This window comes from Leucopleurus acutus (assembly GCF_964270905.1).
Source record: "Leucopleurus acutus genome assembly, chromosome: 14".
In the NCBI taxonomy this organism is placed as follows: Eukaryota; Metazoa; Chordata; class Mammalia; order Artiodactyla; family Delphinidae; genus Leucopleurus; species Leucopleurus acutus.
In genome coordinates this window covers 21,614,458-22,767,890 of record NC_139156.1, presented here as the reverse complement: position 1 = coordinate 22,767,890, position 1,153,433 = coordinate 21,614,458, and the positions used below count along the sequence as shown (strand labels likewise).

Genomic DNA, 1,153,433 nt, shown 5'->3' with positions numbered 1-1,153,433 from the left:
AGTACAGTCATTACAAAGAAGACAGAGAGGTTGGGAAATGGGAGGAGAAAGCAAGAGGAGAGGGACGGGGAGGAAAAAGAGAGGCATGTGGAGGCAGAAGTAGGTGCTTATAAATAACAGAGCATGTGAAAATCAATTTTGGTCTTACAGAGAACAAATCTAAAATAAATCTGGAAGCATTATAGTCAAGATTGTAACAAAAATTAGATGTGAAAGCCACACCAATTCAGGTGATCATCCCCGGATTTTTCATACTTCCAGCCAACAAAAGGTTGTTCACTGATTAATCACACAATCTGAATCCTGCTTGAGATCTGATATTAAAAAAAAAAAAATAGTCTGGGAAGAATTAGGATTAAGGCAAACAAAAGACATGTGGAATCACTTTCAGTAAACGACCTTCTGTAGAGCAAGAATCAGGAACTGTGTATATGCTGGCAAAACACCCTAATCATCTTAATCTAGGTACTGTCTTGAGAGTGGAAGGAATTTATAAAGTCCCACACTGGATGCTGTAAAGACATCTCTATTATCAGGTTCTATAGAATTGGAGAGTACCAGTGGGAAGAGGCGGGGAGTCTTTCATGAACAATTAAACATTCAAAGGAAATAAAATGAAGATGAGCTGCCAGCAAACCCAGGACAGTCATATTATGGGAACAATAAAATCAACTTGATAAAAAATCCTTAGAACTAGTTGCCAGATAAGCAGGCGGAAGAATTAATGCAATTGTTTCAGTTACTGACTTTCTCTAGACTTTGCATATGGGCAGTCTCCCTTAGGACCATTCTCTCCTCTTGTTATGCAGTCTATTCAGAATGGAACTCTCTTGTTCAGGGTACTCTGAGTCTCTCTAAAATGAATGAGATTTCAGATTTCACTGGTGAAGGGAATAGTTCCAGTTTCATCCTAAACACTAGGTCGATTTTAACTTACAGGAGGCGGGCCAAAGGGAAATTTGTGTGGCTAGAGAGCTATGTTTTCATTTTATATTTGCCATCCATAATTTGTATTTATCTTCCCTGACCACAAAGTGACATACTGTCCTCTATTTACAAGCTAATAACAAACCCATTACAGGCATCCTGTGTTCTAGCAGACTGTTAGTATAAAATAATTGTCTATAGATAGAATAAAATCTTAGATATGCATTTTAACAGAAAATTAATTCTAACAATTTGAGTTTTGGATAGTCTTAACATACACAGCATTTTTAGATTGAATGTTCTAATAAAAGAAACAACTGGCCAAAGTTACGATAGGTTGAGTTTTTTAATATTGGGAGGTATTACATTTTACAGTAAATTAAGCTTTTATATAGTCTACATTCTTGGGATATTTTGTTACTAATGCTTATGAAATTTAGAACTTCTCTAAACTTACCAGTAAATAATCTTGAAGGAAATATTCAAGCATACCCCACCTCTTGGTTATTGGTTAACATTTAATAGAAAGAGAACCATTAATGGCTCATTTTTAGGCTTCCAATAAAATGTATCTAATTAGATAGTCACTGAATCTAGTGCCCAGCTATCAGTAAGACAATTAGGAACCACCTCTGCATTTGTCATCTGAGAAAGAATGAACATTACTTTGTATGTTCATTTTTTTTTATTTGGTTTTGAGTGAACTCAGAGTCCTATTTAGAAATTTAGTGGAAGATGTAAGTTGATTCTTTTTAATATTTACAAAAAAAGCAGTCAGTGCAGCAACAATACAAACTTCAGGATTAGACACAAAATACTGTGGGTCTGATATCAGGAAGTAATTCCCCAGCCATCTGGAGAGCGAATAATTCTGAGACCTGTTGTAAACTGTACTCCACTGCCTGCAGAGACAGACGCTGACTGTACAACAGTTCTTCTTGATCTGGGTTCACAAACATGTTCTTGGGGATCAAAGGCATCGTTTCCCTTTTAAAAGGTATTCAGGGTCCACTGGCATTTGGATAGCACTGTGATGGAATAATTCCAGAAAGACACAAAAATTAAGACCTGTTATTATTTGTTTTCCTGTATTCTCTGAGATCTTCCAATGAAAGGGAAAATGGATAGTTAAAACAATATCCCCATATTCATTCTTGGAACCATTGGCTCAGATCCCAGAGGATTTTTTTTAAATCAAAAGAGAGAGCCTGTGTTTTGCTGGAATGGGCTCAAGGGTAGGGAGGAAGGCAACATGCAAGGAGTTTAGAGTATTTTCTTACATCTATCTAAGAGGCTGTGTCTGAGCTGCTCTGCTGCACAGACCCACCCTCATCAAGGTTATACACAGAGAGCAATGCAGTAACACAGGAAGCAATGTTTATCAGAGCTTACTTACATGTGGAACTGTGTGTCATGGCTTAACTAAAAGGAACAAAGTAGCCTGAAACTCTGTAGGACATACTGGAACACTGGGTCTAACGTATCTTAGAAGATGGGGGCTGGGGAGAGAACAAAAAATGAACCAATAGGATTAGACAACAAAGGCCAACCTAGAAAATGAGCCAGGAACCATTTAAAATTTTCTTCCCCCAAATTTCAGGGTCCTTGGTGCTGTCAACCAAGAACTTCAGTCAGACCCTCAGAATGGGAGAAAATATTTGCAAATGTAGCAACTGACAAAGGATTAATCTCCAAAATATACAAGCAACTCATGCCGCTCAATATCAAATCAACAAACAACCCAATCCAAAAATGGGCAAAAGACCTAAATAGATATTTCTCCAAAGAAGATATACAGATTGTCAACAAACACATGAAAGGATGCTCAACATCACTAATCATTAGAGAAATGCAAATCGAAACTACAATGAGGTCCTCACACCAGTCAGAATGGACATCATTAAAAAGTCTACAGAGTTCCGGGAAGATGGCGGAAGAGTAAGACGCGGAGATCACCTTCCTCTCCACAGATACACCAGAAATACATCTACACGTGGAACAACTCCTACGGAGCACCTACTGAACGCTGGCAGAAGACCTCAGACCTCCCAAAAGGCAAGGAACCCCCCACGTACCTGGTTAGGGCAAAAGAAAAAACTAAACAGAGACAAAAGAATAGGGACGGGTCCTGCACCAGCGGGAGAGAGCTGTGAAGGAGGAAAAGTGTCCACACACTAGGAGCCCCTTCGCGGGTGGAGACTTCGGGAGGCGGAGTGGGGGAGCTTGGGAGCCGCGGAGGAGAGCACAGCAACAGGGGTGCGGAGGGCAAAGCGGAGAGATTCCAGCGCAGAGGATCGGGCCGACCGGCACTCACCAGCCGAGAGGCTTGTCTGCTCGCCCGCCGGGGCGGGCGGGACTGGGAGCTGAGGCTCCGGCTTTTGTCGGAGCGCCGGGAGAGGACTGAGGTTGGCGGCGTGAACACAGCCTGCAGGGCGTTGGTGCGCCGCGGCTGGCCGGGAGAGAGTCTGGGGAGGGGTCTGGACCTGCCGAAGAGGCAAGAGACTTTTACGTCCCTCTTTGTTTCCTGGTGCACGAGGAGGGGGGATTGGGAACGCTGCTTGGGAGAGCTCCGGAGACGGGCGCGAGCCGCGGCTAAGAGTGCGGAGCCCAGAGACGGACATGGGATGCTAAGGCCGCTGCTGCCACCGCCAGGAGGCCTGTGTGCGAGCGCAGGTCACTAGCCACACGCCCTTCCGGGGAGCCTGTGCAGCCCGCCGCTGCCGGGGTCCCGGGATCCGGGGACGGCTCCCCCGGGAGAGCGCACGGCGCGCCTCAGGCTGCAGCGTCACGCCGGCCTCTGCCGCTGCAGGCCCGCCCTGCACTCTGTGACCCTCCCTACCCCCCGGCCTGGGTGAGCCAGAGCCTCCGAATCAGCGGCTCCTTTAACCCCGTCCTGTCTGAGCAAAGAACAGACGCCCTCCGGCGACCTACACGCACAGGCGGGGCCAAATCCAAAGCTGAGCCCCTGGGAACTGTGAGAACAAAGAAGAGAAAAGGAAATCTCTCCCAGCAGCCTCAGAAGCAGCGGATTAAAGCTCCACAATCAACTTGATATACCCTGCATCTGTGGAATACTTGAATAGACAACGAATCATCCCAAATTAAGGAGCCCTGTGGATGAAAGGCTCTTGGTGCTGCAGCCAGGACTCAGTGCTGTGCCTCTGAGGTGGGAGAGCCAACTTCAGGACACTGGTCCACAAGAGGCCTCCCAGCTGCACATAATATCAAACAGCAAAAATCTCCAAGAGATCTCCATCTCAACGCCAGCACCCAGCTTCACTCAACGACCAGCAAGCTACAGTGCTGGACATCCTATGCCAAACAACTAGCAAGACAGGAACACAACCCCACCCATTAGCAGAGAGGCTGCCCAAAATCATAATAAGTCTACAGACACCCCAAAACACACCACCAGACGTGGACCTGCCCACCAGAAAGACAAGATCCAGCCTCATACACCAGAACACAGGCACTAGTACCCTCCACCAGGAAGCCTACACAACCCACTGAACCAACCTTAGCCACTGGGGACAGACTCAAAAAACAACAGGAACTACGAACCTTCAGCCTGCAAAAAAAAAAAAAGGAGACCCTAAACACAGTAAGATAAGCAAAATGAAAAGACAGAAAAACACACAGCAGATGAAGGAGCAAGATAAAAACCCACCAGACCTAACAAATGAAGAGGAAATAGGCAGTCTACCTGAAAAAGAATTCAGAATAATGATAGTAAGGTTGATCCGAAATCTTGGAGATAGAATGGACAATAGAATGGACAAATTGCAAGAATCAGTTAACAAGGACCTAGAAGAACTAAAGATGAAACAAGCAACGATGAACAACACAATAAATGAAATTAAAAGTACTCTAGATGGGATCAATAGCAGAATAACTGAGGCAGAAGAACGGATAAGTGACCTGGAAGATAAAATAGTGGAAATAACTACTGCAGAGCAGAATAAAGAAAAAAGAATGAAAAGCACTGAGGACAGTCTCAGAGACCTCTGGGACAACATTAAACACACCAACATTCGAATTATAGGGGTTCCAGAAGAAGAAGAGAAAAAGAAAGGGACTGAGAAAATATTTGAAGAGATTATAGTTGAAAACTTCCCTAATATGGGAAAGGAAATAGTTAATCAAGTCCAGGAAGCACAGAGAGTCCCATACAGGATAAATCCAAGGAGAAATACGCCAAGACACATATTAATCAAACTGTCAAAAATTAAATACAAAGAAAACATATTAAAAGCAGCAAGGGAAAAACAACAAATAACACACAAGGGAATCCCCATAAGGTTAACAGCTGATCTTTCAGCAGAAACTCTGCAAGCCAGAAGGGAGTGGCAGGACATATTGAAAGTGTTGAAGGAGAAAAACCTGCAACCAAGATTACTCTACCCAGCAAGGATCTCATTCAGATTTGATGGAGAAATTAAAACCTTTACAGACAAGCAAAAGCTGAGAGAGTTCAGCACCACCAAACCACCTCTACAACAACTGCTAAAGGAACTTCTCTAGGCAAGAAACACAAAAGAAGGAAAGGACCTACAATAACAAACCCAAAACAATGAAGAAAATGGGAATAGGAACACACATATCGATAATTACCTTAAATGTAAATGGACTAAATGCTCCCACCAAAAGACACAGATTGGCTGAATGGATACAAAAACAAGACCCATATATTTGCTGTCTACAAGAGACCCACTTCAGACCTAGAGACACATACAGACTGAAAGTAAGGGGATGGAAAAAGGTATTTCATGCAAGTGGAAACCAAAAGAAAGCTGGAGTAGCAATTCTCATATCAGACAAAATAGACTTTAAAACAAAGACTATTAGAAGAGACAAAGAAGGACACTACATAATGATCAAGGGATCAATCCAAGAGGAAGATATAACAATTGTAAATATTTATGCACCCAACATAGGTGCACCTCAATACATAAGGCAAATACTGACAACCATAAAAGGGGAAATCGACAGTAACACATTCATAGTAGGGGACTTTAACACCCCACTTTCACCAATGGACAGATCATCCAAAATGAAAATAAATAAGGAAACACAAGCTTTAAATGATACATTAAACGAGATGGAGTTATAGGACATTCCATCCAAAAACAACAGAATACACATTTTTCTCAAGTGCTCATGGAACATTCTCCAGGATAGATCATATCTTGGGTCACAAATCAAGCCTTGGTAAATTTAAGAAAACTGAAATTGTATCAGGTATCTTTTCTGACCACAACGCCATGAGACTAGATATCAATTACAGGAAAAGATCTGTAAAAAATACAAACACATGGAGGCTAAACAATACACTACTTAATAATGAAGATATCACTGAAGAAATCAAAGAGGAAATCAAAAAATACCTAGAAACAAATGACAATGGAGACACAACGACCCAAAACCTGTGGGATGCAGCAAAAGCAGTTCTAAGGGGGAAGTTTATAGCAATACAAGCCCACCTTAAGAAGCAGGAAGCATCTCGAATAAACAACCTAACCTTGCACCTCAAGCAATTAGAGAAAGAAGAACAAAAAAACCCCAAAGCTAGCAGAAGGAAAGAAATCATAAAAATCAGATCAGAAATAAATGAAAAAGAAACGAAGGAAACAATAGCAAAGATCAATAAAACTAAAAGCTGGTTCTTTGAGAAGATAAACAAAATAGATAAACCACTAGCCAGACTCATCAAGAAAAAAAGGGAGAAGACCCAAATCAATAGAATTAGAAATGAAAAAGGAGAGGTAACAACTGACACTGCAGAAATAAAAGAGATCATGAGAGATTACTACAAGCAACTCTATGCCAATAAAATGGACAATCTGGAAGAAATGGACACATTCTTAGAAAGGCACAACCTGCCAAGACTGAATCAGGAAGAAATAGAAAATATGAACAGATCAATCACAAGCACTGAAATTGAAACTGTGATTAAAAATCTTCCAACAAAGAAAAGCCCAGGACCAGATGGCTTCACAGGCGAATTCTATCAAACATTTAGAGAAGAGCTAACACCTATCCTTCTCAAACTCTTCCAAAATATAGCAGAGGGAGGACCACTCCCAAACTCCTTCTACGAGGCCACCATCACCTTGATACCAAAACCAGACAAGGATGTCACAAAGAAAGAAAACTACAGGCCAATATCACTGATGAACATAGATGCAAAAATCCTCAACAAAATACTAGCAAACAGAATCCAACAGCACATTAAAAAGATCATACACCATGATCAAGTGGGGTTTATTCCAGGAATGCAAGGATTCTTCAATATACGCAAATCTATCAATGTGATAAACCATATTAACAAACTGAAGGAGAAAAACCATATGATCATCTCAATAGATGCAGAGAAAGCTTTTGACAAAATTCAACACCCATTTATGATAAAAACCCTGCAGAAAGTAGGCATAGAGGGAACTTTCCTCAACATAATAAAGGCCATATATGACAAGCCCACAGCAAACATCATCCTCAATGGTGAAAAACTGAAACCATTTCCACTAAGATCAGGAACAAGACAAGGGTGCCCACTCTCACCACTCTTATTCAACATAGTTTTGGAATTTTTAGCCACAGCAATCAGAGAAGAAAAGGAAATAAAAGGAATCCAAATCGGAAAAGAAGAAGTAAAGCTGTCACTGTTTGCAGATGACATGATCCTATACATAGAGAACCCTAAAGATGCTACCAGAAAACTACTAGAGCTAATCAATGAATTTGGTAAAGTGGCAGGATACAAAATTAATGCACAGAAATCTCTGGCATTCCTATATACTAATGATGAAAAATTTGAAAGTGAAATCAAGAAAACACTCCCATTTACCATTGCAACAAAAAGAATAAAATATCTAGGAATAAACCTACCTAAGGAGACAAAAGATCTGTATGCAGAAAATTATAAGACACTGATGAAAGAAATTAAAGATGATACAAATAGATGGAGAGATATACCATGTTCTTGGATTGGAAGAATCAACATTGTGAAAATGACTCTACTACCGAAAGCAATCTATAGATTCAATGCAATCCCTATCAAACTACCACTGGCATTTTTCACAGAACTAGAACAAAAAATTTTGCAATTTGTATGGAAACACAAAAGACCCCGAATAGCCAAAGCAATCTTGAGAACGAAAGAAGGAACTGGAGGCATCAGGCTCCCAGACTTCAGACTATACTACAAAGCTACAGTTATCAAGACGGTATGGTACTGGCACAAAAACAGAAAGATAGATCAATGGAACAGGATAGAAAGCCCAGAGATAAACCCACGCACATATGGTCACCTTATCTTTGACAAAGGAGGCAGAAATGTACAGTGGAGAAAGGACAGCCTATTCAATAAGTGGTGCTGGGAAAACTGGACAGCTACATGTAAAAGTATGAAATTAGATCACTCCCTAACACCGTACACAAAAATAAGCTCAAAATGGATTAAAGACCTAAATGTAAGGCCAGAAACTATCAAACTCTTAGAGGAAAACATAGGCAGAACACTCTATGACATAAATCACAGCAAGGTCCTTTTTGACCCACCTCCTAGAGAAATGGAAATAAAAACAAGAGTAAACAAATGGGACCTAATGAAACTTAAAAGCTTTTGCGCAGCAAAGGAAACCATAAAGAAGACCAAAAGACAACCCTCAGAATGGGAGAAAATATTTGCAAATGAAGCAACTGACAAAGGATTGATCTCCAAAATTTATAAGCAGCTCATGCAGCTTAATAACAAAAAAACAAACAACCCAATCCAAAAATGGGCAGAAGACCTAAATAGACATTTCTCCAAAGAAGATATACAGAGTGCCAACAAACACATGAAAGAATGCTCAACATCACTAATCATGAGAGAAATGCAAATCAAAACTACAATGAGATATCATCTCACACCAGTCAGAATGGCCATCATCAAAAAATCTAGAAACAATAAATGCTGGAGAGGGTGTGGAGAAAAGGGAACCCTCTTACACTGTTGGTGGGAATGTAAATTGATACAGCCACTGTGGAGAACAGTATGGAGGTTCCTTAAAAAGCTACAAATAGAACTACCATATGACCCAGCAATCCCACTACTGGGCATATACCCTGAGAAAACCATAATTCAAAAAGAGTCATGTACCAAAATGTTCATTGCAGCTCTATTTACAATAGCCCGGAGACGGAAACAACCTAAGTGCCCATCATCGGATGAATGGATAAAGAAGATGTGGCACATATATACAATGGAATATTACTCAGCCATAAAAAGAGACGAAATTGAGCTATTTGTAATGAGGTGGATAGACCTAGAGTCTGTCATACAGAGTGAAGTAAGTCAGAAAGACAGAGACAAATACCGTATGCTAACACATATATATGGAATTTAAAAAAAAAATGTCATGAAAAACCTAGGGGTGAAACAGGAATAAAGACACAGACTTACTAGAGAATGGACTTGAGGCTATGGGGAGGGGGAAGGGTAAACGGTGACAAAGCGATAAAGAGGCATGGACATATATACACTACCAAACGTAAGGTAGATAGCTAGTGGGAAGCAGCCGCATAGCACAGGGAGATCAGCTCGGTGCTTTGTGACCGCCTGGAGGGGTGGGATAGGGAGGGTGGGAGGGAGGGAGACGCAAGCGGGAAGAGATATGGGAATATATGTATATATATAACTGATTCATTTTGTTGTGAAGCTGAAACTAACATACCATTGTAAAGCAATTATACTCCAATAAAGATGTTAAAAAAAAAAAAAGTCTACAAATAACAGATGCTGGAGAGGGTGTGGAGAAAAGGGAACCCTCTTGCGCTGTTAGTGGGAATGTAAATTGATACAGCCACTATGGAGAACAGTATGGAGGTTCCTTAAAAAACTACAAATAGAACTACCATACGACTCAGCAATCCCACTACTGGGCATATACCCTGAGAAAACCATAATTCAAAAATAGTCATGTACCACAATGTCCATTGCAGCACTATTTACAATAGACAGGACATGGAAGCAACCTAAGTGTCCAGCAACAGATGAATGGATAAAGAAGATGTGGCACATATATACAATGGAGTATTACTCGGCCATAAAAAGAAATGAAATTGAGTTATTTGTAGTGAGGTGGATGGACCTCGGGTCTGTCGTACAGGGTGAAGTAAGTCAGAAAGAGAAAAACAAATACCGTATGCTAACACATATATATGCAATCTAAAAAAAAAAAAAAAAAAAAAGGTTCTGAAGGACCAAGGGGCAGGACAGGAATAAAGACGCAGATGTAGAGAATGGACTTGGGGACACAGGGAGGGGGAAGGGTAAGCTGGAATGAAGTGAGAAAGTGGCATTGACATATATACACTACCAAACGTAAAATAGATAGCTAGTGGGAAGCAGCCGCATAGCACAGGGAGATAAGCTCGGTGCTCTGTGACCACCTAGAGGGGTGGGATAGGGAAGGTGGGAGGGAGACGCAAGAGGGAGGAGATATGGGGATATATGTATATGTATAGCTGATTCGCTTTGTTATAAAGCAGAAACTAACACAACAATGTAAAGCAATTATACTCCAATAAAGATGTTAAAAAATTTTTTTAATTAAAAAAAAAGAACTTCAGGCAATTTGAAAGTGATGGGAAATTAATCTTTCCAAAACACAATTCAGAATACATCACTGCTTTGCTCAGAAACCTTTAATGCTGTACCCTCTGTCATTTGGCTATTAGTCTAAAATATTTACTTGGCCTGGTATTCAAAGCCTTGAACAAACTGTTTCAAACTACATTTCCACTCTTATTTTTCGTCTCTTTACCTACACTATAAGTTTCAGTCTTACTATTCTTTTTGCAGTCTTCAGTTTTTCACTCTGTTTCTTTATCTATATTGCATTTTTTGCCTATAATATCCAATTCTGCTCTTCCTTGTCATATGTCCTAACCAGACCCAGCCTAAATGCCACCTCTTCCACATAACTCCACAAAAATTCCCCCCAGCAGGAAGTGCTTTCTCCTCCTTTGCTGCTTCTCTTTTCTTTATACATTCAAGAAGAGTCCACATGATGAGAAAGAAACACATAGGCTTTAAAGTGAACTGGGGTGGAGCAGACTTCACAGGGTGCTAAGTGTGTAATCTTTGACATTTTCATCTTGCTTCACTTCAGTTTCCTCATCTCTACAATGGGAACAAGGGGAAATTCCAAACTTACAAAGTTATTGTGAGGACTGAGGGCAGTAACATGGTAGCGTGACAGCCTAGTGCTTTCCCTGCATTCATCCACTTTTCCCTTCCCATGTAAACCCTCCTTCTGGAAGAGAGCCGATAAAGCCTTTCCCCTGTGGATTCAGCTCCTCTCCGTGTTAAATCTCTGTCTCTAGCCCTTGTTCCAAGCCAGGATTCTCCAAAGCCTGGTCCTAAATCAGATCCATGACCCCTCCATTGCCTTCCTCCAAATCTATGTATCATCTTGCATGCCCTGTTTCCCAGGGTTGTGACAAAAATAGAATCACAGATTATTAGTCAACTGACAGATAAGGAAATTGAGGCCCAGAGAGGAAAAGTAACCTGTCGAAGAACATACAGTAGTACAATCGTAAACCACTGAATATTCACTCCTTGAAATCAAAGACCTCGTTTTTCTTATCGAGGACTACATCTTTCAGAGCTGGCACACTGCCTAGTGCATTTCAGGAACTAAATACATGTTTCTAAATAAATGAATGGGGGGAGGAAGGAGTTCAGATGCCTTGGCTTATAATTTGGTGTAGTTAATATTGCATTACGCCATTAGACTTCTCAATCGTTTTTCCTGATTGTATTATCTTCTCTGGGCTTCTCTGGAGAGACGAGGGCCGGGGTTGGCACCATTCTTAAGACAGCCTTTCAGTCATGAAGTCTGCTCTCTTGGAGGGCCTCCGCACAATACCAGCGTTCTGACATGCTTACATTTTTATTGGTCATACATCAGTGGGTTTAATTAACTTTTCAAAATGGCATTAAATTCTGCTTCCCCAGGACTGGGTGTAGAGGCTGGTGGTCCACCGCAAAATCAATGTCTGTGTCTGGGTATTTTACAAAACATATAGCCCTTAACTTTGTCTTTCAGTGAGTGATGCAAATGACTTCCTTTAGGTCTTTAATCATCTCAGGCTGATAGCACCTCTAAATCTAGCCATTTCTGAAGCTCTCCTAACTAAAGAAACTGATTAAGCAAAGAATGCTTCCCCACGGGGAAGAGGCAAAATCTTTACATTAAAAAGACAAAACACAGTAGCTGTATATGGATGGCATACCCACTATTTAGTGGAAATTACATACCAAATGTTTTGTTATCAATGTTTCAAATTTGTAATGCAAAAATTTATTATCTTGATAGCACCTTTTCTCCCAAGCAAGGTGGGACACCTCCCCCAAGTATTTCCTAGCCATATGTGGGGAAACAGAAGAGGAGGCTTTCAATGTCCCTATAAATCTTTCTGTTGTCTCCGGTCACCACGAGGAATCTGCCCTTCTGTCCTTCCTCCCGTCTTCAAAATTCGAATTGCTTATGTGGCTGTTTGGAGAGGTCCCACAGCTGCTTCTACTAATCATGAGAAAACCAATATCTGTGCCAATATAAGAAAGAATCACATGCCAGCATGTGGCGTGGAATCCAAGAGGCAGCATTCTTCCAGAAAGCATGTGGCCTCAAATAATATGGTCCGCGGCAACAACCATGCCAGACTGGAGGGTAGACTTGCTGGATTTTCCTAGAGGCACGTGAACCTTCCGCGAACGACTGGGAGAGAATTCCCTACCCATGTTCTCTTGCATGCTTGAGTTTGGGAACTAAGTCACATCTACCACATACGTTTCTCCAATAAAAGTAAATATTGAGTTGCAGCTCTGTAAAAGAGAAAAACATATCTGCGAAGGGAACTGTTTGGACCTGGAAACAAGGAAAATAGAATCGTGCTGACAGATTTATCTCCAGCTGTTGCCCAGCAGTGTACCCTGAACCTGGCCACTTCAGGAAGCATCTCATTTTATCTCTGACCAGTTGTCAGACATCATTTCGTTTCCACAAAAAACCATAAACTTTTATCTGCTACTGTAAAGTTTCCCTGAAGCCATTCTGCTTTAATCAGAACCATAGGATAGGGAGAGATGTCAGAGGATGATTTGAATCTATGTAGTTCAGCCTGCCCAATGCACAGAGGCATGATTTGAAGTAACAATCCCGTTTCAGAAGTGTGTAAACAGTTCTGAATCACTGACATGAAAAGTTTTTTAAAAATTCTGTTGGATTTTTGACATGTTCCTCTGAAAGTACAATACTCCAGAAACATACTATGTGCCATTTACTCCCCAGTTTAAAAAAATAAAAGTCACCTTATAAATCTCACACTATGAGGTGGTTTCTGAATTCATTTTCTCCATCAAAGGACTGTCTGGGGAATGCATATTAGATTGAAGAGACATCAAACAGTATTAGTTTTGATAACTATAAATTCCTGTGTCTTTTGAAAGGAACGGAATTTTGAAAGGAAACAAATACATTTAAGATAAATTACTAATCATTACTTCCAATTGTAAATGTTGAATATTTTTAATGAGGTTTAATAAACCTGTTGAAGACTACTTTAAAAACAACATAGCAACTAGCTCCACCAATCAGCCCAACTTTTCAATTTAATTTTAGACGTAGTTAAAAAAAAAATTGTCCTAACTTCTCATGATTTAGTACCATGTCTCAGACTATACATTTTAGGGGCAGCCTCGATGATAGATTCAAAAATAACTTAGAGAAAGAAAAATATTTACAGAAATAATAATTTATCTCAAATATTTTAGAGAAAAATAACAGTGGTATATTCCAGGTAAACGTGTTAGAAGACCCAAAAAGTAACTTCAATCGTAATGAAAACAGGAATGGCAAAGATGATTTAAAGAATTCAAATAATGCTGTTTTATGGCATGTGTGAAAAGGGTAATTATGTTATTTTAAACACTCATTGGTAACTGAATTAATTAGTAAATAGACATCTCTTTTATGTACAACTAGAAGACTTTAAATATTAGAGCTTGCAAACAAAAGAAAGACTTTTTAAAGAATATGCTCCGTTGTGGAAAACCTTTCACTTGATGTTATTTTACGTGTACAGTTGTTGAATTTCTGATTCAAGGCGGTTTTCATACCCTCGAATGCTTGTTTGAGCGTATTTAATTCTGTTTGGACTTTTATTGATATTTGCAGTTTTCTTCTGCTTCCTGTTTTTTCTGGAGAATTATCTGCAGTTGATGTGTCTGGAATTTGGTTTTCTGAATTTTTCAATAGATCTGTACGGTTTTGTTAACGTTGTGAATTTTTGTGGTGCTGTATTTTCTAAGGTTCTTAAAGATACTTTATTCCATCTGTGTAGACACTGGAATAGATTTTCCTGTTGTTCTGGCGGTGGGGGTGGAGTTAAGTCCTTACATTTCTGTGGCTTGCAGACCCGCAATTTTATTTTGAAACCCTATATGTTGTCTTTTTGCTTATCTTCCCCTTCCCCCAGTTGTCAAAAGGTGTTTATTTTGGCCCTTTTCCTCCTTCAGAAGCTACGCCTATCAAACTGCCCTTTAAATCATGCATATTTTTAGGTCTCTTCGTGTAGTCCATGCTCTGATCTACCAAGAAACGCTTTTAGGATTTTTATACTAATAGTGGTGGTTTCAGAGTAAGCTTAAGCTTTCTCTTCTCCGCTGTTATTCTCCATATGTCTTTGCTTGTCACAAAGCTTTAAGCGGGGGCAGGAGTAGAGTGGGAGGATGAGCAATTACCGCTGGAATCTGGCTATTTTCTTCTTCTTATTGTGAAAATCGGACATTCTTACCTTTAAATTACGCAGAGGGCATGATGTATATACCATGATATATATAAATGATATATCATGAGATATGTGTACAGATATATATGTATATCTACATCTGTATCTGTTCTCAATGGTCTGTATTGCTTGATAGGAAATACTGAGAGACAGAAGGGCAGGTAGGTAACTGCCTTTGTCTTCAGCTGTCTAGACGGTTTTTTTTTTTTTTAAGTATTCGTTATCTTTCTTTTCCTTTACCTTCTTTCTAATCTTTGTCTCTTTCTTCTTCCTAACTTCCTCCTTCACTCTGTATTATGAAATTAAAATATAAGCCTTCATGTTTATGACAGAACTCTTTATCCTTGGATTCTTCTTTTCAAAACAGCTGAACAAAGCAATTTTGCCATGAAAAAGAACAGTAGTGTTTCATAGCCATGTGGCCTTCATTTTCTACCCTCAAGACAGAAGAGACATAGCCATGTGGCCTTGAAACAGAAGAGAATAGAAATCAGCCTAATGTATGATTTAACTTTTTTTTTAATGAAGAAGGAACATCATGGCCCCAATTCTTATTTAACTTCTTTAAATACAGAAGTATGTGTTTAATTGTGTACTTTGAATCAAAGAACACAAGGTAACCAGATATGTTGTATTTTTACATGTTTTTTCACTTGTTTAGATTATTTGCATTATATAGTCAAAACATCAAGCCATTTAATGGAATTATTTTTCTCACCTCACTTCAATATGCGGTTCATGTCTTTTAGAGTGTTTATAGTTCCCATAAGTTTTTCAAAGATTTCTAGTCAGAAATAAAAGAAAATATTTAGACATTTTACAAATTATAAACTTCACTTTTTCAGTCTATCTTTATTGTATAGTATCATTCTCGCAAATGGTGTCTGTTTTGTGGTTCATTGTCTCTTGACTTTTCCATGTTTATCTGACACAAAATAAATCCAACTGTTATATCAGCGTATGATTGGGGACAATTCCTAAGCCACTGTAATCATCAGGGTGACACCGGTATTGAAGGACCCATGCACAAAAATTGTAAGGAGCGGCCTCAGCAAAGAAGTGTTCAGAGTTCCCAAGTGATAAGGCTACAATTTAAGCAAACACAGCTAAGGAATGATAGAAAGCAAGTCAGGAGATGGGGATGGACAGACAGGAGAGTTGCTTGGAGGCAAGAATGATCGAGATTCCTCAAGGAGATCATAAATTCACATGGCCGCCAGTCTAGCCCAAAGATTTTTTTGTTTCCAATAGAACCCTATTTTTAGACAAAGTTGGAAAATATGTTTCAAGTTTCATGCTAACTCTAATCAATGGAACTTTTATGAGTGGAGACACAATACATCCCGTGTTGCCTCAACCATTTATTAATAGCTCTCATTGTGACTCTCAGAAGAGCCCTAGCTTCAACAAGCAAATATGCTGTCACCTCACCTGTGAGAAAGACCCTAAGCCTTCCTGAAGCTCTGTAAGAATGTTTTTGATTGATTTGTGATGTCTCCCCAGGGTTAAGAGTAGTTTAAAAAGCTGGGAGGGTTGGCAGCATAGCATATGTACCTTGTGTTCGCCATGTCTAAGTTAATGGATGAGCCCGACGCAAATACCTTTGTTTAACCAAAAGAATAAGGAGAATAAAGGAAGTCAACAAATGGGAGTGTACAACTTGACAACATATTCTATATGGGCACATGTAAAAAATATAAAAGGGAATGGTGATGTTAGTAAGAATAAGTGCTTATTAAAATTTTAATATCATTTCTGATTTAATATAATTATATAATTATATTATATAATTAAATTAAATTATATAATTAAATATATAATATAAATTAATATAATTTCTGATTTCATCAGTTGGTAGATGAACATTGTCCACATTGTATCATAGTTGAAATCAAGAACCATCTTACAATTGAAGAACTATTGTCATTTAATTACCAGCACATTTTTTCTTAGTGCTACATAAAATAGTCGCACATTGTACCTTCCCTGATTTACTTGCTCTTTCAAAGGCCACCACCCTCTTCTTAAGAGCTGTGCCCTCCAGTTGCAAGTACCTAGGAATTTACTTCTCCCTGGAGTGACCCATATGGAATAATTCTTAAGTGAATCTACACTCCTGCGTTTCTCTGCAGGCCTTTTTCTGAGATCACACCCTTACTAGGTTTTCTCCCTGTAGTGGGCAGAATAATAACCCCTCAAAATATTCATATCCTGATACCCAGAATAAACTGTGAATATGTCACATGAAAAAGGGAAATTAAGGTTGTAGATGGGAATAAGGTTGTTACATTGTTAATGAAATGATCTTAAATAGGGAGATTATAGTAGATGACCAGACTAGGCCTATTATAATCACAAGCATTATAATCACAGTTTATAATCACAAGCTGGAAAGTGAAGAAAATGCATTCTTTTCTACAGCCTCCAGACGGGAACACAGTCCTACCAACACTGATTTCATGTTAGTGAGACCTGCGTCGTGATTCTGAAAACGAAAACTGGCAGACTAAAAAAAATCGTGTTGTGTTAAGCCACTAAGCTGGCAGTAATTTATTACAACAGCAATAGAAAATGAACACACTCTTCTTTCCTGTACTGCTTAAAACCTTTCGGTGGTTTATTACACTTAGGCAAAATCTAACATTCTCAGTTTGGCTGAGAAGGTTCTGCACAACCTACCCTGTGCCCACATCTGTCAGCTTCCCCTGTCCTGCCTTTGCTCTGGCCTTCCTCAGATGCTCAGGAAAATCAATCTCCTTTCTATTCACAACTTTTGCATCTGCTTTATCCTCTCCCTGGGACACTTTCCTCCTTTTCTCTCGGCCACCTTCTACTCATCATTCAAGTCCTAGTTTAATATTCTTTTTTCCTTAGGGAAGACTAACATGTTTTCCAGACTTATAAGCATTTCACTAAACTTGGTAAAAATTTAAGTAAATAATCATTCTATGTGATTTATTCTTTGAAGTCTCTCTCCCCTGCTAAATGGTAAATTCCGCGAGAGCGCAAACATGTTCCTTGTTTGTTCCCAGGCCTATTACAAAAACTGGCACAAAAATATTTCCTGATTGAATGATAACTTCTGTGAGGCAGACACAGATGAGACAAACTTGGGGATCAAAGAAGATAATAACTTGCCCCAAAATCACACAGCTGGTAAGGGGCAGATCTAGGATTCAAAGTAAGGGGTTTTTTTGTTATTGTTGTCAAAGTATGAATGTTGACCAGAAAATACTCTATTATATTGCCTCTCATAGACTTAAGAAAAAACAACTTCTGAGTATAATAAATATATGTTCAGAAGTATATAAAGTATTCGGTAGGGCCAGGTATCTAGAAGACATTTAATATGCAAGCAGTGAATGCACAAAAAGGTAGCTGGAAAGAACATGTGCTAATAAGAGAAAATATATGAGTAAAGTAGCCATGAGAAAATGGCACTCTGTCCTCATCCGAAAGGCCTTTTAATCAAGTAGAAGCAACTGCTAATTCAACTTCTGATGGTTTCTCTGATTTGAAGATATTTTCTCAACATAAACAGTCACATCAACCATAGGTTGACCTGATATTGCAGGCCCCATGCCCTACTGTGGTTTTATTAAATGCTAGTGAAAAAGTTAATTTCCCTCAATAAGTCAAGTTCAACTCCAGTCCCTGAAAACAAAGTTATCCCTCCTAACCATTAATAAATTGGCTGAATGTTAAATCACACCTTGATTTTGTTTCATTAATGTTCATTAAACAACCAAAAAAGGAAAGAAGTTGATTACGTCAGGCTCACAATTTTAAATTAAAATGGAAAGAAGCAGGAGTTTCTAATTTGCAAACACAGAGCTTCAGACAGCAAACAGGTAAAGTTGACCGTGCATGCCGTGGGAAGAAAAAAATTAGTGGTTAATTAAAACTTTAGTCACTTAAAATGTCTCTACTGCAAACACAAATTGCTACTTTGCATCTTCCCATAAATCTCCAAACTCTATGAAATGTTTCATACGAAGAATCTTAAATATTGATGATGCATCTTGTTTTTGTTCTTTGAATCATGTGCACTTGAACACTTTATAGAGGAAGGACAATAGTGGAAGAAGTACCAGCTGGGGATCAAGAACTGTGGTTCTGCTTCTGGCTTGTCTTTTTCCTCATTCATGGTGTGATTGGGAATACTATGTATACTATAAAATATAATATATTATATTATTATATAATATTAATTTTAATATTAATTTAATTAAATTAATATTAATATATAATATTATATATATAATATTATAATACTAAATATTCCTGTGCCTCAGTTTCTAGTAAAATGAAATAATACTTGATCTTGAAAAAGCTGTTGTGTGTTTTTTATTATTTGATTTACCTTTATTTTCTTATACATATTGGCAACAGGGGCTTGGGGCTGTGTTAGAACAGGGTCCTCATTCAAGCCGATTCAACACCAGGAAAGAATATTCATAGACCAATTCACTTTGTTAGCCTGACCCTTAAAAATTTGATTCTGATTCAAGGTGGCAGTCGGTCAACCGAACGGCTATCTAAAAACCACAGACATCCTTTCATCCTTACTATCTGAACAGACAAAGGAAATATGCAAACTTTTCAATCCTCCAGCCAAGAAAAGATGGAGAAGTTATGATTCCCTGCAAAGCGACCACTTTTCAGAGCATGACAAGTGAAAACACTTTTTTCCATGTGTTCATGGGAAAAAAAATGGTATAAAATTTGAATCCTATTTTAAATGCATTTGGAGAACTTGCTATTTAAGAAAGCCTTGCAGAGAACACATAAAAATACAAGAATTTTGTACATATATCACATAACTGATTTTACTTTTATCTTTTATCTGTACCTTATTTATGGCCTATTTCATTGTATTATTTTCCCTTCATTTCTCGTCACTACTGCTGTTGCCCTCCTGAAAGGTGTTCACACTAGTGTTTTTAATCTATGTCTCTCCAACTTCCCTTCTGTGTACCTCTTTAGATACATGTGTATCCTTGAAAAATATATGGTATTAACATGTGTTTTTAATTTGCATAAATGGTGCTATAAATCTTACTCTTGCTCCCTTTTCTTATTAACATGTTTCCAAGATGTAACCTAATTGCAATAAATCTAGTTCTTTGCTTCTGACTCTGCATCATATTTTATTTTGTGCATATACCATATTTATTTAATCATTCCCCTGGGAATGGACATGAAGGTTGCTTCTTACTAGGGACAGCCACCATCAAAAAATAAAGGTTGTTATGAAAAACTTGTGCATGTCCTTTTACAAATTTATGCAGTCTTTTTTGTTGGATATAAATCTTGGAATAAAATTTCTTGGTCTTAATGACATAAAAATATATCCTATATCCTAGGCACTGACACTCTGTTCTTCACAATGAACAGTTTAATCACCCACCAGCAATGGATAAGGCTTTATAATAGTCTTAGCAGTATGTTAATATATGCCAACTTTGTAATTTTGTGATTTTTTAATTAAGTTAAGAAAGTTATCTTTTGTTCAAAGTTGACTATTTTTATTATAAAATCATGTAGAACACTGTCATATTTCTGCACGTTTTGAGCTATCTATGAGCATCTCTTCCCTATATTCCATTACTAACTACAATTATATTTTTCTAGTGTTAAAACATGATTACATTTCTGGAATAGACTCATTGTTTCATGATGTATTTTTTAACATACTATTTGCTTCTGTTAGATTCATTTAATTCAGATTTTTTACATCTATATTTAATACTGAAATTGACCTATGATTTCTCTTCTTGTACTACCTTTAACTTGTTTGGGTATCAATAATAATTAATTTTATTAAAGTGACTGAATAACTTCCTTCATTATTCCATTTTGTTTTACTTTTTATAACCTCTTATATAAGACTTGGATTATCTGTTTCTTGAAAAATTAGCAGAACTCACTTTTAAACCAGACTTGAGCTTTTTGACGGAAATGGAGTTAGAATTTTCATTACTAATTTAAGTTTTTGTTGCTGTTATTGTGTTATTCTTTTTTGTTTCATTTTTAGCCAATTTTGGCATTTTTTTTTAACATCTTTATTGGGGTATAATTGCTTTACAATGGTGTGTTAGTTTCTGCTTTATAACAAAGTGAATCAGTTATACATATACATATGTTCCCATATCTCTTCCCTCTTGCGTCTCCCTCCCTCCCACCCTCCCTATCCCACCCCTCCAGGCTGTCACAAAGCACCAAGCCAATATCCCTGTGCCATGCGGCTGCTTCCCACTAGCTATCTACCTTACTACGTTTGTTAGTGTGTATATGTCCATGACTCTCTCTCGCCCCGTCACAGCTCACCCCTCCCCCTCCCCATAACCTCAAGTCCGTTCTCTAGGAGGTCTGCGTCTTTATTCCTGCCTTACCCCTAGGTTCTTCATGACATTTTTTTTTCTTAAATTCCATATATATGTGTTAGCATATGGTATTTGTCTTTTTCTTTCTGACTTACTTCACTGTGTATGACAGACTCTAGGTCTATCCACCTCATTACAAATAGCTCAATTTCGTCTCTTTTTATGGCTGAGTAATATTCCATTGTATATATGTGCCACATCTTCTTTATCCATTCATCCGATGATGGGCACTTAGGTTGTTTCCATCTCCGGGCTATTGTAAATAGAGCTGCAATGAACATTTTGGTACATGACTCTTTTTGAATTTCGGTTTTCTCAGGGTATATGCCCAGTAGTGGGATTGCTGGGTCATATGGTAGTTCTATTTGTAGTTTTTTAAGGAACCTCCATACTGTTCTCCATAGTGGCTGAACCAATTCACATTCCCACCAGCAGTGCAAGAGGGTTCCCTTTTCTCCACACCCTCTCCAGCATTTATTGTTTCTAGATTTTTTGATGATGGCCATTCTGACTGGTGTGAGATGATATCTCATTGTAGTTTTGATTTGCATTTCTCTAATGATTAATGATGTTGAGCATTCTTTCATGTGTTTGTTGGCAGTCTGTATATCTTCTTTGGAGAAATGTCTATTTAGGTCTTCTGCCCATTTTTGGATTGGGATCCAGGGACAATTTTGGCATTTTATGTTTCTCAAAATGTATCAATTTTATCTAGATTTTCATGTTTATTGACATGTAAATTGCTAAAAGTATTCAAAAATCTATAAGGCATATAATTATTTAAGAACAGAAGAAAATTGCAAATAAATAGAAAAGAAGAAAATAACGAGTAAATGTATATTTCATCTTTGTTGATTATAAATTTATAGCTAGTACACGATATTCAAATTTCCTACATATTTGTTTATTTGTGTTTGCTTGAATTCTTAATTTCAATAATGGATATTTTAAATTATTGAATATAATTATTCATTTATTTTTTCTGTTAACTTTTAATTATGGATTTTAAAATGATATTATTAAACACATATTCATTAATCATCATTTTTATCCTTCTGATGCAATTTCCCTTTCATCTACTCTTATATTAAGCTTGGTTTGACATTAAAAGTCCTAACCTGGATTTCTTTGGGCTTATACATTATTTTCAGACAAATCAAAAGTGATTGTTTTAAATAAAAATGTGTATAACAATACTAATGTATCTTGATTTCTTCTCACTCTGACAGGCTCTCATTTGGTCAGTGAATTGAGCCTATTTATATATATTGTAATTACTGGTATATCTAGATTTATTTCTGAATCTTATTCTGTGTTTTCTACTTGGTGTATTTTTTTTTTTATATCTTTCTACTTTGCCCCATTTCTGCCTTTTCAAATAGATGTGGATTTCCTTCTGCCAATGTAAAAGTTACTGTTTAATTTTTATTCTTTGGGTGGGTCCCTTTTTACATACAGGTCTCAGTAAAAAGCCTCCCTATTAACCTCCTAAGCTCCAGAATATTTCTGCCTCCAAATTGTAATCAGACATGAACCTAACATGCTCTTTTCTCTGATTTCTTCATCCCTAATATCCTCTCCCCACAACATCATGTAGGGAGCTTTAGAGAAATGTCTGTTATAGGTTGAATTGTGTCCCTTCAATTAGGCATGGCTCTACCAATTATTAGGCATGTGACTTTGGACAAGAAAATAAAATGCTCCAAGCTGAATAACCTCATTTGTAAAGAGTAACGTTTTACGGACACATCTACCTCACACGACTTTTTGGTGAATCATACAATGCCAAGGAAGGGTAGGGGATTCATGCTCCGTGATACACCATGTGCATGGAATGCTTGATGTCCAGAGTCATATATTAGGCCATGATGTGATTTGAGTGACTGGATTGTAAAAGAAGAGAGCAGGCACTCAACCACACACAGCAAAGATAGGTTTGATCATCGTGCTTGTTGCTTTAACCCTAGGGCACTGCTTAAGAAAGGAAGGGTTGGAGTGTCCTGTCATGGTTGTGGAAAGCAATGTGGCACTCTGCATTTGGGCAGCACTAAAAAACTCTACCTAGTTCATGTTTTTCCATAATCAGCATACAGTTTCTCATTACACTTTAAGAACATCATTAAAACAAAATCATGATAACTGAGAAACTCTGAGCCTTTGTAGACTTACAATACTTTATGATATCAGGTAATTCCAGACTGCTTCTGATATTATTTGGGGGGTGGGGCAGGGCTTAGGAACAAGAGTATAAATAAATGGCTCTCACCCTCCTCCCCTCCCTACCAGATCTGACTGGTATGTATATGGACACCTATCTTCAAGTCCAGGCTCCATCCCCACCCACTCTAGGATGAGCAGAGATATTTCTGGATCCCAGGTACCTGAAACATGGTCTAGAAGGGAACATACATGCATTTACCCTTGGTAAACATATCCTATTAGCTCCATGGACTTCTCATCCCAGAGAAGGTGATGGGGTACAGCTGCAGAAGGGCAAGAGGAGACCCTGTATGGTATGGTGTCCAAGGTAGGGGTCCCAGGACCTCAGATATAAGGGTATTACTCATCCGAGGTTTCTTTGCTGTCAGATTAGTAATTCTAAGAGGCATTTTCTCCAAAACATTAAGCTTTTATTTTATTGCTGTGAGGTAGTTTAGTGAAGTAGCTTCTATGTGTAATGCAACAGAATAACGTAAGGTATTTTGTTTATTTGTTTGTTCTTGTTTATAGACGTCATCTGGAAATTTTGATTCATTGGTTCCAAAGTAGAGTTGGGAATATATATACGTATATACATATGTTTTTAAAATCTCATAGGTCTTTCTATGTCTCTCTGTTTTTGAAAACACTTTATGGAGGTATGATTGACACAAAAAGCTGTACATATTTAACATATACAACTTGTTGAGTTTAGAAGTATACACCCATGAAACCATCACCACAAACTATGCCATAAATATGACCATTACCTTTAAAAATGTCCTTCTGCCCTCTTTATTTATTTTTAGTGATAAGAACACTTAACTTATGATCTGCCCTCCTAGCAATTTTTAAGTATATAGGACTGTTAACTATAGGTTCTATCCTTTCCAATAGATCGTTCTAAATTAGATGCTAGTTGGACACGTAAAAACTCATTAAGAGGGTAGATCTCATGGTAAGTATTCTTTTCACACACACAGGAACAAACAAATGGACACAAGCAATCTTTTGGAAGTGATAAATATGTTTATTACTTCAATTGTGGTGATGGTATCACAGGTATCAAAGACATCAAAATGTATTCATTAAATATGTGCAAAGTTTGTACTCTAAGTATACCTCAGTAAAGCTGATAAAAAAGAAAATTATAAAGTGAACATATGACTGCCTTTAAAGGCTAGTTTAGACATCAACAATTTAAAAAATGATTACAAGTGACCAGAAATGTAGTACACTCTATTTTCAGTTTTTAAGGAACCTCCATCCAAATGAAAAATAGAATTACTATGTGATCCTGCAATCCCACTCCTGGCATATATCCAGAGAAAACTCTAATTCGAAAAGACACATGCACCCCAATGTTCACAGCAGCACTATTTACAACAGCCAAGACATGGAAGCAACCTAAATGTCCATCAACAGATGAATAAAGAAGTTGTGGTATATATATACACAATAGAATATTACTCAGCCATTAAAAAAATTAAATAATGCCATTTGCAGCAACATGAATGAACCTAGAGATTATCATATTAAGTGAAGTAACTCAGATAAAGACACATATCATATGATGTCCCTTATATGTAGAATCTAAAAAAAATTGATACAAATGAACTTATTTACAAAACAGAAGTAGACTCACAGACTTCGAAACCAAATTTATCATTACCAAAAGGGATAATGGGGAGGGGGGAAAATAAATTAGGAGTTTGGGATTAATTTATATACACTACTATATATAAAATAGGTAAGCAACAGGAACCTACAAGGAACTATACTCAGTAACTTGTGATAATGGGTAATGGAAAAGAATCTGAAAAAGAATATATATATATATATGTATAACTGAATCACTTTGCTGTACACTTGAAACTAACACAACATTGTAAATTAACTATACTTCAATGAAAAAAGAGTAGTGTAACATAAAAAAGAAACGTAGTATACTTCATAGAACTTAGCACTTCATCAGAATATTAACAGTTATAAATTATAAGGAGCTTTATAATGATATACAGGTTTAAAAAAAGCCTTTGAGTTAAGCTGTTAGTGAGATACACTAAAAAGACAAAAGAATATTGAACCAAAGTTTAGAAGAATCAAACTATCGAGATTCTAGTAAAAATAAACAACCACTAACTATTGGCTTTTCTGGGTAGCTCAACTGACTTTCCGGACCAAGTTCCCTCTGTGAAATGAGGGGTTTTAATTAGATAATAATTAAGTTTTCCTTTTATTCCTAAAATTTATAAAATGAACAAAAGTCTGCAATTCCATATTAAATAAAGTTAAGTGCCCTTTCTTAAGCCATTCTGCCAATTACCGGGATCCCAGTGTAGGTTTTGGCAAAAAATAAAATGGCCTTCACCTTAAAATAGTCCACCTGATGGGACTGAATAGGAGGATTATTGCTTGGTGGCTCTCAACAAATGAATCTCAAAGGTGGGAAAAAGTCTAACCATATTTCATGTGTTCTGTCAACCAACTCAATTATATGTTTAAAGTCAATGGATACAGAGAATCACAGATGTAAGAATTTATCATGTTCTCCCACTCCAGAGCCTTCTATTTAGAATTCCATTCGAAGTTTCAATTGAACTTTGGGTTTTACAAGGGAAGATGGCGTGGTGAAAGGTACACCTGTGAATCAGGAGGCTTCACATCCACCCTGTTTTTCGATGCTTGGTGTTCAAAGGAAGTTACCTCTCTGTCTAGACTTCTGCATCCTCATATGTTGAAGACAATAAAAGCCATCATATTAGAAAGAAAAGAGGTTCTCAGGCAAGACAGAATGAGAAATAAATGTGAAAGAGTTTTAAATTAGTTTTAAAAGCTGTAGACATTTATGCACTAATGATGCTGTTGTGAAACCTGGAGAGAGTGGCACTTTAACCCATCCAGTGCTCTCTGGGCTAGGTCAGGCTGGCATATGTGTCTGTAGAGAAAGGGAATTGGAAAAAGAAGACAGAGAAGCAATACAAGGGTGCTCATTATAGTCACCAGGCTGACAGCAGAGAGAAGGAGTCACTGTGATAAAAGAATAGAGGCATGAGACCGTGAATTGGCTGATTTTAAACTTTTCTAAGACACTGATTTTTTTTTACCTTTCAATCATTAAACTTGATGCTTGCTGTCTTATTATTTCTATAAAGTTATACTCTAACAGAGTGCTAATGCATATGTAAAGCAAAAGGATTCATGTTGTTATGCATTTCCAAACAACATTAACCAGTCATATATATGACTGATATATTCATTTTTATTTATATGTCATAACACATAGCACATGAAAGCAGTTGAATATGAAAGTGAGATTCTGACAACCAAGAAGAAAATTAGAGGGGTAGAATAGGCATGTGTTTCAAATACAAATGTGATGTGAGGATAGAGGAAAAAAAAAACATTTATTACTACTGGGTAATCATTAAATCACTATGCCTGGCATATTTTATACATTATCTCATTTTATTCTGCCAACAAATATGTATTTATAGATGATGATTCTGAGATATGCTTAAGGTCACAGAACTATTCTAGTAAATGATACTAGAACTAAGATTTGAACCTAGGTTGATCCTGCTAAGCTGCAGTCCAAAAGGTACATCAGTTATCTTCAGTTGTTTATGTCTGTGTGGCTTCCCTTTGCCTTTTTCCCAACCATCTCTAAGAAGAAGGAAAGGGTAATGAGGAAGGGTTCTATCTACTCAAGTTAATTCCTTTTACACACATTTTGATCTTTATCCTTTAATTCACCATGATGCTTGTCATCACAGACAATGTTTCTGCTTCTTGTCATCCTAAGTAGAAAATTTTTGTGAAAACTAGGACACATAACCTCTGAACTCTCATTTCCTATGAATCATACATTAATTAGTGCCAGACTGGATACGGATGGTCGTCCTACCCACATGAATCGCACAGATACCAAGGCTAATCAACACCTTATTTTGCTTTCAATCTGCTGAACAATGAGGTTAGCCATGTTCCATCAAAACTTACTAGACTGAAAAATGTACCAATCTAATGTAGCTATTGAACCTGTCATCATGTGCTCTAAAGAAAGGCATTCGTACTTGCTCATGATTTCCAAAACAACATTTATGCCTCAATCAAACTAGCAATAAGGGCATCCCCTCTTTCCCTTAAATATCAGACATAATTCATGAAGTTATCTTTCACTGCTCTGGATATTTTTTTGAAGGAATCCCTGTTCTGATGATTATGAGTATATAGACCAAGGGCTCTAGTTTTATTATATACCAGGGCCATTAGGTAATGAAGTATTTCTGGGATTATGAAAACAGTGAAAAAATATACTTCACCAACAGGTATAAAACAATCTTTTCTAACAAAAGTAGAAAATAGTATAGCTCTCCAAACATGATATTCTTTATCTTGTTCTCAATAAACTAATGAACTCAAATAATTGATTTTTCATTTAAGTTATATACATTTTACCCCATATATCAAATTATTCTAGAGAAATAGATATGCAGCAAACAACCATAAACAATTATGAGATTCCCTCAAAATTAAGACTCTAAGTTGGGGGCACATATTAGATATGGATTACAGGGATTTTACTTGGAAGCAATGGGATGGGATTGACTTAGATTAGAAAGAATATCTTACAATGCAGATTTAGAGAAAAACGTTTCACTACTTCGCCTGTCAAAACAGAATGGCAGTCTGGGATAGCCATTTCACACATTTTCACATTTGGGGTGACAGCTGATTTTATGTACAGATGGTAACACTTTCTTCATGTACAAAGTCATAAGCCACTCCAGCTAGAAAGCAGGCACCTGCTCTCTTTTCCACTAGCATCTAACTTCTCCACATGCTGCAGAAAGTAATTCAGACTTTCTTCATGTGACCCAATGGCTCTCATGCCAGATGAAGAGAGGGAAGCTAAGCCGCTGAAGTTGTCCCCACACAAAGGTGATAACATCATGAGAAGTACTAGCAGTGAGGAGCAGCGGAGCCAATGGAATCGTTGCAGGCATTAAGTGACAAGAGTTATCTTTTTTATCCTACTCACACATTCCCTACATTTATCAAAATGTACATTTATCCTAACATTTATCAAAATGTACTTTACAAATTACAGTTCCAGAAGATACTCAGTTAGAGAAGGGTTCAATTAACATGCAGGTTTGGGAAACACTCTACAGCTCTCTTGTACATTCATGTGGCCCTCTAGACTATTAATGGTATGAAGAATTCCAGTTTTGAAAAATCTAATGTTTGTCAGCATTTATTAAATGCATTTGAACAAAGAACTTTTAAAAATTTTCTATAAAATTATTTTCCTTCAAAGATATTTTAAGAAATATTGCCTTATACAATCCAAGAATTATGAATTTTTCCTACATACAAACCTCAGGTTATTCATGCAAAAGGATTTGATCCCTCCTTCCCTTTAATTAAATAAAGAAACATTGTTTCAGATAAGCTCCATGAGAACTGGGATTTTTGTTGTTTTCCCCTCACTGTTCACTGTATCTCCAATGCCTAACAAAGTTGTCAACACATAGAAGGAACATCACAAATATGTACTGAATGAATTATAAGGTCTTCTACTGTCATTGGTTCCTTGTCTCTTCTCATCTCTTATCTTCCTCTCCAACATCTATAGATCTCTTGGTTCATGTCAATTAGCCTGACTGTTAGCTCTCTCACTTTGCCCGAGTCTGATTTTTGGATCTTCTAACTGCATCCTGACCCACTGTTTCTCATGACTCTATTCTGAGTCTGCCTTACCTGACTCATGCTCTACTCTGACCTCTGAAACCTGGGTGATTTCTCTGCATTCTGCTTCTTATTTTCCAATTGTGACTTCTCTCCTGATACCCACAATCAGTTGTGAATACACAAAACAATGTAAGAATCAATACAGGAATAAAGCCCATCCAAAGAAGACAGGCCAGTTGGACTTGGAGAAACATCCAGAACTGCTGTGAATCAGAAGTTTTCTGAACAGTCTGAAGTCTGGAAGTACCAATAAGGGCGTATGAAGCAGTGGGTCAAGCACCAGAAGTAAACTAGTGCCAATGTGCAAGTTAAGGAAGCTGGACATAGGATAAAATTAAAGTAAGAAATCAGTATATCTGAGGAAAGGACTTGATTTCAACTCAAACAGAAACTAGCTTTTATCTATCATGTGCAAAAGTGTCAGAAGGGCCTCCGTGAGGAACAAAGGAGCACTGATATAAATTATGACTTAAGATTGAAAGTGTCTTGAATGCTTACTCCCCTCTAGAATAGAACAATCTGTTACCACACAGCAATTTGTTGGCCTTGATGTACAGTTACAGTACCTTAATTATATCAATTAGAGAAACCTGACAGTTATGCATTTTTGTCCTTTTAATTTCCTGATTTTCTTTCAGAATAAGAAAATCCATGTACCAGAAATCCAGAGTGGCAACACTGTACTCTCATCACACACACAGAGACTCCCAGTGTGAGCCATTGCCAACGAGACTGCAGACAATAGTCAGCCTACAAGAGAATGCTGGACACTGCTATGGGAAGGCCATGCAGTCAGGGTGGGTCAGAGCACTGAAAGCTTTTCTGTCCTTCTCTAATTCTGGCAAACTAGATGGTGAAACGTAATTAAGGCTCAGCCTCATTTCTGTTCCCTCACAGAACCAAGCGATAATAAGAGACAAAGAAGCAAGAATAGAAAGGATGACTGGTACCCTGAGGTGGCAAGAATATAATGAATTAATTTCCCCACAGCATTCTTATGACTAAACGTGCTGTGCTGAATGTGGTGAGGCTGAGAACAAATGCCAGTCGTTCCATGGCTATCCCAGCTCTTTCATTATGTTTAAAATAGAGTAACTCCCATGTGCACAAAGACATATGTAGAAGGATGTTAATTGCTTCATTGGTTTAAGTAGCAAAGGATCACAGACAACCTAAATTGCATGTCCTTAGGATATGGGATAAATAAACAATGCTACATAAATGGAATACTCTGCAGTATTAAAAATCATTGAGTATATCTGTGATATACAGTTAGTGGGAGAAAAAAAGGCATAGAAAATTCTGCAAAATATTTTAGTGTAAATATTTTAGTATATGTGTATGTGTATAGTATATGTGTATAGTATATATTACATGTATGAAACACATGTTTATGTATGCATAGTGTATCTCCTGGCCAATACAAAAGAAACTGACAATAGTTGTAACCTCTGATAGAGAGAAGACTTTCACTGTATAACCTTTTGTACCATTAGTAGTTTTTACCACATGCATGTTTTAAGAAAAATAACCCATCCTATTTAGACACCAACACCTATATCCTCTCTCAAACAAAGAGAAAGAGGAGAAAGGAGATAGAGGCCACACGTCATGCTTCCACTTCAGAATGTCTAATGTATGCTATCATTATGATTAATCCATTTTATAATCGACCAAGTAGGAGTCCTCAGCCTGGAGTCCAAGCCCTGAGGGGATACATGAAAATTGAATGAAAAATTTTTAGTGTATCTGCTCATATCCATTATTTCGCAGGAGAAAATTCATAGCTTTCACCACATTCTCAAAAGAATCTAAGAAATAAAAAATGTTTAGAAATACTGTTCAGCTTAGGCAGATTTTATAAAAGGCTTTTGTCAAATTTTGTCAGTTCTTTAGATTACGTATGATATTATTTGATAAAATGGTCATGTGACATGTTTGCTTGGCAGGGTGATAAATATTCATCTTTTTTAGTGAATACTATGGTTTGTAATCTGATCCCAAAGTTCTGTGATATAAGTTTATACCAATGATATATCACCCTGTGCTTTTTAAATGAGAAAACACAGACCCCCATGGTACTTGCCAGATGCCTAGAAATTCCCTGAACCACAGAACAAACAGAACACACCTTTGGCAGCATCGATTCTACCCAGGAATTGCAAAATTTCATTTTATAGTAGAAAAAAGTTAGATTGATTATGCATTACTAAAACTTATTTTTGAGCTAACAGTTGAGATTAAAAACATTCTGTGCTCCAGGAAAGCTATAGCCTCAACACTCCCAGAATTTCCACTCCTCTCTGCAATAGTTTGATGGAAGCATTTTAAAATGTCTGTCTTACATTTATTAATGCTTTACAATTTACAATGCATTTATATTCCTTTGTTCTTTCATTTCTTTCATTATTCAACCCTTGAGTAGATGCTAGGCACAAACATACAAAGTTCTTGCCCTCTTAGAGCTAATATTCTAATCCAGACACATAATTTACTTAGAACAACCATACGAGGTATATTAATGTAAATCTTTAGTTAAATCACTTACCTCACCTGAACAGTAGTTGAAGATAATCAAAAGACAAAACCTGAGCAATTTTTACCGCTGTGCAGCCAAATATGGCCTGAGACCTGCTATTCCTCACACCCACTGGAATCTATCATTTCTTAATTTGTGTTCTTTTGGTTGTCCATTCCTCTGCCCTCATAGAGTAAGTTATATGTCATACTCCAGTCCAGCCTCTAAGAGCTTGGAAGTTACCACTCCATCCTCCTAACAAGTAAATAGGTGAATAAACATAAGAATCAACAACTCTTCTTAGATCCACTAGAGAAGTGAGGTCACAGGGTGTACTACTGCCCCCCAAATTGGGGAGACAGATAGGTGGACACAGAACACTACAACTTAATCATGACAGAAATCCACATGTAGGAATCTTTGTGGGAATCAGTGCTGATGAAGGCAAATTTGAACTATAATTTTCAAATTGGAGACTCAGTGTGGACAGCTCTGAGGGTTAAAAACTCCATGTGAACCCAGTCATAGGGGGACTCCAACACTTTTGTCAGGTTTACTTCCAGGAGCTCTCCCAGGTCCTCACAGTGAATGTCAGACAAAAATGCCCTTATGCTTCTGACAAGGGGAGGGGAACAGGAACCATTTCGTAACATGCCAAGAGCACTGTGTTCATCTAACTAGGTTTGTCCTCAGGAAAAACTATTTCACCAGGTCTTAACCAGGGGAGGGGAATGGTCAGGAATATCCAACTCCCGCTCCCTCTAGGCTTCTACACTAGAGAAGGAAATATACAACTCCAGCCCCTCTGACAATCCTGTCCCATCTGAGGGGAGAAAAACCCTGAAAAACAACGGTGAAATTTACAGTCCAGGGGAGCAGGTGCATCAAAAGACCAAGACCTAATCATAGGACTATAAAAGGTTTCCCCTCCATCCATATCTCACCACCACTAAAGGCCTATTTACCTCAGTTCCTTTTCCCAGTACATTGTGTTCACTTTTCAACAAAAATTGCAAGGCATATTAAAAGGCAAAAGTCTCTTATATAAATGATAATTGATATGCTAAGAAAGGAGAGAAAATGGAATCACAAAAAACACTCAGTTCACACTACAAAATCCAGAAGAAGTATAGGAGACAAAAGTATGAACAAAAAGCAAGGGCAACAACCAGAAGACAGCAACAATGACCAATATTAATCTTTCGATGGTAATCTTAAACATCAATGAACTAAATATACAATTCAAAGATCATCAGAGTGAATCAAAAATGAGGTACAACTATATTTTGTCTACAAGAAACTCACTTTAAATATATAAAAATATATAGATTAAAAATAAAAAGATGGAGAAAGACATACCATGCTAACACTAATCAAAAGAAAGCTGGAGTAGCTATAATGATTTCAGATAGAAGATTTCAGAACAAGGAAAGTTATCAGGGATAAAAAGCAGCATTACATAATGACAAAGTGGTCAATATTCCAAGGTACGCTATAACAAACCTTAATATGTACGCATCTAAAAAAAAGAGTGTCAAAACATATGAGGCAAAAACAGAACTGCAAGGAGAAATAGATGAATTCACTGTTATTTGGAGACTAACATTGCTCTATCATGAATAGACAGATCTGGCATGCAGAAAATTATAAGGTGATAATTGAACTCAGAAGCACCATCAATCAACTAGGTATTATATATATACATATATATATGGTCTATCCTATCTGACAACAGTAGATCACATATTCTTCTCAATGCCACAAGGAACATTCACCAACACAGGCCAAATTCTACATGATAAAACACATCTTAACAAATTTAAAAGAATAGAAACCATACAATATCTGTTCTCAGAGCACAATGGTATTAAACTAGAACCCAGTAACAAAAAGATAACTGGAAAATTACAAAATACTTGGAGATTAAACAGCACACTTCTAAATAATTCATGAGTCAAAGAAGAAACCTCAGGAAAAAACTTTTTAAAACATTTGAACTAAATTAAAAAGAACATATAACATCAAAATTTGTGAAGTACAGTGAAAGCAGTGTTTAGAGGAAAACTTATAGCATTGAATGTCTATATTGGGGAAAATGATCTAAAATCTACCATTTAAGTGTTCATCTTAGGAAACTAAAAAAACAAGAACAAATAAAACACAAAGCAAGAGAAAAGAAATAATAAGAATTGGAAGAGAAATCAAAGAAATTGAAAACAGGAAATCAATAGAGAAAAAAAGGAAGCTAAAATCTGGTTCTTTAAAAAGATCAGAAAAATTGATAAGCCTCTAGCAAGGCTAACTAAGAAAAAAGAGAGGATACAAATTACTAATAACAGAAATTAAAGAGAGGTACTGAAGATTCCATAGACACTAAAAGGATAACAAATGAATACAATGAACAACTCTATGCCCACAAATTTGATAACGTAGATGAAGTGGACCAATTACTTGAAAGATACAATCTGTCAAAATTCACTCAAGAAGAATACGCTCATATCCACTAAAGAAATTGAATCAATAATTAATAACCTTCAAAAAAGAAACCACCAAGGCTAAATGAGTTCACTGGTGAATTCTACTTAATTTCTTCTTTAGAAGAAATTACTTCTTCTTTAGAAGAAATTACAGGAACTCTCTACAATCTCTTCCAGGAGATAGAAACAGAGCGAATACATAATAACTCTTTCTATGGGGCCAGCATTACCCTAATATCAAAACTAGATAAATACATTAAAACAAAGTTACAGACCAATATCTCCCATAAACCTAGATGCAATAATCCTCAACAAAATATTAGCAAATTGAATCCAACACAGTATAAAAGTGATTACATGCGACAAACTAATGGGATTAATCCCAGGTACGCAAAACAGGTTCAACATACAAAAATTGATTAATCGATCATATCACATTAACAGGCTAAAGAAGAAAATTTCTTCTTTAAATACACAGATTAAATTAAATACACAGATTAAATTAAATACACAGATGCTAAAAAAAATTTGACAAAATCTAACACCCATCTTTGATAGAAAAAAAAAAAACTCTCTGCAAACTGAGAAAGAATGCCTCAACTTGATAAAGAACAGCTACAAAAAACTTACAGCTAACATCATACTTAATCATAAGAAACACAAAGCTCTCCCACTAAGATCAGGAACAGGGCAAGGATGCCCCTCTCACCACTGCTTTTCAACATTGTACTGGAGGTTCTAGCTAATGCAATAAAGCAAGAAAAGAAAATAAAAGGTATACAGATTGGAAAGGAAAAAACAACTGTTTTTGTTCACAGATGACATGATTGTATATGTATAGAAAATCTGAAGGAATCAACAAAAATTTCCTGGAACTAATGAATAATTATACCTGGGATACAGAAGATGAGGTTAGTATACAAAAATCAATCACTTTCCTACAAACCAGCAATGAACAAGTGGAATTTGAAATTAAAAACCCATTACCATTTACATTAGCAGCCAAAAAATGAAATACTTAGACATAAATCTAATGCTTATATGAAGGAAACAAAATCTATGTGAAGGAAACTACAAAACTCTGGTGAATGAAATCAAAGAAGAACTAAATGAATGGAGATGTACTTCATGTTCATGATTAGGAAGACTCAATATTGTCAAGATGTCAGTCCTTCCCAGCTTGATCTATAGATTCAATGCAACCCTAATCAAAATCTCAGCAAGTGATTTTGCACAAATCAACAAACTGAGACCAAAGTTCACATGGAGAAGCAAAAGATCTAGAATAGCTAACTCGATATTAAAGAAGGACAAAGTCCAGGGACTGACACTACTCAACTTCAAGACTTATTATAAATCTACAATAATCAAGATAGTGTAGTATTAATGAAAGAATAGACAAAGACCAATGGAATAGAATAGAGACCCCAGAGCCCCACAGAAATAGAGTCCACTGATCTTTGACAAAGGAGCAAAGGTAACACAATAGGAACAACCGAACATATGTATGCAAGAAAAGTGAACTTTCACTCACATCTTATGCCCTTAACTAAAAATGGATCAAAGACCTAAATGTAAAACAGAAAACTATACAACTCCTAGAAGATAACATAGGAGTAAACCTAGATGACCTTGTGTATGACAATGACTTTTTATATATACAAGCAAAGGCGTGATTCATAAAATAAAATTTGATAAGCTACACTTCATGAAAATTAAAAACTTCTGCTCTGTGAAAGACAATGTTAAGAGAATAAGACAAGCCACAGACTAGGTGAAAATATTTGCAAAGATATATTTGATTAGGGACCGTTACCCAAAATTTACAAAGAATTCTTATAAATCAAAAATAAGAAAACGAACTACCCAATTTATAAAATGAACAATAGACCTGAACAGATACCTCATCAAAGAAGATATATAGATAGCAAATAAGTATGTAGAAAGATGTTCAACATCATGTGTCATTAGGGAATTGCAAATTAAAATAACAAGATACCACTACATACCTGTTTAGAATGGCCAAAATCCAAAACACTAACAACCTCAAATACTGGCAGGGATGTGGAGCAACGGAAACTCTCATTCATTGCTGGTGGAAATACAAAATGGTACAGCCCTTTGAAAAACAGTCTGGGTCTTTCTTACAAAATTAAACATACTCAAAATATGATCCAGCAATTTATAGCAGTTCTATTCATAGTTGTTCAAACTTGGAAGCAACCAAACTTTCCTTCACTAGGTAAATTAAATGAGGGTACGTCCAGGCAATGGAATATTATTCAGTGCAAAAAGCCTTGAAAATAATGAAGAAAGCTTAAATGCATATTACTAAGTGGGAGAAGTCAATCTGAAAATATTATATACTGTAAGATTCCAATTATGTGACATATTGGAAAAGATAAAACTGTGGATACAGTAAAAAGATTGCCAGGAGTTAGGGGAGAGGGAGGGATGAATAGGCAGAGGAAAGAATATTTTAAGGCAGTGCAGCTTTTCTGTATGATACTACCATGGTGGATACATGTCATTATATATGTGTCCAAACCCACAGGATGTACACCATTAAGAGTGAACTCTAATTTAAACTATTTAGGGTGATAATAAACCATCAATGTAGGTTCATCAATTATAACAAGTGTATAACAAAACTTTGATGGGGGATGTTGATAGCGAGGGAAATTGCGTTTGTGTGGGAACGGGAGGTAATGGCAATTTTACATTTTTTAATCAATTTTGCTATGAACCTAAAACTACTTTTTTTTAAAAGTTTCTTCATTTGAAAAGGAGAAATATGAAATTTGCTCTCAAGAAAGATTCCAGTTTTTATATGGTTATGTCTGATTTTAATTCATAGAAAAATGAGCCCTTTTTCTCATTCAGAGAGTTCTCATGGAACAAAAGCATTTGCTTAACCATATAGAACTTGGTGAAAAGAACATCTACTGGTACAAAGTTTTTTTACTGCTTGCTATAAACAAAAAGAATCTAGTTAATTATATGCAAATAAGCCTCACTAACACCTAAATAACTCAGCTTGTCTTCATTAAGCTAGAAGATATAGTACATTTCTCAGGGAATTAGACAAGGAATATTAATCAAAGATCCTTGTAAGTCCTAACGAATTTATTGATTGTTGACCTTGATGCTACCATCAGTGGCAGAAACCCAGATGACAAGACTTGAGTAAGCAAATGCTGATCTTCAAAATTTAGAATAAAATTGCTTGTTCATTTTTTAAAGATATCCTGCCCAAACCATTTTTTTTTCTCTGTATTTAATGTCGCCCCTATTGTCTGCTGTGCACCAAGATTCATGAGCAATTTCTATTTTGCAGCAATCAGGAGATTTGTAGCTGGGAGAGCTGGAAGTTACTCTGTGAGCTAAGGGCAGAGAGAAAGGGCGGGCAGCAAATAAAAGGCAAAGATTGAGAAACAAAACTGAATTTCTTCATTACTAACAGTTGACCGGGAAGGTGATTTTTCCCCTTACTCTTGTATTCTCGGATTTCAATAACTTCTTTTCACTTCCCCTTGGCTAAAGTGGCTGGAGAGCACATCCTGTCACCAATTGGGCTGAACGTCAGCTAAGTGCTTTCAAGACCATCGGCAACTCATGAAACATGGTTGCCTTTCTGTACAGCAGTTGCTTGGTTACTTTTCTGTAATAAAACACTCTCTAAGGGATGATGACTCGATCGAAAGTTTTAAAGTGTAATTTGGCCCTTGTTACTTTCTATTTTAAACCTCTCCAATTGGGCCTTTATCCCACTCCTTGATACCACTGATTTATTTCAATTAAGATTCTCCGTGTTCAAGCACCACAATTAGCCACTGTCACCATGGATTCCCATCTACTCCCACTATTGATTCCCATCCCCCCCAGGATTTGTACATGGTTTCAAAGTTGACCACTGACAGTTAAGCACTAGTCCATTAGGGCTGAAGGAAAAGTGAAGGTAGCAAGAATCTTCTAGCAAAGAACTTCCTAACAATATTGATGATAATAGCAACTTCCTTACAATATTGATAATAACAGCAACTATGGACAAAGTGCTTATTATGCAGAAGACGTTATTCTATAAACTATATATACATATATGTACAGTTTTAACTCTCACGACATGCCAATAAGATGGTACTCTTTTTTTTTTTGGTACGCGGGCCTCTCACTGTTGTGGCCTCTCCCGTCGCGGAGCACAGGCTCCAGACGCGCAGTCTCAGCGGCCATGGCTCACGGGCCCAGCGGCTCCGCGGCATGTGGGATCTTCCCGGACCGGGGCACGAACCCGTATCCCCTGCAACGGCAGGCGGACTCTCAACCACTGCGCCACCAGGGAAACCCAAGATGGTACTTTTATTATCCTCATTTTCCTGGTGAGAAAACTGTGAAGCAAAAAGGTTAACTGCCCAATTCACGGACATAGTAAGTGATGGATCCAGAATGCAAACCGAAGTAATCTGGCTTCAGAATCTTCTTCCTTCATCAGCACAAGTGACATTCCTCTGTAGCTGATACTAAATGAGTGAAACTACTGCTATTAGTAATGGCTGCCCGATCTGATAAAATAAGTTTCTTTCATCAGTACAATATCTCTTGTCTCTACCATTCTATGGTTCTCTGTTCCAAGCTTTGAAATTGAACTGACTATATCTAGCTAATGGGAGAATCAGAACCAGAATTCAGGTTCTCTGTGTGCTTTACTCAATGTTCTTTCCTCTATAACATTCTCACTGGGCATGTGGAGGAGAAATCCTTGTGATATTTGACCATGTTTATCTCCACAAGAGTAAATTTCTTATGGTTCAATCTCATGCGTGGGAATGACAGTAGCTCTTTTCTACCCATAAAGAGATAGTATTCTCTTTTAATAAAATAAAGATAACTAATTTGGGATAAATGTTCCTTTGTTTGAGTAGTTAACATTTTTGGCAAAGCAAATCTCCTCATTGCCAAACTTCTTACAAATCGTATTGCCTACAGTGTGTAAATGCCAGGACCTTTGTATCTGAATCTGCTCATGCAGTTCAAACCTGGAGCACACCTGTCCAAAGGCAAAGGTAGGTTACTGAAGTCTTATCTTTTTGAGTTCTTGATTTTTTAAATAATATCCTCTCTTGGGGACTAACTGATCGCCAGGTAGTTGCATGGATTTCATTCTGATAGTTGCCAACACATATAAAGAAGCTATGTCATGTGTATGTAGGCCACAGCTGGATGCATATTACTAAGTAAATTAAAAACTTCTGCTCTGTGAAAGACAATATTAAGAGAATAAGACAAGCAGTGATACAGATCACTGCTGTGTATACTTAAACATGGATATAGGATACAGCTTAATGTAGGCAACTCTCACCTTCTCCTCAATTAGTGACAGTTGTTCCTCTGATTTTTCTTAGTATCATCTTTTACCACGACCTCCCACCATGTAATGCTTTCCAAATTTTTTATTCTACCTGCACAGTTTTCCTACCTTCCTTTTCCTGTGCGCTTAGAGCAGCCTTCTAACTGTCCTCTGTGCTCCTCCCTCTTGAACTCATCCATCATGTTGCCTGACACATGCTTGGTCTGTATTATTTTTATATTCAAAAAACAATCAGTGATTCTCCATTGATTACCAATGAAAATGTGCTGCCTGACATTCAAGGTTGTCTATTCTCCAGTCATGACATACTTTCCACTTCTGTTTCTCCTACTCTCCTATATGGGTCATATTTCTCTCTGTAACTGAGTTATGCCTATGCTTTCCCACCTCTATGCTTTTGCTTAAGTTCTTGCCACCCAAGGGCTATCAACATTATACTTATTTTTGTACTAATACTGTACTTACTTTTTGCAGCCTCAATCAAGCGCCATTTGCTAAAGCAAAAAGGAAGCTATTCCCTTGACCTCTTACTTGGGAATCATGACCCCCTCCTCTGAGATCCATGCGCTCTACCCCTTTCTTAAGGCACTTCCCACTTCTTTACATCCTCAACACATCTGCAAGTTTCTTAAAAAGAGCAGCTCTGTCATTACTCTTTAAGTCCCCAACATGTAGCTTACACACAGTTAGCAACAATACATAATACAAGAGTGAGGGAGTGAAAATATATCACCTCAGTACATGTTCAAGTTCCTTTATGAGCACCTATGCTATGGTCCTTTCTTTCTGAATTTCCCAAAGTTCTCATATTACATACTGTAACAAGTGGAATTCAGCTGTGTTCACGACATTACAAAGAGAAACCCATGGTAATGGAATGTTCACATTAGAGACTGGGCCCCTAAACAAAATAACTGTTTTTAGTTTATACTATAATACCCTCGGCTTTCATTTATTTTACATAATACTTACTTGCATTCTCTGAAAAATCTGACTACATCTGTCTTTTTTGTCTGCTCATTAGCCCTGCTTCCCAGAATGTCTTTTCTCAACCTGACCCACTGAGTGAATTTCAAAACACAGCTGCAACTTCTTTTCTATGGTCTCTTCCCTGAAATCCACTCTGGGGCAAACTGACTTCTATGTTCCTTATTGTTTTCCCTTTATTTGTCCCTTCATTGTGACTTACATTACATGACATTACAGTAGAAATGTTTTAATGTCTTTCTTTCCCATCAGACTATGATTGTTTTGAGAGTAAAGGACAGATTCATTTCTCTGTCTCTAGTACCAACCCTGAAAAAGTTTTCCATAAATACACATACTGCTGAATCTTTTAGTACCAAAGTGAAATTCAAGGTGGAGGATAAGTAGGACACTGACCAGTCTTGTCCTCAGAGCAAGTTCCTGAGTCATGCAAAAAAGGAATGCGGGGGCAGGGTGATGTGGAAATTTTTTTTTACCTGGATTAAATGCAACTGGGATTTGTCATAACAAAACATGACAGGAAACCCATGGTATCTGTCCAAAATATTGAAAGGAAGATTCAATAGAACATAGCTAAGCAAAATGCTGGGAATACTGTTGCTTCAAATCTGCACTTAAGTTCAGATGTTTTTCATATATTGACTATACTAAGATCCTGTGATCAAACATGGCCAAACAATTACAATCTCTGAGAAGTATTAACACGATCAGTTTATTAACTAACAAAATATAAGCCTATATCCCAACACACTTGAGAACAACTGTGAGCATCTATCTCTCAGCACAAACAGAATATTTTTGTGTTTTTCCCAATTCATACTTTAAGGCTGAAAGCACTGACGGCTGAAAGCATAACTGCTCCTTCAAAGTCTATGCAAATGAATAATAATTTACAAAACCACTTGGCAGCAGTGTTACTAGGTAGGTTTTTATAAAACCCTATTTTTAAACCCATACTCTTTTTTTGTGTGTGCTTTTTGTATCCGATAAAATGTCTGCAATAACTACCTTTAGTCTTCTGTTTGCAATATAAGTGCTTGCTACTGAGAAGGTAAAAAAATATAGTGGCATTTGAAACTGTTTTGTACAAAAACCTTCTTTTAGAGGTTTGGGCATGTTTCGTGTTTAATCTTTTGTTTCTTTGTGCTCCTTCATCATGTCCAATAAAAATAAAAAGCTCTTTTAAATTTAGGTCAAAGCCTATTGGTAAGTACAGGCCTGAGAGAGAGCAGAGTCACCTATATGCTGGTTCTTCAAAAGAATGAATAACAAAGTGCTATCATATTCCCTTTACCAGGTCATCATCCATCATACATGATACAGAGAGGTAAGGAATTGTAGGGGTAAATTTGTCAGTTATCATCTCTTAATCAGAAATCTCAAGCTATATTTATTATTCTTTAAACGTTTAGAAGTTCAAAAAGAAACTGAGAATTTTTACTACTTTGAACTTGGCTATAATTTTTCTGATTTTCATAAATTACACATAGGACAGATTCAAGAGTCAAACCGTGAGAACAAAAATCAGGACTATGTCTCCTGTTTTGGTGAATAGAATACAGTGTAGTGGTTAGAAGGACAGGCCCCAGGGTCAGATTAAACCTAGGTTCAAGTGTTACTCGTCAGCCTTAATTAGCTGAGAGACTTTGAGCAGATCACCTAAATCTCCAAGGCCTCCATAAGACCACGATAATAACAGTATCTACCTCAAGGTGGCTATAAGCCAGTACAGAATGGCAAAGCCCACCTCAGTCATAGGATTGCAGATCCCCTCCTAACTCCATCCAGTAAGAAGGCTGGAATGCTAACGTCAAAATATCCCTGATTCCCACAGAGTACACAGCTCCAGAAACAAACAAAAAATTCAATCTAATGCTCGTTCAACTCAAAGACATGCTATGTGACATTTGGCCTCTTGAAATCTAAAACTGAACTAAACTAACATCTAATTATGATAGGATTTCACCATGTGTTGCATTGTATTTCTACCTTATCCAATGTGAAGTTAAATAACTGTAGCCAAACTTGGATGCTCTCCATGGGATCATGATAGGGAAGTCAGTTGAAATTCTAAGCAAACTTGCCCTTTGAGTCTACCTAAAATTTCCAAAGATGGCCATGTCAGAGGCAGCTGGCTACCTACAGAAGAGGGAGCAAAAGAAGCCATCTCTGGGAGCTGCAATACCAAAACCCTCCAACCCTTCTACAGCCAACAATGCTTGTTAGTGAGAAGGAGTGAGCTGGTGGTCATATGTCCACTTGGTGTTTGCAGTGTCCTTGTGAAGAGTTTTGAAAAATAAAGGCTTAAATCGTTTTACATGAAACAGTGGGGGGGGGGGTTGTGTGTGGCTACTTGTCCATTTTGGGTAACTCAAGAAACTGAGTCTGGCACACGGTTGAACAAACTGTCACTGTTAGGAAAAGGCAGCTATTTTATGAAGACATCCTACTGTTAGGTATGCTGCTATGTTGATGATTGAGGGGAAGTATACGAAAAACTGAGGAGGGAATTTCTGTACTGAAGAGGGAATTTCTGTACCAACGTTGAAATACAATGCATTCTTAGGTAGCAAATTAGAAGACTGGCTGTCAGGCCGCCTGTAACCTGGGGTGATGCACGCAGGAGTCCTGGGGCACATAGGCAAGAGGATGTCTTACAAGTAGAGACCACTGGTACTCCCCATGCTGGGCCTGCACGGAGTTCTCACACACGGCTCCAGCGGTAAAATGGTGAAGGTTTCCTACTGCTATGACTCTGTGACTGGGCTCTTTGCAGATGGGGTGTATAAAGTGGGTCTTATCTTAGGAGAGAGATCACTGCTGTGTATACTCAGCCTGAAAGGCAGAGCCTAAGGGGCCTGGATGCTTTGAACCTGGTCTCCTTTCTGCTTGGGAACACTGACTGAGTCCTGATGGGGGGAAACTCCTCCACTGTGGCGTGAAACAAGATGCTGAGTCCCCTTATGGAGATATTTGACAACCTAAGAGAGAGAGAGTCCAGGATGATGAGAGGCTTTGCATCAGCCATTAGGTAGCAAACACAGTATGGCAGGAGGCAAGGAGAACCGTCCTGAGCCTAGTCACGAAAGTCCTCCTTGTAGACTTTTGCTCTTAGATAACAGGTTATATATAAAGCCATTAAAATTTGATAGAGGGTTTCCCTGGTGGCGCAGTGGTTGCAAGTCCGCCTGCCGATGCAGGGGGACATGGGTTCGTGCCCCGAGCCGGGATGATCCCACATGCCGCGGAGCGGTTGGGCCCGTGAGCCATGGCCGCTGAGCCCGCGTGTCCGGAGCCTGTGCTCTGCAGCGGGAGAGGCCACAGCAGTGAGAGGCCCACGTAACACACACACACACACACACACACACACACAAAAATTTATAGAAAGTGTCAATTCGTTAAATGGAAAATTTAAAGTGTCAATATATTAAATGGAAAATTTTAAAATATCCCAATTTGCATAAACTTCTCTCATTTGACAATATAACTGGAGACTCAGAAATGGAATGGAAGTCTGCACCTTGGTTTCTCTTGACCCTGAGAGATGCAGATTATGAGATGAGTAGAATATCTTTTAGAAATTTGTTTCAGTTCTGTTTGTATGTTCTATCAAACCTTGTCTCCATTGTTAATTATCTTTTTTTTTTTTTTTAAATGTCAAGGCCTCAGTCTCTTTTCCAAAGAGAACTGGCTAAAAATTCCCATGTAGAATTAGACTAGGGAGGCGGGCCTGGTGCTGGTGAGAGGCAGAGCTGAAAACAGCAAGGGCAGGCAGAAGTGAGGCTGTGTGGCAGCCGATGCGATCACGTGCAGGGACACTCCTAACAGCGCTTCTGCCCACTCAGATTTAGGTTACATTGCATGTCAGTTTTCATGAGGAAGGCTGCTACTGTATAGCACACTTCATCCTCCGAGGGCCCCGCTTGGATGAGATTAAATCCAGCTGTTCCACTTGACAGAGATATGACTGTATCTAAGGCCTCTCTGCCTCTGAGTGACCACAGGAAGCTCACACCTGGGTTACACCCTGCTCTGTGCTTCTGTGGCTGCCTTGCAATTAGCTAACATAAGAATCTCATCATTCAACTCGCAGGCAAGCAGGAGAAATAGTTAATTTCCTCTCTTCCTTCTTTTGGCCTGTCACAGAACCATGACACGAGAAAAGACCAAATCTGCATAATATTACACAAATAATTCGGTACTTTCAGAGAAAGTCTGGAGCTAGCAAGAGATTCCATTGCTAGCTCTGTTGCAAAAGCATTTCTTTTAGAGAACCACTAAAAGGTACATGCTAATTGAAACCTTGAGGATGGGGGCTGGGCATCGGTAAAGAGACGCAGTCTGCCTTTGGGGAGGCATTTGTCACAGACAACACCACTGGAAACAAAGCTTAGGCACTGATCCTGCAACAAGCTGAGCACGGAGAAGCCCCTATCTTCCCACGTACACCATGGAATAGCTTTCAGCCTGAAGCACTGGGCCTCTGCTACCGCAGGATAAAGCAGATCCAATGCTAATGCTGCTTGTCTGTGTACAATGCCTCGGAACATATCCTCATAGAAGGGAGGCAGCTTTCAGCTCAGAGAAATCTGGCTTTATCTGCTGGGCTAGAGTGTCACTTAATGAGTGCCTTTGTTGAGGGTACAAAGGAGGGAGGGTGAGGAGAGGGTACAGAAGGAGATGCAAACTGATGAATAAAAACTGAGCTTTCAGACTCTACACAGCACCTGCCTGTAGTCAGATGAGGCTTTTTTTTTTTCTTCCTTGCGGCACGCGGGCCCCTCACTGTTGTGGCCTCTCCCGCCGCGGAGCACAGGCTCTGGACGCACAGGCTCAGCGGCCATGGCTCACGGGCCCAGCCGCTCCGTGGCATGTGGGATCTTCCTGGACCAGGGCACGAACCCGCGTCTCCTGCATCGGCAGGCAGACTCCCAACCACTGTGCCACCAGGGAAGCCCCAGATGAGGTTTTAAAAGTAGGTAAGATAAGCAGCTGCCCACTGGGATGAGTTCCTGAGCAAGGAAGACATAAGGTACTTTATTCACTTCTTCACCCTCAAGCCATCAGTGACAGTTAAAAGGGCCTCCAACATATATTTGAAAGGATCTGAACTAAACTCTTTTGTGTTTGCGGAGGAACTGCAGGGATTCCTCAATTCAGTTGCCTTTAAAATCATATGCATATATTGGAAATGCATGTCCCTAAAGGAACATCTCCACCAGGATCACCTGGACCCCGATTCAGCTATAATAGATCAGTATCTCTGGAGTGAAGCCCTTAAGTAACCCCCACACACACACTCAGACCTCCAGGCCCAGGTGAATATTACACATGTTAGGGTTTGAGCCATTGCCTGTGAACTTCCGGGGCAGGGGTGTTGATTCTTTTCCTTAGGAAACAATCTGTACTACCCTCAGCTGAATTTTCCCATTCATTCTCTGCAGATTTTTTTCCCCAGTTCTTTATCATCTGGTAGTGTTTTCATGATTCCTATATCTTGAAATTGTTTGTTTATATATGGGTGTGTTCTATTCCTCCTAACATGTTTTTCACCCTGTGATTCTGATTGTGTCTCTAACTATAGGATTAGCCCATGAGTTTCAGGTATATCCTCCCACTGCCCAGGCTACACTCCATAGGAGCTCCTAACAGGGGCATCTTCACAGCATGCCTCAACTTTGCGCTACTATTTCTTTAAGCCTTAGAAGAGGTTTCAGTGTTAAAGTGTACCTACCCCTCCATTAGAAACACATTCTTATTAATGGTAAGCAATTGAACAAAGTTTATTAAACAAGATTTTTAACTCTATTTATCCAGTAAATAATCAGTGATATACACTAAGATAGACAGATAGATAGATGAACGATAAATAGGTATTCACTATGGCATTCAATCTATATTGGTAACAATTCGGAAGCAACTTAAATGTCAGTTAAATAAATTTTATACTTCAAATGAAGGAATGTTATTAATATTAGACTGTCTTTTCCGTGTAATAGGAAAGACAATTTTTTGAACAGTGTTAAATCTGGTCATTCAATTTGGGCTCTACAGCTTTTATCACCAAAGCTACCTGTGCCATTAAAAATACAGCTTAGAAAAACAGGAAAAGGAAAAGAAAGGAATGAAGGAAGAGAGAAAAAGAAGGAAGGGAGGAAAACAAAGGAGAATTTTAGAATGGGCAAGATGAGGGAGAAAAGAGAGCAAGAGGATAAATAAAACTATTAAAAGATAAAATGGGTAGGATATGATTTCGAAAGGTTCATTATGTGGGTTAGAACCCAGCCTCGGCCACCTGGCCTCATGATGTTCTCACCTAGGTGTAACTCATTAGGGACTCAGTGAAATCACTGGCTTAGCTACTGAAAATGACAAGAGCTCTAAAACTGTGAGTATTACCAAAGGCAGTGAAATTTTGGAAAAGGAACCTCCCTCCAGATAAGGAAAAAGGTAAATGTAGTGTGTTGGTTCTTGCCATGAAAAAGCAGCCTTTCCCCTGGCCAAACACTCTAGCATGATCATCACTGTAGGGGACAAAGCAGATAAATAACAGAGAAAATTCAAACTAGCAGAATGAATCTTAGACCACAAATTAAGAACTTCAAGAAACAGAATATTCTTTAATTTTCTGCATTGCAACTAAATTTCTGTTTCAAGCCCCTTTTCTGCCAAGCTATAGGAATACTCAATCTATTTCATTTTATCTGCCCTTCACAGCTTTTCTCTCTACATTGACTCTGAATACCAAGTCATGAGGACTCATCAAGCTGTTAGTTTACCTTGTCATTGTTAAGTCATCCTTTGTGCCCATCCACAAAGCCCCTTTATATTAACCAGCTCTTTCTATTAACTCTGTGCCATTTATGGGTACAAAGGGATCTCCTGATACTTCTGTGCCTTGCTGTGGCCCTGGAAACATCTGCAAGGCTGTCTCAGGCCCCATTTGTCTAGGCATATTACATCGTCATTTCCCTCTTATGAGGTCTTACCACCGTTCCACAAACTCTTCCCTTTTCTGTATCCATCAGTTTGCAGTGTGCCTTTGCCTTTCAATCCCTTGACTCTGGACTTGTAAATTGTTTTAACCAACATGCATGTAGCAAATGTGGTATAAGCAGAGAATCTAGAAGTGTTTGTGTCTTGGGCCTTGTGTCCACGGCAGTACTATTCTTACCAATATGCCAGCAATATTTTATTTAAAAATTTAAAAACTTAAATTATATATGAAAATCCGAAGGATCTAGATAGCTGGATTTACACTGCCTGATTTCACAACTCATTATTTCAGAGGACATCAGCACGATGGCAGAATAGGAGGTTTCAGCTCTCCTATCCCTGAAATAAACACTGATTTTAACAACCACCATGGGCAGGAATAACTTTATGGGAGCCCAGACTATATCTGAGAGATCCCAGCACCTCAGTGGTGCAAAAAGTCTGAGAATAGATGCATTGAAGATGGTAAGAAGAACAGTTTCACTTTATCCCCATCACCCCTCTCCTAAGGTGGCACAGTTCAGGGCCGGCAGAGAACCACTTGGCCCACAATTTCTCTAAAGGCAAAGTGCTTGTCTGGCTTCCCCAGACTTGTGGGACATTACCCAAGAGGCCCCCTTCAGATTTGCCCTACCCAGAACACTGAGGGAATTGGCACAGCTGAGTAGTCTGGGAACAGCTAGGAACAGAGAAAAGAGACGGGGACCCACTGCTAACAGCACATGAATCTCAACAGTCAGTCTCAGGTCCTACTCAGTGTTCCACAGTCTCCACTGAGAGCCCTGCCCACAAACCCCAGAGGACTCTACCTACCAGGCACCCCCAGCTGTCCTACCTGTGCTCCCAGTATTCCACACACCAGCCATGGTGGTGACCTATTGTCCCCCCCAGACTGTGTGAAAGTGCATCTCTGCAGATGGTGTGTGCCAGGCCTCACAGATGGCATACATGAGCTCCTGCAGATAATATCCAAATAAATATCAACAGACATCTCAGTTCTGCCAAATTGGGAAAAGGTGCACAACCTTAAGCACTTCAGGGCACTACCTTAGGAAGAGCAAACAGGAAGCTCTATGCAGCAGCCAGTTCAGGCTGGCTTTTCAGGATCAAGGGAAGGCACTCAATCCTAAAACTTCACCCTCAAGACAGCATAAGAGGAGTGGAGCAGGTGCACCCATAGAAAAGGCCTGAGAGACCCATATCTCTAGGTGAGCTGGCTAGTGAAGGCCTGTCTCCCCCAAAGCCAGTCAGTAAGGACCAGAGTGAAATAGGAACACAACAAAGCAAGGCTTCAAAAGGCAAGAATGAAGGAATAAAACAATGCTCCAGTGTCTGACACCAAAGGGAAAACATATCTATGTTTACCAAACAGAGAATCCAAAGTCAGTATCTCAAAGAAGTTTAGTGAGCTATAAGAGAATACTAATACTAATAGTGAGCTATAAGAGAATAGTAATACTAAGAGTGAGCTATAAGAGAATAGTAATACTAATAGTGAGCTATATGAGAATACTAATACTAATAGTGAGCTATACGAGAATACTAATACTAATAGTGAGCTACAAGAGAATACTAATACTAATAGTGAGCTATAAGAGAATACTATAAATAGACAGCTAAACAAAATCAGTAACACAACACATGGGCAAAATGAGAATTTTAACAAAAAGAGAATGACCATAAAAAAAGAACCATAGATAGGCTGCAGCTGTAGAATACAATGACTGAACTAACAAATTCAAAAGAGAGATTCAACAGCAAACTTGATCAAGCAGAAGAAAGAATCAGCAAACTCAAAGATTAGTTGAAATTGAAATTACATTTAATTCTTTGTCATGGCAGCCTAAGGTATTGTTTTTTCATTGTTTTTGTATGTGGCTATGCAATTGTTCTACCATCTTTTATTGAAAAGACCATTCATTGAATTCCCTCAACACTCTTTGTCGAGTATCAGTTCACTCTAAAAGTCACAGTTTACTTCCGGGTATGTTCTATTCTGTTCCATTGATTTGTCTGCACTCATACCCAAAACCACATTGTCTTGATATAAGTTTTTCATTTTTTAAACCACTTTATATATAAAAGTATAATTGGCATGTAAAAAGCTGTATATATTTAATGTATTCAATTTGATGAGTTGGGGGATAAGTACACCCCTGTGAAACCATGACCACCATCAAAGCCATAACCATATCCATCACCTCCCAATATTTCCTTCCATATCCATCAACATCATCATTATTTGTGGTAAGAACATTTAACATAAGATCTACCCACTCAGCTAATTTTAAGTATACAATACAGTATTGTTAACTACAGGCACTATGCTGTATAGTGGATCACCAAACGTTTTTTATCTTGGATAACTGAAACTTTGTACTATTTGACAATCACTTCCCCATTGACTTCTCTTCCCAGCCTTTGGCTACTACCATTCTACTTTCTGTTTCTATGAGTATGACTATCTTAGATTCCACGCAGTATTTGTCTTTCTGTGTGTAGCTTATTTCACTTAACATAATGTTCTACAGATCCATCAAAGTTAATGCAAATGGAAGAATTTCCTTCACTTTAAGGCTGAATAATATACCATTACATGTACAAACCATATTTTCCTTATTTATTTATAGGTTGGTGGACATTTAGGTCATTCATATATCCTGGATATTGTGAATAATGCTGCAATGACCATGGGAGTGCAGTTCCTTTTTTGAGATTCTGATTTTAATTTCTTTGGATAAATACCCAGAAGTGAAGTTTCTGGACCATACAGTAGTTCTATTTTTAATTTTTTGTAGAAACTCCATATTCTTTTCCATAACAGCTGTACCTATTTACATTCTCACCAACAGTATACTGGGGTTTCCTTTTCTGCACATCCTTGCCAATACTTTTCATTCCTTGTCTTTTTGATAGTAGCCATCCTAATAGGTGTGAGGTGATATTGCGTGGTTTTATTTGCATTTCTCTGGTGATTGGTGATGCTGAGCATGTTTTCATACACCTGTTGACCATTTGTATACCTTTGCAGAAATGTCTATTCAAGTCCCTTTCCTATTTCCTAGTTGGTTTATTTGTTGTTGTTTTCTATTGAGTAGCATGTATTTCTTATATATTTAAAATATTAATCCCTCATCAGATTTTTGGTCTGCAAATATTTTCTCCCATTCATAGGTTGTCTTTTCACTTTGTTGATTGTTTCCTTACTGTGCAGAAGCTTTTCAGGTTGATGTAATCACTCTTATTTTTTAATTTTGTTGCCTGCGCTTTTGGTGTCATATGCAAAACAAAAAAAATAAAAACAAAAAAAACCCTATGCCAAAAGTATGTCATGGAGTTTTCTCTAGGTTTTCTTCTAGTACTTATACAAGTTTCAGGCCTTTTATTTAAGTCTTTCATCATTTTGAGTTGGTTTTGGTGTATGGTATATTTCTGGGCTCTTTGTTTTGTTCTATTGGTCTATGTGTCTGTTTTTATGTTAGTACTATACTGTTTAGATTACTATCGCTTTGTAATATAACTTGAACTCAGGAAGTGTGATGTCTTCAGCTTTGTTCTTCTGGCTCAAGATTGCTTTGGCTATTCAGAGTCTTTGGGGGTTCTATATAAATTTCAGAATTTTTTTTCTATTTCTCTAAAAGAACCATTGAAATTTTGATAGGGATTGCATTGAATCTGTAGATCACTTTGGGTAGCATGGATATTTTTACAATATCTGTTCTTCCAATCTGTGAACATGATGTATCTTTCTCTTTGTGTCCTCTTCAATTTTTGTCAACATTTCAACAGTATGTTTGCAATGTACAGTTCTTGTATCTGCTTATTTAAAATTATGCCTAAGCATTTTTTATTTGATGCTATCAGAAATAGCAATGTTTTCTTAATTTATTTTGCATATAATCTATTGTTAGAGGATAGGAATGTAATTGATTTTTGTACATTGATTTTATAACCTGCAACTTTATTGTATTTTTTTATGAGTTCTATGAGTTTTGGATGTAGTCTTTCGGGTTTTTTATACATAAGATTATGTCATCTGCAAATAGAGTCAATTTTACCTCTTCCTTTCCGATCTGGATGCTTTAATTTATTTTTCTCACCTAACTGCTCTGGCTAGGAATTCTACTACTCTGTTGAGTAGAAGTTGCAAGAGTGGGCATATTTATCTTGCTTCTGATCTTAGAAAACAAGCTTCCAGCTTTTCACCATTTAGTATGATGTTAGTTGTGCGCTTGTCATTTATGAACTACATTATGTTGAAGTACATTTCTTGTATACCTAATTCTTTGAGAGTTTTTTTTTTATCATAAACAGATCTTGATTTTTAATCAAATATTTTTCTGCATCTATTGATCATATGATTTTTATACTTCATTCTGTTAATGGGGTGAACTGCACTGACCAGTTGGCATATGTTGAAACGTCTTTGTATTCCAAGGATAAATCCTATTAGATCATGGTGCATGATCCCTTTAATGTTTTGTTAAATTCAGTTTGCTAAAATTTGGTTGAGGATTTTTCTTCCATGTTCATTAGGGATACTGACCTATAATTTTCTTTACTTGTAGTATACTGTCTTTTGCAGGCAGCAAATAGTTAAATCCTGTTTTTTTGGGTTTTTTTTCCATTCAGCCCCTCTATGTCTTTTGATTGGATACTTTAATCCAAAACATAAAAGTTATACAAGAAAACAGAGAACAAATTTTCATGACCTTGGGTTTAGAAGTAAGTTTTTATATACAACAAAAAAGCATGTGTAAGGTCCGTTGGCCCGGGTGAAAGGAGGCCCGGGGGGTAAGAGAAAACATCGACCAGTATGAGGTAGGAGAGGCATCGGGACATAACGACCTCACCTGTTCTGGGAATCAACAAGAGACTCTAACTTCCTGCCCAGAAAACAATGGGGCTGACGGGAAGGGAAAACGGGCTTACGCCCCACAACAGACCAACCAACACCTGGCCCTGCTGTATCCTCACCTAATAAGGAATTACCCTGTATAGCAAACCCCCTCCCCTTGCAAGCCGCCTTCTACTTTTACCCCAATAAAAATCCCCGTCATCCAGTAATGGACGCGACTTCTCTGGCCCCTTTCTCTCGGACCAGTGAACCTTGCCCGGGAGCGCTCCCTAATAAAGCTCACTTGAAGCTTTCCTCTGTTTCGCGGTGCCGTTTGTTAAGATCCGACCTTACAGCATGGCCCATAAAAGAAAAAACAGGAAAAGGTAAACTGGAGTTAATTAAGATTTTTAAAATATGCTCTTTAAAAACTATTTGAAATGAGAAGATACGCCATAGACTAGGAGAACAGTTTTGCAGATCATATATTGATTATTAGCCTCATATCTAGATTATATCAAAAGCACGTAACTCTATGATAAAACTAAAACCCAGTTGAAAAAATATTTACATAAGATTTAATTTCACCACATAAGACATTTCACCAAAGATGAAATACAAATGGCTAATAAGCACATGAAGAGAAGCTCAACATCAACAGTCATTAGGAAAATACAAATTAAAATGATAATGAGATACTACTAGCCTGGTGGCTGAGTAATGGTAGCTCATTGTGGTTTTAATTTGCATTTCAAAGGGACTGACAGTACTGTCGGTGAGAGCATGTTAAAGCAAAACTCTTACACTGGGCTTCCCTGGTGGCACAGTGGTTGAGAGTCCGCCTGCCGATGCAGATCCCACAGGCCGCGGAGCGGCTGGGCCCGTGAGCCATGGCCGCTGAGCCTGCGCGTCCGGAGCCTCTGCTCTGCAGCGGGAGAGGCCACAACGGTGAGAGGCCCGCGTACCCGGAAAAAAAAAAAAAAAAAAAAAAAAAAAACTCTTACATTGCTAGTGGAAATGTACAGCTATTTTGGAAAAACACTTTGGCAGTTCTTGAAAACAAATTAACATGGACTTCCAATACCATATGACCCAGCAATCCCACTCCTATGTCTCTTTCCAAAGAAATAAAGACATATGTCTACACAAATGTTCATGGCAGCATTATTCATAATAGCCAAAAACCTTAAAAAATGGAAATGGTTTTCAATTAATGGATAAATAACTAAAATTTAGTGTGGCAATTCAATGGAAAATACTTAACAATGAAGAACTACTTTTACAAGAAACAAGAATGTATCTTCAAAAATGGTATGTTACATGAAAGAAGCCAGACACAATAGACTACCTGGCGCAAAATTCTATTTATATGAAATTTCTTTTTTGAAAAAAGCAAAATTATAGAAGGATAAAGCACATTAGTTGTTTTTTAGGGCTAAGAGTGGGTGAGGAACTGACCTGACATATACCAAAGGGAGCTCTTGTATGATAAAAATGTTCAAAAACTAGACTGAAATGATGGTTGTACAATGATATAATTTCACTAAAAATAAACTCTCTGTAAATAAACATGCAATAAACATACAAATAATCTAGATGAAATGGACACATTCTTAGAAAGATCCAAACTACTAAAATGAGTGGCACTGAAGGAAATAGAAAATCTGAACAGACTTAACAAATTAAGTGCCTGAGTTAGTAAACAAAACTTCCCACAGAGAAAAACCCAGACGGCGTCACTGGCAAATCCCACCAAATGTTTATAAAAGAATGAATGCCAATAATTCACAAACTCTTCCATAAAGCATAATATGAATCCTTCCTAACTCATTCTCTTAGGCCAAGTATTACTCTGATATAAAATCCAGGCAAAGATATCACAAGAAAATAAAGCAAACCAATATCCCTGTAATGATTAATCTCATGTGTCAATTTGGCCAAGCGATGTTACCTAGATATCTGGTCAAATATTATTCTCAGTGTTTTTGTGAAAGTATTTAGATAAGATTTAAATCAGCAGACTTTGAATAAAGCAAATTGCCCTCCATAATGTGTATGGGCCTATTTAATCAGTTGACGTTGTACTCTGAAGAAGAAGAAATACTGCCAGCTGACTACCTTCCGACTTAAACTGGAATATCAACCCTTCCCTGTGTCTCCAGCCTCTGGCCTACCCTGCAGAGTTTGGACTTGCCAACCTCCACGGTCATGTGAGCCAAATCCTTAAGTCAATCTCTTTTTCTCTCTCTCATACATGCAGTATCACAATAGGATATATATTATATATATATATATATATATATACACACACACACAATAGGATATACATAAAGATATAGGAGCTATATATATACATATATACACACACTATATGTGTGTGTGTGTGTGTGTATATATATATATAAACAGGGTAGATACATATGTGTGTACTGTGTGTATTTATCCTATTGTTTCTCTTTTTCTGGAGAACTTTAATACAATCCCTTATGTATATGGATGCAAAACTCTGCAGGTACTAGCGAAATAGATACAGCTGTACATAACATGATTATATAGCATGACCAAGTGGGATTTATCTTAGGAATGTAAGGCTGGTTCAATATATGGAAATAAAGCAATGTAATATACCATGTTAATATAATAAAGGAGAAAAACTGACAGTCCTCTCAATAATGTAGAAAAAATCATTTCACAAAAATCAACACTCTTTCATTATAACTATACTCAATAAATTAGGAATAGGAGAGAACTTCCTCAGCATGATAAAGAACAGCTATGAAAAAATCCATAGCTAACATCATATTTAGTGGTAAAAGACAAAGCTCTTCCTCTAAGACTGGGGACAAGACAAGAATGTCAGCCCTCACCATTTATATTCAACATTTTAGTGGAATGCTAGTGGCATCCAGGTAGAAAAGAAAGAACTAAAACTATCTATTCATAGAGGACATAATATTTCATATAAAAAATTCTCAAGAATCCACACACAAAAGAAACTATTATAGTTAATAAGATTAGCTAGGTTACAGAAGATAGATATAAAAATAAAATCAATACACTAGCAATTAAAAATCTGAACATAAAACTAAGAAATTTCATAATACCTTATTCTATTTACAATACAGGCATACCACATTATATTCTGCTTTGCTTTGCTGCAACTCACAAATACTGGTTTTTTTTTACAAATTGAAGGTTTGTGGCAACCCTGCATCAAGCAAGTCTATTGTCATCTTTCTGACAGCATTTGCTCACTTTGTGTACCTTTGTCACATTTTGCTAATTCTCACATTTCAAACTTTTTTATTATTATATTTGTTATGATGATCTGTGATGAGTGATCTTTGATGTTACTATTGCAAGTGTTTTAAGGTGCCCATATAAGATGGTGAACTTAATCAATTAACGTTGTATATGTTCTAACTATTCCACTGACTGGCAGTTCCCTCATCTTTCTCCCTTTCCTTGGGACGCCTTATTGCCTGAAACACAAATATTGAAATTATGCCAACTAATAACCCAACAATGGCCTCAAAGTGTTCAAGTGAAGAGTCACAAGTCTCTCACCGGAAATGATAAGGTAGAAATAATTAAGCCTAGTGAAGAAGGCATGTCGAAAGCAGAGGTAGGCTGAAATCTAGGCCTCTTGTGCCACTTAGCCAAGTTATAAATGCAAGAAAAATTCTCGAAGGAAATTAAAAAGTGCTACTCCAGTGAACACACAAATAAGAAAGTGAAACAGGCTTATTGCTAATATGAAGAAAGATTTAGTGGTCTGAAGAGATGATCAAACCAACCACAACATCCCCTTGTGCCAAAGCCTAATCCAGAGCAAGGCCTTAGCTCTCTTCAATTCAGTGAAGGCTGAGAGAGGTGAGGAAGCACAGAAAAACAGTTTGAAGCTAGCAGAGTTTGGTTCCTGAAGTGTTTTTGTTTGTTTGTTTGTTTGTTCTTTGGCCACACCACCCACGGGATCCTAGTTCCCCAACCAGGGATCAAACCTGTGCCCTCCGAAATGGAAGCACAGAGTCCCAACCACTGGACTGCCAGGGATATCCAGTTCATGAGGTTTAAGAAAAGAAGTCATCTCCATAACATAAAAGTACAAGGTGAAGCAGCAGGTGCTGATGTAGAAGCTGCAGCAAGCTACCTGGAAGATCTAGCTAAGAGAATTAATGAAAGTGGCTACGTTAAACAACAGATTCTTAATGTAGATGAAACAGCCTTCTGCTGGAAGAAGATGCCATGTAGGACTTTCATAGCTAGAGAGAAGTCAATGTCTGCCTTCAGAGCTTCAAAGAACAGGCTGGCTCTAGAGAGATAGGGACTAATATATTTGGTGACTTTCAGTTGAAGCCAATGCTCACTTACCATTCTGAAAATCCTAGGGCCCTTAAGAATTATGCTAAATTGACTTGTCCTGTGCTCTATAAATTGAGTAACAAAGCCTGGATGACAGCATATCTGTTTACAACATGGTTTATTGAATATTTTAAACCCATTGTTGAGAAGTACTACTCAGAAAAAAAATATTTCTTTCAAAATAGTACTGCTCATTAACAACGCACCTGGTCACCTAAGAGCTAGGATGGAACTGTACAACAAGATCAGTGTTGTTTTACATGTCTGCTAACACAACATCCATTCTGTAGCCCATGAACCAAGGAGCAATTTCGGTTCTCAAGTCTCAGTTTTAAGAAATATTTTGTAGGGCTATAGCCACCATAGAGAGTGATTCCTCAGATGAATTTGGGAAAAGTCAATTGAAAACCATTAAGAAATGATTCACCACTCTAGATGCCAGTAGGAACATTTGTGATTCATGGGAAGAGGTCAAAATATCAACATTAACAGAAGTTTGGAAGAAGTTGATTCCAGCCCTCATGGATGACTTGGAGGGGTTCAAAAACTTCAGTGGAGGAAGTAACTACACATTTGATGGAAATAGCAAGAGAACTAGAATTGGAGACTGAATATGGGATGGAATTGCTGCAATCTCATGATAAAACTTTAAAGAATGAGGAGCTGCTGCTTATGGATGAGCCAAAAAGAATAGTTTCTTGAGATGGAAACTACTCCTCCTGGTGAAGGTGCTATGAAATTGTTGAAATGACCACGAAAAATTTAGAACAGTACATAAACTTAGTTGATAAAGCAGCATCAGGGTTTGAGAAGACTGACTCCAACTTAGAAGTTCTACTCTGGGTAAAATGCTACAGAAGAGCACTGCAAGCTACAGCGAAATTGTTCACGAAAGGAAGAGTCAATTGACGCAGCCAGTGATGTTGTTGTCTTATTTTAGGAAATTGCCACAGCCTTCCCAGCCTTCAGTAGTCACCATCCTAGTCAGTAGCCATCAACATCGAGGCAAGACCCTCCAACACCAAAAAATATTATGACTTGCTAAAGACTCAGATGATGGTTAGCAATTTTTAGCATTAATGTATTTTTAATTGCACACTTAATAGACTACAGTATAGTGCAAACATAATTTCATATGCCCTGATAAATTTTTTTTTTAATTGTGTGGCTCAGTTTTTTGTGATATTTACTTCATTGCAGTTGTCTGGACTTGAACCTGCAATATCTCTGAGATATGCCTGTAGCATTAGAAAGTAAAATCCTTAGGAATAAATTCAATAAAATAAGTGTAGGACTTGTACACTGATAGCTACAAAATACTGTCAGAGGAAAATTAAAAGACCTAAATAAATTGAAGTATCTCATGTTTATAGATTGGAAGACAATATTGCTATGGTGTAGTACTCCCCAAATTGACCTCCAACTGAAGGCAATCTCTATCAAAATCTCAATTACCCTTTTTTTTTGGTCGAAATGGACAAGATGATCCTGAAATTCACATAGAGATGCAGGAGACCCAAAATAGTAAAAATAATTCCGTAAAAGAACAAAGTTGGTGGACTCACACTTCCCAACTGCAGCTTATTACAAAGCTACAGTAAACAAGAGGGCATGATCCTGGCATAAGGACAGACACACCAATCAATGACATGGAAATTAGAGTCTACAACTTAACCCACATGTTGATGGTCAACTGATTTTTAACAAGGGTGCCAAGACCGTTTAATACGGAAAGAAGATTCCTTTCAACAAATGGTCCTGGGGTAAGTGGATATCCATTTGCAAAGGAATAAACTTGGACATCTACTTCATACCAAATTAAAAAAATTAATTCTAAATGGATCAAAGACCTAAACTCATGAGCTAAAAATTACACAACTGTTAGAAGAAAAATTTTATGATCTTACATTAGACAATAGTTTCCTAGATATGACATATAAAGCACAAATAACGAAAGGAAAAACAGATAAATTAGACGTCACTAAAAGGGAAAAAAAACGTTTTCTAAGAACACTATCAAGAACATGAAAAGATAATCTATAAATGGGAGAAAGTTTTTTCAAATAATACACCTGAAAAGTATCAGTATCCAGAATATATAATATTACAATGCAACAATAAAAAATAAAGGTAACAATTCAATTTTTAAAAATCCCAATATTTTTAAACTATCCCAATTAAAAAACGGTCAAAGCATTTAAGTAGACCTTCTCCAAAGAAGATAAACAAATGATCAATAAGCACATGTAAAAAATGCTTAACATAATTAGTCATTAGGGGAATGCAAATAAGAACCACAATAAGATACCACTAAGATAGCTATAAACAATAAGAAAAAAAAATCTCTCAAAATAGAAAATGTCGGCGAAGATATATTTAAAAAAAGATACACTTAAAAATCCATCTAGGAGTAGAAACAGAGCATTTTAAACCTCTAATCATGACTGAAGCAAACAAGGATATGAAAATTGGTTCTTTCCAAATAATTTACCAAAGAAAGATGGATATGTTCTAATGATACCCTCTTCCTGAGACTGGTTGAAATAACAAATCACAGTGCCTATGACATTGCATGGATGAGTGATTTATCAAGAAGGAGAGAGCTATGGAAACACCTTGCTTCTTACTACATGGTATATTATAGCCAAAAGAACATATAGAGTTCTAAAGATTATGTTTAAATGCAGAACCTATTGATTTTTAATAAAGCACACTATATTGGGCCTTAAGAAAAGTGTCTGGGGCCATCATAGTTACAAAACTGCCTTGGATTTTGTAGGAGAGTCTGAGTATTGATGACCCTGATCAGAAGTTCCTTCATTGGAAAAGACTGAGCTTTACTTTGCCATTTTTTTAAAAGAGTCTATGCCCTTGCATTTGGGTAATGCAAAAGGAACAAACTGGGCATAAGCAGGGCTTTGGAGCAAAATATCTCTGATGTGCTTAATGCAGTCTATGAAACTTAACAGGACCTAGGTAATTGAGCTGTGAAGTCCTAACATCTCCCCACCTCTTCTACCTAACACATTCGTTTTCAAATGTCAGTATTAATACTTTTCCACCTGAACTTGCTAAAATGGTGCAGAAGGATTATAGCCTTATTCATAAAGTCAGAAAGAAAACAATGCACAGCAACATTTAATCTTCAAATCCCATGAATTTCTATTGATTTGGGAGTACATAGCCAGGAATACTGAGAAAGTAATCTGCAATTTGTATCAAGGATGCCTATTTCAAATGCCTTTGTGTTCCAAAGTGGTTACATTGCAAAAAAATAAGTAACCCTGCTGATGGGAACACTCATGAGAATCTTCCTAGATATTATCAGTTTTAATGTGAGAATCAGTTTTAAATGTGAGAATAAGAGGTAGTAATAACCTAGTAAAGCTGTGAATGTATATACTTTAAAAAAAATTTTAAGTGAGTCTGTGAAAAGGGAAAAAAGATCATATTCCAAAAGACCTTACAAGAAAATGTACATAAGGGAGGAAGGTTTTCTTGTCATTTTACCTTAGAATTTACCCTTTGGGCTTAACAATGTCCAATTATTAGAATCATAAAGACAAGAAAAAAATAAACTATTGAAAAAAGAATGTTGCCTACGGACATGGCACTGAATATTTCCATGTGTGTCTGATTTTTCAACTTGAACTAGAATAAAAGTAGATGAGTATACTTAGAGAATCAAGCAAGTAATGATTATTACAGGTAGTTGCTTCAAACATGGTGTTTGCTTAGTTTCCTCTGCAATATCTGATTTGGGCTCTTTTACTTCCAGATCAAGGGTAAAGTGGAATGAAGAGCAGAAGCAAATGAATAGTGATGCTTTCTTACTCAACAGATTCACACAAGTATAAGAATACACAGGCAGCCAAAACATGGTCTCTGCCAGCAGAGAACTTACCCTGTACTTGCAGAGAAAAAAATAAATAAAAATTAAAAAATAAAAAAATTATATATATATATATATATATAAAATGGTACATACAGAAATCTAAAAGTTGTTCATGAGGGTACTTGTAGATCAACACTGCCCAGGGTACATTGGAGGAGGCTACAGTGCAGAAGGGAGGTTGCCTTAAATGAGTGAAACACATGATCTAAAGAGGTAAGTTTTGAGGGTAAGAATTTGGACAAATCAGAACCAGACAATGAAAACCTCAAGTACACAGGAAGTATCACTGTTTTTGCTTGAACACCAGGTGTGTCTCAAATTACACATTGGTATGCCTGGATTTGACAAAATGGAAACATTTTTCTCATTGATTTAGTAAGTCATTTTGAAAATGCATTTTTTTTTCCATTTCAATTGCCAGATCATACTAAGAGAACTGAAATTTCTCTGTAGTCTTTCCTTTTTAAAAAACTAATAATACCTATGAATTGTTTGTTGTTAAAGTCGTTTTGCTTTTAGAGTTCTTTGACCTCTAAAATGCAAAAACACACATCCAAAATTAATTTTGCATACAATTCCGGGTAGTTATGGACTTCCTGACTCACTCTTGGACCTATACACCGCGTTAAAAGTTCCTATATTGCTGCTCTGTAGTGCATGTTTTTCATAAAAATAAAAAAACAGGTATGCACAATGAAATGCACAAAATTACCTCTCTGGGAATTAACACATTAGGTTTTATGAAGGAAGATATACAGTAATTATTATCTTTCTTCCAGTATTTTTCAATTATTTTTTTAAGTTTTTTTTTTTTAATTCGGCTGTGATTTTCAATTAATTTATTTTATTTGTTTTTGGCTGTGTTGGGTCTTCGTTTCTGTGTGAGGGCTTTCTCCAGTTGCGGCAAGCGGGGGTCACTCTTCATGGCGGTGCGCGGGCCTCTCACTATCATGGCCTCTCTTGCAGAGCTCAGGCTCCAGACGCGCAGGCTCAGTAGTTGTGGCTCACGGGCCTAGTTGCTCCGTGGCATGTGGGATCTTCCCAGACCAGGGATTGAACCTGTGTCCCCTGCATTGGTAGGCAGATTCTCAACCACTGCGCCACCAGGGAAGCCCTCAATTTTTTTTTTTAATGAAGAATGTGAAACAGATAAATAAATAGAATAGTATCTATGTACTCTCATATACCGATCAGTCAGCTTCAACAATTATGAACTCATGGTGAATCATGTTGAATCTATGCCCCATCTACTATCTCTTCCTTATTTTGGAGCAAATCTCATCTACCTTATAATTTCATTCATAAGTATTTCAGTACACATCTCTAAAAGATAAGGACCTTTAGATATAAGGAAAAGACCACTGTCACACCAAAAATAGTCTAACAATTATTTCTTAGTATAACCAAGTTTACAACTAGTGTTCAAATTTCCAGTTGTCTTACAGAAGTCTTGCTTATATTTACCATTTATTGGAATCAGGATTCAAATAATGCCCATACACTGGGATGGGTTGGTATGTGTCTTAAGTCTTCTTTACTCCATATGTTCTCTCTTTCCCTCTTTCCTCTAGCTCTCTCCTAAAGTTTATTATTCAAATAAATTGGATCCTTTTTCTTGTGGAGTATTAGAAAATTAAGATTTTTTTGACTGAACTCCCATGAAATAGTTTAACATCCTCCTCTGTCCTCTGTATTTCCTGTAAATTGGAAATTGGTTCTAGAAGCTTGATCAGATTCAGATCACATTTCAACTCTTTTTAAAGACTATTTCATAAGTGATGTGTTTTTCCATCAGGTGGTAGAAAATATCCAGTTGTTTCTGGGTTTTTTTGATGTAGGCAGTCTTTGATGTTAAATGCCTAGACTTGTTTCTTGATTAGAGATTGAAAATGGTGGCATTTTAACATTAACATTTCTTTTTATTCATTACTTCTCCTCATCTATTTGGTTACTTAATGATATAATTGGTATATATAAAGCAGGATAAATACTAGCTCCTTCTCTTTATTTAGCAGTTTCCAAATAATGAACTGGTTGCTACTATCCTTTTAATAATATTTTTTTCTTATTAAAATCTCAGGTGTAACCATATTTGATGTGCTATAACTGATTCCTGTTATTGTATTTATAGATGATTAAATGTGCACATCATTCGACAGTGGGAGCCTCTTTAAGGTGACACTCGGCGGATTGTGACTTGACTCTTGCTATTTAGTCTGAGAACTAAGTAGCAAGTATTTTTCACATAATAGAAACCTAATGAATAAACAAAGAAAGGAAAACTAGTCATCAGTCAATAGTCACTGACTGAGCACCTACTACTTGTAAGCTTGAATTTAAGGACATTAAGGACTTACTACTTGTAAGCTTGAATTTAAGGAGAATACAAAGACATATTCCTTGCCGCTCTGAGCGGAAAACAATTGTGGAAACGAGACATGCATACATGGATTATATAAAAGATGATGTCTTATTGAACTGAAAGATCAGTATCCAATGAGAGGCACAGATAATAGGTACCATGAGTTCAGATGAAGAGGTTTCCAAAGCACTAGAGTGATAAGTTGCTGCTGTTTTCTTTCAAATTACATCCCCCAAAGTCAAGGAGCTCCACTGACAGGGTAGTAAGTCTGAGGTTCAGCTTTTGCTCGGAACTTCTGCTCTACCTGGTCAAACTCCAACTCACCCTGAGCACAATTCCTGCGATCAAAATGTGTAAAACATTCAACAGTTCCTTCCCATTCTGTCTCATTTGCTACAAGGTCTTGTTTACCTGTATATGCTCCCTGAATCTATATCTTTATATGATATCTAGTAATTAACAATGCTTCAATCTCTCCTCCAATAATAGATTCCACTTCTGATTAGGCACTGCTCATTCCAGAAAGACTCTTTAGTCATTATTTAATGTTGTAAACTCACATAAGAGCAGAAATATGGCAGTACAGGGGAGAGAATTACTGATTTTATATTATTAAATAATGTACTTTTTAATGCAGCAGAAATTTAAAATAAGGCTTTGTCTCATCTTTGGCTGATTCCCCGAAGGCCAAGACTAATGCAATAAGTGTTAATCATCCTCATGTCGAGAAATAAGGTGCCAGACCTGCTAGTCAGGACTTGCAAAGAGATTGGAAAACTGTCCAGACCGCCTTAACCTAACATCCACCTCAGGAGTATAAAAGACTTCAGGTGAGAAGGCGAGAAGGAAGAGGATAGTTTTGAAGAAAGCTGTTAATTTGCTGTGTGTTCTCTCTTTCTATAGCGGAAAGGATTGGTGGGCTTTTCAATCAGCCCATGTCGGACAAGACAGGCTTCAAAGGTACTCTTCAGAGAGTAAGCTACATTTCCGCTGGATTTTGAGGAGCGGTGGCTTGGTTTCTGATGCACTCCCGAGAAATCTGTAAAGAAAAGCCTGGCCAAGACTGACAGAACAAAGAGACAGAGGATTTATTTGGAGAGAGCAGTCCCTGTGCTACTTATATTCCCAATCATGGGCAAAGGTAGAGGCAGGCTTCCTCCTCAATTCAAATCAAGGGAGGAGAATTTCAGGGGACCATTCAGTGAGCCTGAAAGGTATCCTCTGGAATAGAACGGCCACAGTGACTAGTGTTTAACTCAACCTTGAGTATCCAAGGTGAGAATCTATGGCTGCAGTCGCCCCTTTCTGAACCTTGGAGTATGGAGGGCTATGTGGAAAGTGAAGTTGCATTTTCCTTCACCTATTACAGGAAAAAAATTTTTTGCATTATTTTCTGGAAATTTGATGTGGATCCTCAGAAAGTGAAGTAGACTAGGTCTTATTTCAAAGTCCTGCGGAAGAAGACCACAGAGAGGGATGAAGTGTCTCCAATATAAAAAGTGGAAAGTGAATCACAATTGGACAGCAAAGGAGAGGCTTTACCCAGGACAAGAGAACTGAAGCCTAGAAGATATCTGAAGGACCTGCAAAATGTCCCTGAAGAAGAGTCATCTTTGGTCAAGTGATGCCTAGAGGGCACTGATGCCAGTGCATCTGTATTAGCCATGTGAAGCTTTGCCCTTTTCCTCCTAAACTTGTCTCCCCAGGGTCCAGCCCTGGAAGGGTAAGAATAAGCAGCTAGCTAATGGAAGAGGTGGTGCATAAAAAGAGGAAAGAAGCCAGCCAAGACCCCTTTTTCTACTGCAGTCTCCCAAACTTGAAGCACACTGGATCGTAGGAAGGGAAAAAATGTTAACTTTGAAAGATTTTAAGAGTTGTTACGTCACATAACGAATGCTTGAACAAGAACAAAGTTCCTTTTTACTGCCTAAAAATGACTGAGGAAGCCAAGGGGCCTGACTGAGATTAATCCAGAAAAGGGGATTCATAGGCAAGATTAGTGGGAAAAGGTGAGAAAAAACATTGCTTTCATAACTGCACTGTACTAAGTTCTGCTCTTTTCAAAACCTGGATATATTCAATTATTGGATCCAAAAGGTATGGAATAAAGGAAGAGCCCTGAGAAAGCATAGTGCCTGGTTGATGGCACTAACTATCCCCAGGGTATTTGACAGAAATTCCTAATTTATGCCACTCATGGCAATAATGCTGTAGTTTATTTTATTAGACTTATAATCATTCAAACTTTAATCACCTACTATACACCAGGCACTGTTTTGAGTTCTGGGGATATGACAATAAAGAAGACACAAAGGTGTTTGTTTTAATAAATCTCTCTGAGGTGGCGATATATGAGCTGAAATTTGGATATTAAGAAGGCCATACATTAAAAATCTGGAGGATGGGTACTCTAGGTAGAAAGAAGGTCAGATATAAAAGGCCCTAAGTCAGAGAAAAGGCAGGTATGTTCAAGGAGTTGAAAAGAAACCAATATGGCAGAGGAAGTTGGAGGGACAGTGAAATAAAATTGGGAGAGGCAAAAATACATAAGGTCTAGGAGACCACAGTAATGCTGTGCTAAGTATTTTTGGCTTGTCAGAGTTAGGGAGTCATTGTGCAGACCAGTTATGGAGATTAACAGACATGACTATTTAAGTTCACAAGATGGTACCATACATGTGGTACCATACATGTGGTACCATAAATAAAGCATGAAACATGCCCTTGTGAATTTGTGAATAAGTAAAATAACCGCTTGCTGCACTAGGCACCATGTGACCCTTGAAATGTTCCCAGTTTTATGCAATAATTACCAATGAACACAACTCAAAGCATATCAGCATGTATCTACATGTCATGGGCCTGTTGAGGCATGAACTCCAACTAGAAAGAACCACCTATCTCAGATGTACTTTCCCTTCATATCGTACAAGTTATTTCTTGACCTTAGTGGTAAGGAGATGAGTTCCCAAAGTAGCTCAGACTACTGGATATAGCTGTCGGGACAATGATAGCTGATGAACTCCTGAAGCATTCAAAATAGCCTCTTCATTTAAACATGATAGCTGATTTATTTAAAAGCATTTCCTCCCTAGCAGAGCTCTTTGCTGGGGCTTTGTTGCTTTAGAATTACCGTTCATGGCAGGATACAATGTTAGTATATTTTCCATAACCCCAGATTCTATGCATCGTAGTTAGAAAGTAAATAATTAAAAAGAAAAAAATCAAAACTTTCTGTAACATTCTAAATCTGTCTCTCATATAAATATATACAAAAGAATAAATATATTATTTTTATGTACATTCTTTTATAAATTGCCTTTCTTACATTCTTTTAGACATTTTGATATAAATATACAAAATATGTTCACATACTTCTATTCTTTTTTTGCCCTTGCACAATTACAAAATTCTCTGACAAGCTCATTATGGGAGAGAATAAATGTCCACCTTGCTATGTCTTGTCTTAGGCAGACATATATGATCTTCTCTATTCCCCAAATTCCTATGGAAGGATGAAATGCAAAAACGCCACATGGGATTAGCTGTGATTGGCAATGCACCTTTAAAGAAAGAAAGATTAACACTTAAACTAACACCAGGAAGAATGCAAGATTCTCCTAAAGCCCAGACTGGTGTCTTACAGGGTTAGTACTTAGAAAAGCCTCTGGACTTATTCTATTGTTATATTTCACATGGAATTAGCCTGCAGAGATCTAGAAATCTCTATTGTAGCATCTGAGGCTCCTTGAAAAAGTTTTAACTTAATCCCCCGTTCCTCACCAAAGTCCCAGTAAATCTCCCAGGGCTGTCAGCCAGAAAAAAAAATCTCCTAGAGTGTATACTTCTTTAATACCAGAGCCCCTCTTCCCAGAATTCTCAAATTCTACTTGTTGGTACATAATAACCCCAGGAATGTACAGAACCTAATACCATGAATTCCTCTATGGGGGAAAGGTGACTGATCATTGCAAGTTTACTGTGTTTGAAGTCTGTGTGTGAATTTATCAGGGTTTTTTTGTTTGTTTTTAACATCTTGATTCTTTGATTTCTTTCTGGCATTCACTAAAATCCCATCGGTGCTAGAGACTGTGGGGATATTTGCATAGCCAGCTGGTGGTCAGTGGGTGCTTTACAGTAGCCAGTGAAGCTGTTCCTACTATTGTTTTCCAAGCAAGTTAACTGAACCCAGTGTCCTCTAGGACCAGGGTCATGCCTGAGTGCATTCAGAATCATGCTGGTTCTGTCACTGATATTTTCTGTGACCTTATCCTTGGTTTTCTTCTGTGTGAAATAAGGAGGGCATAGAGTAGATGCTCAATAAAAGTTAGTCTCCACCCCCTTTCCTAATTGAGATCTTTCTACTTCTGGGAGTCTCTAATTAGAATGCTGAGAAGTACACTAGTGAACCAATACTGATGGCTACATTTACAACCAGAGCACAAAGAGTCACTTTGTACAGTGTCTGCTACATGGTACTTAATCATTACCCATTAAGGAATTAAGGAATGAATTTTTGCTCCAGTGGCACTGTTTGCTTACTGCTCTATATTCCCATGTTTTGCACTCGTTGCTTTTCTTGTCTTCCTCCCTCACTAAACTCTGTGGTCACTAAAGACAGAGCTGTCTTTCACTTTACTTCTAACCCCTAACATTGCACCAGCCAATGGGAGGCTCCCAATGAATTTCTTGATTGAATTTGATAACAAATGAATTGGAATTCAATGCTAATAATTAGAAGGGTTGATATTGGATTATACCAGACTGAAAGATAATTTTTCATGTTAGTATATTTTCATTCTTGCTTTTGGCTACAACATCCATTCAATAAATGACCTTAGCTTCTCTGAGACCTTAGTTTCCAGACTGTAAAATGGTAATAGGTATTACTGACTTTCTATATTACACAGAAATCAGATGAGACAACAAATGAAAGAATATATATATGAGGGTTAATTAGTTTTTCCATCCACTATGTTTCTAGAACTTTGTTTCCTTGTTTTATTCTCCACAGCGATTTTTACAAATGTAGTAATGACTTACAAATATTAAAATCAGAATCAAAAAACAACTCAATCAAAAAATGGGCAGAAAACCTGAACAGACATTTTCCCAAAGAAGACAGATGGCCAACAGGCACATTAAACGATGCTCAACATTATTAGTTATTAAAGAAGTGTGAATCAAAACAACAATGAGATATTACCTCACACCTGTCAGAATAGCTATCATCAAAAACTCTACCAGTAACAAATGTTGGAGAGGATATGATAAAAAAGGAACTCTTGTACACTGACTGTTGGTGGGAATGTAAATTAGTGCAGCCACTATGGAGAACAGTATGGAGGGTCATCAAAAAACTAAAAAATAGAACTACCATAGGATCCAGCAATTCCACTCCTGGGTATATATCCAGAAACAACCAAAACACTAACTCAAAAAGATACATGTACCCCAATATTCACAACAGCACTATTTATAATAGCTAAGATATGGAAGCAATCTAAGTGAAATAATTCAGACACAGAAGGATAAATACTGTATGATACCACTTATACATGGAGTCTAAAAAATAATGCAAATGAATATATATGCAAAAGAGAAACAAACTCACAGACATAGAAAACAAACTAGTAGTAACCAAAGGGGAGAGGGAAGCGGGGAGAGGAAAATTAGTGGTATAGGATTAAGAGATACAGACTACTATGTATAAAATAGATAAGCAGCAAGGATATATTGTACAGAACAGGGAATTAAAGCCCTTATTTTGTAAATTTTTTTTTTTTCCCTGTACACGGGCCTCTCACTGCCGTGGCCTAACCCGTTGCGGAGCACAGGCTCCAGGCGGACAGGCTCAGCGGCCATGGCTCGCGGGCCCAGCCGCTCCGCGGCATGTGGGATCTTCCCGGACCGGGGCACAAACCCGTGTCCCCTGCATCGGCAGGCGGACTCTCAACCACTGCGCCACCAGGGAAGCCCTTTGTAATAATTTTTAATGGAGCATAATCTGTAAAAAATACAGAATCACTATGCTGTACATCAGAAACCAATGTAATATTGTAAATCAACTGTACTTCAATTTAAAATTTTCATTTAAAAAAATCAGAAAAGCCTGGAGAAAATTATTTTTTTCTTAATTTTGTCTTTCAGCCTTCTACCAATTTTGTACTTTGTTAACATGGTCAGAATACCTTCGATTTTCTCACAACTTCGGAAAATATTAATGCTAAAAACTCCAGCAGCTGAGCTTTCCTTCCATCAACATCTGTTCAACCAAAACTACAAACTAATAATCATTACTTCTTTGTCTCACCAGAATTTTGCATAGGGTTTTTCTTCACAAATAAAGTATTTGGTTTGCAAGGAAGACTAACCATGCTAATCCCTGCTGCATTGTCAGACTTTAAGAAACAAGGGTCCCTTATCAAGGCAACTGGTTATTTTTGCTTTTGGAGAAAAATATTTTGTTCATGTTTGTTTGGGGCTATAACGAGATCCATAAAACCCTGATGCAGCTTGAATTCGATGGACTTGATGAAAGTAGTTTTAATGTTAAAGCTACTCCAAACAGGACAGAAAAAAAAAAAAAGAAAAAAGAAGGTATATTCATGTGAAGAATAACATCAATACAGAAATCAGAGTTACCTTTTAAAATAACCTCATTTGATTTTTTGGCATGACCTAAGATTATTTTAGCTAATAGTTTTTCCTATTATATTTGACAACCTTCAGTTACAGATCCTTTGCTTCTCCTTGGTGATTAAATTATTTAGATGACCAGTCAGGAAATCACATTCTATGAGTCAACTAATGATGACACAGAAACCATAGAATAAAACAAGAAAATATGCCTTCTATGGTATTAGTTTATTTTGGTTATTTCAAAAATAACTTTTCCTGTTTGCTTAGATTTTAACCACTCTTCACATTTAGGAACTAACCACCTTTTTATCTTGTTTGGCCAGCTGAAAATTATGCCTCAACAATCTTCTACCCCTATGTTTTTCCTCTTTCAAATGATCACTCTGCTGTGGTGATGGTAATTATCAAACACTCTCTGGAATCAGGGAAAAATTGGTCAAGTACACGTAGTAGAGCAAAATTATTATTTACCAGGAAAGAGACCAGGTTGGAGATCCTGTATAGCCTTAAAAAAGGATGACAAAGTTGTCCTGAGTGTATTGACCATTAGGTAAATAGCTCTGAAGATCTAAGGGCTGCTGTTCCACAGAACCTTTACTTACTAAAGACAAAAGGTTCTAGCTCAGACAAAGAATCTTTATAAACTTCAATGACAACATCAACCTTTGCTTGGTTGGATTTGCAGCACGGGAGATGAGGGTTAGGCTCACAGACTCAGAGAACCGAAATGTGTACAAGCACCAAAATCCTTTCTGACATTTCACAGCAGAGATGGAGAGACGAAAAGAAAGAGACAGGAACGATTCCAAAGCAGATTTAATCTCCACCACTCAGATATTTTATGCCAACCACTATAATTTCTTTGATATTATCTTACGAACAGGGGTAGGGGTGGGTGGTAGATACTCTGGGCTTCAGGAACTGAGGCCCTTCCTCCCTGAAGAGCAATGTCTGAGCGCTTACACGGAACAAAAACTTGCACAATCTGGGCAGAATCATCCGATTCTGCTACGGAATCAGTCCCTAGCCTCATAAAGCATATAAACATTTGGAGAATGCATGTATACACACTTCAGACATTTTTAAACCTCTACTATGCTAAAGGCAAAAATCAATTCACAGACAAGCTGCTTTACACAGTCATCCCTCCAGCAACAGCAGGGGATTTGGTTCCAGGAGCCCCAGAAGATACCAAAATTCACAGATGCTCAAGTTCCTCATACAAAATACCATGGTCGTTGGCCCTCCACCTCCATGGATTCAACATCCTCGGATTCAACCAACTGTGGATCGAATTCAATCCTGATGCAGAACCCGCAGAAAAAGCAGCCTTACTGTATTTAAATTATGTTTATTAAATTGTGGTGAAGGCGGGGGAAAACTCTACTTTTTCAGCCAACTGAGTCACCAGCTATAATAGGTGCTAATGCCAAATTTGGGATGCAAACTGGCTTTGAGATATATTGACAAGATTGAGGTCCCTAGGATCTTGATTCTAGTCTTGGCACCCTTTTAAAAAAGCTTTGTAACCTTGAACCAAGGCATTTCTCCTCCCCTGGACTAAGATTGTCACCTAGGGGAACATAGATTTCGCTTTTACATTCTTTGAATTCTAAAAGTCTGTGATTCATGGTGCCAGGCCACAATGAGTATCAGTCAATATGCAGACTACCACGTTCCATTAAGGTCCTTTCATGTCATTGATGTGCTACAAACCCAAATTAGGACTGCTCGTGGGAAGTGGACTATTCCTTCACAATCCAGATGCAGTTTAGGATCCCCTGTATTCCATAATATTCTCAGGTGATTAAATTTTAATTTAAGCTAATAGATAAAATTCCAGAGCTCAGAGTAACTGGACAACTATATCTGAACTTAGTCCTCATTAATTCTTCAGGGGAAGCATAGATAAGGAGTCCCAAAGAGAGAGCTGAACTTCATCTCTGCAGATACAACATTTCAATATTTTGAATAGCCCCAAAATGCAAGCAGGAAGAGTGTTTTTATCTTCCATTACTATGTGTGAAACCAGACACCTCTTTAAATAGAAAAACTGCTTTGGAATTCTGTTTGGGGTTGCGGTTGCTGATTAGCGCTCTGTGGAAGAATTTCTGTTTCAAGTATAATGTAAGGAAAACAAAATGCTTATAGTTACTAATGAGAACTCCCATATGGGAATGATAAAGATTCCTGTTATATTCAGTCCACAAGCTACCCAGAGCTTGGGCTGTGTCCTCTGAAGTCTGAGTTTGAGATTGCGGGCTGAAGCCTGTGATAATTTAGACAAAGTGTTGGAAATGATCTCAGCCACGCTAAGACAAATCAGTTTAATTGAAACATTTGGTTATAGGGCAAAAGCAAAATCAAATATTGTGAGATGTTTCAATTATAGCAATTGGTTCTCTTGAAAGAAAGGTTTCACATGCAATCATTTCATCCAATGTTTCATTTGCTTCTCTGAGCTCTTAGGAAAGCCAATTCAGTGTCAGGTTTCCTTGCTATCATGAAAGGTAATTAAATCTTCCTATGGTATAGATGACATGCACCATTTTACGGAAGCAAATGATTACCTGAGTTATGCGTGGAGAGAATGACTCCAATTTTATCTCTCTAGCAGTCTTCAACGTGGGTTGCACAAGATAATTCACTGGGGTAAAGAAAGAAAATATTAGGATTAATTTATTTGTATTTATTTTTATCAAAAAATTAAAAAGTAAGCTTCACTCATCCTTACATTGCTTTTGTGGCTGCTGCTTTGGATACTGTTGTTGTGGATACTCATCATATGCAATGAGAGATGTCCTGATAGAAGAGGTGACTTTAGAAGTCATTGGGTTTAATAAAGGCAACGTAAAATTTTTACTTTCGGTATTTTGCAACTTAATGAATCTGTTTGTCCAGTTAAGAAAATAGAAAATTTAGCTAATTTTACTAACCCTCAGAAAATGTCTGTGGCTTAAAAAATTTGCAGAAAGACATCATAGATTCAAAAAAATTCATAATATAAGCACAAGCAGACAAGAAAATGGCAAATATCTTATATTTAGTGTGAGTCCCTCCTTTTTGTCCTTGGATCTAAAGTCTGAAAAAATTCACCTTATTCTCTATATTGCAAATCGAAATTTTCTGATGCCCATTTCAAGTGCCATCTGGTCCGTGATGACTGAACTTCGATTACAGACTTCCATGGATTGACATCACCTTAGCTAAAATCATCATTCGCATTCCTTTGGCAGTTAAACATTCATGACCTTATGAAAGCTCTTCTACTATCATTTAACCTTAAGTATTTATGCCTTCTTCCTCCAACTAAACCATGGAGGATATGAGTTTTATGTTCAATAGAGAACTTTCTGTCCAATAGAACTTTCTGCAGTGAGGAAATATTTTAACTCTACACTTTCCTACATGGCAACCACCGGCTGCAGGTGGCTTATCGAGCACTTGAAAAACCACTAGTGTGATTGAGCTTTTATTATATTTATTATTAAATAATTTAAATGTAAATAGGTTCATGTGCCTAGTAGCTATCATATTAGACAGCCCAGCTCTAAAATATTTGACATAGTCTCCTAAATATGGTAAATGTTCATTTTTCCTCTTTTGCTCCAAAGACAAAATAGATTCTTCCAGTTACCCCCCATGCCTCAATAGCCCCTGATTGAAACTCTGCTATCACTTATCAGTGAATTCATTTCCTTCCTTAGAAGATGCTTTGTGACCAAATCACTGAGCAATTTAGGAATAAGGAGTCTTACTTTGTCATAAATATTCTACCACATTCAGCTCTAAATTGTTCACTTTATGATCTAGGGGGAGATGTTTAATTCTAAGCTCTTTTCACTCTTAATCCTAACCTCCCTTTTTTATATGTTGAACTTGCAAAAACATTTTAATATCTACTTCATTAGAAATGCTTAACTGGAAATAAAAATGGAGCAGCTACACACACACACACATTTACATGCAGAATATATATTTTTATGAAGGCATGACAGTTCAGAATATCTGTGCCTTTTTCAGGACAAGAACAATTAGTTCATTAGTATTCCCACACCAGTTGACCGTTAACAAAACAAGTTCATGTACCAGTGAAATTAGAAGAGAGAAAGGGCCCTAAGCAAGGGAGGGTAAAAAGAAATTTAATATTTTATCATTTTAATTTTTCAAAAGTAAAAAACACAGATGCATATAATGACATGGGGAAAATGTAGATGTATATAAATGAAAATGTTTACAGTAGTTTTATCTAGAGGGTAACATTTCTAGTGTTTTTTTAAAAATACGTTATGCATTTTAAGTGTACTCATTTATAAAAATTTAATATATTTTGCATATGTAATAAAACATAAAATAATGCATATATTTTACAATTTGATATTTTGATTACATACCAAATACTAGGAATTTAGATCATCTGATACTGTGCATTTCACTTAAGATCTGATTTCAAAGATAATAAGCTTAGTGCTCAGTAAAGCTAAGTGAAGCTCACATACATGGCCTTTGATTTGAGTATACTGCTGAAGTATAAACGTCTATCATTGGTTCTGCTGTATCACAGTTTCACCATTTTTTGAACTCTTCACCCAAGTTTCAAGTCTAGCAAGTCTCTGAATTTCAAATAGTTTCATTTGTCTTGAGCAGTTTTCCTACAGTTGTGCCTCACACTCAATCATTCCTCCCCAAAGTGTAAACTGTCTGACTTTCTGTTGTCCTTCATTTTACTCTCATGACCATTTCCTTAATTTGCAAGGAGGATTGAAAGAGGATCACAACCCAAGTGAAATTTTGTTGACAGTGAACTGAAACAAGGAAAAATAGAAGGAATTAGAGAGTCTGAGCGCTGGTACCAGCTATGCCATTAACAAATTCATTCATCAGTTTATTCACTAGGTGAACATATATAAAGCGCACATTATGTACCAGGCATATGCTAGGTACCTGTCGGATGGTGGTAAGAGGGAAAGACAGTCTCTGCCCTGTTGTTTGACACTGGATAAGCCATTTCATTTCTCTCAACTTTAACACTCTCTTCTGTTGTCTAAAGGGGGTGGGAGGTTCCCAAATGTCCTCTTTAGCACTACATGCTGTGGATTCACAGCTTCTTTTCTCTCCATTAACTCAGAAACAGAAGACTATGCCTGTGCGCCTCCCACCCTAAAATAAACAAATAACATTTTGAAGAAAAGAGAAGGAAAAGAGGAATGTGAACAACTGAGAAGTTTTCAGCACTGCTGTGTGCCCTGCAAGAGTCCTCTCTCATCTCTAGGAATAAATGCAGCAATGGTAGTCACATTTCTCTTAATAACCTCATAAATGTTTTTACAACCTTTTCTTGAAATCCTAGACATTATTGGGTCAAGTTAAAAAAGCAGAAGGAGAGGAGGAGGAGGAAAATAAGACGAAGATGACAGGAAAGTACCATATGCTATTTGGTGCCTGGCTAGGAAAATGGCCAGTGCTATTTGCGTATGGGACCACTTACCATGGTATTACTTTTGTTTAACCTTCCTGTGTACAATGGCTTCAAGTCCACACAGAAATAACTAAAACTATGCATCTTTTTACCACACACACAGATACAAACTTCAATTTGTATTGCTCAGAATATAGATATGATCGAAAGTATAGGTTCCACACAGTCATTAAATGAATTTCTTCTTTGCTGAGGACATAATTAACAGAGATGGCCTGTGTTGCAGTGTTAAGGTTCAGGGTCATAGACACATCTCAATGGATCAAGTTAATGGTCTGAGATGTCAGGACACTGAGCAAAGTGGAGATTTAGGGGATAGAATCCCCCCCAAATAAGGGAAATATTGTGTGGTCATGTCATCTGCTTCCATTAAAGAGAAACTATAATAAGTACACAATCATGAAATTTAAAAAGAAATGCAGTGACAAAGATCTTCCCATGCCTCATTCATAGTTAATGGTGCTATTTTCGTGCAATGTTGAAAGTATTAAGGGACCTGCCATCTCTAAAGAGTGTGATAAGTGGAGCCTGATATGAGATTAGGGACTTTAGTTAGCAGAGTTGTGCCTTACAAGGCAGCTGTTTCATGATGGACATAACTTTGGGGACGTTACTGAGTAGAAAGAATTTTCAGGACAGTTTGCTGTGTGCTGTGTTGTGTAGTTTCCCTTTGAAGTCCCCTTAAGGAAAACTTCAGTAAAGATGTACATGATTTTTTCAAAATTTTGGAATTATTATGTGGCCATTTGTTTGTATCGCTGTGCTGGAGACCAGGCCATTTCTACGGTGAGAGCAAAATGAGCCAGTTTTACTTAGATTACCCATTAACATTGGTGAGGTGGAACAATGAAGTAGAAATTGCAGTACTGACTTTTAAGTCTAATACACAAAACTTACAAAATATCTTTCCTATTGCCCTCAGAACAGTAATGATTTCTAATCTGAAATTATATGCAACCAGTTTGGAAGACTGATTTTATCATTACCATCTGTTCCTGGCGTGTATTGGAGATTGCTTCTGTGCCCCAAATCCAGTGATTTCAAATCATTCCTGCCCAACTTACGACCTTCTCTTTACCCCAGTCCGTGGAGGGTTTTGGAGTGTTTATTATTTGGATACATGGAGTATTTCCTTCTTCTTCTTCTTGTTAGTATTACTATTATTATTAATTTTAACAGCATGAAATTAAATAGTATGAAAGAATACAAATTAAGGACATTTAATTTCAAGGGAAAGCAAATCCAACTGCATTTCAATTTTGGCAAAATAGCTTAAGCACCTGATGTTATTCAACCTGTTCAGAGGATCCCAAAGATACTTCACCACTTTGCCATTTTGGACTTTCCTTCTCTGTTAAGGACACCATTATTTTTGGCAGTGATTTAGCTGGTTCACTAAAAATGGATTTTTGATTATTTTTGGAAGTGACTGGCTATATTGTCCTTTTCATCAAATGTCTTAAAACGGTCTGGAAAATTCTGACAGACTCTCCATCAAAACTTTTGTATTAGGAAGACATGATACAGTGGAATGGAAAGTGGCTTTTGGAACTTTGTAGACTTGAGTTCAAGTTTTGAGTTTAATTTTAAAATATGTCTAACTACCTTTTTAACTATGAGAATCAAGGTATGTTGCTTAATTTCTCTGAGTCCTACTTTCCTTATCTAAAAACAATTTTTAGGAGTATTTAGTAGATATACATGTCAATAGAGATATATCTCAAGAATACATACATATATATAGTGTTTTTGCTTCTAAGATCAAATTTTTAAAATTCCAAGTACTTCTTTCTGTTTACAGAAAATAAAATGTTAATTTGGTCTTTATCTGATTTTTTGACAGTATGACTATAGTGAAATCATCTCCTTTAGAATTTGGGTAACATTTTTCTCTCAGTTAAGACTTTGGGAGGATTATTTTCCCTTTTGCTTAAAAAAAAAAAAAAAAACATTCTTCTCCCAAAATGGAGATCACACAGATGTCTGATAATCCTGTGCTTTATGTTGGCCAAAATCCTCTATTCTGAATTACTGGCTGAGCTACGTTTTATTTTTACTTAGCTAGAGTTGAAGTTGCCTACAGTTTTGTGGGGCCACTTTCCATAGCAAAATAAAAATATATATTCACTAACTGTATGCACTTGAGGCTCTGAGCATATGCTTAATCTTCCCATGGGACATTTTATAATTGTGTTGCCTAACTGATTCACAGCCTACACGTACCAGGGTCAGTAAATGAGATGAGGATACAAATGTCTGTTTCCCCTTTTCATACAACGTAGGGGTTTCTAGTCTGTACTAATCTAGGTCTGAGTAACCAATCACCCAAGTTCGAATGGGGTAGAAGGAGCAAGCCAAGAGTTCAGCCATGAGGGTAAGAAAATGAAGGTAACCGATGATATGTTATAAGGTAAATAACAGTGAAAAGCAAGGGCTGGAAGAAATGGAGAATTGAATAAACTTCCTGAAGCAAACGGTCGCATATTTACAATGGCTTTTATTTCATAGCTGTCTATAATTTTGGAGTGAACCTTGTGGGAAAATTTAAAGAACCTTCACTGTTCATACATATATTGAAACCGTGCAGGACCCTGTGGGAGTTCTGGGCACAAAAGTCTTTCTGTGTTCTCTGTTTTCCTGTTAGCTGTAAATAGGCTTTGTTCAGCTTCCATGACCTTCCCTGAATTCCAACAGGCAGGTTCAAACAGTTGCTAATTAGGGAAGGGCAGAGAACAGTCAAGAAACAATAGTGCAGCCTTGGGGCAGGGTCCTGGTTCCCCCCTCAAGGGATATATGTAACAATATCTTTGAGCTATTTTGCAGATACTGAAATCCCCACCAGGTGGGAGAAGTTAATGATAGCTGCCCACAAGCACGTAGACCCCAGACCTGTTGGAACCAGAAGGTTGATGATGCTAACTCCCAATTACCTCACCACCGACCAATCAGAAGAATGTCCACAAGTTAATCACAGGCTCTTTAACCATTACTATAAAACTCCTCATTACCCTCTTCAGGTCAGGACACACAGGGTTTTTTTTTGTTTTTTGCAGTACGCGGGCCTCTCACTGCCGTGTCCTCTCCCGTTGCGGGGCACAGGCTCCGGACGCGCAGGCTCAGCGGCCATGGCTCACGGGCCCAGCCGCTCCGCGGCACGTGGGATCTTCCCGGACCGGGACACGAACCCGTGTGTCCTGCATCGGCAGGCGGACTCTCAACCACTGCGCCACCAGGGAAGCCCCAGGACACACAGTTTTGAGGGCATTAGCCTCCTGTGCCCCCCTTTTCCTGGCAAAGCAATAAAGCTATTCTTTTCACCAAAACTCTGTCTCTGAGATTTCATTTGGTTTTAGGGTACAGAAGCTGGGTTAGCTTCAGTATTATGGAAAGTCTGCCAAAGGGCCCCTCCCAGCTCTTCATGATACTCACCCAAGCATTATTTCAGGGTCTACTCAATGCACATAGCTACAGATCTCTGCTCTTAGCAAAGCCACTTTTACAACCATCTTATCAACGTTTGAAGGGAAACCATTAACTGTTTTGAAGAAGCCATACCACACTTCTACTGAGATTATAATAAAACCATCTCTCTTCAAAATACAGGGTGCAAAAATGTAGTTCAGCTACTAAATCTTCTTTCATATGACTCAGTTAAAATAGGTTTCCTACATCTTTTGGGTAAAGATGACAGATGATGTAGCTCAGTTGTAGGACACGTTAATAGGGATGCCTCAGATCATTCCAGGGCATAATCTTAAAGTCAGCAAAAGATATGTCAATCAGATCTTCAATCCTGGTTTACCCAGAAACAACCTTATGAGTACCTTCTTGAAACGTCTCAAACTGCTTCCTCTACTATCTTTTCATAATAATCTCTGCAATAAAAGAGTCTTATGTATTTTCTCAAACACTTTGTGTCTACATAGACTCAACTGTAGCAATTATTCCTCTTGCTTCTGGAGGGCTTAAGGGAGAGAGTTTTCGAAAGCAAATCATCAAACATAAAAGTATAGTTTTATGTCTGCAACAAGACAGTGGTGCTCATTTTACAAATTACAGAAAGTAAAACTTAACAAAATCTGTGTAGCTAGAGGGAGAGGCAGAGTTTCTGTTTTTCCCTAGTAGATGGTAGATGATCATATCATAATCTGGAGGAAAGGAGAGTTCTTCCTATGGTTGAGATAAACTGGATTAATCAAAGAATCCTGTTAGGAGGTAAAGAGCAAGAGAAGAAGGTTTGCTTGCAGTTTAGTAATGCTGTGGGAAACCTGCAAGCCTCAAAAAAGCACAAATATTTGTCTTGTGAAGATATAGTCTCTGGGCCCTACCACTGCATTAAAACCATACTCAGGGCATCACCTGTACCACTATTCTTGTGATGCTTTACATAATTGGTTGACAGTTCTTTGTCCCATAAATAAATCACCCCTATTAAGAAAAGAGCTGGAAGTAAATTTTTAGATGGCCAAAAAGTAATTTTTAGTCACCACAGATATTTAGCTTTAGCATTTAAAAGTTCCTTAAAGTCACTGCACTGATATACTTGGGCTTCTTAGGATCAAAGATCTTGATGGACCATGCATGCGCTTTGGAGTCTCTTACACCTGGCTTTAAATTATACCTCTCCACTATTCCAATGATTACCAGATAACTAAAGACTTTAACCTGGAAACTGTGCTCAGACTTCGATTACCTTATCATTTTCCTATGAAATGAAGATAACACCTTCCTCAGAAAAATATAATCACACACATGATAACAACTGTACCGTCGTCCATCCAGAAAATCACCTGACACATTCTAGCAACTCAGTGATGTGCTCCCTAGTATTGCGTTTTAGACAGCTCTTGTAACCTAAAAATATTTTAATTGGTTTTAAGAATACCTATATAGACTAGAGACACTAACAATTGAAGATATAGGAAAAATCTTTACCTGGGAAAACCAATGATTGCGGTTTTTTATTATTTTCTGCTGACATTTTTAAGCTCCCAGAAAAAAGAACAAAATAAAAGCTTTCTTGCGTTTTTATGACAATGACAATAAACTTGGAAAAGATTCTATTTGTGATAAGTTTTGGAGAAAGAGAATTCATTTGGGGAATGGCCAGGGGAGCTGCAATAGAAATTAGAAGAAGGAAGAATCAGAAAAATAGAAACTGAACAATTTCATTTTTAAAAAGGGGTAGAGGGAGAAGAACAACAGAATAACAATATACGGCATAGTTAAAAAATAGTTTTTATCAAATATTAAAGGATTACCTATGAGTTGAAACAATAACAAATATTCATCTAAGTTTCTGGGAGTCTTTTCAAGCTTCTCTAAAATTCAGCATTTGTGGAATTATGCTCATTACAGTGTTTTAATAAGTCATTAGTAATGAAAATAATATTATTTTTAAATCTCAAAACGAATCATTTAGAATTAGTTCTCCAAAAATAGGTTCAACTGCCTCACATTAAACAAACTGACAGTTATTATTTTGAAAAGCTACATATGCCCTTGTACTGACTATTGTTATAGAAAAAAGTATTTAAATTTATGGTATAAAATTTATTAGGGGTTTTTGTTATTTTGGAACTAGGTGCTTTGAGTATAAAAAGAAAACCAGTGTCTAATGCTGCCTTGAGAATTACAGAAGAGAAACATGGGATGTTAGTTTAAAAGGAATCTTGGTCACCTATGTTTTCCAGATGAGGTCACGGAGGCCCAAAGAGAGAAACTGTCTTCCAGTATGGGTGCTCAGGAAAAAAGAGAGTAGCAAAATAATCGTTAATCAGGTTCAAGAAAACAAATTTGAATCAAAGACAAAGCTAAGAATAGAAGGAAACTTTGTCAGAATTATTAACACAAACAGCCTTTAGAAGAGAGAACCATATCTATGCAAATATGTGTCTAAGTAGGGGTGATGGGCATTATAGATTGAGTGGAAACATTAGCTTCTCTGCATGGCTCTGAGCAGAAATAAAAGACAGATTTTTCTCCATAAATGTAGAAAATGTTTGACTAATCTGTGCTGTTTTGCCCCCACGGTCTTGCCTATTATTAGGCTTCCTGGCAAATCAGATTCTTTCATTTGCAGTGGCTATAATCATATGAATTATAGGTTTCATTTAGACTCATCTCACCTCACCCAGTGGGAAGTATTCTGTCATTTTCACTAGAGAAAAATAACATTTGCCAATATGAATGAGGAATCAAAGATGCTCAATTACATAGCTGATCTCTGTCACCCATGGATATCTGAGAATCCTACCTGCCTTGTCCAGAATTTTGTCCTGATTTGGAAAAAATGCATTGTGAATGTTTAATTTCCACAATGTCCTTTTGGGTGATCTGCACGCTAATAGTTATCAAGACCTGTGATAACCTGCATTCTGTCTGTTATCAGAAGCTATACATTCACCTCCCCAGGCAATTAATCTTCATGAGACCTCAGAAATTCTGAACAGTATTCAGACTTGAAAACAGACTATTAGTTTTATAAGACATTTCATTTCCAGTTTATTTTGACATTTCCATTTCAATCCTGTATTCTAAATGTCTAAGCAGGAAGCTTAAGGAAAACACTTTTGGCATCTAGCCAGAACAGTTGGAAAGACATGTACAGATATGGGCCATATATATAAAATTGCTGTGAGAGGGCTTCCCTGGTGGCACAGTGGTTGAGAATCTGCCTGCTAATGCAGGGGACACGGGTTCGAGTCCTGGTCTGGGAGGGTCTCACATGCCACGGAGCAACTGGGCCCGTGAGCCACAACTACTGAAGCTGCGCGTCTGGAGCCTGTGTTCCACAACAAGAGAGGCCGCGATAGTGAGAGGCCCCCGCTCGCCGCAACTAGAGAAAGACCTCGCACAGAAACGAAGACCCAACACAGCAAAAATTAATTAATTAATTAATAAACTCCTACCCCCAACATCTTCTTTAAAAAAAATTGCTATGAGGATGAAGAGGAGAGAAGGAAATGAGCACTGCTCTGTACAGTATATGTCCAGGTGGAACTGATTAACTCCATTTAAACAGATGAAGGCTTGTTCAGTCATTTAAGTGACTTGTTTGCAGCCCTGCAAATTATGACCCAGACTAGACATCATCTCCTCCAAAAAGCTTTCCCAAATACTTTACACCCACAGGCTTCAAACTAGGTTAGGTGCTTCTACTGTCACCTGCTTTTTTCTAACAACAATAATAGTAATAAAATTATTATAATGGAAAAGAAAAGAGTTCATCTTTCAGGACTTACTCTATGATGAGATCTATAATGAGCACATTTCATCCAGCATTTTATTTATTCCTCAGAGCACACTATAAAAGTTGTGTTTTTTAATCAATTTACAGATGAGGAAGCTGAGGTGCTGAGAAGTTAAATAATATACCCGAGACTACAAAACTAGTAACTGTCTGAATTTGGAATTCATACTCCAACAATTTTAGTCCAGAGCACATCCTCTTATTTTGTCCTCTCTGACCACTGCATTACATGTTCTTTAAAAGCAGAGCCCTCCTGCCATTTATTCTGTATTATTCAGAGCCTGCAAAATGACTGGGCCATATCATATGCTTAATAAATGTTTGTTTTCCATATCACACACCTCCTAAAACATAGGTTTTAAAGTATACTTTCAAAAGGGTAAAGTTCTATTTAAGTACACGCAATTAGTTGAAGCTAGAACACATGGGTAAAGTGATGCTTCTGAGTCAGGCTATATCTGAATCTTTCCCTTTCTGTATCACATTAGGGAGTACTTTAAGAGATTGAATTTAAATAATAATTAAAAGGACAGAAATCCAAGAATGGCTGCTCCATATGCAGGAGTTTAGACAGAAAGAAAGATTTAGAGGAGGATTGTGATGGAAGGGAAAGTATCACAGAAAATAGATGATACTTTAGAAAATACGAAGGAGGTGGCTGCTTTTCCTACTGCTTGTTACATTAAACGTGTGTTCTACAATATGAAGTAGCTCACAAAAGGTTTTAAGTAGCCCAAGGATTCAAACGTTTAATGATAGAGAACTGTTAACTTAAGCAATAATCTAAAACCAAAGAGAATGGTTCCTTTCACTTCTAAGGATTTGGAATCAGTGAGAGCTGAACCCTACAAGAAAGTAATGAAGTTCACCTTCTGTGCCTGCATTTTTACACATATCCTTAAGGTATAAGAATTTATCCTTTCACCAGAGACTATAATTAATATTTTACAGTAGAATTAGATGTTTTCACCAAAGATGGAACAGAAGATCCCAAGGAAAACATTGTTAAGAGAAGGGTATAAAAAAGACAAGATACTGCCTAAAAATGTACCTTAAAAGAAGTGTGGAAAGCTTCCACTAGGGAAAAAAAAAAGTGCTACCAACTTTTTCCTAAGAAAGTGTAATAGAGATTCCTGTCTAGGTCCTTCGGCCTGAAATGGATATTTAAAATCTAGATACAGTGTATCCCTTTGGAGATAGACTGTCAAATCACTTGGGAGTCTTTGAATATAAAACACAGAACCAAACAAACCCAAACAATAATTTAAAAGGCATTCTTCCCCTGCAGCCATTAGTCTTCCCAGATCTCCAACTCAACCTAATTCCCCAGTCCACCAAAAACAAACCAGAAATCTAAATACCGATTCATAAGGGGAAAATCAGTCCTCCTCCCCAACTCCACCCTGTAGACATTTGGTTCCTGAATGGTGTTCTAATATTTAAGAACCATTTCAGAAATAGCTTCAGATAGAGAAAGATCCAGTCAGAACCATGGTATCTAAGGATAACTCCCTCATGTAAAATTGATTGTACTGAAACTAACATAACTCTTATTTAAGCTCTTTTCATTGACATCAGTGTGTTTAAGCTATCTGAGCTAGTGCTATATTTGTAAATGACCTGGGCAAACTATGACCCATGGGCCATATCTGACATGAGGACTACTTCTGCATGACCCATGAACTAAGAACGGTTTTTATACATTTTTATATAGTTGAAAAACTTTCAAAAGAAGAGTAATATCTCACAACATGTAAACATGATGGGAAATTCAAATGTCAGTGTACCTAAATAAAAAGTACGTTGGAACACAGCCATGCTTATTCATTTACATATCATTCATGAGTGCTCTCACCCTGTGACAGCCAAGCTGAGCTGTTATAAGAAAGAATGTAAGGCCCAAGAAACCTGGAATATTTACTAGCTGACCCTTACAGAAAAGTTTGCAGCCCCTTGATAACAACTGATTTTCTGGGACAGAGTTCATTTCAAATATTATTTTCTATTGTGAATATGTATCCTAATTGCTTGGCAAAACACATGTTAACTACAACTCTCCATCTGAATAGTATACAATGACTGACTTCTCAAAATAATCAAGTTCTTGGCATTCAATGGGCACTCGGAATAGGAATTCGTTATTCACTGAGTCCTGGTTTCTCATTCACAACCCAGTGACGAATCCAGTTTTGACCCACACTTACTTAACAGTGAATAACCAGAAGATCATTTAGAGCAAAACACCCTTAAGGATGACATGTGAGTCAATTTATTCAGTAATTTTTTACCTGGTATGAGCCAGTAGCTATACTTGGGAAGTTACACAGGTTCTTCAAGTGCAGGGCTTTGGTAATCCAAAAAAGAATGAGATACAGTCTCTACCCTCAAAACACTTTCAACATATAGAAGAACACCAGCTAAGGTGGGAAATCACCATATGTGTTTGGGGAATAAATTTGTTCTATGGTTTCTATGCCAGTATGGGAGCTCTTTAGAGGCTGTTGGTAAAATGAGGGAAATAAGCACACGATTGTTAGTGTTTTATAAAGACAAACTGGTTCAGTTTAAAATCAATTATTTATTCCAAATTTGTCATCTTTATGATTTTTTTTTAGTTAAAAGTCTTTACGAAAAATGATGACAGAATTATAGTAGATGGCATTCTTAACTATTGTTACTTTTTAATCTTATCTGTTAAATCTTATATGTTAAGGATATTTCCACAGTCCCAAATCAAAATAATAATAATATAAAAATCCATGAAGTCCCAAAATCTGGAAACTACTGGTCTGGTTGACAAAACATAGAGTCCATGTGAGGTTGGTGTGTTCAAATTATTCAGAATCATGATGGCCAAGTGGAAAACTTCAAATTTAATTTATGAGTCAAACGGGAGCCATTAAAAGTTTTTGAGCTAGAGAATGACATATTTAGAGCTGTGCTTCAGGAAGATTAATTTGGCAGCAGGAAGGATTGGCTGAGGAAGAGACTGGAAGCAGGGAGACTGTTCAGGACAAGACTGCTATTGTCCAAATGAGATGTCCTGAAACTGATAGTGATCATGGGAATAGAAAGGAAAGAACAGATGGGGGACACATGTGGAGGCAGACTTGACAGGACCTTGTGACTAACTGGATATAAGGGATGAAAGAACAGAGTCAAAGACGATACCACGGCTTAGTGCTAGGCAACTGGACAGACTTGGGTGCCATCATGAGGAACAGCAAATGTTAAAGGAGAAACAGATTTGGGATGGTTGCAAGTGCGATATTAACTTTACAGTGAAGAGCAACAGCTAATCTAGATTTAAGGGGATGGCCACTGAAAATATGAATTTGACTAAGCAAATGTAATAGTGGCATGACCTCTTCATTTTAATGCTTAGAGATATGCCTGCCTAGGACCTGTTGGAACAGAAGTCTACAGTACTATACTTTCAGGGCATGTTACAATTTTAAGTGAACCAATACAATGAGGGCTATCCTTCCTTAAGTGAAAAAGCACCTCAGGGGAAAAGTAGATCATAAAAGTCTAACACTTTTATTACAGATTCCTTAGATTACAGACAGGAAAATAGCTCCTCAAACTCCAAGAAATCTGCATTTTCTATGTATTTGCTGGCTGGATCCATCAGCCACCTATTTGGCTCAGGGAAACAGCCAGTGCACTGTGATGTAAAATTATCACTCCAACTGCCTGAGTTCCCAGTACCTAGGACCATAGATCATAAATAATTCCACCAATTCTAAACTTCAAGAATGTAATGAATTATGAGGTCTTCATCAGAAGACATCAGGATCAATAGAAGCAGAGGGTTTCTAGGTAAGCACATTCCATAATTACTGCTTGGGACTGAATAAATCAATTTAATACCACACTTCAGAAAAGTTTTCAAAACGTATTTTCCCCCAGATTTATTAGAGTAATGGTGTCTTGGTTCATGGTTCCATCCCATCTCCTTCTTAATATAACCTTTTAAGAAAATTTAATTTCTACTTCAAAAGGAATTACATAAAACATCAATTCTCTATAACTGGACTTGACACATTTATGTTTTATTTTTTTGGCCCTGGAGATGAATCAATCATTCAGTCACTTCTCAATTTATCTTTTTTCAGTGTGCAAGTAATTTAAATTTATCAGACTTCTTTAGCAATTAGATAATAAATAGGTATTTAAATATTCTTTGCTTGCAATCTAATAGTCCAGGTAATGAGGCTGAAATAGACTGCATGATGCATGCCAAGCTGGTCACTTCTTTCAAATTTAATAAACCTTTTGCAGAATAATTCAAAAATGAACACTTGCCGATCACCTTAACAGTCTGCAAAACTGTAAATAATTGAATACTTTAATGCTCAGTGACATTAACTGTAAAAAGAAATTCATTTGGGTTATTATTTCTGTTGTAAGAAGTATATTAAAGGTTAACTTGAGCCATAATACAAATGTCTCTATTTGTTTTGTGGTATGTGTGTCTGTATTGCAATATAGATATATAATTAAAAACCCACTGGTCTTCTAAAGAGAATTGTTTGCAGTACATAAAAGAGGATTGTTTTATAGCTGAACACTGCAAATACTGCAAAGATGAAATAACTGATGATTTTTATAAAGCAAAGAAAGAATCTTGATAAAAACTAATGTCATCTAAATCTCCAAGGCTTTCTTACTGTTCTTGTCAATTGAGTATTGCATTAATGAGTTTTAAGTATGTATGGGTTCTGTTAAATATTCCGTAAGAAAATAAAATGAGAGATCCCTGAGTATACAAAGGGGAAAAGATCAAGGTAAATATCAGGAAGCTCTTGCAGAAGAAGGAATATTAGATGTTAAAAAAAAAAAAGTTACCAACAATGCCCACAGAAATTCTTTCGCTACTGAATTAGGAATTTGCGATCTATAAGCCTAAGAAGGCCAAGAACTAAGTGAAAGGGAAAATAATAGACTTTGGTGGTCATGAAAACTCTTTCTCACCCAAGGACTTGAAAAGGAAGGAGAGGCAAGGTAAGGAAACCTTTGCCTTTGCCTTCCTTTCTCAACTGAAAGGGCCCCAGAGTGGCACATCCTTCCTGACCTAGGATCCTGAGGCCACACCGTTATAACTCAAACCCAGGAGAAATCAGGATATTTGAAAATGAATGGTAGATTTGGGGGGGGGGGGGGCAGAATCAATAATAGTTATAGAAACATCACTTTTAGAATTCATTTTCAATCAGGCAAGGATATTTTTTAAATGAGATGTTGAAAGGAATGTTTGTAGAGATTGCTATAGCCCGTTGTATCATGTAATTTTTTGTCCCTGGCATTGTGTAAATCAGTTTCCCAGTCTTCAATTTCTTTAAAATTCTGACAAGCAATTTTTTGAAGACAATGATTTTATTTAATTACTGGGGCTTTAAAAAAATCTTTTCTTTTTAATCATATACTGAATAAAGTAGGACCCTGAAAATGGAATAGTGATTCTTCATCCTTCGTGAAATATTTCTAATAAATAGGAGCTTGATATCAAGAACAGGTCCTTGAGCAAACAAAGTTACAGAATGCAACTGTAGTATAACCTTGGGAGTATTAGCCAACATTGTAAATTCTTGCTTGATTTAAAAAGACAGGCTGGTCTCCCAGAGCACTGTAATTTGACTTTAGAAATTAAGAACTTACATTAAATTATTAGTAAGTGACAGACATTCTAACCACAAAGTAGCATATACATACATTCCAGTATTCATTCTCCTTAATATTGAACACTGGATGTGTTGATTGTATTAATTCCTGATAGTGGCACTTAGCAAAGCAACTGAAGCCAACCAAATAGAGAAAGATGGTTCTGAGTTATCAATGTCCCAGTGATTAAGGTTGTAACTGGAGTTAACAACCAGTTCCTACCTTGAAACACTTACTAAAATTATTTGCTTGCCTTGAAAATGCCTCTAAGCATGAATTAAAACTGGAGGTGTCCTTTTCAGGTACTTGGTTGAAATACTGAATTTCCCATCCCTTGTCTGAGCCCTTCTACCAATAGTATAGTTATTTCAGAGTGACTTTTCTGCCAATGTTACAAGTGTAACTAATCCTACCAAAGGGAAGATCTGTGTTAAACTTTTACATTAAATCAAGTTTTTCTGCCTAGAATATCCTTCTCAGCTACAGTAAAGAATAATCCCAGGGAGAGGGAGGGCAGAGATAGAAAGAGGAAGATCTTAGCGGACGGTTCCTGCACTCCTGACACCCTGATCCCTTCTTCCATGGCTGCTTTGGCTGTGCGCTTTAAGCCCTCTGGAGGAGCCATGATGCAAGCGTCTAGCTCAGTACACAGCCAATCCAGCTCAGTAAATTAAACGCTTTGTAAATAGTAAACATGAAAACTTTATAAGTAGCAAACATAGAAGGAGACAAGCAGGAAGATGATAAATTCTGAACTTCAGACACCATGAAGAATTTGCCTGTAGTAGATTAAGTGTAGAATCGTGCCCCTTTAGGGAACAGGATTTATAACAAGAATAACCATTGTTTGGTAGGTACATGTCCAGCAGCCCTAGTCATAAAGGATGGATGGATGGATGGAATGAAGGAAAGAAGAAAGGAAGGAAAAGAGGGAGGAAGGAAGGGAAAGAGGGAGGGGATTCTAAAGAAGGTACACTGGTCAAAAAAATTGCAAATGATTAACAAACAGAATATCTTTCTTTTTTTTTTTTTCCAGTGGGCTTTAGGACACTCTCAATGGAAAGTTCCAATCTGACCATTATAACTCCCAAATATGTTTTATCTGGTGCTCAACATGTAATTGAAACTCAAGTTCTGCAAAGAAACAAAAGTTAAAATGAGTCCAGATATTTATAGGACACTCCATCCAAAAACAACAGAATTTTTCTCAAGTGCTCATGGAACATTCTCCAGGATAGATCATATCTTGGGTTACAAATCAAGCCTTTGTAAATTTAAGAAAATTGAAATTGTATCAAGTATCTTTTCTGATCACAATGCCATGAGACTAGATATCAATTACAGGAAAAGATCTGTAAAAAATACAAACACATGGAGGTTAAACAATACACTACTTAATAATGAAGATATCACTGAAGAAATCAAAGAGGAAATCAAAAAATACCTAGAAACAAATGACAATGGAGACACAACGACCCAAAACCTATGGGATGCAGCAAAAGCAGTTCTAAGGGGGAAGTTTATAGCAATACAAGCCCACCTTAAGAAGCAGGAAACATCTCGAATAAACAACCTAACCTTGCACCTCAAGCAATTAGAGAAAGAAGAACAAAAAAACCCCAAAGCTAGCAGAAGGAAAGAAATCATAAAAATCAGATCAGAAATAAATGAAAAAGAAATGAAGGAAACAATAGCAAAGATCAATAAAACTAAAAGCTGGTTCTTTGAGAAGATAAACAAAATAGATAAACCACTAGCCAGACTCATCAAGAAAAGAAGGGAGAAGACTCAAATCAATAGAATTAGAAATGAAAAAGGAGAAGTAACAACTGACACTGCAGAAATAAAAAAGATCATGAGAGATTATTACAAGCAACTCTATGCCAATAAAATGGACAATCTGGAAGAAATGGACAAATTCTTAGAAATGCACAACCTGCCAAGACTGAATCACGAAGAAATATAAAATATGAACAGACCAATCACAAGCACTGAAATTGAAACTGTGATTAAAAATCTTCCAACAGACAAAAGCCCAGGACCAGATGGCTTCACAGGTGAATTCTATCAAACATTTAGAGAAGAGCTAACACCTATCCTTCTCAAACCCTTCCAAAATATAGCAGAGGGAGGAACACTCCCAAATTCCTTCTACGAGCCACCATCACCTTGATACCAAAACCAGACAAGGATGTCACAAAGAAAGAAAACTACAGGCCAGTATCACTGATGAACATAGATGCAAAAATCCTCAACAAAATACTAGCAAACAGAATCCAACAGCACATTAAACGGATCATAGACCATGATCAAGTGGGGTTTATTCCAGGAATGCAAGGATTCTTCAATATACACAAATCTATCAATGTGATAAACCATATTAACAAATTGAAGGAGAAAAAACATATGATCAACTCAATAGATGCAGAGAAAGCTTTTGACAAAATTCAACACCCAATTATGATAAAAACCCTGCAGAAAGTAGGCATAGAGGGAACTTTCCTCAACATAATAAAGGCCATATATGACAAGCCCACAGCAAACATCATCCTCAATGGTGAAAAACTGAAACCATTTCCACTAAGATCAGGAACAAGACAAGGTTGCCCACTCTCACCACTCTTATTCAACATAGTTTTGGAAGTTTCAGCCACAGCAATCAGAAAAGAAAAGGAAATAAAAGGAATCCATATCGGAAAAGAAGAAGTAAAGCTGTCACTGTTTGCAGATGACATGATACTATACATAGAGAATCCTAAAGATGCTACCAGAAAACTACTAGAGCTAATCAATGAATTTGGTAAAGTAGCAGGATACAAAATTAATGCACAGAAATCTCTGGCATTCCTATATACTAATGATGAAAAATCTGAAATTGAAATCAAGAAAACACTCCCATTTACCATTGCGACAAAAAGAATAAAATATATAGGAATAAACCTACCCAAGGAGACAAAAGACCTGTATGCAGAAAATTATAAGACACTGATGAAAGAAATTAAAGATGATACAAATAGATGGAGAGATATACCATGTTCTTGGATTGGAAGAATCAACACTGTGAAAATGACTCTACTATCCAAAGCAATCTATAGATTCAATGCAATCCCTATCAAACTACCACTGGCATTTTTCACAGAAATAGAACAAAAAATTTCACAATTTGTATGGAAACACAAAAGACCCCGAATAGCCAAAGCAATCTTGAGAACGAAAAAAGGAGCTGGAGGAATCAGGCTCCCTGACTTCAGACTATACTACAAAGCTACAATAATCAAGACAGTATGGTACTGGCACAAAAACAGAAAGATAGATCAATGGAACAGGATAGAAAGCCCAGAGATAAACCCACGCACATATGGACAATTTATCTTTGATAAAGGTGGCAGGAATGTAGAGTGGAGAAAGGACAGCCTCTTCAATAAGTGGTGCTGGGAAAACTGGACAGATACATGCAAAAGTATGAGATTAGATCACTCCCTAACACCATACACAAAGATAAACTCAAAATGGATTAAAGACCTAAATGTAAGACCAGAAACTATCAAACTCTTAGAGGAAAACCTAGGCAGAACACTCTGTGACATAAATCACAGCAAGATCCTTTCTGACCCACCTCCTAGAGTAATGGAAATAAAAACAAAAATAAACAAATGGGACCTAATAAAACTTCAAAGCTTTTGCACAGCAAAGGAAACCATAAACAAGACCAAAAGACAACCCTCAGAATGGGAGAAAATATTTGCAAATGAAGCAACTGACAAAGGATTAATCTCCAAAATTTACAAGCAGCTCATGCAGCTCAATAACAAAAAAACAAACAACCCAAGCCAAAAATGGGCAGAAGACCTAAATAGACATTTCTCCAAAGAAGATATACAGACTGCCAACAAACACATGAAAGAATGCTCAACATCATTAATCATTAGAGAAATGCAAATCAAAACTACAGTGAGATATCATCTCACACCAGTCAGAATAGCCATCATCAAAAAATCTAGAAACAATAAATGCTGCAGAGGGTGTGGAGAAAAGGCAACACTCTTGCACTGCTGGTGGGAATGTGAATTGGTTCAGCCACTATGGAGAACAGTATGGAGGTTCCTTAAAAAACTACAAATAGAACTACCATACGACCCAGCAATCCCACTACTGGGCATATACCCTGAGAAAACCAAAATTCAAAAGGAGTCATGTACCAAAATGTTCATTGCAGCTCTATTTACAATAGCCCGGAGACGGAAACAACCTAAGTGCCCATCATCGGATGAATGGATAAAGAAGATGTGGCACATATATACAATGGAATATTATTCAGCCATAAAAAGAAACGAAATTGAGCTATTTGTAATGAGGTGATAGACCTAGAGTCTGTCATACAGAGTGAAGTAAGTCAGAAAGAGAAAGACAAATACTGTATGCTAACACATATATATGGAATTTAAGAAAAAAAATGTCATGAAGAACCTAGGGGTAAGACAGGAATAAAGACACAGACCTACTGGAGAACGGACTTGAGGATATGGGGAGGGGGAAGGGTGAGCTGTGACAGGGCGAGAGAGAGTCATGGACATATACACACTAACAAACGTAAGGTAGATAGCTAGTGGGAAGCAGCCGCATGGCACAGGGATATTGGCTCGGTGCTTTGTGACCGCCTGGAGGGGTGGGATAGGGAGGGTGGGAGGGAGGGAGACGCAAGAGGGAAGAGATATGGGAACATATGTATATGTATAACTGATTCACTTTGTTATAAAGCAGAAACTAACACTCCATTGTAAAGCAATTATACCCCGATTAAAAAAAAATGAGTCCAAATTGTTCTAAGTATTTTATAGAAAAAAGTATCATTTCTATGATATTTTGTGTCATCTATAAGGTCAAATATATAGTAATATCCTTTGTTCCTTTTCTACATAGTCTTACCACTATTTTAATAAGGAAGGAAAGTGCAGTAATTAGAAGTATTGGCTTGAAAGTCAGAAGAGCATCAGTTAGATGCCCAAATTACTTATTTCTAGCTGTGTGATCTTAGGGAGCAAATCTGCCTTCTTTATATCTTAGTCTTCTCATCTGTAAAATGATAATATTTATCTAAAAAAGAGTTGTATTTAGTGAGATAACGTAGATAGTTCCTGAAATGGATGTGTCCAATATTACTCATAATTCTTATTATTATAGTGTTGATAGTAGGATCTTTATCACTGTTGTTGAAAATTGTTTGCATTACCCACAAGAAGCTGATTCTTCTCCCTTGGGTAAGAATATGGAACTATTTAAAGAAAATAGAGGGACTTCCCTGGTGGTGCAGTAGTTAAGAATCCGCCTGCCAATGCAGGGGACACGGGTTTGAGCGCTGGTCTGGGAAGATCCCATACGCCACGGAGCAACAAAGCCCGTGTGCCACAACTACTGAGCCTGCTCTCTAGAGCCCGTGAGCCACAACTACTGAGCCCACGTGCCACAACTACTGAAGCCCGCGTGCCTAGAGACCATGCTCCGCAACAAGAGAAGCCACCGCAATGAGAAGCCCGCGCACCGCAACGAAGAGTAGCCTCCGCTAACTGCAACTAGAGAAAGCCCGTGTGCAGCAACGGAGACCAAACACAGCCAAAAATAAAAATAAATAAACAGATCTTTAAAAAAAAAGAAAGAAAGAAAGAAAGAAAATAGAGACATTCTTAGCTTCAGGCTTACATGCTACAACTACCTTAATATGTTTCCCTTCAATCTTAGTGAGAAAAGAGAACATTCATATTGGGGGAGAGAATTTCTGTACTATGACTGCCTTTCCTTATCTGCATCAGAGCACTTTTAATTATCTCTTGCAGTGAAATGGAAGAATAAAATGAGGAATATACAAATCAAATTCATCAGAGACAGGATTAGTGAAAAACAGTCAGACCAAATGATATAGACTACAAACATGGGGGTGGCAACTTGACCTTCCTGAGATGAGGAACATTGAGGAAAAAAACCCAAAACGTTCTTTTACAAAAAAAAGTGCTGTGAGGCCTTGTTAAGTAGTTTCTTTAGAAACTTGGTGCATTATTGCAAGTACTCCAAAGAATATTTTATTTTTAATGCAAAAATACCACAGAAATCAAAAGTCCTCAAGCTTGAGGTTTCTTGTACAACCTTGAAAGGACGTTCAGAATCAATCAATGCCTCTTGTTGCAATTTTATTTAAATTGCAAATTCAAAAAAAAAAATTGCAAATTCAAATCTCTCTTCACTATTGTGTTTTTCTTCTATTTGTTAATGTTATCCTTGTTCTAGAAGGAGAATTCATGAATCAAAATGCCCCACCTGCCAGGAAGACAGACCTCCCCAGAGGTTACTTGCTACACAGCACAGAATAAATCTGGAAACAATCCATTCATGGAAAAGATCTGAAGAAACATCTAAAGATTTAGTGTCTGCATGATCAAATTCAGACCACTTCCATATCACAGCTTGCGCCTCATGGGCAGTGTGGCCACATCTAAACATTTTCATTTCAGGAAAGGATAAGTCACCATAAGGAATCCACCAAAACTGCAGCTACTATTAATGCCACAGAACTGGAGACTGCATCAGGTTGTAGCAGTACATCCTGAGTGTTGTGGAAGAGACCCCTACATTACCACTCTTTAGTTCAGCCAGTCAAGTCCACACTGAGAGGCAAAAGAATCTGTAGCCCATCACAGACCCTGAGAGCCTTAATTTCTCACCAACTTCATTTAATAGATTAGGTAACAGCAGAGAGAAATGAACCACAAAGGACTTCTTAATAATATGCAGCAAGAGTAATTGAAATACAGTCATTCAGTCATTCCTCCAAACCATCCGATGTTTATTGAAGATACGACATGTATGGCACCCACAGAGTTTATAATCTACTAAAGGACAGGCTTGTATATGTCTAATCATAATATAATAAACACTTTTAAAGTGTGGTGATTGATTGTTGCCTAGGGCTATGGTTACAGCTTTTAATAAGAAAAAAATCACATTCAAATTAAAACCAAAAACAGCAAAAAGTAAGTACGGTACCTAGAAATAAATCTAACCAGAAATGCATAAGCCTTTACAGAGAAAATAGCAAAATATCAAAGTTACCAATGATTTCCTAATTGAATTATTGAATTAAATCAATGTGAATTATATTAAAATCCAAATAGGGCATTTTGTGGAATTTAATTAACTTATCTATTTTGCTATCTATTTATCTATCTGGCTAGCTATCTAGTACCACAAGACCAAGAATAATAAGACTATTTTGAAGAATAAAATTGGAGGGAGAAAACTTACCCTATTTATATATCAAAATTTACAACATAATTGTAATTAAAATTGTTAGCACAGAGATAGACAAATTGACCAGTAACCAGACTAGCAATCACAGAAAAAAAGACTCACGAATATATTAAAACTTGATATTATTTAATAAATAATATTACATTATTTATTATTTAGAGGTGGCATTATTCAATAAATAATATTGAAAAAATTACTCATATGGATCAGTACTTTAAATAGTTCACAAAAATAATTTCCAGACTATTTCCAGATATTAAACATCTAAATGTAAAAAGCAAACTTTAAAAAAATTTTCAAAAGAAAATAAGAACATATTTAATAACCAGAATATTGAGAATGTATTAGCAAGATAGACAAAGTATGAACTGTAAGAGCAGAGTGACGCATTACAGATGATTACGTAAAGCTGAAACTTTTATATAATAAACAAAAGACCTCAAACCATGTTAAAAGAGGTGATATTAACAATGCACTAAAATGACAACGTTTGGTGTTCAGAATACACAAATCTCTCTCTCCCTCATATCCCATGAATCAATAATAAATAAATACAATGAATAGACCAAGATCTGAATAGACAATCCACAGAAGAAAAAAGACAAATAGCCCATGAAAAATTAACATGGGATCCATTTCACTAGAAGTCTGAGAAATAAAAATATAAACAGTAATATATAATACATCATGACCATAAGTCTCTTAAGTTTAAATATGCCAAGTGTTGACAAAAATGCAGAGGAACTAGAATTCTCATACCCTATGGAGGGGAATGTAATTTGGTCTATTATTAAAAGTATTATGGCAATATTATGTACAGTAGAAGATGTATAACTTCCATTTATCAAGTAATTCCCCTCTTAAGTACATACTCCTGAAAAACTTTAAGGAATATTCAGGGAGACATAGCAAAGAATATTTTTTATATCATTGTGTGCTATAGTGAAAAATTAGAAACAGCCCAAATGTCCATCACAGAAGAATGAATAAATACATTGTGGTAAAGCCATATAATGGATTACCATAAGCATCAATGCCAATAACCTAGAGCTACATCTATATCTACACCTGTATCATTACCTATTCGCCTAGATAAATCTCAAAAAAGTTATGTTAAATAAATAAAGCTGCAGATTGAAAATATATTGTAATACTATTCATATGAAATGTAACAACATAGAGAACATATTATTCTACTATATATTTTGTACAATGCACATGTAAAATGAATATAGTTTGTAGTTGCATATATATTATTGATAAGTGATAAAAAATGTTTATGAGGATGGTAAACAAATCCAAAATAGTGATTACCTTTAAAGTAAAAAGGAAAATGATACCGGAAGAACATACAAAGGCAGAACCAACTGTAGCTGGGAACGGAGAGCAAGGATAAGAACCAAAGTGCAATTTAAACTTAAAATGACAAAATAAAAGATTTGTTATAATTAGGTGGTAGACATGGGTGTCCATAATATTCTGCATACTTTTCCTTGTATTTTTGAAATAATTCACTGAAATTATTTAATTTGATGACTCAAATTATTAAGAATGTCTAAGCTAAACTGTTGGAGCTTCAACAACTTAATGGGAAGTCCTTGAAGGGTTTTAAATCATAGACAAATAAAGACCTCACTTTCCTCAGGTTAGCAGAAAAAAGGCTTAATTTGTTGTAAATAAATATGATGGGTGCCAACCTATTTTTCAAACTCGCATATATGGCTGTCTTTACATCTCCACTTAAATGTTTTATTCTAAATGTACCAAATAGGATTCCCGAACTTCCGTCTAAAGTGTGCTGCTCCTGTTGCCTTTGCATTCTCAGATAATGGCAACTCCATCCTCCGAGTTGCTTTAAAAACTCTGGAATCATGCATGATAGTTTTGTTCATTTGCCCCGTCTCCAAATCCTGCTGTCTCTACATCAAAATGCATCCAGGTTCTTAATATTTCTTATCATTTCTATTACTAGTATATCATCCAATCCATCATCTCTCTTGCCTTGATTATTGAAATAACCTCTAAAGGGATCGCTCTATTTTTATTCTTTATACTGCCTAGAATGATGCTTATGAGACAAGTAAGATAATTTCAACACTGCTTGAAAATTCCCAATACCTCACTGAAGTGAATCTTATGGCGTGTCATTCAGAAGATCTATCTTCAGGAAAAGGACTCTTATTTCCCCAGCTGCTGGGAGTATGGGCTGCTAATAATGTACAGGTGAGTCTCTTTGCAGCAATTACCCTTGGCCAAAAGAAGTAGGCTCATCCAAAGTTGGACTCCCTTCCCAGAGACAGCTCTCATCCAACGACTGGCTAATGCAGAAGTGCAAGGGTCCGGGCTCCTTGCCTCAGTTGGAACAACTCTAAAGGATCAACTTAGCTCTCATATGATTTTCTGAATTTCTGTTGCAATTCCATCTTGGTTCAACTTTTCCCTTTGCTAAATTCCATTTCCTTCACTTCCTTACAGGTTTTGTTACTGAGATCCCTCCCAGATCAACCTCCTCCAAATCTCTGCCTGTAATTCCCTACAAAATTTGATTTCCTTCTACCCAATTATACTTTTTACTCTCCCCTCACTCCCCCTGTTCCACATCACTGGGCTCCTGTCTGTTTACGGGAGAGACCAGGCACACTCCCACCTCAGAGCATTTACTTCTACCCTGACCAGGAATATTTCAGAGATAGACTACTCCTTCCTCACATTTCTCTGCTCTCCATATTCAAAGCCTACCCTTTTCTAAATACCTAATTTAAAATAGTGACCCTCATTCCACTGCCCAACTCCCATATTCTGTGCCCTCAAGTTTGCTTGATTTTTTTCCCATATTGTATCATCACCATCTTAATACCAATATATCTTATTTTATTTAATGACTATATTCTCCAACTAGAACATGAACTTCAAGAGCACATGGGCCTTTTTAACATGTTTATTGGAGTATAATTGCTTTACAATGTTCTGTTAGTTTCTGCTGTACAACAAAGTGAGTCAGCCATATGTATACATATATCCCCATATCCCCTCCCTCTTGAGCCTCCCTCCCGCCCTCCCTATCCCACCCCTATAGGTGGTCACAAAGCACCACGCTGATCGCCCTGTGCAATGCAGCTGCTTCCCACTAGCTATCTATTTTACACGTGGTAGTATATACATGTCAATGCTACTCTTTCACTTCGTCCCAGCTTCCCCTTCCCCGTGTCCTCAAGTCCATGGGCCTAGAACATGACTTGAGACAATGAAAGTGCATTCAAGACAGAATAGAGAGAACAATTTGCATTCAAAGAAACTTCCATGGGATTCTATTTCCTACCCCCAAATGTTTCCTTCTGTCCTCAAATAAGTGGCTCTCTGCAGTAATATCCTTACCCCAAGTTGAACCACTAATACTCCTGAGAAGGTAAGAATTGGCACCCACCTGGGCAAATAGAAGTAAATTTTCAGTAATCATAGATCCCTAAATGGCATTTTCTGTTTAGTTAAGCTGAATGTTTATAATAAATAAGAATACTACACTTACTTCCCCAGATTTGGGGTGGGGGCGGGGGTAGGGGTAGGGTTGATTTTGAAAGAAGTTCCAGATTACAGCCTTGGGGACAGAAGTTTCGAGGTTATAAAAGTGTAAATAAAGCAAAGATCCAACCTTTGAACAGAATCTCCTTACTAATGTATTGCTTATAGATCACAAGGTCATCCAAACTTATATTGCTGGCTCAGCACTGATTTATATATTTCTTACAAGTAAGAAATACAAAAAAGTACCACCCAGAGTTTCTTTGATGACATATTAATATTCTGCATTTTGAATACATTTAATGCATATCTAAACTGATTTCATAGCCATTATCTCATGTGATAATGAGATACACAAAGCCAGTAGTGAAATCAATACGACCAGCCTTACTCTCATATGGCATGAAAAGGACAAACACAAAAGCTTTGTTAAATGCCTGCAATCACACTAAATTCATCAAGGACTTTGAATGTTTCTGAGAAACATACCGCTCTTTACTGTTTCCTGTAAGAAACTGCTGTGCTGTGAAAAGGGGACTAAGAAAATTCCATGGATAATTATGAATCTGAGATCAAAAGATGTTTTCAAGTTGGTGTCAGAAAAGATTTGTTAAGAAAATACAAACTGTAAAAACATTAGGGCTTCCCTGGTGACTCAGTGGTTGAGAGTCCGCCTGCCGATGCAGGGGACACGGGTTCGTGCCCCGGTCCCGGAGGATCCCACATGCCGCAGAGCAGCTGGGCCCGTGAGCCTGCGCGCGGGTCCGGAGCCTGTGCTCCGCAACGGGAGAGGCCACAACCGCAAAAACAAACAAAAACAAACAAACAAACAAAAAACATTAAAGTACCACCTAGGAAAAAACATGAGCTCCTGATAGGTAGAAAAAAAAAAAGCCTCTCTTGAAAGGAGATAATTTAGTATAAGTATAATTGTAGTTCATCGTACGTTGAAAAATCATTTTCCCTTTGTTTCCCTTCTAAGATACAAGTAATATCAATCACTCAGGAGAAAAGAAGCAGGACAGAATATTTTACATACCGTAAATTTAATAGTCCTTAATTGGCATAATTCAGAGTACCCTCTCCTTAGATTTCTTAAAATCTTGTTTTACAATAATTGAAATTTAACCAATATGCAGTTCTGATTGCATATCTCCATGAACAAGTTATTAAGAGGGTGCGTACAGGATGCCACACCTGCCAGTTGACTAAGTAAAGAGGAAAAAAGTAAGACAAACTCAGAGTTAGTGCTCTAGAGAAGAAATAACAGTGGATTGACTAAACTTCATTTTTAATGATCGTGTAGGTAGTGTTTAAGTCATTTCTCAATTACATTCACTCATCTGCTTAAGAAAGGAAAGCTACAATTTCTTTGCCACAAAGGCACTTCACCAGGTGAGTTTAAGTTTGCAAAATACAATACTCTACAGCATGAGCCAGGTTGAAAAAGATACCAAGTATTACCTCACCCAATAGTCTGTGATTATTATGGTTATAATTAGGATTGTATGCATGTACAACAAATGCTTAAGTTTTTGAATAAGTGAATTAATTGGTTTAAAAAATTAAGGAACACTGCTTACAGTCTACCCTGGGTATACAGAGACATTCTGTGTAAAGATAGAACAAACACTGTAAAGAGAGAAGAGAAACCTATGTTGAACAAGGAAAGGCCAGATTTTAGCTGTGTTATTGTGGTTTTTAAACACAGACCACCACATTCTTGGTCAATTAGAAAATTAGTATGCCAACAGGTCCCTGATTTCTATCTCAAGTCTAGACCAGCATTCCTCAAACTACTTATAGTAAAGAAAAATTGTTCTTTGTTTTCCCTTTCAAATCCACTACAGATAGTTATTTTTATAAAATACAGTAAAGATGGATTTCCAAAAAATGAAATAAAAAAAAAAACCAAAAGCATATAAAACAAAAGCCCTTTTTATTATCACATTCAATTGGCATAAAATTACACTAGCAAATTGCTATAAAATTACTTAAATGCTTTTTCTCAATTTCGGTACTTATTTCATCATGGGCTAGTAATAGTTTGCAGACTGACAACCATTGGAGGAACACCTACCAAGCCCCGCTAATATTATAATGCTCACAGGTCATGAGGAGGATATTAATAACAATGGTTAAGGGTTATGGAATGCTCACTATATGTGAGGTACTGTGCTAAATTATTTTTATGTATTATCTTGTTTAATCCCCACAACATTCCTCTGAAGTCTTTATAAATTTTAGCCCCATTGAACAGATGAAGAAACTAAGACCTAGTCTTTTTTGAATTTTATTTATTTTTTTTTACATCAGGTTCCTATTAGTTATCCATTTTATACATATTAGTGTATATATGTCAATCCCTATCTCCCAATTCAGAGTATTAACAAGAATCCTGCTAAGTCAATTTAGTGAGAATCCCCCTACCTTTGATATCTGATACCCTTAGTATATGGTCGAGTTCTTCATCCTCAACATTTGATGTTAAGCCCTTGGCCTGCCTGTAGCAAAATCCTATTGGGTCAGTTTAGCAAGAATCCCCCTGCCTTTGATGCCTCTTCTTAGTAATTTTCCATCCACTGATCTCTCACCCTGTTCCTTGGCTATCAATCACTACCTGTCTTTGCTGCAGTCAAAGTTGAGCCTGGTTTCTCTTCTGTATTGCAATACCACTATTTCAGTAGTCTTGAAGATGTCCTTACCATTTTGACAAGTGTTCAGTTACAGTGCTGTGATTCAGACAGGATCAGGTTCATCAGTGGACCTCTGGACCTCCCACCCAAAACTCCAAGTGTGCATCTTTGAAGCCTGTGTCTTTGCTCATGACTAATTAATAAGGGATCCACTGTTAAGTCCAACCCCTAGCCAGTGCTCTGGATGACAGCCTGTTGAAGCACAGTAAAGTCAAATTTTGATTCTTAAGATTCTGAGTATACTGTGGAGGCTGGGTTAGAGTGGGTCCCAGACTTCTCTATTCACAAGGTACAGTTAGTTAAGAACGTGGGAGCTTCTCGGTAGACTGAAACGATCCACTTCACAAACTTCTGAGAACTCTATGCTCTGCCACTAAGGCACTAACTCTGTCCACTTCCTTTCTTGTTGGTATGATTTTACTAAGGATAATTTGAAACTTGAATGTGTTCCCCAAACTGGCTTCTCTAAGACCTCTTCTTGTTCATTGCTTCTGCTTCTCCCTCCTCCTTTTATTATCTTTGACCATCCCTTCAGCTGCCATGAACGCTTTGATATGTCCCGCTTCAAACTTCTACCTCCTGCATGCTTCTGTCCACCCTGCCAGGCCTTTCCCTTCCCACTCTGGCCCTCAACTCCCTACCGTCACTTGAATTTTAGGTGCCTGTCCCTACCAGGAGCTCTCAGGGGGCTCAGGGATACCTAAAGTGACTACATATCAGAGAAAAGAAAAATATGAACTCCCCTCCACAAATATTGGTAAAAACCTTTAGCCCTAACATTGAGCAGGCAACCTTAACTTGTTCCACCTCTCAGAAACACAATTTTGATGAAAACAGGACTTGGGGCAAAGATGAGAGCCAACAATTGTTTTTTACTTTATTATATTTTATTATTTTACCAGTGAGTTTTATATTATTGTGCTTACCTGACTCATGGCTAAAATTTTACAATAAAAGCTATTAGATCTTGGCCTTCCCTGGTGGTTCAGTGGTTAGGAATCCGCCTGCCAATGCAGGGGACATGGGTTCGAGCCCTGGCCCGGGAAGATCCCACATGCCATGGAGCAACTAAGCCCGTGCACCACAATTTCTGAGCCTGTGCTCTAGAGCCTGCAAGCCACAACTACTGAGACTACGTGCCACAACTACTGAAGCCTGCGCGCCTAGAGCCCGTGCTCTGCAACAACAGAAGCCGCAACAATGAGAAGTCCACGCACCTCAACGAAGAGCGGCCCTCGCTCACTGCAACTAGAGAAAGCCCGCTTGCAGCAACGAAGACCCAATGCAGCCAAAAATAAATTAAAAAAAAAAAAAAGCTATTAGATCTCTATTTGTATCTGTATGTATATTTGTGTATGTATGTCTATATGTTGTGTATATGTGACATTTGTCTACCTTTGGATGGTAATACTACATTAATTTATAAAATCCTGTAAATGAGTACTATTCTGATTGGCTTGGAGATAAATATGCACTTACATAAATTATATATTCTTAAGACCACAAGAAATATAGAAACTAACCCAAATGCTTTTCAAGTTTATGTAATTTGAATAAATCTTTGGCAAATAAGACTAGTTTAATATTGTTGGTTTAATAAAACTATGACAGGTTCTCAGGGTACAAGCTTCTGATGGAATTGCTTACTAACTTTGAGACCATATCATTGACTAAGAATTTTCAAAACTCTAGTAGGGAAGCTGATGGGTTCATGAAACTGCTAAACCAATATCAACCAGAAAAAAATTAATTATATGAGACTTAATAAACTGATAAAAATGGCTATGATTTCTTTATGGCTCTTGGTTGGAACATTACTTGTTCTTTACTGTTTTATTTTCTCTGTATAAGTAATCCCTTTCTCATTTCTCTTAACTACCTATAGTTCACAAAAATGAGATGATATTTTTTGTAGAAAGAAATTAAACTTTTTCCCCCCTGCTTGATCCTTCAGAATCCAGAAATTCTTATTGAGTGTTCTCATTTTCATGGCAATATAATGATTTGCATAAGTTCAATAAGATTCAATATGTCCTCCTTGTAACAGAACATAATTGGAAAGATTGGTTATATAACCAAGGCTTTGACTGGAATGTCATATTTGAGAATGATTCACAATCAAATATGACCAGCCACTTCTAAGGAATTAAGGCTGATTTTGTGGTCAGTGCTACAAACCCTCTTAGCAAAACCGGTTAGAGTCTGGCTTACAGGGTTCCCAGCTTTACAAGTGAGCAAAGAAAATCACTTTCTGATTAGACCCAGGAAACTTAGGGTATTTTAGGGACCTCTAGAAGAGAGACACTCACCAAAATCCATAGCTACTGCAGGTGAAATCTGCCTTTTTCTTCCTAGACTCCAGAGGCTTTTAAGTTTAATCTGAGATTCTTTATGAAAAGTTCCAACAAAGCAAACTTAGTCTATGTGGTCAAGGTCAATTATCATTCTTAACTGCACTTATGTATTAATCCACATCTAACGAGGTCTGTATGATCAGACCACATCACGTGAGACCAGACTTATCTTGTAAATAAAAATCATCTTTGTTTGATTACTTTTGGTCAAGAAGGGGGTGTCTGTAGAGATGTATTTCATGTTTCAATAGAAAACTACAGCACATTTTTGCAGGTTATTAGTTTTTACTCCTCATAATTGTCTTTGAGCTATTTTCACCTCTTGGTAAACTACATTGTCCTTTTTACTGGTTATCTACCTGTAAATTGGGCTGGTCCTAGCGTCTTGCATACTTTGTCAGTCATTAATAAATTCTCAATTCTTCTAGTTTCCTTTAATATCTGGTTACAACTCTTCAAATTAACATTTTTAATTTTTCTCCCACTTTCCTGACTTGGCATCAATGAGAACTAAAACCTAACTTCCCATATCCTTACTGGGACTCTCACTTGTAGCTGATATTCCTCCCAAGATCTAAATAAGCCCTGCAAGCTAAAGCTGAACAACTGGCTGGAAACTTCAAAGAACTCATTACCACAACGATCAAGTATGGGCAAACTTCCTGCTTGCTGCCGTACTGGATGGATCACTAAAGAAATCCACTGGAACACCTGCATCTTCCACGCTCTGCTCCAGGGAAGAAAACAAGACTGTGACATGATGTCTATGCCGTCACCAAAGACATTCAAACTGCAAACCAGGAAATCAATCTTATTGATGCTTTTGTCCTCATTCCACCATCTAAAGACACTTCCAACCCAACATCTAGAAATCTTCTCAACTGGCTGCCCTACAGACTCAGAAACTGGGTTTATAGTCTTTTCCAGTCATTAATCTTTGTTTTTATTTTGTTTTCATAGAAATCCTAAATAAATGCATAATGGGTCACACCATCCAGCAAATATCCTCCAGTACCAAGTCTCAACAGATGTTTCAGCTGATCCATAGTAAACAAAAGACGACTCAACATGATATGGACACTTCAGAGGAAAGAAAAATATCTCTTCTTTTATTAAACAAAAGGAGGGACTCACGAAGACTCTCTCTTTGACCAAAACTTTCCTTGGGCTCCTCTGAGCACTCTTCTCCACTCGGCCTTATCCTTGGCCTGCCTAGCTCAGTCATAACAAGAATCCTACTAAGTCAGTTTAACAAGATCCCACTCCATCCTTAATAACAGATCAAGCTCCTCATTCCTTACCTTTGATGTCTAAGTTCTTGGCTTACTTTTCGTAAGAACCCTGTTAGTTTGGTTTAGCAAAAATCCCTTAACCTTGTCTCCTCTTACTAGTTTTCCATCCACGGACCCTCTCACACTGCTCCTCAGCTATAAATCCCCAGCTGTCTTTGCTGTGTTTGGAGTGAGTATGATCTCTTGACCCTATTGCAAGAGTTTTGAAGAAAGTCTGCCTTCTTGTTTGAACAAGTATCAGCATAATTTTTTCTTTCATAAAGGCAAGCGCTCCTTAACCACAAAACTCACAAACGACCTTGCTAGAAGGAATAAGAAAGGTAGAATGTGTATTTTAGGTAAACCACAGAAGAAACCATTTAAATAGCCTACATAATTGTTTCTTACATAATTGTTTAAATATCCTACATAACAGTTCCCATAATTGCAATCAGGGACTATTTTCCTAATTTTGTCATAAGTAATATATGATAGTGGTTTATGAGCATAAGCAGTGGAGACAAACCGTTTGAATCCTGGCCACTTACTAGCTCTAGGACTCTGAGCAATTATACAGCACCACTATTCTTCATTCATCCATAAAATGGGAGTGTAATACTCACCTCAGAAGATTGTTACATGTATTAGACGTTAACATGTGTGAAGAATGTACAAAATTACCTGTCACAGAGTAAATGTTTAAGTGTTAGTTATTTTTATTCTTGTCTTACTCCTATTCCACTAAGGGTTTTAAATATTGGATAAGAAATTTTATACTCTTGAAAAGTATTTTTATTGCTGTGTACAATCTTGCTTAATCCCACATGGATTAGGTTAACAATTGGGTTGGTTAACCCAATTGGACTGGGATAAGATACGATATGTTTTTTTGGGACTGGTATCCAGCACCCTATGCTTGGTATAGTGCAAGAAAGGAGCTTTTTAGAGTCTCATGATAACATGAAGTCCTCCAAGGCAGCTCAAAATATCTTCTATTTCTCATCACCCATGAACATTACTGATGAGTTCTCAGGTGCTCTGATGATCGTCAATGATGTTTTATCCTTCTGCTGGATCATTTTTTAGGGCTTGGCTAAGGAAAGTATTTTTAAACAATTCTTGATTTTTACTTTGTATAAACACATTTTCCCATTTGCAGTGAATATTCCCATAAAGTAAACCAAGTTTCAGAAAAGAAAGCTTGGTTTGAATCATTTTATTAAGATGATGGTCCTTTAAACATTTCATGGTACATTTTAGCTTTTGGTAACATTGCTTAATTTTCTAACTAGAGGTGCAATATGCAAACTTCAACATCCCTGTCAATTATGGATGAGAGGAAAATATGTCCACATAATTACCACTGACCGTGAAATAACTTAATTCACACAAATAGGCACCTTTTATGTATTTTTCTTCCTTGTCATTACAGAGTTACATGAATAATAAAGTTGTAAAGGTCAAGAAGAAAACTGTCTTTACCCACAAACTTCCCAGATATTATCTGAGATTCTACCTACCCTGTTAAGGGAAAAAGGGGACGTCAGGCAGTCTGTCAAGCTTCTGTGCTGCTTAACCAAATGAACGCATGACACGTTCTATCATTTTGGTGGCCAGAGACATCTCATGATGTCCTATGTAACGAGAAGTATTTCCAGTACACTTGGTGCCTTTTGTAAGAAGGAGGTGAAGCCCTATTTTCCATGGCAACTGTTCCTACTTAAGGTATTTCTGACAAAAGGAAGAAATTGGCTTCACATTTTAAAATTCTTTGTGAACTAGTACCATGAGTTCATATAGGTAGCCTTATGCTTTCTGACTCATATTCCAATAGACAGATGAATTTTTCTACCTCTAGTAAAGAACTGATCAGGCGAGACCTTATTTCAGAATTAGTTGTGTCTTTTCTGTTTTCCAACCTGATACTAATCTCCTGGGTGGCAGAAACCACCTTTCCTTTATCTTTGTATCACCCACATTATCAAAGCCTTTTGCTTTGTGCCCAGAGGCATTCAATATTTGTTTTTAATTTACTTGATTATTGTTTATCTCTAAGACCAGAAATAGTGTGTTTATTTAGGGGAAATAGGGCTTTAATGACTTTAAATCTTTAGATAAAATATAAGTTATTTTGCCATTCTAATCGTCATGGATCTGAGACTAGAGCTACACAGAGATGACTTTAACATAATTAAACAAAAGAAATAATGTCTCCTCAACCCCAAATGCCAACATTTTGCAAATTGTGTCCCAAAACTCACCACAGAAACATGTTTTCTTTTTCCTAAGGCCAATTTAAAGGAGGAAGAATACTGTTCAGCTTCAATAATGAAAATGGATAGAATTTGTCCTAAAAAGTCAAGCTGAAATTGTTTGTAAGGTTTGTATGACCGTAATTACCCTGTGGCTGAATGTTTTCGATGTAGTCTATAAAACATAAAAGGAAATAAAATAACGCCCCCCTTAAATGATTGTGCCTTCTGACTATGGGGGGGAGGCATCATTTTAAAAAATCATTTCCTCTTTAGATTACTAAACAGAACAGCTCATTGGAAGGACTTCTCCTAAAAAGAAATATGGCATATTCTGATGGCTTCCTAATTAAATTAAAAAACTGAAAATAGTTCAATGGATTTTTTTAATCCACTGAAGGAGAAGGAGAATTGAAATATCTAGTTTCTAATGTGTTCTCTGTGATATTTAAGATTTAACCCACATCAAAATGACTTCCTTTGGTTAAGGCTTTATGCAGGTATATATGTACCATAAACCATCAACAATAAAGCTTGTCTTTGTGCTACAGACTATATGAAACCACAGATTTTTCTGAGTTAGCCAAATAGTCTACCAATTCCTAATCTCTGCCTTAAGAGACCATTTTCATGAGTCTGAGTAACCCTGGCACACTCAAAATTGGGCTGGTTTCTGGTTATACTTTCTGGTTACACTACTGTAACACATAAGTAGGCTACACCACAGATACCTATGGAAATAAAGAGGCCCTTGTCCCCTTCAATAAAGAAATAAGAAACCAGAGTCTACAATACCAGCAGTGGATTAGGATGTACTAGACCCACTTCACCCAAAGATCTTGGAAATATCATCACATGTTGGTAAGAGGGCAGAATTATTGGCACAGTAAGAAAAGGAAATGGAGTTTTTGTTTTTGTTTTATTATATCTACCTGTGTATGCAGCTAATAAGGTAATATTTTCCTTTAGTACAAAATGTTGATTTCCTTGGCAATGAACTTGCCCCCTGAGCTGATCTTCATCAAGTCAGTAGTATACAAGTTATTACAAATGCCATGCCAGTAGTAAAGGTTCTAAAATCTGTTGCCCAAGGCCACTTAGCCAAAATTTGTAGTCCTGCCTATACACTCCTGTAGAATAACGTATCAAAGTTCTCTCTACTATATTCAATCCTCATTTTATAAATATTTATTGAGCACCTACTCTATAGCAGACACTATGTGAAACACAGAGAATGAAATGCTCTTTACTTTTTAGTTGCTCAGAACCTCCTGGTAACACACCTAAGAAAAATTAATAATTGTGGTAATAGAAAACTGTCATAATAGAAGCACACATTAGGGAGTAGTCAATTCTTGGCTGGAAATCCATGGAAGACTTCAACAGCAGGAAGCTTCTCTGGGACTACAAACGGGAAAAAAAAATTGCAAGTACTTACAAGTTGAAGAAGAGATGAGAGGAGGGTCCAAGAAGCCTAATAATTTAACTCTGCAGCTTACAGCCATCCATGGCTCCCTATTGTGATTAAGATAAACTTTAAATTCTTTATTAATAAGGTCTTCATGGTGTGTATTATTTGACATCAAATGAACTATCCAGCACCATCACTGAATTTTATCCACTAGATTTTTAGAATATGCACTTAATAAGGATTTATTATGCTTCCACCATGAACCAAGCATTGTGTTAGGCCCTAGGAGCACAACTGTGAATCAAAGAGCCATACTCACTACCATCATGGCATTAAAGTCTAGTGGGGGAGAAAGATAATAAGTGAACTAATAACCAAATAAAATTATGGCATTTAGTAGGCATTATGAAATAAAGAAAGAAGGTGTGGTAACAGAATAATGACGCAGGTGTTAGTATAGGGATGAAGATATAGCTCACTGAGGAAGCAATATTTAAGCAAATACCTGAAGTTTACGAAGGCACTTGCCTTGCTAAGACCCGAGAAAAGTCTTTCCAGGCTTAGGGAACTTTTGATGCAAAGGTTATGAGATGGAAATTTATTGTATCCAGAAAAATAATAATGTCAGGAGGGAGGGAGGGGCTCAATGAGACAGAGCTTTGTAGGAGAGCATGGATTTTATTCAACGCACAAGTAATATACACCGTACTCTCTTTCTCACAGAAAGCTTTTGCACACGTGGCCCTCTCTGCCTGACCTATCCATCTGCCTTCTTCTGGATAAGTGTTAGTCATTGATATCAGAGACCAAGTCTGAATTCACTTTTGCATCCTCAGGGATGGCTTTTGAGGATCGAAAAAAAAGAATAGAAATATAGAGAACATCCTTTTGCTAAATAAGACTTTTGATACACTGTGCAATCATTTCTTCTAAATTTCAATGAGAACATAGCAAATTATAATAGGATCTGATGCAATCGGAGAGAATGAACTCAAGTTTGAGGAAGGAACCTACCTGCCTCCTTTAGAATTACCAAAGTCTAATTCATTACTTTTTGCACTCAGTATTTTTAACTCAATTCTATTTTTGTCTTGCTTTACCCCATCCCTTTGGTAAAATATCTTTTTTAGTTTCATAGTATGAAAAAAATGACCAATTTTGCATTAAGACATTGAAGGACACTACTGATAAAGATAAAATTATAGTGAACACTCAGACCCTCTCTCCTTTGTGAAGATGACTGTTTTTTTAATTAATGGCGTCACTGATATATAGAGTGTAATGTACAGGATGCATGTTACCATCTAATGGTATACTTCTAAGTCACGGCACTTGTTACCAATGGGAAAGCGGCTATTGCTGCTGGCATTGTCAAGGATATGCTTAACACACTCCACAAGGAATTTCTCGGCTACAAGAGGACTTGTCATAGGGCCAGTTTCCAGTAATAATCGGTGAGCAGAAGCATCATCCTCTCTCAATACAGATAACTCCAGTTGTTCAAAGGAAAAACGAGCCAGTTACCAAGAGTAATGACTAATTAGGAAAATTTTGACAAGGGTATAATTTCTATTGGAGATTCTTCAGCACTGAGATAATTTCATGCTTTGTGAAAATCATCTGGTGAAAAGTTAATTCAAATCTAAACTTTATTTTTGTAGGAAACAAGTAAAATTGATTTGACATTGGCTAATGGTTTTATAAGAAGCAATCAAGATGAGAGCCTTTAAGGCAAATTTTTTAAATCCCTCTTTTTTGCTAAGTGATATCTAGGTAGCATCAGAAACACTTTAGCAGCTATAGATATATATTAAAATATATATAACTAACCTCTGCTATGTGGGGGGTATGTGAAAAAGAAACCTGCACATTTAACCATATACACTGTTTCATAAGCAAAACACCTGTAAACTTATGTATGTAACATGTATTTTAACATTTCAATTTGCCACATTTAAGACGGTCTTTGAAATTCTTAAATGTGAGATAGATGGACCTTGACAAAATTTTGCATCCAAAGTAACATCAAATTTTATACAAATTCACCACTTCTTGAGACCCTTAAATGGAATTGTATTTTTTAAAACTGATCTGGAGAATGTAATTCTTCTCTCTTTTGCAGTAACTATTTCTCAATAGAAAACACATCTTTTTAAATCCTTTAATGCAATAAGAACTTTGATGTATACTAAAAAAAATTCACAATTCTACAATGTGATTCATTTCCTATGTTGTAAAATATCTAGTAAGGAGTAATCAACTAAGTAAACAAAGGTTATAAGATCAGTTCACGTACTGATGGAGCATGAGTCAGAAAACATTTTCTGTAAAGGGTTAGATAGTAAATACTTTTGTCTCTGTGGGCCATACGGTCTCCATCATAACTATTCAACACTGCTGTTACAGTTCAAAAGCAGCTATAGATAGTATGTAAAGTAAAGGGGTGTGTCTGTGTTCCAGTAAAAATTTATCTACAAAAACATGACATGAGCTGACTTTGGCCCATGGGCTATGTTTTGCTTACTTCTGCTATACAGGAATAAGAAGTTCATATTAAACACGTTTTAAATACAATTTTTATCATCATATTGAAACCATCAGCTTTTATTCAAGCTTTAGAAAGCCAGATATTAAATGATATTCCATAGCAAGATTTCATATAGTATACACACATACATGAAAATAGGTGTCAAGGGAATTAGTAACATAGTGTAGCCATTTACAGTAACCCTCAGCAAAAGTATTGCTTTCAAAGTATTCCAGATTTGAGAAATTTAATAATTTAGATTGTTTCTTATGCACAACAACACAAATGGACATCCAAGTCCCATACATTCTACTTCCTCAGTCTTTCTATTCATTCCTCTCTATCCCCACACCTGGTCATGCCGCCAGCATCATCTCCTTGCTTGACCAGAGCAATAGCTTCCTCACTTGTATCTCTAAGTCAATCCTCCACCTCATCCCACAAGCCCCCATCCCAACCTCCATTCGGTTGCCAGAATCATCTGTGATAAATGAACATCTAATCATATTTTCTTTTCTCTCCTGTTTAAAGCTTCCAAAGCTTCCAGATATGCTTAGGATAAAATCAAAGTTAAGGCCTCCTGCAAAGTCTTAGCTTGATTTTGCCTGTCCACTTTGGTACCACTACTCTCCTCTCTTTCAAGTCATCATGTTCCTTTCCCTTAAGGACTTTTGCACATACGGTTTACTTTGCTTGGAATTCTGTGCTTAATAATTGTCTCCCCATCAGGTTCAATGAAGGGAGAAGGAAAAGTGTATTTCAGCACTTAACCCAAAGTTGACATACAGTAGATGATTGATATAATAAGTGATCAATAAGTATACATGACACATGAAAGACTTAATTAATTAATGAGCTCTTACAAGGTATATTTACACATGTGATCCAGTGATGGAAATGGGGCAAAACCATTCATATTGCTTTATTAAGACTTAACTGTATGTATATTATTGTTTCTTAGTCTATAACTTTTTCTATAAAACCTCTAAGAGCCCCTTCCCCTCTTCCTGCCCATGTAGTATTTCAATCAACTCTCATTGAATCCAATTGATTAGGTAACATTTTTTTCAGATCACTAATACTAACTACCAATTAGGACTTTTATTAGCCTTAAACACTCCTAATCTAAGACCCTAGCAGGGATTTCAGAATAATGGAGAGCTGAAAACATTCCCAGGTTTTAGATTCAACCTGCTGACAGTTCATGGTTATAAACTATTCAGAGCAGCAAAGTTGTTAGATCAATTTGTCTTATAGAAGTTCTAAGACAGCGTCTTGCACACACTTTCTTTCTGGTATGTTCAGCAGTCTACAGATCTTTTGCTGAGCTGATGAAAGACATGACTTCCCAGATGTTAAAACAGCTGTCATGTTTAGCTCTAAGGGATTACAGCAATTGCTAAAGTTTTCATTTGTTGCCTTCTGGATGAAATTTGCAAAACGTTTGAAAACTTTGTGCTGTGAGAGCTGATCTTCAGCATTCAGTGTTGCTACAAAACCTCCTATATGTTTGTAAGTTGTGTAAGTACAGGGCAACTGGAGAACTGGAGAAAAGTCATAAATGAATTCAGGATAGGATTTCTAGGGGAGAATGTTATTTCTTCCTTATTTCCTTCTAACCTGTTTGTATCTTTAAAGTGTGTTTCTTTTTTATGTATAATTTTAAAAGGTTATACTCCATTTACAGTTATTACAAAATACTGGCTATATTCCCTGTGTTATACAATACATCCTTAGAGCCAATTTACACCCAGTAGTATTTACACCCAATGGAATAGAAGCTTTCAAGAAATTTTTAAAAAAAGACAAATAATTATACATATTTAAAGAACAATCACATATTTTTTCAGAAGGTAAGATTTTTGTGCTGAACCAGAGTAAACAAATTCCAAAATAAAAGCCCTGGGACTATTTGCTCCAAGTAATATTTTATCTTAAAGTGCAGTTTTAGCCATCCCTGCCTTCTGGTCTCCTGAAATTAAGACAGGTATTTAGAGTAAACCATCAAGGTAGTTCTGAAAGCCCATATCTCTTTGTTTACATACATAAAGCAAGCAAAAACCACCCCCTTGGACTGTGAACGAAGAACATTATTTTCTTTTAAAGGCATACAGTGACATAAATGTAATTTAGCAAGTTTCATCTACATAAAGGAAGAAGTCTTTAACATAAGTGGAGGTGATTGATATAAGCCCTGCTGTTAGCAATTGTGGTAATAATAACATTAGTATTATCGGCAATAGTAGCTTCAATTTTTCCATTTTGCCCTAAATAGAAAGAAGCTTCACGATACCTACTTGTTATATGGCTCCTGCACAATGAAGCAACTAGAGGTTCCTTGACTTAAAGGATGAAACGGTTTATACTTTTCCCACAATTATACAGTTACCTACTGATTCAAATCCTGATCTAAAAGAAGTCATCTATAGATAAGACATTAACTTATGAGATTTCCTGGGATAAGAACTCAGTCCACAAGGCATTCAACATTGCATACCGAACATTTAACTCAACCTCATCAGATGTTCTGTTTTAGGGTCTATGATGGCAAGATTGCATATTGCACACAACATGCATCACATAGTACCTGGTACAAAGTGAGTACTAGTAAATAAAACTAGTATTAGGTGTTGCTGTAGAAGCAGTCCACGTGCACAAAGACAAGCTGAGTCACGATGATGACATGTTGTTAGAATGGCTTTCAAGTTACAGGGGTATTCTGGGTAAATGTTGTTTCTCAATAAGAAATCACTAGTGAGTTACTGAGGTAGCTTCCAAGCATCCTGACTTCCTTTTGTTTCCTCAAAATTAACCTCATCCCCTAAGTCAGTCTCTGTCCTCACCACCTGAAAGAGCCTAACTCTATAGAACTGGCTACAAATTAGGCACTTTGAGTATCTTATCATATGGAATAAAAGATATCTAATATTCTTGGCAGAGGGAACAGTCTTACACCATTACACTTTCCGTCCCTTAACCTGTTGTGAACATGTTATTCACTTTGATAGAATAGAAACAAATAGATTTCTCTTCATAATATAATACACAGCCTCCCTTATTTAAGGAGACTAAATAACCTCATGCACCTGAGACTCTTCCCATGTGTCTGAATCACCAAGGAATATCTTGAGAGAAAACTAAAAACCTGAGAAAGACTTACAAAAACTCAAAACTCAAGAATTGACGGGTCTTTTAAGGATGTACTTGCTAATGACTGCTGCATTGTTCCTCTTTTCTTTCACTGTTTGTGGACAAAGCTGAAAGCAATTATTAGTTATATCAACACATCAACTATGCCAATAGTTTCTGTAGTTGAGAAAAGCTGTGGACAATGCCATGTGAAGGCAGTACTGTATTGTAAAATATATCCAAACTGCAGAATGTCATCAAAGTATCAGATAAGAGCACCACATTATAATTCTTGCCTCTGATAACAGTGATGACGACAGTAGTATATCTGGTTTGTTCTTCCCTTGAAAAAGTGAGAGGTGAACTAGAAAAGATCCAGGAAAGTAAAGCAATCCATAAATTTAGATCAGCACTTAAAATGAAGAGGTTTCAAATAGAAATTCTAAGGAGAGAGACGAGCTAGTACAGACTTAATTAAGGGATTTAACCTTGTGAAGGGCATATACCAAAATGATCTCTGTGTATGCTTCCTCTCCCTCCCTAGGATTCTACAAAAACATGAACTAAAAACTACTTTCTCAAATTAAAGGCTAACACTCTGGGAAGTTGAAATGAAGAGTTTCTGTAAGAAGTATGCATTTTAGAGTTGATTTTGGTAGGTGACCTTGGGGATCCGGTAGATATTCACTATTTCCTGATTTGTAATGCTTAATTTCAGAACCTGAAGCGGCTTTAGATAATTATCATTTATTGAGCACATAGGATGAGCCAGAGATTTTATTTAGATTATCATTTTATCTTCACATCAACCCCCAAGTAGAGACTATTATTATCTCTATTTTAAGTACAAGATAAATGAGGCTTAGCGAGGTCACATGGCTTACTCATGGGAAGACCTATCTAACTGGTGGAGTTGAACTCCACATTTAGGCTGGAAAGCCTGCATTTTAGCCTTTGCCTTTAGGTATCACTATTCTAACCCCCATTCTTTCCACAAGGCAAAAAGAAAAAAAAGGAAAAGTTACTTTTTTTTTCCCCAAAAAACTAAGGGTTTGAAAGATTAAGTAACTTGACAAAAGTCATATGACACATTCAAGAGAGTTGAACCTGCAAATTAGTCTCGATGCTATTAGTTCAGAGCACTGTCCTTCCTGCCAATCTGTATGAGTTATTTTTAGTTTAAAGGATACTGGCCTGAAACTCATGTGGCGTAAGTCTACCACCTGGCAGGTGGTAAGTCACTGCATCTTTCTGTGTTTCATTTATATCATGTTTAATATGAGGATGTTACACTCTGAACCAAGACTTTTTCCATTTCTAAAATGTGACACTTCTATATTCTTACGGCCTGTGATGCTGTTGTCAATCTATTTAGCAAACACCTAAGTTACAATCCTACCTTTTGATCAAGAGGGTCAATATAGTCTCATTTCCAGCACTGTCATCATGGTCTAAAGAGTTAGAAAACCTAGGTTCAAAACCCAGCATCATTTCCTAGTTATAAGAACTCGGGGAATGTACTTCATAGTTCTGAATCTCAGATGTCTCATTTGTAAAATGAAATTAAAAAGTGTCCCTACCCTAACTGGTAAAGATTAAATGAGACACCTCACATTAATTCTGAAGACTTGGCAGGGTGAAGCACTCAACAAGTGGCATACGACGTCGATCATGATGGTGGTCACAATATTGGGATACGTCCTATGATTACAAGGCTTGTAAGTCTGTTTCTGAGCTGTTAAGTACAACATAAATGTATTCCCATTGTGGATATAATCTTTGATAATGATGCTTCACAAAGATTTAAATAGGAAAAACATATATATACAGAGAGAGATGAAGATGAATGACGGAAGTTATAATTAGGGCTGATAAAGCCAGAAGTCATATGATTAATATGACTAGCCTTGCTCTCTTGCTTTCCCCTACTCTCATTTTTTCTCCTATATCCTTTCCACCCTTTACTTTTCCCTCCATGTCCCTTCTCTTTTCTACATCCCTCTCTTCTTTATTGCCTTAATAAATCTGATTTAAATGAATGATTTCTCTGATAAGACAATAATAATGGATTTAAGATATAAAATTCTGCATCGGGTATGATGTCAAATTGTTAGAAAATATATAATATATGTAAATTATATGCTTATACCTATATACATGAATATATAAATCTATACAAATGAGTATATATGCATGTGTTTGTATGAAAATCTCCCCAAATGTTAACATATCTGGACTGTGGAATTATTGGTGATTTTAACTTTTCTCTTCATAAATTTCTGCCTTTTAGAAATAAATGTGCTCTATTTCTAGTTTAAGAGGGAGACTCTTAAGTCAATAAAAGTCATAGCAAAAAGACTGTAAGGAATCATAGTCCTTCAGAAACTTAACAATGGTTATTTCTAGGCGATGGGATTAAAGGTGGTGTTCATTTTACTCTTTATCAGCTAGTGTTCTCCATAGTTTCTAGTTGAGCATGAATTGTTTTAAAATTATTTTTAAAGTGTTTGAAACCACATATAAATACTCTTAGAAGAATATGGTAGAGAGCTTTCCACCCACTATTCAACCATTCGATTTATGGACTTAAACAGCTTCCCCTGAGAGACGGATACATCCTCACACTTCAGAAGGTCTCAAATTTCTTGACATTAAGCAAGTTACTTAACTTATACCTCACTTTCCCCTTCTAGATAATGTAAGATAAATATTTCTCTTGTAGGGTTATCACGAGGATTAAGTAGGAAAATGTACATGGCACTTAACCCAAATCACCATCAGTCCAAATCCAACATTCTCTCTTCTCCCTGCTAATGTCTGCAGAACGATGAAGGTGGCTTCCTAGGAAACAAATTCCTGCAGAACTCAACCTTCCCTCAAGTCTCCAGCACATATCTGCATCCCCATCCCACTATAATCTGTTAAGAGTTCTGCGAACTATCATAACCATCGGGATGACACCACATAAGGGAAGAATTACTGCCTTATTTAACAAAGCTGGAGTGACTATCTTCCAAAGGAATAAACGGTGAGTTGAATTATGATCCTGAAGCAAAGAATTATTTACCAGAGTGCTTGTTTTCAGGTTTAAGTGCAGGACAATTTGGCTACACAGAGTGGTCTCAAGGCACAGTTGATCTCATCAAGACTGGCACCCTTCTCCAATGATGCGGCTGTGAATGGAATTGCTTTGGATAAATGTCACTTCTATTCACTGTGCATTTGAATCTCATGATGTTCAAAGTCTCTGCCACACAAATGGTACAACTCCTTGTTTACTGACAAATCAAAAGAGTGGGATAAAACTTGGAGGAAATGCTTGGACCTAACTCCTCAATGAGGAAATCCTGAGATTTGGTGATTGTTTACCATCTCATCATGTATGCAAAGGTATGTCTGTCTGATCTGAGAAGATGCAAGTTGGATCACAAACTGCTTGCTAGATAGTATTATTCAATCAGGAACTGCAGTAATTATTTTGCTTGGCCAAAGGCAAAGCAGGCATTTTTTTCCCCAAGGCTGGCTATCACGGGCTATGTCAGAGGTTCTGACGCATAGTAGACACTTAATAAATATTAATTTGAATAAACGTTAAACAAACATATAATTAATATTAACTTGTCCTTTGTATTTTAGTTTCTTAAATAGTGTTCCTAAGTATCACCAGCAGTCTGCTTTATTGAATGTCCAAGCTTGCTATTTTTAAACCCAACGGGTTTTTTTGTTTTTGTTTCTTAAGATGAAAGAGAGAAACTTTTTTTTTGAACCGATAGTTTCTATTTGGGTGGCAGTGAGGCTAGGTGTGTGTGTGCTACAGAGAAGGGGTAAAGGTTCTGTTTCATTGTGACAGAACCCAGTCACAATGAAAAAACATCAGAATTAAAGACATATTTTCAGGAATTATACCATTAACAGCTACAAGTTATTGCTTATTACAGATTAGGCATTCTGGTATTTTATATATTCTTATTTCATTTAGTCCTTCCAGCACAGCTGGATCACATTTACTATGATGATTTCCATACTGCAGATGATGTTCCAGTTTTGTTACTGTTGTTGCTAAACAAACTACCCCCAAATTTAGTGACTTAAAACTGTAACCACTTTATGATTCATTTTATATTTTGTTATTTATGGGGATTTTCTTGGTTCCACCATGTCTGGGATCTCTTCTGGGAAGGTCTGATGGCTGGGATGACTCAAGGACTGGAGGATGGAATGACCTGGAATCTTCTTCCTTCACTTGTCAGGCCCCAAGATGACTTGAAAACCAAAAGTGCCAAGTGGTGTGGCTTCCTCACAGTATGTTGACCTCGGAGTTGGCAGACTTCTTACCTGGTGGCTCAGGGCTCAAGTGCAAGTGTTGCAGACCCCAGGTCAGAAGCTGCATCGTCTTTTATGACGGAGCTTCATGAGTTACACAGACCATCTCTTTGGGTTGAGGAGTCACAAGCCACCCAGAGTCAAAGGGAAGGCGCACGGTCCCCACTATTTGATGGGAGGAGGGTCAAAGAACTGGGGGTCTATGAGACTTCAAGAGATCGAGAGCTTGACAAAGTTTCAGACCTGGAATTGGAACCTGGCTCTTTTGAATCCAAACCACCAGTCATTCTGTCTCTAATTCAAACGGCAAACTAAGGCTTTTATAGAGGAGATTCTTTGGGATCTGTTTCAACAATGAACAGAAAAAGTGGGTGTGTTGGGGGAGAACATGGTGATCAACTGCTTAATTTGTAATTCAAGAGGGTTCAGTTTGTAAGGCAAAATATTTCCCTGTAACTTTTCTTTCATTATGCACATCACCAACAAACCCTTAAAGGAAGAAAAAAGGCAATAATGGTATATTGCAGCCCAGTCTGCCTGAATTATAACAAATAAACTTAATGAAGTCTGAACTAATCAAGTCAATAATTGTGCAGCCCCAGGGAGAGAAAGAACAAGGGTTATTTAGACTGTGTTTTGCTTTGGAAGAAGAGACTATGGCTTTCAATTTGCTAAGTGACTGTGCACGGGCAAACCTCTCAATCCAGTGTTTTTTGTCAGGAATACAAATGTGTCATATTTCGCAAGACTTTCACTGATGAATTGCATGGTAGACAACAGCTCTAATTAATACGAGAATATACGCTTACACTTCTGGGTTGTTCTAACTCACTTGAGAAATCCAGACCAGAGTAGGTACATTTTTTCTCTAAGGGATGGATAGTAAATATTTTCAATCTCTGTTGCTACTACATTACCCTACTGTGGTAACACAAAAGCAGCTATAAACATACTGAAACAAACAGGCACGACTGTATGTAGTAACACTTTATCTACAAACACTTTCAACCAGCTAAAGTCATTCCCTGGACTATAGTTTTCTGACCCCTGTCCAAACCTTTCATTTTACAAGTGAGAAAACTGAGACCCGGTAAATAGTACAGTATACTTTTCCTTGAGAACACCAAAACAATGGATGAAACTGTCTAGATTTTTTTTTTTAATTGGGGTATAGTTTTTTACAATGTTGTGTTAGTTTCCACTGTACAACGAAGTGGAGCTCCCTGTGCTATACATCTGGTTCTTATTAGTTATCTATTTTATACATATTAGTGTATATATGTCAATCCCAATCTCCCAATTCATCCCACCCTCTACCCGCTCTTTCCCACCTTGGTGTTCATACATTTGTTCTCTACATCTGCGTCTATATTTCTGCCTTGCAATCCGGTTCATCTGTACCATTTTTCTAGATTCCACATATATGCGTTAATATATGATATTTGTTTTTCTCTTTCTGACTCACTTCACTCTGTATGACAGTCTCTAGGTCCATCCACGTCTCTACAAATGACCCAATTTCATTCTTTTTTATGGCTAATATTCCACTGTATATATGTACCACATCGTCTTTATCCATTTGTCTGTTGATGGGCATTTAGGTATTTCCATGACCTAGCTATTGTAAATAGTACTGCAATGAACATTGGGGTGCATGTGTCTTTTTAAATTATGTTTTCTTCTGGGTATACGCCCAGTAGTGGGATTGCTGGGTCATACGGTAATTCTATTTTTAATTTTTTAAGGAACCTCCATACTGTTCTCCATAGTGCCTGTATCAATTTACATTCCCACCAACAGTGCAAAAGGGTTCCCTTTTCTCCACACCCTCTCCAGAATGTTTGTAGATTTTCTGATGATGCCCATTCTAACCGGTGTGAAGTGATACCTCATTGTAGTTTTGATTTGCATCTCTCTAATAATTAGTAATGTTGAGCAGCTTTTCATGTGCCTCTTGCCCATCTGTATATCTTCTTTGGAGAAATGTCTACTTAGATCTTCTGCCCATTTTTGGATTGGGTTGCTTGCTTTTTTAATATTGAGCTGCATGAGCTGTTTATATATTTTGGAGATTAATCCTTTGTCTGTTAATTCATTTGCAAATATTTTGTCCCATTCTGAGAGTTGTCTTTTCATCTTGTTTGTAGTGTCCTTTGCTTTGCAAAAGCTTTTAAGTTTCACTAGGTCCCATTTGTTTATTTTTATTTCCATTTCTCTAGGAGGTGGGTCAAAAAAGATCTTGCTGTGATTTATGTCAAAGAGTGTTCTTCCTATGTTTTCCTCTAAGAGTTTTATAGTGTCTCGTCTTACATTTAGATCTTTAATCCATTTTGAGTTTATTTTTGTGGATGGTGTTAGGGAGTGTTCTAACTTCATTCTTTTACATGTAGCTATCCAGTTTTCCCAGCACCACTTATTGAAGAGACTGTCTTTTCTCCATTGTATAGCCTTTCCTCCTTTGTCATAGATTAGCTGACCAAAGGTGCATGGGTTTATCTCTGGGGTTTCTCTCCTGTTCCATTCATCTTATTTCTGTTTTTGTGCTAGTACCATACTGTCCTGATTACTGTAGCTTAATAGTATAGTCTGAAGTCAGGGAGTCTGATTCCTCCAGCTCTGTTTTTATTCTGTCAAGACTGCTTTGGCCATTTGGGGTCTTTTGTGTCTTCATAAAAATTTTAAGATTTTTGGTCTTCCCTGGTGGTGCAGTGGTTAAGAATCTGCCTGCCAATGCAGGGGACACGGGTTCAAGCCCTGGCCTGGAAGATCCCACATGCCGCGGAGCAACTAAGCCCATGTGCCACAACTACTGAGCCTGCACTCTAGAGCCTGTGAGCCACAACTACTGAGCCCATGTGCTACAACTACTGAAGCCTGCATGCCTAGAGCCCATGCTCTGCAACAAGAGGAGCCACAACAATGAGAAGTCTGCACACTGCAACGAAGAGTAGCTCCCGCTTGCCTCAACTAGAGAAAGCCTGCACAAAGAAGACCCAACACAGCCAAAAATAAAAATAAATTAATTAATTTTTTTTTAAACTTTTAAAATTTTTTATTCTAGCTCTGTAAAAAATGTCATTGGTAATTTGGTAAGGATTGCACTGAATCTGTAGATTGCATCGGGTAGTATAGTCATTTTCACAATATTGATTCTTCCAATCCAAGAACATGGTATATCTCTCCATCTGTTTGTGTTATCTTTGATTTCTTTCAACAGTGTCTTACAGTTTTCTGAGTACAGGTCTTTGACCTCCTTAGGTAGGTTTATTCCTGGTATTTTATTCTTTTCGTTGCACTGGTGAATGGGATTGTTTCCTTAATTTCTCTTTCTCATTTTTAGTTGTTTGTGTATAGGAATGAAAGAAATTTCTGTGCATTACTTTTATACCCTGCAACTCTGCCAAATTCACTGATTAGCTCTAGTAGTTTTTGGTGGCCTCTTTAGGATTTTCTATGTATAGTATCATGTCATCTGCAAATAAGGACGGTTTTACTTCTTCCTTTCCAATTTGTATTTTTTTCTTCTCTGATTGCCATGGCTAGGACTTCCAAAACAATGCTGAATAACAGTGGCAAGAGTGGACATCCTTGTCTTGTTCCTGATCTTAGAGGAATTGCTTTCAGTTTTTCACCATTGAGAATGGTGTTTGTTGTGGGTCTGTCATACATGGCCTTTATTATGTTGAGGTAGGTTCCCTCAGTGCCCACTTTCTGAAGAGCTTTTATCATAAATCGGTGTTGAATTCTGTCAAAAACCTTTTCTGCATCTACTGAGATGATCATATGCTTTTTATTCTTCAATTTGTAAATATGGTGTATCACGTTGATTGATTTGTGTATATTGAAGAATCCTTGCATCCCTGACATAAACCCAATTGATCATGGTGTATGATCCTTTTAATGTGTTATTGGATTCTGTTTGCTAGTATTTTGTTGAGGATTTTCGCATCTATATTCATCAACGTTATTGGTCTGTAATTTTTTTTTTGTAGTATCTTTGTGTGGTTTTGGTATCAGGGTGATGGTGGCCTCATAGAATGAGTTTGGGAGTGTTCCTTCCTCTGCAATTTTTTGGAAGAGTTTGAGAAGGATGGGTGTTAGCACTTCTCTAAATGTTTGATAGAATTCACCTGTGAAGCCATCTTGTCCTGGACTTTTGTTTGTTGGACGATTTTTAATCACAGTTTCAATATCAGGGCTTGCAATTTGTCTGTTCATATTTTCTATTTCTTCCTGGTTCAGTCTTAGAAGGTTACAGCTTTCTAAGAATTTGTCCATTTCTTCCAGGTTGCCCATTTTATTGGCATAGAGTTGCTTCTTTGCATTTCTGTAGTGTCAGCTGTGATTCCTCCTTTTTCATTTCTAGTTTTATTGATTTGAGTCCTCTCCCTCTTTTTCTTGAATGGTCTGGCTAAACGTTTATCAATTTTGTTTATCTTCTCAAAGAACCAGCTTTTAGTTTTATTGATCTTCGTTATTGTTTTCTTTGTTTCTATTTCATTTATTTCTGCTCTGATCTTTATGATTTCTTTCCTTATACTAACTTTGGGTTTTGTTCTTCCTCTAGTTCCTTTAGGTGTAAAGTTAGATTGTTTATTTGAGATTTTTCTTGTTTCTTGAGGTAGGATTGTATTGCTATAAACTTCCCTCTTAAAACTGCTTTGCTTCATCCCATGGTTTTGGGTCATAATGTTTTCATTGTCATTTGTCTCTAGGTATTTTTTTGATTTCTTCAGTGATCTCTTGGTTATTTACTAGTGTACTGTTTAGCCTCCATGTGTTTGTGTTATTTACGTTTTTTTCCCTGTAATTTATTTCTAATCTCATATTGTTGTGGTCAGAAAAGATGCTTGATATGATTTCAATTTTCTTAATTTTCCAAGCTTGATTTCTGACCCAAGATAGGATCTATTCTGGAGAATGTTCCATGAGCACTTGAGAAGAAAGTGTATCTGTTGTTTTTGGATGGAATGTCCTATAAATATCAATTAAGTCCATATTGTTTAATGTATCATTTAAAGCTTGTGTTTCCTTATTTATTTTCATTTTGGATGATCTGTCCATTGGTGAAAGTGGGGTGTTACAGTTCCCTACTATGATTGTGCTACTGTCGATTTCCCCTTTTACGGCTGTTAGCATTTGCCTTATGTATTGAGGTGCTCCTATGTTGGGTGCATAAATATTTACAATTGTTATATCTTCTTTTTGGATTGATCCCTTGATCATTATGTAGTGCCCTTCTTTGTCTCTTGTAATAGTCTTTATTTTAAAGTCAGTTTTGTCTGATATGAGAATTGCTATTCCAGCTTTCTTTTGATTTCCATTTGCATGGAATACCTTTTCCCATCCCCTCACTTCCATTCTGTATGTGTCCCTAGGTCTGAAGTGCGTCTCTTACAGACAGCATATATACAGGTATTGTTTTTGTATCCATTCAGCCAGTCTGTGTCTCTTGGTTGGAGCATTTAATCCATTCACATTTACGGTAATTATTGGTATGTATGCTCCTATTACCATTTTCTTAATTGTTTTGGGTTTGTTTTTGTAGGTCCTTTTCTTCTCTTGTGTTTCCTGCTTAGAGAAGTTCCTTTAGCATTTGTTGTAGAGCTGGTTTGGTGGTGCTCAGTTCTCTTAGCTTTTGTTTGTCTGTAAAGCTTTTGATTTCTCTGTCAAATCTGAATGAGATCTTTGCTGGGCAAGGTATTCTTGATTGTAGGTTCTTCCCTTTCTTCACTTTAAGTATATCATGCCACTCCCTTGTGGCTTGCAGTTTCTGCTGAGAAATCAGCTGTTAACCTTATGGTAATTCCCTTGTATGTTGTCACTTTCCTCTTGCTGCTTTTAATAATTTTTCTTTGTCTTTAAGTTTTGTCAGTTTGATTGCTCTGTGTCTCGGCATGTTTCTCCTTGGGTTTATCCTGCCTGGGACTCTCTGCATTTCCTGGATTTGGTTGGCTATTTCCTCTTCCATGTTAGGGAAGTCGACTATAATCTTGTACTGTTTTGTCTTTTTTCTTGCCAAAGCTATTCAAATCCTCTAGCTTTGTCAGCTTTCAGTACCCAAGTTTGAAAGTGTTTAATTTGCTTTTATTGAATTTTCTAAATATTCTTTGCGCCTCTTCCTCTATACTTCTTTATTAGGAGACCCAGAGGACTAATGACTGCAGCCTATTAATGATGCTGTATCTCCTAGTTAATGGCAGTCAAGAATTTTCTACTCTTATCAAGCATCAAAAATCTCTGTCTGAGCATCTTTCAGGTAGAGATGTAGGCACTGCCCGTGGAACAACCGTCTTTTTCTCTGACCTACATCTGTTCTCCTGAGAATCAAGATCTGGAAACACAACAACTTCCAGGTTCACTGAGGTGTTCCTCTCAGATAAACCAGATAGTATTGGGGATGAAGTGTGGGTTTGCTCTTTAGTGATTCATTGTATCAAATAATAAGGAAATATTTATATTGCAGCTAATTTGTGAAGAATAATAGACATAAAATAATGTGGAACTTAGAATAGCCCTTCTTTTCCATTATTGGGGTATATTCGCTCTCTCAAAGGCAGTTTGGGATGCATAGAGGAAGATTTTGTTTGTCTTTAAATAAGATGTAATTGAATAAGTAGCTGAACTGTATTATGCAGTCTCAGGAGCCAAAGAGAACTTACATGTCAGATTAATTGCTGTTACTTCTTATAACCTATTTATGCCCCATATGTTGAAGACAGGAAAGGACCAAAACTCTTTAGCATGTCACTGAAGGTACCAAACATGCTTACCTCAGTCTTCTTTTTTGGCCTTATTGTCCAGAATTTTCCTTTATCAAATCTACATTCATCATAAACTTTCCCCAAACAGTTTTTTATGACTCACCCTTCAATGCCTCATTTTTCTTGCCTTTCGTTCTCTTCCTTCTTACCCAATACCCATAAACTTCTACCCCTTCCTTGAGGATCATCCAAGTACCTGTTTTATCATGAAGACTCTGTGGATTCATCCAGCTAATTTGATGCATCCATCTAATTTCTCCCAATTATGTTACTGTGACCTTTGGTATGACATTTAATATATACTATTTTGTATTATAATTGTTTATACATGACTTTCCTTTTTTTTGTTTGTTTTACTCACTTCCACATCTTAATCAAATACAAATGTCCATTGTGGACATTTACTAATTTTTTAAGGATGAGAGGATAGTTGGGTGAATACATTATAAATGTTGTTGCAGTGATTCAAATTTTGCATCATTGAACTTTGTAATGACATTGAGAACATTTTAATAGAGCCTATATAGTATACTACATGTTGGTATACTACAGGTTGGTATACTACATGTTGGAAAGAGATGTGAAATTTAATTAAGATATAGTTTTTTAAATGCCTGAACTGCGTCATTTGAGAACAAAATGAGACCACCTCTCTCAGAGAATGAGTTATGTCCTGAAGCACCTGCATAATGAAAGAATTTATACATATTCCAAAACCTTCTAACTTAATCCTAAGGTATATTTTCTAGTCTGTAAAAACATGCTCAGTCATACCTAATGAGTAAAAATTCATAGAAATTAAATTTTGAGGAATTTTATCTCTCTTCTTTCATGCAACATACCATCTCATTTATCCCCCTTTTCTTTTTTAAATACACTGTCCTCAAGACATTGGCTAATTTTTAATAATAAGTGATACTGCTTCTCTCGCTATTTAGGAACAACGTTCTAAAGAGAGAATACTTCAAACTTTGACCTAATAGATCAAATAATGGACTTTTATTAAAGCCAACCAAATACTGTCCACACTGGCTAGGTTCAGATTTCAATGGCTACATCACCACATAATATTTCCTCCTTACCCTGACTGAGGTTAAGCCCTTGTCCTTATCACCTTGGGATATTCTCAAATGTCAGAAGGAAATTTAATTGTGATACCCACAACTTTTAAGTTATTCTGACTCCATTGACTTCCCCTGAGGAAGTTCAGAATAAGAGTCTGTTGTTGTTTGTTCATGTATTATTAATCAAGAGAGAGTTAAGTAAGAATGTCAGAGAATAAAAATAATAGTCTATTAGGTTGAGGACAACTGGAAAAGTTCAAAAGCAAGAGGAGAAGCCAAATGCAACAAACCTTGGATTCAGAATTCTTGCTAAAGAGTATTCCATCCCGGCTATGTTTTATCTGGATGATACACAGGATATTAGCTGACTGTTGACTACTAAGTGGAGAACACCCTTTCTTTGTACTAGATAACTGATGGTAAATAGACCAAGTCTCAGATTACCTGCCAGAGCCACAGCCCCCTTCTGTGTAAACTGTCTTACCCGTAGCCTGTTTGTTTTTCATAAAGCTCTGTGAAGACTCTGTGACCCTGTCTTATCCCCAGATGGAATTCTAGGACACTGATACCCCAAATGGTACACTTTCAGGTGTGTCAGCCATAGGTGAGATATTAAAGCCTAAAAGTGGGAGTTGGGTCAAATATAGTTTCAGGAATCAAGCCAAACACAAACACACACACACACACACACACACACACACACACACACACACTCACCCCATATCAAATATCAAATTAGGTCACTGGCAGGACGATGGTCAAAGGATGCCTTGAAACAGAATTTGATCCACGACAGGTCCTGAATGTCAAAGCTATGAGTAAACTAAAATTATGGGGAAAAGAAGCATAAAGTAAAAGATCAATAGTACAGAAAGGGAAACATATCAAAAAAAGAAGAAAACTAAAACATTTCAGAGGCAGTGGCATTACTAGTTTTCCTTCCCTTCTGTTGGTCTGGCTTGCCACTTACATCACATATTTACTCAGAATTTAGATTCTGCAGTGAATTTAGATTCAGAGAATCTAATTGAAATTCAAAGAATTTAGATTCCTCAGACATAAGACAAAAATTCAAGACAGTTATAATTTCCTTGAAAATCCTTTGAGAGAGTGCCACTATAGAGACTGACATATTTTTTTTTTCTTCTAGCTTTGGAGCAAATCATGATTTCTTTCATTGAGTACTAGATGAAGCAGATGTCTTGCTTTTGGAAGAAATTTTGTGTGAAAAGTATGCTTCTTTAAACACTGGTATTACCCAAGGTTTCATGTGAGGTTCTCACCACAAAAGAAAATGACCAGAGAAACAGAAAATGCCCATCTTCCAGTTTACGCTCACTCCTGGGTACATGTTTATTAAATGTAATTGTCACAGGAATGTCGCATTCCTCTCTTCTCTCAGAAAAGCCAGTAAAATGGAATTTGCATGAATTAACTTTGTCTATCTCAACATGTGCCCTGGAATATTGTACCCGTGTATTCTCCTAAATAATCACTGATGCTTTAAATAAAGTAAGAAAGCCTCAGTCCCTTGCAACCAGAAGAACCTAACAGAATGAGAAAATCACGTGTTTTATCACTTTATCTTCATACAGAGAAATAGACAATCAAAAATTTAAAATTAGCCCAGTTCAAAAATTATCAAGAAGAGTGACTTCCCTGGTGTTGCAGTCATTAAGAATCCTCCTGCCAATGCAGGGGACACAGGTTTGAGCCCTGGTCTGAGAAGATCCCACATGCCACAGAGCAACTAAGCCCGTACACCACAACTACTGAGTCCGTGTGCCACAACCAGTGAAGCCCACACACCTAGACCCCATGCTCTGCAACAAGAGAAGCCACCACAATGAGAAGTCCACGCACCACAATGAAGAGTAGCCCCCGCTCGCTGCAACTAGAGAAAGCCCGCGTGCAGCCACGAGACCCAACGCAGCCAAAAAATAAATTTTAAAAAATTATCAAGGAGAATTGTAGTGCATGTAGCCTACAAAATTTTTCTACTCCTGAGTTGAAAAATCAATAAGCTGCCTCATGATTTTATTAAAAATAACCCCTTCTTTCCAAGAAGGATTTGCCCATCATTGGATAATTATCTCCTGTTTCAGTTAGCATTCTCTACTGAACACACCCCAATCACCATCCTTTTGGCCCACCTTGTATTCCAACCATTGCTGCAGCAACCAGCTTCGCACAGGTGTAACTGCAAAGCATCTCACCCCAGGGGCACCGCTGCTCTGGCTTTCTGCCCTTTCACCTCTGGCTTTGAAGTGGTGGTATTATGAGAGCTTCTGGAAAGCAGCACTCACAGGCTTGCAAACCAGAAGTGAGAAAGAGTTAACATGCCAGTTGGAGGAGGTGGAGGAAAGTGCCCATAGATAAATTCTCCTCACTTCTTTTCCTCTTGTGAGTAATCCTGGGGCGCGTTCAATATGCTCCTCAGACAACTTTTACAGCTGGTCACTGTAAAAGCAGACCCTAGAGCACATCCTTACATAAGCTTTCCCTCTTCAGACCCCCACTCCTGTTACCTGAGATCAATTCCCAAAATAAACTACCTGTATGCGAGCTTGTGGATGAAGTGCTGTTATCCAAGAACATGCAAATTAAGACAAACCCCAGAGTACAGGAAAGGATCATGAAGGCACCTAATATTTATCGAATATATACTACATACCTGGCGTTTAGTGTGTGTTACCTCACTTAATCTTTCTCTCAGTCTTACTGATTGGCCATTAAGATATCCCTGTTCTACATGAGATAGCTGAGATTCTTAATGAAATTTACAAAGGTCATATAGTTAATCAGAGATAAAATAAAGGCTTAAATCCTGATCTCTCTGATTCCAAACTCACCTTTTTTCACCATACAACAAAGTCTTCCTGTTATATAAATGAGCCAAGGTCAGCCCCCATATATTCACTCCTAAGTTGTTTGTTTCTTCACTGCAAGCTGAGACTCAATAGTTCAAAAGCCAGCTGGCACCAACTCAAATTTAAGCACATCCAGTTGTTTTAAACAAACATAACCCAAATAAGCGATTTTTTTTAGTCATTTAGAGCCTGCCTGCTTTGCATACCCCATGAAAAGTTGTCCTACATATTCTAGCCATAGATAAGATATGCCCTGGGGCCATGCACATCCCAAATCTCTGCTGTCCTTCGGAGCTCTCTGACCCAGACTTCCCACCATGCTGCTGAGCGACATCACCTAGATGTTAATCCTCCTCTCTGCTCCATCTTCCCCTGGGAGTTTTTTGCCCTCCTTCCCTTCTGTATGGTACCCCAGTTCCTGTAACCTCTAGCCTCCTGTTGTGAGGCATTCAGAGGGTCTCCCAAATAAAACTTCTGTGTACTACTGCCACCTAGTGGGCATTTCCTTTCCCTTGATGGGTCTCCGAATCCCTCCAACCCTCCACACTCCTGCTCTAGCCTTACTACTCTTCTAGTTGGTCTGGCTAGTATGACAAAAATTTCCCTTAAAAGTGAAGAGTAGGGCTTCCCTGGTGGTGCAGTGGTTGAGAGTCCGCCTGCTAATGCAGGGGACGTGGGTTCGTGCCCCGGTCCGGGAAGATCCCACATGCCACGGAGCGGCTGGGCCCGTGAACCATGGCCGCTGCGCCTGCGCGTCCGGAGCCTGTGCTCCGCAACGGGAGAGGCCACAACAGTGAGAGGCCCGCGTACCGCAAAAAAAAAAAAAAAAAAAAAAGTGAAGAGTAAAATTATGGACTAATGACAGCAAGACTTGTCTGAGAGAACAAGGAATAAATCTACACAGGCATACCTCGTTTTATTGGGCTTCACTTTATGGAGCTGTGCAGATTGTGGGTTTTTTTTTGTCTGTTTGCTTTTTTGTTTGTTCTTTTTTTTTTTTTTTAACAAATTGAAGGTTTATGACAACTCCATGACAAGCAAGTCTATTGGTGCCATTTTTTCAAAAGCATTTGCTCACTTTGTCTCTGTGTCACATTTTGGTAATTCTCGCCATTTTTAGAAATTTATTATTATTATATTTGCTATGGTGATCTGTAATCAGTCATCTTTGACGTTACTATTGTAATTGCCTTGGGGTGCCACAAACTGTGCCCATATCAGACGGTGAACTTAATCAGTAAATGTTGTGTGTGTTCTGACTACTCTACCTACCAGCCATCCCCACCCCCCCACCTCTCTCCCTCTTCTTGGACTTCCCTATTCCCCGAGACACAACAATATTGAAATTAGGCCAATAAATAACCCTAAGTGTTCAAGTGAAAGGAAGAGTTGCACATCTCTCACTTTAAATTAAAAGCTAGAAATGATGAAGCTTAGTGAGGAAGGCATGTCAAAAGCCAAGATGGGCCAAAAGCTAGGCTTCTTGTGCCAGTTAGCCAAGTTGTGACTGCAAAGGAAAAGTCTTTGAAGGATATCAAAAGGGCTACTCCAGTGAATACACACATGATGAGAAAGTGAAACAGCCTTACTGCTGGTACGGAAAATGTTTAGTGATCCGGATAGAAGATCAAACCAGCCACAACATTCCCTTAAGCTGAAGCCTATTCCAGAGCAAGACCCTAACTCTCTTCAATTCTTTGAAGGCTGAAAGAGGTGAAGAAGCTGCAGAAGAGAAGTCTGAAGCTAGAATGAGGCTTAAGGAAAGAAACTGTCTCTATAACATAAAAGTGTAAGGTGAAGCAGCAAGTGCTGATGTAGAAACCACAGCAAGTTATCCAGAAGATCCAGCTATGATAATTAGTGAAGGTGGCTGCACTAAACAACAGACTCTTAATGTAGGGGAAACAACTTTATATTGGAAGAAGATGTCATCTAGGACTTTCATAGCTAGAGAGGAGAAGTCAGTGCCTGACTTCAAAGCTTCAAAGGATAGGCTGACTCTCTTATTAGGGGCTAATGCAGCTGGTGACTTTCAGTTGAAGCCGATGTCCATTTACCATTCTGAAAACCGTAAGTCCCTTAAGAATTATACCGAATTTACTCAGCCTCTGCTCTATGGATGGAACAACAAAGCCTGGACAGCACATCTGTTTACAACATGGTTTACTGAATATTTTATGCCCTCTCGAGAACTACAGTTCAGAGAAAAAGATTCCTTTCAAAACATGACTGCTCGGGCCTCCCTGGTGGCACAGTGGTTGAGAGTCCGCCTGCCAATGCAGGGGACACGGGTTCGTGCCCCGGTTGAGGAAGATTCCACAGGCTGCAGAGCAGCTGAGCCCGTGAGCCATGGCCGCTGAGCCTGCACGTCCAGAGCCTGTGCTCCACAACGGGAGAGGCCACAACAGTGAGAGGCCTGCACACCAAAAAAAAAAAAACCAAAAAAACCCACCATGACTGCTCATTGACAATGCATCTGGTCACCCAAGCCCTCGGATGGAGATGTACAATGAGATTAACATTGTTTGCATGCCTGCCAACACAACATCCATTCTGCAGCCCATGGATCAAGGAATAATTTCAACTTTCAAGTCTTATTATTTAAGAAATACACTTTATACGGCTATAGCTGCCATAGATAGTGATTCCTCTGATGCATCTGAGCAAAGTCAATTGAAAACCTTCTGTAGAGGATTCACCATTCTAGATGCCATTGAGAACATTTTTGATTCATGGGAAGAGGTCAAAGTGTCTACATTAACAGGAGTTTGGAAGAAGTTGATTCCAACCCTCATGGATGACTTGGAGGGTGTTCAAGACTTCAGTGGAGGAAGTAATTGAAAATGTAGCAGAAATAGCAAGAGAACTAGAATTAGGGGAATGGAGCCTGAATTGCTGAATTGAATCGTTGCAAACTTAGGATAAAACTTTTAATGAATAATGAGTTGTTTCTTATTGCTGAGCAAAGAAAGTGGTTTATTAACTTGGAATCTACTCCTGGTGAAAGGACTGTGAAGGTTATTGAAATGACAACACAGAATTTAGAATATTATATAAACTTAGATGATAAAGCAGTGGCAGGGTTTGAGAGGACTGACTCCAATTTTGAAAGAAGTTCTACTGTGGGTGTAATGCTCAAACACCATTGCATGGTACAGATAAATCATTTGTGAAAGGAAGAGTCAATCCATGCAGCAAAATTCATTACCGTCTTATCTTAAGAACGGCCATGGCCACCCCAGCCTTCAGCGACCATCACTCTAATCAGGCAGCAGCCGTCAACATCCAGGCTAGACCCTCCACCAGCAAAAAGATTAGGACTCACTAAAGGCTCAGATGACGGTTAGCAATTTTTAGCAATAAAGTATTTTTAATTAAGGTATATACATTGGTTTTTAGACATATGCAATCACATTATTAACAGACTACAGTATAGTATAGTTATGTAAACATAACTTTTATATATCCTGTTAAAAAAAATGTGTGTGACTCACTTTATTGTGATATTCGCTTTGTGTGGTGGTCTGGAACTGAACCTGCAATATTTCCGAGGTACTCCTGGATATCTCTGAGGTATGTATTACCACAAGAGGTGGCCCAGGTTGAACATACCAATTCATGCCAGAAAATTCAGATAAATTCAAAGATGACAAGGCCACACTGGCTTATCAGGACTATGATTGTCATATGCCCTTAATCTGTAAGATGAGGGTAAAGGAAGTTAAGAAGTTGAAAGGAGGGGCTGTTGTGTGTGTGTGTGTGTGTGTGTGTGTGTGTTTCCAATTGTATAGATATCCTCCATTTCTACCTCACACAGTTCTTAGTACAAGAGAAATACCTAATGGATGCTCATTAAAAGGAAAGCAATGATTTTTTCATAGTTTGTCTCTCAGTATTATACCAGAGAAAGATTTTGAGGCTGTTAGGTACACAAGGCAGAATCGGGGTGGGGGTGATTTTAAGATTGGGGGGAGCAGTTTCAGCCTAAATCTAAAGTATTTGACTCTATTCTATATAATGTGTTTTTTTAATTAATTAATTTTATTTTGTTTTTGGCTGCGTTGGGTCTTCATTGCTGTGCATGGGCTTTCACTAGTTGAGGCGAGCAGGGGCTCCTCTTTGTTGCGGTGCGCGGGCTTCTCATTGCCGTGGCTTCTCTTGCTGCAGAGCACGGGCTCTAGGCATGCGGGCTTCAGTAGTTGTGGCACGTGGGCTCAGTAGTTGTGGCTCACGGGCTCTAGAGCACAGGCTCAGTAGTTGTGGCACATGGGCTTAGTTGCTCTGCAGCATGTGGGATCTTCCCAGACCAGGGCTTGAACCCGTGTCCCCTGCATTGGCAGATGGATTCTTAACCACTGCACCACCGGGGAAGACCTATAATGTATTTTAATTTTTACAAAGCTCATGTGCTACCCAAGATAAGATCCATTTGATTCAAGGCCATGAGTTTGGAAATTTAAGCTCTGTATTTTATTGATCTTCAACATTTCTCTTATCATTAATTAAAATTTCCAAAATATTCTGAAATATTCTAAAATTTTGCAGCTTGACTTGAGTGACAATAACCCTCAAATTACAAAATTACATGTTAGAACAATTAATGTATGGATTTAGAATAAAGGGGTATTAGGGAAATTTGGAAATTAAGAAAATATCTTATTGTCTTGGGTTATCACAATGAATGGGAGTTACGACTGGGATCTAGTAATCGGGCACCAGAGATGGTAAATTGCAATGCATGACAGTTTCATCCAATAAATAACTTTTCCACATCCTATATGACTTTTGGATACATCTTGTTTGCAAAGACTTTATGCTTCCTAATTTCTCCACCTCTAGATTTTACAATTTATCCTAGCATGTTTTCCCTATTTCACATAAGCATTATCTTTCTTCTTGTACTGTATTCAAATAAATCTAGCTGGCTAGTACTTAATTTCTGACATTTTTTTTATTGTGGCATCTCCTCATCTAAAATATCTTTTAATTTCCTGAGTTTCTGGTATGGAAAGGCTTCTGATCTTTTACAACTAAATTCATTAATTATAAGTGGGTGCTACCATCAATGTTTAGTATTATAATCTAGTATAATCCTGTATAAGTATTTACATATATACACATGATATTTTATTGTTTTACTGTTATTCCTCTTTCCTTTTAGTTTTCCTTTATACTACAGAGTTTTCTATAGCTTTATGATGTTTTTAAGTAGGTCATATTATTTATAACTATCATTTTGCGATAGTAAATGAGATATAAAAATACTTACAACAGGAAAAGGGAGCTCTTAGGTCTGATAGGTCTGAAAACACTTTTTAGACTCCGTTAGAAAAGACCATCTTACCTCTTACTGGCTGCGTTGCCTCTGAATATTATGTTTGATCTCTTACCCTTAGATCTTTCCTGTGTAAAAACAGAAGCATAATACCTGCCTCTTAGGAACAGATTTAGGCTGAAATTAAATAATTCATGTCAGAATGCCTGGCCCATATAGATCATCCTTCCTACAACATAATTTGAAATTATACATTCGAAACAGATGTTCACTCCAAAATAAGAACACAAACAACCCAATTTCTTAAATGAGCAAGAGATCAAAACATGCACCTTCCCAAAGAAGATACACAAATAGGAAATACGCGTATGAGAAGATGCTCAACATCACTTGTCATTAGGGAAATAAAAATTAAAACCATGAGACATCACTGTACACCTATTAAAATGGCTCAAGTCCAAAAACCTGACAACACCAACTGCTAATGAGGATGCAGAGTGACATGATCCCTCATTAACTGTTGAGAATGCAAAATGGTGCATCAACTTTAGAGGACAGCTTACCAGTTTCTTACAAAGCTAAACACAGTCTTACCGTATCATCCAGAAATTGTACTTCTAGTTATTTACATAGTTAATCTGAAAACTTGTGTCTACACAAAAGCCTGAACATGAATATATACAGCAGCTTTATTTAAAATCACCCAAAACAGGAAGCAACCAATGTGTCAACAGGTGAATGGATAAACAAATGATGGTACAATCCATCCAACAGAATATTATTCAGTGATAAAAAGGATTAAGCTCTCAAGCCACCAAACACACGGATGAATTCCCAATGCATATTGCTTAGTAGAAGAAGCTGGCTTCAAAGGACTACATACTGTTTGATTCCATTTAGATGACATTTTGGAAAAGGTAAAACCATAGAGATGATAAACAGATAAGTGGTGGACAGAAGTTGGGAGAGAAAAGTTTGAAAAGGTGAGGCACAGTTTACTATTTGAGGCAGTGAAACTATTCTGGATGACACCATAATGGTAGACACGTAACATTATGCTTTCAACAAGACCCATAGAACTCTACGTCACAAAGAATGGACCTTAATGTATGTATGCAAAATCTAAACAATTATGTAAGAGGTTAGGGTATCTGACTACGGAATGCAGAATATGAAAAAATAATCTTACTCTATTAAAAATGTATAAAACCAAGACAGAAACAGATTCATCGATACAGAGAACAAGCTGGTGGTTGCCAGAGAGGAGGCAGGTTGGAGGGGTGGGAGAAATAGGTGAAAGGGATCAAGTGGCAAAAACTTGCAGTTTGATTGGAGTTACACTGCCACAGACTAATGAATACCTGAGGTTATTAAAAGCTGGAAAGGTAAGGAAGAATGTTCCCCTAGAGACTTTGGAGAGAGCATGATCTTATCAACACATGGATGTCAGACTTATAGCAACAACCACAACAAAAATAAACTAGTATTGGATATAACCCAGTGTAAAATAAATATCCGTAAGTAATACTGATATAAATAAGTAAATGGTTTAAATATAAATAAGTAAATCTCCTATGCAGGAGAATTCCAAAAACGTATCTAGATAATAATTATTCAAATATGGATAAATAATGTATCCAAGTAATGTATCAGTCCTTAAGGAGGTGGGGCATACCTCCCCACTCCGTAAGTGTGGGCTGTCATAGAGATATTAAAGAAAGCCTTAGGAAATCTGAAAAGAAGTACTGAATTAATAAACCAGTACTGAAACATTATTATTAATAGTGGCAAATGCAACATACCAATGTAAGATGTTAAAAATAGGGAAATCTGGGTGTGGGGGAATATGGAAATCTATTATATATTATAAAATAAAAGGTATACTGAAAAAATAAACCAAATGTTTAAGCCTGTCTGCGTTTGAACCTTGTGCCATTCCTGCTTTACATGTGATTGGCAAGAGTTCAGTCTCTTAACTTTAAAGTGGGGATAATCCTTTGTCCAGAAGAACCACTGTGAGGATTAAATAAAATGACATATAAAGGGTCTACATGCTAGATTCTAACATAATGCCCTGGAGACTCTGGAACTTACTAAATGTTGGTTTTCTTCTGTCCTTGTGAATACATTTTCAGATCTACAGAAGCCAATTAATTAAGAGGATAATATAAAAACAGTGAGCAATTATTTGAATGCCGGGCTTCTCAAACTGTATTTCAGTTTGATGTGGATGTAACTAAATATAAATTTCTTATTGGTGAAAGTGAGAGATTGGTTGGAAGTTGAATTTTTCTTGGATAAAGCACAAAGTCAAGCTGCCTCATACACTGTGGTTACTGACTCTCCCTTCTCAAGATCTGTGGATTAACGTGATGATATCGTGAGGCCTACAGATGAAATGAAAATGCCTGCTCATGAGACATTCATTCAAATTAGTTACGAGTAAACATGGAATTGTACCTCATTTCAAAACTTACTGAAGTGCTGTTACCGAGTAAAATGGTATTAGTAATCAATATTTCTTACACAGAACCTCTTACAAATCCTTCATAAATAACATCAATGCAATAGAGTAGGCTTTATTGGTTAAACCAGCCAGCCCATTTTGATATTTGAGCAGACAAGTTTCAATTAATCTGTGAGAAATTTTGTCATTTACCTTCACCCTGCCTACCCACACAAGTAATCAGAATAGCATTAGTTCAATTTGAAAGACTTGTATAATATGAAAAAAAGCCAAAAAGCCATTTTAAGTCTGTGTACTTCTGTTGCTAATGTCAGCTGGCCGAGCTCTAACATTTTAAAACTTGTGAGTCTCCAAAACATACATGATCATCAATGCCTTTAAAGATGTAACAATGATGTTGTAACCAAACAAAACTAGTAACGTATGAGTGCCACAAGCTAGCTCTCTCCCTTTGCCCAGGAAGAAGAACTTGGGAGTGGCTCTCTCAATATCCTTCTCCCTCACCCAGTCTCTTACATTTCAAGGACTGGGGTAAAAAGGAAGACAGGAGACTCCCAGGAGGGGCTTTAGGAAATTACTGTTGCAACGTACACATTTTCCCTTGCAGTATTCCAAAATCCAAGGAAAGAATGTGAGTCATGTTCATGTTATCCTTGGTTTCTAAAATATTTGATTTTCAAAATGCATTGCCTCGCCGAGAAGGGGTGAAGTAGACCTTTAGGGGTTGGCAGAACCAATAATTTTCACTTCTCACTACATTAAAGATTCATGGTTAGCTCAGCTTACAATGTACCTGCCTATGTTTGATTCCCATCTCCTTCACTACCTAGATTTAATCCCAATTCTCTGACCCTTGGTTAAATTGCTTAATCTCTCATTACCTCACATTCCTCATCTGTAAAATCGAGATAATACTCGTACATGCCTGATAGGGTTAGTTGCAAGGAATAAACTCTATAGCCTGCGTAGAAACAACAGAATAGAGACTTGCACATAGTAAGTACCCAGTAAGTGTTAGCCGAGGTTACATTTTCCTTTCTCCGTATCTGAACCTTGTTTTGTAGAAGCTTCCTACCACTAAGGGAATAAGAAATTTACATTAAATAGAGATGTATTTCTTTTGTGATTAGTTCCCATTTATTGGGGCAGCTAAGTCTTGAAAATATAGTTAAGATGTTTAACCCAGTAATTGTGTGATAATGTTGTTTTCTGCTCCTGACTGGCTATACAAGTGATGCACTTTGTATTCAGTGAATGTGAAATCTAATATAACCAATTTTCTAAGTCCCATAATTTTAAGGGATAATTCTTAATTTAAATAAAGTGCTTTCCAATTCTCTTTGCTTTCATGAAAGTTGAACTTTTGTTTATAATGCTAAGTCCTTCCCCATGTGGGTTGGTCACTGACACAAGAAAATCCGCCAAAATGGCGATAATCACAGATGGTTCACCCAGACAGCAAGGATACTTTATGAGCTGAAAAATCAGCCAGTAGGGAAAACACACAACAACAATAAAAAGGTCTCTCATAATTCACATTTTCTTTTTCAAACAGGAGCAGCTTAACCACATTTTGCACCCAGTTGCTGACATTTTTTTCCCTAATCATATTGAGAATATTTTCTCCCCATGATCTGCTTTTGCATCTTAATGCTTTTGGGAACCAGTGGACTAAAAACAATATTATTTATGTTAATTGTGCTGTGAACTGCATTAATAGAGTTTAAAATACATTTGTGATATTATGCATTTAAATTCTGTCTATATCTTCACCCTCCGGTGACAGCAGCATTTGCACAAATAGTAAAGAATTGAAAATAAATTCATTTTTTCTGACAAGCTTGCAAATGTGAAGCTGAATATTAATGGCAAGATGTGAACAAATGGAACATACTGAATTTTCACAAAAGAAAATTTCCGCTGGTACTGCCCCCAAGAACAGAGTTTAAGAGTAAGCAGCTAAAAGGAAGGGCCACAAATGTGAGTGTTACTAAAGACATTAACAACCAGTCTCTTCTTAAAGAGAGAAAATCAAGAACTGTAACTGAAGAATCTGTCCAAGTTGGATATATAATTAATGGTAGGTCACAGAGAATAGAGGAGAACTCTATATTAATACTTCCACTTAAATAGCTAACATTTTACAGTTGTCATTTCTTTCATGTACTATATGTGAAAGTATTATACAATAACAAACCTAATAATTATTTAATTTAAATGATCTCAGTATAATCTTATAATAATCCTTCATGTAAGTAGGACACATATTCTCTTTCTAGAGATGAGAAAACTAAACCAGGGAAATTGTGATTTGCCCAAGTTAATAAGCAGCTACTCTTTTGCATTCATACAACCGATTTTTTTTTTTTTTTTAGAACAAACTCTTTCAGAGAAATGCATAGATATTCCTAACTCAAGTTTCTCAGGTTGAATTCAGTCTTCCATACATCTACTGGCCAGTAACATTTTATCTGCTGAATGGCCATCCTTTCTGCCATATACAGTATGGTTTTGTCCTCATCATCGTATTAGTTATCCACTGCTGCATAACAATATTACCACAAACATAGCAGCTTAAAACAACACACATTCTCACAGTGTCTATAGGTCAAGAATCTAAACATGGCTAAACTGAATCTTCTCCTTAGGGCTTTGCAAAGGTGCGATAAAGGCTAATTGAAATGTGGTTGCAGTCTTATCTGAGGCTCGACTGAGGAAGTTTTCGCTTTCCAAGCTCACTCATGCTGTTGGCAGAATCGAGTCTCTTGCAGTTGCAGAACTGAGGGCTTCTGTTTTTTGCTGACTATTGAGTGGAGGCCAGTGTCAGCTCCTAGAGGTCACCCACAGTTCCTTGCAATGTAGGATTCTCCAACATGGCCACTTGCTTCCTCAAAGTGAGCAAGGGAGGGAGAGACTCTAGCAAGAGGAGCACTACAATCTTATGTAACTGAATCATATAATCACACATAATCATGCCCGTCCTATCATTTTTGCCATACTTTTTTTGTTAGAAGGAAATCAGAGGTGTTATCCACACTCTGGCATCGGGGATCACATAATAGCATGAATACCAGGAAACAGGGATTTTTAGGGCTACCTTATGAGTCTATTTGCCACAATCACTATCAATGTATGCAACGATATGAATAATTCACTGTACTTTGTCCTTCCTATGAAAAGGTCAAAAAATAAAATGAATGTGCTGATGTTACTTATAATAACTTTAGGTTTATCGGTTCAATACAAAGCTAGACATTGTTACATGAATATTTAGTCTCTGTCAAATGCTATTAAAATTAAAATTGAAATGAAGAAAATAGGAAATGAAATAACAGGTACAAAATTACAAACATATTGGCATAGACAGTATCGAAAATAAAATTGGGAAATTTATAATTTATTCTATCTCAGAACTCTTCTTATAACCTGTAAGGGCACAGTTCAGATTTTGCACAAATTTCACACAATAACACATACATTCACTGCGTATGAAAGTAAGACTTGTCTATAGTTAATAAGTGGCCAAGAACTCAAAAGTAGATTCTGTAATACTTAGAGTTTTTATCTCAAAGTTTAAAGAGCAAAGCTTAGATCTAATTATGGTAACGTTTGCTTAAAACTGTCCAAAGGCTTTCCACTGCACATAAAGTCAAAATCCTTAACATGGCCTGCAAAGCAATGTAATCTGATTTCTGCTCATTCTTCTCATCAGTCTCCCCACACTCTCATCTCAGCCACTGCTAACTTTTCCTACAACCCATATACTCTTTTGTACATACTACTCTGGCAGCAACCAATGTTATTTCATCACTCTCTTCCTTATTTATTTATCACTTACTAATATCTCAAGTATACTTTTCTCTGGAAAGCCAAGTTCTTTTGTAAATACCTTTTTGAAAAGTGGTGTTTCCTTCTTTTGTAGAATTTATCTCAGTTCATAATTATCTATGCATTTGAAAATAAATTATTGTTTAATGACTGTCTTTCTAATCCATCAGACCAGAAGTTGGTAAAGGCAGGGACTGAACAAGTCTAATAATGTGCACTAGTGTATCCTAAGTGCTTGGCATCTTGCTTGTGACAGGTGTTCAAAAAATATATTCCTAGATGAATCAATCAACCAATTGACCAATCAATCAATGATTACCAATATTTTCACACAGGAGCCTCAACCTCCCACCTCTTAATTCAATTTTTCTTTTTTGCCCTGTTTAATTTATTGACTGCTCTATATACTTTTAGAAGCAAACCATCATCTTTTTTTTTTTTTTTTTTTTTTTTTTTTGCGTATGTGGGCCTCTCACTGTTGTGGCCTCTCCTGTTGTGGAGCACAGGCTCCATCATCCATTTTTAACAGAGTTAAATGGGATGTCTTTTTTCTATAATTTGGAGGACAAAGGACATAATTGAAACAGAATTTTAAAAGTTAGAAAGGTTTTTTTGCTGTATTTTTCATGAAGATAATGGCCTTAAGCTTGTAGAAGGAGTGAAGACTTTTAGTATTAATTTTATCATAGGCAAGTGGGGCCCAATCTTCCGTAAATTGAAACAAAGAGAAGGTTGGAATAAGGGGATGGTTACTGTTAAAGTCTTTATATTCTTTTAAATGTTTTTTTTTTAATTTATTGATTTATTTATTGGCTGTGTTTGGTCTTCCCCGCTCTGCGCGGGCTCTCTCCAGTTGCAGCGAGCGGGGGGCCACTCCTCGTTGCGTTTTGTAGGCTTCTCATTGCGGTGGCCTCTCCCACCGCAGAGCACCGCCTCCAGGCATGCAGGCCTCAGCAGCTGTGGCACGTGGGCTCAGCAGTTGCGGCTCACGGGCTCCAGAGCACAGGCTCAGCAGTCGTGGCACATGGGCCCAGTTGCTCCGCGCATGTGGGATCTTCCTGGACCAGGGCCCGAACCTGTGTCCCCCGCATCGGCAGGTGGGCTCCCAACCACTGCGCCACCAGGGAAGCCCTCTTTTAAATGTTTTGATTTGCAATGAAGTAGTAAAATATTTTTAAAAAAATAAGAGAAATTTTCTGAAAATTAACTGTAGGAAGCAGTCCTCATGGAAGTTAGATAACCAAAGAGAATCCATTCTTACGTTAAAAGAAAAGTAGAAAGCTAAAAGAAAACTAAAAATTTTGTACTGTGGTCTCAGATTTAATCAACAATTACATTCAAAGTCAGCAAGAAGAAATTCACAGTGATTCTGAGAAGGGTCTGCCTGATGTATTTATTGTTATTTGTTGCCAGTCTAGACATAGAGTTAATCTCCTGGAATTCTGTTCAAATTAATAAATGCCAGTTGTAAACAGATCTTGGGTGACCTCTCTTTCCCTCCTACATTCTACAACAATTTTAGCTAAGAGGTTTCCCATTTGCTGGCTCTATAAGTGAACTCCAAGGACTCTGCCATTGCAAGTTGTTTTATTGACCAGACTTAAGCAAATGTCTATTAAAATCAAATGGGGATATCACAATAGGTCTTTTTGAATATCCCCTTTAATGTCTAAGGTCTCAGGACCCACTGCAGAGAAAACTTGGTTAAAATATCTCCATTAGCCCCAGGGTGGATGTCACAATCATCACAAAGAGTAATCTGCTATATAAAAGGAGGCAGTGGCATCTGGAATTAGCCACACTTTCTCTACTTCTGCACAGAAAACTAGAGCAAGACACACTTTCCTACAAAGCATTAATGGCACTCTTAATCCAAAGAAAGAAAGCTCTTAAAATTTCAAGTCACATTGATTAAAACATTATTTCCTCTACACATAGCATCTCTGGTAATTTTTCCCCATTGTGACAAGACATTTGAGTCCCCAAACTGTTTCTTGTAGAGCTGTTCAAATATTAAATTATCAGTATTACTTGCAGCGAATGTCTTAACTTTAATGGGAAATATTACAACTATGGTTGAGGTTTATAATATCGTTGTAAGTAGGCTGAACTTCATAGCAATCTGGACACTTTTCATAAGGAGACATAGGCTTTACTTTCAGAGATATCAATAGGGCAGAGATTTTATGCTGCCTCTATTTATAAAACAGAAAGCAGTGTGAGGCCATTTAACCAGAGCATTCATTCTGGGTCAACCAAGCCCCAAGCACCTGTTTTCTCTACGAGTGCACACATTGCCTGAATGACCCCAATTATTGTCTCAATTCTTCCTTTTACCTTGCCTGTGGGGACAGTCTGCCAACATTTAGGGCCTCAACCAAGAATGACAAGAACCCACAGGAGGCTCCCCATGGCTCTTGCTAGCCCAGCAGAGAACTGGAGCAGAAATACGAACTACTCCTTAGACTCCCAGTTGATTTCAGCCTTTATCTGTCCTTCTAAAAATATCTGTAGGTATTTTTCATATGTGCATCATAGATCAAATCATATCATACACTTCAACTGCCCTCTAAGGCTGCTATTTTTAATTGCACCCAAATTTGCAAGTAAATGAGGATTTGCTGAATCAAAGTTCCCAAGTCTATCCATAAGGTATTGTCAGTTTTATCCATAAGGTAAAATATCACCAAAGCCTTAACTTGACATGCATCATCTGATAGGTTTTGCTAGATCCCCCCCAAAAAAGTGAGTTAGCTTCCTGAGGAATACTGGGCTGAAAACTGCACAGTTCAACAACATCACTTTCATGTATACATTCAAGTAGCTAAGGAGAGCCTACTCTATACAAGGCATAGAGCAAGGCGCTGTTGGATTTAAGGACAGGCTATAGAGACAAAAATTTTTTATTTTTGCCCTTGCCTCTCCCTCCACCCTAGGAATATACAATTTAATTAGGAAAGAAAGGGCTCATATACAATTGCTAAGTAAAGGATTAAGTAAAAAGAAATCTTAAAATGAGGTCAAAGAGAGTGGTTTATATTTCAAAGGAAGAGGAGAAACTATTTCTGCCAGTGTCATGGGGCAAAGTAAGAAATCAGGAGGCTATTGGGGAAAGAGCATGCACTTGAAGAACAAATTAGAAAGGAAAGGAAATGGGACAAATCATGAGCAAGGTCTTCAAAAATTTTGCAGTGCCTTTGAACAGGATGATCTTTGTTAAGTTAAAGTAAACCAAATAATTTTTTTAAAAAAAGATTTTCTCAAGCAATACAGGGCATTTGGCATTCCTAAAGGATGCTATCCAATGTCAACAAAACAAGGGTCTATGCACAAGAAGAGAGTGACTAACAGATCATAAAAGATGGAGGTAGACTAAGTACAAGAAAGATAAGAAAAAACTAATGCCCAAACTCCCAAGAACTGGAGTACTAGTTTCCATATGCTGTATAAGAAGTTGTTACAAATCTAGTAGTTTCAACCAACACAATTATCTTCTCAATGTCAGGATTCTGGGTTCAGTGTAAATGGGATCTCTACTCAGGGTCTTACAAGGCTGCAGTCAAGGTGTCAGATAATCTGTGATCTTTTTTGGAGCTGGAGGTCATCTTCCAAGCTTATGTAGTTAATGGCAAAATGTATTTCCTTGCAGTTGTAAGAATGAGACCCTCACAAGGGCTTACCCCGTTCCTTGCCGTGTGGCCCTCTCTTTAGGCAATTCACAGCACAGCAGCTTGCTTCCTCAAGATTGGCAGAAGAGTCTCTCTCTTCAGCCTCCCAAGACTGTCTTATGTAAGCATTCCATCATCTTAGCCATATAACAGAACCAGTGACATACAATCACCTTTGAAATACTCTATTGGTGAGAAGTAAATTACAGATCTCATCCATATTCGAGGAGAGGGAATTATACAAAAGTGTGGTCATTCGGGTCACCTTAGGGCATCCCTCCCACAAATGGAAACAATTAAATACAGCGATGGGACTGGTATGATATTGATCAACAAGTACAAATCGGGCACTTGTCTTTGTCCAAGTATGAATTATCACAATTCTTTCCCTTTTTCTTATGTTTACAAAGGATTAACATTTACATACAGTACAACCTTAGACTTAGGCAACTGAGTCACTGTCCTGGGCCTTATACTGTAGAGGTTCCTACTATGGCACTCTTCTAGCTGTGTCCCTCCATACAGGAAGAGGGGTCTGTGGGGCCAAAGGAATAATCCCAACTGGAGCCCACATACCTCCTCTTTCCTGCTGTACTCTGGATACTTAAGTCTTCAGAACTCCCTGCCCAAATAGTCCAAGCCTGTTTCCTTCCTTTCCTTCAGTCTGTCCTCCTAAAGGCAAACCATGCTACTCATGTAGTACAGAACTTTAAGTCCTAGGAGTTATTCAAGGGGTTGTTCTTTTCAAGAAGCCATTGTCTGGCAGAACTGGGACTTATGTTCTGAGATGTCCACAAACATTTTCTTGGTTCTCCACAGCACAGATTGGAACCAGGGAAGGGAATTGAAGAGGTGGACATTAGATGGAATACTCCCCATCTGTCCTTTTTCCCCAGGCCTTACAAATGTTAGAGGTAGGTCTGTTTACATATAGAAAATAGAAATCCCATTCTGAGCAGATAATTTCATTCATACCCATGGGGTTAAGTGACAACCCACAGAAATATTTTTTTCTCTTTGCTGAGTGAAGAACATTCTCTAAGGAAGTTGGAATAGAAAATGCTATCTCATCAATAAAAAGCAAGCAAATAAAAACATCTTACAACCATTCAGGGGAAATAAAATGGTTCTCTGTAGGGTAATTGTAACCTAAGATACCTGAGACACTTAAATGTTTCAAATTATACATTTTTAAAGGGAATCAAAGGATTGTGATATTCAATTTGGACACTCACATAAGGTATGAGAGATACAATAAAATGTTGAATGTAAAACTCAAAAAAGACACAGGAGAAAGAAAAGGGGAAAAAAAATTCTCACAAAAGCACATTAATTGGAAATATTGTTCAGAGATTTTTAAAAAAGACATCTCTGACTTGAGGTTTTAGTGCTGAGCACAAGCACTTTTATGCATTCTCCATTACTAGAAAATCATAAGGGAATCAGGTATTCATTTTACCCACTGGAGGGTGTCCTGCCTGTTTACAATATGGTATTAGCAAGGGTTTAAAACTCAACAGCTTTCTTCCAAGTTTTCATTTTCCAACTCCATGGCCATTCCAGATAAACATCTGTGCTTCATATTGTGTGTTGGGCACATTGCTACTGATCTGACATCAAATGTCTTTTCCTCCATCTGTTGCTGATTCATTTTTTTAAAAAAGCATTTCAGTCAGGGAAGGGCGGTTCAAGATGCTAGCGTAGGAAGATTGTGAAAACGCACATCCTCCCATGAGCACAATAAATCTACAGCTTCGTATGGAACAACTCACTCTGAAAAAGACCTAAAAACTAGCTGAACAGCTACTCTGTCCCAGGAGTCTGCTGGGACTCTCTCTGGAAATGGAGGCTCTGGCAGGCACCATTGTTGCATTCTTACTCTACCTTGCTAGCACCAGAACTGGTGGGCATCATCTTTGCACTCTCCCTCTAACCTGCTAACACCAGTGAGCACACAGTGCCACCCTGTCTCTCCTGTGGCTTGGGGCACACACAGGCGATGCCCCTTAAGCACCTGGCTCTGGTGGGTGGCAGGCTTGCATTTCTGAGGCGTATGGATCTGAAACATTCAGAATGTAATTGCAGTCCCACAGGATTATATATATTTGCATATCTTAAAAGCTGCTGCCTGAGGTTCTAGCTTCCAATCAGCCTGAAACTAGGGGTTGACTGAGATCACTTCCTCTGGAACACTCACAGATCTTGGCCTACCCTCAAAAGGAAGGACCTATCAAAAAACAAAAATCAGATTGCTTAAACAACCACAAAAGTTTGAGAGACAACCAAGAGCTAGGGCAAGATTAAATAATAAGTTTTATCTCCTATACAAAGCCATTCCTCCAAGACTGGGAAAGATAGCCGTTTCACCTCATACATAGAAAAAACACAGAGTTAAGCAAAATAAGGAAACAGAGGAATATGTTCCAAATAAAAAAACAAAATAAAGTCCCAAGGGTAAAAAATTAATGAAACAGAGATACATAATTTACCTGAGTTTCTTTAAAATAATTATGATGAGTTCAAATTAATGGTCATAAAGATGCTCACCAAAATCAAGAGAAGAATGGATGAACCCAGTGAGGACTTCATTAAAGAGACAGAAATTATAAAAAAGTACCAAAGAGAAGTCACAAAGCTGAAGAATAATTGATCTGAAAAATACACTAGAGGGGTTCAACATCAATGTAGGTAAAGTAAAATAAATGATCACTGATCTGGAAAGGCAGGGAAGTGGAACTCACACAGAGCAGCAAAAAGAAAAAAGAATTTTATAAAGTGAAGATAACTTAAGGGACCAATGGAACAACAACAAAATAGTAACATTTGCATTATAGGGATCCCAGAAGGATAAGAGAGAAAGAAAGGGGTAGAAAACTTAGTTGAAGAAATAATGGCTGAAAAGTTTCCTAGCCTAGAGAAGGAAACAGACATCCTGATCCAGGAAGCACAGAGAATTTCTAAAAAGATAAACCCAAAGAGTCTCACATCAAGAAACAATGCACTTAAAACGTCAAAAGTTAAAGAGACAATCTTAAGAGCAGCAAGAGAAAAGTAACATATTTAAGAAAACCCCAATAAAACTCTCAGCATATTTCTAAGAAGAAACATTGCAAGCTGTCAGAGAGTGGCATGATATACACAAATTCTGAAAAGAATAAAAACTTCCAACAAAGAATACTCTACCCAGCAAGGTTATAATTCATAATCAAAAGATAAATAGTTTTCCAGACAAGCAAAACTAAAGGAGTTCAAAACCACTAAACTGGCCTTATAAGAAATATTAAAGGGACTTTGTTAAGCTGAAAAGAAAGAGCACTAATTAGTGACAAGAAAACATGTAAAATCTCTCTGGTAAAGGTAAATATACAGTGAAATCAGGGGATCAACCACTTTAAAGCAGGTATAAAGGTTAATAGACAAAAGTAGTAAAATTAACTATAGCTAAAACAATTAGTTAAGGAATACACAAAATAAAAGATCTGAAATGTGACATCAAAAACATAAAACCTAGAGGGGAGAGAAAATAATGGAGAGTGTTAGAATACATTCAAGCTTAATTTGCTATCAGTGTGTGTGTGTGTGTATCATAAACACTGTATATGATATATAATACAAATCATGATATATACATATTATGATATATACATACTATGTATTATATATCATATATAGTATATATGATCCATGGTAAACACAAAAAACCTAAGTAGATACACACAAGATAATACAAAAGAAATTTATGCATAACAATGTAGAAAGTCATTAAACCACAATCAAGAAAGCAAAAAAAGGAACAAAGAACTACAAAAACCACCAAAAAACAATTAACAAAATGGCAATAAATACATACCTATTTATAATTACTTTAAATGTAAATGGACTAAATTTTCCAATCAAAGACTTGGAGTGGCTGAATAGATTAAAAAAAGAAAAAAAAAGTCCCATCTATGTGCTGCCTACAAGAGACTCACTTCAGTTGTAAGTATGCAGCCATACTGAAAATGAAGGAATAGAAAAATCTGTTTCATGCAAATAAAGGCCAAAAGAAAGCTAGGGTAGCTATACTTATACTAGATAAAATACTTTTTAAAAAAAGACTAATAAAATAAAACTACAGGCATTACATAATGATAAAGGGGTCAATCCAGCAAGAAGATGTAATGTTTGTAAATATTTATGCACCCAAAATAGGAGCACCTAAATACATAAAGCAAATACTAAAAGACCTAAATGGAGAAATTGACTGTAATACAATAATAGTAGGGGACATTTATAGTCCACTTACATCAATGGATAGATCATCCAGACAGAACATCATTAAGAAAATCTTAGCTTCAAAGGACATGTTAGATCAGATGGAGTTAATAGGTATATATAGAACACTGTATACAAAAGCAGCTGAGTATACATTCTTCTAAGGGGAAATGAAACATTCTCCAGGATATATCATGCATTAGGCTACAAAACAAATCTCAATAAATTGAAGAAGATTGATCATATCAAGAATTTTTTCACCAAAATGGTATGAAACTAGAACTCTATTACAGGAAGAAAACTGGAAAAAAATCACAAATGAGTAGAGAATAAACAACTTGCTACTGAACAACCAATGGGTCAACAAAGAAATCAAAGGAGAAATTAAGAAATACCTTGAAAAAAATGAAAATAAAAACATACCACAGGGCTCCCCTGATGGCACGGTGGTTAAGAATCCGCCTGCCAATGCAGGAGACATGGGTTCAAGCCCTGGTCTGGGAAGACCCCACATGCCGCAGAGCAACTAAGCCCATGCGCCACATCTACTGAGCCTGTGCTCTAGAGCTCACAAGCCACAGCTACTGAGCCCGTGTGCCACAACTATTGAAGCTCACATGCCTAGAGTCCATGCTCTGCAACAAGAGAAGCCACCACAATGAGAAGCCCATGTGCCACAACAAAGAGTAGCCTCCACTCACTGCAACTAGAGAAAGCCGACACATAGCAATGAAGACCCAATGCAGCCAAAAATAAAATAAATTTATTTTAAAAAATACCATAATCTATGAGATGCAGCAAAAGCAGTTCTAAGAGGGAAGTTTATAGTGATACAGGCCTACCTCACAAATAAGAAAAATCTCAAATAAACAATTTAAATTTACTCCTAAAGAAACTAAAAAAGAAAAACAAAGGAAGTGCCAAGTTAGTAGAAGGAGGAAATAATAAAGCTTAGAGCAGAAATAAATGAAATAGAGACAAAAGAAACAATGTAAAAGATCAATTAAACTAAGAGTTGGTTCTTTGAAAATATAAACAAAACTGACAAACTTTAGCTAGACTCACTAATAAAAAAAGAAGGGGGGCTTCCCTGGTGGCACAGTGGTTGAGAGTCTGCCTGCTGATGAAGGGGACATGGGTTCATGCCCCAGTCCAGGAAGATCCCACATGCTGCAGAGCAGCTGGGCCTGTGAGCCATGGCCACTGAGCCTGCGCGTCTGGAGCCTGTGCTCCACAATGGGAGAGGCCACAACAGTGAGAGGTCCGCGTACTGCAAAAAAAAAAAAAAAAAAAAGAGGGGGCTCAAATAATAAAATCAGAAATGAAAGAGGAGAAATTATAACTGATACCAAAGAAATACAAAGGATTCTAAAAAATTACTATGAAAAATTATACCTGAACAAATTGGGCAACCTAGAGAAAAATGAATTGCTACATTCAATCTTCTGAGAGTGAATTGTGAGGAAATAGAAAATCTGAATAGACTGATTATTAGAAAGAAGACTGAATAATCAAAAACAAAAATCTAGAACCAGATGGCTTCCCTGGTCAATTCTACCGAATGTTCAAAGATTTAATACCTATCCTTCTCAAACTCTTCAAAAACTTGAAGACAATGGAATGCTTCCAAACTGATTTTTCAAGGCCAGGATAACCCTGATAACCAAACCAGACAAGGACATCACTAAAAATGGGAAATTACAAGCCAATATCTGTGATGAATATAGATAAAAGAAATTCAACAAAATATTAGCAAACCAAGTTTAACAATATATTAAAAGATTCATACATAATGATGAAGTAGAATTTATTCTTGGGATTCAAGGATGGTTTGACATAGGCAAATCAATCAACATGGTACACCACATTAATAAAATGAAGGATAAAAATCATACGATTATCTCAATAAATGTAGAAAAAGCATTTGACAAAATTCAACACCGTTAAAATCTCCCAACCAAGTAGGCAATAAAAGAATGCACCTCACCATAATAAGACCCATAAATGACAAGCCCATAGCTAACATTATATCTAATGGTGAAAAGTTGAAAGCTTTTCTTTCAAGATCAGGAACAAGACAAGGATGCCCACTTTCACCACTTTTATTTAACACAGTATTGGAAGTCCATAGTAATTAGGTAGGAAAAATAAATTGGAAGTCCAGAGTAATTAGGTAAGAAAAATAAATAAAAGCATCCAAACTGAAAGGGAATATGTAAAACTGTCACTATTTGTGGATATGATTTTATATGTAGAAAACCCTACAGACTCCACCAAAAAATATATATAATCTTAAATTATACACAAAAATTAATTCAAAATGGATTAAAGACTTGAATGTAATACATGAAACCATAAAAATCCTAGAAGAAAACATAGGTGATAAACTTGACATTAGTCCGAAAGATGATTTTTTTGGATCTGAATCCAAAGGCAAGTCAACAAAAGCATAAACAAATAGGACTACATTAAACTAAAAAGCTTCTGTACATTGAAGCAAATTATTAACACGATGAAAAGGTAACCTACTGAATGAGAGAAGATATTTGCAAATTATATCTCTGATAAGGGGTTAATATCCAAAACATATCCAAAGAACTCATACAACTCAATAACAAAAATGTTTTAAATGGCCAGAGGATCAGAATAAACATTTTTTTCCGAAGATGACAGACACGTGGTCAACAGGCACATGAAAATATGCTCAATATCACTAATAATCAGGGAGATGCATATCAAAACCACAATGAGATATCACCTCACACCTGTCAGAGTTGCTGTCCTCAAAACGGCAACAAATAAGGAGTGTTGGCAAGGATGTGGAGAAGCAGAATCCTCAAGCACTTTTGATGGAATGTAAATTAGAGCAGTTTGGAGGTTCCTCAAGAAATCAAAAATAGAACTTCCATATGATCCAGCAATTCCACTTTCAGCTATTTATTTAACTGAAGAAAATGAAAACATTAATTTGAGAGATATATGCACCCTTATGTTTACTGTATTATTTACAATAGCCAAGATACAGAAACAACCTAAATTGTCTATCAATGGATGAACTGATAGAAGACATAGTATATATACATCTTGGAATACTCTTCAGCCATAGAAAAAAAAGAATGAAATCTTGCCATTTATGACAACATGAATGGACCTAGAGGATATTATGCTAAGTGATATAAATCAGAGAAAGACAAATACCACATGATTTCATTTATATGTGAAATCAAAAAAAAAAAAGAAAACTTATAGATACAGAGAACAGACTGATGGAGGGATGGAAAAAATGGGTGAAGGGAACCCATCAGGAGCTACAAACTTTCAATTATAAAATAAATAAGTTATGGGGATATAATTTACGGAAAGCTGACTATAGTCTATAATATTGCATTGCATATTTGAATGTGCTAATAGAATAAATATTAATAGAATAAATATTAATAAATATTAAAAGCTCTTATCACAAGAAAAAAATTTTGTAACTTTGTACAGTGACAGATAGCAACTAGATTTATTGTGGTGATCCAACAAATATCAAATTATTATGTTGTACACCTGAAACTAATATATGTCGATTATACTTCAATAGAAATTTTTTTTAAAAGCTGTTCACTCAAGCCTTAACTTCCACCACATTTGAACCCTAACAGGAAAAAAAATCTGGGAAAGAACTCATTTAACATGAATAGCCTCAAAGTTCATAGCAGCAGTATTTACAATAGCCAAGACATGGAAGCAACCTAAATGTCCATGGACAGAGGCATAGATAAAGAAGATGGAATATTGCTCAACCATAAAAAAAGAATGAAATGATGCCATTTGTAGCAACGTTGATGGACCTAGAAATTACCCTATTAAGTGAAGTAATTAAGACAGAGAAAGACAAATATCATATGATAGCACTTATATGTGTAATCTTAAAAAATGACACAAGTGAACTTTTTTACAAAACAGAAATAAACTCATGGACATAGAAATCAAACTTACGTTTACCAAAGGGGATAGCGAGGGTGGGGGAGAGAGATAAATTAGGAGTTTGTGATTAATACATACATACTACAATATATAAATCAGATGAACAACAAGGATAGGGAACTATATTCAGTATCTTATAATAACCTATAATGGAAAGGAATCTGAAAAAGGACAGAGATATGTAAATGCATAACTGAATCACTTTGCTGCACACTTGAAATATTCATCCTGGTTGAGTTATTCTTCAAATATTAGAAGTACATAATTGATCAAAACCACATGATTTGGATACCACAAATTTGGATAAACAAGAAGCACATTAAAAGTGAAATTTTATTGAAAAAAGCGTTTCTAAAAGGGATGAAAAAAACAAATAGCAAAATGCATTTGTAAAGGTTAGACTTTTTGTAAGTTATAATTTAAGTATCTTGGGAAGTATATGTGTCATAATTGGCCATGGGTTTTGCTTAGTATATGCATAATTATGCCTGAAACCTTAGATGCTCAAAGTATATTTGATATAAGGCCATGGTAGCATGGATGTGTATGGAGGATGTTACAGTTATAAACTCTCCTTGGCCTCAACCCTTTATTTTTTTCCAGGAGCATCCTATAATACGCCTGGGTCACACCTAAAGTACAACAATGGTCAAGAAGATAAAGTCAGATGAGGCTGAACTTTCCACTTTAGTCCCGTCAACACTGACGTAACTGCCAATTCAGTTTGCTGAACAGTTTTTTTTTTAAATAATAGGATAAAAATTGACAGTAATTTCCCTCATGAGCCTCATGTCTTGAAAGATAAGTCAACCGACTAAATGGCATCTACTAATTCTTAACATGACTATTGTTTATTATAAAGACATGTAATTGCCAATCAACATGATTCATTTGTGTGAAATCATCACTGGTTACTGGAGTAAGTTAATCTATGTCAAGGCAGAGCAAAAGCAAAAGAATTGCTTTTTCAGTTATCTGCATCTCAGGATTTGAAATATGTAAGTCTGTCAACCCTTGTCAATCATGGGCCACATATTAGGAAGGGCTTACTGCTGTAAGAGTTGAAGTTATTAACAGATCACTGTGAAATAAGGAAAATTAAACAATGCACTGTTTTTCATTATATCAAGAATGTTCATTTTAATGTGTTTTTTATTGTGAGATATGTTCTTTCCACTTTTGTTAACACCATTTTCCCCTTCTGAAATAATGTTGATAGCAAGTCTTTCTTCTTTCATCTTCTCCATCTTTTTTCTTCCTTCTTTTTTTTTTCCCCCTTTTCCCACTTCCCCTCCTCCTCCTACTCCACTACTGCCTGACTCTGGTCTTTATTCTCAGGTCAAATTCTTAATAATTCAATTAACTGACCTATGAATGGATGTCAACCCCAAGTCAGCTGTCCATCCACATTCCAGTCAACAGTGACCACTGAGAATAGGATCACATGTTGCAAACATGTCTCCTGTATGCGATTACATTTTTTTAAAGCAAGTGACAAAAACAATACATGTTTAGAATGCAAATCAGTATGGATATAATGATCACTGCTTTGTAAATAAATAAAACTGTAGAAATCATTAGGACAGAAAGAAGCCTCACCCCCACCACTCCCACAAAAGAGGTAGCTTCATATCTCTTTAAGCCTGGTTCCAGAGGTTTTATGAGTTAGTAAAGAAAAGAAAAAGTGATTAACATTTGGAAATCTCATTACATTTGCAGACACTGCTTTTGCCATGTGGTAGGATATAGTCACAGCCCTTCAGTATTCTGACACTACACATTTCTCATGGTTCCAGCTCTGCAGAAGTGTGTGTGGTGAATGAATTAGCAGGGAAAATCAAGCATGAGAAGAGCCAAAAGGACAATATTTGTTGTCTAGGCATTGGAAGGCCAAATTTATAAGCTGATTTGTATAAAAAGAAAGAGTTTTATGTTAATCCATCATCAGAGAAATGACCAGTCATACATTCAAAAATAATCAAACACAAGATATTTTAAGTATAAATATGAAATATGTAATAAATTATCTGGCACAAAAATTACACCATGTTTTCAATGTGGGCAACGTTGTGATCAAGAGGGTGAAAATTGGTTCTTGACGGGTAAAGCAAATGTAGAACTTACAATGGATTGTGGCGCTGCAAACTGTCGGAATACATTATCAGATGTACAGTATATCTGTGGTATTAAAATTTCATGCTGGGATGCCAATTAGAAAAATACATCTAAAAATTTTTCTTAGAAGGGAACAATAGTGAAAAATAAGGTTGAGAAACACTGGATTATCTCCAACATAGAGCAATTGTGGTGGTGGTCATTGTGATGGTGATGATGGCTATAAGAATAGGTAAAGCAATCATTGGACAGCTAGATGAAGAGAAAGAGCACATCAAACATTCTCCAAGTAAATGGAATACGCTAAATGCTAGTGAGCTTGTGGATGTATTAAGACAAAGTGTTGAAGATACAACATGTTTGGTTTTTTAATATAGGAGAAAAGTAAAAGGAATAGAGAAGATTTCCTCCAAGAAAGTAAAGATTAGATGCATAGGCCTTTTAGCAGACCTCTACCTGACCATTCCCTGTGTAATCAACTTAGAAGAAATTGGAGAATTTCTTCAAATAGTGTTGGAACAAGACCAAAGGAAGATATCAAGAGTGCATTCACATGTAGACTTTCTGGAAAGAAATCCAAAGTTGGTAAAATATATGGAAAAGGATCAGACAACACCCACAAATACACTCTAATTTAGAAGGGAGAAGCAAAAGTGGAGGGTAGCCATGGCTGAGACAGGAGACACACACGTAGAAGCACACTTAGCGTGACTGATTACTAAACATCCCTTATAAGAATCTTGTGGAATTATGGAGGGCTACCAAGGTTACATAAACTAAAAAGCCAGCAGGGGTCTAGATGTATCCTGATCAAGCAGGAATCTAGTCTAGAATATATGGTAGAAGAGATGAGACAGAGTCACGTAATATGCAAAGAATGGGCATCAGATATATTGAGTTCACTAACCCAGGGTTTCGTGTGGTCTCTTGATATAAGGGGCCATAACTGCAGCTTGCTCCTCCTCTCTAACCACCTGCACCTCTAAATGACTGAGTAAATAGTAAACCATCAATTCTCCATTTATTCCCACCAGCACAAATTTGGACAATAAGCTAAATCAATGAAAATATAAAAAACTTGACTTTGGGCAAATTAAAAGACCTCATAAACCTCTACTCAAACTGATGAATCATCAGCAGGAAACATGTGATACCAGTGTATGGAGCATTCTGCAACATAAAAACAAAAACGAGGCACTTAGAATCCAAGGGAAGAGGCACTTTGAAATAAAGATGTATCACAAGAATCAAAAAACAATTAAGAAAAAAAGTTATATTAGAGTCAATGAGAATGCTTTAAGGTGATTTTGTATGATAATTATATGGTAATAGTTTTCATATCTGATTTCAGTAATTTGTTTAAAATGTATATACACACACACAGGAAAAATGTCATTTATCAATACTAAGTCACCTATATAAAATAACTGGGAACAAATTTTAAAAATAAATGTACAGGGCCTTTGAAATAGTGTATTTATCAAAATCCATATGGAAAACTAAGTATTTAGGATAAAGGCTGTTTTGAAATAGAAGAGTTGTGAAAAGTTTATTATGCTTTCTAATACTAAACAAAAAATAGATAGTGTTAAACAGATCAGTGAAAGATAATTGAAATTTCTCAGAGAGGAATAAAGCATATTAAAAAATGGTATTTTTAAATGTATGGAAAGGAAGGTTGTTTGTATTAAGTTTTCCTAGGACAGTTTGTTAATTTGAGAAAAATAAAATCAATTTCTCTACTTCACACCATACAGAAACAAAGATCAATTAAAAATAGTAAATGGAATCAATAAAACAGAAATGATTGGAGAACACATAGATGTACATTCATCTATCTCATTTTCCAATGGATTCAGGTGCTCTAAAGACAAAACTGAAAAAGACAAAAATCTAGCTACATAAAAGCGTAGCATATTTTTCTACTTAACAACAACAACAACAAAAAGGTAATATCAAAAGACTAATTACTAGCTGGAGAATGTATTTGTAACAGAAGAAGCTAAAGGATGTTATTGTTTTGTGAAGAACACTTACATGTGGTAACAGAGAAGGGAAAACAGCTTTCCAATGTTTTTTCTCTTTTTTGGTTACACAGGTAAACTACGTTTCCCAGAACGCTAGCATCTAGTTGAGGTACACTACTAGTTCTCATTAACGCCATCAAGGAGATTCTTCACTTCCACTCCTTTAGCTACTCAGTAAGGATAGATTTTCGGGTAACAAATTTTCTTAGCTGTCCTTTGTGTGAGAATACCTTTATTTCTTTTTATTCCTGGTAGTTTCAATGGATATGGAATGCATAATTGATAATTCTTTCTTTTTTATACTACCTTATTGAAATATGGCAGGCAGAAAGCTATACATATTTAATGTATGCAAATCAATGAGTTTAGGGTAAGTATATAACTGAAACCATCACCATCATCAAGGCTATAGACATATCCATCACTTCCCACATTTTCTTCCCCACTTTGTTAAGTGTGTGTGTGTGTGTGTGTGTGTGTGTGTGTGAGAGAGAGAGAGAGAGAGAGAGAGAGAGAGAGAGGAGAGAGAGAGGAGAGAGAGAGGAGAGAGAGAGGAGAGAGAGAGAGGAGAACACTTAGAAGATCTACCATCTTAAATTTTGAGTGTACAATACAGTATTGTTAGCCAGGCTGATTTTGCACTAGTGATATTCAGGTGTCCAATCTGTCTTTATAAAATTCCAGAATGATCTGTAAAGCAATGCCATTGAGGTCAACAGATTGCATGTTATATATGATAGAAACAATCATTCCTTGCTCCTGGGGGGAAGACTGTTGTTTATAGTGTCCATCCATTTCTTCAGGAAGGACTAACCGGGCATTGCTGGCACCTAGAGTACCGCCAGTGTGTGAGGCAACACTCATGTGGTTGGCAGAATTTAGTGCCTTGCAGCTTTAGAAAGAGGGCTTCAGGTTCTTGCTAGCTGTTCAGCAAGAACAGACAGCTCTCAGTTCTAAGGACTGCTCACTGGTCCTTGCCACGTAAGGTTTCCCAAAAATGGCCACTTGCTTTCTCACAGTCAGGGTGAAAGAAATCCCAGCAAGATGGACACTAGTATTTTATGAGACATAATCACATACACAATCACCTGCATCCCATCACCTTTGCAATATTCTATAGTTAGAAGCAAGTTACAGTGTAAGCAGCCTCCTGGCCTTAGAATCTAGTTACACTTTAAACTCTAATCTCTACATTAACTAAATTCCAGGACCCTCAGTCTTCTGCATAGTTTCCAAAGCCTTTGTTCTTGTTCTTCTTGCTTAACATGTTGATTCTTTTCTCAGATTGAAGGAAGGGAAAATGGTGAACAGGTGATTAAAAGGATAACCAGAACTTTCCCCAGCATGTTAATTAGATGCTGTGACCAAGATAGCATCAGAAGAGGAGAACAATGGAGCTGGCCAGTCTGCACACAGTGGAAAATGATGGAGATTCTAACCCCCTTCTCAAATGATTAACTGCGATTAGCATCCCTTTCCTCCCTTTAAAAACTTTCATGGTCGGGCAGAATCATTGGAATTGGTTCTGGGACACGAGTCCACTTTCTCCCCAGGTTGCCAGCCTCCTGAATAAAGCAATCTTTCCTTTTCTAGCTACACATGTCTCTTTAGTATTGGCTTTTGAGCAGTGAGCAGCCGAACTTGAGTTCAGTAACAACAGTTTCTGCCCACATTCAAGCCAAAGGGATAATATAATGTCATGAACACCAGCCAGTGAATATCACAGGGGCCATGTTAATATCTGTCTGCCACACAGGGGCAGAGTATATATTTGTTGAATAAGGAGCGTCAGTGGTTCCCTAAAGAACTCTGCCATTACCAAGTACTCCTCAAATGCAAAACAAAATGGGGTAAGAAGTATTCTAGCCATTACAAGCAAAGTTAGGGGAGGGGCAGAAGACAGAGGGATTAAAAAACATGTAATGAGACTTAGGTTTGATGGATTTTTCTAAAATTATATTTCCTCATGGATTTATCTACATTAGTTACATTGTCTCATCCTAAGTAGGAAAAAATGGGAAATGGAAAGCTGAACAACTGAGGTAGTTTTTAGGGATTTCTGAAGATCTGTTTCAGTTTCCATTATCTCTGAGCACATCTATCAAAGTTCCTGATTCCTTTCAGATGAGGTAGAAAGACCTCTGACATTTCAAATGCATCACCCTAATCAACTCCCCATTCTCCAGGATGATTTCAGAGAATTCATTAAAGGCCTAAGGAAAGTCTTGAAGGCCTAATATTCTAAGCACAATAGACCCACTTGCAAAAACAGGTAAGGAGGAGACCAGAAGGTGAAGAGTTTTAGATCAGGTAGCTTTACACATTCCTCATGATGAAGGCAGGAAATTGTCATACGCCATGGAGGCATATAATACCAACTCATCGCGTGACAAGTTTTAGTTATTGCTATTTGTAATGCCAAGCCCAAAATTATCTGGGGCAAAGGAGACCTTTCGTGCATGAAACTTTCATTGTCCAGAAGTTATGTGCCAAGGGTCCTCCTAGACTCCAAACTGTCATACCCCAGTGATTAGACTGCAGATACTTAGGCTGAGGACTTCTAGGCCATTAAATGGGACTTTGGGGAAAATGTCTTAACTCTTTTAGACCCCAGTTTCACTCAGTGAAATGAGGGTCCATGTCTGTCATTTCCACAGTCAGCCCACTGATCTGGGTCAGGCTCTTTAAAGACATTGTTTGGGGATCTTGTTTGAAAGTACAGATTTCCTGACTGTTCTCCTTGGAGATTCTGATATAGAGGTTGCACTGGTCTGAGAACACATATTTAATTTTTTCCCTAGGGGATAACAATGCAGGTTTGAAAACTGCTGATCGTCAAGTATACTTTGTATTCAATGCTCTACGATTCTCCTATGAGCAGAGTGCCAGGTCTTGGAGGGAAACGCTAGTCATGAGAGCTTGAGCCTTAGATTAACTTGATTTGGAAAAGTAAATTGTTGGCTCTTCTGCAAGAGGCAGAATATGAGAGGATTTCCGCCTGAGGCAAATACTGCCTCAATTTTAAACTTTGTTAATTACTATGTGTTGGGATTGTTCTACTTTCTGTACCCATGCCACAGACTGAATGCATTTCCCAAAACTCATATGTTGAAAGCTAATCCCCAATGTAATGTTATTTGGAGGTGTGGTCCTTGGGAAGTGCTTAGGTCAGAAGGTTAGAACCCTTATGAATGGATTCGATTAGTACATTTATAAAAGAGAGCCCAGCGAGCTCCCTCACTGCTTCCTCCATGTGAGGACACAGCATAAAAGATGGCTGTCTATGAACTAGGAAGTGGGTACTCACCAGACACCAATCTGCTGGTGCCATGATCTTGGACATCAAAGCCTTCAGAACTATGAGAAATTTCTGTTATGTAATAAGTCATCAGTCTATGGTTTTCTATTTTAGCAGCCTTAAAGGACTAAGACAAACCACTTCACTGCCCTAACCTCTAGTCAGTCATCATCATTCTTATGGTGGAATGTTTCATCTGATCTTTTTGCTTTATTCCATGGCTACACATTCCTTGTGACTTAAAGCTAACAGTTTTGCACCAGGCCTGCTTTATTTGCCTTCCACCTTGATTCACAGCACATCAATAAAGAGGATGCCAAAACTCCCATTACATAATTTGGCACTTGGATCCTAGTTGCATTGGAACTAGCAGCCTAGGTGCTGAATGGTAGCCTTAAGTACTGAAGGATCAAGTAGATGACACAGAAATATTAGAACAAATGGACAAATAGAAATAAACTTGAAGTCTACTAAACTGATGAAAACATACCTTCTTGTGTGTGATGAGGATCTGAGTTTCTTTATGAAACTTGATCCACTTCAATGGCTCCTCCTTCTCTACAGACTTAAGGCAATCCCTTTGAGCAATCATTCAAGGCTCTCTGCATTTAGCCAGTTTATCTGTGGTAGGTAGAATAATACCCCTCCTACAAAGATGCTCTCATCACAATTCTAGAACCTGTACATACATTACTTAATATGGCAAAAAGGACTTTGTAGATGTGACTAGGTTAAGGACCCTGGGATAGATTGTCCTCAGTTATTTGAGTATGTCCAATATAATCACATGGGTCCTTAAAAATGGAGTATTTTTGCTGGAAACACAGAACCAGAGAGATGGCAGAATAAAAAGGACATCACCTATTGTTGTTGGCTTTGAAAATGAAGCAACGGGTCATAAGTCAAGGGATGCAACTGGCCGCTGGAAGCTGGAAAAGGCAATGAAACAGATCCTCCCCTAGAGCTGCAAGGAAGAACTCAGACCTACCAAAGGCTTGATTTTAACCCAGTAAGAACTTCTAAGCTACAGAATTGTTCAAAACATAAATTTGTATCATTTTAATCCTCTAAGTTTGTGGTAATTTGTTATAGCTGCTAAAGAAAACTAAAACACCACCCAATAAAATGTTTATTATTTCCCTTGAAAATTTTTCTCCAGCTGCTGGTAAACAGACTATGCACACCTCCAACCAAATATTTTTCTTTCTGGAGTTTTGTGCTTTTTCTCATGGTTTTAGCATTTGTGACTTTCCTGCTCTCTCTGCCTTTCCATTTGATCCTTCATTTAAGGTCCGAAGTTCTACCTTCTTTATTAACTTTGTTCATATCACACAAAGAATATATGTGTGTCATTCAGACCTTCATAACACTGTATTTACCATTCATTTAACCTTTATTTATAAACCCATATTGTTAGTATTGTTTTTCAGTATATAACGCTTCAAAAAACACATTTTTAAAAAGCAAATACCATCTTATAACACTTTAAAATTCTAATTATGCCCTGAAGGGAGATAGAGTGGCTGTGCATTTAAATAACATGTACATTTGCTATAAAGCCTATTCACCTGAGGGCAGAAGTCTAATTTAAAAAGATATTTAAAGATAAAAAATGAGAGGAAAATAACATTTTATGACAGTTATTTGTCCAGAAGGGGGAAACGATGATGAATTTCCACTGTACGTCATGCTCTAATCAGAGAGGAGAAGAATAGTGGTTAGAAGATTTGCTTGAGAAATGACAGAGGAAATACAAGATCTTGACTGGATATTTCATCTCCTAGACAGCAAAGGAATCTAGTAGGGCAGTGGTTCTCAATCAGGGTAACTTAACTACTAACAAGACAGTTGACAATATCTGGAGACATTATCATAATTGGGGAAGGTGCTACTAGCTTACAGTAGATAGAAACCAAGGATGCTGATCACCATCCTACAATGCACAGGACAGCACCTCACAACAAAGAATTATCCTGCCCAAAATTTGATGATGTTGAAGTTGAGGAACTTTAATGTATGAAAACTGTGACTTCAGCCTAAGATAGATAGATAGATAGATAGATAGATAGATAGATAGATAGGGATGGATGAAATAAAAGTGACAGAATTTTTAATGGATTTTGAAATGACAGTTAATTGTGAATAAAATTAACAATTTTACTTATGATGCTCTAGTACATAAGGATATAAAGTCTGTTATCAAATGACTGCATGAATTTTTAAGTAGGCAATTTTTAAAATATTTAGGTCATAGGAATGATTCCATGGCATTTCACTCTGGAAGGAAGATGGCTTGAGAAGATAGCAGGGCTCTAAGAAATATTATTCTGAGCACGCCATTGTAAAGTACCTCAGTGAGGTAGAAAAGAGAAACCAGGGTGGTTGTGTAACATGATCTTTGATGAGCTCAAATGAATGATATAAAGAAGGAAATCATGATAAACCATAATGATCATTGTTAGCAAAACTAAAGCTAATTGTAAACAGTACTGAGAAAATGAGAGCTTCAGGAAAAAATCAATTATTTTAATGCTGGTTGTTGACAAGGTAAACTCGAACTATACAACTCTTACATTTTCTCTTTTCTCTGATGAAGAAAACTATATGCAAGTAATTATGGTAAATGGTTACAGAAGTCTAATGTAGGTGAAGAGACTGAAAGAGATTGTAACAAGTCCAGGCTCAGCTTTAGAAGAACTGCATCCTGAGGTACTGAGAGAAATATGTGTTACCTGAGCTACATCCAGATTCTTGGAAGAAACAGATAGAATGGGAATGATGCAAAGAAACTGGAGATGGGCAATATCTTTTTTAAGACTCAAAATGAACTGGGCAGATTTTACAACCTTCCAACTGCCAAGCCCTATGTAATTTCCAGGAAGACTTCTAGAGTGATATTATAATAGAGTAGTTTGTGGCTATTGAGAAGCAGAAATGACTGGGTTTGTTAAAGGCATGACTAATTGAAAGTGAGCAATATCAAACTAATCACATTCCACTTTTTATAGAGTTAAAAGATGGTCAAGTCAGACATCAATGTATACATGGTATAGCTGGATTGCAGTAAAGCATTTGAAAGTCCTCTCTTTCTATCTGTATGTAAAGTATAAAACTGTTTGAAATTGGTAAAACTTAGTAGATTCACAATTGATTGAAGTAGCATACCCAAAGAGTAGCAACTAACGAATCAATTCCCTTCAGGGCTTGGTTCCCAGCCTATCCCAAACAACATTTTTTTCAATGACTTTGCTAAGGTGTTAGAGGCCATTTTTATCAAATTTGCATTGACATAAACCTGAAAGTGTTGTGAATACAACACATAAAAGAATCAAGATCTGGGAATTCACTGGCAGTCCAGTGGTTAAGATTAGGTGCTTTCACTGCAGTGGTCAGGGTTCAATTCCTGGTTGGCAAACTAAGATCCCACAAGCTGTGCGGTGCAGCAAAAAAAAAAAAAAAAAAAATCAAGGTCTTAAATTAACTAGTTAGGATTACAGAAAAAAACATAACAAATATTCATAGATCTATAATGTATCAAAGTTTGAGAAAATTTTAGTCGAAATCTCCATTTTATAGGCAAGGACACTAGGGCATAGAAAGGTAACTTTATGGTTCAATAGTTCACATATGGATTTACAAGAAGATAGAAAACCTATGGGTTTGTAGGAAGATAAATATGAAGGGTTGATTCATCAAAAAAAGAGAAAGAAACAGGGTTGATTGTCTCAAGCAGCTATTTAAACTTCAGTAAGTTGTAGCACTAGTAAATAGAGCAGAAATAAATAAAAATGATTATCAAATATCAAAAAAACATCCTGCCATTCCATTCTGCATGAATAAAGCCGTAGTTAGTGATGACAAAAAATTAACCAGTTCCAGATTTCTTTGCCTTCCTTGCAGTGCATTTTAAAGGTATAATACAGCTAATTATAGACACTGAAAAGAGAAATCAGTTTCTATGTATGCTGAGGTTTTGTCTCTGAAAAATGATCCATATGGGACTGATTCAAGATATAAAGAATGACTTTGTAAGGTAAACAGATGTGCTAGGTTAAAAAAATAAAAAAACAAATAAACTTTACTTTTAGCAATGTTTATTATAAAAATGAAAATACACTGTGAAATTCTAGGTTCCTGGGTAATGTCAATCAACCTATGCAGTGGCATAAGAACTTGCTGTTAGTACCAAATGAAGTCAGATCAGATGAGGGTGTAAATTTATTTAAGTCAACGAGTGTTAGTCTGCTCTTAAATGAAAACAAAAAAAGGCATATATTGCCATCACAAGAACAAGAGAAAGTATTGGTGATAGCCTGACTCAAAGGAAACGACTGACACTTTTATGGCTATTTCGGAGAATCTCAAACTAAAGGAAACTCAATCTGTGAACCCACAAGAATGGAAGAGGAAAGCTCCTATCACCAGCTCACAGGACTAGGACTGGAAGGAACTGAACATTAAGGACAACAGTGGTTATATCCGCTGATATAATTAAATATTTATTTCAATTTCACGGTTATAAGTCTTGATGAAATTAAATAACTCATTTAGATGTTTCCGTCCTCATTCAACACATTTCAGTGCATGTTTACCACATGAGAGGCACAGTGATATGTGCCAGAGATACAAAGATAAATGAAGTTCAGCTCTCACACCCAAGGATTTACTGTCTTTTAGGAGACATATAAATCTCCAAAAATATTTTGCAACGAAGTATAATATATCCTATCAGAATCGAATCTACGAGATAAATGGTGATCTAATGGAGGGAGATTATAAACAGATTAATGGAGTAAGGAAAGGGTTTCCTAAGGGAGAGCCAGAACAAAACCAGCCATTAATAATCTCAGAAACCTGTTCTGGAGTTTTATAGAAATGTTTGCTTAGAACAAAAGAGCTAAGTTGACATTTGTCATGATACTGGGGTATTACTTGTTAATCTTACTTGAGTTTTATTAGGTAGAACCATAACCATAAAATCTAGAAATACCCAAGTCCTGTCCCAACACGCATCTCCACTCTCAGCTTTCTAAAGACAGCTAAATAAAAGAAGAAACAGCAGTGTCTTGTATGTATATCTATATACAAGAAACAAGAAACAGTGGTACCACAAAGTAGAATAGCAATGTATTATAATAACCAAACTCCAAGTCTATCTCCAACCCTGTGTAAGAGGCCTCCTTCCCCCATTGAGCTGAAACATGCAACTCAGGTATTGCTATACTCCAGCCAAACACTTGGAGTGAGACAATGGAATGATGGTCAGATCCTCACCGGGGCTGGATCCTCTCAGCACTCAGGAATACAGAGCCTGAGAGAGCTAGCTACATCTACGCAGAACAATCACAGCCATGCAAAAATCAGACCAATTCACAGCAAGCCCTCCTTGTATAGCCTATGCGAGAATGAGGATAAGTGTGAACCTATCCGAGGTATTTTTGGAATCCCTTCCCTCAAGGAGAACGTTGACCATCAGAAGGATGGCACTCTATCTAAGTTGTCAATTGACAATGCGACCTGGAAGCACATTCCCCAAACCCTTTGTCCTACAATGTACTGATACTTGCATGTTTTAGTCTAGAGTGGAAATATAAAGAATTCCCCATTCATTTTTATATTTCTGATAATCTAGGACAGCATCCTGTAAAACAGCACTTTTTGGTCTTTTGTCATTTATAGAACACACTTAAAAAAAATTTGAGTGGTGCCCAAATGAAGTCATCTGCTTTTAAATAGTTTTCAGCTAGGGGCATTAATAAATAAACAAACAAGCAGCAACAACATCCTCTACCAAGTACCAACATGATATGCCACAAAAATAATAATTTTAAAACCAAAAAAGTAGGAAAGGGAAATCTTAAAGAACAATGTTTCAAAAGAATGATAATAGCATTAAGAAGGATTGACAACATCCTCATTTTGTTTACAGACCAGTGAAAGCAGCACCACAGACTTATGGCCTGAAGATGTGTATCTGGGGAAAAACTGCTCTGTAAGCTTCATACTTTCTTACTCTTAAACACACTGTCTCGAACAAGCATCTTAAGAATTTTGGAAGTTGTCATATCCTAATGCTTAAACACAGGAAACTATAGCACCCCATTTTTACTTTGACAGAGGGAACTGTTCATTAAAACTCACTACTGTCACTCAAATTGTGTATATTGGAGACAATTCTTGAATCGATAGATTTACATCCCTTCATACAAATCTTCCAAATCTCTTCAAACCTTTCCTTCTCAGGCCTCAACCTGGGTGACGTGGTTGGCAGGCAAGGACAATGACTTAGCATCTGAGGAGACTTGTAAGAGTGTGCCTGCCTTCAAAACCTCTTAGAACCATTTCAACCATTAGAGATTATTTTGCTTTTGTCAACGTCAAAATATCTTCCATGGTAAGAGAATGGTGAGTGCCACATTAGCTACAAAATTAGGGGGCTTGCCCAGAATAATGAACCTTGAAACTGTTTTAAAGTCAGAAGAAGGAAGTATTATAAGTATATGGCAAAGACCTGTTTTAAGAATAATTCCTGAAAAAACAAAGTTGTTTTAAGAAAGATTTATAGCAAATTTCATCATTCAAAACAAGGCTCTCAAGATCCACTGTTCCCAATGAAAGTATTAGCTTTTAAGGGTTCTAGTCAGAGCAACAGTGGGGAATTCACTTCATCAGGATGACTTTATGTGTAATTAAAACAAAAGAGCTTATGAGCAACCACTTAAAGAAAGGGACTGACAATCCTTTGCTACATTAAGGGCCTCTACCCGGAGGGAACTGCCTATGTTCATTAGATCTTGAAGCCATTGCAAGGCTGGTATTCAGGCAGAATTCTGCAGAGAAGATTTCCTAAATATTCCCCTCTTAAGAAATAGATCGGGGCTTCCCTGGTGGTGCAGTGGTTAAGAATCCACCTGCCAGTGCAGGGGACATGGGTTCAATCCCTGGTCCGGGAAGATCCCACATTCCGCGGAGCAACTAAGCACATGCGCCACAACTACTGAGCCTGCACACCACAGCTACTGATGCCCGCATGCCCTAGAACCTGTGCTCTGCAACAAGAGAAGCCACTACAATGAGAGGCCCATGCATGGCGACGAGGAGTAGCCCCTGCTCCCGCAACTAGAGAAAGCCCACGTGCAGCAAGAAAGACCCAACACAGCCAAAATAATTAATTAATTAATTTTTTAAAAATAGAGGAGTCTCCCTGGAGAAGTTGTTGTCATACATCATTCTCTTCAAGCTAAGTTCTAAATACATTTGCTACCTGCAAAAAGGGACCAATAGGATTTTAGCCACTGAGCTGGACATTATGGCCCTAGTTAAACAACACCAACTTGGTAAAAAAAAAAAAAAAAAGTCAACTAAGGCTTAGCTTATTTGGATTTAAAACTTGAAATTACTGTCCATCACTTGAAATTCAATAAGCCTTTATTGAATTATACATTATTGTCCCATTCTTTATGCTCAGTATGTGTCTATTAATAAGCCATCTTTCTTTATAATATAACTTCTGTATCATTTGCCACTTTTTTAATATACAGGTGTATTCTACAATCTGTTAAGGTCTAAATAGCTACCTTGCATGACTAGGAATTGTTATCCCAATTCTGCATTTAATTTATGTGACACCTTTTATTTCCCTCAAAACTCTCATTATTACTTCATTGCCATCTGCTAGAGTCATTAACTAGTCATCATTAAACCCACATCTCATACGCAAATCAATTAAAAACTTGTCCTCACCATAAAACAGAAAATTCCTTTGAACCTCTGACCCTGAAGTGAAGAGCCCATACTTCTTTTCTGAAAGTAAGGTCTTTTCAAGCATATATAATGCCTCTATAATCAGTACTGCTCCTTTCACATGCGTCCTATATAGTCTGATAGAATGAGCTGTTTTTCATGCATCATTCCAATCCATCCTATTTTAGAGACATCAGCATAGACTTCTTTGAATCCCTGATGCAGACTATACCATACTGGGCTTGAAGGAGTAAAGAACAATAACAATTCTGCCAAGATATATCTATTTAATGGTGTTACACAAGTAACAGCTAACTGCTGGAAAATTACAAAATGGGAACTCTGTTTTAGTCAAAATCCCTTTAGTCAAAACTCTTCCCTTGAAAGAGTCCAGAAGGAAATTCTCCCATTGGTAAATACTGGCATCATTGCTAGAGGCCACATGGCAGCAGTGCTCCAAGTTCAGTTCTATCAGAACAGGAATAGACACCTAGATGTAATAAATTCTACTTGCATGAAAGAAGAATGACACAAAAGAATATAAAGTATATGATTACATGGACATAAAGTTAAAAAACAAGTAAACTGATTCGTGGTACCAGAAATCAAGATGGTGGGTGCCTTTGGGGGGGAGCTAGAAAATTATGATTGACAGAGGACCCTAGAATACCAATAACGTTCTGTCTCTTGATCTGCATGGTGGTTACAGGGGTGTGTCCATTTTATGATAATTCATTGAGATTATAATTTGTGAATTTATTTTTGTGCAGGTTAGGTTTCATGTAAAAGCTTTAGAAAATATACACAAGTGCCTAAACCCACTTCTAACCAATTAAATCACAATCTGTAGAGCTGTAGCCCAAGCATTGGTGTTTTTTCCAAAGATCAGAGTGTTGACTATGCATCTTTTGCTTCCCCACCCCCTGCCATTCTCTGATTTATACTCTGGGAGGCTGACAACTAAAAACTATATCCCCCCAGCTCCCTGACCCTGTGCCCTCCCACCGGGTTGAGCCAGTGGGGGTGGGGGAATTAGTAGAAGAAGGGAAAGGATACTGGAGGGTTTGCTTCTCCCGCCATGCTCTCTCCCTGCACAACTGTGGTTCTAAGTATGGCAGTGTTTCCCACGGTGGCCATGGCAATGACTTTCACTGACCTCAAATTGCATCATTCTCCTTTTTGCCTCTTTTGCTCTGGAGTACTAATGGTGCCTGAAGAGTGTGGGTCCTGGTTAAAAATCCACGTGCAATATTTCAGGCCTGACCGTAGACAATTACAGAGGCTTTACCTGACAGGCCTCGCAGGGGGAAGCAACCCTCCCTCCACTAGACTCAGTGCACACACAATGCATTGCAATCTCTGAAGGGAGTTGCAGTCAAGGACTCAGGTCCCTCTGGGCAGTCTCACTCTTGTACATTTGCATTTCTAGCCCTGGCACCTTTATTCCTAGGTCTCTCTTTATCCAAGGCCTTGGGCAGATGTCTTCTTCAGTTGTATCTGGGAAGACCTCTTTATAGAGGAAGGACAGGAAAACCTTGAAGACACTTCCTCAGCTCTATCTCAATACCCAACACTTTTTCACCGCTAGCCCTTCCCCCTCACCATCCTTTCCCCCTAACACCCCAACCTAGATCCATTCAACTGCCAGAGCCTTTGGTCTGGACTCTCTCAGCAGTGGGACACCCTCCCCCGAACCTGTGCTGCTGCGCTGACCCTTGACCAGCTCCCATACCATGGGGACAAACAGAACAGCAGGAGTCTGTACCTTCTCCAGCTTTACACTCTCTTACTTTCACCTTGCAGTAAGTGATTGAAGTCTTGACTCTCATTTTTGGCCTGTTGCTTTACTTGGCTGCTCCAACACCTGGCAGCTCAGCACTCCCTCTCCCAGATCGTGACAGTGTCCTGCTGCAGGTAGAGCTGATGCTTCACCACCCCTTGGTGGTTTCCTTCACCTTGCCCGTGCCTCTCTAAAGAGTAACTTTATCAAATTCTCTTTAGTTATTTTCAGTGAGTATGCCATGTGTCCTAAGAAGCTGAACGATGCACACCCTGCATAGTTCTAATATGCAGGCAGGGTTGAACAATCTGATATAAACATTGTGTGGTATTAGACCGAATAAGCCCTTGATCTTCGTATTAGTTTCCCAAGTCTGACATAACAAAGTGCCACAAAATGGGTGGCTTCAGCAACATACATCTTCTGTGTCACATTTCTGAAAGCTAGAAGTCCACAATCAAGATGCTGGCAGAGTTATGCTCCCTCTGATGGTGCTACAGAAGGATCTAACGCACGCCTCTCTCCTACCTTCTGATAACTCCTTGCCTGGTGGCAGTATAACTCCAATTTTCACATCATGTCTCACTGTGCCTGTGTCTGTGTTCAAACTTTCCGTTTTATAAGGATACCAGTCATATGGGATGAGAGGCTCGTCCTACTCCCAATATGGCCTCAACTAAATTAATCATATCTGCAATGACACTGTTTCCAGGTAAGGTCACGTTCTGAGTTATGCGGGACAACAGCAGACAGTAGAGGGTGAGGACTTCAACAAATGAATTTGGGGGGAGGTGACAATTCAACACACAACCTTGTAGAGGAATGATTTCATAATAAACTTTTGTTCCTTTTTTGTTTTTGTTATTTTACATTTCTTCCTTTGGGAAAATGAACTTAGCAGATGTGGTTCACATGGTACTGTTGTCCCTCACGGGCTCCAGGTGGAACCTATAGCCCAAATCTGGTTAGTCAGAATACTCCTGAGAGAGCAGAAGCAAGAAAAACTACAATCCTGCAGCCTGTGGAACAAAAACCACATTCACAGAAAGACAGACAAGATGGAAAGGCAGAGGGCTATGTACCAGATGAAGGAACAAGATACAACTCCAGAAAAAACAACTAAATTAAGTGGAGATAGGCAACCTTCCAGAAAAAGAATTCAGAATAATGATAGCGACGATGATCCAGGACCTCAGAATAAGAATGGAGGCAAAGATCAAGAAGATGCAAGAAATGTTTAACAAAGTAGAAGAATTAAAGAACAAACAAACAGATGAACAATACAATAACTGAAATGAAAACTACACTAGAAGGAATCAAGAGCAGAATAAATGAGGCAGAAGAACGGATAAGTGACCTGGAATACAGAATGGTGGAATTCACTGCTGTGGAACAGAATAAAGAAAAAAGAATGAAAAGAAACAAAGCCTAAGAGACCTCTGGGACAACATTAAACGTAACAGCATTCACATTATAGGGGTCCCAGAAGGGGAAAAGAGAGAGAAAGGACCAGAGAAAATACTTGAAGAGATTATAGTCGAAAACTTCCCTAACATGGGAAAGGAAATAGCCACCCAAGTCCAGGAAGCGCAGTGAGTCCCATACAGGATAAACCCGAGGAGAAACACAACGAGACACATAGTAATCAAACTGGCAAAAATCAAAAACAAAGAAAAATTATTGAAAGCAGCAAGAGAAAAACGACAAATAACATACAAGGGAACTCCCATAAGGTTAACAGCTGATTTCTCAGCAGAAACTCTACAAGCCAGAAGGGAGTGATATACGGGTTCTCCCCTTTCATCACTTTAAGTATATCATGTCAGTATGATATACTTAAAGTGATGAAAGCGAAGAACCTACAACCAAGATTACTCTACCTGGCAAGGATCTCATTCAGATTCAATGGAGAAATCAAAAGCTTTACAGACAAGCAAAAGCTAAGAGAATTCAGCACCACCAAACCAGTTCTACAACAAATGCTAAATGAACTGCTCTAAGTGGGAAACACAAGAGAAGAAAAGGACCTACAAAAACAACCCCAAAACAAGAAAATGTTCATAGGAACGTATATATCACTAATTACCTTAAACGTGAATGGATTAAATGCTCCAACCAAGACACAGGTCTGCTGAATGGATACAAAAACAAGACCCATCTATATGCTGTCTACAAGAGACCTACTTCAGACCTAGGGTCACATACAGACTGAAAGTGAGGGGATGGAAAAAGATATTCCATGCCAATGGAAATCAAAAGAAAGCTGGAGTAGCAATACTCATATCAGATAAAATCGACTTTAAAATAAAGAATGTTACAAGAGACAAAGAGGACACCACATAATGATCAAGGGATCAATTCAAGAAGATACAACAATTATAAATATATATGCACCCAACATAGGAGCACCTCAATACATAAGGCAACTGTTAACAGCTATAAAAGAGGAAATCGACAGTACCACAATAATAGTGGGAGAGTTTAACACCTCACTTACACCAATGGACAGATCATCCAAAATGAAAATAAATACGGAAACAGAAGCTTTAAATGACACAATAGACCAGATACATTTAATTGATATTTATAGGACATTCCATCCAGAAACAGCAGATTACACTTTCTTCTCAAGTGCACAGGGAACATTCTCCAGGATAGATCACATCTTGGGTCACAAATCAAGCTACAGTAAAGTTAAGAAAATTGAAATCATTCCAAGTATCTTTTCTGACCACAACACTATGAGATTAGAAATGAATCACAGGGAAAAAAAACCGTAAAAAACACAAACACATGGAGGCTAAACAATATGTTACTAAATAACCAAGAGATCACTGAATTAATCAAAGTGGAAATCAAAAATACCTAGAGACAAATGACAACGAAAACACAATGATACAAAACCTATGGGATGCAGCAAAAGCAGTTCTAAGAGAGAGGTTTATAGCTATACAAGCCTACCTCAAGAAACAAAAATCTCAAATAAACAATCTAACTTTACACCTAAAGGAACTAGAGAAAGAAGAACAAACAAAACCCAAAGTTAGCAGAAGAAATCATAAAGATTCGAGCAGAAATAAATGAAATAGAAAAAAGAAAACAATAGCAAGGATCAATAAAACTAAAAGCTGGTTCTTTGAGAAGATAAACAAAATTGATAAACCATTAGCCAGACTCATCAAGATAAAGAGGGAGAGGACTGAAATCAATAAAATTAGAAATGAAAAAGGAGAAGTTACAACAGATACTGCAGAAATAGAAAGCATCCTAAGAGACTACTATAAGCAACTCTATGCCAATGCCAATAAAATGGACAACCTGGAAGAAATGGACAGATTCTTAGAAAGGTATAACCTTCCAAGACTGAACCAGGAAAAAATAGAAAATATGAACAGACCAATCACAAGTAATGATATTGAAACTGTGATTAAAAATCTTCCAACAAACAAAAGTCCAGGACCAGATTGCTTCACAGGTGAATTCTATCAAACATTTTGAGAAGAGCTAACACTCATCCTTCTCAAACTCTTCCAAAAAATTGTGGAGAAAGGAACACTCCCAAACTCATTCTATGAAGCCACCATCACCCTGATATCAAAACCAGACAAAGATACCACAAAAAAAGAAAATTACAGACCAATATCACTGATGAATATAGATGCAAAAATTCTCAACAGAATACTAGCAAACAGAATCCAACAACACATTAAAAGGATCATACACCATGATCAAGTCAGATTTATCCCAGTGATGCAAGGATTCTTTAATATATGTAAATCAATGTGATAAACCATATTAACAAATTGAATAAAAACCATATGATCATCTCCATAGATACAGAAAACGCTTTTGACAAAATGCAACAACTATTTATGATAAAAACTCTCCAGAAAGTGGGCATAGAGGGAACTTACCTCAACATAATAAAGGCCATATATGACAAACCCACAGCAAACATCATTCTCAATGGTGAAAAACTGAAAGCATTTCCTCTAAGATCAGGAACAAGACAAGGATGTCCACTCTCACCACTATTATTCAACATAGTTTTGCAAGTCCTAGCCACAGCAATCAAAGAAAAGAAATAAAAGGAATACAAATTGGAAAAGAAGAAGTAAAACTGTTACTCTTTGCAGATGACATGATACTATACATAAAGAATCCTAAAGCTGCCACCAGAAGACTTCTAGAGCTAATCAATGAATTTGGTAAAGCTGCAGGATACAAAATGAATGCACAGAAATCTCTTGCATTCCTATACACTAATGATGAAAAATCTGAAAGAGAAATTAATGAAACACCCCCGTTTACCATTGCAACAAAAAGAATAAAATACCTAGGAATAAACCTACCTAGGGAGACAAAAGACCTGTATGCAGAAAACTATACGACACTGATAAAAGAAATTAAAGATGATACCAACAGATGGAGAGCTATACCATGTTCTTGGATTGGAAGAATCAATATTGTGAAAATGACTATACTACCCAAAGTAATCTACAGATTCAATGCAATCACTATCAAATTACCAATGGCATTTTTTACAGAACTATAACAAAAAATCTTAAAATTTGTTTGGAGACACAAAAGACCCCATATAGCCAAAGCAGTCTTGAGGGGAAAAAATGGAGCTGGAGGAATCAGACTCCCTGACTTCAGACTATACTACAAAGCTACAGTAATCAAGACAATATGGTACTGGCATGAAAACAGAAACATAGATCAATGGAACAAGATAGAAAGCCCAGAGATAAACCCACACACCTATGGTCAACTAATCTATGACAAAGGAGGCAAGGATGTGCAATGGAGAAAAGATAGTCTCTTCAATAAGTGGTGCTGGGAAAAGTGGGCATCTACATGTAAAAGAATGAAAATAGAACACTCCCTAACACCATACACAAAAATAAACTCAAAATGGATTAGAGACCTAAATGTAAGACCAGATACTATAAAACTGTTAGAGGAAAACATAGGAAGAACACTCTTTGACATAAATCACAGCAAGATCTTTTCTGATCCACCTCCTAGAGTAATGGAAATAATAACAAAAATAAACAAATGGGACTTAATGAAACTTAAAAACTTTTGCACAGCAAAGGAAACCATAAACAAGACGAAAAGAAAACCCTCAGAATGGGAGAAAATATTTGCAAACGAATCAACAAAGGATTAATCTCCAAAATATATAAACAGCTCATGCAGCTCAATATTAAAGAAACAAACTCAATCCAAAAATGGGCAGAAGGCCTAAATAGACATTTCTCCAAATAAGACGTACAGATGGCCAAGAAGCACATGAAAAACTGCTCAACATCACTAATTATTAGAGAAATGCAAATCAAAACTACAATGAGGTATCACCTCACACCAGTTAGAATGGGCATCATCTGAAAATCTAGAAACAATAAATGCTGGACAGGGTGTGGAGAAAAGGGAACCCTCTTGCACTGTTGGTGGGAATGTAAATTCATACAGCCACTATGGAGAACAGTATGGAGGTTCCCTCAAAAACTAAAAATTGAATTAGCATATGATCCAGCAATCCCGCTACTGGGCATATACCCAGAGAAAAACGTAATTCAAAAAGACACATGCACCCCAGTGTTCATTGCACTGCTATTTACAAAAGCCAGTTCATGGAAGCCACCTAAATGTCCATCTACAAACAAACAGATAAAGGAGATGTGGTACATATATACAATGGAATATTACTCAGCTATTAAAAAGGAATGAAATTGGTTCATTTGTAGAGACGTGGATGGATCTAGAGACTTTCATACAGAGTGAAGTAAGTCAGAAAAAGAAAAACAAATACCATATGTTAGCACATATATGTGGAACCTATAAAAATGGTACAGATGAACCGATTTGCAGGGCAGAGATTGAGACACAGATGTAGAGAAGAAACATATGGACACCAAGGGGGGAAAGCGGTGGGGGGGTGGGGGTGATGAACTGGGAGATTGGGATTGACATGTATACACTGATGTGTATAAAATTGATGACTAATAAGGACCTGCTGTATAAAAAAAGACATAAAATTTAAAAATATTTTAAATTAAAAAAAAATTTTCCTTCCACACAAAAAAAGAATACTCCACCTAACGGGCCACATTGATCATTAGTTCAGTGATGGGCAAGTGGCCCAGGAGAGGCCAATGACTGTAATCCCCATGTACTTTAACTGAAGCTATCAGAAATAAGGTCCATGGGAATTATGTAAGCCTAGAGCTGTCAGTGCCCCTCTTTACATGTAAAGAACCTGCCTATAAAGGAAACAACCTTGAGGAGAACAGACCCAAAATCTGGAAACTACACTATGTTGGTAACATTTGAATTCTAGTTTAGTGAGCTGTACCTTTTGACTTTACAGGCATGGGAGCCAATACAAATCCTCTTGGTTTAAACTTGAGTTGCTGACACATGCAAACAACATAGTCCTGATATATACACCCAGTAAACACAAATAAGTCTAGATTTAGGGCACTGGTTTTCAAACCTTAGTTGCATCAGAATCACCCGGAAGCCTTGATAAAACACTAAGTCCTGGCCATCAGAATTTCTAATTCAATAGATTTAGGGTCAATCTTGAGAATTTCATTCCTATCAAGTTCACAGGTGACACGAAAGCATTCGATGCTGATGCTCTGAGAACTACACTTTGAGAAGTACTGTTTTAGAGAGTTTAGGTGGCAGCTTGGTGATGGAATAATACAGCAGAACTGAGACGTAAAATACTTTCACTGTTCTTATCAGTTTTAAAATTACAATTGATTCAATGAAAATGTTAGTTGACATCTGGCATCTTATAAGCACTTCTCTTTTTAGATGACGTCCAAAACAAAACCAAGTCCCAAGCTCTAGGGCTTCATCTAATTTTCATGCAAATGACTAGATCTGTGGGTTGTTTTCTCAATATCAGAAATCATTTGCACACCTCTTTTAGAGTAGTACTTCATCGCTACTAGACTGATGAAATTTTCCATGGCATAACTCAAGCCACAACAAATCCCTTGAGGCTAAAGGGATTTATTATTACCTAGCATCAACAAGGACCAAAAAAAATGTAGTCACATGCTGCCTGTTCACGTATGATGGATCAGTTTTGACGCCAGGCACTCACCTATGACCTCCCTAATGTGAAATAATTCCTACAGGGGTATTCATTTGGATGGCAACCTCCCTTGAACCTGAATAAGGTCCAAGTGTTTGGTCAATAACTGAATGCATTTCCAAATTCAAAGTGTTCAGGCTGTCAGGGAAGACAGGACAGAATGTAAATGGCAGAGACTCCAAACTCAAATAGCTCTAATACTCAGTGGCATGACCTCAAGAGACTAAGGTCTAGGGGCATAATACTGGCCTAGGTTTCAGTAATGGTTTTGGCAACATGGGGATGAATTACCTTGGAAAGTTATTTAGCTAATCTGAAAAGATAATAAATTTAACTACTTGAATTCTACATTTGATTTTATCTTTTTGTCTTCTGCTCATGTATAGTTTTTTATATTAAAATTCTTTTTATTGAAGTATAGTTGATTTACAACATTGTGTTAGTTTCAGGTGTACAACATAGTGATTCAATTTGTTTTTAATGCAGATTATATTCCATTATAGGCTATTTTAAGATTTTGGGTATAATTCCCTGTGAAACAAAAATAGACTCACAGACATAGGAAACAAATGTATGGTTACCAAAAGGGAGACAAAGTGGGAGAAGGACAAATTAGGTATATGGGATTAACAGATATAAACTACTATACATAAAATAGATATGCTCATGTATTCCAACTGGGGAGGTGACATTCTGACTTGGAATCCCATTACATAAAAGGCAAGCAGGGTAAGAGCTCAGGAAAAAATCCAAATCAACTTTGGATTCAGACACAATTGGCTATGAATCCTGGCTCTGCCACAAAGTAACTGTATAACCCCAGACAGATTTACTAAATGACTCTGAGTTGTAAATTCCTCATCAGTAAAATTGAAGTAAAAATCTTTACCTTGAGAGTTCTTATGAGATTAGAGATGATATATGCAAAGCACCACGCATCAGTTCTCAATCAAGGGTGGTAGAAATCACTTGGTATCTTAAAGAATTACTGGAAGTAGAAGCTTTTGAATGTGGAACAGATGAAAATAGCAAGTGAAAATATAATCCCGCAGCATCAGGGCCTGGCCCAGCAGAATTCTGTCTCAGGGCTCTTTCTTTGCTCCTGATAAAATATCTGATGCATGCTGGGTTTTGATCCACAACTGCTTTCTAGCTTTGCCCTGAATCATTTTTATTCTTCAGCTCTGGCTTGACCTTGGCTTTATTCCTGCTTGCCTGAAATGGCTATCACCCGGCTCTACTCTACTCTTTCCAGATTTGGACTCCTTCAAATGAGTATTTTGATGTCAGCTTCTGACGTATGACATGGTCGCTCTATCCCCGAATTCTGCTTCTGCTTTAATGCGAGTAAGTTTATCCTGATAAGGGTTTATGTAATCAGTATTCCTAATAAAAATGAACTAAAATGAAACATTGTGTTTGCAGCTTACTGATTCCTTGGCACCACTATGAATGTAAAAGAGCAAAAGTGCTGTTACAACAGCAGCAACAGATAATGGAAATAATCAGAACAATCAAAGCAAGGCCGAACGGGAGTTTTAAAGGCAAAGGCACTGGCACCATAATCGGACAGCAATGTGGGCAATTCTCCATTTCTAATTTAATGGTGGGAGACAGAGACATATATCTCCGGGGAAAAAATTAACTCCTACAATAAATAACAAGAGGCTGGCATTCCCACACCCTGGTAACCAAACCAAGGACAGATTCTGCAAAATAACGCTAAAGCTGGTAGGACGCTGAACATCTGAATGTAGCAGTCACCCTGGAATCACCAAAACTAATGTTGCATTTCTGATAGCTATAAACAAATTAAATTTATTCAGAGGGGCAGTCCGAAGGTCTGAGCCACTCCTAAATTGGCCTAGAGGTAGGAGGATGATCTTAATGAGGTATGACAAGACTTGCATTACAAAATGATTTCAATTACTGGACACATTAAAAAGCCACTTTGCAGCTGTTAGAAAAATTTACAAATAGACTTTAAATACATCTAATGAAAAACAGCCGTTAATCTTCCTGTTTCCTCTAACCTGTGGAAACAAGCTAGGGAACAGATCCAGGGATGCTCTGGGGGAAACTGGGATGAAATAAAGCAAGGAAAGCCTTCTTCCAACTAGAAGATACTTCCTTATCGGAGTGGCATCATGGACCCAAATGAAGATGCCTTATTACTTATGTCATTTCAAATTGCACTAAAATCCTGATTCGACTTTAAAACCTCACTATATGAGCAACTAGAACATTCCTTAAAGACCCAAGATCCCTCCAGAGAATTCTCACCAGGCTCCTCAGACTGGTATTGGAGACTCTCTTTCAGCTGGCTCCACTCTGCCTGTGCAACCTTCAAAAGCACATGCTCTGCAGTAAGACATGTCACTTATTACTCTGCCACCTATAAGTTGGGCAAGTTACACAGCTAAACAAATCATTAATTTTCTGCACCATAAACTGGAAATAAGGCCTAATGTAGGTTGGTTTTGATATTTGACAAAACTACATTCTTCAAATGACTAACTTGGCACTTTCTGATAAGAATAGCTCATATTATTAAGGGGCACCTTCTGCTCCAATCACATTGGCTTCATTGTTCTCCAAAGGCACCAAGGTTTTGCTGTTTGCCCCTCACCAAAAAGTCTCTTGAAACTTCTCCAACTATACCTAGCCTACCTAACCTTTAAGATCTTTCAAGTCTCCAATCCTCCACAAATTCTTCTCTGCACAGCCCAAACCATATTCATCTATCTCTTTTCTGAACCATCAAATTCAGTGGTACCTCTCATTTTGACAACTAAACAAAGCTGTTACCCCCACTCAGCTGCTTCCCATAAGCAATCCTATCTTCCCAACCAGAAATGAAAGCCTAGGATGACAAGACCTGTTTTTTAAACTTCTTTGTTATGTTCTTCAAATCTAATGTCATGATATCCACAAAGTAGTATAAAAAGATAATTCAGTAATGTAGCCATACTCAATAAGTATTTTCTCTCTACTCAGTACTCTCAAAAATATAGTGTGACACAGCCACATTACCATAAAAACAACTACAAATACAATTGGAAATCAATACAAGTTCATATATATTGTGACATCAAAATGAGCAGGACAGGGGCTTCCCTGGTGGCGCACTAGTTGAGAGTCTGCCTGCAGATGCAGGGGACACAGGTTTGTGCCCCGGACCGGGAGGATCCCGCATGCTGCGGAGCAGCTAGGCCCATGAGCCATGGCCACTGAGCCTGCACATCCGGAGCCTGTGCTCCGCAAAGGGAGAGGCCACAACAGTGAGAGGCCCGCGTACCGCAAAAAAAAAAATAGTAAATAAAAAAAAATGAGCAGGATATTAAATGTTTTCCTTGAGTCCAAAGTACAAGGGAAGGCAGAGAAGACGACAACAAAAATATCAGGAAACAGGAAAATGAACCCTAAGTTGAATATTTCAAGAGAAGCACTTTTGATACCAGATAACAGAAAACCTGAATCAAAATGGAAACTTACTAGTCTCTGTAATGAACAGGACCAGGAATGGGGCCAGCTGGATATCACGACATGATCTCTCTCTATCCACTGGGCCTGTTCAACTGCACACTCACTCTTTGGGGTGGCAGATCCAGCCCCCATTCTGTCATGACAAAGACGAGAAAAACAGAAAGAGTGCTTCTCTCTCAGCAATCCCAATAAAAGTCCCATTTCAATTTGACTCTGATTATCTGCATAGCATCGAACCTACTACTATAGTCATGAGTGTGTGATATTCTGACTGGCCACAAAAAGAAACCCACTAACTCTCTAGCTGGCAACTTAGCTGACTCCACAGAACACCTGTAACCTGAAAGTGGGATAACAGGGTGGTTGCCCGGGAGAGAGCTGAAATATTATTGGAAGAAAAGTGAATAGTTTCTGGGCAACATAAACAACATGTCTCTGCCACAGCTGGAAATAACTAGTTGGTTGATATTTAAATCTATAGATATGGAAATAATCTAATTCTCCCACATTATACACATATTTTTTAATTCTTGAAAGAAGCAGCCATGAGCACATTGTGTAAAAGAAAGAACAGCTCTTTGGAGGACCATAGTTCACGGTCTGAGTTTCCCATGTGGCCTGCTGACTTCCCTAGATCATTTGGTGTTATGACTGGAACTCCCAAAGTCCACCTGTCTGGGCTACTATTAGGGCCAGACATGAGACAAAAGAACAAAATACCAGTCTGGTTTCAATCTTCCCACAAAGAACATAGCACAGAGCTTTGGAAGTTGGTGGAGTGTAAAACAAGAATCTTCCAATATAAAAAAATGTTATTTTCAATAAGATGTAAAAACAGGACCCTGAGAACTACAATCATTATGGATTCTCATCCCTACCCCATTTTCTCAAAAACAGGTTTATTCCACTTTGGTTAAGTACATGCTGTCTCTGAAAATATTCAGTTTAGCATTGTCTTCTGTTTGCTTTATTTTCAGTTGCACTTCTCTATTGTGTCTTAATTACTATAATTTAAATCAAATTGGATGTTGCTCTTTATTTCTTTAAAAAACAAACTAAACAAATCCATGGCCTACAAAAAGTCAGTAGCGTTGTGCAAAAATAGCAACAACAAATGTTTATTGAGCATATACCATGAAACAGATGCTGTTTCAGTCTCAAAAGATAAGTGATGTGCAGGTGATGAAAATAGAGCAACATGTTAGAAAGGGACTGGATGGTCAAAGGAGGCTTTTTTCAGAAGGCAATAGTAATGTAGAAATCTAAACAACAAGAAAGGTATCTAAGCATGTATAAAGGGGAAGAGCATTCCAGAACACCTAGTGCAAAGACCCTGCTATGGCCTGAATGTTTGTGTCCTCCCAAAATTCACATGTTGAAGCCCTAGTCCCCAAAGTGATGGTATTTAGAGGTGAGACCTTTGGAAGGTAATTAGGTCATGAGGGTGGGCTCTCATGAATGAGATGAGTGCCCTTGTAAGAAGAGGCCAAAGAGCTAGCTCTCTTTCTACCATGTGAGGATGCGGTAAGATGTCAGATATGCTCAAGCCAGGAAGTGGGCTCTCACCAGACACCATGCCTACTGTCACCTTGATCCTGGACTTTCCTGCCTCCAGAACTGTAAGAAATCATTATTGTTTAAGCTACCCAGTCTGTATTTTTTTTTATAGAAGGTGTAACTGACTAAGACCAGAAATGTGAGCAAGGTTGATGTGTTGAAAACAGAAAGAAAACTGTGTGTGTGTGTGTGTGTGTGTGTGTGTGTGTTGTTTTTCTTGACTGCACAATAAACTTGGGGAAGACTGGTAGGAAATAATTTCAGAGATTTGGTCAGAGGCTTAGTCATGCAGAACTTTGTAAATCAGAGTAATGGGTTAGATTAAACTTCAAATTTCCACTGGAGAGTTTTATTTTCAGAAGAGGGAGTCAAGTTATGTGTAAGTTTTTTAAAAAGACAACATGGAAAGTACATACACAAAAGATCTGTACTGAAAAAAAAAAAATTGAAAGACAAGTACTTATTAAAGATGTCCAGGCAAGATAGGATGGTGACATGGGTGAGAACTATAGCAATAGACAGGGAAGTGGGTGCATACTTGATTAACTGTTTCAAAAGTATAGTCAAAACAATTGGGGAGTGGCTATGGTAAGAAGAGTGAAATACAAGGCTAAACATTGCTCTTAGACTATTGGCATAAGCCACCAAGTGGGTGTTTTTTATATTTATCTGTGTGGGCTAGACTACAGGATGAGTAGAGGGAAGATGGGCAGCAATCAGGAATTCTAGTTCCTATCTCTTCTGTTTGAGATGTCTTTTAGAAATCTCAGTAGTACAGTAAGTAAGTAGTTACATACACCGGTGTAGGGCAGTGGGAAGAGCTCACTCTGTAAGTAATGAATTTGAAGGTGAAGGGCATATAGATGGTTCATAGGCAAAAAGTTCACCCAGAAAGAATGAGTAGTTAAGGAAGAGAAGGGGGTCCAGGACTGAGCCAGGGATCAATGCAACATTGAAAAGTTGAGCAGAGGAGGATCAGTTAGCTAAGTAGGGCAGGAACAAGGAACCATCAAAGTAAGAGAAAAGACAGGAGAGTTTTCTGTCACAGAAGTCAAAATAAGAATGTTCAAATAACCATGGAATAATCAACCATATTTAGTGCTTTTGAGAGCTTAAGAACAGAGAAATAATCATTCAATTAGCAATATGGATGTCACTGATAACTTTGACAAAATGGTCTCGGTGGAGTGGGAGGGAGAGAAACACAATTGTGGGTTGATTAAAAAAAATGCAAGGTAGTAAGTGGGAACAGCAACTATACACCACACTTTTAAGAATCTCATAACAAAGGAAATAGAAAAATATGTTATTGGCAAGAGAAAGTTCGGCAGAGTCCACAGAAAGCATTTTAAGATAGGAAAAATTTGCTACTTGATGCTCTGTGGTGACCTAAATGGGAAGGAAATCCAAAAAATAGGGGATATATGTATATGTATAGCTGATTCACTTTGCTATACAGTAGAAACTAAGACAACATTGTAAGGCAACTATACTCCAATAAAAATTAATTTAAAAAATAAACAAACAGAAAAAGATAGGAAAAATTTGGACAGACTTTTACTGTGATAGGGGAATTATCCAACAGAGAGGGAGAAACTGATGATGCTGGAGAGAGTGTGTATAAAGCAGGAGAGAGGCTTTTGAGCAGAAGGGAGAGATTCAGGAGTCCAAGTGGAAGTGCAAAACTTATCCAAGATCAATACCACATCCAGCCATTGTAAGATAAGGCCATTCAGAATGAGTAGAAATGTGGATGGGTTGGTAACTATGATGTTGGAAAGATGAGGAAGTACCTACTGATTATTTCTATTAGTTCAATAACTTATGAGGTGAGTTATCAGCTGAAGGTAAGGGGCTGCTGGAATGGAGAAGGCTTGAGGAGAGTCAACTAGGCTGTATATAGTCTTTGGAGAATGGGAAAATATACATAATTAACATGTGTAGTAGGATTGCTGGAGAGAGCTATATCTCCTTTTGAGATAGGAAATAAACATAGTAAACAACCTCACTGTGTTTGTTTATTCTCCATCAATCCTTGGCATTTGCCTGTAAGCAGGGGGGAAAAAATATTCATGTGAAGTAAGTCCATTATTTGTGTAACAGAGAGATACTGTCCACGAACAACCAAAGAACGTTTGTTCAACAAAAGACACAAGCGATGTAAATATTGACCATGCAGAACCCGAAGATACAGATAAGGGAACACTGAACATTCAGAGCAGAGAGAAAGGTAGGAAGCTGGATTGTACACACAGAGCAAAGCCTTTCCCCATAAGTACACAGCGACATGCAGGACTAAATATTAATATATTGCAGGACAGCAAAGCCTCCTTGCAAATCTACTGATACTTTTACCAGCAGGGGCACTTTCTGCAGTGTCTGCTTGGCCTCCAAATTCCCTCCTGTGAACTCTTCCTCTGCTCAGCCTAAGCAATGGGCTATAGGCCGTTTGCTCTATGGTCTTCTCCCCGTGGTCGTTGCTGATTCATGCAGAGATGGCTATCTCATCCAAGTGGTTTGATCTACTTTGCCTTGTTTATTTAAATCAGGATCGATTGCTGCCAATTTGTCTCTGCTGGTCATTTGAGCTAAATCAGTAAAATCAGGAGTTGAAGAATGAAGGAGAAATGCTGAAAAAAAGCTGTGATATAACTGTTTGTCTAGAAAGACAGACTTTTCTTTAAATCTGCTTTGATTCTTGAGAGCTTTACAGCCTCAGATATTAGATCTCCCCGAGACTTGATTCCACTCCCTAAACAGGGCTCTTGAAGAAAGTCCTATATCCTTATAGCAAAGTCTGTTCTGTGGCCTAAGCATTTTGCGCGAATTTTTGTAGTTTGTAAATAAAGACATTCCCAAGGCTAACAGTGAACTTAAGTATATGATTAAGCAATGGCAAGAATCTTCTGAAAATCGTAAGATAACATGAGGAAGTAAATGCTCAGTGTGGACTGCCATGTGCTTAGTCATAGGCCATGAGGAAGAAATGAAGCAGAAATTCAGGTTCTATCAAGACAGGGACTCTTTCCTCAGCTATCCCCAGCTAAGAAATTTCATCAGCTACTGAATTTGGGAGAATAAAAAGGTAGTATCCCTCTGTAAAACATGCAGAGTTGCCATATTTAATCACGCTAACATAAATTATGTAGCACAGTATATTTATTCAATAGTGTGGATTCATTCAGTCTCAGTCTTTCTGTTATTTTCATGAAGTTCTAAACCTCAGATCCCTTCCAGATAGGGTTAAAGATAAATAACTCAATGACACTGGTACACCCTACTTGGCTATTTTTAGACATAGTTCTTGTGGTCAGAGCGGGTAAAACAAGGTAAGCAATATATATGTGTGTGTGTAACTGATATATATATATAAGAAAAAAATGTTGCTTTAACAGCACCAATGTAGGAGGTGCATTACAATTACATTATAATTAAATATTATGATGAACCCTGGCACCTTGGAAGAGACACGGGGAAAAAAGGACTCAAGTTGTATTGCTGCCAAGATCTACTGTTAATTGAAACTTGCCCTGTGATGTCAGGGTGGATGCCTTGAGGAATGCATAAGGATACAGTATCCTCATTACCAGGTTCCCCTCCCCCGTAGCATGCTGCCTTTCCAGGAACAAGAGACAAGACAGACTCATGGAAAAACTTCAAAACATGTATGAATGAAACATAATTTTTTATTTCAACATTGCCAACACTTCATCTTTTTGGCCTTAGTCCACTAAGAGTCTGTAAGGACTTTGGGAATTCTGTTAGCTTTTCTTAGCTGCAATTTATCTCTAATTGGATTTAGCTAATCTCTAGTATTCACTGCTTTTACAGTTTATGATATTAAACTCAATGTAGATTTTCAATTTCCTTAACTCAAAATTGGCAATAAAAATAGTTCCTTGGTACTGACCTCAAAGGGTTGCTACGTATGTAAGCTACCAGGGTGACTTTTCCCAGCAAGGATTTGCATTAAACCAAAAGCTGTATTTCTTTTTTAAACTATTTTAACTCTTTGTATGTAACTGCAAAGATGGATTATTTAATCTTTTAATCAGTTTAAAAATCAATACAAGCAAATGAGTAATAAATGTGAAGGGCTCTATATTGATTCAATTCAATCTGACAAACATTTATTGAAGAATTATTATATGCTGATCTCTTCAATAGGTACAGACTGGGACATGGTCCCAGATCTTGAAGTGTTTACAATCTTGAAAGGAGAGTTTTGTTGTTTTTTTTTTTTTTGCGGTATGTGGGCCTCTCACTGTTGTGGCCTCTCCCATTGCGGAGCACGGGCTCCAGATGCACAGGCTCAGCGGCCATGGCTCACGGGCCCAGCTGCTCCGCAGCATGTGGGATCTTCCCGAACCGGGGCCCGAACCCGCGTCCCCTGCATCGGCAGGCGGACTCTCAACCACTGCGCCACCAGGGAAGCCCCGAAAGGAGAGTTTTTATAAGAAAAACATACACAGAAAATATACTGAGTAATTCAAATAATAAATTAGTATCTGAATATGTGTGTGTTTACATGGGTATATGGTATATGTATGTAAAGCTTCAGGTGAAGATAAAGAACGGTAACAAGCAGATGAGTAACGAGCAGAAGAGGTGGCTATTCTGCCTATGTTAGTCAGATAAGGATTCTCTGAGGAGCTAACATTTTAAAAGTTGTAAATGAAGGGAGGGGGTGAGCCACATGAAGATGGAGTGGAATAGTGTTCAAGGCAGGAAAATAGCTTAGGTGAAGACAAGGTTGGCTTGCTCAGGAAACCATGAGATGGCCAGTGTGTCTGAAGCAACATGAGTGGGGGAGAGGAAGGGAGATATGGTCAAGGAGGGAATCCATGACCACTAAGAGTCCTGTCCAGTCATGGAAAGAATTCTATTCTAAATGTGATGGAAACCATTAAACAGTTTTGAGCAGGTAAGTGACATGATCTGATTTATTTTTTAAATGTTATCCTGATGGCTACATGGAGAACTGACATGTGGAAGGCCAAGGAAGAAACAGAGACCAGCTTAGAGACCAACATGGTCATCCAGGTCAGGGAGAATGTCAGCTTGGATTAGGCTGGTTAACAGTAGAAGTGGGCAGACTAGGGATATGTTTTAAAAATAAAGCTTGTAGAACTTGGCGATTGGAAATGTGAAGAATCAAGGACATACTGGTTTTTTATTTGAATGAATCATTGAAAAGTGGTGCTTGAAATTTTACAGAAAGAGGAAGTTTGTAAAAAAAAAAATGGTGAGATATGTTTGTCAGGATTGTATCAGTTCTGTTTGAGACATGTAACTGTCACGATGGATATTAAACACTGAATACAAGATGTCAAGTATGCAACTGGATTTTCACATATGGAGTTCAAGGGAGAGGTCAGAGCTAGAAATTCAACTGAGAAGTCATCAGCACATAGATGGTATTTAAAGCCATGAGACTGAATGAATCACCTTGGGAATGAGTGTAGAATGAAAATAAAAAATGAGTAATGAAGATTAAATGACATATGTATAAAGCAGAGCTAGTAAAAGCTCAAAGATGACTTTAGGAATGTTGGCATAGACAAAGTTATGACCTACAAGTTTTAATAATATTATAAATGATGGAAGATGCATGCACACACAGATACACACACCAAAAATTTCCTGTAACCTCACCAATACAAAATAGTTAATATTAACTATTTTTATATTGTCTTTTGTTCTTTGTACATTTGTCTTTATTTTTTGCAGAATTATAATGATACTTTATATGAGCTTTATTACTCAAGTATATATCATAAGCACATTATAGGCAACTGTAAATGTGACCTATATTGAATGAAGGATACAAGAAGGGGATCACTCAAGACTAAAATCACTCAAGACTGAAATAGTGAATGAATAGATATCTTCCATGCCCAGTCTCTGAGTCAGAAATTACTATATTTATGGATCACTAAGGCAAAAGAGGTCAGAATTGCCCCTACATTTATTCAAGCTCCTTAGGAGTATTATTGGGATGGTATTTCCTCTTTTTTTTGGAGAGAATATGCCACAGAGTCATACAAGGGCAGGAAGGCTGTGCATTTTCCTACTAGGTTCCCATGACCCACTTCATTTCAATAATAGCATAGCATTGTAATGGAACTCCACCAATATTTTAAGGCTTTACACTTAATATTCAAAAATTAGTTCCAGTGTCAACTAGCCATAAATGATGAGAATGGGTTTTGTTTCACTGTTATTTCCAAAAGCATCTTTCTATTAAAAAATAATAAACTGGAGGGATTGAAGGGGAAAGGATGGGGCTTACTCACTCATGTTAATGGTAGTTTACCCACCAGCTAATTCCGTTTTTCTTATCTCTGTGGAAAAATAGAGCTACACTTCACACTAGGGTTTTTCTTACTATAACTGGACAACCCAACAGAAACTCCCTTCAATACTAATAACATAATGGTAGATGCCATTTAACAAAGATCTACATGCTAGTTTTATAGCAGGCTTAATATAGTATCCCATGTAACCCTCATGGCAATTCTATAATATAGATTTATATGTAATATATAACATGTGTGTGTGTAGGCATATGCATGCTTATATACACACACCTGAAGTCATAAAAGTTATAGGTAACAGAGCTGGTACTTGAACTACAGTCTGTCTGATGCCAAATCTGAAGCACTATGCTACACAGAAGTTCCCAGAGGTTTCCCACAGTGGCCCCTGGGAGACACAGTGATATAGTGTAAGATGCATGAATTGCAGAATTAAATGGTCCTTAATTGAAATACCACATATTAAACCTCTCTCAGCCTCTCATTGCTCATGTGTAAAAACTGAGATAATAATTTGTTTTTTTTCAAGACTGTTATGAGGATTAAGTGAGAAAATTTATGCTAAGTCACATAGTATTATATTTGGTATTACTGGACTCCAATTCCCTTGAAAATCTGTCTTTATTTTTATTCCAAGCTTCTAGCCCGGTATCTGTGAAAAACACTAAATGCACAAATGTTGAATGAATTGCACATAGTAGGCAACCTATGAAATATCTAGCTGCCTCATTTGCCTCGGGCATCCTCAGAACAGTCCATGGATTGTCTCTTTACTTTGGATAAAAGCGGGAATTAAGAAAGGTAAGAGTTTACTACTTAAACTCTGAAAGAACAGCCTCCTATTTCAGATATTTTTCTTTGAACCTGTATCACTGGGTGCCCTCTACGGAGATCACAAGTGTCCCAGAGTAGTGGAGATCAGCCCATTTTAGGCTGAAACATTTTCCAGGTAATAGATTAACATACTCAGCACACAGTCTCACTGACATTGCTTCCGGTAAGTTGCTTTTACTAGAGAAAATTAAATAGGGCTCTCCTGGGGGCACTATTTTAGACAAGGACGTCCCCTGAGTCATGAGGACACAGAGAAATCCATAGTGCTGATGTCATTCCATTTTGATAACAGATCATTTTCTCAGGTAACCCAGAGTAGAAAGACTCGTGTGTGTGTGTGTGTGTGTGTGTGTGTGTGTGTAAAACAGCTGACACAAACCAAAAGAATGAGAATCAAACACAGCAATAACAAGACCCAACTACCTTCCCAGTTTGGTGGAACCTCAGGTCTGACAGCAAAATAAGTGAGTCCTAGGGACACCCAGTGAGCATAGCTAAATGCACAATGAATCAGGACAACAGGGAACATAATGAAAGAGACATGCCAAACATAACATATAGTGGGAGAGGTGCTATACACAGAGGAGAGGACACAAAAAGTCCCCAAAGAGTCAGCGGGTACAGGCCAAATTTTCAGCAGAGACTTAGTAGTTTAGATCAGGGGCATCAGACAGACTTGGGTGTGAGCCCAGCTCTGTCATGTACTAGCTGAGTGACCTTGGGCAACCAATTTCTATTCTAAGCTTCTGTTTGCACATCTAAAAGGGGAACAGTAACAGTACCTAGTTTATGGGCCTGTTAGAAGGTTTATAGTGAGAATGTAGCACAATTCCTGACATTTATTAAAAACCCAATAAATGTTGGTGGAAGTGGTGGTAGCATTCAGTGCTCAATAAATGCTCGTTACTACAGTCTAGGAACTTGGCTAACTGCACTTAATCCTCCTAATAACCCAATGAAGTGAGTGCAATTATTTTCCTCCTGTAACAAATGAGAAGACTGAGGCATAGAAGACTAAGGAACTTGACTACGCCATACAGCTGATTCGTGAGATAGCTAAAACTGAAACCAAGGCAGGATGGCTCTAAAGTTGGGGCCCTTAACAGGGCAGTGGGGATGGTGGTGGCAGTAGCAAAATTGTAGAAATGCAGTAGTTTATTGAAAGGCACTAATGTCATCCATCTTTAATAAGGCACTGAATAATTCATTTATTTATTCATAAAAAAGAAATGAGTATTTGCTTCCTGTCAGATGTTCTGTGAGATTTAGAAAGCAGTGACTAGCTTCATGGGAGCCTGAAGAAATGCATGTAACACACACACTCTGGGATTTGAATTCAAGCCCTGCTGGTGCTGGGTGACGTGGGGACTGCTACTTAACTCGCCCAGCTTCAATTTCCTCTTTGGTGAAACTTCACGTGATTGCTATGAAGATGAAATTAAAGAGAATAATCATATAATGCACCTAGCATATCATAGAGCATTTGATAAATGTTAACTAAACCTGTCGTCTCTCTTCGCTTTAAACTACTTGGGTAGATTTTCATTTACATATGAAAAGTTAAACCCAAAAATGAAAGTTCAGCGACACCTAACACAATGCATGTAATAACAAATTCCTTTCTTCCTTCTGTCTTTCCCTCTGTGCATCTTCCTTCCTTCCTACGTTCCTTCCTTCCATCATGCACCATGTACTGTATGTCTACTGCATGCAAGGCCATATGCATAGCACTAGGGATACAACTAAACCAGACAGTAAACATATGATCAAGTGCCATTCTTGGTGTTCCAGAGCGATCACTCTGTAATGAAGTGAGCAGAGACAGTCTTGCGCATAAGATAAAACTGAAGTTAGCCCTTAAGGGCAGAGAACCTGGACAGGGAGCAATCATCTAAGAGCAGGGAAGGGACAGAAGCAAAATGTAAGAAGTCCTAATGTGTGAGATCTTTGCTCATCAGTAACGGGTATCATTTGGCTAAATAAACTAATCATAGACAACAGCCATTGTAATTAATTTCCCCAACTCCCCTTTGGAAACTTTTCCTTAATAATAACCTTGCAATGAAACCCAATGTATAAACCAGAAAACACTGAAGTATCCTGACTGAAGCTGGGAAAAGAAGTCCAGAGACCTTTCCAGGAACATGCCTTTGGCTCCAGGGCATCTACGGAGATCCCACAGAACTTCTGGAATGAAACGTAAAGCAAAAAAAACCCCACAAAATCTCTCTTCAGAGAGTCGTGAAAGTTTAAACATTCATCTGGGAACAGCCTAAGGAGAATGTTGAGTACAAGTCTGAGTAAGCCTATACCTAAAGAAATTGAATGAAGAATTTGATCAGGAAAATGATATAAGGAAAGTATGCTGAGGAAAAATCATCTTAGATAGTCTGATTTGGAGGACTAAAATAATACCTGCAAGGTGATTAAATGGGTATTACTACAGTTTAATTTTAATGCACTCCCAATATTCTTGTAGAGAAATCAATATGGTCTGAGTTGTAATAAGGATCTAACCACACATTTACATATAACTCTGAGTACCTCCTTTAAAAAAGAAGGAAGTGGAACCCCACTATTTTTAGAAGTGTAAACACTTTTGTGTATGAAATAAAATGCATAAATATTCTTCTGACCTTCAGAACTGTAAGGTAATACATTTGTGTTGTTTTAAGTCGCCAAGAGTGTGGTAGTTTGTTACAGCAGCAACAGGAAACTAATACAAAACAGTCTCAATAACTTGAAAGATAGAGAACTATACAGAATATTTTGAAGGTCAAAGAGATTCATTGATCCATTCCTAGAGTTAATTCTTAGAACATCTCTTTTCTGGCCACTTTGCTTTTCCTTAAAATTTCCTAGCAATTATCTAGGCCCTCAAGGTTTCAAATCATCTTGAAAACAATACAAGAGGATTATATCACTTCCACGGTGATTTCCTCCATGTAGATCCATGACAATGTGAATCTGCATCAGTAGCTTACATTTTTATCTATAATCCAGAATCCCAAACAAGGGCAAAATTGCACTCAGTAAATTAGCATTTGATCTTTACTCAAAACACGTCACATTGAACAAATTTAACATTATGTTACTTTGGATTAAGGGTGCTCGTGGACTTACTTCTTGAGGGATGTCAAACAAAGCATCTAAGATGTTTCCCTAACCTCTTTCTATTCTTTATATGGACCATGTAGTAAGTAGAACAATGATCCTCCCCAAAGATACCCATGTTTTAATCCCTGGAACCCGTGACTATGTGAATTTACAGAACAAAAGGGATTGTTTAGTTGTTGTTTAGCCAAAAATCTTGAGGTGGGAGATTATTCTGGATTATCTGAGTGGGCCCAGTGCAATCAGAAGAGTCCTTCTAAGTTAAAGAGGGAAGAAGAGTCAGAGGAAGAGATGTTATGAAGGAAGCTAGAGTCAGAGCTACATTGAGATCAACTGGCTATTGCTGTTTTTGAAGATGGAAAGGAGGTCAAGAGTCAAAGAATGTGGGTGACCTCTAGAAGCTGGAAAAGACAAGGCAACAGATTCTCTTCTAGAGTCTCCAGAAGGAACACAGCCCTGTTAACACTTAAATTTTAGCCTAGTGAAACCCATTTTGTTCTTCTGACCTTCAGAACTGTAAGGTAATACATTTGTGTTCTTTTAAGTCACCAAGAGTATGAGTTTGTTATAGCAGCAACAGGAAACTAATACAAAACAGTCTCAATAACTTGAAAGATAGAGAACTATGCAGAGTATTCTGAAGGTCAAAGAGATTCATTGACCCATTCTAGAGTTAATTCTTAGAACATCTTTTTTCTGGCCACTTTGCTTTTCCTTAAAATTTCCTAGCGATTATCTAGGCCCTCAAGGTTTCAAATCATCTTGAAAACAATACTCTAAGTCACTAATCAGTTGGGTATTCATGGAATGTTAATAATCCTCTTTATGTCTCAGTTTCAATCTATTTAAAACAAGATCAATGAAAGCACCTAATCATAAATTTGGGGGAAGGGAAGGGGGACTGAAAATTAAACAAGAATTGTATAGTTTAGTATGTTCACTCATTTAAGAAAATCTGTTTGCAGGAAGCGTAACTACTCTGTACTAGGCATTTTATTAAACTCTACAAACATAGCTTCTACCTTCAAGGAGCTTACAGTCTTATATACTGCAGGCACTCTGTAAATATTGACTCTACCCTGTTGGCATATATAGTAAGTGCTCATAATGATGACATTTAGTTGTTATGATGTTGGCATACAGTAAATGTCAGTTTGTCAATATGTTTATCTATAAAGACATAGTGGGCCATTCAATACTTCTGAACAGTGCTACACATGCAAGGATGATATGTAAATACACAAAAATTTTTCCATAACTGTACACAATTCATCCAACTGATTATTGGAAATTTGCTACAAGATGGCCTGTGTCATGCGTTAGTTGATAGTAAATCCTACCATGATAGTTATTCTGTGCTTAAACCCCTGTGGAAGAACTCCTTTGTAGTTGTGGTATACTATGAATTGTCTTTTCTGGTCCATGATGTTATGGAGAGGTATGAATGTATAATCAATGCACTAATGCTCTATCTAATGAGCTGTGACAGCGTGTCTTATATGTCAAACTGACACAGGACATTTAGCAAATGCAAGGAAGTTTCCAAGAAAAAAGACTCACTTCTGAATTTTTCCAATGCCCCCATCTCCCACAACAGCAACATGCATTCCTTAGGAGCTGCCAAATGAAAACAGAAATACAGATAGAGTGGTACACTGTCACTTAAGTAAATCACACCAGCCTTGAAGCCTGGGGAAGGTGGCAGGCCAACTTGGACTTTCTTGAAGACAAGATTAAAGTGCAGCTCAGGCAAAAGTCACTGAAATGAATACGTTCATATTCGAAGGCAACACATATTTACAGAAAATGAAATCTTGGTTAAAACGTTTTTGAATCATGTGTAAGTGTTCACTATAAACTAGAAAGATTTTGCTGATTTACTTTGTTCAATTTCTAGGCTTTTTCCCTTTCTGTGCTAATGGCAAGGTATCAATCATCAAAGCTGTAATCAGATTTTGCAGAAGGCCACTGGCAGCCTGCCTTCCTTCTTTATGAATCAAAGAGAGTAATGTGAAAGGAATTTTTTTAATGCATTTTAGAAAACTTAGCAAATTATGATTGTTCTTTAATTCCTAGCTGACCATTTCACCAGGCATTATGCATAGTGGCTCCTAACAGCTTTATTGCTCAGAGGAAGACAAATGGTGAAGGCATCCTGTACTTAACACTGGAGTGGCTCTTTGGACAGATAATGTATATATTCAAAGTAGAAAGCTTTAGATAAAAGTGCTTTCATAGTTATACCTTTTATTCCCCAAGTTATTTTCCTGAATAAATATCTCCTAAAGTAGGCTATGGTCAACCAGCGATAAAAAAAATTATGTAAATTTTGTTTTCAAGCTGGTCAACTTTTGAAATTCTTCATAGTTCCTTCAGGTGCAAGATTTTTGCTTCAATTTAGACAAGGACATTTTTAGATTTTCAACCACGAAATTCTTTTGAAAACTTTTTCCAGTCCATTAAAATCAGATTTATTATGCTTCCTGTTTATATAAACACCGCATGCTCATTTTTAAATGACACATGGAAGAATAAAGGATAGGAGATAAAGTAAAAATGACCTAAAATCCCATCAGCCTGAGGTAGCAACCATTCATTTTAAGACAGTTCTTACATACGTGTGGGTTTAACACCTTCATTTTTCTTTCTCACCCTTCTCTTTCTCTCATTCTTTCTTTTATCTTCTCCCTTCTTGCCTCACACCACAATACCCTTAGTCTCTCTGTAATTCCTCCTCAAAAGCACAGCACTAAATGTAAAATGCAAAACTATAAAACTTACAGGAGATAACAACGGAGAAAACCTCCATGACCTTGGGTATGGCAAAGATTTTTTAAATACAACACCAAAGGTACAATCCATGAAAGAAATAATTGAATAATTGGATTTCATTCCAATGAAAAAATTCTCTCTGTGAAAGGCAATGTCAAAAGAACAACAACACAACCACTGAATGGGAGAAAATATTTGCAAGAGACACACCTGAGAAAGGACGGTTATCTAAAATAGACAATGAACCCTTAAAATTCAATAGTAAGGAAGCAAACAGCCAGAGTAAAAAATGGGTCAAAGATATTAACTGACACCTTGCCAAAGATATACAGATGACAAGTATATGTAAAGATGCTCCAAATCCTATGTCATCAGGGAAATGCAAATTCAAATAACAATGAGATACCACTACACACCTGTTAGATTGGCCAAAATCTGCAACACTGACAATACCAAATGCTGGCGAGGATTTGGAGCAACAGGAATTCTCACTCGTCATTGGTGGGAATATAAACATGGTACAGACACTTGGGAAGACAGTTTGGCAGTTTCCTACAAAACTAAACATACTCTTACTATATGAATCAGCAGTCATGCTCCTTGGTGTTTACCCAAAGGAACTGATAACTTATGTCTCCACAAAAACCTGCACACTGAAGTTTATAGCAGCTTTATCTATAGTTGTCAAAACTTGGAAGCAACCAAGATGTCCTTCAGAAGGTAAATGGATAAATTGTGGTACATCCAGACAATGGAATATTATTCAGTACTAAAAACAAATGAACCATAAACCATTAAAAGACTTAAACTTCAATGCATTTTACTGAGTGGAAGAAGGCAATCTGAAAAGGCTACATACTGTCTGATTCAACTATATGACATTTTGGATCACTTAAAATTACGGAGAGTTGCACAGAGGGAGAAAATGTGAAGCCACTTAAAAAAAAAAAAAAGCCAGTGGATTAGAGACTCTTATCAGTGCAAACGCCTTGTCAAATTGGTAGTGATATTGGTACTCTTATCTGCTCTCTCCTCTTTCCTCTTTTCCAAGCAAAAACTTCTCTGATGTTTTTCTAGCAAAAGTCTCTCTGGAGTTTTTTACCTGTTTTAATTGACATTGGTTTTAGGTTAATTTTCTTTCATTTTTATGTACTGATTGATTTGCACAGTAAAGAAAGAAAAACAAAACAACATAATAGCTAATTTGGTGAAACCTTGCCAACTGGCTTTCAGTGTGAAACAGACTTTAAAGTTTTATCCACCTGGTGCTACTTAATCTAGAAGTTCACCATTCCTCACCATCAAGGATCAGATTTCTTTCCCTCCAATCCCACTTTTAGAAAGTGTGTGTGTGTGTGTGTGTGTGTGTGTCTGTAGAATTCGTTCATTTAGTCAAAAACAGTGTCTGTCATCTGCTTAGTAATAATGATGGTGGGTAAGAAGTAGCAAGCAATGTCACTTTTTTTTTTTTTTTGAAGGATATTCATTTCAGAAATACAGAGACGGCTTTATCTCCTAAAATGATAGCAGAAACATTTGCCCGGCTAAGTCCCATGGATTGTCTTAACTCTTATGCCTGCATCTATGCTACAACCCCCCTCTGCTCCTTCTCCAGATGTATCTTGTCCTTCCAAGTCCAGTTCATACCCCATCTACCTCAAGAAACTTTTATTGTTTTACATTTTCTCCCCTATGATCATCTCATCAGCCCCATACATTCATTCAAACACCCAGTTTCATTTCACTCATTTTGCTTTGTCTTCCAATCGTTTTTCCTGTTCCTTGAGGCTGGGAATCACGCAGCATGGTACGCACAGGAAAACCATGATGCTGAGCACATAGCAAGAGACTAAAGGAGAGTAACTGGATTTTTATTCATTCAGAAAATAATCACTGAGCATCTATTATATCATAGATGTACCAAGTGTACAGCTGTCAACAAGACTCTAATATGGTAGAAAAAGAAAACATTAAATTAAAAATTATTTGCAAAATTGTATTTACAATTACCATGTGTATTAGGAAGAAGAAATGAGACTGTATGAATAGCTATACCTGGAGAAGCCATTCTAGTCCTCCCTGGTTAATACTTAAGCTTCCTAGGGGCAGAGATATTGGAGTGTAGTCTATGAAGCAAGTTAGGCGACTAGGAGATAACAAGTAGTCTGCTCTTATGGAATTTGGCAAGTGGGACTATTCTAACTGGTTGTGGGACGAGACTGTCCCAGAGAATGGCAACTATCCAGGGACCACAGTTCGCTGAAGACCACAAACTAAACAGGGCTGGTACCTACCATGGATTCATACCCTAGCAGTTCCCTGGTATAAGTAGCCTACTGCAGGCATTCTGAAAAAGTCTTTTCAGCATTCTTAATTGAATGTCAAGTTTAGGTAGTTATCTCCTTTTGAGTGTTTGTAACAAATCATCATTTTTCACCTCTTGTGCAGTGTTATGAGCTCAAATATGCCACTTACACAAAATTAATCTGTTGAGGCCCTAACCCCCAGTACCTCAGAATGTGACTGTATTTGGAAGTAGGGTCTTTAAAGACCTGATTAAGTTAAATTAAAATGAGGCCATTATGCTGGGGCCTGATCCAATATGAATGTTCTCATAAGAAGAGGTAGAGACACCAGGGAGGCACCTGACAGAGGAAAGGTCATGTGAAGACACAGCAAGAAGGTGGCCATCTGCAAGCCGAGGATAGAGACCTCAGAAGAAACCAACCTGCCAACACCTTGATCTCGGATTTGTGATCTCCAGAACTGTAAGAAAATAAATGTCTCTTGTTTAAATCACCAACTCAGTGGTATTCCGTATGGGGCATTCTGGAGACAGACTCCTCCTCATATCCTCTGCTTTAGCGAGTCTCTGAAAAACCTAGGTAACAGGATCAGCACCTTTCCTGAGCTGTTTTACAGATGTTAAAACCCCAACCAAATGGGAGGCTTTGGTTAACTACTTGATGACCTTGAGCACACAGACCTACTAGAGCCTGAGGATTGATAATGTTAACCCCCGTGACACTGCCCTGTTACCTCACCATCAACCAATCAGAACTATACACAAGCTGATCACAGACCATGCACTTCCCCTCCCTCACCTTGCCTTTAAAAATGCCTTCCTGGGCTTCCCTGGTGGCACAGTGGTTGAGAGTCCGCCTGCCGATGCAGGGGACACGGGTTCGTGCCCCGGTCCAGGAAGATCCCACATGCCGCAGAGCGGCTGGGCCCATGAGCCATGGCCGCTGAGCCTGCGTGTCCGGAGCCTGTGCTCCGCAATGGGAGAGGGCACAAGAGTGAGAGGCCCACATACCGCAAGAAAAAAATGCCTTCCTGAGACCCAGCAATCCCACTACTGGGCATATACCCTGAGAAAACCATAATTCAAAAAGAGTCATGTACCAAAATGTTCACTGCAGCTCTATTTACAATAGCCAGGACATGGAAGCAACCTAAGTGTCCATCAACAGATGAATGGATAAAGAAGATGTGGCACATATATACAATGGAATATTACTCAGCCATAAAAAGGAATGAAATTAAGTTATTTGTAGTGAGGTGGATGGACCTAGAGACTATCATACAGAGTGAAGTAAGTCAGAAAGAGAAAAACAAATACCATATGCTAACACATAGATATGGAATCTAAAGAAAAAGAAAATGGTGAGAAGAACCTAGGGGCAAGACAGGAATAAAGATGCAGACCTACTAAAGAATGGACTTGAGGATACGGGGAGGGGGAAGGGTAAGCTGGGACAAAGTGAGAGAGTGGCAAGGACATATATACACTACCAAAATAGAGAGCTAGTGGGAAGCAGCCACATAGCACAGGGAGATCAGCTCAGTGCTTTGTGACCACCTAGAGGGGTGGGATAGGGAGGGTGGGAGGGAGGGAGATGCAAGAGGGAAGAGATATGGGAACATATGTATAACTGATTTACTTTGTTATAAAGCAGAAACTGACACACCGTAGTAAGGTAATTATACTCTAATAAAGATGTTAAAACAAAACAAACAAAAACTAAATAAAAATGCTTTCCTGAAACCCATGATAGTTCGGGCTTTTTGAGCACTAGCTATCCCTGATTCCTTGTCTGGCACCTTATAATAAACCCTGCACTTTCTTTCATCACATCCTGGTGTCAGTATATTGGCTTTACTGTGCGCTGGCAAGTGGACCCACGTTTGGTTCGGTAAAAATGGCAGCCCCAGCAAACTAATATATAAAGTTACTTGGCCTTTCTGTTTCTGTAAGTTCCCATCCTAACTAATCAAAGTTTCTGCCTCTGATGAGTAGAGTCCATACCTCTTCCTCACAACCCACCAAAACTTAATTCTCTTTTTTCCTTAACATTAAGATGGTATGTTATTCTGTCTGGCACCTGCCACAGAAGAACTTCAAGTCTAACTAAATGCTATTCACATTGAACCTGATGAGTCCAGGAGTGGATGGTATTGCAGACACAGAAAATTCATTTGTTACTACCAATGACCTGCTCTCTCTCTCAATTTATTCTGCCATCCCTAAGTTGCCAGGATACAGAACTCCTTTCCTCAGTCAATACCTCCTCAAAAAAACTTTTTTATATAAAGTGGAAAATGCATAACCCTCACTCATATTTTAGCCAGCTAGATCCTAGTCTGTACCTGACTTTCTTGACTTATATCCTCCCTGTATTTGCAGAGCTCGCCTTTGAAATACTACTTCTTGAGTATCATGACTTGAGTTGGCAAAATTTCTGCAGAGCAGCTAGATAAACTTTATATACTTGAGGGTCTTTGATTTATAATTTTTCTAGTTTCAAGGGGCTTCTCACAGGCCATTTTAAATTGGGTATTAGAATTAAGGGTGCCTTTGGAAAAGTCACTTTCATACACAGATATATCTTCTGTCCTTGTTCTGAAGCAATATTGTGTAAGCATAAAATAATCCTCATCGAATTCTCTTAGCCCATATAACACTCTGGAAAACTGAAAAGACTCTTTCCTGGAATTAGATATGGAACACTGCAGAACATTCCTGGCTCTCTTGGGTTGCAGGGGTACCTTATGTGCTAGGGCCAACACTTTCAACGCTCAGGAAAGTAATGATCTGAATCATCTGGAGTTAGCTGTTTAAACATTTCAGAGGAGAAATAAATTGAGGGCAAAACATGGTACAGAAGTTAGTATGCAGGGGCTTATCTAAGACATTGATAGTCTCCAATGCTCATTGGTTTTAAAGATACATCTAATATTTTACAAATTGAAATCCAGTGCTTTTAACAGAGTAGATGCTGACAATGTAATAACTAAGTGGAACAAACCACCTTCAATAAATTCATCAGTCAATGGTCATTATTCTTTCCTTTTATCATTATATTCCCAGAAATATAGTTGAATTTAATTCATGGAACTTCAGGAATCTGTTGTTAACAGAACAAGAGCAGCAGGAACCTGATTTTACAAGGTACATTATTCACTGTTAAAAAAACCTGAATTATTCAATACTCAAACACTGAATTTCACCTCAAAACTAGGCACTTGATGAAACTATAAAGAAAAAAATTATATCTTTCTCTTTGTTCACATATTTACTTTTCTAATAAGAAAAAGAAAATATTGGCAATAATTTAAAAATGCTGTTTGGGGTGGATTTTTTAGTTGGAGAGTTTATTTTGAAGGCTAGAATCTAGTTGGATTCATGCAGAAATTTTACTTTCTCCTTAATCTGGAGAAGTCATCCAGAAAGGAGAGGATTTTAGGGGGACATTAGAGGTCATATGCGGTAGAACCAAGGGTTTTTCTACCACGTCCACTCTGACAAATTGCCACCTTCTCTACTATTACTAAGGATAAGCTAGTAACCCCCGATAGGTGGAGCTCCTTCCCTCAATACTTCCTCCTCAAATGAAAGTTAATCCAAACAGCACTATTCTTTTGAAATACGAGTTAATCAGAGGGTCAGCTCTTTCATAATTTAATCAGGCTTGTGATGAGCTAGTATCCCAAATGGGCCCTCAGTGTCATTGATCCAACCCCACTGTTTTGCTCATAAAAAACTTGAAGCCCACGGGTATTGGAAAAGTCACACAGTTCGTGATCTAACTGGAATGGAACACTTGGTTCCCCTCTTGGACCAAGACTCTCTCCAACCCAGCACACGTCTTTCCAGCTTGAGCTAGACCAGATTAAAAAAATCCCATGCTAAGCCTCCTTTTACACATTGCCCATCCTCAAGTTTGATCTGGTCTTGAGAAACTATGCTGTTTAGAGAGATATTCATGGGCAAAAAAGATAGAAACAGATTAACTAGCTCTGCCTTACTGTCATACATGGCATTTCTCCTAAAGATTGTTCTTTATATCATCATTAGATTCAAATACAGCTCAGAAATAATTTTCAGAAATTACTTGTTTGCAGATCATCTGGGTCCAGTCAACGAACTGGGATTCTGAAGACTCAGGAGGAATAATTCATTTCAGGTAGCCTCATCCCTCAGAGCATCATACTTTGGAAAAAAAGGATAATTATGAATTTTCCAATATACTGAAGAATAGCTACTCACTCTGTGTTACTTGTCAACATATCTTGGGGGGTATCGGGATGGAATCAAATACGTCATACCATGACATTTAAATGTTCACAAACCTAAGTGATATTCTTGGAAAAAATGTACTTTACCATTCCTATTCATTTTCATGCAATGTTTAATTATACCAGAGACAGAAGAAAGTATAATGTGAGAGGAAGGCATCATCCATGCAGTACTCTTGAGACAATGAAACTTATGGAAGATTTTTATTATAATAACAATGAGATGTCATGAATATTCCTGCTCTGTAAAAGCAACAAAGTTCTCTTTGACCTCTCTGAAACTAAAGTAAGATGTATAATTTCTTCTTCCCTTTGTCATTAATAGAAGACTGCTGTCTAAACATTGAGTCCAAGGCCACAATTTGGAAATACGTAGATGTGGCTCTCACTTTAACAGGAAGAAATTTAATTCAAAAACAGAGGTATCCCAAATGGCTGCACTTTATTCTTCAATCTTAAAAAACAGACATATCCTCACCACTCTACTACAGATATGTTGGCTCTGGCTGATTCATTCATTAAAGTCAACAAATATGTACTGAGTCTCCACCATGACCCAGGCATTGTTGTTCCCATAGTCTAGTGGGAAAAGACAAAAAAATATGGAACAAATAAATCATGTCAGATCATGGTACATGGGAAGCAAAGTGAAGGAGGGAAATGGACATGGAGAGTAAGGCATCACATGGTTGCTATTTTATATAAAGTCATAGGGAGAAAAGTCTCTAATAAGGTGATATTTGGGTCGAGACTGGAAGGAAATGAGGCATGAGTCATGGGTATGCCTGGAAGAAGAGCATTCTAGGAAAGGGAAAGGCAAGTGCAAAGGCCCTGAGGCGGGACTGTACTTAGCATGCTAGAGAAAGAACAAAGGAGGCCAGAGGAAGAGAGGAATGATTGAGAGGGCAAGCTATAGTGGATAAGGTAGGAAAGGTGGTGGGGGTTAGGTCATAACGGACTTTGGCTTTTACTCTTTATGAGATAGAAAAACATCTCACTAGTTTTGGAAGGTTTTGAGCACATAGTTAATAAACATTGCCTGATATATGGAGAAGAGACAATAAGGGGATAAAAGTGGAAACAGGGAAAACCAGCCAGGAGTCTACTGTAATGATCCCTATGAGAAATATGACAGCTCAGACCACGTAATAGCTGATGAACATGTGGTTTCTTCTTTCTCAGTTCCTGGGCATATTTAATGGGCCTTCCCTAACCTAGTAGACCCTACCTGCTCAGAAACCTTCCCTCTGCTGAATCAAGAATGTCTGGAGCCTGCCATATTCGCTTCCTACCCTCTAGCCTAGGCTGTCACCACTACTGTGATGAGTGTGATGAACATCAAAGCAGATCTACTGGCTCTCAAATCTGTATTCAAATATATGGAGGCCTAGGGAGGCTCATGAGTGCCAACTATTAAATCCAGTCTTCTCACTATGCAATACCCCTCCCCACCTTAGCTCTGCTTGGGTCTCACATTATTAGGTGGAGAAGCTATGCAGAATGGTTTCTCCCTGAGTGTGGAAGAAAGCACCTGTGTTTCCCTCCACTCATACCTAAAGAGGCAGACAGGATTCGTGTGGGAGCATCTCTCTTCCTAATGCTTTCTTCTCCCCTCCTTCATTTTAATCCCTTCTGGGATAAAAAGGATTAACTTTTCTTTAATGACCTTGTGGCATATTATCTAGTATTTAGTAAGAAGATTTTGCCTAGCTATCCTAGGTAAAGGGATAAGTCTTTTCTAAGATAAGAGAAATGTGAAAACTGAGTCTGGGCTTTGTTCTTTACTGACAAAAGTAATTTGGAAATGTCTATCTGGTTGTCTTACCAAGGACACCGATTGTTTTGCTAAAGAAGGCAAATACCTACTTTCTCCTTATTTGGGGTAAAAGACCTGATAGTTAGGCCTCTAAGGTGGAAAGCTACAAGAGATCATGATTTATGATTAAAATATACTAGTTTGCCACTTGCTAAATATTACCCCTGGAAGAGTCATGATAAATGCCAAATATCAAATAAGTAAAATGATGAATTATTCAATAAATAGTGTATATTAGTTTCCTACTGCTTTTTAAACAAATAACCATAAATTTCATGGCTTAAAAGAACACAAATTTATTTTCTTACAGTTCTGGAGGTTAGAAGCCCACAATCAGGCTCAGTAGGCTAAAATCAAGCTGTCTGCAGGGTAATGTGCCTCCTGAAGGCTCTAGGAATCCGTTTGTTATCCTTTTACAGTTTCTAGATTGTTCCTGCATTACTTAGCTTATGGCCCATACTTCCATCTTTTAAGTGTATTTCTCCAACCTGTGTTTCTGTCATCGTATTACCATCTCTGACTTTGACCCTTTTGCCTCCCTTTTATCTGGTCTTTTGTGATTACCTTGGACCCATCTTTATAATCCCCATTTCAAGATCCTTAACAACATCGTATGTGAAACATTCTTTTTGCCATGTAAGATACCATATTCACTAGTTCAGGAGATTAGTATATGAACATCATTGGGTGGCATTTATTCTGTTTACTAGAGAAATTGCCTAACCATTTAAAAATATAACATTATATCTAAGCCTAACATTATCCACCTTAGTAAATTACACACAGATTAAAAATATAAATGTTAATCATGAGAGCAGTACTTAAAAAATCTTGGTTCAGAGAAGGGATCTTACTATGCATGACAGAAAAGTCAGGAACAATACAGACATCAATGAAAGCTAATTTTACTTGTCAACTTGCTTGGGCCATAGTGTCCAGATGAGTGCTCAGACACGCTGGATGTTTCTGGGATGGTGTTTTTTGGATGAGATTACCATTTAAATCAGTGGACTTTGAGTAAAGCAGATTGCCCTTCATCATGGTGGGTGAGTCTCATCCCAATAGTTGAAAGTTTGAACAGAACAAAAGACTGACATCCCTTGAGATACAGGGAATTCTGCCAGCAGATGGCCTTCAGACTTGAACTTCAACAGCAGATATTCCTGGGTGTTCAGCTTGCCAGCCCACCCTGCAGATTTTCCATAGTCACATAAGCCTCCATAGTCACATGAGCCAATTCCTTAAAATAAATATCTTACTATATATCTACACATATTCTATTGGTTCTATTTCTCTGGAGAACCCCAAACTAATACACAATTTTAATAGCCAAACAAACTACAACATATAAAGCAAAAAGGTTAAATATCCTAAATATATAAAAAGTTCTTGCAAATCAATAGAAAAAGACACCCACTAACAAACACAAAAATAATGGGGAGAAACAAACATGAAAAAAAATAAAAACAAGTTCATGTGCTCTAGTTTTTAAAGAGAAGCTCTTTAAATGAGAATAAAAAGACTGGCAAAGATCAAAGGTAATGCTAAGACCCAGTAACCTACTGCTTGAAATGCAAATTGTTAAGTTATATCCTAGAAATTTAGTTATATGTATCAAAAGTCTAATAAAAGGCACTTGGATCCATTAATTCCAGCTCTGTGAATTTGTCACTAAAAATAAATGATCAAATAAGAAAATATATATTTAGCTCATTTATTGTCATGATGTTAATGGTAGGGTTTAATTTAAGCAGTCTAATATCAAATAGCTTGGAGAAATCCAAATATTTATTCTTTAAATTATAGTCGGCAGTCTAAATGAGTAAGAGAGAACCATTAAAAATGGAAAAATACATCCCATATAGAATATACTTTCAATTTTAAGCAGTAATAATAAGGTACAGTATAATGTATTTTGACAAATATTTCTTTATACATATTAATATATTTAACACATCTGCATGTGTATTTACATGAGGAAATCTGGAAATATATAACAAAGTTTTAGAAGTGATTATTTCTTCATGGTAAAATCTAAGTTAGTTTAATTTTTCCCCTTTATATATCTATTTTTTTCTTTCTATCTATCCATTTATTATTTATGACTTGTATATTTTAAATTTCCAAAAATAGGTTAACCTGTAACAACAACTTTTTTAAAAAGCTCTTGCATAAGAAAGGTAATGTTGTTTGGTTGGTTAGCTAGGTTAAGTAAATTGTTAATAAATAAACAATGGAGAGGGATTATGGGAGTAAAGTAGAAGTTACCTGCTTCAGGAGTAGAGGCAGAAAAGAACACTAATGAGGCTCTCTGAAATAAGATGCCATTTGTAGTTAGCACTTTATCTCCCTCAGTGTGTAAATAAAAGGAGAGCAATTGAAGTTCCATTTTCAGTTCAGATCTCTTGGCTAGGTTGGTTTCTCTCTTTCTAAGATCATTTAACCAAATACTGAGATACAGACAGCCTAAGAGATGTTTTGACATTGTTACAAACTAAAATTAAAGAGTTCACAAATGTCATTCAAGAGTTTACGGGAAGGTAATATACCCACACAAACTTCTCTCACTCTCTATCTCAAAATTATCATCTCTAGACTAAACTATCATTATTTAATACAGTTTGTGGAAAAATCATAATCAGCTTGTGAAAGCTTAAATGAAAAGCTCCATTTAATGGTGCAAATGTCAGCAAAACTGGTAGAGTGAGGACCAAATTCAAACCAAATTATCTCCTCCATAAAAGCAAAAAGAACGTTGGCAAAAACAGTCAGAATCAAAACTCTTAGGACTGTGGAAATTAACCAAAGGTTTGCAGCAATCTGGGGAATGTTTATTCAGGAAAAACAGCTGATTATCTGTAAGGACTCCAAGATTTGCGACAATTTAACTTGTGCACTATTCCCAGGTTCCTCCCTCCTTGGATCTGCAGTATCCTTGAAAACTGATAGTCCACAGTCAGTTAAAACAAAAAACAATAAAACACCTAGAAGAGGCAGAACTGGGTTAGAGCTCCCTCAAAGCCCAACCTCCAGGGAATTCTCACTATTTCACCTGTCTGTTAGCTCCCTAAAAGTCCCCGTTAACAAGGCTGATGTGATTTGACTTGACTCAGCACACACAGTACAAAAAGTCTCTTCCCCAAGGCATTTATTGAAAACCAGAGATGACTGCCAAACACTGTAGCTGCCTGAAGTGTTGTATAACAGGTCAAATAATAGGCTAACCAAAAAGCTTAATAAGAAAACTGGGGAATGAGATATTCATAAGTGGATTTGAAAAGTTCAAAAACATTTCTGGGAAACTAGAAGTTCATGCATAGGGCAGTGCACATGCTCAGGAAAGACCTGCAAAGGCCCTAACCTCTTAACTTCTGGCTAACCTTGAGTCTCTGTGCAAGCAGAAACTGAAGGCTAACATGGAGTTGTAGACTGCCTGGCTGAGTGGTGAAAATACCAAACACCCGCATGAAGTCTTCAACAAAGACTGGGAGACTTACAGATTCCACGGATCAAAAGAAATGTCTGTCCAAGTCTTAATTGACTGCTAAGCTAACTGAGCATAGAATTAGTGGCCACACGGGAAAGAGTCCAGAATTTACATAATTAATTCAGAAAACTCACTAAACAAACGATAACAACAAACAACAACAAACACTGGAAAATGGGAAGAATCTTATTTCTACAGTTGTCACATTTAAAATGTCCATTTTTCAAAAACTGTACATCATGTACAGAAATAAAAATGTATGATCCATAGAGAAAAAAATAAAGCAACCAATACAAACTGAACTTGCAGAAGCCCAGACATTGGATTCACTAAACAAAAACTTTAAATCAGGTATATCAAACATGTTGAAAGCCCTAAATGAAACCATGTCTAAAGAACTAAAGGGAAATATGAAAATAACATCTAACCAAATAGAGAATGTGAAAATAGTCAGAAATTATTTTCAAAAGAACCAAATGTAAATTATGGAGTTAAAATATCAGATGAATAACATTAATCTACAAGCCAAAAAGTTCAACAAATTCCAAGTAGGGTAACTCAAAGATATCCACACCTAGACACATCATAATCAAACTGTCAAAGAGAAAGAAATAATCTTGAAGGCAGCAAAAGACAGGCATCTTCTCGTTTATAAGGGCTTGTCAGTAAGATTAACAACTGATTTAGTATTGGAAGTCATGGAGACCAGTGAGTTGACATAGTCAAACTGATAAAAAATAAAAATTGCAAAGAAGATTGTTAACCAAGAATTCTGTATCAAGCATAACTATCCTTTAAATATGAAAGTCAAATTAAGATATTCTCGGGCTTCCCTGGTGGCGCAGTGGTTGAGAGTCCATGTGCCGTTGCAGGGGACACGGGTTTGTGCCCCGGTCCGGGAAGATCCCACATGCCGCAGGGCAGCTGGGCCCGTGAGCCATGGCCGCTGAGCCTGCGTGTCCGGAGCCTGTGCTCTGCAACAGGAGAGGCCACAACAGTGAGAGGCCCGTGTACCGCAAAAAAAAAAAAAAAAAAAAAAAGATATTCTCAAATAAACAAATCTAAGAAGACTTGTCCATAATAGATCTGCCACAACAAAATGTCTAAGGGACCTCTTAAGGCTGAAATACGAGACATTAAAATAAGCTCACATAAAGAATTAAAGAGCACCATTAAAAATAATTATATGGGTAAATATAAAAGACCAATAATAAATATACTTTTGATTTTAACAATTTCTTCTCCTATTAAAGACAGCTGCATAAAGTACTAATTATGAATCTGGACTGATGCACATGCAATGTATAAATATGCAATTTGTAAGGCAATAACAGCAGAAAGGAGGGAAGAGGGAATAAGGCTATAAAGGAATAAAGTTTTGACATATTATTGTAATTATGTTGGTATTAATCCAAAGTAGATTGTTAAAATTATGATGTTGATTATAAATCCTAGAACAACCACTAAAAATTAATTTTTAAAATATAGTAAAAGAAATGAAAAAGGAATTAAAATGGTACACTAGAACATATTTCTTTAATACAAAATAAGGCATTAATGGAGAAAAAGGCTAATAAAATATTTATGACAAGTAGAAAACAACCAATGGCATATGTAACTCTTACCTTATAGGTATTTATTACACTTAAATGAATTAAATATCATAATTAAAATTAAAAGATAAATAGAAAAAATTTTAATGATTTAACTATGTACTGATTCAAAGACACACACAAATAGCTTGAAAGTTAGAGCATGAAAACTACATATACCATGAAACAGTAACAAAAGAAAACCCAGAGTGGGCATTCTAATATTAGACAAATAGAGTTTAAGAAAATACTGTTTACCAGAGACAAAGAACAGCATTTTATAATGATAAATCTAGCAATCTGTTAAGAAGATATAACAAATATAAACATATAAGCCTCTAACAATAGAGTCCCAAAATACATGAAGGAAAAACAGGTAGAAATACAGAACTGAAGGGAGAACTGAGTGATTCAATAACAATAGTTGAAGACTTGAGTACTACAATTCAATAATATATTGAACAGTAAGGCAGAAGATTGGCAAGGAAAGAGAGGACTTTAAGAATATAAACCAACTAGACCTAACAGCTATCTATAGAATAGGCCACTCAAAAGCAGAATACAAATTGTTCCCAAGTGTATATATAGCATTTTACAGGATGGAGTAGGTATTTGTCCATAAAGCAAGTCTCAATATATTTAAAAGATCTGAAATTATACAAAGTATGTTCTCTGACAATGGAATGAAATAAAATGAATAACAAAAGGAAATGTGGGATAGTTGCAAACATATGGAACTTAAACAATATACTCATAACTAATGGCTAAAAAAGAAATCACCATGAAATCAGAAAATACTTTGAGATGAATGAAAACAAAAACACAAAATACTCAAACTTACTGGATGCAACAAAAGCAGTCTTCAAGGAAAAATTATAAATACCACATCAGAAAAAAAGAAAAATCTTAAATCATACCTAGTTCTCCACCGAAGGGAACCAGCAAAAGAGCAGGCTAACGCCAAAGCAAGCAGAGGTAGGAACTGACATTACAGAGGAAATAAATTCTAGAGAAAAATCAACAAATCAAAGACTTTTTAAAAAGTATTAACAAAATTGGAAAACTTCTGGCTATATTATCCAGGCAAAGAGAAAGACTTAACTTACTAAAATCAGGCATAAAAAGGGGACAGTAAGAAATAAAAAAGGATTTTATGTAATCACTATGAACAATTACATATCAATAAATAACTCAGATAAAACAAAATTTCTAGAAATACACAAAACTATTACAACTGATTTTTAAAAATCAAACTTCTAGTGAGACATATAATAAGACATTTAGTTTATAATTAAAAAATATATATATATAAAAATATATGTGTATAAGATACATTTATTCCCACAGGAAAAGTCTAGTACCAGGTAGCCAAATGGGTGAATTCTACCATGCATTTAAAAATGAATTAACACCAATCCCTCGCAAACACTGCCAAATATCAGACAAGGAGAAGATACTTCCCAGCTCATGCTATGGTGCCAGTATTACCCTGATAGCAACACTAGGCAAAACATTAAAAGGAAAACAAAATTGTAAAACTAAAGACCAATATTTCTCATGAATACTTCCACAAAATCCTCAACAAAATAGATGCTAAATCCAGAAACGTATGAAAACTATCATACACCATGACCATGTGGAACTTACTTTAGGAATCCCAGGTTGATTCAACATATGAATATCAGTATAATACACTATATTAATAGAATAGGAAAAACTACACATTTAACAGAATAAAGAACAAAATCTAATCTCAGTAGATACAGAAAAATCACTTTACAAAGTCCAACATACTTTCATCAGAAAATCACTCAACAAACTAGGAATAGAAGAGAACTTCCTCAAAATGATAAAGTTATCTATGAAAATGCACAGGAACTTCATACTAAAGCATGACAGACTGAAATCTTTCCCTCTAAGATCAAGAACAAGCCATGGACATCCATGTTCATAACTTGTGCTCAGCACTGTACTGCAGGCCAGGAAATTAGGCAAGAAAAAAAAAAAGAAATGTATCCATTTTAAAAGTAAAATGGAAGGCTTCCCTGGTGGTGCAGTGGTTGAGAGTCCGCCTGCCGATGCAGGGGACACGGGTTTGTGCCCTGGTCAAGGAAGATTCCACATGCCGCGGAGCGGCTGGGCCCATGAGCCATGACCGCTGAGCCTGTGTGTCTGGAGCCTGTGCTCCGGAACGGGAGAGGCCACAGCAGTGAGAGGCCCGCATACTGCAAAAAAAAAAAACGTAAAATGGAAATTATCTCTATTTGCAAATGATGTGAACTTGTACATAGAAAATCCTAAGATATCCATTAAAAAAAGTATTAAATGAGTTTAGCAAGTTGAAGGATAAAAGATGCATACACAAAATTCAGTTGCATTTCTAAGCACCAGTGAACCATCTGCCAATAAAATTAACAAAACAACCTCAACTGAAATAGTATCAGCAATAATAAAATACTTAGGAATAAACTCTTGCAAGAGAAGTATAAGACTTGCACACTGAAAACCACAAAAACATTGTTGAAAGAAAATAATGAAGGCCTTGATAAACAGAGACATCCTGTCTGCATGAATCACAAGACAATGTTACAGCTTAGATAGCCTCATCCACCAGAGAGCAGACAGCAGAAGAAGAACTACAATCATGCAGCCTGTGGAACAAAAACCACATTCACAGAAAGACAAGATAAAAGGCAGAGGGCTATATACCAGTTGAAGGAAAAAGATAAAACTCCAGAAAAACTAAACAAAGTGGAGACAGGCAAAATCCAGAAAAAGAATTCAGAATAATGATAGTGAAGATGATCCAGGACCTGAGAAAAAGAATGGAGGCAAAGATGGAGAACATGCAAGAAATGTTTAACAAAGACCTAGAAGAATTAAAGAACAAACAAACAGAGATGAACAATGCAATAATTGAAATGAAAACTACACTAGAAGGAATCATTAGCAGAATAACTGAGGCAGAAGAACGGATAAGTGACCTGGAAGACAGGACAGTGGAATTCACTGCTGTGGAACAGAATAAAGAAAAAAAGAATGAAAAGAAATGAAGACAACCTAAGAGACCTCTGGGACAACATTAAACGCAACAACATTCACAATATAGGGGATCCCAGAAGGAGAAGACAGAGACAAAGGACCTGAGAAAATACTTGAAGAGATTATAGTCAAAAACTTCCTTAACATGGGAAAGGAAAGAGCCACCCAAGTCCAGGAAGGGCAGCAAGTCCCATACAGGATAAACCCAAGGAGAAACATGCTGAGACACATAGTAACCAATTTTCAAAAATTAAAGACAAAGAAAAATTATTGAAAGCAGAAAGGGAAAAATGACAAATAGCATACAAGGGAACTCCCATAAGGTTAACAGCTGATTTCTCAGCAGAAACTGTACAAGACAAAAGGGAGTGGCATGATATACTTAAAGTGATGAAAGGGAAGAAACTACAACCAAGATTACTCTACCGGGCAAGGATCTCATTCAGATTCGATGGAGAAATCAAAAGCTTTACAGACAAGCAAAAGCTAAGAGAATTCAGCACCACCAAACCAGCTCTACCACAAATGCTAAAGGAACTGCTCTAAGTGGGAAACACAAGAGAAGAAAAGGACCTACAAAAATAAACCGAAAACAATTAAGAAAATGGTCAGAGATACACACATATCTATAATTACCTAAAATGTGAATGGACTAAATACTCCAACCAAAAGACACAGGCTTGCTGAATGGATACAAACACAAGACCCATATATATATACTGTCTACAAGAGACCCACTTCAGCCTTAGGTACATATACAGACTGAAATTGAGGGGATGGAAAAAGATATTCCATGCCAATGGAAATCAAAAGAAAGCTGGAGTAGCTATACTCATATCAGATAAAATAGACTTTAAAATAAAGAATGTTACAAGAGACAAGGAAGTACACTACATCATGATCAAGGGATCAATCCAAGAAGAAGATATAACAATTATATATGCACACACATAGCAACACCTCAATACATAAGGAAACTTCTAACAGCTATATAAGAGGAAATGAACAGTAACACAATAATAGTGGGGGACTTTAACACCTCACTTACACCAATGGACAGATCATCCAAAATGAAAATAAATACGGAAACAGATGCTTTAAATAACACAATAGACCAGATAGCTTTAATTGATACTTATAGGACATTCCATCCAGAAACAGCAGATTACACTTTCTTCTCAAGTGCACACAGAACATTCTCCAGAATAGATCACATCTTGGGTCACAAATCAAGCCACAGTAATGTTAAGAAAATTGAAATCATTTCAAGCATCTTTTCTGACCACAACACTATGTGATTAGAAATGCATTACAGGGAAAAAAACTGTAAAAAACACAAACACATGGAGGATAAACAATACGTTACTAAATAACCAAGAGATCACTGAAGAAATCAAAGAGGAAATCAAAAATACCTACAGACAAATGACAATGAAAACATGATGATCCAAAACCTATGGGATGCAGCAAAAGCAGTTCTAAGAGGGACATTTATAGCTATACAAGCCTACCTCAAGAAACAAGAAAAATCTCAAGTAAACAACCTAATCTTACACTTAAAGGAACTAGAGAAAGAAGAACAAACAATACCCAAAGTTAGCAGAAGGAAAGAAATCATAAAGATCAGAGCAGAAATAAATGAAATAGAAACAAAGAAGATGATAGCAAAGATCAATAAAACTAAAAGCTGGTTCTTTGAGAAGATAAACAAAATTGATAAACCATTAGCCAGACTCATCAAGAGGGAGAGGACTCAAATCAAAAAAATTAGAAATGAAAAAGGAAAAGTTACAACAGACACTGCAGAAATACAAAGGATCATGAGAGATTACTACAAGCAACTCTATGCCAATAAAATGGACAATCTGGAAGAAATGGACAAATTCTTAGAAAGTTATAACCTCCCAAGACTGAACCAGGAAGAAACAGAAAATATGAACAGCCAAATCACAAGTAATGAAATTGAAACCGTGATTAAAAATCTCCCAACAAACAAAAGTCCAGGACCAGATGGCTTCACAAGTGAATCCTACCAAACATTTAGAGAAGAGCTAACACCCATCTTTCTCAAACTCTTCCAAAAAATTGCAGATGGAACCCTCCAAAACTCATTCTATGAGGCCACCATCAACCTGATACAAAAACCAGACAAAGATACCACAAAAAAAGAAAATTACAGACCAATATCACTGATGAATATAGATGCAAAAATCCTCAACAAAATACTAGCAAACAAAATCCAACAACACATTAAAAGGATCACACACCACGATCAAGTGGGATTTATCCCACGATGCAAGGATTCTTCAATATATGCAAATCAATGTGATACACTATATTAACAAATTGAATAATAAAAACCATATGATAATCTCAATAGATGCATAAAAAGCTTCTGACAAAATTCAACACCCATTTATGATAAAAACCCCGCAGAAAGTGGGCATAGAGGGAACCTACCTCAACATAATAAAGGCCATATATAACAAACCCACAGCAAACATCATTCTCAATGGTGAAAAACTGAAAGCATTTGCTCTAAGATCAGGAATGAGACAAGGATGTCCACTCTCACCACTATTATTCAACATAGTTTTGGAAGTCCTAGCCACAGCAATCATAGAAGAAAAAGAAATAAAAGGAATACAAATTGGAAAAGAATAAGTAAAACTGTCACTGTTTGCATATGACATGACACTATACATAGAGAATCCTAAAGATGCCACCAGAAAACTACTAGAGCTAATCAATGAATTTGGTAATGTTGCAGGATACAAAATTAATGCACAGAAATCTCTTGCATTCCTATACACTAATGATAAAAAATCTGAAACCGAAATTATGGAAACACTCCCATTTACGATTGCAACAAAAAGAATAAAATACCTAGAAATAAACCTACCTAGTGAGACAAAAGACCTGTATGCAGAAAACTATACGACACTGATAAAAGAAATTAAAGATGATACCAACAGATGGAGAGCTATACCATGTTCTTGGATTGGAGGACTCAATACTGTGAAAATGACTATACTACCCAAAGCAATCTACAGATTCAATGCAATCCATATCAAATTACCAATAGCATTTTTTACGGAACTAGAACAAATCATCTTAAAATTTGTATGGAGACACAAGACCCCGAATAGCCAAAGCAGTCTTGAGGGGAAAAAACGGAGCTGGAGGAATCAGACTCCCTGACTTCAGACTATACTACAAAGCTACAGTAATCAAGACAATATGGTACTGGCACAAAAACAGAAACATAGATCAATGGAACAAGATAGAAAGCCCAGAGATAAACCCACACACCTATGGTCAACTAATCTATGACAAAGGAAGCAAAGATATACAATGGAGAAAAGACAGTCTCTTCAATAAATGGTGCTGGGAAAACTGGACAGCTACATGTAAAAGAATGAAATTAGAACACTCCCTAACACCATACACAAAAATAAACTCAAAATGGATTAGAGACCTAAATGTAAGACCAGATACTATAAAACTCTTAGAGGAAAACATAGGAAGAACACTCTGACATAAATCACAGCAGGATCTTTTTTGACCCACTTCCTAGAGTAATGGAAATAAATACAAAAATAAACAAATGGGACCTAATGAAACTTCAAAGCTTTTGCACAGCAAAGGAAACCATAAACAAGACGAAAAGACAATCTTAAGAATGGGAGAAAATATTTGCAAACGAATCAACAAAGGATTAATCTCCAAAATATATAAACAGCTCATGCAGCTCAATATTAAAGAAACACACAACCCAATCCAAAAATGGTCAGAAGATCTTAATAGACATTTCTCCGAAGAAGACATACAGATGGCCAAGAAGCACATGAAAAGCTGCTCAATCACTAATTATTAGAGAAATGCAAATCAAAACTACAATGAGGTATCACCTCACACCGGTTAGAATGGGCATCATCAGAAAATCTACAAACAATAAATTCTGGAGAGGGTGTGGAGAAAAGGGAACCCTCTTGCACTATTGGTGGGAATGTAAATTGATACAGCCACTATGAAGAACAGTATGGAGTTTCCTTAAAAAACTAAAAATAGAATTACTATATGACCCAGCAATCCCACTACTGGGTATATACCTAGAGAAAACCATAAATCAAAAAGACACATGCACCCCAATGTTCATTGCAGCACTATTTACAATAGCCCAGGTCATGAAAGCAACCTAAATTCCCATTGACAGATGAATGGATAAAGAAGATGTGGTACATATAAACAATGGAATATTACTCAGCCATAAAAAGGAACGAAATTGAGTCATTTGTTGAGACGTGGATGGATCTAGAGACTGTCACACAGTGTGAAGTAAGTCAAAAAGAGAAAAACAAATATCGTATATTAACGCAAATATCGTATATTAACGCATGTGTGTGGAACCTAGAAAAATGGTACAGATGAACCATTTCATCTGTAGATGAAGTTGAGGGTAGAAGTTGAGACACAGAAGTAGAGAACAAATGTATGGACACCAAGGGGGGAAAACCGCGGTGGGGTGGGGATGGTGGTGTGCTGAATTGGGCGATTGGGCTTGACATGTATACACTGATGTGTATAAAATTGATGACGGATAAGAACCTGCAGTACAAAAAAAACCCAAAGCAACAAAAAAACAACTAGTACTAAACTTTCTTTGGGTTATTTGTATGGAAATATGTTAATATAAATGTTTCAGACACTACATGAAATTTCTAAAAATCTTATATGTTCTGGTATAATGTTATAAGTCATAATTCTAGTTATTACTTTAAAATGTATGTCTCAGAAATAAAAAAAAAAGAAGACAATGTTACAAAAAGGGCAGTACTCCCTAAATTGATTATTAAAATTCCAACTGCCTTTTTTGTAGAAACTGACTAGCTGGTTCTAAAATTCATTTGGAAGTACAAAGGAATAGCCAGAACTTTATAAAGAACAAAGCTAGAGGAATCTCTTCCCAATTTCAAAAGTTACTACTGATATAAAACTATAGTAATTTATAAAGCAGTAGTACCAGCATAAGGAGAGATGTATAGATCAATAGAATATAACTGAGAGTTTAGATAGATAGATGCATACATACACACACAGATACATAGTTTGATAGATATACACAGATCCATTATCTCATACATATATGTATATATCTGTGTCTATATATGCTAGTAATATGTAGCATGGTCAGTTTTTTACGATATTTTTACTTCTGAAAACAGATTTAGGCTATGACTGAAGAACAATGGTCACCTGATGGAAGAATAGCTAAATTTCAATATTAGTCATTTTATATAAAAGGGAAGCAGCCCTACAAAAGGATATAAGTGCTTCTGTGCACTTGGTAAAAAGCAACCTAGATGTTGGTCCAACTAGAATTGTTTGTGAAACTACATTTTTTTCTTAGTATAATCTGACAGTTTTAAATGTTTTATTAACTTTTCTGCAATTATATACCAGATGATTATAAAAAATAAAATTAGTACTATCCTAGTAAATATATAGAGAAAGAGTAAATTACATTTTTAAGAATGGCAAAACAGAAAAATACGATTGGGCAGAGAAAGTAATGATGTAATGTCTTTCTAACAACTGGGCAATTTACTTCTAAATGCAATAATGCAGACCTTCTTCTTTCCCAACCAACGTGCCTAACTGAATTATACATTATGTGGGCTACAAACTTCCCTCTAGCCACTGATTGGAAATGTATTATATCATTGTCCTCTTTTAAAGATCAAGTCACCTGTCTCGAACTAGTATAACAATTGAACAGTGACTAACAAGGCAAATTATCAAGCCCCAGAAGCCAAGCTACTTTAAAAAAATATATATATATATCCTTTGTTACTTTTCAAAAATGACCCTTGGGAAATGCCAAATGGGAAAAAATACTTTCATTGGGGAGAAATAAAGATTATTCTCTGTTCCCTATGATTAAAATTTATGAGAATAGCAAAAAGGAATCACATAATACTAATGTGTTACAGTGAGAACAGGTAAGAACATAACAGTAAAACTGTGTTTTTACTGAAAGCTTGGTGTCTGATAGAAATGAGTGAAAGTTCTCCACTTTAATGATGGTCACTTTCAATTCAGAAGATAATGATGCTGTGGATTAAAAATGTCATTTCTTCATTACATGGTTCAGGTTAGTAAATGCCAGCTAGGATATTTTATTAGCTTAAAAGCCCTGAGGGGACACTTTGTATATTACTCTTCAATTGCTGCCTAATTAATTACTACAGTTTTAGTAATTTGTAGTAATTTATTACTACACATTTATTCTTTTTCACAGTTTCTATAGGTCAGAAGTCTGGGCATGGCTTAGCTCAGGCCTCTGCTTTGGGTCTCACAAGGCTACAATCAACAGGTCAGACGGGCTGCATTCAAGGCTTGCTTGGGGAAGAATCAACTTCAAACTCATTTAGTCTGTTGGAAAATTCATTTCATTATGGTTGTATGCCTGATGGGTCTAAGCTTTTTGCTGATTGTCAGCTGGAAGCCACCCTCAAGTTCCGGAAGCCACTCACAGTTCCTAAAGGCCCCCTGAAGTTCCTTGCCACCTGGGCTTTTCCAACACAGCCACTTACTTCATGAAACCTAGAGCTCAATAGGCTGAAATGAAGTCTCACATAACAATGTGAAAGGCGAGTAACATCCCATCATTTTTGCCATAGTCCATTGGTTAGAAGAAAGCCAGAGTTCCTGCCTACACTCAGGGGGAGGGGATCACACAAGGGCGTGTACACCAGAAGGCGGGGATGACTGGGTGTGACCCTAGGGTCTGTCCACCACACCACTCTTTGGCTATTTACAAATTCAAAAATTCATTCTAAATGTCTGAAAGTTTAAAAACGTATATAAAAAAGAGATATCAAAATAAACCTCAAAATAAGGGAGACATTTTCTGGGGCACATTTTGTGCTGCAATAACTACTAATATGTATTGCTCCTTCGGGAATATCACTGCAATAACAACCAGTTAGTTGGTGCCAACATGCTGAAACTAATTTCCTTACCAGCATCCCGTTGGTCATATCCATGACCTTTGCACCAAAAGCCCCTGCAACAGGAATACAAATGTGACCCACAATTTGCTAGAGCAACCACAAGCTGCACTGTAATCTCACATGGATGGATGCTGTATGCATCCTTATGCTTTTGTATTCTGGGCATAACTTTCTACTGCTTCTAAAACTAGTAGGCTCAGCCCTTGGAACCTTGAGGACCCAATTAATTGAAGGCCAAAATAGAACATTCTGTCTCCCTTTCTTTTTTTTCAACTGCAGTTATCTGAGGCTGAAAACACAAGTACCTGTGCTTTACTGGGGATGAGTGGAATCATACCTGTCAACCGTACATATCTGTAAGGAGGCAAAGGTCCAGAAATGCCCCTAGGTAACTGGATCACTTAAAAAATAATAGATATACTGGTATACTTTATTCTCTTTCATCTTGAAAGGTTAAAGTATGCATAACTCTTATGTCTCAAATTGATGGCAAAATGATTCAAAAGCAAATAGTTGTTGCTGCTTTTGACCTAGCATTGAAACATTTCTAAAGCCAAATCTCAATTCTGGCAAAAGTGATAAATTCTTAGGAAAGAAAGCATGAAGATCTCAGGTGGAAAAAAAGGCATTTGTATAAATAGACTGAGGGGGCAAGACACCTTGGGTTGCCAATAAACAGGCAACATGACCCATAAGTATTTGTTTCCTGTTTTGATTCTCAAAACTACTTTCTATGCTGACCTACTTGAGACATGAACAAAGAAATAGTTCTTACTATTTAAGCACAGTTAGTTATCTTAGTAATAAAAATCTTTTTAAAATCCTTTTTATTAAGCACCTTTGCTCATTATGAAGACAGAGAAGGTGCTGTAAAAACCTCACAATCCACTTCCCTCCCCCCCCACAGGCAGCCTTCAGAGGTAACTCATTCTACTAGGCATTTTCATCAAATGCAAATTCTTAAAAACTAACTGGGGGAAAAAATAACTCCATCTAAGAAGAATCTGACGGTTTGGGTGGGAGGTGGAGTGGGATAAGAGAAAGGAAAGAAAACGCATGGGAAATGAAATTAGAGGGCAGAGTGGTACATTTCAAGTGGTTCTGATGAATGGAATTTAAAAAGGATGTCCGTTCAGTGGTTTCCAATACTGGCTACACATTAGATCTACCCAGGGAGCTTCTGAAAATGCTAATACCAGGGCCTAATCCAATTACACCCACATCTCTAGAGGTGACACCCCAGCATGGGCTTAATTTGAAAACATCCCAGGTGATTGCAATGTGTAGCTATGGTAGAAATCCTCTGTCTAAAGCCAGAAAATAGCCATTTTATATGAACACAAATGCCTTCCTCAGTTCTAACCCTCTCGGGCTATACTTGTGAATTCTGGGACACAACCATAAATCAGAATCAGACCCTCTGGGGTGGTGCTCTGAATATTTTAAACTCTCAAAATGATTCTGATGCAACCCTCTCGGCTGATCCATGATTCATTGGCTTTTAGAAACAACTGCTCTAGGCTGATGATTTTGCTTCTTTTTTTCTTGTTAGCTAACAAACCAGTTGGGGTTTAAGATGCAACATTGTGTCTTGGGGGAAAAAATGTCTATTGTTTACTAGACTCACAAACATTATATCAGATCTACTTTGGGCTTCTGTATACAAAGATACATTATACTCGGTTCTTGTCCACATATTGCCAGCAGTCTGAAAAGCCTCACATTTATTGGTATGAGATACATGAGGGATTCAGAAAGAATTAGTCACGGGAAGTTTGTGAAGGCAGAAAAATCTTCCCTAAGGTGTACCCACATAAGGAGTAGCTCTAAGGGGTACCCCAAAGGTGTAGCTAGGATCAGAACTACTAATGAAAGAAGGGAGTATGGAGGGAGGTATTTATAGAACTGACATAAACAGAGGAATAAAAGGTTAAGACATATTTGAAAGATACTGAACAAACTTCATGCTGAGGAATGGTATTAACTGATACTGAAAATGGAGGCCGAGAGAATTGAATGCCAGCATTTAGTGTTTCATCCTAGAGGCAACAGATCGTGGTGTTAGACCACAAATTTATGAAGACATTTTCATGTTTATTAAGGTATACAACAGCAATAACTCTCAATACAAATAGGTGTATTTTATGACCAATTGCTGATGGGGATATTAGCCAAAGGTGAAATCATATCTATAGATTCAGTGTGAGTAAACTTGACATTTATCCAGTGGCCAGGTTTTGTCTATTTGTTAGCATTTCCCGTCCTCCTCTACTGTCATATTTTTGCAAAGGAAATACACACACACATAAATGTGAACATGCATATACAGGAACACACATGCTCATTGTGAAGTGAAAAAACTGTCTTTCTATATGTTGTTTGTTCTCTACAGAGGATCATGCTAAGAGGGTACAACAAAGATATTCAAAGCTCAATAGAGACATTGAGATTTAGGGGAAAGATGACTGGGATTTTAGTTTCTTTTTGCTACTAATTAGCAATGTGACCTTGGTAAAAATTGCTTCCAACCCAAGGAGTAAATTTCTACAGAGATAGAGATAGAGGTGATAGAGATAGAGATATTATATACATACATACATACAGAGAGAATTAATTAGGTCCTTAATATTTGCAGAATTATATAGCACAAGTCATGTTTTTATACATTAGATGTAGTTGGACATTTTTCAATGAATAAACCTTACCTTCTGCCAACAGTAAGTAGTAAAATATTTATTTTCAAGTGAGTTATTAGAATATATCTGACATCAATTGGCTAACATCAATGACAACTTGCAGTTTGCCAAAAATTCAGCCTTTCCTCTCACCATGGTCATATCCTCCCTAACACTCTGCAAAGCATCTCAGTTGCAAAAAAAAAAGAGACAAAAAGAAAAAAATACCAACTAGTCATAATTTGTCATAGCACATTCCCTACGGCAGTCACACCCTATTTCCAAATTAAGACAAAGCCACTGTCATAACATTAAGGGCTTTTATATATAAATATATCTTTTCTATAAATTTACCCTGGGTTTAAGCAGCTGTCACTACTCTCTTTCAAAAATTGCATAGAGCAATTTTTAAATAATTGTCTACCACAGAGGAAATTCTCAGAGAAAAGGGCTTTTATTCCATATACAGACATGTATATACACAAATATAGTTAAACACAGATGAATAAGGAAGTTAAAAGATCCACCCTTCCCCAACCAAATTGATGTCTGATTTTCAAAACATAACTTAAGGCTCATAAGACAAAATCTTCTATTACATCCATTTTCATGAACTTTTTCAATGGATTATGAGTCAGTTGGTAGACCAGTGCTATGGACGTTTGAGACAAAAATGCTTCTGATGAAATGGTTCAAAACTAATCAAATCAAACATTTACCAGAGACTAACCTTCCCTTTGCCCTCAGAAATCATCTTAAATGTGAGCAGTGTATTTCTTTCTACACATCTAAAACCATTTAGGACATAAACTTCCATAACATCAGAGTTAAGAATGAAGCTCAGAGTATATCTGCACAATACTCCCTGAAATCCATGGCAGTGACTTTTCAAGTTCCCCTAATTCTTCTATTTTCTTTCATATATATGTTTCTTAAGCTTAAAAAAAAACTTTTTTTCTTCTAAAACGTGTAAAATATATACAGAATTAGAGACGATAGTGTAATAAACTCCCCAAATCCATCACCTACTTTTACAATTATTAACATATGGTCAGTCCTGGTTTATGCAAACTTCCTATCTCCCCCTTCCTCCCTCCAAACTGGGTTATCATATCATTTCCTCTGTGACCACTTCTGCATAAAGTTCTTAAAAGTGGAATTTGATTTTTACTAATAAAATTCAAAATAACTCTGCAATATCAAATATCCAGTCACTATTTAAATTTCCCTTTTATTTTTATTTTTTTCATACAGTTGGTTTCTTTACATCACAGTCCAGAGAGGTACCACATATTTAGTATAAATATCTTTGACTGCCTTTAAAAATTTTTTAGGAAACTTTATTTTTGAACAGTTTTAGATGTATAGAAAATTTGAGAAAATAGTACAAACATTCCCATGTATGTCACACCCAGTTTCCACTATCATTAACATTCTGCATTGCTATGGTACATTTGCTATAATTAATAAACCAATATTGATATATTATTATTAGCTAGAGTGCATACTGTACTTAGATTTCGTTTGTTTGTTCCTAATGTCTCTTTCCGTCCCAGGATCCCATGTGAAATACCACATTACATTTAGTCATCAGGTCTTCTTTGACTCTTCTTGGCTATGACAGTCCTTCACTTTCCTTGTTATTGATGACCTTGACAGTTTTGAGGAGTACTAGTCAGGCATTTTGTAGAATGTCCCTCTACTGGGACTTGTCTGATAGTTTCTCATGATTAAATGTGGTTATGAGTTTGGGGGAGAAGATCACAGAGATAAGGTGCCATTCTCATCCCATCATACCAAAGGTTTATACTATCTCCATGGCTTATCACTGTTAATGTTGACTTTTATCACCTTGCTGAGGTAGTGTTTGTCAGGTTTCTCCACTATGAAGTTATTCTCCCCTTGACCCCAGCTTTTTCCATACAGCACTATTTGGAAGGGAAGCACTTACGTGCAGCCCACACTTAAGGACTGGGCAATTATTCTCCATCTTCTTGAGGGCAGAATATCCACATAACTATTTGGAATTCTTTTGCATGGTACAGGTTTCATTTCTCCTCCATTTATGTATGCATTCAATTGTTTATTTAAACAAGTATGAACTCATGAACGTTTTGTGTTTATAATTCAATACAACTTCATTTTGTTGCTCAAAGTTTTTTAGGTATAGCTCTTGGAGTAGCTCTTTCAACAGCCTTCTGTGTTCCTGTGACATGCCCTCATTAGTGTAATTTATTTATAAGATTTTTAAGTACTTACTTTCAGGCAATGTAAGATCTCTAGCCTTATCATGTATATTTCTTACTGCAGTCCTAAAATCAGCAATTCTTTAAGGATCTTGGTTCCTTTTATTGGAGAATGGTATTAGAAACCAAAATCTGGGTACTAGGTGTGCTCACTGTAACTGGGATATCTTTTTTTTTTTCACATCTTTATTGGAGTATAATTGCTTTACAATGGTATGTTAGTTTCTGCTTTATAACAAAGTGAATCAGTTATAAATATACATGTTCCCATATCTCTTCTCTCTTGCGTCTCCCTCCCTCCCACCCTCCCTATACCACCCCTCTAGGTGGTCACAAAGCACCGAGCTGATCTCCCTGTGCTATGAGGCTGCTTCCCACTAGCTATCTATTTTAAGTTTGGTAGTGTATATATGTCCATGCCACTCTCTCACTTTGTCACAGCTTACCCTTCCCCCTCCCCATATCCTCAAGTCCATTCTCTAGTAGGTCTGTGTCTTTATTCCCGTCTTACCCCTAGGTTCTTCATGACATTTTTTTTCTTAAATTCCATATATATGTGTTAGCATACAGTATTTGTCTTTCTCTGACTTACTTCACTCTGTATGACAGACTCTAGGTCCATCCACCTCATTACAAATAGCTCAATTTCATTTCATTTTATGGCTGAGTAATATTCCATTGTATATATGTGCCACATCTTCTTTATCCATTCATCCGATGATGGACACTTAGGTTGCGTCCATCTCCTGGCTATTGTAAATAGAGCCGCAATGAACATTTTGGTACATGACTCTCTTTGAATTATGGTTTTCTCAGGGTATATGCCTAGTAGTGGGATTGCTGGGTCATATGGTAGCTCTATTTTTAGTTTTTTAAGGAAACTCCATACTGTTGTCCATAGTGGCTGTACCAATTCACATTCCCACCAGCAGTGCAAGAGTGTTCCCTTTTCTCCACACCCTCTCCAGCATTTATTGTTTCTAGATTTTTTGATGATGGCCATTCAGACTGGTGTGAGATGATATCTCATTGTAGTTTTGATTTGCATTTCTCTAATGCTTAATGATGTTGAGCATTCTTTAGTGTGTTTGTTGGCAGTCTGTATATCTTCTTTGGAGAAATGTCTATTTAGGTCTTCTGCCAATTTTTGGATTGGGTTGTTTACTTTTTTGATATTGAGCTGCGTGAGCTGCTTGTAAATTTTTGAGATTAATCCTTTGTCAGTTACTTCATTTGCAAATATTTTCTCCCATTCTGAGGGTTGTCTTTTGGTCTTGTTTTAAGCCTTCTCAGCTGACAGAGCAAAGAAAACATACTTGTGTATATTACTCATGTACATTCACGTATCTATTTATCTATCATATTTTCTCTGTAAACATTTTTATCTATACTAAGCTAAATTTAAGTTCATATTGATGTCTCCAACTCTAATTCATTACCACATGAATCATTCTAGCCATCTCCCTTATCTGTAAACTCACTCCAGCAGCGAGAAACCTGGCTCACTTTATCTGCCAGCCATTTATTTAATTATTCATTTCCAGTATACACGTATTGGCGTATAAGATTTGTTAACCTGTATCCCTATGGGAAACAACTTTATCAACTGGCATATAATTCTACAGTATGGGCTTTTCTTGCTTTGTTTTTACAAACTCCATTAATTTCAAAAGTTACTTATGTTAGCATCTTTTTTTCCCTACCCTCTTCAGTGAGTTGTTCATACATTTGTAATAAAGTTAGATTGGTCTGTCACATCTTGCATTTCATCATGGAATTCTCCCACTCCTTAAATGATTTGCTTAATTTGTGTACATTAAAATTTATTCTTTGTGACACAAAGTTCAATGAGATTTGACAAATGCATACTGTCATAGGTCTGTATATGGTATCATACAGAACATTTTAACAAACCTAAAAAGTCCTCAGCATTTCACCCATTGTCTTCCTTCCTCCTCCCAAATTCCTGACAACCACTGATTGTTTTTAAACTGTATACACAGTTTTGTCTTTTCCAGGATGTCAGATAATTATAATCATATGGTATGTAATTTTACACTGTCTTCTTTCATTTAGAAATATGCATCTAATATTCATCCATGTCACTACAAAAATAAATGAGCTATTAAGTTATATCACTGAAAACTTCATTGTATTGATGTACCAAAGTTTGTTTATGCATTCAACTACTGAAAGGCATCTTAATTAACTTCAGTTTTTGGCAATCACAACTAAAGCTATTATTAACATTGCATGCAGTTTTATGTGTGCAGGTATTTTCAAATCAGTTGGGTAAATACCTGTTAGCACAATTACTGAATAATATAGTAAGACTTTACTTAGCTTTGTAAGAAAATGACAAGCTGTCTTCCAAAATGGACATAACATTTTGAATTCCACCAGCAATTAATGAAGAGTTCCTGTTGCTTCACATTCTAAACAGCAATTAGCATTTTCCCTCTAACTTGTCTTTTAATCAACATGTTTCTCTTCCTGCTTTTTATTTCCTTGCAATTGATATATTAAAGAAGCTGGAATTTTGTTCTCTGTTATTTTGTGGATTTTTCTTATTTGCATCCCCATGTTCCTTTGTTTCCTATATTGCTTGGAACTGAACGTTAAATCTAGACGCATGATCAGATTCAAGTTTGATTTTTTTGGCAAGAACACTTCATAGGTGGTTAAGTATGTTACCTATTACATTTCAACCAGTGACACATAATTTCTGATTGACTCTTTTTTTGTGCCCTTAAGCCTGATAAATAGCCCTAAGTATACTGAGGCATCATTTATAATGAGGCATTATAATCAGTCTGAGGCATCATTTATAATGGTCCCTATCAGGTTATTGTCTAATGAATTTAGCATCCATTGCTTTGATCCATTATTAAGAACCATCTCCCATTTTTAATTTGTGCCCCAATGAAAATTACTCTGATTTCTGTATTTTCACACCTGTTCTTAGGAATTTTCCAGTTTCTCTTGCTATTACAAAATGAAAGCTTTGCTGACAAGTATTAATTTTAAAATACCAAATATTTGTTATTTTTGGCCCTCATTAGAATCAGATATGAGTCCACAGTGGAATTTTTTTTATGTTTCACTATCCTGTTATAATTCAGTACCTTCCACCAATTTTACCTGCTCTATACACTTTAAATAATTGTGTCATTTTCTGTCCTTACTTTATCTCTTCTTGACCACATTTATGCCTGACAGAACTCTCTATAAACTCTGTCTCACATCATAAATCAGTACCTGAAGCTCGTTAATCATTCTCCTCTTTTCTAAACTGTCTTTGATTTATTCATTTGGCGTCTTTCAATCAATGTGTTATCCAAGACCCAAAGCCATATTGCAAAGGGACAATTAGAACTGGCAACTATCTCAAAAGATTGTTTTAAAGATTAAAGGAAATAATGTACATAAAGCTCCTATCACATACTACTTAAAAATTGCATGCTCTTAACTCCCCCAGTTTTATGTCCTATTCCAAGGAAACTTTATTGGTACACATAAAATTATGTTTTCTCAGAAGGTTGATTAATGCCATATTGCATTTTTATTGTGGAAAATTTGAAAAAGTCAGCACACACACAAAATAGAGATCATTAATAGTTCTAACACACAATAATGATGATAATTTTAAGTTACTTCCTGAACATTTTTCTGCATACTGTTTACATAGCTAAGTACATGCTATATACAAAACTTTCATTTCCATTTTTAGTTAATCTTATAATTTTATAATGTCTTTTAAAATACACGGTAAATATTATTCTTAATGCTATACTATCTTTTATGCAATACTTTTGACACAATTCTTTCTCAATTCTAATTCTTCAGGTCTTTGATCCTATTTCGTTTTTCTTCTATCCAAATCCTTAATTCGCAACAGTATATTTCATATATTTTCAAACTTAAAAACCTCTCTCCTCTCTGTTGGATAAAATAGTCCCAAGGGAACCACTCTTAAGAATCAAACACCCTAAAATAAGGAAATACCTTTTAAAAATATCTCTTTTTTAAAAGGAAGGAAAAAAAACATCAGAGAGCCTCTTAGACTGAATATAGTATTCAGAGCTGAATTGAAGCCCAAGTTCAAATCATGTGTCTTATTACCTTTAGATACTAGATCACTTTACTTTCAAATTCTATCACCTTCCTACTTTTCTTTAAATTAAAAAAAAAATAATAAAAGGAAAAATGGCCATTGTTTGCTGGTCTCATTGGTATGCATACATGTGTTACATGTCTCTTGGAGATCTCAAATGAGTTATTAAAATTCAGCTTCACTTTAAACCCAAATGGATCAGAATATCCTACTCATTCCCAAACTAGAGACTTTGTTGTTGATTTTTTACTGTTTGAGACTACTTAGTAGTTTTCAACCCACAAGGCACTACTCATTTTCCAGAAAATATGAATTGATGTAAATTTCACTAGAGACTATCACATATAATAAAATTAAAACATTACCATCACTTCCTTTCCATAGTCTATTAATTTGGTAATCCTATCAAAAAGCTGTTAAATCCCATCTGTCACAGTGTTTTCCCTTATAAACCAATTCTATTTATTGTTCATGATTTTGTTACCTTTGAGAGGTTTTTTACAGGTTTCTTAAATAGTTGTCCCATTATTGAAGGATTTAAGTTACATTCACTGAACCATAATTACCATGATAGTGATTCTTTCTGTCCTGGAAAATTGATGCAACGTTGGCATTCAATTCTATCATTTCCCAGGTCTCAGTAAATTTTCATAAATAACCATCAGCAGTGGTTCAATAAGTTTTTCAACAAACTCCATTAACACCTTAGCCAGTAGATCATTCAGACTTTGAACACTTATTTTACCCGTGTACCCTTACCTGTTTTTAATCAACAGCTATTTTTGAAAGTATTATGTTACATTGAAATCCTAGAGTGAAAATAATGATTTTGTGTAAAGTAATTTCTTTGCATGAAATATAATTCCCATATTCTCTCTGTACCATAAGAGTGGCAATATTCTGAGGAAATACACATAGGAGCTGATAACACACAGTGTGAGGTCTGTTTAGAGAGCATATCTTCCCTACTATGAATGCTCCATCTTGTACCTTTCCCCCTTGGTTGTATGGAAGACATCCTGTTCTCGTCCCAGGACTTCTCCTATAGCTTCTTAATGTGAAAATGAATCACCTAAATATTAATAACCTAGATGTAAATAACCAAACACATATGATGCACATTGAATGAGTTGAATAGTGACCCCCCCTGAAAGTTATGCCACATCCTAACCTCCAAAATCTACAAATGCAATTTTGTTTGGAAAAAGTATCTTTGCAGATGTTATTATGTTAAGGATCTTGGGTTGAGATCATCCTCATTTACGTGTCTTTATAAAAGAAAGGCAGGGCTTCCTTGGTGCCACAGTGGTTAAGAATCACCTGCCAATGCAGGGGACATGGGTTCGACCCCTTGTCCAGGAAGATCCCACATGCCGCGGTGCAACCAAACCCGTGAGCCACAACTACTGAGCCCACATGCCACAACTACTGAAGCCCGCCTGACACAACTACTGAAGCCCGCACGCCTAGAGCCTATGCTCTGCAACAAGAGAAGCGACTGTAATGAGAAGCCCATGCACCCCAACAAAGAGTAGCCCCCCGCCGCAACTAGAGAAAGCCTGCGAGCAGCAACAACGACCCAATGCAGCTAAAAATAAATAATTTTTTTAAATAAAAAATAATAAAAAAAGAAAGGCAGAGGGAAACTTGAGAGAGGGATATACCAAGGGCAAGGTCATGTGAAGATAGAGGCAGAAGTTATGCTGCTACAACACAAGGAATACCAAGGATTGCTGGCCACCAGCATAGGATACAGGCATGGAATAGACAGTCCTTCAGAGACTCCAGAAAGAACCAACCCTTCTGATACATTGATTCTGGACTTCTGGCCTCAAAAACTTTGAGATAATAAATTTCTGTTGTTTTTAAGCTCTCCATTTCGTGGTAAATTTTTTCAGCAGCCACAGGAAACAAATACAGACACTTTGAGAAGAAATGGTAAAACTGTGGTCAATAATATTTAAATACACTAATTCTCTATTTTTTATCCATTTGTATTCAAGTAAAATAAAAGTGTGAGATTGTTTAACTAGGATCTTTACAAAGCTGGTATTCTGTGTGATGATAGGTTTTAATTTCTAATTTCGTTCTTTCACAGTCTTATATTTACAGTCCAACAGATTCACCTAGAGGGTGAGTTGGAAAGGTGGATCTTTCCCTGAAATAGGGTAACCTTATTGGTGTTCAGAGTCAATTATGTTAACCATTGGAAAGTTTCTGGGATTTATGAGTTTAGTTATTTGTTCCCCTTGCTAAATACTGGTACAATTCTGATCCCTAGCCCACAGACTTTAATAGGGTTTGAGTACAAATGAAAAAAATACTCGTAAAACTTAAAAAGTAAGTTGATGGGGAAAAAAATAAAGGCCTCAGTTGAATGTAATTGCCCTATGAAGAAGCTAAAATATTCGCAGGTCACAAGTTGCACGTGTTTTACTGCAAAGTAATAAAGTAACTCATGCAAAACTACTCTTCTAGGTCTTCACAACACGAGGGATACAATTCCTTCTAAGCTGTGTCCTTGATTTATCACAGTTCATTTGTAGCGCTGTGACAGGGAAAGTCATCTAACTGGCTTCAAAGTCAAGGCACTTCCTCTGAGCAAACTCTTCCTCTTCTCACTTATGAGTGAGGAATCTGGGAAACCATGTTAAACTAGTATAGACTATCAAATAAGCCAAAATTACAGTAGTCTATGACAAAGGCAAAGGCCCAAGTAGAGAATGGAGAAGATGAAAAGGGAGCTGCCAAAGCTAAATGAGAGAACAAGGAATATATTTTAAATGATTTGTGACAAAGAGCTAATTGTTATGGATGATAAGACATAATACCACCATTCATAAATAAGTGAAGGAAACAGAGGGAAGCGATAACAGATACCTATAAAAATTGCAGACAAATTCATGAAGTTAATGGTAGTGATGCCTATCACAACATATCAAATATACTAAAATTAAGACATAGAAAAACAAATGAGTGTAAGTATGTAATTGGAATTAGGTCAGGTAGATAACAAAAAACCTAAAACCATCGTACTTTAAGTAAAATAGCAGTCTATTACGTTTAAAAACTTATAGTTTGTCAATCCAAGCCTGGTATGTGATTTTGTTTCAAAAAGTTTTCAGGGACCCACATTTCCTCTGGTTTTCTACTCCACTATCATAAAAGAGTGACTTTAATTCTCACATCCAAGATGGGATTCCAGCAATCTTATGTATATTCCAAGCTGTAAAATGGAAAAACTGAGGAAAACAGATCAGCAATGACTGACATCTCTCTCTCTGTAGAAAGTTCCTAGAAGTTGGTAGATGACCTGTTTACATCCTATTGGCCAGAACTTCATCATATAGCTGCATGGAGGCTAAACATATTTTCTTTTTTCTAAGAAGCCCTGGGCCTGTCAAAAAGTTCTATTATAAAAACAGGGGAAAATGGGGGACTTCCCTGGTGGCACAGTGGTTGAGAGTCTGCCTGCCAATGCAGGGGACACGGGTTCGTGCCCTGGTCCGGGAAGATCCCACATGCTGCGGAGCGGCTGGGCCCGTGAGCTATGGCTGCTGAGCCTGCGCGTCCGGAGCCTGTGCTCCTCAACGAGAGAGGCCAAAACAGTGAGAGGCCCGCGTAGGGCAAAAAAAAAAAAAAAAAGGGGGGAAAATGGACAAATAGTAGCTTCTGCTAAATATATAAATACTGATAAGAAAATATTGTTTCAAATATCTGTGAAACATGTATAAAATTGACCAGTTTTCAAAAAATAAAACATTAACAGATTTTCTAAAATAGAAATAGAAATGTCATTCTCAAAATAATATTCAATATAATTAAAACTGAATATTGAATGATAGAAAACAAAATTTCTAATTTTAATAAATAAAAACTAATTGCAATAATGAAAACACAATGTCTCTGAACAGTTAAAGCAGAAATCAATGAAAGAAACATAGCCTTAAATATTTACATTATAAATAGTAAATGAGAAAAATAAACGGTAAAATTTAAAGGAGACAGCTAGAGTGGCTATATTAATGTCAGACAAGGTAGGTTTTAGAACAAAGGAAATTAAATGGGACAAAGAGAAACACTGCATAATAATAAAAATGTTGGTTCTCCAAAAAGACAACGTCATCTAATAAGAGTTTCAAAAATTGAAAGAACTGAAGCGAAAAATACACAAATCTATAATTATAGTTGGGAGACTTCAACACTTCTCTCCCAATAATCAATAGAACTAATAAATAGAAAGTCAGCACACATATGGGACTTCCCTGGGGGTGCAGTGGTTAAGAATCTGCCACCAGTGCAGGGGACGCAGGTTCGATCCCTGGTCAGGAAGATCCCACATGCCGTGGAGCAACTAAGCCCGCGAGCCACAACTACTGAGCCTGCGTGCCACGACTACTGAAGCCCACGCACCTAGATTCCACAACCACAAGAGAAGCCACTGCAATTAGAAACCCCCACTCACAGCAACTAGAGAAAGCCCGTGTGCAGCAACAAAGACCTAAGGCAGCCAAAAATTAAAAAAACAAAAGTCAGCAAACATAGAACTGAGCAACATCAAACAACTGGATCGAATTGGTATTTATGGAACACTCCAACCAATGATGGTAGAATATACATTGTTTCCAAGTGCACATGAAACATTCACCAAAATAGACTATATTCTGGTCCATAAAATAAAACTTAACAAGTGTAAAAAACTTGAAATTATACAAAATACATTTTCTGACTATAACAGAATTCATCTAGTCATCAGAAAATAAAAGGAAAATCTGAAAACATTTGGAAATGAAGCAACATACATCTCAAAAACCCATAGGTCAATGAGAAAATCAAGGAATATTAGAAAATAGTTTTAACTGAACTAATAGGAAAGCACAACACATAAAATTTTGTGGGATGCTGCTAAAGCAGTGCACGGGAGAAATTTATAGCAATAAAGTTTATATTTAAATAGAGGTGGGGGAAATGGGGAGGTGTAGGCCAAAGGGTACAAAGTTTTGGTTACACAAGATGAAGGAGTTATAGGGTACTAATGTGCAGCATGGTGACTATAGTTAATAATGTATTGTATAATTGAAATTTGACAGGAGTGTAAATCTTAAGTGTTCTCAACACACACACAAAAGGCAACTATTTGAGGTGATGGATATGTTAACTAGTTTAATTATGGTGATCATTTCACAATGTATACATATATCAAAACATCAGGCTGTGCAACTTGAATACATACAATTTCTATTTGTTAATTATACCCCAGTAAAGCTAGGGGAACCAAAAACTGTTTTTGTTTTTGTGGTACGCGGGCCTCTCACTGTTGTGGCCTCTCCCGTTGCGGAGCACAGGCTCTGGACGCGCAGGCTCAGTGGCCATGGCTCACGGACCTAGCCGCTCCGCGGCATGTGGCATCTTCCCGGACCGGGGCACAAACCCGTGTCCCCTGCATCGGCAGGCAGACTCTCAACCACTGGGCCACCAGGGAAGCCCCCAAAAACTGTTTTGAAAGAAAAGCCTCAGATTCCACTTTAAGAAATAAGAAAAACGAAAGAGCAAAATAAACCCAAAACAAGCAGAAGAAAATAAATGATAAAGAGTAGAAACTAATCAAATTGAAAATTGAAAAATAATAGAGATTCTTGAAAAAGCCAACAAAATTGGTAAACCTCAAGCAAGACTGACCAAGGGGAAAAAATATATAAAAATTACTCTGGATTGAAAGGGTGACTATTACTACAGACCCTGTAAGTATTAAAACCATAATGAGGGAATACTACAATAACTCTATGTACATATAGTTGACAATTTAGATCCAATGCCTTGAAAATCACGAATTGCCCTCTCAAACACAATAAAATAACCTGAATAGTCCTTTAATTATTAAATATACTGAATTCACAGTTAAAATCCTTCTGAAATAGAAATCTTCAGACCCAGATTGTTTAACTGGTGAATTCTACCAATCACTAAATAAGAAATTACATCTATTCTACATAAACTCTTCCAGAAAATCTAAAAGGAACAATTCCCTACTCGTATAATGAGGCCATAATTAATGATACTAAAACCAGACAAAACAAGAAAATAAAAATACAGGAAAATATATTTAATGAAAATAGATGCCAAAGTCCTCAATCAAACATAAGTTAATCAAATTTAGCAATGTATAAAAATAATAATACATGATAACCAAGGAGGTTTTATCCAAAAATGCAAGACTTATTCAACATTTGAAAAATCAATGTAATCCATATTAATGAGTTAAAGGAGAAAAACCACATGACCATGTCAACTGATTCATAAAAAGCATTCAACAAAATTCAATATCTGCAATAAAAATTTTCAGCAAACTATAAATCAAATTCCTAAAAAAATGAAAAAGGGCATCTGTGCAAAAATGAAACTTATAGCTAACATCATACTTGACTCTTAATGCTTCATCTTTAGTATCAATATCAAGGCAAGAATGTCTCCTCTCACTATTCCTCATCAACTTCATATTAGAAATTCTAGCTTAACAATAAGTCAAGAAAAATAAATAAAACTATATACAATATAGTATTGTTTAATGTAAATTAACAAAAAAATACAAATTGGAAAGGAAGAAATGTGTCTCTATTCACAGATGACATTATTCCCTACCTAGAAAATCCCAATAAATCTACCAAAAAGAAATTCCTCAAACTAATAAGTAAGATTAGCAAGGTCAGAAGTTGCAAGGTCAACATACAAAATCAATCACATCTCTATGTACTATCAATGCATGATTATATACTTATATTTAATAAATGATATCAGTTAAAACAGCTTTAAAATATTTTGTTATATATCTAAGAAAACATATACAGAACTAGTATGCTAAAAACTATAAAATTTTGATAAAATAAAAAAATCAAAGATGATCAAAATAAAAGCATATACTGTGCTCATGGATTTGAAGATTCAACATAGTACAAAATCTCGCCGAATTCTTTAAATAATAGTCCTATAAACAGTATCAGATGTATGATACTATTTCTCATACTCTTTCTACCTTTAGTCCAAACTCAAGTCCTGGTCATCCAAAGAAGGCAAGAGAAAACAGAGTCAGCTGGAGTGAAATATTCTAAACTGCATGTGATTACTGACAAATGTGAAATGGTCGGCCTTGGCTGGAGAAGGTCAAGTTAAGAGCTTTGGAAGCAATTGTGAAACAAGAAAATCGGTAGTTTTGTGTATTTAATGGCTCCTCTGCAAGCAAAGTCACAGAAGAAAAACAACGCCACTTTGTGTGTAGTGTTCTACAGGAGATAAATCCTTTCAAATGATCTGAGTTGGAGGTATATATTATCTGAAAATTGGCAATTTAGCGCAAGCTGATAAATCCTTTCACTTGACCTAAAAACATGTAGAGAAGATGTGATAAAATGGCATCCAATGCACACTTTCTTGACATGCATATTTTACATGGATGACTGATGGCTTTTTTCATTCCTTCTCTGTAACATCAATTTAATGTACTGTTTCAGATATGGGAAGCAGATTTTTTCTTATTCACAATTCAACCACATTGAAAATCTTAAATGTCAAGTTTTGTTGTTGTTTTAATTTGTTAACAGTAGTGCATTTCCAGTGTGGTAGTTCCACACCCAAGTAAAATGTCCATGCACATCCATGCACATTCACTCCAAGACTTAATTTAACATGCAAGTAGAGATCTAAATTATTTATGTAAATAAATACAATTTACAAATCTTATTTAGTCTCCCATCCCAATATAACTCACATTTACATTCCAACCCTCACTATCTTAACTCAGGCCCTTCATGCTCCTTTCTTATCCTAATACTAGCCCCTTAAGGGGTATTCCTAGTCTATTTTTCCCAACTCCAGGGCAATTTATATACAAATACCAGATTCTTCTTTTTTTAGTTTTTTTCCTCTTAAAACCGTGTTCTATTAACCGTCTTCCTTCTTCAAAATCAATTAATGATTCTCTATTTTTTTTTTAATCCATCATGAACACCAACATCAGCATTTAAATCCTTCTGTAATCTGGTCCATGCCTATCCTATACATATGTATACTCTAAATCCAGCCACAGTATCACTTCCTGAACATACAGGGCACATTTTCATAAATTTCTACTTATCTATAAAATTCTTTCCCTTCTACTTTAACCCCTATCTACTTAGATCCTTCCCGTCATTAAGGCAAATTCCAAATGCAGCCTTTGCCTTGAAGCCTTTTCCCATCATTTTTGCAGGTAAAGGGGATCTTCTAAGTCTTAGTACTTCCATAATTCTCATCATTTAAGTTTTGTGATAACCACTGGCCAAATACCAAACAGAATCTGAGTCTTGCCGATTTTCTCTATCCCTTAGTAATTACAAAGGGCACAGTCTTCTTTCTAGAATTATAGAGTGCTTAGTCCATACCTGGTACACAGAAAATATTTATTAAAAACATGCTGAATGATGGAATATAAGGTCAGCCATGGTCTGACCCAGATTAATAGCACATACGATTTCTTTCCTATAACACCTAAAATACTTACATTTAATAATTATATCTTTGTTTTAACAAATTTTCTCACAGAAAACCCATTTCAAAGTAGATATCTCTGAGAGAATTAAGTTTCTGCTATTTTATACTCATAAGACTCCTCTCTTTTTGATAAAAATTGAGAGCTAGAGCACTCTAGAGGTGTGTGACCAGAATTCACACAAAGTGAAGGGCAGTCCCTGAATGTCTCCTGACTTCGATACTAATGAGAGGTGTGGTGAACAGTAACATTCCATCCCTCCCTTGTTGTCCCCACTCAGTTTATGTAATGTCTGTTGATTCATCTATGAAGGTAGTAGCGGAAGTAAGCCTTAAATTCTAAGGATGGGGGCTTCCCTGGTGACGCAGTGGTTGAGAGTCCGCCTGCCGATGCAGGGGACACAGGTTTGTGCCCCGGTCCGGGAAGATCCCACGTGTCACAGAGCGGCTGGGCCCGTGAGCCATGGCCACTGAGCCTGCGCGTCCCGAGCCTGTGCTCCGCAACGCGAGAGGCCACAGCAGTGAGAGGCCCGTGTACCGCAAAAAAAAAAAAAAAAAAAATTCTAAGGATGGTCCATAAAGGGAGCATCATGTTAAAAATACCATTGAGCCCTTCAAACAAATCATCTTCCCCAGTGACAGTAGGAAATGGAAATTTAAAGAGAGCTAATGTTTACCAAGTTTCACCATGAGTTATGCACTTACATTCAGTATTTTATTTGAGTCCCATGGAAGACAGATATCACCATCCTCCTTGGATAGAGACAATCAGTGAAGTTTATGTACTTCTAAAAACACATGTAGTTATAAAGGATGTAACAAGGATTTGAAGCCAGATCTGTTTGATATTATTCCTGTACTCATTTTATTACATCATATTCTTCCAGCAGAGGTTATTTTCCCACAGTAGCTTACTTTAGGCATGACCAAAACTTCACACATTACATAGTTACCCCCTCCTAATCCTAGAGTAGTTGATCATAGTACTCTTTGAGTCCAGATTCTGCATCAGCATCCTTCTCAACACAGTGATCTGAGAGGCCACTAGAAATCAGATTTTCTTCATATAAGTTAAACTTTTTAGACCTTACTAATACTGGCAACTTTTCTAGCAATAGTGAAGTGAGCAGTATGACCTCTGAGACTCTTTCTGGCTTAGAGATTCTGTCAACAGTAACAACAATGAGCTAACCAAACAAAAATTCAAACTCTTTAATTCCTAAATGTCAATCTTTAATAGAGACATCTAGAGATATATAGTATTAGAAGCAAAGGTTTTTTTCCTTACATACACACTTCAAAACTATCAAAAATTCAGCACACTCTAAGTACTGAGCCCTGTCCAGAATTTTAAAACATATTGTCCCTAACAAAATTGAAAAAGTCTGATTGCAGTGTTTGCCACTCCCTAATTTCCAGATCACCAAAGTTCCTTTGACAGATCATTCTGACCTCAAAAGCATTTCCCTTCTCTCCAGTTTGTCTCTTTGTTTTCTTCCAAATCTGTACAATTGGTTGAAGAAGAGGACCTTCCCCAAAGGAGAATAGTTCTTTGGTCAAAGCTGCATGCTGTCCACTGGAAATTCCCATATAGGTTCTTTAAGTCCATTTGTAAGAACTCAAACTAGCAGCCCATGGCAGCCTGTACAGGTCCTGGAAGCAACTATGACCCCATCCCAGAATAGTTGTTTGGCAACTACAGAATATACGGCAACTAAAAATTGAGCCCATTACTTGCCTAATCAGTCTCTCCGTGATCTTTCTTTTCTTTGCCACGTAAATCAGATTTATCAATTCACATTGCTTAAAATCTTTCAATGGATTCCTAGTTCTCTTAGAATATCTAAAATACAGAATGCTTTCCTGGTCTAGCCTCAGCCAACTTCTTCTATCTTATCTGCACCACTATCCCTATTGCTCACACCATCCTCATTTTATTATTAAATCTCTGCTGCCATCCCATTCACTATGTGTCTTCACTTATTCTCTCTGCCTAGAATACTGTTTCATCAGTGCTTCTCATTGCTGTCTTATTCTTCCCTTTTAGGTCTCAGATCAAACGACAGCAGCCCTGCCTGTCAACTACTCTCATCACCCCGCTTAGCACCTTCAGAGACTGTATCATAACATACCTTTTGTGGGTTTTTTTAAACTAGCTTATTGTATTTCTCACACTACCCACATATTGTGTTTCTCTCACAATAGAATTATCTTTCTTCCTTTCATTATGTCATTAAATATTTATTGAGCACCTATTATGTGTCAGGCACTGCTCTAAGCACTGGCTATATAATAGTGAACATTAAGTTCTTGTTCTCATAAGTTTATGTTTTATTGGAGAAATAAAAAAATAGAAAAACAAAATGCAATCAATTCTCATTATCACAGTAGTTATGTTTTTTAAAGTCACCACTTTTTAAACACTGAATTAGTGAATACAGAACCACTGATCCTGAAGGAAATAGAGGTTAGGTACCTGCAAGCCTCTGGTCACAACATTTTCATTAAACAAGTAATACGCAGCGTTGCTTTATGTGTGTTTCTACTTAAGGGCACCTTATTTAACATATATTGCTGATATTAACGTTGAACTCAGGGCCAACACTTTAACTTACACCTGAACAAAGTTTACCTAATACAGGTATTTCCTCTGTAAAGCATATCACAGCCTTCTCGCACTTAGGAACCCTAAGACCCACTTAAGCTGGTTTACACAGTAAAATCAGTAACAAAAAGAAAATGAGAAAATACATGGCCCTAACAGACTGCAAAAAGGACGTGTACATCACATGAGAGCTGAACAAAGAGGGCAGAGCATCACCTTGTTCGACCTCAGGGAGGAATGTCTGCATCGGGCTTTTTCACCACTTTGCACAAGTCTGTGAATGGCCGTGAAAGTGCTCCAAGCATTGATTCTGGGGTCACAAATACATTTTAGCAAGTAGGAGAATTTACAAATACTGAATGCTGGAATAATGGAGGATCAACTGTAATTACAGATGATTAGAAGTATGAGAAATGCTTAAAAAAAAAATTAAAAAAAGATTTAAAAGCAGAGTACGGAGGGGGAATGTGTTGTTCTTGAGAGCTGGGTCAGGGAAGGCCACTCTGACAAAGTGAAATTTAAAGAGTTAAATAAAATGAAAGAAGAGTTATGCAAGTGTCTGTGGGGGAAGAACATACCAATCAAATGAAGACCAAATGCAAAATCTGGGGGAGAAAAGAATGGAAGGATGTGGACAGCAAACAAAATGTTATGATAGAGTTGGGAGGTGGGGATATGGGCAGGCCATGTAGGTCATTATTAGGCCTTTGATTTTTAACCTAGAATGAGACAGATAATCACTAAAGGGTTTTGAGCAGGACAGTATCAAGATCTAACATTTTTTAAATGTCCCATCTGGCTGCTCTATGGAAAATATAAAGATCAACATTGGAAGCTGAGACCGATTGGTAGTGATTACAATATTCCGGAAAAGGAAACTTGCTGGCTTAGTATAGCATAATAATAGAGATGATACTTAGAAGCCATGGAACCAGGAATATATTTCAGGGTTATCTTTATAGAATACGTTGTAGAGTGGACATAAGTAAATTCGAGAGAGCGAAAGAGAGAGAATAAATAAATTGTTACAGATGACTACAAGCTTTTTAGCAAGATCAACCAGAAGAATGAAGTTAGCATTTTGTGGCTGAAGAAAAGAGGAAGAATTGATTGACAGAGACATTGGTGGTAAGAGAAGAACAAAAGTTCCATTTTAGAGAGTTTGAGGTACCAAATAATCCTTCCAGTAAAGCTGTCAATCAGGGAGTTAGATACACGAATCTGAAGTCCAAGGGACAGGTCCAGACTAAAGACATTTTGGGAGTCAATACTTTATACTTGATATTAAAGCCTTGAGACTGATGAGACTGACTAGGGAGTAACTAAAGGGGGAGATGTAGAAGAGATTTGATGTTAGTGGATGTAAGTTTCAAGGGTGCAGGGATCATATCTCTCTTGTTGACCCTTATTAACCTATTACCATTTTCAGTGTCTACTCCAAAATATCCTCAGTAAATAATGTTGAATTATTTTTGAGAATATATTAATATTTTTATACTGATGAAAAGATGTACTTTATTTTGCTTTTTCAAACAATTTTTAATATGTCTTTAGTATGTGTCTATGGAGCCAGAAAGAATAATTTTGCAGTAGCTAAATACTCTGAATTAGTTTTGCTTTTTTATTTTAACAGAGTTCGTATTTTTTGGACCTCACTTATGATTTTTCAGAGAGATATTTTTGTGTAAATCTAGGCTGATAAGGGTAAGAATTGCCTCCAAAACGTCAATCAAAAAGAGGAAGTTCATTCTCCTGTTTGACTTTCCACACCCACACAGAGACTAACAGCTTTCTGAAATACCATGATAATTACTGTTTTTGTTACCAATATTGTGAGCTGGTACAGAGGCAATACTTAAATTCCTGTGTTGATTCCTGTGTTGGCTCATCAGCATTTCATATTTCTTTTTCAAAGGTTATCATATCCTCCTAATTGAGCAGCCTTCTCAGGAGAATGAGCCCATCTGATTCATCTTTACAATACAGTCTCAGAGACAACAAAAGGAAAACTAAAAGAGACAAAGGCGGCACATGGCTCTGTTTTCCCTACTGCATTGTCCATATCAGAGATCTAAATTTTCAAACATAAAAGTGTGTGTTGTCTTGAAGATTTTGAACCAAACTGAGATTATAAATCTTCCTGCCCGGGTCTCTGCCTTGGTTGGGCAGCTGGGGACTTTTCAACACAATGCAGACTTTCATCTAATAACTGCATTTTCCATTCAGATCTGACATCACTGAATTACTTCTCCAGACCCACTCACTTTGAAGAAAGGTCCTCACTCAGTGCCTGAAACTTAGTCGAAAGGTCTACTCGTTTATATATGGCAGTAGCAATGCAGCTTTTTCAGTCGTGTGTAGTTATTGCTGTATTATGTGAAGGCTCACTTATAAGCTCTTACTGAACACTTCTATCTCTAAGTCTTACATCACAATCCTCCTAAAATGTTTGTGGAATCGATGTATTCTCAAACTGCCCATGTCATAGTATCACTTTGACACTTCTGATTTCTCAAAGAGAGAGAGTAGCCTGGTTACCATGCCAATACGTTCTATTTAATCAATCGTCTCTGAAGAGATCACAAGAAGCTAACAATTTGAGATAACTTATTTCAATGAGTTCATGAAATAGCACCTTGACAAAGTCACTTTTCCTGATGGCAGATGGAAGATCTGGGTTAAGAGATCACATTCGGCTTTCTAGATATCAATGTCAGCATCCCAAGACACGAGTACCTCTGAATCACTCACAATGACTGTATTTCTTCATTGATTCTTCAACAAAATCAATTATGCAGCATGTTCATGCTTGGGATGGTATCTGTGCAAGGGCTCTGTCACAGGATTATTTCACACTGAAGGTCTCTCTAACCTGTGGCACTATGATTAGAAAGTGTGCAGCAGAGGTCCCTCACTGTGTACAGGGGATAGAGTGTCAGCTGATCTCAGTTATTAATACATCTTTTATACTCAGCTAAGAACGAGGGCATCCCTTTGACTAGGAAACTGAAATGGAGCTGAAGGACTCCAAGTGCACAATAAAGTTGAAAGTAAATAAATGTTTATGCTCAAATGAGTTAGAGGTATAATGAACAACTGACAGACTTTTAGGTGCAGGAAATAAGCTGTGAGCTGTCTCCCAGGGAAATTTACTCGGAGGGAAAGAATTCCAAGAATGACCTCGTAAAACTGTTCTAAGCCTGAAGCCTAGATTGTATGTACTTATGGTAGCAACAGGCCCTTTTGCTGCGTAAGCTTAACTAATTGTAGGAGTCTTTTTTTTTTTATGCCTTTTCTGTTGTTGCTTGGTATTTAAACGAATTCTTTTTGAAAATTCCAGCCTCTCGTGGGTGTGCTAGTAGAAGGATAGCAAAGGGTATAGTGATGGGGAATAAAAATTCAGGGGAGGAAAACCCTGTACCTGCCTGGGTGGCTTGTTACAAATTCATATTCCTGGACCTCCCTCCACCTACTACATCAGAATTCATGGAGGAGAGAACCCAGAAATCATTATTTTTAAAGTGTCCCAAGTGATTGTTCGGTCAACAAAGCTTAATCCTTATGCCCAAGTGGAAGTTAAAACTCAAGAGTGGGCTTCTCTGGTGGCGCAAGGGGCTTCCCTCGTTGTGCAGTGGTTGAGAGTCCACCTGCCGATGCAGGGGACGCGGGTTCGTGTCCCGGTCCGGGAAGATCCCACATGCCGCAGAGCGGCTGGGCCCGTGAGCCATGGCCGCTGAGTCTGTGCGTCCGGAGCCTGTGCTCCGCAATGGGAGAGGCCACAACAGTGAGAGGCCCACGTACCGCAAAAAAAAAAAAAAAAAAAAAAAAAAAAAAAAAAAAAAACCAACAAATGTTGGTTGAAAACAAACATTCATGCATGAATAAATGCATGGAAATATGATTCTGAGAGGCGCATTGAACTAAGCAAGCCTGAAGCTGCAATTTCAGCAACTAGTTTCACTTTGTAGTTGACACTTAAAGACATAGACTCATCTGGTAAACAGTTCAGGTTATCTGAGTTGTACAACCTTGAGAAAATAAAAAATCTAATAGTTATCTTGCCACAGCATCTATTTCCCAAAGCAACTAAAGGGAGAAATCAAACCCATTATTCTTTGCTCTGGTTCGAAGGTAACTAATGCCTTGACTGTTTCACCAACAACTGATAGATGTTTTTACACTAAAATGGGCTTCCTATTTGCTATGCAATGTGCAGGTTGGAAAATACAATTAACCAACTAAAAACTAGAGCACAATAAAAGAAGAACCCAAGGAACCAGGGAAAGAGAATTATCATTCTTCCACAGGATTCCTGTGCTCTTAGAGTATGGTGTCTTGCCAAGATAGAGAGAATTTTCCCATCAAAGTGAAGCAGATGTCGTAGCCACACCCATATCTACTGCAGCAGCACATTTAACTCTACACAGCATAGACATTTAAGAAAAAAAAGTATTTTCCCCAGTGTTAAGGAGTTTTGTTTGCTTTTACAGGTCATGGTGTTCGATGGTACTATGAGAGCAAGTTTTCTATGGAGGGCAACTTTCTCAACTCATTTCCAATAGATGGCCTCAGAATCACCAGCTCAACCAATGATGAGCTCTATCTAGTTGCTTTCCCAAAAATTACCAATTAAGGGTAGCCTTGTGTTGGTCTAGGTACAGCAGAAGAAAACAAAACAGGTTTCCTAGCACCAGTCTGCTGAAACTAAGTGGGATATAGATTGACTCACAGTCGCTCCTTGAATAAATCCATATATAAAGGGTGTCTGGGCTTCCCTGATGGTGCAGTGGTTGAGAGTCCGCCTGCCGATGCAGGGGACACGGGTTCGTGCCCCAGTCTGGGAAGATCCCACATGCCGCGGAGCGGCTGGGCCCGTAAGCCATGGCCGCAGAGCCTGTGCTCCGCGACGGAAGAGGCCACAACAGTGAGAGGCCCGCGTACCGCAAAAAAAAAAAAAGGGTCAAGATGAGAACAGCCTAAGGTAGCCACCTGGTGAAGGATTGCCCTTTTAAGACTCATTTTTCTGCTCTAATTTGACACTAGAAAAAAAAAACAGAACTTTATCCAGTGCATAAATTAAACACTTTCAAACTATCCATAATGATTCTGGTTTTGCTAGATGGTTTCTTAATGGCAACAAACCAAGTCTTTAGAGAATCTGCCTTAACATTCTAGTTTAGAGGACAAAAAAAATCACTTGTAAACTTCTAGCTCCAACGCACGCGTTCCTCTTCTGGGATTTCCCCCTTAAATTGAAAACTTCTACCCAAACATGGATTGGGATCACAGCTCCACATAGGAGACTTCTGTCAACCATGGAGACAGGAAACCTCTTGTTAGTGGAGAATCTCAGGAGCACCTAGAGACCCAATTCTCTAATATCTTTCTAACCTCATAGCATGAAAATGGGTGCTCTTGTAGAACTGGATTCAACCCACCATGGATCAAAACTATATATTTTTTAATTTTCCAGAAAATTCCCCCAAACAAAACTATTTACATAGCATTTACATTGTATTAGGTATTCTAAGTGATCTAGACGGTATTAAAGTATGTGCAAAGATGTGCAGAGGTTATGTGCCAATACTATGCCATTTTATGTATGGGACTTGAGCACACCTGGATTTTGGCATCCACAGGGGGTCCTGAGACCAATCCTCTGTGGATATTGAAGGGCAACTGTGATAATAACCATGATGCTCTGGAGGGCCAGGTGCAACATTAACATATGCATATGTGTATATCTCATTTAATATTCTCTACCTACAGGACAGGAGCTATTCTCACCCTCATTTTTTTTCTTTTAATTTTGTTTTTAATTTTAAAATATATGAAAATGATAAAATTTCAAATGGAATAAAGAGGACTATGGTAAAATGTGACCCTTCCGGGTTATGGTATCTCAGATGACTTCCATAGAGGAAACATTATAACCAATTTCTTCATCATTCTTGCAGAAATAATCTACATAGATAAAAATATTCAATAAAATGCATTATTTTTCATGCAAATGAACAGATACTGTGAACTATCTTCTACAGTTTTTTATACTTACCTGTTGATATTGGACCTCCTGCCTTATTGGCACATGAAGCTCTACTAGATTCTTTTTAACAACATCATAGGTTAGATGTACCACAATTTAGTTAATCGTCTCATCTCGATGGATGACAGCACAGTAATACAGTAATAAAAACAATGTGTTTTGCATATTAGATAATTTAACCTCCATAAGAACTCAAGGAGATAGGTGCTATTATTAATTTCATTGTGTAGATGAGGAAGCAGAGTCTTAAGAGAGGTTAATAATTTGTCCAAAGTCATAGAGCTAGTGTATAGAAACTGGGTCCTGAATCCCAATGCCTGTCTAGTCTTTCATTTTTCTATTTATTTTCTCTGTCTGTCCCCTTCTTACTTGCTCTTTTCATCACTTCTCCCCACTCCCCCCTCTACACACACATATCCTACTTATTTTCTCTTCCTTCTCCCTTTTACAATTGGTCAGGTGCACGGACAGAGCCCTGTTAAGTCCAGAGTGAGTGGGCTCACAAACCTCAAAGCAAGAGCCCCTCCTTGAGAAGTAACTGCACTGATAAAGGTTCCATCACACCTTTCTGAGAAATTCTGCTCAAATGCCTTATTCACAGTAGAAGAAAGAGTCACCACTTATACAGGGCTGGTCTCCAAACTCACTCCTCTTTCTTTCTCCTCCTCTTCTCCCCTTTTTCCTATTCTCTTTTTCTTCTTGTTGTAACTCTCTTTAGTTATGGTCACTCCTATATAATTAGTAGATACTTTTAATTCAGGAGAAATAAAAATATACACCCACCATGTAAGTAGACATTTTTCTTAATGTTATATGCTCAATTTCCCCTTCCTCCATAATCAAATCATTAAGTTGTTTTGGTTTTTGTATTTGAGTTTTACTTGTTGATTAGTTTGCATTTTCTGAAGATGCCATGCCTAGTGTGTTCATCTCTGAAGCCCCTGCTCTTCTCTGCTGGCCTGCCATGTCACTGTTCCAACCCTACATTGGACTGGTCAATAGTGGTTCCATTCTTCCAGAATTGCTCTGCCTATACCTTTAGTTATGAGGTATCTGCCATCACATATTGCACAGAACTTCTGGTTTTCCAGCCCTTGACTCATAGAACAAGGCCCACTCAAATAAACAATGTTGGACAAGGCAGAATCTGAGTCGAAAGCCAGGACTGTGACAAAACAGTGTTAACAACAATAAGAAAACCTAGTAATTGTAGAGAATTTACTATGTACCAGGGAGTTTATGTGTATGGGTCAGTTTGCTAGGGTTGTTGTAACAAAATGCCACAAACTAGATGGTTAAACAACATAAACATACTATCTCACAGTTCTGGAGAGTAAGATCAAGTCTAAGATCAAGTCTAAGGTCAAGGTGTCAGCAAGGTTTGTTCCCTCTGAGGGAGAATCTGTTTCTTTCCTCTCCCTTAGCTTCTAGTGGTTTGAGAGAAACCTTCAGTGTTCCTTGGCTTGAAGACACTTCACCCCAATCTCTGCCTACATTCATAGGTTGTTCTCCCTTGTGTGTCTGTCTCTGTGTCCAAATCTCCCCCTTTCTATAGGACACTAGTCATAGTAGATTAAGGGCCACCCTAATGAACTCATTTGGACTTGATTACCTCCGTAAAAACTCTATTTCCAAATAAGGTCATATTCTAAGGTGATACATTCTGAGAAGGTTAAGGCTTCAATATATCTTTTGGGGGGAGGGTGGGTGGCACAATTCAACTCATCATAGCATATTATGTCATTTAATTCTCAGTACTATTAGAGAAGCAGGTGTATTCTCATCCACACTTTTAAAACAAATCAAGGCTTAGAGACATCAAGTCATTTACAAAAGGTCACACAGACAGAACATGGCAGGGCTCAGATTTAACCCTGGGCATCTGACTCCATATTCTAAAGTCCCTAACCATCATGCTCTACTGTCTTTATATAGAACAGGTTCCTTTAAGCTATAGACTGGGCTGTGCTGGTAGACATCATTAGTGCATACTCTGATGTCTCTACACCAATTGCATGAAGCTTCAGCTAAGGTAAATACCACTCATTAATGTTACCCTTTTGTTTCCGAGTCGAGATTGTGAGTGATTACTGCAAAAAGCGGGTTAGCTCTTATCTACTGCAACAGGAGGAAAAATTACATCTTGTTCCCTCAACAGCAAACTGAGTTGAAGGGCAAAATGCTCAACCACTTGATACCATTACATGGTAATTATGTGCCATCTCTGATATGAGTGTGTCTAACAAAAAGCCTCTTGTCAAACTTCTAAAGGCCAAGGTCCTAAACATAACACCCAAAGTTTTGCTTCTTTCTCTAGACTCATTTCCAGCATCACTTAATATTTATTATCTCCAAAAATATCACTTTGTCAGAAATGACTTTCCCCTATACTGTTTTCCCCCTGTTCTAGATAAAGGCTGCTCATCATTTCAGTATCACCTGTAACGTTATCTCCTTTATTTTTTTTGTAATTGTAGTTGATTTACAGAATTGTGTTAGTTTTAGGTGTACAGCATAGTGATTCAGTATTTTTGCAGATTATTCTCCATTATAGGTTATTACAAGATAATGGGTATAATTCCCTGTGCAATGTATCCTCATCACATATCTATTTTATATAGAGTAGCTTGTATCTGTTAATCTTCATACCCCTAATTTGCCCCTCCCCTTTGGTAACCACAAGTTTGTTTTCTCTGTGAGTCTGTTTCTGTTCTGCATATACATTTGTTTGTTTCTTTTTTTTTAGATTCCACATAAGTTGTATCATACAGTATTTGTCTTTCTCTGTCTGACTTATTTCACTAAGCATAGTATTCTCTAGGCCCATCCATGTTGCTGCAAGTAGCAGTATTTCAGTTTTATGGCTGAGTAATATTCCACAGTATATATATACCACATCTTCTTAATCCAACCATATGTTGATAGGCACTTGGACTGCTTCCCTTTCTTGGCTATTATAAATAGTGCTTCCAAAAAATACATGCACCCCAATGTTATCTCCTTTAGAATGTAATTCCTGACCCTCCCCACATCCCTAAAGTTAGTCTACATGTCCTTCCTCAAGGCCTCCTATAAGCACTTCTCACAGTTTACTGATCAGTCTCAGGTATCTGTTGCATGTCTGTGTCTTTTACTTGACCGAGAGCATACTGAGGACAGCTTCCGTGTCCTGGACCTTGGGACCAGACATTCTATAGCTGGCAGAAGGTCACTACTAAATAAATGTTATAATGACTAGACTGGCCTTAAGTTCCTATTGACCTCAGCAGCTCTAAATATTTAAGAATTTATTTTCAAAAGGGTAAATAATATTGCAAGTAGTGAGAGATCTGTATGTAGAAAACTGTAAGACATTGATTAAAGAAATTGAAGAACACAAGATAAATGGAAAGATAACACCTGTGCATGGACTGGAAAAAATAATGTTGTTAAAATGTCCATACTACCTAATGCAATCTACAGATTCAATGCACTCCCTATTGAAATTCCAATGATATTTTTCACAGAAATAGAAAAGACAATCCTAAAATTTGTATGGAACCACAAAAGACACCTGGTAGCCAAAGCACTCTTGAGGCAGAAGAACAAAACTGGAGGCATCACATCTCTTAATTTCAAACTGTGCAAGAAAGTGACAGTAATCAAAACAGTACGGTATTTGAATAAAAACAGACACACAGACCAATGGAACAGAATAGAGGGCCCAGAAATAGACCCACACATACACAGTCAACTAATCTTTGACAAAGGTGCCAGAAATATACAATTAGGAAAGGAGAGTCTCTTCAATAAATGGTGCTGGGAAAACTGGAAATCCATATGCAAAAAAATAAAAGTGGACCCCTACCTTATACCACTTACAGAAATTAATTTGAAATAGATTAAATACTTAAATATAAGACTTGAAACTAAAACTCTTAAAAGAAAACACAGGGAAAAACTCATTGGCATTGATCTTAGAGATGATTTTTTTTGGATATGATACCACAAGAGAAAAAATCAAAATAAATAAGTGGGACTACATCAAACTAAAAAGCTTCTGTACAGCAAAGGAAACAATTAACAAAATGAAAGGCAACCTACGGAATAGGAGAAAGTATTTGCAAACAAAATATTTGATAAATATCCAAAATATATTAAAAACTCATACAACTCAAACAAAAACACAAATAGTACAATTTTTAAAATGGACCAAGGACTTGAATTAAACTTTTCCAAAGATGATATACAAATGATCAAGAGGTACATTAAAAGGTGTTCAATATGACTAACCATCAGGGAAATGCAAAACTATAGCAAGATATCACCTCAAACTTTTTAAGATGGCATTTATTAAAAAAAAAAAAGACAACTGGTAAAAAGTGTTGGTGAGGATGCGGAGAAAAGGGAACCCTTGTGCACTGTTTGATGGGAATGGAAATTGGTACAGCCATTAGGGAAAACAGTATGGAGATTCCTCAAAGAAATTAAAAATAAAACTAATATGTGATCCAGTCATTTCACTTCTGGGTATATATCTAAGGAATTTATTAAAATAAATTTCAAAATTTATTTGAAAACAAATAACCAATGAGATCAATAGCTCCCGCAACCCTGGTAATTAAAAATCAAGGGGGAGCACTGGATACATGGAAGGAAGGGGGAACCCCCCCTTCCGCCTCTCCCAGGGCCACCCAGTATGTGGCACAGGCTTAGGAAGAGGTTGGGGCGGGCAGCGACCTCAGGCAGAGAATGTGGACAGGCCTGGAGAAAATCTAACCATGGGAAAAAGGGAACAAGAAGGGGGAGGGAGGGGAAACTTGAAAAGATACCTGTACTCTCATGTCCACTGCAACATTATTCACAACAGCCAAGATGTGGAAACAATCTACATGTCCAACAGATGAATGCATAAAGAAGATGTGGTATACATATAATGGAGTATTTTTCAGTCAGTAGAAAGAAATCCTGCCCTTTGCAACAACATGGATGAATCTGTAAGACACTGTACTAAGTGAAATAAGCCAGACAGAGAATACTACTGTATGATCTCACTTATACGTGGAATCTAAAAAAGGGGGAAAAGAATCCAACTTGTAGAAACAGAATAGAATGGTGGTTACCAGGAGCTGAGGAGTGGAAGAAATGGAGAGACGCTGGTCAAAGGGTACAAGCCTTCAGTTTTAACATGAAGAATTTCTGGGGCGCAACTGTACAACATGGTGACTGTAGTTAATGCCGTACTGAATACTTTAAATTTTCTAAAACAGTAGAACTTAAGCATTCTCACCACACACACACACATAACTGTGTGAGGTGATGAATGATTTAATTAACCTGATTGTAGTAATCATTTCACCATGTATATGTATATTAAGTCATCCCTCACTTTGTACGCCTTAAATATATAAAATTTTGTTTGTCAATTTTATCTCAATAAAGTTTGAGGGATAAAAAAGACAGAAATGGGAAGTGACCTGGCTCCAGTTAGAGATTTTGTAAAGGCAAACTCAGTAACAAGAAAAAATGGGAGATAAGCCAGGGGGGATACTTTATGCCAGCTTATCTCAAACTTCATTGTGCATAAAATTCAGATTCATTTAGTAGCTCTTACATGGGACAAAGAAACTTGCCATTTCAATCAGCATCAGGAGTGATTCTTACGAACACCAAAATCTGGGAATTTCTGTAGGTCTTACAATAGAATCAGCAACATTTTTCAGAAAAAAGCTATACAACTACAAGCCATTTTTTTTTTTTTTACCCCTTTTCAAAGCGTAATGTTATAATTTAAAACAAGAGTAAATTCCTTAGTCATTCTATCTGCATGATTTCCTCCTTGTTACACATCTTCACTTTTCTTCGTGCAAAGCTTGGTTAAGTCATTTCTCCTACCTCTAATTCGATATAAAACCCTTCCTAAAAATCTAAGTTTCGTTACTTAATTACATGTCATGAGGGCTCTGATTGAGAAATTCAAAGACATTTTATTAAGTCTTCTTGAGATAAAGAAGAGCTGCAGCTGAAGACATGAAGTTTGTGAAAAATCAGGTAATTGATGTCGGCTGATACCTCCCATTTCTAAACAGCTGTGTAAAAGTAGCTTTCTTGATGATGACTATAGTCAGAATTGTTTTTATGTAAATTTACTCTTGGCCTCAATAGAAAAGAACTGGAAGCAAAAATATAAGAGCATTTGTTCAAATAATACCATCTCAAAAAAAGAAATCTGACCTTCTGTTGGCCAAACTATCCAAGTTTTCATACCTCAAATACCCTACAAATTCTCTATCTTGAAAATGTACTAAAATAATCAAATCTATTCCCTGGATGAAAGATACTGCCATAAAAAGAAAGTGCTGTGAAAACTCACAGGCCCCAAAGGGCTATCCCGTCTCCCGTGGTTTACTAGTTTTATCATGTTAACAAATCACTTAGTACTTATTCCAGATCAGTGATATTATCTGGAAGGAATTTCACATCCAGAGAATTGAAGAGAATTAAGGGGCTATAGCAACCTCTCTAGCTAGATGTCCAAAGTAAAATGAGTACTCTTTCAGGAACTGAAAATGTCTTTAGGAATAAATATAACCCTGATGAAAGATGAAAGTCATCCAAGAACACGCTGGCTCCACACCCAAGGACTGCACAGCTACTTCAAGCACTTTTGCCAGCTCTAGGCAGCAAGCTGGCTCTTCTCACTCTCAAAGAGGTATATTTACCTCTTGATAGAGAATGCTGGAGAACCCTCCAGGGTGGACTTGTGGACTCCTACCCACTGACGACTGAAATGTCATCAAGATTGCTAAAACTTGTATCTTGATGATTTAAGTAGTTCTTAAGTGAATGTTACCTACGCAAAGAAATCAAAGAGAAAAATATGACTTAGCCAAATATAGCAAGCAAAGGGACTTCTTAGGAATAAACTAAATTAAAAGAGCTGTTTAAAGATACTGAGTATTTATTATGTTCCAGGGACTATTCTTTGTATGTATTCACTCTTAGCCCTCATAACTACTCTAGGAAGTGGCATTATCAGCAGTCTCCTTTTGCTCCAAAATGGAGAGGGGTTCATACTACCAGTAGCAGCACTACTGGAATTCAACCCTGGGTAGCCTGGCTTTAAAGTCCAAATACCTAACTTCTGTGTATACTGCCTCTACCTACCTCTGAAGGGTGCCCCCTCTCTCCATCTCCTTCACAGTAAATAATAATAATAATGAAAAAATAGGCTTTATAATAAGAGTTTTGATAGAAGTTGCAGACTCTAAATTTAAAGGACCCTGAATGAATTGAGTTAGGAATAAAAAATCACACACACACACACCCTCCTGTGCCAAAGTCAACGCGAGCTATTTTGAGCTTTCAAATCATTTTCATTCTTGAAGCTTTCCCTCGCCTCCTATCTTCAGAGCAGTATTTGTAGTTCTGAGTTTTGACAGAAACCCAATGAGCCAAAATCCTGTTGGAGAAGCTGGTCTTGAGGCATTTCTAAAGCGACTCAATCCATGAGACACTGAACACACCCTATTCATAAGTGGTGAAAATGGAGGCTGTTGGTTGTTTAAAATCAGTGAGTTTGTTAAAATATAGCAGCGTGATACATGTGGACGACATTTTTCTAGGCTTTTAAATTTGTTTCCCTGAATTAAAATTCACCCAGAGGCCATCCCAAATACAAAGAGTAGCTAGTGAATTTTTAATACAATAAATACAACACACAAAAAATAGTGACTATGTGTCATAATCATCCTGTGAGCCAAAAGAGTACTCACACTCTATTTTTCAGATCTTCACCGATGGCTGCATTTATAAAACTATAACTGTCTCCTTTGAAAATCTAGTATGGGCGCTTTAACTATAGAGTTGAAAGGTTTTTCTGGCCATTCTGATAGTGGGTAGATGAAATCCCAAGCTTACTGATACTGCAACAGTTTTTCAAATTATCATCTTAAGATATCTTAAATTCATGTGACTATTTTATAATTATTTGAATGAACTTTTTTCCATTGTAGTCCTTTCGTGAATTCCTTGCTCACTAACATTAAAGTGCTATTAAATTCATGTTTAGCCTACTATTTGTAGCAAACATTTCTTCCTACATACCAGATTTTCTCAGAATTAAAAACTTCAGCATTGCATCTTGGTTTAGGTGTTCTGAGGGAGATTCCAGATTTAAAGGCATATGAACCTTTCCCTACAATATATTTGGGTAGAGCAAATCAGAATTTTAAAGCTTAAAGAAACAGGAAAACATTCGGTTCAGAGGTTTTCAAACCTGTATCAGTGGGATTCTGGTTTTTGTGGAGTGGCCTCAAGTACAAAGCCAACTTCCCAAGGAATGCAGAATAAAATTATGGGAAGAACCTGAATCTTTAATGATGTCTTGGAACCTGCCCTAGGACCATCCTATCTCTGCACTTCTTGTCCATTTTGAATTGTGTCTTCTGTGATCCCATCCAAAGCATCTTAATTAATATTCTCTCTAAACCTACATTGTCCATTATGGTAGCCACAACACCTAGATGTGAATAAAATGTATTGGCCAAAGCTGAAGACCTACTTTACCCTAAACCAAGAGGTTCACTTTTCCCTGACGTGCAGCAGCACAACCAAACACATGCACGTGTAGGTGTGTCTACACACACACATACACACACACATCACAAATTCGACCCCCTTACCCCTTGCCTTCAACAAAGAATTAGGTAAACTTATAAAGGGAAAGAGCCTATCATCTGAGTTCTAAACCTCAATATAAGGCCTGCCAAATTTAAAAAGAATAAATAAGTTGAAGAAATGTAAATATTTCCCCAAACATGTGTTAGGCTGATAAAAGGATTGGTTATTAGTTCTCTTAACTTACACCTTGAGATCAATGCTATACTGTAATCTGGTTGTCCTTTCTTTTCCCTTCATCTGTAATATGTGGTTTCTTTTTGTGGTGTTTCAACATAAATCTGGTGGAAGCAAGTGCCTTACATATTCATTCTCTACTGACTTTATGTCCAAGAACACATAATCTCCTGACTCCTCAGTGAAGCCTTAGAAGTTTAGCGGAAGTATAGCTGCTTTGCAATTATATTTTAACGAGTATTTATATCAAATCATCTGGTTCAGCTTTGCATCAATAAATGGCACGTCTTTTTATGACAATTTCCAATTTACACTATTCATTCAGGTGAAAGCTATCTTCAGAAAGATTAATTAGTTCTCTAAGTGTGTGCTAAACCACATTTTACTCCAATTAAGCATGTGAGAAGCTCATGCTAAGATCTCTTGTTTCTGGTCAAAGTACAATTCAATGAATTGGTTGAAATTGCACAAATCTAAACGTTTTATTATTCGCTGTTCTGAGTTATGCATACTCATTCTACTCTGGCCCCTTTGCTGAGAACTCCATACCCAGAGCCTTTCTCTTTGAAACAATGACAGTGATCAAGATCCTGCTTGATTCAATCCCTGACATGTGATTTGAATAATACCAATTATGGTCCTACTGTGCTTTAGTTATCAAAGACTGTTTCTCTTTACTTCCTCATTTTCAAATTGGACCTGAGAAGTATGTCATTAAGAAGTGACAGGACTTTTTTCCTCTGTTTTTAGTTCTCTACAAATGCAGAATGTTATTCTCTGGACCTGTGCTGGAATGGTCCCATGGCCTAGGCTTTCAGATTTTCTGCCTCTTCCAGCCTACTGACTCTTTAAGCACATTCTATGGTCTTCTTGGAGAGACTGGGAAGGCAGATGATCAGTTAATACATTTTTGATAAGACAAAATCCAACTCAGAATGTCCTTAACAATTAAGGAAAATAAGTCCTAAGAAATTCCAAGGTAGAGCAACTCCAAAATGGTTCATTCATCAGCTCAAGAACCTCAAGGACACATGTACCATTCCTCTTTTCCCTTAGCCATTTTCCACTTGATGGTTTTGCCCTGAGGGTCACCAAATGGCTTCCACAATTCTAAAGCTAATTTTCAGATATAAAAATTTCCAACAGAAGAAGAGAGACAATTTCTTCCTTTTGTCCCTTATTACAAGTAGTGCAAGCTTTCCCAGAAGTGCCTTTGGCCAGAACTGTATCACACACCTATTCCCAAACCACTCACAGGGAGAGAAGAATCAGATTCCTGGGACTGGCTTCCTGAGACATATGGCCATGCTTTAGAGAGTGGATAACACAAACAGAAGCACGGTTTTGCTAGAATCTACTAGATAGGCAACTGGCCATGTCTGTGTGTCTGCTGCAGTCTGGGGGAATAAAGTTGGGTACTGTGCTTTCACTCAATAGCACAGAATTCATGTTTGATTGCAAACCCCAATGAAAAACAACACCAGATATTCATATAAACAATTTGATGATAAAAATGTATGTTCACATTAGGCACAAATAAGAATCTGGATATTTTCCCCACTACATTCAGTACCAAAGCTCTTCAATTTTCACTTTTGTTCAGAAGCATTTTGTTCAGGAACATGTTTGAGGGTGGGTGGGTGGTACTTCAGAGCTTTGTACAACTGGGAAGGGGACTTGAGTGCTTTCTCATTGGTCAGTAGTAATCAATTAAGAATCACTGTTTTTTTCTTCTCTTTACATCAGAAACATTTGACAAACATTAACCTGTGACATGTCAGAAACATGCCACTCCATTTTGAAAATGTTCTTTTCTGGGAAGGATTACTAGTTCTCTCAGACAGCTAAGACAAGGCTTTTTAGGAAAACCTCTGTCCCCTAAAAATCCAAGGAAAAGCAATCTTTAATTTCTGTTTCCTCACTGTTGCCTGAATTACCTAGGTATTTTTGAAACCAAAAGACATTTCCTTATTAGCAACTCTCAGATGGAAACATTTAGTAGTTTTCTGCAAATAAAGGGCACAATGAAAAACACAGCTACGGGGCTTCCCTGGTGGCGCAGTGGTTGAGAGTCCACCTGCCGAGGCAGGGGACACGGGTTTGTGCCCCGGTCCGGGAGGATCCCGCATGCCGCGGAGCGGCTGCGCCCGTGAGCCATGGCCGCTGGGCCTGCGCATCCGGAGCACAAAACACAGCTGCGTATGTTTTTCAGAGTCTTGAGATCATAATGCAGATGAGATTTTTCTCCATCTGTTAGAAGAAACTGGTTTCTGGTAAACTCCTAATGTCTGCCAGAGATATGAATTAACTAATCTTTCTTCAGGTTACATCACTGTCCATCACTTCCTTCCTGAAATTCTCTCACATTCACATTTGGTGGCAGCACAATTTCCTTACATCTCCTCTATGATTGGGACCACTGACCTTCCAACTGTGAATGAGAGTGTCAAGTCGGTGACCTTTTGACATCACAGGGCCAATAACTCCACCCTCAGAACATGCTAACTCCATCATTTTTTGAACATGCAACCCCTGAAGAAGCTTAGTTGCACCTGAGCAGAATGCCAATTATCTCAATTTTCTTAACTCCAATGACTTTTCCCCATGCCCCAGACCACCCTGCCTCTTCATCCCAATAACATCCCTAAACCCTGTCTTTGTGGAGGCAGATTTGAGATTTGTTCTCCCATCCCCTCGATTGGCTGCTGTTGTGAATAAACTTTTTCTCTGCTGCCAACCTGAGTCTCAGCACACACTTGCCTACACTTCAACGGAGCATTCAGTTCACTTACGCAAAGGAACCTGGTTCACCAACAGCAACAGAAATTAAAGACACCACCCCATTTACACACCGCCTTCTTTTCCCAGCATTTTCCACTTTCTAAACTGGGATACTGTTTTGTTCCCGGTCTTAGTCTTTCCATAGTGATGCCACTGGTTAGCGATGCCTGGGGCCACTCACCTGGGCCCAAGGCAAGTGAGCCCCCGCAAACATTTCCCTTTTTGGAGCGAATGTTCTAGCTTGACCAGCCCTTGTGGTTCTTATTATAATGTCAAGACATACCTCAGCCACAAAACCATCAGGAAACTGAAAAAACCAAAAAAAAAATGTATTACTCACAGCGCTGGAGGGTACACGGCACGCCTGGGGCCACACGGCAAGGTCCGGGGAGACGAAGTTAGTGCGCAGGCCTGGGGTTCTGCCTTTATCGGGGTCCAGGGTAGGGTGTCTAGGGTTTCATAGGATCACTCTTTCTTCGGAATTTAAAACAAGAGCGAGAAGGGAAAAACTAGCGAACAGTCAGCTACTAAGTCAACCAGAGAGCACTAAAAAAAAAAAAAAAAAAAAAAAACTTCCGGGGTGGGGCGGCTTGGCTCCTTATATAGCCCTGTGTCTGGCAATGTGTTGATTTGAAACAGCTGTATTTGAAGAGGATGGCGCAGCAATCAGAAGCTTAATGTCAGGCACTTGAGTTACCATGAAAAACAACTACAGGTGCTGAAACTACAGATCCTTTCTCGATCCTTCCCTCGCCTCTCCATGATCTGCTCAAAGCCTACCTTTCCTTTAAGGATATTGCTGTCACTTTCAGAAAGTCTTTGTAAACCTGAGGCCTCTCACCTCCACTGTGACCCCTGTCCCCCAGAATGCTTTATACTTCTTTCAAGACACTTATTCTAGTTACTGAAGAGTATACTTAAACACAAACCATAATTTCCCCTGTAGGATAAAATTTATATGAGGGCAACCTTAATTTATCAGTCCGCATTCGCTGTGTGGCAAAAGACTCCAATATCTTAGTGGCTTATAACAAGAAGCATTTATTCTCCTGCTCTTATCTGCCGGTTAAAAACAAATTAGCGCATCTAATCGGAGCTCTGCTAGGGAGTTGTGCTTCAGGTTAGTGGGATTCAGCTGTACTCAGAGGCACCCTAGTGTTGGGCTTGGATCTGGCTCCGTGCATGTTCCTTCTCTGGTCTGGGGAGAAGGGGAAATACTTAAGCGACCTGCTTTACATAGCAGATCAAAAGACACAGGAGAACTCCAGAGATCACATGTCAAGCTTCTGCTCCCATTGCATCTATTAACAACTCATTTGCCAAGTCACATGGCCAAGACCAAAGTGAAGGGAAGGTACATCCACCCACCACATACCATTATACCAATATAGATGTATAAGTCTATTATAGGAGAGTGAAAAATTGGAAGCTTTCATTCAACTGTCCTAGGTATTCCTCCTGATGATATCCTTATCCTTCCCCCATCCAGTATAAGAAAAATGGTTAGCACATAGCCTTCTGTGTATTAGGTGGTCAGGAGAGAATTGACTTAATCTCTCTTCTTCACCATACTTCCTTCCCCGGGATAGTTGTCCACATCCTGATTATTCAAAACACATATTCCCTTTATCATCCACATACACACACTTACCTATGCTTCAATTTAGCTTTCAGTTCATTTGTGATTTTTAAAAGTTATCTCCAGCATATACATTTTACTTCCCCCAGAGAAGTCATGAATTCCTAAAAGAACACTCTGCTTCATTTACTTGTTCCAAGACTCCCACGTAGTGTCTAGCTGAGGGCTGAATAAAGTGGATACCCAATAAGTACCCAATGACTGCTATTTCCCATTAAAAAGCATGGCTCTTCTTCTCTGGGAATTTTCTGAATGTGTTTCCTGTCTTACTATACAGAAAACATCAATAGTGCTCATCTCATTACAAGCCTGAGTGTCAGCTTTAGCTGTATTTTATTTAAAGGTGAATAACGATACATAAAACCTTCCACAGTGCCTTGAGAAGCTGATGGGTGACATTTCCTGTCAATCTGAGCTTGTTCTGTCAGAGTAACTGACACTGTTCTTGAAATTCCTGCTGATAGAAAGCATATCTGTGCTGTTGGGGAATTAAAGGAGTCCTTCCTTTCTTGTAACAAGCCATTGGTGATAATCTAATGCTACTATTTTTTTGGTTGTTGGACACTGGTATTGAGTTGTTGAGTGGATGCAAGGCAGCAAGGAAGCTTGGGGGTGGGAAGTGTGCTACCACTGCACTTGGTTACATTCTATAGGGTGAAATTGAGGGCAGAAAAAGCTCTCCAACACACTCAGCTGCAAGGTACTATCATCTCCTTGACTTCATTATTACTTATAGATATGCCTCTGACAGGTTAATAAACATTGCAAACAGCTTTGGCATTGTAATTCATGCAATTAAGAAGCATGACACTAGAAATTACTCTGAACAGGTTTCTTAAAGATCTCCTGCTGGTTTCATCCCATAGCAGGTGACTGAGTCATGCTCTGGCTTCATCATCAGACCAGGTGACCCGAAACGTATTGCCAAAATCATCACTTTGGCATGTATATGAAAATACGTGGCACGCCATAAGCCAGAGGAAAAGAATCAGATGGGTGCAATGCTCTCAGCAATAAATCAAGGTCTCCTGCCCAAAATGACTTAAGTAGACTATAATACAATAATGTTATATAATCCTATGATTACCATGGAATCAGAGAGAGAGAGAGATTTAATGAATGAGTTTCTGCTCACTAACTTCAAAGCTTCAACAGGACAAACTCTATAAGCATCTTTACGTTTAGGGGGATTCTAGAAATCATGGTAGAAACTATACAGGACTTTGTGCCACAAACTTTGTGTTTAAGTCATGGTGATACTGGGGCAAGACAATTAATCTCTCTGGGCCTCTATTATCTCATCCATTAAATGGAAAATAATCTCACCTGCTTCCTCCTAGTGTTGTTGTGAGGGTTACATGATGTCATATTTTGAAGTGATCCTGCAAACTAGAAATAATCACATAGAGACCAATGATTAAAATGCTACATTTTATAGGAGAGGCAACTCAGGTTCAGAGAAACTGATTTTCCCAAAGCAAACAATTATTGTTATCTGTAGGTCCTTATGGAATAACTGTACTAAAAATATCTAACACTTAGTTGAAATTTACTATGTGACACATACATATTCTTTTTTTTTTTTTTTTTTTTTTTGCAGTACACAGGCCTCTCACTGCTGTGACCTCTCGTGTTGAGGAGCACAGGCTCCGGACGCGCAGGCCCAGCGGCCATGGCTCACGGGCCCAGCCGCTCCGCGGCACGTGGGATCCTCCCGGACCGGGGCACGAACCCATGTCCCCTGCATCGGCAGGCGGACTCTCAACCACTGCGCCACCAGGGAAGCCCAACACATATTCTTAAGCATTCTATGACATATTAATATATCTAATTTCCTCAGAAACAAACTATGAGGTAGCTACTGCGGTCCCCATTTTCCAGGTATAAATCTCAGAGAATTTCAGTAATTTGAGGTAATACAATTAGCAAATGGTAGAGCCAGTATTTAAACCAAGAAGTCTAGTTTCAAAGTAATATTGCTTTTGCAGATATGCCATATCTGCTTTAATCAATTTGCAAGAGTTTACTGAGTCTCTATTATGAATGTTAAAGTAGTCCTTTCCACTTTCTAGAAGCCCTAATTGTTCTTTCTCTTTTAGATCTTCCCATAGAGATTTGGTGGAGGTACTAGTTTGTTTTGTTGTTTTGTTTTGTTTTCCTCACGACTCTATCCGTTTGATGCGTATTATATCTGAACAATGAATCCAGCTGATTCATGACCCAGCGGCCTTCTATCAGCTGAATCTGAGCTGATTCATATAGCCTGTGAACCATTCAAACTGAACCCTGACTTCTCCTGCCATAAGGCACCTTAGAAATGAAGGACACTTACCTTGCCACTTTCATTTGAGTCCTGACATGAAATTAACTAGCAGGTTCAGCTCAGTAACAGCTCTAGCAACTGCCCTACATTACAAATATGTATGTGATTTCTAAGTAAGTCTTAGTGACGATCTGCCCCTGGTAAAAAATCACTGTTAGTCTTTTTAAAATGAAGAACTTTCTCGTGTGTGCTCTTTCTAACTTCCTCTCCCTAACTCTCATACATACAGAGGAAATTTCTTGAAGTGTCTTGCTTTTGGACTAACAGAACTAGGCTTCATCCTACAGATGAACTCTAACTTCGTCTGAAATATATTTGCAATATAACCTGCCTTTTGGTGGGGGAAAAGCTCTCATCATTTAGCCCATGCCTGTACATTGCTAAAATAAATGAGTGAAAATATAAGGCCAGAGAGAAATAGTTCTGCGCTTTTGCTTATGAAGCTGAAGATTGTCAGGAAATCTTTCAGGACATTGTATCTCTATCTCTTTTATGCAGACACATGGATTACACATTGGTTACAAAAAGTCAAATGCATAGTTATAACCTCCCCTGCTACTACTGCAGCATAGGCTAGGCTTCTGAGAGATAAGCATACAGAGAACATTATATAATTGTTATAATTTTATTTGCTTGACAAAGAATGGAAATGTAGATATCAAAGTGGCACCAAGTGGCTACGTTTCAGATTAGCCGTGACATTTTGGCATAGAGTCACACGTATGTGGATACCCCAAGCTGTTAATTCCTTCATACACCATATTTGTGTTTTTGTCGAAAATCTAAATGTGCCAAGCTTCCCAGGTAAGGCCCATACCTGTAGTGAATTTCTGTTGTCTTTACCTAGCCAAAGTTTTCATCCTTTTTTGGAACAAGATCACAGCTTTTATATGAGGAATCACCTTTTCCTCCACTGTATATGGTATTGGTGGGACTTTCAATCAGAGAGCCCTGTGTGCCCTTTGGGGACCCAAGTCAGGCAAGACTAACTCCCTGTCCCTGGAATTTGTCTCTTGAGAGGAATACAAGGGCAAGACATGTACAGAGGTGATCAGTCCCAACTATGGATATCTAAACAACTCTCCTCCGAGATTAATTATCTCTACTGAGATTTTGTCCATTCTAAGAGCCATTTACTCAGTTAACTACTTTATGTCCTTGAGCTGCTTTGAGTCTTCTTTTGACTTTATTTACATTGTTTGTGCCAAGTTTAAAAAAAAAATTCAGACTTACTAAGGAGGGGCTTTATTCAAAACGATTATTGCAAGGGATAGAGAGGTACTATTACAATAAGGAGAGTGCTCAGGCCTTAAGATATGCAAGTGTTCTCAAAGGTTGGACAGAGTTCTTCTGTAGGGAGAGGAATAAACAAGTTTAGAAAAAAAAAACTGTTGTAGAAAAGTGGGGTGAAAGTGTGGTTTGATGGATTGTAGATCAGAGAATGTTTTACTCTGAGACCAGCCTGTTCCCTGAGAGCTGTTAAGGAGAAGTTGTTTGTAGGCTCCAGCTGAGGGTGAGTCAAAGTTCAGGGGCCTGGGGGAAGGAAAGAAATTTAACCAAATTTGATTAAAGAGCATGTTGTTCCAATTGATCACTGGGGACAAGCATTTGAGTGAATCATTTAGGAGGCAAAAAGAGTGGGAATTTGGAGGGTCTGTATCTGGTCTTGTCATAAGTAAACTAGAAGGGCATCCATGAGTCTATTTAAGTCATATGGGGAAGGATAGTTCTTTGTAGTAAGCTGTTTCCCAGGACATAAAAGAGTTAGAGGGTTTCTTAAACTTCAGCCTTTTCCAGAATCCCAGGGCTCCAGTAAAGTTGAACATTGTTAGTTTCTATTGCCTGCAACAAAAGAATTCAAAATCATGTACTACTTCAATTCCCAGACTATTTGATCTAGAGTGCCTTTAATTTCTTATGTCATCTGATGCCTGATGCAGGCAGGCAGGAAGGAAGGAAGGAAAGAAGTAAGGAAAAAAAGAGAAAGGGAGAGAGGAAGGAAGGACGATGGAAGGCAGAAAAGAAGGGAGGGAGGGAGGAAGACAAGAATGTTTACCCTAACCATGTGATGAAAGCTGGAGAGAATGATGATTCCACCCTGGGCTCATATGAGAAAAGGGTGTACTACTCACAACCTATAAATATTTAAACCTGCAAAGGCAAACAGAGACTCATATTACTATTTACATGTTTTATCCAGCCTGTGAAACCTTTGGGGACATTCTGACCACCTATCTCTTCAGTGCATCTCAGAGAGAGCTGCCAGAAGCCTGCCTTGCACATTCATTCTGCTGCAAGAACTGCACACACAGGATATAATGAATTTTCCCAAATGCCTCATCCTCCAAAATAAGAAAAGAAAGTACATGAAGTGTGAGCTACATTGATAATAAAAAGAGCTTCTCTCTTGACTTCATTTCCTAGTTTCTGCTGCTAAGCCTTGCACAGAGGCTACTGGAAACTTCTAGGTATCATTCCAAATATGACTGTGTGCTAAGATAACCCCTAAGAAAACCTGATGGACCCACTGCAAAAAGACCCATAATCACTCTAGGAACAAAATTAAGACCATTGAACACATTTCCTTCCTTGAAATAAAGTATAACACAGTTCAATACCTTCGTTGAAAAAGACAAGAATATAAAAATCTCATCCCCTTCACTTTGACCATCACTTTGGATATCTTTATTACAGAAATTAATCAGCAAAGAAAATTTGGAAAGAATATTCAAAGAACCACATAAAGTTAATATGTTTTTAAAGGAAAGGAAAATAATCACACTTGGCTTGAAATACCTAAGAATTCCTCATTAAGATCTTGAAAGTACATTATAAATTCCCACTTTTCCCCTAGGACATGACTCGGTTGCTACAGGCTTATAATTGTTCATCACCTCTTTATGCCTATTTTAACATCTTTATGTCTGTTTTAGGGAGTCCCATCATGAACAACAATCTACTTCTCTTAATAGTACCTTCTTTACAGAGCACATCACTTCCATTCACCTGCTCTTGGACCATGTGTTAAATCCAACTAAATCAATTTTAACAAGCCCCATCTTCCATTGTGAAGAAGCAGTTAGCACTCAGTGATGTCACCCAAATTCCGGTAATTGTGAAGCAAATGTCTTCCATCTTTCCTCACAGGTTTTAAAATTCTGACAACTTGGCATTGTTACTGATCCATTCGCAAATGGAATTTAATTTGTCTTTTTAAAAAGTCACATTTTTCCTAAGTTGTTTGAGTTATATAAGAAAAAAAAAATACCCTGACACTCAGAAAAATCTATGAAATATCTTGGCTCTTATGAAACTCCTGCCAGAGGCATTCTGTAATGAGGATGGGGGCCAATTCTAAGAGAATGTGATGTCTGATTGACAGGAATTCTCTCTCTTTTCTTTCACATTCTACCCTGATCTGTCTTGCCTAGGTAAAGGATCTTTTCACTACTCTCTTTTCAGTTTTCTGTTTCCTTAATTCTGATCTCTGTTACATTATGCAAATCCTCACCTTGCTGAATTTGTTGCCTATTGGACCACATGCTGAAATAATCAAAACCCCTCCATGTTTCAGTGTCAGAGTCTTTTTATCTTCTTCTTTACTGAATCCCTCCAATGTCACTTCAAGACACAGATCTTTCCTATGACTGGAAGTCTCCCCTCTCATTCCAGCCTCTCCCATATAAAATGTCGTCAGAATGACGGTGAGCTCTGAAAATTTGATGTCTTTCATTATTTAAGAGACCTGTTCAAAAAGTTCCTATTATTATGAAGAGGAGATAAATTTGGTTTCAATTTGGGGATGGATTTCAAGTTGTCTCAACTCCACATCTAGGGAAAATGGCCCAGGTTATAAAAGCAGATCCCTATGTTTGTATATACTTTCATTGGAGGATTCCATGTTGTATCATGGATAAATGCAACCATGACTTTCTATTTTTAGGAGGAGGAAAAGAAAAGCCGTGCTTTCTTTTGTTTGAAAGACAGTAGAAAAAACATTTTTTAATGTGTTGACCCTTAGAAGGGAAGTAGGGAAAATGCATTACACATTTGAAGATTATTGGGTGTTGAATACTTATTGTCAGGGAGAGACTAGAAAATGAAGGGAAGGGTAAAGAAACACAAAGGTGACTTAAAAGTCTCAACTTCAATGGCAGTAACATTCCAGTTGGAGAAAATAAAGAAAATTTTGGAAGTAAAATAGAGGTTCTCTTGAAAATTCTTAAAATTTTTAGAGACTCTTTGGGTGAAGTAAAGAAAGACAAGGACAAGGTCTCCTGAGAAATGTTTGTCTGTATATTTTCTAGGTCTCCAAGTCTTAAAATATCTTCCCTCCTCACTTATCCTGAAACCATCTGAAATTCCATTAATTAAATATACTTTGGATTAGTTTTTGAAAAACAGAAGTGCCTTTGTAGCAGCACTATTTACAATAGCCACAGCATGGAAACAACCTAAATGTCCATCAACAGATGAATGGATAATGAAGATGTGGCATATATACATATATATATATATATATATATACACACACACACAATGGAATACTACTCGGCCATTAAAAAGAATGAAATAATGCCATTTGCAGCAACATCGATAAACATAGAGATTATCATACTAAGTGAAGTCAGAAAGAGAAAAACAAATACCATATATCACTTATATGTGAAATCTAAAATATGCCACAGATGAACTTATCTACAAAACAGAAACAGGCTCAGAAATATAGAGATCAGACTTGTGGTTGCCAAGGGGGAGGGAGGGATTGGGGAGGGAAGAATTGGGAATTTGGGATTAGCAGATGCAAACGATCATATATAGGGTGGAAAAACAACAAGGTCCTACTGTACAGCACAAGGAACTATAGTCAATATTCTGTGATAAACCACAATGGAAAAGTATATATTTGTATAACTGAGTCACTTTGCTGTACAGCAGAAATTAAACACAGCATTGTAAATTAACTATACTTCAATAAAAATTTTTTAAAAACCAGAAATGCCTTGGAAGAGTTCTCATTTTATCAATAGTGCTGAATTTAGCATCAGTTTATTTTTCTTTAATAAATAGGTTAGACCAGAAGTACCAAGGAGATAGAATGTGGGAGGGGTATAAATTCCTGGAGCAGAAAGTATGTTAGGATGGAAGGGAGGCAAGGGTGGGAGTCACAGTGGAAGGTTTAGGGACATATCAAGCCTGGGGAGAACAGTAGAAGGTGAGAGACCCATAGAGACACCGGATGCTTCCGGGACAACACTTCTTGTTCAGTTTGCCTGGAGTCGGTTATCTGCTCTGGAAGTGGGGAGAAACCGTACTCTCTGCCTTTAGGTGTTTTCTCTTTATTTGCTTTGCATCTTCCTTCTCCTTCACTTTCACCTTGGCCTCTCCTCTTACTCTTTCTCTTCTTTTCACTGCCTCGATTCCTTGATTCAAAGACTCAACCACCCAACCAGTATTCTATCAACTCAGTTGCATTGTAAGTTTAATCAGTTCTGGGTCCTGGCCTGAGGAAGGAACTATCATTCTGAAGAAAATGTATTAAGAATTAGCAATACCCAAGTTACAACCACATTTTGGAACAAAAACAGCGTGTAAATTGGGTCCTGAATCCTTCTGCACTCGAAGGCACCGGTTATGCATCTTCCGGCTACACTGATCCTGACAGAATGATTTTGCCAAACACAGCTGACCCTGGATGGTGCGGGCCTCCTTGGTGCCTCAGCTCCAGGACAAACATGATGGAAAATGATTGACACATAAGAGAGAAAATACACTTTGTTCCTTTCCCTAATTACCACAGCTTTGACTGTATTTCTGTTGATTATACCCATTCAGAAGTAATCATGTTAGTATCACTGTATCACAGATACTTCCCTGTTTTCATTTTACTGAATCCGCTTGGACTTCATGCAAAATACTTTCTATTCTTGATCACTTCATTAAAACCACAAAAGAGCATGTTCAGGGCTTAAATCCTCTGCCCTTAAAGTTTGTGCATGAATATGATGGCCCCACAGACTGCCCAGAGCCCTTACCCTTACCCTTACAGAGAAGCAAATCAGTGGAAAAGAGTTTTTCCTTTCTAAACATGGTTTTTCCTTTTCCACATGGTGTTCGTTACTCTGTGGGTGTGTGGCTGTTCTTGAGTTTACCATGTGATGGTGGTTAAATAATAACTGACGACTTATCAAGGTTCAAATACCTGTCATTTAAATCACACTATAGATACAAAGATATAAAATGCCCCAAACTCTAGAACTACAGCTATGTTCTACATACATATATATATAAAAGTGGAATATTACTCAGCTACTAAAAAGAATGAAATAGTGCCATTTGCAGCAACATGGATGACCTAGAGATTATCATACTAGGTGAAGTAAGTTATAGAAAGACAAATATCATGTAATATCACTTATATGTGGAACCTCAAAAAAAAATAAAAGGATACAAATGAACTTATTTGTAAAACAGACTCACAGACGTAGAAAACAAACTTATGGTTACCAAAGGAGAAAGGTTGCCAGGGAGGGATAAATTAGGAACTGGGGAGTAACATATACACACTACTACATATAAAATACATAAATAACAAGTACCTACTGTATAGCACAGGGAATTACACTCAATATTTTGTAATAAGCTATATAGGAAAAGAATCTGAAAAAGAATATATATATTTGCTGTATACCTGAAACTAACACAATGTTGTAAATCAACTATATTTCAATTAAAAAGAAAAGAACAGTTCCCAAATAATGACTGGTGGAAGTTGGTGTATAAGTGTCTAATTTCCCTACCTCTAGGTTGGGATAACTCTGAGGCCATGGTCTTCACTGTTGCCAGAGTTCCCCAGAAGGAGAAAACTCAGTCTTGGAAACAATTCATTATATGTCCTTTATTCACTTCCTTCCCTTTTCCTTCTCACTTCCCTCATTTACCTGCTAAACTAATTGCTCACTAATCTTTGTTTCAGGCTCTGCCTCTGTGAGACTACAGAATAAGATAGACCCTTTTAACCAGCTCCATTGGTGGAGTTTAAGGATACCAAGTAAAATCTCCTCCATTTCTGCTTCTCCTCTCAATGGGTTTCTTATTTCTATGTGGAATTTCATATCTTGCAGCGTCCTGTAAATAAAGATTAAATGAATTCCACCCTTTAAAAAAAAAAAAAAAGGACTTCCCTCGTGGTACAGGGCTTAAGAATCCGCCTACCAAGGCAGGGGGCACGGGTTCAAGCCCTGGTCTGGGAAGATCCCCCATGAGGCAGAGCAACTAAGCCCGTGCGCCACAACTACCGAGCCTGCGCTCTAGAGCCTGTGAGCCACAACTACTGGGCCCATATGCCACAACTACTGAAGCCCGCGTACCTACAGCCCATGCTCCGCAACGAGAGAGGTCACTGCAGTGAGAAGCCTGCGCACCACAACAAAGCGTAGCTCCCACTTGCTGCAACAATAGAAAGCCTGTGCGCAGCAACGAAGACCCAACGCTGCCAAAAATAAATAAATAAATAAATTTATTTAAAAAAAAGTTCTGAAAGCAATTGTTGTTATAAGAGAAACAATCATATAGAGGCCATAAATATTTTTATTGCTGATAAATCTGATCACCATCTGTGGGCAAGTGCCCCTTCTGGAATTTTTTAAAACCTGCTTTTTTCCTATTCACATAAAGAAAACATATCTGTGCTAGAAAAATAGGAGATGAAGAAATCTCACCTATATTCACCTTCAGACAGATTTGACTATAGGTATTTTAGCTTATATCACTACCTATCTATTTAGTTGAGGTCTTTTCAGCCATCTCAAACTTCACAATATATTTTTCCCTCTGACTTCTTGTGTTTCACACTTTTCTATGTGCCATATATTAACCAAGCATTCATATAACGGCTCTGAAGAGTACAGAAGAATATTAGGTAAGATATGGCATTTCAGTACAGTCAACTAGACATGATATAGAAACTCATAAACTGGCATTAAAATGGCATAAAGGATGTTATTAATTAACACATTTCATAGACAGGCATCTATAAAGACCAGGGTGCTTAAGAAAGACTTCATGGAGGAGATGAAATTGTTTCCCTTATTGACTGAATTAATAAAATTTTAGAAAATATCTTTAGAAAATAAAGAGTAAAATTAAAAACCACTGGAACAGTCTTCTCAGAGAAAGAAAACTTGGACTTGTTAAAAAATAAGAAAGGGCAATGGTTTGAATACATAAGAACCAACTATGAAAGCATTTGTGAATGTTTATTGAGCCTCTACTGTGGAGGCACTGGTGAAGTTTATATAAGGTGGCTAAAAGCTACTTTTTCTCTGCCTTCAAAAATCTTACGTCTCTATGGGAGAGAAAGATGCCTAAGGAAATAGTAATGCCAGTGATAATTATGTGACAATGGGGCTTCCTTGGTGGTGCAGTGGTTAAGAATCCGCCTGCCAACGCAGGGGACATGGGTTCGAGCCCTGGTCCGTGACGATCCCACATGTCACGGAGCACCTAAGCCCTTGCACCACAACTACTGAGCCTGCGCTCTAGAGCCCACGAGCCACAGCTACCAAGCCTGCCTGCCACAACTACTGAAGCCCACACGTCTAGAACACGTGCTCTGCAACAAGAGAAGCCACCGCAGTGAGAAGCCCACGTACTGCCACGAAGAGTAGCCCCCGCTCGCCGCAACTAGAGAAAGCCCACGTGCAGCAATGAAGACCCAACGCAGCCAAAATTAAAATAAATAAATTTATATTAAAAAATTATGTGACAGTGTAAGAAAGGCTATGGTCAAAACATCTTTGAGTGCTATGAAAATGCCAGGAGGTGAGGGACTTGCTCTGCCCAAGGAATGAAAGGGGCTTTCTTCACAAAGGAGGTCAAGGAAAGCCACTAGTTAAAACATTTCAAAAGCTGGTAGCATTACTTCTTTGTGTGGGTTTGGCATCCATTCATCCACAGACCAATACCTGCACCCTGATTTTCTAATAGAAAACCATCCTTCTTGTACTTTCATCCCAAGTTTTGACAACGACCTGTGCCTGGTCAATTAGACACACTCCATGTCATTCAGTTGGAGTAACTGGTTCAGTTATGGGCCTGACATCTGTCAATGAAATGCAGGTGTGGGAATTACTGGCAATGCTCAGCTGATAAGATAAAATCCTGGAGCTGGCTGCATGCACCATGGCAGAGTGGGAGCCTGCCCAAGAAAACAGGATAAGAGGAGGACAGAACTGATATGTGGAGAGAAATAGACTAACCTCAATGATTCCTTGAGGTCTTGAATGTAGCTGTGAATAAAGAGAACCCCAATACTGGGCTTTTCAGTGACATGATTTTGAGAAGGGAAGGTGTGCAAGAAATTCCCTTTTGTTTAAGCCCCTTTGAGTTGGGTTGCATTCAATTAAGAGTAGGAAATGCTTTGTTATAAGGAATTGACGTTTGTGTTATTCTCAATGAGATAACATTAGCCCCAAGTGAACAAAGAAAGACGTTTTCTAAGAGAGAAGCTATATTTTTAACAGACTGTGATCAGCAACACCTGGCACGTGGCAGTATATTCTGCTTTTATAGCACACCTACAAAGAACAAGACCCTTTTCATTTCTAATTCTGTGAGTCATCATCGCTAAGCTGATATTGTTTATGCTGATAAAAACACTCTTAGGGACCCTGTATGCTTCATTTGTTTTGTTTCAGGCACAGGATTTGTTTTTGCGCCTGTAATTTCCCTTATTTTCATTGACACGCCAGCAGTGTTAGAGATGGATTGGTGTGATACCATTTATTGGTACCTTCTGAAATGAAAGCTGCCACCTAATAATTACTGGTGAGAAGGTGCCTGCTTGTGGAATTGCTAGTTGCAGCAAAATAGAGATGGGTTTTACTTAATCTCCCTCTTCAGGAGGCTGTTAGTTTCATCACAGAAGGTGGAAGCTACTTTTTCTTTAAGGGGACAGGATAAATATATAACTAAGAAAGGATCTGCATGTTTTAAGTGATAGTAGAACTGAAAATTGTTACTGAACCAGAAACCTACCAAGTACTAATAATACTGGTTAAAAAAAAAAAATGAGTGAAGATAATAGAAAGTATTTGTTACTATCAAACAGAAAGGGTTGTTTTTGTTTTTGTTTTTTGCGGTACGCAGGCCTCTCCAGTTGCGGAGCACAGGCTCCGGACGTGCAGGCCCAGCGGCCATGGCTCACGGGCCCAGCTGCTCCGTGGCATGTGGGATCTTCCCGGACCGGGGCACGAAGCCGTGGTCCCTGCATCGGCAGGCGGACTCCCAACCACTGCGCCACCAGGGAAGCCCTAGAAAGGTTTTTTACCCTGATAATAAATCCTGCTTGGGAAGCGTAAAAGTGCCTTAAGCTACCAACACCATCTGGTTAGTTCAATTAAACAATTGGTTATTTTAAGAGTAACTAGGTCAACAGCTGCTATTAAAGGCACACTGGTATAAACTGGTTGTAGTAGGTTGTGGGGACAAAGATTCTGACATTATTCACTTGAAGGATGATTTTTCAAGAGGGCTAGAGAATGAAGCCCAATTGAGTATAACTGTATAAAAAACTGATTATACCAGCACCAGCTTCATTATCATAATCCAGGAATGTGCTCACTGTAAACAGGGCTACAAAATAAATTAGAGGTCAAAAACGCTAAGTAACAATACCCATTGGATTTATTCCCACTGATTACTAACTAGTTGTGTAAAACTGGTTGCATAGGAATTCATGAGTTCAACTGCTTCTTTTGTGTGTGTCTGCTTTGTTTTGGCATAGGTCTCTTTTCTGGAAGGGAAGCATTGTGGCATTGCAGCCACAGACCATGGAGAATTTAGTCACACCAAAAATAAAGGTCATGATAAGGAGCACAATTTTACAATTAATATAACCATAATCTATCGTCAATAACCATTACAATTGCTAGGCTACTTGTGGCTGTACGACAAAGCTTAACCCAAAAAAATGCAGCTTTCCAAACAACAACAACAAAAACACATTTTTCAATGAAACAGGAAAGGAAAATGCAGAGGGTTGACCCTTACAGGTATTTTGAGAAGGGAGCAAAGGCTGTGCTTTGCTGGAATGAATTAGGCCTCATGCACAATCAAGTGTATCCTTTATCATCTGCCTTTTCCTGACCAAATCTTGACCAACAGTAAAGGAAGAGGTAGTAGTTATTCTCTGCTCATCATTGTCAGAGTTGTCCTTTTTATGGAATTACAGAGTTCCTATGTGGTTTTGATTAATTCCCACATTTCCAACTGCCTGCAAGACAGCTCTGCTCTGAATACCTCCAACAGAGCATGGTCAGATTGAATCCACCACAAATCAAGCACAATTTCACCACAAATCATCTCCTCCATGAGACCTCCCTAGTGTTCCTCATGACCCCCCTATTTAGGAAACATGAAGCTAGACTTCCTTATTCCTTCCCATTCAATCAACCTCTGTTTCTTAACAGTGAAGTAGACTCGCCAAAACTGCTGAATCTGTATTCTCCTTTACACTTCTGCTCCCACCACGATAATTAAGATTCTCAGAATTTCACAGCTAGAAAGCTTAAGTGAGCTCTGATTTCCTCTCTCTTTTTCCAATCCATTGAACGTTCCACTGCTGCACTTCTGGGCACATGTGTACTGCCCTTGCTCAAAGCCTCCTGTGGCTCCACTTGCAAAGGTATTAGGTCTAAAATAAATAATCTGGGGAAAGGCTGGTTAGTGCACCAGTATGACATTGACAGGCTTCTCACCACCTTCTTTGCCTTCTGTCCAAGTTTTGACATCGTTTTCTTAAAATCAGTAAAGAATGTTTAAGATGCATGTACATCTATAATTCCCTTCTAGAGCTATGTTAAACTAGACACATCGAAAATAAACAAACAAATAAATAAATAAGAAAAAGGCTGGATAATCCTTCCATATTATTTATGGGACAATAATAATTCCTACCAATTACAGTACTTACTCTTTGCCACATAACACTCCAAGAGCTTTACTTATATTAACTCATTTAATCATTACAGCTCTATGTAATGAGTGTAATAAAGGAACAATAACACAGTTCCCTCCCTCCACTGTGAGATTAATCTCTCTAAATCAAAGGCCAAAGTATAGCTCTCACCTCTGAAAACCTTTAACTATCTCTCTATTGATTTACATTAAGTTCCACTACCTAACCTGGGAATGATAGCCCTGCATGTTCTGAATCTAATCTAACTTTCCTACCTTAGAAACTTCTACTCCATTAGTACAATTCCAGCCATAGGCCTCCATCCCTAAACACATCCCACGCTTTCCCACTTCCACACCTTTTTTTTTTTTTTGCCCACACTCTTCCTTCTGCTCTCCCAGATCTGCAAAATGAAATTACACCCAGCCTTCAGCTACCAGGATTTGTTACCAGTCGTTTTTCTGAAGAGTTTAATTAACCCAGCTATATGTGATCTCTCCATCCTCAATACCCAACATACTGCTGCAAATCTTTTAACATGTACTACTCTACAACACTCCCTCTTGAAATGTAGCAACTTATGAATATATATTTTTCTCCATTGTGGTGAAAATTCACCGACGACACATCTGTGCCATTTTCATCTTTCTTTTTTCCGAGGGGAATAAGTTGATGAATATAAAATGATTAGAACAGTGCCTGCTATATGGTAAATACTCAATAAATGTGAGGTATTATTAGCTAGGAAAACTACTGAATTTTCATGAGAAATCCAGCAGCGCCATAGTGCCTTGAGTTAAGTATTGTTATTCCTATTTTCTAAGTGAAGAAGCTACAGCTCAACAGGCTAAATGACATTCCCATATTTTTATAGAGCAAGTAGTGGTCGTGCAAGCAAGGTTGGGAACCCAGATATTTTTACTCTAAAGCTAATGCTCACTTTATTTCGCTGTCAGTCAACACTCAGTTCTGGGTGCTCATTTATTAAATTAATTACTGGATTCTGAGGCTAAAATCAGGATTAATAGGTTGCTAATCCAAATCTTTAAGGTCAGGCCAAATTTGGCTTGCTGCTTCTGGTTACTGTAAGGGTTATGGGACCCAATTACAACGTGCATGTATGTTGAGGGGAGGCACCTGATCCAAGCAATTTTCAGCAATGCCTGCTGGGGGTCCTACAACTTAATTCTGACACTATCTGCCTGGAGGTAGCATCAGATTCTACAGGTTAAGGGCTCAGTCCCAGAAGACTGTCCCCCCCCACCCCCATAAGACAGAGTCAAAATCCCAGCTTGTTACCTGTGCTTCTAACCACCGCTCCACAAGACAGAAGACAGTTGTTACCTGTGCTTCTAACCAACTGGCTACAGATTGGAGGTTCCAAGGATATCCTCCCTGGATTCGATTATTTTGCTACACCAGTTCACAGAACTCAGAGAACCATTTTAGTTACTAGATTACCAGTTTATTATGAAAGGATATGACTCAGGAACAGTCAGATTGAAAGAGATGCATAGGCTGAGGTGTGGGAAAAGGGGACACAACTCCCACACACTCTCTAAGTGCGGCACTTTCCCCAAATCTCCATGTTTTCACCAACCCAGAAACTCTCCCAGGCCCGTCCTTGTGATCTCTATGGAGGGTTCATTACTTAGGCATGATTGATTAAATCATCGGCCATTGGAGATTGATTCAACCTCCAGCCCTTCCCCCCTCCCCGGAAATCAGGGGGGTGGGACTGAAAGTTCCTACCCTCTAATCCCTTGGTTGGTTCTCCTGGAAACCAGCCTGATCCTTGGATGTGATCCAACTTCATTAACATAACAAAAGACACCTTTGCACTCTCCACACTTAAGCAATTCCAAGGGTTTTAGGAGCTCTGAGTCAGAAACAAAACCAAGACTAAATATATATCTCTTCTTATAAATCACAATGCCATAGTTATAAATAGAATTTTACTGGGATAGAGCACTACCCATTTGTTTACATATTGTCTATGGCTGCTTTCATAGCAGAGCTGCATACTTCTAACAGACTCCAGCAGTTGTGACAGAGCCTATGACATTTCCCACCTGGCCCTCTACAGAAAAATATTGCTGACCTTTGGTCTCTGTCAGTGATTCCCAACTCTGGTGCATATCAGAACCACCTACCATGGGGCCCTTCATCTAGAGATTCTTATCATGTTGTTCTGGAATAGAAACTTGGGCATTTGTGGGTTTTAAAAGCCTCTCAGGTGATTCTAATATGCAGTCAGGCTTCAGAATCACTGGCTGGGGAATGCTCTTACAAACTGTGATGACCGTCAAAACCACTGGATACAAAATTAGAAAATACGACCAAGTCACAATTCAGAATTTTATAATATGCCTGGTTGGTAAAGATACTGGCACTATTTACTCAGTGATTGCATGAAGCTCACAGTGTATAAGCACTAATTTTCTGGCTCTGATGACAAAACCATTGGAAAGAGGAGACAGAAGCCTCGTGGTAAAGGCTAGGACGATTCTAACACTTACTTGACTTCCCTAAACAAAACTACATTTTATTCCAGAGGATGGTTAATTAGATCGTTTGTGCCTTGATTAGAAGCCTCACTTTGTGAGAAGTACAGAACGCCACTTCCATTAAACACAACTGAAGCAAATGGAAAACAACTTTGGTGCACTTGTGTTGTCAATTATCTACCTAATTGGCTTACAATTGTAGCTGCTGTTGTCACATGTATCTCATAGCAAAGAATGATTCTTGCATAGCCCCCTTCCACGCACACACAACCTCTAGTCCACAGTTATGGAGAAAGGTATATAAATCGTGCACTCACAATCATTGGGCTGTGTGTGTGTGTATAAAAAAGAGAGAGAGAGAGACTACCTAAACACTACTAAGATAAAATTCTGTAGGTTGTATTCTTCTAATTGTGTAGCAATGTGATGGTATATGTGAATTATGAAAAGAGATCCAAAGAGAGATTGATCTTTGAAGAGGACTCCTCTAGAGTTTTCATACTCACCCAGCTCATCAAACTTACTTTCACCCAATCCTTCCTACAGGCTTTCAGGAGTCCCTAAGGAGACAGACTACTAGAAAGAATGTCCAGAGTATGGAACAACCAGGGTCTAGCGTTCATTGTCCGGTGTCATTAGAATGGGTTATGGTAGCCAGAGAGAAAACATGCTAAAAGTTAACAGAGAGTTGAATCCTGTGTCATTGAAAAGAGAGGGGAGACCACAAAGACAATGGAGAAAGTCATGTTAAAGAAATCATGTCCTTCCCCCAATTCCTGCCAACCTGTATATGAGGAAATTTTGTTGCTCAGAGGCAACAGGGAGAAAGAATCTACCCCTTCTTTCTTCTCTTAGTTGCTGCTCCCCACTGGGTGGAATAATTTATTTAATTGGCCAAACCACTCAAGTTCTACAGCCATTGGTCATTATTTCTCTTGTAGGCAAAACTGATATGTTAAAGGCTGAATGTACCACTTGAATCTTGGAATGTAGGCCTTGCACATGTTAGGAAACCTAGTCTAAGTTACATGCCTGCTATGTTCTTAAATCAAGGCAGGCAGAAGTGAAGCTGGCTCCACTGATTTGGAATTTGGAGGGGAAATGAATGGGATTAACTAGCAGCTTCAAACCCCCAACAATACTGTTTTTGTCTTAATTACTATTCTTTCTATGATTCTCAACATGGGCCCTTCTAATAACCCTGTGAAGTCACTGAAATAAGTATTTATTTCAAGCCTTTTTTGAAAATTTCTGGCTATGCCTTCCTATTGTGCTCATATGTCTGTTAAAGAATCTACTGCAATCTATTTCTTCTGCTGTCCATCCTTCCACCATACCTCCACCAAATGTGTCTCTTTGACAATGCACAGAACTACCCCAAACTTTGGTGTTCTGTCTCCAACAAGTTCCACCAAGCAGTATGGTTATCACTCCTAAGAAGTTTCCAGTCCCTTAACTAAGCATGAGGAGGCACACACTGGTCGTATGAGCACACCTAGAGGGTAGAGAGTGGAAGAGGTGGGACTGCCAGTCTCATTCCAACATAAATGCATTTTGTTGTACATCCTACCGTGTGCTAGGCACCAGAGATACAAAAGCAAAACATCAATGGTCTCTACTTGCAGAGACATCACAGTCTAATGGCTAAAGTTCAGTGGTACATTAGTTTGACCAACCACTGGATCCTGTACAAGCCCCATTTGTGTGCTTTTTTCTCCCAATATCTGGTGCTACCGCAGAATGGCACATGGGGTACTATGGGAAGAAGGACATGCTCATAACAGTACAGCTACAGAAAAGAAATGCAAGAGCAAAAGCCATGTGGGCAATGATCATCAGAGGATCTATTTCTCACTCCTATTCTTCTTGGCCTTATTTTAAACAAGAAGATGAAGAGGATTTTGTGAAATCTGATCCTCTTCTTTCCCAAACCACAGAACAGAAAACTACTCACATCCTATAGAACAAAGTAGCTCATTCGTCTTCATGGCAACTAATGATAAAAACAGAAAAATATATAACTTCAAGTAGGAATAGAGTAGTAGAAATAAACTTTTAAAAGCAAAAATTGTGTCTGCATTTAACTGTCTTATGGAAAAATTACAAAAAATAAAGAATAAAGGATATGACAAGAATGGATGCAGAAGATAGCCAGAATTGGTTCAAAATACTACTGAATATTCTTTTTTACGGATGGGCCTGAAGCATCAAAGTCTCTTTAAAATGCAGCAATCATATAAACACACTTTGCACAACATTCTGCATTATTATTATTTCAGTAATGAGAAGCACTCTTCAGCGATTGGTTCTATATTAACATACTGGAAGGCAGATGGTCATCATAATTTTAAGAACATCACAAGTTAATATTGGCCTTGGCATTCTTCAGAAGTTACAAATCACACAACTTTAAAACCTGCCAGTTTGGGCTTCCCTGGTGGTGCAGTGGTTGAGAATCCGGCTGCCAACTCAGGGGACACGGGTTCAAGCCCTGGTCCGGGAAGATCCCACATGCCACAGAGCAACTAAGCCTGTGCGCCACTACTACTGAGCCTGCGCTCTACAGCCCACGTGAACTACAGTTACTGAAGCCCACGTGCCTAGAGCCCGTGCTCCGCAACAGGAAAAGCCACTGCAGTGAGAGGCCTGCACACTGCAGCGAGGAGTAGCCCCCGCTCGCCGCAACTACAGAAAGCCTGCGCGCAGCAACAGAGACCCAACGCAGCCAAAAATAAATAAATTAAAAAGAAAAAAACCTGCCAGTTTGAGTGCAAATTGTATACTTTTATGTTCTTTTTTCAATTAAAAAAAGCCCCCCAATTTTCTTCTTAAAAGGATTCATCAATCTCTTATGGTTTGGAGAGATAGCAGGGAATCTGGAAGTCTGCTCAGTTTGTATTTTAGATAATTGCAATGAATATTGCAATCTTTACTAACTTAGTCATAATCACTGATCTGATTTTTGAAATGAACTGGAAGAAAACCATCATGCTATATAGGTTTACATTACGTTGGCATTTTAACAATACGTTACTACAATTTTTATATTCTGTGTGTATTTTTCCTGTCTATAACTTTTATTATGATACTCTTCCTATAGTTTTTTTTTTGACATTTTTATTGGAGTATAATTGCTTTACAGTGTTGTGTTAGTTTCTGCTGTATAACAAAGTGAATCAGCTATATGTATACTTATATCCCCATATCCCCTCCCTCTTATATCTCCCTCCCTCCCTTCCTATCCTATCCCTCTAGGTGGTCACAAAGCACCAAGCTGATCTCCCTGTGCTATGCGGCTGCTTCCCACTAGCTATCTATTTTACATCTGGTAGTGTATACATGTCAATGCTACTCTCTCACTTCATCCCAGTTTACCCTTCCCCCTTCCCGTGTCCTCAAGTCCATTCTCTACGTCTGTGTCTTTATTCCTGTCCTGCCCCTAGGTTCATCAGAACCTTTTTTTTTTTTTAAGATTCCATATATATGTGTTAGCATACGGTATTGGTTTTTCTCTTTCTGACTTACTTCACTCTTTATGACAGACTCTAGGTTCATCCACTTCACTACAAATAACTCAATTTCATTTCTTTTTATGGCTGAGTAATATTCCACTGTATATATGTGCCACATCTTCTTTATCCATTCATCTGTCGATGGACACTTAGGTTGCTTCCATGTCCTGGCTATTGTAAATAGTGATGCAATGAACACTGTGGTACATGACTCTTTTTGAATTATGGTTTTCTCTGGGTATACGCCCAGTAGGGGGATTGCTGGGTCATATGGTAGTTCTAGTTTTAGTTTTTTAAGTAACCTCCATACTGTTCTCCATAGTGGCTGTAACAATTTACATTCCCACCGACAGGGCAAGAGGTTTCCCTTTTCTCCACATGCTCTCCAGCATTTAGTGTTTGTAGATATTTTGGTGATGGCCATTCTAACCGGTGTGAGATGATATCTCATTGTACTTTTGATTTGCATTTCTCTATGTTGAGCATTCTTTCATATGTTTGTTGGCCATCTGTATATCTTCTTTGGAGAAATGTCTATTTAGGTCTTCTGCCCATTTTTGGATTGGGTTGTTTGTTTTTTTGATATTGAGCTGCATGAGCTGCTTGTATATTTTGGAGATTAATCATTTGTCAGCTGCTTTGTTTGCAAATATGTTCTCCCATTGAGGGTTGTCTTTTCATCTTGCTTATGGGTTCTTTGCTGTGCAAAAGCTTTTAAGTTTCATTAGGTCCCATTTGTTTATTTGTGTTTTTATTTCCATTTCTCTAGGAGGTGGGTCAAAAGGATCTTGCTGTGATTTATGTCAAAGAGTTTCCTATAGTTTTTAAAAATCAAGGTCTGAAATCACTGATGCTCCTTCCCTTAAGAACAGGTAAAAAGGAAAGAGAATCCAGTTGAAATCCTAACCTTGCTATTTCTCAGTTGAATGTCACTGGAAAAGTTACTTAACATCTCAGAAGATTTCTCATCTATAAAATACTGATACTGCTTACCTTAAAGGTTAACAGAAAGGAATACATTAATTTTACAATATTTGTTTTCATCTCTGCAAGCAAGCCACATCAACAAAATCCTAGCGATGATTCACATATTCATCATTTTCCCAATTGCTCTTCTCTGATATGTGTATTAGTCCTTACGTTAAAAAAATAGTTTTGCTGAAAGGTATTTGGACCCCGAGAAAAATGATAGAAGCAAAATTTGTCATGGTTCTCCCGCTGAGTTCAGGTTTTAGACTTGAGATGTGACTGGTGCGGGACTGGTGTGGGAATAGTTAATAGCTGTCAAGAAACGCTGCTGGGGCTTCCCTGGTGGTACAGTGGTTGGGAGTCCGCCTGCCGATGCAGGGGACACGGGTTCGTGCCCCGGTCCGGCAAGATCCCACATGCCGCGGAGCGGCTAGGCCTGTGAGCCATGGCTGCTGAGCCTGCACGTCTGGAGCCTGTGCTCCACAACGGGAGAGGCCACAACAGTGAGACGCCCGCGTACCGCAAAAAAAAAAAAAAAAAAGAAACGCTGCTGGCCTCTAAATAGACTCTCATTTGCCTCTGTGAATTATCTCCTCATGCTTGTTCAGAGAACAGTGCTTACCTGAAATGCTGCAGTATCAGAAAATCATTCTTCAGTAACAAATTCTGGGTGAAGGGAGGATATATCAGTCAGACCAGATTCTCAGGCCCTGAGGTTTAAGTAATCAAGTCAAGTAATCAATGGATTTTATACAGCTTATAACGGATGAATTCATCTTTCACTTAAATAACCTGAGTAGCTAAAAGCTTCTGGTAATTTTCTCATTATAAAATTCAGTTGTTTAAAGACAAACTGTTTTCTACCATCGGCCAAGCATATTCTGTAAATCACAGTTCTGGCACCTTGTTCTTACAACCCCATATAAATACCTCCCTTTTTGAAGTAGATTTTGGATTCATAGAATATTCATTTATGTGCCTGGACACTCCATCAAACAAAAAAAAAATCTTGCATGATTAAACAGAATATATTATTCCGGCTCTGTATTTGCATAATAAATCAGGCCTACGCTGTGGGTCATTGAGTGCTAGCTACGGCATCTAACAAATTGTGCCTTTAACCTCACTCTCAATTTTCAAATTAAAATCATTTTAAAGGGATACAAAGTTTCACAATTTTGAAGTTGCAAATATTCAAGAATATGTGGACTATTTTAATATGAACATTGCAGCTATGTGATGCCAAAGCAAATAATTCTATCAATTAGGGAGTTTGGGGTTTGACCTACTATGGAATGGCTGATACACCTATTTTGAGATTCAACACTATATTAGGATATTATAGATACAAACTTCTCTCACAGTCCAGACTCAAGTCTTTCAGCAATGAAAGGTCTCTGGTTATATCCCTCTGTGTTCTCTCTATTCCCTGTTTAGGTAATAAGATATTGACTCTAGTTTCCTCAATGGAAGTATATACCAAGATAATTAGACTCAAGTCATAAAAACAGTCATCATTAAATATTTAAATTATTAAAATATTAAAATAGAAAATAACACTGATCCAAATTTGATCTTCATTCTGTTTCAAATTACTCATTAAATGCATACTATGTTAAAAAGTGTTATTCAGGGCCTCTGTGACAATATTGCAATGGAAATTTATTCTATATGCGGATACTTGTACACAGTGAAAAAACATTTTGAATGTAAAATACATGAACTAATAATAGTGCACCTCTAACAGTGGGTGCTTCCAAGTTGGAAGCTAAATTACATCTTTTCAAGGTTTCAGACTTATCTGATCATGTCTGAAGATAGGTGAAGCAGGTCCTCCAGAAGCCTTTTGAGAAATAACTTATCTCAAGAGAAAAGAGAGCTGAGGAGAACTAGGTTGGTCCAAGAAAAATAGAATGATACTAAAGAGGAAGAGACATCTTGAGTAGAGAAAAATATTGATCACTTACAGTTTATAGCCCAGTCTTCATGAATTTATATCTGACAGCCGAGTAGATTGGTTAGAATTCTTAAAATCAGTAAAAAATCAAAGAGCTGTGTTACTGAACTTTGTGAAAGCATTGAGGAAATGAGGTAGTTCTACTCTGTAACCTGGGTAACGGAATAAACCACAAGTAGCGAGGTAAAATATCATCTCTCCTCGTCTTAAGCATTGGAGAAGGTGGACTATGGAAGTTAGTGTGAGCAAACACATGGACCAAAGAAAGGAGAGGACAGAGCCTATCAACAAGTGTTTGGTGGCCTCAGCTGAAACAGAGTAGAAACAAAAACAGAACAAACAAACAAAAACATATGCATGAATTCAGGAGCATGTAGGATGCCCCCTGAGACTCTGACAACTATTTAAATTGAATGACATTTTTATAATATTTTTCCTGATTTTATACGTAATATATAAACTGTATAGGAAAAAAATAGAAAAGGCACAAATTAAGGCAAATATAATTTACTTGTGACCTCATCAAAATCAGGAAGAGTTAGCGGAAAGTGGAGTTGTCGTAGGTGAACACAACAAACAACAATAACCACTGCAAAATTCTATCACAGTTATTGTCATCCCTTGTTTACTCCTAACTGGGATAGTCTTGTTAATTTTATATGTCCACAACAGCATGCCATAGATACCCTACATCTTATGATTTATTCCTTAAATAGTCAGCTTTTCCTGTTACGTTTACACTTGCAAACCTAGGCAACGGCATCCCTAGAAGCACGGAGTCAAAAGGCCAACAAAATACCTCAGATGTATTTGTTCTTCTCTTGCTTGTGTGCTCATGACTCTAGGCTTACTTTCTTTTTCCTTGAATATCTTTAATGTATACTATAGCAGTCTGCCTCCTCCAAAAGAAATCAACCTAGTGATTAATACTGACCTTTGGGATATAATTTCATGTCATTAGCAGAGTGAAACCAACAGCAGTAGCAAAATGATGCATATTTTAAGCTTCTCTGCTCAGCCCTATTTCTGCAGTTTTTAATATGCAATTACAACAGAAGTTGTGTCATTTTTCTCAGAAAATTGAATGTCTAGGATGATACGGGCTCCGTTTTTTATGGCTTTAGTAAACATCCATGTCTACAATGCCATCAGACAGAACCCCCAAAATTGTGCCATGACAGTATAACACAACTGAGTTTGGTGCCATGGTTAAAAGGCATAATCAATTGTAAGACGTCATAAAAGGAAGTGTCCTTTGTTCAAATGTTTCATAGATAAAATTAATTAGAGATTTGAGTTGAACCTTTTTTGAGGCAGAGTGCTTCAGCTCCATATCCCTAGTCAGTTTCTGAACTTTTGAATCCCCAGAAATTGCATATCCTCTGACACATGACAGAGGTTCGAGAAATGTGAAATTTCAATTTCTTGAATACATTTATTCAATTTCACAAATTTCACATTTATTCAAGAAATTGAATAAATGAATGAATGGATCCTCCATTTTTGAGAATGCAATAGAGTTGCAAATATCTACTTTCATCACACTCACTAGTCTTTGTAGGATGGACCATGGATAGCGGAAGCAGATTACTGGAAGTCGTGTCACTGCTCTGTTGCTGAACCAGTCTCATGGGATCTGTCCAGTCGGTTTTCCTGTTCATTCTGTGACTCTGTCCAACTCTCATGGTTGGTCGTTGTCTCCACCATCTCTCTCCGCTGCCCAAAGCTCTTCATTCCCTACTGCAATACCTGTGAATTTCAACTTCTTATCCTGACTTTCAAGGATTCCCATGATCTGTGGCCCATGAGCCTCATTGTCCATCATTCTCTTTCCCATGACTTTATCCTTTCCTTGCTTTGGTGCTCATGCCTTACTGATCCATAACCATTCAACAATCATTCCTATCTCTGTGATTTATGTCATCCAGTTCTCCATGCTACAGATACTCTTTGCTCCCTTCTGTCTTTCCAAATACCATTCAGCCTTCAATACTTAGACTCAGGTCCTCTGTGAAGTCTTTTCAAACGATTGATCTCTCATTGATTTCTCGTTCATTCACTGATAAATTACTCTGGGCTGAGACACAAAGTTACCAGCTGCCAGGGATGCAAATATTTAGTAAAATGAAGGTCCAACTTCTAAAATTATTATATTCTAATGGAAAGATCAACAAGTAAACAAATAATTAACAATGCAGAGAACCCAAGTCTTTTGACTGAATGCTTAGGGCTTTTTTAGTACTGAGCAGACAGTAAGCTCCCTGCTGTTTTGTTTTACAATATAGCCACATACCTCTAACACAGTCATAGAATAAATGTGTGTGCAAGAAATGGGTGAATGAATAGAATAAATAGAAACACTATAATGTTTCTCCAGAATGTTAAGCATCATGTGTTTGTTTGTTTAAATACATTCTAGTTTTTCAACTTAAAACGTGTCCACAGAACTGAACACAGTGCTAAATTTCAGTTGATTGTAAAACAACGGGTTAAATCTTATGAGTTCAATGGCCTTTCAGCTTTATGTGTCCCCTAACTGCACATGTATTCTCACTTTACCCAGTAAATGAATTCATGTTCCTAATCCGTAGATCTCCAAGGACCTTAATATTTATGAAAAATGCATCATTTTACTATAAGTATAAAAAGTCATTAAAAACTTATTTTTCAAAGAGATATAGCATTATAGGAGCTTGCACCCTAGAACAGGCTCATAGATTGATATAAGGAAAGAATACATATTTCTTCTATCTAATCTCATTCCATACTGATTTCCCCTTGGCTTTTGGTTTGACTTTCTCTGTGTGTAGAAGATGACCTAGAACTGTGGATAGACCTGGGGCTTCATCTGGTTCCAGCCTTACCTCTACCATAAACTTTGCAAGTGGTCTTAACAAGCCATGTGATCGTTCACAATCTCTATTTCTTCCCTTTAGAAAGAGACTCATTATATCTATCTTGTTGAATTTGGTGAAAATCATATGTGATTTTTCTATGTGGTAATACATGCATAGTGCGTGGCACATAGTGATCATTTATTAAGCAAAAACTATTGTTTTTAATACTACATTGTACTTTTTACATCTGTAATTTTTTTTTATTCTCTAGTAACTTAGCTTTTCTTGTTAATCATGTCTTCCTGAATCATCTCTAAGAGACTGGAGAACAAGAAAAAGAACAAATTATTTCTTTATTATTTTTGCTCTGCAGATTTCTGAATGTACACGAATTAATACTAAATATATGTTAAGTTAATGACTATATATATACTATACAGGCATACTTTTGTGTGTATATATGTATATATATATATATATACACACACACACAGAGTTTGCTGTGAACTCTGCATAAAGAAATGATGAATAGGTAACACTGAGCCTCAAAAATCATATGAGTTGGTGGCCCTGAAACAATAGATTCTGACTTACTATTACTATGACAACTTGTATAGAAGGACCTAAGAAAATAATTCATTTTTTTCCATTAAAGCTAATACAGGAATAAATAAGCAAAACAATATGAAGGATTTGCTCAACCTGCAAAGACTAAGGACTTCATGAGGTGAGAGTCAAGGAGGTTAGTCAGTATAACCTCTCATGAAATATTGGATAGAAAACTATCAGATTTAGTCAAGGTATTTGAAATTAAGTCTGGTGTGGAAATGAGGAAGTAATCTAGATAAGTCTTCTCTCATTTTATGCTAGAAGAATAAAAAGTATTTTTATCGAAAGTATCCTTTGATGTTGATGTCAGTTCAATTGCTCTCCCAAAGCAGAAGTTCAGTGCAGAGCCCAGAAGTTTTTATTTCCCATTCAATTATCTCCAAGGAATATATAGGAAGTATATATTTGCATTAGTCTGAAGCACCAGCCTAAGGGAAAGAAACTGAAGCCTATCTGCTTGTGAGCAATGGGCTTCATTTCATGCTTTGTTCTAGGGGGCAACGGACTCTATTCAATCACTGAAGAACAGTAGCTAATTCTCCATTCTAGTCCCCAGGGCACAATTGGTATAAAATGAAAACAGTAAACTGGTATTTCGAAAGCATTCAATAAATGGGGGATAACGTTTATCTAACCTTTGGATCAGTACTATTGAAGTAGACTTTATTATTCTCATTTTGCAGATAATGAAATGGAGTATCAGATACATTACATAAATTTGGCATCCAACAAATCTGGATTTGAATCATGGCTTTGCCACTTTCTAACCCTGTACCCTTGGGCAAACTCTGTCCTCTTTCCACTACACCCTAATATATCCATTTTCCTCTCCAAGAGCCAGCCAGCTGCAATGGAACTCATATTTCGTGGACCTTCCACATCTATCACCTGATCTTTACTTTGAACTGTACAGCACGGACACAGATCAGCACTGAGCTCTCTGCAGATTTACTGCTGTCACATCAGGAGGCACACTGTTGTCCCTACATGGTTAGTGCCAAGGGAATTTAGAGCTTATTCTGCTTATGCAAAGCTTAAACTCATGAGCTAGGGAAGTGTTCCAACTTTTCAAAAAGACTTGGCTTTTTGATAAAATTTCATCTGATAATTCATAAAAGATGAGGGAAAGCTATCACTCCAGGGCACCCTGGGTAGATCAGAGCCCAATATCACAGAAACTTGCCCCAGTCTTTTCAGATCATCAAGCTAAATATTGAATCTGAAGTTTCCTGATCTTTCCCATCATGAAGTTTAAATTAGATGTGGTCTCCCCTGGGTGCCATTCAAGAGTCTAATGACAGCATAAAAATATTGAAAGGAGGTAAACGAGATTCTTTTATTTAAATATGCATAACTATATATGTGCTAACTTCACTTCATTGAAATGAAAAGGAAAGAGCTAACTTCAATGTTAATATCATTCTCTCATTGCTTGACTTTATATATAAATGCCAATAATTCTGAGGTTTTATAAGATGGATATTTATAATTACTACAGATTTCATTAGTTAAAAAGCCAGCATTAGAAGGTAAAAATTAGATATTAATGAACAATTCCTTGGAAGGATGTCATGAATAGGTATCTGGAGGAATAATCATGACTTAAAAATCAAGCAGATTTAAATGAGTCCAGGACAGGATTAGATAGAATAAGGATTAAAATAACTTTAAAGACAGGTCCCTCTTGAAACACTTTTCCCACCCCCCAGGGAAAATAACAAAGTAAAAAAAGAAATAAGAAAGAATAAGAAATGTGTGTTTTAAAAATGTAATTTGTGTTGTAATGCTTTATATTTGACGGGGAAAATTTGGGTTGACAATTTTTACAGTTGTGATTTAACACAGCAGATTAAAGGCTTTGGCAGCAAATCAATAGAGTCACAGTGATTGGTGCTGAAATTCAATGGCCTTCCACAGGGTATTGTCTAAATGCTGCCCTGTCAGACTTCATGAATCCAGAACCATCTTGGGAAAGGTTAATGACCAAGATAAATTTACAGTATGGGTTTTCCAATGCAGCCTGGAAGGAGGTCTGCTGCTGCTGCTGACAGAAATAATAACAAGCAACATTCTTACCATAGCCAAACGCACAGAGCCATTTTCTCTGCCGTGCACTGTGCTGAACACTCCGTATACATAAAACATGCTTACTTTAAGAGATGAGTTAGCAAGGAGATTTAAGAGCCAAAATGAAAGAGAAACTTGCCTCACAGTCTTGGTTTATTTCTGTTAAGTATTGTTTATTGGGTCATAATAGCTTCACGTCAGACTTGAAATTGCCTTTATATTTTAAAAATAATAATTTTTTAAACATAAGAAAAAGAACTACCTCTATCTACTTAGTGGTAATCATTAGGCATGAACACTCTATGTGAGAAGTTAACACTTCCTGATAAGAAGTTTTGAAGTTACCATGGCCACCTAACAGCAGTGCTGTGCTCGCAATACATTGCACTGAGCTTGTGTCACTTTTGCAGTGGTGAGAGAATTATAATTCAGTCTCAGTAGCGGTCCAGGAATTCTCAGCTCACACTCATGCCATTTATAATCTCCTTCCCTTTTGCTAAACTATATCTTTCCTTCAATGGTCTCATTCTGAAATAGCCCCATCTCCTATGATATATATTTATAAATGAAGCAAGGAAAGGAGATTTTTTATGGCTCTTGTCTTTGATGTCTTTGTCATAATTCTGCTATGAGGCATTAGTGGTGAATCATTTTAAAAACTGACCCTGCTGAATTATTTGAGATACTTTGGCCCTTCTGGAAACTTCATGTTAGTTTCTTGTTGTTATTGCTTTGTTTTGTTTTGTTTTGTGTGTGTGTGTGTGTGTGTGTGTGTGTGTGTGTGAGATTAGGGCATGAATTCGTAGTTGCAACAGGGAGAAAACAATGTCAACACATCCATCTCGCTTTCTGTCTCGGGTAAGTTCTCAATCAACCTTACATGAGCAAACAGTCCCATTCTAAGAGAAACAAATATCCAAGTATATTCATGCTACTATTGTTCCTCGGAAAAGATCCAGAGCCTAAATAAGGAAATGCATAAAGTATTTTAATATCCTAATTATTTTGATTTAACTTCCTCTAATAGTTTAAATCGATACTGAATTTATTTAGAACCCATTAGAGTTTTTTTTCAACAGATCATAAACACAGACTGAACTTAATCCCAAGACAAAATTAATTATTCATGCTTCAAATTGCAGATACACTTTTCCAATAACCTGCCACCCTCTTCTACACTCAGACTTTTTAGGAAAGTAATTACTAGCAATGTATATGTCATTCTGAAGGGCAGCGAGGCCTTCTTCTCAGTGATCTGAACACAAAACAGACACTCGGAGCTACAAAGAGAGAAGTTGGTAGGTGTCATCATTTCAGTATCACCATCCCGACCTCCCATCCCCTTGAAGCTGAGCTATCAGGGGAAAAGGACGCAAAGTTACAAGAATCATCTCTCCTTCATTAATAACGGGACAATCAATCATTAAATGACCTCATACACACTACAGAAAACTCAAGGTTGTGTATTTAATGAACACAGTGCATTTTTGTATAAGTTAACACTCACCTTTTAGCTATTTTGCTGAATTCAACTGGCTGTGTTCAAGGGAAGTAGGCTTTTGACTCAATGGAAACATTAAATATTCAAACTTGTTAGTAACCAACTAGGGCAATACAAGACTTTTTGACTCTTATTTTCTTAAACATAAGAAGGGTTAGATAATAATATCAATTAATTAAAAACCTACCGATGCCACAAATGGTGCTAAGTATTTCACATGCATTAATCCATTTCAATTCTCAGAGAATCTTGTGAGATTAAGTTCTTTTAGTACCTCCATTTTACAAATTTTTAAAAAATTCTAAAAATTCAAAAAGTGAAGCCATTTGCCCTAAATTCTATAAATGGTAAATAACAGACTTAGGTCTGTATGCCTTTCAACCCTAAATATGATTGACTATATCCCGCTACCTCTCTGCTTCAGTGGCACACATAACATTTAGTTATTCATTCAACTCCTAAAGCAGGACACATCCTTGCATAGGACCCTGGTGTGTGCTGGAGGCTGTGAAAAATATTAAGATGGTTAAGACATGATCCCAATGCTCAAGAAACTCCTAACGTAAGAAGATAGAAATACTTAACAAATATACATTTTGATTGTAAAGAATGGAAGTGGTAATTTTGAAGAAAACTTCTTTTTCTTTAAGATAAGAGACACCCAATAATGTAAAGGGAAGAAAATTAACAGCAAGAGCCCACACCATCTAGTTGGATCAGGCAGAATCCAGAAAACCCCTAGTCCAGCTTATTTTTGACACTAACATCCTCATCGCCTTGGCAAAATCTTTGACTCTCTTGACCCAGATTCCTCATCTTTGTAGAGGGGGCTAGATTACTAGATCAAATTTTAAAATAAAACATCTCCAACACCACTTAGAAAAAGAAGAGAGCACTATTCACTTGTAAGATGATATTTTCTCTATTTTCAGCTATGTGACTCACTTCCTCTCTGTCTTCCACTGTACAGCGCAAGAATCACTCTTAGAAACCTGCAACACTGATTTGCTTTGTGTTGCTTTTTGATGAAGAGTATCTTTTTGGAGGAAAGATCTAATTTTTTTCCTTTTTTTCTTTTCACGCTGATTTTCCTTAGGCGGAGAGGGTCTGATCAGTGATATTACCCAGAACCCAGGGCAGAGGAATAAAAAACAAATAACATAACGATTCAACAGGCTTGGCTCTCTTTTGTTCTAATTGAAATAGCAATAGAGAGTAACTCTGTAAGTCATCTGTCTTGATGTGGGACACAAGCTATTTCCGTGCATCCAGTCCAGTTCATACTATTCCAAACAACCACCCTGTTGGGCCCTGCTGCAGTATACGATCAGCATGACAATTATATGATCCCAATAGATGTGATCTGGGCATAAATCCCAAGCTTCCTCAACCATGGAGTTCTCTGCCCCTTCTTACTCCCTTCAGTGATTTGCCCTTCTCTCTCATCCTCGTCGACTCAAATCTCAAACAATCTTTGTTTCACTGTTACGCCTTCCATGCAGCCTTCCTTTATCAGAGTTTGGCTGTTCACTAAAATCCCTGGAGTTGACGCCTGGCTCCAATAATTCACAGTTGTGTGAGTTTGGGCTGGTTAGTAAAAACTTACCAAGGCTTAGTACCCTCATCCTTAAAAGGGGCAATATAGAGTCCACTGTAAGGATTTAAATAAGCACATACACGTGCTTGACACACAATAAAGTGAACAAGAAATGTCAATTAGTGTTGCAACTTGTCATAACCAAAGTCCTAATAAACTCTTTCACGATGTGGAAATCATACAACATTTTTTACCTGGGCCTCTCATTTGGTTCTTAGCATTAACTTTTTCTATTTGTGACAGCTCCTCTTCTGGAATTTCTTAGGTGAGGCTTTCTAATTCAAATTATAGGATAAGAATATAGGGGCTACTTATTTTTACATTCTCCATAGCATCTAGTAGAGTGCATTCATAAAAAGGTGGTCAATAATATGTGTTGGAAAAATAAATGAATAAATAGGTGACTTACTTGGCTCCTGGGGTGTGGCCTCTGGCTAAGCTTCCTCTGAATATTTCACTTGTTAGAACTTCTTCCCCCACGAGAGTCTGATATTTGCATTATCTCCCAGCCTGTGGACAGCTCCTTCCCTTTTTATATTCTGCTGCATGCACTAGGCAGCCAGGATTCAGCTCTCACTCCACTGTGGCCCATTAAGACGGGACAATCTCACACTGGCAGTGCTGAAGGCAGTTAGGCTCAGGGCACAGAAGCAGAACAGGAGTCTGGAAATTTGGTTGATTGACAAGAAAACGCATTAAAATTTCAAGAGTAGCTCTGAAGCCAAGTGCACTCACCAAACACTCAAGAAATTCTTTCTAGAGGGAACAAACCAGAGTCTTCTCTGGAATGCAGACCCCACCCCTGCTATAGGAGATAGGAGTGTCATGGAAAATAGCCCGGCCTGAGAGCGAAACCAGGAAGAACCAGAATTCCTAACAGTCACTGTGTATGTGAACTTGGGGAAAAGACTTCTCTGTGAACCTCAGACAAAAGGGGGTAGACCGATGCCCCCTCAGATTCTTCCAAAATGTACACTTATGTGAATAGAAAATGAACAATACATATAATAGTGCATAGCAAAATGAACCAGTTCTGCATGAAGAAGGGGATGGTTAAAAATAGAAGTATTTTGACACCCACTGTAGAAAAATAAAAGCCTCATTTTGATGGATCAAGTTTATACAATTCAGTCCAGATTTGACATCAAACAAACATTTGATTTGGCGTCAGAATGTGGGGGACAGAGGAAAAGAAGTGACACAAATCAGCCGATTTCAGAATAGTGCTCAACATAAACGAAAAGCAAAAGTTAACTTATTTCTTGATTTTTTTTTTAAAGTTTAAAGAGTTAAAAAAAAATTTTAACTGAGAGACACACTGTGCCATGTTGTTCTTACATGTTCTTGGATAGAGGAGGTTATGAAGACAGGCTGATTTTTTTAAAATTGTTTCTGTCCCAAGGAATGTGAATTCAAACATAGGGATCCGAGTTTAAGCAGTTCCTATTGTTTAAAATCTGGGACCCAAGAATCCTTCATGTGACATGCAAATTACAAACAATCGAACAATTTCCTACAGTCACCCCAGGCCCTTTTGGTATCTATCATCATCCCCACCTCCTCCAACCCACACACAGATCAGGACCCATACCTCCCAGAGGAGATGGTAGAGGGGAGGGGGGAGGAGAGGAGGAGAGGGTGGCGAAGGAAGCTGTTTGCCACTTGGAACTATTTCCCAACAACCTGCAAATGGTCCAAGTTCCTGGGCAGCGTGCTACGCATCAAACTAAATCTGAAATGCTAATTTGGTACAATTTTTTATTCAGAACATCAATTCTCAACATTAATTTTGACATGTTCTTTTTCTGTTAAGATTTCCAACTGGAACTGAAACATTACCTGGCAAGAGGAGTACTTGGTGCGAAATAAGATGAAGCCCCCCGCTTCTGGCCATAGGTGAGCTGCCATCCCCGTCCCTCCTAGGTAGGTGAGAGCTATTTCCTTAATAGGCCTCGGAGCCCGCTCTTCCTCCAGCTCTGCCATTGACTCCAAAGAGCTGATAAATTGCACTTATTTCCTACTCATGACCTAGTTTGTAAGCTCATAAATCACCCCAAACACCCTGAAACCCATTTCCTGGGGCCTCCTCTTGATAAGCCACAGAGTTTGGTACCTAGAAGAGGTCAGGGGATCAGCTGCGAGATCTGGGCTCCAGGAGTGGAGCCCATTAGGTTCAGGTGTACATCGTTTCAGTCATTAAAACACTGGCTAACTGGAAGATCTACCATTAGAAATGTATGTGTGTGCGTGTCTGTGGTCGTAGCCAATGCGCTGGGGGTTGTTTGTGTTTGTAAGGGGGAGGGGTGGATGGAGGGACAGAGGATGGCTAAGTAATATAACACTAAAAATCAGAGTGCTTAAGTCAGGGTAATAAATCAGCCCAGTGTGTGTCTGAAAGTAGTTTCTCCCACCCACAAAATCCAAGCATTTCCATATCACCTTGATGACTTTTGCTATATCTGTATTCCCCATATAGTAATTAAAAATTTTACTTACACCTCTATTTTCAACCCAGTATCCATCTCAAGCCTTGTCTTTACAAATATCACCTGTGAAAATATAAGATTTATGTTCTGCTTATATATATTATAATGCCTACTAAAATAAATACAGAACTATGAAGGTTTTAAAAAGTGATCTATGTAACATCTGATACTGTGCATTTATCATTGGTAAATACACTGTATACTACACCTCGGAAAACTGCTATAGAATATTCACCATCAGTGATATTAAAGGTCAGAGAACTAGTATGAAAAAGCTAAGTTCTTGATGAGACAGTTTTTGCCTATTATGCTTCTAAGACCGAATGGAGCTCTGCTGGGGGATATGCTGCAGAATTCAGACTTGCAAGGGGCCTCCGGGAACTTAAAATCCAGCTGGGAAATACATTAATACATGAGACAACTGTAACGGAGCAGGACCCTTCCCAGGATAGGCTCCCACCCATGTCTTCCACCTGCCTTTTGTGTGTAGAAAAACTTTAGTCAAAGAATAAATTTAATCAGAGAAGTGAGAAAATGCAGAAAGAAAGGAAAAGAGTCAAGCAAGACGAAATAATAATAATTTAGCCATTAAACAAAGTCAAGGACCTTTCATTCTTCCTCAAGGACTATAGATAATATTCTGAGCCATGTCCTTTGAGCTGTTTTGCAGATACTGAAATCCCCACCAGGTGGAAGAAGGTAACTGTATGCTGCTCACCAGCACGTAGACTCCAGACTGGTTGGAACCAGAAGGTTGATGATGCTGACTCCTGATTACCCTACCACCCAGTCAGAAGAATGTCCATGACCACACCCTGCTCCTTGAACACTGTAAGACTCCTTGCTACCCCCTCCAGGGCCAGACACACAGTCTTGAGGGCATTAGCCTGCTGTGGCCCTGTTTGCCTAGCAAAGCAATAAAGCTCTTTCTTTCTACTTCACCCCAAACTCTATCTCCCAGATTTAATCCGGCGCTGATGTACCGAGGCCAGATTTCGGCAACATAACTAGTGTACATTAGTTAATTGGAAAGAAAATACTTTACAATCGCAAAGGCGATATACCAACACAGAGCAATGTTATCAATGAATGGTTTTAGAATATTAAGAGAATTTAGCTCAGTGGAAGTTCTTTTCCCTTTGGGAGAGAGAGACTGAAAGTTAACAACAGTGTTGCAAACAAGTCTTGGACCAAAACTGGGCTGTGATGGACTTTCTAAACCACACGATATTGACTTCATTTCATTAACTGCATCACTTTCACGTCGATTTTTCACGGTGGAAAAGGCTTGGCTTACTGGTACAGATCTTGTTCAGAGTTAAAGCTTCAGTGGAAAGGATCAAGGCCTGACCTTATACTTGGGTATCATGCTTCGGGTACTCTGGCTCTCTAGGTCTCTAGGAGCTCCTGAACTCTAGCCATTTACCCTGCTAATTGTACTGACCTTGGAGGGAGACCAAAGTCCTGGACAGGCAGGTGAGTAGCTTGATCAGGCTCCATCAGCCCATGTCATAACTAGCCCTATGTAAATGGGAACTCTATGCCGTCAGCAGAGCAAAGGGGGAATAGATGGTTCAGTTCAATTTAGCTTTAAGCCTGGGAAAAGTCAGTACTCTTTCTCTAGGATCAGAGAGGAAACAGAAAAATCTTATTCTTTAAAGTACTAGAGACCACTAAGCCGTATGACCCAAATTTTACTGCAAAGACTTGGATGAGCTTTGGCTGCATGGAAGCAGAATATCTTTGAACATAACTTTTTTTTTAAATCTGGATTTTGTTTTGTTTTGATTTTTAAAAATCAACTTTACTATTTAAAATTTAATGAAATATATCATATATATTATTATGTAATATACATAATGTAACATAAATTACATGCAATGAAATGCACCCATTTTGTACTTGCACCCATTTATACTTTCACAAGGTATATACCTGTGAAACTAACATCACAATCAGGATCAAAAATGTATCAATCACACCAGGTTCCTCTCCCTATGAAAACTTATCTGTGTATTTCTATTTTAAATGGTTTTCTTGTAGACAATATACAGTTGGTATTGCCTTTCTTCCAGTCTGGAAAAATCTCTGACTTTTAACTGGGATATCTACATCATTGAAATTCATGATCTTCAAATATGAATAGGTTTAAAGCTACAGTTTTGTTTTTTCCTATTTACCATATCTGTGTTTGCTTTTTTCCCCCTTTTAACTTGAATTTTATTGGATTAATTTATTCTATTTGATCTCATCCATGGGTTTAGCGGTTGCTTAGTGTTTGCAATATGCCTCCTCAATGTAAAAATGTATAAGCCTGACAATAGTGTTCTTTCATTTTCCTCCTTTCATTTGTCCTTCATGCTATTTCTGTTGTATATTATTCTCTATGTATTAATAAACCCCATAATAAATTGATATTGTTTTAAACAGTTAAGTTTCTTTTAAAGACACTTAAAATTGTGGGAAAATTTATCATTCGTGATGATCTTCGTTTATTTATGTAAATCTAGCTGTCCCTCTGTGTTAACTTGAAGAACTTTTTAAACATTCCCCATAGTATTAATCTGCTGGCATAAAATTCTTTCAGCATTTGTTGTCTGAAAATTTTTCATCTCACCTTAATTTTTGAAGAATTTTTTTTGCTGGATATAGAATTCTAGGTTATCAGATTTTCCTCACAACTACTTTACAATTAGGCTCCATTATCTTCTGACTTGCATAATTTATGATAAGACGTCTTCAATAATTCTTATTCTTGTTTTGCATTTGATGTGTCCTTTTTCTCTGTGGTAATTCTAATCTTTGTTCCTCAGTATTTCATATCTTTTAATCTCCTCGTCCTTTTACATTATTTTTCCTTTGTCCCTGTTTTTTTTAATCCATTTAATTATGATGTCCCTTGATGTGGTTTTCTATAATCCGTGGATTTATAGTTTTCATCATATTTGGAAAAATTTGGCCATTATTTCTTCAAATAGTTTTCTGCCCCTTGCCTTTTTCTTCTATGACACAAACTATATGTATCTTGTACATTGGTATTATTCCATAGGTCACTGAGGCAATGTTCTTTTTAGCTCTCTATTCTGTTCCATTGATCTATTTGCCAATTCTTTTACCAATATCACACTGGCTTGATTATTATAGCTTTACAGTAAGTCTTGAAGTCAGGTAGTGTCAGTGCTCCAGCTTTTTCCTTCTCCTTCAATATTATGTTGGCTATTTTGGGTCTTTTGCCTCTACATACAAACTTTAGAATAATTTTGTCAGTATCCACTAAATAACTTGATGAGATTTTTATTGGGATTGCTTTGAATCTATAGATCAAGTTGAGAAGAACTGACATCTTGATAACAATGAGTCTTCTTATCCATGAACATGGAATATCTCTCCATTTATTTAGTTCTTTGTTGATGGATCTGTTTTTAGTGACTGATCTTTCTCCTAGTTATGGAATGCATTTATCTGTCTTTGGCATGTCTAGTTATAATTTGATTTTGTGAATGTTACATTGAAGAGTGTCTAGATTGGCTTGTCTTCCATTAAAGAGCTTTGTTCTGTCAGGCAGTTAGATTATTGGTGGATTCATATGATCCCTTCATGGTGTGATTTAAACATTTTTTTAAGAGAGTACAGAGCTAGAATAGCCTTCTTTCTAGGATTGTTCAGCCTTGCTTCTACAGTATGAAATTTGGGGGAATTCACTCATTACTCTGGGGCATCAAAATGAAGTATCCATTCTGGCTGGTTGAAGCTTGAATGTCTCTTTACCCACTGTGAGATTTGAGTCTACTTCACCTGTGATTCTTATTTGTTCATCCTTGTAGTTTCACCCTATATAAGGGTTGCTTATTACTCAGCAATAACTCCAGAGCATACTTATGCAGATTTCTAGATTTTAATTTCTCTACATTGCTCTCTTTCCAGAGTTCTACATGCACTTCCAGATGCCTCTGTCTCCTTAAATTTTGGTCTCTATCTCCTCCATTCAGCAAGATCACTAGGCCCTGTTTATTTGCCCTTCCCTGCACCCATAGTTCAAAAACTGTCCCTATGCATTTAGCCAAGGAAGTTGTAGCACTTATTTCATTTATTTCCCTTCTCTCATGTATCACATTCCAGGATTTCCTAGTGTTCAATGTATGAATACAGTCTGTTAATATTTTTGCCTAGCTGTATAGTTGTTTATGGTGGTTCTTTATACTGTGTTATGGCCAGGAATGGAATAAAGCCCCTTAGCTCCCCCCACCCTTTTTTTTTGGCCATGCCACGTGGCTTTGCAGGATCTTAGTTTCCTGACCAGGGGTTGAACCTGGGCCCTGGCGTGAAAGCACTGAGTTCTAACCACAGGACTGCCGGAGAATTCCCTGTATTTTAAATTTTGGTAAAGTATACTATGGTTGAATATGTTCACGAGACAGTTTGAATTTTCAACTTTCTAGATCTCATATAAAACACTGAATTTTGCATTTATGTCATGTCAGATAGCTAATAACCTATAGTCTTTATCTTTCCCAAAGCCACACAGAAATTTCATCCTTAGAAGAGAATAAAGGGGACATTTCAGTTAATCCTTGTATGGTGCCTGATGACCTTTTATGAAATTCTTTTGTTTTATTAACAGCTTATATTTGAACGTCTGTAGCAGTGTGGAACTCTGTCCTCCCAAAGGAATCTTATCCCATGATAAGACAGTTCTGTTACAAAAAACCTTATGTTGGCCTTAATTCTTTCTTCTTGTACTTTCCAATATCTGATTCGTATGCCAGCCACTGAGAGGAGGAATAATCCAGAATTTATTTATTTTTTTTAAATCATTCATATCCAACCTGCTTCCAAATCAGATTTGAGGCAGTCTATTCAGAAGACATGCATGTCAAATGTTTGATGCATAAGAACATCTCTCAAGTCCCCTAGGCATACTCTATTCTAAATTTAGCATTCCTGGTCCCTCAATTATTTCTCATATGATTAGGGATTAGTTCCCTTATAAGAAAAGACACAAGAAAGTAGAATGGTGGTTTCCAGAGCCTGGGGGAAGGGGGAAAAGGGGAGTTGTTGTTCAATGTGTATAGAGTTTCAGTTTGCAAGATGAAAAAGTTTTTGAGAACAGTTATACTGCTATACTGTACCCTTAAAAATAGTTAAGATGTAAACATTGTATGTTTTTCACAAAAAAATTTTTAAATGACAATAGATGCATGAAATAAAGGCAGTTGAAAAATAGAGGTCTCTTCCTGATCTTATAACAATGTTTTCATTCTTTTGGCTTCATTGCTAGATCTTCTCATCAATGAATACATCAAATCCAACCTTGTTTCAGAGCTCTGTTGAGTGGGATACTGGGGGAAAAAAAGGAATTTGGACTATAGTAGGGGCTCCAAGAATGAAGTTATAGTTTAGCCATCAGTCTGAGAGAACTAGGTCTGCAGAACCAAAAATGCAAACTCTACTGTTGCTACTATAGTGGCCAGGGATTTAGAGGTTTTTACATTGGATTAAAAACACCTTGACTTGAACTTGGAAGTGTAAAATCTGAAGTGTGGGCCAGCTGGCTGGAGATCTAAGGAGAGCTGATGGTTCAATTCCAGTCTGAACAAAGGCAGCTTGGAGACCCAGGAAAGTTGGTGATGCAATTTCTCTCCAAAGGCAGTCTGCTGGAGAAGTCTCTCTTGCTTAATTGTATTTTTGCCTTTGTGTGTGTGTGTGTGTGTGTGTGTGTGTGTGTGTGTGTGTGTTTATACAATTATTAAAGGTTACTTTACTTTTATAGTTATTACAAAATATTGGCTAAATTCCCTGTGTTGTATAATACATCCTTGACCTTATCTTATACCCAATAGTTTGTACCTCCCATTCCCCCCACATATTGTCCCCCACCCCAAACCGGTAACTACTAGTCTGTTCTCTATATCTGTGAGTCTGCTTCTTTTTTGTTTTACTCACTAGTTTGTTGTATTTTTTAGATTCCACATATAAGTGATATCATATGGTATTTTTCTTTCTCTGTCTGACTTTTTTCACTTAGCATAGTGCCCTCCAAGTCCATCCATGTTGCAGCAAATGGCAAAATTTTATTCTTTTTTATGGATGAGTAGTTTTCCATTTTACATATAAATATATATATATATACCATTCTTTATCCATTCATCTGTTGATGGACACTTAGGTGGTTTCTACATCTTAGCAATTGTAAATAATGCTGCTATGAACATTGGAGTATGTGTATCTTTTTGAATTAGTGTTTTTGGGGTTTTTTTCAGATATTTACCCAGGAGTGGACTTGGTGGGTTATATGGTAGTTCTACTTTTAGTTTTCTGAGAAATCTCCATATTGTTTTCCACAGTGGCAGCATCAATTTACATTCCCACCAACAGTGTAGGAGGGTTCCCTTTTCTCCACATCCTCACCAACATTTGCTATTTGTATTCTTTTCGATTATAGCCATTCTGACAGGTGGGACGTGATATCTCATTGTCGTTTTGATTTGCATTTCCCTGATGATTAGCGATGTTGAGCATCTCTTCATGTGCCTATTGGCTATCTGCATGTCCTCTTTGGAAAAATATCTATTCAGTTCTTCTGCCCATTTTTAAATTGGGTTCTGTGTTTTTTGATGTTGCGTTGCATGAGCTCTTTATATATGTTGGATATTAATCCCTTATTGGTCATATCATTTGCAAATATTTTCTCCCATTCAGTAGGTTGTCTTTTCATCAATCTTTTTATTCTACTCAGGCCTTCAGCTTATTGGAAGTGGCCCACCCATATTATGGAGGGTAATCTGCTTATTCAGAATTCAGCAATTTCAATGTTAATCTCCTCCCAAAACACCCTCCAAATTAACACATAAAATTAATCATCACAGATGTTTACCAGAGACACAGCAAGGGCTAGCAGTAGTGAAGTGTCAAAACTTCAAAAGACTCCATTGAGATTTAAGTGAAAGGGCAAGTCCTGTAGAAAACTAGGGGAAGAACATTCCAAGAAGAGAAAGCGGTGAGTACAGAGGGCTATGGTTAGGAGAGTATTTCTCTAAGGAACAGGGGAGACCAGCGTGGCTGGGGCAGCAAGGGCAGAGGAGAGAGGAGCAGGAGCTGAGGCCAGAGCAGCAACACGAAGGCAGATGCAGACCATTGAAGGCACATGGGGTTTTAAGCTGGATGACACAGCAACCATTCCATGGTACGAGCAGAGGAATAACATGAGCTAATTTTAGAATATGCTTTTATTGATACTATTTCGATTCAATAGGCCTAAATGGTAGAAAGGCAGGCACTATTTCAGACATGTCTCAGATGTCATTTGAACTGGAGTTCAAAGCATTTAAGTGAATGATTGAAAGTCACAAAGCTGGCAAGTGACAGAGCCAGATCTGATTCTCTTTTCCCTCATGTGATATGCTGACCTCCAGGTCACTCTGCCCTTCCTATGGCCTACAGGGTCTCCAGGTCACTATTTGGTGATTTAGAGTCATGATTACTGAAGCCACAATTTAGCCTTCTCAGAAAGAAGAGTCACATTAATCCAAAGATGAAAAGATCCAATTCCTCTTGTCTTTCTTGTGAACTCAGGACTAGGATTTGTCCTGCAGTGACAGAAGCCATTCCCACCTTCTACTAATGCTTTTGTTTCAGAATGTCAGCTTATTCATTTTCCCAGATTTTAATCTACTCAGTGATATAAGGAAACATGTTTTTTTTCCCTTTCCTCCAGTCAGGAAGCTAAGAGATATTTCCCTGGATGATGCTTTTATAATATTCAACAGCAGCTCCCTGGAGAGAAAGGATCTTAAACAAGATATTCAATTTGAGATTAGTTAAGTGGTTATTTGGCTGAAAGGGATTTGACAAACAAGAAGTACTTCTGTATCGTCAGGTGAAGGAAATATTCAGTTAGATTTAATTAGCAGTGGGATTTTTCTGGCACCTCTCCATTACGAACCTTCAAGCATTGAAAGGGTAATTAAAATTTCTGCAGGTTAATAATCACAATAAAGTTTCATTTAAAAATGAGAATTTGGGCTTCCCTGGTGGCGCAGTGGTTGAGAGTCCGCCTGCCGATGCGGGGGACACAGGTTCGTGCCCCGGTCCGGGAAGATCCCACATGCTGCGGAGCGGCTGGGCCCGTGAGCCATGGCCGCTGAGCCTGCACGTCCGGAGCCTGTGCTCCGCAACAGGAGAGGCCGCAACAGTGAGAGGCCCGCACACCGCAAAAAAAAAAAAAAAAAAAAAAAAAAAAAAAGAGAATTCTAAGCTCAAATGCAAAACACTGGTATAGGATTCCCAAGAGTATTTCCTCCAAGATCATAGTTAATATACAGACTGTAGTCATGCATCTTATTAACATTTGTGGTCTTGATCAATTTGCTTTAAAATCACACAGCTTTCAAATCTGGTAACTTTAGGCTCGGAAGAACATACATTGTGAATAAATGTTGGCACTGAGTTTCTTCAAAACTCTCCAGTAAGCACATTATCCTCTGGCACAGAAGAAATGCTTACAGATTAGAAGAGAGACTTTGTATTGTCTTTGTTGGTTTTTTTCGCTGGAGGGGTGGCAGCTCAGGATCAAGGGCACTGCTGACCAAAATCACAATGATAGTGAGAGATACGAGGGTTCTGGCAGAGGGAGGTAGTGGTTAGCTAGTATTTTACTCTGAAGTCTCATTTTACATATGCTAAGTATGGGAGGACCTGATTCTCCCCCTTCCTTTGTCCCTTTATTCCTCACTCGGCTTATCCCTGGCGTGGAAGATGGCTTTAAGCACGACATACCAAAATTCTACTACAAGAAGTGACAGATGTTAGAAAATAAGAAGTTTGCTTATAATTTTTATGTACTTCATCCATGAAGATGTGAGTGTTAAAGGCAAAAAATTTGTAATGGGAAAATGTAGCTGCTGTGAGGTCCTAGAGGATGAGGAAGGAGGGAGAAGACGAAGGGAAAGTGAACTCCAGGTGGCCCTGTGCACTCCAGGTGCCCATGGAACACTCACGGAATGTGGCACAAAGGGTGAAGCCAAAGATTTCCTCTGGCCTCTGGATACTATGAGGATTTCTGAAAGCTTTCTGAGAGGATGTCTTCCCTTCCTACATTTGTGGAGCATAAGTTTAAGTTACCATGCCTGTTTCCAAAAATGTTCCAAAAAATGCCTTATACACCTATTCATCTTTCAGTCCCTCCAGTGATGTCCTGCAACCAGCGCATACAGACTCATGAGAACAAATTATTAAATTTTTAGGAATGTTGGGGGCAACCGTTAAATCACTGATAGTTTGTAAATGGCTATGATGAAAGTATTTACACCACGAAATGCAGCAATGCTACAAATCACTCCCCACCCCAGACAGCCAGGTTTTAAACCTTTTTCAGCACACCACTGAAGTTTTCTACTCACTACTCAATGCCATACCATGTGATTTTTGCTTCACTTTCCATCCCACTTATTACCATTAGAGGTCACAGATGGCATCCTTTCCAAATAGTTATCCCCACAATCCACATTCTTCCTGACCTCTCAGCATTTGACAGTGTCAGTGGAGTCCACCTTCCCTTTCCTCCCACAATACTGCTATCTCATGGGTCCCAGGAGATTTCAAACTCTCTTCTAGGTCAGTTTCAACAGTTCTGTTTCTTCCCTCCTTCCCTCAATGTCACTATTTCTCCTGAGTTGGAACTGAGCCTTCTTCACTCTTTCTCCCTCAGCCAACCCATTCACTGTCTGCTTTATCATACTGTGCAGTGCAGACGAGGGCCATGCCAACTCCTACTTCCCAGACTCATGGTTCAGTTCCGGGTTAGTATTTTACCAGCCTGCTAGTGTTAGCACGTGGTAGGCCCCATAGTATCATAAACTCATCCTTTCCAAAAGCAAACTCATTATCTCTCCATCTTTCTTCAGCTCTTGCTCTGACTTCCTTATGTTTGCCAGTGACATCATTAGAACAGTTCTCTCTACCCTGTCTGATGATCACAGGAAATTTATAAATAAGAAATTTTAAAAGAATCTTTGTTTTTCCTTCCTTATTGTTTACTTCTAATTTACAGCACATCTTCCTAAAATACTTCTTCCTAATGTATCTCACATATGTTGCCCCTAAGAGTCATCTTTTCATCACACTGCTTTAGCTAAAATCTGCTTGTTTGGTTGATCCTCTTCACCATTGTACTAGACTTCTAATTTGCTGTCCCAAATACCTATTGATATGGGAGGTACCAGGTGAAAAGCAGAAAATCCCAAAAACGTTCAGATGCTAATCTAGGTTGGTTTTACTTAAATTCTTTGCCATCTCTCCCTTCAAGAAGTGGAGACTAATTACCCTCCCCTTGAGTGTAGGCTGGACTTAGCTGACCCAATTCTAATAACTAGAATAGAGCAGAAGTGACAGTGTGAGCCTTCAGAAGCTAAGGCATTAAAAGCACCAGGCTTCCTCCTCTCTCCCTTGCCTTTGGATCATTCACTCCAGGGGAAGCCAGCCGCGATGCCATGAGGATGTCAGGCAGCCCTGTAGAGACGAATATGTGCTGAGAATCTAAGGATTTCTGTGAGTGCCATGAGACCGAGCTATCTTTGTGGGTCCTCCAGCCCACTCCTGTGATTACAGTCCTGGTCAACGGCTTGACCGCCACCCGCTACGGAACCCTGAGTCAGAATCATCTCGCTAACTTACTCCTGGATACTTGCCCCTTGGAAACTGTGAGATAAAAAATGTTCAGGGCTTCCCTGGTGGCACAGTGGTTGAGAGTCCGCCTGCCGATGCAGGGGACACGGGTTCGTGCCCCGGTCCGGGAAGATCCCACATGCCGCAGAGCAGCTGGGCCTGTGAGCCATGGCCGCTGGGCCTGCACGTCCGGAGCCTGTGCTCCGCAACGGGAGAGGCCACAACAGTGAGAGGCCTGCGTACCACAAAATAAATAAATAAATAAATAAAATTTAAAATGTTCATTGTTTTAAACTGGTAAGTTTTGGGGTCATGTCTTAGGCAGCAATAGATAACTAATATACCATCTTTCACCTTGCTCCAAGGTCAGCTTTAAAGGGAGAGTTCTGATGATGCCATGTCAGTGCTAAAAATTTCCAAAGGCTTTGGAAATAAACTCTCCATTAGATAAAGTCCTGTCTTTTTAGTCTGGTATTCAAGGCACTCTACAATATATCACCAGGCATCACTTCACCTTTATACCCCAGAACACTATCTATTACAGTTTATGTACAGTTTATGTTGAGCCAGTTGGGAATGTTATCCATTCTCTGTATAATATGCTGTGCTTTCTATCCCATTCCTATTCTTAGAAAGGAATGTTGTGGCTTTGTTATGGTGAGCACAGAGACTTTTAGCTTCACCATCTTTTCAAACCCTCTTCCTTAAAGAAATCCAGACATTAATGCTTCTCTTAAGTATAGCAGAAGGAAGATGAGGATTAGAATATACTTCAGGTCACCTGGTTTTTCTGCAGTTAAAGACGGTTTTGTTTGGTCAGGGGTGTGACTGTCCTCTTTTCTCTGCTCTTAGCCTCTTTTGCCTTTGGCTTGGGCCCAGTCCCTGCAGGATTGCTGCTTTCTGGAGCTCCCTGTCTGAATTTTTACCCCTCTGCCTCCTGCTAGCTCATGACATTTATTCCAATCTCCTTAATATTAGAGAATTGCTCTATTCCCAGTTTGATCATAGATATGAGTATCTTTTGTCTTCAGTTAGCCATTTTCTAATTCTATGGTTCCTCCACTTAGCCTTATAATTAAATTCATTTCAGCATCTTGGTTTCTTAGAAAGCAAAATACCAAACACACACCCCCCTCCTTCTCAGAGGGTCTCCCAGCCATCTCCACCCTGTCTGGAGGTCCATGAAGCAGTAGTGGGTGGCCCCTCCAGTCCTCTGAATGTTTCTTACCATATGTGGAGCTATACCTTTGTCGAGTTGATGACAAGATGATTTCATGCATCATGTGCCCAGAAAAATTTCTCTCTACTCCTTTTCTTTCTCTTTTCTTCTCTTTTTCCTTGTTCTTCCTTTCAATTTTGTCATCTTTATTCTCTGTCTTTTCCTTTTATCTACACTTAAGCGCTATTCTTCATGCTTTCACCCTGTGGATAATGTGCTTGTGTGAAAACGGTCAATATTTTAAATTTTAGTGAAAAAAAACAAACTCTAGTTCAGTCCTCATGTATCAGCAGCTGCTGTAGGAAGGGCAGACTTTTGATTTCTCCTGCCTGATGCCTCTGAGTTCACAATGGGGACGTCTCAAGTCCTGATGCACACTGTCCATTTAAATTATCTTAATTTATTTATATGAATGAATTAAAGTCTATTTTTGCTCAACTGTCCCAGAGAACAGAGTTGTCAGGCATGAGTCAGCCATCTGATATGCCCTTAAAGTGGGCAGTGACTTGTAAATACTTCTAACCTCCTTAGGTGCCAAATTGCACTAGTTTTATATCTGGAAGAACGAAAAAAAAAAGGTCACATTTGCTTCTTCAAGACTGTCATATATTTGTCATTTATTTCTTAGACAGACAGTGACCATCTACCAACATTCCTACATGGAGATGTCCCACTGGCCATCTAGAAAGGGATATGAGAAATTGGAAGGACAATATCTCCTACAGGATAAATCTGAGTCTCAAAGAAATAAATGACTTGACCAGGACACTAAGAGAGAAAGAAGAATCAAAGGGACAGGTCAGTAACCTAACAGTCAGACTACTGCATATTCTGCGGAGTTACACTGATGCCAAGTAGAAATTAATGACTGTCCGTTTGGCTATAGTGCCCAGTTGTTTGGCCAAACACAGTCTCAAAGTCTCTGTGAAAATATTTTTTAGATGTGATGAATATTTAAATCGGTAGACTGTGAGTACAGCAGATTATAATGCCATAATGTGGGTGCTCTTCATCTGATAAATCGAAAGCATTTAGAAAAGAGATTGAGCTTCCCAGTGAAGGAAGGAATTGTGCCTCCAGATTGCCTTATGAATCAAGATTGTAACATCTACTCATGAGAATTTCCAGCCTGCTGGTCTGTTCTGTGGATTTCAGACTTGCCAGCTGCCATTACCACGAGTCATTTAAAATAAATCTATGGATCTATCCTATTTGTTCTGTTTCTCTGGAACCTTAACTAATACGTGATGATACTGCAATTAAGCCATGCTTATCAGCTGATACCTTAAATAACCAGATACAGGAACATTTGTACCATTGTACTGTACTAGTATTTCTAACTGCTGCTAGAATTCCTGGCTAGCATTTACTGAGTTCTTAGTACACATCAGACTCTGCACTAAGTATTTTCCATAGATCATGGTTTTAAGCTATACATTAACCATGTGATGTTGCTGTATATTTTATTTTATGCAGCTGGATTTAAGGAGAAAAAGGGTAAAGAAAATAGAGGAGTGGGAAAGCAAGGAAAGAAAGGTTAACACTTGTCCATGCCCACACAATCAGTAAGAGGAAAATCCAGGACATTGACCCAGATCTAGCTCCAAAAGTCACATTCATACCAGTACACTGATCTTAAGTACAGGAAAATCCACTAGTAACTTGTGACTTGAGGCTCTGGTATTAGGGGCTCCAAGTTCACCAACAGAAATACAGTTTAGTAATTCTGTTCACCAGCATTACTAGGGCAGTTTCTAAGTAGATGACCCTGCTGAGAAATGGGTTAAACCTGAACTTAAAAACTAAGGATGATCAGTCATTATCAAAAGACAATCTATAAATAAACCTCCCGATTTGCTGGTTTCTTTAGAATAATTGAAATATAGAAGGTTTACACTCCATTTAGTTTATTTACATGGCATCACTGGGCATTAGGAATACACATAAGTGAGGTTTTCTTTTAAGTTTTTTTTTTTTTTTACAGTATGCGGGCCTCTCACTGCTGTGGCCTCCCGCGCTGCAGAGCACAGGCTCCGGACGCGCAGGCTCAGCGGCCATGGCCCACGGGCCCAGCCGCTCCGCGGCATGCGGGATCCTCCCAGACCGGGGCACGCACCCGTGTCCCCTGCATCGGCAGGCGGAACCTCAACCACTGCGCCACCAGGGAAGCCAAGTGAGGTTTTCTTATTTTCATTTTAAAGTAAGAGAACCATGCCTCTTTAAATGCCAAATTCTTTTAAAATAATTATCAATGAATTTTTCTAAAATATACTACATTTGCCACCCCCTTCCCTCAGAAAAAGAGACTGAACGTAACTCAAAGCCATCTTCTGACATAGGATGACCATTACTACCATACCTTTTTGTTCATAGAAACACCTTCCAGACCTAGTGATGGATGAAGCATTTTTTTTTTCCTGCACTAAAGAGAACTGGATGTCTGGGATTTTATATTCTTGTCTACTTCTTATAATGTTTCAATTTCCTTATACCATCTGCTGGTACCCCCCACCACTGCCTTCAGTGGGTCTTTATTGCCTCTTGTATGCAAGGTATCTAAATCTGAAATCATTATCTTTGCCAAGACCCTCTTTTTCAAATAGCATTCAGGCCCTAAATTTCATATTAATGTTTAACTTCTCTTTATCTCTTGTTTCTCATGTTTAACTTACTGCAGAATTAGATTGAATCTACTTCCTCCTATGAATTCTTAGGTGACTTACTAATACACATAATTCTCAGACAAGATTTATTCAAGTGTAAGTGTTCTCCTCCCTTTCTCTAAACTGTCTTTTAAACGAGATATTGTGGAATGCAGAATCAAGTGAAGGGACAGAGATGTGGTCAGAGATTGGATTTAAGCTTCAATCTAAGTTGATTTTCATAATAAAGACCCCTGGGTGTTGGGTACCTGCAGGAATGGAGAATAAAGAAAAAGTAAAAGAGTTGCTAGTGGCTGTAAGAAAAATTGGGACAGGTAAGAAGGGTTGCTAGGGTTACGATTCACATGCCCAATAATATTCTTTGAAAAATGAAAATAAAGGCTAGAATTTCTTTTTTTTTTTAATTACTAGTTGATGACTAGACTGCTTCTTCAAAGTTACCTACCTCAGAGACTGTCCTGTGACTTAGTACCTTTTTTATTCATTTCAAGGGTCTTGTCTGTGTTCTTCAAGGGTGCGGATGAGGGAAGTTATCACAGATAAAAGAACAGAGGCTAACAATGTGGTACAGAAAAGAGGATTTAATCTGGATGCAGAAGTCTTTGCTCTGCTCTAACTTGCTAGGTGTCCATGAGAAAATACCTCAGTCAAAGGAGGTGATTGGCTAAGTCAACACTCTAGCATGAGGCCCAGTACCTAATCAGCGCTTAAGAAATACTCAGAATGATTTCTTATTCCCCCACACACACACCCTCAGCTTTAAAATTCTGAGTCTATAATTCTAGGAAAGCAGTTTTGGCAGATTTGATTCTTAATAGAGACATCCCCTGAGCACAGAAAATTTGGACTCAGGCTGAGATACTTTCTGCCTCTGCTTCCCTCGAGAGGATGGGTGGCAGTCCCATTTGTAATGCCTATAAAATCATGCAGAGTGGACCACTATAATATACCTAATAAACCATCTGGCATTGCTTTTGTTTTTCCCAGAAACTGCCTACCACACATTATACCAAAAAGAGTGCGTCTGCATATATACAGAGCACACAAACCTGCTTGTTCACTGAAAAGTTTTCCCTGCAAAAGAGGTCAAGGTGAGTTGGTTACATGTACACTGGCTTTATTTGTTGCCTCCTAAAACTATACAGAGCTGGGACCTGTATCAGTGCTGATGCCAAAGGAACAGAAATAGTGCAGAGAAAGTGGGGTGAAAGAAAGTGCAGACAAAATCTATTTGAGTCTGATAACTAATGGGCAGTTACTCTCAATTGGCTCTTTCTTCCTGTCACTTTCTAAGAGACTGTCCAAGAAGCTCTGAGATGATCAGATAATCCATTCCCAGAGGAATGGGAAGTGGAACCCACATTGTCCTAGAACCAGTGTTTCCAGGATTGAAGACTATATTAGGAGTCACCAGCTCACTTCCTCAGTCTGGGAGAAGTTGGGATGCTTTTAATTGTGGGTCCAATGTGCTTGGGAGTATTGTACTAAGTCCCAGTTATTCTCTTCTCTCCATCATATGGCTCAGACCTAGGTGTTTGGCCTTTTCTTCAGTTTTTTGCATGGATTCCAGACCGCTACTCTGTTCTGCTAACAGTCCACTTAAACTGAAGCCAGATGCCCTGATTTGTTTCTGCCATGCCCTGTCCTGCAGGGTCAGCCCCTGCTGACCTCCCAACCCCAGGAGCCTCACGAGAGTCTTATTCATAAGAAACTGATACTGATGATTGAGGACATCCAGGGGCTGCCTGGATTATGGACACAAGACTGACTTCTGGGGGAGTTGAGGAAGATGGCGGAAGAGTAAGATGCGGAGATCATCTTCCTCCCCACAGATACATCAGAAATACATCTAACACGTGGAACTGCTCCTATAGAGCACCCACTGAACATTGGCAGAAGACCTCAGACCTTCCAAAAGGCAAGAAACTCCCCACCTACCTGGGTAGGGCAAAAGAAAAAAGAAAAACCGGAGACACAAGAATAGGGACGGGACCTGCACCTGTACACCAGGGAGCTGCACAGGAGGAAACGTTTCCACACACTAGGAAGCCCCTTCGCGGGCGGAGACTGCGGGTGGCGGAGGGGGGAAGCTTCGGGGCCGCGGAGGAGAGCACAGCAACAGGGGTGCGGAGGGCAAAGCGGAGAGATTCCCGCACAGAGGGTCGGTGCCGACCAGCACTCACCGGCCCGAGAGGCTTGTCTGCTCACCCGCCGGGGCGGGCGGGGCTGCGAGCTGAGGCTTGGGCTTCCGTCGGTCGGAGCGCAGGGAGAGGACTGGCGGCATGAACACAGCCTGCAGGGGTTAGTTCACCACGGCTGGCCGGGAGGGAGTCCGGAAAAAAGTCTGGAGCTGCCGAAGAGGCAAGAGACTTTTTCTTCCCTCTTTGTTTCCTGGTGCGCGAGGAGAGGGGATTAAGAGCGCTGCTTAAAGGAGCTCCAGAGACGGGCGCGAGCCGCGGCTAAAAACGCGGTCCCCAGAGACGGGCATAAGACGCTAAGGCTGCTGCTGCCGCCACCAAGAAGCCTGTGTTCGAACACAGGTCACTATCCACACCGCCCCTCCCGGGAGCCTGTGCAGCCCGCCACTGCCAGGGTCCCGGGATCCAGGGACAACTCCACCGGAAGAACGTACAGCGCGCCTCAGGCTGGTGCAACGTCACGCCGCCTCTGACGCAGGCCCGCCCCGCATCCGTGCCCCTCCCCCTCCCACCCCCCCCACCCCCCCACCCCCCCCACCCCCGCGGCCTGAGTGAGCCAGAGCCTCCGAAGCGCAGCTCCTTCAACCCCGTCCTGTCTCAGCGAAGAACAGACGCCCTCAGGCGACCTACACGCAGAGGCGGGTCAAAATGCAAAGCTGAACCCCCGGAGCTGTGCGAACAAAGAAGAAAAAAGGAAATTTCTCTCAGCAGCCTCAGGAGTAGCGGATTAAATCTCCACAATCAACTTGATGTACCCTGCATCTGTGGAATACCTGAATAGACAACGAATCATCCCAAATTGAGGACGTGGACTTTGGGAGCAAGATAGATTATTTTTTCCCCTTTTCCTGTTTTTGTGAGTGTGTATGCTTCTGTGTGAGATTTCGTCTGTATAGCTTTGCTTTCACCATTTGTCCTAGGGTTCTGTCCGTCCGTATTTTTTTTTTTAACTTAAAAAAATTTTTTTTCTTAATAATTATTTTTTATCTTTTATTTGAATAACTTTATTTTATCTTACTTTATTTTATTTTCTTTTATCCTCTTTCGTTCTTTCTATTTTTTCTCCCTTTTATTATGAGCTGTGTGGATGAAAGGCTCTTGGTGCTCCAGCCAGGAGTCAGTGCTGTGCCTCTGAGGTGGGAGAGCTAAGTTCAGGACACTGGTCCACACGAGACCTCCCAGCTCCACGTAATATCAAATGGCAAAAATCTCCCAGAGATCTCCATCTCAACACCAAGATCCAGCTTCACTCAACGACCAGCAAGTTACAGTGCTGGACACCCTATGCCAAACAACTAGCAAGACAGGAACACAACACATCCATTAGCAGAGAGGCTGCCTAAAATCATAATAAGGCCACAGCCACCCCGAAACACACCACCAGACGTGGACCTGCCCACCAGAAAGACAAGATACAGCCTCATCCACCAGAACACAGGCACTAGTCCCATCCACCAGGAAGCCTACACAACCCACTGAACCAACCTTAGCCACTGCGGACAGACACCAAAAACAACGGGAACTACGAACATGCAGCCTGCAAAAAGGAGACCCCAAACACAGTAAGATAAGCAAAATGAAAAGACAGAAAAACACAGCAGATGAAGGAGCAAGGTAAAAACCCACCAGACCTGACAAATGAAGAGGAAAGAGGCAGTCTACCTGAAAAAGAATTCAGAATAATGATAGTAAAGGTGATCCAAAATCTTGAAAATAGAATAGACAAAATGCAAGAAACATTTAACAAGGACCTAGAAGAACTAAAGAGGAAACAAAAAATGATGAACAACACAGTAAATTAAATTAAAAATACTCTACAAGGGATCAATACCAGAATAACTGAGGCAGAAGAATGGATAAGTGACGTGGAAGATAAAATAGTGGAAATAACTACTGCAGAGCAGAATAAAGAAAAAAAAAATGAAAAGAACTGAGGACAGTCTCAGAGACCTCTGTGAGAACATTAAATGCAACAACATTCGAATTATAGGGGTCCCAGAAGAAGAAGAGATAAAGAAAGGGACTGAGAAAATATTTGAAGAGATTATAGTTGAAAACTTCCCTAATATGGGAAAGGAAATAGTTAATCAAGTCCAGGAAGCACAGAGAATCCCATACAGGGTAAATCCAAGGAGAAACACGGCAAGACACATATTAATCAAACTATCAAAAATTAAATACAAAGAAAACATATTAAAAGCAGCGAGGGAAAAACAACAAATAACACACAAGGGAATCCCCATAAGGTTAACAGCTGATCTTTCAGCAGAAACTCTGCAAGCCAGAAGGGAGTGGCAGGACATATTTAAAGTGATGAAGGAGAAAAACCTACAACCAAGATTACTCTACCCAGCAAGGATCTCATTCAGATTTGATGGAGAAATTAAAACGTTTACAGACAAGCAAAAGCTGAGAGAGTTCAGCACCACCAAACCAGCTTTACAACAACTGGTAAAGGAACTTCTCTAGGCAAGAAACACAAAAGAAGGAAAAGAGCTACAATAACAAACCCAAAACAATTAAGAAAATGGGAATAGGAACATACATATCTATAATTACCTTAAATGTAAATGGATTAAATGCTCCCACCAAAAGACACAGACTGGCTCAATGAATACAAAAACAAGACCCATATATATGCTGTCTACAAGAGACCCACTTCAGACCTTGGGACACATACAGAGTGAAAGTGAGGGGATGGAAAAAGATATTCCATGGAAATCAAAAGAAAGCTGGAATAGCAATAGACAAAAAGGACACTACATAATGATCAAGGGATCAATCCAAGAAGAAGATATAACAATTGTAAATATTTATGCATGCAACATAGGAGCACCTCAATACATAAGGCAAATACTAACAACCATAAAAGGGGAAATCGACAGTAGCACAATCATAGTAGGGGACTTTAACACCCCACTTTCACCAATGGACAGATCATCCAAAATGAAAATAAATAAGGAAACACAAGCTTTAAATGTTACATTAAGTAAGATGGACTTAATTGACATTTATAGGACATTCCATCCAAAAACAACAGAATACACATTTTTCTCAAGTGTTCATGGAACATTCTCCAGGATAGATCATATCTTGGGTCACAAATCAGGCCTTGGTAAATTTAAGAAAATTGAAATTGTATCAAGTATCTTTTCTGACCACAATGCCATGAGACTAGATATCAATTACAGGAAAAGATCTGTAAAAAATACAAACACATGGAGGCTAAACAATACACTACTTAATTACGAAGTGATCACTGAAGAAATCAAAGAGGAAATCAAAAAATACCGAGAAACGATGACAATGGAGACACGACGACCCAAAGCCTATGGGATGCAGCAAAAGCAGTTCTAAGAGGGAAACTTATAGCAATACAATCCTACCTTAAGAAACAGGAAACATCTCAAATAAACAACCTAACCTTGCACCTAAAGCAATTAGAAAAAGAAGAACCAAAAAAACCCTAAGTTAGCAGAAGGAAATAAATCATAAAGATCAGATCAGAAATAAATGAAAAAGAAATGAAGGAAACGATAGCAAAGATCAATAAAACTAAAAGCTGGTTCTTTGAGAAGATAAAATTGATAAACCATTAGCCAGACTCATCAAGAAAAAAGGGAGAAGACTCAAATCAATAGAATTAGAAATGAAAAAGGAGAAGTAACAACTGACACTACAGAAATACAAAGGATCATGAGAGATTACTACAAGCAACTCTATGCCAATAAAATGGACAACCTGGAAGAAATGGACAAATTCTTAGAAATGCACCACCTGCCGAGACTGAACCAGGAAGAAATAGAAAATATGAACAGACCAATCACAAGCACTGAAATTGAAACTGTGATTAAAAATCTTCCAACAAACAAAAGCCCAGAACCAGATGGTTTCACAGGTGAATTCTATGAAACATTTAGAGAAGAACTAAAACCTATCCTTCTCAAACTCTTCCAAAATATAGCAGAGGGAGGAACACTTCCAAACTCATACTATGAGGTCACCATCACCCTGATACCAAAACCAGACAAAGATGTCACAAAGAAAGAAAACTACAGGCCAATATCACTGATGAACATAGATGCAAAAATCCTCAACAAAATACTAGTAAACAGAATCCAACAGCACATTACAAGGATCATACACCATGATCAAGTGGGGTTTATCCCAGGAATGCAAGGATTCTTCGATATACGCAAATCAATGAATGTGATACACTATATTAACAAATTGAAGGAGAAAAACCATATGATCATCTCAATAGATGCAGAGAAAGCTTTCGACAAAATTCAACACCCACTTATGATAAAAACCCTGCAGAAAGTAGGCATAGAGGGAACTTTCCTCAACATAATAGAGACCATATATGACAAACCCAAAGCCAACATCATCCTCAATGGTGAAAAGCTGAAACCATTTCCACTAAGATCAGGAACAAGACAAGGTTGCCCTCTCTCACCACTATTAAACATAGTTTTGGAAGTTTTAGCCACAGCAATCAGAGAAGAAAAAGAAATAAAAGGAATCCAAATCAGAAAAGAAGTAAAGCTGCCACTGTTTGCAGATGACATGATACTATACATAGAGAATCCTAAAGATGCTACCAGAAAACTACTAGAGCTAATCAATGAATTTGGTAAAGTAGCAGGATACAAAATTAATGCACAGCAATCTCTGGCATTCCTATACACTAATGATGAAAAATCTGAAAATGAAATTAAGCAAACACTCCCATTTACCATTGCAACAAAAAGAATAAAATATCTAGGAATAAACCTACCTAAGAGGACAAAGGACCTGTATGCAGAAAATTATAAGACACTGATGAAAGAAATTAAAGATGATACAAATAGATGGAGAGATATACCATGTTCTTGGATTGGAAGAATCAAGATTGTGAAAATGACTCTACTATCCAAAGCAATCTACAGATTCAATGCAATCCCTATCAAACTATCACTGGCATATTTCACAGAACTAGAACAAAAAATTTTGCAATTTGTATGGAAACACAAAAGACCCCGAACAGCCAAAGCAATCTTGAGAACGAAAAATGGAGCTGGAGGAATCAGGCTCCCTGACTTCAGACTATACTACAAAGCTACAGTAATCAAGACAGTATGGCACTGGCACAAAAACAGAAAGATAGATCAATGGAACAGGATAGAAAGCCCAGAGATAAGCCCATGCACATATGGTCACCTTATCTTTGATAAAGGAGGCAAGAATATACAATGGAGAAAAGACAGCCTCTTCAATAAGTGGTTCTGGGAAACTGGACAGGTACATGTTAAAGTATGAAGTTATAACCCTCCCTACACAAAAATAAACTCAAAATGGATTAAAGACCTAAATGTAAGGCCAGACACTATCAAACTCTTAGGGGAAAACATAGGCAGAACACTCTATGACATAAATCACAGCAAGATTTTTGACCCACCTCCCAGAGAAAGGGAAATAAAAACAAAAATAAACAAATAGGACCTAATGAAACGTAAAAGCTTTTGCACAGCAAAGGAAACCATAAACAAGACCAAAAGACAACCCTCAGAATGGGAGAAAATATTTGCAAATGAAGCAACTGACAAAGGATTAATCTCCAAAATTTACAAGCAGCTCATGCAGCTCAATAACAAAAAAACAAACAACCTAATCCAAAAATGGGCAGAAGACCTAAATAGACATTTCTCCAAAGAAGATATACAGATTGCCAACAAACACATGAAAGAATGCTCAACATCATTAATCATTAGAGAAATGCAAATCAAAACTACAATGAGATATCACCTCACACCAGTCAGAATGGCCATCATCAAAAAATCTTGAAACAATAAATGCTGGAGAGGATGTGGAGAAAAGGGAACCCTCTTGCACTGTTGGTGGGGATGTAAATTGATACAGCCACTATGGAGAGCAGTATGGAGGTTCCTTAAAAAACTACAAATAGAACTACCATACAACCCAGCAATCCCACTACTGGGCATATACCCTGAGAAAACCATAATTCAAAATGAGTCATGTACCACAATCTTCATTGCAACTCTATTTACGTTAGCCAGGACATGGAAGCAACCTAAGTGTCCATCGACAGATGAATGGATAGAGAAGATGTGGCACATATATACAATGGACTATTACTCAGCCATAAAGAGAAATGAAATTGAGTTATTTGTAGTGAGGTGGATGGACCTAGAATCTGTCATACAGAGTGAAGTAAGTCAGAAAGAGAAAAAACAAATACCGTATGCCAACACATATATATGGAATCTAAGAAGGAAAAAGAAAGATCATGAAGAATCTATGGGTAAGATGGGAATAAAGACACAGACCTACTAGAGAATGGACTTGAGGATATGCGGAGGGGGAAGGGTAAGCCGGGACAAAGTGAGAGAGTGGCATGGACATATATACACTACCTAAAGTAAAATGATAGGCAGTGGGAAGCAGCTGCATAGCACAGGGAGATCAGCTCGGTGGTTTTTGACCACCTAGAGGGGTGGGATAGGGAGGGTGAGAGAGAGGGAGATGCAAGAGGGAAGAGATTTGGGAACATACGTAAATGTATAACTGATTCACTTTGTTATAAAGCAGAAACTAACACACCATTGTAAAGCAATTATACTCCAATAAAGATGTTAAAAAAAAAGCACTAGGATGCTATTACCGGGTTGGGCGGGCCCGGTCGGGGAGAGGTTTGTGGGTGAGCCTTGGGTCCCCCGCCCGCTGAGGAGACGGATGAGGATGGGCTTCCTCTCACGGGGTCAGATATAGACCTGACTAAGGGGCCAGCTATTCAACAGAAAAGAACGGTGGCATTTCTAAACCAATTATTGGTGTACACTGTACAGTTCCTCAACCCCTTTTCTACAGTTTGTGAGGAGAAACTGGCAGACCTTTCTCTTCGCATCCAGCAAATTGAAACAACTCTCAATATTTTAGATGCAAAGTTGTCATCTATCCCTGGGCTAGATGATGTCATATTTGAAGTATCTCCTATAAGTGTCACTAGGATCACAAATGAAACACATTCTGAAACCACTTCAGAGCAATCACAGAACAGTTTACAAGACTCTGGACCACGGGAAAGTGAAGTAACACCAGAGAAGTATCTTAACTGTAGCCAAGGACATAAGATACACCAGATATCTCAAAATGGTTCAAGTGGGTGTTCCAGTGATGGCAATAAGAAACAAAATGATATCGGAAGGACTAGACCCAGATCTTCCTGAGAGGCCAGATGCCCCAGTGCCTGATGTAGAAGGTGAAAAAAATACAGAAGAAAGTTCAGACAGCGAATCTTCTTTTAGTGACTAAGCTTAATTTTGATAACAATTACATATACATGTGTTGGTGCACATTTACATTCTATAAGAAAGAGAGCCTGAACTTTAACTCTTAGTCATAAAAGCATCAAATGGCTACATTTCCACCACCAAGCTTCCTCTGTGAAAAAATAAATAAAGCATTTATAATTAAAAATAATAAAAAGACTGACTTGTGATCTAATCACTGATTGGAATCTTTAGGTTACACATTTCACCTATGGGATTGGGCCAAACACAATCTAGATTTTTTATGCCTCTTTAGATACTACATTAAATTCAAGAAGCAGCCACTCACCTGTGTCAGTCCTGCCTCACCAGTCCTTTCCAGGCTTGCTTTCTTCTTCCTTCCCTCTTAAGTCTCATGATGCATCATGACTGAGCGGGACATCCCAAACCAAGCAGTTTTTTTCCTATTTGCAATAATACCGTGGACTCTCATCAGTTAAAAACAAAAAACAGAAACACGCTTGGTCAAGTGTGCTTGTATATAACAGAACCACAAGGCTTCATTCTGTGTTATTACTTTTCACACCATGGGCCGAAGTGAGGATGGAAGATCTTGCCCTGCAATGAGGGCACTGGGAAGAAACTTCATTCAGAGGCATGAGAATCAGTAAGGAAGCTAATCTCCAATGGACTGAGCCATGTCTGTATCTACAGTTTTCCTGCAGCCCTCTGGGTGCTGTATGAGCTGCTGGGTTTCACATTACTCCGTGCTGGTATTTGGAAAACACTTCCTCTATATCCACTTGTTTAACAAAGTTAGTAGCAAATATCAGTTCTTTCCTCTGGGACGGCTTAGGTGGCCTAACTTCCCCACGTACCACGTCAAGTAGGGTGAAAATAGTAGGTTACACTATTTGTGTAACTCAGTAGTAAGGGCTGAGGCAGGATTTGTTGTGTGCTTTCAAAAGAATGATAACTCTTTTCCTTGTGTAAACTCTTTCCCACAACTATATTTGCAGTAGGGAACTGCAGGAACGTGCAATTTTTCTGTTTTAAACCATCTCCTATTTGTGGCTTACCTGGAGGAGGGCTGGAGGGGAGGGTGGTAGAGTGGAAAAAGGAGTGGTCATATCCATTAGGAGTCCTGGGTTGGAATTCTGACTTTACTACCCTACTGGCTATGTGACCTCGGACATGGGACTTAACCTTCCCAGACCAAGGTTTCTGCATGATTTAAATGAACATGCTACCTTGAAGTATTTACATGTTTTAAATCATTTATTCCTTATAACACAGCAAGTGTACCATCCATCACCACCTGTGTCTCCTCTCCTTTTGTAGCTCACTGTCCCCTACTTGTATCAAATGCCTCCCATCCTCTTATCCCACAGCCCGAACTCCCTTGTAACATGTTGCATACAATTAAGAGGCTAAAAAGAAGAAACAATACTTACAACACATTTGAAAATACATCTAGCAATTGGGAATGCTATAGTAGGTAGACCAAATAACGTTGTGATTGTTTCTCTGCCATATTAAAAAAAAAAAAAAAAAAAGATTTCAGTAGTTACCTATGTGCACACATCTGAATAATGAACATATTTATATTATATTTATACTGTAAAATTTTATTAATCATGTTCATGTGTGTGTGTGTGTATATACTTGTACAATACATATAAACACAGTTAGCAGAGTTATACAGTTTAAAAATTTTAAACATTTGAAATTTCGTGAATTAAATTGCAGGTACCATAATAGCAAAATGTTTTCATCTCAATATAAATATAAATTGATAAAAATGAGATGAAAATTGTATTGCTCTAGAAAAGCTATCTTTAATTTACTAAAGATATTTAAGTATATACCATCAACAATTTTGAACTTTTCTATGAACTTTACATATTATATTAAACATAGAACTATTCACAATTATATAATTAGCATAATAAACAAATATATTTTAGATTTACTCCATATTTCTTGTAAGTTTTATTTAAAATAGCATTTTTTCTGACCATATAAGTAATATATGTTCATTTTAGAAAAAAATATAGAAAATATCCAAAGATATGAGAATTTTTAAAAACCTGACATTTTACAAGCTAGAAATAACCAGTGTTACTATATTTTAATCTCTCAGTCTGTCCCTATTTATTTTCTGTACGAATTATTTTCATACTATGTGAAGTCTTAAATTCTGCTTTCTCTTGGCATCACATGAGACTTTTCTCAGGCCATTAAATATTCCTTAGAAAAATAGTTTTACTGGAAGCATTCTACTTTATCATATAAATATAGATATATTATGATTTATTAATAAATTTATAAATACTGTTTACTGAATTCTTTTCAATGTTTACATTGGCAAGAAGCTTTTATCAAGATATCTATACATGCATCTATTGAAATATCTTAGTATTGTTCATAGAGTGGCCTCATTATCTAGATAACTTAAGTTTATTTTAAATATTTTAAAGCTTTCTTTACTGGTTCACTTTTCATGGAATACCTTATAAATACCTTTCATACCTTTTCATACTGTCATCTTCTTTAACAAAGAGTTTTGGCCACAGTTGAACATTCTTTGGGCCAAAGTCGTATTTCTAAATGTCATTTGTTGTGGTTGATGGAAATTGAATGATGCTCTAAGGTTTGTAGAGTGAGGTGGCTGCCAGCCTCCACTGCAGAAGTCCTCAGGCTAATCATGATGGTGAGGAAGGGGAAGATTGGTACTATTTTCTTATCTTTTATCTCTGCTATCAAGTGAGACTTCTTTCTTCTACCAGTATATCCAAACTACTTGGGCTCACGGGCCCAGCCGCTCCGCGGCATGTGGGATCTTCCCGGACTGGGGCACGAACCCATGTCCCCTGCATCGGCAGGCGGACTCTCAACCACTGCGCCACCAGGGAAGCCCTCAAACTACTTTTAAACTAACATTTGAATTACTGTCAGTTCTGCTATAAAACTTTTTTTGAAGATGTAAATATTTTTTCTAATGTGATTGATACATTAGGAAAAGATTTCAGGATAATGCAAATTTTGTGTTTGCTTATGTGTGATTTTGCCAATGAGAAACATTAGGTGAACAGAGAAAACTATACCCAAATGAATTTAGCTGTGTAAAAATACACAGAACACGTACACACACACACACACACCACGCCAACATCCACCAGTGATCTCCATTTGCCTCTGTGTTAAGAGCCACACCATCCAGTTAGTAGCACAACCTTCTGCCAGATTTCAGATCACTCCTTCTACCCCTTTAAAATAACCACAAGCTGTAAGTAGTCAGGGCTCACTTTCACAAGAAAATGTCAGGTCCTCTTCAAGATAAGTATTTTATTTGTGTATTTCTTAACCACTGAACAGTGTATATGTCTCTGAATGGCTGGTTCCTTTTCAGCTTTTGCAACCCAGCAGGACCCTATGGGGCTTTCCCAGAATAGACCCCCTCTTCCCATGTCTTCTACTTGCCTTTGTGTGTAGAAAAACTTTAGTCAAAGAATAAGTTTAATCAGAGACGTGAGAAAATGCAGAAAGAAAGGGAAACTGTGAAGCAAGACAAAATAGTAACAGTTCAGCCATTAAACAAAGTCAAGGACTTTTAGTGCCTTCTCAAGGGCTATAGACATTCTGAGCCACGTCCTTTGAGCTGTTTTGCAGATAAGGAAACCTCCACCAGGTGGAAGAATTTAACTGTATGCTGCCCACAAGCACGTAGACCCCAGACCCATCAACCACAAAGTTGATGATGTTGACTCCCAATTACCTCACCGCCAACCAATCAGAAGAATGTCCACGAGCTGATCACATACCCCACAACCGCCCTCCCTCACCCTGTTTTTAAAAACATTTACCTGAAAGCCTTCAGGGAGTTCAGGCCTTTTAGGCACTAGCTGCCTGGACTCCTTGCTTAGAGCCCTGCAATAAACACTGCACCTTCCTTCACAAGCTGGTGTCAGCAGATTAGCTTTACTGCACGCGGGCAAGTGGACCCAAGTTTGGTTCGGTAACATTTTCAGATCTCAGAGAAGCCAGGGACCAACTCTCCCCTCTCCCATCCCCAGTTACTCTGCTCCCTGTTATGTCTTTTATTTATTTTTTTAACCTGTAAATATCCTAAAATATTTATTTAAGTAGGATACCATTGTATATGTTATCTTAAATTTTATTATTTGTCCCTATTAGAATATATGCCCATGAAGGCAGATATCAGCCTTGTTCACCGTTGTAGTATCATCACCTAAAATGTTTGTACCACATATGGATTAATAATTATTTGCATTTTATAAACCAAAGATCCCTTCTCATGTATTTAACATGGAAACTATAACAGTTATTTCTTTATATATGTCCATCTGGAATTAATTTGGGATTCCCCCATTCTGAAAGTGTGAGCCTAACATGCATTTTCAAAATGCTCTTAACCTCTAAGAAATAGGAAAACAAATTACATCATGATTCAGAAACCAAACTTAGGCCTTTGTTTTTCATGCTACTTGCTAGCCAGTTTTATTTTTTTTTCTAAACTGCAATTATTTCACTTAAATTAATATCTAAGAATAGCTCCCTGAATACAGCAGTTTGAGTGGCAACAGAGAGGAAGGGCAAGGACATGCTGATTCTTGGCAAACGACCAAATGAACATGTAATTAGAGGTGCTAGCTAGGTAAGGGGAGTCGGACCAAGAGGCCACCTCAGAGGTCTTTGCTAAATGAAGGGACTTGCTCACCACACTAAATTGAAAATCACACTAAACTGAAAAGGGCTGAGTTTCAGCAAACATTCATCTAGTGCCTCCTAATGGTGATGTCCAGTGCTGTCAGCTGGAGGCTGAAGGAGTGAAATGAAAAATAGAAGAGCATAGAATTTGGTGAGAAAGGTGTAAAAGGACATACGTAAACATAATGCCACACTTTATTTATTTTTTAACATCTTTATTGGAGTATAATTGCTTTACAATGGTGTGTTAGTTTCTTCTTTATAACAAAGTGAATCAGCTATACATATACATATGTCCCCATATCTCCTCCCTCTTGCGTCTCCCTCCCTCCCACCCTCCCTATCCCACCCCTCTGGGTGGTCACAAAGCACCGAGCTGATCTCCCTGTGCTATGTGGCTGCTTCCCACTAGCTATCTATTTTACATGTAATGCCCCATTTTAAATATGCGTTGTTTAAAGGGGGATACGTGAAAGAATGGCACCAAGAAAGGAACGCGGACTATTTAATAAGTGCCTTTGGGTTGAAGGAGATTTGTTGGGCTTGACGTGGGCAGAACTTGAGAGAGGTGCTGTGCCAGTCACCCGTCTGTGTTCTCAAGTCCACTTCCCACTCCTCTCCCACTCCTCCTTGTTCTACTTAGTAATTCAGAAAACTACATTTCCCAGGCTCCACTGCCCACTGGCTTGGGCTGGGAAACATTGGCTGGAGATGGGAGGCCTGGAGCAAGCTCCCCTTCCCCCTCTTCTCTGCTTGGGCAGCACTGCTGGCAATGGCCATGTCTCCTCTGTGGCTCCAGCTTCTGCCAGAAACATCCTCCCTGACTTCAGCTTCCATCTGGTGGTCCTGGGTCCTGGGCTCTAGGGATCCCTTTGTCCTTCCAGCCCAGGGAAGATAGAGCCTTCCTCTTGATGCTCATCTTGGAGTCACTTCACCTTCCCCTATTTGGCATCTTGGCTCTTCAGTTACTCAAGCAACAAATTGCCTGAATTAAATCCCCTCTGTCTGAAATCCCTAGGAATGACTTTTGTTTGACTGCCTGTACCGTCAGTGACACAGGAGATAAGCTGCTCTTGATGGAGAAAAGCAGTATAGGCTCTGGCCTGGAAAATAACGATGGGTTGGAAGGAAGACTTAGTCTGTGGGAAAGGAAAGGTGAAAGGCCACCTAAAAAACAACAGAAATTCCAATTGCATGCTGAGACCGTCCTAACGAGGCAATGCCATTCCAAGCCTGGCAGGTCTTTGAAAAGGCTAAGGAGGGTTTTGTGCCTGCACGAATGTTTCAGCCAAATACAAGGACAAAATGTTGACCAAGAAAAGATACCACAAGGCCAAAAGGATTTGGATCCAGTCCACCTCTTTATTTTCCACCAAGTTTCAATCAGCTATTTGGGACTCTTGGGAATGACTCACCCACTCAGAATACCAGAGCTGGAAGGTGTCCTTTTCCTTCAAACTGTATGCATGAGGACGCTAAAGCTTTGCTCAAGGTCACACAGCTGGTAGAGCTGGAAGGAGAACTCCACTGTCCTGATTCCAGTATCAAAGCCATTATCACTCTAGCATTTGAGCTCTTTCCACTCCCCAAGTTTCAGTTCATTACATGCAGGTTTGGTCCTTCAGTAACTACAAGCTTCTGAACAAATTTGAATGCGTTTGTTCCATATCAATAATTTCTCATTTTGAATGAACAATAGTGAGAATGTTACTCATTCCAATGTAACCAGCTTGGAGTGATTTTTTAAAATATTATAGAATAAAGTAACAGTAAAGCAACAGATATTGTACAGTCACCTGAAATGCAGGTTAGAATTTAGGTAGTAGAATATATATCCTACGTTGATAACAAAAAAACCCAAAACTCCCCAAAAACCAAACCCCTCAAACCTGTAGTGTTTACTAAATTCTCATGCAATTAGTCTTTATGAAACCCTATAGATGCATCGCTTCTGTATCTGGACTGAACACCGAAGTTTGGAATAAAATAAACACCTTGAGGCATAGACTTCAGAGACATTATCTGTTTAATAAATATGACTGTAAAAGCAATAAACAAGAGCAATTATACATTACACTACATAGTATTTAACAAAAAATACATCAAAAAAGTCATTTTAAAATTAGAAGTAGTTCAATACTATAAGAAAACTTTCTTTTTTTTTTTTTTTTTAAATTGGCTTCCTATAAAAATAAGTTGGCAAATGGGGGAATTTCAATGCTCAGTTGGAATCCTGGAAAACACAGCTGCCAAGCACCCCATTCCTCTCAAAGTTGCTGTTTGGAACTTCTGAAAAAAAGCAAAGCAAACCTCTGCATTTTGGACAGTGAATCCAATTAAAAATAAGGCAAAGGAGAAAACGTTGGTTGGGTAGTTCAGGGTAGAGCACGCAGTTTGCCTTCTGGGATTTTGGAAAACATTGTAATATCAGATTTGTAGCTTGCCCTGAATCTTACCTTCCCCATCCATCCCTCCCCACCCATTCCTCTGGCCTCAAGCCTACCAAACTCCTCACTGTGTCTGCACCTGCTGTTGTTGAGCAGGTAGGCACTTGGGTCCCTCCCACTGGCAGCTTCTCATTACTACCTTCTCTTCGGGATTGAGCTGGCATGGCCTAGTACAGTGGTTCTCAAACTTTAGTGTATTTCACAATCACCCGAAGAGCTTGTAAAAACAGATTGCTGGGCCCCAACCCTGGAGTTTCTAATTCAGTAGGTCTGGGGTCAGTGGGACCCAAAATCTGTGTTTCTAACAAGTCCGAGGTGATGCTGAAACTGCTGGTCTGGGTACCACGCTTTGAGAAACGAGCTAGATCATAAGAATAATAAGGTCCCCTCTGAGCAGTACTTTGCCTCACTAGCCTCCTACAGGTGGGAGGGAGCTCTGAGGAGAGGCACATGAGGACCCTGGAGATGCTGAATCTAGAACCAGCCATCTCTGATCACCTTCCAAAACGCCAGGCCTCTCATGTCCACCTCTATTTTAGGTTAGGACTTACAAGCCCTTCTTCGCTATGTCTTCTCATGTATTCATTCATTTCTTCTTTCAGCAAATAACTTTCTTAATACCTACTCTAGGCAAGGCACTGTGCTAGATTGAGTGTTATTCCCTTTTTCATAGTTTGACAATGAAAATTATTGAACTGCAACTCTGAGGACTCCCTGTACTGTCGTGAATGAGCCTCTTTTGGTTTCCAAACACTCTGTTTTCCAGATAAAATTTGGGAGGCTCCAACTGAAGAGATTCAATGAGGATGTTTCCCATGGGATAGGAAGCCTGGCAGGTTGAGGATCATTTGAGTTCTACAAATAGACGGCTGCCTTAGGCAGAATCCGTTTCCCAGATTCATACCGAGCATCTCCAGCCATAAAATCTTCTGCTTGATTAACTTCTGACTGAAGTGTTGCCACTCTTCCCCTACTTGGGCTACACAAGGGCAGTGGTTGTCAGGATCTTTAGGGCACCCCCATTGTCCCCAGGGCCCTGCTATACCCTGACGCTGGCCTGGGGACATGGCCAAGTAGGAGGCTACACTCTGAGAGGTCTTTTGAAACCACTTTCTCCTACATTTTAGAGTGGGCTTTATCCAATCCATAATACTCCAAGGGCTCCTGCTTCGCATACTTTTGTTTCCCTCTTTCTCTGGACCTTCTTTCATGATGGCCCTGGGAGAACTGGGATTTCTTCATGCTTTGAGCCCATCTGCTTGAGTCTGATAACTCCTCCCCTTTATGCTTATTAAATTTTCCTTTGCTGATACTATGCTCAGAGATCAGAGAGCACACATGTAAGAAGTCTAGGGTCATCTTACAATAATCACAATCCCATCCTAATACAAGACAAGACCTCCGTATAATCTCAAGACCTTTTGAAAACTCAAACATCAAATCCATTAACCTGCTTCTTCTTCTGCTTAACACTGGTTTCATTTTACAAATATTTTCGCTCTACTGTGAGAGGGGAAATACTGGGTAATAGCAAGCATCACAGGAGGAAATTGCCCTGCCACATAGTAACACGTTCAAAACATTTCTCACAAGAATCTTCTGGAATCTGACTGCAGGAGATTTTTGTTAAGGTGTGACAAAACCACTATTCATCTGTATGCTTTCTTTTCTAAGGTACATGGGCCAGGTTTGAATTGCTTTGCATATCTCAACTCTTTCACACACATTATATGTTTCCAGGGGGGAAAGGGAAGGATATTTGGAAGAGGCAGGTCTACAGGAGGATACAAAAAAAAAAAAAAAAAAAAAAAAAAAATACATGAAGCTAAACCCTGCAGGGCAGGATGCTGCTTGGTCAGTGTGTATGTAGGCTGCATGCATGGGTGTGTGCAAAGTTGACAGAGAGATCATTAGCTTTGGGTGGTGGAGGCAGGGTTGCCAGAGGCGAGGCTAGTATTTAAAGAACATCAGGATGAATGCCCAGAATCTAGCAACATGTTTGGGAAGAAAAGGCAGGAGCAGTTGAAGGATAACTTGGGGACTGGAAGGAAGAGACACAAAGACATTGACAGATCACGACCACACGTGGAGAGCAAACAAATGGGAAGGTAAGAATGCGGGTAACTGGGATTCTGTTTTCTACACAGGGCAGGAGTAGGAAAAGCTACAAGGGGAAGCTGTCGTGATGGGAAGGGGGGAACAGGAAACACAGGTCCACTTTTGACACTCCTGCCCGACTGCCTTCCTTCTTTCCCTATTCTGCCTGCATCCATGGAACTTGAACTTGCTTCTTTGTCCCTGTGGCCGTACAGAATGGAGAAGGCAACCTGTGGCCCCTGCCGGCCAACAGAGCTCCCAAAGATAACTTAGAAGGGGAAAATGGCAACAAGTAAAGTGGAACAGAGAAACAGCCCAGGGTTTCAAACTCCTGTGCATGTCTTTGTGTCTTGTGAAAAGGGCTGGGGTAGCTAATCCACCCATCAGCCTGTAGAGCTAAAATAGCTGTTAAGTCTAGAGCCAAGAATATTTCCAAAAATACATGCAGATTTCCTTGGCCTATATATGTTAGGAATTTTCTACAAACACAACCAATCAGAAAAAGGAGAGAGGAGAAGAAAGGGGGAGGGGAGTGTTTTTTCCATTAAAATAGAGCACCTGTACACTGCCCCTCCAAGCATGTTCTCAAGGTACTGTCCACATGCACAGGCTTAAAGCTAAAAACCCTTGTTGTCTGTGTCTGAAGAATTAAAAAGTCCCGATGCAGTGAGTGTTTGTTTGTTTGTTTGTTTAGATTTTGATTGTTTTTATTTTATTTGTTTGTTTTTGTTTTTACTGGCGTCCTCCAGTCAAACATTTACATAGGTAGGGATTTCTTTTGTGCTTTGATTCTCAGCAACTATGGAAATACTTCCTGGCAAAATAGGAAACAGAACAACAAAAAAAAAAACACAAAGTTAGTGGTCATGGAGAAGGATGCACTTGACAAGAGCGAAATTCTTTCCTGATCAGCAGGTCGCCTGTAGCCTTTGGGGGTTTTCCTTAAATGGCAAATTGAGCCCCAGCAGATCCCCGCTTTGGCGTTGAAGGTGGAGTGGCGTGTCTTGCTCTTTGCAATCGGAGAGATGAGTCACCAGGTTGAGTAGAAGGGGAGGAAGGGGAGGGTAAAGCTACTCTCCTAAGAGAAAACGTGTAACACTTACTCATTTAATGACACTGGCAATGGAAAGGTGTCAGAGACGGTGTAACGTGCTGGGAGCTCTTCCTGGCGAAGGAGGGATTGCTACTTTAATAAAGCAAACAGCGGCTGTGCTGCATACCCCATGGAAATGGGACTGAAAACCAAATGACCCACAAAAATGCACTTAGAAGCTTTAGAAGTAAATAGGGTAAACGCTTCTCTGGACTTGAAGACAGAAAAGCCTTTTTCTTTTTAACCCAAAGCAATTACGCATTTCTCACCGCCTCCCCAAATAAGAGGAAGCACACTGTGAAAACTGGACACCAGATGCGGGGCTATTGTTATTATTACCTCTGATATGAGCCTGGCAGCACATTTAAATTTCGCCTTAATACAGCCACAGAACGTCCCCATGTTCATTTAAAGAGAGGGCTCTGTTTCCCTCTAAGTACTCATTTTTTTCCCCAGGTACCAGATTAACATCATAGGACGTTCTAGGTGATTTGGCATTATCACATCAGAGTGAAGCATGAATGTTATATAATAATTTATCCATCAGAGTCAGCAATGCAGGGTCTAGATGGGAACATTTACAGCTTCAAGTCCTAGGGTCATCAGACAGGAGGAGACAAGGAGAGAAATGGATCACAATGGTGGTCCCATGGGTTTATCTAAGTTCCTGGGAAATGCCCTCCACAATAAACAGTAGAACTTAGCAATGACCCTGAGACTCTCTATACCTGGCTGTTGGCTTCCCATGCTTCCTCCCCAGACAGAGAGTGAGCCCTACTGAATTACGCTGAAATCCAGTTTTAAGACTCCTGGTAGGGCACAGGTGAAAAGGAGGAAGAAATCTGCCCATCTGCTCTGTGACAGTCTAACCCTCCAGCACTCTCTCTCAGGAAACCCCACTCCTGAGATAAGTTCTGCCAACTTCATGGCTCTTGAATTCTCAGGTTCCATGTTTCCTGGGGGGCAGTTTTTGATTACTGCTAGATTTAAAACAATCCCAGGGTGGTCAGTCTGTCTTTCTTCCATGCATGTTCTGGAGCCGTGTGCCCTCCTTAGAGCTGTCTCCAGGTGAGGCTGCCACAGCTCGCTCTGGTCGTTATACACCCTCAAACCATGCCCAGCCCTCCAGACCAGCAGGTCCAGCCTCTGAGGGCTGCCCTTCTTGTATATTGTTAGAACGAACACTTTGCTCTTTGACCATGAGCACTTGAAGCCCAATGTTTCAGCAAGGGTTTTTGAAAAAAAGAGGAATAAACTCATAAGAGAAAAAAAAAAAACAATAGGAGCAAGAAAGTTTTTTTTTTTTCTCTCTCTAATGGAAAGAAGCAGGGAAAGAGGCATCTTAGCTGTTTCTCTCAGGGGTGTTAGAGCAGAAAAAGTGGTTACGTCAAGCCAGGAAGGGGTTAGAGAGAGAGCCAGCCATTGACTACTCAGGCTGAACAGCTGAGGGCTGCCAGGAATCATTTACCTATGAGCTGGGACTCCACCTTCTCATCTATCAGCTGGCCAGGCCGCCTGAGCTCAGTCTGAGGGATACAGGGCCTGCTTTCAGGGTGACTGACTTGACTGACCATCTCTTGTTCTTTCTCATTCTGCATCTGGGCATAAACATTAATCCCCGGGATCTTCCTAAAACATTAACAGAAACCATCACTGCTGTGCACGGGACACAGACATCGCTGCGACAAATGCTTCTGAACCTGTCATGGGAGAAGGGGGAAGGGGGGAGACACGGACGGAGGGACACGCACCTTTTGAACTTGTAGATGACGAACACCGCCAGCCCCACAAACACCACGGACAGCAGCATCAGCATGGCGGAGCCACTATGGGTTGGAGTGAGGTCCACCAGCGGGGCTAGGGGAGAAAGCAAGGCATGGTCATGGTCACGAGCAGGCAGGTGGGTGGGCGTGACTCTGCGACAGGCTTGCACTGTTCACACAGAGGTACAGTGAGTCCTGGAAAACCACGTGGGACGTACACACAAGACGCATGTCACATGGCTTGACATGCAGATGCATCTGAGCCTGTCCCAGCCCCCAGAAGGCTCCAGCAGGCCTGTTCAAGAAGCGCAGTGGAAAATTTAAAGCACAGACTCTGGAGCCAGACTGCTTGGATTCAAGGCCTGCTCTATCATGTGCTGGCTGTGAGCTCCTGGGCAAATTACTTCACCTTCATGTGGCTGATAGGGTGACGTGAGAATAAAAGTGCACATCTCATGAGGTGTTTGTGAGGATCAAATGAATTGATGTATGTAAAGCACTGGCAACAGTGCTAGACACATAGTAAGACCTTTATATAAATCTTAGCTTTTATTGCTACTGCTATTATTACTTTGAATCAATATTTATAATAAGTATTAAATTTTCCTATACTCTGAATGAAAGCTTTTCCCACTAAGCAATGCAGAAAACCAGAAAAAAACATCAACAGGAATATTTTTATGAATGATCCAACCCCTCTAACGCCTATCCCAGCAACTGCCATATGAGAGAAAGGACTGGTTGCTTACATTTCTTGCACTTAGAAACTGATGGCTAAGTGAATATTTTACAAGGGCAGCTGCTCTGATGCTGGAGGAGGAATGTGCAGTCCAGGGTCGTCTCCATAACTTGCCCAAGTCCTGACAGCTCGCGCCAGGAGGTGGCAGCCTCTCAGAGGCAGTGAGTTCTCCACTTGGGCCAAACAGATGCCTTGGCAGCCATAAAAGATTCTCCCTCCTTAACTCTGCTTGTAGCGTGCAGCTCTGGGGAACACGTCTCTCTGCCTCCAAACCCTGCTCCTCTATCTCAGGGTCAAGCCTGCTCTACTTTAATGACTTTGTTTGCAATTAATTTTTACCCTCTAGAAAAGTGATATTTTGCAAACATAGCATAGCTCCAGCATAAAAGGCAAAGCCACACGTACCCCTTAGAAGCCTGGATGCAGACCTTTACCTTCCATCAATCTAAGCAAAGCCTGATACCCAGAAATTCAGGTGACCTTTAAGCACCATTTTCCGTGGCTTTTCTCTGTTGAAAGCCAAGAGCGCAACATTCTGGTCACCCAGGTAAAAAATTCAAGAATAGGTGACTGCAATGTTGATGATTTCAGACAAGACCCGAGACTGCTTCTGCTCTGTCTGGTTGTTGAAGAATTACTTCCCAGCCATGCAGTAACCACTACTGGGAAGCCTATCCCATGCACCAGTTTGGGTGAAAAACACAAGTGAAGCCCTTTTTCTCAGAACACAGGCTTAGTTATTACAGTAGAATCAGCTTTTAGGAAGCACTACAATGAAGCAACCTCTGTGATTCTCTCTCCTCTGTCAGTCAAGCAGAGCTTAAGCTGTGAGGTATGAGTGTGTGACGAGACAGGAGTGGTTCACTGAATGGAACACCCAAGGCAAATGTGCTTCCAGCTCGAAATCGAAAAATTAAGGTCTCTTTCATTTACTTAGGCAAACACAGTGCAAAGGAGTCCAGAAATGCTTCAGAACTCATACCACTATTGGCAGGAAGTCAGGAGGGAAAGAACACCTTCCATTTATCATAGACATTATTGCAATTGACTTTCACCAATGGAAGGTGGGGCGGTGATCGTCACTGAACAGACACGAACAGTGAGGGCCTCACTGGCTAGTGTCATTCCAAAGGACTCAGAAATAGTGAATGGAAGAACTATGACTTAAACCAAGTCTCTCTTTCTCTCTCTCTCTCTCTCTCTCTCTCTCACACACACACACACACACACACACACACACATACACACAATTTTCTATATACTTCAATCCTGGGCTAATTTCAGCAGGAGATATGTGAAATTTAAAAAGATATTTCTGAGCATGGGGATGAAGGGTAAAAGTAGAGCACAAGAAGCAACTTAACAAGTGACAAAGTCAAAATATTATTAAGTTTTCAAAGGACCAATTAGAATCCTAGGTCATTCACTTTTCAACATGGATGACATGAATACGCACATATATATGCATATGTGTGTATTTATGGGTGGTAGTTGTGCATAGAGAAATGGAGCCTCATGCACCCACCACCCTTCAACAACCATCAACCCACAGATAATGTTATTTCTACCCGCGTCCAGTGCCCACAAACCCCAGCACTGGATTATGTTGAAGCAAATCTCAGTGATCGTACAATTTCACCTGTAAGTCTAAAGGATAAGGTCTCTCTCACTCTCTTTCTCTGGACATTATCACAATACCGTCATCATACTTATGGAAATAATACTGGAAAGCTATTTTAAAGGTAATCTTCTAATGCAAACCCCTAATGTGACAGGGAACAAAGGGAGGCTCAGGGAGGAGCTCCAGACTGTAAGGATGGTTAGAGGCAGGTTAGCTTGATTAGCTGAGCTTCTGATTCCCAGCCAAACACTCTTGCAGAAGACGCAGAAGAAGATCAGTGTTATGGAGCAACCAGGAAGAATACCGAGGCTGCTTGAAAGGGTTGGCATTTGAAATGAACGGAAAACTAAAGGGAGGAAATTGCTCTAGCCAGGCTCTCACTGACACAGAAAGCAAACACGCAAATGGACACTATTTCCCTTCTCTTCCCTTCCCCCTCCTGTCTCTACCCATCACAAGCTGAGGTCTTTCAATTCTAAACCACTCCCACTCAAATCATCATTCATAAACAGGTGGCGTTAACAGTGTTAAATAATTAGCATATTACTTTGGGAAAATGAGCTTCTGTATCCTGAGTTCTAACATGTGTGCTCTCCGCTCCCAGCCCCACCCTTATCTCTGCATCACTTAGTCACTGCTTAGCGGCAAGAAGCAGGCAAGCAGGCAGCAGCGGTGAGAAGTGGAGTACCACTGGCCTCTGGGTCCCAGGGGTGGCTTCTGCTGGCTGACCTGTGCCTGAGTATAAACCGGACTGCCATTGCTCCACACAGCCTCAGATGCATGGCTTAATTTGCCCAGCACTAGTAGGTGGGTTTGTGTGTGTTTTGCTGGGGAATGAAAACTTGTGATAAATGGGTTTTAGCTTGCTGTGTGCAATAAGCATAAATTAATCCCTCTCCAACTGCAGCCTAAACAAGGTAGAAGGGGCAAGTGCTGAGTGGTTTATTTGCCACTGTTCACAAACACAGTAAAGCATGGTCATGGGGTACAGCACGTGACTTAACGATTCTGAGACTGGGGCTGGCACACATCATTTCTACAATCCTGCAGAAATGCACTGCGTTATTATATTCTATTCAAGAGGACCCAGGTTGATTATAATAATAGTGCTGCTTACAGGAATAACAAGCCTCTTGTGAAAAGTGATCGATACACAGTGAGTGCTAAATACAAGGGCACAGCTAACGTGTATGAGAGAAGAGTGAACTTAAAAGGCCATGTTTGGGGTGAGGTAACTGATATGGTCCCTTTTTGAAATCAGATTCTTGCCTGGCCGCTTGCTGACAAGCTAAATGACTTAAAGTGAACCTCAGTTTTCTCGTCTGCAGAATGGAGATAAAACTAGTGCCTGTTTTAGCAAGTTGTGAGAATAAAATAAGATGAAATTTATAAAGCGGTGACAGGGTGTCTGGCACACGCCCAATAGTTTTAAAACTGTCATATCATTGCTATCATATTTCTGAAAGTGTATTCTATAGAGAACAAGCCCTGAAAAATGACTAGAGTCCATGGTCAGATAATTTTGGGAAATGGTATATGTGGCATTCCCCATCTTGAAGGTTCAGTATATGAAAGCTGATAGCCGTCCTTCAGGAAAGAAACTCGTAAGACTCCACCATAGAGTTTCACAAAGTCATTAGAGTACAGACCCTCTACAGACTTAGGTCCCACACAACACACTTAAGGAAATGCCTCACCTGGAGCATCACTAAGCCCTTTTGCTGCAGCCTTGCCCCTTTGGGTTATTTCTAAGTTTTAAAGTCAACAATATGGGAGCATCACCTGGTGAAGCCCCACAAATACCCTTACTGCTGTCTGTATTGACTCTCATTCTATCAAAGGGACTTTCCTGGAGGACTTCTACCTGCTCTATGACCTTGGAACTTTGAACTCGTACTGCATTTCTATTCCAGAAGTTAGTGCTGTCAAGAAGTTACAAAAGCAAGTTCAACTTTGTCAAAACTTGCTTTTCTTTTTCCTCTCCTGTCTCCAAAGCAGACCCAAGCCAGCCTTTACTTACATGCCTTGAATATCATAAAATCCATGTGGCTGAAATCTCTTTTTCAGAAATTAAGGTTATATGGGAATGGCACGCAGAACGTTTATCTAGATCATAGAAAGGGTTGACAGGCCTTTATGACAGAGCACCCTCACTTGTCTAATAGCCCTTCCTTCCAGTTCAAGTCCAAACCCAATCACAACAGTCTTAAGGATTGCTATAGCCTCTTGATCATAAAGCCATGATCTTGCAGGTCAGATTGGATGGGAATTCCCAGGGAAGGCTCTAATGACTAGTGAAGCATGGCTACTAGTTTTAAACTGAAGATGAGTCTTCAGGAACACCTAGTCACCTCAGGTTGAGGTCACTTGGCCAAATAATGACAACTGTGGATACCTCAAAGACCAAACTTATCACTGTAATTGACAGACAGGAAGAGAAGGATGCCTTTTGGTTTTCAAGGGTGGCAAGTCAGTGAGGTATCCTGTTTACTATGTAAAGCGTTTCTCAAAGTATAATTTCCTGACCACGAGAATCAGAATCACCTGGAGAACTTGTGAAAATGCAGTTTCCTAGGCTTCACTTGAGAAAAAAATATATCAGTCTCTGAGAGTGAGTCCCAGAAATCTACGTGTGGAACAAGCTACACAGGTCATTATTATGCATACCAGCTTGAGAGTACTGTGTGGTAAGCCCGTCCTACTGTCACTCATAAAACACCCAGTTCTTATCTTTAGAGTGTGCCTGACCTTTATACACCCTGGGTCACTAAAACAAAACAAAACAAAACAAAAAACCACATCCCTTGATTGCTAATAGTACTTCAATCCCATTACGACTTCAGGAGAATTTTCTAAACTACCTAAAAGGCATCTCAAATCTCCCCTAAGAGACTGCTCAGCCCCATCTAGATTAATTGCGTTACTGGATCAATTCTCTACTTCCTTCTGTGCCCATGCCTCGAGCACCTTGAATTTGAAGCTTCTCCTACCAAGAGGTGAAATCTGTTTCCTCACCCCCTTGAATCCGGGCTAGCACTGGGACTTGATTTGGCGATGGCAACACAAGGGACGGTGCTCCAGTTGTGAGCTTCAAGGCCTTCTGCACCTTTGCTCTCTCTCTTGGAATCCTATCATGGCCACGTGTGAGCAAACCCAGGGAAGCCCACTGAAGGAGATGAGAGACCATGTGGAGCAGAGCTTAATTATACCAACGGAGGCTGTTCTAGAGCCAGCCTACAGCCAGCTGACCCCCAACACGGGGACAGCTCAGTCGAGATCAGCAGAGCTCCCTACCCAAGAATCCATGGCTGACTGCAGACACACAAGGAGCACAGATAAATCCAGAAGAACCACCGAGCTGATCCACAGACTCATACACAATAACAAATGCTTACTGTGAAGCCATTGAATTTCGGGGTGGTTTGTTACATAGCAATAGCTTACTAACATCTTCTCTCTTCAAAACTCTTCTCTTCCAACTGATTAAACATCCAATTAGTAATTCTTACTATTGGGCTCTATATTTTCAAATTCTTGGTATGGACGTCTGTCCCCACTGGCAGGGTGCCAGGGCGTAAGTAACATGACCATAAATGTTCTTTTCCGAACCAGGACACTTTAAGAATGAAAGGAAATGTTGTGAAAACTGATGTAGACACAACAGATATGGCCTGACAGTCTTGGTCACTGTAGGTGTAAGAAACTTGGTGTCTAAAAGGTAGCTTGTCCTAGTTTCTGGTATCTTCTCTGTATTATGTGTGTGTTCTCCTGCCTTCATTTTCTCCTGCCAATTTCTCTGGACTATCTGCCTTGCTTTTCCCATGGGGAACGGTACCTCCTGCATCCTAACTACTGCTTCTTTCCAATTTGATGCATGCTTGCACCCCGTTTCTGAACTGTTCATCTGATCACTCTTTCCTGACCATTCTCTGCCCAAGAGATTCTAGGTGCATCCTCAGGCCAATTACCCTATAGTCATTTCATGCCTTTTTATGGGCCCAGGAAATCTTAGAAAAAAATGGTGAAGAAAGAATCTTTAGAATCTAAAGAGCAACTTCATTGCTGGTATATTTATGAAAGTATCACATTTGGTTTAGTCACATTGGATGTTATGTTTAACATCTCAGCACCTGTTGTTAGTTATCATAATACCACCATAAAAGCTTAATAACTGTTAAAAAACCACTGGGTACACGTGTCTGTGAAACAACTTAATTATTTGTAGAGGAAAAAAATGATTCGGGGAAAAACAGAAGGAAGGAAAAATATTACTAGCATGACTTTACTCGCAAAAGACTTGTAAGTGATAACTGTGTAGGTAATAAGGCAACCACAGACTAAAGAGACAGAAAAATGTATTTGGCTGTGGAAGAATTCCACTAGTACTAATTTCATCCCTAAATGGCAAATGTTATCGCAACAATTTATTTTACTTTACAGTTCTGAGCTCCGCAACTCTACGATTTGGCATCTGCATCTATAATGATGTGGCTTAGATTATAGTGAACTTTCTAAAGCTTCTGGACTCATGCTAATTCTGCCTTCAAGTGGAAGGGGTTTCTCAATGTAAACTGTCGGGCAGAATTCATGACATATCTTGACCTAGACTGAAATTCTGAGTACCTTATCCCCTCTCACATTGACTCATAACATATCCAGAGGCAGCAACTGAAGCTGGGAAATATTAATTCTCTAATATGTCTGTGATAATATCTTTTTATTACACCTGAAAAAGAAATTGAACCAGCCAGCAGCAACCACGGAGGCCAAGATAATACAAGATAATGGTTTTATTAAAAACCCACACATACCCTTGACAAAGGACAGTTTTCCTAAACATAATAGCTTCAACAAGGCAACTGCTAGACACACATGAGGGGTTGAGAGCAGTTACTGGGTGTTAAAAATTTTTTAAATTCAACCTGAGATTTGAGGCTCTTCCTTTGAGAAGTATTAACCTTTCAAATTTTTTATCATCAGTATCCAAAACTCCAGAAGAGCAGTGACCCCGATTCTCTAATATGTGCAGAAATAACAGTGAGATGCGGATGTATCATTTTCTGCTCACTGTAGCACATTAATAACATCGAGATAATATCATTTGTTTAAGTTTCATAGAACTCATGGCTATTCAATTACATCTGCCACTAACATTCTGGTTCACACTTTAATCATTTTTCAACTGCTTCACGGCCACAGCTCTTGGCTGGCCTTTGCCATTCATCTCGATTATGGATACAGTATATCCCACATTCAGAGACAGGCTTCATTTTTTCCCTACTCCCACTGTCATCCACCCATTCTGCCAATTAAGTAAGTTCCAAATATCGGAGGAATTAGATTTTAATGTTTATTACTAATTTCCTCCTACACTAAGTATCAAGGGTTCTTCCCTTTTAGTGCATGTCTCTGTTTTAGTGGATGCCCTGAGTTGTAAATCAGATTTATTGCTGGAGATAGCTCAGCACCTTTCCTTGTTATGCAGATGGATTTCTGTCTGTGGAATGCTCTTTAAGAGCAGTGGTTGAGACTGGTGAAAGGCCTGGCTGCATAAGCATCCCTTGGGGAACTTGTTACAAACACAGATTCGTGGATATCTCTCCCTGGGATTCTGATTCCAGGGATGTGCAGTGAGGCCTGAAGAATCTCTACTTTTATGAAGTTTCCTCGGTAATTTGACGTACAGTCAAATTTAAGAACAACTGCTTTATAGCAGCGATTGCCTACCCTGGGTTATAAAGAGATTTTCCAACCACAGAACAGGCTGACATTTATCCCAAATATTTTGAGGGAACCAGTCAGCACCAGCTCTTCCAGTCTCTGTGTAGAAGTCTCAGCAGCCAAGTTTTGGTTGATTTACCCAAAAAATAACCCCTGAGAAATGCAAAAAGTCTCTAAGTGCTGTTGTTTGTCATTTAGTATGAATCCATCTAGGTAGGGTCTGTGTCCTCAAATAAGATGTAGTGTTGTCCCTTGCTTGCCCAGTCTTTAATTTCTATTCTTATTGCCATCATCTATTCTACCAAAGAAGAATCGACACATTTTTTTTGTGTGTGTGTGTGGTACGCGGGCCTCTCACTGTTGCGGCCTCTCCTGTTGCGGAGCACAGGCTCAGGACACGCAGGCTCAGTGGCCATGGCTCACGGGCCCGGCCGCTCCGCGGCATCTGGGATCTTCCCGGACCGGGGAACGAACCCGTGTCCCCTGCATCGGCAGGCGGACCTGCAACCACTGCGCCACCAGGGAAGCCTGAATCAACACATTTTTTAAGCTGCTTCCTCCCCAGCCCCCTTCCCCCTGTCCCCACACCCCCACTCCAAAGTATAATCACTGAATTTACTCCTGATCATGCGCGCTCATAGGAACAAAGATATAGAGTTTGATGTAGCTTGAAAGATTTGTTTCAGCAATTACGTCTTTAATTTATTACCTGTCAGCAGATTCCCTTCACCTGGCAATCTACTAAAAGATGATAAAATAAAGCTCGCAGTTTAAAGCAGTCTGGCGTCCTGGCCTCCTCACCTGAGTGTCAATCCCCTATTCCCAGCTTCCTCTTAAGGTTTTTCACTTGTACGTTTTACGGCACCCAACCCGACATGGCCATGAAACTTAGCTTCTTTGGCAACTAAAAAAGAGATTCCACCTTCTGGGATTCCAACTCTATCAAATAAATTACCATCTCTTGTTACCTGGGTTGAAAAATTCTTATAAAATGAGTAAATACTTTGTGAAAAGAGAAAGGATTACTGACTGTTGTCCAAACCTATTGTCTTTGAAAATCCTTTCATCTGCCCCTTCTTTCCTTTTCCACGTGTATCCTACTTTGCAATATTAAACATGCATTAATGAGAGTTTTCTCACATCATGCATGGATGAGGAACAAAGTGCGTGATATAAATGACATATCAAGTAATGGCATATTTGATTTCCCTGAATTTTATCCTTCTCTCTTTCCTCTGCTCATAATTTTACTTTCAGTTAAGATACCAATTAGGAGTATTTTAGGGTATGTGTCTAGATGCCCAAACCAAGTATAAACCATACGATGCCACTTTGCTGTGCTTCTGCTCAGCACCGCCCCTCAACCTGGCAGGCTTATTTCCTCTCATTTGGGTGAATTCCTATTCAATATGAATAGTTCATTTATTGAACTTTCTGCTTGGAATGTTTTTCATCCTCTTCATTTAGAATTGGGGCCACTAGTATTTGGGCCTCAGGTCTAGCCAGCGTGCACTGAATGAGGGTCCCAGTTCATTTCATATCCCTGGACAAACCATAGCTTTAAAGGAATCCCTGCAAAATGAGGCACAGAGTCACGTGAGAAGTAAGATGATACATGTGAAAGGGACTGTGCCCTTGAGTAAATTCCAAGTCACCGGGGCAATGAGAAAACTAGTGGCATTTTAGGGATATTTTCTTAAGGGCTCAGGTTTGTTCTGCTGTAAGTACCTCCAGAGACCAAATGCTCTGCAAACAGATTCTGAACCTTCCTGTGAGCCTTGCAGGAAAAACTCTCCCTGAGTCATCCCTATATCACAGCTCTTAAAATACAGGAGAAAATAAATAAATAAATAAAGGCAGGCCAGGGTAAAAGCATGCATAAGACAGAACTCAAGGGAGACGTTACAAATGATGTGAAGAAGGTCTGGTTTGTTTGATCAGGGAAAGCATAGTGTAATCTAAGGCGTGAGACCCTGAGCTCTGTCATGAAGTGAGGCTGCTCTGGAAACGGTATCAGAGATCAGAGAAGTGAAATAAGGGCCAATAAGTTAAACTTGCTTCCCTCTCTTTCAGGAACATTCCTCTTGCCAGTCCGTCTCCCATTGTCCTTAGGACCTCTCGTTCTGGGACACAGAGTTCTAATTTTCCTTCCACCCACCCATTTCCCACAATGTGTATATCAACAACTATCCTATGTCTTAAGAGGATACCTGACATAAAGAAAGCACAGAGATGGGTTTTCCTTGTATGCTTACTGGATAAATGAGTGCAAGGCTCCACTCACTCATGGTAAGAAGTAACATGACATGGAGACAGGTTCACAGTTGAACACACTGACTCCAAAGGTTAACCGGCGGGGGTGGGGGGGATGGAATTTTTAATGCATCTCTACAGGTTATAAATTAATTATATATCTAATTATTTATGAAAGCAGTATTTATTGAGCACATGCTATGGGCAAGTTCTCTTCTAGGTACAATGACGGAGACGCTATAAAGATATGGTGAACTGTATCCTCGGGAAATTAAATAGGAGAGGTGATGATGATGATCAGACAGATACAGCTTAAAAAAGTCCACGTGAGTTCTGACAAGGGATAGATGGTATCCAGGTAAAGATCTCCGGAAAGATGCTATATGCAAATGTTGGCACTGAGCTGAGCCTTAAATACAGAGACACAAGAGATGGAGAAAAGTAGAGAAGGGGGAGAAATATTCCAATTGGGAATACCACGAGCAAAGGTACACTTCAGTCAAAACACCAGCATTCCCAGTCCAGCCCCCAGCTTGATTGAGCGCTTCTCCCTTTGTCTGCCCAACATAGCGCCAGCTGCCACGAGGTCCTAAAAGCCCAAGAGAGCCACTCAGGGTATGGCCCTCCCTCAAACTTCTTGATAACAGCTCTTCGTCCTCTCCTTATTCCCATACAGTCTGAAATCTTTCCTTTCTACAAGAGAGTTTTAGAAACCTAGCTGTCAGGAGTGATTAGGCCCTCAAGAGGAATTGCACAGAAACTGAGAAGCAAAGGAATAGCTAAAAACAAAACAAGGACTGCGTTCAATGTTTAGCTCCACTTAGGCGCCAAGTTAATGAATTCCCTAATAGCACATGTGGGGGAAACAAATGAAATCCAGTCTCTAATGCCATCCAGGTACCTGGAAATGCTTACCTTGTGTTCCCATAAAAGCAAACAGGGAACTGAGTTTGAAAAACAAAAGAAGGCTAGTAAATTCCTGAAAGGAGACAGTTCTTTTTCCTTGGAGATGAACCAAATTATGCATTGCCTCTCCCACCAGCAACATACTCTGGCTCAAATATTTTTAAAAGAAGGCTGCTGAACATCTGCTAAGCAATTAATGGAATGCAGCAGTGTGCTGGAATGGTCCCTGGAAAGGTATTAGCAATCCTGCTTATGAGACATGAAATGTTGCAAGCAGTGGTCCTTTTTTCCTTTTTTAAATTGTAGTTTATTTTTATTTTCTGCCAGGGGGGTTGAGAGGAAGGGAAAAGGAAGCTGAGGTGGAAGTTCTGCATCAAATTCTCTTCCTCACTGTGTCTTTTTTCCCCCAGGTATCTTTCTCCTTCTCTTCTAGCCATCCCGATATGAATGTGTTAATTTCAACTTAATCAAAGAAACTGCAGCAATTGTCTCAATCCAACTGATCCCCTACCCAATGTGCCAAGTTTTCTATGAGTGAAAGGAGAATTCCCTCATAGTCTACCACCCTGTCCTAATAGTTAAAAAAAAAAAAAAATTGGGCAGTTAGAGCTATAACTTAGGAACAATCGCCAATGGGAAACTGATCCCTCCTATATTTTACTTCCTCATCACAGTCATTGAAGAGTGCCAGCCTTAACACAAGCCTTGCCTTTTGCATATGAAAGTCTGGCTGACAGTGACTTTGTACCCTTAGATTCTGCCAGTCCTAACACTATTATGACAAATATGGCTAAAATCAATACAGAGAAAGTTTCCAAAGCTCAGTTATTGTGTCAGTCCTTGGCATTCTCTTCCTTTACTCTTCCAACTGGAGTTGATTATCCACATATAAGTCTACATTTACTCCAGTCACCTAGCCAGGCATCCTAGGAAGCTCAATAATGCCAGGTGATCAGGTTTCGAATTACACTGCCAAAAGATGTAGGAGAGATACTATCAGATCTAACAGGGAAGAATCAGGGACAGCCCCAATGGTTGGGAGCCAAAGAATTTTCTCACTCTCTCCAAATTGGCCCAGCCTAAGTCTGGGCTTTTGCCTCAAACTGCAGTTTTGTTTTGTTCCCTTGGTAACTTTGCATAGTATCTATCTATGCTGCAGAGGTCTCTCCTTCAAATCTCAGTGTGTTCCCAGTAACACTCCCTTTTGCCAGCCCTTCCTCCCAGGGATCTGCGTACTGCTCCCCAAATTCCCAGCTGTGAAATGAAGTATGAACATTAATTGGATAAATTTTCCAGATCTTCCCAACTTTGCATTTGTCCTTGCCACCTGGAACTTACACTGGTGGGATTAATTTTTTGTGGTTATCAGGAATGGCCTTTCTTTCCCACATGGAACTACGGATTCATGGATGCCTTTGCTATATAAGTTTCCCTGACCAAGCCTCTGGCCAAATCAGTTTCAGCTAATTAGCCACTTTTTTTATCCTTATTTTTCAGCTGGATCCCAGCTCTAAACCAGATGTCATCACAGGAAGGCATCCTTAAGTACCACTTAAAATAAGATTCAAATTCAGGAAGCTAATCTGAACCACCTTTGGTGTGTGATGTGACAATCAGTTAAATAAAAATCAGGCATATTAAATAACTGTTGGAAGAGAGAGAGGTATGGGGAAGAAAAGGTATGAAATGCAAGTTGCCTCCAGAATTTGAGAGTGGGGTTAGTTCTCTGGCTATCTTGGTCTATGATGATCCCCTTTCTAACAAAGTCCCTGGGGAGTGTTTTCTAATAAATCAGGCTACACTACAGCAAAATATGCTGCCTGAAGATAGCATTCCTTTAAAAGCAGAGTATGCTGTAAAGGGATGAACTAGTTGGCCACATCCCTTCAAACCCAGAGTTCAGTATGGAGTATCAGGCATACCTGTTTTTAACCTCTAAATTCAAAGGGAACAAGTCACTTTAGCTGTCATAGGAGAAGATGATGAAGTTCAGGATGCCAACTAACAGGCTGGACTGTGTAGTTCGATGAAATAATCAATAAACTTATTTCAACCAATTTCAAGTAGTTACTTTCATTTGACAACACCTGTCAGTGGCTTGGCCATCAGCATGACTACAAGGGATGTTTCTGGACTTTGTTTTTCAGTTCAACCAGCTAACGTGTAACTGCCACGTGTCACCACCATTCACCGAAGACCAAAGGCCAACCTTCTTGGTAGGAAAGAGCCAGTCTTGATCATCAAATGCTCTGAGATAAGTTGGCAGCCTTCGTTCAGGTCTCAAGCTTAAGGGATGCTAGATGCTTCATAGTTTGCTTTTCTCTTACACTTTCTTATTTTCTTCAGGACCTTTTCATCATTCGGAAGGTGGCATTTGTTAATGCACTTCCTCCCTGGCTTTCCCCAATGATGGAAACTTCATGAAGGCAGAGACTTTATCCCACGCTGAGAACACTTCTTGGCTCAGAGTAGCCAGGAACTCAGTAAATGTCTGTTCGACAGATGAATTAGGAGGACAAGCTGCAGAATAGCTAATCGGCCCTACTCAATCCTTTCTCTTAAGAGTCACCTTTCTCAAGTGACACTGAATCCATCACACCTCTGCTCCTAGGTCTCCACGGCTTCCCAGAGCCCACCAAAGGAAGTACAAACGGCTCAGCCTGGCATATTTCCACCCTCCCACCTCCGTATCCTATGCTCAGGACACTGACTTTCAAATATCTGTTTTTTTTTTAAGCAGTGCTTATTTTTTTTTTTAAGAAAAAACATTTTATGAAACCCTAATAAAGAAAAAAGATGGAATCCAAGCAGAAAAGAGGCCAATGGCCAACCTGTTTGGCCATCCTCTAGACCTAGGCACACCTCCAGGAAACGAGAGAATGGACTTGGCAACACCTGATCTTTGTTCCCACTTATTCAGCATCCCAAAGCCCTCAAGGCTTTCGTGTTCCTTCCTTGGTGCTTCAGTACTTGCAATAATCTCTTGAGTTCAGTCCTTTCCATCCTTCAAGCTCCTTCCCAAAGATTACCTCCTCCATGAAGCTTCCCTGGGTCATTTTGACTGGGTACAATTTATCCCTGCTTTAAATTTCTTATGAAACTCTGATTGTTAGGAATAAAAAGAATAAAAAGAAAAATAATACCTTACTATGCACCAGGCACTTCTCTAAGTGCATTACCTAAATCAACTCAATCCTCACGCAATCCCATTGTCATAGATGCGACAGAGAAGTTAGTTAAGTCTCCTCTCAAAGTCCATATAGTAAGCAAGTGATGGAGCAAGACTGAAACCAATAGTCTGGCTACACAACTGCAAAGTCCAAGAGCTTAGAAACGTTCTGTTGTCTCTCTATAAAGGCATTTATGCGTTTTACTTGTTCAGAGATCCCAGCATTGCCCACTTCCCCCACCCCACAGTACTGCCACCACTACTGCCACCAAACTTTGAAACACTACAACCAGATGATATGTTTTTTGAGGGCAAAGACCATCTCCTACTGGCCTTTATGCAGCGTCAATACAGTACTCTGCAAAAATAAGTACTCAATAAATAGTGTTAATTTATTATTAATATAAAACAATAACATCTATTTCTATATACTTGGGATAACCTGAATTATTATTGACACTTCTACATAGCCTTAGGAAGAAGGTTTTCCCCATCATCTTTTACAGGTGAAGAGACAGAAGTTCAATGATATTAATTCATTTGTAAGATCCTGACCAACGTGGGGTTCAGCTTCTGGCTATGACCCTGGACAGCTCCTAAGTCCCAGCTATTTCTATTGTATGATTTTATCCCAAGACTTGCTTTTATCCCAAAGCAAGAAAATTCTTTGTAACATGAATGATTTAAAAATAAAGTTTTGCAGAAAGACCAGAAAAAAGTTATTTGTAAGGTTAACTTTATTTTCAAGATTTCTGTAAGATGAAGTATGCTATCATTTGAGGGGTCTTTTAGTGATTCACTGATGGTTTTTGCCAGGGACTAAGTGGGAAAATCACCTTATTCTGTTGCCTTTTGGGTCCCCATTAAGGCAAAAATGCCCGGCAAGGCAACCTCCAAAGGCTGATGCCCTATTTCTGATTAGCAGTGGCACCATTTAGACTTGTTTTGCTGAAACAACAAATTGGGATCCCCTCTGCTAGAGCCACTAGCCAGAACCCAGGGACAGGAACACTGACCTGCTGTTAAGTGAGCCGCGTGGACAAGGACTTGGACTCCAGGCTTCAGCTCAAAGTGCACGGAGTTCAGGTTGAGCTTGTGAATCAGCAGTTCTGATATCTGAAAGAAGAAGTGTCAGAGTGAGTGCTACCAAAACTGTCACACCAACTATATACAAGCGTGCTGAGCAATATTCACTGCACTGGCCAAGGCATCCCAATATGATATGTGAATGATGTGAGTTTACCTGATTTTGAGTTTTTAGTCCACAATTTGCTGACAGAATTATTTTCTAAGCATGACTTGACTTTACATCCGAATTGTTACAAAATAGGACAAACTATTCGTAAATCAGATATTTCTACTCTTATAAAATTATCCTGTTACCAGCTTGGAGAAATCACCCCTGGTTTTCTGAGAGGGCATTTGTTATACACAAGGATTTAAAAGAAGTAAATATATACAATTTACAAATTCTGGTGAGACTCATATCCCTTTATTTTACTCCTTGATAGTGGACTCTACCTTATTCCTTTCTTTGCTTCCCTTCTCTTCCACAAAACATACCCTGTGGCTTTCCCAGAATGGATATTTCATGGATATTTATAGATGATAAATATTGTTCTGCTAAAATAGTAAATTATACATTTGCAACAAAGTGTAAATCACAACTTAATGCATTGGCTGACTCCTGTTTCGTGCTTATGAACCTAAAACCACTCCTTAGGCTGACACATGTGTACTGGGTAGACGGATGGAATTCTGGGCCATGAAATAACCCCAACAAGGGACAAAGGACCTTGTTTTGGGTAGTAACAGCATAAGGTAAGGTTTTCTAGACAAGGTAAAATGCTGTTCACGTGTTTAAAGTAGAAAACCAGCTCAATTTGCTCTGTTTCATTCACCCTTTCGAGTCATTTGTGGAAAGCTATCAGACAAAACCACACTCCTATTATCTGGTCTCCTTGCCACATTTTTAACATTCTAATCACAGTGTAGTATTTTATTCATATGCAATTTAAGTCTGGTTAGATGCTTTCTGAACATCTAGTTAAATTCTTAAATTATTTTTCCTTTTATATTTATTAAGTTTCACTTAGTCTACTGAGTTGCCAAAATGACAGCTTTGGTCCTTTAATCAATTAAGCAGGGCCTGATGGCTTTGTTTTCAAGCACAGAGTCTCCTGCAGAAGCCCCTGTCCAGTAATGGAACCGAACTGCCCTGCAGATGAACTTCTTTGCTTAACAGGAACTTGGGATGTCTGTCAGTGACCCGTGGATGAGCACCTGGGATCCAGTTCAAGTTCAGCCTCTCAAATGTTTCCACTTGGCAAACCACGCAGAAGAACAAGGTTGTGATAAACTTATTTTGAAAACAACTTTATTCTCTCTCTATAAGCTACTCTTTCTCCTGGGTACTGAGAAGCTTCCAAAATGTTCCAGGTTTACAGGAAGAGTGGATTTCTAACACGGACTGTGTAGAATGGTTTTCCTTTGTGTCCTGTAAAGTATTACAATGTACAAGTTCCTATTCTATCTTATTCTTATCATTCAATTGGCAAGGCCTTTCTAAGAATCTGACAGTGGATTTTTTTTTTTTTTTTTTTTTGCGGTACGCGGGCCTCTCACTGTTGTGGCCTCTCCCGTTGTGGAGCACAGGCTCCGGACACGCAGGCCCAGCGGCCATGGCTCACGGGCCCAGCCACTCCGCAGCATATGGGATCTTCCCGGACCGGGACACGAACCCGCGTCCCCTGCATCGGCAGGCGGACTCTCAACCACTGCGCCACCAGGGAAGCCTGACAGTGGATTTTTTAGTAGAGGTTATCAGAAAGGTTTTGGCTATGAAATAAACATATACACACAGAAATGTGTGTATATATGTGTGAAATATATATAATTAAGTATGCATGAAATTCATATGTTTATATACATACGCATACATGTGTGCACATACATACATACTTATATTTGGAGAAAAAAATATTTTAACTCAAATAGGAAAAACTTAGCAGAAGTAATTAAGGAACTATCCTGGTTTGCAGAGTCCATCACGTAGACAAAAGGGGACTATGTATTTGCATGAGAAAGGCTTCTTTCTTTCAACCAGCTGAAGTGATATTTCTTTCTTCTCCCTGAGGATGTTTCTTCAATACTTTGTGGGAAAGAACTTATACACAGAAACAAAACTAAATAAAATTTACACTGCTTACAAGAATAATCTCAGTTAGAACCATATATTTCTCTACTCAAATGAGTATGAAACTGTTGACAGATTTTGACATTACTTTAAATGTTTTCCACCCCATCTGCAGAAATGTTTATTCTGTATTGTTTTCATCAGTTCACGAGTTGTTATATACGTTTGTACATATATTATCTATGCATTGAACACTTTGTATGGGCAAAGTTGCATATTTCTTACTATTTTTTTCTAACACAACATATCTCAGGTGTTAGTGTTGCTATCTCCATTGAAAGGAACATGGAGCTTAGAGGACATTGCTAAGTTTACCCAGTTAATATTTGAAGAATTGAGATGAGAATTCAGTTTTGCTCGACTCCTAATCTTAGGACATTTCCATGAAAAACATTTTCCTTGAGCCAGCTGACAAAGACGCAAAAGATATTTGGAAGGAGGTCCAGCTGAGCAGATTTAGGAGATAAAAAATTGCAGCATTTCATTAATTATGCTTCTATCTCTCATCCAACTGTGAAGCGCACAACTTAAAACACCAGTCCCGTGTCAGTTGACCAATATGAGCTACAGGCAATTCCTAACCTCAGCCTCAGGATTGCCACACTCTGTTCACCAGTTAATACAATTTATAATGTTTAGGAGAGTCTTTGGCTATGAAAGGAGCAGAATAAACTGCGACTATAGAACAGTGTGGTGACAGCCTAAATGGAAAGCACGCGAGTTTGCATGATAAAGACTCAAGTGAAATAATGTGTAATTGCTGGGAGATCGGTCCTCCTAAAGCAAGTTGAATCTATTCATTTTTCTTTTTCTGTCCAAAGTGTGTAGTCTTAGCAAATTTCATTTATCCTTTGTACTAGCATCCCTCTTCTGCTGCTCTCCATTTTCTGTTCTCTAATCATGACCAAAGAAACAACATATTATTCTTAGTATCTGCCTATTTGGTGGAATATGCCTATGATTCAAATGCAACCCACTCTTCGTTTAAACTACCACTTAAAAAGACAGTGGGAACTCAATAAAAATACTTGGAAAGACACCATCAAAAGGGTGTAGTGGAAGGGACCTGGTAGAGGGAAAATATCAATTCTCTTCCTCATCTTCTTCACGAAGTATGATGTTTAAGTGTGGTAATCAGAATAGGTTAGGTCAGGCTGAGGTAACAATGCTAAAATTTTGGGGACTTGAAACAAAGGAAGTATATTTCTTGCTTACACTCCATATCCACTGCAGGTAGGCAATGATGCTGGGCTCATTATAGTCACACAGAGACAAAGGCTGGTAGATCAGCCCCCTCAAATGTGCACAACACCGTAGGAGGGAAAAAGCATTCTTAAGGTTCTGTACCTGGCATTTGAATACTTCAGCTTGGAAGTGACACTTATCACTTCTGCTCCCACCTCATTGGCCAGAATTAGTCACATGGTTCTGTCTACAGAAGAGACTCATGGGTACAACCCTACTGGTACCCAGAAGTGGTAAGCTAGAGATGTTTAGTCAACAGAAGGGATGGTTACCATGCAAAGAACACAGTCAACATCTAAACAATGTTTAATGAGACCAGTAGAGGAAAACAGACTCTCAGATCATTAGAATGGAGTGTCAAACATTGAAACACAAAGAAAGAAAAGTTTAAGGACAACACAGCAGTTGGTAATTTATGAAACATGAAACCCAAAGAAGTGGTACAAAGTGAAACTACAGATTCAAAATGGGCTTTGGCAGATTTATCCATGGCAAAGCTACATTGGGCCAAACAACGAATGCTTATCTCTGAAGTTGGGAGGAGGGATGCAAACCCTACTGAACATAAATAGCATTCTGGTGCCATGTTTAGAGGGAGACTTGCTTGGGATGACCTTGCAACTGACCCAGTCAGTCAATCCTGATCATGTTAAGTTATGAAGGCCCCCTCAAAGAGTAGTTGAGTGATATTACTTTTGGAATCAACAGAGAAAGATCTTTCTCAATTCATATAGCATGACTTCTGGAATAAAACTTGGAGTAAGCAATGGAGCCAAACATGAATTCTATTTAAAAATTCTCTGTTTTGTTAGCACGACAGAATCAGTTTGATTAAAGTGCCTAAGAAGTTTTTCCTGGATGACATAATGAAGAAATAATTCGTCCATATTCACTCCTTTCCCTGGGACTCTCCAACACCAGCTCTAAGCTTCTCTTTTTCTCCTTTTGCCATATTCCTTTGGCTCAACTCTTACCTGCTGTTTCAATTACAGTTTCCTGTTTTAGTGACCTTCCTTGTGAACTCCAAAATATTTCTTCAATTCCTCGCTTTAAAAAATCTGAACAGGGCAGACTGAGTATAAAGAAAATAGTCTGAGATGATTTATTACATTTCATAATGAATCTTTAATTTCTAAAAATGTTGCCAATAGACTGCTCCATTTCCAGAGGCACCTTTCCTTTCCCTGTCTTTTGGATTCTGCATCTGTCAAATGTACATGGTAACACAAACAACCGAAGAGGAAATTCCTTGTTGGTGGTTGACATTTTGTCCTTAGTCTTTTTGTTCCTTTTAAATGCGCTCATGCCCTTTAAGGATTCAGCAAGACAACACCACGTAGGCTCCCTATCTCCCCAACACAGCATCACACCCAGAGCATGATGGAAGGTCCTTCCTCCTTCCAGGAGAGGTAGATACAAATCTGAGGACTCAGAGAGATGCCTGGGAGTACAGTGGTGGAGGGGGTATGGTTTGCTCCACACCTGAGCAGCTGGCTTCAGGGTAGCCCTATCCCTGATGAGGCCAGCTAAGGGCAAGTGAGACTTTTCTCACTCTCTGGAGATGTGAAGTAAAGAGTGGTGGAACCCTCCCAGACAGAGGTCACTTGATTAACCCAGCCCAATGTTATCTGGATAACAAGGTCAAGTACTTCTCACTGTGAGGAATTTTCAATTTATTTCACAGACAAGCTGGTTCCAACTAAGCCAGCATCTCTCCTCCCTGGGAACATTATTAGAAGAAGTTGAGGGAGGAGAGCCCAGAGCCCTTTGCTGGGGCCCTGCCCTCACAGTCTTCAGGGTCCATCTGGTCGGGGTCCCACTCATTCCCCTGCTGGGAGTTCTGTGCAGTATCTTTACAAGAAAGGGGCCAGAGTATTAACAGGGGGGATAAAGTCAGCTCTTCCCAAGTTCCATCTGGGATTCAGAGTGCAGCCTTTAAAGGAGTGGGGTCCTTTCTGTTGTTTGGTTTTATTTTGCATTCAGTTGAAATTTCTATGTCATTTATGACAGAGGAAGTCAGTTGCTTTTGCCTGCCTCCCGTTCCTTCTCCTTCCCCCACATTTTTCTTTAAGGAACCATATCCTTATTTATTCTTTGCCCATTTGGTTTAGGAAGGGCTCCCTAAACTCCTGATCCAGGGAGGGTATAAAACACCGAGTTGTCACTAATGGAGCTCTAGTCTTCTGATTACCAGGCTAGTTAAGACATGCCCACTTCAGCCAAGTTGAGTCAGTGAGAATTATCACCCTGGGCTCTTGGGGTGCACTCAGGGGAGAGGCAATGTCTTTTGAATGGGGCTGATAGGATGACTAAATAAAAGACTGGGGCTTCCTGTGGCCATTCTTGTCTTCCTATGCGTTGGCTTCATTCTCAGGCAGACTTCCCATGTGGTAGCAACGAAAAGAGATGGAGAAAGAGGGAGAGAGGAAGACAGGGGAGTAATCTGGTGACGCTTCCTCTCTGAGTTCATCCACGCCTGAACTGTATCCTTGGACTTCCCAACTAAAGAAGCTCATCACTTCACCTTTTCCCCTTAAATGTTTGAATAGAATATATGTTCACTGCATCAGGAAAAAAAACCCTGCAAAAACCCAAAGTAAAACATCTCTTGTTCATTTCTGGGTACAACAGGCTTGGTATCTTGGGGGGTCCGCAGAAGTCAAGTGGTACCCAAAGACACATCTGCAGCATGGCAGAGCAAGGGGACTGCTAGGCTTGAGAGTTAGTTGCAGAAACAGAACCAGAAACTCATTTTCCTTGAAGAGTTGTGTCTCCTCAGGCAATTCACAGCTCCCTGTTGGGGCCTGAATTTCTTCATTTTAGAGTGACTGAGTCAGAGAGAAAGATTAAAGGACCCCTCTTAGGACAAAACCTGTAGGATTCCTGTGGGCAGCCCCTATTTTGTTGGTTCTCGACACAAGGCTTAATTTCTATGTTGATTTCATAACTGCACTTATTAATCGGGGTAATGATACTCTCCACAAGACACTGATTTCTTATGTACTTGGTTTGGCATTTGGTTGGCCACTGTATTTAGTTTGAGTTCCGGGTAAGGCTGCTACACTGGCAATTCCCTTAACCAGAGTTACAATCTCTCACTTGGTACTCTGTTTTCCCTTAATGCCATCCATCTGCATGATAACTTAGATGAGTCATCCTCTCTCCAGTTTACTCATTCAAGCATGTTCTTTCTGTTTCCTGTTGTCCTTGTTCTCTTGTGCAATTTCATTCATTAATCTTTTTCTCCTTATTGTCACCATCCTCTTTCTTCCAATACATGTCCTGGATGAAACTAGTCTTTAATACTCTTAACTTTTCTTTTTTTTTGCATTTCTCATATACTCTCCTCCTATCACAAAATGTCCATAAATGTAACCAACATCTATTTACCACTTACTGAGTATCTACTATAGGTCAAGGGCTTTGCTGTATCATTTCTTTAATGACCTCTCAAACACCTTCTGAGATGGGTATTATAGATTATGTGATTTGGGCTGAATTACTTAACTTTTCTGAATATTTGTCCTCTATAGGATATACACAATGAATACAAGAGCTGAAGCTAGAAACCTGGTTTATGTTTCTCCAAACCTGTGGTCTTTCTAATAAAATGTCTGGACTCCCTACATGTGTACCAAATGTTAAGTCCCACAGCTTTCACAGAAGCCAAGCCAGCTGCCTTTAGATCTCCAATTAAATGGCTCATCAATACCTGATACCAGGCTGCCTCAGGGACAATTACTCAGGTCTCCGAGAGTGTCCCTGGAGGAGCCACTCAGACAAGACCGAATAAAGAGAAAGAAGAACTCTAGGGAAAATAGACAGTCAAAGCAAGATACACAAGTAAACCAAGTTTCAGAGAACACACCCCTCTTCTTCCCACATTTCCTCTCAAGGAAACATCTAGAAAATGTATTTTAGAGAAAAAATGAAAAGTATGAGACATAGGGATGCACAGATGATGTGGTAACTGGGGAATTAGCTGGCTTTAAAACCGGACTCTTCCACATCGAGGAGACTATATTCTGGATTTCATGCACAATCCGTAAGATTTCCAGAGGAGGAATAATTATAAGCGTCCCTACCTACATGCCTTGGATAGCGATCTACCTCCCCTCTAGGTCTCATGAGCAGTGTGGTGATAAGAAATAATCCATTCTTTCTCCCACTGAATTGCAGGTGCAGAGAATAATTTGTCAAGTACAGTGGGAAGTCTAGAGCTAGGGCTGAGCAAAGTCAGATGTAGGTCTCATGGGTTCCCTGCTGCCCGACCCCTAACTACAGTTCACTAGGAGACGGGGTTCAGTGGGGCTTTCCTTGACAGCCCAGTTATTCAATTACTTGCACATGGAAAACAATAGAGAGGTGAGTCTTTTGCCAAGTGAAAAAGCGGCAGTTAAAAGGCGGGTGTGCCCACAGGTAGGCCAGCCTATAATTTGGGGTTGTTAATAAGGCTATTATAGGAGGTTCTCAAGCCATCTTGGAGACTAGAGATCATGGGACTAGATTATAGATTTATTCTAAGTAAACTGAAAAGCTCCAAGTACTGGAAGGGAGAAAGCCAATATTTACTTAGTGTCTGAGAGGAATCCTATTTTTTTTTTTTTTTTTTTTTTTTTGTGGCGGTACGCAGGCCTCTCACTGTTGTGGCCTCTCCCATTGCGGAGCACAGGCTCCGGACGCACAGGCTCGGCGGCCATAGCTCACGGGTCCAGCCGCTCCACGGCATGTGGGATCTTCCCGGACCGGGGCATGAACCCATGTCCCCTGCATCGGCAGGTGGACTCTTAACCACTGTGCCACCAGGGAAGCCCCAGGAATCCTATTTTTAATCTATCTGCCAGAAAGAATTGAGAAACCAAAATCATGTAGTTTTTAACAGGAGAACCAGACCAAGACTGATCATTTTAACTGAATGGGTGAAGAATAAGAACAACAATAACATCATCATAGTAATAATCTTCACTATAGACATTGGATAATCTTTTGAAGTTAAAAGGAAGGAAGGGAGGAAAAAAGACCTAAGGGAGCAGAAGAGAGAGAAACAGACACAGACACACACACAGACACACACACACACACACAGACACCCTAATACTTCAGAGGTGGTGGAGATGAGGAGAGAGTAGACCCCACGTAGCCAGGAGAGGTGCTTGGAGCCAATATCACTCATTTATTATAAGCTCAAATCAGGTCATCTTAGTATGGTGGTGATTCATGATTTGTATGAAAGTTGTACCTTTTTAAAAAGATACATCATTTGATTCTGATGGTACTCCTGTGATGTAAGTGTGTGAGGTAAGATATAAATGGATTTGACTTCTATGTCTTGTGTAGCCTCTTGCTTTTTTGCCCCACCTAATATCTTGGACAGTTTGTCACATCAGTACACAAAGATTTATCTCATTCATCGTAGACACTGTAGAGTATCCCACAGCGTGGGATAGACTCTGAGTGATTTAGCCACTGATGACAATACACACTCTTGCACATATTTTTTGGTGAAGCTGTAGTTAAATCACCAGATTATGTTCCTCAACAGAGGACAGGAAAGTGGAAGACTCCACAAACAGCTGGCACCCTTGCTTCCAAGTGGAGATTCCCCAGAACTGCTGTCGTGGTCAGACACTAGCAGGGTTGTGGCTCAGACTGCTGGGAGAAGCTGAAATGTCACCTGAGGACTCACCTGCTCCAGGTCCTCGGCTGACCTTTTGTTTTCTCCTGTGGGATCCTGATAGGGCAAGACAAAGAGCTCGGCAGCGGTGGGTAAGCCAGGGAGCACCGCCACCAAGATGTGCTGGCCCGGAACCGCGGTGGCCTGAGGGAGAGACACAGAGGCGCGTGTGAGTCCTGCAGGAAAGCTGATGAGAAGGGATCAAGTGTTCAGCAGAGAGTCGGGTGGGGGGAAGAAGACACAAAGGTGTGGAGGTAGGGTGGGAAAGTAGGGTCCTGGGTGCACCAGTTGGGGAGGGATGTGAGAGACACCACTGGGTACAAGTCAGACTCTGAGGTCTGGTCCTAGCTCCATCCCCGTGACACCTGAAACACTTTGCATCTCCTCAAGTTAAAAAGTGGGAATAATAGCAGTACCTGTCTTGTATAAGTAAGTGGACCTTGCCAGTGAGAAGGCCGTCACCTACTGAGCTTTATCTTCTGCCCCTCATGCCTTAACACTTTCTAACCTAGCTTCCTTCTTCCTCAAAGCATTAGAGTTATTCTCCAGACTGACCAGGCATACCTCCATCACCTAACCTAACCCCAGACCACAGCCCCCAGGCGTCTGCTGAGTTCTCCACAGCGTCAGACCCTGATGACCATCCCGTTCCAGGAAGCACTCTCAGCCCTTCACTCTGCTGCACGGAATCTTCTATTAAAATCATAGATATCACTCACTCAAGAACTTCCTCTTTCCTGAGCCCACTCTCTAGATGGTTCTAGAATCCACGGCTAAAATCCTGGCTTCTCTCTCCAGGGGCCAAGTCAGAACGTCATTTGGTTGTTTTATGAGAACGTCTCATATTCACCCCGGAAATCTTCATTCTGCACGTGGACGACCGGAGCCACTCCTTTCCCAGATACCCTAGCTGGGAGCCTTATCTCACGTCCAGCACCACACTCTCCTTTCCATGTCCTATCTAATCAGTCTATGAGACCTTGACAAGTCACCCTCCACACGAACGATCCTATTGGTTCCTTCCTGTTTAAATGCCCCCCCCCCGTTAATATAATTCAGCCTTTACACTTTCTCCCTTCAAGTTTTACAACAGCCTTCGCATCTCCAGCAGACAGGCTACTACTTCCAGATTTATCTTCCTACAGTCCAAAGCAGATTGTGTTTCCATGTCCAAATTCATGCACAAATTTCCACTGCCAACTGGGTTAAATATCTATTCAAAGCCTGCAATATGGTCCCACCTTTCCTTCCTAAACTAATTACCCACAACTCATAATGTCATCTTACGCTTAGCCAAATAGACTCACGTACAATTTCTCAGTATTCCAGCCTTTTCTTGCAAATGTTTTTGTGCATGCCATCTCCCCCAGAATGTCTTTTCTATACATTTGCTGCTAGAACATTACTTCTCCTTCATGAGCCCTCGTAAAGTTCACTTATTTCAGAGTATTTTTCATGATTTCCCAATTAGATGATTGTTGGTTTCTGAAATCTACATTTATATTTTTTTCAAAGTAGCAGGAAATTCCATTTATTGGGTCCTTACCATGTGTCTGGCATTGTGCTAAGCAACTTCTTAATATAATGTAATGCGACACCCCACAGCGACTCTTTGGAGCAAGTGTTATTATGCCTCTCTGTACAGGTGAAGACAGATCACGGGTTGGGAGTCTTCAGGAAGCTGGCTCTGAGTTTAGTGCATAGGGTGTTTATTAGGGGACATTCTTGGAATCAACATCTATAGGAGCGAAGGCCAGGAAGCAGGAATGGACAGAGGGAGAAGCTGAGCTGTGAAAAAGGCCAACAACAGCCTCAGAAGATCCTGTAAGGAGTGAGAATGGCCCTTCAGATTTGTCTGAGGTTGAGCTGAGTGGCCAGGCCTTTATACAACCGCGTCATTGGACATGAGCCACTCCAAAAGGGACATGACATGGGGAAGGCCGCTGAAGCCTCTGCCCACAGCACTCCCAGCAGCTAAGATAACAGTCTTTCCCTGAATGGGGATCTGGGAGGGGCATCCCTATTTCTGCTACAGGACAGACAGTAGATGGAGGAAAGTTCAACATTGGCTCAGGGTCATCTAGGTAGTGAGTAGTGACACTTAGTTTGAAACCTTGGTCGGACCATAATGCCTCTGTCCTGAACCAGCGCTCTCCTGCCTTCCTTCTCCTGACACTTATCACAAAGCAGCTCCTATCCCGGCTGATATCATACTGTTTTACGGCCGTCCTAGATTTTTTTTTGTGTGTGTGTGTGTGTGTGTGTGTGTTACGCGGGCCTCTCACTGTTGTGGCCCCTCCCGTTGCGGAGCACAGGCTCCAGACGCGCAGGCTCAGCGGCCATGGCTCACGGGCCCAGCCGCTCCGCGGCATGTGGGATCTTCCTGGACCGGGGCACGAACCCGTGTCTCCTACATCGGCAAGGGGACTCTCAACCACTGCGCCACCAGGGAAGCCCCGTCCTAGATTTTAAACTCAAAGCTTATGTCTAAACCATCCTCGTTATCAACAAAACTGTTTACTGAATGACATTCAATTAAAGATTCCATTGCAAAATGTCAAAAGAAAAATCCCAACCGATGAGGAAAACGCAGTCGATTTTATATCAAATTCTGTTACAGAATGAATAGGAAGAAAACTATAAATAAGTTGACTGCCGGCTGTACCTCTTATAGAGCTTATTAGGGGACACTTGGCAATAGGGTACTTCAGAACTTAAAGAAGTGGCCAAGTGTAATTACTGATCTCAAAGATAGGGTGGGGCGCTAGGAACCAGGGCTGGCTCAGCTGCCTCTTAGGAGTGGGTAACAAAGGAGCCTTTAAAGCTCCCTCCACCCCATCACCCCTTATCCTGAGGGCTGTTGAGCCAACCTGTTTGTTCTCCATTTAGCTGATTATGCTATACAGTGGCCTAGAAATATTAATGAGCAGTCATTTCTAGCCTACTGGACAGCTGGTGGAAAGGTGGAGGCCCAGGGCATCTGATCCCTAGACAATTAACGGGAAGAGAAATCAGCCTGGAAAACATCACTGCTGAGCTAATGCCTGGTTGATAAACCACCTGGGGGTGTTGGATAGCTGCCTCGGAGATCTGCAGGGACATGGACCTCTAGAATGCCGCAGACTGAAGGAGGTGAGCTGTGGGTTCACTGAAGGGTGTAAGTCATCTCTCTCGGGCAGCAGAGGAGAGAAACCAGTTGTCACACCAGGGACAAACAGCTCCAAAGGAAAAAGGGCCTGTTCCAGTTGGGCCTGTGGTCTGGTAGCTGCAGCCCCTGGTGGCCATAATGTTTAGCCACCAATAACGTCATGGATGCTGAGTCATTAAGAAAGATAAAGGTGAGATGGCATTTACCCAGAGGCACAGAAGATAACTCTCTCCACCCCACTATTCCATTTATTCCTGTCTCTCTATGTAACAAGACAAAGGATAGCAGCAGAGTGGAGTGGTAATCAAGATTCAAACCTTGATGGTCTGACTCCAGAGCCTGATTTCAAACTATACAGCATTGGGCAAGTTATCTGCCTCTAAATTCAGTTTTCTCACTTGTAAAGTGGGAATAATTATTCTATCTACATCATAAGCTAGGGGTTTTGTGATTAAATGTGTTTAAAAATGCACAACACTGAGAAGAGTTTCTGGAATATTGTAAGTGCTAAATAAATATCAACAAAGATAATGGTATGAGTACGGAGAAGGCCAGCTCTTTGCCAAAAGGCTGGATGCGAGATCTGTTTTCTGAGCAGGGGTTACCTGAATGCCTTTGTCTCTCCTTATCCCTTTGGGTCACGAGACACCATGTGTTGGGTGCAGGAAAGAATGTATAACTAATCCTAAATTGACTTTTCTTTCGTGCTAAGAATAGACTTTAGGGAAAAGTCATCTCTGATTTTCTGGGTTTGTGCAATAAATCGAAGCAGCTCCGCGAGCAGATATCCCATTCCTCTGACTGTTCGTGGAAGTGGAGTATGCAGGGGGGAATGTGCCTAGAAGAGGGTGTCTTGTCAAATTGTAGGTGACCTTTGCTCAGAGAGGGATGAACCACACCACCTTGTTACTCTCCCAGGCACCAGATGAGGCTATGCTTCACATGTGAAAACCCAGACACGGGATTCAGATCCTTCGCTTGTTTTGTAGCTCTGTCACTTATTAGCTGTGAGGCTTTACACAAGTTATTTAACTTCTCTGAACCTCAACTGCCTAATCTGCAAATGAAGACAATAATACTTTCCCTTTTTTTAAGCATCTTTTAGGTCCCCCCCCCCTTTTTTTTTTTTGGCCATGCTACATGGCTTGCAGGATCTCAGTTCCCCAACCAGGAAACGAACCTGGGCCATGTAAGTGGAAGAGCTGAATCCTAACCATTAGACCACCAGGGAACTCCCAATAATACTTTCCTCTTGGGGCTGTCGTGGGAGAGAAATGCCATTAAAAGAACAGGGACATAGTAAGATGACTACCCTCCTGTGCTGAGGGTTCACTGTGCTGTTGTGCTGGACATTCGTGAAGCTGGAACCCAGGCTGCTCTTACCAACTGTATCCATGCTGTGCCAGTATGATGCACAGGAGCTGTTTTTACATGTACCAATGGCTAATCATGAACTCTGCCACGTGACTGTCACATATTTCCAGGGTCGTCGTCTCTAAGCAGAACAAGCGTTTCACAAGGGGTAAGGACCCCCGATTACTCAATTTCATTTCCCCCCATAGCACCTGTGACGTGTCTGCACACATGGGGCTCAGCTTTGCAGGTATCAGACAGATGATACCCACTTCCCCTGGCCTCCGGCTCTTTCCTGCCATTTATTTGAGCAAGGGTCCCCTCTCCATGAAGCTCGGTAAAGACAGAGAGGAGAAGGGTCTGGGACATAGGAGTTGTTTGCACTCACCTCCACCAGGGACTTTTTGATGACTCGGCTGATGTCTCTCCTCCACTCAGGGATGTCCGGGTTGTAGTCGTCCAGGTTTGGAGAAAAGGACAGGCGAAGAGATCGGAATTCCTCTGGAAATACAACAGTAGGGGGATTCCTATAAGTCAGATAGGTCTCTCAAGAAGTCTGTTGTACTTTATATTTTATGCAAAGCCCTAATGGAGGGTCCTTTTCCTTCATACTCAACAGAGAGACCTTACTACAAGGCAAGTTCAATATCCCATCCCTCTTACCTCTCAGCTCCTTTTCCAGACCAAAGCCCTGGTCTGTGGCCCATGCTTAGCTCCACAGCCTTGTGCATTGTTCCCAGTTCTAGCCCCTGCACTCCTGGACACTAATTGTGCACACCTGAAGTGCCCTGACAGCATCGCAGGTTTATGTCTCTGGGTCTTTTTGCACACGCTGCCCCTTGCCTAGAATGCCCCATCCTTCTCACCTTCTATGCACACAACATTCAAGCTCTAGTTCAAGCATTTACTGACTGAATAATCTCCCCCACCATATTTTGATTTTCTTTCTTCTGGTACAACTGTGTTGGGCACATACCTTCATTATCATTACATCATAATAATTATTATATGATTATATAATTATAGTCATCATTGTAGTCATTCTACTGCTAAATTCTGTTTGTATGGAAGTTTCATTTAAAGGAATTTTCAGGTCTTTAATTCAAGGGTTTTGTTAGTTGGCACAGTAGCCCCTGAGTTAACCTTGGGCATCCAGGAAGTAGATGGAATTATAAAAGCAAGGATTTTGTGCAGAAATAAAAGAATTCTCTTGTCTGTAAGAGAATATGGGGAGGAAGTCAGAGGAGCTTGAAGCACCGCCAGACCGTGATGCATACATAACACTTAGTGCAAGAGCGGGAGGAAGGTTTGGCGAGGCTGATGGGAAGTCCACGAGCCAAAGTCAGCCAGAGGAGCCCCACGTCCCAGGAATGGGTTCGCCCTAGTATTCCTGCCGCACTCAGTCACTGGCTGGCTGGCACGGCCTTGGCCCTAGCACGATGATGAGTTTCAGAGCACAGCCCTGGGGGGTCTTAGCACAGGGTATACTCAGATCACATCGCTCCCCTGAGATCTGCTGGAGCCTCCACATTGCATTTTGAATAAGATTCCGATTCATATCATGGCCTTCATAGTCTCACACAATCCAGTGCCGACCTTCCCTCCTGTCTCATGTCCCTTAGGCTGCCCTGCACTCCACGACCCCGTCCTTCCCTGTGTTCCTCAATATGCCATGTTCCTTCCCATGTTAGCACACCTCCAAGTCCCAGATGACAGCCTTCTCAGCTCCTTTTCAGCCTTCAGTCTCTCCTGGGAGAAACCCCTCCCACCAGCAACCTCAGGTATCCTCCCTTTCACCAAATCTAACACCTTTCACCATATGACCCTATTTGTCTTCTTTATTCTTCTTGCCTTTAAAATTATTTTGTTTTGGGGGGTAAGCGGGGGAGGGACAAATTGGGAGATTGGGATTGACCTACACAAACTACTATATATACAATAGATAACTAATAAGGACCTACTGTCTGGCACAGGGAACTTTACTCAATATTCTGTAATGACCTATATGGGAAAAGAATCTAAAAAAGAGTGGAGATATATATATATCTGATTCACTTTGCTGTACACCTGAAACTAACACAACACTGTAAATCAACTATACTCCAATAAAAATATAAATAAATAAATAATGTGGTTTTTTTACTGTCTGTCTCCCACAAAAGAATATTAGTTCAATGAGGACGGGGGCACTGTGTTCCTGGCCCTTTGGGACAGTGCCCAGTTCATGTTAGATCTTCAATGACTAGGAGTCATTTAATTAATAAGTTTGTTGAATAAATAAATGCATAAATATCAGTGGAGGCTCTCCGTAATTTATGCATTTTATTATTCAACAAACATTTCTTTCTTGTTTTAGGCACGTTCTGGTGTTTCACGAGGGGTTTAGCAACATCGGCAATGCCGATGACACGTCCAGGAAACACAAAAACCCACTCGTGCGTTTCCTAACACTGCTAAAGATTTATTAGGCGCAGGCACTGAAGACTCTTACATGATCAGGCCTGTACTTATGGCAGTCAGCTTACTCCCAACATGTATTTTTCAAAGTTTGACTATTTTATGAGTCACTGGCCACCTAGGTGAATATCCCCATTTCAGTTCTGATGGAGAAGAATGAAATGCATACTAATTAGTAGTACGGTAAATGGCAGCCCAAGGAATCACCCACTGAGTCCTAACTTTTCACTTTGAAGATGTATGTGTATGTCATTTTCACTTTCCCCAAACCTCTTAACCAAACTGTGGAGACTTCACCTTAAAAGAAGATATTTATCTTAATAAAAAGACACAAATGAGAAAAATGGTACAGCTCCCTTTGTAATTCCTTAGCATGCTAAACAGCAATGCAGAGAAATGTTATGCCTAAGTTTATTCAACAAATAGGGGATGCGTATGGGAGGACTGAAAAGGGTAAACACCAGTAATATATGTATTTTTTGCAGCTGCTGAGAGATGAAGTCTATACATTTACATTTTATTTTTTGTATTTAAAGGCAAACCTGAGCCCTGAAGCAAATTAAGGAAAACCAAGCAAACTAAATTTTCTTGTCTCCAGTCTCTTGTGTGGCTTTGGGCAGACAATCTTTCCTCTGTCACCTTCCCAAATATGATACCTCCTTCAGTCTGACCATAATGGTCTTAACTTTCCCCTCAGCTTAATTAAACTTTAGACAGGTTTCTTCGGGACTTCAGGCTCTGACCTCCCTTTTCTTAGGGCATCTACTTTAGAAACTTGCAATTGTAAATTCTTCCTCTGCACCTTTGAGATGTAAATCTTCTGCAATCCAGGAATGCCTTTCTCAAGGACCTGGAAGCCATCTCTGAAATGACATACAGATTGCCAACAAACACATGAAAAGATGCTCAACATCACTAATTAACAGAGAAATGCAAATCAAAACCACAATGAGGTATCACTTCACACGGTCAGAATGACCATCATCAAAAAATCTACAAACAATAAATGCTGCAGAGGGTGTGGAGAAAAGGGAGCCCTCCTGCACTGTTGGTGGAAATGTAAATTAATTCAGCCACTATGGAGAACAGTAAGGAGGCTCCTTAAAAAACTAAAAATAGAACTACCATACGACCCAGCAATCCCACTACTGGGCATATACCCTGAGAAAACTATAACTCTAAAATATAGGGGCTTCCCTGGTGGCACAGTGGTTGAGAGTCCGCCTGCCGATGCAGGGGACATGGGTTCGTGCCCCAGTCGGGGAAGATCCCACATGCCGTGGAGCGGCTGGGCCTGTGAGTCATGGCCGCTGAGCCTGCGCGTCCGGAGCCTGTGCTCTGCAACGGGAGAGGCCACAACAGCGACAGGCCCGCGTACCGCAAAAAAAAAAAAAAAAGATACATGTACCACAATGTTCATTGCAGCACTATTTACAATCGCCAGGACGTGGAAGCAACCTAAATGTCCATCGACAGATGAACCAACAAAGAAGATGTGGAATATTACTCAGCCATAAAAAGGAATGAAATTCAGTTATTTGTAATGAGGTGGATGGACCTAGAGTCTGTCATACCGAGTGAAGAGTCAGAAAGAGAAAAACAAATACCGGATGCTAACGCACATATGTGGAATCTAAAAATACGGTACTAATGAACTTTTATTCCTACAGGGCAGGAATAAAGATGCAGATGTAGAGAATGGACTTGAGGACACAGGGTGGGAAGGGGAAGCTGGGACGAAGTGAGAGAGTAGCATTGACATCTATATACACTACCAAATATAAAATGGATGGCCAGTGGGAAGCTGCTGCATAGCACGGGGAGATCAGCTCGATGCTTTGTGACAACCTAGAGGGGTGGGATAGGGAGGGTGGGAGGGACACGTAAGAGGGAGGGGATATGGGGATCTATGTATACGTATAGCTGATTCACTTTGTTGTACTACAGAAACTAACACAACATTGTAAAGTAATTATACTCCAATAAAGATATATATATATGAAGAAAGGAAAGATAGCACCCCTGCCTCTGGGAGGGTAGGAGCCTAAGTTCCCTAAGCACCAATTAGCAAACACCTGTGGCTTAACCACACTGATAATCCCCTCCCCGCAGAGTCCTTTAGCTTATCCCAGAGTTTAAAACTATTCCTGCCATTTGTTTCTGTTGAATTCAATCTTGCCTGTTTAACACCCTGTGATGCAATTTTCCTTTAACAGGTCATGCCTGTCCTTAGAATTTTCTAGTTATATATATGAAACTCTGGACAACCCACCTGACTGAAGATGAATTAAGGATGTTGGATGGCTCAGGAATTTGGTTAGAGGAGGAAGAGACCACTCTCCCTGCTCAAACTTTTAGTTAAGAAATGCTTTTTAATGAAGAGAACCCCTATGATGGGGAATGACCCACTCCCGATGATGACTTTAGAAGGATTTTAGGAAGAGGAAGAACTATGCATAGCAAGGGATAGAAGGTTTCTATGAAACTAGATTCAGAATTATATGTATCAGATTATTCAGATTATATTTATCCCCATATTTTGTCACTTGTATAACAGGGATAATCGTAGCATATTTCTCATAAGTCTGTTCAGAGGATTCAATAAAACAGATCATATATATCAAATGCTTAGAACAGATGCTGATAAAGGATCCATCAACATTAATTTCTACCACTACCATCATCATCATCATTATTATCATTAGATCTGTTACTGAATAGCAGAATGACTTTAAGCCAGTAGTTTCCCATTTTGGGGCCACAATTTCCTAACTGTGGAATAATGGGTTGGACTAGGTAAGTCCAAAGACCTTCTAGATTTAAAGTTCTGTCTGTGGTTCTAATGAGGAGATAGCTGTTGGACTAATGGGTCAGTGTCCATTAGTGACACTGGTGAAATCCAGGAGGGAGAGAGGAAAGAGAGCATCCGATGGAAAAGACATGAGAGCCAAACGTGTAGGGTAATTTCGGAGCATGGGCCCTGGGTCTAGAAGGGGTGGGCTGGAAGCTCAGCTCCACCACTTACTAGCTGGGGCAAGTTATTTACCTCTCTGAAAAAAATGAGACTAATAATATTGGCTACCCTGCACTATGATTGTTATGAGAATTAAATGCATTTCCAGAGCATAGAAAGGAGATGGAGAGGAAAGAGAAACAAAAGCTCTCCTCCATTAGGGCCACCTGGCTAAGAGGTCGCCTCGCTGATGGGACCTTGTAGGAAAACCACAGCCCTGGTTTACTTTCACTTACTGTTGGGGCTTATCAAGTCTCTTCAGGAAGGGGAGAGGGAGGAAACATTATGTAATCTAACAGGCAGCCATGCAAGAGGAAGAGTATCCTCAGACACATTCAAAGTTGCTTACAAATTACTTTCTGAATTTGAAGGTCAAGTTAGCAAGATGAGAAACGAAAAACAGAACCTGCATCAGAATCAATTAATTCTGGAACTGGAACAATGGATATTGTTTGGACCACGAGCTAGTGTGTGTCTCTGTCTCTGTCTCTCCATCCCTCTCAACCTCTGTCTCACCTTCCCTCCCTCCCTCCCCTGAGCCTCTCTCTTGCCCTCTCTCTGCACAGCATTTATTTCCCCATCTATCTCCTTTTAAATTCTTGCTTTTTAAATTTTAATTTTCTGGGATGCATTAGTACCGCTTTCATATTAACAATAAAAGTTCATATTTTTACCATCTACTAAAGCACTTAGTGCAGATCCATCTGACTATCTTTCTATGCAGAAAAAAAATTACCAAAATGAGATCAATTTGTATAAACTGTTTTCCACCAAGGTTTCCACCTTTTCCATTTCAGTAAATTTTCATTCCATGTAACACCTTGACCACATTCAATTTCCCCAATTGGTTACCACATTTCTGTACAGCTGTTTGTTCAAACTAATATCTAGTCTACAATGATGCACATGTGCTTGTTATGACCCTTTCTTCACTTTTAGACTAGCAGAGTGTTTTATAAATGATACATATTTGCAGAAGAGCTTTTCAGAGCATTTAGACATTGGCAGATTCTTCTTAATGATCAAGACTCTTGAAGTTGAACTTTAAAAATAAAAGCCTCAATATTAACCACTTTTTTTTATAATAGGTTTTAGCTCTTTGAATACCACCAAAATACCAAATGGAATGAATCAGTCTTACACATAATGAAACTCACTCTTCTCTACCTAAGGTAGGTGGGCGTACAGTCGTTCTATGGGCACCAAAGCCAGTTTGAAAAAAAAAAGCAATAAACCCTCTTGCGGTTTTGTGACCACTATGTTGCTGGCGAACCGTATCTTCCCCAGAGGAGGAGATGAGCATTGACTCAGCTCTTTCTCAACCACTACCCTCTGTTCCCTGGGAAGATTCATAGCGAGGATGGCTTCTGGCACCAAGGTACCAAAGCACCTCATCTGAGGGATGGATGAGGGCAGTGATGGATCAGCAGACAGACCACTCACCGTACACTGCGATGGTCTTCGTGTCCTGCAGGATGGCATTCCCAGCTGAGACTTGCACTGTGATGGTGTTCATCCCTTCAGAAGTAAACTTGAATGATATGCTTCCCTCCAAGGTGATCAGGGGCTAAAACAAATGAGGCCACAGAGTGAAGGGACAGCTGTTCAATTACAGATGAGATAGGCACCAGCTCTGAGCCACTGACAAGCTCTTTAAATCAGCGGAAGCTCTTTCTGAGGCATTCCGTGTGACTAACTCCACCTATGCCTCCCCATCACCTCAAGTTCAGGCCAGAAAGGGACTATTAGAGACATGATGCCAAGAAACTCTACTCATTCTTTGTGAATTTGACACCTCCTTTCTGCTATCATCCTGATTCGGGGCTGGGGAGATCCATAGGTCTTACTTGCTGGTGGGACACATCTCTCTTTGTTGATAACCTACTTGTATCAAGCAAATCCCTTAATCTGAGGCAATATTAAAGAGGGGGTTCATATTAATCCAGATTTAAGCAGTAGTCACTGAAAGTCTACAAGGTGCCAGTGCTCCTCTAAAGGGTGTACTATGTATATAAAATTACAGTGGAACACAGCAACTATGGACACCAAACTACACTAGTTAGACAGGTGTGGCCTTGTGTAGCTCGGCTTCCTCTGAGAAGCCGTATCAGCAGTTTCCTGGAAGGAGCTGCTATGGAAACATGTACTAATTGGACAGTGGTTTGAGGACTCAAAAAAGAAAAAGAAAGACTTGGAGCAGTGCCTGTAATGCAATTAGATACCGGGGTCCTAGAGGGAAAAGATTATTAGCCTACTGACCTCCCTCGACTAACTCCCCACAAACATTTCATTCCTGTCTTTCCTTAATTAATTTACAAATCAAAATTCATTTAACTCCCTGTGTAGCAGAGGGTAGACTAAAGCCCAGCATAAAAATTCTACTTGAGTCTGGGCTCTATATCCAATGCAACCCATCTACAGGCAGTTTCAGAACCCAGGCAAGGGGGAAAACACATGCTCAAAGTCTGAAAGTTCTTAACATGCAAGCTATGCGTGGAAGATTGGAGTGAACTTACCCACCACCTTCAGAGGCGGTGAAAAAGCAGTGACTCAAGGGGCCATGTATATGGTTGAAAGAAGTTGGAAACTTCTGTCTGAGGAAAGGAAAACCCTTAGAAATCTGAGCCATGTGGCTGACAGGGTCTTGGTGCTCTGGCCGGGTGTCAGGCCTGAGCCTCTGAGGTGGGAGAGCCGAGTTCAGGACACTGGACCACCAGAGACCTCCTGGCTCCACGTAACATCAATTGGTGAGAGCTCTCCAAGAGATCTCTGTCTCACTGCTAAGACCCAGCTCCACTCAATGACCAGCAAGCTACAGTGCTGGACACCCCATGCTAAACAACTAGCTAGACAGGAACACAACCCCATCCATTAGCAGAGAGGCTGTCTAAAATCATACTAAGTTCACAGACACCCAAAAACACACCACCAGATGCAGTCCTGCCCACCAGAAAGACAAGATCCAGCCTCATCCACCAGAACACAGGCACCAGTCCCCTCCACCAGGAAGCCTACACAACCCACTGAACCAAGTTTAGCCACTGGGGGCAGACACCAAAAACAACGGGAAATATGAACCTGAAGCCTGAGAAAAGGAGACCCCAAACACAGTAAGTTACGCAAAATGAATAAACAGAAAAACGCAGCAGATAAAGGAGCAAAGTAAAAACCCACTAGAACAAACAAATGAAGAGGAAATAGGCAGTCTACCTGAAAAAGAAGTCAGAGTAATGATAGTAAACATGATCCAAAATCTTGGAAAAGAATGGAGAAAATAAAAGAAACGTTTAACAAGAATCAAGAAGAACTAAAGAGCAAACGAACAATGATGAACAACACAATAAATGAAATTAAAAATTGTCTAGAAGGAATCAATAGCAGAATAACTGAGGCAGAACAGATAAGTGACCTGGAGGATAAAATAGTGGAAATAACTACTGCAGAGCAGAATAAAGAAAAAGAATGAAAAGATTGAGGACAGTCTCTGAGACCTCTGGGACAACATTAAACGCACCAACATTCGAATAATAGGGGTCCCAGAAGAAGAAGAGAAAAAGAAAGGGACTGAGAAAATATTTGAAGAGATTATAGTCGAAAACTTCCCTAATATGGGAAAGAAAATAGTCGATCAACTCCAGGAAGTACAGAGAGTCCTATATAGAATAAATCCAAGGAGAAACATGCCAAGACACATATTAATCAAACTATCAAAAATTAAATACAAAGAAAAAATACTGAAAGCAGCAAGGGAAAAGCAACATATAACATACAAGGGAATCACCATAAGGTTAACAGCTGACCTTTCAGCAGAAACTCTGCAAGCCAGAAGGGAGTGGCAGGACATATTTAAAGTGATGAAAGGGAAAAACCTACAAACAACATTACTCTACCCAGTACAGATGTCATTCAGATTCGAGAGAGAAATTAAAACCTTTACAGACAAGCAAAAGCTAAGAGAATTCAGCACCAACAAACCAGCTTTACAACAAATGCTAAAGGAACTTCTCTGGGAAGGAAACACAAGAGAAGGAAAAGACCTATAATAACAAACCCAAAACAATTGAGAAAATGATAATAGGAACATACATATCGATAATTACCTAACATGTAAATGGTTTAAATACTCCAACCAAAAGACACAGACTGGCTGAATGGATACAAAAACAAGACCTGAATATATGTTGTCCACAAGAGACCTACTTCAGACCTAGGGACACATACAGACTGAAAGTGAGGGGATGGAAAAAGATATTCCATGCAAATGGAAATCAAAAGAAAGCTGGAGCAGCAATTCTCATATCAGACAAAATAGACTTTAAAATAAAGACTATTACAAGAGACAAAGAAGGACACTACATAATGATCAAGGGATCGATCCAAGAAGAAGATATAACAATTGTAAATATTTATGCACCCAACACGAGCACCTCAGTATATAAGGCAAATGCTAAGAGCCATAAAAGGGGAAATCGACAGTAACACAATAATAGTAGGGGACTTTAACACCCCACTTTCACCAATGGACTGATCATCCAAATGAAAATAAATAAGGAAACACAAGCTTTAAATCATACATTAAACAAGATGGACTTAATTGATATTTATAGGACATTCCATCCAAAAACAACAGAATACACTTTCTTCTCAAATGCTCATGGAAAATTCCCAGGATAGATCATATCTCGGGTCACAAATCAAGTCTTGATAAATTAAGAAAATTGAAATTGCATCAAGTATCTTTTCCGACCACAACATTATGAGACTAGATATCAATTACAGGAAAATATCTGTAAAAAATACAAACACATGGAGGCTAAACAATAAACTACTAAATAACCAAGAGATCACTGAAGAAATCAAAGAGGAAATCAAAAAATACCTAGAAACAAATGACAATGAAAACATGACGACCCAAAACCTATGGGATGCAGCTAAAGCAGTTCTAAGAGGGAAGTTTGTAGCAGTACAATCCTACCTCAAGAAACAAGAAACATTTCTAATAAACAACCTAACCTTACACCTAAAGCAATTAGAGAAAGGAGAACAAAAATACCCCAAAGTTAGCAGAAGGAAAGAAGTCATAAATATCAGATCAGAAATAAATGAAAAAGAAATGAAGGAAATGATAGCAAAGATCAATTAAACTAAAAGCTGGTTCTTTGAGAAGATAAACAAAATCAATAAACCATTAGCCAGACTCATCAAGAAAAAAAGGGACAAGATTCAAGTCAATAGAATTAGAAATGAAAAAGGAGAAGTAACAACTGACACTGCAGAAATACGAAGGATCATGAGAGATTACTACAGGCAACTATATGCCAATAAAATGGACAACCTGGAAGAAATGGACAAATTCTTAGAAAAGTATAATCTTCTGAGACTGAACCAGGAAGAAATAGAAAATATAAACAGACCAATCACAAGCACTGAAATTGAAACTGTGATTAAAAATCGCCCAAAAAACAAAAGCCAGGGACCAGATGGATTCACAGGCAAATTCTATCTAACATTTAGAGAAGAGCTAACACCTATCCTTCTCAAAATCTTCCAAAATATAGCAGAGGGAGGAACACTCCCAAACTCATTCTACAAGGCCGCCATCACCCTGATGCCAAAACCAAAGATGTTACAGAAAAAGAAAAATAGAGGCCAATATCACTAATGAACATAGATGTAAAAATCCTCAACAAAATACTAGCAGACAGAATCCAAGAGCACATTAAAAGGATCATACACCATGATCAAGTGGGGTTTATCTCAGGCAAGGAATCTTTGATATATGGAAATCAATCAATATGATACCCTATATTAACAAATTGAAGGATAAAAACCATATGATAATCTCAATAGATGCAGAAAAAGCTTTTGACAAAATTCATCACCAATTTATGATAAAAACTCTCCAGAAAGTAAGCATAGAGGGAACTTATCTCAACATAATAGAGGCCATATATTACAAACCCACAGCCAACATCATTCTCAATGGTGAAAAGCTGAAACCATTTCCACTAAGACGAGGAACAAGACAAGGCTGCCCACTCTCACCACTATTATTCAACAGCAATCAGAGAAGAAAAAGAAATAAAAGGAATCCAAATCAGAAAAGAAGACATAAAACTGTCACTGTTTGAAGATGACATGGTACTATACACAGAGAATCCTAAAGATGCTACCAGAAAACTACTAGAGCTAATCAATGAATTTGGTAAAGTAGCAGGATACAAAATGAATGCACAGAAATCTCTTGCATTCCTATACACGAACAACGAAAAATCAGAAAGAGAAATTAAGGAAACAATCCCATTTACCATTGCAACGCAAAGAATAAAATACCTAGGAATAAACCTACCTAAGGAGACGAAAGACCTGTATGCAGAAAACTATAAGACACTGATGAAAGAAATTATAGATGACAGAACAGATGGAGAGATGTGCCATGTTCTTGGATTGGAAGAATCAACATTGTGAAAATGACTATACTTCCCAAAGCAATCTATAGGTTCAATGCAATCCCTATCAAACTGCCAATGGCATTTTTCACACAACTAGAGCAAAATATTTCACAATTTGTATGGAAACACAAAAGAGCCCGAATAACCAAAGCAATCTTGAGAAAGAAAAATGAAGCTGGAGGGTCTTCCCTGGTGGTGCAGTGGTTGAGAGTCTGCCTGCCGATGCAGGGGACACGGGTTCGTGCCCCGGTCCGGGAGGATCCCACATGCCGCGGAACAGCTGGCCACATGAGCCATGGCCACTGAGCCTGCGCGTCCGGAGCCTGTGCTCCGCAACAGGAGAGGCCACAACAGTGAGAGGCCTGTGTACCGCAAAAAAAAAAAAAAAAAAAAAAAAAAAATCCAAGAATGGGCAGAAGACCTAAATAGACATTTCTCCAAAGAAGATATACAGATTGCCAACAAACACATGAAAGGATGCTCAACATCATTAATCATTAGAGAAATGCAAATCAAAACTACAATGTGTATCACCTCACACCAGTTAGAATAGCCATCATCAAAAAATCTACAAACAATAAATGCTGAAGAGGGTGTGGAGAAAAGGGAACCCTCTTGCACTGTTGGTGGGAATGTAAATTGATACAGCCACTATGGAGAACAGTATGGAGGTTCCTTAAAAAACTACAAATAGAACTACCATATGACCCAGCAATCCCACTACTGGGCATATACCCTGAGAAAACCATAATTCAAAAAGAGTCATGTACCACAGTGCTCATTGCAGCAGTATTTACAATAGCCAGGACATGGACGCAACCTAAGTGTCCATCAACAGATGAATGGATAAAGAAGAAGTGGCACGTATATACAATGGAATATTACTCAGCCATAAAAAGAAACAAAATTGAGTTATCTGTAGTGAGGTGGATGGACCTAGAGACTGTCATACAGTGTGAAGTAAGTCAGAAAGAGAAAAACAAATACCGTATGCTAACACATATATATGGAATCTAAACAAAACAAAAAAAAAACAAAGTGGTTCTGAAGAACCTAGAGGCAGGACAGGAATAAAGACGCAGACGTAGAGAATGGATTTGAGGACACAGGGAGGGGGAAGGGTAAGCTGGGATGAAGTGAGAGAGTGGCATGGACATATATACACTACCAAATGTAAAATCGATAGCTAGTGAGAAGCAGCTGTATTGCACAGGGAGATCAGCTCGGTGCTTTGTGACCACCTAGAGGGGTGGGATAGGGAGGGTGGGAGGGAGACGCGAGAGGGAGGGGATATGGGGATATATGTATACGTATAGCTGATTCACTTTGTAAATACAGCAGCAACTATCACAACAATGAAAAGCAATTATACTCCAATAAAGATGTTTTAAAAAATTGAAAAAAAGAAGCCTACTGAACATAATCTGTTGAGAATTTGGTTTTCTTCTAAAAGCTTAAGAAAAAACAACAAAAAAGAAGTTGTTTAGTACTGTCAACTTCTAGTACTAGCTTTCAGGCAAATAAATAGATTTCTCTTCTTCTACTATGGGTAGTGGGCCCACTCTGGGCCCAATTTACATGCATGGTTTCATAAGAAATAAAAAAGGGTTTCTTTTCAGTTGATTTATGTCAGCAGTAGAGGTGAGAGATTCCTTTGACTGTCAGGCATGCAGCAGGTCGGGTGTCAGGAGAGGTTTCCTCCCTAGGCTTGTGCAAAATTATGGCTCCAGTTAAAGCCAACACTCAGCTCTGAAGTAGAAGAAGATTTGTATTCACATAAGATGCATTGCGTTTGAAGAGCAAAGTCACAAGCGAAAGCAACTCTGCTGGAAGGAGATGACGCTTTCCAGTCCAGAGCAGTTGGTCCCAGGGCCCTCTGGGAAGGGAGGCTTCGGGGCCTGAGTTCTACTGCCTTAACTAACATTTGCAAGCAAATTTTAATTTCTGAGAATGGAGTGAATTCCAAACTGAAACAGAGCATGAAGCCTGGTGTGAGGGGAAGAAAAACCCAAGCAGGCCTGAGAAGGTCTTGGATCTGCGTGAAGCAGCTGAATGAGACTGGAGGAAGCCACTTCCCCTGTCCTCACTTTCTCATCTGTAAAATGAAGGACAGAGTAAATGAGGTCTAAGGTTTCTACTGGTGTTGAAACTGCTGCCCACTTTGGATCACAGGGAATATTTGGGGGAAACAGAAAGCTGAGCTAAAGAAGGGGCTGTGTCTGATCCAGGGTGAGGGGGTCACGGCGGGGAGCTGGGCTGCACAGACATCTGTGGCTCTTGCCTGTCTGGTGTCCACTGGCCTCTTTTCCTTTCGAGGGCCATTCTCTCCCTTCTCTTGGTCTAGATGGATCTAGGGAGGCTGACTTCAGCAGCTCTGTTTCTGTCCCCAGCACCGTGGTCAAGGCCTGGCCGACATTACTCTGTTCTGGGACTTCTGTTTGAACTTTGGGGAAAGACGGCTTGTTTTCTCTGAAAGCTCAGGCTCCTGCTAAGGGTCACTGCAGAGCAAAGCCCAGCTGGAGGAGAAGGCTAATTCAGAGGAAGGCAGGGGTAACGCATGCACAGTACTATATACAAAACAGATAACTAGTAAGGACCTACTGTATAGCACAGGGAATTCTATTCGATACTCTGTAATGGCCTATATGGGAAAAGAATCTAAAAAAGAGTGGACGTACGTATAACTGACTCACTTTGCTGTACACCTGAAACTAATACAACATTGTAAATCCACTATACTCTGATAGAAATTAAAAAAAAAAAAAGAGGTAGGGGCACAGTGGTGAGAGAGACAGAGACTGACGAGATGACTGGGGCACTCGGAGCCCACCGTCCCCGGAGCTGCGACACCCTCTAGTCTCTTGAGTCACATAAGCCATGACTTTCTTTCCCTTTTGCACTTTGGCCAGTTTGTGTGGAGCCGCACAAAGCCCGCGTGGAAGGCCGACCCACCTCGGTGTTATTTCCGTACCACCACACGTAAGTGAGCGTGCCCACTTGGCTGGGCCACAACACCGCAGTCGCGTTGACCTCTTTGTTCTTCGTGGTGACGAAGGGAAGAGACAGGTGTACATGCTCCAGGGGACCTGAGGCACAAGAGGAGAGAGGAGGCTTGGAGAGGGAGGAGCGCTCTCTGCTTCACCTGCCTTCCCTGATAGGAAGAGAATACGCATTCCTTCTGGAAGCCTCCCAACCATCAGTCGGGTTCCCTGAAGGAAGTGCTGGGGTGCTGTCCCTACTCTGGGGAAAAGGATATATTGTGAACAGTTGTGTCTCAGCATTTTGCATTTACCAATCTTTCTTCCAGGCCTAAAACTTGAGTTATTTACGTGTAAAAGTTTAAAAACTTACAAGTAATTGAAGAAATCCTTAAAGGAACAGGTATAACATGAGATTTCACAGGGTGATGCAAAGTGTTTCCAGGAAGTTATATTCTCGGAGGTAAACCAGGATTGTGAAAACCTCCGAGAATCCACGTGGGATGGGGGTTAGGGGTTGGTGGTGGTTCTTATACGAATCCCCAAACCATTCTACATGTAATTATTCTTTATTCTTTACTGGATTTTAAATGTGTGTGTGAGTGTTTGTAAATGTGCATGTTTGTATGTACCTGTGAGTGTGTGTTTGTGTGAGTGTGTGTAAAGCCACCCGGTTAGGTAAGCGTGGTGTTGAGTTGAGCTTGTCCAGGACAAAGGCAGGCATGAGGGGGCAGAGAGAGCTCTGTGGTCCTCAGGTTCTCAGGATGCGCTCAGCTGAAAAAGAGGATGATTCTACCTATGGAGGCCCATTAGACCATAAACCTTCATCAGATGTACAAACCCACAAAGATATAAATATCCCCTCCCTAGAGACCTATCCTATGACCCCTGACCTTCTCTTTGAGTTACTTTTACCAGACAAAATGCATTTTCTTTTGAGGTGACCATGACAAAAATCCATCATCCCCATCTTTATCCCATGAGGTGGAGAAGGATGTGGTACCTCAGGCCTTTGCACCTGGTTTAATTACTTCCTCCTCTTCTGCTTGACCATTTAATGTGTCTCCTAGGGTACTGTCTTCGGCCTTTCTCTCCCTCCATCTACTCTTCTGCTGAGTAATACCATCCACACCCTGACCTTAAACTGTGAACTATAGGCTTAGGGCTCCAAAACCACCTTCTTGACCCCAGACTCAATTAGCAGCCAAAGGTTCCCTAGAAATCCACTGTTTCCCCCCAATCTGTATTCTCCAATCTTGATGAATGACCAATGTTTATCCAGGGGAACAACCCAGAAGCAGACAGTCAATCCCAATTCCTTATTTCTCTGCCATCCATATCCACTGAGGAAACCACTGATTTGGTTTCATAAATTCTCTCTCAGGTAGAGCTCTTCTCACCCTGCCCTGGTTCATACACTAAACACCTGTCTCACGTGGACTGGTACAAACTCTCCTACAGGTTTTCCAGCCTCTAACCTTTCCCCACTCTAATCCGTCCTCCTGCTCTATGCGTTCAACGCCTGCCTTCCTCCATAATACATAAGTTGGACCAAGTGCCAGGTGGCCCCATCACTTAGAATAAAATATATGCTCCAGGGTGAGGGCAGAGCAAGTACAAAGACCTTGAGGAGGAGGTGGCTCTCCATGTTGAAAGAACAGCAAGAAATAGAGAAATAAATGGAGAAAAAGAGTGGAAGCAGATGCGATCTCAGGGGTATTCAGGACATAGAGCATGTTGGCCTTGTTGGCCCTGAAATATGTATATGTGTGTTTGCATAACTTCATTCTGTATAACGTGTATATATATAAATAATATATGTATATATAATATATACATTCATACAATGTATAGCGATGACTGTACCTTCTCACCCTTCAAATTGTTGTGTGAGTGATTCTTCTAGAAAGCCATGCTACTCACTTGATCGAGATGAAAATTCCCATTACCTAATTATAATAATAATGAGAGCTAACATGTACAGATCTAAAATTTGTGATACAGAGAACACAGGCTGCAAACTTTTGGAGGGCGAGAGTCCTTCATATTTATCTTTATGTGTAAGGATGTGCACAGTTCTTGAGACGTAGCAGGTACTGGAACACTGGCTGTGTAAGTGAACAGAAACATATACTTTCCTATTTCTGCTTTTGTCCATGTTTTTCTTTCTTTATAGATTAGAGGCTTGGTGACCAGCAAACAGAGTAGAATTGATTTTCTGGTTTATAAGTCATATGATAAGAAGTAGTTGATCATAAGTCAGAATGGTTCAATGAGATAATAAAAGGGCATCGTTTATGGACCAATGGCCGTGTGCCACATATTCTGTGAATGACTTCTTATTCTCATTTAATCTTCACAACAACCTTATGAAGTAGGCACTACTGTTAGCTCCCTGCAGAGATGAACAGAGGAAGGTGACCATCCTCAATTCCAGGGTGTGAACCAAAGCAGTTCAAGTTCAGAGCCTGGGCCAGCTGACAAATGCTCGAGAAGACCCATGTTAACAAAACAGCTATTAAGAGTCACTACTTCCTGATGACTCAGACATGCTGCAGGCATTGGGCAATGCTCGCTACACAGGCTCTTGTTTACTGCGTGGCTCTTGCTGTCCCTCCCCCATCACATGATGTGCTCCAGCAGGTGCCCTGTCCCACCCGAGGACTCTGCTTACACACCTTTCTTATGGCACCTGTCATCTCCAAATCTCAGTTCCAGGGCCCCCTCCTCTGTGACACTCCTCCTGACTCCCCAGTTAGAGTTACATGGATCAGCTAGGATGCAAGAACTAGATAAGCTCTGGAAGACATGCCAGTTCCATCCTAAAAGGGTTCATCTTGGTCTCTCACATATGAGCATCCAACAGTTTTTCTTTTAAAGTCCAGAGGTCAAAGGATGATGCCTGGGTGTCCTGTTAACGAAAAAAGTTGAGGCTTGTTCCTGAAGTATGGCCGCTCCTTCACTCAGTGGTTTTTGAGTGCTATTACGTGTTGGGCATGATTCTCGGTGCTGGGACACCGGGCCTTCGTGGAGCTTAGGTATCATTAGGAGAGGCAGCCCTGCAAGGAGAGGGGGTGGGTGAGAGCCTGCTCGTTTTGATAGGGTGGTCAAGCAAAGGCTCTTGGAAGCGAGGACATCTGAGCAGCGACCTGAATAACGTGCAGAAGTGCACCGTGTATCTACTGGGCAAGCTCCAGGGTGAGTGTGGGGCAAAGACCTTGAGGAGGAGGTGCCTTGTCAGCTGCCAGGATGGCAGGGAACAGCAGCAGTAAAGAGATGGAGGGAAGGAGCCGAAGCCAATATATATATATATATTGCCAATATATATAGCCAATATATATATATTGTTCAGGACAATATATATATATTGTTCAGGACACTCAGCAGATCACTTTAGGCCCTGAAGAATGTCCGTGTGTGTTTATATAAGTTCCTTCTTGCATGCATATATACCATCCATTCATACAAACGTGTGGAATTTCGCTTTCAGATTGCCAAGTCCTCTTGGGCTCATTTACTTTTTATGTGTTCAATATACCTGGTTCCTGTTGCCCCAAAGCCTATCTTTCAAGCCTTGCTTTTCTGCACAGAGGGTGTGATCTGCCCTAATAGAGCCTTCGAAGTGAGACTCCAGACCCTGGAGGCCCCTAGCTGGCTGGCCGCACTCAGCTGAGAGTGGAACAAGCTTGCAGGTACTGCTTCTTCGGACAGGTGCCTTTAATGAGCAAAACGGACAGCAGGTGGCGCTGCATTACTCTTTATGAATCTTCACAAGGCGGCTGAGAGAAGGGGAGAAATTACTTGTGTGAATTGTTCCCCTTCTCTTGCTTGGTCTTCCTGGGCTGCAGGGAACAAGTGCTGTTTGTGTGACCGAACACTGTGTGTGTGTGTGTGTGTGTGTGTGTGTGTGTGTGTGTGTGTGTGTGTGTGTGTGTGTGTCTGTCTGTCTGTCTGTCTGTCTGTCTGTCTCTGTGCGTGCTGATCAGTGACCTGCCTCTGGCATTTGCTCTGAAGACCTCCTCTGACCATCTAATTAAATATTGTGCATGTACCATATTGCTGTTTGTCTGAAAGGTTAAAAAAAATCTACCAGAAGAAATAAAAGAAATTCAAAGTGTGAAGATGAGATCCTACAACAGAGTCCCTCAAAATTCAGTGGGCATGAGAATCATACTCATCTGTTCAAGGCAGATTATGATGTCACACTGCCAGAAATTCTAATTCAATAGGTCTGGAAAGGGGCCCAGGAGACTGTATTCTTACCATGTAATTCTGGGGCAGGTGGCTCATTAACCACATTTTACAAAACCCAGGTCTGACATTCACTGGCCAATATAATCATCGTGTGAATAGTTACAAAGCTACACAGGTTTTCAAGACACTGATCACCTTACCCTAAGATGGGGACAGAAAGACATCTGCAAAGGGCTCCTATGTAACGGGGTAGTTGAGAAGAGAGGTTCAGGAAGTATCGGAAAATCCACCTCATCTTTTTTATCACCTCCTATTCTGCAAGTTTGCACAATCTTCAGTGATTTTTTTTTTCTTCTTCCTGCAAGACTGGCTGAGATAGGGCAGATTTCTGAGCAGAAATCTGCATGTCCTTTAAATTCTCTGCTCCATCCACTTGAAGGCAACCCTGGCTGCACCCCGTGTCTAATTAGTTTGCAAACTAGCAGAGCACAGTGAATATTCCTCAAGGAATTCTCAACTGTCAGGCTACAAGAGATTTACTCAGCTGCCCCGAGAGAGCCTCCCCATCCTGGAAACATTACAGCAGGAACATCATCTCCATTTGCTTCTGATGACCTTTGCAAACCAGTATTTAAGAACTTCTGATTTAGAATCAAAGCACCTTTTTGAGCTGGAAAGTGGAGGAAGTATGTGTTCAAGACAGGCCGTGGGGTTTTCTGGAAGAGCCCTGGGTAGGGGGAGGGGGGTTGGATGAGAGGGGCAGAGGGCAGGCTTTGGTAAGTTGAGCTTGAGCTGAGTTGCTACTCAGAACCCACTAAATACAAATGCATAGGCTACATCGTGATGATGGAAAATCAAGCTTGGCCAGTTGACAGGGCACAGCATGAGTTGCTTGACAGAACCTTTGAGAAACAAGACATGCATGCCTCACATGATGGAGGAGAAAAACTAGTTTCAGAAAAATGCAGTAACTCAGCCAGGAGTTCAGGCCAGCATCTGGACCTAACAACTCCCAACTCAGTCCAGTGCTCGTTTTTGTTTTTCCTACAAAGCCATATATCCCTTCACTATCCTGCCACCATGGCACTAAAAATTGCCATGTTACTCTCCGTATTTGAGAGCAGGGGGAACGGAAGTCAGTTATGAGTTTACCATGACTTCCTCTTAGTGTAAAATAGTGTCAAATCATAGTACTTCTCTAATCCTTGCTTTCCCCATATGAAAGGAAGGCCAAATGTTGCCCATCATGGTAGAGGTGTGAGAATAAGCAAAGAAGTTCATATGCACGGTAAAGCACGATGGGCCCTGCAGGAGAGAAGCCCTAGCAAACATGTCAGAACCTGCTGGCACTGCCCATGCCAAGGCCTTTATATGTATGTGAATTAATGAAAACTTTAAAAATAATCCTGCTTTCATATAGTTAGTATAAAAAGCTAATTCTTGTCCCCAAGACCAGGCTGAGCAAGGGGTCCCGTGATATGAGGCCTGCTTATCCAACCGCTTAACCCAAGAGGAGTCTGACAAAATTAAAATCAGAACACAAAACTTTCCATTACAAATCACCTGCTACTGAGGTCAAGGTCAAATCACTTAAGCCGTTCAATCAGGCTAATGAGATGAAAAAAATTGCAAGTGTACAAAGCAGCTCATTTCTTTCAGAAGTCATGGCTTCAGTGACCCTTAATCTGAAGCAGGGGCAAACTCTGTGCTGTTTTCCTTCCCAGGATTCAGTAAGCCCACGAGAGAACCAGGATACGCAAGTTTCCCTCATGGGATATGATTATATGTAAGGTGAAGAAGAGTCCACAGGGCAACCAGGAGGGGGAACTATGGATGACTCTATGGGAAACCCTGAGAAATGGAGACGAAAAGCTGCTGCTGAATTTTAAATCAGCATTGACACATGCTTAGAGTCCAGGGATGTTTAACACATATATGGGATGTGGAATATAATAACTGTAATTCTTTAGGAGAGTAGATCTTTAACAGAAATCCACCTTATAGAATAAGCTGTGCAGAATGATAAGCTGCCAGCCATTCTCAGCAAATGCACTGCCATTTATGTTGCCATTTATTTGTTACTAATAACCAAGGTTTGTGATGTAGTTTTAAAATATTTTAGGATTAGTCTTAGGATATTATCACTTTTGTCCTTGTAGATAGTGATATATAGGGAGGGATTATCTTTTAGTAAGAGGCAACTCCGGGAAGTCTATCTAGGACAGCTGCAAAGCGGCAGTCAGCCGGGAGAGAGCCTGGGAAATGCGTCTGGAACCCGTGTAGCTGTACAGCCAGTACACTGCCTCTAACCTAAATGTTCACATTCCTTTGGGATGATGTGCAAAGATGTGGAGGCGAGTAAGGGCTGATGGAGACTTGGATCCTCTAACCCCAAGCCAGCACAGGCACTGATAATAACCTAGTGGCCAAGTGCTGGGATTCTGGAGGCAGGGAGACCTGAGTCTGAAGCCTGGCTCTGCCAGACAGAAGGTCTGCAACTTCAAATGGGTGATTTAAGCTTTCTGAACCTCACTGTTCTTGGTAAGGTAGTGTTTCTAATAGTGCCTACTTCATTAGGGTTGTTTTGAAAAGGAAGATCATATACATAAAGAACATGTTTAGCACAAAGCCTGGCACACAGTAAGAGCTTAAGAAACGTTAGCTGAAAAGGGGGATGTGGGGTTGGCATAGTGGGAATCTTGCAGAACTCTGTTTAAACTCAAAGAAGGATGGGTGTGTTTCTTTGAAGCACTTGGGTCCTGAGTGTACAGGAGATAAGGATCAAGAGTGACTGACAGGGCAGGAAACCTCAGTAAGGAACAATCTCTTGGGGACCCCTAAATAGTCTTATCCACCCACTGGATCACAGCAGCTTAACAAAAGAGATTCTACTTGGTACTTTCTGTGCTCAGTTTGGTTCAGTGCACAAAAGTCAGGTGAGAGGCATGGAATACTGCCTAGCCTTAATACTCCTGGCCTAGAACTTGGAATCTGAACGTGACCATTCCTATAAAGGGGCTAACTTTCATTTAAAAGTAAGCCATTTATCCAGCAATCTAAACAAGTCCTATGCCTGTCTGGGGACACCCATACACCAAGCATAAGAGGCATTCATGGCAAACATTTTTACCAAACACAGCTTAGGAGATATCATTGTCTCGTTAGGACACCTTTGAACTCCTCAATGGGGGAAAAGCTTTAATACTTTTTGAAACTATTTCTAAATGTAGCTTCCTTAACATTGTTTACCCTCTTTCCCTCTATGCCACCTTCTAGGACCAAATCATCACAAAGTCCAGGAAACATATTCTTTTTTAAAAAAAAGGAACAAAAGTCTAAAAGAATTATTAATAATGAGATGTAACATGGGAAGAGAAAAAAAAATCAGATGGGGAGAAATTCCACTACTTGTGCTAATGGGAATTGTTCTCAAACATTTCCGACCAAAAACCCCCCCCCCCCCCAACAAATTCATATTCAATCAACCAGCCCAGCAAGCTGCTCAGGCCCAGCACAGACACAGGTATCCTCTCTCAGAAGCATTTGGAAGAGGCAGAGTCAGTGCAAGAGAACAATGTGAAGCAAACCAGAGTCCAGGTCACTCAAAACTAAACCCTGGTTTCTTCTTGCTTTCTCCACTTGGTTCTCTCACTCTCCTTTCCCCTCCTGCTAAAAGGTGACTAGCGAGCTTCTTCTAGATAAGGAATTTTGGATTATATCTTTAAAAGGACACAATATCTAAAATATGTCATAAACCAACAACAGTAATAACATACAAGTTACATGTAAGTACAGGACGGCGCTGTCAGACCCCAGACTGTTGTCCACCTGCACGGTCACTCGGAAAATGCCCACATTGTGATAGACGTGTTTGATCCCATCTTCCATGGAGCTGAGGTTGACATAAGACACTGCGATGCCATCCCCGAAGTCCACTTGGATGAATGTCCTCTGGACGTCACCCTGAAAGACAACATCAGAGGAAGGGGAGTCGGAGGTGCTTCGCTGCTGCTTCTCCAGGGGTTGGGGCTTGTCTGAGCCCCGGGCTCAAAAGGCAGCCCTGGTTCCCTCCTAGAGCTGGGCGCATCTGTCTGTGTGACAGGATCCCTGTGACATTCCTTGGCAGACAGGAGTTTACTAAGATGGATGCTCTCCAAATCTGAAGGGCACCAACTCCCCAAAGTTTCAAGATTTGGAAAATTAAGTGTTTGATTATCAGCTCCAATTTGATATTCAGTTTCTCTGAAGGCTTTGTTGACAGTCTGATCATCCACATGAATAAAAGACTGACACACACAGTTTAAAACCTTCAGCCTCCCTGACATAATCAAGGACCACTTCCCATGTGTTCTGGACCCCCAAATCCCCTTCTTTATATCTGGTTCCCTAACTGTGCTGGAGGAAGGACAGGAGACGCCTTGCCTTACACATGATATGACATTGGACTCCGCCCTATTATTGTTTAAGACAATGATGGTTATTTTGTTTACATTTCAGCATTTTGTACTATCAAAATGATCTCATTTTCTTCTTCACAGAATCTCAGTCTAGAAAAAAGTGGGCAATGTTTGTTCATTTTACAGATGAGGAAGCTGAAGTGAAGAAAGTTTTAACCATTTGCTCAGGGTTACCACAGCTAGTTAGCAGCAGTCTTGGGATTTGAACTCATCGCTCTGGACTTGGGTTTCATTCATTATAGGTGGGTAAAGCATTGACAGCTACTCCCAGCTCTAATCCTGTTGTCCCATTAACCGGCTGGATGACTTCATGCAAGTCATTCAGTCTCCTTTGGTCTCAGTTACCTAATCTGTGAAATGGGCATATTAATATCTTACCACCTTAACTCAAAGGTTGTTATAGAAGACATGTGAGTAATCAGTAAAATTCAATACCAAAATGAATGACTGTAAAAACAATGCAGCTGTAAAGGACTTGCTATATCCCTTTTAAAGCTTGACTGGAATCATATGATTCTAAATTTCCCACTAGTGAGCAGGAGAAGATAAAGTCTGCTTTATAAAATCCCAAACCTGTAAAAAAAAAAAAAAAATAGCCTGTGGAATTAGTTGAGATTCTTAAGGAATAAAGTTTCTTAGAAAAACTGACAAAACCCAGCATCCCTCACAGACAGCCCATCCTTTAACAAGTTTCTTTGCTTGTTGTGTTAGCTTTTCCCATTTTGGGGGTGGGGAAGAAAACAGAAAACCTTTGAAATAGAAATGTATTTTCAACTAAGTAAGGTTCATATGGTATCATATTTTGTGAAAAGGGCAAGTTTAAAGTGCTGACATTTAAAAGATTAATTCATAGGGAAAGGAAAAGCAATTCAAATCTTATGAATCTATGTGACCTACTCTTCTGATCTGTGCCCAGCCAAGCATTGTGTGAGGGGGTACACAGCAGCTAACCTTCAGTAAGGACTTGGGCAAAAATTCTCCCCTAGGGTGGGAAAAAGAAACTCCATTCAAAGTTATGAAACAAACATCCACAAGCCCAGACACTGTGCAATTACTTGAATTCCCTTTACTAGTAAATAGACATGTCAGCCATTCTTGCTGACTTGTCCTTCATCTGGACAACCAAACTGGACTGATCAATTTCTCCTTCTGTTTTTGGTCAGTTTCCTGCCATGTTTTCTATATTTTCAACAGAGTCGCTGCCAGAGAATCCTGGGTTTGGGCATGGAGGAAGAGCCCATCTTAAAATCTATTCACGTTATTGGGGACGAGTGTCTCAGGGAAATACCAGGAGTAGCTAGGCTCAACCAGGTTGTCTATGGAATGAAACAAGCAACGTAGTTTCTGAGAAACAGGTTGAGAGACAGACAGAGAGAGAAAGAGAGGTACAGGGTTCTTTGTGGAGACAGAGTGGACATCAGGTAGGGTCACCATTTGCGAGAAGAAAGAAGGGAGATTAGCCCCTCAGCTGATTCTACTCCGGCCGCCACAGAGAGAGGGCAGCTGCTGCCCCCGTGGCTGGGGAAGTACAGCTTTGGCTGCCACTGCTTGAGCCTGCCTTGCGTTGCTCTTTCTGTCGGTATTCGCCACTCTCCTTATGTGGCCCCGGACTTAGACCTCTTGTCAGTTACTTGAAACTCCTCCCAAGTTCTGTCTGGATGTCCACTGTCTGTTGGCCTGATAGCATTCCTAATTCTCCACGGTGGACATCGTTCTCTGTGTACATCACAGGTGAAAGGAGGGAGCCTCACGGCATTTGGACTAGTGCATCAGTAGGGCTGCCAATAGAGTGGAGGAGTCAGGCTTTTACAATATTAGGTCAGGTACAGGGATGGAGATACAGATATACAGATATATGTATATCAGGTTTACCACACATCTGAGAGCCCCAGTGGGTAAAGACATGGAATCCCCCAATCAAATGTGAGATCCCCAAGGCCTCCTGATGTGGGCACAGGCCTCTGGGCTTGGTGTTCTGCACAGGAGAAGAGAGCACCAGGGGCCAAGTATCTGACAGCTGAAGGCGGCAGATTCACCCCTGCTTGTTGCAGCTTTGCCCACTCAAGTGGAACACACTGGATCTCGTGCCTTTGCCGTCAGGGGCTCTCAGGTGCTTGAAAAACCTAACACAGTTGTAGCTGCATCACTTTGGGGCTCACCTACATCAACCTCTGACTTCCTTGGGCTGCAATTACCATCTCAGGCAGGGATACCAACTGTTTTACGGAATAAGAAACAGGACAAAGGGAAGAATTCCTAAGTCCTAGGTCACCATTTGATTAGGTATGCCTGCCCCGCTTTAATGGGGTCATTCTTTCTTTCTTCTGGTCATTCATTAATTCGACCAATGACAGATATTTATTAGGTGTCTACCTTCTGTCAGGTACTAAATGGAGAAAATGCTGTTTCAGTAAATTATAACCAACCAAACAAAACAGATGTGGTCTGGGCTTTCTTGAGCAAAAAAACTACTGGTGAGACAGATGGACTTTAATAATCACAAAAATAAATAAAAATCTATTCTAGGGGATGATGTCAGAGGTCCATGGCATTGTAAGCTTGCACAGCAGGGAGAAGTAGAGAGCTGAAAATCTAACCCGATTGAGAACTTCAAGAAAGGCTTCAAGGGGCTTCCCTGGTGGTGCAGTGGTTAAGAATCCACCTGCCAATGCAGGGGAAACGGATGGGTTCAAGCCCTAGTCCGGGAAGATCCCACATGCGACGGAGCAACTAAGCCCGTGCACCACAACTGCTGTGGCCGTGAGCCACAACTACTGAGCCGGTGCACCTAGAGACCATGCTCTGCAACAAGAGAAGCCACCACAGTGAGAAGCCCATGCACTGCAATGAAGAGTAGCTAGCCGCAACTAGAGAAAGCCTGCACGCAGCAACGAAGACCCAACGCAGCCAAAAATAAATAAATAAAACAAATTTAAAAAAAAAAAAAAAGAAAGAAAGGCTTCAGGAAGAAGTGATATCTGAGCTGAGAAGGCCTGAAGGAAAGAATTTAACCAAACAAAGGACATGAGCAAAAGAGATGGAGGTGAGGAGTTCAGGCAATGAGGACAACAGGGCCCTGTGGCAGAAGGGGGTGATACAGTTAAAGGAAGCTAAAGGAAGCTAACAATACAGGCACAGTAGGAACATGTGAAATTAGACTGGAGGGGAGACGATGACATTTTAGGATTTGGCGGCCAAGTTTCTGGCTTCGATCTTTCTCCTAAGAGCAATGGGAAGACATCGGTGTTTGAAGCAGGGGTGTGGGGGAAGATGGCATGATAATATTTTTAATTCAAAAAGATCACTCTGGCTACAATATGGAAGATGCACTGGAAGGAGGCCCAAATATTCTGGGAAGCCAATTAGGTGATAGTTCAGGATAGATGATAGGTAGATTGATACATGAGTTGCCACAGGAAATTACATTCACCTTCCTGCTAAATTAATTCCCATAGTTTATTGGTTTTGAAATCAATGAATCTCAGCCTTTGATATCAAAATCTCTTATAGAAACTAAAAGAAAAAAAAAGCTGATGTCCAGTTATCATCCAAGACCCACCTCCTGGTTCGGGACCTCTGGGGAGGATGCTTGGTCCTGCTGTGGCCTGAAAAAGGTCCACAGCTGATGCTGGGCTGCACCAAAGGTTGAGGCCCACTGCTTCAGACTGTCGAACGTTAGGTTTTCTTGTGACCGAACTCATCTAAAGACGAATACAGTACAACACAAGCTGATGCCATTCCTATTCCACCTTGGCACAATGGTGAAAGTTTTCCCAGGATGTTTTAGGATTCTAAGTGCTAAGGATGTATTAATAGAGCCAGGAATGGAAGAACTAAGCTCACTGTTAGTGGCTGGTGCACAATCACAAAAGTTCCACGACACACTCGGTCAAGGTCAGTTCTCTAGGAAAACGAGTTGCCGGATAATATGAAGGTAGTTTGTATACAGGGCTGAGATGTACCCTTAAGGCCTGCATCTTCAGTACCTAACACAGTGCTTGCAGATGATTCTTTTCTGTCCAATACATTTTGAAAATTTAAGAAAGAAAAAATAAATTTTGAATATTGTGCATTTCTACCATGCTTGTTCATTAAAGTGCTTTCTTGTATATTATCTCATCTGGCTGTTAGGACCTTTGGGAGACACCAAGGGAAGATGTTATTTCTATTTGCCATACCAGGAGAACTGGAGCACAAACAGGTTAAACAAGATGCCAAAAGTCCCACAGCGGGTGAGAGGTTTACAAACAGTCTAAGATGATTTGTGGTTTAGCTCTATCCTTGCAGCTCAGTCCTTGTTGAGTTCCTTTCATTGGAATTCACTTGCAATGCCTTTTAGAGTGAGAGAAAGGTGATAACAAAGGCAAGACTCACTTTCGTTTCTTGTTTAGACTCTACTCCTGGCTTTGACCGTTTCCCCGCCCCTGACAATATTTTTGCTTATAAGTGGAAAGATGGGTTGTTGTGAACTCCATACACTACCCTAATGTCTTCCTTCTGGTGAAGCAGTGTCATGTTCAAGCCATACATAAGTTAGAGAATATGGGAAATGATAGGCACTCATACTCAGTAATCAGGAAAATCTTGTGTATCAAGAGGTACTTCAACCTAATGACAAGTCATTCCCGAAACACGACCTACGCTGGGAAATATCTAGACTGTCGCATAAAATTCTTTAGACCTAATGCCATTTAGCCACATGCCCTAATATAGACACAGAACCGAGAGTACTAGCTCAGAAGAAGTGCCCAAGAAAGGCACAAGAGCCACGTGAACTCTACACAGGGATTCTCCAAGGGCAGCACTGGCTTCTGTAATAGAGAAACAAATACATCAAATGGCCACAATGAAGCCAAGAAATGTAGCCTGAGAAATGAAAGGTGTGTGAACCTAACCTATCAGGTCCTGTAACAGGGCTTCAGAGAAAAATGGGGAAACAAATGCTACAGTAACTCAACACTGACAGCCTCAGTCCAGAAATGAGACTCCAAGACCCACCTGAAGGCATTAGGGACCCACTGCAGATAGAAACTGGACTCGTTTGTCAGAGGCAGGTCCTTGAAAAGCTCGAGGGTGGGCCTGACTCAGGTTTTACTGAAATTCACTCCTGGAAGGTTCCTTACAGTTTATGCAGCAAAAACTACATTGAAGTGAAACACCTATAGTATAACCTAGTTTTGAATGCATAAAATAACGCAAGTACTGTAAGTCTGTATGTGTTTGCATGAGCATAAATGTGCTGGTTAAAACAACCCAGCCTGTTAACACTGATTACCCCAGGGGTGAAGTGAAGTGAGGGGCAGAGGAAGATCAGCAGGGTTAAAAGAGAGGAGTAAAGGGGGGGCAATAAAGATTTCACCAAATTTAAAAGAAGCGGTGGAGTAGGGGATAACATAAGAAACATCACAAAACACAACACTTTATCCCTACTGTTACTATAAACATTTAAATATTAAGTATATAGGAAATAACCAGGAGGTAACACAGACATTGGTTAGATTGATCATGAGATACAGCCGACTTTGGTCTTGGATTTCTATTATTATTTTAATGTTTTCTGACCCCAGTATTTGAACAAAGGTATCACTAGGGGCATTAAATGCCAGAAACAAAAATCAGACATTTCAGTCTTTCTTCTTATGGCTAAAGGTACTTGGGCAGGATGGGGAGTGTGAAATCAAAATAATCCACATTTTGGGAAGGTAAATCGGTGTAACCACTATGGAAAACAGTACAGAGGTTCAACAAACTAAAAATAGAGCTGCCATATGATGCAGCAATCCTACTCCTAGGCATATATGTGGACAAAGCTATAATTCAAGACACATGCACCCCTACGTTCGGAGCAGCACTATTCACAATAGCCAAGACATGGAAACAACTTAAATGTCCATCGAAAGAGGAATGGATAAAGCAGATGTGGTACATATATACAATGGAATACTACTCAGCCATAAAAAAGAACGAAATAATACCATTTGCAGCCACATGGATGGACCTAGAGATTATCATACTAAGTGAAGTAAGTCAGAAAGAGAAAGCCAAATACCATGTATCAGTTATATGTAGAATTTAAAATATAACACAGATGAACTTATCTATGAAACAGAAACAGATTCAGACATACAGAACAGACTTGTGGTTGCCAAGTGGGTGGGGGCTGGGGGAGTTTGGGAATAGCAGATGCAAGCTATTATATTGAATGGATAAACAATAAGGTCCTACTGTATTAGTACGGGGAACTATATTTAACATCCTGTGATAAACCATAGCGGAAAAGAATATGAAAAAGAATGTATATACATGTATAACTGAATCATTTTGCTGTACATCAGAAATTAACATAACAGTGTAAATCAACTATACTTCAATAAAATAAATTAGAAAAACAAAAAATAATCCACCTTTGCCTTGCATGTCCTATTCCAGGGTATGCGACTCAGGTTAGCAGCTTTAGACTTAGACTGGCAAGTTTTTTTATGGCTGAGTCTCAAGAAGAAACAGAAAAGGAGATAACTATGGTATAATGTTGCTCTGGCCTCCAAAGAAGAGATTTTGTCAGCAGGTGGAAAGGAGTTCATGGAAAGAAGCGCTATCCCCCTTGTGCTTATTCAATAAGACCGACCTCTGGCATGTGACTTATTACGTGAATTGTGCTAGCTAAGATTGTTCTAGAACATCCCCTGATGGTCACTAAGGGAAAAGCAAGAGAACATTTCTCAAAAGTTTTCTGCCCCAGAAATCATAACAGCATTTCTCTCTATAGTTTCTCATTGAATCTTTTCTAAAATTTTTTATTTTTGTTATATATAGCTTTTTATTTTTTTAACATCTTTATTGGAGTATAATTGCTTTACAATGGTGTGTTAGTTTCTGCTTTATAACAAAGTGAATCAGCTATACATATACATGTATCCCCATATATCCTCCCTCTTGCGTCTCCTTCCCACCCTCCCTATCCCACCCCTCTAGGTGGTCACAAAGCACCAATCTGATTGCCCTGTGGTATGTGACTGCTTCGGACTAGATATTTTACATTTGGTAGTGTATATATGTCCGTGCCACTCTCTCACTTCATCTCAGTTTACCTTTACCCCTCCCCGTGTCGTCAAGTCCATTCTCTACTTCGGTGTCTTTATTCCTTTCCTGCCCCTAGGTTCTTCAGAACCATTTTTTTTTTTATTTTTTGCTTTTTAGATTCCATATATATGTGTTAGCATACGGTATTTGTTTTCCTCTTTCTGACTTACTTCACTCTGTATGACAGTCTCTAGGTCCATCCACCTCACTATAAATAACACAATTTCGTTTCTTTTTATGGTTGAGTAATATTCTATTGTATATATGTGCCACATCTTCTTTATCCATTCATCTGTCGATGGACACTTAGGTTGCTTCCATGTCCTCGCTATTGTAAATAGAGCTGCAGTGAACACTGTGGTACATGTCTCTTTTTGAATTATGGTTTTCTCAGGGTATATGCCCAGTAGTGGGATTGCTGGGTCGTATGGTAGTTCTATTTGTAGTTTTATAAGGAACCTCCATACTGTTCTCCATAGTGGCTGTATCAATTTACATTCCCACCAACAGTGCAAGAGGGTTCCCTTTTCTCCACACCCTCTCCAGCATTTATTGTTTCTAGATTTTTTGATGATGGCCATTCTGACTAGTGTGAGGTGATACCTCATTGTAGTTTTTCATTTCTCTAATGATTAGTGATGTTGAGCATCCTTTCATGTGTTTGTTGGGTATATCTTCTTTGGAGAAACGACTATTTAGGTCTTCTGCCCATTTTTGGATTGGGTTGTTTGTTTTTTTGATATTGAGCTGCATGAGTTGCTTACAAATTTTGGAGATTAATCCTTTGTCAGCTGCTTCATTTGTAAATATTTTCTCCCATTGTGAGGGCTGTCTTTTCGTCTTGTTTATGCTTTCCTTTGCTGTGCAAAAGCTTTTAAGTTACATTAGGTCTCATTTGTTTATTTTTTTTTAATTTCCATTTCTCTAGGAGGTGGGTCAAAAAGGATCTTGCTGTGATTTATGTCATAGACTGTCCTGCCTGTGTTTTCCCCTAAGAGTTTTATAGCGCCTGGCCTTACATTTAGGTCTTTAATCCATTTTGAGTTTATTTTTGTGTATGGTGTTAGGGAATGTTCTAATTTCATTGTTTTACATGTAGCTGTCTAGTTTTCCCAGCGCCACTTATTGAAGAGGCTGTCTTTTCTCCACTGTATATTCTTGCCTCATTTATCAAAGATAAGATGACCATATGTGTGTGGATTTATCTCTGAGCTTTGTATCCTGTTCCATTGATCTATATTTCTGTTTTTGTGCCAGTACCGTACTGTCTTGATTACTGTAGCTTTGTAGTACAGTCCAAAGTCAGGGAGCCTGATTCCTCCAGCTCTGTTTTTCTTTCTCAAGATTGCTTTGGCTACTCAGGGTCTTTTGTGTTTCCATACAAATTGTAAAAATTTTTTGTTCTAGTTCTGTGAAAAATGCCATTGATAGTTTGATAGGGACTGCACTGAATCTGTAGATTGCTTTGGGTATTAGAGTCATTTTCACAATGTTGATTCTTCTAATCCAAGAACATTGTACCTCTATCTGTTTGTATCATCTTTAATTTCTTTCATCAGTGTCTTATAGTTTTCTGCATACAGGTCTTTTGTCTCCTAGGTAGGCTTATTCCTAGTTATTTTATTCTTTTTGTTGCAATGGTAAATGGGGGTGTTTCCTTAATTTCTCTTTCAGATTTTTCATCATTAATGTATAAGGATGCAAGAGATTTCTGTGCATTAATTTTGTATCCTGCTACTTTACCAAATTCATTGATTAGCTCTAGTAGTTTTCCGGTAACATCTTTAGGATTCTCTATGTATAGTATCATGTCATCTTCAAACAGTGACAGCTTTACTACTTCTTTTCTGATTTGGATTCCTTTTATTTCTTTTTCTTCTCTGACTGCTGTGGCTAAAACTTCCAATAATAGTGGTGACTGTGGACAACCTTGTCTTGTTCCTGATCTTAGAGGAAATGGTTTCAGTTTTTCACGATTGAGAACGATATTGGCTGTGGGTTTGTCATATATGGCCTTTATTATGTTCAGGTAAGTTCCCTGTATGCCTACTTTCTAGAGGGTTTTTATCATAAATGGGTGTTGAATTTTGTCAAAAGCTTTTTCTGCATCTATTGAGATGATCATATGTTTTTTCTACTTCAGTTTGTTGATATGGTGTATCACATTGATTGATTTGCATATACTGAAGAATCCTTGCATTCCTGGCATAAATCCCACTTGATCATGGTGTATGATCCTTTTAATGCACTGTTAGGTTCTGTTTGCTAGTGTTCTGTTGAGGATTTTTGCATCTATGTTCATCACTGATATTGGTCTGTAGTTTTCTTTCTTTGTGAAATCTTTGTCTGGTTTTGGTATCAGGGTGATGGTGGCCTCGTAGAATGAGTTTGGGAGTGTTCCTCCCTCTGCTATATTTTGGAAGAGTTTGAGAAGGATAGGTGTTAGCTCTTCTCTAAAAGTTCGATAGAATTCACTTGTTAAGCCATCTGGTCCTGGGCTTTTGTCTGTTGGAAGATTTTTAATCACAGTCTCAATTTCAGTGCTTGTGATTGGTCTGTTTATATTTTCTATTTCTTCCTGGTTCAGTCTCGGAAGGTTGTGCTTTACCTAGGATTTGTCCATTTCTTCCAGGTTGTCCATTTTATTGGCATATAGTTGCCTGTAGTAATCTCTCATGATCCTTTGTATTTCTGCAGTGTCAGTTGTTACTTCTCCTTTTTCATTTCTAATTCTATTGAGTCTTCACCCTTTTTTTCTTGATGAGTCTGGCTAATGGTTTATCTATCTTGTTTATCTTCTCAAAGAACCCGCTTTTAGTTTTATTGATCTTTGCTATCGTTTCTTTCATTTCTTTTTCATTTATTTCTGATCTGATCTTTATGATTTCTTTCCTTCTGCTAACTTTGGGGTTTTTTTGTTCTTCTTTCTCTAATTGCTTTAGGTGTAAGGTTAGGTTGTTTTTTAGAGATGTTTCTTGTTTCTTGAGGTAGAATTGTACTGCTACAAACTTCCCTCATAGAACTGCTTTTGCTGCATCCCATAGGTTTTTGGTCGTTGTGTTTTCATTGTCATTTGTTTCTCGGTATTTTTTATTTCCTCTTTGATTTCTTCAGTGATCTCTTGGTCATTTAGTAGTGTATTGTTTAGCCTCCATGTGTTTGTATTTTTTATAGATTTTTTCCTGTAAGTGATATCTAGTCTCATAGTGTTGTGGTCGGATAAGATACTTGATGCAATTTCAATTTTCTTAAATTTACCAAGGCTTGAGTTATGACCCGAGATATGATCTACCTTGGAGAATGTTCCCTGAGCACTTGTGAAGAAAGTGTATTCTGTTGTTTTTGGATGGAATGTCCTATAAATATCAATTAAGTCCGTCTTGTTTAATGTATGATTTAAAGCTTGTGTTTCCTTATTTATTTTCATTTCGGACGATTTGTCCATTGGTGAAAGTGGGTTGTTAAAGTCCCCTACTATGATTGTGTTACTGTCGATTTCCCCTTTTATGGCCTCTAGCAGTTGCTGTATGTATTGAGGTGCTCCTATGTTGGATGCATAAATATTTACAATTGTTAAATCTTCTTCTTGGATTGTTCCCTTGATCATTATGTAGTGTCCTTCTTTGTCTCTTGTAATAGTCTTTATTTTAAAGTCTATTTTGTCTCATATGAGAATTGCTACTGCAGCTTTTTCTGACTTCCATTTGCATAGAATATCTTTTCCATCCCCTCACTTTCAGGCTGTATGTGTCCCTAGGCCTGAAGTGGGTCTGCTGTAGATAGCATATATATGGGCTTTGTTTTTGTATCCATTCAGCCAGTCTATGTCTTTTGGTTGCAGCATTTAATCCATTTACATTTAAGGTAGTTATTGATATGTATGTTCCTATTACCATTTTCTTAATTGTTTTGGGTGTGCTCTTTTTTTTTTTTTTTTTTGCGGTACACGGGCCTCTCACTGTTGTGGCCTCTCCCATTGCATAGCACAGACCCCAGACACGCAGGCTCAGCAGCCATGGCTCACGGGCCCAGCCGCTCCATGGCATTTGGGATCTTCCCAGACTGGGGCACGAACCCGTGTCCCCTGCATCAGCAGGCGGACTCTCAACCACTGCACCACCAGGGAAGCCCTGTTTTGGGTTTCTTATTGTAGGTCTTCTTCTCTTGTGTTTCCTGCCTAGGAAGTTCTTTTAGCATTTTGTGTAAACCTGGTTTGGTGGTGCTGAATTCTCTTAGCTTTTGCTTGTCTGTAAAGGTTTTAGTTACTCCATCGAATCTGAACGAGATCCTTGCTGGGTAGAGTAATCTTGTTTGTAGGTTTTTCCCTTTCATCACTTTCAATATATCCTGCCACTCCATTCTGGCTTGCAGAGTGTCTGCTGAAAGATCAGCTGTTAACTTTATGGGGATTCTCTTGTATGTTATTTGTTGTTTTTCCTTTGCTGCTTTTAATATTTTTTCTTTGTATTTAATTTTTGATAGTTTGATCAATATGTGTCTTGGCGTGTTTCTCCTTGGATTTATCCTGTATGAGACTCTCTGTGCTTCCTGAACTTGATTGACTATTCCCTGTCCCATATTAGGGAAGTTTTCAACTATAATGTCTTCAACTATTTTCTCATTCCCTTTCTTTTTCTCTTCTTCTTCTGGGACCCCTATAATTCGAATGTTGGTGCGTTTAATGTTGTCCCAGAGGTCTCTGAGACTGTCCTCAATTCTTTTCATTGTTTTCTCTTTATTCTGCTGTGTGGTAGTTATTTGCATGATTTTATCTTCCAGGTCACTTATCCATTCTTCTGCCTCAGTTATTCTGCTATTGATTCCTTCTAGCCAATTTTTAATTTCATTTATTGTGTTGTTCATCACTGTTTGTTTGCTCTTTAGTTCTTCTAGGTCCTTTTTAAACGTTTCTTGTATTTTCTCCATTCCATTTCCAAGACTTTGGATCATCTTTACTATCATTACTCTGACTTCTTTTTCAGGTAGACTGCCTATTTCCTCTTCATTTTTTTGGTCTGGTGGGTTTTTACCTTGCTCCTTCATCTGCTGTGTGTTTCTCTGTCTTCTCATTTTGCTTAACTTACTGTTTTCGGGGTCTCCTTTTCACAGCCTGCATTTTTGTAGTTCCTGTTGTTTTTGGTGTCTGTCCCCAGTGGCTAAGGTTGGTTCAGTGGGTTGTGTAGGCTTCCTGGTGGAGGGGACTGGTGCCTGTGTTCTGGTGGATGAGGCTGGATCTTGTCTTTCTGGTGGGCAGGACCACATCTGGTGGTGTGTTTTGGGGTGTCTGTGAACTTAGTACGATTTTAGACAGCCTCTCTGCTAATGGATGGGGTTGTGTTCCTGTCTTGCTAGTTGTTTGGCATAGGGTGTCCAGCACTGTAGCTTGCTGGTCATTGAGTGGAGCTGGGTCTTAGTGTTGAGATAGAGATCTTTGGGAGAACTTTCACTATTTGATATTACGTGGAGCCGGGAAGTCTCTGGTGGACTAATGTCCTGAACTCGGCTCTCCCACCTCAGAGGCACAGACCTGACACCTGGCCTGAGCACCAAGATCCTGTCAGTCACATGGCCAGGTATATGGGGAGTTTCTTGCCTTTTGGGAAGTCTGAGGTCTTCTGCCAGGATTCAGTAGGTGTTCTGTAGGAGTTGTTCCACATGTAGATGTATTTCTGATGTATTTGTGGGGAGGAAGGTGATCTCCACGTCTTACTCCTCCACCATCTTGAAGGTCTCTCCCTCATTGAATCTTCATCCCTAAAAGACTCAGACCTAAAAGACTGTTAAAATTTGCCTAGAGTCACAAGATTAGTTTGAACCAAGCTCTTCTTAACTCCACGTTCATCACTACTACCTCTTGTTCAGAGGACACTCAAAGTATTCCATGTGCTCATTCCCAGATGGATGCTGAAGAATGGATTGACTGATATGTAAAACCAGAGAGCGTTTGTAAGCCTCAGTAACTAAAACCCGTTAGAGGAACGCCAGCACAGATCAAATTCTTCATTAAATAGTGATGTGAGAGGAGCCCGGTGTAATACTCCACACTCTAGAAAACACCATGGAAGCTACAAAGTGCATTTATGAAGACCTCTGATGATATGAGTGTTTGACAAAGAGTGAGATGGCTGTAAACAGGAATCCACTGCTGACACTATGTTGGAACTGCCATTTTATAGTGGTCAACCGAGTCCTTCCAGCACAGGACAACACCAGTCTATGATAAAAGGCAGTTGCACATGCCCCATCTTCTGCTCCTAGCTCTCCTAGCATCCCTTCCAAGAGGTACTACTATTGCTGAATGCTGGGGCTGCTGCACCAGATCAGCTGGGAGTGTTTCCTGGCTGTCTGGTTTGAAGCATTCCCTATGTGCTTCTATTCAGTTTCAAAACTGTACCCTGGACATAATCCCAAGATATCTAGATATCGGCACAATTGCAAAATATAGACTCAACCTCCTTCCCTTGCCTATTCAGAGATGCTTTTCAATAGCACAGGCATCTCTCCAGATATGCAGACCTCAGGCTTCTCTGGGAGCAAAGGCAACAGTAAACTTGGATGCTTTGACCTGAAGGGAGAACATTCACAACGGTAGGGAGGGTAGTCAATGGGGTTTTATGATTTCACCAGAAAACTCAGGTCTGACAAGGCCAGTGATGCCAGGAAAACCAGGCTATGGACCCACAAAATAATTTGATTGGATGCATATTTCGCCTTCGCTCTGATGAAATACAGATGGCTTGACCCTTCTTTGAGGATTATGATCCTTGGAACTTGCCTAACTAAATATCCAAATACTTCTGGATCTAATGCTCAGACCAAGAATTTCCTATTAGAACATCACAAAATGGTTTAATCCTTCACTTACAAATAAGCTGTAGCACCATGTGTTTAAATGAACAGCAAATTTCCAAATTTCATTTTTATGTCTTCTGTACTTGTCTGGCTTAGCATGGAACAGAACACCATGAGTCAGGAGGAACACTTGTGTAAGTAGACAAATGACCATAAGCAAAGGCCTCCTTACTCCATCTGGACGTTGTGGTACCGAGAGGTCAGAACCTTGATCCATTGTGCTTTCAAAACCCTTTTTAGGTGGTAAAGGGCGTTGCTATACTGTTACCGCTATATGGTGTCTTCAGGAATCACCCCAGCAGCCTTTGGCAGGAAAGCTATGGGGCTGCCCAATGACGTAAATTGTATAAATGTTTTTGAATGACTTAAAAAAAAAATCACTCTAAAAGTAAACGTTCAGGTATGTCATAAGAACAAGTTACATTTTGAAAGAAAGAGTAGTAGGAAGATTCCTTTAGGAATAAACCTACAATGAGTTTCTCCTATTACTAAAATATGTAATAGAAATATGTTGACCTTATTAGAAGAAAGAAAAACAAAGAGAGAAAAGCCATGATGAATTCTTCGAGAAAACTGTAGAACATGCATAAAATTTGGAAGAAGAAAATTCAAATTGCTCATAATCGTACCAACCAGAGATCACATTGCTACACTGGTGAATACCATATTAACCAATGATAATGTGTGTGCGCGTGCACACGCGTGCACACACACACACAATAACAACGGCAATACTGAAATTATTACACTGTTTTATGCTCTGCTGTCAACATTTTAAATAGCTTTCAGAATTTTTATACCCAACATCACTTGGTGGACTTAATTGAGTCATGAGATCCTGTCTATGAAATGGACATTTGATTTCTTGCCCTGGATGTCACTTCATCACTTTTCCAAGTTATTAAGTTGTTATGAGATGTAAGTGACTTTACAGAGATCTATAGAAATCCACATCTCTATATGTGGAAGAGGTGCCCTAAAGAAGGCAGGTGGTGACCTGAGAGTTAGAAGACCTGGTTGAATGCCCCTTGAAATGCATTTTACAATTGGACCTCAATTTCTTTAGCTATAAAGATGGGCAGATGATGATGATCCTAGTTGTCATTTCTAGGCCAGGTAAACTGTCGTTTTCATAATTCTATTATTCTTGTAATTGGCATTATTGGACATCCACACATATTCCAACATTCCTCCAGGCTGCTGAAATAATCTCCGCTCTTTGGCGAAGATGCAGAACTTATCCAAGTGCTGTTGTCACGTGATGGAGACTTCCCATTGCACGTGAAAGGTGGGTTACACAGTGGAATGAGCTGGTAAGACAGAGAGCCATGGAATAATGAATGGCAAAGTGCAAAGCCAGAAACCTGAGGAAGTTACACACTTGGGCAAGAACTGTGTGGTTTGGTGAAGCCCTGATTCAAGGAGTGGTGGACATCAGTGTTGGAGGGCCTGAAGCAGACAGGTTGAAAGACTGAAAATCCAAACTGAAGACCATTTCATGACTCCTGCCCTTGGGATATTCACTGTACTGGATTTCTCAGTAACGAGCCAAGTATCTCTCTTTGCTTGTCAAGGCAGACTGAAGTTCTTTGCAAACATCTATTCTCTGAAACCCTAAAGAATAGAAATACACCAACACATGTGGACCAGTATTGAGGAGAGAGAACAGTAGAGCCTTAGAGAGAGCTGCTAACCTGAATACAACCTGAACTGCAGGCATCAGCCCTCTTAAAGACAACCTACATTGCCTGCCTCATTTCCTTCTTTCCTTTTTAATCTGGAGCAACAAGGGGGAAGAAATGAAGGGCTCAATTACCTTGCTAGAGTCAAAGAGAATAAAGCTGAACAGAGTAAGGAATTATATATGCATGAGAAAAGCTCTTAAATCTCCATGGCTCACTGAAATCAGCTCCCATTCCTTTGTGTGGAAGAAGAAAACAGCTGAACCTTCTGAGTTGGATCTGGGCTGGAAAGTGACACCTGCCTGGACTTAACACTTCCTGCTAACTCTTTATGCCAACTCTTTCTGCAGATGAAAAAGTAGATCAGATTCCTTTATCAATTCAACAGATAAGTATCTCGCAGACACAAAAAAGTTATCAAAAGTCAACTTCTCTATCATCCGATGGCTGGCAGCATCCTGCAGTATTTATGAAGTGCTATTACATTGTGGTTACTTTTATGTGGCCATAAGTCTTTCAATGTATGTGAAATTACAGCTCATTGAAATCCATTTAATGAGGACACAGCCTTCACGTTTCAGAGTTAAATCTCACAGAAGAAGTTATAATCATAAATTTTCCTTATTAAGTTCCAGTCTTTGTATGTAAATTGAAGTATTAAAACAATGACATACGGATCAAAGTTTTTAATTTTAGTCCCTTGCTTCAGATTTAATTTAAAAGTCTTAAATTATGCAGCGAATTGCATCTCTTTATTCTTACAGCTATTTAAAACAGATTTAATTATTTCCCATAACATGTAGACACTACTTCTGCCTAGCAATCCTCTCAAATGAATACCTTCCAAATCAGTTTTGTTGAGTTCTTAAGACTGATTAGGCCCTTTGCCATCCATCCTGTGCCTTCAGGTTCTTGCGTTGGATTTCTCTAGAAAGCCGAGTTATCACATTGAAAGTCAGACTCACTAGGTGCTCATTAGTGGTCCAGAGGACATCCATCTTAAGCAAATCTTCAGACAGAGATGCTACCTCTCATTTCTGGGGTCTCACTGCAAAACACCGTCGATTGGTTTCCTAAAATTCAGGTGTCGTAAATGTAAAATGTTCGGCTTCTTAAACACAACTTCATGGATTCCTCCTCTCCCTTCTTGGTTGGTTCCTGGATCAATGTTCTTTGTCCTTAAGAAAACAGTGATGTATAAATGCATAGTGTGAGTGTGAGTGTGTGTGTGCATGTGTGTGTGTTCTTGGATCTGCCATAATGAGTGAGTCTGGGATGGAAGCAAGACTGGCTCCTTTCCCTTGTTGCTTCTAATGAAGATTCTTTTATTATGGTAAATTTGGAGAGAATCCTCAAAGCAGCAGGGATGGGGTTCACGACACAGGAGCTTTTCATCAACTTCAACAGAATTATGCGGTTCTCTGAGTAACCAAGCTGTAGGATTTTGAAGGACTTGTGTTATGATGTCATTGTGTCACCTAGATGTGGGGGTGGGCTCACATGCTATTTACAAAAAGGGATTCCATTTCCTGCATTTGTCAAATCTGCAAAATTTTGGCTCACGCACATCCTATCGTACATGGAGTTACAAGTTGGCATCAGTGTACTTAGCCTTTGATTATCTTCAGTCAATAAGAAGTTCTCTTCTTTGCTCTGGTTTTAGCAAGGTTTTCATTGATATTCTTATGTCAGAATTAGGACATGCACTAGAACAGACTAAAGGAAGGGATTTGGATTTCAGATGAAGACTTTAACATGTTTGGGATGTTATTCAAATTTTAAGAGCCTTTTTCCTTTTAAGTTTAGACTTTATCTCTACACTCCTTGGGGAAGCCTATCCAAATCCACACACATTTATTGAGTTCCTATCACTATTGTAGGCATGGTAAGCAGAGATGCTAGAGCTGCAACCAGGCAGGATATGATTCCTATCTTAATAATGTTGATCATTTATTGGGAGATGCCAAAAAAGGATGACTGCTATTATAGATCAGTAATATAGACATCTATGATAATCTAATGTAGATCATTATTATAATTTAATTAAGTAAATTAATTTTCTTTTTGTTTTGAATGAATACAAAATATTTAGTATTTTCCATTTTGTGTGTTTAGATTTTTACTTAAAACTTGATACAGCAGAGGTCCTAGTTAACCCAAAAACATGTAGTTCCACAAGCTGAAATATGTCCACTCATAAATGAAAAGTACATGACATAAAATTGGAACTCAGTAAAATATTTGTTGAAGAACAAATAAACACACATATCTAACTAGTTGGTGGAATGGTTCAGTCCTCAGGTCTCTAATGCTTTAGTTGATACGCATAGGAGATGGAGCCTACATGGAGGGGTTTGTATGTAAGTAACTGGGGACAAAGAAAGGCGGGGGGGTTGCATCAGTCCCCAGTCCAACCTAGCCTCGCAGACAGAAGATAAGTCTAGAGGAGAAACTTGAACGAGGAATAAACCATGAGACACAGGAGCATGATCTTTGGTGCCCAAATGATAAAATATTGTACTGGTTTGGAGAGTCTTCTGCCCACATCTCATTAATCACACTACGGTGTCATATCAAAATGTAGCAGGGACTTCTTGGTCCCTTTGGCACCTGGAGGACTTGCTGCTTTAGGGGAATCAGAAGCATGGTATTAATATCCCTATAGTTATAAAGAACTGGCACTAGGTATGGGGGTAAATCAGATACTCTATTCAAAGTAAATTCAGGAGCAACAAATTCAAATGAGAAGTGAACTCATAGAAATTTTAAGGAGGATGTAGAGAACCCATGTATTACCAGTGGCACATGTCAGGAGTTTCTGTTTGTTTGGGTTTTAAATTTAATTTAGCAATATTATAACCTAATTCATAACCTAAGACTCAGGAGAAGTTTGGTATACATGGATGTTAAAGTCCTTGAGTACTGCGTTCATATCCTATGTTTTCCAACATTCTTTAGAGTGGATAAAACAGCACTAGATACACTGTAGCCATTCAATAAATTGCAAAGAGGAGGATTTGGCCTCTCTCTTTGCTGAAATGGTTTTCAACAAGCAGATCTCAAGCCATGAATATTTTCAGAAAATCCAGGAGGAAACTCTTGATTTACATGTTGACGAGTGTCTAAGAATACAGCAGCAGCCACAGCGCCGACTGGCTTGGGCGTAGGTAATTTTGCCTGTTCTTTCTACCCCTTGATCTTTGTTACTCCTGCCAAGCGTCTCTAGAGAGCCTTAGGAAATACATGAAGTTCTTTGCCAGAAAATGGTTGTTTCCGCCACAGAGAAGCAGTAGAAAGGCAGGAGAACATAGATCCTGGATTTGACTCCTGGCTCCATGACTTAGTAGCTGTGTGATCTTAGGTGAGTTACTCTGCCTTTCTGTGCTTCGGCTGTGCCATCTATAAAATGATAATGATAATATCAATACTTACTCGCATAGGGCTGCAGTGGGATCTAAATGAGACAATCCATGAACCACTCATAGACTGGACCATAGTTAGTGCTCAGTCAATGTTGGACATCTGAACCATTATCGTGTCAAGTTTCAGTGCTCCTCAGCTTCTCTGAGACACTCTGTTGTCCTGTATTCTGCACTGTTTATCACACACCTCAGCCATGCCTACGTATATAATCCAGAGATTAATAGAGAAACTGAGGTTGTTTCTGTAAGGCGAGCTTGTGACTTATTAGCACAGGATCTCACAATCAAGTGCGAGGTCTCCAGGGCCTCTTGACATGGGGACAGTCCTTAGGGCTTGGTGCTTTGTACTAGGAGGCAAGAGCATCAAGGGGCCAATTCTGACAGGTGCAGGCAGCAGACTCATCCCTGCTACTGTAGCTTTGCCCATTCGCGTGGAATGAACTCACTCGTTATTTTTTCCCCCCATTTTGTGCCCAGAAGGCATGAATTTACACATCTTAGAACCAGATTCCCCAATCTGTTCCCACATCACCCAGCCAAGTTTGAGACGCCTGATCATCTTGGTTACACAGAAAGCAACATTGAACAGATGAGAGCCTGGCCTCTGTCCCTGGAGGCTGTACAGAGGTTGGAGTTGACCAGGCCTGATTTCTTGTTTCAGATCTTGCTCTACTGTATTCTTCAAAATGAAATAAAAATCTAAATTCTGAATCCTGCTCCAGCATTGACATCTGCTGCTTCAAAAGATGATGTTCTTCTGAGTATCATAATGAGGTTCCTTATGTCTCTGGGAAAGGTACCTTCACCTTCATCATAGGATATAGGATTGGCCTGGAAAATGAATCCCTCCCGAACAGTTTTCTTTTTCCTTCTTGTTTAATTACCTAAATACTAAGTGTTTTATTTGAATTTCTAAAGTGATTTTTAAGTAAGCTTTTTGTGGAACATAGTACACATAAAAATATGCATATCATTAAATACACAACTTGAATTTTACAAAGTGAATGTATTTATTAATCACCAAGAAATTGAAAATTGCTAATACCACCAAAATGCTCCCTTCCACTCCCTCTTCAAAGGTGATAATTATTCTCATTTCTATCACCATCAATCAGTTTTGCCTATTTTTTGCAGATTAATTAAGTAGGCTCACATAATATGCATTTTTTTCAGTCTGATTTCTTTAGCTCAATATCAGCTGTGAGATTCGTTCACATTTCTGTGTGTAGCAGTAGCTTATCGTTGGCTGGTATTCCATTTTATACGTGTACTGGCATCTCTTCATGCTGATGTTGATCAACATCAGTAATGATATCTTTATTTTCTATAACTTCCAAATGCTTACTGCCTCCTATTGATGACTGCTGTGGGGTTAAATTTTATATCTTATCCCATATTCATAAACATATTAATCATATCTCAGGCAACTGTTCTTTCCTCTGTTGCTTTGTTCCTGTTCTTGGTCCTGTTTCTTGATATATCTGTAATTATTTAAACACCCCAACTTTTATATGCAAAAAACAAGGAAGGCCTCTGATGTATGTTATTTTCCTAAAGAGGATTTGTTATAGCTTCTGACAGACATTTAAAATGGGGGGAAATCACTCTAGCCCTTCAAATGTCAGTTGTGATTTCAGGGTGTAGAGTCTGGTCTAATTCTGTTTTGTCCTTACTCCTAGCATAGAGCTTTCCAGAAGTCTCCAGAACCTAGTCTGGGATCGTTCACCAGGGCTTTCCTCTTGATAGTCCCTAACCTCCAATTTTTTATCTCCCCCAAAATGTAATACTTCTAAAACCTATGTTTGACTTCACATCCTCTTAACTGACTAGTTTCTATTTTGTCTGTATCCCTCAGATATTGTCAAATAACTCAAGGGAACAAAAGACACAGAATATTCGATGACTTCTCTATGCTTTCCTTCTCTCTGTGTTTTGACATCATCAGTCCCAGATGACTTGGTAACCCTGAAGTCCAACCTCTATCTTCCCAGGCTTGTAAGTCCACCAACAGATGTTTAGCCAACACTTTTCACCTCACCTTCTGAAAGGTGAGAATCTGGAATCTGAAAATCTGACCTCTTATGCAGTATGATGTATGAATTGGCAAGGTTCTTGAGGGGAAATACAGCATAAAATGTTAGACTCATGACAATGAATTTTCCATCTCTCAAGAAAAGAACTGTAGCTTCTCAAATCCTCTTTCTCCTTCTGTGTGTATGTCTGCCTCTCTCTTTCCCACTCTCTCTCTCACTCTTGCTCTAAATAATACATATATATCTGGTTTGCAGCAAGCTAGTCTGTCATAGCCTCAGGCAGAAGTCCCCATAGATTTATTTCTGTGAAATGCAAGCAACTCCAATTGGTCTAAATTGGCCCATCTCTTTCTAGTTCCAACTGAAGAACTTTGGGGAACATTAGTATTTAGAAAACTGAGTATGGTTAAAAGGCACTTATTAAGGGGATAGTAGAAAAGAGTATTAGGTTAGAGTAGTGGTTTTCTAAGTGGTCCTTGAACTAAAAGCAACAGCATCATCAGAGCCAGGGTTGCAAACTCATTTAGTTCACAGTTTTTTCTACAGGAATTAAAATACTAAGTATTTTGAGTAAACCTGACAATGTAATCCTAACCGCTTCATCTTTCCCCCTTCAAGTCACACTCTAGAACCTCTCAGACTGGTCTATCCCTCTTGATGTTGCCCTTGTTTCCTTCTTTTTTTTTCTTTTCTTGAAGCATGATACATAACCTACCACCTTGTTAGAAATGCATACTCCTGGGTCCTACCTCAACCTACTGCATCAGAATCTTTGGCGATGGAGCCCAGGAAACTGTTTTAACATGCCCACCAGGTAATTCCTATGCATATTAAAGGCTGAGAGCCACTGGGCTATCAGAAGAGGATGGGGTAAGTCAGTGTTGTATATCTTCATCCTGGTGTCATTATGAACTTTTAAAATCCCATTGTATTCACAAGGCCTAGCACAGTGTTGGCCATATTTTAGGTATTCAGAAAATATGGTTGAAGGTAGCATATCTGATTTAATAATTGAGATAATTTTATGAAAGTGTTTATCCTTTAGAGATCATCTTCCTCATTTACAAGATGACAAACACACCTGTGTACATTCTAAAATACATAACATAAATGTCATCTTATCCTACCATCTAAATACTCATAAATTTCAGACAATCATAATTTGGCAAATAATTGATGCTTATAATATCCCTGAGGTGTTATTAAAAAATAAACCTATTAATTGTCAAAGAAATTATACTCAATTATGTTAGATTGGCCTTGATGCTGTATGTATGACCAGCATGTTGCCTTTAGAAAGAAAAGCCAAGACTTCAGGTTTTAAGAGAAGAAGACAGCATTAGCAGCTTCTAGGTTAGTTCAGTATGTATGTGTGTTAAGTTATTACAGGAATATCATTGATGTATTCTAAGAAAACATTTTGCTAGAAGTGCCAACAAGGCAAGGTTAAGTCCAAAGAGAATCCCCAGCAAGTGAGAGATTCAGTAAGAGAGAGAACAACTTACAATGAAATTAAAATAATTGAAGAAATGTGTCAGAGAAAGTGAAATGATAACAACAACATAAACCAAGGAACTAAAAGTAGAATAAAAATTTTAAACAAAATTAAATATATATATATATATATATATATATATATGTAAACCAAGATAAAAAGACATGTAAAGGGAGCCATGACTCCTTAGGAAAAATCACTGCCTCTAGAAGGTAGAGGGGAGACGGGCCTCGGTCCTACCTCTTCCAGCTGCACCACGAGAGTAACATTGTGCCCTTGTTCCGCTGTCAGCTTTCCATCAGCGGTGACGATCCGGAGCCCCCGCGGGGCCTTCCCTGGGCACTTCTGTGGTTTGGCCGTGTACTGTTCTCTCACCCCATCAGTGCAGTTATTGGAAACCACCTTTCTATACCTAAATGGAAAAAAAGAAGGTCAAATTGTAATCCCGCTCATGATAATTTGGATCACTCCCAACTTTTTAAATAAATTTTTATTTATTTATTTTTGGCTGTGTTGGGTCTTCGTTTCTGTGCGAGGGCTTTCTCTAGTTGCGGCGAGCGGGGGCCACTCTTCATTGCGGTGTGCGGGCCTCTCACTGTCGTGGCCTCTCTTGTTGCGGAGCACAGGCTCCAGATGCGCAGGCTCAGCAGTTGTGGCTCACGGGCCCAGGTGCTCTGCGACATGTGGGATCTTCCCAGACCAGGGTTCGAACCTGTGTCCTCTGCATTGGCAGGCAGATTCTCAACCACTGCACCACCAGCGAAGCCCCACTCCCAACTTTTGAAGCTGAACCTTCTGCTTAGTCTTGAGGGCTATCAATAACTACCTTTCCTGTTGCTCTGAAGATTACAGTTTATTCATAGAAAGTACCCAACAGAGAGCCAAATCGTCATACGAACACACTGTATCTATTATTAACATTTTAATTTTCTGCTTTTATTTATTTAGTTAATCGATGAATCAAATCAATACACTTTGGAGCTGTGGGAAATGCATAGCAGCAGTAGAAGACATGGTCCTTCCTTGCCCTCAATAAATTTATAATCTAGCTGAAAAGATATACATGGATAATCTAGGAGATACTTCAAAGGCTATATAATTAAGGGTTAGAATGAGTAATAGATATTGCAAAGGAATGTGTAGTTCGGAGAAAGAATAGATTCTTACGCATTATATGCCTCAACATTAGATACCATACAAGATGCTGTACTAATGGTACAGTGCAGAAAGTTGGCTAAATTTGATAGTTTTTAGTCAATATCTCATGAGGGGTTATACTGCCGAAACAGTTGAAACCTCACATTAAGGAGACTTCAGTCTACAGATAAGTAAATCCTTCCAACTGTTTTGCTTTTCTCTTCTTGTTTTAGCTTTAATAAGAAGAAAGAAGAAAAAGAATTATCCTACAAATTTATCCTATACAATTGATCAGATTCAGAGTAAATTAGAATCTGTGGGTTTTAAACAACTAACCTTTAAGACTTCTGAGGTTCAGTGTTATCTACTCATGATCTTTTTTTGTGTGGAGTCCACAGCAACAGCTTTGTGTATTCATATATTTGATTTCTCAAGTCTACCTGCTTGAAGTTATTGGTAGAGCTCACAATGGAACAATCAGAGTCCAAGGTCTTTCCATTCTTCTAGACCAGGAGTTGACAAAACTTTTTACATAAAGTGCCAGGGAGTAAATGTTTTAGCTTTGTAGGTTATATAGTTTTTATCACAAGTACTTAGCTCTTTGGTTGTAACACAAAAGTGGACATAGTGCACGAAAGAATGATTGCATCTGGATTCTAATAAAACTTTATTTACAAAATCTGGTAGTGTGCAGGCCTGCAGACTATTATTTTCCAACCCCTTCAAATCTAGCCAAAGTCCTTTCTCTGTCCCTAAATCTCAAGAATGACTACCTAAAAGCAAGGTTGAGAAAATGAAATTAAATACTGTCTGGGAAAGTGCTTTGAACACTGTGGATCACTGCAAGGCCAGTTATTAATATTAAGCTCACCTCACAGGGTAGTTCGAAGGATGAAATGGATTAATGTACACAGAACACTTAAAACGCCCCTGACAATTAGCAAGTGCTTATGAAATGCTGTCAATTATTTTTATTTAACATTATTATTTATCCTACCTGTTCACAACCTTCATGGATTCCACTTTCTTTAGGACAAGTCAAAAATCCTCTGATCTTGCAAAAGAAGCCTTTGTTTTACTTTTCTGGACTCTTTCTTCCCAACTAGCTCATTCTGCCAAACTTCTCTTTTCCACCCTCTTGAAAGTACTTCCTTTCTTTTGTTCTTTCTGCTTCCACGTCCTCCTGTATGCCTTATCAGCTGCCTAAAACTTACCCACACTTTATTTTATTTTTTGAATTTTATTTTATTTATTTTTTTATACAGCAGGTTCTTATTAGTTATCCCTTTTACATATATTAGTGTATAGATGTCAATCTCAATCTCCCAATTCATCACACCACTACTCACTCCCCCTGCTGCTTTCCCCCTTGGTGTCCATACGTTTGCTCTCTACATCTGTGTCTCAATTTCTGCCCTGAAAACCGGTTCATCTGTACCATTTTTCTACGTTCCACATATATGCGTTAATGTACGATATTTGTTTTTCTCTTTCTGACTTACTTCACTCTGTATGACAGTCTCTAGATTCATCCATGTCTCTACAAATGACACAATTTCGTTCCTTTTTATGGCTGAGTAATATTCCATTGTATATATGTACCACATCTTCTTTATCCATTCGTCCTTCAATTGGCATTTAGGTTGCTTCCATGACCTGGCTATTGTAAATAGTGCTGCAAGGAACATTGGGGTGCATGTCTCTTTTTGAATTATGGTTTTCTCTGGGTATATGCCCAGTAGTGGGATTGCTGGGTCATATGGTAATTCAATTTTTAGTTTTTTTTTTTTTGGGTACACGGGTCTCTCACTGTTGTGGCCTCTCCCGTTGCGGAGCACAGGCTAGGGACGCGTAGGCTCAGTGGCCATGGCTCACAGGCCTAGCCGCTCCACGGCATGTGGGATCTTCCCAGACAGGGGCACGAACCCGCGTCCCCTGCATCGGCAGGCGGACTCTCAACCACTGCGCCACCAGGGAAGCCCCAATTTTTAGCTTTTTAAGGAACCTCCATACTGTTCTCCATAGTGGCTGTATCAATTTACATTCCCACCAACAGTGCAAGAGGGTTCCCTTTTCCCCACACCCTCTCCAGCATTTGTTGTTTGTAGATTTTCGGATGATGGCCATTCTAACTGGTGTGAGGTGATACCTCATTGTAGTTTTGATTTGCATTTCTCTAATAATTAGTGATGTTGAGCAGCTTTTCATGTGCTCCTTGGTCATCTGTATGTCTTCTTTGGAGAAATGTCTGTTTAGGTCTTCTGCCCATTTTTGGATTGGGTTGCTTGTTTTTTTAATATTGAGATGCATGAGCTGTTTATATACTTGGGAGATTAATCCTTTGTCTGCTGATTCATTTGCAAATATTTTCTCCCATTCTGAGGGTTGTCTTTTCATATTGTTTGCGGTTTCCTTTGCTGTGTAAAAGCTTTTAAGTTTCATTAGGTCCCATTTGTTTATTTTTGTTCTCATTATCATTACTCTAGGAGGTGGGTCAAAAAAGATCTTGCTGTGATTTATGTCAAAGAGTTTTCTTCCTATGTTTTCCTCTAACAGTTTTATAGTGTCCGGTCTTACATTTAGGTCTCTAATCCATTTTGAGTTTATTTTTGTGTATGCTGTTAGGGAGTGTTCTAATTTCATTCTTTTACATGTAGCTATCCAGTTTTCCCAGCACCACTTATTGAAGAGACTGTCTCTTCTCCATTGTATACCCTTGCCTCCTTTGTCATAGACTAGTTGACCATAGGTGCGTGGGTTTATCTCTGGGCTTTCTATCATGTTCCATTGAGCTATATTTGCTTTTATGCCAGTACCATACTGTCTTGATTACTGTAGCTTTGTAGTATAGTCTGAAGTCAGGGAGTCTGATTCTTCCAGCTCTATTTTTTTCCCTCAAGACTGCTTTGGCTGTTCGGTGTCTTCTGTGTCTCCATACAAATTTTAAGATTTTTTGTTCTAGTTCTGTAAAAAATGCCATTGATAATTTGATAGGGATTGCAATGAATCTGTAGATTGCTTTGGGTAGTAGAGTCATTTTCACAATATTGATTCTTCCAATCCAAGAACATGGTATATCTCTCCATCTATTTGTATCATCTTTAATTTCTTTCATCAGTGTCTTATAGTTTTCTGCATACAGTTCTTTAGTCTCCCTAGGTAGGTTTATTCTTAGGTATTTTATTCTTTTGGTTACAATGGTAAATGGGAGTGTTTCCTTAATTTTTCTTTCAGATTTATCATCATTAGTGTATAGAAATGCAAGAGACTTCTGTGCAATAATTTTGTATCCTGCAACTTTATTAAATTCATTGGTTAGCTCTAGTAGTTTTCTGGTGGCATCTTTAGGATTCTCTATGTATAGTATCATGTCATCTGCAAACAGTGACAGGTTTACTTCTTCTTTTACAATTTGTATTTTTTAATTTCTTTTTCTTCTCTGATTACCATGGCTAGGAATTCCAGAACTACGTTGAATAATAGTGGTGAGAGTGGACATCCTTGTCTTGTTCCTGATCTTAGAGGAAATGCTTTCAGTTTTTCACCATTGAGAATGATGTTTGCTGTGGGTTTGTCATATATGGCCTTTATTATGTTGAGGTAGGTTCTCTCTATGCCCATTTTCTGGAGAGTCTGTATCATACGTGGGTGTTGAATTTTGTTGAAAGCTTTTTCTGCATCTATTGAGGTGATCATATGGTTTTTATTCTTCAGTTTGTTAATATGGTGTATCACATTGATTGATTTGCGTATATTGAAGAATCCTTGCATCCCTGGGATAAATCTCACTTGATTATGCGGTATGATCCTTTTAATGTGTTGTTGGATTCTGTTTGCTAGCATTTTGTTGAGGATTTTTGCAACTATGTTCATCAGTGATATTGGTCTGTAGTTTTGTTTCTCTGTGACATCTTTGTCTGGCTTTGGTATCAGGGTGATGGTGGCCTCGTAGAATGAGTCTGGGAGTGTTCCTCCCTCTGCTATATTTTGGAAGAGTTTGAGAAGGAGAGGTGTTAATTCTTCTCTAAATGTTTGAGAGAGTTCGCCTGTGAAGCCATCTGGTCCTGGGCTTTTTTTTGTTGGAAGATTTTTAATCATCTCAATTTCAGTGCTTGCGATTGGTCTGTTTATATTTTCTATTTCTTCCTAGTTCAGTCTCAGAAGGTTGTGCTTTTCTAAGAATTTGTCCATTTCTTCCAGGTTGCCCATTTTATTGGCATATAGTTGCCTGTAGTAATCTCTCATGATCCTTCGTATTTCTGCAGTGTCAGTTGTTACTTCTCCTTTTTCATTTCTAATTCTATTGATTTGAGTCTTCTCCCTTTTTTTCTTGATGAGTCTGGCTAATGGTTTATCTACCTTGTTTATCTTCTCAAAGAACTAGCTTTTAGTTTTATTGATCTTTGCTATTGTTTTCTTTGTTTCCAGTTCATTTATTTCTGCTCTGATCTTTATGATTTCTTTCCTTCTGCTAACTTTGGGTTTTGTTTGTTCTTCTTTCTCTAGTTTTTTAGGTGTAAGGTTAGATTGTTTATTTGAGATTTTTCTTGTTTCTTGAGGTAGGCTTGTATAGCTATAAACTTCCCTCTTAGAGCTGCTTTTGCTGCATCTCATAGGTTTTGGATCATGGTGTTTTCATTGTCATTTGTCTCTAGGGATTTTTTGATTTCCTCTCTGATTTCTTCAGTGGTCTCTTGGCTATTTAGTAATGTATAGTTTAGCCTCCATGTGTCTGTGTTTTTTACGTTTTTTTCCCTGTAACTGATTTCTAATCTCATAGTGTTGTAGTCAGAAGAGATGCCCGATATGATTTCAATTTTCTTAAATTTACTTAGGCTTGATTTGTGACCCAAGATGTGATCTATCCTGGAGAATGTTCCATGTGCACTTGAGAAGAAAGTGTAATCTGCTGTTTTTTGGATCGAATGTCCTATAAATATCAATTAAATCTATCTGGTCTATTGTGTTATTTAAAGCTTGTGTTTCCTTATTAATTTTCTGTTTGGATCATCTGTCCATTGGTGTAAGTGAGGTGTTAAAGTTCCCCACTATTACTGTGTTACTGTCGATTTCCTCTTTTATAGGTGTTAGCAGTTGCCTTATGTATTGAGGTGCTCCAACGTTGGGTGCATATATATTTAGAATTGTTATATCATCTTGGACTGATCCCTTGATCATTATGTAGTGTCCTTCCTTGTCTTTTGCAATATTCTTTATCTTAAAGTCTATTTTATCTGATATGAGTATCACTCCTCCAGCTTTCTTTTGATTTCCATTTGCATGGAATATCTTTCTCTATCCCCTCACTTTCAGTCTGTATGTGTCCATAGATCTGAAGTGGGTCTGTTGTAGACAGCATACATAGGGGGTTTTTTTTTTTTGTATCCATTCAGCGAGCCTGTGTCTTTTGGTTGGAGCATTTAATCCATTCATGTTTAAGATAATTATTGATATGTATGTCCCTATTATCATTTTCTTAACTGTTCTGGATTTGTTTTTGTAGGTCCTGTTCTTCTCTTGTGTTTCCTACTTAGAGAAGTTCCTTTAGCATTTGTTGTAGAGCTGGTTTGATGGTGCTGAATTCTCTTTGCTTTTGCTTGTCTGTAACGGTTTTCTCTATTGAATCTGAATGAGATCCTTGCCAGGTAGAGTAATCGTTGTTGTAGGTTCTTCCCTTTCATCACTTTAAATATGTTATGCCACTCCCTTCTGGCTTGTAGAGTTTCTGCTGAGAAATCAGCTGTTAACCTTATGGGAGTTCCCTTGTATGTTATTTGTCATTTTTCCCTTGCTGCTTTCAATAATTTTTATTTGTCTTTAATTTTTTCCAATTTGATTACTAAGTGTCTTGGTGTGTTTTCCTTGGGTTTATCCTGTATGGGACTCTGTGCATTTCCTGGATTTGGGTGGCTATTTCCTTTCCCACGTTAGGGAAGTTTTCGACTATAATCTCTTCAAATATTTTTTCAGGTCCTTTCTCTCTCTCTCTTCTCCTTCTGGGACCCCCTATAATGTGAATGCTGTTGCCTTTAACGTTGTCCCAGAGGTCTACTAGGCTGTCTTCATTTCTTTTCATTCTTTTTTCTTTATTCTGTTCCGCAGCAGCGAATTCCACCATTCTGTCTTCCTGGTCACTTATCCGTTCTTCTGCCTCTGTTATTCTGCCATTGATTCCTTCTAGTGTATTTTTCATTTCAGTTATTGTATTGTTCATCTGTTTGTTTGTTCTTTAATTCTTCTAGGTGTTGTTAAACATTTCTTGCATCTTCTCTGTCTTTGCCTCCATTCTTTTTTCTGAGGTCCTGGATCATCTTCAGTATCATTATTCTGAATTCTTTTTCTGTAAGGTTGCCTATCTCCACTTCTTTTAGTTGTTCTTCTGGGGCTTTATCTTGTTCCTTTATCTGGTACATAGCCCTCTGCCTTTTCATCTTGTCTATCTCTCTGTGAATGTGGTTTTTGTTCCACAGCCTGCAGGATTGTAGTTTTTCTTGCTTCTGCTGTCTGCCCTCTGGTGGATGAGGCTATCTAAGATGCTTGAGCAAGTTTCCTGATGGGAGGGACTGGTATTGGGTAGAGCTGGCTGTTGCTCTGGTGGGCAGAGCTCAGTAAAACTTTAATCCACTTGTCTGCTGATGGTTGGGGCTGGGTTCACTCCCTCTTGGTTGTTTGGCCTGAGGCTACCCAACACTGGAGCCTCCCTGGGCTCTTTGATGGGGCTAATGGCGGACTCTGGGAGGGCTCAAGCCAAGGCGTACTTCCCAGAACTTCTGCTGTCAGTGCCCTTGTCATCACGGTGAGACACAGCCACCCCCCACCTCTGCAGGAGACCCTCCAACACTAGCAGGTAGGTCTAGTTCACTCTCCTATAGGGTCACTGCTCCTTCCCCTGGGTCCCGATGTGAACATTACTTTGTGTGTGCCCTCCAAGAGTGGAGTCTTTGTTTCCCCCAGTCCTGTCGAAGTCCTGCAATCAAATCCTGCTAGCCTTCAAAGTCTGATTCTCTAGGAATTCCTCCTCCCATTGCCGGACGTGCAGGTTGAGAAGCCTGACCTGGGGCTCAGAACCTTCACTCCAGTGGGTGGACTTCTGTGGTATAAGTGTTCTCCAGTTTGTGAGTCACCCACCCAGCAGTTATGGGATTTGATTTTATTGTGATTGTGCCCCTCCTACCATCTCATTGTGGCTTCTCCTTTGTCTTTGGATGTGGGGTATCTTTTTTGGTGAGTTCCAGTCTCTTCCTTTCAACGATTGGTCAGCAGTTAGTTGTGATTCTGGTGCCCTCACCAGAGGGAGTGAGAGCATGTCCTTCTACTCTGCCATCTTGAACCAATCTCCCTTATCCACACTTTAAGTGGCAGCTTACCTCCTGTCTTTTCCTGACTATGATGGTAAAATCATAAGAAGTTCATATTTAGAGAGTACTTAATATGTTCTAGTCATTGTACTAAGTTCTTAACATGATTTGCCTTCAGAATATCCCTAATAACGAAGGTATTATTATTCCCAATATACAGATGAAATTAAGATTCATAGAACTTAACTAGTTTTCTCAAGACCACACAGTTAGGACCCTAGATAATTTGTCTCTAGAATATATGTACTCTTTACCACTGCACTCTACTGCCTCTTTAACTGGAGTGAGATATGTCCTCTAAGCTCTTACAGGAATCCTTATGATTTACTTGATAGGAGTCATTTATGCCTTTTATGATTTTCTTCCTGTGTGACTGTGAACTTTAAGCTCCTAGAGAGCATCCTTGTGCCCCAGACATGCAAGGTTGATAATCAGGAGGTTCACACTGGGATGACTGTACGAGGTTAAATGTGGAAATATCTGCCTAACAGTTGGGTCTTACCACTGCCCGAAACCCTTCAAGCATCTCACCCACCAACTCAACTATGCTGACCCCTATCCTTGGAGTCCCTGCTTCTCCTGGCAATCCAGAAGCAAATGGGTTAATACCTAGAACACCAGGAAACCTCCCAAACCCTGCTCCCGCACTAAGATCCCTACTCATTCTGATAGGTCATTGTCCTATCTGAGCATCTTGAACATCACCCCATCTGGTATTTTGAAAAGTCCATTGTAGATGCTTATGACTGTACGCTGATGTGATAGAAAACAAGCGCAGATAGGAAAGAAGAAAAATACCGTACAGACACTGGAGAATGGTGACATTCTGTTACCAGCAATGGTAGCAGAAAATGACCAGCAATGTCACACGGTAATTATGGCATCCCAGTGAGTTAAACTCACTGCGTGTATCAGAAACGTGCATCAGAAACTCCCTGCGTGTTTCAGAGGCAAGGCACTATGCAAATTAAAGGCAGCTTATAATTTTTAATCACTTAGCATCCAAGCACACCTGTGACTCTATCTTGGTGAGCAGCTATGAAGGCATGGGCCCACCATCACCAGTGGAATCATCAGCTAGAGAACATGCCTTTTGTTTGTCGCTGTTCTGACCAATCATCGCCACAGGCTTTCCTGAATCCTGCAGCAGCAGGAGTCCTGCTTAAACCCAAAGCACGAATCCATCCCTCTGGGATTCTGCCACAGAGAAGACTGTTGGTAATTTTAAAAAAATGCTCATTAAAAACCATTCTGAAACCATTTTATTTCCTGGATGAAAATGGCATCACATTAGCCCTATCAGACCAGTCCCCGAAATTTAGAAGAAAATTGTGCAGAAATACAGAGTTCATTTACTCAAGTAAGCACACACCTGCATTACAGAATGGTTCAATTTTCATCCCAGCAGCAATCCCTGGGTCTGAGTTACATAAATGAATAATACATTTAGTATGTTATTAAATGGGGCTGCTTACCTCTGTAATAACAAGGCAACTTATGATTATGCTGGACCTAAGCTCTGAATATTACTGGGATGCATTTAGTTAGTAAAACATTCTTCAATCTGCCGAGAATAAAAATGCTTTGTAATGGCAAGGGAGTCTTTGTACAATTACTGAAAGGAAACATTCTGCAAATATACCTTTGATATTACCGACCGTTCATCTGTAGATAGTGTCTTGTTACTTCAACAACCCCAGTTTCAGCTTCTCTCTTCCTTCCTATCTTGATACTCCTCTGTCACCTTTTCCTTCTTACCCCTACCCTCTTTGATCTTCCTTCTGGCTGCCTGCCAGTCTTAAAAAAAAGAGGAAGGCCACAGTTTTTCTTTGTCAGAGTAAAACTGGAAAAAACATTGGAAGTCTTCATATCCTGTGATTTTGCTATTCAGCAGTTCTTTTTTTAATTTATGATTTTGTACAGATGTTTATGGTACAGATGTTTGATATAGATGTTTATGACTATTCAGTGTATGCTAAGTTGACAATATAGTCTAGTTTAGTCAATCACAACCCTGTATGCGATGTCAAGACCCTGACCCCAGAAATTATGGTTTACTTGAGAATTCTGGGCATCAGTGTGTTTTGTTTTTAAGTTCCCCTGGTGATTCTAGTGTGCAGCCAGGATTAAAGATCACTGCCCTGGTGGTTCAAACTAGTGTTGTGGAACCAAATAGTCTGAGTTTAAATGCAGGCTCTTACTCATTAGATACACTTGGGCAATTTACCCAGACTCTAATGTTTGGGTTCTCTGCATGTAAAATAGGGATAATTACAGAATCTTTCCCTAAAATTCTTGGGAGGATTAAATGAGATAATGCATTCAAAAGGACTTAGCATCGAATCTGGCACATTGCAAGATCTTAATAAATGTTAAAATATCAAAAGGTAGTAAAAAGTCAGTATTTAAGGTTTTAAATATTAGCTTGCTCTTATACAGCAAGTTCCCTGAAAATAGAAGCCATGCTCTTACTGCCAAGATTATCTTAAGATCAATTCAGACCACATCAATTCCTTCCTTAAAATCATTCAAAACTGCCTATGGCTTACCCATAAAGGGTAAAGTTCAGGTTTCAAGGAGAGCTCCATGATCCGTCCTCAATGCATAGTTTTTTCAGCTTTAGCTCTTTCCACTTCCTGACATGCTTCCTGAGCTCAGGCCAGGCTGAAGTCTACATGTCTTCTTCTGCCTGTGTTGTTCATTCTGCCTGGGATGGTCTTTACTCTGTCAAGCTTCTATTCATTCATTAAAAATCAGTGTTAGAGGGCTTCCCTGGTGGCGCAGTGGTTGAGAGTCCGCCTGCCGATGCAGGGGACACAGGTTCGTGCCCCGGTCCGGGAAGATCCCACATGCCGTGGAGTGGCTGGGCCCATGAGCCATGGCCGCTGAGCCTGTGCGTCCGGAGCCTGTGCTCCGCAACGGGAGAGGCCACAACAGTGAGAGGCCCGCGTACCGCAAAAAACAACAACAACAACAACAACAAAAATCAGTGTCGAAATTATGTTTTCCTATGATGTCTCCTCTTTTTTCACAGTAGTTGTTACATGTAATGACCAAGAAAGAGCTAGAACTCTAGGTTTTCTTATAGCCAAGGTAGGTCTTGTCGTCACTGAGCTCTGTTGACCCTCATTTGTGCACACGAGAAAAATTTAAATAGTTTAATTTCTTGGCTTGTACTATCTGTCTTTGTTTTCAAGGGAAAACCACCTTGTTACAATGACACTTAACTTGAAACGAGAAATGGGGCAAGCCCTGGGGACAGAGAAGGGAGCTGGTTCTGGGGACAGTGTATGGCTAGCACTTAAAATCTTTCTAGATCCAATGTGCTCATGTTTCAACAATAATCCTATGTAGCGGCCATAACCCCAACATTCAGAAAGAATAGGGTTCCATGGCTGACTAAGCAGGTTCTCCAAGTTTCTCTCCTCAAGGCAATAGCTCTCAGGACGTTCCCCTTAAACTGAGTAAGCAGGCCTTGGGATTAGGGGACTCTACTCACACAGAAGACTAGGTTGAGGGGAGAAAACTTCTCTTGCATTAAGCAGGATGGAAGCACAAGTCATTTAATTTGAACAGTAAATAGAATGTAACTTCATTCTGAATGCCAACTTGATGAAGTGAGACATATGGCCACGTTAAACTAAATGACAGCATCAAAACTCACGAGAATGGCTCATGGAATCCACTGCTAGAGTCAACTAGCTGTACAACAAATTTACAGAAGGAAAATTTCCCTACTTTTAAGCATCTGCAGTCCGAGGAATCCTAATACTGAATCATTTCAAATTGGTCATGAACATGTCAGAACCTGAAGGGATCTCAAAGACCATCCAACAGAATCCCTCTGTTTGCACATAAGAAAAAAAAGAGATGCAGTTTAGAGGGCTTGCCAAGCTCACACAGGGGGCAAGTAGGGGTTATGGGCCTTGGGACTGAGTTTGGAACTCTCCTGCCATAATGCCATACCACGCGGATGAGGACTGTTATTGTCAATACCATTGATGTGGGCAAGGACAGCGACGTGAGGAACCAGATCTCCACATACACCTTCTTCATTACAACCCTAATGCCATCCCGTAACAATATGGGAAAATGCATCTAAGAAAGGTAAGTCTGAAAAATCAACTTTGTAGCCACAGTTATGGAGCGTTTGCTGTGAGACTGCATGGGTGAGTTCCAAGAAAACAGTTACTTGGGCCCTTGCAGTGCTGGGTCTATAAACAATGCAGGTGATTTCCTTCCTGTGGACTTGAAACACATGCACCACTTTTAGGACCAGTTATTCTCTGTGATGCACAGTGACAAATCTTGCTGAATAAATCAGACTGAACAGCAAGATTCCTGTCAGGATCAGAAATGGGATCACTTGGGAAATGACCACAGCCCCCAAGAGACCCTGGAAATAGCAACCCCAGAGCACAGTGGCAGGATAACCAAGGTCTAAATGTTTTCATAGCTGATGTAGAAAGGAATATGTTTCTAGAAAGCATTTTTATTTGTTTTTTTTAACACCTTTATTAGAGTACAATTGCTTTACAATGGTGTGTTAGTTTCTGCTTTATATAGAAAGCATTTTTAAAACATTCTAAATGTGTGTTGACAGTATGGGGATTGCTATTTTGCTATACTTTATGTGTATATATTTCTTCCTGGACCTACTAAGTATTTTTATATAGATACTGAATTAATACTATTTTAAAATCTTTTTTTTAACTTCATGAGTAAATATTCCCATTGAATATTGAGAAACTAACCCTGAGGATCAATAAGAACTGTCACTGTACATTTACATTCTTTCGGGAGGGATTAATGGCTCCTCTAAAGAAACTCCACAGACAAAAATTTCTATACCCACTTTTTTATAAACACATCTAGAAATCTCTCCGGCTTAACAGCAAAAAGAAATCTGTCCCTTGAGAAGATTATCTTGGCTTCTTAGAATAAACCAGCCCAATGTCTACTTTATTTTATATTTACAGAATCTTTTACGGTTGGCATGAAACAAGCAACATCTTAGTTAATTTGGCAACTTAAATTTGTATCATATTCCCTGGATCCAAAACAGCATCAACAAGATTTAACCATATATAAGTACAACTAAATAAGCTTGGGCTTCTGTATGTGCAAACTGAGATATTTATAGTCATCGATGGAGAAACAGAGGAATGAATTTGAGGTTATTTCAGCACTAAATGCCAGAGGATATACAAATGCATACTGATTTCATGTTATTTGAAGAAAAGGGACTCGTTCACTAATCAGGTACACGCGTTATCTGCCTTGAGTGGTGCTGGGGGCCGACGTGTGTTTCGATGTACAGTGGATACTAATCATGTGACGTTATGAACCTACACAAGCTGTTATTTCAGTTTTACCGATGACCAAACAAGGGCTTAGGTTAAATGTGTCCTAGATCTCAGTACTGTCATGACTATTAAGTATGAAGTAAATGTCTGGACTATAGATACACAATAAAAGGAAGGTTCCCCGCCCTTTTTACCTTCACTCCAGAGGACCCCTTCACCCCAAAAGTCCAGAGGCTGGTGATGGCATCTGCATTTTGTAAAGTGACTACTATCTGCTAGGCACTATGCTTCATATACAGTATCATATTTAATCAACCTCCAAAAGCAAACAGCAAAATGTTATAGGTTACGAAACTAAATCTCAAAGAAAGGAGGTCACTTGCTAAAGGTAAATGGCAGAGATTGGATTAAGACTCTTAATTTGTTTCATTCTAAAATAACTCTGTTTTTCACCAAACGACACATTCCCCCTTTGAGTTCACTCTGTACCCACAACAGGCTGAGGCCCCATTACCAGTCTCCTTGCTTTCCATGGAATGGCTTGTGGAAGGCATGAAGGAAAGGGTGAAAAGAGGCAGGGAGAACGTGGTTAGAAGCATGCTCACACGCTGTCCTGTGGTGTGGACATTGGACACTTGAGACCACTGGACCAAGCCCTAAGGACTGGTGGCTACAGCCACCTAGAGGGACATTCTGTACCTATTTCAATACTTATTCCAACTCTCTTTTCTAAGACTTTGCTAAGAACTGAAACAAAAACTGCACACCTGTTCACTTCTACACAGTGAAGCTGGTAACAATTTTGGCATCTTGAAATAGCATTTCTATTGGGAATAATAATAACCAATGCTAGAATGTTTCCATCACAGTGAAGTGAGTGAACCTGAGAACGCTGTTTATATATCCAGGGTAATAAACTAACTGTGAGAACAACCATAACCATTTACAAAGTGAGGCCTTAAAAAAAAAAAAAAAAGGAAGGTTTACCTACATGCTTTCAAGTAAACTCGCAGAAAGGTGCTACTGGCAGATTTGCTTGTTAAGCTTGATTGACAAGGGACGATTGTTTAGTAGACCTGTTCAGCTCAAGCTCTGATTGCATGGCTGCGGTCTGTGCCCTGCTGTAAGAGACTGGGTGAGGCAAGTGAGGTGCCTGGTGAGTGAAACCTACGGAGGCAAGAACTCTCAAACCAACCCTGCCCTTGTGATTCCTCTGCACTTCACCCCAGCCTGAAGCTAATACAGATTCTGTGCTGACAACCCGAGATGCTCGTGGATGGCTTAGAACAGGCATTGGAGGGACTCAAAACGGGGCCCAATGGCTCCTTAATTCTATAGACTTCCAGGCACAAACGTCAGGGCTTGTCCTTGAGAAAACTACCGGCATGGCCTTCTCACCTGGATCATCTCTTGTTCCTTTGCCTACAATAACCTGCTTCACACCTTCTTAACTTGGTAAGTCCTGCTTGCCCTTCCTCTCAGTGTTTCCTTACAGAATCCATTGGTGTCCGTGTTTTACAGGAGGATGGCAGTTAATATAACTGAATCTCTCATGTGTGGGACTCACAGGCAGTGCGTGGGCAGGAAGCTGGTGTTTCAACCCTTAATGGGGGAGATATTTGGCAATGCCTGGATACTCAACTCTAAGAAGTAATCAGCTGACTGGGTGGAATTTGCTTTAGGAGCTATCAGAAAGACCTTCAATTGCCAAAGAGACTCTAATTATTGTTGTAGGGTTTTAATAACAATTATTATGTTATGAGAACGCTAACTGCAGCATTGTTTATAGCGGCACAAAACAGGAAATGACCAAAATGTCCATGAAAGGGATGACTACATAATCCCAGGTGCTTGAATCCTAGGGAGTTAAAAGAAATTAGATGGGGCTTCCCTGGTGGCAGTGGTTGGGAGTCCGCCTGCCGATGCAGGGGACATGGGTTCGTGCCCCGGTCTGGGAAGATCCCACATGCCGCGGAGCGGCTGGGCCCGTGAGCCATGGCCGCTGAGCCTGCGCGTCCGGAGCCTGTGCTCCGCAGCGGGAGAGGCCACAGCAGTGAGAGGCCCGCGTACCGCAAAAAAAAAAAAAAAAAAAAAAAAAGAAATTAGACGGAGAGTAGCCTTATATACTCTGACTTGGAAAGATGTTTAAGTTATGTTTTTGAATGAAAAAGGGAACTAGAAGAACAACATATCTAGTAGGAAACTACATATAAAAACAATGAAATTAATTTTGTATATTTTTTTCTTGGCATAATTATTCACTGACAAATGCAAAGGAAAGTGTTTAGAAACATGCATATCAAACATGCACAAGTGTTAGATCACACTTGTGTGGGAAAGGGGGCCAGGACTGGGGTGATAATCTACATTGGCTTTTTAAACAGGGAAAACATGTATATTTTTTGTAATTAAACATCTGTAAGTGAAAAGCTAAATATTTAATGGCAGCATCGTAGCAGCTACAACAGATGACTGAATCTGTGCTTATGAAATGCCACTGAATCAACATAGAGCCAAGTGACATCTGGGGTCAGGGACTGGAGTGGTATTCAGAAGGGCAGAAAGTCCTTTTTCAATTTCATCTACACTTTATCTCTTGCCAACTCTTGAGCTGGCTACAGACACCGCAAATGGGAATTTGATGATATTGGGGCCTTCTGTGAGAGTGATTTCAGGCCCCTGTCCCAGCTAATGGTCTTCCTATTCCTGATGCAAATGTGTAGTTTAGACAGTATGTTGATCTGTGGGGTTATGATTGATACCCCTGTCCCCGACCTTAGCCCATACGGTGCTATGCAGGTGGTCACTCTTCCACCTGCGAGCCCCTTACTTTTGAGAGCAGGGCGTTCATCCTATCTGCTGATAACTGGTATTAATCGTATGTTCCTTTCACACAAACTTGCTCACTGATGCTGATGCTTTTCTGCAGAAAGTTTAAATGGAATGGATGAAACCAGCAGATGTGGTAACTCAAGAAAAATCCCTTAGGGTCAGATGCTCTCAGGTAATGCCCACTGATAGGAACAACCTTCTGAGAGTGGAGGTGGAGCCCTAGGAAGTAATATCTGTGATTGTGTGATTAATAAACATAACTGCATTGACAAACATTTATATACCTGGACGCATATTGCCGAACCACTTTTTTAATTGAAATTTTAGTTTTATAGGGCTAGATGAAAAATCCCATTGAATAGAATATTATAAATTATTTATCTCTGATGTTTTACCTTATATAGGTTAGGATTTATTTGGGTTTCACATACTGAGTTCACCAAAGGAATGGTGAAACCTATTTAGCGGTAGCTGAAAAATGTGTGTGTGTGTGTGTGTGTGTGTAAATATATGTATATAATTATAAAATTAAAATACATATATATTCTCAATAAACTGAAAAGTGAGGGGTCATCAGCCTTTCTTCTGCCTTATTACAGTGATTTGAGTAGCATCTGGAACAATCAGACCCCTCTGTATTTCAGCCTCCTCTCATTAATACCAAAGAGAGGATAGTATAACGCCCCTGGCTGACAGTGAATAAAAATCAATTCTGAAATTAGCTTCAGGGGCTCCTAATGCCCTTTACAATGTCTAAACATGCCGGTACATGCAAGTGATAAAAGTCCTGTCTTTGGCATTTCTTCACCATTAAGTTTAGTTATTTCACCAGCCCTTTTCAATTTCTCCCATGATGCTAGATGCTGAAGACCTCACCGACCCACTGCTGTAAAAATGTTATTTGTATTTTTCTCAGATTTTGTGTTTCTCTTCAAATAAATCACAGCTTATTTCTTTATTCAATCAGAGATAAGAATATTTGACGTATGTGTCTATGTTTTTTCCCTCCTTCTGCAAACAGTTTGAATGGAACGAATGAAACCAGCAGATGTGATAACTCAACAAAAATCCCTTAGGGTGAGATGCTCTGAGAGTAGTATATATTATTTTGGTAATTTCTTAAAATTAAAAAAAACTTTTAAAATTTCAAATACAAAAGTACATAAATGGAAACATGAGCATCCTCTCCTCTGTATTGCAGCTCGCATGAGAAATGAGAAGGGCAATTGTCAAGTAATGCTGGTCTATTGGTGAGGTACCTACTCTCTCCCTCCCTCCCTCTTTCCCTCCTTCCACCCCTTCTTCCCTCCCCCTCCCTCCCTCCCTCCTTCCCTTCCTTCCTTCCTTTCCTCTCTTTTTAACTTTTCAATATCAGAATTCTCAAATATGCACAAATGAGAGAAAATAGTATCATAAATACCCATGCCCTCATTAATTTATCTTCAAAATTTACTAAACCCATCCCTTTTTCTAATATTTTAAAACAAATGCCATACATCATGTATCTCTAAAAGATAAGGTTTCTTTTTTGAGCCTAACCAAAATATCATTATGACACCTAAATATATAATATATTTAGTTAATATAATAGAAAGATTTAGATACAACCTGATATCACCTGTGGTGGTCAATTTTATGTGTCAACTTGCATGGGCCTCAGGATGGCCAGATATTTGGTCAAACATTATTCTGGGTGTTTCTCTGAGGGTGTTTTTGGATGAGATTAACATTTAAATCAGTAGACTGAGTAAAACAGATTGCCCTCCCTAATGTGGGTGGGCCTCTTCCAATCAGCTGAAGGCCTAAATGAAACAAAAATGCTAACCCTCTTCTGAATAAGAGAAAATTTATCCTGCCTGACTGCTTTCAAACTGGACAGTGGCTTTCTTCCTGCCTTCATACTCAGATGGAAACATCAGCTCTTCCTGGGTTTTGACCCTGCTGACCTTCAGACAGGAACTACACCATCAGCTTTCCTGGCTCAGCATCACAGTTCAGACTGGGATGGAAACAAACCATCTGTTCTCCTGGGTCCCCAGCTTGCCAACTCTCACCCTGCGGATGTCAGGATTTGGACTTGCCCACCTCCATAGCTGGATGCTCCCATTCCTTATAACAAATCTCTTTAAATATATATATATATAAAATCTCCAATTGGAGATAGAAAAACATATCTCTGGAAAACCCTGATTAATACATCACTAATCACCAGACCACAGTCCATTTCCCCATATGGCTCAAAAATGTCTTTTAATAGTTTTTTTGAATTAGAATCCAAATAAGTTCCACACACTATTTTCTAAGTCCATAAATATCAGTTACAGTTGTGGGAAAGTCACAGAATGGTTTCCCTTTTATGGTATTTCTTAAATAATACTGGATAGACCCCACAACAAAGATCACTGAACACAAAATTTAGACTCTGATTCCAGATTTATAAAGATCAGAATGCACGCCTTCAATGTGTCAAGACTGGACAGAGAGAAAATGAAACACATTCCTACTAACACTAGGATACTCTTGAAAAGTCAATGAGTTTCTTTTCTGCCTCAAGTTTCCACATCTATAAAACAGGAAATGCACATGGGAAATATTTGTTTGGCCTTCCGCACAGGGATGTTGTGAAGGTAAAAGGTAGCCTCATGTGATTAACTAGTTCTGAAATAAAGTATCAAAAAATGAAGATATGTATATATTATCATCATCGCCACCTTCATCCAAGGAACCTGTTTTGTTTCTTTGTTTGCAACTGGGGTCTTATTCTCAGACGAAATTTGCACTATTAATGCAAATTTGTGCTGCATTATTAAAATGAACAAAAGCAAGTAAATCAGTGCTGTAATGAAATAGGCCTGGCGTTTGATCAGAAGTAATTCGGTAAGTTTAACACAGGCTGAAAAGCAGCAGAAGTTGACCTCCAAAGGCCACTGCTTCAGACACTCACCCAGTACTATTGAGGTAACTCTGTCCCAAGCTGCAGTCCTTCGATAGAGAAGATGGATTGAACCAAAAGGCTGGCAGGCACTGACCATTGCTGTGTCGCTCATAACCATAGTCACTGTTGGGGAAAGAGCCAAGAGAAACCTTTCAGTAGATGGCAACATTACTGACAACAATTGCACGTCAGTCCACAGCCAGCTTCTACCCTGGTCAATTAGTCAAAAAACAGGCATTCACTGAATCAAAGCCTTTCCAAAAATGGAATCTTTTTTTTCCATGGAATATCTATCGATTACCCATGAAAACATTCTACAGAAGCCATTTTGAGAAATGTTAGCTTGGAGGCCAGAGGGGTGCATGTGTAGAGAAGAAAGCTCAATGCCCAATAAGTCCCATTAAACACCTTTAAGCTGGGAGAGTAGATGTTGTTCTCATTAGGGGGAGACACAGTACTGATTGTGGTTGGGCACAGAGAAAGCGCTATAATGGTGGAAGTCGTCCTCAGTGTCAAGTTTCACTGAAGAGTTTAAGGCATTCACACGTGGCATAATCCTCATTACTAGTGATGTCTTTGGGGTGCTCTTCCAAGACATCTGGATCTACCAAGGAGAGCTGAGCCAGGTCTCTCTGTGCACAAGCCATATGCTTCAAAGTCATAGCAGGAAAGGAAATGTCCTTCAGGACTGCTGCAAGCATTCCCCCAAGGAAAAGCTCCGTCCTATGCCGTTAATGCTGCCAGTTGCTTTAAATCTGCTCTCTAGTTTGAAAATAGTCAAAGACTTTTCTCAGCCTCCTCGCATTCTTATCTCCAGGAGCCTCTGAGTGGCCTGATATTCTTGGCTTCTGAAAGATGGAACCAGGCGCAGAGTATGGCAACAAACTGCACCTTCACACGCACAGATAAATCGCAGGTGGCCATCAGTGAGCATTAGTATGAATTGGCCCATCTGTGTAATGGAAGTGAGATACTGGCACATGACGGTTGGGGAAGGAGAATTAGGTTTGCTCAGGAGCCTATCACCAGGCAGCTGGCACCTAGAATTCTGCCCATACCAGCTGGATTTGGTGCTGATGCAACACAGCACGGGTAGGAAGACTTCAGGAACGCTGCCTACAGGACACCCAGTGTTCATTTAAGGAAATTATTTTACAAATGCTGAAGAATAACAGGCAAGGTCATCTGGTAGAGGGCTGTCCAGGGGAGAGCCAAGCCAAGAGAGAACATTCAGTGACAACCACCTTTCATTATGCTATAGTCAAGAAGTATCACTGAAGCTCTAGCTACTAGTAGAAACCAATAAGAGCATGGCGATCCTTCCAAAGTATTTTCAGAAATCATGCAGTTACAAAAATCCCATTTGACCAGGTAACCTTACGATGGCCTCGTTCATGATGCATTTCCCACTTTTCCAATTACATTTTAGTTAGTGGGATGAGCAGCAGATTCCAATCACGAATGCAGGAATTGGGCCAAGACTAAGGGGAGTGAGAGATGGGGGAAGGGGGAAACTTAATTGATTTTCTTACCCTGTGTTCTTTTCACCCTAGTCAAGCTTAAAATTGAGAAGAAAACAACACAGGACAATGCCAACAGCAAAAGACTAGCTTATGTTGGAAACTTGCAGAAAAGATTCCCAAAGGAACAAAGGTTTCCAGAAGAAATCAGGGAATTGGGACTTACTTTTTCTCTTTGGTTTTCTATGTGAAAATAAATTTGCTCTCTGCCAAAGAATGACTGTTTGGTAAGGCCAAAGTCAAACCACTAAGATAAAAAGTTAACTCCCCATACGGTTCCTCCTTGAATAGAGTGACTGAAGGAGAAGCAGTCAGGTTTCAGAAAGAGGGATGTGATGAATGACACACTCTCCATGGAACTTTTCCCTGTGAATGTATTTCAGGATGTCAATCCTGAAAGGTAGGACAGAGATAAAATATTTTTGTCATTGTAACAATGTTACACTGACTGAAACAGAAGTCAGGGCTGGGGAGGCCCTCCCAGAATTCCTTGTGAGCCCCCATGTAACTGAAGCTCTGCCTTCCCTCTGGCTGAGCCCGGAGAGATAAAGAACTGACTCTTGGCTTGCCTTCTTTACCAACAGGAGAGGAACAGCCTTGGGTTATCGGTCTGAGTTCTGGCCGCCAGTTTGCCGGGACTACCAGTACTATTGATTTAGAGAACACTCCTGTCATGGTAGCATGACAGATGACTTCCTTTTTCTAAGATATGTGATGTGTACGTACACAGTATTTCAGCCCAATCACTGATATTTTGATGATAAGATACGTGACCGATTGATCGTTACGCGGCTAATATTGTTACATGAATGTCTTTGGTTCTTACGTTGGCCAACTTCCAATTATTTAACACTGATATACACATTTAGCAAATGCTTTCTCTAAACCAAAAGCATATAAATAAATTTTATAAAGAAGAAGGAAAAAAAGGAACAGAAAGTGAGATGGACATGATCAAGGGAGTTACCACCTACTCATCCTCACTCATATTTCAACCTCATCTGAATGTCAAAACCAGAACAAAGCAAGGGCATCACTGGACCCACAAGCTAGCTTTCTGCTTAACTAATGCTCCAGAAAGAACACTGTGGCACTCTGAGTATATTTAACTTCTCAATGTCTTAGTCCTTTTCCAGTTTAAACTAGCTTAATCCTGGTAAAGGAAGAAGTCTCTCTTACCGCTGGGTTCACAGAGCCACAGACGGCAATACTAGTGATTCCATTCTTGCGCTGAATTCAGAAAAGTCTTCCATGGGTGTCACAAGCAATAGTCAGCTAACCACTGATTGAAAACATCCAGGTATAGACATTTTACTGCCCTACACGATCACTGTTCCACTACCAGGAACCCTAGATTCTAGAAAGACTTTTATCTTGAGCACAAATATGTTTGCTCCCTGAAACGTCCACTCATTGTTTTCAGTGTTGCTGTATGAAGAAACTCAGGGTCTATCTAGTCTCTCTTTTTGTCCTGAGATCTGTCAAATATATGAAGATAATTACCAGCCATCTTCTGAGTCCTCCTTAAGTCTAAAGAAACCCCTGGTTTTTCCATATACACACGCACATAGCTAGTAAGCCATGATGTCCCCAAGTGGTAATTTCACATGAATGTAGGCTTGTCACTTGGATCTATGCATGTTACTATTATTTGATATCTAAGCTTTCATTAAGGCCCACGTGGGTTTGAAATACTAGACGACTCTATGGGATAACAGTACAAGCTCACCAGTCAAAATCAGCCTCTGTGCAGACACAGGGTTCAGACTCCATAGCTCCTGCATATTTCCCTTGCATACATTTCCGCTCTGATTTTCTCTTCTTATATATCCTTTTCGCTCCCATGATGCATGCTTCCCCCTGTAAGGAGACAAGAATCTCATGCAGTCGGGCACATAGCTTGGACCTTCCCTACTCCACATCAGGACAGTTCCGGGAGATGGTCTCAAACCTTAGTGTAATGTAGACATATGCAGTCTGCTTTGTGCTAACAGCATTTCCTTTTCGATCCTAGAGCCCTACCACAGAACATGATGATAAAGGCAATCCTAAGAAGCACTGAGGGTGTGTCCGAAAGTCCGGAACTGTATGTATTCAGCAAACCTTTACTTGGCAAGATATTAAGTACAGTGCTATGAGGGACACACAGATAACTAAGACAACCTGCAACAGTGTACGGCCAAAAAATCTGTAGTCATTAAGTTCAATTCTTCTGTAATAAAAAATGTATACATTTGGTCATGTATGAGCATATGAAAGAAGAATATTGCTAAGAAACACAGAGGTCCATTGTGCCTTGATTTATTATGCCTCTGCCCACACAACTTTATAGCACTGATTTTATATCCATCTGCCAGATAAGCAAGAGCGCTAAATTCGGTGTTTCTCCACAAGATAAATAAAAGCTTTGAATATCCCAATGCGTGTGCACTCCAAAGGGGGAAACGTCAGTCACGTAAAGGAGCAACCCTTTGATTGTTGAGCCTCCGAGGACAGTGGGTGATTCCAGCTGACGTAGCTCCCACTGTCAAACCCAGCTCTCTGTGTGTGTGTCTGAAGGACCAGACGGAGTTTTGTCTAAGCTAGTCTACACTGTCTTTCTTGAGCAAACTCACTTTAACCAGCTGCATTACACATCTACATGTAATTATATGATTTAGTCTAGGTTTGGGGTATATGATGTGTCACGCTCTGGATATGGTGATGGCTTTGCAAGCAAGGGCCTCTACCATGTGCTTTGAGAGGCCGGCAGAATGAGTTCTGCCTTGGGAAGTCGAAGGAGAGATGCTTTCAGTCAAGCATTCTGATATGAGCAGGGTAGCAGAGGGGCCAGGATGAAGGAAGTTTGCCTATTAATAATTCTGCGTCCTTATATCACAAGTACCTTGGAAGGAGGCAAGAAGCGCTACCTAATCCCAGGGAAGCATAGCACTGGGGAGGAAGAATTTTACTGGCACCGCTCACGCAGCATAACTTTGTTATTTCATGTTAGTGTTTGCATTGCCAGATAAAACTGAACAGCCTTTCCTCACCCTTGCCCCCGTACCCTGCAGCCAGATGACACGCTCAGATAAATTATGCCTGGATCTCCGTGCTGAGTTGGTATTTCATTTTGAGTTGTAAGTCTTAGCCAAGCACATTTGAATTTTATCTCATTATATCCTAGTACAATAAAAACTTCACAACAAGCTATAAATGTTGAGTTTGTTCACTGCTGTGGCACACAAAACACATTAAGAAAGCACCAGATGGGCAATTTTTGCCCAGAGAACCCCAATTCCTACACTTTAATGACTTGCTTCCCCCTAGTACTCTCCACGCCTCCCACCCAGGACTCAACCTCAGCTCCCTCCCTCCTACCTGGCTGTGCAGCTGCCAGGGTCTGTAGTCTTCCTCAGCACAGCGTCTATCGAAAATGGACTTGTAGTCCACTTTGACTAGCTGCCATTCAGAGCGGTGGCTGAAGTGTCCAAACACTCTGCAGAGTTCATGACGATAAAAATAATCACAATAACAGCAATGCTGACAGTTATACGTCATTTACTGAATGTTTGCTATGAGGTTAGCACAACGCTAAGCATATTACTTTTTTTTTTTTTTTTGCGGTACACGGGCCTCTCACTGTTGTGGTCTCTCCCGTTGCGGAGCACAGGCTCCAGACGCGCAGGCCCAGCGGCCATGGCTCACGGGCCCAGCCGCTCCGCTGATATTGATATCAATACTGTAATATTGATATTGTAATATTGATATTACACATCACTTGATCCCCACACACATTTCTGAGGAGGGTTGCTATTATTGGCTCCACATCACTTGTCGGTAACCTGAGGCTCAACGAATTTTGTTAACATGCAAAAACCAAAGTCAAATCACTAAGAACTGGTAGAGTCAGAACCCAGGGTGTTTGACTTAAAAGCCCACTTTTATATATTGTACAACAAGAATGGTTGACCAAAAATAAAAAACAACCCCAAAAAATTGAGAAAACCATAGACACTGCCTTCTTTGCGGTCCAAGATTATACCTCGAGGTTCTCTTGCTAGAGTACGTCATTCCCACGGTTTCCATGCTATTTTACCTTCCCACCAGTCCCAAGGGAAAGTGGGCAGCAAGGCTGAGGAGTTATAACTACTTCCTACTCTGTGCATTCTATTCTCCTTACTCAGAGAGACTCAGCTATTTAATGAAGTGTTTTAATCACCTATTGCCGATATAAATAAAAGCCACAAAGTAGCCTTTTCAATCAACTTTTTTTCATCTGTGTCTTGCAAACATGAAAACTGAATGAAGACAAATTATGGAATAAATTGCTAATCCAGCTATGTTTACCGTGGGCAAAATGTAGCTATTAGGCATATTAAATTTTTGTTGCTCTTTTCTATTGTTAAAAAAAAAGGAGTAGGGAGAAAAAATTAGAAAATGTACCAGCTATTCACTTTGATTTAAAATTTTTCACTGCCGACAGGATCAACTGCTTTAAAATCTTCCCTCTCTGTTTTTCATGTCCAATTTTCCAGGAGAAGGAAAAATCAGTTTCATATTTCAAATTCAAAGCTCATGTTTTGAAACCCGGAGGCAGGCAAGCCATTAATCAAGTCTTTCACAAATTAATGATCATCACTTTCCAGACAAGAATGAATATAAATGCAATTTCCCCAAGAACAGACTGTTCTCGTGGTTTCCCTAATATGCCTCACCATTGGGTTAGGTAAAGAGCCAGGGAAAAATAACACGCTTTGTGGGGTTTTCACCAAGCTCTGCGTTCTGCCTTAAAGTGAAAATCACTCTGACATGCCTGTCATTTTCTGTATATCAAGCATGTTTATTATTAAAGTTTTTAATTGATAGCTTTATTTTCTCTTGAAATAATCACTTCTAATTTCCCTAAGCTCGCTCAGTAGAGGAAGAAATAGGCTGTACCATTTTGCTGCCAGCCCTCAGTGTGGGTCTCCTAATTGCTAGCAAAGAGCCGAGAGAATGGAAGCCCACATGATTCTTTCCTCTTTGCTGTGGAATCATGAAGTCAGATGTAGTGCCTTTGCTAGCAATTTCAAACCTGACAGTAGCAATGTGAACAGGCTTATCTAAAAAACAACATGTTTCTGGATCTATACTTAGACTAGAAGACATCATAGTTTCCACTTACGTCATGATTAGAGTCTCTTCCCCAGGCTCACCCAGAACTCCATCCACAAAAAGTGGAATAGATGTGAAACTGTATTTGCTCCAAGATCTCCCTTCATCAAAACTTAACCTAATGACAGAAAAAATAAGTCATCGGATCTCAAAAGAAAAATCCTTTCCAAGAAAGGATACTACCAACCAGGGAGAATACGTTTTAGAAGTACCTGGGGCATTGTCAAAGTGAGCCTTTTATATGAATAAGTGTTCTTAATTACATCAGAAGGTAGATATACAGTTAGCCAAGTGATTTGGGACCCAGATGTATTATAACATCAATAAGGGGAGAGCTGCATGAAACGGGAATGATAATAAGTCTTCGATAGGATTTTTTTTAATTTGGATATTTTATTAGGCCTTAGACCTCAATGTGACCCTCTCCAAAACCTCGTTACAATTTAGCAGCAAGTCTTACAGGTGATTCTGAGAACAATGGCCGTTATGAGACCCACTGAGATGGAGTTGAACCAGCCACCTCTATGTGATCAAACCCTTAGTGGTATCCTTCTTACATTGTTACAAATCCTGGTTGACTCACTGAGTAAATTGATGCAGAAGGACAGACTCTTGAAAGTAAGAGAGAACTCTGCAACTCAGATGGTCACACAGAATGTTTCCTTTGCTCTGCCTTTCTCTAGGATGTCTTCCCCCAAGCTAAGCCTCTATTTCTCTTATTTCTGCAACTTTCCCTTTCGTCAGCAACGTAACCAACAGTGGAGGGAAGATCAAGCCTTTGACTTTGAACAAGCCCGCCTGTGGAGAAAGCCATTTTCAAAAACACAGATGAAAGAGTTTATTGGAAACCCCTCTGGAAGTTAAGCCTTGAATGTCCGTCCATCTGTGGAAGACCTACAGGGAGAGTTGCAGAATATCACTGCCCCCAAAAGGAAGCTAAGGAAGTAGGATCAGGAGAAATGAGATCAGAGCAGAAGTGTCATGAACTGCTGATCTCTGTGCAGAATGCACATAGTGAATGCAAATATTAAACTCCAGGAGACCTTATTTGGGAAAGCTGGTTGCAAGAAATTAAGCTATTCAGAGATTATCCTTGCTAACCATTCTACCCATGACTGTACTGAAAGAATAAGGTACTGGAGGTACTGGCGGGGGCAGGGGCTGTCACATTTGAAAACCATAATACGGTTCCGCTCTAAAAGGCAGAATCAAGCTCCCTTTCTCTTCCCCTCTCCCTCTCTCTCCTTTCCTCCACCTTCTTATTGCAGTAAAGCAAAGGTATAAGTTACATTCTAGCAGACCTTGACAATTTACTACAAGCAAGATCACAGTCTGACAGCCTGACTTAGACTGGTCTTAGCTGTGCAGAACCATCAAGGTGCATGACTCATTACCAGAGATGTCGAATCGGGAGAGACGTATGCTTCATAGCAACCAGGACTCCACCTTGATCCAGATACAAAACACTGTGCTCTTCTTCAAAGATCTGGAAGAGGAAAAACACACAAACAGGGACACACACCCACAGCCACACACACCCAGGGTTCAGAGAATTAGTCTTCATTTGAGGAAAAAAATTCTCTCCATGACAGAACTGGGTTCCCCCAAAGCTGTGGGAAAATGCAAGTTACGAACCATGTTTCCCAAGGTGGGCTCCATGTACCACTGGTGTTACATAAAATGATTTTTTGTGCTCCACAAGAGAAACTTAAATAACTAAGAGTTAGGTATTCATATTTATAATCCCATCGTTTTGTGGTAAGTTCTACTGAGTCCCATTTATGATGATGTTGAAATATTGGGTAATTGTCATATTGGATAACATCTTTAGATGGAAGAAACATGAGAGATACTTTATTCCAACATTATCATTTTTACAGACGAGAAAAGTAAGGTTTAGAGAGAAGTGGTGACTTCCCTAAGACCATGTAGACGGTAATTGACGGCGCTGGGACTTGCAGCGTAACAGTGCCCTTTCCAGATGTAATTATTTCAAAGTTTCCAGGTATTACAGGGGGCAGATGTTCTTGTTCAACTCAACAGTAGTCATAAAGTCGTTGTAGTCATAAAGTCTGATCAAAATGAAATCTATCTTTGGGTACGTGTGTCATTGGGTCTCTCCCCGTATGTGGAGAGATGAATCTGAGGTCAAATGGAGACCGGCTGAAAACAATTTCTAAGTCCTCTCCATACAAGATGCGTGCTGTTTTCTCACAGTCACACTGTTAGTATAGCCTTGTCTTTAGTTACACTATAGACATCATTTTTCCCCTTTGTTTACTTCTTATACCCAAGATGTTTCCCAGGACTATAGGAGAGGCTTCTTTGCTTTGTTTGGGATGTTAGAAGGAAAAAAAAAAAAAGACACCCTGGCTCTCTAACTATTGTCCATAGGAAGCTTAATAGTCCATTATATAGCTCCTATATACCTCCAAGATCAAAAGCCCCGGAGTTTCTTAAGCAAGTTTCTTTCCTGCCCCACTCTTCTCAAAGCACGTGAATTGCAGCGCAGATCTATGAAGCTAGGAAATGGTAACGAGACCATAACATGGATATCTCTATCTAAAATTTAAAGCAGAGTGTTCTTGTTGCCGTGTGATTACCTGTGCATTAGATTTCAATTTAAGGTACTAGTTACCGTATGATAATTAAATGTCAGTGGCTTATTAACACATATTTATTGAAGTGTAACAACCATGCGTTAGGCACATATCTTTTTATGACTCCTAAACCTCATTAAGTGCCTGTTTTATAACCTGGGAGTATCTAATTTTCATTCAGAAGAAAGAGGAAGCATTTAAGCTAAACACATTGGTTGAAAGTAATTCCATTTCTACTTTCCCTAGCATATGCACCCTGATGGTTATTATTCTGTCTTTTGCCCATGAGCTTTAAACATCTCAGAACACCACCTGGGTAATGGTTATTTCTATATCACTGCATTCCCCTCGTTTCTGACTTCAAGGCAAGGGGAATTTATGGAGGTAACCCGGTGTTAGGTATATAATCTCTCTTCCAGCCTTCACGTTCCCTACGTAATAAACTCCCCAGAATTTTAGTTTTCATTTCATGGGAAAAATTCAGTCATATCTAATTTGGTTTCATTGTCACTTATAAACTTTCTCACATATACGGTGGGATAAAGGGTCATTTTTATCAAACAAAGAAATCAAATTTCATAAATGTTTGCTTAAGCTCAAAACATTTTGAAAGACATTCATAAAACAAAAAGGAAAAGAAACACATTGATAAGCTTTAGGATTTATGTGTGGCTGAATAAGTTCCCAGAATTGAACCAAGCTGGAGAATTTTTATAACATTTTAACTTCAGTAACCAGACCCAGGATACTTTCTTACCTGCCTCCAAGTGTTCCCTGCATCTGAAGAGACAAACATGCTGATGTCGCTGTCTGACAGCTCAGAACCTATGTTACCTGGAGAGAGCACATCACCATCAGTGAAGGGAACTTTTTGCAAAAGCTAACAATGGGCTATGCTGGCAGTGTGCATTGCCCGAGATGGATTTAGACTGCAAACATTATATCTGAGCAGGGTTTTTCACCATACTTGCCTCAGGGTCAATGGCTTAGGTGCCTTTCAAAAAAATTTTAACTTGCTCATTAAGTTCCAAGCTCAGATATCTAACTTGTTAAAATAAACACAATTTACAGCAGTGAGCAAACCGGGCAAGCTCCTTACCTGAAGCCACTATGATGCTGGGAGCTGTGTCTCGGCTGGCAATGATCCCTGATGTGTAGGGATTCTCAGAGACCTTAAGGTGAAGGTGTAGTGAGCAATAGGGCTGAGAAGAGGAGAAATGAGGGTCATAAAAGCACATCATTTAAATGTTCGTTTAAAGCTCAGATTCAGAGCACCTGCCATTCATCCAACCATCCCATCTATCCATCTATCTATGAACCCATCCATTCACCCATCTTTCATTCCACAAATATCTGGTGCCACTAAGTATAAAAGAGCTGCCACAGTGGTGAAGGAGAGAGCACCTTCATTTTAAGTCTAATCTACTGATAGAATTGCCATTTGGCCATTCAACAAACATTTTAGCACTTTATCTGTAAAACACACGGTGTAGCTTATGAAAGAGTTACATTGACTGAAGTTTGGTCTCTGCCACCTAAGGAGTATATAATTTAAGACCCTTCTATTGATTATCAAAAGAGAATATTTTAATAGCCATGAGATCAGCACAGACAAAATATGAAATTCTAGAGGATGACGAGCCTATGTCCAACTTCGGGTGAAGGGAATTTCCAGGAAAAAATGGTGCCTGAGGCAAAGGTGGGTAGGATATGAACTGCACATGAGATGTTCAGGAGGATAAAGGACATTTCAGGCCTAAGTAAGATCAATAACGAGGAAAAGAAACAGAAGAATTGAGCTGTAATACAACAGATAGTCAGGTAAGACCAATGAGGAGAAATGATATATGACATTGGAAAGAAAGTTTGGCCAGGCTGGGAGGGCTTTGAAGAAGTCACTTGGCATCTCTTAGACATTTGACACCTTGGTCTCACTTCTACAGAAGAAGCCGTATGACGTGTGAAACTGTCCTGACATCCACCAGACAACTGACATAGCGTCTGTGTCAGGGTATTAACCGACCCAGTGTTATTCGATATAAATGTCATTCTTATAGACAAAATGCACTAGTAATAACAACTTAAATAAAAATTTAAGGGACTTGTTTGTGTGTAAAAATCTCGATCAACTTCTCAGATTAAGACATGCAACAGTTTTTCAAAACGGGATAATAAATCTTATACAAATTTCATTTAAAATAGTTCTTGTACTGAGTTGTCAAAAACTACAAGTTTGTGTCTGAACCCACATCTCTTTGCAACTCTCAGGAAGATTATTTTCTAATCTTATAGACTTGAGTTTTTGGAATCACCAATGTATCTCTGTTATTACTTTCATTCGGCTCTGTAAGTCTCAGCAAGCAGGTATTCAGAGCACTACAGAGATACAATGACTACACGTATATGGGACACAGTAAATGACAAACTAAAAATGAAACTCAGGAATAAAAGCAGCCAAAACACCGCTGAAATAAAACAGTGGCTCATAATAGGGTCTTTTCCTCACTGCCAACACAGAGAGTAAACTCTCAAGGAATGATGATCGGGGCTTCCCTGGTGGCGCAGTGGTTGAGAGTCCGCCTGCCGTTGCAGGGGACACGGGTTCGTGTCCCGGTCCGGGAAGATCCCACATGCCGCGGAGCGGCTGGGCCCGTGAGCCATGGCCGCTGAGCCTGCACGTCCGCAACGGGAGAGGCCACAAGAGTGAGAGGCCCACATACCGCAAAAATAAATAAATAAATACAGGAATGATGATCGTAATAAATTATTGGTTTTGCATGAAAATTTCATGTAAAGCTTTCAAAAAAGGAATTTTTACTCTACAGTGTTCCATAAGAGTAAGAAGACCACCCCTACAAGAAGAAACAATCAGATCCAAAAACTTGGCTTCTTTTTGTCCGAGAGGAAGACTAGAGCGGGTTCTGTATGTTGTAGAGGCCACAGGGCAGTGCTGACCAACACGCAGGCAGATGCTGAGAAAGGATAAAGCAGAGGTGTCAAACCACTGTTCCATGAAAATTCTCCTGACAACTGCGGCCTGTCAGGATCTCGTCCTCGGATGTACCACAGTTGATTTTACCATACAATCCTGGATCATCTATCTGAGGTATGCAGTTTTATCCCCCTAAGAGAGATACTCTACAAATAAAGAGGAAACATCAAGTACTACTTTGCATCTTCTGTAAAACCTCACATAGAATCTAAAAAAGACAGTCAATGAACACTTGAAATATCAAGCAACACTTTCAAGTTAGGACACGAAAGACCTTTACCGTTTTACTCAGAACAATGCCAGAAGTACATGGGCTCACGTATAAACCACATCACCAGAATAATGTGAGGATCTCCATGGCATGCAAAGCAGTGATCACGACTTGGGGATTATACCTAGACATACGGGCTTAGTGGAGGGCCTTTCGTACCCCCCAACAGAGCAGGACATCCCTGGCCCAGGGAGCACCCAGGCTGCAGTCTTGAGCCAGCCACTGGCCACGTACTTCATCACCCTGCGGTCTGGAAGACTGTGAACCTAAGTTGCCACCTGACCCAAGGACTATTTGATAGAGGCCACTTGCCACTACAAGAGAAAGAGGGCATTTTCAATTAGCCATTTCAACGCTGCTCTGTTGCTCTGGCTTTCAGAGGCCTGAGATGAATTAATTTGGGAAGAAAAGACACCAGTTCATGCAGTAGCAACAACATCAGAAATGATCTTTTTCGTGGACTTTTTTTCTCCACTCTCACATTTGTAGTACTGGATTGCCCCCAACTGGTGCAAGCAAAATATTCTGTGGCTTTTTTTTTTTCCTTTCTTCCATTTTTTTCAAGGAAGTTATACAGTCCACATCAGTGTTTACAGAAAAACAATGTTAAGTGATTCACATTCACTTCTTTTAACTTAAACTTTTATACTTGAACAGCTTGAGACATTTATCAAAATTAAGTCACTGAAGATTAATACAGGGGTTGTTATAATGGCTATCAGGCCATAGCAAACTCCTGGAAAACACAAGACAAGGTTCTCCAATTCTTAGGCACATCTTTCCCAGGCAGGAGGCACTCTGTCCACCTCTGCCTTCCTGCCGCCTTCTCTCCCATTAGCGAACATATACTGAATATCCGAACATCTTTCCAGAGTTATCTCCAATTCAGTATGAGTTAAAACACAGCTTATCCCAAAGACCTTTCTCTATTTCCCTTGACTTTTCATATTAAAAACATACAGAACTGTACACTGAAACCACCAGGACCTAACAGCTGACCTCCCAAGAATGGAGGGACCAGCATACATGTTTGGAAGCTGCCTGCTGTCCTGACTCACGCATAGTCAAGGGGCATGGGATTATCATCTGTTGGTCAATACTCGAGCAACTAGATCCTTAGTCTTTAATCTTTTCGGGGTCAAGTACAGAGTTTGAGAATCTGATGCAAATTGAGAACTCTCTCCCAAGAAAAAGCACACAAAGGAAGCACACACACAGAGTTTTGCATTCAAATTCGGGGAGTTCACAAACTCTCAAAGCCCATCGTGGACCTCTAGGCTCCAATGACCTTTCTTCTGCCTTATTCTTTTATTTCTTATTTTAACCAACAAAATCTTCTGGCCCTTGCAAGTGTTCAGTAAGTGCCTGTTTGAATTCAACTGATCCATGAACGAGCTGAGCTGCTGTCTTCCTAGCACTGTGAGTGGCCAGTGGAGAAGCACTAAATGATGCAAGACATTCCCCCGCCATGAAATCAATCAACCTAAAACACCGTTCCGCATGTGAGAGTCAACCAGCTTCTCATTTCACTTCCTCTTTACCCCTAATCTCTGAATTAATAGCCTTTACATCTCATCTTCATGGTACCTTTAACCCAAAGGCTCCTAATCTGAATACTGTACTGAAAAGCCAGCTTAGAGCTTTCACAAATAAGGCAGCAGGTAGGCTCCCAAAAAGTATTCCTCGAATCCATATCCTACACACACATTTGTGCAGTTTCTGATCCTGAGTTGGAGCATGGAATCCATTTGACTTTTAGTAAGGAGTCAATGGCAAAGTAGAGGGAGGTCTCTGGGCCAGTTGGCTGGTATGGGGCATTCAGCACTGCTCCAATTCAGCAGAACGTGGAGAGTCACAGCCAGTACAAAGGCGGGCGAAGCAGAATCGAGAGTCTCCTGGGGTAGCTGGCTGCTTAGCTCCAGTAGGAAACTACTAAATGAACCCACGAAGAAGTCACAGCCTCTCTCCATGAAACACGATGCTTCCCCTCAGGGCCTGAGGACTTGTCACAGGCTCAGCTCACATCTCGCCTCTTGGGAGCCCAAGCCTGAGGTTCTGGAGTCAGGTGGACCATGGCCTGTAACACCCCATCTAATTGTACAATGCAGTCTTCAGAGGAAAGAAATCCCTGCTGAACCCTCCAGGCAATCACTCTAGAAGTCCTAAAAATACAGCCTCAAATTACCCTGGATGTCTTATTTCTATAGAATACATTTTACCAGGAACATTCCATTTGGGGCTGCAATTCTGAACTTGTTCCGCATTTGTAATAGCCCTGCTGGAAAAAAAAAATCTCTTTTCTAATCACTAGGCTGTGCTTTCGGTGACACTGTCACTTTCCAAGTATTCACAATCTAAAAATCACTTTTTGTCTCCTCTCTGCTACCAGCTCCCAAGCCTGAGGAAGGTTTTAACAGTCTGGGTCTCCTGGAGCTCAAAGATTTTCTTTCCTATTGTGTACCTTGGCAGAGTTTTATAAAATTATTGTGGTTTCCCCTTCCTTTTTTCATTTTCCTCTCCTCACCCTACTGCTGTTTTCTAAAGCTCAGATTAAAACTACCTTAAACAACAGGGTTAATGGGGGAGGAAGGTCAAAAGACTCTTGGGTACCATACGTCCATGTCTCATTAATTCCTCTTTCCTCAATCTTAACGAGCCTCTACTGATTTGGTCAACTTTGGGGTCAACTGATGCCCATGAGTTTCAGAAGGTGGATATTATGACGAATCTTTCAGTGTGACTATGAATGGCAAGGAAAGGCTCCCACTAAAGTCCAAATATGAAACTCAAACGTCTATTATCCCTGGAGTGTCTGCTTCAAAGACAACACCCTCAACAATAGATGTGTTGAGCACCTACCATGTGTCAAGTATGATTCTTGAGCTAGTTCTTTGGAATGACCAAAAAGACAGCCACAGTCCCTATGCTCATGGAGCTCACAGTGCGTGGGGGAAGGTGGACAAGCAAGTCACCAAATGCATGTGCTGATTTAAGAGAGTGAGGAAGGTCACGAATAAAAAAGACTGGACCAAGTGCAACTTCAGAGAATGCTCGAGGAAGCTCTCCGAGATGAAGGTAATCAAGCAAAGGTCTGAATGCCAAGAAAAAAACACACTAGGAGAGGGGCATTTTAAGAGATATAACAGCAAATGCAGAGCCTGGGACACAAACGAGGGCGGTGAGCTAATGGTATGGAAAGGTGCGCCCTTCTCCCCCACTGTGGCCTATACGGAAGGAAGGAAGGAAAGTCTGGAGACCAGGCAGGAGAAACAGACAGGGGCCAGACCTTGTGGAATCTTGCAGGCCATGTTAAGTATCTGAATTTCATTCCACCTGAATTAGAAAGTCATTAGAAGGTTAAGTGTAGGAGGGACATGCTCTGATTTTTAAAGCTCAGGTTGATACCATTTACATAAAATTTTAGAAAAGAGCAATCTAATCTCTCATGAAAGAAAGCAGATCAGAGGCTGTCTAGGGGCCAAGGGTGTGGATAGTGCCTGTGAAGAGGCACAAAGCAATGTTTTAGGGTGATGAAAATGTTCTGTCTTGACTGTGGTAACGGGTCTATACATTTGTCAAGATTTATCACTGAACTCCTAAAAATGCGTACTTTTTATGTATGCATGTTTCAACTCAGTAAAGTTGGATTAAAAAAAAGGTTGCATTGGCTGCTATGGAGAGACGAGATTGCCAGGTAGAGACAGGAGGAACAGCCTGTCACTGTTCCCATGAAGGAAAGGGGAAGGGAAGAATGATGGTGGCTTATATTAGGATGGTCCCAGCCGAGATGGGGATGTGAGCTGATCTGCATTTATAATTCAGAGGCACAGCAGCAAGACTTCCTAACGCTGGGCTGGGGGTGGAGCCAAGAACACCTCCCAAAGTGCTCTGTGTAAGAGGCATTTCTAATGGTCCATTTATGATGCCAGAGCACCCAGGAAAGCCTCTTCAGGTGATATGGTTAATTCTCGCTCATGGACGTTCAATCACCAAAACACATGGTGGGATGGAGGACCACGTTAAGACACTGGTGCATCTCATGCATCTTTGGCTAAAATACCACATTGCTCCAGTGTGGAACTGCTGAAGGAGGAAGGTGGGCATGTCTTTAAAAGGCTACTGAAGCATGTCTTGTATAGAGTAGGCATTCAGTAAGTGACTGTTACATTTACTTACTCTGCAACTGGATTTGTGTACTTACTCTAACAAATGGCTTTCCCCCACACTCCACCTCCGTAAGTTGCCAGTAATAAGGATAGAAGCTGAGTGGGAGGCTGAATTTCAAACTGCTTCCCCTGATGCGTGGTGACAACTGCGATATCCTCTGCAACTAATAAGGTCAAGCTATGGCTGCTGGCATCTTCTCGACTGGGAGGGTGACCCGCCCACAGCTGTAGGAGATGCACCTGCAAAGTGACTGCTCAGACTTCATGGGACAGAAGGAAGCACGCTGAGTGTGCAAAACATTAAAGTTGAGATTGTATGACGGGTGGGAATATTGATATAAATCAAGCCCTTCTTACTAAAACTAAGAGGTGTCTCCTTTAGCTTTACAGACTGGTCTCTCCTTTTCAGGCATTTAAATACAACTTTGGAATTGTTTTCTAGAAATTAGCATTTAATGATTCTTTGTTTTACAAGTAATCTCTTCTTCCCCTCCTTCTTCATTCACTCGTAACTATTCATGTGTCAAGTACAGGGCAGGCCCCAGAACTACTAAGAGGAGTGAGATGTGACCTTATAATCTTTCACTCATTAATCTATTCCCCCTCAGGTAGACAGCAAACTCCTTGAAGGCAAGACCCATTTTTGATCCCTCTCTTGGATACCATCATATAATCAAATACACAAATACATTGATCTGATCTACCTATTGCCCAAATGTTAGACAATTTTTAAAAAGCCATACTTCAAAGCAGGGGTCAACAAACTTTTGTTTTTAAGGGCCAGATAATAAATATCTTATTGGTGGACCGTACAGTTTCTGTCATGACTACTCAAGTCTGCCATTGTAGAGCAAAAGCAGCCATAGACAATATATAAATGAATAAGCATGACTACATTCCAATAAAACTTTATTTAAAGAAACAAGCAGTGGGCCAGATTTGCCCCACAGGCCACGGTTTACCAACACCAACTTTATACAATGACATAAATGAATGGAACATATTATAACGAGTACTGATTAAGGATTTAAATCAGTGGTTCTTACCTTGGTTTGAGGCATAAATTCCTCTGAAAATATGAAAAAACATCTCCACTGGAAAATACACCTACACAATTCTGCATTCAGTTCATCAATTCTACAGTTGAATTTATGTATCATTAGATCCAAAACAGGTTATTCCCAGGAAAGTAAGGGTACGTTTCCCCACCATAGATGGAAACTATCATACTCCCCCTTAAACTACAATATGAGGTTCTCATCAGAAATTGGGCATCAACGGAACATCCTTAAAAGGAGCAAGAAACTTACTCATGTTCTCTTATCACTTTGGTCTAATCACAAGAGGCAGAGCTATGCTTCTTTTCTACACACTGCCTTCACGCCCTTCCCTGGCCCCTTCTGTTCATCAGTTGAGCAAGAAGCCCTGGAAACATGTTCCTCTGCTTGTTGAACCTCCATCTCCAGCCCTCACCACGTGGGACATTTTGCCCCAATACGAAGACTCACCAGCAAGCAGTGCACAGGGTCCCCCCTTAGGTCCGTGTCCGGGGCCTGCAGCAAATGCCAGTCTCTGCCTTTGTTGTACGTGATGAAAGTCTTCACTTGGTTGTCAATCTTCTTGTTAGCCAAGAACATTCCCTTTATCCCTGCTACCTGGGAAAAATCGACATGGCTGAAAAATACATCAATTTAAGAAGAAATCTATTTGTTTTACTTAAAAGAAAAAAAAAGACTGCCAAATTCAGCTGTGAGCACTTGTCTTGGAGGAAAGAGGGTGAGGGTCATGCTTGTGTATAATGACCCCCTGGGACAGAAGACAACAGACCCGTGCCCCTTGTGGTATGAGGGTCTTAATGCAAATTTGATAGAGGCTTCTTGTCTCCCCTAAGGTAGGTTGGTAGTAGCTTACTGCTGCCTACAGATAAACTCTAATGCTGTTGGTTCTGTGCTTGACAAATGATAAATAAATAGGGGTTACTTTTATTTTAGGCATAGCACTCACAGTCTTAAATACTCTATCTCACTTAATTCTTATAATGGTCCTTCTGGATAAGTCTCACTTACTCTGTTTCACAAATGAGGAAACTAAGGCTCACTCAGGTAAAGTGACTTGCCCAAGGTCACAATGCCTAATGTTATACAGATAGTAAGTGGTGCATCAGCGATTTTAACCCAGAGCTCTGTGGTTTCACAGCCCCTGCCCTTAATGACTAAATCACTGCACTATCTACAGCCTTGGGCAATTGAAAGAGGTCAGTTAAAACTCAGGATCCAATCACTGTTCCTCTTCTTTTTCTGTAAAAGATCTCTCTATTAAGCTACCAAAATACATTGAGCAAAAGAGAACAGCTTTTAAACTTAAAGAAGCAGTGGTTTCCCTAAACTGTCAAATAATCCCTCCTCCACTTCTGTAACACTATTGTTCCTACTATAAACAGTCTTTATTAATTATTTGGCTCTGAAAATATGATTGCCTTCTCTCTTGTTTATACCTTAGGAAAGAGGTAACAGTTGAGAAGTTGCCAAACTGTGCAGTAGCAAATCATTAATTGTGTCATGTTTTTCATGCGTTTTAGAACTTAAGAAACATATTTATATATATTTGTCTCTGCTTGAAATTATGACAACCCAGGAAAACTTGAGGGCAGTGAAAAAAGGGTCTGAAATGTGTTGACAAGTGCATTTCAACACTATGCAAAGGTTATCCTATTTAATGCTCACAAAAGCCAGGAGATATATAGTTACCATCAGCCTCATTTGAGGATGAGGGAACGGAAACTTAGATTACGTGTCTTTCTGGAGCACAGACGGGGTAAGTGAATAAGCTAGCAAGCATATTTGAACCCATTTAACTTAACTCAGCCCCTTTATATTATAATATGAAAATTTTTAAGCAGAAGGATGAAACCATGGTATCAGTCCTTGTCACATATGAACCACTATACCTAGTACTTTATATGTAAAACCTCCAATATTCACTATAAACCTGCGTAACAGCTATTATCACGATTCTGTAGATGAGGAAACCAAGGCATAAGGAAATTTTAATTGCTTAAGATAACAGAGAGTTGGCGTTCACACCCAAATCTGTTGGACTTCCAACATTCTTTCAACAAATACAGCTCTGACTGTCAATTCAAAGAGGCTGGGCTTCGATCAACAGAACATGCACATTTTGCCTTTGCTTTTGACACAAACCTCATTAGTTTGTACCTGCTGTTTTGGCATCTGGGATCATTTAGAGTTGAGCCAACTTTGTACTCCTTTGGAACAACAAATCTGTTAAGCAAATAAATGGTATAAACGAGTTTCTGGGCGGAATACTGTGAACTACTTAGGAAAACAAGCCTCATTTGGGGCCAGTAACAGTAGCCAGAACACTTTCTTATGCATTGTGGATCCCCCGTGAATGTGGAAGATGTAAATTTCCAGAAGTACTCTACCTCCCAATAACGATATGTTAATTACAAATAATATTTATTGATAGTTATTCACTATTTCGGCTCCATAAGGACTACGCACCAGGGAAGCTCATGCTGGTTTCGCATATGTTCGAGAGGCTGTTACATATTTAAATGACTAAACTGCCAATTCTTTAAAGATTCAATTTCATAAATCAGAATTTTCCTGCAGTCATACCTGTCTTCCCTCCACAGCAGTCCCAAACAAGAGAAATGACACTGTCATAACCATGCAACACTCTAGAAGTTTACAAGACGTAGAGAATGGATAAAAATATTACCCATCCCGGTAGTTCCCTTCCCCATTTCCCTCCCTGCCCTGTCTCTCTTTTGGCACGGGTGTCAGAGCAGGGCTGTGCGTGTTTAGGAGCTGGTGCGTTTGGGACTTCCCTGGTGGCACAGTGGTTAAGAATCCACCTGCCAATGCAGGGAACACGGGTTCGACCCCTGGTCCGGGAAGATCCCACAAGCTGCGAAGCAACTAAGCCCATGTGCCACAACTACTGAGCCTGCGCTCTAGAGCCCACGAGCCACAACTACTGAGCCCTCATGCCACAACTAGTGAAGCCCGCGTGCCACAACTACTGAAGCCAGCGTGCCTACAGTCTGTGCTCCACAACAAGAGAAGCCACAGCAGTGAGAAAACTGTGCACTGCAACGAAGAGTAGCCCCCGCTCGCCGCAACTAGAGAAAGCCCACACGCAGCAATGAAGACCCAACTCAACCAAAAATAAATAAATAAATTTATTTTTTTTTAAAAAAAGGAAGCTGGTGCATTTGATCTGCAGAAGCGGTGAATTTATTGGCCCCCGACTGCATGGCATTATCAAATGCCACTTGAGCAGACAGCTTGTGCTTTGTAATTCATCTCTGGCAGCCTGGGCTTCAGGTTTATCTTGAGGAATAGAAACTTGGCAAAGCTGAGGGAATGTGTCACAATAGGGTACAGACCTAGAGACTGGCTTCTTATTTTCCTCTTGTTGCCAAGGCACTTAACCTGTGAAAATCCCACTTGAGGTGTCTGTCTATCTATCTGTCTGTCTATCTATCTATCTATCTATCTATCTATCTATCTATCTATCTATCTATCTATCTATCTATCTATCTATCTGTCACTTATTTGTTTTGGCTTCTTTGGCCTGGTCTGCAAAGATGGTCACCCCTGCTTGCTCTTGGGGCTTTGTGCCAGTCAAGGTTCCTTTTCCCTGAGCCTGAGGAGTCTATGTGTCTTGGTGTTTGCCTATTGTGAGGTCTCATCATATGTCTCTAGAACCTCTACCCTCTTACTGTAGAACTGTGCATACCAAGGGAGCAGTATTAGTGCCCAAAATGTGGAATGTGTGTGTACTTGTGTGTACATGTATGCATATGTGTATTAATGTGTGTGTGTGTGTGTGTGTGTATCTAAGGTCTGGGCTTCTGCTGAGGACGAGGGACATGTTTCTGTGGCCAGACAACCTCCCTCTGCGTCCACAGCATGTAGACTGGGGTGGGACCGTGGTGGGATGGGGCGGGGGGTGGGAGGAAAACTACTATTCCTACTGGAAGACATGCCTTCACATAGACACAGAGTTCTAAGGAACATATTCCTATGAGGATGATACATCTCACTGTTGGGGGTTTGTCTCCCTTCAGGGAAAGAGCTGTTATTAGCTTTTCTACCTTTCAGAATTCTGCACAAAGATGCCAAGTGTGTTAAGAAGCCACTTTTCTTTCTCTGCCTCTCATACAGGGGAATTTGATACCAGAAGTTTCAAAGGTATTAGTAATTATTTCTTATTCTCTAATATCATATAAGCCAAAATAACATTTTGATTAGATTTTTAAATATGAAGTGTTACAGCTCAAACCTCAAGCCAACATAAAGTACAACAGTACACTGACCATTCCCCAGGGTGATAGCCTCAAAATGCTACCTTCCCTTCTCTCCTCTTACTTTCTTTGATCATGTTTCCCACTCTCTTAGACAGCATCCCAACATGCCTCTCCCTATCTATCCTTCAAGGCCCAGCTCAGTAAGCCTTTCTCCAGAAACCAGGACCTCTTTTTCATCCTGACTGTCCCCAGCTCTTCTTCTCTGTCCTCCAATTTGTATAGATGGTACCTACATCTTTGCTCTCAACAACCAGGTAAGCTTCTCAAGGGCATCAGTCTTCCTGGAAATGTCTCTTGCACTCCTAACACTCCTTACCACATGTTAATTCTTCATAGATTCTCTTGTCGTTTCTCACATCACTGTCTCCCACTTGAGTATAACTTTTGATTTATCATTCAATCCACCATACTCCCTCATTAAAATTAATAACTGAAAAGTCACTTTGTACAAGAAGTCCTTTTTCTTCATTTTTAATGAAATAGGTAGAATTCTGCATTAGAAGACCGAACAACATTAATAGTGCCCCAAACTTATTGCGTATTTAAGAAGTGTCAGACACTACATGAAAGGCTTTGCAAGCCTAAGCACATCAATCTAAGTGGTAGACTCGATACATCCTCATTTCACACATGCAAGAACCAAAGTCTGGATGTCAGTCCCTTGCCTAAGGTCATTCCCTGGAGAACCTTAGCAATGGACTCCACAACAGTCTGTCTATCTCAGAGCCCAAGCACTTAACCCTTTGGCAGTACTAGTTCTTCAAACTTCTTTCTCATCCTAGAGCTTCCTGAGAGAAATATCATATATGGACATTATAGGAAGTTGCCTTTCATTCATTCTTTAGTACATGTACTCAATAGTTGTTCAATTAATATTTTTTGAATATCTATCACTTATCATGCATTCTAAGCACTGGAAATATAGCACCTAGAATGTCTAAGTAACTTTACAGTCATGCAGCAGGGTTTTTTTTTTAAGAGTCAGAATGTGCTAGGTGCTGAGACCTGGATTTCTTTGGTGATTTAAAGAATGAACCCCAGATATCTTCTTTGTTTTTTAATATTCACCTCTAGAGGGTACTCTCCAGTCCTGATCTTCCATATGTTCTGCACAGAGGTTAAGTTGGGAAGATCTTACACAGGGGTTTTTGCTTATTTCTGCCTCCGATGCTGATTGGGAGCGGATGCCTCCCACCCTCTCTGTCTCAGACATTAATTACAAATCTGAAGTGTCAAAATTTGAAGAGAATAAAAATATGAATCAACAACAATGGCAAGAAAGAGAACATATTCATCACGATGATTTCTTTGGGCTTTGGAGATAGGATATTTTTCTGTTCTAAAGAGAGGATCCCAGCCAGGAGAGATACATACTCATCAGGGGTCAGGGGTGCCTCTGACATCAGGGAGCCCATTGCCAAAAATGTCTAAGTGTTCTTTCCTTCCCTGTGGCCTTGGTCAGGCAGCATCACCTACCCAGGGAAAGAGTAGCCTGGAATAATTAGATGGTATATTCTATGTCCTGTAATAACTATGTCCTGGGTGGGAGAGCATTTTTCCTCCCTATCTCTTATGCTGGATTGTAAGAGGTAGTCTTTTCCCAGGAATCAAGGTGTAAGCTACATCATCAGAACCATGGAGCCTTCTCTTTTAAAGAGAAGGTATTCATAATGCACAGAAGACATTATGTGTGTAACAGAACATGCATCAGTCATTGGTGGCGTCTTTCATGCAGCTCACTGTGCCTCACTCATACATTCTGTGCCTTCTGAATTTGTCAGCCAGGTGACTTCATTCCCAACACAACCCTTTCGCTTGGCTGGGGTGAACTGTCGTTGTCCATTAAGCCAAAGGGCTCTTCATCATCATTAACTGATACCTCCTTCCAAGAGGAGGGAGGATATTGTCCAAAGCTGTCAGTTCCACTCTCATCACCCATACCAGAGGAATACACTAGGAATCACACATCTCAGACACTCTCAGCACATCTCTTTTGCTCCGGCCACCATCAGGCACGCTGTCTTCTGTGACCATCCCACATGGTGCCACTGGAGAATTTATGCTATTCAGGAATGACAGAATTTGGGGACACTCATTTCTAGGATTCTCTTGCGCAAATATATCCACCAGACAAAACTGGGAGCCACAGGATAACACAGCCTGAATTCACCTATAACTGCAGGCTCAGGACTTGGTTCAGACGATGGCGAAGAGGTCCACAGCGATCATCTGCTGATCCTGTTTATGCCGGCTTTTCCTCAGACCATTTTCTTCTTCCGGTCTGGTTTCCTCTATAGCTAGGTCAAGTCTAATACTATTTATCCCGCTCTTTAGTGTGCTTCTATCTTAGGGTTATTACTCGGCCACAATCAAATACAAGCCTAAATACTGATCTTTCTGGACACACATAATGGTTTCTAGCTAAGAGTTTGCATATTAGGGTTCAGATCCTAATTCTGCCACTTACTAGCTCTGTAATCTTATAAAAATGATCGCATTCTCTCTGACTCCATTTTCCTATAAATGGGCGTGATTATAGTCCCTGTGTCATAAAATGAACATACAGACTGAATGAGATAATTATGAAAGGTTCTTTAGAAAGTGCCTGGCACATAATGGTACCCCAAATATCATCTACTTAGTATGATCTTGCAGCAACAAAAATCACTCTCTAGCATTTTTTTCTCTGCAGCCTACTTTCCTGGCTCACGTGTCTCGACTCTTTTGAATGGGGTCCATGGCCAATGGTCAACTCACACTGAGGGGAAATTCTGGTATTTCAATAACTAAATCATGTAAGATGGGCCTCCAACACTTTGTCCCCAACATTTCTCTACCTCATCACATAGACACATACAGTTCTAACGTAGAGAGAACCACATTTGTCCTAAAGTTGCAAGGAGTGAGTGAATAAGATGATTGATTTTAATGAGAACTGTGTCTCCCTCTGCATTTCCCACAAAGACTCACCAACAATACACATGCTCGATACACAGACTCATACAGTCATACATTACACGGTTCGCCTCTGCTAACACAGTATAAAGAGCACATAAGAACAGCAGGCAGTTGGCATGTAGAAGCAAAGGATGCATGCCATCCTTCTCAGTCACCCCGATATGTGAGCAGATGTGAACTCTGTATACTCTGTCACCCTCATCTTGCGTACTGCTCATCTCTCCTCCTCATTAATTCATCTATAGATTTTCTTACTTTTCATTTATCTCTAACCACTCATCATTCATGGCAATTCTACTGGGAAATTCAGGCTGGATGGCTTTCAGCTTCCTGCTAGGCAGAACAATCAGATTTAAGGAACATTTGTGCCAGGTTCTGTGTCAGCCAATATTCTTTCTACCTAGGTAATCAGCAGATATGACACTGCCATTCTGATCACATCAATTTCAATTCAAGTTGCTGTGAACTGCCAGGCTAATAAAACAAAGACTCTTCTTCCCCGGCCCCAGGATGCAGGACACCTTTACATAATGTAGTTACACCGCTGTTCAAAGTGATGATAATAAGAGCCAGCAGTTTCCCAACAGATAGTCAACCTCAAGAGACACCCAAAGGGAAAACATAAAGATTACCAAAAAATGGTTTGTCGTGTCCAGAGGTCATTCTATTTCCTCTTCTCACTCCCTACCTGTTAGGCTATTTTTGATTTCAGAAAACCATTCATGAAAACAGTTGCAAATAACAGGAAATGACAAAGTCATTCTTGTTCAAATTTGTCATCTTTTCCATAATCAAGGGACTAATTTAAATGGTCTCTATTTTGGCAGAAAAAAAAAATTATCCAGAGAAATTATTCCACACTGACTTGAAAAGAGGGGAGAAGATAATCAGGAAGGAAAAATGCAACCTGAAAATCAAATGTTTTCAGGAGAGCAGGGACAGAGCCGAGACCAGGGAAGCAAACTGGGTGATTAACGTGGGACAGCTGATTAGACTTCATACTCTCAGAGCAAGATATTTCCACTGTAAATGCTGGATCAAGGCAAGAAAACATATGGTATTTCAAAAAAACACGCGTAAAGTTTAAATGTTTATAACACATTTACAAAAGAGGAAAGAAATGTTGCAATTTACATTTGTTTATAAGAAGACAGCTTTGGTGATAAAGGATGTCATATGGCCCTGCTAATTACAATATGGAAAGAAGCAGAGATCCAAAATGGTGGAAATACTTTGGACATTTAAACAATGTGGGTAGATTTTAAGACCAGAACATTGTTCTGGGGCTTAAACTCACTGGAACATAATATCAATTATACTATCTATAATTTGTTGAGTATTGTATTTCAGGCACTGCTCATGGTACTTTAAGAAGATTAGCTTATTTCATCTTCAGAGAAATCCTATCAAGGAGGTACCATGTTTACTCTCTTGTTTTAAACAAGAAAACTGAGGCTCAGAAGTTGTTGGATTTATCTCAAGAATATATACACGTGGCATGGCCGGGATTTAAACCCAGCCAGCCTGAGTCTAAAATTTACACCCTAAATCAGAATTTTACCCTACATGAATTTGAAGGTAAATCACCAGAATATGTAAATGTTTTCCAGAATACATGTGCAGTTTGAGGCTGAGATATATGATATTATATTTATCTGGAACATGGGCAGGAAATGAAGTGGAAGAAACTTGTGAATGTATAAAAAATTTGCAGGGTATTTTTCTAAATATATACACAAAAAGTACGTCCTAGGGCTTCCCTGGTGGCGCAGTGGTTGAGAGTCCGCCTGCCGATGCAGGGGACACAGGTTCGTGCCCCGGTCCGGGAAGATCTCACATGCCGCGGAGCGGCTGGGCCCGTGAGCCATGGCCGCTGAGCCTGCGCGTCCGGAGCCTGTGCTCCGCAACGGGAGAGGCCACAACAGTGAGAGGCCTGCGTACCGCAAAAAAAAAAAAAAAAAGTACGTCCTATGCTAGTCTACCATAATTTCCATCACAAATACTTGAGCTCCGAAATGGGCATATAGTTTGTTAACATGCCTTTATACACACAGAGAAGTTTAGATACTAGAAGAAAATTCCCAAGAACTCCTAAAGATGAAGGTATATAGATAGCATTAAAAGGAATTCTAATAATAGGTTTAAATTTCTTAAGTGAAATTGGTTTCTTTCTTTGACATACTGGATACGATTCCCTTACTTCTCATTACACAAACAACCTCTACTCTCTGAACTTATCCTTCACCAAATGATGACATCATTATGACTGAACGTATCTGAATAAGTTTTATAATTCTTTTTCAGATCGAATATGTGTATGATTGCACTTCCCAAATTCTGAATATGTTTCATAACGTCTCATTATATCCTATTATAAATCCTTCATAGCACAAGACCGACAAATGGCTAAAATCCATCCCCAGATAGCAGCTTTCTTTTCACCTGACTGTGCTTTAAATGGCCGTTAAAGTGTTGGTGTTTGTCATAAAAGCTAACTGATCCAACATATGATTTTATTTTGAAGCTGGTCGTTCTGAGAAACAAAGGGTCAGAGTTCCCTTAGAGAAATCTGGTAAACTGCGTTTTGTTTCTCCTCTTCACCCCTCTTTAGGAAAAGAAAGACGTATTGATCTTATCTCACGCATCGGCCCTCTGAGAGGATGGCAATTAGCTAATAGAGGTTATGCATCAGAAAGGTCATCAAGTACAAGGGAGTGTCTTTTTTTTTTCAATATTTGGCTGTAATCATTTTTTAAAATTTTATTTTATATTGGAGTATAGTTGATTAACAATGTTATGTTAATTTCAGGTGTACAGCAAAGTGATTCAGTTATACATATAAGAGGGATAGATTGGGAGTTTGGGATTGACATGTGCAAACTGCTATCTTTAAAATGGATAACCAACGAGGACCTACTGTATAGCACAGGGAACTCTCTCAGTATTCTGTAATGACCTAAATGGGAAAAGAATTTGACAAGGGAGTGTCTTCTGATGCAATGCAAAGACACCCTCTTAGTTCTTTCTTCAGAGAGATGTAAGGGAGCACTGCCATGGCCTCTTTGCTCCACCCCTGACACCCTATTAGCCCCTCAAGAGTATTTTCAAATTTCACACTAGGCTCACTCTTATTCAAACCCTTTAATTGTTTGACTGCTTCCCTAGATACTTTCCAAGCCCTCTGGGGCTTCATGGCCTGTGGACTTGGTCAACAAAGAATCCCTCCCATTCTCTAGTAGGTCTGTGTCTTTATTCCCATCTTACCCCTAGGTTCTTCATGACCTTTTTTTTCTTGCTTAGATTCCATATATGTGTGTTAGCATACGGTATTTGTTTTATGGGGATGGGGAAAGGTAAGCTGGGACAAAGTGAGAGAGTGGCATGGACGTATATACACTACCAAATGTAAAACCGATAGCTAGTGGGAAGCAGCCGCATAGCACAGGGAGATCAACTCAGCTCAGTGCCTTGTGACCACCTAGAGGGGTGGGATAGGGAGGGTGGGAGGGAGGGAGACGCAAGAGGGAAGAGATATAGGAACATATGTATAACTGATTCACTTTGTTATACAGCAGAAACTAACACACCATTGTAAAGCAATTATACTCCAATAAAGATGTTAAAAAATAAAAAATTTAAAAAAATTTTTAAAAATTAAAAAAAAAAAGAATCCCTCCCAGAGCTGTTTCGTGGATTGCAAATTAACCAATAAAAATGTTCTGCAACCCCGCCTCCCTCTCCCACATGGAATGAGGCCACATAAGGACCTAGTTATTAAAATGATCAAGGAAACGGCCAACTTGGGGACTTCAACTGCCAGTCCCAGCGCTGCAGTGGCTCAGGACCACACGTGCCTCGTGACATACCTCATAGAGGTCGATCATGACGTTGCCCTCGGGGCCTCTGCTGCTCTGGACATTCTCCAAGGCCAGAGTGAAGTAGACACCACGGGTGTCTGAGATGTAGAGGTTGTATGTGTCGTTTTGGTTCCATTCTTGGACCGCTGCGAACACTTGGTTCTCATCAGTGCTGATGACATGCATGTCCTGAGGAAGGACGCAGGGAAGGAAACAGGAAAAAGAGTTTTATAAGTGCAACTGGCACGCGTCCACAGAGTGGAATCTGATGAAGATACCAGAATAGGCTCATAGGTACTGTGAGGGAGGACAGAGATTTTCCTATAGCATATTTGTGACGTAATAGTTAAGTGTTGGTCACATATTTCCTTTGTCATTCATGAGGTTAGGCAGTAAGGTCATCAGAAAATAGGACAGGGAGATGCTTGGTAGCTCAGTTACAATTTAATTACCTCATTAGATAATTTGAAGGATAATTTCTCAAATATGTATGAGTTTGGAGAATCAGGCATCCTGATAAATTTGCCAAGCACAAACACAGTACATGTTCAGAAGGCATATTTGGGGCAAATACGAGGGGCAGAGAGAAAACAGACAAGCTTTGCATCTCTCACTGTGGTCCAGGGACCAGCAGCATGGACATCACCTGGAAGTTTGTTAGAACCTCAGGCCTCACCTATCGAATAGAAATCTGTATTTTAATAAGATCCATGGATGATTAATATGCACATTAATGTTTAAGAAGCACTTCCCTAAGGCTCAGCAACCCCTAGAGGTTCCGGAGGAAAAATGTTCACGTGAGACCCCCAGAGCACTAATCTTCAGGTTAATGAGTGTCCAAGGACTTAGCTTATCAAAACCTGTACCCTGAGAAGTTCCCCAGGAAACCTTAAATGAAACAGGGAAAAACAGTCTGCGTAAATGATGACGTTTTCAGACTCCGGTTGTCCTGGAAGATAGAAACAAGGCAGACATAATGTGGAGGCAGTGAGCAGATGTCCCTGCCGTGGGGATTCCAAATCCCTTCTCTCCCCATTCAGAACTCCAGAGGAGTGGGTGTTCAGGGAGAGGCTGGCATAGACCAAGGCTTGATGTCTCAGACCAAGGCCTGCTGTCTCCTTCAGGAGATCCCGCTCATTGCTCTCGGCAGCCTTCCCCCCTTCGCCCAAGGTGGTACACATAGGTATCACATTCAAAAACCAAAAAGCAAAACAAAACCAGAATTATGTATAAGGCTAAAGGTAAAAGAACAACCTGGAAAGATTCTTGGCCTTTGTGTAGCTCAGGGCTCAGATCCTCCCAGAGGGATCATCCACTCTCCTTGAAAAGGTTCAGGAGGTCTGTCAATCTTCCTTGGCAACAACTCCAGGGCCGGAAAATTCTACCTAACTTCAAAATTTCCCATTGTAATATATGCCCACGTTCTCTCAATCAATCAGCAATTCAGCTTCAACTCTGCTTTAGACTTAGAGGCGCAAGTCTCTCATTCCTCTTGAAAACTGACCATAGTGAACTCATATGATTCCGGAAGGAAGAAGTCCTTATCCAAAGGGTTTTGTATTCCTGACACCTTCTCAGGCCTTACTGCCATACTCTAGCGTTTGAGAACGTTTTTATAGAAGAAGTGGGGAGGCCAAAAATGAATCCTGCCCGTGAATTCACTTTGGTTGATAACTCAAACTAAGGTTTGGTATAAACGTTGGCCACATCTCATATCAGCCCAACGCCTATGTACATTTCCTCTGGCAACTGTAGCTTGATGTTCTTTGAAAAACCATCCTCGTGCTTCTCAGACAGATTTCCTCCCTATGCTCAGTCTTTGCTACTTTCTCTCACCCTCGGCACCAGAAGTGATCTTGCAGGCCTAGCATTCAGAAAATTCCATTTTCCTGATGACAGTGATTGGATCAGTGATGGCAATAAGACATGACGTGAGAATGACTGGAATTATTAGAGAGAAAAAAGTTATTTTCTACTGTTAGTTTGTAAGCAGTTGGAATAAAAATAAAGTCTAGATCTGATGGAGACATATCTTGGAGGCAGAGGATAAGCCAATCTCGGAAAAATAGGCTCAAAAGGTGGAGAGAGATGGTCCAAATTCTATGATAGTCTTTGGGTCTCTGAATGTGGATATCTAAGGAGCCTGCCCACCCGTAAACTTGTTTAGTTAGAGAGGACAGTAGAGCAAAATGATGAAAAGAATGGTCTTTGAAATAAAACTACTTGAGTTCAAGTCCCGGCTCTGTCATTCAGCTGTGCGAACGGAACTTTGTGCCTCAGGATTTCCACCTGCAAACCAGAGATAATAGTATGCCCTTCGTGGAGTTGTGAGGATTAAATCAGTAAGTGTTAAGCATTTAACCACAGTGCCTGGTGTTAGCATCTACTCCATACACGCTAGCTATTTTCTGTTAAGCAAACCCTAAATCCCCTTTGTTGATTAAGCAAGGTTGATTTGGCCTTTCTGTTCATTGCAAATATTAGGGTGCTAACTAATACACTTAACAAAAAGTGGTTCATCCAAATGTTTTGTTTCTTTCTAATCGAGGGAATTAACTGTGGAAACTAGTCCAAAGGCCATTCATCCACTGAGGGCCAAACCTTCTACGGCCCCCCATTTCCTATAGGACAAAGATCAAAGTCCTTACCCTACCATTCAGAACCCTTAAACAACTACTCCCAATTCATGTTTCCTTCCTTGTTAGCAGGATGTAGCTTCATCCCTGAATTCAAGTTTAAATATTTCAGTAACCTGGACCAGCAGTAACCTGGTCCCTGCATAACTGTGCCTTTGGGCCCATTAAATAATCCTAGGGGCCAGAGTAAACCATCCATCCATACTACCGCAGCCCACTCAAACTTCTCCTTGGTTGGTGTAGAATGCAAAACACAGATGCATCAAGTACTTACGTCACTCAGAGAACAAGTAACAGAGCAAAAACAGATGAAATGGCCATGGCTAGATAAGGGCCAAGGGCAGCTCTCTCTCTATATATAATCTAATTACACTGAAGAGACTGTTTAAAAACCTTGAGGATATGGGGAGGGGGAAGGGTAAGCTGTGACAAAGTAAGAGAGAGGCATGGACATATATACACTACCAAACGTAAGGTAGATCGCTAGTGGGAAGCAGCCGCATCGCACAGGGAGATCAGCTCCGTGCTTTGTGACCGCCTGGAGGGGTGGGATAGGGAAGGTGGGAGGGAGGGAGATGCAAGAGGGAAGAGACATGGAAACATATGTATAACTGATTCACTTTGTTATAAAGCACAAACTAACACACCATTGTAAAGCAATTATACTCCAATAAAGATGTAAAAGTAAAAAAAAAAAATTTAAAAACTACGTTGGTCTTAAATACTGTAACTGAAACGTCTGACATATTTAAATGCCATCTTTCCTTTCTCTTCGTGCGTACACGCGCCTGTATCAGGAAAATATGTTATTTCACCCAAAATGGCACTTTATGTAGAAAGCTTATACTGAGATACAAAATTTTAGACCAAGAAGTGAACTCTGAGATGTTCTACAGCACTTCCCAACATCTGTTCCATAGGACACCACTATTGTTCGATTTTAATAGATTGTTTTTGAATGGATCCTTTTGTAAAACGTTTTGATTAATGCTAACTATACAGCTTTCTTGCTCACAGGACATCCTAGAGCCTTTAGCGTATCAGCGAGCTTCTGTTAGTCTCTAGGCAAGGAGCATGGAATGGAGTTGATTTCTTTTTTTAAACTCACGATCATAGAACCAAATTTTCGTGAAGCATCTCTAAGGGCATTTTATTGAGTAATGAGTTTGAGAAAACATTATTGTGAATCTAAGCTCTGTATTTTAAAAATGTAAAAAAAAAAAAAAAAGAGAGAGAAATTGACAAACCAGCCCAAGGTTCAAAGCAGGGGAATGACAGATCTAGGTCTGGAATTAGGGTCTCTCGCTGTGAATCAAGCAGCCTTTTCATCACCCACCCCAGTTCACGTCGATCTTCTCCAACACAGACAACTAGATCCATACTAATATTACCTTACTTTTATAGTGTATCTATCCTCCAAAATGCTCAAAGCACTTTCATATGTGTTGCCTTGAGTACCTCAGAATGAGTAGCTCACTTGAGTAGCTCAGAATGAGCTCCAAGTACGGTAAGGGAGGAAAACTGTCACTAGGTCTCCCTGTCTGGAGGGCCTCACACTCTTAATGGTAACAGCAATACTAAAATCTCCCCACCTCCCTCTCTGGTCATCTTTACCATTATATTAATTTTTTTTAATACAGCTCAGGGTAACCTCAGTCTTTCAAGAGTTGAAACAATGGCAGGGGATGATTAAAGAAAATTTGAGCATGTAAGTGCAGGTTTGTCTCAGTTCCTTTGGTGAGCACGAAGCTTTGTTCCTTTCCAGCTGCAGCAGCCCTGCTTTGATAGAGGGTCCTGAAATAATGCATCTTTGCCATGGATCACTCCACCCAAGCTGGGGCTTCTCTTTGAAGGTGTAATGGGATTGTAATGAGGCATCTCATTGCCTTAAATAATAAACACCCACTTGGACCAAATAGTACATTCATGCGCTGTAGCGGTTCCGATTTTTCTGGGGACAAGCTAAAGTAATCACCCCATTCTACCCTTGGACCTCAGATGAGGCTGACTAATGGAACCTGCTCATCTGGGAGAGTGTGGGAGGGGCCAGACAGCCAATTCAGGCTCAGACTAAAACTCTTCCCTCCAGATTGGCAAGATGCCACTGGGGGCAGCTGTCAACAGTGATTGGCGCGATGGCTATGAACAAGCAACGCACAGCATGTGTTTCCCAACACTCCAGCCAAGGGGCCAAGTGGTTTCTTTGTTTTGAAATACCATTCTGAGGCTGCACAGATCAATGGGACTTTTTCTCTGGATGCTCCTCAGTATATAAAAATTTGGGGGGTGGGTGCTGCTCCCTTTTAGTAATAGAATCTATTAATTTATTTAGAGAGTAGAAAAGTGTAATACAAGGAATGCCAGTTTGGGAGTCACGAGACTCAAGTTCTAGCCTCAAATCTGCAGCAAGAAGCATCTGGTTTGGCTGAAACTTATTCCACTCAAAAAGTATATTCCCAAGAGTAAGTAAGCATGAGATGAGTGGCTCGAAACTGCTGTTTCCTGATGTGGTCCCCATTCCCACATGTCTCTTGAACAGGAGTATCTCACTGCATTGAGTGTGTTCTTATTTTTAAAGGTGAAAATCTTGCAAGCCAACTCCTTCATTTATTGGTCAAAGACAGCAATTTATGTCAGTGCTCAAGTGAAAAAAAACAAAACAACAAAAACAAAACAAAGCAAAACAACCACCAGCTCTGTTGGACTTACCAAGGTAAAATGATCATCTCCCTCATGGACCTCCCTAAAAGATTATCAAGGGTAATTTTAACAACACTCAATTTTTCTTTTACATACTGACTTTACCCAATTCTCATCTAAGGCACAACTCCAAGGCTGTGTTTGTCTTTTTGGAAAATGTTTTAGGCCAAATCAAGAGCAAGGAGCAGTTAAACATACACAGGCGTAGGCATATAGTTCTGGGCAATTACCACTGTCATCAACCTCTTAGTAGCTGAAAAAAATAACTACCAATATGGAAATAGTTCTTTGCAGTTAATAGTGTAATTTAATGTGTGTTATTATCTCTAATGGGCTGAGGTTTACAGCTCACTTTTCACTATGCTAGGGTTAGGGGCAGAGTGATGGCCAAGGACGAGAATTCTGCCTGGAGAAGCCACTGTCTCTCCTGGGAGAGGAGACCTGCAGAGCCCTTGTGCTATATCTATCACTGATTCCCTGAGCAGGTAGCTGATGTTGGTCCAAGATAGCAAACTACAAAGTCATGGATAAAAATACAAGACGAAGAGTCATGAAAACACAATTGAAAAAGCAGTTATTTATGTTCTTTGTTCAACCAAAGGTTTCAAAGCTGAGCTATGTTTAAACCTACACAGTCCCCTTCTTACAGCCACACACATCTCCCTTGTTCTATTGATCAAGGCACACCTGTCAGAATGGCCATCATCAAAAAGTCTACAAATAACAAATGTTCGGGAGGATATAGAGAAAAGAGAAGCCTCCTACACTGTTGGTGGGAATGTAAATTGGTGCAGTCACTGTTGAAAACAGTATGGCATTTCCTCAGATAACTAAACATAGAACTACTATATGATCCAGCAATTCCACTGCTGGGTATATAGCCAAAGAAAACAAAAACACTAATTCAAAAAGATAAATGCATCTGAATGTTCATAGCAGTATTATTTACAATTGCCAAGATATGGAGGCAACCAAAGTGCCTTTAGCAGATGAATGGATAAAGAAGATGCGTGTGTGTGTGTGTGTGTGTGTGTGTGTGTGTGTGTGTGTGTGAGAGATGGAATATTAGCCATAAAAAAGAATGAAATCTTGCCTTTTGTGACAACATGGATGGACCTAGGGAGTATTATGCTTAGTGAAATAAGTCAGAAAGAGAAAGACAAATCCTCTATGTTATAGCTTATATGTGGAATCTAAAAAGTAAAACAAATGAATGTATATTTAAAAAAAAAAAAAACAGACTCACAGATATAGAGAACAAACTAGTGGTTACCCGTGGGCAAAGGGAAGGGTGGAGCAGCTAGATAGAGGTATGGGATTAAGAGATATAAACTATTATGTATAAAATAAATAAGCAACAAGGATATATTGCACAGCACAGGAAAATATAACCACTATTTTGTAATCTATAAAAATATTGACTCACTATGTTGTATACCTGAAGCTAATATAATACTGTAAATCAACTATACTTCAATAAAAAATTTAAAAATAAAAACACTCACATGTCAGTGGTTGTTGCTAGAAAAAAAAAGGCACAATACATTAACAATTTCTGGCTACTTAAAATACATCACAGTGGCAGCAAGACCTCAAATCCACAGCTTTGAGCTCCCAAGTCAGTTTCACTTCCACTAGGTGGCGCTCCATATTAACGCAGTTCTTCAGTGTTTGTGGAGAGAGAGTCTGGGGATGTTAGCGGTTGGGAGTCTTTTAACTTTTTTCTGCCACTCTTTTTAAAGGAGTATGTCTTTGGGAAAGTCTAAAAAATTAGCTGTGTCTCCGAACCCTAAAGAAAACCAGTCTCGTAAGTTCCACTGGGAAAGAAAGCAAATGTCGGACGCTACATCACTGCATCACCTCTCCATGATTAATAACAACAAAATGGTATATAGATACGTATCATACCTGTTGCACTGATATACTGTGTACCCAAAGCATAGTTTCTGTCCTACTAGAAAACCAATACATCCCACTTGAAAAGCAAAAGCACGTCAGTTATCAATTTACTCAGATGCTCCTACAGCAAGAATTCCAAAGAATTAGAGAGAGAAAGAGAGAGGTGGGGGAGGGAGGGATGGACCACTGAGAGAGAAAGAAGGATAAGGAGGTTGGCAAAAAGGAAAGTAAAGAAGTGAACTTGAGAAACAGAGATGGGGGATGAAAAGAAATAAATAACTACGAGAGACTGAAAGAGTCCTTGGGAAAAAGAGTAGACACTGAAATAGAGAAATTGATGCAGGCCATACCTTGGGCAAAGCATATTTGGGCAGCTTCATTTGGGCAAACGCATTCCTTCGGTAGGAAACGTAGTAGTGTGGCCGTCCTCCTGATGTCAGCTGGAGCGTAAACATAAGGGTGTAAGAAGAGCTACTACGACAGTTACAGGTCACAGAAGGACAGCCCCTGAATGGAAGGGGGTAGCTGCCAACACAACAGCTTAAGTGGGTATTGTGGGCCAGTGTAAAGAATTGGCATTCAGTTCAAAAACAACTTAGACAGTGTATGTGATTTCAGAGGCCCAAAGTGAACCCACTGCACAAAAATACAATTCTTCAATTTGCCCTGCGGTGCAGAAGTCAGGAGACATTTTTAGCAATTTTTTTTTTTAATAATACAAGCCTTAGGGTATATTGGATCTGTGTCCCTCAGCAGCCCAGCCATCTAGCCCCAAGACTTTGACCACACAAACAGGTCCCTGTGCCAGATGAGAAGGGAATGGTCCAGGTCACAAGGTGGCAGAACGGGAGCGCTCATCTCGGCACTGAATTCCAGTTCTGTGCAGTCACACTGCTGGCTGTGAGCATGTCCCACACACAGCAGTGCTGCTGATGTGTTAGATGAAAATCCAAGCCAGGATCGTGGTTCAAAATCATTCTAGACCTCAACCTCCCAGAAGAGAACAAATGGTGAGCTACCTCCCCCAGGTCTGCCCAGAATGTACAGCCCAAAGAACGCTGTGAGTCTGAGGCAGGGTGAGAAGCGCTGTGGTCTCCAACTCAGCTAAGCACCACGAGGTGCAGGCTGTGAGCGGTGCACTGCCACTCTCTTTCTCCTTTGGAGCCACTCTTTTTTCCCCAGCTTTATTGAGATATTATTGACATATAGCACATGCAAGTTTAAAGTGTACAATATGATGATCTGATATGCATATATTGTGAAATGATTACCTCATACAAGGTTAGTTAACACCTCCATCCTTTTACTTAAGATTTTGTGTCTATGTGTGTGATAAAATTTCAGATCTATTCTCATAACAACTTTCAAGTATATAATACAGTATAGCCACTATGCTGTTTATTACTTATACATCATATAGCTGGACATGTACCCCCTTTGACTGGCATCTCCCCATATCCCTAGCCCCCAGTCCCTGAAAACCACCTTTTTACTCTCAGTTTCTATGAATTCCTGTTGCTACTCTTAACCCATGTAAACATCTGGACTTTGAAGTCATCTGGAGTTTGCATACTCAGAATGTCAACAAATGCTCTGGGTGAATTTTCACCAGACACGTAAAAATGTGACTAGAAAGTTATATTCACCATGACGTGGCCAGACCACCTCTTGGTCCTAGTGTCGGGTTATATGTTCATAGTGGCCTGGGTAGAAAATATATAAAACTCTAAATGCACAATTGATTTTCATTTGTGAGTCATATATGTGGATTATAAACTGTTACTAGAAAACAGGAAAGGTCCCTGGAAGCAACACTGATAGAGAAACGATTTATACATAGAACCAATATGGGTAACCGTTTCCCATTTTAATGTCACTTGATAATTTGATGCTGAAGTTATCAGAGTGCTCGTTATTCATTTTCCTAGAGGAAAAGGAAGTGTGTGTGTGTGTGTGTGTGTGTGTGTGTGTGTGTGTGTGTGTGTGTGTGTGTAACTGTGAACTACTTTAAAAGTACATAGGCTGAAAGTAAGGAATTTGAACATTTACTTCCCAATACATGCGATTAAATATTCTAAATTATGATTTCTTGTCCAAGTAAACATACTAGTATCTAGAATGTCTCAATCACAGTGAAATTGTAGATTTATTTATATATATAAACTATTTAGCTATTGTACCTTTGTCAATTTTAACGCGGAAAGCAGTAAAGGAATTTTTAAATGTTTTGTCCAAACAAGCCTAAATTTGTCCTTAAATGTGAAAAGAAACAAGCATTCTTGTTCCTTCTCTCTTCTAACCACTCCTGAACCCTCAGCTTCTCAAGCTGTTTCCCACTCTTGCAGAGGTGAGAAACCTGTCTGAATGCATCTCATCTAAATTCTCTTGACCCTGATCTCAGTCGTGCCTGTAAACAACAGAGGCTGATCGTGCTCTATCGGCTCTGCCTCTCACCACCTAAGGCACCCCACATTGACAAGTCCTCCAGACACCACCCCAAGGAAGGAATTACTATTCTGTTAGTATAGAATATTCAAATTGGTAATGTTCCTTTTGTTAAAAAAATAATGCCTTGGTGGTGGGGGGGAAAGGGTAAGCTGGGACGCAGTGAGAGAGTGGCATGGACATATATACACTACCAAATGTAAAATAGATAGCTAGTGGGAAGCACCCGCATAGCACAGGGAGATCAGCTCGGTGCTTTGTGACCACCTAGAGGGGTGGGATAGGGAGCGTGGGAGGGAGGGAGACGCAAGATGGGGGAGATATGGGGATATATGTACACATACAGCTGATTCACTTTGTTATACAGCAGAAACTAACACACCACTGTAAAGTAATTATACTCCAATAAAGATGTTAAAAAATAATAATAATAATGCTTTTTTTTTCTTTCTTTATTGCTTTTCAGGGAGTGTAAGCAGGCAAAGGGGCTGCATTAGGGACAGAAGCAGGGAAGGGAAATGTCTTTGACACAATCAATGGAAGTGGATCTTTCATACCTGAACAAACACATAATCATCCTGGACAATCAAAGAGTCTGGGTCAATGTAGCCTGGGAAAGGTTTGTTTCTGCTGGCCTCTGTGCAGTTCTGCATTCCGCAGGTTAGGTATTGTGAATCTGAAATAAACGAGGGTGGGGTGATATACACACAGCATGTTAGAGTCAGAGTGGACATCTTCTACCTTTCTTGCTGTCTTCAAGCCTTTCCACAAACCTCACATTCTCTATTCACTACATTACTGTTACTATTGTCATTAAAAGTATTATCAGTATTATTTTACTCACTTGCTGTCAACACCACCATCACTATTTCCCAGTGCCTCCACCAACTCTTGTCATCCTAGAATATTAAATTCCTGTTAATTAAATTTTTTCCTTCCAAACCCAAATGAAAATATTTTCAAAAGCTGGCAATAATACTTGTGCCTTCTTAGTTATTTTTTCTCATTTATAGGCTTCACCTCCACACTTCGACCTTTGATAAACTGGGAAACACACACATATGTGCAATCATCAATCACCTCATGGTAGAAGTGCTGTTGTTATAAACAATAAGGTGCTATGTGAAGATGAAGGTTTTTCTTCTATTACTAATTGGAAATAAAACAGAATTGAGAGGAGATTCCCAACTCAAAAACTTTGCCCTCATTTTATAGGTGAGTAAACTAAGACCCTGCATCTCACCTGAGACTATAGCAGGTGATAAACATACCAGTAATAACAATAGATTTGATCCCTGTTGCTGGAAGTATATTGTATGAGGGAGGCTGTCACTGTTTTCCAACCACAACTATTCCGCCGTCTCTAAGAATCAGATGTCACTTAAAAGTCCCTTTGCCTCCTTGCACTTAGAATAAATTCAAACCCTCTACCACCACTGCTTCAACTGCCCCTCATGCTAGTCTCTTCTCTCCCTGTGACTCTTCTACTCTAAACTGCAATATGTTTAGGAATTTGGCCAAACTTTCGACCACTAAAGAGGCTTCACATTTGTATTCTCTCTGCCTAAACGGCTTCTCCCCAGGATGTTCCCCAAAGAAGGTCTAGACTTCAGCTTACTGTTACTTCTGAGGGTTTTCCATGATTACTTTCGATAACACTCCATCCTGTTAATTCCCTTCATGGAATTTATCACAATCTAAAGTCACCTTGCTCATGATTTATTTCTGCCCCTCTCCCTGTTAGAATATAAGCTCCATGAAGACAGAGACCTCTTTTGTCTTTGTTGTTCCCTCCTAGACCTCCAGATTCGAATACTGTTCCAGGCACATAGTACGTAATAAATAAATATTCCTTGGAACATACCACTTTACTGGAATATATCTTTTTGAATGAAAAAGGAAGTTATTTTACCTTTTTTTTGGTGCTTAATGAGTGAGTAAGTTTAATTTTAGGACATCAAAGATGTATGAAGAAATCCACTCTTCCAAATGAAGAAATCAGGCCATGATTATTTACATGAAATGGGGGGTAGGCAATCGTATGTTGAGTTGGATATTAGGATTCACTAATTGACTTCCCTGAAGGAAATTTCTAGCACTACTTTTACTGAAGAACTTGGGTAAATCTGTATTCTACAAGGAGTGCCGCTAGGGGGCGGCATGCATATTTGCTCCAACTGACCAATGGCTGACGTAGCTGCTGATGAGCTCTAAGGAGAGGGAAGGAGAGCTTTATCTACAATCTTCCTTTATCCACAATCTTCCTTTATCCCGCTGCCATGTGTGGTGATGGGGATAGCTCTCAAGTATTTTAACCCATCTAGTCCTCCAAAGAGAAACTAAAGAAAAGCCTTTCAGGCTTCCCTGGTGGCGCAGTGGTTGGGAGTCCTCCTGCCAATGCAGGGGACACGGGTTTGTGCCCCGGTCTGGGAGGATCCCGCATGCCGCGGAGCGTTTGGGCCAGTAAGCCATGGCCGCTGAGCCTGCGCTCCGCAACGCGAGAGGCCGCAACGGTGAGAGGCCAGCGTACCGGGAAAAAAAAAAAAAAAAAAAAAAAGAAAGAAAAGCCTTTTACACTCCCTTCCCTATCTCCTTTCTTAGACATTCTTATAGTTTCATTTTAGGGCATAACTCATGATCTTTCTCCCTGAAGAGAATTTCTGGGACTCATCCCTTCCCAGAACAGTTCTCCCCATGCCACACAAAATCTGCACCTCACAATTTCACACTCCATCAGACCCTTCTACAGCTTTAGTTGACTTCTGTTTTTCAAAAGGCAACTCAGGGTCATAGAAATGGAGATTGGCATCTGTGAGACCTGGCCTTGAGTTCTGGTGTGGTCACAGCTGCGTAATTCAAAGGAAATTATCTTCCCGAGTCTTGCTACCTTCATCTATTAAATGAGGATGCCAATGTCAACTATCTTGTAGTTTGGCTCTAAGGATTTACTGAAATAATATATATGCTAAATGCTTTGAAACTCAAAGTTGTACAAATGTCAGTTGTTACTATCAACTATAATGTTCCTATTTTCTCTTTTGCTTCTTTTCACAGTGATTAGATCAGTTTGGGGCACACAGTTTGTCCTTAAGGAAACTGAATTTGAGTATTACAGTTATATTTCACTATCAGGTACTATCAGTGACCTATCCAATGCTCATTCCTCTCTGCCTCTTTGCCAGAAAAGCCAGTACTGGACCTGGTGGCTCATCTTTCTTCCACATGAATCAGAAGCTCTGATGTGCAGGGAATAATCCTCGAGTCTATGCCCACTCTACTTGCCATCATTTGCTTTAGGGAAAGCCATTTAAATCAGTTCTAGTAAATAAGAAGTGCAAGAGATCTTTTAAGGGGCTACAGGGAGGCACAGCACAGAAGACCTTCTTCTGCTAGCATACAACACTGAGTCAACGTGACGTGTGGGACTGCTCTAGCCTTCTTGTGCATGGAGGAGTCTTAGAGTTAAACTTACACAATGAGTATGATGAAGAGGTGGAAGGGACCTGTTCCCTGATGACATCATTGAGGTACTGATTATACTGAACCCAGGGTTGCCCTGTCTCTGTGCTTCTTGTTATGTGAGATAATGAATGAAAACAATTTGAATCAAGGGTTCAGAATTAGGAAGTCTCAGGCTTCAATTTACGAATACAACTTCCAGTTAGAATTTCTCAGACTGCCACCCCATGAGGACTTCTTGATGAATACACAGTGCTTGTTTTATCTATAATGGTGTCTAATAGTTTCTTTCTTAAGACCTCAACTTCCCCTTCAAAGGTCCCTGAGCAAGAATAAGATGGAAAATATAAACTTTTCACATTTATAACTCAACTATACAAAAATTATGAATCTGAGGGATCTGGGGAGAAATTAAAAGAACAGGGAAACTAATATTTGTTGAACATCTATGTGCCAAGTACTCTAAAGCATGCTCACACTTACTTGGTACATTTAATCTTCACAATACTGTAGAGTATAATTTATCAACTGACTTTGCAGATAAAGAGAATGAAACTCCAAGAGATTATAGAAACGGCGGTTAGTACATATAGTACCGTATAACCGTACAGTACGCGGTTTCAATCGGGGTTGGTTGGCCTCCAAGTCTGGTTTATTTCCACTATGTTGCATAGTGGAAATAATGCAACCAATTGGTTGGGGCCAATTTTTGCTAAGCATGATTTTTGGCTTCCAAGTATAAATGGATATACCTAGATTAAAAAAAAAAAAAGCCTGTACGTTTGTACTTTTGTGCAGGGTCATTTGGCAATACGGATCAACATCTTTTCGGGTTCATTTCTGAGAATTCGACTTGAAGAAATAATTAATGATCTATGCCAAGATTTATCTACTTTGATATTCATCATAGTGTTGTTTATAATTTAAAAAAATAAGAGAAAACAAAAAGGCCAACAATTGAGGAACTAAATAGACTGTGGCACATGCATAGTTTGCTATTAAAATTCTGCCTTTAGACTATATATGAGGAATTACAGAAATGCTTAATGCATTTTATATCATAAAAATAGCTTACCAATTAATAATGCTGTATCAATGTTAATTTCTTAGCTTTGAGAAAGAGAACATGGTTGGTTGTATAAGACGTTAACATTAGGAGAAGCCGGGTAAAGCTGCACTATCTTGGTGACTTCTCTGTTTATCTAAATTTATTCCAAAATAAAAGTTTTTAAAAAGTAGGTTACCAAAATATGTGCATATGGACACGATTTTGTGCAAGTGATATATATATAGATGTCTACATATGTATGTTTACATGGGGAAAATGAATAAAAGTTATATATGTGATGTCAACACTTGCGTAGAGGCAGTGATGTGAGAGAGGCAGACAACCAGTGTCAAATCTTTGGTCAGCACCTCTCAGCCGGGGAAAGGGGCCAGGGGTCATGGTGGGCTTGTGGGATCCTGCTTGCAAGAATTAGAGAACTGTCTCGAATTCCTTTGCTTGTTCTCTCTCTCTTCACTCCCCGTGCCACATACTGAGGCAGAGCTGTGCAATGAGCCGTTCTTGAGCTGAGAATTACAAAACGTACAACCGATGGACCCAAGAAAAGCCCCAGGAAGAGGTCTTGAAACCATGTCTTTCCTGGAGAGGTTCAAAGTGACATTTGCAAGCTGAAGGGGAACTGATCAATTCCCAGTGGCCTGCCTGTGGTAAACTGCTCCTGGTTTGTTCTCCTTCCCCTCCTAATGGAAACAGAAAGAAACTGGCGCCAGCACTTCATATTGAGGGACCAATCATTCTTATTCCCCTTGGGGCTTGCTGTAACAACATTAAGCATGATGAACTCTTTCCATATTCAATTCGGGTGAGTTTATGATGCAATTTCATAGGAAGTATCTTGTAATTTGGCATTAATTAACATCAATTAATGTAGGCAACTGCTAGACTTTAGAATTAATTTCATTACTTTTCCCACACAGATGTTTTCCTTGCCACAGGTAATTAGGACACTGTGCGGCTCTTTTTAAGCATCTCGGCTCTCTGCAACAGCTGCTGCTTGGAACAATGCAATTCCCATGCCCCCTGTACTGCTCTGAGGAAGGGAAGCTGCTTTTGAAAGGCCAGGCTTGGAGCAGGGGAACAAGGGTTTAAATGCAGGCTTAGCCTGGTAAACCTAAGCAAATCACTTTACTTCTCAAATCTGTAAAATGGGAATAAACAGGAGCCATCCTGCCAGCGCTTATGAGGACTTAAAACCTCGGTCGGGAAATGTGTTCAGTCCTGTCTGGCTGGACTGTGCTCACGTAGTGGGAGCTGTGGCTGTGATCGAAGCACCCCCTCTTTCATCACCAGTACTGCTCACTGTATCTCAAGGGAACCAACTGGGATGCACTACAGACACTTCTACCTGAGACAATAGGCTTCCTTTATATTCATGCTTTGGTTTGGGTTAATTTTTTAATGTAATTTTTTAAAACACCATGAAAAGTATTCTCCCGTTGTAATTAATAGCTAATAAATATTCTATGCAGGCAGTGTGAGGTAGTGGTTGGGGCAGAACTGGAAACTAACTCGGGCTGTGAGATGACACAGAAGTCACCTTGGTGCCCAGCACACAGGGCAGCCCGCCTGCAGCCAGATTGTTGTGCAGGGTCTCCCTCCCGTTGGAGTGAAGGGCTAGGTCCGAGCTCTTTCTCTCTTGTGTTATGTGACTCTGAGAAGGTCATTTACCAAACTAGGCTTCAGACTTTTTCTCTATAAAACGTGGGTTATTAGAATTTTAGGATCAAAGGAGGATGTTAAAATCAGACTACTGACTTTCAGATCCGAAGGTCTTTACCATCCTTTACCCACTGAAACCTCTTCCCTTCTCACTCTCGCCCAAGGGAACAAAGCTCTGTGATGTTGCTGGGAAGTCTGTGTCTCTGGGGCTTCCGCTCTTTTTAAACAGCACGTGCATTCCTGGCTGACACCCTGTGTTCATTCAGAGAGCTCCCCTGGTTTGAACTGCCTTTTCCTTTCCTGTGATCCTATCCAAATACTTCCTGGGCCCTTCTGTGGAGTTTTTCCTGAGGCTTGGGCAGACCTCTCCCTTCCCACAATGGCTCCATTGATAGCGACAGCAGCATTAACCTCCAAAACAACCAGAGCAACCTCTCCTCTGAGTCAGGAACTGTGCTGAATGGACCCCATGCTTTTTCTCTTCTAGACTTTGGAGAAGATCCAGAATAAGGTACTTTTTACAGGTAAAGAACTCCAGACTTAGGGATGATACTTGAACATTGTAAAAGCTGAATTTTAAATGAAACCATAAACTACGCTGGCAAGCATGAGCACTTTAAAGCTCTCTCCCATCCCCCGTTAATTTTCAACTTTGACGCAGAACAGTTTCTAAAGCCCATAATCTGTATATAAATTTTTATCTTGTTCTTTCTACCGTCCTATTATTTGGTTTGGAACATTCCTATTACATATGTGCACCCAACACACACTCACTCACACACACACAAACACACACACGTGTGTGTACACATGTATCAACAAGCTTGTGCTCATAGAAACTTCATTCCCATCAGGGGTCTAGAGCACTCTGTGGCACGTACCAGTTAGAAACTGAGATCTTCAAAAGTGAGACTCCAGCCTTGACCCCTGAAAGACTATATTGAGGACAAGAAGTTTCTGTGAAACTTATAAACTTAGATCAAATGCCCTCCTTTGGCATGATAAGCTTGTGGCATTGCTTGCTTCTAGCAATCTCTTGATTTTGGCGCAGTATAACTTTCTAAGTGTTGTCTTGTATTGATAGCCTTTGGACACTCAGGAGGCCATGATGACTACAGGGGAAGTTCTGGAATTACACATTTTTTGCCAAGCATGGGGCTAGGAACTGGGGACATGAGAGAGGACAGGAGGACAAAATAATTTAGTAGAAATACAGAAAGTCCTTCACCAAGGATGATGCAGTGGGGTGAGTGTATCCTAGGAGGAGTGCAGGTTCTGTGGGTCCCCAGGTGAGGGGCATCTGACCTTCAAACCTCTCCACGGATGGTTTACTCTGTGTCAGGACTTATCCTACGACTCTGCATTTATTTTACTTTGCATCAAAGGGAGTTGTAGACCCGTTGTGCCCTCATGGCCTATAGAACACCTGAATATAGAAACTATTTTACTATTGACTCTAACTCACAGAGGGACAGTTACCTGTGCAGGGCTGAGGGTGGGGACACCCAGGGAAGGCTGCATGGAAGAGCTGAGAAAAGCCTGGAAGCTGCTTGGAGCAGTGACAAGCGGGACACATCATCCCAGAAAGCAAGAGCACTGGGCCAGAGCACGGGGGCACGAGAGAGGATGGGAGACGGGCTTGGGGAATGTCAGTCACCTCTTCTGTGAGAAAGTCACACTAGAACTCCAGTTTATGCCAAGAAAAGACACGAAGTTATCTGCAAGGTCACACCCAGCCATGAAAAACCGAGAAGCATGTTTGTTCCAGTAACTTTCCAAATTGAGTTTACAAAGAAAGGAGTGGGAGACGGAGAGACAGAGACAGGGAAAAGGACAAATAGTAGGAAAGAAAGAAAATAGGAATCCAAGTGGAAAGGAGGGAGGGAGGGAAGGAAGGGAGGAAGAAATGAAAGCAGTTTTGTGCATGGGGAGAAAATACACAGCATGTATTCTCCAGGGCTTTCTGTGGGAGAGGGACGTACGCTATTTACTTAGATGTGTTCATGTGTTATATGATGAACGCCAGAACAGAGGGTCAGTTCAAGGGACAGCCTCTGAGACACGTGGGTATATCCAAACCACTATTTCTTCACTTACTAACTTTCTATTTTCATCACACTCGATGCTGAATATCATATTTGGAACATGATAAATACTCAATAAAGATCAATAAGGCATGATGCTTGCCTTCCATAGTGAAATAAACAGAAGGAGATGACACGTTTGTCTGTCTTCTCTATATTCCAGCTACACCTCAGCCATGCCAAACATGCCCATACTCCGTATCCTTCACACGTGATGTTCCATCTGTCTGCAATGCTCTTCCACCCAGCAGACCCAGCTCTTTCCCTTACTTCCATAAGGACTTGGCTGAAACACCAAATGCCACCTTATCAGAGATTCTGTGACAGCAGCCCCTGACCCGCCCCGTCACTTTTCATCTAGACTCTGCTTTGTTTTGCTTCCTAGAACATACCATCACCTGGCACTATGCATCTGTTTATAACCTGTCTCCCCTAACCAGAAGGTTAAGCTCTATGAGAGTCGGGCCTTTGCAACATCCCTTACTATCCTTCGTTCATGCCTAGAAGGGCAGCTGGCCTAGCACAGATGTCCAACAATGCTTTTCAAATGAATGGATAATAAATAGGTCTGCAGTGAACCAGACCTGGCTTCAAATTTTAGCCTGCGGCAATGGCAAAAATATTTAGCCACTGTAAGCCTCATTTTCCTCATAATTAACGTGAGGAAAATAATCATACGTCCTACCTCCAAGAGCTGTTGTAAGTAGTGCAGCAGCGCCAGCCAAATAATAGGAATATAATGCACGATCCTAGCATCTGTGTTGCTTGAGAACACATGGGGCAAAGGAGGGGGAGGTATGAGTAAGTGGCAAGATCTTTACGCTACCTTTTGTTCTTGTTTTAAAGCAGGAGTCAGAAACAGCAATTTTTCCAACCCTTAGAAATTGCCACACATGCATGTTATATGGACTGTTGCTGCTGAGTCCTGGGGGAGCCTGAAGACCCAGGAGAAACCCAGTCCTCTGTCCTAGAGTTAAGATCTGGACATCTAACAAGGTCATGGTGAAGGTGAAAAGAGATGAGACATGTCAAGAAAGGACTTTAGCAGGCGGCAACCTAAGTGCCCATTCACTAGCACAGGAACGAATGACATAGGCAGAGTCGTCACACAGTGTAAAACGATACAGCAGTGAAAAAGGCTGCACTGGAGCTCCACTCAGCACCATGGACAGAGTGCCACGCAAAGTACTGGGCGACAAGGCAGAAGGGAACCCAAAGTATGATACCATTTCTATGAAGTTCAAAGTATGCAAATCAATATTATACACTGTTTAGGGATACAGACACAAACCATAGAAGGTAATGGTATGAATAGGAATGATTGACACCCATTTCAGAAGAATGGTTAGTGGCGGTAATCGGAAGATGCAATTTGGGAAAAGGTACTGTGGGCTTCAACTGTGTTTGCAACAATGTAATTCAGAGGCTGACACAGGCTCTGGTCCATCCAAACCCAGTCTGTCATCTGTTTTTGTGTGACCCATGAACTATGAATGACTTTCACATTTTTTAATGGTTGAAAAAAGTCCTAAGAAGGGTAACATTTCACAACCTGTGAAAATTACGTGAAATTCAAACTTCAGGGTCCATTAGTAAAGTTTTCTCAGAACACACACACATACACACACAGGAAAGATCTGGAGAAGACAAATTTCTCTCCTGCACCTCTGTGTTCTCCCCCTCGGGATGGGAGGTAAGGACACAGACCTCCTCACAGATGGGTGAGCACACAGGAGGCAGGGGAAGTAGTAGCACATAATGGATACAAAGGACCTAATTTGAAAGCTGCCCAGCTGAGCCTGTTACTGCACCGTCACTGTCAGGTTTTTCATTGCTGTGTGGGGAGGCTCGTGTTATCTTATTTTATGCTTTTCTGGTTGGTTTTCAGGGTCGTCTTTAGGCTGCTAAGTCAGAGGCCAAATTGAAATCAATAGTCTTTGAAATTAAGAGACTTTTGCAATAGGAAAAATGGGGTCAGAAGGACACTGCTAGGAAGACAAAGTGGTAGTGGTGCCAAAGCCTGGGAGCTCAAGGTAAAGTAGAGGTCGCGCCCAAACTGCTGGCTGGAGACTCCTGACTTTCACTCTCTCTCCCACGCTTCTGTGATTTTCTTTCCCACCTTACTTGCACAGCAAGGCTTCTTTTTACCTGATACTTTAACACCCTCTGGGGGAAGGACTAAGTGTACCCTCTCTGCTGCCCAGCCCATTGTTTTCAGTGTCAAGTAAAATCCTCAGGTCCTGACCCCCGGGTCATTTTCCATTGTGGCCAACTCCAACTCCTCCAGGAGTTCCCCCTTCACTCCAGGCCTTGGCAGCCCAAGGACTATTTATTGGGCTGGCCACTTCCAAGCAGCCGGCATCCCAGGCTTTATCTGTTGCCTATAAAGCTCAAGGAGAAACCTGGCAACCGTTCTACACTGGTCTGAATGTCCTCTCCAGGTATGAAAGGAGAACACTGTGCACACGGTACCAAGAACAACTGGAGACGTCTGGTTAGAAATCGGTGGGGGCGTAAAGGACGCTCAAAACCCTGTCAAGCAATAAGGTCGAAGGGAATTCAGGGGATGCTCTGAAGTCCCTTCAGGTGCCTCCTAAATGTATCTAGGACGTTGGGTTACATTTCTAGGATCACTCTCTATTCTCAGTTGCAGGTTACTCAACATGGGAGGATCCCTTTCTAAGCCAGAAGAAACACCTCTGGAGTATATCCTTAAGAACTGGAAACTTAAATTTTACTGTAAGAGTGCCTGTCCTTTATATAAATTGGGGGATGGAAAATGGCCTGAATATGGGTATTTTGCAATTGGATCTTTATTGCCACAGGATGGGAAAATGGACTAAGGTTCCCTATGTTCAAGTTTTCATGCCTTTTATCATAATCCTGCTCTATGTGGCTCCATAATCAAAAGGCTGAGGAAACAGAAGATCTCTCCTAACATTCTAAATGATCCCCTCTGACTTCTCCCAACTCTCAGCGGGGAACCAAGTTTCCCCCACTCTTGCAAGTTCCCTCACTCCTCCAGAGATTCTTCTGATCAAACTGAGACCCCACCTCCCCAGAGAAACAATCCCTGCTTGGACAACATCTTATCAGCCAGTCTGCCCCTGTTATTAGGGCCAGTTTTAGCACTATTCAGTCATATTTTAGCTATGAAACTATGACTACAGAAAGGAAAGATGATTTTTTTTTGACAATATGGTCACAATATTCTTTAGACTCTGGAGAAAACTGGTTAAAATAAAGCTTTTTTTGAAATTGTAAAACCGGTTCTTTTTGCATGTGCAATTAGAGAAATCTAGCTTGTTAAAATGCTTTTTGGTTTATTTTCAAAATTCTGACCCTGAGAGAATAAAAATATGCCTAGGAGAAAGCTTGAGGTTAACTCTTATCATGTCCTGGGGAAACAAACACAGCCCACTTTGCCTGAGACTTCGGCCTTGGGTTGCTTAGTGAAACTTCAAGTCAAAAAAAAAAAAAAAAAAAAAAAGGCAAAGAGACAATTGAAGCCTCAAGAGGGAAACTGTGAGAACTCTGTCTGGATATATGTATGTCTCAGTATGTGTCTTTGTCTTCGCATAATATTGCTGAAGTTAATTTGTAAATGAGCTCTATTTAACTGGCTTAGAAAAGAAAAGTAAGTGCTCACAAATCAAACAATTCTAAATACAAGACAGAAACTAAAGATGTTTGGGTTTATTTGACACATGCCTTGTACCACATTGAGAAAAAAAATGTGCTTTGGAAAAATACATGTTTTTATGGAATGTGATCTTGAGTTTGCTAATCAGAAAACGCCAGTATGACAAACAGTTACACCTAGTTTCTTCTTGGTTTTCACTAGAGGTCATGGGTTTTTAAGGGTTAAAAATTATAATATGTAATCAAAGCTACCGAAGTGACAAGAGAAGCATTTCAGTGCGTAAAGCAAGTAGGATATATGTTGTTGGCCAGAGAAGATATAAAGACTGGAGATATTTTTGTTGGGGAAAGTGATGATAATAAATTTGTCCTACAGTTAGTTGTTTATAGGTGAAAAAAATGGGCAAGTTATTGATAATATGGATCCAGGAAGTGATAAAAGTTTTGTGGAAAAGGAACTATGAAAAAAAATTGGTACGTTGTTAAGACTGATTAAAGACTAAATTGAAATTAATTAGGTAAATAAATTTTGCTATTAACAGTAAGCTGGTACCAGACTGAAATTTGTTTCTCTCTCTATATTAAGAGAAATGCTGCTTTTGATAACAGACTGTGTAAATTTCTTTGCCTTTAAGTGATTTATATTTGCTTTTGAAATCTTTTGTTACTTTGGTTAAGTATTATTTCACACTGATCTATGAAGATTATAGCACACGTAGAGAAAGTTCATTCTGCTTCTACGAGATTAACCCCCCCATTGTCAGACTTCTGCCACTCTGATGCCCTGTAGCATGGCAATGGTCTACTCCTAAATCAGGGAATTTAAAATGGATCAACAATAGCTGTAGATTAAACAGTCAGCACTATGGGAAGACATGTGCTGTTCCCAGACCAGGGCTCGAACCCGTGTCCCCTGCATTGGCAGGCAGATTCTTAACCACCACACCACCAGGGAAGCCCTTGGGTGTGTTTAATAAAAATGGGGGTAATTAGAAAAAATTATGTTTCACTAAATATTATCGTAGTTTCATTAGTTAAGTTCTGTGTTTGCTAAGACTCACTTCCCAGATAGTTCCTTGCTGTTATGTTATAGTTACAAGTTTTAATTGAGTTATTAAAGGGACACTCTAAGTTTGTTTCTGAAGCCTAACTTTGTAATCAATCTTTGGATAAAGATCAGATGCTCCATGATCTGCAACCAGGAGATTAACAGCAGGCTACAGTCATTCAAGTTTAAAGAAACAATTAGACTATGCTAAGGATAAGGAGCCTGGTAACACTAGGAAATTGGGCTAAACGCCTTATGGACAATGCCCATGTATACAGCTTCCCTTAAAGATAAGGCCTGGTGAAAGACAGACTAAGCCAGACAAGCTGGGGATGTACTAGGCTGTACCTAATGAAAATGTCTTAACTTAAAATTCTTACTTATGACCTTACTAATACTGCTAGCTGTATTATTTCTATTTTTGCCTGTTTTACAAAATTGTTGTTTCTTACATTACGAAATGTGCGACTGGGCCTCCGATAAAATGATGGTATATAGTCCCATATGAGATCAATGACTGGAAGAGTGAAACTGGAGATACAGGAAGACGCACCAAGAGGGAATATTTTCCTAGACCATAAGAGACTAGTAAAGCAGGAGGTCCAAAGACTTTTGGCTACTCACAAGGCCTAGTCCAGTAATGGCACACTGAGCATTCCTAGCCCTGTGGGACAAAATAGTCATAAAATGCCCCCCAACCATGGTCAAGTTTATGACCATGAAGGGGCCCTGCCAACAGGAAACTGGCACGTGCTGTCTGCCTCTACAAAGATTAAATCTGAAGCTGCTGCAGCTGCTGACCTTCAAACCCCCCTGAAAGGAGTTCAGGGTGGAGATCAGGAATGAGGCATTGTGTGCTCTGGGAAAAAACTGACCAAACAGGCCTTCAGATAGTTAGATATTTTCAGGTAAGGATTTTTATGAGCCCAAATTCTCACCTTTCTCATACCTAGAAAAACACTAAAATCATTAACAGTGACAACTGCTTTGGTTTATGTGTTAATAGCACATCAAAGGTTAAAACCTACTTGGATAAAACTAGACAACTGGCTACCTGACTACAGGTCTCCTCAAAGTGCCAGGTCTAGACTAGGATTCAGGCTTATCTTCCTGAAAAAAAAAAAAAAAAAGATCTATTTTGTCTATTAATGTTCAGGTTGTCACTCCTCCAACTACTTCTGAATCTGTTATATCTACATCAATAACACTAGGCTAATTAAAAAAAGACATCAAAAAATATATATATGACCACACCAAATGGCTCCATTCCTTTGGACAGGGTAACCCAAGCGCTGACTCTATCTGGACCAGGATCAAAAATTGTTACCAAATATAACTTGGTTCTTACTTCTGCTTTGGCCACTGGTTACAATAATTCTTTTACTGATATTTACAATATTTGCAAACTTGGTAAGTCTGTCTCTTTCAGATTGCAACAGTTTCACATCAGGAAAACGGTGATGCAGAGATTTCAGCCACTCCTCAGAACAGATCCTGCCGGAATACCAGCGTAAGTCACCCTGGGGTCCCTTAATGAGACAGGGCGAGAGCTCCATGACCCCAACTAGATCTATGAGTCCCTTGCCAGACTGAAGAAGCGACAGAAGCCAGCCCACCGTCCCTCATGCTCCCAGCAAAGATTTCTTGGGGTTCATGTCTCTCAGGGGGAAGGTGAGGTAGGAGGTAGATGGGCCCCTGCGCTGCACAGCTGGTGCTTGTCAAGTGGAGTAAAACTGAAGCTGTGTTCTCACCCAGACACTCCAAGGACAAAGCTAGTGGCAGAAGCTGAGCTCTGCTGAAGCAAAGAGATAAGATGACCACTCTTAAGGTCAAGGAAAACTTCCCTATCTGCACATGTGCAGGAAGGCTCCTTGGGGCTCAAAAAGGGAGCGGGCATCACCCCATAATATGTGTGGACATGTACCCACAGGCCTCTGTGGTGGGATCCATCTTAGCAAATAGCTGCACATGCGTGTTGGGGAGCCTCCTAGGACCACTCAGGTGTGAAAAAAGAAACAAGATAATTGGCCAAAGATAAACAAAGACCCAGAAGGACTGTCCTAATAAGTGATTTAAATCACCTCTTTAGGGCTTCCCTGGTGGCGCAATGGTTGAGAGTCCGCCTGCCAATGCAGGGGACACGGGTTCGTGCCCCGGTCTGGGAAGATCCCACATGCCGCGGTGTGGCTGGGCCCGTGAGCCCACACTCTCCTCTGGGTGTGTATCTCTGCCTAGTTTCTGACTAACTGCACTCCTCATTAAGGGAGAACGCCCAAACCCTTTCTCTCTGGTGTGCATCTCTGCCTTACTTCTGTCTCAACAAACTGTTTCTCTGTGTGCTCTCCCACTTGTTGTGCTATGTCTCTAATAATAAACTTTGTACGTGTTTTTACAGTTTTTGCCTCTGTGAGAAATGCATTTTTCACTGGGGGCAAGAGCCAGGGGGCGTGGTGGTTAGGATTCCTGGTTTTCATCCAAGCTACCCAGGTTCAATTCCTGGGCAGGGAATTAAGATATTGCTTCACACCACCACTCACTGCTGCCTCTCCAAGATCAGTAGGTGCCACTGGACTCTCTAAGTCTGGAAGCTTGATTTAGGCATAGGGGAGGAGAGGTGAGAAGGCATTTGGTAAACGTGTTGGGAAGTGAAAAAACCAAGCAGGACCCTGTGGGGCTCCTGGACACAAAAGCCTTTCTTTGGCCCCATTTCTTGATTACAGGAAATAGGCTTCATTCAGCCTCCAAGACCCTCCCTGAGTTCCAACAGGCAGGTTCAAATGGTTGCTCATTAGGGAAGGGAGGGGATGCAGAGACAAGGGAGGGCCAGTCAAGAAACAATAGTGCAGCCTTGGGGCAGGGTCCTGGTTCCCCCCTCAAGAGGTATACATAACAGTATCTTTGAGCTGTTTTTCAGATACTGAAATCCCCACCAGGTGGGAGAAGTTAATGGTATGCTGCCCACAAGCACTTAGACCCCAGACCTGCTGGAACCAGAAGGTTGATGATGCTAATTTCCACTTACCTTCCTACCAACCAGTCAGAAGAATGTCCATGAGCTGATCACACCCTCCTCTTTGAACCATTGCTATAAAACTCCTCACTACCCCCTACAGGTCGGGACACACAGTTCTGAGGGCATTAGCCTGCTGTGGCCCCTTTTGCCTGGCAAAGCAATAAAACTATTCTTTTCTACTTCACCCAAAACTCTGTCTCCAAGATTTAATTCGGTGTTGGGGTACAGAGGCCAGATTCGGCTTCAGTGGCAGGGAGCTATCAGAATCTGAAACTGACCAGAAGTGGAAACTTCTAACCTCTTCCTGGGCCCCACCCTAGAAGTGATTAGTATATTAACTGATTGAAAAAGAAGGTAAAAGAAGGCTATGAAACATGGGGTCTAATAATGCCAATTGGTGTACTAGAGCTGGAGTGGCAAGTTTGATATGTTTTAGATTTGCATAAAAATGCAAATAATGCATAACATTCTTCTCTAGAACATTAAAGAGATTTGATAGCTTTTGAAGGGTCACTGAAGAGGAAATACAAATAACCAAGAAAAATAAACACAAATTCTTAACCTCACTCCTAAGTAAATAAATACAAATTAAAACAATAAGGATATGCCACATTTTTGCTCATCAGACAGGCTATGTTTAAAAAAATTCTCATAACAACCTGGACTATTGAGGGTACGTAAACACAGGCATTCTCATATTTAGAGAGTATGCAATGACGTATCTATTTCAGAGGGAAATGTGACAATGCCTATAAAAATTAAAAATGTACACATTCTTGGATTTCCCAGGGAAATCCCAGGGATTTCCCGTCAGTATTTTTCTTTGAGCAGCGCTTGTTCCCTAAACACGTCTGAATGCTTATTAACCAAACAGGTAATATGTGCATACATGTATGTATCAACACTCTTTGAAATAGCCAAACATCTATATATCTATTAATGAGATGTGATTAACAAAATTATAGTTGGCTGTATAATGGGGTTCCTATGTAGTTATTAGCCATGAAGTGGCTAAATTTACATATACTGATATAGAAAGATTTTTAACTTGCTATTGCATTCACCCACACTGAATCTGGCATACCAGTTTTACAACATGAATATTTGTGAGTGTGTATGTATGTGTACACACATACATATTTATCAGTATAAGCCTAAACAATTTCTGGAATAACACAGAAGACATATTTTTAAAAAAATACCAACTTTGGGGACTTCCCTGGTGGTTCGGGGGTAAGACTCCGTGCTCCCAATGCAGGGGGCCTGGGTTCGATCCCTGGTCAGGGAACTAGATCCTGCATGCGTGCCACAACTAAGAGTCCGCACGCTGCAAGTAAAGATCCCACATGCCGCAACTAAGACCCGGTGCAGCCTAAATAAATAAATAAATATTTTTTAAAAAATAAATAAAATTACCAACTTTGGGGAATGAGAAAGAAGATCAGGAAGTGGATCTACTTTTCCCTTGATACACTGGAATACTACTTATCTTTTTATTGACATCGTTGCTACTTCTGGTGGTATAAAAGTAATTAATGCTTATAGTGTAAACTCAAACCATTTCATTGCTAATATACTGGGGACTTGTGAGAACTGAGGTCTCTATCGCCTTCCCGCAGTATCTCAGCAGTGCTCGCCTTATCCAGATATTGATATGCATGCCGTTCAATATGGAAATTCGATTGGAGGGGTGGAAAGTGAAAAGCAGAAATGAGATGTCCAGTTCTTACCCACAACAAGAATTAGTGAGATGGTGGCTATACAAGGTTGTGATTTTCCTTTGATTTTTATCTCAGCTTATAAAATGCTGGCTTGAGTTTCGTTTCAGAAAGAGTTTGGGGGCAGTCTTTTTCATAGCTGGTTAAAGGGCCAAGGTTGTTTTTCCCCAGTGAAAGAGATTAGTCTTATGGCAAGGTGTTACAAGGTTAGTCACTCAAGCATACAGACATGGAGACCAGTAATTGTCCCCTGTCCCTGCTGGCACGGATCACTACAAGTACAGAAAAAATGCAGGTCACTGGCCAGGTCTTTCATTTCAGAAGTAAAAGGGAGAAGCAATAAAGCTCAAACTTGGTACTGCAGGTTCTCTTACAAGATGATGTATATAGATGAGCATAAATATAAAACTATAGACCCATGTGTAATTACCACGCAAAGAATTCTGATAAAATTTATATTCTTGGGGCTTCCCTGGTGGCGCAGTGGTTCAGAGTCCGCCTGCCGATGCTAGGGGACATGGGTTCGTGCCCCGGTCCGGGAAGATCCCACATGCCACGGAGCGGCTGGGCCCGTGAGCCATGGCCGCTGAGCCTGCGCATCCGGAGCCTGTGCTCCGCAACGGGAGAGGCCACAGCAGTGACAGGCCCGCGTACCACAAAAAAAATGTTATATTCTTTTCCTCCAAATTACATATACATACTGGCATACAATTTCACGGAGTCATGAGTTTCTCATGCTCATCCATTAGCCCTAAGGGACTCTACACACCCTATAGTTAAAGGCCCTTCTGTAAGAAGACGTGCCCAATGGTGACACACACAGATCTTTTATTAAGTCAACACACATCAATGTGCCAGGCTCTGAGCTATGTTTTGTGAATGGAACCAAGATTAAATAAGATACAGTTTTTCACAAAGATTTCAATCCAAGAGTTGGGTCAACGTTTTCTCTCTAACTACATAGATTACATACATACATACATAAACACACACACACACCCCTGTACCTATATTAGGTAAATCTATAGAATGTAGGTTTCCTTTTTATTATTATAATGTACTGGGTAGCAGTTTTAATGTATTAGGCGCACACAATGCGTGTGCACATGCACATACACACACACACAGGGTATTTAAACAGTAAAATCTTTGTTTACTGGATGAGGACCTGTCAATTTGTCCTCGGTTGAACACAGGGGCCAATAACAAATGCCACATCCAATAAACACGTTAAAAATATTCCAATAATACTTCCTGTGACTGATTGTAATTTAGGTTACTCTCTTCAGCTTGCTTCCCAAGGCAGAGAGGTAGTACAAGAAAGAATAACATCCTTGTCGTGGTTGTTAACTACGAAACATCCAGATTTCAGAGCACAGTTGGCAAGAAATGTTTGTGTAGGTCACAGACCTTCGTAGAGCAAAAGCTTTCCAGAGCTCACCTCCCCTCAAATATGGAGACTTCAATTGAAACAGAAATTAATTATAAAATGTAATCTAGGGAGATTTGAAACGACACTAAAACTAAACTTCGAATAACAAGCCCACATAAGCATTTGCCACCCACCCCATGGCGATAAGCAAAATAAGGAGGGATTTTTTGTGTGTGTCACGTGTCTCAGTACATTGTCTACAAAATTCCTAAACCCATTAAAATCAGAAAAAAATTACTTGTTACAAAGTAAAAAAAAAAAATCATATTATTTTGGCATACACCCTACCAGATGTATGACCTAGAATATAAACAATGGGTTTCATATACTAAACAGTAATGAAAGGATGGAGAAAAAAGAGGGATCCCAATTCCGGAATGGGGAGAGAGATAACATAGAGATACTGGATTTCTTGGAGCAAATGACCAGCCTGGAGTCTGATTTTTTTTTTTTTTTTTGCGGTATGCGGGCCTCTCACTGTTGTGGCCTCTCCCGTCGCGGAGCACAGGCTCCAGATGCACAGGCTCAGCAGCCATGGCTCACGGGCCCAGCCGGTCCGTGGCATGTGGGATCTTCCTGGACCAGGGCACAAACCCGTGTCACCTTCATCGGCAGGCGGACTCTCAACCACTGTGACACCAGGGAAGCCCTGGAGTCTGATTTTGATAAATACACTCTCAGTTATATTTGCTAATAGCTTGCTACTCTGACCTCTCCATGTTCTTTCCTTCTTCCTCCTGTTTCTTTGACCTGAAGCCATGTTTACTGACTCTCTTGGAGAACGACAGACAGACAGACAGATACACAGAGGGAATACGATACTGAGAAAATCTCATTGATTTTTATATTTAGTCAGGTCAGGAGTTATGCTTAGATCCCTTATTTCAATTGGTAGGTTTTGTTTTGTTTTGTTTTGACAGGGATAACTTTTCAAATTAAATCCCTTTATTGAATTTTCACTCTTGGATAGTTTCTGAAGATGCTGTCTTTGCAGAAAAGTAAAATAAAATAAATAAAATTAAAATGGATATATTTCATGCCTTGTGAAAGCTGAGCCTGAGATGACAGTTTGGCATTATCAACCTCCGTGCCTGCAGGGAGCACAGGAATAATGTTGAGTGAGAGAAAACGTGCCGATCAGGGAAAGCGACAGCCGTGTTGTTTTCAGGATACGGGGTAATGTGCATTAAATGCCACAAGCCAGAAAGCAGCATTATCCCCCAAAGCTTGAAAATAAAATCAACCTGGGATGCTACCAATTCCATCCAGAGCTTTCTAAACAAGGGGTGTAGTCATGGGAGACAGACCCTAAAGCTCTTTCATTAGTCTTTCATTGTGGGACTTTGTTACTATAAGCGTGTCCCACAGACCAGAGGCATCGGCTTCACCTGCAGACTCTTGGGCCCTTACTGAATCAGAATCCACATTTTAACAAGATCCCTGGGTGGGTCGTACACATGTTCAAGTTTGAGATGCAATGCTGTAAATTTATCAGACAACTTGGTAAGTGAGGTTAGGTAGCCAGCTGGTAATCCTGACAACTGGTCAACTCTGTGTTCATTCATTCAATACATATTTATTAAGCCCCACCTACATGTAGACACTGTAGAATGTGCTGGAGATGCAATACTGAGCAAAGGTATACTTGGCTCCTGCACACATAGAACTTAATAGGCTGGTGGAGAGGAAAACCTGTGATCAAATGGAATGTGTAATTTCAAACTAAGATGAATACAATAAAGAAAAATAATAGAGTTGGATGAAAGCAAACAAAATAAACTGGTTTAGATTAGGACTTCAAGAAAGACTTCCTTAAGAAATGGATGCTCTCCCTGGATTTGATATAGTTCTACGGTTATTCTGGATGTTATCATTGGGGGAAGCTGGGTGAAGGGTTCAGGGGAACTCCATACTATTATTTTGCAACTTCTTTGTGAGCCTAAAATTATCCAAAAGTTAAAAAAATTAGAAATGATGCTTAATCTTAATCTGAACCATCTTCAGTAATACATTACACTGAATTGGTCAGGGAAGGGGGAATAAAGAAAGGTATTCCAAGCAGAGGAAAGAGTAGGTATTAGAGTCTTGTTATGGAGACACAGAACTTTGTAGTTTCTAAGAATTGAAAGCAAACCCAAAGGCCTGCAGGTGATGACCGAGGAGGGCACAGAGTGAGACGAGGCTGAGGAAATGGGCAGGCGGGAGATTATGCTGCAGCTACAGGTAAAGGTGAGAACTGTGTTCTTTATTACTAGAGCAATGGGAACTAAAACAAAGCTCTAAACAGACGGCATGGCAACTTTTGACTTAAGACAGCTCTGGCTACTGGGTACTGAGAACTGAACCATGGAATCCAAGATAACATTATCAGCTCTGGTCACCACCAGAGAGAGCCCACTTTATAAAGAAGTGGGGGGCTTCCCTGGTGGCGCAGTGGTTGAGGGTCCGCCTGCCGATGCAGGGGACGCGAGTTCGTGCCCTGGTCCGGGAGGAATCCCACGTGCCACGGAGCGGCTGGGCCTGTGAGCCATGGCCGCTGAGCCTGCGCGTCCGGAGCCTGTGCTCCGCAGCGGAAGAGGCCATAGCAGTGAGAGTCCCGCGTACCGCAAACAAACAAACAAACAAACAAAAGAGGTGGGAAAGCAGCTCTAAACTGTTGAGATTATTCTGTCAGGTACAATCTGGGCACATTACATATCAGAGCTCTGCCTGAGTTTATAAAGGAGAAAGGAGATGGTCAGCTTGGACCCTGATCTATCCCCACACTGATTCTGCCAAAGGATATATTCATTCCCCAAAGGGGGAAAGAAACCTCTGGAGATAAAAATATCTCCCTGTGAGCACATAGTAATGGAGTAGGTGTGGTTTCTGGAGAGTCTGGATGGCAGGGGTGACGAGCTTCTTTGAGCTGTGAGCTGGTAAACCATGGGTATCATTTGCCTTTGCATCAGAAAAGTGGAGGGCAAGCAGACAGGCTCAGTGTCAGTGATGATGAAGTGTGTGAATTGTGAGGGATATTTTTAAAACAGAGAAGGTCTCAAAAATTAGATTATCACCCTCTGGCTCAGTGCTGAACAACTTCGACCAGGCTCTTGGCACTGTGGTAACTGGAGAGTCCGTTCTCTTCCTTTTCTCTGCACTTGAGACCTCTTTCTTTTCACCTGGGTTTTCTCCCCTCATCTATTTTCCTTCTATGCATTTCCCCCTTTTCTCTTTTTCCTTTTTCCCTTTCACCTGTAGTTCCCTAGTAGTACCCCCTGAAATGCTTAGCCCTCCTGGAGAACCTCAGGAACAAAGAAGGGGAAGGAAATCCATGTTGTTGTCGTTAAACTCTCTATGCCTTGGTTTCTTCATCTGTAAAATGGGAACCACCACCTATGAACTGTAGTGAAGATTAATTGTGATAAAGTATAGAAAGCCCTTAGCATGATTCTGGGTACAGGGCAAGTGCTTAGTAAATATTAGCCACTATAGGAATCATTATTATTAACTTCTTTAACTTACAGTGAAGAAATGGAGGCATAAAGAGTTTAAGGAACTTTTTCAAGGTCACACAGTGAGTGAGTGAACTTGTGAGTCAGGCAGACATGGCTTTGGATTGTGGACCTTCAGCTTTGCTCTCCATCGTGTGCTAAAGCCAAAACGTCCATAGGAAACACAGTCTTTCACTGTAGCCAACCTAACTAGGGATGTTCAGAACCACCAACCGACGTTTGCCTCCTGCCGCTTACGACGGGGGACAGACAGGATGATGCTCTTCTACAAGCCCTTTCCAAGTGTTCTGTCAATCTCCCACTAGACAGTGAGGCATTGCCTGGATGATATCTGATAAAATAAGGAAACTGGCAAAACAAATCAAAAGAGCAGCAATAATGCAATAATAACAAGTGTTTACTTAAAAAATAAGAAAGTTTGGAATTTTATCATCTCCTGCAAAGAAAAACCCCTTGATTGGATGAGAGTTGCAGAGAATTATTAAGACAACTCTAGGTAACTAAGGCCAAAAAAAAAGTCCTCAGGTCCAAACAACTCAGATTATTGATTATCACCACTGTGATTTCCTTTAACACAGATGCGATTCATGGCAGATCGATAAAATTAATTACTATTAACTTCGTGGAAAAGTTGCTTTACTTACGACCATCCACAGTTCTGGCCTCGAGATGCACAAGATCTGGTTCCTTGTTCGACCCCATCGCAGACCTAAATGATGGAGAAACATCAACATTAATGAATTCCCATGTGCCTCAGGGAAACTCAGCTGAGCCCATAAACTACTAATGTTCACGGGATTCTAAAGCCACAATCCTTAGGATACATCTACTGTATTTATTGATATAGCCTGACAGTACAATTTTCACTTCAAATAAAACCTATAAAAAATCCTTTATTTGATGAAGGCCAGGCTTGACTGTGGCAAGGATACTGTGTGTTATTAACTCCGACTTGCAAATGAGTCCCATGCATGTCATATGTAACAGTCTCACTGACAGTATATTAAACTTTCAAGAGTTGTCAGGCAGATGACAGGCAAGCTGCTTTACCTGGGTGACTTGAGCAGTGATTTACACACAGCAAACTGATCTAGTTAATGTTTTCATTTGAAATTTGCAGAACTACCTACTACTATCCTATGAACAGACCACATGACCCAACCAACGTAGTGGCCAGAACAGCCTAGAGTGACCATTCTCTGTATTTTTGAACCTGTGTGAGTGGGAAACACAGATGCACCCATATTATGATATGTGCCAGAAATCACAAGTGTAAGTAAAATACAAGTGTATTTAAAATGCCTTGGAGGGCTTCCCTGGTGGCGCAGTGGTTGAGAGTCCGCCTGCCAATGCAGGGGACACAGGTTCGTGTCCCGGTCCAGGAATATCCCACGTGCCATGGAGCGGCTGGCCCATGAGCCATGGCCGCTGAGCCTGTGCGTCCGGAGCCTGTGCTCCTCAACGGGAGAGACCACAATAGTGAGAGGCCCGCGTATCGCAAATATAAATAAATAAATAAATAAATAAATAAACAAACAAATAAAATGCCTTGGAGAGGACCCTCAAGATGGCGGAGAAGTAAGACGTGGAGATCACCTTCCTCCCTACAAATACATCAGAAATACACCTACATGTGGAACAACTCCTACAGAACGCCTACTGAACGCTGGCAGAAGACCTCAGACTTCCCCAAAGGCAAGAAACTCCCCACGTGCCTGTATAGGGTAAAAGAAAAAAAGAAAAAACAGAGACAAAATAATAGGGATGGCACCTGCACCGGGGGAGGGAGCTGTGAAGGAGGAAAGGTTTCCACACACTGGGAAGCCCCTTCGCGGACGGAGACTGCGGGTGGCAGAGGGGGGAAGCTTCGGAGCCACAGAGGAGAGCGCAGCAACAGGGGTGCGGAGGGCAAAGCGGAGAGCTTCCCGCACAGAGGATCGGTGCCGACCAACACTCACGAGCCCTAGAGGCTTGTCTGCTCACCCTCTGGGGCAGGTGGGGGCTGCGAGCTGAGGCTCGGGCTTCGGTCGGAGCACCGGGAGAGGACTGGGGTTGGCGGCATGAAAACAGCCTGCAGGGGGTTAGTGTGCCACGCTAGCCGGGAAGGAGTCTGGGGAAAAGTCTGGACCTGCCTAAGAGGCAAGAGACTTTTTCTTCCCTCTTTGTTTCCTGGTGCTCGAGGAGAGGGGATTAAGAGTGCTGCTTAGAGGAGCTCCAGAGACGGGCGCGAGCCGCGGCTAAAAGTGCGGACCCCAGAGACGGGCATGAGACGCTAAGGCTGCTGCTGCCGCCACTAAGAAGCCTGTGTGCGAGCACAGGTCACTACCCACAGCCCCCTTCTGGGGAGCCTGTGCAGCCCACCACTGCCAGGGCCCCGGGATCCAGGGACAACTCCCCCAGGAGAACGCACAGCGTGCCTCAGGCTGGTGCAACGTCACGCCGCCTCTGACGCCATAGGCTCGCCCCGCACACCATGCCCCTCCCTCCCCCCCCCGGCCTGAGTGAGCCAGAGCCCCCGAATCAGCGGCTCCTTTAACCCCGTTCTGTCTGAGCGAAGAACAGACGCCCTCCGGCGACCTACACGCAGAGGTGGGGCCAAATCCAAAGCTGAGCCCCGGGAGCTGTGTGAACAAAGAAGAGAAAGGGAAATCTCTCCCAGCAGCCTCAGGAGCAGCGGATTAAAGCTCCACAATCAACTCGACGTACCCTGCATCTGTGGAATACCTGAATAGACAACGAATCATCCCAAATTGAGGAGGTGGACTTTGAGAGCAAGATTTATGATTTTTAACCCTTTTCCTGTTTTTTTGAGTGTGTATGTGTATGCTTCTGTGTGAGATTTTGTCTGTATAGCTTTGCTTCCACCATTTGTCCTAGGGTTCTATCCTTCCTTTTATTTTTTTCCTTAATAATTATTTTTTATTTTAATAACATTATTTTATTTTACTTTATCTTTTCTTTCTTTCTTTCTTTTTCTTTCTTTCTTTCTTTCTTTCTTTCTTTCTTTCTTTCTTTCTTTCCTTCCTTCCTTCCTTCCTTCCTTCCTTCCTTCTTTCTTTCTTTCCTTCCTTCCTTCCTTCCTTCCTTCCTTCCCTCCCTCCCTCCCTCCTTTAGACAACGAATCATCCCAAATTGAGGAGGTGGACTTTGAGAGCAAGATTTATGATTTTTTCCCCTTTTCCTCTTTTTGTGAGTGTGTATATGTATGCTTCTGTGTGAGATGATGTCTGTATAGCTTTGCTTCCACCATTTGTCCTAGGGTTCTATCCGTCTGTTTTGGTTTTTTTAAAATTTTTTTTCTTAATTTTTTTTATTTTAATAACTTTATTATATTTTATCTTACTTTATTTTATTTTAATTTATCTTCTTTCTTTCTTTCCTTCCTTCCCTCATTCCTTCCTCCCTTCCTCCCTCCCTCCCTCCTTTCTTTCTTTCTTTCTACTTGTACTAATTCTTTCTTTCTACTTTTTCTCCCTTTTATTCTGAGCCGTGTGGATGAAAGGCTCTTGGTGCTGCAGCCAGGAGTCAGGGCTGTGCCTCTGAGGTGGGAGAGCCAACTTCAGGACACTGGTCCACAAGAGACCTCCCAGCTCCACATAATATCAAATGCCGAAAATCTCCCAGAGACCTCCATCTCAACACAAACACCCAGCTTCACCCAACGACCAGCAAGCTACAGTGCTGGACATCCTGTGCCAAACAACTATAAAAACAGGAACACAACCCCACCCATTAGCAGAGAGGCTGCCTAAAATCATAAGTCCACAGACACCCCAAAACACACCACCAGACGTGGACCTGCCCACCAGAAAGACAAGATCCAGCCTCATCCACCAGAACAAAGGCACTAGTCCCCTCCACCACTAAGCCTACACAACCCACTGAACCAACCTTAGCCACCGGGGACAGACACCAAACACAACGGGAACTACGAAGCTGCAGCCTGCAAAAAGGAGACCCCGAACACAGTAAGATAAGCAAAATGAGAAGACAGAAAAACACACAGCAGATGAAGGAGCAAGATAAAAACCCACCAGACCTAACAAATGAAGAGGAAATAGGCAGTCTACCTGAAAAATAATTCAGAGTAATGATAGTAAAGATAATCCAAAATCTTGGAAATAGAATGGACAAAATGCAAGAAACATTTAACAAGGACCTAGAAGAACTAAAGATGAAACAAACAACGATGAACAACACAATAAATGAGATTAAAAATACTCTAGATGGGATCAATAGCAGAATAACTGTGGCAGAAGAATGGATAAGTGACCTGGAAGATAAAATAGTGGAAATAACCACTGCAGAGCAGAATAAAGAAAAAAGAATGAAAAGAACTGAGGACAGTCTCAGAGACCTCTGGGACAACATTAAACACACCAACATTCGAATTATAGGAGTTCCAGAAAAAGAAGAGAAAAAGAAAGTGAGTGAGAAAATATTTGAAGAGATTTTAGTTGAAAACTTCCCTAATATGGGAAAGGAAATAGTTAATCAAGTCAAGGAAGCACAGAGAGTCCCATACAGGATAAATCCAAGGAGAAATACGCCAAGACGCATATTAATCAAACTGTCAAAAAATTAAATACAAAGAAAACATATTAAAAGCAGCAAGGGAAAAACAACAAATAACACACAAGGGAATCCCCATAAGGTTAACAGCTGATCTTTCAGCAGAAACTCTGAAAGCCAGAAGCGACTGGCAGGACATATTTAAAGTGATGAAGGAGAAAAACCTGCAACAAAGATTACTCTACTCAGCCAGGATCTCATTCAGATTTGATGGAGAAATTAAAACCTTTACAGACAAGCAAAAGCTGAGAGAGTTCAGCACCACCAAAGCAGCTTTACAACAACTGGTAAAGGAACTTCTCTAGGCAAGAAACACAAGAGAAGGAAAAGACCTACAATAACGAACCCAAAACAATTAACAAAACGGGAATAGGAACATACATATTGATAATTAGCTTAAATGTAAATGGACTAAATGCTCCCACCAAAAGACACAGATTGGCTGAAGGGATACAAAAACAAGACCCATTATTTGCTGTCTACAAGAGACCCACTTCAGACCTAGAGACACATACAGACTGAAAGTAAGGGGATGGAAAAAGATATTTCATGCAAATGGAAACCAAAGGAAAGCTGGAGTAGCAATTCTCATATCAGACAAAATAGACTTTAAAATAAAGACTATTAGAAGAGACAAAGAAGGACACTACATAATGAACAAGGGATCGATCAAAGAAGAAGATATAAAAATTGTAAATATTTATGCACCCAACATAAGAGCACCTCAATACATAAGGCAAATACTAACAGCCGTAAAAGGGGAAATCGACGACAACACATTCATAGTAGAGAACTTTAACACTCCACTTTCACCAATGGACAGATCATCCAAAATGAAAATAAATAGGGCAACACAGGCTTTAAATAATACATTAAACAAGATGGACTTAATTGATATTTATAGGACATTCCATGACAAAACAACAGAATGCACATTTTTCTCAAGTGCTCATGGAACATTCTCCAGGATAGATCATATCTTGGGTCACAAGTCAAGCCTTGGTAAATTTAAGAAAATTAAAATTGTTTCAAGTATCTTTTCTGACCAGAACGCTATGAGACTAGATATCAATTACAGTAAAAGATCTGTAAAAATACAAACACATGGAGTCTAAACCATACACTACTTAATAACGAAGTGATCACTGAAGAAATCAAAGAGGAAATCAAAAATACCTAGAAACAAATGACAATGAAAACATGATGGCCCAAAACCTATGCGATACAGCAGCAGCAGTTGTTCTCAGAGGGAAGTTTATAGCAATACAATCCTACCTCAAGAAACAAGAAACATCTCAAATAAACAACCTAACCTTACACCTAAAGCAATTAGAGAAAGAAGAACAAAAAAACCCCAAAGTTAGCAGAAGGAAAGAAATCATAAAGATCAGACCAGAAATAAATGAAAAAGAAATGAAAGAAACAATAGCAAAGATCAATAAAACTAAAATTGTGTTCGAGAAGATAAACAAGATTGATAAACCATTAGCCACATTCAACAAGAAAAAAGGGAGAAGACGCAAATCAATAGAATTAGAAATGAAAAAGGAGAAGTAACAACTGACACTGCAGAAAAACAAAGGATCATAAGAGATTACTACAAGCAACTATATGCAAATAAAATGGACAGCCTGGAAGAAATGGTCAAATTCTTAGAAAAGCACAACCTTCTGAGACTGAACCAGGAAGAAACAGAAAATAAAAACAGACGAGTCACAAGCACTGAAATTGAAACTGTGATTAAAAATCTTCCAACAAACAAAAGCCCAGGACCAGATGGCTTCACAGGTGAATTCTATCAAACTTTTAGAGAGAACTAACACCTATCCTTCTCAAACTCTTCCAAAATATAGCAGAGGGAGGAACACTCCCCAAGTCATTCTACAAGGCCGCCATCACCCTGATGCCAAAACCAGACAAAGATGTCACAGAAAAAGAAAACTACAGGCCAATATCACTGATGAACATAGATGCAAAAATCCACAGCAAAATACTAGCAAACAGAATCCAACAACACATTAAAAGGATCATACACCATGATCAAGTGGGGTTTATCCCAGGAATGCAAGGATTCTTCAATATACGCAAATCAATCAATGTGATACACCATATTAACAAATTGAAGTACAAAAGCCATACGAAAATCTCAAGAGATGCAGAAAAAGCTTTCGACAAAATTAAATACCCATTTATGATAAAAACTCTCCAGAAAGTGGGCATAGAGGGAACTTACCTCAACATAATAAAGGCCATATATGACAAACCCACAGCCAACATCGTTCTCAATGGTGAAAAACTGAAACCATTTCCACTAAGATCAGGAACAAGACAAGGTTGCCCACTCTCACCACTATTCAACATATTTTGGAAATTTTAGCCACAGAAATCAGAGAAGAAAGTCAAATAAAAAGGAATCCAACTTGGAAAAGAAGAAGTAAAGCTGTCACTGTTTTCAACTGACATGATACTACACTTAGAGAATCCAAAAGATTCTACCAAAAAACTACTAGAGCTAACCAATGAGTTTGGTAGAGTAGCAGGACACAAAATGAATGCACAGAAATCTCCTGCATTCCTGTACACTAATGATGAGAAATCCGAAATAGAAATTAAGGAAACACTCCCGTTTACCACTGCAACAAAAAGAATAAAATACCTAGGAATAAACCTACCTAAGGAGACAAAAGACCTGTATGCAAAAAACTATAAGACACTGATGAAAGAAATTAAAGATGATACAAACAGATGGAGAGATGTACCATGTTCTTGGATTGGAAGAATCCACATTGTGAAAATGACCATACTACCTAAAGCAATATACAGATTCAATGCAATCCCTATCAAACTACCAATGGCGTTTTTCAAAGAACTAGAACAAAAAATTTCACAGTTTGTATGGAAACACAAAAGACCCCGAATAGCCAAAGCAATCTTGAGAAAGAAAAACGGAGCTGGAGGAACCAGGCTCCCTGACTTCAGACTATACTACAAGGCTACAGCAATCAAGACAGTATGGTAGTGGCACAAAAACAGAAATATAGATCAATGGAACAGGATAGAAAGCCCAGAGATTAAACCCACACACAATATGGTCACCTTATCTTTGATAAAGGAGGCAAGAATATACAAGGGAGAAAAGACAGCCTCTTCAATAAGTGGTGCTGGGAAAACTGGATAGCTACATGTAAAAGAATGAAATTAGAACACTCCCTAACACCATACACAAAAACAAACTCAAAATGGATTAAAGACCTAAATGTAAGGCCAGACACTATCAAACTCTGAGGAAAACATAGGCAGAACACTCTATGACATAAATCACAACAAGATCCTTTTTGACCTACCTCCTAGAGAAATGGAAATAAAAATAAACAAATGGGACCTAATGAAACTTAAAAGCTTTTGCACAGCAAAGGAAACCATAAACAGATGAAAAGACAACCCTCAGAATGGGAGAAAATATTTGCTAAAAAGCAACACTCACAGGATTAATCTCCAAAATAAACAAGCATCTCATGCAGCTCCGTATCAAAAACACAAACAACCCAATCCAAAAATGGGCAGAAGACCTAAATAGACATTTCTCCAAAGAAGATATACAGATTGCCAACAAACACATGAAAGGATGCTCAACATCACTAATCATTAGAGAAATGCAAATCAAAACTACAATGAGATATCACCTCACACCAGGCAGAATGGTCATCATCAAAAAATCTACAAACAATAAATACTGGAGAGGGTATGGAGAAAAGGGAAACCTCTTGCACTATTGATGGGAATGTAAATTCATACAGCCACTATAGAGAACAGTATGGAGGTTCCTTAAAGAACTAAAAATAGAACTACCATACAACCCAGCTATCCCACTACTGGGCATATACCCTGAGAAAATCATAATTCAAAAAGAGTCATGTACCACAAGGTTCCTTGCAGCACTATTTACAATAGCCAGGACATGGAAGCAACCTAAACGTCCATCAACAGATGAATGGATAAAGAAGATGTGACACATATGTACAATGGAATATTACTCAGCCATAAAAATAAACAAAATTGAGTTATTTTTAGTGAGGTGGATGGACCTAGAATCTGTCAAACAGAGTGAAGTAAGTCAGAAAGAGAAAAATGCCATATGCTAACACATATGTATGGAATCTAAAAAAAAAAAAAAAATGGTTCTCATGAACCTAGGGGCAGGACAGGAATAAAGAGGCAGACGTAGAGAATGGACTTGAGGACTTGGGGAGGGGGAAGGGTAAGCCAGGACGGAGTGAGAGAGTGGCATGGACATATATACACTACCGAATGTAAAATAGCTAGCTAGTGGGAAGCAGCCTAATAGCACATGGAGATCAGCTGGGTGCTTTGTGACCACCTAGAGGGGTGGGATAGGGAGGGTGGGAGGGAAACGCAAGAGGGAGGGGATATAGGGATATAAGTATATGTATAGCTGATTCACTTTCTTATACAGCAGAAAGTAACACAACAATGTAAAGCAATTATACTCCAATAAATGTTTTAAAAAATAATACAAAATAAAATGCCCGGAGGCACATATTATTTAGTCTTATCTTGCAGTGAGCCAAATTAAATCGAAAATAAGTATTCTGTTATATAAGCAATATGGGCCATCATACTTTAAGACTTTCATTCAGCAAGATTAACTAAACTTGGGACTATCTATAATTTTTTTCATCAGGATTTGCAGACATCCATTTAATCTGTTCCATTTCCATGTGTAGAATAGTAACATGCCTTAAAACTGGTCTTCCTCTGCCTCACCGGAGGCCATCAGCCCCACCATCAAATCCATACGAGAATATGAAGATGTTAAAAATGCTCATTACATTCAGGACTCAGTGTGGCCGCCAAGACCCATTTCACTTTTTCTGCCCCATGTCCTACCACACAGGACGATCTGCCACTCCTCAAAGTGCCTCATTCCTTTCCTCTGCCCTCTGGGAGCCTCTCCAGCTTGAAAGGCCCTTCTCCAGTTTCACCATGTCTTCTTTGACTCATTTTGAGACACATCTGAAAGGTCACTTCCTCCATTAACTATTTCCCAGTTATACCAGGAAAACTGCTCTCTTCCTAAGTATTTCTTTTTTAATACAAATTTTGTAAAAGTTTGCTACAAATAATTATTTTATGTCTTTCCCTATATAAAAGCAGCATCCCACCAGCCTGCACACACGCACACCAAACTGAGAGCCCCTGGAGTAGCTTTGTTTTAAACACTTTATATTCACATGTATATATGAATAAAATAATGCCTGAGCTGTAACAGACAGTCAAATGTTGAAAGAAAGAAGGGAGGAAGGGAGGGAGGGAGGGAGGGAGGAAGGAGGGGAGAGGGAGAAACGGAGGGAGAGTGTTTAGTGGTCTGTGAGCTCTTTGAAATAAGTAAATGAATCATAGTCCTAAGGGCATTCCCAGAACTCTTCTTATTTGAACTCATTTCCCAACTCAGAGTCTGAAGCCTAGCTAGCTTAGTCTTTCTTTATCTTAAGAAGTCTCCTTAAGGCCCTACTATCACTGCCAGTAACTTTTCTTTGATTGATACATGGCCTGAAATTCAGAGCCTATGTTTGAAACACTGAACTCTGCTTTCTTCTTCTCCCAGGAAGCAGAAATGTCCTAACAAGGGTTTTATAATTTTCCCCAAAGAAACAGGGAATGTGCCCTTGGACATTTCCCCTGGTTAGAATCCGTACAGAGGTGGATGGTGATATTTTCACCATCATTTCAGTCACGTACTCGAGTGACTGCTTGTTCAGACAGAGATGGTAGCTCTGCACTTCCCATAGTGAAGCATTGATTGCATCCATAGGTGACCTCTACTGACAAGGCCAAAGTCATGAACAATTAAAAAAAAAAAAAAAAAAGAGACAAGCTCCCCTTCTGACAACTCTCAAACTAGAAAGCTCAGCAGGTAACTGGTTTTTGTCAATTATTATTGGGTAGTAACATGTTCTTCACCTCCCACCTTACCTGATGCAAGTTTCTTCCTTGAAACGACCAGTATCTAGGACGCTGGCATCCCAGAAACACAGGGCTGCAACCATCACGCAAACCTAACCTGCTTGGCTTGTGCTTCGGGTCAACGTGAGGCAAAATGATCCTCCTGCATCCAGCTGCATCTTTCCATGTGCATATGACGACAAATCAATAGTAGCAGTAATCTCTTAAGATCTTTTATTATCTCTAAAGGCAGGAGCTGTTGTTTCAAGTGACATGTTCCTCTTATCAACTAATGTAAAGAGACAGGGACAAAACAGAATCCTTTGTCTTTCCAAAGTCTACTGTGGCAACTCCCTTACCCTGCCTAAATTTTTTTCCATGTCTAGTAAAACAACTGCAACAACAAAATAAAACTTTAAAATCAGGCCATGGTGTTTCCAACAATTTTTATTTGCAGATGTGCTCGCCCTTTTTCCTGAAGGCCTAAGGGTGCCTCTAGAGCTGCAGTCACGCATTATAAAGAATTACTGCTGCTTTTACTTTGTGGCACTGGTGAGTTCTCAAGAGGTGAAGCCAAACAATGTTAAATGTTCACAGATGTGCTGGTTTTAATGGTGCTGTCATTGACCAGACACCTTGTGGAAACACACCACTGCAGATGACCTGCAACGTATCATTTTCTAGCCCATTTATGCATTTTAGTTGGGACCGTAGAGTTTAACGGTTTTCTGCATGTTTTGAAGACCAATTGTTGTGATTAATAATGATGATGATGAGTAGGTGCCAGAGGCTTGTGGGGTGGGGATGGAGAAATGGGGAGAGAATGGTAAGAGTGCACAAACTTTCAGCTATAAGATGAATAAGGTCTGAGGATCTAATGTATAACATGGTGACTATAATTGAAAATGCTGTATCATATAATTGCAGTTTGCTGAGACAGTAGAAAGGTATTTGTGAGGTAATGAATGTGCTAACTCGATTATGGAAATCCTTTCACAATGTGTATGTACATCAAATCATCACACTGTACACGAAGTATATCACGCTCCTATTTGTCAGGTATGCTTCAACAAAGCCAAAAAATAAGAAATCAAAGAAAACCAGCTTAAACATAAAATTTAATCCCAAATATTCTCTTGACAATCTCATTTTTGGAGGGAGATCTCAAGAATGGCTTCAAGAATCTCTATCCAATCATGTAAGTAACTCTGACTTCAGGTATTAAGCACAAAGGCTTGGACACCTTTGCTTTATGCTTCTGGACTGCCCTGTACACATCCCTGTCATGGTTCATAATGAATTGCTGGATCTCTTTGCATAAATGCTTCTCTTACTTCACTGAGCTCCCACAAGGCAGGTGCTCTGTTTTTTGTCACTGTGTTCTCTGTGTTTACCGGAGCACAGGGAAGAATGTTTCCTCAAGAGACATATAAACATGTTTACACTGGTCAATATTTACTATAATATCTGATATATTGGGCTGTTCAAGTCTGGGACTCAGAAAGAATCTCTCTGTAAAAATGAGATGAAAAAATTCAGTTCAGGATCCTTTAATTATATAAAAAGACAATAGGTGGCTGTAACTTGTATATCTTTATATTGCCTTTATGCCTAATGGGGAAAATGAATTCCCTTCTTGAGCTCAATTTCATGGAAGGGAAGGAACACCATGCTTTCACGTGCTGGCACCTCTGCCTGGAATAACTTCTTACCCTTCTTCTGCCTTCTTAACTCCTGTGGTCTGTGGTTCAGCTGCAGATGAGTGAAGTTGAAAACAGTCTCCCCCGTGGGGGTGCCACTTAAGCTAAGTTGGTTATCCCTTCTCAGACTTCCAGAACTGTGCACATACTTCTGCACAGCACAAATTAGGCCATGTTTCAGGTGGTGGCTCATTTGTCTGTCCTTATTGACAGACAAGCTCAAACATTTCTGTTTTTCTGTGCCAGGTACCATACATGCTATATAAAGATATTCAATCAATGTTTACTGAATGCTTTTGGATAAAGGAGAAGTACATAACCAGCCATATCAGCGTTCATCAGTTTTTCTGTGTGTGTGACATTTGGTCAGCTACTTAGCAATCTCTGTGCTTTTATTTTTTAATGATAAAATGAGACTAAAATAAGTTCTCCTAGAATATACATCTTAAAGCACCAACCAGATTCCTGGCACACAGCAAGGGTGTGTAGACAGATGGGGAATATTAATCCTGATGTGAAAATTAATCCTCATATGAAAATTAAAATTTGTGTTGGTAATAAAAGCTTCTTGGGATATCAGGGGTAGCCCGTTAGCAAAAATGATTTATCATCGTAAATCAACAGACAAAATAAAAGAGTCAATAGCCCAGAGATCAACTATATGAATAAATAAAATCATTTATTTATTTAGTGAAACACTCTAATGCTCTATTATGTGGTAAGAACAAAGGCTACAGATTCCCTGCCTTTACAAGCCTTAGAGCTATGGGAGAGACAGTAATCCAATGAAACAAGAGTTCTAATATTCAAGTTGGTATTTGAAGACATAGGAGAAATGTCCGGAGGAGAATGAATGTCCTGTAAGTCTTTACAGTAAATGGATTGAATCTTCAAGGATATGGAATGATATGATCAATGGATAGTGGGAGTGGAAGAACATTCTCCTTAGAGATAAATATCAAGTAAAAAGGTCCCAGGTCAGAGACAGGTTGATCCATAGAGGTGTCTACTAGTAAGTCAACATGGTGGATCAAATGTTTTCACAGTAGAGCAGTAGCAGATAAAATGAAAATTTAGGCCCTGTGTACCTCATGCTAAGGTGTTGTATGTGATCCTAAAAGCCACATGATGTCACTGAAGAAAGTTATGCACATAAGTTTGCAAATGGCTGAAAAGAAGAACTTGTGCCCCTATCTATCTGTGTGTAGGTCTCCCTGCCCAAGGAAAGCGTAAGGTGAAGGCCCTCTAGGACATACTTGACTCAGCTCTGTTGATACAAACAAGACAAAGCCAGCCTCGTGCATCTCCGCTTCCAGCATCTTAAGTTGGTGCTCACACTTAGGAGCTGTTTGGGAATAAAATCTAAGGATTATCATAGTCAAGAATGCAAATAAAACACTCACTCTGATATAGCGCGCCGTGAAGTGAGGAGTGCAACATCGGCCTTCTGAAATACAATCAGCCAAATGCAGCCTTTGTAGACGCTTTCCACAGAGCAACTCAAAAATGTCACTAGTTTACCATTCTCCTGGCATTTTGTCTGAGTTTATACCAACTTAATATACTGCTCAATAAATGCTGAGGAGCCACAAAATGTCCTGATACAGATAACCGCAGAGCAAGTATTAGAAAGTAAACACCGTGACAGGAGAGCACCTATTTATTCAGATTTAGATTTGCAGCTAATGACCAAGGGAGGAATGCGGAGAGATCTGCAGAGGAGCAGAGGCTGGGGAGTTGGAGACACCTGCACTCCTCCTTTTTTGTTTTAGATGGAGCATTCATGTTCCTGCAGGCTCTTCGTAAATAAAGCCCATAGAAGCAAGTGGTTCTGTCTGCTACAGAGAGAAGCAGCAAAGTGCCCGCCTGTATTAGCGGCTGGATACCCTGATTTCCTCTTCTGTGGTCAAGGGTTTCCTCTTCACCTAATGCTACAGTTAGGCTCCCAAGACAAACATCGTGAGGAAGGTCCTGGCTGATGCTGCAACTTTTACTCCTGAACAAAGCAGCTTAGCCTGAGGTCTCATCTCCTGCCCATGTGGGGGAAATGAGCTAGAAAAATAAAAATAAAAAGCAGCCTAAAGGTGGCATTTTAACCTCCCCTGTAAGCCTAAGAAACATGCTTGCTTGCTTTCTTCTGGTCTCTACACGGTTACACTGGTTTCCCGGAAATAAAGGAGGCTACTACAAATAACAAATAGACGGACAAATAAAAATGATGCTTAGTTTTTTTTTAATGCATAATGGCTACAGAGAATCAGCATGGCCAACATCCTTAAGCTCCTTAAATTCTGCATTTTGTCATTTTTACTCCCCAAACCAGAAGCCTGACTGTTAAGTTATGACATTTACAACAAAAGGCAGAGCAGAGAGAGAGAGACAGACAGAAAGACAGACAAAGAGAAAGTGTGTGTAGGAGAGCAAAGCAAGGAATGGGGTGTCTGACCTAGAGTGAAGGAATCCATAAAGCTCAGGATGGTTATGGGAGGTGAGGTTTGTTGCATGACGTGCTGCGTAGAAATAAAGCTGAAAGTTGAAAGAGAAATGAAAGTGCTTAGAAGTAAGCAGCATGTCTCTCCAGTTATCAACCATTCTTCTAAATCGCTCGAGGCAAACCATTCTTCTACAGTGCTTCCCTATCCTTTCCCATTTTCCCTTGTTCTAATGTAATGATTTTGCTTCATATACCACTGGCTGCATTTCCTGTTTCCCTCTTATTTCCCCACTTTTATAGCCCCTCCCCATCTTTGTCTTTGTTGTTTCCTGAATACAGATGAGGAAATCTAGAGAGACACCAGGGAACCTGACCAGATCACGAGCCTGATCCCCAGACAGAAACAACGGTGCCAATGAGATATAGAGAAATACACTTTAAATGATCAAAGAGTGTGGGATTGAGGTAAAAGAGGAGCTCACAATGTTTTTTAAGGAGGTTTCTTGTTATCTTTTAAAACTGTAGTGGTATCATACCCTATGTATTTTTAGCAACTTGTTAATTTTACTCAATAATATATCTTGGAGACTGTTCCATGCCAGAACATAACATTAATGAGAGAGATCTCTAACTACTTTATTGCAATCTACTACATGAAAATACCCAATTTACCTAACTATTGTCTATTGATTAACCCAAAGCAAAAATGTATATAAAAGGAAAAAAATGCTACTGGAAATGCACATTCAAAATTCATAATGGTTGTCACCTCTGGGAAGGTTTAGAATGGTGGGGTAATAGTCAATGGGATCATTATACTTATCAGTAATCTTTTAATACAAAGAGGATGTATTTATGCATTACTTTTAATATTAATAAACCTGTACTATTAATATAAACAGGAAAATTTCTACAGTCAGGAAAACAAAGACTAAGGTAGGTGTAATCGATGTGTGCAAATGACAAAGGGATAGAGAGGAGAGATGAGTGATGTTTGTACGAGGAGGAGATACGGAATTTCCTTAAACTTCAGAATACTGACAACTCGGGTACCACCTTAGTAGAGAGTGCTTGCAAGGCTTAGGCTGTGACAGGAAAAAAAAAATGCCAGGGATACCAGGAGGTATGTGTTTGTTCTGATCTTATATTCAGAGTGAGAGGAGGAAGGTCTGAAGGTCTTGCTTGGGACTGGAGGGGCCTTATTAACAGAAGACAAGGAGAGGAGAGTACTTCAATTCCCCTTTCTTTCCATATCTGTTAAGGACAAAGAACTTCAGACTAGCAGGTAGAACAAATAGGAGCTTAAAGGAATGGAAACCTGAGTATTTTACTGCTAGAGACAACCTGACCCAGAGAAATTATATTCCATAAGAGAATTCCAAGGGCAGCAATCTCCAAAATTTTTGTTTGAACACAACAAGCAAGAGAAAAAAATGAGCACGCACCCATATATGAGTTGTTAGTAATAGGCTGTGGAAATGCACTAGAGTATTTATATATTAACTTTAAAAAGTATACACACAATAGAAATCAAAATATAAGCAAGCAAAAAGTCAGAAATTCTAATATTTTCTCCCCACGTCTCCATGAATCATCAAACCTCCCAGCACCCTGGGGTGCTGTTGCAGGTAACTCACCATGGAGACCGTTGCTCTAGACTGAGGATTCCTGGGACATCCTTAACACTTAACACACAGCAGGGCAGACAGCGGATCCTCAATTAAATTTTTTAATGAATGAATGAATGAGTTCAACAAATAGTTACTGAATACCAACAATGTGCCAGGGGTAGTTCTAGGTGCTGAGGGTTTAGCCGTGAATAACAGAGAGGAAAATCCCTGCCCCTCATGAAGTTTACATTTCAATAGAGAAGACAGGGAGTGTGTAACTATAAATGCATATCAGATGTATATTATATACAATATATCATTTCTTGAAAGCTATGTAGAAAAAAAATATATATATAAGGGACTTAAACTATATCAAAAAAAAAACTATTGTCAGATGGTGTTGATCAATGGCTGATGTCCATCTGTTAACTGTGGGATGGATGTCACATAGGACCTCCAAGGCTGTGCCCTTGTTAGTGTCCTGCTCAACAAGAGTCAACAACTTGGGTAAGAATACATATCGTGTGCCTAGAAAATTCACATATGACACAAATTCAGAAAAATAATGATGAGATAAGAGAGAGGGTATGTTAGCCCCGAAAGCAATTTGCTTGCCTAAAGTCACAGGGCTAATAAATGATACAATCAGATTGGAACCTAGGCTTTCTAATTTCTCTACAACTCCATGTACCACCTGTAGAAAGGTTGACAATAATAATACTTAATAATAATAGTGTTTTAAAGAGTAAAAGAAAGAGTACACACAGCTACCACTATTGCCAATAGTATGAATTAAGGGATCCTTTACAGATGAAAAGACTGTTAGAGAGGAACTAGTCCAAACGCCGCATGTCACAATTAAGGAAACCAAGGCTTCAAGAGAGTAAATACCTTGCCCAAGGTCACACCACTCAGAGAGTGTCAGGTTGGAACTACTAACCCAGGCTCTTGACTCGCTCGTGATCCTTCTCTTGAAAAAAAAAAAAAAAAAAAAAAATCCCTTTTCTTTTCACCCCTTTGTGTCTCAGAAAAGTCAGGATTAACTCAGAAGGCAATGTGTGTGTCTTACACTAAAAAGATAAAGAGAAATAATGGGAAAACTTCAGACATTCTGAAATCCTGCAAGGATTAAGTGTTCCTATGGTCTGAATGTGTCTCTCCAAAATTCCCATGTTTAAACCTAAACTCCAAGGTGATGGTATTAGGAGGTGGGGCCTTTAGGGGTGATGAGGTCACGAGGGTGGAGCCCTCACGAATGGGATCAGTTCCTTTATAAAAGAGGACAGAGAAGCTCCCTTGCAGCTTCCACCATATGTGGACACAGTGAGAAGGTAGCTGTTTACAATCTGGAAGAGGGCTTGCATCAAAACCGTACCATGCCAGTACCCTAATCCCAGACTTCAAACCTGTGAGAGATAATTTCTGTTGTTCATAAACCATCCAGTATGTAGTATTTTGTTAGAGCAGTCCAAATGCACTAAGACAAACGTACTGGGGAGTACGGTTGCATGGGCCAAGGCATATTCGAGAGGGTTCCATGTTCTAGAGATTAGAAACAGAGTGGATATTAAGTTTAGTTTAATGCACTCCAATGTTCATTGCAGCACTATTGACAATAGCCAGGACATGGGAGCAACCTAAATGCCCATCAACAGAGGAATAGATAAAGAAGATGTGGTCCATATCTACAATGGAACCTTACTCAGCCATAAAAAGGAACGAAACTGGGTCATTTGTAGAGACACGGATGGACCTAGAGACTGTCATACAGAGTGAAGTAAGAAAGAGAAAAATATCGTATATTAACGCATATATGTGGAATCTAAAAAAACTGGTATATACGATCTTATTTACAAAGCAGAAATAGAGACACAGACGTAGAGAATAAATGTATGGATACCAAGGGGGAAAAGGGGGCTGGGGTGAATTGGGAGATTGGGATTGACATAAATACACTATTGATTCTATGTATAAAATAGATAACTAATGAGAGCCTACTGTATAGCACAGGGAACTCTACTCAGTGCTCTGTGGTGACCTGAATGAGAAGGAACTCCAAAAAAGAGGGGATATATGTATACGTATAGCTGATTCACTTTGCTGTACAGTATAAACTTAAAAACTATTGTAAAGTAACTAAATCCCAATTAAAAAAAAAAGAAACAGAAAAAAAAATTTAGTTTAGACACTCAAGTATCAGGGCTTCAGCTTGAAGGTGGCTTCTCTGTAGTTACTTGCAAAATGACTAATAAATTTTGACCTTTCTGAGAAACACAGTATCAGTCTCCACACTGGGCTGCCACGTCCCTGGTCCACACATAAGGTTGATTTAACCGTCGTTGAGTAGCTTCTCTATACTTTTTCAGCTTATGGTTACTCAAAAACATGCTCTTGCTTTGTTGCTGGGTATTGGTACTTCTGAAAAAGTACCCCGAGAGGCTACTGCTTACAAGGCCCTCAGTGGAAAAGGGAAAGTGATCTGGTCAGTAGAACTTGGGTGGGGAACAAGGGTAAAAGAGGGTTAGATACAGGAGGAAATTAGATTTATCTTCACCACAGAGACAAATTCCTGGGGTGTCAAATGGCAGCTATTCTCCTTAGTATTTTGTTTATTCACAAAGCATTTCTGGAGTTTTGAATACAAGGTATGAAGAGATTTGAAACTGGGCAAATACAGAGATGATATCCCGTGAAAATACTTTGAACGCTGTGTCAGTTGGCCTTTGAACTCTTATTAATTGCTTAGCCAAGGAAACCAACATGATGGTGGAAAATGATATACACCTTTTAATTTGCCTTAAAAAAATTAGTACCCCCAAATGGATGGAAACATTTCAGAGTGATAGAAAAAGAAAAGAGGAGAAAGGGAGAGGAGAGAAGGGGAAAGGAAATCAGAAAGGAGGGGAGGAGGAAGGGAGAACAGGCAGAAAAGGGAGTGAAAGAGGAGGTGGGGGAGAGAAGATGGGGAGAAAAAGAAGAGTACATGAAAGTGGTGGACACATGAGGAGGAGAGAAGAGATTGCATTCTCTGGGGCTATCCTGCCGTGCTCACAGCGTCTCTCTGTTGGTTGTCTCCCACCATCCCCAACCCTTGGGAAATATGCTTGACTGCTTTATTGTTATTATTATTGGTATAATTTATTTAAATAACACTGCTTTAAAAAATCTAATTGTAGAAGTAATATGTAATATGTAATAAGTAATATGTAATATTCAGTTAAAGTATAATGAAAAGTACACCAAAATATATAAAAGAAAATTAAACACTTAGAAATAACCACCTTAACCTTTTGTTGTTGATCCTTTAGTGCTTTTTCTATGTTTGTGTACGCATTCCTTTTTTTAAAATGACTTCTGCATCATAGCACTGACATAACGTAACAGAATATTGGAATGCACTGTTCTGCCAACTGTACAATAGTCTGTTTCCTTAACTAACATTCTAACCATGGGGTACTGTTAGGTCTGTACATGACACTGTACTGATTATCTCTGTAGGTAAATATCTGCATGTGAGATGCAATATTTTTATGTTAACTGCCATTTCCTTTCCTTTCATAAATTGTCTCTTCCTGTTCTTGGTCCTTACATCTATATACATATTTTTTTTCATTCAGGTTTTTCATTTATAAGAGTGCTTAACTGTTCAGAATACCTACCCATTTCCTATACTGCATTTTTCATATATTTTTCAATTGGTCAATCTGGAACCTGCATTCTTTGTCTTGGGAATTAAAATCATGGTTGAGCAACAGAGGTCAGTATACTTTATAGAGGTTTGTTTTGTTTTGGAGAGAAGCCTGAAGCCTGCATTTTTCCATGCCTAGGAAAGAAGAGAGATGGGGAAAGGGAAAAAAAGTGTGCATGTGTGTGTGTGCGTGCGTGCATTCACACGTACCCCCAAGTCACCCTCCTTAGGGTGAAGATGTTGTGAGATGCCCAACTGAACAGAGGGGAGAGCCCAGAACTCCTGGGGGAATCCCCACCTCCACGGCCACTAAGGCCAAAGTGTCACTGGGAAAAGGTATTCCTTTCTGAGCTCTTCATCCCAGGTCAGACTTTAAAATGTTCCTTTAAGAAGGACTTTATTAGGCAGAGAGGTCTTGCCCTGAATTAGCAGGTGGCACATTAATGGCACCTTAATGCCTAACGGGGATTATTTGACCATAGGCTCAGCACCAAAGAACAGAGATTCCTGAGGTGAAGAAGAAATAACAAACCGTAATCCAGAAATGGGCTTATTCACTGTCTTCTCTGGTCACCTCATTGGCTGAGCAATTAAATAATGCTATAAATAAATAAATTGTCAAATGCAGCAATTATTCCTTCAGAAGAATTCCAATGAATACCTGTATGAGATTATCAATATGGCAAATTTCCATTAGAATACCACGGTCATAACTGTTGCAGGCAGGACTGACTGAAGAGTCCTAAAATTAGCGAGCAAAACACACAGCCTCAAAATATCTCTCTCAACATATTTAATGATCATGGTGATTTTTTTTTTTTTTTTTTGCCGTATGCGGGCCTCTCACTGCTGTGGCCTCTCCGGTTGCGGAGCACAGGCTCCGGACGTGCAGGCTCAGCGGCCACGGCTCACGGGCCCAGCCGCTCCGCGGCACGTGGGATCCTCCCGGACCGGGGCACGAACCCATGTCCCCTGCATCAGCAGGCGGACTCCCAACCAGTGCGTCACCAGGGAAGCCCCAGATCATGGTGATTTTGACATACATTCACACAGTTTTTAATACTCCTTCTACCAAGAGTTGGAGCTTGATTCTCCTTCCCTGGCATGGGAACTGGACTCAGGGACTTGCTTCCAACAAATAGAGGTTGGAGCAGAGAAAACAGTACCTCTGCAATGGAGAAACCTGGCAGATACCACCTCAATCAAGTGATCAAGGTTACCATCATCAGTAGTAGGACATATTGATATCTTGCACTCTTTGATGTGATGTCATGAGAAGGTCACACCATTTCTGTGATTTTCTTCCCAACCATATATAACACTGTAATCATGAAAAAATATCAGACTAACCCAATCTGAGGAACATTCTACAAAACACCTGACTAGCACGCCTCAAAACTGTCCAGGTCATCAAAGACAAGGAAAGTGGGAGATTTGAGGAGACGAAAAAAGACATGACAAATAAATGCAATGTAGGATTCTTATTTGGATCCCAGATGGGAAAAAAAAAAGGACATTAGTAGAAAACCTGGAGAGATCCAAATAAAGTCTCCAGTTTAACTGATAGTATTAAATCAAGGTTAATTTCCCAGTTATGAATATCACACCATGGTTATATAAGATGTTAGCATGAGGTAAGTTTATGGGAACTCTCTTATTCTTTGAAATTCTTCTGCAATTCTAAAATTATTTCAAAATTAAAAATTAGGGAGAGAAAACTACCCACATCTCACAAGGATAGACTCTATTATAGCAAAGCTACTATAAGCTGGAACACAATCTGTTGTAACTAAATCCTTGTTATCACGAGGAGTGGATTGGTCCTGTTGTCATTTCATCCTGTAAAGCAGGTAAAATAACTGTTTCATTTCGACTGTCAAGAGTGTATGATTCATAGATTTCAACAATCACAAAAGATGAAGTTATTTGATTTTTTAAAGAAATGTTAAGATCAGAGCAATGGCTCTTATTACTGGGATGTTTTTACTCTCCATTTGTTTAGAAATAGAAAACAGTGTGGAGAGCGAGAGTCTATTGATTCTAGGGCTGCCCTGGTTTCCATGGGAAAAGCCTGATTTCAGCTGACAACATAAATATGTTGGGCCCAGGAGATGTTGAAATTCGAGGTCAGATGTGAGGTTTGGCTGTACGCTGTGGCTGTTTCAGATTCCTCTCAAGCATCTCGTTTTCCTTGGCTACTGAATTACTCAGGAAGGCTAACTGCTCATAGGAGGCACACGGAAGAGCTAGTTTGTTCTCTGGGTTGGGGTTGGTGATGCACAAGCTATCCCAGGCACATAAATATTCTAACAAGTTTCATCTTGTCACAACAGAGTCATAAAGTTGCTCTGCTCAGCACATGATAATGGCTTTGAAATTCAATTACTGGTGGCATTTGTCTTCTGGGATTTATCTGCCTTAAACTTCAACACTTGTGTAAAAACCTTTACCATAAATCTCATAAATGCTGCAGCAAATTCCATTCCCCCCACCCCACCCCAGGGCACATCTTGCCATGCCTGTGAAAACCTTGACAGCTTTCTCTAAATTATAGAATTGCTCTGCTTAGAGGTGTTCATGTTTTAAGTGCCAGAGAGCCAACAATGAAAAAACAGTGGGACTAGTGTATTTCCTCTAGTTATTGTCTTCAGAGGAAGACAGATCCTGACAGACAGACAAAATTCCATTCTTAATCCAAAGGGCTGTTTTCAGCCACTTACTCAGAATTTTGTAGAAGGGATTCCTGCAAGTCAGAAGCCAGATATGACGAGCCCTAAGTTTTTTAAGAATCCTGATATTCTGATGCACAAACACATCAGGGGGCACGAACCCGTGTCCCCTGCATAGGCAGGCGGACTCTCAACCACTGCACCACCAGGGAAGCCCACACTCATTTTTATTTTTTTAATTTTAACATCTCTTAAATTAGTAGGTGTCTTAAAATCATTGAAATGATAAAGTTTAATAGGCAGAATTATTTTGACAGATACACAAAATAAGGGTGCATCCTCATTTAATGAAACTTTAGATTTGAAGCTACATGGTGTATACCAGGTACCGTTCTGGGCACTCTACTATCCTAGATTTTTTTTTTTTTTTTTTTTTCTGCACGCGGGCCTCTCACTGTTGTGGCCTCTCCTGTTGCGGAGCACCGGCTCCGGATGCGCAGGCTCAGCGGCCATGGCTCAGGGGCCCAGCCACTCCGCGGCATGTGGGATCTTCCCATACCGGGGCACGAACCCGTGTCCCCTGCATCGGCAGGCGGACTCTCAACCACTGCGCCACCAGGGAAGCCCTATCCTAGATTTTGGGTCAATTTCTTCTCTTCTTTGGCCTATTAACAGAAAAATTCCTTTCCTTAGGAGCCATTCCTTAGAGACCCATCCTCATCTAATTTAATATAAATATATTTGTGTGTATGTGTGTGTGTGTGTGTAAATCTTTTCCTTTCTTTTTCCTCTTTCCCATTCCTCTGTTTTGACATAAAATGTGTTAAGGTGGCTGAGCTTACATGTTGGTATTTCACTTATGGAATACAGAAAGGGGAAGTATGACTCCCTAGAAGAAGAGTATCACCCAAGGATATTCCCGACACGGGCACTTGTTTTTTCATCTTTTTAGGAAGATATTTATCATGTTTTAAGTTGTATGGGGGGGTTCTCTCATGCTAGGTAGATGCATAATTTTGTTTTTGTTTTCATTTGGAAGTCATACATGATTTAAAATGATGTGCACAGGTGCCAAGTTTCCAAGGGGTGGACTCTGGTGATTTTGCACTGGACCAACCTGGCGAAGATGCGACTGTGTTTTCCAGAGTCTCTGTATGGTTTCCAGTTATAATGGACTGAAAGGAAATATGTGTGACATCTGCAAGGCAGGAAGGAAGTAGTGGCTATTTCACTCTGAAGGTCCCTTTGGCTAGAGGTGGTGGGAGGCACTGCAGAAGGACTGGTAGTTTCTATCTAGTTTGTCCTTGCTCTTCCCTTCACAATTACAAGTCCAGCTTTTCTTCCAAACTTCCAGTCTTATGACCTTAGGCGTCAAGCCAAATGCTTGGCTGCAAACTCAGAGGGGTAGCTATGCAGGGGCAATATCCTTCCACAGACTTCTCTAGGGGCTCCCTTTGCAACCCCACCTCAGCAGCTGAAGGCCCCCTTGAGGGCAGGGGCTGTTTCCTCTATCTTTATAGCCAGGAGTTAGCTCTGAAAATGCCTCAACTGATGTAAATTAAATGAATTGTATGATAGGAGTTTTCACCTATCTGAGAAGCTACAAAATAAAACAGTAAGCTGATTTTCTATCCATTGTTCTTAATTCTGGGGCAACAAAAACAAAACTCATACACACATTAAAAATGCTCACTGGAAATATAAATTATTAAATCAATATCAGAGTGAGATGGCCACATTGCAGAAACTCATTAATACCCACCTTGTCCTATCCCTCTTTTAAGTAATAGTTTATATTTATTCACCATGTATTATGTGTTTAGAGTGTAACCTGGAATCTCATTTTCATCCTGACAACAAGTATATGAGGAAGACACTATTATGATGACTATGATACAAATGAAGACACGGTAACTAAATAGCTCATCGTCACACCCCTTGAAAACAGGATTCTGTTGATACCACAAGCGTTCTGACTCCAGATCCCTCACTCTGAAACACCAAACAGCCTCTCTCATTGGCTAAATGGAACACACAAAGGAGGAGAATGATTAACTGAGCAAAAGGGAAACCACAGACACAGACACTGGACACACCCACAGGGTCTTGAACTCGAAGGCTAAATGAAGTCTGATCACTAGGGCATAAGTCAAATTTTTTTAATATTAGTATAAATTAGGAAGCCATAATTATGAGGATTTCCCCCTCTTTCACTCTTTCACTGCCATCTCTTGTACTCTGCCATCATAAGAGTTCTTAGTGGAAATCTAGAGAAATGACTGAATCTCAGTTGCTCAGAGATAGAGGAATTACAGTCCATGGAGCCAAGAAGTCATCAAGGAGGACAGGAATCAATAATGGCCATTAGTGAATGCAGGTCACGAGAAAAGCGATGGGCTCACAGTGTAGCAGGGGAAATTTAACTTAATTCGTAGGGAAAACTTGCTAATCACAGGAAGAGATTTAAGAAGTGGAGGAAGGTACAAGTGGATAGGGAAATAGCACTCAAGTGGAGCTCATTAACAGGAAAAAAAAAAAAAAGATAAAACACCAGTCCTCTCGAGGATAATGAAAATCCTTTTATCCAGCACGCCTAGTATAGGTGCCAGAAATGCCCCATTGGAGCTCTTGGTATGTGATCTCAGGAATGATTTCCTGCTACTTCTCTCTGCTCCTTACCCAAGCCACGCACATGGTTCAGCTCAGAGTCTCAGAACCAGAAGAGACTTCTAGAGAAGAGAGAATAAAGTTCATGCTCCAAAGGACGGAGGGTTCTGAGTTCCTCACCTGAATTCCATATTCGGAAGTGTGTAGAGGATCTGTCAATATTCTACGGCACAGCTCCCTGTGAGAGCAGTCTAGGAGGCAGCCACTCTGTTTTTGTTTAAATTCCTCTGCTAACATGGATCTCATGACTCCTTAGGACAGCCTGTCGAGTTAATAAACAACCTACTGCATAGAAAACTGTTCCTTTTACTGATCTAGAATCCTCCCCACTTTTCAATATACACTTTGATGGCGTCAATGGCTTAGAAGTCTAACCTGTTCAGGCTGGAAGGAAAAACAGGTCATCTATTATGGTTCATTCAAGATGAGTTTCAACTGGAGGTTTATGTTTGTGCATATACATATATATACGTGTACTTGATGAATTTGTGTGTGTGTGTGTGTGTGTGTGTGCGTGTGCGTGCACGACAGTTTCTGCTATTCCTTTTATTGTGGTACACAAGATAGAAATACGTTAATGACAGTCTTGGTCCTTAAGGAACTTATCCTCCATCAGGAGATGGAAATGAGGAAATAAAAAGATAGAGCACATACTAAGTGCTAAGTTACTTAATAATAATTATGATAATATGCCATTTTTGATTCTCAAAATAAGCCTTCGAATAAGGAAACTGAAGCTCGGGCAGGTGAAGGAGTTTCTCAAGATCACCCAGGTAGTAAGTAGATAGTGAAGCTAAGGTTTGAAGCTTCATATGCTGGCTCTAAGCCTGTACTCTTTCAACCAATCCCACACGCACACCTGTAATACAACGCATGCTATGACACATTATGTTTTATTTATGACATAATCACATATAAATTCAAAGAGAGAGATTCTTCTTGCCTAGAAAAACAAGAAGCAAGAACCAAAGAAGGCTACGTGGTAGACGCAGCCATCAGCATAAGGCCATAAAGGTCTGACACTGTGATCCTAATAATGACAAATACCCTCATACATTATCTTTGCATTCAAAGACCAAAACTGTCCTGATACACAGTAGGTGCTAAAATTAATCACTGCAAAAACAAAAAAGGACAGTTTATCCCCAGGTAAGAGTTGTATAAAACCATAGAGATAAGAGATATAGACTGCTCCATAGACTAACCAGTGCTTAGACTTTTTATCTGGCCTCCCGGAATGCAGCACAAAGAACTAGGAGCATGGCGGTTGGCTCAGAAAATATATATCTGAACCCAGGTTTGCAAGAACCTGGTTACATTCTTACTCTTTTTAATTTTATGTTGTAGGCAATGAGGAATGGGGCAAACACTCGATCAGGGAAATGCTTACACGATTCCTTTGGCAGTAGTTACGATATGAGGGGATGGATGGAGGGGCCTTTTCACTATTCCTAGTGGGGGGGATGCTGAACCAGTGTAATGCTAGGGAGGGTGGAAGAGGAGGTGGACAGATATAACTTCCCTGAAGTAGAACCAATGGGACTTGGAAACCCAAAGATTTAAGAGTGAGTAAGAGGGCTTCCCTGGTGGCACAGTGGTTAAGAATCCGCCTGCCAATTCAGGGGACGCGGGTTCGAACCCTGGTCCGGGAAGATCCCACATGCCACAGAGCAACTAAGCCTGTGCACCACAACTACTGAAGCCCACATGCCTAGAGCTCGTGCTCTGCAACAAGACAAGCCACTGCAATGAGAAGCCCGCACACCACAACGAAGAGTAGCCCCCGCTCACCACAACTAGAGAAAGCCCGCAAGCAGCAACAAAGACCCAACACAGCCAAAAATAAATAAATAAATTTATTAAAAAAAAAAAAAAAAGAGTGAGTAAGAGAACAGAGTTGAATATGACTCTAAGGCACTGAGGCTGGGATATAGGGAATACGGAAATATGGAAGCTCTAGAAAAAGTTGATTTTGAGTGGCGGGATGTTCCACTGCCAGCTCACATAAAATTGAAAGCGAGTGATGGTGTTTTTTAAGAAGTTCTCTGCAGAAAATGACTAGTTTCGTAGATGTGGGTGAAGGATGAGGCAGAGTATCTTTAAAAAATAGCCTTACACCCTATCTAACCCAATACTATCAAATACAGTATCACATTTTCTAGTTATTTTGATAGCACAGAGTTTTACTTTATACATTACATTTTACATATATATGTATATATACATATATATATATTTGGTTTTTTTGTAACATCATTAGACTTCACCCCATTATCAGTTTGCAAAACCTGAGAAAGGAAAAGTCGAGAGAATGCTCTTGTTACTGAATCCGTTAAACCCATCTGGGGAAAGAGACAAGAGTCATCTCATGCCATATCCCCTCCAAGCCCCTTTGGTGTGAGTGGCTTAGAAGTCTTGAAGATGCTGTGTTGAATGCCAGCATATCTGAAGGAAGAAGAGGAAGGGTCATGGTGATCTGGTGAATATAAAACAAGCTATCAAACAACAAGGTAAATAAAATGCTGAAATTGGCTTGGCAGCAATATTCAACAAGGACTAGATGATGAGCAGTAGTGCCATGAATCGGCACAGAGAGGAACTATTTTAAGTCCCAGGGTGTTTTCTGACTATAGCCAGATATATTAACAAAGTGTATGGATCTGCCTCTTATGCCTGAGGTTAGATGAGAGGACCTTGGGTAGGAAGTGATGACTTCATGTATAACTTTGCTGTACACCTGAAACCAACACAACACTGTAAATCAATTATACTTCAATAAAAAAACAAATGCCTCTGGAAACAAAAGAAAAGAAAGAAAAAAGAGCTGATGACTTCAATGAGCCTCTGGATCAAGTAGAGTCTAGAAAAAGTTAGACCTGATTTATCAGATCCATGAGCCAATACTGCTTTAAAATTTTTTTTTCTTAAAAGAGGTTGCATTTTTCTATCACAGGTCTTGACGGAGTTTTGCTCAATAAATCATTTCACATCATTGATTTGAGGATTGTTTAAAACAACATATGCAAAGCACTCAGCACAGAGCTTGGCACACAGTAAGTGCTCAAGAAATGGGACTTGTTGCCAAAGATGTGCAATGGGAAGTCATTCACAGTGACTGGCATTGAACAATGGGGATGAATGAGAATGTGGAAACTTGCTCAAACACACTGAGGATGGAGCCAGAAGTATCCCTATATCCCTCTGCTATATCATACAGCTGTCTTATGCCCCCTGAGGGATACCACTGAAACAAGATGGCATTCCAGAATAACAACAGGTTCATTGTCGAGCCGACTCTTAATTTTCCATGTGTGAATTTGTCACAGAAAACACGTCATCGCCATTCAGCTGTCCCTGTTTCCAGCCAGCCCCCTATACGTCAGAACGACATAATCAATAAGGTACATCTGAATGTATTTTTAATTAAGTGAAACAGTTCTAAGACTGCTTTGTCTTTTGCATAGATAAAGATCCCTGAGTGGTTTCTAACGAAAACTGCCTTCCAGTGCTTTGTCCTCAACTCGAATCAGATGCCAACATACCACGTTCATCAACCTCTAATAGTAAACTTGGCTTCTGGCAAAAGCTTCACTTATTCAAGGCATTTGGCTAACATTGGTCCTCCATTTCTTGTTCTTCTTCAGTGTCAAATGCAGCACGTTGGCTCTTATCTATCCAACTGTTAAACTAACAGTTATTATGGGGGATACAGGTGGAAAATAAGTCTTGAGTTTTGAGCTGATCTTTACTATCGCAAGCAAGAGCCATGGACCCAGAGAGACCAAGTTTCAAAACCCGGCTGTATTACATTTTATGTTGGGTAAACTACATCACTTTTCTATTTCATCAAAACGAGAGTAAAAATCCCTACCTCACAGTCCTGTTATGAGGATCAAAGGGCACGATTTATCATGTGCCCAGACCATTGTATATAGTTAATTAACAAATACGAATCCCTTTTATGGAACAGTATCTTGCTGGCACTCAGTTCTCCCATCTGTATTTTTTCCGTAATGAAAATCTATCCCTCTATTTTATGATAACAGAACCTTTTTCTCTTTTTTTTCCTTTTTAGAAATCCTCTCTCCTCCAACCTTGAACCATGCAGTTTAACTGGGACTCAACACCATCTCTTATTTCAGTTCCCAGGGAAGATATGTGTCTGACCTACACGAGTAATGCAGACTACTGGGATTCAATCCCTGGAAACATGAGGAAAGAGGCAGACTGGTTTGACGGAGCTTCCAAACTGTTAGGTTGTAAGACCAAAGCTGATGATGTCCGTCATTGCTATGAATGGGGAAAGCGACCTGAGGATGAAGCCAGCATGGGGGAGAAACAAAACTAAGAGACGTAAAAAGTCAGCTACTGGGCTTCCCTGGTGGCACAGTGGTTGAGGGTCCGCCTGCCGATGCAGGGGACACGGGTTCGTGCCCCGGTCCGGGAAGATCCCACATGCCGCGGAGCGGCTGGGCCCGTGAGCCATGGCCGCTGAGCCTGGCGTCCGGAGCCTGTGCTCCACAACGGGAGAGGCCACAACAGTGAGAGGCCCGCGTACCGCAAAAAAAAAAAAAAAAAAAAAACAAAAAGTCAGCTACTATTAATAACACTACTATTAGCCAGTGGGAACTTAATACAACTCTTAGATGCCAGGCATATAACCAATTCACAAGAAACATCTCATTTGATTAAGTAGGTATTAATTATCTTCACTTTACAGGGGAAAAAAACTGAGGCACACAGAACTTAACTTCCCCATGACCCCTTACTTAGTAAATGGCAAAGCTAGAACTCACACCTCAGTATCTCTGAGCCCCTTAACCTCCAGGCTGTACTGCCTCCCAGTATAATTGATTTCTGACATAGTAAAGCACAAGACTGCTATAGCAGTTAGTTGAATAAAAAGACACCTATTCTATTAAGGGCAGTATTGTGCTAAAATATGTTTTATAAGATGCCCTAAACATGTAAATCAGTTTTGGAAGCAATTTAAACTCCTTGGAAGAAAGTTCATATGTATGTCAGTATGATAGTACTACCAACAACCACCGTGAATATAAGGATAAACTGTTAAACTCCATAATTGTTTCACAATTGCCATTGATTACTTCCAGGGGTGGCATTACTACTGCCACCCAAAATAAAGATATTTCTTAAGTGTACTAGGTGATGAGGAAAAGATATGAATTCATCTTCATTTTTCTCCATGGGAAATGCTATATTATTACCCAGGGTACCCAGGGTCACTCGTCAATTCAATTTAGCACGAGAAAAGTTCCCCTTAGTCACCTCCACACTCCCACAGCCAGGCTTCAAGCAGAAATGATTAATGAGAGCTTCTTTCAATTAAGCTCGCTGAATAATCCTAGATAGCCCTATAGTTCTTATGTAATTCGAAGCAACTGATTTCCAGGAGTCTAATAAATACTGCTTTGAATGACACCTTTTCTGCCAGCCTTAGGAAGTTGCTCAGAGTCAGAAAATACAGACCATGTGGCCAGAGACCAAGAGATTTCATCAACAGTCAATGTGCACTGTGCAATTTACAAGGTCTCATGCCTTCTCTGGAAAAAACAACCTAGCTTAAAGAACCCAAGGAGGCCATTTGCCAAGCCCAGCTGGAGAGAGACACACACAGGCATGGTGGCCAAAAGAGCTTTGGATTTTCTCTACTCATCTGCCTGAATGGGCTAGATTTCTAGGGCTCACAGCTGCAGCCCAGAAAAAACATTCCAAGAGGCCTAGGCAGTAGAGTCCACTAATTTAGTAGCTCATGGGCTTTGAAGCCATTCTGCCTGCATTTGAATCCTGGCTCTGCCACTTTCTGGCTGTGTGACCTTGGCTAAATTACTTGACCTCTCCATGCCAAAAGTTCCCGATCTGTTAGGGATGATAATGCAACGCTTACTTCATAGAATCGTTCTGAGGATTAAATTGCTTAAGTTTGAATAACGCCTATCACAATATCAGGACTTGAATGGAGAGACTCCATTCCCAGAGGCAGAGAAGGGGTATCATTCATTTCACTCAACAGACAGATTAATTAGAATTTATATATGATCATGTGTATAGTTCTTATAAAGATAATGATATAACATTTGGTTACAAGGGCTTTGCTAATCAGGCTTACAGATAGAAGGACCCCATTCCAAGAACAGATAAGAATGGGTTCAATTACTACCAGCCAAAGCAATGATGGATTTGTTCACCTCCCAAAGCTGTGTGTAAATAAGCCCTTCAGTGAGCTAGAAGATACTGTGTACCATGTACCGCTTAACATGGGAAATTCTCTCATCCGTTTTTTTTTTTTTTTTTGGTTTTTTTGGTCAATGTTTTTCTTTGTTTCTATTGGTTGGAACAAACTTCTCTCCAGTCATTTGAGAACTGCAACTTTCTGCCTTCAATTGCTGGGTCCACATGCAGATATATTCAGTCACTTGGAAGCAGGACTTAAGGAATGATTGGTCCCTCATACCTTCTCACTGGCAAAGCATCAACTTCATTTCCAGGTTAAACCAGGGGAACCACATTAATTTAGTTTGGTCTTTTATTCATTTATTCTCTGAGGCCTTTCTATGAACGTATAACACCCAGTAAAAGAGAAAAAAATATGGACCTGCTTTCCAAAAAGTGACTTTATAATTTACAGGCAAAACATATGGAGATGCAAGGTATCTCATGAATAAGGGACAGAATGAGTCAGTGAGGAAGAGAAGAAATGCTGATCAGAGAAGGGAGACACAGTGACAGCTACAACTGAATTCCTGGAGAAGGGCACCCAACTTAGATGCCAAAAACAAAGCTTCAGCCATTCCTGAGTGGGAGCAGCAGGGAAGAGGTGAATAAGTTCTGAGCAACAGAAACCCTATTTAGTTATCAATGTCTCTGTGATGCGGGAAGAGAAAGTATCTTTCCATATAGAAGTCTCTGTGTGTTAACTTTGAGCCAGTTTGTTTGCAAATGACTTGTCTTTTACTTTTTCAGGCAGTTTCACTAGTGTTTTAAGAGATTTATCTGTTCTCTGGCTTTCAAATCCCACAGGGTCTTAGGGCAGTGTTTGAAAATAAGAAAGATAAAAATGCATTCCTCTTAGAAGTGAGAGAATTGGAGTGGTGGGGGAAGCTATTAGGTACGTGGAAGTCCCAAGGCATGGTGAGAGGCAGTGTGATTTCAGGAGGAGTAAAGGGGAGACAACTTTTACTGTCCTAGCTGCAGGAAGCTCACTGGCTCCTAAAAGTTCATTGCGCCAATGATTCTCAATGATGTGAACAAGGGATATTTAAACTCTTGTCTGAGCTAGTTCTGCAGGGCACTGTTTATACTAGCAGAAGTCTGGAAGATGCCTTTTCCATAGGCAGATTAGATAAATTAGGATAAGGCAGAATCACGTCTTTCATAGGGTTTAGGTTGTAAATTCAAAAGGGATTGATAAGTAATGCCAACATTACACTAGAATACTTTGTACTTTGTTCTTATTTTGCTGGGATCTAGGTCCTTGGAAACTCAGAAGCTAAAAGGAACTTGTATTATCCCTTGTTTTCAATTGTAGTAACCCAGGGAGGGAGGCCACCTCTAATTTAACCAGGGGGATGGGCTCAGAAGGTAAAAAAAAAAAAAAAAAAGAGAATATTACTTTCTTTCCCTCCTTCTTTTCTGTGTTGTTCAAGCCACCCAGTCTATGGTATTTTGTTATAGCAGTCAAAGCCGACTAAGAAAAAACAATTACTAATATGTATATTTATATTTACACGTGTTTAGTAATTCAGAGAACATTTATGGAAGGATAAGTAAGAAGTTAAAAACAATGGTTGCGTCCCATATGATGATGAGAATGTCTAGAAGACTTGAAAGCAGGAATGGGAAGAGGATCTGCTTTTAGACTAAATAAGATCTACTTATTTACACTGAAAACCTTTATATGAATATGCCGCATACGTGTATATCATGCTTTTAGTAATAAAAGTCACTATTAAAATGTTCTTAAGTGTCTGTCTCAAAGTCTCATCAAAATATAACAAAACAACAGTTACAAAGCCCCTGTTGTCCATTAATCTCAGTTATCTATGTTGGGTTTGTGAAGTGATTTATGACACTGCTTTAACATTCCCTTAAGATGTTTACCACTCCAATGTCACCTTCTGCCCTAGGGGATGTGTGCGTAACCCAATAAGAACCGAATTCACGTGAGAGTTCTGGGTGAGGAAAAGATTCCAATGCTCATTTTCACAGGTGATATCCTAAATGTGCTAGAAAATAGAGTGAGACTTACCAGTAGAACCTGTTCGGTATGACCCCTTCCTGGATAAGCTGCCACCTTCTCCCAAATTCAGCAGAACTGTATAACTGTGGACAACAGAAAGTATTCAACACCACGACTTTACGGTACACTGAATGCACAAACATCAGTTCACTGGATTATTATTATTAACAAGAATAATATCTACCATTTATTTAGCACCCATTCTATGCCAGATGAGTGCTCTGCATATCAGTTCTACTCCCCACGTACATTCTGCAAGGCAGACATTAATATGCCCATTTGACAGTTGAGCAAACTGAAGCTCACAAAGATTAAGTGATTTGTTGGAAATCACATGCCACTAAATATTAGAGTGAACTGGGATTCATACCCCGTTTTGCCTGGTGAGCTGTACCGCTGGCCGCAGCATAGGCAGACTGTTGTCTGGAATACAAAGAAGTCCAAAATCTAGACCTGGCTCTCAGAAAGCCAACAGTATAGCCAAAACCTGACTGAAATAATGAGCATGCCACCAGTGATAAAGGAATGCAAAGGAAGGAGACTCAGAAGTCAATGAGGGATGCTTCCGAGATATGTGGGGAGTCAACTGGGATCTGAATGAATGGTAGAATTCAAACTGACAAAAATGGGACAGGCATTACTCACAAAGGGAACAACGTGGGTCAAAGGTGAGAAATGCAGGGACGGTATATGAATAAGTCTGGCTTATCTAAATAAATTTAGATGAAAATGTTGAGGGCAACTTGAAAAAGGCTTTGAAGGCCAAGTTAGGGAGACCAGAATCGATCCTGCAGGGAAGAGGAGCCAGTGTTGGTTTTTTAAAAAGGAAGCAGGCTCTAACAGCAGCTCACATGGACTAAGGTCTTACTATGATCCAAGTGCTTCTCCTGCATTCCCTCATTTAATCCGCACACCATCACTCCCAGTATTATGGCCATGTTACTGACGGTTATTGAAGATTTCAAGTCCAGTAGCTACACTGCTTCAGTGCTTTCCAAGGACAACTGCAAGGAAACACTTCTCAAGAGACAGGGTCTAACCCTCCAAATACTCCTTCCCCTCCAAAGGTCTTTCTTCTCCTACATCTCGTTCTTCATTGCTGGCTTGCTCCATACCCCTGCTCTTCTCCAGTAACTTTTAGAGCACCATGGAACCTTTTCTGCCTCTAGAAGTGTCCTCTGATGGCAGCCCAGAGATTCCTATTACTCCAGGTATTCTGGTTCCCATGGACGTTCGGCTGCTGATTCGAAAAGTATCATTTGGAACATCTCCTTTCTATGTGCCTGGTCTGTAACCCACTCACATCGCAGTCGTCCACCACTGCATTTGCCAAATCCCACAGTGAATGGATGGTGAGTCACTCTGCACTGAGTACTATGACTTTCCTCCCTCTCCATCCCCAGCGCTCAGTGAAGGGTCAAATGAGTCACCAAGTGACTCACCAAGGCTGCAGATGTACCAGCCATGTCCAAGAAATAAGTCAGCTCAAGTGCGTACTTACTGACCCTTGGAAGAGCTTGCTACTACGACATTGTATCCACTGGATCAGAACACATCCTGAAGTCAAAAACAGGCTGAAATATTTGGCTACCAAAGCGAGCAGCTCGCTTGGCCCCAACTACAGAGTATTTGGGCATCCGGCCAAGAAGACTCTGTGGCTTCTTCTTTCAAGTCTTATTATTTTTCTCTGCCCCATCATGCCTGAGGGAGAAAGGTTTCCTGGGTACATTTCATGCTTGATTCATTTTAAGAGCACCAAGGAGAAATTCGGAGACAGCTCCCCTCCTAGAGATGACAGAAGATAAGACAACATCCTCCCTCTTGATTCAGAACCCAAGCAGCCAGAGGGTGCACGTCCTGCTTCTTGTTTCCCAGCATGTCCTGAACACTTGCATTTTAATATTCAGACTTGGATTACAACAGCAAGCACTTGATCCGGAGTGTCTGATACTTCCTCTCCCCTTGCACCATCTTTTTTAATTGAAACCCAGAGCTGCACTGCTTTCTACAAGTTTAAAGGAAACAGAGATCACACCACTGTGTGTGCCTATATCTATTTATAAATGTATGTTAATACCTATATTTATATACAAAGATTTATGCAAATGTAAGAGAATCAGGGTGGTTTGAAATAATAATAATTCTCTGTGAAGGCTAGACTCGCCACATATATTCTGAAAATCATATATAAACTCTGAGCTCTCCTAAGGCTACACCAAGGGATTGCCATCTCTACCTTTACACAGAATTCATCTCTGTGAGGAACTGTTGGGTTCCAGCATCTGTGTGTATATATTGTTTTTCTTCTATGTCTTTTTTAATTGATCCCCCTAGGCTTGGATTCAGAACCTGTGGACCAGTCAGGCATGTCCCATGATATTTGTTTTTATCCTCTTCAAGGGGATGCTTTGTTATTTGTGAACATCCAGAGGCCCCTCAAGTAGTGGGTACACCAAACAATCCAATAAACCAAGCCTCTCTTATTAGCTCAGTGACATCTTTTATAGTTTCCTATCTCAAAAGGTACCCTTTAGTGTCAGTGGACTCCCTTTCTCACCTTTCCATTCACACATGGGCACATGCCCCCTGCCATGCCTTCACTGGTGCTACCCACTCTGGCAGAGGTGGCTTCAAGACTTGCCTACCTCAATGCCAGTCTTCTTTTTCAGTCCAGATCAGAGGACATCTTTTCTATGAACCCTCTCCTACACACCGAGATTTCCCAGTGGCCTCATTTCCAAAGAATTATGGCACAAGGAATGCTATCAAACTGTAGCCCACATATTTATATTTAACTTTCTTAGTGGCCTTTCAAGAGAGCCTTTTATTAATGCAAGGCAGAAATTCCTTCCTATCTAAAATCACTCTAAAATAGCTGAGATCACTCACTGCCTCTTTGATGAGATCACAAAGTTTTTAGGTGCCTGGAATCCCATCCTTCTGTGTCTATAGAGCGCCTAGCACATAGTAGATGATGCAGGTAGAAAAAAAAACTATTGACTTTACATCATGCAAATTACCTAGCAATGGATCTACCTAGTAAAACACTCAGGTTTCCCAAAGGACAGACAAAGGTAATTTAGCAGAGGAATATGTTTTACTTCCATGGATCCATAGCTAGAGGTCTGTACCTAAAACCAACAAACAAAACTATAAATATCAGTACATTTGAAACTTGCAAAGACTTGCAGGCAGGGTCTTGAATATTCACCCCTAGACAGAGCTGCTCTATACACTTCACCTACTATTTCAAACTTTTTCTCCCTAAGAAGTTAATTGTCCAGCCTGATGTTATACCAAGAAAAGAAGAAAACAACTCACAGCCATCCAAGATAATGTGCTAATTAAACCTGCAGAGTCTGGCAGCAAAGTTTTGCTCCACTAAAAACTGCGATCAAAGCCTTTTTTACCCAATGACTGTCTCAGCCACCAGTGGAAGGCTTTCCATGTAGAACGAGTCAATGTCCTTTAATAAAATTCATAGTGTTGGCAGCACCTAAGTAAGATTTATTTCCCTCCCTGTCTGTCTCCAGCTCCAAGGTTTCTCAGTTCTCTCAGAACACAGAACTAAGAAATATCATTACTATCTGTCACATCAGAGAAGGCATCGGCCGCTTCCTCCAGCAGTGCCAAGCCTAGAGAACGAGCGAGGTAGAAAGATCAGAGGGAGGAAGAGAATATTTCTACTAGTTTTAGGAGAGAGCTGCTCATCTGCTAACCCTCTGTCATGAACCCCCAAAGGCCATTCTTGGAGGGGTTTAGTTTTGTTTTGTTTTCCTAACACTGGTACAAAATATTGGGAAAAAACAGAGTAGACATTTTAGAAAAGGAGGGGGGAAGGATTCTGGTTAACTAAGAATGCAGGGCAGACAATCCTTCCCATTTAGAATCACTCTAAACTAGCTGAGACCACTTCCCCATCTCAGTAGCTACAACTTAATGGGCACAAACCCACTGTTCATCTATGCTCAAGACCTATTAGCAGCCTCAGGGCCCAACCCTCTACTTCCTTATTATGCTGGTCTGGGGCTGTCAACACTTCTTGCCATGCTCCTCCTCTGAAGATTTAGCCCATCCTTCCTCCCTTCCTCCCTCCCTTTCTTCTTTCCTTCCTTCCTTTCTTCCTTCCTTCTCCTATTTTTTTTTCTTTTGACATCACTTACATTGACTTGTTTTCTTGCCATCTGCCTTTGTCTGCTATAAGAAGAGTGCAGATAAAAATAGTTAATTGCAAAGGATCCAATTTCAAGGGTTGGTTTTATTAGGAGCTTTTAGACAATTGTACAATCATCTCTGTTGTCATGCTCCAGAGGCCTGCAGGGCTGCAGGTTGGCTGAGGGGCACAGGTTCCAAGGGAGAATAAAGAGAGAGGCCACAGGAGGACAAATAGCTTGGAGGTGGGCAAAAGTGAGATTCATTGACTTTGCTCAGGATACCTAAACTATAGCAGATTAAGATGGGCTGAAAGAAGTGGGGTATGAGAGCAGCTGTTTCCAACTTTCATTTTCCATCTTCTTACCATTCACATTTTGGTTGAATCCCTAGCAGAGTGGCATCTTTCTTTGAATAGAAATTCCACTTCCTTGTGTTAATGCAAAAGCTTGCAAGCATCACTGTCTCCAAAAAGTCTTCTCAACAGTTCTAAATCAGATCAGTGCAGCCCCTCATTTTAGATTGTTAGATAGGTACACATTAGGAATTTTCTTTTGCTGCTAGGAAATTGGTGCAAGGACACCATTTGGTAGAAGGTAAGAGTGACAGCATGTTTCAGTCTTTGGTTGATGGGATTGGATGCTTTCACCACAAAGGTCCCCACGGTGACTTTCCCATCAGGAGGCAGGTCCCTGGGTCTCCCCAACGTGGGCTCCTGCAGAGGTTTCCTTGTTGGAGGAACATGTCCTGCAGTTGGTTCTTTTCAAGGTTGCCTGCTCCCTCCCCTTTCCTTCTCTGCCCTTAACATTTTAGAGGCGGGAGGCTTGCAAACTGCCCTTCCTGAAAAGGCTGACAGAAAACCCTGCCAGTTCTATTTGATTTGCTTCATCCTAATATCGCCCTGGGGATGGCCTGGGTGCAAAGCACTCTTCCGCCTCATGCCTCTCCAGTTCTCACTGCTGTTACTGCATTCTTTTTAGCAAGAAAGAGATGGGACCTTGAGGACTTCAAATAAATGTCTAATGCCAGCCCCCAAGGCATTGCAAATATCAAGCCCTTCCTCCCCCAGCCTCAATAGGAAGAAAATCAGTCCAGAGAAATCCATGGTCTTCAGAGATAAGCTCTGCTGCTCTAGTTGCACAGCACAGGAAGCCAGCACCCACTCTTAGGGGAAATCACATTATAAAGGACCTAAAACTCCACCCAGCACTGACACAAGCCTTCTCCTTGGCTGGTGGGTACAGGGAGAGATAGAGAACCATGATGACCCATCCCAGACCAGCTCCCCCAAACCCCGAGAGATGTAAGTTCCCCAGAGAAAAAGCTGGCTTCTCAGGGGATATCACACACAAAGTACAGTAAGTGTTGTTATATTTTGTCCAGAGTGTTATGGTGGCTTATGTAAGACAGGAAGAAGCTGGGGATCTGCCAAAGCTTTCAAGGTGGGACTAGGAATACAGTAAAAAGTTCTTAATTTGAAGATGTGAGAAAAGAGTGTTCCAGGGCAAGTGGGTCAGTCTGAGCAAATAAACAGAGCAGCAAAGGTTAGGGCAGTATCTTTGTTCTTCTTTTGTCAACTTCAAGAGACCCAGTTTGGTGGAGGTGCATAAAGGGAAGTGAAGTGGGAGTAGAGGCTATAAACATGGCCTGGGAGCAGACTGGATGAATGCAATCCTACCATAACTTGCGGGGAGCTAATGGAGACTGTTCCCAAAGGTCAAAATACAAGGGCACCAAGGCTGAGCGCTCAGGCTTTGCTGATGAAGAGAGAGCAGGAATGATGACATGTCACCGGCTCCATCAATCTCTCTGAAGGCTGGATTTATCAAATCTGTCACTGGCCATTCCCCAGCTGTCACCGAAGTCTGTCACATACCCCATAGTTGTGTTTGGCACTTTGAGGCAGGCTTGGGGGATTCGACATATGGAACTGGGGCTGGCTGGGCAACAAGGGTCAATATGTGGCTGTGGACCAGTTCAGTTCACGGACTCTTCCTGTGCTCCCACGTCTGGAGGTACTTAGGGAAATTTCAAATGGACTCTCGGCCTTAAAGCTCCTATAATATAGATATGGAAATAAATGGAAGATAAGTAAAATAATTAGAAGCTAGTAAGGATCTGTATCACAGATCCCCAATATCAAGACACTGATGGGAAAAAATGAATAGCCCTCAATAACCATGTAATCATACCATTATTTAAATGAATATATGATGAAGCTCAGCAGGTTTTGAGAGACAAAAATAAGCAGGAGGAGAAAACTGTCACTTGGGACATAACTGGAAGTGTGCCTCCGTTAAGATGGATCCATTAGCCGTGTGAAGATGGAACAGAGGAGAGAGATCAGTTAGAAGGTGACTGTATCAGGGCAGGGAAGAGATGGGGGCCTGGGTGAGTCAGGGCCCCTGGGTGTGGGAAGGAGGAAAGGCAATAACAACAATAATAATAAACAAAATTTTAAAAGGAAAAAAATCTGACTAGAAGTAGAGCGTAAGAGAGGGTCACATTTTTTTAAATTGAAATATAGTTGATTTACAATGCTGTGTTAGTTTCAGGTGTACAGCAAAGTGATTCAGATATATATATATATGTGAATGTGTATATATATATACTCTTTGCCAGATTCTTTTCTATTATAGGTTATTGCAAGATGTTGAATACAGCTCCCTGTGCTGTATACACACAGGGAACTACAAATTTTGTCTTAAATTTGAATGATGGGCTTTAGATGCTTTTCTGGAATATCCAGATATTTAATCTAATCATTCCAAGGACTACTGATTTATTTTTTATTTATTTATTTATTTTTGCTTTTTAATTAACTTATTATTGAAGTATAGTTGATTTACAATGTTGTGTTAGTTTTTGGTGTACAGCAAAGTGGTTCAGTTATATATATGCATATATATATTCTTTTTCATATACATATTCTTTTTACATATATGTATTCCTTTTCATATTCTTTTCCATTATAGGTTATTACAAGACATTGAATATAGTTCCCTGTGATGTATAGTAGGACCTTGTTGCTTATCAATTTTATATATATAGTAGTGTGTATCTGTTAATCCCAAACTCCTAATTTATCCTTCCCCCCACTCCCCTTTTCCCCTTTGGTAACCATAAGTTTGTTTTCTATGTCTGTGAGTCTGTTTCTGTTTTGTAAATAATTTCGTTTGTATCATTTCTTTAGATTCCACATATAAGTAATATCATATGATATTTGTCTTTCTCGGTCAGACTTACTTCTCTTAGCATGATAACCTCTAGGTCCATCCATGTTGCTGCAAATGACATTATTTCATTCTTTCTCATGGCTGAGTAATAAATAGTCCATTGTGTGTGCATGTGTGTATGTGTATACCACATCTTCTTCATCCATTCGTCAATGGACATTTAGGTTGCTTCCATGTCTTGGCTGTCGTAAATAGTGCTGCTATGAACACTGGGGCACATTTATCTTTCTGAATGAGAGTTTTCATCTTTTCTGGATAAATGCTCAGGAGTGGGATTGCTGGATCATATGGTGGCTCTATTTTTAGTTTTTAAATGAATCTCCATACTGTTTTCCATAGTGACTGCACCAGCTTACAGAGAGGGTCACTTCTGAAAGCTCCAGTCATCTTACCTGGGCAGGGTGAGATTCTACACACAGACCCCTGGGGCCAGAGCTGGTGCAAGGTTGGAAGAGACGAGCAGGGGTCACAGTGTTTCAGTCACAAGCTGGTCTGAGGGTTCACAAGGGACTGCTGGCTGCCTGGGAAGCAGCCAGGGGCAATGACCCTCTGACTTGCCGGTCCCTCCCTCTCCCTTCCTCTGCTGTGTGATCTTCAAACAATAGTTTTCTCTCTGCTGTGAAACTCAGCTCTTGAAATGTGTACTAGTGCATCTGTCAGAGGGAACAGGTCTCACGGTAGGTTGGAGAGTGGAAAGATGGTTACATAAAAATAGAAAAAAAAATTGGCAATTAAAGAAAAGGAAAAAAAGAAAAGGATCGCAATGGCTTTTGTAGGGAGGCAAGCGTTTTGGTGCAGCGAGGACTGAGTGAAGAGGGTCAAACCTGGATAAGACTCCTGGCTCTACCAAACACCTTGGGAATTTTCTTAACCTTTCAGAGCCTCAGATTCCCCCAATTCTAACTGGCATAATGATACATCTGATGTTTCATGTAAAAATAGAGTTGAGGTGTCAATGTGAAAAGTCTGGCATAAAGCTTCCCACAGAGTAAAAGGTCAGTACTAGCTCTCACACTCTCCCCTTTCTGCTGATTATTGCCTCTAGCCTGAGCTGTCCACAGGCCCTGAGGAAAGGAGGAATGGCAAGGAGAAGAACTTGTTATTGCTTTTTTCCTCCTGACTTTCAGGAAGCCAAGGAAGGACCCTAAACAATGCATCCATGTACCCAGCCTCTGAGGTTGGATACTGCTCAGCATGGCCTTTCCTGGAGTAGCTGAGGCTGTTCGGCTTTGGATCACAAGTCTTCTTGTTCTGGGACATTTTCTCATCATGACTATACTTAGATCAGCCAGGCGGGCATTGGAATTAAGCAAGTCAAGAGAGTGAGAGCCTTTCAGATCAGAATTTGTGACTCTATCTCATAGAATTTTTTCTTAACATCTTTATTGGAGTATAATTGCTTTACAGTGTTGCATTAGTTTCTACTGTATAACAAAGTGAATCAGCTATATGCATACGTATATCTCCATATCCCTTCCCTCTTGCGGCTTCCTCCCACCCTCCTTATCCCACCCCTCTAGGTGGTCACAAAGCACCAAGCTAATCTCCCTGTGCCATGCAGCTGCTTCCCACTAGCTAGCTATTTTACATTTGCTAGTGTATATACATCAATGCCACTCTCTCCCTTCGTCCCAGCTTACCCTTGCCCCTCCCCATGTCCTCAAGTCCATTCTCTACATCTGTGCCTTTATTCCTGTCCTGCCCCAAGGTTCATTTAGAACCAATTTTTCTTTTTAGATTCCATATATATTTGTTAGCATATGGTATTTGTTTTTCTCTTTCTGACTTACTTCACTCTGTATGACAGATTCTAGGTCCATCCAACTCACTACAAATAACTCAATTTCATTTCTTTTTATGGCTGAGTAACATTCCATTGTACATATGTGCCACATCTTTATCCATTCATCTGTCAGTGGACACTTAGGTTGCTTCCATGTCCTGGCTATTGTAAATAGAGCTGCAATGAACATTGTGGTACATGATTCTTTTTGAATTACGATTTTCTCAGGGTATATGCCCAGTAGTGGGATTGCTCGGTCGTATGGTAGTTCTATTTTTAGATTTTTAAGGAACTTCCATACTGTTCTCTATAGTGGCTGCATCAATTTACATTCCCACCAACAGTTCAAAAGGGTTCCCTTTTCTCCACACCCTCTCCAGTATTTATTCTTTGTAGATTTTTCGATGATGGCCATTCTGACTGGTGTGAAGTGACACATCATTGTAGTTTTGATTTGCATCTTTCTAATGATTAGTGATGTTGAGCATCTTTTCATGTGTTTGTTGGCAATCTGTATATCTTCTTTGGAGAAACGACTATTTAGGTCTTCTGCCCATTTTTGGATTGGGTTGTTTTTTTTTTTTTTTTTTGGTATAGAGCTGCATGACAGGCTACTATATTTTGGAGATTAATCATTTGTCAGTTGCTTCATTTGCAAAATTTTCTCCCATTCTGAGGGTTGTCTTTTCGTCTTGTTTATGGTTTCCTTTGCTGTGCAAAAGCTTTGAAGTTTCATTAGGTCCCATTCGTTTATTTTTGGTTTTATTTCCATTTCTCTAGGAGATGGGTCAAAAAGGATCTTGCTGTGATTTATGCCATAGAGTGTTCTGGCTAGGTTTTCCTCTAAGAGTTTGATAGTGTCTGGCCTTACATTTAGATCTTTAATCCATTTTGGGTTTATTTTTGTGTATGGTTTTAGGGAGTGGTCTAATTTCATTCTTTTACATGTAGCTATCCAGTTTTCCCAGCACCACTTATTGAAGAGGCTGTCTTTTCTCCATTGTATACTCTCGTCTCCTTTATCAAAGATAAGGTGACCATATTGTGTGTGGGTTTATCTCTGGTCTTTCTATCCTGTTCCATTGATCTATATTTCTGTTCTGCTGCCAGAACTACACTGTCTTGATTACTGCAGCTTTGTAGTATAGTCTGAAGTCCAGGAGCCTGATTCCTCCAGCTCTGTTTTTCTTTCTCGAGATTGTTTTGGCTATTCAGGGTCTTTTGTGTTTCCATACAAATTGTGCAACTTTTTGTTTTAGTTCTGGGAAAAATGCCATTGGTAGTTGGATAGGAATTGCATTGAATCTGTAGATCGCTCTGAGTAGTATAGTAATTTTCACAATGTTGATTCTTCCAATCCAAGAACATGGAACATCTCTCCATCTGTTTCTGTCATCTTTAATTTCTTTCATCAGTGTCTTATAGTTTTCTGCATACAGGTCTTTTGTCTCCTTAGGTAGCTTTATTCCTAGGTATTTTATTTGTTTTATTGCAGTGGTAAACGGGAGTGTTTCCTTAATTTCTCTTTCAGATTTTTCATCATTAGTGTATAGGAATGCCAGAGATTTCTGTGCATTAATTTTGTATCCTGCTACTTTACCAAATTCATTGATTACCTCTAGTAGTTTTCTTTAGGATTCTCTATGTATAGTATCATGTCATCTGCAAACAGTGACAGCTTTACTTCTTTTCTGATTTGGATTCCTTTTATTTCTTTTTCTTCTCTGACTGCCATGGCTAAAACTTCCAAAACTATGTTGAATAATAGTGGTGAGAGTGGGCAACCTTGTCTTTTTCCTGATCTTAGTGGAAATGGTTTCAGTTTTTCACCATTGAGAATGATGTTGGCTGTGGGTTTGTCATATATGGCCTTTATTATATTGAGGTGATTTCCCTCTATGCCCACCTTCTGGAGAGTTTTTATCATAAATGGTTGTGAATTTTGTCAAAAGCTTTTTCTGCATCTATTGAGATTATCATATGGTTTTTATCCTTCAATTTGTTAATATGGGGTATCACATTGATTGATTTGCATATACCGAAGAGTCCTTGCATCCTGGGATAAACTCCACTTGATCATGGTGTATGAACCTTTTAATGTGCTGTTGTATTCTGTTTGCTAGTATTTTGTTGAGAATTTTTGCATCTATGTTCATCAGTGATATTGGCCTGTAGTTTTTTTTCGTGACATCTTTGTCTGGTTTTGGTATCAGGGTGATGGTGGCCTCATAGAATGAGTTTGGGAGTATTCCTCCCCCTGCTCTATTTTGGAAGAGTTTGAGAAGGATAGGTGTTAGTTCTTCTGTAAGTGTTTGGTAGAATTCGCCTGTGAAGCCGCCTGGTCCTGGGCCTTTGTTTGTTGGAAGATTTTTAATCACAGTTTCAATTTCAGTGCTTGTGACTCATCTGTTTATATTTTGTATTTCTTCCTGGTTCAGTCACGGAAGGTTGTGCTTTTCTAAGAATTTGTCCATTTCTTCCAGGTTGTCCATTTTATTGGCATACAGCTGCTTGTAGTAATCACTCACGATCCTTTGTTTTTCTGCAGTGTCAGTTGTTACTTCTCCTGTTTCATTTCTAATTCTGTTGATTTGAGTCTTCTCCCTTTTTTTTTCTCGATAAGTCTGGCTAATGGTTTATCAATCTTGTTTATCTTCTCAAAGAACCAGCTTTTAGTTTTATTGATCTTTGCTATTATTTCTTTTGTTTCTTTTTCATTTATTTCTGATCTGATCTTTATGATTTCTTTCCTTCTGCTAACTTTGGGGTTTTTTTGTTCTTCATTCTCTAATTGCTTTATGTGTAAGGTTAGGTTGTTTATTTGAGATGTTTCTTGTTTCTTGAGGTAGGATTGTATTGCTATAAACTTCCCTCTTAGAACTGCTTTTGCTGCATCCCACAGGTTTTGGGTCATCGTGTTTTCATTGTCATTTGTTTCTAGGCATTTTTTTATTTCCTCTTTGATTTATTCAGTGATCTCTTGGTTATTTAGTAGCATACTGTTTAGCCTCCATGTGTTTGTATTTTTTAGTTTTTTTCCTGTAACTGATATCTATTCTCATAGCGTTGTGGTCAGAAAAGCTACTTGATATGATTTCAATTTCTTAAATATACCAAGGTTTGATTTGTGATCCAAGATATGATTATCCTGGAGCATGCTCCATGAGCACTTGAGAATAAAGTGTATCCTGTTGTTTTTGGATGGAATGTCCTATAAATATCAATTATTTCCATCTTGTTTAATGTATCATTTAAAGCTTGTGTTTCCTTATTTATTTTCATTTTGGATGATCTGTCCACTGGTGAAAGTGGGGTATTAAATTCCCCTACTATTACTGTGTTACTGTTGATTTTCCCTTTTATGGCTGCTAGCATGTGCCTTATGTATTGAGGTGCACCTATGTTGGGGGCATAAATATTTACAATTGTTATATCTTCTTCTTGGTTGATCCCTTGATCATTATGTAGTGTCCTTCTCTGTCTCTTGTAATAGTCTTTATTTTAAAGTCTATTTTGTCTCATATGAGAATTGCTACTCCAGCTTTCTTTTGATTTCCATTTGCATGGAATATTTTTTTCCATCCCCTCACTTTCTGTCTGTTTGTGTCCGTAGGTCTGAAGTGGGTCTGCTGTAGACAGCATATATACGGGTCTTGTTTTTGTATCCATTCAGCCAGTCTATGTCTTTTGGTTGGAGCATTTAATCCATTTACATTTAAGGTAATTATCGATATGTATGTTCCTATTCCCATTTTCTTAATTGTTTTGGATTTTTTATTGTGAGTCTTTTCCTTCTCCTGTGTTTCCTGCCTAGAGAAGTTCCTTTAGCACTTGTTGTAAAGCTCATTTGGTGGTGCTGAATTCTCTTAACTTTTGCTTATCTGTAAAGGTTTTAATTTCTCTGTCGAACCTGAATGAGATCCTTGCTGGGTAGAATAATCTTGGTGTAGGTTTTTCCCTTTCATCACTTTCAATACATCTTGCCACTCCATTCTGGCTTGCAGAGTGTCTGCTGAAAGATCAGCTGTTAACCTTACGGGGATTTCCTTGTATGTTGTTTGTTGCTTTTCCCTTGATGCTTTCAATATTTTTTCTTTGTATTTAATTTTTGATAGTTTGATTAATATGTGTCTCGGCGTGTTTCTCTTTGGGTTTATCCTGTTGGGACTCTCTGCGCTTCCTGGACTTGACTGACTATTTCCTTTCCCATGTTAGGGAAGTTTTCGACTATAATCTCTTCAAATATTTTCTCAGACCCTTTCTTTTTTTCTTCTTCTTCTAGGATGCCTATAATTTGAATGTTGGTGCATTTAATGTTGTCCCAGAGGTCTCTGCGACTGTCCTCATTTCCTCTGGTTCTTTTTTCTTTATTCTGCTCCCTGGCAGTTATTTCCACCATTTTATCTTCCAGCTCACTTATCCCTTCTTCTACCTCAGTTATTCTGTTATTGATTCCTTGTAGAGTATTTTTAATTTCAGTAATTGTGTTGTTCATCACTGTTTGTTTGCACTTTAGTTCTTCTAGATCCTTGTTAAATGTTTCTTGTATTTTCCCCATTGTTTCTGAGAGTTTTGATCACCCCTACTATCATTATTCTGAATTCTTTTTCAGGTAGGTTGCCTATTTCATCTTCATTTATTTGGTCTTGTAGGTTTTTACCTTGCTCCTTCCTCTGCAACAAATTTTTTTGTCATTTCTTTTTTTTTTTTTTTTCCTGATGGTTGGTGCTGCTTTCCTGTCTTACTGGTTGTTTGGCCTGAGATGTCCAGCACTGGAGTTTGTAGGCAGTTGGATAGAGCTGGGTCTTGGTGATGAGATGAAGACCTCTGGGAGGCCTCACTCCGACTGATATTCCCTGGTGTGTGAGGTTCTCTGTTAGTCCAGTGGTTTGGACTCAGAGTTCCCACTGCAGAAGCTTGGGCCCAACCTCCGCCCTGGGAACTAAGATCCCACAAGCTCTCAGGCTGAAACTTCTTTCCAGGGACTAAGCTGGAAAGGAAGGACTAATTTCTTTAATCAGGAGCACAGCAAGAGGGCAGGCATGCAGGCCCAAAAAACCATTCTTATCCACTCTGATTCTGATAGTATTATTCTGGTATATTAATCACCTGCTATTCATAGTCAGATTATACTTTGCAATCCAAAAATGTTAATACACTGACTGAACTCACCATTCTGGCAAGAATCCTTTATATCGATAAATACTGAATTGAGGCCTATGTTCTTCTTAACTATTTACCTGAAGTAGTGGGATATTAGTACTTGAACCATTCATTATGATTAAAATGTCCTTGTTGCTCGTGAAGATTAGAGGACCCAACCCTTATCTCTGTTCAGTGGCCACCAACTGGATCCTTAGTTTCACTTAACTTCTTGGAAAATGCATGTTGTTGTTCACAAAGAGAACAGGAGGGTGGTGAGGAAATGTATCACTTCTTTGGTAATAAGTGTTGACATGCAGCAAAAATCGATTGAACGGAACCGAGGTGGTGGCAGTAGCGATGGCTGGAGGGGGGACCCGGGTGGGAGCAGCAGGGGCGAGGGAACCCACTCCACCGGCTCGGGAACTAGGCTTTTCTCACTTGAAGGGAAAAGGAGGTGTGGAAAGGGGCCAAAGAGCAAGCGAGGATGGGTGTGGGAAAGGGAGGTGAGGAGGGTAATTCTCCCATCTGGAAGTCCTGGGAAAGCCATCTCATAGTATTTTATATTAAGGGTCTAGCTCAGTAAAGGGACCTGGTCATCTTAGAAGGGTAGCTGACTTCTGGTTTCTCTTCCTCTTGCCAGCTATGAGATCCTGGCTGGGCCTCTGGATCTCTTGGAATACCTCATGTGCCATGTGTAATCTGAACTTACAATATCCTATTGTACTGAAGGGAGGAAGTTGGGAAAGATAACATTTAAAAAAATTTTTTAGTATGAAACCAACAGAGTCATAACTTCACAAAATATGTCTATTTACAAGGCCAAGACTCCCTCCTTCTCAAACCACTCCCCTCCTTGGCAACACTGCTGGCAGCAGCCATGCTTGACAAGGCAGGATACAAGAAAATGTTACCATTACTAGATTCTAAAGGGCCACACTCAGAGAGAGTTTTTTTCTGGATATCCCTCGAGCTCAGTTAAGAAAAAGCTCCATGCCCTCTTAGGATGTCAAGTGTCCTTCAAACCTTCCCAGACTGGTGCCTGGATTAAGGAGGCATCTTAATCCATTTAGACAAGTGTTGGTGGGTAGAATAGATCAAAATAACTGGCTAAAAAATTGCACAAGCAAAAATGTAATTTACTTCAAAGTTTAAATAGCTACCAAAAAGCATAATTCTATCTGTCCAAACCTTAACCCCAATCACTCATTCAAAAATGTCCATTTCTCCTTATTCTTGTAGCTCATTTCTTTCAAATTTGGGAAAAGGTAGATCAAACTGCTTCAGGTAGCAATTGAAAAATAATGATACAACCTGGTTAAACAAGTTAGCTAAAGTGAACACAGGCCTTCCTCGTTTGCATAAGATGGCATTTCAGCTGGAGAATTTGTTTTATAAACAAGCATTGGGGTTGATGTTCAGCAAGCTCCCTGGTTTCCACTCTAATTGCCAGTTTTGTACTTGAATACTTAAATTATTTACATATTCATGAGATTAGAAATCAGCTCTGACACTGGGAAATTTCAAGCACATGGAAATCTTGCCAAAGCATGGTATATAACGTTCCACATATTTCTTATGAATAACTGAGTGCCTTTTAATGTAGTGCCTTGGGAAACGTGATGGCATTAGGTAGGTATCAGCTTCCTAAGTGTTTGTGCTTGTGCAGAAATCATTTGAATATCCCCAGGGGGTTGAATTTGAAGGATCCATTTATCTTTTCTTTCAATCTTGCCCTTTTGACATTAAGGGGATGCTAGGTCTACTCAAAAACAAACAGAGTTGCTGCAAAGGCAAATACTTTAATATGTAATGGCTTATTGTTATTATAATCAATAATATTTCTGAGTACCATATATTGGTTCTTGCTTGCTCTGTTCATTCTGGTTCAGTGGTACCTTTTAGTGATTGTCTAAGAGGATATTCAACATTGGCTAAATACGTATAACGTCACGTATGGGGAAGACACCGGATTACGGCTAAGGAAGCCTTCCGTCTAACCCTAGTTATGCCACGCCAGGTGGCTCTCTCCTAGGTCTTTGAATAATACATTGGCTGGCATTCACGTGGTGCTAGGCATGTGCCAGGTTCTGTGTTGAGTGTTTTACATACATTATCACAGCATCCTCAAACAGTCCTGTGAGCCAGGTACTGTTATTGCTTCCACTTCACAGCTGGCGAAACTCTAAGTTAAATGACCTGCTGAAGGTCACATGGCCATTTGGAGGACCTGACAGAGAGCTGATGTTCCTGCCTCACTTGCTGTGCTGTCTATCGCTGGTGAGAAACCAATATGACTGAGTTTTGGAAAATGCCTACATCTCTTCCCTTATATCAAGCAGTCATTATTTCCCAGAGAATTCCTGGCATTCAAAGCTGTCGTGATAAGCGATGGCCATCTTTTAGTGCTCAGTCAGGAAAAGTAGGAAAGATTAAAAAGAAAGTTGTGTTCTTTTTTCTTTTTTGTTAAAGAAATGTATATGAAACTGTTTAAGTAAAATTGCAGGACTGGTAGAAAGAAAGAAGGGAGAAAGCTAAAAGCAGTTCTTCTTATAAAAATTTACTTTTATGCAAGTTACTAAAATTCTATTGTATGCTCTCAAACACACTGGCAGTATAATTTTCCTTTTCTATCAATATATGATTTTAACTCAAACTCTGCCTTCATTTATACAGAGAATGCCGCTGTTCATATTTAGGGTTTCAATTATTTGTGAATAGGGTTTCCTTATGAAAACGTGCTTTCCTCCTTTAAAGCCATGTTTTGGTTTTAAGTGTATCTTACACATATTTACCAAAATACTGAAGGTGAGGCCACCGTGCAAGCCTTAGGATTTCTTATTTCTTTCATAAACTTTGATACTTTGGAATATAGAGGAGAACAGAGATCCTACAAGCTCCCACATGGTATTACTTGGACTGCTGACTCATAGGGCTGCAGAACAAGTGAGACAACACAAATTCATGAATATTCTAGAACTGCCGCAAAATGAAGGGTGACCCACCAAACTGTCCTAAGGGTTTTGTCCTCCCTCCACAGAATTAATCACTCATTTGCATGCATTTTTTTTTTTACTTCACAAAACAATGGAACTTTTCCTGAAATAAAACTGACAGGAAGATCCATGGACAGGAGAAAAACAAAGATAATGGGAAAGACAGAGAAATCAGCAAAAAGGTGATCTGGGGACTAAGACAAGGCAGCAGATGAGGTTGACTTGCCCTGCACGGCTTTCTGTTTTAAGTTTTTAAAATGTCATATCTCAAACAAAGCAGGATTACTTCTCTCGAAAAACTCTGAAAAGTCTGGTGACATTGAATGAGCCATCCTCGGTGGCAAGAACAGCAGGTTGGAGCTCATGAAGACCCCCCACCACACCCCACCCTCCTGAATGAACACCTCCTCTCCAGTTTCCCACAACCCAGACCCAGCCGCCGTGTTCAGTTAGTTGCTTGCTTATCTGTGTAGGAACTGAGTCCACGGTCTAGAAGGACTTGGGCACCCAGAGTGGGGAGAAAAAGCTCACTGTGGAGGACTGGAGAAACGTGGACTCTCCTGCTTATGGTCAGGGGCAGCAGGTACATCTGTAGGAGAGGCCTTACCGCCTGGATAAGCCAAGCAAGGGGGTCTCTCCTCCCCAGCTGTGAGGCACTCTGAGTCCCAGGAGCGTTCACGTTGGCTTCACAACATTGCAGACTCGCCCCTATACAATTCGCTCCGCAGTGTAACCCCTAACAGAGAGGCCCAGAGCCCAGAGCCCCAGGATGGTCAGCAGAGCTGAGGTAGATGCTTATTCTTACACATTTCTCCTGTGTTTTTCTTTCAGTCACATCTGTGTTTTGTTTTCACTCATTTCCACTGTCTCCCAACACACCATGTTTAGTGACGTGTTTGAGACAGACTGAGAGATGCCACTGGAGGCAATGTTTCATAGCACAGTTTGTACACTAGTTTATTGCCAAATTAATATAAAGATGTAATCTGGCACACTTGGCCTGCTGCTAAGCCTTCCTTGGGTGGTTTCCTGTACTGAGGCAACAATGTGGGGGGAAAACAAGGAAGGAAGCGGAAGCTCTGTACCTCTGTTCTCCTGGCTGCTTGGTTTCCAAATGCCAAGAAACAAAAGGAAGGAGCAGAATGTTTGGTTTGCCAACTGCTTAATTACAGAAATAACAAAACTAAATAATGGAGAGTGAGATGTTGGGGGTCCTGGTATAAATGCTGTGGAATTCTTCACGGCATCCACAGTGATTCACTGCTGTTTTGTAAGAAGCTTAAAAGGTGTGACTGTACATAACAGGTATCCCTCTGCCCATTTGGCATGAAGTTTCCATAATGTCTGTAATGCTTATTTTTCTGAAAATTCCAGGGCTTTCCAAAGGCACATCCTCACATAGACCCTTCAGAGGCCAAGGAGTCTATCGCCTGTGTCTATACCATGGAAGTCCCCCAACAGGGATTTTTAAGAAGTCAAGCTACTTCTTTTAGAGCTTCAAAGGGAAAAAGGTCCCAAATCTCTTCAGTCATTCTAGTGGTGGCTGGAGAGGCACATGCTCATTCAAAAAAATTTTACCTCTTGGCAATCACCTACATCTTTAACATCACAGGTAGAGTTCTCTAAGAAAAAATAAGAAAAAAGGCTAAAATATCAAAATAACCTAATCTTATGAATTTTGAGAGCATTTGGTCATACACATTTCTCCCTGATTAAAAGCATTTTTTTTTTTTTTTTTTAAATCTGGCTTCCTATGGAACGACGGCCAGTAAAACTCTGTCTTGGGCCAGAAAGCACAATCTGTTCAACCAAACTCTTTTGAGTCCCTTAAAATGCTCACATCAAAAAGCCTCTACTGAGAGTCCAGACACTCGAAATGAAACGCAGCTGGAGCAGAACGCCATGGACCACATGGGCTCTTTCCTGCAAGCCAGGGATCCAGACTTTGTCTTCAGGGCCCTCAGAGTCTCATTCACTAAAGGTGAGAGAAAGCAGTGGCAGGGAACTAAGGGAAAAGTAAAGGTGGCTATGTATTCAAAAGGGGAGTGTATGCCTCAAAAGACTGACAGCAAACAAGGGAAGAGAGGAGAGGAGGACAGTGCACGGGTGAGTGCTGACGGAGCTGCCACCTCAACGCAGTAACTTCTAACAGACGGTGCTGTCTACCTGAGGATTCTGTTCACCACAGGCTGGTTGAAAACAGCATCTGACAAAGGGAATCCTAGCACCAAAGCTACCTACCATCTTTGCTGAGAGTTCTGCAACAGTAGCAACTGTCACAGACATATTGATGAACAACACTTACATGAAAAAATAAGTGTTCCCGCTTCCAAAAGCCACTGGCCTGCCAACACTAGCACAGGGCCCTCCTTAGGGCCCACTGCCGCATCTCATCAGGGTTCAAAGCTCCGTGATTCGTGGGTGATTGCCAGCTATTATTTCCATATCACTGACCTGCTTGAGTGGCCACAGACCTTCTCCACTTGACTTCGGGCCAACACCACCAGCTAATGGCTCATTGGATGGCTGCAGCCCACTCCACTCCCCGCTAATGCCCCACTCCTCATGCTGTGATTCAAGCCCTGATACATGGAGCCCTTCCCCAACCCCTACTCATATTAGCAGGTGATCTATAATTCTTTTTTCCCGGGATGATTTCTCCTTCATTCTCTTCTGGAGAAACAGAGAGCTTAGCAGAAAGGCTGGCTTCTGCCCCTTTGCTAATCTCCCGATATCCCCGTCCATTTAGTAGTGAACCCTACTAAATATCATATTCAAATTCCAATTGCTGAACTTAGACATGTGACACCAATGAGTGGTTTTCCCCTCTGGGAAAATTCATTAATGTCTAAGATTTTTGGTTTGTTAGCTACATACAGAGCAAAGACTGTTAAGGCTTCTTCTACCTCTAAAATGATAGAATTCATTTGGTCTATGGTCACAAAAGATACCTTTTGGTCCTGACCAAGCCTACTGTGATACCATCCTAACTGGTCTTCTTGGTTTTGACCTCACAGCACCATAGTTCATTCCAATATTACTACCAGATTAATCTTTGTAATCTATAGCTCTGAACACATAATTCCACTGAACAAAATGTTCAAAAGGCTCCTAATTGGGAAAACAAAAATTATTTTGCCCAACAGTCAAAGTGGTCCAAAAAAAATTAAGATTAGGTTCCAGGAGTACATGTATAATTAACTTGCCCAAATTTCAGTTTCAGCCAAATAGACACATTCACAATCCTGTTTACATGAGTTTTCTAACTTTACAAATTTATATTATTGTTTATGACATCCCTCTAGTGCAAAACGCGCCCCCTCCACCCCCCACAGAAATACGACAGTCATTAAAGTCCAGGTGAAATCATTTTATAAGATCTCCACCTCCTAAACTTGGGCTGCCAATTTCATATAATCCATCCAGCTACTCTGACTGGGTATCTACCATGTGTGAATGAAGAATCTATCTGCCCTTTTAGTCCCTCTTAGACTACTAAACTCACATGCATTTATATTCTTTCCCTAGATGGAATGAATACTCCTCGATATAGTTATTTTATACCAACAGTGCATCATGCTGAGCACATAAACAGACATGGAGTCTAATATTTATGGGGTTTTTTTGTTCTTTTCAATCTCATTGGAAGTGCACCTGCAATTATAACTATCCACACAAACACATTTTAAGGCAAAGAAAGCCAACCCCAAGTACCAATTCCCATACGTGGCTGAGTCGGAGCCACATGTCCCAACTCCTCCAGAGTTATCCACTCTGCCACAGTGCTCATGGCATCACTGTCTGAAGTACTGGCACATGAAGGGTTAAATTTTTGGGCATCTCCTCTGACACAACTGCAAAGGAGCATAGTTTTCATTTAGCCAGGTAAATCTGGCCCTCAGTGTGCCTCTGGTATCAGGGGGAAAATAAACCAACTGTCAAATAAAATACAAAAACCCAGTGGATTAAATGACTAATACTCTTGTGTCCTGAGCTGCTCAGCTTTGCCTCTGGTAACTGCACCATCCTGGACTAGATGCACTGTGGCTTGACTCCAGGAATGAAATTGTACATTCTGCTGAAAGGGGAGCCAGGCTGCTCGAGAGGAAAAAAATACTAATTGTAAGTCTTTCCTATTTTTAGGCTAATGTGCATTTTATTTGGCAGTAAGGGCAGGTGCGAATAAAACTCCAATCCTGAGAATTTTAATTTGCTTCCTCAAAAATGCTCATGTCAGTAGAGACCCTGAAAAGTTGTTTATACTATTCCCCTCCCTTCAGGAAGAACCCCATACGTCTATACCAGCTCAGACGGTTTTAACCCTAGAATATTCTCCTCACTCAGGAAAGTCTAGTAGTTCTTTAAATGTATGTAATTTGTAACATATAATTCCTCTGAGGGTAATTCTCAGGATGACCTCACTGAACCATGCATTTCACAAAGAGCATTCGAACATTTTACCTATTTCCCTTTTGCCTTTTATGGCTACAGCCTCTCTCACATTTGCCTTTGTATACTTTTTGCCTCTAATTCTAATCTGATTGTATTTGCTGTTGCTAGCCTTATATTCTACCTGAAAATGTAAGTTCCTTAAAAGCTGGAGCTACATGTATTTTATAATGTATCTGCAGTACAGAGTACATGATATATTTTATAGCATTTATCCCATAATATACATATTGTGTGTGCACGCACACACACATATACACACAGATAAACGTATGATAGCATAACTTCATTCAATGCCTTCCTAAAACGTAGACCTATCCTTCAGCTTAACCACCAAGAGAAGAAAAGTCCTGAGATTGCCTGATTCTGAATGTTATCTACGTACATTTCTCTCACTATTTTAGCATATCACTAGCTAATGTTCTTCACTCTTTCAGGGTCATCCTTCCCTTTAAGGCTCTGAGAAAAGCTATGGGTTCTTAATTCAAAAAAAAAAAAAATGATCACATCTCACACACACAAAGCACCGTCTCAAATTCCATGGGGGTTTCCTGATGGCCTGAAGCTTCCAGGTAAGAACTGCTCCTCCACAATGTCTTCCTTAGGGTCTAGCTTTTCCTTTGTGTGCTGTTTCAGATGCTTACACAGCTCAAACAAGCAACCTGAGATCCACATTGCTGCCCCTCGCCCCACCGGCACAGGGTTCAAGCTGCTGTACAGAACAAACCTGACAGCTGAGAAGAAATGTAGCGATGACGAAGTAGTTGTCTTTCCCTAGGACAACCGTGCACCACAGTCTCGAACAAGGGGATCACGCTCACCTTTTGGTCTTGGCTGTAAGCCAGAATCCAGTCCTCTTGCTTGGGGTGGAAAAGTAAGCTCTGGATGTAAAAGTTCAGCCGGTACTTTTGATAGGTTGCCCCTTCGTCCGAGCTGATCAGTAAACTGCTCTCAATCTCCGGGTCTGTGAGCAACATAATCTGCGGCAGAGAATTGTTCAGGGAAGAAAACAACAGAAAGTTAAGTGTGCAAATTTACGAGGCTTAAAAATGAGCTAAATGTTTGACAAGGGAGGGAAAAGGAACAGGCAAAGAACGCTTGGCCAAGCAAGGACCTTGACTCTGTCAGGTTTGCTCTCCTACCTTGGACCAAGGCCATGAAACTGTTTTCGCAAGAGGTGGGACAGACTGAAAGGAAGGAGGAGAAAATGTAGGAGTGCATTTTCTTCCCTCCTGTAGGGCTCCTTGGTTTTTTTCCCCAAGGTTATTTCCTTAATCTGAAATATTTCCCATTGTTCCCCTAACCCCAGCCCTCCTTCCTGCTGAGCCTTGTCTAGTCTCCATTTTGGGGGGATGAAACTTGTCACAGTCTTTTGCGAGAAAGGTGGAATGAAGTAGAAAGAGGATGGAGTCCACTGGGTTTTCTCTCCATCGCAAACCCTCCTGTTCACATCAACAATATCCCATGTCATCCTGCCTTTAGTCTGATTTTCTGAGTCTTGAGTCAAAGACTGTGCATTCGAAAGCCTGCTCTGGGTATTGTCCAAAGGCTCCTTTACCACCTGCTAACATATTAATAGTTTACTTAGTTATTTTCTTTATTGTCTATATATTCTCTCTAGAACACAAACCCATGAGAAGAGTGATATTTCTCTATTTTTATCCCCACAAGTGCCTTCCCAGCAGCTAGAATGAAGTCCAGCATATATTATATATTCAATAAATATTTGACATGAATGAACGAAAGTTAAAGGAATGAATGGAAAGTTTTTCAGAGTAGTCACCTAGATCTAGAAAGATGCCCAGAGTAATTTGAGCAGATATGAATGTAAGTTCCATGGAAAAAGTCATTGGATGCCCTTCTCCACCTTTGGCCTATTGACAAAAGAATATGCTACACTCATGTAAAAATTCACAGCTCCAGAGGCTTGGGACTTTCTCCTTTTGAGGGTTAACCTTGGCCATAGCAGTGTGAACAATCCGCAACAGGAGCAAGACAGAGGAGCTGCTCTGAAAACAGCTTTTTACTCTCTTGTTTCACGCCTCTAGGAATATGTGATAAAGCACCTCATTCCCGACTCTGCAGGTGGCCTTTCACTCAGTCAAAGTGCACACCTTATGCCTCCAGTCAGGTGGCCTTAATGCTGCCCACTGACTTCTTCCCCAACAGCTTATTCATTGGCACTTTCTGAGTTTGGTTTGGAGAAGCATGAAAGATGTGCTTAATGTGTGGCCGTATGAAGAGAGATCACTGCAGCCCAGGGTTTAAAGATTACCAGCTAAGGATGTGGCGGTTCCAGGAAAAGGAGAGAGAGAGAGAGAAAGGAAGAAAAAACAAAAAAAAACTAGAGCCCTGTCGTAAGAGAACAGAGTGCCAGGCAAACGCACAGGGCTTTCTCAGGCATTTGGAGGCAATCGTATCAAAACCTCAGGACAGTTACTGTCATATTCCAAAGTGGTGTCCGATCACGGCAAATGGCACACGACGATCTCACACCAGACACGCTCAGCCTGAACTGTGTTTATGTTACCCAGGATGAATTTCAGGTTCCTCGCTGTTCTTTCACCCTGCCCTTCTCGAAGAGGAGAAAGGGACGGATGAAGTGGAGTGAGTGGAACGCTGTGGCTGTCAGCTCTGTTCCGGACAAGACGAAGAGCACACACAATACTGGAGACTAATTGCCTCCCCTCCCATGTTCTGGTGAAGCCACTGTCCATCGACCATAAATTCGGACAAAGTAATAGGTCTCTCTGTCTTGTAGTCACCAAGCAGACAGTGTTCCCTTTCTGGATAACTGATGCAGAACCATCAGGTAATCTGCTAAGTACAAACTTCCGTGTCATCATTAAAGTCTACTGTACGTACTAAGTAAGCAAGGACGATCAGATGGCTCCTAAATTCACAAGAATATTTCCAGGGGGTTTCATATTTACTGGCACACAAAAGCTGTCATTTTCCAAAAACAAATAAGTCATCAAATGATCATATTGCTTTGTGTCTCCAACCACAATTAACAATAATATGTAACAGCCTTTTGCACTACTGCCAGCAAGTAATTTCTATGATAATATGAAGAGGTTCAATTTTATAAGGCATCTATTATCTCAGGCAAGGTGATTTTCCCCACTCCCCTGCTTTTCTATTTCCCTGTAAACCAGAATATGTTTACTCTCTTCCCACAAGTGCGGATCTCACCACCTGCTTCTCCTGGCAGACTACTTCATCAAAATAAAAACCCTGGGCCTACAGAATATCATCAAATCAAGTTGATTATTTATCATTTATTTAAAATACTTCTGATACTCATTTATACTCTGAGTCAACAAACTGCATGAGATATTCTGCATCTAAGTACTATTGGATGGGGGAGGTAGAATAATACAAATATTTTCAAACATATGGTTATTAAACATTAAGTAAATATAACTCCTGGCTTCCTCAGTCTTTTCTTCTGGGTACTAAAAATATGTAGACCAAAATCTCACCATTTCTTTACAGTCTTCACCTAAAACCTTCTATTTGGGAATTTGACATTTTGGAAATTATAGAAGATGTCAGGATATTCCCCCCTGTAAGATTTACAGATGCATCTGTATTAGACAAACCTTCCAGTGGTTCCTCTTTCAAATCTCTGCTCCAATCTACTCAAAACAAACAGGTCAGTCTGGATCCATTTTTGTTTAGCCATTTTTTATTGCAAAAACAACTTTGTAAGACTGCCAGTAGAATTCAAAATAAAAGAAAAATAGGGACTTCCCTGGTGGCACAGTGGTTAAGAATCCGCCTGCCAATGCAGGGGACATGCCATGACCCCTGGTCCGGGAAGATCCCACATGCCGCAGAGCAACTAAGCCCGTGCGCCACAACTTCTGAGCCTGCGTGCCACAACTACTGAGTCCACAAGTCACAACTACTGAAGCCGACGCACTTAGAGCTCGTGCTCCACAACAAGAGAAGCCACCGCAATGAGAAGCCCATGCACCACAATGAAGAGTCGCCTTGCTCACCGCAACTAGAGAAAGCCTGTGCGCAGCAATGAAGACCCAACGCAGCCATAAATAAACAAACTTACAAAGAAAAATAAATTGACCCTATCCCATCAACAAGTGAAACCATGTTTGTGCCCCCTTCTACTCCTTTATCCGCAGCTACATATCATATCATGGATTGAGTTTTTGCTTGTTTTTTTTTTTCATTTAATATTATGGCCTATATTCATTTCCACCTGAACTGTAAACACACAAATGCATACACACACATTAATACACACCACTGTATACAATGTATTTCAATTGCTTAATCACAAGCTCCAACACAGTTAGGTTACAACTGGTTCAGTGGTTGAACCATAGTAAGTGCTTAATGAACTATTAACTGGATTAGTGGAATCTTATTATTTCAGTCTTCAAATTAGAATCTTTTAGTAATTATATTTCAAATGAGTTAAAGTTTGTTCTGTCATGTTGTAGTTTATGAAAAGTAAATATGTTAGTAAGCAAATAAAGAATTTAAGACCTAAATAGAAAAGGTTTAACCCATTTGAGAAAAAAGATACAGTGTAAATAATAAGTGTGATCCAATCTTTAGACGAAAATGATGCCCTTTATAAATAAAGTTCTAAGCCATCAATATGGGCTTCCTTGGTGGCGCAGTGGTTGAGAATCTGCCTGCCAATGCAGGGGACATGGGTTCGAGCCCTGGTCTGGGAGGATCCCACATGCCGTGGAGAAACTGGGCCCGTGAGCCACAACTACTGAGCCTGCGCGTCTGGAGCCTGTGCTCCGCAACAAGAGAGGCTGCGACAGTGAGAGGCCCGCGCACCGTGATGAAGAGTGGCCCCCGCTTGCTGCAACTGGAGAAAGCCCTCGCGCAGAAACGAAGACCCAACACAGCCAAAAATAAATAAATAAATTTATTAAAAAAAAATAATAATAAAGTTCTATCTTCTCAAGATGGTATTCTACTAGGAAATATTGTCAAAATAGAAACTTCAAATTAGTGAATATTCCTCAAAAAATAATAGATTACATTCCTTAAATATATTCAGTGATCCCTGTTTTTGTTGATTTACATTGGCTATCTTCTTTTGGCTTTCTTTTTTCTCCTATTTTAATTAATTAATTTATTTTTGGCTGTATTGGGTCTTCGTTGTTGCACATGGGCTTTCTCTAGCTGTGGCGAGCAGGGGTTACTCTTTGTTGTGGTGCACGGGCTTCTCATTGTGGTGGCTTCTCTTGTTGTGGAGCATGGGCTATAGGCGTGTGGGCTTCAGTAGTTGTGGCATGCGGACTCAGTAGTTGTGGCCCATAGGCTCTAGAGCACAGGCTCAGTAGTTGTGGCACATGGGCCTAGTTGCTAAATGGCATGTGGGATCTTCCCAGAACAGGGCTCGAACCCATGTCCCCTGCATAGGCAGATTCTTAACCACCGCTCCACCAGGGAAGCTCCCTTCTTTTGGCTTTTCATGTGACTCTGAATAAATGGTGTTTTGCTGTGTTTAATCCTCTGCATTCTGGAATACAATCTGAATGACAGAACTTTAAAAGACCTTTATAAAAAGCATGACTCCAAACTCTGCAGGATTCCTGAAGTGAGCTCTCTAAAAAGAGGGCTTGTTTGCCTAGCATAAAGCTTGTTCCACAGTAGGTCCATACATCTTTGTAAATGAACAAATGAAGGAATAAAGCAATGAGTCCTCTTCATCCCTGCTTCTGCTAAATGCAGTTCATGGATCCCTGTGACATCAAGGGTTCTGAGTCCTCTGAAACAAATCTCTGCTGTGCTACTTGGAAGTAAGTGGGGTGGGTAGAGACAATGGGAAGAGTCTGCCCTTAACGGGAAAGTAATTATTCTCTGTTCAGATCAGCCCATGAGTGATTAGAACCAGTTTACTCCTGTCCTGCAGGGTGTGCTGCACTCACTGCATCTACAGGTGAACTGTTTTCCATAGAAAGTCAATAATGGTGACACCGGCTCCCACCACCCAATTCTAAGCAATCGTTCATCATCCACTTCAGGGGAAGGAAAAAACTTTATTTGCTCTTCCTAGAGGTGATAAATGAATGTGAAATGCAATTTATAGATTTCAAATATGTCACTTCTACCTTTTTTTTGGGTATTAGTCCTTCTGAAAGCTCAGTGTCATCAAACATCAAATGCATCTCCACTCTCTTTGACTTGCTCCAGGTTCAAAATAGGGTTAAATGATGTAATTCTACAAAACGCTGCTTGACAGCTTCCTGATCCTTCCAGGTGTCTACTCAGAACATTCCTCCCAGAAGAGCGCTCCTACCATTTAGTCTTCCAGATTCTTTTCCTAGGTGTGTTGTTCTTGGAATTCCATTATCTACCTATTTAGGCAGGGTGGAGTTATTAATAAGAGGCAGCTTCACCACCCCAAGGCATACATTTTTTCCCACCATTTCTTTGGTCCTAGAGCAAAGAGTATTTACTTTATGTGTTGTTTATTATTTGTTTGCTCATTTGTCTACTCCTTGTCATTCAAGAAGAGGTAATATACTAGGGATATCTCTCTTGCTTTGCTCAAGGCTTAACTCAGACCCAGATGCCCATATCACAGGTGCATAATAAGTAATTTCCATAGTGATAATGACAATGACAAAGAAAATAACAATAGCAGCAATTGGGCACTCTAGTTATCTAGCCACTCCATTCAAACAAAAATCTATCTATAAATAGTATAAGAGGCTATCTGCAAAACTCTGGCTCCAATATAAAAAACAAATTAAGCAAAATATAATCAGAGCAAGTAAATAATTGGCTGACCCATGTGGATGGAAGAGCTGCCTATTCCCAATGTGAGGTGGGCATTTACCCTTCCCAGATGAGCTGAGGGTGAAAGCAACAAGTGCTTAGCAATGGGCAACTGTTTGGAAGACAGTATTAGGGAAAGTTACACAGGATCCCAGAATGACCCATGAAAAGGAAGTCACTGAAGTACGAACAACAGTGAGAAAAGGAGAGGAAAGTTATTAAAAAGAAAAAGGTTCTATCAAGTAAACACGGATAGAAAAGAGTCTGTAGAAATCACTTGTCCTAAGTCCCACTCTCACCCTCTCCCCCAAACTCAGTGAAGCTCACCTAATGTTAAGTAACCCACCCATGTTCATTAACACGAAGGAGGGTCATTCAATACTAAGAGATCATCTTCTTGTGACCTGAATATTGATTCAATGAAATTGGAGAGAAACAATAGACCATCTTCTTGTGACCTGAATATTGATTCAATGAAATTGGAGAGAAACTTTTGCACTGTATTCTGTAAGTTTACTTCTGAACTTTTTTTTTTTTATGAGGACTCAAAGCTTTTGAATTTTCAGGGGGAAAAAAAGAGTTTTCAAGAAGTGTATCAAACAATTTCAGTCCTTCATACTTCTCTTAATAGCCTTAGAAGACCCAACCTATTACCTATTATGTAATAATGATAATTCAGTCAATACTCTTTTTGCCAAACCCTGTAAGGCACAGAATAGTAACACTCACCAGGAATGATAACATATGGGTTACGTATCGGTTACACTCCTTGGAAGACAGTTCAAGAAAGAAAGTTTATGGAAGATTGCTTCTGATTTCTCTTGGGACTATGGAACACAACCCTCTCTTTCGAGTTAACTTAGAGAATCTCAAACTAAAAAACACCATTTCGCTGTGAGACTCTGTTCCCATTACTGTGATCCCCTGCATGCATGTGGACAGGGTGATATGCTGGGCTGAGTGTGGGGATACTGAACCACATGCTTGTTTTCCACAAGAAGAGCCATGACCGAATCCTAAACCTGACCTTTGTCAATGTTGTGGGTGTGTGTACTTCCTCAGAAAAGAGGAAGAAAGTGAGTTTAGTGAATCCCACTCATGCCATGAGAAGAAGGAAAAACAAACCATAAATATATACTATAATCACAGTATCCCATGGGGCCTAACTCCAAAGATGGATTTGGGTTTCATTTCTGCCATGTCTCTGATGCCAATTTGAAGATCTCACAGCTCACTTAATCTTTTTTTGAGCCTCCGTTTCATCATTGAGGGTAGTGATACTATAAAAAAGCTTATATGTATTGAGCATCTGCTATGTACCAGGCACTCCACTAAACCTTTAAAATATATTACCTCATTAAACTGTTAAAATACTTCAGATAGATATTACGTCCATTTGACAGAAGAGGAAATGAGGCTTTGAGGAATGAGGTGATTTGCTTAAGGTCACACTGCTGATCAGTGGTAAAGATATCTATGGGATCAAATAAGATCATCTGTGTGAAAGCAATGTTAAGCTTTGTGCCAATGATACCATTATTACTTCACAAAGAATGCCACATTAGTACTGTACGTTCTGATAAAATGTGATAGTTGAGTTCTAAAAAAGAAAGAGATAAATCTTGTTTCACAAATATCTCATAAAAATATTGCCTAGATGGGAAGAAGTGGGGAGGCAATCAGGGACTAGGAGTTAAATAATGGCGATTCAATAACAAGATGATTGGTAAGACATTCTTGAAGAAATATAGATAATTTTGGGAGGGGGCTTTAAATATAAATCTATGGAAGCAAAATACCCAGTCCTGGTTCACACTCAGATTTTTCACAATGGTGCTGGCCTCCTCTTCCTTATTCTTCTACCTTCGCTCCTCCATAAAACTGGTTTTATTCTTTATCATAAGTAGGGGGTGAGAAAAAAATGATAGAAATGGTCAAAAGAGCTCTGACCTAATGACAGTACAGGTAAGGAAACAAACATTTCCATACAAGCTTGTTCTCAAAAAAGTTTATGCCATGGCGCTTCCCTGGTGGCACAGTGGTTGAGAGTCTGCCTGTCAATGCAGTGGACACGGGTTTGTACCCCAGTCCAGGAAGATCCCACATGCCACGGATCAATAAAGCCCACACATCACAACTACTGAGCCTGAGCTCTAGAGTCCGCAAGCCACAACTACTGAGTCCACGTGCCACTACTACTGAAGCCCGCACACCTAGGGCCTGTGCTCCGCAACAAGAGAAGCCACCGCAATGAGAAGCCTGCGCACGGCAACAAAGAGTAGCCCCCGCTTGCCGCAACTGGGGAAAAGCCCGTGCGCAGCAATGAAGACCCAATGCAGCCAAAAATAAAATAAATAAATTAGAAAAAAGAAAAACACCATTCACTTAAAAAAAAAAAGAAATTCTAGTCTGTGGATTTTCAGGATACATAAACTGCCCAGATTAAATTATAGAAGAATATATCCATTAAATATTCATTAAAATGTGCATAATTAACTATTCAGTCAGAGAGCCCATATCTAGGCATTTCAATCCCATCATTTAATTAAGGATCTCATGCTATAAAAAATGAGTTTCTTAAGAGCAAAACCAGTTCTTGTCCCTTTATGTTCACAACAGAACCACCAATATCAATTACGACACAATCTAGCAAAAAAACGGAATATTTACTGTTCTCTTGGGTCTTAAAATAAACTGACTGACTTTTTAGGTAGCCTTGGACCAAAACAACAAAAGGCCATTTGTGAATGGTTGAATGGTAAATGTGTCCCAGAAACATACAGCAAGTTTAATTTTCATTGTGCACAGGCTGGTATAAAACCGTCTACGATTTTCATTTTATGTTTTTTATTTTATATGCATCCTGCTGTGTAGCTCAATTCCTATGGCTACTAGGCCAACCCTACAAAACACTCATCTGCTCCAAGTTACTACCAACGGGGAGTCCACACTTTAAGAAAATATCTACAAAACCAGCCCTCTTGACTTCAGTGGCATTTTTCAGCCCCACGATTCAAAAGGAATAAAAAGGATCCCCAAAAAGGGTTCAAAAAGAACAAAAATGTTGCCTTCATAGAACCTTTGCAAACACATGATCTTTATGTATCTGGGCTAATATCTTTTATGTATCTGGTCACCACAGTTGCTCAGAAGTTAGCATCCTTAACAATCAGAATGATACCTAATCAAGGTGCTATCATACAATCTAATTATAGAAGCTCCATTCTATTTTGTGACTATGTAAAAGCATTTTCCTATTGAGATTCACGTTTGTGATGGGTTGAATATGCCCACAGAGATACCATCATTTACAAAGTTGACTGATCTTGATTTAAGAGCTGCTTTGACCATATGAGAGACTGTTCACAGGCAGTTTGGTTTTCTCTGAATGGATCAGAGATGAGGTGAATATATGTCATATTTTGTCCTGTAGAGTCCCGGTTTCCTCCTACTGTACCATCATAAATATTATTACTGACACTCAGAAATATATGGTTTGGACTATAAATTATATGGTCATCCTACAGAGTGGAAGATTTCTTTATCTGAAACCCTCAGAGAATTCTTCCCAAAAGTGAATTTTCCCAGTAACTGAGCAACTTTTAAAAAACAGTGACCATGTTTAATTAAAGAAGAAAGTGCTATGTAACGTTTAAATGAAAATGGCATGTATGTTATATACATGAGGTCCTACAAACCCATGGATAGACCACACCTTCCTTGACAGAATATACCATATATCATTTACCATTCCCTGAAATTCAGGGTCATGAAAATACAACTCAGTTAATTCATTTGACTATAATATAGCAATGCTTTCTGGAACTACTGAAGTGTGCTGAGCTCTCCGCTGAACATGAAATAGTTTTCTACGTTCAAATAATTCCCCATACTCCACCCATTAATTCCATACTTTTCCACTGTCAGACAGGCTCCTACTAATATAATAGAAACCTCTTTTCCACCTTCAATCTAAATAATTCTTCTGATGACATATTTTATTAAATTAAGAACACATTCTCAAAGTAAACCCTGTTCTAAAATCAATTTATGTTTTTTCTAGAACCCTCACTCAAATATCTTGATCACCAAATGAAGCCTTGCCTGTATAACACTGATGGCCACTTGCCTGTTCTTAGACATTCTAGAATTTCAGTTGTGTGGACCAGCCTATAAACCTGGCAGGCTCTTCTTTGGAGCCCACATTGATCATCATGTTTTCCTCTGAAGGTCACATGTGAACTGTGTCAGGCTGCTGCTTAGTCTTGTCACTGGGGAGCCTCTCAAACCTGGCCCCTCCTCAGTTCACAAACAGCTGGTACTGAATCTAATTCCTTCAATTCAGAGTAAAAGGAAGAAGAAAAGAGCGCTCCTAATGATAGGGGTGTAGGCTTTAAGTTAGCTGGCAGGTGTCCAGTTTTTGATAAATATCAATGTACCAATGATACAATAACTTTGTTTCTTTTAAATTATTCATTTTATTTGCTTTAAAATTTAGTATATTTTTCAAGTTTGAGTAAGAATTAACATGTGTTCATTGCAGAAAAGTTTGAAAAATGCCACCTCAAAAGTACTCAGAAATAAGAAAAGAAAAATCACTCAAACATCACTATGCAGAAGAGATAATTGTCACTAACATTTTGAAGTCTGCTTTTACAATCTTTGTTTCCATGCATATATACATACACACACATACATAAATGGGAGGGAGACAGAGAAAGACAGACACAGACACACACACACACACACACACACACACACACACACACACACACACACACACGAGGAGGAGGGGAAAGAGAGAAAGATTGGTTTACATAGCAAGAGAGAGTTCCAAGTGATACTTTCTGCTTTTTAACCTGCTTTTTCCACCTTAAAACTACATTGCAAACATTTTCCAGGCTATTAAATATTCTTTAGTATTATCATTTTTTATTGGCTTCTATTATAGCCAATTCAAATTCTATTGAATTTGATTGATGGAAACACCACTATGCAATTAATCCCTTATTAGAAGGTTTTTAAATTTCACTGATATACTCTTATGACCTAATGTACATTAACACTTCTGTACATCAACTATTATTTCTTCAAGTAATTTCCTTAAAGTAGAATTTATGTTTCAAAGAATAGAAAGTTTGTTACCTCTTTGGATACATATTACCAAATGTCTCTCAGAAAAAGAGAATACTAATTCATGGTTCCCTATCAGGGACATGGGAAGTACCTATCACCAACACTACCTTTTTTTTTTTTTTTTTCTCCTCTCTCTTTATAATGTTTTCTAAGCTGACCAGGGAAAAAGGTATATTTTGTGTCAAGACACATTACTAATGATAGTGAATTTTTCTTTCCTCCCCCCCTCCTTTTCTTCCTTTTGCCACGTGTGTTTAGTCATTTGAATATCCTCATTTGGTAGACTGCCAGTTCACTGTTTTTCTCCATTTTAAATCATGATTGTTACTCTTTTTCTTATTGATTTATATATATATATTGCCATTCTTACTTCATAGTCTATTTGTAACAGTCTATCTATGCACATTTTCAATCTTCATCTAAGTTTCTAGAAAAAAGCAAGAAAGTATCATTCTACACATATTATACAGGAGTAGACATAGAAGACCCCTGATAAGCATTTCAAGTTTGAAGGCAATTAAGAGATTAAAAACTCTAAATCACACAGGCACTTCAGTAATTGTGTTCCCTGAATAAAGGAGCCACAGAAAACATGATTTCTCCATTTTGACTCGATCATCAATTCATAGGCAAACCTTTCCTGTAACCCATTTATCATAAATTGTAAGATGTTAAAAAAATACTTCACTTCACAAAAAAACCCTGCAAGTTAAGCTACTATTTAAGAAGATTTTATACATACATGACATTTTCATTTAAACTTTACACAGCCCTTTACGAATGCTAATTAAGATATTCCAACTGGAAATTGAAGCAAACCACAAGGGAGTGAAATTAGGCAGTGAGGGACATGATAACTTCTCCAAGACAATTTCAGAGCATTTTTGGCATTTGTATGGCTAACACCCAAGAACCTGGTTCCCAGGTACTGCCTTCTAAACATGAGACCACCAAATAAGCAGGGCTTCTAACCAGTGAGTATGAGCTCAGAGTGGTTATTAACCAACATGTGCAAATTTGTCTAAAACACATGAGAAACTGTCAACTAAACTGACTATTCCCTCTTTGATACAATTTACATTGAATTCATAATTGAGGCACTAAATGGAACCTTATAAAATCTGTCTTATCTACAGGATATTTTAACAAAAATACAGAAATACCCTCAACAAAATTCTTAGATTCGGCCTTCAGGTATTTCAAGAACGAATAGAAAACCATGACTTTTGAAATATAAAGGACTTTTTGAGAAAAATGTTTTCACTCCACTCTAGGCCAGATGTTCACCATTCAACCATTTCTTTCTTCTCTCTTTCTCTCTTTTTTTCTTCTCATTTATTTAAGTAAGTTTTAGGCACCAAGTGATAGCTATTGTACTTAAGACTGGGAATTAAATTATAAATGAGACACTGAAATGCCTCACTACACTGTGAATTCTTCTACAACTGGCTCTGCCACAGAAATAAGAGGTAAAAGTCAGGGGAAAATGCAGTCGTACAGGTAGTAACACATACGACGTATTGTGAGAATACAAAAAAGTAATTTTTTTCCTGTTGTTGGAATGAGGGAAGGAGCCATTGTGCACTGGATTCTACAATGGGTTTTGAAGGAATGTGTAGGTATTTGATAGAAGGGGCGGGAAGGATTTCACGGCAGAGGAGTCAACCTCTACAAAGACAGAGAAGTGTGAACACACACTGCATGCTCAGGTAATAGTGTAACAGGGAAGAGCCAAACCTGACTACATGTTGGATCTGCTTCTTTCACTTTAACCTTTGCTTTCCGCTGCTTTTTTTCACTAAAAGGATACTGTCTCTACATAATGGCCTGCCTCGGGGAACCCTGCCCCTCTGCCTGAATGTTAAACCAAAGTGCCTTTGTTCCCGGAAACATGCGGACCCTGTCCACCTGTGGATGGCTGCAAGAAAGAAGAAATTAACACATCCCCTCCCCGAGGCTGGCCATTCCAGGGGACATTTGCAAATCTTACGGGCTTTTTACTTTACTTCCTCATCTCCTCCCCGTCTCTGTGCTATAAAAGAAACTGGCATCCAAACCCCGATAAGATGGTTATTTTAAGACTTTAGTCTGCCATCTTCTCAGTCTGCCGCCTTTCCAAATAAAGTCGTCTTCCTTGCCTCAACACCTCGTCTCCGATTTATTGGCCTGTCTGTCGTGCAGCGAGCAGTGCAGCTTGGACTGGGTAACAATAGCAAGTTCCGCAGTATGCCAGAAGTTAGGTAAAGCAGTCTACAGTCAAGTTAAAAGAGCTTTACTAGCCATGCAAAGGGGTCCTGACTTAAATAGCCAAAGGGAGTTTATTTATTCTGAGCCATACACACCAATTCAAGATTTTAAAGCGGGAAATAAAAAGACTACAGCTCACGTGGAAGGACCACTTTGGAGGTGATACAGAAGTTGGATTAAAGAGAAGAGAAGTTGGAGGCAGGAAGCTCACTTAAGAGGTTGTTGCAATAGTTCAGCTAAGAGAAGTGTCAGGGGTCTTCCCTGGTGGCGCAGTGGTTGAGAGTCCGCCTGCCGATGCAGGGGACATGGGTTCGTGCCCCGGTCCGGGAAGATCCCACATGCCATGGAGCGGCTGGGCCCGTGAGCCATGGCCGCTGAGCCTGCGCGTCCGGAGCCTGTGCTCCGCAACGGGAGAGGCCACAGCAGTGAGAGGCCCGCGTACCGCAAAAAAAAAAAAAAAAAAAAAAAGAGAAGTGTCAGGAACACACGCAATCTTAGACCAAATACCAGTATCCCTGAAGCTGGGCAGTTAAGCCTTTACCATGAGGAATCCAATCCACCAGAATGCCAATCATACTTTATAGTTATTTCCAGCCAGATTTATAAGTACTGGAGATTCCAAAAAAGATTTTTCAGAAGCACACCCCTTGGGAAAAGACAGCTGAGTCTGACAACTAACGCTCTTCAAGGATCTAACAGGAGAGAAGGACAAAGAAAACATGTCTCCCCAATTTCACACTTGCCAATGTAATGAGCACATGTGCCTATTTAATGTTCAACAAATTTTCCAAGCCACAGAATGTGGAACTGCCACAAAGGAATCATTTCCGTGAAAGACTTTTTTCCTTGGCAAGTAGCACAGTGAAATACAGAGTTTAAAACTCCATGGTGCACAGGCTGACTCTGACCGGTCTCCAAGTTCTGTTTGATGTAAATAATGTTGGCCCAAAGAGCACTGTTGATCAGCCAATTTTCCAACAAGGTCCAGATTGATCAGGACCATATTCCCATATGGTCATAACCAACAAGAGCTTTAGAGCTGCTATCTCCTACAGAGAGAGGTCAGGTCATATGATCTCTGGTTTATCACAATCGGTATTATCCTCTGCTGCCTTCTCAGTACTAAAAGCTGGATCTGTTCGCTCTTGTCATTAATAAGAGAAAAAAAAAATGCAGCATAACTTCAGACCTTAAATAAAAAATAAGTACTGCGTCCTTGTTGCTATTCAAAACGGGACATCAAACAACAAACTGAGAGGGTGGAGATTACATTAGACACTGGGGATATTCCTCACTTCCCCCAATTCATAGGCTATCTCATTTTTTTTCTTTGAAATAAAACACCCGTGCCCAATGAATCCTTAGTCACATCTCCAGTTGCCTGTTCAAGCGATAGGTATTTGAATTGAGACTCCTCCAGGAGCTAAGAGCACAGACTTGAACTTGATTCTCAGTTCTTATTACTAGTTATGTGACCTTAAGAAATCACTTATTATCTGATTCTTTATTGTCATGGCTATGCAGTGGAGCTAAAAATGTCCATTTCACAGAGTAGGTGTTTACTACGATTAAATGGATCCAAAGCACAGAATTTTCTAAGCAAAATTCATAGTTGCAATATCACAAAGATTCAACAGTCATGCAAATTTGAGGAATAGTAGAATAAAGAAAAAATTTTTAAGGTTTATTTGATTTACTAATGTCTCTGAAAAGCACATTTGGAGGCAAAAAGGGAGATACTTCTTAACATTTGCTGAATGTATTTGAAGACAAAATCTGTTTTTGTTCATGGAGCTTCTAGAGAACTAGGGCTCTGAGGAACAGACTTTAGGAACTACCAATCAACTGTCTACTTTGCTGGCTCACAGAAGACATGTAACAGTTGTTAGTTCACTCTTATAACTGGCTCTAGGCTTTCTGTGGCTTTAGATGAATCTCATTACTCTGAAATTTATCTGTGAGAACAAGATACAAAAGAATAAGGATGGGAGCACTGAGGAAGAGATAGGTGATGTTGCGCTGATTATAGGGCTGGAAAGAAGCTCTGGCTCTGAGGACCCTTCTTGCTGGGAAAGATGACCAAAACCACATCGATTCTGAACCTTTAGAATAATGGTCTTTTCTGTTATCTTTGGCGTTTATGGGGGAACAAGACGCTTGCTTCATGTACTCAAGTTATCCAACATGATTAAGTTAAAAAACGTGCCACAATTACAGGACTATGAGAGAAGTCCAGTGTTCCAAAGGGGAATGGTCTGTAAAGTGGGTGAACCACTTGACAGTCAAGGCGGAAGGAAGTGTGTAGTGAAATGGGAAGTATGGTTCACTTCTGCCGCTGGCTGGTTCTGGGACATTAGGAAAGTCGCTTAAACCTCTCTGAGCCCAAATGTCATCATCTTAAAATACTGGGTTGGAAGAGAAAGTTAGTTTCTAGTGTCTCTTTCGGTTCAAACATTTTACAACTATTCTGGGGTGAAAGATATATTCTAATGAGGTAGGCAAATCAAATTTTATTGGATCAAATACTTTATACCTATAAATAATATTACCTTTTCCAAAGATTTCATCTTCAATTGATCTTTTCTTGGCATGTGAGTCTTAAGTTTTGTCCTTATTTAGCAGAATGTGCAAGGAATACCTGTTTAAAAGAAGTCTGTGCTGTTTCTTTGTGTCAAGGGAATAATTTCTTAATTTACATATTGGCAGTTCAGGTTTTCTGAAATCAGAAATTTACCATAGGTAAACCTGTGGTAAGAAGGACAGCTGAAAGAAAGTTTGTGCTAAGTGGAAGCTTTAAATCACAGAAACTTCATCATGCTTCTCAATCTAAGACTGCCAATTTTTAAGAAGATGTAGATCTTCTTGACATACAGTGTTTCTCACCAGTCCCTTTATCAAATCTGCTTTTTCCCTGAAGGTAAATTCTTCTAGTGCTGCATTATAAGCGTAAGTCCCACCCCATCCAGGCTCAGTTGCCAATGAAACCTATGAGATGATATTTACCTTTTTGAGCTAGAATGTAAAGGTCACTTTATTTATTAAAGTTCAGCCTTGAGCAAATATCTTTCATCACTTTTTCCTGGAGAAAAGGGTAGAGAGAAAGAGAAGTCTGGGAAATAGAAACTATTACAGATTAATTGATCTGAAGCTGAGTTCCCTGGATCCTCACCAAATTGAATTTGGCTCATCCATAGCTGAACCAGAGTTTTCACTTCCAAACAAGAATAAATCTCACATAAAAGAGATAGCACCTTTCTCTGATCAAATAACAACTGTTTTTCTCACTGATCTATCATCTTTAAGACATTCGGTAAGATTATCTACTGAGAAAAACAGTGCCACATTTCTCTGGCTCTTTTTGTCTGCATCTAGTCCATCAAACACCTCTGAGCATTTTGGAATTCGTAGGCGACAGGATCCAACCCAAATTTCCATTTTTCAAATATATCACTGAGCTAAAGGGTGTTTTGCTTTAAGACTAATTGAAAAGCAAGCTACACGATGCTGCTAACTTTCAGAAATCTTGACCTGAAAAACACCCCATCTTTTCAGTTCATGGCACCTATACTTAGGCGAGTTTCCTGAAAACTGCACAGTTTTTCTTCTAAGCTCTGAACATAACCCTTTTCCAATTTAGTCTCTTGCTGAGGAGGGTTTTTGGCTGTGCCAGAATATTGGAAAAACAGAGGACAAGAACAACCAGCCAGGTGCAGCCATGAATTTTTAAACCAGGTCTACTGAAAAACATGCAAAACAAAGCCCCCCTAAGCACGCTTGGGGTAAAACATCAATCTGACTATTATCCAGAATCACCTCTGTTAAGCTTCTGTACCAGCCCCAGACAGATGGCCAATGTGCTTTTCCCACCTTCAAGGCCATGCAGCCAGCCACTCCTAGTTGATGGCTTTTGCAGGCTGGGGCTCTGAGAGAGCAGTCTGGACACGAAGGGAACAGCACGTCCCCTGAGTGGCACAAGGATGTAGAAACTAAAATGAAGCACACAATACTCCAAAAACAAAAACAAAAAACAAACTATGTATATAATTGAACAGTAGGCAAAGACTGGCCAAGAAATAAACCTATCTGACACAAAAAGTTTACTTTAACTTTCTTTGAAATATGAGGTACCATTTCTTAAAGGTCCTGAAAGGGGAACTGCCTTCTGTCACTTTATTCTTCCACGTCCTGCAAGGAAGCCTCGGAGCCTTAGATTCAGGCAGAGATCTCTATGACTGAAGGCAGAACTATTACATGCATTTCCACAAACACAGCATTTGGCCTAAGGAATAAATCAGGCCCTATTACAAGGAATCAAAATTGTCTGCCTGCCTTATTTTGCTGCAACTTAGACAGACTGAGCTTCTGATTTTTTTTTTTTTTTTTTTTTGCTGTATGCGGGCCTCTCACTGTTGTGGCCTCTCCCGTTGCAGAGCACAGGCTCCCGACGCGCAGGCTCAGCGGCCGTGGCTCACGGGCCCAGCTGCTCCGCGGCATGGGGGATCTTCCCGGACCGGGGCACGAACCCGTGTCCCCTGCATCGGCAGGCAGATTCTCAACCGCTGTGCCACCAGGGAAGCCCTGAGCTTCTGATTTTGATGCACTATTGCAACTAGATATGCTGTCTCATCTGTAATCGACCTATAGTGAGTAGTATCTTCTAGCACTTCAGCTCTAAGCTATGGCTTCAATCTCTCAAGCAAGAAATGACAGCCTATTACTAAATAATTAAATGCACAAGTGGGACTTACATGCCATTGAAGTAACTGTTCACCTCCATGAATCATTTTGAAAATAAGTATTCCCTAAACAATACTTACATAAAGCCAGCATATGAATGCAAGACTTCCTAAAGGTTGGTATTGATATCTTGTCTTCTAGAACATTTCTAGGATTGTAAACAAAACCATAAATGAGGGGTTACTGTGTCTACATGTTGTAGTTCACCAATTAACCACCAACACCACAGACTGAGGGGCCAAAAAGTAAATAGGTTATGGGTCCATCCTGTGAAGAAACAGGAAGTCTCCCCTGCCCCAGCAGGCTGGGTAGGGCGACTTTCCTCTGTCCTTCCAAAGCACACTGGGTGAAATGCTATCTCCCCAAACCAATTACTCAGTGTTGTTGCTGCTGTTCTTATTGTTTATTTGTTTGTCTCCTCTACCAGATTGGAGTATCGATATCAGATATGGAATCTTTCATCTTCCTCTACTGTCTTCTACATAGTAAGTTGTTAATCAATATTTGGTAGTAAAATGGATAGAAACATAACTTTTTAAAATTTTAGGATAATTTACCCATCAATTAACTCATCAAGTATTTAGATGAACACTAAATATCCAAATATCATTATATTGCATATGTGTCACAGTTCATAATTCTAAGGAGAGCAGTCGGGACAAAGAAAGAAAAGGAAAGAGAAAAATAAGGAAGGAAGGAGCGTAGGGAAGAAAGGAAAGAAGAAGTGAGGGAGAAAGTCTCTAAATAGTACTGTTTGGGGCATTAAATTAAATTCCTGTATGTTCTTTATAATTAAACTATAATTTTGATTTTTTACTAATTCACGTAACATCATATTTAAGAGCGCTTACCATATGCTAGGACCCGTTCTAAGGACATTACACATATTAACTCATGTAAGGCTATAATTCTATCCGTCAGCTACTATTAGTATTACCATTTTACAGATTATTATACTGAGACACAGAGAGATTAAGTGACCAGCCCAAAATCACACAGATAATAAGTGGCCAGTGTCAACACTTTCACCCCTTATGCTATACAGCCTTATGCTGAATTTATAAGCATTTATTGAGGATATTCAAATTCCAAGTCACTCAGGCCCATGAGGGATATATATGTCTAAGCCACTGACTCATAATGCCTTATATTGTCAGTTCCTTTACTAAGTACAGGTTGTAACTTCTAAAATAGAAAGTAAGCGTCCTGAAGAGTAAAGACAAATTCCAAACAGGATAGAAGTAGAAGTAGAAGTAGAAACTGAAGTTCAGGGTTAGAAAACATATTTTCAGATTGGGCAGTCATATAAAGTATGAGGAGATAAGGTAAGCTGGCTTCAGGGAGGATTTGTCTGTAGAGAAAAGCAGGCAATGAAATAGGTGCTCGGCAAAACTTGACTTTATACAATTTAAAAAAAAATGCAGGAAATGCTGGTGTAAAAGCAGATGGCACAGGAAGGAAAGAACGATCCTTCACTCAGGGATGATCTTGTCCCTTCTGATTAGGAAGACTGGGTCACCTCTCTTTTCACCTGATCACACGTGATGGCCTGTACACAGACCTTAGGCTCAGACCTCTGCTCACCAAAGCGAAATCACCTTGCTTGCAGATTTAAAAGGAGACAATTAACCAACATGCCAAGAGGTAAAACTCATGGGTCTAGAATAAGAGTCATATTCTTGATGAAACAGATTTACGAAGACACTATCATTCCTGTAAACACCACGCCTTTACTAAGAAGTATATTTATACTATAAAAGGAGCACGTATTTATTTGGAAAATATTGAGTAGTGGGGAAATATGCAAAACTGGGGCACCTATCTACACTTCTTAATGTATTTATTACAACAGGCTATAAGCATTCACCTACGCACGCACATGCAGAAACACAGTCTTCTGCCAGACTTTCACTCTCACAATACTTTGTGTGTTTGAGCGATTAGATTCTGCCTTCTTTTTTTTTTTTTTTTTTTTTTTTGCGGTACGCGGGCCTCTCACTGTTGTGGCCTCTCACTGTTGTGGCCTCTCCCGTTGAGGAGCACAGGCTCCGGACGCGCAGGCTCAGAGGCCATGGCTCACGGGCCCAGCCGCTCCGCGGCATGTGGGATCTTCCCGGACCGGGGCACGAACCCGTGTCCCCTGCATCGGCAGGCGGACTCTCAACCACTGCGCCACCAGGGAAGCCCAGATTCTGCCTTCTTGATAGCAATGGCTGAAGGTTGTTAGAATCCAAGCTATTCTGGTACTGGTAATGCTCAGTATCTCTTCCCCAACATCTATCAGCTCTTTAGGCCTCATTATCGCAATGACACATCTTGGCTTCTCTTCAGGTAGTATATTGTTTATTGATTGACGCGAATAAGGTAGGAAGAGTAGAACATTCTCTGAAAGTTATGAAGCACTGATAAAAGAGGTTCTGAATGCAGTATCTGTTGGAATTGTAACAGTTGAGGGATACAATGAGATAGATTACTGTGCATCTTCTCCCTGGCTACCAATCTAGGCTTGCAGCAGAGAATTACTGGAGAAAGTTTCCTATTACAGTTGATTTCTACAAGGACATTTTTCATATCAAAATCTCCAAACATCTACTGTACGAATGATTCCTGTGAGTGAAACTGACATGCAACCATTTAACAATCAGCGTATCTTACAGGTTAAATTTGAGGAGGATATGGGGCCAATTTGTGGGGAATAGTGTCAAAAAATGAGGGCATTTAGGAATAAGGGGTTTCGTTAGAAAGAGAAGGTTGGGCAAGGCGCAGGTTATTCAAACAAATTGATGGGAGAGAGAGAGTGGAAAAGTACTTGTTATAATTGCTGCATCAAAGAAAATCTCTTCTTATTCCAAAAAGGAGACAGTGTGCCCAGGGACTAATTCAGCAAGTTGCCACATTGGTCGCCGTTTGGGTACATAATTAACAGCTGTGTTTACGGAAATAATCTCATGCTCTGGGGGAAAATGTATAGTGAAATGTTGTTTTTTAGAACAGACAAGGGGATTATGCTTAGGAATTTGGACATCTGGAAACAATGCTTGAGAAGGAGAACCGTCTAGTTCAGTGATGTCATGGATCTAGCCTGCATACTTCTTGGATGTCACCTGAGACAAGAGATGAAGGAAAGTACACTAGCTACACACACAGACCTAAAAACCTTATTCTAGGAAAGCAAAACATCTTCAGATATCCCTGAAATCTAAGGTCAGGTAACACTATTCCCAGATTCAGAGGACTTTTGTGTTTAAATCACCAAAATCAAATCCTTCCACAGAAGTCTCTGAGTAAATGTTAAGTAAGTAGAAAGAGTTTTTAGCAGTGGGAAAGGGGTTTTCATCTTAGTATCTCTGAAGGGCAATGGATGAATGAGGGAATTCTTGAAATTCTTCTGGGTGAACACTCCACCTGCCTCTGAGCCTTTTACACCAGGACTTTGCGGATATAATGGTAATTTTATTCCTGATTTCCCCAAATCTCAAATTTTCGTATCTCAGTATGCTTGGATTTCTATTCTTTAATCAACTCCCTGATTCCAGTCTATTACAGGTACTTCTTCCTGTCTCGTCCACGGTCGATAATACAGACTCGGTGTTTCCATTTGCTATGTGGTTTCTCTCAAAGTCAGTTGCCTGGAGGATAGAAATGTATCATCTCTTTCAGAGGTTGGTCTCATGCTGCTAAATCCTTGCCCTGTCTGCACTCCTGCCCCTCTCTGACTCTCCAAAATGGATATCTGACAATACCCATCTTCTGTCTACAATTTCCAATGTAATCTTGTACCTTTCAGCACATTATTTAACTTCTTTACCATGGTACACAAAACCTTTCATGACCTGACTCCTGGCTCGCATAACTCAGTTTCCCCATCCATACTCTAAGTGACTCTCAGGAACTGTCTGCGAGCCCGTGAATACTCTTTGTCACCACTGTTTGTTCAGGCAGATGTATTTTCTTATCCCCTCCACTAAGAGTTAACTGATCCCTCTTTATTTTCCTAATCCTGCTTAGATATCACCTCCCTTGGAATGCCTTTCCTAACCCTCTGCCTACTACTATATGATATAATATGAATTTTTTACTAGATTGCCAACTATGGAGAAGGTGTATCCTGCCCATCTTATTCCATACCCAGATTATTACCTCACATATAGTAGACGGTTGATAAGTGATGGCTGAATCAATTAAAGAGCATGGCCTTGTCTGTGACACAGCCAGAAGCTTGGCACGGACCATAAAACCTTGACAAACAAGTTGAGTGGCCTGTAAGCGATTTGAAAACTCGTGATAGGATGTGTCTCCCTTCCTCAGCTATATTTTACGTTGCCCTTCCAAGCCCGGCATTAACAACCCCACCCCAGAGTGGGAACCACGTCAAGTCATCCAGCCCAGTGTCATTAGTGGAGGCATATGGTGGGACTCTGGGCCGTGTTCCTTCTTAAACAGAAGGCTCTTACTCAACCTAGGAATGTCCTACTGATAGAAACTGGGCCCATTTCTGTAGAGCTCTGCCATCCATTCTGGAGGTGAAAGGGAGGATGGAAGCAGGTGCAGAAGATGGTTCCTGGTTCTTTTTGTTTTTCACTCAGAAGGTTCCCATTTCTTCTCTGCTTCAGATACACTGGGTGACTGTACTCTGAAGAGCCTATACAGAACTTCAAATACAGCTATCACTCCAGCAAAGCTGCATCCTAGAAGTGTGAGAGAATCAAGCTGGAGTTTCACGGTGACGCGTTAGCGATAAGCAAATGCCACCATATGAAAGTATTACAGGATGGGAATTGGAGGCCAGGCAGGGAAAATTAATAGCAGTTAGAAAGAATGAGCCTCTTTCTCAGAGAGATGCTACAGGTTAGTATGAAATGCACTAGTTCAGAGAGTTCTTCACTTTAATAATGCCTAATCAAAATATAATTATTTCAATTTAAGTCTTTATAAAACTTTCATTTTTTTCCTGTTTCAGATTTGAAATTCCTTTTAAAGCAGCAAAATGAAAACCTTAAGAATGTAGCTTTGAGAAAGTATTTATCCAAGGACAAATTCTTCTATGTGATAAGCAGAAGCAAGAAAAGCAGGTTACAGACAATACATTTTTTTTAATTAATTCAATCAATAAAGTAAAGTAGATAGATATCACTTCTATACCACAACCACTGCAAAGAATAATAACATTTAAACTTCACATAATAAAGGGAATAACAAATATAGAATACTTTGTTTAAGGAAGGTGAAGATATAATTTTGAAATCTTTTGAAGTAAAATAAAAGGAGGGAAGACACTATTGTCTGCTAAAGATAAGCTTCGGTTATCTAGAAAATTCACTTAAATAGAGCACTAAAATCTCCTAGCATGGTGCACCTACAAAACAACACTGAAATATGTGGATCTCTTAATGAATATATTATATTGCAGCAACCCCACAACACAGAAGTATACTCAGAATTAAAGCAGATATTCTGGGAAAAAATACCACTATTTCTAAAGATAGATAACCCATTATATGGGATATAAGTGCTCTAAGAAAAGGGTATTCATTTATATCTACTTTTGCAAACTAGTTCCTGGTTATTTCGTATTTCCAGAATGACCTTTCACTGATGCCCTAAGATTACGTGCAAACTATAAATATGAGAAATCGAACTGCAGAACCATTTGTATCAACCTTAGGATCCAACTGTCATGACCTTTTAAGCCTTCCTACACACTACAGATTTATCACTCCCAGGACTTCCAAAGGACCCGAAAAGGCATTTTATCTCAACATACAGCTTTTAAGTTCATTCACTGTAATCACTTGCTAATGGACATCAGAGCTGCAAATTAGATGAAAATGGTGTTTAGAGATAACAAATCAATTGGTTAGATTAAAGTATGTTATCCAACAAGTATCAGAAAGCCTGATAAGGATGCTAAGAAACTAACTGTGGAGATTTTAAAGGATTAATTTACTCCTTGAAGAGGTTATAGATCTTGGAATCTATTACCTTCAGGGCCTCCATGCAGAAAGCCAGCAGCTGCAAATTACTACTTAGTGTTACAAAGTAAAGGTCAGGTAAAGAGAGCAGATTGCAGCAGGCATCAAAGAAACTAGAGTATGTTAATTAGTAAAGACTCCATGGCATTTACATGAGATCTTAAGGTTACTATCCATTTAACTCATTTAAAAAAAAAAAATCCTATGAGCTATTTTATTCCCACATGCCAGGAACATTAGACAAGTTGCCCAAGGCCATCCAGCCTGCTGACTGGTTTGTCATTCAGAGTCCCCAACAGTGAATCGCGCCATCAGAGAACTGATTTATGTGCCCATGTGGCATTTGGGTATGGCATTTATTAGTTTTCATTTTATTTTATTAGTACAATACATCTTTTGCATAGCACAATAATCTACAGGAAATAGAGAAAACAGGGTATTCAGAACAATAGTGAAACTACAAATTATACCGCAAGCAAAGTCCTGTGGGACAAGAACCCATATGATGGGAGAGGAAGCCTTTTAAATAAAGAAGGAAACTCCACCTTCCCTATTACCCATGACAAATGCATAATTGCTTGGCTGTTTTCAACATCCTGTCCCACTCACTTAGTATCATGCTATAAGTGGAACTGAGGCACTGAGGCACTGTATTTTAATTTTCACAGTCCTGAACAGAATATCAATAAAGGCACGGGAGAAAAGCACATATGTTTACCATCCTTCTCTTGGAAATTGAACACAATGAGATTAACTCAGGGGAACCCAACAAGCTTTCCCTTTTTTTCTCATCTTTAGATTACTTCTGTAGCTGCTTAGCTTGTACTGTAATGTAGGTCAATGACACTATCAGAGGTTTTTTGCTAACATGACCATCTGCTTTGGAAAAAGAAGGAAGGAAAGAAAAAGGCAAGGGAGACAGGGATTCCATCAGTTAGGAGGACGCAGGGCTGGATATATATATATAAAAAAAAACTTTCTCCTCCTAACGTTTGTGTCTGGATAGAGACCAAACCACAACACTGAATAAGGAGCTGGCCCTTTTGAAAATGTAAACTTGTTTGAACGGCACTTAAGGCATGATGATATACTAAACTGTTTCACTGACTAAGCACTGAGACTCTGGTTGCCATCTCTACCTCAAAAGCCCTAAGGTCCTATTGCCTGCCCTTCCCCTCTGGGCTCAGATGTTGAGTTTGCAGATCTCAACAAGAAGAGTGGTTTCTCTCGACCGCTGACTTCTGGCTGTGGTTTTCCAGGCTTTTCACTGAGACGTAAAAGGAGATCCTGACCCTGCAAAGGCATAAAGTTTCCCTGGAAACTTTCTGCCAGGGTAGTGATATTATTAGCAGCAATTGCCCTGGCCAGATTCCATTCCAAGCAACTGAATTCCACCAGGCAGTCTGTGACAAAAGCCTTTTTCCCATGCCGTCTTCTTGGGTTCTTTTGCCGGGAAGATACAGGCTGCTGAGCTCCAACTACTTTGGGGTTAAAACAGAGTTTCTGGAGCTAAGTCATTTGCAGAACATGCACAGCGAGCCCAGTCACCACAGCCTCCTTTGCCGTAGGCAATGATTCCCCCATTAACTTACAATGTCAAAGCATTCTTGAAGCCTTCCCATTTTCCAACATCCAGCTCCAAACTTTTCTCTTTCAAAGAGTCCTTCAAAAGCCTGTCCTGTAGGAATTAATCACACACTCTCTCAAGTTTCCTCATCATGGTGTTAATGCAGCTTTAGAATATGTAATTCAGCTCAATAAATAGGCATCCCTTTGTGTTTGTGATTTCCTGGTCCTTGCCACCATACAATGAGCTAACAGGACACGTGTCATTATCCCTACTCACAAATGAAGAAATACTGGTACCTAAAACTGTGTGGCTTTATGTGTACATCAGAGAAGAGTATATTTAAGGCCAAGTGATGAATGATGCCTTTTGATAAAGAGGGTGGTAATTAAAATCAGGAGACTGCCATCTTCATCCTAGTTAGGGATCTTTGTTTTCTTTCTGAAATTCCCTCTGCACTGTAGGTGGCACTTCCTTTTATAATTTTGCAAAAACCAAGCCCCCACCTCCCCCCAAAAATGACTGAAAGGTGTAATCCTTCAGAAATCTGCTTCCTACTTCTTTTTTTTCCCCCATACACATTTGTTTGTCCATACCTCAACTAATGCCTCTTCCATATAAAGCACACCCTCCTTCCCCATAGTCACATTTTTCCAAAAAGTTGTCTTGGAAATAACTATAAAAACATTGATCTTGTATACCTGAACCTGATTTTTCAAATTGAAATATCTTTTCATATATGATTACATTTTTCTCTTAATAATCCTAAGAGGCAGGAGAATGAATACTTTCTCCATTTTCCAGATGGAATAAAATGTTTGGGATTCTGCTACTGGTTCTGAAATAAAACCACCTGCTATGCATCTCAGAACAAATGGCTCAAACCCCTCTGGGCTTCACTCTCTCCAAGACTGGTCCCGCTACTCATACTTGCCTAAAATAGGACCATCTGCCCCTTGCAGCAAAAGCTCCCTGCAACAACAGGTATAGATGATCTCCCATAGGGGGAAAAAGAATCTCTTATTTTGCAATTGTTCTTTGAGTTTGCCCACAAAGGGCACATCAGAATCGAAATGTCCAATGGATTCTGAGTTCACAAAAGGCAAAAACCTGGTACCTTGAAAGAAAATTTGTGTCTAACACATAGTACTCAAGGCTATTCACCATGTGCTTTGTGTGTGTTGTTTCCTTTTTATTGAAGTATAGTTGATTTATAATATTATATTAGTTTCAGGTGTACAGTGTTCATTTCATGTTCACCACACCCCCCATCCATGTTATCTTCCCCACCGCACAGAGGAAGACATCCTCAAGCACACACACCAGTGCCACTGAGGCTGGGATTTGGGTGAAGTTTGGCTGCTCCTGGAGCCTCACTCTTAACCAAGCACTCTTCAGCATTCACCTAAATGCAGGGAGGATAAAGCTACAACACTCCCTGATGTTTTCAGCCCCTTTCCTGCTGCCACATACAGTAGTCACACTGCTTCTTCTTGTTTCCTTACAAAACTTTAGAGCTAAGCCACAAGAGCAAAAGGAAATAAAAAGGATATTGAACTTGTTCAGAGAAAAGCTGAGAGGTTCTGAAGCAGTCGTCCATTTTACTGCCAGTTGTAACAAAAACAAGATGTGGGATTCAAGCCAAGTCATCAGACTCAGATTCCTTCTTTACATGTTTTTCTTCTAGCCGAGGCACACTTTCTTCCTTCCTTTCTTTTTTTTTTTTTGAGGGAGGGGCTATTTAGTCAAAAACAAAAACCCCCCATAAAAACAAAAGAAAAAATGTCCCAGACTAAAAGGCAAGTTCCTGGACATCAGAAATGAAGCCTGACTTTGGCCTTGGCGCGGGGACAGAAGGTGCCAGGGATGGAAGAACTCACTCTTCTCTCGGCTGGGTGCCCTTTTGAGAATACAGCGGGATTGGCTCTGCACTGGTCTCCCAGGAAGGCTCTCTTCTCTTGCCAGGATCCCCCGGCCAACCCTGTTCAATTCCACTTGTCACTGCAGGAATTTGAAAGACATGACAGCCAAACCACAAAATGGAGATGAGTGACAGCCACACTTTGGCGATGCTGGGACAGAAGAAGGCTGAGTCGTTGAGTACAAAGGAAGGGGCTAGAAAAGGAGCAGCTGGTGGTATCCAATCCATTTATTCTCCCACTCATTTTACAGCGTTCATAAACTCTCCTTCACTGTAAACAAAATCTCCAGAATCTGGTAGGTAGATCTGAGCACCTGGCCCTGGATGAAAGTGAAAGAACCCTCTCTGTGCATTCATGTCTGTCTCTTTCCAAACAGGAGTCATTTTCTCCTCTTGTTTTTTTAAAATTTCACTTATCTAGAGTTTGTGGGTGTGGAAGTACCAATGTTCACTACCATCCTTCTTTCTTTTGGAAGGTGGCGAAGGTTGAAATTCAGTGATAGATGAAAGTTCACACATACATGCTTCCTTAAAATTACCCTTTCCTTGGTCCAGCCTCAAAGCAGTGATAACTCCTCTCTTCGCTCATCTTACAGACCCTGACACATTAGAACTTATTTCCAAATCTGTTTTTCAAAAAACACCTGCATTTTTTTTTCATGTTCCTCTCTCATGGGATCTTTGAATAGCAATTTGTATCTAATAGGGCTATGTGGGCTGCCTGCGTTTCATGCCAAGACAGAGCTACTTGCTGTGCAAAGGAATGAAACTAGAACCCTGGAATAACGGAGTAGAACTCTCAAAAAATAAAATTTCAAGAAGCCCCCCTCCCTGAGTTTATCAAATATCTTTGAAAACACTGTAAAAGCAGCCTCCCACACCTCTGCAAAGTTACATGGCTAGGAAGCAGCTCTCGGAATTACTTGTTCTAGCCCCTCCTTCATTCCCAGGCGGAAGAGTAGAGGGCACCATGCAGCCTGCACCTCATGCTTTCCTAATCCACTCCTAAAGACTGGGCTTCACCACTTCCTTAAATCTCAAAGATGCCTTGAATGTGTCTGCGTGTTCTGGAACTTTATCCCATCCAGTGGTCAAATGCATAACACCGCTGTCTTTCTGAGACGGGAAAAATGAACACAGTTTTAATGTCAAAGGTACAAATCGAGAGAAACAGTCTAATTTCACATCAAATTCTCCATTGTCCAGTAGAGGGCAGCTGGCTCCAAATACGTAACACGTATTTTATACTCTGTCACCAACACCAAGAGTTTTACCTACTTATTTTTATAAAGAAAAATGAAACCAAGAGATTACTGGAAAAATGATACCGTACTATTAGGACAGCTCATCTCCTGTTCAGTAAAGTGTGGCCCTAGGTCCATATGCAACAGAATTATGGGAGGATGGGGAGGTGGTACCTGCTTGTTAAAATGCAGATTCTCAGAGCTTCTGACCCAGATTTTCTGAGAAACGGGCCCTCAGAATCTACATTTTTACAAACTCTCTAGATGATTCTTACATATGCCAAGGTTTAGGAGCCTCAGTACTAATTTGGTCACTTCATTCCACGAATCTCTGAAAGGCAGGTAGATATATCCTTAAGTATTTTCATATACAGAGAGAAATCCAAATAGATCAGAACATTCAAGTTACAGCACTCTTCTATAAATGGCTAAAAAACAGAGTCACTCTTACTGCTTGCTTCATTGAGCAGAAGTGAGTATCTCACATGCACCATTAGAAGAAATAACTGTGGCCGTAGGGAGATTATACTCTTTAGTTAATAGGTAGGGAAGGTGAATGTTAACCAAGAAGCTTAGGAAAACTTCCATGTTGCCGAGTCCTCGTGCATGTACCAGCTACACTAACTGGACAACCCCCTCTCTGAGCCTTAGTTTTCTCAACATTAAAATGGCACTTATGGTACTTACCCTGATTTCAGAGTTTTGTTTTGTTTCCTTTCTGCATCAGCTATCATTATGCATGAAAATGTTCTTAGTACATTTCACATATGTATATCTTACAGCTTACAGTTTATTACAATCATTGACTTGAGAAGCATGAACCATTGTTGTTCCACTACTTCTTTGAAAAGTGTGAGTCTGGGTTACTTCAGACACCACTTAAGAGGCTTAAGGGAGGTTTCTCATTCTAATTTAGGTCTAATTTAAACAATGTCCTTTCTAATACAGCCTTTTAAATCTCTCTCTCTCATAGTTTTAATTATTTCCTTTATACATTTGATGTAGAAAGAAAAAACTGGGGAGGGGTGCAGGAAGTTTATTCATGAGGGCCCACGTGTCCAGTCTTAGAAGAATAAATAATATTTTTCCACTGATGCTGCAGAGGAAATTGCTTGGAAGAAAAGGATCTCTTTTCTAAGAAACTGAGAGGAAGCACTGGCTCCTGCAGAAAAAGTGGGTGTCTAGAGATTCAATGACGGTACAGTACCTCAGAGATTAAAGGCAATGATGGAGTCACAAGGTCTAATCAGAGCTCATGAATAAAGCTGTCAAGGGGAAGAACACACCCATGACAGCGTGTACATGCAGTGACAGGAGGACAATTTCTCAGTGGTGATTTCTCCAAGGAGCATCACTCAGGACAACGGAATCTACCTCTAAGCAGGTCCTGTACCAAACATTGGACGATTATCTCGTTCTCCCTGTCACTGGTCACAGGTGTGATGGTGGGATAGGGTGTATTTCTTTTTTTTATATACATTTATTTATTTATTTTTAGCTGCGTTGGGTCTTCGTTGCTGTGTGTGGGCTCTCTCTAGTTGCAGTGAGTGCAGGCTACTCTTCCTTGTGGTGCGCAGGCTCAGTAGTTGTGGCGCACGGGCTTAGTTGCTCCACGGCATGTGGGATCTTCCCGGACCAGGGCTTGAACCCGTGTCCCCTGCATTGGCAGGCGGATTCTTAACCACTGTGCCACCAGGGAAATCCCAGGGATAGGTGTATTTCTGATCTGCGTTCCCTTTAGTGGAAAATAACAACCGAGAGTATTCAAATACATACTGTGAGTAAATACAGATGGCCTACTGGGTCCCCAGGGAAGCTCAGAGCCCGGTGAGGGATAGTGTCCGTTATAGGAATGTGATGACAAAGGTGCAAAGTACTATGAGGGTCACTGCCCATCCTCCTGCCACAGCAAATCTATCCTAATTATTGTTGGCAGCTCTAATCTTAGAAATATTGAGGAAGAAAAATATTCCTGAACTTCCTTTTACTTATTCATTTACCCATTAATTAATTTATTATTATTATTTTTTTTTTTTAGCAAGTATTGACTGAGTTCTTCCTGGGATCCAGTACTGGAACCTGGAGTTAAAATGAGGTTTCCGGGCTTCCCCGGTGGCGCAGTGGTTGGGGGTCCGCCTGCCTATGCAGGGGACGCGGGTTCATGCCCCGGTCCGGGAAGATCCCACATGCCGCGGAGCGGCTGGGCCCGTGAGCCATGGCTGCTGAGCCTGCGCGTCTGGAGCCTGTGCTCCGCAACGGAAGAGGCCACAACAGTGAGAGGCCCGCGTACCGCAAAAAAATAAATAAATAAAATAAAATGAGGTTTCCTTGGGACTCTCTATATGGAATCTTTTTCAGATTTTTAGACACCAGGCTTATCCTGTAAAGTTGTCAAGGCTGTTATCAGGAAATGATAAGCAGGAGGCTGGATGATTTTATACAAGCTGACTTAAAATGTGACATGTGGTTTGCCTTTACATTTTCTCTGTGCTTTACCTTTTATCTGAGATTATATAATTCATATTTAAAACATGAAATTTATTTAAGGTCTATAGAGGAATCAGCACTTAGCCTCAAGAACACTAGTAAAAAGTAACCCTTCCAGACAAGAAAATTGGAGCAATGTCTGAAAAACGGTAAACTAAGAGAGAAGAAACATAGACCCGATATGCAAAGACTGGCTTCTAGTTAAAGACCACTAGCCACTAACTAGGTCTCAGGTAGAAAATACCACAAACTCTCCTACCCACTTCACAGAGTTTTGTAAGGATGAGATGATTACACACACACACACACATTTATGTAAACATTTTGAAAACACGTTCTGTTTTAAATATATAAGGTGGTCTCGTTACTCCCTCTTTCATATAAATGAGCTTTGGGAGGGAAGAAAGGAAAGAAAGATGGAAGGAAAGAAGGGAAGAAAGGAAGGAGGGAGAGAAGAAGGGATGGGAAGAAGAAGAAACAAACTAAGCAGTTGTAGCCAGGTAATACCCAGTTTCCACACTGCTCTCTCCCACGTATTTATTTCCGAGTTCTTTGTAATTCCCCTGAGTTGGGTTTGTATGGGAGGAACATAACAAACCACGGGCGAATCTTTGTATTTGTAATAAATGGAGCCAAATGGTTTGGGTTGGATAATCTTCTGGGCTTTATCATATGAGCTTAACCAGTTCCCATTGGTTGCTGGGAAATGGGATGCTGACATGGACCTCCAGGTAGCCAGATGATTCCCACTCACCGCGCTACACTCTCAGGCTCTACAAAGACCTGTGGGGTGGGGAAGAACGAAGCATTGCGGCTCCTGGGAAATTTTAAGCCCTCATACAAGTATAATCTTCATGCGTCTATAAAATTTCAACTAGTAAAGACGGGAAAATGGGGGAGGCTAATAAAACTGCAGGAACTGTTCTCTCTGCAGATCAAAGAATTAATTGCATTATCTCAGTCTGGTTGTTCTCACTAATGGTGCAGGGAGAAGGTGGGAGGAAGAGGCTATTTCTACAGAAAGAGGATGGTGCTTTCTGTCCAACTTCAACCTGCTTAGATCTGGAATTTTAAACTAAGCAGGGAAACGCAAATGTCAAGCTCCATTCACTTTTAGCAAATGGGGACTTCTTGTCTCGATGTGAGTATAGAGAAACTTGTTCCTGGGTCACTGTGTTTACGGACGGCCATTTCTACCAAAATAACTGGGTTGGTAGAATTTGGCTTCAAACCTCATTAAAATGTCAGCAGCATCGTACCTCTGTCACAATAGAAGTTGGGGGAAATAGAAGTCAAGAGTGAAAAGAATCTAAAAAAGAGTGGATAGATGTATATGTATAACTGATTCACTTTGCTGTACACCTGAGACTAACACAACATTGCAAATCAACTGCACTCTAATAAAATTTATTTTAAAAAAGTCACGTTAGATACAAAGATTAAAAAAAAAAAGAGTGGAAAGAATTACAAAAGAGATGTTACACCTCTGAACACATCATCAAGCTTATTTCCCCAAATAAGAATGTTTTAAGGCTACTGGTCGGCCAGAGTTACCAATCTTCTTATGATGAACATCTGTGATCTCAGACAAACTACTACTGGCTCTGAATGCCCTGATCTCACACTCCATTAAAGAAAGGAATTTAATGTTACCTAAAATGCTACCATCCTAGCAATATGCTAGTAACACTTAATTTGACATGCAGAGCGCTCCGCACCTGACTTCCGCTCTCTGGGGCTTCAGTCTCTCTGTCAGCCTGCCATGGAGCAGGCCAGCTATACCTAGGGCAGAACGGCCCTGCAGTTAGCAACAGATCACCATCCTGAAGTAACTGGCAGCACTGCTGATATGTGGATCTGGGATAAACCTACAGGCAATGTCCGCATTTTTGCCTAATTATTTATTTAGGGTCTTCATTTGTGTTGACACAAAAGATGATTGAACTGAAAACTTGTCAACTCTTGTGGTCTGCCTCTTTTTCTTCCAGAGAAAACATGCAGTTTCCATTCGCAGGTCACTCTCTTATGGAAGAAAAACAATATCACGACTAAGGACTAAGAAGAATGGGTCCCACCAGTCGTACCAGGCACTGAGCCAGAATTACAGCAAGCACAGGCAGCGGTAAGAAGCAATAGATTTTAATTGATGCCTAGGGGTAAAGGTCAGCTCTCTTGGAACAATGGGCATCTATGGTGGTAATTGACTGAGTCCTCTGTGGGAGTTTGTAAATGTCAGTAATGCACTTCCAAACAGAAGCACAAAGGCTTGGGCCCACAAAACAAAAACAGCTTTAGCCAGTGGAGAAAATACATAAATCTGTTGGTTAAATAACACATTCATAAAGCATAAGAGGTGGGCACACACAAACACACCACATAACTTAAATTCAAAAGGAATCGGACTGCTTCCAATATCACACAAGTGCCTTCCTGAGCGCCGTCTTTTTCCCCAGCAGAAGTTCAGCTCTGGATCCCTCTGGAATTCAAACGCTGTAATTATTGGAGTCAAACTGGATGCGCGGTTTGGCTCCTAAAGCTACTGTCCTCCTCGTGAAATTTTACTGAAGGGGAAAGCGTCAGCGTTTATTAAGTCACAGCTGTCCTTTCAAGAGAATTTGGGCCCCTTTTAGAAAATAGTGGGGCAAAGGGGAACGACTAGTCATTGGAACACCAGAAGTGCCCACTGATCCCCCAAATCAGGAGGACCTGACAGAGCCCCCCTGACTGCTTGGACTGCTTCTCTTATGGCCACGTTTCAGTCCATTCTTCTCACTTCCCCGTCATCCTCAACGTTCAGTAATACTGCCCTGATCTGGGTGCTCTCCTAAGTGTTCCATAAGTGGGTCCATATTTTCTAAATCAGCTATTAGGTTAAACAGTGTGTCAAAGGAGCGTTGTAAAGAGCACTTTTAAGATGCAAAAGAGTAGGACGTATAATATATATTCTCAGCTTATTGGGATTTCAGGAAATGAAAGGTACAGTATCTGTACCAATGTTAATCCCATGCTCATCTCTACTTGCATCCTCCCCCTTCAGTCTCCCTGTCTCTGCACACAGGGCCCCCTGTTACATGAATGTTTGTATCTCTCCTGCCTAGCACTCAATAAATGTTGGTTCAACTAAATTATATATTTTTTGTTGTGAATGTCATGACCCTGTGTTGTACTGGTCCGCTTCATTGATCAGTCTAAGCCTTCTAAGGCCGTTTTCCTGCCTATCCCAGACTACAGTCCTCTCCAAACTCTTAGAGTCTTTGTCATCTGTCCCATGAAATCCATCATCTTCTGTCTTGCACTATTCTTTAATTGCATCCTCACAGAGGGGATGTAAACTCCATAAGGGCAATGCAAGGTTAGCTCTTTTTTTTTTTTTTTTAATATTCACCAATATGCTTGCAAAGAACTGGGTCCAAGCCAGGGTGTTCAATAAAATATGTGTCAATTGATTTCTTAAAATTGCACCTCCAAATCTCATCAATAATTCTGTCTGACCAATAGTTACTTAAGATAAATGCTGAATGTATCTAATTTATAATAAGGTAAAATTTAGTTTTATTAATTCAATTTTAATAATGTCATCATTGCCTATTTATTCATTTTATAAAGACAGGGAAAATTTATAATAATTGAAAAAATTTATGTTACTGTGTTAGAATTATAATTCAGTTGGGTCATGGGGACTTTTATTTTGGTTTGATTAGTCAGTATAGTCAGGTATAAATGGAAATTAGCATGTTAACATAGCCACAAACAGTCAAAATAGGCACGGCTTATTTATTTAATATTTGCAAATCAGTCAATGCTGTGTATGCACTGTGATCTGTGAACACTGGTTCCTCACAACACATACACTGAAAGACACTCTTCATCTGCTTTTTCCCTTCTCCTCTGACAAATATCTGCTTCTCTGTGAAGGCTTCCTTGAGTCCCCCAAAATAGTGTTCTATGTACATAGCTATTATGATACATAACTTCTATACTTGTAGTTGACTGTTTATATATTCATCTCCTCTGCCAGACTGTATGATCCTTAAGATCAGACAATGTCTTCTATTTCTATTCTGCTTCCTAGTCCTTAAAAAAGACCTGGCACAACATAGGCATTTAACAATTTCAGTTGAGTTGACAAATGATAGCATAAGGCATGGCCATATAAGTTGAAACAGATAAAAATGGTAACAATGAGACTAACATCTATCGAATACTTGCTGTGTGTCAGGCACCGTTCCTCTTTGCTTGTTGTAACTCTTTTCACAACTTCTTGATATGGACACAATCGCTATATTTTATTTTAGAGATGAGGAAACTGTATCGCGGAGAGGTTAATAACAAACCAACACATAAAACCTTGTCTAAGCGTACACGCCTAGTATGTGGCTTAGCTGGAATTGAAAGCCAGGCAGACTGGCTCCAGGGTCCATCAGATTAACCATGACACGACTAATGACCCCACCAGGCAAAAATTCACAATGACCACCTTCAAATGACAAAGTGTAGCTCCACCATGACTGCAAATAGAGGCTGAGTTGGTGCATCTGACAAGTGCAGAAACTACCGGATGTACACATAAATAGAAGAGGCCATTCCATAGAGGCAGGGAGAGCAGCCAAGGGAGACAGCTTTAAAAGGACAGAAGTTCATTAAGCACAGGCAGTGGCAGTGCTAGTTGAACCTGCCACTGGGGAGCCTGGATCTAGGCCTGCCACTCCTCCACACCTGAGTCATAATTGTGTCTTCCTTCCTGGCAAAACCAATTTCGGCCACAGTCATCGACATCTTTTCCCCCTTTGAAAGCACTCAGGAAGAACAGAGAGATAAAGGTAAATGGTACTCCATCTGAAAGGCTTAATAAGTTCCTGGTGAGTTAGCCAGCCCTCCTCTCTCTGAGAGATCTCAAGAGATCCTTAATCTACTGCTGAAAATATTTATGATTTTATTGTTTCTTTTTCTTCAACTTTATGTCTTCACTGTGCTTTATACTAGCTTTCTCTCATCACCATTTTGTTACTTCAAATGCTTTGCACTAATCTCTGCCATCATCCCTCTTAGCTTAACATCTGTGTCTTTCCTCCTATACCCTTTCTCCTCTTATCTGTGAGAGACTGTGTACTCAGGCTGTTTTACTTTTCCCCATTCTGTATTTTTTGGATTCATCCGCACAGTCCTTTTTTCCACTACAGGTGTGCTCATTTCCTGGTTGGCAGATGCCGTCAATCGTGGAGACACTTAGTATTCTAGTCCCCAAACAAGCACACACAGCCCCAAGCAGGCAAAGAAGAAGAAACTGCTCTGTCCCAGGCATCAAATTGTACATCCCATACTACGGGCCTTTTTACCTATGAAGATCTAAGCCCATCTTGTACCTACAAGCTATGGTATTTTGTCCTGCGAAACTTATTTTAAGCAGTTGACTTGGAGGGTTATGGAATGAGAAACATGTTATCAGTTGGGAACCCAGTACAATGGGAGGTGGATGCCTAGAGGAACAGAGGGAAAAACCATCAAAAGAAGATTTGGTCAAGGGGAAGGTAAGGCAGAAAAAGGAATGTTTAAATGGAAACAATTTAGTGCCTGAGGCTGAGCTATTCTCTTAATTTCTATTCAACTGTTCTCCTGAGGTATTCTCTTAATTTCTCCAGGGAAGAAAAAAGTGATTTTATTAAAGATTCATCGACATCAACTCTGTTTTTCCTGACAGCACCGGGAGAAAGCTTGGGGCAGATCTGATACATTGGAGTGAAACGTTCCCGCCCTAGTAAATACGGCACATTTCCTGTAGCAGCGGGCATTCATCTCCGTCCATCATGAGACAGGCACGGCTATTCACTAGAAACAAATGTTCTAGATACAGTGTGTCAAACACCGAATGATGGAAACCTCTGAGAAGCCACAGGGAGTATGCTGGAAGCAAACAGACCAGAATGCTGAAAAGACCTCTGACCACTTTCCACAGCAGAGCATAACTTGGAACCAACCTGAAATAATGCATCTGACCTTCATAAAAGGGTAATGGATGGGCATTTAACATTAGGTCAGCCAGAACTTCAGAGAACAAATTCTAACAGGGACAGATGATGAGACAAAAATAAATGAATAAGGAGGTAGATAACTAAATATAAAAGATCTCCCCAAAGAAGGTTAAGCAGATAGTCTATTATGCATATTTGAAGAATGATCAGCCTCTGATACAGGTTTCCTTTCATTTTTGAGAACTTCTGGCCACTGAGGCAACCTACCTTCTGAGACCCACTCAGTGGTGTAAGAAACATGCAGTTTCCAGATCAATCTTACTTCATAATATTTCTAGACTAATTCAGGCTACCTCTACCCTGATTAATTACATTTGTTAAAAAGGAGTAACACCAAAAGACAGAGTTCTATTTTCCCCCTTTGGGAAAGAAATACCACCTGAAGTTAACTAGAAGGCATTATCTAAACTTAGAAAAGGTTGATCTGTGGATATATTTATCATATCACCATTCTACCTGTTTAAAATCTAGCTAGCTACCTGTATGTTTTTTAACATAAATGTGGCTAATAAAACTGAATTATAACATTAACATCATATAAACTTGATCCTTATACAGATATAACTTAGTTGCTTTTAGTTCAGCAATTCATGATTAATATTTAACGTATCAGTTGCTTATTATGTGTGATAGATACAACATCTTCAAAATGAGGAATAACAAATATGTGATGTTAATTATGCAAGAAGCTTCTTTCTAACAACAATAAAATGATACTTAGTGCTACTTAAAGCTGCATGAAATACAACAGTGAATCACTAGTTAACCTGATAAGTTCTGAGAAACCAGGCACATTCTGAATCTGCCTTTCTTTTCTTTTTTTAACATTAGTGTTAGAGAGGCACAGGTAAGAGTCAATAAAACTCAACTGTCTACCTACTCTGTAATATACTGTGCTAAAATTGAAAAGACCGTGGTTTGATTAGCTTTTTTAATCTATGCATGTTATCATAGGTGCTTTGATTTATATAAAATAGTACAAAGTACATGGCTGTTTCAAGTGCAGTTCCATGTACAGAGGGAGAATGGCTTAGATCAGTGTTTTCATTTTTGTTTTTTTACAACTGTGTTCTGTGGAGCCCAGGAGTACCAGAGGGCTCCCTGGGGCCAACTTGGGGTGATGAGGGAGTTCGTTCGTGGGGACTGCTCCTGGCACTCTGCCCCTGTTTCAAACAGAGAACTTTGCACTTATTATTCTGTAGCTTGTTTGAAACTCAGGGGCTTGGATCACTGTTGGAGCATCACCCAGAGGAAAAAAAAAAAAATGTAGATGTGGCATGCTTTCTTGGATTTGATCTGATTTTTTTTTTTTTTGAGGTACACGGGCCTCTCACCGCTGTGGCCTCTCCCGTTGCGGAGCGCAGGCTCAGCGGCCATGGCTCACGGGCCTAGCTGCTCCGCGGCATGTGGGATCTTCCCGGAACGGGGCACGAACTCGCGTCCCCTGCATCGGCAGGCAGACTCTGAACCACTGCGCCACCAGGGAAGCCCTTGATCTGATTTTTGAACACTCAAAAAAAGAACGGAACAATGCGTGATGGACTAAAGCAGTACAAACACTCAGCTGTACCCAGGAAGGATCAAAGGAGATTATCTCTCCCTTTAGCCATCATTGTTCAGGTTAAGTGCAGGCGAGCAAGCATTTGTTGCCAAAAAAAGTCACTTCTACTGAAGTTTGGAAAATGCCACTTCCACTCTGTCCCTAAGTTCATGCATTGCACGTGTTTATGAATGAAACATACATGATTTTTTTAAAAGATTACAGGCAAACGCATGATCTTGTATACAAAGGGACAGATAAAAGAGTCAGGGTAGAACGAGCAAGTGTTGCCTGTCTGCTAAGGGAAATGTCACGCACCCCCTTTGATGTATTATACAATACACTCGTTCCCCTCGGCCTCGCCGGATAATGTTGAGTGAGTGCTATGCAGAGTCCTGGCATTTTAAATATTAATCATGCTCTTCTTGGCTATAAAACATAAAATTATACAATATGGCTTAGAAATTACTAAAACCTACAGGGATTTTTTTCTTTTCTTTTTTAACTGTTCTTGTTTATTCACTTGAAATAATTAATTTTATCATTAGAGAAAATAAATATGTCACAGCTGGTTTCACACTGTATTTTTCTTTTCAAGTTCCAGCCTAGGAGTCCAAAACCCAACCTAAGTTCAATACAAATCCTCAGCCATGTGTTGGACATGACTGAACCCCAAGACCCTGTGCTCCGCATGTTAGAGACAACAAAGTGAATCAAGGCACTTATCCCATCCAGGACCCTGCGTTCTAAAGGGGCAAGTATACAGGGTCAAAAACAACTATAATCAGAAGAGAGAAGTGCAGGAAAACAGAAGCAGATGCCTGGGAGGTCAGGGGGAGTGAGAAAGTCTCATTAGTGGAATTGATTCGATTTTATGGAATAGGTGGCAGGAACAGGTGGACCAGTGCCGGTCCGCGGCCTGTCAGGAACCAGGCCGCACAGCAGGAGGTGAGCGGCGGTCGAGCAAGCGAAGCTTCATCTGCCGCTCCCCATAGCGCCCCATCGCTCGCGTTACCGCCTGACCCATCCCCCCCAACCCCCCACCGCTCCGTGGAAAAATTGTGTTCCAAGAAACCGGTCCCTGGTACCAAAAAGGTTGGGGACCTATGCTTTAAAGGTCTAATGATCTTTGCTCTTTTATTCACCAGTTGCGTGCTGCCTCAGGCAAGACACTAAACTCTTGGGACTCAGTTTCCACATCTGTTAAATGCAAAAGCAGAATCTTAAAATTTCCAAAATCTTTTAGGCTCTGATTCAACGATTCCATCATTTTTCCTAAGAGAAGTTGGAGGACACTATCAACCACACCTCTTTCCTGTCCCCAAAGGTCACATATATGATATAGACCACCCAAGCAAATGACAAGAGGAATTAAGCATGCCCAGGATATAAAGAGAAGAGGCAAGAAGTCAATAATCATACACTTATTTAGAAAGTGCCACATACAGTATGGTAATTAAAACCTAAACATCTGGAGAAAATGTAAACAGTGTCTAATGTTGGCATGTACCAAGAGACCGGCAAGAATGGTCAATGTGCTCTGAGGAACCAGGGTCCTATTTATAGGATACAAGTCTTGGAAGGCTCTCTCAGCAGGAAAGATATTAATTAAGTGGTGATGACACAGAAAGGAGAAAGAACTGGGATATGCGGGGGTGGGTGGGGCACAGGAAATATAAAGAACAAATAGTCTCTAGGTTTTTTCTTTGCTGGAAACACACTGTACAGACAGTACAAGGTTATAACAACTAAATGAATTGGCTGTTCTGAGTTTAAAAAAAAAAAACACTTTTTTTCTTCTTTTCTCCCCCAATGAATTCCACTTGGGATTCTGTATTCTGTAATCCTTAAAGATGTTATACAATACCGCATGAAGGGAGCATAGCTAAGGTTGGTTGGGGGCGATAGGAAAGGTACTGCTGATAGATGCACATTGAGTATAAAGAAGTTTTCTTTTTTAGGCAGAAAACAAATAAACTCAGTGAGAATTTAAGAGTAAGACTGAAATTTCAGCATTGATTTTTTTCTCTTTGATACATTTGTATTAGCTCTCCCCATCACCATCTACAACCCAGATGTTCATCTCTGCGGCAGGTTAAGTCATCTTTTCTCTTAGAATATTATATGTAGGAAGCCAATAAACTACTGCTGAAACCAACAAGACTTGGGATTTATCATGAACTGGGGGTGGGGGAGTACTTTCCCTCGGAGGCATGGTGAGGAATAGGTAGCCTGCCTCTCCTCTGGCACTAGGACCCCACTCATCCTTGTACTTTTGAGCCTACCTCATATATCAGAGGCCAGGTGCTGAGTTCCTTCGAAAGAGAGGATGCTTGAGCTAGGATAATACCTGGGAGCCAGATTTCTATGTCTCTTAGTCAAGATTTCCTAGACTGACATATGATGAGATTACAGTTTTTAGTGTAACAGACACATCCAAGGAAAGCTGCAGTAATTTACAGCAGGCTTGCAAAGAAATAGCCAATGAATGATCATCAATTTAAACTGCAAATAAGGGCCTGTTTCGTCCCGGCTGCTGATCCCAGTAATGCCCGTAACAAGCTGCCTGCAAAGCCAGGGCCTGATGCCTGCTGTTGGAGACATATTGATTGAAGAACTGTGCTTGTCCGCATAAGCAGCTAAAAATAGCCAGAAGAATGCAAAGGCAAAACAGGTTTCTGGGAATGGAAGAGAGTTACTCCGTTGTCAGTTTTATTCCAGTTGCTCTCACTGATGTGAAGAGGAGAGAGAAGTATCTGGTACAAAAGATGTTAACTTGTTAGACAGCACCCCAGAGACCTAAAAGAATGAATACAACCCTTTAAAGGAGCCTGCCTTTTCACTGGAGGACGCAGAAGTCCTAGGAGAATTAGAGCAAACCTCAATGCCTTTGTCCTGCATAATTAATACAGCCTGATATTTCTTTTCTTCTTCTTCTTCTTCTTTTTTTATAACATAAACTCTCATTGATTGGGAGAAATATAGTCACACTTTAAAATGTTGGGCAGGTACCATCTCTTTGGTTCAAGTATGTCCCTTTGTGGGGGAAAGTCCATATTTCATGGTGATAAATTCACCTCATAAGTAGAAAAACTGAACACAAATATACTGCTATGTCAACTTCATTGATTTTTGCACCATTGTAAAGACCTTCATCGTCCTCCAATATTTCTTAAATCTATCAGCATCTCAGAAAGTCACCCTGAAGGCCTCATTTATCTGTAGAGGAAAAGATCCTTCCTCCTAGGTTCACCCATAAACATTGTGATTTAAACAGCTCAGGCCTGCCTCTGCTTCTGGAAGTTAACCTGCAGAGAGAAAGCTGTTCTCAGAGTCACGGGCAATGGCTACTTCTTCTCTGGAAAAAGGATCAGCCAAGTCTTAATTTTAGCTAAATGCCCATGGCCAAATGTCTTTTTTTCTTTTTTTTGCGGTACAAGGGCCTCTCACTGTTGTGGCCTCTCCCGTTGCGGAGCACAGGCTCCGGACGCGCAGGCGCAGTGGCCATGGCTCACGGGCCCAGCCGCTCCGCGGCATGTGGAATCTTCCCGGACCAGGGCACGAACCCGTGTCCCCTGCATCGGCAGGCGGACTCTCAACCACTGCGCCACCAGGGAAGCCCCAAATATCTTTTTTGAAAGCCCTGCAGGTAACTACAGATTAAGTATGCAGCTTGATTGATATTGATGTATTAACATAAATAGATTCAGTGGCAGGGCTCCATTCTGTATCACATCTAAACTTTCCTTCTAGTCTTAGGAGCTACATCTGGACTTGAGATCCCACTCTTCAGGTGCTGCTCCTGTTAACAGTGTTGTAGTCTTCAGGTCACTACCACATACTCTGCTGCTACAGAAAAGCCTATGCCTACCTTCAATATTTGACATCCTATTTTTAAAAATATATTCCTTTCTAATGGCATTAATAAAACAGAGACTGTCACTAGATGAGAACAATTCTAAGTCTCTTCCAGCTGTAAATTCCTTTGTTTTCGACTGTATCCCTTTACAAACAGGAAAATGTAACTGACTCACCCAAAGTAACCTGCTAGGTGGAAGCAGAGTCAAAGACTTCTCAACTACAGAAAGTCATAGTGCATTTACTACTAGAATACGGGATCTTTGAGGGTAGAAAGCTGGCTTATTTCTTTCTGTATCCTATACTGCCTACAGATTGTTGATTGCTAAATGAAATTTACTAAAAATGTGAACTAGAGGAAAAATCAATAGGGGTTACAAGAATCAATTCAAAGCCAACAAACATAACTCAATCTCATTATAAAAAATAAAGGATATAAATTCAGCTCCTTAATTTAGGACTGTATACAGCAGATCAAAATTGTTTAGATGCAATTGTTGATGATGGACCGGTCATCAACCAGGAAGGGGAAGATAGGAGTGTTCAAGGGAAATCTCTAAATTTGTGAGGTTGACATTATTGAACTGTGCTGTCCAATACTGTGGCCATCAGCCACATGTGGCTACTTGCATTCAAATTAATTAAAACGAAATGAAATGTAAAATCTGGTTCCTCAGTCACACTAGCCATACTTCAAATAATAGCCCCAAGTGGTTAGTGTCTATAGTACTGGATAGCTTAGAGGAACATTTCTATCATTGTAGAAAGTTCTACTGAACACAGCTACTTATAGAGGATGATCACTACTTTCACTTCCAATAATTATATGAAGGAGAAGGAAGATGAGAAAAGGAGAATAAAGTGAAGAGAAAACATGATTAAGCCTTAACTATTCTGTGCTAAACACCTGACATGACTTAGTTCATATAATTCTTACAACTTTCCCCATGAGGTAGGTACTATAATTATCCCCATTTTCAATTTGATGACACTGTGCTTGGAGAGATTAAGTAAATCACCATAGGTATATACTTGTTAATTGGCTTAGCTGGGTTTTTACTCAAGCCATCTGACTCCAGAGTCTATGCACGATGGGAAATTATGCTGCTCCAAAATAAAAACTTGAAATGTTTACGGCCAGAAGAAACATTACGCCCTACCTAGGTGGTTCTTAATCCCAGATATGTACCAGAAGCACCTGGGAGCTTGTGCGCGATACGGTTCCCTGAGGCCTAACCCAGAGCAACAGGAGTGGGGCTAAGGTTTGCGTATGTGGGGAAGCCTAGTGCTCTGAATGTACAGCCAGAGTTGAGGATGACTGTTTAGGGATGTACTAATCTACCTTCCACAGTCCAGATGACAAAATGCGGCACCTACCTACCTACCCAAGGTCACTAACAGTACCCACTGACAGATCTGAAATGAGAACCTAGGTATCAGGGCTACCATCATAACAGAATATGGCTTAGGACACATGAATGAAAAACCTTTTTCTGCTTCCTGATGGATACTCATCTCTATTCATATAACTCACATAATACTTAGAAATTACATGTCAGAATTCAGAATTGGATAGTGCAAATTTTTAAAACCAAACAATGAATGTAACACCACTCTCCTCTTGAGACAAATAGGTCTTTCTCTTTTAAAAGCAGACATTTTCTTCCTAAGAAAATAACATCTTTCTCTGAAGAGTAAATAAACCCTCTTCATAAGAGTAGTATTATACAGTGGAAACGGTATGACTGCCAAGCAAGAAACCTGAATCTTGTCCCAATGTGCCCATAACTCTGTGATGGAGGCAAGTAATTTCCTTTCTTTGAACCTTAGTTTTCTCATCTGTAAAATTAGCATGTGGTGTATGATGATCACCAAGGTTCCTTCCCAGCATTGCCTCCATTCTGACATTTGTGTGCAGGCTGAATAAACTTTTGAAATGAAACTTCCAACCGGCTGTAGGACAATGCATTTACTTCAACTCTAGCCAATCTATTTACTCCATGTCAAGGGAAAACCGGGGGACATCACAAGAAAATCCCATCTTTTCTTCTGTTTTGTCAAGGCTCATTCTGATTCTTGTCACTGATTGGTCAGAGCTCTTAATAAGAGTCTGAACATCCACTCAACAAGACATTCCCTGTAGCTGTCTTTTGGAAATGGTAATGATATACCTACCCCATCTTCCTCCTACATTCACAGCTGCTGATCTGAAAATGATGATGTGTCAGACATTTTACCACCTTAACATCCATCAACTCATCTTTATATCTCTTAAAGCTTAACTGTATTGGATTTTTAGGTGGTTTAGAGAGGTTAGCCAGCCAAGACAGAAGTCACATCATGAATAAACAGCATTCTGAATATACATTTCTTACCTTACGCTTGTTGGTAGGACACACGTAGAGATAGCTTAAAATTGTTTTCAACCCAACTTTGTCATTCAGCTTCTCATAGGTTGTCCCGTAATCGGTTGACCTATAATTCAAAAGGAGCATTCATGAGGACAGAAGTATATACGTCATTTGTCTGCTTGTCAGTATAATGTATGTTTTACATAGTAGAATGGCTCTCCAGACGTTTCTAAATGATTCATGTAGTACATAATGATGCTTAATTATGTACACAGTAGCATCATGTGAGTGGTTAACATTTGCATTTAAATTGAATTGGTAAAAATTAAAACTCCATCTCTCACTGCTCCTTAAGGTACGTGCATTGCATAAAGAAAGTGTTTAATTTTCAAAGATTGAGAATGAGGGTGTCCCTTGAATTAACCAAAGAAATAAAGACCTTTTACTTAGATTTGACATTTCCAAACTTCTGCTTTATCTTTGGCAAGTGGAAAAGCAGGTTCTCCTGATTTATCTACAAGCTGTGTTTTCTCTCATGAGCCATAGAATATATGGTGGGTCAGTCCCTCCAAAGGTCATTCAGTCTTTTCCTATTATTTAAGAATAAGAGAATGTCTTGATAATAAGTGAAATTTCACAATTCTAGCTGGTAGCCTTTTCCAGCGTTAAGCCACCTGGAGTTGGGAGAATATCACTTCTTGGTACTGACTATCTTTTTTGGAGATTCTCTCCTCTCTTCTTGATACTGGTCAGTAACTTATTAATTCAGACTGAATAAATAGGCCTTAATCACCTCTTCTATGTAAATCTATTACATATTTCAGAATTGTACATCTTATTAGATCAACACTGCAACCATGTACAGTAGGAAATATTATCTGTATTTGAAGAAAGTGGTTCAGAGAACTTAAGTGACCTATTCAAAGCCAGTTAGAATTTGACTCTAGGTATCATGGCCCTAAGCCCTGTTTTGTTTACATTATACCATAGCTCTGTTTGTTTTTTAATTTAAAGGAAACATATAAAATCTCTTGTCAGCCTTCTTTATACATATAGGAGATTCCCAATGAAAATTCATTCATTCATTCCTTTACATTTGTAAAGCCTCTAAAATGGACCAGGACTTGTGCTATGTAGCAGGATACAACACATGCCCCTACTCGCAAGAATCTAACAGCTTTTTGTTTTATTTTATTTATTTATTTATTTATTTTTGGCTGCATGGGTCTTTGTTGTTGCACATGGGCTTTCTCTAGTTGCAGCGAGCAGGGGCTACTCTTCGTTGTGGTACGCGGGCTTCTCATTGCAGTGGCTTTTCTTGTTGCAGAGCGTGCACTTTAGGCGCATGGGCTTCAGAAGTTTTGGCTCGCGGGCTCTAGAGCACAGGCTCAGCAGTTGTGGTGCATGGGCTTAGTTGCTCTGCGGCATGTGGGATCTTCCCAGACCAGGGCTCAAACCCGTGTCCCCTGCGTTGGCAGGTGGATTCTTAACCATTGTGCCACCAGGGAAGTCCCAAGAATCTAACAGCTTTGAGAGGCAGAAAAAATGTTGTAATGTGTTATGTGTAATGAAAGAGATAAAAATTAACAAGACTCAGAAAATAAAGTTGGTTTAATTAGAAAACCACAAAAATGTAATTATTTTATTTCTGATATTGATAGAAGTTGCATATTCCCATAGACCATAAAGACTAAATAGAAGAATTTTCTGTTAACTACCTCAACACCATATATTAAGAGCCTACTCTGGACCAGGCACTGGAGACAGAAAGCTATAAAATAGAAGTTCCTGGAATTAAGGAATTAAGAATTATTGTGGCTGGGGACCCAGGGATCTCTTTACCCTAAAAATTTATATATACATATATATAATACATAAATATTATAAATGACATTATATTATTATAATATATAATATTATATATATAAATTATAAGTAAATAAATATAAATAGTCAGTACTTTATAAAATTTAGACTATACTCCAAATCACTGAAGATTGGAGTGGTATGAAAAGTTTCTTGGAAGGACTATGGACCTTAAAAATGGAAAATCGGTAGGGCTTTAGAAAAGGGATATAGAGTTGACCCTTGAACAGCAGGGGAGTTAGGGGCACCAACTAAATATTCCTGTAGTCAAAAATCAGCCTATAACTTACAGTCAGCCCTATATATATATATATATGTGGTTTCTCCACATCTGTGGTTCTGCATTCAAGGATTCAAACAACCACAGACTGTGTAGTACTATAGTATTTACTACTGAAAAATATCCATGTATTAGTGGATGCACACAGTTCAAACCTGTGCTGTTCAAGGGTCAGCTGCAGTCAGGGCATCAAAAACTAGAAGTGCCTTGTGTAATCCAAATGTATAACTGGATTTCCTCAGGACCAGTCTGTGCTCTAGCCGAACGGAACAAACGCTGGCTTGATAGCCAAGAATATTTGAAGAATAATCCCAAACTCTTCACAGAAGATCTTATCCATGAACCACAACAAACTTCTTTAAATCCTCCTTCCATGTTTACTTTTTTCTCCTCAAACTCATCTTGATGTGAAAATCCCTTCTACTTTCTAAGAAATATCTGAGACTTCTTCCCTTACTCAGTCTAATCTTGGTGTTTGACTATTTTTTCCCACTCTTACCCTGGCCTTACTGGGTCTACTTTCTCTTCTTATTAAGACTTGCTTGTCTCCAAAATTTCACTAGTCTTTCTCTAACTCCTTTTATTGGATAACTTTTTCTACTTAGTATTCTGAACAATACTCACAAGTTCAAGAACAAAAAACCCAGACTCAAAATCTATGGGGGGCAGTGACAAGAGGAGGATGAAATGTACAAATACCTCTACATTAATAAATTTTGCCTAGTGATAGGTGGAAATCAATAGGACTATGTTGGAGATGAGAGAACGGTTCAATTTTTCTAGTGGGATAATGGAAAGGAGGCCAGAGAGGTAGGGATCAGTCTATAAAAGCATGATAATTAGTTTCTTATAATTTCTATCAACTCGATCTCTGAGCTACTCAATGAATATTTTTACATTCAAAAAACATACTACAGGGCTTCCCTAGTGGCACAGTGGTTGAGAGTCTGCCTGCCGATGTGGGGGACACGGGTTCGTGCCCTGGTCTGGGAAGATCCCATGTGCCGTGGAGCGGCTGGGCCCGTGAGCCATGGCCGCTGAGCCTGTGCATCCGGAGCCTGTGCTCTGCAACGGCAGAGGCCACAACAGTGAGAGGCCCGCGTACAGCAAAAAAAAACACCAAAAACCAAACAAACAAAAAACATACTACAAGGGCAAACCCTGTGTGTGTGTGTGTGTGTGTGGGTGTGTGTGTGTATTTAACTGAAATCCCAATGTGACAAGATGATAATGGAGTGACTATTTCAGATTTACATTAACAACTTCTTTTTCAGATAGCTTACAATATGTTATTGGGCATTTTTCTCTTGTTATAACATCACCAATCCAGATACCTCAGGTATCTTCCATTACTTTTTGTGCCATTTTTTGCCCCTTGATTTTCCAAAGCTCAAAAAGTGAATCGAAATTTGTTAATTCTCAATTCCAGCAGAACTAAAGGTTTAAACATTATGGTATTATAATAATTGATAGATAGAAAGAAGAAAAAAAAATGACGTATTTCGACACACCCCAAATGGCATAGACTGGCAATTCTCCATGGTTGTCCCACAGAGCTAGAATTAGAGTGTTGACAAGTATCATAGGTAAAACTAACAGACAGCTGGGATACACTGGTACAATGACACAGGAGTGAAAATACTCAATATTGGCAAACCAGTTGGCAAACAGTTACTGCACCAAGTTCACAGAATAGCTACTTCCACCAGCTTCACCACCATGGTCTCTTCTTGGAGAACTCCCAGATCCCTCACAGTCCCAGCAACCGAAAGATTGAGGGCTGGCACAGCAGAGGTCCCCAAGAAACTTGCTCCAGCACCTGTTCTGAATGGCCACTGCCTACTCCAGTCAGCCTGAGCCCCAGTGGAGGAGACAGTGACCTTGGAGGAGGCACTGCACCCTGGGAGGCAATTCCCAGTGCCCGTCTGCAAACTCCCCTTCACAGCTAACACATGCTTCTAGTTATGCCTGCATGGTCAAATGCGGGAAATTCAGTCTCCTAGGTATGTGGACTCTAAAAGAGCAGGAGAAAGACAGACAGTTGAGCAGCAGGCTGGCCGTTGAGCCAGTGCACTAGCTGTTAAATATTTTAAGTATTATCTCTAGATATGGGGGAGAGGAGTGTGACCTAAGATCAAAAAATGTTAGGAAACACTTGTTAAGGCAAAATTTAATGTTTCTTCACTTCAGAACTTAGAAATTTTATTATTCTTATATACATGCATAAATTTTATTATTCTAATATACACTGTGAACCTCTTACATGCCTACTGCATGCAGCATTTTCAAAGCATATTTGATTATAGGATCCATTCTTGAGAGATATCTAATGAGATTAGTGTTCTGAACAATATACTTTGGGAAACAATATGAATAACAACAAAAAAGCCAAAAAAAGATATGGATCTTGGTTTCTTAAGAAAAGGAGAATAAAAATATTTAAAACAAATCAAATCGGCAAAGAGAAATGCCAGTTATGCTAACCACAGTGACTGCTGTTGTAAAGGCAATAAAGGGAAGTAATCTTAAAAAATATGTATCATACACAGACATATTTAAGACACAATATAAGCAGCCTTGATAAATAGCAAATGATTAAATCAAGGATTGCAGGTTCTTCCTTTTGATCCTTAATCCTTATTCTACCCTTTCTATGAACGTATCTTAAATAGTGACTTTTAGAACGTTTCAAAGATGTCTTTATTTAAGTATTTACTATATGCATAGAACTAAGATGAGCTTCTCTAAGGGGCAGAGAAACCATATTCAAGGCATGGCACCTGCCTTCCAAGAACTTACGATCTCTTTGTAAAGACAAAAAGTCCCCCAGTTGAAGGGATGAATACACGGCATGGCTAGTTTCCACAAGGAGTGGCAGAAATAAAATGTGTGATTCGATTTCCTCTACTATAATTTTATAACATCAAATGAGATAATAAATAAGCACAGAATCATTTGTAAACTAAATTAATCCATAAAAAGTGCCGAGCACAATAGCTGGTCTGTAATAAACAATCTACAAATGATAGCTTTTGTTGTACATTTTATCACTCATCTTTTTTTCTTGATTTTTCATATTCTTTGCCCAACACTTAACTAAAACCCATCACATGAACCCTCAAGGAAAATCTGAATCACTGAAAATGAGTTAGAGTTAGTTTGCTTAGAAGATAAGACTATTTCATCAAGCTATTACCATTTTAAAATGTAACCACATTTAACCTATCATATTTTAAAGGATATGTGCTAGTACCTTTGTGTGGGTCTTGGATCAGAAAGATAAGGGTAAGAACTGGAATTTGATAGTTAAAGATTTTGCACTCTGCTTCTGTAATAATTGTGCCAGGATCCCATTGCTGAATAGACTGCTATGCTTAAGAAACCTAACAGAAAATAAAAATGAACATTTATTGGGTGCTTACAATGTGATCTAAGCTCTTCAGCGCATACAGAATCCCATGAGATGCACACTGATGGTCACATGCTACAGATAAGGAAGGCTCAGATGTATAAGTAAGCTGCTTAACTAAGGCCACAGAACTTGGAGGTACAGCCCTCATTCTGGGCTGTATCCTTAATCCCATGCTGCACTGGCTCTCTCCAAAGTTACAAGAGGAAAAGGAAATACACTTACAAAATCTAGCTTTGTATTTCTTAGTGAAAGGAATATGAACTGAAATCATTAGAAGTCCCTTGTGGTATAGGCCAAAACTTCGCTTCTCTTCATACTTAGTAAAAATACAGAGGCCCTGCCAGGGAGAATCGATATTAAGAAAAGCATAACCAGGGCTTTCCCAGTGGCGCAGTGGTTGAGAATCTGCCTGCCAATGCAGGGGACCAGGGTTCAAGCCCTGGTCCGGGAAGATCCCACATGCCACAGAGCAACTAAGCCCGTGCGCCACAACTACTGAGCCTGTGCTCTAGAGCCCATGAGCCACAACTACTGACCCACGTGCCACAACTACTGAAGCCCGTGCACCTAGGGCCAGTGCTATGCAGCAAGAGAAGCCACAGCAATGAGAAGCCCGCGCACCGCAACGAAGAGTAGCCCCCGCTCGCCGCAACTAGAGAAAGCCCGCGCGCAGCAACGAAGACCCAACACAGCCAAAAATAAATAAAATAAATAAATTAAAAAAAAAAAAAAAACAGAAAAGCATAACCAGAAACTCTCACAATGATGTACGAGGAAGAGAAAGTATGTCTTTGATCTGGTCCACCTTGGCTCCTGGGAGCCAAGAAATATGCACAGAGTGAGTGGGTCAAACTGTTCATGATTTGATAATGGCTCATGAAGATTACCAGGACGCCACAGCCTAACAGCACAAGCAATGACTTGAAGTCGAACAGAACTGGGCTCAGGAGCTCACTACCTGAGTAACCAAGCAGTCAGTGTACTGGTCTCCATAACAAACTCCAGACTTGCTATAGAAAAGTCACATTTACTTTTATATCTAATAGGTTTGCAATATAATTCTGAGATGTGCATTCCTCAATCCCTCTCCTTTTCCCCTCTCCTCCTACCCCTGCCAACTCCAGCCTTGTTATTCTCTGTATCTAGAAAGCTCTTTCCCCAGATACCCTGACAGATGGCCCCTCAGTTCTTTCTGGACACCATTCGTGCTGTATGAAATAGTGACCCCCCCTCACTCTCCCAGCACACGGCACCTCCTTAGCTTCTTTTATTTTCATAGTATTTACCCCCCTCTGATAGATTTTTAGTTTTTTTTTTTTTTTTTTTATTGTCTGTCATCTTCCACCAGAATGTAAGCTCCATGAGAGTAGGAAAGATGTCTGTTTTGTGCACAGCTGTCTTCCTAGCTCTCAGTGTCCCCCAGACACTTGTGAAACCCAATTGTTTTCGGCTGAGTGGCTGACTTCACAGATGTTTGCTCTTCTTGTGTGGCCCACTGGATTTCTACTAATGCAAAATTAAGAGGCTCACTTAGTCTGGCAAAAACCACTGCAGTCCCTGCCGTGTGCAGATACAATCAGCTGTGCAGGATGAAGCCGGACTAGGGCAGTGAGCGTGTTCTATGCTCCTCTACTTTTTAATGGAGAAACCTCTGCCTGGCGTCTCTTTCCTTACTACTCTAAGTACCATAAGGACGGCGCACATCTTTGCTCATCCCCAAGTCCCTAGTCTCCAGGATGAGGCTGGCACATAACAGGCGCCTTCTGCATACCGAGGCTGAATGAATACATGAAGCCTGATGGACACACTCTCTGAACCAAGGATGAGCCAGGCTACTTCTTCAAAAAGGCTTTAGAAAGTATCCAAACAACCTGACCCCCTCCTTCTCCACCTCCAGGCCCCAGAGAGGGGAGATACTCTCTCCCAGACACCGTGCCATATTGCCAAGGTCACAAAACCAAGACTCAGGCTGTAGAGGGAAGCCTGGAGACAGGAAGCATCAAGGCATCACTGAAATCAGCTCAAATGAGATGTCCTGAAAGCAGAACAGCGTTTACCTCTAAATCAAGCGGCTGCGGCTTCTGTGTTTTGTTTCTTTCCTAAAATCATTAAGAGCAGCCACCTCCATTGTTCCTGGTGCATTTGGAGGCATAAAAATAGCTTCCAAAGGCAAAGGTTCACTGGCTGCATCGCAGACTCCGCTCCTGCGTAACTCAGGATGCATGAGGTTAAAGCAGTGAGAATAATTTAGGGTTTGGAAAATGTTTGCGAGTGAGTCGACATTTAAATAACTTCATTATCATTCACTGACAGATTTTTTTAACTTGTCAGTGCAACTGATATTTCTATTACCATGTTATAACAAACCTCTGCACATTTAAAGCACAGTCACCAGATTCCATTAGTCTACCCACTGTCAAGAAAATATGTCCCAAACCATTTTTCATAATACCTCGAGAATAGGCAGTCTACATCAAATGATGACGTGGGGCTGAAGGAAACTGTCTCCTGCTTCCTAAGGATTCTGCCCTGAAATACGTTTGCCTGTCAGCCTAAACATATAATTTAAATGTGCTGCTGAGACATTATGGTGAATCCAGAGCTGAACAAGCTTCCCTCCATTGCTTGGATACACTGAGCCTTTCAGATCAACCTGCAGAATCAGAGCAAAGGGGGTTCAAGAGCAGGATCCGGGGGAGGCATGTCAACGTGCTATACAGATGCTTCCACTCTGCCACGTGCCACAGTACTTGCAATGTAATTTAATTTGTAATAAAAAGCTGTTTGGGCTTCCCTGGTGGTGCAGTGGTTGAGAGTCCGCCTGCCGATGCAGGGGACACGGATTTGTGCCCCGGTCCGGGAAGATCCCACATGCCGCGTAGCGGCTGGTGCCGTGAGCCATGGCCGCTGGGCCTGCGCGTCCGGAGCCTGTGCTCCGCAACGGGAGAGGCCACAGCAGTGAGAGGCCCGCGTACCGCAAAAAAAAACCCACAAAACTGTTTATTTTCTAAATGTAAGGGACAGTACCTATGTGTTAATAAGCTGTGAAAGTCCTCTCTCATCTTTCTGGTCTTTCTTTGCTATCATTCTTCCTTTCCTTGTATCCTCATACTGTGCTTTTTTTTAATTGAAGTATAGTCGATTTGCAATGTTGTGTTAATTTCTGCTATACAGCAAAGTGATTCAGTTATACATAGATATATATTCTTTTTCATATTCTTTTCCATTATGGTTTATCACAGGATATTGAATGTAGTTCCCTGCATCACACCGTGTTCTTGATGCTTCTAGTCACGCAGGGCAGCTGAGATAAGAAACTTGAATATATTTGATTGTAAGTGTATGGATATTGCTCCGTGGGAAAGCGGCGATAGAGAATACAAGACGTTGCCACCCACAGACATTTCTGCAGTAAGTAAACTGATCTATATTACAGTTAACGTTAAAGAAAGGGGTTACCCTTACCTCTGAACTATCTTCCAATTCATTTTCTGAGTATAAAAATAACCAGAATTGGCACTGATACCCAGATCTCTGACTATGTTGCTTAAGAAAGGGAGGACAAATTAATTTAGGCAGCGGTCTCCTGGTCAGCTTTTTGGGGAACGGGTACAGAGAAGAGTAATTTTCCTAACGAGGTGATGCCCATGAGTTCCTTCTGACACACACACATACACACACACGCATACACAGGACTGTCTGCCTCCAGTGTCTCTCTTTTTTAAAAAAATTTATTTTATTTATTTATTTTTGGCTGCGTTGGGTCTTCGTTGCTGCATGCGGGCTTTCTCTAGCTGCAGAGAGCGGGGGCTACTCTTCGTTGTGGTGCACGGGCTTCTCATTGCGGTGGCTTCTCTTGTTGCGGAGTATGGAATCTAGGAGGGCTCTAGAGCACAGGCTCAGTAGTTGTGGCACACGGGCTTAGTTGATCCGTGGCATGTGGGATCTTCCCGGACCAGGGATCAAACCCGTGTCCCCTGCACTGGCAGGTGGATTCTTAATCACTGCGCCACCAGGGAAGTCCGATATCAGGTTATCTTGTTAGTTTTTTTTTTTTTTTTCTATAAATGGTAGGAACCTCAAACTCACATGATGGTGTGTAACTGAGCTTTTGCTACCTTTAGTTTTCTAAAAGTTACGTGAAGTGGAAATTGGAGAGGACTGGACCATCTGATCTCTAGCCATGACTGTAACATGCAAGAATTCCTATAGCAGGGTTTTGGGGAACTCTACATCCATAGTGAAGCCTAGAGTTAGGCTTGGAGATAAATATCATCCCAGAATTGCAGGAGACAACCCGGGGTTGGAGTGTCAAGATAGGGGTACATGCTCTTTGTCTGTTGTATGTTGTCAGTTTTCTATTTAGCTTCTTTACGGATGAAGTGATTGTGTCTGGTTGGGAAACATGGTTTGTTCGCTATTGCGCAGCACTGCAATGTCTTAAATAATCACCGTTTATTGTGGGGGGATCCCTACCTATTACTGTGAGGAAAGCTAAAAATTCTAAAATGTTAGCTCTTCAGTAAGGTCTTAGAGATAATCTCATTATCTCTGTTCAATGGTTTACATTCTTTTATTAAAGCAGTGGGGCGTTTAAGCCCTCCTCTAATTACGTAGTAGACGCATAAGGAGTTAGATGCATTGAAACCCCTGTCATCCACCCCAACAGACCCCCCAGACACCCTAGTAACTCTTTAACACTTTCACATGACCTCTTGAAATCAATAAAGTACAGTTTCCACACAATAGAATAACTCTGACCTTATGATTCTGCAGATAAGCATTTAGTTGAGACCCAAGTCATGAAGAAAACCCAGGTTTTCTGATTCGTGTGCTAAGGCATTTCTCAGAATTACAGGATATCAAATATGCAAAAGTACCTTCATCTCGTCAGAGAAAAAAATTATAAAGCTTAGCCAACTTAGAATTAATTCATACTGTAAGAAAGAAACATGATTCCATATATGAAAGTTAATTCTCCTCCAAAACTAAAAACAAAGCAAGCAAATAAAAAAATCAGAGGCATAGATGTATAAGAAACTATGTGTAATCACTCTTTGGAAGCACATCAAACTGAAAATAGTGTTTACATTCAGGAAAGGGACCAGGATGAGGGATGATAGTCAACCAAAGAGGATAGTAAAAATCACAAATGATATATAATGCTTACAGAGAATGTATTCCAGCATCCCTCATGGAATGAGATTTAAAAGAAAAGCCCCAAAATACTTGTCATTGATCTTTATTCCAGCCAGTCTGCATGCAGTGATATCTAACCTACCCACAGGAAATATCCCTTTCACAAAATCTGATGGTCCAGCCAACTGGAGCTGGAGCTGTAACCGACACCATCACTCTAGGCCACACTGACACTTGTCCACAAGTCCCCAGGAGAAATGCCAGGTCCTACTTCCCTCAGCTCTTCCAATTTTATTCAAAAAGCAAAGTAATCCAGGAAAAACTGGCAGTTCCATCCATAATCCTACCATCGTCCCTTCCCTGCATTCTTTTTTTTTTTTTTTTCGCGGTACGCGGGCCTCTCACTGTTCTGGCCTCTCCCGTTGCGGAGCACAGGCTCCAGACGCGCAGGCTCAGCGGCCATGGCTCACGGGAGCAGCCGCTCCGCGGCATGTGGGATCTTCCCGGATCGGGGCACGAACCTGTGTCCCCTGCATCGGCAGGCGGACTCTCAACCACTGCGCCACCAGGGAAGCCCCCCCTGCATTCTTAAATGCATCCAGATGAAAACAATATAAACTAAAACACTCAGACCCTTCTTGGCCTGCATCTTTTTTTGGCACTGGTGGAACCAGAATACTTGGTAACGGGTGCTGTAAAATGTCCACCAGAAGTCTAAGACTCTGATTCTTCGTGATCAGGCACAATGTGAGGTTAATCTAATTGTTAGAAATACAGTGTATTGATAGTGTAATGGTCCATTCATTCATTCATTCATTCAACAATTATTTGTTCTGTGTCCTATGTTCCAGGCCTTGTTCCTGGCACTGGAAATAAAACAGAGAAAGAAGAAATCAATACAAAATTGCTGTTCCTTTGGAGCTTACATTCTAGTGGGAAGACATTATAAACACAAAAACAAATGTATAAATAATTTTTCAGGTGACAGTAAATACTACAAAAGTAAAGGAAACAGAGTAAGGAGGATGGAGACTAAGAATGGGGCATGTTACATTACACAGCATAATCAGAGAGGGCCTCGCTGATAAGGCATTTGAGGATAAATCTGAGTGATGTAAGTGGGGAGGTGCACATGTTGACAAAGAGTGTTACAGGCAGAGGGAAAAGCAAGTGCAAGGACACTGAGTCAGGTCCAAGCTCAGGGTGTCTGACTTATGGCCAGGAGGTGAGCATGCCTGGAGCAAAGGCTACTAACAAGGAGGACCAAACTTGGTCTCTCACCAAGATAAAAGCACCTTGACCACATTGAGCTCTGCAGGCCATGCTAAGCCTTTGGAAGTTTCTGAGAAGGGGGTGAGCTTTATCTCACTAAGGTTTTAATAGTGAAGGTTCTAGAATTTATACATGGGAGCTTAGTTTCCCTGTCTGTAAAATGGGAGAAAAAAATGGTATCGGTCTCATAGGATTGTTAGAAGGGTTAAATGAGATGCTCCCTAGAAAATTCTTGGCAAGTAGTAAGCATGTATCAGTGTAAGCAGTTATTACTGTGGTTGATGATTAGTTCAAGAGAAGTGGCTTACAATGAACAGAGTTAGGAGATATAAGCTGAGGGCTCAAAGGACCAAAATTATATATGATAAAACAGATCACCAATTTAGAACTACTTATGTTTTTAAGTTTTAGTATGTAGCTCCATTTATTTAAGAACTACTTATCTTAAATCCTAAAGGAAGAAAAAAAACATGGATAAATAATGGAAAGGGAGATGCAGCATGATTCTCAAAACTGAGATAATTTTCCTTGATTACGTATTCCTACAGGATATTTAGTAGGATATGTTGATAACAGTGGCACCCGTGGAATTTGTATGTTGGGCTTGAAGGGCTGAAATACTATGTACTTGAAAACTAGATTTCATCCTCACAAAACGTCAGGAAACATTGCTTGATGGAGGTGAGCTGGTGGCATATTATTTTACAAAACTAAACTTATGTCTGAAAGGAACTTATTTCCAATACCATGACCCAGACTCTTCTAAAAGGTTTTGGCCCTATAACTTATTATTTTTCATCTCCCAAAGCCACCCAAACTGATTTTCTACATACTTCCCTGATTTCTACAGTCCTATTTTTCAAACTACATTTCTCTCATTCTCTCAAAAATAATACGTCCTCCGATTCACCTCCATTAAGCAGCATTTTCAGTTTTCAATATCTGGCTCCCGTTTCTAATTGTACCAATAACTTCTTCAACTCAAGGCCTTCACACTTCTCTCACTTCAGAACATTTAGTGTTTATATGCTTACCTTACAAGAAAAGCGATTAGGGGTCACCCTTCTAAGAGGGGTCAACGCCAGGACTTGTCACAGTAATGGGCTCTGACGTTGCCAATGCAGGCTTTGCCAATGACCTGCTGAGTGACCTTGGGCAAGTTGCCCAACCTCTCTGGGCTGTTCTTTAATAATGCTGACTGACCTTACAAGGTTGCTGGGAGGAATCACTAATCAAACTGATTGGGAAACAGTCAATATAGAGAGCTTTATAAATATTTACTAATATAAAATGAGCTCACCACATTTGAGAGCCAAAAGATTTGCATCATCACAGAAAACGCTTTCTGGACCCCAGAATAACAGTCAACATGGTGCCTGAAATGGTTCTTTTCTCTTAAAATTTAAGGTTACCAGCATTCTGGGGTGGTTTAAGTTTTGTATCCTGAGACAGGGGAATGAATCAGATCAGTGAAGTTTTAGTCACCTACTAGGCGGGGAAAAAAAGTATATATAACATTTTTATAATAAAGTGTCTGTACAACTGAGTTTGTCACTCAACAAACCAGGTGAATAGAGGACGATATATTGACATTACAGACACTGTTCTGGATACTGGACATAAAATATTCAAAAAAACAAGCAAGGATCCTATTCTCAAGGACCCTGCATTTTAGCTTAAGAGACAATCAATCCCACCAATAAAACTATTTGATATTTTCTTGTTTACGTAAGTACTCAGAAGAAAACAAAAGAGGGTCTTGCTGTAAGAAGCCACAGCATGGTACTGTAGATTAGACGGCCTTGGAAGACCTCTCTGAGCAGATGACCTAAGTGTGCACTGGAAGCAGAAGAAGCTACAAAAGCAAAGGTTTTAAGGTGTTTTCAAGAAACCGCAAGAACACTGTGCGCTGATAGCTTAGAGGGTGAAACAGACAAGGGCTAGATCACGTAAGGCCTGCCTTGGAGTATAGGGTAAGGAGTTTAGATTTTCTCCTGTGTGAGATCATTAAGGCATAGGGGAGGTTTGGTCAAACCTAAGTCAGAAATTGACAACATTTTAAAGGGATCATTTTGGCTACTGTGTGAAGAATGAACAAGAAAATGGAAGAAGTAGAGAAAGCAAAGAGTCTAGTTCAGTGAGAAGGATGGCCCAGATGAGGGACTCAGGCCAGGAGTCATTCCTGGGCTTGACTTTTCAGTGAGAAATACCTGTAGGCTATAGTCAAGTTATCATTTGCACCAAAACATAGTCATCTATAATTATTTCTATGAACATTTTGTAATAATTTCTATTCATTATGCATAATGTTTTCTGGGTATAACATCATAATTTCTTCAACTCATACTCTTCCTTAGCACAGTTCGGATTCAGTGCCTGATCCTTCCTTTTCACTTAGGCCCAGACAGTTCCTGAGACATTCTGGTTACAGATACACTGTAAGGAGTGTGGCTTCTTTGACATAAGGGTGTTTTTTTTTTTATAATCAACATGAATAATTCAGTAGTGTATTTATTAGTTATGCTTTATGATTATTGTTCACTTCAACTTGAGCTATAGTTTGAGAGTTATGGACTTTGTTTTTTAATCACCAGAAGCTCATCCAACACTTTGCATCCAAGGAATCTACCAGGTTATAAAGTTTCCTGTTTATAGTAACAACTGTGATTCAAAATAAGAATCAGTATTTTGGTCCCCCGACATCTAACCTTAGGTGAAGCACAGGATCTCTAGACGGATTTTTACAGGAAGTGAGATGAAAGCACATAGCTGGAGATTAATGCCAGCACAAGTGCTCAAGAGAACACGCTCTCTGGCTGCTTCCCAGAAGGAAAGTGGTCAGTAATGTAGATTGTGTGTCACAGCTACACTGAGGGGTGGCAGAGGAATGACAGGCAGCATGCCCTGGCATTTCCACATCAGGATGCATGAGCCTAATTTTCTCAAAATGAAGTATGATCACCCAAAATCCTGTTCAGAGATTGCCTTAGGAAAGGAGTCTCCAGGACGCCTTACTTAGGTCACTCAATCCTCAGCTATGTATCGAGCATCATTTATGTGGTTAGCTGGGAGCTAAACGTCCCTCCCACATCACCATGTAACGTCTTGTGTCTCTTGCAAATAACCACCACTGTGAACAGCAACCTAATCAGTCTTTCCATCCTGGTACCTGAAGATGTGGTATTTTCGTATTGTTAAGAGGCTTTTCTAGAAGGAGCTTTCCGTGGGTAGAGACAGTTTCCTTTGTACAGTGCCTAGCATAAGGCCTTAAGTAATTAGGCATGTACCAAATGTTTTTGACAGTTATGAGGCTAATGAGAATCAGTTACTATTTTCATACCTCCAAAGGCATTTCAACCCTTGTTTGCTTTAAAATGTGCTTGAAAATCCTGAGAGAGAACTTTTCTTTTTGCCACAGCTGGGGTTTTTTTTTTAATTTATGTATTCTATTTATTTATTTTTGGCTGCATTGGGTCTTCATTGCTGCACACGGGCTTTCTCTAGTTGCAGATAGCAGGGGCTACTCTTCTCTTCATTGCGGTGCGCGAGCTTCTCATTGCGGTGGCTTCTCTTGTTCTCTTTTTGAGCACGGCCTTTAGGCGCGCGGGCTTCAGTAGTTGTGGTGCACAGGCTTACTTGCTCCGCGGCCATGTGGGATCTTCCCAGACCAGGGATCGAACCCGTGTCCCCTGCGTTGGCAGGAGGATTCTTAACCGCTGCACCACCAGGGAAGTCCCCACAGCTGGGTTTTTATACAAATTATTAATAATAACCAATCTTCCTAAAATTCAGGGAACAAAAACTCAGCCTGCTTCATGGGCTTTAAGAGAAAATTCAAGTGTCAGTTTACTTTTGAAGAGGTAGAATTCTATTCAAAAAAATGGGCACAACCCTTGGCAAAAAAGTTTTGTGAACAGTGGAAAATAACATAAATATTTGATCTACTCATTATGATAGACTTCTAGGACCTGCTGGATTAGAATTCTGGAGAAGGACCTGGGAATTGGCAGATTCTGGGAGAGTCTAGTCTGGGAAACCAACGTTGCCATGCAGATTCAACAAACATTGGCACCAAAGATGAATCAACTACCCTACGCAGAACCTTGCTCTGACACAGTGGTGCAGAGAAGAGATGTGATGGGAGGGGCGTGACTGAAAAAGGCAGGGATTTCTTCTACAGTCCCTGGCAAGGTTTTCTTACAGACAGACTTTGGTACTTTATAGATGGTGAAAGCAAGGATCCAAGAACCTCGGGAACTTGGCCATGCTCATGCAACCTGTAACAGGCAAAACCTGGTTTCAAATGTCAGTCCTTCTGACTCCTATGCCCATACTCATAACTTCTATCTTAGACTATCTTCCCAACACACTGCCCAAGAATGAACTGAAGATTTTAGGTCTCCCCAATTCTCACTCCTTACCTATGCATGGCCCTATGGTAGACATGGCCAGATCATATGTGACCTAAGGAAGGAATTAGTTTTGGGGAGTTATTAAACCTTTATGAGCAGCCCAAGGTCCAGATACAACTAATCAATATGTCTGAGCTGAAACAATTCCCTTCTCACTATCCCAGTGCTTTTCAGCCGGGGTGCTATCATCCCCTAGGAAACCCTCTGTAAATGTGTGGGATGTTTTAATACTGTCATAATGATTGAGGGCAGGGGGCCTGGAGATGCTAGATGTCATCACACATAATTTTCAAATGTCCCACTAGGTTTTCATATAGCTAGAAAAATACCTCTAGAACCAAACTCCATTTTACAAATGAATATAACTTTTCCCATTAATAACATATTAAATTTTACAAAATCTGACTCCACTGTAACTGGAGGGAAGAGTGCATTCTTTTTTTTTTAAACTGAGAACTTTACCAAGAGATGTTCACCATTTCTGAAAATCACGTAACTAATGGCCATGCTGTTCGGGGAATTTGGGCTGCCAGCCCTACTCACTTGTATACGCCTTCATAGCAGCTCTTCTTTCTGACAATTTTACTTCTAACAGTGTATTGTCTAAACACTAACATATTAAAATACATTTTAGAGTTATACAATTATTTTAAATAGAAATAATACAACTAAGAAGTAATCTATTTTTATTATAGAATAACTACAAATAACAAACCTCAAAATTTAAAAACCAACATTTGGTGTTTCTTCTGTCAACCTGTGTATTATGCTTTTTATACAAATTTTATATCAACCCATTAAAATACTGTATTGAGTTTTGTTTTTTAATTTCATGTTTGTGAATTACTTGTTTAAAAATAATTATTTTTAAGAGTGATTCTGAAACCATTTTATTTTTATTCCATAGCTTTTCATAATTAATAAAAGATCTTGTACTTAAAAAAATAAAATACATTTGAAAATGCATTAATTGCAAATCAAATCTACACTGAGGTATCACCTCATGACAGTCAGAATGGCCATCATTAAAAAGTCTATAAATAACACATGCTGAAGAGGGTGTGGATCAAAGGGAACTCTCCTACACTGTTGGTGGGAACGTAAATTGGTGCACCCACTATGAAGAACAGTATGGAGGTTCCTCAAAAAATTAAAAATAGAGTTGCCGTATGACCCAGCAATCCCACTCCTAGGCATATATCCAGACAAAACTATAATTCAAAAAGATACGTGCACCCTTATGTTCATAGTAGCACTATTCACAATAGCCAAGACATGGAAACAACCTAAATGTCTACTGACAGATGAATGGTTAAGGAAAATGTGGTAGATATATACAATAGAATACCACTCAGCCATAAAAAAGAATAAAATAATGCTGTTTGTGGCAACATGGATGGACCTAGAGATTATCACATTAAGTGAAGTACATCAGAAAGACAAAGACAAATACCGTATGACATCACTTATATGTGGAATCTAAAATATGACACAAATAAACTTATCTATGAAATAGACTCACAGACATAGAGAACAGACTTGTGGTTGTCAAAGGGGAGAGGGTTAGGGAAGGGATGGATTGGGAGTTTGGGATTAGCAGAGACAAACTATCATATACAGAATGGATAAACAACAAGGTCCTACTGTATACCACAGGGAACTGTATTCAATATCCTGTGATAAACCATAATGGAAAAGAATATGAGAAAGAATGTATATATATATGTATAACTGAATCACTTTGCTGTACAGCAGAAATTAACACAACATTGCAAATCAACTAAACTTGAATAAAATAAATTTTAAAAATGCATTCATTATACTTCTTTTATCTCTATATAACAGTTAGGAAATTTATTTATTTGTAATGATGTGTGTAGGTGTAATGATGTCTGTAGTAGGCAGAATATTGCCTCCCCCTTCAAAGATGCCCTCTCCTAATGGATATATTAGATTACATGAGAAAAGAGACTCTGCATTTATAATTGAGATTACTAATCAGTCAAATAGGGAGATTATCCCGAATTATCTGGGTAGACCCAACATCATATGTGTTCTTTTTTTTTTTTTTTTTTTTGCTGTACGCGGGCCTCTCACTGCCGTGGCCTCTCCCGTTGCAGAGCACAGGCTCTGGACACGCAGGCCCAGCGGCCACGGCTCACGGGCCCAGCCGCTCCGCGGCATGTAGGATCTTCCCAGACCGGGGCACGAACCCGTGTCCCCTGCATCGGCAGGCGGACTCTCAACCACTGCGCCACCAGGGAAGCCCCATATGTGCTCTTAAAGACAGAAAAAAATAAACAGAAGAGTAAGTCAGAGAGTAAGCGTGAGAAAGACTGACTCCAGGTGCCATTGCTGCGTTGAAGATGGAGAGATCATGTGAGAACTGATATGGGTGGTCTCCAGGAGCAGAGAACAGGCCCAGATGACAGTCAGCAAAGAAACAGTGACCTCAGGCCTACAGCCTCAGAAGCATGGAAGAGAATGCTTCTCCCAAGCCCCCAGATGGGAGCCCAGCCAGTGGATACCTGAATTTGATCCATGTGAAAACCCTGAGCAGCAAACCAGCAGAATTCATCTGAACTTCTGATCTACAGAACTGTGAGGTTTTATATACATATGCTTTTTTGGCAGCTAAATTTATAGTAAGTTGCTAGACAGCAATACAGATATAATACAGCTTCACGTGAGAGGTTAGTTCTGATAAGATTGATAATGACAGCACTAGGCATTTGGGAGCTAAGGTGGTTAGAATGCAAAGTGTAGTCACTGTCCTTATTTGGAACCTAGGACACATATTGATCAGGCTCTAATGATAGTCTAAAGTGAAGTCTTTGTGTACAAAAGCTTCATTTCACTTGTTATACAAGAGTGCTTTGTTCTTCCTGACAGTGAGCTGTAAAAAGAGTTATTGCACCTCAGCTATATTGTTAAAAATATTATGAGCCAAAGACTAGCCTTGGAACTACAGAGCTACAAAATAATCTTTTTGTGTTTAAAAAGAAAGAAAAAATATATCTAAAAACATAATTAGGAAAATATTTCTAAATTGAGGCTTTCCTAAATCTTACATCTTTGAAGGGCATTAAAAAACCAACTCTCTAGGACAGTCTGCCTCACATTTATGACGGAGGGTGGAGGAAGGGAACCCGTAAAAATTCAGATTCCTGGGTCTCTTCCCCAGACCTTCTAATCCAACAGGTCCTAGAAGTGCTCGGGAATCTACAACTTAATAACCTTCCTAGAATTAGAACAACCTATTTTGAGAAAAGGTTTATAGTGTTTGAAACTATATGAGATGAACAAAGAGTAGGCTAAAAAACAAAAACAAAAAAGTAGAAGAAAGTGGAAAAAATATTAGAATTTCTCTTTGTAGCCAGAATCAGCTACTACCCTCAGAACTAGTCAGTAGCCCCACTTTCAAAAGCAGAGTAAATTCCTTCAAAAAGGACAAAAGTACTTTTGAACAGAAAGGCTACAATGGTCCAATAGAAAGAACTTGGGCTTGGGAGAAGACAGCTAGACCTTCATTCATGTCCTGACTGGTTCACTCACAAGGTGACTACAGGTAATTTTTCCATCTTCTCTAAGTTTGAGTTTCTTTCTCTGCAAAAGAACAACAATAGTACCTACTGCTTAGGGTTGTGGTGAAGATTAAAAGAACTATTATGATTTGGGGATACTGTAGCTATTTAATAAATATCTATTCTTCTGTCTGTTCCCTGTTAGAAACAAAAATTCCAAGGGTGATAAATAGATTCTAACTTGAATAATCCCCTCCCCTGGTCTTTAACCTTTTCAGAGAGAAGAGCTGGCATCCCATCATTTTTTCAAGGCCAGAAAAGGAAATTCATTAACATCTCTTAGTCATTTGTTCCAGTAATATGATTTATACCAAGAATGCATTCCTCAAATCCCACCTAAAAAAACTCAGGCCTATTATCTAACCCAACATGTACTTATGGAGAAGAACAAAACTTAAAGCAAGACAGCTGAGTTAGTTAAAGATCAACAGGTTTAACAGCAAGAGCTGAGAAGATGAAAATTTGTTGCCACTCTAACTCACCATTCTTAGAACAGATTTCTTACCTGGTATCCTATTAATCCCCCGTGGATTGGTAATGCTTATGGTACCAATTGCCCTTTGATATGCCTGTATTCATTCAACCAACATGTACTGAACATTTAATTGTATGCCATAGGTCCTAAACATTCCTTGAACACATAAATGAATACGAATTGGTCCACTTCATCTGGGATCACTAGGGCAAGTTCATTTCAAGTAAAATCTAAGTTACTATCTCTTTCAGATGCACCATGAAGGCAGTAAATTCTTAAATTCTCTGCCTCTGGATTTACTGTGGTTGCTCCTGGGTTGTCTGTGTATAATTCTCATCTTTAACAAGATACCTGGAGAATGGCTTGTAATTCACCTGGTTTTACCAACCTGGAGGAACGACTGGGAATATAGTCTAGATCAGAGTTTGACAACTTTTTTTCTCTAAGTGGCTAGACACTAAATATGAGGCACTAAATAAAGGGTCTCTCGTGCAAGTATTCAACTCTGTAGTTGTAGCAGAAAAGCAGTCACAGACAGTACGTAAACAGATGGGTGTGGCCGTGTTCCAACAGATCTTTATTCATGAAAACAGGTGGTAAGCAGATTCTGGCCATAGCTTGCTGACACTGTTCTAGATTCTAGATTCTTTAGACCAGAATTCCTAGTTGCTGACCCTTTGCTTTTTATCCTGAGATTATACACACACACACACACATGCACGCGCGCAGAGCCTAAATTGGGGGGGGGAGGGGGGGGATAGCAAAACAAACAAACAAAAAACAAATAAGCAGTAGTTTTCCTGACAGAGGGTTTTCCTAAAGAATTTTAGTAAGAATGCGATAAACATGAAATTATATTGTCCGGAGATTGTAGCCCAGGGCTGGATTTGAAGCTCTGTACTAAATGACCCTTTGATGGCTGTTGAGGTTGAATAACTAAATTTAAAAACAAAAACACAGCAAAACCTTCATGGACTCAAGTCCCAATCTGACTATACTGGACAACTGTTACCACATATACATTAGAATTTATATCACTGCCTACAAAAGCCAGATGATCTGCAAAAATAATTGCGGAAAGGCTCAAAAGAGATTTGACATAAGGTGTCCCAAGCATACTTGGGAGCTATGCACCCAGCCTGCTTCCCTTGCCATTTGTAGAAAGTTACTGACATTTCAGAGTAAGCAGATGTCTTTCAATCTGACTCGATTTTAGAAGAGCCACTTGCCAGCAACCTAAGATATGTGCCTGACCTCCATAAGCATGTTATAAGCCCTAAGAGTACCTCTGAATGATAGGTGAGATTCACGAGTTTAGAATATATTATCAGCATTGTCAATAACACCTTCACATTTTTTTCTTTTCCCTTCAAGTTTTCATTTCTCTTTTGTCTTGCAGATTCTATGTCATGTTCAAAGATTAAATGGGGACCATAGAGGCGAATGTGCATAAAAAATAATTAGTAATCAATGGCGCTGGTCGCATCCTTGTTGCGAGCTCTATTCATATCTTTGACTTAAGCTTCTCTGACTCACCAGGGTAAAGAGAATTATGATGTTTCAGAACTTGCACAGGTAAGTTGACCCTTTATACGGTGTCACGGCAGGAAGAACCTGGTTTGTTCACTGTTTTTATATGTTGGCATCTTTAATCAAGGCACAAAGCCTCACTCAACTTCATAATACACGTGTAGCTCGAGTTCTGAGCCAATACATTGTTATTTTCCCCACTGAGAACATCAGTCATTTCTCAGACCACATCGCTATATTGTTTCTTCCTCTCCTTAATTCTGTAGCTACTTAGCATGTAGGGAAGCTACCAAAACGTAACTTCTTCCTTCCTCATTCTTTTTTTTTTTCCAGTGAAATTATTCTTTTTTTAAAATTTTTGTTGGAGTATAGTTGATTTAAAATGTTGTGTTAGTTTCAGGTGTACACCAAAGTGAATCAGCTATACATATACATATATCCACTCTTTTTTAGATACTTTTCCCATATAGGTCATTCCAGACTATTGAGAAGAGTTCCCTGTGCTATACAGTAGGTCCTTATCAGTTATCTATTTTATAGATACTAGCCTTTATATGTCAATGCAATCTCCCAATTTATCCCTCAACTATTTCCCCCCTGGTACCCATAAGTTTGTTTTCTACATCTGTTGCTTGGGGTTTTTTTTTGGCCACACAGCGCAGCTTGCGGGATCTTAGCTTCCTCATGCTTTATCTCCCTCTCTTCTTTCTTTCTCTCATTCTAAACACATTTATGGCCTTCCTACTGTGTGCTATGAGATATGGGGCTCTTGGATTCCAGTGATATGAAAACCTTAACATTCCATCTCCTTATACCAGATTCTGAAGAGTCTAGCCACAGCCTACTGTGGAATGAACAACTTTCATTGCCTCAAATAGAGTTCCATGATAATATAAGATGATCCACTTGGCGAATGAGGCAGCTTAACCCTCACATTCTTTTTCTACCCCTCTTTTAAATTTACGGCTACCATTTAGTGAGATTTCAATTCCCATTAATAATATGTGCAATTGACCTACATTTAAGAGAATTTAATCATGGCCTGGTGACAAATTTAGCTTAAAGTGGAGCTTCACTTAGGACTTCTGAGTAAATTTCTGTTGAAAAGGTCAATTTCTGACATTTGTCAGTTAAAGCCCATACCAGACAAATTAAATTTTCCTCCTCTTGTCTGGAGCACAAACACTTTCAATGCTGAATATCACCACTGGCTATCAATTAGGAAAACAACCCAAAACAACAACAAGAGACTGAGAATATTTTTTTAAGAAGACCTGGATTTTTTTTAAGAGTTAGGATTTTTTTTCACACTATAAAGCTATCTCAAGAGGAGAACTGTTCAAGATGGCAGAGTAGAAGGACGTGCTCTCACTCCCTCTTGCGAGACCACTGGAATCACACCTAAATGCTGAACAGTCATTGACAGGAAGACGATAGAACTCACCAAAAAAGATACCCCACAACCAGAGACAGAGGAGAAGCCACAATGAGACGGTAGGAGGGGAGCAATCACAATAGAATCAAACCCCATGACTGCTGGTGGGTGACTCACAGACTGGAGAACACTTAGACCACAGAAGGCCACCCACTGGAGTGAAGGTTCTGAGCCCCACGTCAGGCTTCCCAACCTGAGGGTCTGGCAACGGGAGGAGGAATTCCTAGAGAATCAGACTTTGAAGGCTAGCAGGATTTGACTGCAGGACTTCGACAGGACTGGGGGAAACAGAGACTCCACTCTTGGAGGGCACACACAACGTAGTGTGCGCATCAGGACCCAGGGGAAGGAGCACTGACCCTGCAGGAGACTGAACCAGACCTACCTGCTACTGTTGGAGGGTCTCCTACAGAGGCGGTGGGTGGCTGTGCCTCACCATGGGGACAAGTACACTGGCAGCAGAAATTCTGGGAAGTACTCCTTGGCGAGAGCCTTCCTACAGTACACCATTAGCCCCACCAAAGAGCCTGGGGAGGCGCCAGTGCTGGGTCGCCTCAGGCCAAACAACCAACAGGGAGGGAACCCAGCCCCACCCATCAGCAGACAAGCAGATGGAAGTTTTACTGAGCTCTGCCCACCAGAGCAACAGCCAGCTCTACCCACAACTAGTCCCTCCCATCAAGAAACTTGCACAAGCCTCTTAGATAGCCTCATCCACCAGAGGGCAGACAGCAGAAGCAAGAAGAACGACAATCTTGCAGCCTGTGAAACAAAAACCACATTCACAGAAAGATAGACAAGATGAAAAGGCAGAGGGCTATTACCAGATTATAGGGGTCCCAGAAGGAGAAGAGAGAGAGAAAGGACCGAGAAAATATTTGAAGGGATTATAGCTGAAAATTTCCCTAAACACGGGAAAGGAAATAGCCACCCAAGTCCAGGCAGCGGAGAGTCCCAGGCAGGATAAACCCAAGGAGAAACACACCGAGACACATAGTAATCAAATTGACAAAAATTAAAGACAAAGAAAAATTATTGAAAGCAGCAAGGGAAGAAGACAAATAACATACAAGGTAACTTCCATAAGATTGACAGCTGTTTTCTCAGCAGAAACTCTACAAGCCAGAAGGGAGGGGCACGACATCTTTAAAGTGATGAAAGGGAAGAACCTACAACCAAGATTACTCTACCCAGCAAGGATCTCATTCAGATTCAGCGGAGAAATCAAAAGCTTTAAAGACAAGCAAAAGCTAAGAGAATTCAGCAACACCAAACCAGCTCTACAACAAATGCTAAAGGAACTTCTCCAAGTGGGAAACACAAGAGAAGAACCTACAAAAACAAACCCAAGACAATTAAGAAAATGATAATAGGAACATACATATTGATAATTACCTTAAACGTGAATGGATTAAATGCTCCAATCGAAAGACACAGGCATGCTGAATGGATACAAAAACAAGACCCATATATATGCTGTCTACATGAGACACACTTCAGACCTAGGGACACATACAGACTGAAAGTGAGGGGATGGAAAAGGATATTCCATGCAAATGGAAATCAAAAGAAAGCTGGAGTAGCAATAGTCATATCAGATAAAATAGACTTTAAAATAAAGAACGTTACAAAAGACAAGGAAAGACACTACAGAATGATCAAGGGATTATTCCAAGAAGAAGATACAACAATTATAAATATATATACACCCAACATAGGAGCACATCAATACATAAGGCAATTGCTAACAGCTATAAAAGAGGAAATGAACAGTAACACAATAATAGTGGGGGACTTTAAAACCTCACTTACACCTATGGACAGATCACCAAAGAGAAAATTAATAAGGAAACACAAGCTTTAAATGACACAATAGACCAGATAGATTTAATTGATATTTATAGGACATTCCATCCAAAAACAGCAGATTACACTTTCTTCTCAAGTGCACACAGAACATTCTCCAGAATAGATCATATCCTGGGTCACAAATCAAGCTCTCAGTAAATTTAAGAAAACTGAAATCATATCAAGCATCTCTTCTGACCACAATGCTATGAGATTAGAAATCAATTACAGGGAAACAAACGTAAAAAACACAAACACATGGAGCCTAAGCAATACGTTACTAAATAACCAAGAGATCACTGAAGGAATCAAAGAGGAAATCAAAAAATATCTAGAGATAAATGACAACGAAAACACGATGATCCAAAGCCTATGGGATGCAGCAAAAGCAGTTCTAAGAGGGAAGTGTATAGCCATACAAGCCTACCTCAAGAAAGAAGAAAAATCTCAAACAATCTAACCTTACACCTAAAGGAACTAGAGAAAGAAGAACAAACAAAATCCAAAGTTAGTAGAAGGAAAGAAATCATAAAGATCAGAGCAGAAATAAATGAAATAGAAACAAAGAAAACAATAGCAAAGATCAATGAAACTAAAAGCTGGTTATTTGAGAAGATAAATAAAATTGATAAACCATTAGCCAGACTCAGCAAGAAAGAAAGGGAGAGGATTCAAATCAATAAAATTAGAAATGAACAAGGAGAAGTTACAACAGACACTGCAGAAATACAAAGCATCCTGAGAGACTACTACAAGCAATGCTATGCCAATAAAATGGACAACCTGGAAGAAATGGACAAATTCTTAGAAAGGTGTAACCTTCCAAGACTGAACCAGGAAGAAATAGAAAATATGAACAGACCAATCACAAGTAATGAAATTGAAACTGTGATTAAAAATCTTCCTACAAACAAAATTCCAGGACCAGATGGCTTCACAGGTGAATTCTATCAAACACTTAGAGAAGAGCTAACACCCATCCTTCTCAAACTCTTCCAAAAAATTTCAGAGGAAGGAACACTTCCAAACTCATTCTATGAGGCCACCATCACCCTGAAACCAAAACCAGACAAAGATACTACAAATTAAAAAAAAAAAAAAAAATTACAGACCAATATCACTGATGAATATAGACACAAAAATCCTCAACATAATACTAGCAAACAGAATACAACAACACTTTAAAAGGATCATACACCGTGATCAAGTGGGATATATCCCAGGGATGAAAGGATTCTTCAATATACACAAATCAATCAATGTGATACACCATATTAACAAATTGAAGAAGAAAAACCATATGATCATCTCAATAGATGCAGAAAAAGCTTCTGACAAAATCCAACACCCATTTATGATAAAAAAACTCCCCAGAACGTGGGCATAGAGGGAAACTACCTCAACATAATAAAGGCCATATATGACAAACCCACAGCAAACATCATTCTCAATGGTGAAAAACTGAAAGCATTTCCTCTAAGATCAGGAACAAGACAAGGATGTCCACTCTCATCATTATTATTCAACATAGTTTTGGAATTCCTAGCCATGGCAATCAGAGAAGAAAAAGAAATAAAAGGAATACAAATTGGAAAAGAAGAAGTAAAACTGTCACTGTTTGCAGTTGACATGATCCTATACATACAGAATCCTAAAGATGCCACCAGAAAACTACAAGAGCTAATCAATGAATTTGGTAAAGTTTCAGGATACAAAATTAATGCACAGAAATCTCTTGTATTCCTATACACTAATGATAAAAAATCTGAAAGAGGAATTAAGGAAACACTCCCATTTACCACTGCAACAAAAAGAATAAAATACCGAGGAATAAACCTACCTAGGGAGACAAAAGACCTGTATGCAGAAAACTATAAGACACTGATGAAAGAAATTAAAGATGATACAAACAGATGGAGAAATATACCATGTTCTTGGATTGGAAGAATCAACATTGTGAAAATGACTATACTACCCAAAGCAGTCTACAGATTCAATGCAATCCCTATCATATTAACAATGGCATTTTTTACTGAACTAGAACAAAAAAATCTTAAAATTTCTATGGAGACACAAAAGACCCCGAATAGCCAACACAGCCTTGACAGAAAAAAAAAAAACAACGGAGCTGGAAGAATCAAACTCCCTGACTTCAGACTATACTACTAAGCTACAGTCATCAGGGCAGTAATGGCAGTAGCACAAAAACAGAAATATAGATCAATGGAACAGGAGAGAAAGCCCAGAGATAAACCCACACACCTATGGTCAACTAATCTATGACAAAGGAGGCAAGGATATACAATGGAGAAAAGACAGTCTCTTCAATAAGTGGTGCTGGGGAAACTCGACAGCTACATGTAAAAGAATCAAATTAGAACACTCCCTAACACCATACACAAAAATAAATTCAGAATGGATAAGAGACCTAAATGTAAGACCAGACACTATCAAACTCTTAGAGGAAAACATAGGAAGAACACTCTTTGACATAAATCACAGTAAGATCTTTTTTGATCCACCTCCTAGAGTAATGGAAATAAAAACAAAAATAAACAAATGGGACCTAATGAAACTTCAAAGCTTTTGCACAGCAAAGGAAACCATAAACAAGACGAAAAGACAACCCTCAGAATGGGAGAAAATATTTGCAAACAAATCAACAGACAAAGGATTAACCTCCAAAATATATAAACAGCACAAGCAGCTCAATATTAAAAAAACAAACAACCTAATTAAAAAATGGGCAGAAGACCTAAATAGACATTTCTCCAAAGAAGACATACAGATGGCCAAGAAGAATGAAAAGCTGCTGAACATCACCGATTATTAGAGAAATGCAAGTCAAAACTACAATGAGGTATCACCTCACACCAGTTAGAACGGGCGTCATCAGAAAATCTACAGACAACAAATGCTGGAGAGGGTGTGGAGGAAAGGGAACCCTCTTGCACTGTTGGTAGGAATGTAAATTGATACAGCCACTATGGAGAACAGTATAGAGGTTCCTTAAAAAACTAAAAATAGAATTACCATATGACCCAGCAATCCCACTACTGGGCATATACCCACAGAAAACCATAATTCAAAAAGACACATGCACCCCAATGTTCATTGCAGCACTATTTACAATAGCCAGGTCATTGAAGCAACCTAAATGCCCATCGACAGACATATGGATAAGAAGATGTGGTACATATATACAATGGAATATTACTCAGCCATAAAAAGGAACGAAATTGGGTCATTTGTAGAGAGGTGGTTGGATCCAGAGACTGTCATACTGAGTGAAATAAGTCAGAAACAGAAAAACAAATATCGTATATTAACGCATATATGTGGAACCTAGAAAAATGGTACAGATGAACCGGTTTGCAGGGAAGAAATTGAGACACAGATGTAGAGAACAAACGTATGGTCACCAAGGAGGGAAAGTGGCGGGGGTGGTGGTAGTGTGATGAATTGGGAGACTGGCAGTGACATGTATACACTAATATGTATAAAATGGATAACTAATAAGAACCTGTTGTATAAAAAAATAATTAAAATTAAATTTAAAAAAAAGCTATCTCAAGACGGTAATGGAAAACAAAATAAAACATTATCTTACTGGATAATTAAAATCAGTTCAATGCCACAAGCAGTTGAACATATATTATTGAGGAAAGTAGTAGAGGGAGATTTTAAGCCCATACTGAAGCTTATAAATCTTTCTGGGGATACAAAACACCTTTGAACAATTGGAAATTAACAAGTAATCATCATCAAGGATAGCATTTGATAAAATCACGATCCCCATGTTATGCTGAAGACAATTTATATTTTGGGTAGGAGAAAATCTATGTCGTTTTGGATTTCTGGGGAAAGCTTTATGAAACAGAATGAATATCGTAAATAGTCAATTTAGACAGTGATCACATTATGGGTGTTTTTCCTTTTGCTTCTCTATGTCTACTGATTTTGTACATCATACATGAATTATTTTGTTTAAAAAGATAATAAAATTTTTTGAGAGCCAGCTTAGAGAAAAGAGAGAAAGAAGTATATTTTTAAATTTCCTCAGGTCAGTTTCAGATCCAACAGGACGGGATGTTCTGCTTTTTGGCCTTCAATTATTAAATGGTTCATAATTTACTCCAAAGAAAAAGACTCACGGCCAAACATCTAAAGATGTTTTTTGACCATGAGGTCAGCAGCAAAGGATCGAGATTTGGCAGGTCTTACAAAAAGATTGCATTGCATTCATTGTCTAGCATACCTGAGCAACTAATACGGCTATCTCTGAGCACTGCCAGGGGAAAGAAGTGAAGGGCAGCCTCAGAGGAGGAGAAGCAGAGATGCTCACTGCCTCATTTACACGCTTATCTTCTAATAAGGAAGATGAGGCAGTGGGAGCTGTGGGGGATTATTTTCTTAGAAATCATCAAAATCAAATACAACACACTCACCTTGGGCTGAGCGGCAACACTAACTAAGTTGTCCCAAGATTATAGAGGAGGCTGTCTTTTCCAAGCACCCTGTGATTACTATCGATCTGTTCAGCTCGTTGCAACTCAACCTTACCAGGCTGGTCATGAAAGAAGGATGGATGTTATTAAAGAGGCTGAGGAGCTGCTCTGGAGGTATCATTCATTAGAAGTAAACTAAATGTACTGACTTCCAAGCATATAGAGAGATTATGTAGCAGATCCATTCCCTCGCCAGAACTTAGGACCTCTAATGTGCAGAAGTACAGACAGGTTTAAGTGGGAGCACCTGCTGTCAAAGTGGGATATGGAAGCTCAACTTTCTTAGACGATACAAACTGAGCAAAGTCAGGACTGGGGTGGTTGGCTTCAGTACCCTGTAGTTATTTATTAAGCTATCATGTGTCCAGGGCTATGCTAGGCACAAAACAGAGAATGTTTAGAAAGAGATAACCAGGGACATAGGAAAGGCCTATGACCTTGAAAACATAGTGATCTGCATAGATCAAAAGGTCAAAGGCTTCTGAAAGGAAACAGAAAGATCAGTTACAACAACTTACAGACAGATTACCAATGGATACACATATCAGTCACATAAGAGACCATTAATGTATGAATGCCTATAATATTAATATAAATTAATATTAAGAATTGATTATGATTGAAGTATTTCAATAAATTCAAGAAAATTAAATATATTGTTAAAACTATAGAACTGGTGATAAGATGAAAATTAAATCAGAATGTGTTGATTTACACTATTTTGCGGTAACATCATTATTTCATTTCAGCAATAATTCACACTATGCCTTTACAGTATTTTGGGCTAAAAAGAATAGAGATTAATATGGCAAAATCACACCAGACATTCAATAATCTTAGATGGATGAAAGGGTTACAGGAAAGTGAAAAATGTCACTACTGTGGCACAGTCATGAGACTCTAGATTAAAATATAACCTCCCAATAAAGAAGCAGATACCGAGTTCTTAGCACATAGTAGCTTTCAATAGTGGTAATTATTAGTAGTAGGACAAATAATTAGCTTACAAAATACTCTCCTATGTGAGTTACAGAATTGCTCTAAAAGAGACATAGGATCTAGGGTTGAACGCTTCAGAGATTTACTTTCTTAAGCTACACTCTGTAATGTTTAAATGACTATAATTTTCATTACGAATGTATTGTTTCCTAAAGTGTTGGCAATTTATTGAACACCCAGTGTTTCTGTGTTATTTCTCTCACATACAGATACACCACACCTGAAGAAGCAGTGGCTAGTAGAAAAAGCCACAAACTGTGTGGCTCTGCGCTAATGCTTCTTCTCAATGTACACTGTGCAAAGAACTACCTTCTGGGGTGAATCACCTGGGGTCTTTGTAAAAATACAGATTTCCGAGCTCTACCAAATGCCTACTGAAGTTATTGGTGTGGGGAGCCACAATGTGAATTTTTAAATAATCCCTCCAGGTGATTCTGATGCACACTCAATTCTGGGGACCACTGCACTATTCTTTGATGGAGGCTAGCTCTGAAGATCCTTGGCTCTCTTTCCCTTCCATCTCCCTCTCTGATTCAGAACTCTGACATTTAAGGTTGACTTTCTTTTTCCCTCTATTTATATAGATTGAACCTATTTTTCCTATCTCGAAATCATCTGGGGATTGCTTGAATAAAATGGCTACACTCTTGATTAAGGAAAAGTGAGAAAGCTGCTGTCAATTACCTTAACTGATCTGACAACCTGATTAGGCCCAGAGAGGGGAAGATTTCCTCAGTGGGGCTTTATTAAAAAAGAGAAAACAAAACAAAGGCCCATGTAATTAAAATATGATCGCTGGGGATGAGTATGTAAAATGAACCCCGAGACACATTAGTGATGGGAAAACTTTTCTAAATGGCATTTTAGGAAGGATAGGAACACAAGATGGTCAAATAAATCAGTGAGCTACTAGGGGAGAATGCTGAACAGAAATGTAAGAGACTTTTCTCAATTGTACTCACCAGTAGCTTAAATTTTTTTTTCACATCTTTATTGGGGTGTAATTGCTTAACAATGTTGTGTTAGTTTCTGCTGTGTAATGAAGTGAATCAGTTATACATATACATATATCCCCATATCGCCCCTCCTCTGGCATCTCCCTCCCACCCTCCCTATCCCACCCCTCTAGGTGGTCACAAAGCACCGAACTGACATACATGTGCTAGGTGACTGCTTCCCACTAGCTATCTATTTTACATTTGGTAGTGTATATATGTCCATGCCACTCTCTCACTTCATCCCAGCTTACCCTTCCCCCTGTCCATGACCTCAAGTCCATAATCTACGTCTGCATCTTTATTTCTGTCCTGCCCCTAGGTTCATCAGAACCTTATTATTATTTTTTATATTCCATATATATGTGTTAGCATACGGTATTTGTTTTTCTCTTTCTGACTTACTTCACTCTGTATGACAGACTCTAGGTCCACCCGCTTCACCACAAATAACTCAATTTCGTTTCTTTTTATGGCTGAGTAATATTCCATTGTATATTTGTGCCACATCTTCTTTATCCATTCATCTGTTGATAGACACTTAGGTTGCTTTCATGTCCTGGCTACTGTAAATAGTGCTGCAATAAACATTGTGGTACATGTCTCTCTTTTTTTTTTTTTTAAGATGTTGGGGGTAGGAGTTTATTAATTAATTTATTTATTTTTGCTGTGTGGTATCTTTGTTTCTGTACGAGGGCTTTCTCTAGTTGTGGCAAGCGGGGGCCACTCTTCATCGCAGTGCACGGGCCTCTCACTATCGCGGCCTCTCTTGTTGCAGAGCACAGGCTCCAGATGCGCAGGCTCAGTAGTTGTGGCTCACGGGCCTAGTTGCTCCGCGGCACGGGGGATCCTCCCAGACCAGGACTTGAACCCGTGTCCCCTGCATTAGCAGGCAGATTCTCAACCACAGCGCCACCAGGGAAGCCCCATGTCACTTTTTGAATTATGGTTTCTTCAGGGTATGTGCCCAGTAGTGGAATTGCTGGGTCGTATGGTAGTTCTATTTTTAGTTTTTTAAGGAACCTCCATACTACTCTCCATAGTGGCTGTATCAATTTACATTCCCACCAACAGTGCAAGAGGGTTCTATTTTCTCCACACCCTCTGCAGCATTTATTGTTTGTAGATTTTTTGATGATGGCCATTCTACCTCATTGTAGTTATGATTTGCATTTCTCTAATGACTGGTGATGCTGAACATCCTTTCATGTGTTTGTTGGCAATCTGTATATCTTCTTTTTGAAATATCTATTTAGGTCTTCTGCCCATTTTTGGATTGGGTTGTTTGTTTATTTGATATTTAGCTACATGAGCTGCTTGTATATTTTGGAGATTAATCCTGTGTCAGTTGCTTCATTTGCAAATATCTTCTCCCATTCCTAGGGCTGTATTTTGTCTTGTTTATGGTTTCCTGTCTTGCGAAAAAGCTTTAAACTTTCATTAGGTCCCATTTGTTTATTTTTGTTTTTATTTCCATTTCTCTAGGAGATGGGTCAAAAAGGATCTTGCTGTGATTTCTGTCATAGAGTGTTCTTCCTATGTTTTCCTCTAAGAGTTTTATAGTGTCTGGCCTTACATTTAGGTCTTTAATCCATTTTGAGTTTATTTTTGTGTATGGTGTTAGGGAATGTTATAATTTCTCTCATTTACATGTAGCTGTGCAGTCTTCCCAACACTGCTTATTGAAGGGGCTGCCTTTTCTCCATTATATACACTTGCCTCCTTTATCAAAGGTAAGGTGACCACACGTGCATGAGTTTATGTCTGGCCTTTTTATCCTGTTCCATTGATCTATATTTCTGTTTTTGTGCCAGTACCATACTGTCTTGATTACTGTAGCTTTGTAGTATAGTCTGAAGTCAGCGAGCCTGATTCCTCCAGCTCCGTTTTTTCGTTCTCAAGATTGCTATTCAGGGTCTTTTGTGTTTCCATACAAATTGTGAAATTTTTTGTTCTAGTTCTGTGAAAAATGCCATTGGTAGTTTGACAGAGATTGTGCTGAATCTGTAGATTGCTTTGGTAGTATAGTCCTTTTCACAATATTGATTCTTCCAACACAAGAACATGGTATATCTCTCCATCTGTTTGTATCATCTTTAATTTCTTTCATCCATGTCTTATAATTTTCTGCATACAGGTCTTTTGTCTCCCTAGGTAGGTTTATTCCTAGGTATTTTATTCTTTTTGTTGCAATGGTAAGTGGGAGTGTTTCCTTCAGTTCTCTTTCAGATTCTTCCTCATTAGTGTATAGGAATGCAAGAGATTCCTGTGCATTAATTTTGTATCCTGCTACTTTACTAAATTCATCGATTAGCTCTAGCAGTTTTCTGGTACTATCTTTAGGATTCTGTATGTATAGTATCATATCATCTGCAAACAGTGATGCTTTAGTTCTTCTTTTTTGATCTAGATTCCTTTTATTTCTTTCTCTTCTCTGACTGCTGTGGCTAAAACTTCCAAAACTATGTTGAATAATAGTGGTGAGAGTGGGCAGCCTTGTCTCGTTCTTGATCTCAGAGGAAACTCTTGATCTCAGAGTTTGTCACTATTGAGAACGATGTTGGCTGTGGGTTTGTGATATGTGGCCTTTATTATATTGAGGTAAGTTCCCTCTATGCCTACTTTCTGAAGAGTTTTTTTTTTTTTAATCATAAATGGGTGTTGAATTTTGTCAAAAGCTTTTCCTGCATCTATTGAGATTATCATATGGTTTTTGTACTTCAATTTTTTAATATGGAGTATCACATTGATTGATTTGTGTATATTGAACAATCCTTGCATCCCTGGGATAAACCCCACTTGATCATGGTGTATGATCCTTTTAATGTGCTGTTGGAATCTGTCTGCTAGTATTTTGTTGAGGATTTTTGCATCTATGTTCATCAGTGATATTGGCCTGTAGTTTTCTTTCTTTGTGACGTATTTGTCTGGTTTTAGTATCAGGGTGATGGTGGTCTTGCAGAATGAGTTTGGGAGTGTTCCTCCCTCTGCTATATTTTGGAAGAGTTTGGGAAGGATAGGTGTTAGCACTTCTCTAACTGTTTGATAGAATTCACCTGTGAAGCCATCTGGTCCTGGGCTTTTGTTTGTTGGACGATTTTTAATCACAGTTTCAATATCAGGGCCTGCAATTTGTCTGTTCATATTTTCTATTTCTTCCTGGTTCAGTCTCAGAAGGTTGTGCTTTTCTAAGAATGAGTCCATTTCTTCCAGGTTATCCATTTTATCGGTACGTAGTTGCTTGTAGTAATCTCTCATGATTCTTTGTATTTCTGAAGTGTCAGTTGTTACTACTCCTTTTTCATTTCTAATTCTGTTGATTTCAGTCTTCTCCCTTTTTTTCCTTGATGAGTCTGGCTAGTGGTTTATCAATTTTGTTTATCTTCTCAAAGAAGCAGCTTTTAGTTTTATTGATCTTTGCTATTGTTTCCTCCATTTCTTCTGCTAACCTTGTTTTTTTTTTGTTGTTGTTGTTGTTCTTCTTTCTCTAATTGCTTTAGGTGTAAGGTTAGGTTAGGTGTAAAGTTATGTTTCTTGTTTCTTGAGGTAGGATTGTATTGCTATAAACTTCCCTCTTAGAACTGCTTTTGCTGCATCCCACAGGTTTTGGGTCATTGTGATTTCATTGTCATTTGTTTCTAGGTATTTTTTAATTTCCTCTTTGATTTATCCAGTGATCTCTTGGTTATTTAGTAGCATATTGTTTAGCCTCCATGTGTTTGTATTTTTACAGTTTTTTTTCCCCTGTAATTGATATCTATTCTCATAGCATTGTGGTCAGAAAAGATACTTGATATGATTTCAATTTTCTTAAATTTACCAAGGTTTGTTTTGTGAGCCAAAATATGATCTATCCTGGAGAATGTTCCATGAGCACTTGAGAATAAAGTGTATCCTGTTGTTTTGGATGGAATGTCCTATAAATATCAATTATTTCCATCTTGTTTAATGTATCATTTAAAGCTTGTGTTTTCTTATTTATTTTCATTTTGGATGATCTGTCCACTGGTGAAAGTGGGGTATTAAAGTCCCCTACTATTACTGTGTTACTGTTGATTTTCCCTTTTATGGCTGCTAGAATTTTCTTTAGGTATTGATGTGCTCCTATGTTGGGTACATAAATATTTACAATTGTTGTATCTTCTTCTTGGTTGATCCCTTGATCATTATGTAGTGTCCTTCTCTGTCTCTTGTAATAGTCTTTATTTTAAAGTCTATTGTGTCTCATATGAGATTTGCTACTCCAGCTTTCTTTTGATTTCCATTTGCATGGAATATCTTTTTCCATCCTCTCACTTTCTGTTTGTATGTGTCCCTAGGTCTGAAGTGGTTCTCTTGTAGACAGCATATATACGGGTCTTGTTTTTGTATCCATGCAGCCAGTCTATGTCTTTTGGTTGGAGCATTTAATCCATTTACATTTAAGGTAATTATTGATATGTATGTTCCTATTACCATTTTCTTAATTTTTTTGGGTTTGTTATTGTAGGTCTTTTCCTTCTCTTGTGTTTCCTGTCTAGAGAAGTTCCTTTAGCATTTGTTGTAAAGCTCGTTTGGTGGTGCTGAAATCTCTTAACTTTCGATTGTCTGTAAAGCTTTTAATTTCTCCATCGAATCTGAATGAGATCCTTTCCAGGTAGAGTAATCTTGGTTGTACGTTCTTCCCTTTCATCACTTTAAATATATTGTGCCACTCCCTTATGGCTTGCAGAGTTTCTGCTGAAAGATCAGCTGTTAACCTTATGGGGATTCCCTTTTATGTTATTTGTAGCTTTTCCGTTGCTATTTTTAATATTTTTGCTTTCTATTTAATTTTTGATAGTTTGATTAATAATGTGTCTTGGCATATTTGTCCTTGGATTTATTCTGTATGCGACTCTCTGCGCTTCCTGGACTTGACTGACTATTTCCTTTCCCATGTTAGGGAAGTTTTCAACTATAATCTCTTCAACTATTTTCTCAGTCCCCTTCTTTTTCTCTTCTTCTTCTGGGACCCCTATAATTGGAATGTTGGTGCCTTTAATGTTGTCACAGAGGTCTCTGAGACTGTCCTCAGTTCTTTTCATTCTTTTTTTCTTTATTCTGCTCTGTGGTAGTTATTTCCACTATTTTATCTTCCAGGTCACTTATCTGTTCTTCTGCCTCAGTTATTTTGCTATTGATTCCTTCTTGACAATTTTCAATTTCATTTATTGTGTTGTTCATCATTGTTTGTTCTTTAGTTCTTCTAGGTTCTTGTTAAACGTTTCTTTTATTTTCTCCATTCTGTTTCCAAGATTTTAGATCATCTTTACCCTCATTACTCTGAATTCTTTTCCAGGTACACTGCCTATTTCCTCTTCATTTGTTTGGTCTGGTGCGTTTTTACTTTGCTCCTTCATCTGCTGCATATATCTCTGTCTTCTCATTTTGTTTAACTTATTGTGTTTGGGTTCTCCTTTTCGCAGGCTGCAGGTTCATAGTTCCCAATGCTTTAGGTGTCTGCCCCCAGTGGGGGAGGTTGGTTCAGTAGCTTGTTTAAGCTTCCTAGGGGAGGGGACTGATGCTTGTGTCCTGGTGAGTGGGGCTGGATCTTGTCTTTCTGGTGGGCAGGGCCACATCCAGTCTATGTTTTGGGGTTTCTGTGAACTTAGTATGATTTTAGGCAGCCTCTCTGCTAATGGGTGGCGTTGTGTTCCTGTCCTGCTAATTGGTATGGGGCGTCCAGCACTGGAACTTGCTGGCCATTGGGTAGAGCTGGGTTTTAGTGTTGAGATGCAGATCTCTGGGAAAGCTCTCACCAATTGATATTATTTGGGGCCAGGAGGTCTGTGGTTGTCCAGTGTCCTGAACTCGGCTCTCCCACCTCAGAGACTCAGGCCTGACACCAGGCCGGAGCACCAAGCCCCTGTCAGCCCCACAGCTCAGAAGAAAAGGGAGAAAATAAGAAAGAAAAAATAATAAACTAATTATTAAAATAAAAAATAATTTAAAAAAAGAAGAGAGCGACTAAACCAATAAAGAAATCCTCCAATGATAACAAGCACTAAAAACTAAACTAAGATAAACATTAAAATCAGAAATAAATCAGTTGCAGACAGCAAACCCCAAGTCTACATTTGCTCCCAAAGTCGACCACCTCAATTTTGGGACAATTCATTGTCTATTCAGGTATTCCACAGATGCAGCGTACATCAGGTTGACTGTGGGGACTTCATCCACTGCTCTGGAGGCTGCATGAAGAAATTTCCCTTTCTCTTCTTTGTTCGCACAGCTCCTGGGGTTCAGCTTTGGTTTTGGCCCCTCCTCTGCATGTATGTTGCCCTCAGTTATCTGTTCCCCACCCAGACAGGAGGGGGGTTAAAGCAGCAGCTGATTAGGGCTCTCTTGCTCAGTCAGGCTGGAGGGAGGGAGGGTTAAGGTAGTCATAATTGGAATGCAGGGCAAGCCTGTGGCGGCAATGGCCGCCATAACATTGCAACAGCCTGAGGTGCGCCATGTGTTCTCCCAGGGAAATTGTCCCTGGATCATGGGACGCTGGCAGTGGCGGGATGCACAGGCTACCACGGGGCTGTGGATAGTGACCTGTGCTTGCACACAGGATTCTTGGTGGCTGCAGCAGCAGCAGCAGCAGCAGCAGCAGCGCTAGCGTTTCATGCCCATCTCTGGGGTCTGAGCTGATAGCCATGGCTCAGGCCCGTCTCTGCAGCTCGCTTAGGCAGTGCTCTGCCTTCTGTGGGCACATGGGGAAGGAAGCCAGCCCCTCTCCTTGCGCATCCTGAAACAATGGTCCCTTGCCTCTTAGGTCCCTTGCCTCCTTGCCTCCCTTGCCTCCTCTCCCTGGGATCTGACCTCTGAAGCCCGAGCCTCAGCTCTCAGCACTCCCTGACCTGGCCGGTGAGCAGATGAGCCTCTCAGGCTGGTGAGTGCTGGTCGGCACTGATCCTCTGTGCGGGAATCTCTCCATTTTGCCCTCCGCACCCCTGCTGCTGCACTCTCCTCCGTGGTTCCGAAGCTCCCCCCCCCCACCCCCTGTCTCTGCCAGGGAAGGGGCTTCCTAGTGTGAGGAAACTTTTCCTCCTTCACAGCTCCCTCCCAGAGGTGTAGGTCCTGTCCTATTCTTTTGTCTCTGTTTTTTCTTTCCTTTGCCCTACCCAGGTATGTGGGAATTTTCTTGCCTTTTGGGAAGTCTGAGGTCTTCTGCCAGCGTTCAGTAGGTGTTTTGTAGGAGTTGTTCCACATGCAGATGTATTTTTGATGTATTTGTGGGGAGGAAGGTGATCTCCATGTCTTACTACTCCACCATCTTGAAGGTCCCCCTCCCTCACCAGTAGCTTTGACATTAACAAAATCCACTCTTGGTTTGAGGTGGGAACATAGTTCCTGGCCCCATATGTGGCACTATGAACCCAAATAGAATGCCAGTTACTGGCACCATCTGTGGTTATATGAGTGATTTTTTTTTTCTTTTCTTTTCTGGATAACTATGCTTAAAATAGAATTTTGGGTCCAGATCTCAATGGGGACTGAATAAATTGTCCTATGGAACGGAATTCAGAGCATCAATGCCACACCCTAGCAACCACAACTGCTCTAGCATAAAAGGCCAGCACTTAGCATGTATTCCAGATTCAAGGATTATGCTTTTAGTATTATTTATGATCCACTTCCTTCTCTGACTCACTCTCAGTGGAACACGTCTTCTGAATTTATCCCACACTTGGGCAGTCCCCAGGCCGTCAAGAACAGAAATGCAATATGGTGACTGTGTTATTTTATACAACAAAAATATCTGGGTCCCAAGAGTGCTGAGAAATAGGATATTATTAGCTAATTAGGATGAACTATCACACTGGAGTGTTTGATTAAATTAATTAATCAAGCTGATGATTGGTCTGGAGGGGGTAGGTAGCTGTTTTTACAGTGCACCTGGTAAATTGTGCAATTAACCAGTGGTCCCTTTGAAATTTAAGGAAAACATATTTTTGGATGAGAAATAAACAAGCTAGCATAAAGCTGATAGATGGATCAGAATGAACAATAATGCCTGTGTGCAGTAGGTGCCAAATATATGAACGAGTGAACAGATGTGAGTTTAGAGTTTCCTTTGCCCATATCATTACACTGAAATAATCAGAAGTTTCAATTTGGATCTTCTTTAAATTGCATATAACGATTTCCTCTTTGACAATTACACAGGATAACAGATTAAAACAGATGAAAAAAGAATCAACATCACAGGCTTTTGTCTTAATTTAGGGCTTCACCTAAACATACCCATCCATCCATCCATCCTTTTTCAAAGACATAAAGAAGAATTAAAAGACCTCTAGCTTTATTTGACAGTCTGCTTCCATGCTTAACTTTCTTAAGAGATATATTATTCTTTCACTTCCTTTCAGGCAGTAGATAAACTATTCCTTCCACTGCAGTGTTCCCAGTTTGGTAAGCATCAACGCTGCCTTAATTCTGACCAATTCACTCCAAATCTAGCATTCTATGCCAGAGGACATTTTCATGTCACCCTGAATATGCTTGACACAAAGGTTTCTCCGTATTAACTGGGAGAGCTCAGGGACCCTATCATTCCTATGTTCTATAGAAAACCTAGCACATTCCACTATTCTATGCCAGCATTTACCAAAGTGTTCTCACGGTTCAAAGCCTTTAAACTTGAATAAGGAAGGATGTAGGCACATATGTTGGAACTTTATCAAAGCCCATGATTCATCCATCCATTTACTCATTCATTTATACGTATATCCATTCCAATTATTCCACAGTCTTTCACAGAGACTCCTTCAGGCACGATGCAGATATAAACAAGGATACTTCATACCCTTCTAGAGTTCATAGTGTATAGTATTAACATTCTAAAGGTCTTTAGATAAATTAAACCCCATATATACAAACTCCATGTTTTAAATGAATATTTTGGGTGTCTTAAAAATAATAAAAAATTATTTCTAAAACTCTCTCAACAGAATCACAGGGGGAAAAAAAAAAAAACACATTTTAAAACTTTATCAACGGCCATTCCCCTCCCCTCACCTAAGGAGGGAGCTTTTTATTCCTTTTCCCCAGAGTCTAGTTCAAAGGATAAAGCTTTTGTCATCAGATACCAAATTTGGTCATATTCAATAAATACTTTAAAAAATTATAACATATAAAGTCAACAGAATGAATGAAAAACCCTTCTTTTGATCTAAAACACTTAGTTTATTACTCAGATTTTAATAATGCCACATTCATTTTAAGCTACTTATCTATATTTTTTCTCCTCTATTTACCTAAAAGCTCCATGAGGGCAAAGAATACGTATACTTCTGATCATTAATTTATTGTCTGCACCTAGCACATACTACACTCAATAATTATTTATAGAATGAATGAAATAAATTAATGAATGAAATAAATTAATACAATATAATCTTTCACATTCAACGTTGCAAACATCCCCAAACAACCTTAAAATTAAAAGGTGCTGGTTATCACATGCTACATCTAGTCTGGTGAAAAATAAGTAGAAAATGACTGCAGATAATTTCAAAGGGCCAGGGCTTTTTTTTGTCCCTAGAAGATTTACAGAGAAAAAACTGTGAGTGGAAAAGAATAAGGAAAGGAAGAGTGAAGGGAGAGTTTAACTCAAGCGACAGACTAAACATTTTTATTCAACACTTCACAGTCTTCAAAAATGGATAATGATCTCCCCAGCTCTTCAGGCCAGTAGCATGAGGCTGAATACATCATCAGTTCTGCTATAAAACATGAGTTTGCAAGTACACAGTAAGTTTATCTTATAAAATGGAGCTTTTATTTGCACAGAAATTCTTCATTAATAACAGAGATGGACTTTCAACTACATACTGCAGCTGTGGCTCCCTGCCATGTGGAGCTTTTAAAAGGGAAAAAATACAAGTCAGAGGAATTTCTCAGCAAATTCAATTCCTTTTATTTTCCAGAAAGGCAGGTGTGAAGCAGCAGGTGGCAAATTCATTTTTATCTAACAAAATTTGATCATGTGACATATTTTATTTTCACAGTTAATATAACTTAATGAATAGAAAATTGGGAAAATCTGCCAGCATGTGGGGAGTTAGGGGAGCGTGTGTATGTGTACATGTGCAGTGTGTGTGTGTAGAGAGACTGAGAAGGCTTATGTGGTGAAGGTGGGGAAAGAAGAAGGTTGCTGTTCTATGTCCTGTGCAGGAGACCTTTCTTTTAAGTCACTAGTTCCAATCTGTGTTGAGAACTGTAAAGCCATCATATGGGAGGGAGAGACCATCTTCATTATATAAGATGTGGTTATCTTCAACCACGTCCTTAAAGGAATGGACTTCCAAAAATAACCCCACGGGGCTTCCCTGGTGGCGCAGTGGTTGAGAGTCCACCTGCCGATGCAGGGGACACGGGTTCGTGCCCCGGTCCGGGAAGATCCCACATGCCGTGGAGCATCTGGGCCCGTGAGCCATGGCCGCTGAGCCTGCGCGTCCGGAGCCTGTGCTCCGCAACGGGAGAGGCCACAACAGTGAGAGGCCCGTGTACGGAAAAAAAAAAAAAAAAAATAACCCCACGACTGATAAACTACTGCATAGCACAGGGAACTATATTCAATATCCTGTGATAAACCACAATGGAAAAGGACATAAAAAAGAATATATATCTATATATCTGAATAGCTTTGCTGTACAACAGAAATTAACACAACATTGTAAATCAACTATACTTCAATAGAAAAAAGAAACAACCCATGACTCACAGCAGCACTGCTGATGAGATCTCCAAGGTGAGATTACAAAGATCGTGTGGAATAAACCTCTGCAGCCTATGAAGGAAGGATAGGAATTGAGGGAGCTGTCAATTCGACCTTTTCGACCAAGAAAAAGAGCTGCTCATCAGTTTCAAACATAGCTATACCTAGTTTTGATATGTGCGATACCAGCAAAACAAAGCTTTCTAAACAGATAAAACACATAGTGACTCATTATTGTATCACATTACTGACATTATAAAGAATCCCAAACTCTGGAAGAAGAGCCAAGAGCTCTGGCTGGATTCAGAAACACTTAGTGTAATTTTGGGCAAGTTGTTTTCCCACAAACCTCAGCTCTCTCACCCCACAGAATGGGATAATCAGAGTATGTGTTTCATATGGCTACGAGCAGGACTATATGAGTCTTGTGTAAGTACTCCAACATATTAGCTTTTCTCATAATAGATGCTCCCAGATGTCAGGTGGGAGCATTCCTGACAGGGATACCCAGGTAAACTTGGTCTAGTCAAGCTTTTAGACTGTACCCACCTTAATTCATTGTCAGTTCAGTTCAGTTAAGACCCCAAAGTTAGATGGTTTCTTGCTTACCTCCCTCAAGTCCCTCTTGGGCTTTCTCTGTCCCTTCCCTTCGCAGCAGGGGTTTTGAAACCTCTGGGAGCTCCCAAGAAATGACTGAAAACAGCATTTTAGGGATCCCACCTACTCCAGATATTAATTCTTCCAAACACTGTCTGTGACTGTTAGGCAGTAGTTTTTCTTTAAAAGATAAAAATGAAGCTGGCAAAGAAGTGAAGAAATTGCAACTCCTGTGCACTGTTGGTGGGGTTATAAAACGGTACAACCACTATGGAAAACAGTATGGTGGTTCCTCAAAATATTAAAAATAGAATCACCATGATGATTTAAAGAGAATTATATAAACTGTCATGATTGATGACTACAATGATCTTGCACTCCCACTTCTGGGTATATATCCAACATAATTGAAAGCAGAGTCTCAAAGAGATATTTGCACACCCATGTCTGTAACAGCACTATTCACAGCAGCTAAGAGGGGAAAGCAACCCAAATGTCCATCAATGGATAAATGCATAAACAAATGTGAGACACCTATTCAGTGAAAACGGAAGGAAATTCTGTCATATGTGACAACATGGATCTTGAGGACATTTCCCTAAGTGAAATAAGCTAGTCAGAAAACTACAGATACTATATGATTCCATTTATTTGAGGAATCTGAAGTAGTCAAATTCATAGAAACAGAAAATGGGGTGGGTGGTTACCAGAGGTTGTGAGGAGGAGAAAAGAGTTGTCGTCGTTTAATGGGTATAGAGTTTCAGATATGCAAGATGAAAAAGTTCTAGACATCTGCTTTATAGCAATGTGAATATATCTAACACTAATGAACTATACACTTAGGAATGGTTAAGGTGGTGAATTTTATATTATGTATTTTTTTACCACAATGTTTAAAGAAAGATAAAAATGAACTTTGAAGACATAGTATATCTACATTATCTGGAAACTTTCCCAACCAAAGCACCCACCCGTAATAGATGCTAGAGCTGCACCTGTGTTCTCGAGTTCATGGAAAGAGGTGAAATGACTCAAGGTCACAAGCTTAGACCCTATCCACTCCATTTCCATCGTTCATGCCCAAATACTGTTCTCTTTTGTTTTATTTTGTATTTTTTGGCTGCGTTGGGTCTTCTTTCTGCGCGCGGGCATCCCCTACTTGCGGCGAGCAGGGGCTACCCTTCATTGTGGTGCGCGGGCTTCTCATTGTGGTGGCTTCTCTTGTTCTGGAGTACCAGCTCTAGGTGCGCGGATTTCAGTAGTTGTGGCTCACGGGCTCTAGAGCACAGGCTCAGTAGTTGTGGCACACAGGCTTAGTTGCTCCGCGGCATATGGGATCTTCCCAGACCAGGGCTTGAACCCGTGTCCCTTGCCTTGGCAGGCGGATTCTTAAACACTGCGCCACCAGGGAAGCCCCCAAATACTGTTTTATTTATATGCCTGAGCCCAGAAATGTCAGAAGGTTCTGAGACTATTGGATTGCTCATAAATGATCTGCTGTTGCTTTTCTCGACCTTCTTTCACTTTACCCTTAAGCTATGTCCTGCATAAAAAGGGATGCACCTTTTCTATTCATTTACCCCTTGGCCTGAAATCTTAATATTTGACAATCCCATCATACAAAAATAAATTTTGTGATTGGACTTTTCTACCATCTCCGTACCACTTCCACACAGGAAATTTGGTTCATGTGTGTGTGTGTGTGTGTGTGTGTGTGCACGTACGTGTGTGTGCATGTGTGTGTGTGTGCATGTGCGCGCGTGTGTGTGTGTGTGTGTGTGTATGTGAGTCAAAATCCACTCCTCCTTCCCAACATGCTAATCCCCTTATAGGGAATTACCTCTCCACAACTGAGAAGAGTCCTGGGTTGGGTGCTTAAAACAGGTGTCTACTTCTCTTTGTAGAATTCAAAGGGCTCAGGATCCTTTTCCCTCCACTCTGTAGAGCCACAGAAGGAACCTCGTACCCAAAGCTCAGACAATGGGACACACTAGCCCAGAATTTTGAACTTTAAGTAAGCAACATAAGAATAGAAGAAACATTTGCAGTTTGTTCATTTGCTATCAGTATCCTGACCTTTTGGTCACTAGATTTCCTGCTTCCAGATCTCTGGTACTGGCTTGGCCACCACCTTTTCCTAGGCTGGGACTTCAACCCTATTGATTCTATAATAGAATAATATTAACTCTCCTTCAATGAAATTAGCCAAAGTTAGTTCCTGTTGTTTGAAAATAGAAAACACTAGCTGACAATGTTTATTTGAACACTGTTGGGCTGCAGCCCACAGGCCTGCAAGGTCTGTACTTGCCCAGCTTCAACATCGACGAAAGCCCAGTCAGCAACAGAGAATCAATGGTTTAATGCATGGGGGAATCTTACACGTCAAACGCAAGGTCCTAGAGCAACACTCCACTGTGTTCAGTGGACAGCAGGCAGGACATGGTGGCAGTCATCGCTCCAGGGGTGGGGGGTGGCGGGGATTGCCAGTTATGGGGGGAACTGACGTCAGGATGGCTCATCGTTTACCAGGGAAGCTAGCAGAGGGGCACGCCCCCTCAACATCCCTTTGACAGGAATAATCACTAGCTGGGGCCTGGGAAAAGTATGTATGGAGGTCAGTCATGTGAGTAGGGTGTAGGTGCAACGGGCACTGGTAGAGCAGGGGATGTACAGAGCAAGAGAATAGCCGTCTTGGGTAGCCTGACCATACACACAGGTGACTTTAAAAGAGCAATGCTGTGGCTGCCATCTCAAGTTCCTAGAGCACTGTGAAAGCCTCTCTTCCCCTAGGTTCTTTAATGGAAAGATTCTGAAAGTGTCTCCATGTTTCTACTTCTAGTGTTGTCATTCTGCTCTTCAGATTTCTTTTAATCCATGCTGAGCAGGTGCTATTCTGCCCAACGACATCCCAAACGCTATTAAAATAAACCCAGCTACAGCAATGAGCCTGCTAATCATCCTCCCACCTAATTAGATGTCTGACAGCCAATTTCTTCAGCAGGATTTCTGTCCTTCTGCTGGGCTTTCTATGCAGGCATTTCACAGGTAGATTAGAAACTAGTTAACTGCCCACATCCACGATCTTCTCGCTCTGTTTATTCAGGAGAAACCAACCATTCCAAAATCCCTTTGGCACAGGAAGCTGCTGTCCCACTGTCAAGCAAGTGGCCACTCTCACTGATCAGAAGATAAAATTCTCTGCATGTTTTTGGGGAGTGGGTTCTCAGGGTGCAGATCTAGGTTACACTGCTGCGATGTCGGTGGTGTGGTTGACAAGAGCCACAGGCAGACTTGTGGGGGAGTGAAAGACATGTGAGGCTGCTAGCCTGATTACATCATCTTCTTATTCTGTTTTCCCTTCCTCATTTTCTCCCTATGAAATGGCTTCTGATTTTATTTATCATGCTGATGGCTTTTTGCTCTATTCTAAGCCACCCATTTCTACCTTTATTTTTATTATTATTTTTCCCACAAATCTTAAAGCACAATTATTTCTACTCTGTCCCTAGTTCATAAGTAAGGGACCCACTGTATGGTCTTGACTCCTCTTGTCAGAACAATGCTGGCTTTTTACTTAATTTCTTTGCCTTAATTTATGAATTACTTGCCTTTATAACTGCACAGTCCTTAAGTGTTCACCAGACAGCTCTTTACTCCTTGTCATTCAATTCTCACAACAATTTTTCTGGGTGGTGAAGGGCCCAGTCCAAAGTCCTACTGGTAGGTAGTGGTACTGCTGGGATGAGAATCCAGGACCTAACCATGTTTGTTTGCTTGTCTGTTTTTCTGTCGTAGTTAAAAACCAACCCTATCCCAACCCGTTTGCTCTTCTTCTCAGTCGACACCCAAGAGGCAGCCATGAAGTTTCCTGTATGGATTTCACACTGAGCCCCTGGTATTTAACACTATGGGTTTGGTAAGAAAAGTGAAATATTCTCTGTTGGGAGTGAGGATTCAACTAGGCACTAATGGGCAAAGAGGGAGGGAAGGAATGGTGGAGGCCAAAGAAAGACAAGTAACATCCTGCCCTATTACATCATCCAGTTCTCCCACCCCTAGACTGTCAATCTCTTTTTCCAATATCCACACGATGAGTGGCATAGCCATGCAGTCAGTTGCCTAGTCTGCAATTCTGAAAATCGTCCAGGGCTGCTCCATTCCACTCATCTTACCGCCAACTTTCAAGGCCTACCTTACACCCTTTCGATTCTACCTCTTTACTGTTATTTAAATCCATTCTGCCACCAGGGTTTACTACCTTTTTTGCTAAACTTTCTACAGTTGCCCTGAATTGGTCTCCTTGTTTCCAAGGTCACATTTCTACATCGAAGTACCTTCCAAAGAGCCCTCTGTGTAAAGCCTTTCCCAGGGCTTTCACAAGGTTCCCACAGCTTCCTTCACAAGGTCTTCCACGAGCTGGCACCAGCACGGCTCTCTAGACCCAACAATTACCTCTTGACCAAGTGAATCCTTCCTTCCAGGTATACAGGCCTACTTTAAATCCCAGGTTAAGCCATCTTAATTCACTATTCCATGTTCTGGCTCATTATATTATATAGATTTTTCTCCCTGGGTTGTCCGTCCCTTCCCTCTTTGCAAGGCTACAACCTACTCATATCTCAAAAAGAAACTTAAAAATCACCTCTACTGGAAGGACTCCACACTCCCCCAAACCACACAGTCAAGAGTCACGGCTTGCCCTCATGAGTTCTCACGGTTGACCTGCCTATGAGTTTCCATTGCACCTTGTTTTCACATTTGAAACAGCGTGCATACATCATACCGTTTGTTGGCTTACTCCTTTGCTTCTAATGACAAGACCGTGAGTGACTTGAGCTCAGAAACATGTCTTAGTCATTATATTCTCAGCGGCTTTCACTGTGTCTGGCAACAATGTTGAATGCTAGAGCTGAAATCAGAAGTTACACTGCTTGTTTTTGAGGTAGGGCATGATGATCACAGCAACATTCAGATTACAGACTTCCTAGAGATCTTTAGTCTCTTTGGGACTGGAACAGTAGCAAAGCTGCCAGTCCTCTCCCCATGTCTCCTTGGTCTCAGCACTATAATGTATTAATGGCCCTAGCTCCAGCTGCCTGTGGCTTTGCTCTGGTGGCAGGACCCTACCCCACCACCAGTGATTGCAGAGGCAGGCAGGAGGTGCCAGAGGATGAACCCTCCCTGCAGCAGCCTTCAATCAATGACTGATAAGACTTGGTATATAAATAATCTACTTCCCTCACACCTTATATAGAACAACTCAGGGGTGTCAGTTCTACACTGACTCCTAGGCTTCCCCGATGAGATTAAGCTTCATTCACCCACAGTGCTGACTGGCTTGGTAACGTACCCTTTATTGGACGACTTTCTATACCTGACTCACTTCCCTACTCTGCAAATTTTGTTTCCAGGAATCATCTGCAAATAAACGACTTGTGCTAGAATTCTACTGTCAGTATCTGTTTCCGGGGTAACTCAACTAAGACAGTATCTTACACCATTTTTTTTTAACCTTAAAAACAGTTTTATAACTCTATGAAGTGGAAGTTAATATTGCCCCTATTATACACATGAGGAAACAGGTACAGAGAGGTTAAGCTTCCATTACGCTCGGTGCATGCCATCGAAGGGATGGTCTACCTTGAGTAGCGCTGCCTGAGGTTTCTCCCCACCTGCTCAGTTATTTTGCTGGTCCCCTGAGCATCTTTAATTAAAAAGCTCACACATCAGTTGCTGAGGGTGCCCTCCATCCAAAAGGCTGACCCATGGAGAGGTTTACAGCCCAGCACCTAAAATGGCTGAGCTAGCAACTCAGTAAGTTGAAAGCTAAATTCTCCTTAAGAGAACAATAGGGCCAAACACCGAGATCACCTGAGAGACTCTCAGGAACAGTGTTGCCATAACAGTGATCACCCAGTACACAAGGGATTCATCCACAATAACTAGAGAGCGGCCCAATGCAACACACAAGGCAGAATACGTTTCTATAGATTGTTTAATGAAAATCAAAGTAGAAAGGTATGCAAGAGACAGAAACATATCCACAACAAGGAGAAGACATTAAAATGTTCAACTTCCTCAGCAATCACAGATACACAAAGTTTTAAAAATGAGACTTTACTGTTCTATTACAAAATAAGCAAAGACTGAAAAAAGATAATGTGCAATGCTTGTGTAACTTTAGTTAAATAGGCACTTGGTATAATGTCAGTGGGAGAATAAATTGGTAGAACATATTTTAAAATTCATTTGTCATTTTATAATAGAAGCCTTAATATAGACCCTACAATTTGATGTGGTAATATTTAAAATAGTCCCTAACTGTTAATCCAGTATTTTTCTTCCCTTACAGATTTACCTTAAGCATATAACACCCACATATATGGACATACAACAAAAATATGTCCTGAAAATCACCACAATATTATTTATAATAGCCAATTAAAAAGAAATCACCTAAATGCCAACCAAGAAAAGAAAAAGAAAAAAAAATTGTTATTCAACCATATGTTTGAATACTTAAAATAAACATTAAAATTTGAGGTTTTGAAAACTACAAAACTGACATGCAAAAAATATATATAAAAGTTAAAAAGATGTAGGCTTTATAATTTTATATATGGTATGAACTCATTTTTTAATGTTAATAAACCTACAGAAAAGACAGGAAGAAAATATCAAGTGATTCATAATTTGTAATGGGATTATGAGTGACTTATTTTATTATTTACATTTATGAAATTTCCAAACTTTCTGTAATACATACACATAATTTTTATATTTATATGAAGTTATTTAAAAATATAGACATATAAAATATAGGCATATAAAATATAGGCATATAAAAATATATGCCTGGGAAGTGAATCTACGGGTGGCTATTCCTGCCTAATGGAATACCAAGCATTGAATCAAGAATAAATACTAGTAGGTAAAATAAAAATACTAATTTATCCTCCAAATCTGGGTGATGCATGCCCCTTTCCTCTTCCATGTTAATGTTTTCAGTCATAACGTCCACCATTGGAGAGTCTTGTGGTTACTGGGCATGTGCTAATTCTAAGGGTTCATTGTTTCTGCAATTTCAGTTAGGGTGGCAATTGACAAAAATAAGAAGCAGCAAAGCCAAGGTCATACATCTGGTAATGAACTGCTTTACTGCATTGAGAAAAACTAGGTCCACTATGAGCCCCAGCTGCTCCTTGTCATCTCTAGGAGTTGCAGCAGAATAACTGTTAGAAAATAAAAAATACTATCAAATACCATATGCTAACACATATATATATGGAATTTAAGGAAAAAAATGTTATGAAGAACCTAGGGGTAAGACAGGAATAAAGACACAGACCTACTAGAGAATGGACTTGAGGATATGGGGAGGGGGAAGGGTAAGCTGTGACAAAGTGAGAGAGTGGCATGGACATATATACACTACCAAACGTAAAACAGATAGCTAGTGGGAAGCAGCCGCACAGCACAGGGAGATCAGCTCAGTGCTTTGTGACCACCCAGAGGGGTGGGATAAGGAGGGTGGGAGGGAGACGCAAGAGAGAGGACATATGGGGACATATGTATATGTATAGCTGATTCACTTTGTTATAAAGCAGAAACTAACACACCATTGTAAAGCAATTATACTCCAATAAAGATGTAAAAAAAAAAAAAGAAAAGGCAAAGTGTTTCATAAAAAAAAATACTATCTAAGACAATCCTGTTGTGACTTGCCTCTGTGTTGACTTCTCACACCATTGTCTCTTAACAATTTTGCCTAAAATTCTGTAAATTAATGAACACTGTTTATTTTGGAAGATCCAACTGACTCAGCAGAACTCTCCCGGAGACAAGAAAGAGTAAAGACTTTGAAGGGAAAATAACAAGTAAACCAAATGAATTTTTAATTACCTTTAAATTACATCAATAATAACATTCTCAGTGGGACAAAGAAATCAAATCCTACTTACTATGAGATTTCTCATTAGCTTGGGTAAAGGCTTCCTTTCTTCCTTTGTTTGATTTTGTTTTAGGGACCGGACTGGAGATATCTGCAATTCTAATAATTTATGTCCATGGTTATACACATAGGGCTAGATAGTTTCATTTGCCTGTTTACTGTGGTCTGAGACAAGTGATGGGCTTTGTATCATTCCCATTATTTGCCTTGTAATAACTTAGAAAAATCACCCTTCTTCCCCCAGCCCTGACTCAGAGTCTAGAAATCAGGACACTTAGCTCTAGGAAAACATGGTTTCTTTTGGTTTAGAGAGAACTGACATTGCCTAACTTCACATATTTGCTACTGGAATCATGGATATCAACCAACTCCTTTAAAATTCTGCAATAGTTCCAACAGTTGACACCAGGGAAATCTTCCATAGAGTAGAGCTATATCTCTGCCTATTCCCACCTGTATCATAGGCGGTCATGAAATTCTCCAAATCAAGCAGATTTGCATCAAGTTTAAAATTTAAACTTTGTCTCATCATTTACTCAAATATCTTGTAATAACCTATAATGGAAAATAATCTGAAAAAAAATATGTAACTGAATCACTTTGCTGGACACCTGAAACTAAGACAATATTGTAAATCAACTATACTTCAATTTAAGAAAAACTTTTATTCAGTGCTTTTTGTGTGCATGGCATATGTTCAGGTCGCTATCAAGATATACAAGAACTCAGACAGCCTTCTAGAAGCTTACCTTCTAATGGAGGAGAGGGGATCCACATATTAAAACCTCAGTCCCAGGAAGAAGAAAAGTACAAAGTGCCAAGAGAAGAATGCATCGAAGGACCATGGGATTAATGGGGAGACAAATCACACCCCTGGGCTGGTGAGGAAAGTGGAGGGCATGTACCCTGGGTACTTACACTGAGACTTGAAATATATATCATTAACTGTTCTTGATACAACTTTAGGGTTTTAATGGCATCCAGATCTTCCTCCCCTCCCTTGGACAAACCCACAAAATCAAAGAAAGATGAAAAGCCTCAGAGGTAGGAAAGATTACTGCTAAACAATGACAAGTTTCGAGAAATCCTTCCTAAACTTCCCATAGATGGGAGATGGGTCCACTTGATAGACCCCTGGAGGCCAAACTGTAATGATATACAGTCATGTGTTCTAAATAAGGCAGAAAGCTGGGACCCATGACTTCTGTACTGAGCTACATTATTTGCTAACTTCAAGAAGTAAAATTAAACAGATTTTTAAATTAAAGCAATGTTACACTAAGAAATCAAGAACACTCTCCAAAAAGAACTGAGTGAAAGAGGAAATAAAAATGACAATTAGAGACTAATATGAAAATGCAAACACTATCAAAACATGGGATATAACACAGCTCTACTGAGCAGATAAAATAAATGTTTACCTTAAAACTGCTTTAACAATTAGTTAAAATGAAAGTAAAAAAATAAGTATTAAATCTAAGAAAGCAGAAAAATAAACATAATCCTTACAAAAGCAGGAGGAAACAAAACAATAAAGACAAAAGAAGACTTAGAGAAGAGAAAAAAAGAAAAAGATTAAAATTGTTCCATATATCCAGGAGTTGCTTCTTAGGGAAACATATTAATATTAAGCATTAATATATGAACCTGGTGAATTTATTAATAGAAAAATAAATAAAATTAGAGAAGGAAAAGATAAATATATAGTGTTTAAACAATATATATAAATCCTTCTATTCAATTTGACAGTGAGATATTTGAAAGTCCAGGACAAATATTTCTAAGAAAATAGATACTAGCAAAATATAATAAAGATAAATCTTAAAACCTTACCAGTATTATGGGGCAAGATTATTAAAAGTTAACAAACTATTAGTCCTTCTTCCTGATCTCCCTCTCTCCCCAAAAGTTATTACAATAGTTTAAGGCTAATTTGCAGGTGATTTAAAAATATGTATATTATTTTCACTCCAAGTAATTTTACAATTAAAATGGTCAGGTATTCAAGGAAAACAGAACAAAGAGCAAATAAGCCTAGGGTTTCAGGGCTCTGAATTCATTCTAATTCATTCTGTAACTTTGGTCAAATTACTCCACTTCTATGACTCTCAGTTTCTCCCTCTGTAATATAAGCATCAGTGTATGTGTGCATGAATGTGTGTGTCAAAAGACTGAATTATATCAAATGTCAGCCAAGTCTACAACAACTCTGAAAACACTGAATTTCAGAGTTAAGAAGCTCTAGAATGCTTTAAGACAGTCTCACAATTTATTATCAGTCCCTCCCATAATCTACTGCAAACTCTTTGCACTAACTGAGGTTATCCCTAAGTCAATTTCTATCCTCTTATAGCCCCAATCTCAACTATCTCGCATCAGCACCTTTCCCTCCTTTGGGGAAATATTTAGGTTCAATAACTTTAAGTTATAATAACAGGTGAGTCTGGTTTAAATACATACCTGAGAGGCCAAAGCAAGAAATTCAATGTTCTGCTTGGGTCCCAAAGGATCTCTAATTAACAGAGTGCACAATGTTCCTCTGTAACCCCTGGGGAAGGGGCTGAATGTGACTAAGGGATATGCCACATGACCCACTTGCCATACTAGAAAAGAATCAGCCTCCTGACACTACAAAGGTCATATAGACCCCCCATGCCTTATTTCCAAGCCAGCGGACTGACAAAGATTGGAAAAGAATGGTAATTTCTGCTAGGCGTGTGGGGAAACAGGCACCATTTCTGCCAGGTGTGCGGGGAAACAGGCACCTGAATAACTTGCTGTAAGTGTATATTCAGTGCAACTATTCCAGAGAGCAACAGTTCACACCATTTTGAGGGAAACTTTACAAGATTTCCTCATTATTCCCTAGTGGTGTAACTGCCAGGTCAAAGGATTTTATTTCAGTATTATATACAATAGTAACACATCAGGAGGAACCTAACATCCAATATTGGTAAATACTGTTTGCTATATCCATTAAATAAATATCATCACATATTAAAATAATGACGTAGATTGATTTTTCTTGACATGGAAACGTGATTAGTATACACTGATCTGAGAAAAAAACAAAGGATATAGATCAAATATATTACGATTAGACTTAGTGTCTACACATATAGAGATAAAGAAGAATATATATACAAATGTTAAAAGTTCTTATCTTAGGGTACTGGGATTACAGTGGATTTTATATGCTTTCATTTTTCTAATATTTAAAAAGTAAATGTTACTCTGATAATCTGCAGTGATAAAGGTATTCCTATTTTGCTAAAAATAAAATAAGAGTATCCATGAAGAAAGTCAAAACAGATTATGCCACATATATAGAAATGCTACCCATACTGTAAGGACTGTCCTGGTTCCAAATTTCCCAGGAAAGCTGAATTAGCCACAGACCATTGTCATTCCTCTGAAGTCTTGAATGTATCCATCATTTGACTCTCAGCCTACGCTGCCTTGAGTTCTTACTCAACCACTTTCTCTGCGTGTAGGTCTCCCTTTAGTGGTCAGAAATCCATGATTTATAAGCATATATTTATACCTCTACCCTTCCTCCCCCACCCCCAGCATTTATATATATACTTTTATATATAGCTTATTTATATATATACTGCTTATATATATATATATATATATACTGCTTTTATATATATACACACATATATATGTGTATATATAGTGTGTGTGTATATATATATATATATATATATATATATATATATACACACACACAAATATATATAGTCACACCCAAGTTTTTGCATCTTTCCCAGTATTGTCATCTAACAGTTCCCTGGGTTATGACTTGTGGGCATACACCAGGGCCCCTTGTCCTAACTTCCCAACAGTCTTGGAAATGTCTAATAGATAGGACAGGCGTTTTTAACCACTGAGTTGTACTAAGACATTTCATTTCATGAATTATGGAGAATTTAAGTGTCAAATCCAAAGCTGAACAGGGAGATCAGCTCGGTGCTGTGTGACCACCTAGGGGTAGGATAGGGAGGGTGGGAGGGAGATGCAAGAGCGAGGGGATATGGGGATATATGTATACATGTAGCTGATTCACTTTGTTCTACAGCAGAAACTAACACACCATTGTAAAGCAATTTTACTCAAAGATGTTAAAAAAAAAATCTGAAGCTAATGGAACTTGCCTGTCAATACTGAGGGCTTCCAGGAGCCCTTAGCATTGACCCTCTTTTATTCCAATGACCAATGTTCCCCCTTCTCCAAGCTGGCGTGGATGACATGGGGAGTGCATCAGCTGCACTGTGTGGGGTGAGCTTGTCCCCTGCAAGGCAGAGCCAGATGCATCTTCAGTGGGATGCACTGTCCACTCTTTTCCAAGGGCCCTTACACACAGCACACCCTGAACACTGGAGGGACCTCACAACAGAACTGTTCCCTTTGAGGCCATCCTAGGTAGGCAGGCTGCAAGGCTCTGCTTCCCCATCAGCTCCCGGGTGGTTCACTGATGACTTCTTCATGGTACTTGTATCTTTCCTGTCTTCCTTGCTCCTCCAGATGCTTTGAAAGAAAAGTATGCCTGTCTTCCAGAATCAGCTTTTCCTTGAGATGTGCACCTGGGCTAACCACACAACAGCCACTAAGCATGCAGTAGCTTGCCCTCACCACCCCCTTCCTTCCCTGGGTGTAGGATCCTAGCTCCCGTGGTGTTTGGGAGGGAGGCTCTGACACAGCCTTTTGAAAATTCACAGAACACATGGTCTTTGAGGACTGTATTCAATTTTATGCTGGCTCAGAGGGATAGCCTTCGAGGAAAAAGGAAACAACCTCTAGATGACCAATTCAAAATAATTTGTATTATATTAATGTTGTAACTTAAAAAATAAAAATATATATATATATATATGCTGGCTGTCTGGCTGCCTTGCTTGCCCTCAACCGGTCGCTCTCATGCTGAGGACCCTTGCTGATTTCACTGGGGTGAAAAGAATGCATTTGCTTTTGTCAGAAGTCACCATTTTTTCCTTGCAAAGTGGCTATAGGTATAGAGCAGGAGAATACAAAATGATAGCCAGAGAAGAGGAGAGACAATATACTCAGGAATAGAAATTGAGACAGAGAAATGCAGACTCTCACACACACATAGTCACAGAGAGGGATCCTTTACCCCCCGACCATGGCATCATAGCCACTCTGAAATCCACATACACATTCCCCATTTCACCTCTGCCAAACAGCACAGAGATATGCCTTTTCTAGTTACTGCGCGGTACTGTACAAGAGGGGGGAGGGGGTGCTTATCTACCCCAGTTAACAGTTTCCCTTCTCTAGCCCACATCCTTCCTGAGACTTTTACGCATTCTCAGAATGTTTATTTTTTTTTTTATTTTTAAAATAAATTTATTTATTTTTGGCTGCGTTGGTCTTCGTTGCTATGTGTGGGCTTTTTCTACTTTCAGCGAGCGGGGACTACTCTTCGTTGTGGTGCGCGGGCTTCTCACGGCGGTGGCTTCTCTTGTTGTGGAGCGCGGGCTCTAGAGCGCAGGCTCAGTAGTTGTGGCGCACGGGCTTAGTTGCTCCGCGGCATGTGGGATCTTCCCGGACCAGGGCTCGAACCCGTGTTGCCTGCATTGGCAGGCGGCTTCTTAACCACTGGCCACCAGGGAAGTCCCTCTCAGAATAATTAATTTTCAAAATTAATCCAGCTCCAAGCTGGTTTCCCCATCTCTCTTATTACATCCAGTGGCTATTTCTTTCCCTCTAATCCATGAAATTCAGTCTCCTTCCCTTGATATCTCCGCATACACACACACATCCACACACAGATACCCAAAAATACCTAGCCACACAGTGTATTTGCAGGTATTGCTGTGATGTAGTTGCTGATTTGTGGGGAGAGCTTGGCACCGTGCTCTTCAAGTGTCCAGAGCTTGGCACAGCGGGAAGGACTCCATGTTTATATCACAGAAGGGAAAACGACTTTAAAAGTTCTCTAGCAATTTCCACTCACTCCCACCTACTGAGTGGAATTTTTTTTTTTTTTTTAGCCACACCACTCCACTCTAGCAAAGCAAAACAACTTCTCTAAATTGATTATGCTGAACAATTCTGTTCTCCATAGCCCCTATCTCCAAATTGAAATCTGATTCTGCTCCTCTGCATTTGGAAAAGGTCTCTAATATGGCAGAAGTGAAGGAAAGTAGCTGAAACTGGGATCTTGATCTGAGGAGCTTGATTTTCTACAAGTGTGACATTTGGGGTAAGCTACTTCACAACGCTGTGCCTTAGACTCTTCATATATAAAATGCAGCTGATGACAATATTGAACCAAGGGGTTGTATGAGGGGTAAATGAGAAGACCAGGAAAGGTGATCGTCAGTTACCTGGCACAGGGTAAACCCTCTTTAGTGTTCACCTCAGAGAATCACACACGAGTTCTTATCTCATCTTTCTTTCCCATCAGTCACTACAAGAAGTGTGTAGTATGCGGATATATTATTACCAATGACATCAGTCAATACAAATGTCTCCCATGGAAGGTAGACAAAGCTCTAGTAAGTTGTTTTTACACTGCACAGTTTTTCTCCATTTAACCTATCAAATGATTATTATCTATTGAACATATACATACACACACAATGATGGCATGACTGGAGCCGTACTGCTACAACTGTGGTCATTTGTGTGCCACTACCAGGATTCTACCTGATCTCTGGACCACAACATATGCTGTTACTTACTTTGCTTTTTTTTTTCCTTCTTTAAATCAACGCAAGTATTTTTCTTAGGCCTGATCTAAGATAATAACAATAAATTATAAGTCTCATGTGCTGTTAATCATTGCATAGTATGCATAAAATAAGTGGTGAAAACTAACATTTTAATATGTTTGTCCATGTTCCAACTATGATAATAGCTCCTGCATTTGGAGGAGGAATAATAAGACTTGAATTATTGCCCCGCAATATCATCCAACATATTACTGATGTCTGCCCTTGGAAAGTCATTTAAACTCTCTAAGCCCCATTTGTCTCGTTTGGTCCAGTTCACAGTCTCGTAAAGGTTAAGGAAGGAAATGTATATGAAAGTGTTTCATAAGCTGTAAAGAACTGTGAAAGCGGACGGCACCAGTTTTCAATAGATGTCCAAGAACTATTTGTTGCAGTTGAAGATATCTGTAGATTTAGCTTCAACAACTGAACAGCTGGCTTTTCAAAAGGAAGCTTCCTTCATCCACAAGGTCCCCGGCTGATGTGTCACTCAGGACTCCACAAGGGAGCACACCCCAGCCAGCACCATACTAGGATGTCCCACTGTAGTGGCACAGATTCTCCACAACACCCTGAGAGCCCAGTAATGAGAACAAAACCTGCAGATGTCTTTTTTCCTTCCCTTGACTTTCTTTTTCTTTCAGTCACACAGGCTCAGGCCTATTCAATCAACAGATGAGCTTCGTGCTGTCAGTATCAGGGTAGGATCCTGAACTCAGTATCGGGTAGTGCAGTCCCTCCAGACCGAAGACCTGACCCCTCTAGCACTGCCAGTGCTGCAGACAGCACAGCATTTTGCATTTCTGTGCCAGTTCGAGAAATTCTGTGGCTTCACACCTTTCTCTAGGCCAGTGGTCCTCAATCCTGGTTGCACATTAGAGTCGGATGGGGATAGTTTTTAAAATGTCAGTCTGAGCCCCATCCCAAACCAATTTAATTAGAATCATTGGTGGAGGCAGGCACTCAGAATTCAGGTTATATTAAAAGCTCCTCAGATACGAAGCCTGCGTGGGAACTACCACTTAAGGCTAACCATGGCCAGACAGTAACCCCTACTTAATCTGGAAAGAAGTAGGGATAAAATCCACTTAATGTGCTTAATTTGACCAAATCCTATAAGGCACAATAATTAAATAAGAAACTAAAGAAAACCAAGCAAAACACAGAAACAACAACTACTGACAGTCGGCCTGTGCCACTTTTTCTCATTACATGATCTTTTTATTTCTTGTGCAAGATCTTGTTAAATTGCAGATTCCCGTCCTCACCCTGACTTACAAGAATCAGAGTCTCTGACTTGAATTTGCATTTTAACAGGCTCCCCAGAGCATCGAAGTCCACAGAAGTTTAGGACCACTGTTCTTCACGTGATTACATTGATTAGAGAGCTGCATACGCCTTTTTTTTGACAGTGTAATCCTTTTTGGGGTTCTCCACTCTGGTTGCTTAAGAACTGAACTATATGAGATTTAAAAATACACACCTGGATTCCACCCCGGCATCCAGGTGCAGGACCTGCATTGCTGAATTCTTTTAAAGGTTCATGTAGGATTTTGATAGTCAGATTGTGAGCCTCCACTATAAAGGCAATGCCACTGTGTGGTAAAAAAGAAAAAAAAAATATGCAGGAGCTGTATTTCTAAAGTAACTTTTCTTTGGTCAGGTGTCATTACCAAAACAAGCTCCTCTATGCCACTGTTCTTTAGAATGAGAAAAAGAAAGCCTCCTTCCTGTCAATTTGCCTTTTGCACAGAAGGGAACACAGATTTAGAAAGTATTTAAAGCAGTGGGCACTCCAAATGTTCATTATTCAGTGCCTGAGCCAAAGGCTCCCCAGGCATTATTAAACAAATTGATGAACACTGTGGCTGGATTCAGAGGGAAGAAAAATGCGGCTGGAACTGAAATACAATGTTTCTTCATCTAAATGTCTTGTAAAGACTCAGGAACTGACTTCATGGATTTTCATGTAGCTGGTGACAGTATTTACATCTCAAAAGCCCACTTCTGCCTTGTCAGTGATGCTGGCCATTGGGGATTCGGAGAATGAGCACAGGGTGAAATAAATTTAATTCTGTCCGTTAAGGAGAGACGGGTTTCACAGCTCACCTGCTGGGTGCTATGCGTGGTGCAGCAGTTATTATGGCCTGAACAAATGGAAACCCAAGCCAATTACTGCTTCAACCGCCTGGTCTGCTTTTGGGCTTTGAGGCATGTGAGGTGGAGTGCCAGTTCCGGTGTGAGTTCATGACTTAACATAGAAGGATAATTTTTCCTGTAAATCCTGAAGGCAGAGTGAAGCCCCCAGAGCAAGCCGCGCTATTCCCATTCAGCAGGGTGGCTATGGAACTGGATATTTGAGGGACAGAAGCCTAAGAAATGTCCTTGTGGCAAACCCCACATTCTTTTAGGGGACAAAAGGGAAAAATAAGAGCCACCTGCCACTCCAAGAGAAAAGGAAATGCAGGTTGAGCCCTTGTGCTGCTTCTAAGTCCGGCCCAAAACAAACCAACCCTCACACACAGCCAGTCAGGGGGGAAGACAGCAATGAATTCCTGTCTCTCCCAAATCTGCGATCGGCTTCAAAAGCACCGCCATCAATCATCCTAATAGGCACTTGAAAAGTAAATCAAAGGCTATTAAAATACTTTTGACATTGAGCTTGCTTCCTCCAGCAAAGTATAAACCCAGAATTTACAACATTCGCTGGGGGGGGAGAGAAGAGGAGGCTGGGTTTTAAAAACAAATTTATTAGCTTGTTTCTTGTACTGGATTTCCCCCCTTTTCTCCCCGTAGGACAGTGCTAAACTATAATTGTTGGATGTCGTAATGGACTTCTAAATTCATAGTTAAGGTTCATATTGTTATCCAAGCCATTGTGAATTTCAGTGGGTGATTACAAGCGTGTGCTGGCAAAAAGCCACAAAACACGTTCTCCATTACTAAAGGGGCCCAGGGCTGTGTGTTAGATCAACATCTATACTCAAAGTGCAAGGCAGTGAAATAATGCTGCAGGTCACTCCCTTCACAACCAAAATTCTGGGGGACAGAGCCAAGCTGAACAGTGAAGTAAACTGGGATAGACGGTAGCCACTAGTAAGTGGGGTAAACTTAGGTAAGTCATTTATCCCCTCCAGACCTCAGTTTCTTCCACAGTAACAGGCATGGATTGATCTAGATAACTTTGAAGATCCCTTTCCAAAATATAATCCTATCACCCAATTAGCTCACTGACAGCACAGCGTTAATCAGCTACTTCAGGGCTTATGTGAATGGCTAATGTGAGACCCCCTTGCCCACAATGCTCTTCCCTCCCAATTAGGTGCCCTGGAAGTGTCCCCGCCCTCACACTGGCAAATCCGATTTCTCACCCTTCACTTTCTTTCTCCCCTCAAGACATGCTCAACATTGATCTTGGATTTAAACTCTCTTGCCTCCTTGCTTAGCTCAGATCAGCAGGGCTGTGCGCTGGCAGGGCTGGGCTGCACCCATTTTCAACCCTGCAGATTAACAGAGATAGAACCGTGATGGAGGCAAGGCATTAGCCTCTGCAGAGGGAAGGGTGTCAGCATTTAATGAAGCAGGAGCATGGTGGCTGCTTATCAGCGGCCCAGACACTTCTCTGAGTTCCAGAGCCGCATTTGAAAGCTCCCCGTGGACGTCTCAAACACACGTCAAAGTCAATTTTCCTGAAACTGAACTTGTGATCTTCTTCCCCAAAATGGGTCCCGTTGCAGAGTGCCCTCTCTCGGTGAATGGTATGATTATCTATCCCGTTGGCGCGCCAGGCATCTAGCTTTTATCCTTGATGCCACCATCCTCGTTTACTGGTTTAGCCCCAAGTTTATGTTTTTACCCCTCCCCCCCGAGCATTTCTTGAATATGAACAAACTAATGCATTCCCATCAATATGACCTTAACCTAGGTACTATCCCTCTCCTGATTTTTGCAGTTTTCCTACATGACTCGGCAGTACTTTCTCTTGGATCTTCCAAAATGCATACTTGCCCCCTTCTCTCTGTGCCTCCCCCCAACTCCACTCGCCATCCTACCTTCCTCCTTCCTACTCTTTCCTACCAGTGCGTTTTCGTTTCACACCGTACTTCCCATGACCCCTCTCCATTCCAGTCACACTGGAGTTCCTTCCCTTCTTTCTTGCCATGGTTCTATCCTCCACATGCCAATACCTCTGCAGAAGGCTTTGCATCCTTCCTTTTCACCCCACTTCACGGCAATTTCTACATGCCTCTTGCTCAACACTTTCTCTGAAAAGTCTTTCCTGTCACTACTATCAAGCTAGAATCCTCTAATCATAGGTGCTTTTTTTGTCCCCCCCCCTTTTTTTTTTTTTTTTTGCGGTACGCGGGCCTCTCACTGTTGTGGCCTCTCCCGTTGCGGAGCACAGGCTCCGGACGCGCAGGCTCAGCGGCCATGGCTCACGGGCCCCGCCGCTCCGCGGCATGTGGGATCTTCCCGGACCGGGGCACGAACCCGTGTCCCCTGCATCGACAGGCGGACTCTCAACCACTGCGCCACCAGGGAAGCCCTAATCATAGGCTTTTATAAGGACAAATATGCATTCTTCTCAGTACTTAACTCTATATGAATACTCACTTTTGTTTTTTATTTCAGTGGTGTCTCTCCCACTAAACTGTAACCTTCCTGAGAGCTGAAACCATTTCTGACTTTGCTCACCCATACGTTTCCAAGGTCTAGAACATCAAAGACACTCAAACGTATTTATTGAGTGAATGAAGTGGACAGTTGCTGATAGCGGTAAGCTTTATTTTTTTCCATTGCACCATCGGCCATTCTGAGTCCAAGTCTTTGCTTCTAAGTGTATGGTTTTTCCCTGCCTAACACAAAGTTGCCCACACCAATCCCTTTACAAAGAACAAGGGTCTACTTTTCCAAAAATTTCCTTTTCTTTGGTCACTCACATACAGTGTCACCATAGAAAGGGCCCATTTTAAAAGCGCTCTGGTGAAACTCAAAGCTTATGACTCTCTTGTCCTGTTTTAACCCAGCCAGTCCAGATTCTTCTATTTCCCTTTATAAACAAGGCATGCTTACTTCTCTCACCAAATTGTTGCCTGTGCACCCCCAGCTCAGCCAATCCCCTATGTCCTCCTCTAGATTTTCCCTGGTGACTCTTATCCCTATTTATTTCTCCCTTCTGTGAATTCGTACCAGGCTTATTGGCTTGACTATATCCCGTCTACGTATACAGGCACACTGCCCGCCCCCCGCCCACACACACAGATCACTCTAAATCAAAAGCTTTTTCCTGCCTCAGATCCTGGGGCACGTGGCTGCCTCTGCTTGCCTTTCTCTTCCGTCACTTCCACAGCTTAACTATATGTTCTCAGAGAGGTTTCCCCTGACCACCAAACCTAAAGAAATGCTCCCTGTCATTCCTTCTCAGGGCAACACTGATTTTTCCCTTCCAAATATGATTTCTCCCACTACACAGTGAATTTCGTGTGTCTTCTTTTCAATATGTGTCCTCCTCAGTAAATTCTAAACCCCTTGAAAAAAGGTCCTACCGAAACTACAAATCATCCTAAAATCTTGCAGAGTCCCTGGCATACAGTAAGCGCTCAATAAATATTTCTGGATGTGGAATTATTTCAACTAATGGATGGGTGTATTGGCCGTCCTCTGGATTAGGGCTCTAGATTACTCGAGGGCTGAGATCATGTGTCTTGCTTGCTTTGTATCCCCCATAGTGCTACACCCACAGTTAGGTTAGGTCAGGGTTTGTCAGCTCTGGCACTACTGACTTTTGGGTCCAATAACTGTTTGCTGTGTGGGGCTGCCCTATGTACTGTAGGATGCTCAGCTGCATCCCTGGCCTCTGCCCACTAGGTACCAGTGGCAAACACCCACCCTCAGTCATAACAACCAAAAACATGCCCAGGCATTGCCAAATACCCTCTGAGAGCAAAATCCACCCCCAGCAATCTGCTGAGAACCACTGGGTTAAATGCTTAATTTAATCGATATTGATTAATTGGATTGCAAACCGGCTTGGCAATCTCTGGGTTCCATGGAATACCTCCAACTCTTGCTGGAATTGCTCCAGTAGAGCCAAGGAATAGAATAAATATCTAAAAATACCTGACAGCTCCCATGAGTGGTGCACACTTCAAGTGCTGGAAACTGGAGCCAAACTGGCCAGGAGCCTAAATGACTTCTGCCTTAGTAATTGTTTTCTCAATAGCTGCAACTCATTGGAACATCCTTGGGACACTAAGTGAATTTATACCTTGTTTACTATTCCCTGAACTCACCAATTAAGTTTTCATCATTGTAACTTTTTTTTTTTTTAATTTTTCCCTCTGCCACATCCTCCTGAGGGGTGAGAATCTGTACCTGTTTCATTGCAGTACCTTCTGCCATACACAAGAGGACCTGAGCATAGTGGCTTCTTAATAAGGAATATCTGGCTGAACTTTGCCATTTGCTGTGCACATACATTATTTCATCAAACAGTGAAAGTGGGGGCGGGGGGGGGGGAGAGAGAGAAATGGAAGATGGATTGAGTAGCGTATTCAGTGGTCTAAAATCTGTGACGAGGACTGAAAAACAAGTAGTTATCTCCTCTCCTTACCAGAAGTTTCAACATCTGGGCTCAGAGGCAGAGAGAGGAAGAGGCAAGGCTGAAAAACTTCAATACTCATTTTTAGTGGTAAATGAGAAGAACAGGAACTTTCAAAATGACTGCCTTGAAAGTTGTATAATATAGAATAGATTTATTTTAATGTCCTCTATAATACTGATCACTTAAACATCTCTTTATAAAGACGGAATGGTTTGATAGCAATGCCCTTTTCATTGGGAAAATTAAATATTTGCTAAATCTCACCTGTTAAATACTAGGGTGACTTACTTAAATTCCAGTCTTCTGATTTTAAATCTTATATACTTTCCCCCCCCCGACCCCACTGACTCTCATAAGGAACACACCTAATTTTACTGGCTCCCCATCTTTTCTCCTGCCAGTTGTGGTCATTTTCTTTCTTACTCTTGAGCATGGTCCCTCCCTGGGAAAAGAATATCTGCTGGGACCTCAGACCAGGAGCATGTAAGGATTCCTAGGAGATATGCATGCTTCATAATCTGATACCTCGATTCAAGTGCCTTGTCTGGTTTCTGACAGGGCTGTGTGTGACCCACAATACCATCATGCATGAAGTGGATAAACAGTAAATTCCCCGAGCTACTCGGTTCAGGGAATGCTTAATGGTATTACATAGTAATTGGCACGGAGCCGCACAAAAGCAGGATATAATTTTGGCTCTCACCTCCAGCAAAAAACTAACAAACAAACAAACAAAAAGACAAAGGAAAAAACTCTTTTTTCTATAGATTAGGAGGAGCAGATTATGGGTAGAATGATCATATATGTCCTGGTTTGCTCAAGACAATCGCAAATTACTCCTGTTGTTTCAACATGATTAGTCCTAGTGTCCCCTTCTCTAAAGGGTCTCAATTTGGAAGCTAAGTAATACAGTCACGCTAAATATAGCTTAGCACAGTTTCACATTGTGCCTGACTGGTTTAGTGTATTTTCATGTTTAAGGTATAATCACATTGAAAATGGTTATGTTTCCTCCCAGAGGTTGTTCATGATACTAGACAGGTTTTAAGGGGTGGGCAACGAAATCCTCCCCCCTCGTTGGAGGTCACACTATGGTTTCTCAAAAAAGGAGCTTTATACTCCCACCACTGTTACACCCATCACCACAGAGTGCCAGGGAACAAAGGCCACTGCAGAGAGTAAAGCATACCCTGAGCACGAGGTGCAGGGGGCCACAGCCCACCTGCTGGGACCCAGGGCCAACATCCAAGTTCACACTTACATCTATAAGCAGGTGCTAAACAGATATGACTGGTGACTTAAAACACAGTTTTGTTTCTGTCTTCTCTTAAATTTTATTCTTTGGGATCAAACTTCCCCTACTTATGGATAAAATCTCTGGCAGGTCCCTGGATTCTGTGTTTATTTTAATGTAATACGTAATAACCCCGAAGTCACTTTACGTCACATGCACGGTCTTAATTCCATAAATAAAATGTCCAGTTGAAGACAGTAATCAAAAAGCTGCATTTGACGGTGTTAAATCCTCTTCCTTTTCTCTCCCCCTTCTCACACCTCCCACCCTGAACTCCCTGACCCCTTTCAGGCTACCGCCTGCACTGTGGAACTCTGAGCAATCTGGTCAAGCTTCCCCAACTCTCTATCTGCTGCCTTGCTCCAGGAGAGTAGGACAGGGAGGAAGGGCAAGGAGTAAGGGCCATTCTTACCGCTGGGTGGTTTCTAGCACTCTGGGCATAGCAGATGGTGAAAATAACTTCTTCTTTGGTGAGGTCTTCAGAGCTCCCAGCTGGGTCCCTTCCCCTGAGTCCCCAATCCTAGTAACCCTAGTAATGACTGGAGACCCTCTCCCCAGTTGGTGGTCACCTGGAAGCCCAACTCCAATGCTTTCCACTGTGAGGTTTCCTGGTCCCTTCAGACAGTCCTGCTGAAAAAGACCTGAGAGGACCCCAGAGACTCTGTCTCCTTCATGATCCTCTCTAAACACTCCTGCTTCCCCAGACCCAATGCACCAAAGCACCCCACACTCTTTGACCCACCATCTAGCAGGTGGTCAGCTCTTGCCTCTCCCTCTAGATTTCCCAGGCAGGAGTCAGACCCCAATCCTCAAACCACTTAAATTGCATCAGTCACGAGTCAGGTGCCAGTTTTTGTATCACCAAATTTGGGGTGAGGAGGTACCGGTGAAGGTCTCTTGAAGTCCACTCCTTCACCACAACATGATGAGGACAGGAAATAGCCCAGTACTCTAACAACTCTTTCTCAAGAAATCCTCTTCATCCAACTTGTCACATGCAAGCCCTACTGGATGTTTCTGCCTCCCTGACCTTTACCAGGCTCAACTGGATGATAGGCACCAACCTCCTGAAACAAGAAAGATGGGGTTCAGAGCATAACTTTCTCTGAATCTCTTTGTAAGGATACCCACCTTACAAAATTCTCTCACCCTCCTGACCTGTTTGTATATCCTCTATTTGACTAAAGGGTGTGAATGTCACAAGACAGGTTACAACAATAATTTGCCTAGTAAATCAGTACACAGGAGGCAGGGGTTGAGGAGGGAGAGGCGTGTCCATCTCACACTTAACCTTGGAATCTATCGTGTTGGCACCTCAGTAGAAACTATAGGGACTCAGTAGAAGCTATAAGTATCTATAACCCTCTGTGAGTATTAACATCAAGGGACTGGTGCCCAGGAAGGCAAAACCAGCTAAGCAAGCTAACAGCCCTCCTCTGCCCATTACAAATTCAACCTGAACAGTGCTTATTTCTTTCCATGTTGCCTGGGTTTCCAGAAAAGCTCTCCCTAGGGTCCTACTTCCTACAGTCCAAGCACCTTACTGCCACCAGGGAAATCTAAGAAATTGCTTTCTGTGTGCTGTATCTTATACCAAGTTGAGAAATCCCCTCTGATCTGCTGAACTTTTGAAGTCCCAGAAGTGGAAAACACTAAGAAATATATAAAAAGGTCCAGAATCTGAAAATGCCACTTGTGAATGGCCAGTTTTACTGAGTAGACAGGTGTCTTCAGTTGGTGAACATTAAGACTTGAGAAAGAATGAGAAGGGGACTTTCCTGGTGACACAGTGGTTAAGAATCCACCTGCCAAATCAGGGGACACAGGTTCGGGCTCTGGTCCAGGAAGATCTCACATGCCACGGAGCAACAAAGCCCATGCGCCACAACTACTGAGCCCACGTGCTGCAACTACTGAAGCCCGCACGCTTAGAGCTCATGCTCCGCAACAGAGAAGCCACCGCAGTGAGAAGCCCATGCACCGTAACCAAGAGTAGCCCCCCACTCGCCACAACTAGAAAAAGCCCGCGTGCAGCAACAAAGACCGAACACAGCCAAAAATAAATACATTTTTAAAAAAAAAATTTAAAAAAGAAAGAATGAGAGGGATAAGCTACTTAGGGCTCTTTCATTTTGCACCAAGAACGAAGTTTTGATTTCCTTGGGGCAGGTTTCATGGGTCATGTACTCAACATACAACCATCACTGAGCACTAATGTAGAACCTTAACAGAGGAATAAATTATGGGGCTGCCTCATGAGAGACACGGGGGGTGAGACTACTTAGCTTCAGCTCAACATGAAGACTCCAGCAGGTTCTGACACCTGCACAAATCCCCAGTTCCCCTTTGAAGGGCTCATAAGAGTAAATACACAACAAAAACAGAAAAAACTGTTGATCAGAAAGTCAAAGCATCGAGACCATCAAATACTAGAACTGTTCAAAGGCTTTTTAAGTTCTTTTTTTAACAGGCTTTCTTAGATGAGTTTTTTGTTTTAGATGAATCAAATGTTTAATATAAATTAGATCGGTTTTAATATAGGATCTTCTTGTGGGATTTTTTTTTATTCAAACAGAAAGTCACAAAAATTATAATCATCCTCATCAGTTCACTCAGTCCCATGTAATTAATTTTTTTTCATCTTGATCTTTTGTTAGCACTTTTATGAATTCATCAGTTTTCCATTAGAGTTCTGGAAATGCTTATGCATTCAGTTCAGCAGTACAGTCAGTTACCAGAAACCTGTACTTGTCAGAGTCTTTTGCATGAATTCCTTGAAGATGAAACCCTTTTATAAGAACATTTTTGCAAAAGCATCAGACTACACCCAGAACTGTCTGTAAATGACAAAAGACTTAAAAATGACCACGGTTGGGCTTCCCTGGTGGCGCAGTGGTTGAGAGTCCGCCTGCCGATGCAGGGGACATGGGTTCGTGCCCCAGTCCGGGAAGATCCCACGTGCCGCGGAGCGGCTGGGCACGTGAGCCATGGCCGCTGAGCCTGCGCGTCCGGAGCCTGTGCCCCGCAATGGGAGAGGCCACAACAGTGAGAGGCCCAAAATGACCACGGTTAAAGGTTTGATGAAAGTTCATAATGATGCACTTGACAAGGAAATTTAGTTATTTCTGAGATATACACTTTAAAGTAATAACTAGAATTATGACTTATAACATGATACCAGAACATAAAAGATTTTTAGAAATTTCATGTAATATCTGAAACATTTATATTAACATATTTCCATACAAATAACCCAAAGAAAGTTTAGTATTAGTTGTTTTTGTTTGTTTGTTTATACTGGAGGTTCTTATTAGTCATCAATTTTATACACATCAGTGTATACATGTCAATCCCAATCGCCCAATTCAGCACACCACCATCCCCACCACACTGCGGTTTCCGCCCCTTGGTGCCCATACATTTGTTCTCTACACCTGTCTCTCAACTTCTGCCCTGCAAACGGGTTCAATTAGATGAGTTTTAGATTCATTGCAAAATTAAGTGGAAAGTACAGACAGTTCCCAAATGCCCTTGGCTTTCAAACACCCACAGTCTTCTTCATTATCAACATCTGCACCAGAGTGGTAAGTTGGTTGTCATGGAAGAACCTACACTAACACAGCATCATCACTCGAAGCCCATAGCTTACATTAGCATTCACCCTTGGTGTTTATTGTACAGGTTTTGACAAATGTATATAATGGCATGTATCCACCATTGTAGTATCTTACAGAATAGTTTCACTGACCTGAATATACCCCCTACCCTATATTCCACCCATTCATCTCTCTCTCCCTCCCAAGATCCTGGCAACCACTGATCCTTTTATAGTCTCTATAGTATCAATACCTTCCAGAATGTCATATAGTTGGAATCACGTAGCCTTTTCAGATTGGCTGCTTTCACTGTGTAATGTGCACGTAAGGTTCCTCCGTATCTTTTCATGGTGTGACAGCTCATCTGTTTTCAGCAGTGATTCATAACTCAGTGTCTGGACACACCACAGTTTATTCATCCATTCACCCACAAAGGACATCCTGGTTGCATCCAAGTTTTGGCAATTATATATGAAGCTGCTATAAATATTCATGTGCAGGGTTTTGGATGGACATAAATTTTCAAGTTATTTGGGTAAATACCAAGGAGCAAGATTACTGAGTCATATGATAAAATTACGTTTAGTTTTGTAAACAAAACTACCAAACTGTCTTCCAAAGTGCTGTGCCATTTTGTATCCCCAACAGCAATGAATGAGAGCCCCTATTACCCCACATCTTCCCTAAGCATTTGGTTTTGTCAGCGTTTTGGATTTTAGCCATTGTAAAGAAAACCGTGTAGTGAAATATTGTTTTAATTTGCAATTCCCTTATAACATGATTACGGACATTTTTTCATAGGCTTATTTGCCCTCTGCACACCTACTTTAGTGAGGTGTCTGTTCATACTTTTTGCCCATTTTTTAAAGTGGGTTGGTTTCTTACTGTTGAGTTTTATATTTGCTTCGTATATTTTGGATAACACTTCTCTGTCAGATTTTTTTGCAACTATTTTCTCTCAGTCTGTGGCTTCTCATTCTTTTGACAAAGGCTTTTTAAATGATGATCTACTTTTTCATTAAAAACAATTTGTTCTAGTGAGAAATGCATGATGATGGTGTCTGATAAACTGCTCAATTATTTAAAGGAATCTTTTAGCCTATGGAATGTGATAAAACTCCCCAACCCGGTAAAAAATAAAACAAAGCCAAACAAAATAAAAAATTAACAAAATTATGACATTTGTTAATATTATGAAAATCCCACAAATCTCACTATTGTATATACATTATTTTATATTTTATAAGGACCTTGTAAAAAGAGTTGCCCATCATCCTCTCTTTCTACTTCTGCAGGTGTTAATGCTGCTGCTGGATATCCCCTGAGAGATAGATAAATAGGAATTCCCTACTCATTTAAAACATGTTTCACACTTAACTACATTTTGGTGTGTTTTGTTTTTGCATTTTAAAGTAACACGACTGTAGTGTGAATTCTCTTTTTTATTCTGCAAGGACAAGCAAAATGTATTCCTTGTGTAACTTTCATAAATATCTAGGGTTTTATTAATCTGTGTTCTGCTTTCAACAAATTTCAGATATTCTGATTTATGCAAAACGATAATTCTTTTTGCTCACTTGCAAGACATATTTATACTAAACAAATACACACATACTTTCTAAAACATATCTACCTAAAATATTATTTTTAAAATTATCCTTTTACTCTTGGATCCTATAGTGTGCATCATACAGTACACACTAAAAATATCCTTTTTTAATCAGTAAGTCCTTGCAAATTAATATAGCAAAACTCTGGCAGTATTGCTAATTTGGAGTAGGCAAAGCGTCAAGATCCTGGATAAATGATTGTCTTCTATATTGTTTTCTGTGGTGTAGCACAAAGGCCACTTCCCCTATTCTATCTTCCTCTGCAGCAAGCGCAGCCTCAGATTCAGCCCCAGGCTGATTGCTGGCCGGCCGTGGTTCTTGCTGTGCCCTCTGCATGATTAGTTTCCACAAGGCAAGGCATTCACTTTATGCCTTTGGACTCCAGGATGGGACCCACTACAACACTTAACTGGCTGTCCCTGCATTGGAAGCTTAACACCCAAATTACACCAGCTCCCTACTTAGCATGAAATTGGCTTGAAATACACATGCTCTTAAGCGGCCTCCCTTGATGCCTAGAGCTTGCTCACTGGTATGTAACCCCTTGAAACGTCCAGGTCAAGAGCCAGCGACTCTCCAACCCTGAATAGCAATTCCTGCCCTCGCTGTACCCTCCACTGAACAACTGCTTGAGAGAAGAAATAAGAATGTTTCAGCCCAGACAATTAGTTTTTCCTTTTATGTGTAGATAACCTGAAATTTGTTCATGCATCATTTTGTGTATAATTGCTTCAAGTCTATATCTGTGTTTTTATCATGAAATTTTTCCTTCCCAGCAAAACAACACAATAGAAAACAATCGCCCATATCTTTGGGGGTAATACTAGAGCCCAAGGGACAGTACGTTTGGTGGCAAAGTGAAACCAATGATTTTGTTAAGATTTCCTTGATGGAAAGGAGCGGCTGTTGCCGTGACAATTATGTCAGACTTTCTGAAAGAGTGGTGCGCCTGGAAGTCTGTGCGCAAAACCAGTGTTTTACATAAACACATTACCAGGGCTCTGCTATTATTAAAAAAGATTCTAAAATAAGACACCTTGAAAATAAAACATGACTCCTTAAAAAAAAAAAAAGATAATAACTTCATTACTGGTAAATCTTGAGGCTTATATTGGATATTATCCATCTTTGGAGAACACAGGAGTAGGCCTAGAGACAGAAAATTCATTTAATCCCAGCTAAAGCATATAGTTATATATGTACGAGGAGTTATGTTGTCATGGCATTCTTTATAGTAATGGAAAATAGAAACAATGTAAATGTTAATCAAGAGACTTAATATCTTTAAGATAAAAATACTAAAGTAGATCCATACAAGAGCTATGATGCAGCCATTAAGAATATGCATGTTTAAAATAACGTGTGCCTTTAAAAAAAGCCACTGTTGGGCTTCCCTGGTGGCGCAGTGGTTGAGAGTCCGCCTGCCGATGCACGGGACACGGGTTCGTGCCCCGGTCCGGGAAGATCCCACGTGCCGTGGAGCGGCTAGGCCCGTGAGCCATGGCCACTGAGCCTGCGCTCCGCAACAGGAGAGGCCACAACAGTGAGAGGCCCATGTACCACACACACACACACAAACCCACTATCGTCAAAGAGAACTGAGTTTTAATACTGGCTTGCCTCCTTACCAGTCATTTAATATTGAACTAGTCATTTTGCCTTTCTGAGCCTCAATGGTCTCATCTGAAAAGTGGAGAATAAAAAATGGCCCCTGAACAACACAGGTTTGAACTGTGCTCGTCCACTTATATGCAGATTTTTTTTTAATAGCAAAAATTACAGTATGATCCATGGTTGGCTGAATTCTCGGATACAGAATTGCAGACACAGAGAAACCACAGACACAGAGGAACTCTGTATACAAAGGGCTGAATATAAGTTATTGTGGATTTCTGAGTGTGTGGAGGGTCACTCTTAATGCCCGTGTTAAGGGTCAACTGTGATTACCTGAGAAGACTGTTCAGAGAACTAAATGAGATGATCTGTGTGAAATGCTTAGCAAATGATAAAGTTACCTTTTATCAAGCACTCACTATAATCATCAGATTCAACTGTCACCCATACATAGCCCAGGGATCTGGAAGATCTCTGTTTTCATCTATTTCTATTCTTGTTCCAAACACCTGATGTTTGTCAAACATGTTTATCAGTTACACTTCAAAGGAAACATGACAGTCAACTGCCCTGAACCAGTTCAGCCCAACTGCAAGAGCAGGGCTGCGCAGAGGAAACCTAGAAGTGTCCGCAAGTTGCCTTTGCTTTGTTACTATGCTAAGATCTCTGCCCAGAGGGGGCGACTTGTACTTTACTGGGCACAATTAGTACCATGTGCAAGGGAGCCTCAGGGACTGCACATGGCCTAGCTGCTCCTAGAAATCTCCACCCTTTTCCCCAATTTGAAGACCCAAATGCCTTTTACCCCTGAAAAGTCCCCCACTTTCCTCCTTTTAGGGAGAAGCTGTCTTTAGAGCATGAGCTCTCTCTTCTCCATTCCTTGATCAGTGGATAAAGTTTCTGCACTGCTTTATGGAACCTGTACTCTTTTAATTGGCACAAATGCTGCCAGACAAGGGAAGGACCCAGCTGGCGTCTACCCGACATGAGAGGGTTTGTAGCAGAGCCATCTTGTAGCTCAAAAAGGGGAAAGTGAGGAGGGGAGGGATAAATTAGGAGTATGGGATTAACAGATACAAACTACTATACATAAAATAGATAAGCAACATGGATTTACTTTGTAACACAGGGAACTAAATTCAACATCTTATAAACCTATAACGGAATAGAATCTGAAAGAGTAGCTATATGTATATATGTATAACTGAATCACTTTGCTGTACATTTGAAACTAACACAATATTGTCAATCAACTGTACTTCAATTTTAAAAAATGGTTAAAATTGGGAATCTCATATGGCTAAAACTAATATAATATTAGGAAGGAAGGTAGGATACAAAAATACACTATAAAATCTCATCCAGAAGAATAAATAGACACAACTCTAACAGTTAATTCTGATGTAAGAGAATTTTTAAATAATTTAGTAGTATTATGATATTAGATCAAGGGTCTTAAACCATAACCATTCTTTGCAAAATATTTCTAAGGGAGATATATATACCCAAGAGACAATGACTGGTGCCTGGGTCTGCAGTAACAGAGTTTATCTGTCCAGTTACTAGGAGTAGAACAAAAATGAAAAATAATGTACAGTACAAGGTTATAGCCATGGTTCTTCCAAGCTAAGTATGTAGTTGGAAGAGAGAGGAATGAGGAGAGGAGAGTACAGCATCCTGTCCTGGCCTGGTCTGGGCCCACCAAAGCAGGAGCCGCATCTGAGCAATTGATCTGGCATTTCGAGGGACGATGGGCAGAGCTATTCCATTCTCCTGGGAGGAGGCAAAGAGCAGTAAGGGCGAGGAAGGCTGCCCCACAAAGGGGGGGAAGGGGATGACAGCTTCCACCCACCTACCCGCTATGTCTACTTTTTCTCACTTTTGCCTTTTTCCTTAGCAAATAAACTTTCCATATTTTAAATGTTTTTCTAAATTGGGTACATGTGTGTAGGTGATTTTACAGGAAAAAGTGTTTTCTTTACTTGCAGTTATATCGAATTAAAGAATACTGTTAAAGTATACTGATAATCAGACACATGAAAACATCCACAGGAAAGACATGCCTCTCACAAGTGAGAGATCAATGGCTTCTTCTGTGTCACTCTGTCTACCTGAATATGCTTCAAATGGTTAAGAGCTGCTTCATGTTCAAGGGTGGCTTAGCCTTAGAGGAGGGAACTAGAAGAGGATTATACTGAAGTTCAGAAGATAATGAATTTTTCCAGAACAAAAGATTTCTAAATTCTTCTAAAATTGTTCATCCATTTTCCATCTCCTTTCCACCATGCATTACATGTAGGCCTCTCTGTAGCAGTTAACAGAAAAACTCAAATCATATTTAAAAAAAAAAAGAAAAAACATCTGAGATATGAGAATATAAAAAGACGTGAATTGGCCCATTAGAGATAACTGAGTTCCACCGAGATATGACTTGTGTTTACTTTCCCCCTGTATCGAAATGGGCTTTTCTAAAAGAAAAGGCTTTTTCAGCAGAAGCAAGAAGAACTATAATCCTGCAGCCTGTGGAACAAAAACCACATTCACAGAAAGATAAACAAATTGAAAAGGCAGAGGACTATGTACCAGATGAAGGAACAAGATAAAACCCCAGAGAAACAACTAAATGAAGTGGAGACAGGCAACCTTCCAGAAAAAGAAATCAGAAAAATGATAGTGAAGATGATCCAGGACCTCAGAAAAAGAATGGAGGCAAAGTTCGAGAAGATGCAAGAAATGTTCAACAAAGACCTAGAAGAATTAAAGAACAAACACCTAGAAGAATTAGAGAAGAAACACAGATGAACAATACAATAACTGAAATGAAAAATATACTAACATATACACTATCAAATGTAAAGTAGATAGCTAGTGGGAAGCAGCTGCATAGCACAGGGAGATCAGCTCAGTGCTTTGTGTCCACCTAGAGGGGTGGGATAGGGAGGGTGGGAGGGAGGGAGATGCAAGAGGGAAGAGATATGGGGATATATGTGTACATATAGCTGATTCACTTTGTTATACAGCAGAAACTAACACAGCATTGTAAAGCAATTATACTCCAATAAAGATGTTAAAAAAAAATACAAGAAGGAATCAATACTAGAATAACTGAGGCAGAAGAACAGATAAGTGACCTGGAGGACAGAATGGTGGAATTCACTGCCATGGAACAGAATAAAGAAAAAAGAATTAAAAGAAATGAAGACAACCTAAGAGACCTCTGGGACAACATTAAATGCACCAACATTTGCATCATAGGGGTCCCAGAAGGAGAAGAGAAAAAGAAAGGAACCAAGAAAATATTTGAAGAGATTACAGTCAAAAACTTCCCTAACATGGAAAAGCAAATAGCCACCCAAGTGCAGGAAGTGCAGAGAGTCCCAGGCAGGATAAACCCAAGAAGAAACACACGGAGACACACAGTAATCAAATTGACAAAAATTAAAGACAAAGAAAAATTATTAAAAGCAACAAGGGGGGCTTCCCTGGTGGCTCAGTGGTTGGGGGTCCACCTGCCAATGTAGGGGACACGGGTTCATGCCCCGGTCTGGGAGGATCCCATGTGCCGCGGAGCAGCTGGGCCCGTGAGCCATGGCCGTTGGGCCTGCGCGTCCGGAGCCTGTGCTCCGCAAACGGGAGAGGCCACAACAGTGAGAGGCCCACATACCGCAAAAAAAAAAAAAAAAAAAAAAAAAGCAACAAGGGAAAAACGACAAATAACATACACGAGAACTCCCATGAGGTTAACAGCTGATTTCTCAACAAAAACTCTACAAGCCAGAAGGGAGTGGCACAATATATTTAAAGCGATGAAAAGGAAGAACCTACAACAAAAATTACTCTATCCGGCAAGGATCTCATTCAGATTTGACAGAGAAATCAAAAGCTTTACAGACAAACAAAAGCTAAGAGAATTTAGCACCACTAAACCAGCTCTATAACAAATACTAAAAGAACTTCTCTAAATGGGGAACACAAGGGAAGAAAAGGACCTACAAAAACAAACACAAAACAATTAAGAAATGGTAATAGGAACATACATATCAATAATTACCTTAAATGTGAATGGATTAAATGCTCCAAGCAAAAGACTCAGACTCACTAAATGCATACAAAAACAAGACACATATATATGCTGTCTACAAGAGACCCACTTCAGACCTAAGTAAACATACAGACTGAAAGTGAGGGGATGGAAAAAGATATTCCATGCAAGTGGAAATCAAAAGAAAGCTGGAATAGCAACACTCGTATCAGATAAAACAGACTTTAAAATAAAGAATGTTACAAGAGACAAGGAAAGACACTACATAATGAACACTGGATCAATCCAAGAAGATATAACAATTATAAATATATATGCACCCAACATAGAAGCACCCCAAGACATAAGGAAAATGCTAACAGCTATAAAAGAGGAAACTGACAGTAACACAATAATAGTGGGGGACCTTAACACCACACTTACACCAATGGATAGACAGAAAATTCATAATGAAACACAAGCTTTAAATGGCACAATAGAGCAGATAGATTTAATTGATATTTATAGGACACTCTACCAGAAAACAGCAGATTACACTTTCTTCTCAAGTGCACACAGAACATTCTCCAGGATAGATCACATCTTGGGTCACAAATCAAGCCTTGGTAAATTTAAGAAAATTAAAATCATATCAGGCATCTTTTGCGACCACAACACTATGAGATTAGAAGTAATTTACAGGAAAAAAAGAAGTAAAAAACACAAACACATGGAGGCTAAACAATATGCTACTAAATAACCAAGAGATCACTGAAGAAATCAAAGAGGAAATCAGAAAATACCTAGAGACAAATGACAACAAAAACACAATGATGCAAAACCTATAGGATGCAGCAAAAGCAGTCTAAAAGGGAAGTTTATAGTAATACAATCGTACCTCAAGAAAAAAGAAAAATCTCAAATAATCAATGTAACCTTACACCTAAAGGAACTACAGAAAGAACAAACAAAACCCAAAGTTAGTAGAAGGAAAGAAATCATAAAGATCAGAGCAGAAATAAATGAAATAGAAACAAAGAAAACAATAGCAAAGATCAATAAAACTATAAGCTGGTTCTTTGAGAAGATAAACAAAATTGATAAACCACTAGCCAGACTCATCAAGAAAAAGAGGGAAAGGCCGCAAATCAATAAAATGAGAAAGGAAAAAGGAGAAGTTACAATGGACACAGCAGAAATGCAAAGCATCATAAGAGAATACTACAAGCAACTATATGCCAATAAAATGGACAACCTGGAAGAAATGGACAAATTCTTAGAAAGGTATAACCTTCCAAGACTGAACCAGGAAGAAACAGAAAATATGAACAGACCAATCACAACTAATGAAATTCAAACTGTGATTAAAAATCTTCCAACAAAAAGCCCAGGACCAGATGGCTTCACAGGTAAATTCTATCAAACATGTAGAGAAAAGCTAACAACCCATCCTTCTCAAGCTCTTCCAAAACATTTCAGAGGAAGGAACACTCCCAAACTCATTCTACAAGGCCACTATCACCCTGATACCAAAATCAGACAAAGATACTACAAATAAAGAAAATAACAGACCAATATCACTGATGAATATAGATGCAAAAATCCCCAACAAAATACTGGCAAACAGAATTCAACAACGTTAGAAGGATCATCCACTATGATCAAGTGGGATTTATCCCAGGAATGTGAGGATTCTTCAATATATGCAAAGCAGTCAATGTGATACACCATATTAACAAACTGGAGAGTAAAAACCATATGATCATCTCAATAGAGTCAGAAAAAGCTTTTGACAAAATCCAACACCCATTTATGATAAAAAAAACTCTCCAGAAAGTGAGCATAGAGGGAACTCACCTCAACATAAAAACGGACATATATGACAAATCCACTGTCAACATCGTTCTCAATGTTGAAAAACTGAAGCCATTTCCTCTAAAATCAGGAACAAGACAAGTATGCCCACTCTCACCACTATTATTCAACATAGTTTTAGAAGTCCTAGCCACGGTAACCAGAGAAGAAAAAGAAATAAAAGGAATCCAAATTGGAAAAGAAAAAGTAAAACTGACACTGTTTGCAGATGACATGATACTATACACAGATAATCCTAAAGATGCCACTAGAAAACTACTAGAGCTAATCAATGAATTTGGTAAACTTGCAGGATACAAAATTAATGCACAAAAATCTCTTGCATTCCTATACACTCACAATAAGCGATCAGAAAGAGAAATTAAGGAAACAATCCCATTTACCACTGCAACAAAAAGAATAAAATACCTAGGAATAAACCTACCTAAGGTGGTAAAAGACCTGTACTCAGCAAACTACAAGACATTAATGAAAGAAATCAAAGATTACACAAACAGACGGAGAGATATATCATGTTCTTGGATTGGAAGAATCAATATGGTGAAAATTACTATACTATCCAAAGCAATCTACAGATTCAGTGCAACCCCTATCAAATTACCAAAGGCATTTTTTACAGAACTGGAACAAAAAAATCTTAAAAATTTTATGGAGACACAAAAGACACCAAATAGTCAAAGCAATCTTGATGGAAAAAAACGGAGCTGGAGGAATGAGACTCCCTGATGTCAGACTATACTACAAAGCTACAGTCATCAAGATAATATGGTACTGGCACAAAACCAGAAATATAGATCAATGGAACAGGATAGAAAGCCCAGAGATAAACCCACACACCTATGGTCAACTAATCTATGACAAAGGAGGCAAGGTTATACAATGGAGAAAAGACAGTCTCTTCAATAAGTGGTGCTGGGAAAACTGGACAGCTACATGTAAAAGAATGAAATTAGAATATTCCCTAACACCATACAGAAAAATAAACTCAAAATTGATTAAAGACCTAAATGTAAGACTGCACACTATAAAACTCTTAGAGGAAAACCTAGGAAGAGCACTGTTTGATATAAATCACAGCATGATCTTTTTTGACCCACGTCGTAGAGAAATGGAAATAAAAACAAAAATAAACAAATGGGACCTAATGTAACTTAAAAGCTTTTGCACAGCAAAGAAAACATAAATAAGACTAAGACAACCCTCAGAATGGGAGAAAATATTTGCAAATGAATCAACAGTCAAAGGATTAATCTCCAAAATATATAAACAGCTCATGCAGCTCAATATTAAAAAAACAAACAACCCAATCAAAAAATGGGCAGAAGACGTAAATAGACATTTCTCCAAAGAAGACATACAGATGGCCAGGAAGCACATGAAAAGCTGCTCAATATCACTAATGATTAGAGAAATGCAAATCAAAACTACAATGAGGTATCACCTCACACCAGTCAGAATGGTGGCATCATCAGAAAATCTACAAACAACAAATGCTGGAGAGGGTGTGGAGAAAAGGGAACCCTCCTACACTGTTGGTGGGAATGTAAATCAATATAGCCACTATGGAGAACAGTATGGAGGTTCCTTAAAAAACTAAAAATAGAATTACCATATGACCCAGCAATCCCACTACTGGGCATATACTCACAGAAAACCATAATTCAAAAAGACACATGCACCCCAATATTCACTGCAGCACTATTTACAATAGCCAGGACATGGAAGCAACCTAAATGCCCATTGACAGACAAATGGATAAAGAAGATATGGTACATATATAGAATGGAATATTACTCAGCCACAAAAAGGAACAAAACTGGGTCATTTGTAGAGACGTGGATGGATCTAGAGACTGTCATAGAGAGTGAAGTAAGTCAGAAAGAGAAAAACAAATATTGTATATTAACACATATTATGTGGAATCTAGAAAAATGGTACAGGTGAACTGGTTTGCAAGGCAGAAATAGAGACACAGATGTAGAAAACAAATGTATGGACACCAAGGGGGGAAAGCTGGGGGTGGTGGTGGTGGTGGGATGAACTGGGAGATTGGGATTGACATATATACACTAATATGTATAAAACGGATAACTAATAAGAACCTGCTGTATAAAAAATTTATATTAAATTTAAAAAATAAATAAATAAAAGAGAAGGCTTTTTCTTCCTCTTTCCCTCTCTCTACTAATGAAGCCACACCGAGACAGATCAGAGTCCTAATCAGCTTCTGGAAAAGAAGATCACTCAAGAAAGGCTGTTTTGCAGGCTTTCTGGTTCATTTTCCCTCCATTGTTTTAGTGTCCTGAATGTATAGAAAATCAAACTCTGTCACTTAAGTTGCTATTCTTGGCAGAATTTTAGAGTAGTCAGCAAAGTTCTATAACAAACAACTGACCACACACACACACACACACACACACACACACACACACACACACACACAGTATATATCAGAACACTCATTTGCTGAGATCCCTGCCAGAAAGATGAATATAAATGGTGAGGGGTCATTAAAATTCCGAAACTAATTGAGTATGGTATAAAATGAATGATTGCTAAGAGAGAAGGGACACGAGGGCCCCTTTTGCTTACGAAAAATAATCAATTAAAGGGTTAAGGCTGATTGGTTAGAAAATCACCAGGAAAGGTCACTCCTAACAGAGTCATTATACTTACAATAAACAGCCATCAGCTTACCCAGCAAAGTAAGTGGCCCGGCTGCTGTATATCTGAATACAAATTATTTGTAGAACACTCTGCTAGTCTTGCCTCGTTTTGCCACTGCGAATATGCAGAAGCTAGCATGTGTAGGTTTACGCATGCATGTGTGCATTTGTTCATCTCATTATAAATTATTGTCTTCTTATTGAAGAAAATAGTCAGCTCACAGGCACGGCATCAATACAGGAGAGCTGCCCCTAGGTGCCAAGTGCTTGGATCAGGTGCATCTTGTTTTGTGTTTTTTTTTATTTTTTCTTAATAGAATCTGGGAAAACATAGTGGTCCTCAGGAGTCAGGACTCTTCGTTTTGTTTGTTTTAATCTCACTGTGAGTCAGGTAAATTTCTATCAAAAGTCCAGGAACCCTAGTGGCCTAATGCTTCTATGACCTCCTCCACATGTCATATCTGATCAAAAGCCTTAGTAAACCAAGAACAGATGTGGCGGAATCTGCATTTCAAAGACAGGACAGTCTCAGAAGATTCCAATGGAGCTTTGCAATAAGATTTCCTAGAGTCAAACTGCAGTATAACTGGCTATGAGGTGCATTAATGCAGATGGATTGGGCTTGGGATTCCCCCAAACTGTGGTGTGTGATTCTGGAAAAGCCACATGTTGTGGAGTAGAATCCTGGGAAAGTAAATACTGACTGTCTGATTTCTTTCCTAATTTTGAGAAGATTTGGAAATCCTTGTCTTGCCCTTCCCCTCCTGGCAGACTCTGAGGGTTCAATAATACTTGGGAGAAGACTGCACTTAGATCCTACCTAGAGAATTCCAGAAATATTCTTTTGGATCTTTATTCATTCAATTAATTTTAATGAACCTACTGAATGTGCCAGGCACTGTAGTAGGCAAGGGACATACAAAGAAACGTTGTCCTATCATCAAAGGGTTTAGAATAGAAGCAAGACAGAAAAGTGATGAAATACATCCAATGGGATGGAGTGAAAAGCAGCTTCAAGAGAAGGGTCTCAAAATTCCGTGGGGAGAGAGTGGAAGGGGGTAGGGGAAATACTTGGTAATAAGGGCAGAAAACTCAGCTTCACCATGCTGGACTCCAGTGTAAGGTTCTTTCTCTGTAAGTTGGCAACCTCCCCAAGGGCACCAATACAGATGTTTACTTGTTTCTAACTCCCGAACTGGAGAGCCATCAGCTCAGAGGCATCATCATGGGACAGCCTCCTGCAGTTTTCATGGATCGTGCCTTATGAATAATGGAAACTTTCAAGAATGATTTTGGTTTAAGGTCAGGGATAAGTCCTTTTTATGGGGCCGTATATGTCAGGACTGATCCGCAGACAGCATAGTCTATCTCATAGTCTATGAGCCCACCATTGTTCATTTTTTCCTGCCTGCCATGCTGTGTATTAACTACCATCCATTATTTTAAAAACATTTCTGTAATCAAAGGTAAGAGCAAAAAGAGAAACCGAAGGGTGACAGGAGATAAATGCACTGCAAATCCAGGTCATGCGTGCCAATGAAATAGGAAAAATGTCTGGGGAAAAATACGCAGATTCTTTCAGAACAGCAGGAATAATCACAGACTTGCATGCTTCCAGAAGGCTCAAGACACACAGAACTTGGGGACACTGACAGTTATACTCTGGGGGTGTTCCTATGCATAAATGATGTGTTGAGCTGATCAGCTGTCCATCCCTCATTTTTGGAGCAGTGACATTATGTGAATTTCACCCACCTCAACACCTACTGCTAAAAGCATACTATGATATTAATATGCCCTACAAGTATATTATTATTTTTGAGAATTGTATGACATTTTTTTGAAATACCTGGAGATACCCTGAGGTTTTTAAAAAAACAGAGTAGAAATCACTGCCTTGAGTAAAAATAACCTCACATTTGGCTGCAGATAGCTCCCCTGATACCATCCATTTGGCATCTAATCATCCTTCTTCCCTGAAGCACCTCACAGCACTCCTGTCGCCCTGTGTTATTACTGGAATCTTGAGTTGTTACTTAATTTTGTCACTGGGTGACAAAGCAAAGGTATGTGTTGTTGCCCCAGAGTGATAGCGATCTTTCCTACTAGTCTTCATCACGTGTGTGTACACCTGTCTATGGCGTGACTTACTATTTGCTTCTTGGGCAAAATGACACTTTAGTGGAACTAAGAGTGAAAAAAGTGTGATCATGTTAATCATCCATGAAAAACAAAGTAACATAATTATGATAAAGCCAGACAAAGGTTTACTCTAAGGACATCTTCAACAAAAGTGCAGAATGAGCCTGTCTGCTTGGCCCTCTGTAGAACCAAAAGTACCTTCAAGATAAGTACTCCCCCTAGTGGCAATGGCAATATTTAGCGGGTTTGTGCCAATACAGTTGCAAATAAACACTTAAATAAGAGTTAGCCTCTAAATCAAACCACCTCCCAGGCACTGCCTTATCTCATAATGTTATAGAGAGATTACCAATAGCTTTATTCTGAAACCAGTCTGAGACCCAGGCCTCTTCAATTCACAACATGTCAGTGATCTTAGTCAACATTAATTTTCTCCATCCTGATTGACATGTTTTCTTTCACACTACAAAAGGATCTAAAGTTTATGATGGACATAGTTTTTGCATGGACAGCACAACTGTGTTTCAGAACTAGATGCAAAAGAGATCACGAGCTTAATGTGGATAATAAATTTGCATCCTTGTTAATGTAGAAAATTTTAGCCATGACAAATGGCAAGATGGGAGAACATGGTCCTTGAAATTCAGATGCCCAGAAGTAAGTAACTGGAAACATTAGCAAGCAGCCCAGTCAAGCAAACCCCAGGAAAACAATGGATCAAAGAGTTCATTGATCCTATGTGTCTCTCTCTCATTAAAATCACTTGGGTAGCTTTGAAACTACTTACGGTCCAGGCTCAGTCCCAGAGATTCTTATTCAATTAGTCCTCGGTGGGACCACATACATAATATTTTTAAAAGCTCCCCAGGAGATTCTAATGTACCCAGGATTAAGAGCTGCTGAGTATGAAATGTACTCAGCATATTGCCAGGTATATGATCAATAGGATAGAAACTAAAATAAATCACTGATTTATTAATTCACAGACTCATTAACCAGATACTTATTGAGGACTCGCTATGTGACAAGCATTGTTCTCTGCTTCAGTGCTACAAGGCAAAAAAATTGCAAACTAAATACTTACTTTCCAGGAGTCCAATATCTAGTGAATTACAATGGTACTTGGACAGTTGTGTCTAGGGTGCCCTCTGCCCTAGTGCAGGAAAGCACAGGTTCAAGTTTTCCCTGCTCCCACTCCTGACTAGGGATAACTAACATCCACAGAGCACTTTATAAATTGCAGAGCCTGTGGACCATCATGATATCTAGTTACCAGATATTTCTAGCAACCTTAGCTAAGGAAAGAATTTTTGAAATACCCATTTTACATTGAGGGAACTGAGGCTCACATAGGCTTTTCAGAAAATGATCACTAACTCTTTTTCCTCTTTTCCTTTACAATCAGAAGACCTAAGTTTCAGTGGTGTTTCTACCACTTATAACTTAAAACATGCCAGGCAAGTTCTTTAAAAAAGATATTTACTCTTTACAGTAACCTGACTGATGGAGTCATTATTATCCCCAATATATGATATGGAAATTAAGGTTCAAAGACATAAGGTAATTTAGTTAAGGTCATTAATGCTCTTTTCTATCATTTTACTTGGCGTATGGGTTCTCTAATTTAATAGCTATGAAATACGAGGCTTCCAACCTGCAAAACCTGGGGAGCTGACTGGTCTGTCTGCCTCTGATCAGCTAGTAATGAGTTGCGATGGACACATTTAAGGAAAAAACAAATCCTAGAAGAAATAGGGGTACTAACGTTTTCTCATTAGCAGCCTAAAATATATGAGGACATCGGCTTTGAACAAGGCAAATATTTGGGGCAACAATTCTTAGAGATATGAATGTTAAAGCTAGGTTAAAATCAGAGTCCATGTAGTACAAACTTTTCTTCTTATAAACGAGGAGCCCAAGACTCTATGAAATTAAAAAAAAAATTGCCTAAGATCACACAATTAGTGGCAGTGCTAAGATCACACAGGGCGTGTTCACACCAAATTGCAAACATGCGCAGGATATATTATTTACCTTTCATAGGATGGACCAAAGTAGTTATCTCTCTAATGGATTTACAATTTTGATTATATTCGCAAAAGTCTGAGGAAAATTCAAGGAGATGAAGCGCATTCAAATTTCATTTAGAATTTCTAACATTAGAAACTTTGAAACCTCAGAATTAAACTTAAGAACCGGCAGCCCATATGCTCTGTTCTTTTGAATACACATCCCTATCACCATCTGATTGGAGCACATTTTTACTACCTTCTGAAAATCTGCAAAAGTGATCTTTGCAGGATGGTGCAAGAAGCCAACTATTCTTAAAAACGGATTCATTGTTGAAAAATCTCAATTCCTGTGTGTGTGTGTGTGTGTGTGTGTGTGTGTGTGTGTGTGTGTGAGAATGTAGGAGATCTGGGTTAGGGTGCTGGCTCTGTCACTTACTAGCTGTGTGACTTTGTATAAGTCATTAAGCTTTGGGCCTCGGTATCCCTCTTTATAGGGACTTTATTTGTTTAGATTAGAATATAGTTGATGTACAATATTATACAAGTTACAGGTGTACAACACAGTGATTTGCAAATTTTAAAGGTTATACTCCAGCTAGAGTTATTCTAAAATATTGGCTATATTCCCTGTGTTGTAGCTTATCTATTTTATACATAACAGCCAATTCCCTTCTTTTCTAAATTTTGCCTGGGCCCCAAGCCATGAGTTGAGACACAGGCACTTCAGTGAGCTTTTTTCTTCTCCTTTTCACATGGGACCTGATCGGCATCTCGTGGGTACTAGTTACATGACTGTCTTAGGCAAAACAACAGGACGGCAAGTAACTCACTTCCCCAGATCCTACGCCCAGCAAACAGCACACATCTTCGAAGAAATGTAGTGAAGAGACACTCAAATCCAAGACAGAACCTTCCATTTGGTTAACGGATCTTACAGCCAGCTCTCTCTCAGACCCAGGACATCATTCCAGGGATCTATACTAATAACAGCAGGCATCAAGAAGAGAAGAATGTATGGAAAATGCTATTAATAGAGGGAGCTTACATGTAATGAGACCCTACTATGCATCTGGAGCTTCAAATACATTTTTCCTCACAATAAACCTACACGAGATGTACTTGTGGGGGGGGGGGGGATTAAGTTTTCATGGACTCTGGGAAGCTGGAAGCAGAGGTACTGTTCAGGGATTTGCTGAACTCTGATTTCCTCCATAGATCAGACGTGGCCTTGATGATGACAGGTTTGACATAAGCCCCAGAAGAAAATGTCATCTGCATTCCCTCAAAAGGAAGCATCAAGTGCAAAGATTGTTCTTGAATATAATGCAAGGCTCAGCTTAAAAGCATTGTGTAAAATCAAAAGAGTAGACCTCTCAGACATGGCAGGGCATGGTCCTACACAGACAAAGTCACTAGTAGTTCTTTGTGTCCACGCTGTTTTTGATAAATTTCTGCCCTTGGTTAAATGCAACGGAAACCTAGTCTAATCTTAAAATAGCGCATGTATATTCTCTTGAATCTGAAATGCTGAACTATTAAAAGCCCAACTGATCAGATGAGGAAAAGAAAAACCAGAAAGGGTAGTGTTAACTAAGGCTTGAATAGATTAAGTAACCATCTCAACTATTTTTTCCATAAAGATAAAGAATCCATATGAAAAGGAAGGGCAGCATTATTTCCAGTGGGCGTAGGGAACTATCAGGTAGTAGAAAGTGTCAAATCAATGACAAAAGCAGGCCTAGGAAGTGGAGGGAAGAGGGACCCAAATCCACAGTCTTGCTCTGATCTAGACTGCAAGTCCTGTTTCAGGGGCTTACACAGCACATACCCATCAGTTTGACGCTTACCATTATAAACTAGAATGCTACCTGCACCTTGACCTTTGCCCTACTACAGTGAGTCTTTGGAATAAGAGAAATGGCCCTAATTTTCATTTTGAATATATCTTTCAGACTTATATCTGGAGAAGATGAGGAACACAGATGGATCAAAGGCCTGGAGTTCAGATAGTAGCTGACTTCACTGCCCCCCACCTCCCTGGTCCCACATGCTTCCCGGTGATTGGAGGAGTCATCGTATCATGAGCTTAGACTGCCCAATGAATAAGTAAGTAGGGTCTTTGTTGAGTAAGAGTCTTCCAGCTTTGCAGATACTGTCAAAGTGACCCAAACAAAAATAGTGGTGGGTATAGGCAGAGTCCACAGATTCATGTGTCATCTCAGCCTCAGAGCATCAGCCTCTGACCTCTGCAGAGATGCCAAGAAGGAGAACTCAGAGGCCAGACCTCTATCAAGAGTGCAGCAGTAACTCAAAGCACTTGGTGTCGGCAAAGCTCTATTTGCCAAGGCTACTGTGGACCAGAACCCCCTGCAGCCTGGTACAAGTACAGTCTCCATGGCAAAACATTTGTTTGTTCAGTTCTAAAGAGACAGGTCTTTGTAATTGTTTTCTGTAACCCCCAAAGAGGAACTATCCCATGCAATGTAGAAGGGAGAGGGGAGTTTAAATGCTGACACTTCTCTGAGGTCAGAAGCAATGGATTCCCAGCTAGGAAGAAGGCAACAACAAGTTGAGAAAGGGTGATCCAGGAAGCTGGGAAATGCAGTCAATATAAGTCAGAAAACTGATACTGCAATAAATACTAATCAAATTCTAAGAGTTTTCAGAGAAAAAAATTATTGCCCTATCAAAGAGAACTTATTCATCAACCAGTAGGTATGGCTAATCCAAATCCCCAGTTATTTCAAAGGGTATCTGTTTGTAATACTGCAATGGGTATACATTTCCCAATTAATTCGGTTTAGAGTTGGGGAAGGGGAAGAAGACAGACTTTTGTAAAGTCATCTTATTTCTTTCAAACGCAAAGAGTTCAAGCTAAGTTCACACTGGCCTGATTCAATGTTCTTATTTGAAAAAAAACAATGAAGCAGGACATTCAATGATAAATTCTTTTCAAAAAGCTCTTTTAAGTCTTGGTCCCCAGAAAAGCAGGCAGAAATGTACATTTTTTAAAAGAAAAAAAAAAAAGAAAAGTCCTGTGCCTTTCATGAATTGATTACACCTCCTGCTTCTGCAAGCTAAGAAGTCATAATCCTCTGCAATCACAGATTGTTTGAAGCCAATAAACCAAAGGTGATGACCTTGCTAATACATCCCAGCAGGAGAAAGAAAGAAAGCCGTGCTGAGGAATAAGTCTTACGCACACCATTTCCCTTTGGAAAGAGGAGAACAGAGCCAAAAATGCCCCAGCTTGACTTATGGATGAACAGTATTTCGGAAACTTCACCTGAAATAAGAAAAAGTGTTCTCTAAAACTCTCCAGGTAATGCTGCTTTCATCCACTGTGTCCTATGACACACAGAGCAAAGCCCCCATCCCTAGGCGCCAGCTTCATTGACACGCATGGCTCCCCTGGCCTTTGCTCAGAGATGAGCCTGGTCTGTGATGGGGGCCCCTACCCTCCTACGTAAAGGTAATTTTCTGGTGACAGCACAGTGTGCATTGCTCAGGATTAGGAATTCAAAAGGGTCCAACATTACATTTGTTTTTAAACAGCCCTCCAATGCTAGCCAAAGGAAAAACTAGGGGATACTAATAGGAATAAATTCATCTCCCCTTTACCATCATACCAGCTTCCAACACTCACAGAAGCATCATTACAGATGTGCAGCACGGCAGTGTCAATCTGCATGCTGAAATCGAATTAAATATTTTTCACCTCCTTCATGTGCAACAACAACGAATGACAGCAAGACCTGACATGTGAGTAAACGACCTCCTGTTACCCTGAGACCACCTGTGATATATAGTATGGGGCAAGCTTTGCATCAATTAACTAAATCCGCAGATGACACAGATAATTTGTGTTTTTTGGTTTTTTTTTTTTTTTTTTTTTTTTTTTTTGCGGTACGCGGGCCTCTCACTGCTGTGGCCTCTCCCGTTGCAGAGCACAGGCTCCTGACACGCAGGCCCAGCGGCCATGGTTCACAGGTCCAGCTGCTCCGCGGCATGTGGGATCCTCCCGGACCGGGGCATGAACCCGTGTCCCCTGCATCGGCAGGCGGACTCCCAACCACTGCGCCACCAGGGAAGCCCGATAATTTGTTTTTTAAATCTTCTCTCCCCAATCTATTGTCCTGACACTCCTTTTACTGAACACCTACTATGGGCCAAGAACTGTACTTGGTGCTGGGATACAAAGGTAAACAAGATAATAGGCAACCTTCAAGATGGTCCCTGTAAGGGGGATAAATACGCAGGAAGTGCTAATGATTCAAAGTAGTACATCAAAAAGAAAAATATGTATGACAGAAAGAGCACGTGAGCAGTGATTTACTCTATGTGGAAGGTCGTGGTCAGGAAGGGGATCACACAAGAGATGATCTCTGTGGCGTTCAAAGCCTGGGCTCTGGATCAAGACCGTCTGCACTCAGATCTCTTCTCTACTGCCTAGTATCCTACGACTCTGGGCACAAGAACCCTCATCTATAAAAAGGGTATAATGGTAGGACCAAACTCAGAGGGTACTGAGAAGGTTACTTTATGGTTGATACATCTAAAGCTCTTAGAGAAGTGTCTAGCACATAGTAAACCATCAGTATAAATGGCTATCATTTATTAGACAAATAGCGTGGAACGGAAAAGGCATTTCAAGCAAAGAAGAAAAGAAGACTACAGAAGTACAAGCTCTAAGGGTTTTGTTTGTTTTGTATTATTTACTGTGTGTTTGCACATTTAAGATGTGTCACTATAATCCTATGACATAAATACTATTACAGCCCCATTTCTGATGAGGAAATGAAGCAGAGAGATTAGGAAACCTCCTTGCCATCTCAGAGCTAGTAAGTGGACAGTCTGGATTTATGCCCGGGCATCCAGTGCCCAAGCCCAAGTGCTGACCTGTTTATGGAACGGCCTTCCAAGGGCACATGCTGTTTGGCAGAACCTACAAGTAGTTCACCATGGCTGGAACACACAATGATCTTCCTTTATTGAGAAATATACTAAGGGGAGTGATCAAAGTCAAGTACTATAAATACCCAACAGGAGAAAGACAGGAGAAGCCAAAGACAAGGTCTATTGAGAGTCCAGAAAACTAAATTCCAAAAACAGAATTTTAAATATGAAAGAAGCACACCTTTGGCATGGGCTCCAGAGCAATTGTGATAAGAAGAAAAGAGTGACCAGAAAGGAAATCAACATCACTTCAACGTGACATCTGGGCTGGCCGCTCTCTCTTGACAAAGCTATCAGTGACTACCAGATGTGGTCCACAAGTCTTAGCCTTGGAGTTAGTAGCCACCTGGAGAAAATCTACCATAACCCCTTCAGAGAAGGCTGCTTAGTGTCCCCCCAAGATGTGGAGGTGAGTTCTCACTCATGAATAGCTCAGAAACGTGGGGGCCTGACGAGCAGAGCCAGATGTCCCACACACGTGCAGAAAGGGAGCAGCTCCTTCTCCTACAGAGCTGAGTGGATTCCTTAGCAGCAGCTTTCAGAAGAGGCGTTTCTGGTTAGCTCCACCTGCTCTGACCGGTTCCTTTTCACAGAGTCCCCTGGGGGCTACATACGGTCTAAGTTTAATATTTGAAAAAGTCGCACTCCTCCGGATATTACTTCATCAGTGTTCTTCAGGCTTTTACACATGCTTGGATCGGGCATCCTGCGGTTCACTCTCCGTCCTCCCCCAACCCTCAGCTTCACTTTCTTCTCTGTTTGGCACAGAGCCCTTCATCTACTACTCACCGCCCCCCACAGCCCCCCTTGCTTTCTTGTCCTTCTCCAACACCTCTCCGCAACTACACAACCAACTGCTTTCTTGAGGATGACCCACGGCTCACTGGAGTGAAAGCACAGCCATGCTGATTCCAGGCTATAACCTGGGCTGGGGTCTCAGCATTGCCCAGCACTGCCTTCCCTGAGTAGTCCCACCTTGTGTCTCCTCAGCAGCTCCTCCAAACCATCTGACTTCCCTTCTTGGTGAAAGAGATGCAACACTCCTCCTTTTGGCCACCCCTCACCCACCTTGATTGACCATAGCTGGATCACCCCCCATATAAGCTCCAAGTCCATACACACTCTGCCACTCAATCCTTGACCAGTTGATTCCCTCCTAAGTTCTACATTTTCATTCTCTTTCCATGGATTCAACACCCATAAAACAGGGTTGTCCTCACTTAAGGAAAGGAAAATATTCCTTTAGTCTATGACCTCTTTCTTTTTTAGTTTTTTTTTTTTTTTTTTTTTTTTTTTTTTTTTTTTTTTGTGATACGCAGGCCTCTCACTGTTGTGGCCTCTCCCGTTGCGGAGCACAGGCTCCAGACGCGCAGGCTCAGCGGCCATGGCTCACGGGCCCAGCCTCTCTGCAGCACGTGGGATCCTCCTGGACCGGGGCACGAACCCGTGTCCCCTGCATCGGCAGGCGGACTCTCAACCACTGCGCCACCAGGGAAGCCCCAATGACCTCTTTTATGCAAAAGCATCTTTCTTCCTTTAGGTCTCTTCACAGCTTCTTCCTTGAAAGAGTTGTCTCTATATCCTTTTTCTCATTCACTAGGGGTAAGTGCTTGGTAGATGTCGACAAAGCAGATGTATGCAGTAAACAACCTTGCCACTCAGTGGATTATCCAAGACAAAGGCAGGAACATCACTGAAGAAATGTCTCTTCCTCTCACCTTCTCCCTTATCCAAATGGTCCTATTCATTTTTACTTTATAAGGTTTATTGAAATCACCACCACCACCCATCCCATATCCCATACTCCACTCCTTCATGCCCTAAAATAAGTCAGCCCCTTCTCAGCTCTTACTTCACTGACTACTGTTCTCATGGTCACGAGTTCTGCTCTTTTCCACGTGAATACTCAACATGACACCAAGATCCATTTATTTTCCTAAAACTCATATTTCATAAAGTACCCCCGTTGCCCCAAGTGTAATGCTTCACCTGGGATAAATATCAGAATACTTAGCCCAAAAGAATATGAACTGTCCTATTTCTATTTTTCCAAAATCATCTCCAAATACCCTGTCCATACACAGGGTGTACTGCCGTCTTTTACAGTTTCCTCAATATGCCACAGTATCAGCACCTAAAGGTGCCTAGAATACAGTAGCTACTCAGTAAATAAACAATTAGCCTCCTTTACTTGTCTGATTCCTACTTGTTCCTCAAGATTCAAATCAGACATCCTTTCAACCAGGAAGCTTTCCCTTCTTCAACCCAGGGCATATTACAGTACCTCTATTATGACACTTGACGCACCTATATAATTTCTCATTTATCTCTCTCTCTCTCCTGCTAGACTGTGAATTCCTTAAGGGCAATAATCAAATCTTATTCATATCTGGATTCACACCATGTATCATGATTCCAGGCATGTATTTATTTACACATTCAATTAATCTGATATATCTCACTTGAAGGTCTATGTGCCAGGCACTTTATTGGGCATTCAAAATACAGTGGAAAATAAGATAATATCTCTACCTTCAGGGAGCTTATATTCTAGTGGTGGCATCAGTCAATAAACAAGTAATAAATAGAATCATTATGGATCATGACATGTGCAATGAATGAAATAAACAAAGACCTATGGTAGAAAGAAACAAGAGATCTCTTCTTAATAAGGTGGACATAAATTTTTTTTAAAAGTAAGCTGATATTCAGGCTGAGACCTAAAAAAATGAGGAGGAGATAGTCATGTTGACCGAAAAATGAGACTCTATGTTGGTAGAAGGTAAGAATTAAATTGTGTCCTGGGTATCTTTTGACCTTCTTTGTGCCCGGTACAAAGCTCTATACTCAAAGAGCATTTACTCTACACAGTTTAATTACTTATTAGTAATAAGCTCAAGTTTTGGCTTCAAAGGATGGACCAAAGCATCAGGTGAGGAGGAAATCCCTTTGAGGGGTTACAAGGATATGGAAGCATTGAGCTCCTACTGGAATTGAATGGTGGTGACCTAAATCTCAAGGGACCCCAGGGATGTAAGATTCCACCATGTAGTGTTCAATGGCAAAGCAGCAATACCAAAACTGACATCCTAAACTCTTACTGAATCTATAACCAGATTTGATGTTGGAATGCCAGTTGTTCTGCTTTTTCTCTAGTAAAATTTTCTTTATTGTTTCCTGAGGTCATACTGATAAATTTCCTATGCTGTCAGGGCAGTGATAGATTTTGTGTATATCTCATCCATTATTTGCTAAAAGGAGAAGTGGAGAACTCAGTGGAGCCAATCACTGAGGCAAATGAGGAGTGTAAAGATGCAATCTGAGGCCAGAGCCTCACAGAAATCTCAGGAAGGCATGCAGCATCTTTAGGCAGAGCTCAGCCAGATTCTAGTAGAAACAGCCTTCATGGTGGTGGTGGTGTGCAGGAAGATTTTGACAAAGTCAAGGGGCCCAACATGCATGCCAAGTACCCTATGGACATAAATGGGTTCCTCGACTTGAATCTGGGCTTTTCACACCTGGTGCTGGCTGTGTTCCTACTCTTGAGTGCAATACAATGGTATTTCACAAGGTCATGTAGCACATTATCCAAAACAGTATTTCCTATATGGAAGGCATGAGGTTAAAACTTAGGATTAAAAAAGTACGAGAAACAGACCTGGCTTTCAGAAACCCTAAACCATTACTTAATATACTGTTTCTAAGAAAAAAAGAAAAAAAAAGATACTTAATATATGTGCCAAGTCCTATTTCAGGTGCCAAGCAAACAAAAATAACTAAGAGAAAATCACAGTCTTTGAGTTTCCAAGCTGGTATGGAAATAGATGAACATGGACAAGAACTTGTGCATAACTTTTACACTGCATTTGCCACACGTGTATAGTCACCCACTGAGTGTCTGCCCTTCACTAGGTTTTGGGTTTTTGTAGGGAAGGAGCAATTACTTACTTATACCTATATTTCCAGTGTCTACCTAGCACAGTGCCTACCACAGAGATGGGGACAAGTAGTTATTTGTTAAACTGAACCAAATAAATATACACCTGACAACTATTATAAGACGAAGATACATAATACACTACAGGATTACTGAGGAAGGAACAACTACCTTTGCTTAGTGGGAAAGGGGAGGTGGAGAAAATGGTTAAACATTGCCACGGACCAATAAACATATAAAAAGATGCTCAGTATCACTGGTAGTCAGGGAAATATCCCCTAAAACACTGTGATCAAGACATCATTTTCACTCAACAGACTAGCAAAATTTTAAGCATTGAAAATACCAGAGACCTCCAAGATGGCGAAGGAGTAACACGTGGAGATCACCTTCCTTCCCACAAATACATCACAAATACATCTAAATGTGGAACAACTCCTACAGAACACCTACTGAATGCTGGCAGAAGACCTCAGACCTCCCAAAAGGCAAGAAACTCCCCATGTACCCGGGTAGGGCAAAAGAAAAAACAGAGACAAAAGAACAGGGACGGGACCTGCACCAGTGGGAGGCAGCTGTGAGGGAGGAAAGGTTTCCACACACTAGGAAGCCCCTTTGCGGGCGGAGACTGCGGGTGGCAGAGGGGTGCAGCTTCGGAGCCACGGAGGACAGCACAGCAACAGGAATGTGGAGGGCAAATCGGAGAGATTCCCACACAGAGGATCGGTGTGCTGATCTGCTCACCCACCGGGGCAGGTGGGAGCTGGGAGCTGAGGCTCGGGCTTCGGAGGTCAGACCCCAGAGAGAGGACTGGGGTTGGCTGCGTGAAGACAGCCTGAAGGGGGCTACTGAGCCACAGCTAGCCGGGAGGGAGTCCAGGAAAAAGTCTGGAGCTGCCAAATAGGCAAGAGACCATTGTTTCGGGGTGTGCGAGGAAAGAGGATTCAGGGCACCGCCTAAACGAGCTCCAGAGACAGGCGCGAGCTCCGGCTATCAGCACGGACCCCAGAGACGGGCAAGAAACGCTAAGGCTGCTGCTGCAGCCACCAAAAAGCTTGTGTGCAAGCACAGGTCACTATCCACACCTCCCCTGACAGGAGCCTGTGCAGCCCGCTACGGCCAGTGTCCCATGATCCAGGGACAACTTCCCCGGGAGAACACACGGAGCACCTCAGGCTGTTGCAACGTCATTCCAGCCTCTGCCGCCGCAGGCTCACCGCGTATTCCGTACCACCCCCTCCCCTCGAGCCTGAGTGAGCCAGAGCCCCCTAATCAGCTGCTACTTTAACCCCATCCTGTCTGAGCGAAGAACAGATGCCCTCAGAAGAACAGACGCCCTCAGGAGACCTACATGCAGAGGCGGGACCAAATCCAAAGCTGAACCCCGGGAGCTGTGTGAACAAAGAGAAAGGGAAATTTCTCCCAGCAGCATCAGGAGCAGCAGATTAAATCTCCACAATCAACTTGATGTACGCTGCATCTGTGGAATACCTGAATAGACAACGAATCATCCCAAAATTGAGGCAGTGGACTTTGGGAGCAATTGTAGAGTTGGAGTTTGCTTTCTGCATCTCATTTGTTTCTGGTTTTATGTTTGATCTTAGTTTAGTATTTAGAGTTTATTATCATTGGTAAATTTGTTTATTGATTTGGTCACTCTCTTCCTTTTTTTTATATATAGATATATATATATTTTTCCTTTTTCTCTTTTTGTGAGTGTGTATGTGTATGCTTCTTTGTGTGATTTTGTCTGTACAGCTTTGCTTTTACCATTTGTCCTAGATTCCATCTTTTTTTTTTTTTTAAAGTATAGCTTTTAGTGCTTGTTATCATTGGTGGATTTTTTTTTTTGGTTTGGTTGCTATCTTCTTCCTTTCCTTTTTATCTTACTTTTTAATATTTTATTTTTAATAATTATTTTTTATTTTAATAACATTATTTTATTTTATTTTATTTTTTTCTTTCTCATGGATCATTCTCCAGGATAGAACATATCTTGGGTCACAAAGCAAGCTCTGGTAAAGTTAAGAAAACTGAAATCATATCAAGTATCTTTTCTGACCACAATGCTATGAGACTAGATATCCATTACAGGAAAAAAAAATTGTTAAAAATACAAACACATGGAGGTTAAACAATACACTACTAAATAACCAAGAGATCACTGAAGAAATCAAAGAGGAAATAAAAAAATACCTAGAAACAAATGACAATGACCCAAAATCTTTGAGAAGCAGCTTCTAAGAGGGAAGTTTATAGCAATACAATCCTACCTCAAGAAACAAGAAAAAACTTACACAACCTAACCTTACACCTTCAGCAATTAGAGAAAGAAGAACAAAAAACCCCCAAAGTTAGCAGAAGGAAAGAAATCATAAAGATCAGATCAGCAATAAATGAAAAAGAAATGAAGGAAACAACAGCAAAGATGGACACAACTAAAGGCTGGTTCTTTGAGAAGATAAACAAAATTGATAAACCACTAGCCAGACTCATCAAGAAAAAAGGAGAAGACTCAAATCAACAGAATTAGAAATGGAAAAGGAGAAGTAACAACTAACACTGTAGAAATACAAAGGATCATGAGAGATTACTACAAGCAACTATATGCCAATAAAATGGACAACCTGGAAGAAATGGACAAATTCTTAGAAAAGCTCAACCTTCCGAGACTAAATCAGGAAGAAATAGAAAATATAAACAGACCAATCACAAACACTGAAATTGAAACTGTGATTAAAAAATCTTCCAACAAACAAAAGCTCAGGACCAGATGGCTTCACAGGCGAATTCTATCAAACATTTAGACAAGAGCTAACACCTATCCTTCTCAAACTCTTCCAAAATATAGCAGAGGGAGGAACACTCCCAAACTCATTCTACAAGGCCACCATCACTCTGATACCAAAACCAGACAAAGATGTCACAAAGAAAGAAAACTACAGGCCAATATCACTGATGAACACAGATGCAAAAATCCTCAACAAAATACTAGCAAACAGAATCCAACAACACATTAAAAGGATCATACACTATGATCAAGTGGGGTTTATCCCAGGAATGCAAGGATTCTTCAATATATGCAAATCAATCAATGTGATATACCATATTAACAAATTGAAAGAGAAAAACCATATGATCATCTCAATAGATGCAGAGAAAGTTTTCAACAAAGTTCAACACACATTTATGCTAAAAACCCTCCAGAAAATAGGCAAAGAGCGAACTTTCCTCAACATAATACAGGCTATATATGACAAACCCACAGCCAACATCATCCTCAATGGTGAAAAACTGAAAGCATTTCCACTAAGATCAGGAACAAGACAAGGTTGCCCACTCTCACCACCATTATTCAACATAGTTTTGGAAGTTTTAGCCACAGCAATCAGAGAAGAAAAAGAAAAAGAATCCAAATCGGAAAAGAAGAGGTAAAGCTGTTACTCTTTGCAGATGACATGATACTATACATAGAGAATCCCAAAGATGCTACCAGAAAACAACTAGAGGTAATCAATAAATTTGGTAAAGTAGCAGCATACAAAATTAATGCACAGAAATCTCTTGCATTCCTATACACTAATGATGAAAAATCTGAAAGTGAACTTAAGAAAACACTCCCATTTACCATTGCAACAAAAAGAATAAAATATCTAGGAATAAACCTACCTAAGGAGACAAAAGACCTGTATGCAGAAAACTATAAGACACTGATGAAAGAAATTAAAGATGATACAAATAGATGGAGAGATATACCATGTTCTTAGATTGGAAGAATCAACATTGTGAAAATGACTCTACTACCCAAAGCAATCTACAGATTCAGTGCAATCCCTATCAAACTACCACTGGCATTTTTCACAGAACTAGAACAAAAAAACTTCACAATTTGTATGGAAACACAAAAGACCCCAAATAGCTAAAGCAATCTTGAGAAAGAAAAACGGAGCTGGAGGAAACAGGCTCCCCAGCTTCAGACTATACTACAAAGCTACAGTAATCAAGACAGTATGGTACTGGCACAAAAAGAGAAATATAGATCAATGGAACAGGATAGAAAGCCCAGAGATTAAACCCACGCACATATGGTCACCTTATCTTTGATAAAGGAGGCAAGAATATACAATGGAGAAAAGACAGCCTCTTCAATAAGTGGTGGTGGGAAAACTGGACAGCTACATGTAAAAGAATGAAATAAGAACACTCCCTAACACCATACACAAAAACAAACTCAAAATGGATTAAAGACCTAAATGTAAGACCAGACACGATAAAACTCTTAGCGGAAAACGTATGCAGAGCACTCTATGACATAAATCACAGCAAGATCCTTTATGACCCACCTCCTAGAGAAATGGAAATAAAAACAAAAATAAACAAATGGGACCTAATGAAACTTAAACGCTTTTGCACAGCAAAGGAAAGCATAAACAAGACGAAAAGCCAACCCTCGGAATAGGAGATAATATTTGCAAATGAAGCAACTGACAAAGGATTAATCTCCAAAATTTACAAGCATCTCATGTAGCTCCGTATCAAAAACACAAACAACCCAATCCAAAAATGGGCTGAAGACTTAAATAGACATTTCTCCAAAGAAGATATACAGATTGCCAACAAACACATGAAAGGATACTCAACATTACTAATTATTAGAGAAATGCAAATCAAAACTACAATGAGGTATCACCTCACACCAGTCAGAATGGCCATCATCAAAAAATCTACAAACAGTAAATGCTGGAGAGGGCGTGGAGAAAAGGGAACCCTCTTGCACTGTTGGTGGGAATGCAAGTTGATACAGCCACTATGGAGAACAGTTTCGAGGTTTGTTAAAAAATTAAAAATAAAACTACCATACGACCCAGCAATTCCACTACTGGGCATATATCCTGAGAAAACCAAAAAGAGCCTTGTACCACCATGTTCATTGAAGCTCTATTTACAATAGCCAGGACATGGAAGCAACCTAGGTGTCCATCGAAAGATGAATGGATAAAGAAGATGTGGCACATATATACATTGCCACATTACTCAGTCATAAAAAGAAATGAAATTGAGTTATTTTTAGTGAGGTGGATGGACCTAGAGACTGTCATACAGAGTGAAGTAAGTCAGAAAGAGAAAAACAAATACCATATGCTAACACATATATATGGAATCTAAAAAAAAAAAGGTTCTGAAGAACCTAGTGACAGGACAGGAATAAAGACACAGACATAGAGAATGGACTGGAGGACACGGCGAGGGGGAAGGGTAAGCTGAGATGAAGTGAGAGAGTGGCATGGACATATATACACTACCAAATGTAAAATAGATAGCTAGTGGGAAGCAGCTGCATAGCACAGGGAGATCAGCTCAGTGCTTTGTGACCACCCAGAGGGGTGGGATAGGGAGGGTGGGAGGGAGATGCAAGAGGGAGGAGATATGGGGATATATGTATATGTATAGTTGATTCACCTTGTTATAAAGCAGAAACTAACACAACAATGTAAAGCAATTATACTCCAATAAAGATGTTAAAAAAAAGAAAAAAGAAAATACCCAGTGCTAGTGAAATCATTGGGAAATGCACAGTCTGTTATTGCTTGTGGGTATATGAATTATCCTAACCATCTTGGAAAGTAATCTCAGGTATCTATTAACATTATAAATGCAGTTGGTTTTGATACAGCAATATCCCCTTTAGGACTCCAGAGTACTTTACAAAGAGAAAATTACCCAAAATGTAACAACATGTTTACAAACATGTTTATTGAAGCACTATAGGTAATAGCAAATATTGTAGAAATCAGATAACAATCCAGTAAAAAGGTCACGGAGAAATAGTGTAGCTTGGAGTTAACAGAACACACTCAGGATCCATCTCTGACACTTACTGACTACGTGAACATCGGGCACATTAATTTTTAAGCCTTAATTCTAAGCCTCACTTCTCTCATATGTAAACCTGGGATACTAGTAGTGCCTATTTTATAGGGTTGTTATGAGGATAAAAAGCACTGAAAATACTTCCTGGCTCAAAATAAGCACTACATAACTTAATTAAGGATGCAGTTGTTAAATTCAGTATACAACATCCATACTATTTAATGCTTATAAACCTGACCCATTTTTCTTAGTGTATTCATCTGGACAGACACCCATAACTCACTGTTAAGTGAAAATAACAGGTTGTCAGAGTCCTATGAACAGTTACTCCTACTTGCTCAAACAAACAAAAAAGTGGTCCACATACGTATGTATGTGTTGGTATTTTTGAGTTGGGTCATAACGATATGGACAGAATCACACAAAACTCTTACCATCACCGACCTCAGGGAAGCTGGATCAGTGTGGACAGTAAAAGACTACTAACACTTTTTGTTTGCCTCTGCACTGTTTGGTTCATTATAATGAACATACTTTTCTTCTTGATTTTTTGAAAATGATAAGATTTAATCAAATGAATTTATAAGTCCAGGACCCCCAAGCAGCTCTGCATGACACAAATATGGGGATGGGAGTGGGAGTTACAAAGCTCAAAGGAATCCAGAATCCTAAGCGCCCCCTGATCCTGCCGGGGAGCTTGGCTCTCTCCTGGGGGAGACTGGGAAGGCACTAAACATTTGCAAACACAGGGATGAATGAAGAGCATCACTGGATTTGTGTAACACAAAGAGCCCTTCTGCAGGGAAATTTCACACTCTAGCTTTATTCTTTTTCTCTTTTAGGATGACTACCCCCATTCTCTATTCTTGTATTTGTGGCTGACTGAAAGCTGGATTGTGTAGCACAACATCCTTCAAAGCTGAGACTAATGATCTATCCAAGACGCTCTATGCTTTTCCCCTGGATGAGGAGTAGAAAGGGAGAGAAGCTTCCGGCTAATGGGAATCACCCACAGGGTTGGCAGAGAGTCACCGTCTTCAGGTCAGCTTCTGTCAGCCTGAATCCCTTGAGCTCTCCAGAAAGTACTGGCTGAAGCCAACCCCACAGAGATGCTACTTCAAGGCACTCTACAGCCATTCTCTCCACAAAGACTCTACTGGGAAACATCTCTTGATAATCGCAGTGTGTAACATCCAAGGAGAAGCAAAGTGACTCCCGTGACAAGGAAACAGGGCTGGCTCCCAGTGCAGAATCAAATGGCCTAACCCATTCTCTCCACCTTAACTATATGCTCCTTCATCCCACAAAAGCAGGTATTGCAGCTTGAGAAGTACATAACTGTGGAGATGTGTTCGGAAACTTGTGTTTCATGTGGATCAGAAAATAGGACACTAGGGAGTTCGAGAAGTCAGCCAGGCCAGGCAAGCTCTACAACAGACACACTGCAGGTTGTGTATCCCTTTAAGAGAGTACACCTTTAGTCCTTCCAGAATTGCCTAGGGCTTCCTCACCAGCTAAGCCTCTCTCAGCAGAATGCTGATTACCCTGGCACAGAGGGAAAAAAGATGATAATTTCTTCTCAGAGATACTGTATCTAGATTTTGACATTTTATTTATCTCAACCTTTAAGCTTATCTTGCTTCAGTATGGTAAAATCGCCAGCTCTACCAAATCTCACAGCTTAATCCACTGGAAAGTAGAGAAGATACTGAGGTGTAGTTAATTGTCCTGTGTCAGATCATCCCCCTTTCCTCTCAGTTTGACTCCCTGAGTGAACGACAACACAAAACAAAAACAAAATCAACAACTTGCTCCAGGATTAAGGTGTAATCAATGGCAAGACCAACTGGGAACCAAAGCTCATTCATTTGGTACGGCGGCGGCATCTCGCTCTGTCAGCCGGGGTTTGTGGATTCCGTGAGGTTGAAAGCCCTAGAACATCACTGCAAGGTCAGCTGCTTCTTGGCCTCTCTCCTATTCTAAGACCCCAGAGACATTTGCCACTTGCCCCCTTTGGACTATTCAGCCGGTCAAAGTTGTAAAAAATGTGCGCTCAATCCAAAAGCGCGTGTATCTATTTGTTGGGCAAGAAGCCATTTCCCTGTGGCCCCGTATTTTTCTGGAATAGGGCAAATGCTGCTCGAAATGTCATAGCACTTTGAAAACCCTATTTTAAATATACATATATGTATATAACCATCATATTATATATAGATAGATACATACATGTATACATATATATATGATTAAAATGTTGTTTACTTATGTACAGCAAGATCCCCCAGAAGACAGATGGGATTCTGGATGATCAATAAGCAGTGAAGTGACTGAAGTTTATAACTAACATGCCTGTAAGTGTGTGGGCTATTACTGACAAATCGCGTGACCTTGGCACTCTGTAAAAATGTTTTGGGAGGATGCAATAACGCAAGTCAAGCACTGAGCATCGTGCCTGACACGTCATGAGTGCTCGATCAAAGTTAATTTTTGTTATTGTCGTCATTATTTTCATGAGCAACAGCATCGCTGCCGTTACCATGAAACCAGCAAGGTGCTGGGTTTAAGGACGTAAAGTCTACTTGAGAAGAGAAAATATACACATGAGCAAAGTAAAGAAGCAACACTCCTGGGATCTGGCAGCTCTGGGTGCTGCGTAAGTATCTCCTTCAATACAATTACATGAGGCAGGTTACAGGCAAGTACAGTTCTCTCTCACTTTAACTGTCCAAAGATCTTTGTCTCTCTAAACAATGAAGTCCTGGAAGGCAGAACCTACATGCTATGGATCTATGTACTCACCCAACTTTCCTTCCCTAGATAAGAACAATATAAGACCTAGAGGAGTTAATCAATTCATGTTTGTTGAATAAATGAGTGAGAAAGAGAGTTATATGTTAGTGACCATGCAGTAGAGACAAAATTGTAGTATTCACTGGCCTATGCAAAACCAGATACTTACTGAGCACTATCTATGGGCTAAGTCCTGCATTCAGTGCTGTGAGTGCCCTGAGTATCTCTAGAACCTGGCCTGTGCCCCTAAGAAGCCCCCGACGGCTGGCATAGGCAGGTTTTCTGAGAAGATTGTACAAGCTGGTACAGGAGAAAATGAGTCAACACTTAGCAGTCTAGTCTCCTTCCAGATGATGTGGAATAATGAGGACCTCTCTTCCTGGTCCCATCCTTGACCCACCCAGGCCTGTCCCTCTCCACCTCTACGTTAACACCCCCAAAATGTCCCCTAAAGACCAAATATGGGCACCATGAGCCACTCAAAAAATGGAGCCCTGAAAAGCAATTGTGAAGTATTCTAAATATTCCCTTTTCTCCTTTCCTCTTTTCTAAATTGTCTTTTCAGGCATGTACTCTTCCATCAAAGTATTAAAACGAGCAGTTGCAATCACATAGAACACCCGCAGGAATCATTTGCCACATATGACATGTAGAACATCACACATATGGCAAGTGACTATTGTGGGTATGTTAGAAAAGCAAATAGAAATGGGTATATACACACACATATTACTTGTACATATGTGTATATTATGTGTGTATATGCGCATGTGTGTATATGTATACGTATGTATATATCTTCCAGTGAAATTGATTCTAAGATGGAAAAGTCAGCAGGTCATTCTTGCCACGCTTTCCCAGGCTTAAGCCCATGGAGTTTGCTCCCTCAGAAGGGAGGTCTGGTACTACTGGAACGTGATGCCGTTTTTATTTCACTAAGCCCCTCCCTTAAGATAAGACAAGAATATTCTTCCTGGACTGAGGCATCAGTAATAGTGCCCCATCAGGGAGAAAGAAGCACGCTGAGCGTGAGCTCCAGCAATCCAGGACAAGCTGTTCCTCACATCCTTCCAATATGCGCTTCCCAGGACTACTCAGGCTGGGAGTTACGGCTGCTCTGCCTCTGTCCCACTGAGACAGAACTGCACATCTTTTAATTTTCTAATATGCCAATGACACTTTACATGGCAGATGCACTACAGTAAAAGCTGGCTTTTACTTTCATTTATGCACATACGTTAGAGAAACTTTCCAAGGAAGCATAAGCTTAATCAGAGATGCTGATGAATAGGTACTGAATTTAAACAATACAGCAGGAGTCAGGCCCTTAATGTATTAAAGAACTGTACTTTTTGAGGCTCCTACCAAACTTCCCACACTTGAAATCAGTTACATAAATTTCCTTGGGACAGAAACTCTGCATAATTGACCTCCTACTTGGGGAAAGAGCTCAATAATTGAAATGCCTGACAACAAACAAAAGAACAGAATCTAGCCTTTTCTTTGGTCTCCTAGGGTTCTCCTAAGGCACAGGACAATTTATTTGGGGCTTCTTGCACACAATGTCAAGCCTAATAGAAAATAGACATCAGGTGAAAATGAAATTTAATGAACAATCTTCTTGTGAGGGCTGGTAGATTCCTCTGGGGTGTCTATCCAATCCATGAGCCTCCTCTTGTATGACCACTGCAATCCCCAATAAGAAGCAGGCCCTGAAACCAAATTGCTTCCATGTAAATCAACTTTCCCTACCAAGCCACTGTTGACTGCACCGGGGGGGACACCTGACACAAACAGGGTGACTGCAGTCTTTCTCCCTAGACCTCAGCACTGACACTGAAAGCCAAGAGGCAGCCTCTCCCGGTCATGTGAACTGACAGGTAATGGAACCCCCCCACTGATCTTATGTGGTCGACACTCACTAGCTTTGGTCTGCCCACAGACCACTCCCACCTTTCTGTATAACGACTCTCACTTAGTCTGTGTGTGAATACCATCTCCAGAGTTTGTCTCCACCCTCTCCCAGGTCAGGGATCATCATGTGATCCAGGCCTGACCAATTAGAGGATGTGCTCTCCTGGACTTCAGGGATTGGTTTGGGCATGGGCCCATGACACAGGCTGGTGGAGAAGAGCCAATCAGGAGTGAGATAAATCAATATTTTTTTAAGAAACAAAACGAAACAACAGAATGTATAGTTTCCAAGGAAAAAGGAGGAGAGAATAACTGCCTGGCCATTTGAGGACCTTCTTTCGTGCTAAATCCAATAAGTTAGTCTGCCCTTGAAGGATTTGTTCATTCATTTGAAAAAGTACTAATTGCCCACTCTATATGTGTGACGCAGTAGTGTGAATCCCAGAAATAAAGGCAAGCGTGTAAGTGTGTGTGCGCCCCTTTGTGCTGCAGAACCACGGAAGGGAAGCTGTGAAAGAATGTTGCCCTGGTAGCCTGCCTGGGTTCTGTAGACCTAGAGGTTACATTGATCCCCTCTGCAAAGATATCCTTATTCTTTCGTTTCTGCCCCAGTAAGCTCACAGATCAGTGAGAACTATGGGAACCAAAACACATAAAGACAACCTAATAAGCAGTTTAGCAAAAGGATCTGTGACCAAAAGAAGAGGTCTATAAAAAGGAAGGGTCCAGCCTTCCTGGAAATAAACCCCAACCCATGGCTAAGGGAAACGAAGAGCAAACAGAGGAAGAAAGAGTACAAGGAACCAGAAACCTTCCCACCAGGAAACGGGGGTGGGGGTGAGCAGCCAGCCGAGGACATCATGTTTAAATAACACAGTAATTATTAGCTCAGCTTCCCTACCTCCAAAGCGAGCTCTCCGTGATGCTCCCCAGGTTATAGTCATAGAGCTTTGTCAAAATGAGAATCACCTGAAGGCAAAAGAAGAAATCCTGGTTAGTTTCAAACAATGACAATCTCATAGAACTGAAAGGGCCCAAGGGAGGGCTTAGAATTCCTTTAATGGGCGCTTCACATAATTGAATGAGTTGTTGCAGCATCCCCTTACACAGATTGGGGAAGGGTTTGCCTGTGCCTTCCCTTAAACGGCTCAAGCCTGATGCCCTCCCTAACCTTCTCCCTCTCAGCCGGCAGCAAGACTTACCTGCCCATCCAGGCATTTCTTATCCTGGTGGGCTTAACACTTTCAGGAAAGCTAGCAGAGCTATCAGATATGTGTCCTGCAAGGCAGCCACTGAGCAGGTGGCTGGGAGAGAGGAAGGTCAATGACACAGGTCCCAGCCCTCCTTGCTGTACCAGACGGGGGCAGGTAACAGCCTCTCTGAGCCTCAACATGCTTTCTCTCAAAAAGGGTGGCTGTGAGGGCTTAAATTAGGTCATAAATGCAAATTACGCTTCAATTAGCATGGGGTTCTTAAATGCTAGCTCTTTCTCTTTCTTCTCCTCTGTGGGTTTGGCTTTATTTCTTCTGATCTCCCAATTTCTGGGAAAGCCACTGGACGGAAGCAACAAGGACTAAAGTAACAGCATTTTAACAGGCACAGATCTCTGTCTTACGGGGTCCTGAAGCTTACAGAATTTAGGGAGCCATTCATAAGAAACAAGATATAAAATTATGAGTTCCAATCTCCGCACCCTGGGAAGGGGGCTATGCAATTAAGGGACTTGGAAACCTAAGCTCCATTCACTTCTCGGCAAATCTTCCCTGAGTTTAACCTGCTGCTCTTTTCAACCTCACTCAGAGGAAGCTAAACTATTTAGCTCATTCTTCTAGAATTCAACTCCTATGAACCATTTACTAGGAGCCCAGGATTTTGCCTGATGCCCAAAGGGAACATACCTACAGATGAGGCCTGGTGGTCTGGGATCCACTGAAACTCATGACCTGGCTCCGCCGCATTAAGTGAAGCACAGGAGTGCCATGACGCTTGGGAAAATACAACAGAGCAGTGTGTTTCTAACCATGGATGGTCTCAGCCCTTATTTGCTCTCCTCACATAATGAAAAGAACCTAATAGCTCTGCTTTGTTTTCTGCTGAGGTTCCTATTTCTCTCCTCATACTCATAACCTAGAACATTCGGCCCAGTCCTGCTGTTTCCAACTCAGCAGAAAAATGGTGACATCAACTTCCTGGATTTTCTCTGAAGGCCAAGGGCTCAGTTCTAGCCACAGTGAGCACAGAACAGTCTAACCTCGAATTCCAAGGCAGAAAGATGCCAAGAAGTGCTGAATCCTTCCAAGTGCTACTCTGCTAGCACAGGGCTTGCTTTACTGAAGAGCAGATTCTGATCACTTCTTTCACAGCAAGCAAACTGGAACTCCATGACCTTAGGTTTGCTCCAAGTTCAAGGGAACGAAGGACCACGGTCACCCCGAGACAGGCAGAAATCTGAGGACCTGTGCTCTAAGGCCACCCATCTCCTTAACCGCTGCACAGGCCTCCTTCAAAGATCTGTTCAAAACGTACTTCTTTAGCAAAACGTAAGCACATGTGAGGCTCTGGGCACCGCATGGGCACGTCAGATGGCAGGCCTGCGGTGGGGGCATATGCTTAACAGATCCGTGTGCCAATTAAGTCGCTTGAAGTGCTAAATTTCAATCACCGCCATCCCAGGAACGCTGATCAGCGGCAGCGGGGTGGCTGTTTGAAGACACAGAGTGATGTCACTGCTCCACCTCGATGTGATTTTGCCGAATAGCCTTATAAATCCCCCACCAAGAAAATGGATGTGTGGGCGTAAAGCATTTCTAGGCGGTTGCTCTCCTGCTGCAAGTAAACTAAATAATGAAGTTCAGCTGGTCACAAACTGCCCCTCCCATCCATCGGAGGAGGGAATTCACTGGAGCCCCAGAGAAGGAACCTTTTTAACCCAGCATGTAACTGTGTGGAACCCCTCACACACACACAGAAGGTGTTTAAGCAATTCACAGGCAGGCGGGCAGGGAGGTACAAATCCACTCCCTGACTCTTCTTGCTGGGCTAGTAAAACGAAAATGCCAGCGATACCCTCAGGCAGTTTGTCAATACTGCACCAGATGAGGTGTCATTTATGGCATTCAAGGCATATCTGCTTGGATCAATCTAATCTTTGTTTTCAGAAAGAGAGCAAGAAAGAAGGGAGAACTGCTGACCTTTAGTTATGTTTTCAATCGATTATTTGAAGCTTTTCCTCTTTTTTTCCCTTTCCTGTCTATATGCATTATTTACCACCTTACTTCGGGATGGTGACCGTCATTATATTAGGTCGGATTTGCTGTTGTTTGTTTTTCTGCTCTGGTTAATTAGCAATACTGTTCTACAGAATTAGCATCTGTTAAAGGGCCACAGCCAAAACGACCACCATTAGATGAGAAAAAGAGGTAAACGCAATTGTCTGCCTAGTCTGGTTCTACTACCATTTTTGTGTATTTTTCAAACAAACAAACAAAAAATCACTGGAACTTACTGATCAAGTGAAATGTTATAAGTACTTAAAAAATATATAAATCGTCATTTATTTTTATTCATTTGGTTATCAATTTTCACGTATAGATTTAATTCCGAGTCCAAGTGTACAGCATTTAATTGTAAATCCAATCAATGAGAACAAGGCTGTTCTGATAAATACTTTCACACAAAATGGAATATCTGTGAACATCTTTTTTTCCTATATCTTGTTCTCATGATATAGTACCAAAATATCCTTGATTCAAAACAATAAGTGGTGACCATATGGTAATACCTTTTTTAGGTTCCTCTTTAAATCTTAGGATACTTTCTTTAAATAGCTATAATCTAAATATCTATGACTAGACAACCTCTACCTACATTGTGTCAGTACCTCAGTGCCCACTTATTTCTGGGACTTTCCACAGTGACATGTCTAAGGATCCCCCAACCAGTCTAGGAGCTGCTGTCACCGCAAGTCATCAGTCCTGTTCTTCTGCTGGGGCTCCTTCCTGCCATATCCACTGCTCATAAAGCTTCTGGGCGGGTGGGGGGGGAGGGCGAGGAGGAACTTCATTTTCTCCATACTTATAAAGAGGCTGTTGAAGCCTATCCACCAAGCTGCTGTTTTCAAATCACTCATTCCTTGGAGGATGTGAAGGCACCAGAAACTGTGCCAGGCTCTGTGCAGGGATAAATGAGGGTCTTCAAGGGAATGAAGCTTCCTTTGTGGCTTCCTCCTCAGCAATGAGCTCAACAAACTATTACCTCTTTTTCCAGAGTCTCCGAAAGCTCCCACTGAATAATTCCACCAATTCCAGCCTCTCACCTGCCCCTCTGTATATAGGTTTTAAGAAACCATCACATAAAGAAAATGTAGTATTCCTAGTGCCATTTGCAGCAACATGGATGGCCTAGAGATTATCATACTAAGTGAAGTAAGTCAGAAAGACAAGTACCCTATGATATCACTTACAACCGGAATCTAGCATATGACACAAATGAACTTATCTATGAAACAGAAACAGTCTCACAGACATGGAGAACAAACTTGTGGCTGCCAAGGGGAAGGCAGGGGTGGGGAGAGATGGATTGGGAGTTTAGGAGTAGTAGATGAAAACTATTATATATAGAATGGATAAATAAGGTCCTACTGCATAGCACAGGGAACTACATTCAATATCCTGTGATAAACCATAAGGGAAAAGAGTATCAAAAAGAAATACAGTATATGTGTGTGTGTGTGTGTGTGTGTGTATAACTGAATCACTTTGCTGTACAGTAGAAATTAAAACAACATTGTAAATCAACTATCCTTCAATAAAATAAATTTTTAAAAAAGGAAAATGTAGTACAGTAGTCCACACAATGGAATATTATTCAGCCATAAAAAATGAAATCCTGCCATGTGTGCCAACACAGATGAAACTGGAGGGCATTTTGTTGGCAAAATAAGCCAGATAAAGAAATATAAATACTGTATCATTTATATGCAGAATCTAAAACAAACAAAAAATGATCTCATAGAAACAGAATAGAATGGTGGTGGTTAGGGGCTGCAAGGAGCGGGGAAGTGAGATGTAGGTCAGAGGGCACAAACCTTCAGTTTTAAGTTCTGAGGATCTATTGTATGGCATGGTGACCATAGTTAATAGTACAATATTATATATTCAAAACTTTCTGAGAGTAGATCTTAAGCATTCTCACCAAAAAAGAGAGAGAGAGAGATCTTGATCTTAGCAATCATTACACAATGTATATTTATATTAAAGCATCTCGTTGTGCACTCTAAATACATTCAGTTTGACTTGCCAAGTATTCCTCAACAAAGTTGGGGGAAAAAAATCACAATGGACCCTGGGAAAGGAAGATGCCAATTCACTCCTCCCCTCTGCTAACCCCAACTTCTTTCTGCTCTCAGTTACCCAGCAAAAGCATAGAGACAGAGACACTAGTACAGCTGTCCTTGGTATCCACGGGGGATTGGTTCCAGGACCCCCTGTGGATACCAAAATCCATGGATGTTCAAATCCCTTATACAAAATGGCATAGTATTTGTATATAAACTATGAACATCCTCTCATGTACTTTAAATCATCTCTAAATTACTTACAATACCTAACACAATGTAAGCGCTATGTAAATAGTCATCACCGCGTGGCAAATTCAAGATTTGTTTTTGGAAAATTCTAGATTTTTTTCCAATTATTTTTGATCAGTGGATGATTGAATTCAGGGATGCAGAACCTATGGATACGGAGGGGATACTGTACCTGGATGACTACCAGTCATTTTAGTGTAAAATAGCAAAAACCAGTAAAAATGAGTATCAAAATGGCAGGGCAAGCCTTATATCCGGGTCTGGATTAGAATGAATGAATACAGCAGGCAGCAGGCTAAGTTAACATATCAGAAGTCTCCATTATGCCAAGTATTGGGACAGGTTACACCTTAGAATGTGACAGCAGGTGGTTTTTTTAACATAAAAATATAACTGAGAAATGAAACTCCAAACATATAAGGAACGCCTAAAACACCTTCCTAGAAACCTGATTCTACACAGTATACCTTTAAAAATGTCTCTAAATTGATTACTAGACTGCAACAAACCAAAGTTTACTCTATCCTTCCCAAGTAGTAGCACAGGAATCCTCCATTTATTTTCCTAAGGAAAGAACATAGTGTTTTCATCCTTTGCTAACTTAAAGCATGCGCCCCAGAGGAAGGAGGATGGAAGGTGGGGTGGGGGAGTCAATGCAGTTCCCCTTCCTTCATCCCCTAAGAAGGAATGTGCATATCCTCCCTGGAGTGGCCTCTCCTAATTACTTTGCTTGTGAGTAGCAACCTGGTTGGCAGCAGCGGACTAATGAAAATCTTTTCTGAAGGAGTTTGCAGAGCAAGCTTCCTATTCTTCTTAAACTATGAATTTCGGGTAGCTCTGGGAGAACTAGTGGACATTCAGGGAGATCTGAGTTCCACTGGGACATCTGGCCTGGCCACTGGCCTTCAACTCATCCCTCCTTCATCTCAGGGAAATCTTAGAAAAGTAGGACATGTCTCCTCATTTTTCAATTATTAACGATTTTCATTCTTTTTTTTCTCACTCTGTGCCCAAATGTGGAGGGAAACAAAAGCGTGGCCCTGGGCTTCTTAACAGTGATCACTTTGGCTACAAGATCCTAAAGTCTTTTCATTCCTAAGGGTCTATAGCTCCAAATCCTGAATAATGAAGAGGGTGACACGGGTCCCAGTCTATGAAACGACATTTTTTTTTGTAATGCTCTCAGTCATCAGTGATTCAGGGGGGGCGTGGGCAGGTGGTTCCATCCTCGTAAAGCTCGGGGTGGCTCCACAGAACTCAACCCTGCCAGGGCTCGTAAGCCCTCTCTCCTGAAGTGGGCCATAGTCAAGCTTGCACGAGCATTAGCATAACCACATGGAAGATGTTAGGTTCAGGGGCTGCAGCTGGCCACCCACATCCTTCCCCCACCAGCTTTCTGAAGGCCCTGGTGTCCCCTCATTGCCCAGTCTTGAGTGTCCCCTCTCTGCTCACTGCACCAGCTTGCCAGAGACATTAGGTTGGATGTTTATAAAGATGTGGATGGAAGTGAATATGGAGACAGAATAATAAGGGCCCTGAAGAGATGTGGAACAATCTTTCATGGGGATCAAAGGGTTGGATAAGATAGAAGAGGGGTATTCAACAGCCAGAAAGTTGTTTTGTTTTTGGTTGTTTTCTTTGCACTCCAGTTTTAGGGAAATGAAGAAAACTCACAACAGTGGTTTCCCTATAATATGCATGTTCCAGATTGGGTCTTTGGTTCAGAAAGCCTTATTCAACTTTCCAACTTAAACAGAGGTTCTCATTCTTTTAAGGAGCCATGAATTCTTTAAGAATCTGATCTAATAAAATTGTGAGCATAAAACAATGAATATAATGTTAATGATTTCACTGATCTCCTGAATCCTACGGGGGTCATGAATCCAAGGATAAGAACCTTCTGTAATTCCCAGAAAACGGGAGCTTTGTTAAGAAGAAAGAACTTTCAGCTCTAAAATTCCACACATTTAATTCAATCAACATTTATTGTGTCTTCTTAAGAAGCAGGAATAAAAAAATATGTGCTATCAGGACACAAAGGAAAAATGAGACTCAGTACCAGTTCCTGGACACTCACAGTCTAGTGGAGAGGCAGAGCTGTACAAAGATGGTTACAAAATAAGGAAGAAAAAGGTATGTGGCAGGAGAAAAGTGTTTATAATCTTGTAGAGAGCAAGAAAGAAAAACATCCTCAGCAAGAGCTTCTTACAAAAGGAGGCATTCAAGATAAATCCCGAAGGATGTGTGTGACTCGGATGGACTTGAGAGGCTATAGAGATGATACTCTAAGGGAAGGGAGAATGAGGACAGGCATCCAGAGATGTGAAAGCTCACAGAGCAACAAAGAGAGCAGGTCCCCAGATCGAGCTCAAGCTTAGATTATGGGCAGTGCTGTAGTAGGAACTAGTCGAGGCCCCCCCATTATGTTAGCCCTTATTCTTTCCACCCATTCAACCGGTCTCCTACAGATGTTTTTTCCTCCTCTTTCTTGCTTAATTGAACTCTGAAAATGATTGCCCCCTAGTTAAAGCTGTACTATACACCTGACGTTTACTTCTCCAAGACAAAACTCCCTAACATTCCTTTCCTTTGTGAGAATTCTTCATTCCAGAAAGAAGGTCACAGAACGATAACCTCGAGGACTACTGGAACCTGTTCCGGAACCACCTGATGCCAGCCCTAATGATCTCAATGTCTCCAGGAGAAAAGAGGAATGCAAGACATCAGCCCTGAGCCTTATCTGGAGCCCTATTTTCCACCCTGAAACTATAAGACCCCTTCTTATTTCCCAGGAAGAGGGACACAGTCTTGAGGGCGTTAGCCTGCTGTGGCCCCCTTTGCCTGGCAAAGCAATAGAGCTACTCTCTTCTGCTCCTCCAAAGCTGTCTCCGCGTTTCTGTTAGGCACCGGTGAACAGAGGCTGGGTTTTCGGCAACAGCAGAAACACACAAATATCAGAATAGAGAGATACATTTGGCTCTCCTGTGAAGGGCCTTAATATTAGGATGGCAGTGTGCTTTGCTGAAAAGAACAAAGGCTTTGCAATCAGCAGGAGACCAGATTTTGACTCTCGGTTTAGCCACCATATCTGTTCGTATGTCTTTAGCTTGAGAAATGGAGTATTAAAAATGACTCAAATAATAACAGATGTGCTATCATGTAACAAGAGGTCCAGAGTTGATGGGGTTCCACGACTAAGTTAGCCTAACAGTGTCATCAAGGACCCAAGGGATACACATATATCCTCTCTGACAATGTCAACACAGGGTGCTACCTGCCCTCGTGTTAGCAAGGAGGCTGTGACACTTCTTTGCAGCACCTGCAGACACAGCGACTTCCAGCAAAGAAAAAAAGAGCCTCTAGTGTATATGTATGATTTTGTTTTGTTTTTTTTTTTAATTAGAAAGGAAACCCTTTCCCAAAAGCCCTACCTACAAAATCTCTGCAATTTCAATGACCAGGATTCAGCCACATGCCCACACAGCATGTGCAATAAAAACTGAGAAAACAAGGGGGGCTCTGCTAGCACAGAAAAACTGGGGAGTGGCCACTGCAGTTAGTATCTGCCACTGCTTCACCTTGGATAAAGCCCTTAAATACTGAATTGACTTCTCTTATTTAAATAAATAAATAAATATCAGTAAAATGAGAAGATAATGTTATCTTTCTTTTTTATCTTGTAGAGTTTTGGGAAGCAAACACAGTAGGAAGTGGGAAAACTCTCTGTAAATGTTAAAATACTGTGCAAATGTAAGCAGCTGCTATTATTAATAACATCTAGCATTTCGTGGATACCTACTTTGTATGCCAGACGAATTTCATTATTAAGGGCATTTCAAGTACTTACATGATTTTTTTTTTTTTCCTGATGAGAAAATCAAAGCTAAGTAACTTACAGTACTCAGCTAGTAAGTGGGGGACAAGTTTAACTCACATTAGATACAGACTCTTATCCACTGTGCTTAACTCTCCCCATGGTATACTGCGTAATATGGGTACGATTGTTGCTAGAGGTGAGGCAGAGCCACTGAAGGAGCCTCACTTTACATTCAGTTCAATAGTATTGAAGTCCTGTTACCTATCAGACAAGGTACTGATCACAAACTCATCCCTTTTTCTGCCTTCTTCCAGAAATTCCTGGAATATTTTTTCCTTATAATGGACAAAACTTGAGTTTTCTCTTTATACTGACCTCAGATCAATGACATTTTTATTTGTCATTTAAAAAATTTTTTTTTTTAATTGTTGAACCCTGGTGAAATCCTTTTTTGAGGAGCTGATCCTTCTACTTAACTCACAACAGAATTTGGCTGTCCCGGAATTAGGAGTTCCTGACAATGAATGTGCACACATCTAACTGCAAATTTCAACAGACTGTTTTATTATATCAACATTTTCAGGAGATTTACGTGAATGTATAATTGTGCTCCATTTGAGTTATCAAAGGGCAGAGAAATCAATAATTGCTAAACTAGATTATGAAGCCCCAGAGGGAAACTGAAAGGTTGATATGATGCAGCCACACGTGCACTTGAAGTCATCAGACGGAAGTAATCCAGCACATACAAACACAAGTTGAAATGAAAAACCAGTAGAGGGCTTCCCTGGAGGCTCAGTGGTTCAGAGTCCGCCTGCCGATGCAGGGGACACGGGTTCATGCCCCGGTCTGGGAAGATCCCACATGCCGCGGAGCGGCTGGACCAGTGAGCCATGGCCGCTGAGCCTGCGCTCCGCAACGGGAGAGGCCACAACAGTGAGAGGCCCGCGTACCGCAAAAAAAAAAAAAAAAAAAAAAACAGTAGAAAGAGTGGGATGAATTTGGGGTACAGGGCCAGCTAGAAAGCAGTTAGTAGATCTTTGCCTCTGGAAAGTCCTTAATCCCCAAATGGCCTTCATGTTTTGTAGAAGCCCGCACATAATTTAATGTAATGTTTATTCATATGATATCCTCTGCATGACACTGAAATGGTGTGAGTTAAACAGCCACTGGATGCCCCCCCCCACCACCACCACCAGGGAACTTAAAAGACAAGACAGTCAACAGAGACGGAGACACAAACAGGGCATGCAGATAACCTAATCAACACTAGACACAGGGCAAACTGCAGCATACAGAAGAGCCTTTATGGAAGTGGAAGGTTTTTTAGTAAAATTTGCTATGCCCTTCCTCTGAGTCTGTTTCCCTGTAGAGGTCATTTGCAGCTAATATATAAGGCTGGCCCAGGAGCTGTGGGACACTGTCCCAGCAGTTTGCACATGAGGAAAACTAGCTCTCACTGGAAGCAACGCACATCTCTTGCCACCTGTCTGCTGAAAGTCAAGTTCTTTCTTGTTAGTAACAAGTAAAGAAATGCTTTAAATAAAAAGCTATTACGCTCTAATCCTAGAGCCAAGTCATTATATCTAGCAAACAAATCCAAGCTTGTCAAACCCACCAGACCTAAGTTGCTTTTGGATGCAAATCCTGAATATAGAACCTTTCATCATCACCTTGCTCTTCAGTTCCCCAAGGTGAGGGATGCTACCAACTCAGAAAAAAATAAAAAGTACTCTCTCCAAAATCTAGTTATCTTACAATGTCAAGCCAGACAGACTGACACTTCATTCCTGTATTTTTTCTTTCCTTCTCCTCCTCCTCTTCTTTTCTGAATAATAAAAAAGAGGATAATTTTCCAAACATAGATCCATATCTAGTGGATAATGTTGACCATTTCATACGCTTCTTCCTTTAAGTAAATTACTCTGCCCTAAATTATACTCCATTTCAATCTTCTGTGTTACAGCAAAGGAAGTAGGGAGACGCGAAATTAAATGATATACTTTTTTCTAGAAAAGAGCAAGATATCGGCACCAGTGTCATCCCAGAAGAGTATCAAGAGAAAATGATTGCACAAAATATGAGGAAAATGCATGTTCAAGATGAAACCTCATTATATAGGGAAACAGAAAATATTAAAACAATAGTAAAATAGAAATATTAAAAAGAACTGGAGATCCAAAGTCAAAGTTTCAAGATATGAAAGCAACTGAGGCTAGAGCATGGGGGTGGGGGGAGAGGCTAGCAGCTGAGGCTAGAGCATGGGGGGGGAGAGGCTAGCAGCTGAGGCTAGAGCATGGGGGGGGAGAGGCTAGCAGCTCAGTGGGTGGACTGGAGTGCTACAGTGCAAGGAACCTATTGGAAGTGTCCTCTGCAAGTCCATCATTTCATAATTAAAGAAACAAACTCTACACCACGTTGTCCTCATTTCCCTCCTAGTGCTTCGAAGGGAATGGACATGATATCCCAACCATCCTCCTTTGAGGTAGTCCCTATTCAAATTAGGTCACCTGGTACTTACTGAAAGAAACAAAATAATGCAGAGAATTGTTAATTCAGAGCTGCAAAACAATTAAAAAAAATATTTCTTGCAGTATCTTCTCTCTGGAAATCTGGAAAACAAAACAGAGGAAACCTTCCATATGCTGAAGTAAAAGGGGGTACAAAACTGAGTCTGGCAGGAGGGAGACAGAGGGCACGTGAATAATGGAGAAATTCCCTTCCTTTCAACTTCTTTGAGGCGCTGATCTGAGAAATAGCTCTGCAAGCTGTCAAATCACTGAAGTATAGACGCTATCTAAGTATTAAGACTCTTCCTAGGCAAGAGCCCACACACAAGGTGAACGTACCGTTAAACAGCAAACAGCATGTTAATGATGAGGGGCCCTTCTGTTCATATGTCTCCTTATATTTTGCTTCAAAAGAAAGAAATGAAGCAAGACTTTCCCTTTCCACTTCTCCATATTGGGCTTTATGCAGTTATTCATGGGTCTGAAGAGGTTTTTTTTTTTTTTTTGCGGTACGCGGGCCTCTCACTGTTGTGGTCTCTCCCGTTGCGGAGCACAGGCTCTGGGTGCGCAGGCTCAGCGGCCATGGTTCACGGGCCCAGCCGCTCTGAGGCATGTGGGATCTTCCCAGACCGGGGCACGAACCCATGTCCCCTGCATCGGCAGGCGGACTCTCAACCACTGCGCCACCAGGGAAGCCCCAAGTCAATTTTTTTTTAAATATTAGTTTTCAAGGTTAACACAACACACAGAAAGCTAAATAAAGATATGCATATAATGGTGATCCAAGCATCAGAACATGAACCTCAGTAAGACACCTGAATAAAATATGAAAAGAATGTCAGCGTTCTATATTTTTTCATTTTCTCTTCTCATTTACCAAACAGTGCAACTAACAAAAGCAACAAGAGTAACACATTGAAACACTAGAGATAGTTCAAATAAGCTAAGTTCAAATATTTTCCTTTACTCTGGGAAAGTCTTAATGTGGACCAGAAAGAAGAGAAATAAATAAACGATAGCCACTGACATCTCTAGGAGCAGATCTTTCATTAATATTTGCCTTGTCTGAGTGCTAAAGTGCGGTGAGACACAATTTGCCTAAAAGGAAATTCAAAGCTTAAAACAAGCTGCCTTAAAAGTGAAATTCAAATAACATCTCGAAATCCCAAGTCAAATATAATAATAAATAATAAAGGTTTGTGTTGGAGGAAAAACCCTATAGAAGTTAAGTGATTTTTATATGTTCCTTGTCATTCAGTCATGGAACGAAAATGCTTCTACATGATTCTAATTCTAATCCTCTACAATTGCATCTAGATGGCTGGTGGGTGGTTATAAAAAAAATCAGCATTTTGCCACTCTTTGAAAGGGAACTTAGGACAAAATTGGAAGGGACTGGAAAGATTATCTAACTTCAACCACTTCATTTGACAAATGGTGTAGGTTACACTTTCAGAAGAATCAATTTTTGAATAAGGAGTTTTGAGAATAAAGAACAGTCTTAACAAACCACATGCTGATTTGGGGTATGAAGCAGGAGTTCCTAAGTACAGGAGGAAGGACTGGATTGGGCCAGTTCTGAGCCCGGAGAGTTAAAGAGGTAACAGAAGGATCAGGCATAGACCCAGGTCTTGTGGGAATGAAAGCCATACAATTTGCGGGCCTCACATTAAGAAAAATAATACAAAATTATTAATAAAATGAGATTTAACAGTCAAAATTCATTAGAAAGACAAATTAGATCACAACGAATTACCAGTGCCTTAAAGATTTGCGTATTTTTCTCCTGAGACACCTTTAGGCAGTTTGGCAGAAATGAGGAAATACAAATGTTTTCTGATTGCAACCTAGCTTCCCCGGTCCACCTGAAACAATCTACAACTCCCCAAAACTCTTTGCACTCACAGGAGCCCATGCCTACGAAGGCTCTGAATCTTAAGCTTCATTAACTTCACTGTAAATCCACCTTTCAGTAGGATTCCACATTAGATGCTGCTCATTAAAGCTTTTCAATGGAGCTATCCATTTCAGCAGTCCTGGGCTATGAATCAGGAGATACAGACTTAAGTCTGAGCTCGGCTGCTGACACACTGTGACACTGAGGAAGCCAACGTACCTCTTTGGGCTTCAGTTTCCTCCATGGTTATGCTACACACTTGTAAGATCTCTTCCCATTACAATATCATTCAATGCCCTGATCTTCAATGTCACCAGGCTTAGTAAGTGCTATTGCCATTGCTTGAGCTCTGAGTCTTCCTTGATGCCATTCCTCTCTTTTCTCCCCAAACCGAATCAATCACTAAGTCCTATAAACCTCTCCCATCTAACCTCACATCAACCTGGTCTGGCCTAGGGCAGTGCCTCTGACATCTCTGTCACCATCTCATCTTGCTTCCCTCAAGCCACCCTCTGTGCTGCTACCATTATAATCTTTTTAAAAATAGCAATCTGGGGCTTCCCTGGTGGCGCAGTGGTTAAGAATCTGCCTGCCAATGCAGGGGACATGGGTTTGAGCCCTGGTCTGGGAAGATCCCACACGCCGCGGAGCAACTAAGCCCGTGAGTCACAACTACTGAGCCTGCGCGTCTGGAGCCTGTGCTCTGCAACAAGAGAGGCCGCGACAGTGAGAGGCCCACATACTGCGATGAAGAGTGGTCCCTGCTCGCCGCAACTAGAGAAAGCCTTCGCACAGAAACGAAGACCCAACACAGCCAAAAATAAATAAATAAATTTATTTTAAAAAAGAAAAAAAAATAGCAATCTGGTCATCTTTTCCCACTCTTTAAAGCCTTTCTGTGGCCTCCCACTGAACTTAAAGTTTAAATTTCATATGACCTACAGGCCAAGTATGATATGGCTCCTACATTCACATTCAAATCAATGTCATACCAATGCTCCCTTGAACTCAGACAGTGTTCTCCTGCTAACCTAAAGGACTTCAATATCTGTTGATGGTGTGACTGACTGACTGTAGTTATAATGGTGATGGACTTTTCCAGGCATGAACAGCATGTTCCAGTTACATGAGCAATTATTGTAGCAAGCATCTGGAACACAGTGGGCTCAAAAAACCTGAGTAATTGCAACACAAGAGCACTGCCACTTAATGAAATTCCAATTTTAAGAATGACATTCCAAACACTTTGGATTTCCTCTTAGAAGTCCTGGCTGACTAAAGGATTAAACCTACAGACAATTCAATGCTGTGTATCTCTTTTGGGAGGGCTGAGTAGTTGTAAAACATGTCTGTGATCCAATCCAATGGTTTATTGATTTTTCTGTCCTTTCATCCCAAAGTGTTAGCTTTCATGCATAGACCTGTGAGACACTTGAAGGTTGGCCAGGACACTGCAGAGGCCCACTTCCCGTTCTGTGAGTTTCTCCTATCTAGGAATGGACAGCCCTGGATAGGTGTAAGTCATTCAAAGTCTGAATGCCAGCTCTTTCAATAAATTCCTATGGGCCCCTCAAAACTGCCTCCTCTGTACAGTGGGGACAAAGCCAAATAAAGTCTGTAAGGGTGGCAGGGTGGAGACCTAAAGTTAGAAGTTGAGAAGACTCGATTCTGGTTATAGAGCCAATTTTAATTCTTTATGTGATTTTAGCCAGTTAGTTTAACTTTTTTCCTTTTTCCTATTAAACAGAATCAATAAAATTACAATTCCCTTTTCTAACTGAATTATTATCACCAGTTTACTTTATTGAGTACTTAAAATTTTTTTTTGTCAGTCTGCTAAGCATTTTGAATAATATAATCTATATACATCTTTATCTTATGAAACCAATGCTGCTGGCTGCTTCCTTTTTTTTTCTTTTTTCTTTTCTTTTGATGGTCTATTTTCAGATGGCAGATTAGAGAGTTTGAGGAATTTGCCTACCATCAGCTAGGAAAGCTGGGATTTAAACCCAAATAAACTGAAACCAGGGCTCAGGTGCTTTACCTGAGGGAAAAAAAGAACTCTTTAAAGAGAGGGAAAGAAAGAACTTGAAAGAGTTTCAAAGATTATACTTCTTGCTTTCAATCAACCTGAGGCTAAGCTCAGTCTGTCTGCCTTCCTGTCTTATCTATCCTATCTATCTTATCTTACCTCACCTCATCTTATCTATCTATATCTATAGATATATATCATTTATCCAACTGTTTTTCTGGACACTGGCCACAATGTATATTTGTTCTAAGTGCTATCCAGGATGCAAAAAGAGGGAAAAGATACCCACCCGCATTATACATTACAGCTGGGGAGAGACTCACAGAGCCTCCAGGTCAGAACTGAATGCTTTGGAAACTAAACGGAGCAATCTCTAACTAGAAGTAAATGGGACATTTCCAAGCTCTTACAGCAAGCCAGGTGCTTTACACACAGTATGTCATTTAACTCACTTTATAATCATAGGGAGATGGTTTTAGTTATTCTCACACAGGACATGTGATGGGCCAGGACTCAGTCTATCCTCAATCTTCTTGGCTTCCGATCTGGAGCCAGGGCCTTGAGGGATGGGCTGAGTTAACTCTTCCACCATCCTGAGCATAGGGGTCATCTTTACGTCTCACTCACTGAGACCTCTGTGGATGCCACAGGCCAGAGGACCATAGCTCTCCTTACCCACCAGCAGGTATAAAACACGGAGTCCTCATGCTCAGAAAAGAGGAGAATGACTTCCCCCAAATCTACAACAAGACCATCCATCTGCTACTCTGCTGATGAAGGACTCCATAAACTGAGTCACTCAAATGTCCCTCACTCCGATGCAGAAAATGAGGTTTCAGTCAATAAGGATAAAAAAGGCTAGGAACAAATGATATCTCTATTCCATGTGGGAAATCAGTTGCAAAACTGGTTAAGTAAGTCACTGTTACCTCCCTTACTTTTTAATCCTTTAATCCTAAATCAAGACACACAGTGAAGTTTAGAAACCCAACACCCAGTGTGCCCTAGGAAATGCAAATCTCCCAGGAAAGACTGATTCCTTGCCCTGTGACTGGGCCATTGCGAATGGCTCTCTGAAGAGAAAAGGAGCAACGCTGTTCCCAGTAGGCAACAGAATGCGAGGGGGTCACTGGGACCAGTTCAGCAAGTGACTCAGAGCCCCTGAGGGGAGGAGACGCCTCAGCCAAAGCTCCCTGCCTGGCTGCTGCACGAGGTGGTAGGAAGAAAAAGAAACCTATTTTCTTGAAAATGGAACCTCTTCTTTAGATTTCCTTTTTTTTTTTTCCTTTAAACTGTCCAAGATTAATGTGGCAAAAATAAAATGTCTGACAGGCTGCTTATTTTGACGTTTACTACAGCACATAAAAGTGAAGAATTAGCATGGAATGAATAATTTATTTAGCGCTTTACTGTTGTTTTAAACAAATCACTTCCATGAAAGCAATGTGTATTCAAGCAATAAATCACCGTTCAGCACTCTGTCGTGAGGAAAAGGTACCATGTGCCAGAATTATTGAATGGCAGTGCTTGGCGGGAGGCAGGCATGATACAGATAAAGGCGATATTCCTGCACAAAGGGACTTTGTCTGGATGTGGAGGACGCTAGGTTTGAGTGAGTTTCAGGAAACATACCCTCTTCCATATGCACAAGGTTTAAATGAGCGCCTACTTGAGCTAATGCATCTGATGTTATGACTAATACAGTGTAACTTCGGATTGTATCATAGCTATTACTATTTTATTATTGTATTTATTGTATTATATGCATTGTATTTATTTGTATTGTATATATAAATAAATACAATAAAATACAATACAAATAAATACAATATATATTATATTATTACTGTTTTATTATTGCAGTGACTATGCACCAAGCACAGCTAAGCATCCTGGATACACTATTGAAAGAAAACAGTGAGTTCTATGCCCTTGAATTGCTCACTATCCTACGGGCTTCAGACCACGTTACACAATGTGGTAAGTATCATACAAAATGCTATGAGGACTTGCCTAGTAGGAGGATGGGAATCTGGAAAGATTTCATAGAGGTGGTGTCAGTGTATCCAGACCTCGGTTTAGCCAAGGGGCCTAGAGAAAGGGGAAGAACATTCACTACAGAAGTCTGCAAGGGACCAGAGGGCAGCAAGTGTGAAGCTCATGGGATATTTGGGTGGAAAGGCGTATGTTGACGTTGGGTAGAGAGTGAGGGTGGAGAAGGAAACGAGAGGAGGGAGGCAGGGGAACAGGCTTCAAGGGGGGTCAGCAGGGATGCAGGATGGCCTCTGTGGGCCCTAGACACTGTGCCTCCTAGTGAGTTGGCTCTAGGGATCAGAAACTGGAACCAGTTTCAGCCTGCAAGGCAAGGAGGCGGGTGCTACCCTTTACCAGGCTTGCTGATCACCAGACCTAACACAGCAAGAGAAACTGGTTCAGGTCAATGACAGAATGACCCTGCTACTCTTCTCACAGTCAAATCAGAGGTGGAACTGCACTATAGTCCCAGCTTTATGAAGTTCTCAGAGCGAAATCATATTCCTAGTTTTTCCCAGCAAACTAAACAAAACAGTTCCCACAGGGCTAAACTAACTCAGATTACAAATTCTGAAATGTCTTTTTGTCTTTCTTAAAAGGCAGTATCGGGCTTCCCTGGTGGCGCAGTGGGTGAGAGTCTGCCTGCCGATGCAGGGGACACGGGTTCGTGCCCCGGTCCAGGAAGATCCCACATGCCGCGGAGCGGCTGGGCCCGTGAGCCATGGCTGCTGAGCCTGCGCATCCAGAGCCTGTGCTCCGCAACGGGAGAGGCCACAGCAGTGAGAGGCCCGCGTACCGCAAAAAATAAAAATAAAATAAAATTTAAAAAGTCAGTATCATAAAACCTGAGGTCTGACATTCTAAGCTGCCATGCCTGCAGACCTCCATTACTCCTGGCAACTTGTGACAATTAGTACAGGATGATAATTTCTCTCACCTATAGCGCAGAAGGCTGAGGGCTTGGTGTTTATACAACTGTAGGAAGAGCAAAATCTTTCCATTCTATCAATGGCATCAAAAGCTTCTGAATTATCTCATTTCCCTCTGGCTTAAATAATAGTATTTAAAAGCAGGTTATCCTCAAGGAGTTTAGAGAACCAGTATTTCCCATCCCTACTTTACGTGGTTTAAGAAAGAACGAACTTGCAACTTCTTTTGGATAGTTTCAACTTTGCCAAAAATTTGCTGAACACGGCAAACAACACTTCTGGCTACTGCAGTGAAGGTGACAGGCAGGGAAATGTCATGAATTTGATGCTTCTTATCACCTTAATGATATTTGCTGCTTAAAAAAAAAAAACCCAAAAACAAAAAAAGCAACTGGGTGTCAGCATTTTATCAAGCTCAGAAATAACTCAAAATGTTGTTGGCTACCAGTCAGCCAGAAACACTTCACTCTCAGGAAGAAATTAATCAATGGACAACTCTCTATTAAATGTTCACTGTGTTCAAGGCAGAGTCGGCAGAATCCACAGGAGACAAAGAGACATGTTAAATGTAATTTCTGCCACCCAGGAATTTACAATCTAGGTAGAATCTGACTGTCACTCTCCTGTTCAGAAGCACTCAGGGTTCCCTTGTCTCAAAAGGATTAACTCCTTATTCTTCAACAAGACATCCAAGGACTGTTCTATACAGCACACATCTCTTTTCTAGTTTTATCTGTTGCCACTTATCCTTGCAATCTGCTACAACCCTGACCTCCTTGCTATTCTTTGAACCACCATAAATATTCAGGTCTCTGGGGCTTCCTCAATTTCCAACGCCCAGCTCCAATGCCACTTCCCTCCATGAAGCCATCCCCACCTCTCTGGATAGAGCTTGTTGCTTCATCTGTGCTTCTTTAGTATTGTATGTTTCTACTATGGCTAAGCACATAATTTTTATTATTTGTATACCTGTCTCTTTCATTAGATTGTGATCCAGTTGTTAAAAAAATTTTTAAATATAATTTCTTGTGCTGGGATACGGACTGACATAAACGAACCCCAAGTACATGGTCAATGAGTAACTACTTGATGTACAGACATGTATGTTTAAAAAAATAATGTCAATTCAGGGCAAATGAAATTATTTATTGTGCAAGCCTACTGCCATCTTGATACATAGTAGGTTCTCAATAATAATTAGCTTAATTATAATCATAAATGCCCACTGAAATCATAGTTCAAAGAATGATGGGCAAATTATACTGCACATTGGGTTGTAGCACATTCTCAAAAGTTCAGAATTAGGGTGAGTATGGTGTGTTTGTTGTTCATCATTTAAACCAGCCTAATCAGAGATCACTGTGATGTTTAAAAATATGGCTGGAAAGATAGACTAGGGTCATCTCTGAACCATCTCTAATGCCAGGCTGAGAAATCTTGAGAAGTTTGCTGTGTGTATGTGGTGAAATAGGACAGTGAGTAAAGATTTTGAACACACACATTTAAAGATTTTGAACACATCTTCAGTATTGTGATACACACAATACTGAAGATACAAAGTTAGACTTGAATCTGACAGCTATGTAAGAAATGGATTAGCAGGTATCATCAAGCTTTTTCTTAAAGCACAAGATAGTAAATATTTCAGGCTTGTGGACGACAAAATATTTGTTCCAACTACTCATTTCCACAGTTGGATCATGAAAGCAGCCATAGACACTATGACTATAAGCCGGTAGACTGGGTTCCAAAACCCTTTACTTACAAAAGCAGTCCATGGGCCAAATCTGACCCTCAGGCTGTAGTTTGCCAACTTCTGGATTAGAGTAACAAGTGGCTGAAAGTTCAGACAACATTTAAGAGTCTATTTAAATGTACTGGTGTAAAATTTTGGAGGCTTGTACCAGGGTGGCAGAGTACAAATGGAAAGAAAAGAACAAAAGGAAGAGAGATAACAGGGGAAAAAAGAAAACGGAACTAACTGGATACTATAGGGAAAATGAGGAAGAATCTAAGATAACTTGTTAAGGTTTTGAAAAAATGAGGACGAGAAGAATAGAAGCATCATTAACGGGACAGAGTCTTCTTTGTTAGATGTAAAAAACTCTCCTAAAAAGGCTGGAAGAAAGCAATTTGAAAACATGCACATTTGGAAACCAGAAACTTGAGGTAATCAAAGTATTCTAGAGAATTTTGGTGCTGGGGAGGACTTAAGATTATTTAGTCCAAATCTGTCATTTTATAATATAGCAGGGTGGGTGATGCTTAAATCACAGATCAGCAGATCACTGTCAAACCACAGTAGCCCCAAATCACGTTTTTTTTGCCCTACACAATATTGGTCTTCAATATGTTTTAAAAACAAGGATTTCAAAATCAGGAGTTTAAATACCAAGCTGGAATTCTTGCTTCTCTTGAAAAAAAAAAAAGTTAGAAGACCCGTCAATACTAAGGTGACATTGCCACACAGCGAAATTAGCTGGAAGGATGGGGCATTAGCTTCTGCTTACAGGATATGGGCTCTCCAACCGCTGGAGCAAAAAACATGCCATCACTTACGGACTGCCCTTCTGTGGTCCTAGTGGGCTTCTGAGTTTGTGAGCCCTGATTTCAGTGTCTGGGCCTTGGAATCAGACCACCAGGATTGTGTCCTAGCTGTCACTTTCCTGAGTGGTAACTTAACTTCTGTAAGCTTCACCATCATGAGGTGTGGAATAATGTTAGCGCCTACCTCATAGGATTATTATGAGGATTAACTGAAATACTGCATGTAAAGCACTGGCACACAGTAGTCACTCAAATATTAGATACCATGATTATTATCATTATGAGAAACTGAAGCCCAGAGAAGTTACATGAACTGCCCAAGTCCAAACAGTCAGTTGGTGGCAGAACCAGTAATAGAATTCATTTCTCATGACGCCAGTGTGATTTCAAATACTCTGAGAGTGTTCTAACACAAATGCAATGGGGATGTTTGGAAAAACCTAACAAAAGTATGCACTGAACAAAGAAGAAAAGGAAAAAAGAACAAGTCAGATATAATGATGGGCCAATATGCTGGACCATTTCCAGGTGTTACACCCAAATGTAGCGTATTAGAACCAACATATAATAATGTGCCTGCAACTTACCTTTCTGCCAAAGCCATGTAAACGAATTCTAAACATTTATTCTACCATTTGTGACATAGAGTAAAAACCAAGCCATATCTCAAATCAAAGCTTGGTGACTTGCCTCCTATCCTGGGGAACAAGTGTAGGTAGAAAGACTGGCAAAAATACCCTGGAGTGATTTTCTCCTGTTTATGAATTCTACGTCCCTGTCTGTTTCAAAAGTGGAGGAGAAAAAGTGCTAAGTCAACCAACTTCAGCTAATTAGTTCTTTCTATTTGGTGACTGTAAATCAATGACAAGCAAACTTCTAATACTTTCACCCTGGCTGAGACGTTTGCTGCCACTCACCATCCATCACGTCTGCCTGTAAGTGGCCTCGCTGAGCTCTGTCTAAATAGCACCCAGTTCTCTGGTTATACGCATCCCCTCTTTTCTGCAGCCTATAAGAAAATATGCTGGTGGCAGCTGTTTGTAATAAGCTGAAGGCTTTGTGAGACCAATTGTAATGCAAAGGTCATTTGCATTACAATTTGCTAAACTGTTTACAGATTGCAATTTATAAGGTTATAATGTCACATGCTGTCAATAACTCTAGGTAGAGAATTAATGACTGTTAATAGGTCATCAATTCTTCATTCTTTTCCTTCAACACTCATTTCCCTAAGAGCTTTAATATATTTCATTGAAGCATGATTCCTTGAACTTTGAACTAAAGGTTTCATTTGTTTATGAGGAAGGAAAAACAACAGGGTGGTACACCATAGCTAATTCCTTAACAAGTTTCAAGGCATTTGAACCAATCAAGACCACAGTTCAGAGAGGAGCGATTCATAAAGATTATTTTCCAGGTACCCAATAACGCAGGAAATGTGTTTATGTTGTCTGTATCCATGAGGCTTAACACCCATTCCTGTACACACACACACCCCAAAACAAGCAAACAAATAAATAAATAGAGGAGTCAAAAGTTGCTGAAATGCACCACATACCGGAAGCTAAAGGAGTTCCAGCCTATTTGAAAGAATGCATTTGCTGTAACTGTGCACTGCCCGGAGTCTGTCCAAATGCTTTTTCTGGGAAAATAATTAAATTCTAGTGAGATTGTAAGTGCTGAACTTGTTGCACCTGGGTTTTGGGGGAGGTTATAAACTTCTTCAAGTATCTGATGACAGCTATGGACACTACACATACCACTTCTCATGAACAATGGCTGTAAACAAAATTCTGGGGCAACCTTCAGAAGCTCATTTGTTTAACTCTGGGTAAAGAACTTTGGTTATAGAGATGCAGCTGATCTTTCTCCTACAACCAATGTGCTTTCAGATCAGATGGTGGATAGAGGCAGACGATGTAATCACTTCTCCTAGGTACTTATAATCACAGAGGATTCAAAAGAATAACTGATTTTTCATCTTTGAGAATGTTTTTCCCTGTCTCCAACTTCAGGCTGAGGCACATAAAAAATGGCAGTGCTCAGGAAAATAACCAGTTATCCAAAGAGAAGACAGGTAGGACAGGGCTCCACATCACGGTACCAGGGGGCATTTAACAGACTATTTGCTTTGTTGTTTGTTTGTTCTTCCCTGAAAATGCCCCCCCAGCTATTTGATTCTTCTGTGTTCCCTAGGATGTGAAACTCTCAGGGATCTCCTGTGAGAAGCTCAGAAAAGCCTACAAGCACCAAACATTCACTGAGTGTTCCTGAGTTTCTGACCCCCAAACCCAATCAAACCTATAGGCTCCATCATTGTTGTAGAGTTCCAGATCCCAGGTCACCAAGAATCAGACATCAGTACATTAGCCAAACCATGGTAATTATTTATGTAAGGATTTTGGTACCTGGAAGTGGCCGGGTATAATTAAAAGAGTTAGAACACAGTCTTGGATTAGATTGTGTGTAAGAGACTGAATTGGATTCTTTAACCGCAAGAAAGGCCATTACTGAAATCTGATCAAAGAAAATACAATCTTTAGACTCAACCACACTTAATGCCTATAATTCTCACTGTACTGACTAATAAGAATAATATGAATACAGATTAGTACATCTTAATATATATTAAACACAGGGGGAATATACATAACTAGAGCTAAATAAATATTGATAGGAAGGATTGTTAACAAAGTTGTGTTTCTGGCTTCCAAGGTAAGGATCATGCTTTTTCCATGTACCGTATATTCATTAACCAAGACAGCTAGGCTTTCACAGTATGTTAGCCCGTGGAATGTGGAAATATAAACAGAGAACTGTGCCCAGTTTCAAAGATAAGAAAACTAATTTCGATTTTAAGGTGGGGTGGAGGGTGGGCACCCTTCTATTAAGCTATTACCATTTCCAGAAATCTATCTGAACTCAACAGTTAAGAAAAATATCTTTTCAAGGCACTCAGCTATTAAGATAAGATCTCTGTTGCCTTCTGTTTCTGTTTCTTTTGCTCTCAGTTCCATAAAGGAATCAATATCACAGGTAAAAGGTAAAACCAAGGCAGCTGAATATTCTAGAAAATACAAAGGTCTGGCTTGCTGGTTGTAAGTTTACTGGAACCACATTTTAATGCATTTTAATATTATTGGAATATTACCATAGTTTGGTTAAAATTCACCCATTAATATGTTGTTTACCACAGTGTTTATTTTTTTAAGGACAGGAAAAAAACAAAGAATGTTTTGTTAGTCCTGAAAACAGACTATGGAGAGCTCTTAGATACCAGAGACCTTATTATATTCATCTTATATCACCAGTGCTTAGCTTCCTGGCACAGGGGTATTTATAACTGTTGGTCAAATGAATAAAATATCAAAGGTGCTAAAAAAAAAAAAGGACATTCAAACTAGTGTTAGCTTTTAAATATTTACTTTGGCAATAATATACAGTGTATTGCCTCACTAATCAGAATAATTATATGTACAGTCGCATTCTGATGTTATTTTTTTATATAATCTATCACATAGGCAGGAGACAACCCAGTGTATAGAATTCCAAAAATCTATAGTACATAGAAATTTGTATATCTACTTACTATAGAAAATCTATAGTAAGTTAAAATAAGTAATTAGTGCTTCTTTTTCTATAAGCCAATGGGGACCCCCCACCAAAAACAGCATTGCTTTTTTTCTGTGACATAATAATTGAACGCAGTCAGCCATTCAAGTAAAAAGTATGTCCTGCTTTCCAAGGACTTACTTGCGTTTTTATCACTACTAGAGTTCCCCTACGCCCATGATCTTTGAAACCAGACTGTGCCCATATTAGTAGCCATTCTTATAAATAATAACTGCTGATAAACATTTCTTTAAATCTATACAATGTGCACTGCCATCTCGGCCTTTACCACAAAATTCTGAATTGAAGAACTTAATGCAAAACAGCAAGAGCAAAATCACCAAACAGCAGCAACTGTGATGAATTTTCCAGTAGGGGAACCAATGGCATAATTCTTGTGACCTCCAACTTGTCTAGGGCCCTAATGGCAATTTGTAAAGGTCACCTCTAACTTAGTGTTTATACATAGGGTAAAAGTTAATAAGAAAACTGACAAAGTTTTTTAAAGGCCAATTGTTAAGAAATTTTAATGCAAGATCTAATGACTTTTACCAATTTCTGGGTTAATGGAAATTACCAACACACTTTATATAACAGAGGAACTGGAGTATAATAAGGGACCACATATTTAAACAGGCCTATATATTTTAATCAATTATAAAAGAGAATCATAAAACTAAGAAGTCCCATTGAAGTATTATTTCAATAATCAAAAGGTGAGTTTTCAATAGAATAGACTACTAATTTATAAGTGAGAGTGATTAGTTTATCTTTTAAACCAACTTGGAAATATTTCCAGTGACACATGCCTATTTACTAACATGTAAATTGCCTAACCAATGTCTCAAGTATTTCTCAGATTTCCCTGCAAATCTGTAGGTACAGCTAAACCAACTTAATTTTTCAGAAATGAAATAGTGATCACTATTCTTAATAATAAGAATTACCATTCTGACCATTGTTCATGAAGTACTAAAAGATATGGAAGTGACTTTTGTCTTTATAAGCACATACTTATGAACATATTTCAGAGATGCTTTTAATCCTGAAACCTCACAGACACATAAATACAATGAAAACACTAGCAAACATGAACTACCTTCTCACTGAGTTGCTTTAAAATATGCAAATTTTCAGAGTTCTATGTTTTCCATGCATGTCTTCCAAAGCCTTACAAGTGGAAACATGAAATCTTTTAAAAATCAGGTTGAAATTACCAGACCTTTGACTTAGAATTAGAAAGTGGATTTTTCTTTTTCATAAATACACCCTTATGTCTTAGATCACATAGAAGAACCAGAATCATTTATATTCAAAGACACTCCAAATGCCTAGGAAGAAGAAAGAAAAGAAGTGAGCATTTACAGAGCGTGTCTTATGTGGCATTCCGTTAAGTCTGTGCATATACTATAATCTCAGTCAAGCTTCACAACAGCTCTATGAGGCGGAGCTGTTGCTTACCAGCAACCTTACCAGCAACCTTACAGACAATGAAGTGTGACACAGAATGCCCCGTTCTCCAAGGGTTCAGTCATTCAGCATCAGAGTCAGAATTCAAACCCTGGTCTCTTTGCTCATAGATCCAGCATATTCCTTCCACATCCTTATGCTCTACTGGTGATCATGAGGTAACAATTAAAACTTTCTTAAGAATCAACTCCATATTAGATAATAGCTTTGTCTAAAATGAATTTTCAAACATGAATAGTGTTTTTTTTTTTTTTGCGGTAGGCGGGCCTCTCACTGTTGTGGCCTCTCCTGTTGCGAAGCACAGGCTCCGGACGCGCAGGCTCAGCGGCCACGGCTCACGGGCCCAGCCTTCCCACGGCATGTGGGTTCTTCCCGGACCGGGGCACGAACTCATGTCCCCTGCATTGGCAGGCGGACTCTCAACCACTGCGCCACCAGGGAAGCCCAAAATCACTTTTTTTTTTTACTGATGTTCTAGGATGCTTTTCATTCTTTTCTGATTTTGTTCAAGGTGGATTCCTTCAGTACCAACTTTAACAAAAAGTGATAAAAACAGAAATATATTGACACTGTTAGAGGAAGGCCACTTCACCAGACTCACCCTCCTTTCCTTTCACTGTACTACAGAAGAATATGGGGAGCCATCAATCTGCCCTTTCTTCCCATGCCTGGTGCACTTCCTGTAACGGGTCCAATTAAGTCATCAAAAGAAGCAATAGGAAAGACAGAAGTGAACTCTACCTCACATGTCAACTTTGAAGAGCACCTTTATTCTATAACATGTGAGTTACACCATGCCCACATTCACACAGGGAAAAGGGATCTATTTACTAACTCCCAAGATCTAACATAGAGGTGGGTTTAAAATTACTGTTTTCTCAGAGAGGTACCAGTGGAAGGGCAGCATCCACATCTCAGCTGACACAGGTGGTGGATGAAAAATACATTCTCTCTGCTTGTCGCTGGCTAAGGTGAGGCTGCTTAGTAAAACCTGGAGCCAGAGGGCTGAGAATTATGCCAGTCCCTGAGCTCGATTTCTCAGTATCCAAGAAAATCTGTCTACTTCTAGAGAGAAACTCACCATTTCTAGGGAGCCACTGGGTTGAAAAATGGGTATTTATTTATTTATTTATTTATTTAGAATTCTCTGCAAGAGGGCAGCCTTTTAAAAGTAAAGTAGGGCATTTCCTAGGAAGCGTTTCACTGCTTTTCCAGAATTATGCACTAACGGATGCCTGGGTATGAGTAAAAAAAAAAAAAAATTCATTAATATTTAGCACTCATATAGCAGTATAAATGCATGCAATGCTCTACAGTAAATAAAATCAGGTCTCAAAATGTGCCTTTTTAACACAATTGTAACAGAGAAGTATCTTTAGACTTTGTAATAATCTCCCAGGGGAAACAGCCAAAAGTCCCATCATGTAAACCTAGAGTATACTAAGAAAAGTGGAGGAGACTATTTTATGAAACACAATCTTATACTGATGAGACAAGGATCAAGTGTCCCTAGGAGGGGCTTTTTTCCTCTAACTTAAATGATGTTAGAATACTGCAAGTGCCTTCCCTAAACTCTCATCCCCTACCCCTTCAGAATGGGGATACCCCTTCAGTATCCCCATTCTGTCAAGTTCACTAATAGTAAGCAGTAACCTTGATGTATGGGGGGAGTTAACTCTCTCTCACTCCTTTGCTTTACCATCCATCTGCAAGCCTGGTCTATTCCTTGTCTGCATTCAGCAGGACATTGCTGACACTTTATAAATCTGACCCATAATGCGATTTCCCCACCAGAGCCTCTTCTCATTATCCACCACCACCATCCTCCCTCCCTTATCACATAGGATTTCCAAGTTGAAGCAACTGGTCGCGGGTATGCCTTCATTGACATTGTCCATTCTAAAGCAGAATTTCTCTTTATGTGCTCATACTACGTTAATTCAGCTCCATCCATGTTGCTGTTAATATTAAAGGTCATTTACTGAACAGGTACAGAAACGGTCATATGGCAAAAAATAGTCTTGTAATGAAGATGCCTCTGAAATAGTATATAGCTTTCTTTTTAAGATCATCTGCTCAGAGGCAAGTAGGAAGAGGAGATAGTCTCTTTAGGTCCCTTCAAACCAACGTATCTTATCCAGTCCAGGTCTGAATGAACCAAACTTTCATCCTACTCTGAAAACTCAAGTTCTTCTCACAGTCTACACAGCTTTGGAAGTCTACTGCATGTTGTAAATTATTCTTTCATCTGAAAGAATGTTGCTACTGATGTCATGGTGTATGACTGCACAGATCACAAGGGCAAACGGAGACCAAATGGTTGCAATTAAGAATAACAGGATTTAAGAAGCTTGGAGAGCATCTAAGCCTTCATCTTCCACTTTCTATTTCTACCTATATCCTCTTCATTTTGCATGCACACATATAGCTAATGCAAAAGGTCTACTTTTACCGTTTTGGGTTTTTTTTTTTTTTTTTTGCAGTACGCGGGCCTCTCACTGTTGTGGCCTCTCCCGCCGCAGAGCAACAGGCTCTGGACGCACAGGCTCAGCGGCCATGGCTCACGAGTCCAGCCGCTCCGCGGCATGTGGGATCTTCCCGGACCAGGGCATGAACCTGCGTCCCCTGCATCGGCAGGTGGACTCTCAACCACTGCGCCACCAGGGAAGCCCAAAAGGTCTACTTTTAAGACACTGAGCAAATTGATTCCTAAAATAAAATAGGCAAACAAACATGACCAATAGAAAATGCAAAAAAGATTGCAATTCCATTAAGAGAGTTTATAATTTAAAGAGATTTATAGATACTTCTTTTAATCGAGGCAGATTATCCTCTTGCGAAATGACTGATGATCTTTTGTGCTTTTCATAGTTATAATCATTGACAAAACAGGTTTGCTTAGAGAAAGACTCATCCACAGCCATGGATTACTGGAGCAGTTATTCTACATCATGTCAGAATGAAAGCTGTTACTTTTTCACCTGTTCAGCATTCTATGAGCCTAACTAATCTGACTTATGCTTCTGTTCAGCCATTTGTCAAATACCAGGCACAGCACAGAATTTTATGTTCCGTTGCCTTTGACTTACACTTTATATTTGACATGTAAGGCCCTTGGGATACAAGAGAGCTTTCCACCCAAACCAATGCCTACTCAGCATGTGGTCCAGAAGTGAGAGTGTTATTGTAGCTTCCCGGTGTCCTGGTTGCAGAAGTCAAATAGCTCAATAATTCTCCCCACAGTGATGTGTTTGACAAGCTGGATGGGAGATAACACCCTAATCCTGGCTTTTCCATTCCTCAAATATATGGAACAAAAACCTAAAAGAAAGAGAACACATGTTTAGCCAGATTTAACTGGTGAGCTGGGCTGAAATGTTTGAAAGTACACAAATCTTAATTGTAGTAGGCAGTTCTAACTTGGAATTTGATTTTTTTCTGAACAGATCTTCTATGTTTGAGTCCTCAACTTATGCCTGCCAGCTGTACTGACAAAAGTAGTTATGCCTTTGGAACAAAGAGAATCAGAGAAAGATGAGTACTTGATTTTCAGCCTTGAACATCACTAATAATTATCTGTTTTCGATTAAACAATTACCCCTGCAGCAGAGCTGGATTTTAACTTCAAGATATGTTACAGAAAACACTAGAAGGGGGAAAAGGAAAGCCTACATAGGGAGAAAGGGAACGGAAGGAGAAAAAGAAGAGAGATAAGAAGAGGAAGAAGAAGAAGAAAAAGCATGAAGTTGAGGCAGTACAAAATCATTTTTGCATTTTCCTCTTGTAGCTTCATCTTAAAACTATGCAAACATCTCATTAACTTCTACATTTAGAATCTGATTCTGATGGTAAAAGTAAATTATTCTTTTCAGTCTTTTTACCTCCACTTCTACCAGTGACAGATCTGAAAGAGATGAAATAGTTTATGCAATTAAATAGCCCATGTTATACTATGTGACTCTGTGAATACTGTCTCAATGACTTAGAATGAAGAGAGGTACAGGAAATAAAAAGGTGAGGCCTAAGCAATCAACACAGGATCACAGTGGATAGGCTGTTGGATGCTTGTTTGTAATTTGCTTCTTAGTACATCTCTTGAGAGCTAGAGTCCGCATGGGCTTAAAAGCACTGGCATTGACAAAGGAGCCCCTGGCTTTATAGATGCTTCCCCAACATTTACGGTACTCAGACCTCCTCTCCTAGTCATGACAATGAGAAACTGGAGTGATCTTCTGTATAGGTTCAAGCCAGGCATATAGAGGCCGATTTTGGACTTAATAGCAATGGATTATAATAGAGTGAAACATATCATGCACTTCCTGTAGCTTTTTCCACAATGGGAAAACTATAAAGTGCTTTCATGATGTATATTGCAGACCCCAATACTAGGATTTCTTGTCAATTCTAAGATCCAGCTAATTTCTTATAGGGCTTTCATGTCAGGTCTAGATACTATTTCCAGGGCCAAGGTCATAAGCGCCTCTTCAGTTCCCCAAGTGGAGCTGGAAACTTCCTGTGCATCTCTTTTTGGATGGTCTTCATGCCTGTGCTCTGTTGCTTCAGTTTGTGAAACCAACTTTATATGAAGCTGTACTGGTAGTTTTGATTATACTTGAATGCGAACTGCACTCAATATAACCCTCAAAGCATCCCTGTTACTATTTATCATTTCCGTTTCACAGATGAGAAAATTAAAGCTCAAAGAAATAAAAGATTTGACTATCAAGGACATAGGGGACGTGATGGAGGCTGAACGTTGAATTAGAATGTTTGATTCTAGAGGAGTGCCCAGGAGTTCCCTTTTCAAACAAATAGTTTCTTAAAGCTAAAAAGATAGATAATATTTTTGTTCATTCTGTAACAAGTATCACTGCCAATCTGACACAGTGTCATGCCCCAGTGCTCATGGTTGAAAGCACTAGCACTTTATTTGAATATATATGAATATATATATATATATGAATATATATATATTTGAATATATGATCTTTTGGAAGTTAATAATCAACCAAGTAAGTTTCAGTCATCCAAGGATGTGACATGAAGGAGGAGAAATAGATATATGAAAGGGAAAGTCAGGAACAAACATAGTCTTAATTCATGATCCTGATAAGAAAAATAAATCCACTTTGCTATTAGCATAGGCTCATTAAAACTAATGAGCTCAGGGAACCTGCGTGATGCTGAAATTCTCCTACCTACAGAACTGACTCTTTTGAGGTCAGCTCTTTATGTAAAATGACCACAGCATGACAAAATCCTTCGGAAATAAGCTGAATGTCTTAAAAATAGGAGCCAGAGAAAAAGAATATAATCAGGTATCTGTTTCTCTACTAGTATGTTACTTTTCAGCATATAATTCAGTTCTAAGTAATCAGGGAATTAAAAAATAGGATTATATTGCATAAATATCAGATAAAGATTGTAAAGAGACAATTATAGCAATTGACCCCTATGACCCACATTTAAGTCAACAGACACTTTCGGAAAGGATTCTAAGCCATTATTGTTGAAAATGCTATCAATTTAAATGATGACTTCGTTAACAGCTGATTAAAACTATTTTGGACCGAAGTATATGCCACTGAGCTGTTTTTGGCCTGAAGTAAAAGTAACAGATAATTCTTAAATTTAAATCTTGCTGGCAAACATGCTACTTAGCATTAATTGAGTGTGAAAATACTGGTGAAGGTTTAACAACTCAGGATGCAACACTCTGAAATGGTGCTGAATATTTTTGAGGAAAAGGGTAAGATGAAGAGGCAATAATTCATTGATAGCAACCTGGCCAAGCATTGACACATACCCTAGAGGCAGGCACCAAAGTACGTTTGGCCTCCTTTCTACCCTTTGTGCAAAGAAGGCAAAGTAAACCTTACCAGTCTATCCCATAAAAATCAAATGGAAACCTTGTCAATAGAAAGACTATTAGTAATAAATGAAAGGAGGGATAAAACACATGTGGATATTAGGGGTTAAAAGGTGAGATTAGAATAAGAGAGAAAAAAAAGAACAGCTTTAGGAATGAATTAGAAATTTGAAACAAACATACTGAATCCTGGAGCTACACATCTGTCTGGGTGGGCAGAAAAACTAAGGGGATCCATTCATCAAGTTGTATATTTTCGGCTAAATTCTGGTGAGGATTACTACAGATGAAGCTAACACCAGGTTACCCTATAAATTGGGAAGGGATGGAGGGAAAGTCTGTGTGGTCATGGGGAATTTTTAGCTTCACTTTGCCAGCTGAGGTAGGCCAATAAAAGTTACTAAAAGTCAAATAAAAGTTAATAAAGGTGTTGCTTTTCTGGAGCATTATATTGGTCTTTTCTTCCAAAGTTAGGGCTACATGGGAAGTTGGGCACTAAAACATTGTCCCCAGAATATCAGTCATGGTACAAGCAGTAGTTGTAGCAACAGTAATAGTCACAACAGTAGCAACAACGATAATAATATAGCGCTGAAAGGTAATTGTCAAAAACTGGTAAAATCAGGACTCTCATATAGATATAAAAAGAACCCGGGTTTTTTAAAAAAATAACAATGGCATTTATTTGGGCTTTTTTTTCACCACCCTTAGAAAAATATGTTTAACACATCTTAAGCTTGAATTTGAATATAAACACTAGAATTTTCACAACACGATTTACACAATTTACATATAAGGTCCAAGTAAGTCAACCAGTAAAACATATATATATATATATGTGTGTGTGTGTGTACATATATATATATTTTTTCTTTACTCATAATGAGGGAACCTGGAAGATGTTATAACCAGTCAGAGAAGAAGTCCAAAACAGCACAAATTTATATAGATTAAAAGAGTGCTGAAATGAACATGCAAAAGGAGGCAAAACTACTTTCAGAGGCTTGGGAGAGTTGGTGGAGACTCTACAGGTCAGGACAGAATTTGTCCGTAAATAAAAATTCTTTTGCATTGTTATCATTTATCTACATACAATTTAGAGACTTATAAACTAGCTCTCACGAAATCAGAATCAGAGAGCTACCAGAAGCATGTGCTAAAGACAATGTATAGTTTTCTACTGAGGCACAGATTTTTTTCCCCTACAATAGGAAAATATTTGAGCTAAAACTGGAAACCCAGGGTCCTTAGAAATCAGTTTGAATTCCACATTAACGTCACAAGCATAACTTCTCTCAGGCACTTCTCCCCACCCCCACCCACCTCTCTTTCTACAAAGAAATCAGAAGCATGTTGTTTTCAGATCTGCAATTTTTCCATTAGTAAATGAGGCATCTCAATGATATAGTAGCAGACAGGCAACGTGGTGGTCATTCTGGAGGATCTGACCAGAGTGTGTCACCTACATAATGTGATTAGTGTGGATATTCTTTGGGGAAATTACAAAGTCCAGTTTGTAAAGAACTTAAACTCATTGTCTCTACCACTAAGGGAACCTTGCCCAGGGCCCACAGGGTAGTTATAAAGGAATATCTATCATGTTTTCTAAAAATGAAAGGAAATATGTTTTAAAATCACAAAATAAGCATATGGAACTCCATTTCCATTGCTTTTTTTTTCGGGGGGGGGTCTTCATTTAGGGAAAAGGAAAGAGGAAGAGGAATGCATAAAATTATTATTATTATTATTTTTTTTTTTTGCGGTACGCGGGCCTCTCACTGTTGTGGCCTCCCCGGCTGTGGAGCACAGGCTCCGGACGCGCAGGCTCAGCGGCCATGGCTCACGGGCCCAGCTGCTCCGCGGCATGTGGGATCTTCCCGGACCGGGGCACGAACCCGCGTCCCCTGCATGGGCAGGCGGACTCTCAACCACTGCGCCACCAGGGAAGCCCCATAAAATTATTTTTACATCCTTTTTTTTCCTTTATAAAGCTGCCTTTAAGTTATCAGGTAGTGTTGTGACCACAAAGCTGGAACCACATAAAACAGTCCTCTGATATTCTCTTTCCCAGTAATTTTAACTACCATGAGGGCAAGAACTACACGTTACTTGTCTTTATCCTCAGCACAGTGCCTGGTACACAGCAGGTATGTTATCAGTGGCCGGTGATCTCAGCCTTCCCCTTGGTCTCAGTTTTCATCCTGAGCCGCTCACTGTGCGCCCACCGCCAGCCCTGCTTCCCAGCGCTGGTCCCGATGGCCACGGCTTCTGAACTGCTGACTCACTTTCCCATGCCTGCAGCTTCTCCAGGCTCCTAGGACCTCACTGCTGGCACAAAGTCTCTGAATGTGACCCACTGTTTTTCTCTTTGACCACGGCTAGACTATCCTATCGTGGACATACTGCCACAGAACAATATCCCCCAACTCAGCCCGCAGCAAAATAACTATCCCACTTCATGTCATTTCCAAGCACTTTATACTCACGCAAATCGGGAGCATGTTCCAAGTCATCTGAAGAAAAACTATGACCATGACAGAGAGATTTCCCTAATTCAGGAAACCTCCCTAAGGGCATCAAAAGTCAGAGAAATGCGTGCTGCTCTCTGAAAAGCTTTTCCTAAAAGTCTGCATATGTGATGTGGTTTAAAGTGTGAGAATATGATTTGACCATTTTTTCAGTAAAAATAACTATCAGTAAATTCAAAACCATGCTTCTGTTTGGTGAACTACCTGTCTGCATCACACTAAACAGCACTCTTTCTCCACTGCCTCCCAAGACCCCCCTTCCCCGACGACGCCCACCTCCCCTCTTCACAGCTCCATGGGTGGGGAGAGGAGAGAGAAAGGACGGACTTTGTATTGGAGACCATTTATTCTGGTTATTTCTCAGGGATTCAGCAGATAACTTCACTGTCTGCTTTTAATTTACAAGACTTCAACTGAATGCAAAAGATGAGCCACTTTGCAAGTAGAAGAAAAGACAGAAGCCTAACCTGTAAGACCTCCTGGTATTGATGATGTCAGGCCCCAAAATTTGATAAGCACCTTCTAATAGACATGTTTATGGTCATGTCCATTGCCTTTATGTGACTTATCAGTCTTCTATTAAAATGTGCCTGAGTCAAGGGGTATAGAACTTTATGTGCCAAACAACAGCTACAGGAAGAAGCGCAGCTGCTGAAAACCCATGCCTCTGTAGTGTCGGCATAACAGCACGAATAAAGCTGCTGGGGTTCCCGAGCTACTGGCGTCATTCATGTTGCCTTTCTTGTCATCAGGATTCCCAACCTCTGGCTATTTTCATGTCTTTAATGTTCAATTAAGAAACACATTTTGATAACCAAGAGGGACCAACTATATAGCACAGGAGACTATAATAACCTATAAGGGAAAAGAATCTGAAAAAGAATATATATGTGTATGTGTGTGTGTGTGAGTGTGTGTGTATAACTGAATCAATGTGCGGTACACCTGAAACTTACACAATATTGTAAATCAACTATACTTCAATAAAAAAAAATTTTAATATAGAGCAGAAACAAAACTGAAAAATAACCAGACACATTTTGTTTTTTTGTTTTTTTTTTTTTTTTTTGCTGTACATGGGCCTCTCACTGCTGCGGCCCCTCCCGTTTCGGAGCACAGGCTCCGGACGCGCAGGCCCAGCGGCCACGGCTCACGGGCCCAGCCGCTCCGCGGCATGTGGGATCCTCCCGGACCGGGGCACGAACCCTTGTCCCCTGCATGGGCAGGCGGACTCTCAACCGCTGCACCACCAGGGAAGCCCACACATTTTGTTTTGTATAAGGAGACCTAGGTAGGGGTGTGGTAAAGGAGCAATGAGCACAATTTCATCTCAGACTCCTTTTCTTCTTAAGAGTGTGCTTTAATCTGACAGCCAGTCTTAAACTACTTTTAAAGGCTGATGATTTGACCTGGAATAAAAATAAGCTGTATTAGATACTTTCTGATACACCTTTAAAGCGAAACGGCCATTATCTTTTTTACATTAAGAGAAGGGCAGAATGCCGTCCCCTTTCATTTCTCCAGTAAATCAAATTGAATTATTCATTAGCACTAAATGTTTCCAAACTCCCTCTCCCTCCACATACACATACCATTAGCTCATTTTAAACAACGAATGGAAGGGCCTTATCTCTTCTAAAAATAACCCCTCTGACACATTGAGCTCCTACAGTTTTGGACTTTGCAAAAATTAATTTCTGTGGTTAGTAAAGCTAACAGCCTCTAGAGTAGAATCAGACGGTGAAGACAATAAATGAGCAATTAAAAAGCAGCTCCCTGTACTATTTTTCAGTTCTCCCATTTGTCACTGACTATAGCACTTCGGTGCTGACTAATTCTTGAGAACTGAGGTTGGCAAAGAATGACCCAAAGTAACATCTTACGAAATAACTAGCAACAAAAATTTTAAAGTATTATATTTGGCCAAATAAAGGCAGTTCCTCAAATACCCACCTAAAAGCCTGAGTCAAACCACACCTACGGATTTACACTAGTCAGGTTTAATGGAAACCCAAACGTAATGCCCAGCACCTTCAGACCACTAAATATGCATGTACACGCACATCCCATCAAACATACACACGTCCCAGCATACACACACACCTTGACAAACACACACACACACATCATACACATATACACTGTCACACACACACACAACACCACATACACACAAACAGACAAAGATCATTTTTCTTTTCTAAGAACAGATCTCCAGACACTCGAGTCTGTTTTTTATATGAAATCCTATCTCCTGTCTTTGATTGTTTTGCATCTGCTGTGTCCTGTTTCATTACCAGGAGCTTATCAGAGTCACATAAAACAGTGAAGATGCATCGTTTTTATTACCATTTATAGCACCGTTTGTTTCATTTAAGGAAACGGGCTTAGTCCCTGGCCTTAAATTACACAGCACAAACAGGATTCCAGAGTTCAGGGTTCATATTTACTCTCCCATCTCTTCACTTTGTCAGAAGAGAAATCACTTCGAGTTGACTTCGAAGACAAACTGTTGCCATTTGCACCAGCAGAAGCTCAGTTCTTTCAAACAATAACTTAGCTTCAGGGACTCCTGAGCCATTCTCATTTCCAGATCAGGCAGTAGCCTCAAGATTACACCTGCTTAATTCAGGCCTTACAAATTCAACCAAGGGCTGAGCTTGGAATTTTACTTATGCATGTTGAAGATGAATTTCTCAAGTGTAACAAGAGAGGGAAAATTGTATTATCTTAAAAATTGCCACCAGAATTCCTCTCAGGAGAAAAACTGTTTTTGGAAATTGATCTGGATCTTGGGTTTTTATTTTTGTGTGTTTTGTTTTGCTTGTTCCTATTTGTTTTGTTTTGTCCTATTTGTTTCCTTTTTTAAAAATGTCTCAGCAGATGCCTGCTGGGCCACAGGAGAGAAAGTTTGGAGTTTCTGGAACAAACTAGAAAGGAGCAGGTGAGAAAGAGAGAGGGGTGGTAGAGAGGAAAGAGAAAAATCCAACAAGAGTCATGGTAGAAACCTGTGCTCCTGTGTCACTCCTTTTCTCCCCACTCCCTGCCAAATCTTCAATTAAATCTCAAAACTAACGAAGATCGGAAATGAGTGGCTTTTTCAGAAGTTGTTACTATAGCAACCAGAGAATGATTTGTATTTCACAGTGTGTGGTGCTCACCCAGGAACTGGATGCCAAGTGGTCCTGAGAACGTACTCCATCCCCCGCTCCCAAGAACTGACAGAAACCTTGGGTAGGTCACTAACTATAAAGTCAATATTACCTTAAACTTGAATTTCAGTAAGCCTCAAGCTAACACCTGGCTTATCCTAAGTAAGTGTTTGAATTAGGTGGTACAGGCAACATTGAACAATACAAATTAATAAATAGTACTCATATTTTAACACATTATTCTCAGTACTTTGCTTGCTTCAAAGGACCTGTGAATGAATGGCACAGTCCCTGTCCTCAAGGAGTTTGCAGTCTAGCGGGGGAAATAAGATATAGACACAAATAATTATAATATGAGGCAGAATATGAAGTGTAGGAACATGGACTGGGGAGAAGGATCAATGCCAGTTTCAGAGACAGTAGCAAAGAAAGATGTCAGTGATTATTCTGAGAGAACATTAGAAGAAGATGCTACTGGTATGGACACAAATAGTGGGAGGTGGGGAAAGATTATTTTGTTAGAGCTTCTTGTATAATTATCTCAACATCTTCCATATTAAGTTAAAGGATGGTAAGACTCTCTTATCTTCACAACGTCTTAAACATAGTAGTTCCTTAAATTTAATATTTAATTGAATCCCAGGCTGAGGATTAGCATGAACGTAAGCAGAGATGCAGGAAGGAGCAAGGTGTGGACAAGAAATGTCAAAAGTCTAGTTGTCTGGAATTTAAGATGTAAGGTAGAAAACTGCACGAAAACTGTGGTTATGTTAGACACTGGAATTGCACTGTTTTCTTTATTCATTGAGAAGTGTGGTCGGAGGGTTCTTGGTCAGGGAAAGCCAGCACAAGGCACACTTCGGACCCATTACTCCACTGTCATATGAAGAACAGAATGGGGACAAATCTGTCAGTGGGAAGCCCAGCAGAGGACAGTTCAGAGGTCGAGTTAAAAGCAAAGCCGTGGAGGTTCAAGCTGCGGTTGGGGCAACAGGGATGAAAAGCAGTGGGACACTGTTAGTGATAGAATTAGGCTGTTTAGAAACAGGAGATTGCTTCAAGTCAGTTGAACAACGATTCATTGAGTATCTCCTGTGTGCTCTGGCCAAGGCAGTTAAACTTGGCTCTGCAAGGATTCATGCCAAACTGTTATTAGTGGTTATACCTGAGATTTGAGTTGGAAGGGAAGGAATTTATTAACTCTTTTCCCTCATAGAATTAATCTTCCTTTGGTGATGTGTCACTTTCATGATTTTGAAAAAAAACTTCCAAGAATATATAAATTAAACAAGAAAAAGTGTTACATGGTAAATGAATGCGGCAGAGACCACTGGCTTTGTAAGCTGAATCAGGGAAAAGAATGGCCCTAAGTGAATGAAAAATCAGCTTAATCTCATCATTAAAGCAGGCCCAGGAGCATCACCACAAAAGGTGTTAAGCTATTAGTTTGTGATTTTGAATATGGCCCCAAGTAATAAAGCCTGGCTTCAATTTAAAATGTTACATTTTTCATGCTTCTCATTAAGCCAAACTAATATCTCTCTCAATAATTCTGAATTTGTAAGGTCGGAATATATGGAAACTAAAAAATAATTATGGAGTGAGTGAATCTTCCTATTCTCCTTTAATTATTCTGTCAGAACCAGGCACTGGGAAAGCTCCTACCTGAGGACTAATTTAGGAAGCCTCGAGAAACAGTCACTTTTGGGGGCTGTTAGCTGCCCTGTCTCTCTCGCTGTGTGCAACTTCTTCCAGCCCACATAGCACATACTGAAGCAGAAACTGTGGCTAATGAGTCCTCATTTCTACAGCTGCAAAAACCTGGGAGAATTTAAGAAAACAGTGCATAACTTTCCTGAATATGCTATCTCACATGAATTGTATGGATGTTGGACTTGCCTCCAAATGAACTAAGATAATCATGTCTAGCAAATCCAGGCTGCATTCAGCACAGAGAATCTCACGTATCTACCGAGAACTCAACCACGAGGTTCCACGATGAACAGCTATGTCTCTTCGTAACTTACCTCTGAATTTAAATCCTAGAAGAAATAGCATAGGTTATTTTTACACAAAAGTGTAAAGGTGCCCCATGCCTTTGTCCCACTATTTGCTGACATGCCTCAGTCAGTCCGGCAGCTGTTACCGAGGCTCCCTGAGGGGACTGACATTCTGACAAAAGTCAGCTTAGGGTTGTATCACTCAAGCTCACTCCTATTGATAAAAAGTTGTTCTACAAAAGGTGCCCAGCTGCATAAATAATTTGCACCTTGCATTCTTCCAATGGAGTAACAATATTAGAACTTATAAGTTTATATGTTTAGGTATAAAGTATATATCTTTTATTATATATCTACATCTATCTTGAAAACTCACTTCCTGCTTTAGCTGTCTCATAAAACAAGCATATTAATCGTTCAGATAAATGCCTAAGGGAGGAAAATAGGTCTGATATTTTCCTGGTATCTCTTCCAGATCTAAAACTCTAGACGTAAAAATGCGCCAGCACACTGCACCGCAATCCTCACGGTGATGACATTATCTGCAGGATCTGTGTAATTCTGGAAGGAGTCTCTGGCCTGCTGTGAGGGCAGCTGTGTGGGATGGAGCCCATGTCCCAGGGAAGATCCTGTCTCCCACCCAGGACCACTGTGGTCTCATCATATAATTAATACAGCCCTAAATATTTGGGAGGAAGGAAGGGGGAAATGAGAGAGGGAGGGAGGAAAAGAAGGGAGATATTGACTATAGAACTTCACCATTAAAAAGCAATCCACGTGACTATAATAATTCAGTTTTGTATACTTGAAAGTTGCTCAGAGTAGATCTTAAGCATTCTCACCACACACGCACACGCACACGCACACACACGCACACGCACACACACACACACAGAGTTAACTATGAGGTGATGGATATGTTAATTATCTTGATCTTGGCAATCATTCCATAATGCATATGGATATCAAGTCATCACATTTTACATTTTAAATATATACAATTATAATGGTCAAAAAAATACATGTGATTTAATTATGCCTTCTATTTTCTAATTTTAATGTATAATTTTCCAATAAGTGTCCATTATAAATACATAGAGGTATTTCACCATAATAATCCCCATAGTGTGTTTTACTGTATGAATAAACTTTAATGTCTTTACATACTCAAAAAAAAAAATGCCACTGAATGACTTTTCCGGTGATACCATCAAAAGTGCGTTTTATAGAGCACTGCACAAAAAGTAAAAGTTAAGAGTTTCTTAAACTTCCTCCAAAAAATAAATGAACAAATAAAAAGCAATCCATGGCATATCCATTTTTTAAAGCAGAGCATCCTATTGTCACTGTGTGTCCTAACTCCCCACACACAAATCTGGATTGTTGAACAGGTTTCTACAACAATTCTTCAGTTCCCTTCTCTGCTTAATTCCTAGTTATTCTTCCCGACTTAGTTCAAATCTCTGCTCCTCTGAGAAGACCCTCTTGGACTTCTCTTCTACAGGCCCATACTTTGGGTTGTGAGCTGAATATCTGTAAAAATGTGGAGCATGTCACCTCCATCGTCGTGGAAATGTTTGTAAAAGAAAAAGATAGGTAAATCTCCATATGTATGCCAGTGTGTGTGTGTGTGTGTGTGTGTGTGTGTGTGTGTGTGTGTGTGTGTGTGTGTGTGTGTGTGTGTGTGAGAGAGAGAAAGTGAGTTTCTAAAGACAGCCAAAGCACTAACCTAGCAAAACAAAAACAAGTCACCTGGTCCTGAAGAAACTTTCTCCAGTTGCCAACCAATCAAATAACTACCTACACAGATACTTTAATGCAAACTTCTAAAAAAGAATACACCTGCACAAAGAAAGAGTCCTGGAATGTTCATGGCCATTACCAAAAAACCCAGATACAGCAAACAATTCTAAACAAATAATTGAGACACTGTCAAAGATACGTGCATAAGAAAGTTCATGACAGCATTATTTGTAATAGGAAAAGAAGCTGAACACCTTGTAAACTTTAAAAATAGAGGTTGATTAAATTACAGAAATTTTATATAATAGAATGATATAGATAGCAGAAATTATAACTTTTTGAAAAGTATTTCATAAAATAAAGAATACAGAATTTAACTGGAACACATAGGAATTTTAAAAGCTGCATAAGCATTATGAGCTTATGATCCCAAAATTGCATTTTCTGTTTCTTCCATATAAATATACATACGATACACACACACACACACACACACACACACACACACATATATATATATATGTGTGTGTGTGTGTATGTGTATGTTAACATAGTTCTCTCTTGGCGGAATTATAGGCAATTTCATTTTCCTTTTTGTACTTTTTGGTACTTTACCTGGTTTCTACAATAAGAATATTTCACTGTTGTAATCACGGGGAAATTTTATTTCTTTTAAAGAGGTGGGATCATAAAAATAAAGATGAATAGCAAAAATAGGCATAAGACCTTGAGATATCTTCTGGCATCAAAATTAAATGAGACTATAGTTCTCCTTTTTACCCATCTGTTGATACCTAATGATAACCATCTGAACTAGAATTACTTAGAGTCAATCAATAATCCACTGGTACACTATTACGATTAAAAATTATCAATCGTCTGTTCTTCATTTTGTGGCAATTTGTTTTTGGCTGGGATGTGTAATCTTGAAGCCCCTTTTTATATGTCCATAACACCCTACATATCTATTACAATACATATCACAGCAAGTTTTAATAACTGATTTACTTTTGTCTCTCGTATTAGGGGTTCAGCTCACTGAAGACCAGGAACTTTCATTCCTTCACTCAACGCATACCAACTGACAACATATTATATAGGCCCTGCTCTAGGTCCCGATGATAGAATAGTGGGGGGAAAGAGATAGAAAACTCCAACCTATGTTCTTGTGTCTCTATATCCCAGTTTTCCCTGTGATTAGGACATAGTAAGTATCAATAAACATTTGTTAAGTAAATGAATAAATGATGATATATTAAATCAGAGCAATAAAAGAACATGTAGTACAGGAATACACTGTATAATATAACGGAGAAATTAAAGAAACCCAGGAGGGGGACCCATAGGAACCCCAAAGTATATCTTTGAGGGAAGAAAAGACATTGGGCTTTGAAAGAAGAGTGCATAAATATAGTAAATTTCAAATTATGTTCCACAGAACCCTAAATTCTTCTAATACTCTCATTCCTTTTAAAATTATATTTCATTATTTTTAATGGTTATAATTAAAAAAAAAAACAAAATTATGTTCTCAAATGTGTTCTACAGCAAATATGAACACTCCAGAGACAGAGTGTTCATTTTTCTTCCAGTTTAAGTCATTTTCTGGTGTTACCCTCAGTCTACAACTTCAACAGCAATCCCTGTGTAATTATTTGAAATTCCTCGTGAAGAGTCGTTGGCTATCAAGGTGGTAACTCTGTGATTAAAAATGGTCACAAATTCTTTGACACCACTCCCAAGAAGAAAGAAGGTCTTTGTCTCATTCCTGGGAATCAATGCTTCGACAATAGAAGACAGCAGAAGTGATACTGTACCATCTCCCAGACCAGGCCTTAACAAATTTTCAGCTTCCACTTCCTGTCTCTTAAAACATTCTGTCTTGAAGTCCAGCCTCCACGCTGTGAGGAAGCCCAAGAAACCCTACAGAGAAGCCCAGGTGGAGAATAAGGAAGAGCCCTGGCTGACAGCCCTGCCTGAGCTCCCACGCAACAGCCAGCACCATCTTGCCAGACACATGAATGAGCCACCTTGAAAATGGAACCTCCAGCTCCACGTAAGCCTCGCCGTTGACACTGCATGGCAATGCCACTCCAAACCCTGCCTAAATTTCAGTTCATGGCCAAAATAAATAATAAACGTTGGGGTTTTAGGTCGTAATGTGAGTGGTTAGAGTGGTTGGTAACTCAGAAATAAATAAATGGAACATTCTGCATGAGTCTTTAAAAAAGATTTTAAAAATCAGACCTGTGCTTGTCCATTTCACGTGAGTATGCTAGCAGTGAATATACCATGTCAGCACGCCTGAGCCACACCCAACTGAGTGCCATGCAAGGCTCAGGCCCTTGTCATGACTGTTTGATAAATGTGTAGTAACAAATGAATACATGACACGTTCTTATAGAATTTCAGCGCATATTTAAGTTTTAGGTCTTGCCATAATAATGATTATACGATTTTTGTACGCCATCCAAATTTTGATATTTTATTTATTTATTGCAGGTTATGGATTTTTAAAATTTATGGATTTTTATGGATTAAATGGACATTTTGATATTTTATTTATTTATTGCAGGTTATGGATTTTTAAAATTTATGGATTTTTATGGATTAAATGGACATTTATGGATTTTTAAAATTAGAATGACTGTGATGACACTGATCAGCTTCAAAATGAGATAGCAATTTATCCTATACTGACATTATATGATTCTCTAATGAGTGCCAATGGCAATTTCAATAATACCTAAAATAGCAGTGTCCCCAATATTTTCCATAGTCACTCATGAAAATATAGCACAATAAGCATTTATCATTGCTTTCACTTTTTAAGATGACATAAGTCCAAGTCAATGTAATTTATATAGTGCAGTTTTGCAAAATAGTGTTCCAGCCAAGCCACAAGGTCATTTTTATACAAAATACAAACATACATCCCAGTTTCTCTCAGGGAAAATCAAACATGTAAATGTTATTGAAGAAATGTATACAAAGAAAATTCAAACATGTTGATGAAAATTCAGTAGCAGCATTGCTCAATATAAATTATTTCATCATGTGTAAGGGATATGTGCCCACAATAGACAAAAAGTTTATGAATGCCTCTGACATTGATATTTCAATAAGTAGTTTGATAAGTAGGTCATGGTACAATGAGAAACATTATTCGATAATGCAGTGCAGAGATGGAGCTAAGAAAGTGAATTCCACGTGCTGGATGAATTTGCTTAAAGTCTGGGTTATATGGGATCATGAGAATGCAACTGTACATTAAAAGGGTTACTGTGGCTCTCCTCATCTGATTGTTTTGGTAAGTTGTGATCATTCAAGGAATTTTCAGGAGGATTTGTTATTTGGTTAAATAATTCTGTATTTATACAATACCCTTAAGGATCTGGATAAGTTTTTTTAACATGTGATCCAGTATGGCAAAAGTGTACTTACGTCTGTATTGATGTTGCAAAAACAACAGGAAAAACTGTAAAATGTCACGGCCCTTATAAAAGTTATTCCCCACATAGGTTCAAGCAGTCTTTGCATATTTTCTGGACTAGCAACACTTCTTAAGATGCTATCTTCTATCAAAACTGCATTGGATAATGCATTGTATACTGTTCACTAAATCAGACATTTAAAAATTATTTGGGCAGTGAGTTACAATTTTTATTTTTTCACTGAAGCCCTTCAGCAATTCTGATCTATGCAAGGTACAAGTATGAGTATTTTAAATGACACAAGAAATCACTACATTTTGTTTGTTTCCCTCTAAAATAGAATATAATTGTAACAAGATTCTTATGAATCTTGAAGTTTTTAGTAAGCAGAACCCGCTCAATCTGGCAATCCAGGGCATAATGTTTACAACTATGGACAGCGTGACTGGAATGAAATGTAAATTTGAAGTTTGCACTTGGCATGCAAAGCAAAATAAAATTTCCTGTTTTGAAATGTTAATTGAGTCACTGAAAAACACACCAAAATATACACATTTAAAAAAAAAAGATTGAAAAAAATCACAATCTCATAATATATACAAAAGTATTTTCTAACAACCAAAATATTTTTTAACTTGCTGAGGAATCGGTTTTTCAACTTCCTTTAAATTGGGATTTCACATATTGAAAAATGCAAATAATTATTAAATGATGGGAATGATTCAATTTGGAAAGAAGACTGGTAGGAAAACTTGAGATTGAGCTTTAAGTTGTTAAAAAATTGTTACGATGGGTTTTACTACTTAACTATGTGAGCCAGTATATTCTCATTCCTGAAAAACTAAACTAGCATCAACAACCATGGCACCAAACATACAGCTAAAATCAGAAACAGTCAGCCATCACAACCTATTTTCAAATTTGTGGTCATCAAAATAACGTCAGTGTTTGAACTTAGAGATTAGATAAGCACATGGAAATCTGAACTTATAAATCAGTTCAATGAAATGCTGTTTAAACCTTTTGGGGAGGGTGGAGCGAAGGAGGCTTCATAAAAGGTTTCATTTATAATATGGGCTCTCAGACAAGTAAGTTTGAAAACCCACTGAGCCAGAAACAGTTTCAAACAGTTGCTCTGCAGGACAGGGTATGAAAGGAAACTCCAGCCCCACTTGATCATGCTCCACTGATCTGAAGCCTAGTTACTTGCTAACAAGGCAGAGGATTTTCTTTTCCAGTTTTCTCTGAATGACTCTTGAAAAGAAACTGGCATTCAGTTAAACATCCTGCGTCGGGGAACATTCATCACTCAGCTCATCTCTCCCGCAGATGTGTTTATCCACAGCTCTGTGATGTCAAGGACTGTGGCATCAGCTTCTGTTAGGTGCTTCCCTCAGCCACCAATCCCAAAACTTGGGAAATCAGCCCAGCTCAAGAAAGTTGAGTAGGAATGGAGGGAATAACAAAGTTCACCTTAGGGCTGTGGTCCTTTGGGGTGGGCTCACATCTCTAAATACATTGGCAACGCTTTTCTAAGGCAGAGCTCAAAGCTCTAATGCCCATCGTGGGCAATGGCAGCATCTATTGGCAGAGCTGTCCTGCACTTTTTTTTCCCACTATATGGAACACATCCTGCAGATAATTTTAGCTTCTCTCACACTGGAGCTTTCAAATCAGATATCCCCAACAGAGACAGGAACACAATGATTTTTCACATGCCCCACCAGAAAAATGCCCAAGTCATCTGGACCATCTGGAGCCAAGCCTTATTATTCTGGACACACTGTAAGATCTGCCTACACTGACAGGGGCAATTTCCATGTGCTGAGCTGAGCAGAGGAACCTCAGGAGGAAAGGAAAACATACTTCTGCCCTAATCACCGGGTCATGCTGATGGGTGCCCCATGAATAACAGCTCCTTTGATCAACCTCTCCACCTTTTGGCCATGGACGAAATGAAGTCCCCTTTTGGGTCTGTTCCACTCTCACTTTCACAGAGCATCAGCCACAGTGGGAAAAATGTGCCAGTTCATATTTCTCAAACCACTTTCACTCCTTATTCAAATGCCACCTCCTGCAGGAAGAATGTGCTAACTGGAAACTCTGAGAGGAAATAAAGCGGTCGAACTAACCAAGAGCAGATTACAAGGAACAAGACCATCCCCCATAAAAGAGAAAAGCATGTCCTGGTCTCCTCAATAGAAATCCATGCAAATCTCAAACAATTGCTCTCTCTCTCTCTGACAAAAGCTGTGTCTTTGCTTCTGTCCTGCAAGCCACCTGCTGATCACTCCTTTAGAGGCTACCTGGACTCTCACTCATTCTTTCCTTTTTTTGTTTTTTTTTTTTTTTGTTTTCGCGGTACGCGGGCCTCTCACTGCTGTGGCCTCTCCCGTTGCGAAGCACAGGCTCCGGACGTGCAGGCTCGGCGGCCATGGCTCACGGGCCCAGCCGCTCAGCGGCATGTGGGACCCTCCCGGACCAGGGCACGAACCCGCGTCCCCTGTAACGGCAGGCGGACTCTCAACCACTGCGCCACCAGGGAAGCCCTCATTCATTCTTTATAGCCAGAAGATTTACCCTGTAGCTATCCACGACCTATTGCAGAATTCCAGCTCTCTGGAGATCCTGATAGGTGCCCACCTCCTGTAAACGTGATGCAAGGAGGTGTCAGAGATTTTTTAGACAATACAACAGAATACTACAGAGAACCCAACAGAATGTTCCCACTTCTCCCTACATAACTCCCACTTAGTTTTGACTTCCCTAAACACTAAAAGTCATTGCCTGTGTGAGAGGTTCTCTCTCTCCAGCCTCCTTCAGTGTGTGTATTCAGTATTTTTGGTTAGAAGACACTGGATTGAAAAGGTGAAACTGTTCAAACTTTGAGATTTCACTATTTTATCTTTACAATCACCAGTGTCAGATAACGAGATTCTCATTTCTAAAAGGTAAAATAAATCATAAAAGATGTTTATGCTTTCGTCCTCTTTCATGGACATTTTTAACATCAGAAGCAAGTGTCCAAGGATGACATGACCGCCATGTGAATCTGTCCAGGAAACAGGCAGAGTGACCCATTACTGAAATGGGTTTGGATCTCAGGAGTTTCTACGCGACTTTGTCTAAAACTGAAATGGAGACATTTGCTTGGCTTCAGTTTCACCCCTGCCTTCCATATCCAAGTTGTGGTTTGGCCTCAAAGAACAGCCTTGGGTTTCAACCTAGCTTCATCTCACACACTCCCTTCCTGAGTTTTTGGCTAAACAGATGAGGCATGCCACAGAGATTTGTGGAACTGCAGTGTAGTATAATGATTAAAAGCCAAAGTCCTGCAGCTGGACAGGCTTGGGCAAAAAAAAGTCCAAGCAGAGGTACTTACAGCTCATTGGGTTGTCGGGAGATGACTGATAACAAGTATTTAATAATAATGAAACCAAGTGCCCCTAAAACCAAGTTCCTCTTCTGAGTTTATGATTAACCTCTTTATCCAAAACTTTATTCCCTTTCTTGTCCCATCCCTGTTCCCCTCAGGATTGAGGAGCATCAAATAAAGGGGGGATTAAAACTGAGCAGGATGTACAGGGCCCTCCTGGGTACAAAAGCCCCTCCCTGTCCCCCATTTCTTTTTTGTAGAAAAAGGCTTTAGCCTCCTAGGCACCTTCCCTGAGCTCCTAAGAGCAGACTCAATCAGTTACTCATTAGGGAAGTGAGCGAATGCAGAAACAAAGGAAAAGCAGGCAAGCAGAAAAGTAATGATAGCTTACATAACAGTTCAGTGGTAAAACAGAGTTCTACTTCCTCCTCAAGGGATATGCATAACAATCTGACGCATACCTTTGAGTTGTTCTGTAGAAATGAAGACCCCTGCCCAGGTAGAGGATGGTGACTACATGCTGAGCACGAATAGGTAGACCCCAGACTGGCTGGAACCAGAAGGTTGATGGTTAAGATTCCCAAAACATCACCCTGTTATCTCACCACCAACCAAGCAGAAGAAAGTCCACGAACTGCAACCTTCACCCCAGATGTTGCCTTTAGAAACCCTTCCCTGAAAGCCATCAGGGAGTTTGGGTGTTTTGAGCACGAGCTGCCCATTCTCCTTGCTTGGTGCCCTGCAAATAAATGCTGTATTTTCCTTCACCACAACCCAGTGTCAGTAGGTTGGCTTTGCTGTGCAGCAGGTGAGCAGATCCACGTTTGGTTCAGTAACATTAATAAATAATAATAATAGCTACTAATAGTTATTTATCTCTTACTATACTAAGCACTTTCCATGTATTAACTTATTTTGCTCTCACAATAACTCTGTGAGAAAGACAGTATCATTATCCCTACTTTACATGCAATGACTAAGACACAAAGAGGGTAAGCAACCTGCACAGAGAGGTTAAGTTACTTGCCCAGGGTCACAGAGCTAGCTGGTGAAAGAATCAGAATTTGAACCCAGGCAATACTCTATTACTATTTTGTACTATATTATACTATAATTATACACATAAAACTGAATGACTGTTAACAGAATGACCGTTAACTCACTGTGATCCTTTCTCCTCTGTCACTTTAATACTATAATTCCCCACAGATACCATATGACTCATCATGTTTATGTTTTTATTTGTAACATTTTGCCTGTATTCTGCATGTCTCTCTCTCTCATTTCCCTAACTCCTACAAAATATTAAGGATGCATCTCAAGTCATGATCTCCACTAATAAGCTTGCACCTGCCGCTTCTGGGCTGAGCTGCTTGTTGCTCTTCTGTAATCCTTTAGTACCTGTCCATGTCACTGCCATTACGTCAATGTATCCAATTTCCTCCTTTGACTGAGCTCCTGAAGAGCAGGAGAACAGCATCCACTTCCGTATCCCCAGGGCCTGACAGGAGCACCTGATACACAGCAGATAGCTAATTAATGATGAATTAATGAACAAAACAAAGTCTAGTTACTACCCTGTAGCACCTGGTAGGTTCCCTTCACAAAACTAAACTGCATCTGCCTTAAGTAGGTTCGGAGAAGCACGAGGAATCAAAACTCTAGGAAAAGTTGGGTAACTTAGATGGCATTTAACCCAGAGCCCAGGCCTCATTGAAATTCAACAAGAAGCCTGGCAGAAGTTAAAGTAAATGGCATGAAAAGGTTTCAGATCTAGCCAGGAACTCCACAGAGCACTGAGATAGAACCTGACACCAAGAGGAAGGTAATTAGTTCTGAGGTAACCTCAAATCACAGATAGCCAGCAGGAGACTCACTCTTACTGTGGATGAGCTAATAAGAGGCCATTACCCACCTATACTTTATTCCATGGCCATCCTCTCCCTTCCACACTAGCCCAATGATGGGCTGTCTGCGTATTTACACACTGTAATTAAGCCTAGGTGAAGAGCTCTTTAGGGATATTTATTACAATGCAGAATCACCTCAGCTCGTAGGCTACCTCTGGCCAGTGGTTAGAAGACAGGATGAAATAAAACACTGACTCTGCAATGACACTATAAATTCCCTCCGGGCCTCCTCCTGCCAGTGTGCCTGACCTCCTTATGCTACAAGGATGTAGGTCCAGGTTGCTGAAGATTTCGTTTCTAACAAGCTTATCAGGACTGAAAAGTCTGTAAAATGTGTAACCCCTGTAACTCTTGACTCCTGCTCATCCAGAATCTCTAGATCCCCACGAACAAGGTCTACTCAGTCGTAACTGGGCATACTTGGAGGTGGCTCAAATGCGCTCATTAAAAAAAGAAAGGAAAGAAAGGAGGACTGGAGGGAAGGAGGAAGGGAGGAAAGAAAAAAAACAAGGGAGTGAGGCGAAAAGAAACAGCTTCCATCATGGGGCATCCACCACGTTTTTCTACCATTTCTTTGGTCTTTGCTTGGTGCTCCAGGGCACCAGCCTCTTACAGGCACCACTGTCCATTTTAGTGGATATTTCAGAGCTGTTAAGAGCTTCAAAGTGTCAAAGTTTGGAAAGTTTTCTATAGCAAAGTGGGAGACTGGGGCATACCAAAACGTTTCCTTTCCTCCTTAAGGTCACACACGCAAGGGGGTACTGAAGCCACCTCCCTTGCTTTCTGATATCTTAGAGCAATGGTTCTCAATGTGTGGGGCCTGGATCCCCAGCATCTGCATGACCTAGGGACTTGGTAGAAATATAAACTATCTGACCCCAAGCCAAAATGTTAAAAACAGTAAGAAATACTGGGGTTAGAGTCTAGCAGTCCATGTTTTAACAGCCCTCCAAATGATTCTGATGGACACTCAGGTTTGAGAACCTCTATTATACAGAATTTCTGTAGGAAAAAATAAGTCCTGTTTTCTTTCTAACCTGCATCTTCCCTCACTCTAGGATGCAGACGTGAATTCCTAAAGGAGGGAAGAGCCAATGTTAGAGTGTGGTCAGAGTCACCCTTCCCCTGAAACACTAAAATCGCATATTATTGGATTGAAATGCCACACTTAGGATTAGAATGAGTTCTTTCCAGTAAGCCTCACAGACCCTCAGGCACACCGATTGACTTCCCCAGGCCACACCCTATCACCAGACTGCCCCATATAATCACAGGTAGAGACACACTAGGCTTAAGAAGGAAACCTTTCATTCATTCAATTCATTCTGCAAATATTTGTTGAGCATGTGCTACACGCAGGGTGCTATTTTTCCCTTGGGATGTATTAGCCAACAAAGCCAAGACAGCTTTGGAGAGACAGACAGACACTAAATGGAACCTTATCAGGAAGTGCATTAGATAGCGTGTTAGAAAGTAAAAGAGTTACTGTAATCACACACACAAAATAGAACAGGGCAAGGGGATTAGAAGTTATAATTTTAACCAGAATTAGGTTTCATTGAGAAAGTGATGTTTAAGCATGGTCTGGAGAAAGGTGAGGGATTTGGGCATGCCAGTAACTGAAAGAAAGGCATTCTAGGCCTAGAGTGCAGACCGTGCAAAGGGTTGAAGGCAGAAGCACCCCTGGCTTGGACAAAGACAGCTCTCCTGGAATCAGAATGTTGAGAACTGATATGCTGTATTTGAAAATAATATATGGACTTTGAAATAATTTCAAAATAATAACTAAAATAATATAGTAACATTTAACACGGGGCTCCCTGGCTGTCTGAACTATGGTCTTAATAAAGACGTATGTTTAGCATGAAATCTTCCCTATTATCTCCCTGTGAGCGTATGCATGAATTAGGAGTGAGAGTTTCATTTCTATCATTTCTGATTGAAGGTAACAAATTTGTAAAGATCTCAAGGGAGCAACTTTGAAATAAAAAGTACCTAAGTCAGGGCTTCCCTGGTGGCGCAGTGTTTGAGAGTCTGCCTGCCGATGCAGGGGACACGGGTTCGTGCCCCGGTCCGGGAAGATCCCACATGCCGTGGAGCGGCTGGGCCCGTGAGCCATGGCCGCTGAGCCTGCGCGTCCGGAGCCTGTGCTCCACAACGGGAGAGGCCACAGCAATGAGAGGCCCGCATACAGCAAAGAAAAAAAATTTAAAAATACCTAAGTCAAAAATATACTATTAGCAGTTGATTATAAACTAATATGGATGGAAACAAAATTGGCTAAGATCCAAGGGTATCATAAATAGGAAGGAAAATTTTGAGGTCTTACACTATCAGATATTAGGATTTCCTAGAAATCTACAATAATTAAGATAGTATGAAAGGATAAATTCATTGGAAAGAACAGATAATTCAGGAAGAGGTTCATAGAGATAGACATATGATTTACAACAAGGTTGTGCTGCAGAACAGTGGGGAAAAGATGGTCTTTTCAATTAATGGTGCTGGATCAACTGGATATATCCATAGGGGGAAAAAAATCCTGACCCTTAACTTGTATCATACGCAGAAATCAATTCTAGGTGAATCATAGATCTAAATGTGAAAGGCAACACGATAAAATTTCTGGAAGATAATACAAAAGAATATCTTTGTGACCTTAGGGTAAACAAGGGAATTTATTAAACAGGACACACAAAGTACTAACCAGAAATGCAAGGAATGGTAAACAGACTATTTCAAAACGAGAAAGCTCTACTCATGAAAAGAAACAATTAATAGAAAAAAGAAGGCATCAAGTGTGAAAAGATATTTGCAATACATATAACTGATAAAGGACTCATGTCTAGAATATATAAAGAACCCCTCGATCAAAAGAAAAGATTATCTAACAGAAAAAAAAGAGAGGACATGAACATGGAGTTAACAAAAGAGGACAGGCAGGTGGCCAATAAACAACTGAAAAAATGCTTAACTTAATTAGTCTTTGGGAAAATGCAAATGAAAGCCATAATGATATAGCTGGACATACTCACTAGAATAGTTAAAATTAGAAAGACATGAAAACACTGTGTTGATGAAATGTGGAGCCCCTGGAACTCTCCTATACTGCTGGTGGGAATACAATTATTGGTTTAATTACTTTGGAAAACTCTTCGGCAGTGTTTATTAAAAATAAATAGTGCTTACTCTAGAACCCAGAAATTCCACTTCTATATATATATCCAACAAAAATATATATGTTTGGGCGCTAAAAGTGTAAGAATATTCATTTCAGCATTATTTGTAGCAATCAAAAACTAGGAACGATGAGTATGTCCATAAACAGTGAAACTGATAAACTAAGGGTGGAATATTTATACAATGAAATATTACAAAGCAGTGAAATGAGCAAACTACTGCTGCATGAAAGAGCAAACATAAATAAATTGCAGAATTACAATTCTGGGCAAAAGAAACCAGATGTGAAATAATACAGAATGTATAATTCTATTTACACAAAGGACAAAAACAGGCAAAATCTAACACACTCAAGTTTACTGAGTTAGAATTCAGAAGAGTGTTTAGCCTTGAAGAGAAAGGCAGGGATGTGACAGGGGTTCCGAGGAGGCTGGGAATGTGCTGCCTCTTCAAGGGGTGATGATTTTATAAGCACATTCCCTTTGTTCATTGAACAGGGAATTCATGATTTGTGCATTTTTATGGGCATATGCTATACTTTATAAGAAAATATATTTTAAAAACTGAAAGAAAAAATAAATATAGGCTTCGCTAATCTGAAGCTCAGGTTTTACATATGTGAAGGGGATTCCTGCCCACCTCATAAGGTATTGTAAATACTTAATGAGATAATTATAAACTGTTTTGTAAACTCTTAGGCAAGGTAAAAATATATGATGCTGAGCTTCCCTGGTGGCGCAGTGGTTGAGAGTCCGTCTGCCGATGGAGGGGACACGGGTTTGTGCCCCGGTCCAGGAAGATCCCACATGCCAAGGAGCGGCTGGGCCCGTGAGCCATGGCCGCTGAGCCTGCGCGTCCGGAGCCTGTGCTCCGCAACGGGAGAGGCCACAACAGTGAGAGGCCCGCGTACCGCAAAAAATAAATAAATAAATAAATAAGTGATGCTGACTAGTGGGTAAATTGTACATTTGGAATGTAGATTTAGATTGTAAACTTTCTTTCAATAAACAAACTTTTTAAAAATCAGGAGATCTGTCATGATGAACAATGATTTCAGATTATTTTTAAAAATTTGTATTATTATTATATTATTAACATTTGAAGATCTCACAATCCTTGGCTTAAGTTCCTGACGGCAACAACTAAGTTTAGAAGTAACTGCTCCTCTGTCAATGGACCATATATTCTCAGGCTCACCACCGTCTCCCCCATCCATTTTTATTGCTAGACTGGTTACTACAGGAATATAAATTTGGGATCCACAAAAAAAAATGTTATTATTGAGACTTTTTCACAGTTGCCTAAATCAGAAAAGGCAATTACATTGAAAAGTTCTAGACTGAACCAAAGGGGTCAGGGTCTGCTGGAAAGGGAACCCATTCACTCTACTTGCCCTGTGCTACATACTTCAGTCTCTGCAAGCTCCTTCTAGAAGCCATCCCTTTCTAAAGTACTAACAATTCAAGGGGGGAGAGTACCATTCAATCAAAATATAACCCTGGAATTTCTCAAATGCCAAGGGCAAGTACAGATGGGCTATGCATTCCATTCCAGCAGCAGGTATCTGTCAGACTTGCACTGCGTGTGGTTCTCTGTGCTGAGCCCACTGGGGCATGACTCTGCCCTTTTGTAACTTATGATCTACTCGGGGAGGCAGCTCCAACACAGGAATCTGTTGGTCTGACAAGTAAAGTGAATGCAGAACAAGAGCTGCAAACAGTGAGTACTCTGGGGTTCCAAGAAGAAGCAATCACTGAAAACTACAGAAAATCCGAGAAGGCCTTTTAGAAGCAATGAAGTCATTGAGAATATGGACCTAAAATTCAATGAGCCAAGCCCATTCTGCCTCCTCTTCCTAGGGAGATGTCCCCTACAGTGATGACCACGGAGTTGAAGTCAATTTGGGATGAGTGCTTTTACCTCAAATTATCCAAGTCACTCTGCCCAGATAAGAATGACTAAAAGGAGATACGAATAGGACAAATGGCATTACGTTTTACTCTAACTAATACACAGCCTCTAATCTCAGGATTTCACTAATGGGCTTAAAAAAAAAAAAAAAAGCTCCTTAGAGCTTTTAGAATTACACGCAGTAACTGAACTGTAGTATGAAATGAAAACAATCCCAAAACGACTTGGCCTGTACGATTTTGTTCAAAACTGATGCCTGGATATCTTCCCTGGATTATCTATTCTCTACAGTGCCTGGGGGAGAGAAAAGGGATGAGAGAGGGAAAATATCTGATATCCATATGTTTGAGAAATTTAACTTTTGCTCTATAGATGTTATATTAAAGACCCAAAATAATTCTTCAGTGAGGAAACCTGTTTAAACCTGGCATTCCTAAATGTTTTTGTGATTAATGTCATCTATTAACTCTGATGGAATCAATGTTCCTCAAAAGGCACTTTAAGGGAACTCTTATTAAAATAAGTTCCAGGACTTATTTTTGTACCTAAACCATCAGACAGTGTGGAAAACAAATGTTCTCAATTTGTGTGTCATGTTTCTCTTCCCTACACATTTAGAAACAGCCCTTTCTAATGGATTTTGGAAGCTATGAAAAATTTCACACTTTTGATTAGGTGGTTGATTTAGCGAAGAGTTTATGAAACTTTGAATAACACAGGGCAGTAATGACTAAACTTCCTGTGCAAAAGATAATTTTTTTCTGGGGAATTAAATTCTCAACCAAACCTGCCTTACCTCTCTCCATTCAACTCCCTCTACACACATACTACGTACATACAAGATGCAGAAATTTCATTTGGGTAACTAAGCTTTCTTCTTTCTCCATTTAAAAAGGAAAGTGAAACAATTTTTAAAAGAAAGTCCTGATATTTATTGACTACCTATTGTATACCTGATATTTTGTATACAAAATCTCATAAAACTCATAGTGACTGAAGCGTAGAGATAGAAAACAGACCCAGAGGGCATGCCTAAAGTCAAGAGAATTTCAGTCTAGATTAATACGAGGTGTGCCTGTAACAACCAGTCAGAACACCACAGCAGGGGTTCAGACTTAAGGGTGCCCAAACCCACCTGAATAACTTCATAAAATGCCCATTTCTAGGTCCTGCCCCTAATGTTTGGACTTAGGGGGTGGGGAGAGAAGAACAGAAACACTCCAGGTGGTCCCCCCTTGAGTTCAGCAGACCACACTTGAGATGCTTTTCCAAAGAGTGAGACCCTAGTAATGAAGGGCTTGGGTTCCAGAGTCAGAGGTCTGATTTTGAACCCTGATGTGGCAGAGAGGTTAAGCGGGCTGTCCGGTTCACAGGGAAATATGCATTTGGGAAAACAAAGGTAGTAATAACTGCCTAGAGTGTTACGGAGAGCTGTATGCATATAATTCTAGCCACCATCTACTGAGCTTTACCATTAGCTGAATCCTCACAGCTCATTACTGCAGCCAGGATGACCCCCGGGTCTCCTGACTGCCAGTACAAGGCTCTTTCACCCCCACGCCACAGTTTCCAGGAAACGCTGACGTTCTTACTTCAAACTGCAATGATCAAGGGCTCTCCCTCTCAGGCTAACAAGAACTTTTCTTTCATTTTTTGCCACTCTCTGTCCCCAAACTATCTTTCTAGAGTTTTTAATTGGTTGGATTCATTTTAGCATTTCAGAAGTTAGGCAATATGTACTTCTTTTTTTTTTCTTCCCTTGAGTCAAATCAAACCCTACACAAAAATGTGCTGGGGGCACAAAAGACATAAGGCAGAGCTTGTGACATGAGAATTTTTGTAGTCTCAGAAAAATAATCACACACAAATTTAAACTAACAATTCAAGATAGTATTTGGTTATATATTAATATACTGTAGAGACCAGAAGGTCTAGTGAAGCTTAAAACAGGGAGAAATCAATTTGTCTTGAAATTAGGGGAAAATACCTGAAGGAAGCCATGGAACCTGAGTGAGGCGAAGAAGGACAGACGTAATTTGTTGTTGTTTTGGAAAGTACTGAATAGTTACTAGTGAAAAGAGAATATTATAATACCTTGCTTCTCAAAGCCTTCAGAAGTATGGTCAGAGGATCAGTCACATCACTGTCACCTGGAGGTTTCTTAGAAATACAGTTGTCCCTTGGTATCTAGGGGGGATGGATAGGGGTTGGTTCCAGGACCCCCCTCCCCCTACAGATACCAAAATCTGCAGATTCTCAAGTCCCTTATAAAATGGAGTAGTATTTGCACACAGCCTATGCAGTGCCTTCCATATATTTTAAATCATCTCTAGGTTACTTGTAACACCTAATAGAATGTAAGTGCTATGGAAGTAATGACCAGCACATGCCAAATTCAAGCTTTGCAATTTGGAAGTTCCTAGAATTTTTTTTTTCGAATATTTTTGATCTTTAGTTAGTTGAATCCTGAGGATATAAAATCCACAGATATGGAGACGGGCCAACTGTACAGGATTCCATGCCCAGCCCCAGATTTCTCTAATCAGAATCTGCATTTTAAAAAGATCTTCAAGTGACTGATGTGCATGAAGGTTTGAGAGGTAGTAGTATTATTATACTAGTGCTTATTAGCACATAGTACTATCACCCAGTCTCAGCAATTACCAACTGTGAAAGGATTTCACTCTAAAACTGATTTCCATAAATGCCTGCCTTACAGAAGACCAAGACTTATCTCCTGACCAATGAATATCCACCAGGAATCCCTTGCCATCCTCAAGCCAATGAGTTCACTGCTTGGACTCTAGCTGGACTCCCTATTCTTTGCACCACTGGCCTATGAGTGCAGCCTCCCCAAACCCTCCATGGAGTTGCCTGTAGCTTGCTATAGCATGCGATTCCTGAATTGCAACTCCTCTGCTTTTCCTAAGTAAACTAAATTTCTGGTAAGTGGGCTTGCCTCCATTTACCTGTTTATTTAGGTTGACAAATGCATGGTCCATCTTGTTTTATCTGTACCTCTGCCCACTTTCTCACCTGAATTTTGGATGATTTTGAAGGAAATCCACTACGTCATAGCATTTCATGGGTAACTGTTTCACAGGGTGTATCTTTAAAAGACATGGTCTCTTAGAAAGAATAATAACTGCAAGATACTTACCACATTTAAAATATAATAAATCCTGAGTATCATTAAATATTCTGGAAGGATCTGAATAGGAAGAAGAAGGATATACTATTTTAGAAGAATCTGTGGAGATTTAACTAGGCTGCTTGGAGCTGAGGGTTAGTCTTCTCAGTATTGAAGAGTTTTGAAGCTGAACAGTGCCCACAAAATTACCTGATGTAAAGCACAGTATGTTACTAATAATATTAATTATGTCAAATGACTTTTGTCAGATACTGTATAAGGGGTCACAAAACTGAAACCGAAAAAGTGAGAGGTGCATTGCTACAAATGGCTTGCCAAGGGAGAAAAAGAGACTGAAAATGTTAAAACTTAAAAAAAAAAAAAACCCTCTGTGAATAGTTAGGCTATAAAGAAAACTAAATGTATAACACACTACTTGAAAATTCTAGTTAAAACACAGAGATTTAGAACTACCATCGTGGCAAAGTCTGTCTAAAAAGAAGGGATCAAGCCCCCAAAATGTCAGCATGGATATGAATAGTTCTTGAGGCTCAAGCAGACCCCAGATACGTGGCTAAGACCTGGGAGACTTGTAACCTTCGGAAGCTTTCAAGGATAACGCCCCTCTATTGATTACTGAAGTTACAGTGGACGCTTAAAGATGAAATAAACTATCAGAAGCTATTTGGGGGGTTAAGGTGAGAGAGAGAGGTGCGATGGTATTAAGTTTCATAATGCTTAGTATATTTGCATGTAGAGAAGGTAAAGAAAATCAGATACACTGGAAACTAGACCCCAAACAAAACCAATTATAGAGTATAACAAAATAGCTCATTTCTGTGTCTCAAGGGTACTCCAAGGGGAATCTGAAAACCATGACCCATTTCAGGAAGATAAATTCAGTCAGGGGCAGGTTAATTTCTGGAGGACCCTAGGTGTCAGAATGAGAAGATGGAACTTAATTCCAGGCAGCAGGAAGCCAGGAAAGTCTTTGATGGGATAAAAACAGCCCCTCAGGAAGGTGCATCTGACAACAGCAGCAGCAAGAGCAAGAGCCTGGAAGTGGGAGGACCAGTGAAGGGATTGCGGAAATAATCCTGGCATGAAGAGATAAGCCCTGGAATGGCTGATGTAGGTCAACTGAATGTCAACCTTGAGAGTGCTATCAGCCTCTCTCCATACAACATAAAAGCTCTCCTCTCTCCCATCCAGGACCCCATGGGAGCCAACCTAAAAATCCACCATCCACAGGAATGTGACCTCCCACCTTAGAAGGAAATCTTAAGCATCGTTTGTGGTAAGGGATACATGACTCCAAATCTCTACGGTGAGTTTATCTTCACTTACATACTGGAATGTTTCTGAAAAGTTTAACGAGATGGAGAAAAATGTTATTCGTCTGAATTTCTTTACCAATATGAATTTCTTCAGGTGAACAGAGTGATGGATTTATTGGGAAGGGGGAAGGGGGAAGGGGGAAGGGAAGGGAAGGGAAGGGAAGGACCAGGAAAAAGGAGAAAAGACAAGCACAAGCATGACAGCTGGAGACAGTGCCCAGTGCGATGTGACACCTCCCCATGACCCTTCACACTGGCAGTTAAGTTACCAAGCACAAGATAATTGATGTGGGTGGACATGCATGTCTCGGGTATAAACGAATTAAAGTGTCAGCAGACCTGAAACCTAGCTTATATGAGCAATTAAATTTCTGTAAGTCAAATGTGAGAGCATTTTTTTTTCTTTTAACATCTTTATTGGTGTATAATTGCTTTACAATGGTGTGTTAGCTCCTGCTTTATAACGAAGTGAATCAGCTATACATATACATATATCCCCATATCTCCTCCCTCCTGTGTCTCCCTCCCTCCAACCCTTCCTATCCCACCCCTCTAGGTGGTCGCAAAGCACGAAGCTGATCTCCCTGTGCTATGCGGAGGCTTCCCACTAGCTCTCTATTTTACATTTGGTAGAGGAACTCTCTAATGAGTCTTTTAACAGTATGAATAACTTATGCCCCAATTTATCTGGTTAGTAATTAAGATGCGTGACGATCAGGTTTTCTTATACAGGGGCGGTCCCATTACTCCTCCCTGGAGGCATGGCAAGCAAGAGAAAGCCTGGTTACATGATTTGTAAAATATTAACTGTTTAAAATAGGGCTGGGGGTGGGGTTGGGGGAGGAAGACTTGGAAGCCTTCCAGGACCTGACTGAGTGATGCGCCTCCTCTCACCTGGATAATGATGTTGTCGGGGGTTGCCTGCGGGATGAGAGGGGTGGTGGCGGCTCTCTATTCCTCACTAGTGTCCCCATCTGAGCATCCATTTTCTCATTGACGATCTCCTTGACACCGACTCTATTTACATGGCATCAGGATTAATCAGCCAGGAGTTTTTTAGCTGCAGGGATCAGGCAATCTGTGTAACTCAGCGTGGCGGCGTGACATTATCACCAGCTACGCAATATTCGTTCTGTATGATCACCATCTCCAGGGCACTTGCTGTGTGACAGGACTTCAGGTGCTGAAGTCATAAACCATTACACTCATCCCTGAGCAGCTGTATGACCCCTCTCCTCAAGGACAGCCATGGAAAGCCACAAGGTGGATCCAGCCTCATTTATCAGCAGGATCAGCAAGGGCACCACAGAAGTTTCAATCACCCACTGCTGCAGGGAAAGGTACCCATCCTCAACTCCCCTGGCAGGTCCTCATATACAGAATTACCTGAGACCCAAACACAACCTGCTGGCTCGGTGGCAAAAGGATTTCTGGCAAGGTATCCAGCTCACTGCATCACAATTATTTGTTGGCCCGCCTGTCATGCCCCAGTGAGAATGTGAACGCTTTGATGGAAAGAACAGAGATCTATTCATTTGAAACCTCAGTTCTCCACCTGGTGTCTAATACAAAAGGAGTTCTCAAACTATGCTTGGTAAGTGAACAAAAGAATAAATAAATGAGTTTTGGTGACTGAAATAATGGTTACTTTTCCAAAGAAAACAAGACATTGGGGTTGAATTTGTTTCTCTTTAAAATTTTATCCCTCCCAAGTTGAACTAATTCACCAGTTATTGATGGGGAGGGGGGTGCTCTCTAAAGCAACTGACTCCTGCCAGGTAGAGCAAGGGTCACTGTATTTTCACCTGGTAAAACTACTCGCCTAGTTCAAAAGAACTTTCAGCGTTTAGGCTAACATTCAGCTACACCTCGGTACCTGCAGGGGACTGGTTCCAGGGCGTCCTGAGGGTAACAAAATCCTCGGATGCTCAGGTCCCTTACAGTCGGCTCTCTGTATCCATGGGCACCACATCCACAGACACAGAGGGCCAACTTTACATCGGAAGGCGGCACTAAACACTTCTCACCTGACTACCCTTAAACGTTGAACTCCCCATCCTTTCTTCACGCGAACTGGCAGACAGGGAACAGAAAATGGTTCCTATTCAGACAGATCCGTGTTAGACTCCCATCTGCACCGCTTCCTATTTCTGTAATTTTGACAACGTGTTCATTTCCTTGGAGTCTCGGTTTCCTTATCTGTAAAACTGTTCGAGACCACATGCAACTGAAATACTGAGGGTAAAGGTTCTAACATATTGCCTGGGACTTGGCAGGCGCTCACTCAGTGGAAGGTAACACTGTTCATTCATTTTCTTGAGAGAGATTAGCAATACCCCATTTGTGTGAGTGGTTGGCTATGTTAACTAAATCCTCAGGAAACCCTTTACAACTCAACTAAGCACCATTATAGAAAACAACCAACCAACCAACCAATCAACTATGGGAAACAGGACTGTGAACTCTAGTTATGTATACCCCCAAGGTTCTCATCGCCAAGGAACTCTCATTTTCTCTCTCTCCTTCTTTTCACTGCAAGGGCATAACAGATGACAGATGTTTGCTTCTAAATCAAAGAAGCAGCTGTGTGACCTGTGTCAAGTCACTTAACCTCTCATGGCTTCTCTTTGCTCATCATTTAAATGAATCAGTTGGACGACATAATCTCTAAAGTCTTTCTGGCTCAACGATCTGTGATTCTAGGAAATGAACACACGTAGTTCCTAGATAACAAATCAAGAGGTCTTGGCTCTTATGGGAAGACTAATATATATGAAGCCCACAGGTTGTACAGACACTCTGCTAGATGCTCTCCTACAGGATTTCAATCAATAGCTAAACCTCAACAAAAAGCCAGTTCCCTAAGGCAAAGCTGAGTTCATGTTAGTTTTCATAAGGGGATGTTTGGGTCATTCACTGGCAAACTGGCATCTTTCTGTAACACTGGGTGAATACTATAAAGCATTTGTATTCTGGTTAATCTTCCCTTCCACTAGTCAAGAGCATGGGTTCACTTGTTTGGGAACACATGAGTCAGGAAAGGTCCCACTAAATCTACTTACTCACAGCCTCCTGACCATAAGCTACTTATTCTAACATTCTACTGCAAAAATCAGTCTTCATGTCCCTCTTCCTGCAATTCCCGCAAACCACAGTATGTAGTCAATATGCAGTAAATGTTAGTTTGCTCATTCCCAACACAACCCCAAGGTTGAAAGGAGAGCCCCTCCATTGTAAGCATGTTGCCTAAATTCTCAACAGAGCATTCAGTTAACCCAATGAATATGCGGTGAACTCTTATTTTGTTCAGGCCAGAACTAGGTATTCCAGATATGGGAGGAAGTAAAGAAATTCGGTCCCTGATTTCACAGACACTACAATTAAGGGTGTGGAATAGACGTTAATCAAATGTAAGCACACACAGTTGTATGTATACACATACATACAAATTCATTTTGTCTCCATTCCACTCTTATCCAAGTTCTAGGTTGGTAGGTAGGCTCGTTATTCTTGTATCAGAAACTGTGTAAAAACGTCAACTGCCTTCAAGGCAGAGAGGACATCTCTGAGGCAAAAAGGAACATCACAGGCAATAAAGAGCTGATAGATTTGCATTTGGAGTGAGGTTAGAGGAAAGTAGAGGTGCCAAAGATGAGCTTTGGAGGGCTATGCAGGTCCAGAGAAGATTGCCATGTCATATAAGAACTCACAGATTCTGAAATTATTTTAACCATTTTCCACCTGAGAAAATGAAAGACATCAAAAGTGGTTTACTCTATGCTACTTCTTTTAGTAATAAGAACACCTCTTTTGTTGGTCCAGTGCCAGTTCCCACATTCAATACTTAGTACCAGGTGATTTCAGACAACTCTAATACTAACATTAATAATAATGGCAATCATTTATTGAGACTGCTTAAAGACCTGGGCTAAGTACTCTACCAATATCACATCGTACTTCATCCTCCTACCTACACCATGAGGTAGGCATTATATTGATCCCTAAGTGACAGGTAAGAAAATGGGGTTAAATATCTTGCTTGAGGTCATACAGCTGTTACTAAGTAACTGAACCACATCTAAATCCAAAATCTGTACAATTCAAAAGTTACCTATGCCCTACTTTACATGTCTAAGTTTTCCACACCCACAGCTCTGCTATGCAAAGGAAAATCACAAATATAACAGGTGTAGACATATATTAATAAGACACATTTAAATCTAATTTCACAGAAGTGAAAGAGCAAATTTCACTGGTGGGTTTTTGTTGGTTTGTTTGGAGGGAGTGAAAGGCTGGAGTAAAAGGTTATTCGTGGGCTTCCCTGGTGGCACAGTGGTGGAGAGTCTGCCTGCCGATGCAGGGGACACGGGTTCGTGCCCCGGTCCGGGAAGATCCCACATGCCGCGGAGCGGCTGGGCCCGTGAGCCATGGCCGCTGAGCCTGCGCGTCCGGAGCCTGTGCTCCGCAACGGGAGAGGTCACAACAGTGAGAGGCCCGTGTACCACACACACACAAAAAAAGCTTATTCGTGGGCAAACTCACTTGATTTTGAAAAGCAACAAGCCTTTGCTCAATGAATACAATATTTTTAAGAGCAAAACTCATTTTTGCATTATACTGAGTTTAAAACTGAAAAGATTTCAAAAATATGGGGAAAGGGAAATGGATGGGGGAAAGATGGTACAAGAGAGTAAAAAGATCAGCTGGTAAAGAACGAAGGAAATAGGGCTTCCCTGGCGGCACAGTGGTTAAGAATCCACCTGCCAATGCAGGCGACACGGGTTCGAGCCCTGGTCTGGGAAGATCCCACATGCCGTGAAGCAACTAAGCTCGTGCACCACAACGACTGAGCCTGCGCTCTAGAGCCCACAAGCCACAACTACTGAAGCCCCCGTGCCTAGAACCCGTGCTCTGCAACGAGAAGCCACCGCAATGGAAAGCCGGTGCACCGCAACAAAGAGTAGCCCCCGCTCTACACAACCAGAGAAAGCCCGCGTGCAGCAAGGAACACCCAACGCAGCCAAAAATAAATAAATTAAATAATAAAAAAAAGAACTAAGGGAATAAGACACAAAACCACAAACACACAAAGGGAACAGGAGAGACATCAAGGAGTGAGAAGTGATACAGCATGGATACACAGGGGGTCCTGAGTCTTCTAAGAACATGTGTGCAATTCACCTGAATCTCAGAACCTTGGCACTCTCATCGCTGCCCTTAGAGAAACAACGGGAGGGAAAACTAGGGCTCATAGTTCTCAAACTGTTCTTTTCCCAGAAACTGGCAAGTGTCTGAATGGGCTAGCTTAGCCCACCTGGAAGGCATTATCATCCAGCCTGAAGCAGACGTCTAGAAAGATGAAATCATACCAAAAGTCAGACGTTTCCCACCTCTATGTGAAAATATTGATACAACAACCTCTTCTCCCCCTAACCCTCGAAATAACTGGAGATCATGAGAACTATTAGGCATGTCAATAGTTTCTTCTTTCATTTATGGCTAAGCTACCTCACTGGGTTCCATTAAAAGTAACTTTGCAGTGATCCTTTCCAACCCCTGCCAGATTTGTTTTCCATTTCTAATGTTTTTTTTTGTTTGTTTTTTGTTTTCCTAGCCAGGGCCCATAATACTCATCAAATTAGCGATCTGAAAGCAATTGATCATGTCCACAGTCCTTTAAGGAATCAATGTCTAGGGCTTGGAGACACAGAGTAACATCATTTGGCAAACTGCCCTGAAAGACTTGAGTTCCATTCTTTTGAAAAATGACTGACTTTTTGGGAAGGTTTCCATGACATTGGTAGAAAAGAAGAACTTTGCATTAACAGCCTCCAAATGCGAATGATACCCAAGCTTGAGTGAGTCCTGGCTTTCTGGCCATAAGTTTTAACTGCTCACAGGCCATCCTCTCTGGGCTTCCCTCTGACACTTGAAAGCATATTTGTGCTCCACACTAAACTCGGTACCTCTCTGCTTCCCCTTGGTTCCCTTTCCCAACTTTTCTGTACGAGGACCCTGTGTTTCTGTTTTCCCATGTCAGAAATCTGGACCGACTCTGCTATGTTGCTGTTCCCCATATGTTATTCTATCATGTTCAGAATCTCAGACATATGCACAATCTGGTGGTGCCAACGGCAGAAAGGAGAGCACATCAGACGCGGCAGCAGTATTTGTGACCTTTTGACAGACCCAAGAGCACAGCCTCACTGCTCTCTGGGGATCTGTTCCCCAGGGCTCCACTGCAGATACATAAATATACACAAGACACACAGATATACGTCTGACAGTAAGGACTCTTGTGGTTGCAACAATTAACAGACACCAGCTGGAACTAGATTAAGCAAGAAAGAGTTACTACACGCACAAGGGGCCTGGCATGGATTGAGAGCCTCGGGCTGAAATCAGGTATGAAAACCATGAAGATGCCAAGGGTACTCCTGAGCCGTATCTTTTCTTGATTTCTCTTTGCTCATCTGCATTTCTTTTCCCCTCTCCTGCTTCTGAGTCCAAATGATGGGTGGAACATGTCCTCCTCGAAACAAATAGGGTTTCCAGCAGCTACATAAACGATGACTTTCCCTCAGTCTGAATTCCATCCCTGGGATGGGAAATCTAATTTATTCCAATCAGCTGTAAGTTTGAAGTAAGTCACTATAAACAAGCCTACTGGGAACCTCCCCTCATTGCCCCAGATATGCAGAGATGTATCCAGAAGAGAGGGGTCTTGTGAATTGGGTGCCTCTCCACAGTGTCTAATGTCAAAGAAAAATGACAACGGAGCTGATGTCACCTGAGGCTGTTCACTGACAGAGGCAATCAGACGAGGCTGGAACAACACACTTGAGCTCCCTCCCGTCCCCTCCTCACTCAGCACACTTCAGATGGCATCGCACCCTCAAACTCACTGCTGCAGCCAGCAATCTAGAAGCAAAACTTGACCACTGGAAGGATTTTTTGCCAGTCACTACCACACCTGTCCACCCCACAACCTGCCAGTAGAACAAACTCATCTTCATTTTGAAAGGGAGGCACAATTCCAAGAACCAATAGCATGCACTATACCCTTCCTCATTCTTATTTCCTATTGGGCCTCAGTCTCACAGCTACAAAATGGCAATGGTTTGATTCCTGACTGGAGCATAGCACAGGCTGTGCAAAGTGTGGTCTCTACAGCCAACAGGCGATGATGAAGACCTTGTATAAAGGCACTGACATCTAACAGTAAACACTAAGTTCTATGTGCCAAGAACTACGCTAAGCTCTTACTTCAATTAACCAGTAAAGGATCGCATAACAATTCAATAAGGTAGGAAATCCATTTTACATACAGAAAAAGAAATTACAGATGAGAAAGATTAAATACTCCCATTAACAGTACAAAGAAAGCTTCTAGAGTTTTAGCTGATTGTTTGTTTTAACTTCCTTGAAGTTTATTAAGTTTTTGCTGCTTTTCTTAAATCCTCGCCCCAATTCCCTTATTTTCCAAGTTCTGTTGTTTACAGTACAAGTGGGTTTTCTGCTTCCAGGAAAACTTTTCCGTCATGTGGAGTGAAGGAGCCTGGAGCTGGTGGGCCTCCCGGATAATGAAATACAGAGTTAGGGAAGGCAGCTGCATGTGGTCCATTAATCACTCCTGATGCTTTGGGGGACGTGAGATACAATTATAAGCCAGTTAATCCCCTAGTTCATTGGTAGTTGGTTGGGGAAACTAATCAGCATCATGAACACATTTGGAAAGAGATTTGCACAGGACAGCTTGGGAAGGACAGAGACAGGCAGACCAATTCAACAGGAAAATCCCTTATTTGTCACATCTGGAAGCACCCTGGTTAAGTCTTAATTAGATTGTGTAGTAAAGAAGATCTCATAAACAGAAATGGTGAGGTGGGGTTGGGAGGGAGCTCAAGGATGTTGAGTCAATACGGTTGGCCACGCTCCCAGTATCAGAAAAGAGCCAAAAGGGAGGAGGCCAGGGGCTCCTTGAAGAAGTGTGGGTGAAAGTGGGAGCTTGCTAGTTGTCCTTCCTTCATACTTCAACTTCAAACAACACTAACAATTCCAACAGAGAAAACTTAGCCTCTCTCAGTTTTCATGTAGAACCTGAAGAATAGAAGAAATACCTGTCTCTCTGATGGGGATGGGTTACTAGGACATTGACTCCTATCCTTTTTTCTACCAGAAATCCTTTCACAATGTTTCCCTATAAACACCATGTTCTATTCGCTTTTCTTTTTAATAAATATATGGTGAGTTATCCTTTTACCTGTTTTTATTAATGAAATACACAAAAATGCTAACCTGACCCTTTGAGATAACCAATGTAATACTCATCACGTTAAAAGAGGAGTATCAGCTAAAAGCTAAATGATTTAGCTCTTCTGTATAATGAAGAACACAAATGTACGTACAGTTACAATTGGACATTTGTAATATTTTAAAAAAGAGCTTTGGATATTGATTACCAATCTCCACACGGGATGGAAGACACTGCTGCAGCTCATCTCCAGGCTCCCTACATCTTTGTAGATGTGGAGATGTAGATTTTGCTCCAGTGTTACTGTAAGGTATCTTAGGGCATCTTGCTTCAGTGACTTCTTCCAGAAAAAAATCTTCACACATAACGTTATGCAGGATTACTTTCTTGGGGGTGGGGGTGGGGGAGGCGCACAGCGTATCAGGTGCTTTGCTTCCCGCTAAGAATGTCTCTTCCCAATGAGTTAAAAAAAAAAAAAAATCTTCAACTCTTCAACTTAATGCAGTGACCTAGAGTCCCACCCTTCAGCCAACCCCATACCAGCAGAACCATGCTTTGGTAGAAGAATGGAGTGAAAACCATACTTATCATTAGTTGCACATTAAAAGTTAATCATGATGCTACATGTAGTATTGAATCATCTGGAGCTCCACTGCCAATGAGGGTTTCCAGAGATGAGGTTCAGGGTTCACTGATTGACTGCAAATGTCACCTATAATTTAGGCTTTTTCTCTAAATTGTTTTTGCCTGTCAATGGTAAATCTCATCTCAATTAAGTTATTTCACATCTGAAGATCATTAAAACTCCAATGTGTTTTAGAATTGACTAATAGTTAAAGGGCTAACAGTTCTAAAATTCTGACACTCTGAAGTGCTATACCTGGATGGCTTCACTTAATCCTCACAAACTTCCTATGAAATCGACATTATCATTACTATCCCATTTTATATCTCAGAGTCATATTTATTGTAAATGGCAGAATCAGGCTTAGAACCCAGTGTGATTCCTAAGCCTCCATGTTTGTACTGTGCCATGATGTTATACCTGCTAGTGACAGAGTGACATTAATAGCCTGTCCTGGACGCCAATCTTTTTTGTTCAGTTTAGCCAGTATGAAGGAGAAAGTGTTTGATATTTTAGTAAAAAAAAAAAAAAAGCTAAATTTTAAGTCCTTTCATTCTAGATACCAATTACAGGGAGTATTTAAGAGGTAGAAATGAGGAACCATTGCCTCATTGAAGCATATTTCACATTGAAGTATACTTAACATTCATACATACAGGCACACATACACACACACATAATATGTTGAGGAGGGAGTTACAGATAGTTACATAAGTGAACTTAAATGCTCTGGCCCCGCAAGGCTGTAGGTGACCTCATCAAGCTATTTAGGTAGCTTGGCCCAGACAGTCATTGTTTCTCTCTGAGCTGGTTCCACAGGAAATGTTCACAGTGGTGATTTCAACACAAGTGAGAACTACAGATGTAAGAATTGGTTAGAATTAGAGCTTTAGCTCTAAGACTTTAGGGACCTCCTTACGTAATGCTTCCTCCTTTTCTGCAACTCCTGAATATCCCCTGGTAAGATATCTAGACTCAGACCACCCAACTCTCATTATGGTGGAAAAAATCTCAAGTTCTAAAATATTTAAGTAGTACTCTCATCATCCTCTCTTATTGCTCAGGGTTCCATTTCTAAAGAAGGTTCTATTTTTGCTAGTATTCTATCTGTTCATTTACGTTTTCAGTTAGAACTAAAGAAATGAACCTGGCCTTCCAATAGATTCAGTGATGGAAATGTGCTCCCATGGAGACACAAGTTACAGAACTAACTTCGGGGCATACACTGTATCCAAGCTCTTAGAGAGAGGGGAGAGGTCTACAGGCAGCCAGCCCTGGTGGCAGCTCTATAAGAATTAAACAACCATCATCTGTTTGCATTTCTATCTGGCTTCTGGATCCAAAGAAGCTTGAATAACTATTGGCATATTTTATAAATGAGCTGTGGGAGTAGGGAAACCCAGTGTTTTTCTCAGATGAAATCATTTCCAGGCAAAAATCATGGGGAGACTTGGTGCAATCCTCAAAATACTGAATATTATGTTGTTATTCCTGCAAAACAACTCATCCAATTCTTTTGACATCACTTTGAGGTGAACACCGGAAAAGGATCATTAGTCCCAGCTGCTTCAGCTGGAGAGGCTAATAGGAGAAACCAAGTCCCAAACAAAATTTTAAAAGAAGGACCTTTCTATGTGCTTTGTTTGAAGGACACTTTATTTTTTCATTTCTCCACTTATTTATGGCCAGGGGTCGCCAAACACAGCTACAGAGGGAAAAAAGATTCGTTAAAGGTACTAAATTGAGACTTTGTAAGCTTTTCTCAATGGAAAAATAAAGCAGAAAAAAGCAAAAGAAACTTCTCCTAAAGTTGTAGGACATGTATGTGTGGGGGAAAGAAAACGGCAGGGAGGGGAAAGCAAGCACTCAGCAAGGTAGTATAATGAAGCCTGAAATCAGACAGGTGGGAGGTGTAGCTCTGAATCAGCTGCTTGATAACTATGGTTCTAGGTAAGCAGATTAAATCCTATTTGCTTTTAACTGGTAAAATGGGGATGAGGGTGAATGTAGACCCTCCCGGTGGGGTGGCATGAATTAAATGAAATAACACACATGTAAGATGGCCCAGTGCATGATACACATTCCAAGTGCAACAAAGGCTGTAAACGTTAATACTTCCGTCAGAAATGGGACAGAAACTTGCATGACATGGATACTAATATACTCTAAATATTCACCATCTACAGGAGGGGAGTTGGCCTCCCATTGGCTGAATCAGTTAACATCTTTAATATTCAGTATTATACACTCTACCTTCTAATCCTGCCAACAGGTCAGCGGCGATTGGTTCATCTTTTGAACACAGCAGGAAAAAAATAACCAAAGTCAAAAACATGATAGACTTTAGGTCCAGAATGTTAACATATGGTAAAGAAGCTGCCACAAGAGTTTACGGCAAAATAAAGAGGACTCGTTTACAAGAGCAAAACATAAATAAACTATCAAACTCGATTAAGCTAAGCAATATGGATGGATGCAATCCAAAAAAGTATGGAATAAGACGTATATCAAACCTCCTTATAAACTGACTGCAAATTCTGGCCCTATATAACGCTGCTTTCTCATTTGTTCTACAGAAACTTCTAAAATTGAAATGTGCCGAGAATATTTAACTTTCTCTAGCATGAGCCAAAGTATCTCAAATTTATCTGGTCTGATTATTTCCTGGTTCTCAGAATAACTGAGCTCAGCCCATTCTTTCCAGAGTCATTGGAAGTGGCCTTTTTTCCTCTCCGGCTCTCCTCTGGGTTCAGCTGGGAGGCATGGGGGCGGGGGGGGGGGGGGGGGGTGCCTTTTCCACTCAGCAGCTACCAATTAACCACCTTCTAAGAGCTCAGCAGCTGATCTATTTTTTTAAAGAGACCAGACAACCTTCCACCAGTGCAATCTACGTTAAATAGAGCTAAATATGTGATTACCACAACTGAAGGTTAAATAAACACATTTCCTCACAGGATTAAGTAAAGTAACACTTCTTAATACCACCTGAGTCCAGGAAGCCAGCCACAGTGATAACAACACATCTTGCAAGGATTCTAAGCCACTGTCATCACCACATGAACCATGTTACACAACAGCCAATGACTCCACGGAGAAACGTGCCCTACTCTATGCAATGTGTGTGTTGCTTTTATCTAATGGTCCGTTTTGGTGTTTTTGCTTTTTTTTTTCCAGTTTTCTCCTTGCCATGTTAATTTTCTCTGGGTGGCTAATGCTCAGATCACTATAAGAAAGTCAGCAGCTATTTTGTTTTATTGACTTTGTTTCACTCCACATTTAATAATGCCAGATAATAACTGCAGAAATACTGTATGGAATCCAAATCACATACACTGGACACAGGGATGGAACGTCTGTGGATTTTCTCCTTAATGTATTTGGCCCAAGACTCAGGGATAAATTTCCTCCCTGAGCACATGGGATAGTCCAAGTAATATACCCTCTAACTTCAGAATATAAAGTTCATCTTTAGTTTATCAAAACAAGACAAACACCTTTCTAAATTTAGACCAGTGACTAGAATTCTCTAAGCCTTGACACACTCTTCTGTAAAACGATAATTAATGATGATATTAGCAGGTATCTCACAGGGTAACCCTATTAGGGCTGTAGTAAGAGAAAACACTTAGCCCAGTACCTGGCCAAGAGTGAGTATTCAGTAAGGAGTTGCTAGCAGCAGCAGCAGTAGCAGCAACAACCTGAAAAACTCATGAGGCTGGTGAAACTTTTTGCAAGTCAATTGGCACTCATCCACAAAGCTTATAGCTTTTAACCCAGCAGATCTACCTCCTGGTATCTATGCTAGAGAAATAATCTCATATGCAGCCCAAGGGGGTATGTAAAATGCTGTTAATATAATGCCAAATTTGCTGTAACAAAGATAACTCAAATTATTTAAATGCTCATTATTGGTAAAATTATTAAATAATCAATATTATATTTGTTCATTGTAACGTCATGCAACAGTTGAAAAGACTGATCTACATCTATCGATACCCACAAAAATATCTCTAAGATGTGCTGTTAGGTGGGAGGAAAAATGCAAGTTCAGAACAGATGTGTAGTATGATATAATTTGTATTTGGGGGGGAACCCATGAAAATACAATATGTTTTACTCATATATTCCTACGTGGTTATTTATCCAGGAAAGCACATGGCCCTACTGAAAGCAATGAGAGGCAGACCCAGGACTCTGGTTAATGCCATTGGGAAAGAGGCTCTCTCCTTCTGCTGTTAAGCATTTCACAACTGTTGGCTATCTCTGACACCTTCTGAAAGATTCTGGCCAAGGATGAAATGCATTTAGAGAAGTGTGGAGATGAAAGCTGGGAAGGGAGATCTCTGATGACCAAAGCCCTGGGATCTGAGGGGGCTTGAAGGTAGGGCTACCCCTTGACATTACAGTTCCAGGAGCCATCATTTCCCTCTGTCGTGGAGTCAATTTCCGTCCCATTTGTGTTTTTTATTTGCAAATGAAATACACTCAAACTTCCAGCTCATTTCTCCTTCCCCTCCACCAATGTTTTTTTAAAAATATTTTTAGCCCTATATTCAAATAGAACTTTACGTAAAAGGCTGGCATGTAAATTCAACTATGCAGTGAAAAGTGAGATCACAGCCCTCAGAAGACCGAGCCAGCTTGGCTGGGGCACTCACTACGTTTCAAACAGGAATTTCAGAGGATATATCTGTGTTCCCCTAGATAAACCAATTAAACGTTTACCACCTCGATTTCTTCACCACAAATGGGAATAATATGTTTCCTATCTACTTTAGGTTTTCAAAGAAGAAAAGAACAGCTCTTAGGGCACTTTGGGAAAATGTAAAGCTTTCTAAAATTTAAATCCTTGTTCCAGTATCAAATCTGAGTCCATAATAAAGATTCGTTAACCTTAAAATGGAGCATCTCAAGCGAAGAGATGATCGTCTTCAAAACTTACCATGATATCAACCCCGAAGTACAGCAAACTCTTAAGCAAATAGAGTAGCATCTAGAGTTATAAAGAGCCATAGAGATCATTAGAACCAGGCTGGCAGATACGTTTTCTCTCTTATGCTAACTCAAATTTGTTTTAGTGAATGTTTTTCCGAGGCCATCCTAGCACAGTGTGAATGTGTTTCGAAAGAACAGCGATATCTGCCCTTGGCATGAGAACGTAGGGTTGGAGCTCTCATGCTGTGTATAGGAAGTCCCCAGTTTAGCTCCAACTTCCACTTTGCCAGTGGGGAAGTGATGACTGACCACTAACACTGGTGTTGCCCTGATGGGCATGAACTCCATGTTGGAGATTCTGAGGCTATTCCAACATAAAATTTATTTGTTCAAGTACTTGAGCTAGATGTTCCAAATTATATTATTCCAAAGACCCCAGGCCAGGCATCTAATGAATTCCTCTTCATCTTCTGTCAGCCTTCAAACAGACAATTCAATTAAGCATAGCAATCTTTCCCAGGAGAAAAAAATAAAAATTCTACAAGTCAATTTGATAGCCACAAAATACTTCCAGGGAACTACTGAGACCTCCGGATCCTTGGTCATTAAAATCTAATCCAGGCAAAGAGCTAGAAAATATCTAAGGAGAAGGAATAAGCCTTTATTCATGTCCTCAGGGAGGAAGACTTAGTATTAGTAATGGGTAGTTTAATAGGTCTTTTCTGTCACAAGTTTTTATTCATCCTGAGGGTTTTATATTGAAAGACACTGCCATTTGAAAGGTTCACATTCTCCCTTGCCTGTGTTTAGCCTTAAGAATCAATAAATATACAAACAAGCAAATATACATACACATATACACAAAAGGGAAATATAGTTAAGAAAAGTACTCTGCCTGTAAGAAACAAGCATTGTAATTTGTAAAATGAACAAACAAATGAGAAATCAGCCCTGCTTTTAAGAAATGAGCATTCTAACTTGTAGGAGAAAAGTCATGCCAAGTAAGGAGTGCCACTTGCCACCCAGTTCTACAAGAATTGAGTCATTAGTCACTGCAACTGCTGACCTACAGCGTACCCTGAAAAGAATTCAGGGTGAAGACTGAGAATAAGGAACTCCGTGCTCTGGCAAAACTGGCAGAAAAGGCCTTCAGACAGTCAGATACTTTAAGGAGAAATTTTTACGAACCCGGATTCTTGCATCTTCCCAGACTTAGAAAAGCACTAAAACCATTCAGTTAGGTTCCTCGCGACTAGCAGCAACCTTCTACTGAGATGTATGCTTGATTTGCACGTACCCCTTTGCCAAAATTATATATATATACCTGCTTCTCCCTCTACCTCAGAGGAACCTCACAGTACCTGAGAGGCTGTCTCCTGGGCTGTAGTCCTCAGTAAGTCCCCAGATAAAACTGAAACTCACAGCTCTCACATCGTGTGTTTTTTTTCAAGTTGACAGTCACAACTAAAGAAATGCAATAATGTGCCCCAGGTGGTATATCAGCTATGTGGGTACGGCACAAAGAAAGGAGGGGTCAATTTTAAAAATACTAAAGGATCCACAGGAGTTTTGGAGAGGGGAGAGCATTTACTATGAGTCCTTAGGAATGAATACGAAACGGAGAGCCTGTGAAAGAAGTGGATTTTAGGCCCCAAGAGAAGACTGTACATTTGAGTAACTTCTGGTACTTCAGCAGGGCTGGAGAAGGAGATACCGGGCTCTGAGAGGTGTTGGAACATACTATGAAGGACAGTCAATGCCAGGTTAAGGAGCCAGGCTTTATTCCGCAATGGAGAACGACTGGAGGAGAGAAACCCACAGAGATGTTTAGTAGAACAGTGGCTACGAGCTTAAGCGTGCGTGAGATTCATATGCCTCAAACAGTTGAGATTCTGATTCCATTAAGTGGGACCTAGAAAACTGAAATTCATTCAAAGGGACCTTGCTAACGGACTCCGGTGGCTCTCATGTAAGTACTGAGGCCCCTATTTTTCCTAAATTCACTGCAAATAAAAGATTGCAGCTGCCACTGCTGATGGGAAAGAAAAGGTCAGTAAAATGAATCTCACCTTTCCCCATGTTCCTCATGTACAAGTGGGAGGTATTTTCAAAGTATCCAGTATCTGCCCTAAAGTCCGTATCTGCAGAGTCTTATGGGGACACCTTTGGGCCCCACCATGCATACTGGTTCTTAATTCAGCTTATTATCAGTTCTCCACAGTTAGGAAGAAGGACCAACGTCCCCTTTAGGCGTATCATGCAGAGCTCCTAAGGCTCACACCAGTTGTAGGGGACCAGAGCAATGTTTTCATTTATTTTAAAATCAAAAGAAAAAAATATAAATTTTAGCTCAAAGACAATGTTTAAGTAAATAACATTATATGTCAATATATGTTTTTATACCAATGCAGTCATGAAATATAATCATAATATATTTTTATAGAGAAAGAGGCCCCAAAGCAAAGTAACTAGAGCTCATAAAAGTCAACATGCAGCCAAGAAACAGAGGGTGAGAAAATGCAAAAGGATTAAAAACTCTTTACATTGGGCACTGACATGAGTCTCTTGCATATCAGAGTGTGTGAAAGAAGAAATTTATTTTTCTAGCAAAGAATCTGAAAAAGAGAAAGGACTTTGATTCCAGGGAAGAGATCATTTGGCTTTCTACATCCATGTATTAATTGCTGGGATTTAAAAATCCTTCCAGAGAATTCAATCTTTTTTTTTTTTTTTTTTGCAGTTCACGGGCCTCTCACTGCTGTGGCCTCTCCCGTTGCGGAGCACAGGCTCCGGACGCGCAGGCTCAGCGGCCATGGCTCACGGGCCCAGCCGCTCCGCGGCATGTGGGATCTTCCCAGACCGGGGCACGAACCCGCGTCCCCTGCAGCGGCAGGCGGACTCTCAACCACTGCGCCACCAGGGAAGCCCTGAAAATTCAATCTTGAATTAGGATCAATATCCTTTGAGGCACAACACTCCGGACAGCCGTTCAGCGTAAAGGGGGGCAAGCAAGAGCAGTGAGCAAAGAAAACTTGATGCCTCTCAAACGGTCCCTTAACCATGACGGTGGCTATGTATTTGAATTTCATAAGGTTTCTGGAAAAGGCCCATCTGGCATTCCATTTTATTTTAGACAGAACCCAGACGTCAGCAGAACAAGTACTTAAAAACAAAACTACTGTTGGTGACGTCAATAAACGTACACGATTATTCTGCAACTCCTTCCACTCAGAAATTGTCTATACACCACTGATGGGTTATTATTTTGTTACCATAGCTCTGTTTAACTCACCTTTCTGCCTGAAATGTTATTATTAGGAATTGCCTACGTTTTACAGGATGAAAATGAATTACTCTGATAATCAGGAAACATGTAAATACGTATTTTTTGAAGTGGCTCTTATATTCAAATTTCTCACTTTGGCATTTGAAGCCCTTCAAAATTTGGCGACAAGGGAACTTTCACTGCTCTCTCAACAGGATCCGGCTCTCTCCCTGCACTCTAGCCAAAATGGACCATGTGTTACCTCAGGGTATTGCCAGTATTTTCCTAATGTCATGTCCTTGCTCAAGTTGTTCCTGTGAATGGAGCCCCATCCTCACCTGGGCCCATCTCCCACACCCCTCTTCTGAGAAGCCTTTACACTTATGGCTACTCAGGGGGGCCCTTTCAGTTTTTCAAGCTCCTTGATACTATTATGTACCTCTCTTACTGGCTCGATTATTTTCAACACTATGTTTTAGCTATTTTTATGCATTTCCTATCTCCATCATTAGACTGAAAGTACATTACAGGGAATGGGCTTTTAGCACAAAGCGTTGCACATAATTGGTGCTCAGTAATGCCCAGTGAGCTCCTTGGAAAGAACACAAAGCAGCTTAGAATAGCACCTCACTGTCTTTCTACTTACTCTGCCTTACTTTTCTTCATAGCACTTAACACCACTTGAAATAGCATACCCTACATTAATTTGTGAATTCGTCTTCCAATTAGGATGTAAACTCCATGAAAGCAGGAACCTGCCCTGTTATTCACTGCTGTATCTCCAGTGCCTAGGACCTTGCCTTGGATATAGTATTTGCAAAGTAAATATATTTGAACTGATAACTACTTATAAATAAATACATTATGGGGCAGGTGAAGATGGAAAACATCCCTTGACCTTTAGAGTTGAGCTATCTCAACTAATGTCTTACAGCTAAATATGTTTAGTTACGTGCAACTTTTCACACCCATTCAGATTGTAGGTGAGATAACTTTGGGGATGGAATAGAAAATAATCTGTATTAGGCCTAAAGGAAAGGCCACGGAAGGCACACAACTAGCAAACCAAAGGATGGCTTTTATGGAGGAGGTATTTTGACAAAGCCACACAGCAGGGCCATGTTTAAAGCCAGTAACAGAGATTTTGTGTTTGAAAAACCCTTGTAAAGGACTCTTAAAAAGAGAGAAAAAGCAGCAAAAATCATAAACAGTTTATTATCTTATTTAACGCAATGAAGATCACACACTTTAGGCATTTTATAAGTTTCTGGATATAAAGTCTGTGAGTCACAGAGTGACATTCATACAGAGAAAGACAGATGGAAAGATCAACTACACCAACTTCTAGCCTTTGGTAAGAAGAGAGCAATGATAACTTGGGAACCTAGTTGGCACGGCAAAAGGATTCCCATTTGTAAACTGAACAAACACCTACTGAGTGTCTGCTGGTGTCAGCAGCTCCGACAGGCACTGGGTACACAATAAAGAAAGAAACCGATAAAGTCCATGCAAAATTCACCACATAGGCGCTCAGTGAACTGTCTTCTCTTTGAGTCCTTCTTGGCACACAGACAACATAATGCATTAGGTGTGAGACAAAGGCATTAAAGTCAAGAGGGGCTGCCTAGACAGGAGCAGGAGATAAACACCCCAGGGCAGGTGGTAAGCTCTGTTGGTTGAACCCCAAGCCATGGCCATCTAAGAAGACACTCTGTCTCTTTCACTTCCAGCTAAGGACCTGGGGTAAGTGCTAAAACTTACTCATTTTTACATTTCTATTCATAGGAAACTCCATCTTCTATAACATAAGAAAACTTTCCCCTTTGTTTCTTCCTAAGCATTGAAGTTTATCTTTAATGTATTATTCAGGTTGGGCAATGATTAATTAATCAGAACCCTTTTGTACTGGGAGAATAGAACTAGGCCCTTGGCTAAATAACACCAGATGTTCCATGTTAGAGTCTGTCAAGAGGATGACAGTGTCAAACATTACTGTTAATTATGCAGTAAAAATTACAAGAGTCTAGAAATGAATCTGGAATTTTAGGGGGAAAAATTTTTCCAGTACTTTTGGCATATACATGATGCTGTTAGAATGCTAGCTCTGGCTAACGGCTTGTATGAAGAGAGAATTAACAGTAAACAAATGCCATGTGCCTCAGTTTCAAATGCTGGCTTCGAGCCCATTTAATAAAGGATAATAGTGTATGAAATTGGGTTTGTTGTTCCACAAGTTCACCATCTTCTCCCAAGAGTTTCAAGGAACCGAGCCCACTAGCACAGGCTCCTGTGGGAAGAGGTCTCATCAACCAAAATTCTTAACTTTTAAAAACTAGCCTAAGGGAGAGATTTAGCCAAAACAAATACATTTGCTAGTTAATCATTCTGAATCGTAGATGTTGCTAGATATGACTTAATAGCTGATGCTTACATATAAAGATCAGATATTTTATTTTATTCTGCAACTTAGTATCCAGGGCTGACAGGCTTTCAGAGAAAATGGTCACTTTTAAACACCTCACAGGGAAAATCAGATGTGAGATATGAATCAATCAAATAAGAACAGGACGATAGGCTTCAGCCAAAAGGAAAAAAAGTTCCTTTTCCAGAATCAGAAGAGGTTCACTCCTATGAGGAGGAGAATTTATGACATTGCTTTCTGATTTTGAAGGATGTATTTTGATTGTAGAGCAGAAGCCCCAGTGATAAAAAATGCCACCCCATTTAGCCTTTATTCCTGGAAAATTCCAGTCCCACTGAATGAAAGTAGACGCAAAACACTTTTAGTGGACCTCTCCTCAAAACTGAATTCTGGATAGAATTCAATATGCCAGGACTTCATCTTGTCAGCAGTTGAACTAAAGCTCCTGTGTGTATCCAAGAAATAGATCAGTCCATCCTTAACGACACAGGAAATATGACTGGGGAGTTTCGTTTCAGAACCAGAAGCACCATCCAGAACTACTTAAGGACCAGCTAATGTAAAAGGTTTTGCAGGCTGGAGAGTAAAAAAATCTCTATTGTGCCAAAGAAGAGCAGGGTGAGTTTTTCCACTGCTCAGGCCTCATCCTTCCCTCCACACCCTTACAACAAGCTCAGGAAGACGTGCTTATTCATTCATACATCCTTTCAGTTCTTCATTCATTAAACTACTTAATATACATTATGTGACAGATTCTATGTGGCATAAAACTTCCTTCCTTCCTTCCTCCCTCCCTCCCTGCCACAAATAACCGCTGAGGACCTATCATGGATCCGTGAGCATGAAAGTCAAGGACGCTCTTCTCAAGGAGCTGGCAGTTCACTGGATGGCAGCACACAAGTGAATAGAAATAATAAACAAGAAAACGTCATACTTTAGCTACTCTTGTCTTATGAGGATAACAAAAGAAGGCATAGTGATAGGGGGTGCCTGAAGTTGGGGTAATAGTTTAGACCTTTCCAAAGAGCTGAAATTTTAATAGCTGTGAAAATATACGGGGGATGGCAAAGTAACAGCAACCGCCCAGGCCCTGAGCTGAGACAGCCGTTTTGGCATGCTGAAGGTACAGAAAGTTCAGTGTGTGGGCAGAGCAGTGGGAAACAAACAAACAAACAAACAAAAAACCTTAAAGGAAACTCACAGACCACTACAGAGATTCTTAATGTACTTCTCATTGTCAACACCATTGAATGCATGATGAAAGCTATAGACGCTCTCCCCAGAAAAACCCACAGCCATGCACTCACAGTGATCACAGGCACACACCAAATGCTGGGTAAGCTACCTCAAGGGGGTCATGGATCCCTTGACACCCATCAGTATATTTCCTGGACACTGATGGACTCTTGATATAGTAGAAGAAAGAATGGGTGTTACGATGCTGCTCTTAAAATCTGATTTAACCGATTCATACTGAGTTGCACGTTTGCGCCAAGCATTTACAGAGACGTCACTAATTTAATATTTACAGAGGAACTGAGAATCCCAGAGACGCAGAACTGCTTTACAAAGTTAGCCTAAATGGACATTTGTGTTCTAGCCCCTGCCTGGGCTTGGAGCCTTTTTTATTCATGCTTCGGCGGTTACTTCCAACACCTACACAATTTAGTGTCCTCTGCAGGTTTCATTAGCAAGCTGCTTATCAAGCTCTTCCGGGTCGTTAATGGAGCTGTTAAATATCTCAGGTCCTCACCCACCTCTGAGGAGGCCTGCTGCTTACAGAGAGACTCATTTATCACTTCTCAGCCACTGGGAATCTAAGGACATTTGGACATTTCAGCCCAAATCAAAGATCATTTTCAAATTTCAACATTTGTCCAAGCGATTGCACCTCAGTTAACCAAGCCCAAGAGGTTGGACACATTGCTTCTAAGGAAAGCGACCATATATATTATCAGTTTACCAAGATGTTTGTGAGATGGGCACTATGAATAATTACCCATGATAACAGATATACACTGAAATCCATCCAGTGCAAGGCAGGATGTATGGTCACCTTAGATTTCTGCATCTTCAGATTTCAAGTAAGATTTACTGAGCACCAAGTATGTGGCAGATATAAATGTATATAAATAAATATATACACACACATATATATATATACACATAAATATATGTATATATATCTTTATATACCACCTCCTTAAAAGATAATGCAAAGACATAAATTGAATTCCAGCCTCCAAAGTCACAGAAGCACTTTTCAGAACAACAGTATCACAGAAATCCCGTATCTGTTCCGAGTCTCCCATGAATGTTTGTCTTCTTTTCACATGTCCCCATGAATTCTTTGTCTGCTACTTGTCAACTTCTATTCTACAATGGGAATTTTGTTCATCAAATTTCATGGATTATATCCTAGCAGAATAGGCCCTTTTAGAACATGAGTGATAGGAAAAGGCTTGAAATCAATAGTTGCGGAAAATGCGTTTTTTCCCCATTGAACTCTACAGAAAACTCGTAGCAAAGGAACTCTCCTCTCTCTGTTTATTTTTTTGTGTGTGTGTGGTACGTGGGCCTCTCACTGTTGTGGCCTCTCCCGTTGCGGAGCACAGGCTCCAGACACGCAGGCCCAGCGGCCATGGCTCACGGGCCCAGCTGCTCCGCGGCATGTGGGATCTTCCCGGACCGGGACACGAACCCGTGTCCCCTGCATCGGCAGGCGGACTCTCAACCACTGCACCACGAGGGAAGCGCCTCTCCTCTCTCTGATCTCAGCATTTTTACTGAAAGCCATGTGGCTCACTATTACTTCAAGGACAGGACAAAGCAGGAATCAACTACTTTCTAGGTGTGGCAAAATCATGAGGCAGTAACATATCTCACTTGGGAATACATTTTTTATGGGTAAATTAAAAGTCTACAGGCAAAACCCATTGCTTTTCCCTCACTTAAAAGCCACTCAATCATTCACTCAAATGCTTAAGAAACCCTGTCTGAAGCCAAATTCTACTTAAAATCTTTAATTGTGATTTCCACTAGTAGAGTTCTAATGCATTAGTCTCTCCAAACATGCACCCCTCCCTTAAGTTTTAAAATGCATACTTCCAGGGAAATCCAATTTATACATTTATGATTTATTATACTGAAATAAGAACAGCTTTTAGAAGACTTTCTGACATTACTTGAAGTACTTAAAATCTTTATTTCTTAAAAAAAAAAAATTACAAGTCATATTTTGCCACCAGTAAATGAAATCAGACAGGCCAAGGTTAAGTAGATAGTCGAATATGAACTGCAGATATGAAAATTTGAAAAAATATGAAAATTTTTTCTTTAGCATTTGTGTATTTTTTTTCTTGAATCAGAAAAACTTATTTAGTCAACTGAAAAAGTGACTCCAACTGGAAAAGAAGGCTGGTTTGCAACTCTGAAGAATTATATATATATTATTTGAAACATACACATCGACAACAATACAAAGTCCTCCTGCCAAGTTCACTGAAAATGCTTGCAAAAATCTTCCTAGGGCAAAAGAAGAGGCAAATCAAATGATTCAAAAGTCAAAAAGGTTTCATTAAAAACACAAGTAAGCAAAAACCCTCGTCTCTCATGAAGATTTTGGTTTCTTCCCATCACTGCTGGGAATTTGCAAGAGTCCCTTCAATCACACAAGTTCACCTCCTGCTGCAGTTAACTTGTCTACATTTACAAAATGCACATACCTGTTTGGCATTCTGATGTAACTGACCAGGAGTGGACACAGCTATCAAATTTTTTTTTTTTTTACATCTTTATTGGAGTATAATTGCTTTACAATGGTGTGTTAGTTTCTGCTGTATAACAAAGTGAATCAGCTATATGTATACATATATCCCCATATCTCCTCCCTCTTGTGTCTCCCTCCCACCCTCCCTATCCCACCCCTCTAGGTGGTCACAAAGCACTGAGCTGATCTCCCTGTGCTATGCAGCTGCTTCCCACTACCTATCTATTTTACGTTTGGTAGTGTATATATGTCCATGCCTCTCTCTCGCTTTGTCACAGCTTACCCTTCCCCCTCCCCATATCCTCAAGTCCATTCTCTAGTAGGTCTGTGTCTTTATTCCTGTCTTACCCCTAGGTTCTTCACGACATTTTATTTTTTCTTAAACTCCATATATACGTGTTAGCATATGGTATTTGTCCTTCTCTTTCTGACTTACTTCACTCTGTATAACAGACTCTAAGTCCATCCACCTCATTACAAATAGCTCAATTTCGTTTCTTTTTATGGCTGAGTAATATTCCATTGTATATATGTGCTCTTCTTTATCCATTCATCCAAATCTTCTTTATCCATTCATATGATGGACACTTAGGTTGTTTCCATCGCCTGGTTATTGTACATAAAGCTGCAATGAACATTTTGGTACATGACTCTTTTTGAATTATGGTTTTCTCAGGGTATATGCCCAGTAGGGGGATGGCTGGGTCATATGGTAGTTCTATTTGTAATTTTTAAGGAATCTCCATACTGTTCTCCATAGTGGCTGTACCAATTCACATTCCCACCAGCAGTGCAAGAGTGTTCCCTTTTCTCCGCATGCTCTCCAGCATTTATTGTTTCTAGATTTTTTGATGATGGCCATTCTGACTGGTGTGAGATGATATCTCATTGTAGTTTTGATTTGCATAAAAGAAGAAGTAAAGCTGTCACTGTTTGCAGATGACATGATACTATACATAGAGAATCCTAAAGATGCTACCAGAAAACTACTAGAGCTAATCAAGGAATTTGGTAAAGGAGCAGCATACAAAATTAATGCACAGAAATCTCTGGCATTCCTATACACTAATGATGAAAAATCTGAAAGGGAAATCAAGAAAACACTCCCATTTACCATTGCAACAAAAGAATAAAATATCTAGGAATAAACCTACCTAAGGAGACAAAAGACCTGTATGCAGAAAACTATAAGACACTGATGAAAGAAATTAAAGATGATACAAATAGATGGAGAGATATACCATGTTCTTAGATTGGAAGAATCAACATTGTGAAAATGACTCTACTACCCAAAGCAATCTACAGATTTAATGCAATCCCTATCAAACTACCACTGGCATTTTTCACAGAACTAGAACAAAAAATTTCACAATTTGTATGGAAACACAAAAGACCCCAAATAGCCAAAGCAATCTTAAGAATGAAAAACGGAGCTGGAGGAATCAGGCTCCCTGACTTCAGACTATACTACAAAGCTACAGTAATCAAGACAGTATGGTACTGGCACAAAAACAGAAATGTAGATCAATGGAACAGGATAGAAAGCCCAGAGATAAACCCACACACATATGGTCACCTTATCTTTGATAAAGGAGGCAGGAATGTACAGTGGAGAAAGGACAGCCTCTTCAATAAGTGGTGCTGGGAAAACTGGACAGCTACATGTAAAAGTATGAGATTAGATCACTCCCTAACACCATACACAAAAATAAGCTCAAAATGGATTAAAGACCTAAATGTAATGCCAGAAACTATCAAACTCTTAGAGGAAAACATAGGCAGAACACTCTATGACATAAATCACAGCAAGATCCTTTTTGACCCACCTCCTAGAGAAATGGAAATAAAAACAAAAATAAACAAATGGGACCTAATGAAACTTCAAAGCTTTTGCACAGCAAAGGAAACCATAAACAAGACCAAAAGACAACCCTCAGAATGGGAGAAAATATTTGCAAATGAAGCAACTGACAAAGATTCATCTCCAAAATTTACAAGCAGCTCATGCAGCTCAATAACAAAAAAACAAACAACCCAATCCAAAAATGGGCAGAAGACCTAAATAGACATTTCTCCAAAGAAGATATACAGACTGCCAACACACACATGAAAGAATGCTCAACAGCTATCAAATTTTTAAGAGATCCTTAGATGACTTTGATATTCATCAAGTGTTGAGGACCTCTGATGTGGGTGATACTTATTTTTAAATGCCTCCACAACAAATGGCTGGAGAAAGATAAGGGCCGTGGTGCAGAAAGGGGAAACAGGAAGTAGAAACCTTCACAACAGGTAAGATGCAAGTAGAAAGAGAACAGCATCTTAAATATTTTTAACTTCAATATTTTCACTGTGATAAATCTTGGGGACCCAGTGATGAACAAAACCAGCCTGAGACAACGTAGAATTCTTACTGTAATAACTTTTGTAAAAGAAAAGTTGTATGGTACTCTGAGAGCATGCTATTAGGGGTTTTTGTAGGCAAATCTCATGAGGAAGTTTCAGCTGAGATCGGAAGGTGGAGAAGAAATGAACCAGGTGAAGAGGGCAGAACTGCAGGCAGAGATCAGCGCATGTAAGTTACCCGTGCGACAGAAGACAGCTTGGTATGTTCCATGGCAGAAAGAAGGAAAGTCTGGCTGGAACAGAGCGCAGAAGGGGAGATTTCAACTGGGAGTCACGGGTAACCAGGGAAATGTCACATTTAGAGCCTTGCTGAAAGACTAACATGACAGCCTGGGGCAGGGAGTGAAATGGCCGGGCTAAGTGCAGAGAACTCTACTCCTTTGGACATTCATTAATCAGTAGCCAAGCAGCAACCACAGGGCAGGGGCTATGCACGGACCAGAGTGGGTTCTGTGTTGTCCAACTCAGTCCTGACACTAATTTCTTCTCTGACTTGAGCAAATTATTTAGCATCTCTTTCTTTTATCTATAAAATGCAATGAATAGTGGAGTCTACTTCTAAGGCATACTAGGTAAAGATTAATTGAGATCACGATTCTTGAGCCGTCACTAGGACATGCCTAATAATTGTCACTTATTCTTATCAGGATTCTCAAGAGCCATGTACTGGAAGAACAAGTCACTTACCACCCCCTGCTCACCCTCTCGCCACATAGGGAGAGCAGGGGGCACGGCCACCGCCCCATCGTGCAGGGAAGAATGGGAGAGCTATGGGCCATCAGCCTGCGAGACACAATGTCCTTCCTCTACCACTGAGCTTTTCTTTGAATTTTAATTGTTCTCTGCCAATTACTGGGAAATAGAACAATGTGCCCTGTATTCTGGTGGCACAGAAGCTGTCGTTTGCAGAATGCGATTGCTCGTGAGGACGGGAGAAAACCATCTCTCATCATGTCATCAGCACACACCCACTTGTAGCTAATTCAAAGTTTTATAGGAAGCAAAATAATGTTTGTCTGTTTCATTCAACTCATTTATTAGTGGCAAAGAGCAAAAAGGGAAATAAGTTGATCCAATTGGCTGATGCAATGATGAAATTTACTCTCTGTTCACCCAAACTTCTTCTAGGGCAGAGAGAGAAAGCTGGGGTTCTATCTCAGATCTTACTATAGTTTTATAGTGAATATCCACAGCCCAGTCATATATGGGAGGCTCACGTCACTAAGGCCACAGTTAACTGAGATGCTCACAAATGAAACATTTTTAGTTGAGTTAATTTTTATTTTCTGTTTGTCTTTTCTGTCTATCCCTCTTTCACCATGCCCTGGGTGGTTTTCTTGTCATCATATACCCAGAAACTTTCCTTATCAGCTCTAGCATCCAACCTCCCCTGTCCCAAATCCTCAGCTTTATCACTGACCTCTCTCTGTTCTAAATGTCATCATTAAAACGCCAAAGAATGTGACTGGGTCACACAGAGAAGTGAAAAATACACCGTCAGAGCTCAAAAGACAAGGAAAGGATAAAATCAGCATTGTTTATTCTCAAATAATCAGTGCATAACCACTTTATGGAATAGAGGCTTCCCCCAGAAAAAAAAAAAATGCCCATAAAATGAGTATCTTGAACACAAATACCAGTTTCCAGTGATCATTATTATAAAGCCAGTAAATGTATTCTTTCTTCTACACACACAAACACAACCCAATAAATAAGTTTGTTAGAAAAAGGAATCAATTAGGATAATGGCCTGTCCTTTATTTAACAGGCATTTTAAAACATGATCAGTCTCTCTCTTAGGAGTCATAGCCCCAAGTCATGGGCTCACCTTTCCCAATTTGCATCCTCCGAGGACCCAAGTGCATTCAACTCCTGAACCTGAACAAAGTAATTCTTTCTCATGTTAAACTAGACTCAGGTATAGAGTTTCTACCCATTACCTGTGGCTGTCTCTCCTAGTCTTTCCTCCCTCTCTTCTTCCTTCCCTCTCTGAATCCAGGTTCTCAAAATGTCTAATAGAACTGAGCCTCACTATCTTATTTTACCCAAAGATTCCACCATTTAACAAAGGGCAATAATAGAAAAAATATTAAAGTTTAGATAAGACTTGTTTTCAACTTGGAAATTCCAAATTCTATATAGTCAGTTCACTTTAAAATTACATTCTTAAATGATACATGGAAATAGAAGCATATTGCAATCAACACATTAGTACTAATTCTTCTGCCCACTTCCTTGTTCATAGAGAGCCATCTTCTAGCCATGTCAGAAGGGGCAAGGAACTCTCTGGAGCCGCTTTCATTAATCCTATCCATGAGGGATCTACTACCCTCATGACCTAATCACCTCCCAAAAGCCTCAGCTCCAAATACCATCACCTTGGGGGTTAGGTTTCAATGTATGATTTTTGGGGAAACACAAACATTCAGTTTATAGCACCTCAACTGAAAGGAAACACATTTGACTGGCAGAATATTTTTGCCGTTGATAAGAGAAAGAGTACATAGAACTTTACAATGTAGCTTTTTTTTTTTTTTTTTTTTTTTTTTGCGGTATGCGGGCCTCTCACTGTTGTGGCCTCTCCCATTGTGAAGCACAGGTTCTGGACGCTCAGGCTCAGCGGCCGTGGCTCACAGGCCCAGCCGCTCTGCGGCATGTGGGATCTTCCCAGACCGGGGTATGAACCCGTGTCCCCTGCATCGGCAGGTGGACTCTCAACCACTGCGCCACCAGGGAGTCCTACAATGTAGCTCTTATAGAACAAGACTAACAACCTTCCTATAACAGAAATGTGTCCATCAGCCCTATTTTGAAGATATCTGAGACACTTAAAATCAACTTCTATCCAATATGACAGATAAACAGGCATTTCTCGTTAATAAATATGATGGCTAACAGGGTTTTTTTTTGAATTTTATTTATTTTTTATACAGCAGGTTCTTATTAGTTATCTATTTTATACATATTAGTGTATATATGTCATTCCCAATCCCCCAATTCATCCCACCACCACCACCCCACCACTTTCCCCCCTTAGTGTCCATACGTCTGTTCTCTACATCTGTGTCTCTATTTCTGCCTTGCAAACCTGTTCATCTGTACCATTTTTCTGGGTTCCACATATATGCATTAATATATGATATTTGTTTTTCTCTTTCTGACTTACTTCACTCTGTATGACAGTCTCTAGATCCATCCACGTCTCTACAAATGACCCAATTTGTTCCTTTTTATGGCTGAGTAATATTCCTTGTATATATGTATTTAAATAGTCAACAAAGATTGTCATTCAAAAATATAGACTGTGTTACATTATTAACAATAAAATTACCTTGACTATAATTTTCTTCAGTGATTCACAAAGTGTTCCAGGGTATATGCTGTACTGTCTCAGGGAGCAGAGACTCCCAACTCAGAATGTCTGAGTTTGAATCCCAGACCTCTTCCTCATCTGTTTGGTCTAATAAGTAAGCTGCTCACCATCTCCATGCTTCAGGATCCTTATGGGTTAAAATGGAAATGATAATACATGGGGGATGATAATACTACAACCACACAGGGTGATGAATCAGTATATGTAGAACCGTGTCTGGCATGTAGGAACTAGAAAATAAAGGTTAACATTCACAAATATTGCAACTATTAACTATCACTAAAGTACTGAGTGACAGAGAATTATGATTTATGATTCCAATTGTTTAAGATTTTATTTTCAAGTACTATGACTGAAAGCGTTGCAAATCTGAATCTGTCCGATATGAATTTTTCAACTTTTCAGAGAAAACTAGGGAAATCACTAACTATAAAAGCACATTGCTAATAGTACTGCCCTGTTTTTTTCATGTGCTGAAACTCTTCCCTGTAATGCATCTTGTGACAGGAAACCAATAAGCCATCTTTATGTTTTCATTGATCTGAATATGTTTCCTATGACTACTGTCTGTATAAAAATTCCTTTGAATAATCTAAATCATCTCTAACACAGAACATAAAACCTGTCTTTGTTGTTTTCTTATTGGAGCCTAGGGTTACAGGAAGGCCAGCCAAGAAGCTCAGAACAAGGGACTTCACTCCATAGAGTTGGCTCCTACCATGAGGCCGAAAGCAAATCCCACGCACACATTATAAAGACCCTCTTTCAGTAAAAGTGACAAATGCAAACAGTCTAGTTTTGCTGAAACTGTGACATGAAGTGGCTATAGTTTCCCACCCAATCTTATTTTTCAATGTTTTCTATGCCACGATAAGGACCTTAAAACAAAAGTAATTACTTTGCTACGTTTCACACTGTTTAAAGGCATATTATCTCTGGTTGAGACAAAGGCTCTCTGGGAACTGCTCAGATGGCAGAAGAGATGTTCAAAATCCCAGTAAAACAAGAAGCCTGGATTTCATGTGAGGTCACAACTGACAACGAAAGAAAACGTCGCAGAAACACTGTGGATGTCAGATTCAAGGACCTGCAGTCCTGCTGCTGTAAAGAATCCAGGGGATGCTGTACAAAGGATGCGCCTGTTTAGTGCTTTGCCTATGAGCTTTATGATGAAAGGACATTTGGAGCAATAGGAGATGAGACAATAACGAATTCTGTAAAATGAAAGGGATCTCAGAAGTCCATCTGGCCCATCCTCCCACCATCAAGCGGGCTTATGCTCTGCAAGCCCAGACAGAGGAGATCCTACTTTACTTCATGTTCTGGGGACGTCGAAAAAGAGTAAATTGAAAAAAACCTCAGTACTCTACTCATTCAATTACAAAGTACATCAGAATGCCAAAGTACATCAAATTTGATTATCATGAGGGTAAAGAATGCTTCTGACAGACAAAGTGATCTTAATTTATCATTTGTCCTCATACACAGAATCCTTATTGGTGACAGCACACAGTTCTACCTTAGCTAACAAATCCCCTGCCAGATCACGTTGTACACACACATACATAGACACCCAATCATATATGTACACCCAGTGTTAAAATGCAGAGAGGAAGATGGAAATGGCAATAGGTATTCAGAAAATCTGGATTCTACTGCTATCTTCAGGGTTTTTTATCTACCTGATTCTCAATAATTTATCATCTATCCAAGCTCCTTTTTTTTTTCATCTGCAAAACTGGGATAAAGGGATTGAGGAGAGTTCTTACGAGGTTAAAATTAATTAACAGACATGAAGGCCTATGAAGATAACAAAGTATACACCCAAGTGACTTTCTTGGCTACAATTTTTATTGTCCTGTACTTAGTAAGTGTCCCAAACCTGCAAATGGACCCTGCCAGACCTACTCTGCCCTCTGCTCACACAGGATTGTTCTGTCATTATTTTCCCCAACATGCCCTCAGCCCTTGAGCACCTCCTTTTGATCAAGGGCACCCCCTGTGATCATGAAAGGGAGCCACCCTATTCAATACCCTTGCCAACAACCCTTTTCCTCTACTTTGTGGTGATTGTGACTACATGCCCCCAGGTCACAAAGTTCACTCTATATTAGGCAATATCTTTTTCTCTTAATACATGCAAATGATTGTTAGCCCTTAATGAAATGACCTTAAAAAACTGTTCTCTGATTCTGATGATACTGATAGAATCTTTTGATAAATTATCCTTTTGAAATTGTCTACAGAGCCAGTTTACAGTCTCAGGAGGAAAATCCATCCCCTTACTTTGCAGTCACACTTAAAAAAAAAAAAATCTCACAAGTTCAACTACGGACCATAAAAAATTAGATGTATTTAAGTTTTCAGAGATAACTTAGGGGACATTTTGTACACCAGGGGAACAAATCTGTAAAATAAATTCTATAAACAATATTTTTAAAGAGCACTTAGTACATTTGAAAGAATTCTACATCTTGGGCTGTAGGAATCTTGCAAGAAACATGTCCAGGTACTTTTCTTGGTTGTTTTTTCCTAGGCAATATCTTTTTACATGAGAAAAAAAAAAAAATTGAACCCAACTCATTTTTGCATTCTCTTTATTGCCTCTTATCATGTTTTGGTTACCTTCCTTTCTGCCAAATTTTTAAGGAGCTTTTAAATAATCATATTTCAGTTAATTTTATTTCATTACCAGCACGTAAACCTAAAAATGCTCAAATAAATATTTTCTCCCATTCTGAGGGTTGTCTTTTCATCTTGTTTATGCTTTCCTTTGCTGTGCAAAAGCTTTGAAGTTTCATTAGGTCCCATTTGTTTATTTTTGTTTTTATTTCCATTTCTCTAGGAGGTGAGTCAAAAGGGATCTTGCTGTGATTTATGTCATAGAGTGTTCTGCCTATGTTTTCCTCTAAGAGTTTGATAGTGTCTGGCCTTATATTTAGGTCTTTAATCCATTCTGAGTTTATTTTTGTGTATGGTGTTAAGGAGTATTCTAATTTCATTCTTTTACATGTAGCTGGCCAGTTTTCCCAGCAGCACTTATTGAAGAGTCTGTCTTTTCTCCATTGTATATTCTTGCCTCCTTTATCAAAGATAAGGGACCATATGTGCGTGGGTTTATCTCTGGGCTTTCTATCCTGTTCCATTGATCTTTTTTTCTGTTTTTGTGCCAGTACCATACTGTCTTGATTACTGTAGCTTTGTAGTATAGTCTGAAATCAGGGAGCCTGATTCCTCCAGCTCCACTTTTCTTTCTCAAGATTGCTTTGGCTATTTGGGGTCTTTTGTGTTTCCACACAAATTGTGAAATTTTTTGTTCTAGTTCTGTAAAAAATGCCAGTGGTAGTTTGATAGGGATTGCATTGATACTGTAGAAAAATTTACAAGCAGCTCATGCAGCTCAATATCAAAAAAACAAACAACCCAATCAAAAAATTGGCAGAAGACCTAAATAGACATTTCTCCAAAGAAGATATACAGATTGCCAACAAACACATGAAAGGATGCTCAACATCACTAATCATTAGAGAAATGCAAATCAAAACTACAATGAGGTATCACCTTACACCAGTCAGAATGGCCATCATCAAAAAGTCTACAAACAATAAATGCTGGAGAGGGTGTGGAGAAGAGGGAACCCTCATACACTGTTGGTGTAAATGTAAATTGATACAGCCACTATGGAGAACAGTACGGAGGTTCCTTAAAAAACTAAAAATAGAACTACCATATGACCCAGCAATCCCACTACTGGGCATATACCCTGAGAAAACCGTAATTCAATAAGAGTCACGTACCACAATGTTCACTGCAGCTCTATTTACAATAGCCAGGACTTGGAAGCAACCTAAGTGTCCATCGACAGATGAATGGATAAAGAAGATGTGGCACATATATACAATAGAATATTACTCAGCCATAAAAAGAAACGAAATTGAGTTATTTGTAGTGAGGTGGATGGACCTAGAGTCTGTCATACAGAGTGAAGTAAGTCAGAAAGAGAAAGACAAATACCGTATGCTAACACATATATATGGAATCTTAAAAAACAACAAACAAAAAAATGGTCATGAAGAACCTAGTGGCAAGACGGGAATAACAGCACAGACCTACTAGAGAATGGACTTGAGGACACAGGGAGGGGGAAGGGTAAGCTGGGACAAAGTGAGAGAGTGGTAGTGTATATATGGACATATATACACTACCAAATGTAAAACAGATAGCTAATGGGAAGCAGTTGCATAGCACAGGGAGATCAGCTCAGTGCTTTGTGACCAGCTAGAAGGGTGGGATAGGGAGGGTGGGAGGGAGGGAGACACAATAGGGAAGAGATATTGGGATATATGTATATGTATAACTTACTCACTTTGTTATAAAGCAGAAACTAACACACCATTGTAAAGCAATTATACTCCAGTAAAAATGTTAAAAAAAAAAAAAAACCCAAAGCAGCCACAATAAATAGATAAATAAATTTATTTAAAAAAATGCTCAAGTACTCACATTTTCAAATATATCTTCTCTTTCTCTTTTCAGATTGACTCAAGAAAATTTACCATCTGTCTCTATTCCACTCAGATACATCTATGAGTAAAAACTAACAATAATCTTGCCTGGCAAATATCAGAGCTACGCTAGTGATGCATTTCATCAACAAAAGACAACTTGAAGGAAAATTAGACATAAAAATGAACCAGTTCAGACTCTCTACCAAGTAATCTAATGGTACTCAACAAGAGTTCTTACGAATTCCAATTCTTAGCTATTATAATCTATGTTAGAGAAGAATGGATACAAATAATCAAAGGATAAAAGAAAAATAATAATGTTTTCACAAACATCCATAATGGATGCTTAGCACATGAAAAACAAAGGGAGTAAATAAATTCCCGAGCAAATATCACTCTGACATCATAACAAAATTCTACATATCTAATTAAAATCCTTATTTCCAGCTTATAAAAATCAAAGAAAAGAACATATCTTTAAGGCCATTCGTGATCTTTTTCTGTAGTAAAACTGCTAACAAAGACACCATCCATTAGGTTTTTCAACATCCCTTACATAAAGGCCAATGCAATACATTCTACTTAGACAGCAGTACAAGAGAAAAAACTGTGCTTAGAGAACCAACATGTTTCCCTTTATAAGATAGTAAAAGCGCCATAATTTGCTCTTCTCCTTTTTGCCTTTTTATGGGCAGTTCAGAACCAAATGCAGGGCTCCAATATAACAGCTGTCCAAATCTACATTCTGATATAATTATTCTTTCATTCCTTTAATAACTTGGTTGTTTTATTTCACTCATATAACTTATGGTTTCATTTTATCTGTATCATATAATGTAAAATATCTTACAGTTATTTTGGAAATAAGTAGGACATAATAAATGTATGAATGAATCATTAAAAATTGCATATACGCTGATTACATTACAATATAGAAACATGAACAGAATAAAGTTAAGTGAATAATAAATGTGAAACCAATATTAGAAGCTAATCTGAATGGGTAATAATATTAGTAGCTAACCTTTATTCAGTTTTTACTCTGTATCAGACATTGTTAAATGTACTTCACATTTTATTATATCAATGAATGAACACAACAACTCTCTAAAATAAGTATCAGCAGCCTCCATTTCCTAATCTATCAATGAGGAACTGAGGCCCAGAGATGCTAAGTAATCTGTCCAAAACCACACAGTTTGCAGGCTCTATCTATATAAATTTAAATGCAGTTTTATTTACTTAAAAGAGCTCATATTCATAATAATATTCATAAAATGAATCAAAATTGAATTTCCAAAGTTGAAGGAAAATCATGTCATTCCTCTTACCTTCATCATTTTTTATTAACATGTTTAAATTTATTACTACCTCAATAGTATTGTTCTCTATTATTTCAGTCACAATATTACAGATGAGTGAGGCAGTTGAAATTAATTCAGGGTGGGGCACGTTTAGGTTATAATTACAATGAACAAAAGGCACTTTTTTTTATTGAAATACTCATGAAAACATAAGGAGATGGAAGATTAGAACACCTTAGGGAGCTAAAACTATTGCTAACCTACCTGTCCTAACTCAGAATAACTAATACAGCCTTGCCTGAGACATAAGGTCTGAATTTCAGGGTCAAGAAGATGGAAGTTAGATGTTCAAACACCCCAGAGAGACTGCCACCAAAGGAATTGCAACCACTCCATAGGTACATGGGAACTGATTTGCAAATCATCTGGATTTATGTCATGCTCTTATCACTTCCTTTCTCCTATGTTAATACCTCTTCTCCCTCCAGTCCCCATAAATTCAACAAGGTCAGAGATACTGCATCTTGAAATGTGAAGTCAGTGATAAGTATGGGTGATAACGTAAGAGTTTTACTGTGGTTCAGTGTAGTGTTTCATTTTTGATCTCTATTGTTTTTTTTCCCAAATAATTCTTTCTGTGAAGGGAAAAATTCCACACTGCTTATTTCAAACTGTACATGAATAAATATGCTTCCATAAAACCAGAAAATCAGATAGTGGAAGCAGATGATGTTTCCTTGAACCAAAGAAATGACTGCTAGACACTAGAAACTTGGATAGAATGTGTGTGTTTATTCTCACATATGCTTATGTACATATGTATGTATGTAAATGCGTATGGTTATATAAAGAAATGCACCAACATATCTGGAGGTATTTCTTATTAGTGGAAAAATGGAAGCTTCTGTGTTCTTTATATGATTCTCTATTTCATGTTTTCTAAAATAAGGAGGTAGTAGTTTTATAATAAAACTGTCTCAAAAACTTGGAGAGGAAGTCCGGATATTAAACATTTTTATATTAGCAATTCTGTGAGAGGGGAACACTCCAACATTATGATCAGCCGACAAAGTTTTGCAAGAACAAACTATTTAAGACCATTTAAAAGCTGTGGCTTATTCAATTCTGGTTAATAAAAAGTAGCCATGTGTATCATATACAGAAAATCAATTCTCAAACACTAGGATGTGTGACCCTCAAAGATGTTTAACATGATGTAATATCCTTTTGGTGATTTGAAAGGCAATCCAAAATCTCACGGTCCCTCGTGGTCATAATAACAAATTCTCATTGACCATGTGTCTTAAGTAAGCCTGGTTATTTGAGTTTTCATGTTTGCATTCTTTTTTTTTTTTTTTTTAGGTACGCGGGCCTCTCACTGTTGTGGCCTCTCCCGTTGCGGAGCACAGGCTCCGGACGCACAGGCTCAACAGCCATGGCTCACGGGCCCAGCCGCTCCGCGGCATGTGGGATCCTCCCGGATCCGGGCACGAGCCCGTGTCCCCTGCATCGGCAGGCGGACTCTCAACCACTGCACCACCAGGGAAGCCCCATGTTTGCATTCTTAATGACAGGAACTTAGCTCTGTTATGTTTATCAAGTCACATATTATAAACATATGAATATGGACGGTTAGATTCTGATAAATCCTTAGCTTTCTCACACCACAGTTAAGGACCTGAATAAATTTGCAGCTGCTCCCTCAGTTCCGACATTCCCAATTAAAAATGGAAACTCACTGGGGTCTCATACAAGTTCATAACAGTAGCTCTTTAGTCACAATGAAATCAGGGTGAATTTTAAAAGACTTTAAATAAATGAAGAATAGGCTTAAAATGTTCAGTGGAAATTCAATACTTGCTAAACCTCACTGAATTGAAAGACAGTAAGAACTCTCTTCACTGCCCCCCCCCCACTCCATCGCCCCACTCCTTCCACTAATTAGGAGTTTTTGTTCACAATGTTTAAAATTCTTTTAGGCAGCTACCTGTGGCTTTCCCCAGGAGTTCAACTCATTTCTATTTTAACATTTATGCAATTACCTTGGCTAAGAATAGAAAAGATTAAATAAGGTACCAGCAGCTGGGCCCACCATCTTAGAATCCTAAACTCTGAACTGAAAGGGACGTGAGACATTATATAGACTTTTCTGTCCTACCCCTGTCTCCCCAGCCCCCCGTCGACACATTTGGCTTGATTAATTCTAGGTCTTCAACAGCCTGTCACTCAAAGTTACCCATTTTCTACCTGAGGGAGAGAACGGGCAAGGAGCAGCAGATCCACTCGGGCTCAGTCACCAGCTGCTCCCAAGGAAACAGTACTTTGGACAAGAAGCCATAGCCAGTAAAGTGACTCCCCTCTGAAACTTTCCCTCCAGCCTGCCTCCCATTAAGCGCACTTTATGTAAACAGCTTGCTGCACACTGATCTGCACTTTATATGCTGGAATTTCATTCAGACTTACTCCCTTTGAAGGTGTGTATTTATCAACAATCTCTCCAGAAGTGGACCTTCCTGATCTGATCCTACCCATCCCTCAGCAGACATGAATTCTTTCCTCTTGCTAACAGCAATACGTTTGGTTGTCGATGCACTGTTATATTTTTGTGTAATTACATCATCTCTGGAAATTCGTTCCACAGACTTTATTATAAAGCCCCAGTGGTGTGGGTACAGATTAAAGGAAATAGCATTTCTATAGTGCTATTTTTGCAAATAGCTTCCATTCCAATGATCTCCATCCATCTTCAGAACAACCAGTAAGTGTCATTTACTACGATTCCCAACTAACAGAAGAAAGTGAGTCTCAGGTTTCTTGCATAAGGATACCATCTAAACAGTGTCAGAGCAGAGTATAGAACCCAAAAAAAGGCAACATGACTTTCTTTTGAAATCCCAGAAATACCTCTAATTTGAATGAGCATTCTCTCCCCCTACCAATACACAAATCCTAACGGGTTCTGCATACATTCAGCATCCCTCACTAGTATGTTTTGATTCAGCCATGAGAATGTGGCAAAAGACAGTAACAAAAAGATCAGTGTTAACATTTTGTGAGTGCTTCAGGCTTTTAATACCACACCGAATATTCTCATACATAATCTTATTTAATTTTGACAGAAATTCTAAGTGTGGGTACTATTATTTCCCTCATTTTATAAATTTCCCTCATTTTTAAAGCTCCCAAGCCTGATAAGTTGCAGAGACAGGATCCAAATCTAACCTGTTTGATTCTAGGACAACTTAGCCACCACTTTCTCATTATAATAAAAATATATTTCTCAACCTTTAAAAAGGATGTTATCAGCCCCTACGGAAACTGCTTCTTTGAAGAGAAGTAGAAATGTTAACGGTTATTAATATTTTAGTGATTTTTTCCCCAAGTCTTAAGACTGCATCAAATCAACCTAGACGATTCCTTTTCTCATTCTGTCTGAAACTGAGAGGGCATTTGTCCACCCCTGGGGTTCCAAGCATCATGAGCATTTGCTATTGCCATTTAGCCATGAAATAGCTCCTACATTTCACTCTGGAGTTCTCTCTGGACCCTGTGTTCCAAAGAGCCTCAAATTCCTTCAGGTAGAAAACTACTCTGTGAGTTCCTACCATGTTCATTATCCTTTAATCACTTTACCAAATAAAAACGTTTTTGATTGAAATGAGAATGTGTTATGCAAACCATAAGGAAACCTGTAAATATTACTTAGTATCTTCAGTCTTCCTTTTCAAAGATAACAGCTACCTGAAAGTGAAAAGCCAGCCATCTGCTGCAAGGCTCCACAAGTGAATCTACTGCCCTAGACACCTGGAGACCCAAGGCTAGAGAAAAATGAAGTTCAAGGATCAAAAGTCATTTAGTTAATGCTGATTAAGCCTTGACTCCTACATCATATGATGCAAAATACCTACTTTGTTATCATAATTTAATCATTTTGATTATTATTTTCTCAATACTGCTGAAATGTTTCTAGGTAAGCCCAAAACAAGACTGGGTCTTCTATTAAAGATTAAGAGAGAGAAAAGGAGGGAGAATAGTGTGTTCCCAACCATATAAGTGGAGGGAATGGAGAAATGACAGATGTTGATTTGTCACCGTTGGGATATGAAAAACACTGTTACTTGCCATAGGTGGGCCCTCTATGACATAATCTTGCTTAATTAGCCAACCTTAATACTGAAAATGTGGGGTTAATACAGAAAAGTTCTAACACTTACTGCATTATACACACCTCTTTGCTAGGCTGAGAATTTCAAACAATCCAAGAATTTTAAGATGGGTAATATAGGTGGAATTATGGTAAAACTAGAGATAATAGGGTAGCAAGGTTTCTTTGGGGCTGGACTGGTACTTAAAATCATTCTGGAGATGAGACCGCTGTAGGGATTTCAGCTGTGGAATTCTGAGGTCATTCTCCCTGGGTTCTGCCATTCATGGACTCATCTGTTCTCTAAATGTAGCCTGTCTTCTCTCCTACTACTAACTGGGTCCAAATCCAAGACCTAGGAAGAAAAGTGGCTACTTGGTTCAACTTTTTTCCCAGGCAACAAGTTGTTGGCTAGTCTCTGGATGCCCATTTGGATGACCATCTTCTGATCCTTGCCCAGTAGTCTGGGAGAAGGTCATACTGGCCTCCTAGACTTGTCCCTTCTGCAAGGCACTGGTCCCGAACATTTCCTTTGGAACGGGGTATCAATTAGTCTAGCACTCCAAAACATCTTAGCATAATTTTTGTATGCATATAGCTATATTAAGAAGATTTTTGAAATGTGTGTATTTCAGGCAGAGCAGGTGTGAAATTTGGTTCATAAATACATTTTTTAGGAACTATCCGTTTCCTTATTTTATACAAGATTTAATTTATCATTAAGAAAGGCATTGTAACATGATGCCTAAAAGGAACTGGAATCAGACCGCCTGGGTTCAAATGCCTCCATTAGTCACTGTGTTACCCTGGACAACTCATTCCACTTCTGTGATCCTCACTCATTTTCCTCCTTAGTAAAATGGAGATAATAAAAGAGTACCTACTTCATATAGGTGTGAGAATTAAATAAGCAAGATGTGTAAAGTGCTTAGAAAATGCCCAGTGCATTAAGAGCACTGTCTTAAGCATTGGCTGTGATGACAAGGACGATGAGAAGGATCATGATGGTTGTAGTTCTAAGCCCCTATCCCACAAAGCCGTCAAGAGAGGGAAAAAGGAAGAATAAAGGAGAAAAGCTAGCTCTCTGCTGCCTCCATGGCAAGCTTGGAACAGAATAACTTTGCTAGCCCTCTTAAGACCCCCCCCCCTCTTTCCCTCTTCAAAGTCTTACTACTTTCACTACTTTGCTAGGAAACAAGGCAAGAGCTGCCTAGGTTTTGCTGTCATCCTCCCCTCCCTAGCTTGGAGGAATCTCTTTCTAATATGTTCTAGGGAAGCTTATTACCACAAATCCTGAGTCTACTCTGGGATTGGGCTTTTAGAAAGAAAGGCCTGGAAGATTTGTAAACCACATCTAACACCGTTCCTACCGATTTCCTCACTGAGACAACTGAGCAAAGAAGCACACCACCTGCTTGAAGGTAACAAGGCAGCAGAAGGTGAGGCAGTAGAAGGTAATGAAGAGGAACGACAGATGAACCTCTCAAGAGTTATACCTGTTCAATTTTATGACAAATCACCAAGATTTGGGTACAAAAGGGGTTAGTATTTGTAACAAGTATGTATTTGAACAAACATTACTTTAGGCATAAGTCAGTCTGATTCTAAAGCTTGGCTTTTTTTCTTCCCCTTAGAAAGCTCACTATGAGCTTTGGGGGGTGGTGTATCATCCAAGTATAACGACAATTAATTATAGATGAAACCTAGCTGGTGAGAAAGCACAATGCTAGCAGATCCCAGTAGTCCCTAAGGCACATACCTGCTATTTTGTTATTGTCCATGTCATGCCTTTCTGACTAGAAACTAAGTTCTCAATCTAAAGAGAGTCTTGAATTTGGTTTGACGTTGTAAGTACAGCTACTGAATGTATTAGCACCTCAGGATGAGCTCAGCATTCCCCAGCTGAGGGGATCCTCCAGTGTGAGCATGGAGGGATCTGACCTGGGGAAGGGGACGTGTTCACAAAACTGTAAGACCCCATGCTGACCCCACCTGCATCTCTAACATTTTCATTTTCCAGCATTCTATTGCAGATTCAATTTTTAAAATCACATGTCTATCCCTGAAAATCTCTTTTGAATTGGATAGTCTTTGTTTGAAAGAGGAATACAGAATTCAAACCATGTCTTAGGCAATGATTCTCTCCTTCAATGCAAAGGACTAATTTTTATCAACTGACTCTTCAAATTTTTAAAAAATGGGATATAATTCACACACTCGAAAATTCACCATTGTAAAGCATGTAATTCACATATAGTCACAAACTTGTGCAGCCATGATCCCTATCTGTTTTCTTCTCTGCAAAAGGAATCCCATACTACTTATCAGTCACTCTCCATTCTCCCCATCCTCAAGCCACTAACTTATTTTCTGTCTCTATTCGTTATGGAATTGCCTGTTCTGGAGATTTCATGTGAATTAATTTGCATAGTATGTAACCTTTTTTGTCTGGTTTCTTTCACTTAGCATAATGTTTTAAAATTTATCCGTGCTGCAGCATATATCAGTACTTCATTCTTTTTCATGGCTGAATAAAATTCCATAATACGGAGAGACTACATTTTATTCATTCATTTACCAGTTGGTTGACACTTGTTGGTTGTTTCCATATTTTGGCTAATAGGGATAATGTTGTTATGAACATTCATGGAGAATTATTTGTGTGTGAATATATGTTTTCAATTCTTTTGAGTCTATACCTAGGAATAGAATTGCTGGGTCATATGGCAACTCTATGCTTCACCTTTTGAGGAACTGCTGAACTTTTCCACAGCGGCTGCACCATTTTACATCCCCACATAACTGCCTCCTTCCTCACACTGAGAGAGTAAGAGTTAATGAAAAATAACAGCAGAATTGCAGAATTTAAAACCTCCGTTTCGAGCTCTTATCCTCCATTTAAAGCATCTTTTACTAGGCTTCCTACTGTGTTCAGATTCAGCAGCTGCAAAATCAAAGTTCCAGAAAGACAAATACTTTACTTTCCTCTCATCATTTTTTTAAAATGTCTTTTTCTTTCAATCTACCAACTCTAATAGGGCATAAGTAATACAGAAAAATCATACATGATTTGTATGACTGTATGGATTGCCAGAAAATTCTCAAAACAAAAATGATCATTCTTATTTCATGATTATATTACTGGATATTAGAGAATCTAATTCATATATATGTTTATAGTTAAATATATATTTTATTAAAATATATATTTATACTGTGAATATATGTGCTATATAAGGAGAGTGATATACATCTCCCAATGATCATTTCAAGAGCAGGCAAGAGATCTCAAAAAAAAATAAATGTTCCGTAAATGAGGCTTGCTACTGACCTGAGTCAAGTGACCAGGAAGTTTTCATCTGGCACTTACTAAGCATTAACACTAAAAACGCAAAGAAGCAAAATGTAAACATTTGCTTTGGCTCTATCCAGTCTGAGGTCGGGCGCACTGGAATGACCAGCAGGAGTAGATTCACAGCCCATCTGGCTCAGAACCACGCTGTCAAGAGAGGGAGCACGGACCTTGGCAGGGAAAACGCGTTGCTCTCCCTAACAGCAGCCTCAAGGGCAGGAAATATCCTGGTAGATTTTCATGTAGTTATTTTTATTTATGCTCACTCCCAAAATAATTCTCGAGCTTTTTTTTTTTAAATCCGTCTATATTTTCTTCCCAAATAACCCCACTGCAACAGCATTTCTTAAGTCTTTATGGGTCAAGGTTCCACGGGGGAAAAAAAAAAAAAACTATTGAAAAGAAAAGCCTCTCCTTCAAAAAATTTCCATGCACTCAACTTTTGCACACAAGTGTGAGAGATTATGTGAACCACCTGGAAGCAGCCAATGAACTTGCTCAGGGACATCTGCCTTAGGGAGAGTCATTTCACCTCTATGAAACTTGCTACCTGGAAGAGAACGTCCTCTACAGTTGTTAAGGTTCACATGATAAATGTGATAATTTTTTAAAGTAGCATTAAGGGCACCATATCCCTGGAAAAATTGTCCCTCCAGATTAATCCACTTCCTTGGCTCTAAGAACTGTACTTAGCAAGCCATCACCCAATTAGCATTTTGCCAACTGGTAACTCACTTTGGCACTGTTAACAGAGACGGATCCCAACACACGTATCACTCAGGCCAGTCACCAGACAGAAACCACATCACTTATGACAGACAGAGTTTAAAATGAAGAATTGTTAGCTAAGTAGAAAACTGTTAACTAGGTAACTGATAGCGTATAAAAAGAACTTAAAGGTATCACGGAAGTAATAACTGCAGAAAGCTGAGGGGAAAAAACGAGAAGAGGTTGGAATTATCAAAGCTTAGAAGCAGACCTGTGTTGAGGCGGTGCCCTTGGCGTCTCTGAAGTGCACGATGAGATTGGTTTCTTGAGTTGGAAAGACTGCAAACTGGATTCAACTGGCTGCTGCAGGAAAGCACTCCTGCTGCCCAGGTGAAGAAGCTTTGCTCGGGAAACGCTCACAGTAACAGGAAGACAGGGGGCCCAAAGCAAGCAAAGAAGGAGTCCTTACTTCCCCCTCCAACCTTGCTGGTTTTCTCTAGCGTCCTCTATGGGCAGAGCCTACCATGGAGGCCCCAAGTTAAGGGAGGCCCAGCTTCAGCTTCGCAAAGCCAAGTACAGAGGAGTGAGTTTGGAGTTCTACTAACTGGCAAGCCAAATACTCTCAATAAGAGACCCCAGATTAAAAAAAAAAAAAAGCCAAATCAGCAATTAAACAAGTTTCTGTCTACCTAACCCATACAGATGCCTTAGAACACCTAACGAACCAAGAACACGCGTGGAACACTTGCTGCGTGCTAGAGAGTGTGGTGATTTAGTTAATCTGCACTACTTCATTTAATCTCCATAACACGATTTCCCTCCCTTTCTCTCTCTTGCTGTCTCCCTCTGTGTGTGCGTGTGTGTGTGTGTGTGTGCGTGTAGAGAGAGACACACATAGACATATGGATACATATATAGATACATGTATAGAGAGAGAGAGAAAAAATGAGAGCACAATATTGCATAAAGAAAGAGAAATGAAAGTGCATGCATTATTTGGATCAACTCTAGAGATGAGTATAATACTTCTAAACAAAATAACACAAAACAAAATAACAATAAAAAAGGGAACTAGCAAGACTGGGGAAGTTTAAATAATTGCTGCAGAAGCCACATGAAGATCTGACCCTCAACCCGGGGTCTCTTAAGTATTCTATCTACACTACTATCCAAAGCCAGCAAGGGACACGCCAGGTCTCTGTCTAAAAGCCCACTTCCCCAGTAGGGTGCTCAGTGATGTTCAGTGACACTGACACAAAGGCTCATTGTCCCCCAGCGCCGCAGGGTTACTGGGGTTCAGCGGGCTGGGAAAGCACCAGGGCACCAGGACATTCTTTCTAGTTGATGCCTGCTGTGCTCCTGCTAAAACCCATTCACTGGAAGGTCTCAATTACTTTTAATTACAATGAGCTACTGCTTCAATTACATGTAGCACAGATATTCTTATATAATTCCTCCCTAAGGATACCACTTTAAAGAGAGAGAAAGATTTGGAGAGATGAGATCAGCCAAGGTGGAAAGGCCATGAATAAAAGGGTGAAGAGGAGCAACTAATTTTCTAAGGAGCATTCACCTGACGTTTACAGTTCTTTAAAAATGCAATGAAAAATACAGCAAAATTGTGGGGAAAATCTCCATGGGCATTCATTCAATGCATATACCAAATGAACATATTTATCCAGAGCCTATAATTTGCCAGGCAGAGACGAATCAGGTTTGGCTACTCTCCTTAAAGAGCTTACAATCCAATTGAGGGTAGGGCCTTGAATTCAATAACAACACCATTTGTTGAGTATTAACACCTGCCAGTCGCTCTTCAGTGTGCCTAACATATACTAACTCACTAAATACTCACAACAGTTTATACGGCAGATATTCTTAGCACGCATCTCCAGCTTACAGATAAGGAAACTGAAGCACAGAACATTTAAGCTACGCTGCCCAAGTCACACAGCTAATAAATGGCGGAGGCAGCATTTAATTCCAGGCATTCTGACTCCAAATCCTCTGTGCTTACCTAGGCCTTGCTGACTCTTGTTATAACAATAAAGAAATGCTAAATATCACATCGCACTATGTACACTTAAGGACGAGAGAGATGTTCTAACTTGGGAGACCAGAGACGGTTACATGGAGAAGATAACACAACGTGGGCTTGGATATCTTTTAAATAAGATGCGTTCTATGACAGAATTGCTGTCACTATCTGTTACCATTGATAATGGTAGCTCACATTTATTAAATGTTTACTGTTAGGCAGTAGCTATTCAAGGCATAACTATCTAAAAATGGGGTGGTATATATCTACAGAAGTCAGCCTTATTAAGTACATTCCCTGGTAAGAAATCTTCAAAATAATTACTGGGGACTTTATAAACTGGGCAGTTAAATTTTATAACTAATCATACAGTACTGAATTTTATACATTAGAAGAGAGGGTTTGAGGTTCTGATATCACCAGCCAGAAATGGTGACTCCTCAATTAATTTTAATTTAAGAAAGTCACTTTTTTATTAGAAAGGGGCATGGTACAGTGGAGATAGTTTGGAAGTAGGCAGGCTTTGCTTTGAATCCCCAGTCCTGTATGACGGGATGTAAGTGCCTTCATCTCTCTGGATCTCAGTTTCCTCATCTGCAAAGTGGAGTCAGTGCCTCCTTTAGAGTAAATGTTCTTGGCACTGAAGATGGCACAGAGAACTGGATAAACTCCCACCCAGCAGAAGCTAGATTAATACCCTCACGGGATAAATCATGACGATGGTCAGAAATCCCCAAATTCACAAATACAGAGCACTTCTTCAGAGTCTGGAATTTCTCTATTCATGTCTGTAAAGCTAAGCACTTCTCATGCATAGTTTCACACACAAATGGTCTATCTCTCCACCCTTCAGTAAAGTTCTATGTGTTACACGTAGAACAACTTTTACACTAGCTGGAGCACTAGTAAAGTCTGTTCTGGAACCACTCTTGTTTTTATACAAATCACATGGTGGACGTGTTGCCACTTAAAAAGCCACAGCTGAATTCAATTACTCCTTTCTTAACATCCCTATAATTTCCATTTTCTGGTTAAAACTTTCTTAGAGGGCTTCACATTCACTTTATTATTGTCACCAGCCATATCAGCTGACCTTCTTCTGATGTCCTTTTTTCATAAAGAAACAAAGCTTTATAACTTTAAACAGGTGACACCACCAGGAAGGAAAACTGAGGGGGTGGGAAACAGCTGGACTCACTAACGAACTAAGTGACTTTCTGTACAGGAGCTGAAATCCAAATGCTAAGCTAGACAAAACTACACATTATCTCAGATCATCAGCTTCTGAGGGCCGCCCACCAGTTAATGACATTGTGAATATCAAAGTCTCTTGCTAGGTTTTTTGACCTTGTTTAGCAAAACATCAGGACTGTGAGATACTCTGAAAAACTTGCCTGTCGTGAAATAAGCTTAGCAATACAGCATTCTTGACGATTCACAGGGCACACTGGCATATTAAACTCTCTGAAATCCCCCAGTCAAGAAATTTATTTAATATTGCATTAGCCAGAATAGCTCAAACATATTTGACTATGGAAGGCTTTTTAAATATTCTTCTTAACACATATTAATATCCTGTAGCATAGGATATTATGTTTCTTGTAGCATCTCATCTAAACAATAAACATATCGCCTTCACCCCAACGATCACAAAACTGTCTGTGCCCAGCATAACATGCAACGTTTGAAAAAAGTTTAATTTCTTCTTCCAACAAATATTTACTGACAATTAATAATATATAAAGAAATGCTGTTTATTCATGTGGTTCAGTCTAAGCATAATTCACTCTCCTGTTCTCAGAGTCAACACTTAATGAGTCCAGTGATGGAGCTTTTGAGAAAGCAACATACAACTTTCTGTGAGGAAACAGAGGTACATATTTTTTTCTGGCTCCCAGTTAGGTAAACATCATGGTGAGGTGGACCCTTCTAGGTGTTCCCTGGAGTCTATTTTTCTGACTGTTCTAGTGGTAGCTGTTATTCCATTCATATCCCCAAAGCCATTTCTCACAATACTGGAGGGGTCTGGGACTTCGGAATGAATGAAACATTTTCATCATGAGAATAGTTGTGTTTGTTCAATATATTTAACTCCTTTGTGAAAAATCTTCTGTTGCACCACTCAAATCTGACATGCATCCTTTATCTGTTACGCTTTTTCAAGATGAAAGCGGCTCGTTCATTATGTGCATCTGTTACTTCTAATGACTACCTCAGAGGGATCTGCCCTATTTTTCATTCCCAATCATTCTTCTCTTCCTTCATATTTTGTCTCCACTGACACAGAGTTTCATGATTTTTTTTTTCATTTTTCCCTTCTGATGTTTTGTTAGTTTTTGTCCTGTGACGTGTCTCTGAGGTCTTGTATGTAGTATAGCCATGTTTCCTGTCTTGAACATACTTAAACATTTAATTAGGTAATCAAATTCCCAAAATTGAATACCGTTTTTTTTGCCTTTTTTTAAACATCTTTATTGAACTATAATTGCTTTACAATGGTGTGTTAGTTTCTGCTTTATAACAAAATGAATCAGCTATACATATACATATATCCCCATATCTCCTCCCTCTTGCGTCTCCCTCCCACCCACCCCATCCCACCCCTCTAGGTGGTCACAAAGCACTGAGCTGATCTCCCTGTGCTATGTGGTTGCCTCCACAAGGTAGCTATTTTACATTTGGTAGTGTATATATGTCAATGCCACTCACTCACTTCATCCCAGCTTACCATTCCCCCTCCCCATGTCCTCAAGTCCATTCTCTACGTCTGCATCTTTAGTTGTGTCCTGCCCCTAGGATTTTCAGAACAATTTTTTTTTTTTTTAGATTCCATATATATGTGTTAGCATACGGTATTTGTTTTTCTCTTTCTGACTTATTTCACTCTGTATGACAGACTCTAGGTCCATCCACCTCACTATAAATAACTCAATTTTGTTTCTTTCTATGGCTGAGTAATATTGTTTTGTATATATGTGCCACATCTTCTTTATCCATTCATCTGTTGATGGACACTTAAGTTGCTTCCATGTCCTGGCTATTGTAAATAGAGCTGCAATGAACATTGTGGTACATGACTCTTTTTGAATTATGGTTTTCTCAGGGTATATGCCCAGTAGTGGGATTGCTGGGTCATATGGTAATTCTATTTTTAGTTTTTTAAGGAACCTCTATACTGTTCTCCATAGTGGCTGTATCAATTTACATTCCCACCAACAGTGCAAGAGGGTTCCCTTTTCTCCACATGCTCTCCAGCATTTATTGTTTGTAGATTTTTTGATGATGGCCATTCTGACTGGTGTAAGGTGATACCTCATTGTAGTTTTGATTTGCATTTCTCTAATGATTAGTGATGTTGAGCATCCTTCCATGTGTTTGTTGGCAGCCTGTATATCTTCTTTGGAGAAATGTCTGTTTAGGTCTTCTGCCCATGTTTGTATTGGGTTGTTTGTTTTTTTGATATTGAGCTGCATGAGCTGCTTGTGTATTTTGGAGATTAATCCTTTGTCAGTTGCTCCATTTGCAAATATTTTCTCCCATTCTGAGGGTTGTCTTTTCGTCTTGTTTTGAGTACCATTTTTAGTTCCAATTAGGTGACATAATGAATGTTACCTGCTGTACGAATTCTAAACTCAATCTCAAAATGTTTAAAAAATACATACTATAAAGTTATACCATTCTTATAAACTTATTACTTAGCCCACCACTAGTTACTGTCAAACATAAATTAACAGGCATGATTCTACTATGGTATTTTCTAGATGCTTACACGAAAAGAAGTGCAAGATGAACTTAGGAAAACATAAAGCAAAGATCATCATACAATAAAGAACAGACTAGCTGTACCCAGCATAACGTACCATCATTAGTAACTGCTGATGCTCACTGTTATAAAACAAGCCTTGTATTAAGCATTTCACATACCATATCTCATTAAATCCTCACAGCAATGTACTATGCAGGCAACATCATTATATCTGTTTTATAGTTAAGAGAAATGAAACACAGAAGAGCTGAATAACTGGAACAAGGCCACACAGATGTGAAACACAGCGCCAGGTCTCAAACTGATCTCTCTGACTCCAGAGCTTTCCCACTTCTTAAACACTATGCTTCCCTTTGCTGATTCTAGAAAATGACAATCTGTTCTACACATACTACATGTATCAAGGGGAAAAGAAGAGATTTATATGAGAATATGGCAATTAGGGGAGAAGGGAATATTTAGGAAGAGAGTTACGTGAGAATTTAGGAAGAGAATTGGGGTGAGAATTTGGGAAAACATATAAGCCCTTTTCACTAATTTTTGCAATTCCAAATCAGCATTTAATGCCTGGGAAACTCATGGTTCCCTTCTGTTAAATGGAACTGATATTTTTTGATCACTTACAATCAATATAAAGTGTTATGTGAGTTAAAAGGGATTCGAAAATTTTAGAGGAAGCCCAATATATTAGTCTTTCCTATGTGATGTACATTAAATACTATCATAAAATGCTTTTGGAAAGTGATTCTATTTTCATTAATTCAGCAACAAAACCTTCCACTGTAGAATGTTACCTTTTCTGAGAAGAAGGTCACAGTGTTAAATAACTTAGAACCAGAAAAATGGGGGTTCCACCCTGGAATAGCAGAAGTGTTTGGGATAAAATATACTAATTCAATTCACCTGAGTTCTAGCTCAGCTTGCAGAGAATTCAAAGCAAGATTAGAAAGGAGAGCTTCCCTGGTGGCGCAGTGGTTGAGTCCGCCTGCCGATGCAGGGGACACGGGTTCGTGCCCCGGTCCGGGAGGGTCCCACATGCCGCGGAGCGGCTGGGCCCGTGAGCCATGGCCGCTGAGCCTGCGCGTCCGGAGCCTGTGCTCCGCAACGGGAGAGGTCACAACAGTGAGAGGCCGGCGTACAGCAACAAAACAAAACCAAGATTAGAAAGGAGAAGGTAATTTTTCACCCACGGGAGAGGAGCCTGTCTCTGACACTGAATTATGGAGTAGGGACTTTGCATGTCAATTCTTCCTGCGTAACAGTCTCGCCCAGGTCCCAGCCTGAAGTGTTCTCTGGCGATGAAAACAATTCTGACAATAATGAATGCCCCTGGTCTGGACACATGTCTCCCATTCAACGCAGTTCCCTAGCACTCCCTCAGCACCCAATTTTCTCGCACAAGCTGCTCTTTGCAGTTTTCTCCACCATCTGTGTTTAAGAAACTCTTCACATTTTGAATTTCCGAAACCTTTGTACCTGATCATTCTAGGACCACCGCGGTCTAACCAGCATCCCTCTCTTCTGAACTTCCAAAGCAACAATATCCCATATCTCATAATCTAGCACTGAGCAATTGTAAAGTCATTTATTGTTTTTTTTTTATGTAAGGTCCTCTCTGAAACTAGTCTTAAATTCACTGAATCCAGTTGCCACATTTTACGATACTGTTATCTCTCAGGAAACACATAAACGGCACTGAAGAATTTAACTGATTAAAAATGGTGGTGAGATCATAAGGGAATGCTCTGAAGGTGATAACACCTCTGGCTAAATATAGAATTGTCACCATTCTTTGGAAGCGTTCCACAGGTGTGCCAGCACAGATCCTGTTAGGAATTGGGTCACTGACGTTAAGCAACTAAGAACTATATCTCTGTTAAATGGCCATATTCTATATTGTTGGCTAGAGTGGGGGGTTGGCTTTGTTTGATGCTTCACCTGATCTTAGACTTGCTCCTGCAGAGGATACCAAGAGCGTGAACAATCCCCATGCGCTCCAGTAACCACCATTACCAAAGATTTGTTGCTACATCTTTCAGTGTAAGGCAAGAAAGAGGAAAGAGAAAGTGTGCTGGATGCTGGGATGTCAACTAATTAACCCTTGAAAAAAAAAGTTTTCCCCCAAATTCTGTAAAGTGGATAACAAAAATTTGAGGCAAGAGATTCTCCAGAAGCAAACCAGGAAGGTCTTGTGTGAGAAACTCATTGTCTCTGACTAGCATCCTTGGTAGAGTGACATCTCAGTGGGAGTCAGCACAGATGCCACTCAAACATCGCCAAAGGGAGAACTCTGAGCTGACACAAAACCTGGATTTACTGGCTAATAATGAGGGTCTTGGATGGACCCCAGCTCCTGCCTCTGGCTGGCGTACAGTTTTCCTCATGAGCTGCTCCCATCTAAAAGATTAATAAAATAATATGTATGATAAAAACAAAGAGAGACTTAGCTCTCAAATTGTAACATAATTATGCTCATGCAATCCAAATAATTCTCACCAGCCTGAAATTCCTCAGAGACCCCACTGAATATACTACAAACACTCTGGTCACCGTAAAGCCTGTGTTTCCCGGCAATAAAATTGCTGCAATACACATTTGGATTCTTTTCCATTTTCAGAACGTTTTGAACAACCTGCCTCTAATGTATTTTATTAGCACCCTCCATGTCTTCCAACGAATGACAAAATCCCCAGTGCCTTTTCTGAGTGGCTGACACGAAACAATAATGTTGTTTTCAGTGCGTAGTCATCCCACTGCCAAACGAGAGCTTTCTGCTAAGTTCCTCGGCACTAAATCTCTCCCTGAGATACCTTCTGCAATCTGCAGGCAACCAGTGAAATGAGATGACCTCCGTTGAACCTGTGTCACTCATGCCTCCAATTTAAGGGCAACTTACTTCCTTAAATTAAAAAAAAAAAAAAAAAATCATGTACTCTTCGACAACTGCAATCCCATCTCCAAGTCCCTGTGTGGTCTGGTAAAAACATACTTGTTGATAAGATCTGCTCCTTGGTAGTCAAGCAGTGCATCATGTTATAAAGAGCTTTGCATGTGAAGGACCTTCTGAAATCAAAACATTTAAGAGTATTGTACTTCCAACAGAAGCGCTTTGCACGCAAGAGCTAAAAGTTGCCCCACTGCTACTGATAATTAGAAAAGAAAATTTTAACGAGTTTTGCCCTTTGTTCACCTTTAAAACTCAATTGTTAAAACAATAAAAGTAATACGCAATCTCCTAAATTAATTGTAACCTATTTGAATGGCTTCAAAAATCACATTTCAAATAAAATGTTCTAGAAAATTCAAAAGGCACTATTGATCCCCAGGGTGCTATTCCACACTAGAATCTTCTCTTTATTCCCCCATCTGTCTTTCATGATTATAGCTAATACAATCCTTAAGAGATAGGGTGTCAAGTGCACTACACTTATCACCTCACTTAAGTATCACAACAATATTAAGAAGTATTATTGATATTCTCACTTTATAAGTGAATCCACAGAGATTCAGAGAGGTTGGTCAACTTGGTCACAAACACAAAGCTAGTCAGTACTGTAGACACAGTTCAAGTTCAAGTCTGCCTGATTCCAGAACCTGCAGCCCTAACCACCCCTAAACTACCTCTTTTATCTTTTCCTCTCTGTTCTACAGGAGATCAATCTTTTTTTATATACATAATTGAAATGTAGTTGATTTTACAATGTTGTGTTAATTTCTGCTGTACAACAAAGTGATTCAGTTATACATACATATATATATTCTTTTTTTATGTTTTTTCCCATTATGGTTTGTCATAGGATATTGAATATAGTTCCCCGTGCTATACAGTAGAACCTTGTTGTTTATCCATTCTATATACAGTATAATAGTTTGCCTCTGCTAATCCCAAACTCTCAGTCCATCCCACCCCCACCTCCCCTCCCCCTTGGCAACCACAAGTCTGTTCTCTATGTCTGTAAGTCTGTTTCCATTTCGTAGATAAGTTCATTTGTGTCATATTTTAGATTCCACATATAAGTGATACCATATGATACTTGTCTTTCTCTGTCTGACTTACTTCACTCAGTATGATAATCTCTAGGTCCACCCATGTTGCTGCAAATGGCATCATTTCGTTCTTTTTTATGGCTGAGTAGAATTCCATTGTACATATGTACCACATCTTCTTTATCCATTCATCTGTGGATGAGCATTTAGATTTAGCTTGTTTCCATGTCTTGGCTATTATGAATAGCGCTGCTATGAACACAGGGGTGCAGGTATCTTTTTGAATCATAGTTTTGTTCCAGGAGGCCAAACTCATCATAACTTGACCACTCAGTGGATCACGCTAAAGTAAGAAAACATCTCCTGAAACAAGTCTCAGGTCACCAAGTCACAGGCCGACACCAAATAAGACTGTCTAAGAGGAAATCATCATGCATTTCTTCACAGGGAATTTTCTATAATTCATTGAAATACAGAGATTTGAGTTGATTGCCTTTTATATACGACGTGAACAAAGTGTGAATTCCGGACATGCCGACCACTGTACTGAACCATTCTATCACCGACCCACGAGATCTGCCGTTTTAAAAGAGAACTATTCTCAACTACCGCACCCCAAGTCGGCCTCCTGTGGGTGAAAGACTTGAGAACCTAGTTCCTTTCAGCACTGCTTTCTCCTCGGTGCATTCTATAACAGCTGCATCCTGTCATATTCAGAAAAGCTAATTATATTTTATATATTGCCTGTTTATGGTTATCACAGTCTATTTCGTAATGTAGCAGATTTTTAGAGCTGGTAAATATACAAAGGCACAAAGAGAAAAAACTACAATGTATGATAGAGAGAAACAATACAAAGGAGTAACATGAATAACAACAACAAACAAAAAAGCAAGAGCTACTCCGCGATCAATGGTCCCATCTGTGGCTACCATAGAGAAGAATTCACAAAACACACCATTGCTGTGAGCTACCTGAGCTAATGGGAAAGTGCTAGAAAAATCCTCTTGTCATCTTTCAACTCACACAAATACAACATGCCTGGTTGTGTCTTTATGCTTGTGAAGGAAATAATCTGTTTAAAACTGATAAAAAGAGATTCCCCCAAACACACAGCAGCACTTTTCCATTTGGCATGTTTGAAGCAACAGTGCCACTTCTAAATTGTACAATTTGTTGTGGAATTGCACAGTTTTCCCTCATTTTAATTTCAGGGTTTGTTTGTTTTTTAATTACACCTGCACTTCCACAGACTCTCAGTGCAAAGATCTGCCTGTCATCAAAGTATCGTTTCCCAGCTGTCAGAACAGGGCCTTGTCTGCCCTCAAGGGCTCTGAGGTGGAAATGAAATAGCCTCAAATTTTTGGAACTTTACTTTCACACTTCTCTTTAAGAGGAGCTTATTTTAATTTTTAAATTTATTTTACTTTTTAAACATTTTTTAGATATCCCTTTAATTTTTTTAAATTTTAGATACAGTTTTATTCAAAGGTGAATAATTTATTTTATTTCTTTTTACTACACAGAGTTTTTGTTTGTTACTTTTTATTAAATAAGATCTTCAAAATCCAAGAGCTGAATTTCCTGATATGAGAAGGGGTCCGTGAGAGTCAGATGCTTGCATATTTGCAAGGGTCTAGTATTATTACAGGAAAGGCTCATCCCCACCATCACTGAGGGGAACTTGGAATTTTGGTGAGCACATTTGAAGAGGAGAATATTTAAGTCTAAAGCAACATCCTATGATGTAAGATCCTGGAAGACAGGCAACCTTGTAACTCATATACTTCAAAATGAACTCTGGTTTTGTTTTGTCATTCATCTTTTAAATTATTTTATTTCAATTGCCAGTTTGTATTTTTTCTCATACTATTCTTCCAACCCCACTTCATATGCTTCCTAGTTAATACCCTTCATGCCTAAGACACACCATTTAAAGTATAAGTGTCACAGGTCATCCTTTTTGTGTCCTTACCTTCAGAACGCTTAGCAGTGTTTATAACCATTTTGTGAATTCAAGTAATCCTCCAAATCAATTACTTCCCCAATTCTAGGAAGTGGGACATATCTTCAGAAGATTCCTAGCCTTCCCCTAGGCTTCAAAATGAGTCAGAATGATCCTCAGTGGAAGCTTGTCTTTTTCACAAGGAATCCACATCTTTAAAAGAAAGAGGTTGAACAGAGTTGCATATGGGCACTCAAACATGAGTCGTTTGTGGGGGACGGGGCAACCCATGGCATTCTATTTAGATTCTGACTGTGAAGGATCATGTTGGGTTTGACACAATACTAGAGCTCCAGTTTGCGGTCTTTTGCCCTGCTCTTAAGTGCATAATACAAGGAAAGGTGTTAGACAGTCATCCAGGATTGGATGAATATGATATACCCTCTCACGCTGTAGCTAAGAGAACTTTTTAAAATGTACACATCTAACACTGTAAAGAATAATACTTAAAGCTAATGTGAATGTCTACAGTAGGGGAAAAAAAGGTTGCAAATGAACAAGAACTATACTATTTCTTATTGTGAGAAGTCAAATGTTTATTTAAGCCACAGTTTGCATAATGACTACAGACGTTAGTGTGCGTGTGTGTTAGTGAGAGAGAGCGGGGAGAGACAGAGAGAGAAGAGAGAAAAACAGGAGTGGGGAGAATGAAAATACTGAATGAAACTTTCTGGTATAAAAAATAGAACTTGGAAAATGGAAATGTAATTTCCTCTATTAATGGTCAAAAATAGTCCACAACAGAATTACAAATGCAAGCTGATCAAATACACTCTTTGGCCTCTTCATTTGAAAGATAAATAGTAGTGCAGTCATGTATTCTTTGACGTATTTCTCAACTAACTTCCTGCCCCATAATGAGACTAAAAGTAAATGCTACAAAACCGCAAATACAAACTATTCAAAAGATATTATGAATTTATCTAAAAAGAATACACCTTCCAAATTATTTGGGGCTATAATCTATTCCATTTCCTGAAAAAGCTCGGGATCATGGTTCATGAGACCCTGATTACAAATTTATTAAAACATTAATGCTCCACCTGACATAAACTCAAGGGCACGCAAAATTTCTAAAACTCAGCTTCTAAAACTGTGTGCTCATACCCCAATAACAATATTGGGTCTTGATGAGAGGTTAGAGCAGCATGAAACCCCCAAAGCCTCTGTTTTATTGAAGAGAACTCAAGTTCCAGGTACATAAAATCTTAGGGACACAAAAGGCAAGTCCTTTAGCCATTCACATTTGAAGAGAGAGAGAGAGATAGGGAGACAGAGAGAGATAGAGACAGAGACAGAGATGTCATTCCACATGGCTTCTGACTAGGCTTTTCTAAATCACCATATCTCAAAAACTCTGAAAACTACATTGTGTGATTTTTAGGAAATACCGATTCGTCCTTGGGTAATCCCATTTAAACACAACAACAAACAAAAGCTGGCTGGAACATCAACATATAACTGAACTGACTCAACTTAATAGTAAGTATTATGTAGAGGTTAATGGTTGGTCTTCTGCAAATAAATGTGAAATATACTTCCAAAACACAGAAACATGATCAAAGCTCACTTTATAGTTTGTCCTTTATGGACAACTCACACACTGTTTTATTAAACTCTTAAATAATGTATTTACTACCAAGTAGTATCCTAATTAGAGACCACAATAAGAGAAGCACACTGTAACCATGGGGAAATGTGGGAGAAAAAAATGCCAGGGGCTCTTTTGAAGAGAAATAGGGCAAATAAATCAAGTTCCCAAGAGCATCTGCTCCATTTCCCGGCTCAGAAAATAGAGAAGTTTGGTGACACCCAAACGTATGTCACGTTTTGAAGATGGATTCTACTCAGCTGAACACTGGAGTAGAAGCAGAATCCTTTTTAACAGCTATACACTGTTTTTCTCAGGAGAAGTCGACAATGAGCATTTTGTATTATGCGGAGGCAATTGCATTACAGACACTAGCTCGACATTTTACAATCGCTCACAAAGCAATTGGAATCTGACAATAAAACAAACCGAGGCCTTTCCCCCATTACCAAACAAATTTCTAAGCTGTATTGTTCAAAAGGAGAATGTGACTGAATAAAGAGCTCCAAAGCCTGGAAGTGACTTGGAGTTTAAAGCACTTCCACAGATGCTGTCAAAATAGGGATTTTCAAACCTTGCTTTCACAGTGTAGAGAATTCAGGCACTGGAGAAGCATCTGAGGAATCTCAATACCTAGAGGGCTCATTGCTTTCTAGAGACATATAATCATTTAATAGTTTCACAATTCACATGGAAGTCCTAATCCACTGAATATTATAGTAAAACCCAGCCAAGACCACAAAAAGTCCAAGATGTGAATATACAGATGCAAAATTAATCCACTCTCAAACCTCCAATGTGAGTAAATGATGCAGTTAATGACACTGATGGATTATTTTGGGGGGAGTGAGTGGGGATGTCTAAACGCATTAAGAGACCAGAGTTTTTAACAAATAAGAGAAGTTAATATATAACAGCTTAAAATGTTAAGATAGTCTGAAGTTTTTATCCTAGATTTTTTATCTCTTCAAATAATAAATTTATCCAACTATAAATAATATGTCAGAGTGAAAAGACCATGAATTAGGAGTCAGGTAGGTCTAGATTCAACATTTTGACTTTGTCACTTATAGCTGTGTGACTTTAGGTAAACTAACCAATCTCTTGGGTTTTTTCCTTTCTCACTGTTAAAAAAAAAAGCTACAGAAATAACGTGTATCAATATATTATTGTGCTTTGGTGGATTAAGTGACTTAACAGAATGGTTTGGGAACAGAAAGCTCTGTTAAGTCACATGATTTAATTCCACCTAGAAATATTACCAGTGATAGAAAGAGCACTAGACTGAGAGTTACAAAATCTGGATTTAATTTTTCTCCTCTGTGATTGCTGTCTTTTACTTTAAGTCAGTCTTGGTCTTGCTAAGGATAAATAACTGTCCTCTATAAAACTCAAGAAACCCACTGCATTTAACCTGCCACCATGTGACTGGCTGGCCCCTCAAATTTAAAGCATTATCAACAGCTTAGGGTAATTCATTTTTTTTCTGGAAAACATGGCATTCCAAAACATTGGCACTAGCCAATCTGTTTTTATTAAGCAGCTTTATCCTTGGTCCATATGTTCAGTTTTCCTGGAGAAAAAGGTTTTCATTTCTTAAATAAAAAGGCAGCATAGTACAATGGAAAGATCCTGAAAGACTGATGTAGATAGCTTCTATGACTTCCTAGCTGTAGTATTAGGCAAAATTTTAATGTAGCTGAATAGCCAAGAACTCCTCTCTCTACAGTAATAATCTCTTGAATTGTGTGAAAGACTGAATAAATTATATATATATACACACACACATACACACACATAAACATATATGTAGGTCTCACCAAGCCTAACTCCTAGCACCTGATATGTGCTCAGTACTATGTAGTAGTGATGATGAAGGGTGATGACAAGTAACAAGGATTAACTGGAAGATTGTAAGAGCCTTACATAGGCAGGGCCACCAAGGGTCAAACATTTGAGGAGTAAACATTGCATTCATCACAGAGACATAAAAAAGCTAGAATAAAGAGTAGAAGCGGCAAAAGATAAATATTTGCAAAGGACTCCTGCCTCCAGAAACCTTCCTTATAGCCTCTGCCTGTTTTTCTTTTGGTTCCTTGAGTCTCTTAGTTGCTGTGGGTTGAGAAATTATCTCACTGAAGCTTTTTTAAAAAAATTTTTTAAATGGTTTGAATTTTTTTGTTCCCACCCTTTTTCCCAAAGACTGTATACACATTGCACTGGTGATAGTTAAAGTTACCATTTTATCTGTAGATCTCAGAAACGTGAGACAAGGTCGAGTTAAACATTAGGGAGGCAAGCACATCACCTGGGAAACCCAATGGCTGACAAGCAGCTCTTACAGCAGCTTGTTGCACTACCTCTGGATACAGCCTCTGGTTGGGACTTGGTTTTCTTTCCCGGTTGGGTAGGGGATGACTGGCACTCTGCTGCCTGTGTGATAGCTCAACTGGTAAGCTAGGGTGTCTTTGACATATGAGAGAAGCAGTGTAAATAAGCAGGGCAGGCTCGAAGGTGTAATGAAGCAGATATATTGGTCAACTGTCTGACTCAACTTTTATCAGAAAGTCAGCTCACACAGTCACTACTTGGTGACCAGCAGCTTTTTGCCTCTATCTCTTTGGACACAGCTCATAGGCAGCTGAACCAAACCAGAACAATTAAGAGTGTCTCTTCTGGTCACTTGTAACTTAGACGCAGAGTTTAAGTTATACCCATGTCAGGGCCTTAGAATAAAAGTTCATAAACAACTTGTACAATAACCCCTGGTTTCCTGGAACCTTCACGTTCAGCTTTTCCTTGGATTATAGGAGAGAGACCCGCATCCTTTCCAATCAGTGTCCCCTTTACCTAAGCTTTTTGAAAAATTACTATTAATGTGACTATAATTTATCACTATTACTAATTTTAATTGCTGCTATCCTCCGAACTCAACTGCAGTAAGAATCTGACTCAGAATCCCATGATATATGAGTCACTCCTGAAAAACAGTATGCACTAACCAACGGCCAACCTCTAAAACATAAGTAATCACCCCAAATCAAATTCCTATAGTTTTCATGAAAGCATACAAAACTTTTTTGAGCATTTTAATTGTTAATTTTATTTTGTTGGCATCTTTGTTGAAATAAAATAAAAGCTAAAACCAATGTTTTCACAGAATAAGCTAATAAATAGTAAAGCTGATGTTACTTGACATGAACTAAGAATGCTTTTGGAGTAAAGAAAAAATGGCATAGATTTTCTAGTCTTTACGTGATTTTCATCCAATTACTACTAGTACTGTCCATAGTCTACTCCTCTGAGCTTCAGGAAAGACCAGTCTAAATTAAACCAGGCAGATGAAAATCTAAAATCTGGAAAAAAAACCTGCAGATTTTTGAAAATCTTGAAAAATCTGCAGAAACGAAAACTTACTCATGTGCTTTAGTACCATCTAACATGTACTGCCTCTCTGTCTCTGAGGAGTAGGAAAATGTAGTCATTCTCACTGCTGTGTCCCCATCACTAAGCGCAGAATCAAACCTCGAGCAGGCACTCAAACTGTTTTGTTTTTTTTTTTGCGGTACGCGGGCCTCTTACCGTTGTGGCCTCTCCCCTTACGGAGCACAGGCTCTGGACGCGCAGGCCCAGTGGCCATGGCTCACAGGCCCAGCCGCTCCGCGGCATGCGGCACGAACCCGCGTCCTCTGCATCGGCAGGCGGACTCTCAACCACCGCACCACGAGGGAAGCCCCAAACTGGTTATTTATAAATGATTAATGAAAGAGCAAATGAATGAAGTAAAGAGGTAAAATAATGCAACAAAAAGACAACAAGATTCAAGTTGAATGCTGTAGAGCAAAGGCAAATCAGTTCTCCCAAGTGTAAAATGGATACAGTGCTCTCTGTCACCTCTATACCTTCCCAAACGCCATCTCTATCCCCCAAAGCACTGAACTCAGAAAAATGGCATGAAGCTAGATTCAAGTCACTGTTAGTTCTTATAGTCTTAGAACAAACCCCCCAAAGTCTAGCAGTACTTATTCCATCCATCTTTACAATGTTTAAAAGGACTCTAAAATCGCTGAAGCTCTTTTCAGACATAAAATCCTGAACAGAACACTAGGAAAAAAGAATTTTCCATTGACCCACCAAATCCCTTAAGTCTGTGTTTATTTCACTTCATAACTCAGGCAACAATGACAGACTGGCATTACAGAGTGAAAAGAGGAGGGGAGGCTGGGTGGCTTCCACACAGAGGGGCTCAGTCCTCTCTCTGGGATGAGTAAGGCTCCTTGATCTCCTTTCCTCTAGTTCACAATTCCTTGGAAGGAGATAAGTAGAACCAAGAGTACTTTTCCCACCAATGACCTGTCACAATCTACCCATCCCTAGAGAGAACCCTACAGAAGCGTGAGCCTAATGGGTTCATAAGGTAGGGAGTAAAGTAGGGGAAGACAGTGGAATGGGAGGCAGCAACCTCCAGTTAACACATCAGTTGGGGACAAATTAAGTGTTTCCTGGTGTGACTAGTCTCTTTTTTTAGCATCATCCCCAGAGGACAAGAGCACAGAGTGGTCTGAATTTGTAATTTGGGCTGGATCACTGCTTTGCTGACCTTCCCTTTTTCATATGTAAAATGATGTTTAGGAGTAATGATGATGATGACTGATAACAATTATAATAATTTATATCTTCCAGTATTTTTAGATATTAAATGAGAACATGAAATTACAAAATTCAAAACCATAGGTAGCTATTAGTTATTCTTTTCCAACTGTGTTGGAGCAACACTAAACCTGGGTGCTTAGTTGGAGCTGGGAGATGCTGGGCCTGGGAGAGATGCTAAATTGATAAATAATAATAGCCTCATCGACTGCACACTTAATTTGGACCAAAGCCTTTATTTTTATGGAGCAGGGTTCCAGCAAGTTGGCCAGTAAGATGCGAAACTGGGATACAAAACCCAAGTCTGCCTGGCATACAAGCCAGGCTTTCCACTCTGTACTCTCTTGCCCTTCACCACACCAATACCTCACAGCTGAAATGATATGGAGAGACATTCTGGATCTAGGACTGATGGGCCAAAACATCACGGCCAGAAATCTATTCTAATGTACACACACACACACACACACACACACACATGCATGCGCGCACAATCTGTTGAGTAAAATGATGAAAGGAGAGATAGTCAGTGACCTAAAGGAGAGCCATCATATGGAGAAAAACTACCCCTTCCATGGGGTTTTGGAGGAGAAAGCAAGAGAGACTCAAGCCCTCTGTTATGGTGCAACTCAGGCAAAACATCAACAAAAGTAGTTACTACAGCTGTCCTTTACCACATTTTATCACAAACCTCGTCCTGCAGCTGCTGCTGACATAACTCCTCTACTAATCCCTTCTTGTCTGTGCGGTGGAGCTGGCCAGTGGCCCCTTTTGAGCCTTCTCTGATAAATCCCTTAATCCTCACCACTTTTTTATGGGTCCCCAACATCAATGATGACTGATGGCTTAGGATTTGAAGTCAACTCTGCTCCTCTCCCTTTAAATGGAATCAGTCTTCTGATGACAAGCCACCGTTTCATCATTTAATGGGTTCACATAGACAGGAGGCGGGTGTCAAGTTAGAATGGGGCATTAATTTCCATTTCTGGGAGGACAATTCTTCTGACGTTTCTCACCTGTGCCTCCGGTCTTCGGGCAGTCCTCCAAACTCAGGAAGATGAATGGAGTGTCTCATTTAAAGTCACCTTTAACAGTTTAAGCATGGGTTTGAAATTCCAGAGACTGAGTTCATCTGCTGCTACATTAAGGTACCAGGTGGAAATTAAGTCATTGAGACTCAATCACCTTCTACAGTAATGCTTACCTCTGAGCTCCTGGCCTAAAAGCTTTTGAATGCTGAGGATATCTAACCACTGGAGACCCCCACCTGCCTCTAACAGCTGGAACCTGCTCCCTCAAAGCCTAAATGGTCCACATGGCTTCAATACATTTTCTTCAACTCGCTCCATGGTGAAGCGAGTTGGTGAAGCGAGCTGGTGAAGATGGAGTGGTGAAATGGAAACATCTTAGTATCTCCCAACAGCCAAGTAGCTGCCACATGTGTTCGTGACCCATCACTCACTTTCTGATGATCCCGTCTTTGTGCACAAATGAGCCCCCCAGGAACGCCATCGGAGTGCACAACACTGCACCTCAGAGCACATGTGAGTACCTACAGGACCAGAAGATGCCAGGAACTCCAAGAGAATTCCAAGAAGAGCTGCCAACGTGATTTAACGGTATTGAAAGTTGATTTACAAAGCAAGACAAGAAGATGTCTCACTTAAGCCAACTATGGAAATGTGGTAAAGAGAGCACATGCGTACACCTGAGGTTCGGACACTCTCCTAGGTAGGAGGATTGGAAGCCATGCTAAGTGCAACTGAAAAATGTGAGCTCAGAAAAGAGAGAGCCTCACTGACTGTTAGATGCATCCCCTGTTAGACTGCAAGATGCCGAGGACACTCCAAGAGTGAATTTTGCCCAAGATTGAGGTGAGCTACTTCTGCAATGAAAAACAAGGATGTGAGACAAGAATTCTTCTGGAGACTGCTACTTAGGTCTATGGAAACTGTGTCGTGTGGAGCCTCACTTATTTAGATAGCAGGAATACTATCATCTGTATTGCAGCATGAGAGTTAATGGACGTAGCACAGGGCTTGGCACGTACTAAGTGCTAAATGCACGGCAGCTATTAGTGTTGACTCTCAATGCTATCACTCTCCCTGCCTCAGGCATGATAAGGATGCAGTCCAATACACCTGCCAGTCAAACAGCCTTAAGAGCCTTTCCTCTTCCTACTGAGTCCCCGCTCAGGAGCCACACGTGTACTACCTATCGGCAAAGAGCTGATGTGGCAACTTAGTAACTTGATATGAGAGATCTATCACCATTTTATTTCTATACTCTCTTTTCTTGGTAGCCATAAAGTGCCAACTGTATCTTTGTGTGGCTTTCAACTTGAGAACCAAGTTCAGTACTCAAGAAACAGGTGGTTCTGTATTTTACGTCTAAGCACCTATGCCAGACAAATCCTGAAAGCAATGAGTTTTTTTTGTTTTTTTTGGAAAAAATTCCCAAATTCACAGGCCGAAAGCAAACCATGGGGAGAAAAGCAAAACATAATAAAAAAAACCCTAAGTTCGGGGCTTCCCTGGTGGCACAGTGGTTGAGAGTCCGCCTGCCGATGCAGGGGACACGGGTTCGTGCCCCAGTCCGGGAAGATCCCACATGCCGTGGAGCGGCTGGACCCATGAGCCATGGCCGCTGAGCCTGCGCGTCCAGAGCCTGTGCTCCGCAATGGGAGAGGCCACAACAGTGAGAGACCCGCGTACCGCAAAAAAAACCAACCAAACAAACAAACCAAAAAAACCCAAAGTTCTTCATGATCCCAACTTTGCTTTTTTCAAGTTCAACAATAAAAGAAACCCTAACAGTAATAATGCCAGATAACGGTTTGAATTTTATGAGCTAGGCACTGTTTTTGTTGCTTTTCATGTATTTTCTCATTTAATCCTTATAAAAGCCCCATGTACTTTAGGCTTTAGTGGAATTCTCTAAGATTTCCTAGTAAGTTCTTGAACTACAACTTGTACCCAAGCAGCCTGAGCACAGACAGCCCATGTGTTTTAACCACAATGCATGACTGGCTCCCAAAATGCCTGGGTGATTTCCACATATATATACAACATGTGCACACTTTCCATAACCAACAGTGCTACATCCCTGATCTGACCCATTGGTCGGATCATTGGATCCCTTCCATTGGATCCCCATCTCCCTCAGAATCAAAGCCACATTCCCTATGATGGCCTGCAAGGCCTTACACGACCTGCCTGTCACTATCTCTTCCTCCATGACCCCTGTGACTTCACCCCTGTCTATTCTCTCCCTCCCTCACTCTGCTTCAGCTACTGTGTCTCCTTGTTCTTTCTTGAACACAGCAAAGTCATTCCTGCCTCAAAAACTTTCCACTTGCTGTTCCCACTGCCTGGACCACCATCCGTCCACATGGCTCGCTCCCTCACCTCCTCGAGATTTTTCAACTTTCATCACACTGTTTAAAACTGCAAAAAGCCTTGCTTCTTCCAGACTTCCTACCATTCTTCCTCACTATATTTCCTCCACGACGCTGATGACTATATAATGTCCTTTGTATTTTGCTTACCTGTATATTTTCTATTTCTTTTCTAGAATAGCAACTCTATGAGGGCAGATATTTTGTTTCTTTTATTCTCTGCTATGTCCCCAGCCCTCAAACAGGGGTACGTGATAAATATTTGTTGAAGAATGCTTGATACATAATCTCAGCATTCGAAGGCAGGGGTCTCCAACCCCCTGGCTGCACAGCAGGAGGTGACAGGCAGGCTAGTGAGCAAAGCTTCATCTGCCGCTGACCCATCCCGCCCCCGCCACCCCCGTGGAAAAATTGTCTTCCACAAAACCGGTCCCTGGTACCAAAACGGTTGGGGACTGCTGTTGAGACATCTCTCAATCATGTAGAGAATCTTAACTCACTGGGAAATCCTATCTGTTAAGTATTCTTCCAAAATGACATGAAAGCAGCTCTAATCTATTACTAAAGTTGGTTAATATTTATAAATATTACCCAAGTTCTACTCCTTCTTGGTAATTTTTTCCCTTAAGCAGTCCTTTTTCATTAAGAATACACCAGGACGGTGAGGCAATATGAGTTCAAAGGAGGGAACAGGAGATGGAGCCTAGAGAAATAAATTCATCATTCAACTGCAACTTCCAAAAGTAGTGATTTTTTTCAAAGCCATAGCCCAAATAAGAGATTTAGAGCCCAAGACCTTTTGATTGGCAGCAATTAGATATAAGAAATAGAGAAGGGGCTTTTGTTTTGATTTTTCTGTCGTCGCTGTTTCTATATATCAGTGGTTGGTAGAACTGGACAGTAGGATAAGCATTGACTCAGGGAAGGATACAGGAGCAGTTTGCCAGACCAAAAAGAGAGAGAGAGAGAGAGAGAGAGAGAGAGAGAGAGAGAGAGGGAGAGAGAGAGAGAGGGAAGCATCTGACCTGGAGGGAGGAACCCTGAGAATTCAGGGAACAACACGGTTAGATCTCAGCATGGTCCCTGACACAGCCAGCCCTACAGTGTTTAGAGAGAAAATCTTCAGTTGAGGGGACAACAGAAGTCTCATAGATAGGTTTGGTGATCTGTGGGAAGGAAAGGCTCACCTGCTTTCTTTCTGGAACATGGGAGAAGACTTTCAGAGTGTCTCACATCAACATAGGGTAGACCCAAGGTGTAAAGATGTGGAAATTCCACCTGGCCTAGTATAAGACACAGATCTTTCCTAAAGGCACCGGCTGGTCATTAGGCAAGAGGTGGTAACTATAGAGAAGGGGTTAGGGTAGATGGTCCAAGTTAGAGATTAAATGGCAGCCAAAGCTGGACTTGGGGGAAAAAAAAAATTGCACATGTAAGCATTAAGATGGGAGCCTAGTCACCAGGGGAGTGATCTCAATGCATAACACACAAAAGGAAACAGAAGGTAACCGATCTCATCTACAACTGCATCAGAGTCAACATGAAAGACCAAGGAGTGACATTCTTCAGTGGAGCCTGCAAGAACCAGAGTGACCTCCTGCCTCTCCTCCACTTCATAGTGAACTCATAGTTCCACTGGGCCCAGGTGAAAGAGAAAGAGAAGGGGTGAGGAAAAAAACTCTGAAAGAGTAAGTATCTTCTCTAGAGAGTTGGATTTCACCTAGAAGTGACAGACTTAGATGGGAAGTGAGTGAGATAAATTCAAGTGGCATGTAAGTATTCCTTCCTTAAACAGAAATGGGCGCTGGTGAGCAAGCGATATTCAGTTATGGAGAAACAAAGCTATATTTCTACCTACCTGAGTCAGAGCATATAAATTTTAAATCCACTCTACCTGGAAGCTCAGTGATTTATCAGTGCTGAGTTTTACAATAAAATAAAATTTTAGAAAGTTACCAAATGGCTAAGTATAGGGCAGAAATCATGAGGAATAAAAAAAAAAAAAAAAAAAGTTACCTCTCTTCCAAGGAGCATGGTAAAAGTGATTCAGATAAAAATATTATAAAGCCAAATATGAAAAATAGTATGTGCCCTGCTGACAATAAACTATAGAACCCCAACACAGGTATTTACAAATGGTGTGTCGGATTCAATTTGCATTAAAGCCCGAGATTAAAGATACACTTCACAACTTGCCCAAGAATTTTCCTTTTGTATTTATGAAACCCTCACTGCCTATTCCCCATTTTCATTCAACTAGAAACAATTATGTCTCCATTATAAAATATACTAAAATGACACAATCACTCATATTTGCTGATAGACAAATTATATCTTATCCAGTAGTTGCAGTAACCTAAAGGCAGATAATATATGGCTAAGTTATTGTTGTACTGCGGAAGAGATAGATGAAGTTATTTTTCACCCACATTAATGAGGAATAAGATCTTGAAGGCTTTGTGCTTTGCTTTAATAGGTATTAGAAGATTGAAAAGACTGGCTATGAGGTAAGCTGGATGACGAGGGTCAAATCCTGATTACATACTGTTGGTATGACTTTCAACTTTAATGCCTCCATTTTCTCACCTGTAAGTAGTTAAATAGCTAACTATTGGGAACACAGATTACGTACATAAAGACGGAGCTTTAGCACACAGCTTACCATATTATGTAGACTTAGTAAAGGTTTGCTAACATTATCAATATTTTTAAAGGCCAAATTCCTAACATAACCAATCAGAAACTCACACACCCCCAACCCCAATTCCTAGTTAAATCTCCCATCTCACTTTCCCCATTCACTTTTCTATGCTATCCCAACACTAATTTTCCTCAAATCCTCATTCTGTATCAAAAAAATTAATGTACTTTAAAGAGAATAACCTCCCTCAGTATTGAGATCTTCACTGCAACACAGAGGAACCCACGTTCACTCTCACCATACCCACTTGTGATGAATGTAAAGTTCTGGAAAATGATGGTCAGCGTTAGGACACAGTCTTCAGTCAAGGAACTGCACTCAGGCGATGGAATCTAGGAACTTAGTCCAATTTGCACTTTATTTAAACAAGTGAATCAGAAATGGAGAACTTAAGAAACAAACACTCTGGAATCAGAGATCTGTGGTTGAGTCCTCTGCTGCATGCCATTAAGTAAATCATTTATTATTCTGGGTCACATTTTCCCTTTTTGTAAAATAAAGGCAAATAAATGGTTAGATACTGCCCATTTGCCCTTCCAGATCCTTTCCTGTCCTCCTTCCTCACGCTATGGGCCACAGGGTGCTGACATTTGGGGCTGTATTAACAGGGCCCCCTTGCCCTGTGGCTTCTGGTTGGGTCAATAGGAGGAACTGGCAAGAGTTCCGAGACTGGAGGGAGAGACCAGAGCTGTTCTCCATCACCCTTTACCATCTGCCTCTCTACTGATTAGCAGTGGCCACCTTCCTCTGTCTGTGCCTGCAACTCGCCTACTCCCTCCCTCCCACCATGCTGCTCTCTCTGTCTCTTCAGGACTAGAGGTGATGGCTGCACACTGTTGCTAGTGTCTATGTGCTTCCTCATCACTCACTGGTTTCCTTTAACTCCAACAAGAGCCCTTGAAGAGGCCCTTCATTAAACTCTCCTTTACTTCCACTTGGGGATGCCGTCTCTTTGCTGCCAGGACAGACTCATACAAAAGTCTCCATCACTGAGACAGTGTAAAAATGCTATGAGACAAAATACGTGAAAATGCCCCATTCTGTCCCTGTTACACAGTAAGATGATCAATGAATATCTGTTACGTCCTCCATATGAACAACCATTTTCTGCAAAGCACCATTGTGATAGGATTCTTTCCTGTGCAGGTCATCTCTTGGTTGAATGCAAACAATCCTTAAGTAAGCTGCAAAGTGGCCAAGTTTTGTAATGTGCCTTTCCTTTTCTGGCGTACCATCCAGGTTGTTCTTATTATGTTAGACAACTATTGGCAGGCAGCTATGATAGTTATCATTAGACCTTTCTTTGCCAACGCATCTATATTTAGTTCTTTCATCTTTCCTCCCAAGTCAATCCAACCCAGCCCCTTAATCCTGGGGCTCTTCTCTGAACACCTAGAGTGTTACTCAGCAGAAAACAAGGGACCCGGAATCAATCACTGTTTTCCAGGAGCTGCTTGCCATACTAAAGAACTAGTCACAGCCGCATAGCACAGGGAGATCAACTCCATGCTCTGTGACCACCTAGAGGGGTGGGATGGGAAGAGTGGCAGGGAGACATAAGAGGGAAGGGATATATGTATACATATAGCTGATTCACTTTGTTATACAGAAGAAAGTAACACATCATTGTAAAGGAATTATACTCCAATAAAGATGTTAAAAAAAAAAAAGAACTAGTCAGTTTTCCTAAGGCAGTCTGGTAAGCTGATGCTATGGTCTAGAGCAATAACTGTACGTTTCGGTTTGCTCCCCCATGGGGAGAAAGATTTAGGCTGTCTTCACCGACTGTAAAATTAAAGGACCTGGCATATGAGTGTGTATCATATGGCAGGAAGGTATGTCAAATTAGAAAATTTAATGTTCTCTGCTTGGGCTCACCTAATACCTTGCTCTTGGAGATGACACCATTTTATAAGGAATGAGGGAATTTTTTTTTTTCTTTTTTTTTGCGGCACACAGGCCTTTCACTGTTGTGGCCTCTCCCGTTGAGGGGCACAGGCTCCAGATGCGCAGGCTCAGCGGCCATGGCTCATGGGCCTAGCCGCTCCGCGGCATGTGGGATCTTCCCGGACCGGGGCACGAACCCGTGTCCCCTGCATCGGCAGGTGAACTCTCAACCACTGCGCCACCAGGGAAGCCCAGGAATGAGGGAATTTAACTAATGCCTTGTGTCATAACTCCTAACACTTTTGGTATCACTTCTTCCTGGAATTGAAATCAGTTCCTTGGAGATATCAATCTGAGGCCATACTGACAACAGTTGGATTTACTTTTAATGATCTTTACGAGGGTATGCTTTCTTCCATGTGAGCCTTATGCGTTACCCTTGGGAAACATGTATTAGTATTCCTGTTTTAAAAATAAGAAAACTGAAACTTAGTGGTATTAAGTGTTAAACCCCAGGTCACTAAGTATTGATAAATGGCAGAGACTCAGAACTGGACAAGAACTCAAATTTCCTGACCCCAAATTTCATTCTTTTTCACTCAGTAACTATTCATGAAAGACCAACCATGTGTGAGGTACTGAATTAGGCCTGGTATGAACTTCTATACAAAATTTTTTTTAAAAAGATATAGTGCCCATTTCATTAAGGAAGTTTTAGTTTCCTTGAAAATGATCTATAGTAGAGCCATCTACAGGGTTAGAGGTATTGACAAAGTTCCATGGAGCTCCAAAGGAAGCAGAGAAGGAAGACCTCATAGAGGAGCAACAGTTGGGTTCAGTCTTGACTGGCAGATATCAGTTCTTCAGAGGCAACTTGGCACAAGATGTTTTCTTCCTCTACTAACTGCATGCTACATAAGATGTCTCTCTGTATTTTAACTCAGACTCAAATCCTATCTACCCTTTTTTTTTTTAATAGATCTTTATTGGAGTATAATTGCTTCACAAGACTGTTAGTTTCTGTTGTACAATGAAGTGAAATTAGCCATATGCACACATATATCCCCATATTCCCTCCGTCTTGAGCCTCCCTCCCACCCTCTCTATCCCACGTCTCTAGGTCATTGCAAAGCACCAGAGCTGATCTCCTTGTTCTATGCTGCTGCTTCCCACTAGCTAACTATTTTACATTCGGTAGTGAATATATGTCGATGCTACTCTCACTTCGCCCCAGCTTCCCCCTCCCCCCCACCCCGTGGAATCTAGAAAAATAAAATGGTACTGATGAATCTATATGGCAGGGCAGGAATAAAGACCTATCTACTCTTGATTAAGAAAGTTTTTTTTTTCAATTGGCCAAAAATGCATGAGTTTATTTCTAGAAACTCAATTCCATTCCATTGATCTATATGTCTATCTGATTAAGAAAGTTTTTGAAAAACACAAGATTTTTACGTGCCCATCTCCTAAAATGTGATCCTTTCTATAAGCATGTCTAAACACTTGAGCCCCTATTCAACAGAAAAAAATTATTCCCTAAAGTCAATGAATGGTCTATGCACTATGGCAGCCACTAGCCACGTGTCTAATTAAATTTAAATAAAACTAAAATTAAATTAAAAATTCAGTTTCTTAATGACACCAGTCACATTTAAACTGCAATAGCCTCATGTGGCTGGTGGCTACCATATTGAACAGAGCAGGTATAAAAGATTTCCATCATTACAGAATGTTCTATTGAACAGTGTTCGTTTATATTTAATATACATTTTCCTTGAAATTGTTGAACCAAAGAAGCATGGGTTAATATAATAAAACCATAAAATAGAATTTCAAAATGCCATTACAGCTGAAAGTAACTCAGATTCATTCATTTATTTGTTCTGTATGGATCTAGTAAATATATATTAACTGTATACTATGTGCCAGGCATTGTACTTGTAGTAGGAGATATAATGAGTAAAACAGACATGATTCCTGACCTCATTCATCTTAAAACCTAGATGAAACACAATAAAATATGTAATTGCAATAGAATGTGATTATTTACTCCTACCTCTAATTTTGTTGCAATCATAACAACCAATGACAGCTCTCTTACATTTGCACATGCAAAAAGAAGCAGACATTTTTGTCCCCTGATACATTTTACTCTTTCAGAGTCACATAACCATTTCTGCTAACTGAAGAAAAATTTCTTTGAGAAACTTCTGTAAGCTTTTGAGGTGTGAGTTTATTAATAAGCATTTCAGTGGTTTTGCCTCATATGATTCAAATGAGAGTTTTTCAAGCATGGGTGCATTCTGTACACTGTAATAGTAAGTCAGTAGTCTCTTAGGGAGGCTTTACAGTAGAGTCAAAGCTATCCTGTTGTCTACGAACACTAAAAACAGCATTTAGTGAGAATCTCATAAAAAGCTTGAAAATCAGCCTCTGATTGGGTTGGTTTAAGTCATCCTTGTTGGTGGGGTAACAGTTCTCTTTAGCTATTCAAGCTGAACATTACCTACAGGAGCCAGCACTAGTTCTAACCTACAGCTTTGGTAGTTAGTGGGCTGGATCTTGATTATTCTCTCCTGACATTGTTTTAAAATCTCACTCCTACAGAGGAGTCAGGAGAAAGAACAAGAAAATGCTCATTTAACAGTAAATGTTTATCTGCCAACATTCTTAATGTTACTTCAAAATTCTCCCTCCTTAAGAAAATACTAATTCTTTCTGCTGAGAAAAAAATGGACATATGTTCTTGAATGAAAAGCAATAACCTCAAATTTGAGAAGGTTATATAACATGTTTCCAGAAACAAGTTTTCCAGGGACTAAATATGTGTGTATGTTTGGAGAAAGTTGACTCAATAATCTTTAAAATAAAAATAACTTGAATGCCTTTAAGCATGACATCCTTCAGTTATCTACAAGTTCCATTATGCCCTATCAATTCTCAGCTGACCCAGTTTGTACATATATGTAGTCTACCTTGTCCCTTTAGTCTTTTGAGTATGAAACTCTTGATTTACAGTGACTCTACTTGCTACCTTTTTTTCCTTGCTATAGAATATTCAATGTACATTTTCAGCATGGATTAGACAAAACAGAAAGGGAGCTTTCCTTTCTATATCTTAAGAGACTATAGTTATCTTGCTCACCATTTTCTCCTAATGACTAGTATAATGCATCACATAATTTGTATTTGTTGCCTCAATAAGTAAAGCATGAACGAATGAATGGTTAATAATAATCATTGCATTTTAGGCACTTCTCATTATTTTATTTTACTATTCATTCAAGCACTGTGTATATGATGTTTAAAGTACAGAAAGAAAAACTTGTGGCTTTTCTCATGTAAAGCAAGCTGCATGTCTCACCTTCCTGAACTAGATTTGAGGAGACCTCAGAATTCAGGGAAAACAGTCAAAAGGTAAGGTGTTAGGGATCTAGGCCAGGACAGTAGGAACAAACAAGTCCTACCAAGTGAAGACTGGTTTCCAGCAGCAGGGTAGTATTGAATCGTTAAGTGGCTCATACTTTTAATGGTGTCACCTCTTTTGAGTTACACATGAAAAGAGAATCCATCTGGGATTTGTTAAAGGTGTTTTATTTTGCTTCCTATATCGCAGTGTATTTCACCAAGGTTTTACTTCAGCACTAACAAAAAAAAAAAAAGAAAGAAAGAAAAAGCCTTGCAAAACCAGAGGAGTCAGACCATAACTATTAGATGCAAAGCTATGAATTATAATTCTTCAGCCTAACTCAGCCCTTTCTACTCTGACAACTGAATAGGCTAAAAATGCACACACAATTGGAGAGGCAAGATTTTAAAGAAATGTACACACACACACACACACACACACACACACACACATACATATAATGTGAAATGTGAAATCTTTACATTTTGTGAGCAGAAAATGTCTTATGATCACTATTCACAATGTTTTATTAGCATTAAGCCTACCCTACGGAGAAGCCATAAAAATTGAAATAATATTGCTGTCAAATGCTTGGTATCAATCTTCCCCCTTCAGTGGAATAGCATCAAAATGGTGCAGAAGCATTTGCTGCCTATTTTATTCTTTCTATCCCCATACCTCTCTCTTTTCCACGCTCCTTCCTGGGCAGTTGTCCAAAGTCACAGTGAACTCAGGAGAATATGGGCAGAAAGTACTGTGTAATTGTTATAATTCTTTAATCACTATACCTAGACATAATTCCATAATTTAAACTTGGGCATTTTGATGTAACCTGATCACAAACAGAAAGAGGACTGGATCTTCTCTGCAATTAATCATTTCTGCATTACATTTTTCACAAAACAACATAAGAAATAAAGGAACAGGAGCCATCCTAACCCAGCCCTTGATGTGCAAATGACTGGCCTGGCTTGACTTTTGCCATTGTGAAGGGAAGTGGTGAAGGTTTATTAATATATGCTCTCTAGACAGACACAGAACACTAGAAGTCCTGCCCAACCTGAAGCCCTGAGAAATTAACAAAGATGCCTCACTTTTCCTGCTCATTCCTTTTCACCACAGCTTCCTCCACATAAGCACTCTTTGTCCAAAAATACTAAATTTGCTCTTCCTACTTTTAAGTATCATAGAGTGCCTAAGGCTTGAACATGTTTCTTTGCTCATGGTTCAATATGCTCAGTGGGAGAAATTTGTCATCCAAGTTGTTGCTGTTGGAGAAATACAGAGATCTTCTTTCCCCTCAGTCCCCGAAGCATCTGTTGCCTGGACCTCTGTTTGTATTAATGAAACATGCCATCTGCATTGTGTGGGCTTTTACATTCCAGGAGGAAGCAGAGGAGGGAATCCCAAAGAGGCATCCATTAGCCCTACAATGTCCCCTCTTTGCGCTCCTTCCTGCATGACTCAGAGACCAAATCCTCCGGACCACCTGTGGCCACCACCATGGGCACAGCAAACTCAAGTTCTAAACAGGCCATCATTTCATTGTGAGTTGAGTCACCATCCACTCCTCTATTTGGAAAAAGTATGGCAGACGTAGTTTTTCCTCTGCTTTAATGGATGGTGGGTTAGTCAGAACACTTTTAGGCACAAATAACAGAAACCCAACGCTATCAAGCTTAAATAACGGAAGATACACTGTCCATGCCTCTGAGAAGTTCAAGGAGTAAACTCCTCAGGAATGACTGCCTCCAGGTGCTCGGATGTTGGCAGGAATCAGCCCCTCCTCACCTCCTGGCTCGGCTTTCCTTGCTGCTGGATTAAACTTAAGCAAATTCTCACCGGTTGTCATCACCTTGTACTTGGCTTATGTCTCATCTGCTTAGCCACCCTAATTTGAAAAAAGTCCCTATTATCCATTAGTTCCAACAACAGTCTAGAAATTGAGTCTCCGTGGCTTGGACAGACTGGCTTTAGTCACCTTCCTTCTCTTGAGCCAAGGTTTCTGGCCAAGGGGGATGCTATCCCTTCACAGACAGACCAGAGTCATGTGTCTCTCAGGACCTGGAGTGCGGGATCCACTCTGCTGTAACCACGTGGACTGAGAGTGGGGAAGGGTTTTACATCAGCATATGTTCCCAGAAGAAAAGCGTGTTTAATAGACCGAAACCAAAGATGTCCACTCCAAAAAGGGAAACCCGGAAGACTTTCCAGGATTCAGCATTTTGGAAAAGTACTTAACCTTATCTGATCCTAGTATGAGAGAGTCCTTTCCTTTGCTCAGCCCTCCTTCACCAAATTCTCTAAGGGGTGCAGGAAAGTTCCATTTGCATACACAGATATGACTTACCTTTTAAAGAGTCACCTCTGGGTCTAGGTTGCAGGAGTTAGTGGCCAGACCTAAGAAAGAGGGAGCTGGCAAGTGTGAAGCAGCCTCAGTTGTGAGGGAAATAGAATCAAGAAGGGCAGACCTATAAGAGCGGCAAACAACCTGGATGCCAGTGGTGTATCCAGAGGAAGCAATAAGGAAAAGAAACGCTGGACAGAAAGCCAGATTTTATTTCTCAATTATCAACATATATTTTGAAAGTATAATCATAATACTAATAATAGCAGTTAACGTGTACTGAGTGAATACTATGGCTCAATCGCTGTGATTAGCATATCTCGCTTAAGTGAGGAATTGAGTTCTGGGGCTGAACACACGAGTGGCTCGAATTAACTATTTGGAGAGTCAAGGAAGCTCTAGGACAGGAGGTGACACCTCAGTTAAGATTTGCAGGACATGCGAAAGGCAAAATGTAGAGGGAAGTTGGTCTAGAAAGCAAACACAGTGTAGACAAAAAGGCATTGTGGTAGCTCAGGATGTAGAGATCAGGAAGGGAAGAGTACTTCTTGATGGCTGAAGCACCAACATGAGAAGGACAGAAAGAAAGGAGGGAAAAGTAGAAAAGGTCCAGAGGTTAGAAGGGCAGAAAAAAAACAATATTAGCAAGCCGTGCTAGATTTGGACATCCTTAGACCCCCAGGGCTAATAAAGCAAGAGATGGTTATGCCTCAGCTGTTGGGTGCAGATGATGGGAAATTAGGATTAGGATCTCCTCACTAAACCTTCTCTCCTATTACTGTGTACAATCAGTTGACATAAATGAGACTCACTCTTACGCGCAGGCTCAGCGGCCATGGCTTGCGGGCCCAGCCGCTCCGCGGCATGTGGGATCTTCCTGGACCGGGGCACGAACCCGTGTCCCCTGCATCGGCAGGTGGACTCTCAACCACTTGCGCCACCAGGGAAGCCCGAGACTCACTCTTAAGATAATTTTATACTGGACCATCACTCCCCATTTGACAGGAACAAGGTGCTCCCCTGCCCATAATAATCATGCAATAGGTCAGTTAATCCAGCTACACACTGAGCACCTAATCTTGGTATTCCCCAAATGCAGCACAATGCCCAGCATATCACAAGCTCAAAAAAATGTTAGTTGAAAAGATGTTATGGACAGATAAGTATTAAATGTATTTTATTGAGCTGAAACCAGACCTGAGAAGGGTTCTAGGTATTTTTTTGCCTGAAGTTTCTTTGCCATAAACATCTTTACCACAAGCGTTTCCACCGCAAATACTTTCACCACATAATTAATTGCCCATAGGGCAATTTTGCCATAAAAGATACAATAACCAAAAACAAAAGAGGGACATTCAATGAAATTCACTTTTTGTAACAAAATTAAAAAGACTATTGCAAACACCAAATATTTGAATACATTTAAAATGTGTGTAGATTCATGGCAATACTGTGCAAATGACTGATTCTATTTTATGGGTGGTATCTAAGCATTTATCTTCGAAGTCTTTCATTCATAGTATTTTTTTATTGAAGTATTATATATATATATATATATATATATATTTGTTTTTTTTTTTTTTTTTTTTTTTTTTTTTGCTTTTTGATTCATTTCCTTGTTAGGAACTTTTTTTTCTGCTAAAATTTCTTCCTTCATTAAGAGAGGTATTACTTTCCAAACACTAGAATGCATATTTGTAATTTAGTTTTGTATCACATTGTGAAAGCCTTCTGCACTGTTGTTTCTTCTTGGCATATTGTCACATGCCTGTTGATAAACATTCCAAAGTTCTACGGGAAATGTGGGCTCAAATAGGAGCCTTCCAGGCCCTAGGCCTCTTTCAGAGGGAATACTGCATCAATGGAGAAATTAAACCAAACTGTCAACCAGTTGAACCCAAACTGTCTAACCAAACTGCCAACCAGTTATTTCACCTTTCATGGCAGAAAATGCAGCAAAAATGCTTGTGGCAAAGATGTTTGCTGCAAAGAAGCTCAGGGAGAAAATACCAGACATGCCTGAGAACTACCTATTTATTATGCATTTATTTAGCTCCCAAAGAAGTGCACTCTTCCACAAGCCATCCGTCTAAATATTGGCATGATAAGAAAAAGCTATTGTATCTCTTGAGGGTATGGCTTCTGCAGAGTTCTGAAGAAAAAAAATGCAGTCAGCTCTCAGTACCAGGAATAGAGATTCTTCTCCTTAACCACAATTTTTTAAATCAAAAACACTATTAATCTTATAAAGCACGTGTATATATTTTTTGATTAAGCTAAGAAAGTCGATAGTGAATTTAGGGACTAATCCATGAACTGAATAGGATCATAGCATATGCATATGGCCATGATAGATTTATCCTGGCACTTTATTACGTTCCACCAGTGACTTACTTAACATCCAAGGTCCTTTGATTTAAAAAGTATTCCTGGGCTTCCCAGGTGGCGCAGTGGTTGAGAATCCACCTGCCGATGCAGGGGACACGGGTTCGTGCCCCGGTCTGCAAAGATCCCACATGCCGCGGAGCGGCTGGGCCCGTGAGCCATGGCCACTGAGCCTGCGTGTCCGGAGTCTGTGCTCCGCAACGGGAGAGGGCACAACAGTGAGAGGCCCGCTTACCACACACACAAAAAAATAATTAAAAATAATAAAAAGTATTCCTCTCCTATTCCATAAGGTTGTTAGAAACTTTATACAAATTTATATGACACAAAAGGATAAACAGATCAATGGGTGACTACACAGATGAATTGATATCTAGGTAAATAATACCTATTCTGGTTTTATGCTCTTGTCTACTTCTACTTCCTTTTAGCTTTTGAGAATACTTGCAACATTAACCACATTTTTCTCTTGTGAAAATAACCATATACTGAGTACACCATCATCTTGATTGTTCTATCTATTTCTAGGCACCATCGGGACATGTGACTAGACATGGGCAATGGGCAGTTATAAGAAGTGACATGTATAACTTCCAGATCAGAACATTTAATTATAATGTGAGATCCTTCATGGCTCTCTCCTCCAGTGCCAACAATTAGCAAAGTTACAGAGAGTGGACTCTAATGCCTGGGTCCCTGAGTGAAACTATGCAGATCAGAGTCCCCATAAATGACTCCCACTGGTCATACAAATAAGAAACAAACTTTTCCTGTTTTAATCCTAAGATAACTTAGGGTTGTTTGCTACTGCAGCATCAAGTAACCTACCCTGACTGCTATATACCCTAATAAAATGCATTGTAGAGCCAGCAGAATGAAGGTAGTACACAGACCTCTAAAGTAACCAAATCCACTAGTACAGGAAGCAAGAGAAGAAGGCAAAATATCAAAATTTCATTGTGGATTTTGAAGTATACTTTCCCAATTGTGCAAAAGAATTAGGAAGGGTTCAGAGATGAATGACAGAAGTTAGTAGGATGGACTCAGATACAGTAAAGAAATATTCGAGGTGCTGTTATCGCTTACCTACAGAATTTTGCTGCTTTGTATATTTCATGCACTTAGCTGAGGTATACATTTGATTTTAAAGAAGGGATATGGTTTATATAAGGTTTGCATTTCACAGGTCCCTAGCGTAATACAATTTAACCCCTCAAAGGAATTATAAAGCATGGGATTTGGAATCAGAAATACCTTACTATGTCTGAGGACTTGAAAATTTTATATTGCCTTGCTTGGCCTTGATTTTTGTTTTATTAGTAAAATGGAGAGTATCATGACTGTCTTATGTTACTGTTGAGACAATCAAATTAAATAATCCCCTAATCCTTGGCCAAGGAAAAAAGCTCAATAATTGTTAGAATCCTCCTTAAACTTTTCCTTTTGCAAGAGAAACTTTAATCCCCAGAGAGGTTAACACATCCAGAGCTGGTCAGTAAAGCTAAGAAAAAAAGTCTTATGACTCCCATAGGTGCTGGGTATTTTTCACATTTCCTGAAGACCAAACAAGCAGATCTATAACAAATTAACTCAAAATAATCTTCAGATAGATATAATAATATGTGTATTGATCAAGACAATGCAATGGTAGAAAATGAAGGAGGCTGGAGAGTCTTCATGCATGGAACTGTTCATTTAGAGCCAAACTGATCACAGCCCTCCAAAACCTGTCACCCACTTAGTAGAGGCTTTCATGGCCTTTTCCAATTCATTCTGATATCCACCTGTTCAGAGCACAAAGCACATGCCATCAAGGATGAATACTGGGCTTTTAATCATGGACTGCTTTGGAACACATCTCCAATGCTATTATCACTGTTATTAATTCTACTTCATATTGGCATTAGCTTCGCAAGTGAGTACATTTAGTGTCAGGAAAAAATGAGAAGCCAAACTCTTGGAGGGTAGGCATTGTTAAGTACCTTGCAACATCCTACATCATCGAATCCATCATACATCAAAAAATCCATTGACGGGTCATAAGGTATCTCTTACAGAGATACACAGATCAGGCATTTAATTTGTATTTGCTGAATGAATAAATAAATTCGTGAATAAGGAAATAAACTAATAAAAAATTACCTGCCTATAGCCAAGTGCCTGGGAAAGATGACTGTATAGTGCTATATTATTGTTTTCTCTGATGGTACAAGTTTGATTTAGACTGGCAGATTCAAAATAAGTAAGAGGACGCTCAGACCAAGCAAATCCCAACAGTAATCAGTATTAGCTTATAGAAAGAGACATAAGACTTATCACATGGGTCACTTGAAATAGGAATAAAGCGAAGACTTGGCAAATTCACAGCAGTAAGCAATCTCATAAGGCACAGGATAACCTAATAGATCTTTCCCACCTGTTATTTCTCTAAGGGAGGATTCTTTCCATGAAACCAGAGATGACTAACTTGAGAGGCAAAGCACGCTTGCTTAAACCAGCCATGCATCAGTGGCACCAAATTGCTACAACTGAAAATGTGGTAAGCAGGCTAACAACATTCAAGAAAACCCATTTAATTTCCACTGAACATCCCTTCTTTTTACATACTCCTTGTAGGGGAGACCACAGTGAGAAAATCCCTACGTTCTGCATTTCAAGTCTCAGGTGCAAACGGCAGCAGGTACTGATCTATGCAGAGGAGCAGAGAAAGATGGGGATGCGATAGCTTTGCTTAGGGTCTGCAGGGAGAAATGAAGAGGATAAACAGCAAAAGAGCCAGCACTTTGAAAATGAAGTTCAAGTTGGACAGTAACAGGGCATAGTGGAAACCACAAATGTCTTTGGAGCCAGAGTATTTAAATTTACAATGCACCACTGACTGAGTGTGTGCAATCTCAGGCAGGTTACTTCATTTCCCTGAGCTTCATTTTCCCTTATAAACTAAGGACAGTATCACCTGTTTCTCAATTGCCATAAGATGACATGAGGTCATTCACAAGTGTGCCTGGCATATCACAGGAGCTCAGAAAAATATAATTCCTTGCTGGCTCTCCTCAGAGACATTTTTGATTAGACAAAACTGTGTGGAATGTTGAGAAGAACCATAACATGAACAGATGTAAGTAGAGCAGGAGTTCAGAGCTGAGCTGACCATAGCACCTCAGCATTCTCCCTGCTCTCCATGAATTAGGCTTTCCCAGTGCAAAATTCATACAATGGTGGGTTTGGGAAGATCCCACCTAGCTTTTTAGTTGTTTCAAGAAAACCCAACAGAGAAGGCTAGACGGTGCCTATTATCACCTTATTGTTAAACACATTAATAGTAAAGTGGCTAAGTGTGATTTAACCACATTATAAAACACTATTCTATGGTAAAAATCACATGGTATTCTTTAAGTAATATCATGGCAAGTGCCCAGGAAACATCATTTAGAGAAAAGACAAAATTTACATAATAGCATAGACAGTATGAAACTAGTTACTTTGAAAACAAAAAACAAGCATTTTTTTATTTCCTTGTCTATGTATCTCCATGCATAACAAATATAAACTATCTGAAAAAGATGCACAGTAGTTCACTCTGGCCAGAGAAACGTGGCTTGGGCACAGGGAGAAGGGACCCAAGGAAACCACTATTTTATCAATTGTTTTTATCTTCTACAGCAATCATCTTCTCATGCATTAATTGTATAACAAACAAAAAAAAAAAAAAGGAGAAAAAGAAACAAAGGCAAGCATATCTCCATGCAGAAATTGGCTGGTGGATAGGGCAGGTCCTGGGGGAGATTAGCAACTAGATGCCTCCATGTATGTAGATGGGCTGGTCTGCACTTAGTGCCAGGCTTGAGAAATGCTAGGGAACCTGGTTCTGGTCTCATCGATTCCAGGGGGCACAAAGAGGTCACCTCATAAGAAGAGATATTCTTTCAAATTACATCCTTATTTCCATCTCTCTTCTCACCCCTAAGCCAAATACAAGCGAGTGCCTGCCTTTCCTGACCTTGTCAACCTTGTTATTTCTTCCATTTGTTTTCCTCAAGTAAAACCATCAGAAGTCTATTTTTCATTTCCTTCCTTTTTTTTCCATTCAGAAAGAGAACTGCTGAGCAGAAAGTAGCAGGAGTTCTGCTCTAATGTCAGGGTTCTGCCTCTCTGATCGCTTAAACCGGGAAAGGTGGGGAAGAAGCTACTCAAATTAATTACACATAAAAATAGAACTGTGTGTTTTGTGTGTGCACGTGTGTGTGAATTTGAAGAAGGAAAGAACACAAGACACCCAATTTAAATGATTCATAAATGAAGAGGTGTGATATTTAGTCATTTTTAATTGAATAAAAAAGCTTTCAAGTTCATTGTCTTTAGCTTTGATATTGGCGGCACAATAGCACGATGGCAGATTCAGGGAAACCTCAGTGTCATTATAAAATGGCTATCATCGCTTTACGAGCTAAAAACAAAAATGGGAGAAATCTTGTTTCGTGGTCCAAAGTGAGGCACCAATTTAGCACTTGTCTTAACAGCCTGAGTTTGCAGCTGGAGATCAGCTATGGATTGGGCACAAACAGGAATGGGAAAGAATGCTCAAGTTGGCATGATGATAAGAGAATCCTCAGTGTTGCTGGTGTCATTCTAGACATTGTTAGAGATGCAGAGACAATCTCAGTCACTTTGACAGGCCCTTCTGTTCATTGTCACTGCTTTCCCAGTGATGATTTCACTCACATTCAAGATGCAAAAATATATTCCTTTACATCCACGATTTCCCCTCCCTCTTTTTCAGTTTTTTTCTAACTTCTAAATATTATGGAGCAGAGACAAACTGGCAAAAAAAACAAAAACAAAAACAAACAAAAACCCTGCAATAAGCAAACTGAAGGAAGTCGAAGTGTTTAAAGAGACACGGCAATTCCCAACTTGGAAGTGGGTACATGAGAAAAGATTCTAAATGAAGTTGCATCTCCCCACTAAAAAAATGAAATAATTGGTCCTTGCATTCACAGTTTTGCCCACACATGATGTTGAATGCTTAAAATGGATGAAATAATGTGCATATGGTAATGAAGCAATATGCCAGATAACTATACCATTCAATAAACAGGAAAACAGAAACTAAAATGGACTAGCTCTATGTGAATGTTAATTCTTGAAAGTAGTTCAACTACAGAACCTTGACGTGAAGAGATAGAAAGTGAAAAGGCAGAACACTTTCAAAGCAGGGCATATGAGGTTAGTCTAAACTCATTTCTGTGCTCCAACAATTAGCCCAGAATCTAGCACATGAGACATACTCAATAAACATAATGTACCACAAATTAATGTCAAGATTATAAAAAGACTCTGACTTTGATCCAGTGTTGAAGATGATATTTTCACTGGTTAATTTTTTAATGTTTAATTTAACTCAAAGTGTGAACATCTTTTACCTACAGGATATAGCTTAGTGTTTAAATATGGAGGTCCTGGAGACAGCAAATAAGGGTTTAAATCTGTGCTCTACTACTTATTAGTGAGATGACTTGAACACATTACCTTTTCTAAGACTCAGTTTCCTCGTCTGCAAAATGGAAACAAAACTAAAACCTACCTGTGGAGATTAGAAGGAGGATTAAATAATAAAATGCATGAAAACTCCTTTGCATCATGCTTTAGTGTTTGTGTGCTTATAGAACGCGTTGTTATTGTTCTCGAGCGCAGGAGCCTCAGAGAGATGCAGCATCTGGCCTCAACAGCATGGCACGATGCGGCACTAGAGTTCCCAGTTTTGACCACAGCGGTGGAGACAAGCCTCCATTAAACGTATTTAAGTCTTACTCACTCCGCAGGTCTGATTCCAATGTTTGGACCAGGTATGTCATGGGAAACCTGTCAGAGAGCTGATGTGAAACAGAATCAACACTGGTCAGTTTTGAAATTTAGGTCTCCCAAACCAGTGACTTGAAACTAGCTCCAAAGTGTTCATAACTGAGCACAGAAAGTTGAAAATGAAGGTAAATATATCGTGAATAGCGTCACCTCCTTCCTTTCTATTTTTTCCTGGGAATTGGTAGCCAGTTTGACCTGAGCCGTGGTGTAGTTACTAGTGGTGGGCAATATACCAAAAAAAAAAAAAGAGAAAGAACAAAAACATCCAAACCTGGTAAATAACCAGCCAGGCTGTGTAGGAAATGTGTAATTTTCTCTTTACAAAACTCACAAAGCACACAGCATTTCTCCCACCTGATCAAGGGAACTGTCAGTCTTTTGGTCAGCAGAATGCAATTGTTGAGAGCTGAATTGTCCCTCAATGCTCACTCCTCCCAGCTTTCTCAAAACAAAAACGCCCATTTTCTTTTTTTCCAGAAAGGCTTGGAAGCTTTGTCCATTTGTTCAACCCAAAATTTACAAGGATGATAGTGATATTTGGCAAGTTCAACGGGAAAATTGCTTTGGCCATGCCACTGGAAGTCAGGACCAACTTAAAGCATCCCACCTGTCTGCGGCTGTTCTCACTAGAAGGGCTTTCTTAGCAATGTCAGTCCAGAAGGGCCTCTCTGGATCCTTCTCATTAATAACACAGACAATGGATATTGAGCTTCATTCAAGCTTGCTAGATCAGCCGGATTTTATGTTACCAATGCAATATTAATCAATTATAAACTAGTGACTAACCAAAATAAAGCCATTGAGAATCACAACGTGATTAAAATCAAGCTAGATTTCCTCCAGAATTAATAGTTAAGGGACCACCCCCCCCCCACACACACACACACAAGGACACAAGAGATTCAATGTAAAAATTAACATTATGGGAAAATCCAGTGGAATCTAATATGCAGATTCTAGGGGTTTTGTGTATTTTTTGTTTGTTTATTGGTTTGTGTCAGCCTTTCCTGGTGTTTGTAGAACCATTTCACAAAATTATGCAACATGGTTGCTAGAAGGATCCTTAGAAATCACGTAGAACCCTCTCCTTAATTTATGGAAGAAAACAACAACAGGTGTTCTCAAGAATTAAGCACTTTACCCACCAGTGAATATCAGCAAAGCTGGACCTAACGGCATCCTTTGGAGGTGATTTACTCCCTTCCCCAATAAACCTGCGTTGTGTGGCTTCTTTTGCAAGAGGATTAAAGATACACATGATTTGTTTGTTTCTTAGAAATTGCTAGTGAGCTACACACAAAGTGTAGCTACTACACATAAGTCAGGTAATTCCATCCAGTTTCCTGGTCCCAAGAAGCAATATCTCAAACCCCAGCAACATCTCCTCATCTATACTCTAGACACAAAGCAAAGGAGGGGCTGTGAATACTTAGTCACTGCTCACCTGTCCTCCTGGTAGTGGCTATATCGCCCTTGTACACAGAATAAGTTGCTTAATGTGTTCGGCTATGGGTTAAATCTCTGAAAATCTGGCAATTGGGGCAGCATTAGAAGGCTGGGAAGCCAATATTAATGATGAATACGGGGGAAAATAGGCTTTTAGCCAACTTGAAAATCAGTATTTCTTGGTCATAACAGGAAAACTCATTCAGTGCCACAGACATCTGGTTGCTTGTGTCTTAATTGAATCATTCAGGTTTTTGTTTGTTTGTTTGTTTTTCCTCTGCTACTAATAACTGAAGTTTAATGGGATTTTAACATTACCAGCAAGGTGGCACACATCCCCAGCTCTCACAGAAAGGTAATTGACCAAGACTGTATTAAACCATCATTATGGGAATGCTTCGGGTCCCAGAAGAAATGCTACAAATGCTTCTAAATTGGAATGCTCTTCCTTCCTTCGTCCCTAAGGTGACTTGCCAATAAACTAACATGTCAGTAACTGTCTATAATACATGATTAAACATGATTTGATGTGATTAAATACCTATTTAAGGGCACATTTATCTCTGCTTGACTTTATTATCTCCTCTTCGACCTACTTGTCCCTTTTCTTTCCTTCTGGTATATGTCTGCTTTAGAAGAGTCCCTTGAGTCACAATATTCCTTTGCACTTTTAGCTTTACTCTCAGCCCGACCTCTTCCAAGGAAGCCAACAATTACTTCACCCCTTCTAAAACAAACGAATGAACAACAAAAACTCCCTCTAATGTATGCTCCTAACTTTCAAAACGGCAATTAAACACTTAGATTATCAGCCCAGACACAGCTAAATTCTGAGGACTTCTAGGACATATGGTCAGCATCTTTGAAGATTTCCCTGTACCACTCAGAATACTGTGGTTCACAAGAAAAATCTTAGACAGGTATCTACTTCCTTAAAATTCTTAGAATCTAGATTGGAATCAAATTTTAATGAGAAACAAACATAATGTGACTTCCTATTGACCTTGAAGAGAAGAAGCCCCAGTATCTTCTGCATTCCAGTAATATGACGTAAACCATCTTCAGCATCTGGGATGAACTCAGAAATCTTCCTTAGGACCCTCTCCCTGCGTGTCTGCAGAGAGACTGTCTCCACACCTCTAGGTTCATTATGAAACGCCAAGGAGAGGGGACACAATGGCTCTGCTCCCTGCCAGAGCACTTCTGACGGATGTGGATCTTACCTCCTTTAATTGTGGGCATTTCCCTGTATCCCAGTTATGAAGGAGGATCTGTGACCTCAACATAACTGTATTAATGAATCAGTTCCAAGCAGAAGGGACACAGTCTGTCCACGACAGAAAAAAGACTCTAAAAGATGAGTTAGGAACTAATGAGCAAATTGGGAGAATACTTGTAAGCAGTCTAGTTACCATAAATAGCAACAGCAAGGGAAGACTGTACAACTTAGCGCCATGGGCAAGTAGCCGTTCTTCCCCCCACCCCCCAACCCGCTCGTTTGAGCCCAGCAGTGGTTAACATGATTTACAGATCTTTGGTGACTTCGGCAGCAAATGAGATGCCAACCTAAATCCTGTTCACGACAGGCTGATTATTCAGAGGAGACGTGTAATTGCAAAAAATGCCCATGGTACGCTGGCGCTTCAAGGAAGCTTGCGCATAATGAGCCCGATCTTGCCAGGTAAGAGAAATTAACTAGTCCAGGATTTTATGCTGTCATTTAGGACATTTCTTTTTCTTATGTTGCTTGGACCAATGAATGCATTTTCACTTACACACAGCTCTCTTTGCTTTTCGTGCTGTCCTTCAAATTCTAATTCTCCGGGATATATCTGCTTGATCCACAGAGCTTTGACTCCACCATTACTCTGATTTTCTTAGCAGACATGCTGTTTGTCGGGCTTCCTATGTAACTGGCATTTCTTTTAGTTCGTTTTCTTAAGTGTTCCTATGTTCTTTTTGTGTATCTTTCCCACATGGCATAATCTTTCCTACTGTCTGATTAAATTCCAAGATAGTAGGAAGATGGAATCATTTTCCAGAAAGGATCTTAAACAATAGAACAAGCTCTAATCACGTCTTCTGTACGCACCCCATGCCCTTCTGATTCTGTGTCACCTCATTTACGCTTCCTTCCTGCATGGAGCACACACCCCCTTCCCCTCATGCTCACCCTCATCTCTGAATCTGATGGCACCCTGTCTTTTTTTTTTTTATAAATTTATTTATTTATTTTTGGCTGTGTTGGGTCTTCGTTTCTGTGCGAGGGCTTTCTCTAGTTGCGGCGAGCGGGGGCCACTCTTCATCGTGGTGCGCGGGCCTCTCACTGTCGCGGCCTCTCTTGTTGCGGAGCACAGGCTCCAGACGCGCAGGCTCAGTAGTTGTGGCTCACGGGCCTAGTTGCTCCGTGGCATGTGGGATCTTCCCAGACCAGGGCTCAAACCCATGTCCCCTGCATTGGCAGGCACCCTATCTTATACAATAGGGAGTTGGGTGACTATGGCTTGGAGTCAGGCATACCTGGGTTTAAACCTTGCCTCATTTACCAGCTGTGTAACCTTGGGCCTTAACGTATCATCTTGGAACTTTGTCTCATGTGAAATGGAGACACTAATAGTGTCTTCAGCTGTTTCAAGGATTGAATACAAGTAGTTCTCAAAAACAGTCAAAGTGACTGGAACTCAGGAGATTCTCAACACACGTTACTTTCCTTTCCTTCCAAAGTTTCTACTAGATTGTAAGCTCTTCAAGGTAAACGTAAGACCTTACAAATCTCTGTAGGCGTGAAACAAATTCCGCAGCACTTACTTTTCTGCTCTGGAGTATTAATCCCTTCTTCCAGATAAATATAAAATTAACCTAGATCGTGCCCTGTATGAGAAAGAATTTACACAAAAGCAACCAGAGGACCAAAGTGTCCTTTGGGAGAAAAGGATACAGGGCTGACAGTATGTACCATTCTCCTTTCACAGTTAGGGAAGCCTGAAAAATGCAAGCGTGAACTTTTGCTGGCATGGGCAAGGGGGAAAGGCAAAATGGGCTTTGTAATTAAGATTTTGGAATCATCAGGCCTGTGAGTGTTTGACACCATCTCTGCCATCTACCAGCTCTTTGGCTTTGGAGAAGCTGCCGAGCCTCATGGAACCTCAGTTTTCTCTTCTGTAAAATGGAAGTAAGAAGAGAACCTTGTGAGGAAGAAATCTATGTGATGTGCTTACAAAGACAGACAAGGAAACATACAGAAACCCTCACCATCACACAGGGGATTACTGAATCACTGCCAACATTATTTTTCCAGGACACCTGTTCCTACCTGGGACTTCCTGAATTCTAATACCCCTTTACCTGGGAGATGGAGTATTTCCCCTAGTCTTCTCCCTGCTTCATAATGCTGATCCATGATGTTGGTTAACATTAGTTCTCTGGCATTTCTCCTCCCTGCCCTTTAGCTATTATTATCCCAGTACCTGAGAAGGTTTCCTGGGTTTTACTCCTAGGTGATGTCACTAGGTCTAGTGACAAGGCTCTGGGGAGGAACACATTTCATTTCTGCAAACTTGTTTATAAGATGGTTAGCGAAACATACCAAATACACATTTATAGTCCCTTTAAGCCAATCAATTATTTGCAGTAAGGAGGCTCTTTCCCAGCACCGGTTTCTGAGCACGAATAGTCCAAATATCAAAGCGATATGGAAAGTCGCGGTTCAGATTCAAGATGCCAAGCGCAAGTCTGGCTGAAGCAGGCTCCTTCAGCTGGTTGCTACTGACAGCAGACTGGGGAGAATTGCTCTGAAGCACCACATGCATTATAATAGCCGTCTACATACAGCAAATAGATATAAGCAAATGAATGGTCTCGGAACTGTCTGCTGTCATTCATTTAAAAGAGAATCTCTCTCGGAGGCTGACTACCTTTGTTCAAAAATAAATGTAACTAGAATTTACTTGCTGTGGGACGAAAGAACATGGAATAAATCAGTCAGGCTCAAGCAAGAGCTGCCGTTCCTTCAACTTTTGGAGAAATACAATGATTGGGTTCAATTGCACGCTGGCATAAAAAGGAGGGAGGAAGAGGGATATACAAATAACTCTGTTGTTATCGACGGCTCCACAGGAGCCTGAACAATAACGCAATTGCCTTTGTTCATTAGGGAGAAACCAGGTAGAGATGGATTAACTCATTAATTAGGAAAACGTTTCACGTGAGCACGATTTAAGTTTTTATATTTTGTCCTCTTTTCCCAACTTGCCATTTAATTTGAATATGGGAGTGTGGACTTGTCATCTTACATTCAAGAGACTTCTCTGAACAAACCCCTTCAAAGGAAGATTTTTTAAGACCTTTTCCAACTGCTCTTTTAATTCTCCTTTCTCACTGTCCCCTAATAACCTCTTTGATGCCTTGGCTGAAATCTCTTTTCTTTATTGATTTTAGTTTCCCTGTCACTGGCACTATTGCTATTGTTGGGTTCTACACGAGAGACCATTGATCACGCTCTGAAGTTCACAAAAGCGCTACTCTGCTGAAGCGGGAGTTCCTGGGGGTCTCAGTGTCAGTGTTATTTAGTGGAGATGCAATTATGTTGTTCTGCATTACAGAGGAGATTCCATCCCCTATAACTACAACAGACGTAATAATGTCTTCAGATATAGCCAAGTTTTCTATATATTTTAGAGAAAAAAGACCAAACTATCAGAGAAGAAGGGATGAGTTTCACATGCAATAAAGGACTGTCCGACAGGAAGGAATCACTGTTTTCCAGTCCTTCAGGGGAGACTTCATTGTGAGTTAAGAGAACCCAAACCCTCTCAACAGAACCACCAATGGGGAGAAAATCTGGAAAACCTAGCCACTCAAGGGCACTTAGGGGCAAAGTAAAATTTTCCAAAGAAGTGGGATTCTTTGTCTTCTGGCCGCTTTTATTTGCAGAAGGAAGAAGTTGACTCTGCTATAGAGTTACAGACTGCCTAGCAACCAATAAGCAGCATTCCTTATGACGAAGCTCAGTATCTCAAATATCTTTAAAATGGAAAATGGGAAATATTCTCCAAGCAGTGACAGAAGATAAACAATTTTAAGAGGCAAATCGTATTTTAAATAATTAACCAAAAACCTTCCAAAATCTACCCAGAGGAGCAGAGGCTGGGAACAATTTACTTATAGTTGCAAGAATAATTCAACATCATAACGGTGGCCTCTCATGGCAGAGAGGAGCTTTTGTGCAGCACACAGGCAACAACAGGAGAACAAAAGTACAAAGATCTGAAGACTCGGGACCTGTCTGATATCAACTGCTGCTCCTACTTTTGGTTCTTAACACAAGTTAAAGTTGAGCAGTTTTCCTCGTGGACTTTGAACACCAGAGTTCCTCCCAAACAGGTAGCTATTTTGTTAATCTTGAAAGAAATATTTTTTTTATTATGGCAAAATATACATAACATAAAATTTACCATTTGAACCTTTTTTTTTTTTTTTTTTTTTTTTAACGGTATGTGGTCCTCTCACTGTTGTGGCCTCTCCCGCCACAGAGCACAGGCTCCGGACACGCAGGCTCAGCGGCCATGGCTCACGGGCCCAGCCGCTCCGCGGCATGTGGGATCTTCCCGGACCGGGGCACAAACCCGTGTCCCCTGCACCGGCAGGTGGACTCTCAACCACTGCGCCACCAGGGAAGCCCCTGAACCATTTTTAAGTGTGCAATTCGGTGGCATTATGTACATTCATAATGTTGTCTATCCGTCACCACTGTCTATGTCCAGAATGGTAATGTCATCCCGGACAGAAACTCTGGCCCCTAAAACAATAACCCCCGATGCCCCCTCTCCCAAGCATGGTAACCCCTGATTTTCTTTTGTCTCCATGCATCTGCCTATTCTAGGAACCTCACATAAGTGGAAAGGGCTAGAAGCTGAACTCACTTTCCAATGCTTCCTTGTTGCCGACACCACACATGGGTCGCCAGGTCCTCTGTGCCCTCCCCTGCCCCTTACACTACCCCTCCTAATTCTGAGATATCTTGCATTTGGGCGCTTTTTTTTAATGCCTAGCTACCAGCTGGCAAGGTCATTATTACTGACATGTCCTCCTCCCCTGGGTCTCTTACCGAGATCTTTCAAATCACATTTCTGCTTTACGCTCTGACCAATTCCAGCCCCTCCAAGTCTCACCTCCCTCTCCTAAAATTAACCTACCAACTGCAGAGACTCCTTCAAACTGACCCACATGGCTGTGCTTCAGCCCTTCTCGTGGCTGATGTGGTACCTTGGAAAAGGTACTTCACCCTTTCACCATTTAGACTATTTCTAGTCAGAGGCTATACTACACAAAGGACACTCCCAGGACAATTATTTGTGACCGAGTTATTTCCCATGCATCTTCCTCATCTGCTCCCTCCCTGGCCTCCTTCCAAAGATGAGAACATCCCTCATCTTCCTCGTCTGCTCCCTCCCCGGCCTCCTTCCAGCATGAACGACAGCTGTTGACCAAAAAACAGGAAATCTGTCTTCCCTCAGTGTTTCTTTCTCTCCTATGAGAAGTAGTAAAATAAAACCTCGAAAATTAATCCTCTCAGACTCAGATGAGTTGGAATTGATGAGAATCCTCTTTTGCCTAGCATTTAAAGACTTCCACACTCGTCAGGCTCCATTGCCACCTCTTCACACACACCGCCCCGCCCCCTTTTCCTCTCCCTTTGTGCCTCTACCCACCTCCTCCCTTTCGCCATCCCCACCCTCCATCCACACCTCCTCACCACAAAGTCAAGTTTCTGTAAACTCCAGGAAATCCCATTTTTTTATCCCTATATCCAAGCCTTTCCCTTTTTATGGAAAACTTCACATGTTTCCTACCCAAACCTACCTAGCCTTAAACATCCAGTGAGAACCCCGCCTTGTTCTACAAAGCACTGTGCCAATCTCTCCCCTTTTTGTTCCTAGACTATGTGTTTATTTCTATGAGGTAGCATTTCATTTTAAAATGAGCTACCCTAGTCTCCTTAGTTCAAGACTAAATCTCCTGAAAACCTAGAGAGATATATCATTTATCTTATGCATATACCACGGTGCCCAGCAATCCCTAGCACACAGACAGCAGACAACAAACACTTGTTGCTTGATGGATAATTCAGTCACAGCTGGGCTGAAGCTTATCCCCTTACTGTCAATGAAATAAAGGGCTTGCTAAGCAAATTAATACTGTAAACAGAGAGAGTTTGGCCTACTTTAATGTGAAAATCAACACACTATTTTAAGCAGCACTTCCGTGCCTGCTTCCATTCGAAGAATCAATGTGCTGATTGTGAGTATTGTCTGTCTGTTAAAGCATTAACAAGATTCACAAAGATTACCATCTTCCCCAGCCCTGCTGGCACTCCATGTGTATAACCATGTTTCCTATTATTTCCTCTGTCCCCTATATCTTAAGAATAGAATCTAGGAAAATGAGCCCGTGAACAGCTTACCTCAGCAGACACAAAGGCTTTTTCTTGGCTTTGAAAAAATAGCCACACTTGTGGAAGAGTCTTAGAGCAGTTTTGTTTTCATTTTCCCTTGTTGGGAATAGAAGATGTCTTTGAAGGAGTTAGAAATCTAGGCGGCAGGAAGGACTTTGTGGGAAGAGCCCTTCAGCTCAGCTCTGATGCTTTTCTTACATCCTTCCCTTTGTGTCTCTTTCACAACTACTGGCACTTGAATACAACCACAACTTTTGAAAATCTTTAATAATCAGAACCCCAGGAATTTGCAAACCAAAATAGGGTCTAGCCACATCTCAAAAGGAATAGAAATCCTAAACAGATGCCCAGGTTTCAATTCCCGTTAAATCATGTTCTTCTCCTGTCTGTTTCCATCTCGCTAACAAACACAACCGGCTTACTCCAGTGCTTTTTCACACTAAATGAGAAAGGGCCGCTGAAAGAAGGAAATGTATTCAGAGCTATAGATTCCAATACCTTTGCCACCAATTGCTGAAATTTCTGTGTGAGTCATTGAGATTCTTCTCCCTACATACTGCTGCTTCAACTACTACTACTAAAAATAATAAAGGGGTCAGAGGGGCTTACTGGCCCTGGGCAAAGTAACTGGCATACTTTCACTCTAAGGGAATGAGGGCTGGGGGGTGGGGGTGGGATATAGATGAAAGGAAGGAAGAAAGGAAATTACGGAGGTACAGTTCACTGCATAGAGAAATAACTATCACTTAGCTAAAAATTCCTTATAACTTTTAAACTTTATGTTACTAATTCCTACTAACCAGCCTTCCTTCCCTCCGCCTCTTTCTAGAATGGCTTATTTAGGCTTTACATCCCATCACTCCACAGCAGATTGATGTAGCTAGACCACAATGTGAAGGGTGGGGTGCAGTGGCCCACGGAAAGCTCAGCACAGGACTGATTGTTATGGTGCCCAGATATGCAAAAAAGGAGGCCTGTAAGATTTTAAGGGGAGTAACAAAATCCAACTTATATTTAAAAACCTAGCTCTGGCTGATCAGCTGTATGTCTTGGGCCCATTAGTTGAATGTCTATGGCTTTGCCTAACATAAGGAACACAAAACACCATGGAAATTTCGAAAGGAGAAGTTGCTTTGGAAATCATGCTCATGCTAATTCACATGCAAATATGTACAACATATCTTTGATGAAAGGTCCTATCCTATTTACCTGTAACCTCTGTGCGGAACAGAAAGCCTCGCACATACTAGGTGCTCCCTGAATATTTGTAAATTGAATTCAAATTGAGTAAAAGGGTGCTGTCAGAAAGAACTATTATACAATGACAGGTAAGTCTTCGTGACGGTAAAGTTATTCTGAAGAAAGCAAGGTCTTTGGCTTCCTTTAATCATTGCATATCTGTTCTAGGATTTATCACAATTGTACGATTCTTTGCATTATTCGTATTTGTGACTCTCTCTCCAATTGGAATACAAATTCCAGAATGCTGAAGACTGTATCTACTCACCCGCCTTGGCACTGAGCACAGTGCTTTGCACACAGTAGGTGCAAAATGGATGCACTGAACTGTAACATTGGTCAATATTCTCTTCCAATTAAGCATGCAAGAGGTAACAGCGTCATACACACAGACCCATACACACAGAAGGATTCCCTTCAACAAAGAAAGATAACCAGACAATTATATGACCAAGCACAACTTTAACTCTATGATGAACAAAAGTCACTGGATGAATCATGAAAGGGCACTGATCAAACTACCCTTCCCACCTACAACCTGCCGTCCTATAAGGCTGTTCCTTCTAAAGCTCAGACCCAGAACATGCACTGGGAGTTTCCTAATGGCTCCAGCTATAAATGTATCAGATTAACACTGTATTTCCACCCCTCTAGGCGGTCACAAAGCACCGAGCTGATCTCCCTGTGCTATGTGGCTGCTTCCCACTAGCTATCGGTTTTACATTTGGTAGTGTATATATGTCCATGCCACTCTCTCACTTTGGGACAGGGAGGATGGGAGGGAGGGAGATGCAAGAGGGAAGAGATATGGGGATGTATGTATATGTATAGATGATTCACTTTGTTATAAAGCAGAAACTAACACACCATTGCAAGGCAATTATACTCCAGTAAAGATGTTAAAAACAAACAAACAAAAAAAACACTGTATTTCCAGAAAACAATATATTCTCCACAGTGTTCTAGAAGAAAGAGAAAATTACAATGAAATGACATGTATTAAACATTCAATAAAGTGCCTGGCAGGTAGGAGACCCACAATACTTGATAACCATTGTTGCATTTGTGCTTCTTTTTCAAGCATTGTTAAAAACTCACATGTCCTTTTGTAAAATGATACCAGGTGATTTTTAGAATCAGAAATCAGAAGATAGATTAGATAGTTACTAAAAGCAAAGAGGGAAGAAAATACAGATATTACATATGGTTGTTATAGCAACTGAAGGTGTCTCCTGAGCTCCCTCTCATTTTTTCCCACCCTTCACCATGATCCTGTTTTCATACAAATAACCTCTGGTTTTTCTTTTAAGTTGTTCATCAGGATGATAGTAAACTGTGGTCACTGTTTAATAGTGAAGACCCTGAAGTCCTAGGGGGAAATTTTAAAAGAACCCAAAAAAGGGCTGAAAGGAAAAGATAACTTGAAATCAAGAAGGTGGAAGCTGGAAATATGTTTATGCAAAACTTATGGGGACATCAGCTAAGACTTTTCAAGGAGTGGCTTGTGAACCCATATGCAAGGGGGAGGGCAAAGAATTGTGGCTTCTCTTCATGCAAGGGACCCACTGAAATCTTAACAACCAAAGGGAATGAGAGACTAGAACACAAACAATAAATCTTCATTTCCTGATCCAAACTAGGATTCCACACAGCCTGCAAAGAAAACAGAATGCATCGAGTTCAGATTGCATTCCATCACATCTTGACAGTAGGGGGTTTTGCCAGACAAATTTGGGGCTGTAGTTGTCAACATCGGGGGCGTACAAAACATCCTGCAGCACCAGGCCATGTGATTATACCACCTTAGCTTTGGAGAATCATAAATGGGACACGTACACAAATGTAAAATGTCAGGAGGAGCCCTGGAGACCTCAGATTGTGGGTAAAGGCGAAGAAATCGAGGTTCAAAGAGGGACTGTGTCTTATCTGAAGTCACAGCTGGAAAGTGATGGGGCCCAATTAATACTAATATCTAACAATTACAAGGATGCCAAAATGCAACAGGCGCTGTTCTAAATGCCTCGTATGTAATCATTTAATCCTTGGAACCACCTTTATTATTATGTCCATGTTAAATATGAAGTAACAGAGATATGGGTAGGTTGAACAGCATACTTGAGATTACCCAGCTAGTAAACAGGGGTGTCAGGGTTCAAGTCCAGGCCATCTGATCTCAGGGTTCATTTTCTTGGCCTCTTCGAAATACTGCCTCTCCCCAGGAACAGAAATCTGCCTTGTAAGCCATTCAGCCATTTGTCCTCATCCCATGCCCAAGTAGAAGAAGATGCCAGGTCAAGTTTCTAATAAAATACTGTTATTCTCTTGGCCTTTGCACACTTCCCTTGGCCCAGTGCACACCGACTGCTTCCCTACACGCCACTGAGGCTCCCCTACTTCCCTTTTCCATTTGCCAAACAAATCTGGGAGAATAAATCAGTTCTATCCGACTCTATTTGGGAACAAAGTCCCTTCAAATCACTCCACCAGACAGGTCTAAGACCATAGTCTAGCCACCTTTCCTAATTAAAAACAAAAACCAAACATGCCCAGGGGTCCATTTTGGAAAATAATTATTTCACCAACAGAAGAATCTGTGGCTTTCTGGTCACAGGGCTCTCCGGAGTCCCCCTCCTCTGTGGTCTCCCACGGGGAATCCCTGCATTCTGTAGTTACCATCCTGGAGCCTCAGGCATCCATCCTCCAGCTGGGAGCCAGGCACAGGAGGAGGAGGCTGGAAGGCGGGAATGGCAGAGAGGATGGAGTTGTATGGACAACAGGTGCTGGGGACACTCTGAATGAGGCCCACCGCATTGATGCCATGTATTTCTAGACGTTCTTGCTCTAGAAGAGTTATTTGATTGAATCTCCTTCCTATCCTGGATGTCAGCAAACACCATTCCTTCTGGCTGGACTCCATTGCCCCTAATTCAAATTTCACTTCCTCAAAAAGTTTCTTCTGCCTTGCCCAGTTAGGTTAAACCCCTCTGATAGTACTTTCACAGAATGTATCACAACTGCTGTTATTTACAAATGTAAATACTGTTATTTACAAGAATGTTCAAAGCAGTAGTATTTGGCCAAAAACTGGAAAGTACTCAGGTACACATCTTCGGGAGAATGGATAGATAAACTGTGGTATACTCATAGGATGGGATATCATACAGCAACAAGAATGAACAAACTACGACCACTATTCAGAGTGATTGATATAAATGTCACAAAAGAAGCCAGTGACAAGACAGTATATACAGTATGGTTCCATTTATATAAAGTTCAAAAATAGGCAACATTAATATTTTTGCCTTTCTAATCTCATTATTACCAAAATAATCAAAGATATAATAACCTCTCTCAGGTCTCAATTTCTAAAATTTTTCAGAGCAAAATTCATATTCGATTTGTTACTGATGAATCTCCTGTTCCTGGTATGGTGCCTAGCATGTAGTAGGTACTCAATTTATAATTTAAAAAAAAATAAATGAATGAATGAACACTTTACTTTTTTTTTTTTTTCACTTTACTTTTTAAATGATCTCTCCACCCCTCCAATCCTTTCTGAACTTCATGCCAGACCATTCTTATTTTAGTGTGATTTTCTTTAAGTCACTTTTTACTTTCAGTATTTACTGGCTTCCTGATGCCAATAAGAGAAAGACAACACTTGGATTCCAGGAGCCCAACTGTCTTTGCAAATTTATTATTATTCTCTATGAGGATCCATCTTTCCAAAGAGAATGTGCTTCCTCCCTCCTCTCCTTCCCTGCCTTCTCAACACTTAGCAATCATATCTGCCTGTAAAGTCCTTCCAAAGGTGATGGTCTACACCACTCATCAAGTCTTACCAGTCCCTCCTTTTAAGATGAGCGGATAGACAGAGACATCAATTCATATTTACATTTTACTTCTCATGTAGACTATTCTCGCTTTGAGAACGACATCTCCCCTTGAAATCTTAGAAATTCTTGGTCAGAGTAAAGATCCCCAAGGCAATTTGATTGATTTTTTCATGGGTGTACTTCAACATGTGCAGAGCACATCTTAAAATTTAAAAGACTTTCCATTTAAGCCAAAGAACATATTTTGAGCAACAAATGTGTCAGGCCCCTGGGAAATGGACACCTCAATGCCTCTATTTGCTCCACTCTCTCTGCTGTCCTTCACCTCAGACTGACCCCCATGAAGTGTCCAGACAAGAGCCCATTGCTACAAGATTCAGTTCCAGGGACAAAAGCATTCCTTTCCTAGACTTTCCACTATTTTCCCCTTCTCGAGGCACGCAAGATGTTCTCTTTGTGGGAGAAATTCCTCTGGTGCCAAACAAATGAGGGTAAACAATATCCATCTCCTCTGGCAAAGTTTCTCCAATCTAATTTGTGTAATTACCTATCTCCCTAATGATGTGCTTGTTTACAGATTAAAGCTATGAATCTAAGTGCAGAAATAAGATTATATCTGATGAATTAAATCCTCATTTGCTTAAATCATCTGGATATTTTCTTTCTTTCTTTAGAAAGAAATTCCAGGTAAAAAAGAGGGCATTGAAATCACTGGCTTTGAAAAGATATATATGAAAAAAATTTTTTAAATGAGAAACTAAGCTGGTAACAGGCAGAGGTGTACACTTAGCCTTACTGATGGAAGACTAGCTAATTTGGAAAGTCTGGGAGGAAAAAAGCCAAAACAAAACACAATTTCCATTATTTGTTTATCCTTCTAAGATCTTTCCAAATGAAACAAAGACACTGCCACCTAGACCCTTTGGTCTGGCCCTGCAATCAATTGGTGACGTAGCAGTGAACTCCTAGCAAATCCTAGGGGACCCAAAGGAGGGGGACAAGAAAGAGAGAGAGGGAAAGAAAGAGAAATGGAAAGACAGAGGAAAAAGGGGAAAGTGGATCCTTTCTTTTTAATTTATTTATTTTTAAATTTAATTTATTTATTTTTGGCTGCATTGGGTCTTCGTTGCTGCACGCAGGCTTTCTCTAGTTGCGGCGAGCGGGGGCTACTCTTTGTTGCGGTGCGCGGGCTTCTCATTGTGGTGGCCTCTCTTGTCTCAGAGCCTGGGCTCTAGGTGTGCGGGCTTCAGTAGTTGTGGCATGAGGGCTCAGTAGTTGTGGCTCGTGGGCTCTAGAGCGCAGGCTCAGTAGTTATGGTGCACGGGCTTAGTTGCTCTGAGGCATGTGGGATCTTCCTGGACCATGGCTTGAACCCGTGTCCCCCGCATTGGCAGGCGGATTCTTAACCACTGCGCCACCAGGGAAGTCCTGAGAAAGTGGATCCTTAACGGTACAGTCAGGTCCTTACACATACACCAAGATGTAGAGCTTAGTGAAGCATGTACCCACTAGGCAGCTCCATCACTAACTGACTGCTTTGACATAATCCATATTCCTGAAGACAAAAGACGACCAGCCCATGTAAATTAGTCTTTGTCAGGCTCTTCCTTGAACTATTTCTAGTGATCACACAGTTCTTTCTGAGAAACCTGGAGTCACCAAGACATGATAATAATAGCCCAGACATAAAGGTGATAACCAGCAGGTATTCAGAACCTCCATGCACCTAACCAAACACCAAGTGCTTCATAAAACTTCTCTCATTTGTCTCTCACAACACTCCTGTGGAGCTGCCACTATCAATACCATCTTGAATTGGAAGAAACGGAGAATGAAGAAACATTTGGAGCATTTAAGGGATTTGTGCAAAGACACCTGGCTGGCGAAAAGTGGAGACAAGATGCACACCCAGGTTTGCGGGCCTCTAGTGATCCTCTTAACCATTCCATTCCCCTCCGCCATTTGAACAAAGGTAATGCTGAAGCAGCATTCAAATTAAATCCCGTAAGAAAACCATCCCAATCTTGATCCCACAGTCATTCATAAGTTGCATTTGCCTACCACCGAAAAAGAAAATAAGTGCAAAACTGTGTTTATCTGAACACACACTAAGTATCTCAAGCTTTGGCAACCGAAATTTCCTTGCAAAATCTGTGAAGTTAAGTCTACCACTACCACCACAATTCCTTCATGCATATAGATTCCAGCAACACAGGGTTTCAAAGAAGCCTTGAAAAAGTGTGCTTTGTTAGAAACTGTTAAAATTCAAGCTTCTAATTTCATGACACATGCTGTTTTACTCTCAGCAATAATTTCACGCTATCATTTTTGTGGTTTGTTTCTTTGTGGTTGACTTTTTTTTTTTTTAAATTCACTTTTGGTTGCATTGGGTCTTTGTTGCTGTGCGCAGGCCTTCTCTAGTTGCGGCGAGTGGGGGCTACACTTCGCTGCGGTGCGTGGGCTTCTTCTCACTGCAGTGGCCTCTCCCGTTGTGGAGCATTGGCTCTAAGTGCGTGGGCCTCAGTAGCTGTGGCACGCGGGCCCAGCAGCTGTGGCTCGCAGACTGTAGAGCGCAGGCTCAGCAGCTGTGGTGAACGGGCTTAGTTGCTCCGTGGCATGTGGGATCTTCCCAGACCAGGGCTCGAACCCTTGTCCCCTGCACTGGCAGGCGGGTTCCCATCCACTGTGCCACCAGGGAAGCCCTGTGGTTGACTTTTAAGTGTTGAGTTTTCAAATAAATGAACACATATTTCTTCTTACTGGACCATGTTGTCACAGACTGAGTGAAAACTCTGAATGTTCTCAGTGAGTGCCTATAATGTTGCTTTTTAAGTGAAATAAATTCTATGGTCTGCTTTTAGCAGAAAATTCTTGTATTATGAAGGCTTGCTGACTAATCAACCTTTGTGATAAGGAAAAAAATATATATGTATATACATATTTCACTGTTTTCAAGTTATAGATAATTACATCTTCTCCAAAGGGCTTTCATTATCGCAACATCTATCATGCATAGTACTTAATTTGCACTGGGCATTGTGCAAAATGCTTGACATATGTGATCTCTAGTAATACTCAGTTTAACCCTGTTAGGTGGATGCAACATTAGTTTCATTTTATATGTGAATGAACCATCTTGGAGAAATTAAATGACCTGTCCAATATTGCCCAACTAGTAAATGAAAGAACTGAGAATCCAAACCCAGTCTTTCACCACCACAACACACCACCAGTGTTTTGAACCCTTTATAAAAGTCAAGGGCATCTATACTCTGAAGTCTTTTACAGCATATTTAGTTCAGTCTCCATAATCCTCAGATTCCTCCTCTGTAAAATGAGAGCACTGGAGGGATTGACCTCAGAGATCTTTCTGCCTTGTAAGGGACCCAACAGTTAACGACACTCAATTACCAAGATCAGACTGGTGGGAAAAGAAGCAATGAAAGTGTCCAGCAAAATCCCCATGTGAACTCAAATTGAGTCCATAAGAATCTGCACTGAGCATCCCATGGCAAGAGGGATGCCTTTTTATCTTGGTCACTTTTGCAGAGATGGACATCATGCAGGGGACGGGCACACATATTATTTAACATTAGAACAAATGAAAATTATGACTCTCTCTTCTAGGTAAAAACACAAACTTCACCATTTCCTCCCCAGGCCAATTGTTAGCACTGTTACAATTCTCCAAGCCAGAAGCAGCTGAGAAAGTAGGCAGTGTGCCCAACGGGGATTATTAGACTAGTTTTCAAGAAGGTGGTAGTTATGTAATGCCAACTTGCTTTGGGGCAGTGCTCAGATCATTGACTCAAAATTGTTCCTGGCCCTTCATCATGTAATACAATAAAAGTTATTATCACTGTGTCTTGCCTGTGTGCATGCACAGGTCCCATGGCAGAATGGGAATGGTAGCCGGCATGGGGCAGAGGAATCCCTTGGGTTCCGAGTTAAGGGCCTAATTGGGTCTATTTTAAAGGCTGGCTGGAGCAAAGAGGATTTGTCGCCTTTGATCATGACTCCCTAGACACCAGGCTTCCTGCTGAACACAGACACTTCCCCCAGCACAGTCCCAGTGGTGTGTCCTGCACTCAGGAAACTCTGCTGAGGCAGCAGTGTCTTTTTCTGTCTTCATCACCAGCCCTTGCCTTCCTTGAATACCGCACAATCAAAAAACACCAGTGTTCACACCTTCCTATAAAATAGCTCCATTCTTTCCCCCTGACTTGGAACACCATGGGGAAAACAGTTCTTGAAGACTCAGAACATTTAAAGCTCCTTCATTGTAAAGAGTGGGAAAGAATGGTGGTCCAGGAATTGGGCACCATGTAGTATGCTTCCAACCCATTCAGTTGTTTTAGTCTTCCAAAGCTTTCCCTCTCAATTCAACCAGGGTTAGCCCTCTCATTGGCTGCCTCCCAGGAGCCACTCTCCATTTTCTTGTGTCCAAATGCAGCAGAGGTTTGGGAAGAGGAAAGATATTAAAATGTGAGCCCGGGAGACAAGAATTCTAGGAGAGTTCCTATTGTGGACTGGCTTTATGAATCCCGCTGGAGACTGTGATGAGAACTTAGATTTTGTGGCAAAGAGAGCTGCACTGCAAGAAGCAGCTGAAACCACAAGTGCTGGTCTTGCATAAATGTTCAGCTATGCTCAGAAGAAGACATTTTAAAGCACCTTCGTTACCTGACATTTCTCAAGCACTAGTGTGAGAAGGGCACTGCGTTAAGCATGGAGACCAGGGAAAACTATATGTCATCTGTTCCTTAAAGCTGCTTAAAATTTGAATATTTATTAAACACTGCTTGTATACTCAGTAGATTTACCCATAGCCTATATTTATATGCTATTTGTATAGTGATCTATAGGAAAATGTCTTTGTGTGGTTCAAATCCATACTCTATCCCTACAAAGTCCTCTCAATCATTAGTACTTGAGTCTAAATTCCAGTTTCACCTGTGGTTCTTCTCCAAGCTCTTCTTAAATGCCAGCTCAAATCCTTCTCATCACCAGATCATAGGTAGGATCACATTTAAAGTTTTATAACATGGATGAGACCTATGCTATTGTCCAGTCTGGCATTTTCATTCTCTGGATCATGGAGGAAATAACCCCAGAGAACTAAAATGACTCTCGTTAGGCACACAGGAAACTTGTGGTGGGACAGGGCCCACACCCAGGCATCCTGACTTCCAGCACAGGCCTCCCTCTAGCTAGCTTCTGGCATTCCAAAGGCAAAGGATGAAATGTATAACAGACGAAAGACATCACTATTGATGACACACATCTTGTGACACACTGTGTGTGTTGGTCCTACCTTCTGTAGTGTTATCTTGAAAAAGTATACGTGAAAATCACAAAGCACCACCAGCGTCCACGGTGAGGCACTCAGCTGCTCACACAATGCCTCACCAATGGGGCCAGTGGAGGAATGAATGCTCGAAATGGCTTTCTAAGCAGTCTCTCCTTCTCTAATATTTTGTCCATCCAATTCAGCCAACTCTTCCAAACTGAGATGCTGACGGCACTCCCTCGTCCTTTCAGTCTGGTTTGCAAAGCCTTTCATGATGTTATGCTATCTGGCCTCATCTCCCTCCCCAGACTTCCATCCTATGCCTTTCATGGGCTGTTCCGTCTCATGCTTGTAAGTTGTCACATGTATCAATCCTTCCATAGGGAGCATGTTTTCTACATCTTTTCACCTGAAAATTCTTATTTATCCTTTTTATTTACCAAGGACATAATATGTTACCTCTTCTCGGAAGTCTTTACTAATATCATCCATCACCTCACCCCACTCCCATCTGGCTAAATTCTTCTCCTCTGTAAACACCTGACCAAGTTGTACTTTAACTATGTATTCTCCCCTTAGACTGAAAGCCACTTGAGAGGAGGCCTAGTTCTGTATTCTCAACCCTACCAGAAAGTTAAGCACAGGTAAGATTTACATGCGACAACAAAAGGCACAGAGTTAGTAAATAGAAAACAAATATGGGGCCCTGCAATCCATACCTTTAACTACTACCCTCTCCTTCTTCCTAATAAGACTTCACTGACTTTAGATGAGTACCAGAATGGTCACCCACAGAGCTAGGCAAACGTCCCCATCTCATCGCATAAGAGGACATACTCAGGCAGTGGAACACTGCCTCAGTTTAAAGACAGAGCAAACTCCTGCAGCTAGTTTGTCTCTGCCAAACAAGCAAGAGCCCATGGCCTCAGCCCAGTTTGCTCTCAGCAGTGAGTGGCTGAAGCCCAAAGCAGAAGCCAGGTTCAGCACCGACTCACAGGGAACAGCTCCACCTGCCGAATTCCTCGACATTCTCTCCCCCTTTAGCACAGTTTTCTTCTAACCTGTGTAGCAGTGGTCACAATCTTTGAGAAATAATAGTACCACAGAGGAGACAGAGAGGAATTTCGCATTCGGTTACTTGCCTGCATTTTGTGCAGGATTATAAGAATGTATTGTGACAAATATCCACACCACCTCTTGAAAAGGAAAGAAAGGAATGGCTCTGTAAACATGCCAAGGCTTTCTGCAGTGCTTTTTTTTAAAGAATTAAGCCATCGGGGTACATGGTGCTATTATTTAATCTATCTCCCTCTTCTGCAAAGTGGCGATAATCTCTGTCTCCCTGTGGATGAAGGGGGAGGTGTGAAAAGCATTCCAAATTCTCTGCTCATATCCATCAGCAAACAATGTGATAAATACTGATGTGGGTGGTAGGTGGTGTTAAAACATGGGCAAGCAATGAATAAAGCAGATTGTTTGGTAGGAAAATCTTGGGCAAACACATCAGGCATTTCCTGATGGTACAAGTTATTTGAATTACCAGAAATAGTGAAGGGAAAGTGACTGAACTGAATAATCACCTAAAGAAGAAAATGAGTAGACTGGAGGAAGGCTGGAGACCAAGAACTTCTGGGAAGGAAACATTCTGTCAGTCATCCCTGATTGCAGAAATGGTCTTGTCAAAAGGATGCAAAAACCCATTTACTATTCTGGATTTCTGTCTCTATTGAAGTACCGATATTGCATTTTAAGAAACTCTGTCCAACACTAGATTACTGTGCAGGAAAATTAACCAGTATGCAGCAAATGTTTTAACAAAGAAAGATAATAGGTCTTAAATAGAAGCCCATGCTTTTGCAAGCAATTTAGCATAAATAAAATGCAAGCGGACCTAAAACTAAGAAAGTCCATTAAAAACATGAACAACTTGGCTATAGTTAATAATAAAATAATAAATCAAGGTCAGACCATTCAAATTTATTCTGATTGAATTAAGGCAACTTAGCTATTAGGTTGAAACAGCAGGTTGCACACAACACAATCTAGCTTAAACAATCGTTGATTTGAAGAAATAAACCAAGGGCTCCTTCTTAAATAGAAAGGGGTATTTTCCAAGTGAGAGAAGAAACTATAGCAAGAAGAAAGGACCCCAAATTATTTGCTAAATAACTTCACTCGAGCTCTATTTTTTAATCTACCCATAAAATGTTTGCTTAATCATATGACTAGGGCAAACTTTCGGTTTTCATAGAAAAGCAGTCCCGTAGTTTTATTATATACTTATTGAATAGAACCTGCCTCAAAATTTGAAAACACAGCAGAGGCATTGAAAGAGATTATCCAGCTATAGGTGTAAGTATCATAAGCCTGATGATATAGGTATAGAGGCAGAAGCAGAGATGTGTGTGCATATTTAAACACCCTTCACACACACACACACACACACACACACACGCAAATACTAATTTGCCAATGTCCATGATAAAGAGAGGGCTACTTGTTTATATGTCTTTAGATATAGATTTATGTGAATACATTTTTGCATTACTTTAACCATGACAACCAGCAAGCTACCTGTTGCCTAACAATGTTCATCTTATTTAGAAAAATGTTTCCTTCACATTTTTTCAATTAACCCCTAAGGAATGAGTAAGCTTTGGGAGTTCTGAAAAGTCTACTTCTCAAAAGGACTCCTGGATCATAACCTTTCAAACCCTACAGAGAGTCAGTGGATGGACCACCAAGCTCTAAGCTCATGGACTGTTACTGGGTTTGATCATCAATAAACTCCCAGGGCCTGGCATGCTTGACAGGTATTAGGCATTCAATAACGGTTGTATACATGAAAAACTGGTATTAGGCATTCAATAATGGTTGTATACATGAAAAACTGGAAGCTACTTGAAGATGAAATGCCATAGTGCTCTAAATGCAGTAGAATATAATGTCCAAGAGCTGAGATTTTTTTTAGATCACAACTGTCTGGATTTAAATCCCAATTCTATATCCTGCTATCCCTGTGATATTGGGTGAGTTACTTAACCTCCCATTTTTCAGTTCCTTTATTTCTAAAATGGGGATAATGGCAATACCTACTTCCTACTGTTGCTAATACATGTATTACCAGGAACAGTGCCTGGCACATTGCAAACACCCATAAGTGTTGGTTATAATCATATTGACTATCGCCTGAGCCTTCGATAAATAGCAGTCCTTACCCACCTTTAATGTAAATCCTACTACGTCCAAACTCACTTGGAAAAGAAAGCAACTCTCAAGCTGCCCTTTCAGGTAAATGTGCCTAAAAGAACATGCAGATTAAACCCATAATTATTTTCTTATTGTCACTGTGTTCTCGTTCAGTCCATTACCACAAATGCAATTTTATTTCTCACACTGCAATAGTCCCTCATCTTTTCTTAAATGTTCTGGCCCTGCTGAGACTTTTGTATAGTGGGGGCTGGTTCTCAATGCAGCTCCTTAAATGAGGAGCATGAAGGTGTTTTCTCCCTCAGGCCTGAGGCAATGCAAGCCCCTACCAGCCGCCAGCTCATTTTTTTAAACATCTTTATTGGAATATAATTGCTTTACAATCGTGTGTTAGTTTCTGCTTTACAACCAAGTGAATCAGTCATACATATACATATGTTCCCATATCTCTTCCCTCTTGCGTCTCCCTCCCTCACACCCTCCCTATCCCACCCCTCTAGGCGGTCACAAAGCACCGAGCTGATCCCCCTGTGCTATGAGGCTGCTTCCCACTAGCTATCTATTTTACGTTTGGTAGTGTATATATGTCCATGCCACTCTCTCACTTTGTCACAGCTTACCCTTCCCCCTCCCCATATCCTCAAGTCCATTCTCTAGTAGGTCTGTGTCTTTATTCCCATCTTACCCCTAGGTTCTTCATGACCTTTTTTTTTTTTTTTCTTAGATTCCATATATATATGTGTTAGCATACGGTATTTGTTTTTCTCTTTCTGACTTACTTCACTCTGTATGACAGACTCTAGGTCCATCCACCTCACTACAAATATCTCAGTTTCGTTTCTTTTTATGGATGAGTAATATCCCATTGTATATATGTGCCACATCTTCTTTATCCATTCATCCGATGATGGACACTTAGGTTGTTTCCATCTCCGGGCTATTGTCACCAGCTCATTTTTAAAGCTGGATCATCAGACTTCATTACGAAGTATCCCTACCCCTCCTGCTACGAGAAAGCTGCGACTCTACACCCCTCTCTCTCTCTCTCTCTCTCTCTCTCTCTCTCTCTCTCTATCTCTATCTCAATCTCAGTCTCTCTCTCTACTTTGGGGCCTTTTTACTAGAACTACTTGAATGAAGTAATCCATATAGTTTATACTTCATGAATCAGGACAGTGAAAAATATCCAGGCAGACCATCATCATGGCATCTATATGCTGACCATGTATCTTCCAGACCAAGAAAAGGCCAATAAAACAATCCTAAATTGCTTTAGTGCTCTGATCTTTTAAAGTATTCTTATTAAGTACCTCCTATGTGTCAAATATTGGTATATAAAAATGAATGAAATGGAGTCTTGCCCTCAAGGAGCTCACCATTAGTTGGAATACAAACCAGATGACGCTTACTGCTTGAACAGGGCATAAAGACAGTGTCTTGGCACATAAGATCTCTGTTCGTAAGAATCAGGTATCTCTTCTTTTTGGAAGTAATGGATAAATTCTCAGAAAGGAGGTAATATCTAAGCGAGGACTTAAAACATGAAATAGATTTAACTGGGCAAGAAGTAGTATGAGCAAAGGGACAGGAAGAGAGAATGAAAGGTCCACGTCAAGATGGGAATTTGCAATGGATATAAATATGTATACCTTTGAAGTAAGAAAACCAAGGTCAAAAGACCACCCTCAAGTTAGTATGCAGATGACAACTGCAGTACCTTCATTGTGCCTCGCTGCTTGCATTCTCTCCAACCCCCCAAATCAGGAGTCCGCAAACTTTTCCCCTAAAGGATCAGAGGATAAATATTTGCGATTTTATGAGCTACACAGTCTCTGTCACAACTACTCAATTTTATCAGTTTTGAGTAAAAGTCGCCGTAGACAATAAATGACCGTATTCCAAAAACAAATTACATCAAAAAATTTGAGAGTATCACAACATACCTTTCTTCTTTTTATTTTTCGAAGTCATTAAAGACCTGTATGCAGAGAACTATAAGACACTGATGAAAGAAATTAAAGATGATAAAAACAGATGGAGAGATATACCATGTTCTTGGATTGGAAAAATCAACACTGTGAAAATGACTATAACTACTCAAAGCGATCTACAGATTCAGTGAAATCCCTATCAAATTACCAATGGCAGTTTTCACAGAACCAGAACAAAAAATTTCACAATTTGTATGAAAGCACGAAAGATCCCAAATAGCCAAAGAAATTTTGAGAAAGAAACACGGAGCTGAAGGAATCAGGCTCCCTGACTTCAGACTATACTACAAAGCTACAGTAATCTAGACAGTATGGTACTGGCACAAAAACAGAAATATAGATCAATGGAACAGGATAGAAAGCCCAGAGATAAACCCACACACATATGCTCACCTTATCTTTGATAAAGGAGGCAAGAATATACAATGGAGAAAAGACAGCCTCTTCAATAAGTGCTGCTGGGAAAACTGGACAGCTATATGTAAAAGAATGAAATTAGAACACTCCCTAACACCACACACAAAAATAAACTCAAAATGGATTAAAGACCTAAATGTAAGGCCAGACACTATCGAACTCATAGAGGAAAACATAAGCAGAACACTCTATGACATAAATCACAGCAAGATCCTTTTTGACCCACCTCCTAGAGAAATGGAAATAAAAACAAAAATAAACAAATGGGACCTAATGAAACTTAAAAGCTTTTTCACAGCAAAGGAAACCATTAACAAGACGAAAAGACAACAGTGAGAGTAAAGACAGAATGGGAGAAAATATGTGCAAATGAAGCAACTGACACAGGATTAATCTCCAAAATATACAAGCAGTTAATGCAGCTCAATATCAAAAAAACAAACGACCCAATCCAAAAATGGGCAGAAGACCTAAACAGACATCTCTCCAAAGAAGATACACAGGTTGCCAACAAACACACGAATAGATGCTCAACATCACTAATCATTAGAGAAATGCAAATCAAAACTACAATGAGGTATCACCTCACACCAGTCAGAATGGGCGTCATCGGAAAATCTACAAACAACAAATGCTGGAGAGGGTGTGGAAGAAAGGGAACCCTCTTGCACTCTTGGTGGGAATGTAAATTGATACAGCCATTATGGAGAAGAGTACGGAGGTTCCTTAAAAAACTAAAAATAGAACTACCATATGACCCAGCAATCCCACTACTGGGCATATACCCTGAGAAAACCATAATTCTAAAAGACACATGTACCCCAATGTTCATTGCAGCACTATTTACAATAGCCAGGACATGGAAGCAACCTAAGTGTCCATCGACAGATGAATGGATAAAGAAGATGTGGCACATATATACGATGGAATATTAGCCATAAAAAGAAATGAAATTGAGTTATTTATAGTGAGGTGGATGGACCTAGAATCTGTCATACAGAGTGAAGTAAGTCAGAAACAGAGAAGCAAATTCCATATGCTAACACATATATATGGAATCTAAAAAAAAAAAAAAATGGTCATGAAGAACTGAGGGGCAGGACAAGAATAAAGACACAGACGTAGAGAATGGACTTGAGGACACGGGGAGGGGGAAGGGTAAGCTGGGATGAAGTGAGAGAGTGGCACTGACATATATACACTACGAAATGTAAAACAGATACCTAGTGGCAAGCAGCCACATAGCACAGGGAGATCAGCTCAGTGCTTTGTGATCGCCTAGAGGAGTGGGATAGGGAGGGTGGGAGAGAGATGCAAGAGGGAGGGGATATGGGGATATAAGTATACGTATAGCTGATTCACTTTGTTATACAGCAGAAACTAACACAACAATGTAAAACAATTATACTCTAATAAAGATGTTAACATATATATATATATATATATATATATATATATAAAAATTCGTAGCTTGTGGGTCATACAAAAACAGTGGTAGGACAGATTTGGCCCATGGGCTGTAGTTTGCCAGCCCTTGCCTTAAACTACCTCAAATCCCACCTGCAAAAGAAAGATAAGTTAATTTCTATGCCTCTAATGGGAAATGTCATTGTTACTTCTTCACAAATATTTTCAAGACCTACATTTAGGTTGATATGAGGTACTCAGGTACTTCTAAAGTTGGTGAGCTTTAAGGCAAATATAATTTTTTCCTTCTCCTTTCTCTAAGACTTTAAGTTAAATGAATATCAAGGAGAGTCTTGTATAGGAAATTAAACCAAATTAGGTGACTGAAAGAGAGCTTGTCTTAGTCAGTTTGGGCTGCTATAAGAAGATACCATAGACTAGGTGGTTTATAAACAACAGACATTTATTTCTCACAGTTCTTTAGCCTAGGAAGCCTAAGGTCAAAATGTCATAAGATCCAGTATCTGGTGAGGGCCCACTTCCTGGTTCATAGATGGTGTCTTCTTGCCATGTTCTTACATGGTAAAAAGGACAAGGGAGTTCCATAGGTCACTTTTACAAGGGCACTAATCTCATTCATAAGGGCTCCATCCTCATGACCTAATTACCTCCTGAAAGCCTTACCTCCTAATACCATCAGGTTGGGGGTTAGATTTCAACATATGGCTTGTGGGAAGAACACAAACATTCAGATCATAGTAGACCTCATCCTACTCTTTGGGAATAGTCATTTATATATCTAAGGACATATTTGTTAACAGCTGAAAAAGTCATTCCCAAGTCATTTCTGTCTCAAAATGATAAAATTCCTGAGTCATTTAATCTACTACAGTAGCACAAAATGCTAGGCAAAAATTCCTAAATCAGGATACCTCAAAGGTAGATCTGGACATTGTAACATCATCTCAAGCCACAGTCTGTTTGAAAGTTATAAGGATGGAAAGGGAAGAACTCAAAGGCCAGGGAAGTGTCTTTTCACCCACTCATGAGCTGGTGAGTGGGTTCTAAGAGCACATGCTCCCCCTAACTCTGGCCATGCCTTTCCTCACCAGCTACCCCCTTCTGTTCTTTTTTCTTTATCTTTTTTCTTCTTTGTAGACAAGAAGGAGGTAAAGGGGACAACCAGTTAAAAGCCAAATTTATTCTTTGGTAATTTTCTATGTATTTACTTTATGTATGCTTTGTTTTCTACTTGTAAGGCATAACCACTTAAGTCTGGGTAACACTGATGTGGGCTCTAGTGCATTCTCTGACTGCCTTGAATAATCATACTCCAATCCTAAGTGGTGACAATCCAATTCATCCTAATGTACCCAGTTTCCCATATTGACTAGGGAAGCATGATCAAGAAAATGATATAAACACCCACTTTTAACTCTTTAAAACATATAGAATGGCCAACAAAAATCCCATGATTGCTTAGTTAATCAAATTCTACTGTGAATAGAGAAGATAGAAATACTTTAAAATTGTTTGTGCATCTGGGTGCATGCATGTGCAAGCACACATGGGTGTGTAAAGATTCAAGGGAACAACTTTTCCCTTTGGAAAAATCAGATTTTTTGGCCAGTTTGAGGCCAAGTACTTAACAGAACATTTTAAACTGGGGAGTCTAATCTAATATTTAAACACACTATGAGCCTTGATTCCAAATATCTTGGACACTGAGATGATGAAGAAAGAAAGTACCATTTCAGTCACCACTTGTTGACCCAAGATCTGGGGAGTTTAAAATGGGCAGGAGTGGCCTTTCCTCCTGCCCAACCCTATCCTGTCTGCAAAACTCCTAACCTTGTATAAAGACCTGTCTTAAATGTCACTTCCCTTTAAAGCCTTGCCTCCTACTCTCAGGAAAAAAAAGAAAAATTAGTTGTCCCCCACTCATCTTTGCTCCCATAGCACTTTGCACAAAACTCTATTACAGCTATTATGTGTTTATCACACTAAATTGCTATTTATCTGTTTATGTGTCTGTCTATTTCCACCAGAATATGCACCGTCAAGGGTAAAGATCAGGTGTTATTTATCTTTGTATTCCCAGCACTCAGCACTGTGCTGACTCAACAGCCACTTAAAACATCTTAGGATTTTTATTATTAAAGAAATGCATTCCCATTAAAAATTCAAAATAGCACGGACTAGCATAGAAGGAAATGTTAAAAGTTGCCCTTCCACCTTCCAGACCATCAATCCTATTTCCCAAAGGGATTTAAGGGATTCTTTAAAATGCATAAATACTGCATGCACCCCTTCCACCCTACACCCAGCTCACCAACATATATGGCTCTCAGAGCTGTCCCACATGCAAGACTGGCTGATGCTAGCAACAAGACTGGCTGGGTGTGAAACCCCCCAGTGCCAAAGGCCAGAGATGTACTGTTGCTACAGTGGAAAGAATATGGTCAGACTAAGTAGAAATTTGCTCTACTCTGCACATTTTATGAATTGATAACAAGTTCTCTCTACTCACTGACACTTTTCCTTTCTTGTTTTCCTCTCTAACTCTCTTTCTGTAACTTACTCTGTCTCCACGTGTTTGTTACAAGGCTGTCTTTGTCTCTCCATCTGCCCTTCCCAGTCCACAGTATCACTGGCTCATTGCCCCTCGCCTTCTCTTTATCCTCCTCTTTCTTAGTCCACTTCTCCTGTCTCTGAATTGCTCTCTGTCTCTCTCTGCCTCTGTCATGATCCTATACTCTCTCTCTTCTTCTCCCCTTATTCATTCTCTTTTTCCATCTCTTGGCTTCCATTGTCTCTCAGTCTCTTCCTCTTGGTTTCTTTATCTCTCTCCTCATTCTGGAGATCATCTTCCATTCAGCTCTCACAGTCAGTAAACATCCTCACTGTGGCCATATAACAAAATTTAGTATTTCACTTTTAAGAGCAGATACTTAAAGACATCAGTGCGTTAAGTTGCTCTGAATGTACAGAGATGCCTGGGATGCCCACATCTATGATGTATTCACTTAAATACACATATATGATGGAGAGATGGAGTCCAAGATCAAGAAAGAGACTGAGATTTAAATTAAAATGCATGCTTCTTTATCAGGGACTGGAAGCTATTAGAGTTTTCAGCAGGTGTAGTCAGGTGGGTGAAATTACCTCCAGATCTCTCTCTCTGTAATCAACAAAGAGGACAATAAACAAAAGGCCTGGAAGCCCCTGCTGCTGCACACCACAAAAAGAAGGAAGAGAGATGCAGAGTGATCTTGCCGCTTCACAAAAACCCTGGGCATCGGCTCCTTCCCAATAATAGGGACTGAAAGCAAGTCAGGAAACTTGAACTTGGGCTCTTTGTCAAGTTCAGTTGTCTGGAATGCAATTCTAATGTGTCCAAGTTCACAAACTTGCTTACTCTCTCCCGTTTTGTTTGTTTCTTTTCCCCTCCCCCCCACTTTTCAAATAACTTTAAAAAATAAATCAAGCAATGCACACTTATGGAAAAACAACAACACCAAAACTATGGACAAACTGAGAGAATTTCAAAGGTAGAAGTAAACTTAAGAAGCCATTTAGACTCCCTCTTGTGAGAGCACTGGAATCACAACTAACTGCTGAACAATCCTCAACAGGAAGACACTGGAACTCACCAAAAAAGATACCCCACATCCAAAGACAAAGGAGAAGCCACAGTGAGATGATAGGAGGGGCACAATCACAATAAAATCAAATCCCATAACTGCTGGGTGGGTGACTCCAAACTGGAGAACACTTACACCACAGAAGTCCACCCACTGGAGTGAAGGTTCTGAGCCCCACGTCAGGCTTTCCAACCTGGGGGTCTGGCAACGGGAGGAGGAATTCCTAGAGAATCAGACTTTGAAGCTAGAGGGATTTGACTGCAAGACTTTGACAGGACTAGGGGAAACAGAGACTCTACACTTGGAGGGCACACACAAAGTAGTGTGCACATCGGGGCCCGGGGAAGGAGCAGTGATGCCATAGGAGACTGAACCAGACCTACCTGCTAGTGTTGGAGGGTCTCCTGCAGAGGTGGGGGGTGGCTGTGGCTCACTGGGGGGACAAGGTCACTGGCAGCAAAAGTTCTGGGAAGTACTCCGTGGTGTGAGCCCTCCCAGAGTCTGCCATTAGCCCCACCAAAGAGCCGGGTAGGCTCCAGTGTTGGGTCACCTCAGGCCAAACAACCAACAGGGAGGGAACCCAACCCCACCCATCAGCAGTCAAGCGGATTAAAGTTTTACTGAGCTCTGCCCAGCAGAGCAACACCCAGCTCTACCCACCACCAGTCCCAATCAAGAAGCTTGCACAAGCCTCTTAGATAGCTTCATCCACTAGAGGGCAGACAGCAGAAGCAAGAAGGACTACAATTCTGCAGCCTGTGGAAAACCACATTCACAGAAAGACAGACAAAATGAAAAGGCAGAGGACATTCTATCAGATGAAGGAACAAGATTAAACCCCAGAAAAACAACTACAGGAAGTAGAGATAGGCAACCTTCCGAAAAATAATTCAAAATAATGATAGTGAAGATGATCAAGCACCTAGGAAAAAGAATGGAGGCAAATATCAAGAAGATGCAAGAAATGTTTAACAAAGACCTAGAAGAACAAACAAACAGAGTTGAACAACACAATAACTGAAATGAAAAATACACTAGAAGGAATCAATAGCAGAATTACTGAGGCAGAAGAACAGATAAGTGACCTGGAAGACAGAACGGTGGAATTCACTGCCACAGAAGAGAATAAAGAAAAAAGAATGAAAAGAAATGAAGACAGCCTAAGAAACTTCTGGGACAACATTAAACTCAACAACATTCGCATTATAGGGGTCCCAAAAGGAGAAGAAAGAGAGAAAGGACGTGAGAAAATATTTGAAGAGATTGTAGTCAAAAACTTCCCTAATATGGGAAAGGAAATAGCCACCCAAGTCCAGGAAGCAAAGGCAGGATAAACCCAAGCACAGGGAGGATAAACCCAAAGAGAAACACGCCGAGGCACATACTAATCAAACTGACAAAAATTAAAGACAAAGAAAAATTATTAAAAGCAACAAGGGAAAAACGACAAATAACGTACAAGGGAACTCCCATAAGGTTAACAGCTGATTTTTCAGCAGAAACTCTGCAAGCCAGAGGAAGTGGCACGATATATTTAAAGTGATGAAAGGGAAGAACCTACAACCAAGGTTATTCTATCCGGCATTCAAATTTGACAGAGAAATCAAAAGCTTTACAGACAAGCAAAAGCTAAGAGAATTCAGCACCACCAAACCAGCTCTACAACAAATGCTATAGAAACTTCTCTAAGTGGGAAACACAAGAGAAGAAAAGGACCTACAAAAACAAACCCATAACAATTAAGAAAGTGGTAACAGGAACTAACATATCAATAATTACCTTAAGTGTGAATGGATTAAATGCTCCAACCAAAAGACACAGGTTCACTGAATGGATATGAAAACAAGACCCATATATATGCTGTCTACAAGAGACACACTTCAGACCTAGGGACACATACAGACTGAAAGTGAGGGGATGGAAAAAGATATTGCCTGCAAATGGAAATCAAAAGAAAGCTGGAGTAGCAATACTCATATCAGATAAAATGGACTTTAAGATAAAGAATGTTACAAGAGACAAGGAAGGACACTACATAATGATCAAGGGATCAATCCGAGAAGAAGATATAACAATTCTAAATAGATATGCATCCAACATAGGAGCACCTCAATACATAAGGCAACTGCTAAGAGCTATAAAAGAAGAAATCGACAGTAAAACAATAACAATGGGGGACTTTAACACCTCACTTACACCAATGGATAGATCATCCAGACAGAAAATTAATACAGAAACAGAAGCTTTAAATGACACAATAGACCAGATAGATTTAATTGATATATATAGGACATTCCATCCAAAAACAGCAGATTACACTTTCTTCTCAAGTGTGCACAGAACATTCTCCAGGATAGATCACATCTTGGGTCACAAATCAAGCCTTGGTAAATTTAAGAAAATTGAAATCATATCAAGCATCTTTTCCAACCACGATGCTATGAGATTAGAAATCAATTACAGGGAAAAAAAAGCAAAAACAAAAACACATGGAGGCTAAACAATACGCTACTAAATAACCAAGAGATCACTGAAGAAATCAAAGGGGAAATCAAAAAATACTAGAGAAAAATGACAATGAAAACATGACGATCCAAAACCTATGGGGTGCAGCAAAAGCAGTTCTAAGAGGGAATTTTATAGCAATACAATCCTACCTCAAGAAACAAGAAAAATCTCAAATAAACAATCTAACCGTACACCTAAAGGAATTTAGAAAGAATAACAAACAAAACCCATAGTTAGTAGAAGGAAAGAAATCATAAAGATCAGAGCAGAAATAAATGAAATAGAAACAAAGAAAACAATAGTAAACGTCTATAAAACTAAAAGCTGGTTCTTTGAGAAGATAAACAAAATTGGTAAAACTTTAGCCAGACTCATCAAGAAAAAGAGGGAGAAGACTCAAATCAATAAAATTAGAAATGAAAAAGGAGAAGTTACAACGGACACAACAGAAATATAAAGCATCATAAGAGAATACTACAAGCAACTCTATGCCAATAAAATGGACAGCCTGGAATAAATGGACAAATTCTTAGAAAGGTACAACCTTCCAAGACTGAACCAAGAAGAAATAGAAAATATGAACATGCCAATCACAGCTAATGAAATTGAAACTGTGATTAAAAATCTTCCTACAAACAAAAGTCCAGGAACAGATGGCTTCACAGGTGAATTCTATCAAACATTTAGAGAAGAGCTAACATCCATCTTCCTCAAACTCTTCCAAAAAATTGCAGTGGAACGAACACTCCCAAACTCATTCTATGAGGCCACCATCACCCTGATACCAAAACCAGACAAAGATACTACAAAAACAGAAAATTACAGACCAATAACACTGATGAATATAGATGCAAAAATCCTCAACAAAATACTAGCAAACAGAATCCAACAACACAGTATAAGGATCATACACCATGATCAAGTGGGATTTATCTCAGGGATGCAAGGATTCTTCAATATATGCAAATCAATCAATGTGATACACCATATTAACAAATTGAAGAATAAAATCTATGTGATCATCTCAATAGATGCAGAAAAAGTTTTCAACAAAATTCAACACCGAAAGTGGACATAGAGGGAACCTACCTCAACATAATAAAGTCCATATACAACAAACCCACAGCAAACATCATTCTCAATGTTGAAAAACTGAAAGCATTTCCTCTAAGATCAGGAATAAGACAAGGATATCCACTCTCACCACTATTATTCCACAGAGTTTTGGAAGTCCTAGCCAGGGCAATCAAAGAAGAATAAGAAATAAAAGGAATCCAAATCAGAAAAGAAGAAGTAAAGCTGTCACTGCAGATGACATGATATACTATACATAGAGAATCCTAAAGATGCTACCAGAAAACTACTAGAGCTACTCAATGAATCTGGTAAAGTTGCAGGATACAAAATTAATGCACAGAAATCTCTTGCATTCCTATACACTAACAATGAAAGATCAGAAAGAGAAATTAAGGAAACAATCCCATTCACCATTGCAACAAAAAGAATAAAATACCAGGAATAAACCTACCTAAGGAGGTAAAAGACCTGTACTCAGAAAACTATAAGACATTGATGAAAGAAATTAAAGATGACACAAACAGATGGAGAGGTATATACTGTGTTCTTGGATTGGAAGAATCAATATTGTGAAAATGACTATACTACCCAAAGCAATCTACAGATTCAATGCAATCCCTATCAAATCACCAGTTACATTTTTTACAGAACTAGAACAAAAAATCTTACAATTTGTATGGAGACACAAAAGACCCCTAATAGCCAAAGCAGTCTTGAGGGACTGCTAGAGTAATGGAAATAAAAACAGAAATAAACAAATGGGACCTAATGAAACTTAAAAGCTTTTGCAAAGCAAAGGAAATTACAAACAAGATGAAAAGACAACCCTCAGAATGGGAGAAGATATTTGCAAACGAATCAACAGGCAAAGGATTAATCTCCAAAATATATAAACAGCTCATGCAGCTCAATATTAAAAAAGCAAACAACCCAATCCAAAAATGGGCAGAAGACCTAAATAGATATTTCTCCAAAGAAGACATACGGGGCCAAGAAGCACATGAAAAGCTACTCAACATCACTAATTATTAGAGAAATGCAAATCAAAACTACAATGAGGTATCACCTCACACCCGTTAGAATGGGCGTCATCAGAAAATCTACAAACAACAAATGCTGGAGAGGGTGTGGAAGAAAGGGAACCCTCTTGCACTGTTGGTGGGAATATAAATTGATACAGCCACTATGGAGAAGAGTACGGAGGTTCCTTAAAAAACTAAAAGTAGAATTACCATATGACCCAGCAATCCCACTACTGGGCATATACCCAGAGAAAACCATAATTCTAAAAGACACATGTACCCCAATGTTCATTGCAGCACTATTTACAATAGCCAGGTCATGGAAGCAACCTAAATGCCCATCTACAGACGAATGGATAAAGAAGATGTGGTAAATATATACAATGGAATATTACTCAGCCATAAAAAGGAACAAAATTGGGTCACTTGTAGAGATGCGGATGGATCTAGACACTGTCATACAGAGTGAAGTAAGTCAGAAAGAGAAAAACAAATATCGTATATTAACGCATATGTGGAACCTAGAAAAATGGTAGAGATGAACCAGTTTGCAGGGCAGAAATTGAGACACAGATGTAGAGAACAAACGTATGGACACCAAAGGGGTAAAGTTTGGGGGGGTGCGGGGGGGCGCTGAACTGGGAGATTGGGATTGACATGTAGACACTAATATGTATAAAATGGATAACTAATAAGAACCTGCTGTATAAAAAAATAAAATTCAAAAATTCCAAAAATATATATACATATATTGAGCCACTTCTAAGTCTAGGGACTTGGGATATACAAGGCAACAACCCAGTTTAAAAAAAAAAAAAAGAAACCCTTACTTTGTGGGGCTTACATCTGTACTATTTTATATTTTATTATTTATGTATTATTTTATTTCCTCTTTCTGGTATTTTGTGGAAGCTTTCCCAAAATAAATATATATAGATATATTTATTTATAAATGTAAATAATTTATAAATATAATTTGTATATATATATATAAACATATAAGCAATCTTTTAATGGCTGAATATTCTACAACACTCATATGGAAGGTCATGGGTCATTTATTTTATATGAAAGCCAGTTTTCCCCAAGGATACAGCAAATAAAACAGCAAAATATTTAGTAAGCTAGTTGTGATATTGTGATTTATAATAAGAAATATACATTTTGTCTTAGTGCCCATTTCTGGCACAGAGCCCCTCAAACCCCTGGGTTTTCCTGTGATGAGAGTTTAATTACGTGACTTCGGACCACAGTTAAGGATGTGGGCCAGTTGTCAAAAAACCAACCATGTGATCAGAGGATTGAAACTTTCAGTCCAGCCCCCTTGACCTCTGGGGAGGGGATAGGTGCTGGAGTTTGAATCAACGGCCAATGGCCAATGATTTATTCAACTGTGCTGATGTAATGAAACCTCCATAAAAACCCAAAAAGACAGGGTTCCGAGAGCTTCCAGGTTGGTGAACAGGTGGAGATTCAGGAAGAATGGTGCACTCAGAGAGCAAAGGGAGGCTCCACGCTCTTTCTCCATACCTTGCCCTAGGCATCTCTTCCATCTGCTGTCCCTGAGTTACATCCTTAAAAATAAACTGGTAATCTAGTAGGTGAAACGTTTCTCTGAGTTCTGTGAGCCAGCAACTCTAGCCAATTAATCAAACCCAAGAAGGGAGTCGTTGAACCTTCCAATCTATAGCCTGTCGCTCAGAAGCACAGGTGATAACCTGGACTTGGGGCTGGCCTTGGAAGTGGGAGGTGGGGAGGACAGTCTTGTGGGACTGAGTCCTTAACCTGTGAAATCTGATGTGACCTCTGTGTAGACAGTGTCAGAATTGAGTTAAATTGTTGGACACCCAGCTGGTGTCAGAGAATCGATTGTCGCTGTGGAACCTATCAGCCCCCAACCCACACACTGGAAATTGGGTCCAGAACCCTATTACAACCATCATGTGCAAATAGCTGGAGATGCTGAAAGGCATATGCCAAAAAAAAGAGCAGAAGAGAGTCCTGGCCTCCTTATAAGAAAATGGAACTGGAATGAAAAAACATAAATACAGAAACAGAAGCAATGAGCAACATATTACAAACATCTTTTAGTACATCATACTCGAGCATTATTAGTACTAGTACTAACACAGTAATGACGATAATAATAATAGCTAATGTTTACTGATTGCTTACTCTATGGCAGATGCCACTTTCAGCGTTTTTATATCTATTGTCTCTTTCAACCATCAAGAAACCATATAGAAAGTATACCACTATTATTTCCATTAAACAGATGAGGCAACTAAGGTACAGAATTACAAAGCTTATTGCCCAAGTTAGCATACCTAGGAGTGGGAATTCAAACCAATCACTAAACATTATGTTATATTTAAAATAATGTACTCTTTTAGCCACTTGTTTTGCCCATGGTCATATGGACATCCAGGAAAGATAACTGCATAGAACATATTCAGTGTAGAAATAGCACCATCTTGCAGAAAGGTACCATCTTCCTCTGCCTGGGGCACCAGTGCTGTGCCATGTAATCATCTCTCCTTCTCTTAGAGAACCTTCTACCGGGTCCTCACCATTGGGGTCATAATTTTCATTGAGAAGCTGATAAAAGCTTTGGGCTTCAGCTCTCCTTGCGGAAAAGTAAAGCATATTGACATAAGATTGTACAGACAATGGAAGGGGTTCAGGGACCCCAAAACTCACACATAGATTTTAGGAAAATTATTTTCAACCTTTAGTGTTCCTAAGGGAGTTTGAAAAACATAAAGATTCCCACTCCCCATCAGCAGATTCAAAAGCAGGTTCCATGATGACAAACTCTGGGAAACGCTGCCCTAAGTGCCCAAGGAGAGAGCCCACGCCTGCTCAGGTAAGAATTCCTCCACCAACTCAGAAAAATGCAAGGCAGGGTAAAGAGTGCTGCAGACAGGTTTCTAAGCAGGTTCACAACCATGCCTAAAAGAGCTTTTTTCCCCCTTTAATGATTCTAATCAAGAGTGCACTTTGGGAAGTATTGAGATAGGGAAAGACCTTTTACTTTTAACCTCCCTCCATAGGCCCTGGATCCACGGCCCACAGTTTTGTGTCTCAATAGCCCCTGCAACTCTGATTAGAGGAAGACCACTAGAGGCATCAATCCTTTGGCTTCGGGGCACAACATGATAAGTTGGTTGCCTGATAACATGATTCTTATTAGTACCTCCTTTAAAGAGTGAACAAGTTGTCCACACTGTCATTCTAGGGTCATTAGCCAGCAGGGAGAAACCAATCGGCACATCCTACACATCCTCCCAGGATAACAAGATGACACACACTAATAACCCTAGATGATCCACTCTTGGGAAGAGGACGGGGGAGGTGAGGGCTTTGATCAAGCTCCATCACATAGCAGCTTATTACCTCGTAAAGTGTATCAGGTCAGGGACCTGAGATGGGGGTGTTGTGAAAGGGAGCGCCCCGAGATGGGGTGCTCTTGCCAAGAGTTCTCCCACCACCCCTCCGCACTGACTTGTCAACTTCTCTCTAAAGAAATTCAGAGATAAACGCCGACGAAGGGAGAACATGATCAAATAGAAAAAGCTCTGGAGCCAGAAAGGGGAAAACTCAAATTTTATGTCTGCCCCCACCACCTTCGAGCTCGGTGACCTCAGGCAAGATCTTTTTTTTTTTTTTTTTACATCTTTATTGGAGTATAATTGCTTTACAATGGTGTGTTAGTTTCTGCTGTATAACAAAGTGAATCAGTTATACATATACATATGTTCCCATATCTCTTCCCTCTTGCGTCTCCCTCCCTCCCACCCCTCTAGGTGGCCACAAAGCACTGACCTGAGCTGATCTCCCAGTGCGATGCGGCTGCTTCCCACTAGCTATCTATTTTACGTTTGGTAGTGTATATATGTCCATGCCACTCTCTCACTTTGTCACAGCTTACCCTTCCCCCTCCCCATAACCTCAAGTCCATTCTCTAGTAGGTCTGTGTCTTTATTCCTATCTCACCCCTAGGTTCTTCATGACTTTTTTTCCCTTCAATTCCATATATATGTGTTAGCATACGGTATTTGTCTTTCTCTTTCTGACTTACTTCACTCTGTATGACAGACTCTAGGTCCATCCACCTCATTACAAATAGCTCAATTTTGTTTTTTTTAATGGCTGAGTAATATTCCATTGTATATATGTGTCACATCTTCTTCATCCATTCATCCGATGATGGACACTTAGGTTGTTTCCATCTCCGGGCTATTGTAAATAGAGCTGCAATGAACATTTTGGTACATGACTCTTTTTGAATTTTGGTTTTCTCAGGGTATACGCCCAGTAGTGGGATTGCTGGGTCATATAGTAGTTCTATTTGTAGTTTTTTAAGGAACCTCCATGCTGTTCTCCATAGTGGCTGTACCAATTCACATTCCCACCAGCAGTGCAAGAGGGTTCCCTTTTCTCCACACCCTCTCCAGCATTTATTGTTTCTAGATTTTTTGATGATGGCCATTCTGACCGGTGTGAGATGATATCTCATTGTAGTTTTGATTTGCATTTCTCTAATGATTAATGATGTTGAGCATTCTTTCATGTGTTTGTTGGCAATCTGTATATATTCTTTGGAGAAATGTCTGTTTAGGTCTTCTGCCTATTTTTGGATTGGGTTGTTTGTTTTTTTGTTATTGAGCTGCATGAGCTGCTTATAAATTTTGGAGATTAATCCTTTGTCAGTTGCTTCATTTGCAAGTATTTTCTCCCATTCTGAGGGTTGTCTTTTGGTCTTGTTTATGGTTTCCTTTGCAAGATCTTTAAGTCTTGACTTCCTCGGCTTTCGAATGAGGATAATGACATCTAGTTTGTAAGGGTGGTGTGAGGATGAAGTGAATAACGTGGTGATGCCCTAGGATGTACTTCCAGGGAATCTGGTCACTAAATTGATGGCTATTTATATCATTATCATTAAGAGCGATTTCTCTTATAATCAATGTAGCTCATTTGGCTGCAGAGAGCTACCCCTAGTGTGCAGCAAACTCTCCTTTGCTCCCTTCCCCCACCTACCCCACCCTGCACCCAAAAGTTAGAGGACGTAGAGAAGGCAACAGCTGGGATCTCTATTATAATCCTTGAGCAAATAAAATCCATTAGCGTCAACAAGGCACTCCTTCAGTTTGACTAATGCTGCTCCCCAAAGTTGAAGCTCTAGTTTCCTTTGATGAAGACCATACTTAATATTATTTTCAACCAGATTTCATAGACATAAGACAATTGAAGAGGGGAGGACGTGACTCTCCCCCTCTTCTCCCCAACCCCCTGCTGCAATAAGCCCAGTGATAAGCAATCTCATCTCCAAAGACCATTAGCAGTGGAACATACATGACAGATGGGTTATTCACTGCCGGAGACCCCTCACCTGTAAAAAGTCCCATCTCCTCTCCTCAGGGTCCCTTTTTAAAGATTTAAACAATGCCAAGTACATGACTTTTGTCCTTGCGCTGAAGCCCAGGATAAATAACTTGAATAGCTGAGCCTGGAACTCAGGAGCTCCATGGCCAACCTCCATACTTCATCCCTCAATGGCAACCATTATGGACACACAGGTGCATAGGCTTGAGGCAAACTGTGAGGCTAGGATGCAGCTGCGTCCCATCTCCTGGCTGTGGAAAGCCAGCGGTGTTCCAAACCGAGAATCAGTCGTACAGTGTGACAAAACGTGTTTGACCCTGTCCTTCCACTAACGGACTTGCTTAATACCAACGCCCTGCTTTCCCTCTTTGAGAAACACGGATGATATCTGTCTTTCCTATCTCCTAGGACTGTGGTGAAAATAAAACTGAAGTCATGGAAGTAATGTTCCCATCTTTGAAAACTGAAGCATTTTGCAAAAGAAAAGGGCTATAACCGATCTAAAGTGGTATAAGGACATTCAGGAGTGCTCTAGAAATAGACACAATATCTTTTATACACGTGTAAAATTTCCTGTAGGATTTCCTGCAGAGCATTCACGTCCTTTTTATCCCCCTACCTACATTTTAGAATAGGCTCTCTTCTTCCTTATAAACTGTGCACAGTAAGAGTCCAGCTTTGTTTCTTGCCAACCATTTGATTGTTCCACCCATCCCAAGGGAGAAGGAGGCGCACTCCTCAGGAGTCACCACTGCCCTTTCCTGGAGCCTGGTCCCACATCGCGCTGACCACGCCTCTTCTCTGCCATCCTGTTGGCCACTGTAGGGACACTGGCTAGTTTCCCCTCTAGGACACACAGATGTATTCTCCACCCTTTCCGGCCAGAGATAAAGGACAGTAACTGAGACATACATAAAGACAGGACAAACACATTACATACGTTTAGTGAACAGAAGTTGTCAGGGAGCCAAATTAATCTACCCTCCGGGCAGCCCAGCTACTGATATTTCTAATCAAGAACTTAAACAAAAGAAAGTCCGTCTGTGAAAACTGCGTGTGAAAAATGTCAAGGTAAAAATGAAACAATGATGACTCCAGCTGAAATTTAATGTGCAAATAAGGGCAGTTATGCCTTCAAGTGACCATAGAGGTTTTTATTTTCTTTGGGGGCCTGGAATACAGCCAAGCTCACTAGGAGATGGGTGTGTATATGTTTTTGCTTAAATCATATTTTAAAAACTATGTCTAAGGTTAAGACCTTAGTTAAACATAGTTTACATTTAATGTAGGTTAACTTCCTTGATATAGATAGGAACCTTTACATCTCTACGCTTGACCTTTACTCACACCATCCACTCAGCTCAAAATATCCTTGTAATAATCTCCATCTTTTAATTAAAAATTTCTCTACATTTCAAGGTTCAGTTGAAACACCTGCTTTGCAATGAAGTTTGGAGACCACCCCAGCCAGAAGATGCCTGCCCATCCCTCCTCTGAACTCCTATAGCATGTGACACCCTCAGAGGACACTTACCTTCTGCTACCTCTTCAGAGCATTGTTTGGGCAGCAAACTGAAAGCTCTCTGAGGGCACGTATCATTTCTTTTCATCTTTGCGCATCACTCCACATATGTCCCTACTATCAATGCCTGACAAATATTAGGACTCAATACCCATTCATAGAATTAAAAGTAAATATGGTAATTTGTGTAAGCTTCTTAGCGTAATGCTGCCATACGACAATCTCACCTTAAATGTGAGCAATTATTATTCTCTTAAATAAATTAGACAATTGCACCAGCTTCTCTACCCTAGTTTATGAGTTTCTGGGGTCCTTCTTTAAAAGGATGTGGACAGGGGCTTCCCTGGTGGCACAGTGGTTGACAGTCCGCCTGCTGATGCAGGGGACATGGGTTCGTGCACCGGTCTGGGAAGATCCCACATGCCTCAGAGTGGCTGGGCCCGTGAGCCATGGCCGCTGAGCCTGCGCGTCCGGAGCCTGTGCTCCGCAACGGGGGAGGCCACAACACTGAGAGGCCCGCGTACCGCAAAGGAAAAAAAAAAAAAAAAAAAAAGAAAGGATGTGGACATAGTTCCCAGAGTCAACACTGATGAGTCTAGAAAATTCCATTAAAATATCTTAAGAGATCTTTACTTTCCAATTTCACATTAAGCACTTTTTTTGTTCAAAGATACCAAGTGCCTTAACCTGAAGATATGATACAATAAACCTAATAAACTATATTTTGCTGCAAATCTACATTGAAATGAATGCCTGCTTGGGTCTCAAATGCCTTAATTTCCTATTAATAGATGTGCATATAAACCATGGAAAGAGGAAGAATCTTGTGAAATGAAAGGCTTGCTCACTTACAGGTCAAGGGTATAGGTCATTGTGTCATTTCTGCATCCTGAACACTCCCAGTGGACTTTATTTAGATGTAGTAGGTGCACAATACCTACAGGTTGACAAAAATTTTTAATGAATTTCAACCTGTAAGGGATTTCAGTGATGCTCTGGCCTATTTGTGTCATTTTACAGAGGATAAAATTGAGGCCACAAAATTTTTACAGGCTGTCACTACATATCTAATTTTTGTGTACAGCCAGGACTATAACCCAGGAGTCTTAAAAACCCAGTAGAGAAGTATTTCTTCTACAAAAATAAGAAGTAGCATTTATTGAGCACTTACTATGTACCAGCCAGTTTGCATATGTGATGTCAAATCTTCTGGGGAAAAAAAAAAACCAAACAAACAGAAAAAGACGTGCCCTCCCCATATTTTAGTTGAGAAAACAGAAACTCAAAGAATTTAAGTGTCTTGCTCAAAGCAAAGTGCTGGGAAGCAGGAGAGCTAACATTCAAACTCAAATCTGCTTCCAAACCCACTGCCTTCCATGTCATACCATGTTAATACCCATTAATAGCATAAAACACTGATCAGAGAAGGTTATCATGTGGCTTGCTAGAGAAATCTAAAATCCTTCATCAGTTTACTTTGGAAACAAAGGTAAAAAAACTTACGTCAAAATGTATAGCCAAATCAAGTGTTCATAGGCAACTCTTTATAAAATCATATTTGTAATTAACTGAGAAGAGGAGTCTATTCCTGAAGAACGCCAGATCTGAAAGCTGAATGATGGCACATTACCTCGTGCTCAATGAATCATCAGGTACAGATTCCACGTCTCAGTAAAGATGAAGATGTGGGTGGATAAGAGAACAGCCAAATCACTACTTTAAGGTAAAGGGTGCAATGTGACAGGCACATGTTATATAGTCCCTGCTTTTCTACAAGGAGATAGAGCTTCCAGCTAAGACTATGTCTTCCTTCACCACCATCTGAAATCCACCCAAAACAGGATTATTTAAAATACAGATCCCCAAAGGTCTGAGTTTTTCTGTCCTACCTTAAAGTCTCTAAGACAAGCCCTTCTGTGGGGTTTTGAAGTCAGATCACCCTGGGTGCCAGCCTCTGCTTTGCCACTGAACCGTTATATCTTCTTGGCAAGTCATTTAGCCTTCTGGAGCCTCAGTTTCCTCATTAATGTAATGGGGATAATAATAACTACTCATAACATTTTTGTGAAAATTAAGTGAAACGATGAATGTAAGACATCTACTCAAAAACCTGACTCACTGGGACTCAGTTGACTCACTAAGGGTGGATGGCAAATGTCAAGTCCCAGAATAACAAAAGGCAAAGAATTACATGAAAACCAACCAGATCGTCATTCACTACAATAAATGCAGTATTAAAGATGTCATAACAGCAAAATATGTCAAGTAAAAGCCTCTGTTAACAATTTGTAACACTACTTCTAGTGAGAAAGGGACAAGACAGTGAACTGAAATATTCAAATTGACTCCAGCATAAAAATATGAAAAAGAGATATTAACACTTGACACCTGTCTATTACCTAACAGGGATACTGTAAGGATTAATGAGTGTAGCACTTTGAAATTCCTTGGAAATAAGGAATAAACGCATCCCCATCATACATAGGTATAGACAAATATATATTTTAACAAACTAAGAATTACTCTATAAATTTAGATCAGGGCACAGCATGCCTTGGATGAGTAGGGTAGGAACAATATGTTCTTGCTTACGATACCAAGCTCATGACAAATGATTCATACCCAGCGCTTTTCATGCCAAAAGATCCCCCCAGGTGTTCCACCAACTCCATCAACACTTTCCATCAAGCTAGACTGCAGTACAGAGGAATCATATCACACCCACGGACAAGGCAAAACAGTCATATCCTTACACAACTGCACAAGTCCAACAGCGGAGGGGGCAGGAAGGAGAAGGGAAGGAGGTGAGAGAAGGATCCAGAGTTCTTCACAAGTTTGACAGGCAGACTATAATTACCATACATTTACACCTTTAATGCAGGTGTTATTGTCATCAGAAGCCCTACTTAGCAAAGGCTTTTAGCTAAAGGTGAGATAGGTCCAGAGGAGGTGTACTGCCAGTGGCCCTGAATGGGCTGGGGGTGGATTTATGGGGGACAGCAGCTAAATGAGAAGAAAATGAGAGCTCCCACCCACTGCTGTCCTCAGTGTTAGGATAGTGGATTTCTTGCTCTGGGGGGAATGTGAAGTGCAATGAGATGAGAGTTACAAAGAGGTATACAGTACTTTCCAGTCACAACACTCTCTTAACTATATCCTGGCCTGTAATTCTCAGTAATGAATCTGACAGGCATCCTCCCCTCCTGTTTTAGAGATGAGGAAATTCACACTCAGGCAATCAGCTTGCCAAGATCAAACCACAAATAGGCAGAACCAGAACTCAGGTCTCCGCTCTGCTTTTCACATCACAAAGTTGTCTAGAAAAGTTTCTTTCTGCCTCCCTTACCTTCAAAATATATTTTAAACTTTATCTCTTCTAGGAATCTGGGACTACTTTGTGGAGGATACCGATACAAGACTATTTCTCTTCCTCTACTACTTATATACACTGAAGAAAAACAACAACAATTTGTATGTAAGTGGGCGCGCGGATGGAGGGTATGTCCTTATAGAATGAGAGACTTAATAGGATAGAAATCTCATTCGTTTACACGATTTGAGTGCTCCAACTTTTAACACCTTGATTATTTCCTACATTATCTCAGACTTCCTTACATGTCACCCCTTCAAGCCCTGACCCTAAGAAGCCTAACTGGGTTTATAAGCACCATTTAAAAAAAAAAAAAAAAGGCTGGCAGTGCTTGGCACCATTTCTTAAATGAAGTTTAAAACTTGCCAAAGATGTACTCTCCCTTTCTTGCTCTTTCCAAGATCTTTCAATAGGTCAACTAGAGGTCTAATGGGTGAGTGATATTTTACGGCTTGAATTACATTAAAAGCCAGAAATATTTTGAGTCCAAAGTCCTTTACTTCTTGATACAAGATTTAATATGTTTGATGTGTTTAAAATTGCCTCTTAAAGCTAGAAGCTTTGAGTTAATCATCTAAAGCAGTGCGAAAGTTATCTGATCAGTTTAAGAAGATTCAGGTTCAAATTGGGGGATTAATTTCAGTGGTTATGATATGAAAGATAGGACAGTTAAGGTAAGGAATGAGGGCAAGGGTCTCCGGAACTTGAATGAAAAGAATTTCAGCTTCAATTATTTGATTAAACCAGTCCGGAGAACCATATAAAACCATAGCCTTGGTCATGAAGGCTGAATTGTAGGGAAAACCGTGCTGAGGCTCTCAGGACGGAGACACGATACAAAATACTACTTATCACAATTTGCCTTAATACAATTTATATCTATGTACCCAAGGAATCCATAATGACAACCTCTTATTTTAAAATGTTCACAACTTTCATTAAAAAAGCTGACAGTGAGCACAATTCACTAAAGTGGCACTTCCCTGGGAAGGTTTCTGGCAATAACATCACAATTGAAAACATTTTGAAATGTACCAGGATGCACAGACTGTGCATAGTACAAATACTACAATCTCAGTAACCTGATAGAAGCTGAAACTTTGATCTTTTTTTTCAGTTTACCCATCCTTGGTTTTCATTTTCTTGTCTGCTTCAATGCAGCCTGGTGAAGTTTCCATACTTCTAAATCACCTGCAGTTATCACCACCAAAGCTCTTTCTTTACTATTTCAGCTCTTTGAAGTTTCCAGGTGCAGTTTAAACTGGAATAGCTCCCTCAAATTCCAGACATGCAGGCTTTTCCAAACATCTAAAACCTTCCCTGATCTTGGACACAGCTCATGGACTTGCACCCACGCTCCCCAGTGACAGCCTCCTGGAAATCCAGCAATCCCTCTCCCCCCTTAATAAAGGAAGAGCTACGTCTTTATCTGTACTCTTCACTAGAGGAGGTCAGGCAATGGGGGAGAACACGGAGTTGTTGTCACAGGGACATATCTGATCTTCCTGGGACAGATCAAGCCAGAGAACAACCACTCATTCACAGGCTGGAAAGCCCCAGCTCTCAAAACACACTGGCTGGTGCTGTTAGAAGATGCTGGAGAGTTCCCGTCCTGAAACTTGCATCCACTTGGTCCCCAGAAACAGAATACATTAAGGGCTCCTTACCATCCACTGAATTTCTCTTCCGTGCCGGGAAGAGGGGGTTAGGAGCTTCGTATAAAAATAAAATTAAAAGGCTACGAATAAAGACTTTTTGATCTTACGTGCTCTCATCCATAAGTCTAGCAAGTTAAAGAGAAAGTCACTTGAGGGAACACCAGACTGCCTGGAATTTTAACCCTTTCACCTCTGCATTCAGAATACTTTAACCCGCTCTGTTTGCCTGGTCTTCGGATCCATCCTACACAAAGGAGACCAAAGAAACGGGAGAGAGGGATCTGCCTGCCCTGTATAAAGCTTTGTTAGAGGTTTGGAGAGGACTCCGGTGTTGGTGGGAAAGGGGTGGTCTCCTAGTTGGTGACATTAAATCCTTGGGGAGGCGGGCAGGGAAGACTTTAGTTTGCACAATGTTTCAAGTCCAGAAACCCCATTTCCCCAAATTCTCAATCAAATCACACAGCCGACTTTAACCCTTTCCGTTTTCCACCCCTTTGCCCTCAGTCCCATTATACTCACGCTGCTGTTGTGGCCAGACCAGTGGACCATGGCTTGGTTGTGTGCTGAGTCTCCTGTCAGCGCGAACGTAGTGCTGGTCAGTTTCAGCTCCTCCAGCCGGAAGCGAGTGGCTTTGTCCGGGTCCCGCTCCAGAGTCCCAGGCTCCTGCTGCCCTCTGTCCCTTAGCACTCCCCGGGGGCGTCTTCTCGTGCCCTCTCCCCGTTCTGCCTTCTCTTGATCCTCTCCACTCCGTCTCCTCCGGTCAGAGCGTGGAGCAATCGCCACCGACGCCCCAGTGCTCGGGGCCCGCTCCAGGGACAGCGCTCGGTCTCCGGCGGCCACTGCAAACAGGGGGCGTCCGAGCAGGGGCGTGGCAGTAGCCCTGCCTCGCGGCCGCAGGTGAGCAAGCCCCCCTCGGGTCGGAGCCCAGCGTGGGGCCGAGCTGGGGTGCAGCGGGGGACCGCAGGAGCCGCCGCCGCAGGCGCCCGGGGCGCAGAGGACTAAGAGCCCCGCGCCGGCGAGGAGCGCGCTCAGCCCGGCTGGGGAGCCGCCGCCGGCGCCAACTTTTCCCATTGCGGGAGCGGAGAGGAGCTGAGAGGGGGTCCCGGACCGGAGGTGGCGGCGCGGGGCTCTCCGCTGGCCGGCTACGAGGAGCAGGAGCTCAGGACCCCAACTCCATCCAAGTTGGGGCGCGGTGGGGGCGGGCAGAGGCGGTTCGGGGCAGGTGGCGGCCGCTTGCCCGGGCTGGGCTGGTGCCGAGCGCGGGTTCGGACGGAGCGAGCCGCCGCCACGCGGGGGTGGAGCCGAAGTGAAGTCACGGGCGGAGCGGGCGCTGGCGCGCGGGCAAGCAACACGGAAGAGAGGGCGGGCGCTGCCGGGGCTTCGAGCGCTGCGTCCCGCTCCCGAGCTGCGCTGCGCGCGGTTGGCTGTGGGGACTGGAGGCGCCGCCGACCCTCCCCCTGGGCTCGCCTGCGCCGCCGCCGCCCGCTCCTCGCCGCCGCGCTGTGCGCCCCCGCGGCCGCCGGCCTCCGCGCAGAGCCCGAGTGCCCCTCCCGTGGGGGCGGCCAGCCCGGACCTGGCGGAGTGGTTACTGTGCTGGGGACTTCCTATTCCTGTTTGTTTCTATCAGTCTCTGTAGCTGTTTCTTTTTTCTTTTCTTTTTCTTCCTCCCTGGTCATTTTCAGTTTAGAAAATAGGGATGAATGGGCTTCTGCTCTTTCCATTCTTAGTCTCAGTGAGTTGGCACCTTGACCTTACCTTGGGAAGAGTCTGTGTGTCCCAGCATCAGCAGAGAATGATGTAATTAAAAGATCGCAGCTGTGTGTGTGTGTGTGTGTGTGTGTGTGTGTGTGTGTGTGTGTGTGTGTGTTCTGGGGGATTTTCCCATCAATTATGACGCTTAGATTTCTTCCTTGACCTCCTAAATAAAGCACTCACTGTATTTGAACCCAATCTTACTGCATTTTGTGGACGTGTCTTGGCTTCCCTAAGGGACTGCACACTCATTGAGGACGGGAAGGCTACGTTGTGAGCAACTTGGAAGAAGTAACCAGTTCATTCTGTTTGCCATTTTATCCTTAGTACTTGGACACAGTGCCCTACATGGTAGGAAATCTGTCAGTCATTAATTCATAAATATTTATTGTAAGCCTATTATTATATTTCTGTGTGCAAATACATACAGGAAAGGAGGCATGGTGCTCCATCTATCCTGTGGCATTCGTGCCTAGCCCAGAGCTACTAACACATGCCTTAAGACTCAATAGGAAACTTCATGTGGGTGCTGGACGCTCTGCCATTAGTTTGCTGTGGAATCTATGACAAGTAGCAATCTATCAGCTTCCTAGGTTTAAAACTAAGTTGTTGCATTAGATGACCTTTAAAATCCCTTTCACTCCTAAAATTCTATAATTGTATGATTATAATGTCTGCCCAGCCTAGCTCCCCTGCTACTATTCAAAAGTTCAGATTAAGATTTATAGTAGGTGAATGGGCTTTGAAAAGTACAAAGCATTTCTCAAAATCCAAGCCTTTTTCAAATAGAAAGTTGCTTCTAAGGGCTGAAATACCTTCACATGTCTTTGTAGTCTTCATGAGCCAGATAACACTTTCTTATCACATGGTAGCTGTTAAATTATTCTGTGAATTTTTATTGATCGAATAAATGAATCCCACCACAGAATAGTACAATTCCCAGTTTCTAATTACACGTTTGTTCATTCTCACACTTGCAAAGGTAACCTCACTGAAAAATCTGAATCCTGAGTTTGTGATGGGACCAACTTGCAAGTAACAGCGTGATCATTATTCTTTAATGAATAATACTCTTTTTACTGCTGTACAAGAGGAGTTTCTCTTATTCCAAGCCAGAGGTGTGTTACAAAAAAATTTAAAATGATTGTTCTCATGATCGATCCAAGAAATGTGCCAATGCAAAGAGCACAGGCTTCTCAGCCATAAGACTTGGATACTTAAAAGGACAAAAGAGTGTCCTGTTCGTCATTAAAGGAGACACAGACTGTTCTTCCAAAAGTACCATTACTACCCAAGCCTGAATCCTCCTAAAAAAGGACCACTGGCAGGTTGTGGCTTCTAGATGGAGGAGAGGTGAGCCAGAGGTTATCACCTCCTTCCTCCCAAATTGCAAGTGCTCTTTGTCAAAGCCCAGGAGAGCTGTTTTCCTCTCCTCAGAAAAGTTTTCAAAGCTTTGCAGGATCCTTTGCTTAATGCCTTCTTTCTATGCCCTGCTAACCTCCTTTCCACTCTGTGAGATTTCCTCCAAGAGAGGAAAACCAGATTAGATTAAAGACTCAGAACCCAAATGAACTCCCATCCAAATATAGGACTGGAAAAAGCAAAATGGAAAAGAAATTAGTAAATTCACATTTTCTGGTCTTAGTCTATCATTACCCTACCAAAATTTAGATTGCTTTGGTTTCAAAAGGAAGTTCTTCCTGAAGATTTGGGAAAGTAGAGCTGACATTTCCTCCTCAAGGAGTTTAGGGAAAGCATTTTCAGTCCATTTGCTGAGAATTCGTAGAGGCAGGCACTTTTTTAATGCCTGATTTTAATTTTCCATTTGTGAAAAAGTTTACACAGATGTAGAAGAAATTGACTCCAACTATTTTTTTAAAATAAATTCATTTTATTTCTTATGGCTCTGGTCCCCATGAACTTTTGTCAACAAGCAGAAAGTACCAGTAATTCCCTAAACCATCATCTTTTTCCAGAGGACTTCAAGAAATAGGCTAATCATGGGGGAAAGTGGGCTAGTCTATTTCATGGTGTTTGCAACCCAACGATCCAATAAGCAACCCAATGGGTTTTATTAATATGATCCATTAGGAACGGGTCATTTGTTAGCAAAATAGTTGATATAAAAGGCCACTAGAGAGCGTAGATCTATAATTCCAATTAGGAGTCTTTTTCATTATGCACATGAAAAATATGCCACCACCTAATGTAAGTCACCATCATTTCTTACCTGGACTAGCTCAACAGTCTCCATACTACTCTCCCTACTCCAAGATTGCTTTGCTCCATCCTTTCTCTACAATAGTCATCTCCAAAGTGGGGTACAAGTGCCAAAATGGTATCACAAGGTGATACATTTGTGTGCAGGAAATAGACTAGCTAATATTCAATTACTGATTAACATATATATGCTATTTATATATCTATATCTATCTATCTATACATATCTATGTATCTATCGAGGGAGAGAGAGAGAGAATATGAACATATAAACATTTTGGAGTCACATGCTGATGTGTACATGATCAAAACGGTTTAGATGCCTTGCCCTACAAAGCAGCAAAAGTGGTCTTTCAAAAGTATAAAAAATACCATTCCTTGCCACTGTTTAAAACTTCAGTAACTTACCTTTGCAAACAGAATACCTAGGGCTTCCCTGGTGGTGCAGTGGTTGGGGGTCCGCCTGCCGATGCAGGGGACACGGGCTCGTGCCCCGGTCCGGGAAGATCCCACGTGCCGTGGAGCGGCTGGGCCCGTGAGCCATGGCCGCTGAGCCTGCGCGACCGGAGCCTGTGCTCCGCAACGGGAGAGGCCACAACAGTGAGAGGCCCGCGTACCGCAAAAACAAAAACAAAAACAAAACAGAATACCTACACTCCTTACCACGACCCACCAGGCCTGCGTGCGCTGGGTCCTGTCCATTCCTCAGTCACATTTGGCAGCACTCACCCTCCTCACCCATATGCTTCAGTCACTCTGGACGATCCCTTCCTCCCATGTGCCAAGTTTTGTCCAACTCGTGACCTTTGCATATGCTGTTCCACCTACGTGGAACGCCCACCATCATCCCCATTCACATGGTGGACTCCTTTCCTTTGAAACCTTCACTTTAAATGTACTTCCTTAGACAGACTTTCCCTGACTCCCTAACTAAGAAGAAATATCTTCCACATTTTTTGCATCAGTCCTTTCTTAGTTCCTTCTTAGCATGTTACAGGCTTCAATTATTTTATTTGAATTTTTTTAATACCCGCCCCCAAGCAACATGTGGATAAGGACCATGTCTCCCCTGTTCATCTTTCCTTTCCCCAGCATCTCCTTCAGTGCCTGGCTCATGGAAGTGCTCAGTAAGTAACTGGCTAGCAGAGCAACACTAGTGTACCAGCCCTAGCTGCACAGCTACTAGAAGTTAACATTCTGTAGGTCAGATGTGTCCGTGTGCTGGAAACCACGCTAAGGATTATACATGTGCCCGATCATTTGGTTTTTTACAAAATTTATCTCAGCTGAGTACTATCGTTGTCCCCATTTTAAAGATTACGTTAAACAGCTATGCAGAGTCACATGGCAATTTTGTGCAAGAGGCAAGGCTTGAACCCAGGCATCTTATTCCTAATATGTTCTTGACTTTTTGCAATACTGTTGCTACTCCAAATCCAAATAATTGCAGGTAACTTTATTGACAATTTGCTATGTGCCAGGCACTCTAATTAGCTCTTTGAATCATTTTTTAGTAATGTGGAACAATTACTTTTGGAAACAAGTGAGCGAGTTTATTTAGGCTGAAGGGAAGATGTGTATTCTCCAATTTATATTGGCTTTTATTCATTTAAGCATTGGGGGTAATGTTATATGTGGTTATAGCCACATACACCTTATATGAATATAGTGGTGTGTTCACAACTAACAGAACCTTACTGCACCGACTGCATTAACTGTCACATTGGTTTTTCTTCTTCCCCTTTTCCTAGGTCTCTGTGTCTGATGGATATCTTGGCTTCAGCTGCGCTAAATCACATTTTATGTCTCATCATTAGAACAATGTCTTTTAATAGCTCTCAAAATACTTGGCTCCCCTTGGATACCATTGACACAAGGTGTCTTGCATTTCAGATCAATTTCACGAAGAACCACAGAAAGAAAACTGGGGAGAATAATATGCAGACTCTCCTCATTGCTTGCCAAGGGGATGATGGGATGTTTTAAACTGCCCTTTAAAATATATTCAGGTATCAACAAATACTGGCCTAGCTCTGAATTCAGTAATGGTATCTCTTCGCATATACCCAGTCTAAGTGGCCTGAACAGGAGAACTTAAGCCCTCTTATCTGTAAAAATGGGTCTGAGATTATCTACTTGACTCCTAAGGTGTTGTAAAATTTAATTCAACTTCATACACCTCTTAGAGATAACAATACTGCCTTGTATTTATATAACTCTTATCTCATCAGACCTCTAAACAGTTTTTGGTTTTTTTTTCTCCTAGTTTAATAAATCTTGCAGCAGCTCCAAAAGTTAGGTAGGGGGCAGGTTTTGCCTGCATCTCACAGAATATAAAGAAATTTATCCAAGGTCACAGAGTTAGAGAAAAAATTTAGAACTAAATTTTGTTATCCTTTTTCTCTCCCTTTAGTCCAAATCCTCCCCCAGTTTGTATATACATGAATTAAAATTCCATACTGTTTTTGTTTAGCGATTATGTGCATTTCTTACACAATCATTTCAGGTTTCAAAAGATAGCTTGTATAGTTAAACAGGAAGAGAGAAGCATGAAATAATATCACTGTCATTGTGTAAACTCATATGCATATATATTTTTCCCATTTAAATAGTCAAACTTAATGTGAAATAGAGAAAATGTGCACGATGACTAAGTAAGTTTATTTAGAGAGGTATTATTAGACTTTTAAAAGTATACCTTTGGGGCTTCCCTGGTGGTGCAGTGGTTAAGAATCCACCTGCCAATGCAGGGGACACGGGTTTGAGCCCTGGTCCGGGAAGATCCCACATGCCGCGGAGCAACTAAGCCCATGTGCCACAACTACTGAGCCCGCACACCACAGCTACTGAAGCCCACACGCCTAGAGTCTGTGCTCTGCAACAGGAGAAGCCATCACAATGAGAAGCCCATGCACCACAACAAAGAGTAGCCCCCGCTCGCTGCAACTAGAGAAAGCCCATGAGCAGCAACGAAGACCCAACACAGCCAAAAATGAAATAAATTAATTAAAAAAATAATAAGATAAAAATATACCTTTACCAAAAAGTCTTAGAATGTATTTTAAAAATTCATTATAGTCTTAAAATGATCTAGAAATTGTAACTTCTATCATTTCTCTCTCTCTTCTGTCCTCTAGCCTGTTAGTGCAACATAAAAAGGCTTTGACATAGTAAATCACAAAACCAACTTCATAATACTTTTTTCTATTCCAGTCTCCTTGAAAGTAGAAATATGTAATAAGAACCTGCTTTATAAAAAATAAATTAAATTAAATTTTTAAAAAAAAGAAAGTACAGATATGAACTCAGTTGGAGCTACATTTCACTTCTGTTTCTTTGGGAGTACTAACTAGAGAAGAGAAGACGAGAGAAATGGAAAGCTGTCCCTCAAATTCTTTAAGTGCCACTGAGATGATAACCAAAAGCTTCCTATATCACAAGAAGTCTTCAGTTATTTTTGTCTCTTTTCCAAAGAACTGATCCAAAGATGAATGAGGTTATCACTGAAGCCAAATTCAGTAGATTTCTAGGGCAAAATATTCCAGCAGAATACAACTCTATAAAATGTACAGTAGCCGTTGAAAAATAAGATCTTTGGGACTTTTCTCTCAGAGAACAAGCATAGCTTGCAAAGAAAAGGAGGGAACAAATCAAAGAATAAGCACAATTGGGCAGACACTAACTACTTTGTGCTGCTTCCCATTTCTTTGTTTGATCTGGACAAAGCATAGACATACTCCAGCCCTCACGAGTCCAGACATCCTGACAGTATGCTACTCTCTGGTAGCAGCACGGAAGTACACTGAAGAGGAAGGCAAGAGAAGTGATCAAAGCAGAAGTTATTGTGTCTATCTGCCTCTGGTGCTTGGAGACAGGACAGTGTGAGGCTTAAAATCCTATACTTTGAAGTCAAGATCCTAGTCGTAAATCCCATGTATGCCATGCCGTAGCTGTGTACTATCATTTGAATTTCTGAATCTCTGTTGCCTAATCTGTAAAATGGAAGTTATATCACTTCCCTCATGCGAGGCTGTTCTATATGGCACAGAGCAGATGCTCAATACCTGTTAGCTGTTTTTAAAGTTATTTCACATTTCAAATACCAACTTCCACTTGACACTGCTCCCTAGGTGGAAGAAAGTTAAAATCCAGTCTACTGAAAAAAATAAATCTATTTCCTGCTGAATATAAAACAAAACTTAAAGACCACCATACCCTATAAGATATAATAAGAGGGGTAGACAACAGATATTGAAACTCAGAAGTGTTGCTTTGGAGGCAAATTGAATGGATGGAATAAACTACTGCCTTGTTGGTTCTTGCCAAACCTATCTTCCATGTGAATTGTGGTATAAGGAATCTGCACCTGAGTTTCACAAGCTTCGAGGAGGTCAGCAGTAAACTGGGTGGTAGACTGAACTTTTGACCGTGTACTTGAATTATTCTTTGCAACGTGAAAATTTAACTTTAGAGTGGGAAGCAGCCGCATAGCACAGGGAGATCAGCTCGGTGCTTTGTGACCACCTAGAGGGGTGGGATAGGGAGGGTGGGAGGGAGGGAGACGCAAGAGGGAAGAGATATGGGAACATATGTATATGTATGACTGATTCACTTTGTTATAAAGAAGAAACTAACACAACATTGTAAAGCAATTATACTCCAATAAAGATGTTAAAAAAAAAAAAGAAAAGGTCAAAGGAATCCCTTATTTAGTACGTCATGGAGTAAATGCATGCCATTTATCATGAAGAGATACTACAAAGTCTGAACTCATGAACAAGCTTAGATAAATGCCCAAATGAAGATTCATGAGTGTTTGCCATGAAAAACTGTTATTAGGAAGCTCAGCTACCTTTACCTGCTCAGTATCACCAGGTACGATTATGTGAGTCACATTGTGGGATGAGGTCTGTCCATTTTCTAAAGCCAGCTGTGGTCCCAGCAGTGGCAGTCTAATGAGCCCCTATCTAAGAAGGCATTGGGTACATTGTTAAGCTGCTTTACGCCTGCTCTCCAAATGCTGGATTTCTGCAGAGGCCCTACGCCAAAATCGGTTATTCCATTCCTCCATCTCCTAGTCCAGCTCCTTGCTGTTTCTAGATTTTGGTTCCCTGAATTGATGACCTCATGGTGCCTACCAGCCATCCTTTGTAGCCTAATTCTTGATCCCTGTGTGCATATCCTATGTCATCGCATCCTAGATCTTGTCATTTCATTAGAGAACATTTGAAATGTATCCATAGCCTTTTAAGCGTTCTTATTATGGAAATTATCCTATAATAAAATTTTCAGTGCTGTTGTTTTAGTGCTAAGTAGGTAACCACTACCTCTTTTCTATATCCTCTTGGCCACTGGTATCTATTCTGACATTGTACTTTCATTATTATGATCATCTGTCTTACCCTTTTATCCCCCCCATTAGACTGCAAACTCCTGTAGGTTACAGGTCCTGTATGTCTTATATATTTATCTCTTTGCCTTAGTATCTAAACCAATGCAGGCACAGAATAGACAGTCGGTAAATGTTTGTTGAATGAATGAATGACAAAGCTGGTGTTCTCATTTGTTTGATAGCATTTCTTACTATCATCAGATAATCATCACTAGCATGAATCACAGACACCCGCCAGCAGTGTCACATAAAGCCACACTGACACCAAAGACAAAAGTTGAATCAATGAATAAAGCAATTTAAAACAAAACATGGACTGAAAAAGTTCATGTTTTTCAACCTATTGCTATTAGTTGCAGCTTGTTTGAAGAGAACGCTGCTCAGTAACAATGCTTTTTAGCATTTAAAATACTTTTTAAAAATTAGTTTGAAATTTAACCTATATCCATGAGAGTGTCCAAGTCTTAACTAAATTGCTTAGTGAGTTTATTTTTATACACACACACACAACCACACAGATGAAGAGAGAAATCTTCTCCAGCCTCCCAAAGGCTCCCTGTACCCTGTCAGTCAGTAGCACCAAGGCAGGTACACTCTGACAAAGAATGCCTATTCTGACATCTATAACCATAGATTAATTTTGCTCTTTTTGAATATATTTAACAAAATCAATCAGTATGTACCCTGTCTAGCTGTTATCATTCAGTATTATATTTGTGAGATTCATTAACCATGTAGAGGGTACTAGCAATTGGTCCATTTTATTCCCATGTAGTATTCCACAACGTGAACATACAACCATTTACTTCTTCATTATACTGTTGACAGACATATAGGTAGTGTCTATTTTTGGCTGTTAGGAATACAGCTGCATCATTGTGAATGTCATTTGGTAGACGTAAGCTAGACTTGCTCTAGGATATATTCTGGGGCCTGGAATCAATGAGTTCTAAGGAAGGGACATGTTTACTTTTGCTATACGATGCTAGTTTTTCAGTGTTTGTTCCAAACAGCAATGTATGAGACTTTCAGTTATTTCACATCTTCACCAACCCTTTTTTTTTTTAAATTTTATCCATTCTGGTGAGAGTATAGAGGTATCTCGTAGTCATTTAATTTGTATTTTCCTGAAGAATAAGGACGCTGAGTACTTTTTAAAATATTTACTGGCCTTTGAATATTCTATTTTCTGAAGCACTTGTCCCAGGCTTTTGGTCAGTTTTAAAAATATTGGGTGGTCAGTCTTTTTCCTATTGATTTGTAGGAGTTTTTATGTAGACTAAATACAAATCCTTTTCCACATATATTTTTATAGACAATAGTAATAACTTTACATTAACGTTCCAAATTTTGGGGTTTTAATATGATGATTTTTGATAAATAGAAGTGCTTAATATTTATGTAATACAATTTATCAATTATTTCAAAACTTTTCTTTATGGCTAATGCTTTTTATTTTCTGTTTAATAAATCTTTTCTTACCCCATGTTCATGAATGTATTCTCCTATTTTTTTCTATAAGCGGTATTGTTTTCTTTATCACATTTATTTCTATAATCCATGTGTGATTAATTTTGTGTGTATGGTATGAGGTAAGGCTGAAAGTTCATATTGTTTTATATGGATACCAATTAACCCGCTGACATTAATTTAAAAGACCATCCTTTTCCCACTTCACTGTTGTGACATTTATTGTACATCAGGTGACTGTATTTGTGTATTTGTGTTTCTGAATTTTCTATTCTGCTTAATTGATCAGTTCATCAAACTCTGTGCTAATAAAAACATTTCTTAATTACTATAACTTTTTATAATAAATCTTGATATTGGGTGTGAAGTCCCCTACTTAGTTCTTCCATATTGTATTAGAATGGCCTTGTCAATTAAAAAAAATGCTGGACTTTTTAATGGGACTGCATTGTGTCTATAGATCAATTCGGGAAAAATTAACATCTTAAAAATATTAAGTCTTCCAATTCATGAATATATTATTTCTCTTCATTTACCTGGATATTCTTTGAGTCCTCTCAGCAATATTTATTAGTTTTCAGTGTAGAATCCTGAACATCTTTCAATAAATTTATTCCCAGGTATTGGAGGTATTTGGTGGCATTGTGAATATTATTTCTTTGTCTTAATTTTCAACTAATTGTTTCTAGTATATTGAAACAGAATTAATTCTTACATTGATTTTCTATCTAGTGGCCTTGTTAATTTTTCTTATTAATTCTAATAATTTTTTGATTCTTTTAGAATTTCTGTGTGCCTAATGATATCATGTATAAATTAAACTTCATTTCTTTCCTTCAAATATTTCTACCATATGCTTATCAATTTATGTATTGCTTATTGCTTTGGTAGGAAGAGAATTATGATGATGAATAGAAATGGTGGCAGTGGGTCAGAAAATAAGTGGGCTCAGAAATCACTATGAAGTACATTATTTACTGGGGATTGTTTTGCAGATGACATTATCACATTAAATAAATGTTTTTTATTCTCAGTTGGCTGAGTTTTTAAAAATCATGAATGGGTTTTGAATTTTATTACATGCTTTTTATGCATCTTTTCTTTAACATGGTGAATAATGCATATATTTACATTTTCCAGTTATAATGCACTTGGTATATTATTGCTTAGTCAATTCAAAATTTTTCATGTATTTTTTAGAAAGTAAAGAATTATGGAGTGCAATCAATGAAATACCTTTTAACTACACTTAACATTTGCAAATGATGTAAATTATAAAAATACAAAGGCTATAAGTTATACAATCACACTGGTCTGTAAAGTTAATTAATATAGTCTATGCAATTATAAATAAAAATATAGCTCTAGTATTCTGAAAATAAGCAAGTGTTTTAGCTGCTCCTCCAGGTAGTCATTTGTTTCTTTATTAGCAGCAGAGGCAGTAACACAATGCTAAAAATAAATATGCATCGATTTTACAATACATACTTACAAAAGCCTTCTATCACAATTGGCAAATGCAAATAGACCTTCTATCTATCCTTAGTGCATTATTCATTTTTTAAATTTATTTATTTATTTATTTTTTGCAGTACGCGGGCCTCTTGCTGCCGTGGCCTCTCCGCCGCGGAGCACAGGCTCCGGACGCGCAGGCTCAGCGGCCATGGCTCACGGGCCCAGCCGCTCCGCAGCATGTGGGATCTTCCCGGACCGGGGCACGAACTCGTGTCCCCTGCAACGGCAGGCAGACTCTGAACCACTGTGCCACCGGGGAAGCCCCTTAGTGCATTATTCTTTTCACAAGTAAAACAGGAAAGTAAAATAGTGAATTTAATGCTATTCAGTACCTTGAATAAAGTCAAGAGACTTAACATCTACATATATCAAAACATATGTATCTGTATGAAATGGTTACATATTTTCCTCCTTTGTTCTGATGATGTAAGTTGATTATAGAATGTTTAACTAATCTGGCATGCCTGGAACAAACTCCACTTTAACATAATCTATTATTGTATTTTATTGGTGATTCTCATCAGTTTATATTTTGTTTAGGATTTTTACAAATATATTCATGAGATTTCTTGTTCTTTAATTTTCATTTTGTGTAATGTCTGTGCCAGATTTTGGCATCAAAAATATGTTGGTTTCAGAAAATAAATTGGTAAGTGTTCCCACTTTCTCTATATTCTGGGGGAATTTGAACGAGATTGGTTTTATTTTTTCCTTATATATTTAGGTGAAATAACCATTGAAGTAATCCGGGCCTGGAGTTTACTTCATGGGAAAATTTTATTTACACACACAATTTCTTGTATGTATGTATGTATATATATACACACACACACACACACATATACACATATATGTGTATATATATATAATTTATTTTTGCATTCATTTTGGTACATTGTGTTTTTCAAATAATATGTACAGTGAATCTGAATTTTCAGTCTATCTGCATAAGTTTGTTTCTATTACCAACTACACTACTCTTATTGTTTTATATATTAGATTTATATTAATATCCTCCTTTTGATTCCTGATATTGGTGATTTTTGTGTTCTTTCACTTTTATTGATCCATCTTACTAGAAGTTTATCAATTTTATGAATTGTTAAAAACAGCTTTTTGCTACACCAATTTTGTATATTTTACTTTATTGCTACTTTTATCTAATTATTTTCCTCCTTTTCTCACCTTGGGCTTAATTTCCTATTATTTTTCTCTTCTTTTGATGGAGAAGTTTATATTATTTTTCCAAACTTTTTTATACACGTGTGTTCATGTGCACATACACACACACACACTTAAAAATATTTCCCCTCTAATCACTGCTTTAGCTGCATCCCACAAGTTTTTTTTTTTTTTTCTTATTAGTCATCCATTTTATACACATCAGTGAATACACGTCAATCCCAATCTCCCAATTCGTCACATCACCACCACCACTCCCTGCCACTTTCCCCCCTCGGTGCCCATACATTTTTTCTCTACTTCTGTGTCTCAATTTCTGCTCGGCAAACTGGTTCCCACAAGTTTTAATATGACCCATTCATTATTATTCAGTTTAATATGTTCTGATTTTCATTTTCTTTTTTGATTAATGAGCTTTTAACAAGTATTATTTTTAATTTTAAAGTATTCGTGTTTTTCTAATTACTATTTTGTTTTTATTCTTAGTTTGCTTCCATTGTGATCAGAAAAAATATTGTATGTAATTTCAATTATTTAAAATTTGTCACAAATTGCTTACTGGCCTATCCTATGATCAACGATGATAAATGTTCCAAGCACACTTGAAGGGATATGTTCTACAATATTTACATTTGGTGTTTTATATATGTTCATTACGTCAAATTTATTAACCATGTTTTTCAAATATTCCATGATCTTTGATTTTTTTTTCTACTTAATTTTTACTTACTAGGAGAGGTAGTCCTGGGATCTCGAACAAAGCTGTAGAAAGGACCACTCCACCTTGATGGCCCTTGAACTTTAACTTTTGTTTCCCCAGAACTCTATGATGGCTGAAATCACTGTGCAGCTCAGCTTTTTCATCTCTAAGCTGCTGCATCCTTCTGCTGATTTTCCTGAAGTTTTACCCTGCAATGTGCAAATCATGAATTGCTCAAGAGGAGATTACATGCATATTTTTTACTCACTTTATGTGTATCCTTTATGTGTAGTATCTTCCTTTAATGTCCCAGTTTCTTTGTCCACCCTAAACTCAAGCATCTGTCTCCTTGGTTCAATGTGACTTATTTTAGGAAAGTATTCCCCAAGCATGAATTGGCAAATGGACTCCAGAATAAAATCTTGGGACTATGGAACTCAACTCATTGTGTGAGTTACAGCCTCTTGGTCTTCTAGCCATAGTCTATTTCTAAGGCTTTTTAAAATAGTAATTTTATGTTATTGCCTAAGTTTTACAGTTGTTTTCAACAGGGGGATTATTCTGATTCAAGCTCTTATACCTTGGCTACAGTCAGAAGTCTAAGATACCATAGTGATCTGTGTGTTTCTGTGTGTCCACTGGACCCTTTTAAATACACCACTGGATTTTAGTCATTGCCAACATGAGTATGACATTTTTATGTGGGGTATTTATTTTTATTGACCAGATAAGAGAAATTCTTGCCCATCACTGTCAGCTATAGCCCTTAACTTGATTTTCAAAGAGCTAATTGGAAGAAAGAGAATAATGAGAAAAAAGCCAACACTGCAAGTATAATGACCTGGGAACTATATTTGTAGCTTTTCATCATTAAAGATGGTATGTTCTGTGCTGCTAAAATAAGCTTTTTTCTTTAGTTGGCAAATGATTTACATGGAGACTTTCACTTTTTAAAAGGGATATTGTTTTTCCTTATTTTTAAAAACTGGAAAAGAGCAAACAGAAATGCCTAACATTTCAAGACAATTTAGAAATGTCTACTGACATTTGTTCAGCAACAACTGGGAATTTGTTGGAGATGTAAATTTTCATGCCTCACCTTTGACCTACTAGATTAGAAACTCTGGGGGTGGTGCTTAGCCATCTGTGTTTAACAAGCTCTCCAGGTGATTCTGATTCATGCAAAAGAACCATTGCTCATGCTGGTGGCCCAAAGGCCACACTTTGATAAACACTGTTCCAGAGACATAATACCTGGCACATATAGATGATCCATAGATACTTACTGCATAGTTGAATAAATAGCAGATTGATAAACAAAATCAATCATGCTGCTGTATAGATTCACTTGCAATTTGGAAACAAAGTTCCCAACTTCAAATATAACACTAGGATCAGAAAGGATGGTAGGAAGGGTTACGCTTATTAAATCTTATACAGAAATTTCACGCTTGTGAATTTTCTATATCTCTCAAATGTTAACTCCAAAACAGTACCAGAGCAGAGATATCTTGGCATCCTGTTGTCCTACAGCAGAGAGTGGTTCTCAATGTGTGGTCCCCAGAAACAGCAGCATCAGCATCACCTGGGAACTTTTATAAGTGTAAATTATTTGTTCCCACCTGAGACTCACTGAAACAGAAACAGAAAGTTTACAAAATTTACAGAGGATTCCAATGCACACAAAACTTTGAGAACCACTGCTCTAGGATATGGATTTTAATAAGTTGGCAATGAATCACATGGAAGAGCTAATTAAAGGTGATATTTCAACTAAGCACCAAAGTAAACAGATGGAAAATTCCAAAGTACCTTTCCAAATTGATATATGCAAATGTTTAAAAGAAAGTCTTTAAACTAGTTCTGCAACTCTTGAAACTTTCAACTAGATAATATGTACATATGTGTGTATATGTATTCTTGAGACTATAGGAAGCCTAATACATGACTTCTGTGATCAAAGATTATAGTATAACTCTCATCAGTGAAATCTAGATGGTCCTGGAAGAACTGTTTTGTGGTTTTCTTTCAGTTAACCTGCACCCCAAGAATAGGTCAGTACAAAGGTCTTTCTTTTGGGCCAGAGGTGGGTCATGTGGGAGAATATTATCCAGCCTGGAGTCATCTTGGGTCCAGTTTAGTAGTGCCACCAAGACAGTTCAGAAATAAGAGTTTGAAATCCCAGTAGCAAAAATCTAAGGGGTAACCCTGGATATCTAGGGGTTACTGAAATTAGGGCAAGCCCCCACCCACAATATGATGCCCAGGGTAAGAGATCTATAGACAGAGGGACCCAGTAAAGAATCTCTAACAAGTCCCTAACAGCATCCAAAGAGAAAGGATCAGCTCTAAACAGCTGTCAAGCCCAGAGCAGAAAACCAGCTTATGAAACTACCATTTAAACAAAAGATTTCACTTTTCTTTTTCACTCCACCCTCACTCTGCTCCAACTGTGTAGGAGTCAGAAACTATCTAGCAAGGTGGGGCGAGGGCAGCGAAAGCACAGGGTAAGGAAATGCAAGAGAAATCAACCTTGCCCTTCTTTTCCACTGCAGGCTTCCAGGAGATGTCAGCTTCTGCAGGCTGGGAAGGTGAGAGCATTTTAATGATAAGTCAGATCCAAAGTTTGCATTAATATCTTGAACTGGACATTCTGATTTCTGAAATAGGGTCAGTTTGTTTCTTAAAGTGGCTCCAGGATATTTTAACTGAAAGAAACAAGCAAAAATATCATGGACTTGAAGTTTTCACCCAAAGGCAGAAAAACATTATCACAACTGAACACATTTTAGAAGGATGGTGAGAGACAAAAATAAAGTTGTGTTTTGATTATGTCAGGAGTCGTGCTTGCTCAACATACTGGTTACACACAGATTGAGCCTTAAGCAGTTTGGTTCAAGTCCAAAAGTTCTAAAAAACCAGGACTGAGCCAGTTCTGTGCATGTGAAGCCTATTCTACAGCAAGTCCACATGTGGACGCATGCCGAGATGCCCAAATGAATGTTGACTGTGAATTTTATGTTTAAAATAGTTTATAAAGATATGAAGCAATTTTGTAGGGGCAAAGTGGTGTAATAAATATAGAACTTTTGCTTTTGTTTCTGGTACTTTCCTGAAGTACTTGGTCTATCACTCCTTACCATGTGATATAGAATAAGGCACTAATTCTTTAGGCTTCCATTTCCTCATCTGTGTTATAGAGGACTGGGCTTGGTAATTTTAAATGTTGACAGTTATGATACATGACATCATTATAAAAATAATTCGTGATTATCAAGGTAGTACTTCTCCGTTTAAAACCTTCCCTTTTATATTCTGTGATGCTGAATCTGGGGCTGTGCAATTTACATTTCTCTTTTGCCTGCTGGCTGTTAGGCTCGACCAACATGGGGAGCTAATGGAGTCTGTGAGAGGAGAATGACAGATGAACTTGCTACTTGCTATTTGTGTCACCACAGAAATTGTTCATCCTCACTGTGGTAGCTGGTTTTGATATCAGTGGTTAGTTACTTCCAGTTTGCTGCTTCTTTCCCCACACTACAAAATTATGCCCCAAGAGCCCCTTCAAAAATATCACAGGACACCTCCCTTGGAGGTTTGAGTTTCATCTTGAAGGGAGTGCTTCGGTGAGATCCTGACACCAATTCTGGTCTGGTCTACCCCCTCCTCAGAGGGCTGAGTCTCAGCTCTGTGGGGTCCCTTTTCCGCCATCTTCTTAGGTTTGCTTTCCCAGGTCCTAGGGACGGTATCTGCTTACTGAAGCTACTACTTCAGTGATACTTCAGAGATCTCCTTTTGCCTTTTCAGTTATCTGAGTTGTTCTATATCCTGACTGGAACTCGAATCATACAGAAATTGGTCATGAGTCGTCTCAGGAAACAAATCCTGGAAGATGGGAATTTGGGATTGGTTTGTCTATCTCTTTGGGCTTGAATGCACTGTTGTACTCCTTAAGATGGGAATGGGATGTCAGTAATCCGTGGCACTTAGTGACATGGTAATTCATTGAATTATCACCGATGGTTGTTTGTGATAAAGTGACCTCTGAAGTAAGGGCTTTGAGAGATGAAATGCTGTTTCACTTGATTGTGATGGTGATGATAACATGGGTTTTGGTGTGGTATAACTGCTTCTGAGTTTTGTAGAGCATTTAAAAAAAGAAATGACAAGTTGAGAACACAATTGAAGAACCAAAGGACATCTCTGGTTGTCCCTTATTCTTTTTAAAACATTTTTTAAAATTGGGATAACATTGGTTTATAACATTATATAAGTTTCATGTGTACAACCTTATATTCCAACTTCTGTACACACTAGAGTGTGCTCACCACTAAAAATGTAGTTTCCATCCATCACTATGCAGTCGATCCCCTTTTACCCATTTTGCCCTTCCCTTACTCCTTCCTCTCTGGTAATCACTGCTCTGTTCTCTGTATCTGCATGTTTATTTTTGTTTGGTTTGGTTTGGTTGTTTACTTTTTTTATTTATAATGTTTTTTTATATTCCACATGTGAGTGAAATTATACAGTACTTGTCTTTCTCCATCTGACTTATTTCACTTAGCATAATACCCTGGAGTTCCATCCATGTTGTCACAAATGGCAAGATTTCATCTTTTTTGATGAAAAAAGTGGCTGAGTAGTATTCCATTATATATGATATATATATATATATCTCACATCCTCTTTATCCATTGATCCATTGATGGAAGAATGTCTTATTCTTGTAGTCACAGGATTAAGCTCCATAAATCCAGACACAAACATTAATTGTGCAAGTTGCAGAATTACAACTTAGGTTGGATTCACAACTTAAGTTGGATTCATTTGGTTGCCAAATGAGATATGTGAAAGTTAGGACATTTATTGATAAGTATAGATCTTCCTCCACTTATGGTGGAACTTATGCCTTGATAAACCCATTGTAATTTGAAAATATTGTAAGTCAAAAATGCATTTAATACACCTAACCTAACAAAATCATAGCTTAACCTAGCCTACTTTAAACATACTCAGAATACTTACATTAGCCTCCAGTTGGGCAAAATCATCTAACACAAAGCCTATTTTATAATGTTGAATAGTTCATGGAATTTATTGAATACTATACTGAAAGTGAAAAACAGAAGGTTTGTATGGGTACAGAGTGATTGTAAGTGTCGTGGTTGTTACCTTCGTGATTGAGAGGCTGACTAGGAGCTATGGCTCACTGCTGCTGCCATCCAGAATCATGAGAAAGTTTTGTACTGCATGTGGCTAGCCTGGGAAAAGATCAAAATTTAAAGTTCAAAGTGTGGTTTTTATTGAATGTGTGTTGCTATCACACCATGGTAAAGTTGAAACCTCCTAAGTCAGAGACTATCTGCATTGAAGCCCTAACATCTGGAATAGGAATATTTGAGTGAACTCAGGTGAGGTTAAGTAACTTGATTCTCAAGTTATTTTGAGTCTCTTTTTCCAATGGAAACAGCCTACCCTCTTGTGTCTGAGGAGTCAAGCTGCCTCTTACGTGAAGACCCTATAATTTCATCTGGAGAGTTGCCATATTGGGGGATGCCTATTATCTTGAAGTTCTACCATATACTTACCTATTATTGACACTGTAGTCACGAATTAGAATCCTAGGGTCATATCTTAGAATCTTCTAGAACAAGCTCAACATCAGACCCAGCAGAAAATAGTTAATGCTTTAAATTTTTAAAAAGATTTTGCTGCTTTATACAAGTAGAAACCCAGGGAATATATATGAGAATGGATTCTAATAGCTTCTATGGTAGTCTCTTTTTTTTTTGAGGTACGCGGGCCTCTCACTGTTGTGGCCTCTCCCGTTGCGGAGCACAGGCTCCGGACGCGCAGGCTCAGCGGCCATGGCTCACGGGCCCAGCCGCTCCGCGGCACGTGGGATCCTCCCGGACCGGGGCACGAACCCATGTCCCCTGCATCGGCAGGCAGACTCTCAACCACTGCACCACCAGGGAAGCCCTATGGTAGTCTCTTAAAGATAAAGCAGCACATATCTATATCTATATCTGTATCTATATCTATATCTATATCTATCTATATATACGTATCCTGATTAGGCTAAATATGTTGATATGCGTGCATTTACCAGAAATTCCGGATTTAACGTATACCAATCTAAAAGAGTTTATAACAGTTCTAATGGATGACTAAAACTTGAACTTAACATTCTCCCTCAGTTAATGTGATTGAGATGCCAGAACTGCCATGGAATAATGTAAAGGAAGGAATACAAAGGTTCAAGGAGATAGAACTGTGAAATGGAGTTAACATTCAAGGCTTGCATTTCATCATTTCCCCACTACACCGTCAAGAGTGCTCAGAAGACAAGAGTTTCACTAAGGCACTGAGAAATACATTAATGATGAGAGTGTCAGTATCCTCGGTAGGCTCTGTGGTAGCTTCATTATCTAGGTTGTATATAAGGATGGGAAATAACTCCCTGATTTCAAAGGAGATGACAAGATCCAAGAAGAACAAAGGATAATGGACAGCATATTATCACCATGGACAACATGAGGATATTTACCATAACAAACAGCAAGGATGCAGTAGAAATTGGACTATTTGGACCTGTAGTGATCTTTTGAGGTTTCTAACAAATTATTATGCTTCTAGTAATAAAATAGGTGGTTGGCCTAATTATTATTAATTGAGCCACATTTTTTAAAAAGTTTAAACTCCAGTTCTGGTGATTTTTCAATGCACCATCATGGAGAATCACAGCCATTCAGCTAGTTTTCAGATCACAGCCAGTTCACAAACCTTCACTGATTAATGGGGAAATCTCTTCTCCTCAAGAGTGGGTCCTGCCATACTGCCACAAGTATATATGTAAATATGACTGCACACCTTCTCCAGATGGACAGGAGACGCTTTAATAAAGGGAAATGGAAATACTTAGCACTTATCAAAATCAGTAGACATTGTATTTGATCTGACAATAATTTCTGGGAATCCTGAATGTGACAGTGGTCTATCAGTTAATTAGGGGCCAATGGAATTTAGGCAATAAATGGAGTCTTGGCCCATGTTTGAATCAAAGCAGGCTCAATAGTTTTATCAATACATTCAATGAATATTTCCTCACTTTTTTTAAAAATGCAGACTTTAAAAAAAATAATTAATTTATTTTTGGCTGCGTTGAGTCTTGTTGCTGCGCGTGGGCTTTCTCTAGTTGTGGCAAGTGGGGACTACTCCTTGTTGTCGTGTGCGGGCTTCTCATTGCGGTGGCTTCTCTTTTTGCAGAGCACTGGCTCTAGGTGCTCGGGCTTCAGTGGTTGTGGTACGTGGGCTCAGTAGTTGTGGCTTGCAGGCTCTAGAGCGCAGTCTCAGTAGTTATGGTGCGTGGGCTTAGTTGCTCCGCGGCATGTGGGATCTTCCTGGACCTTGGCTTGAACCTGTGTCCCCTGCATTGGCAGGCAGATTCCCAACCACTGCACCTCCAGGGAAGTCCCTTTCCTCACTTTTTGAATGTATAATTGTAATAGATATAGCAAATGTCAGAATCCACATACTATCCCTCTGACCTATTGACTGAAGGCTATTGTGAAAGTAAGAACTAAATGGAAGTCCCAGGAATTTCTTTTCCTTTACTAGATTAATAAAAGAAAAACCATACCACATCCCCAGGAAAACTGCATAGTTCAATAGCACCATCCCGAACTCGAAATATTCATGAGTGCTGATACCTATCATATCCCATTCAGTTTTTCTAATTAGCCTATGTATGCTAAGGGAGAAGGATCTCCAAGAACAACTGTGATTATCATAAACTTAATTAGGTGAGAACTCCAAATGGTGCTGTTATTTCAGATGTGAAAAGATAAATTTAGGAGCAAATCAACACATCTTCTGGTACCTAGAATGCAGCCATGTACCTAGCAAATGCTTTCCCCCCTCTATACCAGTTTGCAAAATTCTCCCATCAAAGGCAGCTTGATTTTACCCCACAATTTATTTCATAAACTTGCCTCATTGCAACGTCAGTTCTCTTACTGTCACTCATATTCTGCAGGTCTCCTGAATGTCTTAACAACGTCCACTACACTGATGACATTGTGTCAATCAGACCAGAGGAACAGGAAATAGCAATTACTTCATTTGCTTTGATAGGACACATGTAAGCCAGATGTTGGGAGATTAACTTTATGAATGTTCAGGGACATCTTTGTGGAATGTCTTAATTTCCGATGGTCTGAAGCATGTTGAGGTATCCAAGGTAAGAGGCATGTTGCTTCATCATGAATTGATATTAAATGGGAGGCACAGTGAGAGCTTTTGTGTCTTGCAGGCAACGTACACGTATTTTAGTGTGCCACTCTGAGTCTTTCACTGAGAAACCTACTGCTACCAAGTCTAAGCTCATACTGCTCACTGCAGGACAGGCCAATAAATCAAGAGAGGAGGTGCTGGGGCAAGTAATCGTGACTTTATTTGGAAAGCCAGCAGACTGAGAAGATGGCAGACTAGTGTCCCAGAGAACCATCTTACCTGAGTTAGAATTCAGGCTCCTTTTATACTAAAAGATTAGGGAGGGGGCGCTTCCCTGGTGGCACAGTGGTTGAGAGTCCGCCCGCCGATGCAGGGGACGCGGGTTCGTGCCCCGGTCCGGGAAGATCCCACATGCCGCGGAGCGGCTGGACCCGTGAGCCATGGCCGCTGAGCCTGCGCGTCCGGAGCCTGTGCTCCGCAACGGGAGAGGCCACAACAGTGAGAGGCCCGCGTACCACAAAAAAAAAAAAAAAAAAAAGATGAGGGGATGTGGCTGGTTGTTGCAGACCTCTTGGTACTGGCCAGACCTGGGAGGGGATGTGACAGTCCTTTGTTCTTGCAGCTGTCTGGTCTAGTCACAATGTTCCTGTAAACCTTCAATAAGACAAATGCTATTTTCTCTTCTGCAACTTTTTATCTCTGCATGAATGAAAAGTTGTTATACCTTTAAAGGTCAAGCCTGGGAGGCAGTGTCTTGAGAAAGGGCTATTGTATATATTTCAGGCTATAGGCAACATTTCTTTACAAAGGCACAGAGCCAGCATGACTAAGCACAGGCAACTGAAAACAAAGGTTAGTGCTAAAGGAATAGATCCAATATGGAGTCAGGTTTGTTCTCTGTAATACAGTGAGGCAGAGAGACATCAGCTGTCCAGCGCCTACTCCTTGGTGGTTTGAGTTTCAGCTCCAGCGGAGTTGACCTCCAAGTTCTTTTGCTATGACTAGTCTAGAAGCAACTGTAAGCAGATAAGGTAGAGAGTCTCCAGGGAAAGAAAACCAGGCATGGCTTTCTTGACATAAGAGAAGCCATTTTGGCCTAAAGCCATTTTGTGATCTAAGCCTGGCCATAGTTCTTGCCCTTGAACAAGTCTCAGTAATTAATGATCTTAAGGGGACAAAATAATGCAGAAACAAACAACTGTTATCAGGCAAAAGAAGTTAACAATAGCAAAGATATCAGTTGTAAACACTCCTGGTTCTATTTCAATGGTAAAGATTAGCCTAAAGGGCTCAACCACCAGATCAACTGGAACCTAATGGATGATGATGACCTTTTCTGACTCTTGTGGTTTCAATCAAATACAGCTTGGACTCTGTCGACTGCCCAAGTCCCTTCATGAGTATGCATGTACCCTTAGCTTAAAACTTGTCCCATTTTGCTGTTCTGGGAGATACTGCTTTGGGAAAGATGCCCAGTGTTCCCATTACTTGCTCCAAGTAATAAATACTTCCCTCTCTTGACTAGACACACACCAAGAAGGGACCAGTTTTCTGGGTAACACAACCACTCATCAATGGTCTCAGTTCCACCTCTACAGGGACCTGATTTGAGCTTTAAGGTACAAGTAGTAGCCAAACAGTATGTCCTCTTGAAAGACCTGAGATCCAGCTTCCGGCAGCCACTTCTCCAAACCTGTACATTTAATAATCCCAGCTTCTTCCATTTGTTCACCCAATACTAGGGGTGGTAGTTGTTTCCTCAATCACAGCCTTTCATACCTCAGATTTCTCTTTGCTTTATTCAGTTCTCTAAAATTATATTATATTAAATTTGTTCTGGTAAAATAGGTCATGTTCCTGCCTTCTTACTCCTTCTTACTAGAACTTGACTGATTTTTAAATAGATATGTTTGTCAACTTAACTTTGCTAAATGGTTTCTTGACCTTTTCCTACTCAGAAAACAAAGTAGGAAAATGTTTGCAAAGAGCATAGTGGGAGAAGTGTTAAAAAACCCAGACCAACTAATAATGATATTGTATGTATAAAATGTTCTCACCTAACATCTTCAATGATGTATATGTAAAATTTCATAACCCCACAATGGCTCAGCTAATTCATTTACATTTTTCTTTGAGCCTATCTTTCGCTATAAAGTCCCTTTAAACCATCCCTAAGTTTAAAAATCTAAATACTTCTTCTCCAGAATTTTGACACAACTGGCTCCTTTCTCCCTTGTATCTGTGATTTAAATTCTTTGAGCCAATAAACAATAATACTTTCATCATTTTAATTGTCCCCTTGTAGCTTCCAGGCTACAAAAATAAAGTATAATAGTGAATGCATTTTCTTTCATGGATTAGACCATCTCTCAGAAGGTCTTAGGCTTGATCTAATCTCAAGATGTTTCAGATTTTGGGAGTTAATGATGGTGATTTTTCATTGGTAAAAACAACAAAAACGTAATTCATTCCAGATTGGATTTGGCATATCTGTGTAGTATAATATTTTAGAATTATTGTTTGTTTAGTGGTCTCAATACTACGATCAAAAAAATATGAGGATACACCTAATTTCCTAGCTTTCAACTTTCTTTTTTTTCCACCAAGATTCTCTTGCCTTGTTCTCATGGAAAGATGATACTGCCTATTGAAAGGTATGAAATCAGCAGAGATGTAGCATTTCCCAAATTTTTCTTGCAGACCCGGGCCTCTATGATGAGGACACAATTCTGTTCATTTCTCTTTCCCTTCACTAAAATAAAATTGCTGGCAGTAATTCCTAGAAGTGCACCCAGAAAATCCAGGAACTATAATTATGACACTGGGGATCACCTGCTTCATGGAATTAACATTTTAAAGGGAAAAGTGTGAAATGAGACACATAGTTTCCTTAAAAATAAGTCTCAGATACTCAGATATACCCCCCAGATTATTTGCACTTAAAAGAATAAGGAAAATGATTTTGTAAAGTGTGGAAATGTTATGTTACTTTCCAAAAAAAAAAAAAAAAAGGAAAGAGTTACAGAGGAATCCAGATGGAGACAGGGAGACAGATAACTAAATGGTCTAGTAGAATCATTTTATGTACTTTTCACGCACACTTATTTTTTCATTCAATTTGTTGGAAGTGTCTGTGACTGAGATGCTTTGGCTGATTTAGCACAATAAAGAAAAGCAAAGGGAGTTAAGTTTGAAGTTAAATTGGAGTTACTTAAACTATGGAAATATGCACCTTCTCTAATACAGGAGATAATACACAAGAGTGGGCAATGATGGGGAATGTTCTCCACAGCTTATTATTTAGGAAAATGGAATTCAGTGGTTAAATATTTAAGCTTTAGATTCAGACAGACAAAGGCCAGAATTTCAGTACAAATGCTCCAAGCATGGTGCCTATTCAATATTTTCATCAATGTTATATTTTGTTATGATGACTGTTAAGATGCTGATAAGAAGATGTTAGAGGAAACCCTGTCCTGCCCCAAGATTAGGGGATTCCCCTTACATACAAACTTATTTTTATTGAACAGGTCAACTCTGATAATATGAGAATGGTTAAGTCAACTTTCTGCTCCTGAGATCCAAAAAGAAACAAATCCTATTGTTATAACTCTGGTTTACTTATCTGGAAAGTGGAGATTGTACTAGTGCTGATGTTACAAGATTTATGTGAGAATTATGGTGATCATTTTTTAATTCATGATGTACTAATAGTGTCATGCCTGGCACATAGTAAGAGCTCAATAAACATCAACTATCCCTATTATTATTTGTAGAGAAAGAGATTTGCCTAACCCTTGTCTGACATGGGCCACAGAGAGCACTGATGCTTGGGGTCCCCAGACTAATAGTGGGCACAAAATCTTAACCACTGGATTAATCATATTTTTAATTTTTCTATATCTTATGATTACTATATCTTTTGACCTTTAGTGGGGGGTTCCCTTGCTGGCTGGGGAGAGATTGCCCCTCTAGCTAATTCTTAGAGATGGTAAACAACTTACAGATCAGCCTATTTTTCATATACAAACCAAGCATTCCTGAGTCCATACCCCCAACCACCTCTTTTATCTCACATTCACACTCAAAGCCAATATTTTTCCCTGCCCTAAATCAACACAGGGACAGATACAAAGAATTAGGGACTGGCCCTACACCCCAAAGCCCACCTGAATTATTCAAACTAGCCAGTCCTAAAGCGTTTACCCTGCCTGCCTTGCCTTACTCACAGAAACCTCAATAAGGTTGTGGCCTATACCTTTTTCTTGAAACTTTGTGCCCCCTGACTGACTGGTTTTTCCTTCTGTACCCTTTGTAGTGTGCCTTGCCTCTCATTTCTAGCGGAACTGTGAGTCACATTACATTTGTCTTTCAATGGCACTGGCCTCTCCAACTCATCATTCAGTCACCTCTATAAATTAAAATCTCACAGGTCCACTTTGAGACACCCACATCTTTCATTAATAGGTGCACTCAAGTCCTCTCAGATAAGTACTCAGGCTTGGCCTTATTGGCTCTTTCCCCGTTGTTAGGCTGCCCCGAGATGCTAAATGGAAGCTGATCTATCCTAGAACAATGAGACACTTGGTAGAGAAGACCTGAGGCATCCCAGCCGAGAGGCAACACTGTGACAGATGAGTGAGTGAGTGAGGTCAGTTTAGACTATCCAGCCTTTCAGGCCATGTCTGACTTCAACTGCCCCAGTGAGCTCAGTGATCTACAAGTGAGGTCAACAGAATAGGAAATAAAAAGAAATCATTGTTGTTTTAATTAACTAAGTTATGGGGTGGTTTGTTATACAGCCATAGAGAAGTGAAACACAAAAGAAACATGATGGAAATTATATGTGTTATTAAATGCCTTGAACACACATCCACACAAATGCACACATGCATTTCTACATACTGACCGGTTAATGTGTAATAAGAGGCAAATTATGAAAAGTTCCAAAACTTTTTTAAAAATATAGAAAGATAAAATGGTCTCTTTACTAATCAGTATAACTTTGGTTAGCGAAATTCAGAGAAGGGATTAATCCAACTGGGTACCGTAGAACCTTGTGTAAGATCTTATGACATTATAACATCACTTTCCCTCATAGGATTGTTCTGATGCTTAAATGAGGTAAAGTACAGAAAGCACATAGTTCAGTATCCAGCATGTGTTAAATACTCAAGTACAGCAGCCGTTACTGATCCCATATCACTTACCTGAGATATAAATATGATGACATTTCTATAAATCAATAATAAGAAGGCAAACAACCCAAACAAAACACATGGAAGAAACAAACTGAACAGATATTTCACACAAAAAGTTATCTGTCAAACAAAACAAAAGCAAACACAAACAAACAAACAAAAACCCCACAGATTAGATGGCTGAGCCAACAGAAATGTTTCTCACACTGCTCAAGAGCCAGGGAGTTTGAGACCAAGGTGCCAGCAGGCTTGGTGTCTGATGAGGGCTCTCCCCTTGGGTTGCAGTTAGACATCATCTCGCTGTGTGCTCACATGATCTTTCCTCAGTACCTGCCTATGCAGTGAGTGAGGGAGAGAGAGAGTGAGAGAGATCACAAGACAGCTCTTTGGTGTCTTTTCTTATAAGGACACTAATCTTACCCTATCAGGGCTTCACTTTTATGACCTCATTTAACCTTAATTACTTCCTTACATGCCCCTCTCCAAATACAGTCATATGAGGGCTATGAATATGAATTTTGGGGTGACACATTCAGTCCATAACAGTATCCCAGTGAACAATAAACTCATGAAACAATACTGAACATCACATTTGTAGGTAAATGCAAACAGAACCCTCAAAGATATAGCATGTCATACTGACTGGGATGGCAAAAACAAACAAAAAGTGTCTGACAACACTAGGTATTAGCTTTGAGGTGGTGCAACTGGCATCCTTGCTCATTGGTTGTAGTAGTGAAAATGGAGACATATTTGAAAGTTTTTTATAAAGGTAAACGTACTTGGCCGAGATAAATGAAAATTAATATACACAGAAAGGTTGTGCAAGGATATTTATAGTGGTCTTATTCAACTAGGGACTTGGGAACAACCCAGGTGCACATCAACAAAAGAATATATAAACAAATTCTGGTGCATTCAAATAATGGAATGATACTCAGCAATAAAAAAGTATTCATACTGTCTGCACAACAACATGATAAATCTTAAAACATCATGTTAAGCAAAAGAATCCAGACACAAGAAAGTACATGCAATATTATTTTATTTACATGGCATCCTAAAACAGGCAAAAAATATATAAAGAAATATTTTGTGTGGGTGGGGGCATGATTGGGTGATAAGGGGCACAAGTGAATTTTCTGGCATGATAAAAATGTAAGCATTTTAAAAACTTATTGAATTTCACACTTAATATGTGTGAATTTCATTGTATAACTATGTTTTACTAAAAAGGGGGAAAAAAGAATCACAAGTAGAGAACTCTAGTAGGTTTATTTTTATCGATGATGTGTTTGCTATTATGAGACTCCTTCATGTATTCTAGGATTTCACAAATAAGTAAATATATAGAATGTAATGGGGAGCCATGGTTCTCACTGTTGGAGAAGGGAGTTACAAACATGGAAGAAAATACGTCAATGTACTATATTATTTTGGATTGGAATTTGAAACAACAATATGAATATATATATACATATTAATATAATAGATATGTTTGTATAAATATATGTATATACACATAGATATACACATGTGTGTGTCTGTGCACGCACACACACACACACACAGAGATATCTAGTAGAATCTGCCCCAGCATGAGCCAGAATGTAATCCCTCTGAAACACTGCAGCCTAAGCTTTGTGACAACTATTCTACAGACTTCTAGAAATGGAGGCCAAACCATCCATGGTGCCATCTTCAAGCTGCCTACCTGTGACCTACGTGACCCCACAGATCTGCAAGCCCCCCTTCAGCCTGAGTGCTTTGATGACCTCCTATCTCTGACAGCTCTCTGGTCTATTTACCCAGCAAATCTAAACCATCTCAGCCTAGCCAAACCAGGAACCTTCTCTGCTATCCGTTGGGTTGAAACACATCTTCAATGAAATCTGAACTCCTTCTAAGTTTATACTTTCATAAGTACTCTCCCTCAGCTCTAGAGTACCAGACAGATTTTCCTTACATCTTATAGTTACTCCTTTACCACAGTTAATAATTCTTTGTGTTAAACCTCTCCTGTAATCTCCTGGCATTTTGTATCTCCTGATAAAACTCACACTTCTACTGATCAAAACTAACACATATCACATCATATGAAAAGCTCTTTATATCAACTACTACAGAAAAAGATTTTCTTATGTAGGTAATGAAACAAACCAACCAACAACCAACCAACAACCAACCAATCAACCAACAAAAGCGAGCCTTGCTCTTCTCATAGTGTGTTTCTATAAGAAGAACAAAAAACTAACCTCTTAAAAAGTAGAAATGAAAAAAAAAAATCCCTTAAACACAGTGATTTACATTCCTTGTTATTTTTGGCTAATTTCACACATTTTAACACTTGGGATTGGAATCATTTCAGCTAAAAAGCTTCTTTCAGTTGAGAAGCCTAGATTCATGTTTATTATTAGCTTGGCAGCAATGAGACCTGGCCCAGCTTTAACATGAGAAGCATATTTTCACGCAGAGTCAAGGCAATGTGGGAGGACATTGCCTCAAGTTAGGGATGTCAGGGACTCTCCTGAAATCTGTTAAACTCAATATACTGAGCATCTACAATGTGCTGCACTAAGTAATTTGGGGGGGAAAATCTCTGCTTTTAACTAACTTAACAATGAAAATGTATGAATGGTTTTATAGAAGGTAATATAGAAGGTAACATGTGACATAATTCAAATGAGACAGAGAAAGATTTGAGAATTCAGAGGAGACAGCCATCAGAGCCACCTTAAGACCCATATTCAACAAACACTCAATGGATATGGTATTGTTACTGGCATGACCTTGAAGTTTGGGTCGAATTTCAACTGAAAAAAAGGACAGGACTCCCCAGGTGGCACAGTGGTTAAGAATCAGCCTGCCAATGCAGGGGACATGGGTTCAAGCCCTGGTCTGGGAAGATTCCACATGCCTCGGAGCAACTAAGCCTGTGCACCACCACTACTGAGCCTGCAAGCCGCAACTACTGAGTCCACATGCCACAACTGCTGAGCCCGCACACCTAGAGTTCGTGCTCTGCAACAAGAGAAGCAACTGCAGTGAGAGGCCCACACACTGCAACAAAGAGTAGCCCCTGCTCGCCACAACTAGAGAAAGCCCTCGCACAGCAACCAAGACCCAAAATGGCCAAAAATAAATAAATTAATTAAGAAAAAAATGGACAAAGAAAAGATAATGAGTTGTGTTTGGATTCACGAATATGGTAGAGCTGGCAAATAATGAGACTCCATCCTCAGGAGACAGTCTGTTCAGTTTAATTAGAAAGACAGAGATTAAGAGTAATAGACTCAAATGCTTAATTAGAATGCCTTTGGTACACAGAGAGTACTCATAACTAATTATAATCCAAACATACACCTCATAAACCATGAAAAAGTGATTAAAATCATGAGGAGGTAAGCTTTTTACTTATTAAGTTGTATAACGTAATAGATAGTTCTGTGGTATGAACTAGAAGCTCAGAATTCCATTGGGTGTCATTGGCAGTAATGTCCTAGATGGTAAGCAAATGAACAATTCATTCTTTATAAAAATAATTCCATTGACCTATGCTCAATAAGTCATATGGTCTGAGAGTCTTCAGGACTTGTGGCACTTTGCCAGCTGGTCCTCTTATAACAAAGACCCACGTTCACATCATGGTCATCATAGGAGGGAGTCTGGAACTTAACAGAAACTGGTTAACCCGTGAGGCCATGGGATTGCCCACCAGCTGGCCTCTGACCTCTAGTATCCAGCTCATGCTGAATGAAATAATTAATGGCTGCTGACATAAGCCTCATACTTTTAAATATCTGGTCAAATAATGATGACCTTTCCTCCATTATTTTTTTCTTTGTTATTTTCACTGAAAAGATAATGCCTCTGAAGGCCAAAAGGCCAGTACAAGGTTAGGCTGCCAAGGATAACTTGGAATTGATCTGAACTGGATTTTTCTTTTAGGATCCGATATGACAACTTAATGAAATGGCTGGCACACAGTAAAAGAGAAATAAATGAGACTGTATGAATAGTATTATCCTCCTTTACTTAATATTTCCCTCTTACGACCATGAAGTTCCTTCTATCTTCTTGTATATCATGGTCTTCAAAAATTTCCACATTGATTTTGAAATCTGAACTGATCATATGTCCCTCTCCTTAGTATCCTTTAGTGGCTTCCCATAGCTCTTAAAATAAAGATCCTGTAACATGGAGTTAGGGCCTCTATAATCTGATGTCACCCTTCCTCTATATATGGTCGTCATATTGAACCAGTTCCACAGCCGTTCTCTCAGCCACTGGCAGCTTTCCACACAGGCCTGAGAGTGTGGCCTTCTCTACCCTTGGACCACTTAGCTCCTCTCTTCCCCACCTGGCTACCCCCATTTATCCTTCAGGTCTCAGCTAAAGTACATTTTCTCAGGGAAGCTCTGCCTGACCTTCCTTACCAGCTATCATAAACCCTCATATCATCACCTGCCTCTCCTTAGAACTCATCAAAATTGTAAGTCTCTACTTCTGTGATAATTTGACTGATACCTGTCTTCCCTACTAGGCTATAAGCTCCATGAGGGCAAGGGCACTGCCATTTTTCTCAATATTATACCCCAGAACCTGGTACAGTACTTGGTATGTGGTAGGTTTCATAAATAACGTTCTATCCATTACATAAATATTTATTGAGCACCATGTAACTAAATTTGTGACAACTGCTTAAATGAAAAAGAGAAAAGAAATAATAATAATCAGTATAATAGGAAAAGGTAAATGTATGCAAAATAAAAGTTAATAAATGTTTCAGTCTTCTACAAAGGAAAGTTTCCCTGTATGACTCACTTTTTGGCCTATTGTTATAAAATTCTAGTTTCCCAGGGACTACAAACCCAGTTATGTAGCCAGAACTACTTTTGAGACACAAAAACAGTAGTGGGGAGTTGTTTAGCATTCTAGGAAAATCAGCTTAGGGAAAATAATTATATCTGTATCTCTCTATATAGAACTATAGAGCAATAGATATACATATTTGAAAGGTGTCTACTTAAATTATGTGCCATGTCATAGCCATACCATAGCTGGTAAAGAACAGCTATATCATCTTATCTATAGAGAAATAATAGAGCCAAAAGACTGAATGTTAGTTAAAAAAGAACCTTACAAGCTAGGCTTATTTATCAATATGTCATTTTGGAAGTGTCTATAAAACAGTATGATTTAGAACAAAAATTTTTTAAATTCCAAATAAAACCTTTTAAGGAAAGGTTTGTTTTCACTTACATGCTTGAAAGCATCAATTTGAGTGTTTGTATTCATAGTTTGCTGAACTGTGGAACAACTATACTATAGGACGTCTGCCTTAGGCATGGGATTGTAAATATTTTGTGGTTTTATAAATGTATGATGATTAAGTGTGTTTTAGTGGTCAACTGAAAATGTTTTACAGAATCAAAATAAAAAAGTTTATTTTTTTGTCTTTATCTGGAGCTTTGAAAATATATTACACAAAATTTATTTTATTTTTTATGTATTAGGACCAAACCTAAAGTTCTCCTGATGATACCAGAAAGGGAAATAGTCCTGGAGTCATGATCCACAGTTCTCCCCTATTTTAGGAGGAAATGCTGTAAAAATTCTGATTACAAATTCTCAACGAGGTCACACATTTGTTTTGATACCTATGGTAGACAGAATAAGGTCCCCCAGAGAGGTCCACATCCCAATCCCTGGACCTGTGGTTAAATTACCTGACATGCCAAAAAGTCTTTGCAGATGTGATTAAATTAAGAATCTCGAGATGCAGTGGGTATAGAGATGCAGTTTGGGAAGATGAAAATGTTCTGGCATTGGAAGGTGGGGATGGCTGAATAATAATGTGAATGTACTTAATGCCACTGAACTGGACACTTAAAATTGGTTAAGAGGGTGAATTTTATGTTCTGTGTATTTTAGCACTAAATAATTAATTCTTCAAAAAAAAAAAAGGAATCTCGAGATGGCATTTGATGATGGAAACAGGGGTCATAATCAGAGAGAGAAGTTGGAAGATGATATGATGCTGGCCTGAAAATGGAGGGAGAAGACACAAGATAACAAATGCAGGCAGCCTCCAGAAACCAGAAAAGTCATGAAAGGGATTCTCCTTGAGAGCCTGTAGAAGGAATCCAGTCCTGCCAGCACCTTGATTTTAGTCCATGGAGAATTATTTGAGACACCTGACCACCAGAATCATAGGATATTAAGTTTGTTTTGTGTTAAGCTACTGTTTGTAGTAATTAGTGACAACAGTAATAGGACACTGATACAGTAATAAATGGTATATATTTGGTAATCAGTGTTTTTATTAGTCCATTAATAATGAGTGAAATAATTTTAATGTTAAAGTAGCTTCAAAATCAATCATTCAAACAAAAAAACTCAATAAATATTTTTGAACATATTATCTTACAGTCTTCTTAGTAGTCAAACATACATGTTTAATCAGTAGTCACTTGGCCTTCTGGGACTGTGTAAATATAGGTAAATTTGCCTTGCACACCTAATTCCATGTGCTATAGAAGTCCAATACCCTCTGGCCATGAACAAATATAGTATTGAATAGGGGTGATAAGGCAGGTTCAGAAAAGATTATAATGCAGGAAAGAAGTAATATGGATACAAATATGTAGGTGATTCAGAGAGAGAGAGAAAGACAGAGAGAGAGCACTAGTGCCCAATTAGGAAAACCAGGAACTGATTCTTGGAAAGATAGCAGTTGTAAAGTTGAAGACAACTAGAGACAAAGGAAATAGTTTGAGTAAAAATGTGACATTAGGAAATCATGGAGCAAAAACAGAGAAAAATTGTAGTTTTGAGCACAAGACTGGGAAAAAAAAATTGAAGACCCTGAAAAGACAAGTTCAGGATTTTATTTTTTATTCTGTGGGCAATGGAGAAATTCCTCAAAGTCATGTCACATACAAATCTTTTCCTTGTCCCCTTACACTAATGTTCAAATAAGCACTTCTGTTTCCTTGAGGAAGCTGTAAAGGAGAGAAAACAAACCTGTTTCCAAGTGATCTTCCCAACATCTCACAATTTGGAAGAACCTATGGCAGCAGAGAATTGCCAGCTCTGTAACTGAGAAGTTACATGCATGCTTGGGGTTGTGAGAAATGAATTGACTTCCTTGTAAAAATGAAGACCTAAAGAGATAAAGATAATTCTTCAGTGCTTCATGTCTAACTCCACCCTTGACAGAAAGTAGAAGACCATGGTGAAGAAGAGTGTGGGCTGGTGTGAGTGTGACACACAGTTTGCCATTAGATATAGCCAAGAGACTGAGTTTTAGTCATGGAATGTAAACAAAGTGATCAAACTATTTCCAGAAAGAGCCCAAAGAAGAAATTCACATGCCTATTCCTACATCAGCTTTATTTTCCCTCTGGCTGGATGAGACCCACAAAACCACAACAACCTGGAAAGCTACATGCTGAATATGGCAGAGCTTCCCAAGAAGGAGATGTGGACTTATATTTAGTAATCACCTGGGCATCTATGATACAGAGAATAAGGTAATGGTTGTCATTTCAAACTAGAACTTCCTTGTATCTTCTGCTGAACGAGGCATTTGAGGTCTCAGAGGTCTGGGGTTAAATCACTTACTAGTGGGTACCCTAAGAATTAATTTCACTTTTATCAACTAGTATGTCTTCATCTATGATACAGGACTGACATTATGCCAACAGGACAAAATTGTGGAATTGAAGCATCTAGCATGATGTCTCCTACATAGTATTGAGTTAGCCAAAAAGTGCCTTCAGTTTTTAAGTAAAAATAAATGACACATTTTTCATTTTCACCAAGAACTTTATTGAACAACATATTCACCATTTTGTTCCACTACCTTCTGCTGTTTTTCAGGCAACTTCACAATTCCATCTTCCCAAAACTTTTCATCTCTTTGAGCAAAGAACTATTCCAGGTGCCTTTTACAGTCTTCCAGGGAATTGAAATTTTTTCCATTAAGAGAATTTTGTAAAGACCTAAATAAATGGAAATCCGAAGATTCAATGTCTGGTGAATACAGCAGATGAATCAGATCTTCCCAGCCAATCTGTAACAGTTTTTGCCTGGTCATCCAAGAAACATGTGGTCTTGTGTTATCCTGATGGAGGATTATGTGTTTTCTGTTGACTAATTCTGGATGCTTTTCGTCAAGTGCTGCTTTCAGTTGGTCTAACTGGGAACACTACTTATTGGAATTTAATTTCACGGGAGTGAAACCATGCACCTCAGATTGGGACTTGAACTCATGTGCCAGGACTCAAGCCTGGCCAAAACCCTGACTGGACTGAACCCACGTGGCTGGGGCTCAAACCCAGCCAAAACCCACAGTCTTCCAACTGAGGTCACACACCTGGTTTCAGGACTTAATGAAGCTCAGGTTCTTGATGTCTCATTGCAGAAAGAATTCAGTGAAAGACAAAGTGATAGGTAAGAAGTGGATTTATTTAGAGAGAAACACACTCCACAGACAGAGTGTGGGCCGTCTCAGAAGGTGAGAAAGGGCCTTGGGATAAACACACTCCACAGACAGAGTGTGGGTCATCTCAGAAAGTGAGAAAGGCACCAGGGTATGGGGTTGTCAGTTTTTATACGGGTGGGTAATTTTATAGGCTAATGAGTGGGAGGAGTATTCCAGCTATTTCAGGAAGGGGCGGGGATTTCTAGGAATTGGGCCACCACCCACTTTTTGATCCTTATGGTCAGTCTTGGAACTGTCATGGCGGCTGCAAGTGTGTCATTTAGCTTGCTGATGTGTTACAGGAAGCGTATACTGAGGCTTAAGGTGTAGTGGAAGTCGACTTGTCCACCATCTTGGACTCATTTGGTTCTAATCCGGTTATGTCATGTCCTCAGGCTATGTCATTCTTTCAAAGGTTGTGCCCTGCCTGTTTCAGAAGGAGCTCAAAATAGAGGACTCCCTTCCAATCCCACCATATGCACAACATCACCTGGCCTTTGGTGTGGTTGGTGGTGGCTCATTTTGCTTGCCCCACGATCTCTTCTGTTCCACATTATTGTGCAGTATCCACTTTTCATCGCCCGTCACAATGCAACCAATTACTCTTTTTTAAGACTAACTCAGACTACATTATATTTGAAATCTGCTACCTGGATACTTCTAAGCTTGCCCTCTTTTTTTAAAGGAAGGAATCAAGCCACTTGTTAGTGAAGAAGCTCTCACCATTCTGATCTACCCACCCAATCCTTCCCATCATGCTCCAGTCCCACCTGCTCCAAGAAGTGTTAGGTGATAGTCTTCTTACAGATCTCCCTGCTTCCTGACTGCCCAAAGCATTTATTGCTTGAATTATATATTTTACTTAGTAACATTTACTTTTTATATATACTATTTCTAGCTTCAACTCATTTTGAAGGTAAAGTTTAAGTAGTTAATATAATGTATTTTGAAATGTCTTAGATGATTATATAAATATACATAATATACATTCCTTCCTCCCATAATTTAATCACTCTTTGCTTAGAAGTCTTTGATAGTACCCTGTGGCTGATTTGTTGTTGACCCCTAATTATCCATTTTCCACTGATTTTTTTTTTGTTGACCCCTAATTATCCATCCTCCCCCTCTTGGATAAAAATAGTTTTAGTCCAACACAGGGCCATTTCACTAAAGACTTTGTTTCCCTGTCTCCCTTGTACTTGGGTATTGCCAGGAGACTAAGTGAACTATTTCTCAGTTTTATTTGAATGTTCAATTAAAACAAGTTTGGGAGAGTAGAAAAGGCACATGATGAGAAGTTATGAAGTATAGAACCAGATTCATCAACTTTTAACCAGTTGTGTCTTTTTCCTGGGCTAGCTTCAGTTTACTCAACCGTAAACTTAGGATAATGATATCTACTTTTAATTCTTCTCAAGGTTGTGAGTGGTCAAGTGGTGTGGTTAGGTATTTCACAAGTATTAAGAATTACAGATATAAGAACATTTTTTAATGGCTTTTATAAACTGTTTATTCAGAGCTGTCATTTCACATATTAGGAAAAAAAACACACAACTGAATGGAACACAACCAAACCAAAAAATCTCTGAGGCCTGAGGAGTTGAATGATTGATTTGTTCAAGGTCACATGACTCTTAGATAAGGTCTGAGTCCAAAACCCTCCAGATCTTCCGACTTTGGGCCTGGGCACTTTCAACTGCACTGCCCTCAGTTTATGTCCTGAGGCTCAATGAAATCTTTGTCCTTTCTCCTCTTACTGGAAAACAAACAACAGTGAAAACTGTCCCTCTGAGTCATTCATTGAGTCAGTTGAAGTCAACTTTATCTCCAAAGTCTGGCTACTCTGTGACCTTTCCTGAATTCCATTCTCCAGGCATGGGAGGGAAGTCTATCATTCTGCAGTCCCACTGGTTAGTATCATTGGGAATGCTCTCATTTGTATTCCTGTCAACGTCACTTTTAATGCACCAAGGTCTGCATTCAGGGTAGTAACCAGCCTGAAGTTTATGAAACAAAAGATTGATATCAGCTTCATAAAACTCAGGCAAAGGCAATATCTCTTCTATTTCTTGTTACCTTCAATTCTAGGAAATTTTACTTGGTGACTACTGAAAAATGTTATATTCAATAATTAGTAATTATGAGGGCAAAAATAAAAATAACAATTGAAAATATCTCCCAAGAGCAACCATTTTTGTTATGGTCTTAATTTCTTTATTGATTATGTGACAAGGAAGGATACACTTACTACTTTCTCTAGGTTACAAGTATATTTTCTCTTTTTTAAAGAGAGCGAAAGCTTCTGAGTATGTGGCTTAAATGTCAAGGTGTTGTTTTAAAATCACCTAGCTTGTTTATGCACTGGAGACTTGGAAAGCTAAAATGCATAGTCACAGATAACCCATTCCTCAAAATCAGGAGGGATTTTGTCAGAAAGACATAATTTTTGTGAAATATGGGCTTTTGGAAAGTAAGTCAGTTACACAACTATATAGGACTCTATCTCACTTCATCTGTTGGGCCATTATTTTTGCTCACAGAGACAAATAGCAAATGTAGGGAACTGATATTTTAAGGTAACCCCCCTGCACCCCTATGATTTGGTACCACTCAAACTTGACTTTTTCTCTCACTTCTCTAATTCACAAACATGATGAATTAAATTATCATTCCTACACACTTTCACTTTTTAAATTGTTCTAAAACTTAAAAAAATACTTATTTTATTTTTTCCAACTTTAATGACCTGTAATTGACATATACCACTGTGTAAGTTTAAGGTGTACAATGTATGACTTTATACACTTATATAATGCAAAACGATTACCGCCATAGTGTTAAAACAAAAATGTTGTGAGCAGGATTCACTTTTCTTAACTAGAGAAATATTGTGAGCCTACTGTGTGACAAGCCCTATTTTAGGCTTTTGAGCTGGGAAATGACTCCATTTGATGTATCTTTATTAAATTATAGTCCAAAATAACAAAATGTAGTGTTAGCCTATTTTGATCCAGGCCATGTGACAGGAACTAGGAACAAGACAATAAAGGAATATATAACTCATGGCCTTTTCCTTTGTAAAGCTCACAGCGTAGGTGAGGGTTTGATACGGTAAAATAATGGGGGCAAGCAGTGATGGGTTAGGAAGGCCGACTAATAAGAGATGACTTCCTAGAAGACGTTACGTTCAGATGACTCTTAAAAGATTAATGATAGAGTTGAAATAACCAGGAGGAGACGGAGCACCACTCAGACTTCAGTGCTGCTGGGTGGAATGAAAAGCTTTGCTTACAGAATTTCTCCTGTCTCAAACAGTCTTGAAACTTCAATCCTGAGTTCCTCTTGTACATTTTCTCCATTTTCCACTCTTTATTAAAATACCTAATTAAAATGCTACCCATTCTAAGAAGCATTTTCTGATGCCCACAGGAAAAATTTATTAATGTCCCTATTGTGCATCTAATTGTCTCTAAATAAATCTCGAAGGACTTTGCCAGTATTAACCTATTTTATATGTGTTTCAGCTGTTATTTCATAACTTGTGCATAACCAACAAATCTTCCATTACCAATTCAGTTTTCTTTCTCCAAACTCACATATGATTTCATCAGGTTTGGTTTGGCCTCAAAAACTTTTCTCTAAATTTATTAGTTGCCACAACTTCTATTTGTTACATACCTTGTTATTAACCATTTTCAGGTTAACTAAAGGTATAACTTCCTTTCATTCATACCCTAATGCCCATTATCAAGTACCTAGAACTTTAGACCTGAAAAAGAGCTTAAAATTCATCTCTAGAATCAATTCACAACTCTGGACGCAGGTTAAAATAAAAAAGACACTACTGAAATGCAGTGGTAAAACAACGGTCTTTTATATGTGCTGGTCCAATTAGATATCTACGTCAAAAGAAAGCAACTTTGACTCAACCCATACCATATACAAAATTAGACATAACATGAGGCCTAAATAGGCAAAATCAATTTAAAAGCTTCAAGAAGAAAACATAGCAGAAAACCTTCATAATATTGAAATAGGCAAAAATTTCTTAAATATAACCCAAAAGGTACTAACTATAAAATAAAAGAGTTATGATTTGGACATTGAAGTGGACATAGGGATGTGACATCCAGATTCCCCTTCAAGGAAGGACGTGTTGCACCAGTTACTGGGAGGGTTGTCAATGGACAGTGTTCAGCTGCAATTCACTTTAGGGACAGCCTCAAGTATAGAGAGCCACCTTGCCCAAGGTCATGCTCTTCCAGGGTGCACTAACAATCCATGACTGATCCAGACAGAGGTATAAAACTTCTGCCATTTTGGTCCAACACCGGACAACTCTAAGAGGTAATATATGCTCCAGAGCTCCCCGTGGTTGGTGGAGACCATAGGGTATGCATTATTAACCGACATCTCTCATTCTCCCCTCCTTCCCATGGTGTTGGTCTAAAGATAGTATATAAACAACTAGACTTTCTCAGAGCCTGCTGTCTGGAGAGCCCAAACAGTGTTAGCAGTCATTCAAATTAAGAACTTCCGTTTATCAAAAGATGCTGTTAAGAGGGTAAAATGGCAAGCCACTGCCTGGTGAAGATATTTGCAACACATATCTGAAAACTGTCTTTCATCCAGAATAGATGAAGAACTACAAATCCATAAGAAGATGACAATTATATTAAAAATGGAGAAAGAACTAGACAAAGTCCTTTACAAATAGGATATACATATAGTGTAATAAGCTTAAAGGTGCTCAATTCTCCAGTCACTAGTGAGATTACAAACAAACCAAAAACCCCAAATAACAAAACAATGTAATACAACGACACACTCACCTGAAGGCCTAAGATGACAAAGACAGACAATACCAAATATTTATAAAGAGATGGGAAAACTGGTTAAGTCATACATTGCTGATGGGAGTGCACTGGCTCAGCTACTTGGAAAAATGTTTTGGCGGCACCTACTAAAGGTAGATATAGAGCTACCCTGTGCTCCAACAGTTCCCCTACTAGGTACATACCCATTATCTTCCAAATGACTTGCACAAGAAGGTTCACAGCAGTACTATTTATAATATGTAAGATTTTGGAAACAACTCAAATATCTACCAACCATAACATGGATTAAAACCTTGTGGGATATTTATATAGTGGAATTCTGTGGAGCAATAATAAATGAACAAATGACACGGAACATTATGGATACATTGTACATGCTTAATACTGAGTGAAAGAAACCAGACAGAAAAAAAAGACATACTGTTTAACTCCAGTTATATTAAGTTTAAAAACTAGTAAAACTGATCTATGGAGTTGGAAATCAGCATGGTGGTTACCTTGGTGGGGAGTATTGACTAGGAGAGAACTTGAGTCTTTCAGAGTGGTGGAATTGTTCTACTCTATTTTTGATCCAGGAGGTAATTACACAGGCGTATACATGGTAAAACTTCATTGAACTGCACACTTAAGATTTGTTTACTTTATTGCATGTAAGTAATACCTCAACAACAGGAACAAAAATCACTTGGGGATATAAATATCTCCAGACTCCACCCTCCAGAGAATGATTTAATTGGGCTGCCTTGCACTGGGCCTAGTGCTGTTTTACTTTGTCAAGCTTCCCTGGTGATTTGACTCTGCAGCCAGTGTTAAGAACCACACATCTGATGAAACCTTCTCACACTATCAATTACAAGTAAAGAAAGTCAGTCCTTGAGAGTCAAGCAACCTACTCAAGGGGACATACAACAAATCTGATTAGTGCCAGAGTTGGCTCTGGAAGCAGGCACATCTCAGGGTTTATATTGCCCTTCTGAACATGACCAACTTGTACTGCCTTTTTCCTCTTTTTACCAAGTAACAAGTTAATGCTTTCTGAACCCCCTCCCAAATCCCCACTTCACATGACAGCAAGTACACCCTCCTAAACCTCTCACCCTGGTTACATTAATTCCATCCTGATGTGCTTAGGTTTGAGGGACAGAATTTGTTTTCCAGCAGAATTAAACTACATTTCATAACAGAGATGTTTTCACTTGTCCAGATTCAATAATCAGCTGGCTGTAATCCCAGAGATACCCACATTGGAAAATCTTTACAAGGACAAACCTTTACTCAATTGTCTTCCTCTCTGTGTTTTGTGAAGATTGAAAAGGACAATGTACATAAAGCTTTTAGTACAGTGTATGTTCAATAAATAGTAATGATCACAATAAGAATAACTATTCTGCTACTAATGATTATTATAATTTTTAACATAACTGTAATACAATTATCAACATCAGTAAATTTAACATTAGTACCATATTTTCATCTAATACTGTTTGTATTCCAAGTTCATCAGTTGACCCAATATGTGCTTTAGAGCATTATTTCCCCTGCAAACTAGAATCCAGTCTATAGTCAAGTATCGCATCAAGCTGTTATATATTTTTTTAGCCTCTTTTAATCTGGAACATTTCCACAGCCTGTTTTCTTAAATAACATTAACATTTTGGAAAAAATGCAGTCATCATCTCCCTTTATTAAATAAACTATTGCTCCTTTTGTCTTTGCCTGAGGTTTGCTCATGATTTGATTAGGATACCGGAAAACTATATAGGTGAGGTTGTGTTTTTCTCAGGGTATCACCTCCTGAGGCACATCATGTCCATATCTCCCTCGCTGATAATATAAGTTTTGATTACTCAGTCATAGTATTGTCTGATATTTGCACTATGTGTGTATATTTCTTTTCCTCATTGCAAGTAATAAACATTCGGTGGGGAGCCTCTGTAAGTTGATGCAAATATCTTGGTTCTCATCAAAATTTTCCCATAGGTTTAGCATTCATTGATGATTCTTGCCTGATCCAATCTTTACTATGATGGTTGCAAAACAATGACTTTCCAACTCTATAGCTCCTCTAGCTTAGCAAATGAGGGGAACGTATTGGAAGGTCTCAAGGATATCTTTTTGAACCCAAGTGTTGATGTTGCACCTGGGCTTAGTGAAGGTCTTCAATCAGATCTGGAAGCCTTAGGAACCAAAGCTGCTACTCTGTCGCTCTCCTTTTTCCTCTTGCTTTTCCTGTCTATTTTCCTACGCATATTGTCCTTATGCTGTATACAGACAGGTTTTCTGAGCTATTCCGTGCACATATCCCAGTCAGGACCCTCTCATTTCTTATGTCTCTCCAGTTCAAGTGCTTAAAGGAAACTCATAGGAATCACAGTTTTGAGGAGAGAAATTCTTATTGGACCCTGTTGACTCAGGTGTCCACTCCTGATGTAACCCAATGAGCATGCCCTTGCATGTGATTTTGGAGCATCCCAGAAGTTGGATATGGTACAGAAAAAAATGTGAGGAAATGTCAGAAAAAAATTTAGATTTGATGAAAATCATAAAGGCACAAATTTAAGAAACTCAACAAATTCTAAGTAAGATGAACACAAAGAAACCCACTGCAGGCTAAATTATAATCACACTTCTGAAAGTCAGTGATAAACAGAACATTTCAAGGAAAAATTTTTTTAAAAAGGTATTATTAGGTGTAGAAGAAAATAGATAAGAATTACTGCCAACTACTTGTCAGATACACAGCAAGCCAGAAACCCTGAAAGAAAAAAATTCTATATAATACAGAATTTTATGCAGCAAAAGTATTCCTCAGTAACGAAGGCAAAGTAGTAATTATTTTGAATTTGAAAATAGATGATATAATTTGTCACCAGTAGACTTAAATTAAAATAAATAATTAAAAGAATTTTTCTAGAGGAAGGAAAATGATACCAGATGGAAAAGTGGATTTACACAAATGAATGGGAGGGCAATAAAAATGATTAATATGTGGGTAAGTGTAAAAAAACCACTGTATTCCCTTTTAAAAAATTTTAAAAATATTGACTACTGAGAGCAAAAACGATTACTATTTATGATTTATAAAATATGTAAAAGTAAAATTTATATCAATAACCACAAAATGAAGTCATGGAATTGAACATTTGACGGTTCTCAAAATATACATGAAATAGTATAATATCGTTTGAAGATTGTTAATCGTGCGTATTAGAAAATGTAGGGCAACAGCTATTAAAATTAAAAAGACAAAAGCTGTACAGCTGATAAACCAATATTGAAGTTAAAGTGAAATACTGAACAATATAATCAATCCAAAAGAAACTAGGGAAAGAAAAAAATCTAGATGTAGTTAAACAAATAGCAAGAGAGTAGATTGAAATCCAACTATATTGATAATTACATTAAATATAAATGTTCTAAACATATTAATTACAAGATAGATAGTATTATCCTGATAACAAAAACAAGAACCAACTATGCACACTACTCTTTTTAAGAAGCATTTTATATATGAAGACACTGATAGGAGGCTTAAATAAAAAAAGGCTCTAAAATAATATAATTTGAAAACACAGTACCTTTCTTATGTACTGTAGTTATATTATTATCAGATAAGTATACTTCGGGACAAGAGATATTATTGGGAATAAATATGGTATAATAATAAATGAGTCAATTCAACAAAAAGATATAACAAGTCTAAAATGTGCATATATGCAATAACAGAGCTTCATAAAACACAAAACCAGTGCTAACTAAAAATTGCAATAGACAAATACAAAATTATTGCTGGAGATTTAAATACTTTTATCTCAGTTAATGGTAGAACAAGTAGAAAGAAAATCAACAAGTTTATAGATATCTTCAATAGGAAAGTCAACCTGCGTGATTAAGAGAACATTCAAGCCACAAACAACAAAAGACATACTACTTTCATGTGCTCACAGAACATTCACCAAGATAGACTATATTCTGGGCCATAAAATAAGTCTCAATGAACTTAACGAGACTGAGAGCATTCAAAGTATGTTCCCTGACCACAATGCATTGTTTGAATCAACAATATCAGACAGTGGATAGTACCACCTCAAATCAAGGAAAGAACAGAAATAGGCAAGAACAAACAGACGTAGGCACTGACCATGAAATCCATGGTCCTATAATATACTCTTGGCTTAACAGAGGTTTGGAATGAACTTTTAAAGTAGCAGCTAAAGCAACAACTTGTAGATGATGTCTTATAAGGTAGGGTTGTGTCTTTTAGGATGAACTATATATTTTAAACAGTGTCTCCTCAATAATTAGAATACATGGGAATGGGAACCAAGGGTGAAAGTAGAAATGGACCTATTCACCATCACTTCTAGTGCACTATTCAATGCATTTGTGCTTCTCATATCTGAGTAGTACTTTCCAACAGAAATATAATGCAATATTTATAAATAATTTAAAATTATCCAGTAACCATATTTTAAAAATAAAAAGAAATCTGTGAAATTAAGCTTAGTAGTAAATTTTACTTAAACAAACATATTCAAAATATTACTTAAACATTTTATAATTATATATTGAGTTCCTAACAACATATTTTACATTCCTTTTTTCCACACTAAACCTTCAAAATCTGGTATGTATTTTATTTCTAAAGCACATCTCAATTTGGATACTAAATTTTCATCAGAGATATCTGATCTGGATTTAAATTTTATAAAATTTAAAGTTGAAGAAGTACAGTTGACCCTTGAACCACATAGATTTAAACTGCATGGGTCCACTTATACACGGATTTTTTCCCCCAATAAATATACAGTGGCCCTTGTTATCTGCAAGTTCTGCATCTGCAGAATCAACCAACTGCTGTTGTAGTTCTGCCCCCCACTGTATTCTCGTATACCTACATTTTAAATGCAAAATTTCCTTCATATTTATTTTTAAACATAACAGATAATTTAACTATATTGCAATAAAATAATAGGTACTTGAATTTAATTACCAGTTATAATTCACATAGGTATCTCTTAATTCATGCCTTCTGCATGACATATTCAAATAAGCACATCAAAATGTTCCATCAATGTGTAGGAAAAAATACTTCTAATTAAATGAATCTGTTGATACCACCTAGATTGTTAATGCGTTTATGTATAATACTGGAAATTACACACAAAGCTTAAATGAGCACTATAACAGAGCAATAATATCTTACGTGTTTCACTCCTAAAGTGAAATGCTACCACCCCATTTGTGTTTCACACCCAAAAAAATTTACACTGTTTGTTTTTAAATTTAATTTTAAACGTAATGAAATTAAGTAAAGTTTAAATTGTGTTTCTCAGTTGCACTAACCACATTTCAAAGGCTCAGTAGCCACGTGTGGCTAGGGGCTACCATATTGGACAGTGTAGGAGAGGTCCTGATTCCATGAGTAGGGAACTTAACAGCAGGAGACACATCATGAGTCTTCACTAAACTTAAAGCAATCACGGCTACCTGATCAGTTTGGTCTCCTCATGACCACAGACCAGAGAAGGCAAAGAAGGGAGGTACCATCCTAATGGGAGTAGTGGACCCTCATTCTCATGAGGAGATAAAGTTGCTGCTACAAGAAGGTGGTAGGAGGAATAAGTTATTCAGAAGATCCATCTAGGGTCTCCTGATGATTTCTTAACCAGGTTTCTTCCTGAATGGGTAATTACAGTGGACATAGTCTGAAAAGCAAACAGTAACCTGGGGTTTAGATGCCTCAGTAGTTAAGGTCTGTATGGTGCCATGTGATCAGTTACCTAGACCAACAGAAGTACAAGCAAAGGGTAAATGGAATGTGGAATAGGTCAGCTAACTTGGGGGGCCAGAGAGTATGAATTCCAGTTACATCCTGGAGATTAACTGCAGCGTCGGGGGCTGAATTTCATCTTGCTAAACTTCCTTTTGAAATTTTCCTTCAAAAATGGTGACCAACCACAATCTTGAAGATGTATCACAGGACAGAGTTAATGTAATGTAAGAAAGGGGTGGATTTTAATGGCGTTAGGTGGTAGACTAAACTGGGTGCTGGTGGTGTCTTGTTTCTGTTCTCTTGTATTTATTTTACTGTTTTGTGTGCCCTCCCCCAGATTCTATGTGCTTTGCTTCTAATGGCTTACGCTGTGATTTTCTACAGACTTTGGGCTACCGGAGTCTCTTCATCTGTAGGTGCAGAAAACCAGAAACGCTTGGAAGCTGTTAGCTCACTAGTAGCCCTTGTTGACTGACAGGACTAGGAATCATAACTTCCTTGCCTGGAAATGGGGCAAACTGAGTTGTAAATCTGTGTTCCAGAGGGCCCTATGCAATCAGGCTGATGCCACGTCATGGCCGATAATCATGATTTTTCTGGCTTTCTCTCCTACTCTGTCTTGCTATTATCCTCCACTCTCTGCCTAATTTCTCCAGGGATCATGTCCTTAATAAATCACTTGCACACAACTCTTCCTCTCAGGAACTGTTTCTGGGGAATCCAATCTAAGAAACACACAAACACAATCTATTTTCATTTTTCACACCTCTTTAATTAATGTTGTCAGTGAGATGTGTACAGTGTGTCTATTATGTGTTTTAAAAATCCAATTTAGTTAAAAAAAGACTTAAAGGCAGTTCCTCTTTTTCTGTCTCTTTCTAGTCTTCTTTTTGAATAGATAACAACTAGAAAGCTAACACAGATAGAACGTTCAGAATTAATTTAATTTTCTCTAAAGAGAACACAGACCAAAAGTGTGGATGTGTGTCTACATACATACAGAGATAGAGAGAGACATAGAAGGAGAGGAAGAGTGGAGAGAGACAGTCAGAGAGGGGCAAACATAGTACATCTATTATTTCAATGATTTTCAACATATATTCATTGACCCTTTACCTTGTACGTGAGACAAAGATAAATGAATCAGGCTACCTTCTGAGAGTTCATGATGTAGTGGAGAAAAGATACATAACCTGAGGTAATTCTATCTCCCAGCACTCTGTGAAAAGTGTTCTGAAGAACGTGAAAAGTTTCATGGTGACTGTAACGATGGAGAAATGGTAGTCAGTGTGGGCTGCCTAGGGGATTCTTAAGAATATGGAATTTAATATGGACCTGGAATCCCAAAGTATTTTTTTTCCCAAGAGCAGGGCTGGTAAGGGCCTCCAGAGCTCTGGTTGTCACACATCCCAGGTCAAGTAAAAACGTTTTCTCATTTACACCTGATATTTTGTAGTAGCTGGTGTGAAGTTTTATCAAAGTTTCTGAGTCATTTCCTGAATTTGCAGTCTGACTGTAAAATGATGACATTGATTTATTTTAAAACATCAACCATGATTTGTGTAAAAGTGGATATTTCCTGTTCATAAAAATTGTTAATCTCTTGGATCATCTCTGCTTTCTCTGTAAAACAGGGAATATAAGACCTGTCTTGCAAATACTGGAGCTCGTGCTTTACTGAAGTCTCTAGATCAATTCCTTGTATAAATGATCCTCAGCAAAGTTTTGCTGTGATTTCATTATTATGTTCACCATTTCCAGAGTTAATGAACAGTTAATTATATTTGAAGGAGTTATTATCAACAAATAAAACAAAGCCAATCACGCACATCAGTGCAGTGCCGAGCCATATGAGAACTGAGACAAAAGACAAACCAGTGATACTCGTCCTGTCTTTTGATAAAAATTTGATATCTTGGGCTTCCCTGGTGGCGCAGTGGTTGAGAGTCTGCCTGCCGATGCAGGGGACACGGGTTCGTGCCCCGGTCCAGGAAGATCCCACATGCCAAGGAGCAGCTGGGCCCGTGAGCCGTGGCCGCTGAGCCTGTGCATCCGGAGCCTGTGCTCCGCAACGGGAGAGGCCACAACAGTGAGAGGCCCGCGTATCACCAAAAAAACTAAACAAACAAATAAACAAACAAAAATTTGATATCTTGTTCATCAATGTTTTTTCATTAATTTTGATTAAAACATTATTGGATTAGAAAATTATTTCTTTTGGTTATTCACTTTTTTGGTGCCCCCTTAAGTTTCGCTCATGAGTCCTCACTGGCCTCACCCTGGTCCCAGTGCTGAACACATTCTCATTATCATATAGTTGTTTCTGTTCTGATGTTGGATGTTGTGCTGTGTGTATGTTCTCCTGATAAGGGCTGGAGCAACCATTTTCTCAGAGGCTGAGAGCTACTAGCAGCTTATCACTGGGACCTCTCCAGAGACTATCCTTCACTAATGGTAGATCACATTGGCCTTACCAGGGGCATCCACATATAATGAATGGTAGATGTGTGATATAAAGGCCCAGTCCCCTTCCCCCAATTTGGGAAAACTCTAAATGACCATCAGAGTTTCCTGGAGGATTTTCTCAGGCCTTTTTTTTGGTGACTGCCTCACAGCCCAAATTCTCCCTCTCTCCAGTCTTACTTCCTTCACGTCCCCCACAGGAGATGGTTCCAAGAGTACTCCCCTATACATTTCCTGCACCTCAATCTCCATCTCAGAATCTGACTCCCAGAACAAAACCTGTGACAGTTGTGTCCAGGAGTGGTCTGAGAGAGCAGGTCCTCCAACGAGAGTTTTTGGAGCTGAAGTGCCCATTAGCAGGGTGACAATGAGGACCACATCCCTGGTGTGATGTGGAGCATCGACAGGCCCTGGGGCAAGGTAGCAGCACAACTTTAAAACTTTACTCGTGATGACTGAGATGCTACTGTAAAAATAAATGCACTAGCAGGTACAATATATAAATCATTTGAGAAATACTGGGAAATGGGAGCTAGAAGGACACTGTTCCTCAATGCAATAGATGCTTTGAAGAAAGATAATGAAAGGCTAAGGGCCAAGTGACCAGCAATTAAAAGCTAAGAATGAAAGCCAGAGGACCTTCTAGATAGCATTTAAACAGATTCATATCTCCTGCCGCTGGAGGGCTGAAAAAGATGAGGACAATTCCCAGGACTTACTCATAAGACCAGTAGCTTCATAAAGGGTGGGGTCTCAGACCTGACAGTTTGGCTAAGCCAAGGTCAGGATCTTATTTGGAAAGGAATAGGATCCTGAGACATGGGATTGGATTAATGAACTAAAAAAAAAAAATTGTTGATTCCTTAGATTCATTCAAATTATCTGTGCCTACAAGAAGTGTATCACTTCTCACTGTTATCCCCGCCCCAACTCTTACTTGAAGATTATGTAGAAGACTTTGCTGTGCTAATCAGAAGCTCCACACTTGGCTACTAGATCAATAACTAGGGTTAGTGCATGACATAAACCAGCCAGGGAATGCTGAGATTATTAAGGGAGGAAAGAAACTATTTTAAAAAGAGCTGCATGATCTACTAAACATATATAGGCAGAAATTGGGACAGTACATAATGGAACAAAATTCTGAGGTGCTGGATCACGGGTGGCAGAATACGGGGTTGGATTTTGGAGAGTTTATTGATATGGGAGTACTCTCTGAGAAGGTGGAGTTAGCAATGATCCCTGTCTGTGTGTAGAATGCCAGAATTTTTGTGGGAGAAGGTAGATGGAGGACTCAAAAGACTCAGAGAAGTAGATTTGTTAGAGTTCTATGCCATAGAAGTCCTGAAAATCCACCAGATGAATATTATTGCTTGGAAAGACTTGAAAGACAATTCATTTACCAAAGCAATAAAGAATGTACTGTTGAGCTGGGACCTAGCCCCACTGAGAAGCTCAAAGGTCATTACTCTCTCCTACCCCATGTTATTACATAGTCTGAGGAGACCCAGGCCATCTGGACACCCCACAGGGCATCACAAGGATGCGTTTATTCATGACATCAGGCTAATCAGACCAGATAAGGAAGAAGTGACAAGTTCACTTGGGGACTTGGTAAAAGACATACACTTCAAAGAGCAAGAGATAAAGGCCATGAATATTCTGGAACTTGCCATATCAGTGAATTATTTTGGGATCCAGTGAGGCATGCCAGGACATCGCCTCCAAAGTAAAGGACAAGCTATCGCATCTCACAGTGCTAATCACGAAGAAGGAAGCGCAATGTCTGATAGACTTCTTTGGGTTTTGGAGGCAGCATTTTCTGCCTCTGGGAATACTGCACTGACCCACAGTCACATCAGATCACATCAAAGGCATCAGGAAAGGGCCCTGTAGCAGGACCAGGCTTTGGTGCAGGCAGCCCTGCTTCCTGGTCTATAGGACATGCCAGGCCCTATGTCTTAGAAGTGATTGTGGTAAGGGAAGATGCTCAGGATATTCTGGTAAGCATAAATAGAAGATTCACAATGTATCACCCTCGGGTTCTGGAGCTAGACTTTATAATTTGCAGTAATGTATTAATCTTTAAAAACAATAGCCCTTGGCTGATACCCAGTCACTTTGGGCCCCTTGAGAGGCCAGCAAGCAAGGGAAAGAGTCACCACCATGACAGTGGTAATGCCCCTGTTCACTGGAGGAAGTAGAGATAGTTTTCTATCTTGGAGGCAGGCAGAGATATGATGTATTCACCCTACTGATCCACATAGTTGTCTTTTGATACCAATGTCGGTAATTAATAGACAAGCACCATAGCCACAGCCTGAGAGAAGTGTCTCAAGCTCTAAGGAATAAGGATCTGGGTTACCCTACTAAGTAAGTCACCTGGACAAGCAAAGGGAAATCTAGAATGGATAACAGAAGAGGGAGGTGACAAGTGTATTTGTGACCTGAAGAAAAGCTGCAGTGGTAGGGGTCATTGGTCCTACTATCCTTCTTGTGGGCTTACCTTGGGGAAAGCAGCCACCAGAATCTTGAAGGAGTAGCTTCCAGTACTTAAATGAAGAAAGTGGATCTGGGTGACTCATGGGGAAAGCTGCCACAGATGCTGCATTGCACCTTCTAATTCCCCCACTTCAGGACCGAAGCCCTCATTGCTCCAGCTGCCAGCAGTTTTGGAGACTAAGATTTTACAGCTGAGTATCCACAAGATCACACCATAGGCTGGATAGAAACACCATTCCTAATGTCACATCCTTTACCCTGAGGGTAGAGATGGGGGTATAAAAGCCCAGCACGTTCTTATCCCAAACTGGAAGAACTCTGCAGGGTCATCTCAGTCCAGGGTTTCCCATAAGATCAGCTGAGTCCTCTATTATGGTTGCATCACAACCCCATATTTCCTTGAAAATTCTGCTTCCTTCACTTCTTCCACAGCTGTTGACTAATAGTGTTCCTTTAAACATTTCCTGTAGAGTCTGCCTTCTGGACGCCCTGTCCTTTGACAGATTCTCTCCACATACAATCCCCACCTTAAAACTCACTCTTCTAATTATGCTCTAATTTACTTACATGCAGGTTAAATTGTCTGAAATTCCTATTTTTATTATTGCCTTCCCACAGTGTGGAGTCTTTGTTTTCCATATGTGGTACTGGTCATGCTTTTTCAGTTGAGTCAACTTGCCCTCCGCGATTAATTCCAAGGTTGCAGTCCCTGTCTCCACGCAAAAGTCAGAACACGGTATGTGTTATTTGCCTATTTCAGTAATGTCAAACCTCTTGCACCTGATGTGTTTGATGGATTCTAAATTGAGAAGCATCTGAATGGAGAAGACCTGAGCTTTGTAAATGAACTTGTCACTGCCGAGGCATCATCCTCAAAGATGGTATGAGCTGAGGATGCACAGAGGGCGTGCTGCCCAGGCAAGATGAACACAAAAAGGCATTTTGGAATTTTGTTTTGTGCATTTATAAATAAATAAGTCCAATTTAGCCTACGAGGTAAAATGAAATCAGGGGGAAAGAAGCAAAATATAGCCTGAAGTCCTCACCCAGAGGAGTCACTCCAGGTTTTTCCATGTAAAGTCTTGAAAAGATTTTTAAAAAGTAACTATCAGTTTTCTCCTGCACAGTCCATCACTATCACCCAGGGCAGGCCCCCCAGTCATTGTGGCTGACATCCTTTCTCTTACAGTATTTAGTGAAATTAAACTGTCAGTCTTCATTTCTCCTGATGGCTTTAGTACTGTACCCATTTCTGACTAAGAGGCTATATTTTTTTTAAACATTAACTTTAAAGAGAGTCTTGGTGGATTCAAAGCCCTTATTTTCAGTTTGACATCCTCAGATGAGATCCAGAATACTGAAGACAATGACATCAGGACAAATGAAGGTTGGTAGCATAAAAGCAGAAGAAAGCATTTTTCCCCTTTACTGACTTGACATTCTCTCATTAAGAAATTTGAGAGAGTCCCAGGCCCAGAAATGGCCTCGTTGTTGCTGAGATGGGATGTGGAATAGGGGTGACTGGGCCCCAAGATAATATCGAATAGACTAGAGATGATGGATCATCATACCAGAGTGGCAGAGGAGCTGGCAAAATAAGACCAATCACCCACGTGGTCACCTCCCTGAAGTGTTCTACCAGGGGCAACCCTGGAGGTGACATTGTGTCACCCTTCTTATTGTTTCAGCTTCCTGAGTTACATCACACAGTGTGCTTCATTGATTCAGGACCTGACGTAGCCTTCTAATCAACTGGACCTTCCACAAACAGCAACACAGACTAGAAATATATGAAACTGCCACTGCACTCACTCAACTTCTCACCAAATATCCCATTCAGCTTGATTTTGATTAAATCACTCAATAAGCAAGTTTGCTATTGAGGGCCACCTGGTTCCATTTCTTGTTTTTTTTCTTACCTCTCATTTTTTAGCTATCCAGACACTCAGGGAACTCATGCCACTTTCTATAAGGCCACCCCTGACTTATATTCAGTTTTCCCTCTTGTAGGAGAGCAAAATTCCACTATCTCAAATTTGACATGAGGATTAATTTAGGCTGATTATTTTTAAGAAACAGAAGCCTCAGGAGGTGTTTCTTGCCACCTCCCCCTTAATTGCCTCAAATAATTTAGATAAAAGGCCTCTTCCTGGAGAAGAGTTATCACCAGATATATCTGCAAAGAATATGGCTTAGATGTGGTGAGGGAAACACAGAGATATCAGAATTGACTTTGTCCCATTGCCTCTGCAAAGCCCAGCAAACATCTGACCAAACATCTCCTTTTCCATCTCCATGTGAATTGCCTTTCTCCCCTTTGAAGTCCCAAACCACTACCCCCAACATCCTCTTTTATCTTTAGCTGAAGGTGGTATTTAAGGTGAGGGTTCAGGTCATTTTGGTGAGTTACTTAGTTTTCCTGAGTTTCTCCCATATATACATGTTATCAAACTTTAAAAAAAAATTTTCTCCTGTTAATCTGTCTCACCAATTTAATTCTTAGGCCAGCCAGAAGAACCTGGAAGGGTAGAGTAAAATTTCTTCCTACCTAGCACTCTAATATTGTGATGCCTTATAATTCAAAAATATAACCCTTTACTCTCCTAATAGCCAAATTTACATTCTCTAAGAAAGGATGTTCAAAAAGTGCTACAGCTATACATCAGGAACAACTCCACTGAAACCAGTTTATTTAGCTAAGGGTTAGAAGAGAGCAAACTAATAAAAGAGACTCCGCTGGAGGTAAGAATGAAGTTTTATTACTTATGGAGTATTTACTGTTTAAAGGGGAGCACATGTTAACCAAAACTGAGCTCCCTAAAAACATACCTGTGTCATATTAATGGTTCTGTATCGTTTGGTATTTACCATAGTGCCTTGAGTAAGTGGGGAGTTCAAATAAATGTTGGATTCACTGTGATCAAATGAACTTAAAGTTACTGAATGAAACTCTATGGAACACACTTCATTTGGCTGCTTAGCTTTGTAGTTAAAGTCATAAGCTTTGGGGTCAAAAAGGCTTAGACTCTGGTTTTTGGCTATCATGTACTTGGGGAAGCGTGTTTTGTGGGCAAATTATGTGGCATTGCTGAGTTTCAATTTCCTCATCTATAAAATGGGCCTGACAGCATTACCTGTCTCAGAAGGTTGATGGGGGGACTACAGGAGATATTTTAAAGGTGTTCTGCATAGTGACATTCACATAGCTAATGCATGCTAATAATAATAACAGTAAGAGTAAGAGTAAAACAAATAATCCGTTTCTATTTCTTATGACTGTGGACTACTGCTTAATTTAGTGGGCTAACTTTCACCTATTTCTTTGGTAGGTTTGAACTGCAAGGAAAAAAAATATAATATTTAAACTCCCAGAAATGAATATTTTATTTCTGTAAATAATGTAAGGGAGTAAGATCATTATGCCTGAAGCTCCTTAGAATAGAGGAGTTGGCAAATTTTTCCTGTAAAGGGCTAATGGTAAATATTTTAGGTTTTGCAGGCAAACTATGGCCTCTGTCATAACTATTCATTCAACTCTGCCATTGGGCCATAAAATGAATGGGTGTGACTGTGTTCCAATAAAACTTTATTTCCAAAAACAGGCAGTGACCTGAAGGAAGCAAAACTGGAGGAAAACATTGAGTTAGTGAAGTTTACCATTGAGTGATAATTTGAGTGCCTTTTAAAGGCTTGTCTTCTATCCAGCATTCGTGAGACACCACTGTATCTTTGTAATAAATGCTATATGTGCACTTAAAAAAATAAACAAACAATACACACACACACACACACACACACACACACACACACACACACACACACAAATAGAAGAGCCACTTGGCTGGATTTGGTCCCAGGCTATAGTTTGCGAAGAGTATCTGATGTCACAGTAGTATAAGTGAATCAGAGTGGATTCATTATTATTTCCACTAAGAACCAGATGGGGCGGGGGCGGGGGTGGGGGGAGGGAGGCTCTAGAGACCATCCTATCTCCTCACAGAATCACCTAGTTATATCTGGACTACATGCTTGGCACAGAGGCTAATGAGAAGTACATTCCTAGGACATGTAGTCAAACTAAATGGATTTGATAACAAACTTTTAGCAGCTTATCAACCTAGTGCTTTCACGTTGTGTTTCTTTGTTGAGAAGATGGTTGGTTAGAAAATCAGTTACTGCAGCGGGCTTACAATTTTAGTCTATCAGAGAGAGTAGAAAGGTTTTGCTGTTTTCTCTGCACAGAAAAATAATGAAAGAGAAGCCAGGGAGGATAATGTTAAAATCTTTGCTGATATGAGTTGTCACATACCCAAAATGTCTTCTTTCATTGTTATTTACAGAATGTGTCCACAGCAGATTTAACTACAACATACAATCAACCAGTGGGAGAGGCTCAGCCCATTTACAAGGGAGAAAAGGGAAACCTGAACTCTAAAATTAGTGGCACTGAGGAGCGATATGGGTCGAGATCTCTAGCTGTGCCACCAAACACCCTCATCTTTTCCTCCAGCCTTTTAATCTCAGTTAAAAAATGCAGCTTCAAAACAAGTCTGGTAGCACCCACTCACTTCCTAGCAGATACCACCTACCTTTTTAAAAAATAGAAAATCAATGACAAAAACTGTAACCAACCAAGAATAACGGCCAGGGCAGCCAGAATGGGACCATCAACACTGGACAAGATTCTATCATCTCTGATCAGCCTCAGAGAAGTAATAAAAGAAGTAATAAAATAACCAAATTTTGAGCAAATTGATTCTCAAAGGTTATTTATACATCTTCTTACACTAGTTCAATTTGAGCCTGATGATGATAATAGATTGAGCATGAATATATATTACCCAACCTTAATTACCCTAGCCCTAGCTTAGTTTGTATATTCCTATGACCAGATGACAGAATGTGGGTTAGTTTTCCTCATAAAAATTTGAGGCTGTGGTTGGGAACACAAATTCCCAAACAAAATCAAATTGCAGAAGCAGTCTACCATAGCTTCCAGAAAATCATAAAGGACATTAAACTTGAATGAACATTACAAGAGCTGAAACCCAGCTTGAATTGACGCATTTTCATTTCAATTGCATTTGATTATTCTTGTTATGTTATTACTATGTTCATAACTGTTGCGATTTGTCAGTACAGAGCAATTTCTTCCCAGATGTAATATGACTTGAAATAAAAAATGCTGATGATTTGTTGTGTGCACTCATTTTAGAGGCCATTGGTCAAACAGTATTTCATTCAGAAAGCTCAAGGCAGTGTTGGTCAGAGTTTAAACACTTATAACTGGGAGGAAAGATCCTGTAGAAATAGCACTGAATTTGAACCTAAGCTTTGTCTTTAAATATTTGCATGACCTTGGGCTGATGCTGCCAACTATATAATGCCACCAGGCCTTTGCACAGGTGTTATCTCTATTCAGAATGCCTCCCTTCCTTTTCCCCAAGGTCTTCTTGATGAATTCTTTCTCTTTCTTCACGTTTCATATCTAATATGCATTACATCTGATTTCCCCATGTGGAATTGATTATCAAAAATTCTTGGGGCTTCCCTGGTGGCGCAGTGGTTGAGAGTCTGCCTGCCGATGCAGAGGACGCGGGTTCGTGCCCCGGTCCGGGAAGATCCCACATGCCGCAGAGCGGTTGGGCCCGTGAGCCATGGCCGCTTAGCCTGCGCGTCTGGGGCCTGTGCTCCTCAATGGGAGAGGCCACAACAGTGAGAGGCCCGCATACCGCAAAACAAAAACAAAAACAAAAACAAAACAAAACAAACAAACAAAAAAATTCTTGAATAATAATAACAATATAACATTTATTATTTCATGCATGTAAAATGCTATGGTGTTTTAGCGTTCCTATGCCATTTTGTATTTTAATTTAGTTTATCTATCTATCTTCTGCAACAGAATATTAATTTCTTAAGGGGGGAAATGTGCTTTGCTCGACTTTATATTTGCAGCATTCAGAACAGTGATGCCATAGAGTAGATATTTAATAAATATTCATTGAAAAGCTTCTATCTCTGTAAAATGAGGATAATGGTGTCTCTGCTTTCCATCTTAGAGAGTTGTTGCAAGAATCAAATGAAATGATCTGTATAAAAATTCAGTGTCAATTAAAATATACTCTACACATATCAGAAGTTACGATGATCTCCCAACTAGGCCAATATAATCCATATGAGAAATTGCAAAGATGCTCATTAATACAACTGGGATCTAGGTATGATGGGAAGCCACGCTCATTACTTCAACTGCTCAACAAGTATATAAAAATCTAACATATCCTGAGTTAAAAGGTGGAAAATGTGTCCATATACGGTTTTTATAAGGAAGATGCAGAGTGTGGAGAGATGTGGGATGTGGCAAGATGATGAGATATTCTGAATAAAATTTTTCATTACATATTTATTTACATATGTTTTTTCTGCAACTTGCACTTTGCCGAACAGGTTTGACTCTGAAATTCAGGGTCTTTTCCTGACTCTGAAGGACTCAATAGAAGAGAGAATGACTACAAGGACTTGCTCCTTCACCGTGATGTCTGAGAATGTGCATCAGCCTCAATGTCTACCCGAAATGAATGAAAAAGTAAATTACGATCTCTATATGCAATGACATGCTACACAACAAAATAAACTAACACGATAACTTGAGTGACTCACACGGATGTGATATTAAGAAAAGCAGCCACTGCCTTAAAAGAAAATACACTTTATGATTCTACCTAAATGAAGTTAAAGAATAGGCAAAGTACTATACAACAGGTCCTTACTAGTTACTTATTTTATATATAGTAGTGTGTATTTGTCAATCCCAGTCTCCCAGTTTATCCTTCCCCACCCCTACCCCCACTTTTCCCCCTGGTAACCATAAGTTTGTTTTCTACTTCTGTGACTCTATTTCTGTTTTATAAATAAGTTCATTTGTACTTTTATAGATTCCACATATAACCGATATCATATGACATTGTCTGTCTCTGTCTGACTTACTTCACTCAGTAAGACAGTCTCTAGGTCCATCCATATAGCACAGGGAACTCTTCTCAATACTCTGTAATAACCTATATGGGAAAAGAATCCAAAAAAGAGTGGATATATGCATATGTATAACTGATACACTTTGCTGTACCACAGAAACTAATGCAACATTGTAAATCAATTATAATAAAATTTTTAAAAAAGAATAGGCAAAAGTAATATGTGGTGTTGGAAGTCAAAATAGTGGTTAATTCATGGTGTGTTTTGAGTTGGGAAAGGGCATGGGAAAGCCTTAAGGATACTGGAAATGTTCTACACAGATATGAAAAATTATTGAGCTGTCCATTTAAGATCTGGGCACCTTCTGCCATGTATGTAATTCCTCAATGAAAAGTGTAACAAAGCCAAGGAAAGTAAAACTCCTGTTGGGGGATGGGGCTCATAAAGGATGTGTGTGTGAAGTAGACAGATTCATTCTACTTTCCTGCTCTGGTAGACTGTGTGCCCACAGAGAGAAGAGATGATGGCTGGCTCACTTCGCTCTGTGTCGCTATTAACATGCACGTTCTTTTCATGGGAGCCATTTTTGGCTGTTTTCAATTTGTGCTATTATTATTATTATTATTATTTTTGCGGTACGCGGGCCTCTCACTGTCGTGGCCTCTCCCGTAATGGAGCACAGGCTCCGGACGCACAGGCTCAGCGGCCATGGCTCACGGGCCCAGCTGCTCCGCAGCACGTGGGAACTTCCCGGACCGGGGCACGAACCCGCGTCCCCTGCATCAGCAGGCGGACTCTCAACCACTGCGCCACCACGGAAGCCCTGTGCTATTATTAATAGAACTGTTATAAACATTATTCACATGTCTTTTAAAAAATGTGGTCATATGTACCAATCTTTCGTGGTTATTTATTTAGGGGTGGAGTGGCATGTGGCATACAATAGTTTATAACTGTTATATAAAAATGAATAAGTGAGGAAATGAATGGATAAATTATCTTTCAAACAATTCATGTAGAGAGAAGGGAACTTAGCTCTGTTTAGCAGGAAGGTATTGCAGGAGAGTGGAGACGGTATGGAAGGAATGAGATGTTGCTCCTACAGAGGACAGGGTACCAATAGCCTAGGGACTGATTTCTCCTCTGAAAGAACATCCACTGAATCTGCCTTTATCCAGAGATCCAGACTGGAGCAAGAGGGATCAAGTGGAGTCAGCCAGCCTGGATCTGCCCAGCAGACATTTGTGCTGCCTCTCTATTCCTGTGTGGGTCAGGGAAAGGGTCCTGGAGGAGGAGAAAGGGGGACCTAGCTCCAGCTCTGACCACAGACACTGTGTGGTCTGGATAACTCACTTTAGTTTTCTTAATCCCCTTTTTCATAATCTCAAAATTGGTAAAAAGGCAGCTTAACTCTGCTTTCCTGCCATTTCCTGATGGCAGAAGGAAGTGAAGCATGGGGCACAACCCAAGCAACTTAACAACAATCAGTAAAATTTCTTGCAATTTTGACATATTTTTCAAACTCATGCAAATTGCTCATTTGAATTTATAGCACTTCTTTATGTTTTAATATAAAATGTTTATTTACAAAGGCTTCTATGGGCATAGAAAGCACCCTGGAAGCTGAGCTATGTTTAAATTTGTCACGTCCCCTGCATTGTCACCACATAAACTGGATGTTGGTGAGCTCAGAGTCCGAACATCTCCAAGGTCTCAAGCTGGAGGAGATGACTCTTTCCATTGTCCCCACCCCCCTTCCCCCTCACACAAAACACAGACCAGCAATTAGTTCTCTTCTGTCCCGTGACTTTTTGGCCTGAAAATTGTTCTTTGATTAGTAACTTATGGACCACCAAACTTAACATATGTTTCTTCAGTAGATACTTAGTAAGTTTCTTTACTGATTAATGATATCATACCTTTCTGGTCATCCTGCATCTCAAAATCTGTGATTAAATTAGGTAGACATCATTCAGTAAGACGCTTCTCCAGTTTAAAAAAAAAATGATGCTATGATCATTCCTTTGTGTTCATGACAATTAGGTCGCTTGCTTGCTGACAATGAGCTGTTAAAAATCTCATTTGAAACTTTTATTTATTATTTCAATGGAATGACCTCTTAGAATCAACATTTTTTGCTTGAGCTGACTGAAAGTAAGTAAAATCATGAGATGGGCACCAATTATTCCTGGACTTCTATATATCTAGAGCACTATGTCTAAAATTGAACTGAAGGAGGGTGATGACAACTTCTTAATTATTTCGTGTTTTTTTAATCTTAGTAATTAGATTCATAATTGCAAGACTTGCTCCAACACTGGCAAACGACTGTGTTTTCCACTTAAGAAGAATGCCTGAGATTAATAAATGATAACGAGTGCCAGGATTGTGTAGCAAAATAATGCCTTCTACTTCTAAAGTTGCTGGGAACACTTTGCCAACTTCCCTCCTCTGTCCTCTCACACTCAGCAAAAACCTACTAGCGACCAAAAAGAAATTCTCCCTAGGTTGCACTTCTTGGAAGAACACTTCCAAAACGAGGACAAAGATACTACAGAGGCCTTAAATCAGAATGCTGTCTTAAATGCTATCTTAAATCAGAAAGCTAAATCTACCACTCGGGACAAGAAGGGAGGAGTGCTACTCCCAGGCACCTGTGTGAATTTGCTTAAAAATTGTTAAAAGCAAGAACACAATTCTCAGTTTGAAGGACCATCTCAAGGACACATCTCTTAGTTATCACAGGTGACAAATGTATGCCACAGAAAATAATTTTTCAGCTCCAGAAAAACAAATCATCAGTATGTTGTCTGCTGAGAGAAACATTTCCACATGAGAAATGGGAATTAATCTCAAGGGGAAAACGTAGTGCTATCCTTTGCATTTACATTTACATGCCATAATTACCCATATGGAGACAATCCCCCAAAGCCTACTTATTTCTCAAGTAATAGTATCTTACTGCAATAATAACCACTGCTATAGCAAAATACCATAGACTGGGTGGCTTATAAACAACAGAAATTTATTTCTCATAGTTCTGGAGGCTGGGAAATTTAGTCCAGGTGCTGGCAGATTTGGTGTCTGGTGAAGATCTGCTTCCTGGTTCACAGATAGCTATCTTTGTGCTGTGTCCTCACATGGTAGGAAGGGCAAGAGAGTTTTTTGTGATCTCTTTTATAAGAGCACTACTCCCACCATGATGTCTCTATCGTCATGACCAAATCGCCTCCCAAGGCCCCCAACTTCAAGGTTTAGTTTTCAACATATGAATTTTGGGAGGGACACAAACATTCAGTCTATAGCAAGCAGTAATCCATATTTATGAATCATTACTGAGCCAGTATTTCCAGCTACATGAATAGACTCTCCTTTGCTGAATGGAATGACTTCTTAGAATCAACATTTTTTGCTTGAGCTGACTGAAAGTAAGTAAAATCATGAGATGGGCACCAATTATTCCTGGACTTCTATAAATCTAGAGCACTATGTCTAAAATTGAACTGAAGGAGGGTGATGACAACTTCTTGGTTATATTTAAAACTAGAAATTTAAACTTTATTTATGAACTTGAATCAGAAATTAATTCTTTTATGATAAACATGTGAAGAGTATAACCAAAATTGGAGTTATTTGCTTCCAATTACAAGCTGGGATCATATTAAAAATAACTATAGCTATATATACACACACATATATATAATACATGTAAATGTATGTATATATACATACATACATACTTAAATATATTGTCAGGGAGGAAGAAATTTTTCCTACGCTTTTAGGTTCTTCTGGCTGGTCTAAGAAATAAGTTGGTATGAGACAGATTAACAGGATAAAATCAAACAAAAGTTTAATAGCATGTATACAGGGGAAAGACCCAGGAAAATTGAGTAGCTCTCCAAAATGACTGAAACCCCCATCTTAAATACCATCTTTAGCTAAAGACAAAACAGGATGTTGGGGATAGTGCTTTGGGACTTCAAAGGGGAGAAAGGCAATTCACATTCCATAATTCCATAATTCCAGGATTATGCTAGATACAAAATCTAGGGAGGATGAGAATGCACAGTGAATCAGAGAAAACAAGCAATCCCGGTGGCATCCCTGACTTTCCTCACCGCATACCGAGAAGAGCATCGAGGATGTAATAGGAGTTGGCAGCAAGGCAGCAGGAGCCTGCAGAATGGAGAAGGTGGGTGAACCCAAAGGCAAGTATCATTAGCATCAGATGTTGGATGGACAGCTTATTGATTTTTCTTTTCACTTCAGTCATGATGCACATCAGTAAATAGCAAATCATGTCCTGAGAGCCAAGCTGGAACCTGGCAACACTGAGGAAAACTAAAGCCCTGAAGAGGAGGCTGTTAGTGTGGCAAACATCTTACATCCATAGTTTCCTCATGGCAGCTCTTTAGGTCAGAGAAGGTAACGTATTCTGGCATTCTTTCAAGTACTGCTAAGTACCACAGCTTCCTGCCTGTAGTTCTATATTTCTAATAGTCACAGTTAGATGAGAGGAGTAAGGAAGCTTGTTCATCCTCTTCCTGTGAGGAGCCTGGAGCAGGTACTTTCATTACTATGTGGCAGATGGAAGATGATTCTGGAGAGTATGAGTCCTCAGGTACCCCTTTGTCATGATCTCAGCCCCAGAAGCCCAGTGCCTGCCAAGAAAAACCAATCCTGGAATCTGTAAGTTCAGAGGTCCTGACTTCCAGACAGAAACAGTACTACTGAATTGCACTCAGCAACAGTCACCCATTCTTTCTGAGCTTCTCAGACTATCAGGCAAGGAAAGGAGTCACTGTCATGACATGTGTCCTGGCTCTGGCCTTCAGGAGGAGCTCAGACTACTTTTATAAAATGGGGCAGGGAAACATATGTTTGACATTTAAATGATCCACATGGGAATTTGTTGGCTGGCTTCGATGGCAAATGAACAAACATAGCAACCTGATCCAGAGACGAAAGCCTTGGTGACTCAGCCAGGAATGAGGGGCTGTCACCCCACCAGGCAATTCACCTATACCCGGAGAGACCCTAGGATGACGGGAATCTGGAATCAATGGTAGATAAAGAAGATGATAAATTTTGGCCTAGAAAGCAGCTGAATAATTAAACTCTAATTAATACCATAAATACTCTCCTTATACAATTCATTCAGGAAAAAAAAAAATGCCTACCAGAATCCTTCAGAAGCTGGTTCCAGAACTTATAAAATGCAAGCACAGGCATACCTCATTTTATGGTGCATTGCTTTACTGCACTTCAAAGATACTGTGTTTTTACAAACTGAAGGTTTGTGGCAACCCTGCATAGAGCTAGTCTATTGGTGCCATTTTTCCAATAGCATTTGCTCACTTTGTATCTCTATGTCACATTTTGGTAATTCTAGCAATATTTTGAGCTTTTTCATTATTATTATAATTGTTCTGGTGATTTGTGATCCATGACCTTTGATGTTACTGTTCTAAGAAGATTATGACTCCCTGAAGGCTCAGATGAAGATTAGCACTTTTTAGCAATATTTTTTAATTAAGATATTTACATTGGTTTTTTAGACATAATGCTATTTCACACTTAATAGACTACAGTACAGTGTAAACATAACCTATGCACTGGGAAACCAAAGAGTTCATGTGAGTTGCTTTATTGCAGTATTCGCTTTATTGAGGTGGTCTGGTACTGAACCCACATACCTCCGGGGTATGCCTATAGATCCAAGTGCCCAAGAGGCGGACTGTAATAGACGTGGTGTTGCACTGCCTAGATCTAACCTCTTTAGGACTGAAACACTCATCCACTCAAACTGCTGGTAGTATTAATAGCCAACAGCACAAAACTCAGTTTCTCTTCATACTGTTACCGAAAGTGGGGTCCGGCTGCTCACCACTCAAAAGCCAATAATCAGCAAGGTCGGTGGAAAGGAAAGTTTGCTTTATTTCGAAGACCGGCAACCAGGAAGGACGGCAGACTCATGTCCCAAGGCAGACTCCCTCCTGGCTGACAACTAGTGGGTAAGACCTTTTAAAGGGTAGTTTCAGGGGTGTATAGGCGGAGGGAAGGGGTTACATGCAGAAACAGCACAGTCAGTTCTAACAGTCATCTTGAAATTGGTCATGAGGTGGTCTGATCAGCGTCACCTTGACTGTCCTAAGTACAGTTAATCTTCAGTTCCAGGGTCAGTTTGTTCCCATTTCCTTGAGGCCAATTCTCAGAATTGTGGCAGCCTATGTCGTGGCTATAGCCTGGTCATCGTGTAGTGAACTTCTTCCACCTGGTGGGCTTTTTAGTATCTATAATACAGCTCAAAGGATATGGCTCAGAATATTATCTATACCCCTTGAGGAGGAACCTAAGGTCCTTGACTTTGCTTAATGAATAAACTATTATTATTTTGTCCTGTTTAATTGCTTTCCTTTGCTTCTGCATTTTCTAACTTCTCTGATTAACTTATTGTTTGGCTGAAGTTTTTCTACAGACAAAAGGCAGGCAGAGAACATGGCAGGGAAGGAACATAGGGCCCTGCTCCATTTCAACACCATTTGCCCTTGGTTGAACAGGGCCATCTTGTCCAAGATCATCCCCACTTCCTGGGGCAGACTTCATCCCATGAATGGAAGATAAGAGAGTAGAAGGGACTGGAGGATTAGCTGAGAACTTTGTTGTTACTTACGTATGGCAGCCAAATCCCTCTACCCAATCTTGCTTCTTTTACTCCCCAGAAGTGTTGGGGAGAGCACAAAACAGCGAACTTTCTAAAAGAACTAACCTGTAACATCCTCATTTTTACCTTTCCTATGCGCTTCATTTTCTCTTTTTTTCTGTAGTTCCATATTTATAATATCTGTGATAATTATTTTTCAGTTTTTGGTATATTTTACAGGCAAGTATATGGGCAACAAGAGTCTTCCAGATTCGTTAATCTGAAAATGTCTCTATATTGCTGCTATTATGGGACATGTTCTCCCTGGGATAGAATTCTAAGGTGGCACATTCTATTTTTCTTTCCTTTCAATACTAGATACATCATTTAATTGGCTTCTGTTTTTAATCAGTCATGATTAAAGCAGCCATCAGTTTATTATTGTTTTCTTGAAGGTAATCCATCTTTTTCCCTCCCGTCTGAATGCTTTTAACTTGCTCCTTGCCTTTGGTTTTTAATTGTTTGTGTATCATTTTTTAGATGGAGCTTTTTTTGTGTTTTTTTCTCCTTAGAATTCTTGGAGTTTCCTGAATTTTGTCAGGTAAAAAAATGGCTAGTATTTCTCCACATTTTTCTTCACCTGATGCTCTGATTCCATGTTTTATATATCTTTTTAACATATATCCTGTGTTTTTTCACAGTCTTCTTTTTGCATTTTCTATTATGTTTGGTCTCTGCCTTTAATTTGGATATTTTCTACATGTTTTCTGATGTTTCTAATCTGATATGATACTCAATACTTAATTTTAGTGATTGAATTTTTCATTTCTATAATTTTTAGTTTGATAAATTTTCATGCTTTAAGTCTTTGCTCACAACTCTCTCCTTTCTTCATTTTTAATGTATTAATTAAAATTATTTTAAAGTTCTTTTCTGAAAATTCTGATTTCTTTTGTTTTTTTATCTTTTTTTTTCCTATTGATTTGATGTTACTTCATCATTATTTTTGCCATGTATCATAATTTATTGATTGGATCCTGGTCTTATGAGTGAAAAAAATAGGGAATCTTTTTTTTTTTTTTTGCAGTACGCGGGCCTCTCACTGTTGTGGGCTCTCCCGTTGCAGAGCACAGGCTCCGGACGCACAGGCTCAGCGGCCATGGCTCACAGGCCCAGTCACTCTGCGGCATGTGGTATCTTCTGAGACTGGGGCACGAAACCGTGTCCCCTGCATTGGCAGGCGGACTCTCAACCACTGCGTCACCAGGGAAGCCCAGGGAAGCTTGATGATACTTTCTTTCTGTGAAGATGCTTACATTTTCTTGTCAGGCAGGTAGTATTACAGTAAATAAGCTTTATCCTTTCAAGGATGGTTTTAGGCTTTATTGATTTATTTTAGTTTTATGTTCAGTCCTAGGGAATGGTCCTTATTTCTAAGGCCAAGTCCTTCTGGGGTCTCAGCAGAAATCCCTGGGAGCTTACCAAGGCCTCAGTGTTTGAACTCCACCCCTCACCTCCCGGCTCTGAGTGACAGCATAAATCTATGCTCTGGTCTTTCACTTACTAAAGTTTTGTGCTGGGTTTCATGAAGTTTGCCTGTTGCGTGAAGAATCTGGGGGTTATTCAATGACTTGAGGATATTTGTATGCAGATTTTGAGACTTGTTTCTCTGTGATTCCCTCTGCTCCAAATCCTTGACCCTCACATTTATGCTGTTGTTGGCCTGAGGTTTGGTCTCTGACTCTTCAGACTGTTTAGTTCACTAAAACTGACACTTACTGCTTGGAGCTCTATTCCCTGCACTGCCAACCAGAAAATGTACTCGGAAAAAACTCAAGGTTAAAGTGTCCTTCACCTTGTGTATTACTCAAGTAATACAAGTATCTCAAGTATCTCAAGTATCTCAAGTATCTCAAGTACCATGGCCCCTCAGGTACTACTTAAGTTGGTTGCTCTTCAATACAAATGTCTAACCATACATATTATATCTGTATATATTTGTGTGTGTTTATGTGTATCTATACTTTTTATCTATGGGAAGGTTAATCCAATCACACTTTGTTTCGCTGTATCTCTGCCTCTCTTGATAACTTCATTTTTTAATTTCTACTTTAATGCAGCCTATACATCAGTATACTTAAATATTTACTAGTCTCTGAACATTGCTCTTTCTTATTTCCCTGTTTTTACATATGGTATTCCCTTTTTCCTTGATGCCTTTCTCTACTTAATTGACTTTGTCAATGTTCACTTGTCTTTCCAGTTACTACTCACACATCTTTAACTGTCTCTTTTTCCCCACCATGGTGAATTGGTTAATTCTTGCATATGATACCTTGAAATGTTGTCCTTAACTGTCCCCATACCATTTTCATAATACATTATAATCAGACATTTATTTGTCTGTTTTCCTTCCTAGATTATGAGTTTTTGATTCAGAGGGAATTTTGTACATTTCAATATCCTCAGGCTCTGCTAGTATAGTGCCTGACATGTAGCATATGCTATACTATGTCTCAGTGGTTTTATGAATAAATATTTTTGCCTCCATCACTATAGACTTCATATTCAGAGAGAGTGTTTGAAAGAGGTGAGTTTTTGAGCCATATTATTCATGAAGGGATAAGCTGGTGAGAGGGGAAATCTCTGTCACTATCAATCTAGAGAATCTCCCAGCTGACACTAATCCCAAGCCTTTATGTTGGTTGAATTACTTGGACACACTAATTTTGGTTAGATTACTTTTCCCAATATCAGTGTACCTCTTTAACACCTACTTTTTACCCACCTCACCAATATATCTCTAAAAAATGCAACCTACTCATTCTACCTTGAATAACACTGTTTAGCCTCATATATTGTTCCTTTCCTCCACTCTTAGGCAAATTCAACATATCCTTCAAGGGCCAGACTATACTTCCTCCATTCCATGAAACCTCTCTGGCCACTCCATGCTGCCTTTTTCCTCCTGTCTCTGATTTACCACCTGGTCTTCTCAGATTCACACTCAATTTGTTTTGGCCAAATTTTCTATAGGTTTTATCTTGCCTTCACAATAGACTATCTGTTTCATGAGGACAGGTAGTAGGTACTTTATCTTTCCCCTGTGTTGTCAAACACTAAAGGAACCAGCACATTGGTGAGCTTATAAGAGAATCACAAGAAATACTGCTCAATTATAGCAGTATTGAGTCATCAGTCTCTTTTAGTTGGAAATGCTGTAATTATATTGATTAATAAAGGATTTTCCTTTTTTAAAATAATAATCTCATAAGAGCTTAATAATTTTTGCTTTATCCAATTTGTTATAACTTTATCCTACACTTTATTTACTTAGTGGTACTTCCTGACACTGGCTTTAAATTCTTTCTTTCTCTCTCTCTCTACCCCCAAACTTAGCCTCATTGAAAATATGAAATTATGAATTAAACACACTATTTAAGCTTGACTTTTTCCTGGTATTCATGAAAAAATTATTTAAAAAAATCTTTCTCTGTATTACCCGAATTCTCCTGCAAGTCACCAACCTACACTGTCCATATGGAGCATAAGCCAGTCTTAGTTAATTTTTTATTTTATTTTATTTATCGATTTTAATCGGTCTTCTTAAGTGCTAGAGACATGGTTTCACTATAATAGATACCATCCTGGTGCCAGTCAGCTTGGGGAATTAATCCAGGCTTTACCACTAAACTTCTGCCCCAACCTTGGCTTTTACCTCTGTAGGCTAATTTTTATATCATTAGCTTTGAATCCAGATTCCTTCTGTCTAAACCATTTAGACTGCTTTCAGTTTAGCAGTCTGCCTGGCCTTTTCACTGGGCTCCTTCTCATTTTGACCATGGATCTCCATCCATTTTCCCTGAGCCCAGTCCCCACTCATCATAAAGTGGTTATGAGATGGGAAGGAATTGGACATATATGGCTCAAAGAAGTCACCAACTGTGAAAGCCAGTTTGGACTTCTCACCCTGCCCAGCAGCAGTAGAAAGTACTTGCTTATGAATTAGACCCAGGTCTGTGTGCATATAATCTCAGAAATATACTTAACTTCTTTAAGCTCAGTTTTTTTCATCTGAAAAAGTTGTGAATATTCATACATGTCTGCTGGGGTTGATGTGATGATTAAGTGAGAATGTGAATTAATATTCTTATTATTCCTAGCAAGGCAAGGCTTTTCTCAGGGAACCATGAGAGCATGGAACCACAGAGAGAAATTGAGAGAAGTAATTATTATTTTTTTTTTCTGAGATGAATCTTTGTTAAAAATCAAAAGGCTGGGCCAATAATACAGAAATTGCTGAATGGAAAAAAGAGACATACAGTAGGTTAAAGACACAAAGCTATGTGGGCAGGTGACCATGGCAGAACCCTCCTGTTGGGGAGTCATGAAGAGTGAATGTAGAGCAGGTCCACCTTGAAGGATGACTGAGTGGAGGTCTGATTAACTTCTCTATTGAGGCACACTCTTCCTAAGCGGTATTCACGGTATTCAGAGTAGTAATTCCATGTCCACCAGTTTGCTACTTTTACACTTGTCATCCTCTAGGCCAGGGCTATGCGGTTTTTGATGGTTATCTGTACTTGGCAGAAGGAACCAATCAGCTGAGGAGACAGCATGCTCTTGCTTATGACAGTGGGATGGTAGACATTGCTTGGACCTTCTGTTAACTCTAATCAGCAGTAAGTTGTTCCTACCCACACATGTTGCTTTCTCAGAGCACATGGGAAAGCCTTCAAGTGCTGTGATATGGTGGTAGTGGAGCTTGATTTGATCAAGGAGACAGGGACAGAGAGTCCTGCAAAGTGATCATGATGATGATCAAGTACAGACTTAATTTCTTCATCCCAGTGGCATAAAACTCAAAAGAATTTGCAAGAGAGTTTTCCTGTGCGTTAAAATTGATTGCAAGTAGACAAGCAGTAATGGCTTCTGGGGTACTGGTTAAAACATTGTATTTATGTGTGTGGTTATTTGGCCAGGCAGAGATAGAGGATTAGGGTATGAGGCAGTGAGTATTAGCAATAAATCTCATCTGAATATTTCTGGAGCCTGAGGTCGCAAAGAAACTTGGGAAGAGCATGGATTTGATTCATATTTCTATATTTGAGTTCTAGCTCTGCCTCTTACCAGATGTGCAAGATTAAGCAAATTATTTTCCCCAAATGGACAACCTAAAGCTTATAAATAGGAAATAATTTTTCAGGTAGAGATAATAATAATAATAATACTATCTACATCATGAAGCTGTTTTGTTATCCAAGTGAAAGGATTCCTGTGAAAGAGCCTGTATTAGTTTACCATTGCTGCTGTAAAAAAAAAAAAAAATTACTATATACTTGGTGAGTTAAAACAGCACATATTTATTATCTTACAATTCTGTAGAGCAGATGTCCAACACAGGTCTCAATGGACTAAAATCAAGGTGTTAGCAAGGCTGCATTACTTTCTAAATGTTCTAGGGAAAAATGCATTTCCTTGCCCTTTCCAGCTCCTAGAGGCCCTCGGCATTCCTTAGTTCATGGCCCCTTCTTCCACCTTCAGAGCCAGGAATGGTGGGTCAAAGCCTTTGTGGCATAGTTTTGACTTCCTCTTCTGTCTCTCTCTTCCATGTTTAAGAACTCTTGTGATTACATTGGGCCCACCTGGATAATCCAGAATAATCTTCCTATCCCAGTGTCCTTAGTTTAATCACACCTGCAGAGTCCTTTTTGCCATGTAGTATAATAACATAGCCACAGGATTCAGGATTAAGATGTGGACATCTCTGGAGGAAACATTATTCTGTCTTCCACAGAGCTCCATAACTATGAGAGCTATGCATACGGTACTATTCGCTTATCAGAACATGGTGATTTTTTATTGAAATTTTTGGGAGGGACGAGGGCTATATTTACCTGGCTTTCACTGTTGTCATAGAAAACCACTTCACCTTTCCTTGGACCTAGAGCGCTAGGCAATAGGGACATTGATTTACCTCCACACGTTGATGCGTGTAGTTAACATAATTGGGGTCAAAAAGTTTTCTGTACCATCATGTTATACTGGTGTGGAACTGCCAGGTGAGGAGACAGTAAGTCAAATCGGAAATCAACAATCAAGCCTTTCTTCCCTTCTAAGACAGTAGGGGTAAGAGGCAAAAGTAAAAGGTACCAGCTCCACAGGGTTCCATTCACCCCACAGAACAGGCCCCGGTTTGGGTCAGATGACATGTAGCACAGAGGAGGGAGTCATCTTACTGCTGAGGAGCTCTGCAGAAGAGGTTCCTGCCTTTTTATGAGCCCTGGGATCAGAGGGAGGGAAGAGCCAGGAGTGAAGAAAAACTGAGTCAGAGTGAGGAAAAGTACTTAAGCTAATGCCCCCGATGAGGAGGTGTTGGCAAAAGCTCCTGGGAGGTGCCTCAGCAGAGACTTCCAACAAGGAGGCCTCTGAATGCAGGTGCCTGAGCCCGAGTCCTTGACTGCAGCCTGCTGCAGTCCTTGATGGCAATGCCCTGACAGAGCACTGAGTGTGGGGTGGGGAGGACGGCTGTCCCCCGCAGGACCTGCCAAGCAAAGCCCTGGAATTGCCAACGGCCAGGTTGAAAGATCACATAGGATTTTGGTCTGGAGCCAGACTCCTCAGCTGAGATATATTAAAAAACAAAGAAAGAAATATATAAATAGACTCAGAATAATTGCTGTAATACCTGGCGATCAGAAAATAGGTGCTTTCTTGTGGGATGAAAGCATTACTCATTTGTGGATAAAAATGACACTTAGAAATTGCAGGAAGTGATGTGTAATATAAGTAGGCACATTTGTAGAAGCGTTACCTACTGAGGTTTTCCCATATAATTTCGATAGAATTGCTATAGAATTGGGAACAGGCATGGAATTACAACTTGGATCTGAAAATTTTTACCTGAGCGTCTGTGCTGCTTCTTCTTTTTTTTTTTTTTTCTTTTTTAAACATCTTTATTGGAGTATAAGTGCTTTAGAATGGTGTGTTAGTTTCTGCTGTATAACAAAGTGAATCAGCTATACATATACATATATCCCCATATCTCCTCCCTCTTGCATCTCCCTCCCACCCTCCCTATCCCACCCCCTAGGTGATCACAAAGCACCGAGCTGGTCTCCCTGTGCTATGCGGCTGCTTCCCACTAGCTATCTATTTTACGTTTGGTGGTGTATATATGTCCATGCCACTCTCTCACTTCTTCCCAGCTTACCCTTCCCCCTCCCCAAGTCCTCAAGTTCATTCTCTATGTCTGCGTGCTCCTTCTTGATCATTGAAGGAGGAATCTTTTTTTTTTTTCTTTTCCCATACTGTAAGGAATGTGGTAGCAGAGAAACAAGGAATTTTCTGTCTGCAGATATAGCCCATTTTAGCAGGAGCTCCAGAATTCAGCCTAGAGAAAAACTGAACTGAGGATAGAAGCTAAATCTTTTATGTTCATTTTCTTCATTCTCATTTGGCTGAAGCTCTGACATTCCTGGCAGCACATTTTCCATGACTTTGTCCAGTTGAGTATTAAGTAACGCAGATGACTGCCCTCTTACTCTACCTCCTGGGATCTTATTCTACGATATAATGGAGCGGACTGTTAGGGAGTTCATGATATGATATTCTTGTGTTTAATTCTGGAGAAATTTCCCTTTACTCAATTTTACCACCATAAAGAAATCAATAAGACTAAAAATAAAAAAGCAAGAGAAAAAGCAGTAGTGGCATCTAGTGAGGTGAGGAAGTGTCTTTGCTTGCTTTGTGTTTTGATGGGAGGGGGCAGAGAGGAGGCAGGTAGTACCAGGACACATTGTAAGAAAGGAGTTGAGAGGAGACAAAAATAAAACATGTCCCCCATAATGGATCTGAGGAGGCAGCAGCAGCCACGAATCAATAGCAAATCTTCTAATTCCTCTCACTCTCTGTGTGAAATGAACCTCAAGTTAGTGATTTAGATCATTTCTATGGACTTGGTCAAGTCTCAGGTTGTTAACTTAAAATTGATATTTAACCACTTAAAATCCATTCCTATCCAGGTTAACCCACACAACAAAAGTTTGAACATCTGTGCTGGAGGGTTTAGGAAATCCCGGTGAGGAGCTAGCTTAACTCTCCTCAAATTCTAAAACTGGAACATATCTGCTGTTTTGTCCACCGACAACTCCCCTCCCATTCCCCACTCCCAAAACATCTTCCTGTCCATCAGTTTTGGAACTCTGCATTCTCAAAGTACTGAATTTCTGCAACTAACAACAAGAGGCTGGCAGGTAGCACTCAGAAAGTCTCCACTGTCCCCAGAGACAAAAAGCATCATATTTCCCCCCACCCATCTGTCAGGGTAGTCTAGAGTTGTTTCCAGATGGGTACCATAAAGATAAATGCATCTGATGATATTCTTGGGGTTTGTTTTTTTTTTTTTTGGTAAAAAGATGCCCAGAAATAGGAGTGATGCTCAAAGAAGTATTTCTTTATATCACCCCAAAGCAGAAATGCTCTAAATGGAATCAAGACCTGCTTCATGTTATATACATTTAATGCCATATTTTCTAGGTCCTCAGGAGACCTCTAATCATAACAGTCTCCTGTTCACCTCCCTTCCAATCCCCATCCCAATGACTATCCTACTTCTTGGCATAAAATTCAAATTCCTGAATACCATCCCCCAGATGCTGCCTGATCTGGCTTTTCCTTGTCTCTCCAGCTTCATCTCTGGCCATCTTCCCTGCAACCTGTCCACAACGATCAACTTTCTAAAATGTGTCACCCCTCAATGCCTTGGAGGTTTCCGCATGCTACAGTTACCTTGGCTTTTATTACACCTTCCAATACTTTCCTCTTTCTCTAATTAAACTCTGTTCACTTTTTGTATTATTGTTTAATTATCACATCTTCAGAGAAAAGTTTTCTGACCACTCCTACTTCCATACTACATCAAATTTCCCTGTTATGAGCTCTCATAATACCCTGCACATTCCTTTCATAGCAGATATAGTCACACAAGTGAATAGGTAAATATGCAGATATATCTTTTTTCCCCACTGACAGCAAGCTCCTCAAGGACAGGGACCTAGCCTATTTCATTCTCTATTTTACCACTGGTTTTTTGTGCAGTACCTGGTACATAATATACAGATTTTTGTTGGATAAATGACTTTGTACATTACCACCCTGAGAATGAACAGAGAGTAACCGTCCAAATTCAGAGACCTGTGGATGGCTGTTCAAAATAGTTGAACTGAATAAAAAAAGCATTTTCAACATGGAAATTTAATTGCTGCCTTTTTAACTCATCAAAGCAATATTCTAAGAATGTGCAAATATCTTGTACTAGATTTCTGTTTTTTTTATAAACACTACTCTCCATATACTAAAATACCCGTACTAATAATTACCTTTCCACTGTGGACTCTGAAACAATTCCCCTTATGCTTTGCAACTTATTACATTATATATGAGTATATGCACGTTTGCATATGCATGCTCTTTTTTCCTCATTCAAACTGTAAACCCACTGAAAAGTAATGACATCTTTATTCTGTTACAGCAAGAAGCACATTGTTAAATAACACTTATCCACTGGTGTTGTTGAAGCCAGCTCATATTGGCTCGAAAGAGCTGATTGTGAGCTTCTCTTCCCAATTCTGTGTTCAGTCATGTAAAATATGTATCTTTAAGTCAGACATGGTGGGAGTATTTACACCATGGAAATCAGTAAGTAGTAGAAATCAGCACTGTTTTCCCTGGAGAGTTGATTGTTAAATATTTACCAGCAAAAAAACTGGTTACAATACTATTTACTAGTTAAAGATAACAACAATTGACTATATTTTGAAAAAATTAAGAGGCTCTCAGAGCAGTTTCCAGTTAGTGGATCACTAACTGTGATATGGCTAACTGTGATATTCAAATTCATGTAGATATAACGACTGGCTTAGAAGAATGAAGAGATTTCCTATTATAGGTAGGAACAATTCCTCACTCATTCAGAAGCTGAATCACTCAATGATATGAATAACGGGTAGGTTTAAAATCCAGCATTTGCAGGTGTCAGTGTAAAAAAGGAGTGATGCTATAATCTGGGAGAAAGAAATCTATTTCAGAGTTATTGCTGGGGTAAAAAAAAACATGGATATTTGTAAAAGTAAGAATAAATAATAATGTTTGATGGTCTTTGTTAGGAAGACACAGGAGCTTGAAAATTATGTCAGTAGAAGCATAAAAACAATCAATGCGCTAAGTCTGGGTTGATAAAGAGTATTCCACATAGACTAATACTGACAGTTGAAAATATAATGAGGCAATCTCAGAAATAGGGTCTTAGAGTCACAATTTTTAGAAAACTTCTGAATTGGAATTAAGAGTTTAGCAAGGACGATACCAGAACAACCTTGGTGAACTTCCAAGGTCAGGACACAAAGACCCAATAAAAGATGACCAGAAAGGGAGTGCAGAGCTCAGCCCAGATTCGTAGGGCCTGGGAAGCCCTCCTTCAACTCCTCGGTCCTAGTGGTCTCTTTGGGCTGAAACTCTGATGCACTCACTGCTTATTTTTCTCACAAACCATTGAGGTTTTGATGCTTCTGGTAATAAGTATCTTCAAATGCAGCATCTCCAGCCATTCTCTTTGCTACCTCTGTGCATGACACAAAACATGGTGCCTACAGATGTCTCAGGTTTGAAAACAGCCATTCTCTGTGTCTAAGTCACAAGCATCATTCCCACCTACAGTGCTAGCAATCACCAGGCACATCCTCCAACTCACTACATGTTTTGGTCTTAAATCTGAACTCCCAACTGTACAGCTGTACATTTTCAGGCCTGGCTACTTCATGCATACACCCTCTCATGTGATATTAAAGCAAACACAACATACCTCTCTTGGAGCTAACCAAAGCACTGAAGTTTTTCTCTTTTATTCTGTTTTGAACAAATGCCAGGTCTCAGCAATGCAAGGGGTCTACCATTGTACACTGCTGTGTGCTTTAATTAAGCTTGTTTCTGGATCATACTGTTGGTGTCCTGCTGAGTATTCCTGGGTTCTAAGCTTTGCGGGGGTTCTGGGAGGGCCCTTCTACTCTCTTATTGGATCCTGTGGTGGACCCTTCAAAGATTACTGGATTTTAGAGATATTTGGGCTCTGTGAACTTGTTTAGTTCATACTGATTTCTAAAATCTGCCCACAGTCATTTGTGTTTCTGTCTCCTGATTATGAAACTTTAGATTTAATATATAAGCACATCATCTGGAGATAAGAGAAGCTGGAAAAATAGACCATTTTCCATTTTGTTATTATCTTTGTTGTGGTTTTCACTAAGAAATTATCAGGAAACTAACCAGAGAAACTTGTCAGTTCTTCATTTTCAGACGCTAGTTTGGATGCAACATGAAACATGGGGTAGAATAGAGTGTAACCTCGGTCCTGCTGCTACTAGCTGAATGACCTTGAGCAAGCTGCCTCGTCTTCCCAGTTGCCTGTTTCTTCATCTGGAAAATGAACAACTCTAAGGTTTTTTCTGGTTCTAATATTCTATGAAGACATAGCACAGAAGCCAGAAAGCCCTGGAGAGGCACAGAACTGTTTTAGTCCAGTGAATACCTGGATAAGACAAGATCAATAGATACTAAAATGTCAGGAGGTAATGCCTTCATTTTCCCCTAAAAAAGGTGTATCATCCATAGTGTATCCATCCGTATGTAATGTGAGTGCAATAAGGCAAGATGAGATAAGAGAAAATAGCAGGGAGATAAAAACAAATCTGACTGTTTGCCAGACACTATACTGACCCCTTTGTACATACTGTCTTCTTATAATACAATGGCTCTATGAAGTAGGCACTATTATCTCTACCTTACAGATGAGCCTTAGAGAAGTTAGGCAATTTGTTTAATGTCGGATCACTAACAAATTATGTATATTGTATTACAATACAAATCTTCTTGAAGTAAATAACACTGCCAACCCAAAAGGGAAGAATCCTGGTACCAAACCATATTCTTTACCAAGTTGCTGGGTTTAATACTCGGATATACACTGGGGAACTACACAGGCCAACCATCTCAGGAAAGACTGTAGGAGGTTTTGTTCTTCAGTGAGTGAAGAAATCCAGAATTCACATGTTCCTGTCAACAGTGCAACTTCAACTAAATAAGAAAAGAAATCTGATTCATGTCAAGTATATGCAAGATGGAGAACTGCTCTGCTCGTCCCTTCCCGAGACAGCATCTCTGCCAACACGATCCCCAAGGACACGATTCTTCAACGTGCCACCCAGTTTTCTGAGGAAGTGGAGAGCAGGTTAAAGTGATAGGATAAATAGGCCTATGTCCAGAAAAAAAGTAATTTTACCCCCAAGCAGCTTGTACACATAGTTCAGTCTTCGCAGATAACATGTATAAAATAAACTCATTTTGCTTCCTGTTCATTCTTTGGCTTATCATTCCTTTTTTTTTTTTCTCACATTAAAAAAAAAAAAGACAATAAATCTGGAGTTAATGTGCTTATTCTGGACCCTAAAAGAAGGTAGTTGATGCCTAGCTAATCATTATGCTCTGCCAGAAGGGTACACACACTTTGACTTGTTTGTGTGGCATGGACGTATGCTGAGTTGTCCTCTCACTTTTGGGTGGTCTTCACTGATACTGGCAACTCTTGCTAGTGTGACAAAAGCATGGATTCTTCAGGACAGCCATATCACTCAAAAGAACCTCCTCTAGAGCTTCTAAGCAAGAAGTGACCCGAGGGACCAGCTATCTAGTCTAATTTCATACTGGTCAGGGCTAGGATGTTGAACCCAGTGGGGACCTAATACAGAACTTTGCCCTCATTAGCATCCTTCTGTATTCTTCGGTAATGCTTAATTTCAAAATACAGGAAAATATCCTGGTATAGTAAAAGTTCTGGGACCAATTTTCAACACAGAAGGAGAGTTTTCCCATACCACCAAGCAAGTCTCTGACATCAGCTGCGTGTCCTGTAATTCAGCTGAATTTTGACACTGCTACCTGCATCAGATCTCACAAGTTAAGGGCTCAGTCCTACAAGACTCCCCCCAACCCCCACTTCAGAGGCCAGTTGCAAACCCAGGTCATCACCAGTGCTTCTGACCGACTAGCTACAGACTGGAGGTTTCAATGACCCCCTCCTTGGGTTTGTTTAATTTGTTAGAGTGGCTCAAGAACTCAGAGAAACACTTTACTTACTAGATCACCGGTTTATGATAAAAGGAAATAGCTCAGGAACAGCCCTACGGAAGAGATGCACAGGGCAAGGTGCGTGGGAAAGGCTTCAGAGCTTCCATGCCCTCTCCTTGCGTGCTGCTCTCTCTGAACCTCCATGCTGTTCACCCACTTGAAGCTTGCAAAACCCTGGCCTTTTGGGGCTTTATGGAGGCTTCATTACAAGGCATGCTTGATAAATCATTGGCCATTGGCGACTGAACTCAATTTCCAGCCCTTCTTCCCTCCTTGGAGGTTGGGGGTGGGACTGAAAGTTCCGACTCTTAATCAAATGGTTAACTTCTCTGGCAATCAGCCCTCTATCAGCCCTCTGTGGTTGCCTAGGACTTTCCAAAAGTCACCTCATTAACAGAATAAGATACCTTTCTTGTTCTCCTCACTTAGGAAATTCCAAATGTTTTAGGAACTCTGCCAGAAATGGGGATGAAGACCAAATGCACATATGTAGTTTAAGAATAAAATTGAAATATATTTTAAGGTTAAGGAAAGGGTCTTAAAGAAGCAGAAGAAAACTTCTGAGTCTCAGGAAGGAACTAAAAGCAGGAAAGGGAAAGGTGTCAGGAATCACGGGAGTCCTCTGTGCCATTCACATTTTGCTTTATGCAGTGGTCATTCTGCTTCCTTCTGCTCTTTCTCCTTAGACTAGCTTTCCTCTACCCCCAAATTCAATTACATGGTAGAAAGGACTGTCCTTTGGTTCTTTAGATCAAAAGTAACTGTTCAATGTCAATAAAAGTTATCTGATTGGCCTAGCATGTGTTGGATTCTATGGTAGGTTAGATTGTTGTTCCTAATTTGTTATTTCTCTAGAGAAGAATAATAACGTTCACACCCTTGTGATGGCTTCATGGTGAGCAGAGGCTATTCCTTGGGCTTTGGCATGTAATATGCTTTGGCCGATGGGATTTAAATTTATATGATAGAAGCAGAAGCTTTGTTCTCAGAAGCTTGTCCTTCTATGCTTCAGTGATCTATTAGAAGAGCATGCTCTGAATAGCTTCAGTTTGGTTCTGTTAGGTTCCTTCAGTTTGGACCTCAGAATAAACATATATGGAGCAGACATAAACCGAACCTACAGCTTGGAGCTAAGCCAGTCTAGATAAGTCAAACTGTAGGCAATGCACAGAGTCATAAAATAAGAACAAGTACTGGTTGTTGTAAGCTGTTGCTACTCGGGAAGATTTATTATGCAATATTATTGTGCATTAGCTGACTGATACAGAAATTGGTATTGAAAGTGGTACATTACCATAACAGAAGTTTAAAATATTGTCTTTGGGACTGGTAACGAGCAGTGAGAAACCAGAGGATGCTGGAAAAGTGGCAACCCATGTTATGTAGTGGCAACATATTCGGCATAGCTATCACCTGTGGTAACTTGGAAGACAGGATGTTATTAATAAACTTGAACCTTCAGCTAAATGGTTTTGAGTCGTAATACTGAAACTGTGAGCTGGTGGCTACTAGATGAATTTGATGAGTTCAGGAAAAAGATTTGCAAATATAATTGAGAGGGAATATATACAGCCCACACATTCCAAGATTTGCAGGAAAACAGTAAACTTTTTCAATCATTTAAAATGTTGTCCATTCAAATAAAACTTTAGGACAAAGCCCAAATTCTGGACACTGCCATTAAGACACACCTAAGTGCAAGGAAATGTAGAATGTGGTTGTCACATTCTTTGTTAAGAACCTCTGAAAGGATTAAGGTGATACAACTCTATTTTTTCAGCAGGGCAAATGGATTCTCAGAAGTATTAAGGGCATGACCTCATGGAAGCCTGATAAACTCAAAGTTTCCTTAAGTCTAGATTCTAAAGACAGAGTGAGACATGTCAGAAGTGAATTGTGAATGTGGCTTTTTGGCATTTCATGTACCCTGGAACTCAACAGTACACATTTAGAGTAATTGTAGACTTTAAATTCTTTATATACAGATAAAAAAACCTGGCATCTCAAAATTGCAATTGGCCAAAGCATTTCATGTGAGATCTATTGAGTATTTGCCCACCAATTTTTCCCAGCCCTGCTTCCATCTCCAAGTTTGACTTGAGTTTTTCTGACCCGGGAAACTGACAGGCACAGCTGAAGTTCTTGTCCTGGGCCACAATATCCAGTCAGAACCCACATCTTTCCTGAAGTGTCTTTCTCTTACGCCTAAATATATTAGAAGACTGAGAAAGAGAACAGCTGGGGCGAGCTACCCACAAGCTTCTAAGAAGGAGATGGCTCTAAGACAGAGGAGACAAAATCTCAGCGTTTTATTGTGTTCATAAAAATCATCAGAATATCTAGAGAGATGTTTAAATAATAATGAGTTCTGGCCAACAAAATGTAAAACAAAGCATTATTGAGAAGGGTCTCATCAATGAGTAATGCTTCCAAGTCAATTCCCCACTTGATAAAAGCCTGCCTTGGAGAACACAAAAATTTGAGTACAAATAATAGCCAAACAGGATGCTTCTGTGTCTTCATACCAAGGCTCCACTGATGTGGCATGCAAACTTTGAAGTACAATGATCTGGGAAGTAAAAACTTAAACAGAAACTTCAATTACGTAGAGTCGGAAAACCAGGAGGGGGAGCTCTCACACCCAGTGATTAGCAGAGTCACTAGGAAAAAGAAGTATTCCTCCTCTTTCCTGGCAGCTCAGCCAATGCAAAGACACATATTCTTTGTTTAGTATAGCCGTCCCAACTTCCTTTTCCTCTCTATAAAAGAGTTCTCCTTTCCTTGCTGTGCAGGGACTTGCAAGTGGCTCGCTGTGGTTGCAGACCCCAAATTGCAATTATCTGCTGATCCTGAATAAACTTTTTTTTTGCTGTAGAAATAACTGGCAGTCTATTTATTTTAGGTCAATAGGAGCTTTTGCTGGCTCTCTCTATGATACCTAGCAGATGTTAATGCTCAGATCTTAGTGCAGGTTATGGATACAGCTTTTATCTCCAAGAGGAAAGAAAAAGGATTATCTAAGTCAGTCAAAGTAGAGTGGTTTGGTCCTCATGTAGAAAGCTAGACTTGGAGTCAAAGAACTTGTACTCTTGGATAAACATAATCTAACCCATAAGAAGCACACAGTATCTTAGGTTTTCATTTTGTTTCTTCAGCTGTAAAGTGGGGAATAATGAGAGGTGAAACAAAAATGCCTTTGCATTTAGCAAACATAAAAAAAAAAAGATTTTTTCCCTTTGACTGCTTCATTTCCACCAGGACCCTCACATTTACTCTGGTTGTAAAGCATCAGATGTAGCTATGTTTGGTCTGTGTCTATTGATGTTAACTTTCTGGATGCCAAACAAGGTACTGCCTCTAGTGCTTCTCTAGTATATGGGTGAACAAAAAAGCCTATACTGAAAACCTCGTGGGGGTTATAAGGATGGGCCGAGAGCAGTGAGGGTATTTCATATTGTACATTTCCAGCAAGCCAAGCTAAAACCCACCTATTAGAAATATTCTCCTGAAGATATTTTTGACCACTGCATCACCAGGGGAACACTAGAATATTCTAGTGTGCCTCTTCATTTCTTGTTTTTCTGTTCATTTTCATCTACCATCTCTGTCAGGAGCCACACATGTTCTTCCTTGATAAAAAGTCAAATAACTATATGTATGTACTTGAGCCAGACGTCACACCCGTAAGAAAATTTTTGGTGAATAACGTTTCTCTCAATCCACTACATTACATTCCCCATCCCCATATATTTTATTTCTGTAAAACACCCAGAACTGAAGACCTTGCCAAACCGGCAATAAGACAAAGCTCTCTATGTTCTCATTCTAATAAATAATTACTTTTGTATCTAATTGTTATTGGTAATTTTGGATATCTTTTCTTAAAAGAGTTTATGAAAGTTTGTTGGCTCAGGCTCCCTAAAACCTGAATTCAACCCTTCCCTCCTCCTATTTATATATATTCCGTCCTATAATGACTGACAGGAATCTGAAAATGCAGCGAGGATGTACCCCTGCTTTCCTTTCTCTACTGCCAGGCTGCCCAAACTTTCCCCAAGGTAAGGTGGGCAGTTTCACGGAAAAAGAAAGCTAGATGACTATCGTCTGCGTCCCAGAGTCTCACAGGTTGGACTATAACTTTGCTTGTTGGATATGAGAGATGGTTAGAGGCACAGAAGATAGAATTGTAAGCCAAGGGGATTATTTGGGAACTAGCAGGAAACAAAATAGGGCCATTAGACCCTAAACATGTGGTTGGAATTAGTAATAAAATTACTTGACGGAGAAATGCTAAAATCCATAGAAGAGAAAACTGATAATTTACTATCTAGGAACACTATCTAGGGACACTAGGGACATTTTAAAGTGGACAGTAGAGCAGAACACACTATCCAAGTGACTCCAATTGTCCCTCCTAGCAGTTGTCATGAACTAAAATAGAAAACTTTTTTTTAAGATTTAAAAGAAAAATATATTTTATAGAGGATAGCTAACGAAATGTTTAAAACCACTAAGTATTCCAAGATAGAAATCTGAAGGCAAAAACTATCCATTTTAACTGAAGGGTTGAAGCAAGAGAGGAATGGCTTTCTGATGGCCAGTGAGATGTTATGATTATTAATGGCAGGAGCAGAATCTTTTCAAAACGTTCCAGTAGGTCAAAAATCATGGCTGTTTAATAACATAAATACATTCAAAGCAAACACCTGTTGCTTTTTGGATCTCACTGTCTGTAGCCTAACCACAACCACACTGTTTCCCCTTACCAGCCATAATCCAGGGTTGCTTGTTTCCCAAAGAATAAGTTAAACTACTGCAAAATACTGAAGAAAGAGCATTCTGCATCCCCTAACCTTCCCACCACATGCACTTTGTCTTCCTGTGTATTCGTATGTTCTTTCTAAATGTTCTAGAATGTTTTCAGTACTTGTTTTTGGTGCCTTCCCATAAAGTTGCAAGGTCTGTAAAAAGAAAAAAAGGGAAATAGGAATTCTATTTCTTATATTGCCTTCAAAAATGGAATTCAGGTAAATGAATATTTGTTATCAGTTCTGAATTAAGGACTGCATTTTTATTGTATCTTCATAATATTGTTCAAGTTTTTCAAGTATTTTTGCTTTGTCCTCCCAACAAAATGTTTATTTTAACAAAAAACAGATTAAGTTTCAGGCACTTTGGGGGGGTGCAGAGTTGATTGGGACTCAGTCAAATATCCTCACAGCACAGAGAAAACTATTTTATAACATATGTCTAGTTAGTTATTTCATTTAAGCTGCTTATAATGCCCAAATTTGAGCATACAAATCTGTCTGCTCACTAAGAGCAAGTTTAGCATCTCCATCATCTCTAGTCTCCAACATCAAGGACAGTCCTTGGCACAGAGCAGATGTCCAGATATCTGTGTTTTTTGGGACTATCATATCGATACAATTCTGCATCCAGACAGAACACAGTTGGGCATGTAAAACCCTCACCACAGTGCCACTCCCTGATCACAACAAAAGACAAAGATAGTTGCCCCTCCTCCTTTTTCTGTAGACATTTTGGTATCTGACGGGGAGAATATTCTGCTCTCACCAGAAAGCCTCATTATGCGAGTAATAAACACTTCCATACACTCTTGGTGAATGTGTAGCATCCAAATCAAAGTTTGACATTCAAACCAAATGTTGCATTGGGTGTCTGTTTCATCTCTGCAAGACGACTATAAACAAAGGCATTATGCTGAACAAAAATAGCCAATTGCACAAGTGACATGGTATATGACTCCATTTATATAACACTCCAGACATGACAAAATTATAGTGATAGATATAAGATCAGTAATTGGGACTATAAAAGGGTAACATGAGGTAGTTTCTTTGTGGTGATGGAATTGTTCTATATCCTAACTGTGGTGCTAGTTATATAAATCTATACATGTGATGTGATTTCATAGTACTATACAGACAGACATGCACACACACTGCATGTAAAAACTGATGAAATCCAGTCAGTAGTTTAGTAAGTGGTACTATATCAATGTTGATTTCTTGATTTTAATAATGTACTTGTAAAGCTGTTTTCATTATGGAAAGCTGCTTTAAAGGTATACAGGAAATCGATAGTATTTTTGCAAATTAAAAGTAAAACAAAACAAATATATATATATATATATATATATATATATATAAATTCCTCTCCACTGTTTTCTCATCTGTTTAGCAGAAAAACTGGAACTAGATTTTGAAGTTTCTACATGATCTGTCCCTGTCTTCCTCCTTGATCTCATCTTCTGCTATTTCTCCATCTTCTGTTAGCTGGGGACATGTCAACCTTGTTCATACCTTAGGGCCTTTAGAATAGCTTTCCTTTCTGTCTTGAATATCATCCCCTTAGATTTTCATTTAGTACTGAGAAAACAATACTAAAAAATGCATACAAACTTCCAGACTTTTTATTTACAGTGCAGGGGAAAAGATGTCCATTGATGGAATGATACCAATAAGAAACAAATGATAAATGCTATAGGGGAGTGGTGCACGGTGATTTGAGCACCAATAGTAGGGAGGCATGACCCAGTCTGGGGAGGCAAGGAAGTCTTCCATGAAGGAGTGACATTTGAGCTGAGATGTAAAGGCTACGCTGGATTTTACTATGTGAAGAGCAGCAGAAGAGAGTTCCAGATGAAAGAAGAACATGTAAAAAGACCCTGTGCCGATGGAATGATGGTTAGAGAGGAGAAAGAAACATCATAGTAGTAGAATATAGGTCAGAGACCTGGGAAGAGGCAAGATCAATTAGGATCTTAGAGGCCACACCAAGGGTGATTTCCCTGGATTCCAGATGACTACAGACTCCTCAAAAGGCTAGATTGAAACTAAATTCCACTTTTAGCAATTAATGCTTTTAGACTTAGGGTTTAAACACAGATGAAGGGATAATCCACTGACATCTCAGTGTAAATGATGTCACTGAGTGCAGATTGCATTGGGAGAGAGATAGATGGATTCACCTATGTGAGCCTTGAGTGAAAGAAACAAAACTACATGGGGAGGGTGGGTTATTTCATAAGCTGAGCTACAGAGGCCCTTATACCAATGCCTTGGTAAAAAGCAGTAGAGCAAAATCGCTCTCATTTGCTCCTACTGGTCAAAGCCTTCCTTCTCTCCAGAGGGCAAGGAGCTCACTGATAGGACCTGTGGGTCAGGAAGCAGCGACCCAAAAGCTGCCTCTGTGTGGTCCAAAGAACCAGATGGAACTCAGGCCAGTGTGATATGGAATGTCTGCTGAGCTGCCCTGATGTCTGGGATTTTTTTCATTTCTACAAATGACAGAGAGAGGAACGGCTATCTCTTAACGATACTGCACATTTGAAAATAAGAATGACATTAGAGGGATTTCCCTGGTGGTCCAGTGGTAAAGAATCCACCTTCCAATGCAGCGGACATGGGTTTGATCCCTGGTCGGGAAACTAAGATCCCACATGCTACGGGGCAACTAAGCCCACGTGAAACAACAACTGAGCTTGTGCATCTCAACGAGAGATCGCGTGTGCAGCAAACTACAGAGTTCACGTGCCCTGGAGCCCGCGCACCACAACTACAGAGAGAAAACCCATGCGGCCACAGCTAGAGAGGAGCCCGTGTGCCACAACTAAGACCCAACGCAGCCAAAAAAATAAATAAATATTAAAAAAAAAAAAAGAATGACATTAGATTTGAGCCAAGTTTGCCAGACTGCTGAGCAATTTAGACACATTATGACTCTTGATTTCAACTTCCTCTGTCTCTTTGGGTTCCCTGATTTAAAGTGTTCAATTTCTTTTTTCTTTCATTCCTCCCGTCCTTCCTCTTGCTTTCCTGTTTCCTCCAACCTTCCTCCTGCCCTTTCCCCTTATTCTGAAAATGAAAGGCTCAGGTGTTTGATAACTCAATGCTCATTGTACATCGTTGTACATCTCTTAGTTTGACCATCAGCCTCAGGTTTCCAAGTCTTACAGATGATCCCTGTCATAAAGGTCATTTATGCTTTCAGGAAGAGCTAGAAGCTTCTTTCTTTCAGTAACCACATGTAGTATAAACCTCTTCTCCCCTCATATATCATCCCACACAACTGTTTTCCAAGTCTCAGTTTCGTTACACGCTTTGGGGCCTCTGATGCAATGACAAAACTCCTAACTGTGCCCTGAAAACCACTGGCAGAGAAAGACTGTCCCTCACACCCTTGTCCCAGACCCTGTGGTTCAGTGGGATGAGCTGGCAGGAGGCCAATGGCTCACTGGAATGAACAGGATGTATTTCCTTGTGATTGATCACTTCCTCTATAAATTAAGGAAAAGCACCTCTGCTGAGGCCAATGACTTATTAAGAAATCTTCTGAGCAGTAAATCCCCTCTCTCTCCATTCTCTAGGCAGTAATGGCATTGCTTAAGTCACAGAGAAATACAGGGCTACCCTCTGCCAAGGTGATGACTTCCTAAAAAGCAAAAGTTTATTTGCTAAAGTCACAGCAGGGAGGACTTTGGACAGGGCCAGCAAACTCCATCAGCTTTATCTCCCTTAGTTCTCATTTAGCAGGGACTCTTGAGTGACCTGGAATGGGATCCAGAGTTGTGCTGTTTGAAAAAAAACAAACTGTGGAGAATTGACTCCTGAGGGTACCCAACTGCAAAAACGGAAATGCATAGATTTTGTTTTATTAAGTTTTGATTTGGGCAGGAAGATATTTGATTGTTAGCTGATACAGGAGGGATGGAGAAAAAGAGGAGGATGCATACCCTTGTCCAGTCAGTCAGTTTTGGTCCCTGAGGAGAGAATGGTTAAGAGAGACAGTGAGGAAGCTATTTTAATGGGAGCCCCAGCAGTCTGTGGTCCAAGTAGTGTCAATGTGGAGTTTAGAAGACAAAAGTCTGTGTAAAGTCAGGAAAGGACGGTTTTCCTCGGTGCTGTAGAGAAGCGTGTTGTTCCCTTCAGGCAGGGAATTAAAGGTCAGGTGATTGAATTTTCCCAGGCAGATAAGTCACTCTCTTGTAGAAAAATAGAGTGAAGTGTGGAGTCATGGAGGAAGTGAAAGACATTTTCACTACCTTTTTTCTCATCATTGGAAATGAAAGAGCGGGATAGCTAACACTCTCCATGAAATCCACCAGCTCTTTTCCACTGACCTCCATCTAAGAGAAGACGGCAATGAGTGTGCACAGAACCAAAGGCACAAAGAGCAGATGTGGAGGAATGTGTGACGTCCTGTACGTGGATACCAACTGGAGAGGCCTGGGTTGCATGTGGATCCTCTCTGGCTGTCCAAAACACAACATGAAGGTAAGATTTGGCTGTGACGTGTCTGAACGTGATAGCACATGGAGTAGCTTTGAAAGGAGAATTTGGGAAATGCTGATAACCTTATCTCCTTCCTAATTTCACTGGCATCTGACTCTAGAATAAAAAGTAGACCGAAAGGATCACATGATATTAAGAATAACAACTTCAGCTGCTATGATTTTTGTATTTTTCTAAGCAGCAACCCACATTTAGTTACTTCTGTACATGGATACTAAACACATCTGTCATATCAAACAAGTAGCTAATCTGATTATTAATAATTCTCAAGGTATTCATCATAATATTGTTAATATATTGGCTACTTTTGGTGGCAGGGTACCCAGGAGATAGCACATCACCCCCTAGTATTCCATTGCCAGTTTGTGATACTTAACTGCAACTGAGTACAAAACATGAATATTTCAAGGTTGTTTATAATAGTGATAATGGAAATAAGTTAAACTCAGTATTGCAGACATTAAACATTACTCAAATAGGAAAAGAAAACTACCATGAATGTAGGAAGGTCAATTTACCTCATTGAAACATATTGAGCTGTCCTTTTCAGAGAAGATTTTGTAATCTCAAGTGGTGAATCATTTCACTAAATATTTTTGACTATCAGGTGTTGCTCAGACATTTTGTTTTAGGAATTTATATGCACTGATCATTTTGAGATTATACATGCAATTAAGGCTAATTGGCACTTTATTTTCCAGATTAACACTGTCAAATATTTCCTGAAAAATATTAGTATTCCTATCTTTTTTAAAAAATTTATTTTATTTATTTACTTTTGGCTGTGTTGGGTCTTCATTGATGCTCATGGGCTTTCTCTAGTTGCAGTGAGCGGGGGCTACTCTTCGTTGCAGTGCGCAGGCTTCTCATTGCGGTGGCTTCTCTTGTTGCAGAGCACACGCTCTAGGCGCCCGGGCTTCAGGAGTTGTGGCTCGTGGGCTCTGGAGCGCAGGCTCAGTAGTTGTGGCTCACGGGCTTAGTTGCTCCGCGGCATGTGGGATCTTCCCGGACCAGGGCTCGAACCCGTGTCCCCTGCCTTGGCAGGAGGATTCTTAGCCACTGTGCCACCAGGGAAGCCCCAGTATTCCTATCTTGATGAACCTTTTGGCAGGAATAATAATTTTGGAGGACAATGTACGGACGAATTAATGTGGCCACTCCATGAAATTATAATAGTGTCTTCTGGTGTTTACAAGCTAACAAATATTGAGGCATTAGCTTTTCTTTCTCTTTTCCTTGACTTATGTGGGCAACATGAATTAATTTCACACTTGGCATCCCAGTTAATGGGAATGTGTGTTCTGTATGCTCAATTTCATAGAGAAGGTGGGATGGGACATTTTTCGTTTTTTCATTACATGACTACTGGAAGTTCATGTAATATACAGGCACTGGTTAAAACCATTTTATTTTTATCAGTTCCATTAGTAAAATTTGACTATTTTTTTTTCTAATTTTCTTCTTTTTTTCATCTATAAACCCCGACACAGACTAATTAGAAGACTGGCAAACAAACAACAACAAAATGTTAGGTTTTTAGGAAACTTGGAGACCAGCTGTTTCTTCCGTTGCGAAACTCTCAGAGTAATTCCAGGTCACATTATAAGTTAGAGGCAGAATAGAAATTAGGACTCAATTCTCTGGACTCCAAGGCATTTCTATTATACAATCTTTTTAGAATATTTACCGGAAGGCAAAGTAGGTGAACATGCATTTATTCATATCACTAACCCCTACTATGTACCAAGAACTGTGCTAGAATTTGTGCTCAGAGCTGGAGCCCAGCCTACAGACGCAGTACCACATTTCAGGGAACCATCCCCCCTAGTGTTTCTGAAAGATTAGTACAGGGCAGGGAGGAAGGAGAACAGGGATTGCGAGGTTATTCAGCTGCAGACTGCAACCTCACCAGTTTCCCATTAGATGGGGGCCCTGGGAATTTGTGGGGGAGAGAAGTCAGTGGCGCTCTGTTTTAGCAGACAGTTTTATTCTAAACGTCTGCAGGAAGCAAAGCTATTCTTCCCTCCCAGATTCTGTAGACCCCATTTATCTAGTTTCATTATCACTTTTTCCACCAAAAAAAAAAAAAAAAAAAAAAATGGAGGCTGTTGTCAGGATATGGGGTTTGCTTTCTTGATGCTTTTTTATTTTCCTGTAAACATTCTTGTCTCCCTAATTTTGTACCTGAAGGTCAAAGAAATGATTTGGGAGCACAGGAAACAGTTTCAACTTATCTGTTCTGATGGGAAGTCATGAACAAACTGGGACAAGAAGAGCTATGGCATCTAACTATATACGAGTTTCGGGTATCTTTGGGGAATTTGGCAAGGATCTTGTCTAACCACCTGCACGTTGACTCGCGTCGGTTCCATGTGTAGTGCCTCCGCCCCTGGCCAGGAAACTCTGCGGCCGTTGCTGCCAGTCCTTCCCAGTCTAAGCTCCTCTGCCTGGAAGTCTGCATTCTCTTTTTTGGGGGTTTGTTTATTCTCCCCAATCCACCATTCTTTTAGAAAGAATCCACCATTCAGAAAACTCTCTCTTCTCTAAGCAGCCTGATCTCTTCGTTGCCAGATCTCTTTGTCAAAATTATTTAATTTCCTCCTTATTTTGGAAACTGAATATAGTTGTAGCAAACAATACATGCATATTTGCTATGGAAAACTACACAAATATTAGTGAGCCTATGTGGTCGGGACCGGCTGGTTGTCTTCATGGGCCATTGCTGTGCATCTTATTCAGTTCACATAAGATCTCTTCCAGGCAGTGGCAGTGAGGAGTGGTTTGCTTTCTCTGTCACCTCTTTGTTCCCCCATCTGCCAGCTGGATGATGACGGCATAATTTCCAAACCGTGTGGTGAACATGGGAGAACCATGACCTGGCTAGCTGTGGTCTCTGACTGCTCAGGAGAGTTACACAGTCAGGAACATCTGTGTTGGATGTTTCATGTAGGATGTTAAAAAAAAACTATTGGTCATAGGACTCCGAGATTGGGGATCGACTGATACAGAGATAGCCTATTCTGCAAAATGCAGTCTGTTTCAATGTTGAGAGAGTGAACTGATACTGTCTCTCAGATTCTTACCCTTAATTAACTGAGAAAAAATGAACTCCACTCCCTAAAAAGTAATTATTAATAGCAGTCAAACAAAGCGAGAAGCAGAGAATGATGTAGTAGTTCTAAAACTTGTCTGCTTATTAGAATTTCTTAAGTAATTGAAAAAATGAGGATGCTCACATCTCACCCCAGATCCAATTTCTGAGAGCTCAGACCTAGGTATTTGCATTAAAAAAATAAAGTCCCAAATGAGTCTCATGAATCTAGGTTTTAGAACTGAAATTGACAGTCTTCATACACTACCAAACGTAAGGTAGATAGCTAGTGGGAAGCAGCCGCATAGCACAGGGAGATCAGATCGGTGCTTTGTGACCGCCTTGAGGGGTGGGATAGGGAGGGAGGGAGGGAGGGAGACGCAAGAGGGAAGAGATATGGGAACATATGTATATGTATAACTGATTCACTTTGTTATAAAGCAGAAACTAACACACCATTGTAAAGCAATTATACTCCAATAAAGATGTGAAAAAAAAAAAAGGAAGAGTGCTACAGCAAGACTGATTCTTACTTGGATCCCCACCATCACAAACACTCTTAGTGTGTCAACAAAATTCTGAGAATTCTTACTAGTACACCCAATTGGGAAAGAAGCACAATTAAATATTTATAAGTTTCACCTTTTTTTGACTTAAGAGAATTGCTAACTGGTGAAAAAGGGAACAAATAGGCTGCCTCTGACAAATGGTGAGACTTCAGGGTGATATAGTGAAATGCGGAACTGATATAATTTCCAAGGATTCCCTATATCAAGCAACCTAACTGAAAGAAAAAGAAAGAAGAAAAAGACATGCAGATCTAAACAGAAAAATGTATTTCAAGGAACAAAGGAAAATTATTAATATATTTTTCATCTTATGTTACTACATAAAAATGATTTTAACTCATTAAAACAAGAACTGATCACTGATAAACTGATAATTGATAAACACATTCCAGTGCAAGAATAACTGGAGTATTTGAGTAAATATAAAACAGAAAATTCATTTAACTATTTAATAAAACATATCACTGCACTGCTGAATGAAAACTGTATCCAAATATTGCATATGGTGTATCCAAATATTGAAAGACTGTGAAACAGTCCATGAAAATTTGATACAAAACATTCAAGCTACCAGTAAGCTATTGAGCATCAAGAATAAAGAAAGACACTTCAGGCATCAAAAGAAGAAAAAAAACAACAACACTTACAGGTTAAAAAAAAAAATATTCAGGTGGGCTTCAGATTTCTCTACAGCAACAATGTTCTGAAGATAAGAAAGTGTAATCCAAGGACATTCAAATACAAAGTCAAAAGGCAGGTATTCTCAAACATGAAATATCTCAGGGAATAAAACACCCATAAATCCTTCCTGAATTAAAAAATTTCTAATGATCAAATCTTATGATTTAAGATGTTTTAAAAATCTCTCAGGAATGGATAAACTCTGCAAAAAGACTGATGGTGGGTAGTTAATAAATTTATATGTAAAACTATATCAAATTATACTTACAGAACAGACAAAATTGACAGTGTAAAGTAATAGTGCAACTTAAAACATCAGAAGGTAAAAAGGGAAGATGAGTAGTCTATTATCCTCATCTCTCACAGTAGGAGTGAATGGATATTATATTAAACAAACACAAAGTTAAAGAAACACATTATGTTTTTATCCTCATTTTTTTCTTAATCTTTTATTCCTTAGACTTTAAGCTACAATTTAGGAAATGATATCTCTGTGGTAATGCATCACATGCTAAAAATTCAAGAGCTGTTTTAGTTTACTCTCCCCTGTTAATTTAAATTAAATTGATATTAGCACTTTTTATTAAAAAGAGCATCAATTTACATTATGGGGACATACTTAGAAAATAATTCTGTATATATATCTAGGTGTCTCTATACTCTTAAGAAAACTTTTTGGAATGATGTCCACCTAATATAAAATATACTTATTTTCTGAGTTGTGTGCTATGGGATGCTATTTTCACTTATTTGTGGTGTTCCACACTGTTTGAGATCTTTATAATAAACATGCATTATTTTTACGAACGATAAAGTGGAAGTAAAAAGCAACAGTTAACAGTGGGTGATTATCAGTGATAGTAATATGAATGCTTGCTATTTCCTTTTTTTCTATATTTTCTACATTTTGAATTCTCCCTCTTAAAAAAAAGATAAATAGGCTAAGCCCCCTCATGACATTAAAACCTTTTTCCCGTCCCAGACATACTCATTGTTATCAGCTTGGTGTGTTTCCTTCCAGACTCTTTTTGAATACATGTCCTAACGTACTTACACATATGGTTTCAGGTTTATTTGTGTATATGTAATATTTTGGTGCTGCATATTTTGTTCTGCTTTTTTAAATTGCTGAGTTTTGAAGATTTTAAAAAGAAGGTAAATATCTATCTTATTCTTTGAATTCTGTGTAATATTTCACAATAGAAACACCACAATTTATTTAACTATTCCAAATCTTCACAATTTGAATAAATGCTAAAAGGAACATCACCGTGCATGCCTTTTGAGTCGCAGTTGCGTTTCTCTAAGGTAGATGTTGAGAAGTGAAATTGATGGGTCATTAGGAGCATAGACTTTTCTTCCTTATTCTGCTTTCCCAAGTGTTGTTACAAATTTAAATTCTCATCAGCAGAACCTTTCTAAATGAGTTCTTTTCATTCTTCAATGCTTACTCCACATAACCTCCCTACTTCAACTCACAGTTTGCAAATTTTATACTTAAACTGATGATACAGTAAATGTTTATTTCTCACTCTATCTCTGTCTCTCTTTGTCTTTCTGTCTCTGTCTCTTTCTCTGTGTCACGGTCTCCTAAGGAATAGAAACACTTATAAATAAAAGAACAATCATGCGATGAATGCTCTATTGATGTGCAGAGAGGAAAGGTAGAAAAGGAAATAATTGATTCAAATTTTAGAGTACGTCAAAGCATGGTTGAATTGTCTTTAAAGATAAGAATGTGTTCTTTGAATGCAGCTGGAGGATGGGCCTTTATGACCAAAAAAAAAAAAAAGAAAATAGAAAAAAGACTTTGAAAAACATGGGTTGTGATCTTAAAAACACCTAGGGGCAAGGCAGGTAATATAAATAGGTAAAGTTAGGCAAGGATAAGAAAAATAACAGCAGAGAAAAGATAATGTCCTGGCCACATTGGTGGGAGATAATAGGGAGAGGTGGGGATAGTGACAAACTGGAGAGCTTAAGCCTCACCCACGAAAAGAACAGCTGCTATTCAAATACTCGTTGATATGAGGCTTTGAAGATCCAATGTTGCCAGGTATGGTTTTACAAGAGAAATTCAAATTCTAAATAACTATGTAGAATTTCTCAGTTTTTATATGTGGGATATTGATTCAAGATATATTTTTTAAAATACTGTGTAGTTCAAAGAAAAACAAATAGAGTGACCAACTCATCCTGATTTGCCTGGGACAGTCCCAGTTTTAAAACTGAAAGTCCTGCATCCAGGGAAAACTGGAACTCTTGGTCACCCTAATTAAAAAACCCATATATGGCCTATATCCAGCCTGAGGGCAGCCACTTTGTAACCTCAGAAGACTAACACCTCTTTTTTTTAGGAAGTATTGTGGTTCCATTTACATTGTGAAAAATTAGGGGAAAGCATTTTAGGTTGGAGTCAGAGATACTGATAGAGGAAAATTCATGTGTGCCTATCATTTGCCACTTAAAGTATTATGCCTATGAAAAATTGACTAGTCTGAAATTTAATTGCAGCTTTCAAACGACCTTTTATCTTCCAGTAGTCCAAACTCACCATCTAGTTAATTGGTCCATTGCTAAAATTAAGTAAAGAGGTAGATTCCCCCAGAGTTACAGAAAATCACTGATCCTTTGTACAACCTTATTTTCCAATTATTAAGGGTACTACTAACCTGTACTCTTTCTTCTCTGCCTCTCCTCTTACTGCAGGGGGTTTCAGCATATGTTCAGATGCTCAAGTACCAGCAGCCTCCAGTTCATAGGTTTCTCCACTCCCTACAAGATACAACAGGAACAATAAGTATTATTTTTGATGAGAACAAAATTCAGCACTTCTATCTGAGGATTTGAGTTGCACTGATCACCATAGTAACCAGACAAAAATACAATTTGTATAATGTATTTGAAAATGATGTGGTGCAGAGGCCATGCCTGAGAGAAACAGAGGAAAGAGTATGGAAACAACAACAAAAAACCATAAGATTTCAGTAGAATGATGAAAAGAACTGAATTACAGAATACCAGTTTTGCATCAAGAGTTCATTTCATAGTGGAAGGAAATGATATCCAGAGATGTTATATGAATTTTTCAAGATCACTCTGTAACTAAAGCTGGGGCTTTATTCCCTAGATTCCCTATCTTCTAAATTCAGTGCTTTGCGCCTTTTTTTTTTAATCAACAGTTGCCCCAAAAGGCAAGATAAACATATTTAGTGACATATACTCTTTTCTTGTGTTTAAAAAATGTCAGGCAATATTGTACGTAGAACTCTGTTTAGTGTCCTTCCAGAAGCCAACTTTGACGTAGGGATTTTATTTGAGAGGCGATCCTAAGACACAGTGGTAGGTAAGTGGGGATAAGCTATAGGTAAGTGGAGGCAGTTAATAGAAGATGCCATGTCAAGCAAGGTACCATTGGGTGTACAAGTCTTAATACTTCTGGACAACTCCTGAAGCCAGTGTAATACATGTGTCTCAGAGTTATCACACCCAACGAATGAGAGAGCATTTGTATCTTACTATCCATTCCTCATTTGTTGAAGGTTGCTCCCAGGTAGTACTGACTCTCTGGAATGTTCAGCATACTTGACATGTAGGCAGAGCTGGCAGAAGTGACCAGAGAATACTTTCAAGCACAGAGTTGTGTATGAGGGTAGCTGGAGGAGAGCATGGTTCAAGCAGCATAGATGCTGGGCAGCACAGCGTCTGCTCTTCTGCACCATGCATCCGCTCAGCAGCATATTCAATTTGGCTCATCTTGTCATTGATACTTTAATGATGTATGGCCTATTACATTAGAGAGAGAGAGACAGAGATGGAAACAGAGACAGAGAATATAGTTTCTGCTGCTGCACTTGTTGCTAGGGAACCCACTGCTATTCAACACTCCCTCCTCTACCAAACATTCTAAAATCCCCTTCAAACTTGTCCTGCACTTTGGCTGCTCTAGATTTAGTATCCTATGGCATAAACCAGACGTGTACCCCTGCAAGGTTTGATCTATTTATCATGCCCTTGTTAAGCTCTGGTTGTAATTGCTCATTCTGGGCTATTACTGGGGATAGAAGTACCAAAATATATCCCAGTAACTACCCTAAATTACAGACATCTCTTCCTATCCATTATCTAGCAGCAACCAGATCTCATGATAATTGAGAAGATTACCACTACCAGAATAGCAACTCCTTTCTTCTCCTGCTTATATAACACAGTAAGAGACCAAATGACCAAGAGCATCTATATTCTCAGGTTTAATAGAACTTTTGTTTTCTTTCTTAGCAGAAGCATCCTCATCTTGGAAAGCCGAACTAATACAAGGGAGAACAGGGTCACCAGATGTATCTTTGAGAGCGATGGTAGGTGGATCCATTACTAAATCCACCTTCTGATTTTCTCACTCACATTTTTTACCTATTTGGGGAACTACCCCACAAAATGACTGTTGTTTCAAAGTATAAAACAAATTTTAAAGAACAACACCTCAACCCCTCAGAGGGTCATCCTCATCTGGTGCCTTAGATAAACTTTAATAAGGTTATTTCAATACTCCATTAGCAGGGGATGTCTGAGAGGTAGTATATGGTAGAATGAGTGGATCCCATGGTCATTTGCGTTTTGTTCACCTCCTTCACAGTAAAATGGACATCAAGATACTCAGCACATTATGGAGAGCTCCTATCATGCATTCTTGACAGGTTCTGGTCAAATGCTTAGTATATACAAGATGTGGTAGCATAGCACATGCTTCATTCACTCATTCATTTGTTTATACATTCCTACTTTCTTCTTTCATTCATTTAAGTGAAGATGCACAGTAAAGTATCTTATGTACATAGTTCATATTTACTCAGTTACTCATGAGTAAATTTCCTCCATACTGTTCTCCACAGTGGCTGTATCAATTTACATTCCCACCAACAGTGCAGGAGGGCTTGCTTTTCTCCACATCGTCTCTAGCATTTACTGTTTCTAGATTTTTTGATAATGGCCATTCTAACCAGTGTGAGGTGATTCCTCACTGTAGTTTTGATTTGTATTTCTCTAATGATTAGTGATGTTGAGCATCCTTTCATGTGTTTGTTGGCAATCTGTGTATCTTCTTTGGAGAAATGTCTATTTAGGCCTTCTGCCCATTTTTGGATTGGGTTGCTTGTTTTTTTGATATTGAGCTGCATGAGCTGCTTTTATATTTTGGAAATTAATCCTTTGTCAGTTGCTTCATTTGCAAATATTTTCTCCCATTCTGAGGGTTGCCTTTAAATCTTGATTACGGTTTCCTCTGCTGTGCAAAAGCTTTTAAGTTTCATTAGGTCCCATTTGTTATTTTTGTTTTTATTTCCATTTCTGTAGGAGGTGGGTCAAAAAGGATCTTGCTGTGATTTATGTCATAGAGTGTTCTGCCTATGTTTTCCTCTAAGAGTTTTATAGTGTCTGGCCTTACATTTATGTCTTTAATCCATTTTGAGTTTATTTTTGTGTATGGTGTTAGGAAGTGTTCCAATTTCACCCTTCTACATGTAGCTGTCCAGTTTTCCCAGCACCACTTATTGAAGAGGCTGTCTTTTCTCCATTGTACATGTGATGCACCATACTAACAAACTGAAGGATAAAAACCATATGATAATCTCAGTAGATGCAGAAAAAGCTTTCAACAAAATTCAACATTCATTTATAAAAGCTCTCCAGAAAGTAGGCATAGAGGGAGCCTACCTCAACATAATAAAGGCTGTATATGACAAACCCATGGCCAGCATCACTCTCAATGGTGAAAAATTGAAACCATTTTCTCTAAGATCAGGAACAAGATAAGGTTGCCCACTCTCACCATTATTATTCAACATAGTTTTTGAAGTTTTAGCTATGGCAATTAGAGAAGAAAAATCTATAAATGGAATCCATATCGGTAAAGAAGAAGTAAAACTGTCACTGTTTGCAGATGACATGAAACTGTATATACAGAATCCTAAAGATGCTACTAGAAAAATACTAGAGCTAATCAATGAATTTGGTAAAGTAGCAGGATACAAAATTAATGCACAGAAATCTGTTGCATTCCTATACACTAACGAGGAAATATCTGAAAGAGAAATTAAGGAAACACTTCCATTTACCACTCAACAAAAAGAATAAAATAGGAATTTTCCTATTTTATTCCTAGGAATAAACCTACCTAAGGAGACAAAAGACCTGTATGCAGAAAACTATAAGACACTGATGAAAGAAATTAAAGATGATACAAACAGATGGAGAGATATACCATGTTCTTGGATTGCAAGAATCAACATTGTGAAAATGACTATACTACCCAAAGCAATTTACAGATTCAGTGTCATCCCTATCAAACTACCAATGGCATTTTTCACAGAACTAGAACAAAACATTCCACAATTTGTATGGAAACACAAAATACCCCGAATAGCCAAAGCAATCTTGAGAAAGAAAAATGGAGCTGGAGGAATCAGGTTCCCTGACTTCAGACTATACTACAAAGCTACAGTAATCAAGACTGTATGGTACTGGCACAAAAACAGAAGTATAGATCAATGGAACAGGATAAAAAGCCCAGAGATAAACCCACGCACATATGGTCACCTTATCTTTGATAAAGGGGGCAACGATATACAATGGGTTTACATTTTTAAACAAGTACTATTCAGATTTCCCATTTCTTCTTGTCACTTTTTGTGTTTTTCAAAATAAATCTGTACATTTAATCTGCGTTTTAAAAGTTATTTGCACAGTTTTTCATTTTATTTGCAATTTCTGCAGAATCTTCTGTGTTATCTGCTATTTATTGTTAATTTTCTCTGTCTCTGTTTCTCTGTCTCTGTCTGTTACTCTCTCCATTTCTCTCTCTTTCTCAGAGTTTCTAGGGCTTTATTATTGCTTTAGTATCTATTAAGAACCAACTTTTGGCTTTGTTGATTTATCTACTGAGTTTTTTTTTTAATACACTATTTCATTATATCTGTTGTATCTACTTTATTTCCATTTCAATTTTTATACTTTCTTTGATTTCAATTTGCTAATTTTTAGCTCTCTTCCACAACCGGAAGCTGAGATCTTTGATATTCAATTTTTTTTCTTTTATAAAATTTGAATTTCGACTATAAACATCTCTTCCAGTCACTCTAATAACATTTACAACACTTTAATTATTTGGAAACACACAGTGATGATCAAACATTTTTGCAGTGAATATCACCTCACTCACGTTCAGATTATACTATTCACATTTTTCTATATTTGTCTAATAACATTATTTCCATCCTTTCTTCCTCCTTCCCTTTGTTTCTTCAATCTTTCTTTTTTCTTTTCCATTATGGTTTATTACCGAATATTGAATATAGTTCCCTGTGCTATACAGTAGGACCTTGTTATCTATTTTTTATATAGTAGTGTGTATCTGAAAGGTCTTCCCTAAATGGAAAAGAAGCAAGAATCTATAGGAAAAAGAAAATCACAATTGGACTGTTCTTTCATTCTTAATCTCCCCCACTGGGCATACACTATCAGTGCTGGGAGTCAGGCAAAATAAGGAAGATGTATGTGCTCCCAAAGGGAGTAATTAGCTACTAGACAACAGTAGTTCAAGATTTTCTCTTGGGAACTGAATAAAGTCAAACTAGCTGGGCTATTCAAGAGCAACATTATGAAGTGTTGAAATGTGACTTTAGGTTTTTCTATTTCCTTTCCTGATTTTAGTTTTGACTATAACTATAAGAGGCATAAGACTGATTACTAAGGCTCCTACTATTACTAAAATTTTATGACTAGCACCTAGTTGCCATTACATGTTACGATTATAAATATTATTAAATACTTGAGATTTATTCTACATTGTGTTTGGTCATAACACCTAGCATTATATGTGGATGTATCCAAAGTCTTCTGGTTTTTTGCTCATGTAGCAAAAGCTGCTGTTTACAGTGGTCAGAGTATATGCTACTCATGCTTATGCTGTTATAGTCCCCTCAAGATTTTGCCATTTTTGTTGTTTTAGATATTCAATCAAATTTTATATTTATCATTATATTGCCAATGTTCATTCTTTACTACCTTTTCATCCTTCCAGCCCCCCCAAAGGGAACATCACTTCTAATCCTACAGGCATTAAAAATAAAATAAAAACCTTTATATTATGAAAAATTTATGCAATATATTAATAAATTGATACAAAAAATACTCAAAAAATGAAATTGACCAAACCTTATAGTAAAATTAATAGAACTGAAGATTCTTAAATCTACTGAATTTGAGAGTGTTATTTAAAAAATACACCTCCACTGAAGAAGACACTACAAATTCATATGAATTCACTGGTAATTAAAAAAAAATACTTAAGAAAAGGATATCATCAATCTTGAACAGACATTTCCAAAAAGAAAAAAAAATGCAGGGAAAATTCTTAACTGTCCTTTTCTGAGGCCAGGATAACTTTGATTCCAAAATCTGACAAGGACATTACAAGACAGGAAATTGCAGACTATAATGAAAGTCCTAACCAATGTCACAGGACAAACAAATGAAAGGAGAGCACATGGTTTAAAAATGGAGAAAATAAAACTGTCATTATTCTCAAATGACTTGATTTTTGTACCAAGAAATCCAAATCCAAATCTAAAAAAAGATTAAGTTTAATAAGTGAATTAATGAGGTCAATGGATTCAAGGTCATTACAGAAAATATGTATTTTATTCAACAGTCTAAAAACAAAGAATAATGAGAAAAAAAAAATCCTCAGTTTCCCTTAAGAAAACTTTTAATTTAGAATAGTTTTCGATAGACCAAAAACAAACCAAAAAACGAACAACTATGAAGATAGCACAGAGAGTTCTCCTAAATCCCACACCCAGTTTCCCTTATTATTTTTAACATCTTACATTAGTATAGTACATTTGTTACAATTAATGAGCCAATTCTTAAGTGATATGGCTATCTAAAGTCTACACCTTATTCAGGTTTCCTTTTTTTTTTTTTCCTTTTTAACCTAATGTGCTTTTTCTGTTTTAGAATCCCATCCAGGACACGACATTGCATTACATTTAATTATCATTTCTTCTTAGGTTTCTCTGAACTGTGAGACTTCTTGCACTTTCCTTGTTTTTATGACCTGAGCAATTTTGAGGAGTTCTGGTCAGGTAGAATGTCTCTCAAATGGAAATTGCATGATATTTTTCTCATGATTAGACTGGGATTATGGGTTGGCAGAAAGAAGAACATGGAAATAACGGGTCATTTTCATCAAATTATATCAATGATTAACGTGACTATCATGGTTGATGTTGACCTTGACCTAGCTGAGGTCTTTTCAGTTTCTCCATTGTAAAGTTGTTCTCCCCTCCTCCTCCCTCCTTTCCATACTGGACATTTTGGAAAAAGGTCACTATGTGTAGCCCACACTTAAAGAGTAGAAAGGTATCTCACCTCTTGAGAGGACAGAGTATGTATATAAATTATTTGGAATTCTTCTGTTTGGGAGATTTGCTTCTCTTCTATTTATTTATTTATTCAATCACTTATGTCAGGATGGACTCATGATATTTATTTTATACTTGGGGTTATAATCTTATAATCCAGAACTACTTTATCTTGTTGCCCAATTGTTTCAGCTTTGGCCATTGAACAGTTTTTTCAGTTGGCTTCTATGTCCTTTTGACATACTACTATCATTGTGTGTTTTTGATAGGTTTTACACTTTTTGATACTATAAAGATGCTCCAGGAGATCTTTATATTTCCTACCCAGTCCCAGAATAAGCCTTTTCTCTTAAGAGTTCTGGTTATTTTTACTGGAGAATGGCAGCAGAAATCAAGTAAGGGGTGCTTTGTGGGCTTGTTGTTTCTAAGCCCTCCCAGCTGACAGAGCAAGGAAATATATGTATATCCTAACCCATTCATATACCCCACATCTATAGATATTCCTGTATGCAACCATTTGTATTGATGTTAATCTAAACATGACTTTATACTGAGCTCTCCAACACAAATCCATTACCACGTGGATCATTCTAGCTTCTCCACCTTGCTTATCTTTCAACTTCCACTCCAACAGTTAGAAATTTGGTTCTCACTGTTGGTGAGAAATGCACGACCCATTTCATTAATTTTTTAATTCCAGTAAACATATATAGTGGTATCAAATTGTGAATCATACTCCCATGGGAAACAGCTTTTTCAACCAGAGTATGGTGCTTATATACTGTTTCTTTTGCTTTTAGTGTTACAGATATCACTAATTTCAAAAGTTACTTAGATCAGCATCTTTCCCCCCAAACTCTTCAGTGAAGGTGTTCACACACGTGTAGTAAAGTTACATTGTTTTATCACACCTAGAGACAAATGAAAATGAAAACATGATGATCCAAAACCTATGGGATGCAGCAAAAGCAATTTTAAGAGGGAAGTTTGTATCACATTCTTTATTATGTCATGGGATCCCCAACTTCTGAAATGACTATTTAATATTGGCATACATTAAGGTTTAATCTTTGTGCTATAATATCCTATGGGTATTGACAAATATATAGTGTCATATATCTGCTATTACAGAATTATAAAGAATAGTTTCACCACCCTAAAAATTCCCCTGTTACTCATCTATTTAACCTTTCCTCCTGCTCCCCGTTGCACAGGCCCCTAAAGCTCACTGATCTTTTTGCATAGCTGTAATTTTGCCTTTCTCAGGATGTCATATAATTGTTATCATACAGTATGTAGACTTTTCTGTTTAGGTGTTATGTATGAATGTACCAAAGCTTATCTATTCTTCTATTGAAAGTCATTTTGTTTGATTCCAGTTTCAACTTTATTTTAGTATTAAAAATCAGTCACTTAGGAACAACTCTCCTAATACTTGTGCAAGATATTTACCCTGAAAACTATGAAACATAAATGAGACAAATTAAAGAAGACCAAAATAAAACGAGAAATAGTTCCTGTTCATAGATGGGCAGACTACGTATTGGAAAGATGTCAGTTCTTCCAAAATTAACCTATAAATACAATATAATTACAACAAAAATTCTAGTACTTTTCCCAGAAATTAATAAGCTCTTTAAAAAATTTATATGGAAGTGTAAAAGGCCAAGTATTGTCAAGATAGTCCTGAAGAAGAACAAAGCTGATGGACTTACACTGCAGATATCAAGACTTTTAAAAATCTATAGTAATACATCATGGTCTTGGTACAGGATAGATAAAATAAACAGTGGAATGAAGTAAAGTTTCTGGAAACTCACCCACAGTTACTTGTAACCTAACTTATAACAAAAGCGAGAAAGGATGGTATTTTGCATACTGATGCTATCTCTGCATGAATCTATCTATGAATATTAGATATTCATATTGGACTAAAATGAATCTGGATTCCTACCTCATACCATATAAAAAAGTAATTGCTAGGTTAGTTGCAAACCTACATTAAGAAGGAAAAATAGAAGCTTTAAAGGAAAGCACCAGAGAGAAACTTTACTATTTTGTGGTTGACTAGATTTTCTTAAACAGGATAAACAAAGAATAATAAGGAAATAATAAATTCGTCTATGCTAAAATTCAGAATGTTGGTTAACTAAAAGACTCAGATTAAAAGAGAGAAAATGCACCCTGCATGGAGTAAGAAGATTTGGGAGGTATTTTGGACAGAGAAATCATGTTTATTATTAACTCCTAAAATTCAATAAGAAAAATACAGAGATAGTTCAGTAGAAAAAATAGAAGAGATGATTAGACACATCAGAAAGTAAGATATCCAAATGGTCAGTGAAACTATGAAAAGTGCTCAGCTTTATTTATCACCAGAGAAATGCAAATTAAAACAATAATAAAATAGCACTAAAGAATCATTAGAAATGTCAAAATGTTAAAGATGGAAAATACCAAGTTATTATTAGAATATTTGATCGAAGTTCTCATATACTTATACTTGGAGGGTATCAGTGTAACTACTTTGAAAACTGGCAATATCTACTCAAGCTGAGCATATTTCTCACAGTTGTGCACTCCCTGTTAACAGCTACTCTCAGCTCCTGCTACATTAAGTCTATTGACTGCTCCCCTCCCACCACCAGCCACTATTCCGCACTACTGTCTGTCCTCTGAGGGGCTTGTGCCTTCTTTTCCATAGTACTGGTCTTCTGAGTTTTCTTTCCTGTGTCTCAGGTGCCTTATCTTTCTTAGCTTTGCAAATCTGGAAAGAAAATGTATTCTCTCTGGTTCCTGTTATTTTTTTCTTACCCACATATCACACCACTCTCCTGTTCTCTGCACTGTTCCCTTCTATGTGGGGAAATACGGTTTGCACATAACAGATACCCAGACATGACTTTAAATGAAGCCATTATGTTTATAAGGGACCCCCCAGCCATAAGAATCATGCTGGAGACAGAGAATGAATTTATCCACCACAGGAACTTCATGACCATGACTCTGCAGAGAGCAGGAGGGAAGTGGAAGTTGGCTTTACCACCCCCTCCCACACAGTCTGGTACAGTCATCCTTCCCTCTTCAGTCAAAAAATGTTCAAATTTTTTTTTTTTTTTAGTTTTTTAAGGAACCTCCATACTGTTCTCCATAGTGGCTGTATCAATTTACATTCCCACCAACAGTGCAAGAGGGTTCCCTTTTCTCCACACCCTCTCCAGCATTTATTGTTTGTAGATTTTTTGATGATGGCCATTCTGACTGGTGTGGGTGATACCTCATTGTAGCTTTGATTTGCATTTCTCTAATGATTAGTGATGTTGAGCATCCTTTCATGTGTTTGTTGGCAATCTGTATATCTTCTTTGCAGAAATGTCTATTTAGGTCTTCAGAGTGAAGTAAGTCAGAAAGAGAAAAACAAATACCGTATGCTAATACATATATATGGAATCTAAAAAAAAATAAATGGTGATGAAGAACCTAGGGGCAGGACAGGAATAAAGACACAGACCTACTAGAGAATGGACTTGAGGACACAGGGAGGGGGAAGGGTAAGCTGGGACAAAGTGAGAGAGTGGCATGGACATATATACACTACCAAATGTAAAATAGATAGGTAGTGGGAAGCAGCCGCATAGCACAGGGAGATCAGCTCAGCTCAGTGCTTTGTGGCCACCTAGAGGGGTGGGATAGGGAGGGTGGGAGGGAGGGAGACTGGGAGGGAGGGAGACTGGGAGGGAGGGAGACGAAAGAGGGAAGAGATATGGGGATATATGTATATGTATAGCTGATTCACTTTGTTATAAAACAGAAGCTAACACACCATTGTAAAGCAATTATACTCCAATAAAGATGTTAAAAAAAATGCTTGAATTTGAGGGCAGGGTGGCCCCTGATCCTTATCTTCCCAGATCTTCTGACACCTTCCCAATACCTCTTTCCTAATACCTCTTCCCCATAATCTACTTGGGTTCATGCAGTGACAAATGAAGGATGTTTCACACCCTCCCCTAGGAAGCCATTTCTTCACACTATGAAATATACATCTAACTTGCATTGTCACTACTAACACAATTCATCCTCCCCAAACTATTTATTAATAGTACAATGTGTAATCCCCAAATGCCTTGGATGACGCTGCTCAGACTGAATGCTATTTAAAAGCATGCTTTAGGAAAAAAATGCCATAAATTATGCCTCCTTGGTTATTTTAATTTTCTTTTATTGCATCTTGGCAATACACAATAAGCATACATCGAAGTAATGAGACATTATACAGCATGGATTAATTACCACAATATTAAAAGATCCTGTGGCTGTGGCTGTGCCTTTAGAGCTAACAGTGACCAATGGGGGCAAAATTTGAAAAAAAAATTAAAAATTACCTGCCTTTTTCCTCCTCCAAAACAGATACAGATATTATAAATATTTTCCAAATTTCCTTTTTCTTTTTTTTTTCATGCATTTCTTTCAGTTCTTCTAAAGAGAGCAACTCTCATCCTGGACAAGAGAAAAGTCAGGAACCGATGACCTTCTAGGACACAGAAGTTGTTCAAAGGGCTATTACACCAAATGTCACTTACACATGTGATTTATTTCTTGGTTGATATATATATATATATATATATATATATATATATATATATATTTTTTTTTTTTTTTTTTTTGGCAGAACAAGAGAAGCACTGAATGGCTTTTTCAGGTCACCCTTGACCTTTCTTTTTGATCTGCATAGTCCTTCTCCAAATATCCCCTCTATTTATCATGCTTTCTCTCCTGAAGTTTGTGAGCTTCCATCTAACCAGATGTAGTAACAGATTGAGATGCACTATCATAGTCGTTAGTCACTTGCACTCTGGAATCAAACTTCATTATTTTAAACACTGACACTGCTGTTTACTAGGTGTGTGACCTCAGGGAAGTAACTTTGTCCTTCTGAACTTTAATTTCCTGATATGTAAGATTGGCAGATCCATAGTATTTATTTCAAATGATTACTGTGAATATATATATATACACACTACATACATATATGTGTGTTTATATATATATATATATATATATATATATATATACATATAACTCAAAAATTATTAGCTATTATTATACCATTGCCAATTATGGTATTGCATAGTTGGCTGTCTTCAATTTAGAGAGCTCCCTTTTATCCTACGTATTTTGACATACACATCCCTAAGGGTCTCATACTTGCTGGATGATGGGATGATACTATTCTTTAGCCCCTTTTTAAGTTAGTGTGTCAAAGTACTTATATAGGATGTTCTTAATGTCTTATTTATTGTTGTAATTCAGATGGTCAATGAGGTCCTCACTGTCACTAAGTATCCAAGGCAATGATAATTTAGAAGTAATTTAAGTTAATTTAAACCCCAACCAATTGGATATATGTGTTCTTTTCTAAGATTTCAACCAAGCACCATGTGACTTCGTTTCTGAGTTACTGCTGGTTGTGCATTGTGAATCGTTACATTTCTGCTTCTCTGTGTGAACTCCCTCTCCCTAAGAACTATAAACTTGACAGGAAACTCAGTGCCTTCTTGTGACTTTTGGAAGATTTTTTGATTTCCAGAGAGGACTTGAAAGGGACACAGTTGACATTTTGTCTTGTATAACTTTCCACCACTTTTTTGGTTCTTCTCTCTTCTGCCAATTTTATCTTTCTTTCCACTTTGTTCTGGATAATTCCCCAAATTCAGAATTCTCTGTCTCTAGTACAATTTCTTCTCTATCTGACATCTTAACACTTTGTCACCCACTATTCCCTTCTATCCAACACAATTATCAAGATACTCTTTTCCAAATAAAAGGCAATTTTTGCTTCAAGAGAATCTCAAGTATCAGCTGTTATGATAACACTATCCTGTTGAAAATGTCTGTTTGGAAAACTATGCATATGCCCCTTATAGACAAAATGGTAAATTTAAAAAGTGTAAAGGCACTGATTTTGTTTTGTTCTGCACTCAAAACCATCAAAAGTTTAGTTTTCCCTGATCAACTTATAAATTCTGTGTGATCCCAAAGGGAATATCAACAAAGATTTTATGGAGCTAGAAAGTTGATTCTAAATGATGCAAAGAAAAATAAACATACAAGAATAGTTAAGAAAATACTGAAAAAGAACCAGGAAAGAGAATTACTCTAAGAGCTATTAAAGCATGGTACAAAGCCTCTCTGTGTAAACACTATGATACTGGCAAATGAACTGGCAGGGAAATGTATAAAATGGAATAGAGTAGAAATTTGAGAAGTAGACCCAATTGCCTTTGGAAATCTAGTATGTGATAAAGATTGTATCTAAAATTAATGAATCAAGGATAGACTTATAAATAAATAATGGCATAACTATTTTAAAATGCACAAAATTAGTTACAGTTCTTTCATTATAGAGAAATAAAAATATCAATCTATGCGATACTATAAGAAAATCAAATTCGTTATAATTTAAATGTAAGGAAAAGCTCTCTACGACTCTAAATCTATACTAAATAAAAGTAAACATGGATAAATTTGACTATAGAAAATAAAAATAACTTTTTCGTGAGAAAATCTTTATAACCAAAGATAAAAGAGAAATTAAAAATTAGAATAAAATATTTGCAACATATGTCAAAAATAAATGTTAATATCCCTAACATAAAAAGAAGTTTTATAAATTGAGGAAAGATACCAAATCTTGTAGAAAAAGGACAGTAGACTCAAAAAGTTGGCAACAGATGTGAACAGCTAATTTACCAGAAATATATAAAGTGGAGTTTAAATTTATGAGATGTACAAATGCAAATTAAAACTAAATTGAGATACCATTTCTCAACTATCTATCATCCTGGCAAAACATCTGAATGTTAGTGCAGCTTGGGGAAGAAAATTCAGCAATATCTAACAAAGCTATATATGCATTTACATTTTCTCTCAGAAATGACTCTTCTAGGAATTCACTCTGAAGAAAGATCCTTACCAATAAAAAAAATCATGTGGGAAGATTTCAGCATTATTTGTAACTGCCAAATATTGCAGGCCTAAATATTTAGACAGAGAAGTCCAGTTGAATAAACTACGGTATATTTACCAAATGAAGTACTATGAAGTTGTAACTGAGAATAAAGAAAATTATGAACTAAAAAGTTGTGATTTTTGGTATGAAGAAAGCAAAATACAGAAGATTATACATAGTATGTAAGAAATTAATGGAAATAACTATATACATATAATTATATATATAATGTAATATATATATAATTTTATAATTATATACTTATAATTTTTTATTTACAAAAAAAGAGGGAGGATAAAGCAGAAAATGTTGAAGCTAATACTTGTAAGGAGTTCAGGGGATGTGTGGGAGAAATGAAGAAATGAGTGACATTATACAATCCAAAAGGGATACACTTATATAAAGAGATGCCATGGTATCTTTTTTGATTTATGGAAATATGTTGATGTTCTAGAACAAAACAAAATAAACAAATCTCACTAAATCCATTAAGGGGAAAGAACTAAAACAAATCATATCAAAACAAGTGTACCCAATTCAATCTCAAATAGACATTATAGCCACATTCAAGGAAAAATGAACAAAATAAAACAAAATAACTAATTCAAGCGAATTTTTATGTACAGAATTTGAGTAATTTAACGATACATGCTCATTTGGGATGGGAGAAAGTTAACTGAACTCTTTGTCTTGAGTTTGTTTCTTTAAGTGGTATGGATGAAGGAATTCTGAAATTATTTTAGTGTACTGTAAGATTGTACAAATGAGCAAAAGTGCTGATACTGCACTTTTGCTGAGACCCCGAGTTCGCACTATGGATAAAAATGGATACAAATATGGAATGGAGGAGAGCAAGGAAGAATTGTGTGGGGATGAATCGAACTAGAAGTTTTAACACTTCCAGCTCGGAAAAGGGTCTCAAGGTAACAAATGGCCCTAGAGGGAAGATAAAATATTGATTATTGCATGTAAAACTCAAGTCTTAGGGTAGAGGTATATCAAGTGCGTGGTTGTAACAACCCTTGTTAAGACTTCAGAAAGGTTTATACTGCTGCTTGTGTGCACACTCTCAGGTAGAAAATTAGAGGGCTACCAGTAATACAACGCGCACATTGACAACCCAAATTAGAGAGGGGCCAGTCTCCAGGATATTACTGAATGTAACTTTTATATAAGAGATTAAAATTTGATGCTTATAAAACCCACAATATTTTACTGAAACACTTAAAGGTACAGAGACAGTTCAAAAAGAAAAGGGTCTTCTGAATTCCCAATCTTCTGCAAGGAGGAACAGGCTATCCAGCTGCAACACTGGCCATCCCTCATGGAAAAGGAAGGATGACTTAGAGGCGGAAGAAAAGTCCAGAGCCCAGAGAAAAAAGCTGTAGAGAACTGCTTTGTGTATGTGTGTGAGAGTGTGTGTGTGTGTGTGTGTGTGTGTGTGTGTGTGTGTGTGTGCGCGCGTGCACGGGCGCGCATGCATGCATTTGAGCAGGTGTGGAAAAATGACTTTCCGGTTCCTTTCAAACATTTTGTTTCTGTTTGATTTGCCTTCTTCCTGTCACAGTCATGTTCTTTCCTAACATCAAGAAAATGGTAGAATCTGCCACTCTGCTGTGTCATATAAACTGCTATAATACTTGGCCCTTCAATCTTAAATATTTGCCAGTAATTATCCCTGAACAGATCTAACAGATACCATACAATTACATTGTATTCTCACATATTTATAAAAGTAAACCATTAAATTGTCCTTTTAAAAATTAGTCTGGAAATATGTTGTTTAATTATGTAACAATTTGTATTAGAATCTTGGGAGTCATTTTTCTCTTAAATTGAAAAACGTAAATAAAAGCGAATTAAAAACCTAACTAGTATGGGATGCTCTCTTTCTTTTTCTCCTCCTTATAAAGATTTTTTCCCATACATTTAATCATACAGCCCCGACACTGTGTAAATATTTCACATGTCATTTTATACATATCATACTTAGTTCACAAAACTTTAGTATTAGTTAGTATTAACTCAGATTTATAGATGGTGACTATATGTCTTTGAGAAATCAGTTTATTTGTACAGAATTACTGGTGTAGGCACCAAACTGAGATTTGGTTGTCTGTATGGTTGATTTGAAAGTCTGTTTTCACAGGTGAATCAGGGGAATTCTGTGGAATGAGTGCCAGTTCCTGTCCCTAATATTCAAATCATTAGGGCCCCTTGCTCTGTATTTGTGTGTATAAGCTATGAAATCAAACACCCCTTCTGATGGTATCTCACACAATGGTAAAGTGAGAAAAAACAGAAGCGATATGTCCAGGTTTATCATGCCGTGCTGGCTGGCCTATAATGATCAGCAGAGCCCATGAGGTCACCTCCTCTGGGACGTGTAGAAATAGGAGCCTGCTCCTCATTGCACTGTATACATGTGCCTTTCTCTCCTGTTTTCTTTCCTTTGTGTAACTTTACAAAAACTGTTTTAGGAAAGAAAATAAAATATGCATTGATTCAAAAGACTGTGTAATTCTCCCTTCCATTAAGGTTAATTTTAAATTTAATCAACAAATGTTGAGTTGAAATAGAACTTAATGCTTCTCACCAGATTTTATAAGCCCCCAATTTGACCTACCCAATCCCTATACCATTGTTCTGAAAAATGCAGCTGTTTAGTGATTTCTGGCCCTCCTTTCACTTTATCCCACTCTCTGACTCTCTATTAGAATTTACTTCTCACTTTAGAGTCTTAAAATGAGCACTTGTATCTATCCCTTGCCATCCTAGTTTTCCATCAAAATGAGGTCTAAAAACTTATCTTGTATGAAGAGAAACAGATGCTGAATTACACTGTCTTTTCAAGTCTATTCTCATATGTAGAAAGATGGGCAGGTAACTTGAACCTAAATTATAATCGCAGCATTATCAATTTGGGCAAAGGCGGAAACAGTGATGATGTTTCCTGATTAATGACCAAAGAAGCTGTAAGAAGCCAGACATAAATTTCTAAGAATGCCACCACACTTAGAAAACTAAATTTCCTCACTGTCAGCAACAAACAGAATAATGAAGTTTCAGAATGGCTTCTGGGAGTTTTGCTAAGTTTGATAACATAGTCATATTTTATAATCATTGTTACTTTAAATATCTTATAGAAATCACTCTTAAGTAGTATTCTGAACTACTAGAAATGTCTTCAAACTTTCTAGATGTCTTTCAGTGTATGAACTATCATTGTAGATTGCTACAAGAGGTTTCAAGGATAGGAAAGGCTCAGATGTCTTTTCTGAGAGTAATTTGAGTTTCAACATCTAGTTTATTTTTTCCTATATGACTCATAGCATTTTCAAATTAAAGATTCTTGCATCTATGATCAATTGGACTTCCTTCCCAGGGACATTCAATAGTTCCTTCAATATCACATATCACTGCTTCAGAAAAGTTGAACACTTTACTATCCCATAAAATAATATGTTCTCCACAGATACAGTGCCTAAAAAATCTAGGGGACTTTAGACTGCAACAACAATACAAACACACTAACAAAAATAACAATGGCATTTATAGTTAAGTTTGAAATTTTAAAGTTAGACACTTATAGGCATGATATGGTATCACAACAATATCATAAAGAACCTAGGTTCTATCTACTTTTCCATCCTCAGTATGTTGATGTCACTTTTTCCATTTGTAACATGATTCCCCCCTCCAAATATTAGACTAAATGTAGACAAATTGATAAATAAAACAAAGTAGAAACAAAGTAGAGCTTAGGAATTGATTCACACTCACAGATTCAACTGATTTTCGATACATGGACAAAAGCAATTCAGAAGGGAAAGAATAGTCACTTTAATAAATGGTCCTAGAACAACTGCATATGTATGTGCAAAAAACAAAAACTATACCTATAACTAATATTATATAAAAATTATCTCTAAATGGATGAAAGATCTAAGTGTAAAACCTAAAACTATAACAATTCTAGAGGAAAACATATGAACAAATATTTGTTTCAGGCAAAGTTTTCCTGGATATGGTACCAATAAGCAAGATCCATTAAAAGGAAATATTGATTAATTGTACCTCAAAAGATACTATTAGGGAAATGAAAATATAAGCCACAAACTGGGATAAAATATTTGCAAATCTGGTAAATGGCTTGTATCCAGAATATAAAAAGAACTCTAAAAATACAATAATAATAAAACAATTCAGTTAACAATAGTTACAAATGTTTTAAGACTATAGAAGATATATGGGTGGTGAATAAGTATATGAAAATATGTTAGCATAATTATTCATTATAAATCAAAATAATAATGGAATAACACAACATAAGAATGCATTAAATTAAGAAGACTCACCATACCAAGTGTTGATGAGAATGTGGAACAATTGAAACTCTCATACATTGAAAATGAAATGTCAAATAGTACAACCATGTTGGAAACATTTGACAATTTCTTTAAAAAGTTATACATACACATACATACACAGACACACAATTAAATATTATTCAGCCTTAAAAAAGAAGGAAATTCTGCCACTTGTGACAAGAGGGGTGAAACTATGGGGCATTATGCTAATAAAATAAGTCAGACAAAGAAAGACAATTATTGCATGATATTGCATATATGTGGAATCTAAAAAAAAAGTCAAATTTATAGAAACAAAGAGTAGAATGGTAGTTGCCAGGGGCTGGGGGGGTTGGGTAAGTGGGAGAGGATGGTAAAAGGGTAAAAACTCTCAGTTTTAAGATGAATAAGGTCTGAGGATCTAATGTATAACAAGGTGATATAATTCATAATACTGTATTATATAACCGAAGTTTGCTAAGAGAGTAAAACTTAAATATTCTCACCAAAAACACTGAGTAAATATGTGAGGTGAGGTGATGAATATGTCAATTAACTTGACTGTGGGAATCCTTTCACAACATATACCTGTATCAAATCATCACGCTTTAAATATATTACAATTTTATTTGTCAATCACACTTCAGTAAAGTTGAGAAAAGAGTTAGATATTCTACCAAATGACCCAGACATTCTACCGAGTTATCGTCTTAAGCAGGATAAAAATATATGTCCATGCAAGGTCTCATGCATAAATGTTCATAATATCTTTATTCATAATAGGCAAATTTGAAAGCAACATAAATATCCATCTGTATGTGAATAAACGAATTGTTATATATCCACACAGGGCTTACCATCCATCAATAAAAAAGAAGGAATGACTGATACTTTCAGAAAAATCACTGATAAAATTTAAAAATACTAAGTGAAAGAAGCCAGAAACAAAATACAAATAGAAGATTCTATTAATCCACAATTCTAGAAAAGGCAAAACTATAATGAATGAATTCATACTGGTGGTAGTCAGAGACTGGAGGGAGGAAGGCAATTACTGAAAGATGCACAGGAAATATTTTGGGGTGACGGAAGTTATATGTAATAATTAAGGTGGTGGTTACAAAACTATATATTTATTAAAAACCACTGAATTACACACTTTAGATTATTGAATATTATTGTATATAAGTTATACTTCAAGTGAAGTGGGAAAAAAGAAGGGACAATCTTCAGTCACTAGATAATTAGCTAACTGAATAAAGAACTCATGAACACAAAATCAGCCAATTCCAACAAAAGTTCCTGTAAAGAGTAATATAGTGAATAATAAAATATATGAAATGAAAGTCGATCAGATTTGGGCTATAACAAAAATTTATAAGTGGAGTCACAGATGGAGAAGAGAGAATAGGACATGGTATTTGAAGACAGAATGTTAGAGAAATTATTAAAACTGCTAAAAGCTATAAACTACAAACAAAAGGAGCTCATCAAACACTAAGCATTAAGCAGGACACACACACACACACACACACACACACACACACAGTGCGCACTTTGGCATATCATGCAAACAATGCTGATAACCAAAGAGAAAGAAATAATATTAAAAGCAATGCAAGATCAATAACAGACATTATCTTTAAAGGAACAAAAATACAACTGAGTTAATTTCCAAATACATAGAGTCAGGATAAGAAAATAGTAAAAAAACAGTAGTGAAAGAAAATAATTTCTAACTTAGAAACAGAGTGAAAAACAATTTAAAAAGGAGGAGGAGGTACATACTGTTTTAAAATTTTAAAGTTTAATGGGAAGAACAAATGGTAAAAGTAATGATTTTCATTAGGTTGTAATCAGTCTAGGATGCTAGGATGCATTCTGTCATTTCTAATATAGCCAATAAAATTTATAAAAGTTTAATTAACACATTAATAAAGCAGATTAATTCAAATAGATTAATTCAAATGAAGAAAAGAAAGTAACAAAAAGAGGATCAGAAAACATAAGACAAATGGAAAATAAAGATGAGAGCTACAAACCTACTATATCATTAATAACATTAATTGTAATTGGGTGAATTATTCCAGGTGAAAGTTTTTAGATTTTCACACTACTTAAAAGCAAAAATCAACTATATACTGCTTACCATAGACAAACGTTGTATGTTTAATGTTATAGCAATAACCTATGGAAGAAAAACTCCACGTTCCCCCATGCAGACCAACAATCATTCATCTCTTAAAGGAAAAGCAAAACAAAACAAAGTAAACAAACAATATAAACTAAAAATGCTTTTGTTTATCTGAAGCAAAAGCTTACCTAATAAGCTCCAACTAAGTTTTCTTTCAAAGTTCATCCACTCACTTCTTTGGGGTATTTATTTATTTAGACATTTATTTACTTGCTTCTTTTAGACATTTAAAATTCTCTCAACAGGAAAACCCATATGACGTGCTATGAAGGCATAAAGTCCCCATCTCTTATTTCCCCAGTGTTTTAACGTTTCCTTCATGAATATGGTTTCTATTTTTGTTCTATTAGCAAAAACAATTTCATATGCAACTCAGAGGATAATTTGAGTTCCATCTGGAATTTAGAATGGTAGATCAAATTCCACAGGAAACTCAAACCTTAGTTTATAAAACCAAGTGACCAATTATAGATCAGCTTTCAAGAATGGAACTTGGTACCTTTTTCACTCTCACTATACACAGATCACACTAAGTCTTTCTAATAAAGGGCTTAACAAGGGGGAATTACAGTTTATTATATTTGTAGGAGAATGCTCTCTTCTCAAGCTTATCCATGCAATTGGCTACAAATGAAAAACAAATCTCTGATGTCCCAATTTCAGCAATACGGAAAGAGATGCATTGAAAAAATATTTTCCCACGAATACTCTAACATGATTTAAAGTTACACTGATGAAAACAAACAAAAAACAACTGCAGCAGCTTTTAAATTAATGATACAAGCCCATGGATAATTTTCTCTAAATATCTCAGAGATATAAATGAATGAATCCTATATTATCGCAGGAAGCAATTTCACTCAATTAGTTCTACCTGCTGGAATCTCAATTAATTACAGACTGAGTAAAAGCTTTTATTTGAAATAAGACTCTCAAACTGGCCCTAGAGCAAAACCTAACCCTCAGGGGAGACAGCTGTGAAATATTTAGAACTTTTCACTCTCTGGGAGGGCTTGTGTTCCAAACATCTCTCTTTTATGCACAGTAACTTGGTGCAGTATTTCAGTGAGGTTAAGTGATTTAGAACAATTCTGCAGAGGTTTTAATCTCCTTACGTGGTGTGGCTTTTTGCTGAGGAGTTGCCATCGTCCAAACAACATAACAATATCCCCCTGTCATTTTATCTCTGTGTTCTCTTCGATATGGCACAGGTATATGAATGTTTGTCAGCTAAACAAGGAACCCAAACAAACCAAATGCCTGTAAGTCCCCGGAAATTTGCAAAGAGAAGTTAAATACAGCCCAACTCCAGAGAGCTTTTTGTATCTTTGACTGCTTTTGAATTTTTTTTTTTTTTTTTTTGCAGTACGTGGGCCTCTCACTGTTGTGGCCTCTCCCGTTGCGGGAGACTCTTGCTCTTACACCAGCATGAAAAAGTAATAATGTAAACCTCTCCCCTCAAGTTAAAACAGAAATTAGATAGGTAGTACTGTTCACTGTTCATTGCCTCACTGCTCCTTTACTTGATTTGGTGCTAGGTCTGAGGAAGGAACAAGACAGCTTAAGATTCAGGGAGGTCAAATGATTTTATACAAAGTTAAAACCTAGACCTCCCAGATTCAAGATTCTAAAGTAAATCTTTCAATGTTGTCTCTTTACATTTATCAGCCATATGCTGAGTCTTATCATGCCTGGTATTCTTGTCTTTCCACATAGACCATGTGTTAGTTTCCTACGGCTGCCAAAACAAAAAGCCACAATGTGAGAGGTTTAGAACAATAGACATTTATCATCTCAAATTTCTGGTGCCTACGAGTCTGAAATCAAGGTGACAGCAGGGCCATGCTCCCTCAGTCCTGTAGAGAGAGCATACTTCCTTGTTTCTTCCTGCCTTCTAGTGGAGGACACCCGTCTTGTTGCTCCTTGACTTACAGCTGCGACTCTTCAATCTCTCTGCCTGTGTCATCACATGGAATTCTCCCTGTGTCTGTGTCTCTTCATAGCTGTCTTCTTATAGGGACACCAGTCATATCGGATGAAGACCCTCCCTAATGACCTTATCTTAACTTGATTAAATCTACAAAGACCCTATTTCCAAATAAGGTCACATTCACAGGTAATGGGGGTTAGATCTTAACATATCATTTTTAGGGACACAATTTAACACATAACAGATCATAGGCCCATTATAGACAAAGAAGTTGCTCTCGTCCTCTTCTGTGTCACCTGTGTCTTCTTATATTGTTGATCGCACTAATATTTGATATTTTATGCACTACAGAATATTGATTCTGTTGAAAATTGACTTATGGTGGCAAAAATGACACACATAAGAAAGCTGCTTTGGACAGGTGAACAACAAGTTTGGGGGATGCTCAACAATATAATAAGGTGCATCTGTTAATGGGAGAACCAGAGACTTGGGCAAGGAGTCAGACAATTTGGCTTTGCCCTACCTGTGGCACTTAACTAATTTAATGACCTTGTAACTGTTTCTTCATCAATCAGAAGAGATAATCTCTCTTCTGCCTATCCTACTTAGATATTGTAAATGTAGAAGACAATGGATGTAAAATATATTTAATGCCAGGCAAATTCCCAGGCATTAGTATTAACATGATACTATGGTACTATAGTGCTCTCTGGGCGCCAGAAAAACTACAAAAGTATAGCAGATGCTGTTGGTTCTCTTCCCAGGTTCACTTCGATCCCGTTTACTGCTCCTCTGCAACCATATTCCAGCTTCTATTAGCTTTCCTGTTAGGGGCTTCCACCAACAACTTTCTTTAGAGTATGCCTCTAGGCTACCAGGGGCACTTAGTTTTTCTGAAGTTCTAGAGATTTCTGTGAGTCATACCACTCACCCTGTTCCACAGCAGCTCACAGCCAGTAAATACTTGGTAAATAATACAAAAGCTCAACCTTCTTTTACCAGTGTAGGACAAATTCTGAGTTGTTTAGATTCTAATGCTTCTCATGAAATCAGATGGAGGATGGGGCTTCAACTGACACTGAGTTCTAGCCTGGCTTCTCTTTCATTAATGTACTTTCCCCACTCACGTACTAGTTTCGACTGGGAATGTTTACTTAATAAACCACTTGAATATGTACTCTAAATTTGGAGGCTCCTTTTAGAAAGTCTGACCTAAGACAGCTGGTACTTCTAAGAAAAGGATTCTGGATTTGGAGCACTTATTGGCTAGCTGGAAACAAGGAACCCCTTACTAGTGGAAAGTGGAATGTTCGTAACCATTGGCATGCAGTAGCATTAAAATTTATCTCTGCCGAACTAGGGCAGGATACTGATGGGAGGAGTTGTGCAGTACCTCCAGGATTTGACAGGTATGGGGAAAATAGTAATTATAAGGGTCTTAGAATTGGGTGATTACAGCTGAGCACCACTGAAACACTGGAAAGAGAAAATGACAAATGTGACCAATTACAATTTAAGGTAATATATGGAATGCTAGAATGTACATAGCAGCATTACTTGTAATAGCCCCAAAATGGAAACTCCCCAATTGCTAATCCATGGTTGAATGTGTAGGTAGAGACATACACACAACAATATTGATGAACTGCACAAACAAACAGTTGAACAAAAGAAATCGCACAAAAGAGTACATACTGCATAACGGTACTCATGTAAATTTCAAAAGCAGTCAAAATTAATCCATGTTGTCAGCAATGAGGTTAGTATTTATCCAATAGGGACCACTGTGGAAAATAACACAAGGGAAAGGATGCTGGTGCTGGTGAAGGTCTGTTTCTTAACCTGGGTGCTGATTGCATGGGTGTGTTCAGTTTGGGAAAAATCCATGAGCTCTGCACTTACATGTGCATGCAGGTGTCTGGATCTTCATTACATGTCTGATGTATTGATATATGTCATAAGAGTATATACACATATATAAAATTTAACTTTCTAAGCTCTAGGAGAAAGAGTTAATCTTTTGTAAGGTAAATCCAATACATGCTGGACTGTATTACCTGGTTTTCCCTAAGTGTAAAATGCACAGTCATAAAGCAGCTGCAATCTGTTATCGTGAAGCTAATGTAGTTAGTGTAGTTCTTCCTCTTACAGTATGAGCTTTCATTATGACACAAACCTGCCCCAAAATAAATGCTCAAGTGCTTGAGAAGGAACACTCTTTCTCCTCTAGTCAAAAATCAGAATGACTAAATGCAGCACAGATGACACTTAGAGATGAGAAAAAAGGGCTATTATTTCCCTAGAAAGGGGGTAAGCAAGATCTATATGGAAATATTTCTTAACAGAAATTTGTAGCTGATGAATCCTGCATGCAGTAAGGAGCTTACCCCAGTAAGGAAAGCCACAGTCCTTATTTTCTGGCTCAACAGACATGTACTTCACATTATTTCACTGAGCTTATCCCAGGCTTATTTGTTTAGGGAATCCTTTATCTTTGGCTGACAACCATTAATAACGGCCCTCAGATAAACTGATCTCATAGACCCTTTAATAGATGTGTATCTTGACAAACATATATTGGAAAACACTTGCCTAAGCCAACCCTATTAATATGTAAAATGGGAAATTTAAGCATAGAGAAATGGAGTGATTTATCCAAGGTCATTCAGTTGATTAGTGAATGACGCCAGAGAGCAGGGAAAGAAGGAGAGCACTTATTGAACAACATTTACCCAAATATATCTGAAAAGCATGCAGCCATTTTTTAAGTCTGTGTAATGCTAATGATAAAATATACTCATGCATTAAAACCAAATAGAGAGTAATGTGCAACACATATGACTTTTTTTCATATTTTTAAAGATGTCCATCTTCACTAAACAGCAGACAGGAAAATCAAAAGAGATTATGGCAACAATAACACTAGTTTTTTGTTAAATATCTGTTAGACATCTGGGATACATAGGAACAGCTTAGCACTGCTAACATGATTATCCTCTCCCATAAACATTATTTAACAATATGTGTGTTGCTGCTAAATTATGCTTCCCATGTTCATAGGCTGTGAAAGGAGAATGGGACCTTAGGGATCTCTTACTCTAAACTTTTTCTGATCATTTAATTATTTGTGTGTTGTTGCTATTGAGTAGTATGAGTTCTTTATATATTTTGGATATTAACACTTTATCAAATACATGGTTTGCACATATTTTTCCCATTTTGTAGGTTGCCTTTTCATTTTATTGTTTCCCTTACCGTAATTTCTTTTAGTTTGATGAAGTCCTACTGGTTTACTTTTGCCTTTGTTGCCTGTGCTTTGTTTGATTTCTTTTGCATTTATGCTCATCAGAGATATTTGCCTGCAGTTTTCTTGTAGTGCCCTTGTCCAGCTTTAGTATCTGGGTAATGGTTGCCTCATAAACTCAGTTTGGAAATGTTTCTCTTGCTGTTTTCAAAAATCTTTTTTTTTGGTCTTTCATTTTCGACAGTTTGATTTTAATACGTCTAGGTGAAGTCTTTTTTGGGTTGAACCTCTTTGTAGACTTTTGATCTTCATGGACCAGGTTGTACATGTATCTCACCAGATTTGGGAAATTATCCTTTTTTTTTTTTTTTTTTTGCTGTACCGCATGGCTTGTGGGATCTTAGTTCCCCAACCAGAGATTGAACCCAGGCCCTCAGCAGTGAAAGGTTGGAGTCCTAACCACTGGACTGCCAGGGAATTCCCAGCAGTTATTTCTCTTTTTTTTTTTTTAACATCTTTATTGGAGTATAATTGCTTTACAATGGTGTGTTAGTTTCTGCTGTATAACAAAGTGAATCAGCTATACGTATACATATATCCCCATACCTCCTCCCTCTTGTGTCTCCCTCCCACTCTCCCTATCCCACCCCTCTAGGTGGTCACAAAGCACTGAGCTGATCTCCCTGTGCTATGCGGCTGCTTCCCACTAGCTATCTATTTTACATTTGGTGGTGTATATATGTCCATGCCACTCTCTCACTTTGTCCCAGCTTAGCTACTAGAGAATGGACTTGAGGACACAGGGAGCGGGAAGGGTAAGCCATTATTTCTTTAAACAGGCTTTCTGCCTCTTTCTCTCACTCGTCTTCCGGCGACTACCATAAAAAGAATGTTAGCTCTGTTGAAGGGGTCTCATAAATCCCCTAGGATCTCTTCATTCCTTTTTTTTTCTCCTACATGTGTATAATTTCAAATGACTCACCTTTGAGTTCACAGATTCTTTCTCTTGATCCAATCTACTGTTAATGTTCTCTCTATTGCATTTTTAATTTTATTCATTGTATTCTAAGCTCCAGAATTTCTGATTTTTTTTATGATTTCTATCTTTTTATTGAACTCATTTTGTTCATGTATTGCTTCTTTGATTTTGTTGAGTTTCTATCTGTGTTCTCTTGTAGCTCTCTGAGCTTCCTTAAAACAATTATTTTGAATTCTTTGTTAGGCAAATTGCAGAGCTCCATTTTTTCAGATTGGTTACAGGAAAAACATTTTGTTCCTTTTGTGTCATGGTTCTTTGACTTTTCATGTTCCTTGAAGTCTTGAATTGCTGCCTTTGCAGTTGAAGAAGCAGTCATCTCCTTCAGTCTCTACGAATTAGTTTTGGGAAAGAAACACCTTCACCAGCAGACTGGATAGGGATCTGAGGCTCTCATAAATCTTTCTATCAATGTGCTCATTCCACATCTCGCGAGGGATTTTTTTCTTAAGATTGTATACCTTCTCTCTATCCTGCAAAGCAAGAAGGATGTGTGCTTAGAATATCTTATTTCTTTTTCTAGGGTGGTGCTGTGATATGCTTAAGTTTGTGTACCTTTTCCCAGTCCCACAGAGGCAAGCTGTCTGAGACACCTGTTCTCACTCTCTGCAGGGGTGTGCTTGGGATCCAGCCTTGGGAAGAGAGAAGGTGAGGCAAACAAGGCATTTGACATGCCCATGCATCATTTGGGAGGGGTCCACAATCGAGATATCCCAAGCAGCTCATGGGCAGGCTTCCCACTGGAGTCCATAGTGTGATTGGGAGGGTGTGCATCTTCTCTTCCATGGTCTCAGACTCTCCCAGTGACTCAGCTGTGCTGATCTCCTCAGTAATCTGGGTGAGGTAAGAAACAAGTGGCATCTTGGACAGTGTCTGGAATGGCTGGGGCAGCCAGGTACTCACTCACCCTATGCTCTCTCTTTCCCTTGTGGGAGAAGTTACAGGCTGAGAAGGCCTCTCTAGGTACTTCTTTGTGCCACCTTAGAGAAGGAGTGACAGGTAAAGTAAAACTGTTCGTCTTACCCTCTTTGATGCATGTATTCTCAATTTTTTTTTTTTTTTTGCTCCAATGGTGTGCTGGAACTTCCCTGCTGGACTACCAGACTCCCACAAAAGTACTCTTCTTGTTCACGGGTTGTTGTCAAAATTGAGGCTTCCGTTGGGAGATGATGGTAGCTCACATTCCTCCATCTTGCTGACATCACCTCTTGGTTCATATTTCAATGTAATACTGAATGATTGGTCACTAGGTAGATTAAAAAGCTGGTAAAGAGGGTTTCAAATGAGGCTTTCTGGTTCTAAATTTAGTTTTCGATGGCCACCATGTGACCTGAGGCAATCTCTCTAGACCTCAGTTTCCTTAAGAAACATCACTAATTTATGAGGATGTCATAAAATAAAAATGTAAAAACATGTGAAATATAACTCAAAATTAAATAGCTTCTCATGAAGTAAAAATGAAAACAGAGTGAATAGCTGGGTTTGAAGCTATCACAAATATGGAAGGCTTAATGAGATAACTTCAGATGTGTTCAGTGGCATCATTTTTCAGAGAATTACTAGAACGTTGAAATATTATAACATTGAATTCTCCTTTGAATTTCAAACTACATTATTTGCAGACAGAGGAAAAAATAAGCCCTCCCATCACCTTCACATGAATGGAAGTCATTTTGGAGACTGTTACCTCTCAAATTATCCAATGCATATCCTACATAAACAATGAAACGATAACTACAAGTAATCATAGGGCTTAGGGAGACTCATGGAGGACAATGACACAACGATTTTTAAAGGCGGCCAGAGACATTATAATGCAGCCCTCACTTCTGAGAGTTGATGCTAAGGGATATCAGTAATGATAGGTCCTCCCTGGTGTTCTAGCCATTCCCTTAAGTGGGAAGTAAATCCTGTCTATACAATCATTCAGAAATGGTTGTCAAGGACTCAGAACCCTCCTATAGTTAATCACTTGGTTCTCCTCTAGCAAGGAAGATGCTTTCTGGTATACTCCATATGCTCTTAAAGAAAAAGTTCTCAAGGTAGAAAGACAGCTACGAGTATTACCTAACACAAGATATCATAATGACTGATTAATACAGCTCCTATCACTGATACGCCTCTAAAAGAGTTGTGATACTTACACAAAGGACACACTATAATAGAAATCACTCTTGGTGTAGGATTTTATGCTCTTGTAAGAAACATTTGAAATAACAGTCTCAAATAGCAGCACCTGTCAAGTTAATAAATTCCTCTGCATCCTGGAAAGGAAAGTGAAGGACTCAGTGAGGGTTTTATTCTTCCTATGTTCTAGCTTCTCACTCATGCTTTCTTTTATCTTTAGCCGGGTCCTTGAGAGACAGCCTATATTATGTGCTACTGTTTAAAGCTACATCTTCACTTTATATACAGGTTCCCCTACATAAATCTTACATTATTATCTTAATTTTCCTGTGGGTCTTGTATTCCCAACTAGAGAAAGACCTTTGAGAGCAAGGGCCATACCTGTACTTCTCTTGTTTCTCTTAGCATTTAAGAGGCTGATTTTAGACTTTAAGCCCTGTTTAAAAAAAGTGTTTTTTATACACACACACACACACACACACACACACACACACACACACACAAATGAGTGGATGAAAAAATGAGTTTATGAGAAATCATAATTTTATTTTTTCAGATTAAGCTTTTAATATTTCCCAATATGTCAAAGGTATAAATATTTGTAAAGAATAGTATGTTACTAAATACATCTAGACACCTAGATAGTGAAAATCTACATACAACTCCGTTTGTACTCAGAAGTAACTATTATATTGAACTTGATGTTCTCATTACTATTCATATTTTTATATGTTTATTTCTCATTTATGGATGTCTAATAACATACATCATTGTTTTTTCATGCTTTAAAATGTTATACAGTTATTGCATTGTGTTTTTCTGTATTCTTATGCAACTTGCTTTTTGCTTCAACATTATGTTAGGAAATAAAATCGTGCTGATGCATGTCTATTCTGGATGCTCTGGTATGCTTCTTAGATTTTCTTTCAGAAGTCTCAGAATTGAGCCATTCATTCCTTCAGTTGCTCTCAGTTGAGAGACCTTCTCCAGGGATTGCCTTCTCCAGGAATTGACCTTAGCCAAACATATCTGCCTTGCCCCGGGTTACAGTTCCCCAGGAGCAACTACCCAATAATTAATCAATTAAGGTACAAAGAGGTCTGGCCCCCTTACCTGGATTTTGGATGACTTTGAAAATTGTCCCCATGTCAGAGCTCCACATGTCATTAACTGAAGTCTTTGTTATGACTGTAACACAGCAGAAACATTTTCTGCTCAGTTCTGCTTCATTTATTCCCTAACGGATGTTGTTCCCAAGAGCTATCCCCACTAAACTTCCGGTGTGAAATGTGTGACTTGGAGTCTATTTTCTAGGGAATTCAACCTTAGACAGTGCTCTTCTTCTTTACTTGTTTTTGCTTCTGAATAGTGTTCCAGTGTCCGACCATAATACAATTGATTTATCCATTCTACCATTGATTAGAATCTAGATTGCTGCATTTTTTAAAAAAAATATTGAACGTTCTTATAGATGTCTTTGTGTGCAAATGTGAGGAAGTTTCTCTAGGGATACCCCCAAAATGTAACTGCCAGTTCACAAGTTTTTTTTTTTTTTAATTTATTTTTGGCTGCATTGGGTCTTTGTTGCTGCACACAGGCTTTCTCTAGTTGCAGTGAGTGGGGGCTACTTTTTGTTGCAGTGCGTGGGCTTCTAATTGTGGTGGCTTCTTTTGTTGCAGAGCACGGTCTGTAGGCATGCGGGCTTCAGTAGATGCAGCACGCAGGCTCAGTAGTTGTGGCATGCGGGTCCTAGAGCACAGGCGTCAGTAGTTGCGACGCATGGGCATAGTTGCTCTGCGGCATGTGGGACCAGGGCTCCAACCCGTGTCCCCTACATTGGCAGGCAGATTCTTAACCACTGCGTCACCACGGAAGTCCCATCACAGGTTTTCTTATCCTCAACTTTTCAAAGGACTATGAGGTAACACTTGAAAAGTGTTGCACAATTTGCTATCTATCAATCCTCGTATTACAAATTTTAGTTTTCTAACACCACGTCTTGTAACTTTGGGCACTGACTTCTATGAGTGGATATATTTTGCTGCTAATCTTGCCCAAGTGCTGTGCCTCAATGCCCTTAATAAAACTTTGGTGTCTGTTCAAGAATAGAGGCTTTGTCCTAACTTAATCCAAAACAATTCCTATTCTTCCACTAGAGCTGCATGATCTGAGACTACCATGGTTACTGAGTGTCTGGGGTGTAAGAATTTGTTTCTCTTAATCTTCAACTATTCAAAGAGTTTTTGTTTTATACACAGCTGATAATATAATTGATTTTTGCCTTTAAGATAAAAATAGTCGTGTTCATCTAAATATTATCTGTCTTAACAGAACTTTGTGGAACCCAGTTCATATTCTCCTGGTTTTCCTGATGTCTGACATCCTTAATATCTGGTTTTATTATGTTGTGGGATCATAGCATCCCAAGCAATAACACTTCTGTTAAAATTCTGTGGCCATTGTAATTAACTGGGTTTCAACTTAGTGCTTATCTTTATTAGTATTCTGGTGTTCAGAATAAAGTTTATTAAAACAATTTGAACTCTGTAGTAGTCAGGCTATATTTCAAAGGGAAACATATGTTAACTGATCATTTAAGAATTTACTGCCTGAAGTAGCCCATTCCATTTCAGAGCTGAGGGTATTAATGTTATTTCTTTCTTTACTATTAATTTTGTTCCCAGAATTCCTATACCAACTGGTAATCCCTACAAACAAAATGAGAATACATAGAGGGTTTGAATAATTTTTGTTTTACATTTATTTTCCTATGTAATTATACTTATCCTTTTTCAAATAAGGTTTTAAGTTTGCTAGTAATTTGTCTGAAATTTAAGTAGATGTAAATGTGAATAAAATAAACTATTCCTTCTACATGTGACTCCACTGAGACCCAAAGGGAAGAAACCTTTCTCACTGGGTCCCTCCATGAGATAGTAGAAGATTTAGGGCTAGATCGCTGGTCTCTTGATGCCCTGTGTGTTTCCAATTTGTTGTGTCCCATATCACTCTTATGACCTTCTCTTCCACTGAAATGTAACAAGAAATGCTCTAATCCTTGAAAGGACGCCATTTTGCTTCTATACTATGGAGGCCAAGACCATCCCATTTCCACGCATGTTGTATTACTTCCTTGCCTGGCACCTCTCTTAGAAAGAAACTATCCTTCTGAGAAGGACTGATAGAGCTTTTTGTACTTTATGGATAAGGAGTAAAATATGGAAAAATAAAACCTGATTATAATTTTTATTAATTCATATTATAAGAATACTATATAGTGTTTTGTTACATATGCCTTTTCTGAGGACAAAGAATCAGACATGTCAATTATGGAAAAACAAAAACAAAAGCAAACCTTCGATTTATTATTGGGAGCATATAGCATACATTCAGTTTTTCTGGCTCCAAGTAAAGCCCTCACTGTGACACCAACCTCTGAATATTTTGTTGATTGAGATTTCAGTGTACAGTGGTGCAGTAGATAGTGTTAACATTTCAGAGACAGATAAACTAGGACCCTAATCCCAATTTTACAATGTGTGAACTGTATGATCTTAGACAAGTAACCTCAGCTCTCTAATTCTCAAATTCTTTTACTGGAGAACATAACATTTACTTAAAAGTACATGGTTAGGATTAATGATAATACATAAAAATAATTTATTCCAGTGCCCGGCTCATAAAAATGCATTGGTAAATGAGAAATATGTCTAAAACTAATCATGTGAATACAGTTATTTGTATTGCTTCTATGAATATCCTAATTCTATTCTTGAAACTCAAATAGGATCTAATATTCTCCATTCTTAGCACCTGTCTTATATAAGACAGCATAAGCGTCAAGGGCCATTTCTCATCTCCATCAGACTCAGCTGACAGAAAAAGTAATCTATTCCATGTAAACAAGGAATGATGAGTGTGCAGTGCCTCTGCGAACACTGAAGAAAAGAACCCTCATGGAACTGTCAACAAAACCAATGCTTGACTAGAGAGCATACAAAGACGGTGCCCAACATCCTCTTTGAGTAGTTCCTACCTTCTTAGAATCAAAATGGCAGCCTGACCTGATGGGGCTGCCAACACTTTCTTGTAATCATATTGATGTGGGGCCCGCAGAGTCCCACAGAAATGTCTGCCTGCCAGAGATGGCTCCCTGCTGTGTGACCCTATAAACTCCTGGATCAGGTTACTGAACAGTTACAGAGTTTGTGTATGGACTCCTTTCCTTTCCTCCTTCTTTTTCAGTTTGTTTCCCTTGTCTCACCCTTCCCTGGCTTCACAATTGCACTCTGGGTTCACATGTCCATTAGAGGCCCAGCAGGAAATCAAGAAACCTCAAAGTGGACATAAACTCAGCCGAGAAAGTCAATAGGAACTGACTGGAGTGACAAGGCAGCATTGGCTCACATTCAGGCAGGAAATACCCATTTCCCACCATGCCTGCCCCTGCTGTGATTTCTCTGGGACACAATTCACAGCCCAGAGAAGGGTGATGCTGTGAAAGTTTAGAAAGACTCACAGACTGCTCTCTGCTTTGGGTACCTCTCAGTGCTCAGCTGATTCAGAGTAGATGGGAGCCTGGAGTATTTCTGAGTGTTTGCTGTGTGGAGTCTTCATCTACTGAGAGTTTTACCCCCACCCCCCACAATTTTCTCCCACTTTCCATAAAAGAGAGGGCCACCTCAAGACCAATAACTTTCTTTTCTGAAAATGATGCCTCTTCACACACGACTGCCTAATTTATTTTTCCTTAAAGGACACTGGCCTTGGATGTGGGGATCTGGCATGGATCTTAGTTCTATCATTCACTACTTTATGACCCTGGGAAAGTCATGACTCAGCCCCTCTGAGCCTCAGTTCTCGTATCTTCAAAACACAGTTAAGCTCTCACCCACAGGGGGTACAAACTGTGTACATGAAAATGTCTGCTATATAGGATGTAATTCATAAGAATTACCCAGAGTTAATGTCGTGTCACTCTTCTGCTCAAGGGCCTATGGTGGCTCCATATTACTTCTAGGTATGGACCCAAATTCCTTTGCCTTCTATTTTCTGACACAGGCATCTACAATCACAGCTTCCCTCTTGGTGGGAGACTGATTTACTGGATCATTTTTGTTAGGGGTTAAGTGTAGATAGTGAAACTCTGAGTGCCTGATGCCAAGTGAGGGTAACATTTAACTCATAAAGGAAGAGGACTTGAAACTCCCAGGACAGCCCTAGAGGGAGGAGACAAGGAAAGCAATAGTAGCGTAGAACTTCCAGAGACGGTAGACTGAGTGTGCACTCAGACCTCTTCCTCTAATTTCCTTAAAATATCCAGTAAAGTATATTTTACTTATAAATGTGGGGGGTGAAAATTGTTCCCTTGTGATGCTTATGCTGCTGGAGACCATACTGTGAGAACCACTACCCTCTGAAGGATCACAGATCTGTTTCTAAAAGGGTGAGTCATGATAAGTTGTGGGAAGACTATCGAGATAGGTGGCAGGGTGGCCCCAGCAATTTTGTGAAATTACCTAAGTTTATTCTGGGTTATCTATTCCCACAATCATTATCCACTCAGGAATGTCCACTTCCTTGTATTTATTCAATGTAGTTCTCAGAAGTACCATGGGTCCCAAATTTATGATTTTGACATGAAACCTCAAAACTTTCATGGTTCCTGTGATTTAGTCCCCACCAATGGCAAGTACAGAAGATCTTGTAATACGATCCCATTGAGCATTTAAGAGCTTTCCCAAATTCCTGGGACACCACTCTAAGGAGTACTGTTGACCCTTGAACAACGGAGGGGTTAGGGGAACCAGCCCTGCACAATTAAAAATCTGCCTATACCTTCATAGTAGGCTCTCCTTACCCGCTGTTCTGTGTCCGTGGATTCAACCAACTGCAGACTGTAAACATGGTAATACGTGTTTAAAAAACGTATTGGTACAGACGATCTTATTTACAAAGCAGAAATATAGACACAGAGGTAGAGAACAAACGTATGGATACAAAGGGGGTGGGGGGATGGGATGAATTGGGAGGTTGGGATTGACATATATATGCTATTGATACTATGTATAAAATAGATAACTAATGAGAACCTACTGTATAGCACAGGGAACTCTACTCAGTGCTCTGTGGTGACCTAAATGAGAAGGAAATCCAAAAAAGAGGGGATATATATACACATATAGCTGATTCACTTTGCTGTACAGTATAAATTAACACAATATTGTAAAGCAACTATACTCCAATAAAAATATGTCCTTATCCTTAATAAACTCTCCAAAACTCAATATTGTTTTATCCCTGTGTCCATTTGCATCCTGAAATTGCACAAAATCCTCTGCATCCAATAACTGCTCTTTTTCAGTGTCTCAGAGGGACCTTGCTCCAGCCTCCACATGACCTTTGCAAGTGTTTTTCCTGTCATGAGGAATACTCTTCATTTACCATCTCCATTTTCCCTTTTTATAGTCATTTTCTTTTATCCTTCAGATCTTTGTTCATTCTTTTCCCAGGTAAAGCTTTTGCTGAATCCTCTGCCTAGGTCATATCCCGATTACACACTCTCTTAATACTTATAAGATACTCACGTGGGTACATTTTTAAAAATTAACATGCTTCTCCTCTTAAAGACTATAATCTCCATCAATGCAGGCACATGTCTGTTTGTCCTCACCACTGAATCCCATTTACCTAACACAATGACTGGCACAGAGAAGGCATTCAATAAAGAATTATGGAAAGAACGAAACTCAGGCTAGTCCCCTCACTGGCTTCTTATGAGGACTGGCTCATTGTCATCCTCCTCTTGGTCTTTAAAAGAGACCTGAGGGAAATCCACTTTTAACAGTTAAGTATAACCTCTTTGAGTAATTATTCCCAGTTCTGTTATTCATTAATTCAATATGATTTCTAAAGACATGTATAACAAGCATCTGAACTCCCTTTCTATCTATGAGGAATTTCCAACTTCATAATTATTGATAGAAGACAAGTTTCACTTCTCACTATCAGAATGAAAATGCTAGATGCTCTCTCCCAACTTCTCTTACGACTACGATGCAGGGTTGTGCCATCGGTTCTGCAAATCAATTGCACCTACACACTCAACTTTGACTCTAATGTTAGTGAGGCAAAATATCAAGAACACAAGAACATTTTAGAGTCAATTTTGGTGAGGACAGCAGCAGGAAGCGCTACATTCAGGGTTCAGAAGCAGGAGTGGCAGCAGTGATGACAGTTCAGCTCACTGTGAAGTTCCTGAGCACAGTGGTATCACCACGGGACATGTGGCATGACTTTGGCCATTTTTTCTCTGGAAGAGGGGTAAATATTTCACATCCACCCCCTCCTCCACCTATGAATTGCAGAAGCTAAATTCCTGGTGTGTGGCCAAGGGTGTGTCCCTTTCTCCTCCCACAAACAGAGCAGAGGCTCTACACTAGGCATAGAGGCTGAGAATAATAGGGCCCCAATTGCCCTCCTGCAGCTCACCCATAGGACAGGGGTTCCATACTGAGAGAGGCAAGTAGAGAAGACCAGAATCTACTGCTCCCACACAGCTTCCTTCTCATAAAGCGTGTGTGTCTACAAGAAAAGCAGACCACTCTTCCTGAGCCTCCAGCTCCAGATCAGCGACTTTAAGAATTTCTGCAGGGGTGGAGGTAGTCCATAAGAGCAGAGAGCCCTGAAGCTGTCCTCAAATAAAGCAGTTCAAACCTAAGGGAACTCTACTTCCCTCCTCAAAATGGATATTTTGATGGCAAATAAGAGGAGGCATGTAGCTTCATGAGAACAAGAAGCTAAACCACAGGCCAGCTAGTTTACCAGAGAGAACCAAGGAAGGAGACAACTAAGAAAAGCTCGCCCCCAGGTCAGAGCAAACCTCAGAGATTGGCATCAAAAACTATCTCAGTAAAAGACGGCAAATTTAATTAGCTCAGGCTGTGTGGCAATGTCAACTGAGCGATTTCAATTGTGGCACTGTCAATATCAATTGAGCAGGCATCCAGCAAAGAGTAGAGACTAACAGGTAGGTGTCATACTAAAAGAGAGAGAATTTAACAAAGAAAATAGGGAGAGAGACAGAGAGAGATCTGCTACAACCACTGTCATCCCAGGGTGACCTTGCACATGCCCAGGGCAGTGCCCTCTGAAGATCAACTTCAGAGGCTTAGTGGCTTTTGTTTCAAGCAACTAAATTTAAGATGGTTTGTTTTACAGCCACATATAAAGGATCGTGTGTTTGTGAGATTAAATGAATTTATAAAGCAGTTCGCACAGTGCCTAGCACAGAGTAGGTGGTCAGTAATGCCCGCTGCTCCCGAGTCACTGAAATAAAAGTTTATAGATTTAATGCTAGATACTGAAATTTTTATCTATAAATATATGCCAAGCATTATGCTGGATCCCAGAGAAGGAGAGAAGAAAGAAGTTTGGTTCCTATCCCCTAGGAGCTCACATTCAATCCAGGGTGAGAGTAAACGGAGTTTAATACAAAACGACAGTCACGAAGACAGTATAGAACACAATGGAAACCAGGGAAGAGAAGAAAAAATATTGACCTGGGAATGCGTGAATTGTAGCAAGGGCTTAGTGAAGATGCTTTGATTTAGAATTTGAGTTGTGCAGATGTTGCTGTCAGACAAATATGGAACACACTTTTTTTTTTTCATTTTTGATCCTACCTCCAGAGGATCCAGATGATTATTGAGATAGATTAGAGCAGGCAAAAATCAGTAAGAGGAAGGATTTCATAAGAAAATTGGAGGCTGCCTCCTCATGCCCATAGTGCATTTTGACTGCTACTCATTTACATACCTACCCATTTCAGAAGAGCGGAGCGTTTCATGTGGGCCTCACCAGAACAGAAAAATCCACCCTCTACACACTTCTTTCCAGGAATCAGCCTCAGTTAGGTCAAACAGTCTTTAAATCTGCACAGAATTAATTCCTATTTCTACTCCTCTTATTTTTCATCACTTATTTTTCATCATTTCTTCCGATGATCAGAAGAGAAAATGCAGAGGGACAAATGACACTGTCAAACACAACCCTTACATTTGTTAACAGACATGGAGAAAATGGCCCTTGTGCTGCTGTCGGTCTTGCTCAGGTCTGAGATTCTCAACCTCTGATTGTGTAGTGCTCTATACAGAGCTATCATTCTCCCTCTAGGGGAAGAGATGGGGGGGGTGTTAAAGGATTATGAATCATTCTTCACACTATATGATGAGTATAGCAATCAAAACAGAACACCAGAAATAAAGATAATTGCCAGGAACTGTGCTAGGTCCATTAAATATACTCCTCCTAATCCAAACTTTAAATAAATATTATATTTTCATGATTAAGAAGGATTAGGTATTTGTATTAGTCTGGTTTCCCTAGGAGCAAACCCTGAAACAAGGATTCTAAGCAAGGAGTTAATTTGGGAGGTGATCCCAGGGAAGTGGGGCGTGAGACAGAGAATGGAAGGCAGCTATATAAGGAAATTTGCCAAGGAAGTTTACCATATCTCTGTTTATTGTATCTTATTGTATACAAGGATTCAATCATGTATAATGATCCATCACATATAATCAACTATATTTATATCTATATTTTCTACATACTATGCTTATAGATATATATCTATATATCTGTATCTATATATCACATATAATATCCAAAACTCTATTTTTAGGATGTGTATTATTCTTATTCTCATCTAATGTCTTAGAAAAATTGCAAGGAGAGGTGAAGGGGCATATACAAAGTCATTTATAATTAATAACAATTAAAATTATCTGAACCAGGAAAATTTTGTGGGTTTTGATTCATGAATTTTTTTTTTTTTTTTTTTTTTGCGGTACGCGGGCCTCTCACTGTTGTGGCCTCTCCCATTGCGGAGCACAGCTCCAGACGTGCAGGCTCAGCGGCCACGGCTCACGGGCCCAGCCGCTCCGCGGCATGTGGGATCTTCCCGGACCAGGGCACGAACCCGCGTCCCCGGCATCGGCAGGCAGACTCTCAACCACTGCGCCCCCAGGGAAGCCCTGATTCATGAATGTTATAGTTATAAAAGTTTGAACGAAACCTCACACCCATTAGGACGGCTACTTCAATAAAAAACAAAACAAGTGTTGGTGAGGACGTGGAGGATCTGGAACCATGTGCTCTGTTAGTGGAAATGTAAAATGGTGCAGCCACTATGGAAAACAGTGTAGCAGTTCCTCAAAAAAAATTAAAATAGAATTACCAAATGATCCAGAAATCCCACTTCTGAGTATATATGCAAAATAACCGAAAGCAGGATTTCAAAGAGATATTTGCATGCCCATGTTCACAGCAGCATATTGACAATAGCCAAGAGTTAGAAGCAACCCAAATGCCCATCAATGAATGAATGGATAGACACAATGTTGTATATATAAACAATGGAATACTATTCAGTCTCAACAAGGAAGGAAATCCTGTCACATGCTACAACATGGATGAACCTTGAAGACACTACACTAAGTAAAATTGACCAATTACAGAAAGACAAATATGTAGGATTCCACTTACATGAGGCATTTAAAGCTGTCAAATTTATAGAAACAAAAAACAGAATGGTGATTACAGGACCTGGGCAGAAGAAGGGGGTGGAGAGTTGTTACTTATTGGATATAGAGTTTCAGTTTTGCAGGATGAAAATGTTCTGTAGATCTGTTGCACAACAGTGTGAACTGACACCACTACTGAACTGTATGCTTAAAAATGTTTAAGATGGCAAAATAAACTTATCAAATTATATATTTAAGCAGGTACAGTTTATATTATATGTAAATTATACTTCAATAAATTTATTATTAAAAGTTTAAACTAATTTTCCAGTCAGTTTCTTAGAACCGGATGAAGCCTTGCTCTGCATCTAGTCAAACTACCCACTAAATGCAGTAATCTTTTCTCTATAATTCATTGCCTTCAAAGACAAACTAGTCCATTCTGGACAACTCCAATTATCTAAAAAAATAATCACCTTATACTGAGCTGAAATTTGCAAGAAGCTGATAACTACCACTCATATGAAGAATGAGAAACAGTACCATAATCCCTGCCCCATAACAAGGTTGGTCCTGTCCTAATCTCACATCAGAACACATCTTCTGTTCCATGACAAAGATCCTGTAATAACCCAAATGTATGTGGAAATCAAAATCGTAGGTGAGATAGTTGACCAGAATGTTTAAGGTTGTTCAGAAAAGAGATACACACCCCCGCCCGTACTTACCACATTCCTCCCTTTTCCACAATAATATATTATAAATGAATCCAGAAAGGAGGGTAGGAAAGAGTATTCAGGATATGTTTCTTACATAGCAAGTTAGTGAGAAATTAATAATCTGAAGGACTGCTGGGATGTGCAGGGTGCCTTTTTGCTGAAATGTTAGACCACAGAGTTTGCTGGTTGTTGTTTCCTAGTCTTTCATTTAACAGATCTGTTTCTACCAGGAAACATTATTACCAGCAGGCCATGACTTCAACCCTAAGACTTCAAATTTGCTTTCTATGTCCTATGCCTCAATAAAATTGACATAATATCTATGTCCTTAGTACAGTGAGTATAAATTAAAATACGTAAAGTACTTCAAGACCTTTTTTCTTAAAGATGTGAGCCAATTACATTATAATTACTGTAAATACAGTTGAAAAATAAAATCACATCCTCCCTTTAGTCATGTCTACTGAAGATGGTTGCTTTCAATTCTGCAGTGCTCATGCTAAGGTGATAACATATGCATTCTAGGAACAAATCTTATTATTATCTTTACTCTGGAATAAAGATTTAACCTCTTTAGGAACAACCTAAGTTAAAATGAATATAACATTTTTTTTCACGTGTCAACTCCATGTAGTTTGAATCAGGATAGTAGATTTTTAAAAACATTGTTCAATTCCCCACAGACAGAGATAAATCAAGACAGAGACTAGGTCTCTTTTGTGCCATATATATTTTATTATCTAATCTTAAAGGCTGGAAGATGATTTATATCAATGCCCAACAAGTTATTCCAACTGCAAAAGGCTCTGTGCATGCTGAGATGAATTGGAAATGCAATGTCATAAGAGGAAACAATAAAAAAATTGAAACCCAGAAAGTGATCAAAACTAAATACCTCTAAAGGTACTGAGACCTAGTTTTCACAATTTGGTTGAAAATTAGGTAATATTATCAGTGTGATTTGGGGCAAGTTGCATAATCTCTGTAAGCCTCATTTTTCTCAACCTACCTTTATTCATGTGGAAATGAATTGAGGAGATGCTAACAATGGTCCAAGGGCAAAAGCTCAATACTTGTTAGCTATTACTGGGAAGCAGTTTATGATGGTGGTTCCAATGACAGGTTCTGAAGTTAGCTTGCCCAGATTCAAATGCAGGCTATGGCATTTATAAATGGTGTGATCCTAGGAAGGTTACTTAACATTCTTGTCTCCATGTTCTTTTCTATGAAGTTGAATAGTGATTTGCTTGGCTCATATGATGACGAAATTAAATGAGGCATTACTGATTCATGAACCTCCTTAGGAAATTACGGGGTATAATCTGAAACAGACTCCCTCCCTTAGGCAGAGGGCAGGGAGAGACCAAAGAAAGGGGCAGACCACTTCAGGTCGATAGCTGGCCGGCTTAATAAGCAAGGGGACTGACCTACAAGGCTTATCTTGGGTGGCCTCAAGGTGAGTAGATTTCTGCACCTCCCTTACCCCAGAATCTTAAAAGTTTATATAAAGGCCTTAACTGGCTTCAGAGTAGTCCAGAGAGTCTCATTACCACATTATTATCTCAAGGCTGTATCCTTGGGGCAGCTTCTGGGAGTGGGGAAGGCAAATGGAAGGCACATTCTAAGGACAGGAAAGAGGGTGAGGAGCCCCCAATTCTCCAGGTCCAACTGGCAGGTCAAACCATTGGTCATGTCTTCTCAATGACCTTCCCCAACAGGTAGTATGTGGACAGAGCTAAAACAATGTCTGACACACAATATGCATTTGCACAATGCCATGTGTCATTATCATTGCCATCATGGCATTATAAATGCATTTTTTCAGGCTAAACAAGTTATGGTATTCTACACAATGGAATAGGATTCATCAATAAAAAATATTGATACACACAATATGAATGAATCTCAAATGCATTATTCTAAGTGAAAGAATCCAGACTCAAAATGCTGCTTACTGTATAATTTTATTCATACAACAGTGGAAAGCAAAACTATAGGGACAAAAAACAGCTCAGTGGTTGCCAGGGACTGAGGGAGGGTGGAGCAGATTGAATATAAAAGGGCAAAAAAAAGGAAGCTGGAAGGGGTGACAGAATTGCTCTGTATTTTGATTGTGGTGGTGGATACAGGAATGAATATGTTGGTAAAAATTCATGTTAGTCTATACCCAAAACAGTGAATTTTACTTCATGTAAATAAATTCTAAAAATAATCTAAAAAAAAAAGCAAAAATCACCCATTTCCAGTGTACTTTAGCTCAAACAGAAGTCTCTAAAGACAAGGCTTCAAATATAAGTTTAAAAAATGAGCTTATAATAACCTATGTCTGTTATTAGAAAAACTCTCTCTTGTAAAAATAGTAGCATTACTTTCCTAAATTCTTTGCAGTTGAGTTGTTGACTCTCTGGGTTCCCAATACCCAACAGTAGATACTTAATGCAGCCCTCTAGGTCTCCCCAATGTCCTACATTGGGACTGAACTATTCAAACAAAACTTTCAAGATGGGAAGACTCTCAGGTTATGGCACCTCGTGCATTTAGTAATTAGCCATTTTTAATATAGGAGTTCCTAAATCAGTAACGTTTCCAAAAGTGATATTTGATGGCAAAAGTAATATCTTTGTGAATTATTAAGTGATTTTTATGAAAAAGTAGAATAAGCTGACAGAGAGTAATAATTACACTGTCAAAGAATACAAGATTCCATTTGCTCAAAGTCATCTGTATTGCCCAGTTTAAGTTTCACAGGCTGTCATCAAGATGGTAAGATATATTTCTCCCCTATTGCATCATGGCAGCCAGTTTTATGCAAAAGATATCCATGGTTCCCACTTTTTCAGAAGGATGCAAAATACATGGTATCTCTTAAGCAGATGATTATGCACACAATTAAGACAATGGCTTGTGTGCCAACGGATCTAGAGAATAAAACTGTTACAGAGCCCTGGGGTGCTGTTCAGTTGTTTTAAAATATAAAACAACTGGTGATTTATTTATTAGCTGGAAGAGGAAAGGTATTCTCCTTCTACAATACTTTGTTCCAGACTCTAAGCTCGAAGGATCTGCCTACCAGCGAAGTTTGACCTCTTTTGTGCAATTCCTGCAGTTTACTTTCTCATGCATTAAGTATAGAATATGCATTATTAACCCATTACAGTTGTATTAAAGGTCTGTGTGTAGCCTCGTCTTATAACCTTGGAAATTCCACACATAAATCATTAGACAAGTATAATGATTTAATGCTTAGAACTAGGGATCATAGTCAATAGTAGTTGCATTGCTCTTTCAATCTGCCACTTGCTTCATTGGAGGACACTTTGGCTTCTCTGTCTTTACTCTGACACCTTAAATGCTCATTTCTTTTCAATCTAATTTGTTGAATGGAATTTACGGAACACCTATGGGTAACTTGCTTGGGGCTAAAAACTTGGGGCAACACATGGAGGCATATGGTATGTCTCATTCGGAAGAATGCTTTCAGAATAGCACTGGAGAATTAGTATGTGTTTATGAAAAATTGAAGGACAAGATAAAACTCTAAACTGTTCAGTGCTAAATTGAAATTAATTAGATGTGTCAGTGGGTGGCACAGTAGAGCTTAGTTACTCAAAGTGCAGTTTTCAGAATCAGCTTTCTTAGGTCTGATTATGAGTTTTACCTCTAACTAGTTGTGTGGCTATAAGGAAGTTAAGCTAACGTTTCTCCATCTGTAAAATTAGGATTATATTACCTGCCTCATAAACTGTTGTATAAATTAAATGCAATTTTCCCTGTAAAGAAATCAGCACGGTGCCTGACATTGCTCTAATTAAGACTATGGATGGCTTCCTAACTGTATGTCCTATCACTTACAGGAGCATCATCATTTGACCCCCTCATTCACACCTGGTAGTGTGGAATTGTCCCTACTTCCTGAACCACATTTTAATGCACTCTCCTACATCATTCTCACCTATTACCCCTCCCACCACTCTGACCATGACTTCCAAATGTGTTTCTTTCTTAAGCTCCTCTTTTTTCATCTTAAACACTGGTGTTCTGCAGAGTCCATTCTAGATTATTTTTCCTTCTTGTCTACTTAGTCTCAAGTAAACTCATAAGTTTACAAATGAGTAAACTCATTTATAATGATTATATAAAGGAAGGACTAGAGATATGGCCTTTCAAATCAATATGTACATACATCCATATCTTCAGCCCAGAGCTTTCTTCCTAGAAACCACGTTACTCAATTACCTACTGGGCATCTTCACCTAGGAGTTTCACAGTTAAATCTAACTCAACATGTTGCAAAAGCCCATCCCATACCCACAACAGACTGCACTGTCTTCGATCTTACCTTCCTTAGTATGTGCTATTTCCACCCATCCAGTGACGCAAGCCATCAAATTGAGATTCATATTCAATTTCTTTGCTCTTCTTACTCCACAACAAATCAAGTCATAGATGACAGCTGATGCTGCCTCCTGGTTGATCTTAATCCAGCTTCTTCCTCTTAAATCTCTCAGAGTTGCCACCACGTCACTTCCTCCTAATCTCAGCTACCCCTCCAGCCCCTCCTTTGCAGTCTCTATACAACTAATTTAGTGGAAGCACTCATCATTTCTACTCAGACTATTGCAACAAACTTCTAACTGAGCTTCTGTTTCCTAATATTGAATCTCTCTGTTTCCTTCTGCAGAACTACAGCTGATGCAAAGATCTAAGATTCCTATTTAAAATACTTCAAAAGCTTCTTATAATTTTTATGACAAAGAGAAAGAAAAGCCCTTCATATTGTAGTTCCTGCAATCCTATAAGTTCCATGGGTGAGCAAATATGTCTTCCTTATCTTTGTAGTTACAATGCATGACACAGTCTGAGTCCAAAATAAACATTTTGTTGGCTGTATTAAAGAGTGAATGTCAACCCTGCCTCCCCAAATTCCACAATGAGCATCCTTCACTCCAGCTATACAAAACTACTTGCAAGTTTCTTACATGCCTTGCTGGGTTTTTTTCCTCTTCATAGCTTTGCATACACTACATCTTCATTTATTCAATAAAGTTTTATTGAGTATCACACCATATTTTGGGGATGAATGAGTGAACAAGATAAACACAGCTGCTGTCCTCAGAAAGATTACAGTTTACTGGGAGAAAATTAAGCAGGTACTTAAAATATAAGTGGAAATAATAAGTTTCCTACAGATTTGGTTATAAAAGAAAGAAAAATGTTAATACCCTAAATATTCATAATGAAATAATTAATTTAGTGTACATCTATTCCAGAAACTACTATGAATCCAATAAAAATGATGTAGTTCAGTAACTGTCATAGCAAGATGTTGTGAAATATTATTTGAGAAAAAGATTAGGTTATTAAAAAGTACTTCCCTACCCCTGATCCAACTTATTTACCACTACTCATTTAAAGGAAAGAACTTTAACAACCACTTTCTCTTGAAAACATTCCCTGACTATCCCAATCTTTGTACCCTTGCTCCACTAACAGGAAGCTTAACAGACACTTTAAAATAAACATTTTATTTTTGAATAATTTTAGATTTACAGAAGAGTTGTCAAAATAATACAAAGAGAAACCTGTATACTCCTTTGCCAGTTATCATCTTAACTTATCACGGTACATCTGTCCGAATAATACTAGACATTGAGTGATGAACATTGTTGTTGTAAAAAAATAGTTCTCTGAATTACTTGTGTAGCACAGACACCCTCTCCCCCACCTACACTGGTGCAAAGCCTGTCTAAGGTTGGTGGACTTTTGCAAATGCAAATGCTCCCTCGCCATTGGAATCAAGTTACTTTAGAGCACTTGTTTTTCTTGACCTCAGTTAAATATATTTCTATAACAAGTTGTTGTTGTGAGTATGGCAGTTGCTAGTTTCCAGGTCTCTGCCTCTTTTACCACATCCTACAAAGGGGAATACCAAGGTCTGCTCATAAGCGAACCTTATCTCAACAGATAATCACTGAGATCACCTCAATCATTCTTGCCCCGGTCGAGAGTCTGGACATTTACTTCTTTTGTCCAACTCTCTAAGTACTGTATTGATCACTAGCCCTTTTCAGACTTTCCTTAAAAGGAACAAAAGCAAGTAAATTAAAATCATTCATGACCTTGTGATTTCAAGCAAGGCTTTCCTGCAGCTTATACAGCATCTATTTTTGGTTTGTCCTTGCTTTATCTGTATATAAATGTTTGAATCAAGTTATTCATTCTTATTTTTTACTTTAATATGGATGTTATCCTTGCCTTCTACCTAACTGGGTATCTGAACCAAGGTTTTCCTACGGCCTTCATAAATCAGTTACATAAACATTTAACAATATTGACCAAGCACCTGCTCTGTGAGCAGCCAGCCAAGCACCAGGTACTGAGAGAAGTCATCTTAAACATAAAAGTTCCCTGTCCTTGAGCAAAGAGCTAAATGCTAACAATCACTAGACCTTTGTGAGGTCTGCCATCTCAATCTGTTCATTGGGAATTTAAAAATCCACTCTACTTATTTCACAGTGTGTTGTTTTAAGAATTAAATGAACTAACATGTAATACTGATAATAGCATTAATACAAATAGCAGCTAAGATTTATATAGGACTTACTATGTAGCAGGATTTATTTCAAGTGTGTTGCGTATATTAATTGACTTAATAAGAAAAATATCTGTGAACTACCAAATATTATAGCAAAATTCAAAGCATGATTATTACCTCTGAGTATGAAAATACATGAAGCAGAAGTTAACGCTTCAAGATGAATGTGTTTCTGAAATGAATTTTGTGATGCAGATTTTACCTGCTTGAGGAGGTTAGGGAGAGTGGAGGCCAAAGAAGCCTGGAGACACTGGCCAGGTTTCAGTGCTATATTTGGAATATAGAACTAGAAGGTCCCAAGTCTGCATCCTGACCAAAGTCAATGATAACATCATCATTATTCTCTTGTCATTGTTGCCATCGGCATCATCATTATCATTGCTTCCACCATCAAGGCTCTTTCCATTTCATAAGCACCTCCGCATGCATTATTTCACTTAATCTTCACAAAGATTCTGGGAAGTAGGTATCATCATCTTCATTTTATGGATGATGCAGAGAATATGCTCTTACACAAAATTATAAAGTTACGAAGTGTAGAGTAAGAACTTCTATCTGTCCTCGGATGACTTTGAATCAAGGTTCTTTCCAGTATCTTACATGGCCTTTTGTGCATGGGAAAGATAATTCTCACTGCCGAACTGCAGCTTCAATAACAAGGTTATTGTCCATTCTAACTTTTCTCAAGAAGGCGAACTCATGCCAAAAATAGCAAGGCCTAATTAGAACATAAGGTAGTCTGTTTTTCTAAAAGAGAATGTGATCTGTCTTAATAAGGGGAAATTAACTCTCCAAGAAAGATTTCACAGCATCTGAATTTATACCACCATCATTAGAGTCTCCCAACTATAAAACACCTCCTCTTCATTTCTCTCATTTGCTTTTCTCAAACAATCAAAGATGCAGAGTAGGGTCTAGCCCTTCTTTTTTTTTTTTTTTGCCAATTACTTCATATTTTCTGTCACATTCACATGAGCTCCTTGAGGGCAAGGATAATGCCTTCTTTTATATCCTTCTTACAGTACCTGGCGCAGGGCTGGATGGGTATCATATACTCCTATCAATCTATTTAATTCTAAAAACATTGGGTATAGTATGAGGTTAATCTTGCCTTTGCCATTTATTGTGTGTTCTTATATAAGAAGCTAATTTAGTAATCTCATTTGAAAAAATGGCATTATGCTTCACAGACAATGACTGCAAGAGTAAAATAATAGGCATAATGGTTCTAACACAGAGCCTTACAGATAGCAGGTGCTCAGATAAATATGATTCAGCCATGCCTCCTAGTACAAGGAATGCAAAAATGTGTCTGTTACTCTCTTGTATGGAGCAGACATTAATAATCAATCATGTTAAACGAAAAGACAACCCACAGAATGTGAGAGATATTTTCAAATGATGTAACCAACAAGGGATTAGTCTCCAAAATTTACAAACAGCTCATGCAGCTTAATATCATAAAAACAAACCAATCAAAAACTGAGCAGAAGACCTAAATAGACATTTCTCCAAAGAAGACATACAGATGGCCAAGAGGCACATGAAAAAGATATTCAACATTGCTAACTATTAGAGAAATGCAAATCAGAACTACATTGAGATATCACCTCACACCAGTCAGGATGGCTATCATCAAAAAAATCCACAAACAATAAATACTGGAGAGGATGTGGAAAGAAGGGAACCCTCCTACACTGTTGGTGGGAATGTAAATTGGTACAGCCACTATGGAGAACAGTATGGAGGTTCCTTAAAAAACTAAAAATAGAGCTACCATATGATCCTGCAATCCCACTCCTGGGCATATATCCTCTGGAGAAAAACATGGTCTGAAAGGATACATGCACCCCAACTTTCACTGCAGCACTGTTTACAATAGCCAAGACATGGAAGCAACCTAAATGTCCATCAACAGAGGAATGGATAAAGAAGATGTGGTACATATATACAATGGAGTATTACTCAGCCATTAAAAAAATGAAATAATGCCATTTGCAGCAACATGGATGGACCTAGAGATTGTCATAATCTCTAGGTGAGTGAAGTAAATCAGACAGAGAAAGTGAAATATCGTATGATATTGCTTATATGCAGAATCTAAAAAAATGATACAAATGAACTTATTTTCAAAACAGAAACAGACTCACAGATCTAGAGAATGAACTAACGGTTACCAGGGGGAAGTGTGGGGAGAAGGGATAGTTAGGGAGTTTGGGATTGACATGTACACACTGCTGTATTTAAGATGGATAACCAACAAGGACCTACTGTATAGCACAGGGAACTCTGCTCAATATTATATAACAACCTAAATGGGAAAAGAATTTGAAAAATAATAAATACATGCATGTGTATAACTGAATCACTTTGCTGTACACCTGAAACTAACACAACATTGTTAATCAACAATACTCCAAAATAAAACAAAAAGTTAAAAAAAAATCAATCATGTTATTCTTTTCTTTAGTGGGTTCAGTCAATCTTCAGAAATTTTTTCAGCACAGAGCTTCATACAATATCCACCAACTAATTGGATTTGATATGCAGGTTATAATCTTTATATTGTTCCTTGTCTTACTGGAGAAACCAGCAAGCAAATATGTAAATTCAACACAATAAAAGGAAGGAAGGATGGAAGAGAATACTTAATACATAGTAGAAGGAAGGAAGAGGTTGAAAATGGTTTTCCAAGCAGCTGCAATATGAAATTCAAGATCAAGGCAAGTTCAGTGAAATGGAAATGATCCTACATGAACACAGGAGTAAAGGGTGCAAAGGGAAATATACAGAAAGCTGTAAAGTTAATCACAGGCTAGATGACAAAATATTTATAAAACAGGTCAATGCATATTTTGTAAGCTGGAAAGTGGCTTGTAATTGAGCTTTGGTAAAATTTCTGTGGCCATGATGTGGAGAATGGATTGGCAGGATTTGAGCCTGCAAGACTTGTTCACAGTTTGTAGCAGGAATATAGGTAAGAGAGGAATTAAGGCCTCAACTGAGATGATAGCAGTTGTGGGAAGGGGGATAGGTCAGAGAGACTTGATAAATACTGAGAGGGAGGAAAAGAGTGAGTCTGGTGACTGATTAGCTGTGAGAGATAAAAGAGAGGGAAAAGTCAAGGTAAATGCTCAGGTTTAATGGCTTCAACTCCAAGAGAGATGGTAGAAATCAGTGGACAAAGGGTAAGTTTGTTGTAAAAAGGGAAGGGCTGTTGTGATGATTACAAGGTGGAGATGCCTAATTGACAGCCATTTGGAGATGCCCAACACTCAGGCAGAGTGATCTGTCTGAAATCAAGGAAAGAGAATGGAACTCAATCTCTAACTTTAGGATCTCTCAGAACACAGACTTTAATTGAAGTGAAAAATGTAATAAAATTGCTCAGCATTTGGGTATTGAGAAAGAAGGAAATGAACTGAAGACTGAACCTCAAAAATAAAATATTTAAGGAGATACAATGGAAAAGTCTCACTTCTAGGATTATTGGAAGATAAAATATGGAATCATGGAAGCCAACTATAGAAAGAGCCTACCAAGAGAGGAGAAGAAAAACAAAAAAAGTTAGAGAATCAATGAAGGTAATTTAAAAAGCTATATATTATACGGAGAGATAAAAATGCAAAATAGCCAACACAATACTGAAGGACAACACGTTGGAGGACTGAAACTACCTGACATCAAGAATTACTATAAAGCTACAGTATTCAAGACTATGTGGTATTGGTGAAAGAATACACAGATCAATGGAACAGAGGTCAGAAATAAACCCACAAAAATATAGTCAACTGACCTTTGACAAACAAGCCAAAGCAAAGCACAGCAAATATAGTCTTTACAACAAATGGTGCTGGAAAAACTGGATATCCCCATGCAAAAACAAAAAAAAAACAAACAAAAAAACACTTAGACACAGATCTTATAGGCTTCACAAAAATGAACTCTAAATGAATCATAGACATGAATGTAAAACATAAAACTATAAATCTTTTAGAAGATACATTGAAGAAAACCTAGATGATCTTGGGTTTAGGGATGACTTTTTCAATACAATGCCAAAGGCAAAATTTATGAAAGATATAACTGATAAGCTGGACGTCTGCCCTGTGGAAGACAATATCAAGAGATGACAAGTCACACACTAAGAGAAAGTATTTGCAAAAGACACATGTGATGAAGACTGTTATCCAAATTATACAAAAAATCCTAAGTCAACAAGAAGAAAACAATCGAATAAAATATGGACTAAAAATCTCAACAGACACTTTATCCAAGAAGATATGAAAATGGCAAATAAGCATATTTAAAGATGCTCCATATCATATGTCATCAGGGAAATGCAAGTTAAAACAATAATGGGATACCACTACATATCTATTAGAATGACCCAAATCCAGAACCCTGACAACACCAAATGCTGACAAGGACATGAAGAAACAGGAATATATTCTTACCATATTATCCAGCAATTACACTCTTTGGTATTTACTTAAAGAAGCTGAAAACTTATATCCACTTAAAAACCAACAAATAGATGTTTATAGCAGCTTTATTCATAATTGCACAAACTTGGAAGCAACCAACATGTCCTTCAGTAGATGAATGGCTAAATAAACTGTGAAACATCCTAACAATGAAATATTACTCAGTGCTAAAAAGAAACAAACTATCAAGCCATGAAAGACATGGAGAAAACTTAAATGCATATTAATAATTAAAAGAGGCCAATCTAAAAAGGCTATTTACTGTACTATTCCAACTAAATGGAACTCTGGAAAAGGCAAGAAAGGTAAGTACAGGTTGGAGGTGGGGGGAAATATTAATAGGGAGAGCCCAGAGGACTTTTAAGGCTGTGAAAACACTCTGTATGATACTACAATGATGGACACATATCATTCACATTAGTATAAACCCACAAAATATACAACACCAAGAGTGAGCCATAATGTAAATTCCGAACTTCAGGTGATTATGATGTGTTACTGTTAGTTCATCAATTTCTGGTAAATCTCTATACCTCCTTTTCAATGTTGCTGTGAACCTAAAACTGCTTTAAAAAATAAAGTCTTGGGCTTCCCTGGTGGCGCAGTGGTTGGGAGTCCGCCTGCCGATGCAGGGGACGCGGGTTCGTGCCCCGGTCCGGGAAGATCCCACGTGCCGCGGAGCGGCTGGGCCCGTGAGCCATGGCCGCTGAGCCTGCGCGACCGGAGCCTGTGCTCCGCAACGGGAGAGGCCACAACAGTGAGAGGCCCGCGTACAGCAAAAAAGAAAAGAAAAAAAAAAAAAATAAAGTCTTTTTAAAAAAGGTTATCTACCTAGGTGAGCAGTGAAAATTCAGTATTGTCCTGAAAGGCGGAAATGGAATAAGAGGGAGAGAATCTAGGTAACTGAAACAGGTTGAGCAGAATGAAGAGGAAAGAGAAAAGCATTCCTCACAGTTTCTAAGCCAACTAGCAGGTAGTCCTATTAGATGAGTGATTTGTTGACAAATTAATTGACTCTAAACTAAAACAGGAATCTTCCAATTGTAAATACTATGCTCACAACCCACCATCATTTGCAGGAATATCTCTTACTCCAAATTTGTTTCAATTCCCTACCATTAAGAAGTTCTAAAATCATACACTACTGAAAAGTGGTAACCCACCATCAGCATCTTCCAAAACTTACCAGAAGTCCCCTAGTGAACAGCAGTTTCTCTGTACAAGTAATTGCTATACTATTCATGGGTCTGGAACTTGCTATTACTATTCTGAGGTTTATATTTTAGAAGGAAATGCCAATTATAGTCAAGTGATTTTAAAAAGGTGATTTAGAGGAGTTTCTTTCCAATCTAGCTTCTATTCCTCAGAATCTTTCAACAGCAACTTTTCCCTAAATTGGTTCAGTTATAAAGATAAAGATAACTTACTTCTTAATAGGTCTTTCTGAAATCATGGCTATGTGATCAATGATTTCCCTTAATTACTGGGCTTTTCTTCTTGGCTACAGAGTATTTGTTCTTCTGCTGTAATGTGATTATCTGAAAGTATGAGTATGTGCATGACAGTTTGGTTTATAGAAACAGGATCGGATGCTGTTACAAAGCTAATCTGACAAGTACTGGGCAAGATCTGACCACAGATGGCTATTGTTTGATCTACATAATGTTAGCCAGCACAATATTTTAAATTGTTTTCCAGTAACTTATACGCATTGTAAATTGGGATAGAAAACTCTGGACTTCTGGCTTCTCATGAAAAATGTGGGGATACAGGGACATTGAGCTCACATCTCCCTGGTAACAATCAGCAGGAACTGAGTCAGTCATTACCTTTAGCGTGTACTCTCCAGTTTGTCACTCTCTCTGTCTCTCCCTATTTCCCCTCAGTACTGAGATCCAGTGATAGTTGTCTTTTTTTGTTGCAGCTGTGCTTAATTTTTCCACTAATGTTAACAGAAAAGTGATATATTCATTGGACACGTGCTTAGCAGATGTGGGTAAATTGAGCTAGTGTGAGAGAGTTACATGCTTCAATAAAAAACGGAAAGCAAGAGTGGGCAATAAAAAGAGGAAGATCAAGTAAATCTATGGAAATAAAGACCACTGCATGTTTACTATGCAAATCAAGTGTAAATATGTGAGATTAACAATTATACCAAGCCTACTTCACTAATTTATATTTCTGTATTAATCAGGAGCCAGTGAGGAACTGGAAATTATACAACTATAGGAAGCAGTTGCCACCCCTGGGGCTGGGAGAAAAACAGGGAAGAGATTGTATTGTTAAATTCGAAGGTCTGTGGGAGGGCCCCTGCAGAGATGACATCAACCTCTGCGAAGGAGCCCTCTGAGGCTGCAACGTGGACTTTTGCAGAAAAGGGCACTGGCTTGTGTGGGTGTCTTGAGGAGGTATGATGAGACAATCTGCAAAGGTTTGACAATCTGAAAACGGGAATTAACTGCTAGTTCTGGAATGTGCTGAGGTTACTGAGGTGGAGAAATGTTATGCTGACAGTGATAAAAACAGAAATGCAGAGGTAGGAACAGAAGGAAAACAGGAATTTAAATAAAAGAGGAAAAGGAAGCAAACTGAAGAGAGTAAAGTCTTTCACCCTCCTCTAGCCTCCTCTAGTGCTTCTGTAGGCAGAATTTACAGTGGTTTGCTAAGCCAAAATGTGGTTTTCAGACCCTACTGTTACAAAATAGTATAAAGAAAGGTGGGCTGGAAGTTGAGAATCAATAGCTTAATAGCTGGTACAACTGGTCCTTCAAAGACTAGACCTTGTGACCTTTGCCTTAAAGATGAAATTGAAATGGTATTTTCAAAACCTTTATATTTTATGTAGTATATTATGGTCTATAATGTCCTTCCACAATTTTTTTTTGTCAATGTAGTGCATTTCAACTCCACAATTATGAAAGACAGAAATGGTAGCTATGATCATCCCAATTTTCCACATGAGAAAATTGGGGTAAATAGAAGGTCATTGATATGCCAAAATCATATGCATCACAAAAAACAGAATTAGAACAAAGATACTAGCTCATCTACTAGCTCATTGTCCAATCCCTGCACCAGGTGACTTCTATAAATCTACAGGTAAACGGACTCCTAAAATTAACGAAGTCTATGAATCCCACTGCCTTGGGACAAAGAACTCTGATGTTTGGCATGGCTCATTGTCCCAGATCAGAGATGAAACCCATTTGTTTGCTGACTGGCTTTATGAAGATTCTAAAGGAGAGAAAGAAAAAAAATGTGTCTTCAGTTGAAGGTATTGGCGTATGTGAAGGCAACTGAATTTCATGTTTCCGGGAACACCAATTTTATGTCTTTAAAAAACCCTCAAGGAATACAACTCAGCTTAACCTTAAAAGAACCATGTCTTGGCTTGCAGAATTTCTTCCAGTGCCAGTGAAGAGCATGGTTCTGAGATGAGTGGTGACATTTTCATAGCATCTGTAAAGGGTGAATTTAGGTGAATTAGGGAAAAAGAGGCATCCCTTCCTTAAGAAACTTTATTGTCATCTGCCAGAAAATTGGAATAACAGCTACACAAATCTAGAAGAACAGAAGGGCGAAAGTCATCCTCTGATCTTGTGCAGTGTACAACTTGAACAACAGTAAGTGGTAGCTTGTGTTTTCTCAGACACTATTTCCATAGCCTACTAAAAACTTTTATATGGGGAAATGGGTGACAGATAGCTATGTTTAACTAGTGTGCTTTGTTTCAGTTGTTATACTTGCCATCCTCCTTTAATAAACTAATGGGTTTTATAGATTTCCAAACAGGAGATAACTGCATTCCCCAGATTTCTAGGTCCAAAGGATGAGGTGGCAGGGGGAGGATACAATATTTTCTTCAGGGACCAATTCCAGGGAAAATGTTCTATGAAATGGATCTGGAACAGCATTAATCTAAAGGAATAACAGCCTCCTCTTCCCCTATATTTACTATCCTTTACTTCAATTTTGCTGCGAGAGGAGTCTCACTCCTTCGCAAGTGATGATGTGTGAGTTCCTGTTGAGGTAGGGGTGGGGCACTTCTCATGCTTCATGATTCCCTGAGGAGGTTTTTGTTTCAGCTTCCCCAATCCACACTCACGTGCACACATGTACACACTCACAAACACAATACACTCCAAATTTTGCATTTCTGAGAGAATACTTTTATTTCATTTGCCAATTCTCTCACTTTCTGATCCTCCTGAAAAAAAGAATTTCCTAATTTAAGAAGAGATATTGGGGAGAATCTAAAATCAACAGGGTTATTTCAAACAGGAAGGAATGTGTACTGAACTGGAATCTTGGGAGTAGGGGTCCACCTACTTGACTCTTTTCTTTCTCTGTCTTGAGTGTTGAGCACCTGCCCCAAATTACAGAGCATTATGACCAGATCCTTTTGATCTTTTGTCCTCCTCCCCACAATGTAGTAAATCTCCCATCCCCAGTCTCTTCATTCACTTATGATCTGACAGGTAAATCTAAATTAAGTTCTGAGGTGGGAAGCCATAAATGGTTTTCCAGTAATAAAATAAGTGCATCTCAATCTCCATTAGATGCCTTGTTTTTGATTGTTTGTTACCGATCAGTCACTGAGATGGGTGATTGTAAGATTAGCACACCTAAAACTCAAGAGGATCTGTTGGGTTTCAACCTCATTATGATTATAAGATATATTTTCTACACTAGAAACGTTATGGGATTTCTAGCAAAGTTGTTAGCTCCCTTATTACTGAAGAGATTACAAAAATAACCAGGTAAGTGCTTGTCAAGTACACTGGAGAAAAGTTTCAAACTTTGGATGTTGAACTAGAGGACATTTAAAGTTGTGCACAATCCCAAGAACCTATTTTTGCAGTTAAATTCCACTAAATTTTTAACTCGAAAAGTTCCAAATAAATATAATCATGAGATCCCAGGATAGCACAGTGCTGAAGATAATAAGCTTTGAATCAGATAGTCTTGTGTTTGGGTCCCAGTTCCACCACATATTTTCTTCAATACCTTAAAAAAGTTACTTAATTTCTCTGAGTCTCAGTATCCTAGCCTATGAAATGGGAATGACAACAATATTACTACATAGAAAGGTTTTGAGTATTAAATGTAATAATTAAAGGTACATAGCCCAGTGTCTGCCACACTGAAAGCACTCAATAGATATCAGCTGTTATTATCATTGCCATTTTTATTGAATGTAATTAAAAGCAGAAGGAACTCTAAACAATTTCTCCAGCAAAAAGAAAACAAAACAAAACAAAAAAAAAAACCCAAGCAGACAAACCAGAAGCAACGTGCTTTAAGAAAACAAAGGAATACAGATCTTTTCTTGGCTTGGAACATAGAACAAAAGGAATACAGATCTTTTCTTGGTTTGGAATGTAGAGATTTGGGAGAAGATTGTCACCTTAGCTTAATCTGTTTGTAATATTCACCCTTATTTGTAACCTGCACACTACCCTAGGTTTTTTCTTCTGCAAATATACAAAGCCCTGTCCGAAGGCCATTCTCTAAGCATCAAATAAATGACAGTTATGAAATTTGAACCTAAATACATATCAACCATTAATCATCTATTCCTTCAACAAAATATTTATTACTATCTATGTTAGAGTCAGTGGACTAGGCACTAAAGACCAACTGGAAAACACAGTAGGCTTGGTCCCTGTCATGGTATAATGTTACAATAGAAGTGTTGGTAAACAAGGAGACAATATACAGATGCATCTATCTTCCTTTCTCTCTCTATTTAGCACAAGTGGAAACATCCCTTTGTAATGTACCTTTGCAGTTCCTCTCAGTAAGAAGTGGCGTCTCTTACTCCACTGTTAATCTAGGCTTGCCTATGTTACTTGATTTGGCCAGTGAAATATCAGAAAAATGTGTCTCACACAGAGGCATGCAGACTACTTCCCAATGGGCCTTGCCATCTCTTGCTGCTACTGGGAGCCCTGCAGTATATGTTTACAGAAGTCAGAATAGTATTTACTTCTTTGAGTAGAAGTGTATTGACTTGGAAGTGGCATGAGAGAGACTTCTGAAAGTATTCTATATCTTTGTTTGGATGGTCATTACACAACTGTGTGCATATGCAAAAATTCACTGAGTGGAAATCCTAAGTATTTACTCATATGCATGTTGTTCTCACTCCTTATACACGTCTGTGTGCACGTGCACACTAAGAGGGAATGGTCCATGAGTTATAAAAAAATTGGGTAAGTACAGTAGCACAGAATCTAGAGGTAATAATGGTCTACTATGTGTGTTGAATGTGGTAAAAAGATTGAGTAACATGCAAACTGTAGTTTATATTGGATCTAGCAACATGGAGGTCATTGATATACCTCATGAGAGCCTGAAGTTTTTTTGGAAATAGTAGCAAGAATTCCCATTTTCTAATACATGTAATGGTGAATAAGAGGTGAGAAATTTGAGATGCTATCATGTTTAAAAGACTCTTTGGAAAACTTTGTCTATTAAGAATAACAGAGAAATGAATTAGTAATGAAACTTAATCCAAGAGAGAGTATTTAAAGATTGGGGATACTAACATATGCTTGTACTTGTATACAGATAAGGTTTAGGAGACAAGAATTTAAGATAGCAGAAGAGAGGGAAGATAAATGGAGAGGTGTTTTTCTTAATTTTAGAATTTTAAGAGAAACTTGCCTTTATATTATATTAGTATTGGCTATCTGTTCTATTAACAGGGCTTTAATACGTGTAATATTGATACATGTTATCATTTTTATTAGTCCTGATGTATACCTTAGTGGCTGGGAGACTTAGACCCAGTCAACCCCTCAATAACTCCTAACTATTAAGGAAGAGGCTTGGCATCAGGATCTCTTAAATCTATGACAGAGCTACCAACTTTAGTTTCTTTCTTCATCTTGGTTACTCTGAGTAACACACAGCCAGTTTTCTCATAAAGATCATAAAAGATTACAGACAGAAAACAGGCTAAAGAGCTCCCCTGGAAATCTAAGATTTATCAGTGGAGTTTTCTTAGGGTAGAATTGTCTTTAAAATTCCCCAAAAGGCCCTTGTGGCTCTTCAAGTTTTAATCTCTTACTTGCATTCTCACAAAACAAGTACATTTCCTCTTTCCCCTGTAAAATTGTCTTGTCACTTGTGACATTAATGTAGAGAGGAAATCTGTTAAAGGCAGTCTTTGCTTCTCTTGATCTTGCAGCATGCCTCCGCTCAGGCATCCCTCAAGTGCGAACAGAGATAAAGGGGGAGAGTATGGGCTTTGTTTTCTGGATTTCAAGGAGAGTGGGGGGGGGAGTGAGGAAGGGTATTGGCCAAGATACTGCTATCTTTTCATCTCATACTGCTTTCTCTGAGCTCGATCGAAGAATATTAGAGGGGAAAGGACCTTGGGGATCATCTAATCCACCCTCCATTCTTTTACCGATGAAGAAACAGAGTGGTGAGGTGATTTGCCTAGAACCTCAGCTAGTTGTTGACAGAGAAGGTCCCAACCCCTTCCCCAATACCTTGCTGTTTATTCATTGGAAATGTTGCTTCAGGTGACTGGGCTGTGATGAAATTCAAGTGGCATAAATTAATGGTTCCCAAACCTGGGTGATCATCAGACTTCGTTATAAACCTTTAAAAAACAAAGGGAAGTTGAAAATATGGCAGAAGAGTTGATGTGACTCTGCCTTCCTCATGTGCCTGGAATGCTTCTGGGAATACAAAATTACTCAAAACCATAAAATGTGGCACTTTCATAAATTTCAGGGTTATAAAACACAACTGGGCTCTCAATATCACTCCCCTCCTGTTTAAAGTTTTCTTTTCTCAACACACTCCTCTCTCCGTGGTGGTTATTTTAAACTTTATCTGTTTGCCTTGAATGTTCATCTCATCCTGCCCAGAGAAAAGAATTGTTCCTCATACTCTGGCTACCATTCTCTTTCCCTCTAGTGTTGGAACTGGAGACCCTCCTGCCCAAGGCTAATCTTGCCTGTGCTCTGGATCCCATCTTCTCCTGCTTTTTCATGGGTCCCCACTATCACTTATGTCACTATCTCATGTGTTCACAAACTCTACGTCTATACCGGCTATTTCCCCTCAGCATGTAAACATGCTCAAAAAAACCAAACCTGCAGATTGCCAAATCCCATTCCATACATTGTGATACCTCAATCTATGCTAGCGTCCATGTCCTGAAATCTGTGATTAGGCAGGAAAGAGTTAATACAGCAAGCCTAATCTTTAGAAGGATTTGCTTGCACGACTGGCCTTTGACAGTTGTCTGGTTACTTGGATTTTGTAATGTTCTCTACGTGATAAGACTATTTTGCCTACCAGGTGCCCCAGTCACCATCACCCAATTTTCTTCTAGGAGTCTGGAGTCTGACAGTTACGGCTGGCTATTGTGCCTACGTGACCAGTCCCTAGTAAAAATCCTGGGCTCTGAGTTTCAAATGGGCTTCCCTGGGCAGAAGAGCTGGTGCATACTTGTTACTGCATTTCAGGGCTGGAGGGAGAGGTGCTTACGTGGCCTCCTTAGGGAGAGCAAAAGAAGTCTACACATGGATTTAGACACTAGACACTGATATGTCTTTTTTCCCTTATTGATCTGGTTGTGTATTCTGTCATTGCAATAAATCTTGGCCATGAATAAACTATATGCTGAGTCCTTTGAGTCCTTATAGAGAAGCACAGTATTTTTGGTCATGAGGCTGCTGAAAGTGTCAGAAGTGGTTCCACAAGTAGTGACACAATTGTTGACAAAGAAATATAAAAATGCCTTCTGTGTCTTATGAGCAGTCAGGTTTGGAAACCTCTAGAAAAGACTATGGCGTTTGAAAGTCACAAGGAGGTATCATTTGCCCCAAACTTGTTTTTAAATGAAAATACTTAATAGTAGAGAAATCAAGGGGATATTCTCAAGTTGGTATTTTATAGGCATCTCAAACTTAATAGTTTTCAAAAGGAAAAGTTTTATTTTTTTATCCCAAATCATCTCTGCTGATATTCTTTCATACACTAAATGGCAATTTCAGTTTTCCATTATTAATTTTCTCAGGCTCAAAACTTTAAAGTCACTCTTAGTGCTCCCCCTTTTCTCACATCATGTGTAAATCATGATTATCACAGAGACCAGTCTCAAAATATATATCACAAATTGCAATTATTTCATAACATCTACTACTCTTGATTAAATTATCCTCTTTCACCTTACAGTATTGCACTACTGTCACACTGATTTCCTTCTACCTACCCACTCCATGGTCAGCCTATTTGCCACACAGTATCCCATTCAACCATTGGTCACATTATATCACATCTCTCCTCATAAACTATCAATGGCATCCCTTCTCAGAATAAAATCCAAAATCCTTATCACGACCTACAGGTCTCTTTATAATCTGGCCCGACGACTAATTTCACACATCTCTTCACCACACCCTCCCCACCAGCTCCATTCTCCTCCCTGTAGTCTCAAGACCACCATACAGGCTGTTGTCCCTCTGCCCAGAACACTTTTCTCTCAAATACTGGCCTGTCTCATGCCTCACTTTCTGCAGGTCTCAGCTCTAATGTCACTTTATTAAAAAAACGTTTCCTGAGCAACCTCAGTAAAGGAGCACCCCTCCTCTCCTGTCCTTATCTGTTGCCTTTTTGTGCTTGCTTCCTTTCTGCGGCACTTCTGAATCCTGGAAATAGTACCTATGCATTTGCATATTTGAATATTGACTTCCTTCTCCTAGAATATAATGTAAGCTCCATGAGATGACACTTGGTTTTGTTCCCTGCTCTATCCACCGTGTCTAGGATAGTAACTGACTCAGAAGTAGCAAAAGCTAGGTTGAGTGAATGAATGGGCTGAGATATGGAGGGTGAGGAGATGTCTCCCAGGAAATGAGGATGGTAACAGGCGGCCTTTCTGAAACCAACTTTCAGTGAGAATCAGGACCAAGAGAAGGACACAGGAAATTGACTGTTTCAGAGACCAGGGGACAAAGCAGCTAAGGCAGTGACATGTACTAGAGTGCACAGAAGTCCAGCTCTCTTTGCTCCTTCCTTTTCCCTCACTCTGTTAGAGTCATAAAGATTTCCTCAGTTCTCGATTCCAAGGCTGTGAGCTGTCACACTGGGCTGACACAGAGGACGTGGACATGGGACAGCTCTTCCTAGAGTCTGGCTGTGGGGGCCCTGAGTAAGCGTGCGGACCTCTCCTTTCCAGGGCTGCATCCATTGAGGAGGTGGATTACGAGACTGCTCCGCTGGGGTCCTGCAGACCTATGCTAATTAATGGGAGGAATGGCTTTTGACCTTTCAGAGAAAAACATTTTTTAAAAAAAGTGTATTTCTTTATTTTCCTTTCTTTATTTTTAAAAATAGGACTCTGAATTCCAAATAAGCCAAGACTACAGAGAAACTTGCAAGTGATTACAAAAAAATCTTGGGCACAGAACCCAAAAACTTTTTAGAGATTGAAACATTTATTTGAAGAGAGAGAAGTACCATGCATTTTAAAAGCAGAATCATACTGAACAGATCGATCTCTCTCTCTCTCTCTCTCTTTCTCTCATGTGCACTTTCTCTTTTTCTCTCCTGCTGCTTAAGGGGATAATAGGACAAGTGACATTTCTATAACTGTACAGATAGCAATATTGTTTTAACCATGTTCTGGAGACATGTGCCAGTTGGCCTATTATGGCTAGAAGGGAACTATGATAGAAAATGAAATTCCACTCAGGATATTTGGGTACTGCACGTTTTGCAAGGAACACATATGGATAATTATGGAAAGGGGATTTGGGGCGAAATGGTGGGAGCAGATGTAAAAGTAGATGTGTCTGATTCACTTTTCCTTTCACTGTAGGTATGACAGAATCAAACTGGATTAGAAATCCTCTATTCAGATACAATTATTTTCCAGAGATCTGAGGTAAGAATAGCTTTCCTCCATGGCATCTTGCCAGTCAACACTATGACCGGCAACAAAATTCATTTACAAGTACCTACTGCATGTAGAAGAATCCCAGGGTCAACCAAGGACTAAGCAGAAATATACAGAAGTAGTTAAAAATGTGGGCTGTGAAGTCACACCGCCTGGGAAACGCTCAATTCCGCCATCTTCCTAGATGAGTACTTCAGGCACCTTAACTTCTCTCTTCCTCTGTTTTGTCATAGGTTGAGTTATTGCAATTATAAGACCAGATAATCCTTGTAGAACATGTAGAACAGTGATTGTCACATAATGAAGGCCCAATAAATGGGCACTATCATTACTAAGCACATGAGACACTAATTCTGTGCTAAGTCAATCACAGTGCCAAGAAAGGTTATTCTCCTTTTTAATTTAAAGATATTATTCAACATATATTTATCAAAATCTTAATATGTGCTAGGTGGCAGTCTATACAATGTGGGTGACAAAAAATAAAAATGACCTTCATTTTAAGGAGGAGGCAATATGGTTAGGACAGTAAGGCATGAATATATGTTAATGAATCACAAGCAACTCTATTTATGATCAACTGCCAAACAAACTGCATAAAAATTTGGGCTTAACATTCAAAGGAGAGATTGGTGTGAGCTAGGGAGGGATCACATATGGGGAAAATGTAAATTACTCCTTACAGGATGACTACATTTGGCCTGGATGAAAGGGAGGGAAAGGACATTCCACACCCAGGAATGAATTAAGCAGGATATGGCATTTGGAAATGCAGGTTGTTTAACTGTCAGCGAGTAAATGCTATTGGGTAGAGATTGCTCTTGCTTAGATGAAGAGAAGAGAGAATAAGTCAGCCTTATGATAAATGCTGGAATTTGGGCCTGGAGGCATGTTTGAGCACAGGCAAAGAAGAATTTCATCAAAGGAAAGAGCTGCTTAAGATTATGGGGGGATCAACAACACCAAAGTCATAACAGGGAAGTCCTGAGTTGCATGGAAGATGGGTGGATGACTTCCAACACTTTTCTCAGGCTCAGATTCTGTGGCTTTGCTGTGTAAGTCTCACCAAAATGGGTATATAGGTCTAAAAGAAATTAATTTCTGAGCTCTCCCTCTCATTCGTTGCATGGGTATGTTCCCCTCCGTGTCTAGTGGGGCATACACAGAGCATACAACATGGACAGTGTAGGGGAACTTTTCCCCCTCTAGTATCTCTCGCACTTCGATGGCTGTGAAGATTAACTTCTAGAAATTAATTTCTATGAAATTGCCTTCCAAATTGTCATGGAGAGTGTCAGTGTAAGATTGAGAGAAGGAGAATAAATGTGATATTTTAAACTCACAGTAAGTTCTGGGAACAAGGCAGTAGACAAAGCCAGACTTCAACCTCCCATATATTGATACTTCCTTTCCATTCCAGCTCACACACATCATCACCTCCATTTGTACGTGAGCCCTCACTTCATTCTCCTTCTCTTTAGTGGCAAAATGCTATGTAAGTAAAGGACATGTATATTTACCTCCTCCGCCCCCCAAATCCTCGATGAAGTAGGCATTATTTTTACCTCATTTCCCAGATGAAGAAAGTGGTACTGAGGTAAGACATGTAAACAGCCCAAGGTCACAGTCCTTGGTGAGATGGCCTTGAAACTAGTCCAGCTCTGTTGAATGCCAGTCTGGCTACACAGTTTTGCTACACGACTGCTATGGCTGCACCAAGAGACCTTGCAGCCAGGGGCCTGCTGCCCACATGCTGCTCCTTGAGACCTGGCTTCAGGGTGCCCAGGGCTCTCTACCGTGGCTATCTTCCTTCCACCTACTTTATCTTTGTGCCACCCAAATATTCTTTTCTCTCTCTTCTCAGTCAACTGCGTGTTCCTTTGAAAACTTAACCATGTCCTCTTTCCATTTACAGGAAAGACACCGTTATAAAATGGAACGTTCTGTAATAAATGGCCATGTAGTGTGGTACGGGAAGGAGCAATGATGGGACTCTCTTGAGAGCAGCTTTCAGTTTTGAGTCAGGCACTCACTTGCTAAGTTCCCTCAGACAGATATCTTAAACTCTTTGGGCCTCGGTTTCTTCATCTATAAAAGAAGAGAACATTGCCTGCCTTCCTTATTCATCAGGGCTACTGTGAAGATGAGGTCAGATCATTTATATGGAGAGAAATTTTAAATTGTACAGCACTAAGCAAATGGAAAGTGCTGTTATTTGACAGGCAGCTTTGCTGCAGAGAAGCAATCAGATTAACAGGAACTGAATTCGCATCCTAAGTGATGCCACTTACTGTCAGAGTGAGTTTGCACATGTCATTTCAAGTCCCTGAGCTTCAGTTTTCTAATCTGAAAAATGGGGGCAAAGGGCTTCCCGCAGGATTTCTGTGAAGGTTAATTAGGGTGTTGGCTTAGAACTTATTTATAAATCATTCTAATATTTACCATAATTGCTTATTGGTAGGAAATAAAGTATAAAATGCAAGTAAATATACACAAAGGTTAGAGATGAGTGAGATTTGTTGAATGGACTTCAGGCTACTGGGCGCCTTTTGGAAGCTGCCAAACAAGCCTGTATAAACATGGAGTGACCCGGCCTAAATGGTTATGCTCCACAGTCTGAGCAGGCTACAAAAAAAGGTCAATTGCCTGAGATGAAAACTTCCCATTGAATGATGGGAGTTTAAGAAGACTTGGTGCACAGAAGACCACTGACTACTACTAATAATGTTGTCTTGATAGGAGCATGAGTTGGGCAGGTCCCTGCTGTTCCTACTGTCAAGAGGAGGGAGCACAGTGGGTCTGCCTTCATCAGCCTCAGCCCCTTCACCCTTGGGAGAGCAGAGGGAGCAGTGTCTTGCTGTGTAGGGTGAGCTGGGCAGACCAAGAATGTGGAACTTCTCCAACACCTGCAGTGCCTAGTTCCTTGATTTTTGGCTGCACCCCAGGCTTACTCATTGGTTGTGGTCTGGAAACCTGCTGGTCTGCAAAGGGATAGGCTTATTCCTAAAATCCAGATTCTAGAAATAATGACGGTAAGAGCTATGCCTTTCTAAAAGAAAGAGCAGCATAAAAGGTAAACAGGTTACACTTGTGTTTAACATGGGGTCTAGAATTGGATATATGGGGCATAAAACCCAGTTCTTATTCATTGTCTTTATATTTCTAGACAAATGACTTATTGTCTCTGAGTCCCAATTTTATCATCTGTTTAAAGGGGATAATAATGCTAGCCTTCCTGGTCTGCTGTGATTAAATGTTATTAAATGAGAAAATGTAGGTAACGAGAGGAGTATTGTGATGGACACATACTTAATGTTCAAGTATGAAAGCTATTTCTTTGACATTTTCCTCCTTGGGGAACACAGATACAAACACAAAATATGTGTTGTGCTTCTGCTTGCTTGGGTCAAAATGAAGGCCTTTATTTAGTGCTAATCTTGGACAAGGCAGTTTGCTGGAAGCTGTGGGGAATACAAAGATGTTTACTTAGTAGCCCTTGTCCTTAAATATCTTCCAAGCCAGTGAAACAAAAGTAGGAAAAAATGAGTTGCAAAAGGTGTTATACACATGGGGCCTAATAAATGGTCAAGATAGCAAGTGCTATAGGAACTTATATATGAGGGATGAGGGAAAGGAATGATCTTGGAAAACATTTCACAAAAAATCATGTTTTGTTTTATTTAGTCTATCAATCTGCCAGTTAGTCTGCCAATCCCTAATATTAGTGAATGGCAATATTGTCCTAAAAACTGTGCTAGAGGTCATGTTTGAGTTGGACTTTGAAGGAGAAATAGGAAACACAGAGAAGGAAGAGAAATTGGGATTCATTTCTCCATGTTTTTAAGTAAGTAAAGAGAAAAAAAATAATTTCATTTATTTTTTCCTTAGCTGTGGCTTTAACTACTTACTGATAATTCTTGTACATTTGCCTTCACCCCGAAATCCTCTCACTGGCTCTAGGAAAGTAGTTCTTTCTGGATATCCTAACAGTATCTCAAATTCAACACATTCTCATATATACTGAGATTATTATCTTTTCTTAAAAATGGGCACTATGTATAGTTCTTATCTTGACTAAGTTCATCACTACCTGTTTGGAGAGGCTGCCTGTCATGTCCCTGATGTCCTTGCCCATTCTTGCTGGGTATGACAAACCTCAAGGCCTAATTGTCCTCTGACCCTGAGCCATTTCTCCTGCTAGTCGTGTAGGCAATTAAGTTGGCCAAGACTGAGGCAGCATGACTACAGTTCTACCACTTACTCCCTGGAGACTGGGGACTGTCCTATTTACAGCTTGCCCTTGGCCCTGGGTTCTCCAGCTGCAGTGCAACCCACTGAGTATGTAACTGTCATCTGGGTCCATCACATCACTCTGTGGGCCTTAAGGGTAGGGGACTGGTGCTACCATGCTCATAGTCCGGCTATTTACTGTGCTGTGCAGTGAGTAAAGACCTGTCATATTCTGATCCATTGAGTCCCATTGTCTACTTTTTTGTACCCATGGAGCTATTGCAGGCCAGCCTGTTTGCTGGCTTATCCATGTTCTTACTCCTTCTTGCTTTATGAGGTTGGGGTTCTTCTCTGATACAATCCATTCAATAGTCCAAGTTCTAAACTTAAAATTATCCCCAATTCTTTCCTCTTCCTGGATCTTGCCATATGATTAGAAAATCAAAACTTGCCACTCCAAAGTTATACCCTGTATCTTGCTTCTTCACATTTTTCCTAAGGTTATTCTCCTCCGCTGAGGCCTATTCATTTCAGAAGGTCTTCTAATTTAGTGATTCCATGTGGGGTTTGAAGAAAAAGAGTATGGATTTGAATCTCAGCAACACTTGTCATCTTTGTGACCTTGAACAGTGTCTTGATATTTTAATGTCTTGTTTTCCTCTGATATAAAATGGAGTAAGAATAACTAACTTACAGGATTGTATGATGATTATATGACTTAAAACATGTGAAGCACCTGTAACAGTACCCAGACAATAGTAGAAGCCCAGTAAATGTTCAAGATCATTATTATTATTTTCATCATGCACTACAGCCTTATGGTATCCCAGCCACCATACAATCTTCAGAACCACATCACTCACATACTTAAAAGCCTTCCTGCTGACTTGACTACAAATATGAAGGCAAAATTCCAAAGTTTTGGCCTTTCAATGTCTGGACTCATTCTTCTTTTTGTTAAATCCTCTCTACCTTCATGCAACATTTAATTCTTCTTCAAATGTGACACATCCTTTTGTTTCCTTTACATGAACCCCTTCTTGGTTTTCTCAGTTTTTCCCCCTTTCTCTTTAAATGCCTATTACTGGTCTATGTCTCAGCACAGTGAATGAAACATTAAGATTTAATAAATATATCCTTAATCAATAGATGAATTAAAAAAAGAAAGACAGAAAGACAGAAAGAAAAAAGAAAGAAAGAGTTTTAGAATAGCCTGTTAAGAATTTGTGAAATGAGCAAGAATTATTTCCTAGAAGAAGATCACAGCGACTGCAGAGCTTCTTATGGTCGCTGTCCTCATAAAAATTCACCATTTTATATATACATATATATTCACAAATTTTTTTATCATAGGAGGATAAATACTCATGTATTTACACTGGATAATACATATGTTTTTATTTTCGTACTCATACTTCGCTTTATTGTTGTCTACATTCTAAAGAGACAAAATCAGAATTGGGTATTATCACTGGGATTTGAATAAATAGGTTTCTGCCTACGTTTATATCAAAAACCTTTACTTACATGTAGGGAAAATATATGCCCAACTTTGCCCAGCAAAGTCCCAGTTTATGCATGTTACTCGGTGTGATTATTAATAACTTTCTTTCACTCTCAAAAGGATTTCAGTTCTGATGATAAATCATATTGTCATACTAGTCAAGGAAGGTTTATGATTAAGATTGTAGAAGAAATCAAATAACTACAGTCAGATATTATTTACATGGTGTGAGATATGTACCTGATTCATCAAAAACATCTATTGAGTGTTCTCTATGTAATAAGCTCAGTATTATATGTCCCTTTGAACGACAGGAAGATGTCCTGCTCTACACACTTTCTCTTCCCATTTTTAACTTTATCTGGGACTACTTTACCCAACCTGGATAGGAAGTCAGGTAAAAGGGTTCAAATCAATTATTTTTATTCTGATTCTCAGAAAGTCCATTTAGACTTTCTTGAAGGAAAAGTGGATTTATTGCCTACATAAATAAAAAGTTCAAAGCCACCTCACTTCAGGAATAGTTGGCTTTGTGTGTTCAAACAATGTTATTAGAAAGCTATCTCTATATCTCAGTTTTTCTTTCTACTATGTTAGCTTCATTCTCAAGAGGCTTTTCCCTCATGGAGACCCCCTGAAGATCCAGACTGACATTCTTGTAACTACATAGTCATCGGAAAGGGAGACTTCTTTCCTGTTGACTCTTGCAAGTCTCAAGAACCATTTTGACTGGACCTTTTGGTTTTTTTTTATGAATCCGTGTATAACTAGGAGGCTGAGAGATTAAATACGCTGACTATTCAGGCCTGAGTCATATACCACCTCTGAATATGGAGGATGTGGGGTGGAGGGTCAATCAATCCAAACCACATGGACTGAGATTAGGAATTGCTTGAAACCAATCAACAAACAAAACAACAAAACAAAAACAAACAAAAAACAATGGGGAATGGCAAAAACTGGAAGATCACAATCAACCCATGTTCATCCTGTTCAGCCTTATTACCAACTTTTCTATGATCCTGTATTTGTCATGGTAGACTAATTTCTGTCCATTTTTAATTTCTTCATGAAATGAATGCTGATTTCTTATGCAATCTACAGGCTTACCAAGGTTTTCTTGGTGCTTGTGACTGGACATGTGTCTGTTTGTGCTTAACCTTCTTTTTTTTCTGAATGACTCTCCTTCAGGAGTAACTCAAGGTCCCAGGCTTCTTCTATCTTGAGACTCACCATTTCAGTTTTCTCCAACCAGCCACAGCTAGAGCAAGGTAGGAAGGATGTGAGTGTGCATGGGAGAGTATCAGGGGGCAAGCCTGGAGGGTCATATATGACTTCCCCCCACAGTTTACTGGTCACAACTTAGGCACATAGCTAAATCTAACTGCAAGGGGAACTGATAAACATAGTTCTTCCTGAGCACAGAAGGAACTTGGATTTCATTCACTGAATCTAACAAGTTATTTCTTCTGGATTCCCAGAAAAAAAAAACAACTGTGATCCAGTCTGAAAAAAGAGCTTCTTGCCTTGTTCTCTGTTTCTGAGTCACAGCCTTTATTATAGTTCCAGTACTTTGAGACAGAAAACTCTGTAGTTTTAGAAAGATTCCCTCAGCTCCTACTTGTCCAGGGACTAGCTCTTAGACCCCCATACTGCAAGCTGTCAGTCTAGACTCCCAACCAACGCTTGTCTTATCCTGGAGGTCATGTCTTCAGGCTACATGAGTCTGTTCTGACAGGCCTACCCTTATCACAACTCTATCCCCAAACTGACTATGACTATGGTAATTCTTATTGCCTTGGGTGATGTTTATGAAATTATTTTTATTGCAGGAGCCACCAAGTATTTACTCTCTCATATTCAGCAATTCTTATGACAATATTTCCAGCCTTGCTTTAGTTAGCAGGCTGTCAACCCCTTGATAACAATCCCAATTTATCACTGAGTTGTAAATATTGTCTCCAGACAAATATTGGCCTACATGGTTTGAGCCCTGAAGCAATTTTATTTTTACTCATTCTAAATAAAACCTGAATTACTTAGAGTTTGTGGATGGGTGAACAGAAGACGAGGGTGAGAAAGAAGTGGGGATGGGGGAAGGGAAGTTGCACAGCCTTGGAAATCTTTCAAAGAAGGAATAGGAGAAAAAGTATGTGACCTCCTGTCAAAGGATAAGGGAAGTGAGAGAATAAAACAGGTAAAAAAATAAAATAGAGAGCCAAGAAACAATAAAGGACAAGTCATAACAGAAAATGTGCAGAGAAAAGATTATTGAAGGAAATAAGAGATGGATCAAATAAGAAGCCTGTGTAAGTACATGTCTCTGTTTTCCCATTTTCTCTTTCTCACCAGCCATCATTGAGTTGATCAGCAAGCATTGTACGAGCACCTACTCTTTGCTGGGCATATATGTCTCCACAAATTGAGGTACATATGCCATTTGTGCAATGGTGGGTAAGTGGCAAGTGGGTAAAGACAGATTATCAGAAGAGGGAGGGGTCTATGTCAACTGGAGATCTGAGGAAAGGATTCATGGTGGAAATGGGGATCAGCTGATCCATGAAGTCTGAGTATCACCAAAGAAACAGAGACAAGGGCAGAGGGCACTCTCAGCAAGGAGAGAAGCATAGAGACACCTAAAGGCTGGGCTCAATCAGGAACTGTGTAGTCCACGAGCTTCAACTGACAAAGGTATTTGATGGAGCAGATCAAGAAAACAGAGAGAACAGATGAAAGTAAAGAAAAATAGAAGAGGAGAATAAGAAAATAATGCAGAAAGATTGAGGGGAAAAAGAATAAAAGAAAAAGACATGGATGAAGAAAATGACAAATCAGCTTTTAGATGCTTCAGATGTTAATTTTTATATTCACACAAAAAAAGGGAAATCATAACATAGAGCAAAATGAATTTTTGTAAAGTAAACCTATGAATCCAGCACCAAAATCAAATTTATAAAATTTTCATAATAACAAAAGTCTTATGTTCTTTGTCTATATATCCACTGCCTGCCCCATCCCTACAGCCAAGAAGAGTAATTATTACATTAACTTCTAGCATTATAGATTACTGTTGCCTGTAATCACATAGTATGTACTTTGGGTTCTTTTGCTCAGTATTGACTGTGAGATTCACCCATATTGCTGTGTGCAGTTATAGTTCACTCATTCTCATTGATGTTTAGCATCTCAAGGTAAAAATATACCACTATTTATTTAACTATTATTGGAAATTCTTGTGCAGACCTTTTGAAGATTCTGAATTTCTAATGGGTAGATACCTAGGAATAGGATCATTGCATTATAAAATATTCATATATCCAGCTTTGCTTGATGCAGACAAAGTGTTTTAAATGGTGTTTTAACTGATTTATACTCACACCAGCAGTGAATTTCAAGATTCATCATCACCTAGGCTTACTATCATCTGTCCTTATCATTTTAGTAATTTTGTTTAGTACGTGTACAGATATTTCATGACAGTTTTAATTTACATGTCACAATGACTTATGAATCTGAACACCCTTTTATGTGGTAATTTGCCTTATCTCATTCTGTGAAGAGGTGCTTCAATTATTTTATCCATTTTCTATTGGGTATTAGCCTCTCAATCATTATTTTGAAGGAGTTATTTGTGTATTCTGGTAGTGAGTCTCAATAAATATACTGAAAATTTTTTTCTCTCTGTGGTTTTCATTTACATTCTCTTAATGTTGTTGAATGAATAAAAATTCTTAATTACAATGCCTATATTATTAGTATTTTATTTTGTGGTTTGTCCTTCTTGTTTTATATTTAGGGAATCTTTGCCTTCCCCAAGATCATATTTCTCTATATTTTAGAAGATATGTTTTCTAAATATTTAATTTATGATCCATTTTAAATACATTTTTTAATGTATGGTAAAAAGAGTGGCCAAGGTTATGTCTATATCTATCCATATCTATACATCTGTCAATATAGTTATGTAGATATAGATATGGAAAACTGACCCAGTGACATTGATTAAAGACTCTCACTCACTCGTTAAATGTCTTTAAGTTAAAATATTATTAATTTTAATGTAGTTCAGTTTAGCAATAGTTTCTTTATTTTTGAAAAAGTATTTGCCAACCTCAAGGTCGCAAAGATATTCTCCTATGATATAAACAAATTATTTTTTATTTGAAACTTAAATTTGCAATCTATCTGGAAATGATTTTTTTAATTCTGGAAGGTAGAGTACTATATATATGTATTTTTTCAATATGAATATTCCATTCAGTAGTATCATTTATTGAAATATTTATCCTTTTACATTTACACTACAGCATTATCTTTTACATAATAAAAAGCCCATTTAATTGTGGGTCTGTTAAGTTTTCTACTGTGTTCCGATGGATGATTTGTCAGTCTTTGTGCCAGAACCAGACTGTCTCTATTATTGTAGCTTATTGACAAGTATTTTGATCTGGTAGTGTAAGTTATTCAGGTTTCTTCTTCAAGTTTGTCTTGGCTGTTATTTTTTCCTTTCATTTTGAATTTCCAAATATATTATAGAATCAGGTTATAATTTCAAAATACCCTGATGGGACTAATCATGTGATTGTATTGAATTTACAGAAAATTTTGAGAAAAACTGGTTTCTTCACATTATTAATTTTTCCAATTCATGTAAAAGATAAATATGTACATTTATATAACTTTAAACATATTATATCAATAACATGTGTGGTTTTCTGTGTAGAGCTTTGGACATTTTAAAAAGACTTATTCCCAAGTATCTTGATGTTATTTGTTGCTAGTTAAAATGGGATTTATTTTTAAAACTTCTTATATTTCTCTATTGCTGACATATGGGAATAAAATTGACTTCTACATCTAGACCTGTCTTGCTAAATTTATTTATTAATTGAATCTTTTTCTGTAGATTTCTTTTAGCTATTCCAAAGCATATTCACCATTTGATAAAATTGACAGGGTACTTTTCAAAAAAACTTTTCCAAACTTATGCTTCTTATTTATTTTTGCTTACCTATTGAAATAGTTAAAATCTTCACTATGTACGATGTTAAATCAAAATGATTCCTGAGGGCATATTTTTATTTTTTCATTTCTCTGTGGGATATTATTTAATATTTCACTACTGATAATGATTTTTGCTAATATTATCTACTCTTATTTTTAATATCTGGATAAATATAAATGATCTGCTATTTTTTATTCTTGATATTAATAGCTTTTTTCTATTTTTTTGTCTAGATGTTGATGTGGATTGTTATATTATTCTTGTTATCAAAGAATCTACTTCTTATTATTTATTTTATCAACTGATTGTTAATGTTTTATAACATGATAGGTCCATGATTTCCTTCTTATATTCTTTGAGTGTGATTTCCTATTCTTTTACTCTACCTCCTTAAAATGAAAGCATTAATCATGTTCCAGAAAGTTTTCCATTTGCCAAATGCCTGACTCCTTTCACTTCTGAGTAGCACCAATCCTTGATTCCTTTCTGCTGACAAAACTTCCCAAATAGACATCTTGCCTGGACCATAGTCTTCAAGTTCTCTAGCTTTTTTGACACCTTAAAGCTGATCTCTCAATCCCTTCATCTGGGTGTGTCCTCAGAACCCAAAATATAGGTCTATGTTCAGAGCACCCTAGCCCTTCCTGCTATAAACTCAACTTCTAGTCATGCCCTCTGTACACATTCAATCATTATTGTCATCACTGTAGGAAGGCAGGCTATTAGTGCTCTTTCCTCTTAAATCTAAGCATGACACCTACCTTTTCCACCCCATCTCCAAACAATGAGCTCTTCTATGAGTGTACAGACAGACACACACACACACACACACACACACACACACACACACACACAGTTGATTGTGAGCAGGGCTGTGCTGAGTACTTCGAACATGCAGTGAGTAAGGTAATGTCTGGCACAGATGAGCTGCCTCAAATAACAAGAATAAAGGAGTGAATAAAGGAATGACTGGAAGGATGTGAAGGTGCCTTTGTGCAAACATTCATTTATTCAACAAACACACAATGAGTGGATGATGTGAGTTCTTCAGCTTCAGACACAGAAAGTGGAAAAAGGTAAAGTACATATAAATGTTCATGAGATGTAAGTTCTTTCTTCAACTGATTCATTCAATAAAAAGGAAAAGACTTACAAATAATACATGGTAACATGAGAATATTGCACTATGAATGGTATAAAACATGCATGATGGCAATAAGTTTATTCATTTATATATAAAATCGTGCATTTAATCAATTTGTATTGAATTCCTAATCTATGTGACTGTCACGGTTTCAATAAAGGAAGCAAAGTACAGAAATACCAATGATATAATCCCTGGTCTAAAATAACTTAGCATCCAAAAAGGAAGAAAATGTGTGCCCCCAATAAACACAGACATAAAAAATGTGCTGTATCTATATATCTATGTGTAGATATATGATGTATCTTATGCATTATATATTAGACTCTGACCATTGACTCATTAATGCAACTAGCAACAATTAGGTCCCACCTTACATTGGATATATATGATATGTACTAAGACATACTACCCATCTGAAAAAAAAAGACTCTTGCTTACATATTGAAGGCAAGGTAATCAATTTTCTAGGAGGCAATATTTGATAGGATACGATCTACATAAGCACTATGGAAAGAGAAGGCATTCAAAGTAGAATAAATGGCATAAGTAAAAGTGCAGACACAGGGAAAAATAAATGCCCTAACACACATATTGTTTAATTTGAATGTGGGAAAATTATAAAACAAAAAGTAATAAAGGGAGACTGGGAGTAAGGAGAAAGAATATTAAGGTTCCAGTCTTCTCATCATTATAGAATAATTCACTTTACAGTTAATCTACTGGCATTCATGGCATTGAGCATTTTCAGATCAGTTCAATTCAACACAATCCAATACAAACAATTCAGTACAATTTGATCAAATGAAATAATTTTCTATTAATGCTGTCATGATGCATAATTTATATCACCTATTCAGCATTTCACAGTTAGCATTCTCAGGTCAGTTAGTATAAGCTGAGCTATGACTCCCACTTAGGTCTTTATTCATAGTGACAAAAGTGAAGCAGAGCTATCTACAGGGCCCTGAGGCCACACTGCCTCCATTCTGGCAAGGAAATTTTCTCTGGGAGATAAGATGCTTAGAGAGTCATATTTTTTCCATGTAACCAGGTCTTATTTGATAGAAGAACAGACTTAAAGGAGAATAATTTTTGAAGTCAGAATGTCACAGAAGGAATCCTTAAGTGTTTGCACTGTATCAGCAAAGAGGTGTGAGTGGGTGCAGAATGACTCATGATGAAAATGAACGTGGCATCTCTATTGCAGCTTCCATTCAAGAGAATGCATTGTTTTCTCTCTAATTTTGGACAGCCCATGGGTGGGTACCATGACTCCAGCAGGAAGCATGAAAAACCAATTTACTAATTATTCAGATGATCACATTTTAATTCTAAAATTAGCTTGACTAATTGGCTCTCAGCTGGAAAAAAAAGAACTGCAAGATCCTAGGTTTCATGTTTATTAGCCAATTGCAAGCAATAATTCCAGCAAAACCTAACTAAAGAAAAATAATTTAAGTGATCAAAATCTTCATCGATATGTACTTTGCATAAAAATTATGTATGCATTGAATGAAAATTTTAAAATACTGAAGCATAAAGAAGAAAACAAAAATTATTCTTAAACCCATCATCTAAAATTAATCCCTGTAAATTCTGGTATGTAAACCTCTACATATTTTTCTCTCTAATTTTTCTTTTAAAAATGGACTTCTAATATCTTGTAACTTTTAAAAGCAACTAAATATGAACATATTTCTACCTCAATATACTTATATAGCATCATTTTAATAGCTTGATCATAGTCCATTGTATTGATGTCATAATTTAACCAATTACTTATAATTAGACTGTACATTGCTGCAGATTTTCCAATACAAACAATAACGCTGTGATGAACATTCATATACATATATATTCATATTCATATATTTCTTTACACACTTCTCCAATTATACTCTTAGGATAAATTCCTAGGTAGAATTATTGGATCAGAAAGTACAAAACATACATTTTAATTAAAATTTCAGCTAATTAATACTTTTTTATTTCCTTTTTTTACCATATGCTAATTTTAGAGCTTTAACTTATGGCATGAGTTCATACATAGATACGTAAAAACATGAAGTAACTGAAAACCATAAATATAAGACTAAGCTTTTAATTTCTGTTTTCAAATTATGAATAGTCTTGGTTATTACTTCTGACATTCATCTCTCTTTGCTAAATTGATGAGATAATCCCTGCCCTACTAGCTGCTGAAACAACCGGTACTTGGGATAGTATTTGGACATAAGGAAATTTAAAATAAAAAAAAAAAAATTAAAAAAAAAAAACTGAGAAATCACTACCTAGGCCTGAACCACAGATGGCTTGTGACTCACATTTTAAAGAACTGCATGAGTTTGAAATTTCTGTTTGAGGTATTAAGACAAAACTCATCTAGGACCAATGAAAACCTAGCTTCCCAGCAAAAGAAATTTTCAAACTCAACAGAAATTCATGAGTGCATGGACTAGCCACAGGAAAACAAAACAAAACACACCACCACAGGGTTATTTTTTCCCAAATTTTCTATTGTAGTAAAATGCACAAACATAAAATTTATCACATTAACCATCTTTAAGTGTATAGTTCAGTGATATTAAATACATACAAAATGTGCTAACATTACCATGGTCCATCTCCACAACTCACTTCACGTTGTGAAACTTCAACTTTATACTAATTAAAGAATAATACCCCAGTCTTCCCTTTCTCTCAGCCCCTGACAACCACGATTCTGCTTCCTGTCTCTATGATTTTGACTACTCTAAGTACCTCAGGTAAGTGGAATCATACAATACTTAACTTTTTGTGACTGGCTTACTTCACTTAGCATAATATCTTCAAGGTTCATCCATGTTGGATCATATGTCAGAATTTAGTTCTTTTTTTTTTTTTAACACCTTTATTGGAGTATAATTGCTTTACAATGCTGTGTTAGTTTCTGCTATATAGTGTTAGTTTCTGCTGTGTAACGAAGTGAATCAGCTATATGCATATATCTCCATATACCTTCGCTCTTGAGCCTTCTTCCAACCCTCCTTATCCCACCCATCTAGGTGGTAGAAAAGCACCGAGATAATCACACTGTGCCATGCAGCTGCTTCCCACTAGCTGTCTATTTTACATCACATATTGTATATATGTCAATGCTACTCTCTTACTTCCGCCCAGTTTGCCCTTCCCCCTCGCCATGTCCTCAAGTCCATTCTCTACATCTGGGTCTTTATTCCTGTCCTGCCCTTAGGTTCATCAGAACCATTTTTTTTTTTTTTTTTTTAGATTCCATATATATGTGTTAGCATACGGTGTTTGTTTTTCTCTTTCTGACTTACTTCACTCTGTATGACAGACTCTAGGTCCATCCACTTCACTACAATAACTCAATTTCATTTCTTTTTACAGCTGAGTAATATTCCATTGCATATATGTACCACATCTTCTTTATCCATTCATCAGTCGATGGACACTGAGGTTGCCTCCATGTCCTGGTTATTGTAACTAGTGCTGCAATGGACATTGTGGTATATGACTCTTTTGGAATTATGGTTTTCTCAGGGTATATGCGCAGTAGTGGGATTGCTGGGTCATATGGTAATTCTATTTTTAGTTTTTTAAGGAACCTCCATACTTTTCTCCATAGTGGCTGTATCAACTTACATTCCCACCAACACTGCAAGAGGGTTCCCTTTTCTCCACACCCTCTAGAGCATTTAGTGTTTGTAGATTTTTTGATGATGGCCATTCTGATCCGTGTGAGATTAAACCCCATTGTAGTTTCGATTTGCATTTCTCTAATGATTAGTGATGTTGAGCATCCTTTCATGTGTTTGTTGGCAATCTGTATATCTTCTTTGGAGAAATGTCTATTTAGGTCTTCTGCCCATTTTTGGATTGGGTTGTTTGTTTTATGATATTGAGCTGCATAAGCTGCTTGTAAATTTTGGAGATTAATCCTCTGTCAGTTGCTTCATTTGCAAATATTTTCTCCCATTCTGAGGGTTGTCTTTTCATCTTGTTTATGGTTTCCTTTGCTCTGCAAAAGCTTTTAAGTTTCATTACGTCCCATTTGTTTATTTTTGGTTTTATTTCCATTTCTCCAGGAGGTGGGTAAAAAAGGATCTTGCTGTGATTTATTTCGTAGAGTGTTCTGCCTATGTTTTCCTCTAAGAGTTTTATAGTGTCTGGCCTTACATTTATGTCTTTAATCCATTTTGAGTTTATTTTTGTGTATGGTGTTAGGAAGTGTTCTAATTTCATTCTTTTACATGTAGCTGTCCAGTTTTTCCAGAACCACTTATAGAAGAGGCTGTCTTTTCTCCATTGTATACTTTTGCATCCGTTATCAAAGATAAGGTGACCATATGTGTGTGGGCTTATCTCTGGGCTTCCTATTCTGTTGCATTGATTTATGTTTCTGTTTTTGTGCCAGTACCATACTGTCCTGATTACTGTAGCTTTGTAGTATAGTCTGAAGTCAAGGAGCTTGATTCCACCAGCTCCGTTTTTCTTTCTCAAGATTGTTTTGGTTATTTGGGGTCTTTTGTGTTTCCATACAAATTGTGATTTTTTTTCTTCTAGTTCTGTGAATAATGTCATTGGTAGTTTGATAGGGATTGCACTGAACCTGTAGATTGCTTGGGTAGTATAGTCATTTTCACAATGTTGATTCTTCCAATCCAAGAACATGGTATATCTCTCCATTTATTTGTATTATCTTTAATTTCTTTCATCAGTGTCTTATAGTTTTCTGTATACAGGTCTTTTGTCTCCTTAGGTAGGTTTATTCCTAGGTATTTTATTCTTTTCGTTGCAATGGTACATGGGATTGTTTCCTTAATTTCTCTTTCAGATTTTCCATCATTAGTGTATAGGAATGCAAGAGATTTCTGTGCATTAATTTTGTACCCTGCTACTCTACCAAATTCATTGATTTGCTCTAGTAGTTTTCTGGTAGCATCTTTAGGATTCTCTATGTATAATATCATGTCATCTTCAAACAGTGATAGTTTTACTTCTTCTTTTCTGATTTTGATTCCTTTTGTTTCTTTTTCTTCTCTGATTGCCATGGCTAAAACTTCCAAAACTATGTTGAATAATAGTGGTGAGAGTGGGCAATCTTTTCTTGTTCCTGATCTTAGAGGAAAAAGTTCCAGTTTTTCACCATTGAGAATGATGTTGGCTGTGGGTTTGTCATATATGGCCTTTATTATGTTGAGGTAGGTTCCCTCTATGCCCACTTTCTGGAGAGTTTTTATTATAAATGGGTGTTGAATTTTGTCAAAAGCTTTTTCTGCATCTATTGAGATTATCATATGTTTTTATCTTTTAGTTGGTTAATATGGTGTATCACATTGATTGATTTGTGTATACTGAAGAATCCTTGCATTCCTGGGATAAACCCCATTTGATCATGGTGTATGATCCTTTTCATGTGTTGTTGGATTCTGTTTGCTAGTATTTTGTTGAGGATTTTTGCATCTATGTTCATAAGAGATATTGGCCTGCAGTTTTCTTTTTTTGTGTGACATCTTTGTCTGGTTTTGGTATCAGGGTGATGGTGGCCTCATAGAATGAGTTTGGGAGTGTTCCTCCCTCTGCTATATTTTGGAAGAGTTTGGGAAGGATAGGTGTTAGCTCTTCTCTAAATGTTTGATAGAATTCACCTGTGAAGCCATCTGTTCCTGGGCTTTTGTTTGTTGGAAGATTTTTAATCACAGTTTCAATTTCAGTTCTTGTGACTCATCTGTTTATATTTTCTATTTCTTCCTGGTTCAGTCTCAGAAGGTTGTGCTTTTCTAAGAATTTGTCCATTTCTTCCAGGTTGTCCATTTTATTGGCATATGGTTGATCTCATGACCCTCTGTATTCCTGCAGCGTCAGTTGTTACTCCTCCTTTTCTATTTCTAATTCTGCTGTTTGAGTCTTCTCCCTTTTTTTCTTGATGAGTCTGGCTAATGGTTTATAAATTTTTTTTATCTTCTCAAAGAACCACATTTTAATTTTATTGATCTTTGCTATCATTCCTTCATTTCTTTTTTATTTATTTCTGATCTGATCTTTATGATTTCTTTCCTTCTGCTAACTTTGGGGTTTTTTTTGTTCTTCTTTCTCTAATTGCTTTAGGTGTAAGGTTAGGTTGTTATTTGAGATGTTTCTTGTCTATTGAGGTAGGATTGTATTGCTATAAACTTCCCTCTTAGAATAGCTTTTGCTGCATCCCATAGGTTTTCAGTCGTCATGTTTTCATTGTCATTCATTTCTAGGTATTTTTTGATTTCCTCTTTGATTTCTTCAGTTATCTCTTGGTTATTTAATAGCGTAATGTTTTGCCTCCATGTGTTTGTATTTTTTACAGTTTTTTTCCTGTAACTGATATCTAGTCTCATAGCATTTTGGTCGGCAAAGATACGATATAAATTTTCTTAAATTTACAAACGCTTGATTTGTGACCCAAGGTATGATCTATCCTGGAGAATGTTCCATGGGCACTTGAGAAGAATGTGTATTCTGTTGTTTTTGGATGGAGTGTCCTATAATAATCAATTAAGTCCATCTTGTTTAATGTGTCATTTAAAGCTTCTGTTTCCTTATTTATTTTCATTTTGGATGATCTGTCCATTGGTGAAAGTGGGATGTTAAAGTCCCCTAGTATGACTGTGTTACTGTTGATTTGCCCTTTTATGGCTATTAGCACTTGTGTTATGTATTGAGGTGCTCCTTTGTTGGGTGCATAAATATTGACAATTGTTATATCTTCTTCTTAGATTGATCCCTTGATCATTATGTAGTGTCCTTCTTTGTCTCTTGTAATAGTCTTTATTTTAAAGTCTATTTTGTCTGATATGAGAATTGCTACTCCAGCTTTCTTCTGATTTCCATTTGCATGGAATATTTTTTCCATCCCCTCACTTTCAGTGTGTATGTGTCCCTAGGTCTGAAGTGGGTCTCTTGTAGACAGCATATATATGGGTCTTGTTTTTTATCCATTTGGCCAGTCTATGTCTTTTGGTTGGAGCATTTAACCCATTTACATTTAAGGTAATTATTGATATGCATGTTCCTATTACCATTTTCTTAACTGTTTTGGGCTTGTTATTGTAGGCCTTTTCCTTCTCTTGTGTTTCCTGCCTTTAGCAGGAAGTTCCTTTAGCATTTGTTGGAAAGCTGGTTTGGTGGTGCTGAATTCTCTTAACTTTTGCCTATCTGTAAAGGTTTTAATTTCTGCATTGAATCTGAATGAGATCCTTGCTGGGTAGTGTAATCTTGGTTGTAGGTTTTTCCCTTTCATCACTTTAAGTATGTCATGCCACTCCCTTGTGGCTTGCAGAGTTTCTGCTGAAAAATCAGCTGTTAACCTTATGGGGATTCCCTTGTATGTTATTTGTTGCTTTTCCCTTGATGCTTTTAATATATTTTCTTTGTATTTAATTTTTGATTGTTTGATTAATATGTGTCTTCACGTGTTTCTCTTTGGGTTTATCCTGTATGGTACTCTCTGTGATTCCTGGACTTGATTGACTATATCCTTTCCCACATTAGGGAAGTTTTTGACTATAATCTCCTCAAATATTTTCTCAGACCCTTTCTTTTCTTCTTCTTCTTCTGGAACCCCTATAATTCGAATGTTGGTGCTTTTAATGTTGTCCCAGAGGTTTCTGATACTGTCCTCAATTCTTTTCATTCTTTTTTCTTTATTCTGATCCCTGGTAGTTATTTCCACCAGTTTATCTTCCAGCTCACTTACCTGTTCTTCTGCTTCAGTTATTCTGTTATTGATTCCTTCTAGAGTATTTTTAATTTCCATAATTGTGTTGTTCATCACTGTTTGTTTGCTCTTTAGTTCTTCTAGATCTTTGTTAAATGTTTCTTGTATTTTCTCCATTCTGCTTCCGAGATTTTGGATCATCCTTACTATCGTTACTCTGAATTCTTTTTCAGGTAGGTTGCCTATTTCGTCTTCATTTATTTGTTCTTGTAAGTTTTTACTTTGCTCCTTCGTCTGTAACAAACTTTTTTGTCATTTCTTTTTTTTTTTTTTTTTTTTTTTGATGGGTGATGCTGCTTTCCTGTCTTACTGGTTGTTTGGCCTGAGATGTCCAGCACTGGAGCTTGCAGCCAGTTGGATAGAGCTGGGTGTTGGTGCTGAGATGAGGACCTCCGGGGGGCCTCACTCCGATTGATATTCCCTGGGGTCAGAGGTTCTCTGTTAGTCCAGCAGTTTGGACTCAGAGCTCGCACCACAGGAGCTCAGACCCGACCTCTGGCCTGGGAACCAAATCCCGCAAGCTTTGTGGTGCGGTAAAGGAAAAAAAAAAGAAAGAAAGAAAGAAAGAAAGGAGAAGTAAAATATCAAAGAATAAAAACAAAATAAAATTAGAAAGATAAAAAATATATTAGGAAAAATAAAACTATAATTGAAACAACAAGTCACTGGGGGTTCCTCCCGTCCCCTTAGGTGTCCGTGGTCCTCCACCAGGGCCTTGTAGGTGCCCTAGTTGTGAGGAGATGCGGATTCCGCATCCTCCTAGTATGCCATCTTGAGTCCACACACCCAGAATTTCCTTCTTTTTAAAGACTGCATAATATTCCATTGTGTGTATATACCAAATTTTGTTTATCCATTCATTCATCGATGGACACTTGGGTTGCTTCCACAACCCTATTGTTTTTTTTTTAAATAAAGATATGATAAAAAATGAGATAAGATTAAAATATAAGTATCAAATAGAATTTATAGGATTAATCAATCATCCTTTTTAATAAATCAAAAGTAAATAAAACAACATTAAAGAGACAACAAAATAACTATTAAAGTTGTCAGATGAATAAGAAGAAAAAATGGCAAATATCTATAGAAAAAATAATGTATTTGAAAGAATTGTAAAGAAATCTTTAACAGTATAATTCAGGAAGAAAAGAAGAAAGTAAAGACAACAATGTAGGAAGAAGGGAAGGAGAGGAAAAGTGAGATAAATGTTTTCATTTAATAATAATAAAATAGATATATAAATGCAATGGTAAATTAATAAATTTAAATTGAGTACATTTTCAAGTTGAAAAAATGTGTTCCAGATTTTAAAATAATTATTTCATATACTAATCATAAGAGATATACCTAACAAAAATAGGAGAAAAAATAAGACAAATGACTATTAAGAATAATCCAGTATATTAATATTGACATCAGAGAAAACTGATTTGAATATAAAGTTTTCCAATATATGAAATGCATTATGACGTTGGGTTTTATGCTCAAACACACTCTTCGGTCCCAGAGAGCCTGATATTAATATAAGTGTAGACATATGAACACACTTGTATTTATGGATAGTCACTTAATAGTATTTTACTAGTAATTGCCATATCTATAGGAAAGTACATTGTACACTCCACGGACACTGCATATTGGAAAACCAAAACAGAAAAAAAAAAAAATAAAGAGATTCATTGCACCAAGAATGAGGGACAGATCCTGTTGATGACATCTGAGTATTCCACCCAGCCTAAGAGTTCTTACATAAGAAAACATCTCATGCCAGGGATGTTAGAGAGAGCTGGAGCTGACTCTGAGCCTCACATAGCTTTATATAACCACAGCACTTAAAATAGTGCCATGAACATCGATCTTTGATCATTCATTCATTCACCTATTTAATCTTTTATTTATGCATCCAGGTCCTTGGCTGTGAAGGACTCTTTTTGTTTTCTCTAGTGGTGATAGGAGGGATTTAAGACATAGCCTTTCTGCAGAAATTTCTAGCAATAGGAAGGATAGTTCACTCTGAATAAGATCAGATAATTTACTAGTTCAATCTCCTTATTTTACATATCAGGCAAAACTCATATGTAAACCTTTCACTTAGCCTCTCCCTTACTGAATCACATAGTTGATTTGTAGCCGTGTGTGGAAGGATCCTTATTACAAGTTTAATGATGGACATGATGGTTAAGAGTTTGAACAATGAACCCAAATTTAAAATCTATCTCCATGACTTGAAGCTTGCTTCGTGACTTCAGTCCTTATGTTTATTTGTCTTTCAGATTTCTAACTGGACTTTCAAGAAGTTAAGACATTTGCACAATTAATAAGGGAATGATGAAACAAGTTGAGCTTGCAAAGCCTGTGGTGCAGTGTATGACACCTTAGTTTATAGCACTTGATAAATGAGGGCTATTGTCAATATTATGATTATTATTTTATTAACATTACTACCAGGATATCAGCTGCCCTTCCTTAGCTGGTTTAACGTCTCCCAATCATCAGAATTCAGCATTTCCTTTTTGTTCCTTCTCATGTACACACTGGAGAATGCTTTGTCAGTTTGATTTCCATTTCTGAGTCACATTCACTGCCTTTTAAAGTCAAACCCATTGGTGTCCCCAGCATCAGCTCCTGAGCTATGCGCTTCTCTAGGGCTTATGAGTTTTGCTCATTAGATGCTAAATTACTGCCACCAGAAAGTGACAAGTCTTAGTTAGCAACATCTTTGCCACAATAAAACTCACTCAATAAAAACAAAAGGAGTCACAGAGATGCAGAGTTTGGGGGATCATAAAGAATATCTATCAGTTTCAAGCAGTTTGTATTTATACAAGTGGCAGCACTGAGTGAGTTAATGCTAAGAAAATACACAACTTCACTTAATGAGATAGATTATTTAGGAAAACAGAACTGTCACTATTGCTTGCCATACAAAGCTATAAATTTGTTACTTTTGAATGCTGGGTGCATTAGCAAACACATCATTTATTCAAATTGAGATGTTCCCCAGAGCTGCACTTTGGTTAATGAAGATAAAACCCTTATGTTGGTTGTTAAATGTTATCTTCCCATCCTGGGAACCCTTCCAACAGCAACCTAGGCATTTATTCTCTGAGATGATTTGCTTAGTGTGGGATCTTCATGTGTATTTCAGAACCTGGATGGGTTCTCTTAAATGATCTCTGGGGTTACCACCTATGAAAACCGAAGATCCGCATCTGGCTGGTTTGATAAAGTATGGAACTAAAGGGAGAGAAAAATTTAGAATCTCAGACCCAGAGAAAACTTGTATGGTTTCATTGAAAAAGTTATCCAGCTTTTAATCTCCCTTTTTTCTCTTTTCAGCCAAAAACGTCCCCATTCTCTTCCATTCCCTCACCTCTCCCTCACTCCCCAGCTTTCACTGAGGTCAAGAATGGGATCTGTGTCACTAAATCAAATGAATAGTTTTGGTTCTCTTTTACTTGATTTATAAGAAGTATTTGACACTATCAATACATTCTTGCTTCTTTCAAAACTACAGCCAATTAGTTTCCATGGCACCATGCTATTCTAGCTTCCCTCTTATATCTCTTGCCAAGTTAATTCCCCTCCACCCAGTCATTACATGATGCTGCCTCTCAAGGCTCAGTACAAGCTCAGCTCTTTTCCTCCTTCTATTCACTCTTCCTAGAGGATCTCATCTCCGCCAACACCTTTCAGTGCTATCTATTTGTAGGCAACTCACAAACTGGCCTGCATCTCTGATGCATATATCTCCTTGTGCTCTGGATTCATTTGACCAGGTGAATGTTTGACATCTCCCAAAAGCTGTCTCAATATCTTTGCAAATTCTCAAAATGCCTAGTCCAAATGCCTGAATTTCCTCCCCAAATATAGGTTTCCTTCAAAATCACTATATGTTTTGTTTTTCACAAGCCAGAAACTTGAGTGTCATCCTAAAAATAGCCTCCTTACACTTCATATTCAATCTATGAAGATGTACTGTATATTACAGCTCTTAAATATTGTTTATAGCTATCTACGTCTTTCTATACTTCCAGGCCTTTTACACCAGTAAAAGCCTGGCCTTGGGCAAGAGCTTCTGAATTGGTCACCTCAATTCAAATCTGCCCCACTATGAATGTAAATTGGTGCAGCCACTGTGGAAAACAATATGGAGTTTCCTCAAAAAACTAAAAACAGAGTTGCCACATGATCCAGCAATTCCACTCGTGGACATATATCGGACAAAACTGTAATTCAAAAAGATACATGTACCCCTATGCTCATAGCAGCACTACTGACAATAGCCAAGACATGGAAACAACCTAAATGTCCACTGAAATACGAATGGATAAAGAAGGTGTGGTACATATATACAATGGAATACTACTCAGCCATAAAGAAGAATGAAATAATGCCATTTGCAGCAACATGGATGGACCTAGAGATTATCATACTAAGTGAAGTAGGTCAGAAAGAGAAAGACAAATTCCATATGATATCACTTATATGTAGAATCTAAAATATGACACAAATGAACTTATCTACGAAACAGAAATAGGCTCACAGTCATGGAGAACAGACTTGTGGTTGCCAAGGGGGAGGAGGGATGGGAAAGGGATGGATTGGGAGTTTGGGATTAGCAGATACAAACTATTTTATATAGAATGGATAAACAACAAGGTCCTACTGTAGAGCACAGGGAATTATATTCAATATTCTGTGATAAACCATGATTGAAAAGAATATGAAAAAGAATGTAAACACATGTATAGCTGAATCACTTTGCTGTACAGCAGAAATTAAAACAACACTGTAAATCAACTATACTTCAATAAAATAAAGTTTTAAAAAATCAGCCCCACTCTAACAATTCTTTATTTTACCAATAATCTGGATGCTTACAGAGCAAAATGAGATCATGTCATCTCCCTTTCCTTACCTGAAATGATTTAAACGTTTTTGCTTTAAGAACCACATCAGTTAGCCACTCTGTCTCTCTGCAGGCCCATCACACACCCCCACTCTGCCCTTCTTCTCACTGGGACAACCGCCAGTTTGCTTTATGCTCCTCACAATCACCATCCTCCCTGCAGACAGTGTCTTCTTTTTGGTCCACAATTCTAATCCCCTTCAATCACCTCCTAATTAACACATACTTTAAGTCACCGCTCATTTCTTACTCCATTAGAAATAGTCACAGTAACTTTCCTGACAAGGTCAATCATTTCTATTATATGCTCTAATATTACCCAAATTAAATTATAATTAACTATATTTATCTATATTTTATTAGTATTTGTAATCCTCTTTAAAATGCATTTCCCAGAGCACAAGTTCATTAGAGTTAAAATATCTGATTATTCTCAGCACTGTAGCCTCAGAAGCAACCAGCTTCATAAGTTTAAATATGAACATATATGGCTCCAATTATCTAATATATAATCTAATCGCTGCCAACCTGGCCTGCCACTGGGTGGGTGACTTCCAGGCCCTGCCTGCAGACACAGCTGCGGCCCCGCCCTGCCAAGGACACGCTGCATGCACCGACCGGCGGGGCCATGACCTGTGGAGCAGCAGAACAAGCCCGTGACCAGGGACGAGCTGGGCCGCCCAGGCGGCTGCAGGGTGTGCCCTGGTCCGTGGCCCGAGGCAAGACCTCACTGGGCAGCCTGAAGCAGACCAGTGTGGAGGTGGGCCTACCGGCCCCTGGCAGCTCCCCAGGGAGGAGAATATGGCGACGTTCAGCCGCACGCTGCCCGGGCGTCGGCAGGCCCTCGCTGGGCGACCCCGCCGCCACCACGTGACCGGCCACGTGACCCACGATATGTCTCGCGCTGCCAGCAGCTCCTCAGCAAGTGGAAGCAGAAGTCGCTGGGGGGCCGTGGCCTGGAGGAGCGGGGGGGAAAGGGGGTCCGGCTCCCCAGACCCCATCACTGTATCTCAGGGTGCAGGCAGAGCCTGGGCGTGGGCCGCAGGTTAAAAATAAAAGCAACTTTAAAACTATATGGCTAAAAAATATATATATATATGGCTATATATATGGCTGAGTTTACCTAATATATACTCAATATATAATATGTGTATATATACATATATATATTGACTTTGGACAATTCAGTCTATTTGAAGCTCAATTTTCTCATCTGTTTAATAGGGTTAGCCATAATATCTAAAGTCTTTTCATGTCTAGATGTACATAGAATAGTAATAAATGTGACAGAAAAATAATAATTGCATGGCAAAAATTTTCCTATATCCAAATTCAAGACTCAACTGAAAAGTCACAATATTTGCAATATATATCATAAATGAAGAATTAATATTCTGAAATGCAAAGAACTCTGAATATGAGTGAAAAATTGCCGAAAGTATGACAGAAAAGGGGCAAAAGACAGTCACAGATAATTCACAGGAAATGTACAAAGATATGAAAATATATTTAATCTCTCATAAAGGCAAAACAGAAAATAAAACTATACTGGGTTACTTTTTCTCATATATCAGATTGGCAAGAATAAAAAATATGGCGACATACCTTGTTGGTGGGGATGTAGAGAAACAGTCACTCTACTACTCATGGGATGCTATTTGAAATAAACTTTGATTATAAACTTATGGAGGAGAATTTTTCATTTTCAACAAAAATACATGTATGTTCACATTGTAGCCTAACAATCCAATTTCCAGGAACTTACCCTGAAGATATATCTCCCAAAATAGGAAGATTCATATGTAAGGGGATATTCATTGCAACGTTGATTAAAAATGCAAAATATTGGCAACAACCTGTATGCTAATACAGAGAAAATAAGTTCAGTAAATGGTGGTATATTCACATAATGGAGTAAAATATAGCCAGAGTAAAAGAATGGGGATGAGAAAGATCTCTATGATATGGAGTAATTTTCAGGATGTATAATTAAGTGAAAAAGCTAAAATACAGACAGTTGTATAAAGTATGCTGTTCTTTGTGTAAAAAAGATGGGGAAGTGAGAAAATGTGCCTGTTTCTTTTAATTATGCATATCAAAAACACAGGACATATAAACAATAGATTAATGAAATCGGTCACTTATATGGCAGGGGTGAGAAAGATGGAAAGTACAGAAGTATAGGATGGGGAATGATGCTTCTCTGAGCATACCATTTTGAACACTGAATTTTACAGCAATGTTAATGTTTCAAATTCTCAAAAACAACAAAAAAAAAGTGTATGAGGGGATTACTAAAACACAGTACAACTAGAAGCACATTTTATAAGCTATACTGGAGAAATAATGCAACCACACTGGACAGTGAAAAAAAAAACTAAATCAGGTAACTGTTCATTATTTAGATTATATGCCTCAGGCTAAAGACAAAATTAATCTTAAAATATGTTGGACTCTGGTTAAATTTCTTCTTCACAAAATGATGGATTAAGAATTCTGAAAACAACTTTCTGTGTATTCTGAGTCTAAGCAAATAAGCAACAATATTGCAGCACATGGGAGCCAGGTTTCTCATTGTCATAAAAGGAAGTTATAAACATTGAAAGGTAGAAGGACATTATGAACTCTTCAGTATTTGATTGGAATTGGTGTTATCAGTATGAACTTATGATTTTAATATAAATAGATAAAAAATAGTTACAGATGTTTTGATTGTGTATGCATATTCGTATACATGTATATGTGTGTAGGCTTTTATATATATGTGGTGTTATTTCAATTAGGAGGAGGGGTAAGGATGATGGGAATGGGAGAGTTAAAGTGAGAAAAGAAAAACAGTTGAAGGATATTGTTTTTTGATTGATGGAAAGACCATCACTGATGGTCAGGAAGAAGAAATCTGAAAAATGTGCCTCAAGATCTCAAACAAATCATCTGCTGGTTTTAAAATATAGCAGGGTGTCCATAGTAGAAATCTCCATTCACATCTTAAGATCCACTTTAGCAATAACGATCCTGGACTAAGGCACATCTTTGTAGCATATTCTCGCCTCAGGCAAAAGGTAGATACTTTGTTCAAGTAGCAAAACCTTAAAGCAATGTGTAACGGGTTTCTGCTTCTGCTTCATTTAGGGTCATATTTGGGCAAGGCTATGGGTTGTTTACATGCATTCAGGCCAGTGCAATACTACTTTCATGAAAGGGACTGGTCCCTAGTTAAGTAATTTATTTAATAGTAGCACAAGTCTTGCAAGGGAACCAACGCATTTACCGATTAATCCTTTAAGTGGTAGTCTTAGTCTCTAGAAGCTTTGGAAAATGCAAATTGGCAGCCCTTACTACTTCAATCTAATTTCCCAAATTCCCTCAGTTGGCAGCTGCAAGTGCCCCAGGGTGCATATTTCACATAACTGAGCTTTATAGCTGGTGCCTGTTCTGAGAGTGTCAGCTGCCTGCATCCTATTGAGAATGCAGAAAGAAGAGAAAGTGCTTGGCCAATTCACACTGTGGGATGCTCAGAGCCTACCCTGGTTGCTCCATGATTTGAAACAGCTGGAAGGGAGACTTTAGTTCCGCATAGGAAAATAATCAAAAGATAGGACACCACACTCATGAGCAAGGAAGCAAACCTCTGGTTAGGACCCACACAATATTAAACACTACTATCTCCCTCTTCTGAACCTTTAATAGTACTTACCATGTGAACCAGGGGATCACATAAATTATTGTTGTCAAAGACTGTCCTATATTAACAGTGATTTCATGTATCTTACCACATTTTATCTTCAGGACAAGGCTGTAATTGGTTCCCTGTTTCTGCCCATTTTTCAGATTAGGAAAATGAGATTTAGAGAAGCCAGTGGCTTATTCTGTATCATCCCTGACTAAGACGATTATAAGGTCAGGTTTCTGATTCTAAACCCAGTGAGTTTTATTACTACATTTTAAAACAACTTTGTTTTTCCTAACTCCCTAATATATCCTCTCTCTCTCCACAGACTATATACCCTCCTAAGGTACAGGAATAGTATCCAATGATTCCATAACAGGTCAGATTCTAGGACAAGGCTGGTGGTCTTAGCCTAGTGTAAATGACAGGTTTAAAACTGGGACAAGTGCCTAATATCAGAGAAGAGACATCGACAGACAGAACCTCTACCTAGCTCCGACTCTAGGGCAGAGACGGTCTACTTAGAGCTGGTCGGGTAGATCTGGGTCCACAGACTTAACTGTAGCTGGGATGAAGACAGTTTCCTGAACACCAAGGGTTCTATATCCTCAGCACATGGCAGCCCCAAATAAAGGTGGTATTAAAGAAATCGGAGAGATTTCCAACAAAGCACCAAAGCCAAGATTTGCTATTTTAAACCCAATATTAAGTGAAGTCAAACTTTCCTTGGAAACACAAAATAAAAGATCTATTCACTGTAATAGGGATAAAAATGATTGATTGTCAGTTGTACAGGTTTAACCCTCCATAAGCAGAGTGGACTGGATTGTAATAACACCTCCCTTATCCCCAACCTCTTGTCTCACTCTGGCTCCCCCAGGAGGATCACACAGTGTCTTTCCTGAGGGTAATAGCTTGATTTTAAGGTTGCACAATTTTTGATAAGGGAGGGCCATCATCCTTTAGGGTACAGCAACCAAATATACATATATTTTTAAAAAGCACTAAAATCCTCAGACAGTAAAATCTTGCTGATGGTGGGGCCTTCCTAGAGTGGGGAATCATCCTTGATTATTTTCGTTGTGTTCCCTAATTTCACCTATGTCAAGCGCAATTAAAGTTGGATCCACAGCTAAAAAGCTGACTCTCAGGGAGGTAATTGTAAGAAACATTTCTGGGGCTGTACATTTGATTCACACCAGTAAGTCCTGTAGGGGAAAAATCAGGCTGACAGATTTATGAGGCTCCTCCACTTAGAAAAGAGACTTTACTTGGCCACAGGCGGCAATATCCTCTCAATTCTCACACCTCAGGGCCTTACTTTATACCACAGTAATAGCCTTTAAAAACTGAATCGCATTTTATCCAACATGGTAATTCACTAGCACAATTCAATATTTGAGGGAAAACTGCAGTGAATATTCTGAACATTTGAAGCCTTGTTTTGTTTATTTTTAAACAGTTTACTGAGATATTATTCATATACCATACTTCCCCTTTTAAAGTATATAATCCAATGGCTTTCAGTGTATTCACACAAATGAGCATTCATCACCACGATTAATTTTAGAACATTTTCATTGTCCCCAAAAGAAATGCTACACTGCTCAGCCTTCAATCAAATCTCCTCAGCCCTTCTTACTCATCTATTTCTGTGTCTATAGATCTGTCTGTTCTGGACATTTTAAATAAATGCGATTGTAAAATATGTGCTTTTCTGTGTCTGGCCTCTTTCACTTAGCATGTTTTCAAGGTTCATCCTTGTTGTAGTATGTATTAGTACTTCATACATTTTTTATTACCAAATAATATTCCATCAGTGGTTATACCACATTTTATTTATCCATTCATCAATTGATGGACATTTGAACTGTATAAAAGATTTTGGCTATTATAAATTATGCTATGAACATTTATGTACAAGTTTTTGGGTGGACATATGATCTTAATTCTCTTGGGTATATACCTTGTGGAGAAATTGCTGATTTATATGATAACTCTATGTTTAACTATTTGAGGAAGTTATGGACTATTTTCCAAAGCAGCTACACCACTTTACATTCCCACCAGCAGTGTATGAGGTTCCCAATTTCTCCACATTCTTGCTAACACTTGTTACCTGTCTTTTTAATATTTTTGTATTCTGATGAGGAATGACATCAAAAATATGTGGATTTGCTTCTGCAAGTTTAGATTTTCACATTGAAGTCAGAGTGCCTCCTGAACTTTCTATCAGGTCAGCCGTGCTCATGTACAGGGTGGCGTGGAATAAGTAATAGTTTCAATTTGCGGTCACGTTTGCTTGAAGAAATGCCCTCCTTTAGGTTGGCATCTGTGGAAGGCTTCCACTCCCCTTCAGGACACAGGAAGTCACAACTGAAAATTGACCCCACTTTAAAAACAAGAACAAGATCCACGCATTTTAGGGACCCTGCCTATTTTCATTCATCTTTGTGAATTCATCTGTTGAACAGAACTGGGACTGTTAAGGAAGCTTTGGAAAAAGAGCAAAACAATCAAAAAGAGGCAGTGGAATCTGGGAACCCAAGAGAAACACAGTCATGTCAGAGCAAAGCAAATTCCTATGTCCTCAGTAAAGAGGCTTGACCAACACTACAAGCTGGGCCCATCAGAGCCGGCCTCAGGCGGGAAGGCCTTATGTGGCTATAGGAACCTGGTCTACTCTCTGAACCTCTGGCTGCCTGGTGCCTTAGAATAGTGCAGGTTTTGCAGGAGGGTTGTGATATTTAGGGCCCAGTCCAGTTCAAACACATAGTAGAAGGCTGGGCCAAGAGAGAATGGGCTGGTAGATGGATTTGGGCCTGAAAATCTTTTACTGAAAAATATCTTCTATCCAGTCAACCAGATGTGCTCAAATGGATCTACAACAGAGCATGTGGAAGCTGTACAAGGACAATCCACAGTCCTACTCTCATGGGCTCCTGGTCACTAACATGTGGTCAATGTACCAAGTTTTATCAGAATCCCTTTTTAATTAAAAATCTTTTTTTTAAAAGAAATGTTGAAGGTATTGGAGATAGAGGTGGCAGAGCGGTATCCTTTTATGACTATTTGGATATAAATTCATCTGAATATATTTGTTTTTATTTAAGGAGTAAGTTGCCCACTAATATAAGAAGAAATCATCACATGAGCTTACAAAAAATAGGAAAAAAATACACAAGAAATACAGAGCAAAGGGGTTCTGCTCTGGGCCATGATAATAATGAGTGTGTAGAATGGAATTTAGCCTTGGATCTACTTCTTTCAAAGGTCTGAATGATTATCTCTTTCTGAATGACAGGTGATTCAGATACCAGGAAAAAGTTCCCTTTAGGTTAGTGGTATTTGTGTTCTACATGGGTCAAACCACATAAATAAAGGACTATGTCATGCATACATATCTATATGCATCACAGAACACAAAAGCCGATTTTTCATATAATTGAATGTCTAATATCACTGAAATCTTTTTAGAGTTTATTTTCTCATTTTTTTTTCTGAATTCCTATAGAAAACTCCATAGATGATTTAAACATTCAAAGACGTTTTAGCAGTCTGCAAAATATTTAAAAAATCAGTGGATTGAAACAACAAGCATATGCTATTGCTGATGAGTCTACAGGTCAGTGGGAAGTTCCACAGGGCTCAGTTGTGCTGCAGTTGGTGTGTCAGCTGCTGGCTAGTTGCTCTGGAATGGGCTTGGCTGGATCAATTGAGACTTTAATTCATGTCACTTTTCATGCTCCAACAGATTCACTGTGACTTCTTATCATGAGAGAGAGTGGTCATGTTCCAAGAGACAGAGAGTGGAAGTATGCAAGACCTCTTGAAACTTCGGCTCAGAACTTCTAATGTCTTCTATTATCCAAAGTAAGTCAAAGGTTAGCCCAGACTTAAGGATTGGGGAAATATACTCCTACTGTTTGTGATGATGGGAGGAGATATAAAGGGACTCACACCTATCAAAGATGTGAATGCTGAGAGGAGTGGGACAGTTGGAGCCATATTTTAAAATCCTGTGTATGTTATCACCATTATTAGCTAAGTGCATATTATCATCATTATTAGGTATACATGTAAGCAGATATATTACTAAATATTCCAGTACTGCAACTTAGCTTCTAGAACGTAATCAGTCAATATGTGTGGCAATAAACCTAAACACCCATCTGATGATTAAATGCCTTCTCTACATCTCCACTAAGGCAATCTCTCCAAAGGTAAGAATCTCAATATATCCTGAATCCTTTTTCAACTGAATCCTAGACCCATATAAATATCTCTACATAGATGACCTCGTAATTCCAATTGACCTGGATAAAATGTAAACATTATTTCCTCCTAAAGCTGTCCCTCTTCTTCCTATGCTCCATATTTCAGTGAATGACACAGTTAACCAGTTGCCTAATCCTACTACCATGAAAGCGTCTAAGATTCGTACTCTCATTTACCTTCTGTACACAATTGTTCCACAAGTCCTATAGCTCTACCTTAAAATGACTTTAATTCTTGTTTAACCTCTACTTTCCATTGTCCCTGCTTTATTTAAGGTTCTATGTATTTTTAACCTAAATTATATGTCAACTTTTGGACTTGTCTCCCTGGCCCTGGTCTCACCTGTCTCTAATTCAATTATTCACAATTCTCCTGGAATACATTTACTAAAATGCGAATCTGACCATGGCATCCCTCTAGCTAGATACCAATGGACTTCAATTGCTTTCCACTTGAAAACTCAGGCTCCTTACTATGGCATCAATGTCTTTTCTGATTTTATGCTTTCCTGTCCCTCCAGTATATTGTCATTTTCCCTCTTTTCTGTGTTCTTGCCCAGCTCCCTATTATCATGGGTGCTTCTATCTGCCCGCAGTGCTCTTCCCTCTATTGTAATATGGAAGGCAGAGCTTACGGTACTTAAGAGCAAGTATTTAGAGTTAGATACCCTGATTCTGGACGTTGAGTTCCCATTTAATCTCATTGAACTACCCTTTTCTTATTTATGAAATGAAAACAGTAATGACATATACTTCATAGGGTTGTTTAGGGTATTAAATGTAATAATTCATGCGAATAGGTTAACATAGTTACTGGCACAAGCATTCCACAATGTTAAGTGTTGATACTAATATTTCTATCTCCTCATTTTTCTATCTCTGAAGGCTTTATTCGTGTTTTCAGACCCAATCCATACATCTTTGTGGACCCATTTTGGACTGGAATTACACTATCATAACCCATTCTCATTCCTCCAGTGGGTTTCCATCAAACCCTGGGCATACCTTTATTACAATATTTATTACACAGCATAGAACTTTCTAACCCCTCAGAAAACTGTAAACATCCTGAGGGAAGGGACGGTGCCTCATTTAGCTTTGAGTCCCTCATACCAATGACTGGTTCACTGCAATGAATATGAACTTTCCTTGTGAAGTTAAAGAACATCAGGGTCCAGCTTTAGTGGCAATAAGTATGTGTAGTCATAGATGAAGAGATTGTTAAGGGACAGAATTTTTTTTAGTTCAGTGGAGTTATTTACTCAGTCAGCTTCTAGGCCATATTCTGGCAGCTGAGTACTGACCAGTGTAACAGCTCGTAACTCAGGCATGCCTCAAGAACCTTGTATCACAACAACTGTGAACCAGCAAAACCTTGGCTCAAGACAAAGACAGCTGACTTTGATTCTAAACCATTCAGTTGATTCCAAACCCAGGGTCAGTCAAGGAATCCTGTATAGGTTGATTTATTATGAAAAATATCAAAATTGAGAAATTGAAATTTTGGGAAGTAATCATCATCAACATCTGATGGAAATGTGATGCACACATTTTGTTGAATCTGCTAGTTTTTCTAAATTTCCAAGAGCAATAAGCATGAGAATGAGGTCCATTTCCCATTTTAATCATGCAGGCTTTCAAAGCAGCCCTTTATTAGTTTGATTACTTTGCTCTTTCTAGAAATATCACTATTTTTGGTGTTAACAATATGCTCTTTAACCTTGAGACAGTATCTACAATTTGTACAGGAGATTGTTTTCCCCTATCTTTTATTTCTTCTTCAAATCCCCTGAACTTGCTCATCGATTAGGAAATGCACTAGAGGGGCATAATTTTAACAATACGTTCAACCTCCAAATTTCCTAGCAGGATTTTTCAGCCTGAGAAGTCTCATTTTCATAAATAAATCCTTGCTTTTGAGTCCAAATTATTTCTGTGACTCTTCCTCCTGTTTGCTCTGGGTTATCTGGCAATTAATGTATAATTATTTGTAGACAAAGGAACTTGAGAGAAGTCCAGAATTTCTGTCTGCCAATTTGTAGTTTGATTTTCTAAATCTAGCCCTTTGCTTTCCTTCTTATTTATCTCTCTTAAAAACTTTCCAGTCCAACCCATTTCCTCTATTTGTCTTTATTCCAAAGAACATGGTTTATATTTAATATTTAACTACTGTGAAAACACTTCTGACTCCTGTAGAGGGAGTAATATTTCACCATCTTAAGTATATTTCTGAGGGCCATACAGGAAGAATAATGCGAACTAGAGTGAGAAATTTTGAATGGTTCTACTCTTTCATGACTGAACAGACAAATTGTATTGCATTTGTGTTCCCATATACTGTTTCTTCATGAAAGACAAACCATTTAGAAAAAGAAGATGTCTTATAAGGTAATTTCAAAAAGCTCTTGTTACCTAATAGTTTTATGTTTTATGCTTATTTGATCTTCTTGTGTAATTATTTATTGTATTCCTTTGTTATACATAATAAAATAATTTTATTACAAAATGAATAAGAACTGACTTTATTTGGAGTAAATATCTGTACAAATTAAACTTGCTGTTTAAGCTCAAATACTATGAAATGGATGAAAACACGGAAACACATATACATGTATATACCTGGACTCTTCCCCTCACACATATGTATCGAGTTTTTCTTAACTAAGATCACAGAATACTGAAACCACACTGACACATATTTTACCTCCATACTGTATATAAACATAATATATGACTATATTTATGTTTATTCTCTCTCCTCTCCCACAAACTACACCCCATTGACTCTTTCCTTTTCTTTGAATTTATATATTTCCCCCAAATTTTATACAAAATATGGTCAAATGTGACATTAAGTCTTTTTTTAAAGCCCATGTATATTCGAAATTATCATGCTATTATTGCTGTTAATTTCCTACTTTTATTTACTCTGTGTTATGTTAGAAATAAATTAAGAAAAACATATTTCACCACTGTTAGATGGCTTCCTTTTAGGTGCCACCAATAGAAGTGAGACTCCAAAGGGAGAGGAAAGAAAGTACATGGTTACTCTTTTATTTGCTACGCTTATCAGTATCCCTCTGACAAAGGAATTAAATCCAGTAGCAGCAAATGACTCTAGCTTCCACCTTCTTTCAGCAGTCTTAGAACTAGTTCACCTCCCCTCACGGGCACTAGCACTAGCTACGCTCAGCAGTCCTCTCTCCTGGAAATCTGAGCCCTGATCCACAGGACCCCTCTTATGATTGCTTGTGCTTGAGCAGTAGCTGAGCAATACTCACTCCTCAGAAATCTCATCCCCCTTTTCAAGGGGTCTCTTCTCTAAGCTCTTGTAATACCAGGAGCAACCAAGGGTCAACCCTCCTCATTGGTATGATTTCATCCCTGCAAACCCCTTCCTCTGAAATTCTAGATTTTCATAACTTTATCTTCTTCCATTTGTTCCCTTCAAGTCTTATGGGTAAGAGTTACTTTTTGAAGTTATTACTTCTATGTTACCATAATCCCATTTCTGCTTTTTCATCATTCCATACCTGTTTGACAATACTCTAAGTTAAATGCTCACTGTTGAGTTATCTAGTGTGACTCTCATTTTTCTTATTAGTTTTATATATATATATATATATATATATATATATATATAATCAGTAGTGGTCCTAGAGAACAGATACTCAAAGTTAGGGATCCTGGATGATTTTGGCCATAACCTTGCCCTTGAACAAAGAATTGAATTCCTTACAAATGTTAAACTGGATACTAGTAATTCTTCGCAGGCATTTTTGTTACAATTTATTAATAGTGTATCCTAGGAATTTGATGTGGGTTTGATACTCCAAAATTAATTGAGATCCTTAGGGAGAGAAAGAGCAGAATCCTTATTCTTACAACAAAATATAACCCAGAAAAAATGAAATTTTATGGGTTTTCTTGAATTGTTTTTTCTCCTTGAACTCCACAGGGTGCTTATATAAAAGACTGGAAAAAAGTTGGAGAAAGTGTTCTTTATGATACAGAACTGTGTGTGGAGAATAGGATTCCAAGCAGTGGAGAGACTCCTTTTGTAATAGGGAAGAACAAATCTGACTCCATGTTGGATCCGTTTCTTTGACTTTAATTTTTGCATTCTATTGATTTTGCTATAAGTTAATCACTAAAAGGGTGTTCCTTATAGCTTAAAGTATACATAATGGCCCATCTCCAGGAACCCTGCCTCGCATGCCTGAGTGTTAAGCTAAAATACCTTTGTTTAATCTCACAGGAAACACCCTGACCAGGCCCACCTGTAAATGGCAGCAGGAAAGAAGAAATGAACACATCTCCTTGGGTCTGGCCAGAACCAGGAAAAATCTGCAACAACTTGTTGCCTTTTTTTACTTTACCTCCTTACCTCCCACTCTTTGCTCTATAAAAGAAACTAGCATCCAAACCTGGGCAAGATGGTTCTTTGGAACACTTGTCCACCATCTTGTTCTGCTGGCTTTCCAAATAAAGTCATTGTTCCTTGCCCCAACACCTCCTCTTGATTTATTGGCCTGTTGTGCAGTGAGCAGTATGAGCTTGGACTCAGTAACACTTTCCTCTTTATCCTCTAGGGAACAAAAGTCTTAATATCTGCAGGAAAGGGAAAAAAACACTGTTGTGCTTAGGGCATTTGTGAAAACCCATTGCAAATGAGGAAAGAAAACAGAAAAAAAGAGTTCCTCTCCTAGAGGGGAGGGAGGGAGAAATGTGTGCCAGGCTCAGAACTACAGCCAGGATACAAGCAGGACCATAGTGTAGGATATGCCCCAAAGACACAGTGCCAGTGCAGCTAAAGGTGGAACAGAACTGAAGGCAAAAGGCAAAACAAAACAAAACCTCTGGAAATCAGCTACCTCTTTAAATAAGAGGTATAGCTATTGAGATCTGAAGAATGTAATGCACTGACAGCAACCATAGCAACAAAAAAAACCCTCAATATCAGTGGAATTTCTAACTACATTAAATCAAAACTCATCACTAAAGACCACATAGAAAAAAAGAAAGGTGTGCCCATTTACAGTTATAAAAGCTGTTTATCTCAGTCTTTACTATCCTGCACAAAATGTCTAGCTTTTAAGAACTAAACATGTTAAGGAATGTAAAATGCAAGAAGAAACCAAACACTATCAAGAAACAAACTAATCGTCAGGACCAGGCTCATGAATAGCACAAAAGTTATGATTATTTGACAGAATTTATAAGAACTATGCTTAATATTATAAAGATTCTGATGAAAATGTTGTAAACACATAAGATCAGATAGGAGGTTTCAACAGAGAGATGGGGACTAATAAGAAGTGATCAAAAAGCAGTGCTAGAAACAGAAATGAGCAGTGCCTTTCGCTGTCTCATCAGTAGACTGGACACAGAGGAGGAAAGATTCAACAAACTTGAAGATTTGTCAATAGAAATGATCAAACTGAAATGAAAAAGCAGAGAGAAAGGGGGAACAAAACAAAACATCATGACATGTATTGAACAATATCAAATGGTCTAACATATGTATAATTAGAATCACAGAAAGAAAAGTGAAAAAAAATAGGAGTGAAGGAATATTTGAAGAAATGATAGCTGAAAACATTCCCAAACTAATGACAGACCTCAAACTATAGATCTGAGAACCTCAGAGAACTCCAAGCAGAATAAATACCAAGAACAGTACATCTAGGCATATCATGTTCAAACTGCTAGAAACAAAAGTCAAATAGAAAATCTTGAAAGCAGCCAAGGGAAAAAAAGACACATAGCATACAGAGTAACAAATACAAGAATGACAGAAGACTTCTTGTATGAAACAATGCAAAGTGGAAGGAAAGAAAATGTCATCTTTAAAGTGATGAATTGAAAAACAACACAAACAACAATATATCAATCCAGAAGTCTATGCCTAAAGAAAGTATGTTTCAAAAATGAAGGAGAAATGACTTTCTTACACATACAACCACTGAGAAAATTCATTTTTGGCAGTCCTCTACAAGTGAAGTGGTATAAAAGTACTTGAAAATCTTATAAATTAAATGTGTTCAATGCATTAAACTGTACAGCAACCTCTAAATACATTTTTAAGAACCTTCATTATTTTAAAAATACCATTTAAAATAGTTAAAAAAGGATTCATTATTATCTTGTAAAATATCTGCAATCTGAATACTGAAAAACAAAACACTAATAAAATAAATGAGGAAGGCTTAAATAAATAGAGGGCTATACAATTTTAGTTTGTTGGCAGAATTCATCATCACATTACCTGCTCTTACTTTCAAACAAACCTTGATATGTCGAGCCCTTTTCTCTTGCTTCCAGCCTGTTTGACTTCACCTCTGCTGCACCTCTTCTGCCTCCAGACAGTTATCTGATTTTTAAGGCCTAGTGTGATTAGATTAGGCCTATCTAGGTAATCTAGAATACTTCTATCTTGAGGCCCTAACTTCAATCACATCTTCAAGGGTCTCTTTCACCATGAAATATAACATTTTCACCAGTTCTGACAGCTTGATTGTTTACATACTTGGGGGGGGGGCTATTATTCCGCCTGCCACAAAAGGAATCAAAAGAAGACTGAAATAAAAATGCTAGAAATCATACACACATACACATACACATAAAAACACCCCATATACATAAAATATGGTATATATTATAATATGATATATATACACACTAAATTTAGGTGTGAGGGGGGTTTTAACCCAAGCACAAGATTAGTTTCAAATGCTAGTTAATAAACCTATTTTCTTTATTTTCTATTTTAGCACAGAAGCTGGTTATCTAGCACCTACATGTGAACAACTTCATATGCATATTTTTTGTACTTGCTTTACTTTGGTCAGTATGATACATTGTATTTAAGGTACTTGAACATTGTGGATTCCACTAATATGTGTATGAATGATTGAAGCTTTGTAAATTAAGGGGTGCTTGTATGAATATAGTTATTATATATACATATAGTGTTTTCAAAAATCTTTTCAATGACATGATCATAACACAGGAAGAATCAGCAAATTTGAAAATAGGTCAATATAAATTATTAAAATAAAACAAAAGGAGAAAAAATGTGAAGAAAGTAGCAAACAGTCATGGGACAATATTTTACATCAAATATATATGTAATCGGAGTCCCAAATGGAGGGGAAGGAAAAACGTTTGCTCAAGAACTATTTGATGTGCTAATGGTCAATCATTTTCCAAAATTAATAAATGAAAACAAACCATAGATCCATGAAGCTCAGAAATCCTTATTCAGAATTTGAAAAAGAAATAAACAAACCAGACCAAACTAAAAGAAACAGACACACACATAGGCATATCATAGTCAAACTGCTGAAATATAAAGATAAAGGAATAACGTTGAATGTAGCCAGAGAAAAGAAACATAAAATACAGAAGAAAAAAATATATGCATTGCCATAGATCTCTTTTCAGAGCCTGGGCAAACTAGTAAAAAACAAACCTCTTTAAAGTTTTAAAATACTGAAAGGGGGGATAAAGCAAAGAACAAAAAACTACCCGGTAGGAGTTCTATAATTATAAAAAATATCTTTCAAAAATAAGTCAAGTGAAGACTTTTTCAAACAAACAGACATAAGAGAATTAAATGCCAGAATAACTTAACAATAAGACATACTGCAGGAATTTATTCAACCATATGATCATTTCAATATTTGCACAAGTACATTTGAAAGGCTCAACTTTTACCCATTATAAAAAACTATTAGAGGGCTTCCCTGGTGGTGCAGTGGTTGGGGGTCCGCCTGCCGATGCAGGGGACGCGGGTTCGTGCCCCGGTCTGGGAGGATCCCACATGCCGCGGAGCGGCTGGGCCCGTGAGCCATGGCTGCTGGGCCTGCGCGTCCGGAGCCTGCGCTCCGCGACGGGAGAGGCCACAACGGTGAGAGGCCCACGTACCGCAAAAAAAAAAAAAAAAAAACTATTAGAGAATAGAAGGGAATTTCCTCAACATAATAAAAAGCATCTATGAAAAACCCACAGGTAACATCATATACTGAATTATGAAATACTGAATACTTTCTCTTTAAGATTGAGAACCAAGCATATATGATCCTGCTCTCTTCTTTTCAGCATTATACTAGAAGTCCTAATCATTGGCACAAAGAAATAAAAATAAAAATCACTGACACAAAGAAAATCATCGAAATAAAGGAAATAAAATGAATAAAAATAATTTTCATGAACAGTTTTATGAAACCTGCAAAACAACTCCTAGAACAAGACAATTCATTTAGCAAGACCACAAGGTAATACTAATATGTAAAAATCAATAGTATTTTATAGCATGCATGTAAACAATGAAACAAACAAAATATTTACACAGGTTTGAGTAAAAATTCAGTACATCTCCACTTAACACTGTGGTTAGTAAATATTTAAGGTGAAGTGTAATAATGTATGCAATTAACAAGGAATTAACAATAAAATGGATAAAGTTATGGATTTTTGGCATGATAAATGGTAAAGTATATACAGTAAAATAATTGTGGAAGAATGTAGTTGGGTCTACTGAGGTTCAGGGTAAGCTTGAATGCAATGATGTGCTTACCAAGTAGGTGCTTTGAAGGACCTAGTCAGCAAAATACTTCACTGCTATGGTTGTAATAGTAGCTATAAGGACTGTAGGAGCAGTGTGGCTATTTGTGACTGTACTGGAGAGATCACAAACAGAAAATAACAAGTTCTGACTTTTAAACCTCTAGCTTAAATTATTATCAAGGGATTAGGGTGCATCTTTGTTGCTCCTGAAAGATTTTCTAATTCCTTATATATACAAGGATGATCCTACTGATAATTACACTGAAAATACATTTATTTGAGTTGCAGAATTACAATGTGAGTTGAATTCACAGATTTGATGAGTCCGTTATGTGATAATCAAGGCATTGATACAGATGAAATGGGGTTCTGAAAATTGGTGGGAATAGTGGATGGATTTGGGTGAGGCTAAGAATTTTGAAACTTTGAGTCTTTCTTAGTCTCTGAGTCTCTTCATAAACATCCTGCCTTCCAATATCAAAGGAGGCTAACCTGCTCTTTGTCTGAACATACTGTAATAAATTCACACTGTTGAAATAGGTAGCGGAGTTTTAATTTCCTGATAGCATGCTGACTAATACACAATTCTGATAGATCCCTTTTTTATTCTTCATAAAACAGTATCAAATGTGAGAAAAAGTGATAATAATAATTATTCATTTCCTTCTTAATGTCTGGATATTATTTATTCCTTATTTCCAGACCACATTACAGATCACACTTTACTAAAGAGTCTAGTATGTTAAACAATATAAAAATGTCATATTTCTTAAATATAAAGACAATCTTTTGATATAATACTGACAACTAATGATATTCTTTTATGCTCTCTTTTCTGTATTTTTTCTTGCAGCAATGGCAGTTACTTGCAAAGCCAACTAATCAAATTAAACTCAATAAACTTGTAGACCTGAAGGCCACGTGGTCTCTGTTACAACTACTCAAACTGCCATTGTAGCACAAAAGCAGCTATGGACAATATCTAAACAAAGGGGCATGGTTATGTTCCAATAAAATTTAATTTACAAAAACAGGCAGCTGGCCCCTGGGAAGTAGTTTTCCTACCCCTGATATAGGCACTATATCTGATAATCATTTTTAACGTCTATGACCAATCGAATTCCAAATTCAAATCAGTCCAACAAACATTTATTGAATACATGCTATTTACCTGCCATGGTAAAAGGCACAAATCTTATCTCTGAAGCAAGTTTCATAGGTACCTACCACTATATACTGTTAAATTAATTAAAGAAGGAGACCATCAGACTGAGGTTGTTTGATGCCTTAGGCAGCCTACATAAGCAAACCAAAACCTGTCTGTAATGCCTCAAGGTGAAGAAATGAAAATCTAAGGACAACCAATCACAAACAGCCAACTAGGCTTCCCCAAATAAGGCAATTGCTTAAGCTACAGCCAATCAAATAATTTCCTTGATTTGCTTCTGCCTCTTCTCTAGGACGTATAGGGTCTTTCCCCTAGCTCCTGTCAATGGGGCACCTCTAACCACTTCTGGTTTGGGACTGCCCAATCCAGACTGATTTTTGCTCAAATAAACTCTTAAAAATTTTAATATGCCTCAGTTTGTTTTTCAACAATACTGTTACTGTCTCATTATAAAAACCCTCCTACTCGGTCTTCTGTTTAATCTTTTTCTACACCATCCAGATTGTATTCATTGACAAGATTTGAAGATAGTTTCTCTTAATATCTCACAGATACTCTGTGCTACAAAGATTATGCCAACATAGTCCAATTCATGGCTAAAGAGAACTGTCACCATGTCTCAGAGGCCATCTGATTTCCTTTGTTGTTGCAGTCTTATTTCTGAAGAACATAGAACCTAAGTAAGAAGAATTATACAGTACAGTTGCCACACTGTTGTTTCCAGAAAGGTCATTATCTCTAGTGTAAATAGTATTATTTAAAACATTGAAATATATAGTTATAATGCTATTATATGAACATATATATATATATGTATATATATATAAAATAATTGGCTCTTGCCTTGGCCACTTATGATTCCAGTAATACAACGCATGCCTCACTGGGCCCTGCTGATGCCATCTGCCAGCATCTCCATTTGATAAAACAAGAGCTCAAAGCAACAACACTGGATGTTGATTTTTGCTAATGAAGAAAGATCCCCAAGACCTGACTGACCTCTACTTATTCAGAATCATTTTAATTTAGCAAAATTTGGTCTGCTTTGGATTGAAAAAATTGACTTTCTTATTTCTATTGTCCTATCATGGAAGGAAAAATAAACAATAGAGGTACATAGAGCCATCTGATCAACATAAGGTGCCCTTGTTGCCTTTCTGCAGCTAAGGAGCATCAGAAATGGAAATTTGTAATACCATGGGCACTTCCCCTCCTCTGAAACTGGTCACCCTGACTGTCTTTGTGTTATTGAGTGTGCTTTACATGTTCACCACAATCCTGCTCAATCAGCTCCTTTTGAGAAAATTCTGTGTGCCTCTCAGTGCAGATATGGGCAGGCAGCCAAGGCATTAGTCAGATAAATATCATTGCATTTCGAAAATCCTTTTTTTCCCCCTAGATTCTCCTTTTGCACCTTCCTTCTTCATGATTCTTGTCCCTTGAATTACTTTCATTCATAGGCTCTTATATAGAAGGCTCTTAGTGCTCCAGGGTGGGTTGGGGGACTGGCAATCACAATTGCTCTGTATGATGTAGAAAACTTTACAGGAGTCATGGCTCACAAAAGGTAAATATTTTTAAAGCTATTTTAGAGAATTCTAAACCTAAAGGAGGTCTTTTGGTGAACTTAGTCCATTGGTTCCCATGGCAGGTGGTTACAACAGATTAATTGAGCATTGCCTGCCCTAAACACAAGTTCTCGGGCTCCCCCTAGACCTGTTAAATCAGATTCCCTTATGTTTGCATGATTCAAAATCATGATGATTTTGATGAGCAGTCAGGTTTGTGAACTGGTACTACATTCACCCCACCTTTTTTGTTTTTTTTTTTTGCGGTACGCGGGCCTCTCACTGTTGTGGCCTGTCCCGTTGCGGAGCACAGGCTCCGGACGCACAGGCTCAGCGGCCATGGCTCACGAGCCCAGCCGCTCCGCGGCATGTGGGATCTTCCCGGACCAGGGCACGAACCCGTGTCCCCTGCATTGGCAGGCGGACTCTCAACCACTGCACCACCAGGGAAGCCCTCACTCCACCTTTTAATGCTCAAATCCCTCTTTCAGAAGCCCCACTATTTGTTTCTCTAGCTTTGCTTTAGATGTTTTCAGTGGCAAGAAACTCACTATTTCTTGGCATAGACTTATCTACTTGTGATTGTTTTGAGAAGTGCTACCCTTTACCAAAACAAAAGGTGCCTTTGAATTGATACTGACTCTAACCCTTAGATCTATGAAGGCAAAATTTAACCCTTTCCCTCCCATTTAAATACTCTATAGTTATTTGAAAACATTTAACTTCCTGAGTCTTCTCTCCCAGATGGCTATGCATCCTGACAAAACCCGTTTCCCAGAATCCTAGCTTCTTTTTTACCAAATTTTGCCAAATATATTCCCACTGCTAGAGTTTCAGTGGCCTTATCCTTACAGTTCTCTTATAATTTACCCCTTTGAAGGTTTTATTTTTTAATATCTTATTTCCAGTTACTTCTTCTAACAGATGGAGAGTATGTTTTTCTGTAACCTTTTGCAAAAGAAATTTCAGTTCAGCTTTTATCTATGTGATTCCCATACCTCAATCATAATATAAGTTGCTCAAGATCAAGAATATGATTTATCAAACAGAATCTGAAGATTTAGAATGGGTTATAGTTGAAGGCATTAAGAAAATATATGGTGCAAATTCCCACACTCAGATCCATTGCAGGGATAAGACAGCAGAGATCCTGGTAGGCTAAGAGATTTCCTCCTGTCTTCTAGTAAAAAAGCTACTTCCATGAATAAGACTGCATTTGTATAATGCATAGAACTCAGGCTAGCATTCTAGAGGAATTTTTTTAAAAACTTATCATAGTCTTTTTAGCTAATTTTTTGAAGTCAAATGTTTCACATACTTCTCTAGAAAAAAACGTTGAGCCGTCTTGCAATTTTAGATCAGCATTTCCACACAGTCATAGTGTGTTGGAGTAAGTGCTTCTTACCCATTTGAATTGGAATTATATCCTCCACTTTACCTGTCAGGACATTGTAGACATTTTTTTTAACATCTTTATTGGAGTATAGTTGCTTTACAATGGTGAGTTAGTTTCTGCTTTATAACAAAGTGAATCAGCTATACATATACATATATCCCCATATCTCCTCCCTCTTGCATCTTCCTCCCACCCTCCCTATCCCATCCCTCTAGAAGATCACAAAGGACCAAACTGATCTCCCTGACATTCAATTTTATCATGCCTCTCTTGCATGCACTTATTTTGACTTGAACAGTAGGTTAATCCTATGCAATACCCAGACCTGGCACATAGGTACATATATATAATAGACGTATATAGATTAAGTTATCTGAGGTACCTAACATGTGAAGTAGTGATACAGTATTTTAGTAGTTTGGAGTAGTTTCCGAATCAGCCTGCCTGCTTCAAATCTCCAGTTTACCACTTACAAGCTCTGCACTATTAGGCAAATCATTTAATCTTCTGTAACATGGCTTCTTCAGCTGCAAAATGGACCATGTAATTTTGTTGAGAAACTCAAATGAGAAAATGAATGAAAACTTATAGCAAAGGGTCTAATACGGTTAGCCATCATTATTTTATACAGACTGGGAACTAGGAGCCATGTCTCCTGGAATGAGCATGGGGCTATTGCTATTGTACCATTCTGCTACCTTTCTGCTGTGCCTTCCTGGTCCACACCCTCTAGAGCTTCACAAGTGAAAACCTCACTGGAGCTGTTAGTGGGCACTAGATGAGCCACTGAAACATCTCAACTTCCTACTTGACCCCCAACACTTCTTATAAGGTAAATATAAAGAAACCTCTACCTGTGAGATGACACTCCCCTCATCATATAAAACAAATTGATTGTGAATAGGGTTGGGTTCTCTTATGACCATTTAGTCACAACTCACAGGGAATCAAAAATGAGAGAATCAAATTACATGATTACTTAGGCAAATGATAGCCTGGTATTCCAGCTGATAATCTTTGCAAATTCTGATAGTGTTGTGCAACTGATTGGCCATCCAAGTATATGGCTCTTGTTTATGGAATCATCCATCACGAAAATTCACACATGAGAGGAACCTGGGCCACTCAGCATCTCCAGGCCCAGATAAGTTTCACATTTACAACAGCGATCTTCTACTTTCAGGCTTAGATTTTTTTTTTAAGCTTTAGAATTCTGGAGGCTGTGTGGCTGTGCAGAGAGCAGGATATTCCCTTTTTCTTTTCTTTTTTTTTTTCTAAAGACAACATTTACTAATGACTCAGGGATGCTCTGGAAAGAATCAGTTAAAAGTTTCACATACACATTTTTTCAGAGTTCAGTGTTGCCTCATGTGCCTCAGAAGAATTTAAGTTAATTTTATGAAAAGGAAAGCACAGTTCCTGAATCTATCCAAGATCTTCTGAACTGAAACCTCGGGAATAAATCTCAGGAATGTGTCTTTATCTTTTTTTTTCAATTCCCTTGGATAATACTGAAATACACCAAATTTGAGAATTAAGAAACTGGTAGTTAGAGAAATGTGATAATGTATGAGGAAATAATTGGGTTCGCTACAGCAACAAATGTTATTATAATAAGGAATACAAAGTTGGGGGCCAAGCTATTCAGGTGTGTGGCGGTGGGCTTGGCTCTAAAATTGTAAAAAACAAAACAAAAAAGCATAAGAAATACATAAGAAAAAATTTCATGGTTAAGTATTAAAATGAATTATACTGATGACAAGTCCTATAGGGTATCAGTCATCGTCATCATAGATGCTCATGGTTTGGGAAGGAGGGGATTTAATGTGAGGCAGGTCTTAAAATGTGATCAGGATTTTGATTGGATGGATGACAGAGAAAATAGATACTGTAGTGAGGGAAGGAATGGTAAGGATAAATGTGAAGTTGTAATCAGTATAAGGTTTAGATTAATGGAAAGTTGAGAGGATGTATTGACAATAAAGATTATACACATTTGTGTGAGTGCTTCCAAAAGTCATAATGACAAGGTCTGAGATCCAGCAATTTCAAACGGCATTGCTGTATTTTCGAGAAAAGGTGGTCTCTTGATCCAGCATAGAGAATGTATACACCTTTCTGTAATAGTGAAATCTGACCACACATTTGACCAGTAGAGTCCCTTGTCCCCACCCAAGACTCTGGTCTGGAAATAGGTGGACCAACTTCATTTTGGGCAAAAGGAGTTGGTAAACATATCCAAGGCAGAAGGAAGCATTTGTGACAGCAACGTGACCCTATTCAAAGAGCAAGGGGATGTGAAAAAGGGAAAAATAAGTTGAAAGCCAGAGATTTACCTGCCTCTTCTTGTCTCTTTAGCTGTGTCTCAAAGGACCACTCCTTGCTCTGCAAACCCAAGCAGTACCTCTCTAGTAATCCATGTGTGCAGCTGGATCAATCTACAAAGAATAGTTTTATAAAATATTGTTGCTGAAATGGGAACTGGCAGCCTCATTCATTTTAAATAAGACTAAAACATAGATTCACATTCTTTTTCAAGGTTTCAGATTGCATTTAATATTTCTTATGCTAAATCCCAGATCGCCTGAAAAACCCACAGAAGATTAAACACATGTTCTTTTTTTATACTCTTGTAACATTAGAAAAATAAAGTTTTTGCCTTTCCTTTTTTTTTTTTCATCCTTTACCCAGGTCAGTGTCATTCATCCACACTGCTCTGCGACTGTGCTAGGTGGCCAGACAGCATATAAGGCATGACGTGGACAAAATTCAGCAGCTAAGAAATTTGGTTGAGATTCAAATACTTCAGTGGCAAGGAAGATGTTGTGTTAGAGAAGACTCCAGTGGGCATAAAAGACCCACGTGTTGTAGAAAGGCCAAAAGTCTACATAATCTTAGAAAGGTACTATCAGCCTTATTTCATGCCTTGGCCTAGGAATGACAGGGTGATTCCTATTCTACACTGCAGTTTAAAATAGAATATTCACGCACTTGCTGTGCTCTGTAGTGGATGTCTGTTATTATTTTAGCCATGCAACTTAAAATACCCCTTCTTTTGTAAAAATGCCCTCACTCCCCTCTGAGGAACTGTAGCTCCTATTATCTCAAGTGCTGTGCTTGGGAGAAGCTGACCCCACTTCCAGCTCCAGAGAGAGGCATGTGAGTTAGGATTAAACCTCTCCCTTAGCCACAAAATTTGATGCACAGGTAGTTAGGGAACCAACTTAGAACCGATAAAACTAATCTTAGGATGTATTTGGGATGAGCAAGAGAGGGACATATTTGTTTGCTTCTCCTAGAATTTCTCTAGCCATCTCCCATCACAAAGTAAGAGTCCGTCTGAGAATGGGGTCAATGCAAAGAAGAAAGTGGGGCCCACATATAGGGAGAAAATAAATTGCTAATATATGCCTCGATGTATACAACACATGAAGATAAATGTTATCTTTGATTTTGTGTGTGTGTGCGTGTGTATGTTTATGAAAAAAACAGATTTTATTTCAAGCCATTAAGATAGGACTCAAAGGTATATTGCTAAGTGTCAGTGGTATGCTGGCAAATGTTTATAGCTGGCTCTGCAGGGAGGGAGAGGAAGTGGAGTTGGGGTGGAAATAAATCTCCAGTTTATAATGTTTGCCAATCTCTGTAGTGTAAATGTTCTACCGTGTCAGTTTCAAGCTACCAGCCTGATGTGACTGAACATGGACCTGGAAAGAGATATGTATAATTGGCTCTTGCAAGCTCATAAGAACCAGCTCTCAAATATTATACTCTTTTTTCAATCTGTAAAATGTTGCTATGACAAGATGATTCCTGGAACACTTCCTCCTTCATTTTTCAGTAGAGGATGAAAAATAATATACCAACTAAAACTGTAGTAGGAGTAGATTTAGAATACTTGAAATATTTCATAAAACTTGTATTAATGGAAGGTAGTACGTGTTAGATGCACAAGCATGGGGGTCAGAGAGACTTAAGCTCTTAAGCATTTAGGCTTCTCTGTCACTGTAGGAACTTGGGAAAGCCGCTTAACTTCTCTGAGTCTCATTTTACACATCTATAAAATTGGGATGTACTAATACCTAATAATGGAGTTGATAAGAGAACTAAATGTGATGTTCTATATGAAAGGGCTTAGCATAATGCCTAGAACATGGTAAGTGCTTAATAAATGATAATTATCGTAACTCTTAATAAGCAATCCACTACTTTTTCTCTCCTCTTCTTCTAGCGGTCCTATTATATATAAGTCACTGGTAATTGTCTCATAGGTTACTGAGGCTTCGTTCATCTATTTTTTACTCTTTTCAGATTGAGTAATTTCTATTGATCTGTTTTCATTATCCCTGACCCTATTTTCTTTTGCTGCTGCAATTGGCTATTAAGACCATCAGTGCATTTGCAAATTCATATATTTCACTTTCAGATCCTAGAATTTCCATTTTCTTCTTTTTCAAGTAATTAATTTCTGTGTTGATTTTCACCTTGATATCTCTTCTTTTCTGCTAACTTAACACCTGTGTCATAGTGACACCTTTTTCTATTGACTGGTTTTTCTCTCAGTCCTAGCTAAAATTGTTCTGTTTCTTCACATTTCTAGAAAGTTTTGACTGTATATTGGACATTTTAAATGGTACACTGTAGACTCTTGCTTCTGCTGTCTTCCTCTAAAGTGTTCATTTTTACTCTTGTAAACAATTAAACTATTAGTTAATCACATTGAAATTGTACATTGCTTATACTTTGTAAGTTTTTTTTTTTTTTTTTTTAGATTTGCCCTTAATCTTTTGGTGAATTCTTAGTCCTGGAACCAAGTCTTTATTTCTAAGGCTTAGCCCCTCTGGTGTTTCAATGGAAATCCCGACGGTTTTTACCACACCTATTTAATTTTGTAGGATTCAAACTCCAAACTCTTTATTCATTTTCCCCTGTTGTGGTGAGTAGCTAAAATTTCTACTCAGCACTTTCAGTTTTGCAGTGATTGATTTCTGTTGGGTTTCTGGAGGTTCTCCTGTAATGTGAAATTCAGGGGGCAGCTATGGATTTGAGGGTAGTTCATATGTAAATGCTGGGGCTGCTCTTTCTTTTTCTGAGTTTTTGTCTCAATTTCCAGCCCCTATGGCAGCTGCAGTCTCTGTCCTCTATCACATCACACCTACAAGCTTGCGGTTTTCTAAAACAGTTGTATACCATAATAATGTGGAATGCCCTCCAAGGATAAAATCTGTAAAACAAATACGTCACAGTCTTTTCCTTCATTCAAAGCTCAATTAGCCTCGTGGTTTTGCCTGCTTTTTTGCCATTTTATAGTACTTGCAAACAGTATTTTTACGATTTTTTTCCAAAGTTTAAAATTTTTATTTAAGGTGGGTTAATATAATACAAGACACTCTGGAGTTACTGAAACTGGAATCAACCCATTCCCTTTCAATTTCTAACATTATTAGGAAGTTTCTTTGTTTCTCATCTACTGAGCTTTCTCTTTATTGTACTCAAGAAATATTATGCTTTTAAAAATATTATCTTTTGGGCTTCCCTGGTGGTGCAGTGGTTGAGAGTCCGCCTGCCGATGCAGGGGACACAGGTTTGTGCCCCGGTCCGGGAAGATCCCACATGCCGCGGAGCGGCTGGGCCCGTGAGCCATGGCCACTGAGCCTGCGTGTCCGGCGCCTGTGCTCCACAACGGGAAAGGCCACAACAGTGAGAGGCCCGCGTACCAGAAAAAAAACCCAAAAATTATCTTTTGCATTTCTGGTGATTTAGAGTAGGTGAGACCATAGCTTATGCTTAGTATTTTGGATGCATAAAACTTTCCAAATATAGTTATTAAATGGCTCTTTGGTAAGCATTGCCTCTAATTGCACTAAAATATTTTTGTGATAATGAGTTTAGTTTATATAAGTATCAGTTTTTCCTACCTACCACTAGAAAAAGAAATTCATATATTTTATTATGATCTAGGGTCCTTTTAACCATTTCCTGAAGAATGACTTCAAGGATTTTGAGGGGAGTAATGACTTCACTTGTAGTATATCCTGGGTGCAGAAGTATCTGACATTATCCTGTATTCATGACTTATTCCTCGGAATCAGTGACAGCTGAATCTGCATGTAGACGATAATCTGAAAAGCAAGACAGAAACCAGCTTGGGTGCCCAGAAAACAGGTGGCATCTTTGGTAGTGTCAACCCGGCCTCCTTTTACGCAGATTAGAATTAATCTTGTGCTTCTTCAGAGAGAGAGAGAGAGAGAGAGAGAGAGAGAGAGAGAGAGAGAGAGAAAGAAAGAAAGAAAGAAAGAAAGAAAGAAAGAAAGAAAGAAAGAAAGAAAGAAAGAAAGAAAGGAGAGAGAGAGAGGAAGAGAGGAAGAGAGGAAGAGAGGAAGAGAGAAAGAGAGAAAGAGAGAAAGCAAGAAAGAAACAAAGAAAAGAGAGAGAGAGGAAGAGAGGAAGAGAGGAAGAGAGAAAGAGAGAAAGAAAGAAAGAAAGAAAGGAGAGAGAGAGAGGAAGAGAGGAAGAGAGGAAGAGAGAAAGAAAGAGAGAAAGCAAGAAAGAAACAAAGAAACAAAGAAAAGAGAGAGGAAGAGAGGAAGAGAGGAAGAGAGAAAGAGAGAAAGAAAGAAAGAAAGAAAGAAAAAGAAAGAAAAGAGAGAGAGGAAGAGAGGAAGAGAGAAAGAGAGAAACAGAGAAAGAAAGAGAGAGAAAGAGAAAGAAAGAGAGAGAGAGAAAGAAAGAGAGAGAAAGAAAGAAAGAAAGAAAAGGAAGAAAGAAAGAAAGAAAAGGAAGAAAAGAAAGAAATAGCAGCCACTATGAAAATGAGCAGAAGAAACTCTTCAAAACTCTCCATCCCACTGACTTATAAGAAGCTTCTAGGATGAGGAACTATAATTTCTTCCACCTCCCTTATTATATAAAAGAATGCATCAAGCCTGCACTGAGTAAAAGTTCAATTATTCAGACTAGAAAGAAAGTTCTTATCTCAGCTGTAATCTTAATTAAGGTTGACTTGAAATCTAGCTAAGAGTTTTCCTTGACAAGAGATATCACAGAGTAAGGTCCAGAGGTACAAGGACTTGGTGGGGTCCAGAATCCCTTTCCAAATTTCATCAGCAGGGGGAAATAATCATAGCTTTATTTCCTTATTTTTGTTTAGAATCCATATACACTTTGGTTCCAAAATATGGACTAAACTGTGTCACCTGATTCCTTTCAAATTTGGAAGTCCAAATTAATATCGTTCAGAATCCCATGTGTCAGCTATGACTTGAGTTTTCATCCTATGATTCCAGAGAACCCTCAGAGTCACTGTAGATGCTTTGAGTTTTCTAAGTAAAGGAAACTGAGATATTCTGGAGACAATAGGAAATGAGTATATAATCACAGATACCTACACAGTCTATGGCATCATTAGGCTTCCTGGTTATTTATTTAATTTAACTTTTTGTTGTTTGTTTTGGGCCATAGCTGATTTAGTTGTATGTGAACTGAAGTATGTGAATGTGGGCATATGACTTTTAAATCTGTCAGTTACCTGTGTATACACTGTACATCACACTTCCCATTCATTAATTCATTCATATTTAATAAACAATAAGTGCAAGCACAAGAAGTAACTTGGGTATACCTAAATTTGATTAGAAGAGATAGCTGGTTATGAGGTAAGAAATGTAAGTAGTGCCAGACAGTTTCCCAAATCAAACATTTTTCTCCTAATAGTCTCTCACTGGGGTCACATTTTGTCATTGAAATTTACTTTTTGATTAAGTCATGGCTTCTTTGAAAGAGCATATTTTAGACCGTGGTGGTAGTGCGGGATTTGAAATAAGATGATCAATTTTATTTTTGATGTTTATTCTGAATTATCTGTAGGCCCCTAGATGAAGATGTCAGGTGGATATATTGGCCTGGATTAGGGGGATAGAATGGGGTTAGAGATTTATGTTTGGAAGGATCTATATATACAAGATAGAAGAAGCTATAGATATTAATATAATTGGCAAGGGGAGGTTTAAAAGGGAGAGTAGTTGCTTGCAGTAAGCCTATGAGGCAGATAATATTATTGCATTTTCAATAGAAGAAAACTAGTCCCATGGAGTTTACTTAATTTTTACATGATAGGTAAGTTGTGAAGCCAATAATCAAACCAAGTTCTTCCTCTATTTTTTAAAATAAATTTATTTTATTTATTTATTTTTGGCTGTGTTGGGTCTTCGTTGCTGCACACGGGCTTTCTCTAGTTGCGGCAAGCAGGGGCTACTCTTCGTTGCAGTGTGCAGGCTTCTCATTGCAGTGGCTTCTCTTGCTGTGGAGCACGGGCTCTAGGCACGTGGGTTTCAGGAGTTGTAGTACGTGGACTCAGTAGTGTGGCACATGGGCTTAGTTGCTCTGCGGCATGTGGGATCTTCCTGGATCAGGGATTGAACCCATGTTTCCTGTGTTGGCAGGCGGATTCTCAACCACTGCGCCACCAGGGAAGCCCATTATTCCTCTATTAATCCCAAAGTATTTTTATTAAGCTTTGATTGCTTTCTTGCCCATGAATATGTGTTGTGGGCCTATATGCTCAGCATGTTTAGGGCACTAGAGTGACAATAAAACAAGAATAAGGCAGGAACATCTGATCTGCCACCAGTTAAAATAGGAGTTTTTAAAAAATAAATTTAGAATCAGTCTCTTTATCTCCATTTCCACCACCTCCCTCTTTTAGGGCTTTCATGGTGCTACTTAGAGCTTTCCAATAATTATCTTGCCCAGACTCGATCACCTCTTTCCAAGTGATGGTCTGTACCCTCCTGCCAAAATTATCTTCTGAAGATGCCAAATATTTTACTTTTGTTAAAGAGAAAAAGTTGAACTTTTCAGTCCAACATTCAAGGTTCCCTTAGTCTGGTTTAACCATGCTTTCCAGTTTTATTTTACTCCTATCCCCAGCGTGATATGTTTTTCTCCAGCCATACTGCTCCTGTCACTATTTTCCTGTTTCAGTTATTTATTGTTATGTAATAATCAACCCCAAACTTAGAGATAAGAGCAACAAGACTTTACTATTGTTGTCTCTCATGGCTCTTGGGGTTGTCTGAACTAAGCTAGGCATTCTTTGCTTGGGTTTCTCATGCAGTTGAAGACAGACAGCAGCTGGGGTTGAAGCTGTCTCGAAGGCTTCTTTCTCCACAAGTCTGGTGCATGAACTGGGAAGATTCAAAGACCTGGGGGATGAATCAGCTGGATCTCCTCAGGCATCTCCATCTTTCTCTAGTAGTTTATCCATGCAGTCTCCCCAGCATGGCAGCTTCAGCGCAACCAGATTTCTTACATGGCAATTTTGGGTTACAAAAGAGAAAGCCAGGCTGAGGCTTTAACACCTTTTATGATCTAGCCTTGGAGGAAGTCATGAGGCATTGTTTTGCCACATTCTATTTATTATAAGCAAGTCACCAAGGCCAGGATATACTCCAGGGGTATAGAATTAGACACCAACTCCTAATTGTAGACATGTAAAAGTGTTATACCACCAAACAAATATTTTGTGCTTTCAAAATATTTAATAGAATATTAGGACATTAATATTCTATTAATGTTTTATTCTGCATTAATAGAGATATTATTTCCCAGGACTACCTAATTTTTTCCCACCCATCTAAGTTCTATTTATTTTAATATTGGTTAACTGCCACTTCTTCTGGGAAATCTTCACTTATCACAGTAGCCACTGGTGATATCAGAGCTACTTTCTTCAATTCTTTATACAGCATGCAGTACAAGGTATCATCTTGCATGTGCATGTTTCCTCTTTAACTAGAAAGATATAGTGAGGCCTTAACAGAGAAGCCCATCTTTGAATGGCTAATTCAGTGATTCAGAATATCTAAGGGTCACTTATGATACCAATAATAGAAACAGAAGTCTCTCCATAATGATAAAAACACAGAAATTTCTTAATTCCCTTGCTGAGTCAGGCTGTAATAGAGGAACAGATTTGAGGATCCAGAAGCCTCAGCTTTAATTTAGAAACTTTTTTTTTTTTTTGCGGTACGTGGGCCTCTCACTGTTGTGGCCTCTCCCGTTGCGGAGCACAGGCTCCGGACGCGCAGGCTCAGCGGCCATGGCTCACGGGCCCAGCCGCTCCGCGGCATGTGGGATCCTCCCAGACCGGGGCACGAACCCGCGTCCCCTGCATCGGCAGGTGGACTCTCAACCACTGCGCCACCAGGGAAGCCCCTAATTTAGAAATTTTTGACAGAGCAAATCCCATCCACTCCAAGTCACAACTCTACACAATCATAACATTCAAATAAGATCCCCTGGGTGGCAACTTGGAGAAAGGCAAATTAAATATCCCAAACTGCAGTGTAATTTTTGGTATAATATCCTTTTGAATCCAGCAAATCTTGGACTCTGTTACAGAGTTTAGACTCTTCAGCATTTTTTTTTCCATGATAACTGGGTGGCAGTAGCTTAGAAAAGCCTCTAATCATGGCAAATACTCATTAAAATAGAAGGTCTCCCAGGGCTCCTGGAAGAAAACTTCATCAGGAAGCCAATTAGTTTAGGTCCAACCGTTGACTCTCTTTGTTCAGAACTTTAAAACTGCTACCTTATTTCCTATTTTCTTTTCTTTATCTGTAATGAATTACTGCCCATTATGAATTCCCAGACTACAGGAAGCATATATGTGCAACATTAGGTCACTTGGAAGAAAGTTAAATCTGTGAAGAGAGGATGCTGAGTGATTAAAGAATCTCAGGACAAAACATCCTAACTCCAGAAACAGCTCTCTGATTTGGGGCATACCTAAGACATCCTGTCATCCATCCATAGAGAACAGTTCCACCATGACTGTGTGATCCAGTGCAAAGCAGCAGGTGGTCCTGGACCAAGGACTGGATTCTAGGTGGTGGGGAGGTTGTCAGGTCTTGGTCTTGATTCTGAAACGAGTACAGTCTTCTCTCACTAACAAAGAACCAAATAAAGACAGATACAGTCATAGTTAGGATTATGACAGAACAGATCAATCTTTGTTAAACAGTGAATTTTATTCAAATTTGATTTCTGAATCTTGGAGTCTTAGAATCTTAAACATTTTAAGGTCTTTATTCCTTATCCCCTAACTTACACACAGACAGGCTATCAGCATTCATTATTTCAATACCCACCATGAGGTACGTATTGTTACCCCATATTTAAGAGGAGAATTGTGAGGTTTAGAGAAGTAAAAGTCATAGATTATCAGTGGTAGAGATCTGATTTGAACTTAGGATCTACTGTTTCCAAAACATATGTTCTTTCCACTGCGCTCTATGTTTATAAATATTTACTTGTTAATATATAAAATACATGTGTTATATAAAACACTTGTTCTACAGAACAAAAGACAGACTGGAGCCTGAGGGAAAGTTCTTTCCCAGACATCAAGGAATTCTGCTCACATTTGCTCAAGAAAACTAGTATTCAGAGAAATGAGCTAGGGAAAGTTTATACCAGTCACTTTTTTCCCAGTTTGGTCCTCCCTTTCCCCAATCTATTCAGTAGATGTTTAGCTGTGCTCCACTGCTTTAGGTCTCTAAGAGTTTTGTAAGATGACCAAGTGGATATAATACCCATAAGCAGCTGTCCCAGAAGAGAAGCATGAGGAGAGCTGAGGTTGAAACCACACTGTCTTACTGGTGTAAATCCTGCTGATACCTGGATTCTTATGGCACTTTATCCTATATATATTTGTTGAATAAGTGAATGAGTAAATGAATAATATTATTTTCTCTCCTTCTCTCCCTCCCTTTTCAAGCACGTTAACTTAGTACCTATGCTGTGCTGTGACTATAACAAATAAGACCTTATCCTTGGCTTCAATGATTGTACAATCTACTGAGAAAACACAATGTGAAGGACTGTCTCAGGACACAACATATAAAGAAAAGAATGATTCAGAAGGAGGTTAAGAGCAGGGAGTGATCAAGATGGTATCATCACAAAATTCTGAATAAACTTTCAGCTCAATCATCCAGGAATATTATCCCCATTTTCTAGATGAGGTTATAGAGTCACAGAGCAACTAAGAACGTTTTCCCAATCAAAAGCTGGTAAAGAAGGAGTAAAATCATCTGCCTTCCAGTTTATTGCTACATATTCTTTCTCAAAAAATAGAAAATATAGAAACAAGAAATTCTACCGTAAACAGAAAAATTCTAATGTTCAAATATCTTATAATGTAACAATAAGTATATAATGGTAGCTCATATCTGGTTAAAATATTCAAAGTTGATCAAGTGTGACTTATGAATTATGACTCAGACAAATCTATTAATGCTGGGATAAAACTTTAGCATTAAAGATTTATTTCACTGAAAGCAAAACGCCTTCCCTCCTTCCAGGTTTTACATTACCCCACATTACAATCAGAAGGGACAATTAACTCTTTTATAAGAATATCAATATTTGCTCACACTATGCATGATATTACTCAATCCTCGGCACCCCTTCGCATGTTGGCACTAAACCCCAGGAGTTTAGGTCTGAGAGTTTCCCTAGCTCCACGGTGCAAAGAGACAGAGTGTTCAGCTTTGAACAAATCAGAGTATTGGGGTCCGTACGATGCTCTTGACTCATTTTCATAGAAAATATGAGGAATCCACTAAATACATAGCTTCACCCTACCTCCTGGGAAAATCTACCTCTCCTGCAATGAAAATGACTTGGCCCCTTTTCCACAAGGCATGAAATAGAATAAGTCAATTAAAATTTATTCATGTTCTAAATATTTCATCTTGTGGCTCTAAACACACACACAGAAAGCAGAAAGAAGAAGAAGAAACAAATCCTGCTCTCAGAAAACTCTCCATTGGTAAACAATCATGTGAGCTCTTTGAGGACAAGGAATGAATCTTTTATTTCCATATCCTCAGTTTCCAATAATCTAGGATCAATAATTGCTTACTGAATAAATGATAAAAACATTCAAAGCACATTCATTTAATATTCATTTATTCATTCATTCAACAAATATTTATTGAACTTTGGTAAAAATAAAGGCAAAATCATAACTGTTGAAGACAAGGATTATGCTGCAGTCTGGGCTTATATGGGAAGAATTTGCTGGGGTTTTCCAGAAGAGGTAGAAAGGAATAGATTAAAAGGAGAACAGGGGCTTCCCTGGTGGCGCAGAGGTTGAGAGTCCGCCTGCCGATGCAGGGCACACGGGTTCGAGCCCCGGTCTGGGAAGATCCCACATGCCGCGGAGCGGCTGGGTCTGTGAGCCATGGCCGCTGAGCCTGCGCGTCCGGAGCCTGTGCTCCGCAGCAGGAGAGGCCACAGCAGTGAGAGGCCCGCGTACCACAAAAAAAAAAAAAAAGGAGAACAGATATGGCATAGAAGGAGAAAATATTTTACATAACGCATGAAAATCCAGTTTAAGCACAGATTATATGAAGGAAAATATGCCTCTCTGTCTCTACTGGGAATTTCAAACCACTCTGCTGGTAGTAAATACTATTCTCATTTGTTTCCCCATTGATATTTGGTTCTGCCTATTTCTTTGAACTGCCTTGTCATCCAGGTAATTCAGTGTTCCTTCCTCAGAAACATGTAGTCTTGATTATTTGCACTAATTATTGGGAGTTTTTCCATCATTCACTTTTGTAGTTAAGGGGAGATGAGGTAAAAAGAAAAACATGTACATGCCACTCTCTACACTGCCAAGTGTAAAACCGATAGCTAGTGGGAAGCAGCCGCATAGCACAGGGAGATCAGCTCGGTGCTTTGTGACCACCTAGAGGGGTGGGATAGGGAGGGTGGGATGGAGGGAGACTCAAGAGGGAAGAGATATGGGGATATATGTATATGTATAGCTGATTCACTTTGATATAAAGCAGAAACTAACACACCATTGTAAAGCAATTATACTCCAATAAAGATGTTAAAAAAAAAAGAAGAAAAACATGAAAGAGCCAACAACAAAAATGTTTCACCACATACCTGCCCCATCAAACCACACCTCCAGCCTTTCTTAATTTCTTCCCATTGCCAGGACCTCTATCGTCTTCCATATTAACACAGCAGTGCACTTGTGGTTCTTTTTCAAGGCTCACGTTACCTATATTCTTTTCCTGGCTAACCCTGACCAAACACTCCTCTCAGGGAAGACATCTCTGGCTTTCTGAATTCAGTCTGGAAAAGAAGTCTCTCACCCTTTAGCACCTTGTGCTTATATCAGAAGCCTCATTCTTCATACATAACTGGATCTAAGGTCTCAAATCATGCCAACAAAATCTTTTTTTTCCCCCATTTTCCAGAATGTCTCCAGACACATTCTGGAGAAACGTTCTTTGTACATTTGATCTTGGTCCACAATCTCTGAAGGAAAAGATGGCCTCCTTTGAACTTGCTATAACAAAAAGATCAATGAAAGCATTAACTGGCCAGGGCCTGAATTATGTGCTTACCCCTAGAACCAGGATGTATTATTTACCCAACCTGAATGAACAGAGAATGAGAAAGAGACGATTTCTCAAATGTATGTCGGAGGGGAGTGCAGGGTACAATTACCCAGAGGAAAGGGCAAGTTAAACAATTAGAGGGAGCTAAATGGATTGAAGGCAGAATGACCTTGAAATTACCGGACAATCCTACTCAAAACACACAACATAACACACACACACAAACACACACACACACACGAAAAGGAGGAGAAATACCAGCCGTGATATCATTAGAATTCAACGAAAGAGAAGCCATCTTTCTCCTGTAGAGGTGTTCATTTGGCAATTAACCAAAGGTCTTTGCTGAGATGATGGATTTGGGATTCAAATTAAATCTCAGTTTCTGTTGGGAGGCACTGGACAGTACTAGTCAGGGAACCAGCTTTTGCTGAACAACTACATTGATGAAGACATTTAGCCAGAGAGCTGTGGACACTACCTCATTTAATCAGCACGACAATCTGGGCTATCATTATCTCTGCTTCACAAATGAAGAAATAGTCTTCACAATGCTAAGTAACCTGATTGAGGGTCTCACAGAAGGTAAATGATCGAAAGAGGATTGATCCTGGCTCTGTATGTGTAATAGCCCTTGCTTATTCCACTGTGTCATGGGGGACGTGTTCCCTGTCTTCTGTGTGGTTGGTGAGCACAGTTCCAGCTTTCCATTTGGCACACTGACAGATCCCCTTTTCTTTCATTTCTTATTTCTCATTTCTTCCTGACTCTAAAACAATGGTACAGAAAATGAACGCCTTTTCACCAACTGAGGCTCTTTCTCTGATGTTCACTATGTGGAGAAGCAGCCATGCTAATAATAGGTTGAAATCACATAGTATTAGAAAGCCTAGCTGTTGCCTTTCCCAAGGGGATTGATATGCAGGTGTGCACATGCAATCGGCTCTTATGCAGAATTTTGGCTTTATTACCAAGATGTGCTGGTAATAATCTGAAGACCATTTACGCAGTCTGTTGCCTAGTTTTGTGAACTATTGACCATCTGTGTGTGTTGCCTAGGCAATGGATTGGGAAAGAGGAGAATAAGGTTTATCGGCACTGGTCATAAGCAGAAAAGAGACTTTTCCAAGCAAAGGTTTGATAAAAATAAATCAACCTGAAACACATTCTCTAGACACAAATTATTTAGAGGAAGGATAAGTGGCTGATGGAAGGTTTTGCTAATACTGTAATTTTCATGAAATTGTTGTCTTTTAAAATAAAGCATAAATAATTGACAGATGAGAAATGAGATCCACAATGAATTATAAACACAAATGAGTTCACAAAATATTTACCTTCAGTGAAGTGGATCTGATACCATTTGACAACAAATATACACAAACACAGCTCTCCACTGCAACTAGAATTCTTTTTTTAACTTGTCCCTTTAATTTTTTTTCTCTGAAATATATCATTGTTGAAACTTAATAGGGCCGTGCAAATGTGTTTGCGTTTATGGTTCTACTGAACACTTCTCCAAATCCCAATGTCTTAACTAGTGAGCAAAATATACTTGGAGCTCTCCTTATTTAGGGTTATAATGGTCACTGTCTTGAGTGTTTGCAAACCATTCTAAAGGTGCATATTTAAGAGTAATTACAGCTATCCCCTAGGGATATTGTGGAAGTCAAAGAGACAAGAAGGGATCTGAATCAAGTGAGCCATGAGGCTGGGGGGTGTGAAGGAGCACATTAGAGAGCTCTCACAATCTCTACCTGACTGTCCCACACTCAGTCAGTGTTAATTCTCTACACTCTGGAGCCCATATAAGCACAGGGCTTAAGAGTACTGGGCTCAGACTGTGTGGCGTAGACTCTCAATTCCACCAGTCCCTCAGATTCCTGGTCTGTAAGGATAATAGTACCTACTTGAAATGGTAGTTAGTAAAGAGAGAGAGAGAGAGAGAGAGATTGTGTTGAGCATAGTTACATATGTTAAGTGTCAATTATATTCTAAATGATTTAATGTCAGTACGGCAACAACAGCACTTTCCCAGACTCCAGGCTCCTCTTGATAAACGCGGCAGTGTGTATTGAATGGCACACCTGTAGGTAGTCTCTTCTACTCTAAGAGAGTCAACAGCATCAATCCCTGCTTTCCCTCCAAATTATATCTAGACAAAACCACAGAATCCTTTACAACATATATTCTAGAAAGCATTATCAATCCATCCCAGTACCTGAGATATAACCAATTTTCCAGTCTTATGCCGAAATCATTCTGAATTGCAGCTCAGATAGAGAGTTGAGCTGGAGGAAGGAGTGGGGACTGGCTAAGGTGGTCAGAAAGAGGACAAAGATTGATATCCCCTGTAGCTTCTGCACAACTCCTTCCCTTGTCATTCTTCAATAACCCACTATGGTGATTTACAAGACCTTAAAATTAGCTAGTTTGGGAAATTTATCAATGCAAAAACTGACATAATAAAATTTTCAGATTCATACAGAGACTTCCATAAAAATGACAGTAGAATTTATCTGTGCTCGTTGGGGTGTGGAGGAGGGAAAATGCAGATAATGTCATCTGGCAGTTATCCTTAATGAGTGGGGAAATACCATGAAATTTATTCTTTCACTTACTGGAAGGTTGATTAACCGTCAAGGCAGATAATTACTGGATAAATGCTGGGTTTACTTTTTTTTTTAACATCTTTATTGGAGTATAACTGCTTTACAATGTTGTGTTAGTTTCTGCTGTATAACAAAGTGAATCAGCTATGTGCATATGTATATCCCCATGTCCCCTCCCTCTTGTGTCTCCCTCCCACCCTCCTTATCCCACCCCTCTAAGGCGGTCACAAAGCACCGAGCTGATCTCCCTGTGCTATGCAGCTGCTTCCCACTAGCTATCTATTTTACATTTGGTAGTGTATATATGTCAATGCCACTCTCTCACTTCTTCCCAGCTTACCCTTCCCCTTCCCCATGTCCTCAAGTCCATTCTCTACGTCTGCCTCTTTATTCCTGTCCTGCCCCTAGGTTCATCAGAACCATTTTTTATTTTAGATTCCATATGTGTGTGTGTGTGTGTGTGTGTGTGTGTGTGTGTGTGTGTGTGTGTGTGTGTGTGTTAGCATACGGTATTTGTTTTTCTCTTTCTGACTTACTTCACTCTGTATGAGACTCTAGGTCCATCCACCTCACTTTAAGTGAATGGGATTTGCTGCATTCTCTCTAGCTAGGTTCCGTTATTTGAACAGGATGTGATGAGAAACTTCCCTCACTCTGACTCCCCAAGAAAATCCTTAGCCTGAAGTAAGCAACAAATGTTTTCTAATGGGAAACTGAAATATGGAAAGAGTGGTGGAGAAGTCTGGCTTGTTCTTTTCTTCTGACTGGCAGAGGAAAACACCACCAAATTTCTCCCTTCTGACTTGGTCCAGTTGAGCGTTTCCTCTCTTCCTGATGTCTGCCTCCCATCATTTCACTTGAACAAAGCCAGTGAGTGAGAAAAGCAACCCCTCACTAAGTGCTCTTTGTAAAGTGGGAAACTGTGGCCCTATCCCTTTAGGCAACTCTTACTTATTTACATTTTGCACCAACTCATACTGTTTTCCTTGACCACAGAATGACCTTGACCCTCTGGAGCAGTTGACTGAACAACCCATTGATCTTTGATACAAGTTGAGTAAATATTACCTTCTCTCTAATAGGTGTTTTGAATGCAGACTTGGAGATGATTTGGACAGAGCAAATTGTTGCTCATGTGTGGAATTACAATATGCACATTTTAGAGTTGAGGGAAGGTATGTCCTATCAGCATATGGCTTCTACAGCAGAGAAAAGGGCTCTTTAAAGAGGAGAGAGAGAAGGAGAGAGAAAGAAACAGAGAGAAGTAGTTATGAGGAATATAGAGAAGGTTAGTAGCCATGTCCTGGGTTCCTAGAAGTTAATTTTCTGGGATTTGTAAACTCCTGGAAATCTGGCTACATGTTTAGTCAGGAAGACAGGTCAGAATGAATCTGACAGAGGCAAACGCTGCTTCTTAAGGTGATTATTAGATAGCTTTATTTATTATGTTTGCTTTGCCTTTTTTTTTTTACAGGACAATCATGTCAGTAGTTGTCAGCTTTGGATGCTCACCAGTTGACCCTGCTTTTTTTCACCATTTCCAACCATTAGACACTAATTCCATTGCCAGTGAGAGATGTTCCTCAAGCTTCAAATAACATGGCAAAGCAATTTCTGCATCTTCTATTCAGGAATTGATAATCTTTACCTGAACTACTCATTATCACTCCAATCTTTGTAGCCTAATTCAAGAGGTAGCCTAAGAAGGACACATACACTTTCCATATCCTCTTCCCCTAAATTATCCCTTTTTATGATTGAGTTGTTATTTCCCGAGCATTATGAATAATCCTTACGAAAGCCACAAGGTAGATCATTTCCATTTGCAGATGTGCAAACTGAAGCTCAGAAAACTAAAATGGCCTATCTAATGAAAAGCGCTGGTACATCAAAGAGCTATGTCCTAAGCCAAAGCTTTTTCTAGGACCCTCTAGGACCCTAGGAGCCTCTTGCTCTTCCTCAGTATCAAGAATTTAATCTTGGACTGTTTACCTCATTCCTGTGGGATTTTGTAGTGTTCAACACCAAGAACCATGCTAAGCACTTCTGTATTTCATTCTTCATTACAATCACAAGATGACTGCATTTATTCCTATTTTAAAGATGAAGAAACTGAGTCTCAGAAAGATTAAAAAACTTGGTAAAGCTGTAGCATTTATAGAGTATAATATAAGACATCCCATCCAGGTCTGTCTGCCTGCTCTCCAAATTTATATCATTTACTTCAGATCTTTCCTCCTTTCTTTATTTTCAGCCATAATTAGCATGTGTCAAACTGGGACATTTGAACCAACCTTGTGCTTGTCTCAAGATCAGATGATTTAATGCAGTAATTTAGAGAAACAGAAAGGAGAATGGAGGGAGAGGGAGGAAGAGAAAGGTGCTACTATCAACAGATTACAAAAGGAATCAAGGACTGATGCAGTTAACAAGAAACTCCTAGGTCTAAGTCATGCCCTGATACCAAGAAAGAACTAGGATGGCTGACTTTGCAGTAACATCCCTCTCCTGGCTGTCATACACTCCAGCTCCCAAGCTGAAACTTTCCACTTGTAGCACAGTTTCCTATTCTTATTCCTTGGATACCATTGATATTCATTTCAACCTGATTACACCTGTCCTGCAGGTTGCTGAATGACTGATGTATGTAGTGCAAGCTTGCTTCCTGTCTTCCCTATTCTTTGCTTCTTGTCATGTCTCCTCCATGTTCATTCATTTTCACTCATTTTCTCCACCACCCCCCTCATTCTCTTCTCTGCTCTCTCTTTCTCCTCTGTGCTCTCTCCTCCTCTGTGCTACGAATTAGAGACAGGAAGAGGAGAAACTAATCTATTTCTTCTTATGCCTTCTTCTCAAACACATGCCTCAACATTTATTTCTGTAACAAGAAGTAATCTTGTGAGAACATTGTGGGGTTTTTTACTACAAGTGAGAATCTGTCCTGTCCAGACCTGGAGAGATGTAGCTTGAATCACTACCTTTTGGCCTCCATTCTAAGCTCTCTCCATCTCCCTGGTCAGAAGATTTTAATACTGCCTAGCCTAACTTCTTCTAAGTGCAAGGCCAGCTCATCCCCTCTTGCTTAGAGATCAGTATTTTTTAAGTTTAGGGACTGATCATTTTATCCTACATAAGAGCCATTCACATTGAATCTGAAGCTTTTCTCAGAGATCTATTTTGCCCTTTTTAATAGCTGTGATAGCCCCCATAAGCTACATTTCTGAGGACACTTGAGACAGAGCTGGCCATCAACTGGAACCTCAACATACTTGACACAATCTCTTCCCCACCTGGATGATTTATGAGACAGCTCCTTGTCAAGAAAGCCTACATAGTTATTCTAAGCTTAATCCAAACCTAACTTCAGTCTGTTACTAGAAAACTTATTTATGTTTTTATGAATCCTGAGATGCTTACTTAATTACTGCCTACCCAGAGCACAAGATCTGTTGGGAACAATAAAGGTATATCCTCATTATAAACTCAAATTTACATCTTTCCTACCCATTACATCAACTTTCATTAGTATAAGTTATGACCATAAGAAACCAGAGATAATGAATAAAGCTTACTTCCATTTAAGATGTGAAGGCAGGCAAGTCACCACTTTTTGTTTTGGTGTGGGACAAGGAATAGAAAATGTCCTTCAGTGGATAAATAAAAATAATTCAATCCCATTAAGAAGATAATTTTCTAGGTTTCTTATCACTTACCCTGTTTGGAGTTAGAAGATCCTCTTTCTGAGATGCAAAGTGATGAGGAAGTGAAGTAATAAAGAACAACAGTCATATATACAGACTGATGGACGGTTGAAGGAACAGAAGTATGGGAGGAGTGGAGAAAGGGGAGGTAGCGCTCTCTTGAAGCAGCAGTATGTGAAGTTACTCCCATAAAAGAAATGAGAAGCCAGCACACAAGTTAAATAAATGATGTTTGGTGATTGAAAAATGCATCTCTTTCCAGTTTCTAACATACTTGAATATTTCTAAATAAGACAAAGTGGAACAACACTCATTGTGGATGTTTTGCAATAAACATTAGCATTCTCCTGACTTACCTTTCGTTTACAGATCCCGAAGTCTTTTTGCTCCTTGTGGTTAAAGCTATCAGATTCTCCTTCGTGGTTAAAAAAAAAACCACAAAAAACAAAAAAAGGAATTGAAATTATACCTGTGGGGAGGACTGTGTTTAGTGGTTCCATTACATCATCAGAATTCTGTCTCTGGCTCTTGGCGCTGAGGCCGCTGCTTGGGTTCTCACGTAGGCAGATTCTGTCCCATGGTGGCAGCACGCTGACGTCCAGCAGCTGCACTCCTAAGTGGCCCTTAATGCTCATGAGCACAGAGATGGTCCATTCACTTCACTCTTCAAAAGGGATGTGATTGGCTGAGCTGGGGCAAACATTTCCTAGGGAAGAAATATGGAGCACCCCTTGATTAGCAGCCAGAGGAGAATCACAGGGAGGGGAGGGGAAAGGTCACAAAAGACTAACAGTCCATGACACATTGTTTTCTGGAGAATTCTTCCAGATTAACCATCCTTAAGTCTAGTCCCTCCTTCCTAATATTAGTATGTGATAGATTATGTAAAACATTGAACTCACAATGCCGTTATTAATTTCTCCACCTGAATGTCTTTGCTTTTGCTGTTGCTTCTGCTGGAAAAGCTCTTCCCTTACCCTATTTCCACTAGACCTCCCCTAAAAGAACTCCCTTTGTTTAGAAACTCTTTTATAGCTGTGAATACCCAACTTTGTGCTTAAAACAGGATATTTTGTGTTATTTACCGACATTTCATGTCACAGTTAGTTTCCCAAAGAGCTCAAAAATTTTGTCTTTATCATCCACTGCACCTAACACGCTGCATACATAGATGTTTAAAGGCTGTACATTTTGAATCAATCATTTAGTTACCCACCAGATGGAGATAATAATACTAACCTGATAGGGCTGGTGTGATGATGTCTCTAAACACTTACTATTTAGTATGTATACAACTAATAAATCATACACATATGCATCCATAATTGTTTGACAAATTACTCAAGAACAGCTTTTAAGAGGTGGCATCCACTGGGCACTCAGTATATGTATATGACTGCTTGATTCTGACACATAGGTTCTGCTGCTTTTACCATATCCCCCACGGTGGTAACATACAGAATGATTGCCACTATAATTATACCTTTTCTGAATTTCATTCCTCAAAACAAGCAGAAGTATCCAAATTTTATTTGATTTTTGAATATATAAGTCAAGGTCATAGGAAAACATTTTGGTGTACATTAAATAAACATAGGCAAGCAATATATGCAAATTCTTTCCAGCAGTTCTCCCTCTGGTTCCAGTCTTTGGAGAGTAATTTAAGATTACTATGCAGTTGTCTGTGGAACTATTTGCTTTCCTCATCTTTTAGTGGTGCCTCTAAGGAAATGACCAGCTCCAATTTTTTGTAAAGAAATGCAACTAAGAAGTAAGTATGACTAATGTCCACTTTCAATGGTTCAGTGCAAGGGAAAAAATGTCTGTGGGTCTTATTCCACTGTCTGTTTGGAGGTTGAGAATATCAGTACACTGGTCACTCTGAATTTTGGCTTTTAATTTATGGATTACCGTGACTAAATGTATTCATATTTAGAAAATCCAGAATCGGAATAAATATATGGTATATTCAGAATTCAGAATACGTATATATGGAAATTTCTAGCACAGAAATTAAGGTCACAGCCAATAGCTTCTTAGTGAAAAAGATTTAAAACTGAAAAACATGTAAAGGTAATATTTTAAAACTATAAATATTGAAAACTTAATATTATCAGGTCCCTGAGACTATTTTCATTGGATGGGGTAAGATATAGAAGATTGGTTTTAAAGAAAACACAGTGGGTGTATATTGGTTGGGGGAGGAGTGATCAAGAATGGGAAAACCTGTCCTTCTAATATTTCTGGACCTTGTAAAGAATCCTGAAAAGGTCCAATCATTGCTTGCTGTTACTTGGCACGTGAGGAGGAACAGAGAGCTGACTGGAAGAGAACATGATCTTTGAATCACACAGACCCAAACCTAACAAAGATTTTGTAATTTCCTAGTTATGGGAACTTGGGCAAGCTCCCTTCAAGTTTCAGAGCTTTTTCTTTATTTTGTTTTGTTTTAATGTCAGTTGTAAAATGAGAATAATAGTATATCTCTTACTGGATTATCTGAAGAGAGGAGTAAATAAGGCAATGTATGCCTGACACATCAAAAGCATTCAGTTAAAGACAGCAATAATGACAATGATAATTCCAGATATTGCACTTACAATATCACACACCACAAAGATTTTTTTAAAGAACTTAAAAAATTCTCTGAAACTTTCCATCAAAAAAGTTTCATGACAAATTGCATATAGGTACTAAATCCCAAGGGGGTAAAACAATGCTAAAACTGGAAAAAGCCAAATCCAACGTCTTTACAGGTTTTCAAATTGATTATCAATAACTTAGTTAACAGCATGCATGACTCTAGACAATCAGTCCTGTGAATTGCATCGCATTACAAATCTCCACAAGCTTCCACCTTCAGCCCAAACCCTCTAAGAGATCTATTCAATAGTGTCGAACCTGTGACAACACAGGTGGAGACAGTACAGACAGAAACCGCAGGGAGAAAGTCTCTCTGCACTGTGCAAACAGAGTTGAATACTCAGCTGCACATGCTGGCTCTGAGCATAAGGAATACATTCATTCTCGGAAATTTAAGCTAAGTTAATTAGTATGTGACTGCTGAAATATATTTCATGGATTACTAAGTGTTTTCTACACTAGCAGTTATGAGAAAATTTCAGAATGTGCCTTTAAAAAAATCCATCTTCCTGATTATAGAGAAGTAAGTCTTGGTTTTCAGACAAGATTGAAAATAATATATGTATTTTTGCTGTTAATGATAAGAGTCCTGCAAGGAGAATCACTTGATTGATTAATTCAGTGCCCAAATGCCCCAATTTTCCAACCTATAGCATTTTGCAAAGTGACTTGCATATTTCCACACCTTTAAAGGTGGAATTTATCGCCACAGTTTTAGGCCTTATTATAAAATCCCTTTGTAATTTGGTCAAAGAATGCAGTATGTGACAGTGTGTCAGGTCTGAGCCTAAGCCCCAAGTGGGCTTTTTTGATTCTATTCTGACTGTCTGACCTCTGAATCTGGCATGGGAACAAGCCTGAGCTACTTTGCTGGAGGATGAGGCACTACTTAGGGCAGAGCAAAGCTGTCTCATCCAAGACTATCCTAGCCAGCTGTCCCACACCAAGAGGACCTTAATATTACCCTCAGCTAGCCTAAACGTTAGACAGGCTTCTTCCTGACTCAAGGCCCCTGACCTCCCTTTTCTTAGAGTATATTCTTTAGAAAATTTGTAATTGCAAATTCCTAGTCTGTCTGTTTGAGACACAAAGGTTTTTTAAAAGCCTCTTGCTAGTTTTATATGTCTTTCTCAAGGATCTGGGAGCCATTTCTTTGAAATGTAATCACTAAGGAAGAGAGAGTCTTCCATCTCACAGTCTCTGGGGGTAGGAGCCTAATGGCCATGAGGGCCTTCCTCCAAGTTGTGAAACTACCTCCTGTCATAAATACCATGGTCTATATCAGCGTACACCATGAAGCACAGGGTCTCATGCCACTAAAAGGAAAATACTTTGAGGTCAGGGATTTCATTATTTTTTTCAGTATTGCACATATAGTTAGTTTTACATAGAGTAAGAGTGTACTTCTATTAAATTAGAGATCAAAAATAATTGCTTAAGAAGGGAGGAAGAAAGGAAGGGAAAAAAACAAACAGGAAGGAAGGACAAATTTATTGAAAATCATTTATATGAAGCACAGTGACAAAAGCTAGGTCTGGTAGCAAAAAAAAAAAAAAAAAAGAATCAAAAAGAGGCCCCATTTCTTGAGAGGCACAAAGGATGGAGGGGCTAACATCTGCTGAAGGATTAGGAAAGGTTTCTCAGAAAGGTAACATCTTGGCTGGATATAGGATATCACCAGTCAGAGAAAGTTATTTCATATTGAACTAAAAACATTTGTAACATCAGTGTGGCATCAATGAACATGGTATATTTAGGAAATGGCCAAAGTGTGATTGTAGCTATGGTTGGAATGTCAGGTTGGGACAAAATGCTGAAAATTTTAACATGACGTGCCAAGAATTTGGAATGTAATTTATATGGAATGCAAAGCCAAGATTAAATGTTGAATCATGGTGGAGATACCGTGTGTGATATTTAAATGTGATGTCAGGGAGCACATACTCTTGTTTAGGAAGAGTAAGTGTTCCCAAACATACAGAAATTCTTTGGAACTCTGAAAAATAGTGGCATAATGCTTCTGATAGAGCCACTTAATGAAGATCCTAAATCGAACTAGAGAGAAAACTAAGATATACTATTTAAGACTTTTAGGAATCCATTTTCTTTCTGTAGCTTTAAGAAGGGGCGGGGGTTCTGGCAAAGGCTCTAGACCACCTCATCCACCAGCCCAAGTCATGCTCTAATTGCTATAGGTATTCTTTATCTTGAAGATGACATTCCTGAACTCATCATGAATAAGTCATACACGTTGATTCCCCTTTTCAGTAGGGTTAAGCTTCATGCCCTGATCTAAACATACTCTCTCCTTTCATTCATATTGTGACAAAATAATGCCACTTTATGAAATGACTAGTAAGATTTAGTTGCAACTGAAGGACCGGCATTAAAGTTAACTAGGACACCCGGGAACTGAATCCTTCACTATAGACTGCACTGGGCACCAACCATGGATAACTTAATAGTTGCAATAGGCAATAATTTTTAGTCCCTTTGACATGAGTAGATGGAGAAGTACCTGATCCAATCAACGATAGCTCTGTTTTCCCCACCATACAGCTGACAAGTATCAGGGAGAGGAGAGACAGCACGTTTCCTTGAGATTCAAGATAGAACTGTTGCATGAGTTCTTGAAAAACTGATCCATTTTCAAGTGCTAACCTTGTGCAGTAAACATAAAAAAATAAGAGGCTCTGCTAGACATTTTTTAGCAATATGTCTCTCTCTTATCCCCTTGGTATTTTCTCCATCGGCCCACCTCATATGTCCTGTTAGTTCCATGATGGATTGAGCAGTCAAAATGTCTCAGATTCTTTCTCTGTTTATTATGGAGACTCCCTGGTACTTGACAAAATGCATCAGTGAAGTTCTGATGGCCGCGGTAGGCCTCCCTTGCTGCTTGAATGCTCTCACGCTCACAAAAGCAAACAGTGTTAAAGGATATTGATGAGTGAGTGACTTTCCCTGAGTGATGGTCCTGTAAAGAAATGCAGAATCTCACAGAGGGCACTGGAGATGTGTCAGCAGACCTTAGAGGAGCTGCTCAGCACACCCAAGCACAGAGGCCAATATAAAAACTAATGGAGGGTTTATAAAGGGATGCATGTTTACCAGGAAGAGCAGTGGAAGAGAAGTGGGGGTCCTAGCAGGGGGGCTGCGTGTTTTGTCTAGGGATAGAGGTTACGGTTGGGGGGAAAACACAAGCTCCCAAGTTTCCCGTGTGAAAAGGAGCTGGGGAGTCAGAACGAGAGGGTTGCAGTGTGTAGTGGACCCCTGTGGACTTTGCCTGCCCAACATCCACTTCCCCTTTAGTGGTCATTGCTGCCTCATTGTCTCTGGCAAACCTCCCCTTTCCTATCCTCAAACCATGTTGTTGAGCTAGAGATGTGGTGTCTTCGCTCCCTGAAGCCCCAAGGATTGAAATATAACTCAAGAGCAGTCAATCAGAGCATCACATCATTTCAGGTTATGATAAATCCCAAGCCTATCAAAGGCAATGATATGAGATTCAATTTCAAGGCTTTTGTTGGAATTGATGGGAAAGAAAACATCTCTTTCTGCCGACCTTGAATCTATTTTGCTCTATGTCTGTAGCTACATAGGGCCACTATGCATGGGAACCTGGTTCAAAATGAAGCTCCCAGAGAAAACAAGCAGAGCAGAAAAATGCAAAAGGGTCAACTACTAATTAAATGATCTGAGCCTCTGGATCCAGACTTGCTAGAGTTAACAAATCATTTGGCTAATGAGTCATGTTGTGTGTTTAAACCAGTTTGGGTTAGAGTTCTGTCACTTGCAAGCAAGAATTCTGCCTTACACAAAATATTAAGGTATTTGTTTTAGGCTAATAATCCCTGAACCTCATCCCTAAACCCTATAGATCAGTCTGAAACAAGGCTGTGTGCAGCTAGTTTATTCTGCTAATTATACCCAAGGAACAGAGGTGAAACAGCGAAGGAGGAGAGGCAAATCCAACAGAGTGTGGTCAAGCATGTCACCACTAGGAACAAATGGGGCTGGATCCCACAGGGGATTTCGTGAGACTCCATGTAGATTGAGCCTCGGTATTTTATGTGAAAGGATAAGAAAGGAGAATATTTACCCTTGGCTTCTATCCTGCTGGATCGCAGATTGCCTCGTGGGGTTTTAACTTCTTTCTATTTCCAGACTTGCACAAGTATTAGAAATGGCTAAGTCGGTCCTGCAGGTGTTTCATTAAGCAGGGCACAGAAAGTTCCTGATATAGTCCATCCCTTGGGTTGCTCAGATCAGCTAGCATTTACATTAAGTCCAATTCATGAAAAGGCTCTTAAGCTATGACAAATCATTAATCTCTTCAAAAGACCTAATACACCAGGGTTAGTGGAACAAACTAATAGTTGCCCCTTGAAGGCACAGCTGAGGCACCAGATTGCACTGACATTTTGTATTAGGCAATATCTTTTATACTTAAACCGACAGTCATTATATGGTGTTACCCATATAAGTAGAATATACAGGTCTGGGATTTATGGGGTAAAGATAAGAGTGGCCTGCTTCCAACCCTCCTAGTGAACCACTTGGGGCATTTTTGCATAATGTCCCCATGGATATAGAGGCTCTTATTTCCTAATCAGGGAATACCTTGACCTAGGGTAGGGTGACCAACTTGTTCTTGCTTGCCTGGGACTATCCAGGTTTCAAGCTGAAAGTCCCACCTCCCAAAATCCTCATCAGTCACAGACAGAGTGGGGTGGTAGGTCACCCTAACCAAGTAACATAATATGAGTTCCACTAACGTTAAAAGCTGAAGCTGCACTTGGTCACTTCTGCCTCCTCAGCAGGAAAAGAGAAAAAAATTTCTTATAGGCATTATTAATTTACCCTGATCATCAAAAGATAGAGTGCTACTTCATTAGCGGACAGGAAGACTGTGTTTGACACTCTCATTAATATCCTGGGACATCTACTGTTACTTCCATGCCCAGGTTTAACTGTAAATAGGCAATTTCAGCAACCATGGTTTGATAAGTACATGTCAACATGGGCCCAGACCACTCAAATGTCTGGGTTGCTTGTAAGTGACTGAAATATAACTCAAATTGGCTTAAGACCACAAGGTAACACATGGGCCAAAATAACTGTTAAATCTAAACAAGTCTGGACCCATGGTCAAGTAGTTGTATCAGTAATTGGTTTATTTCCATATTTCTGTTCTGCTTTTATGCTGTGATGGCTTCATTTTGGAGCAGGTTCCCCTGCATGCTGGTCCTTTCCAGCTACAGGGGTAGAGCAAATAGTGCCAAGTTTAGCAGTAAGTGATGTTCTCTGTCCCCACAGTTTCCAACAGAAGATCTAGAAAGGAGTTCTGACTTATGCCTTGAGGCATTGGTCATAGACTAGATTCCCCTCGAAAAGCATAGCCTAAAAGGAGAGCTTTCGTGTGGGTAGTTTACTTTGGGAAGTCATCCCATGGAGTAGGTGTGGGGGACTGGGACTTATTCTACTAACAAGCCAATGGCAGGGTCGTGACAAGGGCTACTTCCCAGTTATGTGCGCAGGTTCTAGGGCATGTTGTTAAATCCACTAAACCTATCATAACATTTGTGATCTGACTTCTGCAAGTCCACACTCTATCTTGGATTTTACTGTGGTTTTACCAGAGCACTAATTTCAGTATTAATTTAGACCTTTTACCAACAGCCATTGGTAATGATGGGCATGACTCTTTCTTTAGAGTACAGGTTTCCTGTAGATGACTACAAGTCCCTATGAGAAAATAACAGACCATTATATATCATATGTACAAGCAATGGCATTGCAGTCCTTCCTAAAGGGGCCCCAGCATTCCTTTCAGTCAGTGGGAACTGTCTTTCTTTCGAAAGCTCAGTGACAGCGTAAGTTTTCATTGCGGTGCCTGCAGTTAGCCTTCTTTTCACCAGGTCTTCTGCCCAGCATTTTCTTCAGCCTCACTGGTCCAACATCCTCAAGGTTCATCCTAATACACGGTCCTCTTGTTTTCTTCCAGTAAACAATGGCCAGATATTGCATTATTGGGGGGGGATATAAACTATTGTTTTCCTACCATATGCACTGTATTTCTCTATTTGGACTGTGTTGAAATGTAATCATAGTTATTAGTGTGAATGCAGTAGGGGAAGGTGAGGCCTATATTGAGAAAAGCACACATCAATTTTTTTTTTTATGCAGTTGACTCAGGGGAACTACTGGCCATATCTCAAGGCCACTTCTTAACTAGAGAATATTGCTGCTTCTTCTGTCCATAAGTATTTAGGGGAATATAGGCATTCACGTTACTTATGCTGATCTATTAAATGTCCTTTTCACAGATCTCAGTTTCCTCCCATAATCTTGTTTGTATCATATCAAACTTACTGAGGCTTTGCACTCACTCTACTTTGTAGCTCTTCTAGTTTTACAGTTAAATCCTGAGCTTAATATCCAGCACCCTCATCCAGCTACTGCTAGAGTTAGGGATCTATTTAAACAGTACCACAGAGTCACTCTAACTCTCATAGTATGTCTTGAGTAGATAGCTGGTTAACTCTGAGCATGTTGTATTCATTTTTCAAGGTTTCTAAAGCTGCCAATGGACTCTAAAACATTTATAATTTAATGGTTCACACATCGTTTAAATATCACCTTTCAATATGATAATACTTTACCTTCTTATGTCATCTAATTCTAATCCACCACTAATGACAATCCTGGTTATCATGATGTTTTCAAATGCTAAGGTGTTGTCACCAATCCACTTATCGTCGGCATTGGGAACTTTTTGTCACTGAACTGTAAGTGGTCCAGTTTCAGAATCCTGTCTTGAAGGTCTGCTTTCCAGGCCGCTTCTCATTCAAACCATCTTAAATTATGTCCCACTTAAAGCCTGAGATAAAGACTTGCATGCTGTCTAGTTGTCTTTGGAAGTAACCCTAAGGAATGGTAGATTGGGTCTTCCAAGAGTTAACAATGGAAGGAAAGAACACTAATTTGAGGACGACTTACTGATTTTATCATAACTCTGACTGAACCTCACTGTGCATCTCCTGAGGTACCATGTAGAATAAAGATAAGGATTTTCCATCAAAGGGACAGAGAGGGACTATGTATTACCTACTAGTTTCCTTCCCCATTGATGGCAGGATTTTCACTGAGGTGTTAAATATCTTCCACGCCTGGGTTCGTACATGCATCAAAATGGCTGAGTGGGTTTCTACAGGTATCCAACTCAGAGTCAGTGGAAATGTTTGGGATAGCAACAAGCAGCTCAGCTTACACCTGTCTGCACCTGTGGATGCAGCAAGAACTAGAATAAAATATAGACTGAGAAGTGGTGAGTTTGGATAAAAGTAATATCCGATGCAGGGATCCCCAACCCCTAGGCTGCACAGCAAGAGGTGAGCGGCAGACGACTGAGTGAAGCTTCATCTGCCGCTCCCCACCGCTCATATTACCGCGTGAACCATCCCCCCAACTCCGTCCGTGGAAAAACTGTCTTCCACGAAACCGGTCTCTGGTGCCAAAGGACCACTGCCATAAGGCATCCCCACCCATGCACGTATCATGTGTAGAGCATTGGGACAAATGCTTTTCCCTTTCAGTTCTTTTTAAATGAAACTTTCAGGGCCTGTTTCAGAAACTTACAATTGCCTACAGGATGCGAGATCAAGGAACAACTCTCTTTTCCATTGCCTGAAATTCTTCATTTCACTTTGTCAAGATATTCTTCAAGATTATTGGCTTTTCTCCAGCCAATATCAATTTATCCATTAATAATTTCTTTCAACAATTACATATGGTAAACCTTTAATGTGTAATGATGTTGAGGAGGACATAGTAATTATCCAGAGGTACACTTCACCTTCACATTGCTTTGAAATAATTGGGAAAAAATAGCTATCAGAACCTCCATAATGTTTTCTCATTCTTAGTTCTGGAAGCAAGTTTTACATCCTTTAGTTCAAAGGATACTATTTCAGGGTTTCAGAGATGAAATAAGAAAAAAAATTGGAGTCAAGAAATCAAGACATGGTTTAGCATCTCAGAGGTCTAATTTGGTAAAACAGGGATGGAAAACTTCGGGATATTAAGTTAGTAAGTTGGCGAAAAATTGTAAGTCTCGAAGATAAAAAGAGTCTTGAACTAAAATATTCAGTTTCTTTGGGAGAATGTAAGTGCAGAGGTCGACCTTATTCTAGGTCAGGGAACAAATGGTCTTGGGCAATGGTTTTAAATGGTAGAAACATGTTATTTTCAGAGTTGACATTTGAAGTTTTGACTATGATCAATGGCTCTGAAATTCCAACAGTGATTGATACTTTGTGAGACAGAAAATTGAATCCTAAATTCCACTAAGTGGCCTGTAAGAAAGGGAACTGAGCTAAAGAGTAGCCTAGATTGCTGCCCAGCAACCACGAGAGAGAGCGATGGAGGACTTAGTTTCTCATGAACTTACAGAAGACAACTGATTGCAGAAAGAGAGGCAGAGGCAACGTTGACCCTGGATCGCCTCTGGGAACATAGGCGGAAGGGGATATAAAGGAAGGGGACATAAGGTAAGGAAGGTTACTATGTGCCATGTTAAAACAAGCAGTAAATCTGGACTTTAGGCTGAAAGGGTTTGTAAGGCCCTTTCCTGGCTGAGTGCAGAAGAATTCCATGATTCACTAGTGGTGGAAAGGGAAGAGACAGAGAACAGCACGTGTGACCTATAATTAACGTCTTTGAAGAAAAGTCAGAGAAATGTTGTCTTAGTATGGGTTCCCCTTAAAGCTGAGCATGAGATAAAAGCTTCTGAGAAGGTAGTTTATTTTTTCACGTAACCTCAAAGAGCAGGTATGAGGTACAGGGGGAATGAAGTGAAGCCAGTACAAGGACAAGTTATTGACTTGGCCACAGTTAAGGGTGATTGATCCCAGGATGCCTTCTGAGAAGATCTGAAGTGGCTCTCTAAATTTCTTGCCCAGGGAATAAAAGGTGAAAGCATGTATGTCTAACCCCTCGCCCAGTGGTTAAGCCACCTCCATCGTCCTTAATTGACTGAATTTTCCCACTGTGCATGCATGAATGTCAAATAACTTCCTATCAGTTTCCCAAGCCACAACCTCATTAAGCAAAGTGTAGGTGGCCCAGGATCTGAAGCTGAATTTGAGCAAAGCAGGTCAAAGTCTGTAGTGAACTGGGAACCAAAACTCTTCCTGAAATCTGATGAAGGACTGGGAGGAAAAAGTGTTGCACAGGAGATGCTTGATACATATATCTGACATCACTTTTTATATCCCTATTTTCTACAAGCCTATGCTGACTCTACAAACAAAACTTGACCAAATCTCACCAATTTGAAGGGGTATGCAGGCAAACTGTGACATTCTCAAGAATGAAACTGCTTGGATTTTGTCCAAGTTCAGATTTATTCTTTGAGTAGTAAGTAGATCATGCCATTCAAGCTTAGGAACCAGTTGTTACAAAGGCAACAGTGTCAATGAAATAAAATTAACAGTGCATCATGCTAATAAAATGGGAGGGGGAAGAATCCCTGTATTCCCTATTAAAAAAAGATATTACCTTGACCCATATGTATTTATTTTTTCTGCAAACGTTAGTTTTCCCAGAAGCTTTTGAGAAGCACACCAACAGTAATGAAGCAGAAAAATGATGGATGTTAAGAAATTAAGGTACTCCAGAATGGGTTATAAACTTGTACCTCTTTGTTGCCCATGCACTTTTGATGAGATTGCAAAGTTTTAGACCTCCTTAATTTAAGTTGGAACAGTTTTATTTCTTTCAGCTAGAGTGGAAATAAGTTCCTTATTTATCATTATAATGGTTTAATACTTTCATTAATCTACACAACATAAAGCAGAAAGCGATTTTTATACCTACTCCAGTCAGTCATCATGCCTGCTTCAGAATGGAAAAACGGTTGTTTTCTGCTGATTCCAAAGATAGACTGAAGGCCAGTATCTTCATGAGCCATCACAATTAGAGGGGCAAGACCGAGATATAGAAATGCTGTTGTCACCACCTCTTTCTTGGCATATAATGTGGATTATTGCTGTGAGCAGCAGGATGTTTGCACACATATAAGAGACCCTGGAGTTTTGAGGCAGTACATAGATATGAGGCATCAGGAGGCACCGGGTCTGCTTCTGGAGCACAAGGAATGTGCTTTCTCATCACATCTACGAGAAGCCTGTGGGGTTGTGCATCTCATCCTCCTGTTCCATCTCTCAATGGCCAAGAAGATAAACACGTCTTAGCATAGGAATTTACAGCCACCGTTCACAGGTAGGCCCCACCTATGTTCTTATTTCACAGTCCACTGAACAAAGTCAGGATACTCTCCCTCTCCCTACACAGAGCTCTCGGTTTCCATTTAAAACGTGCAAGAAAGAGAGAAGAGGCATTTACAATGTTAGTAAAATTTTCAGTCTCCTGGGATACGGATCCCAATGGAATTTCATCACTTTAGGTGATCATTTACAGTGGTGTAGTTTAAAGAGAATGTACTATGGAGAAAAGACACTGAATAGCAGCCAGAGGGGTCAGAATTCACAAGAGCAAGGCTATGACTCCTGAGATACAGATTGTTCTAATGAAATCCTGAGTGTGTGATTCTCAGCCGCATCAGGCAATTGTGAGCAATGTGCCCTATGTGTTCTGAGAAACAGTATGGGTCCTAACACCAAGAAACAAGAATGGAGAACTTAGTAAAAAGAAGTGAGAGGAAAGAAAAAAATCTAAGACAGAGGTGGCAAATACACAGCACTCCCCTCTCCCACACATGGCAAAAAGTATGTACTCTTGCCTCCGAGCCCCAGAGACACAAAATCCTAATTCCTGGATTTAGCAAGGAACATCCAGAAAAGGGTCATTACATAAATTACTTAGAATATTTCATTCTTTCCATTTTTAGAATACTCCTGGTTTATAACACAATTTATTAATTTTAAGGTGTGCTAACTTGTGTGTTTTCATTTTCATGCCCTAATAATATCTTACATACATATAACATTTTAAAGGTATTTCACACAAATTACCTCTTTGACTTTTACAACCACTCTGTGAACTAACACAGGTACTATTATTTCCATTCAAAGATTAAAAATAAGTGAGGCACAGAAAAGTTAAGTGATTTTTCACATTTAAAAAATTTCACATATTTAGGAACTGGAGATGCTAAGCTGAAAGTTTGTACCTCTAATCAGAGCACTTGGCTTCTATGTCCTATTTGTGTTGAATTAATTGTCCAAGATTGATTTAGAGAGAAAAAAATGTCAGCAGCTAAAATAAGGTTGGCAGTCATGAAAATAAGTAATTTCAAAGTTCTTTTCCAGACAGCGACTAGAGAGACTAAAGAGACACTTCCCAGGTTTCCTGAAGTCTTAGGTGTGACCTATTTGGATTTGAAAGCAGCCTTGTGTAATGTTGCAGTCTTGTCCCCAGACTGAACAATATCTCAGAAAATTGCATAATAATGCACCATGGGAGAAGAAAATACTTTCTGATCCTCCAAAGCAATAGTTTTGCTCACTGAAACTTTATTACCCTTTTAGCTGACTTAAATGGAATGGCTACACATGATATTCGGCACCAAGGTAATACCTGGCCTTGTTAAAATCATGGAACAAGTTCCACATAATCATGGCCTTCACACATGCACGTTATATCGCTCAAATGCACCATGCCATTGGTGGGCACCATGTTGGGGTCTAGGCTCAGGAAGTAACTGAGGTCAAAATCCATGAGTTATTCTCTGTCCTCAGATTTACAGATGACTCCTGAAATTGTGTGCCCCAATTTTTGTTTTGTTTTGTTTTGTTTTTTTTTAGAATGAAATGACACTACGTATTTTTCTTACAGGAGAAAACAATTTCAGAAGAAAACAAATCAATAAATCTAATAGGGCTACATTGTTCATTGAAGTCTCCCGCTGATGAAGAACTTAAGCCCCCTTAGTCACAATGGGAACAGAACTATACTGAGACGCACCTTTGCCTGGCCTCATCCTCTGAGACTTAATCATTAGCATCTATCATGGAACATCCGTTGCATGTGTACTCTGCTAGGTTCTCTGTGTACTTTATCTCCTGAGATCATCAACAACTTGTGATACGATAACTTGAGGTCGCTCAGGTCATTCCTTCCACAAGAAGTGTTTTGAGATGGTACAATATTTGGCTTGCTTATTGACTTAATGAGGGAAAGACTCTTTTGTCTTCATATTACAAAATAAAGTTAGAATCTGTGGAGTATTATAAAAAGAGTCCTGGGTTTAGAATAGGGAGACTAGGATTTTTGAGGTAGAATTAGGAAGGAAGAACTAAGGTGTAACTAAAATTAAGAATGAAGCTGAAAGAAAATGGAAACCAATTAACTTATGGCATAAACGTTTTAAATAGGCTGTAAAGCCATTTCCTGGCTAAAACTATCTCTTAAGTTAAGACTAACTAAAACCAGTGAGATCGTTCACCTGGCATTAAGAACTAATTCCAGATCCAGAGGAGGTCCAGCTCTGCGTGCGCGCATGCACGCACGTGCACACGTGCACGCGTACACACGTACACACACACACACACACACACACTCACACACTCACTCAGAGCTCCCCTCTCCCTTTCAATGGGCTGAAGAATTTAGTCCCAATGTTGTAACTAGACATGCAAGATCATTCACCATCAGCCTCGTCCTCTGTCACGTCTGTTTTTCCCCCTATGCTTCAGCACAAAGGGACCTACCTGCTGGGAAACCAGTTGCCCAGAACACTAATCTATAAACAGCACTAAGATAGGGCTCAAATTGTTACAATAAGGAAAACATTTCACTGACTACATTTCATTTGGGGATAACTTTACAATGGTTATAAGTAATATTTTGCTGGGTTATTTTGGACTCATAGTGAGACATCCGAAATGCAAGGCTGAATTTCATCATCTGGTCACTACAATTCCATCTAAGACAAGTGTAATTTAGTGAAGGAAAGTTTGGCTAGAGGTGAAGTTAGGGTAGAGGTGAGCTTCTCACTATACTAGAAACCAGACAGTTTCTCAATAGTCCTTTTCCTTAGTCTTTATCCCAGCTGACAGTAAGCCACACTTTTTTTAAAAAATTAATTTTTATCAGAGTATTGCTTCGCAATGTTGTGTTAGTTTTGACTGTACAGCAAAATGAATCAGCCATACATATACATATATCCCCTCCCTTATGGACTTCCTTCCCATTCAGGTCATCACAGTGCATTAAGTAGAGTTCCCTGTGCTATACAGTAGGTTCTCATTAGTTATCTATTTTATACATAGTATCAAGAGTGTATATGTGTCAATCCCAATCTCCCAATTCCTCCTACCACCCCCCTTTCCCCCGTGGTATCGTACATTTGTTCTCTCCATCTGTGTCTCTATTTCTGCTTTGCAAATAGGATCATCTATACCATTTTTCTAGTTTCCACATACATGTGTTAATATATGATATATTTTTTTCTCTTTCTGATTTACTTCACTCTGTATGACAGTTTCTAGGTTTATCCACATCTTTCCAAATGACCCAATTTCGTTCCTTTTTATGGCTGAGTAATATTCCATTGAATATATGTACCACATCTTCTTTATCCATTCCTCTGTTGACGGACATTTAGGTTGCTTCCATGTCCTGGCTATTATAAATAGTGCCGCTATGAACATTGGGGATGCATGTATCTTTTTGAATTATGGTTTTCTCAGGGTATATGCCCAGTTGTGGGATTGCTGGGTCACGTGGTGGTTCTATTTTTAGTTTTTTAAGGAACCTCCATACTGTTTTCCATAGTGACTGTATTTTCCATAGTGACTGTATTTATGGGAGTAATTTATATTCCCACCAACAGTGCATGGGGATTCCCTTTTCTCTACACCCTCTCCAGCATTTATTGTCTGTAGATTTTTTGATGATGGCCATTCTGACTTGTGTGAGGTGATACCTTATTGTAGTTTTGATTTGCATTTCTCTAATAATTAGTGATGTTGAGCATCTTTTCATGTGTTTGTTGGCCATCTGTATGTCTTCTTTGGTGAAATATCTATTTAGGTCTTTGTCATATGACAAAGGAGGCAAGCCACACTTTTAAAAATAAATGAATATTTGCTAGTGTATGTGTGTGTGTATGTGTGTATTTATACTGGTATCTATTTATTTATAATGGTCTAAAGGGACAGCTAGATATTGGCTTGCTCGTATCCCTACCTGCATTCTTTGGACCCCTTTCCAGTTACACTGAGTGCCCTCCTGCCCCGTCAACAGGCCAGCACTTCGACTTGTCTATTCTCTTCCCTGAGACTGGAACACATTTAAATGCCCCTCTGCTCCCCTCTGGCTCATAGCCAATACTATTATTTTCCTCCTCAATGACTTAGCTTGAAACACACCAGCTTTTCCTTTTGGCTCAAAATTATTTTCTTCTTCCTCTGTAATCTCATTGTACTTGGTTCAGACTTCAGCTTTTACCATGCTGACTGCAAGGTCTCTTTTCTGGAGCAAGCTTTCAGTCCTCATGAACAAGGAAAATGACTTATGAGTTTTGTCTTATTAACCCAAAACTTGGCGCTGGAGAGGTTCTCAATAAATAATAAGTTTGTTAAATTAACTCTTAAATTCTTCTGTGTGGGTCTAGTCCTGAATGAGTTACTAACTAGCTGTTAAACCTTGGAAAAGCAGCTATATTTCCAAGGCTAAATGCTTCAGAAAAATAAGAAAAATGCCAGTGTCACACTTACTTTGAAGCATCCATTCCAAATTCAAAAGGAACATGCTTCTAAAAACATAGAAAAGAACTCTGCAACCTGTTCACTGACACGGAGTAAAATGGAATAGAGCAAATCAGTGGCAGATCAAGGTTCAGGCTGTACAGAACACATTACTGTAAAAGTTCAAGGTTTAATTACAGCCCCTGTCTCCTGACAAAAGACAATATAAAACTCATAAACACCACAATTTGGAAACTTAATTCTTCTGAGGACATCTCCAAAGGGTGGCATTCATTGTTAGTAGTAAGCCTGTGATGCTCAAAATGTCTAACAGTAGTTCTGTACCCTAGCATTCTTTGTGACACTCTGGAAAGTGGAACAAAATCTTGAGTACTGGATTTTTAATTAAGGCTCAATATGGCAAAATCTGCTAAGAGGAATGAATATAAAGAGAAATGGTATCAAGGAAGGTATTTGCATAACCTCTTTTGAAATAGTACAGAAAGTGAAATTCTGCTCAAAGTACATATTGGTTTGAACAAATATTTCTAGGTTTATTACTTATATTCTCTATCTCCAACCAACCCCCCCCCCCATTAAATTAGAAAGCAAATAAGAAACCACACCTGTTTCACTCAAATTATTGTATTCTTTGTCCACTGGTGGTACATATATATATTTTTATATGTCCCAAATTGCAAATCACAAATTTCTTTTCTGGTTCAAATTGCGGTGCAGCAAATTAACACCCCCTCAACTCATTTGCTTAAAATACCCATTTTATTATTCTTGTGGATTCTGCAAGTTGGGAATTTGGTTATTGTTCAGTGGGCTACCTTATCTCTTTTTCTTGATATCTGGGGCCTCAGGTGGGTAGTCTCAGAGACTGGAGGTGACCCTATAGCTGGAGGCTAGAATCATCAAAGGGATAATTCACATGCATTCACATGGCTGAAATGACTCAAAGATTAGTACTGCCAACCTTAAAGTTTACATGTGATAATTTTATGTGGCTTGGCTTCTTCAAAGCATGGATGCTTCAGGGTAGGTAAACTTTTTACATGGTAGCTCAAGGTACCAAAACAGGTGTTCCAGTGAATCAGGTAGAAGCTGTACTTGACCTAAGAGTCATGCAGTGTCCCTTCTGCTGTACTTTATTGATTACACACAAGTCATCTGTTCACTTAGATTCAAAGGAGAGTGGGCATCTCAGTGAAACGGTGTGAGCACACTGTCTTGGGGGAATCAATCAGTTTGCCTTCAGTAGGACATGTCCAGAAATCTGACATTTCATTTTTATCACTCATATACCAAAATTAACCCCCTTCCTCATCCCTGGCAGACTCCTTTGAAATGAAAGCATTGAAAGTGAACATTTTCCATGAATACGAAAATAAGGAAGTTGGCATTTTATCTTAGCAGATCATATATCCTCCAAAGCACTGTATGTAAATTAGAATTTCTTTTATTCCCAATCTCACAACCCCACTTCCTTGTATTTGATTAAATTTGCCTTTGATTGCCTTACCTCCTAGATCTTTATCTGGTGGCTTCCTGAAAGTCTCTGTTTTTGCGAAGTCTCTGTTATTTCATGGATTCTTCTGATAATGTGCTTGGAAATGGAAGCTGGAAATTTTGCAATCACATCATGTGTTCCACTACTAAAATGCTCTAAACAATTACAGTGCAACTGAATACATTTAAAAATAATACAAGTAGAATATTTAAGACCTAGACTAAGAATAATTTGGATGAATTTTTAAAATATGTCATTACATATAAATTAATGCACTTTGGTTATTTTGTGAGATGAGTTTTCTTAAGCTAGATTAAGAATACATTTAAATTAAAATGCACCTATAAGGTAGAACAGAGAAACCTAAAAAGTCTCATCCAAGTGAAAATATCTAATGGAAGTAGCTTTATTTCTGCCTACTTAGATATGGTTTGTAGCATCTATATTGTGCTAGAGGGACAAAAACAAAGTGTGCAGCTCAGTGAGAACACTGAAATTGATTTATGCTCCTTTTCATTGGATCCTGCTTTTACTTCAGACACCATGAGAAAGTAAAGGCTTAATTTTCTAAATTTAATTTTTTTTTTTTTTTTGCGGTACATGGGCCTCTCACTGCTGTGGCCTCTCCTGTCGTGGAGCACAGGCTCCGGACATGCAGGCTCAGCGGCCATGGCTCACAGGCCCAGCCTCTCCGCGGCATGTGGGATCCTCCCGGACCAGGGCACGAACCCGTGTCCCCTGCATCAGCAGGCGGACTCTCAACCACTGCGGCACCTGGGAAGCCCCCTAAATTTAATTTTTTTAAAGCATTCAAAAAACTTTTGTCTTCTCCTCCAAGAAATCTCCTAGTAATTTGCAATGGTGTAACATTTTTCCTTGGGAAAATTGAAAAGAACTTGTATAGTTTATTTGGGAGATGAAATGGGAGATGAAGTGGTAGAAGAAGCTATCAAGGGAAAGTGATTGAAACAATATTAGATTCTTTATAAAACTAAAGTTCTAACCTATTATGATTATTATCAACTTTATCATCATTAGTTACTATGCAATTTATATACCTGAAGTCTTCCGACAACAAAGTAAAGAGAGAAATTAAAAGAGAGAAATTAAAAGAGAAAGAGAGGGCTTCCTGGTGGCGCAGTGGTTGCGAGTCCGCCTGCCGATACAGGGGACATGGGTTCGTGCCCCAGTCCGGGAAGATCCCACATGCCGTGGAGCGGCTGGGCCCATGAGCCATGGCCGCTGAGCCTGCGCGTCCGGAGCCTGTGCTCCGCAATGGGAGAGGCCACAACAGTGAGAGGCCCGCGTACTGCAAAAAAAAAAAAAAATCCTCAACTTGTAAAGAACTTTCACAGACCTTTTAGCGATAACTCTTACTAATGTTCATATAAAATGTGGGAGAGCAGATGGTTCTTGAACAACATGGGTTAGAACTACATGGGTCCACTTATATGTGGATTTTTTTCAATAGTAAATAATGCAGACTACATGATCCATGACTGGTTGAATCAGATGCAGATCTGAGGATGGGGAGGAATGGGGTACATATACAGATTGCCTGTTTAACGTGGATTTTAGACTCTGCAGAGTGCTGGCATCCCTAACCATCCGCTGCATGCCTGGTGCTCAAGGGTCAACTCTATTTACACATTCTCATCGCTACCAGACACTACATTGGTGACACTATTTCCATTTTCATCCACTTTTTCCCTTATCTCTTCCTATTGTAGAGTCTGTAAAATGTTAGATTCCTTGGCTCTCCTGTAGTTAGAGATAGGCCATAAAACACAATGCTAGTCAAAAAGATACAAAGAAGTTTATTGTTTCCACACCTTCACCATCATCTCCCTTTCTGCCAGAATGCTGATCTGAGGTCTGGAGCACAGAAGCCTTTGACAGATCATGAGGCGAGAGTCACGAAGAAAAATTCACAAAGGAAAGCAGGAGAAAAGACAGAAGAAATCTATACCTCAAATGTCATCACTTAGAAGTTACACCAGTTCTGGATTCCCTGTACCTCAACTCTTAAATGTGTGGAAATACAGGATGTGTGCTAATATGAGATTTGCACTAATGTAGCTGTGTACTAACAAGAATGTACACTGATATGGGACATGTGCTAATATTGGGCATGCACTAATATGGGAAGTGTGCTAACGTAGGATGTGTGTTTATGTGGGGTGTGTGCTAACTTGATATGTAAGCTAACATGGGGCATGCACTGACATGGATATGCAGTAACATGGTACATGTGCAAATCTGAGGTATGCATTAACATGGGCTATCATGGGACATGCACTAAAATGGAACATGACTTACCCTGAGGTGGGCTGATATATGATAACATGGACTGTTATCAGATGTGTGCTGACATGGGGCATACACTAACACAGACATGCACTATATGGGGTGTGCACTAAACCTGCCTTATGTGCTCCTGAGGGAAAAAGCCAGGAAAAAATATCAAGGTTCTATTACAGAAAAATAGTCTATGATACCAAAATGACCTTCAGAGAATAAATTGAAAAATAAATACTCAAGGGCAAGGGGTGTAATAATTTCCCTAATACAATAATTTGGGTGAAAGGCTTCTAAGGGGGTCTAAGAAGAGTGCCAATTCTGTCACCGTGAACAAGCCCCAGTTTCCTGGAGCAGAAGCCAAAGAGTTTTGTTTTTGCTTGCCTTGGAAAATAACTGTACTTTTCAAATTACTCTTGTTCAGTAGGTCAGCAGCCCCTAGCTCCAATTCCTAACACACATGGTGCCTTGCATATAATCAGTGCTCCATCAAACATCTGTTGTTAACATTGATGCAAATGGAATGGATTAGATTCATTAGCTTATTATGAATCATCCAAAAAAAAAAAAGCAAAACCCTGCAGATTTGAGAATAGTACAAAATCAAGCAAAAGTTAAGTAAATTTTTGTCATGTATTTCATATCAAACTTTATTCTTAACAGCGAGAAATAAATCTTTTATTTGGACTACAATAAGCCCAATGCATATATAATACATTTAAACCAAAGTAATTTCATTCTTTGACTAGGCTGCTGGCTAGAGAAGTTAGACTTGGATGTCCATTTCCATTTTCTGCCTCAAACTTTGATGGTGTTGCAAAAAGGCACCAGATTAATAATTTAACAAAGATGAGCTGAATATTTTCTTCTGTTATTCTGCCAGATAGGCAATCATGTTGTCTTACTTTAAAATCAATCTTAACTGTACTTTCTGTTATGTGCTTCCTGTTGTTCTAAACAAGACTAATTATTTTAGGCAAGTCACTGATCAGTCATCACTAAAATAAGATTGATTCTGAATCTGTCTCAAGCTACCTCTCCTTGTTTTTATATTTTGAAAATCAGTGTTAAAAAAAACACAGGGGTCTTCCCTGGTGGCGCAGTGGTTGAGAGTCCGCCTGCCGATGCAGGGGACACGGGTTCGTGCCCCGATCCGGGAGGATCCCACATGCCGCTGAGCAGCTGGGCCCGTGAGCCATGGCCGCTGAGCCTGCGCGTCTGGAGCCTGTGCTCCGCAACGGGAGAGGCCACAACACTGAGAGGCCCGCGTACCGGAAAAAAAACCCCCAAAAAACAAAAAAACCCACAGTCTTGCAAATTTAATTTAATATTACTTTTCACCAGGAGAGCTTTAGACTCCTAAAAAAATACCTTAATGTTTGGAATACAGAAGTAAAAGAAAGGAATTTTTTCTAAAATAATTTTATAAAATTAAAAATCATTTTGAAAAAAGAGGGAAGCATTTCTCTGTACTCATGTATATCCTCCTTGAGGTACAGGCAATGCTCACTATTTTTTAAGAATTTCATGTTGATTATTTGTTCAAAGTCTTAATCTAAAACGATACAAGCCACTGGGAATATTTTTATCTTATTTATAATAATTATTATTTTTGTATATGATCCAAATTCAGGATGTTTTTCTTTCTGATTTAACCTGAAAGAAACATCTTTTCAGATATTATTTAATAAAATTTCAAGATATTGACATTTTGCCAATGCTCAGTGAAATTTTGCATCATAGTAAATATTTACATACTACAAAAGCAGTAGTTTATTACATTGCTATTGCCGTTTATTTAGCTGTCAAATATTTAGTTAGCACCTACTATGTGCTAGGTGCTGTTTATTTTTACTGTCATGTTTACTTTCACAATTGTCCTTTTCAATTTACTCCTCTCCCAAACTGGCTTTATAGAATCTTTTAATAATATTTTAAAAATGAAAATATGATTGTATTGTTCTAGATGTTTGAGTTTTAAAATTCTTAAGTTAAGCACGATGTATTTCCTGCTAACCATATTCATTCTAAAAATTCATTGGGATATAAGTATATAAGTGCATACTATAAAGTTTGTATCTAAAATAATTTTCTACATTTACAAAGCAAGTATTTCAACACAAATATTAATAGGATTATGCTCTGGTCCTGTCTGTACTGGATTTCTTCAGTTAGTTTCTAGTGCATCTCGCTCTGGGCACAGGAAGTCCTTCAAAACTTTGCTTTCATGCTTTCAAGTTGGAGCCTACAGTCATGTCCTACAATTGTTCTTTGTGACAGTCACCAAATCCTTTCACAGTACTGTAGGAGAAGGTTAATGGATCCATTGGCTTTGACTGTTATTAATTTACCCAATTAGTAAATTCTTTCTCCATTCCTTCACTGCAGTTAGCATCAGCCCTACATATATGCACGTGTGTGTGTGTGTGTGGGTGCCCACACATGCGCAGAGGCGTGTGCATTGAGTGTCACAGATGTTAAGCACTGAACCTATTTCTCCTCTGTAAATTGCAGGTGTTTTTATTCTTGAGTAGGAAACTATCTGTAATCTCAGTTTTGTAACTGATTGGCTGGGTGTGTGTGAGGTAGGAGGGATGATTCCCCAAAACACAGTAAAGTTCTAATAAACATTTGTTGAGTTGAAGTCTTAGTCGATATTCTATGTAAAGAATTCTCAGCAGTCCCAATATCAGAAGTAACTCCACTGATTACCCAATTACTGATGAAAGTATAAAATATGTTCCCATCCAACACTGACACTTTACTTTTCATAATTCTTCCTGGGAAAAGACACTCCAACTATTTGAATAATTGCCAAATGATTTCAGCATCTAGACCTCATTTTCTTTAGTTCACTAATGAGAGTATAAGATTATGTCAGTTTAAAAAGTTAGTATTTATAACAGTGAGTTCAGCAAAATTGCAAAAATCATTTGGCCATCTCATTTAAAAAAAATTTGCAGGGACACATACTTTTATTCCACGCCTTTATTAACTTGTTCTTAACATTTTAAGAAAAAAATATTGTCAAGCTCTGAGTTGGTTTAAGATTGAAGCAAATTACTCTGTCATAATTAATTAAAAGAGAAGACACTGTGAAACATGTTGTTTGTTTTTCCACCTCAGCCTGACATGCTGATGAAAGCAATTAAGAAATGAGGCCTGACACCAAGAACAGCAGCCCAGCCCTGGGGACACAGGGCACTTGCGGAGACCAATTCACTAACTATACTCCCCTAATTCCCATTTAACCAGCCTGTGTCCTCAGAAATAAAATGCACTTTTAAATTTTATTTCAATAATGAAACTGTCTCTACTTTTTAAAAGTATCAAACTAATAATCTAACGCAGTATATTCAACATGGTCAGCCACAGCCAATAGACAGATCACAGTAAGATTCCCAGAGGTCAGTAAGTGTGAGGCAAAAGCCAGCTTTAAAAATAATTAAACAAGTTAAAAATGTTCTCTAGTAAACAAAGCATCAACGAGTGACAGCAGATGTGCCATTTTAAAATTCCCCAGATTCTCAAGTATTACTGGAGCTGCGCTTGAATTCACCCTGAGGAAGATATCTGGTTATTACAGGATACTGGGGAAAGCAACTATCATTTTTCAGTGAATCTCAATACTATTTGCAAGGGATGACTTGGAGGTAAACAGGTAACTAAACCAAGACAAAACCCACAATTTAGATATGTGGTTATTATTGCTTTAATGATGTTCCCTAGACCTTTGAATGCGGCTGACAAGAGTCAGGAGACAATGAATAGTGCTTCCTAATTCAGCCATGTTTATATTATCCTCAGCCCACCCAGAGAACCAACTATAGGTGTTATAGCCTGCCTTTCTCAAATGTCAGAGTTGAATGAGCCTTGGGTTGGTTCTAGACTATTATCGTGTAACAGAGTATGCTTATAACCTGGAGGGCATGCAGTTTCCTGTCCAACCCTTTCTAGTGCTCACATTTTCATTGATATTATATCTACCTTAATCAAAATTACATGTTTTATACAATTTCAGAATAAATAATTCTTACACACTTCAAAATTTAGTCATTCCATGTACTTTTCACAGTTCAACTTCATTTATTACATCTAAAATTTCCTCTATCCCTTAGAAATTAAGGAGAATGTATCGCCTTCCTTCTGGCATGGCAGGGAATTAAAGCATGGTACAAAAGGCAGTGGGGTGAAGAAACCCACAAAGTATATAACAGACTTGACTCAAAGATTTCGGCTGTAATTAACGGAACAATCCAATTAAAATCGGCTTAGAATATGTATATTTATTTTGTCACTAAGAAGGTATAGAGGGTCCTCCTAGGGTTTATTTATTAAGCGTCACACTGGCATCATCAATAACCCAAGTGCTTCCATCTTTCTCCTTAGCCATCTTCAGCTTGTTGGCTTCAGCCCTCAGGTCTGTGCCCTCTAGAACCTAAGCTGGTTGTCTCTGCTACAGGCATGTTCCCACATGTCCATGATTGGTGGGAGCAAGGGAAATACATTCTCATGCATCTCTTCCATAAATTCATTGCCTACGTCTCCCATCTTACCTTTGCCACACTTGATCTCTCTTGCTGTATACTCTCTTACCTCTTCTATGTCCCACTGACCTACTTTAGGTACCAGTTAATCTCAAAGTAAGCTAGGAAATCAAGTATATTATCTGAATTTTCAGCCTTTATAAGCAATAAAGGGAACACAGAGGGACTCAAAAGCCATGACTCGGTTCAGTTCAAATGGTACCATCTCTGAGCTTTAACCACTCAAATTCCTGTAGTCTCTCTAGAAGATGGTATACATATACTGAAGTGGATGGAACATGGGTTGGGGGAGAGATAGAAATGCAGTATGGGGAAGACATGGACGGATTTTTGTAAAAAGGCTTTTCCCATAACCCAATTTTATCAATGAACATCCATGAATTAGCCAGGGGCCAAATGCCAAAATGTGTCATTTGGTGCATCATCCAGAAAACTGTGCATTAAAGGATCCTCGGAAACCACATCCCTTCCTGTGGGAGGCAAAGGAAGATTTGTAAGAAAATAGCGGATCTTCTCCAAGACATATTTTGATTTAATCTATTTCACATTGTGCTTTTCCAAGGGGCTTTGGAAATTTCTTCAGTGTGGATGATAACTGCTGAAATTTGTTGGGACCACAGAGCACTGCTGGATAAAGCAGCTCAAGCTTGTTCACCCCAACACAGGAAGAATACTTTCCATCGTAGTCCATCAAGACTGAAGCTCCATCTCTTCCATAACACCCCTGCCTACCTCCTTAATTCTAACCGTATTTACCATCTTTTGGAGGATACTCTAGCCACAGCTGTCTTCTTTCTGTTTTTTAAATGGAACAAGATCACGTCTTCCTTGTGTTCAAACTGTATCTTGAATTCCATTCTCTCCACCTTGCTTCATTTATTTCCACTGTTCAGAATAAAATCCACATTCTCAGAGAGGATGTCTTGAGAGTCCAGTATAAATTAAGTCTCCGTGTTTTTCTCTTTTATAGTAGTCTGGACTATTCCTTCAAAATAATTTGATACTGCATGAATTTTGATTGCTTATTTAATGTTTGTCCCTTCATTACACTGGCAGTTTAAGGAAGGCAAAGACTTGTGGGTTTTATTTATTAATGTAGTTGCAGAACCTAGCACAGCAGCCAGGTCAGGGTAATCATTCATGTTGATTGAATCAGTATTTGAATAGGTACTGTGAGCTCTTACTTCCTAATGCCCCATCTAGTTGAACTAGTTTGTTATGACTGTCCTGTTACCCCTTGTATTCTGCAAGCTCCATGATGACAGAGATGCTATTTTTAAGTCTTTTGGAGATTAACACTATGTCTTTCTCTTAGAAGAGACCATTAGTATTTCTTGATCGACATTTGAATGGTTGTTACATGTATAAACCTTAAATATCTCATAGAATAAGCTTATGAGCATTATATAGAGTTCTGGTTCCACTCAGGATGTTAAAAACTGATGAAGATGCAATATGGTATAGCCACATTCAAATAAATGTAGTGGAGATTGCCTGAGTTTATATGAGCTGAGTTTATATGAGTAGTATAATCTGAATTTACTGTAACTGGTATGACTAGCTATCTGCTTGTCCGATCTATGTGTACAGTGGTGAAAGAAGGAATGGTATGGGTATGAAACAACAAGAATTTATTCTTCAGGAGACTATAATTCATTATTATAAAATTGAAATAGAGTTAGAGAAACTTTTGGGTAAGACGTAGAGCTGACAAGAGGCTGAGGGGCAGATCTGGACAAGTAGAAACCAAAAACAGAGCCAAGGTTTGCCCCTGGGTCATAACTTCCACATCAACGGCAAAGAATATACCCTCTCCCCACCCTCCTCACCTGATCTTTCATTTCAAGGCATTTTCTAGCTCTGGATTATGTGGGTTTAATAAGGTGCAGGTCAGTGATTCTGCTCTGTTTCCCTTGAGAATGTCCCTCTGCTCTGAATAGTGATGAACCTGCAGAACAATTTACCAGGCACTTGCATGCCAATTTTAAGTCAAAGTGCTCTGATGGAACTGTCAGTGATGAAGTGAAATTTTTCCCTCATAAATATATTAAAAATGAAATAGGAAAAATACTATGTCTATTCATATGAAGCTGAGATTTTTGTTCAGTGATTTTAACAAATGCATGGACTTTAACTACTCCTCCCAGCCATTGATTGACAAATGTGATCCCTTCCAAGTCTCTCCAATATCCAGTTCTCCAATTACGCACACAAAAAAGGATTCCATTTCCATTTCTGTTTTATTGGTATGATATTCCAATGCTTCATTAAGAAAACACAGAAGCTGTATACTTACAAACACATCTCAGCATTCTCTGGTTTTCTTCCTATAAAATAATTCTCCCTTGGAGACATTGCACTTGGCAGTCACCCACGTACAGATTAGAATAAAATTAATAAAATGAACTTTAAAATGATAGGAATGTGCAGATGAAAAGAGTAAAATTAAGTACCATTTGAAAACAATTCTGAACTGATTATATATCAGAGGTATCTGTATTTCTCTTCTTGCTTTATGTCACTGAAATTAGCATAAAACAAGATTTGTTTCTCAAATACTTAGAGGACATTGGGAAAAGATGTTTGGAAACAATATTATGCCAATTAAAAGCAAGGCTGAAGGGTCCAGACCCTTTCTCCGAGATGTAATTGGTTTATTCTCTGCAGACAGCTGTCTGCAAAGTTTCAACTAGTGTTAGAGCCTAGTTGATGTTACAGAATTAACCCAGTTACACAGATCCCTACTTGTCCAGAGCAACAGAACGCATGTGCTCCTCAAAAAGCTCCCTGTCTGGGCTTCCCTGGTGGCGCAGTGGTTGAGGGTCCGCCTGCCCATGCAGGGGACACGGGTTCGTGCCCCGGTCTGGGAAGATCCCACATGCCGCGTAGTGGCTGGGCCCGTGAGCCATGGCCGCTGAGCCTGCGCATCCGAAGCCTGTGCTCCGCAATGGGAGACGCCACAACACTGAGAGGCCCGCGTACCACCAAAAAAAAAAAAAAAAAAAAAAAAGAAGCTCCCTGTCTACTCTGTATCTTAGCATCAAACCACTTTAGGTCTTAGGCACGTCTATGGACATGTTACCTATTTTAAAATAGTTCTTTGAGAAAATTGATAAATAGGTCATCTGTATTTTAAAATACTCAGAGGGCTTCCCTGGTGGCGCAGTGGTTGAGAGTCTGCCTGCCGATGCAGGGGACACGGGTTTGTTTCCCAGTCCGTGAGGATCCCACGTGCCGCGGAGCGACTGGGCCCTTGGGCCATGGCCGATGAGCCTGCGCTTCCGGAGCTTGTGCTTCGCAGCAGGAGAGGCCACAGCAGTGAGGGGCCCGTGTACCGCAAAAAAATAAATAAAATAAAATAAAATACTCAGAACCTAACAATCTTATAAATTAGGCTATTAAGTGCCTCTTTCATAAAGAGTCAAATGACAAACTCCTGTGATTTCAAAATTGTTCAAAAACAAATTAAAATTTGGCTTCCATTCCTTGTATTATGTAGGAAGAAGCACTTCTTTTTATCATGCAATAAGAACTCTGTCATACATCCTATTTCAGTTTTCGCTTTGGTTCTCAGGAAGATTATTACCGAGTTTTATATCTCATGAACTTAACAGTTCTTAAATTTAGATCTTCTGATTTCATCCTTGTCATTATTACTCATTTCTTAATTCTTCTCTTTCCTTTGGTGGTTATATTTAGGTTTATTTCAGCTTTGTTGTTGTTTTGGAATTTGGGGTTAGTGAGTTACGCCCTGCTATTTGTACATTTCATTAAACACTACTTCAAGCATTTTTTGAAAGCTCTTGAGGAAAGAAGAGCTAATATGTATAAATACACTAGACATTCACAGAAAGCAAGAATACTTTCACATATAAATCAAAGTTCCATTAAAGAGTTCTGTTACATATGCTATCATATGTAATGCATTCTTTGTGTCTTTTACAGTGCTTTCAACAAAGGAACTATGTTCTATTACTGTTGTTTGAATCAGGCCGCTTAGATGTGAAGTGATGGGAGAGAAAGGCCAGAATGCCTTAACTTGATGACTTCACAGAACCAATACATTTTCTTCATGGTCGTTGCATAAATGCAATCCATAGTATAATCTGTATTATGCTTTTGGATGTTTTTTAATGCCAAGGTGGAGGTGAGGAAGGTGTGGAGCAGGTGAGTTTTAGAGTCAAATATTTTGGGTTAGGGGCCTCAGCTCTTTTGCCTGTTTGTTGTGAGACTGTTAAAAAGGTGCACAACTTTTTGGAACCATATTGTCCTTAGCTATGAATTGGAGATGGTGGTAGAATCTGCACTCACTCTTGTGTTCAATCAACATTGATTTAGTAGTTACCAGTGCAAGTTAATTTTATTTCCTATTAGCTCATCTAATCTTTCTATTAGCCCTATGATCTTCATAAAACTGATGATCAGAAAGATTAAGCAATTTGACCGAGATCACATAGTTAATATGTAGCATATCTGCTCTGAAATTTTCTACCTCTTAATTGACATGATGTTCAACACCGTCCCTTTGAAATGTAAAGTTAAGTGTTTCTTTAGAGAGCACCTCATCTGGAAAGTTTTCACTCACTGTCTTCCTGGGGGCTCAGCTACCCTTGCCTTGTGCTTCCTTGGCTGCACTGTGGTTCTCCTCTCACAGCAGGGACCGCATTGCAGTGCGATCATTCAGGGGTCTGTTTCCCTCACTGGACCATTATATGCTTCAAAGGATGAATTGTATCTAATCTTTGTACCATCAGCTCCATTATTATAATAACACACTCAACATTTGCTTAACGACTAAATGAGTATATTAATGAATTAATAACATTTGCTTCATGGCTTAGATTCCTCCACAGCCGAAGCTTATCTGAATGTGACCATCATAGGAACAGACATGGCTCATTGTCTTCCTGATATCCCTTCTACTTTTATTCTTTTATATGAACTTTTTTGGTTAGTGATGTGCCTAACTAAAATATTAAATTTCCCAGTTTTTCTTGAATGTAAGAGAGGGCAAATGATATAGTAGTTTCCAAGAAAGTGTAAGCAAACATCTACTGGTAATTTCTGGAAAGATTTTGTTTTTCTAATGCAAGCATTACCATTTCTTGTTACTTCTTTCTTTTCTTCTACCTGGAACACTGACTGAGGCAAGAGGAGGAGAAGGCTTTTTGCAAGTTGAGAGAGAAAGCGACAGGCGAAAGTACAGGAAAATAGAAGGACCCTGGTTTCTAGAGCAGCTGCAGAAGCCCAGGATTGCCCAACCCTGAATTCCTGTTACATGATGAGAATCAATAATCTCCATTTGGCTAAGCCATTATAATAGGATTTCTGTTATGTACAGTCTAATAAAATCCATAACTAACAGTATCCAAAAGATTACTTGAACTAATTGATTTAGACAGAACAAATGAATAGGTGTATAACCATGGTAGTGAACAGAAAGTTATATTTTTAATTAATTTATTTATTTATTTTTGCGGTACGCGGGCCTCTCACTGTTGTGGCCTCTCCCATTGCGGAGCACAGGCTCCGGACGCGCAGGCTCAGCGGCCATGGCTCACGGGCCCAGCCGCTCCGCGGCATGTGGGATCTTCCCGGACCGGGGCACAAACCCGTGTCCCCTGCATCGGCAGGTGGACTCTCAACCACTGCGCCACCAGGGAAGCCTGAAAGTTCTATTTTGAACAGAAGTTTTCTATTTTGGTTCCAAAGCTTAATTACCACAGGACTCAGGATCCATTTCTAGGAAGAAATTATAAATTTTGTGTGCACTTTGCTGGGATGAAACGATCATTTGTGTGAAGTTCTAAAATGCAGGCACGGCTATGCACTACTCTGCCAGATACTTCTAATACTCTGTCCAAGATTTTTGCTTTTAAATATGCACACATTCATGTCTAATCCTTGCTCTAACTTGAGACAGAGGTGATGTGTGGAAGAAGCAACACTGGACTAAAAACTGGAAGTAGTCTGTTCTAGCCTTAATTTTTTGCCACTTGATGGCCAAGTTATATAATTTTTCAATGAGTTTAAAATCACTGTATGGAAGCAGCCACCACCTGTCACTTATTTTCTACTGCAATTGTGACCTAAGTCTGAAATTAAAACCACTCTGTTTCCCCATTTATCCTTCCAACTTCTGCCTACTGAGACTCATGGAATTGGCATCTTAAAGGAACCCACACATCCTTTCACACTCCGGAAAACCACTGCCAACCACCCCTGCTTTCTCACAATTGTTCCCCAGGACTGCTTGTCTTGAGCTGTCACCATTATTCGCGCAACACCCCCACTAGGCAGGGATCAAGAAAGTGATTATCTGAGCTTGCTCATGAGTAAGTTGAGCTGTAAACGCAGGAAAACTGAGCTTCACAAAGAGAGACAGCCCAGAGTTTTACAGACTGTACTTCTGAGAAAAATTGGAATGAACTGCATTCTCTTTGCTCATCATTTGGTGAAAGATAAAAACATCCTCTGTGAAGATGACTCCTTAAAGGCAGTAGCTGCAGTGACCATCCTTCCTCCCCATCACTGTCTAGAGAGCCTATGCTTTTACTCACGTGGCATATCTAGGGGACAAGCTCTCAGTGGTAAATGCCTTGTAAATTATAACTGTAATTCAGATGGTTGCTGGAGCTTCTGACCCTAAAGATCTTGACAAAATTGCTTGAAGTATAGGATACACACAATTCCATGGCTTGTGGGAGTCCACACCTCCCCAAAATATTTCTGTGAATTTCATTTGGGCCTCAGTTTCCTTGACCTTTTCTGCTTCTTGGAGCTGGTATACTTATTTGCTTCTTGTATAGCCTAATCCAGATTTAACACTTAATCTTTCAATGCTTTCCCCATCAGTGCCATAACCACACACTTAATTCACTAACTTTTACTTCACTGAAGACTTAGAGGTTATTAAGGAAAAAAAAAGACTTAGAGGTCATGAAGAAGGCATCAATCACATTGCAAGCCATACAGTAACCGATTTGTTAGTGTTCATGAGATATTTTTCCTCCTGAAGTCCTTTTTAGCACCCTGCAACTCAGAGTCAGACCCAACCCTCTCCCTTCTGCTAATTTCTCCTTCTCTTCTCTCATCAACCTTTCTCTCTGTTATAGACTCACCATGAGATACATATGCCACCAGGAAGTATTCTGGGATGAGAACACTATAGCCAAGCATCACCAGATCTCCAGAAATGCACAGACCCCAAAATCCTGGATGTGTGTATGTGTGCGTGTGTGTGTATGATAGGTGTATTAGTGAGGATCTTTCCATTCATGGTAATCTGTGAGTCTTAGAAAATATAGTAAAAAAAGGCACCAGCTATTCTATTATGCTGGCATCCAAACCACTTTTCCTAGATTGACTTTTACCTCTTGAATGGCATCAAATCTATCATCAGACCAAAGTCTTAACACTAGTCTAATCACTAGAAATCCTTCTGAAGCTTAAGGGTTTGTACATTATGCTTGTACCTTAGCATTACATGGAGATACAAAGTATTTGAAGTTATGTCTTACTGGGTTAGCATGCATTATTAGAACATGAGTCATTTTTCTATATCCTAAACTGCTATACTGCTTTAAGAATATATGCAACTCAAATCTCCAAACTTACATCCTGAGGAAGCTGATACATAACACATGTAATAAATTTCTCCTCTTTAGTGGAGTATTTTATGTTTTTTCATTATATATTAAAGATTATAACAATATGTGATATGAACATGTAATAATGTAGTCATAAATCTTATATTAAAACAGTAATTTTAGCACCTACTCTGTTCTAGGCATTTTTCTTATCTTTCACAGGAATTATATAATGTCACAATCCAATGAAATAGGTACTCTTATCACCCCTATGTTTCAGATTAAGAAACTGAGGTCCAGAGATATTAGATCAATAATCTAAGGTTAAAAAGGTAAAATGTGAAAAACTGAGATTTGTATACAGATCTCTATGAATATGTACACTAAATGTAATATTCCTAAGATTTGGTTTGCATGGATTTTTAATGCATACAACTATTGAATAAAGGTAGCCCATTTGGTCAGATAACAAAGGATATAATAATCAAGAGAATTAATGAATGGGGTCAATAAATGGGTTATAGGTTCAAATAAAGCCAAGGAGTACGTTTTCAATAACAGCACTTCCATTTCTATAATCCTTACCAACATTGAATACTCATAGACCAGATGAGTTCCTAATCCAAAGTGAAAAAATAGCAAGTAATCAAAATTTATATACTTTTTGATCCTTAGACCCAATCTTTAGCAACCACCCCAAACACAACCCCACCACCAGCTGCACTCCTCTAATGCAGAAGCTGTTAGAATGTAACAATCCATCTGTTCACTTGAGAATAAAGCATCTATTTGTTCCTAATCCAATGTGTGTTGCTTTTACAGCTTTAAATACAGCACCAGAGGTAGGCTCTGATATTTCCTCCGGTCTTTCTGGCACTTCTAGTTGAAAAGAGATCCTAAAATGGACTGCAGTAAAGTTTATTATCCATCTGCATCTCAGATGCAATACACATTAACTAGGAAAAGCATAAAGATTTACAAGTGTGACTCTACTTGATAGTATGGCTCTCTGAGAAGGAAACTGTCCCAATGACTAGTAGATCATATCTGAAAGATAACAGGTTACACTCTGCTGTGACCACATCTTATTTTCTAAAGTCTTCACACGGGCCATACTCTTCTGCTGCATTCAGTCAGACAAATATTCTCCCTATTTTGTGCTCTCTTTGGAGAAGAAGCATTGTATGTGAATGTGTTTTTTGGAAAAAAATATTCAGTGTTCCATTAATGAGATAATGTATTTATTTGTTATGACAGTAAACACAGCTGCAAAATGGACCATAAAGAAATAGATGACTTGCAGATTTCTATGCCTGATGTGTCAACTGTAATTGAGAAATAAATTAAATGATCCATCTGCTTCCCATTATCTACTCCTTTATTTTTGTCAGTATCCATGGTTTTTAAAACCAGTCAGAACTATTTATACTAATTACTCACTAAAAAAAATCCATATAGAAATTAAATGACTTTGTAATGCAATTTTGCCAACCTCTAACATACCGAGCTTCTTTCCAACACTCGAATCTAATGACTATGATGAACTCTTTCTCCTTATTAATAGTTTTCACTTTATCATGCCAATACTATTGAATTTTCTCTTTATTATTGTCTTATAGGCACTGCTAAAATAATATCTCATATAATAGGCTTAACAGTAATTTAATCTATTACTCTGGTAGTACTTGCCAAGGAAAAGGAAAGTAAACAAACAAGGAATAAAAACAAAATAAGCAAGTGAACAAAAAACCTGTTTTATATAGGTTACAACACAAGATTTGATATGCCTGCTAATAATATTCATAAATGAGGGCTAAAATAGCCAACAGCCACTGGAAATAATTAAGTATAATTGTATTATTTTTCTTCCTACTTTGTTGTTGTAGTCATCCCACTGAGAAAAAAGTCACTGGGGGAAAAGCAGCAAAACCTACTTTTTTTCTCAAGCATTTTCATATTCATGTTTCTCTGCTCTGGAACCTTTGTTTTCTTGAGGCCTCGGCCTCAGGGACATCCCAGAGATAATCCTATAAAATATCTGCAACATGTGGGATGACACAGAGGGGAATAGGAATATAAAGTTCTCTTTCAAAAGTTCTTTATTGACAACATTTTCTTTTTTTACTACGAATAAAATTCGTGTTCAGTGTTATAAAAGAGTGTGGTAAGGATAGAACCAAAGGAAACCAAAAGAAAACAAAATAGAAATCATCTACACTCTCAACAAGCAAATACAATCACAGCTAAATACCTTGTTTGTTCTCTCAGAATTTATCCAATGCATTATACCCATATTTTTAAACAGAATTGAAGTTCTGTGAGACTATAACCTATTTTTTTCCAATTAACAAGATAGTGCATCTTTCCATGTCTATAGATTCACATCATAATTTTAATCGTTGCATAGATACAAGTTATGTTGCCATCTTTCCATTGCTGTATAGCTCTGTGGGTATAGCCAGTGTGTTTGGGTCAGTTTTCTTCTGATTGTTCTCCCATCATCTAGTGGGAGCACTGGTATGGGACTTCCCTCTAAAATGAGGACAATTCTGACCCGCGTGTTAGAGGCTTCATGGCTCAGAGACAGGAATTCTCCTACCCAATGTTAGAAGTCACTTTTTCCCAGTTTTACTGAGTTATAATTGACAAATAAAAATTATATATGTTTGAGGTATATAATTATATTTTGATATATATATACATTGTGAAATAATCACCATAATCAAGCTAATTAAGATATCCATCACATCATAGTCACCATTTTCCTTTTTCTTTTTCTTTCCTTCTTTCTTCCTTTCTCTTTCTTTCTTCTTTCTTTCTTTCCTTCCTTCCCTCCCTCCCTTCCTCCCTTTCTTTCTTTCTTTTTCTCTTCCTTCCTTCCTTCCTTCTTTCCTTTCTTATGAGAACACATTACCCTCGTAATCAAATTTCAAATATGTAACACAATATTGTCAACTAAAGTCACACTGCAGTACAAAGATTCTGTTATGCAAGATGAATATCTTCTAGAAGATACTATTTTTTTAAATTGAAAAAAAACCCCTAAAAGCAGAGCTCTTTCTAAGAGTTTGAGATACATTAGTTTTCCCATGTCTCCAGTCTCTAGATTTCTTGTTGTTGCACAAGGCAACTTCCCTGCCCAACTAGGGTCTTGAGACGTGTGTCTATGACATGGGCCATTGTGGTGGGTGTAGGTGATGCAGGAAGTAAAGCCACTTTCCATTTGCCCCTATGTTCTTGCCCTTACAGTTCCTTTAACCTCAGCCTGGATCTCCTGCAGCAGAGTTTTCCCACTCATGAACTGTATGACTTGGGGCAAATAGCTTAACCTTTCCCTATCTCCTGTTAGCCATTTGTTATAATGGAATAATAGTAGCCCCTACCTTATGAGACACTTATAACAAATGAAGGTATTCATAAAGCACTTATCAAAGTGCTCTCTCTCTTAGAAAGTATTCAAAACATGTCAGTTATCATCATTCCAGCCCCAAATATCCCCATACTTCAAATTCCAGCTTACCCATCTCCTTTAGAAAACCTTTCCTGTGCCCTCAGCTGGATATAAATATTCTCTCTTCTGACCTCACACTTCCCAAGGATTTCTCTTAGTGTTTATTTGTATAAAGCATTGTAATTAAATTATTACTTTCCCTTGCTAGATTATACCATTCTTAAGAAGCAAGCTATCTCCGTTTTTCCATCTGTGGCTTATTGAAAAGTACCCTCACGCCCCCCCAAAAAAGAGTTTGACTTCCTAAAGCTATGGGTGTTACCTTATATGGAAAAATGGATTTTGCAGATGTAATTAAGTTAAAGATCTTGAGATGCGGAGATTATACTGGATTATCCATATGGGTCTGAGTTAACCACAAGAATCCTTACAAATCGGATGCAGGAGGTCAGAGTGAGTAATAGGAGACTGATGACAGAAATGACAGACTGGAGTAATGTAGTAATGAATGAAGGAATGCCAGCAGCCTCTAGAAGGGGAAGAGGCAAGACACAGATTTTCTCTTGGAGCCTCCAGAAGAGCCAGCTCTGTTGACACCTTGATTTTAGTCCTGTAAAACTCATTTCAGACTTTTGACCTCCAGAAGTGTAAGAAAAAAAATGTGCTGTTTTAAGTTTGTGGCAATTTGTTACAGTAGTGATAGGAAACTAATGCACTATCCAGTAGGATGATTAGCACATCGTATGTGTTCAATAAATATTTAATGAATAAATTCACTGTAAACACAACACAAACAATAAAAGGATATCTATTAAATCATGTCATTTGAAAAGGTCTTAATCAATCAGTTCATAAGAAAAAAAGAAAATACCAATTTCAGAGCTATATTTTCTCCCTAGGAAATAAAATACATTTTAAAACTGTGGAAGTTAAATTATAATTCAGTTTCATCTGCCCATCAATTAGAGGTCAGGGTGGATTTTACTGTGGTGCTTAATTTATAAAACAGGAAAAATAAATCATGACAGATGAGAAGACACTGACTAGTTTTTCATTTTGTTTTCTTCTAATGGTACCACAACTCTCTAGGAAAATGTGACAATAGCTTCTGTGCCATGTTTATGAAACACACCTCAGCCCTAAGGAGCCAAAATTTGCACAAAGAAACATTGTTGTCCAACGATGTGTCTCTCCCCACTCTCTTCTCTGCTTCCTGATTTAAATATCTGTTCAGGGCATACCCACACAAAACAATCGCCATGCTAAGATGGCAAGTTGGAAAGAGTCACAAGGAACAGCTTCTGCTTTATAATTTATGAGATGTTCCTCATTCATCCACATGGAAACTCTGAACTCTTAAGTTCAAGTCATGTCAATTTCTAAGACTAGACCTGATCATATTTCAAAATAAAAATAGGATACCCTTAAACTAATCACAGGAGAAAATAAAAGAAAAAAGAGAAAAAAGAAATTAAAAGTATTTTATAAAATTTAAAAATATATAATGAAACCATAATTCTATCTTACAATCATGGGGTCACTGAGCTCATCTAATTCAACAAATCTGTACAATATATCTGCTAAGTATAGGTTATTGATCTAGATTTTCAAAAGTATCAAAGATGACTAAAATGCAATTTCTAATCCTAAGAATTGTACACAATTGTGGAGAATCTAAGACAAGTGCAAGAACAGCTATAAGATAGGTTCATTATATAAATCCAGATGAGAAAGTTAACATTTAATTTGACCTAAATCGTGGAGAATATCCAGTGCAGGTAAGAGAATATGTGAATGAGTCAAGGCAGATTTCATAGAAGAACTGGTATTGTAGACAGACCTGCAAGCTCGGGTAGGATTCAATAGCTGGAGATGATGAGGGCCAGTTCTTCATGTGAATGAAGAGCTAAGTGTGATATAAAGTTGCATCTGCCTCATGGCATCAGGTCTTTATTTTCTTTTTAATTTTATTTATCTATTTTTTATACATCAGGTTCTTATCAGTTATCTGTTTTATACATATTAATTTATATATGTCAATCCCAACCTCCCAATTCATCCCGCCTCCATCACCCCTTCTCCGCTTTCCCCGCTTGGTGCCCACACGTTTGTTCTCTACATCTGTGTATGTATTTCTGCACTGCAAACCGGTTCAGCTGTACCATTTTTATAGATTCGACATATATGCAGTAATATACAATTTTTTTAACATCTTTATTGCAGGATAATTGCTTTACAATGTTATGTTAATTTCTGCTGTATAACAAAGTGAATCAGCTGTATGTATACATATATCCGCGTATCCCCTCCCTCTTGCATCTCCCTTCCACCCTCCCTATCCCACCCCTCTAGGTGGTCATAAAGCACTGAGCTGATCACCCTGTGTGATGCAGCTGCTTCCCACTAGCTATAAATTTTACATTTGGTAGTGTACACATGTAAATGCTACTCTCTCACTTCGTCCCAGTTTAACCTTCCCCTTCCCCATATCCTAAAGTCCATTCTCTACGTCTGTGTCTTTATTCCTGTCCTTTCCCTAGGTTCACCAGAACTTTTTTTTTTGATTCTATATATGCGTTAGCATATGGTATTTGTTTTTCTCTTTGTGACTTACTTCACTGTGTATGACAGATTCTAGGTCCATCCACCTCACTACAAATAACTCAATTTCATTTCTTTTTATGGCTGAGTAATATTCCATTACATATATGTCCCACATTTTCTTTATCCATTCATCTGTCGATTGGACACTTAGTTGCTTCCATGTCCTGGCTATTGTAAATAGTGCTGCAATGAACATTGGGGTACATGACTCTTTTTGAATTATGGTTTTCTCAGGGTATATGCCCAGTAGTGGGATTGCTGGGTCATATGGTAGTTCTATTTTTAGCTTTTTAAGGAACCTCCATACTGTTCTTCATAGTGGTTGCATCAATTCACATTCCCACCAACAGTGCAAGAGGGTTTCCTTTTCTCAACACCCTCTCCAGAATTTATTGTTTGTAGATTTTTTGATGGTAGCCATTACGACTGGTGTGAGGTGATACCACATGGCAGTTTTGATTTGCATTTCTCTAATGATTAGTGATGTTGAGCATCCTTCCATATGTTAGTTGACAATCTGTATATCTTCTTTGAAGAAATGTCTATTTAGATCTGCCCATTTTGGGATTGGGTTGTTTGTTTTTTTGATATTGAGCTGCATGGGCTGCTTATATATTTTGGAGATTAATCCATTGTCAGTTGCTTCGTTTGCAAATATTTTCTCCCATTTTGAGGGTTGTCTTTTTGTCTTGTTTATGATGTCCTTTGCTGTGAAACCCTTTTAAGTTTCATTAGGTCCCATTTGTTTTTATTTCCATTTCACTAGGAGGTGGGTCAAAAAGGATCTTGCTGTGATGTATGTCATAGTGTTCTGCCTATGTTTTCCTCTAAGAGTTTGATAATGTCTGGCCTTACATTTATGTCTTTAATCCATTTTGAGTTTATTTTTGTGTATGGTGTTAGGAAGTGTTCTAATTTCATTCTTTTACATGTACCTGCAGTTCTCCCAGCATCACTTACGGAAGAGGCTGTCTTTTCTCCATTGTATATTCTTGCCTCCTTTATCAAAGATAAGGTGACCATATGTGTGTGGATTTATCTCTGGGCTTTCTATCCTGTTCCATTGATCTATATTTCTGTTTTTGTGCCAGTACCATACTGTCTTGATTACTGTAGCTCTGTAGTATAGTCTGAAGTCAGGAAGCCTGATTCCTCCAGCTCTGTTTTTCTTTCTTAAGATTGCTTTGGCTATTTGGGGTCTTCTGTGTTTCCATACAAATTGTGAAATTTTTTGTTCTAGGTCTGTGAATAATGTCACTAGTAGTTTCATAGGGATTCCACTGAATCTGTAGATTGCTTGGGTAGTATAGTCATTTTCACAATGTTGATTCTTCCAATCCAAGAACATGGTATATCTCCCCATCTGTTTGTATCATCTTTAATTTCTTTCATCAGTGTCTTATAGTTTTCTGCATACAGGTCTTTTATCTCCTTAGGTAGGTTTATTCTTAGGTATTTTATTCTTTTTCTTGCAATGGTAAATGCGAGTGTTTCCTTAATTTCTCTTTCAGATTTTTCATCATTAGTGTATAGGAATGCCAGAGATTTCTGTGCATTAATTTTGTATCCTGCTACTTTACCAAATTCATTGATTAGCTCTAGTAGTTTTCTGGTAGCATCTTTAGGATTCCCTGTGTATAGTACCATGTCATCTGCAAACAGTGACAGCTTTACTTCTTCTTTTCCAATTTGGGTTCCTTTTATTTCTTTTTCTTCTCTGATTGCTGTGGCTAACACCTCCCAAACTACATTGAATAACAGTGGTGAGAGTGGGCATCCTTGTCTTGTTTCTGATCTTAGAGGAAATGGTTTCAGATTTTCACCATTGAGAACGATGTTGACTGTGGGTTTGTCATATATGGCCTTTATTATGTTGAGGTAAGTTCCCTCTATGCCTACTTTTTGGACAGTTTTTACCATAAATGTGTGTTGAATTTTGTCAAAAGCTTTATCTGCATCTATTGAGAGGATCACGTGGTTTTTCTTCTTCAACTTGTTAATATGGTGTATCCCATTGATTGATTTGCATATATTGAAGAATCCTTGTATTCCTGGGATAAACCCCACTTGATAATGCTGTATGATCCTTTTAATGTGTTGTTGGATTCTGTTTGCTAGTATTTTGTTAAGGATTTTTGCACCTAGTTTCATCAGTTATGTTAGTCTGTAGTTTTCTTATTTTTGACATCTTTGTCTGATTTTGGTATCAGGGTGATGGGGGCCTCATAGAATGAGTTTGGGGGTGTTCCTTCCTCTGAAATTTTTTGGAAGAGTTTGAGAAGGATGGGTGTTAGCTCTTCTCTAAATGTTTGATAGAATTCACCTGTGAAGCCATCTGGTCCTGGAATTTTTTTTTGTTGGAAGATTTTTAATCACAGTTTCAAATTCAGTGCTTGTGACTGGTCTGTACATATTTTCTATTTCTTCCTGGTTTGGTCTTGGAAAGTTATACCTTTCTAAGAATTTGTCCACTTCTTCCAGATTGTCCATTTTATTGGAATAGAGTTGCTTGTAGTAGTCTCTTATGATGCTTTGTATTTCTGTGGTGTCCGTTGTTACTTCTCCTTTTTCATTTCTAATTTTATTGATTTGAGTCCTCTCCCTCTTCTTGATGAGTCTGCCTAAAGGCTTATCAATTTTGTTTATCTTCTCAAAGAACCAGATTTTAGTCTTATTGACCTTTGCTATTGTTTTCTTTGTTTCTATTTCATTTATTTATGCTCTGATATTTATGATTTCTCTCCTTCTACTAAATTTGGGTTTTGTTTGTTCTTCTTTCTCTAGTTCCTTTAGGTATAAGGTTAGATTGTTTATTTGAGATTTTTCTTGTTTCTTGAGGTTGGATTGTATTGTTATAAACCTCCCTCTTAGAACTGCTTTTGCTGCATCCCATAGGTTTTGGATCATCGTGTTTTCGTTGTAATTTGTCTCTAGGTATTTTCTGATTTCCTCTTTGATTTCTTCAGTGATCTCTTGGTTATTTAGTAAGGTATTGTTTACCCTCCATGTGTTTGTGTATTTTATGGTTTTTTTCCATGTAATTTATTTCCAATTTCATAGTGTTGTTGTTGGAAAAGATGCTTGATATGATTTCAATTTTCTTAAATTTACTGAGGCTTGATTTGTGACCCAAGATGTGATCTGTCCTGTAGAATGATCCATGTGCACTTGAGAAGAAAGTGTATTCTGCTGCTTTCGGATGGAATGTCCTATAAATATCAATTAAATCTATCTGGTCTATTGTGTCATTTAAAGCTTCTCTTTCCTTATTTATTTTCTGTCTGAGTGATCTGTCCATTGGTGAAAGTGGGGTGTTAAAATCCCCAACTATTATTGTGTTACTGTTGATTTCCTCTTTATGGCTGTTATCATTTGCCTTATGTATTGAGGTGCTCCTATGTTGGGTATGTATATATTTATAATTGTTATATCTTCTTCTTGGACTGATCCCTTGATCATTATGTGGTGTCCTCCTTGTCTCTTGTAACATTCTTTATTTTAAAGTCCATTTTATCTGATATGAGTATTGCTACTCCAGCTTTCTTTTCATTTCCATTTGCATGGAATATCTTTTTCCATCCCCTCTCTTTCAGTCTGTATGTGTCCCTAGGTCTGAAGTGGGTCTCGTTCAGACAGCATATATATGGGTCTTGTTTTTGTATCCATTCAGCAAACCCATGCCTTTTGTTTGGAGCATTTAATGCATTCACATTTCAGGTAATTATCAATATGTATGTTCCTATTACCATTTTCTTAATTGTTTTGGGTTTGTTTTTGTAGGTCCTTTTCTTCTCTTGTGTTTCCCACTTAGAGAAGTTCTGTTAACTTTTGCTTGTCTGTAAAGCTTTTGATGTCTCTGTCAAATCTGAATGAGATCCTTGCTGGGTAGAGTAATCTTGGTTGTAGTTTCTTCCCTTTCATCACTTCAAATATATCGTGCCACTCCCTTCTGGCTTGTAGAGTTTCTGCTGAGAAATCAGCTGTTAACCTTATGGGAGTTCCCTTGTATGTTATTTGTCATTTCTCCCTTGTTGCTTTTAATAATATTTCTTTGTGTTTAATTTTTGTCAATTTGATTACTATGTGTCTCAGCGCCTTTCTCCTTGGGTTTATCTTGCCTGGACTCTCTGCACTTCCTGGACTTGGGTGGCTATTTCCTTTCACATGTTAGGGAAGTTTTTGACTATAATCTCTTCAAATATTTTCTCTGGTCCTTTCTCTCTCTCTTCTTCTGGGACCCCTATAATGAGAATATTGTTGTGTTTAATGTTGTCTCAGAAGTCTCTTAGTCTGTCTTCATTTCTTTTCATTCTTTTTTCTTTATTGTGTTCTGAGGTAGTGAATTCTACCATTCTGTCTTCCAGGTCACTTATCCGTTCTTCTGCCTCAGTTATTCTGCTACTGAATCCTTCTAGTGTATTTTTCATTTCAGTTATTGTATTGTTCATCTCTGTTGGTTTGTTCTGTAAGTCTTCTAGGTGTTCTTTAATTCTCTTATGTCTTTGTTAAACACTTCTTGCATCTCCTTGATCTTTGCCTCCATTCTTTTTCCGAGGTCCTGGGTTATCTTCACTATCATTATTCTGAATTCTTTTTCTGGAAGGTTGCCTATGTCCACTTCATTTACTTGTTTTTTCTGGGGTTTTATCTTGTTTCTTCATCTGGCACATAGTCCTCTGCCTTTTCATTTTGTCTATCTTTCTGTGAATGTGGTTTTCGTTCCAGAGTCTGCAGGATTGTAGTTCTTCTTGCTTCTGCTGTCTGCCCTCTGGTGGATGAGGCTATCTAAGAGGCTTCTTCAAGCTTCCTGATGGGAGGGACTGGTTGTGGGTAGAGTTGGGTGTTTCTCTGTTGAGCAGAGCTCAGTAAAACTTTAATCCATTTGTCTGCTGATGGGTGGGGCTGAGTTCCCTCCCTCTTGGTTGTTTGGCCTGAAGCAGCCCAGCACCAGAGCCCAGAGGCTCCTTGGTAGGGCTAATGACAGTCTCTGGGAGGGCTCACGCCAAGGAGTACTTCCCAGAACTTCTGCTGCCAGTATCCTTGTCCCTGTGGTGAGCCACAGCCACTCCCTGCCTCTGCAAGAGACCCTGCAACACTAGCCGGTAGGTCTGGTTCAGTCTCCTATGGGGTCACTGCTCCTTCCCTCTGGGTCCTAATGCACACAGTACTATGTGTGTGCCCTCCAAGAGTGGAGTCTCTGTTTCCCCCAGTCCTGTCGAAGTTCTGCAATCAAATCCCTCTTGCCTTCCAAGTCTGATTCTCTGGGAATTCCTCCTCCCATTGCCAGACCCCCAGGTTGGGAAGCCTGATGTGGGGCTCAGAACCTGTACTCCAGAGGGTGGACTTCTGTGGTATAATTTTTCTCCAGTTTGTGAGTCACCCACCCAGTGGTTATGGGATTTGATTTTATTGTGATTGTGCCCCTCCTACTGTCTCACTGAGGCTTCTCCTTTTTCTTTGGATGTGGGGTATCTTTTTTGGTGCGTTCCAGTGTCTTCCTGTCAATGATTCTTCAGCAGTTAGTTGTGATTCCAGTCCTCTTACAAGAGGGAGTGAGTGCAGGTCCTTGTACTGTGCCATCTTGAACCAATCTAGGTCTTTATTTCCTTAGTAAAAATAACCCAATTTTTTCTGTGGAAGCACCTGTCCTACTTTCATGCTTTTTAAATCCATATGACTTCACACACAGCCTTGCTCCAGGAGTGTATGCAAAGCCAGGCATGTGATCTAGGCCCATAGTTTATATTATCCTCTCCATAATGGTTGGCTCAGGTCCAATCAGAACTAATCCTGAAAATGTATGCTTCTTTGTCACTGGATTTGAACATGGAAATACAGAGGCCTAAAAAATCTTACAGAATTTCTGCCATGCATAGACCTGAGACTTGACTCAATCTAGAGTCATAAAATGGAGAAATTGAGACCTGATGGCATCCTTTGATCCCCTAGTTTAAACATCATCTGAAGCTAGCCACAATAGTCTCTTCCATTACTTGAGTCAGAAAAATTGTTCTTTGGACCAAGATTTTTTTTTAAATTTTTGTATCTGAAAATCTGGTTTTAGTCAGATTTTAAGTCATTTATAACAAAGGATCTAATTGATTATTGAACAAATGTATAAAGCTGGGAAAACACTGAGGTTTCAGTGAAAACTGGTTAGAGAAGAAAAAAATCTCTGGAGAACAAAAAGGTATCTGCAATTTATATTTTTATCTAGTGTGAGCCCACACTTCACATTCCTATGAAAGACCATCTAGAAGAAAACTCTTTCATGATTAGAGATAGATGAAAAAGAATTTGCTACTTTTCCTACTACCTAGAAGGTATAATCTAATGCCATCCTGTTGAATCTGGTATTAGTGACTTGCTTGACCAAATGTATATGGAGAAGTAATAGTCTGAGGTATCTGATGCTAGGTCATTAGAAGCCTTGTAGCTTCCATGCATGTCTCTTAAAAAACTCCTAAGAGTGTTGAGCCAGCAAGTAAGAAATTCAAACCTGAAACCTCCATAATGAGGAAGCAACATACAAATGCTTAGCTTGAGATTCCCATGTGAGCCCAGAATTCCAGCCATCCACATCCAGGTACAAAGGATGTGAATGAAGCCATTTTCGACCCTCCAGAACAACTCATTCTGCAGATGAATACAATCCATTGACTATATTAATTCTATGAGAATAGAAGTATTACATAGCCCAAGCCTTGCCAAAAGCCCTGAACTACAATATTTACAATTTAAGCAATTATGTGTTGGAGTAGTTTGTTACACAGCAATAGCTTATTGGAATAGAATTTGGTACCTAGAATCGGGGTGTTGCTGTAACAAAATTTTATGTAATGTGGCAATGATACTGGACTGGGTGGTAGACAAGTTGAAAAAAGCTCAGGCAGACTGATGATGGAGGCTTGAAGGACAGGGAAGAAATCAGTACTGGAGTGTGGATAAAAACCACCCCTGTAATGTGGTGGGGTGGCAGAAAGTTTGGCAAAAACATTGTCACCTGGGTAAAATGGAAAATATAAAATGTACATAATGAACTGGTGGTTTGGCTAAGAAGATCTCTAGGCAAATAACTGACAGTGCCATCTGGTCTCTTTCAGTGACCGATGATAAGATATGGATATCTATCTATCTATCTATCTATCTATCTATCTATCTATCTATCTATCTATCTATCTATCTTTCGATCTTGAATATAGACAAAGAACTATTCTGATTGCAGGCAACATTTATATGAAATATAAATGAGCCAGGATTTTCTGGATTCACAAATAAAACTATTTTTCATTACCAGCCTATCCAAAAGCCAAATTCCTCTCTCAAAGTGAAAAATGTCATGAGGATAAATAACATTTAAAAGGTTTAAAACCAAAGCCCTTTGTTAAGATTTCAAAATAACTTAAAACCATGCTTCATAGACCTCTTAACAAGATAAAGAGGTTTTTAAGCATCTTAAGAGTGTTGTCTTCCACATTCTGGCTCTCAGCCCAAGCAGAAAGGAACCTGTCTTGAAAAGATTTGCAGGTGTGACTTCTTCTAATAAACTGAACACCAAAACATTAAGAAGAACCCCATGAAGATTTTAAGAGAATTGCAATTAAGAAAAAAAATGATTCAGAGAATGGAACTGGGGGTGTGAAGGTAGACCCAAGAGTTGCAGAGAATGATTCTCAGGTGGCAGAAGTGAACCCTAATCAAGGAACAAACATCATGTTCTCAGCTCAGGCAGGGACTATGGTCCAATGACTGCTCTTTGCCTCTTACTGCACTCTTTTTTAACAGGATGCTCTATTTCAGCTCTTATTATTTGAATGAGTCTAAAATTCTTTTTCCTCCCATCAAGAAGGGCCAGTTGCATTGGTCAGAGCTGTGGCTGAAGAAGGGGAAAAAGGTTTTTTGGAATCAGAAGCCCTGTTCTTCTATCTCAACTCCACCACTTACCAGTTCTATAAGTTAGAGAAACATTTAAAATACTTGAGCATTAGTTGCTTACTGAAAGGGGAATGACGAGTCCTATCTTGTTATTTGAATTTCCATCACTTTTTCTCTACCTCATGAGACTTAAGGACCAATGTAAATGCTTTGGTGATTGATAAATCACAATAGTGAATCTTAGTGACTCACCTTACCCTTACTTATTTTAGAATGACTGAAGAAATCTAGCCTATTGTTATGAAGTTTAGTTTTAATAACCTACTAAATCTACAGGATAAGAGAGAATTTGAGAGAATATGCAGGCTCTGCCATTAATATAAACACAATTTTCCTTGGATGGGCAACTTTCCTTGGTGCAGAGAAAATCTGTGGCCTTTTGAGGAGGGGTGCTGGAATTTATGTATTGCTAGCTGGTACTTTTTGATAAAGCAAACTGAATGTTGCCAACAGAACTATGAGTTCTTATTAAGAACAGCCCAGTGAAAAACTTTAAAAATAGGTTTCTTAGGCTAAATAACTTTAGGAATCAATGCATATATTACACTTTTTTCTTGAAGAGCCATCATGAGCACAAACACTTTAAATTCAATGAGAAGTCTTGCTACATGCATTTTTAACTTAGAGGGAACCTGGAAACTATTAATAACACAAGTGAACTTATTTACAAAACAGAAGCAGACTCACAGACATGAAAAACAAATTCATGATTCCCCAAGGTGGGGGGGTGGCGGGGATAAATTAGGAGTATGGGCTTAGCAGATACACACCATTATATATAAAATAGATAAACAAAAAGGATTTTCTGTCCAGCACGGGGAACTATATTCAGTATCTTGTTATAATCTATAATGGAGAAGAATCTGAAAAAAATGTATATATAACTGAATCACTTTGCTGTACACCTAAAACTAACACAATATTGTAAATCAACTATACTTCAACTTAAAAAATAATATGAATAAAACTTTTCATCTAAAACAAAATTGCACCCATACTTGGCTATGGTATATAGTTTTTGAGTGGGATTTTAGAAGGATGAAACCATACTCTAGAACAGTGCTGGTCAATAGAATTTTGTGAGATGATGAAAATGTTCTATACTTCTCTTGTCTAAAATGGCAAGCAGTAGTCACATGTGGGTACCAAGCCCTTGAAATGTGGCTAGTGCAACTACAGAACTGAATTTATATATATATGTGTGTGTATATATATAAACCTATACTTAAATGCCAGCTAGTGTTTCTAGGGTTGAACAACACACAGAAAAGGGAAGGAGGAATTAAGTTAAGCTTCCTTATTCTGCTTCCTTAGCTGTTCTACCTCACTCCTGCCATCCTCACCATGATTAAATGGCATCACTCATTAAATGAGTCCTAAAGGAACAGGCTAAAAAAGTGATTATCTGTTTCTAAACCTGTCTATATATGCCTTTGCTGCAGTAGTAAAATAATAAGTTTTGATTTTATATCCTTCTTCCCTAGTGGCTGCTGATCTAAGGATCCGCTTTTACAGGGGGTGGAGTGTAGGGGTAGCACTTACTAATCAGTATATTAACCAATTACTAGTAACATTTTGAAATTCAAATTGTTTTGTAGGAAACTGATAGAAGTTAACTGATCAATCCCGTCAAGTTATTTCCCCACATCAATTTATTTATTAACTAAATAAAACATAAACATGGTAGTTCCTTTCTTTTATGTAAATATGTATTCATTTCTTTTACATAAACATATTTATAATATGAAGCAATGAACTGTGCCCTGCAATTAATAACAATCAAATATGAAATTCAGCATTTTATTACAATCTAAGTTATAACGTTTGACTCTTTCCCCTACTGATTGAGACTGTAGATAGTTTTCGATTTTGTTTGTTCATTTGTTTGCCCTGAGTACACATTGACATTAGCCATCTGATGTTAGCTTGCAACTTTTCAGGTTTGTCTGTGTTTATAGAATTTATAAGATTGCTGTTGCCTTCTCTGAATGTGTCAGGACAATATTTTGCTGTCTTCCATACCTAATTAGGGAAATATAATCCCTAGCTCTTCTCTTCTCCCAAACCGCAGTCCAGTCAAGAGAAGTTTATCCCCTGAAGTGGGCATGATATTATTCTTGTCTGCAAACAGAGTTATTTTAAACCACACCTGAGAGCTGTGTCTCTTATATCACTATCACAGTCTCGTCTTAGGGAAAGCTATTTTCTCCAAAGACAAGCATCTTTAGATATTATGGTTGACAGCAACCTAACTCTAAAACCAGCTGTAACCAGTGGCCTGTGGCTGATTAACTATTGGACTACTGGGGCAAGGCATGTTGTATGTTAAATTCTACTTTATAGACAAAGAGGAGGGATGGGAAGAGAGAGAGAGCGAGCGAGAGAGAGCGAGAGAGAGCGAGAGAGAGACTGACTGACTGCTTGCTACCATTCTTTGTGTGATGTTGTATTTCAGGATGAGAGGAAAATTCAAACTACACCCATGAGTGAGATCTTCTGGTTTGATCTTGACCGAGGTTACCCCTTGATAGAAGTTTTCTTAGAATTTAAAGGGAGGACAGAATCTTATAAAATTAAGACAGTGTCACACTGAAAGTATTTGCCACTAAATTGAATTCATTAACTCTTCCTCATGTATTGTTCTAGTTACTGACCATACAGACACAAGCAAGAAAGATGAGCTTACTGCTTTGATAAGTTTGCATTCTAGAAGAAGAATTAAAAACAGGCACATGATCTAAATTTGTTACCACATTACCTCATTTTTATGAAGCAATTTCTGAATCAGTTATTTTTTGCTATGTAACCAACTATACTAAAATTTGCTAGCTTAAAACAACGACCTTTTTTTAGCTCACAATAATGGGAGTCAGTTGGGAGTTCTCTGGTTGATTTCAGCTGGACTTACTATAAGTTTGTAGTCTAAGAAAACAATCACATTTACCATTTCATCAAAACGAATAAAATACCTAGGAATAAACCCATGCAAGGAGGCAAAAGAGCTGTACTCTGAAAACTATAAGACACTGATGAAAGAAGTCGAAGATGACACAAACAGATTGAAAGATATACCATGTTCTTGGATTAGAAGAATCAATATTGTTAAAATGGCCATACTACCCAAGGCAATCTACAGATTCAATGAAATCCCCATCAAACTACCAATGGCATTTTTCACAGAAGTGGAACAAAAATTTTTTTAATTTGTGTGGAAACACAAAAGTCCCTAAATAGCCAAAACAATATTGAGAAAGAAGAATGGAGCTGGAGGAATGAGGCTCCCTGACTTCAGATTATACTAAAAAGCTACAGTAATCAAAGCAGTATGGTACTGACACAAAAACAGACACAAAGATCAATGGAACAGGATAGAAAGCCCAGAAATAAACCTATGCACTTATGGTTAATTAAAGTACTACAAAGGAGGCAAGAATATACAATGAAGAAAAGACAGTCTTCTCAATAAGTGCTGGGAAAACTGGGCAGCTATATGCAAAAAAAATGAAATTAGGACATTCTCTAACACTATATACAAAAATAAACTAAAAATGGATTAAACACCTAAATGTAAGACTGGATACTATAAAACTCCTAGAGGAAGACATAGGCAGAACACTCTGACATAAATTGCAGCAAGATCTTTTTGGACCTG

The 1,153,433-nt window shown here is 39.3% G+C and overlaps 1 protein-coding gene and 1 pseudogene across 4 annotated transcripts; one reads left to right on the top strand and one right to left on the bottom strand.

The window, feature by feature from the left end:
• Nucleotides 1–301,247: 301,247 nt before the first annotated feature.
• LOC309971766 (WASH complex subunit 3-like) lies at nt 301,248–316,420 on the top strand (annotated as a pseudogene). The gene is made up of 3 exons: nt 301,248–301,377; nt 302,970–303,061; nt 315,835–316,420. The product of its transcript is annotated as a WASH complex subunit 3-like (transcript).
• Nucleotides 316,421–325,441: 9,021 nt separating this feature from the next.
• Nucleotides 325,442–880,855, bottom strand: SORCS1 (sortilin related VPS10 domain containing receptor 1; the record flags this gene model as incomplete). Of its 3 annotated transcripts, XM_082855012.1 has the most annotated exons (27): nt 325,442–326,466; nt 328,214–328,374; nt 328,497–328,602; nt 343,934–344,033; nt 353,045–353,176; nt 357,922–358,034; nt 364,447–364,570; nt 372,408–372,541; nt 380,404–380,590; nt 403,889–404,060; nt 423,226–423,339; nt 426,466–426,596; nt 428,097–428,214; nt 429,883–429,990; nt 431,267–431,358; nt 433,230–433,306; nt 433,572–433,674; nt 441,410–441,556; nt 452,064–452,243; nt 459,640–459,729; nt 462,292–462,410; nt 484,994–485,058; nt 517,923–517,996; nt 540,493–540,651; nt 585,559–585,658; nt 691,116–691,183; nt 880,304–880,855. In XM_082855012.1, 27 exons carry the CDS (start codon nt 880,853–880,855, stop codon nt 326,402–326,404), a joined length of 3,591 nt encoding a protein of 1,196 aa, XP_082711138.1. In that variant the 3' UTR covers nt 325,442–326,401. The 3 variants fall into 3 exon arrangements, with proteins under 3 accessions (XP_082711138.1, XP_082711139.1, XP_082711137.1); XM_082855013.1 differs by lacking the exon at nt 328,214–328,374 and having other exon boundaries at nt 325,442–326,730; XM_082855011.1 differs by lacking the exon at nt 325,442–326,466 and having other exon boundaries at nt 328,143–328,374.
• Between the last annotated feature and the right edge of the window lie 272,578 nt (nt 880,856–1,153,433).